This window comes from Ceratotherium simum, chromosome 27, assembly GCF_057802395.1.
Source record: "Ceratotherium simum simum isolate JZ-2026a chromosome 27, ASM5780239v1, whole genome shotgun sequence".
NCBI classification, from domain to species: Eukaryota; Metazoa; Chordata; class Mammalia; order Perissodactyla; family Rhinocerotidae; genus Ceratotherium; species Ceratotherium simum.
Genome location: NC_141926.1, coordinates 22,873,086 through 24,026,518, shown reverse-complemented (window position 1 = coordinate 24,026,518; position 1,153,433 = coordinate 22,873,086). Strand labels below are relative to the sequence as shown.

At 35.2% G+C, this 1,153,433-nt stretch overlaps 1 protein-coding gene and 1 pseudogene across 2 annotated transcripts; one reads left to right on the top strand and one right to left on the bottom strand.

Annotated features, from left to right (window-relative positions):
• Positions 1-241,776: 241,776 nt before the first annotated feature.
• Positions 241,777-730,485, top strand: NCAM2 (neural cell adhesion molecule 2). Of its 2 annotated transcripts, XM_087418188.1 has the most exons (18): positions 241,777-241,997; positions 514,378-514,452; positions 517,578-517,784; positions 519,957-520,100; positions 526,463-526,600; positions 553,932-554,049; positions 560,876-561,036; positions 563,326-563,471; positions 591,587-591,737; positions 619,452-619,639; positions 624,278-624,374; positions 639,328-639,501; positions 674,096-674,215; positions 677,387-677,508; positions 687,399-687,579; positions 716,900-717,104; positions 725,524-725,643; positions 729,561-730,485. In XM_087418188.1, the coding sequence occupies exons 1-18, from the start codon at positions 241,943-241,945 to the stop codon at positions 729,670-729,672; spliced, it is 2,514 nt and encodes an 837-aa protein (XP_087274314.1). In that variant the 5' UTR covers positions 241,777-241,942; the 3' UTR covers positions 729,673-730,485. The 2 variants fall into 2 exon arrangements, with proteins under 2 accessions (XP_087274314.1, XP_087274315.1); XM_087418189.1 differs by lacking the exons at positions 716,900-717,104; positions 725,524-725,643; positions 729,561-730,485 and adding an exon at positions 692,778-697,449.
• Positions 730,486-929,917: 199,432 nt separating this feature from the next.
• Positions 929,918-930,317, bottom strand: LOC147913447 (thiosulfate sulfurtransferase/rhodanese-like domain-containing protein 3 pseudogene; annotated as a pseudogene).
• Positions 930,318-1,153,433: the final 223,116 nt, after the last annotated feature.

Here is a 1,153,433-nt window from a genome sequence, read left to right as displayed (position 1 = left end):
ATAGGACTTTTTGGAGGCAATTAAGATTAGATGAGGTCCTGAGAGTGGGGTCCTGGTCTGATGAGATTAGTGCCTGTATAAGAGAAGAGACACCAGACAGCTCTGTCTCTCTATCTCTATCTTTCTATCCCTATCTCTCCCCGATGTGAAGATACAGTGAGAAGGTGGCCATCTATAAATCAGGAAAAGAGTTCTCACCACAACCCAACCATCTTGCCAAAATGATCTGAGACTTCCAACCTCCATAACTGCAATAAATTTCTGTTGTTTAAGCCACCTGCTCTACAGTATTTTGTCATGGCAGCCCAAGCTGACTAACATGGCACCTTTACAAAGGAAACAAGGTACAAGCTTCTGAGAGTCTTCTTCCAATTGAGTCACATAGTATGTGCTTAATTCCCCTAGCAACGAGCTGTGACAATATGTGTAAAATGTTGTCTAACAGAGAAATTCATTAGATGCTCAGTACCCAGGATTTTAACTGGGGGCTAGTTTTATAGGCACCCTCTGCCTAGTATGATCCAAAATTCCAGACTCCCAGAAGGAAAGCAGGTGTTCAGCATAAACCATATTGTTTGTACAAACAGTCTAGGCACAATAAGTCATTTTTATTAGTTCTGGGAATTGTGGGAACGCTCTCTAAATCTCAGATGCCAGCCCAAGGCCAATCTGGCAAGCAGGAATTTCCAAGGAGCAGTCTCAGGCCTGCTACATTAACTCTTTTCTGCATAAAGCCCAACCTGGATTGTACCAGGTACAGAAAACTAAGGAATTCTGCGAAAGAAGAAAAGTGAGTGTTGAAAGATGAAGCATTTGAATGGTGACCTGAATATAAGAAAGAAACGTTGCAGCATAAAATTTCTGAGCACTTTAGAAACGCTGACAGTTGACATAAGCTTCAGGGGCCTAGCCTTGAGGTGGTGCCTGGGGTGGAAGCCAAGAAGGCAACATCACCTGTACTTGACTGGTTACTGGCATTCGATGAAGAGTTTGACAGCAGAGAAATTGCCAAGGAAACATATGTGCAGTGTGAGGCCATCTGGCATAAGAAGTTGAAAAGAATTTTAACTTTGTGATAATATGAAAATATTATTTGCAAAAGGCAGTGCAGAAGGAGGCTGAGTAATGAGACTCAGAAAGCCAGGCACTGATGGAGAACATGTAGATGGGACTTGCTTTATTAGACTTGAATTATTTTATTATTTTAGCCTCAACCTCTCACTTTCAAGGAGCCTGAGGCCTTACCTGCAATCAAGATTCTCCTTTATTGTTAGAATTAATTCAGGTAGAAAAGGAGAAAGTTGTAACACACAAACACCTACCCTACCTCCTCCCATATACACACACACGCACAAATACACCCATTTAAATATAACAACAATAAACACAGCATGAGTTTAAGATGATGTCTTGACTCAAGTTCACATTATACTGGGTAAAACAGACAGCCACAGAGCAAAGCTGACTGTTACGCTGGTAGCCACATTAAAGTAAGTTAAAGTTGGAACATTGCTAATTTCACCTTCCACCATCATCACAGATGCATATAGAAAATTGGCCCATAATTCAATGAGGTTAAAAGTTGCAACAGAAAACAGAGAGGATAGAAAAATGCCATCCTGATGGCAACTTATAAACTTTTATATTCTGAACATCCAGGTCTTGGATGGCATAATTTTCAGTAATTAATAGATACTTTAAGATAGTACAGTGCCCTATACTTGAGGCGGGGAACCATAGCCTCAGGGATACATCATGATGAAGACTGTGAGTAAAGACTGTGGACGTTGAAGAAAAAAGATCTTCTCTAATATGGGATCCTCTATTCTAACGCATTCCAAATCAAGAAAACAATATTGAGATTGTTATTTTTGGAAGTGTTCAAATTGATGGAAACCAAAAATTCCATGACTATCTCTAATCATCATCAAAGACATTTGTAAATAAGATATTCAACAGAAGTTTATTAAACAAGAAGAGAATTTTCAGTCCAGACACAGCCAGTCAGTGAACCTGTCATGTGTATTTTCTTTTCCGATCATTCAAAATCATAACAATTGGAAACACCAGTTTCATACTCCATTTCTTGATATTCAGGAGGGAGAGTGCACTAGGGCCCACACAGGGGTAAATGACAAATTCAAGAACGATTTCCAAGTGGCATGCTAGTTAACAGCTTTGGAAACATAAGGAAGATTTATATCTATGTGTACACTCACATAAATATAAAAATGTGCATACACACATTTATATATAAATACACACTCAATTATATATAAATACACACATGCACATGCAAACATATTCTCTGCCAAGGAATGAAAACTGGATGTCCAGTCTTGATATGGAATCTGAGAGTCACAGGTAGATGTAAACTGCCAGCTGCTGCAGGAAGGACTATTTTCCTATAATTTGGGACCTAAGTATAAGTAGAACCAGTCATAGTTGGAGCCTTTGAGGGATTACTCAACTACATAAAGCCAATCAAATAAAGGACTGCCTGGAGGAAATCTCCTAGGCCTTAGAGCACTTATGATGACAACTATGGTCTGCTTAGCGCTTGTCCTGCCCCTCAGAGATTGCACATGGGAGTCAACTTTGAGTAAATGGAGTTGGAAGCAACTGGCAATGCCCAGGTAAGTGTGTATATCATACAGCTGCTAGTTTGGAATGGTAAATCCCTTCTACAGACCTGTATGGAAGGTATAATGATCAAGACCATGAGGCCAGTCACTGTATCTAACTTAAACAAAAGAAAGGATAGCTTGATTATTTGAATGGAGGAGGTTGAATCTCAGAAAGGCAAACACAACTTCCCTAAAATACTGATACAGGTATAAATATAAGTATAAGTATAAGCATATCCCAAACATGATCAATAAATATAATGCACAAGTATTCACACTGTTAGTTAAATTTGAATTGGGAATGAGTTCACAAAACATAAATTTAACTAGACAAATACATTATAGACTTATAGAAAACTTAAGATGTACTTGAGATTTAGGTTTGTGGATTTTACATATAATACATGAATGAAAACTTTACTGGTTTTTTTCCTGGGAAGGTGCTTTTCTAAGAAAAGGGATAAAAAATGAAAATGACAGTTTTCCAAAAGTTTCTTGAACCTCAGTTTCCTTGGGCTATTAAATAGGCTTTTCACAAGCACACAAAAAGATGTTATGTTTAAATATGTGCAAAACATTAAGTCAAACAAAATAACACAGGTTTCTTTAGTGCAGGAACGGAAAAATCTGTAATATAGTATTGTGCATACAACTGGCAAAGAATAGACGATGCTCATTTTTCCAAAATGATATAACAGTGAAATCTGACTTGGGGAACACATATAAGCTGCAGAAGACGTTTAGAAAAATGCAAATCTCAGGAGAGTTTTGCAGCCTTTTCATACCCAGAGAATGTTCTTTCTAGGGCACTGTAGTATAATAAAAATATGTATTTGGTCTTTCTCCTTGGTTTCTGACACACAGCTCCTAAAACTTTTGGAGTTCCCTAAATGAGAGGAACATCTTTTGTTTTTCATAAAAAGCCCCTTTACACCACACCTGAGTCTATGCTATAGGGGTTCACTCTTGGTGTGGCCCTAGAGAGCTTCAGAATGGGGGCTGGTCACCAGGAAAACTAAACACATGATTAGAGGGTTGGAAATTTCAGCCCCACCCTCTGACCTCTGGAGAGGAGAGAAGGGCTAGATATTGGATTATAAACACTCCTGAACAATGACATTTGGAGAGCTTCTGGGTTGGTGAACACATCAATGTGCTGGGAAGGTGGAAGCTCTGCACCCACCTAACCTCATACTTTGTCCTAGGCATCTCTTTCATTTGGTTGTTCCTGAGTTGTATCCTTTATAATAAACCGATCATTTTAAGTAGAGCACTTTCCTGAGTTCTGTAAGTAGGTCTTAAGATTGTCAAACCTGAGTGGGGTGTGGGAACCCTCAAATTTTATAGTTGGCCAGATAGGAGTGTGAGTAGCCTGGAAACCCCATTTGCAGCTGACCTCTGAGGTGGGTCAGTCTTGTGGGACTGAGACCTTAACTTGTAGGATCTGTGCTATATATACGTATATATCATAACCATGTGGAGTATGTAGATAGATAGATAAATAGAGATAGATACATGCATACATACAGATAGATAATCATACGGCCATAAAATTATATAAAATGGCTTTAAAAATATACCCTTCCATTAACATTGTATTTGAGTTCTTGTTACTCCACATCCTCACTGATACTTGATATTGTCTCTTTCATTTTTGCCATTTAGTGAGTGAACTGTAGCATCACCTTGTGACTTTAATGTGTATTTCTCTGATGACTAATAAGTTTGAACCACATGTCTAATGTTCATTGGTCTTTTGAATCTTCTCTTTTGCAAAGCGTTCAAGTCTTTTGCTCATTTTTTTAAAGTTGGTTATCTAGTTTTCTTTGATTTTTAGGCATTATTTATTTATTTTGGCTATGAGATCTTCATTGGATATATGAATTATGACTGTAATTTTCCACATTGCAGTTTAAATTTTTACTCTCTTACTGGTGCCTTTTGATGAACCAAATTTCTTAATTTTAATGTAGCTTAATTTGCCTTTTTTGAAAGTTTTACATCCTGTTTTCTTAAATTATTGTCTGCTGCAAGATCAGAGAGTTGTTCTTTGGAATCTCCCTTTCAAACCTTTGTGATTTTCTCTTCTACATTTAGATTTGAAACATATCTGGATTTCATTTTTGTATATAGTGTGAGGTAGGGGTGAAGATACTTCCTTTTCATAAATTGATGTTCAATGGAGATATATTGATAGTACAATTATTTTCTCAGTTCACTGAAGTATCACCATTGTCATAAATTTGGTGACATTATGTTTTGATGTACTCCTAGAATCTATGTCCCATTCCATATGGTTTTTCTCTATTCTAGAGTCAGAACACAATCTTAGTACAGCTTTATAGTTTTGTAGTAGAATTACATTTGGAACTATAAAATCCCTGGGTTTGTTCTTCTACTTGAAGAATATCTTGCCTTTTCTTGGCATTTTCCATATCTACGTAAATTTATAATCTGTTTATCAACTTCTGAGGGAAAAAAAAGCCTGTGAATATTTTGATAGGTATTGCCAATATATAAATAGATTTGAGAAGAACTAACATCAACAATAGTCTTCATACATATACATGCTATTTACTTTTGTCATCCATAATTTCTTTCAATATTTTAGAGATTTTACTATGAAGACCTTATAAACCTTCATTTGATTTATTCTTAGATAGTTGATTATTTTTATTGCTTTGTAAATGGTATCACTTCTTAAATTTCCAACTGTGTTGTTCTATTTCTGTAGAAATACAATTTTTTTTCATATTGATCTTGGATCCAGTGATGATTAATCTAATAAAATAATACATAGACTATTTTAGAATTTTTAGTTGTCATGTTATCTCTAAGAAAACAGTTTTTCTTATTCCTTTCCAATCCCTATGCTCCTATGTCTCTTTCTTTTTTTCTTGCTTACTGTAATATTCAGACTCTCCACTACTATATTAAAGTGGTAATAGTGAGTATCCTCATCCTCGTTCCCCTGTGCAGGGTAAACTTTTCAACTTTTTTTTTTTAATCTCTGAATGTATACTCCTTCTAGGTTTTCTGTAGATATTCCTTGTAATTTAAAAATTTTTGCTTTTTGTCCTAGTCCTTAGTCAAATGTTTTTTTTTGGTTTATGTTCATATAATTTTTTTTTTCTTTCTTGAATGCTCTTGACAGGATTTAGAATTCACGGGTTTTGTTAGCCTCATAAAAGTAGTTAGGAAAGGTCAACTTCAAATTTTTTTCTGTTTTTCAGAAGATTTTGCGCAAGACTGGAGTTCTTTCTTTTTTGAATAGCTGAAAGAATTCACTATTAAAGCCATCTGGTTCTAGAGTTTCCTGTGGGAAATTTTTTAAAATAACAAATTTAATTTCTTTAACAGATGCCTCACTACCAAGACTTTATATGTCATCTCTTAACTTCATTAAATTGTATTTGTTGTGGCATTTGTTCATTTTAACTAAATTATCAAAATTCTTTTGTTCAAAGTTGTTCATAATGTTCTTTTATTTTTATATTATAGATCTATGTTTATGCCCTCTTTTCCGTGTTTATTTTTGTTATTCTGTTTTCTCTCTTTTTTGCTTTCATTGATTTTGTTAAGGATTTATCAAATTGATTAATATTTTCAATCTTCTCAAAGTTCTAACTATTGGCTTTGTTATTTTCTCTATTCTACAGTGTTTTAAAAATTTTATTCATTTCTGTTTTCATCTTTATTATTCCTCTCTTTTTTCTATACTCTTCCTTCTTGAGAAAGAAAGTTAAATTGTTTATTTTCACCCTTTTTGCTTTCTTATACATGCATATGAGGCTATAAGTTTCCTTTAAACATGGCTTTTACTATATCTCACAAGTTTTGATTTGTCGTATTTTATTATAATTCAGTTCAATAATTTCCATGCTGATTTATTCCTTGATCCATGAGTTGCTGAAGAATATATTATTTAATTTCCAGGTAGCACACCTTTTTTCTAGTGTAGTTTTGTGGCTGATTTCCATCTTAATCTAATAATTAGAGAACATACTTTGAATTATTTCAACTATTTAAAAATTTCAAATTATTCCAATATTTTACATTTTGTTGAGGCTTTGTTATGGCTCATCACATGGTTGATTTTGATGAACCTTAAATATGCACTTGAAAAGAAGGTAAATTCTGTTGTTGTTGAATGCAGTGTTCTACATACGTCTTAATTCAAATGTATTAATTGTGATGGACCTTTTTTGTCCTTACTTTTGAGTGATTTTCTATTAACTATGAAGAGAAATTCCAGATAATTAAAGTCAAAATTCTTTCAGGTGAATTCCACTCAAATAAATTTTTAATATGGCCTCAGGTATTCTAATTTACATTCATTTTTGAGAAGATTCAGTTGAGAGATCAATGTCTTGGCCATTGAAGTAATCCTTAAGTGGATGACAGTAATCCATTTATGCCACAAGTTTACACTAAACACCCATCTTGGGAAGCTCTTCAGAATAACCCATTAACATTTTTTTAATAAGAAAGTTTTCCAGTAAATGCAATCAAATGAAAGCATGTTTCTTTCATAGATAAATACTATTTTTTTATCTGACATTATAGCATTTCATAAATGTATGTGATTAAAGTGGGAAAAGAGCATATTTCTGTAAGACCTATCCTTAGATTTCAACATTTTGAAAAAAATTTTAAGTATTCTTCTTTGCTAGTTATTCTATGAATCACAGAGTGATTTTCTAATTACAAATTATTATCTTCACCAAATATTCTCAGATTCTATTTGAGAGTAGCAGCTCATCAAAAAGAGAACAAAAATCAAGCGCAGAGAGCAATTCCCAAATTAGACATGGCAAACTGGTAGCCCAAGGGCAAAATTTGGCCATCAGACATTTTTCCTTTGATCTAATAAATTTTTTAAAAATTAGTCGATATTTTTAAATTGAGAGAGAGTGTATAAAAATGACAATGTTAATTCTTTTGAAATATTAGAAATTTGACAAAACTAATGCTGTATTTTCTCAGTACCCCACAGCCTCCACTGTTGAAACAAGCATCTACATCCTAGTAGCTTTACCCACTTAAGTTTCCTGTCTGGCAAACGTAAAGAGATATTTGTGAGCCCTGCCATAAATAGGTTCTATGATGTTATGCATCCTAATAATCATCATTCATTCCATATCTTTTCAAATGGAGTGTGCTTGGGGTGCTGATTGGGTGGAGAATATTGTAGGTGAATCTTTGATGGAGGTTGTGGGGAGCAACTGGCAAATAATACATGAAGCAATATGCATCAAATTTGTAAAACCACATGCTTGGAGATCATTCTAACAAACTGGTTAGTGGAATTTTAATTAGGTTGAAGTTATATCTGAGGGTTTTTAATGAAAAAAAAGATTGAATACAGATGAATAACACAACCTTAATGGTGGTGGCATGCCATCAGAAATAGGAGTAGCAATTGAAAACAGACCTAGAGGAAGTGAGTGGGACCTATTTATTGCCGTCTAAGGAGTCTCCCTGTCTTCCCCAAGCTCCAGGCTTTTAAATCAGAGAAGCAAGAGAGAATTTCCCACGACGAGCAACATATGTAGATATTATGTGGGTTGCCTGCAGTGGTCGGGAAGTTCAGTGTTCAAAATCCAGGGTCTACGCCACACAATATCGTTTAATGTCAACAGAACTTACTGGTAGTTTCTAGAATAATGACTACCATAAAAAAATGCCATTTTCTGGAATGAGAATATTAATTTAGAGATAACCTGAAGAAAAGCTGACTTGATCGTAAGTCTTTGAGCCATGTGGAATCAGAGGTTAGGACATCATTCTGCCTAGAAATATTGTTAGTCTTAACTCTCTAAGATAGGGATATATCTTCAGAGAGGTAGGAGTTAAGCTGCCCAGCAGCTGTGGCAAATTAAACAGTGGTTCACATTATTTTTTAAGGTAAGAGAAATAATCCTCTGTGGAAGCTATTTGCTTCTTTAGATCCAGAGATGCATCCAGGACAACAGAATTTGGATGTACTTTTGAAGTAAAAGAAAATCAGTTTCTTGATTTCTCTGAGTCCATGTAGATTCTAGGATGTGCTTTGAGCAAAACCAAGTAGCAATATTTTAAATACCAGCAGCTCTCTCTTCCATTAAGAAAAATGGATGAGACGAAGTCATGGTTTAAACATAAGACAGAGAAAGAAATTTAATTGAAAAGAGTGTAAAGTTTAGATAACTAGATAGAAAGCTGAAACATGTAAGAGGGTTTCTCTTTTAGAACCTTATGGGTAAAAAAGAATTTCTTTCTCAACTCAATGCAATTAAATTCACCTGTTAGGAAAGAAAAGAATAAAAAGTGCCTAGTACGATAACACTTGAACAACACTGTAGTAATCTTTGGATAACAACGTTGATGTAGCTCAAAAATTCACCACAATACAGAGATTCTTACACATTAATTTCATATAATTCACCAACACATCTAGATAGGAAAAGTTTTTATAACCTACCAGGACTGTATTTGCTCACGCGTAGATTCCCTGGATGAACTACTGAAGGTTTCCGCAAATGTCTACCTCTTATGCTTCATCTACCTTGAACCTCGAAACCATTCCCTGTGAAGAAATATTACGAAAACCTATGCAGATGGCCTTGAAACTTAAATATATAATTAGAATTTCCCTTTCCTCAACCAGAAAAAGAAATAATTCTGGTGGGGGTCGGGATGGCTAGTTATCCACGACCGGCTTTATAGCTTTATTTCTAGCCCGTTAAATTCAATATAGACAGAAGTTTAAAACTGGTACCAAATAAAGGCAAATTACATACTTTTAAGTATTTAAGAGAAGTCACCAACCAGTTTCTACTGGCAAACTCAAACACTTTCCCATTCTAGGACAATTATTCTTTACATCTTCCTGTTTTTAAAATTGTTATTGTTAAACAAATACTAAAAGCAGTTTTGAAATGAGTGAGCATTCCTCTAATCTACTCTAAGGAAAATAATTTACTGGGATATAGCTTCATTTTCATGCAAAAAAATTTTCATTAATTTTTATGGGCCTTTAATACTTGAACGTTTTGAGGAAAGGATGTAGAGCCTGGGGAAATATGTCTACAATAGTGCAAGGATCCTTTACTATAATATTTTCTTGAAGCTTCTCATAGCTTGGACTCCTTCTGGTTTTTAATTGATATTCTATTTGTGTCATACTAACACGATTTTCTTTGACATGATGAAAATTTGATGGCCGCTATCTATATCAAGATTTCAAGATTTTTTGGTACATAACAATTTATCATGCATAGTTTTGAAAATTGACACATGCTCACAGTTAACTTTTAAGACGTTTCAGTAGGAATAAATGTATTCATTCAACTAACAATTAATGAGATCTTATAATGTGTCAAGAACAACACTAAAAAGAACTGGAAGAGTTAAAAAGTAAACAACAAATACAAAATTAAAAATACAAATGGTATAATATAGGTGAGAAGAGGTATTATTTATTTACCTAATTTTTTAAAGTTGAACAGAAATTAATGTGGAAAAAAGGTGGAGAGATGGTTCCTGGCAATAAAGGTACAGAGGCATTAAGAGAATGGAATGACTAGAGAATAACTGGTAGTCTGCTATGGCTGGAGCTAGGACGTGAGTGGTGGATTGGTGAGAAATGTGTTAACTAGGTCATCTGAGATCAGATCTCAAAATGCCAAGTGAAAAAGTTTATACTGAAGCTATTGAAGAATTTAAATGAGCATAACTAAATAAGATGGTATTTTAGAAAGATTATTCCAGCAGCTGTCTTGAGCATGGATGGATTGGAGGAGGGTGACACAACAGGTAGAGAGAAATAAGGCAGTGATAAAGGGGATAAGGAGGAAATAAAAAGGCATATCACAGGGATAACAAGTAGAATAGAAAGGATTTGGATGTGAAGAAGAGAGAGAGAAATATAAAAGATTTCTTGGGTAACAGACCAATTGGGTTTAGTGGTGACTCCCTTTGAGGCAGAATACAAAGGAGAAGGAATACATTTCGGAGGGAAGACAAGGATATTGATTTTGGATATATTGAGATTTCAGTATGATCCCTAAATGAATAATTAGTTGTGATATTCAAAATACTTAATAACTGATACATTACAGTCAGTAGTTAATCATGATAAATGTTGCCTAAGTTCCTGGAATAGGGTCCTGGAGGCTCCCTGACATGCTGGACAGCAGGGAGGGGAGAGGGGCTTAACCGCTGGATGATTGGAAAGCCCATCATACTGGAGTTGGAGCAAAGATCGCCAGTCCAAACAGATGGTACTTAGGGGTATGGGACAGCAGCTTTAACCAGCTCATATAGTGTATTTCGCATGTTCCCAGCCATACCAGTGCACCAGGATGAATATTAACCCTGGGTAGGCGGACCTGCAGATTGGGAGAGCAATCTGTATTAGAGATAGAGATTTGGGAGCCTTTTCACTTTGCACCAGTTCCCAGAGTCCTTGGTGTAACTAGACCTCCTATTCTTTGTACTGTATTATTCAGTAATGTTTTTACTCAATTTCTTATAGACTTATTTCCCAAAGAGCAGAGGATACTCCTTTCTCCATGCCTTGCACTAAATTAATTAAATGGTTCTTTTATACACGTGTCAAAGAAAGAACAAAAAAAAACCTCAAGGATAGACATATTCATAGGGCGTTTTAAGCAAGTTTCTTTTAATTTTCTACTTGGGATAATAATAACTAATGACTAGAGATCATTTATGTTGGTTTCATAATAATTTCTTTTTTCTTCTATTTTTTTAAGAATAAAAGCTGGGATATCTATACTCACAGCATGTCTCAGAGTGTCAGCGACTTGAAAAGTCTTAGATTTTATCCTTCTTGCAAGCAAACAAGTTAGCCTGCCACTGTTTCATGGATGCCAGCAGAAGACATGACACTCCTGGATGAGGCACGAATGACTTTACTAGTCACAACAGTTCCATTAGCCTGAATGTCAGTGTTTTCTTGTTCCTCAAGCTCAAGTACTCACAGGACAGGGCAAAGACAGCCAGATGAAGTTTGCACCTGAGTGAATTGTTTAACAGGAGAGAAACTCTCAGTTTACGGAACCTAATCTTCTATCATAGGTACTAAGCATGACTCCCCTTTGCTTCAGATATCAATACTGTGTTGCTACTTACTGGACAGTTAACAAATCTGCCCTTTGTGCTGAAGGTAGATATTATTTCTGTCTTCTGAGGTTCTTCTCTATGCACATATCATTGAAAGAAATCTAGACCAAGATAAACAGAAATAAAAGAGATTCATAGAGGATTGTCTCCCAACAATATCTGCCCCTCATTTATTGCAATCTTGACTTCTAGGAAATTTCCTCATAAGTACGCCTCTCCATTGACCATTCTGGTCAATCTGACAGTCAGTAGCTGGGTTCAAATCTGTTACATTTGTCTCCTTCAGCATTTAATTTAGGCTATCATCACCATAACTCCAGGCAGCAGGATGAGGCCTGCCTGCAGATTTCAAACATGCCCTAGCATCCTGGTCACATCAGCTGAACAAATCCCATAAACCACCAGCATCTATCTTAGAAAACCATGTGCCCTTCTCCTTGGAATTGGCCATTCCATCTGGCCTGAGGCATTAATTCAGTACTGCAGGTTGTATTACCAATTACACAGACTTTATCTGTGTGTGCGAGAAAGAATTCTAGGGTCCAAAACAGTCCAGTGAGTTGAGGATGACCTGAAAATCTTCCAGGGCCAGAGGAGTATTTCCTTAATAATTGAACGTGTTTAATGACCATCTCTAATGAGCAAGTCACTACATTTTTGGAAAGTAGATTAATACCTGGCTTGCACCCAAGAACTATAGTCCAGGAGTTCCCAGTTTAGTCTGAATAATTTAGTTAGTCCTTGTTTTCGGAGGGCCTTCTGAGGGCATTAAGTTCAACTTATATTGTCTGTCTATGCTATCAGCCAGGTAGCATTCCTCTCCATATGGAATGACTGAGTGACAGCTATAGAAATGGGCATGAAGGAGGTAGTAGAACTGTGTTGATAGGTGTTTTGCAAGATCAGGAGCCATCTTCCTCTGTTTCGCATAGACTTATCTATAAGGTAAAGGAAAATAGTGATCAAATTGTGGACAGAAACATCTAGTGGACATAGCCCACCCAGCAGTCAGTTAAGTTGAAAGTTCTTGCAACAGTTTGGGAGAAGTTCACCAGGGCGTTCTTTCTGGAGTAAGGCTCCAAGGCGGTTCTGAAAGACAAGGATCACCAATGTCCCTCCCTCCCCAACACCTCTCAGGACCTGATATACTTGTTACCTGGTACGTCAGCTACCTGAGTCATTACATTCCCTCTACTACCACAAAAACGTGTGTCCAATTTCACTAAATGTAGCTTTACCTATTTTCTGATCATCTCCTTCTTGCACTCAGATGCTTTGTCTAGAAGAGTTAGGTGTATGGAGGACACGGACATTTTTATAGAGCTTCCAGAGATCTACTGTGTTCCCCACTTCAGCCTGCGTGACCTTGGGTAGTGTATTCAACCAAGTGTTCGTTGTCTTTATGATCTAGGCCTGTGCTGATTCAACATGAGAATGTAGGTAACTGAACTGGAATTCAGTGTGAATTTCCTAGGTTCCTTTTTGTCTGGGCTGCCACTCAGAGTATATACCAATCAGACTGACTTGGTGTTGCCTTTAGGGGAAAGAATGAAGCATCATACCCAGGAATGGTGAGGGCAAAAACCTGAAATAGGTGTGTTTAACTCCCAACTTGTTCATCCTGATCATTACCCAGGATGCAACTGAGAATGGATTATCCCTTTCTGGTTACAGCCACATTCAATGACAAAACTTCCTTACTAAGATATGTGAACAAAGAAGTGGTAAGGGTGGCAGTCAGAAAACTTTTTACATCCATTTTTGAAAAAACGTTACTAATGCTCAAACATACCAGGTGGCTGTGGATAGTAAGGAGCATGGGAGATCCAATGAATATCTTAAAAATCGTTTGTTGCTGAGTGGGTTTTGTGACAAAAAGCCCTCCTTTGTCGGATTTCAAATGGTCCAGAAAGTTGAAAACGTGACACATACTAGTTTCAAGGGCTGCAGTGGTGTGGCCACAGTTAGCAGATTGGATTAGAGCAGCAACTTTCTAACCTGAAAATGTGTCACAGCGGTGAGGCATGGCATTTCTAGCTCCTGAGGTCTCCCACACTATGTGAGTAATGGGTCTTCTAAGTTCAGAGGCGAATGGAAGCTGACAGCTATTACATAAAGGATTCCTATGAACATGACTCTTCCCATTCCAATACACTCATAATTTCAGCCTCCATCATGTTCTTTCCTATTTAACCTAGGTATTAGTTTACCAGGGCTATCATAACAAAATACCACAGACTGGGTGGCTTAAACAACAGAAATACATTTTCTCAGAGTTCTGAACACTAGAAGTTTGAGATGAAGGTCTTAGCAGGTTTAATTCCTTCTGAGGCTTCTCTGCCTGGTTTGCAGATGGCTGCCTTCTTGCTCCCTTTTTACATGGTTGTTCCTTTGTGTACATGTGTCTCTGATGTCTTGCTGTGTGTTCAAATTTCCTCTTCTTGTATGCACACAGTCAGATTGGATTAGGGCCCACCCATATGACTTCATTTCACCTTGATTACCTCTTTAAAGGCCGCTTCTCCAAATACAGTTACACTCTGAGACCCTGAAGATTAGTGCTTCAACATATGAATTTTGGAAGGACATAATTCAGCCCACAATAGCATGTCTCTTAAATATTAGTGTTCTAAAATGTCTACCCCATCAGGGTCACTACATTTTATATATTAGATGTCAGGAAAATTTCCATAACTTCCATGGAATTTTCTCAGAGAAAGGAGAATTTTAGAAGCCAAGATTCAACAAAAGAAGAAAAGGCATGTTTGCTCATCTACTCATCATCCCTCAGAGCAACATGCTGGCCACCAGGTAATCCGTTGGGCACACGAAATGGGAATACATTCCAGCAAAGGAACTTTCTTAGGGTAAGCAATAATACACTCCAGCAAAGGAACTTTCTTAGGGTAAGCAATCTGATCCATGCAGGGACTCACGTGAGTTACAGATTTGCATGCCAGTTGGTCTTGATACCAAACCAAGTGGGCTTGCTGCCTGTAAGACTCTACACCAGTGGAAGTTGTCTCACAAAGTAAAGTGTATTTGCAGCAAATAGGAGGCCATGAGGAATCATTTCCAAAGTCATGGTGTCCCTGAACAAAGGGAAACAGGAACTTTTATTTCGGTTGGGGAATGAATATTCAAAAGGGAGAGACAGGTATTCGCTTGTGCAGGCTCAGTTAGAGAACATGCTTCCACATACGCTGCAGATTACAGTACAGTAATGAGGCTTAATCTCTTCCTGAAGAGATCTTCCTATTAAAATTAAGGCAAGGTCATGGGCGTAGCTCTTTTAGAGAGGCTTGGTTAGCTTCAGGGTGGTTGTTGGTTGTGCCTCCTTAACACAAAAACAGTTAAATGCTTCCAAACCCACCCTTGAGTTCCTCTGGGCACTAGTTGGTGACAGTCTGGGCTGGCTTCTAGCTGTTTTCAAGAGTTGTCTGAAAACAGGGGTATCTTAGAAATTGAATCCCTCTTAGTTCCACAGGAAGCTAAATGTTGTTGTAGCCGCTTCCATTAGGAGAGTGATGCCCACGGTCCTCTGAAGACAAAGACACAGTAGGCAAGGCCTGAGCCAATTCTGACTGTTCAACCAGGAAACATACAACAGCTGCTTTTAGACAAACTGTTTATTACTCAACATATACAGTGAAAGGAAGAAATAGCCAAAGGTGCCAGCTCCTTGTATCTATCTCACACAGCGAAAAGGATGACATTGCAACATTGGTGCTTTCTGTCATGTGCATTCTGACACATTTGGTGTGTCAGCACCAAATGACTGACAGCAGTGCGAGTTGTGGGAAACCCTGCTGAGATCAATTCTCAACTGCAGCTCATTGGTTTTGTAGTCTGTAGCCACACCCTGAGGTGGAGTGGGGACATAGCTCTTCAGAAATCTGGAGGCAACGAGAAATTGTCTCATAACAAACTCCCAGGGAAAAAGCGAACAAGTGAGAGATGACTATGCAGTGGTACCTTACAAGCCTCCCATCTTTTCCCGTTCAGAGGCAATCACAAGGCATTCTGCCAAGACTCAGATAACCGTGCTTCAAGCCTTTGTCTCCATGGCACATGTAAATTCATATAAGGTCACCAGGGCACCATGCCATTCCCTTCCAGATTCCCCTGGCTCATTGTCCATGCAGCCCAAGATAAAGATTCATGGCCACTTTCAGACAGTCCTACTCCTTGTATCACATAGATATAGTACTTTCCAATAATCAACATCCACCTAATCTTACGCAAGAGAAAGGATTTTTGGGTATTGGTTTGATTGCAAGATGGAACTTGTATATTCTATAGACATAATTTGATCCCAGGGTAACAAAATGACTCATTTTAAGAAAAAAAAATCTAGCTGAAGGTTGAAAGCAAAGATGCATTAATAGGAATTGCTTATTATTTCTGTCTTTGATCTTACTGACCTTAATATTGTTGACAGGAATTTGGTCATGCTATAGGAGGTTACTAGGTCCTTTGTGAAAAACAAGTTTAGCAGATGTTTTAAATTTCAAAACACCAAAGTCCTTTTTAAGTCATTCGGCACTTAAATTATTCAATGTTGGCAGATATTTGGAGCCATCTAATTAATGGCAGTATCTATGGGTTGTTTTTCCCATCTCATGTAAATTATGGCCCATTGTAATGACAGGTTAGGTCACTTGGCATGTCTGGAGGCCAGAAACTTTGACGGAAACCCAGAATTTTTTAGAAATAGAAAAGCTCTGTTCTATGTTTCACTCTAATATGAAAAGCATTGAGATTGGCATCATGATACTAAAATTAAAATAGACTCATTCAACAAAATGTCTTTTTAGTTGTGGCATGTATATTATCTGATTTTTCAAAATGTGAGAAACTTCATCTTATTTCCTGCCATAACAGCATGCTATTTTTTAAAAATATATATTCACACAGATAAATTAATGTCATTAGCCAAATGATCATATAATTCTAGTTCATCACCTTTACAACTTGAGAAAGAAAATGCATTGCATCATAATACCTTTCACCAAAACACTGCAGAAATAGACAGTTTTAATAAGCTATAGTGCTCAAGAGATATGAAAATAGAGTACTAAGAGTCAGCTTGGGAATACACAATGAGGATTAGTCACATTGGTTATTCAGTATCATACCCCATGGCATCTAACTAAATCTGTACTATATTTGGCATTAACACCTCACAGTAGAAAAAGGAGAGAATCAATAAGCTGTAGGAAATGATCTGTATTGGTTATCTAATACAGTTTCTAACGCAGGGAGCAAAATTCCAGGGGATCTACAATATGGTCCAGTGAGGTGCCGAAGGAAGGTGTTAGATAGTCCAGCCACATGTGTTCTATGTTTTCCATTTAATTTCATTTTTCATCTTTAAATGTGTTTATTTATTAGTGTCACATGAATATGATTATGTTGTGTAGTCACACATGCTTAGAATTTAAAGAAATATAAATATGTTAGCTGTGTATGATTATTTTTGCTCATGAACACGAGAAAGTAAATAAGTTGAGAAACTAAAGGGATAATATATTCCTTTTCTTTTAGGGAAATCATTAAGGTATTCTTCATTTTGTGCTAGGGGTAAAAAAGGCCAAAAAATATCACACTACTTATGTTACTGACAATTAAATATTCAAAAATATTTCAATGACACAAGATATTGATAACAACCAACGAGCTCAAAAGCCAATTGCTTAAAAAAAATTCAATGGCTTTGCAAAAATCGTCTTTTTTTTGGTGAGGAAGGTTAACCCTGAGCTAATATCTATTGCCAATCCTCCTCTTTTTTGCTGAGGAAGATTGGCCCTGGGCTAACATTCGTGCCCATCTTCCTCTACTTTATATATGGGACGCCTTCCACAACATGGCTTGATAAGCAGTGTGTATGTCCATGCTCGGGATCCGAACCTGCAAACCCTGGGCCACTAAAGCGGAGTTCGCGAACTTAACTACTACGCCACCAGGCCGGTCCCCAAAAGTGGTCTTTTAAAATAACACATATTCGGGGCCAAGTGCCTGCACTCCGCCACTGTCGGCCCAGGTTCGGATCCCGGGCGCGCACAACGCACCACTTGTCCGGCCATGCTGAGGTGGCGTCCCACATATAGCAACTAGAAGGATGTGCAACTATGACATACAACTATCTACTGGGGCCTTGGAGAGAAAAAGGGAAAAAAAGGAGGAGGATTGGCAATAGATGTTAGCTCAGGGCTGATCTTCCTCACAAAAAAAATAAAATAAAATAACATATTTGTTTCTTATTGCTACTGTAACAAATTACCACACACTTAGTGGTTTAAAACAACACATATCCATTCTGGAGGTTAGAAGTCTAAAATGGGTCACCAGGACTGTGTTCATTGAGGCTCTAGAGGAGATTCCATTTCCTTGCCCTTTCTAGTTTCCAGAGGCCACCTATATTCTTTAGCTCATGGTCCTCTGCCTCTATCTTCAAAATTGGAAGTGTAGCATCTTCAAATCTCATTCTCTGTCCTTCTGCTTCAGTAGTGACACTGCTTTCTGTCTGACTTGAACTCCTCCTATGTCTTTCTTATCACATTGTGATTACAGCGGACCCACCTGGATAATTCAGGATCATCTTCACATCTCAGATCTTTAACTTGATCAACTCTGCAAAGTCTCTTTTGCTATATTAGATAACAGTCACAGATTCTGGGGATTAGGGCATGGACATCTCGGGAGGCCATTATTCAACCTACCACACACATAAAAACATTTTTAGCTTTCTAAAATGTTTGTAATCAAAATATTTTCATTTAGTCCTGACACCCATTCAAAAATATGTCTTTACTCTCTTCCTTCTATTAATTCCTTGAAGAAGAAGAAAGAGAAGAAGGAGGAAAGGATGAGGGAGAAGAAGAAGGAGAAATTGTGTACAAAGTCAGATAGGACTTAGGTTTACCCCAGATGCGGAATCCAACTGAAATACTTACAAAATACCACCTAACCAGATTTATTAACTGGGATTCAAACCTGGTAAGAGAAGTCTAGATAAGCCACTTTTATCATAATTCTCCCAATCTTGAGTTACTAGTCTGCATTAATCTCTTTGCTTTTGTCTAGGATCTGTCATCAGGTAGTTTTTCAAAGTGACTATACTTTTTGTATTCTTATATATGAGAATATTTTTGTGGCCTTCACTTATGAAAGATAATCTAACTGGTTATTAAATTACTGAGGGAGCATATAGTTTCCTTCTTAATTCTGCACATTACTCCATTATATTTTGAAATTATGGCCAATCGAATTTTCCTCCTATGTGGATAATTTTCCTTTACTTTTTAAATGTTCCTTTGCCTAATAAACTCTGAATATGACAGCCAGGAACTTTCAGAACTACTTAACTTAGATTAGCATGTTTAATCCTTGAAAAACCTTGATGTATGTATTATCGTTAGCCATTTTGAACATAAGAAAACTGAGTCATAGGAGGATAAATATCTTACACAGTCACTCAATGTATAAGTGCCTCATTAGTCAAGATCACTAAGTTTTATTGTAGTAAATAACAACTCCAGAAATCCACAAATGGTTACTTTTGCATAAAAGTCTGGTACGTAGTTAGGCAACTTTTCAAGGCAACTGTGCTCTTGTGTTGGTTCGGAATTTGACTGCTTTGATCTGACGGCCCGACCTGTGCTTCTAAGTCTAAAGTAATAGGGGAAGAAAGTGCAGAAGGGTCTTGCAATGGCACTTAAATGACTCAAACAGAAGTGACATATACTGGCCAGATTCATAGGCCCAGAACTAATCACATGGCCATGTCTAATTGCAAATATGGTGATGGAAAATATAATCCTATCACGTGGTCTGGAGGAGAAGAGAATTAGTTACGAGTAATCTTCACAAGAGTCCTCAACAATGGCAGAACCAGAGTGTCAAGCCAGACAGTTTAGCTCTAGAGTGCTCTTAAACCATATGCTAAACTGCTTGGAAGCATGTATAATTTTTTTCATTTTTATAATTTAAACCAATATCAGGATTTATGCAATCAATTGAAAATATTTATTTGTATTTACTATGTGCCTGGCAATGTTCTTGATGCTGTGAATACTGTAGTAAACAAAGTCCCTGACTTCATGGAGCTTAAATTCTAGGCACTGGTGTCTTCTCGTTGTGAGGGTTCGTTTCAATCTATATACAGATTGAAAATTCAGTCCTTTTAATTTTGAGGGGTTTTTTCTGTTTTATTTTTTGATAATTTCTTTTTTTTCACTTACCCAATTTTATCAATTCTATATCCCCATCAGGGGTGCAAAGTATCATTATTTTATATTTTACTATGAAAGTAAAAGTCCTGCCAATTAAACTATGACTTTGTTATAAGCCTCCTCCTTATTTCAAGAATATTAACATGTAGAAAAAAATGGGTTATTAGAAATGATTAAATACAGTATTTCTTGAATTATTCGTTCTGATTTTTCTTTTTTCTGACTAAAATAGCTTTAATTCTTACTTTGAATTTCTTGAATTATTCGTTCTGATTTTTCTTTTTTCTGACTAAAATAGCTTTAATTCTTACTTTGACTCTCTATTTTCTTGACTGAATATTTATGAATGTCTACCTTTTTTCTTCATCTCCTCTGACTTCCCTTAAATTTGGGTAGAGTGCTTCAATGTAGCCTAAATTTTAATGTTCTTGGCCAATTCTCTTTTGAAATTAATTTACTTAAAAAGTTTTGCAATTAAAAATAGCAATTTTATCTTACTTTACCCCTCTTTCTTTTTATCTCATCTTGTCTGCTTTTCATTTTACTCCTGAATTAAATACATTTTTGGGTGTCTGTATAATTTTCAAATACTTTCTTTCATAAAAATATAGCCCTCTGTGGCAGACAGTGAGATATGCCAATTAGATTGTACTTCAAGGAAGAACATACTGTTCCCCTTGAAGGGAAGACAGTTATCAGTCAGCCTCCAGCTGCCAACTCCTTCGGGGTCAGCCTCAAATGCAAAAAACTGGGTCATGATTTTCCTGATATCACCTACATCTGGTGACAAAGTGTGACAGGAGTGTAAATGTCTAGCCCTATCAGCTCAACTCTGGACAAAACTCATGAGCAATATTCACTTCAGCATTTGCCAAAGCTCCAGTGAGTCTGCATTTCAGTTCAATCTATTCCTCCTCACAATTCCACTTCCTCTCTTTTCCTTTCAAAAGTATTGATCCCTAATGAATATTTTGCACTCTAAACTGTTTGTTAGCTAACATAACCAGGAAGAATCATCCTGCAACACAAACAATATACATTTAAAGATTGGCCCCAGGGATATATTTACTTTCTCACCTCTGTCATGATATTCTCTGAAGATATCTAGACCATTTGGAATTCCTGCAGAATATCACATTGATCTTCTGTATTGATGAAATCATGCTTATTTATTGGGCTGGGTGAGCTAGATGTGGCTAATACACCAATAGGCTTGGTAGGACATCTGTGCTACATGGGCTAAGAGAAAAGCACCATGAATGTTCAATGGCCTATCATGTCAGTAAAACTTTGAAGGATATGGTGGTCAAGGGCATCTCCTCCAATATAAAAGATAAATAATTACACCTTGTATGCCCTACCATTAGGAAGGAAGTATAGTGTCTGTTAGGTCTTTTGGGTTCTGGAGGCAACATATTTCATACCTATAAATATTGTTATGATTCATACACTTTTGATGTGAAAGGTTGCCTGCTTTAATCGGGGCAGAGAGCAGGAAAGGGTCTGCAACAGATCTAGGCTTCAGTGGAAGCAGCCTTGCCATGTGGCCCATATGATCCAACAGATCCTATAACATAGGAGGCGTCAGTGGAAATGTGGAGCTTGTATTAAGACTCAGTGGGAAAAATCATAATGCAGGCTCTTGGAGTTCTGGAACAAGATGATGTTATTAGCAGTGGAGAATTATAAATCTTTTGAAAAATAGATCCTGGACTTCTACCAGATTCAGGTAGAAAAGGAATACCTGACCTTGGAATATCATGTGATCGTGAGACCAGTGTAGCCTATTATTAGCCAGGTCCTATCAGATTCACCAAGTCATAAAGTCAGATGGACCCAGCACCATCCATTTGAACAAAGAAATGGTACATTTGGGATTGAGCTTGAGCATGACTATAAGGCAGAAGTAAGAGGCACATGCAGGTAGACCAGCACTCCACGGCTTCCAACACTGTTGTATTGGAAGTGCTCTTCCTTCAACGTATGCCCAGACATAGGTCATTCCACAGGACCACTTTAGAAAGACAGAAAAGGAAAAAAGTCTGTTTGATTTATAGATGGCCTGGCTTACTATGGGACTGAAAGTCAAAAATGGATGGTGGCTGCATTATGCTTCTTTCAGGAGTGATCTTGAAAGATAAAGTTTAGTAAAAATGCTCCAAATGAGCAGTGTTTCAGGAGCAGCATCTCGTTGTGTACTTTATGTAGAACAAAGGGAGCCCTGGGTTATTAAATATATGGTCATAAGGACAGTTGCAAATGGCCTGGCCTGTTGGTCAAGGGCCTAGAAAGAAAAGGATAGGAAGAAGCAAGGAATTCAGGGGGAGAGGCAAGAGGATGGACATATTGAAGTGGGAACAAAGTGTGAAGATCTTTCTATCACATGTTAACAACCACCAGAGGACATTCCACCACAGATGTTGAATTAAACAACCAAGAGGACAAAATTACTGGGTAGATTGACATCTGCCAGCCTCTACCATTGACCACCCCAGCACTGGTACAATAGGCTCAAGAAAGAAGTGATCACTATGGCAGATGTGGAGAATATGCATGGGCCCAACAGAATGGACTATCACTTATCAAGGCTGATCTGGTTACTGCCATTGTCAAGTCTAGTCTGCTAGAACTAAAAATCAATGCTGAGGACCCAGTACGGCACTATTCTTCTACAAGACAATCCAGTCACTCACTGGCAGGATACTTACATTAGGTTCTTTCAATATTTGAATGGCCAGCAGTTTGGTCTCATAGGACTGTATATATCCAGATACATATTCTGGATATGAGTTTGCCTTTCTGGGTCTCAGGGCCTCAACGAGCACCACTATTTGAGGGTTTTCTGAGTGTTTAATCCACTGGTCTGGATTCCATTTAATGTTGCCTAGGACCAAGAGATACACTGTTCAGCACATGAGTAGACCCATGACCATGGGATCCACTGGTCAGATCACATACTACACCACTCAGGATCTGATGACCTGATATATAATTGAAGCAATGGCTGATACCTCCCTGAGTCACCAGTCTGGAGGCGATATTCTTGGAAAATGGGATATCATCCCCCAGGAGGCAGTATACACACTGAATCAAAGACCTTTATATGGCTCTGTGTCCCAACAGAAAGACTACATGGTTCTGTAGTACAGGGACTGGGAGCAGGAAGAGATCTGCTGGCTGTCATTCCAGTAGCTCCTCAGGGACTTTGTATTCCCCATCCCTGCAACTCTGAGCTCTTTAGAGTAGACAGCCAGGTTTCTAAAGGAGTCATATTTTTGCCAGGGCAAACAGTAAGTGTCCCACTTACCTATAAATATAGTTACCACCTGGGCACTTTGGGTCCCTTGTGCCTTCGAGACAAGCAGATCAAAAGTGAAATCATCACCTTGGCAGTGGTAATTGATCCTCATCATCATGAAAAGGTAACAGAAGTGAAGAATATGTATGGAGGCTGGGTAACCCAGTTTGGAGCCTCTTGGTAATTCCTCGCTCAACTGCAACTATAAGACAAATACTGCAACCTGGGCTGAGAAGTCATGATGGTGAGGAAGTCAGCTTCTCAGGGATGAGGGTCTGGCCTAATCATTAAGTCATCCCTGAGGCCAGCAGAAGTGATAGCTGAGGATGAAGGAGAAGGAGACTGAATAGTGGAGGAAAGGGGGTATGAATATCAGTTGGGCCCTAAGAATAGCTACAGCACTGAAGCTGTCATTCATCCAACTAACCTCTCTCTTCTGTTTTCCTTCAGGAAAATAGGGAGGAGCTGATGACTGAAAGTGTACGGAGAAGTGGATCCAAGAGGCACAGGGGATGTACTGTGGTGGTCACAGAGGTGCTCCATCCAGATTCCCCTTCAAGAAGGCACTTGCTGCTCGGCTGCAGGGCATGGAGTCAGTAGACACCTGTAGCTGTTACCTCCTTCACGGCTTGTCTCAGCTATAGAGAGCTGCCTTCCCAAAGGTCACATGTTACCCAGGACAGCCTATATCTGATGACTGAGAGGGATAGAAATATAAAGTCCTGAGAGAGGACAAGTGATATCTGTTGAGTGATATTTGCTCCAGAGCTCCGGGTTGTGATGGTCAAAACATTGCTAGGCTTGCGTTGCATGGACAACTGCTCTGTGGAGAGAAAAGTGAAGCAAATATGGAGACATATGCCCAAAGAGCAGGTGGAGTGACTGTCATGCTAGAAGTTCCCAAATATTTTCCATTGCCTGGATAGAGTCCCTTTTGAGGACTTGCTACCATTGAATTCCCTAGAATGGCCTGGATCCTTTCACAAAATCTCTCGTGTTTGTTTGGGTTTTTTCCCCTTAATCTTGGTAGAAATAGATTTTGATTTCTTACAAACAAAAGTCCTCAGACTTAGCCCAGCTACCTATTTTCCGCTTACTAATTTTTCTTCTTTCATCAAGGCCACTTTTTTCTGTGTAAAAATATCCATAATTATCTTTGGGTTTCTGCGGTAGATACTTTTCAGGTATTTGCTTTTCTCTTACATCTTCATGGTAATGCTGCCTTTACTTCACTTCATAAAATTTCATGGGAACTTTCATTTTTTTCCTTTAATTTCTTTATCATAGATTAAACAAGATGAAATTTATTCTGACCTATTATTTTAATTAATCAAGTTGTGAGAGTGTCCCTAACCCTAACACATTTCACATAAGCACTGGTTAAATCTCCTCCCCATATCTAGAACTGAAAGTTGGTTTATAGAATGCAGTGTTTTGCTCAATTCCCAAAAACTAACTGCATTCATAGAACACAGGTTTCCCATATTGAGCTTTAACTCAAACCATTGCTTGGTTTTCTGATAATCTAAAATAAAGGACAACAGAAGGCCGAGAATGCACTATTTCCAGGAATATTCTCATGTCCACCCCGCTGAATGTACTTTATTTTGGATGAAAATGCTTCTAGGTTGCAATACTGTATACACCACTTTCAGTCTTCTTGACTCTGCTGCATTGATTTCTTAGAATTGCAATCCCCAAGTGGCTATGAAACTATGGGCAAGAGTGCAGAAATCTCTTCAAAATGCATCAACTGTACAGCATAATGGTAACTATCTGGTTTTCCAGTTAGTGGAAATCTGAGTCTCTGGGTCAGACGTTGAAGTTAGAAAACAAATGAATTTTCCTTCTATGTTTCTGCTGATTAATCTGCTTGATTTCATGAGTAAAATATGGGTAACTCCATAATTAATTTTTTCAATCAAGTTCAATTATAGTTGAACAATTGTAGTTAGTGGAAATAACTTCCAAATTTGGTATCAATAGCTCAGTGTTTCCACTCTGGTGATTTTTTTTTTTATTCTTTTCTTTTCTAGCTAGCATCTGGTCTGAGCCTACCATAATTATTCTGAAGTCATAACTTACTTTATATTTATTTAATCCATGCTTGGTTTTCTTTTCCATTCTTTTCATGCTTGACCATGCACTATCAACGATTACAACAGCCTTCCTACTCACTTCTTTGTTTGTGCCGGGTATTAAGCTGTGGTGAATCTGCTTCACACTTAGCTTTCAATATTCAGGTTTGTTATGCTAAGCCTGTAACTCTACCAAACATCCTTCTCGATTGGCTAACTGGAGCCTGTGAGTCATGAAGCAACATGGATGAGTTTCAGTTATGACATGTTGACTGCAAAAGAAGCCAGACACAAAAAAATACACACACACAGTCTGATGCCATTTATATGAAATGCTAAACCCAGGCAAAATAAATTCAAAGAGAAAGAAATCAGAATAGCCTTTGTCTGTGGTATATGTGGACTGACTGGAAAAAGCCACAAAAATATTTCCTTAGATGATTCTATCTTTATTGAGATGCTGATTACACAGGTATGTACACTTGTCAAAATTTATCAAATTCTACACAATATTTGTATATTTAACTGTGTGCAGATTTTAACTCACTTTAAATAATATATAAGAGAACTGATCCAGGGCTGGGAAAGAAACTGAACCACAGTTACCGAAAAAAAAAAACAAAAACAAAAAAGTGACTTGAAAATTAACTTATGGCTTTAAAATTCAAAATAGCGATTACATTTCAAACAGGCAGATAGTGACCTAAATGGAACATGATGGAAACTTCTGGAATGCTGAGAATATTCTTGATTTGGATACTGGTTCCATGGGGTGTTCAATTCATGAAAATTAATTGAGCTATACCTATCATATATATATATATATGTATAAATACATCAATAAAATGTTAAAAACGGCCTGCAAGAATGTTTTTAAATCAATGACTCAGCATTTAAATATTTCTTGAGATAATCATCATAAGTAGGACAGAATATAGACATCCACAAATTTGATTATTATCAGCAAAAAGGAAAAAGAAAAAGCACAATAGAGGAGAAAGGAGAAGGGTGATGATAATCAGACAAAAGAAAGCAACTTTGTAAGACGCAAAGTTTATTTTGTGTGTGTGTGTGAGGAAGATTGGCCCTGAGCTAATATCTGTGCCAATCTTCCTCTATTTTGTATGTGGGACACCACCACAGCATGACTTGATGAACAGTGTGTAGGTCCACATCCGGGATCTGAACTCGCAAACCCTGGGCTACCAAAGTGGAGCCGGCGAACTTAACCACTGCGACACTGGGCCTGCCCGGAGGCAAAGTTTCGATTCTTGGGGAGTAGTAGAGTCTGTCCCATGCTTCATGTAATGTGAGCAATAAATTTCAGCTCAGCTCTCCTGACTGACAGCTGTTCTCAGGACAAGAAAGAGACAAATGAGAATGATTTCTACTTGAAGAAAACAGTTGGGTTACTTAAGTGTGTAAATTTTTGCAATTTAAGATTACAAAAGCAGGAAGAAATACTCTTTGTACATAGTCTTTATTTCTAGGCTTTTATTGAAACTGTTTGCCTGTTAGTTGCATTGTCCATTGCCGTTTCCAGTTGTCACTAATGTAGCCAATTTTAAAATGAGAAATAAATATTATGGTCACTAAAACTGTTACTTTATTTGATGTGCATGTACGTAGTATCTGTTCAATAAATGCATCTCTTTTGTTATATGTTTATTTTCCAATTTTACACACCTGTCTATATGCATTTTCTTTCCATATATGTGAATAGATGCACTGTTAGATTATTATTGGCATAAATATTAATAACCGCAAATCTGCTATAAAACCACAGTCATCCAATTTTTCTACACGAGAGAAATGCTTTTACTCTAGTTTAGTAACTAAGCTACATGGTATAAAGCTGTAAGCACTTAGGTTATTGCAAAGGTGTTTTAGTGATTTAGCAATATTTTTCGTGGTCTTTACTGGAGAGGAACCAAAAATATCAAGGCTGTTATTCTATTATAAATCTATCAGCCTAACTTTCTAGACGTCTATTCTAATCCCTTCCTTAGGAGCATTTCTAAATTGTACTCTGTTACAACAGACATCACCCGATGTAGGTTCTTTTTGGAGCAGATTCCTTTCATCCCTTAAAAATAAAAATAAAAAAAGCCATATCAAGCCATCTCTTCAGGTATTTCTAATAAGAAGGGAAATATTTCAGAGAGCTGCCTACTTAAATGAGATACAGGAAAGCTCACGCTGTACATTTCAATATCTGAGTCCCTTCTCCCTCATGTCACCTGGGTAGGAATGGCAATGTAAAGTCCTTGAGAGGAAAGTTTTATGTCTATTTTCTGGTTGAGGGAGAGATATGAGGGCTTCTTCTGGGAAGGCTGGTAAGTCTGAGAGACTTAAAAATAAGCTAATATCAAAGTAATGCCCTTCATTCCTATCCATAGGCAGAAATGAGCCCCAGTTTGCACAGAATGATGACTCCACGTCTGTCTTTTTTAAGCATGATCTGTTCACAGTTCTGTTTGGGCTGGCTTACATACCAGGAGATATGTCCAGTCACACTGCAAAGAACCAGAGAAATAAAGCCAACACAGAGAGGAAAGAATCCAGTAAACTGCGCTAATGTCACCTTATCTATAGAATTGGAAATGTAGCGAGAACACAGCTGCCACAGGCACCTCAGTGTTAAACAAAACAAACAAGCAAACAAACAAATGCTCCCGTTTTAATTTGGGCAATTTTAGATTATTTCTTGGCATTAAACATAAAAGTTGTTTTCAGTAATTTTCTGTTGTAAATACTCTGGAATATCCGTAAATACTCTGGAATATCCGTAAATACTCTGGAATAATTAGGATATCTATCAATTAAATATATAGAAAATATATATACATATATTATAGTGTGTATATATATATATATATATACACTTAGCTTTACAAATATATGTGCTTAGCTTTATATATATACTTAGCTGTATAAATATATACAATAGAGAAAAAGAGAGAGAGAGAGAATGTGTATATACTTATCTTGAATTGGGGACAGGAGCTTCCAAACATGTGCATAATTACGGATATCTATGTGCCTAAATACTTATCTAGACGTTTAATATATATTTCATTTTTTTTAACATAATGATTACTATAAATCTAAATAGCCTCCAGCAAGAACAAAAGCTGGAGGCAGTATAAAAATCTCACTTTCAGTGTAAAGATGTGAGACTATATTAGCTAAGAAAATATGTCAACTCTTCGTTTTATTTTGAATAGCAACATCAATCACTTCATGAAAGTTTACATGAAATCAGTCTAGGTTAATTTCTCTCCGAAACAGAATGTTTTCTATATTAAAGCATTAAATTTGAAGTTTAATATCTGTGCACACCCTAGTCACTCTTATAAGCTGCGTTACCCTAGTATGCCATGGAAAGCAATGGAAGAAATATAGAAAATGGATTTTTCTCAAAATTATTTTTTATGAGAGAGGCATATTAATAGCTAATAGGTGAAAATAGCTAACATTTATTCATTACTTAATATGTGCTATATAGTTTTCTAAATGATTTATATCTAATAACTCATTAAATCTACATTACATTCAAGGGAAGTAGCTGATTTTATAAATGAGTAACACAGGGCAGACAGAGGTAAAATAACTTACTCAAGTTCACAGCTTGGGATGTCAAGAATTAGAACCCTGGCATCCCGGCTAAATTACTCATATGCTTTATCATATGCCGTATACTTTGTTTACTTTTCTTGTAACTGATCATATTTCCCTAGTTCTATGAATTTAAATCTATATTAGCCTTTCTTCCTGATTATTCAGTTAACATGATATTAAATTATAAAAGAAGTTATTTTTATTTGAGTGTAATTTTATGTTACTTCAAAATTTTGAGGAATAAAGTTAGAGTTTTAATAAATATATAAAATGGACAGAAACAAGCTTGTAATTCAAATGATCTTACTACTATAGATATGCATAACAACATTTTTTAAATCTTCAAGACAAATATATTAAAGGAAAATAGAAAGTGATAAATACCCTGTTATCTAGACCCTGAAAAATTCAAAAGCAATGATAATATAGTATGCAGAAATATTGAACTTTTCTTTGTGCTTTCAATGACTGGTGATACTTTGAGGAAGACCCAAAAATTTACCCATACTGGTCTCGGACATTGTCCTGTGACTTTTGAGCTATTCGCATTCTAGATCATTCTTTCAAGTAACTTTGTGAAATATAAATAAAAGCATTATGCCCGTAAATAATAACTAAAATGTAAAGACTTGTATAATTTGCATGCCCCTTAAATAATAACTACAAAGAAAAATCAAGATGAATCATGATTTTAGCTATCCTCCCTGGAAACTCATTCTAGAAAGGATATGTAAGGCTGTCAGACCTTTAATTTTTCCCTATCCCACTTTGTGCTTGAAGTTTCAATAAATTTCAAGGGATATATGAGACCAGATAGGAGACACCATTAAGTGATGTTCAAGTCTCAACCCTTAATGGGGATTTTGTTCTTTGGGTCTTATAAATGGCATTTCCTTCTCACTCTTCCCTCAGTGATGGCTCTAAATCCTTGGAAAGACCCCCTACCAATCACTCTTGTCATACTTAGCACTGAATAGCTCTGTGCTGCCAAGGAAGGAAGAAACCAAATGTTTTAGTGGCATCGACCTAGAGGCATATGTCAAAATAGATATGTACAAAATCACAAGATTTATTAAAGTCATTGTCAGATTTCTGCCCCTGAAAATTTATAATTAGCCCCATGGGAAAATAAAGTCATTCTTCAAACTCTTTTGACTCCTTCTCCCATGGTGCTTTCTCTTTCTCTCCCTCTCTCCTGAAAGAAAAAAACATATCATAATTTGGATGTGTTACGACATTTATCTTTGCAAGGGAAGAGACTGATAACTCAACATTGACATTGCCCCAAGTGAAGTCTATAATTTCTTCAGGAAAAAAGACAAATATCATATGTGCACAATGTATCACCAAGCTTAATTCTTACTTGAGGGAGCAAGAGTTCACAGGAAAATCAAGTATGCAATTCCACCAGACAGCACTCAATCACATTTTTTCCTATTGAGGGACATTATTTTTATTGTCCTTAAATTGTTCTTAGTTTATCTAATTGATATGAAAATAATTAATATAGTCAACAACGAAGTTTTTGAGTTCCCTGCACATATGTATATCCAATTTACTTTATTCCTGAATTTTTTACCCTTTGAACATTCAATAATTAGCTCAAGTCAAGAGACTATGCAGTGTTGTTTCAATCTTCCTAGATTGTGATTGTGAATTACTCATTTAGCAAAATTTATCTCCAAAACATTAATAAATTTTGCTTGTCCTCACCATCCTTGCCATCACTATATTTCTCATCATTTTTCCCTTGGACCATCTCAGAATTTTTCTTTCTCAATTTGACCCCCTTAAATAAATTTCCATAAAGTCCTAAGAATAATATATCCAAAAGGAAATATGGCCGTGCCATAACCCTGATTTAAACTCCTCACTGTCACCCTGGCACACGTTGTGGTGGTTCTCAAATGGAAAAGCTTAACTACAGAAACTTTTTAACACTTGTATTCCCAACCTACCCCTGTCCCTTCCCGTTATTATATGGCATAAGGTTAGAAGTTATGCCTTTCAAAATCCTTCTAGGAGACTCTGCTTCAAACATCATCACTACCTTTTACCTGACCTTCCTCACCCTGATTTATTGGTGAAAGTCTAAATTGCTTAAAGTGACAAATAAAGATAATCCTGTTCTTCTTTCTCTGTCATACTCTTATTTTAACTCTCATTATTTTTTAAATTTCCATAGTACTTACCATTAACAGCCAACTGTTTCTAGATCCCTCTGCAAACCATGTTTATCTACCCTTATATGCTAATGTCTTTGCCTAAAATAGGGGTCAGTGTTTTGCACCCTGTTTCTGAAGTTTTATTGGAACACAGTTAACCCATTCCCTATGTATTGTCTATGTCTGCTTTCGCACTACAATGTTAGAGATGAGTAGCTGCAATAGAGACAGCATGGCCTTCAAAGCCTAAGATATTTACTATCTGGCCCTTCCTTTACAGAAAATGTCTGTCAATCCTTGATCTAAAGTATCCTTTTACTCTTTCACCTGTCTAATCCCTACTTATATTCAAGATTCAAATGTGCATTAATTCTACAAGAAATATAAGAAATGTGCATCCTGCATGCTGAAATTGGGTTATCAATTTCACCATTGAAATTGATGTATCATCATTTGTCTGAACAAGCCTCTCTTCTGGACAACCATACTTCTTAAACATTTGTCTATTTTATTGAAGTTTCCTGTAGATTTGTTTATCTTCTTCACTCTACTTTGTAGGAGACACTTTCCCTTATGACTTCTGTATCACCAAGTACCCAGGACACAGCAAGCAGATAATATTGTTTGGATATTTGAACTGAATTAATATAGGCCAGGAACTGTGATAGGAAGTGAGGATTCCAAGATGATGTAGGTACTATGACTGCGGTCAAAGAGATGACAGAGTAATAGGAAAAATTTTGTGATGATTAATTATTAGAATACAACATGATAATGATGCTAGTTGTGGTAATAAGCAAAGAGAAATGGGAGTTCTTAAACAGAAAAAAACTAATTAACAAAAAGGAAGAATGTCAGGAAATTTTGTAGCAATAAAGGGAATAAAAAAAGATTTGGGCACCAACCGTGTGCCAAATATGTCTAGCTAGGATAAAATTAATGGTCCAATTTTCTTACATAACTAAAACTCTAATAAAGAAAATAATATGACCAAGTCACAAAGTTAGGAAATAGATGGATATTGAGTTCTATCACTTTCTGAAGCTCAGGCTTTTTCTATTAGATGAGACCAAGTTGCCCCCTTGTCCCTTTTCCCAAGGTGGTGATAAAAGCTGGATGAAAATACCAATCTTAACCTTGACTCAAATTCCATCTCCTGCCCACTTCCCAAAACAATGCATGCTTGGACTTGGGATGTGGGATGGGTGAGAAAATGTAGCAGGCTTTTCACTAGGCTTATGACTCCAGCCTCCTAGAGTGGGTGATGGGGGGGGTAGGATTTGATTCTAGGACAACTTCTCCTCTCTCAACTTCTAGTATCCAGTTTTCTCTCTCTCTCTTTTTTTAATAACAGTATTTTAAGTGTTATTAATGTGGGTCTATCCTCCTTCTCTGCTCCTGCATCCAGAGACAAAGAATATATACAAATAATATATCCATCATCAGTATAAAAATAAATATATTATTCATTATGAATTCAGTAAATATATTTAATAAAAACATTATGCAATACAGGAATATATTTTGACTGTATTTGTTGACAATATAATTTGAATATATTAACTGGGGGCCGGCCCCGTGGCTTAACAGTTAAGTGCGCGAGCTCCGCTACTGGCGGCTGGGGTTCGGATTCTGGGCGCGCACCGACGCACTGCTTATCTGGCCATGCTGTGGCCGCGTCCCACATACAGCAACTAGAAGGATGTGCAGCTATGACATAGAACTATCTACTGGGGCTTTGATGGAAAAAAAGGAGGAGGATTGGCAATAGATGTTAGCTTAGAGCCAGTCTTCCTCAACAAAAAGAGGAGGATTAACATGGATGTTAGCTCAGGGCTGATCTTCCTCATAAAAAAAAAAAAAAGGAATATATTAACTGAATAAATTTTTTAATATGTTCAAGGAAATTTATATGTAAAGAATACATTCACAGAAAATATTTTTGAAATATTCTTGCGTATTTTCTGTAAGAAAATATTTGTGAACAGCAATACATCCACAAGGAAAATATTCTTGAGTATTTTCCTAAATAAGAAAATTCCCAGAAACTTCCAAGATTCTCTAATTCTTCCTCTTACAGGCTGTCAATAACTCAGGGTTTTATGGTCATCCCTTCTAATTCTGATGGTGGTGAGCTGCTTAAACCAACATTTCAAGCTCAAATATCTCCAGCAAAGAAGCAGGCACCAGGCTCTATAGCCATAGTCATCCCTCCAAAATAGGTGATACATATCAAGCTTTCCTGTGAACACTCTTCCTATACTCTTCCCAGCTTGGTTAAGCTGCTGATTCCCCAGTTTATCAAATTTCTTGCCTGAGATCAAGATTTCATTTCCGCTGTCTGTAGATACCTCAATATCAGGGTGATTATCTCAAGATTTGGCTTGGGCACGAGAAAGGAACTATCTCAGAACTGCCTAGGTGACGTGGTTCTCCATTTATTCTCCTCTGCAGTCTATACAGACAAAGAAAGATGAGTGGGAAGATGGGGTGATGGTTGTCGGATAACAGGCATAGTGTGATCCTCTTTTAATAACTTCTCAGAAATGTTTATGACAAGTTGTTATAATGCTTTGATAGTCTTTTCATTGGAAGATGGAGTATTTAGTGTCTCCTTTTCTTTATCATTGAATCTTAGTTGCCAAATCTAGGGCAAGTGGAAAATGTACCTTCAAGATAAAACCTCATATGTATTACCAGTTGAATCAACAGAGAGAAAAGGCCAATTGAAAATGAGCATTCAAGTCACAGGGATAAGTATAGTAAAATATACAGAGACATAAAAGGACACGGTATGTTGAACAACCTTAAATGCTCAGAATTTGAGAATGTAAGGATAATAAAGAAGGAGGAAGGTGAAGAGAGAAAGGTTAGTGGGAAACATAAGAAAGTGTCTTACATGCATAGTTCAAGTTTTCCAGAATAGCTATGCTTTAAATTTGTTTTATTAAAACAGAAGTTTTCAGAATACATGTCTTATAATATTTTCATTTAAACAAATTCTACCAAAATTGAGTCCTTTGCCTTTATCCAGAGAATCCAATGAGCTTCATAATGCGTAAAGGCTAAAACTTACATAAAAATTTTTTTTCTTATTTTCTGCAAAATGTTAAACAGAAAACCTTCTCAATGTGATTTTTATATACTTTAAATGTTTGCATCAGAATTTGAATAAAATGTTGAAAGAGTTTAGTTTACAGCTCTGTGGGAAACTCTTGAGAACTAGACCACCGAAACAAATGTCTAATCAGGAAGATATTAAAGATGGCTTAACAACAGCAGACTATTAAGCTGGGAAATCAGTTCACACACACACACACAGAAAAGTAAGTGTACTGAGTGTTCTTGGAGCTATAAATTACCCTGAGTTACTCACCTATGTAAAGAATATGATCTCTGTGGGTTTTTAAATGGATATTAAAGAGCAAAGAGCAGATTTTTATAACTCTGGAAAGAATTTGCCAAATAGTATGAAAATCTGGATGCATGGTTGAATAACATTATCAGTTTCAAAGGTAAAATAAATTTTAAGCATATTCTAAGAATAGAAGCGATGTCCATTTTTATGCTGCAGACTCCAGTAAAAATAGCCAATGTTTCAAGTAATGACAATATGTAGGGGGTGGGGAGTCCAACTTTATTCCATAAATAAACAACATTACATTTTCAAAACCAAGAATATATGTTCAATGAAAATGGACAGATATGTATAAACATGAAATGGAATCTCCTTAATGACTCAAATTTTTAAATCTGAATAAATATAGACTAAGCGTAAATGTGATTCTTAATGATAAATGCTTTCAGATGAAAAATGTCTATGGCATTTTTGGACTTTTTAAAAAGTTGTTTTCATTCCAAATGAAATAAATCTTATATAAGTATCAATATCCAAATATTAAACTAAAAAAAAACCACAACATTTTGTGGGCTTCAATGTTACTTCCACAAAGGATGCTAAAATAACCTATTTGCGGGACAATGATCAGAGATCATTTCTTATTTTATAATTTAAAATAAAGCATTAGGTAAAAGATAAGAAATTTTAATTCACAGATAAGTTTTCCAACAAAGATGAGTTAGTCTCATTATGACAATAAAATCTTTTTGTCTGTTGAATAAATTTGATTTTCAGATTTTAATACGAAAGTCTTTTTTTCTCCGGAGAAAGACATGTTTAGGTAAATACTACAAAACATACAAATCAATTCTCAAAAGGTTGACAGACAGCTAGCTGTTACAGAAAAGATGCCACTAACATTGTAAGATGATTTCCAAGTGTCTTATACTTTAGAGTATTAACATTATTTCTTGGTGAAAAAGAACAAAAGTGGATAGTCAGAGAAAGGTAAGTGTCTTAAATGAAAGAAAAAAGGAAAAGTCAAGTCTCATGGCCATTGTGTCACACTCTATAGGTGTCATAATCCCTACTAACAACACATATCTCTTTTAATGTCACAAACTCCTAGGTCTCTGCTGTGTGTGTGTGTTGTGTTAACAGGCATAATTTCTAAAATGTGGGTTTTGAAAATAACTTTACACACAGAATGTCAACATTAATCTCTAATCATCAAAAATTGCAAGTTCTTCACTTTGCTCTGTCAGCCTCTGCTAATACTTAGGTCTTTGCTAACACTAAACACTTATGGTAATTCATATAAAACTACATCATAAGTTGCATATGCAATATAGGAAAAAGTTTGCAATTATTACAAAATAAATCTGTAATCACTTTAATTATCCATTTGTATTTCTTAGTGGACTTCTGAATGCATAAATTGCCAAGTCAATGTTAAACTTAACACAGTGACATTTTCGATGATTTATTCTCCACACAGGTACTGACTTTGTTTCATTTTAGTTATGATTCAATAAAACTATCTTTAGTGAATCATCTAGTGTTGATGTATAACTTGTTTACAATTTATCATCTTTTGAGAATCTTATATAAGAGAGGAATGTGCAAGACGTGAAGATCCCAAAATGAATACAAAAACTGGAGTTACTATCTACAGTCTTATGGGGAAGACAGACACTTATCAGATCATTTTAATACCATGTGAAAAGTACAATAACAGAGATGTTCACATAGTCTTGTGGGTTCACAATGAAAATACTTTACTCAGACTTGGGAAATAAGAGGTGGTTTTGTGGGTAAGGTGCCCACTAAGCTGGGTCTAAAAGCATGAACTGGGAGGATAATTTAGTGTGGGGCTAGGGAGATGGGGGAGAAGGTGTTTCTGTCTGAGGAAAACACATAAACAGAAAAAGAAAATTAGTACAGTGTAAGGTGTTCAAGGAATTAAAAAGCAAGAATAGAAGAATAAATTCTAGAGGCAGAAGATTATGTAAAGGAGGAAAAGTCCAGGTCATGGACACAACTAACGTGGTTTGGGACACAGAAAGAAGGTGATGAATTGGAACATATTTGATGTGGGAAATTAGGGAAAGTGAATTGATGAACATTAATCCAAGATTTGCACATTGGGAACCTGGGTGGCCCATGAAGGCAACAAAAGAGATAGCAATACAGGAGAAAGTAATGCTGATGTAGTATACCAGTTAGAGACATAAGGCTACAAGCAATAAAAGGCAACCCTGGCTATCCTATGCAGAAAGGAAACGTATTGAAGGGGATGGTAGGCAATGTCTAAAAAGCCCATGATGCTCCCCTCCCCCTGGGGTTAACATCCTTGAGTAATCTCTTCCGCTTGAGTGTGGGCTGGATTTATTGACTCACTTGTAATAAATAGAATAAGGCTGAAGTGATGGAATGTCATCTCAGAGATTCGGCTACAAAAAGACTGTGGATTCCAGGCTGGACGCTCCTTTTTGCTCTCTCTTGTATCACCCACTCTGGTGAAAACTAGTTGCCATGTTGTGAGATGCCCTGTGGAGAGGCTGTGTAGGTTGGAAACAGATTTTCTGAGGCCTGCCAACAACCACGTGGGTGAGCTTGGAGTGGGATTTACCTGCCCCGGTTGATCCTGGGGTTGACTGTAGCCTCACCAACAGCATGATTACAAGAAACGTTGAGTTAGAGGCACCCAGCTAAGCCACCCCAGATTCCTGAGCCACAGAAACCATAAGAGACAACAAACATTTGTCATTTTAAGCTGCTACATTTTGTGGTAATTTGTTATACAACAACAAATAACTAATACAGGAAGATGTCAAATAGGTCATATCTGGAATAGTAGCTGTGAAAATAGGACAGAAATCAGGGAAGGAACTGAGGCAGGCAGAACTACTCAATCATGCAAGGAGGATGCCACCATTGAAATAAATAGACATTGAGTTTTCAGTCTTTGCATTACAACTTTCGAAATGAAAGAGAGAGAATCCAATTATCTGTGATTTCGGTCATGTGCTCACCATTACACCAAACAGGATGGTGAAATAAAGGATCTAGCTAAGACAGCCTTTTATATTTTCCAAAAATTCCTTCGTCTTCTGTAGTGAGAGGGCAGAGCCCCTGGACTGACAAGAATGCACACAAATGAGAACGAGGTATTTCTCCAAAATAAAACTGACATGCCGTCAAGAAGGGCAAATTGATGTTGGGTAGTCAAGATACAATGAAAGTCTACTGTCTGAGAAAGAGGAGTCAGTATTGAACATAGTAGCATTTTTATGAAATCCAAGTGCAGATGTGCATGGACAGTTTAATTTGCGAGTCTGAAGTTTAAATAAGAGAGGCCAGAGTTGTAGTTGAGGGGTATCAGCACCTAGAAGGTATCTGATTCAGGTAACTTTATTTGATCATCTGTGGAGAGCAAGATGAATAAGACCTTTTAATTGAGGGACAAATGGGGTGAAATATTAGCATTAAAAAGAAATATTTCAGAGAAATATCATCGTTGCAAAGAAAAAGACAAGCTCATAAAAGTAAGTAAAAAATAATGGACAGATTTGAGGAGAATCAGCAGAATCCTGGGCACCATTTCAAAGAGGAAATGACTGGAAGCATCAATTGTGTTAGAATATTTCAGTAATTTATGAATGAAAAATGGTCCTCACATTTGGAAGTTAACATTGATAGATTCCTTTTCCTAAAATGAATCATATCAATGGCAAGATCCCATTCATAAAAATTGGTGGCTCTCCTTTGCACTCAGAATCAAGTTCAAAATTCTAAGCCTAGCATTAAAGATTCTCCTATAATCTGTCTATTCAATTTAGCACCTACAAATAAGATTTCCCTCCCTGACAAGGTTATATTTCCCTTGAAGACAGAGACTGTATCTTACTTTTCTATCTACTGTAATATCCACCCTAGTACTAATAATGTAGTTTATTACCAATAAATCAATTTTAGAGAAAAGGGGTTTTTATTGCTCACTCAATCTGTCTTTTTGTCTATGTGTGTATGTACGCATCTATCTATTGAACTGTCGTATATACACCTACCCATTTTTACAAAACCTAGATGGTTAATAAGCTAGTTTGATTATAGTTTAAATAATAAGGTGGAAACTTAACAGTCTCTCTCTCTGTGCTACATAACAAGTGTAGTCAATAAAACAAAATTCCCTATATTTGCACTCTTTTCCTCCTTTTTCTGCTAGTTAGCAAAGAGAGCAGAGTGGCTCTAGACATGGAGTTACACTGTTTATAGTTATCTATCTTTTCTTGACAACTTATCCTTTTCATTATAGAAAACAAACAAACAAAAATGAGAACGACTAATTGCCACTGTATGGTTTATTCTCTAAACTAATTTTTCTTAAATCATAATCAGCACCTCCTTCAAAAAGACAGCTACACTATCATAAATACAATAGTTTTTGTGTAAGTCCCATTAATTAATGAGTTCAAAAATAAGCTTCCATGCTTGAACAAAGACAAAAGAAGAAAGAAGCCTGAACTGAAATAAAACAGCATAATATGTGTTATCTACACTTTTTCCATTTTCATTTTTTTGGCTTGATGATGATTGGCCCTAAGCTAACATCTGTTGCCAATCTTCCTCTTTTTGCTTGAGGAAGATTGTCCCTGAGCTAACATCTGTGCCAATCTTCCCTTATTTTGTATATGGGACGCCGCCACAGCATGGCTTGATGAGTGGTGTGTATGTCCGTGCCTGGGATCAGAACCCGTGAACCCAGGGCCGCCAAAGTGGAGCGTGCAAACTTAACCACTATGCCACTGGACCAGCCCTGTCCATTTTTTAATTTAGATGTTTCATGTCTGAAGATTGGCCAGTCCATGGTAACAGGCAATCAAACTGTAGGAGGAGCTGTTGGAAATACACATGGTTCCAGCTTTTCTCAACTGTTTGAGTCACCTTCCTAATAATCATACAAACTTTAGAAAAGTATTTCATAAACTTGGTTTTAAAACTGAAACTTTTTTTCAGTATTTATTTTATATAGTTTGGATATACAGTTGGAAGATCTTTTCCCACGTTAATAGTAATACCGATTTGTTTCAATGTCTCCCGGTGTTAATATTTTATAGGGCTTACAAGCAATTGGTAACATGACTTATTTAAAGTTAACAGGAGAGCAGTCGTCCTCCTTTGCCAATGCCAGTTCACATACTAAATGCAGATTTTCTCATGTAGTACAACACCTGCATAAATTTGAAAAATTGAGAATCATGAAAATGGTATTTCAATAGCAGTTCAGTTCAGCAAAGGGACAAAGTTTACTATGCAATATAACACTGTGAACAAGGTTAATGCCCTGTGGAAACTACATTTCCCTGAAGATTTTGTTGTTGTTGACAATGATTTTAAATAAATACATACATAATCCTACTAAGGCACATACTTTTCTGTCACATGGATATCAAAATACTGATAAAATATGTCTACATCATGAAAAGAAAAATTGATAGCTATGGCAAAAATAATGCATGAGACACATGAAAACAAACAACACATATACCCAGCTGAATGGGAGTGAGTCAACAATTCTCTTTAAATAATGAGCATCTGATGTAATTTTATTTTACCAAAGGAATAAATGCTTTTTTAATTTTTAAATTTCCCTTATCTATTCCCAAATTCAAAGGTAATGACAATTCTGACAAAACAGAAAATTGTAATATATTTACTTGAATTACACAGCAAATTATCATTTGGTTTTCTTTCATTTAAACCAGAGAAAACTAACCCATTTTAGTACACACAGAAAGAGAGAGAGAATACAATAATTTATCCCCTGCTATCAAGTTATGAATCATTATGACTATGAGGATTTGGGCCTAGTCAGAGTTTCCTAAAATTTAGGTGCTTTATAGAACTCAAAAATGTGTAATAAATCAAAAAAGTCCGTCCATTATAAATGAATTCTTGGACCCAGCCCAGGTTACCAACACATTCTCCCTGTCTCTCTCATTCTCTCTTACACACACACACACTCACACACGGAATTTTTTGTCCCCCAAGCAATCAAAGCAAATTACTGAAATTCTCTGAAGACCTCATTGTTTCCTAGCACAGAAAACAACAGATATTGGCAGAAAATCTTATAGTAAAACCCAAGATATCAAATACATATAGAATAACTTGTTCAATAAAGATTTGTAAAGTTTCTATTTTGTTTCATTAAGATGAAAGTATTCATATGGTATAGCTGGCCCACAAGTTTAAATTCACATATGTACAAAATTACAATCTAAAAAGCAATTAATGTAATATTTTTCAATTCCTATTTCCAAAATTAATTTTTAAGATGCAGGTTAAAAAACTAGCTCAAAGCATCAATTTTCAAAAGACATGTCAAGATTCTTTAAGAGAATCTGACTCTAAAGCTTTACAATGATTGATGGAAACATCTCTGTCTTCAGCTTGGTAACTACCAGAGACATGACAAAAGAAAAGTATTGGCAGGCTTTCTGCCACTCTTAGACTCAATTTGATTAAACAATTATTTAAGTCTCCATAAGTGTCTTTGGAAATATTTTAGGAAATCATAGTTGACCTTCAAATCTCTTCATTGTGTGAGTATATATCCTTGATGATACTAATATATACTCATATATATATATAAGTATGTGTGTGTGTATATATATATACTTACTAATATATATACACTAGTAGTTTCAAGGGTTTAAATTATTCAAGGGTTTAAATTTCCTGTGGACTCTCACTTAAGGAATTTTGTGCCATAATTTTCACACATTAAAGGGGTATTAGATTTTCTTTTAAAAAAATTCATTTGGATATTGTGATCCAGGTAGTGAGAGAAGATAGTGACACATTTCTCACATTCTACCAACTAATAAAGTCATGGATGATCTTATTAACAGTGCAGAATTGAATATCTATGACATACTAATAGGTAAATGCATTATTGCTCTAAACGCATCTTTTACTTCTCTATGTAGCTTCTTATTCTAAGGATATATAAAGAATATAAAATAAAAACTTAAAATTATAGATTGATAAATGGTGGAGAAAGAATATTTTGGCTTGGAAGTACTACAACATGTGAAAGTCAATAGCAACCTTCTTAGAGAATCATTTATCTTTGGCTTTTTCCTGTGTCAGACTCTGGGAATAGAAAAATCATCAAGGCATAATCCTTACCTCCAGAAATTCAGTTTTATTTTCACGTTCCGTTTTTCTGTCCTTCCTTTACAAACATATTTCCCCTACTTACCAACACATTCGCTCCCTTTCCTGGTGACACATATACATACTCATACAGGTAATAGTGTAGGATTCCTGTAGAACAATGTTGATTATATCAAGCACGCCAAAGTCAATACTTCCATGGTAGTCTCTTTAAATTCTACATAATCTAAATACCATAATTCATTTATAAGAATGAGGAAATGCTTTAGTAACGTGTCTTCTCTAATTGGTAAATTAAAAATGCATTTGTTTCAGGAATGGATTTATTCATCCACGCATTTATTCACTTCAGAGACATTTATAAGCCACACATGAATTTAAAAAATGAAAGGAACTGTGAGTCTTAAGTACAGACAATTAAGAGTATAAGTAAAATACAAAGAAAATAGAGTTTGAAAATCTGTATAAGAAAATAAAAGAAGACAGAGAGGAGAGTACGCCAACATTTTTTTCAGTGTTGCAAGAAACCATCTCTGAGGAGACCAAAATTGAGTTGATTAGTTTAGATTAAGTCACATTTCACCAGATGGTACCTGGAATTGAGAACGTTGGAGGAGAAGCCACTTCTACCAGAGAAAATATCATATGACAAAGTGTAGAAGAGAGAAACGAATAATAAGTTTTTAGATATGCAGTATAAAAGTGAAAAGGGGTCAGATCAGGAAGAGACTTGTGTGTTAACAGTAAGATATTTAAATCTTCAACAAAAGATTTTTGAAAAAAATAAAGTAGAGAAATGTCATTCTTAATTTTAGTTTTATATTCTAAATTTTAAGTTCTTGAGTGAACATCTTTAATTACATATTTGTAGTTAAATTCTTTATACTTTGTAGGAACATTTAGAGTCAAATAAGATTGGAGTTCCTCCTGAGTGTTCTCACAGTGTACTGAATCAGATCTGTCTTATAATTTGTCACATTGAATTGTGATTTCCTGCTTATAGTCCTATAACACTCATGCTTCAAGGATAAGGACTGTATTTCTGATTCACCTAAGTGGTCCCTAACATTTCAAATAAAATAAAATTGTGATAATTATTTGGTGAATAAATGAATGGATGATTCACTCTTCCTCTTCCCCTGCTCCTGGGAAATACTTGCTCCTTAGCCATTATCTTCTATCTCAGTAAATGTCACCAAATCAATCCATCCAATTACTCAGGACGTTTACCTGGGAATTTTCTTTGCTCCACTCTCACACAACCCACATTAATCCATGAGAAAATCCTCTCAGTTCTTCCTTTAAGTTATATCATGGGTTTGACAACTTTTCACCTGCTCAACAATTGTCTGAACTGTTGCAATATCCTGCTGACTTATTTCTTCAGTGTCTGCTTGACGGTTTCCGTAGAACAGCAAGACTTATCTTTTAACAAAGATAGAAATCAGATCATGTCACCGCTATGCTCAAAATGGTTTTCTGGTTCAACATCTACCTAGGATATAGAAAGCTGGAAAGAGCATCACTCTCACTTTAACAACAATAAAAAGCCAGATAAAGTAAAAAATTAAAGCTTTTCTTGACTCTGTACCTCAGTTTCTATGGTTTTACATGGAAAGTTCAAGATTCAATCACAAAATATGAAACTCACTACAGAAACAAAAAAAAAAAGTATTACCAATAGACAAAGCAACCAACAGGACCAGACTCAAAGATGACCCCTATGTAAGAATTCACAGAGATCATTTATAATAACTATGACTAATATAGTAAGCTACCTAGTGGAGCATGGAAAATAGATGGGGAATTTCAACAGAGACATGAATGCTATAAGAATAGGTGAAATGGAAACATTAGGGGGAAGAGAAACACAACACCACTACTGAAGATAGAACTGTGGGACAAAGATACACAGTCTAACATACATGTAATTAAAATTCCAGACAGAGAAGAGAGAGAGAAAATGGACCAGAAAAATATGATGCCAGATGAAGAGTGCACCTACACACAAAAAATGAAGGAATCTGGAAATGGTTATAATAAAGGTAAATATACAAATACTTGTTTTTCTTATGTTAAATGACTCTAAAGCAGAGGTTCTCAACCAAGGGTGATTTTTCCCCCCAGGGCACATTTGGCAATTTCTGGAGACATTCTTGATTTTTATGACTGGGACAGTGGGAAGGATGCTACTGCAATCCAATGGGTAGAGACCAGAGATGCTACTAAACATACAATAAAACAGGACAGCCCCAACAGCAAAGAATTACATCATCCAAAGTGTTGACAGTGCCAATATTGAGAAAATTCAAAAATAATTGATGTTCTAAAGGATAATGGTAGTAGTTGTAAGGGATCAGAATTGGCCACCCCAAAATGTGCCTCTTTGGCATGAGGATTATTTTAGGCTAATGAGGATTATTACTTTTAAAAACTGCAAACATGAGAGAAGCTCTGAAAAGTAGAATTTACCTTTTGTAGGAGATATTTGCATTTGTAAGGGAAATCTCCATCTGTAAAGGTATCTCCCTCTCTGTACCCTGAAGAAGGGGGGATTACCTTATCTCTAGAAACTCTTATCAATGCAGAAGGCAAGGACTTAAATCTGCATAATAACCTTACTCTTGTTTACTATACTTTTCTGGTAATCTCCCATAACTGACTCCCTCCACCCCCAACATCTTCCTTTGTCTTTAGCTGAAGATGGTATTTAAGATGAGAGCCCCTGCCATTTTGGCAAGTTACCCAGTTTCCTGGGTTTCTCTCATATATACATGTTATAAAGTTTTGTTTGATTTTCTCCTGTTATTCTGTCTCATGTCAGTTTAATTCATACCCAAGCCAGAAGGACCCAGAAGGTAGAGGATTTGTCTTCCTCCCCTACATAGTATTCTGTGGCATTATAGCATAGTAAAATTAAAATGCATGACTATAATAGCACAAAAATTGGAAGAGTAAAGTTAGAAGTATAGAGCCGTAAGTTCATTAAAGGTAAACTGATATAATATTATTTAAAGAAAGACTATGATATATTAAAGATGCTATTATAAACCCTAAGATAATTACCAATTCTATTTTTACAAAGGTACAAATAATAAAGCAATAGTGGAGATAAAATGTAATCAGAAAAATAAACACTCACACCACATTTCATGCACAATTGAGCAAAAAAAGAAAAAAAGAGGTCAGGGAAAGAAAAGAAGAATAGAACAAATGGAAAGAATTAGTAAGGTGATAAATTTAATCCAATTATATCAAAAATTATATTAAATGTAAATTGTCTAGAACCAACAATTAAAAGACAGAGATGGTCAGATCAGAGAAAGAAAGCCACGTTAAATAAAAAGACAAAGATGGTCAGATCAGAGAAAGAAAGCCACATTCAATACAAAGATATAAATAGGATAAAAGTACAAGGATAAAAAATAAGTAAATACCATGCAAACACCATACAACAGAAAACGGGAGAGGTAAAATTAAAACTGACAAATTTGACATCTGAACAAGGACTGTTACAAGCAATGAATAGAGTATCACACAAAGATAAAGAGGTTAATTCACCAATAAGACATTAACAATCATTAATGTGTGTTGTAGCTGACAAAAGAGGTTTAAAATACATGAAATGACAGAATTAAAATTAGAAATAGAAAAATGTACAATTATATTTGGAGACTTGAACACTTCTCCTTCAGTAATTGATAGAATAAGTAGGCAGAGTGTCAGTAGGAATACAGAAGACCTGGACAACACTCTCAACCAATGTGGCCTAACTAACATTTATACAGCACTCATTTCAACAACGTCAGAATATGTATTCTTTTTAAGTGCACAGATTCCTTTTAACAAGATAGATGTACTCTTGGCAAAAAAAAAAACGAGCCTCAAAAATTTCAAAATAATTAAAATCACACCAAGCAGTGCTCTAACTACAATAGAATTAAATTAGAAATCGAAAGCAGAAAGATTCAGAAAATCCTGGAAACTTTAGAAATTGAGCAATTTATTCTTAAATGACATGAGTCAGAAACAAAGTTACAAAAGACATAAAAAAGTATTTTATTTCAGTGAGAATGAAAATAACATATCAAATTTGTGGGACAATACTAAATTAATGTTCAGAGAGAAATTTATAGCATTAAAGGCTTATAGCAGAAGACAAGTCTCAAAAGATTTTTATGTCCACCTTAAGAAAATTGAAAAAGAAGAGAAAATTAAACTTGAATCAAGTGGAAAGACTGAAATAATACAGAAAAGAGAAGAAATCAATGAAACTGGAAATAGAAAAATAATAGAGAAAATGAAACAAAAAGCTGGTTATTTGAAAAGATCAATAAAATTGATAATCCTGTAGCCCAAGTGATGAAGAAAAAATGAGAGAATACACAAATTACCAATATCAGGAATGAAAGAGTAGCCATTATGACAGGTCATACAGACATTAAAATGATAACAATAGACTATTATAATAATTTTATGCCCCTAAATTTGATAACTGAGGTAGACTGGCAAATTAATTTAAAGACATAAAGTACTCAAGAAGCTCATTCAAGAAGAAATAGATATGCCGAGGAGCCCCAAATCTATTACAGAAATTGAATTAATCATTAAAAATACTTCTAGCAAAGATATCTCCAGGCCCAGATGGTGTCACTGGTGCATTCCACCAAATTTTAAGAAGAACTAATATAAATTCCACTAAAACTCTTCCAGAAAATAGAAGCAGAAGAACCACTGTTTGACTTATTTTATGAGGCCAGAACTACCCTAGTAAAAAACGAAGGATATTCTACCAAAAGCATGCAGCTGTCATTATATCTAATGGTGAAAGACTAAATCCTACCCTACAAAGATAAGGAACAATGCAAAAATATCCATTCTTACCACTCCTATTTAAAATTGTACAGTACAAAATACCTATGGGAGAAATCAAAGAATATCTAAATTACAGTAAGTTTTTTTTATTCATTAACTTGTTTTTTGCTTTTAGAAATCAATAAACTGATTCTAAATTCTATCTAGAAAAAGAAAGTAGCTAGAACAAGCAAAACAAATTTGAAAAGAATAAATATTAATAGTTATTTCTCCCAAAGACTCTGTTAAGAAAATAAAATGACAAGTCACTGACTGGAAGAAAATATTTACAAAACACATAACTCATCATGGATATTTATCCAAAATATATAAAATATTCTCAAAACTCAATAATAAGCCACAAAATAATCCAATTTAACATGGGCAAAAGATTTGAACAGATAATTGAGGAAAGTAGATATATGAATGGCAAATAAGTTTGTGAAAAGCTCAACACCATTAGCATGTAGGAAATTGCAAAGTAAAATCACTAAGATATGACCATACATGCAAGCACACAAAGATTTTTCTTTGTTTCTTCTAGAAATTTTATAATTTTAATATTTAAATGTAAGTCTATGATGCATTTCAAGTTAATTGTTTTATAGTATATGATTTTTTTTGGTTTCTCTATTTGAATTGCTTTTGCAAACTCTTTGACTGTACATGCACGGGTTTATTTCTAGAGTCTCTATTCTGTTCCATTGATGTAAGCTTCAGTCTTTTTGTTAGTACCACACTGAGAGTTATTACAGCTTTATCAGTGCTGGAATCAATTAGTGTGAGTCCTTCAACTTGATTGTAGTATTAGTTTTTAAATTTTAGTTATTTTGTCTCTTGTACTAAAATATAAAATCTATGATCCAAAGTCAAACAGTCTCTTTGTGTCTATTTTGTTCATTCCATTTCTTTCCAGTGCCTATAACAATACTAGACAAATGGCAGATGCTTAATAAATATTTGTTGAATGAGCAATAGCATATGAAAAGTCTTTACTAATTGAAATCACTATGAATGAGGATTTTTATTACCATTGTAATCTTTTAAAGAATATCAAGAATCTTAAGATTTCTTAGGCTTCTGAAGTTTTGCACTGGGTGGTCTTAAACTTTTATTATTTATTTATTTAAGGGCTCTTTTGGCAGTTGTATGATGCCTTTGGTTTCCTTCGCAGGATATTTTAAAATCCTTAAACTAAAATGTTACGAATAAAAAGGAATACAAATATATTTAAATAAAGTTATAAAATAATTTAAAAGTTGTACAGAGTACTAATATGAGTGCCTTATTAAATATATTAATATATTTCAACACAGACGAATCTAATAATTATGATTACAAAGTAGCAATGAGTGTAAAATTAAACACATGCAATATCTCTAATGGCATAGGAAAATAAATATATGTCTGATTTCCATTAGTAACAAAGCACTGCAAATACTTCTGTGATTTGTTATCCACACTTACAATTGAAAAAAAAGCACTAAATTTCAGTCAGAGACTGGTGAAAACAAATGTGTATTGTTTTAGTCCATGGATTCCTTCTATTCTATCCATGAAGCTCTTGAATGACTGAAGACACCAAATTAAGGACCTCTGCTTAACAGAAATATATATTTTTTCAAATGCTACTCATTTTTAATTGTTGAGAATATTGTCTTTAAAAATTTAGTCAGCAATAATGAAGAGATGACCTGACTCTTCTCTCTCTTTCTAGTATATATGTTAGAGAGAAAGATATCACTCCGTTGGAATTTTGCAAAAGAATACAAATTAATAAGAATAAAATTTATTGAAAATTTTCTTATCATGAGTGAATCAAAGAGAGTTTTCTGCCTTTACAAAATGATGTTTGCTTTTAAAATAGGCATCTTGGGATCCTTAGCTGTTTTACAGAAAAAAGATCTGAAACAGCGCAGTGCTCAGGTTCCAAGAGTTGGCTGCAGAATAGTTCTCTTCAAAGTATCTGATAGAATCCAGAGATAAAGAGCCAAAGGTAACAGGGAGGTCTGCCAGAAGAATCTATAGAATTGAAAGTATTTGCAGAGAAGTGCCCCTCAGGTAATTGATAATAACTAGAGGTATAGTCCACTGAGATAAGAAACTACCAAACATAAGAGAATAAAAAATTTCTCCTGGGAAACACTGAGCTAATCCATCAACTTTATTTTTTCGGTTCTTTTCTATTTCACTTTCCTTCAATAGAGTCTTTATTTTGACAATGTAGAAAGGTTTACACAAACATCCTGTAATGGAAAAAGTATAATAATCCCTAAATTCACTTTCTAGGACAAGTTTACCTGCTATGAAAGAAGGTAGAAAGTTGACAATTTTTAGCATGCTTGGACTAACCATAAGCAAACAAGGCTCTACAAAAACATTGTGGAAATTTAATTAGGTTGGTTAGCTGAATGGAAGTTTGGCATTTGGTGGATAAAAAAAGTAGAGGTTATATTAAAGAGCCAAAATTCGTTTCTGACCCTCACCCCAAAATATGGCTCCATGCAATATAATAATTCCTGTCTTAAAAATTTGTGCACCAAAATCATTTTCCTGCTTATATAGAATGGGTTATAGAATTGTCAGGGGAGGAGCCAATATTTGATTATAACAATATTTACCAGATATTTTACTTGGTCTAAACAAATTTGTCCTAAAACCTATTAGCTTAAGGATCATAGGACGGGCAGGTAAGCAGTTTACTCCCAATTTCTTGGATCACTAGAGATCACCCACCAAAAACAAAAGCCTCAGGCCATTACTCTGCTTGTGACTCTAGGAATCTCCAGTCAAGTGTCTCACAGAAATCTAAATTACTGCCTGGTGGCCTATAGGTCTCTGACCTAGTTGTTCTCTTACCACGTCATTGCCTTTTTGTCTGTGTCGCTTCTATTCTGCATTGATACACCTGCAGTGGTCTGCTATGTGAACAGGGCTTTCCTTGAGCATACTCTTCAGTGTCACTTGACCTCTGACAACCTTGGGGAAACTATTCCCTCCACAGTCACCACTCTGAGTTCATCATCATCTCTGCCTGCTTCGGTACCTCCGAGTTTTACTTCTCTCTCTGGAAGACAGGAAAATATATTCCCTTCAGCGTGCCTGACTCTTATAAAAAGAAATTACAAAACAGAATTGTTTACTCTCTCCCCACCCCCCGCCCAGTGATACAGTCTTCTTATCTTATCACACAGTCTTCTCTTTTCCAAGATGCCCAAGATAAGAATGTTGGCAAGTTAATGAACAGCTTTACATTCTAACCAAAATGGCCACTCCATTCTACAACATAGGACCTCCGCTCAGTCTGGCCCCCCATACCAGAGTCTTTTCTCATTAATAGGCATATTTTTCTCTAAAGCGTCCCATTATCTTTTCCTATAATCTGTGTTTTATTGCATTCTATTCCCATCGTCATTCTCTCAGAAGGGTTTTGAGCCTCTCTCTTCTATATTCCGTGGAGATCTGTGATTTTAAATCTGGGGGACCAGTTAAAAACAAGCTCAGAAAAATATTAAGCATTTGATAATCATTAAGGAGTTTGTGCTTGCCCAGAAATCCATTTGATAATCCTTAGGAGGCAGTCCAATCACATCAGCCAGCCTAGCCAGTGTATCCCAAACTCAACTAAAGAGCAGAAAGGGCAGGTTACACAGCTCCTTGTACATATCAGCTCCCTAATTCTCACTATAAGTCAATGATGTTGTTTAGAATTACTATTTTATATTTTATAATAAAAGAAACCAAGAACAATTGAAGATAAAACAAGTGGCAAAATTGGAGTAAAACAAGGTGTATCTAAACCCCAAAACAAATGTATCATTATTGAAAATGTCATTGCAGTTATCACAGCAATTGATTGACTACCAAGATTAATTCAGTGCAACGTATCCTGTTTCCTTTGTGGCCCCAGTACGTGGACAAACACTATCAAATGAACTCATGTCTGAGAGTGCTTTCTCCTGAGTGAAAATCAACATAAAGTCTCTTAATTTGGAACCTTAGGAAGCAATGTAACCTTCCTTATTCCTCCTGCATCATAATAAAACTGTTCAAACTCTTGCCAATATTTTGTAGGAGGCAAGGTATGTAGTGGTTGGACCCATGGTCTCTGGAATCAAAATCAACCCCTGTCCAAATCCTACACCTGTTCCTCATGGAATGTGTAATTTGAGATAAAGTATTTAACATATTTGACTTCATATTCTTATCAAAAAAAAAGGGATAATAGTAGTACTGAATAGCATTATTTTGAAAATTAAATGAGATATTACCTACAAGGAATGTGACACATTGCCTGGCATTCAGCAGGCACTAAGCAAATAACAGCTTTTTAAATTTGAAAAAAAAGACTACAATTCATATATCAAGTCAGAAAATAAAAGAAGATTCTAAAGCATGTGTGTCTCAGCTTCCACATTGCTGTATCCCAAACACATTAACCAAGTCATTGTGGAGACAATGATCACAGGCTATGACTGATATCTAGCTTCAGTGGATTAACATTGTATTTTTCTAGTACTGTTCTTACTTATAAAGTATAGAAGAAGATGTTTGAGGACAGAGAAGAAGGTATATAATAGTTGCTCATTGGGACCTCAGTGGGAAGTTAAATGGACCAGGAAACTATGGCCAGATTGCAGGGCAGCATACAGGGTCACATATTGTTAGCAGTCCTGAATTTAAAGCAAGACCAGTCAGCAGGGCTATTTACTCTTTTTCAGCCACATTCATCTGCATCCTTATAGTTATAATAGAGAAGAGAATTTAACCAAGGTGGGCCTTTTACTATTAGTGTGCAGAGAATGGAGAGACCAGCTGTATCAATTAAGAGAAGCTAGACTATGCTACAGAAAACAAAACAAATACACAGCAGCTTAAAACAATCCAAGTTTATTTCTTGTTTATGTTACAGGTCCATCATAGTCAGTGGGGGTGGAGGATTGCTCATTATATTCAGGCTCTGGAGGGTCTGAACTTCACAGTTAAATGAGCAGCTTCAAGAGACACTTAAATCACTTCTACTCAGAACTCATTGACCAGAGCTAGGCAAATGGCCTCACCTGACAACAAAGGGATGAGTGCAATCCTACCTGATTAGGAGACAATCAGAATACTAGGTAACAGCACGAACACTCGGTGCACCTTACAAGTGGAAGAAACATTTGTATATGTACTGATATCAAGAAAAAGTGTGACAGGATCAGTGTAGGAGTGAATTTCAGTGAGTGAAGAGTTAAACTCTTAAAGAAATGAAGGGTAGATGATTACAGAATCTATAAATAAGTTAAAAAAAAGATGGAGATCAGTTAGTGAAATCTGCTAAGGAGTGTTTCAAAGCAGAGATGAGGGGGTGGGTTCAGTCTGAGGAAGTGAGGAGGAAGACAGATCATTGCCCACCTTCAGGTTCAGTTTTATGTGAGTGGCAGGTAAAAACAGTGATCTCAGGCGAAAGCCAGGTATCATTTGAAGCAAGAAGGTAAGTAAAATAATGAGGGCAGAGTTTGAAGCTAGAAAAATTTTTATTGATAATAGATCACTTGATTTAGAGGACTCAGTGGAAGGATTTCAGAAGTTGGGGAGGATAGCACATGGGGTCAGATTAAACAACATACAGATCCATATAGGGATGTGTTTCCAGGGCATAAGTCATGACGTAGGATTTCTGGGCATCTTATGATGCCTGATGCACAAAGACAAAGTGTGTAATGAGATTTGTTTCCGTGCTCTACAAGGCTGATTGTAATGGTGGCAATGTGGAGGGAGAAAAGAAAGAGACTTTTGCCAGAAGCACAGAGAACTCATTGGCTCCATCTAATCTGTACTATCTTCACCATCATAAATGTTGAACAAGTCAAAGACTGCAAGGAGTTATAGGGTAGTATTGACAATTGTTTAGAATATTTGCACTATAGCAGCAACAAATTCAGATAATAAGATCTTGGAATGGGTTTGGTGTCCCAGGAAGGGTAGCCTTTCAATTTACTAGGAAATCCGACCAGAGTTTATTTTATTTTCTATATGGATGAAGAACATAATAAAAGTCCTAATTACTCGACATTCACTTCTGTAAAATAAGTAATGGGTATGAACATAATTAGATGTTGGACATGAGAAATTGCTGGAATTGTGTATATGATTCCATTGCTAAAGATTTGTTACAGTGATGAGGTTTTTGCCTTTGTGTTTTATCTCACAGAATTGTTGAACAGGTAATTATTTTAAAAAATAGATCTATTTGACTAAGAGATCGGAATGAAAAGCTATTAAAGAAGATAGTGATACAATTGGTTTCTGACCCAGTAAATGGTAACTTAGGAAATAAAAATTTTTAATCACTTAATTTATCAGATGCCTTTTTTAGTTTCCTGTAATTTAAAAGCATCATTTTCCCCATCTTTACTTTTAATGAACTCCCTACTGATTAGATCAACCTGAGTGCTTCCTCTAAATTTGGATTAATAGATGTTTATACAATAAACATATCTATAGTATATTTCACATGAACAATTAAAAAGTCTACTCTAAAAATAAAAGGTTTTGAATTAACCAGCTTATAAAAGACCAAGATTTTATGGTAGCATGGAAAAGAAGTAGTATGTTATCTTAAAATTAAAAGTTTAAAACTTTCCCTATAAATAATATAAAAAGGGATATGTTTTATTAATACGCAGAAATGAAATCTCCAGAAAGTGTTTCTAAAACTAATAGTAAAAGAACAAAACACTGAATAACAATCATTCTGGCTTTATAGAGAACTGACATTTTCAAGTCACTTTCTATTTACCTCTAATAATCAACCCACAGTGAGGTTTTTGTTGGCAGTAAGGGATCACTGGGCAACCTCTTTTGTATTTCCAAGCCCAAGATAAGGTTATCTAACAGGGCTTCCTGGAAGAAATTCAACCTGCATTATGACTACCTTATACTGGCTTCCTTTTTTTTTTTTTTTTGTGAGGAAGATCAGCCCTGAGCTAACATCCATGCCAATCCTCCTCTTTTTGCTGAGGAAGACTGGCTCTGAGCTAACATCTATTGCCAATCCTCCTCCTTTTTCTCCCCAAAGCCCCAGTAGATAGTTGTACATCATGGTTGCACATAGTTGTATGTGGGATGCCACCTCAGCATGGCTGGACAAGCAGTGCGTTGGTGCGCGCCCGGGATCCGAACCCAGGCCGCCAATAGTGGAGCGTGCGCACTTAACCACTGAGCCACCGGGCTGGCCCCCCAGCTTCCTATTTTTAAGAGGTGTGTTTTGCCTGAGGAACTGGTATATATAACGGGGTAGATATTAATCACCTTTAAGTAAGAATGGGGCCTACATTTATAAACACATCAGACTGGGCATCTGAAATGTGCGAGAGCAGGAAGTTCGAGTCAAAAGAGTCCTCATACTAGGCTTTCACTATATTCTTTATTATGGAAGTTTGTGCTATAAGTTCGTAAATCAGAGTCACTGTTAGATGTGATGAAGAAATTTAAAAAGCAGCAGATAGTTTGATATTCACATTCTTAAAAATCAACTTTAGGGAGAATTTGAAGAGGATAGTGGAGATTTTATTTATTTTGATATAGGTTTTTGAAAATTTTACTGAGGTGGTATTTCAACTTAATTAATTTGTTAATTAACTAAATGTGCTCCTCAGCTGTGGTTAACATGGTTGCAATTTTTTTCTTCTGGGACAAAAGCTATGAACCCAATAACCTTGCAACTGCAGAGGAAAAACTGACTTGCTAATTTTATTTAAGAGATTGAACATCTTCAACTTTTAGACTTGATTATGCTGTAGGTAGATTCAGATTGTACTAACTCTCCATGGCTAAAATGCTTTCCACTCAATAAGTTCATCATTTCAAGAATTGCTGAGCCAGATCTCCTAGGTCCTACTTATTATTTTGCAATACTTCAATCTTATATTTAACTATTTTATCATTTACATTTATGCTACCTAGCTCCTTTTCTAGAAAATTAAGCAGTTGAAGTTAAATACTTTTTATCCATGTACAACCAAAATATTTCCTGCATAATATTATGTGCATAATAATAATAATTTATTACTTGAATGAATAAACAAATGTTTACTGATAATAACAAATCATGTGTGACAAATCCACATACATATGGAGTTAGAATATGGTTATATCATTGAAAAAATCTGCACAATCCCCAAACTCGGGAACTTTAGGAGTTCTAGAAAATTCCCAGGGGCATTAATGCTGTTCAGAGTATCTTCTATTACTCATAATCTCTCTAATAGACTTTTTGCCAGCTCAAAGATTTTCTGTAATTCTAAACTAATACTGTCTTGTAATAAGAATGCAAATAGTTGACATTGAGGGTAAAAATATTTTGGTATAGAGGAAATATTCTGTTTCTTTCCCTGAATTCTCCCAGATATTTGGCTTGCCGTTTATATTTTTGAAGAGTTTACTGAATATACTTTACATTTCCTGAAACAAAAATAGACTATTTTTAGTTGTCATTTTTTTTCTTTTTAAAATAGATATATAGGATTCATAAAAAGGATAAATTAGCTTTTATTTCACCTCCATTCCTATGATAGGAGTATAGTGATTCTAATATTTTAAAAATCTAAATATTCGAGAAACATCTGGCATTCCTCTGCCCCACCTAAAGAGGAGAATTGAACTTATCCACGAATAAAGATAGGCTGAAATCGATACAGCCTCTCCATCCATAAATAAGTGTTATATCTTCAGAAATATATGAAATTTGTGGAAGATACAGAATTAGCATCAAAGTAGTTACAATCTATTTGAAAAGCCAACATTTACTAATCTGAAATAAAGGTTTATAGTAAAAAAGAGTATAAAATTTTGAGGTGTATAAAAAGAGATCTCACGGAAGGAAGCAATAATAGAATGGATTGTTGCCCCAGCTGTTTGTTCTCCCTCGTAACAGATTCATACATCCTCATCCATTATCATGTGACTTACTCAGGCATTCTGTGGGTGGAAATTAATGCCCTTCCTTACCTCATTGATTTTGAACTTAACCATGCGGTATGCTTTGACCAATGGAACGTGAGTGAATGTGATGTTTATTGCGTCAAAATACAAACTTTAGGGGCTGGCCCGGTGGCGGAGTGGTTAAGTTCTTATGCTCCACTTCAGTGGCCGGGGGTTTGCAGGTTTGTTTCCCCAGCGCAGACCTACACACTGCTTATCACACCGTGCTGTGGCAGCGTCCCATATACAAAATGGAGGAAGATTGGCACAGATGTTAGCTCAATGACAATCTTCCTCAAGCAAAAAGAGGAAGAGTGGCAGCAGATGTTAGCTCAGGGCCAATCTTCTTCACCAAAAAAAAAAAAAAAGAAAGAAAGAAACTTTAATATGATTGTCAAGTCTGGCTCAGTCCCTCTCTTATTTTGGTATTTTTCCAGGAGAGAACACTATGTCCCACAGAGGGGCTGCTTCGTTCAGTCCCAGAATGAGAAGACCCGAGGAGCAGAGCTGAGCAGCACAGCTGCCAACTTGTGGTCCTCGTTGTAACATGACCAAGACTTAAATGTTGTTGTAAAGTACTGATATTTCAATATTTGTTGTTATTGCAGAACTCACACAGAAATTAATACTAAAATAAGAGTGCCACCATAGCATATATAAAATTAAAATAATATGCTAATGGCTTTGGGCCAAGTGTCAAATAGTGTGAAAACCATTAATGAAATTTAAATAACAATCCACGTTATTTCTGCTGAAATATTTGGTAAAACTGTTGCCTATCATAAAATTAGGCAATATACCTAATGAATTTGTACCCCTAGCTTTGTTATGAGCTTTATTAGCACAGGAAAGAGATGAGGTCAGGAAAAAGATAGGCTATTGGCAATCAGAGATGAAACAGACAAAGAGAGAACTCACAAAATTCGACTTGCAGTTTTGAAAGATGCACTCAGATCCATCAGTAAAATATAAACTTGAGACAAGGCATGAGCCACAAAAGCCAATGAAGACAAAGCCTTGAGGAAAACACTAAATCAAGGCAGGGAGGGAGAGGTGATTATCAAGCTGTTTGCTAAGATGTCTCACTGACTTATGATCAGCAAAAAAAGACAAAATATTTCCCAAAGAAGCCTGATAAGATCAAAATACCTATCAAGAAGACTAGATAGGAGATATGTCTCAAAAAAGAATTGTGGGTGTGACTGATGACGCAAGGAGCTGGCTGAAATCAAATAGCTAAATGCCACCAAGTTTTTGAAAGTTATATTTCCAAAAGTGCCACGAGCTTGATCTAAAAGAGACTGTGACTAAAAGGCAAAACAATTGCTAGACTCTCAATTTTCTGAGAGCAGAAATAGGCAAAGTTACTCAACTTCCATGATGAATATATTTTCCCGTATGCCTTTCCAACGTGACCAAGGAGGGTGATGGAAAAAGAAGAGCCTCCTGAAGGGCAGAACCAAAGTTATGAGAATTGGCTCAAAGTTATGTGGATTGGAGATTTACTAGATGGTAGTGAGTGGAACTGGGGTCTAATCAGAGAATATTTCCTATGTTCTGTGATGGAAGACCTTCACTATTGTGACATGGGGATTAACTGCCATGGATCAGTGACTCTGAGCGTCTCCTCTTCTTCATCTATCTGAATGGATATGTTTATTGGTTACGGTATCCCTGTTTCACCATAAAATATGGGGTGTGGATGGGGAATATACTTGGATTATTCATTCACATGTTTTCAGATCCAAAGGAACTGTATATGGACCTGATTGAGATTATGAGACGGAGGACTTTGCATCTTATGCTGTAATTAAAGCCGTTTGGGGAAGTATTGAGTGCACTTTTCAAGTAGGAGTAAAGCCAATTATATGCCATCAAGAGCACAGATAGGAATAATTGGTGGTGGTGTTTGAATATCAGCTCTCTCCTCTTGAAGAATATTATATAACCCTATCTTCCAGAAAGTGAAGTACTACTCCAATGTAAGGCATGGGTAAGTGATTTGTTTTAGCCAATGGAATGGGAGTAGACATGACAGACAAGACAACAGTTCAAGTTGAATCTTTGGATACATCTATGGAATTTATTTTAGACTCTTGCCTTAAGAACAACATATCCCAGTTGTTGATCCATCTTTCACACTGTGTTCTGGAACTAGAAGACTCATAGAGCCAGTCTGAGTCCAATCAAGTCCAGCCTAATCCAACAGAGCTCAATTAACCCAGAGCTGACCCATAGCCTACCTTCAGCTAACACAGAGAGTCAATTTTACTCTGGTAAAAATGAATGTTTCCAATACAATAAGGAAAGAATAATCAGGAAAAACTTTATACAAACAGCTGAATTGAAGCCATATTGTGAAGATTTAGCATCTGGATAATAAGAGGATAAAGCAAGATATATTTGAAGAAAAGAAAGAGCAATTGCACAGGCGAGACAGTGGGAATAAGGTGGGTTTGTTGGAGAAAGAATAAAGAGGTAATTCTGATTACAGAACAAATGTTATGATGAAAAACAGTAAAGTATGGACCAAAATTCTAAGCAAGTTGGTAAGACTTGGTAAGCACCATCTCTGGGGCTTTATGAATGGCTTGGTAATATAACACAGTGTGCCTATGTTATGGTCATGTGTTTCTAGCTTCCATAGTCTTAGGACTTGTGTATATGCTGGGATGTGATTTTCTCTCACAATGCTCCTAATTGTCACAGACAGGATCTAGAAAAGCAAGTGTATTTTCAGGGTTCTCACTTTCACGTTACTATTTGTTGGAACACATTTAATAATCTGTTAATGTGAAATCTTTCAAACTTTCATTGACTCTGAGTTCACATTCTTAGGAATTAGTCATAATATTACTCTGAATGTAGAAAAAAATAAAATGGCAAAAAGCATCATTTCAGTTATCTTCATTGTTTTACTGGAATTTTACTGCTAAGTATAAATATATATTAGTTTTGATAAGGATAGTAGTAGTCGTATCTTATTCAATAGGAGAATAGCACTATCAGCTACTGAGAAAGGTTATCTTTGAACTATGTGACCTAATGCCCTGTGGTCCAGAGGGTAGAGTCATCAGTGACATTTCCTTCAATCTTAACGTCATCAGAGCCAATGTTTGGGGGACATGAGTTTATTTCAAAATGACAGTGAGACTTGTAGCAATTTTTCTTGTTTCCTTTCTGAGAAATGATGATTTACAGTATAGTTAACATTTTTTTATCTGTTATAGATGGTAGGTAGTCTGCAAGAGTGAAATTTATGTTTGTTTTTATTTAACCTATGAACTTTGTGTCATTAGGTGATTGAACTCATCTTCTGAAAAACACAATTTTATCTATTGCCGCAAGGAAGAGTTTTAACATGAGCAGATATTAAACTATTTGACACTGTGGCTGAATTCAGTAATTCAGTGATTCATTGATTCAATTTAGTTATTTTATTTTTTAGTCCCAACTGAGTGGCCTTAGTTCCTTTCATTAAGATTTTTCTTTACAGAAAAATGAACCATTCACATTTTGTTTCCCTGTGCAATTGAACATTTGAGATTGGCTCAGCAAGACATAGTTGAAAACCATTCATACTACTCTAACATTAAATCTCATATAGATCTTTGCATGGTTATGCGTTAAAAGTAATTTTTAGAGATTGTATCTAGACATTGAAAGTTGAAAATATAACCTCATTCGTTTAATTGACTTAGTAATATAATTTAAGATATGTATTCTGTGGAGGATCAGAATTGGCCATCCCAAAATGTATCTCTTTGCCTTGATTATTTTTAGGAACAAAGGACTCTGAGAGGAACTTTGACCTTCCTCTTAACTGCCTAAAACAAATTAAGATACAAGGCCTGTTCCAGGAAGGAGCTAATACCATAAGATAACCATAGTATAATGTAAAATAGGTGTGATAGAAAAGCACCAGCAAGCTCATTTTTATCAAAGTTCTGTCTCTTGGGTCACATTGTCTTTATGTGGCCCAGCAAACACTTGTTTAACAAACATTTGTATTTCTATTTCCATGTAAACTAACTCCCCTGCTCCACTATCCCACCCCCCATTTGAAGCCCCAAACCATTACCCCCAACATCCTCCTTTGTCTTTAGCTGAAGATGGTATTTAAGGTGGCAGCTTTGGCCATTCTGGCGAGTTACTCAGTTTTCCTGAGTTTCTCCCATGTGTACATGTTATTAAATATGTTTGATTTTTTCCTGTTATTCTGTCTCATGTCAATTTAATTCTTAGACCAGTGAGAAGGACCTAGAGGGTAGAGGAATTGTCTTCCTCTCCTACAATTCCATAGGAACACAATAGCAAAGTGGATTAAAGTTTTCAGGAGACATCCTACAATGCCTGCTCCTGGCTCAAAACAGATGTTTTCAGAGAGCTAGCCATGTGGCTAAGAGAATTCCTCCCTGCATCTCCCTCATACCTACTCACTCCTCTTCCCTTGCATTCTGTTTCTGTTTTCCGGGAGGAAGAATATGGAAGTCCAAGTATTATTATTTCTATTTAGTGTCTGGATGCTTATCATTTTTTTGAATTATAAACTTATTAAAACGCATGTCAGATACTTTAGTATTTATAAAGTTCTATTCAGATCCTTAAAGTTTTTCCTTGCTCGTAGGATATATTATATCCTCTCTGTAACCTCAAAAGTCCTGTATAGACTGGTCCTTGTATCACACACCACACATCTACATCCAGTCCCTTTGATCTTCTTTTGACTCCTCTAAATCTTCATGCATCACAGAGCCTTCCAGTGCTAGAACACTATTCATCCACGCTCTTTGCCTAGCCAACGTTGCCTCAATCTTCATTTCTCAGGGCTTAAGTCATTTTTTCTATGAAACTTTCTCTAAAGTCCCAGACCAGGTTGGCTGCCCTTGTTACACGCTCTTTCAAATAGAGTATATCTTTCTTTCTAATATTTATATTCTAACCTTAATTTGTGTATTTAACTTTAAAAGTATAATATGGGATAGCATACTATGTTTGCCAATTCCTTCTTATTGATTTAAATCTGGAAAGAATAGCATGCATAATTAATTCATCTGATAGTCGTTATCTAAGTTGGAGACAAGGTGTCGATGACTGAAATGAAAAGATCACTAAATTCTACAATTACAAACCCAAACATGACTCAGGAGAAGGTCTAGCACATAGAAAAGAAACATGTGATTAACCCTCCCCGGTATTTTTAGAATTGTGTAAATGTCTTACTCCATTTGAGAATTTTCACTGAACGCAAGCTCTTTACTAGCCCACTTTAATTGCCTGTGTTGGCAGATATTTGGTAATAGCAATGTTTTTCAGCACTTTCAGCAGGCTTCCTGTGAGTTAAATGAAAGTATCAAGTAAGAAATTGCAGTATCGGGTTTTTTTTTCCTAATTAGAACAAAACTTTTTATTATCATTTTGAGAATTGCTATCTCTTTTGTGATCTTGAAGTAACTACTGCCTGATGACTCTGGGAGAGGAATAAAGGTCGTGGCTAATTTTGTATTGGCATCTTGCCTTTGTCTAGTCGTAGCAGGAACCATCGCTCTCTGGAATGTTTAAAGAAAAGAAATCTGTGGTTTTTATGATGATTGAGAAACTGTACAATGCCTGGGTAGGGGGTTAATTAGGAATGAAAGGGCTTAAAATCTCTCTCAAAGCAGATCTCTTTGGGGAGGTCATTTTCAGAGGGATGCAGATTTATGCACCTCTGAAGTGCTTTTTAAAAAGCATATTATTTTAGAAAATGGAGAACCAGCGAAAAATCTTGAGGATCAGAACTAGAAGGGATTCATTAGTGATAAGCAGCCATTTCAAAAGTCCATTAGGAAATCTAGTAATTTCTGTCTGTTAAAATAGTGCTATTTGCATGTATTTTACTGCAAATATGATAAAATAATACTAACTTGTGGCAGGCATTTTGTAATTAATTGTTTCAGTCATTTTTCTCAGTTTTCATGAAACGAGAGATTTTATTATTGTGTTTGTATTTGTGATTAAATTGTGCTCAGAGTAATAAGAGAATTATATAAATTGTCTGCCAGAGAAAGTCAGTTAATTTTGTACTATTCACATCACAAAACATGGACAAGATATTGTTGAGAGTATAAAAGAAAATTTGTGGATTCATTGACTATTCAGATAAGTATAGGGTCTTATGCTAACGATAGAGAAAATTAAAAGAAAATATAAATTTACATAAGACATATTTTCTACATTCTAGTAGTTTATAATCTAGTAGAGGGTATGTGGCAGTTTCTAAAATTAGTATAAGATAATAGGTGTCTACTCCTGGAAAATACCACCACAATAATCTGTGGATAAAGCAAAGCAAGTTTATTCCTCCCACAGTAGAGAGAACCACTATATGATAGAATCTTCGAGTCTCAGAAGGGAGACGTCAATGGCAGTATACTCAAAAGATTCTGAAGATCTTTTTTAAGATGGTTTTTCTGTAAGGACAAATATAAATTAAAAATAAGAGGCTTAATTCTCCCTGTTGAAAATAAGGGAGGAGATTTCCCTTTCCTCTTTTTTCTTTGAGCATTTACTTTAGAAAACTTGTAATTTTAAGTGCTTGCTCCTCTCCTTGAAGTGTGTATAAATCCTTTTCAAGACTAGGTTGGCATTTTGTTAGTTTATGACCAAGGAATGTCTTTCTCAAGGCCTGGGAGCTATCTATTTGAAATGTAATCATCCAGGGAGGCAGCACCCCTAACTCCCAGTTTCTGTGGGAGGGTAGGAGCCTAACTTCTGTGGGCAACTTGCTCCAAGTTGCAAAACTACCTCCTGTCATAAAGATATTAGAAGTTTGTTTTCCCTCTGTATAAAGCCAATTAACTCACACAGATGGTCACCCCAATAATCAGGAAAAGTTTAGATGAACTAGTGTGACTAATAGTACTAAATCCTCTGACTTGAGGCCTAGTTATGGCTTATCTTCAAAACATGTAAATGATGGGTTGTATCTGCATGGCTATGTAAAAGTGTGAGATTTATTTTAGTCTTTGCAATCTCTTAGCAGATTGATTGTAATGCACATCATATTCTGGTTTAATTAATGTTTATTCAATAATAAGAATGTTCTCTTTCTCTACTATCTTTGTGGAAAGGATTTCTGGGTTGTGAGATTTTGTTTTTAATTATATTTCCCCAACAATTCCAATGCAGGGGGCCTCTAGGACTGGGCGAAGTTTGTGATATAATAGTTTAGAATTAGTGGGCACAGTGAAAGAAGGGTTTTAAGTGAGTCTTGAAGAGTAAAGATTTGTTTGTTTGGTTGATTTGAACATTATTATTCTGAGAAGGAGCTGTTTACCCTCACAAGGGCAAGTAGGCTAGTCTATTGTTCAGATAAATAGATATCCACTAAGTTCCTAAAACAATTAATAAAGTTATTAGAACTTCATCTCCCTGGGTAAAAAAATTTCTGGAATATTAAATTCATGTTAATTGCAGACAATAGAATATTGAATTCTTCTTAGTGCAGACAACAAGCTGTGTGCCTGTAAATGGTTTCAATTCTCATGTGGCAAATTGCCATTTAAATAATATGAGCCAAATGTTCTTGGTGTTTGGAGTAAAGAGGCATCATATTTCAGTTGTGATAAGAGAAAGCATGTTCATAATTCTGTTGGAATTCAAGACTGGTCTTGAAAACAAGAAAGAATTTCAATAGGAAGGTATGAGTAGGAAAGATGTTCTAGATAGAATTGATTGCACAGCGCATAAAGCTATAATCTGGGGAGAGGAAGTGAATCTGAATATGTAGCCCCATTGATAAGCAGCCGGAGATGAGGCTGAGAAAAAGACAGGGGAGAGATGCTGAAGAATTTTGGATGTTGACCTTAGGACTTTGGTTTTTACCTGGTGGAAATCAGGGGAAAAAAATCAACAGTTGATTTAATAAAGACATTTCAATTCAGTAATATAACTAGAGAAAATATACCAGATAGAATGTTTTAGAAGCAGGATGTATTATTATTAACCTTATCCAATATTAAAAGATGTCTGGAGGGGCCAGCCTGTGGCCAAGTAATTAAAGTTCCCCATGCTCTGCTTCAGCAGCCCAGGTTTACAGGTTCAGATCCCGGGCACGGACCTACTCCACTCGTCAGCCATGCTGTGGAGGTGTCCTACATACAAAAAATAGAGAAAGATTGGCACAGACGTTAGCTCAGGGCAAATCTTCCTCACCAAAAAAAAAAAAAAAAAAAATGCCAGGATTCTAGGTCAGCTTCACACTATTCTCTTGTTCACACGATGGCTGTCCTAATCATCCAGCATCACATACTCATGCCCAGATCCAATCTGGGACTTAAGAAGGTGGCTCTCTGTCTTCTCATCTCTTTTTTGTTTCTCATCAGGAAGGCACACCTCGTCAGAAATCTCCCAGAAGATTTAACTTCACAACATAAAGTGGAGAGGGTTGGGACACATGCTTATGCTCTTGCTGCAAGGGAAGGCATATAAAAGTAAGTGAAAAGAAAAAAGAAAGAACGGAGAAAAGAGACTTCCCCTACAATTATCAAACTATACAAAGCTGCAAAAATGTAAAAAAAAAAATTGTCATTTTGCGTCAAGAACTGACAGATCGAATTGACACACAACTTAGTGGGACGATCAAGATAAGATAGAAACAAACGATAATTACATAAAATGTCAGAGAGGTTGTGATAATAGGTTAACTAATTAGAAAACATTCAAGGTATACCCCAGTCTCATATCATATTATGGCATAAATTCCATAAAGATTAACATACTTAATTGTAAAAAAGGAAACAATAAACTGGATATAAGAGAATTTTTTTTTTTGAGATCAGATTATATCAAGCATAAAAGTTATATCACAAAGGAAAAAAGAGATCACAAAGGAACATATATGCAGGATAAACTACATGACCAAAATAAAGCAACAGAAAAAAATGTAGAAGAAATGATCTCAAAATATTTACCATTTATTTTATGAATGCTTATATATTATTGCTAATTTAAAAAGCTTTTACAGAATGGTTTTAAAAACACACATAGATGCCCCCTAAATGGGTAAAGAGCAGAAAGAGAAAACATATAATAAAAAAATTGTGAAAAGAAAACTACTAATAATCAAGAATTGTACATTTGAGCACAATGATATTTTCTACCATATTGTCAGAGAAGAATAAAACTGAATACACGAGATGTTAGGAGTGTTGGAAAATTGGTCTTTAATATCTTAGCAATATCGAAGCAAAAAATGAAAACATGCCTCATTTCTAGAAGATGATTTGGCAAAATACATCAAAATATTAAATTATGTTTTTAACCAATAGATATTGACTAATACTTCAATAAAAGTACTAATCTGCATACTTTATATATAGTAAACTCTCTCATCCTTACAATGAGTCATTGAAGTAGGAATCATTATTATTCTCTTTTACAGATGAGAAAACTGCAGCACTAAGTGATAACATAAATTCAGGGGACACAGCTGATAAGCGTTGGAGCCAGATTTCCAAACCATGGTGTCTGTCTCAAGAGCTCACACACATAAATATCATATTACTTTGCTTCTCTACTTTTTTTTCTGGTGAGGAAGATCAGCCCTAGAAGATGAGCTAACATCTGTTGCCAATCTTCTTCTTTTTGCTGAGGAAGATTGGCCCTGGGCTAATATCCTTGCCCATCATCCTCCACTTTATATGTGGGATGCCGCCACAGCATGGCTTGATAAGCGGTGTGTAGGTCCACACCTGGGATCTGAACCCATGAACCCCAGGCCACCGAAGCGGAGTGCGCAAACTTTACCACTACACCACCAGGCCAGCCCCTCTACTTTTAATAATCTTAAAGAAATAGAGGAATTTTAAAGATATATGAAGAAGATATTTACATAAGCAATTTTTAAAGTAGTTAAAACTTTGATAGGAAGTAAGTGTCCAAACAGGAGAATATTGCTTAAAATGTTTACATTTCTCAAAATTGGCAGCGATAATCCTTTGCTTCTGGCTAGTGATTAAACCCACTCATATCCTTCACTTTAAAGATCTTAAGTAAATAACAAAATTCATGTTCTGAAAATGTTTGATCTGTAGTCTTTTTTTTTTTTAACAACAGTTTGGCAAATTCTTGGCAGTATCTGGCGAAGCATGGATCTGTAGGACAGAGGATGTAGGCTATAGGAAGGATGGAGTGTTCAAATTGTATAATTGCTTGCTGAATGTCCTACTTTCAATCTTCCTCCTTATCTCCCTTGCCAGCCAAAATATTCCATTGCAAAGTTCTATTTCTGTGTTGTTTTCTATTCAGAAAGTATGCTGTCATTTTGTTATTTCAGGTAGGGAACATAGACTGAGCGTGTTTGTCTGCCTAGTCTCTGTGTCACCCTAATCTCCTCTTAGGGGATAGAAAGAGAGAAAGAGGGAGGGAGAGAGGAATAGTTTTAATAAACCACACACACACACACACACACACACACACGCATATCTATAAATATAAATATATACTATACAAATATTTTTTTTCCCTTTACGTCGTAGTTTGTACCCTATGCTAAACTGACTTTCTGTGCATGCTCCATAGTCCAAAGTTTAGGAAGAACATCTTATGCTGCTCAGTTTATGTTAAATCTTTTTGATCTCTTAATTGATGGTAAGAGGTAGGTCTGGTATACCAGTGATCACCCAGTGTTGCAGTCTTCTCTTGATGGTTCCGAAAATCTGGAAAAAGACCACAAACAGATGGGAATACTGTATTTTTGGGAAGATGAGGTTTATAGAAGAGAGATTCATTAGGAATTGATTGCCTCATAGATGTGGAGAGTCTAAAAATCTTAATAGGAACCTAGAGGAGACACAAAAAAAAGAAAGGAAATAAAAACTCAGAGATATGATCTCAGGTACCTCAGAAAAGCCTCCACAATGATTGAAAGGCCTTAGAAGAAACATAGGTCTTGCCCCTCCACAGGACCACTCCCGGGATTAAGCCCAGATTATAACGGGTCTAAAGGAGTAAATAAGTATTATCTTTGAAGCGGAGACTGAGTTTAACAAAGATGCATTGAATGGATACAGAAAATTTTAAAATATTTAATTCTCTTTCAAACTGTTGAGTAATCTATTTTGCAGCTAAAGAGGACTTGTTTCCTTAAAAAGAATTCAGAGTGTGACAAACATTATAAATTTATTGGATTAAAATGTTGATCAGAGATATCAGGGTCTTTAGATGTTTTGTTTGGCAAGGAGACTCCAAATAAACATTTAAAATATAGAAGGTGAAATTACTAAACTATATGAAGAAAATTCTGAGTTTTGAAACCCAAGTAAAAAGAAGATTTTAAGCAAAACCTCAAAAGTTTGGATTTATGTGTGTTAATCTTTGCTAATTATATGAAATTCTAAACTACTAGATATCTCCTTGACCTCAGTAGGAAAATCAAAGACTGTAGCTAGTTCTATTCAAGATAACAGTATTTGGAAGAATAATTTTGATGTATAAACTGTAAAAATTATTATAAAAATACATAGCATGATGTATTAGGTTAGTATGGGAAAACTATATAAAATAATGAAGAAGAATGTGTAGCTCAGACAAGGGAATAATATAAATTTAAGTGTATTGTTAAGGAGAAGATATAGCAGTTTAAGAAAAAAGTAAATACAAACATATATCTTGGTTTTGAAATTAAATAACAGAAGGCAAATTGGTTAATTGAACCAAATACCGTCTATATAAAACTTGTATTAAAACCTATGAATTAGGTAATTACAGATCAATGTGTGCACAATTTTGAATCTTCATTCTCTTGGGGGCTGATAATGTTCACCAAGAAAAGCCTATTAACAGAAAGTTAACTTTTCCTAACAATTTAGAACTCTCAGTTTTTAAAGAATTTAAAGAATGAGATGTCGTCTAATTAAAAGCAAGCTAAAACAGTTGAATGAATGCTGTCCATCGCCAGGTGGGACTATGACAAGGAACTATCTGCCCCTTCATAATTAATAGGATTTAAGCCACATATTTTATATACTGAATCAACAGGAAAAAAAACGTTTTCGATATATTTTTCCTTCATTGTCATATTTCCCTTTGTTCTTCTGCAGAAATTCTTTTCTTGTTTTGCAAATGTGTACCTAAATCACCTTTTCGATGATTGCTTTATTTGCTATGAAATTTCTTGTATTAAAATAAATGCTTTCAAATATGTATTTACATTATGAACTTACTCTCCTTGTTTTCAAAATCTATACTTTTGCTTTTATAAATGTATGTTATTAGAGTTTTTGAGTTGATTTACTTTTAACTGCAGAGCTTCCCTCCCAAAGGGATCTCAAAAGTCCTAGAAGTGTCTGTGTGTGTGTGGTGTGTGTGTGTGTGTGTATGTGAGCATGTATAAGCACATTTTTGTGAGTGTTTGGAGGGTTGCAGATTACATTAACATATTAAAGAGAAACTATAAAATTGATGTATTAAGAATTAAGGTGGGAAAGTCCCCAGTTTCTGGGTGGTGGTGAATCCCCCTAATTTCTTCCTACATGACTATCTTAAATAAATAAGAAAAAATCAGGTTTAACAATATAAAAAGAGAAAGTAAAAAAAAAATGGACTTTTTTTAAATGCTGTTTTTAGGAGTATTTAATGTTATGAGGAAACATTCATGGTATTTAAGTTTTAAAAATGATGTAAAATCTGTGTATATAATACTCTCATTTAATAAAATTTAATGTAAATACATATATATCAGCATTGCACATTTGGAAATTTTCTTACACTAACATCCAATGTGCAGAAGCAAATTTGTTAACTGCTTTGGTTTTGCTAAAGGAGCTGACCTGCAGGGCAACAGAAACAAACAAATACCGGAATGAATAGTGAATGAACCATTAAACGAATCAATACATTTTAAACATCTGTTTTTAAAACTAGGCTACTGTAATAATTAAACTCATAGGTAATTCTTATTATTTTTAAATAGAAATGCTTAATCACTTGGACTTCTGCCGTTGCTTCCAGCACGTCTATAAGATGGTTCTGAGGGTGAGAAGCAGAGCCTCTACAAGCTGAAATACTGGCAGCAAACTCTGACTCCCTGATTTTCTGAGCAGGTATGCTGGTAAATCTTTAAAAAAATAGCTCTCTGGAAAATAAATAAATGAATGAATGAATGCATGCATCACCTGATTTGTAGCACTTGCCCATTATCATGATGTAATACTCCAACAACCACTTTTCAAACTATTCAGTGTTGGAAAGAACTGTGCATAACTGGTCCTAGGAAGCTGACAGAAGCCTGTTCCATCCTCCACTGTTTCTGAGGCACAGTTCTGTGCCCTCATGGACACTGCTCCTAGAGCTGGTATTCCTTGGAATCTGGTGTAACCTGATGTGTTCTCCCCAGACTTGCTCAGGACCAACATATTGGGCCTCACCTTGTGCCCTGTTGAAACTCCAGAACACGGATTGGCAAACTTTTTCTTAAAGGGCCAGACAGTAAATGTTTTTAGACTTGTGGGCCATATAGTCTCTATTGCAACAAACTCAATTCATCCATTGAAACTCAAGAACAGCCATAAGCAATTGGTAAAATGGTGGACATGTCTGTGTCCCAATAAAGATTTATTTATAAAATAAGCAACAGGCTTTCAGACCTTTGTTTACTGTCCCCTGCTCAAGAACTCCTGAATCTCTGCCACAACCTTCATCCAGCTCTATGCCTCAGGCTCTGACACTGAGCCTCTGTGCAGGACCATCGCTATACACAATTGTACCATGTAGCCACAGTCCCTGTGCCTTTATCCTCAGCTCAAATTACCTAACACCAAACCAAGAGATGGGGTAACAGAACTAACAATTTTGGTCATTTACTTTCTTCTGTTTTCTTCTATTTTCTCTTCTCTTAATCCTCACCAGAAGGGAAAGGAATTATTTCTGCCATGTCACAGTATCCTTTACTCAAGAACAAACATCCTATAGCCCAACTGGCATAGGCTTTACTCCACGCTGGAATTCTCTGCTCTAAATCCCTCAGACTGGTTCTTCAGGAATTTGGAATATCTCTTTTTTTGTCTAAACTTGGATTTCAAACCTACTGCCTTACTAAAGGGGCCAAGTACCCCACCTGCTCGGGGATGATATCCTCGTAAGTCAGCCTTCAACGAGATATAATTCAAAAGGGAAATTAACGTGCATTTTAATTATTTCTATTATATAGATGTATTAGTATTAGACAAACATCAAAGTAAAAACCAATTATTTTTTTCTCTTGTGTTAATCAGCTACTTAAAATTACACAAAAAATATACTAAATCAGAGTAATTAAATTCTTAAAATATTTGAAATTGAGAAGACACTGGGGAACCTATAAAATATTATACAAGTTGTACAATATTATTTTCATAAGGGTTAAGTGGAAATTTAGATAATAGATTAACTAGCAAATTAAGAAGGGAAGATGTGGTTACAACAAAATGAAACAGACTCACACACCAAAGTGTGCCTAAGAGTTTTAGCCACAGACAAGGGGGAATAGCTGGGTAATAGGAATGTTGTGCCAGATGTTCCAATTTCCCAGAACCTAAACTAATTACTGCTTCTGCTTTGGTCTATGAGAAAAAAAAGTTTTCATTTAAAAGCATTAGGATTTGTGTTACATAAAATACCAGTGCTTTGTAATTCTTAGTTTTATCACTACAAGTCTGAAGAAATATTAGAAATACTCTATTTGAATTTTTACATTTAGATGTTATTTTATACAATTAGATTAATATATTTCTCTATTATAGAGAACTCGATATCCACGCTTAAAGTTGACTCCAAGGGATAATGAAGAAGAACAAAGATGTGGGAGATAACCTGCCAAATAGCCTTCGGCAGTTTTTTATATTGAAGGATTTCCTGAATCTAGTTCTATTTGTCTGTGTTTTAGTTGAGAAGTGGCACTATATTTTATCCACGTGGAACACATTTTAGAACAATATTCCTTTTTAAAACTGTAAAGAGAGATACGTGGTATTGTATGCTTCATTGATATATGAGCATGATTAAGGAAATTAAATTGCCCATGTCTAAATAATTCCTTAAAAGTGTGCCATTAGAAAAATCAGAACATGACAAGTTGTAATGATTACCTTTTAAAATCACACTATATTTAGAAAAATAAATATATGATGGTGAAATGGCCATTAGTTTCACAGACAAGAAAGAAAAACTAATGCGTATAGACATTTTTCTAACTAGAGATTTTCTTAATTACCTTTATTAATGACAAATTTGGATTAGTGCTACTAATATTTTTATTTCACATGATTTTCTTTGATGTTATCATTTTTAGGTCTAGGGATGAAGTGGATTCTTATGAAATATCAATATCAATATCAATAAATATGTTACTAATTAGTATCAAATTAAATGAAAGAAGAAACAGATAAATAGAACATTAAAAATTCAAAGATGTCACCCAGCTCCTCTACGCACATTTTCTTGATTTATAGTTGAGAAAATTCAGAGGTTTATCTGCTTTCAACTCACAAATACTAACAAAAATAAATATAGTACATGAGGTTAAATTATACAGATGGGGGAGCAGAGGCGTAGAAGAAAGAAGTAAGAATATGAACGTACGATGTAAAATGAGAGCCAGGATTACTTTCCTGCTGTCATTGTTCAAACAGAGTAGAACAAAGAGTGGTTTTCAGGGAAGGAGAGCTGGGGGAAATGCGGAGATGTGGGCCAAAGAGTACAAACTCTCGGTGATAAGGCCAACAAGTTAGGGGATCTACAGTACAGCATGGTGACTGTAGTTAACAATACTGTATTGAATACAGTCACCCGTCACTTAACGACGGGGATATGTTCTGAGAAATGCGTTGTTAGGCAATTTCGTTGTTGTGCAAACATCGTAGAGTGTACTTACACAAACCCAGAGGGTATAGCCTACTACACACCTAGGCTATATGTACTAATCTCGTGGGACCACCGTCATATATGTGAAATGCCGTTATGTGATGCATGACTGTACTTGAAAGTTGTTATGAGAGTAGAGCTTTAATGTTCTCACCATAACAACAATAACAAAATGGTAATTAGGTGAAGAATGTGTTTTATTGTGGTTTACGTTTTGCAATAAACAGTTGTATCAAATCATCACATTGTATGCCTCAAAGTCACACAATGTTCTGTGTCAGTTATATCTCAACAAAGCAGAGGGGGGAAAAGCTAAGGGAATACGGGTTTCAAATTTATCTCTTTAGGTTCTTGGTGGCTAAATCCAAAAAGAGAACATGTTTGATATTGAGATTCTTAGTACATTTAAGCTAAAAGGAAACCACTTCAACAGGGAGCAAAATTGTTTGCTTGCTTGTTTGTTTTCCTGATACTAATACCTGAGAGAAATGTCCAGGGAGTTCCTTATGATGTAGAGACGTGTGTCCTCATGAGCATTCCTTCAAAATATCCTCATGAATTCTAATTACCTTTGTTTATAACTTTCCTCAATGAAAGACAGTTTTCCAAGGGACCAAATCACTTATCAGGACTCTAATTGTCTGATTTGATTTAAGAGTAAAATTAAGATTACCTGGAGAAGTGATTATTTGATCAAGACCACACAGCTATTTCAGGATTAATCTATGTCTCTGGAGTCGTAGGTAATGATATCTCCAGTGTTAAATTTTATATATAATTGGTAAATTCCTAGACTACTGTGTGGATTCAATCTGATTTCTCTTCCATTTTCTTATACATTTATTTTTCAGCAGAGTCTCTGATAGCCTTTTTTACTTTGGAATGTTTACTCTTTGTTATTCTCCGAAAGCTGCTTGTAGATTTCCCAAGTTACAGGTGAGGAAATAGATGCTATCTCAAAAATAAATTGACTGAATATTCAATTCAGTCAAACAACTGCCTGTAGACAAAGTATGAAAAGAATCCATCTGCAGTGAATAAATGTACAAGCTCTTTGCATTACCAGTCTTGAAACCAAGTTTACCCATGGCTCAAGTACTCCTTGGTTGTAATTTTACAACCTCATTTGATCATGCTTTTGGATAGAGACAATTTCTTTTTTAATCCTTTGTGATTTATAGTACTTCAAATAATGTATAACTCATAGTACAAGTTTAATGGATTTTATATGAAGATATAAATGATAAAGTCTTAAATAAATCACTCTTTTATTCTATCTATAATTTGATTTGTCCATGAATTAATTATTAATAAGCCATTCATTTAAGATTTCAGTAATGGGAATAATAAGTCTTCCTAATAGGGAAGTTTTATCAACGAGGATGATTTTGGGTATAAGTTATAGAAAAAAAAATAATTGGATAAAACTGTAATGAGATTTATTATCTCCAGTAACAAGAATGACCCAGGGAAGGGTGGCTTTTCTGTTTGTTAATTTACTGGCTCAATGATATCATTAAGGACCTAAGTCCATTTCATTTTTCTGCTCTGTCATTCCTAGTGTGTTTCTGGAATACCTCATGGATACGACAGGGCTGCAGCAGCTCCAGGTAATACATATTCACATTCTAATACTACGTAGAATGCCATGATATACCCAATCACTGGCAAAGAGAATGGGGCCACCAATCATGATCTAATCCTGGGCCTGGGGCTTGATATTGGCTGAAATAAAGGATAGTAAGATGAAAACCTTTTTTGCTGAGAACATAACTAAAAGAGTCTGCTGCGTATCTACATTGTATTGAGTTAGGAAGTTATTTTAATTTTCATACAATGTTGAAAGTCAGAACCATTGGGTTTTTTATTGTAAGTGGAACAGCATGCTCTTCAAAAATGTACCCACGGTTCTATTGCTGCTTCTCTGTGTCCACTTGGTTTGTGGTTATATAAAACTCATGTTTGATTGTTTCCAAAAATTAGAAAGAATGTTCGAATTTTAACCTAGGTCCAAGTTTCCAGATTATGAAGACCAATTCCTAGCTTTCCTGAATTAACCCCATCAATGTTTTTTTTTCCTATCAGCTTTTTATAAATGGTGTATGGGCTTAAAGTGACTAATCACAAAAACTTTTACAAAATAGGAGAAAGAAAGAAAGAAAAAGAGAGAAAGAAAGAGAGAGAGAGAGAGAGGGAGGGAGGGATGGAGGGAGGAAGGGAGGCAGAGAAGAAGGAAAGGAGGGAGAGAGGGAGGGAGGGAGGGAGGAAGGAAGGAAGAAAACATGGAGAGAGAGAGAAAGAAAATATCTAAATTGAAGAATTCTCATATTTTTTGCTAAGAAAAGGGTATTTAAAACAAAAAGTTCAAATTATTACAGAAACCATATAAATTTTTGTTTACCTATTTAGCCATTCTGCAACCATGATCAAGTGACCATAACGTGCTTACCATGTGCTAAGCCGGTGTATAGCCTAAAAGATAATTAAGACATACTTCTGTCCTAAATCCCTTAGCGATCTTAATATTTATTTCAGTAGAAGATATATTTTGTTTAAAATAGAGGGTCTTTCTGAAGTGCTTTTGAGCACTGCTCTCAAAATCTAAGGGAAAAAAGTTGATGAGTAAAGAGAACACACAAATCTTGTTTTGGGCAGAATCCACCAGTTACACATTATCTAAAATATATGCGATGTGAATTTAGAAGACCTGTGTTCTGATTAAACAAAAAACAAGGATGTTGTCTGATTGCCAACAGAAGTAGCTTATTAGTGGAATAATTAAAAATAAAAACCCTGCTGACACATGTTCTAGCCAAGTGTTTACCTTTGTTATCATCAAAAAGGCCCTTGAGGATCCTAGCTTGTTTCCCTCCTCCACTAACTCGACCTACAGTGAAGTATAATGATGGTTCATATAAGAGCAAGAACACTCATTGACGCAGATCTAAATTTACATGAAGAAGTAACATTTTATTATGATAAATAAAAATAAAGATATTGATATAGCACAGAATAATTGGTTACAGTGTGACTGAAATAGTGGGAATGTGGTGGACAGATGAGGCTAGATGGTATTCCACTAAAATTATTAAATAGACTAAATTATGCGTTGTCTTTTGTCAATGAGCGTTAGAAGAAACAATGATGTGTGCGATGTGGATTACTTCAAAGAGATTTAGAGCAGGAATTAGAAAACTATTTTTAATCCTGGTACATCTATTCATTCATTGATTTCCTATTCCTCTTTTATCCCTTGATCTATTTATTTATTGTAATTAGGCAATAATTTTAATACATTTTTAGTTTGAAATATGTTTAATCCAATTATGAGTTATTATTTTTTTCAGGTCAAATTTATTTTATTTTTTTTATTTTATTTGTCTTTAACAATAATATATTTGGATCTCAGCAAAACTCTAAGGCTATGAAAGAATAATCAGTGTCTCCTTCTGGAACCTTGTTGGGAACTTTGTTGCTGAGGCGCTGACCTTGAGTGACTGTCACTCAGGGAAAGAGTGCAGGGCTCTGGATTACGGATTGTCCCCATTGGCCCTGGGGCTTGAGTTGGAGGTGTAGGCTCAAGTGACAGCTCTTGTCTATCTGTGTTCTAATTTAAGGGCTGACTACACCACCCAAGGGTGTCCAGGGAGGCAGCAGACACACTTTACCCTGTGCATTCCCCAACACTGTCACTGAGGGAAGTTATCTGCAGGCTCCAGGCCCCTGTCAGGTAGTCATCTGGGGATGGTCACACCTATAGTCTCTGAAGATCTTTCCAACAGTGTTTCTCCACAATGCAAATGGGCTGTTCCAAACAATGTCATGCTTTCCCTGGTAGGTCATAAGCTGAGTTAGAGAAGAGACAGACATTATTTGGCTGAATGGGACTATTCTTCTAGTTCCATCTCAGGCCCCTCATCTCGGCCCCATCCTCCCTCCTCAGTGAAGATTTGCACAAAAATAGTGTAGAATATTAGCACTGAAAGAGGTTCGAATTTATGAATGCACTGATAATTACCTAAAAATTCCAAGAGAATATGTGGTTGAAAATGTGTTCTTCTACACTTACACTACAAAACTCCCAGCAGTAGATGTAACGTGACCAAGAAACTATTTATCATTCAAATTTCCTGCACACTCTGGCTAAGACTGTATTTGTGGTCATATCAACGAAGCTGAGTCACAAGCTCTGAGGGAGTCATTTGGACCAGTATTCATGGCGGCACAATGGATGGTGCAGCACCCTGAGAAAGGACGTAGGCAGCATTAACTAAATGGTGTTAGGGAACCGCAAAGGCAAAAAGGTCCATGTCGTTTCAATTCCAACAGGCTGAGAAGAGCCATGTTATTTTGTGTGATAGCAATATTGCTCCACTGCTGTAAGATTCTGGGAAAATTAATCTCTTTGTACTTTTTCCCTCTCTTCAAAATGGAGATACAACAGTACTGACATCATTAGGATGGTGTGAAAACTATTCACCCATATAGATTGCTTAGTAATTGTTGCCTATTATTATTACTACTTCTACTAGTGTAGTACTCTATAAATATTGACTATTATTATTATTACTATTTCTAGTCTAGTGCTCCATAAATATTGACTAGTAGTAGTAGTAGTAGTAGTAGTAGTAGTAGTAGTAGTAGTAGTAGTAGTACTAGCAGTATTGGTGGGAGGTTGGAGCTTGAATTAAAAAGATGATCAGGGAAAATTTCCTGGAGGCAGAAACATTTGAGAGAATTTTAAGAACGCATTCTTAAATATTTACTACTAGACTGTTGCTTTGCCAAACTTTTGCAAAACTCCTCTACTGCCCTGAATGTTCAGTAAAGTCCCTTATACACACAGCCTTGAGTCCATGGCTCCTGATAGGAGATGGCTGGTGGGAAGTGCCACTTAAAAATCATATTTTACAGGTGCTGGCCCAGTGGCATAGTGGTTAAGTTCATACACTCTGCTTCGGCAGCCTGGGATTCACAGGTTTGGATCCTGGGTGCGGACCTAAATACTGCTCATCAAGCCATGCGGTGGTGGCATTCCACATGCAAAAAATAGAGGAAGATTGGCACAGATATTAACTCAGAGACAATCTTCCTCACCAAAAAAAAAAAAAAAAAAAAGCTTAAAGAAAATCATATTTTATAGCCTTCTGAAAATTCTAGTGTCTTAAGAGTTTCAATGTGTTCTGATTGTTTTTACAAAATATACAGAATTATAGATGTGAAATATGAATATGAAATAGTCAAATAACATATAATTAGCTATTAAAATAACTGATAGACATTAAGGAAGATGGAAATTTCACAGTTAAATTACAACTAAAACCTTTGTTAAATTTTTTAGAATTTAAGAATGAATGTCTTGTTTTACCATGGGAAGCCAGCAGTAAATTGTTTATTTACCTTCATATGTAATTCCAACATCTATTTTTAAACTTTCACAACCATTAAGACAAAGTATCCAAATAATCTGAATTTAGAACCTGATTCTTTTACTCTCTGTATCACAAATTCTTAAACCAACTTTTAAAATCTTGTATTAATAAAGCATGCTAGTTCTCACAAAAAAGATTATCATTCATTCATTTGCCAATTACTTTTTAATATTATAACTTAGTAATATATTTGAAGAATAAGTTGTTTTGTCACATTGACAAAGTTAAATATTTTGAAGCAAGCACATTTCATCTTGATCTGATTCTTTTACATTTTTATTATATTCTCTGTCATATTTACAAGAATATAATAGTACATTATGTTATATACATGTATAAACACACAATGAACTCCAAAGTTTTTCATCAAACATCCATGGTCTGAAAATATGTTCAGCATCTCATGTGTATAACAGAAGATAATTTAATGTCAACAAAATGTATTGTTTTATATAACTAGATAAACAAATCTGAAGAAAACAATTATTTGCACGTCATTTTATTCCAATTTTGGCTCAGGGGAAAGAGCTTGCTTACCTCAGAATCTTGAGGACTTTCAGACAAAGTTCAGGTATTCCATTAACACATTTTGTCCAACAGAATTTTCTTAAAAACCCGCTTATATTAATACTGGCAACGATAAAAGAAGCTAAACCATGATAAGTGTGATCTTGAAAGAAACTTTTTTCACTGTTTCTAACCGATATGTCTTAAGGAAAAATCTAGTATTTAGAGATACAGCTGAATGGAAAGAATTTTTAAGAATTTGACCTTTTCTCTCACTCACTCAGCTTTGATAACGATGAACTAACTCTATCGGGCCCCATTGTCTTTAAGATCTGACAGATGTGTAGTGTCTGAATTATGTGGTATTGATTCTAAGATACCAGCAGGTGATTTTAAGAAATAAGGGTGCAATGCCTTGGCTAAATAGGAGGATTTTCTTTTCCAAATGTCTCAGATGATATATAAATAGAACCACAATCCCTGCAAGTGCCTAGTTGGTATCACAAATAATTCAGTCATTACATTTGTCCATGATTCTGCAGGTTTGGGATCTATGTCAATACCATAAATCCATTCATGGTGAAATCATTATATCCTCTGCCAAGGAGAACAAAGAAATCAGAGCAAAAATACAGTTGATCACTGATTGAATATTCATATTGGCAAAATTGAGATTAAATCATATATGATACCTTAATTTAAATAATATTGTTTTAGCATTTAATATACTTTTGATGGCAAGTAACAAACCTCAACTTAAATTGTGTCTTAACTACATATCATCAGAACAAGAAATACATGATTAGGGTGTAGTGACACCCGTAGGTTACACATGGTCCTGGGCAATAAGGAAATTTTTGAGAGGGATCCTGTCAATACGAACAATTTGATTTTTTTAAATGTGTTAAAATATCACGGTCCATGTGAAATATAGTGATTTATTGATGAATGTTTGTACTAACGGTAGAGAAGACAGCCATCAATATTTGTTTATTGTCCAAAGAGTGCACTTGAAGATTTGTTTCAGTGTCCAGGCACTATCTCTTTCTGTGCAAGGCTCTGAAGCATCTCTTCCTGTGTTTTACTGTCATCTGTGCTGTTCCTGGGTATATTAGTTTTCTATTGCTGCAAAATTGCCACAAACTTAGCGGATTAGATTTCTATTACTGCAAAATTGCCACCAATTTAACAGCTTAAAACAACTCAAATTTATTATCTCTCCGTTTCCAAAGGTCAGAACTCAAGATGCAATATGATTGAATTCTCTGCTAAAGGTCTGGATGCGCTGAAATAAAGATGTGAGCTAGGACTGTGGTTCTCATCTGGGCCCAAGGTCCTCTTCCAAGCTCACAGGATGATGATGGTAGAATCATTACTTTGTGTTTGTATGACCGAGGTCCCTGTTTTTCTGCCAACTCTTGGCTACAGACCGTTCTTAACTCTTGGAGACCACCTGAATGAAATTCATTGCCATATGCTTCCCATAGACAGTTTAAAAATAAATGTTTGCTTTCTTCCAGGGCAGCCAAAATACTTCTCCCTGAGGTCCTCTTCTTCAACCAGCCAGATAAAACAATTAGGCTCACCTGATTGTGCCAGGCCCACCCAGGACAATTTCCCTTTTGCTATATAATGTAATATCATCACAGGCATGATATCCCCTTATTTTCACAGGTTCCACCAACACTCAAAAGGGAGGGGATGATACAGGGCAAGAGTCATCGGGGTCTATCTTAGGATTCTGCCCACCACACTGCCTAACTCTATATCCACCATAATGAGGAAAAGGTAAGGAGAACATGTGACAGCACTGCTACCACTCACATTCCTGTGACTCTTTAGAAGTGACTTGTATTGAAGCGATATAGACTTTCTTGCCCTGCACTTCCCTAAAACAATTTACTTAATAGTGGCTTTGTCAGTAGGCATGACGCTACATCGTCTGCTGTGCCACCCATGAATACTGGCCTGAATGACTCCGTCAAAGGCTGCTACTGGGCTCCAGTGATGATGACCACAAATAGAAGTCTCACCAAGATTATGTAGGAATATGTAAATAATAGTTCATTTTCTGCTTCTGTTAAATACACCATTTGAATTTTATAGCAGTAAATCTAAACAACAGGTTTTCCTCTATATCTTCTCTTGAACTCTTTAGGCCATAATCAATGTATTTCTAGAATTTGATCTCTTTCAATGTTGACTACAAATCTGTCTTCCACACACCACCCCCAGAAGGGAGGATAGGATAGGAGAGGATTGTATGTCTCTCATCCACTTCTATCACCGTTGGGTCCTCTTTGCATTAGAGCAACAGTCTCAAAAACTCAGAGGACATAGGTGCAGCCACCTCTGGTGGACTGGTGGATATGTGGCCAGGAGCTCGCAGCTGTAGAGGGTGACTGCCTGGGTGCCCACTGAGGGTGGCACACAGGGTAAGGGATGCCCACCACCACCCCTGCAGCCCTCCAGTGTAGTAGACCAGAGACAGCGCCGCAGGGAACACATGACCCTCGGTCGCAGCTCAGGCCAAACCTCAGGAGTTCAAGGTCCGCGGTCCAGAGCCTTGCATTCTGAGAGTCACCTACATGATCAGAGTCAGCCTTTCCGGGTGGGCCCATCTCCAGTGATCCTGTGGAAAAATACAGCTCTGAACAGTGGCTCCCCACGCCACCCTCCTGGAACCCAGCCATCCACAAGACTCCACATGAACCCATAGGGGTAAGCCCTGGAGCATCTGGTTGACCCCATTGAGGGAGTCATAAAAGTGTCAGAGAGGCCTTTAAAGGGAGAAAAGGAGCCTGGAGGCTTGGAAATCCTTTTCAAGGCTCATGGTGCTGCTCTGAGAAAACTGCAGACCCTGGCAGGTCCTAAGCACCGGAGGGGTCCTTACTACATTTCAAGACACGAGCAAGGGGCTGAGGCCAAGTATGGGGCAGAGCACCCATGTGCCCTGGTCCTGGGACTCTACATGGTTCTGGGTCACTTTTCTCTTCCCCCCCTCCCTTTTCTTGCTCACTTGCAGTCCACCCCACAAATGTCTTCCTGACAGTCTATTTACTTGCCTCATTCCTGGCCCATCAGGGAACCTGCTGTGTGTCAACTTTCTGTAACCAAAATGAACCATCAAAATATTTTACTAAACAAAGTCAGTCTTTTTCCATAAGAGGAATTCTATTGTCAGTTCCTATTTTTATCTCCCAGCTACACACACTTGAACATTCTCCACAATATTTCACAAGAGTTCTGGGAACGTGTAACTTTTGTTTTACATGCGGTAGAGACTGACCGCATTAATGTGAAGTAGACAATAATTTCCTTTCATTTTTCTTGCTCAAAAATATCTCAAAATCAAATATTTTCTCGAGTTGGATTTTATAATGAGGCATGACTTTTAAATCTGATTTTATCATAGCCTTCAAAATACATCTAAAACCCACAGGGCTAGCAAATTCCATTTGTATTCATCAGGTCTATTATTTTGTCTTTAGTCATAATCTCACCCAAACCTCACCTGTAGTATAGATAGGAGGAGATTTCATGTTCCTAAAATCCTTCAGTTCTACAAACTCCTTTAGGGACCTTGTTCATATATTTAACCACCTCTCCTGTCAAGAAATTCATTTTTCTCTCTCTCACCTTGTGGAACTTGTTATTTGCCCCTTTAAAAATCTCTATAAACTATTGGCTTAGCTTTTTTTTTTTCTTAGCGTTAAACTACACATATATTGAACACAGTCAAATGGAAGAAGGAGTTATCGATTTTAAATTCCTTGATATTTGATTTAATGATACTAACCTGAATAAAAATGAAAAGGTAAGTTCAGAATGTATAATGGATATTAGGAAAGTCTCTGCCCTCCGTTAATTATCCTTCCTCTTGAAAACCAACATCATATTAAATAGCTGCAATAATTTTAAATTAAAGTTGTATTGCTCTTTTAGATTAGATAATTATTAGGCTATAACAAGTCGTAAGACTTGTATATAATTAAGGTAAGCTAAAATATGTAATTATTTAATTCACTACTCTGGCAATAGCTTTATGTCTCTAACTTTATGTCTAAGTTCTAAAATAATAACATTTCCTAATTTTTTCTTGATTAAAATTAACAATCTGTTGCAAATAAATTAAAAAATTAGGTGAATACATATGGCAGCTTAGGTCTACCTCCTATTAAAGCTAAACAAGAAGGATGTTTCCAGGTTCAATGGTCTCATTTACGGAAAAACAAATTAAAATCCTGAGATGTACATGATTTGTCCACTTAAATTTAGGTGCAATTCAAATCAGGCAAAAAACTAAATGTCTGATGCTTTTGTGCTGACACAATAAATCCAATTATTTAAATAAATATGCATGTATATGGTGACTAAATATATACATTGTCTAACATATAGATTAATTTATCATTTTCTGCTAGATTGACAGAAATTAACATTCCTGGAGTTAATGGAAAAAGCATGACATTTCTAGCCCTCTTTTGTTCCTCAAGATTACTTGCCTATATAACTATAAGGACCACGTAATTTTTGTCTCGTTCCTAAAAGAACAGGTGAGAATGCAGGGCTAGAATACAGCAAGGGATACAAGCAAGGCAAAGGGTCATGAGAGTGGGAGACATGGCTACAGTCCAGCTACCTCTACACCCCACAGTGTCGCCCAGCCTGCCAACATATAGTGTACACGGAAGAAGATTGGAAATAAATGCAACTTCTACAAACTTGGGCTTGTCAATTACCAAATCACTAAGAATAATTATTTAGAATACCACATATTAATTGTAACTTTTCCTGATGTGAAGAAAAGAATGTCTTTCATTATAATGACTAAGTGCTAAGAATAAGCATTTTATGTTACTGCTGTGACTTCTCATTCTGGCTGGGTCCCTACTCCTAATTTTACCATCACCGTCTATGCACATAATGAAAAGAAAGGCAAATGAAAACAAAACAGAAATCCTTAAACCTTATGGGAAACTAACACATTATATGAGTGCTCTCAATTTTCTGGAACAAGATAATTACACAAATAAGAATTGCTATTTTTGCTATAGAAAGCATTTGAGAGTTAGTTATGAAAGAGAGGGAAAATATGCAGGTTAATACAAGATTTAACTGGAAAGCTCTGAGGCAACTTGCTAGGGGCCATGCATAGTCACATGGTGGTGGTGACTTGTTAAGACTGAGTTGGACCAAGTTCAAGGTGCTTCCTCCGTCATAGTAGTGGTGGACAAGTCTGCCTTTTATTGTTGCTGCTGTTGGGTTTTTTTTGTTTTTTTGTCTATATAATGTCCTTCTCTCTTCACTTGACCATGAAGCTCTGGAGAAGGGGGAGGCAGAGAGAGAATATAACCAGAAAGCAGAGTTTTGGGGGAGGAGTGGGGTAGAGTTAGCTAGAGAGGTAGATAGGAGCACGTCTACGAGAGTTTAGAAGGACCTTATTAAATAAAGAAAAACATTTGAAGTTACTATGTTAAGTGATCTGTGATACTAAAACTACAGCAATAAGAAAAAATAATAAAATGAATAAATACAGCAGTAAAGAAAAACATGGAAGATAAAACTTGGACTCTGCCTCCAAAGAATTGTCTTACTGGGGAGGAAGAGAAAAAAGATGTGTGGGTGGAGAAGTGCAGGGACATTGTCAAATCTGCTACATTGGTGATGTGAAATGTTGGGAATCAGAGTAAAGGAGCAAGGCATTGGGCAAATCAAGTAGGAGCTCCTTTCTAGCAAGGAGAGAAAGTCAGGCAATTATTGAGGGAATTATCCCCAGTAGTTCCATGGGGAGCTTGATCACATAATTCACAGTCCAAACTAGGACACTTTTGAGAGTAAAGGGAGAGTTACACGTTGGGACAAGAAGAATAAACCAGAACCTTTTGTACAAACTGGGATCCTATCAGACGACAAACCCTCAGGGCCTCCACAGTAGTGTTAATAATGCTAGTTACACTAACAATAATATTATCATATAATCGTCATCATCATTGTCCTCATCATCTTCATCATCATCCTCCTCAAACTCATTATGTCTTATATTTCTTGAATTAGGTGTTAGAGTAATCTGTTTTATTTCTTATATAGTTTAATCTTCACAACTACCCTATGAGTTAGGCATTATTTTTATTACTATTATTATTCTCATTTTCCATAGAAGAAAATAGTGACTTAGGGAGATTAAATAAATTGACAAATGTTTTTCAGCCAGGAAGTGGTACAGTTTAGAATCCAGGTCTCTATTACCCCAAAGCTCTAGTTAACACAATGGCATATAACCCACCTCTAGCAAGGGAGCTGGCTGAAATTTATTTAGAAATTCCATGTCACAATAAATAGAGGTAGATAGAAAAACTGCTCTGGAGTAAGGTACAGTAAAAAGACAACAAACAAATCCAATGGATGAACCTTGATTCGATTCTTCTTAGAGGGAGAGGGTAGAAAAAACATAAAGGGCATTTTTGAAGAAAATTAGGGAAAATTGAATATAGATTCTGTGTAACTTTAATTTTTAAGTGCGACACTGAGATTCTGTTTATAAAGGAAACTATCCTTGTACTTGGGAAAATCATGCTGATGTATTTAGGGAATTAATCTCTAAAGTCCAGAGGGAGTATTTAAATAACATGTTAGTCAATAAACAGGCAAACTTTCCAGGATTATTTGAAAACTATATCTGGTAAACTTTGAGAAACATGCCTAAGCATTTTTTTTTATTAAGAACATAATAGCTAGTTTCATTAATAGCTTTAATTGTGTGACAGCCACTGTTACACGGATTTTTCTCATTTAATTTTCGTAATAAACTAGAGTATAGATTCATTCTCTTATTAACTCCTTTTTACTCATGAGGAAATACTGTTAGTTTGGGTAATTAAATCGCCCAAGTTCTCATAGACACTGAGGTACGACAGGGAACTCAAACAACATAATCAATTAGCTGTTTGCATCACATCAGCTCTTACTATGCAAAGATCCTGGGAGAGAAGACAAGGTCTTGGGGGACAGTAAGACATAAACAGGGATTTGTGAGTGAAGGGTTGGGGGGTGGTATTAAAGGAAACAGAATCCACGTCATCTAGAGACTAAGATAAGCCTCACCTTCACCTAAGCAGGTCCTGTTTCTTACCCCTACTGCTAGTTGCTGCCTGTGGAGCACCCTGACTGAGGACAGACATCAGGAGGAAGTAGATACTGGTCTTTGGCGAAGCTGGGAGAAGAGCAGATTCTCGCTCTTTGGGACACGGGAGCTCTTTTAAGCTTCTTATCAATTTTACGTTCCCACACTTTCAACGCGTAGTCAAATTCAAGCCAAAACAGAGAGGCTGTTTCCAGGTCCAGAAGAAGGTTCAGGAGAAACATAAAGATATTTCTCACCTTCTTAACAACAGGTATTTTTTGAGTATTCTGTTCTCACTCAAAATCTGGGTAGGCAGTCCTCTCTGAAAAGACTAACAGCTCAGAGATACTACCCATTCTGGATATACTGATTGCTCAGAATTGCTTAGAACCTAGACTGACTACTCAGGACAATGGACTGGTCCCAGGAAGCCTGAGCTCTCCTGATGATCTGAATGTCCTGATTCTATTATGTAGATATCAAGAACTTCATACCTAACAGCATGACCATCCTAGTTGTACCAACCTCTCTGGCACACGGAGTTCTTCCTCAATCTTAGCAGTCCACATGGTAGGGTGGAAGAAGGAAATTCACATGGGTAATTTACAAGTGTTGAATTAGTTACCAGTCCTACTTATGAGAAGAATAACATATAAAGTTTGGTTAATTTACAAAGTCTGATAGTGCTTCAGCAGCAGCAGTATTATATTATTTACATTTCTTGCCCTCCAAAGAACCATGGAGGCTGGCTATGATAAATTAGACTGACCAAATCATATAGACACGTGCACACCAGATCTGTAGTACATATTTGCACATTCTATGTTGATTCAGTTTACACCCTGAAAAAAAAAAAACCAAAAAAAATCGTAAGATCTCTAGCTTGGAATTTTTCCACTTGATTTTTTATTTAATACCACTTAATATACAGTTAATTCTTCTATAAGGATATTTAAGGGGTTTTTTGTGTTTGTTTTTTTTGTTTCCAACACAGAGAGTTACAAATGTTGACTACTGACAGAGATGTTTAGTCAATATACATCATCAGAACAGATCTTTTAACATCATTCTGCAAGAATATTAGCTCAGTGAAAACTCACAGGGGCTCATATTTTTCAGATTTTTAAATGACACATTCAGCATAGATAAAAATATTTGATTTCTTTTAAATACAGTTTTCAACAATACATATTACTTTCATAATAAGGTCATTTCTTAAAATATCTCGACGTTTTAGTCATTGGATGTATAGTTAATAGCTATCTAACATGAATTATAGAAAAAACTGAAATTGTATGGATTTGCCTAATCTTTAAAAAATACTCACTGGGTGGCTGTGAGAAATTTATAATATCTCTGTTTAAACTTAGATAAGTTCTAGGCCTTTAATAGGAATCTGAGAACTACCTACTTAAATATACAAATTTATTGAGAATTAACTTATCAAATATAAGAACAGCAGTTTTAATTTTAAAAATATTAAAAATATAAAAATCGTGCTTCATTTGAGAACTAATTTGAAGAGTTTACAGAAAAGACAGAAACCATGTTCTCTCTCCTGCTTGTCTCCCAGGATGGTGGAAATCCAAGAGGCTTTGATTGGATGATGTTCAATGTGTTTGAAAAGTGGAAAGGTATGAAGTGTTACTGATCCTGGCAAAACTTGACTGTTTTTCTGATGTTCTAAATTAAGAACAGAAGATGAACAAATAGAGGTACAGTTTTCAGTGCTTTGGAACTAACGATTTTCACTGAACTCAGCAATGAGTTTTTTGCAAACCTAAACATGACTCCTGAAAAGTTTTCTTAAGAAAAAAAAAAAAAAATGATATCCCAAGTAATCATAGGGCATTATTTTGGGTAAAGGCCCAGCATATCTCTGAAGAGTATTGCCTTGAAATTCTAGTCTCTTTCTTGATCACAGAGATCTCACATATCACAGTAATACTACTAACCAACTATTGATTTTCCCAAATGCTTCTTGAATGCTTCTAGCCAAGGCAGTATATTAAAGGTTTGCTGAACATTTCTACTCACTTTCTCCCTCTCTATTCTTGTATACAATGTTTCATCTGCCTGAAATACTGCATTTCCCCAAACCCCTGCCTTCCTCTCATCCCTGTCATTTTCTGTTTACTGTCTGTGTCCTCTATTGTAGATCTTTTCTGAACGCATTATGCTTATATGTCCTAACAACTGCCTTAGCTATGATTGCTGCATACATATCCTTGTTGTATTCTCCATACTCTTTTCCAAATTAAATCTCCAACTTGAATTTTTAGTATTTATTTAAATGTGTTAAGTTATTGCAGGGCTGGAAATATTTTATCCATCTTCATACTCCCATCCATCCCCATCCCCACACAACCCAAATATACAGTGCACACAGTAGTCACTCAGTAAATATTTGCTGTTTTCATTTAAGGATGAAAAGGACAGTTCCTTTATGTTGTCTACTTTCTGCTCTTTCTTTTTTGATTCCTCTTGTTCCATCACTTAATATATATATTTTTATGAATCCCATATTTAAGCAACACATATGAATTAGGGAGTCTTTATAGCAAGAGTCCTACCCATTAATGTGACGGTTTCAGAAGCAGTGAAGGGAAAGGAGTACATTACCTTCATGGAACAGGGCTGGATTTACAAGCAGCAGTTTTCAACTCATCTCTGTCACGTGTGCATCTGCATTACATGACCCTGGAAATTCGAGAGGAATAATTTCCTATTCATTACCTTCCCTTCTTTCACTTCATTCAATAAAACTATGCATACATCTCGATTAAGCTTTGCGGTTGGAACCAACAACGCCCCATGTAAAAGCACAAGTGGAAAGATATTTCCCAACAAATATGTTTTTATGAAAAGATCAATGGCACATTATGCTATACAGAGATGAAGGTCCTAAGTACACTCTGGTTTTTAACAAGCAACAGGAAAATTACAAACTAAATCAATATGTCCAACAGAACGCCTGTTCATTTGCGACTGACTCAGGCTATTGCTGGAGATTCTTGTGCAGCTGTCTTTTTTTCTACATTTTGTTTGCAGAACTGACACATGGAAACTTGAGGACTGAAATACTGAGACTTCAAAGCTCCCACTCTGTGTGGGAAGCATCTTTCGCTGGCATCAGGGATGACACAACCACTTTCATCATTGGGCTGAATAATAAGCCTTCCTCCAGGGGGCAACTCCTCGGAGGGAGCTCCCTGCACCCATTATGTCAGACTACGATTTAGCAACTTGAGAGATTGTGGCCCACATGCACATAAGGCATTCATATTTTCTCAGGCTTTTGTCCAAATGATCATCTTAAGGCTATATTTTGAGATAAAAAAAAAGTTGTCACTGAAATTTCTGTTCTGGACATTTTTAAAACACTCTGAGTTCTGCAAAACCACGTTATTGTTTTAGTGCTACAATATTACTTTTAATACAGATTTTCCTACAGAGAATAAGAATGGCCACAGAAAAATCAAAACTGTGTCTCAAGCTTTTGAAATTGGAAGAAACACTTAAAATTTTGTTTTTAGCTTAAGACAATAGAAAAAAATGATGGAATACTGCTCTTAAACACTTACATTTACCTCACAAATAGTAATTAGGGTAATAAGAGAATCTTCTAGATGTTGTATTGTGTTCACATTTTTGATTACACAAATATAGGTATTGCTTTTAAGCAGCTACTTGCAAATATCTTATTAGCAAAACTTCTCAATAATGTAGCCTTTTATGGACATTATGGTAAATGTTTGCATTTAATCCTTTTTCAGTCTATCTGTAGCATTGCCTTTTGCACAAGCCTAAGTCACAAAGAGAATGGTTTCTGTTACTGTCTTGCCATATAAGCCTACTGTCTGCAAAATCTTTGATACAGGATTGCATACATAACCTTGAATTACTAGATATAGTCAACTCCCTCATTATGGCAAGGTAGAGGCTTAGCCCTTTGTACACAAGTCTACCTAATTGGCTTCCTTATGGATTCATTTGGTGGGGATTTTCCAGCACGATAGAAAGCTCCCAGTAGTTATGGAAGGCTCTGGGCCTTTTTCTCTACAACAAATGCAAGAATTTTCTAAGACTATCAAGAGATAACATAGATGCTTATAATTTTAGTGGCGTATAAACATCTGATATATTAAAGAATTTCCATTTAAAAGACCAGAGAACCATTTCAAAACTGTCAAATTGGAGAACTTTACAGAAACAGTAACTATAGTAAAAGTATACATGTAAGTAAAGAAGCCACCTACCATCTAGGATGAATGAATGGATACTTTGATGGTAATGCAAAGTATAAAAAGGTTAAAATAATAATAATTCATATAATTTGGGTATTGTAGTTGATTTAAATGTGACATAATTGGAGTTGAATTGATGCATAGATGGATTTTGTGGCTGCCATATGTTGTAGTAGTAATAAAGTAATCATAATAATAACATTACAGCAATAATAACAATGACAATAGAAAAGTTTATTCTCACATCAGTATTACCATTACTGAAATTATCATTATCACCACCATAACCAAATTGAAGACATTTTCCACAAGCAGATGAAACCATTTTTTAATAAATATAAGAAAGTCTTAATATTCAAATATTTGTAACATCTTATATTAAGTTCCCTCAGAGTGAACATCAGATTCTAAATCGTCAAGTACTCAGTAGCTGGCTGTGATTGGAATGAGCTAACTAAGAGCATGAAATGACTATAAAGGGAGGAGCCACGAAGACTTTAAAATTTTGCCTGGAAATTTAGATTAAAATTTAGATCTGATATCCATATCTTCTCCGTTGTTCTTACTTTATCTTACTTGGCAGGCTTCCAATGCACCTGATTTGAATGTTTTTAGATTAGGCAAACTTTTGTGAGACAGTTGCAATTAATAGTTTTATGTATATATACACGCATGTATATGCATACACACATTTACCACAAAATAATAGAAATACTGAAATAAGAAATACCTTAGGGTTCTTTTCCATTTGTATAGATCTTGTTGAAATGAAACTGTATGAAGATACAAATTGCAAAATTTGACACAAAGTTGTGTTGAGATGATGTATTTTTTTGGGGGGGAGGAAAATCAGCCCTGAGCTAACATCTGCCAATCCTCCTCTTTTTGCTGAGGAAGACTGGCCCTGGGCTGACATCCGTGCTTATCTTCCTCCACTTTATATGGGACGCCGCCACAGCATGGCCTGACAAGTGGTGCATCGGTGCGCACCCAGGATCTGGACCCAGGCTGCCAGCAGCGGAGTGTGCACACTTAACTGCTATGCCACCAGGCTGTCCCTTGAAATAATTTCTTAATGGTACATCTTGTTATATTGTCCGTATTATCAATGAACAATACGAACCTAGTGTCAGGGGCCCGCCTAGTGGCGTAGTGGTTAAGTTTGCACATTCTGTGTCGGTGGCCCAGGGTTTTCTGGTTTGGATCCTGGGCACAGACCTACTAACTGCTCATCAACTGCTCATCAAGCAATGCTGAGGCAGCGTCTCACATAGAAGAACTAGAAGGACCTACAATTAGGATATACAACTATGTACTAGGGCTTTGGGGAGAAAAAAAGAAAAAGAGGAAGATTGGCAACAGATGTTAGCTCACAGCCAGTCTTCCTCAAAAAAAAAAAACCCGCCCCCCAAAAAAAAATCTAGTTTCAGAGTCTATAGTCTTTTATTAACCACTTTATGCCTAACATCTAGAACATCACCTAATATGTAATAGGTACTTAATGTACAGCTGTTTAATGAATAAACAGATGCATTCATTTTCTTTTTAATTTAAACACTTGTGTAGTATTTTCGGGCACAGTTTTAAACACTTTACCACTATGTTCCTATTTAATTCTTTAACAACTTTATGGGATAAATGCTGCTGTGAAGCAACCTTGCCAACACCCTGCTTTGAGATTGCTGGCCTCCTGAATTGTGAGAGAATAAATTCCCTTTGTTTAAAGTCACCCAGTTTGTGGTAATTTATTATGGCAGCCCGAAGAAACTAATATAGCATATAAGCAAGGTTAAGTTTAAAAACAACCAATTTAAGAACTTACTTAAATAAAAACAAATAAATTTAAATATTGAAAAAATACAACTGCTCGGGGCCGGCCTGGTGGCCTAGTGGTTAAGTTCACGAGCTCTGCTTCAGTGACTGGGGTTTGCAGGTTCGGGTCCCAGGCTCAGACCTATGCACTGCTTATCAAGCCATCCTGCGGCAGGCGTCCTACGTATAAAGTAGAGGAAGACGGCACGGATGTTAGCCCAGGGCCAATCTTCCCCAGCAGAAAGAGGAAGACTGGCACAGATGTTAGCTCAGGGCTGATCTTCCTCACAAAAAAAAAAAAAAAAAATACAACTGCCATAGTGATGACCAAAATCTATGACTCAGTAATGCAGTTAAGTTTTGTTTGCTGTTTGTTTTTTCTTTTTAACACTGACCATTTGGAGTATGTTCCTTAATTAAGATTTTTAAGTGCAAGGATAACAAATTATTCCAAACATAAACCATGGTGTTTGGTGATATAGATGGTCCCCAACTTAGGATAGTTCAACTTAACGATTTTTTGACTTTTTGATGGTGTGAGAGCAATTTGCATTCAGTAGAAATCGTACTTGAATTTTGAATTTTGATCTTTTCTTGGGCTAGCAATATGCACTACAATCTATCCTCTCTCGTGATGCTGGGCAGCAACAGCTCCCAGTCAGCCACGTGATCATGAGGGTAAACAACTAATACACTTACAACCATTCTGTAACCAGACATCCTTTCTGTTTTTCACTTTCAGTACAGGGTTCAATAAATTACATGAGATATGCAACAATTTGTTATAAAATAGGCTTTGTGTTAGATGATTTTGCAGAACTGTAGACTAATGTTAAGTGTTCTGAGCACGTTTAACACAGGCTAGGTAAGCTATGATGTTTGGTAGGTTAGGTGTATAAAATACATTTTTGTTGTTGTTGTTGTTAGGAAGATCAACCCTGTGCTAACATCTGCCAATCCTCCTCTTTTTTTGCTGAGGAAGATTGGCCCTGGGCTAACATCCATGCCCATCTTCCTCCACTTTATATGGGATGCCGCCACAGCATGGCTTGCCAAGCGGTGAGTCAGTTCATGCCCGGGATCCGAACCGGCGAACCCTGGGCCGCTGCAGCGGAGCGCGGGCACTTAACCACTTGCACCACCGGGCTGGCCCCTAAAATGCATTTTTGACTTACAATGTTTTCAATTTATGATGTATTTACTGGGACATAACCTCATTGTAAGTCCAGGAAGATCTGCGGTTATATTTTCATAAGCATTGAAATTTGGAGTTAGTAAGGAACTTTGTAGCTTATCTATTCCAAACTTCTAATTTTGGAGAAAGTTCAATGACTTGTTTAAAAACCACACATGTAGGGGCCGGCCCGATAGCATAGTGGTTAAGTTTGCACGCTCTGTTTTGGCAGACCGGGGTTCATGGGTTTGGACCCCAAGCATGGACCTATGCACCGCTTATCAAGCCATGCTGTGGCAGGCGTTCTACGTATAAAACAGAAGAAGATGGGCACGGATGTTGGCCCAGGGCCAGTCTTCCCCAGTAAAAAGAGAAGGATTGGCAACAGATGTTAGCTCAAGGCTAATCTTCGTCACACACACACGAAAAATTTGGCAATTTAACAGTCTACTATTGGGGGCTGGCACCGTGGCAGAGTGGTTAAGTTTGCGAGCTCTGCTTCGGTGGCCCTGGGTTTGCAGGTTCAGATCCTGGGTGCAGACCTAGGGCTAACCTTCCTCACCAAAAAAAAAAAAAAAAGAAAAAAACATACATCTATTTAGTTATAGTATCTGGTTATGTATCCACATCCGCCAACTCTCAGACCCATTACCTCATCATCAATTGAAATAAACTTGAAAAATTATTAAAGTTTGGTTAGTAACTGATAAATCTGTTTCTATTTGTACACTAAAAAACAACGTTTTTTTTTTGTTTTTTTTATTTTGGAACAATACGTTTCCTGGGAATTTGTTTTTCCATTTCAATGTTTTATGGCTTTTTTTTCATTCTCTCTCTCCCTTGCTCTTCTTCTCTCTCTCATTTTAGCTTTCTTTCTTTATTCCATGGGAACAATAGCCCTCAAATTTTCAAGACCACTAGGACTATTCTGTTAATTTATCTGGTCAGTGGCCCTTCAATCTCAGAGATTTGGACAGAAAAAGGAAACAGCAGGAAGCAGGCAAGAGCAGAGGCATCAGCTGCCTGTTGGATGACAGATCAGCGAGCCCAGGGCCTTAACTAATGTTCATGTTTTCAGAAGCCTGTAGAAAGGACTGAAGAGGTACAACATCTGAATTCTATAGACATTACCACAGATTTCCATTCTCATTCAGATTGAAAATATGTATATATTTACTTTTCAGCTCATTGGTTATTAAAATGGCTATTCCAAATACACTGCTAATTGAGTTTAAATGTGCCAACTAAGGGTGACTCTGTCCACCTCCTCCAGCACAATCAATAAAGAAAAAGATGCCTATGACATTGACTGATAGTTTGTGAAAATATGCATTTTTCTTATTATAATTCTTTTTTTTTTTTTTTTGCAGGGGAAGATTTGCCCTATGCTCACATCTGTGCCAATCTTCCTCCTTTTTCTTCCCCCACCAAAGCCCCAGTACATAGTTTTGTGTATAGTTGTAAGTTCTTCGAGTTCTTCTATGTGAGCTGCTGCCACAGCATGGCTACTGACAGACGAGCAGTGTGGTTCTGCGCCCTGAATCTGAACCGGGGCTGGGTGGAGGGCACCGAACTTTAACTGCTAGGCCATCAGGGCTGGCTCATTATTGTACTTCTTTTAACTTAAAAGCTAAACAAAGTTAAACTTGGCACAGCTTCTATAAAGGTTTATATTAAAAATAGAGGCAAAGTTAATGAAATCGTTTACTTTAATTTTAAGGTTTTCTAGTCACCATATTTATGGATTTTTTTTCCTGCTCTTGGTGAAGTCTAAAAGATGCTTTGCAGATGTTTTATTCATCATATTATGCAGAAATGACATTGACTGCTGTTTTGAATCAATTATTACCATTTTAGAAAACAGATTGCTGTATATGAACAACATTCAAATTTCATATTTTAGATAAGCCTCATTTTGTCTAAAAGCTGATAACTAGGAAAGTTATAATTAACATATTAGAAAAAAACTGTCTTATAATTAAGGTTGAGCTGCCCTTTAAATTCATCTCCAGAATATTCACATATTCACATTCATTAACATCAGATGTAATTGGAAGGCACATAATTAATGCAATGGTTCTGCATGTTTATCAAATTACCACCAATCATCATAGTTTCTTGATGATGCTCAGCAACACGGTGCATGGACATCAATAAAATACTAATTATGAATTACTAATTGTAATGACTCCACAAGGCCTAAAAAACAGCATCACTGTTTAAATTAAATTAAGTTAGTTTTATTGACTTAATTATTGAAGGATGAGCTGTTTCAAGCTTTAAATTTTGAACTGACATTTTAAATGACTTCTACTGTTATAATTAATGCCAATTCTTCTAAAAGTAGGAAGCACAAACAAAAAGATGCTAAGGATGATAGGTTACACAGATTAACACATGCTCGCTTACTAGATGCCATGAAGTGAGAGAACTGTTAAAACATATTCATACATTTTTATTTTAGTGATTAATTAAAAAAAAAAAAAAACCACACACACAGAAATGTAAAAGCAATGACCTTTCAAGAACTTCTAGGCAAATTTTTCCTAAATTCCATGAATGTAAATCTACCTAAAATGTATAAAAACAGCAACAAAGACCACCACTTATTTTTTATTGGTATTATTTACAACATTGTTATAATCAATCTGCTTCTCTCCAACTTGAAGTCTTCTGCTATGCATCAGCAAGGTGATAATTTTCTAACAAAACTTTTCATATTATAAACTCTAGAAGAGTAATCTTTCAATCAATTAAATTATGTATTTAAGGAATAATTCAAACAATTTCAGAATTCATCAGATTGAAACTTGGTTTGGAAACACAGGCAAACCCAAATTGTTTCCAACTTCAAAACATTACTTTTAGTTGGAAACACATGTTAATTACTTAGGCATACCAAAATTAATATGTTAATTATTTTTGTTCACATTCACATTGACAAGTGGAGTACATTTGTAAATGAAGACTTCACCTGTGTTAAAGGACACTTCTGTCAATATTCACATACTCAGCTCCCTGCGGGGCAATTAACTCAGAGGATCTCCAGCTACAAGACCTTGCAAGACTGTGGCAGAAAAGGAAAAATAAAACAAAAACAAAAAAACAAAGCAACTTCAGTGTTGATCATGCTTCCTGATTTTATTGTTAGTAGTTTTATCACTACCAAATTTAAGTAAATATTTTCTAGAACCTGTGAAACTAAAAGAGGCCTCCCAGTTTATTCAAAACATGCTGCCCCTCATCATCTACATAGTTCTCACATTGCAACCAAACCGCCTTATCTACTGCCTATTTGTGTTCTTAGTGATGAAATAAGTCTAGGAATAACAGTGTCTTATATTTCAGATTGAAGTAAGCTAGTCCTAAAACTGAACCCATTAGAATTCTAGATCATCATCTTGGTGATTTATTAATGCTTCATTGCAAATTTTCCAAGGTAACTACTTTGTCTATAATAAATGCCAGCTGGTATCACCCTTCAAAATGTAAAGTGCTCCAACTTCTCAAATAGCATACAGCCTTTGAAATCTATTGTCCTGTTTTCTAGTCTGTTATGTCTCTCCTTTATTGGAGAGGTAGCTTGGGGAGGGAGTTATAACTGATTAAATATGCTGTGAACAAATGATACCATCATTCTCCTCCTCCTTTTTTTCCTCTTTGGTTCATGGAAGACAAATGGATAAATCTGTGCCTTAAATATCACAGCTCCAAAGTACCCAACCAAACACTGGCTCTTGTGGTTTTCTCAACATGGACCATTCCTTACCAGTCCTTGAGTTGTTAAGCTTCTGGCTATTGTTTCTTCTGATTTTTTTTTTTTTTTTCCTAACTGAAATGGGTTTGGTTTTAACTGAATATTATGGCATTCACCTGAATGCTAGTTTGTGAAAACTTTACCTCAGTGCAAGCAACATAAGCTTTTAAATCCATCACTTCTCCAGTTACTCCATTCTGCCATGGGGATCCCAATACCTATATTGACTACCCCAAGAAAGACATGGAATTGGCAATTATTTCCAAGAGCTCTAACTTTCAGAATACTTTACCCCATATGAAAAAATAGCATTTATTTGAAGTCAGTCCTGGAGAGCTTCTAGAACAGTACTTTCTAAGGAGTCCTAAGTATACCTTTATTTTATTCTAGAAAGGCTTTGCCGCTCTCTCTGAGACAACTTAGGGTAAATGGCATTGACCAAGATGGCCTTAATATTCCCCTCAGCTTGACTAAAATTTAGACAGGCTTCTTCCTGCCTCTAGAACTCTGACCTCTCTCACCCTGGACCTTATAGAACCCAGGTAGCCTAATCACAGAAAAAACATTCCATGCCAATTGGCCTTAATCGCAAACTCAATAAACAATTCAATGCACTCAACACAACCCACTAATCAACCTCCCCCCTAACACTCTCCAGTACTTTCCCACTAGCTAATTCCAGCCCTTAAAATCTCTACTATCCTTCATTTCAGCAGAGTTGAGTTCAGACTTAGTAATGGCCCCTCTCCCCTATTGCAATAGTCTTGAATAAAATCCTCCTTGTCTGTTTAACATTATCTGGTGCAATTTTCCTTTACAAACTTGAACAAAGGCAGTGATGATACTGTAGTTGTTGCATGTAATGTTTGAACCAGAACGTACAATTGGAGAATTTGAATGACATCTTGTCTGTGGTCACTTCAATCATTATAGACAATGATGGCTTCACTGGAAGAATGCTAATTCAGTCTGTCAGATAGTCTGAAGTTTTAATAATTGTTGATATTGAAAGATTGAGACTGAGAAATATAGTAAAAGATATTGGGAAAGGGTCAGAAAGTAATACGTGTCAATTAATAGAATCTATTCTCATTAAATTCTCATAAGACATTTGAACACTGATGAAATGCGAGCCTTAACAATGGACACGTACATCAAATAGAATGGCCTGGCTCTTACTGATTAACTGATCTCTTCAGTTAATGTAAATTACTACACAGCATCAACCTTGCCCTGCACTATATTGTTGACACTAGGGCAGCTATATTCTAATTGTTTTTGAAATTAGAGATTTGTCCAATGTTTCCTTTCAACAAACTAGTCTATCCTATGTGGACCTGCTCCCCCTGCCCTACCCTACAATGTTTATAAAATAGGATGATATCCAAGATTTCTTTTTCTCTTTCCAACTGCAGGACATATTGTATTCTAATGAACAATTTGCCTCCATTCACTCTGCAAATGTCATAGAGATACCCAAGAGAATAAAAAGAAAAATCTTCAATGCATATATGTTATATTGTTGAGGGCATTATTGAGGGTATTGTTGCATTCTTGCAAGTATTGAGGGCATTCGTTTGTTTTTTTTACTTTCAGTGGCATCCAAGTCTTCTAGAATGATTAGAACATTAAATTATTATTTAATCTAAAGTGCTATAAAAATATTTTTCTCTTAACTACACCATGTTTTTGGATGTATACATTTATTTTTCCAGCATAACTCAACTTATTCCTCTTACTATTATATTGAACAACAACATGATTTTTGAGCCTATGGCAAGTCATGCATATTTCCTAAAGAAATCCTCATGTGATTATTTTTTCTAACAAGAGTATAAAATATCTCCCACAGAAACCCAGCAAAGAATTGGGATACAATATTAATGAGAAAACCTCAAAGTATATACTAAAATATTCCAATAAATAAAATATTAAAATCAAAATATCAAACTGGACAGTCTGACTCCAGAGCCCTTGTTCTTAACCATTTTGTTCAGGAGAGATGAGTAAAAAAATGGACTTTCCTTCTAAAAGCCTACAGTTCAGTAGGAGATAAAAATAATGCATGGAGGTAAGTGATTAAGGGCTATTTACATTTTAGTAAGTAGAATAATAGTACATCAAGACTCATAATAGTTGTGAGAATAGTAATAGCTAACATTTTTTGAGCACTTATCGTGTGCCAGGCCTTTTTCTAAACACTTTACCTAACACATTTAACTTAATTTTTGTTTAATTATTACTAAAATCTATATGATGTTTACAGATGATAAAATGGAGAAAAAGATACGGAGTTTGCCCAAAGTCATATTTGTAGTAAGTGACAAAGACATCGATCCAGTATATTTTACTTTTTTTTTTTTTTGGATAGAATATTGATCTCAGCTAAAGGGAATTTCTATCTTTATCACATTTTTTTACCCTCCAAGAGTTCATATTTTGGTGAACAACAACTCTTATATGTATATCTGAAATAATATAAAAGGTAACATCTTCTCTAGTGAGGAAAACAAGAATTCAAGAACTCGCTGAATTCTACAGAAACAAGCTATTGCAAAAGTGTGAGGAAATTCCTCCAAACAACATTCCACTCAAACACACACACACACACACAGACATATATGTCAACTTGACTGGCCACAGGATGCCCAGATTAAACATTATTTCTGGGGTTGTCTGTGAGGGTCTTTCAGGATGAGATTTACATTGGAATCAGTGAATTCAGTAAAGCAGAATGCCCTTCCCAATTGGACGAGCATCATCCAATCCATTGAGGGCCTGAATGAAACAAAAGGTTGAAGAAGGAGAGGCTCGCTTCTTTTTTTTCCCGCCTCACTGCTTGAGGTGGGACATTTTATTTCAACTTCCCCTGACCTCAGACTGGGATTTACACCATTGGCTTCCCTGGCTCTCAGGCCTTCAGATTTAGAGTAAATCATATCACTGGCTTTCCTGAGTCTCCAGTTTGTAGACAGCAGATCATGGGACTTTTCAACTTTTGTAATCACGTGAGCCAGTTCCTCATGACAAATCTCTCTCTCTCTCATTCTATATATATTGGAGATGCAAATAATCCATAATCACTCTATAAATCAAATTGAGGTAAGTTGATTATGAGCCTATCTGACGACCATGTAGCCCGGGAAAGAATTTTCACCAAGGAAGAAAGCACTTTGAAGAAGCGGGGTGTACAGCGTGTTTATATATCGTCTTGGAACAAGGAGCATACATCAAATAGAACAGAAATAGCTCTTTTTAATATAGTCACAAGATGTTTTGCTAGCACATCAGGACAGTGGCCAAAAGACAAGCACAGCAGCTCAGCAGTTAATCCTTAGTTTCTGGGAAGAAAGGCTTATCTTTAGAGAAATGCTGATGTGGGTGGAGACATACATCTCCATCTTTAAGCACATCATTCTTGGCTTTAAGACATTGTAAATGTTTAAAAGAGATGTACAATGTATGTTCAACAGGCCACGTCAGGCCTTTCTGGAAAAGCAAGGCAAGGCTGAATTAGTTTTGAACCAAATGGCTTCCTCATATACTACAATATATCTTATTGTTTTTCAATTATTCATCATCCTTTTGGTTCTATTTCTCTAGAGGCTCCTGACTACTACACTCACTCACCCACACATAGACATACACCACAACCAACACAAACACGTACACACATCTGGGATTACTATATCTCTACACTTAAAGAATGAGCTATTATTTTTATTTTTAAAATCACTTTTAATTATTTTTAATGTGTAGCACTTAACAAAAGGGCACTCAATAAATTTTCTGGATTGCAAAATGCAACTAAAAACCAAGCATAATTCAGTCAGACTAGAATATCCTCAATGACCCTACAGATTGTGTATTTTTGACACTCGTCATGCACTGCTTCCCCTTAAATGTTTTGGAACCGACTCTGAAAATATACAGATATCATATGCTGTGATAATTTCTTCAACAGACAAGTTTTTATCTTGACCCAACACATTTTAGTTCCTATTTTAGTTTTAGTTATTGCTTTGTTGTATAATTTTGGCAAAGGAGGTACTATGAGAATTTACTATAGATTGCCTTTTCCTGTCAAAATCATTGCAGGCTAGGTGTTTTCACAACGGTCCACATTAGTTCTCTTTCTTATGTTAGAAGAGATCCATGACAGTTGTATTTTGAACTGCATCTTTCTTCCTAGAAATGCTTTTGTATCTTAAAGAAGAGTTGTAACTTCTCCTTTCCTATTATAAAGGTATTCTAAAGGTACAGACTTTGATGCACAAAATTAGAGCAGACTTCTCAATAGTGGAGCTTTCTTTTGAACACGCACGGGTTGAAGGAGCATGACAATGTATCTTCGGTCAAAATGGTCCGATGTGGAGCTGATGGTTTTCATTTTAGTGGTTCAGCTCTGCAGCTCTTTCTTAGAAAATTATTCCCTGAATGCCTGACTGCGTTACCTTCTATTTACCTCACCCTAATTGAACAGAATTAAAAGAGTATTTACTATCTTTTATACCACATTAAATAAAGCAGACCTTACATTAACTGCACATTTCTAGAAAAAAATCAAGTAAACATATTTCATAAAAATTAAGACTAAACATTTTGTTTCAATGTATATGTAAATACTTACTGGTATCAATATATGATTAGGTCAAAAAGAAATCTTTAAATAATTTTGTCTCTGGTTTAATTTGTAACTGTCACCTTAAAAATACTGGTTGTTTTCCGTATCCTCCCACTCCATAGAATCACTTTTTCTTTTATACAAGAACAGCATATAGAGAAATTCTGTAGCATGAAATGTGTTACCACATGCTAGGTTCTCCATGCCACACACTCTTGTCACCTTTGTAAAGTGTTTAACAGCAGTGGTCTAAGAAAGGCTGACCGCAACTGAACTTCATTTTCAAATAAAACAGCTTACGTTTTACAGCTCTTTGTGAGGACAAGTCTTTTCTTATTTGATATGCTTAAAGATTGCCAGGCTGGCCAAAATGGTAAAGGCTAATTTGTCTTTTGGAAAAATCCTTAATTATTGAACAAAGTGATCAACACCCAGGAATTTATGGCCAAAAACAAAAACAAAGAAAAAAAACAAAAAACTAGGGATGAGGGAAAAGGAGAACAAATTAAGAACTTCACAGAGAAGGAGCTAATGTGGAGTTTTAATTTGGAAGCAATAAATGACATACCTGCTTTTTTCAAGTAAGGAACAATTTTGTTACAATAGCTCATTGCTTAATAATATTTTTTCTGATTAGAAAATATGAACATAAGAATTATATAAAAAATAAGAACACATGAAAATAATACTCCCATTTCACAGGCAGATTTCAGAATCCTTTTACATACAAGATATTTTTTATGTATTACACACAAGCTAATCTGACCTCTCTAGCTTCTCAGTAAATGTTCATCATATTCTTGTCCAATTCATGTCTCGTACTTGGAAAATATATCTCAAAATCCTTCAAAGTTTTCATATATACTCATAATATGAGATGAAGGGGAGGAAGACTATCCTCTACCCATTCTGGGTCCTTCCTGGCTTGGCTACAAATTAAATTGACATGAGACCGAACAGCAGGAGAAAATCAAACAAAGCTTTATAACATGTATATGTGGAAGAAATCAGGGAAACTGAGTTTCTCAACAAATGGCAGAGGTTTTTCACCTTAAATAGCATCTTCAAGTAGACAAAGGAGGATGTTGGGGATGGGGGAGTCAGCTATGGGAGATTACCAGAAAACACAAGAGTACACAGATTTAAGTCCTTGCCTTCCTCACTGATAAGAGTTTCTAGAGACAAGGTCATCCCCTCTCTTCCCACTACAGTGAGGGAGATACCTTTACAAATGGAGATTTCCCTTACAAATGTAAATGTTTGATAAACAGAACTTTGATAAGAATGGGCTTAGCAAGAATGCTCCCAGTCTATTGCTTTTTGGCATAAGTTTGGGGGAAGGTCAAAGTTTCTTTCAGAGAAAATAATCAAGGTAAAGAGACATATTTTGAGGTGGCCAATTTTGGTCTCCCACAGAGATTAGCATGTTAGAAATTCAGTTTTGTTGTTGCTGTTGTTTTATTTTTTTTGTTTGTCTCCATGGCCAGTCATAGAGTACACTGTGTATGAAATACTTCTTACATTTAAAACTTCAGATTGAGGTTTACTAAAGAATAACAAAATGGTAGCACAATAGGCTTGAAATACATTATTTACTCTTCTATCAAGGTTAATTTTCCCAAGGTCTTACTAACAAGTGAGATTCAACCTACAACTGCATAGACAGAAAGTTGCCTATCCTATTTTTTTGAAATTCTATTATTCAATATTTAAACAGGTACAAATGCACATGGAATAAAAATCAAAACACCCAAAGGGTATATAGCAAAATGCTGAATTCCACTCATCTATATTCTACAGTTCTAATATCAGAGATAACTTTTATTACCAATTCCTCTTTATTTTACCTGAGATGTGATATGCATATATAAACATAGACCTAAATCCTTCCTTATTTTTACATGCTTTTTTTTAACCTAGTATTATAGCTTAGGTATCATTTGTTATCAGTATGTAGAGAGCTATCTCATTGGTTTTAAAGGAAACATGCTATTCCTTTGAAAGGATGCACTTTAACGTGTTCAGCCAAACTTTATAAGTAAGTATTTAAATATATTCTCCAAATCCTTTCCTTTCACAGGCAAGGTTGCAATGCTTATTGATCTCATTTTGGGTTCCATAGAACCTGATAAAATATTGTGGGTACAAATAGTTTATTTTGTAGTGATTCCAGAAACACAGGGAAGAGATACAGAGAAAAGAAAGAATCCAATAAGAAGTGCAGTTTTAAGAAACTTGCCACAGTGGGCCACTGGAGCTCAGTCTTGCTGAGGATCTCTGGTACAGAGGAGAACATGACTTGGTTATTCCAGTTCAGGGGCTAGGAAGCTATACCATTTATCCAGCTACTCCCCATCCAGCCTATCATTGATTAAGGGCTGCTGATAGGGGACTTAGTTTTCTAGAATTTTTGGATTTCTCTGTGCGTGGTCTGAGTATGCTCTGATAGCTAGGGAAAAAAAACCAACTCTCAGAAATAAAATGCAGACATTCACATGAAGTTGTCTTCCTCTTGTAAAGATATAAAGAGGATACAAATAGGGCACTGGAACTATCTTCTATATTAGCCTTATTGATATGTCTTATTGTACAAGGGCTGGGGTATGTCCATTTTTAGTTTTGCAAATGAATTTATATACTCACACCAGCAACATGTGCTTCTTTTACACACATTTTCCCATCTACAGCAGTTTAATAAACATTGAGGTATTTGCTAATCTAATAGCTGAAAAAATGCTATTTTATTTCAGTTTTGGTTTTCAGTAATTTCATTAAGGTTTCATTAAGACTGTTTTTTTTTAAAAGAAGTCTGCATCATTTTATTTGTTTTTCTATGAGCTGTCTGTTCACATGCCTGACAACTTTAAAAATCATACTGTTGGTCTGGTCTTTATTAATTTTTACAAGCTCGTCACATATTGAAGAAATAAAGTATTTGATATAGAAGAGGACTTATATTTACCAAGATTCATTCAAGTGTTATGAGTTACAGGTGTTTAATTCTGTGCAGGAAAATAGGATGAGTTTTCAGAAAATGATTGGTTCATGGATGTTATTCAGCTCTGGATAGAAATTGTCAAATTTGCACTGTAGAAAATCTTATTGATTTAAATTATCTCCAACAACTTGCATGAATTTTTTAATAGATTATAATATTTTCCTTGCTATAATTTTTAATATTAAAAATATTTGGGTTAAGTTCTCACACTCTGGTTCGGCGGCCTGGGGTTTGTGTGTTCTGATCCCAGGCATGGACTGACACACCCTTATCAAGCCATGCTGTGGCTGTGTCCCATATAAAGTAGAAGAAGATGGGCATAGATGTTAGCCCAGGGCCAATCTTCCTCAGCCAAAAGAGGAGTGGCAACAGATGTTAGCTCAAGGCTAGTCTTTGTCACACACACAAAAAATTGGCAATTTAACAGTCTACTATTAGGGGCTGGCGTGGTGGCATGGTGGTTAAGTTCACGTGCTCCACATCGGTGGCCCTAGGTTTGCAGGTTCGGATCCCGGGTGCAGACCCATGCACTGCTTTTCAAGCCATGCTGTGGTGGAACCCCGTATAAAGTAGAGGAAAATGGGCATGGATGTTAGCCCAGGGCCAATCTTCCTGAGCAAAAAGAGGAGGATTAGCTTTAGATGCTCGCTTAGGGCTAATCTGCCACACACACACACACACACACACACACACACACACACAGAGTCTACTATTATAATAAAGTACCTAAGAGCAGGACTAAAGCGTAAAGATCATTGGAGAACAACTGAATACAACGGAAGAAAGGAAGATGAAGAGGGTCATAGCCTGCAGAAGCTGTAGTAGTCCCTGTGAAACTTGTAAGAATTCAAACATGGCTTGGGAAAAATAACACGTAAATGATCAGCGAAAAGTAAATAGGGCATTTCTGGCTCTAGGAATGGCATAAACAAAACCATTATTATAGGAATAAATATGTTGTTCTTGTGGATCAATGAGGAGAATAGTCTGATATCTGTTAAATATATTGACGATTGACAGTAAATTATGAAGACCTTAAATATATTAATGTTTTGCGCAAGATGAGGTCACTGGAGATCCTTGGATCAGTGAGGAGAAAGGAGATTCAAGAGTTTCCAAAAACTAGCCTGGGATATGTATGTAGTTGCATTAAAGAGAGTGAAATAGGAAACAGAGACACCAGATAATGACCGATAAAGTGTAGCAAAAAATCCACTTGAAAGAATCGCTAAAGTTCAAGTGGCCCCAAAATACACACACAAAACAATAATATGGATTCCTTCTGAGAACCAAGTCCTAGAGCCATCAGAAAAGACCACATCTTGAGATTATCACTGTATAACTATTATGTTCGTATTTTCCAACAAAAAAAGCAAGGATTACTCAAAGAGTATACTCATAGAAGAGAAAAATATTAAACATATATTTGTCAGCCTTTATTCCAATATCTCATTGTAAGTGAAAGAAATTTGTTAAAAATTTAATACTCAAACTTAGATTTAGTACCTTTGTAATGGTTTGTTTTTACTGATAAAGAAATTATTCTGCAAAACATTATAATGCAGATTTTGAAAAGTGCGATTTTCTCATCTAATTTTGCCTCTACAACATCTAATCTGCAATAAGATTTTAGGACAATTGTAGCAAGCACTTTTTCATTAAAAGACGAAATACTCAGTCAAGTAGAATATTAAGAAAAACCACAATGCTCTTCCTCTGAGAGGCAGAAATTCAACCACATTGGTCCAAAATGGCAAATGAACAGATTCCCTTTGCTTTACTGAAGTAGCTGTCACCGACACTAACTCCTGTTGCCTTAATATAGAATCACAGAGATGTGATTTCCAGGGAATCTCAATTTGTTGTCTCATTAATTCTCATTTTTGTTTAATGGGCTCCTAAGCACTAGTGCCTCTGCTCCTTTCAACAATACTACTCTCTCTTTGGTTAGCCACAGATGTTAGCCACTTGAAAGTTTGTATGACATGAACATTGATGAATGCTCATGGAAATAAATCAGTTCATTGGACCTGTAGCAACTTGATACTCAGTATCAATTTTCTCTTTATGGAAAAACTAATGGGCTTGATAACAAAGTGGTTGTGAGAGGCGATGGAATAAGATTTGCAGTTTATTTTTCTCTTTCAACCCAATGACTTCCCTTAAAGTATGTGTCACAGTATTGAGAGACAGTGTTTAATATAAAATTGACTTTATCATAACATTGTATGTGTACTCTGAGTCAAAGTTCTATTGACAATGTAATAATTTGTTTCGATGTGAACTATAAGTTTGAGACAAAGAATGATAAGATTTTTCTGTTTCTAAATAATAACACTTCTTAAACTTGAATCAAGAAATATTAGAGAGCCACTATACAGCATTTAAAATTGAGAAGTTGTAGGCAATTAGTTCGATATCAAATAAGATCCAAGGACTTTTATACATCCCTGGTGTGGCAAAGACTGTTAGCTAACTATCCCACTTTCTCTTCATTCTGGGCACACAGTTAGACTATTTCCCAGCTTCTCTTGCAGTTAAGAGGGATAGAGGTTAAGTCACAGCCACCGGAATGAGATCTGATGTGATACACACCAATAAACTTCCCACAAAGTATCGTCCATGCACCCACCCCTACTCCCTCCATCATAAGGTTGGAAGGCAGGCTTTAAAGATGGTGGAGGCAAAAAATATGGAAGGAATTCAAGCCTTTAATCACCCCTTGGATTCCACCTGCCTACCACTGAAGAACATTCATTTTGAACTTTCCATGAATAAGAGTTTACATTTTCTTAAGCCACTGAGATTTTGCAATTTATGTGTTAAAACAGTGAGTTTAATCTAAAAATACTTAGGAAGAGGAGTTGGAAAAGGCCTAAGAATGAAGGAAAATTCAGTAATTACTAAGATTACATTTTTCATCAGCCTGGAAAATCAGTGACTCTCAAAATAGAAATTAAATTGAATTTTAGAAATAAAATAAAGTGTTATTTATTGCACACATGAGTTTAAGGACACAAATTTATTGAATTCCATTTTCTGGAGCAATATATTTCCTTATTATTGAGTGTTTTCCACTGTGGTCAACACTGAAGAATGAAATAAAGAAAGAGAAGAAGGAAGAAGGAAGGAAGGAAGGAAGGAAGAGGGGGAGAGAGAGAGAGAGAGAGAAAGAAAGAAGGAAGGAAGGAAGGAAGGAAAGAAGGAAGGAAGGAAGGAAGGAAGGAAGGAGAGAGAGAGAAAGAAAAAGAAAAAGAAAGAAAGGCAGGAAGGAAGGAAGGAAGGAAGGAAGGAAGGAAAGAAAGAAAGAAAGAAAGAAAGAAAGAAGAAAGAAAGAAAGAAAGAAAGAAAGAAAGAAAGAAAGAAAGAAAGAAAGAAAGAAAGAAAGAAAGAAAGAAAGAAAGAAAGAAAGAAAGAAAGAAAGAAAGAAAGAAAGAAAGAAAGAAAGAAAGAAAGAAAGAAAGAAAGAAAGAAAGAAAGAAAGAAAGAGACAGGAAGAAAGAAAGAAAGACAGGAAGAAAGGAAAGAAAGGAGGGAGAGAAGGAGGAAAGGACAGAGGGAAGGACCTCCCTTTTAAATTTGTTCCTTTCTTTGGGATGTCCCTCTGCTAAAGGATATTCTTTAGAATTTTCTTTACCTTTTATAGTTAATAATTCTTTATATATCACATTCCCTGTTCAAATTACTACATGGTTTCTGTCTCCTAATTAGACTCTTATTGACACAGTAGGATTGAGTATCTAACTGAGTAGCCTGTTTTCTGAGACATCCAAACAGAGTTCTACACAATTCCCCAACTGCCAGCAAACATATCTTTTCTCTACGGATAGGAAATTGCTAGATTCTCCACGGGGAAATCTAATGAGTCCCAAGGACACAAAGATCCTGAAAGTTAAGTTTCCCCAACGAAATAGGGCAACCACATGACCTTAGAGTGAGACTCACAGGAGGCAAGTTACATCCACGAGCCCAAGTTTAAAGTCAGCTTTTCATTCCCCACTTTAAATACAAGCAGACAATGAAGGATTACCAAACATCTGAGGGAAGCTTCTAAATGAAAGAGAACAAAAGACAGAAAAAAAAACTTGAAAGAAGTAGAAATCATGTAAAGTGTAGAAAAGCTTAAAAGAAAGCTAACATTAATAACATCACAGAATTAAAAGATAGTACATTGCAACCATGGGGAAAAAGTTACTATATAAAAGATAAAAGGACACTCTGGTAATTAAACCATAGGAAATTACAGCAAGGATGGCAGGATTAATAAATTTAATAGATGTATTAGAATATAAATTTGGAGAAATTACCTTGAAAGAGAGCAAAAAGACAAAAATAAGAAGGAAAAGGAGAGATGATATGACATTGAGAGGTCTGTTTCAGACAACCTAATATCTGAATATGTGCTATTTCTGAAAAAGAGAATAGAGAAAACAGAGAGGAAAATATCATACATAAAATAATTAAAACAAAATGTCCCGAAATACAAGAACACAATTTGACATGCCCAGGACAATGTTTGAAAATAGAACCATATTAAGGCACATGAAATTCCAGAACATTGTAGACAAAGAGAAAATTCTATAAGATTTGAGGGGAAAAAAATAGTCATATAAAAATGATGAAGAAACACAATGGTTTCAGATTCCTCAATGGTGACACCAGAAGCCAAAAGCAATGGGACAATGCCTTCAAAATGTTGAATCAAAATTATTTTCAACTTTGAATGTCATTCAAACCTAAACAGTCAAGTGTCAAGAAAGGAAAAATACATTTTTATTTAAGATTCTCAAAGATTTTTCTCCCATTTGCCCTCTTTTAGATGGTTCCGGTGAATGTTCTCCACCAGAACAAAGAAACAAAATAAGGAAGAAGCTGCTTTAGGATTCATAAACTAGAGATCTAATGGGAGTCTCCAGGAAATTGTTAATAAAAATCTCAAGAAGACTGTTGTGCAACTGGCATAGAGGCAAACAGTCCAGAATAGATCAGCCTGAGTGCTCCAAGAGACATTTTTAGAAGGATGAAACTGATAGAATATCTGAAGGGTTTCTATGTTTTAAGAATAGATTTAGACATGAACAAGTGTAGTAGAAATTGTACACTGAAAACTAAGCAAATAAACTGACACAAACAACAAAAAAGGCAACTAAGAATTACAGGAATAATAGAAAAATTTTTATTAAAAATTTAAAGATATCATAATTTACTGCATAGCCAGATATGAATAGCATTTGCATTGTTTTCAAAAAGTAAATGTTGATCTAACCAAAATTACCTTCTAAGGGAATTAGTAGGAGGAGGGCTTTCAGGTAGGTGATGGGGAGAAAGCAAAGAGAGCTAATTCTTCATCTTCTATGTTGGGAAATCAATAGTGTTTAAACCTAAAAAATCAAAATACTATCACCGTAAACAGGTAAATTCAAAAATAATGAGCTAACTGAATGGAAACCTTACAAGAGAGGGAATGCAGAACTGATGTTCGAGACCAGTTTTTTAGAAGAAGCCTTGTAGAGTTATTTTACTCTGTAAACTATATGTATACATAACTACCATAAAAGAGAGTATAAAAATATTGTCAGTGTTTTAATGCATTAAATTTGTAAAGCATTACAGTCATGCACCTCATAATGACCGTTCGGTCAACGAGAGATCGCATATATGACAGTGGTCCCATAAGATTAGTACCATATAGCCTAGGTGTGTAGTAGGCTAGACCATCTAGGTTTGTGTAAATACACTCTGTGATGATAGCATGACAAAATCGTATGATGATTTTCTCAAAACATATCCCTGTCGTCAAGTGATGCATGACTGTATTTGAGCCACGTTTTAGTTTGTTGCACTTTTCTTTTTTCATAAATTATGTAGCAGTAGTTTGGAGAAATGAAACATTGATTATGTTGACAAACTAACTTGAAGTATCATATCATATGAAATAATGAGAGAAAAAAATCTAATGGGTGGTATAGGAACATTTTTACTATTTACTGTAAACACATTTTCTCTACAATTCAAATATACCATGGCCATGATTTAGCCAGAACATTAGGTTTCTTAAAATGTTATGTGTAATGATAGAAAAATACCTTTTTATTTATGCCTCCTCAGATTATATCCATCTTTACTAGAGCTTCATTTTTTGTAATGAACATCTCCTTCATTTTATATTTTTGAAACCTAATTTCACGATAAAACACATGTCGTCTTCAGGGGGTATTCTGTCTCTCTTTCTTTTTTTTTTTTTTTTTGAAGGGAAGGATTTGCTCTGAGCTAACATCTGTTGCCAACCTTCCCCCCTCCCTTTTCTTTTCCTTTTTCCTCCTCAAAGCCCCAGTACATGGTTGTATATCCTAGTTGTAAGTCCTTCTAGTTCTTCTATGTGAGCCGCCACCACAGCATGGCAAATGACAGACAGCTGGTGTGATTCCATGATGGGGAACCAAACCCAGGCTGCTGAAGCAGTGAGAGCCCTGAACTTTAACCACTAGACCATCAGGGCTGGCTTGGGGTATTCTCTTCAATAAGGATTGTGTTTCTTTACGTCAGTGCTCTTGTTTGGCTCAAATATTGATGGTATTTCATAAATTGGAACCATAAATATCCCTTAAGAGTTAAGCTTAATGTGTTTTCATGCCCATTGCATAAATCAGTAAATAGTAATTCTGTGAGGGCTTAATGGGTATAGTGGGAATACCAGTACACCATTTGTGAGTCTCCTGAAAACTCTGATCTAGAATTCTATGTATACATTGTCTTTAAATCTATTGTTGTTCATGTCTTAGAGTTTTTATGTTGTTTGACCTATGAATTAGCAGGCTCTAGGTAAAAATGTGTACTTCTACTTTTGTGGGGAGACAACGACAGGAGGTAAAAATTTAAACATTATGGACATAAAAGCTAAACTTGGTCAGACACTATTTGATATTATATTTCATTTAATTTACTTTGTTTTTAAAAACAACAACAAAAGCTCTCCAACATGTCACTCCAAATTTAAATTTTATTGTAGACTAAAATAAAATTTGGCAGTTTTAACTAGTGTAAATAGTTTTTTCCCCCTCTGTTTCCCAGAAAAAAAAAAAAGTTTTACTGTTTTCACTTTAACGTGTTACACTTAAACTATAAAATGGACCTAATTAAAGATGCCCTTAGGAAAACGAAAGGAGTGGCTGTTGCCAGATGTTATCTCTATAGTGCATTCTGATCCTAAGCTTCTTTTTGTCTCTTTCGTGACTATTTCTTTTCTATCCATTCCTGGCTGCCAGTGCCTGCTTTCAAATTCAAAGTCAAGCAGATGTGCAGTTGTAGCCCCACTCATTTTATTTTATTTTGTATTTTATTCCTTTTCCTAAACTCTGGAAATGTCTATCTTGTTTTTAAGTCTGACAGGACATCTTTTTACTTTCTCATTTTAATTTTTTCTGTCCATCTGTGCATTTATAGTACGAATATATAGAACCAAGGCACAAGCTTACTTAACTATCTACACACAAGTTTGATGTAAACATTTTAATGCAATTAACGTATAATATATAACAGATGTCCTTTGGAAAAGCATACCAATTTGTCCACAAGAAGTTCATTAGTGCTCATTTCCTATACTCACAAGAGACTGACAGTTATAGTTATCCATCGCTTAACAATGGGGATACATTCTGAGAAATGCGTCATTGGGTGATTTCGTCATTGTGCAAACATCATAGAGTACTGAAAGGGAGCAAAATTTGCCACCCCAAAATGTCTCTCTTTAACATGAGGATTACTTTAGGTTGGAATTTTTTTTTTTTTTTTTTTTTTTTTTTGCTGAGGAAGATTTGTCCTGAGCTAACGTCTGTTGCTAATCTTCCTCTATTTTGTATGTGAGTCACTGCCACAGCATGGCTGACAAATGGTATAGGTCCATGCCTGGGAACTGAACCCAGGCAGCCGAAGTGGAGTGCACAAAACTTAACCACCAGGCCACTGGGCTGGCCCCTAGGCTGATTATTTTTAAGAAACAAAAGACTCAGAAAGTTTTTCTTCTTACCTTCCCTTAACTGCCTAAAAAAAATCATATAAAAACACCTCTCTCGGGGAGTGAGCTCTCACCGCAGCATAACGTGGCCTAGGTGGTAGACAAGGAGGAACCTAGAAAAGCCTGTTTGTTGCACTCTGCTCTGTGTTCTTCTGTTTCTGTGTGGCCAAATAAAAACTTGTTTTCCAAACATTTGCTCCTTTTCACCTACCTGTGAATTGCCTTCCTTCCCTTTGAAGCCCCTGACTCTCCCTTCCCCCAACATCTTCTTTTGTCTTTAGCTAAGGTTGGCATTTAAGGCGAGGGCTTTGGTCATTTTGGTGAGTTACTCAGTTTTCCTGGGTTTCTCTCATGTATACATGTTATTAAAGTTTTGTCTGGTTTTCTCCTATTAATCTGTCTCATGTCAATATAATTCTTAGACCTGCCAGAAGAACCTGGGAGCATAGAGGAAAATTTCCTCCTCCCATACAGTACTTACACAAACCTAGATGGAATAGTGTACTACACACCTAGGCTATATGGTACTAATCTTACGGGACCACTGTTCTATATGTGGTTCATTCTTGACTGAAACATCATTATGCAGCACATGACTGTATATTTAAAAATATTTCTGGCATGACAGAGCAGACAAGTGAATTTCAACATTGTTCTAACTTGTAGAATTACACATTTAACCATTATATTCTTAGCTTGATTCAAATGAAGGTTAATATAATGTAAAGTAGGGGTCGAGAAACTAAATTCCAGCAGCAGAACATCAAGTTCCTGAGGAGGTAAAAATCTTTCTACACTTGCACTGTTCACCACGTCCTAAGATATTATTTGGCATATAAAGATTTCTTTTTATTTCTATCATAACAATGTTCAGTCAATTTCTGAACGGAACTTCCGGAACATTATCGGAAGATAATGATGTGACACAGAGTTTAGTAACATTGAGTCAGAAGTCAGACAAATGCGGATTCATAAACCACTCCTTTAAAGGTTGCTTGGTTTCTCTCAAGCTCAGCTTCATCTATAAAATGGATATGTTATAAGATCCTAGTCCTAGATTTATAGGGAAGAAGGAAAGGAATGATATGAAAAGTTGTGGGCATGATGCCTCAATCAATTTAGTTTGGATGTCGTGATATTTGGAGAGTAGATGGCACTTGAAGCAGGGTAGAAGCTACTACTCCAAACATTTGGGTGACAGGCAGCTTAACAAGAGAGCAGATATTCAGAATTCCTTCAGAGGGATGAACTAAGACCAACAGTTGTAAGCTGCAAAGAAGATTTTAGATTAATAAAACGAAAATGATTCTAGAAACATAAATTTTTGAACAATTTAAGCTTCCTTAAATATTCCTGATCTCCTTTTCATTGGACTTATTGAAGAGGTTGGAAAAATTTTTGTGAGGAATCTTCAAAGGGGATTTCCCATATTTGAAAAGAGACTGCATTGCAGCCACTTCCAGACTCCTTCTAATTCCAAGATTTGTTATGGTTTTGAAGTCGGTGAAATTCTTAGAAATATTTCCATATGTCAGATGTACCCAATATGATAAGTTCAAGGTGGCCATAAAGTCTGGACTAGATAAATATACATAATAAATAGTTACATTCCTGAAAAAATCAAGGATAGAACTACCATATGATCCAGCTATTCCACTGCTGGGTATTTATCCAAAGAACATGAATACATGAATGTGTAAAGATACCTGCACCCCTGTGTTCATTGCAGTGTTATTCACAATAGCCAAGACTTGGAAGCCACCTAAGTGCCCATCAAGGGATGAATGGATAAAGAAGATGTGGTATATATACACAATGGAATACTACTCAGCCATAAGAAAAGATGAAATACAGTCATTTGTGACAACATGGATGGACATTGAGCGTATTATGCTAAGTGAAAGAAGTCAGAAGGAGAAGGTCAAATACCGTATGATCTCACTCATAAGTAGAAGATAAAAACAACAACAAACACATAGAGACAGAGATTGGATTGGTGGTTACCTGAGGGAAAGAGGGAAGGGAGGAGGGAGAAAGGGATTATTAGGCCCATGTGTGTGGTGACGGATCGTAATTAGTATTTGTGTGGTGAACATGATGTAATCTATGCAGAAATAGAAGTATAATGATGTACACCTGAAATTTATACAATGTTATAAACCAATGTTACTGCAATAAAAAAAAGAAAAAAATAATGGTTTACAAGATAAAATTATATGCTCTATGTTTCCAGACTTTAAGTCCATGCTGCATAATTAAAATAAAAATGAACTTTTAATTTTACCCAATTAACACTGTGTAAGATATAGAATAATTCAAAATTCTCAGGCATTATACTTGGGTTCACCCTACATGAAATTTAGATAATTGCAACTTTAGCTAATTGTAACTGTGACAATTCAAATTTGAACATAACTGTCCATGCAAAGCATTTTAGGAGGAGATAATAGATCTTGAGATTTTGGGAGCTGTTGGTTAAAAATAATTGTTGAAAATTCAGGATTTAACAGCAGCAATCACTATCAGCAAAAGTTGGGGGTGGGGAATTCTACTGAATGAGCAACAATGTCTCAGAGGTTTGTCTGATTAGAGAATCAAATATGATCTTGATCCAAGGTTTGTGGACCTAAATATGAAAAGATTTGGCTACTCACTAAAGAATGGGTAAAATAAGTACACCTGATACCTGAGATTAAACGTCATGTTTGTATTGAGAAGTGAGTATTATGGGGCTGGAGAGGCTTCTGAGGAAGATGTTAGAACGTATACATTATGAAAGATGGAGATGAGCCTATCTTTTGGGTGTTTTTTTTTTTTTTTTTGCAGGGGAAGAGTTACCCTAAGCTAATATCTGTTGCCAATCATCCCCCTTTTTCTTCCTTTTTTCCCCTCAAAGCCACAGTACATAGTTGTGTATAGTTGTAAATTCTTCTAGTTCTTCTATATGAGCTGCCACCACAGCATGGCTGCTGACAGATGAGTGGTGTGGTTCCACGCCCCCGGAACCGAACCCAGCCGCTAAAGCAGAGCATGCCAAACTTGAACAGCTAGGCCATCAGGGTTGGCTTGTTCGTTTGCTTTTTTAATATACCTAATTTTGAAATGATTCTTCTGAGAAAGTTGTAGAGGGTGTAGCTAGCAAAGATGCAGTGCTGAAGCATAAGGAACCGCCTACCATTCATTGGATCCAACTGTTTATTTATCTACTAGCTCCACTATCAACACTGCTATTATGCTTCTATTATCATTCGGGAGATGTGTTCACTTCATAATCTGCCTGAAAATGTCGTGTCACCATTTTATGGTGAAAAAAACATATAAGTTGTTCTCTTAATTCATATTTGTCTGTTTTTTTTTACTCCAAAAGAACAGGTCTCTCACCTTTGGTATTTAAAGCTGCTCTCTTGTCGGTCCATGGTTTATTTTTTTCCCACACAGCAGATCTTTTTGTTTTTCTATAATATTTCTTTCAAGGTTTTTTTTTTTCCTATTTCACTCATTCTCTACTCCTTTAGCCCTCTTATTGATCCTCAGTCATTCTCAAAGGTGAATCATCTGAAATCTAAAACTTCTTGGCAGCAGAGACAGCATTTTTAAAATCTACAAGAGCAGCACTTTAAATTTTAGAGGCTTCCTCCCTCTTCTCTCTGAGTAACGGTAAAGCTGGTTGATGTCAGTTCTAGACTGCTAGTGTTAAAATGACTTGGAAGACGGCATTCATTAAGTACTCTTGATGAGAACAGAGTTTTCTTAAATCCATTTCCACAATGGATACTTGAAATGTACTCAAACAGCAGAAACTAAGTGTTAATCTCTAGAGGAAATGAATTATTTAGGTTGGAAGAACATGTAAAAATATTGGAAGAAAATTGTTAAAAAAAGAGAGAGAGAAAAAATGATGAATCCTTCAGATATCAGACTGAGTCTAGAATAGAGTTTGACTCTGGAAAATTCTCTCTATTTCTCCAAACTTTAGTATTTCCATCTTTAGAACTAAGGAGTCAGATCTGCTAATTAGTCAAATTTCTTCCAATTCAAAAAAATCTATAATTTCAAGAAATTCTTCTAGCAAAATTGTATTGATCTTGATTCATCAGTGGGAATGATGAAAATTGTCATTGCCCTTTTCTTATAGAAATGCATTATGTTACTGTTAAAAATAAAATAAAATAAAGAATCACTTAAATTCATCTTTCATACAGCAGATTCTCAGAACTAGCTTATATGTATATTCAGGTATCCATGGGAAAGTAGCCCTGAAAGAATTCTTTTTTTTTTTTTTTTTAAAAACAGGCATTTGTACAGACTTTTTCTTTTTGAGGAAGATTGGCCCTGAGCTAACATGTGTTGCCAATCTTCCTCTTTTTCTTTTTTCTCCCCAAAGCCCCAATACATAGTCGTATATCCTAGTTAGAGGTCCTTCTAATTCTTCTATATGGGATGCCACCTCATCATGGCTTGATGAGCGGTGAGTAGGTCCGCACCCAGGATCCGAACCAGCGAACCCTGGGCCACCGAAGCAGAACAGGTGAAATTAACAACTAAGCCACCGGGCCAGCCCTGAAGGAATTCTTTAGTAAAAAGAAGAGACAAAATATATTCCAAGACACTAATATTTTTTGCAAAAATATTGAACAGCATAGAGTCTGAAGGATGTTTGTGTTTTAGGTATCTAGTGTCAAAACATCATTAAATGTTTTGGAAACCCCTTTTAGCTGCAAAAATGATAATGGGATAATTTAAGCAGGGAAGTACTCCTTTAAAAAATGTTCCTTTAAAAAATTCCTTTAAAAAGTTCCTTTAAAAAGTTCCTTTAAAAATGCCTGAATATAAATATACATCTAATATTAAACAGGATGCCAAATGTCAATTTTATAGACTTGTATTGAAATGAAGAACAACTGCTCATTTCTTTATAATACCACCTTTGACATTTATAATTCAAAATATTTCATGTGAATTTGGACTCAAAAGCATTGAGAAGTCTCACAGGAAAATCAAACTTGTTATTTTACACCCAAACTTCATAGATCTACAGCTCTCACTTAAGTAAACTTTCCTTAAGTCAACATTACTTAAACCAATATTCACTTAATTAGGGCTATATTTGTGCTTCTGTTTTTTTTTTTTTTTAATTTTTTGTTTATTGCAGTAACATTGGTTTATAACATTGTAAAAATTTCAGGTGTACATCATTGTACTTCTATTTCTGCATAGATTACATCATGTTCACCACCAAAATACTAATTACAACCCATCACCACACACATGTACCCAATTATCCCTTTCACCCTCCTCCCTCCCCCCTTCCCCTCTGGTAACCACCAATCCAATCTCTGTCCCTATGTGTTTGTTTATTGTTGTTATTATCTACTGCTTAATGAAGGAAATCATACGGTATTTGACCTTCTCCCTCTGACTTATTTCACTTTGCATTATACCCTCAATGTCCATCCTTGTTGTCACAAATGGCTGGATTTCATCGTTTCTTATGGCTGAGTAGTATTCCATTGTGTATATATACCACAGCTTCTTTATCCATTCGTTCCTTGATGGGCACTTAGGTTGCTTCCAGGTCTTGGCTATTGTGAATAATGCGGCAATGAACACAGGGGTGCATGTATCTTTATGCATTGGTGTTTTCAAGTTCTTTGGATAAATACCCAGCAGTGGAATAGCTGGATCATATGGTAGTTCTATCCTTGATTTTCTGAGGAATCTCCATATTGTTTTCCATAGTGGCTGCACCAGTTTGCACTCCCACCAGCAGTGTATGCGAGTTCCCTTCTCTCCACATCCTCTCCAACACATGTTGTTTCCTGTCTTGTTAATTATAGCCATTCTGACGGGCGTGAGGTGATATCTCATTGTAGTTTTGATTTGCATTTCCCTGATAGTTAGTGATTTTGAACATCTTTTCATGTGTCTGTTGGCCATCTGTATATCTTCTTTGGAGAAATGTCTGTTCAGGTCTTTTGCCCATTTTTTAATTGGGTTGGTAGTTTTTTTGTTGTTGACATGCATGAGTTCTTTATATATTTTGGAGATTAAGCCCTTATCAGAAGTATGGTTTGCAAATATCATCTCCCAATTGTTAGGTTGTCTTTTCGTTTTGTTGATGGTTTCCTTTGCTGTGCAGAAGCTTTTCAGTTTGATGTAGTCCCATTTGTTTATTTTTTCTATTGTTTCTCTTGCCCGGTCAGACGTGGTGTTTGAAAAGATGTTGCTAAGACCGATGTCAAAGAGCGTACTGCCTATGTTTTCTTCTAGAAGTTTCACAGTTTCAGGTCTTACATTCAAGTCTTTAATCCATTTGGAGTTAATTTTTGTGTATGGGGTAAGGTAAGGGTCTACTTTCATTTTTTTGCATATGGCTATCCAGTTTTCCCAACACCATTTGTTGAAGAGACTTTCTTTTCCCCATTGTATGTTCGTGGCTCCTTTGTCAAAGATTAGCTGTCCATAGATGTGTGGGTTTATTTCTGGGCTTTCAATTCTATTCCATTGATCTCTGCGTCTGTTTTTGTGCCAGTACCATGCTGTTTTGGTTACTATAGCTTTGTAGTATATTTTGAAATCAGGGAGTGTGATACCTCCAGCTTTGTTCTTTTTTCTCAGGATTCCTTTAGCTATTCAGGGTCTTTTGTTGTTCTATATAAATTTTAGGATTCTTTGTTCTATTTCTGTGAAAAATGTTGTTGGAACTTTGATAGGGATTGCATTGAATCTATAGATGTCTTTAGGAAGTATGGACATCTTAACTATGTTAATTCTTCCAATCCAAGAGCACAGAATATCTTTCCATTTCTTTGTGTCTTCTTCGATTTCTTTCAGAAATGTTTTATGTTTTTGGTGTACAGATCTTTCACCTCTTTGGTTCAGTTTATTCCTAGGTATTTTATTCTTTTTGTTGCAATTGTAAATGTGATGGTATTCTTAATTTCTCTTTCTGCTACTTCGTTGTTAGTGTACAGAAATGCAACTGATTTTTGTATGTTGATTTTGTATCCTGCAACTTTACCATATTCGTTTATTACTTCTAAAAGTTTTCTGGTGGATTCTTTAGGGTTTTCTATATATAAAGTCATGTCATCTGCAAATAGTGACAGTTTCACTTCTTCCTTTCCAATTTGGATCCCTTTTATTTCTTTCTCTTGCCTGATTGCTCTGGCTAGGACTTCCAGTACTATGTTAAATAGGAGTGGTGACAGTGGGCATCCTTGTCTGGTTCCTGTTCTTAGAGGGATAGCTTTCAGTTTTTCACCATTGAGGATGATATTAGCTGTGGGTTTGTCATGTATGGTCTTTATTATGTTGAGGTACTTTCCTCCTATACCCATTTTATTCATAGTTTTTATCATAAATGTATGCTGTATCTTGTCAAATGCTTTCTCTGCAGCTATTGAGATGATCATGTGATTTTTATTCTTCATTTTATTAATGTGGTGTATTACGTTGATTGATTTGCAAATGTTAAACCATCCCTGCATCCCTGGAATAAATCCCACTTGATCATGGTGTATAATCTTTTTAACGTATTGTTTTATGCGATTTGCTAGTATTTTGTTGAGGATTTTCGCATCGATGTTCATCAGTGATATTGGCCTGTAATTTTCTTTTTTTGTGTTGTCCTTGTCTGGTTTTGGTATCAGGGTAAAGTCAGCTTCGTAGAATGAGTTAGGGAGCTTCCCCCCCTCCTCAATTTTTTGGAAGAGTTTAAGAAGGATAGCTATTAAGTCTTCTTTGAATGTTTGGTAGAATTCACCAGGGAAGCCGTCTGGTCCTGGACTTTTATTTTTGGGGAGGTTTGTGATTACTGTTTCGATCTCCTTACTGGTAATGGGTCTATTCAAATTCTCTACTTCTTCTTGATCCAGTTTTGGAATGTTGTATGATTCTAAGAATTTATCCATTTCTTCCAGATTGTCGAATTGGTTGGCATGTAGCTTTTCATAGTATTCTCTTATAATCTTTTGTATTTCTGAGGTGTCTGTTGTATCCTCTTTCATTTCTGATTTTACTTATTTGTGCCTTCTCTCTTTTTTTCTTGGTGAGTCTAGCTAAAGGTTTGTCAATTTTGTTGATCTTTTCAAAGAACCAGCTCTTGGTTTTATTAATTTTTTCTATTGTTTTTTTGGTCTCTATTTCATTTATTTCTGCTCTGATTTTTATTATTTCCCTTCTTCTACTGATTTGGGGCTTTGTTTGTTCTTTTTTTTCCAGTTCCTTTAGGTGCATTGTTAGATTGTTTATTTGAGATTTTTCTTGTTTGTTGAGATAGGCCTGTATCGCTATAAACTTCCCTCTTAGAACTGCTTTTGCTGTATCCCATAAATTCTGGCATGTCGTATTTTCATTTTCATTTGTCTCCAGGTATTTTTTGTTTTCTTCTTTGATTTCTTCGTTAACCCAGTCGTTGTTCAGTAGCATTTTGTTTAATCTCCACGTATTTGTGGCTTTTCTGATTTTCTTCCTACAGTTGATTTCTAGTTTCATACCGTTGTGGTCAGAAATGCTTGGTATTATTTCAATCTTCTTAAATTTATGGAGACTTGTTTTGTGGCCTAATATGTGATCAATCCTGGAGAATGTTCCATGTGCATTTGAAAACAACATGCATTCTTCGGCTTTTGGATGGAATGCTCTGTATATATCTACTAGGTCCATCTGTTCTAGTGTGTCGTTTAAGGCCAATGTTTCCTTATTGATCTTCTGTTTGGATGATCTATCCGTTGGTGGAAGTGGAGTGTTAAAGTCCCCTACTATTATTGTGTTACTGTCTATTTCTGTTTTTATGTCTGTTAATAATTGCTTTATATATTTAGGTGCACCTACATTGGGTGCGGAGATATTTACAAGTGTTATATCCTCTTGTTGGATTGTTCCCTTGATCATTATGTAATGCCCTTCTTTGTCTCTTTCTACAGTTTTTGTTTTAAAGTCTATTTTGTCTGATATGAGTACTGCTACCCCAGCTTTCTTTTCATTGCCATTTGCGTGGAGTATCTTTTTCCATCCCTTCACTTTCAGTTTGTGAGTTTCTTTAGGTCTGAAGTGTGTCTCTTGTATGCAGCATATATATGGGTCTTGTTTTTTTATCCAGTCAACCACCCTATGCCTTTTAATTGGAGCATTTAATCCATTGACGTTTAAAGTAGCTATTGATAAGTATGTACTTACTGCCATTTTTTAACTTTTTTTTTTTCTCAGTGTTTTAGTAGTTCTTCTCTGTTCCTTTCTTCTTCTATACAGAATTGATGGTCACTTTAGTTTGACCTCTGTCTGAAAGCTCTACTCTTTAACTCCCCTCCTCCCTCCTTTTATGTTTTTTATATCATATCTAACCTCTTTTTTGTGCATTTGTATCCATTACGTTCTAATCATGGAAATAGATAATTTTTCCTATTTGTGGTCTTCTCTTTTCCCCTTAAATCAGTCCCTTTAACATTTCTTGTAGCACTGGTTTCTTGGTGACAAACTCCTTTAATTTTTGCTTATCTGGGAAAATTTTGATCTCTCCTTCCATTTTGAATGATAACCTTGATGGCTGGAGTATTCTTGGCTGTAAGTTTTTTCCTTTTAGCACTTTAAATATATCGTGCCATTCTCTTCCAGCCTGTAAGCTTTCTGCTGAGAAGTCAGCTGATAGCCTTATGGGGTTTCCTTTGTACGTAACTTGACATTCTCTTGCGGTTTTTAGGATTCTCTCTTTAATTCTGGACATTTTGATTATGATGTGTCTTGGTGTGGGTCTCTTTGGGTTTATCTTGTTTGGGGCTCTCTGTGATTCCTGTACCTGGATGTCTGTTTCCTTCCTTAGGTTAGGGAAGTTTTCATCTATTATTTCTTGAAATAGATTCCCTGCCCCCTTGTCTCGCTCTTCTCCTTCCGGGACAGCTATAACACGGATGGTAGTGTGCTTGATGTTGTCCCAAATGTCCTTTAGACTGTCCTCATTCTTTTTAATTCTTTTCTCTTTTACCTGTTCAGCTTGGGTAATTTCTTCTAGTCTTTCGTCCAGTTCACAGATCGGTTCTTCTGTATCCTCTACTCTGCTTTTGAGTCCCTCTAGTGAATTTTTCATTTCCAGTACTGTATTCTTCATTTCTGATTGGTTCTTTTTTATATCTTCCATTTCTTTGTTGACATTCTCACTGAGTTCATCTATTGTTCTCCACAGATCAGTGAGCATCCTTAACACTCTTTGTTTGAACTCTCTGTCTGGCAGGCTGCTCATTTCTGTTTCACTTAGTTCCTTTTCTGGGGTTTTGTCCTGTTTCCTTACTTGGAATGTATTCTTTTGCCTCCTCATTTTGCCCCTTTCCCTGTGCTTCTGTCTACATATTAGGTAGGTCAGCTACGTCTCCTGCTCTTGGATAGGTGACCTTATATAAGTGATTCCTTAGGAGGCGTTCAGGGTGCTTCCCTCAGTTCTCAATGTTCCAGGAGTGACCCCTATGTGGGCTACGTGTGTCTTTCTGTTGTGGTGTGTTTGCTCTCCCTGTAGGCACCCAGGGAGGCTGAGTTATGCTCCTGGCCAGCTGCTGTAATGCTCAGCTGCTTGTAGTTGTTGTGGGCCCTTCAGTCTCTTTATCAGGTGTGGGGAGCCCCAGCACAGTTGGCTGCAAGTTCTAACACCACATTTGTGTTGCACTATTTCTTTTAAGTGAGTAGGCCCCCAGCGTGGCAGGTTGTTAGGCTCAGGGCCTTACAATTGCTGTAAGCCTCTAGCCTATTAAGTCTCTTGTCAGCTCTCTGAGGATTGCAGCTGGGTGGGGCTGGCCTCAGGCACAGGAGCACCCAATTGTTTCAGGCTTTGGAAGGTGGGGCAAACCTCCTATGTGGGTCTTTGAGAAGCACAAGTCTTCTGCAGCTGACAAGCCCTGCCGCCCACAGGTCCACACACACAGTCAACACTGTCCTGCCCCGTGTGTGCGCCCCAACCTCCCCAAGCGGACCCAGTCTCTCCACCCCGACCTCCCCAAGCGGACCCAGTCTCTCCACGGCGGGAGCCCCACACTCTCCACCCGCTCCTTGTGCCCACCCTGCCGCGCTCAAGTAGGCTCAGTTGCCAGGCTGCAGAGAATCCAGTCACCAATCTATGCAGGCCCACACGTTGCCTGAGGGCTTGTTGTTGGGTGGGGCCAGTCTCTAGGGTGGGCTGCCTGCCCTGGCTGAGCTGGATTAAATCGGTGCTCTAGTGGGTGGAGCAGACCCTGGGCTAGCAGGCCCCAGGGAGAACTCCAATGGCGTCTGTGTCAGCACACCCACACCAGGCCACAACAATGGCCGCCGCCAATGTCCCAGTCCCTGGAGAGGTCTCACCCCTCACCGAGATGCACTCAGGGCCTATTAGGTGAGTCTCTTGTCACCAAAGCACTGTGCACCTTTCTGGTGATTTTAGGATGCTTTCTGAAACGGGTGAGTTTGTGCGCGGGCCCTTTAAGAGCCAGTTTTAGTTTCTTTGTGAACCGGGTTTTCTGGGGGTGCTCCCCAATGCTTTAGTAGCAGCAAAGTCAGATATTATGCCGCTGGTCTCGATTGTGCTGGGTCCACAAAATGCCCACAGTGGGGGCGCTCCCCGGCTCAGGACCCCGCGCCTCCAGGGAGGCTGCGTACCTGTGAGCTGCTCCCGGCGGCCGTGACGCTGGCGGCTTGTGAAGGCGGCGTTTTTCCTCTCCGGAAGGGAGTCTCTGCCTCTTCTACCCCAGTTAGGATTGTCCTTTGTTGCAGGAGTTCCTCTCATCCAGTTTTCAGTTCTGTCTCAGGGGTAATTTTTCCACGAGTAGTTGTAAATTGGCTGTGTCCGCGGGAGGAGGTGAGTTCCGAGTCTGCCTACGCCACCATCTTGGGGGTTTTTGTGTGTGTGCTTCTGTTTTAAAGTGTACTATTTGCTCAATTAAAATGTAGATATTACCTCTGAGTTACAAATATGACCTCTGGAGTCTTAAGCGACTTGCTCAAAGTCATACAGCTAATACATTATTGAAGGAAGTACATATAAGAGCACAGGCATCTTGCTCCATAGTCCACATTCTTAGCCACTGTGCTACACTGCCTCTGATGCACAGATATAACAAAAGAAGGTGCACAATTTTCAGCATATGTAACTCTAACAGTATCAAAATATAGTTTGATCATGGATGATTTTATAAAAGCTAAGTATGCATCAGGTGAAAGACACTTCATTTTATGGTAGAAAATTCAAAAGCTCAGAAAATATGAGAGGCATGCTAAGGATCATCTAAAACAGAAAAAAAAAAAATCAAGCATATTTTCTCTTTTTCTTTTCAGGTAAAATTTAAAATGAACCAAATGTTAAATGAAATGTAAAAATGAGGCAAAGATTGGGGCCGGCCCAGTGGCATAGTGGTTAAGTTTGTACACTCTGCTTTGGTCCCAGGGTTTGCAGGTTCAGATCCCAGGTATGGACCTACACATCTCTTGTCAAGCCATGTTGTGGCAGCATCCCACATACAAAGTAGAGGAAGATTGGCATGGATGTTAGCTCAGGGACAATCTTCCTCAACCAAAACAAAAAAAAAAGACAACTATCACATACAACTATCTACTGGGGCTTTGGGGAGAAAAAAGGAAAAAAAAAGGAAGATTGGCAATATATGTTAGCTCAGAGCCAATCTTCCTCACCAAAAAAAGAAAAAAATGAGGCAAAGATCAGTGATGCTCATATGGTCTAGCCAGTGTTTATCTTCATAGCTGAAGACTTGAATCTGAATTCTACAAATGATGTTGGAGGCATGTCCCTTGAGAAACAGATAAAGCCAAAGGGTGATTCTTTCTTCAATTTAGAATATAAAGGCAATGGAATGAGGGATGAAATATGTAAACGAGGAAGGGACCAGCCTGGTGGCATAGCGATTAAGTTCTCATGCTCCACTTTGGCAGCCCAGGGTTTGTGGGTTCAGATCCGAGGTGCAGACGTATGCACTGCTAACCAAGCCACACTGCAGCAGCATCCCACATAAAAAAAAAAAAAGTAAAGGAACATGGGCACAGATGTTAGCTCATGGCCAGTTTTCCTCACCAAAAAAAAAAAAAAAATGTATATAAAAAAGGAAAAGAATAATTGATAGCAGATAATAATTTCCCAGAGCAGGCGTTAACATCCAGAACCTAGACTTCTGGATTATATTGTTAAAAGAGTGACAGGGAAGGAGAGAAGAAGGAATGAGAATTGATGAAATAAAGAAGAGCAAACTCTGAATTACTTGCACTTGATGTGGGTGACAATGTTCTATTAGTTAAAGCAATGTCTTTCAATCTGTGAAATTGTCATGACAGTGTATTAAGTAATCTTTCATAAATGAAGAAAACTCTGTCAATGAATATTTAATATTTCTCTTGAAAAATGCAAAATCCTTCTGATGTACATTGTTATGATTAAGCCAATAAGAACCAAAAATAAAAAGTGAGGAACATCAAATTCTTATTTGATGTTTGCTTTAAAAAATGTGAGAGTGCGAACTTCCAAATAATAGATCTGCTGACATGGGCGTCACTGTGTTTTCATGATTATGCTAAGAAGGTAAAATAAGGTCTTCATTTTATTCCATAATTACCAGCAGTAGACATGACATAGTTATTAAAAAGTCAGGAAGGTTATGCATTAAATCTGACATCCTTATGAAATACTAAGAGTATTTTCACCCCGTTTTTAAAGTTTGTCTGTCCTGGATAAAAAGTTTTAAAAATACACTGCTTAATCATGTTTTAAATGACAAATAATACACGTTCTACAACAGAATAAAATCTTGCTCATTTTTCCTTGATCTAAGAATGAAAGTACTTATGCACCGTAAATCAATGACACAGTGTCACACAGTAAAGATCTGAACAGAGTGAAGTAAATGTGTTTTCATCCTTGGTTCCTGCTATGCACAGGCACAGTAGACCCATACGGTGTCACCCTTGGATAGTGGCCCTCATTAGAGTTGTCCCAGACCTAGATCCCTGATGAAGAGGCCATCTACTGCCAGAACTACAATGGATTGTCCTGAGGATTGGAACAAGCCAGAGGTGACAAGCTATGGGCTGAGCACCATCATATCAGTGCCCTGTCAGATCACTGCTGGGAGAATATGGAGCTCATAATAAATAGCAACAAAAAACGTCGTTGGAAATTCTCTATGTAAAGAACATAGGTGAGACAAGATGGTGTGGTCAGTCAGTGCAGACTTTCACCACACACAAAACTGGAGTCTCTTCTTATTCTGTAGTTTGAGGCTGAGAACTGCATTGATTGTGCTGGTAAAGCGAGGCATCCTCTTCTACATTGCATCTTTGTTTCCTTGCACTAAATCTATACAAGTAATGCCAATGTGTCTCTTCCTCTTGGCCCTGAAAAATCTAACCAGTTACACCAAGAGTAGTAAAAATGATGAATTAGGAGTCAGAAGATCTGATGTACAATGTTTTCTCTACTATTGAGTAAGGAAGTTGCACGAGGTAAATCGTTAAAGTTGATACCGGCTCAAGACGAGGTTGACATAAGGGAAGCCATATTGTAGAAAAGAACCCCTATTGTAACTTTGAATGATCTCTGACAAACTAACTCAGCTGGATATGCACCCTTCAGGAGATCTAACTGCTTCGTAGATTTTAAGACCCTTGCTTGTGCATGTACCTCCCAGCTGTGATAAGATGATAACTTTGTTCTTTTGAGTTCCTTAGGAATGTGATGACACCCCAACAGAGAATCTATGCTGATAGCCATCCTCAGTGAAAACTGAAAGATCTGGTGTGGCACTCCCGTCTGTAACACTAGAATGTCAACATTTCTCACCCCCTCCCCAATAACCCAATGGCCTATATAATTGCTGTAAGATTTTGTGCCCCCTTAAGATGGTTCTTTTGGACATGAGTCATCCATCTTCCCTCTTGCTAGCAAGCTGTAATAAAAAAGTCCTTTTTCTCCTACCACCTTGCCTCTTGACCATTGGCATGTCTTGCAGCAAGCAGAAGGCCCCACGTTGGGTGGTAACAAAGTGTCTTTGCCTAATTTTCTAATCTATAAAAAAATCTTATCTATTAAAAAAAATGGGACTAATAATAAGGGCATTCCTTACCTACTTCATAGGTATGATGCAAATAAAATACTATATGCAAAAGTATTTTTTTAATTGAACATATTAAAAGATGTTAGCTGAACTATTTTATGGACCTAGAAAGGACTATGATTTCACCATCACAGATTGAGAACTTCTTTGTATAAAGACAAGAGGGTAGGAAGTTATTCATCTCATTTTCTATTTATAATGTGTGTGATTTGTTTACATGGCTATCTTTATTTTTGAAAGGCAAAACATAAAATAAATTTTAAGAAAGAAAGAGGTCTCAAAAATAACTTCTAACCAGCTATATTTTTAAGCCAAAATGATAATAACCTAGATATAGAACCTTACAAGTTTGGAATTTGGAACCCAACATTATAAATTGTAGTTTTTAACAATAAATTTAGACTTTTGGCCATGCATGGCCCTACGATTCTAATTTATACAATGGTATCCTACTTCTTCGCAGGGAAACTTGATCTCCATTCAGATGAAAAGTCGGCTTAATACAGTTTGGATCCAGGTTTTCGCAATCTTGGAAACTCGGGGGTCACTGGAACCTGCAGGACAGTGTCATGTCGCTTTATCTCTTCCACCATGCAACTCCTTGATATGTTTATTGAGAAACTATTATGGAATATGTTAATAATGATAGATTATTTAAAACCAAGTTGTGATTTAGATACATACAGTACATTACAGATAAGAGCTAACACTTATTGATACTTCCTCTGTGAGGGTGTTCTTCTAAATGCTTTCCATGTATTAACTCAATCCTCATAGCAAGCGTATAAGATAATGTATTAGTTTCCTGTTGCTGCTGTAATAAATTATCATCTTAATGGCATACAACATAAATTTATTCTCTTACAGTTCTGGAGGTCAGATGGCTGAAGTGAGTTTTATGGGGCTAAAATCAAGATGTCACCAAGGCTAGTTGCTTCTGGAGGCTCCAGGAGAGAATCCCTTCCTTGCTTCTTCCATCTTCTGGAGGGTACTGCATTCCTTGGCTTCTAGCTTCTTATCCCTGCTTCCACTGTCACATCACCTTCTCCTATTTTATAGTCAAATCTCCTTCTTATAAGGATGCTTGTGATTGCATCAGACCTACCTAAATAATCTAGTATAATCTTCCCATCTCAAGATCCTCAATCACATCTGTGAAGTCCCTTTTACCATGTAAGGTAACACATTCACATGTCCTGGGGATTCAGACGTTGGTATCTTTTGGTGGACATTATTCTGTCTACCACAGATACTAACTATAATTATCCTCATTTTATAAATGAGAAAACTGAGGTTTAGAAAGAGATCAAGTAACTTGTGAAAAGTTGTACAGCTAGTGGATAGTAGACCCTGAAATCAAAAACAATGTCTCCAGCTCTTGATCCCTATGTCATTCTGCCTTTACGTTAATTGAAGGAGAATAAAATCCTGAATGTGACACTTTGACTGACCCATTGTAACCCTCATTTCCAGACAGGGAATCTATGGCATGATACGGGGTCTAGACTGAAATGGGCTCACTGAGAGTGGATGAACTAACTAATTTTTCTCTCTGCCTTCATTAGTGCTTATGTCCATAGTTTCCAGACTCTCTTGGTAACACAAATATTTCCCAGGCTCAGGGTGCAGTATGGATAATGTGGAGCAACCAAGCCAGACTTCCTGGGAGGCCTTCACTACTAAGAGTCTATTTTTATGTTCCTCTGATAGCAGAGCCACATGCTCCCTGTTCTTGGTGGTGGTGTTTCCCAGTCTTTTGTGTGTGCCCACATCACCTGGGGATTTAGTATAAAAGTGACTCCCTGGACCCACAGCAGACCTACTCAACCATAATCACCCAATGTGGGGCCCAGATAGGGGTGTTGTAACTAGTTTTTCTGTTTATTCCAACACACACTAAATTTTGAAAGTCATTCTAGGATTACGTCTTGATTCATAATCTAAAGCATTTGTTCACCATTTTGTTTCCCAGGGGACATTTGCCAACATTTTTTGTTGTCACAAATGAGGTAGTGCTGGTGGCATCTAGTGGGTGGAGGCCAGGGATATTACTGAACGTCCTACATTGCACAGAACAACCCCGCATAACAAGTAATTACCCAGCCCCAAAGGAACCTGTTCAAAAAGGATGTGAAGAGATGATGAAATAGCTTATTCTTTAACTTAAATCCAGTCTTCTTCTCTGTACAAATGTGTTTCTTCACTCACATTTGTAAATGCATAACTGCATTTAGCTTTGACTTTAAAGTCAAAAAAAAAGAGAAAACAGGTAGGCTAAAAGTTGGGAAACTTTCTACACATATAGAGCTGGGAGACAGTAAGCTTTCCATGTTAATATTTTAAACACGTTTTATAAAGAGTAATTCTATGTTCTACTGTCCCCCCAAAACAAAAAGACTCTAGGAAATAGTTGAGCAATCCATGCTTCTCTAATTGTGGTTCACTGCCATTGTGTGAATGGTTTCCTGTCTCTGATGTGACAAGCAACAGATTGAGTGAGCATTTACCAACTTTTATAGCAATTAGTGATTGCCAGAATAGCTAAACTTGATTTTCAGTCTTAGATCTATCTATCCCTTACAAGCTGTGTGTCCATGGGCAAATTAATTAACCTCTCCAATCCTAAATTCCCTTGTCTATAAAATGACTGCCAATTTCATGAATTCCAATATCACATAGATGCTTGTATCGCCAAATGACAAAAGAAACTGATGTTGCTATGGACTTCCATCTGTTTTATGGGAACTCTTTATTGAGAACTTACTATACACCCAGACACTGTGTTTAGCATTTTATAAACACCCCCCACACTTTTTTATTATTTTATTTTATTTTATTTTATTTTTTTGTGAGGAAGATTAGCCCTGAGCTAACATCCATTGCCAATCCTCCTCTTTTTCCTGAGGAAGACTGGCCCTGGGCTAACATCCATGCCCATCTTCCTCTACTCTACATGGGACACCGCCACAGCATGGATTGACAAGTGGTGCATCAGTCTGCACCTGGGATCTGAACCCGTGAACTCCGGGCCACCGAAGTGGAGCGTGCAAACTTAACTGCTATGCCACCAGGCCGGCCCCTTCCCCTCCCCCACTTTTTTTAAAAATAATAAATCTAACAGGGAGGCAATATTTTTTATTCTAAAAAATCTACACATGCTCTTGCCTTCTAAGAGGTAGGAAGAAAAACCATAAGAGTGAGAAAATAAATCTCTGTGCTGCTGACGCAGAGATGGTGGTCGAATAACAAGAGAAGACAATGTGATTTTATATCCTTTGCCAGTTATACTGTTAAAAGAGGAGAACCTCAGTAATGAATATTTTTATTTTGAACAGCAGAGAGTTTAAAGAACCTAGATATATAAGGAGGGTCAATCTACTAATTAAATCATTCAACAAAAATTCTATTATTGATTTACAGTATTCTGGACACTGGAAATACAACAGCAAACAGAAGAAAAAAATCCATGCTTTGAGTGCTAATGTTCCAGTGAAAATGGAAAATTTGTGGAAATTTTCTTGGAACAGAAGACAGGAGTCAGCTCACATCCTGGGAATACGTGTAAACCCTGGGAAGCACCTTGGACTTTATATCAAATGTGGATTAGATTGATTGAGTCCATTTTTTCTAAGTTACAAAGGTCTGAATTGTATAAATGGAGTTGGGGTGGGTTTGGGTTGCCCATATATTATAGACAACGGAATTGAGATTTGGCGATCGTGGATTAAGAAATTTGCCAATGGACACACAGTTATTGTGTTAGATGGAAGATTCATTTCAACTTTGCATGATCTGCAAACCAGGATCCTAATCACCTTCCTGCATTATATTTAGATGAGGAATACTGTGGAAATTAAATTAATTGTCTCAGTATTTCTTTGAGTATCAAAAGATGAGCTGTGTTTAAAAAAACAGTGCAGTCCATAATTAGAAAGATCATATTAATTGAATAATATGACATGTTTCATTGTGGATTCCTCTTACATGTTACTATTTTCTCCTTAGTTGGTCTTAACCATCTAGTGTGTTTTAAATAAAAGAAAATCAAACGAATAATTCACAAAAATAATTATAATGCCTAGAGTTAAGTAGCATCTACAAAGTTTCAGGTTCCGTTGTAGAAATTGCATATATATTTTCACTAATTTTTACAGGAACCCTGCAAGCGAGTATCATTGGATCAATTTTTACATCTGAGATAACTGATACTTTACCCAAATTCCCACAAATGGTACTAGAATTAGGATAAGAATGTTATAACTAGTTATGGCCTTTTTCCCCTTCTTTCAGAAATATGCTGAAATTTCTGCCTAAAGATTAAAAGACGTGTTTAAATATATACTTATCTGTACTAAGAATTGTAAGAAGTAATTATTCTGAGTTAATAGAAATTCTGAAAAATGACTAATTATGTATTTAAGGATTAAAATGATATGAAAAAACAAAAACAAAAAAGATCCAAACATAGGCCTATAGTCTGTGAAAGATCAGAACAGATAGTTTTGGATTCTAAAATATAAGTATTTTTTTAAAAATTTGTATATTTTAGTCAATGTTATTATCTTCAATCTGAGGGATGAAAACAAAAGAGTAACAATAATAAAATAGAGTTTTGTGATTAAAAATGTACAAAACTAAATGCATGTTTAAGAAAATTAAATATCAACTGTCAATTATGTTTGAGGTTATAGTGTTTATACTTCTGAAGTTATTAAAGCTTAAACCTGCACTGAGACTTTTGGGACAACTGTGTTACTGAGTCTCTTTATTGGCCAGAGTCATCAGCTGATAATCAATCATTGCTCTTGATACAAGCAGAATTCAAAAGGAGTAAAAGCAAAGCAGTCCAACGTGCCTGTGTGTAGCCGAGCAATCTGCTCACTTAACTTCCCCAAAGATTACTCCCTGCGTATGACCTTATTTTGACATTGGGCTCAAAATCATTTTATTTTTAGGCATAAGGTTGGTTATTGTTGTTTTAATGGAAGTAATAATAAATTACTCTGATGACTCTCATTTTTAATTCTTTTAGGCTTATAGAAGACCTGGGTACCAGCAATACCTAACTTTTTTTTTTTCAATTAGGCAGCAGCTACAATTCATCCTTTGCAAAAAGATGCCACAGGCAAAGCTATTAAAAATCTCTGTAACTCTGCACACAGTACACCTGTTTGTGTGGTAGACCATTAAAAGGCAATTTGCTACATATGGGTTGAATTGCAAGACAAATAATCTTTACAAATATGAGCAATTAAATTGAAAATCACTCATTTTAGTTATGTACTCTGCCATATGACATTCAGTCTATAAATATGAAACTTAAATTGCATTTAAAGTGCGACCCAATTTTTAAGATTTTATTTATTTATTTTTTCCCCCCAAAGCCCCAGTAGATAGCGGTGTGTCATAGCTGCACATCCTTCTAGTTGCTGTATGTGGGACGCGGCCTCAGCATGGCCGGAGAAGCGGTGCGTCGGTGTGAGCCCGGGATCCGAACCCGGGTCGCCAGCAGCGGAGCGCGCTCACCTAACCACTAAGCCACGGGGCCGGCCCGCGACCAAATTTTTAGAGTGAAGGGGCAATTCCCTGGAATGCAACTGAAAGCAAAATTTAGAAGAGTGAATGGGAAAACAAACTTGGGGAAAACATCACTTAAGAAAAATACTTTGCAATTTAAAGTGGAAATTGTGTTTATAGTTTGCAGTGTAGACTTCAGTGAATTTCAAACACTCTCAGCATAAACACTTACAGAAGTTATGTCTCTATGTTTTAAACACCAGGATGTGAATAAGAAACTAAAAGAAAAATCATAGGAAATTTTTAAGTGTATAATTTTAGTAACAAACTTTGAGCCTGGCATACCATCTTCAAAGTAAAAGACATATTTATCTCTCTACACTGGCACTCTCATTTAATAATTATGATACACTGAACAAGAAAACTATTTATTAAGGAGAAAAATAATTCTTATTGGAAAACTTTATTCCATTCTCCCCTTCCCTGTCCCCCATCAAATTAGTTATCAGTTTAAAGTGATTTTTGTTCCTTTTTTTGTTTGTTTTAATATAAAATTATCCTCTTTACCATGCTGGCTGTTGTATGATCAAAACTGTTGCTGGGAGGATGGAAACAGAGATGCTGGGGGTGTGAAGTAGAAGCATCTGGTTCCAAGAATGACCACGACCACATCTGCACAGTATTCTCCACACATATCAACCTACATGCAACCCTCGCTTGCTCTGTCTTTGCACAGACATTTCTTTTATAGGTCGAAATAGCTGGGGTGTGTATTTTTCTATCTCCTGTTTGCAATTGAAGACAATCTCGAAATTAGCACTTTAAAAATCTTACCTCTTCTACTCGCTCCCACATCAGACCTGGTTAAATACCTCTTACTGGAAATTTCATAACACCCAGTATTTATCTGTATGATAACAGTTATCACACTGAACTATAAACAGGTTTTGTTTTCTAAATTAAAATTAAAAACCCTGTAAAATGAAAAACTCCTTGAAGATGAAGATTATTTTATATCAGAATCGCTAGCAACCTATCACAATAGTTGACATTTTGAAGATGCTTGGAATTTTGATGACATTTCTTTTTCTGTCATGAATATTGTTGCATTGCCCATGCATTTGACAATATACAAGTAGGTGTCAATATACATTGACACCTACTTGTATATTATCAATTGAATAGTCAATACATATATACATATATATACACATATACATACCTGAATATATAGTTACATATATATACATGTATATGCACACACATGTGTTTGTGTTTATATAAAATCATATGTGGATATATTTCTTCCAAGCCAGATATTTCTTATTTGTTCTTGTTACTTCAGGATACCTAGCATATTCTTGATCTTTGAATTGACTCTACTTGACAGAAGAAATCAAAGGTATGGTTGAAACTCATTTTTAAAATGCTAAATAAATCTGAAAAATGCACCATGATGCCACAGAAAAATTGAGTACTCATCTAGATGAGGATTATATGAATTATTATTTTTATGCTAATAAACAAATTTATTCAGTAGGATGAGATGTGTGGGAAAATGGCATTCACTATAAAATTAACAAAACAAAAATTTCCCATTGAAATACGATGCTTTTTTTAACTCAACATGGATATTGAGATTCAAGTTTTTATTAAGTGCAGCTTGATCAAGTTTCAACATGCATATATCACTGTTGTCCATTGGTAACTGAAGACGATTCTGTTGCCTACAGCATTATCAAGAATTTCATGTGAATGGGAAAATGGAGACAACGAATAGGAGATGGATATTGTACCTCTGGAGGGTGCCAGGCTTTTCATTCTCATAAGCTCTTATTTTGCGATACCTCCTGAAAGTTAAATGTATTCCATAACTTCAGTACAATTTCGATTTTGGAAAGCCTATCTTGGAAATAAATGGATAAATCAGATCTTCTTAAATCCCATGGTAAAGGAGATCTCTATTATGCCCTGTTCCTCGTAATTGTTGAAACTAAAATTTCTCTGACAGGTAGGCCCTGGAGAAAAAATTATCATTAGACGTATTCAAGGAAGTAAGATTTTCTTACATGAATAAAAATAGTTAAGGTTTATTTGTTGTATTCTTTTCATATGTGTGGAAGTGTGTGTATGTATGTGTGTGTGTATGTGTGTGTCTCATTCAGCTACATTTTTAGGATTAATATTTTTTAATAATTTTAGAAAAGACTGCATTTCATCTTATGTTGGACTCACACAAAATTAAAGCATAAAGATTAAGGCATGATTTGTTTACCATATGCAAATATTTGGATATTTGCACTAAAATGACAACGAATTTTACTGAGTATATAAGGTAGACTGAAAGCTAAGTTGGTGTCAAAAAAAATCTTGTTGCTTATAAAAGAGGGTTGGTACTTCAGCACGACTCTACAAAGTTAATCAAGGGTTCAACTTGTTGCTCCATCATCAGTAGGCATGATCCTCTTCTGCATCACTAGGAATGAGTCTAGTCACATTCAAATTCCAGCTCACAGCAAAGAAAAGAGAATAGGGTAGCTCACTAATATGCTGTGTCCATTTCCGATGTGTGGGTCTTTTTCCCCCACACCACCAAAGAATTCTCTCAGACACTAGCTGGGTGTCCTACAATTCAACTCAATTCTAGTATTATCTACTGGGCTCAGTCCTACAAGATTGCCCCCACCACCACCTTCAGACACGGATCGCAAGTCCAGGTTGTCACCTGTGCTTCTGACAGACTGGCTATAGATTGCAGGTTTCCACAACCGCCTTCTTGGGTTCCCTTCATTTTCTAGAGTGGCTCACTGAACTCAGAAACATTTTACCTACTAGATTACCTATTTATTATAAAAGAATATACCTCAGGAATAGGCAGATGGAAGAGATGCACAGGGCAAGGTCTGGGGTAAGGAGGCAGAGCTTCCGTGCTCTCTCCAAGTATTACCAAAGTGGGTTCACATCCTGGTGACTTAAAATCAGATTCCCCACCAGACATAGTTGTCATACAAAGTAGAATATATTTGCAGCAAATAGAAGACCATGCAGAATCACTTCCAAAGTCATGGATCTCCCTGAACAAAGGGAAGCAGGTGTTTTTTATTTCAGATGAGGAATGAATATTTAAAAGAGATGTTTTGTCATCACATGTAGAGGTGAGTATTAGCTTGTGTAGCCACAGAGTGAGAACACGCTCTCACATGTTATGCTAATAAGTCCTAGGCTCCTCCTAGGGTGGAGATTCTAGTATTAAAATGAGGCAGAGGGCATTTTCTGGTCATCTCCAGGTCATCTGCCCAGGCACTGCCCTTGCAGTCGGGCTCCATTTGGTTCAGGCCAGTTGACGCTAACATCTCTTTCTAACATAGCTCTGAAAAACAACCTTGAGGGAGTTGTAAGCATTATTAAACTTTCTTTGACCTGCTTAGGGAATGCACCAATGCACGGGTGACACAAGAGTGCCATTCTCCCAGTACCTCCATGTGTTCACCAACCCAGAAGCTTTACAAATTCCATACTTTTGGGCTTTTATGGAAGCTTCTTTATAAAGGCAAGACTGATTAAATCATTGGCCACCAATTCAACCTCCAGCCCCTCCTGAGGACAGGGGAATGGGACTGAAAGTTCCAACTCTCTAATTGCATGGTTAATTCCCCTGGCAACCAGTCCCCAGCCTTAGGTGGGGGTCCAAAAGTCACCTCATTAACATAACAAGAGCCACCTTTATTGCTCTCATCACTTAGGAAATTCCAAGAGTTTTAGGAGCTCTGTGCCAGGAACAGCGATGAAGACCAAATATATATTTCTTATTATTAATCATAATATTACACTTATACATAATATTTTAATACCAAGGCCTAAAAGTGGAACACGTCATTTCTGTCCACCCCCAAGTGGCCTGAACTCATTTATGTGACTGCTCATAACTGCAAGGAAAGTTGTGAAATGCAGTCCCTAGTTTAAACTCTGGGTGGGAGGTGTATTGATTAAAAGGAAGAAATGGAGAATGCATGCTGGGATATAGGTAGGTGTATCTGTCACTCTGATGTCTGGCAAAGGTTTTACAATTCTCTGAATTAATTTTTTATTTTTTGCATTATTTTTTACCTTTAGTCTTGTTAAAAAGAAAACCACAGGCCCAAAATGGTGTCATTTGTGCTGAAGCCCGTGATACCAAACCTAGATTTAATACCTGATCCAATTGCAGTTTCAACTTCTCCCAGAAATGTAATCTTAATCAACCCACCTGGAATTTCTGATCAAGTAATAGTAAAGTAATCTGTCATGTGGACGCTCTCTATCTCTGCCCCAGAAGAAGAAGAGGCAATCTGTGTGATAAAGACCCCTGCAGTTCCCTTCCCCCTAGACAAGATGGCCTGGCCTACAAATAATTCTTTCTTTTCTTTTGCTTGCCCCACCCTTCTTTCTATAAAAACCTTCCATGTTGTACAACCCCTGGGATCATCCTTCAGCTTGCTACATGGGATGCTGACCGATACACAGATCACTTAATAAATCCAATTAGATCTTCGAATTTAATCAAACTTTGTTTTTTAACAGTCTGTTCCCATTCAGAATTACTTGGAAGAGATTAAAGTATCATTATGAGTTGAATTCAGAATGTCATCACTTGATTGTACTACAGCCAGTAATCTAAAACATTATGTTTCTAACTCTGCCTATGTTGTATTTTGTGGCTTAAATCTAGAGACGAGCCACAGTTAATTAATTGTCTTTGTAAGAGTTACTAATTACAATGTTAGGGATATTTTCTAAAATGACCTTGTTATACCCTACTTGGATAGTTAATATTATATTGAGGATTTGTAGAAGAGATAAACTGATATAGAGAATACACTATTTGTAATATACATATTTGTAAATATATATATAGAGAGAGAGATTGGGAGAGAGACAATTTCAGATGTGAATGTAGAAATAGACATATCTGTGAAGTTGGAGTCAGTTTAAAAATATCTCAACTGACCCTAAATAACTTGAAAAATATCATTTTGTAAGTATTCTGATAAAAGCTACTTGTTTCCTCAAATGCAGCCACCAATTAGGATTACTCTATGTTACCCTTACAGTAATTCATTCTTCTACACTCCAAAATCCCCAAAGACTTTGTGTGTCTCTGTGTTTTGTGTTTAAACCATTCAATTTTTTTTTTTTTTTTTGTGAGGAAGATCAGCCCTGAGCTAACATCCATCCTAACCCTCCTCTTTTTGCTGTGGAAGACTGGCTCTGAGCTGACATCTATTGCCAATCCTCCTCCTTTTTTTCCCCAAAGCCCCAGTAGATAGCTGTATGTCACACTTGCACATCCTTCTAGTTGCTGTATGTGGGACGCGGCCTCAGCATGGCTGGAGAAGCAGTGCATCTGTGCGCGCCCGGGATCCGAACCCGGGCCGCCAGTAATGGAGCGCACGAGCTTAACCGCTAAGCCATGGGACCAGCCCCAAACCATTCAATTATTATTATTATTATTTTTTAATAATTTTATTTATTTATTTTTCCCCCCAAAGCCCCAGTAGATAGTTGTACGTCATAGCTGTACATCCTTCTAGTTGCTGTACGTGGGACACGACCTCAGCATGGCCGGAGAAGCGGTGCGTCGGTGCGCGCCCGGGATCCGAACCCGGGCCGCCAGCAGCGGAGCGCATGCACTTAACCGCTAAGCCACGGGGCCGGCCCCATTCAATTATTTTTAATTGAAGCATCCAGTGTCCTAGAAAGCTGGAGTCTGAAGCAGGCTTATGAATGTAGTCTGCAGAACAAGCTCTAAGGCCCAAGAAAGCTGGAGGAGACTGGGGACCATAGTGGAGTCACCTGAACCAAGCCAATAAGGAATGATAATAGTGGTAAGGAAAGAAAAAAAAAAAAAATGGAAGAAAGGAATGCAGACACTGAGGTTCAGAGAAACTAGGATTCTGCAACTGACCATAAATAATAACAGAAAAATTGTTTTCACAACCTCTCCAAAGCAAATCCAAACCATTTACAATGCTTCCTGTTGTGACAGAAAATCCTTCTCAAACTAACTTAAAATATAAGAAAATTTTCCTATACCTAGAAGTGCAGCTGCATGTGCTGGGATAATTTGGAGATTGAGGATTGATTTATTCAATCCTCCAGCACCTCCAGTTCTACTTCCCTAAGATTCTCTCCAGGTGGCTACTTCATCTTCCGGTGGTAACAAAATAATAGCAGCTGTTAAAATTTTTACATGGGGGGAAGACACTGTCCAAAGGAGGATAATAAGTAAGGACTTTCCTAAAGCCCCCAGCAAATACCTTTACAACATGCTGTCACAAATTGGATCATAGGCCCATTCCTGAACCAAACATGACAAACAACGACCTTACCTCCCAGTTTTCCCCAAAGCGTTGTTAGCTATTATTCTGCCATAATTAAATAGTGTCCCTTTTCACTCTCAAGATTGTCCCAGTTTGGATAGTAAATTATATTGCTACTCTACCTAAAGTATTGCTATGTTGAAAAGCTAACCTCCAATGTGGCTGTATTTGGATATTGGGCCATCAAGGAGGTAATAAAGGTAAGGTGACATTACGAGGGTGAGACCTTAATCCAACAGGACTTGTGTCCCTATAAGAAGAGGAAGAGACACCAGAGATCCCTCTCTTTCTTGGCACATGGAGAAGAGGCCATGTGAGGGTGCAGCAGGAAGGTGGCTGTTTATACATCAGGGAGAGAGCTCTCACCAGAGACCAACGCTTATGGCAACTTGATCTTGGACTTGTAGCCTCCAGAACTGTGAGAAAATAAGTTTCAGTTGTTTAGGCCACCCAAAGCACCATATTTTGTTATGGAAGCCCAAGCAGATTAATATACCTGCTATCTATTTCTTTCTCTAATAAGGATCTGGGAGTTTACCAGTGATGCTGGTCACTTTCAATTGAGAGTGGTTAAAGGAAACAACGGCTCTTCTTTTCTACTTTTTCCACTCCATCTGCCTCTGCATTTAGGATTCTTTGGTTTTCTCATTACGGAGTTAAGTCCTCAACTCTTTGGATGAAGAGGCTGAATGTACAACTGTCCCACAGTCCCCAGGCTTTTAAAATGCCATATGCTATATGCATATTCTTGGATAATTGCGACCCACTTGAGACTTCCCCTAGGCCCCACTTATAGGTTGACTGATGTGTGGTAACTTGGATGGGCTCAATATAAATTCTGTCTGGCTTATACAAGAAAAAAGAGAAGCTTTTAGTATGAGATGAGAGAATCCTAAGGAGAGCTTAAAAAAGGAAGACTTAATCAGAATTGTAGTGAAATTCATGGTCCAAGTTTGAAAGAGAAGACACATTTTAAATGTAACCTCAGCTTGGATCTTCCTTATGTTTGTTCTAATGTACCTACTTCTGCTCACTTTTTTTTTCCTCCTAGTTTAAAAGCCTTTTTGATGGAGAACATCACTTCCCATATGCTGTATTTGTCCTTAAATAAACAGAGAACTTCAGGTTACATTCCCTTAGGTCTATATTAGATTTGCTTTCCATTAAGTTTGTTATTAAGGCATATTTATCAAGATAGTGACTACCTAATCTAGGCAATCATTTTAAATTTAATGTACAAGTTCTGGAAAATGCAGGGCATGAGGGGGTGGAAGGCTTATGCTGGATATATACAATTAGGCTGGGCTGAGACTGTCATCACCCAATTGTTAGGGCTCCAGTTCATTGCTTTCTAAACATTTTGTTTACACACCACTATTGAGAATTCAAAAAGGCATTTTTGGGGGGAGGAAAGGAAACTGCAATAAAATACACTAGTATTTCTTCAGTAAAACATGAATATTCATACTAAGTGTGATAAAGAGTAAAAGATCAATTCAAGTCAGCTTTTGCTTCTGAAAGAGCTTAGGTTAGGTTGAATTTGCAGCCATCTGAGTTAACAGAAAAAGCTTTTATTTTTCAGAGAGTTTTGAATTTCAGAATTGGATAAGTGGTTATAGACCTGCAACATCTTCACAATTCAGATTTATGAGGAAGAAACTGAGACACAAGAGAGTACAGAAACATGTTCAGGGTTCCACAGCTCATACCTGATAAAGACACGATTCAAATCCCTACAGTGCAGATTCATTATGTCATCTCAGTGAAGTGAGTAGCAGAGCCGAAGTTCTACTCTCTTTGATGGGGATGGGAAAGTATCTTGGAAGAGGTGGCATTTGAGCTTTATTCTGTTGGATTATCTATGTGTGTTACTTACTCCATGCTTTTCCTCACCAAGTAAATCAAACACAGTTAGCAAGGGCACAAAAGAAGATTCAAACGCAACCTCAGGATGAGTTTGGCTGGGACAAAAAAATGGAAATAAAACTAGAAAGGGAAGAGGGGCCCAATTGTAGACTCTAAGCATTAAATTAATGCTTGGAAATGCAGACATTATCCTGGAAGTAACAAGAAAATGATTGAATGACAAAATATTATGCTCAGAGTTGTGGGGAGTCAATGAGATAACAATACATGGAGACAGAGAAAGGTAGGGATTAATTGAACATCCTCAAAATATGTAGTTTCCACAAAGCAAAATAGTTATTTGCAATCCCCATCAAATCCTGCTCCCTAAATCATGACATAAATTCATGTGAACTCTCACTCATACTTTTTTTAGTTTTCTTTTTTTGTGAGGAAGATTAGCCCTGAGCTAACATCTGTTGCCAATCTTCCTCTTTTTTTCTGAGGAAGATTGGCCCTGAGCTAACATCTGTGCCCATCTTCCTCTATTTTATACATGAGACACCTGCCACAGCATGGCTTGTTGAGCAGTGTGGAGGTCGGTGCCCAGGATCTGAACCTGGGAACCCCTGGCCGCCCAGGGGAGCATGTGAACTTAACCACTACGCCACGGGGCCAGCCCCTCTTGCTCCTACTTTTAACAAACCAAATTTGTACCAGGTCCATGAGTATTAAAATATGACATGGCCCTGTCCTCATCAAGCTAGGGTACAATCTGTGCTGCAGATTGTGATATAAACTGGACATACATGCCTTGAAATTCATAAGCTTGCAATTAATTTGAAAGAGATTTTTAATAGAGTTTTAGTCAACATTTGTATTGTTGTATTTGCATTTGTATACAGTAAATTCTTTGATTAACTTAAGGATTCACCATTAAAGTTGCTAGACATGGTAATATTATGAGGAAACATCTTAAGATAGCTGGTTATCTCACAGGCTTCTAAGTTGTAATCATATGACATAGACACAATGAATCAGATCGAGTTGAGGGTCCTGTCTAAAGACATCACTCACTGAGTAAAAACACATTGCATTGAGTTAACTAAAAGTAATGCCCCTATGGGAGAAGAAGGGATAAGGAAGTAATATAAATTAAATAGAAAATATCCTTTCTCAATGTATTGAAGTAAATCAAAATTAAGTACAGAAAAGGAGTCAGGCAAAATAAGGTGTCAAAAGCTATAATGAAACATCAAAATTGTAGGAGTTAATAAACCTATGTTAGCTGTAGGTTACAAGTCACTGTTGCTTTTGTTATCAGTGTATGAGTGAATTAACTATAGTAGCATTCAAATAACACCAGGATAATTAAAGTTCTGTCAGGTTACCTATTATCAAGCCCATACTTTCATACTCAGTCATATAACTTGGCTCTAAGCTGAAATTTAGGGCACAGCTGAAGCCTAAGAAATTTTACTCTCTAAATGGATACCTTGGGTAAAAATGTACACACTCTCTATGAATGCGTGTATCCATCTATATATGTATTTCTCTGTATATATGTGTATATATGTACATCTATATTCTAAAAAGGAAAGGAAAATAATTATTTTTTGATATAATGTTTTCAAAAGTTAATTTGATGCGAAAACTTCAGGAGGTGTAGTTGGTTAATCAGTAGTCATCCAGTTGTCTATGATCTACTAATTCTAATTTTTTGCTTTTTGCTGGAAGCCTTTTTTTATTTTGGTGACATCACTTTCCTTGAACATTAAGTTCATTTACAGAAATTCATCTTACATAATTTATAGTCATGCTTTACCAAATTTTCCACTTATCTTTTACATGTCTCTCACTTTCCCCACCAACTCTGGAGGGTGTTTTTGAGTTTACACATTAAATTGTAAGTGATACATTAAATTGTAAGTGATATTTTAAAGGTGCAGATAATGTGCCAATCATCCACAAAGGTGACAGATCTTTGACAGACCTTGCAATGACCCATCCCATCAGTCATGCTTATGCTCATTAAAAAGTTTTTTTGACCTCAAGTTTATTTTCATGTTATTATTTTTCATTATTTTTCTGATTTTTTAAAAAAGAAATGCCTAGGAAATTAAAAATATAAACTTCATGATAAAATTGATATGGGCAAATACGAAAAAGGAACAGCAACACACTAAGCAGTTTCTCCCGGATATTTTTAGGTTTCTCTGATGCCCCAGCCCCTACAAAAGGGTGATTGGGAAGAGTAAGAGAAACTTCTATGCAACATTCTTAGAGAAATCATGTGTTTTGCAAAGTTAAGTTGCTTGATTATGTTGAAATTCAAGTACTAGCTAAATGTAATTCCCAAATGAGCACATTTATGCATATCATTCATCATTAACTTCTGTACAATATTAAATAAAAAACATTTCCAGGCAGCCTGGCATGAGTTAAAAATATGAATGCCACCATACTATTGATTATTGTTCTACATGGTTACACTTTAATATGCATAGTAATGCAAAATAAATATGCTAAGAATCCTTCAATGATACACACCATTCTTCTGAAAATGCTAAGAATCATTTTGTACAAAATTCATACATTACAGCCAATATTATATGAAAAAAAGTTCATAAAATGATCTATTACAAACATTGTTCTCTATCACACAATATATTTAGAATCTCTCTGTGGAGTATTCCCAACCTTTTACATATATTTGAATAATAACAAGATTTCTATAACACAGAATGCATCCCATTGTTATTAATAACAGTAGTCTCTACTATAAATCACATCTCTGGGTAAGCATTAAGCACACGCCATCTCTAATTTTCACAGAAGAGTCCTGTTTGCTAAAGAGGCTCAATAATTTAAATCATGATACTATTGTTGAAAATCCATCAATATGCAAGCCATTGTGCCAGATGGAGGAGAACCCAAGTGAGAGTAAAACCATTTCAGAGCTCTCTGACCTCGAAGAGCCTATCATCTAACTAGGGAGATAGATTACAAATAAAAATATGTCTACCAATTCAAAGCTTCTCTCTTTATGATGCTTTAAATATTTTAATAGCCTTCTAGCTAAAAATTTGACTTTTATTTGTCAAAAAAAGCAGTTTGCATGGTGTGTGTGTGTGCACACCGAAATTTGTACACAAACTTAAAAAATAATTACTTTTATTGCTTTTAATAGAATCACTAGATGGAACTGTATTAACCTAAAAGAAAAATGAGAACTCAATCAAATTCAATAACAAAGTTAAAAAATTCCTTATAACTTTCTTAGAGGAAGCAAGGTACCAATACTCAGAGTCTATAATTGGGGTTGCTAGGACAAAGAATTGTTACTGGGAAGGAATCATTTCCAAATACAACCACCCTTATTTCCAGTCAGAAAGCAATCACTATTTCCAAGCTACATTGGGCTGAATTTCCTGCTAACAAATGCGATAATATGGAACTCTATGAAAATTAATGTTCCAATGAGAGCTCCAAAAATGATCTCCTCAAAAAATAATATTGGTACATTAAAATAAAGAATTGCACATTAAGTTCCAAGGTAAAACTCTCATAGCATTAATGTAAAATAGGCTGTGATGTATTTGCCTTATTTTTTTCCCCTTTAAACACTTCTTAGAGTGTCAGAAGATGTTTAGAGAAATGAACCTATAGCAAGATTAAGAAAACAGTGAGGATTATTTTTCAGAAACTTTCAGAGGCATTTTAAGCAAATAAAATGAAGAATTTCAGACACAGTATTTAATTTCCATTATTGCTCCAAGACCATCCTTTTCACTGCTATTCATTACTTCATGAATTTTTTGATTTGAGTTTTCATACTATTATGGTACTCAGTTTAATTATACCCGAGCCATCATGCGTTAGTAACTTACTTTGTCTTAGACATCATTTTTTGGTTTGTTTGTTCACTTATTTGCTTTTATTTCTACTTTAAAGACTTGTTGGATTTGGTTAGGAATGTTCTGTGCAGTTTAGAAATAAGCCAGAGTGATACTAACTCTGAAAAACAAGTATCTTTCCACATTCCTCACTACACCACTTCCAGCCTATATACACAAACTGCTTACGGGTAGTTCCTGCTGGCAGATTATTCTCTGACTAAGAAGAAAACAAGTATAAAATAATGAATTCCCCATCTTAAAGATACCAGTTGCATTTACTATACAAGTATGCACAAGAAGGGCAGGCATAAAACAAGCTGACGTGGTGCATACTCAGCAGCATTATAAGCTGCTGAAATATGGTACAGTCTTTGCTGAAGGGCCCATATTTATTCTCTGGTCACTGGCATGGCTGTGCTCAGTGACCAGTGCCCGTTCTGATTGATTGATGCCCCATTTTCATTGGTTGATACTCAGCTGTATAAGTTGTTAAATATTTTAACTATTACCCCTCTTCTGCTAGGTGAACTTGGGCAAGCTAATCCTCTCAGCTTTAGTTGTGAAACAAGAAATTCAAACTGTATAGACTCCCAAGTCCCTTTCAGCATTGCAATCTATCATTTGAGGGTTAACTATACACAGAATGAGTAAGAGTCAAGATGCAGAGTGAGAATGCCAGAGAGCACATTTTCAAGAATATTGCAACTCAGCCGCTGGCTTAGAGGATACAATATCAACAATTAAAATAGAAATTGAGCACAGACACTGCAGGGTCTTATGGAGATGATTTTCTCACTTAGACACCTTGGGCTTACATGAGCATGGAAGCCAGCTGGTTTTGTAAAAGCAAGCCTGGAGAGTATAAAGGCTAATGCTAAATATGCTCTTCTTCTTCAAGCTTGCCAAGCAACTTCAGCTTTCTTGAACTGAACTGCAGAGCCAGAAATTTCCAAAATGTTGTCTACATTTTTACTTTGTGGTCTATTAGTTTTGGTTTAGCAAAAAGGTGGAAATGGACTCCAACTGGCTTAATTAATATGGTGGATATAAAGCCACTTTAGTAATGTGAGCATACTAAACAAATATTAGTAAATTATTATTTGTCATCATAAGCTATCATTCTTTGGTTCATAAATTCGTGGGATACAGCATCTACTATATCACAGGCATTGTGTTAGCTCTTGGAGACACAAATAAAATACTTGTGCTCAAATCTTTTTCTCAGGGTCAGCCTCAGGGAAAAATCTAGTCCAAATTAGCGTGTGTGAGTGTGTGCACACACACATGTGTACATGCTAATGTGTAGGCGGGCAGGTTGAGAGGTAAGATGTAGGGTATTCCAGGCAGCTAGAACATATACAAAAGCATGGAGGTGGCAAACAGAGACAAGAATTCTAGCAGTACCTAATAATTCACAGAATGACTACAGGACACAACATATGTAGAGAGTAGTAAGGCAACATCTTGTGGTGGATGATAGAAGCAAGGACATAAATAGACTTCTATGGCCCATTAAAAAGAGTTTGTACCTCCTCCTGAAGGCCATTAACAACACATTGAGAAAGGGATATTCCAATCAGAGGGCATTGCTGGGGTACAAATCCTATTGCTTAAAGAAGTTTTGCATATTCTTTCAAAATAATAGAGAAGTCTAAATGTGCTAATGGGAAATATAAAGGAGCAAGATACGGATACAACAGTTATTAGAGTTATTTAATGTTCATTTATTTTATGTTTTTATCACATATTTTATGTTTTTGATATTACATAATATTTTTATGTCTATATCAACACATATTGGATACGAAGGGGGGGGGACTAAACTCCTGCACTTCCGTCATGTTAACAACACAATAACATGATTTCCACTGCCCTGTGTTTGAGTTCACTGATTGTTTCTTCTGCTTGATCTGGTCTGTTGTTGAACTCCTCTATTGAATTTTTTCAGTTCAGTTCTTATATTCTTCAGTTCTATGATTTCTATCTGGTGCTTTTTCATATTTTTTATCTCTTTGAGGAAACTCTCACTTGGTTCTTGTATTGCTTTCCTGATCTCAGTTAGGGTCTTTATGACCATTATTTTGAACTCTCTATTAAGTCAATCACTTATCTCCATTTCATTAAGGTTAGTTTCTGGATATTTATCTTGTTCTTTTGTTTGGAACACATTCCTTGTTTATTCTCCTTAACTGTGTTGGTTTCTGTGCATTAGATAAAACACCTCAGTCTTGACAGGTGGTCTTGTGTAGGAGATGAACCTAGTCAATCAGCCTGGCCTGAGTTCCTGGTTGCCTCTCAAACATTTGTGATTGTCTAAGCCACTGTCTTTGCTCTTAGTGGCTCCCACTAGTTGAGGATGTGCCAAGACCTGTCAGTGTGCCAAAGTTGTGGGAAATGCCTAAATGCTTGCTCAGGATCCCAGAGGACTACTAATTGCCTACTCCTTCAGCTCCCCAGTGCAGGCTAATTGGAAACCTGAGCTTCAGGCAGCAGCTGGGAAAGTCACGATGTTAGATATACAGTCTAGGCCCTATCAGGGAGAAACTGGGACTGGGTGTTTGCTCACTCTATGTGTACTGAGCCAGAGGGAACAGTTGCTGGAAATGTTTGTGCTCCCTAATAGAACCATCTCATTGTTTTGTGTTATCCTGGGGGACTTGTGATTGCTGAGCCCTATCACCTCTTAGAGCAAGATGTTTTGGAAGCCAGTCCCTCTGGTGGTAGCTGTAAAGTTGGGGTGATACGTGTATGGACAGACTCCTTCCAGAGAGAAGCTGGAGACTTGATTTTACTGTTGGAGAAATCCAGGGAGACACGGCAGGGGACATGCCTACCAGCTCCTTCAAGATCCTGGGAGGATCCCAGTCTGGTCCCACATGCAGGCTGATTAGAAACTGGAACTTCTGGCAGCAGCTGGGAAAGTATGTAGTCAACTCCTTTCCAAAGAGAAAGTGGGAAATGGGCATTTTTGGCTGTAACCTCTGCAGTGAGCCCAAGTGTGTAGCCACAGGGAGAGTTCATGCATCCATTTAAAAATTGCTTCTTTGTTTGCTCTTGTCCTGTGTGACTTATGGATGCAAGCCCCATTGGCTATCAGAGATCAGTGATTTGGGGGCCTATCCTTTAGGTGACAGCCATAAGTGTTGTAGCATTAGACATGTGGACAAGCTCCTTCTAGGGTGATGCTGAACACTTGGTTTTATTGTTAGAGCAAGCCAGGGGGAGGATATGGGGAAGTGCCCACTGGCTCTTTCGGCTCTGGGCAGGATCCCAGTCTGCACCTAGATCAAGCTAATTAGAAGCTGGGCCCTCAGACAGCAGCTGGTAAAGAAAGTAGGCAGTCAACCACTTTCAGGAAAAAACTGAGAGAGGGATGTTTTTGTCTGCTCCCCCTGCAGTGAGCCTGGGGGGCATAGCCATGGAGAGTGCTCATGCACACAGTTAACAACTTCTTTGTTTGCTGTAGTCCTGTGGGACACTTGAATGCAAGCCCCATTGGGAATCAGAACTAGGTGATTTGGGGACCCATCACTTGGATGGCAGCCTTAGAAATTGGGCTGCTCTATGTGTGGCCCAAACCCTTTGCTCCTTCGGGAGAAGCTGGGAGTTAGGGGTTTACTCCTCATTGGAAGGTGCAGTGCCTGGGGTGAGGTTTATGGTGAGAGTGTGTCTCAGTCTGTCCTATCTGTTTTGACATGGGTATTTTCTCAGTTGCCTGATGTATAGGACTCACTCAGATCTAGTTTCTGGATTTCTCTCAGAGGAAATTGTTCTGTGTGTAGCTGTATATTCCATGCATCCATGGGAAGAGGGAAATTCAGAGGTCTTCTGTGTCACAAAATTGGTGACATCATTCTCCTTTCCCCTTTCTTTAAATTCAAGTGGAAAAATGTGGAATATGCCTCATTTGCTTAAGCAGATTTTCCAGGGAAATATAAAAAAAGAGGAAGAAAATCCTTGCCCTTCTAGGATGCGACTGCTATTATCAATCCCCCTAATTGCCGTCTTGCAGTCTGTAGTATAATGATTGTTCATAGCTCTCCACTGCACCACCGAGACAGGGTCACGTCAATCATATATCTACCAATTTGCCATGGCCATGGGTCAGCCACCACCCTGCACATTTCACTGCTTTTCCACCAAACTAGGAAGTGCAGTAATCTCTCTCCCTCTCTCTCTCTTTTTTTTTAAATTGTTGTGCACACTCTGTCCATGTAAGGTTGTACATGATCATGGCTTTCCTCAAGAAACCAAAGAAGGACATCTTGCAGCTCCTATCAGCTATGCCACACTGTTTGTAAACAATTGCTTGTCTCCTTCGAATTACGACTCATCAAAGAATATTGGTGATTCTTGGTTTAAATGTCTGGCCCAAATTCAGATATCAACTCAGTTCTGGAAAAGTACCAGGACAGAGCTGGCACTTAAATTTTCTTAAACAATTCCATTATATCATTAAGATATTCTTTGGCTGAGATTATTTTTTTCTTAAATGAGGCAGCAAGCAAAAATCTTAGTGTACCATGTAAAACTGTATTAATTTTAACATGGTCTTTTGAGTCTATTTTAAATATCATATCTATTTATAAATGGGTTATTGAGCTGATGAGAGAATAAGAAATGGCCTTCCAGGCATTCAGACATAGAGCTGAGAATAAAACTTAGCAGGTTTGGTTAAAAAATAAAATATGTTGATTTCAAAATTTAGTGTGAGAAACAATTGTTTTGAAGATTTTGAGTCAAATATTCAGAGTGGGTCTTTGGAGTTGTGTCGAACCCATATTTTGGGTAAGCCTAAAATTAGGGTGTAGCAGGATTTTTTTTTCCACAGTCTGTCTATCACACCCTTAAATCTCTGAGTTTGACATTTCTGGAGGGAGAATGCATTACAGTCCCAGAGCAGCAAGCAGACAGAGGAAAGAGAGCCTACTTTCAACACAAAGCTAATAGACGGGCACTCTGCGTGCCCATCCTTCAGGCACATTCCATTCTCAAATGCCCTATCCATAATGTCTTCATTCTAAAATAGCTGATACTCCACTTCTCTAATTCACTTCACACTCTTGTCTTAATTACCTACCCACAAAAATTTGATTGAACGACTAAATATAGCTTCAAGGGAAGCACACACACAGACACACACACCCCAACACCTTTAGGTAAAACAAACATTTGGAGTAATTATATTACTCTTTCAGCCTGTAAAGTGAAATGAAAATCTCTATAGGTTTGATATCCTTTCTTAGAGTTTTTCTAGAGCGATTAGCACATCATTCAAATTTATAGACCCAATATTACTTATGCTATTGGAATCATACTGAATGTTAGAGATAGAAGGTACCATGTTCAATGTTGAAAATCTGACATAATATCCTGTCAAATTTGCATCTGAGAACTCATGATATTAAGATAATCCATTTCATTTTATTTTTCATTTTCAAAAAGATCTTATACTGAATCCCAAACTATAACTGTTATCTTCTACCTACTGGTACTATTTGTACCTTATGGTACACACAAAACAAGTCTCCTTCTGAAAAATGGTATTTGTTCAACTATTTTAAATGTACTATTATTGCTTATATTAACGTTTTCTTTTCGAGATGATATCCACAATTCAGTAAACTATTCTCATGAAATGCTTTTCATACAGCTCAACAAATTACTGATCCCATATAACATGTTCATTCTTTATTGCCTCATACTTTTTCCCTCTCTTTATAGTACTTAGAATCATGTGAATTAATTTGTTTTACTTACCACTGATTCACAGTCTCTTTTCATACATTGAAGTAAGCTCCCTGCAAAATGAAACTTACCTGCCATCTTCATTATTGAAGCTCTAGAATATACAACAATTCCTGGCACATAGTAGATATTCAATAAATACCTGTTATATGAGTGAATAAATAGATGCACCTTGTGGCCCTAAATATTCTTAGGGAACAATCATTTCATATAAACCTCTTATTTGATATATGATACTGAGCTACAAGAGGACAAGTGAATTCGTATAAATTATATATATAAATAGTTTGCAGCCAGGTTTGTACTAAACTGGGGGTCAGTTAACTCCCTCCAGGGCTTGTTGCTATGACATCACACAGCCTTTCCTCTGGTATATAGAGTATGCATAATCTCAGTTAAAATGTGACATTTCTAATTAGATATGATTTCCATATATTATTCCACGCAGCCTGGAATAATAATAGTTCCTATGATTGAAATATTTTTAATGTAGTCTTCTAAAATTGTGTCAATTTTTTTTAGCAATTTGTGTCCTTGCTGCCTCATACTTGTGACTAGCAAACATTCCATAATTTTTAACATCAATTGGAGTTTGTGCATTTTCACACTTCATTTATCCCCATTAAGATGATAGCTGTTGGTTTCAACCCATGTTTCCAGGGCTTTGAGATAATTCTAAACCTTAATGCTGACATCTATGATATTAAGTAGCAATTTCAGATTTGTGTTCACCACAAATTTGATTAAAATACATCTATGCTTCAGGATGTAAAACAGTCTCAAGGACTAAATTTGATCCATATAAGCTTGTGTTTTTTGTCTTTGCTGAGGAAGATGCTCCCTGAGCTAACATCTCCTGCCAATCTTCCTCTTTTAGTATATGAGCTGCCACCGCAGCATGGCCACTAACAGACAAGTAAGTGGTGTAGGTCTGTGCCCAGGAACTGAACCCAGGCTGCTGAAGCATAGTGTGCTGAACTTAACCACTAGGGCATCAGGGCTGGCCCCATATAAGCATTTTCATTAGCCAGTAGAGTTATTTTTTTAAGTGCCCGGGAAGGTGTATTAGTTTTCTAGGGCTGCCATACCAAAACACGAAGAACTGGGTGGCTTAAAACAACAGAAATGTATTCTCTCATAGTTCTGGAGGCTAGAAGTCTGAAATCAAGGTGTTGGCAGGGCCTTGCTCTCTCCGAGGACTCTAGTGGAGAATCCTTCCTTGTATCTTCCGACTGCTGGTATTTGTCTGCATCCTTGTCATCTTTTGGCTTGTAGATTCATCACTCCAGTCACATGGCCATCTTCTCCCTGTGTGGCTTCACTTTGTCCTCCGTCCATGTGTGTCTATCCTTGTGTCCAAATTCCTCCTTTTTATAAGCATCCCTGACACATTGGATTAGAGCCCATACTAATTACCTTATTTTGACATAATTACCTCTGTAAAGACCCTATTTCCAAATAAGGTCATATTCTGAAGTACTAGGGGTGAGGACTTCAACATATTTTTGGGAGAGGAACAGAATTCAACCCATAATAGAAAGCATTTGGATTCATAATTTTTACACATAGCTGTAGATATATATTATGCTACTCATAATATTATACAGAATATGTCACACATATCATATCTGCCATACATGTATATCAGTCTTAAATGTGTATATGCCCAAATATATATGTACATATATATGATGTGTTTTATATATATGTGTGTGTGTACATATATATCACAAAGTATATATTTGTACAAAGTTACAACCTTTTAGTCTGTATAAAATTTTCTCCTGCTTTGACAAAAGCTACTGGTTATTAATTTAAGGTAGTTATTCGGCACATAGTATTATACCTGATCAATTTATTTTTGAAGTTAGTTTACATGGCTTCATTTTATACACAATAATATCACAAGTCCTCATGCTTCTTTCCAATCTTGTAGAAGATTTTAAAATGGAACAAAAGAAGGACTCCATTATCATCACAATGCCGGAGCACTGAAATGACATAATGTCTAGTAATAATTTTATAGATCCAATAACTTCCAAGAGAAGACATCAATTTTCTTTAAATGATTGAGGTTGAGAAAAAATAGTTCACATGTGAATGTGACTGAATCCAGGTATTTTCCAGTTAAAGTAAGTTATTTCTTATTCTGTCTATAGCTTAATATTAGAAAAAGCAGACGTCATCAACTTGCATATTTGTCTCAGTTAAAAATAGAGAAGAACAGTGTATTCATTAAGAACTTTCTAATCTTACCAATGGTACACATGGGAAAAATTATGCAAAATGGAGCATCAAATCCTAATTCTTTTAAGCAGAATAATACACTCGTCTAATAAATCTGTGGAAAGCATTTTAAATAACATATGGGTTCCCATGAGATTTGTCGTGATAGGATAAAATGTAATAATATATAGTGGAAGCCTTACTTGCTAAAATCTTAGTTCAAATTCCAGACATATTTTCTCACCTCATGATCCATTAAAATCAAAGTGTCAGTCTGTTATTTTGCTCCTGGAAAATGATTCCCATTCCCATTGTTCAACAGCAGCACCTACTGGCTACAAAGCCCACCAGTAACATTGTGTTTATTGAATTTCTGCTGTTTTGTATCTTCTAAATGTCATTCCAGAGTGGCTTTCAGTTGGATGGCTGGATAACGTGGGGAGAAATGGTATATCATCAAAAGGCTTGGATGCAGATTTCTTTAATAGCTTTAGTTTAATTTCACACCTAAAGAAAAGTGAGATCTTTCCATTCAGGGTTTCTACAGTCTCATTACTTGTGTCACACACAACCAGCTTGTGGATAGTTTCTGTTAGAAAGTCATTTACGACTATTGTCTCAGAGAGAGCTATTTTATTTATAGACATAAAACAGCTGTACACAGATGGAATAACAGTGTTTATAAAAATGATTAAAAAGAAAAAACACTCTATCATATACATTAGTATTTAAAGGATATACCTTACAACTTAAAGGTTGTTATCACAGGAAGAGTGCAAGATTTGGAGAGATGTTTTGATTTTCTTTCTTATTTTCAACATATTACCTTTGAATTCCAAAGATAAACTTTAAATGTTATCTCGAAACATAAGTGATGCTTTTGATGCAGTGTCTCTCAATGTTACTAATGGCTCTACAGCCTCTGATTTGGATTCCTTGCCAACACTCTCTCATACAGACAATTGCTTTTTGTGTGTGTGTGTGTGAGGATGATCAGCCCTCAGCTAACATCCATGCCAATCCTCCTCTATTTTATATGGGACATCGCCACAGCATGGCTTGACAAGCGGTGCTTCGGTGAGCGCCCAGGATCCGAACCGGCAAACCCTCGAGCTGCACAAGCTGAGCATGCACACTTAACCGCTGCGCCGCCGGGCCGGCCCCCAGAAAACTGCTTTTTTAATTGCAATACTTACCTTGCTGCATTCAAAACTGTTGACTCAATAACATTTTACTGTAATGAACTTACATTTCTTTTAAGGAAGCTGAACTGAACTTGAAGAATTACTTTAGCCTTAAGAATTTTTATTTAAGAAAAATAAATTTAAGCATTCAGTATTCTGGAAAGAGTTCCTTCCTAACACTGTGTAATATTCATATCGCACACAGATAAGGTTTTCCTTTTCTAGTTCTATCAAGTTATCATCTAGTTAGTTATTTCTGATGGTTTGAAGAGTTATAGCAGTAGACACACTATTCATTTTAATACTAGGCATGTGTATTACTGGAGAAATTATTTGTTTATTTATGTAATTTTATTTAGCAAATTCTTATGTAGTATGTGTTTTGGGACAGAAGCTGCCTAAGCAACTAAAACATTAATTAATTTAATCATCTAATAACTCAAGGAGGTTCTGTGATAACTTGGATCAATTTTTCCAGGCAAATATTCATTGTCTCCTCCACTCACTGTGGGTAGTATATTACCCTGTCCAACCGAGGCTTACCTTGGAATTTAGACTTTCTTTGGCCAATGGATGGGCCTATTTGCTTACAGAAATGTAAGCATATTTGATGGGAGCAGAGGTCCTCAGTGTGCTTGCATGTTTTTGCTCGACCCTTATGCTTTTATGATATATTAGGCACTGTCCCATTAGCCTGGGTTCCAGAAGGAACACATTAAGAGAAGACCCAAACCCAACCTCCAACTTCAGAGCCTAGCCAAGCAGAAACTCCCAGGTAAGCCCATCCTAGATCAACTGAAACTTTTTTAGGGTTTCACTAAATCTAACCTTAATGGTGTTATTTGGTCATTTGGCCTCCACCTGACAGTAAACCAGCAAGCACCAAAAGGAGTTGCCACCTTACAGGGGTAACTGATTGGTTTTCATGGAAGTGTGAGTAATTGCAACACAATAGCAACAGGAAGGAGTACAGTTGGACCGGAAGTGATTCTTTGGGTCCCTTCTTTGCACATCTTTGTTGGGTGATAATCATAAGTAACCATAGTCTGACAAGGACATGGTAACCAGGGTCTCAGTCCCTTGAGAATGAAGGTCTGGGTTATCCCATGAGGTGAGAACCTAAACCTGACCCAATGGTAGAGGAAGAAGATGAGTATTATTTGTCGTCTCAGTACCAAACTTAGCAGTGGCTACTATAGATTGTTCCACTACTTTTCCCTCTGTAAGTTTCTTTTTCTTCAGAAATTATGCCTTGCTACCATCAAGAAGAAGCACTGTCAGCATAGAGTTAACTGACTGTGAGACACAAGTGGATCTGAGTGGTATAAGGGATGAATTTTGTACAGACACCGTCAGCACCCTGCCATTAGTGGCCATTAGATGTACCATCTAATGTAATCATCATTACAACTGATGAACCAATATTGCTAGATTATTAACTAAAGTCCATAGCTCACATTAGGGTCCACTCTTTGTGTTGTACATTCTATGGGTTTTGACAAATGTATAATGACATGTATCCACCATTGCAGCATCATACAGAATAGTTTCACTGCCCTAAAAATCCCCTCTGCCCCACCTATTCATCTCTCCCTTCTCCCCCCACCATCCGAACCCTTGGCAACCATTGATCTTCTTGCTGTCTCTACAGTTTTCCTTTTTCCAGAATGTCACATAGCTGGCCCCGCATCTCGCTTTCTTTAACTGCTGAGGTTGCCTTCACAATGAGCTCAGAGACTTGAGGAGTGCTCCAATTTATCTTGGGTTGTAGCCTCAGCCCCTCAGGCTGTCTTTGGAGTCTCAGTATGAACTATTGTAAGAAACTACAGTTGGTAGGAGAACCTTTCTTGTATCTCCAGCAAATAAGTTATTTGCAGCTTTTCAACTGTTTCTATTTATTTTCAAGAGATACTTCAACTGCAGTTGAAAACATGAGCAGCTTGCCCCAAGGAGAACGAAAATTGAAAAGAACAATGATATAGCCATAAATCTTCTCAAAATTATAGGTGGAAAATCACAGTTGAGCGTCAGAGTTAGGGAGCCACTGCACATAAGCAAATCAGGCCTTTAGGTTTGTTTTCAAATTCATCCTTTTCATAAATATGTAAGTTAAATATTGTGATCAACCATAATATTTTTCCTAAAATGTATTCTCCGGTAATCTTTTCTGGAGATGTTCTCAAATATGCCCTCTAGCCAGACACTTGAATTGGCCACAGTCATTTTGCTACACGTGAGGCACTTAAATTTTTTAAAGGGTTATATGTTGTGCTACTTTAAAACAGGATTACTGTTTTTGTTATTACTTTATCTTTGCATTTGGAAAAATATAACCAACAAATTGCATACCTCTGTCTAGCTTCTTTCTGTTGGTATTATCACCACAAGCAAAGCAAACAGATGTTTATATCACAAAAACATTTTGAAAATATGCGGACCAGGAAAAGCAACAATAAACACAATTGCACAGTTAGCACCATTTTCTCTAATCCACTAAAGATAATTATCCAAAAAGGGATCTGTCTATGCTACTCCTATATTCCTAGGGCAGTTGCTGATTGATTACTTACCATCTAGAAAAATTGTTTCTCTTTTGTCATGGTGAAGTCCCACAAAACACCACTTTTGTATCAATGACTGACTTTTTGTGATATTTCCAGCTAATATGGAATAGTATGTAATTTGGAAGTCAGTTACTCAAAACATTAGCATCATTCTCCAAAGGAAAAAATATGCACTGCATTTGATATTACCTAATTTCTGATATTGTTGAGTTTAAAATAATCCCAAACACAGTTTTCTAAAAAAAAGAAAAAAAGTAGAAATAGTCACAAATATGAACAATTTTATACAGGCTAATCTTATTAGGGGATTGATTATTGTCTCTCTCATTTAGATTGTCTTTGGATAATAATTGTATGTTAGCAGGCAAGGTCTATGGTCGAAAGTTAGCAAGGTTTAAATTACTAATAAAAGAAATATTGTGAAATAATTATTTTAATAAAAATTTAAAGTATGAAAATTAGCCATTTTTGATAGAATATATACTTCATTTTTTAAATGAAATCCAAGTCCACCACATACGATATGTTTACACAGTGTGCCAACCAGCAATCTGTGGACAAATACTCTGTCTTTTTATGTTTAGCACCAATTTTCTGAAAACTCCACCTTTTTCAGATTATAAATTTAATTGTCTACAAGTTTATATTATTAAATACAGTCAATGTTTTCTTTGTTTTTTTTGTGAGGAAGATCAGCCCTGTGCTAACATCTGCCAATCCTCCTCATTTATTTGCTGAGGAAAACTGGCCGTGGGCTAACATCCGTGCTCATCTTCCTCCACTTTATATGGGATGCCACCACAGCATGACGTGCCAAGCAGTGCGTTGGTGTGCGCCTGGGATCTGAACTGGCGAACCCCGGGCTGCCGCAGCGGAGTGCGCGCACGTAACCACTTGCACCACCGGGCTGGCCCCTCAATGTTTTCTTATGATAAATTCTTAGAAGTAGGATTATGTGCCAAAATTTGAACATGTATTTAAATATATGATTCACATGGTGAAAACTTCCTCCATAAAGTATATATAGCATGTGGCAACCTTCCCACAGGTCTAAAAGAGTTCCCAATTCCTTCACAAACTTACTGATATTTAGCATTGTTATCCTAGATTCTATGCCAATTTAAGAAGTAAACACATGTTTTATTATAGTTTAAATCATAGTTTCTTCAATTAGTATTGGTGTCAGTATATTTTTAATATGATTATATATATATATCTATATAGATATATAGATATATAGATATGTATCTGTCTATTGTAGGGGAGCAGCATTTATACCCCAAAATATGTTTCTTTGGCTTGGTGCTTGTTATTATTATTTTTGGTGAAGAGGATTGGCCCTGAGCTAATGCCTGTTGCCAATCTTCCTCTTTTTGCTTGAGGAAGAGTGGCCCTGTGCTAAAATCTGTGCCCATCTTCCTCTATTTTGTATGTGGGATGCCACCACAGCATGGCTTGATGAGTGTTGTAGGTCCGTGCCCAGGATCCGAACCTGTGAACCTGGGCTGCCGTAGCGGAGTGCGCTGAACTTAACCACTACTCCACCAGGCCAGCCCCTGGCTTGATTATTTTTAAGAAAAAAAGACACAGGAAGAAACTTTGACCTTCCCTCTGACTGCCTAAAAGAATTTCAGATAGAAGGTCTGTTCCAGGAAGGAGCTAATACCATAGATAACTACAGTACAATATGAACTAGGTGTGGTGGACAGGGAGGAACCTAGCAAGGCCCATTTGATCAAATCCTTTCTGTGTCTCATTGTCTTTGCAGACCGTGGCAAATATTCGTTTACCAAACATTTGCTTTTCCATCTTGCCTTCCTCCCCTTTGAATTCCCAAACCACTACCCCTAACATCCTCCTTTGTCTTTAGCTGAAGATGTTATTTGAGGTGGTGGCTTTGGTCATTTTGGTTAGTTACTCAGTTTCCCTGGGTTTCTCCTATGTATACATGTTATAAATTCGTTTGATTTCTCCTGTTGTTCTGTCTCATGTCAATTTAATTCTTAGACCAGCCAGAAGAATCTAGAAGGGTAGAGGAATATTTCTCCTCCCCTCTGCTATGTACGTATATATGTATATATGTACATACATATCTACCTACCTATCATCTTTATTGCAAATTTCATGATCATAACCCCTTCCCACTTATATATTGGAGTATTCACTTCTTTACTATTGGCTTAAATTAACACCTTTATTAATGATTAAAGCTTTGTCATAAATGCTGTCTCTATCTTTTCAATTTTAATTTACTTTTTAATTTTACTCATTCATCAGTATTTAATGCACAGAAGTTAAAATGTTTGTATGGTCCAATTAGTCAATCTTTTCCTCTATGGTTTCTGTGTGTGGTGGTAAAGAGTGGTTTTGAAGCAAGAGTTTTCATTTTCAATCAACTTGTATCGAGCACTTGTCCTAGCTTAGGGGCAGAGAGAGTCAATAAAGTGCTTGTCCTGCACGAAATTTCAATGCAGTTGTGAAGATAGAAAAATAAATGTACATTCAAACATCATTAAGAAATGTTTTACCAACAGCAAGCCACAAATAAATGCAAATTGATACAGTGCAAATTGAGAACATATGTGCTAAGAATAAAGAAATGGGTAATTGAACGGAACTTTGCAAGGGAGGGAAATTGAAGATAACGAAATGCGCAAAGCTTTCAAATTTTTCATGACATCTTTTTCAGTGATTCTTCTAGGCTTCTATGAATTATTTCACTTTGCATACATTGGAACAAGCTGGACATTGTTGAATAAATTTTATCTTCTTTCTTCTAGGACACGAGGAGCCGATATGCTATAAATATTTAAGTACAAATGCTATTTTCAGCATCTTTCTATGAGAAATTGAGAGAGTTGGATATGGACAGGAAAGAAAAATTAATTATTTCCTTCACCAACCATGAACACACTCCATACCTCCTAATCCAGTTACACCTCCATACTCCACTGCTAGACACTACTTTAGAAGCTTAGTTTCAGAGGTAAATGTATAATCAGAGAAAAAATTGCAGAAATAGTAACAGTATCATGAAATCATCAAAGAAATAAAAGTCATATAATAAGAAAAAAGAACTGCTTATTTTTACTTCTAAAAATACTGGTTGATATTATTGGTGTCTGATGCTCATGTTGAGTGGGAAAAAAGAACTTCAGTTTTGGTGAAATATGTTACTGAAAAGTTCTCAATAATTTCTAGTTATAATTTGATTTTATTCTAACGTCTTACAATGATTTCCTGGGAGTTGTCTCTGCTCTCTCTCCCTCCAGTAGTCCCCACACTCATTACTGATGCCAAAGAGGTGATGACATTGTAACAGTGGCTTATTTTCAGTTCCTCTGTCTGCTGTGTACTTTACCTCCTAATTTTCCTACACTTGGGTTCTGAATGATCCAGTTAAAACCATAATTTTTACCCGTACTTGAAGTATCTGTTATGAATACTTAACTTTCGTAATACTGAGGTGAGCAGGACAGGCCAACCTAGAGTAAAAATTAGAGTAGTGCATTCATGTTACTTCCTTAATCCAGAGATTAAAATTATGTTTCTTTTCCTTGCGGGCTAACTGAATCACTTGATACCCACCAAGCAAATCTTTTCAAGATAAAAAAATTCTCCTAAATCTGTAGAACTTTCTTTTGGAAAAAAGAAAGTTGTTTCTGCTGTCTCAAGGTCCTCAATCTATAGTTTTGGGGTATCTTCCCCAAACACAGAATGGAAAACAAAGTGTGAAAAGACACCTACTTTTCTTCCTAACCAACAATAAGTGTTTTGGTTCCTAACAATAGTTACCTCTTTCTAAGATGTGTACTTATTATATCATAGTTTAGGCTTTTTGACAATTCTATGAAAGCTTCTTATTTCTTTCCATAGATTCCTCCTTCACATGATATTTATGCTTTTATGACTAAAATTTGATAGGGTTGCAGTAAAGGGGAAATATGGAACAGCCAAAATCTCTTACAATCAGACAAAGCGATCACTTACTTTCAAGGAGCACCATAGAATCAAACATGTCTCACTGTCTAGTGTGTTCAATTACAAGTGTGTTTTGCTTTAGAATGTAAAAAATGTGTCTTTTTTCCAAATTATTTTTTCCATTTCATATTGTGTATCAAATTCTAATGAAAATAAATTTTAATTTAACTGTGTGTTTTGAGCTATTATTCACTTTCATTTAGGGGGTTCTTCTGAAAAATGCTTCCCATTTGGTACAGTCCATGAAATCAGATTATCATGGAGTGTAATACCCTACTGCATCATGATGGGATAAAAATGAAGGAAGAACAAAATATCTCATAATCTGGACTGAATATTTCCTGTGTTTACTACTCATGAGAATAAACATCAGAGAACCTTAATTTAAGAGTAGTTCACTAAAAGCATCTTGAAAGTATAACCAGAGTCTCAACTCTTTATCCTTAAAATGCTCCTGTGTTGTGTTGCCTGTTGTACCCTTTCAATGTGACTCCAAATGGGGTAAAGAAGATCAGAAACTCAAAATAATCGCCTAGCAAATAAAAAAATATTTTCTCAAGAGCTTTAAAAATATTTGAAAGAAGGACAGGAAATATCCTATAGAGGTAATAAAACCATTAGGTTACAAATTTATTGAAAAACTATGAAGTCATTTTATCTCTTCCAACATTTCTGTTTTGTTATGATTAATATATGTCATTTCCTCATTACCTATAAACATTGGTCTCATCTTGAATTTAAGTCTCTTGTAAGATAGTATGCAATAATAAAATCTTACTCTCAGTTAAGGAGACAGAAGACTGACTTTCCAAGAAATAAATATAAATAAATTTTACGAAAGTAGTTCCAAATTTTGAAATTAGTGTTAGTGTAGGATATGTGTTGTATGGAGTTATAGAATCAATTGTGCTGGAATTATGATTTTGTATGGTATACAAACATAGTCCTTAGGAAAATTTAACATTCTTATATTTGACTGTTCATTGTTAAAACTTATTTGCCTTTTTGGTCTTATTTCTGGTAACTACACTCTTGAAACCAAAGTTCCATTTAAATTGAACACCCTTCAGTTCCTGGAAAAATTCTATACTTGCCCCACCCTTTTCTTGTGCTGTGTTTTCTACCTGCAATACTTTCTTTCTCTCCCTTCAACTATTTAGTTTCTACCTAATCATCTGTCTGGTATTTCAGGATGAGTTTCTTGATCCTCCAATTCCGGGTCAGTTGCCATTCACATTGCGCCCTCTGGTGGTCATTTCCATATCCACCTTTGATTAATTTAAGTCAATTCTGGTATCTATATTCTTTGAGCCAGTGCCAGTTTCAGAAAAAGGCATGTGATCCGATTCTAGACAACAGAACCAGAAGCAAATTCTGTTGGTAGGCTTCTAATAAAAGTTTCCTCATTCACAAAATAGAGCCACAGGAAAATATAGTGTCTCTTTTCTATTTTTAAAATGTATTATTATCATTGTGCTGCTGCCATTGTTGTTGTTGATGCTACTTTTTTAAAATGATTCCTGGACTGCCGTTACTATGTTTTTAACAGCTTGAGATTGAAATCAACCAAAGATGGGAGAATGAAGACATGAGAAGAAATTAAGTTTCTGTCCACATTGTGGTGCCAATGAATTAGCCACATTTGAGGTCAATTTTAGCAGTCATTTAGCATTCTTTTTGTCCATCCAGCATCTGACTTGCCTTATATATGTTTGCAGAATCTTCTGCCTTTTGAAGAAGAGGCTGAAACTCACTACCAAATCTGAAAATGCCTTATATTCTTTTTCCTAGCCTTCCTTGCTTTGGGAGACATTTTTCCATAGATTTCTTGCATTCCTGCACAGCTGGAGTCCCTTGAGCAAAAGCATTTACAGTTAATTTTTGTGTATGGAGAAATGCCAGGACATGTAAGTCTTCTTTGGAGGGAGTTTGTTTATATGTCAGGGTTATAGACATAGAGATGGCTTCCCCTTCACCCCTAGAGAGATTTGCTTACATTCCAGAGTCAAGATAATGTTCCTGTCACTCTTTCTCTCCTGGGAGGGGAGAATAGGCAGGTCATGAGCAGCTCTACATAGGATCAGAGTTTCCTAACTTTGAGCTTTCTCTCCTTTGATGCACTCTACTGCATGTGCAGGTAACTTCCGGCCACACTCGGCAGAATGGACTCAGCATGGCAGCATGGTCCCTGACTTTTTATGGCAGGCTAACTTTTTCGTTTGCAAGTAAGGTAAATACACAGACTCTTCGTGGTTTTAGACTTGACATCTCATGGCTAGAGTATAGTCACATGACTTTGAATCCAGCAATTGGCTACACTTGCTCCATATTTTCAACTGGAAATGTTGATATGAAAAATCAGGTACCATGCTGAATTTCTAGACACAGTGGTTGCATTTTCCAGCTGCCGTTTGGGAGTCATGTCAACAGTGCAAGCTGCCTGAACTCTGCCTATTAGCATTGTCAGCCCTGGCATTCCACTAAAACATAAGTCAGTTCATGTTACTCCCAAGCTTTCTCCTCCTGCCAGAGGATTTATTATTATCCTCCATAACACTCACCACAGTCTGATTTACTTCATTGTTTATTTTCTATCTCCCCACACTGGAATGTAATCTACAGGAGGGAAGGGATTGTATATGTTATTTCCTCTGTCTGCACATGATAGACTCTCAAAATATTTCTGAGGGAATGAATATCAGGAATTTGGAAGAAACCATTATTGACTTTCACTATATCTGTTAGTTGCACAATCAATTATTCAAGAATTTAATGACTTAAAACAATAAACATTGTGTCACGCAGTTTCTGTGGGTGAGGAATCCTGGAGTGGCTTAGCTGAGTGGTTCTGGCTCTGAATCAATCATAAGGTTGCTGTTAAGATTATCGCTGTGGCTGCAGTCTTCTGAAGGTTTGGCTATGACTGGAAGGTCTGTTTTCATGATGGGCTCACTCTCAGATCTGGCAAATTGATCTGGCTGTTGGCAGGAGGCCTCAGTTTTTCACTACATGGACCTATCCTTAGGGGTGTTGGAGATGACTTATAACATAGCAGCTGGATTCTCCCAAAGAGAGTGATCCAGTAGAACACAATGTCAACAAGCCTTTTATGATCTAGCCTTGAAGTCACATTCTGTAATTTCCACGATATCCTATTGGTTACAGCATTCAGCTTGATTCTGTTTTGGAAGGGACCTTACCAGGGACTGAACACCACAACGTACTCGGGGGGCAATGCTGGGGGTATTGCCAATACAATACAGGGGGGCAACACTCACAAGTACTGGGGGCTATTCTGGAGGCTGGCTACCACAGCACCAATGAAGTCTTGTAAGTCTTATCTTCTTGTAAGGAAAGCATAAATCTTCAAGGCATTTTTAAGATCTGTAAAGCATTTTTATTAACTGATAATGGAAATGACTGGACAGGCCAAATAAAAAAGTATATAGTTTTGTGATATTAAACTTTTTAATTAATTTCTCTAGGCATCATTTTTCCTTCACACCCATTTGAAAGAGTAGTTGTGATAGTCAAATTGGACATATTTTGAAAGACTTGACAACTCTAACATAGTAGTATGTATTAATTATAATATTAATTATTTTCATTATCAGGAACATCTCTTCTCATCCAAAAAGTGTTGAATAGAGTTCACTTAACCAGCATAGAGATTGAATTAGTGATATATTCCAGGTGCATTTCATGGATGTTGGCAGGTTATATAACAAACTGACAGAAACTCATGACTTCCTCATCCACAATGACTGTTCATGTTATTATTTATTAATTTCAATCCCTAGCAGACATCTTCATTAAAGGAATCATAAGTTCTAGTGGAGCCTAAATATATGACCATTTATTAGGTGGCATCCATAATATACTTACACTTTGATTAACGTCCAAAGAATTAAATTGACTCTTATAAAACATGTTGAAGAGAGACTTTAAAGTGCATTGTGTAATGTAGAGTATATTATGAAAATATTTTTCTTCTCAATATACGGAGGCACTCTGAAGAAAGAGTACTTTGGATAGAGAAGCATTTGTTTTGGCCCACTTTCTACCTCACCAATATTTATCTGCCATTTTGATCTCTTTTGTATGCTGCGTTACTTAGGCTCTATTTTTCACTGGGTTACATAGGATCAATTTTCCCAGTCTACCCAATGCCAACTGAGTCTATTACAAAAGCATCTTACGCATTTCCCTTTGATTCTGTTGTTAAACTTTTTAAAACTTTGATTAATTAATATTATTCTGAATTTTTAGTGAGAATATTTCTCTACAGAGTTAATCAAAATTTAAACTTGTACCTAACCATAGGCCTAGTATGATATATAATTCACAAAGCTATTCTCACTTATGTCTTAAAGTGCTTAAGAGTAAATGCTCTGAAATCTTGTAAAGGGTTTTAAAGTTAATTAAATTTGTTAAATTTTATTACTGTTAAAAAATGCAGTTCTGTGTTTCCAATAAAAAAAAAAAAAATATTTTAAGCTGTGTTAAAATAAAAACAGATAATCTGAATCTTTTGTGTCATTGTTTTCTCAATTTGAATGGGTACCTTCCTTGGGGTCAATGGCCTATGTGAGTTGCCAGTTTTTTTATAGGAGATTTATGACTTATGTCTCTTGGCTCTACACAAGTTCACGTAGTTGAACTCAAATTTTTACAAGCTTCAAAATAAATGTGAATAGAAAATTCAAAACATGAATGTTTAAGGTTTTATTTTTTTTTCAACTTTCACACTATGTCTAATGTCTAATTTACTGTCTGTGACTATTAGGTATCTTCTGGCACTGTAATATTCCAGGTTGTTCCCTCCTACTGAAAATCTGTTTTCATATAATTTTCCCAAGATAGAGACTATATTGCATTTTTCAAAGTTTAATCTTGTTAGATTTTTCCTCGCAGATATTTTTTAATAAAATCCACTCACAGTATCTACCTACTTAACAGTTTACCTATATTCTCATAGTTAACATTTTATGATATCCATCGTATACGCCTATAAGATTAATTAAAATGTGATAAGAATGCCAAAATAAAACCATACAAATTATGTGATTGGAAGCAACAAGAAATGTGCCAAATGTTTCCATTTTCTCAGAAGCAAATTCAAGAAATGAAGCTTATATCATTTCCTACTTACTCATGAAACACTGCCCTAAACAACTAATGAAGCATTTCACACCACGCCCTTCCTCTGTGGGTTGAAACCATATACTTAGAGATTAAATTGGTCAAGCGTTCAAAGATGCTTGAAAAAACATGTTATTAAGCTACAATTGTTCACACAAACAAAGCAATTCATGAAACCAAACAAAGAAACAAATCTATTGTATAAAACTTGCTGCTAAAAAAGGACTTTCTTAGTATTAAATAATAGGTGTTTATTTGGTTTTCAAATTTAGGCTGACTTACAAGTTTTCAATATCCTGAGGATAATTCTGGTTTTCAGGTTATGCATACAAAGAGCCAACATCTATTTTTTAAAAGGGCTAAATATGTCTTATATGATACCCTTAAATTCCATGCTCTATCATTACATGTATAAAATATATTGCAATTATCTATTTTCTATATCCTCAGATAAATGTTCAGCTCCATGATGTTAGGTATATATCTATTCGTTTGGTATCTGTATAGTAAAAATGCAAAATAGTTATTATTTGGGGGCATTAAAGTATTCTAAACTTTCCAGAAACTGATTTCCAAGCAATTAAGATTACTAAAGAAAGATACATTCTAGACTAGAAATGGACTGTGAGATCCAGAGGAATTTCTTACTTTTACACACGAGGCCAATTTTATCAGACACGTTCCGAGGTCATACAGCTTATTAATAGAAGGCAAGATGAAAATGCAGCTCACTCATTCAACAAATACGCATTAAGTACTATGCAACAGGTACATTGAATTGGTGGTATTCACGGGGTGTAATCATAAAATTAACTTTATTTTTTCTTCTATCTTTTCAAATCTTCTCAATGTATATAGTTTGCTACTTAATCCTGCTTGAAAACCTAGAATGACTCCATGACATTTCTTATCACTATTAAATAATATAAAGTCCAATAGTCACTTTATAACGAAAATACACCTTCAATTTAGTTATTAAAAACATGCAATATATTAACCAACACTGATATCATCATTCAATGATAAGATTTCTTTTTGCCAGCTAAAGCCAGCTCTAATGGGGTGCTACCTGCCTTGAAGTAGAGCTACAGTCCTTTGACTTTCAGTTGTCACTCACCAACTTCCCCTTCTTTTTCTGCTATTTTAACTCCATCAGGAACAAAGACATTGGAGAGATAAGAGGTGAGGAAATCAGAAAGAGTTAATTCATTGGTACTACGTAAGATGGCTTTGCATTCTCTTGAGTAGTAAAAGTTTAAAGCTTATTCTTTCACAGGTACTTTCATGTGTCCTCTACTGGGTCCCTCAATTGTTACAACGCAGACTCTGTTTTTCTTTTAGCCAGCCACTGCAGATTTAGACACATCTCCCCACTGTGGAGCAGCCCACAACCTCCAAGTGTTGGGGTCCTATAACCCTGGCAGATTGTCTCTTGGGCTAATTTCCCTATGGCGGCTGCTTCATCTGGCTCCAGGAATCACACAGCTTTGGTCCACTGTTAGTAGATAGTTACTCTCAAGTTTAGCTGGCCTTCCTGATACCACTGTCACTACTTTTATCAAGTGTGAGTCAGAATCTCAGTCTCTGTGCCCTTCCAACTACACAAAGTACATAACAAGCTCTAGGAATGACCTAGTTGAAACCCCTCTGACTAAGTTTGAGGTTAGAGAAAGGATCCCATCCTCATATCACTACTTCTTTTGGTGGAGAATGAGTTAAGACTCAAAACACTTTCTAAAAATCTGGCTCAAACATCTTCCTTCAATATCCACCCCTTCAAACGCTTTACGTCATAGACACAAGTAAGGGAACCTCTTAGCAGTCACCAGTTTGAAAGCTCCGTGTGGACCAGCAAATCTTTTAACATACAACAAATTTTGTACTTTGATTGCTCAGCTGTGAGTTTGAGTTTCACCTTTTGTTATAGCTGTTATATAGTAGGCGTTGCCATGGAGATGCAATAGTGAACAAAAAGAGTTATGGTCCCTGTCCTCATGGAGCTTAGTATCTAGAAGGGAAATTAGACATTATTCAAATGATAATAACAATAATAATAATAAAGTGTAAATCTACATCTATGCTAAGTGCTTGGAAGGGGAGGTAAATGTCGCTGTGAGACACATCCTAAAGATGGTTGGACCAGGAAAGAGGTTGATGGAGGTTTCTCTAGGTAAGGGACCATATTTAGTTGAGACCTGAAAGTCGAGTACAGATGAACTTCATGAAACAGGGTAGAGTTAGGGAGTTATGAAAAACATCTTAGCAGAGAGGACGTCTCATACAATAATTTAGTGACGCGACACACAAAAATAGGTCAATGGGGCTGATTTTGAGAAAGGATTCCTGGGAGCAAAACATGAGGCTAGAGATTCTTACAGAGAACAGAATATGCAGGGCATGATAGGCCATATTAAAGATTTAATATTTAGTCTTAAATGCAGTGCTAATCCATTAAAAATGTTCTAAACTAAGGGCAGAAGTGGAGGATAAAACTAATATTTTGAAAAGACTATTTTGGCTGCAGCTTAGAAAAAAGATCTTGTGGGGAGAAGCGTACAAAAATAGATGACAAATTATGGAGGAAATTGCAATATCCTGTGTGATATTTGTTTCAAGTAGAATGATTTAGAAAGATCTTTCAGCTTTACCAGAGAGCTTGCAACCTCACTCTTCCAGCTTTAATTTTTAGACTATCTGGTAGACTGGATGCTAGACCAGTTACAGTTTTGACCAGATTCGGGACACATTTTATAAAATAATAGGATGCAATGTTGCCCATCAGTGAAAGCCTGCCTAATGGGGGATGCAGAATGTTCCACTGATTCTATACTTTTCAGGTTCAAGTATTGTCTACCATACTTCAGTAAATTCAATATTATTTAAATATTGAAGGGGTTTCACATTAAATAACTAGTAAAAGCAAATTAAATGGATTCTAATTTTATCTTTATGTCTCTATTACTAAATGCTTGCACAACTTAGGATACGGCAATAGCATGCAGAGAATATCTCCTTTGTGCAAAACACGGCATCTGTGGGGATATTTTAGGTGGCTTCTACCACCCACTCTTAATTCTTGTAGACAAGGGCTTCCATGGCATGGATGTTTCTGTCACTGAAAAAGGATGTAATGCTCCACTAGTCCCTATCTCACAGTTTATACTTCAACTTTGATGATCTATTTTTGGTTCCCAGACCCACCAAATAGTTTCATGTCTTGCAACTTCACAAGTCCCTTTGTCTGAAAAAAGATTGTTCTCTTTCCATTCTCTTGGATTCAGACTTTTCATTCTTTAGCAGTTAACTCAGATATCACCATAACCAGGAAGCCTGCATATTTCTTGTCACTATCCCAACTCCAGTCCTCAAAGCAGGGCTAAATATCCCTCTCTTTTCTTCCCGAAAGCCCTTTGAAACTTTTATCATTGCACTTGTCACATGTAATTAGAATTTTCTTTTAGAATATCTAATTTTCCACTGTAAACTCTTTGATGAGCTTGCTTTTAATTCACTTGTGCCTGCCTAGAACTTAGTACACTGTGTGCATGATAGATTTTCGGGAAATATATGTTGGAGTAAACTAATCTGGCGTTCCATAAAATCTTTTCACAAGTCCTCACCATGAAAACATTTCTTTGAAAAATGTGTCTCATTATGTGTATCTTGGATTGTTGAATGCAATCTTTCATTCAGGACATGCACCTTGCCTTTGACACTAATTAGATTGAATCAGTTAATAAGATTGCCATGGCATATTTATGATACAATAATGAAAGTAACTTATTACCCCAGTAGAGGTATTTTGAATTAATCTTACATTTTCTTTAGTTTGTTCCTCCTTAGATATGCCAAATAAGGCAATTAAGTAGTCACCTTTTTCAGAATGCATTTTAGGAGCAATTTTGAAGTGTGAAGTGCTAAAGTAATACGCATTTATCTTTTTCCTCTTATCTCAGAGCTGAAAAGGATAATTTACCATATTGAGTTCTTGGGAGCTAGCACTATGGAAATACATAAACAATAAGGAACATAAAATTTTTTCTAATAATTTGATCTTTGGTAAACGAAGTTGAAATTATCTTTAAATCGTGAAAATATATGTTGAACAACAAACCTGAAAATATTAATATCTTATGTCAGTATGCATTTTGAATTGGTAAAGTCCCTTCAAATATATTATTATTTCATTCAGAATAATAGTTGGGGTATTTTGGGATCTTGCCCTGTGCTATGCTAAGAACTGAGGCTGCAATGATGAATATGACAGTCTCTACTCTCCTGACGCTTCCACTTTAATTGGAGAGACAAGTAAGAGATAACTAGAAGTACAGGTAAGTGCTCATATTGGGATAAGGGTGGTGACACTGAGGTTTCCCTAAGAAATTTAAGACAAAGTAAACAATATCACCTCTTGAGTGAAAAACAAATTCACAGAGAAACAATAGTCCCAAAGCCTGAAGATATAAGCAACAATTTACTGAATGTAAGTATCGGATCTAAAGAAAGAAGAGGTTACTCAGAAGAGAGGTCAGCCAATGGGAAAAAATTAAGATACAAGGGGATCATAGAAGCAAATGTAGACAGTTTTAATCAAAGAACTATCCATGGGAGTGGCAATCTTAGCCAAATTGTTTTTAATTATTCTAATTCTACTGCTAAGTTTAATCATATCATTAAGAGTTGTGCAAGGAGTTAAAGCCAAGTAACATCTAGGTTGGTCTTGAATCCATTCCCGTTTTCAAGACCACACTCTTAATGGATATGAAAGCCATTAAATAGTCTATTCTTTTAATTTTTTTCTCTATTATTCCACGATGACCAAACTTTAATTATGATGTGGCTTCTCTTATAAATCTTCTACAGGACAAAATATCAATAAACTGTCTGGTTAGGCCAAGAAAAGCATTTCCATCTCTATGGGAATTACACCTCTTTTTATGTTAATAGGTGATGTTCTGATGTGAAATCCCTTAATGTAAATCTACCACTAGGAATGGATTGGTCCAAAATGTTCTAAAGAAATCAAGTTCCAGTGCCTGCAAGACTGAAGACTATGGCAAATTTGACAACACAGAAAAGATTCTAGATGGTAGAGCTTTAGGCAGAATTTGGGAGAGAGTGCCTGAGTTAATTTCCTGGATTAACTGCTTGCTCTGTGTAATGTTGGAAGATTGACTTTCTGTATCTCAGTTTCTTTATCTATGAAATGGTAACAATTATGTTATTTACCTGATAGAATTGTTGTGAAGATATTCAGCTATTTTAAGAAGAATGGGGTTTAATATAGGGAACAGTGTTTACACAATCACTGGTAAACCCAGAGCAGTATGTTCTAAGATCTAGTTAAGACTTCCAGAAAAATTGCAAGAATTGGTCCCTCTGTGCCACAATTAGGAAGTTGGGGAATCAATAAACCACTGTTGTAGCTGTTGTCTCCAGAAATACATCATTGGCACTTCTGCCCATGGATCAAGGACCATTGCTTCCATATTTCATTCTAGAACCACACCCTCTCTGTTGGGTCATTAACTGCAAAGGGATGGCTCATGTAGTACGAAGTGGTGGCATTCCCTCTTTTCATAAATAGTCTCCAAATTCAGATTTTGTGGGACGGCATCTGACTGACAGAACCTCACTACATCCATAACTGAAGTCACAGGTAGTCTGGGGAAGGAAATTTAGCTCCTCGGACCCTGTAACACAGGAAACAAGGCATAGCTTCCTATTGGGGTTGAGTATGCCAATCTACTGTAGAAGATGACACTCTTCTATCTTCTTTCAATCTTTGAAATTTATACATATTGGGTAATCAAAAGAGGCCTCCTAATAGCAGCTGAATACAAACTGAATTTTTAAAAACACATGAACAAACAAACAAAAACTCTGACTGGAGTTACTACAGAAAAGAAAAAGTGTTAGAGGACCCCAGACAGAGAGGAAAGCAGACGTTAAGTTGCTGAATGGAGAGTTCATGCTATATTTATTTATTTCCAAGCTGGTTCTGTTTGTATGGCTAGAGAGCAGAATTTGGACCATGAAATGATGAACTAAGCTTGGAACTGTATGAAGAAACCAAGGCATAGAGAGTCTTAAAGCCATAGTAAGAATATGAATTTCATCCTGTAGTCATTAGGGAGATACTGGAATTATTTTAAGTAGAGAGCAACTAATTATATTTGCCTTTGTAGAAGAACAGTCCACAGCTGTTTGAAACATGGTTGGGGTGGGAGTGGGTGCTCCAGGAAGAAGGTGGGCAAGACAAGGGGCAGGGAGATGAGGTGGGTATTTGCAAATCACTAAATGAAAAATAATGAGAATATGAGGAAAGTTTATTACAATATTAATGGGGAGAGGAGAGTTTATATATTTAGGGGTTATAATTATATAGCTACAAAAACTTGGAGAGAGTATTGGAAGTAGATGATTTTAGATTTAGGAAAATTTTTGGATTGTGGAACAATTCAAAGCTATGGGGACAGGTATGGGGAGAAGACAATGAGTTCAGCTCCATGTATTTAATATATTGACCTGCCTGAAGGTCTTCCATTAGGAGATATTTTATATGCAGTTAATTATATGACAACACATGGTGCCTGAGGGAAAAATTTGCCTCACACATAAGTATTTGTGAGTCTTTATATATAGGTAGTAAATAATGCCATGGTTGTAGGTAAGGTCTTACATATCAAGCTGTACAGAGGGAGCAAATCAGAGGATAGAACCTTTCAGAAAACAAGCTATTCAGTTTAGTAAAAAGGAGCCTCCAAAAAGACTGAGAAGATATGACCAAAGCTGTGGCAGAAAATAGAAGAAAAAGCGCTAGTTCAGTGGCTGAGAGTGCTAGAGGTCAAAGAAGATAATATTGACAAAATATTTATGAGGATAATCCCTAAGTAATTAGAAACATTGGCAAGAGTAGTTAGAATAAAATGACAAGGGAAGAAACCTGAACTCACGGAATTGAGGAAGGAGTAATTGATAAGGGAAAAGGAATAGTGAAGATAAGCTACTTCCCCCAAAAAGTTTCACGATAAAGCAAAAGAGATATTTGGTGACGGAAGGTTAAAGTCCAGAACCATAGAAGCAAAAGTATAAGGGCTGTCTGATTGTATGTGTGTGTGTTTTTTGTTTGCTTGTTTGTTGATTTGTTTATTTGTTATGGGAGTATACTTACACAATAGTGACAAAAATGTTCAAGTACATTTGTCATAGTGTGTCTTGCTGGGTTGATGCTGCTCTGTTTCTGGATTCGTATTTGAAATGATCATGGGTTGAGAGAAAAAAACCTAGAAGGAGGACGAGAATCTAAACAGTTGGTTTTCAGTAGAGAATGGATTGAGGAAGACGCTAAAATCATTGGAAGGATCAAGGAGAAAGGAAGAGTGGATGAGTAGATACTGCAGTTTGAGAATTTTGGGTTGGAGGGGGCAGCAGACTGGTTGCACAGTAGAAATTATGAAGTGAAGTATCAAAAGGATGTATTAACAGAATGTCTCTTTGTGGTGTAATCCTCCATTTGCCAAATGTTTAAGTCTTTCGGGGTAAGGTTTTACTCACATTTTAAAAGCATGGCATAATGAGATTATTCCAAAGGGGGACAAATTTATTCAAGTTATAGTAATATGATGATGGGAAAAAGACAAGAAAGTTGTGGGGTTGAAGAAGCAACTCATGTTTAATCTTTACATGAAATTTCAGGTAGATATGGCCTTCTCTAAACTATAGATGAGAAAATGGTGACTAGCACAGTTATAAAAGAGCACAGCCGGGATTAAAACACAGAGTTTAAGAATATAAATTAAAACTCCCTCATATTAACCCATTCTTCACTGTAAAAGAGAGAAAACACTTTTAAAAATGACAGAACTAAGACTTTATCTGGGTCCAGAAAACCTGTTCTATTCTTTTTTTTTTTTTGCACTTTGAAAAATAAAATAAAATTTTACATATCTACCAAAACTCCCAAGTTTTACTCCAAACCTTCACTTTTCAAGAACAATAATTTATTGAAAGAGGAGAGGAATAACAAATAACAAACAGCTTGAGTAGGGCAACTTTGAAGCTGTTTTTAATTTCCTGTGGAGCAAAGAAGTTGTTTGGAGATTATTCGCAGAACAAAGAAATGTTCATTTATTTAAATACATGCATGGTGCTTACTACACTATATTCTCCTGATTTTGCAAGCATTGATTTATTTACTCCTTATCTGTATCTATTTACTCTTTTACAGGAAAAGAGACTCAACTGTATTTAAAACAAAGAGAATTTAATCCAGGGAATTGATTAGTGGTGGAAGAACTGAGCACCTAAATAAGAAGATGAGGCATCTCAATTAGCAACAGCAAAAGCCTGTACCAGTTTTCAAGAGGAGACAAAAATGAGAGGAGCAGGGATTGCCGGGGTCCAGGGACCAAGTCACCCAACAGAAATTGAAACAGCAGGGGATCATCTATGCAGTAGCAGCTACAGCCACTGTCCCTAGGAAGCTGCAGACATCTCCAGGGAAAGATGAAACCATGGAGGATACGCCATTGTTATTTGAGAAGCCACCAGAGGCCAAGAGAGAGTGTTATGGGCTGAATTGTGTCCCATGCCAAAATTCATATGTGGAGGTACTCCCAGTACCTCAGAATGTAACTGTATTTGGAGACAGGGCCTTGAAAGAGGTAATTAAGGTTAAAATGAGGTCATATGGGTGGGTACTAATTGAATCTGACTGGTGTCCTTAAGAGAAGAGGAAATTTGGACACACAAAATAGACAGCAGGGATGCGTGCACACAGAAGAAAGGCCGTGTGAGGACACAGTGAGAAGGTGGCCAAGTGAAAGCTGAGGAGAAGATAAACCTGTCGACACCTTGATCTTGGACTTTTAACCTCCAGAACTGTGAGAAAACAAACTTCTGTTGTTTAAGCCACCTAGAGTGTGATATTTTGTCATGGCAGCTCTAGCAAACTAATAGAGAGAAGATAGGGATATACTCTGGCTTCTCCTTTCCTCCAGCCTCCAAGTCCCCTATCTTTGCCTCCCATTGGTGGATGTTGCAGCTGACTTGGAGAGGGCAGGGAGCAGAGACCCCTGTGATATAAAGCTGAACAACTGACAGCACAGGCGCAGCATGCAACATAACAACCCTACGTGTCATGCTATCTTCTCATCCCTGTTTTAAAGAGAAGACAACTAGGAGGCTCAGCTAGGTCAAGCTACTCACCTGAGATCCTAGCCAGTGACGGCTCCAAAGCCCCTGCCTTGACCAATCGCAGTGCTGACTCTTGGTTACTAAGCTCTGGGATTGTTGGAGGTTGATGGCGTAACGCCTTCCTTTGCTACCCCGTCACCATTTTCAGGGAAAACTTGGGCTTTAACAAGGAATATGGTAATTGCCGACGCTAATGGTTACATAGAGCGTCAAGATTCTGTATGTGCGTGCGTGTGTGATTGCGCGCGCGCATGTGTGTGTGTGTGTGTCTGTGCGTGTGTGTGTCTGAGAGAGAGAGAGAGAGAGAGAGGGAGAGAGAGAGAAACCCTCCAGAATGTACTCCCAAACTGATTCAATTAATTCAAGTGTTTCCAAGTGTTTGAAATAGCTTTAATGTTATGGTTTGTTTCTTTCTAATCCTTTATTTTGTAAGTGCTATGGTAGTATGCATTTATTTAAATGGAAACAATTTATATGTATTGCGTGTGTTTGAGGAAATTTAATAGCAACCCATAATAAGATTATTGAAATTAGACATCCTGTGGAGTAAAAATTATATAGTTTAAATTGTGCCAAAAGGCATTTTGTCATTCCTTTCATTGGCTAACCAGATTATCTACTCTTTTCTCCTGTAGACATATCTGACTGAAATTCATCAGTCTTTGTTTTGCTGATATAATTGGTTATTAAGGGGAAAACTAAACTGGTGAGGATTATATAAAGAAAGCAACTAGCTGACTACCCGGCTCTTCTACATCTGATCCAAGAGTGTGGGTGGCTTAGAGACAGGCCGTCAATTTTACGTGTTAAATCCATAATCTTTCACATTACAAACCATCTGAAGCTACTCTTCTGTGATTTCTCATAATTAATCAGGATCTTTTAAGTCATGTTTGAGCAGCAGTGTTATTTGCAATCATACTTTCAAGCATTAAAAGAGACATCTAAATAATACACTGAATTCTGCCAGATAAGTAAATATAAATTCTTATTGTGTGATATGCTGTACATATTAATGGAAACTTCTTCAAAGTACGTAATCTAACCAATGACATCACTGCTGTATTCAGGCTATTATTTTATAAATTGTGTTTTTGAACAAATAAGTGGCCTACTAAATAAATAATTTTGATTACTTCATCAAAAAATTTTTTTCTGTAGCGATTCTTTTCCACCAGCAAATAATTTGCAATATATCCTAACTATCCTGCACCCATTCAAAACTTTCAGACTCTGAGGATTTCTGATAACTCTGTAATAACCTTGAGAGGAAAGCTCAAATGGTCTTTCATGTCTTAGGATCCTGAAGATGTATCACCTTTTTAATAGGATCTCTTGGTTGTTTTGCATAATTCATGGCTCACATTAGACTTCAACAAGGAAAAATGCATAGTTTATATGGTGTTTTGCTGGCATTCTGCATATTGATTGTCTATGATATTTTATGTCTTGATTGCAATATTTTTCTGAAATAATTCACTTTTAAGTAGTAGGTCTATCATACTGAGAGAGACTCAGAAATCTATATGCTAGAGGTTTTTCATATTTGCATACTCTAATCTTTTTTCATTTCAGATTACAAAGTAAAAGCATTTCTAGATGCTATGTGATTATAAGACATTAAGGAAGTCCCTTTTTCAACAGAGCTTCATGATCTTTTGTCAGTAATTCTAGAAAACCAATGCTTTTACTAAATCTCACTGGAGACCCTCCCTGGAATATATACATCATTTAAAAGCAAAGCTCACAATTAGTAAACAATTAATCATGTTTAGTGAACTATTGTTACCTCCCCTCAAATTTTAATTACAGTGGGATGCAAATAAATAATCATGCAGTAAAAGTCAAGATAGAGAGATAATATTTTCATCGATGGCTTAAGCATGTCTCATTTCTCATTTTTAATTTAGGGGGAAAAACAACAAAGCAATCAACCTAAATATATAAGTAGAATGATTTTTAAAGTAATTGATTCTTTAAAAATAAACTTAAATTTTCTATAATCTATTTTTACTAGTTCAGTAAGCTGAGTTTACTAATCTGTGGTTGAAGCAACTATTCTTTCTTAATAATTTTCTTAGTTTCCACTAATGGGCAATGTATAGAAATAGTGTTAAATTGTCTGTCTTTCTCCAACCTGCATTTTCCAGTGTAAATATATTTGCTTTTGAATTTTCTGGAATTCAGTGTTCAATGAATTTATCTGGAATGAAACAATAGGGAGATGTTAAAGGCTAATTATAAAGAGATTTTTAAAAACAGGGAACGTAACTCTGTTTGTAGATGTATGTAATTCAGCCTTCACTGAAATATACCTAAGCACATTTTCTAGGTCAGCCAATTGAATTGAATCCATCCAAATGACCAGTTAATTCATCCTTTATCTACGATTCAAGTACAAGAGTGTGATTGTTTTACCCTTTGAAGGTAAAGACAATCGTAAGCATAAAATATCCAGGGAACCTGTGCAAGCAGACAGTAAAAAACAATCTGTGAAAATAGTTGTGGTTCATCTTTTATGTAGCTGTTTGATTTTTTTCTTTGTTCAGATGGTTGTATTGTTAAGTAGAGACAGCCTACGATGACATGATTATATGAATATGTGTGAGAAGTGAACAAATGTTCAGCTCCGAAGACAATGCTGTCTTTCTTCCCCTGTTTTGGCATACAAGAAGAGCACATTTTGACCTTGGTACAATTTGTGATATTAGTTCAGTGACAATGAAAGTAATATTCGAGCTTAACATGCCAAGGCACAACTCCAGGCCATATCATTTTAAAAGTAACTCTTTTTAAATTTAATATAAAAAATAAACACATGCATTATTTTGGGAAGGTTTGTTATATCAATAAAATATAATCTCTATTTCATTTGTCTGATATGCTTTGTTGGGCTAGCTTTATAGATCTTTGCATGAAAATTCATGGAGCTCCTTTGGGAAATATAAAGGGAAATTCAACCTGAAAATCTGATATATTTGTTTTAGATTTGTTTTAAAGCAGTGGTTCTTCATCAGGGATGATTTTCCCTCCAGGAGACATTTTGCCATGTCTGGAAATATTTTTGGTTTTCACAACTGGGAAGATGCTACTGTCATTTCGTGGGTAGCAGCTGGGGATGCTGATCAACACCCTACAATGCACAGAGCTAGCTGCCTTCCCATAATCATTCAGCCCAGGAGGCTGAGAAGCCCTGTTTAGAGGAATCAAAAATGGAGATGCTGCCTACCCCTCCAGAAAGTTGCTGTGTGGAATGTGAAAACTTCTCTCCTCTCGAAAACCTTGTTATCAATGTGCTCAGATGTCTGTATAATTTCTAAATCACAACTGTATTTCTACCAAATCTCTATGGATTTGTGTCAAGAAACCAAATGATTATATGATTTTTTGCTCTGTGACAAAATTATGATTTAGTGGTATGGTTGAACAATTCTGAAATATTGCTGCAGCCAAATGTTAAGAAAGGTTATTTGTAAAGAGGCCACTGTTCATGATTAGATAAGGTAGAATGGGTATAATGTAAGTGGGAGAAAGAACAAAAGTAGAGAAAACAATACATTTGAGAGATACATCTTAACATTTTGAAATAGATGTCAATGATGGCAAGCATGTCCATCTACAATGCCCTGACTGGAAATATTGTGAAGATTTTAAAAATAAAGCTGATGGTACCATGATATAACATCTTAAACACTAATATTCTAAGTAATAAAAAGATTTGAATCTACTAGCTAATATAGATATGCTTTGGGATGTGAAGGAGAGGGAATACATCAGTTACTTCTAACTATCAGTATTCTAACCACACCCCAGTGGAGCTCTAGTGTAAATGATGCCAAAGGATGTACTTGATGGTCTGTTTGAGGTACTCTACACTTGGTGGACCAGAAGAGATAATGAAGCAAGTGTCCATTTGTTTATTAGGTTTTTTTTTTTTAAGGCTAAATGTTATTATGGGTTTTCCTCTTCTTAAAACTACAAGGAAAGCTCACATTAATGCTTTTAGTTTTCAAATTATTTCAGCTCTTATTTTAATCAAAAAATAATATATAACTGGTCAAGTTGACTCAAGTAGCAGAATGTTTTGAATTTACAAAGTTGTCTCTCTAAATAACACTATTGTGGAATCAAACATAATTAGGAATTCAACCTTCTGATCGGGTCTTCCTAAAATTAACTCATTATAAATTAACCTTCTATTGCTGATGGGGCATCAGGGCCCAATTCATGGGTGTGCGACCTATGCTTTCACGTGGAATTCTGAGCTTGGTTTATTACTCCACTGTCACTGTCTTGGAATTAGTAATAGCTTTTGAATAAGGGGCCCTGCGTTTTTGCTTTCCATCAGACCATGCACATTTATATAGCCAGTCCTAGGGGGCATCCTTGGGAGAGAGGAACCAGTGAAGGGCTGGCTTTGCTCTGACAGACAGACACTAGTAGAGAAGCATCCATAAGGAGACCTCTGTGTCCTGGTCGCAGACAGGGGGTGCTGTAGTTGGTGTAACACCCGTCCCATTAAAATAGGGTTCTTAACCTCAACACCATTGACAATTTAGGCCAGAAAATCCTTGAGGGTACTGTCCTGAGCATTGTAGGATGTTTAGATATGTTCCTGGCATTTTCCTACTTGATGCAAGTAGCAACAGCCTCCTCTCCCACTACCAATTTGTGACAACCAAAAATATAACTCCAGACATTGCCAAATGTCCCTTGGGGAGAAAAATTGTGGCCAGTTGTGAAGTACTGCCTTAGAATGATACAAAGAGACCTTCTATTCCTCTGCCCATCCCCAGACAGGAAAGAAGCCCACGTACACAGCAGACCCCCTACACCCTCTGTAAGGAGGTCGTCTTTGCAATTTATTATCTAAGTCAAACCAATTCTTAGAGTTAAAAGGGATGCTAGTAATAATTAATTATGCTATTAATAATCATAAGAAAACAGATTTAAACCAATACTGTGCTGGCCAACACAATATGGGCAAAATTGGCCACATTATCTATAAGCCACATATGATCAAAGATGGCCTGAGAAAGCCTCTTACCCCGGGACAGGGTGCCAAAGTGTCGACTGAGTGAAAGGAGCAATCAACAACTTGTCCTTTATGCTCATACATTCAGTAAGTGGGTCTAGTTCCAATTTCAAAGTGTCAAGAATGCTTTCTTTAATCGTAATGCATTGGAGAGTTAGAGAATAACAGGAAATAATCTTCACATTCTTGGCATTGGCTTGTAGAAGCCATTCTAGTACAATGGATCTGAGGTTCTCACAAGACATACCCAGAATTTACTCAATTCCCTGGTTCACAAACCAGGGTGACATGTTTTCTACAGCAACACATCTGCCTAGAATTATCTTAGACCATCTGGAATGCTGGTAGCAACTTTGGACATAGTGTTTCTCATAATTTCCTTTGTCCTACCCATTGGCAAATGTATCTGTTGTTGCTTTTACTTGAAGACCTTAACTTCTAGGGCTTAATCATCCCCTTTCCCACCTCCCATATCTTTGAGGGATAAATAGTATTGCTATTGCCAGTAGAAGGTGAAATGTATATTGCAGAAAAATGTTTTTGTTTTCCAAAATATCCAATGTACAAAAATTTTTAGTATTTGATAAAGCAGATATCTGCATAAACTGAGAACAATTATAAAGGAGTGAAATGTTATAAACAATATGATATTAGACACCAGTTTACCTTTATTGCATGTCTTCTCTGCCTCAACAACTTAAAGCATGAAAAAACTTCTTTATCACCCAAACAATTCTTTATGCTTGTCAGTAGAGAGAAATTTTAGATTTTTCACTAGTCAAAAAAAAAACAGGGGCCGGCCCAGTGGCGCAAGTGGTTAAAAGTGCGTGCACTCCACTGCGGTGGCCCGGGGTTCGCCAGTTCAGATCCCGGGTGCGCACCAACGCACTGCTTGTTAAGCCATGCTGTGGCAGCGTCCCATATAAAGTAGAGGAAGATGGGCACGGATGTTAGCCCAGGACCAGTCTTCCTCAGCAAAGAAAGAGGAGGATTGGCATTGGATGTCTTCCTCACACACACAAAAAAAATAGTGTGATGTTCTTCTGTATAAAATCATCTTAATATTTTATATTTATAGTAATGAAAACATATTTCTTAAAGGATTATTGTGATTTTTATTACAAATAGAATTCTTTGTGTTTTTATCACTATAATAAAATTATTTTTAGTCTGCTATAATTTTAAACTATTTTTTTCTGTTTTATATTGCATCATACTATAGTTTATACTATAAGTATAACTTGTTCTAATTACTATTATATTTGTTTCTCAGGGCCACGGGGTTTTTACGTCTTGAAGCCTTGACAATAAAATTAAATCTTGACGGTAGTAGTTTTTATTTTATTGTCCTTCTAACTGTAAATAATTACTATCAAATGGTCTAAAAATTTTAGGCTTTGTTTGATTTCATAGGGCAACTTTGATTCCTTTACAAGGAGAGGTTACAGAAAATAATATGCAAGAGTTTGAATATTACTGGACTTGAAAAAACCATATGTTTAGCACAAGCCAGGCTGACTGATCTCATTTCCAACTAATGGCCATAAGACGTAAGTGGGCCTTTCCTATCATCTAGAAATCCTATTTTATTTGCTCTAATGTATTCATATTTCTACTCTTCAAGTATCAATTCGATATCTCTCTCAAGTTCCACTTCAGTATTTTCAAACTGACTTCTACCTATGCTGAAATCCTCTACCGTCCCATCTTTTTCTGGTTTTGTTGTTATTCTTGTTTCACTTGTGGGGAATTTGTCTGCCCCCCAACCTCAAACTTTTTGTAGTACCTTTATATGGATGATGTCACAATTCCTTTTGAAAAATACATGCTCAACTAGTTGGATTTTACTTGCCCTGCTATTTGCAGGATGCTGGCAAAGTGGAGATTGGAAATGTCCAGATAGACACCAGATTTGCAAATGAATGCCTCCCTCTCGGTTGCTGTTCTGATGGATTGTTTCAATATATTATGATGCCTCTGTGTAGTTTATTTCCTCTCTCTCTCCACACCTCACTTGGTTAAGGACGGCTTCTATGTCCATCCCTGAGTTACCCATGACCTCACTGGCTACTGACTCCAAGGCACAGGCCATTCCCATCTTTTAGGATGGATAGACTTGCTGGTACCTTCTCGGATATTCCATCTCCAGGCTACCTGTGTACTTTGTGAGCCTTCTCACTCTACCTCGTCCAATGTTCCCACTCAGGTTGATCTTGGCCCTCTTCACAGTAGTTCCTTTGGATGAGCCACTTTCCTTCTGGGAATGTTTTTACTGGCTTATTAATTCATCTTCTCTTTTTCTTTCTCCCTTCCTTTCTTCCTTCCTTTCCTCCTTCCTTCCTTCCTCCCTTCCTTTCTCTCACATATCTGTGTGAAAACCCACTCACTCCCATACACAACTCTGTACAATCCTCAATAAACTAATCAGAAATTGAAAAACCTCCCCACTCGTTAACTAAAAACAAAGCAACAACAACAAAACTCTTCTTCAGAAAAAGCATTTGGGTCAAAAGGAAATGAAAACTTCAATTTCACCTGGGATATAACTTAAATAATCATGAGAACAATTGATAGTTCTAAATTTTTATATTAAATTACACAGAAAAACTAATTTTTAACATATAACTCAAAAGCTTAAAGAACACAAAATAAAGAAGATGAAAGAAAAAGTTTGATAGCAGAAATGAATAGATCAGTGGCAAAATAGTGTTACACAATTTTTAATCATTAATCACTGAATTTAATCATTAAGTCTTAAAGCCAATTGTCTGAATAAAATATTAAAATAAACAGTTATGGTAATTAGAAATAAGGAAGAACTTGTAACACACATACATAATTATAATAGGAAAATAATCATTGCTTCATTGCATATTTAAAGAAACTGAGGAACAACTTTGTTCAAAACTGTAAAATTTGAGATCCTAAAGTAAAATAGACAATTTAGAAAGAACATATATTACTTTAAATTCCCCTAGTGCCAATAAAGTCACTAAATAAACAAAAAGTTCACTGAAAAAAAAGAGAACAATTTCTCCAAAAATCCTCAAAATCCCCAAGTCCCAGATGGTATTAATGGGGAATTCACATTTTAGGGAACAGAAATTTTCGCTGCTTTGTTTCAGAAAAGAAACAGAAAGATTTCTTTTTCATGTTTTTTGAAGCTCACATAGCATGATGCTCCAATTCTTTAAAGATGTTACAAAAAAAAAAGAAAACAACAAACCAATCTAATTTATTAACTTACAAGCAAAAATACCATGTATTAAGGCCAGCGCCGGTGGCCTACTGGTTCAGTTTGGCACGCTCCACTTTGGCCACCTAGGTTCGGTTCGTGGGTGTGGACCTACACCACTCACCTGTCAATGACCACGGGGTGTTGGCAGCTCACATACGAAAAGAGGAAGATAGGCAGTGGATATTAGCTCAGGGTGAATCTTCCTCAGTAAAAAAAAAATACCATGTATTAGCAAACATAAACCACAAACATATTAAAATAATCAACATGACAAGGTACTATTTTTCCATCCTCATGAAGGCAAAATCATTTGATATTTGGTGAAGAATATATATATTATTCTGTATATGATATACATATATATCAGATAATATTATTATGAATAGGTGTTATATATAAGGATATATAAATATATAACATATATTTATAACTATACATATAGATATATATGACATCTATTCATAAGGAAATACAATTATTAATAAAGTATGAATAATAAATACTTCTGTAATAAAATGAAATTATTAGATAAGATATGATAGTAGTGTGTGAGCAGACAGGTAAATGTAAACCAATGGAATGTCCAGAAATGTACCTAAATACTTATAAAATTTTAGTTATATGGCAGAGGTCAGGAAGTAGATCATTTGATAAACTAATAACAGTTGTCTGAGAAAGAAAAGACTTGAATCCATATCCATTCCAAAGGAAAACAACTTTAAAGGTAGAAAATAGATTCTCAAAAGCAATAGAAGAAGCCATGTGATGACAGTTTTAAAATCACATAGTGGATGAGACCTTCCTAACTATGACCAAACTGTATGAAACTGAAAAAAAATATTTGCCTACATGCAAATTAAATATTTTTGACCTCACAAAAATGGAAACCTTCTAGATGAGGAAAGAAACCACCATAAGAAAGACAATTTGTCAAATGGGGAAAAATATTTACAACACATAATGTATAATTACAAAAATTTCCTTCAAATTACTAAGAAAACAAACAACAACCTGATAGAAAAAAAATGGGCAAAAGGGTAAATAGAGAGTTCACAGAAAAGCGATACAAGTAGCTATGAAACATGAGAAAAGATGTTGAGCTTTCTGACATCAAATAAATAAAGGAAAAAAAATAACGGAGATATGATTTTCCACCTAACAGATGGGCAAAGACGCCAATGTTGGGTAACATTATGTCAGTGGGATGGGGAATAAGAGGCACTTCCTTATACTGCTGGTGGGATTGCAAAGGGTGAAAAACACACGTGGGCAAATTATGTTTCAAAATAACAAATGTTTACACTCTTTAAATCAGTAAAACCCCATTGTGGAGTGTTTACTTTCAGTATATTTACAAATTTTGAAATGACACATGAACACAACAAAAGTCAAGACGAAGTAGTAGGGATTTAGGGATATGCTGCATATAGTCCCAGAGAAGATAAGGGAAAATGAAGAGAAAATTGGAAGAAATGAGCTCCAAAAATGTTGCTAAAGGGAAACGGTAAGGTGAAGATTGCTCTGTATGGTATGCTTCTTTTTATATAAAAGTACAAATAGCTAGCTAGTTCTCCTTGCATGCACATAAAATATCTCTGGAAAAAAAACATGAAAGAACCACAGGATTGGTTTGGTAGGTAGTGTGGGAAAACTATCTAGGGTCTGAGGTGGGACCCTCAAGCCACCCCCCACTGAGGTGTGAGGAAGAGTTGTCATGATATATCTTTTTTAACTTTTGAATTTTAATGTATTACCTCATAAAAATCAGGAAAAAGGACCCAAAAATTGTCAGAAGATTTTATCTATCATCACTTCCTTTTTTTCTAGATTGATTGCCAATGAAATGCAATACAAATGACTCCCATTTCAATGACATTAAAGATTATTATTTGATGGTATGTTATGCATCCGATTTTAACAAGAATATGTTCTTAATATTTCACTTGCTTTATTCCTAGAAATTAACAATGGATCGGAGAATAGGGAAAAACAGCAACTGCAGATGTTGGATCCACTTAAAGAGATCCAGAATCACTTTGAGTCATGTGAGGCCAAGGGTAAGCATGCTGACCCCCAGATCTTCGAGTTGACGCACCACTCCACTCAAAGGATGCAACTGAACCAGCTGAGCAGGAACACAGTGACTTGCAGTAGTCAGAAGCCCTGAGACAGGAGGCAGAGAAGAGCAGAGGAGAGCTGAACCTAAAACCTCAGGAATCTTTTAGGCAGTGAGAGCTTAAGCATCAGAAATTAGAGCCAGAGTTGGAAAAACAATCTGCAACTCGTGATCAACTGACAGACAAGAACAACCAGATATAAAAGCCATTTTCCCAAGGAATGGTTTTTATAGTGACCAACCATTCATTATCCTTTGAGCAAACACTTGAGTGCCAGAGAGACTCTTGTCTATTTCAAGGTAAAAAATAACTTTTTAGAAAATGTTTTTAATGACTTTTTAATAAGCTTAACATTCCATGGCTTTTCAGAGATGGACTTAAAATAGATTCCCCTCCTCCCGAGTTTAGCCATAAGTTCCTTAAATTAATATTATTCTTTAACACTCAAGTGGGAGAAAAATCACTAAATCTTCCTTACATCATATGACTTTTCTTCTAATGTGTGTATTTTTTTTTTTACCATTTACTTTTCATTCTTGGTATAAATATATTGTTTTACAGTGAGCAATTAGTTGTTTGGGGGATGTGTTTCAAGGCTATGTTCTCTGCTTTCTATACCATGTGAATAAATATAAAATACACTAATCTGGGGTGTAATATTTTAGGAGAATTATATTTATTATTCACCTAGGAAATATTTTATAAACATATGCATGTGTGATCCCAGTATTTTGTGTACTGAGAAGCAAGTGTTGATTACTGAAAGGCAGACAGCTGTGAAAATATTTTCTTTCTATGATCAAGTTCTCTTCATATCACTGATTTATGAGTAAAGATAAAAAGGTATTCAAAACCCATATCAGATGGAAATCAACTGGATACGGTTAAAGCTAAAAACAAAAAATACTTCATAAATATATTGTTTCAAGGGCACGCTTGAAAGAAACAGAAGTAACTTCTCTAAGATTTACTTCTCTGATTCATTTTATAAATCAAATTCTAAGCTTAGCATATATACCACATCCTTTTCTCAGAAAACAATGGTTCAGTTTTAACGTATGGACTTCTTTTGTGTTTAAACTTGAACGTATAAAGTCCCTTCTCAGGGCTTAATTTTTAGAGGATACTTCAGCAGAGTTAAGGATCCAAAGGATGCGCAATAAATTCCTGATTTACTCCATTTTTTTTTTTTTCTAAATGTGGAGAGGAACTGATGTAATGGAAAGTCCATAGGTTTTGAGTCTAGATAATTTTTGCAGCTGTATGACTTAGCCCATGTCCAACTTTACAACTTGAATTTCTTCATCTAAGATTAGAGATAACACTATTATATATAGATAGATATAATGTATATCTATCTATATATAAAAATATATGAGAGAGATATATCTCTAAATGTGAAGTACCTAGTGTATAAGCAACTAAAAATGAAAGCTATAAAAAATGAAGGCTAATCTACATATGTCTAATCAATGAATATTTATTTAATGCCAGTTATGAGCATATTATCATAATGGTCACTATTATTTTTGTGTAAATTAATATACACATTAAACAAGCCATTTTTGAAATGTACTATCAGTGAGAATTTCCCTTTGGATACGCTGGGAAATTGACTTCATCGAGAATTCTTACAAATGTCAATTATTTTTAAGCAAATAAAACTATTCTAAGGCATTAAAATTCAAGGTAAAGTACTAAAGGTTTAAGGCTTAGTTGAATTACAATCACTCCAGAAAATTATAATGAAAGGAAAGGGCAAAAATTGGAAGCAGTCAGTATGCAGTGGTTGAAAAAATAGACAGCAAATGCAGGTTGGACTGAAATGTTAAACACGGATTATGGGAAACAACATAGGAAGTAATGCATTTCTTTTAAACATTGTTAAAATAGTTCAGATTAGAGAGGAACAATGGGTAATTTCAGTATTCTTGAATGAGTTCCACACAATGGCAGTTGTAATATATGTGCAAATTTAATAGTAGTAAGTTTAGTAAGCTGTTAACCACATACACAGATTTGGGGCATGGAGGTTTGGAATTTTCCATTGATTAAATGAAGTATGCCTAAAAGAAGACCATGAAGTAAAATATCAGCCATTTTCTTCACCACAATATACGTTAAACTTAATAATGGAACAGATTTTAAGTAATTTAATCACTATTTCAGCATCAGAAATTTTTTTAAATGAATAATAGATAAAAACAAAAATTTACGTGGTGAATAGCTAAAAATTTTTTATATTATGAAAATATATAGAAAATTAAAACACTGGTATACTGTGTATGTATGCATGGTGTGTGTAGGTCTGTAAACCTTCTTCTGTATCTATCGTCAATGAGTATTAACAAATATTTTGTCTGGTTAACATGTTGTAAGACAATAACATAACACAATAACATAACACTTTTTAAAGATTCCGTTTCCTATAATACATGTAGAAAATTATCTTAATGGAAAGGTAGGTAGAAAATATTCCTTCAGATTAAGTTCTTGGAAAGTTTCCTCCTGTTACAATCAATGAAGAATATTCTCCAACCGAAAAGTATAAAACTGGTATCTCTGTATGTGGAATGAAATAACAACCCACTTTACATTTCACAATCTTTACATAAGTGTACATTCACCACCATGAATTTCACACTTTAATACCCATTGAGTTATTTTCTAAACTAATTTTGGGGATAGAGATAAAAATGAAATTATTCTAATACTAAACTTATTCTAGAAGAAGTTCAGGGTTATCGGTGTTTGCTTATTTCTCACTCGAATTCTATAGCCTTTTCCAAGTTGCCTGTAATTCTCCCAAGCTGCCTGTTGCTTTTTTGTGAGATGCTCTTTAAGATAAGCAGATGATAGAATGTCATGGCCACATTTGCAATGTCACAGAGTTTCCTTTCTCTTCTGAAGAATCTGTCCAAATAGAAAGGGAATTCTTCAATACAAACATTTCTGTTTAACTATAATAATTAAATGAGCCATAGTGAAATAAACATTTCTAACTCACCCATAGTTTTGATTATAAAATATATGACAATATAATGACTTAGCGTCCACTTTGAGGTACAGTGTTATAGAATTTAGAAATAAACTTTGTTTTCCAGTTTTCTTAATAGACAGTTCATTTTTTACCTAAAATATCCTCTAAAATCTCTGTGATTCAAAGATACTGCGACTTATTTTAGTTTGAAAGTATTTAAGAGTATTTATAAAATCTCTTTAAAGAAACTGAGTAAATGCAATGGCTAACATGAATAAGCTGCAAAATAAAAAGCTTAAATGCTTATTTAATGGTTAATTTTAGCTACTTCTGCATAGCTATATTTTAAACACCATTCTGTGGATACTCAGCAATTCATTTTTGTGTAATCATATATTGGTAATTATCCCTTGAGTCATCAAAGTGGACATCCAGGTTGGTTCTACAGAGTGCCTCATTTATGTAGATTTTGGCTAACTCAAAAAAGACCATTCTTGTAGTATGATGGTTATCAACCATATTAGCCTCATATGTTTATGGAAAATTCTGCTTCATGGCTAAAGTTTTGCAAATGATCATACTCATGTGTGACATTCTATAAAATATGCAGAGGTGTGAAGAGAGTATAGGGGGACTCCTTATTTGGATCATGGGGAAAGTTATATGGATATTAGCTATTTTAATGAGCTTCCACAGATTGTAAGGTGTATTTTAACACATTTTGCTGACATATCGCATATGATAGAATTATATAGCAGTTTTGCCTTAGGAAATTCAGAAATTTTGGTCTCTGGATTCTCATTCTTGAGTCTCCTTGAATGGTTAGAATAAGATAACCCTGGAATTATCAAAAGAAAATATTTAATAGTGTAAAATAGGAAGTAAAGTACGGTCAATGACTTTTCAAAATGATTTTTTTCGGGTTTTATTCATTCAGGAAGATATTGTCTTCCTAAAATCCAGTATAATCTATATTGAACTGCCCCATGAATTCACCATCTGTGAGCATCTCCCCATCCTCCTCACCCCCAAAGAATACGTGTTGAGGATAACTTGAACATCAACATATTGATAGCAACAAATTACATCATTTTGCATAAAATAGAAATCTATTAGTCTATACCAATGTGAATAAGCAAGTTAACTACAAAAGGAGAGAGAAGAAAGTATTCCTCAAAATACAATGATAAGTAATAAGTATAGAAGGGATGATTAAAATAGTGAATCTCCATTTGGCAGTCATCATAGTAATAATTAACACAAATATCAATGGATGCTAAAACTAGTATGTAAAAGTTAGATGAGCATTGGGGTGTTTTCATAGTCTCAAAGTGCTTCCCAGCAGAATTCTTATTAATTATAAAGGGGGAAAGAGTAACATTACAGTAGATAGAGCTAGCACACAACCCTAGCATAGTGATCAGAGTTAATATTCCCAGGAATGTGATAGATTGACATGCAATGAGAAGAACACAGCATCACTTCTATGATATTCCTGCCAAAAATGCATAACCTGAATCTAATCATGAGGAAACACCAGATCAAGTCAAATTGAGGAAGATTTTACAAAATGACTGGCCATTATTCTTCAAAAACGAAGGTCATGAAGATCACAGTAGCCCTGAGGAATTATTTCATAATGAGGAAGACTAAAGAAACATGGTGATCCATGCAAGGAATAATCGAGGATTACATTTTTTTCCCCAAAAGGTATTATTGGGACAGTTTGCAAACTTGAGTGGGATGGCTTGGTGAAAGGTTTATGGGAGTACTTTGGGTTGTTCTCGCAATGTTTTATTAAGTTTGAAATTGTATCAAAACAAAAAGAAAAATATCGTACTAATACTGCTGCTAATATATAAAGTTACCCATAGCCTCTCGAAGAATACATTATTAAAATAAAATTGTGATAAAGATTAAACTCTGTTATTTATCTTTCAATCCTATGTTACACATACTTCTGTTCTAACATAAAGTAAGTGTCCTAATTTCTTGACTGGATTAACAGACATACTAATTGGGGGCAAATTAGAATTTTTCTATTATTAACCCTAAAGCCAACAATGCAAAGGAAAATGCATTAAATTCATCTCTGCCGAGGACTTTTTAATGAACTAGTCATCTGCATCACAATGCTGTCAGGTTGTATGTCTTTTATACATAAAACATACCTGATTACCTTTCATTTAAAATTATTAAAGATTCAAACATCGTCGGCCAAATAACTGTCTATCGTGACAACATTCTTCTAAAAAGCGTGGAGTAGATTTTATGGTATCACTTGCGAAGTAGAGTCTGAGACAGATAACAGTGTCATAGCTCTAATTTTGATGTTGAGATAAGTTATCTAACACAAACTTAAAATCATCTCTTATGACAAATATATACAACTCTTTTTCACATGTCCAACAGTTCATCAGTTGTTGGCTTTAAGATAAATGCGAAATTATAAGTGATTTGCCATATTGCTTTTTTAAAGGACCATGGCAGGTATAGAGACCTATAACAACTTAAAAAGACTCAACAAAATTTAAGTGTGTGTGTTTATTGTATAATAAGCTTCACCCCATGAAATTTTACTCAGATCACAATGAAATGTATTTTCTTCACCATGTCAGGAGAAGAAATCACCACTAAACAACTCGAATGTTATGTTCATTCAAATTTGTTATGGCTGAAAAGAAAAGGAAAGAGATTTTCCATGCAGTTGTATTTTTTCAATTTCAGTAAAAGAAAATGAGATTATATTAGTTATATGAAAACACCTGAGTTCTGGTATGCAGAACTTGTTTTCTGGTATGCAGTCTTGTTTTCAAGCTTAAGTGTAGGTGGAAAGTTATTTAGAGAATATTGTTATCTTGTTCACTCTACCCAAAATTGTGAATAAAGGGTTATGCAGCAATTTATCTTTAAATTGCTACTTCTTGTTCAAGCCTAAGATTAACATCTGGCAAAGGAATTTCATAATCACAAATTCTACTTGCCCCCTCCGCTATTTTTATAAATATATGGTAAACAAACGTGAGGTATTTATTTAGAGAGTATCTCACTTATTGATAATGACCAAATGGTGTGTACTTTTCTAAAAATTCAAATATAATCATAGTAATGGGCTTCTATGATAAAGGGAAGGCTATAACTTGATCGGAGTATTTCAATTTTCTCCTGTGCACATGAAAAGAATCCATTTCATCAGTCCCCTATCACTGGATGGGGCCAAGTGGCAATTTCTGGACAATGGAATATGGGCAGAAATGCTGTAGTGAATTCCTACTCCTGGCCCTAAAATATCACACCTTCTTCCACTTTATCCATTTGTTTTCAATGGTAGAATGGCAAGAGCCAAAGTGGAATTTTGCCAAAGTGGAATTTCCAATAAACAGAAGGAATTTTCTTCTCTAATTATCCCTTGAAGGAGAGTGGCCAAGGAGAGTTATCTGACCAAGGATATCCACATTGGACTGAGAAATAAACTTAAATGATGCTAATCCATTGATATTTGGGATTGTTTGTTATAGCAGTTCGTCGATCTGACTAATACAATTTTCTATTTGAATCATAAGGTAATCCGGGAGCAAACAGTATGTAAGCATGTGTATGTGTGTGTGTGCAAAAGTGAGTCAAGTGATATAGATTTCCAATTAATTGTCAAACAGGGTAAATGGATTTTCCTCCCATTTTTGCAGTTCATTTTATGACAAAGACATGCATTATATGCAAAAAATCCCGATTATGATTTATTTATTAATTTTTTTTTTGGTGAGGGAGATTGGCCATGAGCTAACATCCGTTGCCGATCTTCCTCTTTTTTGCTGAGAAAGATTGGCCCTGGGCTAACATACGTGCCCATCTTCCTCTATTTTACTATATGGGACGCTGCCACAGCATGGCTTGATGAGCCCTGCATAGGTCTACACCCGAGATCTGAACCTGGGAACCCCGGGCAGCTGAAGTGGAGTGTGCAAATTTAACCACTACACAACCGGGCCAGCCCCATGATTTATTTTTAAAAGGAACCTGAATTCAACACAGATTTGGCTCAACTTTCTCACCATATATATCTATAGCACCATGTAATCTATGCTTACTGATATTTATAACGATGGCTCTGAGAGGGTACACAATGTTTAACCCTTGGGCTGAGACTTTAGTGTCAAATTATGAAAATGTTAAGTCTAGTGGACCAAATACTATTTTTAGATATTAATGCCCAGGTAGAGAATATAGAGCCTAATATGTGGTGGGTGAAAGTTGGCAGGCCCCCTCCCACACTGATCATTCAGAGAACAATTTAAGATCTCTTACCACACTACCAGAATAGATACCTCATATTTAGAGTGCTTGGCAGTAGAGAGCATTTTACTTGGATCATCTGATTGAATCCTCATAACCAATCTAGGAACTGAGAATTCCCGATGATTACCCCTAGTCTACAGGTTAGGAAACAATACCAGGAGGCCACTATTCTGAGAATGCCCTAGAAGAAGTTTTACTCTTCAAGGTAGCCTCAATCCTTCAGTCAGCATCTGTGCAACAATAAACACCTGGAAGGTATTCTTTGAAGGGCTACATAAATGAAGAGCTAAATAAGCAAGGATTTCTCCCACATCTTCTGATTCCAAACCCAACTTGTGTACTAAGAGCACTGATGTCTCCAACTGGGGAAATCCCAGGTATTTTAGTTGTATACCTCACCTGAGGTTCTCACTGTGCTTTTTCCCTGCACCTCGAATAAATTATAACTGAATATATACCCCATAATGACTGAATGAATAACCTACTTCTCCGAAACTGAGGAAACTGGAAACCAAGTGCACTCTTATGAACGTGTTGTAAGTTCTTCCTGGAGCAACCACAAGCTCATGGATAAAAGTGCTTTGCGCTTTAGAAGATGTATCTTGGCTCTGCAAACTGCCCCCATGCAGGCCCAAACCCCTGGGGCTATGGGTTATTCTAAGAATAAAAGATCAAAGTAAGAAAATTAAAAGCTGACCTCAGATGCCATTTCCGAAAATCAATGTTCACACCCTCAAAATGCTGCTTCAGCCTGGTAAGGAGAAATGGGGATCTCAGAGGAACCTTCGAGATTTAAAGAACACTATACTGTGTGAGTTAATCAATAGCTGTCTGCAGAGGAATAAGTCATTCAGCTGAGCTTTAAGCAGGATTCTCCTTCCCATCAAAATTTTAAGAAAAGGGCTTGAAGTTTACAAGTAAAAGTGACATTTTAAATACAGTGTTTTAAGGCCTTTGGATCTTGGTAGCTTCTTTTGCTGATAATTAGGAAAAAAACAAACAGTAGGATGCATTTTGTGCCCAGTTCTGTTTTTTTAGGGAAAAAAGAGAAGAGGAGGGATGTGTCTTCAGTTATTAGAGGGCACAAAAAAGAATTGTATTAATATTAAACCCGGTAGCTATATTAATATGACCTGCATATAGGGAATTGTGACTTTCAGATCAAGAGTTAAATTCTTTTGACACATTAAATGATTGATTTATGTTCAATTTAGTTTTCATGATAACTTCATTATTTATATTCCTATCCTTTTCACAAAATATGAAGTGATCTGTAGCCTAATTCTCATCCCGTGAACTCAACATCCAGTGACTTAGAGTGTCTTGTTTTCCTTGCATTAGGAATGAATTGGGTTCTATTCCTATCTAAATGTTAAATTGTACCAGAAGGTGGTCTGTTCAATTCAAATTGGAGGAAACTCCATTGTCAGCTTGTTTCTGTGTGAAAGGAGGATAAAGAAGAAAGAGCTTAAGATTTGTTTTGAATTTGAGAATTTTACAAATGTTATCTAATTTAACTCTTGTGATAAAGCCATATGAGATCGATATTGGCATTCTCTTTCTTTCTCTTTCTGTCTGTATCTATCTCTGCTTCCTTCCCCCATTCAGTTTAAATTTAGGAAAGTGAAACTCTAAGAAGTTAATTATTTTGTCACTCATTACTCAGAGCTTTGTCTGTCTGATTCCAAAGCTACTGGTTTATTTTTCTTTATTTAAAAAAGTAAGAGATTTTATCTTATTAGACCACTGTTCTGGAAGCTGCTCCTTATAGGACGACATTGAGGGAAATTAATCAATCTGCTTTAAGGGAGTAACTCCCTTTAAATATAACTGATTAAACACTTTTCTCATGATGAAAAAGCAAATGGATTAAATCAAGATGCAACAGGGAATTCTGAAAATTATCTGAATTGTTTTACTTGCCCAATCTTTGTCAATATACTCCTATTTGTCATCATAGATATAAAATATGAAATCAGGTTGTACTCACATGATACGTGAATTGTGACCCAAACTCTAACTCAACGTTGCCTCCCATCATCTCTTTAAACAGTATTCAGTGGGTGCAATCTGACTTGCCCCTGCATGGAAATCCCTATAGATTCCATGGATTTCCTGTTCTCTCATAGGAAATAGACACACACGTGGTTTCTCATTGACCCAACACATATTAATTCAGGAAATGGAATGTCCACTCCAAGATAATAATCAATATTACGAACTTGATTTAGTATGGAATCTTCCTCCCTTTGAGACCAGGGCCTGATTGAGGGTGGGAGACAGCTCAGTGACATAGGCAGACTTGACAGCCAGCTTTTTGTATTCAGCTTCCTTGCATTGATCCTCCTCTCTGCTCCCTCCCTCACAAAAACTAACTAGCTAGTTTACCTGTGCACCAGTGTTGGCTGAGTGACGGCAGGTACTGGCAAGAGGACAGGAAAGATCTCATTTGAATAGATTCCATTATGAGTTGGCTTCGCCTTCTCTGAATCCGGCAGAGGTTTCTTTGGAAGTTTCCTGCTTAGGCTTCTCTCTCCTGCAGTTATCTCGTTTTGGATGGAGGCTTCTCCATATCTTTAATAAAGGTGGTCCCTTGCTTGCAACAGTTTCCTTAGCTCTAGGCATCTGGTCGTTATCTTCAGCATCTTTTGGCTGAGATTTCCCCACCCCTCTGGGCAGCCTTCTTGGACAGGACACAAAGCAACTGCTCATCAGATTGCTCTCCCCAACTTGGCACACATCTGAATCATGGGAAATGCTTATCCTTTGCCCAATACGCTGGAGTATCAGTCCAGTCCTAGGATGTCAGTACGCTCTTGGTCTACCCTCCAGAAACCCATAGACCAGAGTGACCCCAATGCAGGTAGAACAACTGCAGGTCTGGAAAAGCCCCACACCCTTTGACCTTGAGCTGAAGGAGGGAGCAGCACTCGCTTCTCTTTCTCGGGGGATTGAAATAGAACTAACAGCATATCTTTCTGCAAAACATCCTCCTCAAAACTCTCACCCTCGTGACTTTTAAAATGTTATTTAAATGAGAGAGGGGTGTTCAAGAATCATGAAGTAATTTCTTAGACATTTCCTTTAAAACTCTATGCTATGCATGTTGATTTACTCCTTTTTGAGTCTCAAAACTAATATTGGCTCTTTAGTTAAAACTCAGGCTGGAAGGATTGAATTTAAGCATTTTATTATAAGCCTTTGATGATTTTCCCATTTGTCAAGATACCACAGCCAGCCATAGAAACTTGGTCATAAATAAGAAAAGCAGGTAGTAAACGCATCTGATGCCTGTTCCATATTGATGTGAAGGGTAATTAGACAGCAGATCTCGCCATCACAGATAAATATTAAAATAGTGTGTGGGTCAGGAAAACAAAGAAACTCTGGGTATATCTAACAGGAAGGACTATAATGCAGGAGATTTTTAATTTACACAGTATTTTGGAAGAGCTGGGGGTTCCCACATCTGAAACTCTGACATATTATCTCAACTTCCTATAGAATTAAAATGACTAATTTGCTCATCTGGAAACAGATAGCAAAACCTCACTTCTAATGTCTGCAGATTACCGTGTGTCTACCTGCAGAACCCAGTGAATAATAATGGCTTTTCAATGCTACTCATCAGCAGTACTAACCTAGAAGCCTCCTAAAAGGATTATGCTGTGTCCACAGGGAAAAGTATAGAAGATGGGAAAGGTGCTTAGTAAACACCAGATAGCTCTGCACAAAGCTGTACATGTGATTTCAGTTGCTAGAACTTACCAAAGATAAAGTAGAAAATATTCTTAAATGTAAAGTGGCGATAGTAGTGAGATATTATAAATCATCGCAGAAATATATGTGATCTCAAATAAATATACGAACTAACAAAAACACTTGTAATAATGATATATTGAGATATGAAAGAATATAGAATTGACTTCATGGGAACTCTGAACACACAGTTTTCTGAAGGATAACTGATGATGATATTAGGAAGTTGTTTTCCAGAAACATGTACACTGATTAGCCTATTGCCAAAGCACTTATTTATTTTCTAGTAAAAGTGACCTTTAGAGAAAACACATTATCAAATTGATGTTTTACATATCTGAGATATGATAAAGACCGGGCATTGTAACAGACTTTAACTCATCTTCTTTTGACATTTCTTATTACTCATCAAATACCTCAGAAAGGATCTCAAGTAAGAGGCCATAAAACCTCTTAGCAGACGGTGACATGAATGCTTGCCCTCTGTTTCCATTGTGTGTGTGACTGGGTGACTCTCTCTAGACTAGCAATACATAGCTGATATTCTTCAAAGAGCACCAGAGTAACAATTAATGTAGCAAGGGGACATCTTACAATTTAGCACAGAGCACACTTGGTTAACCGGATCAGTATTGACATACATCAGAGTACAATTCCAAAGTGTTTATATTACACACACACACACACACACCCCCACATGACATTTAAGAATCGAGGCATCCAGATTTTTAAAAGTTACTACCCTGAAAGCTAGAACATTTTGTATTCTGTTATTCATAACATTTAACCAAGAAACTTGAATTGGCAAGTATAAAGCCAAGTGTAACATATTATTTATTGCTGTCTTTGGAACGATGTAAGGACCTCGATTTCACCCAAGATATTAAAAGTACCATTTCTTCAAAGAATGTGGAATGAGCTTTCAAGCAAAAACTACGTTTTTTTTCCTTGGGCTACTGTTATCCTTTTTTTCTTTTTTTTTTCAGCACGGAAATATAGCTGGGATTGAAAAAAACAAACATTGATTCTGACAGATCTTAAAGATTTTTGCCAAGAGCTATATTTTGTAACAATGTGTATGCAGAATAACAAATATTACGAGTCAAAATCATAAGTACTCTTTGCAGCTGTGCTTTTAAGTGATAGCAATTTCAAAGTCAATGACCAAAAAAACTAACATCCATGCCAATCTTTTTGCTGAGGAAAACCGGCCCTGAGCTAACATCTATTGCCAATCCTCCTCCTTTTCCCCCGCAAAGCCCCTGTAGATAGTTGTGTGTCATAGTTGCACATCCTTCTGGTTGCTGTATGTGGGACGCCACCACAGCATGGCCCGACAAACGGTGCATTGGTGCGTGCCTGAGATCCGAACCCAGGCCGCCAGTAGCAGAGCGCACGCACTTAACCACAAAGCCACAGGGCAGGCCCCCAAAAACAGAAGTTTTGAGGTACCGTATGCTCTCTTGTTTTGTCCTCTCATCTTACATGTTTCTTCTGTTTGTTATTAGTTTCCATAATTTACTTCCAGGTTGTTCTTTCTTTTCTTTGTTGAGCTAGTCCTTTGTGAAAGTGTTGGGATTATCTGTGGTTACCCATGTAAAGAGACTTGCATTTGCCTGGAAGAACACTGAATATTAAAATTCAAGTTGTCAAGGAGAGTCTGCCAGCATGGCAGCTGATAAAATGTTGTTTGTGACCCAGGCACCTTGTTCTCCTTTTGGTGGGTGAATTGAGAACCAACGTCATTTCCGAAGAGATCAAGTGTGATATTGCCACCCTTTGTACAACCGAATTCTGCAGCTTTTACAGAATTTCGAAGATTTAAATTCCCTGTGTTCTCTTAAAGTCTGGGAGATAATATACATAATTTTATTTGAAAGAGCTGTCTGAAGCTGATATAGAATCCATAGTAATAAGACTAAGGACACATTATTCAGCAAATATCCAGTGAGTGCCATTTCTGCTCCAGACACAATGCTAGAATCTAGATGTAGTGTGGCCTAGAGTAAGAGATGGCTTTGAGGAGTCGCATCTTGCCACAAATTTCTCTAATGAAATCAGTTTAATTGAATTGACAAAGACCACAACCATCATCACATTCTCATGAGTTAGCAATTCTGCCTTAGTCACCCATTCATTCATTGTTTTGACCAATACCACCTTTTACAATGTCAGGTTTTAGAATATTCCTAATTCAAATAGTCTTCTCTTTCATATTGTGGGAGAGGCAGTAAATCAAATGTCCTTTCTAGGCCTTTGAACTTGATCACTATGCTTTTGTCTCCCACTTAAGGGATACTTAATTCTAAACACCAAGGGCCTTTTCTGTCACAAATACATCACCCAAACCCTGGTGTTGGGAGTTCAGTATCCATTATCTTTCCATCTTGTGACTCAAGCCTATTTAACGATACATGAGAAAGTTTGGCCCTGTGCTAAATCAACACTTCCTGACAAGGGAATAAATAAATTCCGGCCTTGGAAAGCTTTGTCAGCTCCTACACGATGTGTATTGCAGCAGGGACAAGGAGCGCCTTGTCAGCAATTTGTCTGACCTAACCCACTCAGATGTGACTGCACTTCCTCAGCTTATCTACAAGAAGGGAACATTCATACCAGGTAAGCTCATATTTACAACCGGAAATTAAATCACCGAATATTCCATAGGACCCAGGAAGGAAGAAATGGCACTGTGGAATAGTGCTGCTGGTATGAAATGAAGAGCAGGTCAGCGAAGGCTCCAGGTGCTGAGGCACTCTATTATTACATTGAAGAGGTGATGGCAGGACGCTTGAAGTTGTCAGGACTGAAAATAAGCCAAGTTCTGGAAGATTTCAGCAGTGCAGAGATGCTTAAAAACCAGTTTCTTCTTTTCATAGGAAGACTTCCAACCAGCATAAACATCTGCCTAAAGTGATTTTTGGATTATATATGCCAGTGATTGGAGTGAGAAAAGAATGAACTATAGTTCTGCATACAACAATAAGGGCTAATGTATAGACGATTGCTCGGATTATATAATTTATGTTCCAAGTTACAGATAAAATGTTGCCTTTGCTTTTTATTTATACATATTCACACACACACACATATATATTCACACGTACAAATGTGTTCACATATACATATATGCATTCATATACAGCAATTCACATATTTAAAATATGCTACTTGCACCAATATCCCAGAATGCCAAAAAATCAATTTATCATTTACTTAATTCTACATGAACAATTGTAATTGGATTTCAAATATTATGGTATTGTTTTCACAGCAGATGGCATTTTTATTTTATTAACCACCCCAGTTCAGACTGCTGTGAATCTGTGCAATGTATCTGAAGCTAAAAATCGAGTTATTTCAGATTTTTTCAAGTAAATTTCAAGACTCCTCTCTAGCTCTCTTACTGTGTATGAGAGTTTTGCCTTATTTTGTTCTGTTTTGTTTTTCTGGCTGGCTTATCCAGTTTCATGAAGAAAGCTTCTATGTGTTTATTCTATATTGACCTACAGCTGAGCAATGGCAAAGAGAAAGGAAAAAACATGTTTTCATAAATTGATAAAGATATGGACTGGGGAAACAATGGTGTACAGATCAATTTGTGGCTCAGAAATCTGAAATTGTGTTTCTTTTTGTTGTTAAGCAGGCAGAGAATAGAGAGCTTTTCAGAGTGCTTTGCTCAATAAAAAGGGATCATGACCCAAATCAAACAATGCCTCATATTTTCAACAAAGCTGTTTGGTTTTTGAAATGTTAGCATTAGTTGTATTTATTGGTTTTGTCCGGTGATGATCATTTTTTGGCCATGCCCTACTATGGACTCATGTGAATCTAGGGGTAAAAACACTAGAACGCGTTCTCAAAAGGAGTAGGGGTCTTGACTATAGTGTTCACATTTATTTCACAGACTGATGAAATAAGCCTTCCCAGGCATGGCTAATTTTTCAAAGCTACTCAGATTCTTCTGATGTGGAATCAAGGTTGAGAATCACTGGGCTAAATCAGTGCTTCCAAAATTCTCACGTGCATGTAAACCATCCAGATATCTTGTTAAAATGCAGATTCTGATATAGTAGGTATTGACTCGGTCCTGCAAGTATGCATTTTTACAAAGTTCCTAGAGGATACTGATGCCAGTGTTGCATGTGTAGCCAGGGTCCAGAAGATATGACAGCTGTAACTGTGAACTCACCAAAATGCCACAGTTTTAACCGTGGCTATAATGACCAATCTCCTTTATAACAGTGTAATGCAGAAACCTCAAAATTTCCTATTGAAGTTTTTTTTTTTGAGTTTTCCAATGGAGATTTATGATTCTTTGCCAAATTGGTTTACAATTGGTTATGTTATCTATACTCACTTTCATGGGATCCAATTGTGAACAAATATGCTTTCTGAGTAAAGTCACATCTACCTGTAAATTTTGGAATACATTATAAGGCCTAATATACTGAATATGCTGAAAGGTAACAATATAATGAGAATCGATTGGCGCTTCATAACAGAAGTACAGTTTGTTGGGGCAATGTTGGGGAGTATACTATCTGAATAACCATTACATGAAATCTTCACATGAAACAACAAAAAATATTACTAACCAGGATGTTTTCCATTGTTTTCTCTTTTTAAATAACTTTTTAAAATATACAACTGGGATACATTTCTAACTAAATTCTGAAGCATTTTAAGCACTTTATGAATGAACAAACATTGGGCATCGTATGATTTAATCCAGAATTTTGTCTTGTTTTGATAGCTGCACAGTCACAGTCTTTCAAATACATCAAAGCATTTGCTTTGGATTCATATCGTGAGAATATCTATTTGGTTTAATACAGGAAATCACAAATATGGTAGTTTGCCCTCATCCATTTCTTAAAATATTCTTTAATATTTGTTGCATTCTGGCAGGTTGTATTTTGGCAAGTTCTTTTTATTACTTGGTTATAACAAGATATGTTCAGAAAAGTAGCAAAGTTTCATGCTATCTGTGGAGAATTCCTTCTTTGTTAGTGGTGTGTGCAACGCCATCTGTTCTCTTTGGAGCGGCAGTGATGACTTCTGTGGGACAGTGAGTGCTTGTCAGCTTCTAGAAGATGGTCCTCTGCATAAATCATTATCCTGTCTTTATGTCTCACAAGCAGTGAGCCCTTTTTAGGCTGCATTTCTGGCTGAGGTTGGCATCTGCTGGGGGAAGAGTTCAGAGTCAAGGAGAGTTGCTTGTTAAATTACTCATCCCACTTTTACAGAACAGCTGCTAAACCAAACTGGCTAAAATATCTTAGTAGTTATCCACAGCGTATGTTTGAATACAGATGCTCACTCTAAGCAATTCAAAGAGCCAAGACTGTGGAATTTGATAAATGTGCAGCTTTTAGATACAAAGCAGAGGTTAAATGGATATGTCAAGATGCTTAGCCTGCCCTGCTACTTTTAGCTGAAGAATAAATGGTGGCAAACTTCCCACTAGACTATCTTCTAATCTTACCAAGTGAAAAAAAACTTAATGGAAACATTCACCTATTTCTTTTAATAATACATTGGCCACAGTTTATTTGATTAGTTCATTTTTAATAAAAAACATCCTTCAAATAATATTCAAATCATAGGGTGATGTGTTTATTCACGCAATAAGATGTGCAAGGGCATAAATCCCTAATATAATTTTTTGTGGGATTTACCTTATTGGGGCAGACAGTTAACTCCAAAGGACTATTTATTAAAGGCTGATGCAGTAAATTAATAACTGTTGTGAGCGTGTGTTTGAGATATGGCAGTTAGACATCCAGGACTTGAGATCAGACAGCCAGCAAGTTCTCATGGGTCGCTTAATATCCATCAAAATCTAGCAACTTTTAGTCACGACTAATCTTGATGGTGTTTGGACTAGTGACCTAGAGATGAAAGGTTTTATAAATCATTACAAGTCCCTAATCAATCAGATGATTTTGATTTGAGGAAAGAAACATCATTTTTTGGTCAATTCTTATTTAATTCCTGAGTTAATTTTAGCTACAAAATGAAGGATAAAGAAAAGCTGGTTTTCTCTTTCAACTGTTTCATCTTACATAAAGAATTGGCTCAATTAAAATCATTATTATTTTTAGCAAATTAAGAAAATATTGATGATTATGCTGGCATAAGCTATTTTAGTTTGAATTTTGTTTCCTGATGGGTCTTTATTAGGAATTCTATTTTCCTGATGCCTAATAAATGATAGACATTTGATGAAAGTTCCTTATTTTTAATATTTCTGAATGCAAAAGTATTCACCACTACAGCAATTCCCTAGGCAGATTTAAGCCCATGCAGACTTTAATATATTCTTTGATTAGCTAGATAGTTAATCACTTTTATCCATATTCTCAATACCACATTCACCACTCAATCCACAATATCACTACTAATTTAAACAAAATTCTGCATCTGTCATCTTTTTCATATGCAGATTCAGTTCATCCACAATACTTTGTACCAAGAGGAATAAAATAAAGCTCAAACAAAGTTAAAAATAATCCATGCCTGCGTTATTCTTCAAAGGAATTCTTAAACCATCCTTTGAAACATTGTGCGAAATCCCTTTGTGGACAGTGGATTCATCATATGTGCAGGTTACTGAGATAACAGAATGTGTGGGAACGTGACCCTGCTATTAGCAAGAAAGATCAAAGTAGAAAATTAGAGTGACAATGGTCCACGTCTGCTAAAATATTAAAAACAAGATCACTTTCAAGACATAGGAATATGATCCAAATTGTTACCGAGCAGGCAACACATAAGGTATAAAAAGGCATAAAACCTTGCTGAAGTTTTTTTTCTTTTAATTAATCTGTGTAATTTGGAAAATGTCACCTAAAAACATGAGGTGTCCAAAAGGCTGCTGTTGAGGGAAGGAGACCAGGTATTTGTGAAGAAAGCACTTTCAGGTTTAAAAATGTCTACAGATCGAGGGATTTTCCCTCATCTACACCTAATTCTATTTCTAAATGTTACATCGACATATTCTCAATGGCTAAATGATGGAGTTGGGGACCCATCGATTGCTTCCCCTGTTCTTTTCTGAAGACCATGGGAGTATCCTCACCAGCTATACTGATAATGTTTCTTTAGCCTGGTCCCTGAATTGCTTTTTGTTCAAACTCTCCTCTCAATTCCTAAGGACTCTACAGTCTATCCTCTGATGCCTACAGCTTTATATTTTACACAGTTACTTATTTCTCCCTTAAATTACACTCACTTATTTTCTTAAAACAATTTTTAAAAGAATAAAAATGCAAAAGAAAAATATTTCCCTGTGTCCAGTGCAATTTATATTTCTTCAGGATTAAAATTCTTAAATTTAGGGACTTTATTTACTACCTCTGTTTCCATGACAATTATGTGATTGCAAAAATAACCTTTCTAAAATTTGCTGTATAATATTCCATTCTACGGGTGTGTCATAGTTTAAGGTATCACTTTTCTGTTCTGGGAAGGATTTTTTTCCATTTTTTAGACTTTTGCATTTTTAAAATAGTAAAATTATGAACTATCAAGTGTCTAAATCTTCATCTGCCTTTCCCAACATTCCCTATAGAATTTCTTTTAAATTAGTTTATTCTTTCACCACTTTGCTGAATCTGTCATTACAAAGATTACCAATGAATTATTTCAGAAAAATTAAGTGTGTTTTCTTGAAACCCCAATTTAACTGACTTCTCTAGAGAACTGATTCCACTCACTTAATTTGGTTTCTTGAATCTCCCTACTCTTGGTTTCTATGAGAATATTCAGTGGTTAATATTTGCTCTAAATATGTATAGCTCATTTAACCATGTGTAAATGCAATGACGTACTTCTTTTCACCTCTTAAAATAGGTTGTTCTCCATTCTAAAAGAAACCAACCAATATGATTCTGACTGTAATAAAATATTGCTTCAAAATTTTGTCACCCTAGAACTGCTCCTTTCCTAGTAATCCCCTTCCTCTATATTCTCCACATTCTGGTATCTCTAGTGTCTCTTATGAGTATATACTCATAGTTAGCCTATGGCATCTGCTTTATTCTTTATCTTCTCCCCTGCTTGACTAGTTGATTTTCTTTTCACTTTTTTTAGGTAAAACGTATAGACAGAAAGAAATGTGTGTATGTCATAAACATACATCTTGATGAATTTTCACAGTGAACACACCTGTGACAGACAGAATCTAAGCTGGCTCCCAAGATCCCCATCTCTAGTGAACACGCCTTGTATAATCCCCTTCCCTTGAGTGTAAGCAAGACGGTGAATTTGATGGGATGCACTTTTTTGATTAGGTTTCCTTAATGTGGCAAAGCTGATGTTATCAAATCCAAAATCAGTTGACTTTGAGTTAATCCATCAGCAGATTATATGGTGTTCAATGTCACTGATCGTCAGGGAAATGCAAATAGAGACCACAATGAGATATCACCTCACACCTGTCAGAATGGTTATTATTGAAAAGACAACAAATAACAAGTGTTGGCAAGGATGTGGAGAAAGGGATACCTGTGCACTGTTGGTGGGAATGCAAGATGATGCAGCCTCTACGGAAAACAATAAAAAGTTTCCTCAGATAATTAAAGGTGGAACTACCATACAATCTAGCAATTCCACTTCTGGGTATTTATCCATAGAAAAAGAAAATACTAATTCTAAATGATATACGCACCCTTATGTTCATTGCAGCATTATTTACCATAACCAAGATATGGAAGCAACCTAAGTGTCCATTGGTAGATTAATGGATAAAGAAGATGTGGTATAATATACAATGGAATATTACTCAGCCATAATAAAGAATGAAATCCTGCCATTTGCAACAACATGGGTGGATCTAGAGGGTATTAAGTCAGACAGAGAAAGAATACCATATGATTTCACTTATACGTGGAATCTAAAAAAACAAAACAAAGGAACAAACAAAACAAAACAGAAACAGACTCATAGGTACAGAAAACAGATTGGTGGTTGCCAGAGGCGATGGAGGAAAGTGAGAAATAAGTGAAGGGGATTAAGAGATACAGACTTCCAGTCATCAAATAAATAAATCATGGGCATGTAATGTACAGCATAGGGAACATAGTGAACAATATTGTAATAACTTTGTATAGTGACAAATGGTTACCAGTCTTATCAGGGTGATCATTTTGTAATGTGTATAAATGTCAAATCACTATGTTGTACAGCTGAAACTAACACACTACTGTATGTCAACTATACTACAATACAAACAAAACAAAACAAAAACCCAAAAAAGAAAAAGGAGATTGTCTGGGTGGGACAACCTAATTAAATGAACCTCTAAAGAGGGTCCAGGTCTTCCCTGAAGGAAGAGATTTGAAGTCAGAGCGATTTTCCCACTCCATTAAAAATCAAATGGCCATGTTGTGACATGGCCTGTGGGGGGACTTGTGGGCAGCCTCTAGGAGCCAAGAGGAGGCCCCAGCTGACAGCCGACAAGAAAACAGAGACTCAGCACTCCATCTCCAAGGGGCTGAATGCTGCCAACATCCGCATTACCTGAGAGGCCAACTCTCAGCTCCAGAAAGGAACACAACCCCAACCCCACCTACACCTTGACTCCAGCCTTGTGGGACCCTGAGTGTAGACCCTAAGCCTGGACTCTTGACCCACAGAAACTGCGTAACAACAAATGTGTCTTATTTTAAGCTACAAATTTTGTGGGACTTTATCACACAGAAATAGAAAACTAATACAATACCCATGTAACAAGCAGCCTTATTATAACAGCACAACAGTCCCAGCTTTACAGGAGCCCCTTCCACGCCCCCTTCCAGCCGTTACACTCTGAGACAGTGTAATAATGATCCTGATTAACACCAGAGAGGAATTTTGCCTATTGTTGAACTTTCTACGGTCACAATCATTCACTGTATACTTTTTTTGTTAAGCTTCTTTAAAATTCATTCATTTTCCATATTGCAGTATTTCATCCATTTTCACTGCTTTATAGTATTTCATTTTATGAATACACCCATAATTTATTTGACAATTGAGAGGAATTTTAGTTGTTTCCAATTTGGGGTTGTTAGGCACAGCATTCTTTTACATGTCTTTATTGTGAACGTGTGTGCATTTCTGATGCACATCTAGGAGTGAAATGGCTGGGTCATGGAGTTTGTACATTTTTAGCTTTAGTGGATGATGCCAATTTACATTCTTAAAGCCTTTTTTCTCATTGAATTGTAGGAGTTCTTTATACATTTTGGATATGCACCCTTTATGGTATATATGAATTGCAAATACCTTCCCTTAGAAGCTTTCATTTTCACTCTTTTAAAGTTGACTTTGATGAATAGAAGTTGTTAATTCTCATCTAGGCCACTTTACCTTTTACTTTCAAATGTAGCACTTTTTGTGTCCTATTTAATTATCCCTTGCCTACTGAAGGTCTGAAAGATATTCCCATACAAGTTTTTGTTTCTTTATTCTCATTTTTGTTGTTTGCTTACATTTAAATTTAAAATCCACCAAATATTTTTTGGAGAGAGGAGGAAATAGTATGGTGGAAGTAGAGCCCAGGAAAATTTTATTTTCTGTATGAATATCCAATATACCAATATATACATTTTCCCATTTATTTAGAGAGCACACCTGACCTACTACACCACAGCGTCATGGTCAGATGGCTATTTGGGGGTATGGTCCTGCATTGTGTTCTAATTCACTTAGTCCAATTGCCTACCTATACACCTACTATGTTGTCTTAATTACTATAATTTTATAAGTAATTTCTCTGTTTGTTTCCTCTGCAAGATTGCCTTATCTATTCTTGGCTCTAGCAGATCCATGTAAATTTAGACTGAACTTGATTATTCAAGCGCACACAAACAATACAAAACCTGCTGGGATATTAATTGGGCTATCATTGAATCTATATGTTAATCTGTGAAAAGGGCATGTTAACATTATTGAGCTTTCCAATCCCTCTTCTTCTTCTTCTTCTTTAAAGACTTTTAGAGCAGTTTTAGGTTCACTGCAAAATTGAGAGGAAGGTATAAAGATTTCCCATATACTCTCTGTACCCACACACGCGCAGCCTCCCCCATTATCAATAACCCCGGCCAGAATGATACATTTATTACAATTGATGAACATAGACACATCATTATCATCCAAAGTGGAGTTCACTTTTGATGTTGTATATTCTATGGGTTTGGACAAATGTATAATGACATGTATCGATTATTATTGTATCATACAGAATAGCTTGGCTGCCATAAAAATCCTCTGTGCTCTGCCTGTTCATCTTTTCTCATACCTCATTTATTTATACTCTAATTTAATTTTACTCAATGGTATTTTGCAGCTTTTTTTGTATACATCCAATGCTTTTTCGTTATTCCTGGACTTATTTTTTTTTTTTTTTTTTAAAGATTTTATTTATTTTATTTTTTTCCCCCCAAAGCCCCAGTGGAAAGTTGTATGCCGTAGCTGCACATCCTTCTAGTTGCTGTATGCGGGACTCGGCCTCAGGATGAACGGAGAAGTGGTGCCTGGATGCGCACCCGGGATCCGAACCCGGGCCACCAGCATCGCAGCGCGCGCACTCAACCACCAAGCCACAGGGCCGGCCCATTATTCCTGGACTTTTGATCAATTTTAAAATTTATAGTGTTTTTGTTGCTGGCAGATGGGAATACAATTAATTTTTTAATTTGTATAAATCTCCTGGTATCTGGTAACCTTGGCAAACTCTTAATAATACCAAATGTTCGTAAAGTTCTAGATTTTCTATAGGCAAAATTGTGTGGTCTGCAATTAATTGCTATGCTAAGTTTTCCTTTCTAATTATTTGCTTATTTCTTTTTCACCTTTTATAGTGTGAACACCAGTAAAATCTTGAACAAAAGTAGGGATAACAGGTATTTTTGTTTCATTTCTAATTTCCAACAAATGCTTGTAATCATTTTCATTAATTATGTATTATTTTTCTCTAAGTGTTTGTGTGGGCGTGTGTGTTCTCTTCAACAAATTAAGAGAGGTTCCTTCTATCCCCACTTTGCTGGGAGTTTGTATCATAAATGTGTGTTGAATTTTGTTATAAAGTTTTCTGTATCTATTGAGATGATTCTATGATTATTTTTTTACCATTTTGTCAATGAGAAAGTTTTGATCTTTAAATGTTAATCCATTTTTTGTAACTAAAATAAGCTCCACTGAAATTACATTATCCTAGTTGCATATAGATACAAGAATTTTTTTACTAAAGTATAATATATCTTTTCCAACTTTTTGCTTAAATCTTCTGTGTCCTTCACTTGATATGCAGCTCTTGTAAGCAGTCTATGGTTGTATTTATTTTTACTCAACGCTGACAATTTTGGACCTTTCTTCTGAGTATTTAGTTCATATTTAGATGATTAATTAATGATATATTTGGCATTTATGTCTTCCTTTCTAATATACTTTTTCTATTTTACTCACCACTTTTGTATTCTTACAATCTTTCCTTCATTCTTTTGCACTTACAAAGTATTTTTTATTTTTTTCTTTACAAAATAGTTAGCTTTAGAGACATTTAAATATTTTAATGCTGAAGTTAGAAGTTACAACATGTATTCTTGATTTATTATCGCTTTTACAAGCTAATTTGCTTCTGAAAATTAACAAATCACTTAATTATATTAATTCTTGTTTGGTTTTAACACAATTTTGTTTCTAGAACTTTTTTCTTCACAAGTGCTTAATTTAATATTTAATTATCACTGTCCAAAATCAATGATCACCAAGGAGCAGAGATCAAACTTCTCTCTGAACATTCTTCCAGAGCTTGGAAGAGAAATAATTATTTTACTAGAAAATGATTGTTAGACAAAAAATAGGGAAAGAAAGTCTAAGGATAACAAAGAATAAGGTTCAAGAAATGTATTTATTTTGAAATCCAGGCGTAGCTAATGTCCAGTTAGCTTCTAGAAGTTCAAAATTATCTAAGCAAAGAAGATCCAGCAAAATAAATCAGAAATATTTTTAACTTCTGATCTTAATTCTTCCTATTTTTGATAAATTCAGAGTTCCTCGAGACAATTTTTTACTTTTCTTTATTCAACTTATCCCTCTCAACACCCACCAAAGATTGAATATTGCTTGCTCAATGACATCTTTGCCAATGTTAGTGATTTAGCCAATAGTATTTTCAACAGTAACTATTTTCCTATGCCCCTAAAAATAATTAACTCATATGCGGTATCTACTTCAACTAAATATTGTAAATTTCTAATTGCATGTGTCTTATTGATCAGCAATATAACGTCCTGTGTTTAAATTACATGAGTGACCATCTTGAACTTATCTGTAATGGAAATTCCAAAATTTTGCAATACAGAATAGTAGCAAAGGAGATATTCTCCCAAATAGTTGTTGTGGTGGTAGATGTTTGTTTTCCATAATTTAATATTGAAAAACTGAATTTTTATATTTTGAACTATTACTTATCATATATTTTAAAAAATATGAAATAAAATAAAAATGTGGTTGGAGACCAAGAACTGGTTACTAATAGTTTTATGATCTCACAAAAATTAGCCACACTGTTTCAAATGGACTTTCCAACAAGTTGGGAAAAAAAAATGATTCAATATTCTTAATGCTATCTTAGCTTAAAACTTGAGTATATCTGGATTTGTGTCAGGTACTAATTTTATCTCTCAACTCTGGTCCCTGACTGTGCCAATTATCTCTCTTGTTCTTATTATGAATCTACAGAAAAATTGCCTAAAACATTCAGATAATATAATATTCCTGTAAAACGTTTCTTTTTAAATAAAATTTCTGTGTACTTTGAATCTTTAGTAAGTTAAGCTGACAGTATGAAAGAATATCTGTAATTGGCAATAAAAGCAACTTAATTAAAGCCATTTTTCTTATCCTATTACATATTAAAAATGGCTTTCCATGGCAAAATAATAAACAACATCTTAGAGTAAAAGAATTGAAGATTGCATTGACTGTGAAAGAGAGTTCAATTTGCTTTCATGTGACATTTATGCATTGATTATATCAAACTTGACCACAAAGACTATAAAGACGATGAAAATTTTGCCAACACATTTCTGTATAAAGCCTCAGTTTCTCTCAACTTTAATAAATTATCTTTTTTTAAAAATATCAGTTTATTTCTCTCTACAGGAATTGCTTCACATTTTTCATAACCCCTCTAAGATAAAAGCATGAATTATTAGTCAAAATGGGAATTAAAACCTATAGTATGACACTGACATCACCAAATACGTTTTGTGAGAACAAAAACTTGCTCTGATTAAAAGTGACTAGGATAATATCTTGGTAAAGATTTATCCCCCCTTTTTTTACATTGTTTCCTACTACGCTATTCTTCTCTATGTGCACAATATAAAGAATGGCAGGTTAACAGATGTCATCATAAAAGACAAGGAAGAGAAAACTTTCTGCTTTAATGCTTTCGGCAAAACTGCAAAGATAGAATTTGTTTGTTATTTATTTTCATGAAAAAGATATTTGGTCAGCCCATATATTAGAAAGAGAAATTATTCCCATCACATGAATCAGTGACGTAAACACTGTTAATAGACGTTAGAAAATTCTTTAGATTTATACTAACTTTTCCCACCAGTCACAATTCACTAATTGTCCTAATTTTTTACCTAAATCAATTCTCCTTGTTTGTTCTAAATTTCATTCAACTCAGGGCAGGAAATCTTGATCCTCTCTAGAAAAATGAAACGTTGCAAAATAACAGAATTGTCTTTCACAGTACAGGTCTAATTTCTTCAGTTTCAATGAATCTTTAATTGGAGTCTCAAGGTAGGATTTGCATCCAATTCTGGATGTTTGCCTTTTTCATAATCTATGAGATTATTTATTTTTTATTATTTTGGAGAAACAAACAAACAAAAAACTCTGATTGCCTAAACTTTTACAAACAATAAAAAATGTGAATTGGAATCTTTTGGCACAAAGGGTAAAGCCTTTAGAGACATTTGAATTTATCACAAGGAAACTGTGTGTTTCATAATAGATGAAGAGATAGGATACTCCCCTGTAAATTTGCAAACGTTCACAAAATGTTAGGTTTTCTTTGTTTTAGAATGCAAAGCCGTCCAAAGAAATATATGCAGTTTCTATCTTCCTATCTACCTTTAACCTAAAAAGATAGAGACAAGAAGAAAGATTGTAGAGTGTTATTATTAAGGGTGTTCCACTTATTATTTTTCTAAAGACCTTTAAGAGTTCAGAATTGTAGCGTTTGCCTAATCACAATGCCCTGCTTTTGTTTGCTTATTTGTTTTGCAAGGGAATAACCAAGGAAGGATGGGTTTTGGTCTGTTTATTTCATAATATATTTTATAATTCAGGACTTTTTATAATCTTGACTTAGAGAAATAGAATTTGTGTAACCATGACTTGAGAACCACAAATTAAGTGATAGAGAAGCTCAGGGTATAATCTGGGGACTGGACTTTCATTTCTTCAATTTAGGATTATCATTAACATGCCTTCTGGGCTGGCCTATTCCACAAAGAAATCACTTTAATAGAAATGTTTTTCTGATGTCACTCTTGGAGGGACTCACCCACATATGTGTGTTATTCAGTGATGTTACAGCCCTGAGTTTACTTTTATAATCAGTAAAATTCATTCAAATTTCTCTCTCTCTCTGTCCCTTTCTCCCCTCTCTGTTTTCAAATTCATCTCTTCTTGATCTTGTTTTCCAGTGTGATATAAAATTCTGCATTTAAAGTATGTGGAGTTTAGGAAGAACTTGTTTGGATCCTGGTTTTCCAAATTATCAGACAAGTATTCTTGAGCAAGATCTGAACCTTTGCTTTCTCATCTGTAAAAGCAGGATATAAGACATGATCTATAAGATTGTTTTGAGGGAGAGATGTCAGAGTGTTCATTGTATAGTCTTTAGCACATTGCCTAAAAACAAGGAATGCCTAACAAATGATACATTTATTCCTTACCTCCTTGTCTTGTATTTCAATTACCTAAACTTTTGTTATATATTCTTCATCCCATATACGTTACATGATGTGAAAATTGTAATTAAGTGGTATAAAATATGGTGACAGAGAATATTTTTAAAAATTTTGGCCAACTGTTTTGAAAGTTTTTACATTCAGAGGCTTAGCCCTTAGGATTCTTCTGGAATGATTGACAGATTTTTCAGTTAATTTCAGGAGACAGCAATTTAGGCCTCTTAGCTGCAAGATGTTCTTTAAGCCTTTAAAGCAGCACTTTGAAATTAAAGATCGGATTGTTGCTAGAATGTGATTTCTCCAATTTTGAAAAAGATGTGAACAGTGATATAAGAAGAATTCAAAGGATTCGGTTACCTTTATTCTCTCCTGGTAGGGAGTAAAGAGTTGTGCAAAATACTAGCTAGATAAAGAAGAAGAAGTAAGGGAAGTTAATAGAAATAGTTCTTAAAGTAATATCAGGGAAATACTTCAACCAGATAAAATTCTTAAAAGTGAGCAAAAGAGAGACAGATAATAGGCCCTGGAGGAAATAAATTTGCTTTATCTAATTTATAAATTCTACCTTGTATTTTACATTTATTTGTTTCCAAAAATTTATTTACAAAAATAAATTCTACCCTGTATTTTACAAATGAGCAAACTGATGATTAAAATTGTTTGCACAGGGTAATAATAGCAGACACTATCAGAGCTAGATCTGTAACTCAATTCTCTCGATACGTCGTCTTTTTTCTTTCCTAGCCCATCATGACACTATCAGCAAAAGCCACTAAGCATCCAATAATTGGTCTTACTGCTAAAACTGGAGAACTCAAGTCTAAGAAATATAGACTGAAATGGTGTTACATCAATCATTTCTCAAAGTAGTTTCCAAGGGCCAGCAGATCCTATGAGACGGTAACCAAAAACAGCAACAACAACATCATTGGCATCTAAAAAGTTTAGGAACCACAAATTATCCCTGACAAGATTCTCTCCTTGACCAAATTTTGGAAAGTCTCTTCTGAATTCTCTTTTTGACTAGGCCTGACCTTGGACTTCCATGTCCTTCTTTGCAGAGTCTCGTTCTAGCAACAATCCTGCTAAGTCAGTTTAGTAAGAATACCCACCCTTAATATCTGATCAAATTCCTCATCCCCCATCCTTGGTATCTGATCACCTTGGCCTGCCTTCAGCAAGAATCTTGTTAAGTTAGCAGAATCAGAATCCCTCCTTACCCCTGATGTTTCCTCTTAGTAGTTTACCATCCACCAACGCCCACCCTGCTCCTTTGCTATAAATTCCCACTTGCCCATGCTATATTCAAAATGGACCCCAGTTCAATGCTGAAGTCTCTTTTCCTCTATTGTAGTAGTTTTTCTGAACAGTATCTGCTTGAACCACTTTAACACCTATCCTCTGGTTTTCTTTGACATCCTTCTCCATCGTTTGCGTTACTATGTTAAAGGATCAGAGATACCCTGAAACAACCAAAACCATTCCAACTGGTACAACCCCTTGGTTACTATAATTAACACATTTGTTTATTTTGTAAAAAAATTTAATTAACAACCTGGACATTGTATTACAGAACACGCTTTGAGAAATACAGCTGTATGTCAATTCTCCATGATTTGCGAGAGTCAAACAGGGGCTCAGATTCAGAAAAAGTTACCATTTCTCTGACTACTGGTCCTGGTAATGATTTCCTTAATGTGCTTGGAGTTTTCCTTGAACCCATAAACTGGAGGATCAGGGCCCTAGACTTTTAATTTTATTTACTGAAATACTTTTATTGCAACTATTTATATGATTTATTATGAAGAAAATGCACCATCTTGAAATCATTTAATAGGTCAACCTTAAAGCACATGTATGGTGATTTGTATATTATATTTAGAGGCAACATTTTAAAGCAAGTCTATGGGGACCTGTAAATGTGTAGAAACTCCAGGCTGACCCATAAAGCTAATCTTCATTGATTTTAAAAATGTATTTTCCATTTGAATCATTAATATTTAGAATTTATTTTCACATGGCAAGGTTTATCTGAGTATTTTCAAGTGTCTCTGAGATCAATGTGTAATAATTCAACAGCATTCAAGTACGGGCCCTCTAGTGTAGTGATGGTAACATTACTTCTGGCTTAAATATATTTTTGGTGCAGTAGAATGAATTTAAAATCTAGATTTAAAATCAGGACATGATGGTTCGAGTTCTTGCTTAGTCAATCATCAGTTGATAACTCAGAGTCTTAGCTCTCTCACTGGTTAATGCTTTACCTGACTCACTAAGTTATGAATTTCAAAACAGGCCAAATATATAAAAGTTCTTTCTAAATCCCAAAATAGTCTACAAACTTCAGTTGGCATTTTCATTATAGTTCTATATGTACATGGCCCTTCTATGCTCTGTGAATACCTTAAGAGAAGTTCTAACTATTTTGAGCAACACATATCCCTATTTTATCACCAAAACCTGAAGGGATATTAAAAACACCACCAAAAAAAATGAGTTGTAAATGAAATAAGAAGAGTGATTAAAGTACATTTTCCAGGACAAACACACTAGAAAAGAAGTGTTTCCCATTAGTATTTGTATCTCTTTAATTTTAAAGAAAACAAACAACAACAAAAAAAAACTAATGAAACTAACATTACAAACATGGCAGGTTAAATTACACATCAAATATCCATTCTTAAAAGTCTTTTCTTCTATATGCTTCAGTATGTTTTCATGTATTCAACTTATATTTAGGAAAATAAAATAATTCAAGTTAATTTGAAAGGATTATGTGATATCTTCTGTATAGTTCATTTCCTGCCCTATCACTTCCTCCTTACAGGATAGAGATTTTTCTTTGTTAGTTTTAACATTTCTGTACAACTAGTGTCTGTTCAATTATCAAACTACTTGAAGCAGCATGATAAGCAGAGAACTAAAGACACTTTCATACTCAGAAATTCTCTCTTCAAAACCCCAGACACTGAGGTTGCACAGCAGTTTCAATTTGGCTGCTCTCTGCCACATTCATGAAGATTTCAGCACTATTTTTTATTAATATGTCCTAACCTGCTAATATGAATAGGTAAATTTTTCTTGAGATTTGAGATTATGACATGCTTTCAGCTCTTCTGGTTTAGGTGAAAAGGTAAAGGACACTAGAATAGGCATGAAGAGCATTCCATTGCATGTATGCATGAGCACGCATGCACACACGTGTACCTGCATGCACACACACGTACCTGCATGCACACACACACTACATACTCAAGATATTTTCTCTGTTTTTTATTTTTAATATGTTATAACCTTCAAGAATTTGACATGATCTTTTCCTTCCTGGTCAGTGTCTTAATTGTCCTAATCTTATTACAATGAGTAACATTTAAGTTACTAGTGTATTGAAATCATTGTCCGACATAGTCTTGCCAAATCTTTGAAAAGTTAGTGACCTTAATCCTTGAATGAATTGTTGACTTTAGACTCAAAGTTTTTTCAGATGAATACTTGTTCATCTTGTGTTGAGTATTCTGCCTTTCACATCACTGCTATCTAACTTTCTACAATTGCAACTAATGTGGGTCTTTGATACATCGCACTTGTCACTTCTATCTGTCCTGAGGTTTTTCTTCTCTTGTTATCATTTGTCTTCATTCTTCAAGACAGTTCTTTATCCAAAGAGCTGTCTTCCACATTCCCCCATAGCAGTTGACCTTGTAGATTTAGTTTTCTATCTGGTCACTTAGGGAACGATTTGTACTGTAGGAAAATTATGTCCCCAATTTTCTCTGACAACTATATTATTTTATCAAACAAAATACTATCAGGTTTGTCAGGTGCAGTTGCCTTCCTGTGATCCAGGCTGATTTTCCCTAAACAATTCATCACTCTCTGAATGCTCTGTTTTCTCAACTCTGATCAGCATTTCCTGTTATTGTCAGTGTACCTGAATCTATTCTGACAGAAAAAATAAAACTTTCAATTCCCTTTCCAGTAAAAATACTAGATTTTTTCTTCAATAATATATTTCTCATATCCCTTTAAATAGTTATTGTAATAATGCTATATTTTGCTTGTAAAGAGTTTCATAGTTGGCAGAGCATTTTCACAAACATTATCTTATTTAAATTTACACTTTTTATATGGGTTATAAGATAGTAGTAAAGGAGACCTTCAGTCAGTTTTGTTAAAAGATAATTTTCAGAAGAAATATATAAAAATGAACAATTGTTAATAATTTTATTTAATTTATTTAATGAAGGGCCCAGGCAGATATTATACTTGGTTCAAAAGAGAATACAGGGGCTGGCCCCATGGCCAAGTGGTTCAAGTTACATGTTGTTTGCTTCTGTAGCCCGGGTATGCAGGTTCGGATCCAAGGCATGGACCTACACACTCATCAGCTGTGCTGTGGCAGTGACTCACACACAATGATAGAGGAAGATTCGCACAGATGTTAGCTCAGGGCTAATCTTCATCAGAAAAAAAAAAAAAAAAAAGAAAAGCAAATACGAAAAGTAGACACATTTATAGATCAGGAATATTCAAATGAATATTCAAATGAGACAAAGTTGGATTTTCCACAGGATGAGAAAGAAAAGTCAATTGACTCTTTCCTAGATAGTGTGGAATGTGCACCTTAATCAGTTGCCTACAAATTACAGTTGTAAAATAGCTCAAAGATAATAGATGACTAGAATCAAATAATTCAGAATGGTGTTTTGAGACAGTGCATTTTCTCTTGGAGTACAAAAAAGTTTTTCTGTAGTTTTCATAAATTAAATGACAATGCTTGATGGTGATAGTATTGGAAAATAGAACACACATAGATGTACATCAAAACAATTAATATATCATAAACTAAATTTTATCCTAAGTTTTAGATCCAAAGCTGATTTTCATTAGCCTGTATTTTTTATTTATTTAATTTTTCCTTAACAGAAGTCAGACTAACAATGAGATTCCAGAAAATGCTCCAGGGAAGAGCTTTCTAAATGATATGCTGTGACATCCCAATGTGTCCCAAATGATAACAGGTAGGAATTGATCCACTTGGCCTACAGGGCATCCTGGTAGAACCTGGGCCAGCCAGAGGTAATGGGCTGGTCACTGCTAGTCACAAGCAGCCTTAGTTGGATTTCAAAGAGTGATCCCAAAAGAGCAAGATCTGAGGTCACATTCCCCCAGAACTTGCAGGCAACGTGTACAGCAGCAAAATCCAAAACTTGATGTTATGTGCACCTGTGGCTAAGAACATACGCAATCCCAGCATCTTCTTCAGCAGCCAGTTGTAACACTTGACTTTACCCTTTCTAAACAAGAGGCCTGTGGAGCTGTGGGGAGATTCTGGGGTCCAGGTGCCCAGGTAGTACAGCGCACAGCTGAAGATACAGAGAGTAAGAATTGAGGATGGAGGTGGGAAGACAACAGAGAGAAAGCCAGTAGTGACCTCAAATCTATGCCTTCGTATATGTAATACTTCTCATTTGCAGCTATTCTAAGTGTTATACAATTCAACCTCATGATGACTTCTTTAATACCATATGCATGTTGTCCCTCATTAATTTTAAATTCTTGATTTGTCAGAATTAGATTTGATTTGAAAACTATTCACATTATCATGAAAAATTTAACATGTCCTTGGTGTCTAAGAGAAAGGAAAAACTATAGATTGTGTAAATATAACTTCAACTATTATACATCATTCAAATAAAGTTTCTTATCAATGGGGATTACTAAGTCACTTCACTAATTGATGTCCTCTTGGCATGAAGATATTACTTTTTGTGCTTGGACTGATGGGGGTCTAATCTGGCCATTCACCTGTCATATAAAATACCTATAAATTTTATTATTACATGCGATGGAATCAAAGTGGAGAATACAGTCCCTAGAATCTTGCTTCTACAATTTAATATCTGTGTGACTGTGGGCAAGGCATTTAATATCTCTAAGACTTAGATTCCTCGTATGTAAAATGAAAGTTAAAACAGTACTTGCTTTAAAGATTTGTTATGACAATTCAATGAGTAATCCACGTAAAGCAAAATAACTGTCGCAAAGTTAAGCTCAAAAAAACTTTGCTCTATAAATTAAGTATCATTTCATTTACTTGTTTCCTAAATCTAGTCAGTTTCAGGCACTTTAAGGAGCTGCTGGCATTTTAAAGACTCTTACGAAAGGGCACTGTGTTTAATCTCTCTCTTGATAGTCACCCTGTTACACTTAGATGAATAGTTGATATGAAGTTTGACAAAATTAAGATTCAAAAATCTTTGGGCAGTTATTTGATGATCACAGATATGCAGTACACTCACTACGAGTGAAAAAACACTCTGGAATAAAGAGCCAAAATGTTTCTTATAAATAAAAAAAGAATGACAGAGGGAATGATCAATTCCTCTTGCTGCTAAGCCTTTATGAACAGAGCATTAACAAATTTCTGAAATCTCTTGACCACTAGTCTTTCAAAACTGAGCTTTGAAAGTATAAATTCCTCATGCCAAAACAACGATGGAATGGGGAAACCTCTAAATCACCTGAGAGAAGTCCAGGCCAAGCCCCATCCTCCATTCTTTTTATAAGATGGTGAATAGGGACGAACTTGACTGTCAGGCACAGAGCATCTTCAGAAGGGCGCTTGCTTTAGCATCTGCCTTGGATGCATTGAAGAACCCCAAGCTCTTGCCCAAAGGACAGAATAGAAAGGGAGGTTACACTGTGTTATCAGTGTAAAATCTTTTTCCAAATAAACGATTAAGTGCTTTGGTGTCACCATTTGATTAATTTTTAATGGCATTTCTGAGCTCTATGATGACCTGAATGAAAGTGTAATAACATGTCCTGGAGATCCTACAGGCATGGGAGCTCTGAGATCTACACAAAGTTAATGACCCGAGGCCAACTCCAGGGTCTACAGAGACTCCTGTTACAGTGAATGAGATTTGGTACCCAGCGTAACACTGTATTTTTGACAGATATAATCCAGTATATGTCATGTTTCCCATAAGATCTGGGTGCACATTTTTAGAAAGTAGACTTGAACATCATAAAACCTAACAGCCTAAATTTGCAATCCTGTTTTCCATCTGAAACTCACACAAAGACTATCTCACACAGGGAAGAAATATACTTTTGTATAATCCTTTCATCTTGGTTGACTTTTATTGCAAATGTTTTCATTTTTGCCATTAAAATTTTTTATTATTCTATGCACTTTCTTTTGCGTTTTCTAATTTTCTATTTTGATGAATCTCAACTGTTGTTAAAATAGTCTGTCATTATTTTAAAATTTTGCCTTTGTGTTTACTTATACGCTCCTGCTCTTCAAATTCAGTCTGTTTTCTAGGTGGAAGTCATAACTCATGACCACATACTTACTTCTTAATAAAATGTTTTCATTTTTACATTGTGTCTTGCAACCTACATGCTCTTTTCTCTTTTCAGCTAATTCTCTTCATTTTTGTCCTATGATTTGCCGTGTGTTTTTTATAAAGTTCAATTTCTTTAGTTTTGCTGTTGATTTATCCCTTAATCCAAACATGTCATAAAGGATTATGGTCTCATATACTTAGATCTTCTCTACATTTTTTTTTCTTCTAGAGTCTGCACAGCTTAAAAACAAATTAAGATTTCCTTATTTCCATGAGAAGCAAACATTTAAGAAACATGTATAATTATCTCCATGTTTGTTTGTAAACTAAAGAAGCTAGAGCTCTTGGTATGTGAGCTGTAATCATGAAAAGATAGAGAAATTACATTAAGAAATATATAAACTCAATTTTTCAGATTTAGAGCTTAGAATGCTCCGTTGGTAAAGAATTTATATATAAGGAATAACTATAGTAAACTCAATTTTTTTATTTAACCTCTTTAATTCTTTACATATTTCATCATCCTTTCTGAGACTCTCTAAACTTTAAATATTTTACCCTTAAGTTAATTCATTGAAGTTACCCAGCTTCCTCCTATAATTTTCCATTGTTCCTGTATGTGTATCTTATTTCTGTCAACCCTGCATTTTCAGATATGTCAAATGCACGCTCATAATCAGCTTCTATCACTGGATTGTAGGATGAAACTCGTCAAAAGAAACACCAGAGCTGCCACGTGTTATGTGTGGGCCCATCATTACAAGGTGGGAAAACACTTCAATGGGAAACATATCAGACTCAATAACCAGAATTGGAAGATTTCAGACTTATCTTTAATATTATCTAACAATTCTAAACATGTCCATGACTGAGGGCACCTGGAGACGAATATTCACTGTGGTTTCAAATTCCCATCAAAGCCACTAAACAACTCTGTAACCAAAGTACTGACTTTTTCTAGTAAATACTTCAGGTTGTATTCGGTATGCCTTCATTATCCTTTTTTAGTTTTGTTTCTATATGTACAGTTTTTTTTTCCTACTGAATTAGAGTTGCTACAAAGTGAGGCACAGGAAGTATTTTTTAAAATTATTGCATGAGGCTTCTTTGTTGGGGTAGGTGGGACAAAAAGTGATTGAAGAGGTTTCTAATGTTGAAAAATATTATAAGGGTAAGATCAAGTAAATGTGTATGTGTGTATTTATATATGTCTAAAACATAAAATGTGCTATAAAATTTCACAATATTTAAAAAATGTAAAACAGTTATTGAAAATAGCTTCAATTTGTAAGATATAAATAAATAAAAGAAAATTATGCTAGGTTAATTTCTTTAAATTGCAAATGCAAAGCTAAATTTAATTTAGAAATAAAGATTTTTATATTATTCATCACTTTGGATTATCCATGCTCTGGATGATTCCATTATTCCATTCCTTCTGATCAAGAAAATTTTGCTGTGGAGTAATTTGGAGTAATTGCTTATCAGTCAAAACAATTGAAAAGGAATGTAATCTATTACATGGAGAGATGAGTTAGCTATTTCTTGACAAACAATTTCATGTAGGTATATTAGAAAGCACAATAAAACCCACAAAAGAAATTAGGGAGAGAGAAAGAAAAACTCCACTTAGTTTCTATATGATGACTTCACAGTGTTAATGAATCAGTTAATTCACTGTTAATGATGGCTTAACAAGTTGGAGGGGAAAAAAAGGGTATTTTGGAAAGCAGGCTCTCTCCAGTAAATACAGAAATTCAAGTCCTCATGGACTGCAGTGGCTCATACAATCAGCAGTCACTAAACCATCATGCTTCTCCTAATGTTTTGCTCCCCATGGCAACCACCTGTTCTGTCTGAATGATGGAGAGTACAGGAGCGTGATCAGGAGACGCCCAAGCACAGCCCGTGCACAGGGAATTGGATATACAGCTCCCTTAACTGTAATTGAATGTCCCGTCTCTAAATCAGTATGTAACAAATGCACCTCCCGAATGTCATGAAGACAGAGAAATGCCTCTACACTAGGAGTTTGTTAACCATTTTGAAAAATGGTCAGAATGCACAAATATAATTTTTCAACAGGATTTTAAAAATAGAGTATTATCAAAATAATGTTCAAATTATGGAGACCCTTACTATTTGATGTGAGCAGCTGATAATCTTTTGAAACTTTTTCTGAGTCTTTAAGTATATACAATGGTTAATGTAGGAGAAGCTAATAAATTTTAAAATAAAATATACTTTTTACTCCTGTTTTCTTGCATCTGAGAAACGGTGAATAAATATGATTTTTTCTGATATATTACAACTACTGTCAGTGATTTTCTGTATTTATTGCATGCCCACTATGTGCCTAGGATTTTTTTCCAGATAAGATTTAAGACGATAAATACATTTCTCATTTTGGCTATATTTTTAAAACTCGTAATGTTAAAGGGAATAAAGGGTGCTTTATTCACCAAGTATTTAAATTAAACTAAGACATATGCTGCCAACAGAAACTAATAATCCTCTTTATCAATTCTGTGACATATGTTTTTGAGCATTCACTTAATATTTTTATGGATGCGGTTTTAAATCCCAAACAAGTAATCAGAAAACGCTTCTGAATTTAGACTGGATATACTGAAAAAGGTGATTTGCACTGAGAAAGGCATGCTCAGATGCCAAACTGGCCGTGTGGTACCCTGGAGCTGAGCTGTAAGCAGGACTAGGACCAAATATGTCAGTGTGGCTTGCTGAGTCTCAAATCTCAGGTGAAGGCTTTTCTTTCTTATTCAAAGTGAGTTGAGTACAAAGGGAAACACTTTTATGTGCTTCCAGGTTTTTTTGTTATTTCTTGTTTTTTGTGGGATTTTTTGTTTCTTTTCTTTTCAATAAAAAGTTTCAGTATAATGAAGAGAGGAACTCAGGAATCCAGCGGAGACTGCTTCACGTGAGTCACGCAGGGATGTGGGGGTGAGGACAGGCCAGGGTGGAGCATAAGTGGACTCTAGTTACAGATGCTAAAATAGAAGCTCATTAGGATTTAAGTTAACACATAATATATGTTGCAGAGTATAAATGGATTTAATAACTCTAATCACTTACAAAGACATCTACTCTCTATTCTCTTACTACCAATTAAAACAAAAATACATGAGAGATTTCTTTTTCAGAGAGGGGCATGTAAAACACATTTCTGACTGATCTGTAATATCATCTTTAATATATCAGTGACCTCAATGTAATACATCTATCTATCTATCTATCTGTTTACAATCTATTTTGGTAAAATTTCAGCACAATATGCTGGAGAAAAGACTTATGGAGGTGAAAATTTATTTCCAATAAACCCCGTATTCATCTGGAGAAAAGTTTAAAGGCATTTTATATTTATTAATGGACTACTAAGAAATAGAGTATGCTAAGTGTTTCATATAGATTATCTGTTGCATTTTGACAGCATTTTAATGAGATACATATTATTTTTAGAATTTTACAAACAATGAAATTGAGAATAAGAGGATCTAAGAAATGGGATAAAGATCACATGGTTAATAGTGAGGAGTGCAAGTATTTATGATGATCTCTTTTTATTTGCAAATACTTTCCCTCTTGCCATTAGTCTAATCAAACTTCAAAATATTTGTGCATTGTCATTTTTTTATTAGCAAAAAAAATTTGGCTATACATGTAAATATTTCTCAAATGAATGATTCTGAGATGAACATACACATTTTTATATACACTAGCCATATTGATACTGAGTGTACAATTTTTTTAATAAAGTATTATTCCTTCTAGATGGACAAATATTTGTCCACAGTAAAACGTCATGTGCAATCAAGAAGTAACATCTTCACCCCTAAGGATCTTTTCTTACTTGATAATGCCCTAATCAGTTTTAAAATGTGGCCACTCAAGAAATGAAAATAGTCCCTAGATTGTAAACACACAGATTTATTTTGCTATTCAGTGCAATAGCTGATATCTATTCCTTTTCTTACAGAAGGTTATTTTAGGAGCAGGAAGAGAAGACTAGTGTGCTGAGGAAGGGGAGGCTGGCAGAAACTCACCCTGTTGTGAAGGGAAAATGGTGACAGTAAAAGGAAGGTCTCAGTAATTAAGATAAATTTTACCAATGGACAGAAAAACCAGAATGGAAAATGGATAAAAGAATCAGAGATATGCATTACAATTATTATAAAATTGATTTTTTAAGCGTATATTCAAATAATATATGTTTAAATAATACGTTCAAATAATATACGTTTAAAAATCACTTGCAACAGTAATTAAAACTTATTTAGGAATTTGGAAGAATGATTTCCAAAAGAGATTCTGAGAGTCTTGTATCCGGATTAGATATAAAGAAACTAGAGTTTGGTTTTTTCCTCCACCACTATGAAACACTATTCATTTGTTTTTGCATAATATACTTAGGAAAAAAAAAAAAAAACACCACCACCAACAAAACCGAAGAGCATTAAACATTCACGGCAAATAGAATATTATTTTCATATGTCGTGGCGTTAGAATCATTTTAAAAACAAGAAATCAAGAAGCGCTTTTGAGAAGCTTGTAAAAGGGAAGTTAGAAATTCTTTTTGTTGTTTAAAGACCGAAGCTCCAGATAGCTGCACTGCAGCCAGCAAGCTTCAATCCAAGCGCAGGCTCTCCCTGTCTTTTGCCTGGTGTTTGTTTCCAAGATATCCTGGATCACTAAATTATGAGTATGGTGAAATGTTGCAATCTCTATTTTGTTATCGTTTAAGGCCCCGGTAAGTGAATTGCCTTAGCTCTAGCTATTGTTTTTTACATGCATTCGCTGTAGGGAAAAAATTAAGTCTGGGTGATGAGAAGTCAGAAATGGAAAAGGGGTGTGGAGAGGGGTTTCCTCACCTGTAAAATAATAAAGCAAAATGATAGACTGTGAATACGACAAACAGGTACGTTCTTACAAAGGAGCAGATAGACCGCGCATCCCAACCACACTGAAATTCAAATCCTGAAAGATCCACATTACCCCTCATATCTTACTCTCTCGCTCTAGATTCCAAGTTGTTTAGAAATTGTTCTTGCCTTTGCATTTATTAGAAATATTCAAAGTAATTTTAAAAATTATAGTGTTAAAGAGTGAACGTCTATGATGCAGTTTATTTTTTATAAAGCTCGGTAAATTAAGCTATGTGTTGCTTTCGTCCATTCTTAGGTGTGTAGGGCTGACTCTGAATATTAAATCTGCTACTTATGAATAGGATGATGAATGATGTCACTCTAGCTCCTGAGAAAAGGGCTAGGTGTCTTGGGCTCCCTCTGGTGTCTTCCTAGTCCCCTTTGCAGTAGCCAAAAGGGAGAGAAAAAAAATCAAAGTTTTAAAGTATCAACTTCTATAATAAAAATTATCATAAAAATAGCAAGAGTAACTTATATTTTCATAAAACCTTCCAGCAGAAGTGAGCATAACTTTTCAATTAATTTGAAACAAGGAAATGGGCATTCTTATGATAGACACTTAATATCCAGAGACTGTTGTGTACTGGAAATGAGAACATAAGATAAATGTAACTTAGTAATTGTCCTTAGAAATTTTGCCACTGAAATCTCTGAACTCTGTAGAAACAGGTTGTTCATTGCTAAAAGAGTCAGTGCTTAAATTTGTATTTAATAGCAGAGCTCATAGTATCACTATCAACTGTATTAAATCAAAACTATTTATACAAAAACCACACTATGTTTAACCACTGATATTTATGACAAAAAAAAAGAGGTTTTATTTAAGTATAGAGATAATTTCAGGAAACGCTGGAAAAAATTTACATCTTACAAGTTTTATAAACTTTATAAAAGGCTGTTATGTGATTTAAGGAAGATAACAAAGAGAAGATGTGACAGCTTATAATTATGTGGAGGATTCTCTATGGCCTGATGTTTTACCTTGCTTATTTCATTCAAGTCTGCGGTGTAAATGAGTACATTTAAACCTACTTGACTTTGTTGTATTTATGTCTTGGAATTAGTTCTGAACATTTCAATAAGATTTCATATTCCAAGCCTTAGACATGGAAATACATTTTGCTCAATATTTATTTTTTTAAATTTTTGTAGTGCCTAATAGTAGAATATGAATATGAATTTGTTCCCGTCATTGTTCCTATAAAAACATACTCCCATACATTTAATATTCAAGAAATGTTTATTATCTAAATTTACCACTTACACGGTGCTAGGACTCTCTGCTCCATATGTATACATATAATTATAAATATATATATTTACTATAAACTATATGATTATATATTATATATTTATATAATTATGCCCCTTTCCATAGATTATAAATATTTATATAAATTTTAAATATAAAATTTATAAATTTTTTATGTATATAACATAAATTTATATGTATATAACATAAAACTAGCCACTGATATTTTCTCATGTGTGATTATCATCCGTGTAGTGCTATTTTAAAAGTAAATAATCAAAGTTGAATAAAATATGCAGGGAATAAACTACAATTTTCTAAATACAAATATACAGGGGTCTCCCCTTATCCAGGGGATATATTCCAAGCCCCCCAGTGAAGACTGCGAAACCACAGATAGTGCCAAACCCTATATATACTATATTTTTTCCTATACGTTCATACCTATGGTAAAATTTAATTTATAAATTAGGCACAGTAAGATATTAACAACAATAGCTAATAATAAAATAGAACAATTATAACAATATACTGTAATAAAAGTTACTGTGGGTTTTAGCAACCTCAGCATACAATTTTTTTTCTTTCCTTATTAAGTTGAGAACGTTGACCTTTTCATTTAAGGGAAGCGCTTTCCAGCTTCCCTTTGGCTTATCTGAATTGCCAGCATCACTGCTCTTGCACTTTGGGGCCACTATGAGGTAAAATAAGGGTGACTTGAACACAAGCACTGCGATACCTTGAGGGTCGATCTGATAACCAAGGGGGTTACTAAGTGATTAACCAGAGGGTAGCAGACACAGCATGAATACGCTGGACAAACGCGTGATTCACGCTCAGGGCAGGACAGAGAGGGATGGCTTGAGATTTCATCACAGCTACTCAGAACGGTGTGCAGTTTAAAACTTATGAATTGTTTATTTCTGGAATTTTCCATTTAATAGTTTTGGACACAGTTGACTGTGGGTAACTGACAACGTGTCGACGCAAATAATCCCTAATCAATCTATAAATCAAATTGGGGTGAGTTTGTTATATGAGCCAGTTTTGAGGACCATAGCCAGGGAGAAACGACCTTCACCAAGAAAGGAAGCACTTCGAAGAAGGGGGGTGTACAGAGTGGTTATATACCGTCTTGGAACAAGGAACATACCTCACATATGACTGGAATATCTCTTACTACAGTCCCGAGATGCTTTGCTGGCACAGCAGGTTAGTGGTCACAAGATGAGCACAGTAGGTCGGTAATTAATCTTTAGTTTCTGATAGGAAATGCTTATCTACAAAGAAATGCTGATATGGGGGGTAGGCAACATCCCTATCTTTAAAGCCATCATTCTCAGCTTTGGGACCTTGTAAATGTTTAAAGGAGATGTACAACGCATGCTCGACAGGCCACATTAGGGCTTTCTAGAAAGACAAGGTCAGGCAGAACTAGTTTTAAGCCAAATGGCTTCTTCATATACTCCAATGTATCTTGTTGTTTTTCATTTATTTATCACTTGGAAAATGAAACCACAGATGGGGGAACTATTGTAATTCTCTAGAATTAAATATAATTCTCTTGTAAAAGTCAGGCCATTATTAGCTTACATAATATTCCAACTCCAAAGTAAAAAGTCAATAGAAGATAAAAATTAAAACACACACACACATAGGAAAATAATGATTGGGTGATGACTGTCTAGAGTTTGGCTCAGCTACGCTATACTATTGTTGCCTTGGCATTAATTTTGTTTAGCCAAGCAGCCTGCAGGGACCTTAAACTGACGCTAGTCCCCTCAGGCAAGCGCGTATCCTAGATAGCAGCCTGCAGTCACAAGCAAAGCTAAGCTTCTGATATGATTCCCCAAAAGCCCTTGTGATCAACAGTCTCCCTGCCTACCAGTGCCTTCCTCTTATGTGCCCCTTAGATAAGACCCCCATGTAATTTACCAAAACTCTGCTATTTGGGGTTGAATTGACCAATCTGGCCTCAGCCTGGGGGCCCCAAAGCCTTCCATCCACGGACCCTAATAAAGACGCGTGCTCCATATATATTTTTAAGTACATAATATTCCACTAATATTTTGTAATTATATCACATGTTGCTGGATAACTTACTTGACTACCATATTAAAATGTAGGATAGCAGGGCCAGCGCGGTGGTGTAGTGGTTAAGTTTGTGCTCTCCACTTCAGCAGCCCCGGATTTGCAGGTTCGGATCCCGGGCACGCACTGATGCACCGCTTGTCAAGCCATGCTGTGGTGGCATCCCATATATAGTAGAGGAAGGTGGGCATGGATGTCAGCCCAGGGCCAATCTTCCTCAGCAAAAAGAGGAGGATTGGCAAGAGATGTTAGCTCAGGGCTAATCTTCCTCAGACACAAAAAAATGTAGGATAGCTTCCTGAAAGAAAGGTCAAACACACCCAAAAATTCTTCAACATAATAGAAATAATCTACAAATCTTCTAATCAAGGTCAGGGGAAATTTGAAATTTAAAATAACAACAGAATCTGAACTTATGACAACTCTTGTAAAATATGCCTGGCCAAGACAGAAATCTAAAGCTCCTTAGTAAAACAATGGCATTGTTGTAGTTCATTGTTGCCTTTAAGAAACCTTGCTAAAAAAAATAGGAGAGGTATCTTTTAACTCTTTGAGAATATACTGTACTATCTATGAAAAAAATACAAATTTTCTCAGTAAAATGGGTTTGCTTTAGGTCAACTAGTGAGAAAATCATATCCAGATCACTCTGGTGGGAAGTAGAGGGTTGAATATCTACTTTGGTCCTCTGTCTTCCTATGACCCCAGCACCATCCCCCTCTAGGAATAGCAGCACATATTGAACAAAGAAGAGCTCTTTTTAGCAGTAGGAGGAAGTCTGAGGAGCTCCAGTTAATGAGGAGATTATAGGAAGAGATGTGAAAAAAGAGAGTTTGGGAAAGAGGGAGAGCCTAATTGGTGAAGCTATCTTTTAAAAAGCCTAGCTCTAAAGCTTTACCCTTTTACGGTAAAAGGAAATGCTCTGTTAGGCAGAGCTGCAAACTCTAACCTCTAATTCCCACACGTTCTTTTGCTCATTTGAAATCTATCTGACCCTACAGTAAACAACTTTATGTTTCTGAACTCTATTTTTTCACGTTTTTAGACTAGAGAAGTTATATAGGGTATTAGGTTCTCAGGGAAGGAAAGGTAATTTAATCATCTTTCATGGACCACAGGTAAATTCTTTCTGCTTTCCCTTTGGGTTACCATGCTGAATCACCACAGGACATTACACCAAAGGAAAGACAAGAGTGGAAGAGATCGACTAACAATACTTCTGCCATGTCCAGGTGTGAGAGGCAGGAATAGGAATACAGAAAAAGGTTTCTTTGACTATTACCAAGAAACTACCATTTGGGCAGAAAGTGCAGGGCCTTATCGCGCTCCGGTCCATCTAGATGTTGACATAAATATGGCTTTTATTTTTCTCTTCTCTGAAAAAAAATTATGAATTTAAAATATTCCGTATTTAGTTGTATTATTTTTAGTAGCTCTGTCATTACAATATTGTCTTGCATTTCTAGTTTAAATTTTTGTACTTTGTAATTCTATTTAGCCCAAAACTTACTGGTTTTTATCAGACATAAACACATTTCAAGGTGAAAGTAAGAATTTTAATATAACCTCTATCATGGCATTTTCTCTAAGTTCAGGGAAAAAAAAAGGTAAAATACTGTGTGTTAAGTTCAATAAATCCTCCAGTTTTAATCAAGTGATGGCATGTCTTTTTAGAGGAGAATATGCACAACTCCAGCATGTGGATATAGTATAGAGGCAAAAATATAGATATCACTAATTATTCTAATTATTTTTATTTCAAAGGGGCATAAGAAAAGGTCCAGCTAGACGTATAAGGCAAATGTATGGTAAACTGAAATGTATTTTTATTTCTAAGTAGATAACCCCTCTTCTGTATGCAATCCTAAAAAGTCAGAGTTATATATGATCTCAAACTATAAAATCACATTCAATTGTTTGTTCCAAAGTGTTGCCTATAATCTAGCAATCAGCACAGGTTGTAGAGAACTTTTATTATACATAGAAAATAACACACAAAGAATAGCTTTCAGTGTATATGATCACCAAGATTTTTAAACTATACTGTCTCATTTGCATCATGGTTTTATTGAAGAAAAAAAAAAAGACCCATTGGCCACTAGAATATAGTATAGATCAAAGTACACTGCTCTGAATCCATTACCCACAGATAGAAGTGTTGAAATGCCGTCGTTAATGTATCCAATGCTACTATTGTTCTGATATTTCATATATCAGAGTAATGGCTCTGGATGACCAAACCAATTATGAGCCTTGGATGGGCAATCAAAACCCCACTGGGAAGAATACAGGATAGAAATTGCTTCCAACAAGTGTTCAAAATAGCAAAAGAGAAAAGACAGGTGCATGGAAGTCGTAACAAAATATCAGATTTTCTAACAAATAACTGGTACCCAGTGACCAATATACTATTACATTGATTTCCACACTTAACAGTGGTGTAACACTATTTGTTGAACCGATCTCCTATCTCACTAAATATAAATATGGACAGAGATAAAGTTTTATTTTTTGAGTGGTATATAAAATATCATTTTAAGTACAGAGCTTTCTGTTATGCCCATGGCAGAGACATATGTTTATTATTTTTAGTTTGGGAGAGAGTAGCGTAGTGAAAAAGGCACCGCTCAATATATGCATCACTCTGAGCACGTCGTGTAATATCTCTGGGCTTCGGTTTCAAGCTTAAGGGCTTGGAGCAGTTCTGCTGAAAGGCCTTGCAACTATAGAATCCTGTGATCCTAGCCCATGCTGTGTAGGTATTCTCATTGGCTAGATGGCTTCAGAGGCTAGCTAATGGCACCTGGATTGCCTAGAGGGCTGCATCCGCTTTGCGAGCATCCATGCCAGGCTTTTCGGAGAACATACCCAAACTGTATGGCATGTGAACCAGGCGCTTCCCTCTTCCATTTGTACTTCATTCATTTCAGAGTTCACTGCTTTGTTCTTGTCTGTTACAGACAGAAAGTGCACTCAGGAGACACACGGCATTTTCCTGTAGGACTGAAGGACCCCAAGTAGAGCACATTCTTTGCTAAGCCAGAGTTTTTCCCAATAATTCCTAGAGATAAAAAATAATTTCTCTGCACAAAGGCCTATTTTGCGATTATTAAGTTGATTTCTGTAGATTATTATTCACCATTTAGTGAAAATCCAACTTTGCACCAGGTGATGTTGGAACACAAAGTTCATCCCATTCCCCACCCAGTGGGCATAATTATGATCAGAATGAGACAGGTAACTCAAACCAACACAAAAGTTGACAGCTTTCTTAAACGCAGTGCTCATCTCTGAGAATGAATGAAGCCTTAATGTGATGGTATGTAGCGCCATACCTTCTGTCACTTTATTATCAGGCCAAATTTATCTTGAATGCAACTACTTTTTAAACATGCTAGAAGTGAAATAGAACCAATAATACATCTGCTGTCATATTTAAGATTTCTTTACCAATTGAAAAAAATAAGTAATATAGTGGTACACTCCAGCATAATTTACCTTAGGGCCTCTTCAATTGTGTTTGCAGTATTCACAAGGAAGATAATTACTTACCTTCGTGAAGATCAGTAATTTGGCTCATGAACACTTCAGAGAATTACTCAAAATGTTGCAATAAGAGAATTTCCTACAAACACTCAGACCTACAAATAAGTATAAATAAGCGCTTCTTGCATCCTCTTTCCACCAGAATATTTTAAGAAATTCTTCTAAGCATTTTTGTGCTTTTAAGTTGTTCATAAGAATGTCTTTTTTGGTAAAAAGAGAGTGAGTGATTTTCTTTTCTTTATGTGTACAATTTATTATGCCATACACCAAAAAAATTATAAATGTTATGACTTAGGGGAAATTAAATATATTTCAGATACTTATATGTGATAAATATATCTGACATGCATAATAAATAAAATTACTAAATGTCATATCTCTATATATGTAAAGATATATTGTCATTAATACTTATTTAACAGCACATTGGATATTATTTTTTGTAAGTTATTTTTAGTCTTTCTAATTCTTGACAACCAATAAAATAATGGTTTCTAAAATTATGAATTTTACATAATTTTATGTAAATATGTATGTATATATCTATTGTATATGTATAATTAAAAATTTGTTGATTACAGCCAATTATCTCTTTTATTGAGCATCTATTTTGTTGATCAGACACATTTAGAGAAAATATATAAACTAGTTATTTAAGAATTTTAGCCAATAAATTGTCAGCCTGTGATGATCTGGCTCAGTTTTGCACTTTTAAGTCAGTTTTTGGCATCAGTAGCTAAAGTCACTTTGGTAATTAGAGACGAAAGCTGAAGTAAGAAGATAGGAATCTATTAATAAATAATAATGGCATTAGAGTCACCAATAAATAAAACTGTTCATCTGAAATCATTAGAATAGAATTTAACTTTTAAAAAATATCTTAACAGGCAATATTCTCACACTTCATTTAGGAAATAAATTATAGAATTATATTATGTAGTGATTAGGAAATTGATCTTGCATTTTTCCATTTTTAAGCATCCTGCAGCAGAAAAATTATTACTCTGGATTCAAGTTACAGTTTTGCTCTTGAAGCTCACTGAAATTGGGCAGGTCATTTAATCTTTCTCAGTGTCAATTTTTTATTTGTAAATTTAGAGAATCAGACTCATATCTAAAATCCTTCATACTTTTGGCTAATTGAGTATGGAATATAAATAATTATGGTATGGAGAACAAAATGTTTAGTTTACCACCATATATTTGATTGTAACTCAAAGGAAATCCATGCATAAGAGGCTTATAAACAATTAAGATTATTATGACTTTTGATTTCAAAGATGAAAAATGTCGTCTTGCAAATCTACCAAATAATGTATTCAAATAAATGGACTTTAGACAGAAACATTGAATTAGACAACACTTTGGCCTTTCTAATACTGAATGAGCCTAATTGAACTATCCTTAGGTGTTACTGTGCTACTTTCTTGAGACACCACCTGTAATTTGAAGAAGATATACTTAAAGGTCAAATTTTCTGAACATCGATTTTCTTTCTTGTATGAACAATGAATTTTGAAGTTACATTTTATGACCCCTCTTTAATATTGCCATTTGCTAACTTCAAGGTGCATTAGGTATAATTATTCTTTTAATAAGGGCAGCAGTAAAAAGTATATTGAAGTTGCAGGCTTCACGGAAGTTGACATATTCTCAGTTCCTCTCTACAGCATTTTCCATCCTCACACTGCATCCAGTATTAGCACCAGTTTCTCAATACCACAAAATTCTTACATGCAACTGCTCTATTTCAGGGATAAGTTAAAGAACAGATCCTTAAGTGCTTTAAGACAATCCTGCTTTAACTCGGATGGATTAAATAACTCTATGATTCATTTCAGAATGACCACAGACCTTCAGTGCAAGTGTTGTACTTAAGCAGGAGCACTGCGATGTTCACATTTCTGGGAGCTGGTTTTGATGGCTATCCATTAGTGTTGTTATGGAAACAGTCATGAGAGCAATGGAGGGACTGAGTCCTAAACCGATGTGAGATCCAGGCAGGGGGCAGATTCCATCGTAGTAGGCATGAAATCATTGTGAAATATCAGAAGACATGATTTGAAGTGGTAAGAAAAGGATGAAATCAATATCAAAGCTGAGAAAGATAGTATAAAACTGGCCTGCAAATCTGACAAGCTAAAAAGAGATGGTAACCAAGATTCAAAGCCAAGATGGAGTAAAGAAACTAATAAAGGCATTGAGGTTTTAGGTGAGTCGGGTGAAATCCCATAGATGGATCAGTGGCCCCATGCATGCCTCCATTCTGCTTTACCTGGGTACATTTTTAATGAGGACAAGACACCTACATTGCCGACATTACTAGGTTGGCTGCAAATCAATATGAGTGACATTATCTTCCATTTTATTTAGTATGTGGCAGAGTATTAAGTATATTGAAACAAAGCTAATATCAGTTAATGATGAAATACTATTTAAATAGCGACTTCATAAAAGAATTAAATTTCTCCAAAAGATGATTAAAATGAAGTTTTGATTCTGGTTTGATTCTGAATGTGTGTTTCAATCAAAAGGCAACAAATAATATAAGCTGTACTTATCTTCATTGTCCTTTCCTTCAGTTATTAGCACTTCTCCATTGTTTTTACTTTCACACATTCATTCAACAGTTATTTGTTGAATCCTTATCATTCTCCAGGTGCTGTTTTAGGCACTGGAAGTATGGCAACGAACAAAATAAACTATTTCTTCATGCTTTCTATCCACAGAAATGTCTCTGATTAGTCCTTCTGGAAACCAAACCAAGTTTTCACTCTTTTGTGATGCTTTATCTTATCTATGAACTTTTTCCTCAACAATTTACTAGTTGAGGTCAAATAAACTGATAAAATTAATTTAGCACTCTGGACATGTAATAGTTTGCTGAATGGGTGTCAATGTTTTGTAAGCAGCCATTTCAGGAGACTGTTAGCAATTTCTGCATTTTTGAGCTTGGGTCAGACATGTTTTCATTCTTGGAGGGATTCCATGGATGAGTCCATTTCAATATCGAGATATGAAGTGTATATACACCCATTCTTCTGGGATATCTCTGACCTGATGAAGTCATCTACATGTAGTTATTTCCACCTTAAATGTTAAAGACATTTTTTTGAATCATAAATTGAGTGTATAATTAGCAAGACTAGACCTTTCTAGAAATTTAATGTTTATCTTTTTTTATTTTAATGAGGATAGACTGTGTTGTCTATACAACAACAGTTGGTTCTCAAGATTTGCCTTTCCTATCTCTGCCCTTAAACCGCATGCCATTCACAAACATTTGCTTATAAGGAGATTGAGAGACAATTTGTCAGGTCAGTAGGACTGGGCAGACTGGACTTCTCATACGTTGTTCCACTTATAGGTTTATACATAAATAAAGACTTTTTATGTAAAGAATATAGAACCCCTTGAGATTGCTGCATATCAGGTATTTTCCCTTTGGGGTCCCTCATATGATATCATTTAAATTGAGGAAGTAAACTTTGGAAAATTAATTTTCCATTATAATTATTCCCTTTTTTATACTGCAAGAGATCACACCATATCCTATGTAGGGTCAAATTTTGCTCTGGAAGATGAGGATTATACCACTAAAAATATTTCTGGGAAGAAAATGAGGCAAGCTTTCATTTTAGAGAAGTAAATGAACTGCTCCTTTTCTAGGGACCCAGGGAGTTGTTCCTAGACTCAGTTTGAGAAAGATAGTTTAGAGCAGGATGTCTCAACCTATCATTTTGGATAATTATTCACTGTGGAGGGCAGTTCCGTGCCTTGTAGGATGCTTAGTAGCATCCCTGGCCTCTCCCCACTGGATGCCAGCAGCACCAACCTCCTAGTCATGACAATCAAAAAATGTCTCCAGACATTCTCAAATTTTTCTTGGAGGACATAATAGTCCTCAATCATAAAGGACAAGGTTAGAGAAATTCTTGGGAAGGTAATTGGTACCTAAAAAATTCATGACACTGAGAAAGAGAATCTATTAAGAGGACTCTATGTGGGGAATGGAAGAAGTGGCCAATAGTCTCTCAGAGAACTAGTATCTATTTTTTTTTAAGACTTTATTTTTTTTAGAGCAATTTTAGGTTGACAACAAAATTGAGAGGGAGGTAAAGAGATGTCCCCATACATGCCTAGCCTCGCCCATTATACACATCACTCACCACAATAGTACACTTTCTTTTACCAAGAATGAACCTACATTGACACATCATAATCATCCAAAGCCCATGGTTTACCTGAGGGCTCAATCTTGGTGCTGTACATTCAATGCGTTTGGAAAAATGTGTAATGATATATCTTCATAATTATAATATAATACAGAGTATTTTCACAGCCCTAAAAATCCTCTGTGCTCCATCTAGTCATCTCTCCCCTACTACTCCTGGCGACCACTGATCTTTTTATCAACTCCATAGTTTTCTCTTTTCCAGAATGTCATATCATTGGACTCATACTGCATGTCGCCTTCTCAGATTGGCTTCTTCCACTTAGGAATATGCATTTAAGGTTCCTCCATATCTTTTCACAGCTTGATAGCTCAATTCTTTTTAATGCTGAATAATCTCCCATTGCCTGGATGTACCACAATTTATCCATTCACCTACTGAAGGACATCTTGGTTGTTCCCATTTTGGCAATTATGAACAAAGCTGCTATAAACATCTGTGTGCAGGTTTTTGTGTGGACATAAATTTTCAGCCCCCTCGGGTAAATACCAAAGAGCACAATTGCTAGATTGTGTTTAAGAGTATCTTTAGTTTTGTTAAGAAACTGCCAAACTGCCTTCCAAAGTGGCTGTACTGTGGCATCTATTATTCAAGGTTGAGTTTCTCTTTTATGTTCTATTGTGTCTCTATTATTCTCAAGCTTTCAATATCTTTTGATAAACACCTCTACTTGAGCTCTGAGGAATTAAGGCAGGGAGCTGTGTTTCAGGCTTCAAGTGAAGTGATACAGAAAGAAGGTACAGCCTTGGGTAGCCATTTATAAGATGGCAAAAGTAACTTCCAGAGAGCAGAGCAGAGATGAGGTTGAGATGACAAACAAGTACCAGGTCTCACGTGTGAAGACACTCGGCATTCCTCAGGCATCTCTGGAGTATCCCTAGTAGCAAATGCATTGGGGTACTTAGGCTACTGTTTATTTGTGTGATGTAGTGTGGAAATAAAAGGGAAAGTTTGCTCCAGGTAAACTAGAGAAATCAAGAACATTTGGTCACTGACAATCGCAGAGTTTGTCAACATCTTACCTTAATAAGTATAATGAGAATTTCTGGATCCCAGAGCAGAAGAACAGGGTTAAAAGGACATATAATATTAAGGAGCAGAAGTCTTGCAGTACATATTAAATGTGACAGATATGAATACACACATTTTTCTAGAGTCTGATAATTCAATTGAAGCTGCTTAGAGGAAGAAACCACAGAACAGAAATTTTGAGGAAATTCACACATAAAATATAAAATAAAAATAAAATAAACAGTCAATGCTAAGGTGACTGAAGTGTTTTTAGGTCTTCCTGATTGGAGGGTAAATTATATACATTTTGGAAGACAATTTAGGCAATACGAGCCCAGTACCTACAAATGGTCATAATTTTTAACCAAGTTATTTAACTTCTAGTAGTCTAAGGATGTAATTTATAATATGTTCAAAGCTCTATGGACAAAGATATTCACATTGCAGTGTTATTCATAATAACAAAAATTACAGAAAAACACAATATCTTAGCACAGGAAAATGTTTAAGTATATTAGGGCGCAGTCCATATAATCAAATTAATTTATTAAATTTATATTTTCAAAAATTAATGACAATGTAAAATATTAATTTCCAATATAAAACAATGTAAAAGATGCCAAATAGTTTTATCTTAAACCATATTAAGAAAAAAAATATATATATATGAAAGATTGGAGAAAATGTGCCAAAATGTTCAAAGGTAGTCTCTGATAGGGTATGGACATTTCAAATTATTATTAGTACTATTACATTTCAAATTATTACTAGAATGCAGGAATTTGCGAATAGTAAATATTAGTAAAATATGTACCAATATTTAGTTTCATTTGTCTGTTTTAATACTTTTTACATAGTCCAGCTATTTATCTATTTTCTGGTCAATTTCTTCCGTAAGTGTTGAGTTTCTTGGTTTCAGGAAGAAACCAAGTAACTCTTAAATCCAGTAACAGGTATTAAATACATATTTATTTAAATATAAGGTCCAATGATTAAAAATAGTGGCAAGAAAAATGTGTTATTTTCCTTAAAGTGAGTGAGGATCATCTCAGGTAAATGTAAAATGTAAGTGTTTTTAACCTAAATAATCCACATTAAAATGAAAGAATGTGTGTATTGAAATAATGTGCATTGGTTGATGATTAGGTAGAATACTAATAGTTTGTGGATATATTAGAGGCATTGTTACCATTGCTACCAGTAGCTTGCCTATTACTAATAGAATTACTTATCTAACTTGAAAATTAGCAGAAACATAATTCCATTAAGGAAAGAACCAAATGATCCTATGCAATAAGAGATTTTCAAATTTAATTACTGATTGTACTGCCTTGCAAAAGTGCATTTGGTTAAGGTTCTGTTTCCTCTCAAACCTCTACCTGTATGGGATCACTTGCCAGACACGAAGGATTTGCTGTTATCTAGTATGTAATAACTGCCCTCCATCTGATAGGATTTGTGCAGACATCTCCTTGGTCAATGCTACCCATGGACAAAAATATGATTCCTGAGTGCTGTAATCAATATTTGGGCAACGAGCATTTCACATCATGATCCTTGTCATACTGAATATGTTCATTGCTAGCCACTGCACAATTCCTGTTTCCTCTCGCTTTGCCCCAAACATATTCTTGAAGTCGTGTCAATCACTGTTTCGTCAGTGTGTTATAGGTTTGTTACATTTTTCTGCTCCGTCCATCATTATATTTGCCACAGATGTCTTGGTGAAGAAAAACCCTTTAGAGTTAAGAAAATATTATTCTGGCAAGTGGCAAATTATAGGCAGTTATTAAATAATTTCAGAGCGAAGTGAGCAGTTATTCGCCCAGAGGGAGCATGAAGTAGCCATGAAGGAAAATGACCCCATGTATCTTGAAAGAAATTAAAAAGTAAGAATCTGTGACAATTAGGGTATCTCAGTACCATAAATCTCTCTCCTCTGTTTCTTAATTTCAAATAGAATGGCTAAAAAAGTAAAGCATTTACAAGGGAAGGTGTTAAAATCTAAATTCTACCACTAAAGTAGCTACTGTCAGATGCTCGCAAACAGCCTGGTAAAACATCTAAAATGTTGTATTAAGATAGTTGAAATTATTTTCAAATACATGATCGTTAGAAAAAGTGGCATTAATGGAGAAGGAAAGGCAGAAGCAGAATCATCTATTTATAAAGGTTTCAGGCGATCTGCCTATACACACAGGGGATATTTTTCTTCCTTTGTGGTAATAAAAAAAGTCAAAACAGGCAATTTTCTAGACAAGTAAATGAATAGGTATAATGGTTTGTGACATTTTAAAAATATAAATGAACACACAGAATGTCCCATTTCCTAGTAGTATGATCTTAACACACATGAGTTCTGTCAACAGAGAGACTAAACAAAAATATCATCAGAAATACACAAAAATAAAAATAATGTTTAAATCCTGCCCATAACACACCATTCATACCTAGGATCTACATGTGGATAGCATACCTGCATGATTTTTGCAAGAACAGATTGCAGATGAAAGAGGCAGAAGCTTTCTGAGAAGATAATTTTCACACATAATGCACCTTATCACTTTCTATCTCTCTGCTACTCCACATTCATTTTATTGATTCTTTTAAAACAAATTTATCTGCTTTCATTTAGCCATGCATCCAGTCCTGTTGGTATTTCCTACTACTCAGCTTTTTATAGATTCCTGAGTTCTGTTTAACTTTCTCTTATTTTTATAAATGAAATAACTGTGGCCCCAACTAAGCCTCAGAAACACTTCCTCAGGTAGATGGAGACTATGGTGACTTGTCTTAAATGTAAATTGTGAGTCACATAAAGGAGGGAGGATGGATTTTGATACCTTTTATATCCTACCCAGTGCACATGGCTTTGTCATGTTCAGAGATTCGGTGCACTTGGTAACAGTACTCAATGTCTCCTTATGGAGAGCACACCTTTGGAGTGCGGATGAGGACAGTGGGCCAAGGCGATTTTTCTACATGTTGTCCTCACAGCGTCGATTTGTTAGGAAGCGGAATTGACCAAGGCAAATGGCAGGCTGTACACCACTTCATCACTGCAGTGGGGAATGAATGTGCTTCTGATGAAGCCTGGAGAGACACTTCCACCTTTGGCTAAGAAGTAGTGTAGGCAAGCGTGGGAAGGCTTTCTCTGAATGTGTGCCACCCTGCTGTTGAGAACTCACAGAACATAAATTTAGGCTAACTATGGAGAAACCCCAGGAGAGCCTCTGTTGATAATCTTCCCCTGGGCTTACCACTCACGATCAGGCCTCACACCCCAGGGATGGAGACAGCCATGCTGGCTCTTCTTTACTGCGCATTTCTGGACTTTCATTCTGAAAAGCTGTAAATACTAGTTGTTTCTTTTTTTTGAAAGAACATGGTCCTAGACCCTTTTTCCGACTCTCTCCATCCTTTCTATTTTACACTCTGTACTTTTTTCACATTTCTCTTCTCCACACAAACTGTTTGCTTTCACGCCTCCACACTTTGCTTAAGCTCCTCTCCCTCCTGCCCACGGCTCTGCCTATATAATTTCTCCCCTTTCTTCACAGCGTCCCGAAGCCTCTCTTAATCTCCTATTCAGAAATGATCCTCTCCTCTTATGTCACAATAGCCCTTTGTTTTCCCTTTTCTTACGACATTTTTACGAATTCATTTTATTGAATTTTGTATCTATGCCTGAGCTCTTCAACAAGACTATTAGCAAATGGAGGGCAGGATCAAGAGCTGCATCACCTTTGTGTATTCCTGAGTACCAATGCTTTGTTTGTTTCTTGTTTCCACACACACAGCGACACACACACGCTCTCTCTCTCACACACACACATACCACAGACAGAATTCGTACATAGTCTTATGGTGCAAACCTCTACTCAGAACTTTCATTAACTTCTGATGGATCATTGCTACCCTCTCTCCTCCCTCCACCCTACCCCAAGAAGATTTAACGTCTAAATTATCTCAAAGGGTGCCAGTCAAATTCTCCTCTGGCATAGCTCAACCCTTTGCCTGAGATAAAAGTAATTTGACTTCCAACAATATAGAGGAGAATCCAGTTATCAAGATTACCAGGACCTTATGTGTGTGTGTGTCTATGTGTGTGTGTTTGTATGTCAGAGGTACTGGGCCACCCCTGGTATCATTGAAAAATTGCAGGTTTTGTAAAGAGTCTATTTGGTGCAGGCAGTATCCTTTCAACTTTCTTCTGTAACTTTGTGTGTTTGTGTGTGTGTGTAGCATTTCTTGATTCCCTAGAGAAAACAAGAACTGGCGAAAATAAACGAGTCATTTGTCTTTCACACCTATAAATGTGCTGTTTCTACCCTTTCCTGCAAAGAACTGACTGTGAGCTTACTTAAGTACAGTTGGTGCTTCCCAGAATTGGGAAAGGGTGTGGGGAGGGAGCATTGCCAAAAGAACTTCCTAAATATATTGCCCTAAATATACTACTATAAAATCGAGAGGGAGGAAGAGGTTCTCCAGTTGTGTGGTGCTGAGAGGGCCATTGGTTAGAGTTCAGCCGCGTGGTGTGTTGACAACTGCCTTCGCCCCTCCACTCTTCACAATAGCCCCATCCTGGGATGCCGAGTAAGTGAATCTTCTGTATCAAGAAGATTGTGTTCTGCCTGGGGAACACAAATTGCAGACAATATCTCCCCTATCCATGTTAGCTTCTACTCTTACCCTTTGCAATGAAACCTCCGTTTCAGCATCGAATCTGGGTGTAGCGGGGTGCGGCGAACTGGATTCTGAGCTCTACAATATTTCTATCCTCTCCTGCTTCCGTGTCCTCACTGATAAGGAAACGGTCAAAGGCTTCGCCGGGACTGCGGTGAGGCAGTTGAGTACCTTAAGGAATAAGAACGAATGTGCAGAGGAGGATCCATTGTCAGTTGCAGCTGGTCACTCTGACCCAGGCCAACCGACAAGGGCCCTGGGGCCAGGAATTCTGCCTCTTGCCCTTGCTCGCTCTTGCTGCAGGTTTGACATCAAACTGACAGACCTTTTCCTACACTTCTAGGAGAAATAATGCTATGCCAGAACCTTCAGAAGAAGCGAGTTAGTTCTGGGCGCTTGCCACGGCTCCATCACTTCATTTACACGCGCGCACACACGCAGGTGTGTGTATGAGTGGCGGGTGGCGTGGGGAAAGATCCCCGTGCGGTGAGCTGTCTTTGTACATTTCCAGGACCTCCCTCGTCGCACCTGTCGCGGGGACCCGGCCTGTGCTGTGCGCTGGGGACCGAGGGCAGAGCCCGCCGAGTGTGACGAAGAGGAGACCAAACTTCCCTAAGGACGCAGCTAACGCCCACAGCTGAGTTTAACGCAGCCCCTCCAACATCTCGCCCTCTCCCCAATGTCTATCCTTTACGGTACCTGCTCTCAACAGCAGTTGGTCGACATGGATAAGAAACACCGTGCACATCTTTCCGCCTACCCTCTAGGGCCCGAGGAGACAGGCAGTGTAGACACTAGAGGACAACTGCGTCTCCTCTGCCGTGGCAGAGTGGAAAGCATGAGAACGGGGCAGCCTGCTGGAGGTTTGAGCAAGAGGGAGGGCCTGGGAGAGACAGAGAATCTTCCTCCCCCCCGCCCCACGCCCTTGGAGGAATGAGAGCTGCAGAATACACCGCCCGCCCCCAGATCCCCTGCTCCCGCTAAGCCCAGGCGCGCTTGGAGCGCGGGCCCGGGCGGCCGCCTGCAACATCAGCATCAGCTCGAGCAGCCCGTTCGGGCGAACCGGTCGGCGGCGGTGCAGGAGCTCGAGGCTGCCCTCTCTCCTCGGCCCAGGGACGTCGGTCAACGTGCGGACGGCCATCAGGCTGAGCGTGCAGCCGCCACTCGCAGACGTGCTCGTGCCGGCCCGATCGCGGCGGCCCCGCTAGCTGGAGGCACCGGGCACCGAACCCGCCGCTCCCAACTGGACTGCGGACGAATCCTGGGGCCGCGCGCCTCGCGGGACGCGGCCGCCGTGCGGCGCGGAGGGATACGCCTCGGCCGCGCCTCCCCGCCCCGCGCCCCCGCCCCCGCCTCCCTCCCCGCCCGGCTCTGCTGCCGCCGCGGCGGCCGCTGCTGCTACCGCCGCCGCCGCCGCCGCCTGGATATAGTGCGGCGAGGAGCGGAGCTTGCAGTCACTTTGCGAGGAGGAGCGCGCGGGCTGCGGGCGGCTGGGCGCCCCGGGAGCGGCGGCGGCTCTAGCACAGACGGCCGTGGCAGCGGAACGTTCTCTCTCCAGGGCTGCACTTAATAACTTTGGAACTGTCCACCAGTGCCACGTCCTGAACATGAGCCTCCTCCTCTCCTTCTACCTGCTCGGGTTGCTTGTCAGTAGCGGGCAAGGTAGGAGTGTGGTGCTTTATTGCGTTTACTTTCCCTCCCCCTGCCACCCAACCAAGAGAGGCAGAGGGGGGCACGAGAGGAATTAAATGAAAGAACTAAAGTTATAGTTATTGTTGTTGTTATTTTCACCCTTGCTTTTAGCTGCCGCTAAAAATCGTATCTGTGCTGTGGAGACCCTTAATTAAGAGCAAATACGGAATTGGAGATGGGCATCAGTGAGCAGGAGAGCGAGGCAAACTGCTTCTTTTTCTAGGATCTTGGCCCTCTCTGATTTTTATGATCCCAAATTGGATGTGTATGTTGGTGTGTATTAACAGTTAAATATCTGAGGTTGCGGAGGGAAGGGGAACGATGATGTTTCACAGACCCAGCAGAAACTATCAGCATGAAACTCGTTTGTGAAATATCTCTGTTGTGTGCAAGAAATTCAATTCTTAGAGACTCTTTTTTCCCCTTTCCCAAGACCCCGGTTCCTGACTAGGAAGTGAACGGTGATGGCTTATTTCTGTTGGAAACTAAGAGAGGGGCCGTGGATGTTGTGATGGGTAAAACTAGGGATGTGTTGCAGTCATTCATTTTCATACACCACCACCCCCTCCTTGTTAATACATCAAGGTTGGGGATTTTTATAACGTCAGATTGTAATTACTCCTGTAAGGGATTTTTTAGCTTGTGAAGAACTAGTGGGAGCTTTTATCTCTTAAGAAATAAATGAATGGCTTACTAGAATAACCTGAGAGAATTTGTGGAAGCTACCTCTGTTTGTCTGTCTAGAGATGGATGCGAATTTGCTTTGTTTAGGTAGTTCACATTCACATAAAATATATTTAAAATAAAAGGGGGCATTTTCAACTGTCCAGACAAGTTTGGACATTTAATTGGGCACACAAAATGCTAAAACATGCATTGGTGGAGGTCTTTAAAGAAAAAGAAAATAGCGATAATTTTGTGATGTGTAATAATTGCGGAGGATGTTATATTATTAGTGTAGCATGAAATTGTTTTTTTGAGAAAAGATAGATTAGGAGACAAGTTAAAATATCGCCGCTATATTCAATTCTAAGCATTTTTTAGCCTCTTCTGCGTTGCTCATTTGGTCCAGCAGGGGGTGGTAGAACTCCATTTTAAGACCGGGAATGGTTGTTTCTGGTCTTCCACACTCCCCGGGTCCTATCATTCTTCAGCAGGGCTTGACATTTTGGATATGAAGCCTTCCTTTCTCTGCCCTTCTCTTCCCTAAAGCTATAGTGTTAGTGTCTGGTGACACACGACTGGATGTAGATTTTATGTTCAGAAATCAGAGTGCAAACAGTGGATGTTGCTATAGTTTGTAAAGTGTCTTGGTAAGCTGCTGCTCATTTTCCCTTAATAACATAGAGTATGCAAAATTTCACTTGTAGCAAAATTGCAGGTATGTCCATCTGAAGCTAATATTAGCCCAGTTAATTTAATAATTTCACTATTATAGTAAAGATCAGCCTAACACTTTATGCTATATAGATATGCTGCTTTAATTTTTGGAGTGCTGCTGATTATGTTTAACTGTTCATTTATAATGTAGAGAGGTATTTCTGAACACTAAGAAACAGTCCCTGAAAATTACCATTAAAATACCACTGCAATTAACCAAGTATAGATAGTGTGGAGTAAGATGTGGGCATAATAGAAAGCAAGTTTATGCAGACTTATGGTTACGTTGTGACTGGTTTAGAGAAGGAAAATGTCTCAGTTGTGGAATCTGTGAATTTACCATTGTAGACGTGAAGTGTGTTGGAATTTGGGGGATGCAGGGGAAATCTAGGAATGTTTATAGTACATACAGATATGTCTACTTTGGGTCTGTCTATGTAACATATATCTGAAATTGTGATTCACCTAATTTATAATTCAGAATGCAGGGTGATTATAAAGAGGGTCTCTAAGACTGAAGCATGCATGCCTGAAGGGGAGCCCATATTCACTGTAATAAAACAGGGAAGGAGGAGAGCATCGTTCTAAAGATCTCTCTATCTAGTACAATTTAAAAATGCATGACACTTAGAAAGGCGTAAATGCATATCATAGAGACCTAGCTTTTGTGAAACAGAACGTGTAATACTTCTGTGCCGTGTGTCCTAATGAAGGCAGAGATGCTTAGAAACAGCCATCCTGATCCTGGAGTCCAATTCCTCTATGCTAGTGTTTTGTTCTCCAATTAAGGATGCAGCAGCAAGTATCAGACACACCACTGGGAGCAGTTTTGAAAAAATGAATCCAGTGTAACTCATAATTTTGTTTATTCTTTTATAAATGGGGCCATGGAAAAGCTGCCAGTCAGAGATCCCTGGGCTTGCCTTAGAAATACTAAAATCCCAGCTTGCTGATTTATGTTTCCAACAATATACTTGCAGAGGATTTTATGAAGCATGATTGAAGCTATTGCTTTGGAAAGTGGTGTGCAGTTAGGCTGGGGAAAGGCAAGGATGATGTATTCCCTTTTAAATAGTCAAAACGTTTTGAACTGCAGCAGTTGCATAGGAGAAAATGATGGAAGTGGAAAACTGACTAACTTAACTGGATGCCAATACCGTAATTAGCTAACAAGTCCGAATAATTCTAACTTTCAACACAAGATTATTGTTCTACTGGGGTGAGAGCCTTTTTTCTTGTAGCAAAAAGGCTCCTTCAAAAACCTCTCATTTCCACTGCAAGATTAACTTCCAATGAAGTAAGGTTAGGGTTTAATTGTCAAGCTTGAATCCACTTGTCAATAGAAAGGAGATTCTGTAACTCTAACTTTTGCAATTATTTTTCTTTTGTATTCAAAACTTGATCGTAGCCTCTGTCATCATAAATTTCAAATGGTAACTTGAGTCTGGGATTAACAGTGCATTTGCTGTTTGGATCTATGCAAATTCAGATTCCCAAACTGTAGTACGTATGTATTGCTTTCCCGAAGGTGGGTTTCTTAAATCATTTTCTTTTTCTTTTAAAAATTATCCAAATATAAGTAATAAACATCTATTACTGGATGTTCACATAAATGAAATGGGAGCATTCTTGTATGAAAATGTAAGGTAAGAACAGAGCTATTCATCTCTCGTGCAATCCAGTTCAACGGTACATAGTTAGAACACTTACCTAAGCCGAACTGGGGAGAGGGGAGTGAATTGTCCAGTTAATTAGTTAAGCTTACAGGCTTCTGCGTACATTTACACTTTCTGGTGAAGTGCTAGTAAGTCATTGTTCGTTAGAGAAGTGTACCTTCTAAAACTAAAGCACAGGTGTGTGGGTGTCTACTAGGTTCAGGTCTATAGGAAGGTCTCCACCAACCTATCTTCTGTGTAGCCTGTTACACAGTTACAGCCTCTCTCACATCCTTTTTCTATCTACCCTGCTCTAATTCTTTGTTGTCAGCCTCTTTTTTGCAAGGTTTCTGTTGAATCCACTCCATATTCATTTGCACTTAGGGAAGATAGGCTGTGTAAATTAATATCGCTATTGTCAGCGAATAACCCAGAGGATTTCCTTCCCTGCTTTACGTCAAAGGAGTTAAGCAGAGCATTTTGTTACTTTAGTTTCTAATGCTGAATTGGAGCCCATAGAGCAAGAAGGGAAGTTGATGGGTCCCGGGTGTCAGATGAGTCTTTTCAATGACACGGGGGGCTAATGGTCTCCCAGAAGTAATGTTCTATTAGAAAAGCAATTAATGGAAAAAGAGGACTTCATTCAATACAAGAAGAAAGTCAAACTTCATATAACTTAGTAAATAAAATGGCTTTCTTTCAAACGTAGAAATAGTTTGTGATGGAACTGAGAAATGAGCCACAGAGATTGAGGCTAGTGACCAAGCTGAACAGTGTCATTTGTCTTTGTCTGGTTCCTTGTGAGGGGGCAGAGGGAATGAAAACAGGGCTGTCAGTCTGAAGGCCCTGGAGCTACTCCTGATGCTTTCTCTGGGTTTTGACATTTGGGAAATGATTTAAATTTATGTGTTTTCAGGGTTATCTCTCATAGCAGTGAACTTTGAGGGCATGAAGAAAGTGCACGATAAGTGGTAGGGCAAGTCTGAATTGCTTTTGTTTTTTTGGTCCAAAATAAAATTCATCCTCCGGGTGTTGGTGGATGCAAAATTAATTTAATAATTTAATATTCTTATAAAGGGAATATGACTGTTTTTCAAGTTTTGCTGACCTAGATTCTAAATTTGTTATGCCCTTTTTACTATCCCAATTATATTGAAGGTAGGCCTTTTGAAAAGATTATAGTTTTAATTTTCCAAATTATATGATATGAGAGCACTTTAAGATGGAACCAGTGCTTTTATGCTTTTATTAAATGTAATATTCCTGAGGTTCATAGAACCAAGTTATCTTTAATTGTTCAGCAAATAAAAGTGCTTCTATATGGCACTCTTTTAAATATTTTAATATCTTTTAGCTATTTACAATTATAATAATAGTCATGATCCCAAATAGCTAATCACATACTTTCTGGTTTCACGTATTCACTTTTGCCACGAACAATTCATCAAACATTACAGGACATTTTAGAAAGCTATGATGTAATGAAACAGACTTGCCTGAATTTAAATAGTTAAGAGGGATGATGTTGAATTTTGAGAATATTTATGAGCATAACAATCAACAGATGAGAGTTTGAAGGATTTCAGGCCAATTGATCAAATTTTTCTTGGTCCATTTTGTTACTGAAACTAGTAGGGAAAGGGAAAGATCATTAGATTTGAAATTAGAAGACCTACACCACAAAGAATCTCTTGACTTTGAAGAAGCAACCTAAACTCTGAGAACCATTATTTGCTTATTTGAAAATCTGATATAAAAATATCTGGCTAGTTGGCCTTGCTGTGCTGCCATGAGGAGCAATTGTGGTAATAGATATGTGGAGCATCTTGTAAAATGTCAGCCCTTCTATGCCAGACATTGTTTCTATTTTTTGGTATAATATGCATACAGATAAATCTGCCTGTGGTTTAAAAACATCTCATTTATTCAATTTTTTTAAGTCATCATAAACTGCCCCGTGATTAGAAAAAAATAGTGAGGAACAGAGATAATCTAATTCATTGTTAAGAGTGGCTCATTCATTATTTACTCATTCATCAAACATTCATTAAATGCTTACAATGTTTTAGACACCGTATTAGGTGGCATTCCTAGGAATGGTTGTATAGGTTGTATAACGAACAACTCCAGGGGGCGCCACTCATAGTCATGGTGATAGAATACATACTTATTTTCACAATTTTCCAGCAGATGGCAGTAAAAAGTCTTGAGGAATGGGTTTCTTTTTGTATCATGAATCCCTTCTATGGGCCAATACCAGGCTGGTGTTAGTCACCAAGAGGCTTAGGATGGACACACAATTAGGATAAGTGACTTACTAAAGGTCGAATAGAAAAGTAAAAGGGTTAATAAGTAGAGCTCTGATCTTGAAACTCTTAATTCAGTTCTCTAAACACCAAACTTTTGCATAGATTTAAAGAATTAATCTAATATTTCTTCAGCTCAAAGTAATGGTGATATTTAAATTCTGTGCCATTTTGTCAGTTAATCAATTAACAAATACCATTCAGCCCGTACAATGAGTAGAATGCCAGCATCTTATAACAGTACAGACAATTTGTTCAAAGTCCTTTCAACCACCTTATAACTAATGATCGTCAAGAATCCAAGGGACTATTAACTTTATTTTATGGATGAAAAAATTGAGGTGCCGAGGAATTATCTGATTTGCCTATATCGGTTATAGTTAGTAGTTATCTGGAATTAGGATTAGATTTTCTCACTTCTAATTCAATGGCTATTTTTTACTATATTTAATGTATTTGAAAATTTGTGTGTTTGGGGGAAGAGGTAATGCATGGAATTCAGTGTTTACAGTTGAGAAGACAAAAAAATATAAATTTAAAAAGCCAAATAAGCATATGAGAGATCAGTAAACTGTTCAACAAAATGTTGGAAAATGATAACAGATATCATTAATTAAAAATTAAATGGTTTAAATAAGTTCTTAGGAATTCAGCACCTAGAAAAGGCTAAAATTTGTGGAGTGTTTACTAACTGCTTGGCTCTATTGTAGGCATTTTACATGTATTAACCAGGTTAATATGTACAACAACGCTCTAATTATTATCGTATTATTATTCCCCTTTTACACTTGAGGGCTAAGAGGCATAGAAAATTTAAATAACTGTCTAAGGTTGGATAGCTAGGAAACAAAGATTTGAACTCAAGACTTGTGCAAAGGCTCTCCTTTTAACCAGACACCACCCTGCCACTCACTGAAGCAGAGAGGGCTTCAACATGGTGACAGTAAATGGAGAAAATAATACGAGGAGAAAAAAACGGCTGAACAATTGTAGGAAAGTAGGCAAGTGTTTAGAGGACAGAAATAATCCAATTTAATTAAGTGTTTGGAAAGATGAGTTGTTGGACTCAATTACGGAAATATTGATGGGACTGGGAGGTGGAAAGGCTTTGAGGCCAAGCTGAGTTTGACTCTTTTGTGTAGATTTTTTGGAACCATTGTTTGAGCAGGAAAATAATATGATTCAAGTTTTGTTTTGTTTTCAAGTCTACTGGCTATGTGTGGGGTGGACCAGAGGAAAATGAAAGAGTGAGTGGGCATGACATGTTTCTATGGAAGAATTAATGGATCTTAATAACGCATTCAATTTGGGAAATTAGGAGGAAGGTGGTACCCAAAGATTTAAGCCTATTTCACAGAAAGAAAGGTTATGTCTTAATAGATATAGGGAAATAAATAAAGAAAACCAGTTATTTTAAGCAAATTTTTTTTGTTTGCTTGCTTGTAACTTTCTATTGCGGTATTAAGGTATCCATGGACCACCTGGACAGAAATATCATCAATAAATTTAGAAAGGCAGACTGTTGTTCTTTGTCATTCCTCCAGAATCTGTCTCTACTTTTATTTAAGTTCTGTTTTTATCTCGTTCTTTCATCACTGTTTGTACTTTAATATTATTTAGTAAATGTTTGGAATTTTGGGTAAAATTTCAGAAGCATGTAGGTCAAATTTGCTTTTATTATATATTCTTCCTTTTCTCTGCTTATTCATAGTTTTGTTTTTCTTTTGATTCTGGAGAAACTAAAATCAAAACAAAAAACGTGAGAAAATAACAAAAAGAAACCAAAAAAAAAGAAACTAAACTAAAAACAAAACAAAAAAGAAATTTGATATTGAATATAGAGAGTTGAAAATTTTTCTATTGGTATCCAAAGAAACTAATATTATTGAGTGCCTACTCTATGCCAGGGAGCTGTGCTGGGCATTTTCACTCATTTTCTCATTTAATCCTGATAAAATCGCATTCGATAGATGATGTTTGGAGATAAAGGGTGTCTGATTTGCCTAGAGCTATTAAGTGTGTTCTGTTACTGACACTCAAATTTACAGCCAAAGAGCATCAAATGCATTTAAGATATAATTCAGTCTTTTCTGCTTCTCTGTGTGTTTCCTTGATGCATATTACCTTACACACGATTGATAAATAGGGGGATGGTGTAGAAATCGTGTTGATCCTTATAAGATTTCTTCAGCTCATTAATTTTTAAGTGATCGAGCGCAAGCTTCCTCGCAATTAAAGAGAAAGCCTTAGCAATCTGCGAAGATGTTAACAAAAATATGAAAAATCAGCTCAAGTGCCTTTCCTTAGTGCAAGTATTAGTTTGTGTAGTGATTTTAAGACCCATTTTGATTTCTGCTTTTTATGTATCTGGCAATGTTCAGAGTGCAGCTGAAGAAACTGGGAAGGCGTTTTCTCCTGTGTTAAAATGGTTTGTTTACTTGTATGTTGTTTCTATTTTTTGAGGGCTATACTCTGGATCATAGTTTTCATTTTACAGTGAATGTCCTTCAGGCCTTGCATCTTGAAAGAAGGTGCAAAAACTAGCTACAAATACCAGTAGAGATTTAACTGTGCCAGTATTTTAATTAAGATTGTTATGGTTTTTGTTAGTGCTTGGTTATCATTTCTGTAGGTTTTGAGTGTTCTGACCTCTAATCCTGTCTTTTTCCATAAGCCGTGATATTTTTTACTGCACGATTTTGCAGGCCCTGGCGTTTTTCGGGGTTGCAAATGTGGTGTTAGAGCAGAAACGCATGTCACCACTTGTAAAATAAAGCAATGTAATATGCCTGAGACCTATATTATAGTATAATAGAGTGGGTCCCAATCTAAGAAATCAGTACACTTGTACTTTGTTCTAAGTATTAATGAGAGGGCTTGGGGACAGTTTTTCTATTATTGTAATTCGTTCATTCCCAACCAATTTTTTAGTAACTGTAATACTACTAATAATAGGCTTTCTCATTATTTTTGTATTTATTGTCCCACTTAATTTCTCTCTGATTATTATTCTCTACCTCACAAATATTGAATACATTGCTGAGCAGAGCAGTTTTATATTACAGCAGTAACTTTGTGCCATCCATGAGAGAAATGTTAAACACAGCTTATGTGAAGATTAAAATATAACATGAAGTATGTGACATATACTTTGTCAAAGTACTAGTCAATGATATTTACCTGTTTTTGATTTTTTAACTTAGTTACTTAGATAAAACACTTATAGCTTTTTAATAGCAACTGAAATTAAGCACATTTTTAATCCTGTTCACTTCTTTTTCATGCTCTTTATCATAGAATAACTGGCTTCAGCCTACCTGTTCTATAGATTATATGCTAATACTTCAAACCAGATTAAACTTTTGAATTATCAAGGGGCTAGAGTTATATTATAAAATTTAATGTTTTAAAATGTGTATACCATACACTGAGACATAGTAGTTAACAAAAACGTCTATAGTCAACTTTAATTTAACTATTTGAAAGTGGGCAATTATCCTGAAAGGTAGATACTATTCCTGATTTGGAAAGGAAGAAAATGAACCTCAAACAGGTGTAATTACTTGCCCAAGAAAACTTAAAAAATGGTAGGACCAGGGGCTGGCCCGGTGGCATAGCAGTTAACTTTGCCTGCTCCACTTTGGCAGCCCGGAGTTCATGGGTTCAGAGTTTGCAGGTTCGGATCCTGGGCGTGGACATATGCACCGCTGGTCAAGCCATGCTGTGGCTGCGTCCCATATACAAAACAGAGGAAGATGGGTATGGATGTGAGCTCAGAGCTAGTCTTCCTCAGCAAAAGGAGGAGGATTGGCAATGGATGTTAGCTTCCTCACAAAAAAAAAAAAAAAAAAGATAGGTCCAGGACTTGATATAAATATTTTACTCTCGATACAACACATTTTCCTATTACAATGTCTCTGTTTTTACTTAAATATGCTTTATTCATATCTTTGAAGCAATTCTCAAATAACGTCTTAGTACAGGACATATTTTTGTCATTCTACTCTTCCAAGTTACTTTTAGACTATGTTTGTGGGACACATGCTATAAATTTTAATTAGAGGTCTACTTTTCATTTCAATTATGTGGAAGTTTCTGACTTAGAATTGTTAAGACTTTTGCCTTTTATTCCTTTTCACAATCCTGTTCTCTCAGCTTCATTGTTTGTTACTCGGCACACCAAAGACTCTTGCAGCATTCCTGGAATGCCCAGATTTGGACCCTGCGTGTACTCAGCCCGTGTCTTGTCCACTTGTCTTACCTTTCTTTGCCTGGACAATTCGTATTATTTTTCTTCAAGACTCAGCTCAAGCGTCTCGTCACTGAAGACATCTTTCTTTCTTTCGACATATATACCTTAATTGCCTACTACATATTAGTCAGTGTGCAAGGCACTGAAGATCCAAACAAGGGGGTAATATAACTGAATTCTGTAGGTCAAACTTCACTGAACCCTACTGTGACCTTCCGTGTGAACTACTCCATGAGAACAAGAATGCTTTCCCATGTTGGCATCCCATTAAATACAACATACTTGATTAGAGAGTTGGCTGTAAATTCATATCTGTAGTCCTGGAACATAGCAGATGCTTAGGCAATGTGCACTGAATGAATATATAAATATTACCCAGCAGAAGTAAAACAAAATGGCTGACTACTTAAAAATATATTTACTCTAGACTTTGGATAATGATTTGGTTTCTTGGGAATATACTATATGTAGATCTGGGTATTTGTTTCAAACACTTTGTTTATATCACCTCATAAGGTGAAGGCCTGCATGTGATAGGCCTTCAATAAATATATGAATATCTATAAAATAATCAAGTCACAATGGTTGTTTAATTGAAGAGGAATAACAAGGATGACCTGCCTTATTTCCTGTACTGAAAATGAATTAGACTGGGAATAAAGCAAACTTTTAAATATTGCTATAAGATTTGTACTTTTGAGGGCTTATCTGAGGCAAAGGAGATGGTTATGTAGTTGGGATTTCAAAGTCTTTAACATATAGAAAGAAATGAGGGAGATATAATAAATTGATAATGATATAATTAAGTAGATCAGATATTGTCAATAGTAAATATATGATATGTCAACAGAGTCAGTATTTAAAGTCCTCAAAATCAAGATAATCTCCTGAGGTGGATTAAAAATTGATTATTCAATCAATGATTATTGGAAGGCGATTCTAAACTGTATGGATAGAAAGACAATTAAGAGTTATGTTACCTTATTTTTTCTTAAACACATGGATTTGTCTCTTTTTTTTTTTAATGAAATTCAGTTTAATCTCAAAAAATTCTCTCTTGTCTGGTAGTAGTGTTTGTCATGATTTTTTGATGTTCTCTGGGTCTGCCTTCAGTGATAAAAGCATTTAATTGGACAGAATACATTTTCAGATACTCCCCAATATCTTTATCACCTATTTATTTGTCTGCCTACCCTTTATTCCACTAACGTTACCATTAGTGTGTGTGCCACTTTTAACTTGAAACACAGTTTGCAATTAAAGATATGGATACGGCTTCTGATTCATCCATTTACACTTTCATTTCTCCCCTCAAATTTCACATAATTTATAATCACTTTAATTGGTTATCTCCAAGAGTCATTTTATTTCAAAGCCCCCTCATCAGCCCCAGGCTGATGCATTTTCCCTCTGTGGGGACTGCATGTGGTCTGCAATTATGAAACAAAACTCAAAATAGGTTGTTAAATGATATTTTGCCATCCTCTCTGCTTTGCTGAAAAACTTTCACAGCCATATCTAAAATGGATATGAAATAGTCAACTTTCGTATTCTCATGATATTAAGATAACACTTCTTAGTACAGAATTCTGAGCAATTATGAAATACCCTAAGTTGCTAATGTATTTTCTCTTTCAAGTCCCTGTTTCATTTCTATTGTGATTAAATATTTTATTAAAAATACTCTTCTTCCTACACTATGCATTAATACAGAGATTATTTGGTGAACAGTGACTTCTTTAAGCAGAATGTATCTCCTTCTTGCTAGGAAAATCAAAGGATTAAACTTACTGATTACAGTGGAGAAGGGAACTTATTTATTAGTTAACTTGCACTATTCCTGTTCTGCTGCTTCTCACTCCCGTGCCTCATTTAGAAGTCTCCATATCTCAGGTGATGTATGAGGATGTGGATGTGTGATGGGAGAAGAAAAGTTGTCATAAGAAGTGTGAAGTATCTTGTACTAATTGTGACTCCAGAACACATTCTGCAGAAATGCATGCAGGGAGCTGAGACTGAGAAAGGAAAGTAAATACTAATAGTAAAGTTCAATCACTCTTTTGTTTCAAGGAGGATAATTCATCAGCTAAGAGGGAATGGAGAGGTGGGTGGTGGGGTCAGACTTTGAAGAGCTGGGATCAAGTCTGATATAGTTATACTCATAAGGGACAGAAGGAGATGCCCCACAAAGCTTAGAATGATTACAGGCAGCCTGTTTCCTCAACAAGCAGTGTCTATTTGTAAGTATTTGAGGAATTAATGGAATGAAGGAAATGTTAAGATGAACAAAGCCAAACACTAGTTAAAGTGGTAAGGGCAGATTTTACTCAGTAATATACTATATTGGGGGTATATTATATTACTGTATTCAATAGGGTAATGAGCCAAGTGTGAACTGAACTCAACTTTGATTTGTACAGAGTGACTAGGCATTTTAAAGGGAGAATGAGGGAATAGGGAGGGGGTGAGTGGGGGCTCTATAGAGTCAGGAAAGTGAAAAATTACAAAAATCGGGAAGAGGGAGTTTGGTCCATGTGAAACCCATCTGAGTTTAACTGGCTCTAATCAAAGTTAGGCTCCTACCCTCCCACAGAGGCTGGGAGACAGGGGCCCTATCTTCAGGTGTTGCTGGAACAAACAGTAAATTCTTTGGCAGCCTTGAGTTTTCTCAGGCAGGCACTTTAAGGGAGGTTAGGGTCATCCTAGGAATGTGGTCTTGAACTGTTAAAAATTATTAGTGCTTTGTTCAAATCTTTCTAGGCCAAGGTTGAGGCTTGGTCGAGAAGAGGGCTCAGTGGGGCCTGGCTAGAGTTTTGTCGAGGAGAGAATCTTTGTCAGAAGAAAATCTGTCAGTCACCCTGCAGAGTACAATCATATGGGCTACCTTGTTTTCATGTTCACAACGTTTATAGGAGTTCTGAACTATTATTTTACAGATGAGCGAACTGAGTTTCATAACAGTTAAGTCGTATCTGATAAGTAAAGGACTTGAAATTCAAATTCAGTTCATATTTGGTTCTAAAACTTGACTCATTCCACTGACTAAAACATGGATCCTTTGTAGTGGCAAGAAATTTCTGAAGGAAGAAAGCCTTAAGAGTTTCAGATTTCTATCATTCTTTCTGGCCATTTCTTTTGAATGGCCAAACTGTACGTGAGTGGCTTCCAATTGGTAAGTGAGTAAATCTTTTAGTGACCTAAAAGATTAATGAGCATGGGGAAGTAACAGGATTTAGAGATATTGGGTTCAGGGTGATTGCAAGGTGAGGCAGATTGATTGTTCAGGTTAGTGTAATTCATTAAAGTCTATATAACATTAATATTTAAATATAAGCTATATTTTTAAATGGCTTGTGTTATTATGAAACACTGTAATTATTAATAATTCAGCAAGTCATCAATTTGTGGTCAACTTGCTGAATACTTTCATAATTAGATTACATCAGTTTAGGATGCTTTTAGGGGCAAAGAAGAGAAGAGCAAATTCAAAATACCTTAAAAATAAAAACTTATTATAGCATGGAAGAAGCCATCTGGAGGCAGATTTGGATTTCATAGTTCTTCTTGGTTTTGGCTGTTTTTCCTTGACTTCATGGAAGAAACGTGGCTGCAACAGTTTCATATATCACATTCTTTTTTTTTTTTTTTGGTGAGGAAGATTAGCTCTGAGCTAACATCTGATGCCAATTGTCCTCTTTTTGCCAAGGAAGATCGGCCCTGGGCTAACATCCATGCCTATCTTCCTCTGTTTTATATTGGACGCCGCCACAGCATGGCTTGATGAGCGGTGCGTCAGTGCACGCCCGGGATCCGAACCAGCGAACCCTCGGGCTGCCGAAGCAGAGCACACGCACTTAACCACTGCACCACCGGGCCAGCAGGCCATATATCACATTCTTATGCAGTAAAATCTGAAGTTAGGAAAGATAGATAATTCTTTCACTGGCCTCAGAAAAATTCCCATGTGTCATTCAGCAGACTGCCCTCAATTCTCATCAGCTAGAGTTATGAACTCCTCTAAACAAATCACTGTGAGGAGAATGACATTACCATGATTTCCCTTGACCAATCAACTCCTTTCTGTTGCTGAGGGGGGAGATCTGCCTCACTTGAAGCAAATGATTGGCCAATCAAATTCAGTGTTTATCTAGTACGGAGAATGAGGGACGGGAAATCGTGTGCGGTAGGTAGTTGAATGTGTCTGCCACAGGCATGTTGAAAGGGCCCCTTTTGACCAAGAATGTAAACAATGTCAAAAGTCAATATTTATTAAGCACTTACAGTACACCGTTTTTATGTGCTTTGTATGTGTGGCCTAATTTAATTCTTGAAATGTCCTTAGGAGGTTGATTCTGTTTTATAGAAGGGGACAGGAAGAGATTTTGAAGTGTTTAAAGTCAGACTTAAAAGCTGCGATGTTGGGACTGGAACCCAGCCGGCTGGCAGCAGAATCAGCTTTTCCTGCCAGGTCACCGTAAAGGAAACTGTTAATGTTGTGTATAGTTTTCCTGTTATTAAATTTAAGAATGGTAGGTAAGGATACTAACTTCCTTTGTGAACAGGCTGTGTCCTGGACAATCTCCTAAGAAAGCGATTATGCTTGATCTTATTTAATATCTATTTTTACACATTTTTTATTGTTTCTTTAAAATTTTACAAATAAGGAAATTGAGAGATAGAGTGACACAGCAATTTACGTGAGGTCACATAGCTAAGAGTGGGCAAGGTGGGATTTCAATGAAGGTTTACTTTGAATTCGAAGACCTGAGTGCTTCCCACTATACAATGCTTGAGGACTGGTCAGAGTACGGCAGGGGTAGGACAATAGATGTAGAACAAAACAAATTGCATAAACCTGACTGGCGATCCAGAAGCTTATTATATAAACGAGGCTAATTTTTTTAAAGGAAATATATTGAATAGCTTTTATTTTTTTCCAAAGTAGACAGAAGAATAATGTTCTCATGTTTAAGGAGGCCAAGGAAAAATGTTCATTTGATTTCTGGAAGAGGTGAATGAAAAACAGAAATGGGGAACAGGCTCTTCTTTAGAGGGAGAAGTTGAAACTGAAGATGAGAAATATTGATTTGAAATTGACTGCTGAGACAGGTTAAATATTGAAATGAGTAGATTCACTAATCAAGATTCTATTCTAATGCCTGCGTAGATCAAGATGAGAACTACGCCAGTTCCTGGCCTCTAGATGGTTTTTCCTGAGACTACAGAGTGAGTTCAAAGGTGGGATAGAGACTGAAGTGCTCAGGGTATAAAGCTGTGTGCCTGCTCTGTAATTACTATTTCTTAGTTAACCATTCTGGGGTTTTTTTTGTTTTGTTTTGTTTTTTGGTCTATGCTAGGTACTCTGACCAACAGTGTTTTTTTCTGAATGGCCAAATATGTAAAATTATATACGTTTGTATGTGTAGGAGTGTGTGCGTGTGCATGTATACACACACATATACATATGTATATAAAACCTTTGGAAAACCATTCCATCATTCCATGCTGTGTCCAAATGTTTGCTATATTTGTTTCATTCCTTTTATTAGTTCTGAAATTCATGAATATTTTAAAAGATTTGTTCTTTGCTGCTTTATGCTTCTGAGAAGAATATGTACTTCATGATAAAACATTGGACTTATTATTCACACTTTGTATAACTGAAGACTAATTAGCCAGTGTTTAATTTGTCAAGACTACAAAACAATATCTGTTGTCTCTCTGTTGTACAAAATGAACAGCTAAACAGAGATCTCCCCTTATTTTCTTAAACAAACTCCCAGCACATAAGCATTCATAATTGATGATGTTTTCCATCAAAACGTATTCCCTGAATATAGATAACATCGGTATGTGGAGCATGGATGCTTCAGTTCCAGCACAGGAGTTGTGATTGAAATGCATGTACAGGCTTGAATTCTTCATTTTCATTTTCCCCAATTTGTAATTGAAGAGCTGAGGGCTGCTAGGTTTCTACCTGTGTTCTACTCTCTTTTACGTTGCACTGCACAACTGAGTTACAGCATTTGTTGTTTCAAAGCTGCTGAACAAATTGTTTAACATATTTGTAATATCACAATAAGGATTGGATCATAAAATTGTAGATACAAATTCTCTTGTATCTCAGTGGTTGATTGTCATGTCCCTTTTGGGGCTTACTAAGTAGATTATCTGCTTCTATTTCTGATGACAGAGAACAAATTCATTTGTGCAAAGAGCTTTTGTGAGATCTGTTGATAATGTTTTTCATATAAATCATTTCTGCATGTGCAGATATTCAAGACAACTGAGTTCACTTATTTGCAGCAAAGTAATAGTGTTCAGATTAAATAGTTTCTATTAACTTTATCATTGACTGCTTTACGGTTTTATGGAAATAGAAAGTATTTTGAGAGGAGCTTTCCTTTTTCTATAAATGGCAGTGAATCGTCCCATTTTAAAAGATTTCCTTGATTTTCTTTTACTCCTTATGGCTTGATGACACCAGTCAAAATTGTTGCTAAAGTGTTCGGGATTCACGTCACGTGGCTTGTCATTGAAACGTTCTGGCTGAATGGTTGGGTACTAAATGCATTCCTGCCAGCACATGGCAGTCCCAGACATTGAGGCCAATGGCTGCTTAGTGCTGGAGTGAAACTCTTTCCCATGCACAAATTGGTGGTGGTTTCCTGCGAATAAATTCAGATCCTGTGGCCCAAATGATGTCTTCAGGAAATAACTCAACATCTGTGTTTTATTTCTAACTCTGTTCCACACTCAGTGAAGCCCAGATCTCTACTTATAACTATATATTTAAATATCTTTACATTCCTTCTAGCTTCAAAGCAAAATTTTTGATAATTTTACTTGCAATAATTTTTATTTTGGTTTGTGGGCATGCAAATACTTTGAGCCTTCAAAATATTCTTCCACGCCAGGGGCTGTGTGATGGTGAAGAGCACAGAGTCTGAAATCTGGGAGGTTTGAATTTAAATGCTGCTCACTCACTTGCCTGATGAACAAATGGCTCATCTAGGTCTTTAACAAGTGATTCACTTCTCTACTCCTTAATCTTCTCATCTATAAAATGGGGATAATAATAATGCTGCTCGTATAGTAACTGTCCAATTAATATTAGCTATCATCATTAGTATTGCTATTAATTAGTACAGGTCCAAGTTATAATTACATATTTTTTGATATTTTATTAACCAAGCTTATTTGGAAGGCTTCCAAAGAGAATTTAGCCTTATGAAAAACAATGCTCTGCTAAGATGTCAGAATGTTTATTTTGAGCTAGTGATTAGTTTTGGAAAGCTACATTGTCACTTTGGCATTGATTACATTCTGTTTAGTTTTTCCACACTTTGAGAGTGGACTGCAGCTGGTAAGTTTGGCATTTGGGGCCTTTATGGTATCTATGCTCTCTGCTCCTCTGTGTTAGCTGTTTACCATCATGGCACAGAGCTTCACGGCTGAGGCAGAATGAGGAATTCAGGGTAATTACTCAGTGTATGACTTGACCCACTCGGAACTGTCTAACTCCTGAATCCAGTGCCAAGTTCAGGCTCCCTCTCAAGGGCTCTCCTCTTCTTCCCCCAGCCTTACTCAGACTCTTGTCAGGGTTTAGGTGGAAGTTTATTGTCCTTGTTTGTTTCCTCCACTCGTTTCCATCCTCAGCTCAAGTGTAGCTCTTGGTTCTGCCTGGACTTTGGGCAGTGTCTGTCCTACTGGCCTTCCATATGGTCTGTTTGCACAGCATGATCAATGCATAGTGGTTCCCACACTACTGAATACAGCTCCACCTCAGCTCCCACTGGCTCTGGTTATGCTCAGAGGATAAGCAGTTCCTCCCTCATGACCTGGCTGGTGATGTTCTCCCCATTGCCTATGCTACTGGGTTTCCTGGTTTAAGCTTTAGCGATCTTCAACTCCTGCTTCCCCCTGCCAAGGTGGTTCAGTGACAATTTCTTCTCTTCTAATACCTACATCATAATAAAGGAGTTACAGGAACATTCTCTAAATCTCTTCCACTTTGCAGCAGAGTCAGTGAAGACTTGGGAAGGAGCACTACTTGGGCCCTCTGTAGCCAACTAGACTTCCCTCTCTTTGTTCTCTACGATAGTCAGTCATTCTGGTGCTCCTTGCCTGCTTGCAGGTGGGAAACAAAGGCAAACTCCATTCTGCTCTCCCATCTTTCAGTGGTGGTGGTAGCAGACATCATAGTGGTAGGCATGGTGGGGCGAGCTGGCCAGTTGCCTTCCGGGTCCCACCAAGAATTACAACACAAGGAAGGAAGACATAACCCTCTGAGACCCTTAATAATCTCCTGTTTTCATCCTTCTCAACAACTAGTTGCGTCCTTCCCTTTCTTCTTACAGCGGGTGCTTTCTTCTTTTTCTATGGCTCATTTTTTGTAAACTCTTTGCTCTGAGTCATTAGCTATTGATATTTACAGGGACACTTGTTATGAATATACTCTTTTCTTTCAAGTGCCTGGATTTTGACTCTAAAATCCTAATATTCAAGGCTGTCTATTCTGCCATGCTCTACTTAAAAGTGCTGTTTGAAAATCCAAGCTGGTAGTGATTGCTTGGGTCTCCACTCTTGCGGTCCCTGTCAAGTGATGGATGGCTCAGCTCACTGGATGGAAGGTCCTAGGCAGCGAGGTTTAGGGAGCTGCAAGGTGATAAAGACTCAACGTGTAGGCATGTAAAAAAGAAATGGGAATACGAAAGAGGAGAGAAAATTGGGTAAATAGTGATTATTCTGTTTACAAATAGTAGAAGGATTGATTTGATCCCGCATTCGAAATTCCAGAATGATTTGTTAGAGGTAGCGTTTAGACTCTTCGCAAGATGGCTCTTTGAATTCTTTCCATTTATCTCAATTATGTGAAATGAAACTCAAGCCCTCCTTCATTCTTGAAACCTTTCTTAATCATTCCAAACCACTTTTCTCTGTCTCTTATAAACCACTACAATATACATTAGTACTGTTCTCTGATAATCTCATACAGTCCTGGGTTATTTTAAGTGTTTTAATTTCATTAATCATGTCTTTTCAGTCAGATTCTAAGCTTGTAGACAAAAGTTTTATGTTATGGGATGCACGTAGTGGATACTCAGTAAATAGTTGTTGAAAAAATGAATGATGCTCTCATGTTGCTATTTATATTTAGAATAGAAGCAGAGATTTAAAACTATAACAAAAGGAATTTGAGTTAAATAAAATAGATAAATATCTAGCTGTGAGGGCTATTATAAATGAGCATATTATACTGGTAAACATTATAGAATATTTATCCTTTTAAAGTCTTTAAAGGTAAACGAACACTTTTATCTGATTGTAACAGTTTTGGTGGAAATTTAAATTAAATAAAGTTGCCTCCAAGTTCTTTGATAATATATACTTAAAAATTAATTCAACTCTTGTGTTTATTAGCAACTTAATAAATAATATTTATAACTCTCCTTCTCAATAATCTTTCTTACAAATTTTCAGAGAAAAGAGCAAATCAATGTAACAGTAAAAAATCCAGAAGTTTATCTTTGTGTATGGGCTTTAGTTAGTTATGTGCACGTCCTGCATGTCGAAATTAGTTCTGTTTTTTCTTGACTCTAGATGTTCTATAGAAGAATCCATTTGGGTTATAAAAAATATGGAATGACTTTTCAAATGGCACTATCAAGATAAATATTACTTGAATTATTTTGTTACTAAAGCTGTTATATTAGTTAATACTTATACCCAAATTAATTCATTCTGACTGCTTTGTGTCTAAAGAATACTCTATATCCTATATAACATATCTTGAAACAATTGCAAAATATTTTCAACATCATTACTTTTAAATAGTCCATTTGTGTTCATATAATATAGAGTATTAATAATTTATGAGTAATCTATTGTTGATTACTTTTAATGTTTCACTTTGATGAAACAAATGTTAAAACTCATAATCTCTTTGCATTTTAAGGAAATTTAATTTTCACAGGAAAAAGGTCAGAAAGTCAGAAGAGATATATCTTACAATAATTAAATAACCAAAACAGCAATAACAAAGGCATAATAGAAGTTAAAGGAGGAGAAGTCAATCATCATACAAATGTCTGTGATATTAAAGAAAATATTCCAAAATATTTAATTTACTTTAAAATATGTTAAGATTTATAGTCTGCAAATGTGAAAATTTATTTGTGGTCACACTGTGAAAGATATTTATACAACAGTACTCTCAAAAACCTAAATAAGAACATGGGAAACAGGAAAGATAATGACATAAAAATCTAAACTAGCTATGGTACTCCAATTAAAGTTACATTTAATTCAGATTTTTCTGGGAAAAGGGGAAAAAGGGAAGATGGGATATATAATTTTTGTTATCAAATGAGGACACTGTACTATTTATTCAGAAGGAAGATTAAAATTAATTTATTGTTTGGCTATTTAAGTCAGAAAATGTTAAACAGCTCAATAGATAATGACTTGCATACTAGTTTTAGGAAAGATCTAGAAATTTTGTAATAGTTCCGTTTCATATAACTATCCTTGGAGAGAGCCTAGGACTCTTTTGTCCTAGCAAATTGTATTAATCTATAATATCATTTATTCATATATATAAATATGAATCAGAGATTAACATTGTTGTTTAGTGTTTATAGTTTAGTTTATATTGTTAGATAGTTCAGTGATATTAGATTTTTTACATTAAAGAAAGGTGTTAAAACAATTTAAAGTGATGAATGATAAAAAGAAAAATTCATAAATATATCTTTGAGGATTTTGGCTTCTATTTCATTCACTCAGTCCTATTTGTCAAATCCTTGCTTTGTGCAGCCACTGAACCCTATGGGTAATAAAAAGATTTATAAGCTCTGGATCTTTTTCTCAAAGGATTTACCATGTAGCATCAGTAATAATACACCTATTCCCAAAGCAATAATACAAAGAATATGTGATATTTCCATATAAGTGACAAAATGTGATATCAGCCTGTGAATGCAATTTGATTATATGGGTGTGCGCAAAGTGCTGAGAATTCGATTGAAACAACACAGTGAAAATGAGTATCTGACTCAGGAAGAACTAGAAAATCAGCCAGTTTTGTTCTGCCACCTACAACATTATCAGTTCCTGGAAGATACATCTATTGCTGGGGTCAGAACCTTGCTTTTGCTCATACACTTCTCTTCTGGAACAAGGAAGATGGTTAGGTTTTGTGTTTTCCAAGCATACCTATAAAAAATAGAGGAACTTGAAATATTTATTTATAAGAGAAGGACTTGCAAATTATTTTAATCAACATCCTGATTTTACAAATGAAAAGAAAAAATCCCTTAAAGGGATAAGTGACATGTTCAATTATTCACAGCTAGCAAGTAGCATGGCTTGTGGCTTGGTCTAAATTGACTTTTTGATTTAAGTAGAAAAGTCCTAAAACATTTCATATTAGGAAATAAAAAAGTTTATTTTAGGCCAAAATTTCGTGTGCTTTAAAAAATTATTTTAAATATGCGAGATTATTGTTTCCTTTATTTTATTCGAATATCTACTATAGTCTTTTATTCCAAAGAAAAAGGATTAAAAAATTAACGAGTAGATCTGTTTCAATATGCTCTATCTCCACAGGATTGGCAATCTCTGTGTATCAGAGAGGACATTTCAAAAATACTAAGTGTCCCACTGTTTCTTTAATATTTTGTGATTGATTGGAAGGATACAATTCTATCTTTTTAAATACTGAAATCACTGTTATTAAATATAAGAGTCTAGGGCTGGCCCCGTGGCTTAGGGGTTAAGTGCGCGCGTTCTGCTACTGGTGGCCCGGGTTCGGATCCCGGGCACGCACGGACGCATCGCTTCTCCGGCCATGCTGAGGCAGCGTCCCACATAGAGCAACTAGAAGGATGTGCAACTATGACATACAACTATCTACTGGGGCTTTGGGGGAGAAGAAAAAGGAGGAGGATTGGCAATAGATGTTAGCTCAGAGCTGGCCTTCCTCAGCAAAAAAGAGGAGGCTTAGCATGGATGTTAGCTCAGGGCTGATCTTCCTCACAAATAAAAAAAGATAAGAGTCTTACTGCATCTGAAGTAAGTGTGTTAATTTTCCTTGGAATCAAACCAATATTTTTTATTTCCCAGGAATTTATTCTACTGTGTAAATGTTCTTTTTTCTCACAAAGATGGGGGTGGCAGACATTCTAAAAGAAAAATGGTGGAAAGACTGCCACACTTCCAGAGCAAAAAAATGAAGTTTTGATAGGATGGAGCTAATGAACTGGATATGCTGGAGGTGTGAGCTGTTGTGTAGCAGAGTGAGAGAGTGGGTCCAGTGGAACTCACTTGCACAGTATATCCACGAGTATATGTGAAGTCTTGACCAAAGAATATTGAGCAAATTGATGCTGCTTTTGGGCAAATAATGTGAAGATAGAAATGAGTAAGTTCGAGGATGGTCAATATTTTTTTATTGAATTGTGAATAATAAAGACAGATAGAGAATAAACTAAGCCATTTTTTATCTAGAGTCATTTAAAAGGTTAAAGTCAAGAAATAAGTTTGATGAGAGTGTTGAGAACTTGGAAAGTATTGGCTTAGCATGGATTTATCCTGGGAGCATGGTGATGGTGGTAAAGAGAGGGACTGACACGATGCTTAGAAGTAAGCAAGGGTCAGGCTAAATATTTTCTAACATCCTATTAAAGGCAAATAGAAGAATAGTTATCTGGAGATAGCTGGGATTTAGTTGAGAAAAGGAAGAGGTTAGAGAAGGAGGTGTGGAAGCATTTTAAAGTTTGAGATTAAATCTCAGAATACAAATTCTCTTGAAATCTCTTGGAAATCCTAGATCAAGGTACCAGCAGATTCACTGTTTGGTGAGGACCCACTTCCTGGTTCAGAGATAGCCCTCTTCTTGGTTGTGTCTTCATATGGCAGGAGGGGTCGGGGAATTCAGTAGAGTCTCTTCCATAAGGGCCCTAATCCCCTTCATGAGGGCTCCACCCTCTATGAGCTCATCACATCTCAAAGGCCCCACCTCCTAAAATCATTACATTGGGGGTTAGGATTACAGCATATGAATTTTGAGGGGACACAAACATTCACTCTAAAGCAGTGTTGAACCATGACAACTTTCTCATTTTCTTATTGAGTTCTAATTTTTTTAATTGACCACAGGCAGTCTGGGGTAAGTATTACTTTATATTTTCCATTGCTAGATAAGGTGAGTTCATTTATGTGTTTATTTATTTTAAGATATCTTTGGAGAATTAGCTGTTTATCAGTCATTTTCATAAGCACTATGATATAGATTAGGTTCATAGAGATGAATAAAACACTGTCTTTTCCCTCAAGAAACTTGAAGTCTCCTTTGGAGAAGCCACTTAAGCAGATTGTTCCAATAAAGTATTCTAATTATAACCAAACTCTCATATATGGAAATCATTTGTAAACATGAAATAGTAACTGATACATCATTCCAACATACTATTTGACTAGTCTGCTTTCAGTTTTATAATGATTTCTTCAAATGTGGAATATGAGAATGTAGATTAATTTCAAGCTTGCTTTATCTCAAAGGAAGAACTATGAAAATACTTTTTCATGTTTATAGTGAGTTCACATTACAGACGTAAAATGGACCCATTGTTTGAGCCCTCCACACTTCTTTTTAATCAATCAGAGAGCACATGGTGTATTATATACATTACTTCCCTAATTATTTCAATGTTTTTTAATACACCAAAGTAAGTTCTGGATATGTAATACATAATTTCTTTATGATGCCCTTTTCTTCTGAATGAACAAGGTCTTTGCTAAAATGTCTCTTAAGCTCATTAGCTTGTTGATTGCTTTACAGTTTTGACATTTTTTTTAACATGCACTGAATCTGTTATTTTGGTTCTCATTAGAAACGATGCAAGTCTCCCAATTCAAATCATCTTGTTCCTGAACAAATAATGTTAAAATCATAATCTAATTCAAAAATTTATGTTGTGTGAATATATTTACTTATCAGATTCCTTAATGAGGCCTGGCCAGCTCTTTTGAGCAAAAACCAAACACAATGATTCATGTTTCCCAAACAGACCTTCAATCTAAATGATTCTGAGTCATATTTGAGGTCACTTTGTTGTTGTCGTTGCACTTAATCTTCCCAGCATCTCATCGTTATTGCCAGAAAACTTTGGTATGCAGCCTGCATGTAATCAGGGATGGACCACTGCAGCATAGGCTGCCTCAACTGAATTAAAATGAGACAGTGCAATGCAATATGCAGACACTTGCAAGACAAACGTGTTAAACTTGTACACAAAATACCCAAATAGTCTTCTATTTTTTGCAATACATAACATATGCAACATATCTATAGTACACTAATATTGTTATATAAAAATCAGTGTTTTCATATGAGTCTATCTGCTTGTACTTAATATTCTATTGGAGTATAGGGAAACAAAACAAGTGTGTGCGTGTGTGTGTGTGAGGGATGTTTAATGTTATAATAAAATTTTTTAAATTATGTCATCTACCATTAGAGATAGGTAATCCATGTTTTCCATAAGCATGAGTGTTTAAAATTACTTATAGTATTAAAATACGGTATGGAAGAAACTAATTTGGAGAGTATTCATTTGAATGAAAATATAGCTCTTGTTTGGCTGTCCTGAAGTGTGGACTTAGAACTACAGTGAAATGAGTAAAATGTAGATTCTGTGTGAAGGTTATGTCATGATCTGTGAATACAAATCCACAGTCTTTGCTTTTAAAAACATAAATTTTTCATTAACAGAGGCGTGCTTTTACACAAATATTTACAGTTTTCTTCTTTCTTTTATTTGACCTCCTGCATTGCCTCAAACTTTAATTGTTGTATTTTTCGGGTGAAATGTATGCCAGTGGTCAAGGTGTACGTTGACTCCATCACAAGCATTTAACGCAATTCAGAAAACAATAGATTCTTTCTGGTGTAAAATTCTTGGTTGTCATGTTGCTGGTGTGCTGTTTGTGACTAGAATGCAAAGTAGTTTTAATCCATACATCCTTTTTTCTGTGCTGGGATGCCTGCCAAATCTATGTCTGCGATTAACTTTTGAGGTTGTCTGCTTGAAACAAATGCAGGAGCAGGAGAATTTAGGACAGGCGATCTGTATTTAACGCACATTTAACAATAGTGTTAGCTTTCAGAATTAGAAAACAAGTAATTATCTTCCTAAACTAAAACTTTGCTTGCCATTACATTTGCTGTTTTCAACTGCCCTAAGCTTTTAGTCTAAATCTTCAATAAATTTCATGTAAAATTATTGTAATTTAAAAAATTATCTGTTAAAAATTGTATTACATAATTATTCATGGTATTTTAATATCTGAAACTCTCTGCTTTTTAGCTAGAGGTGAGAGTCGGTAACATTCAAGAGCACTTGTTACCTGATTTGCTTTAATTCTTTGGATGATTGGTTAATATTCTAGCCAAGTGTGATTCAGTGAAAAAACAACCCTTGGCTTGAAAACTGAATTCCTGCGTTCAGATCCAGCATTGACTTAATTTCTCTGGGCTTCAGGATCTTCATCTAAATAAATGTACTATACTTTGGTTACATGCTTCAAGGTATTTAAACCATTAGGACTGAGTAGGAATGAAAGGTAAGAAAATTCACATTAAGTGAGCATGACCAACTGTGTCCCAGGTTATGTTGGACACATTGAATGAACTCTGATAGCAAATCTATGAGGCATGTTCATTTTATATCAATTACCAATTAAGAAACTAAGTCTCAGAGAAAGTGATTCACTTATCCAACTGAAGAATCTGGAATTCAAAAACCATAATTGTCTACTTGCAAAATTCTTGTTCGTATGACTACACACAGTCTTGACTCTACGGACCTATAGCTACAGCTTCGACTCCCATTTCTCACCAGAAGGGAGTGATATTGAATATTTAGGAAATGTGCATGAAAATATAAACCATGTTTTTTGAGCATTTACTATCCCAGACACCGTGCTAAGCATTAGACAAATATTATCTCTCTTGAGCCTAAGCATAACCTTTCTTATAAGGTAAATACTATTACTATGCCATTTTGCAGATGATGAATGCAATGCTCAGGAACTTAAGATGACTTTTCTAAATTTCAAGACAAGATAGCCTGACTTCAAAAGGCATATCTTTGACCACTACTGTAAGTTTCCTATTGCCACCATAAAAAATTACCACAAAATTAGTGGCTTAAACAATACAAATTTATTATCTATCTTCCCAGAAGTCTCACTGGGGTAAAATCAAGATGTCGGCAGGGCTATGTTCTTTGTTGAGGCTCTAACTGAGAAAATGTTTCCTTTCCTTTTCCTGTAGCAACCTGCCGTTCCTTGGCTCATGGCCCCTTCCTCCTTTTTCAAAGCCAGCAATGTAGAATCTTCAATTTCTCTCTCTCTTCTTCTATCACATCTCCATCTGAATCACCTGTCTCCCTTTTTCTTTGAAAGGGCTCTTGCCATTATATTGAGCCCACATAGATAATTCAGGGTAATATCCCCATCTCAAGATTCTTAATCATTCCTGCAAAGTCCCTTTGCCATATAAGGCAACTTTTACAGGTTCTGGGAATTAGGATGTGGACATCTTCAGGGGGGTCATTCTTCTTCCTACCACAAGCATACTGTGCTAACTGACTCTTGGCAATGCGTTTTCTTTTAGAATGAGTGGTGTTGAGGGAGATAAGTTAGAGAATGTATTACTCCCCTGCATGAAGAGCTCAAATGGGATGATTCAGTATTAAATGATTAGTTAGACAAATGATAACACATTTAAACTCAGCAACTAACATTCTTTAAACTTTAAATAGTGCCAAAGTTAAAAGATATAGTGGGCTTTAAAATCTGTGTAAATTATATGACAAGGAACTGATCAGAATAATTTTAATTGTAAATAAAATTATTTTAATAATAAAAATATTAATACATTTATGAACTTATTCTAAAAAGATAATGACAAGGATTAAGGTGAATAGAGAAAGTTTTTAATTTTCAATGTTTCATTTTCTCTAGAATGAAAAAACACCTAAATTAAGAAATATTTTAATGGCATAGCACTTTATTCTTTGCAACAATTTTTCCAATCTGTGTTCCCATTTGATTCCATATTAATCTTGGAGGTACTAGAACTGATGGTGTTAAAACTGCTTTATAAGTATATTACCTCTCTTGAGGCCTGGTGACTAATATGTGTCATTAGTTTTACTATTTATTTTTTCTGCCATTTTTAATTTTGAACTTGCCATTTTATATTGAGTTGTTTTATAACCTGCTGTAATAATTTTTAAAGACTAGACAGAGTATTAATCCTAATAAACAAAATGCCATCCATGAGACATAGAGTTTTAGTAAATTCCCCAGAGTCACACAACTAATTGGTAATAGTGCCTCGCCCACTATGTTGTTCACTGGACTCTCTCCCTCCTGAGTGGTTGCCACTGGGTCCCACCACCTCCCATATTCTAAGAGAGAACTTAATGAGCCCTTGGCTTTCTGATTTTACTACCAATGCAGGTTCATTTGTGTCATATAGTAATTGGCAATAGATAGTCTTCTTTTGGTGTGATCTAGATCATCTTGATTTTGGTGGAGGAAATCTATATCATATAAAACTCTTCAAGTAGGTCTTCAATGTGCAGACAGGCACTGATGATCATTGGAATGGGCAAGCAAACTAGAGCCATATTCAATATTCTGAAATAAGCCTTTGCTAACTTAACTAACACTTACCTTAATATTTATTGACATTTATTAACTGTTCTTTCTCCTTTTCTCCTTCCCTCCTCCCTCTCTCACACACACACTCACATACACACACACACAATTTCATTATCTTTATTTGTAAAAAGTACAAATTGAATATTGTCATACATTCTTTCTATGGTTCAGGTAGATTTTTTTCAATTTTGTAATCTTCATACAGAGATCATAACACAGAGGGCTTTATAGTAGAGGAATGCTAACACAAATGTGGTTTGATAGATTTCATTGTTGATTAGATATTTTTAAACTTAGCAAAGATTTTCCTTCACCATCTTTGATATGATATCTCTGTGATAGCAAAGATTTCCCCTCACCATCTTTGATATGACATCAATGTGATAGTAAACATTCTAATTTAGAAAAAATATGTAGCTGTTTCTGACCCTTTTAAATTAATTTATTTAAAAAAAATCCAACATGTGTTGGAGAGGATGTGGAGAGAAGGGAACTCTCATACACTGCTGGTGGGAGTGTAAACTGGTGCAGCCACTATGGAAAACAGTATGGAGATTCCTCAAAAAATCAACGATAGAACTACCATATGATCCAGCTATTCCACTGTTGGGTATTTATCCAAAGAACTTGAAAACACCAATTTGCAAAGGTACATGCACCCCTGTGTTCATTGCAGTGTTATTCACAATAGCCAAGACTTGGAAGCAACCTAAGTGCCCATCAAGGGACGAATGGATAAAGAAGCTGTGGTATATATACACAATGGAATACTACTCAGCCATAAGAAACGACGAAATCCAGCCATTTGTGACAACATGGGTGGACATTGAGGGTATAATGCAAAGTGAAATAAGTCAGAGGGAGAAGGTCAAATACCGTATGATTTCCTTCATTAAGTAGTAGATAATAACAACAATAAACAAACACATAGGGACAGAGATTGGATTGGTGGTTACCAGAGGGGAAGGGGGGAGGGAGGAGGGTGAAAGGGATAATTCGGTACATGTGTGTGGTGATGGGTTGTAATTAGTATTTTGGTGGTGAACATGATGTAGTCCACGCAGAAATAGAAGTACAATGATGTACACCTGAAATTTTTACAATGTTATAAACCAATGTTACTGCAATAAACAAAAAATTAAAAAAAAAAAAATCAGTTCCATTCTGAATAACTCCATAGATAATTTTCTTTAGGAAGTGATTTCCACCTATTGGCAACATGCTATAGCCAGTGATTATGAAAATGGAAATAGAGGTACAGCACTTAAAATATTTTTATTCATTATTTAGCAAGGAAATTAAATTGCAAGTTATGTTTACATAAGCATAATATGTAAAATGGCTATTTTAAAAATTTAAAGTTTTCCAAGAAGTTTCCCTTGTCATGGAGGCTAATAAGTCTCTATGATTCGTTCTTCCAGAAAACCACTGGCATTAGTCTGTAAAGTACAGGGTGGCTGTATATCTACACTGGAAAATGTTATTGTAGTTGCCAGAAACACCAGCAGCAAAGTAATCCTCATGTCTACATTACCTCAGTTTGAAAAGTATGTGTTGACTACTGCAAATCAAAATAAATCTCTCAATATTTCACATCTACATTCTTCATTTTGCTTTAATTCTATTATATGGATTAGCTCTTCATGCATTTTTTTAAGGAATATAATTACAGTGCATTATGAAACTATAACAAAATGTTGTTTTGATGAAGTGTTCAAGTACTAATTTACTCAAACAATAGAATAGTCAGAGACACAATTATTACCTTATTTCAGAGGGTAAATTAATGGTTATTGGTAGCTAGGAATAAACTCATCAGTACTTTTATGTGACCTGAATCTGTTTTTCATAAAATATATTTAAAAATTTATCCACACACCTTGACAAAATACTGTTCTGTTTTGTTTCTGGTAGTAACTCTAATTCCTAACAGCACATGGTTTCTTGTTTTTACACAAAATTCGTTAACGTATACCACATTGTGTTCAGGCACATGGGATTATGAAGTGATAACCAACATAACTGAAATCATAGTGTCAGAAAAAAATGTTCACATCTTTCTGACCTATGGAATGATATTGATTATAAAACATAATTTTCAATAGTAGTCCATGTTTTCCTGTTATTTTCTATGTTGTTATTATCCTAAAATCTTCTGAGCCAGTTAAAGATTTCCGAGAAAACAAATGATTTTATGAATGATATTCAAACTCTTCAAAATGAAAGAGTGAAACTGAATGATTTATAATTGATTATTGACTTAAAGTTGTTTCCGTTCATTAAAGTTCTTAATAATAAGAATGCCAGGAGCTGCCCTGATGGCCTAGTGGTTAAAGATCAACGCACTCCACTTCAGTGGCCCAGGTTCCCTTCCTGGTCGTGGAACCACACCTCCTGTCTGTCAGTTGCCATGCTGTGACAGTGGCTCACATAGAAGAACTAGAAGGGCTTACAACTAGGAAATACAACTATGTACTGGGGCTTTGGGGTGGGAAAAAAGAAAAAAGGGGAAGATTGGCAACAGATGTTAGCTCAGGGCTAATATTTCCCTACAAAAAAAAAAGAAATGCCAGGCATTTATAGTATTTATAGGCTCTAGGTTAGGCTATGTGTTTAATAAGAAACTACAGGTTAGGCTATGTATTTAATAAGAAACTACAGACAAACCCTAACAGAACATTATAGAGATACTACTGGAATTCAGATTTTGTCAATTAAACGTTCAAACCTTAAAGTAGGGTGGGTGGAGAATAATAATGTTGGTTTGAATGGACTGATTCGTTTTGACATAGGGTTCCTTTATATACCATATACTTAAAGTTGGTATTTTATGTTTACTTGATTAAAATTAGAAACTACAGAGTAGAATGATTCAATTTTCTGATAATTTTAATATCATGATAGCAGATACTGTTCTGACAAGAAGGATGCCTATTTTAAAGACATATTAATGAAGATAATATCATCATTTGTCTTGTAGTATCTTATTAAATTATTCTGCTTTATCTGCTCATGAGATTATGAGAAATGAGAGGAAAAGACATTGGAGATGGTCTCTCCTGTTTTCTAGCCTTAATTTATACTTTACTTTGAGTTGCCTTTATTCACAATTTTCTTAAGAACTTTCCTGCTGCTACTGTTAAATTACCAGTCAGCATGATCCAAATCTAAATTTGTTTTAATAGCCCACGAGATTGATTTTTATTGAGAATACAGAGATTAAGAAGCAGATCGATAGGCCTGCTAAGAATTGTTTAGTCATTTTCCCCCAAAAAAGAATGCATACACAGGTCTGCAGAAATATTGTTTCAGCAGAAATTTTTGTATATAAAAGAAAATCCATAGATTAACTAGATATTTTAAATGATTTTATTCTCTGAAAGAAATAAAAACTATAAATTGCTCTTTGCAAAGAAAACCTAAATCCTGATTTTCTGCTGTCACTCCTGAAATTTAATGATTTATTTAATCCCATTTGGACTGTAGGATGAATGCACAAGCAGTCTTCATGCTCACCAGGTTTCCATTAGGATGGCTCACACAGGAAACACCCTGACAAGGCAGAACGTCTGCCTTCTACGGGAAGATATTGTTTCAATATATATCATCTAAGAATGTGAACCAGACCACTCACCTTTCCAACCACACCATTAACAGATGTATTTCTTGGTCAGAGAAACTAAGACCTATCACTATGAGGTTTGTTTATTCCATTAATAATCTCCGTAAAGAAATATGTTTCCCTCACTTGTTCTTTACAGTTTCTGACACTTCAGTTAATTAAGAAAGTAGATGTAAAAGATGCATTAATATAAATTTGTTCTTTGACAATAGTGGATTAATAAGGGGTGTCTTTTACAGAGGGAACAGCAAATCTTGTAGAAAAATAATCTAACTTCAGGAGGAAAGCAGGGCTATGTTCAAATATATGCATATTTTAAATTAATATCTTAATCATCACTTTGATTTTTGATGTGTGAAAACATTAAAAATTAAAATGAGAACATTTTCTCAGCAATCCCATAACTTTCTGCCTTGGACGTATGCAAATCACTGAAGTTGCCTGAGGGTCACTTATGTGATTCTCTCTCAAGTGCAGCACTAAATGTTGGGATTGCTTGTTGATATCGAATCCTCAGTTAACATCATAAATCAGCGCTTGTCAGATCAGGGAAGCATATTAACTAGAGTTATTATATTTCACAACAGTTAAGAGTGTTTTTTATTCTGACAGCTTCCCAGAGAGGGGACTGTGTGATGAGTAGCTGCAGATATTTCACACGGGTAAGGAGGCTACACATTGCCAGTTATTACTGTTAAGGGCAACCTTAGCTAGCACGCCGTAAGTCTCTCTCCAGTCCTCCATTTTAATTCTTGTCACACCACAAAGTTATTTACTCCCTTGTACCAAGCTAACAGCTGCCAGCCAAGTCCATTTTTATAGAGTTATAGAATTTTAGGAAGGGAAGAGGACCATAAAGGATATCTTATCTGAATCTTCATTTTCCTGTTGAAGATACTGATGCCTTTTCATTATTGAGGACTTACTACGCTCTGGTCCAGAAAGGTATTTAACTCGCTTACTTAAAGTAATACAGCTGACTTGTCTTGTTCTAGCATCCTATTCATTCCTTCTCTGTCTCTCTCTCTCTCTCAATGCACTGTTACTTAACACAAAAAATTGCTTTTCCAGTCTTACTGTATTGTCTTGCATTAAATCGATAGAAACATCTGCTATAGATGTAGTGCAGTATTCTACAGGATCTCACAAAAATTAATGTAATTTATCCAGATTAAAAAAACAGAAAAGAAAAGAAAGAGATATCAAGTGAAAAAGAGTTATTTGATAGGCTCACTTTTACGATAGGCTGTAAGAGAAACATAGAACCAATGAAGATTACAAGACAATGTTCTTTCTCTATAAGAATATTGCAAAACTATTACAACTGAGATTAAGAGGAAGCTTTTGGAAAATGCTGACAACAATAAAAAGCTACCTGGGAAAGCTGTGGTGTGATGTAAAAAGATAGGATCAGTCATTATTGTGTAAATAGGTGGTTTCAAATAAAATAGCTGTATGGTTAGGTGATGACAGAGAGAAGGTGGATACACAATTCTTTTTCGAATCTTTGAGAAAGATTGGCAGAGGAGAGAATTCAGGAACACTGAAAGTAGAGTTAGGTGAAGAATCTTAAGGAAAACAATTACCTCTTCTAAGTGCTTTTCAGCTTCCGTATTCCAATAGATTATATCATAGAGTAATACCTGAACCTAGGTGAGAACATTTTATTCTGCAGTCTTGGAAGCAGCAAAACAGAATGGTATTGCTGTAAATTATGAACTTTTTGAGTTTTTCACAAAGTAGATACAGCAAACTATAGATTTGTAGACTTGACTTTGGTTGTGGGAAAGACTTTAAAATAGACAGCATGCACGTGTGTGTGTGTGTGTGTGTATGTGTGTGGTATGTACTCGGAAACACACATTTTATCTCTTTGAGCTGGAATAGGGGGAAGAAGTGATTGTTCAGATCTTGCTGGACATTGTGGTTAGTCATTGGACTGATTAGTAGGGAAATTCTTTAAGCCTGGTATATGTGAATTCAAGCTCAGCATTTAAGAGAAGCATACCTTGTGGGTAAAGTGGAGAAATGTGGACGGAATAATCAATGTGTAACAGGTTAAATGATTGTGTCAACTTTCATTAGTTTTTTTTTTTTCTGCTGAGCAAGATTTGTCCTGAGCTAACATCTGTTGCCTATCTTCCTCTTTTTTGCTTAAGGAAGATTCTCCCTGAGCTAACATCTGTGCCAATATTACTCTATTTTATATGTGGATTGCTGCCACAGCATGGCTGACGAGCAGTGTGTAGGTCTGTGCCTGGAAACTGAACTTGGGAACCCAGGCTGCTGAAGCAGACCGACCCCAACTTACATTAATTTTAAGCACAGTGGAACACTTTTAATATATTTCCACATTTTTCTTAAACAATAACACATACACAAAGACAAGGTTTATGCTATCTAAACAGAATTAAGAATCTAAAATTTGGAAAATGTCTACAGATTGTTCAGTTTGACTCTACATAAATAAACCGTTATGAGGGATAAAGAGACATAAATCTCTCCTTGCTTTCTGAGGTGAGCATTTTATATTTCTAGGAATTAATTTAACAGGGAAGTACGATTTATCTTTCTAAATTTAGAAGTGTTAATATGCAAAAATCTCAGGGATTCTTCTTTTCATGTATCTTAAATTCTTTGAGCTTGAATTTTTCATCTATAAATGAGAAACATTGCCAACTAAAATGAGGTGTGAATTACTCCCTTCACATCCTTCATTTCCCATAGCAGCTGTTATACAGGGTTCATGATAGGCACCTGAAATGGACTAGAGGTTCTAAAATAATGAAGAATTGAGTTTGCTAGGTAAATGCAATGCAAGCTTTATATAGATCTTATTTTCTGCCAGAGCCGTCCTTAATCAATAGGTTTAAATAACAAACTTATTTTTCTTAGAGAAGACATTACTGCATTTTATCTCTTTGAAAGCTTTATAAGAAGGCAAGAGAAACAAAATAAAACATCTGAAATCAGAATATCAATGTTCAATTATATTGTAACCTGTACCAATAACATAACTTACCCACTATTTATGTTTCTTAAATCGTTAGACTAAGAAATGGACGGCATTCTTTTTGTTAAAAGAGAAACCCAGGTACATTAAAATTTTCAAGAGTTTATTGGAGCATTTATCAATTTGGATGGGGCAGCACCAATCAGAAGGAATTTAGGAGCACCGCACCAACAGAAACTAGAGGAGAGTTTTTTATAGACAAGACTTGGAGACAAAGCAAGAAAATTATTTGATTGACTACAGCTTAAGCAGTTGCCTTATTTGGGAAAGCCTAGTTGGCTGTTGGTAATTAGTTGTTCTTTAGTTTAATTTTGTTGAGTGCATTGACTCCGGCTTAGGTTATGTTTTGCTAATGTAGGCTACCAAGGCGTTAGAGCCACCTTGGTGTAATGGCTTTCTTGTTTAATTACTTTAACATTTTAAAACATGTCCAATTGTAACTAGTTTACAAGTATGAATTATATGTGGGTAAACATTTATCTATTAAGCCACAATCAGATTTAAGGGAACTAATTATTCCCTTCCCTGCCCTATGCCCTCTACAAAGGGCTATGTTAAAGTCCATGCTGTTATCATCAACACAGTAATTTGGTTTATATAGGAAATATAGTTCAGTGGCTAAGAACCAGGGCTCTGACTCAGTATAACTAATATAAAAGTCTGGTAACACAGGATAGAATCTAGGATGAGTAATTTAATCTGTAAAATAAGAATGATTATAATAATATCTATCCAGTGGAGTTTAGAGAATTAAGTGAGATAATAGAGATAAATGCAATGGCACCATGTCTGACACCTTAAGTAGCTTTATTTTAAAGGAAAAAAGTATTTGTGAAGAAACAATATTATATACAATGTTAGTATTTGGTTTTTATTAGATGATGCTGTTGAATTGTTTTAATTTAAAAGGTAAAGTGTGCATATGAATCTTTGAGAAGATGAAAATAATCCAAAAAATATAGGTTATGGAACTTACAACAGGCTTTGTTGGAACACCCTAATCAAGTATTTTGGATAATTGATATTTGGACCATTTCTGTGTGTGTGTGTGTGTGTGTGTGTGTGTGTGTGTGTGTGTGTGTGTGAAAGAGAGAGAGGGAGAATATGCTTATGAATGGAAAACTTCACTGCAAAACATATCAGTACATTTTACCTACAAAAATATGAATTTTAGTCAATATTCCCTAAGGGTGTGTTTCATAGCCACTATTATCTTCAAAAATATCATCTTGTTGCAGGTTTGTGCTAGAAGGAGTTGATCTTCCTTTTCAAGGCTGTGGAAGGTCCTGAGGAGCAGCAGAAGAGCAGGGTTTGTAATAGATGGTCCCTATTAGTCTGCTGGTATATTTGATATTTCAGTATTAAATTTAAGATGTGTAAACTTCAAATGATGATCATAGTGAGGAAATGCAAGTCCACTCCATTCCACTGTGGATGCCACTTCAATCTCCTGTTAAAAGTTGTGTGCCTCTGAAACACAGACAAGGGTGAAATAGCAGAAATACCATAGGATCATAGTGTTTCCTTTTCTGTAAAATGGATATAGTGATATTTGCCCTAGGGAATTATTATGAATATTAAATGATTTAATATAAATCAAAGTCGATGTGCAGTACCTACCTCATAGTAGGTAGAAACTAAATGTTAGTGGTAACGTATGAATCAGTGTTTCTATCATTAGATATCTTGCATTGAAAATTGAAGTAGGTCTATTTAAAAGGAAAATAATAATCTCAGCCCTCAACTTCTTTCAATTTAACGTGGTAAAATATATCACACACGTCAGCCACGTTCCATTCTTTCTTGTCTGTCTGCAGAAGTGTTGCCTCTTTCAAGACTGTTCTCTCTGGTATATCCTATACCAGATATATAGAAGGTATATACCAGATATATAGTCTTTATAACTGCTAGACCCATGCTGTTTAGGTTTAAATTTGGGTACCATCACTTACTAGTTGTCTGACTTTGGGTAACTTAACCTCTCTGGGGCTCAGTTCTTTTGCCTGGAAAAGGAGGATAATTACAATCGTTTTTCACTCCTAAGATGGGCGCGAGGACTAAATGTAACGTGTAATGTGTAAGCACTCAGAAAAACTCTGATCTCAGAGCCAGCCCTGGTGGCCTAATGGTTCAAGTTCCTCGTTCTCCCCTTCGGTGGCTCGAGTTTGTTTCCAGCTCGCAAAACTACACCACGTGTCTGTCAGTTGCCGTGTTGTGGTGGCTGCTCACACAGAAGAACTAGAAGTACTTCCATCTAGGATATACAACCATGCCTGGGGCTTTGGGGAGAGAAAAAAGAAAGAGAGGAAAGATTGGCAACAGATGTTAGCTCAGGGAGACTCCTTCCCTGCAAAAAAACGACGACAAAATGTAAGATCTCACTAGATGTTACCCATTGTTTTTCCATCATATATGGCAATATCTCACAATACTAGTTTATTTGTCTGTCTTCTAGAGGATACTGTGAGCTCCCTGATGGTAACAAAAATGTTGTTACTTATCTTTCTATATTTCAAACCTATCCTAGTGTTGAGCAAATGACAGGGGATTAATATTTTGGTTGTTGTCTTACTTAAGTTTAAAAGAGCTTCCTTGAATTTAGATAGCCCTGTTAATAGGTGTTTGTAATGCCTTAAATTTGTGGTCCCCCAGACTAGGACTAAATTTTGTTCAAAATGCTATCAGATTCTCTTTTCACAAATCGAAACATTTAAATCTTGAATTTGCCCCGTCTAACCATATATATTTTTTCTCTTAAAACAGCTTTTAAACTAAATCCTTGACTTCTCCTTCCCTTGTTAACCTTTGTTAACATACTCCTTTCTGGTATTGTACAGATTTTCCTTTCTATCCATTTCTGCTTCATCTCTTGGTTTGGATTTTCTTGGCAGCACCAAAACGTTCTTGTAACTCATTTCTCAGTTGCATGTGTGTGTTGATACTGTGGTTCAAGGACACTTTATTCTTACTGATTTTTTTTCAGTTTAATGAGAGAGAATGTCTACAAGGGCATAAGCAAAAGTAAAGAGAGTAAACTCTAGTTTCTGCTGTTTGACAAAGAAGAAAGTATGAGGGAAAATAAGCAAAAACCAAACAATAAAAGCAAAATATTAAATAAAATTTAATAATTATTTTGTTGGAATTAATAGTTTTTCTCTAGATGGTATTTATCTATATATATATTATATATTATACTATATATTATAGTATTTATTTAGATGTTTATTTTCTTCTTCCTAATTTATGCTTCTCCTTTATTTTTTTAAACTAATGACTAAAAAAGTAAAGTTGGTATTTTCTTGCTAGGACATATTACAACTTCCTAAACACCATTTGAAATAAAGAGAATCTATCCAAGTTTGTATAGCTGCTTTATGAAACAGCTTATATCCTTTCTCAGCAAGGGGTTTGTGGGGCCAGCCCTGTGGCCTTGTGGTTAAATTTGGCATGCTCCACTTTGGTGGCCCAGGTTCAGTTCCTTGGTGCGACCTATACCACTCATCAGTGGCCATGCTGTGGTGGCAACCCACATACAAAATAGGGAAAGATTGGCACAGATGTTAGCTCAGGGCTAATCTTCCTCAGGAAAAAAAAAAAAAGGAGTTTTGTGATATCACTTGGTTTGTACAAGTTAGAGAAGCCATGCAATTAATAACTGAATAGTTTTGTTAAGTTTGCTTTAAAGGTAATAAATATACACTTAAAAATGCTCTAAGAAAATTTCAATTTTTTACTGGGGTATTTAAGAAAATACTTGTAATTCTTCAGTGATTTCTTCAGTATGATTAAGTGCATTTTCGCTAAATACATATTTTTTTAAAATCAATTGTTTGAAAAATAGAAAAATATACTTGAAAACAAAACTAGTTTTGCTAATGGGTTGCCATTTAGATTGTAAGTATTCATTAACCAGGAGGTGGCTAATGAGCAGATGTTTAATGAGCAACAAAAATGAATAGATGGATTTTTGCTTGTTTATTTCACACTGACTGAAGGTATAGATGTGGTTGATGAAATAAAAAAACTAAAAGGAGTCCAATTTGATGTGACTTAATGGAAAGATGGTCTAATAATAGAATTGAATATGTGTGGAAACTTGCATTAAAATTTCAGAAAAATATTGATATACTTCTAGAGATAAATGAAAGTAATACATAAATAGCATCAATAAGGTTATTGAAACAAATGGAATCAACTCATATTCAATATATTATGCAATGTTTCTTATCCTCTTATATCTCATTACCTTGCTAATGGCCATTTTACTGCTTATTTACTAGGGTAGGAAATTCTGTGGCTTTTTTATTTTGATTTGTTTTTCAAATTCTTTTTATCCGTGGGATTCTTCCATCTTGGGTTCAATTTTACTGACTTGCTATTTCTTATACACTATGCCTCTTTCATAAGATAATCGCAAAGTATTGAAAAAGTATTAGAAAATTTTATATACATCTTTTACAGTAAAACATTTGGAAAAAATATATTAAGCGAGGTTACATTTATGAAGAGGGAAAATCCCAATCTTCAGATGCCTTTTCCATTTGAAACTGCTGTTTCTTTACTTTCTTTGTTTTGATCTATCATTTAAAACTAATTTTCAGATACAGAAATCTAAATTTGGGTCTCCCAAGTGCAGACTTTCCAAGAAGCAAGTTGTTAACCCTTTACCTTAATAAAATCCTTTGCTGATCCATCTGAGCCAATATCTTCCTTTTATGGGCCCTGAAGCACTATATTTTATTAGCGATCAGTTTTAATTTTAGTTTGCTTCCTGACAGTTATCACCAGAACAAAAATCACAGCTCTTCTGAGTACCTAATGTCTGCTGATGAAATCAAATTGTCTTACTTTAACTACCCCCCATCTAAATATGGATCACATTCTGGGAGTATTGGAGTTGAATTAATCATAATTTATTTTGTAATTTGTCTCTACAGTCATTGAAGAAATTGTACAGTATTAAGTTTATGTTTTGTTTCCTTTATTTTTATGGTTAATTTATATGCTGATGCAACTAAACTATACAGCTTAAATACCCTGTAATGATCAAATTTGAATTTAATTTTTCATGTCCATAAAATATCACTACATTAGGCTTCTAATTACATGTTTCTTTCTAATGGATTCATAATTGATGGCAAAGACCCTTCTGAATTGCCTCATAAAAAGAACATAAGAGTTAGAATTGGCCACTGACTATCACAGCCATTTCTTTCTCTGTGTGTTACCATAAGGAATTTATACGCTAATGTTTCCATTTAATATTGGTGTTAATATTACATATATATGATAATGCATATAGATGGGCTTTTGAAAATGTAAATAGTATACAGTGGAGATATTATTATTGGGGTAGGAGCATTTGAAGACAAGCTGATTCTTTATCTTAGATTATTAGATACACAGTACTCCTACAGTCTGTCTCAGATCAAGTGGCTGATCAAATGACTACTCAAGTTGACTAACTAGAACTTGCAAAATTTGGATGTTCTATCCAATTCACACTGAGTGCTATAAAACACAAAAATGGTTTTATTTCTCATGAATGCATTTTAGTATGATCTCCTCCTTAGTTTGTGTTTCACAAGCTCTCCCAATTTATAACAGAGATGAAAAAGTGAAAGGTATAAAGTTCTTTAAGGATGCACGCGAGAAATGATCACTTTATAATCCATCTAGTTTAATTATACCAAAACCTGCTTTTAGCAGGAATTGTCAGAGATTATGTGCCACTCATATGACTATTTTGCAGGGGGTTGGAGGGAAGTAGGGAGGGTGTTTACAAGAGTTAACAGAACTCTAGTCTTAAATACCACTATTTTAGTCAAAATAAAGAAGACACATTGATTCATCTAGCTTGCTGTGTTCCTCCTTGACCCCTTTTAGTTCCTTCTTTTTTACTCCACCTCTATGTTATGACAACCCCACTCATTCTATTTCTTCAATTTTGGATGTGAAACATTTTTGTTTGTCTTACTAGAATTAAAAATACCAAAGTCAGAGACTGTGTCTTATTCATCTTTGGATTCCCCACAGGGCCCATCACTGGTCTAGCAAGGGCCCTGAAAGATGTTTTATTATTGGCGGTATTACCTTACTCTCTTGGTCTGGGGAATGAAAATGAACAGGGTACCTAAATCCCTGTGTGATCATAAGAGTTAAATGAGTTAACGCACGCACTGCCCCTAAGTCAGTGCTCGGCACACATAGGCACTAAAAATGTTAGCTATAACTAAAGTTATCGTTAGTGTTCTAATATTGAGATTATAGGAAACTTGATAGCACCATCAAAAGTGAATTTGGCTATGGAAATTGTTAAATATTTATTGGGTAACAGTTTGAGAATTTTGATTTCTTTGCCTCAAGATATTTTAAATTTGCCACTCTTCATATCAGGTTATCTAGGCCCAACATCTCTTCGTGTTCACTCTGATGTGTGGTGCAGAAGAAAGAGATCTTTGTCCCAGCTGCAGGGAGGGCTGTCAACAGCAGATTTCAGTCTCTTCGGGAATTGCTTCAACTCTAGGCGGTCCGTGTGCCTAAGGTCGTACCCTTTTCCTGCTTTTGTCCATAGCCAGTGACCAGTAGAGGTATGACGTAAAGGCCTGGCCTTCGCTGCCTGTCTCAGAAAAATTCTAAAGCATCCTTCCAACTCCAGAGCTCCCTATGGGATTGGCTGAGGCTGTCATTAGGTCTGTTGCAGCTTGACTTCTCCCTCTGCCCAACCCTGCATCTTTCCCTCCCTTTTCACAGCTGTTGATCCCAAGAGCACTCCTTAATAAACACGCTATATGCTAAACCACCTCACAGGCTGTTTCCAGGAAACCCAGCCTGAGATACTCACACAGTACTATAACTTTTCACATAGTGGATGTTTAGTAAATGGATATCAAATTGAGCCGAAGAACAAAATCTAAAGAACTCCATTGTCAGAATCCAGATTATTTGCAACTCAGGTTTCCTAGGCTACATTAGGCTGGGGATAAAATTAGTCATAATAGATATTTTGACTCAACATTGTATCTTGGGCACCAGCACAATGTTTGAGGCCATAATGGGCTCATGGCGAATACTGTTGGGTGAAAGAGCTGGTGGAGTGTTTACGTGATTTTGTAACGTTTGCTACTTTGCAGCTTCTGTTCCCCACTCTTCCTCTTCCAAGTCAACTTTTTGGACTCTCATAAAAGTGTAGGAATAGCCTCATCTCCCTTACTGCAAGGCAATGACTAATTTCCTGTTTAACTGCTCTTCATGGCTAAGGTCTCTGATGTAACAGAGATAGTGGCTCAGGTAATTGACATCAAAGGCCTTTCTCCACCTTTGTTATTGTTGATATCAGGCTAGAGTCTCCAGTGGAAGGAGAGAATCTTTTAACCGTGATCTTAGTAAGCTCTATAACTGGGGACTCAAATTCATGATGCCTTTTTCTTCAATGCCTTCCAGAGATTTTAGTCCAAATTCTATTTCAGGTGTGATTTGTAGCGTCTTTCTCTCTAAGACATACTACAGATTCTCTGGGGCCTATGCTGACCAAGAAGTGGAGGAATTGTTCACAATAGTGAGCCCTGAAAATCATCCCTTCTCTGAAACTATAAACTCCATCTTTCTTCTGATGAATTCTTTCTCTAGAAGACTCTCAGTCCCTTAGGCAAATAGATCTCTTGTGGCCCACACCATAATCCTCCCAACTAGACAGGTTCAGACAGGTTAGAAACTCCATAATGAACCCAATTCAGGCTTGAGCTGGTTTTCTACTATAATTAGAAAGTAAATGATTGTGTGGTATCCTGCCTACTCTTTTCCTCAAAAGTAAAAATAAAAGTAGATAATATCAGACCATTGAGTACAGAACTCTTGGCCTTTTAAGGAAATTTAGGGAAAATAAAGGGTTCATAAGCCTCAGATAGTCCATTTCTAAGTTTATATTTATTTTTTATTTTTTGTATTCTGCTTTGCTTCACTATTCTCATTACTATTTCTCACCATTTAGTCACTCTTTAAGGATGTGTGTATATAATATATTTACTTGGAGCAAACTACTGTTTATTGAATAGTAGGAAAAAAACTAGCAAAAAATGTGATTTTTTATATTGTGTTGTGAAAACAATGAGAACTAGTTATTATATTCTATAGAATTAACAAATTATAATAATAGGCCCTATTTAGAATTTAAAAATTTGCTTCTGAGTACTTATATGATGGTTACACATTTAAATGTTGATAGGGCAAATGCATTTGCAATATAAAATTGAGAGTGGGCATCAGAGTATGATTGATAACTTTTTCTCATCCTATTATATTTTCTGTATTTCCAATAATATTTCATTTTGAAAATTTGCATCTACGTTCTTAAGGGAATATGGCATATTATTCTGTACTTATATTAAAAGAATTGTTTTTTATACAAATTCTGTTGAAACTCATCTGTAAAGCATACGGGCCAGATTCCATTTTAAATAGTTGACTTTTATTAATTTCCCATTCTTTTTATGTATTTTTTCCTATTTAGGTTTTCTGAACTCTGGAGGTCAACTTTGCAGACTGATTTTTTAAAAAAATACATTGTTTTCTCTAAATTAAAATTCTTTGCCATTTATTTGCATATGATGTTATCTTATAAAATTATTAATTTCTATATACATGTTTATGTCCCCTCATATTCTTCCTAATGCTGTATCTTTTTTTGGTCATGAATATATTCATTTAAAATTTTGTTTTATATTGATTCACCCCCTTTCTATCTTTTTGTGTTTTTTCTGTTACATGAAATTAATTTCTTATCCATATTGCTCTCCTAATTTTTCTTTCTTTATTTTTTTGCTCATTTTCTTCTTCTTGTATATGTGTGTGTGTATATATACATTTTTTGTGTTTCTTTTTAATGATAAAATTAAAATTTTATCTGAGTACAGCTGTAACTATTCCCATAGGTTTGGATTTAAACTATTTTTTTTGTTTGTTCTTTGGTTTTTTGGTTTTTGTTTTGAGAAAGATTGGCCCTGAGCTGACATCTCTTGCCCCAAAGCCCCCATACATAGTTGTATATCCTAGTTGTAGGTCCTGCTAATTCTTCTAGGTGGGATGCTGCCTCAGCATGGCTTGATGAGTGGTGAGTAGGTCCGCCCCCAGGATCCAAACCTGCGAACCCTGGGCTGCAGAAGCGGAGCGCGCAAACTTAACCACTGTTCCACTGGGCCGGCCCCAAAATTATTCTCTCTTTTTTTTTTTTTTTGTGAGGAAGATCAGCCCTGAGCTAACATCCATGCTAATCCTCCTCTTTTTTGCTGAGGTAGACCGGCTCTGAGCTAACATCTATTGCCAATCCTCCTCCTTTTTTTTTCCCCCCCAAAGCCCCAGTAGATAGTTGTATGTCATAGTTGCACATCCTTATAGTTGCTGTATGTGGGATGCGGCCTCAGCATGGCCGGAGAAGCGGTGCCTCGGTGCGCGCCTGGGATCCGGACTGGGGCTGCCAGTATCGGAGCACGCGCACTTAACCGCTAAGCCACAGGGCCGGCCCAAAATTATTCTTTTTTTTAACTCTGCATTTTTATATAATTTGGAATCTCAATTGTGATTTCTATGTAGGAATAGAAGATGATCCTTAGAATCATTAATTACTCAGGCAAACCCAATATCTAGAACAAAACTTGATATTTTCACTGGTTTGACTTCAGAATTAGAAACTCTAATTTTGATACAATAAGCACTATAAAAAACAGGTTATTTCTACCCAGTCAACCATCATTGCTGCAACTTTTTATCATTTTGTGCTATTGGATAATCTGAATTACAAATATTCTCAATAATATTACATATTAGGAGTCTAGGCATAAATATAAATTCATTGTTGAATATACTTTGGCCAACATTGCCATGGTGTGCAAGATGTAAGGTATTCAGACAGATAATTTGCTTTTAAAAATTTATTTTAACTCTTTTACTTCAATTTGCAAATCTTACTACTAATATACTCCTTTGGTCTAACTTTATAGATTAATGTAAAATATAAGGTTGTAACTTTGATTCAATACATGACGATATACTACTCATATGCTCATATATTAGCTCCTGATAATTATAACAAAATTTAGAGACGTAGTTTGTGGTCATAGACTTGATAATATCTATTAAGATGTACTGCGACCGGCCCGGTGGTGCAGCGGTTAAGTGCGTGTGCTCTGCTGCTGCGGCCTGGGGTTCGCAGGTGCAGATCCCGGGTGCGCACCGATGCACCGCTTGTCAAGCCATGCCGTGGCACCATCCCATATAAGGTAGAGGAAGATGGGCACGGATGTTAGCTCAGGGCCAGTCTTCCTCAGCAAAAAGGGGAAGATAGGCAACAGATGTTAGCTCAGGGCTAATCTTCCTCACACACACAAAAAAGAAAAAGATGTACTGCCAAAGAGTAATTACCTAAATATTAATATTAGTTCGTGCATCAATATCTACTAATACCTCAACTGTTCATGATTAATGATTTTTAGCCAATTATTGGACATACTTGAAAATTCCTCTTGCAAGTATATGCATAAATAGAAATAAATACTGATGCTAAATATCAAAATATGAGAGGAAGTAATGTCTCTAGGTTAGTTTATAGTTAGCAACTGTATAGTAGTAATTCAAAAAGCAGGTAAATTGATTCCAAAAGAAGTGATATCAAGCTCTGCTTTAAATTGTTAGAAGAGAAAATGAATTGAAAATTTGACGTAAACAATATACTTTTGTAAAAGTTAATTCAAGTCTGCCTGTTAAATTTAGGTTCTGAATATTTGTCTTGAAGAGAACTGTGATGTGGGAAAAAAGCATGACAAAACTTGAACAGTGTACTACTTACTTGAAACTCACCTTTACCTTTTTTAGATTCTTCTCTCCTAGCCTGGAAGAAATAATCTATGATATGGTTTCTGCCTCATACATCTTTACAGTTAAATACTTTCTTAGAATGAAATTTCTTAAATGTAGAAATAAAGAAGTTATTGCTAAGACCTTAAGTTGGGACCATTTTCTTTTGTTTTGAGATTCACAGGAAAAATGTGTATCACAAACACCTTAATGGAAGATGAAACACAAAAATATCAGCTAAAGGAAAGAAATACATGTACAGTATTTCTTTTTCTAACATCTCTTAGTTTTTGGACAACTTAACTTCGTTACCTGTTAGGTATTGGCATGTATTTGATAATGCTGGATAAACTGAGAAAGGTGAAAACAGAGAAGCCACCAAAGTCAGCTAAATTATCTTCAAAACACTTAGGCATTGACTGTGTGAAACCGTTCACATAAGTTTTGCATGGGTGTGATTATGGCCTCTGTGCATCTTAGAATGATAGTTTAAAATAACTTTATTACCTCTCTCGCTCCAGCAAGATATTATGCAGTAGGTCGTAAACAGGAAACTATACTGACCATTCCCTTTCCTACGAATAGTGGTAGTTTTAATGTATTAATAAGACACTTTTTAGGTGGAGGATAATGATAGGGAACCTGAAATACTTGGAGAGCAGTCAGTCCTGCTTGACTGCTGTCTTCTTAGGCTATGTTCATTAATTTGTTCGAAGTATAATGAACTCGCAGAAGGACAAACAGTTCCTTAGTAATATGTAAGTAAAAAGCGTATCACATCTCAAAACCAGTGGAAAGCACCGGAGAAAGTGCTGGTAGAGGTTAGTGGTTAGAAGAAGGCTCAGGGGCACCACACCTGGGATTAGACTGATCACCTCATCACTCTGTAGCAGTTATTTACACTTCCTAAGCCTTGATTTCCTTATTCGTAAAATCATAATAATGGAGACTAACTCACAGACTTGATGTAGGAATTGAAAAAGAAAATTCATGTTAATACAATGCCTGGCACACCCCATGCTCAGTACTTATTAGCTCCTATCACAATTATTATTACACTTACACATCCCTAAATGTATATTACATTTAGTCCCATTTCTATGGGACTAGAAATCCATTAGGATGAATAAAAGATGAAATAGTACATCTGTTCTTAAAGTACCTCATTTTAGCAATAGCTTTATATCCAATAAACTGTTTTCTCTCTGGGGATAGAAATTCTGGCTTAAGCATTTTTATTTGCACTGAATCAACTGCTGTCTGTACACATAGTAAAAAAAATAATTAGAGAACAAAAGCCAGTGTGTATTTATATATTAGGAATGCTACAAAGTACTGACAGGATTCAGTTTAAGATCTGAACGTGGAGTCAGAGAGTCATATTTATTCATGAAATTTTCCAATAGTATACACCTTGATCAACAATGTGTGTGGAATATAATTTTGAGGAAAAGTGGCAGAAACATTGTGGAATTCCAATTGAAATTAATCAGGAAATAGATGTTATTTGATTTTTCTCTTTTTTCTTTCTTTTTTTTCTGTTGATGTAATTTTATTTTACATTTCTAGAGTTATGTTGCTCATTCTTATAGCTCATTTATCAAGTTGCAAGAATTCCTCCAGAAACACACTAAAATAAATGGATAATTGCCAGTGGAGGGCAAGTGACAGAGATATGTGTTTTTTTTAATTTATCACAAAAGACCTATTGTTACTTCTCCTAAAGAAAAAACTGATCTGAAAGACAAGGAAGGGTCAGTCCTGTTCAAGGTTACTTAATTCACTGAATCGTTGCTGCTCTGGAAAGTCGCAGTGCAGTTTTGATTTATACATCTTGAAATTGAGAATAAACAGAGATAGATAAGGATATCATGATGAAAAGGTCAAGGGCAACCTGTAGATTTGAGAAGAACACCCTTCAATAATTAGAACTGAAATCATTCAACAGTAAAGAAACTAAACTGTTGACTCTTTATACTTTTTCTTTCTCCTCCGTGTATTTTATGGGGATTAGATTGCCTCTTTAATAGTATATTGGAATGAACTGTTTTTGTTTTGTTATATGTAATCCTACTCCTTTGTAAAATACCCTTTTAAGGAGTGTTTCTTTGTTATATTTTTTTTGCCTGAAAAAAATTTCAAGGGCAAAAACTTGTAACGTTAGACATAATAAACTTACAAAAAATTTATAATATTGAAAGAAAGACACAGTCTAAAATCAGATTTAAAGGCACACTTCTAGAAGGACTTAAAGTACTTCCTTGGTAAGCACTTTAAACTTCACCTTTTAAACACTGACAAAAATATTATAAAGATTTCACAATAACAGTTACATGATGGTAGGAAAGATTATTGGGGTGAGTGAAAGAGAGTGATTGCAGCGAGTACAAAGAAACTATTGAGATGTAATTATTTGTCAATAAGTTACATATTTTGCTTTCACAGCTTGAAATGGTTTACCATATAATGGCAATTCCATTTTTAAGATAATATGTATATAACTCTATTATTCTCAAGGTTTCTAGACTTCAGAGGAGTAATCCCTACTTCCATTGTCCAATGTGTGAACACTTATATTCCACAAGTGTAAGTGATCCCCACTGGGATAAAGTACTTGCACATCCTACAAATCCCTCCTAATTGTTAGTTGTCATCTCTCATCTGATTGCCACTCATAATTTCTCCCCAATCATGACTGATCTTCTTGGGAACTTCTTCATGCAATTGACACTCTTACATTTAACCAAAGCATCTTTAAAGTTGTCATTTTTAAAAAATTTGTCCTAAGGGTTGAAAGTAATTTAACGTAATGACAACGTGACTGGCTAAAATTGGATACCAATTGCCTCTGCTCGTAGAGGCTTCAGGCCTCTCCCCTTCCCTGGGAGTCCTTTAACAGCCATTTCTCTTTTCAGACTCTTGTCTTCTTTATGGGATACCCCTCAGATGTTAGCCTTATCTACTCAAAACTAGAAACTCCAACTGATCTATCATTCAGACCTCAACCTCTGGGAATAGAACATAATATTCCTGCAAAGAATTTTATGCTCTCAATCAAGACAACTTCTATGTAATTGGATATAATACTTAACACTTCATCAGGAACCATCTGCACCAGTGATGAGTAATGCCCAGGAATTTGAGGTGGATTGATTACAGATGCTTAACAAAAAGAATGTACCCAAGTGGCCTCCAAGTGTCTTTTTCCAAAAAATAAAAAATATAGCTTCCATACTTAAATCCAAAGTAAAAAGAAAAAATGAGAGATTAAATAGCAGTTTGCTTCCAATTGCAGTGAAGTTCAGAAATACTGGGACCTAGTTGCTGAGTGTGTGTGTGTGTGTGTGTGGGTTGTGTGATATTGTTTCATTGTACTCATGGATGCCTAAGAGAATTTTTAATATTTATTATGTTGGGACCACCTTAAATACACATCTACTCTATAATAAAGCAAACAATATTTTATTTTGTCAATATGTGTTAAAGGCATCACCAAACATTTGTTGATACAGTCAAAGAAAAAGGAAAAGAAACATGTAACGATTGTCTACAGAGTCAGAAGAATGCTGTCTCAAGGATATAATTTACATAGATTTTGAAACACTTTTATTTTGTCAGTCATATGTTCAGGTATTTGTGGAAGCAGCCTTACATTTAAATTCATACAGAATTTTTTTTTTTTCATTTCACTTCTCCATTGACCCATTGGGTCATGTTTTTCCATGTGGATAAAAAAAGAAAAAATGTTTTTTCTCTTATAGTTCATTATGTTCAGTATTTGAAAATAGTTTTTCCATTCTTCACTGCATTTCTGACTGTAGCTAATGATATACAGTTGTCTCCATGTTAATTTGCGCTACACTGTTCTCAGACTTTCTAGTGCCCTGTTTGAAGGACTGTCCATGGTCATCAGCTTCCAATATTTGCTTAAAATATGGCATTCAAAACTGAGCTTAATATCCCAAATATTCCTTGACCATGAATGAGTCTATTTCTCTCTCTCTTTTTTTTTCCCTTGGCATGGACATTATTTTTTTTAAAGCAGCTTCAGTCTTCATTAGCTGTTTCATCTCCCATGTCACAAGTTTGGCACTTTTTAACCTTGAGCTTCCATTTATCTTATGTATGTAAACTTTTTTGCATTTTGTAGTTTTTGATCGAGTGCATAGTATTTGAAATATAAGAGAAGTGTAGATAAAGGCAGGGAGAATGCCCAGTCCAAGCCAGGGAAAGAGACTTATACTTTGTCACTTGATCCAGAAGAGAATATTTAATGCCAAGATTTGAAGCTAAATAAGTCAGAGATTTGGGGACATTAATGAGACACGGTTTAGGGAAAAAAATAGTGTGGGCAGAGGGAGAGTGTTTCAGAATTTCAGAGAATGAGATTTTGGTTGTCTTAAGTTAAAACCACAATGAGATATCACCTTACACCTCTCAGGATGGCTATTATAATAATAATTTACAAAGACAATAGTTGTTGGCAAGGATGTAGAGAAATTGGAACCCCAATACACTGTTGGTGGGAATGCAAAATGGTGCAGCTGGTATGAAAACCAGTGTGGAAGTTCCTGAAAAAATTAAAAATAAAACTACCATATGATTCAGCATTATCACTTTTGGATATTTATCCAAGAGAATTGAAATCAGGGTGTCAGAGAGATATCAGCACTCCCACGTTCATTTTAGCACTATTCAGAATATGTAGAAACAACCTAAATGTCCATTGACAGGTGAATGGATAAAGAAAATATGGTTTATACATACAATGGAATATTATTCAGCCTTAATAAAGAAGCAAATTCTGCAATATGCAATAACATGGATAAACCTTGAGGACATTATCCTAAGTGAAATAAGCTCGTCACAGAAAGACAAATAGCACATAATCCCACTTATGTGAGGCATTTACAACAGTCAAATTCTTAGAATCCAAAAATGGAATAGTGCTTGCCAGGAGCTGGGGGGAGGAGGAAATGGGGAGTTACTAATCAACAGCCATAAAGTTTCAGTTAAGCAAGATGAATAAGCTCCCGAGATCTGCTGTAGAACATTGTACCTATAGTCAACAATACTGTATTGTAGACTTCAACATTTGTTAAGAGGGTAGATCTCATGTGAAGTGTTCATAAAACAATAAAATAAAATTTTGAAAAAGCTTAATTTCAATGAAATTAATATTTTATCCTAGACTTTGTGTCTGATAAGCTGTACATGCCAAGAGTGCTTTAAAAATAGGAACAATGGGCTAAATGGCCATACTATTTAGGGACCATTTTAACCTAAGAACCTTTTTATATTTAGAATATAATAGCCTGTTGTGCGTCCTAATGTAGTCTTTATCTTTTACACAGCATTTCTCTTACAAGCCACATTTTATTGACAAGTTAAAAACGGTTTTACACAGTATCCTCTTTGATTTTAAATTAACAGACATTCTCAATCTCTGAAATAGTGGTTCTCAATGGGCATGTTTTGTTCCCCAGAAGGATGTTGATCAATGTCTGAGATATTTTTGGTTTTCAAAACTGTGCATGGGTGTGGGTGTGCTACTAGAATCCAGTGGATAGAGACTAAGGATGCTGCTAACCTTCTTACATGCACAGCACCACTGCCATCAACAAAGAATTATCCAGTGCAAAATGTCAATAATGGCGAGCTTGAGAAATTCTGCTCTAAAAGTTAAAAGGTTGTAATATCTGAACAATTATTTTTGGCAATATGTTTGTTCAGATATGAAAATGCCCAACTCTGTGGATTCTGTGTAATTATAATTAATTATGTGAAATATGCCATTCACATGTCTGAACTAATCTGATTATAAGGTGAGAATTGTGTTTGTACAAGTTTGACATATATTTATAAATCAGTGGCTATTATAGATACACTAATAACAGTATATTTATTCCATTGCTACTAAATTTGATTGAATTTCTAAAGCATAATCCCTAGTTTAAAGTAGTAACATTTTGATGCATTTCAACTCACCACATCACTGAAAAACAGTAAAATGATCATGCCGTTAGTGAAAATAATCACCAATAGTCAACCCATATTAATACCGATTGTTATGTAAATGTATTCTGTTATAAAGGCATAATCTTATCTTTGTATGTGTGTGGGTCTGTGTATTTTCTTAGTCTAAATCCTCTAGATTTGGGAACATTTTCTTTAAAAAATTATCTTATCTGAAGGAAAAAATGTCAGTTGTTATATATTGAATTGCTTGTCCCTTTTAATTTTCTATCCAGATATTTAAAATTTATTCTTAAGCAGACAATTTTAAGCATCAAAAGATTATCAGAAGCAAGAGTTTCAAGACATATGGGAACATTAATAATATTAAATGCCAATTAAAATTGTCTATCATGATGAGATATAAATCCATCACACTATATTAAGCAGAGGTAGAAAGTGACAAAATTGGGATACTGAGATATGTCTCTTTTTCAATAATCTTAGCTTAATGGGTGGATGAGTAGTGTATATATATGTGTGTATGTATATATGTGTATATATAGAGATATAGAGATATGTACATATAGTCTTATTGGGAAGGGGAAGAAGTTTTTTTTTTGCCTCTTTGTTGGCATATTTTGATGTGACAAACTTGAGAATTAGAACGAGTAGAGAGGAAGAAGTGGGAGATAAAAAATAGAGAGGAACTGGTGATGGAGAATGCCCATGAATGGAGGGCAAGTCATCCAGAGTCCAAGTAAAGAGATTCTTCTTGGACGATAGGCATTCACCCAGAAATGCTGAGAGAGAAGGGAAGAATCCAGGTGAAGATGAGCCTAGAATTAAGTTTGTATGTAGGGTTGCTTCTCAGCTGGCATCTTCCTCGTCTAAGGAATAAAGATACCGAGTGGAAAGAAAGTAAGGATAGTGTAAGGTTTGAAAAGATGTGAAAGTTCAGAGTAGCGATTCAGAGCAAAGAAACCAGCTGTAGACAATAGCTGGAAGTCTGAATGGTACCAATCTACATAATCTGCAGCTATTTTGATATTTCTATTCTAAAAGAGAGTTAAAGGCTACATTAAATATTAAACAGTCTCTTTCAAAGTGTTCTTGAAAATATCTTCTTAGTCTTAGTTTCATTTGAAGTTATTGCTAAGGCTTGGCTTGATTATTAGTTGGCTGCTGTTAACAACCCCAGTTACAGATACTGAATGTATTATTTTTTCTATTGTAAGGTGTGCTTTTGCTTTTTCCCCTTTTAAAGATAAAGAACAAGATCATTTAGATTTAGATGCATTTTATACTACTAGACTTGGTAAATGTTCATGATCCCTCTCTTATCTGAATTGAAGGAGAGAAAGCCTTGTACATTCAAGAAATGAAACTTTCAATAGATAATCTGAATGGGAACACTTAATTAATCTATTCAATGATGAGTTAGAATTTAGACAGATGATACTGCTTATGCTTGAATAACAAAAATTGTTTTTGAACCTTTTGAAATATATACCAACTATGGCAAAATAATAGAAAAGTAGTTATTGGGCTTGATTGGATGTTTAAAATATAAATTTGGTTTGACATGTGTTTATGCCTTAAAAGTCTGCCTATTTATAATCCTCTATTTGGGTCTGGACTGCTGTTATTTAATTGTGTTAATCTGCTATTAAATATTCATGATTATTTTAAAAATAATCTTTATTTCCAGTGTCCTGATAACAATTACCATAATTTCACAGAAATATTACTAATACTTCAGTGTAATAATGGTTATCATCACATTGTGTATTCTATATTGGAAAGCAGGCATAATAGAGAGTCTTGGGTACAGCCACTTTCCAAAATATAGATAATCTAGGCCCCTCTAATGCAGGTACTCCAGCTCTCTTCACTTAAGTGTTACAGTGAAATATCCCTCATATGTTTCCTTGGTTATCAGAAGTGGTCAAATGTAAAGTTACAACATTTAGTTTGGAAGAAGGGGGGCTTAAGTGAGGAAAATGTCTTGAAAGAGAGAGAGTTTTTTTTTTTTATTTTTAACTATCAGTATATGGATAAATGTAAACAAAGATGAAGGATATAGACGTTGGGTTTGCATTAAGTTATCTCCATCTTCAAAAGACTGACTAATGGCAACATCTCAAACTATTTTTTTGTTTGTTTTTGGTTATTTTTTTTCCTATACATAACGGAAATCATCATCCCTATCCAGAATGTCATAGTCATAGAACATCTATTTTAATCACAGTAATAAAATCACAAAAAATAATATTTCAATGGCAAATCACAACTTACACACACTTTCATCATCCCCCTGTGACATATACCCAACAAACAGTCGGCATCCACTTGGTGCCATGTCTTAGGCACTCAGGGGAATGGCATGCTGGCCCTTTTAGGACTCGATAGCTAGAGAGGAAGGTGGAGGGAGACAAACAAGTATATAAATAATTAGAGTATTGTGATAAGTAGGAGCAGAGATGATATTATTCTTATTTTGTTTATAAGGAAACTGAGACTTAGAGGAATTGGCTCCACTTCGGTTGTTAGGCTGGTAAAAACTAGACTATTGGAGGTGAGCATGATGCAGACTATATGAAACTGATGGGTAATAATATACACCTGAAATTACAGTTATAAACCAATATGACCCCAATAAAATAATTTTAAAAAAAGAAACATTGTTGAACTATGACTCAGGATAGGTTAACTACATAGTGTTAACCTGTATTTACGAAACATTTGCCATGTACCTAGAACTGTGCTGCATCAAGGAGCTTAGTCTTCATGGGATGACCCTGAACAAGAATAAAACTGTACGTAACAGTTGAAAAAAAAAAGTAGAATTGGAGTTTAAACCTATTTTATTTCTGGTTTCACAGCCAGTATTCTTTTGGAGGTTTCATAGTATTTACATTTATTTAACTATGTTTTAACATATTTTACCCAGTATAGTGACATTTGCTTTTTTTATGATTGTGACAAAGGTCTATCGAATGAGAAAACTTTTCCAAAATTCTTTGACAACAATCTGGTTTATCTTCAATGATATTAACTTGCAATATCTTTTAAATTCACTGTAAATTAATTTACTTGGAACATTTTCTTTGATTATTTGTCCTATACATTCTGATTGATGGCCTGTGAGGTCATGTGATGTCTTGAAAGAGTCTGTTGCCATCCCAAACCAAGTGTGAGAGATTGATTTGTATTCCCCGAAAATTTATTTGTTGAAGTTCTAGCCACCAGACCTCAGAATGTGACCTGATTTGGAGATAGGGTCTTCCCAGAGATAATCAGGTTAAAATGAGGTCATTAGGGTGGGCCCTAATCCAATGTGACTGGTCTCCTTATAAAAAGGGGAAATTTGGAGACAGACAGGCACCCAAGGAGAATGCCTTGTGAAGATAAAGGCAGAGATAGAGATGATTCAGCAGAAGTGACACCAAAGATTGGCAAGGAACCACCAGAAGCTAGGAAAGAGGTGTGGAACAGATTCTCCCTCAGAGCCCTCAGAAGGAACCAACCCAGTTGACATCTTGATCTCAGACTTCTAGCCTCCAAAACTGTGAGGCAAGTTTCTGTTGTCTAAACCACCCACACTGTGTATTTTGTAACGGCAGCCCTAGCAAACTAATACGTCAACTAGTAAGCAAATGTTTAAAAGATAAAAATGTATTGTTTGCTTTTAATTTTATACTGATAAAGAGGTCAATTATCGCTTGCCTAGAAAAGAAAGCCCTCGTATCTATGATTCAAAGTAATCATATAATTTAATCATTTTCAGAAACAAAATCTTCATAAGTTTATCATCATTTGAAAAGTTTGTTCTGTGTCAGACAATGAGAAAGATGATCATCTATAGTATACATATGAAAGAATACATATGAAGAAAATGAAATATTGTTTTGAGTTCTCAAAATATGAATCATTTAGGGGCCAGCCCCGTGGTGTAGTTCAGCCACTCTGCTTCGGCGGCCCGGGTTCGCGGGTTCAGATCCTGGGCACGGACCTACACCACTCATTGGCCATGCTGTGGTGTTGACCCACATACAAAATAGAGGAAGATTGGCACAGATGCTAGCTCAGGATGAATCTTCCTCAGCAAAAAAAAAAAAAAATATATATATATATATATATATATGTATATGAATCATTTACATTTTCAAGATCTTTGCAGTGAGTGTTAGTCTTATAACTTACCATAATGAAGTCTACACTCTGAAAAAGCTCTAAAAGAGAATATGAATATTAATATAAAATAAAAAACCTTAGTAGTTTTCTCTTAGTCCCAAGTCCATCTTACTTAACTATTTTCTCTTACCTACTGCTGGCGGAAACAGTTCTGTAGTACAGGTAGATATATTTAAAATCTCTGTGAGTCAGTGCTGAATCTTACACTTGCCCCTCAAGTCAGAAAACTAATTATTTTTACCGTCTTAGCACCATAGAACTGATGAAATATATAATCATAAAATTTAAAAAAGCGTATCTAAGTTTCAGTGTCAGAGAAAAGAATAAATTCCCCAGTTAATAGAATACCCACCTTAATATACGTGGGAGACTTTAAAAGAAAAGGACAAAGAAAGCAAACAAACAAAATGAAACAAAAATCAAATCTCATGCAATAAAATGTTTTTAGTAAACTAATATCAATGCTTTTTCTAGTATCAATTAGTTGTATGCTTCATTCTAATTAATATACTTGCATTTTTTTCAATAGATTTAATAAAAGCTTATTAATTATGAGGCACATTGTTAAATTCTGGGGATAAAATAATAATAATAAAAAAGACTTCTTACATCAGTGGAGTTTTTGGTCTGGAATGAGTGGGGGATATTTGCAGAAATAATTATATTTTGATGACAGGCAGAAAGAAAGCAAAATTAAAGAATCTAAGAAGAAATAATAACAGGGGCAAATTTGGGGGGGTTAAACATGCAGGGAGTGACATGTTATCAGAGACTTGAGGGATGCTAGGAGGTTCCTGGCAAAGGAATTGGAGGAACACATATCTCAGTAGAAGAAGAGGACGTTTGAAGGCCCTGAGTTGTGAGATTTTAGTACATGCTAGAAATAAAAAAGGTCAGTGTGACTACAGCATAGTAAATGTGGAGGTATGAGGCTGAAGATACAGACAAGGCTGAGACCACACCAGCCCCTGAAGGACATGGTAAGAATTATGACATTAATCCAAGTACATAACCTTAATCAGCCTTGAGTTCTCAGTCTAAGCTTTGAGTGTAATAAAAGGAGACCCAGTGCAGCTGTCTTGAAGAACAATGTTCGTCTTTATTCTCGGCTTTCTTAAAAAGACTGACCTAGCACTTTTATGGAATGTGCTGTGCAGAAAGCTTGTTAGATATCTTTTCCCCAAAGATTCTCAATCGTAGAATTCATTACAAATTGCGCTTATTCTCCTTTATTGATGGATTGATGCAGTCCCTCCATTATGGTTTCTTATCATTTTTTTCCTTTTTCTCCACCAAAAGCATCCTGCCTCTCACCTGCAAGTGGTCACAAGCCATGCTAATCGTTCTAGGAATTGCTGTAGGTTCAAAACCCTTTGAGAAGTGTAGTATAGTTTTTCTGTCACTTTGATTGTTTACTAGAAATTCATATGGGCAGTTTCTGGTAATAAAATCCTACATCATGTTCCATGAAACTGAGAAACATTAATCTCAGAGCTCCAGATGTGGTTTGTAGCTTATTGTAACTTTGTATAGTTGTGAGGCTGTTACAGTATTTTCCCTATGTTAACCTAGGTGTCAAATCAGATGAGAACTTGGTCAGTGGGTCCTTGATCTATTGCTTGATTACTCCACCATCACCTTTTTTCTAGGGTCAAGAGTCTCACTTACAAACAATAGAAAATTATAGAAATTACAGCCAACACTATTTCTGTTCTTGAGTTCCGTTTAATACAAATATTAACTTGAAAGCCAGTCCTGGTGGTCTAGTGGTTAAGATCCATGACTCTCACCGCTGTGGCCTGGGTTCTTTTCCTGGTCAGGGAACCACATCACCCATCTGTCAGTTGTCATACTGTGGTGGCTGCGTGTGCTGTGATACTGAAGGCTAGGCCACTGGCATACCAGCAGAGTCACCCATCGTGGACACATTTCAGCTGAGCTTCCAGACTAATTCAGACTAGGAAGAAGAACCTGGCCACCCACTTCTGAAAAAAATTGGCCACAAAAACCTGTGAATAGCAGGAGAGCATTGTCTGATAGAGCACCGGGAGGTGAGAAGATGGCACAAAAAGACTGGGCAGGGTTCCCGCTCTGCTGTACGCAGCGTCGCTAGGAGTTGGAATCAACTCCATGGCACTAACAACAAGAAATAACTTGAAAATTCCAAGTCATATGGGCCCTCTTTTTTCAATTTGATCATATGAACTCCAGCCTTAAAGAACTCAAGCTCTACTGCTTTCATTTATATCTGATCTGGGGATCACAAAAGCCCCCTAAAATGAGAAAAACAACAAATACTTTAAACAAGTCTGGTCTTGAAATGTCATAAACTAAGCATGGTGGCATTGCATGAACACGTTTTATTATCTTCGTTTTTGAATAGGTGAATCTTCCTTACAGAGTTCCTCTACTCAGAGAAATATCCCTTGTTATTAAAGATAATGGCTTGAAAGGTTATTCCTGTAGTCAATATACAGCAGGGTGTCCAGAGTCTCAAATCCTCAATGATGGCTATTACTAGGCAATTCAATATTCATGGTTCAAAATTGGTTGAGTTCTAATTATTGTTCAAGGTCACAAAAGTGCTTGGTTATTTTGATGGGAATGTGTACTACGACTAATATATTTATTCTTAGCCATTTACAAAATGGTTTATGTAAGACTTATATGTCAATAAATTTGAGGAAATTAGACAAAGGAGTGTTCTATTTTATTTCAAAGATAATTTTAATTCACTGACTCTTAGCTAGATTAATGCTGCTAATAAAAATTAAGCGCTCCCCAATGCATGGCATGTGTACCAAATGACCTCATTAAATAGGTATATGGAGAGCAGATGCCTCTATGACCTGTCTCCAGATTTACTGAGGAGGGAGTGTCCTTGTTTTAGTGTTCCTATGATCAGTGAATGAATTTTAAATTAGGGACACAAGGACAATATTTCCTCATGGGATATTCTCTACGAGTTGGGCAAAATTAGAAACATTAAGAGTCATCTTTTGCTGATGAATTTATCATCTTCTTTACAAGTCAATAAATGCTTGATTTTTATAATCAGCTTTTAGTCTTTGAATATCTGTCTTAATTAGGCTACCCTTTGCAGGCGATGGGGATCATCAGTCTTTAAGTTTATTTTTGTAAATATTAGCACATTTTAAAATGAAAACTGATTTGAATTGTTCTGTATATGGTACTTATGACTGTGAATGCATTGTTTTCCATAACATCTATATGCCCTTAAGGTGTCTAATTCAAACCATTATTTGTTTGTTGTTGCTGCTTCTGCTATTATTATTGGTGGTATAGGTTTCAGTCAGCTAAGTAATAATACAGCCGTTAAACCGATGCTTGACCTTGTGTTATGCTACTGATGGTGCTTCTATGTACAGGAAAATTCAATATAGATATAAAGTAATATTGTGAAATTAGTTTTTCTAATGGTGTATTTTAGGTTGTTTGCTTTTCTGTTGTTCTTAGTCTTTTACGTAAAAATCCAAAGGAAATTTAGTGTGACTTTAGAATCAGTTATATTTTAAAAGTATTATAAGTATATTCACATTGGAAACTATGACAAATGTTTGAAATGGAAGCTAAAATTTGATGATAAGTATTTAATGTTCCCACAGCACTGATAGGTGGTCTTAATGTTTCTATGGAAATCTCAAATTACTCTGTTATTGATTGAAAGTGCTCATTTGATCTTAGCACTTTGAGAATCACAACATAACTCTAGCATATGTTATAGGTATACTGTCTATTGATGATGTTACCTTCATGTTATTGGAATGTTACCCTGCTATTGGAAATCTTTAAAAATATGTGCATCCAGATAAGTTGGTTTATACACACCTGGAGTATAAATTAAGAAAGGAACTGTATGCATAAACAACTTTTTAATAAAATTATTTGATAATACATTAGCTCAAAAACTATTTAAATATGAAAATTTACCAGGGAGTACATATAAATGTGAAACTTAATTATCAGATGTAATTATCTTTCTTTAAAAGTTGGCGTGAGAGGGAGAATAATACTTCAATTAAAAATACATTATTGAAAAATACTCTTATAGGAAAAGATAAACTCTTTATCAATACATATCAAGAAGGAAACTGTGTGCTATATGTGAATATAAAATATGAGAACTAAGTAAATAAATATTATGAGTATAAATTTTATAATGTATCTGTGATATATATAGACATGGAAGTACGAAATGTTGATCTTAAAATATGGATACTTGTTTAACATGGGAATGATGAGAATTATTTTAAGAATGAGCATTTTCCGGGGCCAGCCCCGTGGCACAGCGGTTAAGTGCGCGCACTCCGCTTCTGTTGCCCAGGACTCGCAGGTTCGGATCCTGGGTGCACACCGACGCACTGCTTGGTAACCCATGCTGTGGTGGAGTCCCATATAAAGTAGAGGAAGATGTGCACAGATGTTAACCCAGGGCCAATCTTCCTCAGCAAAAAGAAGAGGATTGGCATCGGATGTTAGCTCAGGGCTAGTCTTCCTCACAAAAAAAAAAAAAAAAAGAATGAGCATTTTCAAATAATATTTGACTTCATTCTTCTCAATATATATGGAACTCTTCGGGAAAATCCAAACCTTGTTATTATTCGTAAATTAAAATCCAAAATATCCTATATACTCCTTTGCATCATATACTTTTCTACAGGCCACTTTTAAACACTGATAAACCCTTCTTTGTACAAATCTAACATAAATTTCCTATTTACATTAATTATATAAAATTATCTTAAATTACTTGGAAGAAAGAAAAAAGTAGATTTCCGTAAGTTACTTGAGAACATTATTATGATGTGTAACAAAAATAATTAAAGGAAAGGCATATATCTATAGAATAATTCTATTTTGATAAACACAAAATTAATATATGTATTTGTGTATATTTTGTTTGTATATGTTTGTGTAATCATAGGAATTATGGAATGTAGCACACCAACTTGTTAATGTTGACTATAATAGGGAGCTAGTGTTATATATATTGAAGCAGAAAGTGAGGAGTTGTGTCAGGGATACATAAGGGAACAATTAATTTCTTGTCTTCAAAAATATGCTATATTTGTAAAGCTCTCTTTGTTGATAAAGAAATAACTTTCTGAGGAACTTGGTTTTCATTTGTATAATGTCTTTCTTTAAATGTTCAGGTTATGATAAGTTTCTATAAAAATGTCTGCTCATATTCAGATGCCCCCATCATCATAGTAAAAAAAGATTCCAATATAAGTGTCTTGAGTAAATTATAGCAAGATGAAAATGTGGATTTCCATCATCCACATACTGTGGTTCACTTTCAAGAAGATTATGATGGAGTAAGCATTTGTCATCAGGAGTTTACATGGTATCAGTATGTGAAGACCTCCCCAAAAGTCATTGTTTTATTGCCCTTCTTTCAAGTTTATCTGTAGTAACTATCCTAAGAGGTCAACAACTATCAGATTTTTAAGGTCAATATGAACAAAATTCTACAAATTCTCTTGGTAACCTGCTGTATTGGCAAAATTAATTTTGCTTTCCATAATATATATTATTAACTGAAGAGTGAGGTATCTATTGCTTATAATGGTAGCTATATAAACACCTAGACAAGTAGTGATTCACTCTAAGTCATTGTCATGATGAAGATAATGTGTAACAAACTGTTGACATATTTCAGAAAATATAGGAAAACATTTTTCTATTTGGCCTCTACTAAATCATGTTTATAGTCAGTTCTGAATTTTAGAGAATTTGATTTTATTAGCACCACTTGGGAATGTTTTTATTAAAAAAACATTAAATATTATAAATCATCACAGACTTGGTGTAAACCAAGAACCTCTAATATTTTGGAGAAAAGTAGGTGGAGAAGACCTGTAAGAAGGTGTTTAGAATTTATAAGATAAAATTTTCTCTCTTGGGAGGTAAGAATTTGGATTTGTGACTGCTTGTTCCTTCTTAAAAAATAAGGAACAACGATTGGTTATAGCAAATATGATTTATTTTTATTTCAGTTTTTAAAAATGGACTCTTTATGAAGGTAATCAGGATGACTGCTATCTGCTCTTCAGTGAAAGGAACTGATCAAAACAGAATGTTTCCCAAAAGCATATAGAAACATTCCACTCCATACTATTGAACGATTTGTATGACATAATGTATGCTGGAGAATAGGCACTCACTTATCTGTTGAATGAAAGAGTGAGTGGAACCAAGCTAGAGTAGATGTGTAAGAAACATCCAAATAGATATATGAGGCTTATTTCTACTTATTTATTTATTTTATTTTCACTGTATCACTGTAAATGACTTCATCTGTAAGTTCTAATTTCCTTTCAGCTATTTCAACTAGAAATAGAACATATCCTGTAAAATTTTTGATTTAAAAAGTATTCTAATAGGTGTAGGGTACCAAAGTTGAGTTCTAACGTAGATACACATAAGGGTTGTACTAGTCCTGAAAATGAAGATGTTGGGAAAGGGAAAAGAGATTGATAAGCTCGATTTTCCAAAATATTTTAAATATTTGAGACATTTCACTTTGATCAAAGATACTGATTTGTTACTTTTTTCATTCAGCAATCACAGTGCAGTGCATCATGCTCCAATGTGAGGATGCGAAGATGAATAGGACATAGTTTGCATCATAAAGATGCGTAAACCAGGAAAGATAATACATGACCAAATAAAGATTAAGTCATTATTTACTTCCAAAATAATAACTGAAGAGCGTCCTGTAATATTCATGGTATTGCATTTTTGTGCAGTGAACCAATATCTTATTTTTATTTCACTCCTCTTTTGTGTCATTATCTGGGTAATGGGTGCTACAAAAATTCTCCTTAAAGCTGTTAATATTTCATTTTGTGAAATAACTTTGCTTTATGTATTTCTAAAACATTTTCATTTTCATACCACTCATCATTTTTTTCTTCACTACTAGTTTAAACCTGTACTTCCTAATACAATATAAAAGTACTGTCATATTTCCATGGCCAAATGCCGTCCGAGAATCATTCTGCTAAATAGATGCTTGGTAATTTCAAAAGGGATGTGATTTTATGTGACTTTTTAAAAACTGATTTCATCGAATGACATGTACTCTTTGTAAATTGCATCTGATATAAAATACAATTATAATAATATTCACTGTGGAGAATATTCAGAAACTCATTGAAACTCAGGAGAGTTTTTCCTGCTTTGTGTGCTGTGCCCCATACACTGATTTCACCTGAAACCAGTTGGATTCACTAATTCATATCTAAGAATAAATTTGGTTGATTCAGTACTACTTAATCAATACTGATGTGTCTTTTATTGTGTGCTATGTCAGATCACCTTCTGGGAGCAAAGAGAATATAAATTATAAATGAATAAAATATTTATTCCATCTTGACAATTATAGAAAGACACTTAAGGTTAAAAATGCTTTCACTATCAACATTCTCTCCTTTCTTACCTTAAACATTTACTCAGAGTAATAATTGCAAACCCAAAAGTGGGTTTGTTCTCTTCCCCATCACAAAGAGAGTATTTCCTTCCTTAGCCTAGCCGTAATGTAATGGTACCTCTTTGCTATAGGTGAGGTCTAATATCTGGGTATAATTCTCTACATATCTACCCACTTAAACACTTCTCTACATACCCTTCTTTTCAACAGTGTTTTGAGGAATTATAGAAATGGAATATAGGAAACAAAATATGGAACTGAGTAAATACCATATTGCTGCTACTGTTGAAGGCAGAGACATGATAGGAGTGGTAAAATAAATTTTCCAGAGTAGAAGTAAAAAGATAAAAAAGAAGACAACCTAGATTGAATTTTATTTTTCTTATTTCCGGCCTCTCTCTATGTCTACCTGGAAAATTTTGTGATCTTTAAAAAGTCCAACGGCAGCTCCTCTGGAGACCTTCTCTGATATCCTAAGACAGACTCACAACTCTCTTTTTTATGGTGACCTGTAACTTTCTTATCTTTCTATTGTTGCTGTTAAAACATATTGTTGTGCATTTACCTTCTTCACGTACACTGTCAATGCTTGCAATTAAGTGTGTGTGTGTGTATGAATGTATGTATTAAGTGACATAAATACGTTCTTTTGGATGCTCAGCATATCTCAAATCACAACTGACAGTGAACAGTAATGTTATTTTCCTGGTACAAGAAAATATGGTGACATTAAATTTCATGGAATCTGAAAGAACTCATAAAAATCAAACCCCAGACACATTCCTCTGAAGGCTAAATATCAAGCAATGAAATGAAAGAGAGAAAGAAAAACCTGGTTATAAAAGTTTGCAGAAGAAAAGTATTAAAAGTCGCTTTATATGTATTCTTCTAAGTGAAGGTAAAACCCGTGAGCTAGAGAAAGGACCCTATAGGTATTTTACCTCTATGTATTCTTTGGATTCTAGTTACCTACTTAATCTTTCACTAATTTTCAGTGTCTGTTAATTTCAGTACCATTTCCCCAAACGCTGGGTTTCACTTACTTTTAAAATTAGCCACCCTATTGGCAATTTATATCAATAATAATATTGAACAATAAAATATTGTGTACTAAGAGCTATGAGTGTAGAGATTTTATATGTTATGTATATGAAAATTTCTGCTGAGGATAGAAGACATAAACAAATAAATTGTTAAATAGCAATACAAAAGGTCTTTCAAGGACTGTCAAAATGCTCTGTAATTGAATGAACTGATAGATGTTACAGACAGTAACTCCTAAAGGAGTAGTAGTCAGCAGTGATGGGGGTTGGAGAGAATGCAGAGAGATTGAGTAGAGGAAGAGAATGGTGAAAGTGGGGCAAAACATTGAGAAAGTGTGAATAATTATGTAATGAGTTGTTAGAAGCTACATAGGGAAGTAGGACCATATTTCTGTCTGAAATGTTCTGGTAAGAAATGTGGTCTTCATGTTGTACGTAAAGAAGCCATTAAATATTTTCAAATAGGGAGAGTGTACGGTCAAGTTGGGGTAACTGAAGGGTAGGGTACAGCAATGTGCCAGATGATCTAAAGGTGGGAAGACTGAAATAATGAAGGATACTCCAACAGTCCTTCCCACTTCTATTACTGAATAGGTAGGGACTTACGCCAGCTTGGTAGTAGTGAATATAGATAGGAATGCGTTATCCAATAAATATTTTGAGGGACAATGGAAAGTAGTTAATTATTTACTAAATTTGAAGAATACTTAGAGAATCTGAAATGCCTCTGATGTTTCAAGCTTGGAAAATTGGAAAGATAATAGTGTCATTAAAAAGCAGAAAAGAACAAGACAAATGGGAAATAAAGTTCTAAGAGTTCATTTCTAAAAATAGTGAATTGAAATGAGGGTTATCAAAGAGGATGTGGGAGCCTGCAAATTAAAAATCCATAATCAAAGCTTCTGAGCAGTCACTGGTTAAGGCAGAGGCTTAAACATTGTCACCAAAAAGGTGATGCATGAATTCATGCCAGTAAATGAGACCTTCAAGCAAGAGAATGTAAAAGATGAAGAACTTGCTGCCTGGTGTTCAACTGGAGAGAACACACATTTAAGAGGAAAAGGATGGAATATGAGGAATCAGGAGAAAAATGGAGAAAGAGATGCTAGCTATCCATTTAAAGCAAATGAAGCAAATTGGTAAAAATGAACATAATTTGTGGGTATATTGATGAATTAATATCTCAACTTCCTTGTGAATAGGGAAATTTTCAAAATAAAATGTTGTGGGCAACAGGGAAACAAATATGGGGAAATAAAGATCAGAGTGCAGAGCTCAAGATGACTAAGAAAAGGATTTGATTTTGAGTTTGGTAAGATAACTCTTGCTGCTTCAGTTTTGGGGGTCTTTAAAGTGGAGACAGGGAAGCTGTATTGAGAAGGGTTTATGCAGCTATAAGATATGAAATTAATTGCATAATAGATTTAGAAGTGAGAATGTGGTAGAACCACGAGTTATAATATTAACCTGCTTTAAACATTTCATTTTTTTCTCTAGCTTTTCAAAAAGTTGATGAGATTGACAAAATAAAATTACTCTAAGAAGGAATGATTAAAATGACATTTTGATAATAAATGCTAGCTACATAATGAAGAAAAGAGTATACTACCCAATTATTTGTCATACTTTTGAAACTGAAAATTTAAGGATAGCAAATCTGACAGGTTTAAATGAAAGTGGAATTATCAGAAACTACACAATCCATATTCTTTGACATAGTAATATATTGTAAAAGATGACAAAAGGCAGCTGAATGTGAATGACACTAAAATTTTTCTTGTATCAAAAACTAGATTAGCTCTTAAAGAAAAGTCTAAGAGTTTTTGTGTGTGTGTGTGAGGAAGATTGGCCGTGAGCTAACATCCGTTGCCAATCTCCCTCTTTTTGCTGAGAAAAATTGGCCCTGAGCTAACATCCTTGCCCATCTTCCTCTATTTTGTACATCGGATGCCGCCACAGCATGGCTTGATGAGCCATGTGTAGGTCCGCGCCTGAGATCCAAACCCGAGAACCCGGGCTGCCGAAGCAGAACTTAACCATTACACCACTGGGCCAGCCCTTAAGAGGTTTTTTTTGTTGAGAAACAAATTCAAGGAATATATGTTGAAACTTGACAAAATCACAAAAGTTAAAATCATTCTGTGTCCCTGATAACAGAGAGGAATGGACAAAGGAAGGTTCAATGACACTCTATGATCGTATAAAATACCATTAAAAAGTTTTATGGAGGACCAGATAAATAAGACTTTCTGCTAATGTGGATGTTACCATAAACAAAGGGTAACAGATCTGAAAATGTTTTCTCAAAGCTACCACATATGGAAATTCTGTTTGTATTATTAAAATAATCCAAAATTGTTGAATATGCATTATTCCTCATTTCAGTTGCATAAAATTTGTAGGTATTATATTTATTTCAGCATGCTGACTTTTATTTCATTTTCATAAATGTAAAAATATTTATAAAGTTGCTTTTTGGATTTATTTATAACATTTTTATTGTGGCAAATATACATAACATAAAATTTACCATTTTAACCATTTTTTTTTTTAAAGATTTTATTTATTTATTTTTTCCCCCCAAAGCCCCAGTAGATAGTTGTGTGTCACAGCTGCACATCCTTCTAGTTGCTGTATGTGGGACGGGGCCTCAGCATGGCCAGAGAAGCAGCGCGTCGGTGCGAGCCCGGGATCCGAACCCGGGTCGCCAGCAGCGGAGCGCGCTCACTTAACCACCAAGCCACGGGGCCGGCCCCCATTTTAACCATTTTTAAGTGCATAGTTCAGAGGCCTTAAGTGCATTCAAATTGTTGTGCAATCATCACCACCATTTATCTCCAGAACTTTTTTTTATCTTCCCAAACTGAAATTCTTTACACCTTAAGCAATAACTCTTAATTCCCTCCTGCCTCCAGCCCCTGGCAACCACCATTTTACTGTTTGTCTCCATGAGTTTGACTGTTGTACATACCTTAAATAAGTGGTGGAATCATACAATACTTTTGTTCTTTGTGAATAGCTTATTTCACTTATGTTAATATCTACAAGATTCGTCCGTGTTGTAGCATGTGTCAGAATTTCCTTCATTTTTTTGACTGAATAATATTTCATATATGTATATACACATTTTGGTTGTCTACTCAAATTTTATCTATAAAATTTTAAAGTTTATTGATGTTGCATGACAACGTGTTATGCCCCATGTGTCATTCCTTAGTCATACCACATAATTCAGTGTATCATGCAGAATTACAATGACTGAGGTACAGTAACCCAGGATTTCCACAAGATCCTACACATGCCATCTCATACACCACAGAAGAGCTGTGTCTCTGATTTTCACTACCCTGTTAGTATACTCAAGATGAAGTAATTAAGGAGTTCATATCTGGGATCTTGAAGCCCACTCTGTATAACCACATTGTCCAATCCAGTTTTGGAAATTATCATTCAACAATTCCCTCACCATTCTGGCATGGTAGAATGGTGCACCATTTTATTGGAACCACTCCAGATGACCTTCCCCTAACTTGTCAAGTGCAGGCATTTATAGATCACTTAACGTGATCAATAAGTAAAATATGTGCCTATATTTCTAGTCTTTATAAACACAATGCTTGTTAGGCAGATTTGTCTCTCTTAGTTTACTGAAGAGTAATCTGAAACGCTAATTGAAATTTTACGTGACTTGCTGACGGTCAAACACTTTTATCAGGGCCAGGAATAGAACTAAGATCTCCTAATTCTCTAGCCATAGCCCTTTCTATAATACAGTGTTCTTTATAGTTTCTAATGTTGTAATATTTTTATTACAAGTTTGTTTGCTTAACCTTGGTTTGATATAATTACACTTCCATAATTGTTTACTGAAATTGTCACTATTAAAATCATGTTTAATACCTTATCTCTTAGGAAAAATATCCAAGTATGCCATATTGCTGTAAAGAAATGTAATTAAGGGCCGGCCCCGTGGCTTGGCGGTTAAGTGCGTGCGCTCTGCTGCTGGCGGCCCGGGTTCGGATCCCGGGATCGCACCGACGCACTGCTTCTCCGGCCATGCTGAGGCCGCGTCCCACGTACAGCAACTGGAAGGATGAGCAGCTGTGACAGACAACTATCTACTGGGGCGTTGGGGGGAAAATAAATAAATAAAATCTTTAAAAAAAAAAAAAAAAAAGAAATGTAATTAATTGTCATTAATTTGATAATATTAGGAAAAATATGTAATTTAAAATATTTTAATGAATTTAAAATAAGTAATCTTCAATGAATTTATATGATAAATATAAATACAAAGATACCTTGAAGATTTGTTTATTTGTTTTAATACTCAGTATCAAGTGGAATGTTGATTTAATCTGCAGTAAAATTGATCTGATTTAATCTTAGAATCTAGGCCAATTGACTAGACTTTTCCAATGGATCAGGAGCTGGAATTCATCAGGGGGCAGGATCTGGTAGGTGGAGAAGGTGAAAAGCATGAGTCACTGCGTCTGGAGAACCTGAACCATCCCTACGACTAAATGGGGTTCAGCTAATATTTGTTCTTTGTTGCTTCCTCTCTCTTTTCTCCCTATCCATTTTGATACTAATCAAATCAGATTAAAGAGATTTCTGTGACAGGATTGGTTTAGAGTGTATCTGGAAAAACCTACACTTCTCCCTTTGTGTCTCCTTTACTTTTACACAGAACACTTCACTTCTGAGTCACCAAATGAGACTTCTGGTCACCAAATGTTTGGGCCCCCCTTCTCTGCACAAAGCAATTCTCCACGACACAGGCTGAGTGTCCTACAATTTAACTCAATTCTGACACTATCTGCCTGGAGATAGTGTTAGATCTTACATGTTAAGGGCTCATTCCTGAAGACTGCTCTCATCTCACGTCAGATGCCAATCACTAGTAGTAGGTCCTCAGGTTACCCACAACTTCTGCCCACCTCGGCTACAAATCAGGGGTTCCTAAAACCCTGTCCTCAGGTTTGATTAATTTGCTAGAGTGGCTCAAAGAACTCAAGAAATACTTATATTTACCAGTTTATTAAAAGATATGATAAAGGAGACAGATGAACAGCCAGATAAAGAGATGCATAGGGGGAGTTCTGGGAGGGAGCTTCTGACCCCACGGAGTTGGGGTGCGTCACCTTCCTGGTATGTGGATGTGTTCACCCACCTGGAAGCTCTCTGAACCCCATACTATTTGGGTTTTTACGGAGGCTTCTTCATGTAGGTGTGATCAATTATTAACTCCATTTCCAGACTCTCTCCTCTTTCTGGAGAAATGGGGGAGCAGTGCTGAAAATTCCAAGCCTCTAATTATGGCTTGGTCTTTCTGGTGACCAGCCCCGATCCAGGAGCCATCAGGAACCCACACAGGGTCGCTTCGTTAACTCATTAGAACAAAAGACACTCCCGTCACCCAGGAAATTCCAGGGGATTTAGGTGTTTGGTGTCAGGAACTAGGGTAAAAGATTTAGAGCAAAAGATGCTCCTAGTGTTCTGACCACTTAGGAAATTACAAGGATTTTAGGAGCTGTGTGCCAGGAATGGGGAGCAGAGACCAATATATGTATTTTCTATTATCTCTTACAGGGAAACTACTAAAGAGTCATGTCTCCGTTGATGATGGTGATGATTATTTTATGTGTGGATATTACATATGTGAGACTCAGTTTTTTCTTTAACAATTGCTAAAAGAGCCACATTCTCTTTCTTACCTGAGTCAGGCCTTAATGCCAGTATAGGGGACAGATTCATCATATAATGAGATGGACTCTGATAGATAACCAAGAGCTCAATTCCATAAATGTTTGTTGAGGTGGGTAAAACCAATATGTATTGGTGGACTCAGTAACTGATGGGTAGTATTCAGTTAACCTAGGTAGATACTCTACAGGATTACATAGATAGATTTTAAGCCTAGGAGACACAATGATTCTGCATCAGCCAGGATGGCAGGAGGTGATAAAGGCAGGATCTTTACTCAAGGACAGCTTCTGTTAATTCATAATCAGTTCTGAGTTACCTGTGTTTGTCAATGCCCAAATGAAATCAGGGGCTTACAGACAAGCCTGCCTTTACTGCAGGGAAGAGAGGTTTTGGCACACAGACATGGCAGTTCCTTGAATCTTCAGCATGCTGTTCAAGCAACCCTCTACTTTGTCCCAAAGACAAAATACCTGGTATAACTGCCTATGTTTTAAATATATGTTGACTTTCCTTCATTGGAGTATTCAATGTTTAAATTCAATTTCAAGATGATTCAATACAGAAATATAAAATAAGAGAAATTTAATTTTAAAACCCTGAAAACTTCCTCTAAAGACAAACTGAGAAACTTAGGTCTAAAAAAATGAAAAAACTATTGTTTATGATGATGTAGTTTAAGAATGTGATTCTGGAGATCAGCATTTTTAAAAGAAGTTTGATGAAAGTATAATTTGTATTACAAGGGAAATGAACTGAAAACATTCTTCTGTAGTGCTTTTATGGGATTTCTTTAAAGCTGGCTATGCATTTAATGCAGCGCATAATGAAACTTGGACCCTTATAATTTACTAAAAAAATAAACTTAAACAAAAAGGTTGTTTTTAGTTTCTGTTCTGATCCCTTTGAATGCTTTGCTAAGTAATTATTTCAGGCTTATACTTACAAAAATTTGTTAGAAAATTAGAGCTGTTTAATTTTTTTTTGCTATTTCTTTTGTTCACATTTTGATTTGTCTATTTTTCTCTTTTAAAGATCTTTATAGATCTGTCAGTTAAGTTTGAGACATGCCATTCCCTCTTCCTTCCTTTGTTTCTTCGCTAACTATGATTTGTTTTAAAACTGGGTCAGTCTACTTTGATTTCACTTCCTTTTCATTTGCTTTCTGAAGATTATTGATTCCAAAATAAAGAAGATCCATGGCATTCAGTGTTACATATGATTCACAAAATACAGTTTTCAGAATCCTCACAACTAACTATATGTACATGGAAACCTGTACAGGTTCCTAATTGCCTATTTTTTTCATGCCCAGGGGAAAACAACATAATTCTGCTCAAACTGAACCTTTTTCCTAAAGCAAAATGGGCAGAATTCCATAAGGCACAAACTCTTTCTCAGCTTTCCTCTTTTCTCTGGCCAGGAAAGGTCAGAGAATTGAAGGAGGACTCTGCTTTGGAGAGCAAGTGCATTGACATAGAGTGTGAGGTGACTGCGACCTTGGCCAAAATTGTTGAGGCTGATGTCTTTCCATTATCACAGAAAAGAAGGCAGTGTGTTGAGTAGAGAGGTCAAAAAAATGAGATTTTGAATCATTTTCTACCGTATATAAGATCTGTGATCTGGAGCAAGTTACTCAACTTCTCTTAGTCTTGTATTTTCGCTTAGGAAAAAGGACAACACTTAGCTTTCAACAAAATGTTACAACAAGATATTTTAGATGAAGTGCTAGTCATTGATTAGTCATTCCATAATTTGCAACTCAGGTGATGATTATTTAAGGTAGGTTACATGTGGCGTCAGAATTGACTCAGTTTTTTACTTTATCCCAATATCTCCATTAGATGATATAAACCTAAAAAAGGAAAACATTCTGCCTTCTGTTGTAGATATTAGGTTTGGATTTTTTTTTTCCTTAATAGGATATGTCTTCAATTGCCTTTGAAAAATAATGGAAGGATCGTTGAGAAAGAATCATCTATTGGTCACTGTACAAAAATATAAACAACAAACCCTTTTCTCTATCTTGTTTCTCAACTTCAGATTAATGAAACTCATTATATTTTGAGGCTGTAACACTTTGTAAGAGATAATGCCCATGTGTAACCAGTTTTATATAACCCAGAAAGTAATCTAGCACCTTTATTTTCATATTTACAATGCAAATTTTGTAAGTAAAAACTGAAGAGTTTTTACTTATAAAATAAGTAAGAGGAAATAAAATAGTTCAAACACATAGAAGAAGCAGTGATTCAAAATGTTGAGATGAATGTTCATTTACTCCATTGCAAAAGAGTTACAGGTGTATTGTAACTAATTTTTAATAAATAGGCTATAGGTAAATGTTTTATGGCATATGGTTTTATTCATTTACTGGCACACTATTTTACTCATTTACTTGATTTAGGGAGAAAATTGTCATGTGACTTTCACAGGCCAAGTTGCACCTAATAAAATAAGGTTTTGGTGAGGTATTACAGTGAATTTAGAAGGTTATTTCATTTAGAGAATCTTGTAACCAAATTTTAATTTTAAGTTAACAGGAATAGTGGCAGAATTATCTTATACTGATAGTAAAATTGAAGTCAGTAACTTCTTCATATCAAAATTCATATCACACTATGAATATGGCTCAATTTTAAGTAAAAGTTGTTATCTCACATGTAGGTGGAGTGTATTTGGTTTTGTTCTGTGTTAACATATAATAAAATAGGAGCATTTAGTTATTATTACCTCTAGTTTAGACGCAGCTTTTCTTTTTAGGGCAAAATATAGTGTGTTTGTATATTTGAGGGCTTGTGTATGAATTTGAGGCTTGGGTATATGTGTATATTTATCATGTAATAAGTATAATGGTTGAATAGATAAATGAGTTCATGGTATTAATTATTTTGTCACACTGCTTTTCCTAGATAAAGGCAAAGGAGATGAATAATCTGAAATTCACAAATAACTCACTGTTCATTGATGATTTTCCTTTGGTTGTAGAATGAAACAAAGCTGTTATATTAACTTAGACATATGTAAACGTGGTATTTCTTTTGGATCTAATTGCACATAACTCATTACTCTGAATTCTTGTTTCATCTTAGAGGTAATTTTCACTTTCTCTTTGTTAATAGAGAATTTCATTTATTCAATAGAATTTTAGCAAGCCACTAACATGAGTAAGGAGCTGTGACAATATTTATGGATATTTTAAAGATAGAAATCATGTTTGACCTCAAGAAATTTATATTCAGAGGGGAAATAAGACTGATGCGTCAAAAACTGATACTACAAGGATTACTTATGATGGGCATTTTTTTTTTTTTTTTTTGGTGAGGAAGATCAGCCCGGAGCTAACATCCATGCCAATGCTCCTCTTTTTGCTGAGGAAGACCGGCCCTGAGCTAACATCTATTGCCAATCCTCCTCCTTTTTTTTTCCCTTTTTCTCCCCAAAGCCCCAGTAGATAGTTGTATGTCATAGTGGCACATCTTTCCAGTTGCTGTATGTGGGACGCTGCCTCAGCATGGCCAGATGAGCAGTGTGTCGGTGCCCGCCCCAGATCCAAACCTGGGCCCACCAGTAGCGGAGCACGTGCACTCAACCGCTAAGCCACGGGGCCGGCCCCTATGATGGGCATTTTTAAGAGGACAAACAAAATATTGCAGTAATTGGTCAGGAAATGGTTACCATGGCTTATCAGTTTTGCTCGGTAAAAACTCTTTTGCCCTATGAGTACTCGAATCACTATATTCTTTTCTCATTCAGGCCATCACCATGTCTCTCCTGTGTTATTGTTATACTTCCCTTCACCTCTTTATTTCTGCCCCCTATCAATCTAGTCTATCCCCCACATTCTCAGTAGAATATTCTTAAAAGAATCAGCTGGTTAAAAATATTGATGGCTCCTCACCTCTAGCTTCTTGGCTTTCCACAAGTGTTCCTTCAACATCTGGGCACTTCTCTACTGCATTTTTTAAACATTCAGTGCTATTTGATGTTCCGCAAATAAGACATCCAGTTTCTAACTTCATCCATTTTCTGTTCCTTGTGCTGAGAATACCCTTCCTTTGCTTCCCCTTCCTGGAAAAATAGTGCTTATCTTTAAAGATTCCACTAAACTTTCACTTCAGACTTCCTAAGTCTCGGACTTCTAAGTCAGAATTGATAACATCATTGTAAAACATTGATTCATACTCTTCACAATTATTATTCTTTGAATTATTTTGTAGTTATTTAGGTAAATTTCTATCCTTCTCACTATCTGTGAGCTCCTGAAACTCAAATGACAGCGTATTATTTATTAAGAATTCCCCATGCTTTATAGCAGTTAGAGCTCAAAAAAGATTTGTTGATGGTGATAAGGAGTATAGTGCTATTTGGATTCAGCCTACTTTTTTATTGCAGAATTGATCATAATTTCTGATTATCAAAAAAATATTATGGATCATCTGACCATTGACATAAGTGGCACTTAAGTGTCCTATTTCACAGAATTAATCTCTCTACCATGATGGTAATTAAATTTAGTTTGAAAAGTAGCTAGCTCAATAAAAATTAGGTTTTATTAATGACTTCATTAAAAGTGATACTAAATACTCCTACTACTTTTGCTATTATTACCACTGCTATTACACCTAATGATATTACAACAAAATCATAGCTGAAATGCTTTATGTTTGCTGTGCACTGTAGAGGGTACTTTTGGGTCTTATCTGAGTCTCTCTGAGGCCTTACTGGACTGAACTGTTATGTCATCCTTATGTCACATGTTTCATTGTGGTAGAAACTGCAGTTTTTCCATCCTCTCCTCTCTGTTCCAGCGGTACTGGATGCCTTAGATTTTCACACATTCCCCATGTCTCTTAGGGCTCTGAGCCTTTGCATTTCTGCTTCCATTGCCAAAGAGGCCCTTCCATTTTCCTGGACTTCTGTGCAGTTTCAGAATTGAGGACAAATATCCAAACGTCATGTCCTCTAGAAATCTCCTTAGCCTCTCCTTCTGAAAATCTGAGTGGGAGGCCTAGTGTTTGCTCCTTTAGTGGCCTTTTCCTTCTGCCATGTAATTCGTCAAAACAAAATATCTGTTAATTTGGCTCTTAGTGGCTTGTTCGTTCCTGGAGGATAGGAATCTCCATTAGAGTTAGTAGCAGTGACAGTAGCAGTAGCAACAGCAGTAGTAAAAATAGCAGCAGCAAAGGTGGTAGTATTAGTAGTAGAAGCATTTGTATTCCCAGCTTGTTAGTGTAGCACCTGGAACTCGGTGCATGCCTGACATTTGAAGGGGTAAGTGAATGAATAAAAGAATAAAGTAGCACCTGTGTGGTAATTGTTATCTCCATTTTATAGGGGAGAAAAGTGAGGTTCAGATAGTTGAAAATATTTCTCCACAGATATGTGAGCCAAACTTGGAATCTAGACTCCAGTGAACTCTAAAATCCATCTTACTTTTACTTAATTGGGATTTTTATTGAGATAATTGTAGATTCACATGTTGTATTAGTCAGGGTGTTCTAGAGAAACAGAGACAATAGGAGATGTATAGATAGATAGATAGATAGATAGATAGATAGATAGATAGATAGATAGATAGACAGATACAGATACAGATATAGATGTAGATATAGATATAGATATAGATATAGATATATCTAGAGAGAGATTTATTATAAGGTATTGGCTCACACAGTTATGAAGGCTGGGAAGTCTCATGATCTGGTTAGTGCAAGCTGGAGACCTAGGTGAGCTGGTGGTGGTGTTTGAAGGCCCGAGAGCCAAAGAGCCAATGGTGTAGATTCCAGCCCAAATTGAAGGCCTAAGAACAAGGAGTACTGAGGGCAGAAGATCAGTGTCCCAGCTAATAAGTCAGGCAGAGAGCAAATTCAACCATTCTCTGCCGTTTGTTCTGTTTAGGCCCTCAGAGGATTGGATTATGCCCACCAGCATTTGGGACCGCCGCCATCTGTTCTACTCAGTCCACTAATTCAAATGCTGATCTCTTCCAGAAACACCCTCACAGACACACCTAGAAATAATGTTTAACCAGCTATCTGGGCATCCCTTGGCCCATTCAAGTTGACACATAAAATTAACCATCACACATGTAGTTGTAAGAAATTATACAGAGAAATTCCTTGTACACTTTGCCCAGTTTTACCCAATGGTAAGATTTTGCAAAACTATGAGATAAAATCATCACTAGGATATTGACATTGATATACCTAACTTATTCAAATTTCCACTAGTTTTACTTTTGCTCATTTGTCTGTGTGTTTGAGGTGTGGTAAGTTCTATACAATTTCATCCCCTGTGTAGGTTCCTGTAACAACCAGCATAGTCAAGATACTGAACAGTTTCAATGCCACAAGGTTCCTTCACATTGGTCTTTTATAACCACTCTCACTTCCCTCCTTCCTGCCCCCGTCCCTAACTCCTGGCAATCACTAATCTGCCCTCCATTTCTAAAACTTTGTCACTTCAAAACTGCCATATAAATGGAATTATGTAGCATGTAATCTCTATGTTTCTCCCAATTTAAAATATCATGGTGATTAATAAAGTAGTAGTAATGATAATGTTATTAATAATAATCCTTTCACCTATACATGTCATACGTATCATTGATTAAGAGACTGTCATATTTACACACTTCCTCTTCATGCCATGAGGGCAGAGACTATGCTGTTCTCCCCCAGTTTTGCTGTTTCTCAGTTGTCTTGTGCAGCACAGGTAACATAGTTGGCACTCAATAAATATTTGTCTAAATGAGTGAATAAATTCCTATTTGTAGTTAAAATTGTAAAACTTTATGTTTTGGGCTTATAGTAAAAATAGTACCTTTTCACGTTTGGTAATCATCACTCATGTAGATAAATTTTTTTATATTGAGTTACAGTAGTTGGTCGCCGTACTGGTATGATTTTACAGGTACTACAGAAGCCTATACACCCCTCCTCTTATCTCCACGTCCTCTTCTCAGTTGCTATCTTCAATCAACGCAGTTCTTCCAGTATCGTGGAATCTGAAAGCCTAAAATCTAACCTATTTATTAAAAATATATTTGGTTAAAGCCTGTAAAAACATCTTCTATTATTATTTTTGTTGTTATTGTTAACCATTATACTTGTTCTAGCTAGAGGTCTTTTATTTACAAGGAGTGGAGACTCTTAATTTAACTTCATGCAAAAAGGGGTTTCTTTCTTTTTTTTTTTTGGTGAGGAAAATGGGCCTTGAGCTAACATCTGTTGCCAATGTTCCTCTTTTTGCTTGAGGAAGATCATTCCTGAGCTAACATCTGTGCCAATCTTCCCCTATTTTTATGTGGGATGCGACTACAGCGTGACTTGATGGGCAGTGTGGAGATCCACGCCTGGGATCCGGATCCATGAACCCTGGGCCGCCAAAGCGGAGCATGAGAGCTTAACCGTTATACCACCAGACCAGCCCAAAAGAGGGTTCTTGAAAGGATGAATGTGCTCAGGAACCTGAGTAGGAGTAAAAAGCTTAGCATCTGGGTACTTTCAGCGCTGGGTGCTCTCTCCTCTCTGCCCTCTCTGTCATGGAATTTCTCCCTTTGCACATCTGCCCTGGATATCTCTCCACTGGCTGGATTCCTCAGCTTACACCGGCCTCTCAAACACCACTTCCAGCCCAGTCTCTATCTCATGTCCATTTTGTTTGACTTCTCCCGCTTCCAGCTGGGCTGAAAAGCCACAGACTGCCGGTCAACCACCGGATGGACTCTTTACTCATCAGGTTTGCACCACTAGTTGAGCTGTCATCGCTGGAGAGACGGGGTTCTGAGATGCAGAACACGGGTGTGTCTTTTCTGTAAGGTGTGGGTGAGGAGACATTTCTGGATATAGGATTGTAGGCACCTGAAGTCAGCTCTGAAGACTCCTGGTATAATGAATTAAGGTTAGTTTCTAGTTTTTATAGCTATTTTCATATAAGGTAATATCAGTTTATAGCTTTAAGTCTGGGAGCAGATCTGTTACTCAGTATGTACAGTTTATTATAGAAATTCATAGGAGGAAATTGATTTATCATGTAGTATATGGAAATGATGTAAAACCTTCAGATTAATTTAATGTGCCTAGATTTATTTAAAGGAAAATATTAAGGGAATGTTAATATTCATTTGCAGAACAACCTTCTTATAGGAGTACATTGAAGACTTTCTCATATGACCAAGGATAACATGTTGAGGACACATTTTTTAAATGAGATGGAATGTTGTTTGTAATCAATCAACGCATTTACTATAAATGAGATAAACAGTGAGTGAGTGTATGGAAGTTGAAGTGGCGCATGGTATTACTAGCGCTGAAGTATCAGAGGATGCTTTGCATGACCATGACATATAAAAGAGAAGCTCGAAAGAGAATAGAAGAGCACTTTGGTGATGCAGAAGGAGAATAAGAGAAAGAGTGCTTTGCCGAAGCATATTTTCTCTTTTGATTCAACAGTTTATTTTGCAGATATCAGGGTCTATTCATAAACCAGGAGATAAATACAATTACACATTTGAAATTCTACTTGTAAGGAAATGTTTAATCGGCAGAACTGTATGCATACAGTAGACACTTGTTCAAAATATATGCTATATCTTATATGCTCAGGGAAGGTTTATCTCATCTTCCTACGCCATTTCATTTGCATGTAAAACAAGGCTTGGGATGCATAATATTGATTTTGAGGTGCTGCAAGGATCAGGACCATCAAAGAGCAATGCAGGGGGGCTGGCCCCGTGGCATAGTGGTTAAGTTCAGTGTGGTCTGCTTCAGTGGCCTGGGTTCGCGGGTTTGGATCCCAGGCGTGGACCTACGCCACTGTCAAGCCATGCTGTGGTGGCAACCCACATACGAAATAGAGGAAGAGTGTCACAGATGTTAGCTCAGGGATAATCTCCCTCAAGCAAAAAAAAAGAGGAAGATTGGCAACAGATGTTACGTCCGAGTAAATCTTCCTCACTTAAAAAAAAAAAAAAAAAAAAGCAATGCAAGGGGCTTCAGTGTAGGAAAATGTCACCACCTAGGAAACTGTAATTAGTTCGAAAGGTTTTCAATAACAAGATGTGTAACAGGGGTTGTGGTGGTGCTTAAATGTGAGCCCTAAATAAAATGGACAGTTAATTTAACTACAATATGTGAACAGAGCAATTTTATTTGTGTTAAAACTTCACAGTTTATGCTTCAAGAAGTTCCCAGTTCAGATGTATGTGTGTGTGTATAATTTTCTTCCTATTCTTAGTCTTTACCGTTTTATTCAGTGTGTTTATGTCTTATTGACTTTTTTCAAATGTAAATGACTTTATTTTTTTTCGAATACAAAAATCAGTCCATCCTTTTAATAATGATATTTACCCTTTTATGGAAATGTCTAACATAGTAATATGTCTTCCCAGAAACATGACAAGAATTACATGAGAATTTAGATTGTCTCTAAGATTTGGATATGTGTTGTTGTTTTTCCCCTGAAGTCTTTCCCTGATAATTGCTAGCATTGGAAAGGAAATTTCAGGTTTGAAAAGAATAATCAAAGCATATTTTTCATATTCTGTTGAGGAGTTATGTTGACTGTCTTTCATTTGCCCTTTCAGATCCCCTCTGCACTTTTCTGCACCCTGATCTTGTCCCAGAAACTGACTTGTATTTTAGTGAATTGGGATTGGCCAGTGAGGGGCCCGTCAAAGAGACTGAAGAGAAGGAGGTCTAAGTATTTATTCCCCTGACTTCCTCCTTGAGACTGTGTCCTGCCCTAATGCCACTGATCCCCTAAAGACACCTCAGTCCACACAGCTCTCTCTTCTCCTGGGTTCTGATAACCTCTCCTCCCCTTGGTCTCTTGGTCCAACTGGCGGCAACAGCTCCTCTGCTGCTAGCCCTGGTCTCTGAGCTCTTCCTCATAGTTCCCCTATACCTCGCCTACAACTTTGTAATTAGTCTCTTTGTAAATAAGGTGTTTTCTTAATTTGAGTGTACCATCTGTATTCTTTGGGGACCATGAGGATTCAGCATTCTGGGTAGCACAGACAGGACTGGGAATTCAGTGAGACAGGAAACTATGAGATTATTGCATAAGATACTAAGACTGAATCCCTTTTGGATTCTGGCCTTAGAATTCAGACGAGAGTCTTCTGTTTGGCTTTGGCTTTGGACTTTGGAAGGTCGAAATGATGAAGGTCTGCTTTGGCATCATTTCTGGCAAATCTGGTCTTGTGTGTGATCAATGATTGTGTGATCACATAAGGACTCAATCTAACTAAGAGTAATATGTCAGGAATTACTCATGTCATTGAATTTATTCTTACTATCTGAGAATCACTTTTCCATTACAGGCAAACTTTCTGAATTTATCTTGAAATAAATATCTCCTTGTTTGTTTTATATGTTGAAATTCTGTAAAGTGATGTGGAACCGTATTTGTATTATAGCAAGAATATGACACTATATTAAATAATAATACTGTGCTCTTAATTTATATATGAAATTAATAGCTTTCAACTAGTTAAATATGATCCAGATTAGCAATCAATACCAATATTAAGACAGTGCATTACCTAGATCACTTTAGAAGGAGCATTACATCCTTTTCAAGCCAAGCAAGTGTCAATAAAAATTTAAATAATGCAAAGCCTGAATAATAGGCATTAAGTTATGCCAAAATTATAATTCATGTTGACTTGTTTAACATACTAATGAATCCATGAAATCAAATAAAATAGTCTTCAAGAACTATACTTAAATTATATATGATTGCATTTATGGGCTATAAATTTTCAAGAAAAAGTTGTGTTGGAATTCGTCACATTTTGAGACTGAATTAAAAACAGAATGTCAATGTTGTTACCTCCAGTTTTCATATGAGAGGAAAATTCCAAATGTTTTCACACGTATAACAACCCCCATGATCAATCATGTTTCATGGGGACAATTTTGCGTAGTCTTACATCCCAGAAGTTCATTTTGTGATTAATTTTTTTCTTCAGGATCAGTTTTGGGGAGTTTTTTTTTTTAATTGAGATATAATTGACCTATAACATTATGTAAGTTTAAGGTGTACATGTGTTGACTTAATATATTTAGATATTGCAATATGATGACTGCCATAGTGTTATCTAACACATCTATGTCACATAATTATCATTTCTTTTTTGTGGTGAGAACAATTAAGATCTTGTCTCTTAGCAACTTTGAAGTTTATAATATAGTAGTGTTGACTATAATCGCTATGCTGTGCATTAGATCTCTAGAACTTATTCAGGATTTTAACAAACAGTGTTTGGTGAAACTGTTTACTGAGCACATCCAGTCACAGCCAAACACACTCATAAATAGTGGTTTTCAGGCTTCAGTCTTCATAGGTTTACAGTTTGGGTTGCTAGCCATATTATGGCAATCTTTTGTGAGTTTTTTGTTTGTTTGTTTTGCTTTTTAGCAAAAATTGGCCATTCGAAACCTTCCACTCAATACAAAGACTTTAGAACGAGAGAAGTTATGCTTTGCAGGAAAATAGAAACCTTATTTGAAAATACAATAAAAAAATTATCCTAATGAAAATATTTGGGAACAATTACTGTTAATAAATAAACCTACCTTTTAAAATAATTTTGTTTTCTGGAAAACTTTCCCTAGTAGTATTTTGCTACTCTCAAAGTTATGACACAATTTAGAGTATAACTGCTTATTTTGGCCTGAAAACTTCTATGAGCTTTTTCTCTCCCTAATGTCTCCATCCCATCTGCTAGCTATTAGTGACAATCAAACCCACAATAAAGAACCACATTAAAAACCACCACTTTTTTTTCTCTTAGTTCTCTGAGATTCTCTCACTACAGATATTGACACAGCAAGGCTGAATCTCTCTCCAAACACCCATTTCTAACTGAAAGTAGATGCCCATGCCAGAATGGATTTGTCTGAAACTGAGATTTGAGCATGGATGCCTGTGACATCTAAAACAACTGTTCTCTGCATTTTCTTCTTTTTTCCTATGTTTATGTTCAATTACTGTCCATCCCCTCTTCCCGTTGCATCCTCCACTGAGGTCTGTCACTGCTCTTTACATAGTGTATTTAAGCTGTCTTCCCATGTGTTTCTGAAAGTCAACTGACTATATTTCAGTGGTAAAACATGCTAATATTTTTTTTGAGTTTCTAAGTATATCCCTTTGTGCATTAAATTGCAATGCCTTAGTAAAAAGGACCATCCTATTTACTTATTTTATTCAAGAGACCATATTCTGAAAGATAATAAACACTCCAAAGCCAACAAACATCAATGTAGTAGCACCACCGACATCAACAGCAACAACGAATGAGTAGGGAGGTGAGGACTGGAGTTGACGTGTAAGCTGCTGCTGCCCTCCAGCATCCTTCCACTCAAGGTCTGGTCTGAGGACCTGCAGCCTCAGCAGCCACTGGATTGTTGGAAATGCAGAATCTCAGGTCTTACTCCAGACCTACTCAATCAGAACCTCCCATTCACAATTTCTCAAGTGATGTGTATAGACATTCAAGGTTGAGAATCACTACTTTTCTCTCCCCTTTTTCCTTTGTTTGTGTCTTCCTATATAGTGTTGTCAGATCTGCTGATTTTTTCTTTATATTCATATGTGGATTTTTAATGTGCAAGTTCTTAATTTTACAAAGTTATCTGGTTCAGTTTTTGTTGTCGTTATAATTTTTTGGTTGTCGTTATAAAATTTTTATTGTCTGGGACCAATCATACAAACTGAAAATATCATTAGGTGTGGGAGGCCACCAGTTTGCAAACTGTTCTAAAACACACAATCTCAAAACTGAAAGTGGACAGCCTTGTTCTTGTGTTTTCAGGAAACAGTGATATCTAAATATCTGAGCAAAACTATTGACAATAAAAAGTCAAGTATTGCCGTCAGTAGATATGCCAGGCCTCATTTAGTTTTGAAGAAATGCCACTAGTTTGTTTTACTTATAACACTGCCCAGTCTTACCACTCCACCCTTAGTGTATTATGTTTATACAGCACCTGGAGTGACCCTTTCAGAAGCTCAGTCAAAACTACCAGTTCCTCCGATGGCTTCTATCTTAGGAATAAAAGCCAGCACCTTGCAAGCTTTTTGAAAGGCTCTCACTCTAGTTTCTCTTTTTTTGAATTTATGTCCACTGACCTCGGAAGCTTGCTTTTCCTTCAACCACCTAGAAAAACTCTGCCTCAATATTCTTTCCCAGATACGGGCATGGCTTGCCCTTCACCTACTTCAGAGCTGTCTCAAAAGTCATTTTTACAACGATGTCTTCTCTGATGGAAACTAGAAATCGACAGCCCCCCATGCTCATCCCAACACCCCCCGCTTTTATTCCTTTTATGCTTTTCCAGAGTGTTGGCCACCATCAGACTCCTGTAAGTTGTTTTATTTATTTGTTTATTCCCTGTCTCTCACCACTAGAAAGTTAGTTCTGTGAAAGAAGGGACTTTTGGTCTTTTGTCCATGCTCTATTCCCAACCTGAGTACAATGCTTGGCACATACATGGTAGGTTCTTAATGGTAGGGGTGGCATGAATGGATTACGTCCTTGCTTAAAAATTATGTGACGCTACTCACTTATCTGTAGTCTTTGGATTGTTTGTTTGGTAGTAGTTTCTTTTTTTTTTTTTTTTTTTTTTTTTTAAAGATTTTATTTATTTATTTTTTCCCCCCAAAGCCCCAGTAGATAGTTGTGTGTCACAGCTGCACATCCTTCTAGTTGCTGTATGTGGGACGCGGCCTCAGCATGGCCGGAGAAGCAGTGCGTCCGTGCGAGCCCGGGATCCGAACCCGGGTCGCCAGCAGTGGAGCGCGCTCACTTAACCACCAAGCCACGGGGCCGGCCCCGGTAGTAGTTTCAATTGAAGGTGATTTTATTATATAAGTGTATAGTCCAGCTATATCTTGTGATTAGAATCTTTTTTATTCGAAAGGTTTTCAGATAGACTATATATATGTGGGTTATTTAGTCCTCTACCATCCTGGAAATTTTACAACTATAACCTTACTTCCAAATGGGCTTATAACATAATATCTTTTCAGGGGCACACATTATGGCATCTTCTTTAATAAAATTCTTTTAAATTCTGAGTGCTAACCATTAATTATCAACTCTATTCTAAATTGAATAATTGAGCTGTGCTTTATTACTTGGTTTGAACAAAACGCAACTTTAAAATAGAAAATCTCATAGAGTATATTGAAAAAATACGGTTATCCTTAGAAAAAGGTTTTTTTCCCCTAAATCAGAATAGCAATGCAAATGATCTTATATAACTGTCTCTTGAAGTTTTTTACATTTTAGTGAGAATAAGAAATATGATTCCAAGCACTACTCGGTTATCATTCTAAGAAAGGGACTTGAAACTGTATGTTACTTTCCCCAAGTGCACTAGTTAGACTCATAATTATCTGACACTGAAATAGGTTGTTTTAGATAGAATATCTTAAAATTTAGAATGCAGTTCATTGCTATAATTAAGTCTCAATGTTCTATTTGAGACTATTAAGTCTCAAAGTCTAATGTTTTTTAAAAAAGACCCTTTCTTTTTAATTTTTTTTCCTTTTTATAAAGTGCAGTGAAGATGTACACAGGGACATCTTGAAAGCTAATATTCATTTATGTACTCTCTATTAATTAAGGAATTGGTTTTAGATACCTCTATTTTTAATACATAAAACAGGGCTTAACAAACTAGGTGCTCAATAAATATTTGATAATGAATAAATTTAAAAATGTATTTGTGCAATACATATTTATTTGTGTATACAATGGGTATGTTCTTGCACTGAGTTCTCAGTGATAGGTAAGAAACTTGCCTATGATAAGAAGGATTATTGATGCTCTCTCTATAAAATGGAGTAGGTAGTTGGTAAGGTCTCTTGACTAAGAGTTAATTAAAATGTACTCTCTGCAGCATTGTCAAATTTTCCATTGCAGTAGACAGAAAACCTTAAAGGGAGGAAAATTCTGAATTATTGTTTAGTCTGATTTAATGACTTAGGAGGTTTAGTAGATTTCTTTTTTTTTTTTTTTTGTGAGGGAGATCGGCCCTGAGCTAACATCTACCAATCCTCCTCTTTTTTTGCTGAGGAAGACTGGCCCTGGGCTAACATCCATGCCCATCTTCCTCCACTTTATATGGGACACTGCAACAACATGGCTTGCCAAGCAGTGCGTCAGTGCGTGCCGGGGATCTGAACCAGCGAACCGCGGGCTGCCGCAGCGGAGCACGCTCACTTAACCGCTTGTGCCACCAGGGCGGCCCCTAGTAGATTTCTTATAATAACTTCTTTTGATTTGAATTTCAATTTAAATATTGAAAATAATTTTAAATATTTATTTTTATCCTTATATACCACAAAATATACGGCTAGATTAGAAGAATTTACTGCACTAGTAATTTATTTGCCTTTTAATTTTAGTAGAAATAGTCATTAGCATTATAGTTACTTTCATTTTATAAATAACAGCAATTCATAGTAGCCACCTGCTTTGATGCTAGTAGAAGACACATAAATGAGTAGCATTTCTCAGAATACTAATAAAGGTTTCAGGTTTAATGACTATCAAGTTAGTAGACATAATATTTCTATGTTAAAGTGGAAAATAAAATATGAAGACAAAAGAGTAATATAAATTGGAAAGTCTGAGATAAGAACGTGAGTCCCCCGATTCTCATCTAAGCCATGTATAGACACGTAATGTATAGTTACATATTGTAGACATGCCTCAAAGATATTGAACTGATACATAACTCAATATGTATATAATAGAAAAGAATACTTTATTTATAACCCTTTATAAATATGTGGTTTTTATCCTTGTCATTTGTTAAGTATAGTTTTATTTAATATTTATACGGAATATTAAAACAAAAATAACAATGTCAATTACACATATTCCACAGAATTTTTATATCAATGAGTAGAATATCAATGACTTGACATTACCTGTAGCTTTCATAACTTTTTATAACTTCTCATAACTTTGTCAAGTCTAAAGATATCAGGAAATACAGGGATTGGAGGAAGATGAGGAAGACAATTGGTGATATCTAGGAAAATTAATCAATAGGGAGAAGAAATGGGCTCAAGTTTTAAATCAAGTGGTGCTTAAGAGCAGGCATAGAGTACGAATGACAAGGAGGCTGAGATCCTGCTTTCTCCTGAATTATTTTGTCTCTGTATCCTCTTCTCCTCTGGAATAGCGTAACTCTTCTTTTGGGCACTGCCTGTCTACCTTCTCTAGTTAAGGATTCAAGTGACAGATGCTATTGGACATTGTGACCAGTCCAGATATGGACATGTGCTATAAACTCATCCAGTCATTTTAAGGATATTTCAAAACGGAGATGGCAGGAAAGAACCTGTTCCTCTTTGGCTTATGGGCTAATAGGAAGTGAACATGGAAGGCTCTGTAGATGACCTTTCAAGGGAAACCTAGAAAAAGGCTAATAGAATTCCTGATAGCATACAGGTCCCTTCCCTGTTAATCCTCACCTTCACTCTGCCTTTCCCATGATGTGGGTACATGAACCAATCATTCTTGCCTAGACTGAAACTGCTTCATTCTTTAATTCTCAGCTGGAGTTCTGACTAATGCATCTTCTGTGGCAAGAACAGCTCATATACAACTGCTATTTGAGGCCAGATTATATATTAGAATGGGCTATACTGAATCCACAGTTTAAGATACTGAGGAAACAGGAAGCAAATGTAATGTAGGAAATCAGAATATAAATCTGAAAGGATGCTAGAAAGCATCAAGTTCATAATGACTTATTATGGATAAGGAAACAAAAATGCCAGCAATATTTTATTTTCAGTGAGATGTCCCAGCTCATCCAATTAGTGAATGAATCATCATATTGAGTCTCAGACCTGGAATCCTACAACATTTCATAGAAAGCTACTCCTTTCAGAATTCTCTCTTGGTCTAATAGGAGCTTGCAACCAAGTTAAAAGGAGACATGCATGATAAAGATTTGTCCTCTATCTGGGCTTCAGTCTCTCAAGGTCTATCATGCTTATTTCTTGGACAGATCTTGCTTAGCTTCTAATCATGATCCAGGAAGTAATTGTTTAATATTTTGGTTCAAGGTGTCTCTCTTTCCTTCCAGGCTAGTGCTCAAACTCTCTTCTCAATATTCTTTCCCCTGGGCATTGATCCAGGACACATTTACGGGTCTTTCTCTGAATCATAAACTGTCCCAATGGTGTTGGTTACAGGGTTGCCCCTAGGACTGTGTGGACGTGGGGGGAAAGGAAGACCCAGGCAAATATTTTGCAGTGCCCTTGTCTATAAGAATAAATTGAGCCACCCAAAATCAACATGTCAGGACAATTCTGGAACCAATCTCACAGTTACTCACAAAAGAAATCCCATACTGGCCAGTGAGAGTAATGTGCTCATCAGGCCACCCTCCTGAAACCTGCCCTACCACTGGGTCCCTAGACAATCCCATACACGTAAGTTTCAGAGATCTTTAGGGCATATGATTGACTCCATGAACAGGTTGGAAGAGAGTATCATGAAACAGAGAAATGTGAGAACAGGAATCATATGGGTCCTTGTCGTAGCTCAGAGCGCCCCATCCAAAGAGTATTCCCAGCCCTGCCCAGGCTTGGGAAATTAAGAAAAGTTCCAGGAAGGCACTAGGAAGCATGGGGCTTTCTGAGGTGAAGAACTTCCTCAGGGCCCCCACTTTCCTAGTCTAAGGGAGATATGCTTGGCTTGCCTGTCCCTATTCTCTGGCTACAGTCACGGTTGTTAATCAGATGGTTTTCTGTGAGTCCAGAACTCATCGTATTCCCATCCCCAAACCTCCCATCTTCTAATATTTTATGTCTGTGAATAGCATTTCCCTTCATCCATTGCCTAAACGGACATCTTGGAATCATCTCTTATCTGTTCACCCATCCATGCGCAATCCATTAACAAATCATGCAGATTTGAGCTCTTAAATAAAATTATCTTGGATATCATCCACTAGTTTCCATCTTCACAACTTCCATCACGGACCAAGCCATCATGTAGTAATCATGTCATAATTGTTCACATCCATTCTAGCCCCTCTTCTAGAAAGAGCATCTTTTTTAAATTGGAGGTATGATTATACCACCTTTTTGCTGCCTAAAAATTAATTTAATGACTTCTCATTAGTCTTGGGATAAAGTATAAACACACTATGGTAGTAATAACTCCCTTATTATGGTCTGCTTCTGCATTGCCTCATCTCTATCATCTCTCTACCTGGAAGCATCTTTCTCCGTGGCTGATATTGGTCTCTAAGCTCCAAACTACTATCCTTATTTCAGTCCTTTGTACTTCCATCATTGGCACTTCCTTTGCGTAGAATGTTCTTACAATCCTTCTTTACTTTTGCATTTCATCGATAGTATAATTTCCTCAAGGAAACTTCTCCGAGTGGGTCAAATGCCTCTTCTCTAAGCTCTCATTGCATCCTGTACTTTTCCTTTATATCTCTCATCAAAGTTGCAAATTTATATTTATTTTGTTTCCAGAGATATGGTTACGTTCCCCACTATGTTTGTCAATACCCTGAGAAGAGACCCAATGCCTCATTTTGCCGCAGATTATATACTTGATTCTTGGCATTGTGGCTGACTATATAGGTTAAATATTGAAAAAAAAAATCACAACTTGAAAATTTAAATTTATTTATAGATAACAATGAAATTCATAGGTTCATTGTCAAACTTATATGTACACTATACATTTGAAGTTAAATTGTAGAGAAATTGAGTCGTTTTAAAAGCATACAAACAATAAAGAAAATAAATCATTAACCAAATAGTTCAAAAAGAAAATGTACTCAGGAAGAAGATGGAAATAGTATGCCCTAAAAAAGCCTTCAGGAAAGGTAATATAAGAATAATTCCAATCCTTGGGCACTTTTTATTAGCTGAAAGGTAAGAAATATGTTCAGTCATTAAATATAACTCTTCTAAGTAATTTCAGGAAATTGAGATTTGCTTGGGTGAAAAAATAATGTGGTTCTATGAATTTCACTTATTTCAAGATTTCTAAATATGTTCTCAGAATGAATGAATACAGTGTTTTGTTTTGAAATTTAAAAATTATGTATAAAGTAGCTTTCTGCAAGAATATTAGGCATGATATTATTTGAAGGCTTATGTATAGATGTAAGTTAACATGTTTAAGGACAATTCTCAAAGGCTAGATTAACTATAAAGATTTAAGAAAATTCAAATTAAACACGTCTAATTGGCAAAATTTCCACAGGGACATTAGTCATAATCACTGAATAATGAAGAATATTGATGCATATTAAAGGCATAATTGTTGACTTCTGAAAGAGCTTTAAGTTTCTCTGAAAAATTGATATTCACAATTAAAAAGGAATTAGTTCATTAGCTTTCTCTAAATAGATTTATTAATTAACAGTTGATTAGTTAAACATGATCACTTTCCTGAAGTTGTATTGTTGTCTTTCATGTCTTGACAAATATAAAGTCAATTCAGGTTATGTCTATGTTTTAAAAAGTAAAGTGTATACCAGTTCTAAAACAAGAATGCAATTTAATTGTTAAAGAATATAAATCAACAAATAGATTCCTTCAAAGATTGTATGCTCCAGTTTAATCTTTTCCTTTAGGGGTACATTTTGGTGCAAATCAGATGAGTAACTTATTAGTTACAGGAAAAAAGTGAATGCACACATATACACATAAGACTGTTGATAATAAAATTGAAGTGCTAGTGTAACTGATTATTGATTATGGTAAGTATAGAAAATATCCCAAAATTTTTTTAAAGTCACGTTTCTATCTATCATCTATCTGTACATCCATCCATCCATCCATCCATCCATCCATCCATCTGCTTATCTGTCTAAAGACATAGCTACCTACACTTTTAACAAAAGATAAGGAAAAAAAAAGAAAAAAACATGAAATATGTAGATAAGAAGTGCATGCCCAGGGGCTAGCTCTGTGGCATAGTGATTAGGTTCATGCATTCTGCTTTGGCGGCACAGGGTATGTGGGTTTGGATCCCGGGCGTGGGCCTACACACTGCTTATCAAGTCATGCTGTGGTGGCTCCCCACATGTAAAGTGGAGGAAGATTGGCACAGACGTTAGCTCAGGGCCAATCTTCCTCACCAAAAAAAAAAAAAAAGAAGAAGAAGAAGAAGTGCATGTCCAGACACTAAATATGGAAGAAAAAATAAAGTGAAGCTAAGTAAGTAAGTTCCTTAAGGGAGAAAGGCTGATAAGACACTTTCAGAATATGCATATTTCTACAAAGAATGAAGGTATTAAGTACTCATGAAAATATAAATAAAAGCAATAAAACATGAGTGTTATAGAGGAAAATATCAGTAAATCAGGAAATATTATATACTTGAGCATCACCTGTTAAAGAAAATCATGATGTTAATTTTTGTCTTTTATTTCAGATTTTACACAACTATCAGCTTTCCCATAGTATCTTTCAGAAAGCTGTGATTTATTTAGCTTTTTTCTATATTGCTAACCTAGCACAGTATCTGACATAGAATGGAGCTCATTAAGAGTTGGCTGTTGATTGTTACACTTTCCTATCAGAAATTCACAAGTGTACTTTTTTAAATAAATGGGAAGTGAGAGACAAGAGAGAAGAAACTAATAAGGCAGATATGTGTTGAAGGGAATAAGAGCAGAATATCTGTTTATGAGAAACAGAAAAGTCCTTAATTATTCAATGGCAACATCCGTGGAGAATCTTCATTTCCCCTTGCGTTTTGTCTTTGTCCTACAAAAACCCCGTACCTATTACTGTTAATTTTATTTAATACATTAGATAACAAGGCCACAAATTCTTATCAACAAGGGTGCTTGCCAGGTTGTTCCAACTTTCTTTATCTCAGACAGAATAGATAAGATGTTGACTTTAAATGTTTTAATTCACTTCTTTTTAAATTCCCAAGTGCTTAGTCTGAATTTCTTTTTTTTTTTTTTTTTAATAATTTTATTTATTCATTTATTTTTCCCCCAGAGCCCCAGTAGATAGTTGTATGTCATAGCTGCACATCCTTCTAGTTGCTGCATGTGGGACGCGGCCTCAGCATGGCCGGAGAAGCGGTGAGTTGGTGCGCGCCCGGGATCCGAACCCGGGCCGCCAGCAGCGGAGCGCACGCACTTAACCGCTAAGCCACGGGGCCGGCCCTGAATTTCTTTTTATATTTTCACTGGATCCAATATTAATGATTTCTTAAAGTACACAGAGGCAGTCCTCACATTGCATGGTAGAGCAGGATCATAAAATGACAGTGCAAGCTGAAACTTTGCAAATAAGTCAATGGAAAAATGATGATTGTTTTGTGACATTTAAAATTTTTTTCCAAAACATTAAAACGTCTCTTACTCTTGGTCGTAAATGCATAGAGATGTGAAAAAACATAAAACTTATGTTTAGTACATTGTAATTTAAAACCTTAGGCATATTGAGAATTAAAGTGATTTCTTTGTTTGTAAAATACTTATCCAGAGTAGTTCAAACAGTGCTTGCCTTCTCATTGTGTAATTTCTGGTTAGTATCATAAGCAAGCATCTTTTCTATGCCTTGGTGGATTGTCATATTTCTTTCAAAGTTTGGATCAGCTTCCGACATTTTATTCTTTGCTCTTTCAATATTGTGAAATATCTCTGAGAGTTCCTTTAATGTGAAATTTTTGTTGGCATGACTTCCTCTGGAATGTCTTCATCCTTTTTGACATAATCAGTTTCTTCATTTGTGCTGATTATTGCCTTAACTACTGCGTTCCTCTGGCTTCATATCTGGAGCCTCTTCAATGGCAGCAGTGTCAACATTCCCAAGTCAGTTATTTCTTCTATAACACCATTTACCTTTGACTTGAATTTTACTTCCAGCATTATCACTTTTAGTTTCTTCCTTAAACTTTCATTTTTCTTATCCATTTTTGTTAAATGTCATGTGAATTTATCACTGGGAAACAGAGGCAATACAACCATTGGCTTTGCTCTTGGTGTATGAACTGAATAGATTCATAGTGACCAATCACTAACAGACTCTGAAAGAAGTGAGATGATTGGTCATTGATCATGATAAGTATCTGTTATGTACGTAATTTCTGTACTGATGAGCTAGCAGCCAAGTTTGTACTTAATGCAATTATAGTCAATATACCATAGTAACAGTATACCCTGAATTATGTTGTAAGGGCTGATATTATATACCTAAACTGTGATAACCAAAATTCATGCACCTTGGAACAGTGCAAAGCAAGGACTACCTATATATTTATTATTTTGTATGAATATTGATTATTTTATCATTTCTATGCAGATATATGTAAAATTATATATATACCTAAACTGTGATAACCAAAATTCATGCACCTTGGAACAGTGCAAAGCAAGGACTACCTGTGTATTTATTATTTTGTACAAATATTGATTATTTTATCATTTCTATGGAGATATATGTAAAATTATCTATTTTTTAACCATGAGATGTTAATTGTAACCTCTCATATGTTTATTATTTTAAATATAGATTTTCTGTATTTTAAATTGCATGTAGGTTTCATTACATGGTCCTATTTACATTGCACTAACTTGGACACATAATAGATATCAGTTGAGTGAACAGCAAAAACCCTGTCTGGCTGTTTCAAGCATGCCCAGGTCAGTGTCTGCAAGGAAGAGTCTGTGGCTTTGTAGGTCCAGAAACCCTGTTACACCAGAACATTCATTGTTTACCAGACCTTCTGGGATTGATTCATTCTAACCAAAAGAACAAGAAAGCAGTTGATAATCCAAATAAAAATTTTGAGTGATAATCACAAATATAACTATGAATTGCATGAAAATTGTCACTGTGGGTTTGTAATGTATTCTTGCCCAGATAGGAATCTCAACCCTACTTTCAGTTGATCACTTGGTGGGCTTGGACCAAGAGCTGGAATTAGATGGCTCTACCTTCAAAGAGAAAGTAAGGACACATTCCCATTGACTAGGCCCCTTGAAAGGCAGTATGCCTAATACCTAAAAGCACATATTCTAGAGCAGTGCATCCCCATATGGTAGCCATCAGCTATATATGGCTACTGAGCACTTGAAATGTGGCTAGTCCAAAACTGAGATGTGTTGTAAGTATAAAATACATGCTAAATTTTGAAGCTTACTAAAAAGTAATATAAAAATATCAGTAATTTTTGTATTGATCATATGTTGAAGTGATATTATTTGGATATATTGGTTTAAATAAAATATATTAGTAGTAGTAATTTTACTTATTTTTTTTTACTTTTTTCAGTGTGGCTACATAAAACTTAAAATTGCATTCTGTGACTCACATTACATTATTAGGCAGCACTGCTCCAGAACCATAGTGCCTAGGTTCAAATCCCAGCTTCACAATTTACTTGCTGTGTGACACTGGACCTGGCACTTAACCCCTTTGTTCCTCAGTTTCCGTATCTGTCAAATGGAGAAAATAACAATTTCTAGAACATAAGGATAAAGCTACATTTAAGTAAGTTAATAAGTATTAAGCACTTTGATATTTGCCTGACATTTAGTTACGCACTGTATGTTCGTATTGTTGTTGAGTATTGATCAATATAGGAAATGCATGAAACATATTCTTTCACTTGAACTCTTTTTGCATTTTTGTTTTCTTACAATTGGCATCATTTACTCTTTCCAGACATATTACTGTGTAATTGGGTCAGATTACACTTTCTTTACATCAGCCAAATCAAGGCATGTTTTCTTTAGAATACACACAAGACTGTTGACAGAGAGTTGAAACACAGCCCAATTTCATAACAAACATATTTACACACTGTATCTTTTTGGTTTACTTCTGTAAATGGCTACTCATATTCATTGTGTGTGTGTGTATGTGTGCGTGTGTTTTAATTATTGCTACTTTTTATAACCAAAGGGTGGCTTTTTTTCTCAAGTTATGACCAAATAATAGGATATTATCTTTTTCTTAGCTAAGAAATGATTAAACCATTTTATTATTTAGTATCAAAAATAATTTAGTTTACATTTAATATAAAATTAAATTACAATCTATAAATATTAAATGGAATTTTTATGTACAAGAATTAAGGTTTAATACAAGTATTAAACCTATTACAGTGCCAAATAACTACAGATGTTCTAAAAACCATATAGAGTTATAAGTTAAAGATTCATCGGCTGGTGAATTTAACTTTTAGATATATTTTTGAAAAATAATTTTAGTATGGAAATGATTTCTAAGTGTAGTTGGATTAACTAGACTTCTGTGGTGAATGAAGGATAAAATGAATTCATTTCTGCTTTATGTTACTACTTCTCTGTTTAGATATCTTGAGAATGCAATTCTTTTAGATATCTAATGTTATTTTGCATTTCTTCAACATACGTGATGGGCTGTATATCAGTTTTCTTGTCGGTGTTTTATTTAATGAGACATACTCATACAACTGGAATAATTATAATCTAACATAGCTGTTCCTCAAAATACAGACTTCCAATACATGACTGTAGTGTTTTTATATCTTGTATTTTCCCCAATGTCTGGGCTTATAAAGTAATCATAACAATATGTGATTCATAGTTAACCACATTCATCTTTCATCATGGTCAATGAGAACATGAGCTTTTAGTGGAGTTATGTCAGTTATGAATTTGTTTCAGTTTGAAATATTTCCATCCCAAAGTTATTGCTTTCTCTTGTAAGATATCTTCCTATCCTCATTTTACTTCCTTTTGTATGGTTATTTAATTTATCTATTAATATCAGATGATAAACTTCATCTAGAGTTTTCTTAAAGTCTAACTATACTTTATGAACTGAATTTGACTGTATTGTGGCAGTAATTACTTCAAAGTATTGTAATAGGTTTGTTAAGCATGACCTCCCCTGCCTGAATTCATGTTGGCTATAATTAATCAAATTATGCCTTACCAGGTGTGCATTTGCCATGCTCTCTAAATATGTTTCCATGAGTATAATTCCAGCAGATGTTAACCTTTGTCACTCTTGATTTATCTTCTATTGTTCATTTTATAATACATTCTCTGATTTAAGTATTCATTTAATGAAGTAATAATATTCATTAAATGGTAGAATAGATTATTTATTCCAGTTGAACTTGCTAGTTATTGTAACTGTAATTCCCAAAAGGATTGAATCTTAACTATATCCTTAAACTCTAAATTCTTATAACTAACAAATATATGGGAAATAATTATTGTAAAATATGGTCTATTTCCAGTTTTAAAAGGCCATTTAACTATTTTTTCAACTTTCTTTTTGTTTTTAATCATGTGGACAGAGGAAATGAGAGTCTCATTAGTAACATTTATCCCAATGGATAGGTATCATGAGCAGTCCTAGGAAGAAGATACTTTATCGCTGAACTCTGCATTGGGGTCTGCAGGTATTGGGAAATTATTACAATTATAATGACTCTTAAAATGCGCCTAATTCTAAAAGTAAATAAAATAATTTGTCATCTGCTAGACAGATGGCACTATGACATATACCATTAATCTTTAATATCGTTGTAGACTATTATTTGGCTTTGCGGGTAGAAACAGTTAAGAACACAGAAAATATACCTTTTCTTGGTAATTTTAAATTGAATGCAAAATATTCTTTCTATTTAAAACTCTTATCTTTGTGCAGGTGCAAATGATGGAATAAAACCAAAGTGTGGCTTTAAAAATGAAAAAAAACATACAAAATATTTCTGACACGAAGTTTATTAAATCAGAATTCTTATTGTCATTTTTATTTGACTTTCATAAAAATTTAATTAATAAGATATTGTATAAATAAATTTTATACTTTTAATAAAAACTAAAGAGAAATTCTTAATGAAAAATGGACCTTGTAATGTCAAAATGTTCCTTTATTTCCCTGACAGTTCTCAAGTCTGCAGTGTGTCTTGGTTTCTCATGTATTTGCAGGAGACAGTGAGTACTTTATCAATTAAATGCACAAGATGAGGCATTACTCAATAGATATTTTTAATGAATAAAAATGGAATACAATTCTCTTGATTGGAATCATAACTGTGTTATTTTTTCCTAAGCACAACCTAGATCTTTTTGTCTATGCTATTAGCCTTACGTGAGCGTACACCACACACATATACAGATAGTAATGGTTATAACTTATATATGTTTATACTCATATTTTTTACATTTATTTGAATTGTAACATTTTTAAGTCTCATTTGTTCAAATGACAAAAAAACAAGTGAATATTAAATTAACTACTTTAGGTTTCCTTCTTACTACGGCAAAATGCAATATAAAGATTGAGTTCGTTTAGTCTGTTTTCTCTCTCAGATGTGCAAATCTAAGTGATTATGAATATAGCAAAAATGGCTTGATTTCTATGATATAAACCTTAGAGTTTAATTTTATAAAATTGAAAGTACATATTATATCATATAGTTTTAAACTATCTTTACTTTGTTAGTATTGTATGAATAAAATTTTTGCTGAATATTTTCGTTTTTGCTTCTTGTTTTTTGTAGTTTCTTTGGCTTTTGTAGTACTGAAGTCAATTTTTGGAAACCTGATATTTGTAAAGATGTGCATTGAGGTTATTATGTAAATGCAAGTTTAAAGGTATATAATGTCATTATTTCAGTAATATCACTATAGTTTTCAACTATCAGAGCTTATTAGCTTTTTTGTCTATATCTATGTTCATAATAGACCTATTTTGTAATGTGATGCATTTCTGTGTATCTTTATGGAACCAGTCTTATTATTCTTACTCACATCTGATATTATATTTAAAATACTCAAATGGATTCCAGAACATAAGGGACACGATCCATTTTTGAGTACATAACCATCTGTTGGGTATTGTGCTAAACACTTTAAATTTATTATCACATTTATTGCTCATATTAGCTCTATTAGGGAGATATTATTATCCCCATTTTACGGACAAGTAAACTGAAGCTCGATGGATTGGGCTGTGGAATTAGTTCCATTTAATTCTGAAGGCAAAGTATTTTCTATGATGTACCCTGAAATGTGAAGGAATGTGCTTCATGCCTTTCTCTGAATGTTCATTAGCTGTGCATGGCTGGGATGTAAAGAGTGATAAGAAAGAAGTGCCTTTGAAGTTCATCTCAATATTGAAACAGTTTTTTTTTTTTTTTAATTCAGTGTTGTTCAGAGGCCTAAAGTGGACTCATCTAGGGCACTAATTTTAAGCAAGCAATTGCCAGAGGCTGATGAAGGGAAAATTTCCTGCCCGAAATGGCCAGGCATAGGAAGAGCTAGGGGATGAAGTTTGGTGAAAGTACTTCAGGAATGATAAGAATCAAATGGGAAACCGAAGCCCAAATAGAGTGATCACCCATGAATGCATTTGTTCACTCGTGTGTCAACAGATATGTGTTGTTGAGCTGCTGTCTTTCAGTGTGTTAGCCATTGTCCAAGGGCCATAGTGGGAGGCAAAATGAAACAAAGTGAGTGAGAAAGAAAGTCAAACCTGGGGATCAGTCATCAGACAGAATCCTAGAGTATAGCAAGGTAGATCCTGGATGATGCCTTGAATGGTGGTCAAGTATATATATTTTGCCTTTATTGATCATCAGTTTTGGAGTAATGTGGCTCAGCCAAATTACATTAAAGGTATAAAGTAAGAGTAATGAGATGGACTCTAAGAAGAGGGTGAAGGTTGCTAGCTTTAGATGGCTTTCAAGTGCCAGAGGCAATATTGGCAGTATTCCTCGATTGCCCTTCTTTCCATGAACTTAAAATTGATAATAGCTATCTCATTTCACTTAACCCACCATGCTGTACTGTCTTTACTTCTACATTACTGTCTGTAACTTACTCATGACACTTTGCTTATCTTGCCACTTTTACTTTTTTCCTTCTGTCCCTCCTTGCTTCTTTTCCTCCTTCTCTTCCTTCCTTCCTTCCTTCTTTTTACCTTTTCAGCCTTTCCTACCTCAAAACTGACCAATGGTTTTTGTCTCAGGATTTGGCCCTGCACAACCAAACACAAGGAACAAAATATTAAATTGTTAGCTTTCAAGTATAAAATAGGATTTTTAAAATTTATGGCAGAGACTATATTTTAAAAGGTTTTTGAGCTATAAGGCCATGCTTTTTAGAGAGGAAAAGTTTGTGTGTTTTCTATTTGATCAACAAAAGAGAAGCGCCAAATAAATCTAGGCATTGAGTTAATGAGAGAATATAGAGATCAGGAGTTTGCAGAATGCATTCACTGAAGAACAGAAACCATAATGGAGCTGTAGGGCTGTCTGTAGAGGCAGCGAGGGCAGATGTCTGTGACCCTCCAAAAGCCAGGACAAAGCGTGTCTCAGTGGATGCCAGCACTGAACAACAGAGCTGGAAGAACCAAGTGTTTACTTCAAAAATCATGATGGTCAAGTCGAAACAGGGAGAAGGGACATTTCTGATGTAAACACAGGAACCTGGAAGTGACAGGGTTAAACTGTGTTTACCTATATTAAGTTTGCTGTTATCAAGCAGAATGGAATCTTGCAAAAGAGAATAAATTTAGTAAATAAAAAATATTTTTCCATCTCTCAAACTTGAATCTAGTTGCCCCGAATGTGGACTTTTGATGTACTTGGCCTTCGTTCTGCTTAGACTGCCCTCTTTTTCTCTTTCCTGTTTAATGTCTCTGGCCTGTGACTTCTCCCAGTAACTCTACCCTTGTCCTCCTCCACACCTATGAGGGCCTAGACACATAGATACATATCCATTTTCTTGGGAGCACATTTCTTTCAGGAATCTCTTTGCCACTTCCTCTGTTTTAATGCATCAGACATGCTTCCCTAGGATCAATTTGCTAGTCCCTTAGATTTCAATGAATTTGATCTGTGACATTGACTTACTGGCTATGCCCTAAATGTCCCCAACAGTAGCCCTTAATAAAAGCTAAATAACATGATGATATGTGAGGACACACTATGTATGTAATGTATCATTGTCTTTTTCTGAGAAATTACAAAGATAACAATAATAGTTATCTAATGTGAGTCTATAGTATTTACTGTTTAAAAAATGCTTTCACATGTATTATCTCATTTAAGCTTAGAATTATGCAAATAAACAATAAATAATGTGTTAGTTTTTCTTGAAATATAATATGCAGAGGAAAACATACCCATAAGATGTACAGATAATAAACAATAAGTATATGTTGATTGAACATGGGGAAATGTGTATGAAAAATATAACAAACATATAATCATAGCTAATTATAAAATAGAAACTATGTTTTTATAAAATAGAAACTTCTGTTTTTCATTCTGTAGTTATGATTACTTAGATACCATTTTTTATTTTTGGAAGCATAAGAAATGCACACTACCCCACTTATATTGACGCATGCATGTTCTCAAAAGAATCTGGATAGATTCAATATAATTAACTGGTTTTCTGACTCTGGAGCAGACTGCCCACATATGGATGCCATCTTCACTGTTTATCAGCTGTTTGACTCTGGGCAAGTCACTGAACTTTCCCATGCCCCAGTTGGCTAATCTTAAAAATGATGATAACAATATATAATTTATAGTGTTGTGAGGATTAAACAGCATAATGTGAAGCACCTAGTAAGCACCTAGTAAGTGTTATTTATGATTCTTCTTGTTACCGATACTCATAATTTTAAATCTTTCTTTTATTTCAAATCTATAATTCTGACTTAATAGAGTAAAACATGGCACAATTTTGGGAGAAGTAAAAGAAAAGTTATCTGACTCACTAGCTAATACTGATATGTAATATGTTTAAATGTAATCATTTTTTAAAAAGTCAGTATGGTGTTTTCTGACTTTTGAGGTAACCAAAACAAAAGTGACAAGAAATAAAGAATGAACGTCAGATCTCGCACCAACAATTGAATGAACAAAAGAAAGAAAATTAATTTAAATTCATTAGTTTCAGATCCCACTTTTATTTTCTGAGTTTACACAAGGCTGCTACCTGAAGCCACAACTTTAACAATTATTAGTGGTGTTTCCCATACATTTTCAGCTCTCACTTTTTTGGCTGTCTGCTAGAATTGTATTTGCCTGCCTCTGAAGTTAGGCCTGGCATGTGACAAGCTTTGGCCAATGAAGTGTGAGGAGTGGCAGCTGTCACTTTTTTTTGCACTGCTCTGATGATTGTGGAAGCACCAGTCAAGGCGAAGTTTCTATCATCCTGAGTCTCTGTGTGACCATGATGAGAGAGCCCCCTGCTGACCTTGACTGGAGATGAAGCAAGAGCAGAACGTAAACCTTTGTGTTAAAACACGACGCTTTGGGGTTGTAGGTAACTACAACATAGCCTACACAATTCTGACTGTCACATTTATTTAGATTTTGAATCATTGTTTACATTTATTTTTACTTTTAAAACTATACAAATGTATGATATAATGTAAAACTTTTCATTAGAAGCACTATTTACCTGTAATTCTCAAAGGTTGTAGGAACTTGACAATTTAATCTAATTTTTTAATTCCTCAAAATATAGTACTTCTGAGGTGGTAGTTCATATACGGTATGCTTCCAGTATAGTGCAGAAAGCTTTAAGCAGAGCAGCATGTTCAAGGGAGGCGAATCAGACATTTAATAAAATTCTTTGGCATTTAACTAATAACTGATGGATATGAATCAAAACAATTATAATCAAAATTGATGAAATTCCGGAACTTTTGTCAAGTTCCAAGTGTCTGTAAAGCACTGTGATAAATTTTTGAAGGAAAAATTAAATGAAAATACTTGAAATGAGATATTCATATATGATGATTTTCTAATTTAATCATGCTGAGTTATAAAAATTCCAATAGAAATTGTCATTAATGTATGGTGAAACAGTTTGGAAAGACCCTTCTGTGAATCAACCTGTCTTTGGTTTTGGGATTTATTTAAAATGAGAGAGAGAAAGAAAGAAAGAACAACAGAAAGAAAGCAAGAGAGAGAGAGAAAGAGAGAAAGAAAGAAATGAAGGAAGAAAGGAAGAGAGAGAAAGGAAGGAACCGTTCTCTCTGATGTTATTTTCCTGAAAGGTATTGATTAAGACAAAAGGAAAAAAAAAATCCCCATATATAATTACATAATATATTCTAATGTCTTACCATACTGTTGTGATTTTAGCACTCTATATAATTTTGTCATAAATAGTTTTAAGTCCCATCATCTAATGCATGCATTCTTGTCTAGTCTTTTTATCAAAGGATTCATTCTTGTGACTCAACAAGGCATAGACCCAGACTAAAGAGAGCTTTCATCGTTTTTAAGAAAGTGACGCTGGGCTTACAGTCTCCTAGGAAACTCAAAAATTCAGCAGCTGTAGAAAGTCCAAGTTTTACAAAACAGCTATTATTGGGGGTAAAAATTCCAAGGAAGCATTCCCTACAATCTCACCTTATTTTTAAATATAGTCTAAGAAATACTTATACAGAATTTATGGTTAGCCATTTGTTACAAGAAGAAAAAAATGAACAAAACCCTGATTTGGACACTTTGCATTCCTTGATCTGTGTGGCACTGCAATGAAACTCAGGAAACTTAACAAAAGGCTGATTATTTGAAGGCAATGGTCATCAAACAAACGCTGAAAAAAATACAAATCCAGTAAGCACAAACAGAATAATTAATGAGGCAGTATAATAGCAATTAATTAGGAGAGATGTCTATACATTTTGGAGAAATACGTATTTCAAAATATAAAAGATGAAAAAATTTACAGCATACGAAACAGTTTCTCTCTATGAAATTAAGAGCTTAAGCTAAATGAGCTGCAAAATTGCTAACGAGAGAGAAAAATTCTATGGTGCTTTTTTCCCTTGTAAGTGTTCAGCATGCTCAGTTTGTTGGTTATGTTCTCTTTTGGGTGCTAAGAGCATTGCAATGGAATATTGCTTTTAGAAATATGTATCTCTGTTTGACAGTGTCATGCTGCTATGAGAGATGGTCACACATTTTGCTTCCATGGGAAAATTAAGTTTTGTAATTAGGTGAACACTGCCTAATGTTAGTCATTTTATTTGTGTGTGTTAATGACTCTTTTATCATCAATGAATCTTGAGAAGAAACAAGCTAGGTTTAAGAATGAAAAATGAAATTTTAGAACCATTTCCCTGACAATAAAAAATAATTGCTGAGGAAATACGCATGCTTGTGGAATTTTCGGCATGTTGACTTATGCTTGTGAGAATGGAGTAGAGCAACCAAGAGGAATGTCTTTGCCATCCAGCAGATCTAAGTCAAAATTGTTTTTTTCAGTACTATTTCTGGGACTTTGAGACAGTTAATTAACATCTCTGAAACTCTATTTATGTGAAAAATACAGATGTTATTACTTCAGAAGAGTTTAGGAAATTTTTTTTTTAATGAGATAATGTCTGAAGTTTTCAGTAAATATTATCATCTGTTTTCCTCCCCTTTCCCTAGAAACTTAAGTAAATTCTTTTCAAGCAGTGGTTATCTGATATATGCACACATATATATATGTTAGTGCATTAGCGTATTGTGTATATCTGCATGTCAAATGCAAAATAAATAAGATGGAAAATAAAAACAATGAAAGTATTTGCCATACACATTACATAAAAAGGTTTCCTATCGCCTGTTTATTTTTTCTCCTAGATAGATGCTAATATATATATATATATTCTATATACACACACTTTTATAGAGATACCTGCTATTTGCCAAGCATTTGTGTTAGGCATGGCAGTGAACAAGGCACATATTCTTCATTCTCATGAAGCATATATTCCAGTGAAAAATAGAAAATTAGAAAGCTAACAAGTAAACAACATTAGAGTGGTTAGAATATTTTTCAAGGAGGTTACATTTGAACTGAGAACTGAATGATACGTTAGAATCAGCTCTGCTATGATTTGGGGAAAATTGTTCCAGGCCAAAAGAACAGCTAATGCAAAGTTCCCAAAGACAGAATGAACTTGAAATGTGTAACAAATAGAAAGAAGGTCCTGTGACTGGAGTATAGTTAGTAACGTGTGGTAACAAGCCACGGTGGGCCGTTAATGATCCCTACTTGGGTCACCTGTTCTCCTGTTGCGCAGGGATTGGTTTGTATGACTGACAGAATATGGCAGAATTGGTGGTATGTTACTTCTAAGATTAAGTTATAAAAGATACGGTGACTTCCTTCTTGATGGCTGCTTTTTTTTCTCTTGGATCCCTTGCTCTGGGGGAAACTGTGTTGTGAGCAGCCCAGTGCAGATGCTCATGTAGAGGAGAACTATAGACTCCAGCCAACGACCATATGAGTGAGCTTCGTGTGGATCCTCCAGCCCCAAACAAGTCTTCTGAGATTGCAGCCCTAGCCAAGAGTTTAACAGCAACTTCATTAAAGACCTTGAGCCAGAACTGCTTAGCTAAAGTCCTCCCATATTCTTGACCGTCAGAAATAGTATGGAATAATAACTACCTATTGTCTTAAGTGCCTATATTTGGGGATGATTTTGATGCAGCAATGGATAATGAATCCACAAAAGGAGAGTGGTTAGCAATGAAGTGACGTGATGTGGGACTTCGTATAGAACAGACCATGGTAGAGTTTGAATTTTAAGTTATTAAACAAACTTAAGTTATTAAGTAATTTGACATTCTGATATATACACATAACATGATTTGACCTTGTTTTAAATAAAAATAAATGGACTCTTGAGGTCATGGTTGTTTGGAGGGCCATAAGAATTAATCAGGGTGTCGAGTTAATAGGAGTAATCCAGATGTGCCTGAGACACTGATTAGAATAGAACAGAAGAAAATTGGAGACAAGAGAGTTATCTGGGATACAAATGGAGAAAGAATTGGCAAGAAATGCTAAAGGGGATATCCTTAATGTACATAAGTATTTATGATAAATGAGAAAAATAAAAGTCAAGTAGCTAATGAATTTGCAAATGACAAAAACCCATTTCAGAAGATGCTCAGTCTCATTTTTAGTGGCCAAAAAAGTCAATAATAATGACATATTTTCTCATTCTGCAGATTTAAAAAGATTGATACAATTGTCTATTGGTAAGACTGGGACACTATTCACTCTCATTTATTGTAGATATGAGTCTAAATTGATAGAAACTCTCTGAAGCTAGTCTGTAAAGTGCATACACTTTGTTATAGGATTTCACTTCGAGGAACCCTAATGAAATGTTTGCAATATTAATGAACACTCATTGTTCATTGCAAGATTATTTATAATGGTGGAAATTTGGAAGCCATTAAAAGCTCATCATGTTATATGTAGTGAATCATGCTAATGGTATAATGTTGAGTTAAATAAAGGTTTCAAGATAATATGTTAATCCGTGTGTAAAACTGTATACATCTATACCATATTCCCATGATGTGTGTGTGTGCGTGTGTGTGTGTGTGAATGGTAATATTTGGAAGAATGTTCAGCAATTATGAATACTTCTGGATAGTGGATTTGGAGATGATTTTTACTTTTTTCTTTAGATTTTTCTCTGTTGAAAGGTTATTTTTGCCGACATAATATTTTTAACGTTTTTTTGTAGATTTTATTTATTAGAGTAGTTTTACGTTCACGACAATATTGAGAGATTTCCCACATACCTCCTGCCCCTACACATGCATAACCTCTCCCATTATGGACATCTACCACCAGAATGTTACGTTTGTTATAATTGATGAGCCTACATTGACACACAGTTACCGTCCAAAGTCCATAGTTTGCATTATGGTTTATTCTTGGTGGTGTACATTCTATTCTATGGCTTTGGACAAATATTTGATGACATGTATCCACATTGCAGTATCATATAGAGTAGTTTCACTGCCCTAAAAATACTTTGTGCTCCACTGTTCATCCCTCCCTCTCCCTTAACCCCTGGCAATCACTTATCTTTCTACTATCTCCATAGTGTTTCCTTTTCCAAAATATCATAGAGTTGGAATCATATAGAATGTAGCCTTTTTAGATTGGCTTATTTCATGTAGTAATATGCATTTAGCATTCCTCTATGACTTTACATAGCTTGATAACTCGTTTCTTTTTAGTGCTGAGTAATATTCCATTGTCTGGATGTACCAGAGTTTATCCATTCACTGAAGGACATCTTGGTTGCTTCCAAGTTTTAGCAATTATGAATAAAGCTGCTGTAAACATCTGTATGCAGATTTCCATGTGAATATAAATTTTCATCACCTTTGGATAGATATCAAGGAGTTTAATTGCTGGATCGTATGGTAAGAGTATGTTTAATTCTTTGGGAAACTGCCAAAATGTCTTCCAAAGTGGCTGTACCATTTTGCATTGCCGTCAGCAATCTATGAGAGTTCCTGTTGCCCCTCTTTCATCCTCACCAGCATCTAGTGTTGTCAGCGTTCTGGATTTTGACCATTGTGATAGGTGTGTAGTGGTATCTCATTGTTGTTTTGGTTTGCCTTTCCCTGATGACATACAATGTAGAGCATCTTTTCACATTCTTATTTGCCATCTGTATATCTTCTTTGGTGAGATATCTGTTAAGGTGTTTGAGCCATTTTTAGTTGGGTTGTTTGCTTTCTTGTTGCTGAGTTTTAAGAGTTCTTTGTATGTTTGGATAACAGTCCTTTATCAGATATGTCTATTGCAAATATTTCCTTCCAGTCTGTGGCTATTCTTCTCATTCTCTTGACAGTGTCTTGGTCACAACAGTTGTTTTAATTTTAAGAAAGTCTAGCTTATCAATTCTTTCTTTCATGAATCATTCCTTTGGTTCGACATGTTATTTTTACAAATAAAAATAATCCAAAACTACTCAAAAAAAATGTAAAAAATAGAAAAACTAACTGAGGAAAATATTTTAAAATCTTACCTGTATCATGATTTTCTAATATAAGAAATAACTACAAAAATAACTCTATTGCATTAGTCATTTTTTCCATTTAAGTATTTTGTTTATAGTGATAATTTTGGATTCTTAGTAGTCTATTTCTGCTTACTTTTTCAAGACTTTAGAAAACTTTCTTTTCATTTATTGGTGTTAATTAGAGCAGAATAAAAATATAACACTAATAAGAAAAAGTAAAACAAGATTGAGCATTGAGGAGAAAATAAAACATCAGAACACATAGTAAAAATAAGAATAAAGATAATATATTCATTACAGGTTTATTACAGCTACTAAATTCCCTGTTTTTCCAAGTAAATCAGAGGTCATTCACAGATGTTTCATAGAGATTGCTAAAATGATGTTTTTGTTCTGAGTCAATATTTGCAAAACAATTTAGTTGGATAATAATAATTTCTCAAAAATTACTCTCACATTGAATTTTAGTTTATTCAAGGTCTGAGATAGTAGTAATAAGAAAATTTTACCCATTGATATTCTTCTTTAGAAAAGTTGCTGCTTAGTGAGTGACCAAGGCTGAAATCTAAAATCAGTAAGAAATTTCTGCTTTCCATATTTATTTGATATTAATCTATCTGACTTAGGGTTTACTGGAGTTCTTAAAACATCTGGCAATAACAGCCACAATAATAGTGTGTTACTTTTGTAATTATTAGTCTTATTTGTGCTTCAGGTGCAACGTTTCATTTTATCCTTACCACAACTTGGGATAGCTTTAATTAATAGCTTCCACTTGAGAAATAAGATGTCTGAGGCTCAGAGAGGTCACCTGGCTTGTCCCGCATTACAGATCTAGTAAATATTGGAGCGAAAAACTAACTCCAGAGCCCACAATGAAATAATGTCTCCAAAAAGTAAATCTGATTTTTTTTTTTCCCCATCCAAGGCTTCTATACTTATTCACGCAGCATCTAAAATCTCCCATTTGGCTTCACTAATGAATAGGGACAGGAAATTTTTTCTGAAAAAGGTCATTCCACCCCAGTTTCTTAACTTACATTTCTCTCCCTGCATAAAGAGAGCTGCAATATTTTCTATTTAATTTTTGTTTTTAGTATATTTGTTTCATTAATTCAATTTAAAAATAACTTTATACAAGTCCTAGTACATTGTATTTACTGCATGTAAGCATTTAAGGCAGAACTGTAGTCTTAAAAGACCTTGCAAAGGTAATTGGAGGATATAAGCATTTTTAGAGAAAATGTTGAACAGAAAGATAGAGCAACTCTTCATGAAGTGCATTTATTATTGACAATTTAGGTCTTATCTCTTCAGCACTACCCCGTGGATGGGATATGAACTGACTTTGCTTCAACCTTGATGTCATTGCTAAGACTTAAAATATATTTATTGGAGTAAGAATTGTATATTTCTCTTCTTTAATCTGGTCACTTCAGAAGCTTATTCATAATATACCACTTGGATATTATATATTATTGTTCTACAGTTTAATATTTTTAACAAACATTTCAATGCTTCCAGTATACACTATAGGGATTTAGAATACGTAAATTGCACAATGAGTGGAAATATATTTTCCCTAAGTAAAGCACGTGCAATATATGAATAACCATGGAGATTAATTATTTAAATCCTATATTTTTATTTTGTTCATTATTTTTTGTGTGTATTGTGTCAAAAAAATGGCCTTATGTCTGAAAAGCCAAATTGCGCAATTTATTCATAATCAAATATTTTAAAAAATTAATTTGACTCATGAATTCTAGATTTTTCTCAGTAAACATTTATTAAAGTGTACTGTGTGTGGGCTTTAAGTCCCACCCAGGAATTCTTTAAAATGAGGCCGTATTTTCAGACAACGGAATTTCTTTCACAGCTTAATTTCTGTTGTGAAAGTTGGAAAATAGCAATCTAGAATACAATTGGCCATCCATGGCACTTTTAATTTTGAAGCTATACTGAAGCTGTCACACTACCATCCAAATGGTTGTCAAAAATGAGTGTGCTAATTGAAAAGCTCTGGCTGTGAAATTAATTGTTGCAGTTTCATCAAGAATAGATAAGAACTCTATATAAAGCATGGATTTTAAGGTGAATTGAGTGATCAAATTCTGAGTGGGCTACAACTTGAAAATCCCACCGTAGGTGGATTTTTTTCTATTTCTAATTTGTTGTAAAGACTGCAGAGAATTTGGAATAAGGACATTTCTTCCTGGGTGTAAAATTTCTTACTGGTGTAGCTAACGAATCATCTCCTTGCTTTCTGTTGAATTTGGAGGACTATCTAGTATACAAAATACTGAATTTCAGGAATTTGCTATCCAACTCAGAAATCATACGTATTTGTTCTCCAAATCAGATCATACATCAAAAATACAGGATAAACCAATCTCACTGTTAACTAACTCTCAGATGTCACAAAAGGTTGTGTTTGGGGTGAGAATCCAAATATCCTTGACTATAATTCTGGTAATGGTTTCTAGTTTTTTTTTTTTTTTTTTAATATATATATCTGCTGTCTAAATTTTGTTAGCATAACATTACATATGTGCAAAGGTTGTTTAGTTGCTAGGGTCACAACTACAATGAAAAAAGATAATCAATAATACTTTTTGCAGTGGCTGGAATATGTATTTAGATTTCATTGGAAAGGAAACATCTTCCCTTTAAAATGACTTTCTAAGGATAAGCCTGTTATAAGTGAGATATGATTCTACTGTTTAATATTAATAACATGGATGTCAGTTAAATATGGTTTAACTGGAAACTCTTGGAAAAAGCAATTCAAATATTTGAGTTGCATTGTTTTATATATACATACACACATCATGTATTTTTTTGTGTGTGTGTGAGGAAGATCAGCCCTGTGCTAACATCTGCCAATCCTCCTCTTTTTTTGCTGAGGAAGACTGGCCCTGGGCTAACATCCATGCCTATCCTCCTCCACTTTATGTGGGATGCCGCCACAGCATGGCTTGCCGGATGCGTCACTGCGCGCCCGGGATCTGAACCGGCGAACCCCGGGCCGCCGCACCCCGGGCCGCTGCAGCGGAGCATGCGCACCCAACCGCTTGCACCACTGGGCCGGCCCCATAGATATTTTTAGCATAAAAATTAGCTAAATGCATGAATTAACTTTCTGGGATATGGTTATAAAAGCATGAAACGTTTTTTTGCATAGAGGAAAATTACAGTAACTCTGTTTTCTATCACCATTCCTAACATTCTGTTCCTTGTCTTTTTTTTTTTTCATTTTATTTCAGTGTTAATTGAAATAAAAAATTGATTGTTAGAATTCAGTGAAAATGCTTTTTCCATTGAATTATTTCTTTCATCTCATTTTTTACAATAAGACTTTGACAACTTGTTAAACTTCTATATGCTTATTTGTTAGCTTGAATTTTCTTATAATATGTAGTCAATTTGTTGATCAATCATAGTATTATTTTATTTTTTATTTCTATTAACGTTTTCAACACAAGGACGGTGTCTAATTCATCTCTTTATCTCCCAAATTTTAACACAATATTTGGCATTTAGTAGCATCTCACTTAATATTCGAGGAGAAGAACCTTACACGTAAAATGCTGGTCAGGTTACATAAAGGAGAAACAAGGTATGTATTTCCTATCTAAAATTCAAAGTGTGTGAAATATCACACATACAGAGTAATTCTTTAAATTCAAGTATGTAATGAAAGATAATTTCCTCTGTATTTTATATACTGTATGGTGTACAAGATTAACACATCTAATTTTTATGAATCTGGACTTTTTCGTGAAAATAGCAGAGAATGTCTTCTGTGAGTTATTTTTTGAAAACATTCTACCCTAAGATTTATTAAAACATTTATGTATTTCTCTACTACAAAACTATCATTGAACACTGTCCTTCATGTGAGGGGAAAGAATATGTAACTGAATACTGGCTATACTGCTTATAGATGAAGCGAACTTAGCCCCTTAAACTAGTAGCCTCATTTCTTATTCCAGTAAATGCAGATAATAATCACAGAATTGGTGAGATTATCAAAATGTTAGAAGAAAAAAAGTGTTTGGATAAAGTGTGGGTTTAATAACAACAGTTGAATAAAGGGATATATCAAAGTGCTACACACAATAAAGTCATCATGCAAATATTAATTATTTCAGGAAATGTATTCTTTGTGTGCTATCCTTTGTTTAAAAGGCAACAAAATTCATTCTTCATTGAATACAATTCCAAAGGGTTATTCTCCAAACAAAAGAGGGTGCTTACTTTCATCTGAAAAAGGAAATTATAATATCCATCATGTTTTCCTTTCTAATGAATCTTTCTACATTTCAAAGAAACTCAAAGCTAAATTAAATAATAAATTGCAGTAACTGTGTTTTTAGAAGCGTTGATTATTCTATTTTATTTTACTATTCATACACTACTGTTTTTTTAAATCTAAATCCATATTTCAATGGAGATATCAGGACTGGACTTTTGCATTGAGAACTGAAAGCACAGAGATGTTATTTAAGTCTATGGGCTTGTCTGTGATCCGCTAGAGAGGGGAAATGGGGGGCAGAAGAGATCCCAGGCTATGCTCCGAGACATTCCAGGATTTGGAGGTCTGGAAGATGAGGTTAATCTCACAAGAAGACTGAAGACTGAGATGGAGGAGAAGCAAGAGAGAATTGCTCCAAAGCCAAGTGCAGAGAGTGATTCAAGGAGGGAGAAAAGAACTGTGAATCATGGACTAGATCAGGGCAGATCAGATACAGAGCAGGGATTATCTGTCCACCGGACCAAACAGAAAGACAAAGTAAGTGGTTACAGAAACCAGAAGCATGGTAGGGTGGGTGGATGGGGAAGGTGAAAGATCTCTTCTGATTTTACTATTTCTTTTTTCACCATTAGTGTCCCCTTCATCTGATGAATGAGAGGAGGTGGGTGGGGACGTTTTAAGGTTTGAAGAAAATGGAGGAGTGGAACATTCCACTTCTCTAGAAGACTCGGAGCTCAAATTGGCTAAGGAGGTTCTCTGTCCTGCCATTGGCCTGTGCATTTTTCAAAACAAAAACTGAGTCGCATGATCATTGGATGTAAAGTGTGATAGATGACTTCTGAGTAATTTAATTTGTTAATTTAATAAATCACATAATAGTTGCATTAAAGCCTGTTTTATTCATATTTTGAATAGTTGAACAATTTTCATTTAGTATTGGCATTCATTTTCATTTTATTTACCATAATTCTGTCATATAAAAATTTAATTTTCTTTTTACCTTCTCTGTTAAAATAAAATACTGTATTTTTAACATTTGAAGTTTATTTTGCTTTTTCTTAGACATAATATTCGATAATGACTCACTGTGTTTTATTTTTACCTTGCCACTCTTCTCACTCACTGTCTCTCTCTATGTATTTCCCTAAAATATATTCTGCCTTTTTTTCTTATAGTTGGCTCTGAATTCTGAATTTTGTTTTTGGAAATATTTTTTGCCTGTGGAGAACACAGAGGCAACTTGAAAAAAGTGACTATTTTTCTAAAGACCTGACCTATCCTTCCTATTTTTTCTCTTACTTGCCTGTTTCTATTACAACTTCTATCAACCGTGTTGATTTCTGATTTGAAATAAAGTTGAACCATAGCAGGCAGCCTGAATGTGCTTTAAATACACCTCAAAGTGAATTGAAAAGTCTCAGCTCCTTCTCATACTTCAAGGGCTGCAGTCACTGCTCTCTGGCAGTTATTCTGTGACACTCTGATTGACAGATGGTATCGGTCCTGGTAACTCCATTGGAGACATGTAGGAAGAGAAAACTTGATCAGTCTGTCACCATCAGGCCTTATCACCCGCCAGCAAGTGGTCAAACTAAAAGAATAGTGCAGATCGTAAAGAATGCCCCAAAGCGAGTTAATTATAGGAGATTGGCCAGTACAGTTGAACAAGTTGCACAGGATTCATCTTTTTATTCTGAATCAATAACAAGCATTAGGGGCCGACCCTGTGGCTTGGTGGTTAAGTGCGCGCGCTGCAATGCTGGTGGCCCGGGTTCGGATCCCGGGTGTGCATCGAGGCACCACTTCTCCGTCCATCCTGAGGCCGAGTCCCACATACAGCAACTAGAAGGATGTGCAGCTATGACATACAACTATCTACTGGGGCTTTGGGGGGAAAAAATAAAATAAATAAAATCTTTAAAAAAAAAAATAACAAGCATTAGTAAAAGCATGTCTTGAGGCTTCCTTAAACTACTGACATTTAGAATTGGCTTCGTAGGATTAGAAAGAATGCTGTGTACTCTGTTGATTTCCTACACATGGTCCTGAACGTGGAGCACGTGTGTGGCTCTCCTGCATGTGACCATTTTTCCACAAAACTTCTTTGCTAAGAATTGGCGTAAAGTACTGGCGCTTTTAGAATTTAAGACCTGTACCAGCGATTCTCAAAGTGAGCATAACCCGAGATCCGTGGACTAAAACTTTCAGGGGATCTTGAGTTAAACAGTAACAATCTGTCTTCCTAATAATGCTCAAACAGTCATTGGACTTGTTCAGTCTTTGACTTGAGCACTAGTTGTGTAAAAGCAGTGGTGGGTAAAACCACTGCCCCTTAGCCAGAATCAGACAGTGCCATGAAATGGTTCTATGTCATTTTATTCTTCACTATCATATAATCACAGGGAGAAGAAAGCCAATTTCATTTCAGAATGTCCTTCAAGAAACAGTAAAATATAGTGATGTTTTACACTCAACACTTGACTACACATCTTTTCAATATTTAGTGTGACAAAATTGAAACTACATTTGGAGCATTTCTGTTGCAAACAAAGATACAATAATTATCTTGAGGAAGAAGCAAGTGTAGATTATTTGAGTTGTGAGCTAAACTAGCTGTTTTTTTTTTTTTTTTTAACTTGAAACATTGTTCTTACTTGAAAAAAATGACTGACAAAATATGGTTGTTCAGATTTGGGTAGTTAGCCTAGCAGATTTTTTTTTTCCAAGATGCATAAAGTGAGCCTCACTTCAAGGAAACTACTGTTGGTATTTGTTGTCATTCATATAATTTGTGCTTTTAATCAATTGACCCTAAATAGGACTATACTGCGCCATGAATATTTGGAAGTTTTTCTCCAGTTATTTATCTTAGATTTTAGAACTTAATACCTCTTTTTCTTTGATTGTCCTTCTGGTAATTCAATATTAATGCTGGTTTTTACTGTGAGTAATGATATTGTTAGCTTCATTTCAATATATATGGCCTTAACTTCATACTAATTGCTTTATTTTAGAGTTAAGATAGTCCAAAAGTGCCATATCATTCTCTGACTTTACCGCTGAGTTATAATCACTCATGTGAGTTAGCTAGTTCTTCTGTCTTTTTAGCCTTCATTTCTCTCCATCTTTTAATCTGTGCTTCTGTAATATATTCTTACTATATAGTCTATAAATACCTATGAACCTAATAAAACTTCCCAATTTTATTCTCTAGTATTTATTAGAAAAATGATAAACATATTGAGTATTCCATTTAGATTACACCTGACTCCCCAAGATCTTGATTCTCCACTCAGGTTTTGGAAGAAGAGAGTGGCAAACTTCCCTTGAGAATCTTCCAGGTATATACACACTTGAAAGTAACATAAAACTTCTGATATCTTATTCTTCTTCTGATATTATTTTTTAAAAGTCCTTTCTTCTGTACAAAACCTTATTCTTTAAACAGAATGTGGGCTTATTCTAAGAAATGTATTATTTTCCTATATGGTATATTTAAAAATATAATTTGTAAATTGCAAGTGGTTTTGCATGTTTGTGTTTCTAAAATTGTTTGGGGATACGAGTGTGATCATGTACTAATGGATCTCCTGGGATATAACCCTTAGTTTACAAGGGTTAATGCTCCGCCGTAGGAACAGGTTGGTAACAAAGGTAGAGGTGTCATCTGTGCCAAAAGCTGTTGCTTAAATCTAAAGAGCGTAGCAGAAGATGTGGCTTAAGCTATTTTAATGATGCCAAGAGTACTGAAAAAGTGTTTTATCGAAAGCTGTCTCAATAAACCACTGAGCAGTGACTTCTTAGGACAAGGGTGGGAGACTGAATGGCAGACCAACCAGAGCTCAGCGTGTCCAGGGCTTCCTCACCTTCAGCCAGAGCATCTATGCTTTTTTTAAAAAAAAAAAAACACCCTTGTTTATTCATTCTGTTTATTGCTTTCATTTGAAGACAAAATTTTCCTGCATGAAAAAGTGTGAAAAAGATGCAAGGAAGTCCCAATTAATGACTCCTGCAAGTCAATTTTACACATGATTGGGAATATATGTGCTACTATTAACTAGCGTGAGAAAAGAAAATTTATTAGAGCTTTTTTTAGTCCATCCTTGTAGCACTGCTCTTCAGTGTCTGCCCCAGCCCCAAATGCTCAGTCACTGTTTAGCATTCTTATTGTTTAATTACCATACAGTGCAGACTCAAAATACAAAATCTGTAAGAATTAGTTAAGGTAAATGAAAACATTAAAAACTTCACATTTATTTTCAATGCTCCTCCTCATTTAATTCTTCACTGCATCTCTTCTTGGTGGTTAAAATATTAGGTCCATTCTAGTTCTAATGGCTGGGTCGGTGGTTAAAACTGCTGTTCTCATAGATAACTAAGTCCTATTACCAGCTTCTGTGGATAGATTCATGCAATGCCCACGTATTCAATGTTTCTCTTCCTGGTTACAGAGTCTTTTAAGAAAATCTTCCCTAACATGACTTTTTCTAGAGAGCTATCATATATACTTCTATATTTTGCTTTAAGCACCTATATTTTTTGGGTACTCATGATGCTAAAAACCTTCTTCCCAACAATTATACATTATTTTTCTGGATAAAATTTGATTATAAGTTCAGAACCATGGAAATTGTGTGTGTGTATGTGTGTATAATTTGCAATGTCTTCTATAGAGAGGAATAAAATAAATTCATATTGGCTCAAATATGTTGAAATATATTTTCTGAGATAACAAGAAGTTCATGGCTAGGGCTGGAGTTCAGGGTTCTAGCTCTTTCTCTGAGATTCTCTTTGTCCTTTTTCATGGTTGGGTTTTTCTTCAGTCAGACTGTTTCTGTTTTGGATGTAGCAGTTCCAGGCATCATCTCCAGACACTATAATGTCCAAAGGAAGAGATGTATTTTCTTTCATGTCTTACCTGAGGATCGATTAATTAATTTTCAGGTGCTCCTAGCAGACATCTCATTGGTCAGAAGTGAGTCTCATGCCCTGTATGAACAGATGATCGGGGTCGCTTGGAAGAATCATCTGGGGAAACCACCACTCTGACTAGTGCAGTATTGATGGGGAAAATAATTATTTTCTAGCACATTGTTAGATTGTGTGGGAGACAGTACACAATAAAGAAAATCTACCCTTAAGTACTTTATAAGTTCGTATGTATAATACATGATCACTAGATGGGGCTGGTGAAGTTGTTCAGACATACTGGCCTTCATCCAGTTCCTTTCAACATTAAGATCTTTCATATGTTGAGCCTACTTATCTGGGACAGTCTTTTTATTCGTCTGTTTAATTCAACCTTATCTTTCACTAGTATTCTCGGATCACTCTTGAAGGATCTTGAAGAATCTTCTTAGGTCTTCCAAACTGCTTCAAGTCCCTCTGTAATTTTTTTTCTATCACTTAAGCATCAATTGGGTAATCATTGATTTCATATCTTTCACTTTATTGGGCTGTAAATTTAGTTTAAGGCCATGTCAGTTTTGTTCACTATCTTTGGCACCTGCTTGGCCCACTTAGTATAGTGAGTGCTCAAGAAATAGTTGTTCACTGACTGACTCAACAAATACATGAATACATGAATGAATCACAGAAATAATTAAAATCCCAAGGCAGTAGTCTTTGAAGAAAAGCAGAAAATCACCAATACTACTCTTCATACAGACTCTGCTCTTTGATCGTTTGATTCAATCAGTGACGACTTATTGAGGATTAATGGAGCTGGTCCTTATTCTTCAAAGAATGTATCACAGTTTGTGAGTCCACATTTATATGTATGTTTCCTTGATGAATGGCAGTTTTCCTCACTTGATTTCAAGTTCTATGAAGATGAAGACTGTGTCTCATTTGATTGACAGTTTAAATAAGAATGTGGCTCAGTATTAGGCACATACTAAAAACTTAATCCAGTTCTGTTTAATGATTAGCTAATGAATAGATGAATGAAATTAAGTTGCATGGTGTTCATGTCTTTTAATTATACTGATAGAGTTAGAAATGACCGTATACTTACTTAAGAATAACTTTTCAAATCTTGATGGAAAAATCTCTCCCTAAATGCTAAATTTCCAATTTTCCCTTGTTGAAGTGCCTACCAAGACTGTCAACAACAAATAAACAATAAGTTCTTGTGATGACACTATTTCATACCTCTGAATGTTCTTCACAATGAGAATCCATCACCTTCTTTTGACTTGCTCAGTGCTCTTGATTGGCTAAATGGACCACTTCATCAGCAGGAAAGGAGTTCAAGTCATCACTACACATGCGTAATCATCTGTTCTAACATATTATTTGTTATAAACAACCCCAGGACATAAAGGAGGCAGAATACGATTCAATTCCAAATGAGTTGAAGAACAGGTGCCTCAGTAGTCCGGGAATGGGAGAGGTCATCCTGTCTTACTGCAAGATAGGTGATCTGAACTGGACCTGTAGGCTTAACCAATTCATACAAGCTATGAGGAAGAGGTGAAAGACACTGTAGGTGGAGAGAAATCAGTAAGGAAGAATGCTCCGTATTCAATTACTGTATGAAATCTGAGCTGATCAGCAGCCATGCTAATCAAAGTAGCCCCGAAACAAAAGCATCTGCTTTGTTTTTCTTTCTCTTTCTTTCCCTTTCCTTTCTTTTTCTCATCCCCTACTTCCTTCTTCTTTCATCTTTCTTCTTCTGTTTTTCTTCTTACATCTCATCCTTATCTTTCCCATCCCAGCATTTCCACTGATTAATGTTCCCTTCTCCATCTCCACCCCCAGCACCACACTCTTTTTGCACCAGTGCATTTAGGTTGTTGGAGGCAGCTTGCTGTACTCTCCCTGCACTCTCTAATTTCTAATATAAAAAGATGAGCACACGCTCCCCGATGTTTCTATATGACAGTGTTAGCAAGAACAGAATTTTGTTTAATATAAAGGTTTTTAATTTTATGTCCACTCCTAGCTTCTTGGACTACTGAGCACTAATGTAAGGGTACCTGTAATCGTTCTCACCTCCCTCTTTTATTTGTTTTGTTTTGTTTTATGGTTTCTGTTTTTCACTTTATTTTGTTTCGAGCTAACTGTGAACTGTTTTTCAGAAGTTCAACTGTAATTTTTTATTTGTAAGATCATCATATTGCATTTGAACTTCATTCAGAGACAAGACAATTGGGCATTTTCCTTCAGTTCTAATTCTCTTTTTATATGTTCTCCTTAGCATAATGATTACTTCACAGTAATATTATAGTCCCTTCCTTACGTTAATTAATGTCACATCTCAATTCTAAGTGCTTGTTTTCAACCCCAGGGTACTAATTTCATATCTTGTTTCCTAAATTAGCTGACAATAGGCTCAGAGTTCTGGCGGTTATGATAGTCATGCAGCTGTTCCATGTCCCCATCAATAAGAAGAAATTAGTGTTTTAATGAAGGATTTTCTGCTATTCTGTTAGGTAGTTGATTTTAAAAGAACTGTAGTATTGTTTCATGTCCTTAAGTTGCATATTAAGCGATAATTGCTCTGCAGCTAACATATTTTTGTGATTACTGGAATCATTTATAGTTTATAAAATGGCAAAAAATGTGCAAAAACTAATCAGATGTGTTTTAAAATAATGATTTTATTTATCATTATCCTATGTAATAAGCCAATATAGAAAATAATGCAAATTTCTTAGAAGCCTTGAGAAGATTTGTTTATGAACTCAGTTTTTTTTCTTTGATAATACCATCTAGGAACAAAAGAAAAAGAAATTCTCTAGAGACATCTTATTAACACTACATCTAAACTTTTAGAAAAAAATAATTCCAAATGCAACTTACAAATAGAGCAATAAGTATTTTTATATTTATTCCACTGAAAATTTTGACTCTGAAAACATAAATAGATAGCTGAATATTAAAATAAACTCTATTGGTTGTGTTCAAGTATAATCTTTCTACTTTGATTTAAATGTTTACATAATCCCATTGTGACCTTAACCTGCACTGGTCCCTAAGCACTGATTTTTCTCCATTAACTCGATGTTTGATTTGTTGCCCAGTTAATAATGATGATTATGTTGAAGCTCCATCATTGTTTTGATATGGCTCTAATATGCCGCCTTGTTTAGTTAAAAGATTTTCCCTGTTCTATTTGTTCCTTGTATGCTATAGAAGATGAGAAATACTTTCTTAGCTTTCATTATTTTATCAAAGGGAATAATAATGCATTTTCAAATACATGGATTTGTGTTGAAATTAACAGCTTTCTCAATACTTTGCAAGGATAATGACACAGATAAATTCAAGAAAGCCCAGAATTTTATTTAAAATGAAAAGTTGGAAAAGAAAATGATGTAACTTGACTCTTGGCAGTCATTATACCATGATTAAAAATTCAAGTGATTTTCAATGAAGAAGAAAACGTTAATTTGGGGATGGAAAATGAATTTCTGTAGTGCTGGGGTGTGTGTGTGTGTATCTCCAAGGTCATGGTGTAAGATGATTGGAAGTATGAGGTGAGGGTAGGTAGCAAATAGGGGGGTTACAGTCAGTAGAAGCTCCTTATGCAGAGCCCTTGTAATAGAAAGGAACTTGTATTTGAGAGGACGGGGGAAGTCCAGCCTGGTCCAAGATGGAGGGAATGTACTTTGGTGTTTTTAAAGGCAATGAAAATTTTAAATTAAATTGATGTTTATTTGTATACTTGGAAGGACTTTACTGAGTTTATCTTTTTGATTTATAGTTTTTATTTATATGCCTTTTGGATTTCTCTGTAGTCCATTGATGTGTCATATGATCATTATTTATAATATTGTTTTTTAATAATGCAGAAGATTCTCTCAAATATCATAGAAGTTTCTTTTCATAAAAATATGAGTGATTACACTCTTGACAGTGTTAACTTCAACAGCTCCAGATTAGTGCAATGGACATCACAGATTCTTCTTCCTTTTCTCTGACCACCATTTATTTGGTCTTTAATCTATTTATTAAGAATTATTATTTAAATTTTCTTTAAGATAGTGCTACAATCTTCTGAGTACATTAATTGATGTTGAGGAGAGATTGGATGAAATTAATAGCCCTGCTTGATATCTGCTATTTGCTATAAACTCCAAAAAATGGAAGAAATTCTTTTGTGTCATAATTTTATGCATATCATAGCTAAAAATTTGAATAACTTTGAGTTGGGCTTTAATTATGAATGATAAAGTTGTGAGACTTTATTTACTCTGCTATATTTATTAAGCAATTAAGATTTGTCTGGAAAATCAAGGTTACAAATAATCATGGTTCTTCTTTTAAGTTCAGAGCTTTTAGTTAAAGATAAGAGAATCCATTCTAGCCAGTGGAAACAGAAGAGGATTCATCATGGATTATAGCTTGCTCCCTGAAGTGTTTGGAGGGCTGATGGAAAAGGCTATATAGAGACTGAGCCTTTGGGAATGCCTGCCAGAATCATGCTGTTCAAGTGGCCCACCGATGGATCTGCTGCCTCTGTCATGATGGGGTAGATGATAAATCAGGAAGCCAAAACCACAGCTGCGGGCTGCAGATCCACATTGCTTCAGAAGATGTGAGGAGACAGAGTGAAGGGAAAAGGACAATTCATTGAGCTGAATCCAAAAGAGTTATTTTGTCTGTTTCCCAAAACAACTGTGAAATGTAAGAGTATGAGCTTTAAAGACAGCCAATTCTGATGAGGATTTGGCTCGCCTGGGTTTTAGAAGGAACTAAAATCAATTAATATTATTAATGGAGGTCTGGTAATGCTTAGAAGCTATGAAGTAAGATATCGGAAGCAGTAAGCACTGTTAGACTAGGAATGGAAACTAGGGTCAACCTTTTCGCCAGAGGAATTTCGTCCTGTGATTGTCCATGCATAATTTAATAATAATTCAATAATTTAATCCATGAGGATACATTTCATTATTCGTTAATTTAACTTCTTAACACAATCTGGTAAGATGATTACATGAAATGATACATGGTTCAAAATGGAAAAAAGAAAATAGGTACTTTAGTACCTAGGTACTCTATATACTGTATAAAGCCTGAGTTTCATAAGACATGAATCGAGAGCCCTAATTTTAGTAACAGGCAGAAGAAAGATAGTTTTGCATACTTTTTCCCATGATGCATTATTTATCCTGATATTAGTTGGGAATTTCCAGGATAATGCTATGCAAAAAGCTATCCCAATAATTACTGGTATAAAACATCAACTATTTATTATTTCTCACGATTCTGTGGGTTGGCCGAAGGGTCTTTCTGATCTCAGCTCGCATTGCTCAGGTAGCTGCAGTTACTTGATAGAATGAATGGAAGCTCAGCTGAGTCTGCTCAGTTCTCCTTCACATGATCTCACATCTTCCAGCAAGATAAGCTTGTGTTCTCAAATCAGAGGCAGGAGGCCAAGAGTTTTTGGAACCATGCCAGACCTGTTGAGCCCTAGGATCAGAGCTGACATACTGTGACTTCAGCCACATTCTAGTAGCCTAGGCACGTTATTAAAGACTATCTCAGAATTAAGAGATGGAGAAATAAGCTATCATTCTTAATAGGAGATGTTCAAAGCTGCATTGCAAACCATCTATGGTACTCTTCTATACACTTTGGAGAAGCAAATCAAGCAAGGTCATTGCCCTCAGTGAGTTTTCCGCAACTGATTTTTCCCTTATCAAAATAGCAACTCAGTTTCAATTAAACCCATCTCTAAGCAGGATATGTATTGTTCTTGTCAATAAAATTACACAAATATAATTCAATTTTAAAATATTTATTGAGCACCTATTATCTGACAATTCTGCTATGCACAATGCAAAATTAAAAAAACAAAAACAAAACAATAGTCTGGTTTCCAGTCCAGCATGTAAGAAGCTTGGAAGTTGTCACTTCGTCCTGACGAGTAAAAAGGTGAAGCAACTGAAAAAAATCCACATCACTTCATAGATCCTTAAGAGAAGTGAGGTCACAGGGTAAACCACTGCCCCCAAAATTGGAGAGACCCCCAGGCAGAGACAGAGTATCACAACTTGCATGAGCAGAGCTGAAACCTCCTCAGAAACCAGTGTCTAGGCAGGGAAAATTGAATCGTAATTGACGAACTGCTGGAGGCTTGGTGTGGACAAGTCTAAGAGAGAAATTCTTTGGGGGGCCCAGTCATCAGGAAGCCTCCACACTTTTCTGAGTTTTACTTCCTGGAATTCTGCCAGTTGTCCTTCACGTGGTCTCACTGTGAATATTAGAGAAAAAGACCTTGTGCTTCCAGTAGAAGGAGAGCCAAAGGAACCAGTTTGAAATAGGCCAGAGCATTCTGTACTTCTTAACAAATTCTGCCCTGAGGAGAAACTATCTAAACAGAGCCTAACCTGCTGGGGTTTTATCAGAACCTAACAGACCTGGGCAGAGGGAAATATCCAACCCCAACTCCCTCTACCCTTCCACATGGGAGAAGGAGAATACCCAACTCCAGCCCACTCTTGCCATCTTGCCTGAGAAGCACATGTGAAGTGCATAACCTAGAGGCACAAGCTCACTGAAAGACTGAGGTCTAATTATAGGACTATAGAATGCCTCCCCTCCCCCCACACCTTACCATCACATTACAAAAGGCCTCTATACGGCGGTTCCTTTTAGCCAGTACATCATGCCTGGCCAAGGAGAAAAAATTATAAGACATACTAAAAGCCAAAGAACACAATTTGAAAAGACAGAGCAAGCATCAGAAACAGACTCATATACGGAAGGGATGTTGAATTATCAGAGATTTAGATTATCAGAGATTTAAAACAACTTGATTAGTATGCTAAGGGCTCTACTGGATAAAGTAGATAACATACAAGAACAGATGGGCAATGTAAGCAGAGAGATTGAAATCCCTAGAAAGAACCAAAAAGAAATGCAAGATATAAAAAACACTGTAACAGACATGAAGAATGCCTTCGATGGGCTTATTAATAGACTAGACATTGCTGAGGAAGGAATATCTGAGCACAATAGAAACCTCTGAAACTGAAAAGCTTAGAAGAATAATAACTGAAAAAAACAAGCAGAATATTTACGAACTGTGAGAAAACTCCAAAAGGTATAACATACATGTATTGGGAATACCAGACAGAAATAAAGAGAGAAAGGAACAGAAGAAATATTTGAAACAATAACTGAGAATTTCCCCCAAATTAATGTCAGACACCAAACCACAGAATTAAGAAGCTCAGAGAATACCAAGCAGGAAAAAGAACAAAAAAACTACATTAGGTATTCTCAAACTACAAAAAATCAAAGGGAAAGAAAAAAATTCTGAAAGAAACCAGAGGGAAAAAACACCTTACTTATAGAGAAACAAAGGTAAGAATTATATCTGACTTCCCCTCAGAAACAATGCAAAGAAGACGACAGTGCAATGAAATATTTAAAATGTTGAGATAAAAAAAAAAAAAAACAGAATTCTGTATCCTGCAAATATTCCTTCAAAAGTGAAGGAGAAATAAAAGCTTTCTGAGATGAACAAAAATTGAGAGACTGTTGCCAGTAGACCTGCCTTGCAAGAAATGTTAAAAGAAGTTCTTTTTTTTTTTTTTATGAGGAAGATCAGCCCTGAGCTAACATCCATGCCAATCCTCCTCTTTTTGCTAAGGAAGACCGGCCCTGAGCTAACATCTATTGCCAATCCTCCTCCTTCTTTTTTTTTTCCCCCCTTTTTATCCCCAAAGCCCCACTAGATAGTTGTATGTCATAGTTGCACATCCTTCTAGTTGCTGTATGTGGGACACTGCCTCAGCATGGCCAGACAAGCAGTGCGTCGGTGCGTGCCCGGGATCCGAACCTGGACTGCCAGCAGCAGAGCGCGTGCACTTAACTGCTAAGCCAGGGGGCTGGCCCCTAAAAGAAGTTCTTTAGAGAAGACGAAAATGAAATAGGTCAGAAACTCAGATCTGCAACTCAGATCTGCATAACAAAAAGAAGAGCTTCAGACAAGAAATAAATGAAGGTACAATAAAAACATTTATTTTTCTTATTTTTAATTGATCTAACAGGTAACTGTTCAAAATAATAATAACAACAGTGTATTTGAATTTGTATGACCATATATAAGCATATGAAAAGATGTTCAACCTCATATGTCACTAGAGAGTGGCAAATTAAAACAACAATGAGATACCACTGCATACCTATTTGAATGGCCAAAATCCAGAACACTGACAACGCTGAATTCTGGCAAGGATGTGGAGCAACAGGAGCTCTCATTCGTTGCTGGTGGGAACGCAAAATGGTATAGTCACTTTGGAAGATAGTTGGGCAATTTCTTGCTAAACTAAACATGCTGTTACCAAATGATCCAGCAATTATGCTCCTTGGTATTTACCCAAAGGAGTTGAAAATTTATGTCTAGACAAAAACCTGCACACAGATGTTTATGCAGCTTTATTCATAATTGCTATTACTTGAATGCAACCAAAATATCTTTCAGTGCGTAAATGGATAAATAAACGGTGATACATCCAGATGATGGGATATTATTCAGCAGCAAAATCAAATGAGCTATCAAGCCATGAAAAGACATGGAGGAAACTTACATGCATATTAGTAAGTGAAAGAAGCCAATCTGTATGATGAAAGAAGCCCATACTGTATGATTCCAACTCTATGACATTTTGTAAAAGACAAAACTATGGAAATAGTACAAAGATAAGTGATTGCCAGGGGTTAAGGGAGAGAGAGGGAAGAATAAGTGGAGCACAGCAGATTTTTAGGGCAGTGAAACTATTCTGCATGATCCTATAATGATGGATACATGTCATCATACATTTGTCCAACATCATAGAATGTACACCACCAAGAGTGAGCCCTAATGTAAACTATGGACTTTGGATGATAATGATGTATCAATGTAGGCTCATCATTTGTAACAAATGTAACCCCCTGGTGGTAGATATCCATAATAGAGGAGGTTATGCAAGTGTAGGGGCAGGGGGTAGTCTCTCTCGCTGTGAACCTAAATATTATTGCTGTGAACCTAAAACTACTCTAAAAAATGAAGTCTCTTTTAAAAATAAACAATAAGTGGTGTCTACATTTGTTCTCCTTTAACACATATTCAACTTTATTTTCTACCTTTCTCCACTCTAAATCCTATACTCCATGATCTGCGGTTGTAACACACTGGTTACTAAGTTTAACCAGCAGTGCAGTTGTGAGATGCCACCAATGTCTTGGGATGTTTTCCTCTTGTTGCCTTATTTCTTTATCAAATGTCTATGATGAGTATTGCAAATAATGTGTTTTACTATGAGTGCTGAAATTACTAAATTAGAAGAGCTAGTGTGTATTGGGTTTTTATATTAATTGCCTAAATTATTCTTTACAACAACCTAATGATTTAGATGTTATTGTTATCCCATTTTACAGATGATGAATCAGAGAAAAATAGAATTTAGATCACATTTAAATTCATCCCTGATTGTTTTCAGATTACGTTTAATTGATTACTTTCAGCAAATGTAGGGGCCATTGCAAAGATTAATCAAAATGGTGGCATACTGGGTTATGTTACCCAAACTTTTGCTGTTTAATGCAATACTTCTCAATCACTTAAAGTGAAACTATGATGAATTCTTCTACAATATTTAGAATATAACACTCTCTACCAGCATCTACCTGTATTATAATCATTAGGTAACTTGGATTTTATCTGGTTTACGTAAAGAAAGCACACTATCAAGTAGCATTTTTTACTCACCTGAGTTACTTTGGCCTTTCACTAGTTTAGGTTTCTAAAATAGTAACTAACCATCAGTTTTTGAGGACTATGTTTGCTAATTGAACTAGAATAATAGAAGAGGGGAAATATCACGGAGACATAGAATCAGGGAAAAAACTTACGCTCAGGAAAACTTTGAAATTTAAATACAACCCATAGTGTTGAATTTCTGAACCATGAACCAAACATAAGAAGTAGTTTAAAACTTGTCATATCATAATAATTTTAAGTACATTTTTTCTTCTCCTAGGCTACCTTTCTTTCGGGTATGACACCATTCTTTCAGTTACCTGAGTTCCACCCTAGTTCTATTGCCATCTTAATACAATTAAGACTAAAACTTGCTCCTTCTTCTCTTATGAATGGTCTCAGTGGGTCATTAATGTCACCATTTTTACCTTCAGAAAAATAATGGAATATGTAAAACTAGAGGGCGAGGCCACGGAGGAGCCTGCTTGTACTGACTTGTTCCATCAGACAAGGTTGCTAAGCAGGGCTCATAAACAATACTCTAAGACACAAAGCTCACTTTATAACCAGTAGGTCTTTGATACTCAAAGCCAGATAATGAGGCAGCATGAGGGTCCCCAGAGAATTCTTATATACCACTCCATGAGTGAAAATTTGGAGTGTGCATGTGGGCATCTGCCCCCCCGAAGTACTGAAACACCAAATTGAGACAGTGCCAACCGACTAAGACTTTGCTGCTCCTCTAATCCTCCCCACCCGGCTGCATTTGTTTGCTGCTAGAATATACTGGTGAACTGATTGTTAAGCACAGACATTAAGAATCAAATTGTATAAACTACAAATCTAAATTATATTAAAGGCAAAGATAATAAGTACTGAAAACTCTTCACTTTCTAATTATTTTATTACATATCACTATTATCTATGCTCTTTAGGTTATTTACATCTGTTGTATATCTATGGGAGAAAGATTATATAATTCAGTATTACTCCACATCTCTTTTAAATACCACATTCAGTAATGTCATATTGGTGGCTGTTTAACCACTTTTGTGTGGGACCTACCGTGAAGTTGTTTCCAAATGAATTCTAACCATTTCTCCACACAGAATCTTCCTTCAACTACATCATACTCTGATGTAGGATTTAGTTCATCTAACTGCTTCTTGGAAACCTGTTTTGAAATTTCTCAGTGCAAATAATATGATATTGAAAAAAAAAAAGATAGATCAAGGTATTTCAGGCAAAGTAGAAACCACATATTCTTTTCTTTGGGGACCTCTTGAACTCCAAACAAACCTCGTTTTCAAAAATTGTTGAACTGGCATGAAATCAACACAGCACAATAGTCTCTAAATTGAACTGGTTGGACTTCGTATTACATTCATTTTCACATTTGCTGGAAAGAGAATTAAGAGAATACCTCTTTCCTTTCTTCACCAGTGTATCAAATTTACCCATCAAAAATTCTCTGCCAAGCTTTCCCTTTAGCATTTATTCTGTTTGTGCCAGAGAATCCCTAAGCCTCTTCTAATGTAATATTTATCTAACATGCTTTCAAAAATAGGCTACATCCAATTATGTTTCCTAATAAGAATGTTCTGTTAATCTCATTTATGAAGAGTGTTTTTCTTAGCAAAGCATAATGAAATAATTGCTTTTGACAGAGTTTAGTGTGAGAACTTGGACTGGGGTAAGTGCTAAGAAAAGATGAGACCAGGTTTGAACTCCATTTCTGATACTGTCATGGAACATTAAAAATATTTAAAGAGAAAAAATTTTCTTTGAATTAACGTAAGCTAGTGAAAAATATTTTTTAAATTAGTATGGTACCCTTCTCAGATTGTATAAAATGACAAAATACATCCAAATAGATTTGTTTATTCAATAGAGCTAAACATACATTCACACACGTATATACATGTACTCTATTTATTTATTTATTTTTTATTGCGGTAAATTGGTTTATAACATTATATAAATTTCAGGTGTACATCATTATCCTTCTATTTCTACATGCATTACATCATGTTCACCACCCAAAGACTAATTACAATCCATCACCACACACATTATACATCTACTTTAAATAGAAGAGATTATTTTTTTCTATTCTTTGATCTATAGATTTATATTCCTGTCATATGCGTGCTCATTTGTATGTGGGGGGTGTGTGTGTTGTGGTTGTATGTGTGTATAATTTATGGGAAATCATATATTTGATAGATTTGTTGAAACACAATATAATCTTCTAATGAAAGTGACATTTCAATGGCAGCTTCTGTGGAAAGAGGAGCTCATCTTAACATAAAAAGAATATTATATGCTTTATGAAAATTAATGACCTCATAACAGAAATATTAGCAATTCAATAAAATCACTTTGTTTGTTTAGAAGTAATACCAAAAAAATTAAACCAAATAACCAAAAATATATTTTACATTCCCAATTTTATTTTTCTAACTGGCATATGTGTGCATTTTAAAAGGTCATTGTCATTTTTTTGTAAGTTAAAAGAAACATTTTAAAGCTGAGTACATAAACTGCTCAGCATAGTGGTACTTTTGCCTTCTAGAAAAAAAATAGATATTAAAAAAACTGCATCTAATTTAGTCTTTCAAGTATTTCTATAGTAAGAACTTTCAAAAAATAAATGATACATATACATCTTTATTATTATTTCATTTTATATTTTTCCATTATTAAAAAAGAAGAAGAGGGGCCGGCCCGGTGGCGCAAGTGGTTAAGTGCACGCATTCCACTGCGGCGGCCCGGCATTCGCCGGTTCGGATCCCGGGCGCGCACTGATGCACTGCTTGGCAAGCCATACTGTGGCGGCGTCCCATATAAAGTGGAGGAAGATGGGCATGGATGTTAGCCCAGGGCCAGTCTTCCTCAGCAAAAAAAAAAAAGAAGAGGATTGGCAGATGTTAGCACAGGGCTGATCTCCTCACAAAAAAAAAAAAAAAGAATAAGAATCAATCACCATTATATAATTATATCAACTTTCTAATTTTTCCATGACTTTGTTTTATTTATAAATAGTTTTCAGTTAATTCTTAAGTAAATTATTATATAAATAATAAATTTACCACAGGTATAAAATGAATACTTAATATACATTTGGAAATAAATATCAGAAAACAGATATCTTCAAATAGAAGAAAAAAACTGAAATGAAACATTTGCAAGTATGGTCAAGTAATTGATTATATTTTTATTTAAACACATTTTAATGGAAACATATCTGTATCTATATAAACATATATATATATACTGTCCACTTTCACTAGAGAACACACAATGATGTTAACAACCAGAAACTTAGCTGGCAGCCTGCTCAAGGATGGGATTGGTATTTTCTGATGGTAAGTTCAGTATATTTGCCACCCCGTGTTACTGCCTGTCATTTTCCCTTAAATAAAAAGCAAGAACTGTGTGCCAGGAGTGCCTAGAGTGACAACACTACTGTATATTACATCTAGGATGTGAGCTTCAAAGAACGTGAAATTAGACAGAAAATATACTATGAATGGTAGGTTATGGTTAATACTGGATTTGCTTGTTTGAGGTTGTGTTGGTCAAAGAAGAAATACAGAGTGAATTAAATTTGTGCAGGGATAATTTATTTTTCTTATATTTCAAGTGCAAGGCCACAAGAGTAATATAAAGGCTCTCTTTAGTTCAGAATTAAAATAGATGCATGCCTGGTATTCACAGGAAATTTATTGAAGTGTTGTACTATCACCTTGACTTCCAACTTAGCATCTGATCTAGGCACTTCATCAGCATACAAACAGAGAGGCAGGGTGACTGATGTAGTGAACTCTTCATAGAGCATGTACTGAAAAGATCCAGATCTCTTCTTAATTAAGAGTTACTTAAGACAAATGAAAAATAAAGGATGAAGGAAATTCAAAATTGAGATTCTATTCTGCTCTATACAAAAGTTGGAATTTGTAAGATCCTGTAGCAACAGAGCAAAAGTAGTGTATGATAGTCATTTATAGATCCTTTTTACACATCTGATTTGATTCTAAATTAAATATAAAATAACATATAAATATAAAATATAAATATCTGGACTTTGCAAGACAAGAAATAAAAATGAGTTGAAAAGTGTATGGCAAGATAAGAAATGGTTTGACATACAAGATAATAATGAAACAAAATATCAATAGCTAAATTAAATCTACCTTTGAGGTGGTAAAGAACATAATTATTGCAAAGTAATTTACAAAGAACAAAATCAAATCAGAATTGTATGAGAAACAATACAAGACATAAGAAGAAAATCTTAAAAGGATTAAAGATACTTTAATAGATTATACATGTGCAAGACCAAGGTAAAAATAACCAAAGAAAGAATGAGTAGTAGAAATGATTTAAAACAAATGTAACAAATGCCACAAATGTGGTAACAAATATTAAATTTTAAAATGTGTTTAAATTGATTATTGAATGGCAATCATCAATTTTGCAGGTAAACAAATTTAAAACATGAATATACATACGCATATTTATGGCAAATTTATTGATCATATGAATCTTTATATCACAGTTTTAACAGTCTTTTTAAATTAGTAGACTGAAAATAATTTATATAAGTTACTATATAGATTTCCCTTATCAAACACTTCATTAATTTAATCAGAGCAAATAAGAAGGTTGAAGTAATGATTTAACTAGTCCTTCCAACTTTTAAGCTGCCTATAAATTCTTCAGCCAGTAGAAAATTTAACATAAGACATGATCTTAAGTATGGTAAATTCTTAAGTATGTATAATGAATCTGCATATTTTTACAAGAATCTACTACTAGTAGTGATATTGGGAAATGCACGGTGGATTTTGGACTTAGAAAATGCAGTTATTGCACAAGAATAAATGAATCTTTGCCAACGATATTGCTTGAAGGAGGATTGTTTCATTTAAATAGGAACATGAAACCAATGTCCTTAGAAGAACAAATATATTGTGCTAGATATGGACCTCTCTACTTGTTTTAAGTTATATTATCATATATGCGCACTTATAAAAAATTTTAAATAAGGAAGAATCAGAAAATGAATATATAAAATAAAAAAAATTGGGATGGTTAATATGGTCTAAATATAATCTAAACAAGAAAATTGTGCATAAATGTCTTTTGGATTGTTTCTTACAATTTTGCACTCTTTGGCATAATGCTAACATTATAATATGCCAGAATAGAGCACTTTGTCACTCAAGGCTTTGTACAACTGGAAATCATGCAAAAGTTATCCTGTTCATCTGGGGAAATAAATATTTTCAACAGGATTTTATTAAAGATACTTAGTAAAATATTTAGTGGAATACCTCTTATTTTAAAGGATTTTTAGTTAATATTGACAGCCTTCTAAAATGTTGAATAAAGTATAACTTTTTGTGCATGAATATCCCAAACTCTTATTTGGCTATGTAATTATCCCTCTTTTAATTTTTTCATTACTTCAACATAATATATGAAAAAGAAACATTTATAATTGTAACTAACCCCAAATATTTATTGAAAATCTGTAAGGGATAATCAGTAGGGAAGAGTTAATAAGGTTATATTAACTTAATTTGACTTTTTTTTTTTTTTTGTGAGGAAGATCAGCTCTGAGCTAACATCCATGCCAACCCTCCTCTTTTTGCTGAGGAAGACTGGCCTTGGGCTAACATCCGTGCCCATCTTCCTCTACTTTTTATAAGGGACGCCACCACAGCATGGCCTGACAAGTGGTGCATAGGTGTCTGCCTGGGATCCGAACCCGGGCTGCCAGCAGCAGAGCACGCACACTTAACAACTGTGCCATGGGGCCAGCCCCCTTAATTTGACATTTTAAAACATCATTGCTGTGGAATACCATCTGTATCTGAGAAAATACTTTAATTTTATTTGCTTACTCTGCTATAACTTTGCTTCTATGTGAATTACCAAAATGTTATGGTATTTTTAAAATATTAACTTCTTAAATCAAAACCAGTTGAAAAAATTTTTAAAGCCTTTATTTTTTTAGAGCAGTTTTAGATTCACAGGAAAATTGAAAGGAAGGTACAGAGATTTCCATACCCCCCTGACCCCACACGTGCATAGCCTTCCCCATCATCAACATCACTTACCAGAGTGATGCATTTTTTATGAGAGGTGAACCTACATCGACACATCATTGTTACACAAAGCCTATAGTTTATCTTAGGATTCACTCTTGGTGTTGTACATTCTATGGGCTGGGACAAATGTATAATGACACGTGTTTATCATTATAATATTATACAAAGTAGTTTCATTGCCCTCTGTGCTGTCTATTCATCCTCCTCACCCCGGCAACCACTGATCTCACTGTCTCCATAGTTTTGCTTTTTAGTTGGAATCATACGGTATGTAGCCTTTTCAGATTGGCTTCTTTCAATTAGTAATATGTATTTAAGATTCCTCTATAACTTTTCATGTATTGATAACTCATTTCTTTTTAGTGATGAATAATATTCTATTGTCTGGATGTATCACAGTTTATTTATCCATTCACCTACTAAAGGGTGTCTTGGCAATTACGAATAAAGCTGCTATAAACATTAGCGTGCAGGTTGTTGTGGGGACATAAGGTTTCAACTCCTTTGGGTAAATATCCAGGAGCATGTCTGCTGAATCGTTTGGTTATGGTTTGGTTTTACAAGAAACCACCAAAGTCTATTCCAAAGTGGGTGTACCATTGTACATTCCCACCAGCAATGAATGAGAGTTTCAGTTGATCCAAATCCTTGTCAGCATCTGGTGTTGTCAATGTTCTAGATTTTGGTCATTCTAATAGGTATGTAGTGGTATCTCATTATTGTTTTAATTTGCTTTTCCCTGATGACCTATGGTGAGGAGCATCTTTTCATATGCTTATTTGCCATCTGTATATCTTTTTAATGATGTATCTGTTAAGATCTTTGGCCCATTTTTTAGTCTGGTGGTTTGTTTTCTTATTGAGTTTTAAGAGCTCTTTTTATATTTTGATTCACAATCCTTTGTTAGTTGTGTCTTGCAAATATTTTCCCCTGTCTGTGTCTTGTCTTCTCATTCTTTTGGCTGTTTCTTTGACAGTGCAGTTGTTTTTAATTTTAATGAAGTCCAGCTTATCAATTCTGTCTTTCACAGGTCGTGCCTAGGATATTGGGTCTAAAAAGGAATCACTATTTCCAAGGTCATCTAGGTTTTCTCCTATATTATCTTCTAGGAGCTTTATAGTTTTGCGTTTTACATTTAGGTCTATGATCCATTTTGAGTTAATTTTTGTAAAGGATGGGAGGTCTGCATCTAGATTCTTTGTTTTGCATGTGGATATCCAGTTGTTCCAGCACCGTTTGTTGAAAAGACTATCTTTGCTCCATGGTATTGTTTTTGCTTCTGTGTTAAAGAACAGAAGTTGGCTCTGCTTATGTGGATCTATTTTTATGCTCTCTACTGTGTTCCAGTGATATATTTGTCTCTTCTTTTGCCAATACCACACTGTGTTGATTACTGTAGCTTTATAGTAAGTCTTGAATTAGGGTAGTGGCAATCCTCCAACTTTGCTCTTCTCCTTACAAATTGTGTTGGCTATTCTGGGTCTTTTAACTTTCCCTATAAACTTCAAAATCAGTTTGTTGATATCCACAGAATAACTTGCTGTGGGTTTGATTGAGATTACGTTGAATATTTAGATCAAGTTGGGAAGAACTGACACCTTAACAATATTGAATCTTACTATCCATGAACATGGAATGTCTTTCCAATTGTCTATTTCTTCTTTGATTTAATTCCTCAAAGTTTTGTAGTTTTCCTCATATAGATCTTGTACATATTTGTTTAGATTTATATCCAAGTATTTCATCGTGGGGCATGCTAATGAGAAAGGTATTGTAGTTTTAATTTCAAATTCCATTTATTCGTTGCTGGTATATAGGAAAGCAAATGACTTTTGTATATTAATCTTGTGTCCTGCAACCTTGCTAAATTAGTTCTAGCAGCTTTTTTTTTTCCAATTATTTTGGATTTTCTACATAGACGATCATGTCACCTACAAACAAACACAGTTTGCTGTAACTTTTGCCTCTCTCTATATTACCAAATTATTATGGTATTTTTTTAAAATACTAACTTATTAAATGAAAACAAGTTGAAAATATGGTTTAGTTGAATATTAAAAATAAGACACATGTCCAAAAGTATAAGCCATAAATTTATTTATATTTTAGTTCATATGCATATAAATTAGCCAGGCAAAAATAATGATTGCTCAGTTAAACTGGTTGTTTCTAATGTAAAGTGTTACTCTTGATATTAGATGAGAATAAAGGACAATATATTTAAAATTTTGTTGTGAAATTCCTTAGAATTTTTGCTTGCCTCTGTGATTCATATATGCATGTGCAAAAACATAATTATATCAGAATAAAAAATAATAGGCAATTTTAACAAGTTTGAAATCATCATCTAAAAAGGTCAGGTTATGCTGCTACCTATGAAAATAGTAGCTAATATAGACACTTCTGATTGATCCTTGGGGGAAATTGTGGGGGTAGTAATAGAGACACAGGTGTCACCATTCAATAACCATGTCTAGAAGCAGTGTCAGATTAGTAACTTTATTTCTAATGCATAATTCATATATCCAAATCGGTCTTTATGCTTTACTCTTTTAAAAATTATGTATTGATTTATAATCTTTTTCTCTAATTGGAGATCTGTCAATTACTAAAATTCTACATATAGTCGATATTGCCTACATAAAAGTCAGTGCTGTTTGAAAAATGAACATCTATTTGATTTTATGTTTATATTTCATTCAAAAGATTTTAACTTAAAAAATAAATGTAATAAAAATTATCACTTAAAATATTCTTGCAGATCTGGCCCCATAGTGTAGTGGTTCAAGTTCCATGCAGAAATTTGCAGCATAATTAATATTTTAAAAATGAACACTCATGTAACCACTGCACAAGAGACAACCCTGCAAGAAGAAAATCCTGCTAGCATTCTAGAAACTTTTGCACGTCACTTCCAGGGCATAACCATTAGAGATAACCACTACCCTAACTTCCAGTAATCACTTCCTTCATACTTTTACCACTTACATGTATGTCCCTAAAGAATATATTCACACCAGCTTTTATAATATAAATCAAATCCTATTCTGTATATTATGATGTATCTTGCTTTCTTTGTTCAGATTATACTTGTAAAATCCATCCATCATTTTGAGTGTAGCTTTGGCTTATTTATTTTGATTTTTGTACAGCATTCCACTGATTTCATTTATAATTCAATAGTTTTAGAGTGTAACATATTAAGAAGTACAAACTGAAATAACAAGATATAATAATAATGATGATAATAGTAAAGAAATACGTTGGTGTTTCTATCTCACTACACATCCATCACCAATCTATACAACATGGTCTAAGACCCAGTCTGAGGCAGCAACCGTATCTGGGATATTTACAATTTTTGTGGCAAGGGGAGCAAGTAAATGAGTTGAATTGTGTTCTACCTTTTAAAGCTTCTTCCCAGGACTGACACAGAACTTCCACTCTTAATTCATTAAGCAAAGTTTGTCACATGCTCATACTTGATTTCAAGAAGGCAGGGAAGTACAATGGCACTGTGTACCTGAAGGGGAAAGACCGGGAAATATATGATGAACCGCACTAATCAATTAATGATGCAGTATTAATTAGTCTTCAAATATTCAATTTACTATCCTCTCTGCCCACAAAATAATTCTCAAGTACATAGTCATAGTATAAAAATGACATTATTAAATAGATAACAATATTGGGAAAATACAATTAGCAAGTTAAAATTTTGTGAACCTATTTTAAAAATGTATTTAAAACATGTCATCTGTATAGTAAGATTTAAAAGATAGAAAATTACACTACCAATATTATGCTAAAATATGACTGCTTCTGCCAGAATATCATATAAAAACAATCTTACCTAAAAAAAAATAATTTACAAATTAGAACTTCTGAAAGAAGCATACTTTGTATATTGTGACATTTCATGTTATAGCACACTGTTTAAAAACATTAATATTTAAAACTGCCTATAAAATATTCTAGATCAGGTGGACTTTGGTGGCATTCAGTATGATTTAGGAAAATGTTGACGGCGTAAGAGTGAGTTCCTTCTAGTGGCTTCCAAGCTGAGAGGATATCTTTGAAGACAGTTGTCAGTTCGTTTTTTCCAGTGCTGAGATTCTTTTCGGTGCTCACTGTGATGGCTTCTGTTCTTTCCCCTCATGCGTCTAGCTAGGGTCTTAGCGGGAAAGTGGTACCCTTAATTTGGTGTCAGTGTACTTGGCAAGAACATATGTAACACTGGTTCCTTAAACTCAGCCCTCTCCAGACACCAGCTTATTGCCATCTCCTCCAGGGTCCATTTCCCTAGAACAGAGAAATTCACATCCTTTGTCCCACTTCCAGGCTTTGATCAACGCCTTCTAAAAAGCAAGTTCTGTTGGCTGCTAATGCCTTATTTGGGGAACAGCTGCATTTCACATTCCCTAAGTGTGAGCAAGCACAGACTCCATTCATTGTTGGGCTGAAAAGTGGAAGCAAAATTTGCCCCACTGATATGCCTTGAGCTGACCCAGGCATTCCCATTCTCTCCAATTGACTCTGCCAACTGCCATTATGGCGCTTTTCAAACTTTGGTGTGATAGTAAAAAAAAAAGACAGGGGCTTTAGAGCCAGACAAATGTGTTTGACTTGTCTTTTCTACACCTCATTTTCATCATCTGTAATTTGAAGATCATAATGATAATCATAGTTCCCAAATCTTAAGCTATATCTTCTGTGTAGTGTCTGTATTTACCTACTACGTAGTAGGAATCAATTAAAGGCAACTGTTTATTTCAGTTGACTGGCTATCTTCCCCACCATTCTGTGAATGACATAAAGATAAGGCTTACATCTTTTTTCATATTATCGCCTCCCAAACCTTCAGCAATACTATGAACAAAATGTGACCCATATATACTACAATTAGACTCCATCCAATCACTGATTTTAGCAATGGTATATTCATGTTAAAAAATTGGTATATGTTGGTTTTGATGATGAAAATTATTCCCGATGATTAAAGGACAATTTTATAACTAAGCATTTTAGTGCCAAAAAGGTATTTCATGTTTCATTGTATGATTGGACATTTATTTGACACTGTGGTCGATAACTTAAGTGAGATAAAATACCTCTGCATTTCCAATGTCATTGTTGTAGTAATTTTTTGTCTTAGTTGCTCATCATTTCGTTCATGCTGGGATATTTTAACACTAAAGAATAGTTATACAGTATAGTGAGTTGAATGGTGGCCTCTCCCAGAACCTGTGAAAGTTACTTTATTTGGAAAAACGGTCTTTGCAGATGTTTTAGTTTGCTAGGGCTGCCATAACAAAATACAACAGATTGGATGACTTCAACTACGGATGTTTATTGTTTTCACAGTTCTGGAGGAGAGAAGTCCAAAATCAAGGTGTCTGCTGATGTGGTCTCTTCTGAGGCCATTCGCCTTGGCTCACAGAGGGCCGCCTTCTCTCAGATGGTCTTTTCTGTGTGCCTGTGCATCCCTGGTGTCTCTTTGTGTGTATGAGTTTCCTCTCTTTATAAGGACACCAGTCAGATTGTATTAGGGCCCAAACATATGGCCTCATTTTATCTTAATCACTTCTTTAAAGACTGTCTTGAAATGCAGTCACATTCTGAGATATTTATGGGATTAGGTCTTCAACATATGAATTTTGAGGGTACACAATTCAGCGTATAACAGCAGACATAATTGAATTAAGAATCTTGATATGAAGATTATCTGGGTGGGCCCTACATCCGATAAGTGTTGTTCTAAGAAAAAGACAGAGGGAGTTGAGGCCATCAGAAGAGAATGAGGCAATGTGACCCCAGAGGCAGAGATTGGAGTGATGCAGCCACAAATCAAAGAATGCCCACAGACACTGGAAGCTGGGAGAGACGATGACCAGATTCTCCCTTAGAGAATTCTAGCCTTCAGGAATTGTGAGAGAATGCATTTCTGTTGTTTTAAGCCAGCAAGTTTGTGGTAATTTATTATGGCATCCTCAGAAAACTAATACAAATGTGTTAATGTCTCTAGTTTTTGGCACCTGTTCCTAAAGGTTTAGAATGATTTTTTTTTTTTTTTTTTTTTGAGGAAGGTTAGCCCTGAGCTAACATCTGTTGCCAATCCTCCTCTTTTTGCTGAGGAACATTGGCCCTGGGCTAATATCCGTGCCCATCTTCCTATACTTTATATGGGACGCTACCACAGCATGGCTTGACAAAGCGGTGCGTCAGTCTGCGCCTGGGATCCGAGCCTGCGAACCCCGGGTGGCCGAAGCGGAGTGCACCAACTTAACTGCTATGCCACCGGGCCAGCCACAGAATGATTTTTCATAAACATCCTTGACCCATTTAGTTTTCTCTGTAGAATGCAAGAAGGAAATTAATATACAAGATATACAATAACATATATATAATTACAACCATCTGTAGGTGTTTTATTTCATTTTCTATCTCTTTGCATGTGATGTAAGATATTCAGGTAGCTTTGTAAAATTTTTAACTTTAGAATTTCAAGATGGTAGAGAAATTAAGAGATTGTTTGAAAATATGTGTACAGAAAAGAACTCTACAATATAAATTTATACAGAGTTGCCAATAATATGTATATGCATATATTGGTGTATCAACATATCAAAAATGCCAATGCATAAATTAATATTTAGTTTTACATGAGAAATATACCAGATACCCTTGTTTATTAAATTCAATTTACTAAGATTGTTAATTATTAAAATTTAGTTATTGAGTATAAATAAATCTAAAATTATTTGCAATTCGTATGTTATAAAGATTTGCCTTATTGGAAATATACTGGTAACTTCCATGATAAGAAAATATTCACGGTGACCAATTTACTCCCTGAAGAAGATGCTGTCTCCAAGAATTTAGGATGTAAAACAGTAATGGTGGTTTCTAAGATTTATCTGGAGTTTCTTTTTGAAGAGTATTTCCCTATGGCTAGAATAAGTTGTCAGGTTACTATTTAGAAAGTGAGAAAAATAATACTGAAGTCTACTTTTAAATCAATAGAATTGGCATAATGTTGTTGCTTTGTGTTACTTTCAGAAGTCATAAAGTAATAAATATGAGAACAATGTCTTGAAAAATAAATGGTACTGAAAATTAAACACGGTTTTGTGGGATATAAAGACAAATTATTGGATACACTTGGGCATTGAAGCTAAAAGTTTTTATTTCAGTAATGTTGGCTAGAGCATCTGAAAACTCCCACTGGGGCCTCTGAGCACAGCAAATCCATCCAGCTATCCGTAGCTTCAGTCCATGACTGTTAGTGAAAATAAAACTATTAACAGAAACATGATAATATTCATCCCACCATTAGTGCTATTTTCCTTTTGGGCTTCAATTAATTATCCTACTGATGTTAACAAGCAAGGTGTATGATAATTTTGAAAATATAGAATAAAAATCAGATGAGGTTGACAGATTTTTCTTCAGTCTAAGCCTCATCAACTGTTTTTTGTTAGCAGCATCACCAGGGTCCAGAATCTTGTAGTCTGATTTAGAGCTGTTATTTTACTCAGAGATGCTCAGCAAGAGCTTCCATTATTCTTTAGGGTTCTTTTTTTCTCACTTTTGTTCAAACCACCATCTGGAAAATCTTTAAAAATCACTTTATTTCTCAATATTTTTTACATGTTGTAATTCCTGAATCCACAGATTACTTTTCAGTAATGTTCCTTAATGTAATTTAAGGAGTCAAATTAATTCGTTAATAAAAAGCTCTGCATATTGCCAAGTGGCTGGGGTGCAGAGGTTGCTCTGGGAAGGTTTATAGTGAGTATCAAGAAGGGAGGGACACTAATTTCTTAATTCAACTCTGATTTGAGACGCCCCCTGCCTTGAAGGCCTCTATAACTATCAAAATGGACTATTTGTCCATAATCCCAGAGGCAGTAGATTCTCTCCATGGAGGAAGAGATAGTATCTTAAACAATGAATATCTTCCCATCTTTGCACATTTTTGTAACTTCAATATTTTGATCCTGATAAAATTGGAGGACATAACATTTCATAATTTCAAAACTTACACCTATGTAAAATTGTTTTTCAAGTTTTGTCACTAGAAAATTTGTAGAGCGGCTACAAATGTGTATGCATAAACATGATGTGATGTAGTTTAACACACTGTTCTCTATTTCCCATAAATTTTTCTTCCATTGGGGGCACATTTTGTCTAGTGTCTCCTTTAATGATGTTAGCAGCTGTTGGTAATCTTTGCCTAGATCCATTAATTCTCCAGCAATTAAAAATGGTGCTATTTTAATTTCATCATTCTTTCCTCATTTATTAGCAGATATTTTTATCAAGAAAAACATTTCCTCATCAACTATGTGGTTACCAGTGATATGAGAAAGGCGGGAGAAATGCTTCTTTCCCGTCAATTGCTACTTTTCAAAATCAAGATTTGCTTCCCTAGAACTTTCATCAATAAACAATTAGTAGTTTTTATGAACATAAATATTAACTCTTAGATATAAGTGAATTTGATGGATTTCAACCCACTCAAAAGTAGCTCAAGTTATTCTTCTTATTGATGCTCAGATTTTCTGAACTTTTACTCATAGGAAACTCTACAGTTTAGCTAAGTCCTTTTGACACAACCTCGGCAGGCATTGGTAGCTTCCACGCTATCTGACATTACTGTTCCAGCGTTAAGTTGTATATCTCCTGCCATACACTAGGAATCAGACATTTCTGCAAAATGAATTGATTACTTTTAGGAGGAAATTGTATCTGGACACCATAATCTGGATACTAGGTATGCTTATTACTACTGAATTGACACTTGTTTCTATGCATTTCAGAGAATAGAGCTAGGAAAATGATAGATACAGATAGATGACAGATAGATAGGTAGATAGATAGATAGACAGAGACATGATAGATACATAGATGAAATAAATCAAGAGTTCGTACTGAGTTTTCCAATTCATATTCAGCTATTAAGGGTTTTTGCATAATCTGTTCATCTTACATCTTTACCTCCTTCTGCTTTTCAACATCACTGTAAATAATTGAATTAGATTATTATTTGCTTTACTCCATAATGCACATAATACAGTCTCAGATAGCAATGTAAAAGAACAGCCAATAATGAGTCCTGTAAATAGTTGAAGATTATTTTTTGATAGTTCTTTCTGTCCTAAGGTTATATCTTGCTATAAACATGTAGTCAAATTGCTATGTTTCAAAGTCACTTGGATTGTTCATCTGTATGTGTGTGTCTGTGAAATAGCTAGATACATATACAAGTTCACTTTTTCATTTTTTTCTTTTGATTTTTTTGTTTCTTTTTCTTTTCCATTGTATTTATGTAAAATAGTTTGCTTGGGTTTCCAGGTCAAAAAGCAAAGTAGAGAATAGTGTGTATAATACAGATGTATTTTTCACTTGCGATACATGAGGATCAAACCATAGTTATATTCAAGAGTGTACTCCTCATTCCTTTGCAGAGCTGTGATTTCATGAATGTAGCACACTTTATTCAATCTTATTTTCATTGACAGAAATTTGAATTATTTCTTGTTTTTTGGCGGCATCCCTCCACATAGAGTGCTGCAATTATTTGCCTAGTTTTTAAAACATATTCTTTTAAAAAATGTTTTTGCTGATGTATATTTTAGGTATATTCCTTGAAGTTACATTGCTCGGTCAAAGGGTAAATGATTAAAAAAATTGTCACACATGCCAAGTTACTCTTCGTCGTGATTTTACCATTTTGTCATCCCACCAGCAATGTATGAAGGTTCATATTTAGCTACCCCCTGGTTAGCCCAATATGTTGCTAAACTTTTGGCTTTTTGCCAGTGAAATAGGTGAGAAAATGTTAATTCAGTTTCTGGACTATTTCCATTTCTTTTTCTGTGAAGTGTGTGTTCATTTCTCTATTTTTCAGCGTTGCTGAAATTTTTCTCTAATTTTAGATGCTCTTTATTAAACATATTAACCCTTTGATATTTTGAGTTGCAAATATTTGTCCCAGTTTGACATTTGACTATTTACTTAACTGATGGTGTCTTATGCCATGGAAGTGTTTTAATGCAATCAAATTTATCTAACTTTTTCCTTATTGCTTCTGGATTTTGAATCATAGCTTAAAAAAGTTTTTCCTCTCCCATTTATATAAAAGGCAACCATGTTTTCTTCTAATATATGTATGGTTTTATCCTTTTACATTGACATCTTTGGCCATTTTGGAAAATATCCTCATGTATGATATGATGAACAGACGTGATTTTATCTCTTTTCCACATGGTCCCCAGTTATCCTAACACCACTTATTTAAAAATACATTTTTTCCTCACTTTTCTAATACATTTTATAATTTCGGCCCCTTGATTTTTCCATCTATTCTTGGACTCAAGACACGTTTTACAGTGTTTAAAATATTTGGGATCTTGTAGGCCTTTTCTCCTTTTTGCTCATTTTGTTTTTCTCCACGATGTTTTTGGCTAATAATTACTTGTACTTGTTTGTCTTTTCAAATAAACTCTTTAGTCATATTCCAATGCTTCAAACAATAAAAAATAGAATTGTGATTTTTATTGGCATTGCCATAAATCCTTAAATCAGTTTATAGGGAAGTCACATCCTTACGAAGTGGGGTCTTTTTACCCAAGGATGAGATATTTGTTTTCTAGTTCTCTGTGTCTACTTTTATGCCTTTCAATGATCATTTTTTTTCAATATTTCAAAGCAAAATTGTTTTACTATATACTAGCATTGTATAATTGAAAAGAAAACATCAAAATAAAAAAAAAATCAAAAGTTTTAAAAAGGCGTTTAAAATAACATTTAAAAATGATATATTAACAAATGAGTTCAAGATCTGTATACTGCCAACCAAAGAATATTGCTGAAAGAACCAAATAAGACCCAAAGACATAGAGACACACATGTGATCATGGATTGGAAGACTCGAGGTATCACGGTGGCTGTTTCTTCCCAAATTTATCTATACATTCCATTCAATCGTTGATGTGTATATTTAATTTATATATTTAAATTTAGGATTTCCATTCATGACACATCTTTGAATCTCTTTTGTTGTATCATCCTACAACATAAGAGAAATCCTCCCTGGGTTAGATCAAACACCCCTGCTCACAAATGCCCAACACATGTCTCCATCCTTCCTTCTTTCCTCCTTTTACATTCATAGATTTAACTATAGGCAAAAGAAGCAAGAGTAGGAAATCTAAGACATCTTGATTAATGAAATACTTAATCAATAAATGGAATATAGGGAAATATACAGAAACATAGGCAGAAAACATGCCAACGTTAGTGGAACTTATCTTTGAAAAGTCAGGGATCAGCATGTGTATGAAAAGCAAACCAATATAGGATACGTTGAAAGAATGATCAATGGAGATTGAAAAACTTTATTTCCACTGATATGAATATCCTTCAAGCAATATTACTCTCTGCAAGAATGAATCCCTAGTGGAGAATTCAAGTTGATAACCAATGCAGTTTGATACATCAAAGTCATTTTATTTTATGATTACTCCACCAAATTTTTTCAAAGTTTCTTATCATTGAGAAACAAGAAAACCTTTGATAGTGTTGAAGCAAAAGCAGAATGGAAGGCTTTGAAGCTCATGCTAATATGAATTGCAAATTATTTTTATAATGGATTCATTCACTATAACAAGAAACACAACAAAAATTTTTTAATTGTGTTTAGTTGCTTTTATTTGTAATATTTTTCACCATCTTGACCATTATTTAGAGGTTTTTAAATTGAATAGTTAATAAGAAAAGGAGTATAAGCTAATAACTACTGACTGAAATTTATATGTGTAATCACAATGATGAAGACAATCTTCGTGGGGTTGTTTTTCCATGTAACTATGCAATGTGTCTTATATAGAATTAAATTTTGATCAAAACTATTATGTACTCCTGACAGGTAACCATGCCTTATGGTTTTGTTATGTAATAAAAATTTTAGTCTTCTGATATTCTCCAATAGTTTAGGGTAGTTTATAAATCTGAATGCTACAAACAGCAAGATGAAGCCAAAATAGAACGTAAGAAGATTATTGCAAAAATGAAATATGGATAGCAAATATAGCCAACACAAGAGAATCTATAAATTAAAGATTTATCCATAAGAGGTTTATGATCTCCAGTATGCTTGAGCAATTCAAGACACTGAAAGATACAAAGATGAATAAATAAGATTCTTTTTTTAACCTATGGATTTCACAGTCTATTAAGAAAGAGAGGCCATGACTCAGGTGGAGCGTGATGCATTTAACAATAGCAGTGTGCTTCAGGAGCTTGGTAAAATAGTGAAGAGTGGGTGTAAATTTGCCTGAGGGTAGCAGGAGAGCCAGTAAGACTTCACAGAGGAGCTGGCTTGTAGAGAGTAAAGATGGTGATATCTTTAAATAGCCCTTATGCCTGGAAACTTTTGCAATAGAGAAGCACGTTTTTCTAGTCTTTCAAAGTGATAATGGATACAGTGAGAATGTGAATTGAATGATTACGATCACTATATGCTGTCATAAAAGTATTTAAACATGGAAGATGTAAGAATACATGATTAAGATATTCATAATATTTTCACTGAACAAAATATTTTTAAATATTATATTTCATACAAATATGTTTTAGGAAGAGAAACCATTTCTATAGGTAATATCACAGCCTTACATTACACTTTACCTTTGGTTTATGTTCAAATTTTTTCTTTATTTTTTTTTGTACTAACTATGAAACGTTAAAAGGGCTAATTGTCTTTCTGACACAAATTTGATCTGATTCTTTTGAGCAAATGTTTAAGTCTTCTGTAGTGATCTTAAGTACACCATATGGACTGAAATTACTTGGAGGGGTTGTGCTTAAATATTAGGACCACAGAAATGAAGGCTTTCCTCATCTGAAATATTATTAAACAAGAAGTGATGTACACCATGGTTTGGCAAGGAAGCAGATTACCGAATGGCTTTCCCTGGGAGATTCTTCACAGTTGGTGTTGCCTTTCTTTGATTGCTTTCTAATCAGATAGATTTTCTAGAAAAATTCATTTCTTTCATAAAAAGAAGAAGATACTATTAAAATGGAGATTTTTGAACTAACCTACAAGGCAGCAAATATACAACGTTTTACACCAAAAAACTTTCATTTTCCTTTGGAATTTTAAAAGCAGAGAATAATTCTGGCCTGCCTTTTTCTTTGTAGGAAGCTTTTTTAGTAACTGCAGTGAGAAGTATTCATATGCTTAAGTTGTCATAGTTATTAATAGTTCTGAGAATTTCCCTTGGACTTCCCAGTTTATTCAACTGATGTTCAAATTTTTGTGTTCAAGTTGACTTGAATTTGTTTACTTATCTGCAAATAATTATTAGAGTAGAAATAAAACAAAATAATTCTAAAGCTGTATGTCTCATAAAATATTTACTATATTTATTTATTTTGCTAGTAAGGCATGCATAGCTACCTTTGTTTTTTCCAATGAGTATCCGGTTATTCCAGAAACATTTATGAAAGTCTGTCTTTCCAGATTTATTATCGTAGGACCCTTGTCAAAACCAACTTTTCTGGACTCTGTTGTGTTTCATTAATCTACATTTCTATTATTATTCCAACACCAAACTGTCTTGATTTCTATGGGTTATATAAATTCTTAAAGTAAGGTGCATTGTACAAAAAATGTACATTGTCTTGCTTTGTTCTTTTTTCAAAATTGTTTTGGCTATTCTAGGTCTTCTTTTTCCATATAAATTTAGACTCTTCATGTCAATTTCCTCAAAAAAATTTCTACAGGGAATTTTGGAGAGATTGCATTCAATCTATAGATCAATTTGGAGAGAATTAATATCTTTGTAGTGTTGATCCTTCCAATCTAAGATTATGGAATATTTCTCGATTTATTTAGATCTTCTTTAATTTCTCTCACGTATTTTTTCTACTCCTAAATGTTCAAGTTTCACATATATTTTGTTAAACTTCTCTCTAAATATCTCATGTTTTTATATTACTTTAAAAGGTATTGTTTTTACAACAAAGGTATATTTCTTTGCTGATACATAGAAATACAGTTAAGATTTGTATATTGGCCTGTGCTCTGCAGATATATTTACTTCTTAATTCTCATAGTTTTTTATATAAGTTCTATAAGATGGTTACAACTCATCTGCTTCTTACTTCTTACCAATATTTATAGTTCTCTTTTTTTTTCTTGCCGATTCCACTGCTTGGGAATTCCAAGACAATATTGAATAGAAGTGGTAAGAACAGACATCGTTTTTTTGTTCCTGACTTTGTGGAGAAAGCATTCAGATTCTCAACATTAAACATGATGTTAAATGTATGTATTTTGTAGATGTCCTTTATCAGATCGAGGAAGTCTTCTTCTATTCCTAGTTTGGTGAAATATTTTATCATTAATGAATTTTGAATTTTGTAAAATGCTCTTTTGGCCTCTATACAAATGATCATATGATTTTTCTCTTTCATTTGAGAAATGTGGCAACTTATATTGTTTGATTTCCATTCCTGGGATCAATCCAACTGAGTCATGATCTATTGTTTGTTTTATATATCGTTGGATTCGATGTTGAAGCTCTGCTCTTTTATGGCATACAAGTAGGATTTTTATGTCTTTATTGTGAAATTACCCTTTTATTATATTGAAACAATCCTCTTTGAATCTGGTCATATTGTAATGAGCTCAGATTTGCCTGATACTAATGTAGCTTTCTCCGCCATCTTATGATTAATATTTGCCTGATATTTTTTTCCCATGCTTATATTTTTAAATATGTGGTTCCACTATTTGCTAGTTTGCATTGTTTCTGATGCAATATCAGTGATACTCTTATATTTGTTCCTTTGTGCATAAAATAACTTTTTCACTAGCTGCTCTTAACATCTTATCTTTGACATTGATTTTGAGCAATATTGTTATGTTGTGCCTCAGTGTGATTTTTTGATGTTTATTCTAGTTAGAGTTTATTGAGCTTTTTGAATCAGAGGGTTTGTATTTTTTCATAAAATTTGGGAATTTTCCACTATCTATTTCCTCACATTCATTGTGCCCCCTTTTTCAGACTTTAACTTGATATATGTTGGACTTCTTGATGTTAACCCCCAGACCACTGATACTTTGCTCACTTATTTATTTATTTTTCTCTCTGTGATTTTGGATAATCTCTACTGCCTTGTCTTCAAGTTCATTAATCTTTTTTTTTCCAATCTGCTGTTAATCACACCCAGTGAATATTTAATTTTAGATATTTTACTTATAGCTCTAAAGTTCCATTGGATTTCTTTCCTCTATGATTCAATTTCTCTTTTTATTATAATTCATATTTTCTTTTAAATCCTTGAACATGTCTTCTAATTCCATTTTATTTGCCATTTGTATCTATCTATATTGATATGTTTTTCTCTTGGTTATGGGTCACATTTACATGATATTCAGCAGTCTACTGTTTTTTGTTTTCTATTGGTCATTGTGAATATCACGTTATTAAGTTTCTGGATGTTGGTGGTTTCCTCTAAAGGGGATTGTGTTTTGCTGTGATGAAATTGATTTATTTGAGGATTAAGTTGATATGTTGAAGGCCCATTTTAAAGCATTTTGGAGGCACTTTGAGGAGGTAATACTCTAGAACTAGTGTAGCTCAACTTCAAAGTCTTGGTCTTTTTGAAGTCCCCACTGAATGCCCCAGTTACTCAACAAATTATTCTGATTTGTTCAGACTTGGAAATCTGTCAGCCTTTATGAACTGTGGTGATTTTTGCTCAATAATTCCCCAGTAGTTGTTCTTTCCTTCTGAAATGTTAGCTTAGTATTCAACAAAAAACTCAAAGAGATACTTATGTAGATTTCTGGAGCTCCTTATCTGTGTAGCCACCTCCTTACCAATACTTTGACACAAATTTTAGCCATCTTTACTCCCCTGAGCTTGACTCTCTTTCTCTGTAGATCATAGAAACTATTGTCCTCTACCCTCACCCTGTGCTGATATCTAGTAAATGCCTCCAGGCAGAAAGTCAGGGTGACCTTAGGTCTCATCTAATTATGTCCTATTCTCAAGTGTTAATGTTCTGTACAGCCTATTGTTCAATTATGAATTATTTTTTTAAATATTTTTTTCTGTTTTTAAGTTTTTTAGATGAGAGGGCTTGTCTAGAACCAGTTACACCCCATCATGGCCAGCAATGGAAAGTCTGCTACCTTTTTCTTCTTTTTAATAATACATTCTTTATTGGAAGCATTTACAAAACATTATTCTTTTAATCTAGAACACAATTCCCTTGTCATTTTGTGTGACTCCTTCAGATCTTGGTTTAAATGTCATTTTTTCCCCCCAGGGAGGTCTCTGGGATCTGTGTGTTCATATATCCTCTTTATTTACTGCCACAGTATTCTATACTTTCTCCATTAGTGCATTTACTATACTATGCCATGTTTATTTGCCATTGACTTGTTTATACACATAACCAGAGAATATGCACAAAAGTATTAGAATAGAAAAGTATGAAATATTTAGATCCGTAAATATGAATAATTAAATTCAAGTTTGGAGGAGAAAGGAATCAATTTTAAGTCGGGGAGGAAAACATCATGACCTTTATACTATATGACAGAATGTGAGCCATTTGGAATGGGAGAGAGCCACATTATAGGGAGGGGGAGCCATTTGAACAAAGGCATAAAAATTTGAAAACATAGACATGAATATAAATAAAACTTGGGTAAAATCTGAACGATATTGAATAATATAGTGATGATTGAAAAATTACATTCAACTCATCAAAAGTTTTTTAGCAAGAGATTGACGGGTCCAGATACTTCTGATAGTAGTGTAGAGGTAGAGGAGACAAACTTAATAGGCAGCTGTTAGGATAGCGAGGTCAAAATATATTCCTCAAATAGATCTGTGGGAGTTGTTTTTCTTGCCTGAATAGCTTATGTGTTAACTGACATAGAGAATACACAATGAGTAAAAAATTGAGGAGAAGAGATTATATTGTTGTATCATGTAAGGTTGGAGATGTCTGCTTCAGGTTCAGGTAGATATGTCTATTTGGTACTGGGATTTGAATTCTCCAGATAACAATAAGTATAGAAGAGAGAACAAGGTAGATAACACCATCAAGAAGCAATTAGTAAATTTCATGTGGAGAATCAAATAGATAAAATGACCCGTTTTCCCTAGCACGTCAATTATATGAAAAAAAGGAGAATTGTTATTGAATAAAAAGTTTTATGCACTTTCACAACAATGTGATCTGTGAATGTCGTTTGATGATGATTTGCACAAACCAACTCTAAAAGATATTTTTCAGGGAAATTAAATATGGATGGCATAGTTTATGATGTTAAAGGAGAAGTATTTTAACTTAATTAGATATAAAGATAGCATAATGGTCCCATTAAGAAGGGGTCTGTATTAGTAAGACAGGCATAATGAATTCATAGATTAAATGGTATGATATCTGAGATTTGGTTTAAAATACTGTAGCTAAAGTCAATAAGGGAAAGAGATACAAAAAAAGTGGAGAAATATTGATCATTCTTGAAACCACATTTTCTACCTTTGTGTATGTTTGACCATTTCTATGAAATTAAAATTGAAGGGCCGGCCCCATGGCTTAGCGGTTAAGTGCACGCGCTCTGCTGCTGGCGGGCCGGGTTCGGATCCCGGGCGCGCACCGATGCACCGCTTCTCCGACCATGCTGAGGCCGCGTCCCACATATAGCAACTAGAAGGATGTGCAGCTATGACATACAACTATCTACTGGGGCTTTGGGGGAAAAATAAATAAATAAATAAAATTAAAATTGAAGTGTACCATTTAAAAGAAAGTTCCTGATTAGAAAAGATTATAGAAGCCATACAAACATCTGGAAAGGTAGTGTGTGGGGGGAGTTCGCTATGATAATGAAATAAAAATCATGAGGAAAGGAAAGATGCAAGATGCACCATTGTTTTGGTAAAATGCAGAGTTGACAACTGCTTCAAGTTTGGGGGCAAGAGAGGGGAACAAATTCAACTTTGAAACCAAGGTTTTGCATTTGACTAACAGGAAGGGTGGATAGCGATGCCATCAACTAAAATAGCAAATAGAGAAAGGAATGTAGCCTTGGGAGGAAATATGATGGATGTGATCTAATTGTAAGATAGTCCATTAAAGAAAAAGCACTTCAGAAAATGTTTGCCACGTGAGTCCTAACAAAGGTGAGTGACACCCCGTTGTGTCTTCACACACACACTGACTTTTGTGTCTGCTCAATGCCGCTATTGAAATGTTTTGATTTGAATGTATTTAAAAATTGTATTCATTTAAATTTTGACATTTTAATAGCAGCTCATTAAAATGGTAAAATTATTTATGTATGTGTCTGTATCCTGTGGATTTTTCGTACTTTCTTTTCCCTTAATTTTTTTTAAGTTTAGTACATGACAGTCTGTCTAGTCTTGTGTTAGTTAACCATGACTATTCATCACATCACTATGACTACCGTACTGCATTTTACTCTCCTTTTTGATTTTTCAACTCCTGGTTAAATAAATGATTTATTAGTGATATAATGGAATCTAGGAGTTTAATTTGGTATTAATATAGCATAAGCTCTTTTCTTGAAGTAAGATCTTTAAATCAATAAAATTTTAATAGAAATTATTGTAATATACAAAATATACTGAACAATTTTAGGTCATTTAAAGATGAGTTCTGTAATTGCAACACAATTTGGTTTGATTATATTCTTCTCAAATTAAATCAGGTACTGATTCTATCCTATACAACCATGAGAACATTTTTTTTTTTATCATAAGATTTCAAAAATTATTTTAATCCCAAGTGAAGATGCATGAAATACTAAGAAAATGTTGGGAAACATCTTTAAAAATAGTTCAAAAACATGTAATAAATAGTCTTGTTTATTTTGGCACATGGAGACATGATAATAAACCTTCATTTCCATCTGTAAAGAACGTCCTTCTTGCTTTAGTTAAGTCCCCATTGGTGAGCTTGTAGTAATCAGTACCATCTGCTTCCTGCTCTTGACTCAGTGTCTGCAAAATGTTCAGAGACCACCTTGACTCATAGTCATTTGCCATTAGTCCTTTCAGGCACATACACAAGAATCTTTAAATAAAATGGACTATAGCATGTTTGTTTTTAATCTTTTTGTCTCTTATTATAAAGAATGAAACATTTTTCTTCTCTTTTAACGACAGAAACAAACCAGAATAAGGAAATTCCAGATTAGTAATATTTAAATTCCAAAGAAGTAAATTTATTCCAGACACACCCAAACATCTTTTATTAGACAGTATTATATTCAACAAGAAGAAAAGTATTTTGACATTAAATCATGTCATCATAAATGTTTGCCCTCCATATTTGGCCTGGAAATGTGGAGTATATGTGATAATATAAGTGTGGTGTAGCTAGTCAGGAATTGCTTGATAATCCGATGAAATTGATGCTGGTTGTTTGTTTGTTTCTTTGTCTATAATAAACCCCAAATCATAGCTATAGAAGTCAGGTGTAGATGAATAAATAGATAGATGGATAACTAGATGGATAGATAAATAGATAAATACATACATAGATATAAGTATAGATATAGTTATAGCCATACTTCATATTATGTAGATAGTATTCTTTTATTGATATTTTCCAGAAACAACAAAGAAAATGAGTTGAGAACAACTGAACTTATAAAAAAGAATGAAAAATTTCTTCTAGAAGCCACAATCATAACTGTACCCAAAGCCAAGAATATGATACAGTTGTATTTTATCTCCTAATAAATTACTGGAGAAAATCCAATCCAAGGCTGGTTAAGAAAATTGCATCTGTTCTAATAATGACTTAATGTCTCTTCATTCATTATTTAAGTTCCACCTCTCTCTTCTTTCAGAGTGGACTTATATCTCTTCTTTGTATAAAATGCAAATGATTACTGGTAGAAATTTCCAAGTTTCTGCACCTGTATTTTTTCAATTAACCACAGAAGAGCAGATGTATTCCTATAGACTGTTTTTTTCCATTTTTCTCTAATAGACTCTGTATTATGCCTGCCACATGTTCCTTATTCACATGGAAAGTCTTCTTTATTCATCTGTGGACTCATGGCTGTATCTTTCACTCAACTGATGTGTTACTCACTGCTGCATTAATAGAAAGAAATTATATTCTGCCCTGAATTTGGCAGGAAGAGTAATTCACTGCTTGAATCTGAGCTAAAATTAGCCTCCACATTGGTTGGAAATATGAACACCTTGTTATGTTCTATTCAATACCATTGAACATTTTTTCTCGGCTACTGCACTGTAGGTTTTAGTCTTAACTATATATTACACACAATGTTATGGATTGCAATAGCTCTAAGAATTGATGAAAAATCTGCTTTTGTACCTTCACAAATTATTTTGGACACAAGATAGTTGATAGTCTTGAGGATGTCATGTAAGTTTACGATCGTAAACAATTATATATTATAAGTTTAGGAAGTAATCATATATCACATTGTACACTGTCAAGTAAACAGAGAGAATTAAGTGCATTACACTCTATAATGTGTTCCCTGTTATAAAAATCTTGAGAATGAGAAATTCCTTTATATGGAATCATCTTCGTTTTTAAGAAGGATCTTCATAAAACGTGCAAAGAACAGCTGCCTGTACTTGCAGCTGCAGGACAGAAATATTTCAGGACACAGTTTCTATTTGTACCAGGGCAGGTGAAGGTTAGAAGGACCCACTCTAGGCAAAACGGTGAAGTCTTTGAAGGTTTGCTGTTGTTCTTGTTGTTTGATTTCTAGCTAAATTGAACATCCTTTATAGCAACTTCTTTCTTTGATTGCAGAAATGTAGAACCCAGATGTGTTTCTCATTCTCTCTGACACAGAAGATGCTTATACTTAGTAGAAGGAAGCCATTTAGGTGAAAGGTCTGGACTCTGAACTCAGCTTGATCTGGGCTTGAATCTCACCTCTGAAACTCATGAGCCATGTAATCTTTGGAAATTTAACCTCGGTGTTTTCTCGTATATTTGTTTGCTCAAAAAAATTACTGAACTGTGCTAGGCACAAGTATAAAATACTGGCAAGCCTACCTTCTTGGCATATAAGAATTAAACATAATAATTTAGAAAAATGAGTAAAATGTATGGAAAACTGCGTGTGCTGAATATAATTTAGATTTTCTTCTCTTCTATGTTAATCTAAAATTAAGTATACTTTAAAACTTATTTACATAATTTTACGTGCACACACATAGATGTATATCTGTGTACATTGTCTGTACATATTGTGTGTTTGTATTATTGTATTTTGTTAAATTTTTACAATGTAAATATTTTATCATCAAGTGAAAAAAGAATACATATATATATAATTTTGGACTCTAACATTGGTGTTGGACTGAATGAGTGATATATGCAGGAGAAGAAAGAGCCTTCTTTCTTCTGTAACAGGTAGAAAGGTAGACATTTATTATTATCGAAGTAAAGAACAACCAAGAAAAGTCAGTTTATGCTTATCCTGTTCCTAAATATGTTGTGCCTTTGTGGATCTTAATTGGACTACTGAGGGTGTGCTTTACCATTTCTCATTAACAGGTCCTCTAACTATTCAGGTCTATTCTATGCACTAAGTGCATAGTGTAAATTTTCTACCAGATTAAATTCTCATTGTATTTTATTTAATTTTTATAATGTGAACATTTAGTGTCATTGTGTGAGAAAAGGAACAAAAGATAGTGTATGGAAGTTTAAAATAAACATAGAGAAACAATAGCTAACTTAGTAATATCACAGATCATCTACTTCCATGGTTTAAAATTTGATATAAATATCGTTTTCTTGTAGCAAAAATACTTTTTAAAATTCATGGTTATCACAGTCTAGAATTTTACAAAATTTAGTTTCTAGTGAGTATTTGTGTTACACAACAGCTGAAGCTAAATTTAATGATGGCTATTTTATTCAAGGGAAATATTTTATTTCTTTCCCACACAAGATTCTAAAATTTTACAATATTTTCTAAAATCTTTATATGTAAGTTCAAAAGAGTGTTAAGATTTAAAGGTGAAAATATTTAGGAACTATACTGCATCCTGCATCCATTATCAGTAAAATTGAATAAATCTCATGTCTTAATTTCCTACTATTTCCTTTTTTAAACTTTAACTCCATATTAGAGTGTTGGGTATACAAGAGAATAGTGGATAAAGTAAAATTTCTAAGGCATCCTAGAAAATTTGAAGGTAGTGTGACAATATGATTTTATTATATAGGATGTCTGCATTCCACGTACACTGTGAAGTATGAAAACAAGGCTCCAACGTCATTATTTTTCAGTCTTGATTGGCAATGACATTTTCTTCAATTATTCATTTAGTTGTTTGGTCTTGATATATGTTATATTGAATAAGCACTGAAGAATATTGGAAAGATTTTTGATTCAGTTTAGGTTATTGAGTAAAAGGATTTTGGCCACAAATACATAAGATCACTTCATGCTGCAACATCAAAGTCCTCGAAATACTGATTGAGAACTTTGGACTATCAACCTATGTATGAATTTTCTGTTGCTGTCTATCACACCTCCATTACAAAACACAGAGAGAAATTGTCCTGTGAATTAATTTAGACAAGAAAAGACTAGATCATTGAAAAAAAAATAAAGCACATGAATATGCAACTGATTAGATAGGAAAAAAGATCAATAATCTGAACACAGAAAAAAGGACTAAGTAAGGAATAAAATGCCTATAAGATGTTTGATTCATTTTATTTATATAATTTTCATTCATTTGTTTAACGAATATCAATTAAGCACTTACAATGTACCAAATTTTAGAGTAATGTATTGAAACTTAGAGTTGTTTTTATTATAGTCACACCCAGATGATTACTAAAAGTATATTTCAAATGATAGCCCAATGTGCTGGATTTATGACAATCTCATAGTTGGGGAGTTTTGAGTGATCTGAGTGATTGCAGTGTGCATTTATATTACATTATATTCTATCATATTATATTATATATTAACATATATTAGTATTACTGTAAGCACCAAATATAAACATGAAGGCCATGGCTAATTAAAAAAGCTGGAGAGCTAGAGGTACACCCAGTAAATAACTGATAATTGGTATATTCAGGCCAAGGGAAGGCCAAGTGAACAGAGATTTTGCAGTATTGCAAATTAAGGAATGTTCTAGGTCTATATCACAGATGCAAAAGCCTTTGTCCCAATAGTGTGTTTAATTATATTAGTTTTGTACTTTAAACAATATTTTAAAATTAGTTTGGATTTTATAGTCAGTTAATATCAGTTTGAGAAGTTACTATCAAGTTAGTCAACTTTGGCTGCAGATGAGAATCTTTTTTCCTTTAGGATTAGTATATATATTTATAAGCTTGGGAAAACTTAAAATTTACTATATGAAATATATATTTAGGATATGTGGTTTTAAATTCTTGTCCACTGTTCTTTTTGAACCCCAGTTGGTGTACTGCAATTGAATTCTGACACTAACCATCTAGAGGTAGTGCAGACCCCACAAGTTAAGGCCTCGGTGCTCCAAGAGACTGCCCTCACTTCACACGCCAGCTGCAAGTGGGGTCCCCAGTCCACTCAACAAAGTGACTGGATTCAAATACAAGGGTTTGCATGACTCCTTTGCATTTGATAATTTTTTAGGATAACTCACAGAACTCAGAAAAGCATTCTACTTAGCTTTTAAAGGATACAACTCAAGAAGAGTTTAATAAAAAGACACATGGGGTGAGGTCTGGGAGAGTCCCAAGTAGAGTGTTTTGGTGTCCTCTTCTAGTGGAATCAGGGCATGTCATCCTCCCAACACATCAATGTGTTCGCTAACCAGGTAGATACACTCTACCAAGTCCAGAGTTTTTATTGAGGTTTTGTTATGTAGGCATGATTGATTAAATTATTGGCCTTGTGAGTGAGCTCAATCTTCAGTCTTCTTCCTTTCCCTGGAAGTTGGGCTGGCTCAAAGTCCTGGTCCTTTATTCACGTGGTTAGTCTTTTTGACATGATCTGCCCCCATCCTGAAGTTACTGTAACTTCGTTAGCATAAAGTACCACATGTGATGGAAGGAACTCAAGAATAACAAAGACCCTCCTACTACTTGTGAAATTCCGAGGAGTTAGAATCTCCCTCCCAGGAACCAGGGATGAAGGAGAGTCAAATTCTTTGTTATACAGCAGCCACTATTTGTGTCGTATTTGAATTCAAAACCATGTCTATGAGGATTAGAAGTATGTGGTACTTGGGTACAATTTAGACAATATTGGAATAATGTGGTTCACAAGAAATCATGATGGACTGTAATAAATTAAAAATATTTCATTTCTCATTCACTTTCTGAATTATATCTCTCAAAAATGATTGGGATTTTGGCAGGAGGAATTCTGTGACTAGAATCTCCTTGTGTGTCTCACTGAACTTATGATAATATATTTAGAGATATTTATTACAATATTTATATTTGCAGATTCAGATCAATTCTTACACCACTTTTAAAAAACTCTATTACCCTACATCCAAATTCAGAAGCAAATTCAGAGAATGATAGATTTCACACAGATAGTCATCTGTAACACATTTGAAATATAATCATATTTTCACAAAATAAAATTCTAGGACATTATTTCAGAACTATTTCATATAATGAACGACAACTCTACACGTAAGTTAAAAAAAAATATTCTTCCTGGGAAGTAGAAAAATAAAATGGGTCACATGTCTGAAAAATATACAGAAAACATAGAGATGAATGTTTGCTGATTCACCAGATTGTACATTTTCCTGAGCAGTTGTGTTTAAAACTGTTTAACTACCAGTTTATCAAATTACTAGCCTAAAATATCACAATTTACATATGACTATAGGCTGTTAAGTGGTTTGGAGTATATTTAGATCAGCAGAAACTTCATATGAAAAAGAAAGGTCTTCTCAAGTTCATATGCTTTTGATCTTCACATTTAGTAAAAAAGCCAAATTTTGCATTACTCTATCCCAGTCTTACATTTGACATATATACTTACATGATTACAGGCATGAAAAAGAGAAAAAAGTTCTTGGTAAGGATTGGCATGCACCAAGTTACAGACAAAAGCCCGTAAAACAGCTGTCAGATTACCCAAAACCCTAGGAAGCAAGTACATAATCTTATTTCTAAATGCTACCAGCATCAACACTGATCTGAAATATATCCTTTATTGGTGAAAAAACCAGGTTGACATTTAATCTGTCAAAAAGTATCATGAATAAGTAGTTTAAGTTTGTCACTTGGAAGAAATTTGGCAGTTTTGTGAGGAGATTAAACTGCTTTATGAATAGATAAAAAAGGGAAGTCCCAATTGCTTACTCAGTCCTTGTGCTTAAAATAATGAAGTGTCCAATTAGCGTATTCTTTCATCCCCTTTCCTAAATAGTAATGCTGAAGCAAAAAGAGACATTTATATAATCATATATTTCTGTCCTTGATGTATGGCATTGAATTAATGATACAGACTAAGAAATAAACTCAGCAATTCCCCTGAAGAAGCTTATACTCCGGAAAAAGAAAGCTAAATGCATTATTTTTAGTGGTGACAGCCCAAATTGAGGTCAGTGATTACCTGTAGGAGAGAGCATGATTGAAGTAGTTCAAAGACAGTTTACTGAAAGAGAGGAGACTCAAGAGAGAGGTAGGGAGGTAGAAAGGAGAATAAAATCTTCTTCTTTGTTAAGAATGCAGCCTGTCTGGCTGGCTCCCTTTACTATGCTAAATGTTTTGGATTAACCAACACTCTTCCCTCTTGAAGACATTTTGCTTTGAAAAATGATATTTGAAGGTTTTAATTCCTTTCTCACAATTCTCAAAAAAAAATAACACATGCACATGCACACACACACACACATATTCTTGTAAACTCAATATCCTCACATATTTTTAGTTTGCTTTATTTTTTCTTTGCTTGGGATATTATTTATTCTTATATTCAAACATTTGTTATGCTCTATTTTTCTTTGTTATGCGTGTGTTGCTCGATAGAACGTACATGTCTTAAGCATCCATGCATTTCGATTTTTTAGAATAGCTTTCTATAGAGTTACCAACATGACATGATAATAATAGCTTTTTTTTTGGTTTGCTGAGGAACACTTATAAAAACTTATATGGATTATGTCTTTAACCATTACAAAAAAATCCTATATAGAAATTACTATTATAACTCCTATTTTACAGATAAACAAATTGAGGCTACAGAAATTTAGGTAAATAAAAGGTTTCACATCTAGGAAGTGGTAGGACTAAGATATGAACCTGACTTTGCTCCCAGAGTCTTAGGGTATAGCTCTTAATTATTACATTGGGACCAGATAAGGACTTGATGGCCCTGGTTTTCTCCTGGCCCAGTCTCCCCAGATGGGACTAATACAATGAATAAAAACTACAAATGATATCTGGAATCACTGCAGGTCTACTGGAAGTCTCAGCCAACACTCCAGGATCCAGGAAAATCTCTATTAAGCTAGAGTAGACAGTTGCCACCAGGTGGCGCCAAATACAGTCAGAAATAGATGGATCATCCAGCATCCCTGACAGTCCTTTAGGCAAGTTCCGCCTTTACCATTTTTGCAATTCTGTAGCTTACAGTATTGAGAATTTTTGGACTTCACATATCTTGTTATGGTGGAGTTTTCTATATTTTGATTTGAAATTTTAAAAAAATCCTGAAAAGAGAATATTAAAATTTTATGGATGATTGCAAATATTTTTAGGGAAAACTACATTTGGCTTTTTGAAACAGAATCTGAGACTTGCAAGGAAGTTTAAAAGCTATTAATTCTAAACACATGGAACGATCGAATCCCCCTATAATAGCTCTGCAAAAAAAGTAATGCATCGCCTGAACCTCTTTAATAAAAAGGACAATTCTTGAAGAGTACCTATGCCATCTTTGGTCAAATGACAGTGAGAAAGTGCTTTTTCAAAATTAAGCCAAAATCTATTTTTTCATAACTTTTTTTTTTTACTGATCCTAGTTCTAATTTGGGAGGTATTATAAAAAAACAAATGAGGCCTTTCCAATCTAACTTTTCTTTGGATATTTAAATAAAATTATACTCTTTTAGAGCTATATTCCAAGCTAATTTATCATAATTCCTTTGCTTCTTACTCATACTTATATTTATTAATTCACTTTTTGAAGAAACATTAATTGAGTGATTACTCCATGCCTCGGCACTGCGTGAGATGTGAGGGATCAAATGGTGAGTCAAACAGACAGAAACTCTACCATTGTGCAGCAGATAAAGGCTTGAAACTAATAATGAAAGTAAAATCATCGCGCTTTATCATGTGCCAGGCACTATGTTAAGTACTCTTCATGCACTATTTTATTTAATTCTCATGACTAGTGTTTTGAGAGTCCCCTAAACCACCCTCAAGCCTAATTATTCGCTAGGAATCAGAGGATTCCGAACAGCGCTTCTATTTTTGTTACAGTTCATTATAGTGAAAGGATATAGATTGAAATTGACAAAGCGAAATGGTGCATAGGAGAAAGTCCAGGAGAAGCCAGGTATAGGCTTCCAATGTCTCTTCTCATTGGAGTCACATGGGGACACCCTTAAGTCTCCCAGCAATGATGTGTGACAACACATGCAAAGTGCTGTCAATGAGGGAAGTTCATCCAAGCCTTGGTGTCCAGGAATTTTAATGAGGTCAGTCACATAGACATGCAGGACCATCATGGCTGATGTCAGCTACTCAGACTCCAGCCCCCTCCCAGAGCAAAAACAGACTTTCACCATAAATCCCATGGTTTGTCCAGACTGGTACCATGTGGCCAAAGGCCTCAGACATACAAAAACCCTCTTATCAAGCAGATTATTCCAGGGGCTAGGAGGTTATCCGCCAAGAACCAGCCAAGCTCTTTCTGTGGAGTGTGAAGGATTGGAACAACCCAGGCCTGCTCAGTTACTTTTATTCTCATTCCACCTGCCTGGCCCTGGCCTAGGCTCTCTTAGGAACGTAAAACAATCATATTTTTCCAAGTATCTACATTTAGTATAGTATTTATATTTGTATCACACAACAAATTAGTAAGAACTACAGATGTATTTGCTATACTTTCCCAACAGAATCAGCCCTTGCACATATACTAGATATATTATGGACAAGCGTCATTAAAATTGGCCTAGTTATTTCTGAGTTCTGAGTCACTTGGGGACGAAGCCAGTCACTAGGTCTTAGTGACAGGCTTGTGCTGAGACTGGTTGATGGTAAATACCTAGATAGAATTTAGTTTGAATATACCAAAAGACCTTCTGTAACCTTCCTTATCTTAAGATAGGGTCATTCCCTAGGACATTTTGGATCCACTCTGTGATGCCTCCTGCTTTATTCCCATCAGAAACCTGTTGTCTTTTCCAATTCTGTTTGATACATTGTCATCCACAAAAGCAAAGGTGACATGTGTTTGTGCACAGCACACTGTGGCATATTGGGCATGCAGTTGCCTATTTTATCCATTACAACCAGGAACATCTCTAAGCATTTGGTCATCAAGGTTTATAGTTACACAGTGATTAGTCTGCCAGGAATTGTATACCACCTCACAGTCCGATGGCCTAGTTTGGAGTAGTTTATAGAAATTTCTTCCCAAGTGATATCTTTTATAGTAGATGTAACTAGAAAAACAAGAGTCAAAAGATACTGGTACATTACCAGAATTCCACTCAGTCATCAACAGCTGGTCCAGATAATCGTCATATTGTCTGACCAAAATGTTTCCCAGAACAGTACCACTCAGATTTATAGGTTTTCATTTGAACTTGTCAGGTTCCAAAAGAATAGGTTGTCTTGGCAAAGATAGGGCTTCACCTCTTTGAGCATCTGGTATAATTGTGCTAAGAGGCCTTTCTTTGGAATGTACAGAATTTGAACAACCCAGGCCTGCAGAGTTAACCCTTACTGCCCAGGAAGCTGCTGTTTGTATCTCCAATTGACGGTTAAATAAACTTGGACATAAGGTTGATAATTCACTCATAGTCTGGTAATTCAACTTTAGGAAAGGTTGGTCAAAGAAGGCTCTGAGGGAGTGACATTTAAATAAAGCTTAAAGAATGAAAAGGAGCTAACCATAGAAAGAATGGAATGGAAGGCACTCCAAATAAGGGAGTAACCAGTGTGAAGTCCCTGAGACATGGTAAAGTCCTGAATATTCAAGGAACTATTTGAAAGTTAAATGAGGACAAAACAATCAAGGATGAGTGAGGGGGAACATGGCAGGAGATCAAATTCAAGAGATGGACAGGGTCAGATTACGGAGGGCTTTATAAACTTTTATCAGAGTAAGAAATTGTAGAATGATATGATGATATTTACTTTTCAAAAAGATTACTCTTTCTGGTAAGTGCTAGATTATGGTCAGAGAAGATGCAAGGAAGTAGGTTGCAGTATTCTAGATAAGGATGATGGTTACCAATGCAACAAGAGACGAATTCGAGTTAAATTTTGGAAGTAGAATCCAGAGCACATGGAGATGCTTAGGTTACATCAGTGAAAAATCAGACATATAAAGCTCTGTCCTTGCTGAGCTTACCTTCTGTTTGAGAGAGACTGACGATAAATATAAAAAATAAGCAAATTGCAAATTATAGATATAAGTAATGTTGAGAAATGTAGCAGGGTAAGAGAGATTAGGAGTTAAGGATGAGAAAGGTGTGCTACATGAACCACAGTCATCAGTGTGGCCTCATCAAAAAAGGAGCATTGAAGTGAATACTTCCATTATTTCTCCAGACGACTTGATCCTCTTCTCTTAGCTCTAATTAGCTTCTTTAGTGATGGGCCTCAATATTCTCCACCTGGTTAGGTTTCCAGTTGTCATAATCCATAGAACAAAATTCTATTTTGTTTTTTCCCTGAATGCTTCGTGGATTTCCAAGCAGTTGTTTATTCTTCATTACACTACATCTCTTTCTAAAAGATTAGTTTGGTAGAATAGAATCTTTCTGGTGGTTACAACATTCAAACTTGGGCTCCATTTTATCACATTTAACAATACCTGTGTAAAAAGTATTTACATCTTTGCTGTAACCTGTTAAGAACTCTGCACTAATTATTGTCTTATATTCCACCCATGTTCTTAGTTTCTTTGTTCCAGTTTTTCTCTCTCTCTTTTTTTTTTCTTATCTGACTAATTTCTATGGAAATGGTTTTCAATTTGGCGGGTAGGTGGGGTCAGGTGGGGAGGAGTTGCTTGTGGATAAATGAGTGGGAATTAAAGTCAATGTTTTTATCTAGTCTCCAGAGAGGCCTGCTAATTTTACCTAAGACAGCAATGACATTCTCTCTCACTCTTCTCGTGAAATCTATTATGCTTTATAATCACATCATCAAGAAACTTTAATCATGATTAGATATAGATTTTGAAATGGAGAAAAGGCATATCCCAAAGGAGATAAGATTTAATTTTGCATAAGTGAGTCTTTGTTTTTAGTTTGAGTAATTTAAAAGAAAGATACCACATTTACAATATATTGTCCTTAAAAATCTTATGAACTTCTACTTTTGAAAACTAGAAAAAGAATAACAAATTAATCCAAAGTAAGCAGAAGAAAAGAAATATTAAAAATTAGAGCAGAAATCAAAGAAATTGAAAACAGGACATCAATAGAGATGATCAACAAAACAAAAAGCTAGCTGTTTTTTTAAAGATCAGTAAAATTGATTAGCCCTTGGCCAAGCTAAGAAAAAAAGAAAGAAAACACAAATTACTAATGTCAGAAATGAAAGAGCTGTCATCATTACAGATTCCATGGACATTAAAAAGATAATAAAGGAATACTATAAACAACTTTATAATCACAAACTTGATAAACTAGATGAAATGAACAAACTCCTTGAAAGACACAATCTGCCAAAACTCACACAAGAAGAAATAGACAATCTGAATAGGCCCATATCTATTAAAGACATTGAATTAACAATTAATAACCTTCTAGAATAGAAAGCATCAGGCCCAGACGTGTTCACTGATGAATTCTACCAAACCCTTAAGAAATAAATTATACCAAATCTCAACAATCTCTTCTAGAATATGAAAGCAGAAGCAGTATCTCCTAAATCATTCTATTAGGCCTGTATTACTAAAACCAGATAAAGGCATTGCAAAAACAAAAAACAAAAAACTGTAGACCGGTATCTTTCATCAACATAGATGCAAATTTTTAATAAAATATTAGCAAATTGAATCCAACAATGTATGAACAGAATTATCCACCACGACAAAGTGAGACTTATCCAAGATATGCAAGGCTGATACATTTAAAAATCAGTTTATGCAATTCATCATTTTACAGGCTAAAGAAGAAAATCATATGGTCATATCAATAGATATGGAAAAGTATTTGACAAAATTCAACACCCATTCATGATTTAAAAACTCTCAGCAAACTAGTAATGGAGGGGAACTTCTTCACCTTGATAAAGAACATTTACAGGAAACCTACAGCTAGCATCACACTAAATGGTGAAAAACTTGAAGCTTTCCCACCAAATCAGGAACAAGGCAAGGATACCCCCTCTTATCATTGCTTTTTGACATTGTACCAGAAGTCCTATCTAATGCAATAAGACAAGAAAAGGAAGTAAAAGGTATGCAGTCTGGGAAGGAAAGAAGAAACTTTGTTCTCAGGTTACATAATCATCTATGTAGAAAATCTGAAAGAATTGAAAAAGTACTTCCTGGAACTAATAAGTGATAATAGCAAGGTTGCAAGATGTAAGGTTAAAGTACAAAAGTCAATCACTTTCTTATATACTAACAATGAAGTGGAATTAGCAATTAAAAACACATTACCATTTACAATAATACCAAAAAATGAAATACTTATGTATAAATCTAATAAAATATATACAAGGTCTATATAAGGAAAACTAAAAACCTCTGATGAAAGATATCAAAGAATTAAATGAATGGAAATATTCTATGATCGTGCATGGTAGGATTCAATATTGTTAAGATGTCAGATCTTCCCAACTTGATCTATAGATTCAGTGAAATCCCGATCAAAATCCCAGCAAGTTATCTTGTGAATATTGAAAAACTGATTCTAAAGTTTATATGGCAAGGCAAAAGACCTGGAATAGCCAACTCAATATTAAAGGAAAAGAACAAAGTTGGAGGACTAACACAACTTGACTTTCAAGAAGCTTTCATAAAGCTACAGTAATCAAGACAGTGTGGTATTGGTGAAAGAATGCACAAATAGATCAGTGGAACAGAATAGAGAGACTAGAAATAGATCTGCATAAACAGAGTCAACTGTGGTTTGACACAGGAGCAAAGGCAATATGACTGAGGAAATATAGCCTTTTCCACAAATGGTGGAACATCCGGACAACAACATGCAAAAAATGAATCTAGACATAGATCTTATGCCCTTCAAAAAAAAACACAACTCAAAATGGATCATAGACTTAAATGCAAAATGTAAAATGCAAAACTATAAAAGTGCTAGCAGATAAAATAGAAGAAAATCTACATGACTTTGGGTATGACAATGAGTTTTTAAACACAATACCAAAGGCACAAACCATGAAGGAAAGAATGGATAAGCTGGACTTCATTAAAATTAAAAAAATTTTGCTCTACAAAAGACACTGTCAAGAAAATGAGAAGACAAGCCACAGATGGGAGAAAATATTTCCAAAAGACAACAATTGACAAAGGACAGTTATCCAAAATACACAAAGAACTCTTAAAACTCAACAATAAGAAAATGAACAACCTGATTAAAAAACAGGCAGAAGACATGAACAGAAATCTCAAAAAAGATATACAGATGGCAAGTGAGTATATGAAAAGATGTTCAACCTCATATGTCAATAGGGAACTGCAAATTAAAACAATGAGATACCACTACACACATATTAGAGTAGCCAAAATCCAAAATACTGCCAATACCAAATGCTGGTGAGAATGTGGAGCAACAGAAACTCTCACTCATGCTGCTGTAAAATGGTGCAGGTACTTTGGAAGACAGTTTGGCAGATTCTTGCAAGACTAAACATAGTCTTGCTGTATGATCCATCAATCCCACTCCTTGATACTTACCTAAATGAATTGGAAACTTATGTCCGCACAAAAACCTGCATGTGGATTTTTATAGCAGCTTTATTCATAATGGCTAAAACTTGGAAGCTACCAAGATGTCCTTCAGTAGGTGAATGGATAAATAAACTGTAGTACCTCCACGTAATGGAGTATTATTCAGTGCTAAAAATAAATGAACTGTTAAACCATGATAAGATGTGCAGAAAACTTAAATGTTTATTACCAAGTAAAAGAAGGCAATCTGAAAAGGCTAGATACTGTATTATTCCAATTATATGATATTCTGGAAAAAGAGAAACTATGGAGACAGTAAAAAGATCAGTGATTACCAGAGATTAGGGGAGAGAGAGATGAATAGGCAGAGCACAGAGGATTTTTAGGGCAGTGAAGCTATTCCAGTTAATACCACAATGGTAGATACATGTGATTATACATTCATCAAATACCAGGCATGAACTCTAATGTAAACTATGAACTTTAGGTGATGATATGTCAATGTAGGTTCATTGATATAAATATACTGCTGTGGTGGAGGATGTTGATATGGGGGGGGCTTGTATGTGTGTCAGAACAGGGGGTGTATGGGAACTCTTCATACTCTCCACTCAGTTTTGCTGTGAACCTAAAACAGCTCTAAGATAGTTTATTAAAAAAAAAAAAAACTTATGAGATCAGTTTCAAACTTCTCCCTTTTATTTTAAGGGGACTTGGACACATACTTCAGCTTTTAACTTTGGTATTGTAATAGATTACATGGTCAATTAGACAAGGGTGTGGTAATACATTTATAATGTGACAATTTCAGCCTCTAGTGTGATTAATTACCATGCATTAAACATTGGCTGAGAAACCACCCTTGGTAATGATCATGGGATGATGACTATTTGAACAGGGTTCTAAATGGGAGGAAGACAAAGACTGATAGTGTGTTTTCTTAGGGAACTATTTCAAATTACAAATGCCTGCAATGCCTAGTAAGTGGTGAGGTATTAGTAATGGTAAAATAGTAATAAAAACTGAACTGTAATGAGCACTCTCTGTGTGCCAGAGAGGAGCAACAGACATCACATGAATAATCTTATTTTTATCCTTCACTTATCCCTGTTTGGTGGGGCCATTTAGTCTCATTTTGGCGTTGAGGAGGCTGTGAGTTCCCCAGAGGTAAATTGTGCAGAGTCACCTAGATAGGAAATGCTGGAGTCAGGTGACAATGGTCTTGCCTCTCTAGTGTGCCTTGTAGCTACTTTACCATATTGTCTCCCACCTTCCTCTGTTGCCTCTCATGACCACTCTTGAGTGTCACTGACTGGAAATGCAGCAGCAGTGAGCTTCAAAGAAAATATTTGGTTCTACCATTTTCTAGGTCAGTAGCCATGTGAGAAGATAGATGGGTAAAGAGAAACAAAACGAGGAATATCTCAGAAATATTTTCTATAGCTTAAAAGTGATAGAATACAGTTAATTGAGTTAAAACACATGATAAGCTATTTTACCTGAGAATGCTAATGTGGGTGGACAGAAAAGTCAATATTAAATCAGCAGAATGTGATTTTGGTAGCTGTAGAGTAAATGAAATTATGCTAATTAGCATAGTAATAGGTGTATATACTACTTATGTTTCTATATTGCAAGAACTTCTGCTCCTTATATTTTTAAAGAGCCTGGTCATTATAAGTAAATGAATCCATTTTTATGTCTTTTATTCCCCAGTAACCTTCATAAATCAGCATAGAACATGCAGAATGTGGTTATTCCACATTTTTATTTGTTTTTTGTCTCCCCAAATATAGATGATCTTTTTTTTCTGGTGTAGTGTCCTATTTAAACTTTTTTAGCAAGCTTGCATTTGTTTCCAATTATATTCTGACAGAATAGTGACAAAGTCATCAGTCTGGTGAGTTAGGAGGAAAAAATAACAGATTTCCATGTGCTGGAGACTCAGGCTAAAATTGAAAAAAAAAATTCTTTAAACACCCTTCTTTAAGAATATCATAATAATTTGTGATGTCTTACAAATCACCCACAATAAAATCATTTTCTTCTTAGATACATCTCCGTCATGTTGGTTTAACTTAATTTCGATCTTTAGGAGAAGTTTTTAAATAAGAATAATTTTTTTTTTAACTTTTTATTCCTAGTCGTGTCTTCTCTGTAAGCATGGAAAATTCTCCCATAAAGAGTCATTAAAACAATTACTTCTTGGTATATACTTCACATGTACATTGCATATTGCATAATTGTAGTCATATATGAATATATAATCAGTTGGTTGCCGTGTATAAAGTTAGGCATAATTATATAGGAGAAGCAAGTGCATTGGTTTAAAAGTATTTCGACATTTAAGTGTTTAGGTAAAGTGTTTCCTCTCACTAACTAAATGACACCATCAATTTCATCCAGAGCTGCAGGCAATCCATTAATACTTGAGCAGATGAATATATGACATTTAAAATATTTATCTAACTGAAAACTGAAGACGTAAACTTCATCAAACATGCTATTGGCTGAGATTCTTCTTAGAATTTACAGACCTTTGAAGTCTCTTTTCATATGTATCTCATAACTTAGATTATTTTCCAAATACATATTTTATAAAGAAGAAATACAGAAGAAATAAACAGTAAAAATAAAATATATTTGTTTAGTTCACTTCTCCTATTTGATCCTCTGCTGCCCTCAATTTTTCCCATGTAATATTATTTATGAGACTCAATAACAGTGGACTTGACTGATAGTTACAGTGTAAAATGTATCTTCAGTTTGCTTTCTTGCATGGGGATTTGAGAGTGCAGAGTAATGTAAATAATTCATGGAACCCAGTGCCTGGGGCAGAGAGGGTATTCAAAAGTTGTACAAATCAGTTATAAAAATAATAGCACTTTGTATTTTCTATTTGTTAACATCCAAGAAAATTTCTCTCTTGTTATAGAAATACATCCCAAAAGGGAACTATTTGTACTTCGGTGCTAATGCTTTGCTACTCATTGGAAATTGGACAAAGTTGAATGGAATTAAATATGGCAATGTAATGAAGTTATATATATATAGTACTATATTCCATAGTAGCTACATTTCAGAGTATCCCAACTTGCTTAGAGACATATTAATAGAATATTTTTTCTTTCAATTTCCAAGGTTGTCAATGGCAGTGAGCCTGGTATCCAGTTAGGTGTGTACCATGGCAGTGACGTCAGAAATGCTGTGTTACGTGGACCTTCCTTTAGTGAACGTTGAGAGATGCAGTTGAGGATGATCTGAAGAATATTACTATGAAACATAAACATATTACTATGAAACATTTCCTTAGAGTAAATCAAGAGCATAACTCCAAAGGCAATGCCGTGAATTTTCTTTTGTAAGAGGCCTAGGCAGTTTGACACAAATACACTAATATCCTAGTCTATTAAATCCCGCATCTTTCTGCAACCTTGGAATAATAATTAGTATGCTTAGATAAATAAGTATTCCAGATACCCTTCAAACTATCTGCCATAAATATAATTTTAATCAAACTTCTGATGAAAATTAAGCAGGACTCTGTTCACAGTCATGTTCTCCAGGAAGCCTAGATCATAAGGATCCATGTGGCTGATAAGTAGCATGTCCATAGGCTTTAAAATCACCAGACCTAGAGTTGACATACAATTTTGAAAATTAGAGGCTTAAATACAGCTTTTCCTTAAAGAGTCAGCCATTCAGCCCTTGTATACAGTATGTTCTGTGATAGGATTGCCAGATTTAGCAAATAAGAATACAGGATGCCTAGTTAAATTTGAATTTCAGATAAACAATGAATAATTTCTTAGTATAAGTACCTCCCAAGCAATAATTGGGGCATATTTATACTTCAAAAAATCAGTTCTCATCTGAAAGTCAAGTTTAACTGGGTGTCCTATATTTAATCTGGCAACCCAATATTGAAACATCTAGGGGCAGACAAGAATGGGCATCATTTTTCCTGAATGACAGTACTGTCTGAGGGATAATGAACTTCCTACAACACAAAACTATATTTCTGAAAGGCAATAAGCATGAATTTCATTTCTTAATTCAATTCATTCAGCAAATATTTAATGAGTGCCTACTGGATATAAGGAATTCTGCAAGGTGCTTGGCAGTGAAAAAATAGATGACTACCTTTAGGGAGAGAACAGTTTAGCTAGGAGAGAGATAATAAACAAAATATATCAATAAAATAATTATAAATGGAGAATGAGGTTATGAAATAAATAAAACAGTAATGTGAGAGAAAAGAGGGCCGTATTTAAATAGGCCAGGGAAAGGTTAGCTGAGGAGATAGACTTTGAACTGAAGCCTAAAGATTAAGAGTGATCTGAATGAGTGATACCAAAACCTGAGATAAGAGCATTCTAGGGAGTGACAATCTATACATAACAATGTGCTAAATCAAGAAAGGACTTAATGTGGAGTGTAGAGGAAAATTATTTCTGGAACATAGTCACAAGTTTATAGAAACATTAAATAGGTCCTTGCAAGACATAGTAAGAATTGGGATTTTTCTTTTCCCAATTCCAAAGCCATTGGATGGCTTAAAGCAGAAAAATAGCATTTGGTTTATATTTATTGACGAGTTTATTAGCATAGGGAGAATGGATGGGAGAAGAGCCAGAATACAAACTGGGAGCCAGGTTAAGACGTAACTGCAGTAATCCAGTTTGGGAATGGGAGTGGGGTGATGGCAGACTTGAAAAACCAGAGTGGTAGCAATAAAGATGGCGAGAAGTAGAGAAATGTAAAGTTTGCTTTGGAAATAGTGATAAGGGCATGTAACACCTGCTAAGGGTCTAGTTGTTGAGACAACAGAAAATGAGAAGGAAGGATGACTCAGCATTTTAGCTTGAAGTAGCAATGGTACCTTTACTCAGAGAAGGAAGGTCCTGGGAAGAAGGAGTTTGTGAAGTCAAATCAAGTGTTAGTTTTTTTGTGTGTGTGTGTGAGGAAAATCGGCCCTAAGCTCACATCTGCCAATCCTTTCTTTTTGCTGAGGAAGACTGGCCCTGGGCTAGCATCCATACCCATCTTCCTCTACTTTATATGGGACGGTGCGCACCCGGGATCCGAACCGGAGAACCCCAGGCCTCTGCAGCAGAGTGCACACACTTAACCGCTTGCGCCACCGCGCTGCCCCCGCCCCCCAGTGTTAGTTTTTATTAGTAAGGCATGGCTATGTGCTATGGTGGGTGTTCTAATTATTTTTTGGTTGATTCCTAGAATCGAGTAGCCAAACATTTCCCTCTAATAGTCAAAACAACTCATTTTGTTTAACGTTTTGTTTTTTCCTTATCTCCTGGGAGACTCATTTTCTGTAGAAAGTTTGGTTTAAAACAGAAATATCTGAGTTAACTTTCCCTTAAATTTCAGAAACATGCAGCATGTTTAGGAAGTACATGGTTTCTAAAAAAAGAGCATTGAGGTAACTGTGAAATCATTCTGAAAAACTCAGTTTTCTCAGTTAAGAGATAATACCTGTGCATTATTTGATTTTGAAGAACTGGGCTATTTGTATTACTCTGTTACCTTTTCTGAATCATTTGACTGGAGCTCTTAGATCAAATTAATTATACTTTATAAATCTGTATTGATAACTCCAGTGCCATTTCCAGTTTATTTAACTAAAAGTTATCATCAAATTCAGAGAAAGTTCAGTAACCATAAATATTGAGAAATGAGAGTGTCATTTCAAACATCTATATATAGTTGAAATATCCTAATGGTGATGGATAATCGTAATTGAATTTCATTATTAACCATCTGTCTTTCACATCCATTCCCTAATTTGATTTTCTAATAAATTCCTGGCTAATGTCAATCTGGTCTTTAGAAACATTGAATCTAGAATTTTTCTGTGAAAATGTAAATGGACACTTGATACATTTTGATAGTGTAATAGTATAAAAAGATAAACTGAGGCATGTTAAAAATTTTAAGAGTTTATTTGAGCAAAAATCCATTCGAATAGGGCAGCATCCAATCTAGCAGATAGAAAAGAGCTGCAAGGAGTGTACAAAATGAAAGACTTTTATAGGCAGAAGGGAGCCGGAACAGGGAATTTATTCTAGGCAAAAAAGTGGGTTGGTTATTGCAAGATTATTTTCTTTTAGGGGCTAGAAAGAGTCCATCAGGCAAATTACCTAACTAGTGCTGATCAGGTGATTTCTGGTTTAAGATTCCATTTCTGGGAGACTCAAAACTGTAATTAAGTCTTGATCTGCTGACAAGGGGCATAATATAAGCAACTCCATTTTGGCCCTGTTGTCTTGTTTTAACAATAGAAAATTAAAACATGATCAAACTATAAGCAAACATGTTTAGAGGAGGTTAATGAAATATTTAAGACAGTTTTTATTTAAGATATTTAAAAATTTTTAAAAATATTTTAAAAGGTATTTTTCAAAATTTTACTTTCCATGAGGAAGGTTTGAAATTTTATACAGTCATGGCCTGCATAAGAATGTTTTCGTCAACAACGGACAACATATATGATGGTGGTCCCATAAGATTAGTACCATATAGCCTAGGAGTGTAGTAGGCTATACCATCTAGGTGTGTGTGTGTACACTCTATGATGTTTTCACAATGATGACATCACCTAATGACGCATTTCTCAGAACATATCCCTGTCGTTAAATGATGCATAACTGTATATTAAATATATATTTATAGCCTTTGTGATAAATTCTTTACTATATGAAAATATTATATACTTTATTTTCTAGGTTTCATACAATCATGAAATTATAGTAAACCACAGTTTTGTTAAAACAGACAGATTACATGGTATATTTTTCTTTATATAATCAACATTTATCTGTACTAGATAATTGCTGTACTAGTTATTTATGGCTCAGGATTATAGAGTTGTTTGTTGATGGAATGATTAAAAAAAGGAAAAACAAACAAACAAGGAAACCATAACAAGCCTTAGAATTTAAAATTTTCCCAACATCATCTACTACAACCAAAAAGTGCATCTAAATAAAAATATCTAACTAATATTAAGTGTCAGTGCCTATTTACTTAGAATATTTCCACTTATTTTATGGGCACAACTTTAATGCATTCTGGTAAGACAATGCCAACCACATTAAAAGAGAGAGAGAGAGAAGGTGAATATATTGTAGCAGCTATTATGAAAGTTATCTCCCAAACAACTTTCTTTTCTTTTTTTTTTAAAGAAATCATCTTTAGCTTTATTAACCCCTATTTATTTTTTCTTTGTATTCTTGTAACTACTTTCTAAATATCAGTTATATGTTCACTTAAAAGTTTCACCTATCATATATCTCTGACTCAAAATCTGTATTTATCCATGATGTTTCTGAATGACTTTATAGAATATCTAGAAACTTACTATTATATCCTTCATAGGGTTATCATAGACAGTTTTAGAAATATTTATTAATTAGGATTACTGAATTCCTTTGAAATTCTTGCCATTTCATATGAGCAACAAATAATAATAATAATAAGTGAATTGTGGAGCTGTTTATTATTTCATATTCTTCTATAAAAATTATTTATCATATATATTACATATATATTTAAAGCCAATAACATGAAAGGAAACCATATATTTAATTTTTTATGAAGGACTTATTTGTATAACATATATTAACATAACATATGTTAATATAACATATTAACATATATTCCTTTCTTTTTCTTTCTCTCTTTCTCTCTCTCTTTCTCTCTTTTTCTCTGTTTCTTTCTCTCTCTCTCTCGCCCACCCTTCCTCCCTGCCCCCACCCCTTCTTCCAACAATGAATGGGACATTTTTCACTCAATGAAATGAATTGTACTTCATCTTCCATGTCATATTGACCATCACTGCTTTTGCCATGGGATAATATTACTGATAGGTAAGTTAATAATATAAAAAGAGGAATTTTGCTTGATAATGCCTGGCATATATTTTGGGAAAACATTTTATTTGTGTTTGTATTTTATTTTGATTGAAGAGGAATTGAGCTGTAACCATTTTAATGTAATTGTTTTGAAATTAATGATTTAAGTTGAAAATCAATCTTTTGTATCTGATTAATTTGAACATAAGGATATTAGCAAATAAGTTACATAATAAAAGGCATATTATTGCTTTCTTCTTGTGATGATAGAGAATTCACATAAAGTTTTTCTTGCCAAAGCGACGAGTCTAGATGAATTATTCCATCTTTATTTTCATTTCTGCTAGAACAATTATAACCCTGAATTTGTTTAGTACTCCTGATCTTTCTTTTGAGAAAGTGAGAGACAGAGGGACAGGGAGGCAGGGGCCTAGTTCAGCTGATGGTAAATGTCAAATATAGTAAGCACTACTTTCTTTTCATTTTAAAGATTTACGTTTATTCAGTTAATTTCCGATTTCTCCATTACTCCCTATACAATTTCAATTCTTACATAAACTGTCTATGCAGTTTAGCAAAACTTTAATTTTCTGAGTTTTTTTCAGAGAGACATTTTCTCTGAAAGAACTTTAGCACAAGGTAATACTATATATTGAGTTCATAGTATGAGCCAACGGCTGGGGCTAAAAGAGATGAATTAGACATGTTTGCTGACCTCATACTCTAGAATTTCCAAATGCGTATTTTTAAAGTCTGTTATGGTTTATAATATACCTTCACCTGCATTATATCATGTAATCATTCAGTTTAAACTCTTAATCTGGTTTTATATAATTCTTTGACAGTGATAGAAATCACTTAAACATAATAATATAATTATTGTTTCAAATAATGTATTTTTAATATTTTAAATTTTCTTTAAAAAACATTAACTGTTGTCACTACTTATGAAATAGCCCTCTTATGCTTAGGGCTAAGGGCTTGAAGAGACCACACATTTTGGCTGTGGATCAGTGTCAGATATTTGCATAGAGCAGAGTGAAAATTTGTCACAAAGGTAGTGTCTGCTTTTCAAATATTTAATATTCATCCTGTAATTGGTGAGGGCAGATTCAGAGGTGACGGACCACAATATTTGAATGTTGCTCACTCTTGAGGGGTTCACTCACAGCCTGATAAGTGGTTTTCAGGGCTGCTTCTGAGTTCTCATGTAACATTTTCATGAGAAATTAAGGTTTCAATTGTCTTTTCCTTCTAATGAATTTAAGAGCTTTTATGTCTTAAATAGAAATAATCATTAACAGCTTTAACTTGAAATTTTTACGTAACTACTTGGAAAGTGTAAGAAATACAGTTGCTGATTGTATTATTAAATTAATGTTTTCTGATAGTTTACTTGATATATATCTCAGACTGTATATTTGAAAGCAGTGCAAAATCCTGAAACAGACAATTTATCATGTAGATTCCTGTTTTCTTCTCCTCATGAACTGCTCTGCCTTGAGAAATTGTTTTTTTAGCATGAAAATACTAATGAGAAATTCCAGTCAATTCTAAAACGTTCTCCCAAGATGCCATGGGTGTTAACTATAATTAATCCCAACAGCTGTTGTCTTCCTTTATGTGTGACATTTGTCAAAAAGCCATCCTCGTAGTTTCAGCTTATTATGGTATATCTGGACTGTTTTATTCAAATTGGAAAGAATATTTACTTCATTCTAGATATAAATATCTCTGGTTATTCTACATGTCATTTTCCTGAGGAATATGTAATTGTTTTACAGTCACTTTTTCTCGTGCAGATGTAGACATTATGGACTAAGTTCAGTGTCAACTTCAGTGTCAGACCTATCCCCAGGAAGCAGCACAGTATCTACTATAGAGGGACCGCTCATCTGTTGTTTCACTTATCTATTGCTGTGTAACAAAACAGACCCAAACTTCACAGTTAATAAGAAAAAAAAATGTATTATTCATCATCATTCTGTTGGTTGATTGGGAATTCTCTTTCATTGCCAAATGGGGCACTGGGATGTCTACAAGGTCCAGAATGGCCTCACTTAAATGCCTGCCTGTTGGTGCCATTGCCATATGAGAGATCAGCTGTAGCTTTTGGGAAGGGACTTCTTTGTCCTCCTCATTGGCTTCTCCTCGTCACTACTTGGGCTTCCTCACAGAATGAGGCCTAAGTTCCAACAAGGAGTGTTCCAATGGGGGATGGCAAAAGCCGTGCAGCTCTCAAGACAAAGTCCTTAAAGTTGATCAGCATCACTCTTGCCATATTCAGTTTTTCAAAAGAGTTTGGTGGCGTGAAATCATAGAGAGGAAGTGAAATCGATTTGCCTCCCCTTGACTATGATTAAATACAATTTATTTATTCAACAAATATTAGTTAATTACCTGCTTGGTTGAAAATCTCCTAGAGTTGAGTGCTTAAAGATGAGTTTTTGTGCAGTCCTTCATTTACTCATTCATTCTTTGCCTTGTTTCACAAAAGATTAATGTATTTATTGTGGCTTGTGATAAAACACTCCAAAACAATATCACAAACAGAGCAATACAAAATAGGAAGCCATCATCCTAGGAAGTAGGAAGAAGGTTATGTACAGAAATGCATACATTGCATTGATGTCTCAGGCCTCAAACTATAACAAAGCTGTGGGTAATTCAGGAACATTCTCTTATTATAAAGTTGTTAATGTGGTTTTTCTTAGTAGTGTGTAGTCGGCGTATGCACATGTGTGTTTTAAAAGGATGTGATATTCTGCAATTGTATCAAGTCTGTGAAAGGGACATTTTTCTTTTACATGTTCTAACCTGTTCATGGGTACTTCAGCTTCAATTTTGTTGAAAACAAGCTCTAATGTCAAACCCAACTACTGACACAACTATTTTAAGTATGCAACTTAAAATTAAGTATACAATTAAGCATACTGATACAACAACATTTAAGCATATGACTTCGTTTTGCATGCCTTTCCTGGATATTACTCCCTAATATTGAATTTCAATGAAATAAGGGAATGTACTGATAGGAGGAAAAACACTTTGCTTTGCATTCTAATTTCCTATTGTCCTTTTTGGGACACAACTATATAGTTTCTTCTGTAAATAAATAATAGTTGAATGTGTCTCTCACAGAATTACCGCTTTGTAGCACATAATCTCAGCATTTTATGCAAGTAAAAACCCATTCTGTTCTCATTTTACAGGTTTATTTAGTAGAAGTGTAATAAGTGACATTGTTGCAGAAATATATAATTTACAATAACTAATGTTGTTTTCATACTCACCTAAACCTTATTAAACCTTATTGCTGTGCACATTGCAATGAATAAAAATAAAATAATTCTTTTGAGATATATATTTTATAAGTGTGCTGATGACTGTCATGGATAACCACATGCTCTTTGTAGGGCAACTGCTCTCCAATTAAAATCCATTCCTATATTAGAGCCTTTGCACTTTCTGAAACTTCTCCTAGATACTTTTTTCAGATACTTTCATAACTTGGCTTCTTTATCCCTCCCTCAGATCTTTATTGAAATGTTACCTTTTCTGTGACAACCCCCTCAGTCTTTCCATATTTCTTGTCCCCTTCCCTATTTTTTTTTTGCACAATATTTATCACCATCAGACAGATCATATAGTGTATTAATTTATCAGTGTGCTGTCTCCCTGCTCTATTAGATATAATCTCAGTGAGTACAGGGAATATTCTTTATTTTAATATTGTTCATAACTGTATCCCCAGGACCTAGAATAGTTACTGATACAGAGTAGTCACTTAGTAGTCTTTTTGAGTGAATGAATGGATGATTATTGGAAGAAATGGTAACTCAGCATTAAAACTAGTAAAATATTTAATGAATATATTTTAACTGGTGTTGATAAATACGTGCCCATGCTGATTATTTTAGAGGATTATTTAGTAACTTTATATTAAGGTGAAGTTCCCAACAGCAATAGGAAATACATATTAGTTTGCACTTTGACACATCTCACTAAATGTAAGAAACAAAATCTTTAACATCAAGTCCCTGAACAATATAAAAATGTTTTAACACTTGGTTAAGATTTAGTATAGTAGCTAGTTTCGTAGTAAGCCCAGAATACATACTTTCAGATATGAATGCCTATCGTTTCACTCTAGTCTTAGGTTGTAGAGATGGTAGCTTCAACTTTGATATTCATCTCCCTTGTTCCATTTATTAATATGTTTCATGATCCTGAATAACATCTATAAATTTTGTCAAGTGTCAGTTTTAAAATATTCACTAATGTTTTGCTCTAGTTGAATTGGCTTTGATAAAATTTATATTAGCTATCTTCCCCACACCGATTTTATTTTAGCTGTTCAATTTAGAATATTACTTCACACACAATTGCTATTATACCCCTAATGCACTGAAAAGCCGATATCTTTGTAAAAATGTACTTTAGTTATGATTTTGATGGAGATTGGCACTTGACAACTTGACAGACTGGGCAGCATTTTTCCTATTAAGATGTATATATGCCTTGTCCAACTCATTTTAGTCACTTGCTCCAAGTGTTCTACGGAACATTTGCTCTTCTGTGAAATGAAATAGTCTCAGAAAAGTAAGGTAATTTTTATAATAACCTTTAAAATCAAATTTTGAAAATGTACTTTTGTGATACTTAAGTTAAATAGTGCAATACAGATGATAATTCATCCAATCAGCATCATCTGTGGATTTATTCCATGACATACTTCGTGTTAAAAATAGGAATATAATAATAGGTAGCAGTTCTTGAAAAGTTACTATATCTTAGGCACTGTGCTATTACTTTCTATAAATTATTTTATATAGTCTGTACTCCTACCTCATGAGGCAGGCATTAATTTATTATTTCCATTTTATAGAAGAGGAAATGCAGCGACCCCAAGGTTAAATAATTTGCCTGGGGCATACAAGTGATAAATTATGAAGCCCGGATTAAAATGCTTGTGGTTTGACTTGAGAAGCCAGTCTCTTAATCCCAATGCTCTGCTGCCTCCCACATAACTGTGAATAACAGAGCCTCTGCAGTTATTGTCAATGAGAGAGAGAAACAAACAGATCTCTGTCTCTACTGTGTGGTGAATTTTACAGGAAGGCTAAGTAAGGGATACTGGCTGTGAGAACACATTGGAGCCACCAGCTTAAGGAGCTTTGGGTGGTAAGGAAATGAGTTAAGGAAACTTGGTGAGAATAGAGACCTTGTTTGTCTCGTTACTGTTGTATTCCCCCCCAACATGTATGTTGCCCATGACAGTATTTTGCAGAAAAATGCACTAAATAGAGGTGCCATCTAAGCAAAATCTTAAAAATCTTTAAGTGTGAAATCTGGAGGATTCTCTTTTGAGAAGTTCATCTGGATCGAGTGTAGATGAGCTGAGAGTACTTGTTCTAGGCCATGCCATAATCTTAATCTGCTGCATCTAAAAGAATACCACAGCGTTTACTGACCAAGAAGACTTAGGTTTCAAAAGTTCAGTTTACTGTAATGAGACTGAGTTGGAAAAACAAGAAAAAAGTAAATAAAAACCAAAGTAAATCCTACCAACTCCATAATCTCACGTTTTCATTTTAATGAGGCAGCAATTTAATAGAGGTAGAGAATTGAATGTTGATCACTAAATTTTAAAGTTTATGATCATGATAGGAACTTACCAGAATATTTGTTAGCTAAGATATTAAAATATGAGAAAAGAGAAAAATATTTACTGTCCAATACATATATACCCATAAAAATATTCCAAGCAGAATGTGCTTCAGCACTTTTTTTCAGTGCTCTAGAGGGGTTTTAATATTATTGTATGATTCTTGTCTGTTTTATTTAAAATGCTTTTAAGAGAGGTAATTTAGTTTACTGAGGTCATACTGCTGACAAAAACATACAGTTAAGATGAGGAATTTGTGGAGAAAAGAATAAAACCAGGGAATCCAATTTCAACGAGATATGGGAAATGCTAATGACTTCATATGCCAAGGGAATGCTTTAAATTTGGGATTTGAAAGAAAAAAAAAAGAAAAGAAAGTAGCTCTTATTATACTAACTTGAAAGAGTACTTGAACATTCTCTGCTTTAACTGTAGGGTAGATTTTGGCACTTGAAAATCTTATGGCATGATGCAGTGGTTCTCGAAATGGGCTGTGTCTTAAAATCACCATGGGAATGCTTAGAAATACTGACACCTGGATTAAGATTCAGTTGGTTCTAGATGTAGACCTGGGCATGAATATGTACTTTTAAGGCTCCCAGGGTATTCTAATGCACAAGCATTATTGAAAACAAATAATCCAGAGCTCTATAGCAAATTAAATTTGGGAGGATTATTTGCTGGGAAGAGTTAATATTCAAATAACAAGTGTCCCTATGTCATGTCCCCGTTTCTTGCCAATTTTTTTCCTAGTAAATACCTAGAGTGTCAATATTTAAAGAAATTGTCCCTTATTCTCAAAGAGCTCCTCATGAAATGCATCAATATTGGAAAGCCTACACTGTTTCTAGGAAGAGCAAATGAAATGTAGTCTTTGGGAAACTGTTCACTAAATACTGTCATTTTAGCACTTCTGTAGCCTATTTTTATAAAAGGATCTTATGATTTGGAGTGGGAGGGATAACTGTAAATAAACTACACTTACAGATGCATTTGCCAGAGGTGATAGAGGAGTCAGCACTAATTTAGTCAATGTCGACAAACACCACCACATTCTCAGTAGGAGGAGAGTAATATGCGTATGCAAAATAATGGTGTATTTTCCAGAAATTTGATAGGATCACAAAGCAAGTTAAAATGATGGCTTAATGAATGACAGTAATGAAGTCTAACACTTAACAGACTCTAACACGTACAGATATTCACCATTAGTGTTTTGTTTTTAGATTTATGCATATAAACCAATAAGAATGCCTGCCTAAAAATCATATTCGTCCAATGTGCTCTGGATGTGGTTTTGTTCTATCCTGTTACTTTTGAGGTGGGGTTAGCTAAGACTCACGTTGGAGGGTCTTTAATTAAACGCATGTTCCACATGGTCATGAGCCATTGTCTATTCAGATACTCACTCAGAACTTCATCCTTGACTAACTTGCTCATCATATTTAATTTCAAGCATATCCTTTTTGACTCGTAAAATTACTGTCTTCCTTCTAGAATTGTTTCTACTTTAGTTATAGAAAATCACCTTTTCCTTTATATTCACTAACTCTTTATGGGATCATAATTAGCAAAGTTTATTATTTGCCTTTATCTGTAAAAGTTTGCCATACAGCCACTTTGGAAAATTGTTTGGCCATATCTTCCAAAGCTTTCCTTGTGTTGTACTATGACCCAGTTTTTCTAGTCTTATATATATTGTCAAGAGAAATGAAAAATTTATATTCATAGCAGCACTACAGATGGTCCCCTACTTGGTGGTTCGACTTATGATTTTTCAACTTTATGGTGCAAAATTGATATGCATTCATTAGAAGCCATACTTTGAATTTTGAATTGTGATCTTTTCCTGAGGCAGTGACATGCAGTAGGATCCTCTTTTGAGATGCTGGGCAGCGGCAGTGAACCACAGCACCTGGTCAGCCACACAATCACGAGGGTTCAAAACCAATACCCTTACACCCGTTCTTTACCCATCCAACCATTCTGTTTTTCACTTTCAGTCCAGTACTTGATAAATTACATAAGATATTCAACACTTTATTATAAAACAGTCTTTGTGTTAGGTGATTTTGCCCAACTGTAGGCTAATGTAAGTGTTCTGAGCACGTTTAAGGTATCTAGGGTAAGCTATGTTAGGTAGGTTTGGTAGGTTAGATGTATTAAATGGATTTTCAACTTACAACATTTTCAATTTATGATGAGTTTATTGGGACGTAATCCCATCGTAAGTCGAGAAAGATCTGTATTTCAGTTAACCCCAAAGTGGAAACTATGTCGTTGCCAATCAGTATTAATATGAAAAAAATACATTGTGGTATATTTACACAATAATTACTGTACATCAATGAGAAATAAAGATCTAGAGTTACATGCATAATATGGGTGAATTTTCCATATATCAAGTTGAGGAAGATGAATGAGATAAAAGTGCATAATATGCACTAATATACAGTAAAAATACAGCCAAAACTAATATATTATTTTAGAAGACAAGATAAGGGTGGTCTGGGGCAGGTTGCAATGGTGGTGACTACAAGACAACACAAGGGGTGCTTCTAGAGCACGGACACTCTTGTCTTTCTTGACCTAGACTCTAGTTATTTTCATTTGTGAAAATTCATAGAAAGGTAGCTTTACAATGCATATATTTTTCACTATGCCTATTGTACTTTAATACAATGGTAAAAGAAAAATCCCAAATTTTGCCCGAACCTGAGCTGCAACTCAAAAAATACCCAACATAAGAACAGCTTTTTTGTTGTTTTTTGGCATTTTCTTAAAACTAAGAGTAAACACAAAAACATGGAATTTGTAATGACTACAAAGGGCAAAACATATTTCTAGATGTTTTAAAACATCAATATTTCACAAGTCAAAAATCAGTTAGTCCTTTACTTTCATATTTGTGGTATTTCAACTAATACTATAATGGTCAGTGGGAGTTTCAGTCATTTATGTTTTACTCAAGAGACCTAGGATTTATTCTAGGTCTACCCTTATGCTACTTTTTCCTTCTTGTAGGTTTTTAAAATTTTGAACTTATGTGTCTTATGTATATGCTAAATGAAGTTAAAACTAACTTCCAGGAAAACTGTGTATATATATATGTAGTTTTTAAAAGGTTCAAAAAAGCAAGAATTTAGGTGGTTGATAAATGAGAAAACTGACTTTTTGGAATTTATTATGAATTGTGGAAAATAAATTTTCTTTCAGGAAATTCTAGTGCTTATTTTTATTTTAATTTTGTTATCTACTTAGTAATTAATTTAGGTAGTTTTTATATTATATAATCAAGAGATTATAAAAAGTTGTAAATGGAGTTAAGATTATTACAAAATAAATGTGTTCCTGATTTTTAAATGTAGTCTTATGATCACTGTCCTTTAAAAGGGTAAATCATGCTAATTAATTCAAGTAGTTGAGTTATTACTTGTTTTTCATGCCTCACAGAATCGCCTATTTCTTATTTATATATCTTATCTGGAGAATTGCCCAGAGTCAAGCTAATTCTAGCAAAATGTATTGTCTTTTTAAAGAGACATGTGACAGCCCTATATAGTACCATTTAAAGCAATTTTTTAAGAACAAATGACAGTTGAAGAGATCCTTAAGTGTGATAATTATGAGCATAAATAATATTATGTTTAGAAACTTCTGGTTTCAAAATCTTTCCTGGATATTCAGCTATTTCTATGGTCTCAAATATACAGTAGTTCTTGTATTATAATTTATCTCAATATATTTTCATGATTTGGGAGCATAACATTCTTAGAAAAGTGTGTGTGTATGTGTGTGTGTGTGTGTGTGTGTGTGTGTGTCAATTACTAACTTAAAAGACATTAAAAAAATAAATTTTAGGGCCCGGCCCGGTGGCGCAAGCGGTTAAGTGCACGTGCTCTGCTGCGGCGGCCCGGGGTTCGCTGGTTTGGATCCCGGGCACACACCAACGCGCTGCTTGGCAGGCCATGCTGTGGCGGCGTCCCATATAAAGTGAAGGAAGATGGGCACGGATGTTAGCCCAGGACCAGTCTTCCTCAGCAAAAAAAGAGGAGGATTGGCAGATGTCATCACAAGGCTGATCTCCTCACAAAATAAATAAATAAATATATTTTAAATACCATTAAAATATGTACGTTTAAGATACACCTATTACTTGAAATCTTTATGACTCGTGATGATTATGTTTCAAGTCATCATGATGAAAAGACAATTGAGCTCAAATCAATTCCTCTGCCTTAGCTTATTTTCACTTATTCCTTTTCTATTTAGATGCTTCGTCAGAAGACCTTATATTTTGTATTGAATACTTACTGTAAAATAATAAAATTGCTCTAGCTCTTACTCCTTAAAGTTGTCTCCAACAAATATCTATTTTAAAAACTCATGTAATAACTTTAAGAAAAGTTTGCAGATGTTTACTATTTTTAACATACTGGCAAGGTTTTTTTTAATTAACAAAGCTACATGGACAGTATTTGAATATGATTTCCCTAATATTAGCCCCCGTCATTCTGGAGCAGATCAAGTTGAGTAACTAGGTTTGATGGGGGTAGGAGGGGTATAGTTTCTTATTAATTGCCCGGAAAATGACATGGTTAAACTTTAGTTATCATATAGTGTGTGTTTGTGAGTATGTATGTTAAAACTGATTAAATATTTGTAAAAGTCTACAAATGCTGTGCTCTTTAAGAACAGCTATGTAAAACAGTAAATAATGTATTCCATGAGCTTAATAATATACAGTTTTCTTTGTGTTTACCATTTTTTTCTCTCTTATTACCCTCAAATGTATTATTTTTAGAGAAACTTTAAGGAGTAGGCAAAACAAATTATTATTAGTCTCATTATAAAGAGAAGTGTATTAGGACCCAGATGGGTTAGATGATTTTCTAAAGGTCACAAGGGTAATAGTTGTTTGAGTAAAGCCCAGAATCTGTGAGTCCTAATTTTTTTGTCTCTCTTTCTCTAATTAACTTGAAACCTGTGCCCAGATTGGCCACGAGTTTGTAGAGCATGGTGGCTGTTAAAAGACATTTTGAGATTATGTTTGAAATTAGTCCAATTCAACAAAATAAAAGAAAAAATCAAAAGTTTCTGAATTCTATGACGTCTAATTAAATTCACCATTTCAGGAATAATTCCAACTTCATAAATTAAGAATACATAAGTCTATGATATCTAACACTGCTAACATATCAGAAACTATTTAATTTGTGGTAATAATTCATTTTATCCTGTTTTCCATCTGTACAGAAAAGCAATACATGCGAACTTCAAGAAATTGTATTGTAAGAATTTTGGATATACCTTCATCTCTAGTACAAGTTTATAATGTGAAAAGAATTATTACTTGGAATTATTACTTGGAAATGTGAAAAGAATTACTTGGACATAAATCTTGATTTATCTGAGTAGATGCTATACTTATAATTTCCTATGTTTTTCATCCCTTCGTATATAAAAGATTATCTGTGTAATGGTTAGAAATAAGGCTTATGACGTAGTGTATCTTTCTATAATGATTTGGAAAAAAAGGACAAAAATATAATTTTCTGTGAAATGCATGCCCAGGAACAAAAGTGCAGATGAAATAACTTTTTTAATCCTAAACATACAAATTGGTTGTATTTGATTTAAAAAAAAATGATTACAAAAAATCGGAAAGGGAAACATTTATAAATATCTCTTTTTTCCCTATCTGAATGTATCATACCTACAAATTTGTGTAGCCAGAATTGATTATAGAAAACACTATTTCATTATCCCAGATAACAACATTTTAAAATTATACTTACTTCAAGTAGTCATGCTGCACCATATATCTTTATAACATTTATTGTCCTGATGAGATAAGATTTCCAACCCATATTGTACTCATCTGACCAAAAAAGGGGAAAAAAATGGAAATTCTATGTCAATTACGTTTTGCCAAACATCTGTTCCCAGTAATAAATAGGCTGTGGTTCACGGAGGGCTTTGAAAGGAGAAATCACTTACTCTCTTTTTTCTCGTTTTTTTTTAATGATGTCATTGTAAAGTCAAGGGTTAAATAAATTATTTTCAGCCAAATATAACTATTATATGACATAAACCAGGCAAATAGAAGGTCATGACACAGGTGGTTCTAGTTATTAAGACTTTATCTCTTCCTTGGATGACACCATATGAGTTTGTGTGATTGTTGTGTCTTGGGTATTCATTAGACCTGACTCCCCAGTGAATGAGTGTGTTAGCGAGTTAACACATCAAATTGTCATGAGACTTGAAATCTATAGGGGAGATTATGTCAGTAAGGTCAGATAGATAATATCACTGAAATTCTAGACTTCAAACTCTATGAAAATATATTTCTAGACAACTTCATCATAACTTAATATAATACATGTGATACACATAATATTCACTGTGTTATTAAGAACCCTTTTGCAAATATGGAGGATAGTCATTTACTTGACAAGTTCTGTGTGCTTTGCAGGGTTAAAATGAGATGATTATAACTTGACACAGCTTAGTTACAAGTGACGTAAGTAGCCCTCCCACCTCCTTATTTTTATTTTTTTTTTAATTTCCACATCACATGTTTGAAGTTGTACAAGCAGATTTCCCATAGGAAAGCCCAAGTAAGAGAATGAGAAGTGAACACTAAACTTATAATAAAAAAAAGCCAAATATGAAGGAAGTAACTCTTCAAATATTGGCCAGTATAGCTGTTAATAGACAATAAATATTTGTCGATTTTAGCAAATATCAGTAGCATGTGGAAATCAGAATAAAGGTTGGAGATAATTATTCTTCATGTTCAGTGATGGTATAAAGGTGAAATTACTACCCATTAAACTTCTTTTACAAATATATTTTAAACTAACAAATGCATTATTTCATATGGAAGATTGAAAAATTTCTGTAATTGGCTTCGCTTTAAAAAAAACCAGTATTCTCATTTCATTCTGTTTATCTCTATAGGAAGCTCTTATTGAGATAAAACAGGATATAATTCTGACTAGAGATGCCGTGTTAACAATCAGCAAGAGTCTGGATTAAAATAAGTGTTTGATAAGTAATTTCATAAGGGCCCTTGGATTTTCCAGTCATGAAGCAGTACCCACGTTTATGTACTTTGCTGATGGCAAAAGTAAATAAAGCCAGTGAATTGCAGGAAAGGGCAGAGCTGATGACATCAGATGAGTCCTGTGGATCACAAGGGGCACGTGACAACAGATGAAAGATTCCATCAAACAGTGCATGGTTCTGTCCTTTTCAAAAACAGCATGTAAAGTGCTGGAACATTCAATGTGCCTTGAGCGATAGGTTGAAAAAAAAAAAGTTAAACCTTCAAACTACAGAACCTTTTTGTTAAGTGCAATTTTATGTAGGGTCCCATGGTATTCAAAGTATAAAATGGAAGGCTGATTAAAATGGGGCAGGTGTCTTGGAAGCCAGCCCAGAAACTTATGGGAAACCTCCAGGGAGCCCAAGCATTTAGCAGAACACATGTGCATTTTAGATTATACAATGTTAGACCCGATAACACTTTAGGATTTATCTAGTCCCACTCCTTTATTGTACAAATGAGGTATTACAGTTCAGCAGGTTTGGGGGTTCGATTTTAATCCCACAGGAAGTAGTCAGAAACTACGTGTTCGGAAACCAAATCAAGGGTATTAAAACTACTCGGTTCTTAAAGGTTTGTTCAATTGGTCCCATTTTAGTAACATTAAAGTTTTTCAAAGAGGAATTTTAAATATATTATAAAATAAGAAGGAGAAAAATGGGTCATCTCTTAAAGAGTGGCTTTGAAGTTAATAATGTCTGAAAATATAAAACTCCTTTCCTTCCATATAAGGTTTAAAAATTGTGTAAATGAGTGTGTCAAGGATCAGTAATTGAATGTTAAAGTTTCCAAACTTGACTGAAGCCCTAAGATTTAAAAGGTGTCATAATCCAAAGTTAAGCAAGATTCAAGATTTTCAAAGTTATTCTAATAACTGCTTACTGATTACTTTTTGATTACTCTTGAATCTTCACCTCCTAGAGGGTATAAAAGTGGTGATTTTTTGATGTGGTGGTGAAAGGGTGTTTTTGAAGTGAATTTCTTTGGAGAAAACTACTGGTAATTTACTCCTCTCTGACACAAAGGCAAGGATGCCGGTTGATGCTCCTGTCTTCTCTGATCAGCCTTTTACGGGACCACTTAGAGGTCTGCAGTCAGAGGAACACAGTAAAATGGAGTCTGCCTAGTTCTTGACTAGTCTATAGGAAGAGAGATGGGCAAGCTGGTTGTATCGGTGATGGAACAAAGGAAGTTGCTGCTAAATTGAAGTCATCCTCAATTTCTAGAAGTTTCCAAAAGAAGAGTGCATATGTGTTTATACAAACCAGCTTTGGACCATGCAGAAGAGATGCACTGGGGAAGAGAGGGATTGATTTAGACTCTGTCCAATTGAGCAATGAAAACTGACCAGTCGGGAACTGGAGAGAGGCCATTGGATTCCTAGTTGTTAAGAAGTGAGCAAGCAGCATCTCGAAAAGTTACTGCAACTGAGGAAAGCTCTCCAAATACCTGCAAAAGTGTCCTGTGAACAAATAAATTAGTTTTAAATATCTCCCAGTTCCAGAAAGCACAGGACCATTTTTAGACATTACCAATCAATTGAGAAGATGGTTTGCCTCTCTTATCTACCCACCCGTCTCCAATCCCTAAAGTTTTATTCAGGGGCAAGAGAAGAAATTTCTCCATGAAACAAATTTGAAATGAGGCAATGGAAGAAAAGTAAATTTGCTCTTGTGATTAGACCCTTAATCCTGCCCCTTCTGTATTCTGCTTATTGATGTAAGGATTACCATTAATGCTAACAATACATTTGGGAGCAGGATTAGTTCCACACTCCTAGTTAAGATTACAAAGCTTCCTGATTCTCTTCCACTGACTGAATTTAATGTGTGTGTGTGTGTGTGTGCGCGTGTGTGTGTGTGTGTGTGTTGGCACAGCCTAGCGCAGGAAGTTAAAAGAAAGGACTCAAGATCAAAACTGGCTGGGATCAATTTCCAGCTCTACCCCTTACTGAATAGTGTGACCTCTGGCAACTTACTTAACTTCTTGATGTCTTAGTTTGCTTATCTGAAAAATAGGTATAAGAACAGTACCTACTTCTTAGGGCTCTTTTGAGGAAGAAATAAGTTGAACAGTTCTTAGCAAATATAAAGTTCCATAGAATTATTTATTATTGCTAGTAGTGTTATAAATGAAAATTCTGGTACAGTAGTCCCCCCTTATCTCCGGTTTCACTTTCCGCAGTTTCACTTACCCGTGGTCAACTGTGGTCAGAAAATATTAAATGGAAAATCCCAGAGATAAACAACTCATAAATGTTAAATTACTTGCCATTCTGGGTAGCATGATGAAATCTCTCGTGATCCCGCTCCGTCCTGGGACATGAATCACCCCTTTGTCCAGCGTATCCACACTGAATCTGCTACCCGCCTGTTAGTCACTTAGTAGCCTTCTAGGTTATCAGATCAACTGTCATGGTATCACAGTGCCTTGTGTTCAAGTAAACCTTTTTTTACTTAATAATTGCCCCAAAGCACAAGAGTAGTGATGCTGGCAATTGGGATACGCCAAAGAGAAGAAGCCATAAAGTGCCTTCTTTAACTAAAAAGAGGAAAATTCTTGACTTAATAAGGAAAAGAAAAAAAATCATATGCCGAGGTTGCTAAGACCTGTGGTAACTTATATCACAGAATATTGTTATAAGTGTTATATTTTATTAGTTATTGTTAACCTCTTACTCTGCCTAATTTATAAATTAAACTTTACCATAGGTATGTATGGATAGGAAAAACATAGTATAGATAGGGTTTGGTACAATCTGAGGTTTCAAGCATCCACTGGGGTTTTGGAAATTATCCTCCATAGATAAGGGGGGACTACTGTAAGCTGGATATCTTGTTACTGACAATGTTAGATCAAAGATCATGCCTATTTACATATTTATTAGAAACTGTCAAACTATGCTCTAAAGGGCTATTTATAAATAATTCTCACTCTAGATTTAAAAGAAAAAGCTACATATAAATGGAAGCTGCGTGAAGGGAAACATTAGGAGGTCACTGTAGCGGTGAATGATAGAGTCAGCCTCTTTGAAAGTTATTGGGAGAGAGATACAGAACAGGTGGCCTGTATGACCTGTTTGCCCTGTGAAAATTGGTATTTGAAGTGACCCGATTCTCAACCTGAGAATTTTCAAGTGACAAATTATGCTCATTTGGCTTGTAATGATGTTCTGGTTACAGGCTATAAGACCAGTGATGGATTTCCTTGACTTCTTTTCTTAATGTTCTGAAATCCTGTTGTGACCTTTCCATATTCAAGCCTGTAGCAGTGTTTTCAGAAACAAATAAAAGTTTCATAATTATATATTTAAATATATATTTCTTTTCTTAGGATAAACTTACATGTTTTGTTTTAAATCAATCCTTTTTTATGTGCCTTAATCGTTACAGTATGCCCTTAATTTATTTATTTAAATAAATATGTGATGAAAGCAGTTTTAAGAATTACCTAATTTCTCTTGTCTTTGGTAGGATTTATGAAGCTCTGAGTCAGAGATACTTTAGATACATGTGTATAAAAGATATTGACTCTTGTTTGTTTTCATTATTTCAAAATTATTTTTATTGGTACATTCTTAGTATTTATTGGGTTTCTGCTGTGCAGCAGGCATAAAGTAAGGCACTGGAGATACAAATGTAAACAAAACAGACCAGGTCGCTGTTCTGACGATGCTTACAACCTAGCGTGGGATCAGCACGTCAACAGTCTTACATTTGAGACTTGTTGACATATAGAGGTTGTAAATTAGATCATCTGGGGAAAATTGAGAAGAGGACTGATTTTAAAAGCTGAGGGGCAGAGAAGACACCAATGAGGCTGAGAAAGAGAAATATGTGAAGTGGGATGAAAATCACGAGAGTGTTCTAAAACAGCCTAGTGGAGACTGTTTCCAAAAGGAGGTGGTGGTAAAGACCATGAAACGCCACTGGTATGTCACATGTGATTTAGAGACATGGAAGTTATTGAAAACCTTGACAGAGCCTGTTCATTGCAACAGTGGGGGTTGAAACCAAACTGAAGAGGATTTACGAGTGAATCAGAAAAGAGAAGCAGAGACAGTACGCATAAACATTCCTAACAAAAGTTGAGCTGAACAGGATGCAGAGAATTGGGATGTTTGCTGGAGGGGCGTGCAGGCTCGAGGGAGAGTTGTGAAGACAGAAGATATTGGAGCATGACAGAGTGACCCATGGAGGGCTGAAATGATGGTGCAGGTGAGAAACCCCAGAATGAACAAGAGATGGTTCTAGCACGGGAAGAGCTCATAATAAACTTGCAGCTTGAGATCAACAATACAAGTCTGAAAATCGTTACTAATGAGAAGAAACTTGAAAGAGACCAATGAAAGAGATTTCATGGGCCAGAGCACCAGCCTCAGAGTTTTATCAGTATATCTTGATTTTGTGGGGCTAATGGAATAGAGTGCTAGACTAGACCAAGGTACATAGCTTTAAGGGAGATAGAAGAAATATTTTACATACTTATAAATAGCGGCCTATTTCTATTTCTTCTTCAGAATAATTTGTCTATTTAAAATACTTAGCTTTGAATTAAACAGATATTGGTCTTAAACTTAAACTCCTTTTCTTGATTGTGTAAGCTAACTAAAATATTAATTCTGTCCCCAGGTCTCTCTTTCAGCCCAGTCCATCGTAACAGAAATGTCTCTGTATCGTTCATGTCCAGGCCAGTCTGTGTCCGTAATGAACCCTCAAATTTCAATTGAATAAATCAATAGATTTTAGGTGTATATTATTGATATTTTATTTGGTTATTTTCTTCCTTATTATTGATAATAAATTTTCCTGTAAAATCTGACCAGTTTGAACCATGCTAAGACAAAGGAAAGATACAGCTTTTTTTACCCATCACTGGCAGAAAGGTTAAGTGATGTACAGTCTGTCCTGGGAATAATTGTGGCCATGACAATGAAAACAAAAGTGAGAAACCTCAAAGAACAGCTGAAAATACGTGGAGGAAATGGATATAATCCTCTTCATTTTCATGACAGTTAATATCACAGTTCCATGTATAAGTTTTTAATATACTGAAATTCTTGAGTTATTTCAAGTTTAAAGGGAAATATAGTTGTTAGAATTAATTATTGGTATTGAACTTAAGTCTTTATCCTGGTGATCATTTTGTAGTAAATTACATTACATGTGATACATGTGTCTCTTTCACGAGATCACAATTTTACAGAAACAAATAAAAAAGAGAGAAATAATGAAATGTGATAATAAAAACAACCCACATTTAATTTTATCATTTGAAATAGTTTCCCAATGAATAATTTTGGCTTCTAATGGGACAAATTCTGACATTAGTGAATAACTCTATTTTCTCTTTTATTAAAACCATAATTGTAGTTAGTATATAGTTTTCCTTTACCATATGGTTGGTCATTTCTGTAATTTATTTGAAAAGCATTCTAGGCTAGAATGACTTTGAAGTATGGATATGTAAATATACACATATATATATGACATATATACCTATGGCACCATTTATAATTAGGGTTACTGAGTTCTGATAATATCTAAGACTTCACTTAAGTTCTTTACATCTATTAACTCATTAATTTTCAAATTGGTAGGTATATCTCCCATTTTAAACTGAGAAAACTGAGACAGAGAGACAGAGTTTAGTTAACTTGTCCAAAGTAGTATAGATAGTGAGAGGCAAACCAAGTGTCATCCTAGGTACTCTATTTTACACCCAGGTGCTTCTACAGAGCCCCATAGCAATAGTAAATCTTTTTTGTTTTTTTCTTTTTTTTTTTGTGAGGAAGATTAGCCCTGAGCTAACATCCGTTGCCAATCTTCCTCTTTTTGCTGACGAATATTGGCCCTGGGCTAACATCCATGCCCATCTTCCTCTACTTTATATGGGATGCTGCCACGGCATGACTTGACAAAAGGTGCGTTTGTCCATGCCCGGGATCTGAACCTGCGAACCCCAGACCACCGAAGCGGAGCACACAAACTTAACCACTACACCACCGGGCCGGCCCACAATAGTAAATCTTGATGGTAGTTACAGTATTGAGAATTTACAAAATGAAAATAAGAAAGATGAGCTGATACATGATAGGTTTCAATATTTTAGAATGTAAAGAATTAACTAGAGCTGGACCCTATTTTGAAGGTGAGAACACTGACACTCAAGGTGTATTGATGGTAATGAAAGAGGTGGAGGAGATACTGTAAGTTTAGGGTGAGGAAGTGAGCTCTACAGCAAGCACTGAGGCAGTAAAGGGATGGAGAACATGAGCAAACCTCGTTCATTTTTATGGCCATAGTCCAGGAGGAAAACAAATAGAAGGAAATAAATGTGAATGAACGTATACCGTAAAAATGTTAAGATATAGGAACTCGAACACTTAACTTAGTGTCCTAAAGTATAGAATAAAAGAAAAAGAATAAATTTGAATTAAAGCGTATTCCGTGTATATGCCTTTAAGTAAAATTGTTCTACAGAAGAAGCTTCAGGTATTTGTCTTATTCTTAAAGATCCATAGAGAAACACATGCATAAGAACCTAACATTAGTTAAAAAATAGAGTCAAAAGGAAAAGTAGAATAATTTAGATGACTGTGCATATTTTCTTTTCAAAATCACTACGTTTTTGCTTCTATTATGACATGGGATTCTGTCTGTAGTAAATCATTCCAAAGACATGAGACTCTAAAAATGAACGTTAATACAATGTCATTAGGAAGAACTAGATCTTTATAGAAGTGAAAACAAGATCGAGAATCAGTAAGACACTTTCTCTTTCGTATAAAATGATTAAAAAAGATACTGAATAAAAATTATTTTGATGTGTGTTTGATCAACTAACTCTTCAGCATGTATTTTGACAGTTTGTACAGTGTTGCAGATATTACTGCTACAGCTGTAATGAACAATTCAAAGTGTGAAGATGAAATGTTAGTCCGCCTCCAGGAATATTTTCTCTGTTTTATCCCTTCAGATATGCCAAACCTGAGAAGGAAGTGACTGAATGTGAAATAAAGCTGTGTGAGCTAAATTGACCTAATATACTTGTTATGGGGATGGAGAGACTTTAAAATTTTGATAGGGTTGATTAAGATTTGAGTTTAAATTATTAAAATAATCTGACTTTAAAAAACATATTTCAGTGCCAGCCCTAGTGTCCTAGTGGTTAAGTTCGGTGTGTTCCACTTCGGCGGCCTGGGTTCAGTTCCTGGGTGAGGACCTACACCACTCATTTATCGGTGGCTATGCTGTGACAGCAGATCACATGTGAAATAGTGGAAGATTGGTAACAGATATTAGCTCAGGATGAATCTTCCTCAGAAAAAAAAAATATATGTATATATTTCACATTCTGAATCAACTTAAGCTGGATCAAAGGGTGAAGTTTTTGTGCACCTAGTTGATCTAAATTCTAACCACACATGCTTTGGCTTGAGTAAGGTCATGTGCTGTGGTGACATGGAGGAGGCCTGCCCAGATCCCCCTCAAGAAAGGATTTGCTGCTCCTCATTCTGGGAGTTTTGTCAGCAGACAGACTTCAGCTGTCAACTGAGGGATTGCCTCAACTGCGGAGTCACCTCCCTCAAGGTCATGTTCTTCCTCAGGCAGCCGGAACACAATGACTGATTGAGGTGGTGATAAAAAGACCTTACCATTTCACCCTAACACAAGATAACTCTGATGGGCTACTTCAGTTCCGCAGCTCCCTAAGAGGATTGCTGAACCCAGTGGGCCTTCCTCTTGCCTCACAGGTGAATTATTCTCTCCACCCAATCCTGCTTTCTTCCCTTCCCTTCCCTCCTGAGCACTAAATATCTCTTAGAGTCTGCTTCACAGAGAATCCAGATTATGACATAAGAAGTATGGCACTCACAACAGATTTACCATCTAGGCCCTAGGGTCACAAAACCCAATTCTATAGGGGCTGCCTTAGTCCATGTGGGCTGATATAACAAAATACCACAGACTGGGTGGCTTATAAAAAGGAGAAATTTATTGCTCACAGTTTTGGAGGCTTGAAGTCCAAGATCAGGGTGCCAGCATGGCCTGATGAGGGCGCTTTTCTACTTGTATCCTCACGAGGTGGAGTGGCAGGGAGCTTTCTGGGGTCTCTTTTATAAGAGCACTAATTCCATTCATGAGGGCTCCATCCTTGTGACTTAATCACCTCCCAAAGGCCCCACCTCCTAACACCATCACATTGGGCATTAGAATTCCAAAATGTGCCCATTAGGGTGATACAAACATTCAGACTAAAGCAGGAGTCGAGGGGGTAATTTGTTGAGTGAATCAGTCTAAGTGTAAAATAATAGTGAGTGTGGCAGTGGTACTGTGGAAGCCAGAAACTGGAAAGCACAAGCCCCCTCTTTGAAAAATCAAAATAAAATGTGTGAGGCAAACAAAATATGTTTTAGAGCTAAAAGAGAAGACTCCCTGTTGCTAAATCTTCAAAGCATCAAGTCCTGGGGAATGGAGGAAGGAGACTAGAAATAAAGCAATACTCAGGGATTTCGAATCTTCCACTCTGATTAACATGTTAGGTTTTGTAACTAAAATATGACTGTACAGGATCTAATGCAGATTATTTCTGCACTTTTTCATATAAGGGATACACTTTGCCAGATTCTTTCGAAGTCCATGGCTAAGGAGTTGTCAGTATAGAAATGACTGTGGTCAATAAGAAACACACAGCAGACTGAGCTGAGGAATTTGCCAGAATAATGCTGAAGGGGAGCAAAAAAGCTCTCTTGAAATTGGTTAACATGGAACTGAAGTATCATTTAGGCATGGTGAAATGGAAACATTGCACATTTAGTGACAAAAGATTGGGTGTAAATATTGTCTCCACTTACTATGACAAGGATATAACTGATACTTTCTGTGCGTTGGTCTTTTCCTCTGTTAAATTATGTTCATTTTAATACTGCGCCATTTACCTGGTTCATATCACTCATGGGGATGATGTGAATTAATGTATGTGAAACACTTTATCAGTTATATATTACATATATATATGTATATGTATTCTTCAGAGTTTTTTCAGTTGTTTTCCATTTACCCAAAAAGAATCCACTTAATTTTTCCTAATATGTATTTCCCTTTGGAGGTATTTCCTTTTTCCATTTTTAATATCTTTAACTGCTTTCTATATATTTGCATTTTAATGCAGTTAAAGTTTATATAAGTTTCTCTTTTTGATTTACTTTGATTTAGAATAACCTTGCAGGATACAAAGAAAAAAGAATATGTTGTTTCAATTTAGCCAGAATGTATTTTACTGGGAAGAAATCTATGTAAAACTTGCATTGAATTAGCACTTTCATACCATGAATAGAGAATGACCTTATAGAAAGATGAATTAAAATGCTTTGGAAGTTTAAGGAAACCTGCTGATTCACTTAATAAAATCAAGCATTGGCCATCCAAGGTTAGCAATGGAGGAAAAAGAATTTGTCCCACTCTGACTCTTGTCCTCAAGATTCACTTTCTTCTCAAGGTCTGTTAATAATAACTACTGGTCTTATGGGAGCAGAGAAAAGGCATTGTGTTCCTTAAGGCTCCTGCCCAATGTGGCTGTAAACTTGCCTGTGTTATATATAGTATACTGTATCCCAAATCCACAACACAGAGCTTGGCACATAACAGATACTTAATACATAATTTCTTTTTCTTTTTTTTTTTAAGGAAGATTGGCCCTGTGCTAACATTTGTTACCAATCTTCTTCTTTTTCTTTTTTCTCCCCAAAGCCCTAGTACATAGTTGTGTGTCATAGTCGTACTGAGTTGTAGCTCTTCTATATGGGGGTGCCGCCTCGGCTTGGCTTGATGAGCGGTGAGGAGGTCTGCTCCCAGGATCCGAACCAGCGGACCCCAGGCCGCTGAAGAAGAACGCACAAACTTAACTGCTGTGCCACCAGGCCAGCCCCCATAATTTCTTTATTTTTATTTTATTTTTTTATTTATTTTTTTTGTGTGTGAGGAAGATCAGCCCTGAGTTAACATCTGCCAATCCTCCTCTTTTTGCTGAAGAAGACTGGCCCTGGGCCAACATCTGTGCCCATCCTCCTCCACTCCATATGGGACGCCAGCACAGCACGGCTTGACAAGCGGTGCGTCAGTGTGCGCCCGGGGTCCGAACCTGGGAACCCCGGGCTGCCGCAGCGGAGCGCACACACTTAACCGCTTGTGCCACCGGGCCGGCCCCAAATTTCTTAATATAAATGTAAGAGACAAGAATGGAACATTAAAAAGTGTTTTTACTACCATCTCAGGCATAAAACAAAAGGAATGCAAACAGAAACTTTACATTCCACTTTTAACCTTCAGATTAGTGACCTCATTCAGAAGACAGACCTAACCAAGTGAGGATGACCTTACTTCAGGATCTCAATAGAGAACAAAAAAAAGTAAAGTTAATATCTATCCTAGAAATACATATATACGACTGCATAAAGATTGTTTTCGGTGTAAGATATATATCAATTTGTAAAAGCTTTATTATATGTTTTGTTTTCAAATCATATAATTGTCTAAAATTTCTATAAAATGCTTATGTATGTGAGCTATTTATGTCATATCTTGTGTCTCCTGTTAGACAAAACACTTTCCAGTTAGAGCCTGGCCTTTTGAATACCCCACAGCTTTTATACAGTGACTTATACACTCTAATAAATGGCCATTGAAAGAGAAAAGAAAACTCTAGGATAATTCAATTGTTCATAATCTCATTATGAACAATTGAACAGTATGTATGAACTCAATATATTTCTTTGCCACTACATCAAGACTATCCCCAAAGTTTGAGCGGTTTCTAATAAGAAATGTCTGAATTTTTAAAATTTGTTTTTACTTATTTTTATCTGTAAAGAAACAGACTTAACAGAAAAGAAAGAGACTAACAAACCAAGGGAAAGTTGAGACTAGACGTGTTCAGCTGAAAAATCCAGTAACCATCACTGTGAAATCCCGGCTTGAACCCTAGCAACAGTGCCATGAAAGAACAAGTAGAAAATGTACTTTGAAAAGGGGTGTTTTACTCTGCATAACAATGAAAGGGACGTACATTGGGGTCAACACTTACTTCATACCAGGAAACGCCGAGTGATGATTCTCAGAAGTGGCATGACTCATGTAGTCAAGCAGTCCTCGAGAGTGGGTTCTGAGAAATCCAAATGAGACAATACCATACCAGTAAGAAAATTGAAATTTTCATTGTCTTTCACTAATAGTTTTTCCAGCTATTATTTTTTCCAGCTCTAAAAGATAAAACAGTTAGAAAACAATAAGTGGCCAGATAAAACTGTCAAGTACAATTTGTAAAGCCTTAGAATTTTCTGGTCACTAGGAAACAGGGAATTAGATACACAGAAAATTCAGATTACATCGTTAAACAATGTATTTGATGTTTGATAATGCCATCTTCTATTTGTCAGGTTATGATTTGATTGTTAGTTACAAGACCCAAAATGTGATTGTTCTAAAAAAATTTTTTCTAATTAATGTGGTCTTTCACTTTTATGAACCTCAACCCTCCCAATAACATTTTGGTTCCATCTTTGAGGAGTAAAATCAGTCTTTTAAATGTGTGTGTGTGTATGTGTGTGTGTGTGTGTGTGTGTTTTCTTATCTTACACTTTCCTAACTTTAGACTATAAATTCTTGGGTGCAGTGATAATGTGTCTGTAGATGTTATTCTCCAATTGTATCAAAGTGCATAGTAATGAGTAAATGATTGAAGAATACATTTTTAGGATTTTAATGAATATTTTCACCTCCTAAGCAGTTTGTTGGAATAACGTAATGAAAGTGAAATATAATGACTTCATTGATACTTGCTGATACTTTAGATGTAAATAATTAAGCTCATCTCCATAGGAAAACAATTTCCCATTTCATCCTGTTTCTTTACCGTAGATGTTTGTAGTTTGTTTTACGAGCTGGTATTAGGAGACGTGAGAAGTAAGACTATGAATGTGATTATAGTCTCCATTTCCAAAGAACTTGTTTTGGAGCTGATTGAAATAGTTGATCAGTACCTAAAGAGAAGACAACTCCCCAAGACCATTTTCTTGAGTTATGCTACACCCATTCCCTTTTAGCAAGGAATGCCCCTAATGAGACAGATGCCATCTCCTATGATTAGTAGATGAATGCCAGAATCACAGAACAGCAAGGTTATAACCTAAGAATCCCAGCTGAGATTATCTAAATATGGCTCAGTAACAACAAATGACACAGACCTTTTTCTGACAGAGAAAGGACAATAATGATATCTTTGGACAGTCAATTAATGGAAAGAAAAGCTTTATGCAGAAGAAAGAGAGCAGCTCAAGCTGAAGACTTAGCTTGGATATCTGTGATCCTTAAACTTTGTACACAATGTAATTCACCCCCAGTTGTTTTTCATATACGTTATTTTAATCTTCCCAGCAATGGCAAATGAAGTAGACAATGTAAAGCAGTGGTTCTCATGCATGTTTTAAGCCCTTGAGGAGATACACCCACCCACAGACTTTCTGTTTCCATTGGTCGAGGGCAGCAGCTTTCAATCAGTTTCTGAGAGGTAACTTTCTGAAGTATGTATTATGTTTCCCTACCTTTTTTATCAGGTATGTTGGATCTAATAATTTCCTTCTTGGGTCATCATTATGAATATCAGTTGTTTGTCTCTAATTACAGAGGCTACTGAAGTGTACAAATTTTAACCTGGTGTCCAGGTACACCAACAATTTCATGGATTGAACTCTATTTAAATGTAACTGGGGGGCTGGCCCCGTGGTTTAGCAGTTGGGTGCGCGCGCGCTCCGCTGCTGGCGGCCCGGGTTCGGATCCCAGGCTCGCACCGGCACACCGCTTCTCCGGCCATGCTGTGGCTGCGTCCCACGTACACCAACTGGAGGGACGTGCAGCTATGACATACAACTATCTACTGGGGCTTTGGGGGAAAAAAATAAATAAAATTAAAAATAAATAAATAAATGTAATTGGTATTTTGGCTCTCTGTTTTATGTAACATTGTGGTTATTTATCTTTTTTATATTTATTTATATGCAATATATAAATACGTAGTTATATATAATATATATTATTTTATTGGACATATATATTTTTAATATTTATATTTCATTTAAATTAAAATTCTGAGACAGAGTTATTGTCTGTCATTGATTCATTGGCGTAAAAATTTTAGAAATAAAAATAATAAAACAATTAAGAACTCCAATGTAAGAGGAATTTGACTTTTAAATTAATTTGCTTCCTGCAGCTATGGTCTTTGCTCTTTTTGGGTTTCTTTCTTGTCTCTCTCGTTAATAACAAGTTCTAGATCTACTTATTTATTTATTTACTTGTTCTTGCGTATTTCACCTAGGAAATCTGGAAAAACTAACCTTTATGTTCTAGAATGATTTAATGCAAGCTCTTAAGAATCAGCGGCACAAACTTCTCACACATGGATTTAATGACATTTATTTTGCCAGTCTAAAGTCTTCTGAGGTATCAATTTCATATATATACAATAATGAATTTAGAGGAAGTAAGTTTTGAATTGCTCATAAAATCTCCCAGTAATATGATTTCCTACAGAGTACAAATTTTGTATTATTTATTCCTGAATTTCCAGAGTCTAGAGCATTTTCTAGCATTTGGTGGATGCTCAATTGATATTTGATGAATGAAGGAATAAAAAAAACCCTGAAGTGATGTTGTTTGCTGTAGAAGGCCTGGGATAGGCATCAATGTGAGGGTTTTACAGCTGACTATTGCTTGGAATAATTCTCAGTATTGAAACAAATAGAATTTAAGGGTTTTCCTAATTACTTGGGAAAATGTGTTGGTATTGAGAAATTGATTTTTGCTCTATCACTGTGATTCAGAATTGGTTGATTTATAAATGTAGAGGCTTATTTAAAAATTAAGTTCACTAAGCATTTATTTTATACGAGTTCTTCCTTTATATTTGTAATAAGCACATGGTCTATAACCTTGTGCTACATAATTTATATAATATAAATCAATTAGGATAAAGGAATTGTTTTGGAAGCTTGCTTGTTTTTTTTCCTTTTTCCAAAATAACATTTTCAAACCTGTGATAATTTTTAAAGCTGGAAAAAAGGTGGCGATGGGAAATCAGATCTGGATTCTAGCCAATATTCTGAGAAAGAGTCGAATAACCTTGGAGCTAAGTTTAAAACAGACCCCTTAGATTGGGCCGTGAATGTTTACATAGTTTGAAATGGAACTGTCCACTTTATTTCAAATAACCTTGATCAGACTGGTGAGACTTCTGTTCTCTAACATATAGTGAAAGAGTTTAGAAAAATTGGCTTGTTGTCAATTAATTCATATCATTGCATACAGCCATCTGGCAAATATTTTTCTTAATTGCTTTTTGGGAGTGTTATGCACAGGAAGGAGCTGTAGCTCTCCTGACTACAATTTCTACATTAATATGGAACTTATTCTCTGATAATAGTTGCTTCCACATTCCATCTTTCTTTTTACTCTCTTCGTTTGAGTTCTAACTTTCCTTTTTATAGGCCTATATATATTATTCTTTGTAATGATAGCTATGTGATATATTTGATGGAAGTTTCTACAAAAATTATATATTTATATGTATACACCAATGTACACACATACACTAAAAAGTCTGATAGTAAAACACCCATTTCTTGTTCACATAATCTACCATTAATGATGTGGATTTTATAACATTTCACCTGCTAATAAAACTTAAATATATTTTAATATTAAAACTGAACATTATTTTCTATATATACATGCAGACTTTTTAATCATAATTTTCTCATAAAACTGTTCAGTGTTTTACAACTGAGTGTTGTAAAAACTCAGCATGTCAAAACGAACTGTGGACCTTTAAAATTGTGTGTTAATTTGCATTAGTGCCTGGATACTACTGCACACCAACTGGATCAGAATCTGCTGGAATATGCTCTAGACATATAATTTCTTTTAAGTTTCTCTGCAAGAACTTCTTTGAGACCTACTTCTTTTTATGTAAATTATATGTTGTTTAAATTTTAATTTCAAGTTTAGAGACTATTCAATAAATAATGATGTTATGAAACCTACGCTTTCTTTTGTTTAAAATAGAAAACAATGAAGTGCAATCAAGACTATAAACCACCTATATTTATATATTTGACTACTGAAAAGAAATTTCCAGTGTCTTTAGTTTTTAAGGAAACTTTAGAGTTTTAAGAAACTTTGTAGCAATTATTCAATATTATGTCACCTAAAATACTCACTCTGCTTTCTTGGACCTAGTAGATGATTAGCAACTGTTGGTTGAATGAATAAAGGGTGTTTAGCAGAAAATATGTATGATAGAATGATGGTTAACTTGCGTTTTATATTGTTTTGCTTTGTGATGCATTAAATTCCACATCATAGTTGTAAATCTTATTTATGTGTTAAACTGAATTTTACATCTTGATAGGATAGATTTTCACAAAATAAAGTTGAATATTCAGTCTTGGAAACTTCTATTATTACTAAATTCTTCAAACAATGTTCAACAACCATTTAAATAGTTAAATATGGAACAGTACAAAACTTGACCCACTTTATAGTTGATTCACCTAATTATGGTCCACAATGCTGCTGTGACCTTACAGATAGACCCCTTAGCATGGTAAAATGTTACATAGTAAGTTTGAACATTTAATGGCATCAGAAACTCTATCTCCGGTAAATTTTTACGACACAAAAAAGTTTTAAGAATCCATTTCTAAAATACTGATTGTATTTTATGACTTCATGTTATAGATGTTGTTATGTGCTTCTGCACATAAAATGTCATGCTTAATAACTTTTTTGATTTTGTCACAATTTGGAATTCTGGTTATCTTAAATTTATACCTTAGTTTCTCAGCACATAAATTGTAGATAATGTAACTATTTTTGTAATGATTATTAAATAAAAGAATAAAAATCACTGATTCATTCAGTAGGAACCCAATGGAATAATATAGAGTACTACTTGGTTTGGTATCTCTAACATTTACAGTTAACTCAGAATATTATAGGTATCAAATAATATCTTATTAAAATTATGAGGGAATAATTTGCACATGGATGAGGAGATAGGCAGTATCTCTTTCTTTAAAATTTACAGGGTATTTATTGATATCTAAATAAGCCAAAATCATATTAATTGACGTCTCTCAGAATTTTAACATTGTCTTTAGAAAATTGAAAAAAAACAAACCAGTATAGATACTGTAATTATTATTGACTATTGAAATAAAATAGCATGCGAGGCCAGCCCGGTGGCTTACTGGTTGGGTTCACATGCTCTGCTTTGGCGGCCCAGAGTTTGCAGGTTCAAGGCCCAGGCGCAGACTATGCTCTGCTCATCAAGCCATGTGTGGCAGCATCCCATATACAAAATAGAGGAAGATGGGCACAGATGTTAGCTCAGAGCTAATCTTCCTCAGCGAAAAGGGGAAGAGGGACACAGAAGTTAGCTCAGAGCCAATCTTCCTCAAAAAAAATAAAATAAAATACGATGCTTTTATACCAAAGTTCAAATCATGTTATGATGCACTGTATGAAGCAAACTTGGTTTTAGCAGTTTGGCAAAGAAAAGTTCTGAAACCACTGACTCTTCTTATGACTCAAAGGAAGCTGGGCCATAGTAGTAAGTACCGTGAGCCCACTGCAAGCAGTGGTTTAACTGCGTATTAAATTAGTACTGGCATTTGAATTCCATCATGTTTTAGTTTTCTTTGTGTTTAATTTGTAAACTCTAGGTTTCATATTTGTATGTTTTTAGGTATTATAATTTATGGACAGGCGACCTAGAAAACATTTTTCTTTTATAGTCATACTATATTATACTCTTCTATAATTTAGGTGCAGACCCTGCAGTCATGGGGATGAAGCAATTAATTCTGCTTAAGAAAGTGCTGGAAAGCTTTGCCAAGATGCGGCCGTTTGAGCTTCATCTTGGAGAATGAGTGCATGTATTCTAGGCAGAGACAGGGTGAGGGAAAGGGTAAGGACATTAAGACAATTAAAAAGGCAAAAAAACAACTTACTGCGTGAGGGAGTGATAGGAATATGGGTAATTGTTAAGGCCCTTTTGTGCTAATTAAGGGAATTTGGATTTTACTATGTTGTCAGTGTGAATCAACAAAAGCAAAAAGCAGGGGGATGGAAACTGAACTTTTATGATTCAATTGTGTGCATATTGACTTTTTGTAAATTTAATCATTTTTTACATAAAATCAGAACCCTATTGATTAAGACTCCTTGGAAGTAGAATGTAAATGTTTTTGTAGTGAAAATAAATTGCCCTGTAAATTTTCAAAAATAAAAATACAATAGGGCAAACCAAAACAAGACACCTTATAGCTCAGATAGTCTTATTTGTTTGCATGCATATAGTACATAGCACAGGTGAATCAGGATATTGTTACGTTAAAACACAAATTGTCCTATTGATTGGGGAAAGCTTCGGCAAAGTTGAGCTTTAATTTAAAGAGTGGGACGGAATGTGTACAAGGGTGAGTTTGGGGCAGTCAGCAGGAAGCAGAGTGTAATCTATTCCAGAGGTCTGTCTATGTCTTTGCCCAGTTTTCTTATGACCAGGCGCTAAGACAAGGGTTGAGAAATGGAACTACAGTGCTTGATGGAAATTGAAGCCATCCTGTTGAGTCTGTCATACGAAGCAGGGTATCAAGGGTGAGACTGTAGCACAAGGGTGCAGAACCAAAACATGATTATGAACTAGATTCTCGGGTGGGGCTTGCCCACAGGGAACTGAATAAGAGCCTGATTATTAGGAGCAGGGCATGAAGTCATTGTGAGTCCAAAAATAGCTCTAATCTGCAGTGTACTCTTGAGCTGTGGATTATGTAGGCTTATCCAGGTACCCATTCCAGATACCTAATCCAGAGTCAAGGGTAGCACGAGGATTTGTCAGCTGGTGGGAGATTGACAGTATGTGAGGGCAGAGAGCTAAACCTGTCAGTATAAGAAGACCCACTACCAATGATAAGAGATCAAATAACTCATGTGCATAGAAATTGATTGACTGCAAAATTATTACAGTTAAAGGTAAACTGCATATCATCGAGGGGCTACAAATGCTTTAGTCTCTTCTTTACATATACCTTGTCAAGAAGAATTAAACCAAAGCTATTATATATCAGGTTAGGTGTGCTATTTAATGTGTTCCTTAAGAAAGGTATGACTGTCATTTTTCCAAGTTACATTAAGTAAAACTATGCCTCTGAATTATGAAGTAATTCTGTTTAATACGTTATTAAATTTTTATGACTGTGAACTTGAAAACCAAATGAATGGAAATTTTGTATTAAGCCATACGTCCCTTTGAAGTTAATTACAATTAGTTGCTAGAAAGAATTTTCCAAGGTATATTGAAAATATAACAAGCTATAAATATTTTCAATATTGGTGTAGAGAAATGTTTAACGTGTGGCATGTAACACTGGACAATGGTATGTGACCTTGAATCGACTGACAATGAATAAAATAGAACATGCTAAAGAAACATTTTAATTATCACTTCAAACCATTTAAATGTCTTCAAACTAATAAAATGAAATCTGTACTAGGCAGCAGGGGAGGATGGAATGGACACCTCTGTTGTAATATTAATACCAATTAGAAGATTTTGTAATGTTAAGATCCCAGACAGGGAGACATCTACTAAATATCATAATTTTATTCCTAGTCCATTTTTAAATTAGGATGACCTTGGGTAAAATACTTAGCAACTTTTTATTTTAGCTTTTTTATGGTAAAATTTATATGATTATAAGTTTCAGCTCTTATTTAATGTATGTATTTGATGATAGATCATATTTTGATTATAAAATAATATGAATGTTGGAAAAGTGGTACTACCTGTGTGGAGATTATTATACAAGAAGCCTTAAGGAAAAAATCTCGGATATTTTCACCCTGTACTTACTTAGCTCATGGACAAAGATAACCATAGAAAAATAAGTGGCTCTTCAGTTCTTAAAATTCCCAACGGAAGTTTTCTCATTGCATCATTTCATCACATGCTCAGTAAGTTTTCTTCAACTAAAATTATCTACTTAAATTTATAAACATGTTTTATTTTTCTGTGGTTGATATTAATAAGATAAATCTTCTTGAGTTTGGACTATAAGATTTTTACCTTTAATAAGCAGAGTTTCAACAGGATTTTTTTTTAAATCTGAACTGAGACATTGATACCTCATCTATATTGTGGTTTAATATAAACATAATCCCGAATCTATGAAATATACTGATGTTGTATTTCCATGTGATTGCTCTATTAACACCTTGACATTTCCACTCTCAGCATTCTATTAAGAGAGAAATTTGAGAACACGAAATGGTAATGGACAAGGATTAGGAATTGATTCCCATTTCCGGGATCGATAATGGCTGTAGCTTGCATTTTAAGCATGTTGATACATCTGGTGATGGGGGAGCAGGTCTTGGTCACATGAAACAGACTAGGAGAAGAATAGGGAGACTTGTGGCCAGGCATGGAAGTGGATCCGCCTACAAAGGGATGGGTCATTGCAGAGGTTGTCTGTCTTATAATTCCATTTTATTATAGCCTGCAATTGTGAAAATTCAGGCTTTCTGCTCTGTGTTGAAAAATTTTTAAAAAAGTGTGTTCCACACATGAGATCAAACAGTGAGGGCTGCTGGTGTCCCTTCATTGGAGGACTGAGGAGCAGGGGCACAGTGGCAGACGCTAATGGCCTGCTGTGATCCAAAAAATGGTTCTTACCACATTTATGCTCTCCACCCCCATAAAAAACCCAACCTGGTATTATGGCAAAGAGGTGGGAGTAGAAGATCCTGAAAACTTGTCCAGAGCACAGCCTCCGGGGAATTTTCTAGCAATCTCTGAGGACTAGGCTGGGGTTGGAAGTGCTGGCTAATTTTCAGTTGTAAATTCAAGAGCTCATGTCACTGTAATGTGTCTTAGATGAGAACAGAGAACAAACAATTACTCCTTCTGGTATAAACTCGTAGAAATGCTGTGATGCATCAAACTTGACCTTGCAATTCATTGTTTTCCCTTATCTCCAATCAAGTACATTTCAACTTGAGAAATTTTATTAGGAAAATGGGCTAACTGGGTAAGAATTTTCAATTGCTAAACATCGCCATTTTTGTGCTTACTGTATTTAAATTCAGTAATAGATTAGAAGCACATAAAAAGTGAAAATGCAATGTTTATTTACAAATTGTGATAATTCTAAGCTGTCGTATCATTTGATGTTCATAACTTAAAGCATTAATCACCTGAACTCTACAAGCTGAGGGATTAACTATTTCCTCTATTAGCAATTATTTTTTAACACTTTTTCAAATAGTGAGATATTTAAGAATACCAGGCCACTCCATGACTGATTTACTGTAAGAATCCTTCATAAAATATGACTTCTTAAAAACTCAAGGAGAATAAGAGACCTAAAGAAGACTTTCCTCTCTTTCCAGAGTTATTTCAAGAATACCATGAATGGTGAGCTTTGATTATGAGGGCAAGTTTACAGGCAGTGTCTCTTTGTTGACTGGAAATAGAATGAAGCATTCTATCTTGAAACAGGGCAACCAGAGACAGATTATGAGACAGGTCAACTGAACAGTTGCCCAGGGCTGTAATCTGTAAGGAGTGTCAGAATGTCATTGAAAGGCAATGAGGTGGAGGACATCTTATTTACCAGAATTCCTCTAGAGGGAGAATATGTTTTCTAGTTGAAGGGGCTCCTTTGATAAGTCACTAGTGGTGTTGGGTAAGGGAGACGAGGGGGAGAGTGAGGAGGGTGGGGAATGGGGAGAAACCACCACACTGGACACTAAGTGGCCTTCTGTATAGAAGAGGTTTAGGGCTTTTTTATTACTCTCCCAAAACACACACACACACACACACACACACACACTCACATACACACAATGTGTTAGTAGTATCAGGAATTACTACCAGCAATTCTTTCCCATCGTTCTTTCATAAATCACTAAATATGTCTTAATAATCTTAAACTTTGCACTAAATAAACCTATACATTCAATACTATTTTAAAAATTATGCCTGTTTTGGGGTTCAGCTCCAAGGTCAACACCATCCTTTCCCCAAATATAAACTTAGCAGCTGATGGGCAATTTCATCCAAAGTGCATGAAAACTTCTTGCTTAACAATAGCACATCTCATTTCTTGCAAAGTATTTTTGTTATTAGAAAAAATATACTGTCATATCCAGCAGGCATTGTGATAAATCATTTAGGAGCAAGCTTCGTTTAATCCTTACAACAACCATGAGTGACTTACATATGTTAGGAGCCAGGATTCGAGTCCAATTCAAATTTGTCTGACCCTAGGGTCCTTGGCACCTTGGCATTTTGAAGGTATTTCAGGAAATAGCCTTAATTTGGGTACCATAAACAACAATTACATTCTTTACCACCTAGTGAGTTAGGAAAAATTATTTGTTTTGTTTTTAGCTACAGAAACTAACCAGGAAAAGTGAAAAATATACTAAAATATCTCATAGAATCCATTTTGCAGAAAGGGCAGGACATACATTTCACATAAAGAATAGCTGGGTCCAAGGCGGAAGTGTTAATTTCCTCTCTACTACAATCACTTCTTCTGTCCTTACATCCCTTTCATTGTCTTCTCTCCCTGAAAGTGGCCTTCCTTTACTCCATAGTCCACATAGTAGAAATATTCTGTTGAGTGCAGCCTGAAAGAGGCTAATCTGGCTAGACTATAAGCCCCCGAGTAGAGAACCTCGTTAAGTTCCCTTCCTTTCTGAGTTCCAATTCTTTATACCCAATACTGGCAAAGAGTCAGAGAAAGTGGATTGATTGTACATTGTTGATGGACATTTAAAGTGATAAAGCCGCTCTGGAAATTAGTTTGGTAGGTTACTTATCACACTTAACATGCAGTTACCCATATGCATACAATTGCATTCTTGGGCATGTATTCCAGAGAAATGGAAACTTATATTCACATAAAACCTGTCCACGAATGTCTATAGCAGCTTTCTTTGTAACAGCCAAAAACTGGAATCAGCTCAGCTGTCTTTCAACAAGCGAGTAGTTAAATAAATTGTCGAACATACATGCCATGGAGTACTACTCAGTAATAAAAAGGAATGACTAAATTTGCAACAAATTGGATGGATTTCAGGGAATTATGCTGAATGAAAAAAGCCAATCCAAAAAAAGTTAATTACTGTATGATTCCACCGGTCTAAAAGTTTTGAAATGGCAAAATTTAGAAATGGAGAACACAGATTATTGGTTTTGAGGGTTAGGGCCATTGGTGGAGGCAGGTGAGAGGGAAGTGGATGTGAGTAATAAAGGCAAGAGTACGGGTCCTTGTTGTGTTGGAAGCATTCAGTATTGTTATCGTGACTGTGGTGGTGGATATGTAAAATTATACAGATGATAAAATTGTAGAGAATTTAATAAATATACATACACATAAATGAGTTCAAGCAAAATTGAGGACATCTGAATAAATAGGTGGATCGTATCAGTGACAATATCCTGGTTGTGATATTATACTATAGTTTTGCAAAATATTATCATTGGGGAAGATTGGGCAAGGGATAGCTCTGTATTACTTCTTACACCTTCATATGAATCTTCAATCATCTCAGTTAAAATCTCAACTTAAAAATGTAGATAACTAAATAAATAGTTGTCCCATGAATGAATAAATGAATAAATCAGTCAATTTCTAGCTGCATGTGAATCTATAATGATGTATGACTTGCCGTCTTTTTGACTCGCTTATTAATGACCTAAAATTACTTTTAGGCTTCCTAGACACATTCATGACAGCTATAACAAATAGGAAGGCAAACATTCTTCTAATGTCAATGGCGTGGATTTAGTATATCCACCTTATAACTTTAGTACTAAGTTCTGAGTTGCTGATTTTTGACCAAAGGTTAAGCTAGAATTTTAAACACTTTAAAGCTAATGTGACAATTTTTGGTAAATGCTTCTTAGTCTACTGATTTATAAATAACATTTTATACTGTTACCTTATTTAAAATATGATCTATAGTTCGTGATCTCTCATACAATATACTAGGAAGCCATATTGCTAAAACTCTGAGTATTGCATAGTGTATCAAAAGCCCTCTAGAGAAAAGCGTTGAGGCAGTGCTCTTGGGAACAGTGCTCTTGAGATGTGCTCACATTACAGCATTTTTACTCCTTTTACCTAAGAATAATCTTATTGTTCTGTTTAGAGTTCTCCATAGGCTCCTTCCCATTTGAAGAACATCCTGTAAAGCTTCAGGTTTCGTATGAACATGGCTGCCCCTGATGCTAAAATGTGATATCAATGTACAGATACAACATCAACTGACAATATAAAATAATTAGTTGCAATCCAAGTAGAATCAAGGAGTACATACCCTATTCTTTGATATCTTTTATTTTTAAAAAACTGCCTAATGTAAATATACACACAATATTAGGGGTGATTGCTTGAAGAACATTTTATATCTTCTGCAGATAGACCTCTTGATCAACTCAGATCAACAGAACTGAGTAATTGACAACTGCATTTTGACAGCTGCCACTAAATATACATATGCCCCTGAAATCTTTGTGATTCATTTTAGAGGTCAATATCTGAAAATCGATTTCTACTTAAGCTCAACCTGCTAAGATATACCAAAAATAAATTCTGAGTATTTGTTTTACTTTCCTTGCATCTGTGAATGAATTTTACTTACACTGAAGATATGTAGGAAGTGAAGCTCGTGGTGCTGTGTGGGTGTTTTCTTGTACTTTCCACTTATTTTTGTGTAACTGTTCCAATGCGAGAGTTACAGTCTTTCCAAGTAAAGCATTTCATGAAAAATGCTTGTGGGGTCCAGATTATTGAAATAAGTATGGTAATTACTCATATTTTGCATTCTTGAATGTCAGTATTTCTAAATAGCCAGTTCCAATTTTCTTTCCATGGTATCTCATTTCTAGGAAGAACTTATTAAATTATGCAATGCTTACTGAAAAGTTAATTTGAGTAAATCACATATTTAATATGAATGCCAAGATGATTGGCTATTTAACTACAATGCCTTAAGATTTGACTTTCTTCTCCCTAATTCAAATAATTGTCTTTAACTCCTGAGAAACTCGTAGGGAGTGTTATTTCTTGAGACAATACAAGATGTGCTGTCAGCACAAGGCATTATGAGCAAGGAGAAATATTTGCAATCAAGTTTTAGACCTTGAAATCCATTTGGATATGTGCATTCAAGGGTATCAACAAAATCATGACTTCTTCAAATAAAGCAAACAAGTTCATAAAGAAAAGGGAAAATGAAATTAGAATTGACTTCTTAGGAGGACTTAAACTCTGATATAGTTACTTTTAGCTTAGTGTGACACTAAAAGAAACTCTTGGCAAGAGGGATGATGTAATTCTGGAAATATGCTGATTTCAGAAGTCTCTTGAATACATTTAAGATTATGAAACATTGAAGGTGAAAAGCTAGTACCAAAGATTTACTAATCATTATATTCGTGATGATCAAAGCCTAAAAAAAAGAAAAAAACTGTGATGATGGAAAGATGGTGTAGTATAGGGGACTTATATAGAACCAACCCCAGAAGTTGAGGATATTCAAGAGAAGCTCCATGAATCTAGTGAAGTTACATGCTTATAATTCTTTATATGTGTAAGTATTCATTTTTCCCCAAAGAGTAATGCATGCTGCATCAAAAACTTTCAGGATAAAACAACTTTGGCAATGCTGTATGCAACAGAGCCACAGAGATGTGCTCACAATAGAGCAGCGACACTGTTAGGGGGTGTTTGAAGAACACACATAAGGATTATTTTTAACGCAGATGGTTCATTAAATAAAGTTAGGGGCCGGCCCCGTGGCTTAGCGGTTAAGTGCTCGCGCTCTGCTGCTGGCGGCCCGGGTTCGGATCCCGGGCGTGCACCAACACACCGCCTCTCCGGCCATGCTAAGGCTGTGTCCCACATACAGCAACTAGAAGGATGTGCAGCTATGACATACAACTATTCACTGGGGCTTTGGGGGGAAAATAAATAAATAAAATCTTTAAAAAAAAAAAAACAGAATTTCTTAAATTTTACTCTAATAAATAAATGAAAGAGAAAAGAGATTATATATATATATATATATATATCTCTCCATATCCTTTTGAAGAGAGAGAACAAATATATGAGCTCTCTTTCATTTATTTATTGGATATATATATATTCAGGGTTATCAGAAATTTATATTTATTGTTGATATTGATATTTATTGTTGTCAGATATATATATATATCTTTATTATGTATATATATTCAAGGTTGTCAGATATTTGATAACGATTCATTTCCTTGGGGATAAAAAAGAAAGTCACAGGGCTGGCCCAGTGGCATAGCAGTTAAGTTCGCGTGCACCACTTCGGCGGTCCAGGGTTCGCTGGTTTGGATCCTGGGCACAGACCTATGCATCATTCATCAAGCCATGCTGAGGGGGCGTCCCACATAGAGCAACTAGAAGGATGTACAACTATGACGTACAACTATCTACTGGGGCTTTGGGGAGAAAAAAGGAAAAAAGGAGGAAGATTGGCAACAGATGTTAGCTCAGGGCCAATCTTCCTCAAAAAAAAAAAAAAAAGAAAGTCACTCTGATAACAAAACCTTTGATCACTTTTTCCTGCCTCTTTCCACTTGGATGGGAAGAAATATAAATAGTTTGGCGGCGAGAGAGCTGAAATTCAAATGAAGCTGAGGTAGAAGGCTGGTAAAATGATAACGTGGACAGGTACTGTCCATTTCCCAGGCCTCTGGGTCTCAGGCCTGCTATGCTCAAGACAATTTTTGACTTGCAACTCTCGCAGAGATAGTCAAGAAATATTTAGTTGGTTTTGACTGTGTGCCAGGCACTGTGCTGGGCATCAGAAAAAATATCCGGCAGTCAAAAAGCCAGACTCTCAATTATCGGGAACTAGGAGTTTATAATACCTGGGAAACAAAATAACAAAGAACAGGAGTATGAAAAGCACAAACTGAATAAATGGAGTACGTGGGGTAGGGATGAGTAAAACATCAGAGCATATGTCAGATGCTGCTGGGTTTTGAGGGGTCATAATTTATCACCTTTTTTCTTCCCCTGTAAGTTACAAACCAACTGAAAATACATATGGAGTTGGACAGATGAAGAACAAAACTTTAGCTTTATTACTGCAAAAACTGGTTTGGAGGACATGACCTAGATTTGTGGCTGCAGGCTGGCTTCCTAATACTTGTTCTCTGCGATGAACTTGTCCTTCCAAAACTATAGGCCTGCCGCAGTGGGATTACTGTAGGATCAAAAAACACAACAGGATGTATCATCCTACCAAGCTAAGGGCTGAGCTACACATGCCCGGTTCCTTCTCACTAGCTTATCAACTTTATCACACTGCTCCCCTCTCGGTTATAGTGACTGAGGGGGCTGAGAGGAAAGGTAGACTTGTCATTTCCATACACGGCCCTGCTAAGGATTGGAATGGGAATTCCTTTCCCTTAGAAATATGAAGAGAGGTTGCTTCAGGCTCGCCTCAAATAGGTATATGTAGGAAAAACCTGGATAACATAGGCCGGAGCTACAAGAGCCAAATTAGAAGAGAAAGAAACCTGAAGGTATTTCTCAAGGGTCTACTGATGGGAGCAGGTAATTCGGAAACCTTGGCAGAAGTTTGATCCATGAACACAAGGCGTGTGATAATCTTTGCGAGCAGAAATTCCCAATGAAACAAAGCTGTTATTTTAAGCTTAGAAGGACAACCAATGTGAAAATTGAGGGTGTAGCGGGTATCCATAGCGCTGGGGAAATGTTCAGGTTGCGCAGCAATTTTCTTCTGGGTAGAAAATACAACTTCTGCTGTCAGGGGTGTAAATACAGACAGGCAAGAATTAAAGGAGTAAACAAGAAGATATCTGACATCCAGTGACAATAATAATAATGTAACATGCCACCAGGGCATTGATAGCTCAGTACAAGCAACATTTGGGGAAAATCAATGCTGAGATAAATTATGTACAATAGTAGGTCTGTGTACAAACCCTCAAGCACAAAGTCTGAACACAGGAATGTGGAAGGCAACCATCTGGCCTTGGAGTATAGAAATAAAAATTCCCAACTGAGTATATGCTACTGATATCAAATCAGTATTTAGGCATACATTTTTATTTCTCTGGTTTATTTTATCATGTCTCTCTTGCAAAAGTGAGTTTATAAGGCACTGTAAAAAATGAAACTAAAAATTTAAATATAGTTCCTACATATGGTAGGAAGAATTCTAAAAATGATCCCCCAGTCTTGGCCCCAAGATTCCCATCTTGTGGTTATTCAATCAAACAAGAATCTAGGTACTGCCAGGGAGGGACTTTGCAGATGGAATTAAGAATAGTCATCAAGTGACCTTAAATAGGAAGATTATCCTGGATCCACTGTAATGACATCAGCAGAGGAAGACAGAAGTGTCAGAGAGATGCGGCAGAGGAGAGAGACAGCAAAAGAAGAGGTCAGAGATTCAGAACGTAATAGGAGGACTCAACCACATTTTCTAGGGCATGGAAGATGGAGGAAAGAAACAGCTGCCAGGGAATGCAGGCGGCATCTGGAAGGTGACAATGACTCCAGGCTGAAAGCAAGGAAGAAAATGGAAAAGTCAGTCCAACAACCACATGGGACTGAATTCTGTAAATAACCCTAGAACTTCCAGAAAGGAGCACAGCCATGCTCCCACCTCGACTTTGGCCTTGTGCAGGGAACCAGCTGTTCCATATTTTGCCAATACTTCTAAACCACAGAAACTGTAAGATAATAAATAGGTACTGTTCAAGCCACTAAGTTTGTGGTCTTTTGTTACAGCAGCAATAGAAACCTAATACATTGCACAGATGCATTTAGAATATTCTCTTAGGTCAGGCCTACTTGTGCTTGTAAGCATGACCAGTATGCTCAATCAAGATTCTACCTAGCATGTATTGAAATAGTAATAATAAGAGAATCATTTCTTACTTTAGAGGTTTGCAACCAAGTACACTGTGAGAAAGCCCTCTTGGAGTTCCAGCTTATTGCTGTTTAGCCTTTTGGACTGTGGATTTGCACTTTGGAGGGATATTCAGGGGCTAGCAGTTGTATGGAAATAAACCAAATATCTGGCCCAATCCTAGTCTGCTGGGTAGGCTGTCTCAGCTGTGTTGCCTCACTCACTGCATCACTTAATTTGCTTTTACAAGGAGGGCAGGAAGCTATCCTAATTCTACCTAAAACTTCTAGTATAGTTTTGGAAGTAAATTTGCTTCCAGAATTTTAGCAAGGGAAAATTCAAAAAACAGTGGATGACAGTAAGAATCATGTTATGTGTTGTTTCTGTGAACCAAGCTATCATTTGCTTGCCTTTCCCAGACATACACCAGCATGTCAGGACCCCAGATTATGGACAAAATGGAGAAGCATTAGACCCATTGGTATGTAAAGAAAATGAGACAAGATCTTTATAGGAAAACATTGTTTTTGATACTACATGCCATAAGCTTTTAGAGCTTGGGCGTTGGAGAAGGAAACTTTTGAAGATTGTGTTATAAACTACCAGTTAAAGTTGAGCCACTGAGACCCAAAGATTATAAGTGGTTTGCGCAAGATCAGCATCATGAGGGTTTCCTTTTTGATATTTTTGCCACTATAATGCTCACTAAATTGGTCTACACACTGTCTTAAAAAAGAGAGAAGAACAGCATTTATGTGGATGGCTCATAAGCAAAAATATGCCTATTTGCAAATAGCAGCTGTGATAAAACGAGAATTTTTGCATAGTAGCTTCTAAATGGAAGACCCATTAGCTACTGTCTGTAGATTTTCATTCTGTAACTTTCTCTGCTGGAAATCAAGAGAAACCACTCTTTAGAGGACACACAATCTTCCACTTTTTCTTCTCCTCTAAGACGCAGCAGATGTCAGCTGTTGTATTAAGCAACATGGATTGCAACCTAGATAGTGAATGGTTGAGTTAAAGGTTGTGTTAGGCAGAATAATGGCCCCCCAAAGATGTCTCTGTCCTTGGAACCTGTGAATATGTTATGTTATATGGCAAAGGGGAAATAAAGTTGCAGATGGAATTAAGGTTGCTAATCAGTTGACCTTAAAATAGAAAGATTATCCTGAATGACAATTGGGAGGGCCTAATAGAATCACTGGGTTCCTTAAAATAGTCAGAGGGAGATGTGACCACAGAAGAAAGGCACAGAGAGATGCATATTTGCTGGTTTTGAAGGTGGAGGAAGGAGGCCTCTAGAAGGTAGGAAAGGTAAGGAAATGGATTCTCCCCTAGAACCTTCAGAAAGAAACCTAGCCCTGCTGACACCATAATTTTAGCCCAGTAAGACCTGCATCGGACTTCTGACTTACAGTAAATTTGTCTTCTGTAAAGCCACCAAGTTTGTGATAATTTTGTATTAGTTTAATGCAAAATACAAATACAAAAGTAAATAGTCTCATGTTATTAATTTAGTTCTACTCAATTTATTTACTTCACTCATCTCAAGGAACTTTACTTCCTATCATCTCACCCTTTCTTTGTTTCTACTATACTCCACCTCCCAAATCTATTTCCATTCAATGATCCTTCAAAATAACTCCCCTGTGCATCACAAAATGTAATGTGCACAAGAATCTCCAGCTTATCACATTAAAATGTAAGTTGTCGTTCAGTCTGGGGTAGGAACTTGGATTCTGCATTTGTTTTTTTTTTTTTTTGGTGAGGAAGATCAGCTCTGAGCTAACGCCTGTTGCCAATCCTCCTCTTCTTGCTTGAGGAAGATTCGCCCTGAGCTAACATCTGTGCCCATCTTCCCGTATTTTGCATGTGGGTCACTGCCACAGCACAGCTTGATGAGTGGTGTAGGTCCGTGCCTGGGATCCAATCCTGTGAACCCGGGCCACCGAAGTGGAGTGCGCCAAACTTAACCACTATGCCACTGGGCTGGCCCCTCCCTATATATTTTTAAAGAACTGTTTAATAAGCTTATATATATCATGTATATGAAACAAAGGCACATTTTTGGAAAATTCTTGTGTATGCTAGAAATTTTAAAACCCTAAATTCCATATTGAGGAAATAAATGTATTTTAAGTAGCATTGACGGGATTAAAGTTGCTCATGCAAATCTCCAAAACATTGTGCTACAAAGTACCCACAGTGCCAGTTAAAAACAAAAAAACTTTGAGTACTTTTCTGAATTGTTTATAAAACAAATCTTTTGATAATCAGTGATTAGTCTTTAGAGATATTTACTGGAACATGAAATTTCTCTTACACTGTATCTTTTTCATTGATGTGCTCTCCAGAATTCAGTACAGAAAACAAAATCAACTGAATGTGTCTGCTAACACGACTAAGTGCAAAGATCACCATCTCCATCTGAAAGTCAGCCTTCGTCTTCACACATAGTCATTATCTCCAAGGAGAGCTATAGTTAGATGCTGGTGAAAGAAATATTAACTTCCCAGTAATTCCAAGCGATGATCTAAATAGACCAATGTACATCACATCATGGTTTCCAATCATTGAGGGGCCCTTTAAAAACCAATATTTAAGCCTCCTCCCAGACCACCTAAAGTGGAATCTCTGGTGGTAGGCCTAATGTATTAGCTTTTTCTTTTAAAGCTCTCCCGGTGATTCTAGCAGTCTGTTGGGTCAGGGTTGAGGTTCGTTGGTCTGGAACTGGACTGTCCATACAGTAACCACTAGCCATATGTGAATAGTGAGCCCTTTACATATGCATAGTTTGAGTTGAGATGTTCTATAAATGCAAAAGGACAGCTTTTTGGCGAATTTCGAAAGCTTAATGTGAAAAACAGATGTAAAGCATCTCATTAGTAATTTTATATTGATTACATGTTGAAATGATAATAACTTGGATATACTGGGTAAAATGAAATATGTTGTTAAAATTAGTATCTCCTGCTTATTTTTACTTTTATCAATGTAGCTACTAGAAAATTTAAAATTATGTGGCTCACACTTGTTTCTTTCCTAATGTTTCTATTCGGTGCTAGTCTAGAAAAGAAACTCTAGAAACTCTCTAGAAAAGAAAGCAACTCTTCTAATTTGTTAACGTACAGAGCACTTCTCTCTTCTGCTCTTACATCACTTTTCCCTTTTAATGCGTTCCACACTGTTAGATGCTCAAACCATCCTCCTGCTCCTTCAGTAAACACGGAGCGAAGCAAGTCAGCTGTCTCAGACATCTCTAGGCTTCTGCCTACAAAACTCTTGTTCCTACTCCTCAAGTAATACATTTAAATATAATAATTGAAAAAGCACAGATTATTAAGTACTGGTCAAATAAAATGGGAAAAATATAACCTCCTTTATTTTGGAAAATGATCATAGCTTCAAGTATTCAGAAGGAATATGGTGATCTGGGATTATTTATGCAGTAACTACATGTGTTTTTGCCATTCTCCTCTTTATCTGACTTTCAATTTCTTCTCTGTCCTTAACTCCATTCATATTTGTAAAGGATTGAGGGGAATATAAACCTTTTAAGACTGTATTTTATCTAGTGAGCTGGACAAATTGTATTATTCGTCCTCTACTGGAAGGGATTTCCCCTTAGTCTGTCCTTTTTAACTTTATGGGAAAATCCAAGGAAAACATTATATGCTTTTTAATTCTTTTTTCACTCTTTTTCTACACTCTTTCTTTTGAGATATGATGCTTTATTGATCTATGTGAAGCCTGGCTGTTATTGTCTGTATTGTTCATTACTTCTACTCTTCTCATCTAGAAAAGTAATTATTTTCCAACTAATACATGAAATGTTGGAGTTTTTTTCATATTTCTACTGAACCAAAATTATGTACATCTTACGAGTGTACATGTATGTGTGTGTACATGTATGTGTGTATGTACATATATGATATACACATGCATGTATTGTATTAGTCACAATTCTCCACAGAAACAGAATCAATAGTATATATGTGTATGAAAATGAAAGAGATTTATTTTAAGGAATTAGCTCATGCGATTGTGGGGGCTGGCAAGTCTGAAATTTGTAGGACAGGCTGTCAGGCTGGAAACTCAGACAGGATTTCTGTGTTATAGTCTTGAGGCAGAATTATTTGTTTTTTAAGAACCTCTTAAGACCTTCAACTGATTAGATGAGGCCCACCCACATTTTCGACAATAATCTCCTTTACTTAGATCAATTGGTTGTAAGTATTAGTTATATCTACAAAATACCTTCACAGCACCATCTAGACTAGTGTTTTATCAAACAACTGGCACCATAACCTAGCCAAGTGGACACATAAAATTTTTGAAAGGCTTATAATAGAGTGACTATATTCTGAAGTGATTAAAAGCCTCACAAAATACAGATATATAATTGACTAGTTATCTTAAATTCCACCAAAATCTCATGTGTGTGTGTGTATATATATATATATATATATATATATATATATATATATATATATGCCACATAACATTTCGGTCAACTACAGACTACATATACAACGGGATTCCTATAAGATTACTACCATATAGCCTAGGTGTGTAGTAGGCTATACCATCTAGGTTTGTGTAAGTTCACTCTAGCATTGCACAATGATAAAATTGCCTGATGATGCGTTTCTCAGAATGTATCTCTATCTTTAAGTGACACGACTGTATGTGTATATATACATTCTCATACACACACACACACACACACACACACGGGGTGGAGGGAGAGAGATCAAGTTTTCTAGGAGCCAGAAGAGTTCAGAATCACAGAAATACCAACCCTACATGGAGAATACATAAATCTGTGCTCCCATTCTCTAAATCATGGAGCCTGTATGAGAATAAAATTAAACTCAATCATGATTGACATGTATTTTAGTAAATTAATATAATAACTGTTGGAAGTGAGCCCTTTACAAGTTTAATATAACTGCAGAATTGTTGGTAAAAACTGCATATTTTTGGTAATTTATCAGTTAGGAAGTGTAGAATAAAGACAAGCACTAAAGAAGATGTCGCTTTGGAATACTCCATAGGTACAGAAAGTAATTACAATCCAGATGAAGGACACAGTATCAGCTTGGGGGAAAACCACAAAGTATGATTTCAACTCACTGAACAAGTCTAAAAGTTCTAGCTTCAAATCACTTGTCTCATCATTTAAACATTGTGATTATATTATGTAATGTTCATTGGACTATGGAATAGCTATATTGTATTTATTTTTTATATAATATTAGTACATGAATCATTAACCAGCTCTTTATATGTTTGATCTCCTATCAATATGTTGAGTGTATTTGATTTCCAACTTTGTATTCTTCCTTTGCCATATTTGTGTGTTTCTCCTCATTTTGGCTTATTTCTTTAGCATCATTCATATTTTTAACCCTTTGGCTCTCCTGAAGTTAGATTTTGTAGCAGTGAATAAATTAACACATAGATCTGATAATTTTATCCACTAAAACATTAAATTTCCTTATATCCTGGTAATGCTTATTAGAACACATCATAAAATCCTTTTCATTAATGCCAATTGCACAAAAACTAATTGAGTGAATACAGTGGAAGGAAAATATAATGAACTAATTGGTATGCAAATAAATAGCAAAATGAAGCTAAAAGATTTAAAAATGGAATAGCCTTACAATTCTTTTAAAGCAAAACTTCATATTATACATACTCAGCCAGAATCCCGTGCATTGTTGATATCATCATGAAAATAGGAGACACAGTATTATGTTTTTAAGTTTATGGACACTCTATCTCTTCCCTGTGCCTTTTGATTTTTGACTGCAATCTATTGACCTCAAGCAATAAGCTCTTTTTTATTGATTAAGTTGTGATGTCATTCTTGTAATACTTATTAAGCAAGAAAAAAGAAAAGAGGCTCGCAAACGTGAATTTAAGTCCTTCTTTTGATAGTCAATGACTGTGACTTGATCTGTCTCAAACTTTAAGAGAGCTAATCTATAAAATAGGGAAAATAACATACTTTCCACATGATTGTGATTAAAGACAATGACTGTATAATTGTTTTCGTATAATAAATATTTAATCAGTGGTACCTATACTAATAGATATATAAATGAAATGTTGGTATTATATTGTTGATGTAATATATATACATACATATATACAAACAAACATATATACATACACACATGTCCTTCTCTCAGATTATTTTAAAGAATATTCCTTATATCCTGGTATATAAAATTATCTATCATATAATCACCTGTGCTTTGGGCTTTATATACATTATACCCATAACAACCTCAGTGAGGTAGGCATTATTCTCCCCGTTATTGATAAAGTAATTGACGTTCAAAGATGCAAAGCAACTCTAATCCCTTTAAATAGTAGTCAGAATTCACATGTGAGACTGAATATACAGCATGCATTGCAGCATCCCACAATGCTTTTTTGTATGATAGCTTTCTGTTCCTCTGCAACATGACATCTGCTTCTAGTGTACTATTCACTTGATTCATTCAAATATTGCCAATATCGGAAAGATCACAAAATCGAAGGATTTTTTTCTTTCTATTTTATTTTATGTCACAAAGCCATTGACACTCTGAAAGACCTGCTCTTTGTTTGCATTCTGCTACTCTACAGCTAATGGCTTTGCCCCTCTCTCCCTGGCAGTCTCATCAACGTGTAGCATGTTGTGGTAGGAGGGGAATGGACTATGGACATAGACCTGGATTAGAATCCTGTAGTCTTGGGCAAGTCAACTATTTGTGAACCATGTTTGCTCATCAATGGATAATAATGACCCTTATCTTACAGGGATGTTATGAAGATTAAATGGATAACATTTGTAAAGCACCTAACATAGTTCATGTTGCACTTCAAAATTGGGTTGCATTACCTTAAAATTTATTTTTGAGATTGTGGCCATGAGATGTATGTGTTTTCTAAAGTTCTGCCATTGAACCTTCTCTTTCTACATTTTATTTCTGTTGTAAATTTCATCCACACTCATGTTTCTAAATATTATTTTATTATTTTTGACTATCATAATTATTCTGGTTTTTTGCTCTAGATACTTCTCTCCCTTCCACTGCTTACTTTATTGCTATATTAATCTCTGTTCTGTTTTCTTCATTTTGTGTCAACTCTATACTCTGTTCTCAAAATATTCCTCTTAACGCATAAATTTTATTTTAACACTCAAGTTCCAAAATGGTCAATGACTATCCATTGCTATCTAAAAAACTAAAAATTATCTACCAAGATATTAAATTTATTTGAGAATCCCTCTGGAATTCTTCCTTGTAAACATTGTCTATTTCGTCTATTCTTCTTGAAATCAAACTTATTCTTCAAAGATAAAATCAAATACTCCTCATCACTAAATTTATTAGAGAACCTTCTAAAGAGAAAATGTCTTCCATCATACATTTTTACTTATTACATCCTCTCTTGATAACTATCCTAGAACACTTTTTCTAATTTCTCTTTCATTTTGTACAACACACATATGCACTCTTAGCTCCCGTACTAGTCACTAAACTGCCTTGATTAGACGTCACATTGTGTTCAATCACCTTTATGTAACTTCATACATGGTATTTGATTTTATAAATGATATTGAAATTTAATTACCAAATTTCTGGAATCATAAAAATACCAAAGCAGTAAAGACAGGTTCAATAACATTTAGTAGTTTTTTAAAATTCTTAGTGTTCTGATTTTTTTTAATCTCATGTCTATGAGAACCATTAGACATGATCAATACTGTGCTTTTTAAATCATGATCATCCACTTATATTCTCTAAAAGGGCATACTTATTTTCTCGTTTGTCAACAAAGCTCACAATTTTTAGGTATATAAAGGAAATGGTGAAGAACTGGAGAGGAAAACATTACCCTTCTTTCTTTCAAACCAGTATACATGTCTTCAGGTTAGTAATAGCCAGCCTAGAGAGCACTGGTATTAGATTTTTGTGAGCCATGCAGTGCCTCTAAAGAATTTATAAAACAGGAGAACATAAAGCTCGAATTAATGCACCGTGCAATATTATATGATATATAGCAAATTTTGTCAATACTATGGAAACAGCCTTGCTTTGAAAATTCCTTTCAGACTAGAGTTTGAGTGAGGCATACGATTGAAAGAAAAGATAGTTACATTAATGAGATTCAGAAACCAATGCTTTATCTCAAAACACTGCCAAACTAAATACAATGTAGACAGAAATAACATGACATGCTTAAGAAGAATAAAGGATAATTTAGAAACAGAAAATAAAGCAGAAAAAGCATTTGCAATCATCGCATTTCAAACACAATTGGAGACATCTGAAATATAGTCTATACGAAGGAGAAAGCAATCATTGAACATAGTGCATGACAGGGTGGGGGAGTGGGAGGTTCAGAGCTCTCTAGAACATTTATTGTCATAGTGGAGCTCTGTAAGTGCTTTTCTTATGAAGCCACCGACACTGAGTTTTCAATCCAGCTACACAAATGTACAGCAGTTTGAGAGTCAGCACAGAAAATCAAAGACAAAATTTCCCCCCATGGGTGTTATCAAATACTGCTAAGCCTTTAAGACTTGAAGGTTTTTCACATTTGTACTCATCTGTGAATAGGAAATGAATTTCTCCAAAAGAGAAAAGCAATCTTATTTACTGTGACTGGCATAGAACGGCCCCTTCCATTCTGCATCAGATGTTACTGTATTTCCACTGTGCTTAAGATGTCTTAGTTGTACCCGGAATATGTAGGATATTTAAAGATGATCTGGCTAGAATATACACAAATATTTAGATACTCTTCTTTTATCTATAGTTCGTATTTTCAAATAGATGTCTTTCACCAAAAAATCATTTTAAATAATTAATTTTTTGTACAAATACTTATAGTCTCTGAGGAAACACATATAAATATGTTTTAAACATATTTTTAGAGGTAATATATAACTTTACCCCTAAAATTCACTTAACAGTACTCATTTTATATTTTGAATTTTCATTAAATCCCAAAGAAAATTGAAACAAAGAGATTAGCATTTACACAGAGGCAGCATTTGGAGAAATCCTATTTTAAGTATGTGATTAGCAGTCAAAGATTGGACCTGGGCAGATGCCCTTATCTTGGAAAGCCTCTTGGAAAATTAATAGATTTTAATCTTATATACGCAACTATTGTCAATAATATCATTTCCCTTAAAGATTTTTAAGGTATTTAAGCCAATGATGAAATAGAAAAGTTCCTTGCACATTATCTTTAAGTGAAAATAGTAAAACATTTTCAACTATAACAGAAATAAGAAGAGCTCTGCTTCATTATATATTACAGTGGCTTCTGTGAAAGGCTGGCTTCTTTGCACAGCAACGTGAATCAATTTTAAAATTCTGGAAAGTACTTAGAGTCATCTAGCATGTACTACTTATTTTGAAGGTGATGAAGTTCACATGTAAGAGAGTTTACAGACTCACTCAAGCTCACATTGTTAGTTCAAGTCAGAGTTGGCTCTTCCTACCTCAGTGTGTTAGTTAATTAAAAAGATGCTAAATAATTTATTACAGGTGTCAGAATATGTATGCATATATAACTAATACTAGATATAAACCCATTTATTTTCTTTAAATTCCCTTTTCAGATCATATTCTGTTGAATTTCTTAAACTCTACTCTTAAAATTAACCTAAAATTAAATTTATAAAATATACAGCAAATCAAAATTGAATTGAATTTCCGATGTTGGTATTTTCCAATAACAATATTTCAGTGTGGATTTTTGAATAAGGCCAACATGCTAAAGAATTTATAGGGATACTTATCTGCTATCATCCGTAGTAAATATTTAACTTTGATCTTGGATTTTGGAATAGGCAATGCAAAGAGAAACTGAGACAGGTGTCCATAGGATATGTTAATATACCTTGCTTCAGACTTAATTTTGAGTAAATAAAATTCAGAGTAACATTTAGAAATTCCTGATATAATTCTAGTCACAAAGATCAAAAGATAAGGGAGTATGAGAATTTTAGGACAGGCAGTTTTTCTGGACTAAACACTACAAGGTTTACTATGTATATTCCAGAAATAAAGATGTGGGAAGCTCCACCTAACCTTGAGAATAGAAAAAAAGCAAAATGCCCTGATGAAGTCACTGTGGATTTGCCTAAGACCATCTGGAGATAGATATATTTGTGATTGTTATTTAGAAAGAATAGCCTGCTTAATAATAAAAAATATATTTATATCTAAAAATAACAAAGAATATAGCATTTGGAACTCTGCAAAGTATAGTTGAATCACTTTAGAAAGGACACTCTTATAACTCAGTAACTGAACAATACTTTTTTGTTAGATTTGAAAATTTTCACATTAATTCACAGATCCCAGAACATCCTTGATCCATCTCAATTATATGTTTAAAAAATACCTGTACACTGTCCTTCCAGAATAAACTCTTCCATGGTATCAATTGTCTTTTATCCCCAAAAGTTTAGAACACTTCCAGATAATATCACCACCACACTAGCCAGCCAGTATCTGAAAGAACTCTCTTCTTGGCCACCAGTTGTACAAGTTTTGTCTTTCACAAGTCACCTTGGCCAAGGAAGGCCAGTGGGAGATAAAATCCAGATCTTGTTCTGCTCTCTAAACTTAGGACCCTGGTTCAGGGCCACATCAGCTAGTAGGATGGGACAATTCTTTGTAATTTATTTTCCTGGGAGTTGTACTGCTTTTTAAAATTTGTAAACCTTGAATGATAGCTGCTGTCTCTAGATACTGGCCGCTCAGGAATATTTGCAAGTGCTCCGGGAGCTATACGAACTATACGGTGGCATTCCCTGAGTACAGGAAGATGATCCAGTGCGGAGATGCTCTTTGGTTATCCTCTCATCATACACACTGTCCTACCAAAAAATTAGAAGACAACCAGTTTAAATCATTTAGGATCACTCGTTCATTCAACAGATATCCATTGAGAACATATTATTCTGGGTATATGTTGTTGAACAAACAGATAAAATACTTGTACTCAGGGAGCATCTATTCCACTGAATCTAAAGAGATAATAAAGATAAACAAGTTGTATGATATGTTAAAATCTGGTAAAGGTTATTGAAATAAAAACAGCAAATTAAGCAAGATGGAGTGTGCCAGGGTGGGGGTGAGGGTAGACATTTGAGCAAACACTGAAGATAAGGGAATGATCAGTTTTGGTGCTGGGCTTGGATTTTTACTCTGAGTGAAAAGTGGAGCCATTGATAAATTTTGATCAGATATGTGATAAAGTCTAACTTCTGTTTTTAAGTGATCACTTTTTCAATAAACAGTTTTGCTGCTGTGTTGATATAACTTCTGTTTTTAAATGATTAAAGTTACTACTCTATTGATAATGTAATCAAAGGTTGAAAGAGGAAAACCAATCAAAACATTATGGCAAATATCCAAGGCGTGAGAGAGAATCAGCTCATGAGAGAATTGTAGCAGTAGAAATGGTGTGGAGTGGTCAGATGCTAAATATCATTTCAAAGTAAACCCATTAGGATTTTCTGAAGTATTACATGTTAGTTGTGAAGGAAAGAGTGGAATAAAGATCATGAAAATTATTAAACCATGGGGTTTCCCCACCAGTGTCCCCACTCCTTAAGGAACCAATCTGTGTTCCACCATTCCATGTGCTCCTAATCTACCAAATTTGTACCGTCCATTTGCCCAGCTTCAGTATTTTATTATAAAGAGGAACTGAAACACACGGTGAAGGAAGTACTAGATACTCGCCGTGACCGTAGAATGGCCATTAGTCAATAAATATATGAAAAGATAATTAGCCTCATCACTCTCAGGAAGATGCAGATTAAAACAGCAATGAGACACCATTTCAAGCCCATCAGTTTGGCAAAAAAAATCCAAATACATTAATACCAAATGTTGATAAGTATATGAAGAAGGAATCACTCATATATTTTTGATGGGTATGCAAAATAGCAAAAAACAATTTGGTAAAAAATTTGACAATACCTAACAAAGATGAAGTCGCACATTTACTTTAACCCAGCAAATATTTCCCTAGGTATACATGCTACAGATTCTATTGCATGTGTTCTCAAGGAGACATCAACAAGAATGTGCATCACATAATGCTTTGTAGTAGCCAAAAAAAAAAGAGAATAACATTGAAAGCTTGATGTTTATCAACATGTGAATAAATATATTTTATTGTATTCATACAGTGGAATTTCATTATTTATCTGTTGCTATGTAACAAATAACACCAAACTGTAGCTGCTTAAGACAACACACACTTAATTATCTCACAATTTCTGTGGGTCAGGAATCTGCACGTAGCTTAGCTAAGTCCTCTGGCTCAGGATCTCTCATAAGACTGCAGTCAAGGTGTTAGCTAGGGCTGTTGTCTCATCTCAAGACTCAACTTGGGGAGGATCCACTTGCAAGCTCACGCAAGTATTTGCTGGCAGAACTCAGTTCCTTGTGAGCTGTTGGGCTGAGAGCCTTAGGTCCTCACCAGCTGATGGTCAAAGGCCTCCCTTACTTTCTTGTCACATGGGCCCCTCCATGCAGCAGCTCACAGCATGGCAGCTGGCTTCCATTAGAGCAAACAGGTGAGAACAAGAGAAAGTGAGCAAGACAGAAGCTAGAAACTTTTTGTAACCTAATTTCAGAAGAGGCATTTCGATATTTTTGATTTTCATTCAAAACAAGTCAGTAGGAATCAGGGATCATTGGGATCCATTGGATCATTGGGATCCAGTTAAAACATAGCACAGTTAAAACATATGATCTAATGCTGTATGTGCCATCTCTGTGCACAAATGCCAAATACATAATATTGTATGTTGAATGAAAAGGACAAATTGAAGAAAAATATATACAGTATGGTACCATTTCTATAAAGTATAAACATATCTAAGACAACAAGATAGATAGATGATTGATAGATAAATTGACTGGTTAATTGATGTAAAGAAAACGTGGAAATAAGAAACACTATTTGGGCCCAAAAGGGGGGTGGATATTATCAAGAGATGTAAACAAGAGGGTTCAATTGTATTTGTAAGAATTTATTTCATACTCTGGATGATAAATATCATAAAATTCTCTCTATATGTTTTGTAATACTTCAGAAAAAAACTAAGAAGCTTCATTCCATTTTAAGAAGGACTCAAAATGCATCATGGAATTTTATCTGTAGAGTGAGCAGAAACATTCTGTTCCCTGTTCTAGGGGTACAGCACACAGTGAAATGCATGTCTGTCTCATTCTTAGCTCCTTAAACACAGGTTTATGCAAATTCATCACTCCTTTGCTGATTCCCCAAAGCAAGCCTCCAAATCTGTTTGAGTCATCATGTACAACTTACTCCAGCTGAGGCCAACTTGGTTTTTTGATCTGTTTTAACATTTTGATCTTGAACGCCTTACGCCAAAGTATGAATTTTATCGTCAGTTTTTTTTGTCCCAACATTTATTTCTAGACTTTCTTTCAACTTTTGCCCCTTAGGAATACCATATGGTCTTTGCTATATCTGGTTCCTCTAACCACAAACATTATTTTTGGCAGTTTAGTTTGGAGAAATAAATACCTAAAGATGTTTTCTTAAATTTGAGTTGAATTCAGTAAAAGTTTCAAATTTTTCTGCTGTTTTAAGGGGCCAAGGAACCTGTTTTGGGGTAAATATTTGTCATTCTGTCTGTAAAATGTCTTTCTTGTTGTTAAGTTTTCCAGAGTACTGATTATGATTCTTTTTTTATAGAAAGATAATTTTCAAAAGATAGACATAACGATGAGAATGGCATGTAATGTAACTTTGAGTTTATATAGGAGAGGCTTTTATTTCTAAATGGGAGGGAATTTTTTATTTATAAAGAAAAACATTTTAGATTGAGTATGGGAAATATATTCTATAAGAAATTCCGTGACTAGTCATGTGTGTTTGGGCGTATATATATTATGTTTTTTTGATAAATATAAAATATAGTGAAATTAGATGAAATGGACTTCTTAATAAAAAAAAAAAACTTTTCTTTGGATAATATGCATGGAGACACAAACAGGAGAAAATTTCCCCACATCATATGTAATCTTGAAACCAAAATTGGACAAGAGAAGCTCCAGAAAATTAAATCATGAGACTATCTTCCAAACCTAGATAAAGAAATAAAATATTAACAAATACACATACATATACACAAATGCATGGGGTACTTTAACATTGCAAAGCCTATAAATATGATTTTCCATATTAATAGATCAAAGGAAAAAGTACAAATACATATGATTATCTCAGTTGATGGAAGAAATGGAAGATTGTTTTTTTTCCTTTTCTCCTCAAAGCCCCAGTACATAGTTGTGTAGCAAAGTTGTAGAGCTATACTTCTTGTATGTGGGACGCCACCTTAGCTTGGCTTGATGAGCGTTGCGTAGGTCCATGCCCAGGATCCAAACCAGCAAACCCCGGGCCACTGAAGCGGAGCACGCAAACCTACCTGCTATGCCACCCTGCCGGCCCCATTCTATATACTTTTTTAAAAGATTTTTTTTTAGCAATTTTCTCTGTCTCCTTTATTTATTCATTTTTGGCAATTGAGGATGGTACAAGATAGTTTCAGATTTGCTTGATCTTAATGTCCTTGTTTAAAAACATAAAAATTGGCAACCCTATGTGTCCTCAAAATGTTGTATTTTGTTTTCATTATGTGATTCTACTGGACCATGAAATCCAAGCCTGAGGCCTAGAGATACTGAAGCACCACCTTCTAATCACAATATGTTTTGATCCTAAAAATACAAATATTATTCTATGATGTTTCTTCTTTCCCTTTTATCCCTTTCTTTCTCATTCTCACATCACCATGATGAAAAATATCAAATCCATCTTATTCATCGTGGTAAAATTTTTGCTGCTAGTAAGATGCTTAGCCATAATCTATCTTTAAGAATTTTGTCAAAATCGAATCGTGTTATCCTCCAAAATATTCCTAGGTGACGTTAGAACCAGAAAATGGGAAAATCACAGTTTTAAGGAAAGCTTTGTTTGGGCGTTTATAATTTAAGAATACATACTTAGTTGCTGGTTCAGTAACACTCCTGATAATAGCTATGAAGTTCAGAACCATAGACACTTTATACCCACTTTATGTCTCAGGTGTAGGTGAGTAGAATATTTTGTTACAGCAAGAGAAATGAGAGAGATGTGCAGTAATAATTTGTGTAATTATAAAATATTTTTGAAGACATTACGCCAAAGCGTGCTGGATGCTAAAATTTTGACATCCTCACAAAATTGCCAAGTAATTAAGAATGATGGCAAGACTAGCGATCGGAAATTAATTATTGCTCAAAACCTAGAAGTGGTATATTGATTTACACTAAGAACAGTTTAAAAGTGCAGTGCCAAAAGTACCCAGTTGCCTAACTTTTGCAGCTATAGAGCTGATTTAGTAGATGAGCGGCTAGTAAATTTAACAGAACTTTTCATAAAACAGAGATGTGCATGGAACATCCAAAATATTGCCTAATAAATTGAACTGGTGTGGAATTTATATGACAGTTCTCCCTGTTATAATTTAATGAGCAAAGTTCTGACAAAAACCTTACAGGAATATATATATCATTATCAAATACTTCCTGGGAAAACAGTATGAGATATGCACTTTTGGGGAGAGTAACAGGCTATAAAATTAAGTATAAGTACCAAAAGACTTGACTTATTTTAACTGCAATTTTATACTATAGAGTGAATGCATATCATTGGGAACTATTGTTATTTAAAAACTCTATCTACTTTATCAAGTTTCAACGATAGTTTTCATGGTTTAATCGTTGTTAGAAATTATTAAAAGGGCAAAATTTAGGAGAAAATTTTAATATATTTTGTTTCTGAAAGCTTGAAAACATGTCCCCACTGAAATAAACCTCATGTAGAATCATTTTGTTTGATTTGAGAAACAATCATGAGAAAATATTATTTATGGATATTATGTGGTTCATACTGTTTCCAACCCAAAAAGATCTTAATGTGTCACTTTTCCATCTGTTGGGAGGCTAAGATTTACAAAAAATTGGTGTTTGTCTCTTGAAGCATCTAACCTTATTTGGAGATGTATATCGTTATCATTTTTCATAAGGATTTTTTTTTTTTTAAAGATTTTATTTATTTATTTTTTCCCCCAAAGCCCCAGTAGATAGTTGTATGTCATAGCTGCACATCCTTCTAGTTGCTGTATGTGGGACGCGGTCTCAGCATGGCCGGAGAAGCAGCACGTCGGTGCGAGCCCGGGATCCGAACCCGGGTCGCCAGCACTGGAGCGCGCTCACTTAACCACCAAGCCACGGGGCCGGCCCTCATAAGGATTTTAAACGCATTTCTATGTTTTATGCCTGCCTTAACAGCATACACTGAACACAATAACGGCTTTTCTCGTGAAAACCAACTTTGTTCTTTTAATGAAATTATGTTACCTTGTAACTGACTCTGTTTCTCTCAATGCTCTCAGATTTTTTAGCTTCTAACTCAGAAATACGCCTCTGTATATCCACCTCATCCTTATTATATGCATCATTTTAAAGATAATTTTAAGCCTTTTCTCCCCACTTACCTTGCACTAGAGTGTAAACTCTATGATTATACTTGATTTTTAGAGAGGATCATAAGGAGCTTTCACGTGGTTGAGGGTACTAGGTTCCTGTCATCCTAGTAATACTAGCATTACTTAAATATAAACCAGTCATGCGTATTTGAAAGTTTTATTACACTCAAATTATATGATGTAAATGTAAGAAAATAATTTCTGAAAAGAAAATATATACAAACACATTCATATTTAGTTTCTAGTGGAAAACAAACTAAGATTAATGACTTAAGGCCAAGAAATATGTTAACTTACAAGATTAATGTTAGTCTAATTATAAAGTCTCCGAACTGAATACTTTTGTATCTCTTGTTAGAGGAATCAGTCAATAATATTTGTGCGTAAATTATTCAGCTATGTTTGAATATTGCTTGAGTTGCCAGCTGATGGCAGTCATGTATTTGGTATCAGAAGGGCAGTTTGATTGTCTTCTGGTGAATGGGGTTTAGATGATTTAGAAATACAGTAAATGATCTTAGGAAAATTAAACTTGTTATGGGGAGAATAATATCCATTAACAGGATTAATTTTTGCTAGATATGTAGATATATTAAATGTGTGATTTTTCCCAGCTTTATTGAGGTATCATTGACAAACAAAATTTTAAGATATTTAAAGTGGATGACGTGCTGATTTGATATACGTATATGTTGTCAAAGGATTCCACCCATCGAGTTACTGAACTCACCCATCACCTCACATGTTTACTTTTTTTTCTTTTTTTTGGTGATAACATTTAAGTTCTAATTTCTTAACTGATTTCAATTATCCAGTACAGTGTTATCAACTATAGTCACTATGGTATCCATTAGATCCTCAGACCTTAGTCATCCTATAATTGAAGGGTTTTAACCCTTTTACCAACCTCTCCCTATTTCCCCTACCCCCACCCCCAGCCCCAGGCAACCACTTTTCTACTCTCTATTTCTATAAGTACAACTTTTCTTTTTATTCTTCATATAAATGATACCATGCGGCATTCTCTGTCTGGCTTATTTCACTTAGCATAATGCCCCCCAGGTTCACCCATGTAGTTGCAAAGGACAGGATTTCCTTCTTTTTTAAGGCTGCATAATATTCCATTGTATATATATACCATACTTTCTTATCCATTCATCAGTCAACAGACACAAAGATTGTTTTCATACCTTGGCCATTGTGAATAATGCTGCTGTGAACATGGGAGTATGTACAAATATCTCTTTGAGATAATGATTTTGTTTCCTTTGGATATACATCTAAAAGTGGGATTACTGGATCATATGGTAGTTCTATTTTTAATTTCTTAAAGAAACACCATACTGTTTTCCACAGGGGCTGTACCAGTGGACATTCCCACCAACAGTGTATAAGGGTTTCCTTTTCTCCACATCCTCACCAGCATTTGTTATTTCTTGTCTTTTTGATAATACACATCCTTACAGGTGTGAGGTGACATCTCATTGTGGTTTTGAATTGCATTCCCCTGATGATTAGTGATGTTGTACCTATTGGACCTTGGTATGTCTTCGTTGGAAAATGTCTATTTGGGTCCTTTCCCATTTTTTAATTGGGTTATTTGGCTTTTTGCTATTGAGTTGTATGAGTTCCTTGTATGTTTTGGATATGATTCCCTCATCAGATATGTGATTTGCAAATATTTTCTCTCATTCTGTAGATTGAATTTTTTTTTTAAAAAAATGAGGTTTAAACATTATTTTTAGAAGAGATTTTAGCTTTCAAAATTGTTCCCTGGTGTAACACCAAGATTGTTTCAATTTTACATAGATTCTTTTCATCATTAACCCTACATTCAGCTCACTCTTGTGCTATATTCAACCCAGACTTAATCTAAAAGTCTTCTGGTATTTTTGACGATAAGATGGTTTTGCAAATGTTTGTTCTTGGAGACCTGATAACTTCCACACTCTTAAGATTCGTGGGATTTTGCTGAAAATTCTTATTTTCCTACTTTTTCTTTTAGGTATAAAGGCTTATTTACTGCTAGTCCTAAAATAGTAACCAATTTTCTTACCTGGGACTCGTTTTTCTGGTCTCAGTTAAGGCGAGAAGTAGTTGGTTTTGTCTATGACCTCCTTCTAGAATTAGTTTTAATTTTCTCCTTCACAGAAAAGAAAAGATGCATATAAACTTGTGAGTTTTTGTTTTTCATTTTTTTAATTCCCTCTCCCTTATACTCTGTGTAATCCCCAGGACATATTCCTCACAGTTAGGATGAAAGGTAACTTTTATTACCGTGGAAACTTCCCGTTGCTAGCTCCATTAACAAAAATGTTCTGTCATTCTTCTGTTTCCTATAAAGTTCCAGGTGTGCATTCTTTCTCAGTTTAACCTCATTCAAACCTGAGTTCCCTTACTAGGTACCTTTCCTATAATATGGTTTCAAATTTTTTTGTTTTGAAAGTCAAAAATACATTATTTCGGGCTGGCCACATGGCCTGTTGGTTGGGTTCAGCATGCTCCACTTCAGCGGCCCAGGTACGTGGGTTCGGTTTCCAGGTGCAGACCTACACCACTTGTCAGCCATGTTGTGGCAGTGACCCACACGCAAAATGGAGAGAGGTTGGCACAGATGTTAGCTCAGGGCGAATCTTCCTCAAGCAAAAAGAAGAAGATTGGCAGGGCCGGCCTGGTGGCATAGTGGATAAGTTCTCATGCTCCACTTTGGTGGCCTGGGGTTCACAGGTTCGGATCATGGATGTGGACACACACACTGCTCATCAGGCCATGCTGTGGTGCCTTCCCATATACAAAATAGAGGAAGAGGGGCACAGATGTTAGCTCAGGGCTAATTTTCCTCAACAAAAAACACACAAAATCCATTATTTCTTAACTCCTTGAAATCAGAACAAACCATTTTAATTTAACATGTGATTTACTTTCTACCTAGAAATTTTAATTACATTAATTTCTCAAATGATCAACTCATATAGGATACTATACTTATACAGCATTTCTGTTGTTTGGATAAAAATCAGTGTATTAAGTATTTCTTGCTGTCAGGATACCGATATCAAATGCAATTAAATGTAAATTAGAATTGTTTTAACGTTCTTTGTGTGTGCAGATGAAGTTTTGGCACCACCATCTATGAATAAAAATAAAATGTAAAACCAGAAGAAGTTATATATGTTTTTCTTTCTTCATGAAATTAATAATTTTGATTATAATGCATATTCTCCTTGCTACGTAGAAATAGCAAGCAAAAGATAAATCGTGATTGTTTTTTGTATTCAGTAGTTGAAATTAAATCTGGTCATCATACCGAATATCAATTCAATTTATCATTATCAATATACATATCTGACCTTCTAAAATGAGATATAGTTTCTATATAGTGTAACATAAAGTATATACTGCATTTAATAGCATACATAGGTTCATAGTTTTTATACACAATGAAAAATAAATTAGGAATAATGATTAAATTGATGTGTAGGTTTAATATTTTAGAGCATTACATATTCTTCATTATTTCACATTAAGGCATAATTTCTTTGATGCTAAATATGAATGTTACATTGACATAGACCCCTAGCAAAGCAAAGGGGGTATTGAGTTGTAGTTCTTTAATATACTTGTAGAGGTTTTCCTAATATTAGCCTAAAGCAATATTGGAAAAATTAACACTCACCGAATAAATAAAATGTGTATTTGAAATTCCCCCAGAAATTTATCTGTCCATTTATTAACAATATATTATGTACCAGAAAAGCACCTTGCCTGGGAGGTACCATGATTGGTGCAGGAATAAGATAGGACCCCTGCCCTCTGGAAACCTACAATCTATAGAGAAAACAAGCAATAAGAAAATGAGCGAATCTGTGCAATGATAGGAAAAATGTTCAGACTCTATGTGAGCACGTAATGGAAATATCTAACTTAGTTTAGAGGCAGGATCAGAGAAAACTCCTTGTAAGAAAAGATATCTAATATGCACTAACATATCTTTTCAATGGGCATATATTCATGAAAGAAATTTAAATTAGAATTTGAATGAATTTTTCTTCCTAGCTCTGTGTTTGAAGTATTGATTTGTTCCTAAGGAAAAAATTTCTTTTAAAATACTCTGTGGAAATAATATGCTGATTTTCAATTTTATAATAACTTTATTCAGTGATGACGTTTCTCATTTGCACCTTATCCATGGTGTGAACCATATGTGCACTTTTTTTCTCAGCATTAATGACCTCTTAGCCCAAGCATTCCGTAAGAGTTAATGAGTGTCTGGAGTAGGAGGAGCTTTTAAGAGGAATCGAGGACCTTTGATCCATATGGTCATTACCTTACAGGAAACGCCTGAGCAACAGGTTATTGTTGCTGTTATTGTGCTGAGAATTTAAATGAATGATGAATAAATTGCTCAGTAGATTCTTTTCCAATTCAAGTAGATATTTAGTGATGAGTAAATTGCAGCTAATGATATTTTATTTCCATATTTTACTTTTATAGAGTCTACATTTATACTGACATAACATCCTTTATAATATTTTCCTGTGTTAAAAGTGAAACATTGTAGCAAAAAGGTTTTCAAATAATTTCCACATATCTATCTGGCAAGTCAAAATAGGACATCAAATTCAATTATTCAAATACCTTTATTCTTACATAATCTTCTATGGCAGGGGTACAGGAAAAAAAAACTTTTAACATGAAGTACTGACATGCTTTGGTAACAGAGATAAAAATAGCTTTATCTTTTTGCTTTTTCACCAATTTAAATTTTCACTAGAACTTAATTAAATGTGAATGTTTCCATATTTTTTATTTTAGGTTTTGGCAAGTAAGAAGTACTTGGGGTTGAAACATTTCAGAAATGCAAGAAAATTCAATGCATAGTTTTATTTATTTCTTCTCTGGTTGACTAATATCAAAATTATTATTTTATATGTAAATTAAATTGACCAGCATTGAAAAAAATACATCAGTATATGGACCTGGTCTACTTCATTATTTCTAAAAATTCTATTAAATTAAATTCATTAATCATGAAACTCTCTAGAAATATCTAAAATTATATACTGAAAATCGTGTGAGTGCAAGTGGTCAACACACTTCCAAATCAATTAAGACCCTTTGTATTGAAAGTAACAGAAAATTCAAATAAAATTGGTTTGTATAATGAATGAAGTTAATTGACTCACCTAATTAAAAAGTATGGAGGTGGGGCTGGCCTGGGGGCACAAGCGGTTAAGTGCGCGCGCTCCACTGCGGTGGCCCGGGTTCGCCGGTTTGGATCCTGGGCGCGCACCGACGCACCGCTTATTAGGCCATGCTGTGGCGGCGTCTCATGTAAAGTAGAGGAAGATGGGCAGAGATGTTAGCCCAGGGCCAGTCTTCCTCAGCAAAAAAGAGGAGGATTGGCATTGGATGTTAGCTTAGGGCTGGTCTTCCTCACAAAAAAATAAAAAATAAAAAGTATGGAGGTATGACTGACTGTAGATGCAGCTTTATCCAGAAGCTCAAACTCAGCAGAAAATTCACTCCCCCATCTGCCCACTACTGTTTGCTTACTTAGTTCCTACTCTACCTTCAGATCTTAGCTCAAAGGTCCATACCACTTAAGACCACCAGTAGTCAACTTCCATTTTTACTAGGTTAGATAAGTCCCCTTGTTATGTGTCCTCACAACAACCTCTATTATTTTGTCATCGTATTTATTTGTAGTAATAGTAGTAGAATATACTTATTATTAAGGTATGTAATTAATTATTTCCTTGCCTCACATATCATAGGCATGTAAGCTGCACTTACTGAGTTAATCACCATTCTTAACACATAAAATGAAGATGAATATAAATACTCTGAATGTTACTTTCTCTTGATCTCTGTTCAGTATTTGTCATTGCATTTTTCTTTGCTGAAACTTCCCTGATTGTCAAAGAAAAATAAAAGTCTCTGTCTTTGAAACCCCACGAGATATCATTTCTCTTTTGGCATTGGTCATAGTCATATATAGTCTAGTTATTTGCCAATGTGTGCTAAATTCTCTACTAAATCATTAAATTTGGAGAGCATGAATTGTGTCATCTTTCAGTTTTTCGTGGTGGAGAATTCACAGCTATCAATAAATAGATTTGAGTTAATAAATAAATTAAATGAAAGATGCACTCCTCTTATTTGAAGGTTTGAAGGTTTGATGTCCCTTACAGCTATTAGTGTTTTGTTGTAAATGTGAAAGGGAATTCTATCTAGTTAGTGCTCAACAAAATCGTATTTAATCAAATTTGTGCAAATTAAACAACATAAAAGACTTCCTGCTTTTAAAAGAATTATCTTCTAATAAAAAATAAATAACAAATAGACTTTTGTTACATAATGGTCTCCCCATATTCATTTGTAAGTAAAATGGAATGAGACAAACTCAATTCTCTTTTATGGTACCTAGTATTTCATAAACATAAAGATACTTATTAGGCAACTTCATAGGTTCTCTTTTCCATGAGATAGGATCTCAATAAAATCAGTATATAAAAGATCTTAAAAAATGAAAGTTTAGCTAGATAATAGATATGCCACATAGGTAGTTACTAAACCCAATAAGACATAAAATGAAAATGATTATGTTTTCAACAGTGGTGCTTTCTAAAAAAATATTTTGTGCGAGGTTTTTAATGTCTAAGGAATATGTACGGACATTAATAGGTGAAAGTGATTTTGATAAATGAGAGAAAACTATTTTCAAAATAATTTATATTTTTATATTTATACTTAGTAGCTTTACCTTCCTTTATGAAACTTGGTAATTTCTTTATAACTGTTAAAGCATGAGTATAGTACTCAGATAAAGTAATTATTGATACAAACTATTGAAAGATAATTGTTTTCTACTTTTGTAGGCATTTTCAAAATAAAATCTATTCAACTTGAGAGCTTTGGATTTAAGCTTATGACAATTTAGTATTTATAAAACTTTATTCAGGATTGTTTTGGACCACAGCATGTCAGATGACCTAACACATATGTAATAGCAAACTCTCAGATTCAAGCAGTATCCACAGAGATCACTGTGTGTGTGTGTGTGCATGTGTGCATTTTACAAATAAAATTTGGAGGCTTCATGATTTCCCTATTACCAACAATATCATTAATAACAACAGAATCTTTAATCTAGGCACTTTGGAACAGTTGGAGGTTTAGGCTAGAAAACCAGAGTTAAGTTCACAATCCTGTTTTAGCACAATTTCTCCATCATATTTGTCCATTTGTTTCTGTCTGTCTGTTTTTTGTTTGTTTTTTCCTTAAGGCCAAACCTATTAACCTTAGAATTCTGCTCATTATTTATGTTTCTATTCCTGGTTTCTCTGCTTTCCAAGTCATTAATTACTGATTGATATTTAATCCTATTTCTGGAGGCACATGGTTGGTATTTTCAGGAGAATGAACAGAAATAATACAGCTGTAATGGGCATGACTACTTAATTCCATAATCCTTTCATTAGTCAGGCATCCCATTTAGTAGAGTGTTTAATCCTGCAGAGAGCCCTGAGGGATCAGCTCATATTGTCACTGTGGTTTCGACTTGTTTAAGGTTTCCTATCATTACATCTTCTGAAGAAAAGGTCTACCTGACTCCTTTCTGTAATAAGCTGTGGCAATAGATAAGCAATAGATAGAACATAAAACTCTCCACATATTTAAAGATTTCATAGTAAATGATGGTATAATTATGAACACTGTGACTACTATTTTCTCTTACTAACATTTCAACTCAGTGGTAGAATTTTCAATTTCTGTGTAAATCAGAACCCTGATTTTCTAATCTCGGAAAAAGTCTCCATTTACATGATCTTTTAGCTTACCTTACAGGCCCAAGGTTATGTTTCAATGGAGGATTTCTCTCCCAGATTAAGAATATCTATTTTATATATCTTTTTTTCCCCATCATCAAAGCACATGTTCTACTTGGCTGTAATCAGTTCAAGGTTTACTGTTCTCCAAATTAATTTGAGACTTGTCTTCCAAGAAATTTTAATTAAAGGTAAACTCAATTTGCTGTACAGTTATATTATCCTGATGAAGAACATTAATGCAAAAAATAAACTTCATTAATCAAATTATGCAATATAGTTATGGTTTAAGTGGAGTTTTTAAAACAATATTCATATTTAGTGTTGCTTGCAAGTGTTAAGATGTTATTAAATGCTGAATTACAGATACTGAAATAATAGAATAGGGCCTTTGAAGGATCTTCCATTCCTTTGAAATATTTTATTGAATGCATTTTAATTCTTAAAACTAAAAGCCACATAAATTTACAAAATGGTATCAGTTACCTTTATTTTCTGTAGAAGTTTGTTGTGTAAGAATTGAGCATTAGGACAAAATATAAGAAAACTATTTGGATTTACATCATTTTGTTTCCTTTAAAATGATACTTTAATTCAATTTTTTCTAAGCCAAACAGTATTCTTCTGACCCTGTTCAACTGGAAGTTTTGCAAATTGCCTTAATTGACCTTTTAATTATCGAGTAGAATGTGTGTTTGAACATAAAGATTATAGGAGAAGACCAAATGTATTACTGTATATCACAATAAAAAAGCAGATCAAGATAAAATCGTAGAAACATTTATAGCCATGAACATTTTAATTCAGAGTTGTCAATTTCATTTTTAAAGTAAGTTTTTGTTTTTAATTGAATAGAATGATGATGCTCTAGTATTTTTTCCCTCTTAACATTAATGTTTGTTAACTCAGGCCTACATCAAAGCACTTTTCAAGAGAGTAAAACATGTAAGCATTGAATCTTTAGTCATTTTAGCAACAAACATTAGAACGACAGTCTTTCTCATAGAGAGTTGTAATAAGATGACCATTTTACCCCAACATAGTCAACTGGAAGTTCGGAGAGTTGTTTGCCTCAATTTCCTGGAGTTGCAAAGTGGCAGCTCCTCAAATGTGTATTATAATACTGATAAAGGCTTCAATGGCATGGTGTAATCTTCTCAGAGCAATTCCCTTTGGTGGGTCATTACAGCAGAAAATGGAAGCATTTTTAATAGCTGGATACAATTGTACTAAATGAAATTAGATCCCAATTTCCTTCATATGAGAATATTTCCTAATGTTGTCAGCGTTTATTGGTCAATAAACTGGGGGTTTGACATCGTACAAAAGAGAGAGATACGTAGAGGTCCCTCATCTCCTTTTGCTTTGCCTCTAGAATGTTTATTATTTAAATTAAACATTTATGCAAACTGTAAATTCAGATGTTGGGCAAGCCTAATGCTAAAAGGGTTGGTGAGAAATTTTTCCCTGAGGCATTTGCAACCCATATTAAAAATATAATAATAAAATGTTTCTGTATGAAACGAGAGAGTGCATGCCACCGCAGCCATCTTCAGACAATGCTTGTCCAACGAGGCATCTGGAGCAGAAAATTTAAGAGGGAAAAAATGTGGTTGATGGTGAAAACAGTAGGCAGGCAGTCTGTTACCCATAATCTGTTACCATATAGGGTATTATGCTTTGCAACCAGCAAGTGTTCATAAAATTAATTATCTCCCTTTAATGAAATTATTGGATATTCTTGATAATGGTTCAGTGTTGGGATTGTTCAATGTTAGGGTGGTATTAGTAAGATGTCAAGCTTTCTATTCTTAAGCATTGAATTTGCACGTATCACATAGACCATCTAATTGTTAAATCCGCTTTACAACTTTTATGTGATTTCTTCATGGTCACACAATTAGTGGGCATTCAGGAATAAAATTTAGACACTGATTACCTAAATGGTGGGAATTCCTTTTGCTGCTAAAGCACATGGATCAGTTTATACCTCCAGGACTTTGTAGACTTAAAATGAAAATATCCTAATATATAAAATATATGCAATTTAATTTAAAAACATTTTATGCAATAGCATTTTAAGGATTAAGGTCAGAGATACTTTAAAATCATATATCTATGATATATATCTCATATATATGTTAATTATGTTAGGTAATCTCATGTTTTTTTTCTTCCAAACAGCAATTGCCCTAGGAAAATCTTTAGCTAATTTTTTTCTCTTTCTGTCTCTCTCTTTCTGTCTCTTGTGTACACACACACACACAAACACATACACATAAAATGACACCATCACCTACACAATGATACCATCACCTACCTTCTGTTTCTTCTAGAAGTTGTGTTTGAACAAAACATATATTTTTAATGTTGCAGAATGCCCCTCCTGAAGAAGTATTAAAAGCAAAATTAGAATTAAAACTGTTTTAAATCAGACTATGTCAAGTCCCCAACACATTTCTTTTAGAAATTTATGATTATATACTATCCACATTGGTGGTGGCGTACATACTTAAAAAGTAACGTGCAGGGGCCGGCCTGGTGGCATGGTGGTTAAGTTCGCGTGCTCCACTTCGGCGGCTCTGGAGTTTGCAGGTTTGGATCCTGGATGCGGACCTGTGCACTGCTTATCAAGCCATGCTGTGGCAGGCGTCCCAGATGTAAAAAAGTAGAGGAAGATGGGCATGGATGTTAGCCCAGGGCCAGTCTTCCTCAGCAAAACAAGAGGAGGATTGGCAACAGATGTTAGCTCAGAGCTAATCTTGCTCAAAAAAAAAAAAAAAGTAATATGCAAAGCACAAATGAAAATTTGAGAGATTCTAACTCTTAAAATAATATTAGCATGCAAAAATGTGTCAGATTGATTTGCTAAAATATTTTGAAAAGCAAAAACCTACAATTCCGTATGAATTCCTTTCCAAAAGGAAATTGATTTTGATACTACACTCTTGCGTATCCAGCCAATGGAAAGGCTACTTCATTTTTCTGCTTCTTTACCTGAAAGCCAGATTGGTGTGGTGGAAAGTTTACTTAACCTGGAGTCTGGTTCTAGTTCTGTCACTAATTATCGAAATTGTCACTGGAGAAATCCCCTCTTATTTGAGTGACAACATATTTTTCTGGAAAACTGTGCTATTTGTAATAGTTTAGAAATTTATACTTTTATATCTACCATCTTATTTTTTTCACATCAATCCTCAGAGGCATCGGGAAATCCTCATATCACATAAGATGAATCTGTAACCCAGTGACATATCATGACTTATTAAGGGTTTGCAATAAATTTGGGCAAGTTATCTATCTTCTGTGTATCAATTCTCATCTGAAAAGTTGGGGATAATTCTATCTATTTCACAGGGTTGTGAGGATAAATGAAGTTAACATTTGTAAAAATTTTAGAACAGTTTTTGGCACAAATCAGTACCAAATAAATGTCACAATTATTTTTCTATAAACAACAGCATCGTTAGCATTATTATGATACACTTAAAATTGCTAGGACCAATCTTTTACATGACTATATTATAGTGATTTTATTAAAACAACCTATGTAAACAATCTGGAAGTATTTTGAGAACTATAATATTCTCTTTTTATGCAGTATTATTAATAAATATAAAACATTCTTTGGACTATTTTGTGTCCAAACCACGTTCAGTTAAAAGCAAAAAGTGACCTCACTTTTAAAATGTCAGAAAAACAATGACAGCAACAAAAAAATGTCTTTTAAAAAATATATTGTGCTTTTGGAAATTATTTCTACTGACCTGAAAACAATCATAGGTTCCTGATGATTTTTCTATGAGAAAAGACCTTAACTATACCATCCTAAATAATGATAAAAATATTGTGTAGTATTTTCACAATATATATAGGCTGGTCTTATTTACTTAAACTTCTAAGTTCTCCTATGAAGTGTTTAGCATATAGATATTACTTTCTCCATATTTTATAAATTATGGAATTAGAATGCATATATGCTAATTGAGTTGGCCTCGCTCACCGAGGATGTGTGATGGAGTTCAAGCTGTAACCCAGATTTATTCGGTCCAAGTGGCATGTGCCTTGCCCCACTGCAGAAGGGCAGATGGTGCAGAGGGCTCTAATGACAAGCTGTCTGGGAAATCTTGCCAACTCCATTCAAGTGAAGCACTTGCCAGGTTGTAAAGGGTTTATTCCAGGTAATTTAAGGAACTGAAATAGAGGATCTTATTTAAATATTTTAAGCATAATCTATGATTTGGTACAAAAACTTGCGTATTTCTGAACACTCTTGACCAATGTCTGCTTAGACTGTGTTGTGCTTGTGATCAATAAAGTTCAAAAACTGTCTTTATTACTTGATGGTACAAAGAGGAAGAAAAAATACTGCTAATTGTAATGTAAGTTCTACTTAGTTCCGGAAATTATTAAAATAACGGATCTCAGAAAAAGACTGTAGAAAGTGACTCATGCCTTCAGTCAGCCACTGTACTAAAATTGTTGAGCACCCATTAAATTCCTGGAACTATATTGGGTGGTAGGAATACAAAGACAATATGTGGGAAGTATATCTACAAATGTTTACTGGTTATTTGTTCTTAATATTTAAGTAGAGGTAAGGCTTTTGAAATTGCCATCAAGGGAAAGAAATGTGTTGGACATGAGTGAAGCTTTGCCAATCAGGGAAGGATTGAGAATAGCTGGAGAAATGATTGAAGAAAAGACATAGAGAAAGATAATGGTTCCCTGTGTATTTTAGACCTCTTATTTCGAAGAATAAAACCAGATGAACTATCAGCTAAGGTATCATAAATACCTAAATTAATATTTCATACACAGAGGTAATTGAGAGCTAAAGCTGGGACTCTTAAAAGAGTTACAGAAAACCCATAGGGCAGATGCTTCCAAGGCATTAAAAACCAAAGAAACAATCTAATGTCGGTAAAGGCAATGGTTGCATGAAACTCAGTGTCCCAGAAGTTCAATATTTCTATTAATAAAGAGCAAAAGTCTTGGAACTACAGGAGGAAATAATTTAGAATTCATAGATATGTTCCAGGCCATCTGAGAAAGAGAGTTACACCTTGAAAAAATCATAAAATACTATTAATTCTTTGTAGGAGAAATATTATAGCTCATAAAGTTTAGCAGAGGTTCAATTATTACTGATTAAAGTGTGTTTGGTGCTATATTACCCTTTTTCGGGTTTTGAGAAGTACAGACATGCTTGGGCTAACCAGTAGAGGAGAAATTATTTTACTGTTAAGATATGTTGAGAAGTCTTCAAAGATGTTCTCCATATTACTGTTGGCTAGCTTTGGCTTTGAGCCTGACATGTGGTCTTGACATTGGTGGCCACAGCGGTACAGGTAAATGACCACCTAGCTTAAGAAATACCTGAGACCATTTTTTTGAAAAGAAGTCTAGGCCGTTTGCCAGCACTCAGACGCTAATTAAAAGATGGAAATACAAATGGATTGCAAATCCCACAGCTTGTATACTAGAATAGGTCATAAAGTACTTGTGTGTCTGGGAGACTTGTGACAGAAAGAATAGAGAAGAAGGGATGGGTCCTATTCAAGGAAAGTAAGATAAAGCCTATCTTACACATAAACCAAACAGTATGGGGAAAGATAAAGAGTAATGGTTCTAATTCCGAACTGCACATATGAACCACCTGGGGAATGCTTTTAATGTTTATATCTCATTTCCAAATTCTGCTTTAATTGATCTTTGAGGGACTCGGAGCATCGGTGTATTTTAAAAGCTTCCTTGGTGATCTAATGTACAATCAGGGTTGATAACTATTGTTCTAGATTAGAAAGTGTGTTTTTATGACTTTCTGTACTAAGGTGAGACCAGGTCAAAGTTGGTGGAAAGTCCTAGAAGGACACAGACTGTCCTGTTGTCTGCATCTCCTAAAAGCTTCAGCTAGCCAGTCAAAAGAATAAGTTTCCTTCAATATGAAAAGAAACTTTTTGTTTCTCCCTAGGAGGAAAAAAACTAAAACTTAGTGGAAGGAAGAGGAACACCAAACACCATAGTGATTGAAATGTTTACTCTGTTTCCATTTGACAAGTTGAAGTTGGACAAATACAAAATCTGTGGATTCCAATACCCTACTGTAAACTCTCAAGCAGCCTGCTGCTTTTGCTTCTTGGAAGAAAATGAAACTTTGTTATGAACGATATGAAGTTTTCAGGGGAAAAAAAAAATCATCATTTAAAATGTTTGTTTTGAATTGAATTTACATATAACCTCCATATTGAATGCCAAAACTATATATAAACAACAACAAAAAAATAAAGACATGCCCTATTACAATACTTCGTTGTGATATCTGTTAACTTGATTGACTAACTGGATTCCCAATTCCTCCCTTGTATTGAATCCATGACAAGTAATGTGCCTCTTCAGAGACAGGCAGAGCCAGAACAAGTCAAAATTCTTCAAATCACTACTTAACATAAGTCAAGAATAGGATGTCCTCCAAGGGGGATACAGGCTACGAGGACAGTGACCTGGAGATTTTGTGAGTGTTGAGAAACGTCTTGGACCACTCCTTACATGTTTCTCCACTTTTCTACGTGCCGGCCATATCATTCATCACCACCACATTCCATATACGTGCATTCCCCCAAACTTTTCCTATTCTCTCTGCCTAGATAGCCTTTTCCTCCCTGTATCACTCATTCTTCATTCAAAGATCAAATATTATCAACCCTGTGTACATTTCCCTGTCTGCCTCACTCACCACTTCCATGGCCGAGATGGTTAACCACTAGCTCTTCTGTGCTTCCATGAATGTTTGCAGTGTCATCACAATGTATGTTTATGTCAGAGTGATTACATATATGTTATATACATGACGCATCTTGTTTTCTTTTTTCTTTTTTTGTCAGTTATTTGAGAATATGATCGTGTCTTTTTTCTTTGGCATAAGCCTAAGTTTTTCCCTGTTGTGGAGTGTACGTGAGAAACTGCTTCATCACCCAGAGAGACATGTGAATGGCAGAAAGCTCCAGTGGCCAGATATGTATGTCATCTCTTCAATAAGATTGTTAGGATGAGACATGAAGATAATATGGGTCAGAGTATCTTTATCCTTGGACCCGAATTATCAGAAGTTGCCTCTTTAGACATGAGCCTAAATGTTTGACTGCACCACTCCACCAAAATCATGTTGCAAATATCAGAGCACATAATTTAGTTGTTTATTTTATACCATTATTTCTCAGGTATTTTTCTTATTAAAACCTTATTTGCGTTCTTTCTTTCTCTTTTTCTCCCTTCGGAAAGACAGACAGACAGAGAGAGAGAGAAAGGAGGAAGGAACAAAGGAATGAAGGAAGGAAGGAAAGTAGGTAGATAGGTTCTCAGCAAGAGTTAAGATGTGAGTAGATAAATGGTGGATGCGGTGGTTTTAAAATATGCCCATGAATTCTTTGATAGTTCTCTTTTCAAGTAATGGAGCCTAATTCTCTCCCTTTTAGAGTAGATTACACTTAATGACTTACTTCTGGCAAATAGAATAGAGCTGAAATGACAGTGTGCTGTTTTGGAGACTAGATGTTAAAAGGCACTGAGACTTCCTCCTCACTTGCTCTCTCCTGGATTCCCCACTTTTGGGAAAGTTAGCTGCCATGTCATAAGGGCATACAAGCAGCCGTTGGAGGGTCTCATGTAACTAGTAACTGAGGTTCCTGCCACCAGCTGTGTGAACGAGTGATCTTGGAAGTGAATCATCCAGGTGACACCTTGACTACAACCCCATGAAAAATCGTGGCCCAAACCACTCAGCCAAGGCAATCCTGATTTCTTGATCCACAGAAACTGTGAGATAAATGTTTGTTGTTTTAAGCTATTATGTTTGGAGTAATTTGATATGCATCAGTAGATAGTACAGTAGATGAGAGATAAATAGATGGATGATAGATCAGAGAGAGGTAGAAAGATAAAAAGATGCAGATAGCTTTGTATATAAAAAGATGTTATTACAGAAGTATGTTTATAAATTCGTAAATATATGGAATAATAGAGCTGTAGCTGTCGTTTTTTATAAATTAGTTTTTGCCACAAGTTTTTTTTTCTAATAACCAGTTTCACATAAATCTGCAAGCTTTTTCGTTTTCTCACCTATTTCATATTCACTACACTTTCTGGATATTCACAATAATCACATTGAATGAAAAGAAACAAAATGAATCAATGAAAAGTTATCAGTTTAAGTAATTTCCTTACTCAATATTTGGTTCAAATTTAAATTTCAAAAGTGAATTTTTAAACTTTTGGTAAATGACTCGTGTTGACAGATATTTCCAGCACTTTTAGTAGCTTATACATTTAGTGACACCACCACTGTTATCACCCATTTAAGCCACTTTATCTTACCTGCCTAATGTTAGCATTTCTATAATTGAATCATATAATCCCTCTATTTTCCACGCTATATTCAAACTTACTACAGTATTTGTGACTACCGCTGATTTAGACATCAAACACATGCATTCAAAGTTTATAGAAGAGAAAGCTGTAAACCATGGCCTCCATCTACATTTTGGAGACCAGTGGATGCAAACTTTATTTGTGGATGGGGAGACTCAGAATTCTAGGGCCACATAACTGGTATGTGACCAGTATGTGAATTGGGGGCCATCTTTCCATTAAACTGGCTCTACAGCAGAGTTTAATATGTTAAAAAATGTTAATTAAACAGAGACATTTTGGTTTTTTTTGTTTTTCTTTGTGAGGAAGATCAGCCCTGAGCTCACATCCATGCCAATCCTCCTCTTTTTGCTGAGGAAGACCAGCCCTGAGCTAACATCTATTGCCAATCTTCCTTCTTTTTTCCCCTTTTTCTCCCCAAAGCCCCAGTAGATAGTTGTATGTTGTAGTTGCACATCCTTCTAGTTGCTGTATGTGGGATGTCGCCTCAGCATGGCCGGACAAGCAGTGCGTCGGTGCGCGCCCAGGATCCGAACCTGGGCCGCCAGTAGCAGAGCGCGCGCACTTAACCGCTAAGCCACGGGGCTGGCCCCAACAGAGAGATTTTGATTGGTTGTTTGACTATTTCAGAGAAATCTATTTAAGACAAGCAGAAAAATTCGAAATGAATCTTTGAGTTTAATTTAAAAGTTAAAATATATTTTATTCTGGAATATCTCCATTTCACTAACTGTTTTTGATGAATGAAAATCTATCTAGGTATTCCTAAAATAATTATTGTGAAAGTGAAATATAACTACCCTGTAATTTATGATGAATTATTTTTTATCCCCTGAGGAACTCTGTGTTGAATGAAATGAGTCACCGTATAATCATATTGTTTATGGTAACCTGTGCTTGCTCTATGTGGATTCATATTGCCGTGTAATTATGGCAAAAGTAAAAGTAGGAAAAATACGCATTCGTTCTATTTCACACCTGCTTCTCTTTGATTGTCCACTTCAATTTGATTAACTCAGAGGAGAAATTTTTCTACTACTGCTCATTACTGAACAGGAAGCTTTTTTTTTTCTCTCTCTCTCTTTCATTTTTTAAAATACACGTTTAAATTGACTTTAAAATCCTCAAGTTGGAGAGAAAGGATGGACAGAGGGGTGACAGAATGGGAGAATGGGAAAGGAAAGGCATTTATGTGTGTGTGTGTGTGAGAGAGAGAGATCTTGGAGTTTTTGTCAATGCAATTAAATAGAAATTATTACTTTTATATGTATGTATATATATGTATCTTGAAGGTCAGATAATGCTAATTTCCGAGAAAGCCTTTATTTCCCCTGATCTTCTAGCTCTCTTTATCTTTTCCAATCATGCAGGAAAGAATAGTAATAATAATAATGATAATAACAGTAATAATAACAATAAATCAAGGTGATAAAGTAACATTACCAAGGAGGTAAATCAAGAGAATGTAGATTTTTCCTACATCTGGACCAATCCTTTCTTCAATAGCCCCGTGCTCCAAACTTTTCAGTTGGGATTCCACAAGAGTATTAAATTTTATAGAAAATGACTTGAGTATAGTTCTCTCAAGCATGGTTTGTAGCTAATGTCGTTTTTGATGCATATGAGAGAGTTAATACATTGCATACAATGCCTTAGGGCACTGGAGCTTAATTCTCCTGTAAAACTGTGGTTCAGAAGAGATGCTCTACTCCCAAAGTACTGAAAGACCCCACCTCCCTCCTTATTGGGCCAATTAGGGCAAGTAATTGGAGCTCCTCGTCAGGAACTCTATCTTCAGTTACATTATAAACATGTTTTCACATTTCTGAAACTCAGATATGTCTTACAGCCAATGCGTATATTCAGTAAAGTAGTATTTTCTTTGTTTCCTGATAACTTTTTACTAAGATGATGACCTGTCTTACAATAAATGTCTCATTAGGTTCAGGAAAATTGAGTACCTTCTTTTAAGACCCCATCAGCGCTCCCTTACAGAGTTACCTTTTTCCCCCTATGCTTTAGGACTATAATATAGTGTCCCGGCAGGAAACAAGACTTCTTCTACAGATAAAAAATTATAACGATCGTTAAAAATTGAAATGGGATGAAATGTTCATAATGGAATTTTTTATTCTATTAAATTCTTTTAAATCGGTGATTTCTCCTACTGCGTTGGACTGCAGAATAAAATGACATTGGATTTAACACAACCAAATATGTTTAATGGTTATTAGAGTAATGGGTTAATATTGCATGGTTCGCACCAAGAGTACCAGGCCTTCTGTGAGCTGGCATTTCAATGATTTCAAGAACCAAGTGCCCTAAGGCTGTCTTTTGTGCTGGTTGATAATGTGCAGTAATAGGTTCGGATAGACTAATTGGTGCCCAAGTGATAGCTAATATATCTTCCTCCCAGGTAGTATTTAAGTTGATTAAAATGGACAGGTCAACATAAGGCTTTTCAAGTGGGAATTTCAAGCACCATTGAAAGCTAATTGGGCAAGACAACGCTTATAAGGGAGAAAGTATACTTGGAGTCGCCAAAATTTTAAATGGATGCTAGGAAAAATTATACTTGCATCAAATTGGATACAAGTGCTTTGGTCCTGCTCGGTTCATGCTGCTGAGGGGGCTGCTTACTTTTCCTAGGAGATTTGCTCCCTTGCTCATTAGCACCTCATGAAAAAATTCCAATTGACTTCTCATGTAATGAAACCACATGTGCCATGTATTTCAAAAATTTTATGGAAAGAGTGATTTATAAAAATTATGATGTCTTTTTTTCCTAACTTTTTTTTCCTAAAAGAGAAAAAATAAGCAAACATTTTATCCAGATGTGCAACAGGTAGGTCAGCAAGTCTAATGTTTATACAGAAGAAAGGAAAGATAGAGACTCCTACAAACTTGAATGTGAATGACTTCTTAGAAGACATTCAAATTCATTTTATAAAACAATATTGTGGGGGCCAGCCTGGTGGCGCACGCAGTTAAGTGCATGCACTCCGCTTCGGTGGCCCGGAGTTTGCAGGTTCGGATCCCGGGCATGCGGGGCCCACTTGTCACACCATGCTGTGGCGGCGTCCCATATAAAGTAGAGGAAGATGGGCACAGAAGTTAGCTCAGGGCCAATCTTCCTCGGCAAAAAAGAGGAGGATCAGCATAGGATGTTAGCTCAGGGCTGATCTCCGCCCCCCCAAAAAAAAACAATATTGTGGACCAAACAAAGCAATTTTATTGGCCATGCTATATCCACAGAGTACCAGTTTGTAACCACTGATAGAAAATGTCAACTCCAAATTTTCACTCAATTTGTGAATATGTTATTAAATATATTAAATTTCATCCAGTGTAATTGTAAGGATTATCTTAGAAGATGTATGAGTAAATAATTAATAAATTAGCCATCTGGTTATATTTTATTCATAAAAACCAATTTTGATCATAGATTTTTCTCTACAGCTATCCTATTATTACATGATTATAATTTCTTATTGTTTACGAGATAATTTGTCCTCCGCTGGTGCAGAACTAGATTAAACAAAGTGCATGGTTCTTTTTAATACCTGACTCTTCTGTTCTCTCCCATGGGGAAAGAATTAAATGCCGTGTTTTTTTTCTTTTTGATTATATGTTATTAAAAAAAGCTAAGCACTCTCTCTAACATATGTTAGCTAGAATTATTCTTAACAGATAACTTTGTCTACCACTGAATCTTACTATCTTTGCTTTATAAGCTATCTAGCTATGATCTTTAAAGAAAAAATATTAGATTATGAAAGATGCCAAAACACAAGAGACGTGCACAGGAAAATCTTTCAAAAATGAAATCAAAATAAAATGAAAGAAGAGGGGCATAAATAGAATTGTTTAATAGCTTAAGTAATTGTTCTATTTTATATCAAGCAATGAAACAAATAGAAATATTTGCATACCATACACTCTTTTTATTTTTTCTTTGTGATGAAGATTAGCCCAGGGCTAACATCTGTCACCAATCCTCCTCTTTTTGCTGAGGAAGACTGACCCTGGGCTAACTTCCGTGCCCATCTTCCTCTACTTTAATTGGGACGCTGCCACAGCATGGTTTGATAAGCGGTGCGTCGGTGCGCGCCCTGGTTCTGAACCTGCGAACCCTGGGCCGCTGAAGCGGAGCGGGCAAACTTAACCGCTGCACCACCGGCCGGACCCCTGTACCTATACACTCATCATATTCTTAAGCACTTGAGAAATTACACTAGATAAACTAGTAGCCAAAATCAATTAAAGTGAAAATGAAATCTTCTGTCAAACTTCCAAAACTTCTCTTTTCCTTTCTTCTCTCCTTCCCGCTCTTCCTCTCCTCACTTCCTTCCTTATCCCAGCAAGGACATCATTTTCGTACCACTTAGCCAGGTCCAAGGCTTCCATTTAAGCTCTCCCATATATATTGATGCTCAATCTATTTTCATGGGGTTAGAAGCATCACCACAATCTGGCTCCAAATTGTCAAATCTCCCAGTACTAGAACCACTGAAAAACTGGTCTTTTTTTTTTTCACTTCCTTGTGTTCTTGATTGTACTTTTTCAATGTTCTAGGGGCATTTTCCTTTCTCTCCAATTCTGATTGCTGAAGAACTAGATCATTGGACTGCTTCTTCTAAAGTCCTTCTACAACATTCTGCCAGTAGTAATGTTACTCTCTTTTTACTACTATTACACTTTGATTATGCACTTTTCTCGCATTCTTTCTTGAATATCAGCATAATTAGGAATGTCTCATGTTCCCCACTAGATTAAGCAATCTGAACTGAAGCTGGGTCATTTTTGTAATCCTAACTGTACATTCCTCCTTTACATGATAAGTCCTCAATAAATACTTTTTATTTGAATCTTCCTAAAATCAACCAATCTTTAGAAAACTGTTGTGTTTCTATACTAGAAAATTATTACAACTTAAAATGCCTACACTTTTGAATTTGTAGATCTCAGGGAACCAGATTAGACACAGGGATTCTAGGACCCAGTAGGCAGTTGGCTGAGATTTGTGAGATAGGATTACTAATGCTATGAGCTCAGGTTTTGGCATCAGCCCTCAGAGAGATATCCTGGCTCTCATCTGAGGATACAAGAAATTTCAAAACACAGAGGGATTATAAAATCTAAGACCTTTGCGAGATGCCCAAGTCCAAGAATCAGAAAGGAGATAGAAAGATGAGTCAAACCGAAAGCATTGATCAGAAGCAAGCACCAAAACCAGAGTTCACTTCAGGTTTCTGAAAACCAAGACAGTCTAAATTTTCATTTCATTGTATTGATTTTTGTTTGTTTGTCTTATTTACTCATTTTTCCTTAACTGTGTGTCAAACCCTCCTTGAAGCTTGTTTCGTTATTCTGCACTTTAATTCTCAGAAAGACTCTGTAAGTGCTGTTCATCTGCCACTTTACAGGTGAAGAATCTGCAACTGCAAGAAATCAAGAAAGCTAACATTTTGCACAGCTATGAAGTGGCAAAGCCAGGATATCTTACTCAAGTCTGACACCGAAATCTGAGCTCTTAATCGCTTATAACCCTTCCTCAGAAATCTGGGCCAAGTGCCTGAAATCAAAGCTGTTATTTGTGGCTTGGATTTTTATTTGCCACCTAGGTCAGATTTGTGGATGATCAGAAAACGGCATGTTGATCAATTGGCATACCCTTATGCTCAGGTTGCCCCGCTCTGGAGCATCTTTTGGAAAGAGGTTGGATTTAAAGACTAGACCATAACCGGTCATCTGAACCATAACCTTCTTACCATGAAAATTGCTGAAGTTGACACGATTTTACTATGCAATATGCTTCACCTCTTCAGTTGTCCAGTCTAGGTCTGGAGTAAAGAACTGTAACAAAGCAAGACACTTCTAAGGCAGGATAAATATACCTGAAGTGTATGTGGAGGAGTTAGAATGAAAGGGCCACTTCAGTGATTTTACACTACTCAGGGTGGGAAGTCCTCCATTTGTGACAAGGTTGGTTTTGTATATCCTGTGAAAAGAGGCAGATGTTATTCCCAACATGTGTACCCTCAATCTATTTCATGGTGATAGTTAGCATGTATATTATATTAGGAGTTTTCAAGAACTTTTTGCATTAAAACAAGTTTGGTTCCAAGTGAAATCTTGGATAGAATAAACTCCAAGCTATCAGAATGATATTGACAACATGGCTAGGACACAGCTGAAGTGTTGGTATCCTGCCCTCATTTGAAAGTTGGGATCATAATATCTCTTTATACCTTTTAGGATTGGTCTTGGCCTTAGCACTGATATCAGATGTATTCCTGTAGTGCAACATGCTATAGCTTATCAGTAGCTTCCAGACATCCCTGTGAGATGCGCCCTATTTTTGAAGAGACTAAAGAGTGCCTCTTATATTGCACTTTGTTAAAGACTTTCCTTCCCAGAATCTAAGGCCTGCTGTTTTAATCAAGCAGGGCTTCACCATGCTATGAGATCTCTAAGCTATCTCTGCTTACTTCTGCATCTCTGGTATTATAGCCAGGAGGAGGTGATCTGCTGCTAACATTATACTGTATCCTTCAGCTGATGGTGTTTTGGCTTATGAGATAGGATGCCTTTGGAAATATTTGACTAAAAACACTCTTTCAAATTATTTTGAAGAATACTCTGTGTTTTCTTCTTCTTCTTTTTTTTTTTTCCATAGCACTAATCACTTCTAATATATAATTTACTTATTTCTCATGTTGGTCTGTCTCTCATCTGCTAGAATGTAAACTTCACAGGGGCAAGGTCTGTTTTCTTCACAGAGGTAAGCTGACTGCCTAGAGTAGTACTTGGCATGTAGCAGGATCCCCATTAATATTTGCTGAATGAATGTGGTCCAACATATTTGGCATTGGCTGAGCTATGGCCCTTCTACTCTAGGCTTCAGTGATTAGGCCTAAGAGTTTCAGGGTGCCAGACTATTTCAGCAATTGCCTTTTTCCCTAGAACATAGCTTTATTCAAAAGTTTGCCCTCAAACATGGTCCCTGGTTGTGACTGACACTGTGGATAAGTAAGCACTGAGTAACTGCCTCCTTAATATAGGTATGTAACCATACCTACGCCATGTTCAAAGCCAAATTTTCAGTAAGGTAGGATAGACTGAGTTAGGGTATGTCTAGGGTAGGGTCAGTTCTGGCTGCTATAACAAAATACCATAGACTGTGTGGTTTAAATAACAAACGTTTATTCTTCACAGTTTTGGAGGCTGAAAGTCTGAGATGAGGGTACCAGCATGGTCAGGTCTGGTGAGATCCAACTTCCAGGTTGCAGACTACTTCTTGTTGTATCTTCATATGGTGGAAATAGAGTGAGAGAGCTCTTTAGTATCCCTTTTATAAGGACATGAATCCCATCATGAGGGCTCCACTCTCATGACCTAATTACCTCCCAAAGGACCCACTTCCTACTACTGTCACATTGGGGGTTAGGATTTCAACATATGAGTATTGAAAGAACACGTACATCCAGTCCATTGCAGGGTAGACCAGAATGGAGGCAGAAATAATAATGTTTTCAATTACTAGAATACCATAGATGTTACTGGTGACTAGACTAGTCCCTTTTTTTGCATATAGAGGTCAATTATTTTACCTGGATGGTGGAACATTGGTTGATGGACTGCTTATATCTTCATGCAAACACAATGAACTGTTGGACACCCTTGATTGTTGGAGAGTCTCCCACACTTGGATACTGGGATAGAGTCTCCCCCTCCACTTGTTGATGATGTAAAGTTCCAGTTCTATCACATGCTTCCTGAGAGGTGCCGTGGATCCAAATGCAGAGACCAGAGGCTCACACAAAATTCAATCTAAAGAATAATTTACAATATATTTCAAGTATGTTATAGTTCCTTAGCCTAGAGATTCAAGTACTATCCTGTTAATGAACGTCTAGAAGAAGGTGAGTCATTTCTGTGTGTTGGAAACACCTGTGATCACATCCAGAGGAGATTCTTTATACCCTGAAAGTCCAGCTTCATGAAACATTACAGAGAGAGTAGTGACCTTGAATGGTGTGTACTCAGTAACACTGGAAAAGGAAGAATCCTCTGTTCTTTACTAAGAGCACTGGGGCATCTTTGAGGAGGTCGTTGTGCGTTCCCTCCTTTGGCTTTCCTGATTTGGACCTGTCACCATTCATCTTTTTAATCAAGCTGCTAAGGTAGAATAGAACTCTACAGTGATTTAGGATGCCCAGTCCCTAGGAACCATTATTATAGGCTTTCTGCATATAGGAGGAGAACTTTGCACTGTTCCAGTCTTTCAGATAAACAAGTCATAAAAAAGGAAACCACTTGTCTGGGATTACCATTAAACTGTAAACTCTTTGGCTTGTTAAGTGATGGATTGAGTTGGAATCCAACCAAATTTCTCTGGAGGTTAGGAACAAAAGCTGGTCACTGGAGTAATCACAGAATTGACAGCCAAACACTCCCATCAGTTAAGTGGAAAGTGAAGTACACTGTTTACATGATTTTATCCCCCACTCTGGATGGGAGAAAGAAGCTTCAGGAACCTTTGAAGCTAGAGAAAATGCCCTATAGAATCTTTCTAGCTATTTAGAGCAGGTTGCTTGCCATCTGAGACTGTAAGAGCCCAAGAAATCTAACAGTGTCTTCTACATTTTTACCAGACCAAATGGTACCAAAAAATAAAATCAAGAATTCAGGAAACAGAGGTTAAGAGAAAGAACATATATCTTTTGAAATTTATGAGCCAGCTATACTCACACATGTATGATAGGGAAAGGAAACCCACGTATTTCAACTTTCAGTTAGTGGGGTGAACCTTAGATACATGTATCTTTTTGCTCTTGATTCAGATTGGTTCTTTTTTTTTTTTTTTTTTTTTTTTTAATTTTTTGTTTATTGCAGTAACATTGGTTTATAACATTGTAAAAATTTCAGGTGTACATCATTGTACTTCTATTTCTGCATGGACTACATCATGTTCACCACCAAAATACTAATTACAACCCATCACCACACACATGTACCGAATTATCCCTTTCACCCTCCTCCCTCCCCCCTTCCCCTCTGGTAACCACCAATCCAATCTCTGTCCCTATGTGTTTGTTTATTGTTGTTATTATCTACTACTTAATGAAGGAAATCATACGGTATTTGACCTTCTCCCTCTGACTTATTTCACTTTGCATTATACCCTCAATGTCCATCCATGTTGTCACAAATGGCTGGATTTCGTCGTTTCTTATGGCTGAGTAGTATTCCATTGTGTATATATACCACAGCTTCTTTATCCATTCGTCCCTTGATGGGCACTTAGGTTGCTTCCAAGTCTTGGCTATCGTGAATAAGGCTGCAATGAACACAGGGGTGCATGTACCTTTGCAAATTGGTGTTTTCAAGTTCTTTGGATAAATACCCAACAGTGGAATAGCTGGATCATATGGTAGTTCTATCGTTGATTTTTGAGGAATCTCCATACTGTTTTCCATAGTGGCTGCACCAGTTTGCACTCCCACCAGCAGTGTATGAGAGTTCCCTTCTCTCCACAACCTCTCCAACACATGTTGTTTCCTGTCTTGTTAATTATAGCCATTCTGACAGGCGTGAGGTGATATCTCATTGTAGTTTTGATTTGCATTTCCCTGATAGTTAGTGATTTTGAACATCTTTTCATGTGTCTGTTGGCCATCTGTATATCTTCTTTGGAGAAATGTCTGGTCAGGTCTTTTGCCCATTTTTAATTGGGTTGGTAGTTTTTGTTGTTGAGCTTCATGAGTTCTTTATATATTTTGGAGATTAAGCCCTTATCAGATGTTTGGTTTGCAAATATCTTCTCCCAATTGTTAGGTTGTCTTTTCGTTTTGTTGATGGTTTCCTTTGCTGTGCAGAAGCTTTTAGTTTGATGTAGTCCCATTTGTTTATTTTTTCTATTGTTTCTCTTGCCTGGTCAGATGTGGTGTTTGAAAAGATGTTGCTAAGACTGATGTGGAAGAGCGTACTGCCTATGTTTTCTTCTAGAAGTTTCATAGTTTCAGGTCTTACATTCAAGTCTTTAATCCATTTGGAGTTAATTTTTGTGTATGGTGTAAGGTAAGGGTCTACTTTCATTTTTTGCATGTGGCTATCCAGTTTTCCCAACACCATTTGTTGAAGAGACTTTCTTTTCCCCATTGTATGTTCTTGGCTCCTTTGTCGAAGATTAGCTGTCCATAGATGTGTGGGTTTATTTCTGGGCTTTCGATTCTATTCCATTGATCTGTGTGTCTGTTTTTGTGCCAGTACCATGCTGTTTTGGTTACTATAGCTTTGTAGTATATTTTGAAATCAGGGAGTGTGATACCTCCAGCTTTGTTCTTTTTCTCAGGATTCCTTTAGCTATTCGGGGTCTTTTGTTGTTCCATATAAATTTTAGGATTCTTTGTTCTATTTCTGTGAAAAATGTTGTTGGAACTTTGATAGGGATTGCATTGAATCTATAGATGGCTTTAGGAAGTATGGACATCTTAACTATGTTAATTCTTCCAATCCAAGAGCACGGAATATCTTTCCATTTCTTTGTGTCCTCTTCAATTTCTTTCAGCAATGTTTTATAGTTTTCGTGTACAGATCTTTCACCTCTTTGGTTAAGTTTATTCCTAGGTATTTTATTCTTTTTGTTGCAATTGTAAATGGGATGGTATTCTTAATTTCTCTTTCTGCTACTTCGTTGTTAGTGTACAGAAATGCAACTGATTTTTGTATGTTGATTTTGTATCCTGCAACTTTACCATATTCGTTTATTACTTCTAAATTTTTCTGGTGGATTCTTTAGGGTTTTTTATATATAAAATCATGTCATCTGCAAATAGTGACAGTTTCACTTCTTCCTTTCCAATTTGGATCCCTTTTATTTCTTTCTCTTGCCTGATTGCTCTGGCTAGGACTTCCAATACTATGTTAAATAGGAGTGGTGACAGTGGGCATCCTTGTCTGGTTCCTGTTCTTAGAGGGATAGCTTTCAGTTTTTCACCATTGAGGATGATATTAGCTGTGGGTTTGTCATATATGGTCTTTATTATGTTGAGGTACTTTCCTTCTATACCCATTTTATTCAGAGTTTTTATCATAAATGGATGCTGTATCTTGTCAAATGCTTTCTCTGCATCTATTGAGATGATCATGTGATTTTTATTCTTCATTTTATTAATGTGGTGTATTACGTTGATTGATTTGCGAATGTTAAACCATCCCTGCATACCTGGAATAAATCCCACTTGATCATGGTGTATAATCTTTTTAACATATTGTTGTATGCAATTTGCTAGTATTTTGTTGAGGATTTTCGCATCGATGTTCATCAGTGATATTGGCCTGTAATTTTCTTTTTTTGTGTTGTCCTTGTCTGGTTTTGGTATCAGGGTAATGTCAGCTTCGTAGAATGAGTTAGGGAGCTTCCCCCTCCTCAATTGTTTGGAAGAGTTTGAGAAGGATAGGTATTAACTCTTCTTTGAATGTTTGGTAGAATTCACCAGGGAAGCCATCTGGTCCTGGACTTTTATTTTTGGGGAGGTTTTTGATTACTGTTTCGATCTCCTTACTGGTGATTGGTCTATTCAAATTCTCTACTTCTTCTTGATCCAGTTTTGGAAGGTTGTATGATTCTAAGAATTTATCCATTTCTTCCAGATTGTCGAATTGGTTGGCATATAGTTTTTCATAGTATTCTCTTATAATCTTTTGTATTTCTGAGGTGTCTGTTGTAACCTCTCCTCTTTCATTTCTGATTTTACTTATTTGTGCCTTCTCTCTTTTTTTCTTGGTGAGTCTAGCTAAAGGTTTGTCAATTTTGTTGATCTTTTCAAAGAACCAGCTCTTGGTTTTATTAATTTTTTCTATTTTTTTTTGGTCTCTGTTTCATTTATTTCTGCTCTGATTTTTATGATTTCCCTTCTTCTACTGATTTTGGGCTTTGTTTGTTCTTCTTTTTCCAGTTCCTTTAGGTGCATTGTTAGATTGTTTATTTGAGATTTTTCTTGTTTGTTGAGATAGGCCTGTATTGCTATAAACTTCCCTCTTAGAACCGCTTTTGCTGTATCCCATAAATTCTGGCATGTCGTATTTTCATTTTCATTTGTCTCCAGGTATTTTTTGATTTCTTCTTTGATTTCTTCGTTAACCCAATCGTTGTTCAGTAGCATTTTGTTTAATCTCCATGTATTTGTGGCTTTTCTGATTTTCCTCCTATAGTTGATTTCTGGTTTCATACCGTTGTGGTCAGAAAAGATGGTTGGTATTATTTCAATCTTCTTAAATTTATGGAGACTTGTTTTGTGGCCTAATATGTGATCAATCCTGGAGAATGTTCCATGTGCATTTGAAAAGAACGTGTATTCTTCGGTTTTTGGATGGAATGCTCTGTATATATCTACTAGGTCCATCTGTTCTAGTGTGTCGTTTAAGGCCAATGTTTCCTTATTGATCTTCTGTTTGGATGATCTATCCGTTGGTGTAAGTGGAGTGTTAAAGTCCCCTACTATTATTGTGTTACTGTCTATTTCTGTTTTTATGTCTGTTAATAATTGCTTTATATATTTAGGTGCACCTACATTGGGTGCGTAGATATTTACAAGTGTTATATCCTCTTGTTGGATTGTTCCCTTGATCATTATGTAATGCCCTTCTTTGTCTCGTTTTACAGTTTTTGTTTTAAAGTCTATTTTGTCTGATATGAGTACTGCTACCCCTGCTTTCTTTTCATTGCCATTTGCGTGGAGTATCTTTTTCCATCCCTTCACTTTCAGTTTGTGAGTGTCTTTAGGTCTGAAGTGTGTCTCTTGTATGCAGCATATATATGGGTCTTGTTTTTTATCCAGTCAGCCACCCTATGCCTTTTAATTGGAGCATTTAGTCCGTTGACGTTTAAAGTAGCTATTGATAAGTATGTACTTACTGCCATTTTTAACTTTTTTTTTTTCCCTCAGTGTTTTAGTAGTCCTTCTCTGTTCCTTACTTCTTCTATACAGAATTGATGGTCACTTTAGTTTGACCTCTGTCTGAAAGCTGTACTCTTTAACTACCCTCCTCCCTCCTTTTATGTTTTTGATATCATATCCAACTTCTTTTTTGTGCATTTGTATCCATTACGTTCTAATCGTGGAAATAGATAATTTTTCCTATTTGTGGTCTTCTCTTTTCCCCTTAAATCAGTCCCTTTAACATTTCTTGTAACACTGGTTTCTTGGTGACAAACTCGTTTAATTTTTGCTTGTCTGGGAAATTTCTGATCTCTCCTTCCATTTTGAACGATAACCTTGCTGGGTAGAGTATTCTTGGCTGTAAGTTTTTTCCTTTTAGCACTTTAAATATATCATGCCATTCTCTTCTAGCCTGTAAGGTTTCTGCTGAGAAGTCAGCTGATAGCCTTATGGGGTTTCCTTTGTATGTAACTTGACATTCTCTTGCGGCTTTTAGGATTCTCTCTTTATCTTTAATTCTGGACATTTTGATTATGATGTGTCTTGGTGTGGGCCTCTTTGGGTTTATCTTGTTTGGGGCTCTCTGTGCCTCCTGTACCTGGATGTCTGTTTCCTTCCTTAGGTTAGGGAAGTTTTCATCTATTATTTCTTGAAATAGATTCTCTGCCCCCTTGTCTCGCTCTTCTCCTTCCGGGACACCTATAACACGGATGTTAGTGCGCTTGATGTTGTCCCAGAGGTCCCTTAGACTGTCCTCACTCTTTTTAATTCTTTTCTCTTTTACCTGTTCACCTTGGGTAATTTCTTCTAGTCTTTCTTCCAGCTCACAGATCCGTTCTTCTGTATCCTCTACTCTGCTTTTGAGTCCCTCTAATGAATTTTTCATTTCCAGTATTGTATTCTTCATTTCTGATTGGTTCTTTTTTATATCTTCCATTTCTTTGTTGACATTCTCACTGAGTTCATCTATTCTTCTCCCCAGATCAGTTAGCATCCTTAACACTCTTAGTTTGAACTCTCTGTCAGGTAGGTTGCTCATTTCTGTTTCACTTAGTTCCTTTTCTGGGGTTTTGTCCTGTTCCCTTACTTGGAATGTATTCTTTTGCCTCCTCATTTTGCCTCTTTCCCTGTGCTTGTGTCTATGTATTAGGTAGGTCAGCTACGTCTCCTGCTCTTGGATAGGTGACCTTATGTAAGTGATGGCTTAGGAGGCTTCCAGTGTGCTTCCCTCAGTTCTCAATGTTCCAGGGTCGGCCCCTATGTGGGCTACGTGTGTCCTTCTATTGTGGCCTGTTAGCTCTCCCTATAGGCGCCCAGGGAGGCTGAGTTATGCTCCTGGCCAGCTGTTGTAATGCTCAGCTGCTTGTAGTTGTTGTGGGCCCTTCAGTCTCTTTATCAGGTGTGAGGAGCCCCAGCACAGTTGGCTGCAAGTTCTAATACCACATCTGTGTTGCAGTATTTCTTTTAAGTGAGTAGGCCCCCAGCGTGGCAGGTTGTTAGGCTCAGGGCCTTAGAATTGCTGTAAACCTCTAGCCTATTAGGTCTCTTGTCAGCTCTCTGAGGATTGCAGCTGGGTGGGGCTGGCCTCAGGCACAGGAGCACCCAATTGTTTCAGGCTTTGGAAGGTGGGGCAAACCTCCTATGTGGGTCTTTGAGAAGCACAAGTCTTCTGCAGCTGACAAGCCCTGCCGCCCACAGGTCCACACACACAGTCAACACAGTCCTGCCCCGTGTGGCGCCCGACCTCCCCAAGCGGACCCAGTCTCTCCACGGCGGGAGCCCCACACACTCCGCCACCACCCCACACTCTCCACCCGCTCCTTGTGCACACCCTGCCCCGCTCAAGTCAGCTCAGTTGCCAGGCTGCAGAAAATCCAGTCACCAATCTATGCAGGCCCACACGTTGCCTGAGGGTTTGTTGTTAGGTGGGGCCAGTCTCTAGGGTGGGCTGCCTGCCCTGGCTGAGCTGGATTAAATCGGTGCTCTAGCGGGTGGAGCAGACCCTGGGCTAGCAGGTCTCAGGGAAAACTCCAATGGCGTCTGTGTCAGCACGCTCACACCAGGCCACAACAATGGCCGCCGCCAATGTCCCAGTCCCTGGAGAGGTCTCACCCCTCACCGAGATGCACTCAGGGCCTATTAGGTGAGTCTCTTGTCACCAAAGCAGTGTGCACCTTTCTTTCTGGTGATTTTAGGATGCTTTCTGGAACGGGTGAGTTTGTGCGCGGGCCCTTTAAGAGCCAGTTTTAGTTTCTTTGTGAGCCGGGTTTTCTGGGGATGCTACCCAATGCTTTAGTAGCAGCAAAGTCAGATATTATGCCGCTGGTCTCGATTGTGCTGGGTCCACACAATGCCCACAGCAGGGGCGCTCCCCGGCTCAGGGCCCCGCGTCTCCAGGGAGGCTGCGTACCTGTGAGCTGCTCCCGGCGGCCGTGAAGCTGGCGGCTTGTGAAGGCGGCGTTTTTCCTCTCCGGAAGGGAGTCTCTGCCTCTTCCACCCCAGTCAGGATTGTCCGTTGTTGCAGGAGTTCCTCTTATCCAGTTTTCAGCTCTGTCTCAGGGGTAATTTTTCCACGAGTAGTTGTAAATTGGCTGTGTCCACGGAAGGAGGTGAGTTCAGAGTCTGCCTACGCCGCCATCTTGACTCCCTCTCCTCAGATTGGTTCTTGGTTCAGCTGTGCATTTGGGGATCTAGTCAGTTTCCTGACTCCTTGTATGGGTGTCTAAAGGGACTAATTGATAAAGTTTAAAAGCACAAGTGCAAACAGATTCACATAAGTTTAATTATTTTGAAAAACAACTTGGGAAGATAAAGTTGAACATTATTTATGAGTTATAAGATGTGTACTTTTTACTGTTAATATTCTATTTTAAAGTATATGTATTCATATGGATTAGTAATACTCTTTCTTCACTTCTGTTAAGATACTAAGCTAGGTCACAAAATATTAAAATATGAAAGATTTTTATCATCCATGCACAACTAGCTCAGTTGCGTGAGATATAGTAGGTTTGAATGAAAAGGATTAATGAATAGATGAGAGTGTTATTTTGGTCTTGAAGCCTATCATATAAGTCATTGATATAGTAAAAATCATCTTTCTCTGCAATCAACCAATCAATCAAATAGTATATATTCAGATTTATTTGTTTCTTTCCTTATTTACCTGATATTTAAATAAAATGATCTGATTCTAGAAAATCTTTTAAAAATGTAAGTAAAATAAGTACCATCTTCCTCTCTGGAAGGGAATCCCCCAAGTCAACTTTTCCTCTATTCTGAGGAGGTACCCAATCTGCTCTTTTACTCAAATTCTTCAACAAAATATCACCAAGTGTTTTGGAGATCCAAAGTCAGGCTGGGTATTAATAGTCTAAGCACAAATCCCCCTCTGCATTATCCATTATCCTGGGGCCTTCAGAAACAGATGAGCCTTCTGGACCTCTTTTCTTACCTGTAACCTGAGATCGCTAGACTAGAGATCCTGTAGGTACCTTCAGGCTATAATAATCTAAGATTCTGAGATGCCTGAAATGCTTTCACTGAAGAAAAAGGTTTCTCTATATTTAGCAATTCAAACTAATTTGCTGTTTTTAAATTTCTGTGGCTTTCCCTCCATATATCAATGAGCAAGGTGAAATAAATTCTTTGTAAAATATGCTTTCTTTTTGTAATACTTAATCTTAGTATTAAACATGAATTCCCTGGCTATACAGTTACCCTACAATTCATTTGGAGGCCTAAAAAACAGAACTTTGCTTGACTTCTTAAAACATATAAATCATTTATTTCGTGGAAGTGAGAGTTTTTCAGCCTGGTGAAATATTTGTCCCGTGGTTACCTAACAGCAAACTTTGTATATGTTCTCAAGTATATCTACCCAGTGATCCCATACATGGTTGTTGAGTGAACCTATAAGTTAATTAGTAAATAATTGCATATATCTGAATTATAAATGTCAATTTTGTTCTAGTAATCGTTGTTACCATTTACTACTGAAAACCTTAAAATATTATGACACACGCCTTGTTATATTCTTTCAAAATTATTTTAAAGGTATGTATTCCTATAGAAATATTCTGGAATCTATAACATAAAGTATTTATGTGATAGTAATTTTATGATTTGCACTGAGCAGAGGAAATTAGTATACTCTCACATTAAGGGTGACAGCTTTCATTGGTCCCTCATTTTAGTGCTTCTAATTTAAAACATTTTTGTTCCTAAAGCTGAGGAAGACGTGTTCCTTTTTCTTTCCACTCTATTTCACAGTAACATTTGCAATATGCTGACGGGTTTTGCATTTTCTAACAATGTATATCAAGGTATGCTCATAAGCAGTGTAAATGTTGAATAGCTGGTACTATAATACCACTCTGGGAAGGAAGGAAGGCGGAACATTCTGGCTGAACTGTTGTGTGACAGATGTTTGATTTCTGATTTGTCAGGCTTGTAAATAAGGTTTAGGCTGACCTTATTCTGGAGAGAAACCCCCACATGTGGAGTAGACAAAGCACTTACATAGGCATCCCGAGACTTAGGAATTAGGCCCAGTGCAAACACTCTCCCTTAATTTAATTTATTACTGCATAGTGTTAGCAGTGATTCAAAATATTGCACACTGTTCTATGCTAGTTTCATCAAGGCAGCTAATAACTTACATGTCTAAGTGGTGCCTGTTGAAATAAACTTGGATTGGATATAGAACTTGGACTTGCTGCCTCTTCACAATATTTTAGTTTTAATTAAATGTCACACTCAAAATAAGTGATGAGTGAGCTGTTCCTGGTCTTGTAATGGACTCGAGGCCTAACTACCACATAAACACAGATTGCTTCGCTCATCACTCAGATGACATTCTCAGCCTAATTGGCATAAAGGCATATTTTCTACTTTTATTTACATTAAGTGATATATTAAAAAGGATCAACTTTAAAACTAAAATATGGAGAAGGGAGTCTTATTGCTTCTTATTTGATAAATATTAAAGTATCGTATGTAATTATTTTACTTTTATTAATAAACTATTGTGCTGAGTAATTCCATGCAATAAAATTTGCTTAAATTATATTTGGAGTTGTAACTTCTATGTCTCCTTCTTAAACTTATTGCATGTCATTTAATTTCAAACAATGTATTTTAGGAAAAAAAATCATTTTGTCTGTTTTCAAAACAAAATATATTCCAATAAGCATATACTTCATGTCACAAACATTTTCTCTTTAGTATGATGTATTCACTTTAATTTCTTGGAAGGCCCAGGTTTTTAAATGTTTGACATATTGGAGATTCTCAATATTTATATGATTGATTTTTGCTTAGTGCTGTGGTTCAATGGCGGATGAGAGTGTAATGATCAGAAAATATATTGCCTCGCCATTATGGTCTTCCCAAGCTCATCATTTTTTGACATTTCCTTACAGACCTTCTCACCTTCACTTTCAGTTCTTTCTTTCTTTTTAAAATTTATTTGCCCTTTCTTTTCATTCACATAGCCTATTTTGAACATCAGTTTTTTAGTACCGGTCATTTGGATGACATTTTTGTACATTTTATGTTCATGTGTGAAACGTGTGTTTGAATTGAAACACACACACACACACACAAACACGATTACTGAACAATCACATGGGAGCAAACTTTTTACTCAAAAGTCACTTAATGTGTCACTAATTTAATTTATGCAAATTTTTATAGATTTAGCATGATATATGTTCTCAAAAATAGAATAGTCTACAGAGAATAAAAATAGATTTAAAACTGTATTTTATTAGATTCAACCAATAGAAACATTCATGGAGCAATATGAATAAGAAATTTTTCATTTTTTTGTTTCATTTTACTATATATCACTCCATCCATACACTGATATTTTAGCATGGGGTCTTTTCCAAACCCTATGCTGAGTGGGCAGACTAAGATGAATAAGGTATTCTTAATTTTTCCAAGATTATCTAGTCCAGTGGAGAAACAGATGTGTGAACAAAATTGAGTATATATTCATTGCTACTGGGAAATAGTACAGAAACTCAAAACAAACAACCTTCTTTAGTTTTAGATTAATTTTAAATAAAATAACATTACGTGAACTTGAATAAGGGAATATAATGCCTTTAAGTTAGCATACAAATACATTTCTTACTTATTAAAAATTATAAAATTCTTATTAACGTATTTCAGTGCAATGTGTTAAGTGTTCTAAGAGAAAGTCCTGCAGGATTTTACAAGATACTGGAGGGTGTGGTTTACTGCCCGGAGGACTCAAGTAAGTCTGTAACAGAAAGTGGTAGGCATGTCCCTGGATGAGAAAAAGGAGAAGGGCTCTATTAAATAAGGAAAACAATGCAAAAATAAATAGAGAAATAGGATAGTGGGGACTATCTGCAAAACCTCCTGATAGTTTAACTATTATGTGTGTTTTATTTTGATTTGGTTTTGCTCCCATTCCTGGAAAGTGGCAGGAAATAAAGTTGAGTGAAGTCACGTCATGACCAGATTGTGAAAGGTCTTACACGTCAAGTGTGAAGGAGTTTGGGTTTTATGTATACACAATGGGAAGTATATGTGCACTACAGAATGGTAAATATGTTGGGTTGTCATAGTCCAACCCAGTGCTGATCACATTATATATAATGTGCACACAGATCAGCTGGGGATCTTGTTAAATTATGGATTGTGATTCGGTCTGTGTGAAGTGAGACTTGAGATTCTGTATTGCAAAGAAGCTCCTAATTGAGGCCAATGGTATTGTACTGGGGATGACTTTCTAGATAGCAATGGTTAACACCTGGAAGCTACTTAAAATAGAGACTCCTAGGCCTTACATCAAATATATTGAATCACATTTTCCAGGGATGGGCCCAAAACCAAATAAAAACAAAATGCACATATACACCAAACACACACACACACACACACGCTTCCTCAGATGTTTTTGATAAACCCAATACCTGACCTTGGTTAGTTTTGCAGAACACTCACCAGACCAGGCTATCAATGGTGAGAAATAAAACTAAGCCAGCGAGGATGCAAAACAGAAATAGATTTGAGAGTCATTTAAAGGAAAAGTGATTTGGATTTTATGAGTTTTAAATTTGCTAGAGGAGAGGATGAGAGCCTTGGATATTTCTATTTTTTTATGGCAAAATAGATTCAATAGATAATAATAGCATAACTTAAGACAGAGGCTAAAGAGTGGGATAAGACAGGAAGAGAATGTTCTTGAGTTTTGATACGCTGACTTTGAGAAATATAATTTTTTTTAAAGTAAAGTGATACAATAGGTACTAGCAAATATGTTTCCAGACCTCAAAAATGATGATAGAGATACACACACACACACACACACACACACACACACACATTCTATCTATAATTAATATATAGAAGAGGGGATGGTAGCCAAATTGAGGCTGAATTTTGAGTGCCTACAATGGGCCAGATTATATAGGGCACTATATGTATAGATATATAGATATAGATAGATAGATAGATAGATAGATAGATAGATAGATAGATAGATAGATATAGATATGAAGGGCATTGGTGAAGCAGTAAGATCACAGACACTCAATGACTGGATTCAAATCTGGCTTCACCACATATTGGATGAGTGGCCTTTAGCAAGTCGTGACACCATCCCTTGCCTCAACTTTCTCATCTCTAAAATAGGAATGATAATAGTACCTACTTAATCAGACTGTTTAAGCATTAAAGGAATTATTTCAGGCACACTGCTTAAAACCATAAATAGTGTATATCATACCAGCATATAGTAAATATCATATGTGTGTTTGCAGTAGAAGAAGGTATATAGAACTCTAAGAGAGGAAACAAAGAAAAGATTACTAAGAAACACAAATATTTAAGGTATCTGTGAAAGAGATGAAGCCGAGAAGACTAAAATAGGAGTAATCAGAAGAGTGAGCAGAGAATAAATACGTAGAGGTCATAGAATGGGACAGCTGAGGAACAAAGTGGTCAGCAGTATCTCATCTGTCATCAAATCAAATAAAAAAGAAAGCTGAAAATTGTTACTGGGTTTGAACCTTAGAAAGTTGTGTTTGACCTTAGGAACAGCGAACTTAGTTGAATGGAGAGGACAGAAGTAAGTTGTAATAGAATAAAGAACGACTGGGGTCCTGGAGAGTTCTTTTTATTCTTTATTTTTGGAAAATAATGTAATGAAGACAGGTAGGATATACCAGAGTAATTTGAGAGAGAAGCAGGGAAAGGATAATTTTTCTTTTTATATTATTTGGTTATTTTGTTTTGTTTTCTTTTTTGTTTCATTTATTATTATTTACTTTTTAGGATGGAAGTGATTAGACAGTGTCTATAGCTTGACAGGAAAGGGCCAATAGAGGGAGAAGCATTAAGGAGGTAGACCAGTTGCTCCTAAAAAGACCCAGGTCATCTAGCAACTGAGAGGTTTGTTTTCCTAATTTAGGATGAGAAGATTGAAGATTGAGACACATAGAAACAACTATCGGATTTTCTAAAATGTTTGATGATAAAGTATTTCTCTCTTAAATGCTCCAAAAGTTCTAAATTTTCTTGAACATTGTAGCAATTTTCAAAATCTAATAACCCACATAAGCTGTTGTAATATATTGACATGAAAATTTGATAATAAAGTGAATAATTAAATAAATTAGGTGCATAATTCTCTCAAAGCAGGTACAATTTTAAAATATTTCAACAAGAAAATCATATTCATTTGGTATAATCTATAATTTATAAGGACTGTCTATGAATAAGACTCCTTGAGAGTTTTTGTAATTGCTAAATGAGTGCCTTAGTCCTCTAACTCTCTTGTTGTGGAGGCCAAGGAAAAAAGTGCTTGCTTGGAAAATGTTACAAGTCATCGTACCAAAATAAATCAGTGCCTTAAGTTGTCTCTGCATGTCTGTTAGAATTTTAAGTGAATCCAACTCTGCTTTGTATCAGACACATAGTAGACTAAGTTGTCAGTTTTTAAATCTCTGCAGGTGACAAACTGGCCATTTTAAATGTCGCTGTTAAATGTTGTATCAAATTGCAATGGACTCTTGGTCCCCTGATGGAACTTAGAAATGCCAATGGCTTCATTATATTTATATTCTTGTAAATTAAGAAAGTCCCTTTTGAATATCTGCTATTTGATCTGCACTCTTACTTAAATTATAAATATTAATTTAAGCTTGTTATGATAGCAATTATCTTTGCTAAAATATTGCCTGTGTTCTACTTGAGAAATAATTCTCATTTATGAAATAAGTTGACCTTCATATTTTCCTCTCCATTGGCTCTTCTCCTGAAATTCTTTTTCATGTTGATGACCCTTGGTTCACTGAAGTAAAAATCTTAACATCTTTGACTTTTTCCCTTTTTAACTAATGTTCTAATTGATCACAGAGATAACTCCTAATTTGAATTGTTTTGTTACATCCATTCTTACTTTTCCATATTCTTTGCCACCAGCCAACCCAGATACTCATCATAACAAACCCTAAAGTGCTTGTTCCCTTAATTCAATTTGTCAATCATCCTGTCTTCTGACTAATGTTTATAAAATGCCAATTTTGCCATGCTAGTTTTTATTTATAAATAATTAATGGACAAAAATTTAAGTCCAGACATTTTACAATGGCTTTTGAGATCTTCCAATTTCCTTTCAAGACTACTTCTCCAATGATAATATGTTACCAATATTTTACGTTAGATCAACCTCATCTATATTGATCTACTAATTATTCCCTGAATGTTCCTTGAACATTTTGCCCTACCTGACCTGGAATGTCCTCCTTCTTTCTGTCTTTTTATTACCATATCTATCTCATCTTTTTGTTTTTTTCAAGTTTTATTGCCCTCTATACAGCCTTCTTTATTGTAAAACTCATAGTGGCCATGATTAATACACATCATCTTGGTTTATCATTCATCTTTTGATGTAGTGTTGTAGTCTTTCCAATAATTTGCAAATCACTTGACATTAGGAACTAAGGCTTATTATTTTTGCATACCATAGCATCTAAAAGAGTGATTTGCAAAACTCATAAAAGTCAATAAGTACTTACTGATTTTGGTAAATGATTTTTAATTTACCCAACTCTACTTTTAAGGTGGACATTACATGCATTTCTTTGAGAATAGTTCACAAAGGACATAGATTTATTATGGCTCCACTTTTCAGTCTATGGGTTTACAACTTTTTCTTACCTTAAATATGAATGTCTTGCAAAGATGCTGGCATTTTTTGACTATCCAATCCCAACTCTAATACAAAAATTTGATTTATTGATTGATTTATAAGGAATGCCATCATTTAATCAATAACGCTCCTTATGTGAAATGAATCTATGTAACATTATACCTTTCACAGTTTTCTTCAACGTCATTGTATCTATTCCAAATACATAAGAAGAGTAAAACATCAAAATTAGATTTTTCAACATCAGTAAATGCCATTGTATTTTCAAACCTAGATAGAAATTTTAATTAGAAATGCTTAATATCATTTGTCTACATTGAATAAAGCCCCCATATCACTAACATCTTTTATTTCTTTGTGCCTAAATTGAAACGCCAGAAATGAAGTAGAGATTAACTGGATACATATCAAACATATTATTCCTGTCCAGTTTTCTCTGAACATAACTTTTGGCATCAGAAAACTAATTTTCTTCTGATATTTGGGTCCAAAACGAGTCTCTTGGAGGTGGCCATGGGTCCAGAATGATCACAAGAATCTCTGGATGTTAAATCATTAGAGTAACGATTAAGGCATGACCTTAAATTTTAGTTCTCTAGGTTTTTCCTAAACTGCACATGTTTTAATATATCTGTAGAGGTCAGTTAGAGCAAATCTACCCTTTGGGAAATGTATTAAGGAATTATGTGTTTTCTTTATATTCTTTTAATACTTGAAATATAGCAATGTGCCCAATCACCAAAATGTCCATGAAAAATACAGTCTTGATTAATGGGTGAATTGATAGTTTGTGCTGAATGAAAAATTAACCAAGTATTTTAATATAAATTAACTAATTAATTTCAAGCTCAATTTCATTTTATTGCAATGAATATGTTATTTATTACACTCATCAGCAAATCATTGTAAAATTGTTCAGAACTGTATTTTACTTTTAAAGTGCCTACATATTTCAAGTTTTGTCTTTTCTATAAACTTTTCTTAAAAAATCAAATTTACTTCAAAGGTCAAAGGTGGGAATTATTTAAGTAATATTTGGCAGACTGCTCAAACTCTCTGATATCCTTAAATCCAATTTAAGACAATGAAGTCATTCCAAAATTTTATATTGTTAATACTGTTAATGTTCTGTACTTAGTGTGTAATAGGCTCTTTGTGTTTGTCCATTATTCTGCCACGTATTTATAGAGGAGAAACAAAAGTGAGGTTGATGAGCCTTCACCTCTAGGAATTTACATTTAAATAAAGGAGAGAAGTAAATATAATTATCAACAATGTAAGTTTCATTTGTTTGGTGAAAATGCCTACTGATCAAAGATATTTATTTGTTGATGCTTAGATGAGGCTCTCAAAGAATGTTTTGTGAAGTTATTGATATTTTAGTTTTGTTTTGAAGATAGAATGTGGTCAGCTATATGGAGATGTGAGAAAGGGAGATGAAGGCAGAGGAAATAGTTTGAGCAAATGCAGAGTGGTTGAAAGGGTGAGTCAGGGGAGAAGGAGCAAGGATAATTAACTGTAGTTGTCGATAGCAGCAGAAGCATTGGGAAGGAGTAATTGGAAGTAAACTTGGAAAGGTAAGTTTTCTTTCAATTAAAATTTTTATGATAATTAATTAATTTGACAAAGCAAATCTGCTTTGAAGACTTTTGAGTAGGCAGGTGAAATTAAATAGTTTTAGAAACTTATGCTTGCAACAGCCTGAGAAATACTTCCACGGGAAGAGAGAGTAAAGAGATAAAAGTCAGAAAAAGAAATATGGAATCTGATATGTCACTATCTCCGATTAAAATAAATCTCAGATTAAAGTTCATGAGTGCATGTGTTAGGGAAAGAGTGTTGGAAATAAACAAGAATGCATACAAGTGATATTTCAGAAGTTACATCTCCAAGACTCAAAAATTGATTGATGGTGACCAAAAATGGAATATGAATACTGAGTAATTTTGGGTAGAAGGGGAATGGGTTCAGTTTGCACATAGAAAGTTTGAAATTAAATTATGGTATCCGACTGAATACTAGCTGACGGTTGGAAATTGCAGTATTAGATTTTGGGAAAGTGCAGACTGAAGATTCAAAGAGAAAAGGAAGTCGATGCCATGAAATAAGATGATGTCTTAAAGGAGAAGGTAGAGGGAGGAAAGAAAAGAGGAACAAAATCACAATTCCCTCTTTTCTTTTAACCATATAACCTATTTTCTGCCTCCTTTCCTTCTAACCATAGATAAGTCCGAACTTCCCCAATTTATAAAAGCCCCGACCACATGCCCAGAATTGTGGATCCCCCAAACCTGATCGCTCGTCTCTGAAATATTAGACTTACTCGAACACTTGTTGATCGCTGTAATGTGCCAAGCACTCTCTGAGTAAAAAGGAACTATGAATAAAAATAGGATCCAAGATTGAGAGGAGAGAAGAAAGCCATGTAGCCCAGCCTAAGTTTCCCAGAGAGGTTTCCAGAAAAAGAAGGAATTTATCAATTGATGATGGGGATTACAAGGAAACATATTTTAAAGAGCTTAACAACATGTTGACAAGTCTTTCTTGATAAATATTTTCTTCCTTTCTCATGTTTTTGATTCCACATTTTATTTCTTTAAACTTTTTCAACATAGTTATGGTACATTCTTAATCTAATTCCATTTTTTGAAATTTCTTGGATCTATTTCTCCTATTGGTTGCTTCACCTGGCTCTTGCTCACAGTGCCTTGTTTCACCATGTATTGTATAATGTCACAATGTGAGTTTAGGTTAAAGAGAGCTTTCTTTATAAAAATCTTGAGCAGTCAGGGCTGACGATGTAGTTACTCTGAACAGGATTTATGTTTACTTCTGCCATTTAGCTGTGAGCCCTACCATGTGACACTGCTTTTTAGTTTAATTTCTCAGCTTGAGGTTGCCCAAAGAACACGTGTTTATAATTAAAACCTCAAACCTGGGACATGGCAGAACTGTGGTTAATCTATTTAAGGAGAAACATTTTCCCACTAGCCAGCCCTGGTGGTGAGGATTCCACGATCTCACCTCGGTCTGGGTCCTCGTTCATTTCCTGGTCAGGGAACCACACCACCCATCTGTCCGTTGTCACACTGTGGTGGCTGCTTGTTGCTATGATGCTGAGAGCTATGCCACCAGTATTTCACATACCAGCAGGATCACCCGTGAGGGACAGCTTTCAGCAGAGCTCCCAGACTACAAAGAAGGACCTAGCCACCCAATTCTGAAAAAATTGGCCATGAAAACCCTCTGAATAGCAGTGGAGTATTGTCTGATATAGGCTGGAAGGTGAGAGAATTTTGCAAAAAAACAGGCCAGGTTTCCGCTCTGCTGTACACAGGGTCGCTAGGAGTTGGAATGGACTGGACGGCACTAACAACAAAAAATTTTCCCCCTACACAGGCCAGGAAAGACAGCTCTCCTTGTCATGGCCCTTTTGGCAGTGGGCTGATTTATTCTATACCTTTATCATACCAAGGGGGAATCTTATTCTGGCCCGGAGTTATCTGGTGTTCTATAGCACCCCTTTTCTAGACAAGCTTGTATTCTGTCTATGTTCAATCTGTGCACCTTTGGGTTACTGTGATTCACAAATTCCCAGAGTCGGCTTGTACTCTAGTTTTTCGATTTTTCTCCACTTTTTCTCTTGAGGCTCTATTACTTTACTTGGAAGCTCAGCTATGCATTTCTAGAAGCAAGGGATGGTGGGACAGTGTTTTGGGGAGCGGTCACACTATCCTGTCCACCATATTATTAGAAATATAAGTCTTTCAATTTGTATTAGAACATAATTTTAATTAGCTTCTAAAAGTCTAGAATACTCAGCTATTTTATTTCAAATTTGACAACAAACTTATTGAATATCTCCTTTATATTATTGTCATTATCCGAGTTGCTTCGCTTAGCTTATTTTTCTTGTGATGTGTTCATTCACCTTTCCCTATTCAATGTTCCCTCTCTTTCCTGTGTGTGCCTCCTTTCATGGAAATATTTTAGTAGACAGTCAACATGTAGTTTATTTATATTTTTATTGTTGTAATAACAGTGTAAGATTTTACTCTTTTAAACAGGTCTCAGATGTTGTGCAAAAATTTTCGTTAGCTATTGCCCTATCTGGTAGCACGTATAGACCAAGCATGTAAATATGAAACAGCTGAGTATTTTGCTTATTTACTTGACAAACAAATTTCAAAATATTAGCTTGAATAAGTCCTCTCTTTGGTCTGGTTGTGAAGTGCATAATCATGTAACAGACATAATGTTATTAGGGTTTTACAAAACTTTGTTTTCTCTTTAACACGTAATAAAAAATTGGGGGGAAAATAATTGCTGTTTGTATCATGTGGTTTACATAGATCATGTAATAAAATCTTAGAAGTTGTGTTAAAACCGTAATTAATTGTTACTCAAATATTTTTTTCAGCTCTTCTTCAAGTGACAATTTCACTTAGCAAAGTAGAGCTTAGTGTGGGCGAATCTAAATTCTTCACATGTACAGGTATGTATTTCTACAAATATTTTCAGATAACTTGTTTTGTGTTTTAATTATTTAATATAATATAGCAAAATTTAAGTAGTGAAAAATTCGGTTCTCTGAAAATAAAAACTTATATTATCGTTGGGTTTATAATGATTGGAAAAGTGTTAATAATCATATTTTGTGTATTAAACACTATGAATTTTATTTCTGTTAATTTCAAGTTATTAATTTTGACTGTCAAACTAGCTCATTTATTTTGAAGATAACTTATTATCAAATATAATGTAGGCACAATCACTTAAATCAATTCAAATATTATTCCTGTCTAAATAGTAATATTAGGATGAATGTAAATATTATAACTGAATCATTTTTGTATATATGCAATGAATAAATTAGATATGGCACACTGCACTATAGTTACACCTGAATGAAGATTTTAGGACAAATCAAATCAAATCTATCCCTATAAAAAATGAATTTTATTTATTTATTTATTTATTTTATTTATTTATTTTTGGTGAGGAAGATTGGCACTGAGCTAACATCTGTGCCAATATTCCTCTATTTTGCATGTGGGATGCTGCCACATCACGGCTCGATGAGTGGTGTGTAGGTCAGCGCCCAGGATCAGAACCCATGAACCCCAGGCCCCTGAAGCAGAGCACGCAAACTTAACCACTATGCCACCAGGCCAGCTTCATGAATCTTTTTTTTTTTTAAAGTAGATAGTTATTTAATTCAGGAGACTTTTGCAAAATTTTTGTGACTCTTAATCAAAAGTATTATATTTCATAATGCTTAAGAGAAATTATATGGACCTCATTTGGTTTAATCATGCACATGCAAAATTTTTTCAGAAGACATTTAGATAGTTAAACATCAAATTCTAATTGAACATACTGTTGCACTCACAAGTGAAGACATTCTACTTCTATTTAGATTCATCATATTCATTTTTATGCATACAAGCCTTCATACCTGAAGTTTCAAAAAGTATTTATTTAGTGCCCAAATTGCTTTTTAAATTCTTTTAAAGTTGTTTCCATTTCTGATTATACTTTAACAGTTCAAAATTGGATTAAAATAGACATTTCTGACATAAAATGCAGTATAAAAGTTGTCTTGAGATTGGCAAGGCTTATTTAAATTATTATTAAAACTAATAAAAATATATAGTTATAATAACATATTTATATATTATATGTAGCATATATATATCACATCTTATGAAAAACTAATAGAGACTATGATTCTTCTTGTATTTGCCTTCTTAAAGGTCTGAATTGAGAGGTCTATTGATACATACTGTTGTATATTAACAAATAGAAATTCAGAGAGCAAAAGAGAGATTGGTTCAATATCATTTCTTGTGTCAGCAGAGCTTTGGCATAAGAATGTAGGTCATTGTTTCTAAATCTAATCCATATTTTATATACACAAATGCACACGTGCACACACACAATTGTATTGCGTAATCACAGAATAAAGAAATAGTTTAAAATAAGTTTTGAAGATAAAACGAAATTGTATTATTTTGTTGGGTTTGCATGTTACAATTATATAAATTATATATGTAATTGCCTCTGTATGCATTATATAAGGTCAAATTAAGACATAATTTAAAAGGATGAATTAACATCATTCAGTGGTACTGTTTTGCTCTTAATAATAAGACAAAATAAACATTTTTTTCCTTTTATATAAAGATGCGTAACCAAGAGCTGTACTGTTGTCATGGAAGTGGCCTTATTTATGTTAAATCTAGTAGTCAAACAAAAATCGAAAAATAAAGATGTAGGAAACCCATGCAAATCAGAATGCTTGAGTATATTTTTATACTACAGTGCTGACTATGTTGATATGACTCTCAAGTTTCCTAACACCCTAAAACATAGGCATCTAAAGCTCAATAAAATGAGTATGTCTTAAATTTAAACTTGAAGGTAGTCAGATCCTCAGAGAGCTAAATAAGAGTGTGTCATATTATTAAAGCAAACACCTCCCCTAAGTGAATTATCCTATAACCACTATGGTTTCATGATTCTTTTCAGAAAAACTGAAGATAATGTAACTAAGATCCACCAAGGATTTAACTAACTTTCTTTTATACTTTTTGCTCAAGACTGTCTAATTTGATATAGAAAGAAGAATAATTTGTTTCTAAAACCATTTCTTGGCAAAAAAATAACAAGGAACAATTTTCTTCAAAGAGGTCCTGCAGATGTTAGTTAACTTTTTGTGTTTTCCCCCGATACTTTTGAGTTGACAGTGTAGGCAGCTTCACAAATTATCTCCAAGTAATTAGGTGAAATACTTCCTTTTGGTGACTAAAAGCAAACACAAGAAGCTTTAGCTTTTAAGAGGATAATAACCTAGATTCTGAATTGGAAAACTTAAATAAATGTTTACCCTGTAATGATTTGGTTGTAATTGCCTAGCAGTGTAAGTATCATTTCAATGCATTCTAATTATCATATGATTAAATAGTTAACGGTTTTAGATTAAAATGATGAAACTACTCATTTCAGTTGGGAAAAGAGATTAGTGCTCCATTTTAAAAATAGTCATTGGCCTTATCTGTACAAGTTTAACAACTTAGGAAATTAATTCAAAATTCGCTATTATCAAAAGCCAAAGTTTATTTTTTATAAGATTTACATTTTTATGAGCTCTGCTTTATCAGGGAAAAAAGTACTATCTCCTGATCCTAGCAAAAAAGAGAGTTGAGCAGGTGCAATCATGTCAGTAATCATGTTTCTGTTCAGACATATCTATCCAGTATAATTTATGTCTGACTCAGGGACCAAGCCAGTTTCATAGCTTAAGTGTAGTAATGATCCATACATTGCTATGGTAAAGTTTCAGCTATCAAGGTTAAATATCATACTGCATGTTTCCTATGGAACTTTTGGATTTTGCTTACCAAAAATGGGATTTATTCCTCAACGTTGGATAAACAAGGATGAACATGTGTGTTAACATTTGTGCTTACTTTAAATTTTGTAAGATTTTCAGATTTCCAGTCTTCTGTTATTTGCGTTGTTTCCTGAATTGTTAAAAGTCGTAACATAACAGTAAGTGCTAATGCCCAAACACTTGAAACATATTTTCAAACATTTCTTTTCCATGGCTTTTTACAGCAATTGGTGAACCTGAGAGTATAGATTGGTATAATCCTCAAGGAGAGAAGATCATTTCAACACAGAGGGTAGTGGTGCAGAAGGAAGGTGTTAGGTCACGATTAACCATCTACAACGCAAATATAGAAGATGCAGGGATATATCGTTGTCAAGCAACAGATGCCAAAGGACAGACACAAGAAGCCACAGTTGTTTTGGAAATTTACCGTAAGTCACGTATCTATAAGTTTTAGTTGATTGAAACAGTAGTGTTATATAAATTCAAGGAAAATAAAATGTATTTAACAGTAAAAACTGCACTCATTAAGAAACTATGTGCGAGGCAGTGTTCCAGGACCATTACGGATATCAGCTTACAGTCATGTGTCGCTTAAGGAAGGGGATACAGTCTGAGGAATGCAGCATTAGCCGATTTCGTCATTGTGCGAACATCATAGAGTGCACTTACACAAACCTAGATGGTATATCCTGCTACACACCTAGGCTATATGGTGCTAATCTTAGGGCACACTGTCCTTTATGGGGTCCGTCTTTACTCGAAACGTCATTATAGGGCACATGACTTGTGTTTATATATTACCGTAGTGCATCATTCAAATAGAATAGAAAAAAGGTAGTAGTTGATTATAAGCATATAGATGGAGCCACTTCTGTTGGTTAAATGATATAGATGAAAATGTTTCAGTTTTCTCAGGCCGTTAAGAATCTGTTGGGTAAAAAGAAAGCAGTCATTTATTTAATGGTATGAAATTTATTGGGAGTACTTTTTCACTCTAAAATAAAAAGTCATGATGAGAACAAATGAAATTACATATGTGATAGCAGTGAGCCGTCTCAAATGAGAATTAGGGAAGGGTCGGTGAGCTTGAGTAGACAGAGAAAAAGCTGAAAACTCATTTAGTGGAGATTACTACCTAGTCTTCACCACCAGGCCTTTTCCTTGACAAGCTTTCCCACACTTCCACTTCATCCTGTGACTTGAGATCAACTGCTTCCTACATGCCCTTCCCCTTCTCACGTTTAGGAATCATTAACCTGTTTAGGGATACTTTGTGAAGCCTGTTGACTCTAAGGCTCTGTCACTTTTGTGGCCTCAAGCAATTGCCTAACCTTTCTGTCTTTAGTTTCTTCGTCTATAAAATGAGTGTAATAATAGTAGTACCTACCTCCTGTATACAGTTGTTTTGAGGACTATGTTAATTAATATTGCACAAAATGCTTAGAACAATGCCTTACAATTAACATGTGATTGTTAGCATTTCTACCAGTGTAAAATTATAAAATTTTTTAGAATACTAGCTCATAAGGCATCTCTTTCTTTATAGCTTTGTTTTTTATTATTCTAGAAATAAGATATGAAAAAAAAAAAAGCCAAAAGCATTTCCACAGCATGACTTCCCCTTTGATGACCAGGGCAATTTGTTGACACTTGGTTGCCCTCATTTTTCCTGCTCTGGCTTTTTTTCCCCCCTATTAGTTTCTAAGATCTTCAAGGAAAGATATTTTCCCTATTTATGTGACCCCTATTGTACCTTATTCATAAATAGAAAAAAAAATTGAATTGAAGCAGTCATTTCATAGACATAGCATTTGGAAATATTTTTTATTACTTTAAATGATACAAAGGAACAGCCCTGGTGTTTATTGGTGAAAGTAGAGAAATAAATTTTTTTTTGGCAAAAACAATGAATTACATTTTTTAAAATTTCTCAAGCATAAATATCCATGTTCCTTCATTCATTAAACATGCCTGTTGAGTGTCAACAGGCACAGACAGGCATTGTCTCCACTACATGGCAGACAATATTCTAAGTCCTAGAGACTCAGTAGTGACTAAAATAGAAGTCACTGGCCACTTGATGCTTATATTTTAGTGAATAAAGACAGATAAACAATAAGTAAGCTTAAAAAAATGTAGATGCTAGCTATACCTGCTACGGAAATCTTTAGTAAGGAAATTAAGTAGGGTAGAGAGATAGGGAGAGTTGAAGTAAGAAGGGAGAGAACTATTTTATCTGTGGAGGTTGGGCAGAAATCTGAAGGAATTTAAGGGAGTGCGGACACCCTGGGGTGAGAACACATCTGGAGTATTCAAAGAATTGCAAAGCAGACAGTTTGTCTGGAAAACAGAGACTAAGAAGAGAGAAGAGAAATTGGGATCAGAGCTGTGGGGCTGACTCTACTTCATATGGGACCTGGGCATTGTAAGGACTTTGGAAATTATCGAGGAAGAGGAATTAGATTATCTGATTTAAGATTTTAAAGGATGTAGATTGAATTAATTATTTTATGATAGCATCAATCAACACAGATTCTGGAATATTATTGGAAGAAATAAGCGATAATACTTTTACGGTTTGTTTTACTTTCTTGAAACAGAAAAACTCACCTTCAGAGAAGTGGTGTCTCCTCAAGAATTCAAACAAGGAGAGAATGCAGAAGTGGTTTGCCGAGTTAGCAGTTCACCCGCACCTGTTGTCAGCTGGTTGTATCATAACGAGGAAGTCACCGCTATTTCCGACAGTTAGTATTTTGGTAACTCCCTAAGTTATATGTTCTAATAATATTGCAATTTTTAAAAGACTGAATCTACTTGACCAAATATGGAAATTGGAGTTTTTGACCCTAAGTGTCAAACAACTACTTTGAGAGCCTTAAAGCTCTAAACTAGGAATTGGCAAACTACAGACCTCAGGCCAAATTCAGCCCCTCTGCTGTCTTTGTAAGGTGTCGTGAGAATACAGGCAATCTTGATTGTTACATATTGTCTATGGCTGCTTTGGGGACAGGATTGAGCAGCTGTGACACAGATGGTTTGGCCTGGAAAGACTAAATAGTTATTATCTAGAGATTTACTGAAAAAGTTTGCTCACCTCTGCTCTATTCAAGAAAAAATTACATACAAACAGTGCAAGGATGCTAAGTATATGAAGGAATCAATCCAGATGCTTTCAAATTTTACATACTATAATTCAAACATGATCCCATGGACCCACTATGTGTAAACTTAAAATAATATCTACATGAATCCTGTTTATTATTCTGGCAGTGTTCTTTCAAAGACACCTACATGTTCTAAATATTATGGTAAGATGCATATGGGTAATAGACAGAAAAGTGCATTCCTTAAAATTGTCTTCAAGATTTTGATTGAGACTCAGCTAAAATTCCAGAATAATATGACATCTGAAGTTGAAAGCATAATTTGCTTACATTATGCTACTTTACCATTGTGCATTGGGAGCATTTTCAATTTAGAATATTTTTCAATGCACCTGCATTGCAGAGAGGTACAAAATAATTGAATCCTTTTGAATACTTTCCATCTCGGATGATTCCGTTTTGTGTTTCTGAAACGAAACTTCTACAGCATAAAAGAGAGAAAGCATAGAGTATCTATTTTCGAATATGTACAGAGAAGTTCTCGTGATCATGTTTAATAGTCATTTTTTAATTTTGAGATAATTTTTCTGGTCTTGGCATTTTCAATGCTTGTCAGTTATTGATTAAAACTCTTTTTTCTATTATAATAAGATAATGAGAAATAATACTTGGTTTCCTAGTTTAGAATAACTGCTTTAGATTTTATTAACAAATTGCATGAGTAAATTGTGCAATGTATTTTCAGCTTTTTTCCCCTGAATAATAAAGAAAAGGCAGTTCTTTTACAGCAGTTAAATGACAATGTCTAAACATTTTCAGATTGCCTAATCTTAGGTTTCAAGTGTACATCTGGTTTATTGTAAACCTTAATTACAAGGAGGTTTTGAAATGAATTATATCTTTTAAAAGACACATAGAACAAAAACCTCAAAGCAAAGATTGATGATCAAGTGTGGGGATAATGGAGGAGAGACGCTTCTCTGCTGCAGTTTCCCCACTTTTTACCAGTATCCCAGGAGGACTGATGTGAAGCTGCAATTCCATTATCCCTCTACTCCTTTCCTTGGCCCTGAAGCTTTGAACAACTTTTGTAACTGCTCAGTACCTAATTCAGATTCTTCATTTGTAAACAATGGATTATTATACCCATTTTAAACAATGGTTGTGAGTTTTAAGTAAGACATTAGACATATAATAAATATTTGTTGTGAAAGAATAAATTATTTGGTTATATATATCAGGTTCTCAATAAATGACATTAATTTTCTTGCTCCTTCTCATTGAGGTTTTCAAATCTTGGGAATCAGTTTTACCAAAATGATATGCATTCGGGTTATATCTAGAACCAAAACCCCAATGTAGGTGAAGTGACTAGACTAGAGTTAAATATGAAATGTAACATGGCAGGCAAAATAAAAAAAGGGTATGATTTTTTTTTGTTTTCTACTCTGGAATATAAAGGATGGAGGTGAGTTGTGAGGAAGGACAAACTTTACTAACCTTTTAATATTGGAGGAACTTGCCACAGAGTTCATTATCAAACAATTTGTACGTTCATGATGGCTTCACAAGAAGTAATATATTTTACCTGATTATACCTTATCTGGTTCCTTTATTAAAACTAATGGAATAAAATTAGGTTTATAACTATGAAAGGAACATATACAGGGATTTAGAATAATGTAGTGTGTCCAGGTAACTTTCTGAAGCCTTAATGTGGTACGAGAGTAAAGTGAGGAGGCTCCAGATGAAACAATGAAGGCTTGGAAATGTCCATCTTAATAGCCATGCTTTCAGTAGCAGCTGTGTGGCAGATATTCAGAATTAAAATTCTCACAGGGGCTGGCCTGGTGGCGTAGTGGTTAAGTGAGCACGCCCTGCTGCGGTGGCCCGGGGTTCGGATCCCAGGCACGCACTGACACACTGCTTGTCAAGCCATGCTGTGGCGGCATCCCATGTAAAGTAGAGGAAGATGGGCACAGATGGTAGCCCCAGGCCAATCTTCCTCAGCAAAAAGAGGAGGATTGGCAACGGATGTTAGCTCAGGGCTGGTCTTCCTCACAAAAAAATAAAATTCTCACAGAATATTTGAAGTGGAAGTTTTCCATGTTGCTTGTTGAAAGGAGATCCATATGCTAAAGAATCCCAAGCATTTATGGAATACAGGTGACATTTTGTTATGAAAGTTGAATATCCTGACTTCTGTGTCACTCTGATAGAGGGATATGCTATTGCAGATGCCTGTTCAACCTCAGCCAGTTTGAAAGTTATCTCTGAAACTTCCCAAATGCTTTGATCATTCCCTAATGAAGGACCCTTTATGCATCAAAAACTGTGGATAAAATCGTCTTGTTCAATAAAATTTTTATGTAATCTAATTCGAGTATAAAAATTCATTCGACAGTTATTGAACACCTGGTATATGCCATCCAGTATGCTAGATGGTGGTTAATTATGCTTAACAAGATAAACAAGTTCACTCCCTTCAAAATGCTAATAATCTAGTGGAAAAGATAAATAGATCAGTGAAGACAAGGTATGTTGAGGTCAATGATAAGGAAAATGCCGTGATAGAGGATGATAAAAAAAGAACACCTAAACTCCTGAGGGCAGAGGAGGGTGTCCAAGATGCTTGCTGAAGTGAGAAGTGACTTTCAAATATGAAAGGGGCTGAGCCAGGCAAAGCATGGTGTGGACTTCTCAGGACAAGAGAACACCATATACAGCGGCTCAAAGGTGAAAGAGAACATGAATGGCACTTTTCAGAAACTGGAATAAGTTCATTATAATTAGAATTTATGAATAAGTATAATTAGAATACTCATTCTAATAGATAAATATAACTAGATTTGTTCATAAAGGAATAATAAAGGAAGCTGGAAAGGAAGGTTGAGCCAAGTCAACATGGCCTTGATATCTCTGCTAAGGAGTTTGGAATTTATCCAAAGGGGACATCACTAAAGGATTTCAATCAAGGCAGTGACATCACCTGATATGTATTTGAGAAGAATATTAGTGCTTCAGTTAGAAGACTGATGGGAGTCAAGGCAAAAATCCAGGCACGGGGAACTGCTCAAATCTTAATGAAATAAGTGCTGAGAGAAAAGGAGATTTAGACTAAGTAATGATTAAGGGAGAAGTGATAGCACATGGGATGTGGTTGGATATGCAGACTGAGGGAGATGGAGAAGTCAAGGATGACTCAAGGAACTTGACTTGGGTGAATAGTTCCATGACTTGTAGAATTTGCTTTGGGCAACTAGCTCAATGTGAAGATATGTGAAGACAGAACTGGAGAGTACCATATGAGAAATTTCAGGTGGAGGTGGTGAGCTAAATTTTAAACATGCTGAGATTGAAGTACTTACAACCCTTCTCAGTAGGTACATTTGGTAGATTGTTAAACAGTTCTGGAATTCACACAACGGTCTGATCTGAAGAAAAATTATGAGTCTTAAAATACAGATGGCAATTGAAGCTGTAAGAATAGATGAGACAGACCATCAGTGGCTGTGGAATGAGAAGAAAAGAGAATTTAGAACATAATCTGCTTAAAGAAGCATAAAGCGGTTACCTTATTGAATACTATCTGATTTCCTTTATTTTTCTTTCTACAATAATGAAAACTTAGGTTTCTGTACAATGAGAGAAACAGATAATCTCTAATAGTTAAATAGTTCTGATATCCATTGTTATTATTTGTGATTGATTGAAGCAGCGCTTTTCTTCAAATGTATTCTGCAAACACATACTAATGATGTACATTGGTTTGATAGTTTGTGAACATCATTCCATGGACTTTATAAACATATTTAAAATTTAACAAGCAATTTTCATGTAGTTTGTTTTCTGTGTGGAAAAATTTTATATACTTAAACACATAGAATGATATGTATTTAGATTTAGCAGGTAATTACTGTTTTCCTAATGTTCTAATAGTTTTCTCTCAGACAGTAGAAATGCTATATTAAGATGGCCATTTGAAACTAAAATTTTGCAATTAGAAGAAATTGATTCATTCCCATCAAAAATACGTATTATGTAAATTCTAGTTCTTTCTCCTTTTTATATCAAGCATTTCCTTCCTGATTAAAACAATGCTTCCCCTTACTATTTTTTTCTTATTTAAACTATAACCATTAAAGAATATTATAGCTAAAGGATTGATACATATTTTAGTAAGTTAGAAAATATAATATTACAATGATCTAGGTCTGATTAGGTGCATCATTATCTAAATTTGAACTTTTTTATTTCTAAATGCTTCTCCTTCTAATTTCCAGCCACACATTTGAATAGAGGATCGTTTAATTGATTTTGAACCACTATGAATTTTTAGGTTTTAGGAGTTCTGCGTTCCTCCAACATATTGTGAGTTATACTTTGAAATTTCTTACAGATTGCCTTTCTTTCTCTCCAATCTTTCTTTTGGTGAGAAAATTTACCAGGGAAAACCATCCATATAAACATTTTTGTCTCTCTTTTTAAGATCAATCTGTAGAAGAAATAAACATTATGGGAAAGTTTATACCTCTTGGGCTGAAAATCATGTGTCTGTAGCTTTATAATCAATATTTTCTCTCTTAGGGAGGCTCTGAATCTACACAATTCCACTCTATTAATTATCTCTTGCTTACCTGTTTTAATGACCTCCTGTAGTATGATCACTCCCCTATTTGTATTTCTAGCCCAAACTTCTCCCCTTGCATTAAGGAATTAGTATGGTAAATGAACCCCAAATCTGAATTGGACCCCAAACTGCCTAATATCATAGAAGTTTATTTCTCACTTATGAAAAGTCCAATTAGCAGCAAGGGCGGAGATAGGATTCTATCCCACACATCCATTCAGTGATCCAAGCTGAGGGAAGCTCTACCTTTTTCTCATGTGGCTTCCGTGTTGGCCCTAAGCTCTCTATCAAGCCAGCAGAGAAGGGCAAGAACAGCAAACATCAGAACAGATCCCAAAAGTAACGTTTAATGGTGTAAGAGTAAATATTTCAGAGGTGGACAGCTTGAAATAATGGCATTTCTACTTGACCAAAAGACCCAACATCGTTGAGGATGTGTCTCTCTTATTCACCAAAGTGTCTCAAATACAGTACGTGGCAAACAGATGATGTTCAATGATGTCTGTGGATGCATTAATTAATGAAATTTAGGATATTGCCTTTACAACATCTTTCAAAATAGGGCTAGATGTCAGAACATCTTTACTTGATAAGAAGGGAAAACGTCTTAGCACTACAACAAAATTGTGATGATTAAAAACTAAGGCGAGAGATTATGGAAAATACTGTCAGGCTGAGACGCTGCTTAGGCTAGACAGATTATTTTAAGCAATCAGCTAATGCCTGCTCTATATTAGCTTATTTTTGTATGTATGCATGTGCACACACTCACACATAAAATGGAATCTGGAAATAAAATTAATGAAGTCTAATCTATTCATTCCTAAAATGGATTATCTTGCATTTAGAAAAAAAATCCTCAAATAAATTCGAGATATGAACATTTTATATGTCCTCTATGTGACTTGAATATTCTTGTATCATTTAGCTGCCTCCTCAGGGTATGCAGAATTATTAGTTTAATTATTGTGTAAGGAAGGATATTCAATCAATTTTCTAACCCTTTTCCATACCCAAGTTGCTACTTATTTGCAGTCAAAACGTTTTCATGTCTGCAATATCTAATCCCTCCGCATTGGTCTTTTGTGTATCATTTCTGCATTCAAAGTACCAAGGGGAAAATAATAGCCTAACCATTTTATGTGGAAATAAAGTCTTGAATGTATTTTAGAAAAAAGGTGTAGCAAGGCGGTATGGAATGGAAAAATTGAAGTCATGAAATTACATTTTACTTTCAGATTTGAATTTGTTTGTTGATGAAAAGTTTGATAGTGTCAGACAAGTGCCATATTTTAACTCTTAGCAATTTAGAACTCATTGGACTCTGCCTGCAATTACTGATATCATTTCCTCCCCTTTGCTTCCTTTCCAGATCGGTTCGCTATGCTAGCCAACAATAATCTGCAGATTCTCAACATCAGTAAAAGTGATGAAGGTATATACAGGTGTGAAGGAAGAGTGGAGGCTAGGGGAGAAATTGACTTCCGTGATATCATTGTTATTGTTAATGGTAAGCAGAGAATCATTTGTACATATTTTATTGTTCCATCTAGTGATATGTTTATTAAAAGGGCAACCATGTAAACTCAGCACTCAACACTTCCCTGGTAAACCTTTTCTATGCTGGAGGGAAATCTCCCCACCTCTATGATAGCATCTGTTACATTGTATGATAGCTTCAAGGTCAGCATCCCTGACATTTCACACTGTCATCATCGTTCACAAAGAGTCTATGAGGGAGCAGTTGCCTTCTGCTTGCTTTGTAGTTGTTGAGAGAATGCCAAATGAAACATAGTTGAGTATCATACTAGATTTTACCTTTAAATTACATGTCGCTTAAACTGATCTATTTGACAATGTGTGCAGGTTTTCTCAAATTTAATAATTGAATCTATAAGGTTACTCTTTCAAGTATTAAGCGACATTAATAATGAAGTTTCTGGCATCATGATGATATCTCTTCCTCTTAACTTGGCTTCTCATACTGTATTTCTTGCCTGTGTTAATGAGACATTCTCTGACGCCAGAAGATGTCTGAATGTTGTCCTAATTGTCTCCGTTTTGGTAATCTAATCTGTTATCAGGACAGGCTAATTTGGTGTTCTGATCGCCAATTCCAGTGTGTGTGTCTGGGGGTGGGAGGGTTTCCCCACACCAACAAGCAATGCTTGGGTCACCAGGTGGGTGTTCTACAATTCAACCTCTTTCTGTCTGTTTACCTGGAGATAGCATCAGATTCCACAGGTTGAGGGCTCAATCCTACAAGACTGCCCCTGCTCCCACTTCAGATGCCAGTTGCAAGTCCATGTTGTCACCTGTGCTTCTGACCATTGGCTATAAATTGGAGGCTCCCATGACTCCCTTTTCGAGTTCATTTAGTTTGCTAGAGCAACTGACAGAACTCAGAGCAACATTTTACTTACTAGATTACCGGTTAATTATATAACTCAGAAAAAGCCAGATGGAAGAGATTCGTAGGGCAAGGTATGGGGATAGGGCATGGAGCTTCCAAGCTTTCTCTGAGCACTCCACTCTAGTCTCATCTCCACATGTTCACCAACCCAGAAGCTCCCTGAGCCCCATCCTTTTGGGTGTTTCTGGAGGCTTCATTCCATAGGCATGATTGATTAAATAATTGGTCCTTGGTGATTGATTCAACCTCCAGCCCCACCCCTCTCTCCTTTCCCTGGAGAGCTGGGGTGGGAATGAAATTTCCAACCCTCTAATCATATGGTTGGTTCCCCTGGCAACCAGCCGCATCCTTAGGTTACCTAAGGGGCTTTTCAAAAGTCACCTCATTAACCTAACAAAAGACACCTTTATTGCTCTTACCACTCAGGAAATGCCAAGGGTTTTAGTAACTCTGTGCCAGAAATGGGGACAAAGGCCAAATATATATTTCTTGTTATAAATCACAATATTACACGTGCCTATTGTATTTTCTCAACGTCTCTCAAATATACTCTTTCCTCTATCGTCATGCCTTCCATAAGAGTGCTATCCTTAATTTTTTTTCTCTTGAATTGCTACAATTTGTATTCTCTCCTCTCAATCTCACAATTCCACCTTCCTCTCCACCAGTCCTTTCCACCCTTACAATTTTCAATGTCAAAACCACTTTTCATGGCATAGGAAGCATCTTATGATCCAACCCTCCTTCCCTGACCATTCAGCCATGATCACCTTATGCTTCGGGCATATGTAAATACTAGTGGTAACACTACTCAAATGCTTTTATTTTTTTCTTCTGCTTTAAAATAGCAAGTTATCAATCACTATAATCACAAGATTCTATAAGCAGAATGTAATTTATTCTTTTTAGAATAGATAAAACAGAGTTAGCCACGAGGTTCCTATGAGTTAGGGGAGGCAGAGGGGTAAATAAATCAGTGTCTTCTTCCATATCCACCTGCCGCCTTCCCTCATAAGCTATTTCTCCAGTTTTCTGAAGAGACTGGAGAACACTGGGAATATCATATAGATCTAAAAGAGTTACTTGTTCTTTTCTTTCCTAGAGCAGAGGTAGTTTAACCACAAATGTGCTAAAAGATAAAGACAATATTAAATCACAGCTATTTTTTTCTCTCCTTCTTTGTCTATAATTAATTGGGATTTATGGATAATATTGTTGCCGCACAAAGGGCATGATCTGCTCACCGCAAGACAAAAGCCAAACCGTCAAGAGGCAAGACAGTGGTAGAGAAAGGACTTTTATGTAGCGAAAAGCCAGCTAATCAGAAGACGGTGGACTCATGCCCTAAAGAACCATCTTAAAGAGAATACACAATCTTGAAGCAGTTAATATAGGGCTAATGGTCTATAGAGAAGGGGGTCCAGAATGTTGACCATCTGGTGCTGTACACTAGTGAGGGACGCCACACCAGACCTTTCCGCTGTCATTGATGATGTATGCCGGTATAGAATCTCTCTCTGGGAGTCGTTGGAGGAGAAGGTCAAGAAGGTTGTCCATCTGGCACCATAGACTGGGGATCGCTACATTTCTAAGGAACTCCAAAGAACAAAGTTACTGTCTTATCGCAGCTGGGAAGTATAAAGCAAAGTAGGGGTCATAAGTCATAATGCATGCAGTTTTCTTTATGTTTCAGTTATTTATTATCTAGCCTATGTGCAAGCCAGAGTATGTCCAGCTGGATTAATTACTTAGAGGTTATCCATAGTTACAATATGGCTCCCTTTCTACAAAAATGGCTTCTCTTATATCAAGCTCATGTGGAGCCAGTATCAATACAATGGAATAGACTAAGGTGGTATAGACATGGAAACTAGGCAAGCTGGTTGAAATTGCAGATGCTCGTGAGGGAGGGCAAAGTGTCAGGCCTTCAAAGGAGATCTAGCTTTTTAGAGCCTTTTTTAGGAGTGCAGAGTCTGATGTTTACTAAGAATGTCACAGTCAGTAGTGGTTTTGACCTTCAACTTAAGAGGCAGATTTCAGTGCATGAAGGATAGGTTTAGGTATAGAGTTGTGTAACTATAACTGTAAGCATCTCTAGTTGCTTTGTCTCTTTATTATATATAATAAACAAAGCTAACTTACAGTAGCTATTGAGTTTGTTAATTATTGACTTAACTGTCTACTGTGCTTTGTTTCGAAAAGAATTTAAGTTGGCGTATATAAATGTATTTTGTCATGGCAAATCCTCGTGATCAGTATTCTCTTATGAAAACAGGGATTATAAAATTAGTTGATGCATGTAGATTTCTTTAAAAAGCGCCAAGTTTATAAGAAGCAGTATATAAATATTTACTATTATATGTTATATATGTATGCATATGTAAAATTATGCACATATTTTTACACGAAAACAGTAACTCAAGTCTGATATTTGAAAGGAAATGTCATCTGGCAGACATAGCATGTTAACAGTTTATTATCCATTCTGCTGTTGTAATTTCTACTTTAATACATTTAGTACAGTCTGACAAAGTAATTGCCTTTTGCTGACTTTGTAGCTATTGAAAAAAATGACAAATGAAACATAATCAAGTGCCATACTTTTAAATTACATGAATTACTTATTGCTTAAACTAATCTATTTGACAGTATTTGCAGGTTTCCTCAAATTTAGTAATTGAATCCATAAGGTTACCCTTTCAAGTGTTAACGGACATAGTAACTAATAATTAATTAATTAATAATTAATTACTTAGTTAATGATTATTAACTAATCATCGGGTTGGCATAGCATGTTAACCCTTTATTATCCATTCTGCTATTATTTCTACTTTTATAGATTTATTACACTCTATGAAGAAGTAGTTGCCTTTTGCTAACTTGGTTAACTACCAAGTTATTAGTTATTAGTTAACAATAATTAATAACTAATCTCTTGTCGTACTAGATTATCTGTGAGTGTTTGTATATTAATGATTAAATTTCTTTTGAAGGAAGGATTATTTGGTTATAATAAAGTTCAAGTCTTCAAGTCCATCATGGTCTGCATTCAAACTGGAATATTTAGCTCTGTATATCTATATTTATTATTTCAGGGTTCGCAAGGAGATAAACACTGGAATGTATTCTTTTGTGCCACTCAAATCAATCGTGTAGGTAATGGCCTGTTCTGTCTCCCTCACCCTGACCCTCCCAAAGCAAATCATCCTCCTTCCACATCTCATTCTCCTCTAACAGAATCAAACTCAGATCCTAATTGGACCTCCCTTGCTTGAACAACACTTTATCTCCAGTTCTAATTAGTCACATTTTCCCCTTATGGTCACAAACTCTCATACCTTAGAATTCTTGGTACTTCTTCAAAATAACAGTGTTCACAAAATCAACCATCTATTGATTTACTTCTAGGTGATGCAGCTGGACTCAGTGGAAGGAATACATTAAGTAATGCCACCAGACATCTGTGCTATTCTCTCACATTCTGCATATTCTTCAGCCAGAAAAATCGTTCTGCTCTAGTCATATTGACTCTTGCCTTGCTTTCTGGCTCCTTTTAAATTCTGAGCTCTTCTTAAAAGTATCCTCTTATTATTTCTCTCTTATAAAACCTCTTGAAGATGTTTTGGTGCAAAGTTTGAGGCTGCAAAAAAATAATAATAAAATACAAGCAATACTTTATCTACCTTATTTTATCTGTCTTCAATTACAAAATTTGACTCACTCTATGCCCTTCTCTCCAATATCCCTTCTCCCCTGATGTTGTGAGCCCTCTCTCTTAATTGCTACTAATTTTATCCTTACTGATTTGGAGTTTATCCTGGACCTCTTTCATTCATCTCCTTCCCCCTCAACATATACTGAAGACCCGACCAAATACTCCAGTCAATTGCTTCTTCACGTTCACTGCTTCTTTGCCAAACCCTGGCTCTGGAAGAAGCTCTGCTCTTTATCCCTTTGTTTGCTCTTTGTAAACTTTTCCCTCACATTTCCTTTCTTTCAATACATACTATATTTTTTCAACAATTAGTTGAAAGATATGCTTGCTGGGTTCCTCTGTAGTATCAGCAATACTAAATGTTAAGGATTTTTTTTCTTAACTCCCTCAATGACTTTCCTACTATATTTCTCAATGCCTGTGTATAGTTTTTCACAAATATTTATCTCTCCTTCTTTTAAGAGCTTATACCTTAATGCTCATTGCCATGGGAAGTGTGGTGTTTCCAGTGGGAGTATTATGCTTCCCCACCCATTGGATGATGTGACTTGCTTTGGCCAATGGCATATAAGCAAACATAATATACAAGTTTAAGAAGAATCACATGTTTCCTCTCTTACTCTTTCCTTCTGCCATGAAACTGCCATGGAACTAGAAGTTCCAAATAGGAACTTCTTCACTGGGGGCACCGTGATGAAGACATGTGGAACACAGTCACAGCTGATCTGCAGGTGCAGACACATAACATGAATAAGAAATAAAACACATTTTTTAAGCCCTGAGATTTTAGAGTCATGTGTTATCACATAAAAGCAGACAAATACAATGCCAGAGGCTTTTTCCTACTTAAACAAGCAATTTACACACTGTCTGACCCAGGGGTACTTCTGAAATTACTTCCCTGAGTGTGCCTCAGACATCTTATAATCCCCACTTTGCCCTGATGGTGATCATTTCTTATGAATTTTTTTATCACCTTATCAAAATATTGGGAATTCAACTGAAGATTTTTGACTGTAGTTTCAACATTATCTTACATTGCATTCATATATTTATTCAGCAGGTATTTGCAAAGTACTCGCTCTATGTTTCATGCTGTGTTAAGCTCAGAATACGAACAGGTCTAGTAGAACATCATTTCCCTCAAGGCACTTAGAGTTTTATCTCAATAACTTAAAATAATCAACTTTACTAAAGTCCATTGTTGTTTATAGGGCAGTTGGATACAAAAGCATATAATAAATGCAATTTTTATATATATTTACAGACTGTTTTATACTAAGAAGGGGTACTAATGTAGCTCAAGAGGAGACTAGCTTGGTATTTGGGATAAATCTATTGATGAAAAAGTGTTATTTTGTAGAATAGAGAGAGGGGAAATATATTGCAGACAGAACAGCATCTGCAAAAGCAAAAGAGTCTAGGATGTGAACAAAGATCCAATAATGTAACTGTTACTGGAATATAATATCTTGGGGAGGGAGCGGTGGTGGTGTTAGTCAGCTGATTTAGGGATTAGGTGGAGATGTAGCTGGAATGCAAGTATGGCTGGGTCATGGAGGACTATTCATGGAGTTCGTGGAGGCAAGGGAATTGACAGAGGATGGAGGCAGAAAGAGAAAATGAGTTCAAGTGAGAGATAATTAGGGCCTGGGCGACAAGGCAAGGAAATGAAGAGTAAGGTGTATAATCAGGTTGTATTTGAAGCAAAGGCTTCGTGTGACACATGTGTCACAGAGGCGAGAGCAATCAAGGGTAGTTTTAAGACTTCTAGTGTGGATTCTAGGCTTCCAGTGTAGTAAATGCAAGCAGAAGTGACCAATGACGTGTGAACTGAAACATATCTGCTGAATTTTACAATTATGAGTTTACATGAGACATTAGGATAAACAGTATCACTGGAGTAGCCTGGGTAAAATTCAGATTGCAATGACTTGAAGAATAAATGTACGTGTACGTTCACTGAAGAAGGAAGGTGTTGAAGTTACAGCACCTATTACCTCAGCTTGTTGGAATCAACTATTAAATGGGAAACATTATAAAGTTGAATTAAGGACTAGAGGAAGAGGTTGGAGTTTTAGGAGGATTTACCTTGAACATAAAAGGGCTATCTTTTTTGCTGAGCATAGATGCAATGAGTCAAAAATGGTGAGGATGTGGATGAATTCACAGGTAGGTCTGGTCCATAATTTGAGAGAAGTCATGCCATCTGACTTCAATATTCTATTGACCTATATTCACCTGGCTTCCCTCATCTAGCAAACATTGATATATTCTTGATATTTCTCAAATATTTTTCCACTTTTTTATGTGTTTTTACCTGCTCTTTATTGGATCTTAAGGTATGCTTTCCAACATGCCTAAAACTATTCTTTTCACTAACCTCCCAGCGGCTGCCTTCGTTTTATGATTGTATCTTATATTATTATTATTATATATTTGCTGAATTGGCTAGGCATCTTTTTTTAATAAATTCCTGGACTCATTTTACCAGATAATTACACTATACATACACACGCAAACTCACGCACACACACAAACATACGTACACACAAATCGGGGGTATGTTCTTTTTAAGAGAGGATCAAAATCATTTCTCTCGCTCTGACCCAGGCCCATCCTCCCACCTTCAAGTGCCTAGCCTTTAGTTAAATAGAATGCTCTCCAAAACTACTCAGAAAATGTTCACGTAGTTGAAAGACCTGGAAATAACTTTTAAATTTAAAATATAGCCAATAGAGAGTTATTTTTATAAAATGCTCTTTTAAGGTATGATTCATTATTTTCTGAATCTTTTGTAAATTTGTGAAGAATGATCTCCTCACTGCTGGTTCAAACTTGGGATAATGGAGGCAGGAACAATTGAGAGTGGATGAAAAACACCTAGTAGTATAATTTAAAAGCAATTGTGTCTTTAATCTTCCTTTGAACTTTAAAATCAACAGTGATGACAATGGCCAGAGATATTTGTGCAAGTAGGTATCTGAAGGTATAGTGCACTTTGTTACTGTAGTGACCCTCGGGCAGTGATTTTGTATTCTTACCTATTTCTAGCCATTTCTTAATAGAAAAAGAAAATTAGGAAAAAATACCTTTCTTTTTATAAAAAATGAAAAGTTGGATTTTTTTCTCTTTAAATTTTATGCAGTGTTATATAATGTAAAGCATATATAAAAATATAATGGTGAACTAGTCTCTTGTATATCAATAATATAATTGAATCAACCATGTAGAGAGATTTTAAGTTAAATGACTGTAAATTATGAAGGAATTTATAATTTATAACAACAATATACAATATATAATTCACTCAAGTGTCAATAAATAAGCATTTGTCAAAACCAGAATATTTTCTAACTTTGTTAAAAGGTTTTCCTCCCTAATGATCTCATTAAATTTCAAAGATTAGCAGTCTGGGAATGCAAGGAAAGAAAAAAAAAATGTGCTTTCTTCTTAACTCTTATCTAACCATTATTTTAGAAATTTGCGGACAATAGAAAATTAGATAGAAGATAGGGAGAGAGAGAGAGAGAGATCACCTACAAAGATCTATGCACACATCTTTCTTTGCTTTCTCCTCAACATAAATAATTGGTATGTATAGATAATATGGTTTCTTACCGTTTCTTCAATCTGTATTTCTCTTTTGCCCAGAATTCCCTGACTACAGTTAAAGTGGCATAATGTCATATTTGAAAGGTTGTGGAAAAGCATGTATTCATTTTACATCATACGCCTTTTAATCCCTGATGAAAAGAGAAAGCAGAATTTTCTCATGGTTTGAATTAGATGCCTACTCTGAACTCACCTATCTCCTGGATGGCAGTCTCCTGCTGGTCATGTAGGGAGTGGTCTTTGTATTTTTTTCTCTAACATTTGGTTGATAAGTGCAGAAGTGAATCCTATCATTTGTAACAACAACAACAACAACAACAAAAACCCAAGAAATCTATAGAGGGTCACATAATACCGCAATATTGCGAATTTTTAACGTTTCATAGAATCAATCAGTAAAGTAAAAGGTACCGTCAACGTGTTATCTGACATTGTGGAGATGAATGACATTCAGCACAATTAAGGTTTCAGTAACTTTGGAGAGACATTCATAAATTTTGTTCTTCAAAATGTACTGCACTAAAGGATAATTTAGGAAGGAATGTGGGTATTTTATTCACACTGCAAGTTACTTACGACCAGGATCTCTTGCCTTCGTTTTTTTTGTTTGCATCATATCCTATGGCTTTTAATAAAAGTGAAGGTATCCAGAGCATGTATATATATTTTTTTCTTTTTGGTGCAGAAGATTGGTCCTGAGTTAACATCTGTTGCCAATCTTCCTCTCTTTGCTTGAGGAAGATTGGCCCTGAGCTAACATCTGTGCCAATCTTCCTCTATTTTGTATGTGGGTCACCGCCACAGCATGGCTTGATGAGTGGTGTAGGTCGGCACCTGGGATCCAAACTCACGAACCCAGGTCCCCAAAGTAGAGTGTGCCAAACCTAACCACTACACCACTGGGCCAGCTCCAAGAGCATCTGTATTTTTTTTTTTTTTTTGAGGAAGATTAGCCCTGAGCTAACATCTGTTGCCAATCCTCCTCTTTTTTGCTGAGAAAGACTGGCCCTGGGCTAACATCCATGCCCATCTTCCTCTACTTTATATGGGATGCTGCCATAGCTTGGCTTGATAAGCAGTGTGCAAGTCCGCACTGGGGATCCAAACCTGCGAACCCTGAGCCGCCGAAGCAGAGTGCGTGAACTTAACTGCTACGCCACCAAGCTGGCCCCAAAAGCATCTGTATTTTTAACAGAAAAAATAGTTAAGAAGCAAAGAGAATTTAAGTTAGATACAAATTAGATAGATACCCAATTTTAAGTAAAACCAGTTCCCTGTAGCAGATTATATTTTAAGTACAATATGGTTTTCCCCTTATACAGGTACATTTAGTTTTACTAGGATGAAAGATTGTGCAATCTCTGTCTAAAATATGGTTTTTCTTTCTCACTTTTTTTGCCAGGCTGATTTCCATTTGCACTATAAGACTTAGTTGAAGCATCATTTCTAGCAAGATTTCCTTAATTTCATCTGCCTTATTACTTGACTTCACTCCATGAGATCTCATAGCATTGGTTCATCTCTAAAATTTTCCCAAGTTCAGGTATTTGAAAAGACTCACCAGATTACACAGAGTATGCTCAGGTATTTTTATTTTAAAGAAAAGTATATGGTGCAGCAAGAGGAAAAGAATGCAGGCAAACATCAGGCCAAGAAACAACCCCATGTGCAAGATTCGCAAGGGCCCTATTCATACTCAAGGATGGTGCTATGTCATCAGCTTGAACCACCAACATCTGAGTGAGAAATCTCAAAGAAGGTCTCAGTGGGGACCCTTAAGTAATCAATGTAGGCTTCACAAATTGGTTAGTCCAGATGCAAACTATCAGTGCAGAAAATGACTTTGGGTATAGCTAGGGGAGTTACTGGTCCATCATAAACTCCAAAGTCTTTATCTTTGCTGAAAATCAAATAACAGACATCCAAGTATTTCTAGAGATACTTTAAAACTTTTCCAGCTGAACTATAATCCAATTCTATCTCTATAATCTATCACTGGAACTTTCACACTAACTTGAAATTATCCATTTATGTGTGAAATTATCTCACAGACCAGACCATTAATGCTTCAAGCACAAAGTTTATATTTTATAGCTTCAAGGACTATCTTAGAATTTTGCACAGAGAAGGCAGTCAGTAACTTTTGGGATGATTTCTTTAGTTTTTGATTATTTCGTACAAAGTGTCATTACCCTAATCAATCACAAAAGATATTTTATTTGATAATTATTACTAATTAAATTTTCTTCTCTTTAGGTTAAATAATTCAAATCATTTTATTACCTTGAGAATATTTCCCTCTATGTTACCAATCTACTAATCCAATTCCAGTTATTTTTCATATATTTTAACAGTTTTGAGTTGAATGTGATATACAATAAACTACATATTTAAAATGTAGTTGTGAAACAATCACCACAATCAAGATAGTAAATATAGTGAATATATCCATTACCCACGAAAGTTCCCAGAATTTATATAAAAGTAATCATGCAGTATATGTTCACTTTTAAGTGACTTCTTTTACTCAGCAAAGTTATTTTGAGATTCATCCACTTTGTCCCATGCAATAATATTCTATACCTTTTTATTGCTTATTAATATTCAACTTCAGGAATATTTCACCATTTGCTTATCCATTCACCCAAATGACAATTTGGGATGTTTCAAGTTTTTGGCTTACAAATAAAGCTGCCATGAACATTTGTGTATAAGTCTTTGTATGGATATTTGCTTTTATTTCTCTTGGGTAAATGCCTGTGAAAGGCATGGCTGGATCATATGGCAGGTATATGTTTAACTTAAAAAAAAACTGTTAAATTGTTTTCCAAAGTGACTACTATTTTGCATTCCCAGAAGCAGTGTGTGGGCATTCCAGTTACTCCATATCCTCACCAAAACGTCATCTGGTCAGATCTTTTGTGTTTAGACATTCCAGTATGTGTTTAGTGGTTTCACATTGAAGATTTAATTTGCGTTTCTCTAATGACTAAGAGTGTTGAGCATCTTTTCATATGCTTGTTACCACTCATCTTGTTTGGTATAGTATTTTTTCAAATTTTTAATCCATTTTTTAATAGGTTGTCTTCTTATTATTGAGATTTCAAAATTATTTACTTTGAATACAATTCATTTATCAGATATGTGATGCAGAAATATTTTCACTCAATCTGTGGCTTATCTTTTCATTTTCTTAACATTGGCTTTTAGGCAGCCAAAGTTATTTTGGTGAGGTCCAATGTTCTTTTTTTTCATGAGTTGTGCTTATTGTGTAAAACCTAAGAAATCATTTTCTAACTTAAATACAGTAAGATTTCCTGAATGTTTTCTCCTAGAAGTTTTGTAACTTTTGGTTTTACATTTATATCTATGAGCAATTTTTATTTAATTTCTGCATAGGGTGCCATATGCAGGTCATTTTGTTTTTTTTTTTTTTTTTGCACGTGCATGTGTATTTTTCAACTTCAACATCAACGGTTGAAAATGATACCGAACCAAGTGGGCTCGCCTCCTGGTGAGTTAAATAAGACTCTACACCAGTGGAAGTTGTCTCACAAAGTAAAGTGTGTTTGCAGCTAATAGGAGGCCATGAGGAATCATTTCCAAAGTCATGGAGTCCCGGAACAAAGGAAAGCAGGAACTTTTATTTGGTTGGGGAATGAATATTCAAAAGGGAGAGGTGGGTATTCGCTTGCACAGGCTCAGTTGGAGAACATGCTTCCACATAATGAGGCCTAATCTCCTCCTGGAGAGATCTTTGCATTAAAGATAAGGCAAAGTTCATGGGCATAGCTCTTGTGGTGAGGCTTGGTCAGTTTCAGGATGGCTGCTGGTTACATCACCTTAACACAAAAAAGGAAAAGAAACAACCTGGAAAAACAGTTAATTGCTTCCAAACCCACCTTTAAGTTTCTCGAGGCACCTAGTCGGTGACAAAAAGACTATATTAACTGATTTGCCTTTCCGTGATTCAAAATAAATTAATAATTATATGTCTTAGGGATGCTGTTCTGTTCCGTTGATCTATTTGTCTGTACAAATTCCAAACTATCTCATTTGCTATAGCTTTATGATATGTTGGAATAATATTTTCTAAATTTTCCAATTTTATCCTTTTTCAAAGTAATTTCAAAATAGAATATTCCATGGTCTTTTCATTTCCATATTAATTTTAGAGTCAACCTATCAATTTTCACATATACCAACACATGTGTGCACACACACACAACCATAATTTTGATTAGAATTATGTTAAAGTTATAGATCACTTTGGGGAGAATTGTCTTTTTGACAATATTGGTCCTTCTGTTCCATAAACATGATATATATTTCTATATATTTAGGTCTTTAGTTTTCTCAGTAGTGTTCTGAAGAGTTGTGTGTACAGCTCTAGCAAATCTTTTGTCAGATTTATCTCTAAATATTTCATATGTTTTGATGCTATTGTAAACCACATTATTTTTAGTTTTAATTTCTATTTTTTGTGACTGTTTATACACATAATTTTTGTATATTCATATTGTATTCTAAAATATTACTAAATTCCATTATTAGGTATAGTAGCTTATGTTGTTAAGTTCCATAGGATTCTCTACATAAATCCTCATGCCACCTGCGAATAAAGACAGTTTTATTTCCTCCTTTCCAATCTAGATGCCTTTTTTTTTTTCCCTTGCCTTGTTGTACTGGCTAGAACCTCAAGTACAGTGTAGAGTAGAAGTGAGGCAAGTGACCGTCCTTGCCTTGACTCTAATTTGGGGGGGAAATATTCAGTCTTTCAATATCATATATGTTAGCTGTGGGCTTTTCGGAGATGTTCTTTATCAGGTTGAGAAAGTAACCTGTTTCACTGATCTGTGTGTCTGTTCCTGCACCCTTATCACACGGCCCTAATTACTGTAGCTTTACATGTATTTTAAAATCAGGTAGTAGGATTTCCGGGACTTTGTTCTTCTTTTACAAAGAAGTTTTGGAAATTCTAGTCTCTTTGCTTGCCACTTAAACTTTAGAATCAATCTGTCTAAAAAATAATATGTTGCTGGGATTTTATTTAGAATTGTATAGAGTCTTGATATCAATTTTGGAAAATTTGACATACTTTTTCCTATGTTGAATCCACAAATATATGAACAAAGTATGTTTCTCCATTTATTAAGGTATTTTTTCACTTCAGTAATCAGCTTTTTGTAGTTTTCAACATCAGATGCCATACATGAATTTTGTTTGATTAATACCTAAGTATTACATTTTTGGAGCTATTGTATATCACTTTATTTTTTTTTAATTTTGGTTTCAATTGTTTATTGCAAGTATCTATATACAAATATGATTATTTTGTGTGTTTTCCTTATATCCTGTGACTATGTTGTGGGCATTTATTAGTTCTAGCGATATTTCTTTAGATTCTTGGATTTTCAATGAACACAACAATATAGCTGCAAATTGGAACAAAGATGTTTCTTCTTTTCCAACTGTATGCTTTTTATTCTTATTTCTTGCTTAGTATTGTCTTGGTCTTCCAGTATGATGTTAAATAGAAGTGTTGAGTGGAAATTTCCTTACTTGTTCCCAATCTTAGAAATAAACTATTCATTATTTTACCCAAATGTCACATGTTAGCTGGTAATTTTTAGTAAGGTATCTTTTACCAGGATAAAGAAGTCTCCTTCCGGGGCCTGCCGGTGGCGCAAGCGGTTAAGTGCGCGCGCTCTGCTGCGGCAACCCGGGTTCGCCGGTTCGGATCCTGGGCACACACTGATGCACTGCTTGTCAAGCCATGCTGTGGCGGCGTCCCATATAAAGTGGAGGAAGATGGGCGTGGATGTTAGCCCAGGGCCAGTCTTCCTCAGCAAAAAGAGGAAGATTGGCAGATGTTAGCTCAGGGCCAATCTTCCTCACACACACACAAAAAAAGTCTCCTTCCATTCATAGTTTGCTAAGAGTTTTTAATCTAGAATGGATATTGAATTTGTCAAATGCTTTTTTGGCATCAATTCACATTATTGAATGATTTTTTTCTTCTTTAGACTTTTAATAAGTTCGATTATATTAATTGAATTTTTCAGTATTGTGCCAGCTTTACATTCACAAAATAAACTCCACTTGATGGTGGTGTATTTTATATACATATATGTGTGTGTGTGTATGTATATATATATATTTTGCTGAATTGATTTTCTAAAATTTCATTGAATATATTTGTGTTTATTTAAGTGAGGGATATTGGTTTTTCGGTTTCTTTTTCTGTACTATCTTTGACTTGTTAAATTAAATTATCATTGTAATACTGGCCTCATAAAATGAGTCAAGAAATATTCCCTTCTCATATTTTTTCTAAGCAATTGTGTAAAAATGATATTATTTCTTTAAATATTTGATAAAGTTCCCCAGATAAACCATCTGAATCTAGATATTTCCTTTTAAGAACGCTTTTAGCCACATATTATATTCCTTTAATAGTTACAGGATTATTTGAGTTATCTATTTCATCTTGAGTGAGTTTTGGTAATTTGTGGTTTTCAAGGAAATGGGTCATCTCTTCGACATTGTTGAATTTGTGTGCATAGATTTGTGTATATTGTTCCTTTTTTTAATCCTTACTGTATGTGGAATCTATAGTGAAATCTCTATTTATTTTTATCCATTCTGACAGTATATATCTTTTTATTCGTGAGATTAGACCCTTTACAACTAATTTAGATCTGCAATTTTTGTTTTGATTTCAGTTTGTTCTTTCTGTTTCTCATTCTTCTATTTCCCCTTCCCTGCCTTCTTCTGGATTATGTGACTATTACTTAGTATTCTATTGTATCTGTTATGTTTCTGGCTATATCTATTTTTTTCTGGTTGCTACTGTGATTACAGTTACAATGTTGTTCCTGTTTAACTTAGAACCAATATTTTACCATTTTAATTGGAATGTACCCCTCTCACCTTTGTCTTCATTGTCTTCTATATTATGCCTGCATTCACTGAAAACCCCATGGGCAATGTCATGTTTTGCTTTTTTACTTTAATCATTAAATACATTTTAAAGAACTTAAGAGGAGAATAGTCTATTATATTTACCCAGATATTTACCATTTCTCTTGCTCTTTCTTACTCATTGATGTTTCCTCTGATATAGTTTCTCTTTCAACTGAATTTGTCTTTTGTCTGAAAAGGTTTCTTTAGCAATTCTTTCAGATCAAGTCTGCTGGCCGAAATTTTATTGTCACTTATCTGAGAATGACCTTCATTTGTGAAAGATATTTTATTTTGACAGATCTGTCTTTTTGGCACGTTAAAAATATTGTTTCACCTTCTTTTGACTTACATGGTTTCTGATAAATCCACAGTTATTTGAATTATTGTACTCCTATAAGTAACACATCTTTTGCATTTGTATAGTTTTAGTTTTTAACAGTATGTTTATGATGTGTCTAGACATGAACTTTTTTGGGGTTTATTCTGTTTAGGGTTCAAAAGCACAGCTGGTTTTGAATTTGTAGTTTGATGTCTTTTGCCATCTTTTGCCAATTTGGGAAGTTTTCAGATGTTGATTCTATAGATACATATACCTATGCAAATATACATATATATGTATACTTTTTTTATGATACTCTTTCTCCTTCTTAGATTTATTGACATTTGGTATTATCTCACAGGTTTATGAAGCTCTGTTCATTTTTTTTTCTTTAATTTTTTTCTTCTGTTTTAAAGATGAAACAGTTTCTCTTCGTCATTCTTCAAGTTCAGAAACTCTTTTCCCTGTCATATCCATTCAGCACATCCATGAATATTTTTATTATAAATTTAGTTCTAATATTCATTCATTTATTTTTAATATATCGTATGTTTTGGCAAAGACTGTCCATCTTTTCATTTATTTTAGGATGGTTCACCCATTGTTCTTTGGAAAATTTTAAAAATAGTTGCTTTAAAATAGTTATTAGATAATAAAACATGTGTTAACATGCCATTGGCATTTCCCATTAACATGAGATTTTCCTAGTTCTTCACAGGCCAAACATTTTTAGATTATATCTTGGATTTTAAATATTATATTATGAGACTCTGGGTTTTATTTCAGTGTTATGGAGAATGTTGATGTTTTTGTTTATACGGGCAATCAGTTTGTTTAAATTCAGGCCACATATTGTGACCAGCCTTCTGTAGTTTGTGGATTCAAAATCGGTTTCATTTTCAAAATCTTTGCAGTGTTTTTCAGATCAATCTTGCTTGTGTACCAATGGCCATTCCAGGATCTATGTGGAGGTCTATTTCTTGCTTCAGTTCTCAAAGTCTTGGTACTGTTTAAGATCAAATCCACACATACACAGCTCAGGGCTGAGCCCAAGATTTCACAAATAACTTGATATGCTTGCTTTTCCAACCTCTTCCTACTCGATAATCTCTCCTATACTTTTCTATTCCTTACGTCTCCAGTTTTCAGTCCTCTCGCCAGAATACTGGGGTTTTATTTATCCCTTCATTGCCACAAATGTACCCTCATTCAGGACCAACTAGCCAGAGGAAAGAGAAGGAGAAAAGCAATGGGAGTTTGCCTTGTCCTCTTGGGACCACAACTCTTATAACTGGAGAGGAAGAATCCCCTCTCTCAGAGACTTGGGCACTTGCAGGCTCCCCACTGCTGCCATTGTCACTTCTAGGAGATCTCTTTCCTGCTCCTTGTGTTACCAAACCATGTTCATTTTGCCCATTGCAGAGAAAACCAGTCACTGAAATGATGAGGGTGCAGCAGAGAAAGGGTTTTAATCACAAGGCAGCTAAGCGAGGAGGCAGGAGAATGAGTCTCAAATCTGCCTCCCTGAAAATGGGGACTTAGGAATATTTATGGGGTAGGGGAACAAGGTGGTCTGAAGTGTGGGGATCGATGATTGGATGTGAGGAGAGGTGAGAGAATTGATGATCTGCACAAGCATAGTCAAACTTCATGGCTCTTCATAGGACACGTGTTCACAAAATGGTGGTGTTAGTATGATATGAGGGTGGAGTTTTCAGCCTCTTGACATCAAAAAGGTCACTTATCAGGCACCTGCACTGGCCCAGTTGGTGGGTTGGTGGTCTTGACTGTCCTGAACCGGGCAAGGCTCGACTCCTAATTTCTGAAAAGCAACTCAAGCATCCGTTACCATGGTGACCCAGGTGCCAGGGAGATGTTATCTATAGGAACCTAGCAGGAGTCAGATAATATTTTGCCTAAGCAGCACAGCTGGCAATGGTCAGGCAAACAACTAAAAACTACAATTAAAAACTTTAGTAAAACTTTAGTCACTTGTTACCTAACCATTAATGGCTAACTGTCCACCGGTTTCACTTGAGCCTAAACTAGAAGGCTTCTCTGGACCTTTCTCAGGCTTGGTTGACTCCCACTTCTGGTTTTTCTTTTGAGGTCACGCTGATTTATAACATTACATAAATTTCATGTGTACTGCATTATATTTCAACTTCTGTGTAGACTGCATCGTGTTCACCACCAAAAGTCTAGTTGCTGTTTGTGATTGTACACATGTGCCCTTTTACCACTTTCACCCTCCCCCATCCTACTTCCCCTCTGTAACCACCAATCTGTTCTCCCTATCTATGTGTTTGTTTGTTTGTTTATCTTCCACATATGAGTGAAGTCATATGATTATTGTCTTTCTCCATTTCACTTATTGAATGGATAAAGAAGATATGGTATAAACACACACACGCACACACACACACACACACACACAATGGAATACTACTCAGCCATAAAAAAGACAAAATCTGCCCTTTTGCAGCAACGTGGATGGGCCTTGAGGGTATTATGCTAAACCCACTTCTGGGTTTTGGGCTGACTTCAGTTCAGGCCAAGGGGTTCTGATGAAAAAAAAAATGGTTCTCTCACAGATTGTCTTGTAGTATTTCAAATTCTGATATTTTTCTAGTAGCAATATGTCTGCTACTATTTACATTTCAGGGTCCTCAGACAGATTTTTCATGCATTCTGTCCAAGTATTATAGACAAATTAAGCGACAGAGACAGGATGGAGTAGGGTTGCTTCAATTTACCCAGAACTGGAACTCTGTAATATTTTTAAACTTGTTGACATGTATATGATCAGGTTTTTCCCTCTTTTTTTTTAACTTGAAGGAATTAATAAAGATCATTAACTGAAATGATTTACAGCAGTTCACTTTTTATTGATACTCAATTTATCACTCCAGTGTGACTCTGAACATTACATCATACTTTAGAATAAGCTCAGGCTACTTATTGACTTGACAGTAGTGTAGTTAAGAACATATATATCTAACATAGTTAATGGGGCAAAATTAAAGAACTTATAGGGAAAAAAAGAAAAGAGGCTAGAACGCTTCTGTGTTTCTGGCAGTCTATCACAGGTGGAAATTATGTTGGTCTTACAAAATTTGTGCTTTTTTTTTTTTTTTTTTGTGAGGAAGATCAGCCCTGAGCTAACATCCATGCCAATCCTCCTCTTTTTGCTGAGGAAGACGGGCCCTAAGCTAACATCTATTGCCAATCCTCCTCCTTTTTTTCTCTTTTTCTCCCCAAAGCCCCAGTAGATAGTTGTATGTCATAATTGCACATCCTTCTAGTTGCTGTATGTGGGACACCGCCTCAGCATGGCTGGACAAGCGGTGCATCGGTGTGCGCCCGGGATCCTAAGCCGGGCCACCAGTAGCAGAGCGTGCACACTTAACCGCTAAGCCACAGGGCTGGCCCACAAAATTTGTGGTTTTAAAAAACGTGTAATAATAGCTTCCCCCAAATTATGAGCTATATGATCATTTGATGATTTGTTCTGGCATCTATTCAGATATTATAGAAAACTGATCAATTTTTAGTACGAAGATAACCCTTTCTCCCCAACATCTCCATCATCATCCAACATAACCTGCATTCCTGTTACATAAATGAGCCAAAGAAAGCCCCCTGTATATTACTCCTTATGTTTTCTTCTTCACAGTAAGCTGAGACCATTAGCTCAAAACCTCACTTGCACTAAATTCAAAATTTTACACATCCAATTGTTTTCAGTGTAGCCCAAATAAGCATATTTTTAACTATTTGGAATAATCTGGCATTGCATACCCTGCAAAAGTGCACCCACCTTCTGCTAGCCATAGCTAAGACAAACTCTGGGCCTATGCAAGACCCCTCTCCAACTGAGTGCTCTGTGCTATGCTGCTGAGTGACATCATCTATCTAGACCCATAAACCCACCTCTCAGATTTCCCTCTCTCCCAGGAGTTCCCTGGCACTCCTCCCCTTCTGGATGGTGGTCCCTGCACACTGTCTATGGAAGGTCTCCTGCCTGAAGAACTTACCCTCTTATGCAACCCAAACACCATCCAAATAAAGCCTGCTGTGTACTGCTGCCACCTTGTAGTGAAGTCTGTTTCTTCCATCAGTCCTGAAATCCTCCAACTCACCACACTTCCTGACAGATTCATTTTTCCAGAATTTCTCAAAAGTGATCATTGCTAACTCTCTAGGAATATATTCTGAAACCTTATACATTTACGTTAATTTTAAACATATGCTATGGCTTTTATTTTAAATTATTATTTTGGGGGGCAGTTTAATTAGACTTCTCTTTAAATGCTAATATGGATTACCAATTTGTGTTCTACCTCGTTTTGAACCCCAGATGATCTCAAAATGTTTTGCCTTAGGAACTCTTTACCCTTCTAAAATTATTAAGGATCCCCCAAAGTTTTGTTCATGTGGGTCATACTTGAGATCACAGTAGACATTGAAACTGAGAAGTTTTGAAAAGATTTGATTAATTCATTTAAATTTTAAAATGTTAATTTATTAATTTGTCAAAAATAATAAGTATGCTAATCTAAATAGCATATGTATGAAAAATAATTACAATTTGAAAAAATAGTGAAAGAGTGGCTTCTTCTTTGTACATTTTTGCAAGTTTCTCTAATGTGCCTTAACAGAAGACAAGCAGATTCTTATATCAGTTGCTGCATTCAATCTTCTATGATATCTTTTTGAATCTGAGAAAATCCATCCTCAAAGATATGTGGTTGGAAAAGGGAGGGCTTCATAGACCCCCTGAATGTGTGTCGGGGAGCTCTAGGGTCCTTGAGACACACTCGGAAGACCTCGGCTATAGAAAATTGTTAATCATAGAATGTACTCTGAAAAAGCATAAACGTGGCCATGCTTAATGGTGAAATTATCGCTCAAGAAGTCTAAAACTTTTGGACTTTTTTTTCTGACCTGAAGGATCTTCCATATTAACTTTGGTCTTTTACTTAATTATCACCTCTTACAGTGGAAACAAAAAGAAAGTCAAAGTAGTGTTTTCCATACTTCCACCTGTAACTTTTCACTTGGCTTTTTTTAACATGTATTTTATATTTGGGTTATAATGGTTATAAATGTTCAGCTATGAATTAGCTTTAGGAAATTATATGAAAATTATTTACTTCAATTTTAATATTTTATTTCCTTATATGTTCATTTATATTTCTGTTTATAAAAATAATCCATAGTTGGAGTAGAAAATTGCATAATGACCTCTCAGAGCAATTTGAAATATCTGATTTAGTCTTCTTCAATCAAAATTATATATTCATTTACTCTTTGTCATATCAATTTTACTTCTGAATAATTAACTAGAACATTGATTGCAGTAGATAACAATTGTAATAGATAAATATTTGGACATCTACAAGTGACTTAATACATGCCCAATGGTTTATCCACAGAATAGAAGACTGTGCAAGTTGAGCAAGAGTGAGGAATTTCTCTACATAGTAACGTGTATGTTAATTTGAGAAAAGAAGCGTGGTACAGAAAAGGGTATATTTTTGTAAAAGGAAGAAGGAAACATAATAAAAATATGTGTTAATGTTTGCATAAAGAAATACAAGTGGTTAATGAGGAATGGGTAAGGTCAACAATTCTGTGTCTTTTTATTTCATTTTATTTTAAACCTGTGAATGTAATCTGTTTTAAAAAGTCAAATTAGAAGAACATAAAAATCAGATTTATTTGGCAAAAACTTGGAAAATACAGAAAATCAAAATAATGATAAAGCAACAAAGCTTCAATTTACATTCTCTCCTTGCTTTTATACTTGTTGTCCACTGAAGACAATATTTATTTGCCTAAATTTCTTTCATATTAGAGTTCACTAAGAATGGAATTTGAGATGCCAGTGGAAACTTTTCTCTTGAATTTTTTTTAAAGCAACATAATGGGCCAATTTGATCCTCACTATCTTGCAATCTGATAGTATCAAATAAACTCTTATTGTTTTTCTCAGGCAGGTTTGATTTTAAAACTCAACACTCAACAGATAATTGTAATTATGTTAGTACTTTACTGTATTCACAAATTAGGAACAAGTATATGGAAGATGCCTGCCAAATAGTTACCAATTCTCAAGCAAATACGTAAAAAAATATTGATTAGATTCTGTAGCAAGGCAGGAATACTAAGTATGCTGACACTCAAGATTGGAAATGACTACATTTATTTGAAAAGACCTGCCTACTATGTGCATTTAGTTTACTCTAACCAATGAGCTAGATTTTCTTTCAAAATAAATTACACAATTAATTAGCTTTTGTTTGTGTCAATCATTGGATATTTTGTATTTAAATTTTGTATGTGTTTTGAGTTCCAAAAAAATTTATTCCTATTAAATAGCACTTTAAATTGACCATCCTCATAAAAGTGAAATGAAGGATTATTGTGAGTAACCAAAATCGATATTCATGAAAATTGAAAAGTGTTAAATGATGTAATAGCATATGAGGCAGTAGTGAAGGGCAAAACAAACAATAAAAAAAAACAAATAAAGAAAAAACAACGTACAAGTGACATCATTGATGCCTAATATGACTACTGCAAAGTAATAATCAAATGATCAAAATCGTGATGAGAATACATTGTACGTGATTTAAGTATCTCATTGCATAGAGTCTATGTAATATTAAAATACCAATCATTTTTTATTACCTAATATTATAAGCAATTAAGTATATGAAAAATTGCTAGAGGTAAGTTGCAAAATGAAGATACTTGCTTCCTTATCAAAGGAGTCTTAACAATTAAACTGAAAAAATTGCAGTTTTCTAGCATCTTGGAGTAATATGAATCAGATTAGCGAATGTGGTGTACCCGTTGTTTCATTCTTTCTCTCTTCGATGTTTATATGCAATAGAAAGAACCATGTGTTAATGAAATCATGGAAAGAAACAAAATTACTTTTCATATAGGCTGAGAATAACACAATGTAAAACTAAAAGGGAACTTTAGTGTTAACCTGGCCCATCTATTCTCTTGGCCAGGGACTAAGTTTATATGCCCTTCCTTTTTTTATTTTTTATTGTGGTAAAATACACATAACATACAATTTACCATCTTAACAATTTTTAAGTGTACCGTTAAGTGATATTAAATACATTCATAATGTTGTGCAACATTCACCACCATCTATCTCCATAACTCTTTCATCTTGCAAAATTGAAACTCTATACTCATTTAACAATAACTCCTTATCCCCTCCTCCCATCAGCCCCTAGCAACCACCATTCCACTTTCTGTCTCTATAATTTTGACTACTCTAACTACATAATAATTAGAATCACAGAATATTTGTCTTGCTATAACTGGTTTATTTCACTTAGCATCATCTTCCTCAAGGTTCATCTATGTTGTAGCATATGTCAGAATTTCCTTTCTTTTTAAGGCTGAATAATATTCCATTTTATGCATACACCACATGTTGCTTATCCATTCATTCATCCATGGACATTTGGGTTGCTTCCACTTTTTAAATATTGTGAATAATGCTGCAATGGACATGGACGTTCAGATATCTCTTTGCGATCTTGCTTGCAATTTACCTTCCATATCTTCCCATGGGAGCTGCAAGCCTTCAATAGACTCCAGAGTTCTGAGATCATTACATCAGACAGATTCTGCCAGTGTAATTGTTGTCTAGATGAGGAGACAGATGCCTGGTGCTTTCTGCTCTGCAGTCTTCCCCAAATCCTCCTTTATGTTAATTTCTAAGTGTCACACAGCCTTAAAAATAAAAACAAGGAAAAGTAAACAAGTAAGGACTTTGAATCTTATGTTTAGCAGTCCTCTGCCAGATAGAGGATCTACATGTGAATTTATTTGATGATATATATTTAGATCAGATCTGAATAATCAATGAATTACAAGAGTAGCTTTCCTGACAATGGTAGAGGGGGCTTATTATCCTTATCCTGAATAAATTTGGAGGAATTATTGGTGCTGGTTAAACTGAACCACATGAGTATTCCATGGTTAGTACCATTTTCTTCATCTTCTGAGAAATATTTGAGGGGAAGTGGATGGAGGAAGACTGCAAGACACAGAAGACATATGGAATTGCTGGATCCCATTATTGATGAAAGAGAATTAAGCTGTCAAATTAGTGGTATCTTTGATACCCAAGATGCCAGTGAGGAAATTATAACGTAAAGGTGGAACAAAGCCTCCATGTAGGTGAGAGTTATAGAGTTAATTTTCTACACATCTTCATGTTTCTTAAAGCTAGAGAGTGAAAACAGAGAGCCAGCCCTAATGGCCTAGTGGTTAAAGTTTGGCACTCTCACCGCTTCAGTGGCCCAGGCTTGATTCCCAGTCACAGAACCATACCACTTGTCTGTCAGTTGCCATGCCATGCTGATGGCTCACATAGAAAAACTAGAAGGACTTACAACTAGGATATACAATCATGCACTGTGGCTTTGGGGAGGGGAAAAAAAGAGAGGAAGATTGGCAACAGATGTTAGCTCAGGGTGAATCTTTCCCTGCAAAAAAAAAGAATGAAAACAGAAACTTACCAGAAAAACATTGACTACTTAACATATGCAGAATATAAATCTTTGTAATGTTATTAAAACTAGATGTTTCAGATATAGTCAAATATGAAAAAAGTATTTTTAAAAAGTTAAAGTAGATGTGAGTCTTATGAGAGAAAAAGAAATTTGGATGAAATATAATTGTAATCCCTTTTAAAATTATTTAATCCAACTCAGTAGCTAATTCAGAACCAATAAAGTAATAGAAATGCTCTATCGTCTAAAACTGTAGCTAACAAGCCCGCTTAACATCTTGGCATCTGAACTAGTGAACACCTCTGCAGATTTTGATGCTATTATTCTTCAGAATAGTTCTGGAATTATTCCACAAAGTATTAACTATGCAATATTAATATTGTTCTGCTAGTCTATACTGTAAGAACACATATTTCATTCAGTCAATGTATCATAAAACATAAAGATTTTTGCCAATTCTTAGAGATCATCCAGCATATTCAGTTCACTTTATAGAAAAGAAAATTATGTTAAAGAAAAAATAAGTTTTTTGGGTTAGTAATGGTAACAAGATAAGAACTGGAGCATGTGGTTCTCCGTTTGGAAATGTTTCTATTTACACAAATACTTGTCTATAGAGAGAATTTTTATTAAAGAGTTCATTTTCATTATAATTCTCTATTGGGTTAAAAACCTGTATTGTTGTAATAAAAAATAGTCATAGTGTTCTTGCAACTACATTTAAAATAACAAAAGGAAAACCAATAAATTTTGATTAAAATGTTATTTTCCATAATTATAAAAGAGGGAAACAGGATACAGAAAGTCAAATTTCATGGGCCGGCCCCGTGGCTTAGCGGTTAAGTGTGCGCGCTCCGCTACTGGTGGCCCGGGTTCAGATCCCGGGCGCGAACCGACGCACCACTTCTCCAGCCATGCTGAGGCCACGTCCCACATACAGCAACTGGAAGGATGTGCAACTATGACGTGCAACTATCTACTGGGGCTTTGGGGAGAAAACAAAAAGGAGGAGGATTGGCAATGGATGTTGGCTCAGAGCCGGTCTTCCTCAGCAAAAAGAGAAGGATTAGCATGGATGTTAGCTCAGGGCTGATCTTCCTCACACACACAAAAAAATTAAAAAAAATAAAAAGTCAAATTTCAATATACTTAAAATGCAAAGTTAATAGCTGAAAAAAATCCATCCTATTGTAATACTAGTAATTATTATGTTACTTTAGAGACAACATGTCAGATAATGCCCTTTGTATTTAAATTCATAAAGGCAGAAACTTGATTTATTGTGCTTAATTACTAAGATACATATCAGTTCCTTTCCCCACCGTCAATGGCGATAATGCAGCATCAACGCTGACCTGAATGTTATTGTAGATATTTAATTAAAATCACACTTCTAAATGCCTATCTAGTCATGTTGTTTAGAATATGTGAAACATAAATATATTAATGTAATTAATTTTAGAAATATCACTTTACATTTAAGATCAGGAGCAAGGCAAATATGTCTACTCTCACTTTTTTTCAAAACTGTTTTGGAAGTCGAAACAAGTGTAGTAAGGCAACAATGGACATAGAAAGTATAAATATTGGAAAGGAAAAGCAAAACTGTTTCTATTTACAGATGACATGATTGATTACATAGAAAACCCCATGGAATCTAAAAAATCTACTAGAGCTAATAAGTAAATTTATCAAAGTTTCAATAGACAAGGTCAATATACAAAATCAATTATATATATAACAGAAGCAAAAACTGAGAATGAAAAATTTTAAATCTCATTCATAACAGTATCAAAATTATAAAATGCTTAGCAACATATTTAATAAAAGACATGCAAAACCTCTAAAATAACTACAAAACATTGTTGAAAGAAATTTAAGAAGATCTCAGTAAATGCAAAAGTGTATTATGTTCATGGATTAGAAGACTGAATATTGCTAAGAGTCAATTTTCCCTAAAATTGATCTATAAATTCAATGCAATTACAATCACATTCACAATCCCAACAGACTTTTTTGGTAGAAGTTGGCAAGTTGATTCTGAAACTTATATCGAAAGGCAAAATACCTAGGTTAGCCAAAATATTTTTGAATAACAAAGATGAAGGTGTCATATAATCTGAACTCAAGACTTACATAAAGTTACAATAACTAAGACAGAATGGTATTGGTGTGAAGATAGACAGATTAAAGATGCAGACTAGCGAGTTCAAAAATAAACCCACACAAATATGGACAAAAGAGTATATATCATATGATTCCATTTATACGAAGTTCAAGAATAGGCAAAACTAATCTGCCGTGACAGAAGTTAGAAGAATGGTTGCCAATGAGGGGGTGGGGTACAGATGGACTGGGAAAGAGCACGAAGGAATTTTCCATATCTCGATTGGGGTAGAGGTTACACGGATGTGTATAAATTTATTAAAACTCCTTGAATTATAAAAAAAAAAAAAAAAGAAATATCATTTGTCATATTTAGTTGAAAATCATAAAAGTGTGCATTAAATCAAAATTTATGCTGTACTTTGAAATTTAGCTTCTGTTGTGGATGTTATTGATTTGTTTATTGCAAACAGTGCATTTCAGTAACAGTTTCAACATGTCCAAAGTGTGCAACGGAGACAGTTTTTGCAGTGTAATTAGTTAGAAATTGGGGAAGCTTAATTTTAAAATTGAATTGTTCGTGAAAATCTATTTCATACTCTCTAGGGCTTGAGCAGTTTCTCTTCATAAAATATTCTATAGTTGTTTGAAGAAATTAAGTGCAGTTAATCAGAGAGAACATTATGGTGTGACACTTAATTTGAAAGCCCTGTCTAGAAACAGTGAATGATTGCTTATAGAATTACACATACGGATGAGAACCCAAATAGGAAGTCCATTTATGCTCCAAGTAGATCTCAGTATTGATGGAAGTGAGGGTGGTATTGTCTGTCTTTTCCTGAGAAATATTTCATAAAACTGTATATATTTTGCGAAAGTGTCTAGTTTATCGTTTAGTCAAGTTTGATAGATTAAAAATAGTAAAATAGCATTATAGTGAATTATCTAATTATTGTACATTAGAAGGCAGATCAGTGATTTTAAAGTCATTTTATTATGCAACCAAATCAGTTCTATTGACATAAGTACAGAAGTGAACTATCAAGTTTTAAAGCTTAGCATTAAAAAAAAAAAAAATGTGGTATTAAAAAAGTCCCAGTGTTGTTGGTGAAATGTTTTTCAAATCTATTTAATCTATGTTCATCTCTTTTTCAGTGCCGCCTGCAATCACAATGTCTCAGAAATCCTTTAATGCCACAGCAGAGAGAGGAGAAGAGATGACATTATCCTGTAGGGCTTCTGGCTCTCCTGAGCCCACCATCTCCTGGTATAGGTAGGTTATGCACCCACATCCTTCAAGCTCCTGGAAAAACATTTGTGATCTTATCATTTTGTCAAGAAGGAAAGCATTGTTTCTGAATTTCATTAAAAGTTATAATGCTTTTGTTTTCAGATAGGTTGGTTAGATTAAATTGTTAAAGGGATCAACAGAGTGATTTAACCTAAGTCACAGCCTCATCAATAGTCCTGGTCATGCTGTCTTTAAGGTATGTTTCTGGCCAAAATTGGCCCAGAAGCCTTGTGACTGATTCAACGGTTTTATTGTTACTACTAGAGAGTATCCAGAAATAAGAATCCTAGTATTGATAGCACCACTATTATATGTGTACAAAATCATATTCATTAGAATATGTGTATTTTTTGTATACCATATTATTATAGAAAAAAAGCTAATTATGTAGAGTTAAATTTCCATAACTTGAATGTCATTTTTAAAAAGTTTACTTCATCAAATGAATAAATTGTCTATTCTAAATCTATTGTTTGACAGTTCATTTTTATATTTTTTTAGAATTTTTAAATGTTATTTGATTTCCTTTAACATCAAACAAATATCAAAATATTCCATTCCTTTAGGTTATGGCTCGAACCATTAAAAGGGAGACAATGAAAGTTTAAAAATGGACAATCTTGTAAATATATATTTGTTATTAATTCAGGTTACTACTCAAACATAGCTACGAATATTTATAGAATCACTTCAACACTTCATAAACGATATAGTATAAGAATAATCATAAGAAAACAATTACCAAAAATATACTCAAGTTGGCAAAAGAGTCCATAGTGAGGATTAGGCTTTTTAAAAAAACTATATTAAGAAGAATATTTGAAATTCAGAACTATTTTTTTCTTACTTTCTGAGCATTTACTGATATTATCTTCCAGTTTCAAACCTTTATTTATCCATTTAATATAGCAGGTAGCAATAAATAAGGTATTTCTTCAACCAAAGGTTTTTAGATGTTCTTTGCAAACATTAATCGCTTTGTGACACACTGTTGGTATTTTTAAAGGGATTACACATCAAGAATTAACATATTCACACCAAATAATTATCATGTATCTCAGAGACTTCTGGTTTCTAGTATATATATCCTTAACAGTCAATATTAGATCTAATTGTTATATATATTATATATGTAATGAGAGAATGGGAGCATGTTGTAGTGACATTAACAGAGGTAAAATTTGTATCAGAGGGAAGTTTTTATTTTGATATATTTATCTGTAGATATAGACATGTTATCTTTGTGAAAAAAAAATCTGTAACCATTAGGGAATGTAGGGCAGCAGCCCAGAGAGAAAGATCCAGACTACCTGTTGCATAGAGACAATATCTCCAAGGGATATGAGTGAAGCCAGTGAAGAAGATAGTTGAGAGCCAGCCCCAGTGGCCTAGTGGTTAAATTTGGCATGCTCTGCTTTAGCGGCCTCGGTTCAGTTCCCGGGCATGGACCTATACACCACTTGTCTATCAGTGGCCATGCTGTGATGGCGGCTCGCATACAAAATAGAGGAAGACTGGCAACAGATGTTAGCTCATGGCAAATCTTCCTCAGCCAAAAAAAAAAAAAAAAAGAAGATAGTTAAGGACAAAACATCAAGGAAAAATAAGAAATTTTCACAAAGAGAACCAGGAACACGTGGTGACATGGAAGCCAAGGAGGGAGTAAAAACAGCAACTTTCTCTTCATTTCCATTCAAATGCTTCTTCTATGTCTATTGAGAATAACATATGAATTTTTATTGTTAATCCATTAAATTGGTGAATTCCATTGATTTTCAAATGTTAAAACAACCTCGCATTTCTTGGCTTAAACTCACTTTATCATATATTATTCTTTTTATGTTTTGTCAAAATCAATATGTTAATAATTTGTTAAAATAGTTGCGTTCATGGTTATGAATGAGTTTTGTTGCCTTCTTGTTCTTGACTTGTTTGGGATTAGGGCAATACTGGTCTCATAGAATAAATAAGGAGGTGTTTCCTCCTCTTCTGTTTTCTGGTAGAGTTTGTATATAATACTTATTTCTTTCTTAAATGTTTGGAAAAATTTCCAGTGAAACAATTTGTGACAGGACTATTCTTGTGTAAAGGTTTAACTACAAATTCAAGCTCTTTCATAGATATAGATCTATTCAGGCAATGTCTTTTTCTTTAGTGGTCTTTGGTGCTTTATATCATTCCAGGCATTTTTCCATTTCACTTAAGTTGTATTGACTGTCATAAAGTCATTTACGGTATTCTCTTGTTATACTTTTAATATTTGTGTTATCTATACTGATCTTCCCTCCTTCATCCTGATAACCTGATAACTAGTTATTTGTTCTACTTTTTCATCCTGATCAGTCTAGATGTAGGTTTATGAATATAATGATCTTTTCAATTACCAGCTTTTGGTTTCAATTATTTTCTCTTTTGTTTTTCTATTTCCTATTTCATTGACTTTCTGCTCTTATTTTTATTAGTGTCTTCCTTCTGTTTACTTTATATTTAATTTTCTGTTCTGTTTTGCTTAAAGTGGATACTTATGTCATTGATTTTAACAATTTATACTTTTCCAATATAATCATGTATTTTTTCTTGTTAAACATTGCTTTAATTGCACCTTACTAATTTTGATACATCGTGTTTTAATTATTGCTCAGTTCAAACATTTTCTAAAATTTTTTCTTGTAATGTTATTTTTGATATTGATTATTTAGAAGTATGTTTATTTGTGTCCAAATATTTGGATATATTTCATATATATTTCTACCACTGATTTTTAACTAAATTCCTTAGTTGTGAGGAAACACTCCATAAAATATCAATTTTGAACGCATTGAGTCTCATTTTATGGTCTATATTTTTAAATGTTCTGTGTGCATGTGAAAAGAATATGTGTTCCACTGTTGTATGGAATATTCTCTAAATATCAAATAGATCAACTTGGTTAATAGTATTGTTCACATCATTTATATCTTTACTGATTTTCCAACTATCTTCTATTTCTAGGCTCAGTTCTCTCTTTTCTGTTTCGTATGTTTTGAAGCTTTTTGTTATGTGTTTAAACATTTATATATATCAAATCAGTACTGTAAGAGTTATTTAAGGACTTTGTTTACAAATAAAGAAAATGATACCAGATAGAACTTTCAGTCCTTTTCTCTCAGTTTTCAACTTGCAGTGTCTTCAAGTTCACTAATTTATATTGCAATGTCTTCAAATTCACTGATTTTTTATTCTGTAATGTCTAATCTGATCTTAATCCCATCAGGGTATTTTTCATTATTCTATTTTTTATCTCTGCCAGTTTGATGGTGGCCTTTCTTATGTTTTCCATTCCTCTCTTACCATGCTCATATTTTACTTTCTTAAAAATGTAGAATGTATTCTAATAGCTATTTTAATGATCTTGTCTGCTAATTCTGTCATCTGTATCATTTCTGGAGTTTTTTTTTTTTTTTTAGCTTTTATTTATTTATTTATTTATTTTTTCCCCCAAAGCCCCAGTAGATAGTTGTATGTCATAGCTGCACATCCTTCTCGTTGCTGTATGTGGGACGTGGCCTCAGCATGGCTGGAGAAGCGGTGTGTCGGTGCGCGCCAGGGATCCGAACCTGGGCCGCCAGCAGCGGAGCGCGCCCACTTAACCGCTAAGCCACGGGGCCAGCCCTCTGGAGTTTTTTTTGATCGATTTTTTTTTTTCCATGTTATAGATCATATTTTCCTACTTATTTACTATCCTGGTAATTTTTTTGTTGGATGCCAGGCATTGAGAATTTTATGTTTTTTGGGGTGCTGGATATTTTCATATTTTTTTCTTTTGTTTTTGGATGCAGTTAAATTACTTGGAGAAAGTTTAATCTTTTTGAGATTGGCTTTTAGGCTTTTTTAGGTGGATCCAGGATAATCTTCAACCCAGGGATAACTTGGCTCCATTACTGAAGCAATATTCTTCTAAGGAGGTAACTCAATGCTTTGTGTGTTAGGAGGTCTTTCTACTCTGGATGGTTGGGATGCAAATTATTCCTGGTACTTTGTGAGTTTCTGGGATTGTTGTGCTTTATCTTTTTTGATGGTTCTTTCACTAATCTGGGAAAGCCTTACTGGCATACACTCACTGATTAGTACTCAGTTAAAGATTGGTTAGGAAACCTCTGCAGATCTCTGCAGTCCTCTTTCTTATGCAGTTCTTTCTTGTCACATTTTTTGACCCACAAGTTCTAGCCACTTTAACCTCCCCCAACTGCAGACTCTGTGTTCCAATTCAGACACACTGCCTGGCTCTGTTTGGGTTCTCCATCTCTGAGCTGCAGCCTGGAATCTCTCTTCAGATAGTAAGATATGGTGGTTCTCAGAGGTCACTCCATGCACTACTTGTTGACCAATGTTTGAAAACTCTCATTTAATCTGTGTCCAGGGTTTGTGTTGTTTAAAATGAGAGGGTAAATATAGTCCCTGCTACTCCATTATGGTCAAAAGTGGAATTATCTTCCCTTCTTTATAGTTTCCATTAATTCTCTAATCCTAACTCCTATTTTCTTGTGCCTGGAAGAGGGGGACTTAGAGAAGTGGTTTGAGTTTCAAAGGACGGGCTCATGGAATTCCATCAGAATCTTGGGAGTCTTTTCAGACGTTGGCATTCCACAGAAATGTACTGTGAAAAACAATGAGTATATTCTATCTAACAGGTTTGTTGGGAGAGAGCTATTAAGAACTATTACCTTGGTTATTATCCTTTAATGATATTTTTAAATTGGACTCTTGTAGGGAACATAATCTTTACAGACTGATTTTCTTTAAATTCTTCAAGATCTACCTATCCAGTTCAAAGCCCAAATCATGGCTTTTTTTCCCATGAAAATTCCCAGAGTATTCCAGCCATCTCCTTTTCTCTTCTCTCCTACTATCTCCTACAAGATCCCTCCTTGCCCACCTCCAAAAAAAACACCCACAAAAAAGTTATGAATCAATGCATTAATGGGATCTATATTACCCTCTATTACTGCCAATCAGATTATGAATTCTTCAAGATAAGTGACCATGTTTCACTCATTTGCTACACCTCAAATATTTAGCACAATATTTCACATGAAGTAGAGAAATAACTCTTTTTTTCATAAAGAAGACTAGTACTTAGTTAACCTACTGCTTATATTACTATGTAAAACTGAGTTTCTTCATCTGTGAATTGAGAGGTGAGGAAATTATACTTAAATATTTAGTTCTCCGATCTGTGAATGAAGATGAAGAGAGAAAATGCACATCTATGGGCTAATTGTGAGTAATCAACCAAGTTAATAATATAGGGAAAGTGTTTTATAAGACACGAATTGCTGAAACCTCTGTTGAATGATGATGATGATGATGAAACAAATGAATACTTTTTCATTGAATAGATTAAGAAACATATTGTATCACTAATTATGATGAAAGCCCTACTATACATTGAATTATAGACAAAAATGCTGAAATGTTGTCATTATTTATAGTTCTTGTAAATATTTGATTAGTAAAAATATGAAAAAAACATAAAAGTACAGAGCACTATATATACATTTGCTATTAATATTTTATAAAGCCTAATTTTGTACTCCACTCTCATGAAACTTTTGCACATTTCATGATATATTTAGAGATGTCAGTAGAAACTGTAAAAACAGATGTTACTGAGTCATAGAAGGATTAGGATTATATTAAGATATGTGCCAGTACTTTCTAGAAAGCAGAACCAGAATTCACTGGAAAGATCATTTTGAGTATTGGAGAATTACTGATTTTCGTTCTAGGAAAGATTTTTAGTAATCCTTTTAGCGATTTATTTTTTTAATTTAAACTCATATAGACAAGTAAATACTCCCACCCCTAAGGGCAGATTCTAACCTTTTTACATTAGTGGGTCTTAAAAATCAATCATCCAAAACACCATTATAAGAAAAGTAGAGAAGGAGAAATAAAGGAGGAGAAAGCAAAGAAGGAAGAAGAGAAGATGAAAATAAAATACAATGGAAAGAACATACAATGTAAGAAGGTTTCACACATATTAAGGGGAATTGTAGAAATTATTTCAGATTTAAATATATTTAAAATATTTCTTACTGTAAGCTATTGTAAAAAAGTTTGAAAGACATTGTTTTAGTAGACAACAAAAATTAGAATTGGAGAAGAATGAAGACTATTTCAGTCCAGAAAGAACTTGGAAAGTACTAAAAATTATTTATGTCTAAGAAAAATGTTTTCATCTCCTCATTAATGAATTAAATCATCATATGCAGCATAATTTCAATAACTGCATTTTCGTATAATTCCTTCATCTTACCCTTTTATTAGCAGTACTTATATGCAATATAAATTGATTATGTATATAAGTTGCATTTACTTTGAAACTTCTTTAACGGATGTTTCCATAGAAATTCTTTTAAATGTGTCTCAGGAACCTAGTAAATAAACATGTTAGTAAATATATATTGACTCACCAACATAAAAAGTGTGCATGGAATTAAAATCAGCAAATAAAACTTTTTTGCTAATAATCAAAGTGCAAATTGAACCAATGTGCTTTTGTTGTCTAAGATTAGTGTCCAGATTTCGACAAAGCTCAAATGTTATTCTTGTCTCTAAAGTCAAAACGGCTTTCAAGCATAATTCTAATATTTATGCATTGTTTTACTATGCTACTAAAAGTAAACTTTTGATTCGAATATAGCCTTGTCTATCAATGATAGTGGCTGTGAAATGACTAACAAGTACAGATTAAATAGTTGAGTATGATCTGCTCCTGTGTTATGAAGTCAGATTTATGAAGATCAACCTCTGTTTTCTTCTTTAGGAATGGAAAGTTCATTGAAGAAAATGAAAAGTACATATTGAAAGCAAGCAATACAGAACTCACTGTCCGGAACATTATCAATAGTGATGGAGGACCTTATGTCTGCAGGGCCACAAATAAGGCAGGAGAAGATGAAAAACAGGCATTCCTCCAAGTCTTTGGTAAGTATTATAGCATAGCGGTTAACACTGTGATGTCCAGAGGGAGCTCTCAGACAAATTCTACTGTTTCACTCATAGGAGCTGTTTAACTTTTCAAAATTAAATCTCAGTTTTCTCAACTGTAAAATATATTTTACAATGACACTTATCAGATAGAATTATTGTAAGAATTACATGAAATTACACATGTAATTTCTTGTAAAATATTTGGTGACTCATAACAGAGGCTGGAAGAAAATTCATTTAAATTATACATCCTGGGATCTGTTATGTTTTTCATATATATGGTTGATCTTCATAAATCTTTAAATGACACATATTGGGATCAGTTTTACTTTCAATACACTTCAAAAGGGCACATCTATAAGACTAGGAAACTGACCTTGTAACCATAATTAAATATTCCCTTTTAATTAAAAAGAAGTACAAATATCTTCCATATTTACCAAGAGCCATATTGCTTTCTTTGGGGAACTTATAGAGAATAGAGAACTAGTAATTTGTTTTTTTTAACATTATTGATTTAACTTCCATTATGTTTGCAAGAAGAAAAGCAATTTGCTGGTGGATATTTGGACTATGGTTATTCTCTTTAAAAAGTGGAAGACTAAAAATTACACGCACTACTAATATTTAGTATGTTTTCTCTATTTTTATAAGCATGGTTATCAAAATGCTTTCACAACAAAGAGAGGGGAAAGGAAGGAGGGTGAACTCTATAAGAGAAGGCAGGACCAGTGGTTGCAGTTGGCAGATGCGGCAGTACTGCCTACACAGACCAAGAGATGAATGGTAATTCACATGTGGACACGCCCTTTTCCAGCTCGTCCTGTGGTCACTGTAATAGAAATATTTTATGAACCAGAGAGATTTTCACTTAGCTTATATTCTAGTAGAGTGAGACAGACAATAAGGAATATGCAAAAATATATTAAAATAAAATTGGAATAATAAGAGGTTCTAAGAAGAAAGTGAAACTGGATAAATCAGATAGTATTGGGTAAAGAGGGCTATTATTTTGTATAGCATGGTGTTGACAAGTTACTCAGAAGGGTAATGTTTAGCTATGTTGACACAGAAATCTTTAGCAATGAGAAGTCAGCAAAGCTAAGAGCCAGGAGAAAACTGTTTACATAGAGGGAAGAGTAAAGAAACAAAATTATTAGACATTATAGAAAGCCCCTAACTTTTTCTAGCAGTATTCTCCACTTAAAAAAATTGTTCTCTTAAACACCTACAACATTAAATAAGTATGACTCAGTATAAAAATAAATTAATTAACTAGAGATGATAGTGTCTGAGATAATTCCAAAGACTGGATATTCTTCATCTCCCTTAAGGGGTTCATATGAAATACTGTTTAGTTACTTGTTTTTATTAGGGTGGCAGTGAGTGACAACAAAGAGATTTATAAACCAAAGTTTCTGATATTTTCATCCTGTCGAATAGAAAATAATGCATGAGATACTACATTTTACGTCACTGTTGTAATTACCGAAATAACAAGTGCTGACTTATCCCTTGTACGTTCAAACAAGTAAAATTTAAGAAATGTAGAAAATACAGAATTTGTAAACATAAAGTCCTGTAGTATTATGTAAATTTGTGGGTAGATATAATTTTTAATATTAAGATATTAGTAGACATAATTTTTCTAATAGAAGTCATAATTATAAAGAAGTAAGTAGCTATAGAACCTAATAATATTATTAAGATACATTGAGGTCAAAATAAATCAACTGGAATAATACAAGTAAATAACATGTATATATATTTACTTTATAAATATTTTAAATATTGTATGTAATTATTCTTACTAAATATTCAGGATAGAGTCATCGATTTCCCTCTTTGGTGAAATTATTTTTAAAGCTTAAGAGATAATCACTAAATAAGTGGATGCCACATACACACACATACATGTACACATGTGGCTTTAAAAGAGGAAATTTTAACTTCATAGCTTTAAGAGAACAAAATAATAATAAGGTTGCTTTTAAATTGGCAAAATTTTGGAAGGAATTATAATTTGTATGTTGGTTTCTAAACCACTTCAAATTATTTTTATAAGGATAATCAATGGTAATTATTTTCTAAAGTTTTTCCTCCTGTACTTTGCAACTCTCTTTGCCCCCCACACCCATCAAGCAAAGCATACTGCTATAACTGATACAAAGTTAGTAATTCCATACCATACGAAAATGGACTTAAATGCCCACCATGGCTTTTAAGTCTAAATTGTAATATTTTCCTCCAATACAGATTGAGTAATGTATATATTCTTTACAGTACAGCCTCACATAATACAGCTTAAAAATGAGACCACGCATGAGAATGGTCAAGTCACACTCATATGTGAAGCGGAAGGGGAACCTATTCCAGAAATCACTTGGAAAAGAGCAGTGGATGGCATCACGTTTTCCGAAGGAGATAAGGTAACAGCAACTCAATGTATAGTGGTTTCCAATATTATTGTATTTTCAGTGTTTTGCACATTATTAAATTTCACATTGGACTCCAACTTACCAAGTAACTTGTAGGAATCCAATAAATGTTTTAATTTTTAAAAAGGTACTCTACTATAAAGGCAGCCTAAAAATAAATTCAGAGGAGAAAAAAGTCAAAGTGTAATATTTAAACATGTTTTTCTTAAATATTAAGTCGCACAGTCTTAGGTTGTTAGTATAAAGTTTGCTTACATGGACTTCTGGCATACATTGAATCTATAAAATACCTTCTTGCAATTTCAACCCTTGCTCTCAGTGCTGTGAAAATGAAAAGTAATTCTCATTCACAGAAGTCTGGATGTCATTGAACTCTTTACTCTTTAGAATTGTCTTTGTATAGTAGAAGAGTTGGTTTTTGCTTTCATATAATTTAGGATCTAATAAATAGAAATAAGTACAAGCACAACAAAATACAGCATTATGGCAGATGCCGCTCCCCTGCAAATTGGTGCCCTTTCATTAGAATGTATTCACGTTACTTAGAAATCAATTAAATTTTATCATGTGTGTCACTACACTCCATGGATTTTCATAGTTGTTATTTTTCATAAGAATGCGTGTAAAATTACAAGTAGTATAGACAAAAGTGAAACAGAAAGGAAAAAAGAGAATTAATGATGTGATGGAATTGGCATTTTCACATGTGTAAAGACTTTAAGATTAACCTTATAGATTGCTTTTCTCTTCTTAATGATAAAGAGCAACTTCCTTTAATCCTCTTTCATTAATTTAAATCAATGTCTGCAAAAGTCAGTGATTTCTAAAATGTAAGTACCTTTGACTTATCAATATAGGTAGCACAAAAATTTGAAATCAGTTTATCCAAAATACACTCTCTATCCTTCCAACTTATCATGTCATTTTTAACAATATGGTAAATCCATAAATTGACAAAATGGGCGTCTCCCCATCCATTTACTATTTATCTTTTGAAAGAATGTATTCCCATATATATCAGCCTTCTTTGCCCCATTTCTTCTTCATGATGACGTTTTTAAGAGAGTATATCTCTTTTGGTAATACTTAAACTATTTTGATATACTTACTTTATGTGTGCAAGTTGAAAATCAAGTTTTTAAAATGTGAATGACATTTATAGTCTTCTGGCAACCCAGAGAAATGATATAGAGTTAGCTTTAATATTTTCTTAACAGAAAATCATAGATATTACTATGGCACAGTTGCCAAATCTGAAAGAAGTTAATATTTCCATCAAATTGTTTAAAATTATCAAAAAAGCAATTAGATATATAAAAGTGGAAGTAATTGTTTTCATGTCAATTTAGTAAATTTCTTTAGACGAGATTACTTGAGTAGTGATTTTCGTGTCTATAAGCCCTTATTGATTGGACCTTCATTTTCCTAACTCGTGCTTTTATTATTTTCCTCTCTACTGTAAAATTCCTAAAAGTTCTCTTTTCAAAGATAGGTTTTACTCTTCATTTAATAGATGTTTCCTTATGTGTATACCAAGAATGAGAGATCCATTTTATTCAGTTATTTTATCAATAAAGTTATCAAATAGCCAAAAGGCTATGAGATTTTATTCTCTACTCTATGCCCCAGGCTACTGAAAACCAGGTACAGAAATTTCTTCTATAGTAGTTGTGAAAATAATCAACTAGTTTTTGTTTGCTGAGGACTATCTCTATTAAAGTAGACATCTTTTAATTTTTTATTTGATTTATTTGTTACAAAACAATTATAGAAACCCAAATATGCTTTTGTTTTTCCAAATACAAGTTTTATCCAGTGAATAAAGAAATTAAGACTATTCATTTTCTATCATGACATTTCTCCAAAGTTATTTTAACATCTCCATCTTATCTTCTGGATTCCTAGCATTCCTAGTTTCTTCAACAGCTGAAATTCAGAAATTGAATGGTGGAGCTGATCTTTGAAGTAAGACAAATCTAGTTTTGAATCTCAGCTCTGCCATTTATGACGCTTCAGCTTTGGGAATATAATTTGAACTCTTTTCAGTATGTGTTTCTTTATCTTTAAAATGTGGAGAATACTTATTTCCCTTATTGGTGTAAGAAAGATAAGGAGTACATTGTAAAATGTATATCAAAGTCTTTAGCATGTTGTAAATATTCAATAAACTTAGTTTTTACCTTCATCATATTACATAATTTTTGGAACATAGTTTATCTTGTTTCTCTTATTCTGAGTAAACTCTGATTGTTAATAGATTCCATAAAGTCTGATCCCTAAGGTTCGATTAAACACTATCACAGAGTATATTGAGACCATATCTCTCTTGTAATGGAAGGTGACATGAGATTGTTTTTGCAATAAAAATCGCTTGGAGAGCCTATTAAATGCAGATTCTAGAATCCCACTCCATAAGGTTGGTGTAGTATGTTTAGTATGTCTAGCACAGGATCCAGGAAAGCATATTTAATAAACTCATCAGTTGGCATCATAGGATGGTCTTCAGGCCATACTTTGGAAAGCAGGTCTCTGAAAATCAAATGAAAGTTAACATCTAATCTTTTCAACAGAAAAATGCTCTTAACAGATTACTTGGCACCTGATAGGGGCTTGGGAAATACAGAACAAAACAAAACAAAACTTCCCATCATGCATACATTGTCAAAATTTTGATGAAATTCCTAAATGTGTAGGTTACAGATAATGAAATATCATCAATGTCATATGGTTCAAACTAATAATTTCATCCAAAAATATGACAATATATTTAGCAAATATGCTCATTATTGTGGATTTTAGAAGGGGGTCTCAATTGATAGTATGCCTTTTCCTTGCCTAAATTCTCAATCACCAGATAAGACAAAAGAAATAAATGGGGATAAAATATCATGTGGCTTAAATCGACAGGTGAGTGAATGTCCTTATACTGAACTAAATAATTAGATGGACTTACCCAACATAGTTCCAAGTAACATTAGACCTTGTAATCCTCCCCTGTGGGAGAAGGGACATCACTACTGAGGTTACAGCATCATCATTGAGAGCAATGGAGAATCTATGGTCTGTACAGGAAGGTCCTTTCTGAAAATAAAAAAGAGAGTGGGTAGGAAAAGCTTATCCAATATGCTGTTCCTATAGTTACCAATCAGACATCTTCATAGTTCTCATAGGGAGGAGTAAACGAATTGAAAAGTCCAGGAGTGGTATGTTAAAAGAGCTCCCTCCCAATTGAATAAATATTAAAGTCCATGAGAAGTATTCACTGCCCAACAAACATTATGCTAATAACATCTTAATAAGCACTGTATATACATTGTCACAGTTTTTCTTCTGCTATTCTCACTGCATCATAAATGACCTCAAAACATCGTGGCATAAAACATCCATTTTCTTTTGTTCCTGATTTTGTGGATCAGGAATTTGGGCAGGAAGCTGCGAGGGTATCATAAGGAATATCTAATGTGTTGTACTTAGATGTTTTCTGTAGCTGTAGTCACAAGAAAACTCAACTTGGCTGAAAAGTCAAGATGGCTCACTTAAGTGGCTAGCAGTCAGTCGCTGCTGGCTTTGGGCCGAGAGCTTGGTTGGAGCTGTAGATTGGAACCCCTACATGGAGTCTCTCCAACACGGCTGTTTCAGGGTAGTCTGTCCTCTTATATGGCAGCTGGCTTCCTCCGAAGTGAACATCCCAAGAGAAGCATGGCAGGTAGACACTAGCTGGTCTTTCTGAACTAGTCTTGGAAGCCATGCATCGTTGCTTCCTCCTCATTCTAAATTGTCACACTCAAATTCTAAGGCCAGCCCAAATTCCAGGTGAGAGGAATTAGATTCTCCCTCTTGATGGGGAAGGATTCAAGATCACATTGAAGAAGAGTAAGTGGGATGAACGATATTTTTAAGGCCAAATTCTTTGAAAGTACATCTGCAACAATTTTTCTCCAAAATATCTTCATGAGCTAGGTCCAATCACTTTTCCATGCTTGTGTGAAACTAAGGCACAGAGAAACTCAGTGGTTTTCCCAAGGTCACACACAGAGTAAATGGTCTTGCTAGGATTTGAACTCTGATCTCTCGTTCTTCATAGCACTTGCCCATAGAAGCACTTCTGGATTCCTTGAAAGTTTATGACCGGCCTTCTCATATGAATCTGAATGTTATTTCCATTCAACTAAATAGAATTTAAAAGTTAGATAAAATCTTTATTTTCTTTCTGAAACTTATTTATAATCTGATACTTTTTATTTTACTTAAATATATGATGGACCTCAAACACTAAAATTATTTCATGATTTTTATTAAAGTACATATATTATTTAAAAAAATATGTCTTATAATGGGTTCTACCAAAAATGTTTGAAAGCCAACAACCCAGAATCTTATACTATTTATTTATAGTATACTATTATACTATTATTATACTTATACTAGTATTATTAGTAGTATAATCTTATACTATTATTAATAGTATACTATTATACTTATACTATGCATTTATTTTTATAAAATAAATGATTCAATTAAGATAATAAGTTAATATTTTCAGTCCATCTTCAATGAATATGGGTTAAAGCTTTAATGATAGTAACTTACTGACTACTATGTGCTCCTAATTGTTATTTTATTGTTAGGCACAATTTTATGCTACAGTCTAGACCAACTTCAATTAGAGATACAATCCTATTAATTTCATGCAGATGCTATTGAGGTCTCTTCCTTTTATGTGAAATTTCCCATATTTTACTGTTTCTGATGCTAATAATTTCTCCTTTGCTTTGTGGAAGATATTGAACTAATGAACTATGCATATTAATATACCATGAAATATCCCTGCATAATATAGTACCCTTCAGAAACAACAACAATAAATATGGTGTTTAAAAAAGGAGCTCTTTTAAACTCATGCCTATTTTATCAATAATATACTTCAAAGCATCTTACCTACATTTAAAATAATATATGCAATTATAAAAACTTCAGAAAATTTCAAAAATATGTGTAATGTGTAAGAAAGAGAGAATACCCACTTGCTTGAGAAATATTTTCCTAATATCCATTGTTATTTTATAATATTTTGTTATTTTATTTTTAAAGAAATTTCACAGTTTTCATTCACTAACGTTTAATTACCCATTTATTGAAGGTTTCTGGCAATTTATTGTAGTGAAAACTTGAGTAATATTCATGATTTTCCATTAAAATATCTATTTACTGGGGCTATGCAAAAATTCACTAAATTGATGGCTTAATTTTGGCACATTATTTTGGAGTCATCTTAAGATGCATTTGTTTATAAAAATTAGAAATCCCTGGCCTCTTCAGTTAATAGAAGCTATATACTTAATTATAGTAATATTTAAGCGTATACAATAAAGTTAAGACAGAACCAAAGCTATTATTGCAGAATATGAACTAGCCATGAATTAAAAGTTGTAAATTGTTTTGCAAAGTACATATTAAGCAGTCTATTTTTTTATGTTAAAAACCTGTCTTTTTAAAATAAAACTGTTATTGTTTCAGAGAGTTTATCTGAGGATTATGTGAGATTGTGTGTCTAAAATGTTTTGACATGGGCCCTGACATTGACTCTTATCATATATTTTTGAACCAAAGTTTATTTATATCATCCCTTATTATCATTCTAATTGATCAATAAATATTAGTATATGTAAGATCATAGGTATTGATGAATTATGATGAGAAGTCATACAAAGTATCACACAAGTCAAAGTTTGATCCTAACTTTGTTATTTTTGGTGTGTCATCTACCATGTTACTTCTCATGTCTGCTATCAGTTTCTGTATGTCTAAATCAGAGTTTACCTGGGAAAATGTTCTGAAGATGAATTGAGGGTACTTTCTCTTGTCCTTGGAAGTATCTACTCTTTTAGATATTTTATAAAGGAGAAAATGATTGTGTTAACTCTGTGTCAGCCACTGCCACTACAAAAGGAACCAGATAAAAATGTGTATGAATATGATCATATGTATTCCATGAATAATATCATCCGCAAGAACAATAGAATATTGTTATAGTTGTTATAGATTGTGTTCCCTTGACATAGCAATATGTAGAAGTTTTCTATAAAATAATCTCTAGCAATATTAATCAATGATTCAGATATAAACTTGTCTTACCACACTAAATTCCACATCTTGTAACTACATATCACATTCCTCTTGGAAGTTGACAATGTTGGGAATTTGTATTCGGGTCTCATCTTTCTTTTTTTTTTTCCTCCCTGAGCTAACAACATCTGTTGCCAATCTTGCTCTCCCTTTCTTTTTTTTTTTTCCTCTCCAAAGCCCCAGTACATAGTTGTATATAGTCTAGTTGTAGGTCCTTCTGGTTCTTCTATGTGAGCCACCGTCACAGCATGGCTACAGTGGTGTGGTTCTGCACCTGGGAGCCGAACCTGGGCTGCTGAAGCAGAGCACGCTGAACTTGAACCACTAGGCAATCAGGACTGGCCCTTGGGTCTCATCTTAATCACTGTTTGTGTCAGTCTCCATCCGGTAGGGAAGTGGAGAGGAGGGCTCTGGCTTTCTATCCTGGATGAGGATAGATTCTCAGGTTACTCTTCAGTGATAAAGGCTGGTCTTTCTTTCTGTGAGACACGTAATCAAACCAGAAATATCATAGAGTTCTTACTTCATCATCATCATCTTCTTTGCTATCTCCCAGATCTATCTTCCCTCCTACCCACTTAATTTCTCCTCTCTAGGAAGTGAGTCAATTTGGCCTCCTTTTGGGCCCTTTTATACTGCCCATATTATACAACAATAAATATGGGTTCAGAATAGTCTCTTCCACATTCTAAGAAGTACCCAAACAGGTCATTAAGTAGGAAGAAAAAGAACATGGTGCACTGTACAAAACAAGATAGCTAAGAATGCTTTATTTCTCATAAATTTTTCAAAACATGATTTCACATTCATGAGATAACACTGGTTTCTTTTAAACATTTTTTTAAATGAGTAAAGGGAAGTAAAAAGATCTACAAGGAGTGCTTTTTACCTCTAGAATTCTTATAAAATGGTAGAACAGTAAGCAGTCTCATTTATATGAATAGAATGTTTTATAAAATAAAGTCCTTATAATATTGTCTGGTGGATGACATCTCACAGGTGTCATTTATCTCCTCTTAAGATAAAGAATCTGTAATTATTTTATTCCTTTTATACTTGTCCTACATACTAAATTATAGGCCTACCTCTACTAGAAATTAATCCTACTCTACATTGAATGAGAAGTATTTGAAATATATGGCAATAAATTATAACTATCTTAAAGTAGAATTTCTCAAACTTCAATCATTTGACCACCAACTTCTCTTTCCTATGTTCATGTGCTGTCTGGACTGTTATGCACTTAATTTTTTCCTTTAAATTGGATTAGTTTTTGATTTAATTTAATCCTAACCAAAACTATCAGTGAAATCAAAAGTATGATTATACACCAGTTACAGTTTTAAATACACATTAAATATAAAACTATAAAATAAAAATTGTTTTTCAAAGTAATACCTAAACTCAACAAGTGCACCTTCACTGTACACAAACAATACTTTTAAAACACTGCTTTTGTGGGCCAGCCCAGTGGTGCAGCAGTTGAGTGCGCACGCTCCGCTTCGGCTGCCTGGGGTTTGCAGGTTCTGATCCAAGCTTGCACCGACGCACTGCTTGTCAAGCCATGCTGTGGCAGCACCCCATATAAAGTAGAGGAAGATGGACACAGACGTTAGCCCAGGGCCAATCTTCTTCAGCAAAAAAGAGGAGAATTGGCATTGGATATTAGCTCAGGGCCAATCTTCCTCACCACCACCCCCCCAAAAAAAACATTGCTTTTGTGTTAAACATACTTCGAATTTACATGATGAAAATTAGCTATGAAATTTTGAGGAGTGGAGCACATTTAAAGATATTTCAGTTGGAACAGAACCCATTCTCCATCCTCCTATTTATGGGGCCAAGCACTTCTCCAGTGAATAAATATGTTTCATTATTAATTAATGAGTAAAGAGTTCACAAATCATAGGAACAGAAAGTCATTTAATTTCAATCCTTAATGCCAAATGATTTCTTCAAAATGATGCGGGTAAACTCAATCAATAAAATAGAGTGTTTAACTTCAAAACAATTTCTTCCTATTTTTGCTGAAGTAAAATATGAAATGCTGATCTTGATCTGAGTTTAGATCAACTCAAAACTTTGTGTTTAAAATAAAAGACTTTTTGTTCTTTTACATTCCTTTAAAAAAATGTCTTTCTGTGTCAAAGAAAACAATCTTACTGATTCAACATTAGCTTTAGTACTTTAAGTCCATTTTACCTTCTGTTCCTTCAAATAAATAGATGTAATTATACTGAAATTTAAGATTTTTCAAAAAACTTTAATACAAAATATGAATAGTCTTAATTTTACACTTAACGTGGTCATAGTTGTACCAAAGTGTTTCTTTTTATTTTAATTGTGTAGAAAGGGTAAACATTTTTCTCCATGAATTTAGGCACTATGATATGGACGATACTTATGTAAAATGTTCTTGCAGAGTAAAATACCAAGTAAAAAGGGAATTCTAGCAATAAAGACAGATAGTTCTTTGATACAACTACCTGAAGAAAATATGATGTTTTAAATTTTGTCACAATTTAAATATCTCAGCATACAAATATTTATTATTACACTAGTGTACTCATTACATTTTTGTTTTATGCTCTAGGATATTATTCTTTATTGTGTAAGTTTGGTTCTGGACCTAAGGAAACTTCACATTTTAAAAATGATTTATGTAAACCACTTTTAATGGAAGGCAGAAGATAATGGAGTGAATTTTTCACATCACATGAAGATGTCCACTGAAAATTCTTAGATCTTTTTTATATATAAACTGTGAAGATTACGTTAGCCTTTTTTGTGTTTCCTTTTCTTTTATTTTAGAGAAAATAGGAGCTCTTGGAAGATAAATTTTATAAAGAGTAAGCAGTAATATAACATTTAAAGTGAAAGAAATTTATGTGACTAATGTTTCCTTTATCATTTGCCCAAGTTCCTTTAACAACTATCAAAAATTTTATTGAGGGCTGTCATGTTTGCATGTACTATTTTGTGCACAAAGAATACAGCAGGGAATGAAAAAGAGTTTCCTGCTTCATGGTGCATACAATTTAGGAGGGGAGATGGAATCAAAGCATATTTAAAATAAGCAATATTTTTTTATGAATATACAATTTTCTTATTCAAAATATCAATTTTCGGTATGTAAGTGGACTTTCATAGGCTATACACATAGCTTTGGCATATTTTTCTGTGCTATCACAAACCCAGTTCAGCCTGTTCTTCTGACAGGCCTCTGCACTGGTGCATGTTGGAAAGGAAGTCTACTCTCATCAGAATATCTCCTGTCTGTTTGCTCCAGGCTGATGAAAATTACTTAGACTCTGATTTTAAAAAAATACTTAAAAAAATATGTAATGATATAATTGGCAGCACATTTACATGATAGGGGACAATTAAAGATTTCTAACTTCCTTTCCACTTTAAATAGAAATTACAAAATGATGCCCACAAATCCACAATTATTGATTTAAAAAAGAAACTGTAGAGTTTGAAATATCTGCACTTTATTATAAAAGCTCCAGTGAAATGAAATGAAAAACTAAAATATGATGGCATGTTTATAACATTGCTTTTAAGAATGAGGGACAGTATATAAGTATTTTTTTTTATATCTTTGTAAGTAGTTATACTTCTGGGCAAATTTTTTACAGCTGTATTTTTATTACTTTTGTGAGGAATTTTATTTGTACCTCTCTACCAAACCCCAAAATTGTGTTCTGGGATGTAATTATGGGCAATTTTTAGTGCCTGCTTCTAAGACTGATAAAACAACAACAACGATGACCAAAAAAACCAGGAACAGAGGTCAAAGACAGAACTATGATGTAAAAAACAAATAAACAAAATAAAATGTTTTAGTAAATAATTGAAGGAATAGTAATGATATGTTTGTTCAAATATTTTAAAGACAGTCGTATGTGCAGTTGAACTAGACATATTGCTTACTGTGGGTGATAGTATGAGAAAAAAGTAGAAGTTACAAAAATGCATAGACTTTCCAAGAATCAAGGATTATAGATAATGGAATGTGATAAATTCCAAGTGAGAGAATGTCCAGTCTCTTGAATTTCTCTAACATAATTAGCAAGGTCATCAGTGTCTCAAAGAAAATAGTTTCATTTGATGTGATGTTATATTAGAGGATCTTGAATAATCTGTGTTACTCTGATATTCTGCCTATGCTGTGAAATTAAATCTTTGAGTTAATATTTGGGGGTGGGGAAGGGGTGGTACTGAACCAAAGTTGTACATCAGAATCACATAAGGAGCTGTATACACATATACCTGACTGAGCCTTACTCCCTGGAAGATGACTGAGCCTCACTCCCAAAGTTCTGACTGAGCCTTGCTCCTAGATATTCTTAGCCAGTGAATCTTTGATAGGGATTAAAGAACTATATTTTGAAAATCCCCAGAAATAGTTCTTGTGTGTATGCCCTCTAGAAATTCTCAATCTTTGAAAATACTATATTTCTTCCATTACAAACCCACCCACACACATATACACCAACACACATAACACACACAAAATATTTTTTAGAAAACTTGGGGGGCGGGCCCAGTAGCATAGCCATTAAGTTCCTGCACTCCACTTCAGCGGCCCAGGGTTCACAGGTTCGGATTCCGGTTGCGGACCGACACATCACTTGTCAAGCCATCCTGTGGTGGCGTTCCATATAAAGTAGAGAAAGATGGGCACGAATGTCAGCCCAGGGCCAGTCTTCCTCAGCAAAAAGAGGAGGATTGGCATTGGATGTTAGCTCAGGGCTAATCTTCCTCACAAAAGAAAAAAAAAGAGAGAGAAAATTTGGTATGATCCTGATATGCAATATAGCTATACATAGAGTAAGATACATAAAAGGAATTCGTTTGTATAACCCATGGATTCCTAATCATGTTAACTTGGGTATTCCCAGTTCATATAAATTAGAGCTTAGTGAATTAATATAGTAGCATTGATTCTTTGTTTCAATTCCTGGATTTACCATTTACCTGCTATGTAATAGCAGGTAAATTGATATATTTTTCAGACCTACAGTTCCATCATTTATAAAATTAGTCCCCGTCAAACTTTAACATTTTCTTATTCTATAAATCTCTCTGTTGACTCAGTAGATAATCATATATTTAAGATACAGTTTTTATTCTGATGCTAAGCCCTTTTAAATGCAGATATTTACTATTTTTCAGTTCATGATTTTCTAATAACTTAGTATAGTGAGGCAGTGTGTTTGCAATTTCCTTCTTTTATATAGCTTTTCCATATAACTCAATTATAAGAAAAGCTAAGATTACTTTGGTAATATCTTCACATTGGAAAAAAAAATGTCAATTTCTGATTGTAGAGAAGAATGCTCAAGAACATATTCCTGGCACCTGTAGATTTTAATGCCTGTAGTTTTTTTCTTTCCAGAGATAATGGGCTTTTTTGAAGGATTTTGATTTTGAATGACATTTTTAAGGTCTACCTAATGCATTTTTTCATACTAGTATTCTGAGAGCAATATTATAGGTCCCTGCTGGGCAATAGGCAAAATGGATACTTCTGTTCCCCATCTGATGTAGGTGGGAGAATATAATTAGGCATGTTGGAAATCTTCCTGGGTGCTTCTGAGTTTGCTGAGAGGTAGGTTTTCAATCATTTCCAACTTTCTGAAATTTCTTTTCCAGCCCACAGCTTGAATAACAATTATCAAAGAAGTCTAGTCATAAGTTCAACGTGTACATTTAAAAACTATTTTTGAGAAAATTCTAGGAAATATTTAAAAAATAAGAACATCATTGTTCCTTTGAAAAACATCATTTACTAATGAACAATTATTTTTAAATACATCATGAGAATTTTCACTTGAAAGAAACTGTCATCAGGTTTGTAAGATGATATGATAGTAGTTCACAATTTTGCCATAATTGTTTCCGGGGAAAAAGTTATTTACATACTGAAAGTGATTTTTGTATGGCTTTGTAGCAGAAAATATTTTTTTTCTTGTGTATACTGTATCCTACATGCAGACTTCAGTTGGTATTTACTTCTTCTTATGAAGTAATCTGCTGCTACCTCTGAAGAAAATGTAAAATGATATAACTATAAAGAAATACGGAGCTATCAATGATTATTAATAGACAATAAATTTCCTGGTATATGTAATTTTGAATTATTTATGTGATATTTAGTGGATAATATTAACTAAATTAAGAAACAAGATGAAATAAATTTGAATGAATTTCTATACAAATAGACACAGTATATCTATGAAAATATCTCTATAAACATTCTAATAACTTGCAGAAAAGTAATACATTTGATGGATTCCATTTTAAAGCTTAAACATGGAACAAAAGCAAGTGCATAAAAGAATGTTAGTTATACAATGATTAATAGGTAAAACTGAATATGTTTTAATGAAAATTACCTTAGCACAGTTATTTTAATGACTTCGTGACTCATGGATTAACAGATAATAAATTTAAATAAAATATATTAAACAAAGATCTTCAATAATAACTCTGATCAGCCATCTATTGAATAGTTGTGTTTATTGAGGAAAATAAAAAAACCCTTAGATGAGAATCTTCCTTGGCTATGATGTTGTATTGTCATGACCTATATCTTGGAGCAGCATCATTGCTGTTGTTTTGTAATCCACAAAAGTTCTTGTCCATCTTTCTAAGTCTTTCATTCTTGGATGCCAGATTATTTTTGGATGCATATTTAATAGCATATCTACTTATAATAAAAATGTATTAATACTCTATCAAATATATAGAAAAATATATAATTCTAATATTTGTGGTTCCTACCATCTTTCCCCTGGCCCAAACCAACCATCTTGCTCATTTCTTTTAATCTCTAGCTTAAATTTCATTGTCTTTTACTATAATTACTTTCAAGCTTTCTTTGCTTCATGAAATCTTTCTGGCAAAATAGCAGTCATGGTTTAATAAACCTCCACACCCATTCTACACATGCGGTAGGACGCTGAATTTAGCTGGAGAATAACTACGATCATTCCGAATGGTCTCTCTTGAAAATTGTGATGCAGAACCTCATGCGTGCTCTTTGTGTTGTGTGGCACTCTTCCCACACTTTCCTGGCCCATTTGCTTGCCCTGTTTTAGATAACTACCTCATATATTTCCTCTGTCCTCAAATTTACAAACCTCCTCTATCTCCCAAAATATTAGCTGATGATCTCCTTTCTCTGTTACTAAGAAAATAAAAACAATCTTAAGAAAACTTTAACAAATTCCTCCTACTACATCTACACTCATTTGTAGCTGAACCTATATGTTACCATGATTGAAATATCTGAGTTTTTATGTGGCTACTTATTCCCATCCTCTCTAACATATCATGGACATCAGTCCAATCATTCATCTCTCTATTCTCAACATTTCTTTTTACTCAGTAACTTATTTATCATTCCCATCAACATTAAAAAATATTCTATTATTTCTCCTATGGTATAAATTATAATATAAATATATATATAATATAATTCATATATAACATGTATTTTGTGTATATATGTTTTATGTATATAAAATATATACATACACACATATGCTTCATACATGTGTATATATTTATGTGTTTGCCTATAAACAGATGATAGATAGGTAGATAGGTAGATAGATAGATAGGCAGATAGACAGATGATAGATAGATAGATAGATAGATAGATAGATAGATAGATAGATGATAGATACATAGGCAAATAGATAGGTAGCCACCACATTTAGCTTCCAAATCTTATCTGATCTCTATTCTCTCTTCATAGCAAAATTCCTTGAAAATGTTGTTTAAACTTGCTCTCTCTAATTTTCCTCCTCTGATTATCTCTTGAATATACTCAAAGCAGGCTTTGACCCATCACTCCGCTGAAATTCTCTTGCCAGTTTACCAGTAAACTTTCCTTCCTTAAACTTAAATTAGCAGTCCTCACTTTTTTTTTTCTGCCTAGCAGCAGCGCTGATCCAATTTAATAATCTCCTCTGCTTAAAGCATGTTCTGTCCTGGTTTTTCTCTTACCACGCTTCTCACTCGTTTCAATCTCCTTTGATGAGTCTTTGTCTTCTAATGAACCTCTAAATGATCATGGGCCCTAGTTTGGATCCACACTTCGATTCCCTTCTCTCACTGCACTTATTTCCTTGGTGATATCATCTAGTCTAGTGGCTTTAATTGATTCCAAGTGGATTCAGTAAACTCCAAATTTCAAACATGGACCTCTCCACTGAACCCTAGTCTCCTATATCCAGTGGTCTACCAGACAGCTCCAATTGGGTATTAAATAAATATCTCAAAGTGAAAATATCCCATCTAATTTTGTACATTATCTCCGCTTTTGCTTGTCCTTCAGTCATCCCAGTCTCATTAAATGGTGACTCCTTCCTTCCAGTTATATAGGCTAAAATTTTTGGAGTTATCTTTGACTCTTGTCTATTATTATACCCACCTGCAATTTTAGCAAATCCTAATAGCTCTATTTTTAATATATTAAAAATTTGATCATTTCTCAACACTCAACTGTTACTGCTCTGGTCCAAGCCATCATAATTACTTGCCTAGTTTATTGCAATAACTTTTTAAGTGGTCTCGATGCATCCACTTTTGTGCTCCACCCCCATTATTCTCATTCAATAGCTAGATTGGTCTATTTGAAATAAGGCAAATAATATCACTCTTTGTTCAGAAGCTTTCGATAGCTTCTCATATCATTTGGAAATCACTTCTATTACCTACATGGCTCTACATGATAGGCCACTCTTCCAATACCTATCATCTCCTCTTTTTCCTCATATCGTACTATTAAGATCAATTAATTTCTGTCAAATAAGATTTCCCATTTCCTCCATCAATCTTTTGGCATTGCAAGCTTTTCAATAGTGTGCGTACTTGATCCATCTAGAACACTATCAGAACTCTTTGATATACTGATTGCAGTTTTCAATTACTTTTGAGTTTGTTGAGAAAGTCTTTGACTGCCAAACTGAAGTCTGTATGATAGACTATTAATTTTTTTGTGTGTGTGTGAGGAAGACTGGCTCTGAGCTAACATCCATTGCCAATCCTCCTCTTTTTGCTGAGGAAGCTTAGCTCTGAGCTAACATCTGTGCCCTTCTTCCTCTATTTTGTACATGGGTTGCCACCACAGCATGGCTTGATGAGTGGTGCATTAGTCTGTGCCCGGGATTCAAACCCGCGCCACCGAAGTGGAGCGCACAAACTTAACCACTATGCCACTGGGCCTGCCCTGATAGACTATTGATTTTTAACAGGTGTTAACTCTGAGTATGTTTAGGTTAATTGTTGAATTATTCTTTAGGTAAACTAAGGATAAATTGCAGACCACTTTCCTTCAATTATAAAGTTCAAAGCCAGTTAAGAGCTTAAACTATGTACAAAACACTAGAGCTGATTTACTGTGTGGATATTTGTATTCAGTTCTGAAGTTCACTGGAAACTATCCAAGTCCATAGAAAGAACCACTGGAATACTGAGAAATGCTACTTTAGTAGTGTGGTCAAATTAGTTCTAAACTAAAGATTACTCTCAACTCCCCTAACAAAATTTAAAAGCCTCAGAAGAATAAAATGGTTTTCAAGTAATTTGACAGTGTCTCAGAGAAGAGACCAAACATATTTAAAGCAATAAAAAAATACAGCACTCAAAATGTGTAATTCACAAAGTCTGGCATCAGTAAAAAATGATGAAGTATATGAGGTCCATGAAAATATAACCCATAATAAGGCAAAACAAATCAATAGATAGAAACAGATCCACTAATGACATAGATGATAGTATTAGTAGATAGGAACATTAACATATCTATTTTATTTACATACACTGCGTATGTACTACAAGATAGAAAAAAGGATGAGCATAATAAGGAGAGATGTGGAAGGTATAAAACAGACTAATCAAAATTCTAGAGATTAAAAGAATGTCTGAAGTAAAAAAACATTTTGGATGGTATTAGCAGCAGATTAGATACTGCAGAAGAAAAGATCAATGAAATCAAAAACAGAACAATATAACCTATCCAAATGAAACATAGATAGGAAAGAGTCTAATATATTCTTTGAGCAGTCCTGTATCTTTTTCATGCTCTGAGTAAGTGTTGACCAAGGAAGGCTCAGAACAGGACCTTTATTTGTCCTGTTAGAGAGAGCAAAGAAAGAATCTTCCCCAAATACTTTGTATTTCTTCATGTTGTATTTTTTCCCTTATAGAACATCTTGCAGGGATTTATATGAAGACATACTAAAGAAAAAGAATAATGACTATAGTTAAAATTTATTTAATATATACTATATGTCAGGCATTTTTAAGCATTTCATATAACATTATTGTACTACTTCCAGCTGGGTATTGTGTTCCTTGCTTTTAAAAAAAATCTTTAATTTGTCTATAATTTGAATTAGATTGGCATATTGCTTAGACACTGGTTACTCTCTAACATCACTGATTATAATAATATTTATCATGTACCTTTATCATTTGTCAAATACATTTATAATGTGTTTAGCACTGTGCCTGGGTAAACTTATGCAATTCTAACCAGATGTGGGGAAAAGCAGCAAACGTTATATGCTGTGTATGTCAACTTGTACTGTGATAACTCTGCCAAATAAAGACATCAAAGTCTCAGTGGCTTTCAATACAAAAATGTATGAGTTTGTAAGTAGGCTGCAACAGCATGCTTTAGACTTGAATTTGGGTTCTGATCTGTTCTATATGTTCTAATAATTCAGGAAACAGGATAAAGGAACACATTCCATCTTGGATGTGCTGTTTAAACAATTCCATGGTAAAATGTAAGATGTAATTTTAAAACAAAGATGAGAATAGTATTGTGAAACCCCATGTATCTATCGCTGATCTTCAATACTTATAAATATTATGCCATTTCAATTCTGATATTTTTAATATTGCACTTCATCTGTTTTCCAATAGGCTATTTTTGTGTTAGATGGCAAAATATTTTTAATTTTGAATTAAAAAAACATTGAACCAAACACATGGCTTTTTCAAAGCCTCGAAACAATACAGTCAACACTTAGTGATTACTCACATTACTTCCAGAGCTGTATGGTTTAATAACATGATATCAATGTTCACAAGGTAAATTCAATTCTGTGGCATAAATCATCGTAATACATCTGACCATCTTATAATAAATGTTGGATAAGAAGGATTTCAGAGTATAAGGTGCTTCATTCTTTCAAATCTTTTTTCTGTGTTCTCATTGTTGTGTCACGTGAAACTAAATTTTACCTCAAGATAGAAATATTTTTAGATCTGAATATCTTCTTGGCTTCTTTATATCTTATTGATTTTTTAATAAGAAGTTGTTCTTACTTTCCTTATTTTCCATTATTGAAGGATATACAGGAAAATTGGGAATCCAAAAACAACAGTGATGATCCTATTTTTCCTAGTTTCTTAACCTTGGAGAAAACAATGAAGTTTTACAAGGATTGATGGCTTGAATCAGTGGGATTTTCCATGTCCTGGCTATCTACTCTCGCCCAAACTTCTGGCTTGAATTCACATGTTCTGAATTTGCTGAAGATCCCTGCTACCAAATATTTTGTTTCGGGCCAGCCCAGTGGCATAGCGGTTAAGTTTGCGTGTTCCGCTTCAGTGGCCCTGGGTTCACTGGTTCGGATCCTGGGCGCGTACCTACTCACAGCTCATCAAGCCGTGCTGAGGCAGCATCCCACATAGAGGAACTGGAACAACCTACAACTAGGATATACAACTATGTACTGGGCTTTGGGGAGAAAAAAGAAAAAAAAAGAGGAAGATTGGGAACAGATGTTAGCTCGGGGCCAATCTTCCTCAAAAAAAAAAATATTTTGTTTTATTATCTTCAGGGTTGATTAAAATTGTACACACACTCACACAACAAAAAAATAAATATCTTATCAGAGTAGCTGACAGTTATGCCAAAATTATGGTCAACCATACTACAAGCATATTCACCTTATTCTAATTTACTTTCTTAGAGTTCCAATCACAATGAATAAGCATAATAAGTAATAGTGATATCATAGACATGGAGTCAGGTTACTTTATATGGCTTTGACTAATATAAATTTTGGGGATGTGATGCATAATCATTAGAATCCTACAAATTTAAAACCACTGAATGGTAACACAGAGCTCACGTCCATGTAAAGCCGACAAGACGGGTCTTTGATACCAAAGTTATGGCACTTGAGCAAGGACAGTCATTCTGAGGAAAAACAGGGTCAAGGATACATCCAATCCATTCACAAATGTCATGGCAATTACAGACAAATTCAGTATCTAGGGTTTATTAGTAGTATTTTGGATGAAGTAAAGTATAAATTTCATTATTCCGTGATTTAATCATTTATATGTGAATTCTTGGTTTATCAGCAGTAATTTTGCTTTTCTATAGTAATTCTTTGTCCTAATTTTAATTTTGTCCTTTACTGAAATCTTGCCTATTTTTCATGGGCAAAATAGTATAAATAATTGGCATGTGGTTCATGGGATCGTGAGACAAGTCTAGCAGCGATAATGCACTGTTGATTAAGAAGAGGACAGGAGAGTTATTATTTCCCTTTGAGATAGAATATGTATAGAATGCCTTTGGACATCACAATGAAATGGATGTTGTGCAAACTCACATACTTATCACTTAGATCTGGATATCAGGTGTGTTGTGCCAATTTGTTTATCTAGTACTTAACAGGTACTAAGCTCTTTGTAAATATTCACTAATCTAATCTGCACAGGAAAACTATGAAGTCTGTATTCATACCTATTACACAGAGAGAGAAACTGAGGTAGAGCTAAGTTAAGCGGTTAACTCCAGGTAACAAAGTTATAGGTGGCACAGCCAGGATGTAAACTTATCTAGTCTGGTTCTGCTGTCTATGGTCTTAACTACTAAGTTATGCTAAAGTAGGGAGTACACCCAGGCAGTAATATAAAATATTTAGGTGACATTCCACATGATCCACAAAACCAGGATCATGACACCTGTCATATGGAACCCATGTAGTCAATATTTTAAAAAAATATAAATCTCTGAAAGGTTTATTATACTTTTGATTTTATTATTATAACATTTTAATTTTAAATAGTTTAAAGTAGTGAATATATAATATGGAATAGAATGCATGCAGATTATCAAAATATGTGTAATTATAGTAAAATATGAATATGTGCATATGAATATGTATAATTATACATGTATATATACACACAACAATCTACTAATGATAGATAACATTTCCCATCCAGAGATCTGTTACAGAAAGCTGGAAATATTCTTTTCCTCCTTTCTTTCATCACCACCTCCCATCCAACCATTCACTAAACACTGTTGCTTCCTCTTTAATATATTTCTGGAATGCACTCACTTCCTTCCACTACCACTAGCTTTTCCCAGCAATCATAAGTGCAGTATGTTTCCAGTGGGTCTCCCTTCCCCCTCTTAAATTCATACCCTTGCAGCATGAGTGATCATTCCAAATAACAAATGCATTCATCGTACTCCTCGACCTGAAGCCTTTCATTTCCTTTTCCAGTTGCTCATAGAACACCCAAATCCCTTCCCTTGGCTTTAAGTTTTAGCAATTTTATTTACATATATTTCATATATTCACAGGTATACAACTAAATGCCTTTTAGTATATTCACAGAGTTGTGCAGTCATCAACACTATCAATTTTGGAACATTTTCATCACCCCAAAAAGAAATCCTGCCCCTCTTGGCATGACACCCAATCTCTTCACCACCACCTTCCATCCACCTGCCAGCCCTAGACAACTACTAATGTATTTTCTATATCTATATATGTGTCTATTCTGGAAATTTCATATAAATGGAATCATTCAATACGTGGCCTTTGTTACTAGATTTTTTCACTTAGCATAATGTTTTTAGGGTTCATTCTTGTTGTAGCCTGTGTAAGTACTTCATTTCTTTTTATTAGCAAATAATATTCCATTGTATGGATATACCACGTTTAGTTTATCCATGCATCAATAGATGGACATTTGTGTTGCTTTCACTTTTTGGCTTTATGAATAATGCTGCTATGGACATTCATCTACAGGCTTTTGTGTGGACACATATCTTTAATTCTCTTGGGAGTGTAATTCCTGAGTGATATCATAAACTCTATGTTTAACGTTTTGAGTAACTGTCAGACTTTTTATCCAAAGCATCTGTGCCATTTTACATTCCCACCAGCAATGCATGAGGGTTCCAATTTCTCCACATCCTTGCCAACACTTGTTATTATCTGTCTTGTTGATTATAGCTATCCCAGAGGGTGTGAAGTGGTATTGTGGTTTTGATTTGCATTTTCACGATGGCTAATGATGTTGAGCATCTTTTCCTGTTCTTTTTTTTTTTTTTTAACTTTTTCTTTATTGCAGTAAGATTGGTTTATAACATTGTATAAATTTCAGGTGTACATCATTATACTTCTATTTCTGCATAGATTACATCATGTTCACCACCCAAATACTAATTACAACCCATCACCACACACATGTGCCTGAATTATCCCTTTTGCGCCCCCCCCCCGTAACCACCAATCCAATCTCTGTCTCTATGTGTTTGTTTATTTTTGTTATTATCTACTACTTAATGAAGGAAATCATATGGTATTTGACCTTCTCCCTCTGACTTATTTCACTTTGCATAATACCCTCAATGTCCATCCATGTTGTCACAAATGGCTGGATTTCATCATTTCCTATGGCTGAGTAGTATTCCCTTGTGTATATATACCACATCTTCTTTATCCATTCGTCCCTTGATGGACACTTAGGTTGCTTCCAAGTCTTGGCTATTGTGAACAATGCTGCAATGAACACAGGGGTGCATGTATCTTTACGCATTGGTGTTTTCAAGTTCTTTGGATAAATACCCAGCAGTGGAATAGCTGGATCATATGGTAGTTCTATTCTTGATTTTTTGAGGAATCTCCATACTGTTTTCCATAGTGGCTGCACCAGTTTGCACTCCCACCAGCAGTGTATGAGAGATCCCTTCTCTCCACATCCTCTCCAACACATGTTGTTTCCTGTCTTGTTAATTACAGCCATTCTGAAGGGCATGAGGTGATATCTCATTGTGGTTTTGATTTGCATTTCCCTGATAGTTAATGATTTTGAACATCTTTTCATGTGTTTGTTGGCCATCTGTATATCTTCTTTGGAGAAATGTCTGTTCAGGTCTTTTGCCCATTTTTTAATTGGGTTGTTAGTTTTTTTGTTGTTGACATGCATGAGTTCTTTATATACTTTGGAGATTAAGCCCTTATCAGAAGTATGGTTTGCAAATATCTTCTACCAATTGTTAGGTTGTCTTTTCGTTTTGTTGATGGTTTCCTTTGCTGTGCAGAAGCTTTGTAGTTTGTTGTAGTCCCATTTGTTTATTTTTTCTATTGTTTCTCTTGCCCAGTCAGACATGGTGCTTGAAAATATGTTGCTAAGACCGATGTCAAAGAGCGTACTGCCTATGTTTTCTTCTAGAAGTTTCATAGTTTCAGGTCTTACTTTCAAGTCTTTAATCTATTTGGAGTTAATTTTTGTGTATGGTGTAAAGTAAGGGTCTACTTTCATTTTTTTGCATATGCCATCCAGTTTTCCCAGCACCATTTGTTGAAGAGACTTTCTTTTCTCCATTGTATGTTCTTGGCTCCTTTGTCAAAGATTAGCTGTCCTTAGATGTGTGGGTTTATTTCTGGGCTTTCAATTCTATTCCATTGATCTGTGTGTCTGTTTTTTTGCCAGTACCATGCTGTTTTGGCTACTATAGCTTTGTTTTTGAAATCAGGGAGTGTGATTCTGATTGGTCTTCCCTTGACTTTTGAGACTCCTTGTGGCAGTGTCTTGTCTGTCTCTCCAGCTTTTCATCTCTCATCCTTCTTCAGCTTATATTGGATATGCCAACTCCAGTGAGCTTCAGTTAACTCTAAACATGCCATTTTCCCCACTAGTCCAGTCCCAAGTAGTTCCCATTTCCTTCTTAACTTTTCCTCTTTCTTGCTTGGTCAGGGCAAACTCCATGGCTGTGTGATGTGCACAATTGCATAGAGCCTAATAATCAGAAGGGCCCTGTGTTTGGTTTAACGTGATGCTGTGGTTGTCTTGAAATTCATAATAACTTTTGAAGATGAGTCCCTACATTTCATTTTGCAGTGGTCCCTGCAAATTATGTAGCCAGTCTGGTGCCTTGCTTATCATTATTTCTTATCCTTCTAGTCTCAGTTTAGACAGAAATACCTACAAGAAATTGTTCCTCACCTCTGTACACTGTATTAGATGTTCTGTCTGAATTTCATCTATACTAGCCTGTATTATGATTTGTCCTTTTTCCCTCTAAGACTTTTGACCTATGAGACTAAGGCCTTTGTCTTTCTTATCCATATTCCTGTCCTCAGAACCCAGCATAGTGCCTGTCACTAGCTGTGGTACAATATGAAGTTTGACCACATAGTTATGGCTCAGGTGGTGATCCATATAACAAAGTAATTCAGAACATGAACTCCAGGGCCGGGCAGTCTGGATTTCCAGCTGCTATCAGTTATAAGCTGTGTGTGACCTGAGCAAGTTATCTAATATTTCTGCACCTCAATTTACTCATCTTTAAAATGGGGATAATATTAGTCCCAATCTCATAGCAGTTTTATGGAGATTATACTAATAAATGTAAAACATTTAGAATAGTGTCTACCTACCATTTATTATTTATGTTAGCTTTTATCATTGTTATATTCAATTCCAATTTCTAGAATAAATTATCGACTATACATGCAAAGAGTAAAAAAGGGCATTAGAACCTAGTGAAGAAACTATGTAAGTTAAGAAGTTTTATTGCACATATTACTCTTTATTACACCAATTTACACTGCAAGGGGGAAGGGTAATTGTACAAAAGTTCAGTTCATGAAATCAAAATAGGAAGAAAATTAGGAAGCTGGATTCAAGCCCAGAGGCAAGAGAAATTAATGCTAAGAGCAAATATATGAATCTTATAAGGAGGGAAGAGAATCTTTCTGTTTAAAATTCTTTGCGAAAATTTACAATCAACAAATCCACTTAACACGATGTTAACACAATATTGAGAAGTTTGGGAAAATTAACACCAATAACCTTTGGAGAGCATTTGTTTTCTTGTTTACATATTTAGCAGTTATGCCTTGATGCTACCTCTAAGTATTTGAAGATGAGTTTAATTTACATTCAATACGGATATAATGTCATTACAAATAAGGGAAACAGAATATATAATGGGGGGGTGCCATTTTTTTATGTGTCTGCATTTGCCTTGGGTTCTGCATGCATTCTCTCTTTAGCTGCCCAACATCGAGAGATCCCACGTGCCCTCTCTTCTATGTACCTGTTGGCTTCTCTCAGTTCTTTCGTATGCCTTCTGGGGGCGTATGCCTGGAATTTTCTCTACAACACTGTGCCTTCTTCATCACTTTTAGATCTCAAATCATTCTTCAGTTTATCAGGAAACATACCTCTGACTCGACCCCACCCCTCCAGTGACCTACCTCCAACATGAAACTATGATGTTCCTACAGTACTTTTCAGTTTATTTGTGTTATATTTAAAATGTAACATCTATCTTCTCTGTGAAACTTTAATTTGACTAAGGGTAGATATTATTCTACTTTGCTCAGCATGTATCCCCAGTGCTTGGAAGCTTATTGTAGAATAATTGCACACAAAACAATTGTTGAATAACTAAGTGAGATGATTCACGATTCTCTCAAAATGCCAAAGGAGTCAATAACTTCAAAAAGGTTCAAAGATATCCATATAAAGAAGAAGAAAGATAAAGAATACTGACCACCTCAGATGTGGATTGGATACTACAATTGGGCTCTAACTTTGGTAATAATGTCTAGTCAGGTAAGGTCACCATGATACATTATATAATTTTAGATGTCCCACAATTAAAATAGACAACAAAATATTTATGTTGGAACTAAACTCAAGAAGGTAGTTATCACATAGATATTTGATTAAGGGATTATTGCAAGGACAGTAAACTATAAATAATCATTTTATAAAAATATCAAAATACTATTCAAATAAGCAGTTCTTAAACTGACCTTCTGAAAAGGCAAAGAATATAATATCAAATCAAATTTCAGAGAGTGCCTTTCTGTAAAGGATAGGAATAATAATGTACACTCAGACACTTTACTTTCTCATCATCTTACTTAATGCAGTGATAGAACCTGAAAATACTAGATGGACAGCTAATATGTCCATTAACTTGTCTCAATCAAATATCAGATGTCTTAAATGAATCTTCAGTAGGTGGTGAATCACAGCCAAGATATAAATGAATTTTCTTTCAGAAATGTGTAATGTGTTTTTGTAGCACAGAGAGAGATGTCCTTTGGAATGTCAGATATGAGAAGGAATTACTTTGGTCTTCTAGTGTAAGTATTTGAGACAAACGCATAGTGTGCATTATTACAGAGCCAATGCCAAGTCTGAAAATGACTTATAATTTCCCAGGGAATCACACACCTTCCCAAAGAAATTCTGTTCTTCCAGAATTTCTGTTAATAATTTCAGATACATTGCAAGTAACTGTTAAATACCCACATTTTTACTAATAGCATGCTAATTTTATATACACCAATGGTTTTTTACAAGTCAAAAACCATATCATTTACAATAAATATTAACAAGAGGACCTGTTTAGTTTTTGAGGGAGGTAAATTTACCCTTCAATATTGCAAAAGAACAGTATTTTTTCTGAATGGAAAAATGAAGAATTTGCATCATAATTAGAGTATTTTGTTACATTCTAATAAAGATATTAAATGCAAGTTTTTAACCCATAGTAAATAATAGCTGAAGGATTATATTGCCTTTGCTCAACTACATGTAAATTTCCACTATAACTTAATTTGCTTTGTAGTAATATTAGAATATAATGGTCCCATCCTAGGTACTAGTTCAGGTGACTTTCACATGAAGTACCATGAAAATGTTGTCACATTTGTTCAACTATAATATCACCCTACAGGACAAATTCTGAAGTTCCAAGAAGACCAGAAAAGACAATATGTCCTAAGAAAAGCATGCGGTTCAAAGAATTAGTAATTATAAATAATTTACATATTTATACACACTATATATATTAATTATGTATATAATTAATATATATAATTATATAACATAGTCATAGTCAACCAGGAACTGTTTTAATGTAAATTGATATTTGGCCAAAATTTAAAGTAATTTACATTCCATTTAAATATGGAAGAGATAAAGGGAGAAAGATGTGAGACAGGTCTGTGAAGGGTACTTACAGAAAGCACAGGATATGCATGAGAGTACAAGTCATTCAAATTAATTGGAATCTAAATTAAGGGTATCCAAATTGCCAAGTGTGCTTAGACAGAGAGGTGATGCCGTATGGAAATGGATACTATATGGAAATCCATAAACGTCAGGCTGAGGGACTGAGGTTTTCTCTGGGAGGCGATCCAGTTTTATTTATGATTATGGAGCATAGGGGATGTGAAACCTTCATAAAGTTGTTATGAGAATTAAAAGTTTGCTTTTTAAAAAAGCTTATTCTTAGCTACACAAGAAATAATTTCTGCAGCTGGAATGATGTTTTGCTAGAGAAACATAGGAAATAACATAATGTTGATGGCTTTTGCAGAGTCAGGGAGTCTTTTTTGGTCACATTCAGCCTGACTGTGATTGTTCTTTCTGAAATCCGGAGACGCCTGTCAATATCCTTCCAACTCAGCAGCACAACCAAAACTGTGTATAGGAGAGATGGAGAGCAGATAGATCTACAGCAACACGGTTGCTGGAAATTGAAAATGATAATGTAGAGCAAGATGCTAAACTGAGATTTCTCATCATTTAGAATATAAATAGATAAATAAAGACTCAGAAACTAATCCAAGACCGAGGACAGGTATAGCAAGGGCATGAAAAGAATTAGTATCATTCATGGAAAGATACTACAAGATCTACATGAGGGGAGAGCAGGTGATGCTGAGTGAGCGGGTGATGCTTTCAGATCTGCGCATTCTGGATTGAAATACATTAATTAAAGGGACATGCCTTGCCAGTGAGATATCTGGTTCTGAAGCTCCAGGGGAAGAGGGATCCTGGCTGGAGAAAATGACTAAAGATCAACAGTGTGTAGAGATGAGAGTGCCTAAGCGGAGTACACTGACTGAAAAGAGACTTGAATCCAGCAGAGAATTCAGGGGCCTCTAGGGAGAGAGAAGACTGCAGGCAAGATCAAAGAGTAGTCAGAGAGGGGAAGCTGAGAAAAATCAAAGAGTGTGGGTGTCTGGAAAGCCAAAGGAAGTCAGTGCATATGGAAGGAAGGATAGTTCAGTAAGATCCAATGATGAATGGAGGTGCAGTGAGGTAAGGACCAAAGAGTACGCGTGTAGTTATTGAAACGTAGTTAGTTACCTGTATAGCAAATTGGCCATTTTCCTTTTGGGTTTACTTATTCTGATTTTAACTTCTGTGAATTCTTGCATTTTTTTTTTTTCTTTTCTCTCAATTAAGTGAATGGGTTTGGCAGCTGAACATCTTAAAAATTGGCAGAAGAGAATGCCCTTCTGCTTGAAAACCTCATCTTACTATTTTTTTTTAGCAATACTTGGGAAATGGGGAACATATGTTTGGCCTAGAAATCCTGATCTAGGTTGCATAATACATCCCTAGCACATTTTTGTTTCTTTGTTTTTGAAGACCATTTTTAGTAGTAAATAAAATATGAGTGACTGATATGATTATATAGTAATAATATGTCTATATAAAATTAAAAAGCAAAAAAGTAATTATATTTTGCCCCAATCAACTTCATGTTTGAAAAAGAGCTTTAAAATAGTCTTATGATATTAATAAAGGAAAATAATTAAGCACCAAGTTTTAATAATATAAAGTGCACACATGTATTGACATATTTGAATTTTAGTCATATAGAAAATTAAACAACCATTACATTGTTACATAATAACATACATATTTCAAAATAAATGTATGGCATACAATATTTTTTGAGGCACTAAAATCTCAGATATTGAAAAGAATCAATTCAGTAATAAAGTGCATGTTTCAAAAGAATTATAAAATGCTAAAGTTTCACTATATTTCCTGACTGTACAAACTAAAATTCAGTAAGTAAATTATCTCTGTTTTAATATGTCTGCTATAACGGTATTTAAGTGATTTAAGAAAATAATTCTAGGTATGCTAGTTATTTTGCACGCAAGAATCCTTATTTGAAATATAATCAATAGACTATTACATTATAAGCAATTCCTTGATTTGAGTCAATGTTCATGGAGTAAGTGGTTAATCATTTCCGTATTGTTTCCATTGACTTCTTAAGGATGAATTAGAGAGTGCTGTATTTTTAATAATTTATCTATGATGCATCTGATACCAATTATGCTTATGAGCAGTGCTGTTGCATTCATTCAAAAATGAGAACTATAAATTACTTTTAAAGGCTTTAATTGTCATAAATCTTGACACATTTTCCTTACATGGTGAAATAGGAGACTAAAGTACAGCAGGAGTATCATTGTCATCGGTAGGTTTTAGCGAGAATTGAATAGGCCTTGTTGTTGTTTTGTTATGTTTGCAAAGAAGATAATTGGAAGCCAACAAAACCCTTCCTGGAAGAACATGCAAGCTGTTTAAAAAGCCAAGAGCATACTAAATAAAAGAGGCTGATAAAACATGTGTCTAAGTTTTTACTACAATGTCAGTGTCCCTGTAAGCAAGTAGGCAGGTAAAATAAGCCCAAAACAGTAAATCGTAAATACAGAAACACTGCTTTTTGGAAAAAAAATTTTAATGCAGGTAAGAGTTTATTTTCATTTACTGTATATATGTTAAACACCATATGTTTGAACGTCTTACACAAAACAAGCGTAAAATCTTTCTTTTTCCTGAATCGGTGTAAACAGAGCCCAGATGGCCGTATCGAAGTCAAAGGGCAGCATGGAAGCTCGTCACTGCACATTACAGATGTGAAGTTGTCAGATTCAGGGAGATATGACTGTGAAGCTGCAAGTCGAATTGGAGGGCACCAAAAGAGCATGTACCTTGATATTGAATGTAAGTTACTTTCATTTTGTATGTTTGTTAAAATAACTTTTTCTGCTTTGAAAAACATGAATTTTTGTAGGAAAATCACAATACATACATAGTTAGCGTTTCAGTATGTAATGCATAGCTTCAGAATGAATGTAGCCATTCAAAGTCGGTTATTAGAGACATCTAGTGGATGATCTGGGACTTTTCACAATGCTGTATATTTAATGGTCTTGAGGTTGCTTGTCCTGAAAATTGTGACTGTTTTTTGCAACATTTAACTCAAAACACAATACCAACTGAACTATATTAGTTACCAGTAATCGGTCAACATTTCCTTAGATTTTTATCTGTTTATTTATAATATTAATGGTCCTGTGTCTCATATATATAGCGAGAGTTTTCATTTCTTATTCAAGCTGTTTTGTTGAGTTATTTTAATCCTCATAAGATATGATATAATATTTGAAAAACAGTGGAATATGTCAGCACTTATATTTTATCCAAATGGTATTTATTGCCTACAAGTGGGGACTATGACAGAGAGAGTTGTTAAATAAATATAAAGATATTCATAACTATGTTAGTTTTGGAAGTTTGAGAGCTAGTTTAAATGGAACCTGCACATAAATCACCATAAGTCATTGCATTTTAGGGTAGTTTGGGATACGTGTTCATAAAAAAGGAAGAAATTTAGCGTTATTCTCAATAAATATTCAGGAATTATCAATGTTAGAGGCTCTCTGATGCTTGAAAGGACATAGCTGCCTTAGTGGGAATGTATAAGATACTCTTATTGACAAAATGTTTCTACTGAAAAATTTCTAGTATATTAATATTGATAGAATGTGATGGTAACTTAAGCAAGATGTGCTTTCTTATTAAGAATGCCTTTAGAAAGCAAATATTTCTCAAGAACAGGCACAAATAATCCATATTATTTTACATATTCATAAACCGTGCTTGTCAAGGAATTCATGGAGAGACCAGTTAAACAATTCTAAAAGAATGGATTATGAAAGATATTCAACAGTAGAAGGCACTTTGATTCTATTGCAAAATACTGATTTTTCTTGCTAAAGTTAGGCAGTTTCCAAGAAGGTCATTTCATTACTGTCATACGTCTTAAAAAACATGCAGATAAACAAAAAAGCCTTGATATTATTCACGACAGAGAAGGAAGTGACACTAATAACTTATTTAACATGTTTTTTTTTTTTCCTAATACTGTTTTCTACTATTTTCCTATTATCATATGTATGTTTCTTTTTCAGGTCAACAGCATTTGTAGCAAATTATAAACATTTCTCCAACTTTTGTTGTTTATAGTCAGTAATTCAAAATATGTATTTTAAACTAAAATTTACTTTATAATTTTTTTTCTTTTCTTTAATGTGGATCTACATGAACAACAATTTAAAGGTGCCAAGATATGATGTATGTTAGAACTGCCCAACCAGCTTAAAGGGGAAGTCCATAGAATACCCTAGCCTCTTCCCACTGTCCTAAAAAAGTGCTAGGCATCATATTCTCTTAAACTTAATATTTAGGGCTTTTTCTTTTGCACTTTGTAAATATTTAAGAATGTATTTGACATATCATAGGATTATTACTAAATTTCTGTTGTACGTACTCTGGAGAGTGGAGCTCATGAGAAATGAGCATTGTTGATATTTGCAAAACACAGGAAGGCAGAGGGGCTCGTGCGGGGCAATATGATGCTAATATGCTAGTGCTAGAATCAGTGCTAATTAATTGTGTGACCTACATCCCTGCGACTTCAATTTCCCTGTATATAAAATAAGAAAGTTGAAGGAAGAGATTCTTGGGACTTCTTCATACTCAGCTACCTGAAAAGGCTTTTACTCAAGCATAGCCACATCCATCAAACGTGCCCTAGAACTTCTGAATTATCCTCCATGCATGCCAACATAGATGTTTCAGTATGAAATAAAGTAAAAGTTAAACTAAGATCTATAATTTTTATATATATATATATTTTAGAATCTCATTGAAAAGAATTTAAAAAGCCATACTAGCTCAAACCTAGGGTCTTAAACTCTTAAGATAAAATGTGCTGAATGACTGTGGCCACAGAGGTGAATAAAACACAGGTCCTGCTTTATTAGGACGCTAAGATCAGCAGAGATTTAAATCAAACCTCAAGATGAATTCAAATTTCAAAGTGGTAGGTGGAGAAAAATATCAAGATAATGTGAAATGCTGATATATAATGACATGAGATTTTTAGTTATCATTGATTTCAGCTAGGTAGAAAATAATGGGATGAACAAATGATTGTATATTGCGGTATGAATTATTTGCTCTTGTCATCTTTTAATAACATGAATACTTTAATACAGGAAAAAAACACTTAAGATACTCTGTTTTTCAATGACTGATTGCTAACAAAGTACAAAATTGCTTCTGCTCACAGATGCCATCCTGCTTTGCTTTAAAGGTTTTTATTTTTTTTTTGTTTCTTTGTTTTTTGTTTTTTTTTTTTTTTTAAAGGTTTAAATATTGGTCGGCCTGTTTAATTTTTCTGGAGTAAAAGTTTAGAATAAGGCTCACCAGCAAATTATATAGTATTTCTTATTTAGACAAGATTAAAAAAAACTTGTTTTGTAAAAGAATAGTTTGAGAATTCTTTGAACATTCCCTGAGATTATTGTTGCCACAGTGTTGATTAGAGGCTGAGTAGGTATGTTTCAAAAACAATAAAATCATTTTTTTCACTATTAAACCATTGTTTAAAAAATACTTTTTGTCTTGTTTTGTTGAAACTGAGTTCAATGGCTCTTAGAGCACTTGATCAATTTTTTTCAAAATTAAATGTGTAAATTTATTCTACTTTAGTGGGAATAATTAGAAAAATAAATATCCTCTGTTTTACAAGTTTAAGTATAGTTGGAATACAATACCCATATATAATGTGTAAAATGTGATCGGTTTTGACATATGTGCACACTCATAAATCTGTCACAATAATCTAGATAAAGATTTCCATCACTCCCAAGAGTTTTCTGAAGCCCCTTTGTGTTGTCTTCCTCCTTTTATCCTCATCTCCAGGCGACTATCAAGCTACTTTCTATCACTGTATTTTAGTTTGCATTTCCAAAATTTTATATATGTGGAATCATGCATATAATGTATGTATGTACATTATTTTTATTTTACATATTTGCTAAGCTCTTTTATTCAGCATACATTGATATACGTATGTGTGAATCACTGATTTATAATAATTTCTTCCTGTTTTTGCATTGTATAGGTAAAATAGAGTGTGTATATCTAGTCACCTGTTGACAGGTGTTTAGTTGTTTTAAGTTTTTGGCTATTATGAAAAATCTTTTGGGAACATTTTTGAACATTGTGTGGACATATATGTTCTTTACTCTGGAATAAATATTTTTCTTGGTTTTCTTAAAGTTTGTTTTTGAAGAGCAAAAGATTTTAATTTTGCTGAGGTCCAGTTTACCAAATTGAACTTATGTGTGATATTGTTCATGTTCCACCCACGAAATCATTATCTAACCCAAGGCCACAAAGATTTATGCCTATGCAATTTTTTTTTTCTGGTGAGGAAGATTCACCCTGAGCTAACATCTGTTGCCAATCTTCCTCTTTTTGCTTGACAAAGATTTGCCATGAGCTAACATCTACACCAGTCTTCTTCTATTTTGTATGTGGGTCACTGCCACAGCATGGCTGCTGATGAGTGGTGTAGGTCCACTCCTGGGAACTGAACTCCAGGCTGCTGAAGCAGAGTGCACGGAACTCAACCACCAACCCATGGGGCCGGCCCCTCTATGCTTTCTTTTTAATGTTTTTTCGATTTAGATTTTGCCTTAAGGTCTACAATCCATTTGAGTTCATTTTTGTGGAGTCAGTATATATTATTTTCCCATACATATATCCAAATTTCAGCACCATTTATTGAAAAGACTTTCCTTTTTCTACCTAAGGGTTTGCTAATATTGATGATCTTTACAATGTATTAGCTTTTGGCTTCATTAATTTATTTTCTCTATCATATATCTTTTTTCTTGTTTGTTGATCTCTGTTTTATTTTCATTATTTCCATTCTTCTATATATTTTGGATTTACTTTGCTGTTGGTTTATAGATTCTTGAGGTGGAATATTAGGTCATTTATTTTAGATATTTCTTACTTTCTAACATAAACATATAAAACTCCAATCTCTCACTAAACAGCACTTTCATTGCATCGCACAAATTGTGATACCTTGTATATTTGTTGTCATTCAGTTGGAAATATTTTCTAATTTTTCTTGTAATTTCATCATTGGTTCATAGTTACATTTATAAGTATATTTTTAACTTCCAGATATTTAGCATTTTCCTAGATATTTTGCTGTTATTTATTTCTAATTTAATTCAATTGTGCTTAGAAAATACTCTCTGTTTGATTTTGATTCTTTTATATTTATTGTGATTTGTTTTATGTCCCAGCATATGATCTATCTTGGTGACTACACAATGTGTACTTGAAAAGCGTATGTATTCTGCAGTCATAGGATGTTGTGTTCTATAAATATCAATTAGATCAAGGTGGGTGATAGTATTATTTAAATCTTCTATGTATTCTGCAGTCATAGGATGTTGTGTTCTATAAATATCAACTAGAGCAAGGTGGGTGATAGTATTGTTTAAATCTTCTATGTCTTTACTGATTTTTTTTTTAAGGAAGATTGGCCCTTAGCTAACATCTGTTGCTAATCTTCCTCTTTTTTTTTTTTCTCCTCAAAGCCCCAGTACATAGTTGTATATCCTAGTTGTAGGTCCTTCTAGTTCCTCTATGTGGGACACTGCCTCAGCATGGCTTGATGAACGGTGAGTGCCCAGGATCTGAACTGGCAAACCCCGGGCCACCGAAGCAGAATGCGCCAACTTAACCACTACGTCACCAGGCTGGCCCCTCTTTACTGATGTTTTTGTGTAGCTGTTCTATCAGAGTGAGGGTGTTAAAATCCTCTATCATGAATGTGAACGTTTTTATCCCCCTTTAATCCCGTTGGTTTTTGCATCATGTGTTTTGAGGCTCAGTGAGGCAATGCACATTTATAGTTTGTATGTGGTATTGTATGTATTGTGTGTTGTATGTTGCACATCATGAGAAAGCAGTATTTTTTGGAAAAGACAATAATGCTGGGAAAAGTAGAAGGCAATAGGAAAAGAGGAAGATCAAATGTAAGATGGATTGACTCCTAAAAGAAACCATAGGCATGAGTCTGTAGAAGTTGAGGAGGGCTGTTGAGGACAGGATGTTGTGGACATCACTCATTCATAGGGTTGCCAGGAGTCAGAGCCGACTTGACAGCATCTAACAACAACAATGTTGTATTAGTTTCCTGTTGCTGCTATAACCAGTGATTACAACCTGAATTACTGTAAACAACACAAATATCTTACAGTTCTGGAGATCAGAGGTCCAAAACAATTCTTACTGAGTCAAAATCGAGTGTCGGTTGGGCTCTGTTCCTTTGTGGAGGCTCTAGGGGAGATTCCATTTTCTAGAATCTGTCCACATTTCTTGGGTCATGGTCCCCTTCTGTTTTCAAAGCCAGCAATGGCAGATCAAGTCTCTCACATGACATCACTCTGACTTTGCTTCCTTCCTCACATCCCTGTCTCTGACTCTCCTGTCATTACATTGGACCCACGTTGAATAATACAGGACAATCTTCTCAGCTCAACATCCTTAACTCAATCACAGATGCAAAGTCCTTTTCACCATGTAAAATAACATGCTTACATGTTCTGGAGATTATGATGTGAATATCTTTGGGGGTTCATTATTCTCTCTCCCATATATGTCTTCCTCATGAATTATTTTATTTTATTTTCTCTACTAATCTCTTTGACTTGATGTATTTTATCTAATATTCAAATAGCTTCTCAAGCCCTCTTATGCTTACAGTTTGCGTACCTTTTTCCATTCATTTACTTTCCTCCTTTTTGTATTTTTATGTGAAATTAAAATGTGTCTTTTTAGGAAGCATATGATAGAATATTGCTTTTTCAGCAACTCTGTCAATCTCTACCTTACAATTAGAGTGTTTAAACCAGGAGTTGGAAGTAATTGGGTCAGGTAATAAATATTTTATATTTTGCTGGGCCTTATTATGGTCGCTGTCACATTTTAAAGAGATGTACCATTTTTTTCTCTTACAAACAAAGATATAAAAAAACATTTTTAACTGTAAGCCACACATATAAGAGGTTCTTGGACTATGTTTTTATGTTTTGCCCAAGGGCATAGTTTGCCAGCTGTGGTTTAGACTCTTAAATTTAATGCAATTATTGGTATGCTTTCATTTAGGTTACAATTTTGTTTGTTTTCTACTTTTTCCCTCTGTTTTTTCAAGTTCTGTTCCCATTTTCTTGTATTCTTTGAGTTATTTGAAAATTTTAATATTTTATTTTAATTTATATATTGGCAATATCTCTTTGGTTTTTGTTTTGTTTTGCTTAAGTGAACCTCTAGGGATTATAATAATATACAAACCTAACTTTTCGCAGTCTACATTGAGTTAATATTTTTCCACTTTACATTAAATACGGAAACCTTGCAACCATATAGGTCCCTTTATATCTGCCCCCCACTGATCTTTTTATTATTGATTTCGTATGTATTACATCTACATTCATTGAAAATCTTATCAGAAATTATGATAATTTTCGTTTTAAAAAGTCATAAATATTTTAAGGAACTATTTTTAGAGAAAAGAAAAACAAATTTTTATTTACTCATTACTTAACATTTCTTTTGTTCTTCCCTTCATCCTTAAGGATCAAATTTCCCTCTGATATTATTGTCCTTCAGCCTGAAGAAATTCCTTCTCCATGTCTTGTAGAACATATTTGTTTGGGATAGATTCCATTAATTTTTTTCATCTGAAAATGTTCTCTCTCTCCTTCATTCCTGAAGGATTTTTATCCTGGAAGGAATTCCAGATTTGTGAGAAATTCATGATAACTTGAATTTTTGATGCCTGTGTGCCACATGTCATTTTTCTCTAGTTGCTTTCAGTTATTTCAAGTTATTTTCTTTACTTCATTATTAACCACTTTGATTGGGATGTGCTTAGGTGTGGTTTTCTTTGAGTTTATCCTATTCAAGATGTACTGTACTTCTTGAATCTGTAAGTTTATATTAGTCAATATATTTGGGCAGTTTTTGACATTATTTCTTCAAATATTTGTCCTTTCCTAATCTTTTACTCATTTCTAGGACTTACACACATTAGACCTTCTGAAATTATCTCAAAGATCACTGAGACACTATTCAGGTTACATATCTTATTTCTCACTGTTCTTCAGATTAGATAATTTCTACTGTTTCCTCTTCAAGTTACTGATTCTATATTCCTCCCCTCCTTTCTCCTACTAAGTCCATCCAGTGAGTTTTTTGTTTTAATATATTGCTTATTTTTTAGCTATAAATTTATAATTTTTTTGTTTTATATTTTATGTTTGTCTGCTGGCATTTCTTATATTTTCATTCACTTGATGTATATTTTCCTTTACCTCATAGACTATAGTTAAAATAGCTGCTCTAAAATTTATATCTGATAGACTCAATGTGGGTCATCTTGGGATGTTCATATGTTGTTGCTTTTTCCCTTTAAAATTGGTCTGATTCTCCTGGTTCATTGGATGTCAAGAAATTATTGGATTGTGCCCTGGATACTGTAAATATTATGTTTTGCAGACTTGGTCTTTAACTCTGAGTCTTTTGACAACTGTCTGGAAAAAGTGTTTTTAAGCAGGAAATCACCCCTAAATTCTGTGTTTCCTCCTTGAGCAGTGACTCAAATCTCAGTTGACTTCTTGAAGTTTTTGATATGCAAGTTTGTATCTGTCCTATGCATGGAAAGCTCAGGGATTAGGCTGAGATTTCTCTGGTCTTATACACAGAATTATGGCATCTCCTTCTCTGACTCCTATCTGGGATTACCTCCACACTATTCAATCTGTATTGGGTTCTTTCCAAGGTACAAGGTAAAATTTGTACTTCTGGACAAATTTTAGCTTCAGAATCACTTCAAAGCTCCTCAACTAGGGCCTCTAGACAAAAGTATGAGAGAAAAAAAAGAAGAAAAGTGTGACACTTGTTTTCATTTTCCTCCCACAATCTCTCCGATTTTGTTTACTCTACAGAAGCCTTAGGGAGTTGTTTTTGTTGTTGTGTTTGGTTTTTTGTTTGTGTTATTTGTGTTATTTCTAGAGCTTTTAATTAGTACCAGTAGGGAAGATGGACTATCACAGGCTTACACTGCCATTGTGGAAATAGAAATTTATATATATATGTATATGTATATGTATATATGTTTTATTTTTATTTATTTATTTTTTTGGTGAGGAAGATTAGCCCTGAGTTAACATCTGTTGCCAATCCTCCTCTTTTGCTGAGGAAATTTGGCCCTGGGCTAACATCCGTGCCCATCTTTCTCTGCTTTATATGTGGGACACCTGTCACAGCATGGCTTAATAAGCGATGTGTAGGTCTGCGCCCAGGATCCGAACTTGTGAACCCCGGGCCACCGAAGTGGAGCATGTGAACTTAACCACTATGCCACTGGGCTGGCCCCTGTATTTTATTTTTAATGCATTAAATCATAAAAATATTTGTTTTCTCTAGTTCCTTGAACCAAGAACATGAATGTCTTAGTTTCAGTTTTCAGCAGTTTTTGATTTCTCTCCTTCACTTTTTTTTTCAAATTTAATTTTTTAATTTTTATTTCTTATAAATCATATCTTCAAATAAAGCATTACACTGATCAAAAGACTGTTTAAATTACAAAGTCCTAAAAAGAAATTGAGTTTCTTTTTTCTCCTTTAGTGTATCAATCTTTTTGGCAGTCAATTTTATTTACTTTGATATTTTTATCTATACACAAACCTTAATATTCCTGGAAAGTATGTTAAGTTCTCCTTATGTAAATCATTTCAAATTTTAAATTGAGAGAGAGGATAGCTTTAGCTGTGATTTATAGTTACCAGTTCAAAGTTGTTAATAATATCCTTTAACTACAAAGGGTTAATTCTACTGATATAGGCTAAATTTCACTTAAAGCAAAAGAAACCTTATATATTTTAACATTAACAAACACATTATCAAACTTTAATTATGCATTCCATTGACATATTTCCTCCTTCTTTTTAAATCTCCAACTGAAAGGAGTTTCTCTTGTGGATCTAACCTACACATGAATGCTATATTTAAGTTGTCTCCTCTTGTTTTCTCCCCATAATGAATCTCTTTTAAATATCCATTACAAATTACTTGTAAGTCTCTAGAAGTCTAGCTTTATCTTTGATTAATCCAGATTCTTATAGTATTTCTTCATATACCTTAATGGGAATTCTCTATTTTTCAGAATTAAATTTACTCATGAATTCTAGGACAGTGCTAAATAACCTAGGAGCCTAGCTCACTTTTCCAACCTTATACTACATTTAAGAATAAATTTTAGCTTTAGCATGAATTTGCCCATCTATGTACCTTCTCTATGATACGTATATGAGATTATGACCTTCTACAAAAATTCCATAAAAACATTTAAAGTTGGTGAATATAATGATGGAAAATTCACTTATGGTAAGTTATATAAATATGCTAGTGAAAAGTGAATTTATACTTCAGTAGCAAGTAACATAATTATTCATCTTAATTTCATTAATTGCTAAAGTTCAGATTTTATTCATGTGGTAGAAATACAGAAAATGCCGTGGTGTTATTATTTGTCTATAGTTAGTATTATTTGGGGATATGGGGTTAAGTAATCATTTGGAATATGTGACCATGGTCATAATTTAAAATGTAGCCTACTCTTCTCTTTCAGTTATCTTCCTTGTAAATTAGTATAATTGTATTATGAAAGTTAGAACTTTTTTTGTATCTACAATACCACTATTTGTAATAAATCTTATATTCTTCTCATAGGAAGATTAGTAGAAATTTTGGTTGCATATTGTAACCTAATAACCACGATAAGTACTGAAGCTATCTAAATAAGCTTATTTTTTGGTAATTAAAGCCTGTGTTGCACAAGATAGCTATTCTTTTTATCGATGAATTTATAATAGCAATAAAACTTTCAGTACTTTACATACAATGCCATGAAAAGTTATTGTTGTGAATAAATATTTGTGTATTAGATGGTAAGAATATTTTTATTCTGCGTCTTTGAATCAGAACAGTGTAGAAACTATGAAAATTACAAAGACATTACCCAATGTCACTATAAACTTGCCAGAACAGTCTTTACTGCCTGATTCAGGCACCTACAGGATAATATTGCTAAGAATGAGTGAAAAAGAATCAAGCCATTTACAATTTGACACCAACCAAATTTACGGTACTTGCACTAAGTTTAGGAGATTAATTCTTTTTTTTTTTTTTTTGTTCAAAACCTCTTTTGTGTTTTAGCTTAAGAGGATTCCTTGGCATTCTGCCAGTTCATTTTCAACATTTCAGTGGCCTTACCCTTACTAAGAAGCACAAGTTGTACTAAAGTTCCAATTTATAAAACAAAGGAGATAACAGACATGTGATAGGTAGTTTAATGCAATAAGCACCGATTACATAGCACGTTTGATTACAATTAGCATATCATTAAGTCTTGTGACTAGGTACTCATTACATATTACCTATTAATTAGACCTAATTATTTTATGTGATAAATTTAATTTAACAGTTACGTGGTAACAATGCATGTTAAGAAATATTGAATTTTTCATTTACATTTTTTTTCTCATTGAGCTCTCTGCACCTGCTTTTATTTCTTGTCAGACATAATAGCAATATTTAAATGCATTTTTTCCTGTGGTATAAAAATTGTTAGCAATATCATAAACATTTGGAGGATGTAGGGATATTAATTAATCTTATAACAAATTCATATTACTTCCATATTTATGTGCATTCCATAGAATTAATAAATTTTTGTCTTATCACATAATTTTTTTCCTCAAATTTTACAGTCTTTCAAGATAACAGTGAATCTAGAACTATGATTGGCTGCATGTACAGAGTGAGGTAGATAAGATGTGAACATGATTTTAACATTTAAAGAAAATTATCTCAGTAAACACTTAGATATTAGAAAATCTCCTTGGTTATGGCAGACACACATTTTATATTTATGATTAAAATCTTGTCTTATGACCCGGACTTTTACACTTGCCATTGATACATTTAAGCTGCTCAAACTTTAAAGAACATGGCTCGTTTGCAGAAATAAATTGGTTCCAATGCCAGAAACTATTTAGGTTTTATATCCAGTATGATAATTTCAAGGACAGCTTCTGAGAGAAATATGAAGCTTATCTCTACATCCAGAAGATAAGAAGGGCAGAACATTAAAAAAGAAAAGTGAAACATGTTTTACTGCTCAGCTGTATTTTTTAACCCAAACTTTACATGAAGCCCCTGGGAAAATTTGAAATATCACATTCCTCACATGCACAGATACTATTAACTCTTCTAGTTTTATCACATTTATTTTCTGTCTCTGAGAGACATCATTTGATTCAGATCAAATCTTATTGTTAAAATGTACTTCAGAGATTATCATGATGAAATGTTGTTGGAGAATTTTAGGAAATATCCAACCCTTGAGAGGATAAACCTTAGAAGTAAACAAACAAATAGCACATATAAATAAAAGCTGTCATTTTGTGTAACTACTGGCTTTATCACTGCCTCTTGGCACCTGCTTAACTTTAGTGGCCAGAAATATTGAACCCTACCTGCAATTTGCCAGTTTTCTGCCCTTCCTCTGGAATGAAGACCTTGCCCCCAGGCACCCCAGTTCTCACTAGCACAGTGAGTGTCTTAATTTGTCCTGCTGTAACGAAATACCATAGCCTGATCCTTTAAACCCAAGCATTTATTTCTCTTGGTGCTGGAGGCTGGAAGTCCACGGTCAGGATGCCGGCATGGTCACGTTCTTGGTGAGGGCCCTTTTGCTGGTTTTGTCTTCACATGGCCTTTCCTTGGTGCGTGCACACAGAAAGAGAGACACCTCCTGTTTCTTCCTTTCTTTAAGTGCGTTAATGCCATCATGGGGGTTCCACTCTTATGACTTCATCTAAAACTAATTACCTCCCAAAGGCCCCACCTCCAGATACCATCACATTGAGGATTAGGGCTTCAACATGTAAATTTGAGGAGGGCACAGACATTCAGTCCATAGTGGTGAGCTTTCTGTATTTGATAGAGAGAGCACCTCACAGATAGAACTAGTGCCGGGTTTCACAGAGTAAAGCTGCCCACTGTGATCACATCATACCAAGCCTTCTCTGACTTCACTCAGTTTTGTCATCTTGAAGATCCTGAAAGATACACTAAGACCTTATGGCAGACTGCTTACTGCCTCTTAGTCTGTTTAGGCTGCTATAATCAGGTACCATAGACTGGGTGGCTTATAAACAACAGAAATTTATTTCTGACAGTTTTGGAGGCTGGAAGTCTGAGATCAGGGAGCCAGCATATCGGGTCCTGGTGAGAGCCTTTAGGATTAGATGAGATGACCTCAATCTAATCCAAATCACCTCCCAAAGGCCACACCTCCTAATGCCATCACATTGGGCCATAGGGTTGCAACGTGTGAATTTGGGGGGACACAAACATTCAGTCCATAACAGTGCTCCTTCACCATCCTCCTCCTCCCTAGGATGTGGTGCCAGTAGATTTACCTTGTTAGATTTATTACCTTACGCCTCAGCCCAGAATAACATGGCCGCCAAAAAAGGTACCTCATTCTTGAAAAAGACTAATCCAACAACTGAATCCAATCAGCCAGAACTCTGTGGCCATAAATCTTTAAATCCCCTGAATTCTGTTATCTAATTTCAGTGGAACAGAGGCAGGACAAGTTTTTCCTAGTATCGTTTATGTGTTGTTGATACCTATCCACTGACTTAAGCCAGCTCATAGTCTGTGATGATTTAAACTAGTTAGCAGTTTGCTAATATATTGGGCTTTACTAAAATAGTATTTAAATGTCATAATATTAGCAGCTATCCTTAGATTTTAATGAATCTGCTGGATCTAATCCTAGGACATTGGTTAGGTCATTTAATTATCCAAGCTTCAGTTTCCTGATTTGAAAAGAGGAAGAGATGAATCTAAACTCACTATTTTATGCAGTTAGTCACACGGAGGTTAGGATCTTAATTACGTTATTTTCATTCAACAATATTGATCAGGCATGTACTACACACTGAGTACTTTTCCAGGTGTTGAGTATATAGAATTGAATAAAGCAAGTAAAAACGCCTGAGTTTATGGAGCTTACATTCTAGCCAGGAAAACCAATAGTAAACAAAACAAAGTAGCAAAATATATATGTTAACAGTGAAAAGGGCTATGGAGAAAAAAATAAAGCAGTGCAGTGAAATACATCATCAACTAATGACACAATAACTGTACATAATAAACACGCCAAAACTCAGTGAAATACAATAATAATTCATACAATAATAATTCAGCTGGGATCGGCTGACCCAGGCCGACCTTGAATAGGGAGATCTGCTTCAAGCAGCAATGCGTCATCATGCTGTGGGTCCAGTAATGCTTGTAACAAGGGTGAAGAGGCAGCCACTACAGGGAGGAACCCACACATGGTGATGGCAGAAGCATAAGAGAGCAAGCCCAATAATGAAAGCAAATTTCAAGTGTTTGCTCATGTCATATCTAAAAAGTCATGTGGTTAAACCTACCATCAATCCAGTAGGGCAATGCTCTCCTCTTCTATTGGGAGGGCTTTTGGAGTGAATATTAACTGAATAAAATAAGCCGTTTCAAAAGTATATGCCTATGAGTGAAATTTCAGATGTTTAATTTTAAAATAACATTCAGCTTTGTGAAAATATGTATATTTACATTTTTCTCTAAGTTGCTTCAGCCTTGCTGTATAAATTATCACATATTGAGTGAAAAAAACAACATAATTTCAATAAGTTCTAAAGACGTTAAAGAAGTAAATGCTATTTTTGTTATAGTCATTTAAGAACCTTCATAATAAGTACTCAGTTTAATAAAATTTATTGGATAACACTAGGAATAGTGTATTATTAGTGCTTTTCAAAGATGCAAAATGATTGAAGGGACATACAAATATTGCAGTATGTTTAGGAAGCTGGAATCTACTTATATGGAACAGCTTAGAAAGTATCATAAAATAACAGATAATTGAATGCACTTATAATTAAATACATGTCATAGAGACTATACAAATGAGCAGTAATGGAAAAAAAATCCTTTTAGAAATGTGATATCACATTATTTTAAAGAAGAGGAACCTAAGAACCAGATAATATTGATTCTGTATCTATGCAATTTTAAAACCTATATAACTCATTTGACTTACTATATTTATTCACATAGATCTCTTTTTTTCATAAGCATAGTGTCATCCAGAATAAAGTGTCCTCTCTGCTCTAGTATTGCTGACAAGAGAAATTTGTTTCTGCCCCTGTGATGAAGAAAGCTTGATAAAAGCAATTTAGCTCTTTAAATAATTATTTTTAGAACTCCTGGTATCTCAAAATGCTTCATATGTTGCAAAATTGCAAATATTGCTTGTTAGATACAAGTAATTCAGTGATACTCCTGTTTGTTTAGGAAATCTTTGACTTTTCTTGGGCCTCCTAAAATGTTTTCTAAGATTATAAGAACAATTATCAACGTAGTCAGCCCAATACCATAACAGATATCTTATTTTTTGATACTTTTATTTTTTCTTTGATTTTCTTAGACTTCATAACATCATTAATTTTTGTTCCCAGTACTCTTGAGTCATCAATGCGAAAACAATTGATTTAAACATTTTTCTTGCCCTGAGCAACATTTCTCATTATGATTGCTTATTGTAATTATTTTTAAAAGATCTTTATTTTAGATCTTTAAACAATAAGAATAAGATATGTAAAATTTCCAGATTATAACCTAATATACCAAGATAATAATTGCATTTGAATATATGCACATTTATTTTAAAATTTTATTTAAAATATTTTGAATTTGCACAAATAAATATTCTCTCCTAGAAAGAGTAAAAACTTTTCCACTATAATGTAATATCCACAGAGACTAACTTAATTATTTTAACAATGATGAAGTGAAAAAAAAGAAAAAAGTGAAGTGAAAATAAAAGCAACACATATTTGTGATTTCCCAGAAGGTCTCTAGGAAATTGCAAAGATATTTTTGCATGTAATAGATATAGAATCTTGGGTTTTTTCCTAAATTTAAAGTTTTTTTTTGGGAAGATAAAATCAAAAGCACTTTCACAGAATTGTTCACTTGCCTGAATTAGAATTGTAGGTGACTGAGAAACTACATGGTTACCTATTTAATGGAATTGACAATAGAACATTTTTAAATAAACATAAGTTTAAAAAAAATGCTTCCTTGATTAAATCTTTGTTATATATGGTGTTTTTCATACAGACTATGGTTTACAGTGATTTTCTTGCTTCTATATATTTTTAATTTAATTTCTCTGATTTTTAAATTCATTAATGTTATTATAAAACTATCAATTATTTGTAGTACAAATGTTGTACATAATAGTATACTACCGGCTGCTTTATATTTATTGCCATATTCATTCATTAAATTAATATTTATTAATGCTTAAAATATGGTAGGGGCAGTATATTCACCTAAGGAACCAGAAATAAAGAGTGCACATTTTTTGGCTCAAAAAAAAATCTGTCTAAAAGGAGAGATCCATGTCAATAAACTATTATTTTAGGAGAAGCTGTACACTTTTTTTTTTCTGTGATGCAGTGCTCTGAAAATGTATTGCATATGATTCATTTCTAATCATAACTTGAATTGCTTCTTTTATTCTATCTGGCTCAAATTATTTTGCTTTATTATATAAAAAGAATTAAATTTTGATGATAGTTTATCACCTTTTTAAATAAAAAAGTGTTCTAATAAAGTGCACATTAAAAATATAAAATACAGATCAACATAAACTGTAGTTAGAAAGAAATTGTGATCTAAGTCCAATTAAATAAAACTATGGTTATTTGAAAGTTATAAATATGTGACAATTTGTTATCAATTTTTGTTGCCAATTTTCATTCAAGAGACTTGAAGGGAGGTAGAAAAGGTTTATGTAATTCCCTACATTTCAGCCTTTCAATTAGAAGGTAATAAATATAAAGGTAAAATGATGATAATGATAATACTTAATGTAATATAATTGCAATTAAATTTGTTAATTACATAATATGCTTAGAATACTGACTGATAGGTCCTAAGCACCATGTTAGCTATTATCATCATCATTACTGTTTCTAATGTTGTTGTTGTTGTTGTTGTTATTATTATTATTATTACTACTACTACTACTCTGCAGGCAATAATACTGAGTGTTTTTGTTGTTTGTTTTCCATTTCTGTGACTCAGACATCCCATTATGTATATAATAAGCAGAATGTACAACCATGCACTTTAAGATATAAAAGTGGAAACGTTTTAGTTTGCTTTTGATCTTTTTTTAGTGGTCAGGATTTGATGGACCTGTGAGATTTAGGAAATGAAGCAAATATATGGAGCTCTTTTTACCTTGTATAAAATTAATAATCTAGATATCAAATTAAATCACTAGATTAAAAGTTTACTATTTTACTTGATAGAGATTTCTTTTCAATATTAGTAGTAGTGACAAACGCTAAAGTTGTTTGACATCAATAAGCACAGATTACATATGATACAGAATGTGTTCCTGTAAAATCAGGTTCTGAAGAAACTAGCACTATTGTTATTTATAAAACAACTTTAACACTACTATATCTGTATGACTAATCATTCTTCTTTTGATCACTCAGAAATTTTTATGAAAGAGATTTATTTAAGCTTTGGTTCCTAAATTTATATGTGGAATTGTTCATAATAATAGTATCATCTGTAAAAATACTCTAGCTCTTTATGGAAAATTTGATTATATAAAGCAACAATACAGGACGAAATAGCCATAGCTGGTACGATACTTTTGTTCATATTTGTATATATGGTTTAAGGAGGAGAGATATTAAGGCAAGAGAAAGGAGAATAACAGTAGAAAGAAGAATAATTCACTTATTTATAATCAAACTCCTCTTATGATCAGCAACACATATATTAATAGCAGTCAAGTTAGAGAGAAATCCACTGTCTGCTAAGAAGTCACATGTAGGCATATCTTAATATAAATGACTCTTATAACTCCAAGGTCATGAAATATGCTGAGATTTATGAATATCTTGGCTGTTCAAATTTAGTACAAAAAATGCGTATCCAGTGTTATGGTTAATTGGCAATAAGCACACATCTAATTTAGTATTCTATGTAGCCATTAGAATTCCCATAGCACGTGGACTGATTCCAGCTAATTGCCATAGCTGATTCTGCATATGACAGAACATGCAATAGAACTGGATCTATGAAATTATTAATTGAATTATCCTCTAAAGGTGCCAAAGGATATATTAGTTTTTATTCCCCTGATAGTTTCCCTCAGCATAAATCAAATGAGAAAATTCAATGTCTGTAAAAAGTGTCAAGATGTTTTAGATATTAAAAAAATATGTGCAATTAATTCTCAGCTAATTTAAGGGGCTGGCTTCTTCACAAAATAGGCAATAAGAGTCTATGAAAGACAATATATTGCTATAGAATTAACACTGGATTGGAGTTCCAAGTTCTGTGATTTTAGGAAAGTCAAACAAATGTTGGTACACTTTTCCTCCTCTGTTAAAATGAGTGATGATCTCTAGAATACATACTTATCTTGGGTTTTTATTCATTCATTTAATAATTGTTTACTGAGTGTGTACCAAGTGTTGAATATAAATTCAGGTGCTGTACAGAACTGTGAGAAAGGCAACATTGTCCTTGCTTTCATGGAACTTACTTTTTAATTAGGGAGATGGAGCACACACAGCTACATCAAGATGAAATGTATCAAAAAGTGCTTAGACATGAAATAGCCAGTGCAAAGGGCTGAGAGCAGAAAAGGGTTGGAGGTGGTTGGGTTTAAGGAACAAAACCCAAATGGAGACAAGGACACAGAAACAGGCATAGGCCAGCTAATGTAGAACTTTATAAATCATCATAAAAGTTTTTAAGAAGTGTGAAGAGAATCTTTTAAAAAGTTTTAAGCAGGATAGTAACGTTATCTTAAAATAGAAACTGGTAGGCCAGTAAGCCAGTAAGGACGGGGCTTCTGAACTTGACCGAGTAATGATTATGGTCTTGACCGGGGGTGTAATAGTGGTGAGAGACGTGAATGGTATTTTTATATAGTCATTTATTGGTGAGGAATGAATGTCAAAGCTTTTAAAATAGAATGCTCTATTACACATTAAAATAATTGTTGCTATTATTTGTGTTTCTTAAAATCTAATTGTAAAGAAAAAAATTGAAAATTTTATACCGCAGAATATGGCAACTGGAAGAGAGGGCAATATTTCATGGCAGTAAGTAAATTATTTGGAGAGTGTGCAAGACAGATTTGTCATAATTCCAGTACTGTTTTACAAGGGCAATACATAGTATTATGTTATCAATATGATTTTAAAAGATTTAAATTTATTTTTCATTGATTGTGAATCTTTCCCTAATAATACTTTTCAATTCAATTCACAAAATGGATGGTATACAGTGGGTTTGTATAGTGAGTTTCCTGATTCTGTTATTCATGAACCTGTGGAAATGCCAGTCAAAGATTTTTATATTTCAGTTCCCAGAGCCTGTGTTGTGTTTTGTGATTAGCTTCCGCATGCTCATGAGCAGGCAGAATTCCGGGATCCAGGCCAGCGCTCAGCAAGAAGTAAGACTTTACTCAGGTCCCAAGTACTAGCCACAGATAAACCAGATCCAGAAAAAAAAGACTTCAGAGTCTGAGAGGAAATGACAAGAGAAACTGAAAAGCTCATATTAAGCAAGTCATCAAGTCAGGAGTCTTGTAGAGTGACAATGCTGGGTGACGGGTGCTAGCTGCAAGTTCAGTTCTAATAAGGCAAAAAATAAAATAAATAAAATAAAATAAGGGCATTTATCAAAACAGGTGACTTGGTACCAGGTCTGAAGGCAGTCTTAAAAGTTTCTTTGATGTCTCCTGGAATGGACCGGATTGGACCTGGAATCTGCTTTTCCTAACCCGACCTTGAGGAAGTGACAGATTCAAATCCTGGCCACACTTTACTGTTTCTTCTTGTGCTGGTGACTTCAAGTCAAAGATTCAGTCAAGGTCACGGATGTGAGACCTGTACAAATGTTCCAGCTCAGCCTTCTGCCTGTACCGCTGCCATTTAATTAAATCTAAATAATTTCTCTTAAGGGATCTTTCCATTGTTTTGTTTGTTTCTTTGTTTGCTTTTCAAATCAGTATGTTTTATTTGTTCTTTTCTTTTCATAAAAGAAATGACTGGATTAAGTAGATTGCTGAGTGATTTCGAGATAATCAAGGTAGCAGTAAGAACATCGGACGCCTTAACGCTAAGTTCATTTTTTATTGCATGGCGGACACCACCTAGTTCTGGATGCCTAAGTGTAGCCAACACGACATGATGATGATATCAAAGAGAAAACAATTTCTTGATTTTTAAAGTCTGTATTCATTTTACATCCAGTTTTACATATTCCCCTTCCTACAGTCTAGGCAGTAATACGTACATTTTTATAAATCATATAATCGTTAAGTAGAAGATGTGGGAGCCTAAAGGTAATCTACTACCCAATATTTTCACTACCAAGGATCTTTTCTATTATTTCTTTCCTGGAGTCTCTGTTTTTTAATATATGAACTTAAATAATATTTATTAAATAAGAATAATTTTTTATTTTCATTATTATACATATACATACATTATTATACACTATACTTACATGTATGTGTATACGGTAAACTGCCAACCAGAGGCTTTTATAAATAGGAAATAATTAGAATTACCTTCAGGAGTTTATATAATTCTAGCCAAAAGCAAATTTCACCCTTTTTTTGGTCCTGTGCTTCTTTATAGTTGGTAAATATTACAACCCTCTCCATATCTTTTTAGTTTGGCCCAGACTCATGTTGTCTTTGTTAGTGGACTCCTAGAAGTTAAGGAAACTAGTTCAACTAATTAATTTTATAAAGAAAAAACCTGAAGCCCAAACTAATAAACAGAAAATCAAGGTCACGTCATTGCTATCTGGCAGAGTTGGGACTTCAGTTCAATGACAAGCCTGATGCTATTTCCAATATAATATTTTGCTTATAAACAACAACTGCAGAATTCTGTTTTCCGTTGTGTTTCTACCCATATCGTGTGTGTGTGCGTGTTTCCATGTTCTTATTGTAAGACTAATGACAATCTATGAGAAGCACTTAACACTGTGCTCAACACATTTTATGTGCTCAAAAAATATTAGAGGGTAAAGTTCATGTTCTTTTGGGAAGCTTTCCCTGAGCCTTCCCTGCATATCCTAGTTAGGGTTAGTGCTAATACCTTCTGAGATAGGAACCTCACCCATTCCACTTCCATTGTACTACGCATTGCCTTGCAGTATAGTTATTTATTTTTTCATCTGCCTGATCCAGTAGGAAGGATTGCCTGTTGAGATGAATTCCTCGCACTGAAATAGTGCTTACCATAAAATAGACACACGATAATTCCGGATCTTTAGTACAGTAGCTGCCCTTCCTGGAGTTGCACATTCAGAATCTTTAAGAGGAGGCCTTAGATGTGTGATTTTTTTCCTCCACAAGTTCAAAATATGGTGTCGATGAATATCCAGGGTAGAGAAACTTTTATACCTAAACAATTATGTCCAGCATCTGCTGATGGCTTAGTGTCAACAGATAAACATTGATGTTATTTTGACTAGAGATGTGCAATCAATTCAATCATTTCGATTTAGAGGATTTTAATATTTTGTTTGGCAAGGCAACCTATGATGGAAGTGTTTGGAATGGATGATGGAATAAATGTATAATTAGATAAATAGTTAAAATAGCAAAACAAATATGATTAAAATGTAAACAAAATGTTATTCACAATATTTTGTAGAGCATACTTATTCTTAAACAAGTTATTGTAGGAGTGAAATATGTAGAGGAAATAGAATGTATCACCTCCTTCATGGTAGCATGGATTCAATTTAGAAACTCAAATAAAAATAAGACCACTAAGGAGTCAAGTGCAATATATGATACCACAATATTGTCAGAATTGAAGATGAACTTTGCCCTCTTTATACATAAGAAAAAAAATGTAATGCTGTTTCTTTTAACTCTCAAGTGTATTACCTCATATGCAGAAACTTAAAATTTACAAAAATAATAAAGTTTCTTTTTGACATGCTGGCAAATCTAAAAAAAAAAAGAAAAATTAATAGATAAATTTTAAAAAATAAAAATAAAGCACTTACAATTTAATTCCAAATAGTTAATGTGTCTCAACAAATAAAACAGATGAATGTAAGTGTTCACTTTGGACTGAATATAGGCAGTATATACTCAAGGAAAATGCATATGAATGTCCAACAAAATATCTATAAATTGCGATTATCAGGTTCAAATATGAAGATATACTCAAAGTGGTGGTTGCCTAGCACATGTTAGGATTGACAATGATAGAAGGAATGTAATATATTTTCAACTCTTAAAGTTTAAACAGTGATTTGAAAACAGATGACAACCTAATTTCTTCATAAATGTCCTAATAGGAAGTTGAATATTAAACTCAACTTAGGAAATTCCTATGAATCTTTTAGATGGAAAAATTACATAGTAAATACATTTTTAAATAAAAAATATAAATTAAAAATGTTTTAAAAAGCAATTATTATATATTAAGACATTAGTAAATATGCCCATTTGGAGATTAAATTTATTCTTTCTTCAGATTTTGAATGATATCTTCCATTTACTGTATGCAAATTTTTTTTAATGCAGGAATTTACTTGTCACGATCAAGAATAAAAGTTCTATTAGCTAGCTAATTTATAATTTCTTAATCATAATAGGGCTAGCAGCATAATTTTGAAATTCACCTTTGAAATACAAATCTTATAAATAAGCAGTAACCAAACAAATTTTATACACTACTTTAACATTTCTTATTAATTCAAAATGGAAGGTGTCCAAACTGGAAGCTAGTGGATTGTCTTTGACTTTCTGATATTGAATCAATGGGTTAACTTATCTCTCTGTTCACAGTCTTAATTTTAGTTTATTATTTTAGTTTTTGTATATCTTGATTCTGAAAATCATGTAAGTGGGTCTGTGAGTTGTCTCAAGTTACTTTCAATTATAAAGTAATTAAACGAGAGAACATATGTAATAGAATAAAAACTGCAAGGTGGTGGGAGGACCTTGTCTTCTGCGTTCAACATTCGATCCCCAATACTCAGAAGAGAACACAGGATGAAATTAGGAAATATTTGTAATATGTAAATTCTACAACAAGGCAAAATATACTTTAGTTGTCTTCTTGTTCTTGTTTTTCTCCTCTTCCTTCTTCCCACTCTCCCTCCCTCTCCTTTTCCCTCTCGCTTTTCCTCTCCTTCTCTCTTTCTCTCTCCCCCTTCCAATTTCAGTACTTTTTTCCTATCTAAGATAAATTTTTATTTAAGCACTGTTTATTCAAGGATGTGTTGCGAAAGCATGGTTTGAGCCATAAAATCCTTAGTGGGGAAAATGACTGGTAAGCCCCAGCATACATTTCTTCTTATAGCTTGGCTTCTCATAAGTCAGCATGGAAATTGGAAAAGTGGTGATGATTTTATTATCTCATTTTATTGGCATCACCTGGAAATAAATGAATGTACAAATATACACTCGTTTTCACCAAAATCCTTCTAAGCTGTATTATATACTTCCTTTATTGCTTAAATACAATATACAAGATACAATAAGATGTGATCTATATCTATATAATGACCTATAGAAACAACTCTCTGAGAATGTATTTGTAGTTATTAATAGAATAACTGGCATAGCAGTGTGGTTTCATGAAATGAACACATATAGCCAAAAGATTGTGGTCTTGGCTCTACAACCACGTTCCCAAATATCCCAGAGCAATGTTTCTCATATGTAGAATAAAGATTTGTAGATTATTTCCATGTTTCTTTCTAGCTATGAGATGCTATGAGATCTGTCAAATTCTTCAGAACTTAAAATTATCATGTGCACAAAAGTATTGCTGGTTTAACTTTGTTCATGGGTAAATACTATAAATACAAAGATTACTTCTTCACGCAATGAGAACTTGGTAAATTCACACAGTTGAGTGTAAATATCCTATCTTTCTCTCTCTGGAAGTCTTCTATCTTTCCCTGTCTGAAAGTCTAAATGTCTTTTTTGTATGATTAATTTAAAAAAAATTTTGATTTTAATTCTAACATTTCAAATATACAAAAATTACAGAAAATAATCCCATAGCTCTCACTGCCATATTTGCTTCAGATCTGTCTCTGCAGTCATGTGGTCATTCTCTCTTGAAGAAAGGGAAGCAAGTTTTCCTTTTAATTACCTCTTTGGGGAGTACCCTTTCTTTTGTCAAAGAGATACTATTCTGACACTTGTTAAAAATAGCAAGGAAGACTTTGCTTAAGACTAGTGCAATAAGGGAGAGAGATTGAACTTAACTCCAAATACAAAGATGAATGGGGATTTATCGCCCATGAGTAGAGTGATGGGGGTCAGTGGATGGAAAATTATGAAGAACTTGATTAAATTTCAAAGATAATATGATTCTTGCTCAACTAGCCTAACAGGATTCTTGTTAAAAGCAGGCCATGGATATAGATACTAAGGGTGGGTAATGAGTAACTTGGTCAGAAATCAAAGGTGATCAGGTATCAAAAGTGGGAAGATTCTCACTCAACTGACTTAGCAGAATTCTTTGCTAAAGGCAGGCCAGGGTCAGGGCCTGAGGACAAGGCCTAGCCAAAAAAAAAGGCTTAGAGAAGCCTGACTAAACTTTTGTTAAGTAGGGTGTTTTCATCAACTTCCTTGATTCTCACTGGTACCAGACACTTTCTGAAAGGATAACTCTACCTCCCCATGCAGTGGATGAGTGAATGATATATTTCCATCTTGTCACTATTCAAGTTTGTCTAATTTTTCTTCGGTTCTCTGCTCAGATAAAAATTTGTTCTTCTAATAAAGTTATTTCTGTTCATTTTAATTTGTAGACTATTTTAATTTGGATGTTAATAGGATGTGGGGGACACAATAATGCCTTAAGAGATGTTTCCATCGCTTTATATTCCATGTAGTCAGGAACTAATTTTCCGCATACATGGATATGGGACACAAAACCTAGGCGAAGAATGCAACTTCAAGGTGAAAATTTGTCCATGCCTATTTTTTTGCTTTTATATATATATCATTGATTCTGGTCTTTCCACAGTTCTGCATATTCTTTCCTCCTCCTTTCCCCTGCTATTTTTTTTTTAACTGCCCAAGTTAATTTCCTCTGCACAGCATTTGAACTTTCATGACGTGAAAGGCCTACTTTTCTGAAAAGGCCTAATTTTTTGAAAATTACAGTTTTTGATTTATCAACATGAAATATGGCTATACTTTTTTAGCCTGAAGTCTTCACATGTTGCCTCTTCCTGTGTCACATCTTTCTTCACACAGTGGCCCAATACTAATTGATTTCATTAACATGCCAGACTTGTGCCGGTGAATATCGCTGCCTTCCTACTGTTTTGATATTTACAAAGCATATAATATATAGGAATTTAGTTTCCATTTTATCCTAGATGGGAGTTATCAATATTTTTTTGCCTCATGCCATAAATACATTTTTTAAATTTTTTTTGTGAGGAAGATCAGCCCTGAGCTAACATCCGATGCCAATCCTCCTCTTTTTGCCAAGGAAGATTGGCCCTGGCCTAACATCTGTGCCAATCCTCCTCTACTTTACATGGGACGCCACCACAGCATGGCTTGACAAGTGGTACAGTGGTGTTCCCTGAGATCCAAACCTGTGAACCCCAGGCCCCCAAAGTGGAGCGTGCACACTTAACTGCTGCGCCTCTGGGCTGGCCCCTAAATACATTTTTTAATGTGGCTTTCCATGTAGCATGTACTGCCTGTAGCCCGTTTGCATTCAACATCAGTAATTCTGAATTAAATTCCCACTGAGATCATCAGGCAAGTAATCAGTGGCAATTGCTTGCTTTTATAGAAAAACCAAATCTTACCCTAAGTTTATGGTTAAATTATAATAATATAATACACACACACAGATGCCATATTGTGGACAGAGTAGACTGTGAGTCATTTATTAATAGTTCCGTTAGCATGTAGGATTTTTATATTGGGCTATATTTATATGCAAATAAATTATCTCTAAACCTATCCCTATAATTTTATAATGCTAAAGAGATTATATTTCATATGCTTTAAGCAATAATAAAATATTTTATCAAAGATATAGATATTAGATTAGATTTTGACTTTGAATATCAGAAAGTGTGGCTTCTCTGACAGTTGTACCCCTAATTAATTATATGTTCTTAGATTTTTCACTTAATCTCCCTGGCCTTGAAAGTTGTTTTTTTTTTTTTCTTTTCTCCTTGAAAATATCTTCTGTTCAATTTAACTGAACTCTTGAATTGAAATTAATTGACTGTTTCATTTCCAGTCAATTTGATGTACAGTTTGTGAGAACCAAGTAAACATCTTACACAATGTAAGCCAATAGGTATATAACTGTGGCCAAGACACATCTTAATTCATAGGGTTCAGATTGTTTGGTGGAGAAACAATCAAATAGATCCTTCCAATGCCTTAATATCAAGCTGAGAGAGGGTGTAGAAGGCCATGGGTGCACAAGGTAGGGAACCTCACTCAAAATTGAAGTGTGTGGAAAGGCTGTATTTAGGAAGCATGGAGCTTAGTTTTGAAGGCAGCCAGGTGAAGGGAAGGGCGGGCAAGCTGAGGGAAAACCACAGACAGATATGTCTGTGTAAATATTTAGCACACCTACATGCCAAGACATGCCACCATTTGATTAGCCAATCCTCTTTTGTGGGACATTAAGTCGTTTTGAGTTTTTGTTAAAATAATCATGCATTAAAAGTCCTTTATATAAACCTTTGATAATATTTCTAGTGATTTTCACTGGAGGGGTGCCTAAGACTGGATTGCAGAATCAAGATTATGAAGCTTTTTAAGGTGCTTTATCTTTCTGAGGAATTGTTCCAATTATATTCCCCTCAATAATGTATGATAAGTTCCATATCACCTAAGCATGGCTAGCACTGAATATTATAATTTTGTTCCTGGGTTTAATGGGAATATAGTGGGTCCTGGTTAAAATCACCCTAGAGTCACATTCCAGCCCCATAACTTGCCAGCTTTTACCCCAGATCCTTCATGCTTAGAACAGGGCAACACCTTCCTCACAAGGATATTAAAAAGACTAAATAGAATAAAATGTATAAACTTACTGTCATATGGAAAGCATTCAACAAACATTTCCTACTTCTGTGTGAGTTTGGCATGTGAACATGATGTAATCTATGCAGAAATAGAAGTACAGTGATGTACACCTGAAATTTTTACAATGTTATAAACCAACGTTACCGCAATAAACAAAAAATTAAAAAAAAAAATACACTGTAAAACATACATAGGATAAGGATTTTTAAATTATTACTTGTGCATTAGTACTACAGATTATAATTCTTGTATATCTGATATATAATCTATTGATATAACAAAATTAGAAGTAGGTCATTTTTAGGTAATTAGGGTAGTAAAACAAAAAGTTTGTTAGACAACTGACATTGATAATTTATGAAGGGATATTAAATTCTAAATAGTTAATATTAGTAACAATAATAATTGTTAACCGCTTAATTTAGGTTTATGTTTTTATGTAAAAATAAAAAAAATGAATCCTCTCAAATAATTACACAGTCAAGATATTGAGACTCAAAAAGGTTATGATTGACTGGCATTTGGGCTACAGTTCTAAGCAAAGCAAGACTAAAAACCGTGTTTCTGTGTCTTCACAATTAGGTCATTTCAATAAAATGATATAATATATTGTCTGTTTTCTCTTAACTATCATTATAGATGTCTGGTGTAGGGGCCTGAAAATTGACAGTGTGTTATAGGAACTGCTTAATTTTCAAATGAACTATTGTTGATGAAATTAAATTAAATCATCTCTGGTTTAATAAGTACTGGAAATAATATTTCAGGAAAAGAAATTGTTTAGTTGTAATATTGCCATTTCAATTTAGATTTCATATCTGCTTTAAAATATTTTATAGAAGAAATTATGTGAAGACAAGATTAAAACATGAGACAAGACTGCTGATTTTTGTTTTGTTCTAAACTCTTACTTTATGATGTGGGTTGTAGAAACAGATTCCACATATGTAGATAGCCATTAATTTACTGAATGAATATTTTTGTCAGATTATTAAAAGCAAATTTAACTTTGTGTTAATGTTTCATATTTTAATAATTGGCCAACTTTGAATGTTTTTGTATTAATATTAAAGTTATTTGATGAAACAGCAAATGATATATATTTTCCTGAGTTCTGATGTCACATATTAAATATATGAAATTAGAATTGCTGTGGCTTCTTTTTGTAGTCCAGTAATAATTACTATGGTTTATACTAATTAAATGACTATTTATCTTAAAGAAAAGGTCTATAAATGTTCTACTGTGTTGCTTTACAGATGCTCCCAAGTTCATATCAAACCAAACAATTTATTACTCTTGGGAAGGAAATCCGATCAACATAAGCTGTGATGTGAACTCTAATCCACCAGCGTCAGTCCATTGGAGAAGAGAGAAATTAGTCTTGCCAGCCAAAAACACCACTAATTTAAAGACATATAGTGCAGGGAGAAAGATGATATTAGAGGTAAGTTTTCATATATATATAAATAAACTGTATTATTTTAGCAATTATCTACTATTTTATAATGTGTTTAAATATCTTAATTTATAAATATAATACATTTATATCATATAATATATATTTATGTATATATAAATTCTACTGTATATATTTTGTGTTTATTTATTTAAAGGGAAATTTTATACATTTGGATCATGTTAATGATCCATTAATGATTAACATTTCACTATTTACTTATATAGAAATATGGGTGTATAGCAAAAGCCATTATTTTTCATAAATTTATTTTTGGAAAAAAAAACAATTATATCTGGAAGAAAAATAGGGAGAAGGAATGAGTAATTTGTCAGTTATTGAGGGCCAGAAGTTCAATTTCAGTGTTAATACTAGCCATCAATTCTACAGTTATACCTTCCTTCTTCTTAGCCTGGCATATATAAATGCTATCTGCTAGCTACATATTTACAAATTCCTAAATAAACCAGATTTACTTATCAAAGCTTCATTTCATTTTATTTTTTAAATTAAGATAGTATATAATTGTTTTTATACTACCAAGTGCCTGGCCTTTAAATTCTGTTTGAATACAATACCTTTTATTTATTAATTTCAGATTATGTGTGTGTATATATCAATTCCCAGAGTTTACATAAGTCTATAACAGTGATCATCAGCCCTTCCAATTTATGATGCTTTCAGAACAATTGGAAATCTTCCTCAGTCTTATTTAGTTGAGAAGATGCTACATTTTCCCCACTAATCAATTTATATAAAGTTAAAAAATGTGTTTTTCAGAGTAAAATCTGATATCTGTATTGCATTAACTTAAAGGTATTCTCACTGGTACCGTATTACCTCTTCTACCTGGTAATTGGAGTTAGTAAACTGTTTGGTTGATAGCAAGATTTAGCTATCACTTCCCCAAATGTTTGGATAACTAACTGTTTGGTAATTAAGCCACTTTGTCTAAATCTATTTCAGTTTAAATTGGTTTCTTTGTTAACTATATTGGAAGAACTAACTATTGGTAAATTGACACAGAGGTCAATTTCACAAAGACATTTGGGCAGATTTAACCTAAATTTTAGATATTTAACCATAGTTAAAACTGAGGTTATATGTAACTTCAATTTTGGGTAGTGTATTAGTGTACTTGGGCTGCCATAACAAAATACCAGCGATTGCGTGGCTTAAACAACAGAAACCTTTTTTTTTCCACGCATTTCTGGAGACTAGAAGTCCAGATCAAGGTGCCAGAAAGGTTGGTTTCTGGTGAAACCTCTCTCTTTGGTTTGCAAATGATGCTGTCTCACTGTGTACTCACATGGGCTTTCCTCTGTGCGCACGGAGAGAGAGAGCTCTGGTGTCTCTTCTTATAAGGACATCAGGCCCCACTCTTATGACCGCATTTAACCTTAATTACCTCTTTAAAGACCCTGTCTCCATTAGACGTTAGGACTTCAATACAGAATTTTGATGGCAGACATAATTCAGCCCATAACAGGTAGATTTAAATTTATGTTTAAATGACAGGCTAATCTATAATTTCTGCTTTACTTCATCTCGCCACTTGTTGTTTCTGGGATAGCTCATAATTCTCCATAGTCAATGTCAAGCAACATTGTGTAAATCTGAAATTTAAATATTTTATTCATATAAAGCTGTCATGCTGTTTAATCTTCTGCCTAAATGGCGTTCTTCTCCATCCCAAGGTGATAACTAAACAATTTTTGTTTACTTTACACATAGGTGATTTGTTGATTAAAGCATTGACCTTGAGCATACACTTTTTATGTGTATGCTACTTTCAAAAATTAAACTTAAATACTGAATAATTAATATAGATGTGTAACTAACACAGCTTAAAGACAAAATAAAACAATAACAATAAAAAAACAAAAAGAAAAAGCGATAATGAGCATTACTAATTTTGAATTAGTAGCAGACATAGTTGCTTGGGATAGTACATTAGCTTTTTTTTAGTAATTATTCTAATAGTCACATAATTGCTAGTTCTTAAGAACATATAATAAAATATAGAAAAAAATCAAGTTTAAAATTGATAAGTTGGTCAATAACAGATTTCTTGGGTTGATTTGTAAAGTTTTTCTTTTTCTTGGATTAAATATGTATATTCAATCTTTTAAATTTATGAATTTTTAAGTATAACAAAATATGCTATAATTTTTTTTTTTTTTTGTGAGGAAGATCAGCCCTGAGCTAACATCCATGCTAATCCTCCTCTTTTTGCTGAGGAAGACGGGCTCTGAGCTAACATCTATTGCCAATCCTCCTCCTTTTTTTCCCCAAAGCCCGAGTAGATAGTTGTATGTCGTAGTTACACATCCTTCCAGTTGCTGTATGTGGGACGTGGCCTCAGCATGACCGGAGAAGCCGTGAGTCGGTGCGCGCCCGGGATCCGAACTAGGGCCGCCAGTAGCGGAGTGCATGCACTTCACTGCTAATCACAGGGCCGGCCTTAAATTTTTTGAGTTACTGCCAAAATACATCTATAAAGGTCATCCAAACTTTTTTTTTTTTTTTCCTGAGCGCTCCCCTGAGGTAATAAGACAACTTTTCAATATATGGGCAAAACTTAATGCAGGAAGTTTCTAATAGGTTGATTGGAATAATATTCTGCTTTGGATCATTTGTATCATTGTTCCTTGTCCTAAGTAATGATGCTAACTGTTAAATAAATTATATTTTCACGGTGGAATACATAAAAAAAGGAAATCAAGTCTTTGAAGGTTTAGGAAAAAGACTAGCAAACTCTTTTGTTAACAGTGTGCTTTCAGTTATATTTTGATTTTCAAAACAATATTTGTTGACCTATTCTATCAAAGCCTAAATTCTTAAGTAATCTTGAATTATTTTAACTGCATATTAAAATATGCAGAGATGATGTCAAAAGTAGATGTTCCTAGCACTTCCTTGATAAATATCAGCAACAATTTGCATATTTTAAGCATTTAAATATTTTTAAATTAATGCTTTATAAAATACTTTTGTTGTGTATTATTTATATTTCAGTAAAATTATCTGTTATTTCATTGTGCTGGGATTGAGTGCAAAACCACTACTGGACTTGACTTTCATATTACTTTCCTAGAATACAGAAAATATTCTGAAGGGCCCATGATTTGGCCAGGTTTTTCTCAATCTGTCTTTTTAATCATTTGGGCTACTAGAGGTATTTTCTGTATTTGTTAGTCATACAACATGATAAAAGAATTGTTTTTTTCAGATGGCATTGTAAAGCTTTTATCTTTTGATAGGTGAACTCCCAGGATCATGAGAAAAAAAAACTCAACTGAGCCTTTTAAAAATCATTTCAATGAAAATGGCTATATTTAAATTACTTTATTAATGTTGAAGAGCTGTGTAACAGTCTCGATTCTTTGTCGTGGCCATCCTCTCTCTGCATTGTATTCATTCAGTACATATTCTTCCCTACAGGATATACAAATAACTTTCTCATATGCCTATAGAATAAGGATTTTTTTGTCACTAAAATTATTTTAGTGTTAAATTAGCCTGGTTTATTAAAGCAGAATGTAAGAAAAATGAATATTTTAATCACGTAAGAGTACTTATGTAAAAGCTGTTAAAGCTCCTAATCCTTAAACCTATGATCTGTTCCTAGAGGGACAGCTGACTAGAGAATGAATGACACAGCTTTTTTGTGCTCTTTCAGAATTACCATCTTCAATGAACCTCAAAATTGCACTTTTAGTTAATAGCCTCTCATTACCACAAATCATTTTCCCCCTTTTGGGATAGAGTTGAAATTAACAGCAACTCTTGTTGTAAGTGTATTCTCTCTTAATAATAGTTACTGAGATTGAAAATTATATCTATTACTATCATCAAATCTCTTTTCTGAATTGATACTTCAGAATTTTGGTACATTAGAATGACAGGGTTGGTTCCAACGTTCAGCAATAGAATCCCGGAAGATTAACTTAATTGTGGATCTCAAATGTGTAAGGATTGAGATCAGCTATTTTCCACCTAAACTGAAAGAGAATGATAGGAATTGAACAGAAATGGAGGCAACATACTGTTATTAGATATCAAGATAATGTGCCTGTCTACAGGGATTGCTACAGAAGGGCAACGTTTTCTTGCAGAATACCTTCATGGAACGTTTCTTTTTAGAATGAGTCCTCATCGTTTGTTAATATTTCATGTTCAATAAAATCATAAGAGGGAGAGAAAACTGACGTATTTCAAGCCTTTCTTGAACTTTAAATTTTATTTATTTATTTTTTTCCCCCAAAGCCCCAGTAGATAGTTGTATGTCATAGCTGCACATCCTTCTAGTTGCTGTACGTGGGACGCGGCCTCAGCATGGCCAGAGAAGCGGTGCGTCGGTGCGCGCCCGGGATCCGAACCCAGGCCGCCAGCAGCGGAGCGCACGCACTTAACCGCTAAGCCACGGGGCCGGCCCCATGGATTACATCTTAAAAGGATTTGTATTACTTAGTAATGCTCAGTTGATATAAAACAAAAGAATTATGGCAAGGAGTTGTGAATAATGGAACGTGTGTAAAGACGGTAGGCATATTAGAGTCTATTTTAAAACTTCTGTGACATTGTTTTAAAATTATAAAACTTTTATTGTTATAATTATTTTAGATTGCACCTACATCTGACAATGACTTTGGACGATATAATTGCACAGCCACTAACCGTATAGGAACAAGATTTCAAGAATATATTCTTGCTTTGGCTGGTAAGTGTAGCACAAGAATTTCTGAGATCTCATAAAATATTTCTGTAAGCAAATAGCTTTTACATTTTAATAAGTCATGATACAGGTTATTATTAGAAAGAAGGAACAGGTGCCTAAAAACTTGGAACAGTTGTATCTGACATATAGTGTCAGACTTAGAATATGTTTACTAATCAATATTGATTTTAAACCCTGATTCTAATTCCCACAACTTTATAAGTAAGGTATTGATGAAAGAAGTAGGAAGCCTGTGTCTTAAGAAATCAAATTAGATTTCATGTAAAGTAAGAATCCTGTCAAAAAAATTAAAAATAAAAGACATCTTGAGAGAAAATAAACTAAAATCAATCTATTGGAAAATTCTAAACGTGAAAGTACAAATAGTAAACTGATTTTTAGGGCAAATAGAAAATTAAGGATTATGTAATTTTTGTTGAAGTTTGTTTCAATTTGTGTCTATAAAAATATTCTAGTTCTTCCCTTAAAGCTTAAAGATATAGAAATAATATGTAGAGTAAAATTTATTTTAATTAGAAATCCAGCTATATTTTTAGTTATATATATATGTGTATATATATATGCACAAATACATATATATTTACAGAATTTGCTGTTATGTTTTACAAAACTGATTGGAAATCTGGAAATGTACATTTTTTTATACTTTGTATAACTCAGATGATGCAAAAACATGATTTATTGTCTTCTAAGACTAAGTAGAGGAATATCAGAAAATTACTGTAATATTACGTTTTGATAGAAGAAATGGCTTCTGGGAAAATATTTTTAAACATTTGCTAAGTAGAGTTCTAATATATAACTGTAATCTTATATTAAGTTGTTAAAGATATTTATTTCTATTTGTATGTAAATATATCTCAAAAGTAATGTCATTAGTTGTAAAGCCCAAAAGGGAGATTAAGTTTACAAAGCTAATAATACTCAAATTATTATGTAACTGGAAAACCTGTTATTCTCCAATTCAAGTTTTACTACACTGAGGGAGCAAGGAGAGAAGTGATGGTGTGAAAGGGTTTTAGGGAAGGAAGCAGGAAGGAAAATATTTAGATGAGAGGGAGTTAAGATAGGAGGGAAAGGAGGGAGGGAGAGGTGAAGGAAGGAAGGAAATAAATGAATATTATTGTCTACCATGAAGTCATTAGAAAATTAATCTCAATGAAAATCGTGGGAAGTAGACTCTACTTTGAGGCATATGAAGGAACCATTGTATGAGCAAATTAAACTTCAGGCAAGTGAAATGTACTAAGTCATATCAAAATTCATTGATTATAAATTGAAGTATCACCTGTACTGATAAGAATCATTCACTACTCATATTAATTCCAAAGCTTAGGAAATGAGGCACATTTCCTTATAATTAGTATGAACTTTTTATAAATGATAACTAGATATATAATCAATATGTGTGTATATATTTAATTATATTAATGCTGATACACTGTTATACACTGGCTTTTTTTACAAATGATGCAGTTTTGTATCTAGGGGGTAAAACTTGATAAATGACCAGACTTTTTTTTGTTTAGTTTTTAGGAGTTTTTAATTGTGGAAAAAATATGAAAAATAGAACATAATATTGATGAGATTTAAACAATCTTATTAAATCACAGGAAATATTTGTTTATGCACCCTCATATCTCACATTTCTTACTGTAACATTTTTCATTGAAAAATATATTTGAAACCTATCCTTCTAATGAAGATGTGAAAATAGTATGTTTCCCTCTGCCCAACCATCATAAAAAATAGAAAATGTGTGTTCAAGCTAAGAGTTAGAATGTTGTTGGAAATATCTCGTGAATACTGCAATTCTCTTAGTATTCAAAAATTTTGTGAGAAATACACACCTAAAATTCATTTCAGGAAAAGATAGATCCAACTGAAATTGTAATGAAGATATAAAAATGAATTAGACACTGAGCCTTAGATGGGAAACATGCATTTAAATATCAACATTTATAGATATTATGCCTTTAATGAGACCCCTTTATGTAATGGTTACAAAATTTAGTCTTTCTGGGAAAATTCAAACCCTGAAAGTGCAATGTGATTTTAAATAAAATATAAAAGAAACATTATATAGAAATTTAAATATTTCAAAATACATGTACATATCACTGCTCAATATTTCATTGGGCTATTTGACTAGTAAAAAGTCAAGATAATTTGGCATATGGTATTTTATATTGTAACATATTACTTTGATTTCAAAGGGCAATAAATTAAAACAGCCAAAATTTAGCATGAAATCATGTGCTATACGTTCAGTGAAAAATATAAGAAAAAGCTACCTTTTTAACTTCCTTTGTTTCAAAGATCTTTTCTTCCCTCCTCTTTTCCTTCCTTCTGTTCTTCCTATTTTACTTTCTGAATAATTAAGTCCTACATCTGAGCCAGGTAGGCATCTGTGTGCAGGTGAGATGGGGCACAGCAGCTTGCCATGGGGTGTCAGATCCTAAGCAGAGTGAGTGGAGTGAAGGGGGGCTCTAGTGGTCCAGTGTGTGGTGTTGGAGCCCAGGCAGGGTGAAAAGGATGTCCATGTGCCAAGACAGAAACAGCAACCCAGAGAGGAGTGTTGGAATCTGTTCACTATAAGGAGTTCAAATAAGGGGCAGGGTGTCAGGGGAGGGCTGTGATGGATGATTCATTTCTATAGGGGCATAGATAACATTAGTAAATATGTAAAGTATAATACTAGATAATGATTTCACCTTTGGAGAAGTACAGATAGAGCAAGTGTAAAACCTAGAAGGACCCTGTGGTAATGGTTGGGTATTGGAGGTATCAGTGTGAACTCTTATTTTAATGTATGTAGATGGGTATAGAAAGGAGAAAAGAAGTAAAGATGTGTGTGTGTGTGTGTGTGTGTGTGTGTGTGTTCAGCCATTTCTACACGGAGCTTCCTTTAACCAGGAATGTTAGAAAACAGTTTCTGAGCTGGTTCTAACCACTGAGAGGACTTGGGAGCTGCAAAGAGCATAGAGCATACCTGACAGCCAGATCTTGGATTCTAAAGACCATTCTTCACTAGAAGTAACCAGTGCTCTTTGTAAAAATGGCTAATTCTAGGAGTGGGACAGAAAAACTGCAAGATAAACCTGGGTCAGTGTGTTGTGCCATAAAAAAATGAAATTAAAAAAAAGGATAGGGATATGTCAAAAACATCCATAAACCAACTTTAACAAACATCATAATACAAATTAATTCAGCAAAAGAGCATCAGTGGTTGGTAAAGCTGGTATGTAAAAGTTAGATGAGAAAAAAAATAGAAATAGCCTGAAAGTACCTATCCCCAAATTATTAGTTAATTCCAAAAAGAAAAATAGTAACTTTACAGTTGATAAACCAAGCAGATCCCACTTTAATTAAGTGATCAAAATTAACATCATTAGTAATAAGAAAATTAAACTTAGGTACTAACAGGAAGAGGCAACAAGAAGAACACAGAGTAACTGTTGTGCTATTCCTGCCAAAAATGCATAATCAGGATCTAGTGTGAGGAAATACAAGACAAATCCAAATTGAGGTACCATCTGCAAAATAACTAGCCTTCAAAGTGTCAAAGCCGTGAAAACCAAGGAAACTTTCTAGACTAAAGGACAGTAAAGATAAATAACAGATAAATATCATGCATGCATCTTTTGTTATAAGGGACATTATTGGATGATAGGTAAATTTTGATTGTGGTTTTTGGATTACATAGCAATTTAATTGTTTTATAGAGCCTTTGTAGTAAAATATTTTGTTGTAGTAAGTAAATGCTGAAGTTGGCATCATGTCAACTTACTGTTAGTGGTTTAGATTAAAAAGAAAAGCTCTAGGCACTATTCTTGCAAATTTTCTGTAAATATGAAATTATGGTAAAAGAAAAAAGAATTAAAAGGAAGGAAACTAAGGGGAATAAACAAATATGCATAAGATAGAGCATCTTTGGTAAGCCACATAACTTGTGAACATAGGTAGCATTCTTGATAAAAATCATCTGTATCTTTTTTGTGTGTGCATACGTAGTTTGATATGTGATCCTATAAGTGGTTTTAAAATATTAAAAAGACATTTTTGCATATTAATGAATCATTTATTCACAGACAACTAATGTTTTCAAATATGCAGATATAATTTTTACTCTAAAATATAGCAAGTTATTTAGAAATCTCTTAAATCTCTTAATAATTGTGATGCCATTATTCTTAACAATGGAGATATGGTCTTTATTTAGTAACAGTGTAATTATAACAGGGTACAGAAATAAGCATATAGATGCCACTTATGAGCTGGATATTACACCTCCATGCCTCCCACTTCTTTTGCCATTATCTCTGCTGGGAAAGAACAGCTTGATAAAGTTCTAGTAAGAAAACCGATAGGAGTGATGAGCTAAGTTGAATCCTGAGTAATCGTCGCCATAATTCTCGAGGTAGCTCAAGGAAGTACGTGGGATATATTTATACCTATTTTACAGAAGAAAGGTATGTTTACAAATTAGGAAACAATACATAAAACAGTTTGTTATTGTTATATCTATTATTATGGACGATTTAAACAATGAGTAGGATAAAATATTGGCTGCATCGAAGGGCTCCTATGAGTAAAGGGTCAGCCTGAGCGCAGCATCCCTTTTTGTGGTACCATTTCCTACATGCAATCTTTAATGGTTCAAGTTCTTTTTTTTAAACTCTATTTTTTTTTACATTCTCATACCTAATATCAAGGAATCTATGATTATTCATTTCTCAAATGATTTTTTTAAAATAAAAGATATTTGTGCTTTGATTAAAGCAGGAAAACCCTGAACAAAGTCTTTCTATTAAACTTTGGCTTTATTTTCATGAGCAAGGATTGGTCAAGTTCTCTTTAACCTATTTTCCATTTTTAGAAAATTGAAATAAATACTTTTTTATGTAATTGTATGGAAAATATAAGATATTTCACATATGTGTTTGATAACTGATTTTGTTATATTAACATTTTACCAAAATGTAAAATACAAATACAATTAGTGGCGCCAACCCAGTGGTGTAGTGGTTAAGTTCACGTGCTCCACTTAGGCAGCCCGGGGTTTGCCAGTTCAGATCCCAGGTGTGGACCTACACATTACTCATCAAGCCATGCTGTGGTGGCGTCCCACATACAAAATAGAGGACGACTGGCACAGATGTTAGCTCAGTGACAATATTCCTCAAGAAAAAAGAGGAAGATTGACAATGGATGTTAGCTCAGGGACAATCTTCCTCACCAAAAAAAAAAAAGAAAAAATACAATTAGAGAGAGACAGAGACATTATTATATTTAACTTTTCACTGTAAACTTTTCATATTAAACTTCAATACAATGATTTCATCTTTGCTTCATTAACACACTTTTCTGATCAAGTCACCTTCTCCTGGGCAGTTTTAGGGGAGGGACTCTGCTGTAAGCTGTCATCAGGTGACACTTCCAGCCCTGGGAATGGGTGCCTCAGTCCTAAAAGGGGTTTCAGTGTCCCATAGCAGCCATTCCAAGATATACCTGATGAGACTGTGTGAGGACTAAGTGATGAAATGTGTTCAACACACCAGCACATGGCATGTAATCAACACATGTTAGCTAGCTACTGTTACGGCCAAATTATAGTTCATATAGGTCACTTTTCTTTTGGGTAGAAGTTAGTTTGTTGATGTCTCTTTAGACATAATGCAAGATCTAAACATTGTAGACCAATGCATATTAAAATTGGATAATGGGATAATGACCTCACTTGTTCTGGACACTGTATTTCTATTAAATAATACAAAATTTCATTTGATTTTGCTGCATTTTTCCTTCAAGTGTCTTGTCCTACATCGTTCTCACAAAAACTACTATTAAGTGAAGTCTCCTGTGCTGTGTTTCACAATTGTTTTTTTTTTTTTAACCTCAGTTCAGGACTCTATACTTACCCCTATTAAATCTCATCTTGTCAGTTTTGGCTCATCTTTTTAACCTACTGAGACTCTGTCAAAATCCGATGTTTTAGCCCTCTTCCCAAGATTAATTTAATTCACAGATATCATGAAGTGATCATCTGTATTTTCACCTCAGTCATGGATAAGCCTAGACAAGTCATTTTTCAGAATGGAGACCTACTTACAGGTTAAGCTGGATCAATTGAACAGAATTCTGTAGATATGGAATTACAGTCAATCTACTTGTCCTTGTACTCAGACGGCATTTTATCCAGACCCTTGTTCCGTAACACTTGAAAGCAGGTTAAAATTAGTTCATCTGGAAACACACTTTCTTCAACTAAATATAAAGCCAGTTTTCTCTTACATGATCAGTTTTATGATATAGCCTGGAAAAGTCTACGTCTTGCTCTTTTTTTCAGAAACTTTTGTTTGTCTTCAGAAACTCTTTGTGGCATCCTCTTAATTTTCTAATTCCCTAAATTCTCTAAAAAAATGAAATTGGGATAGATAGATGTTATTTTTAGGGAATCCATGCTTGCATCAATTCCTAATCACTTGTTAGTTCACTCACTCAACAAGCATATAGTGAGCTTCTAGTAGGTGCCAGATACTGTTCTATATCTTGGGAATCTGAAGATGAATAATGTATGGCACCTCATCTTTACAAATAACTTAGGGTATAAAAGATAAGGATTTAAATAGAAGTGTGAATGAAATGGTTGGGAACATAAAATGGAATTCTGACTGGAATTCTTGGGGGAGGCTTCAAATAAGTGTCAACTTTTGAGTTGAGTCTGAAAGAGTGAGTAGAAACAGGTCCAGTAAAGAAGAAAGGGAAAGATGGACAGAATCAAGGTGAGTGTGCAAAGGTATAATGCTGTGAAAAGGTATAGACTGTAAAGAGATGAGCATTTAATGGAGGACTGGAGGGCATACCATGTGAGGGGATCAATGGTGGTGATATGAATGGAAAGGTGGTGAGAGACCAAATTATGGACCTCCTTAAAAACATTCATCATATTTACATTCTGTTACATCATGTACACAGCAAGGGAAATTTGGAGTTTTTAGTCATAAAGCAACATGATTCATTTATCATGGAACAACTATCTTGGTAGCATTGTAGATGCTGAGTTCAACATAGCATAGAGTATGGGCAATTGCCAATTTCCATGTTGTGAATAAAGTTCACAAAAGAATTGACTATATTTGCTGTACCTAATTACTTTCATTTCATTCTGTCACAAACTCTTCCAGTCAGATTTTTACCTTCACTGATCTGTAAAACCTGATATTAACAAGGTATCCGTTGACCTTCTCATGCTCATTTCAGTAGTCAATTCTCAGTCCTCATACTTCTTGATTTAGCAGCAGAATATTACACAGTTCATCATTTCTTTCTCTTTCAATCATCTTCCCAGCCCCCAACTGAGCTAGCGTGTCATATGCTTTCCTGGTTTTCATCTTACCTCACTGACCACTCCTTCTCTGTCTCCTTTGCTAGTTGTTCCACATCTTTCTGACCGCTTATAATCACTGTGCCTCAGTTTTTTGGACATCTTTTTATTTTATCTACACTCACACCATTGCTATTCTTCTAAATTTTTGTGGATTTAAACACCACCTATACTCTAAGAACTCCAGAATATATCTTCACCTTAGATCTTTTCCCTAAATGCTATACTTTTATATCCAACCACTTGATTCCTTCTCCCCTTAGATGTTCGATAGCCAATGCAAAGGTCCAAATGTCCAGCTATCCAAACCTGATTTCCTATATTCTCCTCTACATATCTTCCTTTGGCATTCTTTCCTATCTCAGTAAATGACAACTGTCTCCTTCCAGGTGTTCAGGTCAAGAAACTCACCGTCATCCTTGAATTGACTTGTTTACTTCAACCATACACCCAACCCTTCAACAAGTCTTGTTGACTCTACCAGCAGGATGTTTCCGGTTCTCATTGTTCGCATGATATCAAGCTCTAGATTCTAGTTGTTTTTGTTTGTTGCTTTGGTTTGGTTTTGCTTTTAATGTGGATTGTTGCATACATTTCTAGTCTACCTTCCTGCTTTGGCCTAGAGTGTAGTTTAAATAAAAGGTGAGCAGGGCTGCTTATTATTAAAAATAAATAAATAAATAAAGCATAATTCTCTTCTGCTCAAAGCATTTCAGTGGCTTACTATTTTGGTCAGAGATGAAACTAAAGTGGTTATAAAGGCTTTCAGGCTTCACAAGGTCCCCTTCCCATCCCCCCACTACTGGCCTTCTCTGAACTCCATCTCCTTTCCCCTACCTTGGGTGTGCTGCTCTCCACAGATTGCTCCCTTCTTTAAACATCCAAAGCATATTTCATCTTTGTATTTCCTATTTTCTCTCTTTAGCATTTTCATATAAATCGTTTTCTTCTCCTTTAAGTCCTTGGTCAAAAATTCCTTTTTTTAGTGAAGCTATTCTTGTCTACCCAGTTTAAAATTATAACACTCCAACTCTCCTCCCTGTCCCCACCTAAACTGTCTCCCTTCCCTGATTAATTTTTGACCACAGCATTTATAATAAATAATTTATATGTTACAATTACTTTTATGTAATTGGAATGTAACCTCTACAGGAGAAGTGATTGCTGTCTCATATTTACTCCAGAACATAGAAAATTGCCTGGCTCATCATAGATTTAGATGAGTTATTGAATGTATAAAGGATTCAGTGTGTTTTATTTGATTTGCTTATGAGTCATAGTTGATATGCTCAATTAATAATGGGATATGGGAGGCCATGACTGGTGAGAAGGGTCAAGACTTAGGTGTGTTTGAGGAAATAATTTCCATTGATACTTCAGGAGCCAATGAAGACTTCAATGGAGAAAGTTAGAGGTAAAAATGATATAATCAAGGACAGATTCCCCAGAGTACTTCAGTTTAAATGATGGACTTACGAACAATTAAAATTAAAAACAATTATTCAGAGAGTTAGTATAATTACTTGGGAGGAGAAAATTTTAAACATATGTGACCAAATGCTGTGAAAAGATCAATATAATAATGATTTGTATTTGGCAATTGGAGAAAACCAGATGGGTAGTGAAATGAGAAGGAATTTGCAGAGTTGCAGATGTGCTGCTGATTGGCTATAATGTTAGATTAAGCTCACGATTGAAATAGGAAAAATATATATAAAATCTCATCAGAAATAAGGTGGCCACTCAGAGATGAAGTAGATGGAACTCCACTCAGCCTGGCCCTGAGGTGCATGCAGTTGATAATAATACTCTGCATATTAGGGTCTTGCTAAACCTAGGAAGTGCAAGTCTTTGTGTGACAATTCCTTTAGTAGTTGGGACTTTCATCAGATGGAGATTAATGAAGAAACCAAGCATAAAGGAATTTAATAGAGACAGTTGGGTGGTCATAAAAGAATTGGAAAAGCAGAGGGAAGGGAAGGAGGAATACCACAAGTGAGGTCCAGGACCAAGTCTGCAGCTGCTAACCAGAGATCAGGAGGCCATGCTGCCAAGCTCCCCCTCTGCTGACATCACAGCACCCTCCAGGAGAAACCGTGTGACTGGACTGTGGAGGAAGATCAGCTGCTGCTATCATTCACCTCTGCAGGTCCTCTTGTCCACAGGCACCTTTTCAGAAAAGTGGGAATGACATTCACACTCCTTCAGTGTCTCCGTGGCACTTAGAACCGTAGCAGCAAGTGCATCTTGGAAATGAAGATTTTTAGCCTTCCACTCCTTATGATAAAGGGGAATAGCTTAGATGATAGAAATTGATGTGAAATAGAAATAGATAATATCTAGGATAGGGTTTAAAACAACATTTTGGGAGAATATTCACTTAAATACTTCCACTTAAAGGAAGGTTTACAAATATCAAGGTCTTCTGATTGATCTAAATTTAGTCATACCAACAACAATAAACAAACACATAGAGACAGAGATTGGATTGGTGGTTACCAGAGGGGAAGGGGGGAGGGAGGAGGGTGAAAGGGATGGTTCGGCTCATGTGTGTGGTGATGGGTTGTGGTTGGTGTTTGGGTGGTGGGCGCGGTGTAGTCTGTGCGGAGATAGACGTGTGGTGATGTACACCTGAAATTTATACAATGTTATAAACCAATGTTACTGCAATAAACAAAAAATTAAAAAAAAAAAAGAACAAGCAGAAAACAGAGGAAAGATAGAGACAAAGAACAAAGTATTATAAGCTGTTGGGAGCAAAAATAAAAAGAAAGCATAAAATAAAAACAAAATGATCTCTGACAACAACAACAAAAAAATAAATTTAGCCATACCACATCCTCATCTGTGGGGAAAGAGCTGAGTCAGTGACTCTGAACCATACTTTAGTTGCCGGCTTCCCAGCTTTCTATGGGAAACCAAATTCCCAGAAGAAGTAAAGACGTCAGGGCAGAAATTAGCAACAACCTATTCAAACAGTGTGATAGGGAAACAAAAGAAATTTGTTGCCTAAGAAGAGAGTAGAACTGAAGAAAGTTTATCATTTGGGAGACCTGTATAGCTCATGGTAATAGGAGAGAGAAGAAAGAGAGACTAAAAATCCAAAAGATAAAAAAAGAGAAGAGCTGTCTGATGATGATGTATTCTGCAGGAAAGTTAAAGAAACGCCCTTCAGAGATGGAGGGCTTAGCCTTGGAAACGAGGAGGGCAGACTTCATTACAGGCTCATCCAGAGGTGACGGGGTACGATTTGAGTGAACTTGCTTGATGACTTCTATTCTCACTTTCACGTTGAGTCTATTTGCTGAGAATTGAGGATGCAATTGAGGAAGAGACCATGAAGACCTAGAACACGCGCACACTCACATATACAACTCATCCCTTTTTGTTGTTGTCGTCGTCTTCAGCGTATTATACTCTTAGCTTATTCTAAAGCCTGAGGAAATATTGTTTTGTAATTCTGTGATTCATCTTCATTTTGAAATGTTATTAAAAATTTTACTCATCCAAGATCTCCTTTGCAGGCACATTATATTTATTAGCACCTTTCCTTTTCTTCCACATCAGTCTCTTTGGACATATACTTCCAGAATTTTGCTTTATAGGGGCTATCTTCACTTTGGGATGCTTTTTTGTTAGACAGAAGAACATAATATTTGATGTACTATTTTGAATCTGTTTCTAAACATCTATGTATATATCTGATTATTGCCCTCTTCCTTTTTCATAAGGCTTCACATACTTCCGTTTCACTGGAACTAGTTCCTCTTTATCTAATTGTATTCCTTTATTTTATCAGAATTAAAGTCAGAGGAGCAGCTCCTATCATTGTTCCTCTACCTGTTACAAGATAAAATTATCACCAAGGCAGACTTTTTATGTTTTAATATTTATACTTTGATTGAACTATAACTTTAGGCATATGTATAAATATCAAAATGTTTATCAACATCGGTTATACACTGCCAGCCTTTTTAAAGAAAAGGTAAGTGAAAATAATATTTGTGAATGTCCAGTGATTTATATCCATCAACTTATCCTCAGAGCAGCAAATTTAATGTTGGTATTGTTGTGACCATTTTGCTTATGAGGAAACTAATACCCAACACATTTAATTTGCTGAGGGTCATACAGTAACTTGAGATTGTTGTTATCTGACTCCTTGATCATGCCACCAACTCTTTGCTATTATACACAGCATACATTTCTAAGAAAAACCTCAACATTGTATCTATTACTTTCCATTTGACTAAAATATTGATAGATGTCAATGGATTCACAATAAGGTAATAGAAGGAATGTGATTATCAGGGAGGGATAGCAAAATTACAATGACTAACATTTACTAAGTGCTTAATGTATTTCAGGTATGTGCTCTACATTACTTGATACTCATAGCAGCCATAGCCGTGGGTATTATTCTAATGTCCATTTTAGAGAGAAAAATACTCATGGTTGAAGAGATGAAGAGACTTGTCTAAGATTGCAGTTGACAAAAGTAGCAAGGCCAGACTTTGGATCCATAGATTCTGACGATATATATCGAGGCTCTTAATCCAACACTATACTGGTACTAGTGGAGGTGAAAAGAAAGGGTAAGAAACAAATATGTGTTTGCACAATTGCTGTTCTATTTATTCATTCAGTGATGGGTGGCATTCATTAATTATTGAGATAGAAGTTACTAGGAAGGAGTTTAGAAAAATATGCTAAACATGAGGGGAGCATTGTGTATGGAAGTCAGTATCCACAGGCCCCGTTTGAAATGTTGAACTGTGCTTGATGGTCTTTCACAATGTGGTCCTCTGTTTGCATACACCCAGTGAGGTTAGATAACTCAAGATCTTGAAAGGCTGATTAAAAAGTCTAAGCTTGATGCTGCAAAAAGGAGGAAGCTCCTGAACATCCTCCTCAGGGAAGTGATGTGATTAGAGTGGTGCTTTAGAAAAATTGATTTTGCATTTATTTGCCATATGGATTGAAATTTGGTGGGATGTCCAATAGATAAAGAAGTGGAGAGCCACTAATGGCATTGCAGGCAGAGGCAGATGGAGCCTGGGCTTGGGAATTAACAGTGGAAACAGGAAGGAAGGAATGGATATGATAATTATAATAAATAACTTCATGACTAATGATGATGTATATAAGAGATAGTCTCAAGGATGAATGCGATTATAAAACAGTTGAGGGAGTGGAGAGAAGAATTAGAAATATTGGTCTAGGCATATCAGATGCCTTTCACGTGGACATGTTCTGTATCTTTGTATACTTTTTTAATTACTGAAATATTTAATTCATCATGTATTTCCTGAGGACTGAGTATATTCCAGGCACTTTTCTCAATGTTACATGTACGTATGTATGCATGTATAAGCATGTTATAATTTAGTAGTCAGCAGGTGGTTGAATATATAAAATCAGAATGTAAACAAAAATGTTTAGGAAGATACTAGAGCTGCAAGTCATAAATATGCTTTTCTTCTTAGTCAGGTAACAGAAAGAAGAAGCCAACAGAATATAAATATAAACAAAAAACCAGGATAAGAGTCAGCGGGTCTGAAAATAGACTATATGGCTAGAAAAAGATACCCACCAGCCTATGTTTTGGTGATACCTTTGTGCTAAGAAAAAAAAGGCCCTTATTTCTCAGTAGGTGTACCATGTCAGGGTGCACAGCTCAGCCAGTGGTACGTAGCTCTAGGCACGGGGTAAGAACCAAGGACCATTCCGTGCCCTATGGTCAAAGGTGAGAGCCCATGAGGAATCACATCTCTCTCTCCTCCTCCAATACTTAGTACCTTTCCTTTTGAAACGTATTCTCAAACTGAAGATTATAATTACTGTGATGTCCAACTTAGTCCTAGTTGACATTAGAGAGTCACTCAGCATGGGGTGAAGAATTGACAGTCTTATTAAGAACAATCAATGTGTGTGTGTATGTTTCTTTTATCCTCCTCTGCAAACTTTAGATCAAACCTACAGTTGAAAAGAACCTACAGTTACAACCTAGGCATTATAGAAACATGAAAACTATAATAATGTTTATGTATGACAGCTTAAATAGATTACTTAGATAATTTAAAATTTTTATTTCCAGATAAGATTTTAATAGCAATATGACTTTGGGATGCATAAGGATTCTGCACATTTATTTCAAAACCGTAAAGCTATAACATAATGCATTTCATAGGATCTCCGAATAATTTACAGTCACTAATTAGAGCTGAAATGCAAGTGTTGCATTTCCTTACCCTATTCACATCCAAAAGGCCGTAAACCTGCCCTCCTGGCTCTTGCCCAGTACCATTTATAAGGCATATTTTTATATGATCTACATTGTTCTCCTTTAACTCTAGAAAATAAGGCACATTTGACTTCTGACAGCCATTAGAGATATTTATATGAATGTTTGTATCAAAACAGACATTTACATTTACTGCATTATTTTTAATCAAGTTTTATGTTTGTTTTTGTAAAGTTAATTCCAGAGGTTAAATTACATATTTATTCATATATTTGTAGAATATATAATATATGCATATAATTTACATAAGTTGTATGTAAATTTCCAAACGTTATGATTATTTCCAATGTGATATTGAAAAGAAAGAGAGAGATTGAGAGACAGAGGCAAACACAGAGAGAGTTCCCTTTAAAGTTTAACATGCCCCTAACTCTGTTTCTGAAGTAGAAGTTTTATTAATTTCCTCATTGAGACTTTTTTCTCTCTCATTTTCTCCTCTTGACTGTTCAGCCCTTCAGATAATTCTTTCTAAAATTTTATATACTAGAAAAGAAAATAAAGTTCCACCCAGGATATCTTATTGAGCTTGAAATAATGTGAGTAATACAGGATACAAAAAATTGATAGAAAAACCCACATAAGAAAAAATGTGTAGCTATTTTTTAAATACAGGGATTAAAACAAATATCTCAGCTAAAAGTTTATTTCAATTAAATAATACATAAATGAAATTAAAAGACATAGCAGTTTTATTTAGTTGATAATGACATTTTCTCTAAACTTAACACTTGCCCCCAAATTATTAATATGATTTTAATGAACAAAAAGAAAATCAATCTCACTTTTATACAAGAGGTAATTATTTATGCTAATTATCAATAAATTTTTTATTTTTCTTATATTTTAATTATGCCTGCATTCTCTGTTTCTCTCTCTCTCTCTCACACACACACACACACACACACATACACACACACACATACGCACAAGCTTGGTTTCCTTGAATGCAAATAAAATGTTTATATTGTGTAGAAAAGAGAGAAGTAAAATTATTCCCTGAATAAATAAAATTTGATATTGAATATTTTACTCTTCATTTGCTGTGATAATAAAGATTTATTATCTTATACTTCTTTGCAATTGGAAGTGATCAATCAGCGGTTATGCCAATTTTGTAATTCAAATATATTAAGTGATATAGGCAGCAATTTTCTTTTATTCCTAATTCTCAGAGCACCATAAGTCTTAATAATGGCCGTCCACATTACTTGGGTTATATTTCCTTTGTTTTTGATCCTTCGTAGATGTGCCATCCAGTCCCTATGGAGTGAAGATTATAGAGCTGTCACAGACCACAGCCAAGATTTCTTTCAACAAGCCGGACTCCCATGGGGGTGTGCCTATCCATCACTATCAAGTGGATGTCAAAGAAGTGGCATCAGAAACCTGGAAAATAGTACGTTCCCATGGAGTTCAAAGTGAGTCAATGATTTCAAAGTGCATTGGTTCGTTCAAGCTGATCTTCAATATACCTGTGTCAATAGCTTTTTACTTCCCTTCAACATGTATTTTTTTTTCTTTTAATAAGGTAGGGTTGGGAAGACATTTCCACTGCCCTATTCTTCTTCACAATTACTTTAATAAATATTGGAAAAGTTTCCATCTTTAGTAAAGATGGAAGAGTTTAGCAAAATCACCAAAGTTCAATTTGGGGGAAAAAATTTAATATTTAAAATTTTGGTGGTGGAAAAACAATTGCTGACGTGTTAGATTTGATGGCTGAATATTCTGAAATATGTGTTTGTTTTTCATTTACTGATAATATTTCTTCCATAAATAGATGTGAAAGTCATACTATAATATGTAGATGTCTTATATACATATTCAGGAAGCCATCTATAAAAATTAATCTTGTCTACTAAAATTTATTTCAAAATTGTGTTTTGAAAATTTTTACTAGCAATCATGGCATTTTGAGTAATAGAATTAGCTAATTCTGAGAAGTTAAAACAATTTACAATGCTTCTTTCACTTATGTAGAATTTCATCATTGTGAAAATGTTTTCCCATTAAAAGGAGAACAAACTAAAGTAGGAAATAATGATAAATTACCAGTTGGACTCTGTTGGTTGGAACATAAAATTACATTGAGTGGCCCAAAAGAATAGCATAAGATTCTGAGGAAATTATTGCTCTATATTGTCCTCCTCTGCTGGCCTTGCCTTGACCCCAACACAAATGGTATGAGGGTTCTGAAAAAGGCATGAACCTTCCTGTGATGAATTATCCTAGTGGACAATGGAGACAGAGCAGATAAAATCATTCTAGGCTCACCAATCTTAGCACCTGCTTGTTCAAGTTTTTCTGAGAGTAACTACGGGTTTTTGATAGAAGTGTCAGAAATATTATCAATCATTAATTATTTACCACATGCTACAGATAATGCCCCCAAACAGTTCAGCTCTTATAATTTCTTTTAACGATGAGAGATTTGAGATAGATAATGTTCTTTGTGCACGTGCTCTGTAGTTTGGGAGAGAAGATTTATGAAGATGATCCCAGAAAGAATGACTGAGTTCAAGGACTCTAGTAAAAGAAACCATTACCCTAGATGCAGGAATGATATATTTTTGTGTGTGTGTGAGGAAGATGAGCCCTGAGCTAACAGCCATCACCAATCCTCCTCTTTTTGCTGCGGAAAATTGGCCCTGGGCTAACATCCATGCCCATCTTCCTCTACTTTATATGGGACACCGCCACAGCGTGGCTTGACAAGTGGCACATCAATGCGCGCCAGTGATCCAAACCTGTGAACCCTGGGCCACCACAGCAGAGAGCGAGAACTTATCTGCTATGCCACCGGCTGGCCCCAGGAATAATATTTTTTTAGGAGAGAGAAAACAAGGGAGGTGAAAAGTGAGAGACAGAAAGGGAAAATGAATTATTTCTGATACTACAGAACACTCCAAGTGGGTGCTAAAGCACAGCCATGAAGAAAGTAATGTTAATTCTGAACATTATAGAAATTAAATTTAGCAGAATCATACTGCCTCATCCCACCCCTCCACCCTGGGGGCAAAGGTTAGTAGATCCCCCCGAGACTTCTTACAAAGTTGCAACACCATGGAGAATTTATAATGACTTTAATCTAGCCAAGTTGATCAGGTTCAAAAACCTGACTTTGTACCCCATGTATCCATCTCTCAGAAGCCAATTTCCATGCTTATAAGATTAATATATAATAACAATAACAAAGAACATTTGTCACTTTGCAATGAGAAATCACAGTCCCAGAAATTAGGCATTTCAGAGTGTATATGATAGGTATATTCTTTACCTGTGGGTATGTTATGTAGGAAAGAGAACATGAGTCAGAAACTTGTTTGGTGAGTCATGAAGATCAGTAGGGGAAATTACATGAACGGAATATTTAACGCCCTCAGACTGGGACAGCTTGAAGCTTGTCAATGAGACCGAAATATTCGAAGTCCTGTGGCTGGAACTTTCTCATTTTCATGTGAGGAAAATTTCTCCATTGATACATTTTTTCTGTTTCCCTGGCTTACTCTTCTTTCACATATACATTAATGGTACCTTAAATCAGATTAGTGTCCTGTAACCCAACCATTGCATGATCTCAACTCATTGTAGTACAAATGTGATTGTTAAAATCCAAATACTGCTTTCACCCATTCCTTTTGAATCCCACTTTCTGTGATTTAACACCTTTGGCAGACGCTGTAGATTTATGGTCATTTTCAAGTACAAATACATACAGTTGAGTCCTGCACAGTTTAAAATTTAGAAAGTCCAGTATAGCATTCACATTTTCTCTGACACCCATGACAGCTGAACTTCATCCTGGGGAGGTGAGAGTGGGGAGATGACATGAAATACACATGTTCTTTTGGGAAGAGAAAAGTAGTCAAATACCTTGTATTTTGCTGGTTCTGTAGTTCCGTTTGGGCTGTCTCTGCCACCTGTGTTCTTGATGGGACGGATATGTAAGGACCTGCCCCCTGAGGATAAATGTGTGGGGGCAAGCACAGCAGAAAGCTTTCTGGAGACACAGTTGCTGCAGATGGGACACTGCTCAGCCTGACCTCCTTAAATACGTCCTCACCCTTGTAATCAGCAAGTTTGTTTTGAGTGTAACTGTAGCCCACCAATTTTATGCAATGTCTACTTGTCCTGGAGAAAATTTCTGCTAAGTATCCTTAGTAAGCTAAAATGTAAGAACCTAGACTGCATCATGGCTTTCCTATTTCAGAAGACAGATTAATCTTCTGTGAAAGCAGAAGTCCAAATGAGGAAGGAAATGCCAGACTCCCCCACTCCCACCTCGTGCTGACAAATCCAATGGATCCCTTCATCCCTTTGAGCAATCTTCACTTGCCCGCAGGGAAGGAGGCACCTCTGCACCTTCTTCTAGGTGGAAGACACACTGCTCCAATGATAGGATTTTCTTCTTCCCTGTAGTCTTCAGCTTATATGGAGTGTGGGGCAATGGGTTTGGAGGTGGGAGTGTTGTGGCTGAGAATGCAGAGCCAGTTCAGCCTCTTCTCATTCTTCACTGTAGGAGGTGCCTGGCCTCTTCTCAGTTGTGCAGTATTTGCTGTATCTTTTTCCTCTTTTTGAATTATCCCAGTTAAAAATTTCAGGACAACGTGTCCACTCCGTTTTCCATACAACTTCCTCTTGCTTGGCTAGTGCCATTCTTTCTCTTAAGATTAAGTGCACCTTTGTAATCTGATTTATTTAATGCTTATTTTGTACTTTTTATCTCAGATAACAATGTGATCTCATTTTGTGTTTAAAACCCAAGTCTTTAATTGTTCTGTTGTGTAGCCCCTCTATTTAGATAACAGGCGTGAATGTAAATACGTGACTAAGAAGAAAACATAAATGCAAAAGGTAGTCAGGAGATAAGTGAGGTAACCCTATTGGGACCCCTCCTAACATTCTAGGATATGTGTGTCTGGCATTTGCTCTTCCTTTAGCAAAGAGATGTACCATTTTTGTAAAGATATTCATTGGAATAACAAATGCTTTATGCTTATAGAAATGTGAAATATGAGGTGCTTAATCATAGTTTATGTTTACCGTAAAATTTACATCAATAATTTGATTGTTGGAATATGTAACATAGTTTTGACCTAAACTTTCTACCTTAAGCACACATTTTCATTGAGGCTCTATGATTTTCTTTAAAAGTGACACTTCAACCTTACTCACATTTTCCCATCAGACAGACTTAGGTCCTTTTATCACTGCCCAGCATTACTCTGTGACCTCGGCCATCCTACAATGGGCTCTCACAATCATTCTTTCTTGAAGTGCTCTCATGCTAAAATTCTCTTTTCCCCCGGAATGAGTGGCCAGCAAGCAACAACATGTTTCTTACATTATATTGTATTACATATTTTTAAATATATTATATCATATTATATTTCTTATATTATAATTGTGTGATCTATCTTCTCTCCCATCTTGTAAACTCTGTGAGTGGACCTAATATGCCTTGTTCATCTCAGTATTTCAAGTGCCAAAAGCATATGAGAGTAGAGGAAATGGTAAAATTTAGTAGAGGTGAGAGAATGGAAAGGATTGTTTTATAGCACCTTATGATTGAGTCTTTATAATATGAATCCATTACTTAGCCCCATTTCAATAACATGTATCTACAGAAGAAGCTTTGAAATGGAGACTGAGGTTCAAGGTGTTTATTAGAGATCAACACCTTTAAAAGGAGGAGAAGGAAGCAGACTGGGAAAATGGAGTAATTGAAGTGCAATACAGGTTTCACAAAGCCTCAGGCAATAGGATGAGGAGCTCTCAAGGGAGCGTTATCCATTCTATCTTGGATGGACCACTTCACTTATAGTAAATTGTTATTAAGCAACATGACCTTATGATATAATGGATCAGTAGCCAGGTCATGATGGGCAGTTCCACTTACATGGCCACATGGTCCAATCGTGAGCCTTGGTCAGTCATTTCTTCTTGCTCAGTATGCCAGGAGTTATTTTTTTAAAGGGTATATAATTCTACACTGCATATGGCATTACTTTGCTCACAAAACCAAGAGACTTCATTGTAATTCTCCCCCTGAAGCTGACCACAAATTCCACACAGCATTTCTTCCCATCCCTAATATATTAAACAGCATTAGGCTCGTTGGATCAATCATATGGCCCAAGTGTCAAGACTCTTTGACCCACTGCTTGGACCTGCTGCAGTGCCCTTTCCTGCTGCCCTCCCAGTTCAAAGCTGGTATGGTAGCCTTTTGCACCACTTAGTAAATAGGCCACTCTTTCCTCTGTACATCTCAAAAACCTTGTGAATCTCACTCGATGATGCATACCCTATCTTTTCACCTGCTCCTGGTATCAACTGTTCCATGTTTTATTATCCAGTAGCAGACACAGAGATGGAGTTTGGGCTGCAAGATGTCTTGTAAAAGGACGCAGGACATAGATTAGTAGAAGGGAAGTTGGACTGTACTGGAGGCCTGACAATCCTCAGCCAACCTATCCAGGAACTCTGGAGTTACCCTACAGAATGTTCACCTTGGGCTAATATGGCCAGTCCTTTATATCCCTGCTTCCTTGTTTACTTAGATGCAGTCTTCTCTGGGAATAGTACAGCTGTGTTGGAGACAATTATCTGCACCTGAGGCAGACCCTAACTGTCTGCTGACTGAACTACCTCCAGCTAGGCAGCAAATGGGATCTTAGCTGAAACCTCCATATTTATCATGATATCTTTTTTAGTACATAGTTATTCTAAATAAAATCCAAAAAGCTGATCCAATTTCATAGACCTCGAAATCTTGTTGAAATTTGAATTATGAAATGTAATAAACTTTAATGCATGTGTCTGTGTATAGTTATGAACATGTGTATATATAAACCTCAGAATTTATGGTCTTCATTTATATAGTGCCATTACTCAAATTTTTCTATTGCAAAATATTTCTGTCTATTAAATAAAGCATCCATACACATTTAAATATATTACTCTTTTCTCCTCAAAATGTTTTCTAGAGTCATCTATTAGCTGATCCAAAAAGACAAAATTAGCATATATTAGTAAGTAAGCAAATTCTCATTTAGCATATGAAGATTTGCTGATTATGTATTATGTTTTGAGTGAAATTATTCTTAAAATGTATTAATTCCACCCCATATACTATATTGATGATAGTCTTCTAAAATAACAATGTTCTTCCCTGCTGAGGCAAAATATCAATGATCAGAAAATTAATATAACATTAAAGATAGTTAACATTTCTATCTGAGCTCAGGCTGCTATAACAAAATTTATTAGATTTGGTGGCTTAAATAATAGGCATTTATCTCCTTGAGTTCCAGAGACTGGAAAGTCCAAGATCAAAGTGCTGTCTGATTTGGTTCCTGTGAGGACCCTCTTTCCAGCTTGCAGATGGCCTCCTTCTCACCCTGTCCTCACGTGGCAGAAAGAAAGAGAGGGAGAGAATGTCCTGGTTTCTCTTCCTCTTTTCATAAGAACACTAATCACGGGGGCTCCACCCTCATGACCTCATCTAAACCTAATTACCTCCCGAAGGCCCCACCTCCTAATGATCACATTAGGGGTTAGGGCTTCAACATATGAATTTGGGGTGGGGGGTCACAATTCAATCCACAGCAATTTCTTAAATATTCATTCTATCTCAGTCACTATTTCAGAACTGAAAATAAGTTGTCAATAGATTTTGACCACAAACTGAAGAATTTGTTAGTATCAACATTCTCTGTTTTGCAGAGGATGAAGCTGAGGGCAATCCATATAAAGCAGAAAACTGAGACTATAAAGTTTAACGTCTTAAGATTATATGGATAAATAATAGTGAAACTAAAAATCCAAACCCAGACAGGAAATCTGATTCCAAAGCCTGTACTATTGGCTATTATGCACTGTTTACCCTCTATTCAGTTAAGAGTTGAGAAAGTGGAACACAAATTATTGCCCTGTAGAGTATGAGTGTGACCCAGACATATATATCTTATATATATATATAAAATGTATATATGTAGATATAATGTGTAATGTGTAGTGTGTGTGTGTGTGTGTGTGTGACTATTGTGATGTGTTAGCTAGTGGGAGGTAGGTGTATAGAAAATTTAGGAGGTAATTTGCATAACCCAGTTAAATATGAGTTAGAACGTTGCAATATCACTGTTATTTGGAAGTTTCTTATTGGAAAGGAAGAGAACGGAAGGGAGGGAGGAAGGAATAACAAGGCAGATATGTTAAACATGTTTATTCACTCCACTCTGTATATGGATGGTTGATTAGACTATAAATTGACTGTAAAGCCCTGAACATGTGTGATAAGTATTTGTGTGTATATGAGTTGTGAGATTATGTGATTATGTGTTTGTGGTTTCAAAAGGATCACAATTGAGAGAAAAGTAATTACATGGTCACTGCTTTCCCTTGTGCTTTAATGCAATACAAAAATATAAGAATTAGTTAAAGCATTATTATAAGCGATCTAAAGAATGAGACCCAAGTACACAGCTCTCCAATGTAGCTTGACTTAAGGGTGAAAGTTAGATGATCTGGAGCAAAGGACAGACTTCAGCAATAGTGAGAATCTCAAAAATTGTATTCAACTTTGTAATTGTCTGTGGTACATATCCTGACGAGGAGATCCATTGTTTTCATTCATTTCTCAAAAGATTTATCTTAAAAATGTTTTTATTTCAAACTTTGTTTTCAAATTATAGTTTAGCTGAGTATACAATTCAGGCTTGATAGTTACTTTCCTTTGGTAATCTAAACAGAATATTTTACTCTCTTCTGGCTTGCATTGTTACTGCTTTGAAGTCTGCTGTTAGTTGTCGTTTCTTTGTAAATATTTTGACTTTTTTCTTTGGTTGTTTTTATGATATATACTTGAACCTGTTGTCTTGAGGTTTAATTACATGTCTTAATGTGGATTTCTGTTATTTGCTCTGCTTGCGGTTTGGTGTGATTCCTGAATCTGAAGATCTAAGTCTTTCGTTAATTCTGGAAAATGTTATATCATTACCTTCTTGAATGTTAACTCTTCCCCCATTCTCTGTATTTCTTTATTCTAAAAATCCAATTTATATGCTAATTGTGATTTGAGAACTTAGAATATTATATCTCTTTACATGTATTTTATTGTTTCATTCTTTTATTATGTTATTATTTAGATCCATCTACTAGTTCACTAATTCTTTGTTCACTTATGTTTAATCTGCTGTTCAACCTCTCTATTAAGTTTTTAATTTAATCATCACATTTTTAATTTATATAACTTCTATTAGTTCATTGGCTTGTTTCAGCAGAATCTCACTCATGGTGACTTGTTTACTAGTATATTTTATGATTTTAGATTGTGATCTCATATTTTGCTTATCTTATTACTGGGAGTCATGCAAGGCCCGGGATTTGGGTGCATTTTTTCACAGGAGATATTCCTTTGGTTCTGGTAGTTACCGTGGAGCACTACAAAGCTAGAAGCACAGAGCACCCTAAATTAATTTATTGATTTGAGATTTTCTGTACTATGAGAGCAGGTTTATAGTTATTAATTTTCAAAAAAATATTTATCCAACCCCCTCGACAAACTGTGATTTGATTCAAGGCCAAGCCAGACAAATTTTAGTTCCCAGCAGTCTTCTTTCTGTGTGTGTGTCTGTGTGTGTATGTGCATATGTTCTAACCACACTTTTATTTCCTTCCAAGAACTTTGAGGTTCCTGGCTCCAGGCAGGGGTCCCAGCCTCAAGTCTCCCACTTGTATCTTCTTCGCCCAGTGAGGACATTCAAACCAAATCTTTTATATCAGAGAACTGTGCAAACCCTCTCAGTTGGCTGAGTACCAGTGATGTTCTCAACAGGAATGCAATAACTGACAGAAAAACAATTACATGGCTGCTCCTCTAGCTTCAGGTCTTTCTGTCCACTTCATTTTTGATGTTTCAGTGTTTGCGTTCCTTATCTGTGAGATAATAGGTGCATTAAAAAAGATTTTTGAAAGTGATATGTGTAATTTTAAGTGTACTTAGAAGACTTGTTTTTCTGGCTGTGTAGGTGACCTATTGCTAAAAATCTGAAGACTTTATTTTAAAACACATATATATTTTTGAATAGTGAAGAAATTCTTCTTTTGTGCCTTTGTTTTATAGTTTGTGCTAATCATTCATCTTAAAGTTTAAGAGATTTTTGTAAACATAATTATACTCGTTGCCTTTGAGGCATTTTTAGAAGATAGATTTAGGTTTATCTATCAGAAGACAGGTGCATATGGTCATGAACATTTCAGCCACTACTTTTTTTTTTTTTTGCCTTCAGAGTGGCTTTATTTATTTATTCTAATTTACATGAGTTTAACTGATGTTCGGTTACTTTTCCTTATTCATAAATATAATTTGTTATACCCTATTCATGTATCTACTTCCAATTGCTGATATCACCATCTAGAAATAAGTATCAACTCTTGCTTGATTGCAATGTCATTTAGCATAAAATTTTTTCTGTTAGTAGGTTCTGATCCTAAGTAACTCGTTAATTAATTTTCTTTGAATTTCACCTACTCATTCTGAACTTAGTCCTAGGTTTCGGGTGCAATTAAGGCTTGGGCTTATTATTATATTCTTCTTCAAGGTTTAATTGAAGCCTTACTGATCAGCCCAATCACTGATGTGTCACAAAACTAATTTTCAAAACATGGAGAACTCTGAACAAGTCAAATATCAACACCTTGAACTATTCAAATATAGAATGTAAGTCATCCTGACATTTAATTTTGAGTGAAAAACATGTATCACAGGTATAGCAAGATTTTTTGGTTGGGAGGTCTACCTGACATATTTATTACCATATCATTTAACACTTTGTGTGTTCTATACACCTCATTGGGCACAAATGAAGAGAAACTAATAATCTTGCAAAACAGCCCACTTTCTGGTCTTCAAAATAAAAATGAAAAATTAGTATTTTAGAATATCAAGTTCTTTTTAACAGAGCATAAACCAGTTCTAGCAAACAGCAAAATCTATTTCTTTTGACTTGTGAAATGTGTAGCCAGTAGAATCACACATAAAAGTTCTTTCAATTTCAACCAAAATTAGTATATGCTCTGCTTTATTTGTCTAAGGATATAGTAGAATTTCTCATTGTTTCTGAAATAAGGGAGAAAATTTTTATTTGAAAATAATAGCATTTTTTAAATGGAACTTTCACTGGAAACTTACTTTTTCAAAGTGTTGCCATTTTCACTAATCAAAGGATGTAATAACTGACTACAATTTGGAAATAACTACACAGTTAGATTTTTTTCCATTCATTGCATAGTTCCACTAAACCTTCAATGTGGCTTTGCAGGATGTAATTACAGTATGTATAGTTTAATCTATAGATGGTAATTTTCACATTATAGTATTTAGTTTGTAAACACTATAATTAAGGTTATGCACATGCTTCATTATTACATATAATTCCCAAATTTTCCTCCAGGTTTTAGTTTTAGCAAAAGTTCTATTTTAATTAAAATCTGAAGGAAAAATCAATTTATACACTAGAGAAGACCATTTCAGTTTTGTGGAGAAGTAGCATTTAATAAGCATTTTTTCCAAGGTTTTTTTTTTTATTAATGAAGAAGATTAGCCCTAAGCTAACATCTGTTGCCAATCCTCTGCTTTTTTTTTTTGCTGAGGAAGATTGGCCCTGGGCTAACATCCATGCCCATCTTCTTCTACTTTATATGGGATGCCACCACAGCATGGCTTGATAAGCAGTGCATCAGTCTGCGCCTGGGATCCGAACCTGTGAACCCTGGGCCGCCAAAGCGGAGCACGTGAACTTAACTACTATGCCACTGGGCCGGCCCCCCAAGATTGTTTTGAATTATAGATTTGGACATATAAAATATATGCCTGTGCCTGATAGGTCAGCAAACTGATTTCAAATAGAATCTGAAATTGGAGTAGAGTAAAGATTAGTAGATCAAATACTGAGAAACATTTTGATGCAACTAAAGAGATGCTAATTTCCAGTACCTTCCTTTGTCCCTAAAGGGGTGCCCTAAATTCAGTGGCATTGACAGCCCTCTTGGAATGAAGAATCTTTCTGGCCTGAATACTCCAAAACTGCAAGTTTGCTATCTTACATATAGATTTAGAGGGAGGGCTCCACATCAACAATGAAAAGTTTATTACATGTATGGAATTTCCTACCGCTGTTACAGGACCTAGTTCCTTCCACGCTTTAGTTTTTCTCTAGGAATCGTCTCCATAATGCACCCCCCATCACCACCACTTACTTTATCCCAGTGCAGCAGGCTTGGGTATGGCCTACTAAGGGTTCTTTTACATTATGTGCATTGAAGAATTGTTTAACTTTTAATACTAGACATTAATGGCCTTTAGAGGTAAGATAAATTTTGTTACAATTTATTTTGTAATTTATCCCATTGTTTTACATTAGAATTTCTTAATCAAATATTGGCTTTCCTTGATTAATCATCCATTTTTCCTGTTTTCTCTCTCTGTCTCTACTTTTATCTTTTGCTTTACTCTAAATTTTTCTTTTCAACATTTATATTTTTCAATTTGTCTATAAATTTCTTTTAAATTTCTAAATCTTTTGTTCTCTGATGATTCCTTGTTTTATGTATGCAGTATATTCTCTTGTCTCTGTGATCATTGTAATGATAGTCTGTTTTCAAAGTTGTTTTTTGCTCCCTGATTTGGTTTCCTTTTCCTAGACTTATTATTTTATTGTTTTTATTTGTTTTATTCTCTATCATTTACATTGGAAACTTTCCTCAAGTATTTGGTGATCCTTGTCTGGATATCTGGATGTGTATATTTCAAAGTGAGAAGAAAACACAAGCAGGCTCTGTTTGCAAAGGCAAAGCTTTTCAAGCTTTGTGATCAGATGGGTTTCTAACTGCCCCATCAGCAAAGGTCCTCCAACTGTTAGCTATTTGTAGATAGCTTTTTTTTTTTTTTTTTTTTTGGCTGTTTGGTTATTATGGACATTCTTGGCTACCAGGGCTCTCTGTGGAAAAGCAGCTTGTGTCAGATGTTGTCAGATGGTTCCCACATTTTTAATCTAGGACATCAACTCCACACTCTCTCATGTTTAGAAACCCAGAGAGCAAAGGTTCTTTGGTCCAACTTCTCCAGATAATAGACCTTTCATCTTCTGTTGAGATGAGAGAGAGAAATTCGTCTTCCCTTATAGCTGAGACGAGCACATGAGAGTAAAATTGTTCAAATGTGTGATGATCATCTAGTGTTCAGCTTCCATTTTTTTGGACTTATAATTCCTAAGACTTTCCTGAATTCTCTAGCTCTAAGCAGTTTGCCTCTCCTTGGCATCTCATCATTGTATAAAGATATTTATTATTTTTGATGTAATATTTTATTTTTATATTTGGGCTTTTTCAATTTTTAAAGCACAGACAATATTAAATTAAATTAATTTGTTGAAATATTCATGACTAAAATAATGACAATTGTACTTCTAGAAAAATGAGCATAGCAATATTTCTTACTGAATAATGATTAGTACCTATAATTAGCGATATTCCCTGCTTTATTGTATGACTTGTGGGGAAAAATTTTCGCATTTATCTTGGAAACTAGCTAGTTTTATATGCACACTCAGTGGAAATTTTAAATATAAATTTAAGCTTCAAAACATGGCCATTTTTCCCAGTAAGACCCGGAATAACAAAGGTCATCGGATATGGACACAGTGTAGGGTTGCATATATTGTATAATATACAACTATAAAAATAGCTATTTACATAGACTATGAGATGAGTAGTGCCCACTGAAATTATTCAATATGGCATCTCTGCCTATTGGTGGATATTTTTACATTGCATAAAAGAACCTATTTGAATTTACAAGATAATTTGATACAGCCAGTTCTTTATTGGGAAACATGCTATTTGGTATTCACCTCAAAATTTTATTGTTCAAAAACCCACTAATTATGCAATATATTTAGTTTGTAAACACTGTAATTAAGGTTTATTCAGCAGTTCCTGGATTCATTATTGGTAATTCAGGAAAATATTGTGTGTGTACTGTGCCATGTCTATAAACAGAGTATATAATCATGTAATAGGGCAGATTTCTTTCTATTAAATTGTCAATTAGTTTTTGTAATGAAAATATACAAGAGTAGCCTGCTTTTAATCTGAATTGTAAATCTCAAAAAGAAGGTAAATAATTGTTAGTGGAAACATTTTATTAAAGTTATTACCTATAAATGTTTCTTCCATGAACATTGTTGACTATGAAACCTTTTTCCTTTGGTTAGTACTTAAAAGAGGCTGGTGATTATTTAAAATAGAGAGTAAAAACAATGATAATGAGCGTCATAATTCAATTAAAGTTAGAGTAAGCCCATACGAATATTTCTTTGAAGAGTTTTGCCATATAATAATGTTACCTAAGTTGTGACTTTCCTAAATTTATGGGGAATTTTCTGTGTTGTGTTATGGTGCCATTAAGAATAATGAAAGATATAATTGATATGTCTTTATGTTACTTAAAAACTTCTTTTTTTTTTTTTGGAAATGCACCTCAGAAGATGTCCCTGCAGACATATGACGTGATCATACTTTTAGATCTTTCTCTTTCCCCGTTCCCCCAACCACACACACAGTGGTTCATTTTAACTATAGAAAGGAATTTCCTTTTTGCTTTTTCTCTAATTTTGGTATTTTTTTCCCTGTGTTCTTGAAACACATATTACTACACATTTTCTTTTGTTTTATGATATAGCAGCAGACATCCCTTATAAACAATGAGTCAAGGATTCATCTGATCCAATGACATGAACCTACGATAACTGAATGTTTGAAATGCTGTAATATACTAGTTCTCAACAAACTTCTTTGGCTACCAATTGTGATGAAATGGGTTTAAAGGAGCTTTTTTGTTTGTTTTTTAAGTAATCAATGATACATAGCCCTTGCCTATTTAGCTTGGTTCCCTATAAAATGAACCAAGCTAAATTAGAATTTTATGTGTAATTGTGATCTTAATGAATTTAAACTTTGTTCTGTAGGAGAATCTGTAGTTTTTCTGTAGTTCCCAATAGCTAAAAGTTATTGTAACATCATTTCAAGTTACATGTTAAGATTTTTAGTTCAGTGTTCCTTTTAATCCACGTTATTTACAATTGCCTGGGTGACACTGGATTTCCCTCTAACGTACTATGCAATTTCACTGTTTTAGAAAGAATTTAAAATAATCATTGTTTAGTGTTAGTTCTAAACCACTACAGATTTTAAAATCTTAATAAGTTCCAATGCTTTTTTAAAATTTTTTACAAGGAATATTTTCTATGATTGCACTACTTCCAACATAAATGTGCCTGAAGATAAAATGGTTGTCATGTCTAAATGTCTATATTTCACATGGTAAAAGAGAAATTGTCTGTAAAAATTTCTGTCTATGTTAAATACAAGTGGAATAAACTCTTATGAATTGCAAAGAAAGGGAGAAAAAAGTAATCCACACTAATTCTGTATTTTCAGTGAAAGCAAATTTTCTAATTTGCATATAGTAGAAAGAGTTCTGTGTGTTAAAATTCAAAACAAGACTATCTTGGACTGTTTTCATTGTGCCCATAAAATGAACAATGCTAAATTAGAATTTTATGTATAATTGTGATATTAATGAATTTAAACTATGTAGATCAACGTATACAGAGAACTGAACTAAGAGGAAAATTGAGTGAAATAATAGTCCTAAGAAAAATTACTCGTCATCTGGAAACTTCCCCACATATCTCGAGTTGAAGACACAAATTCTTACATAATTCTATACTCAGCCTGGCCTCTGCTGTAATGATAAAGAGAGCAAATAGTTTTTAAAATTTAAAATTAATGAGCTTTTCTATGGGTGTATAATTTTATGAATCAGAAAAATAAATGATATGAAAAAATGAAATTAATTTACATAGGAAAGATGTTTGTGAGTGGTGAGACAGGAAACATGAATATTTCATGAATGTTTCATAGGAATTTAATCCACAGGAGAATGAAAGTATTCATAGTTCCTAGAAACTTAAAAAAAATAGAGCCCATCTCACTGCTCAAACATACACTCTTCTGGACTTTTTAATATTCCATGTAAATGTTATCTTTGCTAGAATATAGTTTACAAATTCTTCTTAATTATAGTGAAGAATTCTAGTGAAGGATGGCCTGACCATCATGGTTATTTTGATAGTGAATTTAACTGATAAGGAATTTTAGAAGACATATTCAAATTTTATACCCCTAAAAATTTTTAAATCATGCTTAACATATTTCACTATATCAAACATTATTTGATTTTTTTTATTATTAAAGCTCGTTATTATGACCACTATTTTCTCTATTATAGTATATAAATATTCTCAAACTTCAAGGATGAGTATAGAGCTTTTGCTATATACACTAAATAGCTCAAGAGTCTTTCATTGGGAAGGTTCTAATGCCTTCTTAGGTAGTGCCATTCTATGGGGGGAGATGAACACCATGGACTGGCGTGATCTGAAATCGTTTCAGAGACTTGCATCACTGTTTCTCAGCTCGTTCACATCATGTGTTGATCATGGAGATAGTGTTGTTACTTTTTCTTACTGTTGCCATCTCATGTCTTCCTTTTTCTACATATCAAGATCTGATTAACATTTTAAACTAATAATGTACTGCTTTGATTTTTGTGACTGCCCCTTTTAAAAAAAACTATTGCCTATAGCAGTGATATCTAAAATAGGATTCTCAAATCCTAGGATGTGTGAAAAATCAGTCGTTAGGGTGCATGAAGGCAAAGGAAACTATTTCCATGTGTCTAGTCAAATGATATAAATTATGATTCAAATAATCACATTTAATAAATGATTGACAGTACTAAATATGTGTGTGTATATGCGTGCACATGTATGTATTATGTATTTGTGTGTATGTATATAGTATGTGCATGTGTGTGTTTCATGTGTCTAAATGTCCTAGCCTTTCTTTTCTCCCTCATCTCATAACATTCCCTTAAGTAACACTTGGCGCATCAAAGCCGGTCCACTCACTGTGCCCAACATGCATTCTACTTTCTTCTGGCCACGCTTGAGTTTGTGTGACTCCTTCCATGCTTTTTTACCCATCTTTCCACGCTTTTTTTTACCCCCAGTGTAAATTTGAGCTTCTTTGTAAGGATTTATTTGATTATTTTTAGTAGAAATATTTTTATATTCATTTTCAACTCTACAGTAAATATTGCTTATATGTACTAGTATTTGCCAGCCTCTCACCTCATAATATAAGTATTAAGACATAAGTCACGTCTCTCCATCTTGACTGTACATCTGAGAGCCTGTGTACCATATCTTATAGACTTTTGAATCTTCGACATCACCTGAAATTGATGAATGGATTACTTAGTTACTAGGTTTGCTTATATGCAAATGAAATTATATAGTTATTAACTATTTCCAAACATCTGTAAATGATTACCACATCCAGGCTAAATTTGATAAAGCTATCTAAGCAAGTGGTTACTTTTCTTCTCTGTTTGGAGTTTCCAGAGATTCCACAACCTTTACTGGGAACTATTGTTATGTAATTAGCTGTTCTTTAAAACCTAATTCTAATTGTATATGAATAAAACTTCATTCCACCTACTAAGATTAAAAAAAAATCTATTGTAGCATTTTTTAATATTTTAAGTCTAGACATAAGTAGACTATTGAGAAAATGAAGATGGCAGTTTCTCTTCCTCTAAAAAGCAGTCTTAATTATTCCCACTTCCTTTCCCCACTCTTCAGACCAAAAGACAGCATCCAACCACTGTCTGACCCATGCTGCTGCTACTGGCTCACCTAACGTTAGAGAAGGAGGGAGATCTCCTTACGTGATAGAACATGCCTGGGCAGCACTGGTGACTTGGACGTGTCAATGGATAGTTAGGGTATTTTTCACTTTGCAGAAAAATGAGTGTGCTCCATAAAGCTGCTTCAATTTGGAGTATTTTTGCCAGAGGTCTTCATCCCCACAATTGGGTATTGCTATGACACAGAGACACATAGCAAGAATTTTGGATTTAGGGTTCAAGGCAGGTGATCTTCTGTCCAGGGTAGCATTGTTTTATCCTACCATCCATTGGAGGGGCCACACATCCTACATTCTGTATCTTTAGCTCCTTGCCTCAACCAATGATTCTCAATCCTGCAAATATTTGTTCGGTCTTCTCTATTTCTTGATGCTCAAATTATAAATAGTTTTCCTGAATGTGCCTCTTCCTTCATCTTACAAAGTAGCTTAGTAGTGAGTTCATCCCTTATGACTATGTTATTTGGGACACGTTATTTATCCCCTCTGATACACACATACACACACATAAAAATACACATATATCCACACATATATGTATATGTGTATACATACACATCGTGCCTAGCATAAATGACTCCCTACTTGATCATTTTAATTGAAATAATGCATGCTCATTCATTTAGTTTGACAAAAACTTTGGAAGTACCCGCAATACCTAGGTAGATTTTAGGATTTTAGGTGCTAGAGGTACAACAATGAACAAGACAATGAAGTCTTTGCGGTCATTGAGTTTACATTCTAGTGGGAGAAGGTGTATATATTTAAAAACCAGGTAGTGATATGAAGTATGAAGAAAAATGGAGCAGAGCAAGAAGATGGAGTGTGACTAGAGGTGGGAGTCAAGGGCAGTTTTAGAGAGTGGTCAGGGCAGGATTCTGTGAGGAGGTGACATTTGATCGGGGCCCTGAAGGAAATGAGGGAGCAATGACGCAAAGATCTGGGGAAGCCTGGCCAGGGCAGAGGTCAATAAGAAGGCCATCTTGGCTGGAATGTCATGATCAGAGGGTAGAATTAAATGAAGCAAGAATAGAGAGATAGCCAAGGCCCAAGTTTAAGGGGGCATTGCAGACCTTGGAGATGACTTTGCATTTTATTCTTAATGTCATTGAAAGTCTCAAAACTAATCTTTTTTTTTTTTTTTAGGTTTTATTTATTTTTTAATTTTTTGTTTATTGCAGTAACATTGGTTTATAACATTGTATAAATTTCAGGTGTACATCATTATACTTCTATTTCTGCATAGATTGCATCATGTTCTCCACCCAAATACTAATTACAACCCATCACCACACCCATGTGCCGAATTATCCCTTTCACCCTCCTCCCTCCCCCCTTCCCCTCTGGTAACCACCAATCCAATCTTTTTAAAACAGTATAGGTGAGGTTATTTTCACATACTGGCATTACTAAAAGGGGTCCTTGTGACTAGGGAAGAATATTTCTCACATTCCCCTTTATTACATGAAACAAAATTCTGGTGATAGAAAAGTAGAATTTGTTTCCTTTTGTTATTTGTTTTGTAAAGATAGAGAACATTTTGTGTATTGTATCACTTTATATAAATCTTGTTTTATTTTTCTAGAGTAATTGAATGCTTCTGTGCTATTTTTGAAATCCTCAGTTTTCACTAGCTCTTAAAATATTAACAATTGTCTTTCCCCTCTTCTTCTTGAATTAGTCTTGGAAATATAAAGAGATGTTTATTGTTAGATTTCCTTTTTTTGGTAGAATGTTTTGATTCTCACAATATAGAGGTCTATGAAAATTCGGCATGCTGTGCGATGTTCTTTTTGAATTTTTAAATGGTATGATGAAGATAAGTTATGATTTACCAGGCCTAAGATTCCTACATTGTGGAAATTCACTGCTCTGATTTTATGGAAATAGGACCACATACCCTTTTCTAAACACAGACATACAAACAGAAATCATACTTTCCATGTGTTAATCAAAAAATTATAGAGTGATGTTGAATTTTTCATACCTTAAGCAGCTAGTGGCTACAATGTGCCAAGCATTGTTCAAGGGAGTGAGAGGATAATAACAAAAATAATCCCTGCCAGTCTTTCGGGTTAAACTGTAAAGTCTGTGTGTGTGTGTGTATGTGTGCGTGTGTGTGTTTACACAATGGGATTTTATTTTCTCCAGTTTTCTGCCAGTTGGGCTAAACTGGATAAATTCAATCAAGATTTTTTGGATCCCACTTTTCATCAGCTATTTCCTTGATTTGCTTTTATTATTCTTTACAATGGCTTTAAGATATTTCATTCTTCAAGGTGTTATTATCCCCACCTTATATATGGTGCAGCTAATTAATATGAACACCTGTCATGCAGCGTATGTATGACAGTGTTCAAAAGAACATATATTACACTTTGAAATTAAAAAAAAAATAACTGCTTAAATTTATCCCTTTCTCAAAAGATAGTAATCTCATTAAAGTTGAATGTTTGTGATTCTGAGTTAAAAAACGTGTTCCAGGTAATCATTTCACAGTATATAAGCATATCAAATCATCACCCTGCATATTTTAAATTTATACAAATTTATTTGCCAGTTATATCTCAATAAAGCTGGAAAACAAATTAATTAATTAAAAACTCAAGGAAAAAACCTGTTCAAGAGAGCCTCGAAAATTTTGGCATACAAATGGACCTGGCTCAATATAAGTGTTAGCCTATTCATTCATCTAAACACTGGCAGCTTTAAAATCTTCAATGCTTTAAGGAGAAAACATCTGTGGTTTTGTAGCAAACATCAAGTATTTAAATTCCTTAATAAATAGAAAAGAAATTATATAACAGAAACAGGTTGCACTTGCCTTTGTCATTAAGCAGGTGGTTGGTACCTTTATTTGCATTTTCATAGGCTTGATATACATTTTCTATCTCTGGATACGTAGGGAAATTATCACAAATTGTCCTAGGGATATCAATTAAGATTAGCAATTTGTTCTCTTTTGCAATTTATTAAGCTTTACTAAACACAAATGAATTTCATAAGGGAAGATTATAATTTTTTTACTTCTAAAATTATACATTCATACAGCAAATTAGATCACATTACTTCTTCCCCAAGTTCCAACCTGATCTTCCTCTAGATCAATGTCTTTTTAAAGGATACATATTCACTTTTTAAAAGAAATATTTTATTTTATTTTTCCTATTTGCAGACTCAATCCAGCCAGAATGTCCTAAATCAAGTTTTTGGAACAGGATCATTTCATTATTTTCACATTTTCTATCTGAAAATCTTTTTTTTCAACTTTTTTTATTGTAGCAAAATATACATAACATAAAATATACCATCTTATAACCATTTTTAAGTGTACAGTTCACTGGTATTAAATACATTCATAATGTTGTGCAACCATCACCACTATCCATCTCCATAACTCTTTTCAAATTGTAAAACTGAAACTCTGTGTCTATTAAACAATAACTTCCCATTATCCCTTCTCCCCAGCCCCTGCAATCAGCATTCTGCTTTCCATCTCTAAGGCTTTGAGACCCTAAGTACCTCATATAAGTGGAATCAGACAGTATTTGTCTTTTTTCACTTAGCTTCACTTTTTTCACTGGCTTATTTCACTTGGCGTAACGTCCTCAAGGTTCATCTATGTTGTAGCATATTGCAGAATTTCCTTCCTTTTTGAGGATGAATAATTTTCTATTGTTTGTGTATACCACATTTTGCTTATCCATTCATCCATTGATGGACACTTGGGTTGCTTCCGCTTCCATGTTTTAGCTACTGTGAATAATGCTGCTGTAAACACTAGTGTACAAATATTTCTTTGAGACCCTACTTTAATTCTTTTGGGTGTAAACCTAGAAGTGGAATTGCTGGGTCATATGGCAATCTATTTTTAATTTTTTGAGAAACTGTCATACTGTTTTCCATAGAGGCTGTACCATTTTATATTCCTATCAACAGAGCACAAGGAATCCAATTTCTCCACATCCTCGCCAACACTTGTTGATTTATCTTTTTTTTTTTTTTTTTTTGGTATTAGCCATCCTAACGGGTATGAGGTGGTATTTCATTGTAGTTTTGACTCAAATGTCTCTAATGAGTAGTGATGTTGAGCATCTTTTCATGTACTTATTGGCTATTTATGTATCTTCTTTGGAGAAATGTCTACACGAGTCCTTCGCTCATATTTGAATTGGGTTGTTTTTGGTTTATGAGTCTTAGGAGTTCTCTATATATTGTATATTAATCCCTTACCAGATATATTATTTGCAAATATTTTCTCCCATTCTGTGGGTTGCCTTTTTATTCTATTGATAGTGTCTTTTTATGCACAAAATTTAAAATTTTCTTGAATTCCAAATTGTCTAATTTTCTTTTGTTACTTGTGCCATTGGTCTCATATCCTAGAAATCATTGCCAAATCCAGTGTCATAAAGCTTTTATCCTAAGTTTTATTCTAAGAGTTTTATAGTTTTAGGTCTTATGTTTATATCTTTGATCAATTTTGCATTAATGTTTGCATATGCTGTTAGGTAAGCGTCCCATTTTATTCTTTTGCATAAGGATATCTGGTTTTTACAACACGATTTGTTGAAAAGATTTTCCTTCCCCCATTGAATGGTCTTGGCACCCTTGTCAAAACTCATTTCACCATATTGGTGAAGGTTTATTTCTGGGCTTTCTATTCCATTCCATTGGTCTATATGTCTGACTTTATGCTAATATCACATTATTTTGATTACTGTAGCTTTGTAGTATGTTTTAAAAATAGGAAGTGTGAATCTTCTAGCTTTGTTCTTCTTTGACATTGTTTTGGCTATTTGAGGTCCCTTGAGATTCCATATGAATTTTAGGATAGGTTTTTCCGTTTCTGCAAAAAACATCATTTTGATTTTGATAGAGATTGTATTGTATTTGTAGATCAGTTTGGGTACTATTGACATTTTAACAACATTAAGTATTCCCATCCATGAACACAGGATGTGTTTCCATTTGTCTGTCTCCTTTAATTTCTTTCAGCAATGTTTTGTAGTTTTCATTGTGCAAGTCTTTAATTTCCTTGGTTAAGTTAATTCCTAAATATTTAATTCTTTTTAATGCTATTACAATGGAATTGTTTTTGAATTTTCCTTTTCAGATTGTTCTTTGTTAGTGTATAGAAATACAATTGATTTTTGGGTGTTGACTTCGTATCTTCTAACTTCGATGAATTCGTTTTTTAGTTCTAAAAGTTTTTTTGTGGAATCTTTAGAGTCTTCTAAGTATAAGATCATACCACCTGTGAACAGATAATTTTACTTCTTTCTTTCAAATTAGAAAGATTTTGATTGGATACCTTTTGTATTTTTCTTGCCTAATTGCTCTGGCTAGAATTCCTAGTACTGTGTTAATAGAAGTGGTGAAAGCAGGCATCCTTGCCTTGTTCCTGATCCTAGAGGAAAGATTTCAATCTTTCACCATTGAGTATGATTCATTGTGGGTTTTTAATATATGGCTTTTGTTATGTTGAGGTAGTTTCTTTCTACTCCTAGATTTTTTTCATGTTTTTATCATGAAAGGTCATTGCATTTTGTCAAGTATTTTTCTGCATCAGTTGAGATGATCATGTGTTTTTTTCCCTTCATTTATAATTGTGGTATATGACATTGATTAATTTTTGTATGTTGAAACATCCTTGCATTCCAGAAATTTCCTTCATTTTGTAATTGTGCTGTATTACATTGAGTAATTTTTGTATGTTGAAACATCCTTGCATTCTAGAAATAAATTCTGCTTGACCATTTTGTATAATCCTTTTAATATGCTGCTGAATTTGGTTTGCTAGTATTTTTTTGAGGATTTTTTGCATTAGTGTTCATAAAGGATACCTATCTGTTGTTTTTTTGTTTTGACTTTTATTTTTTGCTGAGGAAGATTCACCCTGAGGTTTTTCAATTTTGTTGGTCTTTTTGAAGAACCAACTAGTTCCTTGAGTTGTAAAGCTAGGTTGTTGATGTGAGATCTTTCTTGTTTTTTAGTATAAGCATTTATAGCTATAAATTCCCCCAACGCCCTGCTTTTGCTCTATTCCATAAGTTTTTGGTATATGGTGTTTTCATTTTCCTTCATCTCTAAGTATTTTCTAACTACCCTTGTGATTTCTTCTTTGACTCAACTCAGAAGACTGGTTGTGTAAGAATGTGATGTTTAATTTCTGCTATTTTGTGAATTTCTGAGTTTTCCTTCTGTTATTGATTTCTAACTTCATCCTGCTATGGTCATAAAAGGTACTGTGTATGATATCTGTCTTTTTAAATCTGTTGAGACTTAATCTGTGGCCTAACATATGGTCGCTCCTGGAAAATGTCCCATGTGCACTTGAGAATAATGTCTTTGCTGTTCTTTTTAGATAGTGTTCTGCATATGTCTGTAAGACCTAGTTGGTTTATTTTGTTGTTTAAGCCTTCTATTTCCTTACTCATTTTTGTCTGATTGTTCTATCTATTATTGAGAGTGAGGTATTGAAGTCTTCAACTATTATTGTAGAACTCTTTCTCCCTTCATTTCTGTCAGTTTTTGCTTCACATATTTTGATGGTCTGTCAGTAGTGTATAAATGTTTATAATTGTTATATCTTCTTGCTGTACTGAAACTTTTATTAATGTATGATGTCCTTCTTTGTCTCATGTAACATTTTTTGATTTGAAGTCTATTTTGTCTGATATTGGTATAATATATATATAATACCTCTGCTCTCTTTTGGTTATTATTTGCATGGATGATCTTTTTCCACCCTTTCACTTTCAATCTATTTGTGTCTTTGGATCTAAAATGAGTCTATTGTAGACGGCATATAGTTGGATAATGTAATTTTAGTCTTTCTACCAATCTCTGTCTTTTGATTGGGAAGTTTAATCCATTTACATTTAAAGCAATTACCAATAAGGAGGGACTTCTGTCATTTTGCTGTTTTCTGTATGTTTTCTAGCTTTTTTGTTCCTCATTTTCTGCATTACTGTCTTCTTTTGTGTTTAGTCATTTTTTTTTGTGGTGAAAATTTTAATTCCTTTCTTATTTCATTTTGTGTATATTCTATAATTATTTTCTTTATGGTTACTGTGGGATTTCTTAAAGTTATAACACTCTAATTTGAATTTATACCAGCTTAACTTCAACAATATACAAAAACTTTGCTTCTTTACAGCTCCATCTCTACTCCTTTTGTTGTTGATATCAGAAAATTACATCTTTATGCATTGCGTGCCCAAAAACAGAAACTAAAAATTCTTTTAAATACATTAGTCTTCTAAATTATGTAGAAAACAAATTAGGAGTTACAAACTAAAGTTAAAATAATACTAGCTTTTAGAATAGTAACTTTTTCAAATGTATTCATCTCTTATCATGTCGAAAGCAACCAGTTACAAACCATTGTTATGGTAGTACTAGCTTTTATAATTGCCTATGTATTTACCTTCATTGAGATCTTTATTTCTTCATATGGCTTTGAGTTACTGTCTAGTGTCCTTTCATTTCACCATGTAGGACTCCCTTGAATGTTTCTTGCAGGGTAAGTCTAGTGGTAACAAAATTCCTCAGCTTTTGTTTATCTGGAATGTCTTAATTTCTCCATAATTTTTGACAATTTTTCCAGATATAGGACAGTTTTTTTCTTTTAGTGCTTTGAATAAATTGTACCACTGCCTTTTGGCCTCCAAAGATTCTGATGAGAAATCTGATGATAAATGTTATTGAGGGTCCCTTGTATGTGATAAGTCACTTCTCTCTTGCTGCTTTCAAGATCCTCTCTTTGACTTTGTCTTTTGAAACTTTGATTATGGTGTATCTTGATGTGGGCCTCTTTGAGTTCATTTACCTTGAAATTCATTGAATTTCTTGGATATTTATATTAATGGCTGAAGTTTTCAGGTATTATTTCTTCAAATCTTCTCTCTGTCCTTTTCTCTCTCTCTTCTCTTTCTGGGAGTCCCACAATGTGATTGTTGGTCCACTGTAATCATGTCTAACTGGTCCGTTAGGCTCTGTTCACTTTTCTTCAATCTTTTTTCTTTCTCTTCCTCAGATTCAAGAATTTCCATTGTCCTATCTTCAAGTTCATTGCTTCTTTCTTCTGCTTTCTCGGATATGCCTGTGAATCCCTCTAATGAATTTTTTTATTTCAGTTATTGGATTTAAATCTCCAGAATTTCCTTCTGGTTTCTTTTTAGATTTTTTTCTCTTTATTGAAATTTCTATTTTGGTCATACATTGTCTTCTTGACTTTGTCCAAAGTTTAGTTTAGTTCTTTGAGCATCTTTTTTTTTTTTTTATTTGAGGAAAATCAGCCCTGAGCTAACATCCATGGCAATCCTCCTCTTTTTGCTGAGGAAGGCTGGCCCTGAGCTAACATCTATTGCCAGCCTTCCTCCTTTTATTTCCCTTTTCCTCCCCAAAGCCCCAGTAGATAGTTGTACATCATAGTTGCACGTCCTTCTAGTTGCTGTATGTGGGACGCCGCCTCAGCGTGGCCGGACAAGTGGTGCGTCAGTGTGCACCAGGGATCCAAAACTGGGCTGCCAGTAGCAGAGCATGCGCACTTAGCCGCTAAGCCAGGGCCGGCCCCTCTTTGAGCATCTTTAAGAGAGTTGTTTCAAAGTCTTTGTCTAGTATATTTGCCATGAGGTCTTTTCCAGGGACAGTTTCTGTTAATTTAATTTTTTCCTTTGAATGGGTCATACTTTTCTGTTTCTTTGCATGCCTTGTGATTTTATGTTGAAAACTGGACGTTTGAATCTAATAATATAGTAACTCTGGAAATCAGATTCTCCCTCTTCCCCAGTATTAATTCTTTTTTGTTATTGTGCTTGTCTATTTTTTTTTAATTGTTGTAGGCTGTGTCTGTGCCAAGGATCAGACTGAGATGTAAACTTAAGGTCTTATCAGAGCACCCACTCTTTAAATTCCCAGCAAGTTACTTCAGCCAGAGAAGGAGGAGCATGCAACAATGAGGGGAGGTGCAACAACAATGGCTGCCCACCTCACTGTCTGCACCTCTGTGATTGAAAGCAACAATTGAAGATTAGAGCAAGATCCCCAATATTTGGAGGACAGGATCTTTTTTACCCACCCTGGTTCCCACAAGCTATGTTCAAGCTGCTCCAGGAATGTGCACACAGCTGCCTACTACTTGACTGGAGTGGGGATGGGTAGCAGCTACTGTGCTAACAGCTGAAATTGACCAAAATTTACAACAATTTACTATCCATATCTTCCTCTGAAAGTTGCAAGCATTTAATAGACTCCAGAGTTCTAAAATATTTACGTTAGACAGATTCTTCCAGTACAATTGTTGTCTAGGTGGGAAGAGGTTCCTGGTGCTTCCTTCTCCACCACCTTCCTAGAATCTTCCTTTTCCATTTGCAATTCTTTGTATTCATCGAAACTTTAATTTATAGATTTTCATTCTTTCAGCTTTAAAATTCAAGATTCTGAGGATTTTTAAACATTTTTTATGAAGGATTCCAGTGGAATTGTTCAGATGAGCATCTTCAGTTTGTATGAAGTGTTCAAAAGAAAATGAATTGTGCACATAGATATTTAGCTGTAGAATTATCCACCACACAATTTAAATTCTCCAAAAAACATATTTTAAAATGCTCCAAGTCAAAATAACATAATACCTTTCAAAATAGCTGTATAGAAATATCATGTAATATTTTCATAAAATGCTCAAAATATTATTTTACAAATAAATTTTTGTCAGAAGGTTTTTAGGGATATGATAATCCCTAAAATATGAATGGTAAGCACTCATATTAATTTAAAAGTTAGATGAAAAATGAAATAAATCCATATTAAACAACATGATATAGAAAGGAACATACATGTTACCAAACATCTAGAAAAAGTAGAATGTTACTATCTCCTGAAATTTATTAAAAGATAGCAAGCAATTGATTAGAACTAATGGAGATTTCTGGGTTAACTATAGAAAAGCATGAACTCTCTAGGAGAAATTTTAAGTACTATTGTGAGTTTAAAAAAAGAATAGTATATAACTTCTTTGAAAATAGAGAAAGAAAACTTTATTCAAAGAAAGTAGGATGAAAAGAAACTGCCCAAGTTGCTCTTGGTGCACTGGTTCCAAACCTTTCTCACATTCCTTTTTTTTTTTTTTTTCTGGGTAAGATCAGCCCTGAACTAACATCCATGCCAATATTCCTCTTTTTTTTTTTTTTTTTTTTGCTGAGGAAGACCAGCCCTGAGCTAACATCTATTGCTAATCCTCCTCCTTTTTTTCCCTTTTTCACCCCAAAGCCCCAGTAGATAGTTGTATGTTGTAGTGGCACATCCTGCTAGTTGCTGTATGTGGGATGCCGCCTCAGCATGGCCAGACAAGTGGTGCATTGGTACACGCCCAGATCCTAACCCAGGCCGCCAGTAGCGGAGCATGCGCACTTAACTGCTGAGCCACCGGGCTGGCCCCAATCTTTCTCACATTCTAAGGGAATCTCTGGGCCTTCTGTATGGTTTGGTGTGTTGCATAATAGAGAACATAAATGATAGAGCAAGACTGATTCTTTCCTCATTATTTGGAAATGTGGGTAGGAACCTTGAATGGGATACATGAGATAAACTGTTTGATTTAGTCTTAAAAAAATTTCAAAGAATGACAGAATAAATTGGCCAAAATGTACTCTATAGGCGGAAGCAGCTGGTAAATATCTCTCCTACAATAAGAGGCCTAAGCGTAAGAACTCTTAATAATCAGATAGTCTGATCTGACTTTGCTCTGAATCTCTCCTCATTTCATTTTTACTACGATTATATCGCGCTCCTGTGAACTATAAGAAAAATCACTGAATTGTGTCCATCTTATAGTGCTGGGAATTTATGAAGATCATCAGCGTGGATTTAACTGTTCATTCTAATGAGTATCCACAAACACACAACTAAGTAAAATATTCTGAGAAAGAGGTTGTATCTTCTAATAGCTTAAATTAAGTCTTAAAAAGCATATACAGTGTTATCATTTTTGTTAGTTTGTCATTTTTGTTTGTATATGTAATTAATGCCTTTAGGAAAAAAGAATAATTTTTTTTGTTACATTCAGGTTTATGAGTATTTTTAGATTTCTCTTTTACAAAGAATTTTCCATACTCTGGTTTTATAAGCCAGCGTACAGTTGTGGGAAGACGCAAAGCTTTAACTCTAAGACCGAATCTTGTTCAAATCCAAGCTTTGCTATTTATTGGCTGGTTGAACTTTCTGGGCCTCTATTTATTTGTCTTGGAAATCGAGAATGCAACCAAACTGTGCTAGTCTAAGTATTAAGTGAAATACCATCAAATAGGATTTGCATAGTGGATTTTTCCCACAAACAAAAAATTTTAGTTGAAGAGGTAAAATGTGCTTTAAATGTTTAGCAAGACAAGAGTAGAGTAAATAAATGATAAAAGATAACTATAGATTTAGCAAGTGTCCTTTTTGGGTCAATTTCTTTAAAAGTGATGTTTTGTTTGGCATATTTTTTTAAAATGTCAGTTCAAAAACTCTTTCTTGAATTCTTACTTTGCATTCAAAATGTGTAGGCTCTGTGAGAGCTGGAGACAATATATATGATTTGTATGATATGTGACCTGCTCACAAGATCCTTACAATGAAAAGCTTCTCATAATAATATAGTCAAATATAAAACTAAGGGGCATAATCAATAACTGAGAAAAAATATGTAAAAATGTTATTAGGAGGTTAAATAGCTAAAATGAGGCTTAGAGTTCTTATAGGCGTGGTAGAGAGAGGGGGCATTTAATTACAGAAGCTTAACTTATGCTCCCAACTCCCATCAAAAAAAAAAAAAAAAAAAGAAGAAGCTTATAGCATAAAAGAGTTTTGTGGCTATAGACATTTTGGGAAATTAGCATATTTGTGAGTGAAAAATAATATTCTGATTATTTTTAATCATGAAGAGATTTCATGAGTATTTTATAAAAACCTATTGTTTTAGACTATGGAAGGAAATCTTTGGTAATTATGCATCTATCTTATTTTACATGCTAAGTGGGTCCTGAAAAAAATAACAATTGAACTCTTTTTGGATGAATAATTTTTATGTACTCAGAAATATTATATTTGAAATGAAAAAAGTATGAATTGTTTACGAAAAATATTTTTTGATGGAACCGTTCTGTTTTTAAATCAAAGTTTTCATAGGGAGAGTATATTTCAAGGGGAAACCATTTGATTTCAAGAGAAAATATGTACTTTTTATGTAAAATCTCATCTCAGTTAAAACTGATTGTTAAATTGTTTATTTTTATCCATAGTTGATACCTATGATGAAAAAGAACATAAAAAGCAGTACAGTAACGAGAAAATTATAAAATTCCAAAATGATGAGCTATGATCTTAAAATAGTGCCATCAACATATTGTTTTGAGTAAAAGCCCCACAAAAATAATGCATAATCATTTGATTAATTTTTCTTTCTAATGTTCATCAAAATATATACCCATATGAATTATTTATTACAAAGAATCCATAAGTGATATTTATATTAAAGCTTATATCCATACAATTTATATATTATTATATATAAAAGTCTCTAAGGTACTTTTAAAAGGTGAGATCATATTCTTTTGCAACTAATGGAATCTTGAAATGATATAATTTGTACAAAAATGCAAATTTAAATTTTCAAAAGTAAATGAAAATATAATTGAACTGAGATGATGACTTACATAAACTTCTTAAGAAAACTGAAAGACACTTTGCATTAGTAATGGAATTATTCCTCAAGTCATTCTTATCTATGTAAAAAATAACTGAAGTCAAGGTATTAAAAAATTCTACATTGTGAGTAAAAAAGGTAAGAAATTACTTTTATGTTTATTCAAGCCTGTTGCAAACTCCTGCAGAAGGGAGTCAGAGAATTCTCTCTCCAGAAAAAAAAAAAAAGCTTTTTTTGGCTTGTTTTAATTGTTTAGAGAACAAAAGCTGAATCTTAGGTGAGAAACTTCAGGGATTTCATTATATTTTCGGATTTGTCTGAGGAGATTAACAGCAAGTGTAATTTTGAATGATCGGGTCTATCCTAGCTAAGCTTTGTGATTTCTCGTAGCTATCTGACATGTTTCCCACTTCTTGACAGCCTGAACAGTCCAATTTAAGGTGGATGATACAGCAGTTCTACAATGAGGGAGTCCTTATCTGCTTACAGTGAATGACAGGAAAACCCCATGGAGAGTTCTGGGATTTGAGAGAGCTGAGAGAGCTAAGAGAGCATGGCTAAATTGAATCTCACTTCAGAATTTTGCTCAGCCTAATTAGTTTGCAAACTCATAATTTATTTTGCTCCAAGGGTCATAAATATTCTGTAGACTCTGCTTCTCTTGACAGCCGAAGGGAAGGGACCTACAGTACATTCTCTGAACAAACAAAAACTTATTTTGTTCAATTTCCTTTAATAAAGTCTGAGTCCCTTCTTAAAGGGAGAATACAACTTCCAGTTTTTCTCTCTTGAAATATCGTTTCCGTATTTGTAAAAATAATGTAAAATAGTTGCTATTTTCCTGTCATTCATCAGTGTAAATGCCATTGTTTTCATGTATTTCAATACTTTGCTGTACTTTTTGCATTTATAGCCAGGTGACAAAATTGTCACTTATGAAACTCAATTATATTTAAATCCAGCAGAAACATTCAATTAGTGAGAGAAACCAGATTCTTTCAAGAACTTACCCCTGTTAGCATGTCTAAGAAAAATTCATGATTGTTTATAATTTTCAGAAGAATAGCATTATGATTTCCAAATCATGATGACTGAATATAACTATAAAATACCCTAATGGATGCCATTTGTCCTTAAAGAAACTTTTTGTAGTTTGTGATGTAGATCTACTTTCACCTAATTTTTGAGTTTGAATTTCTAATAAATTATAGGGAGAGAACCCATCCCACACCTCAGTTTGTGGTTCTTTTCTTCCATTGTATGGGCACATTTGGGGAAAGAAAGGCTTCCATTAACTAACTTCATAATTTGAGGTATGACTCTATTACAGAGTACACAGCCTTTCTATTTTCAAGTGGTGGTTTGCTTTCAGGCTCTACCTTGGGTATTCAAAAACCCTATGTTTGGTAATATGCCAGTAATTTATGGATGGTTTAATGTATATATCCTCTCCTTTAAGAAAGGCAAGTCAAATTACAGATCCAGGCTTTGCCTCCCCCGAATCTTTTCCTTTCCTTCTCTTTAAATTGGTCCCAATTTATGGAGTTCTTTGTATTTCACACAATAATCTTTATGTTCACACAATGTTAATAAGCCTCATAATACGGGTTATTGTACCAAAACCTTTGGAGTCAGAGCTGAAAAACAGACTGACTTCGTCTTGTATGTAAACTTTGTAAAACTTGCATCAATAGGTTTACTTCCATGCCTCTCCCCTATAATCTGGAAGGTCCTCTATAAGACCTCCCCTCATCCACTCTGCTTTTGAGTGTTTTAACCCAGCATTGTAATAACAGTTCAGCCACCATTTACCCTCGCTGCTCCTCTCCTCCACTAACTGCTCTGCTCTGAAGCTCAGTCACTAAAGGGCAGAGTCTTGACACTGAAAATAGAAAAATGTGAAGAAACATGGAGAAAATTGATTCTGAATTGATCATATGTAATTAAAGAAATAGGTTTCCCCTTGGCAGAGGTAGAGGGACACTCAAATCTCCTCATTCCTATGAAATGTTAGAGGAAGAAGAATGCTGACAATCCATGCGAGAAAGAGTTTTTACTAGAAATACTCAGATAATTCAAGTAAAATGTAGAATTGCTTTTTTAGGGGAGAAAGAGAGATAGGCTATTGTTTTAATTGTTTAATCAAAGTAATAACCTCACTTTTCCCTGATTTGATATGCTCTGATACTTCGCTAGCTCTATTGTTATCTATTTTTAACCTAAAAAGATAAAGAATGTGATCTCTACACTTCTGACTTATAAAGAATTTTACTTACAATTAAAATTGTGTGCTTTAAATTCTATTGCTTTTCTTGTATAATTGTATCGAGACAAACAATTGAATATAAGTATTACCAGTTATTGTCGTCTACACAGCTGAGTTACAATCCACCACACGATCTTAAAATGATGGTAGCAGTTGCATCTTTACATCATAGAAGTATGGAGAGGCATATCTCGTACCGAAGTTGTCTGCAGCAGTGAAGGCATCTATAGCAAGCTCTCATATATTCTTGCGTGGCATACTCTTTCTATAGATTATCTGTGTATATATTAATATTTGTAAGAAAATATCACTAAGACTATTTTTGCCAGTAAACATAAAAGATTTTGCCATTAAATATAGAGTCAAAGATGTTGGACTTTTGGACTATAACTTTTGGACTATCCATTATTTTTATTATCTCACAGTCTGCAGAAAATGTCCCCATTTGTGTAGATAATTGATGCTTAGTGGTGATTATTTCACAGATCACAAATTTTTTATCTATACCTTCAATCAACTTATTTTTATACTTTTGTTTCTATGACATTTAATAAAAGTGTCTTTAGTTAGAAGTTGAGAGATCAACTCAGCCCTAACACTTGGTTGGATCTCAGTCATTGGTGGAATCAGGCCCAGAGCCACGTGACTTCTTTCGTGAGTCTAAAGCATTCATCACTACTGGGTCTTAATTACGAAGTTTATTGTAGTCAGCCTAGATCCTGTGTGAGTCTCTGGTATGTCCCCATGCTCCATCACGTCATTCTCCATTAGGGTAAAGGAGAGGATAATCAAACACCAACTGCTCCGTGACATCATATTGAACATTGACTGCTCTGTGACAATGTTGATTGTCCCAGGGCCTAAGCATTTTTGTTATAAGCCCTGAAGATTAAACACACTTTTATAAAGCTTTAATCTCTGCAGAACAGTAGGTCTAGCTCACTTTGGTTTTAAATTTGTTGTATTTATTAAATGACTAAATTGATAAAATATAATGAATTTTAAACCCTTGAATTCCTTGATATGCTGACCTTGAGCAGAAACTGTCTCTCTTAAGGATACTAGAACTCCAACTTCTTAGCATTGTATCTGCCTAACTCCTAGTTTGATTCCCTCCTCCTTTTGCATGATCTGCATGACCAGATCCATCTAGGCACTAACCTTCTCTCCATTATAGCTATATTCTTTTACTTGGGCTGGTGTTATATATATACCCTGACACAGGTCACCAACCAACTGGGTCTGGGTTTCCTGAAAACGCTCACAGGTTATTAGCCTGTCAGAAAGAGTTGAATTCAAGCCTTGGTTTTCCCATTCATCCTTGTAGCTTCTAATCAGTTGATTTCCCTGCCAGTCAGTCTGCAGTCTGTCCCCGGTTTTCCTCCCTTAACTCTGACACCACGTGTTTTCATCTGAAGCATTGACAAGGCCATGCACTCTCAAAAGCAAGTTAAGTTTTCTTACAAGGTAGAGAAACTGAGAAATACAAATTTTGCCAATTGGAAATTTATCCTTTCTGCTGACTTTAGAACATCTGTACTGCAGTAAATAAGGTATGGTTGATATCTGGACTATGTGTTTTTGCCATTAATATTTATCTGGTGTGTACAATAATATATACCAGATGCATGTAAAAATATTTATATAATTTTCATATATTTTAAATTCTGCATTTTAGACAAAGAAAACATCTCTACAGTGCATCCAGCAATTTTTTTCTTTTCTATAGTTTACTAAGTAATTCATTGAAGATTAAATAATTATAATAAAAAAGCTCAACAGAGACGATAATAATGAATATTGGTGAAAGGAATGGAACACAAGGAAGTATCAAAATTGAAGTATATTCACACAGTGTAGAATGAAAAATGTTTTCAACATAATTCATTATTAGACATATGTCAATAAACTGTATTGGAATTTTATTGAATGTATACAATCTTCAGTCATGGTTCATGTAAAACAATAGCCCTACAGAGGCTGGCCCAGTGGCATAGTGGTTAAGTTTGTGTGCTCTGCTTCGGCGGCGGCCTGGGGTTCACAGGTTTGGATCCTGGGCGTGGACGTACATACTGCTCGTCAAGCCATGCTGTGGCAGCATCCCACATACAAAAAATAGAGGAGGATTGGCACAGATGTTAGCTCAGCAACAGTCTTCCTCAAGCAAAAATAGGAAGACTGGCAACAGATGTTAGCTCAGGGCCAATCTTCCTCACCAGGAAAAAAAAAAATAGCCCTACAAATATGATCCTCGTTACCTATGGTTTAATGTTTTATTTTATGATTGATTATATCTTCATCTATTATGAATTGATCATTTGACTTGGAGTTATTACATAAACCAGACATAACTTCCTTTTGATCGTTCGCCAAGACTACCATTTCCACTAGTTAATTTTTGCTCTGTTTAGGAAAAGCAGTAAAGATACAGGCACCAATGGATCTTTGTTAGCTGCATCAGAGGAATTTGTAAAAATGTAATTTTTTGACATCTGCAATTGTATCCAAAATTCTCTGGCAAATTAAAGGAGTTGACATGACCCAGGAGATGTTTCTAATAAGCTTTACCTCCCTGGACTTTTTCAGCTTCTTTCTTCTCCTTTGTGTTCTGCTGAATCCAGGTCTGATACAGTACATAACTGAGAAGAAATTCGGAGAGAAAACATAAGAGATGACAACCTTGAAGCTAGCATTAAGAATAATTTTATTTGATTTGAGATTATCGAATAAATTATCCATTTTTGCTGTAGAGTCAGCTGTGACACTTATTTAACATGACTGAAACACATTACATTGGAGGCCAGAGTTCTGTATATTGAATTATATTGAATTTTATATCCCCATTAAATTCTATGGAAATGATGCATTTACAGTAGACAAAATATTTGGATGTACATAGCAAAGATGTTTTATTTAAATCATTCTCATTTCTTGAATGTTAAAAAAAAGAAGGAAGACATGTTACTCTCTACTTTGTGAGTGTAAGTATCACAGATGAAACTATTAATTGTCTTCTTTGAAAGTTACTGCATGGGGTTAGAAAGCTAAAATAGAGGTGAAGAAAAGGACTGTTCACGAATCATTGTTCTTATATGTATTTTCTAGTTTTTTAGGTATCTCATGGAAAGACTTAACAGTGAAATGGTTCACTCTGCGTTGTAATAGCTTGATTCCTTTTACTTATTAAAACGCATTAAACATAGGCATATAAATTTTTTTCTTATAGCAATGGTTGTTTTGAGCAACCTGGAACCAAATACAACTTATGAAATCAGGGTTGCAGCTGTAAATGGAAAAGGGCAAGGAGACTACAGTAAAATCGAAATCTTCCAAACATTACCAGTTCGTAAGTAATCCTCTCTGTTTTTCTCTCTGTTGCCATTCTCTTTACTCACAAATTTACATGGGATTTTAAAATGCGGGGAGATATTTCAACACTTTGGGGAAGTGAATTATGTCTTTGTTGAAGTGTTTCTGAAGATAGTGGCATCTCAGATTTATAAAAAGAACTTCGCTCTGAGCAAGGCAAAAAAGAAAAGGTACACTGCAGTATATACAGTCAAATTGCACTCAGGAAACTGTCCTGATCAGGAAGGTGTCCTACTTATTCATAGTCTGATTAATTGGATTCTGGTGCTCGGACTGTATTCCATGCAAGAGTAGAAAAGTGTCCATGTAGCATGTCCAATATTCTATTCTTTTGATGAGGCATAACTCTTGCCTTCATCCCATAAATTATGTAGGTCCTAAGTGTGAGAAAAAGGCACCACTAAATTAATCCATTACAATCGTGACTGCAGAAAAAGAATAACTATTGTAGCCTTGTTCTCATTACTATCCTGTTTTGGAGTGTTGTAAGCCAATTGTTTACAAGAAGCTAAGAAATTTAAAAAGACTAACGTTTCCTTTATGTTGAATAAATTGTTTAAAAACGTGAGAAAACTTGACTGTGACTAAACAAGTGGTGTTATAAAATCTATGCATAACACTGCCTATTATTTACACATATTAAGACAGTCAAATTGGCCACAATAAATTATTTTGCCCTAATTTGTGACCGGTTCTTTTCTGTTGGTTCTTATCAAGTATCAGATGAGTTCCCTTTTCTCTGTTCCTGATGCCACTGTCTTTTCCAGTCCTTTATTTTTTCAACAGGAGAACTGCAAGTACATCTCGATTCGTAATCTACCTCCAGACTAAAATGATTCCAGAGTGACTTTATAAAAATTTAAAGAGACTTATCCCTTCTCTGCTTCTAATCCTCAGCAACCACACCCTTCACCTTCCCGATTTCCATCACATACACATTTGCCAGCCTCACACCTCCTCCCTCAGCTCTCTGCCTCAGTAGGGTGAACTAAAGTTTGGTAATGTTGTTTTCTTTCCTCAAGGTACAGTGCATTCCGTCTTGATTTCTCTCCTCTTTGTAATCTCCAGGGTCACTGCACATCAGCCCCCAGTGAAGGCATTGTCTCTTCAATAAGACCTTAGTTAACCCCTCCAACTTCATTTCCCCTTTCATTTAGGCAGATTTTCTTTTATTCATTCATAGACCCCACTCTAGGTGTTTCAACCATAAACTATCTCTCTCTTACTATTTCTTTTTTTCTCTTTCCTTTTTAAATTATAACACTTCCAATTGCTTATTGTACTGTTGTTGCCTTGGAGACCTCTGTCCTAGACAGTGAGCACTTAGAGAGTTGAGACATTGGGTTTTTTAGTAATAAATATGTATTTTAGAAGCTTCTCAGGATTTTTTGAAGTTTAAGGAGATAATATATGCAAAGTACTTAATATGTCATAAATATCCCTTACCACTGTTTGATTATTTATATTATTACTTTTGCATAAACATTCTGTTGTAATTGCTAATAGAAACCATTATTTTATTCACTTTCTCTCTGATAGAATCTACATTTGTTCTGAGCTTTATTTTGTTTTCAAAGGAGGTCGCAATTGTAGTGGAATCACAAATTTGGTATATTAGAAAGTTGAATATAGGCTTAAATATTTTAAATATGTATGTTAAAACATTTGTTGCTGAAAATATGGTTTCTGGTTTATAATTATCTCAAAATGCTATTATTAAAAACAATGTGATTACAATATTATGAAATGAATTTATACTGTACAACATATAAATTCTAAAATTCACTTTAGAAATGATACAAAATCACCTGAATATAAAATCCATTTTAGATTTTCCGTTACTCACTTATTAAATCCTTTTAAGAAATTATTCTACTGGTTTTTAGAGAAGTTTTAATTCATTTCTCAAAAATATAATGTGTTGCATATAGATCATGGTATGTCATAATATCTGCCTGCTAATTTAATTAACTAATGAATAAGTGATCACTCTACAATTCTATTTACTTTGTTTCCATATGGCAGTACCCTACAAGGCTATTTTACTGTTTGTTTTCATGCCAACACAACCGATTGTCATATTTCTTTAGTGACTTGCCTTTTCTCAAATAAACTACTCACTTGCTTCAAGTTATAAACACTATATTAGAAATAAAGACAACTTGCTGAGAAAAACCCTAGGTTCTCCAGGTGTGGAGGCATGCAATCCTCTGCACTCTATTCTGTTTAGTTTGTCTGTCTTGGCATTTCTCTGAGTAGACCAGGTACTGAATTCTGAATTTCTGGAATCTTGCAAACCAAAGTGTGTCCGCTGAGAGTTCCTTAGTGTTACCATATCCATGTTCATATCCACATCCATGGGGAGTTGGAGAAAACGGAGCCAGAGGATGCCAGTACACACCCAAGAACATCGCATAAATGATACACAGCAGGGAGCTCCCATTCCAAGTTGCCAAGCAGTGACGGCATCCTTCTGCTAGAAAACCCCTACACTTCAGTGGGTTCCTGTCCGTATTAAACGTATTATAAGCATCTGTGCTGTAAGAACACCTCCATGTGAAGAATAACATCAAAGGCAAATATGGTCATGGAGCTAGAAGAAGAAAAAGATATTGAAACACATGTCTATAGATTGGATAATAAAATTTCTCTATTCAAATCTGCATCTAGTTAAAAAAATGTTCATTAAAATAGACAACTAATTGCTAAGCTGTTATCTTTCCTGGTAGGTATATATTCCATAGTTTGATGCCTTAATATGTTTATGTTAATACATATTTACAAAATGTTTACAAAATGAATTTACCTTAATAAAATAAGGTTGCACACTATTAATAAGAGAAATAAAGTTTTACATTTGTATATTGTAGTATTATTCTCAGAGCATTTGCACATCAATATAAATAATATAATTTGTCCTGAGGTTTCACAATTTTGGCCTGATATTTCTGGATTTATGAATGCTGCTGTTTCTTGGGTGGGGAAAAAGATCAGAGGTATTATCCCAACAAAGGGCAAATAGCAAACAGTAAGTCTAGAATAACATCATATATTTTGATTACATGGCAGTGTTGTTTTTGTCAAAGTGCAGTTTCTCTAGGTATCTGAGGTGTGTGCAAATATCAAGAATGTTGTATTGCTTATCTAGGTGAACCGAGTCCTCCATCCATACATGGGCAGCCAAGCAGTGGGAAGAGCTTTAAACTCAGTATTACCAAACAGGATGATGGAGGGGCCCCTATTTTGGAATACATTGTGAAATATAGAAGTGTAAGTACTCTGTTTATTATCATTTTGTACAAAGTGTTTTCAAATTGCATTAAATTTGCATTGAGTTCATAGACATATCAGGAGTGAATGCATGTTAAATAACAACCATGATAAATGGTACTCATAGGAATTCAAATGCTAATTTTCCATTGTTGAAATTTATCATTATAAATTCTAAATGCTTGCTTTCTTTTTTTGTAAAATCTAAGCATAGATCATCAAAATAATCCCATGGTTTTCATCTTGTGATTTCTAAGTGTGAAATAGGACGTAGCAACATTTCAGAAATGACAAACCATTTTCCCTGTTTTTCTGACAAGTTTAGCAGGATATTTTCACTTTCTATTCTGCTTGATATTAATAACTTCAAGCTAAGCCCTATTCTCAATTTGAGTTACTGTAGGTAGGATTCTTGGTAAATCACACCTCAAATAAATTACTTTAATTAACATTTAACAAAGAATGGCTACATCAAACTTGAGGAAGAGGGAATAGTTTTTTCCAAGTTTAATTAGCACTAGCTAATATAGGACTTTGGACAGTTAAGAGCTGCATTGGAGCCGGCCCTGATAGCCTAGTGGTTAAAGTTTGGCACTGTCACTGGTTTGGCAGCCCAGGTTCGTTTCCCAGTCATGGAACCACACCATTCATCTGTCAGTTGCCATGCTGTGGCAGTGGCTCACATAGAAGAACTAGAAGGACTTACAACTAGGATACACAACCATGCACTGGGGCTTTGGGTAGACAAAAATAAAAAAGAGCTGCTTTGGAACTTTTCATGGGTAGAAGGTGAAGGGTGTCCTCTTGTTGCAGACTGATAAAGAAAGTGGCCTGATGGACTTTGCCTTTAGCTGAAAATGAGGCGAAAGGCCCCTGAAAATGATTTCTCCTAACAACTTTGCCATAAATACCATTAAGTATTTGTGTCTACTGAGGAATATGTTAAATGTGACACACAATTTTAAATTCAATTTTGTAAGGTTTATTTACTAATGTTTATTATTGTCCTCATAATACAGTGTCATTTTTATGTTTATGTTTACTGAACATTTAATAATACTTTCAAGGATTATCATATTTTAGCAAATAATGTTTTAAGTAATTGACCCTTAATAGCATGTAGATGTTTTAACTAATTTCCCACAAATCCACAATTTTCTAAATTATGATACTGTTGCTTTTAAATTCAAATATCTAAGTTTTGAGGGGCAGTAAAAAAGGGCATTTGATATTGAATAGCCTACTTCAATAATTAATTTTAGACATCAGTTCAATCTTTTAAATTTAAGATTAATGCTCACTTCCCAAGATGCTTCTTTGTCACAGGTTTCATGCTGGTGATGATGAGCATCTGTGTGTGTCTTTTGGATACTCTGCTCTGGAGACTTCACGCCTCTACCCCAAATAACTCTGAGAGCCTCCCTGGTCTCTCTGTGAATCTATAGTGTCATGCTACTCAAGCCAGGTTTCTTGGCCATTTTTATTTGCCCATCTGGGAACTCTTTGGAAGGGAAAGAGTCTGTTTCCACGGGTCATTGGCCTGAACTGAATTCACGAATTTGCCTTGGAGAACAGACCTTCCATGCATCTGGTAACCTATAGTTGCATCCGGAAAGATTTATGGTACAAAATACAGGTGGATGGTAAGAATTTGTAGGGAACCCCCCAAAAATCCCATGGTGAACACTGGAACGCAATGACTAGTTATAAAAATATGTTTAAAATATCCCCTGTATGTGTAATTTCTACCTAAAACTAAAAGCTATGCTTGACTTGTCCTTTTTAAAGAGTTGATATTGGAAATAGCCCAAATGCTATATTTGGTTCAGCCAGAATCATTGATTTCAATTGACATTAACAAATATTTATTATTTCCTGTTTTTTCTTTCTTTATCTCTTTTATTAGTGGCTTTTATTAATACAGCATGTATATTTTAGGAATGCTGTGACTCTTTTTAGCTATGTTTCTATTTCCAATTATCCAAAAGTAAAGTTCAGAAACTAATAAGAGCATGACTGCCCACAGCATGCACCTTTCTCCAAATATTTAATACAAATTCAAGAGATAACCTTACAAATTTACTTAAAAAGCCATTAATATCTTATTTCCAGAAAATGATCAGTAATTTTTACATAGGTTTTATTTATAAAATCAATATAAACTCTGTATCTGTTAGGGAGTACTTTTGGACTGCAGGTAACACAAAGCATGATTAGAGGGCCTTAAACGGAGGGGATTTTTTTTTCTCACATTAAAAAAATTGATGTGTTAGACAGTCCAGGGCTGGCGAAGCTTCTGAACAATATAATCAGGCATCCAAATTATTTTTCTTTATGTTCTTTTGTTCTTGGCATGTTGGCTTTTGTCCTCATATAGATTATCTTGTGTTCCTAAGATGATGGCTTCACGTCCATATTCAGAATGTGAAGAAAATAGAAAGAACAAAAGGGACAATGTTTAAGCTGAATTTGTCTTTTTTCAGTGCAAGTTTTCTAAAAACCCCACCAAGCAGAATTAAATTATGTCTCATTGGGTAAAATTGTGTCACATGACCACGAGTAAATGGAAGGTGGTTACATTTGGGAGTTGGGTCAGCTAAACAACAGGGTCTGTCACAATTGTTAATGCAATTATCTTTATTATAATGGCTGTGTTAGTTGCTAGCGCTTCCATAATAAAATACCACAGACTAGGTGGCTTAAACAATAGAAATTTATTTTATCACAGTTCTGTAGGCTGGAATTCCAATATCAAGGTGCCAGGAGGTTTGGTTTATCATAATGAAAATGATTGGTTGCATAGTTCAAACATAGCTATGATTGACTGATAATCAGTTTACTCTCAGAGCTCATAGCATTTTAACAGAGCACACTGTTTTAATGGCAGAATTTTGCACTCGTATGGTGAGATTTGTAAAAGTAATTCCTTTCCACCCTTTGTACTGCAAGGAAGGCATTGCTCACTCTTGAAGAGATTTAAAAAATTATAATTAATCAAACATAAAGTGATACTTTTTCACACCTTTTTTGGGAGTAGTGAGGAAGATTGACCCTGAGCCAACATCCGTTGCCAATCCTCCTTTTTTTGCTTGAGGAAGACTGTCCCCGAGCCAATATCCATGCCAATCTTGCTCCATTTTTTGTATGTAGGACACTGCCACAGCATGGCTCAATGAGTAATGTGTAAGTCCAAAGCCTGGACCCGAACCTGCAAACCCCAGGCTGCTGAAGCAGAGTGCATGAACCTAACCAGTACACCACTGGGCCAGCCCCTGTTTCACATTTTTAATGGGTACACTGAACCTTAGAGAATTTGGGTCACTTGATGGGAATGGAGAATAGATACCACAGTGTAAGACTTTATAGTCTAAACACAGTTTTGCAGCAGTAAGGGCTGAATTGAAGTCTACCTGTGGAGGTTATATTGACCCCTCAACTACTCTCCCTTCTCCCCTCAACTGCCTAGCTCCTGTACCTCCAAATGCAGCCATTCTGATCCACTTCACCTTTACCATATTATTTAATGCCTTCTATTCCAACACACTAAAATAGTCTCCATATCCCTATCTTTTTTTTTCTTCCCCTCCCTTCTCTTCCATCCTGCAGACATCATCCTCTGCAGGTCCAATTGGAAATTCCATGATTCAATATGAAGTTATATTAATGTGTCAAACAGTAGCTGATCTTGGGAAGGAATAATTTTCTCTCTCAACATATTACTTCTTCACTTTTTTAAAAACTTGCATGTTCAAGATTTGGTAGCTAAATATTTATAGCAGCATTTGCCTTGATATTTGCACTTGTATTAAAATAGTAACTATTTCAAAAACGTTCTTGATCGTCTATTCTCTGTGTATGGTTTCAAGCCACTATATCTATTAGTTTCTCAAACTGCATAAATTCCACAGTGGAGTAAAGTATAACTGAATAACTTGAAAAAATTATTTATCCATATGCAATGCATTTTTTAGTTGGATAACCTCTCCAGATAGAAAATGGATAGGGAATCCAGAAGGTAAGAAATATCCTTATGATTTTCACTTGATTGCTTCTTTGACCCTGTCTTTCAACATCCCTGTGCACAGGACTATATGTTTTATAACGTAGGAACAACAAAATTGAGACAATATATTCCTTTTGAGTGTTGATTTCTAGTAGGCACTGAATCTAACTGCTTAAACCTGCATTTCACTGGGAAAAGGATGAGACTAATCATATCCTAACATAGAGAATGTATAACTTCCTGCGGATTATGAACCAGGAAAGACACATTATTCTGTGTTGTCTTGTAGTAGATCGAGCAGACAACTTTGTTCAGTCACCCATTAAGAAGACAGAATTTATTAGAACAAAACTAGAGTAATAAAAGCAGAATTAGATGTCTCTATGGACCTGTTGTGAAAATTAACATCTCTAACAATAAATCAGTAAGATTAAAGCATATATTTAGAGAGTAAAGACAACCTTATTAATCTCATAATGTATATGGAAAAATGAAAAAAGTTATTTTATATGCAGAATATTTTACATCTACTTTGTGTTGTGGTGTCAATATAACTCCGTATAATTTAATAAACAATTTTTTACACACTTCCATGAGTTTTTCACTGTTTTCTTTCTAATTTGATGATAGCTATGGGATCGTAACTATCACTTAGTGTTGGCACATTAAATAAGTTTCCTGAGCGAGAAAGGACTAAAGAAAACTTGTAGCTTAAAATTAATTGTGAGGAAGGTACTTTAAGGGACTAGCAACAGGGCTCTAGCATCTGTTTCTAAGTCTTGATTGACTGACCTTCTTAAGCTATTTGGAGTCCAAGAGGTTGTATCTCAATGGCCATAGGAAAAGAAAAGGTCGTTTTGAAAAAGGTATTAAAATAATAAGTAAGTAAAATTGAGATTTTGTAGTTGAGAGAACTTATTTTCTAGTTAATTATGTTTAAGTGTGTAAATTGAAATTTATTTAAAGCCATCAGTTTAAGTTTTGAAATATTTTCAAACAATGAATAGCTATGGACATTAAAGAGTCCTAAGGTTTTTGGTACTTTTTCTTTGCTGCTAGTGAAAAGGATGAGTTTTATTCATCCTTGTATTGATGGTATCAAATAGATTGTTTGTTGTCTGAATGAATAAATGCATCAATGAATCAATGGTTAAATAAGTTAGTCTATGTTGTGCAATTATAAATAGTCCTATAACTGGATTAATAAATACAAGAAATAATGAATACAAGGCAAAAAAACTTGGACTGTGTGAATTTTTATGGGTTGTGAGAACACAGAAGCTGATGAATAGGAAACATTCGACTTTATTTTTCCCTAAAGAAGTATGTGGGTGATGGAGCCTAGGAATAGATTAAGAAGGGCGCAGATGACAAAATTTTACCAAGCTTCAGAACATGGAACAAAGGCAGCTGGAACCAGTTATGATAATGGAAAAAAGAGATTAGAATTTGAAACTCTGCTATAAACCTACAAACCTTACATTTTTCCAAATCACATGGAATGTGTGTGTTTATATGTGCGTGTGTGTGTATATATATATATAATTGCTACATATGCTCTCTCTCATATTCAGAATAGCAATCAGAGCTTTAGAGAATTCTGAGGCATTCTGTAGGTTCATACAAGTAGTGAATAGCTGAACCATGCTACCAAGAAATCCAGGAACCAGGAACTACCTTACAAGGAAACACAAAATTTTAAATCATAACACATACAAGTCACAAGAATCTTAAAATTCCTCTAGTTGGTATGAGCTCAACTCTATTGTTCTCTCTTTTTGTAATTATTCTGCTTTCATTTAAAATGATATTGACCATACATTCCCTGAGATTTGGGAAAAAAGTTAGTGGATTACTTCTTATTGTGAATGAAACAATCGAGGAGCCCTCTACAAATAGGAAAATCAAGACTCTTTCCATCTTTCCTCTGCTTTCCTCCCTAAGCAGATGATAGCGAATATTTCCCTATATGCTGATATTCTGATTTTAGAATAACTGTTAAGGAGTGCTCTTAACTGTCATATGGCCCTGCTATCTATTTTCTGACAAAAAGGATTGCCTAAGAGGAGCTATATCAAAGCAAAATGGCCATTTTTCTTTCAGTAGCTGCCCTTCAATATTTAATTGGCTTATTAATTATAGCCTTATTCAGCAAATCATCTCATTAAGTTACCTAGGGGAGCATTTTGCAACTAGATTATCTTAAATTGTTCCCTAGGCATTTAAAATCTGTAAATTAGGTACTCTACAAGTGCGTAATTGCAATTTTGATGCCTAGGGGAGTAACACCCACTTTAATTTTTTGGTAACACCCACTCTTGATTTTTTTATTATTCCCTAGGAATAGCAATTAGGGGATTAAAAAGCCTCCTTGTGTAATGTTGAATGGAAAATGAAGTTGATTTAAATTGGGTAAAATATTAGAACTCCCTTTGGTTCCCTGTGCCATCAGTCCAACTATCTAAAATGATGGAGGGGCTTTTATTTTATTATGCTAGTACTTCAAAAATTAAGTGTTAAATGATTGGTAATTCAGAAGAGACTATCTCCATGTCTTGTGCTTGTCAGAAAGTTTCACCTCAAATGCTCAATTCCCAGAAATAGAATATTTTTGGAGGATTACCTGAAGGACATGAATTCTACCCATCCCTCTGAGAATAAATTGTATCCTGGGGTAGTCCAGATCTCAACTGTTGGCTTATTTTCTGCCTTTTTCACCCACATCTTCACTCAGATACAAAGCAAAACTCAACTCCTGATTTCCACAAAAATTTTCACTCTCACCAACCACTTAATAGTTACATTGAACTTTTTGAATTGTTAGGGTAAAGCGACGGCTATAGGGGCAACTCTCTACTGCTTTGTGTAGCCGTGTCCTTATCTAACCCTTCAGTGCTCCTCACCCCTTCCTTCCTGTATATGTGTGTGAGTACACAATATATAACATATGCAATACTTATATGAATTTTATTGTCTATATATGTATGTGTGTGTATGTATACACACATATATTATATCACATCATATTTCACCTAAAATTACTTTTGAATAGAGATTTTTTTTAAGCTTTATTTTCTTGGTCAATAACTTTGAAGTGTTTTTACATTTACTTACAATAAGCCCACAGCATCTGATTTTAGGTTTCTCAGTGGTTGTTCATCTTTCTGAGGTTTACAGTCATTGTGCTTATTTGGGGATCTAAACCTCTGTGAAAGAATCACACCTTCTCTTCATTAACTAGTTTAGGACAAACGAAAAGAGAAATGGCACTGCAGTTTATTATTTCAGGTAAGAGTGACATCACTCCCACCCAGGAGACCTTCATGGCCCGTGGACTCTATTAGGTCTCTCTGTTACATGCTCCCAAAGCACTCTCTGGTTTTTCAAACAACTCGTGTCTTTCTTCTGTGCTGGTTTGTAGACTCCAGGTTGAGAGTATTGCACCTGTCTTGTTCACTATTGTGTTTGTAGTTCCAGAACAGCCTCACTACCCAATAAAGACTGAGCGAATAATTAATGAAGAAAGGGAGAGTTGGGAAAATCATGGCTGTTTGGTACAGCTGACCTAAGCATTTCAAAAGCACACCTAGGTTCCTTTCTTAGCTCTACTAGTCATTTAATGAGTTAGACAAGTTACAAACTCCCTGGTTGAAATTGTTCAGTTTTCCAATGGCCTTTTCCGTCCACCTCCTAACACCTTAAATAGTATTGGACAACAGTTAACAATTAACAAATTAATCTATTGGTAAGTTTCAAAAAGCAAGGGAAATACCTCTTATTTATGTGATGACTTTAAGTGCTCATCCAAAACCCACAGCTTCATTAGGGGTGCTAATATCTTCTGTTTTAGATGCAAAAAAAAGCAGGCCGGGGCCAGCCCGGTGGTGCAGTGGTTAAGTTCACATGCTCTGCATTGGCAGCCTGGGTTCATGGGCTCGGAACCTGGGCATAGACCTATACCACTCATCAAGCCATGCTGTTGCAGTGACCCACATACAAAATAGAGGAAGATTAGCACAGATGTTAGCTCAGAGACAATCTTCCTCAAGCAAAAAGAGGAAGATTGGCAACAGATGTTAGCTCAGGGCCAATATTCCTCACCAAAGAAAAAAACAACAAAAAACAGGCCAACCAGTTTCCTTTGTAATAAAAGTGCTATGTAACCAAAACTAAGTAGGAAAAAAGAATAACAGTATGGTATCAAACTATAATGTCTTCTTGTCTCCTGAAGGATACTTCATGTTTGTAGTACCATCAGTGTAATACATCATGAATTTAACTTCGACAATTTGATTTTAGAGAATAAATCCTCAATTTCCCCATAAATGCAGAAAACATTGCTATTCTCTATAGTCAAAGAAACATTGTAAAATATTGGCTCAACATAAGGTAATATTGAGCCAAGGACTGAAGTTAAAAAAGGTTGATCTATCGTCTATCTATCTATCATTATGACCAGTTTGCAATCTGTTTATAATTACACCTCTGGGAAATTGAGATTGCAATCGCAATGACAGATTAGTAGAAACATAATTCCAGATAGGATATCATCTCATTGTTTCTCATCTCAGAAATCTCATCTCAGAAATCTCATCTCATCTCAGAAATAGTTTCTCCTTAATAAGAGCTGTCATTTGTTAAGTGGTTTTGATTTCCAAGGCCCTGGAATACACAGTTTACTCGGTTTTCCTCATTGCTCCCTCATGAAAGCTGACAAAGGCACCTTCTACCGTCTTGTCTGTACCAGAACTGAAGGAAACCAGGCAGAGAGGTTAAGGAACTTACCTGTGTTGAAATGGTTAATGGATGGCACAGCTGAATGTTCGCATTGTTTAGGATCCTTTAATTCATAATATTATATCAATTTATTTTTCTGTGTTAATTGCAGTCATAGTATTTTTTTCAAATATCACTTGGTTCAAAATATCTATTTCAGAATAAGAATCAGATAGAATTTAAGTGTAGAATGTTCGAGGATAGGATAGCGTTCTATTTTCTTATGCTAATGACCCATTTAACAGGTAGTATTTTTTTTTGTATGTTGTGTCATTATGAGTCTAAAACATCGTAGTAATAAAAAATGCTGGGGCCGGCCCGTGGCTTAGCAATTAAGTGCGCCTGCTCCGCTGCTGGCGGCCCGGGTTCGGATCCCGGGCGCGCACCAACGCACGGCTTCTCTGGCAATGCTGAGGCCGCGCTGAGGCCAAGTCCCACATGCAGCAGCTATAAGGATGTGCAACTATGACATACAACTATCTACTGGGGCTTTGGGGCAAAAAAGGAGGAGGATTGGCAATGGATGTTAGCTCAGAGCCGGTCTTCCTCAGCAAAAAGAGGAGGATTAGCATGGATGTTAGCTCAGGGCTGATATTCCTCACAAAAAAAAAAAAATGCTAGCGGTAATTTAAATCTATAAAAAATATCCAGACTTTATTTGCAAGACACTTTATCTTTTTTTTTTCCTCCCTCAAACCTTAAATGACAGTCTCTGGCAATTATTTTAATGAATGTATTAGGCTTTTTCTATATACCATGTTTCATTTTTCCTGTTCACATGATTATTAATAATCAACAAATGGCGAAATGCAAATCAATATATATGAAATAAAAAAAATGTTAATGGAGGTGAATCATCAAATGCTGAATCATCAAGGAATAATTATGAAATCATTACTCTTTGGCTAATATAAAAAACTACATTTTTTATAGAAAAGTTTTAGAAGTGACTTCATTGATATAGCAACTTCATTTATTCCCGTGGATGAGAAAATATACTTTTTTGATATTAATAAAACCACTTGTTCCATCTCAAGATAAGTTAAATTTTTTAAAAATCACAACTTTAGTGTATGGATATTTACAAAATATATATTTATTGCCTTTACAGAAAGATAAAGAAGACCAGTGGCTAGAGAAAAAAGTACAGGGAAATAAAGACCACATTATTTTGGAGCATCTACAGTGGACAATGGGATATGAAGTTCAAATTACAGCTGCCAACAGATTGGGATATTCAGAACCAACAGTTTATGAGTTCAGCATGCCACCAAAGCCCAACATTATTAAAGGTAAGCAAAACTATATGCTTCCTTAGCATGAAAATAAATATGACATCATCTTTTATAACCCCTCTGGATTTTTTCTTAATATTGAAAACAGAATTTTATAGAAGGAAATGTAGATTCTAGGTTCTAATCATGATTATTGTGACATATCTTACTCAAGATTTCTCAATCGCTCTTGCCATGGGGTTTTGGTTAACTGTAAATACATTCTGACAACTTTAGCAGTTGAAGTGGTGGGGAGAGGATGAGCAGAGGGAGAAGATGGAAAGTAAGAGTGACTGTTGAAAATCACATGAGCAATTTCTGTTGAGATTAGAAAAAACTTTGTAAAGAAGACAACTTCTCTGCCAAACACATGGGAGCTAGTCCTTCCACTTCTTGGAAAATGTGGCCACAGATAATGATGAGCCCATCCATGCATGACCAAGCAAGTTGATTTTGGAAAGACAAAATCAATTACTCAGTGAGGCAGAAACAGCCAGAGATGTAGCCCGAAAAACTATAACTAGAGTTTCAAGGAGGTTCACAATGTTGCAGGACAGTCTACATCGGTATTCACAGTACATTGGTGGATTCCACCTTTGTTAGGTAACAGTGCTTAGATCATTACATGCTAGTGATATTATCAAAGTCCACAGGAGGGATATTAAAATTTTTTTCAGATACATGCTATAGAAGTAAAGATGCAAGAATTTATCCTAATTCATAGTCATATTTAACTCTGTTAGTGAGTTGTCATATTAGTCATATTTTAACACTTATTGTTCCTTTAAATATCATATTTAGCATTTACTGGTGAATTTTATACATATATATCTATATATGTCTACATATACATTTATATACATAGATATATATACTCTTTCTTTATATTCATTCATTCCAGTTATTTATTGGGGTCTTGCTTTGTGAAAGTACTGAGAGGAGTACAGAGGAGTTATCTGTGAAAAGTACAGAACTGGCCCCTGTTCTCAAAGACTTTACAGTCTAGTAGGGAAGATAGACATTAGACAAGAGTTAGAATAACCACCAAATAATTACAACTAAGAGCTGTACTGGTGTGGTATGCTGCCATGAGGGGGTTTGGCAAGGGTACCTAACTAATGGAGGAAGGGTGGGGATTAGGGAAGAGTTCCCTTAGCAAGTGACTTTCCAAAAGAAACTTGTAGGGAATGAACTTTTCAGGGAAAGTGTCTTATATGGAAGAAGTCTCTGAGAGAAGAAGGAAATTGATCTGCTTTAGGAACTGGAAAAAGCATGGCTGGAAGAGACCCTACAGATATGAGAACAAAGATAAGTTAGAGAGAGACCTGTGACCCAGACAATCCAAGGTCTTCTAAAAACCATGTAAATAATTTTAAAACAGATCCTAAAAGCAGCGAGAAATCAGTGGAAGCAGGAAAGTTAAATGAATAGATAGGGATTTAGACAGATTATTCTTGCTCATATGGGTAAAAGACAGAGGTGGATGAACAGGAATGCTTGAAAAAAGTGATAGCCATAGAAAAAGAAAACAATGAATAAATTCCAGAAACATTGTAGACGTAGCCTCACCCTGCCTGTGTAATGGATTGGATTCAGTAGATATTGATGACTTTTAGGCTTCCTGCTTGGGCAATGGGAACATTGTTGGCATCATTTCTCAAGATGAAGAATCTTATAGAAGGAGCAGGATTTGGAGAATGAGGATCAAACTTAAGATCAGTTTGGTATTTGTTAAGTTTGAAATGTCAAATAGTAGTTAGATGTGTGTGTATGGAGATGAGAATATAGCTATGGCTTGGAAACATACATTATGATGTTGTCAACCTTACCATGTGTTTGGTATTTGAAGCCTGGATGAAGGTAAAACCACACAATGAGTAATGCCCAAGCTCTGCAGAAAGGAGTTGACCTCTGCGATACTCATAGCTGTTCTACCAGTACCTATAAGGGTGACTGGCACAGCATAGATGTTCAAGGAGTGCTTCTTGAGGTTACTAAAGAGCAGAGGGTTAAGAACTACCCTATGGAAGGGTAATGTTATAAAAGAAGAGGAAACCACACCACCACCCCCAATGAGACTAAACTGTTGTAGAGTTCCTGGAACCACACAAGACTGTCGTATCTTGGAAGTTAAGAAAGAGCTAGATTTAAGAAGAAAGGGTGTAAATGGCATTTGACACTTCAGATGATGCTGAGAAGTGAACAGAAACTCAATCGAAAAAGATGTGAAGGTTCTTCTTACCTATAGCTTTGCTGAAGTGGTTGGAAGAGAAATTAACGTAGGAATGGGCTGAGGATTTTATGTGAGGTTAGGAAGTTTAGATTCCATGTTTATTTAATGCTTTCAAGAAGCTTTGCTATGAAGGTGAGCAGAGAAAAAACAAAACCAGTCAGGACTTTTATGATGTGAAAGGCCAGAGTGTGTTTCACAGCTGATGAAACAGATCAAGCAGTTAAAGAGAAGTTAGACATACAGATGTGCAGACAAAGCTATCTGAGAAGGTAAGAGATAGAATTCATCCCCTCTAAACTGTGCAGCTGATACAAAGCCAGAGCAGCTTACTGGAAAAGGGGAAAAAAATAAAACATTTTATCTATTAAAATGTCACAAAATAATGTCTAATTTACAGTGACCGAATCCGCTGACTGCTACAGCCTAGTGGAAAACTGCATCAAAGACATGACCTTATAATTCAAGAATTGCTCGATTTAACTTTAGAAGGTTTCTTGGAGCAATTTTAAAGGGTGTAATGGATGATGGTGAATTCGGGAGACTTTAAACCCACAATATCCTATAGAATTAAAATTATGTATTGGCAAAATAAGGAAAAATGATCTTCATATGCTTTCATCATAATTTTTCTTATATAATTTCTTGTTCCATTTTTATTTATTTTTTATTTATTTATTTATTTTTTTAATTTTTATTTATTTATTTATTTATTTATTATTGATGTTTTAATGGTTTCTAACATTGTGAAATTTTGGGTTGTACATTTTTGTTTGTCCATCACCACATATATGACTCCCTTCACCCCTTGTGCCCACCCCCCACCCCCACTGCCCTGGTAACCACAGTCCAGTTTTCTCTGTCCATGTGTTGGTTTATATTCCTTTTAAATAAATATTATAAATTCAAACTCATATCTGAAATGTTATCTATAATAAACTAGCAGATCTTGTCTTTTATTTAATTTGGAGAAATAGGGAGTTTAAAAGTTAATTCAGTTTTAATTTTTTTTGTATAACATGCATTGTAAACTGTCCAAATAAAGTTTATGGACTTTTGAATTAAAAAATCATTACTTATGTGCATTCAGATATATTTAACATTTTGTAAGCAATAGGCTAAATGCAGAGTACATGTATTTGTTGCGCTTAAGAACTGTTTTTTAACAATATGCTCATCTATATATAATATATCCTACTGATAATAATGGCTTTCTACGTATGTATCTTAGTGGATACCACATTTCTCTATAATTTATGATCTGATTCTCTCATTTTCACTTATTAAAGATGTGTTTATTATGAAAGATGTTTCTTGATTTACATAGAAATAGAGTGCAAAATTACATTTACATTCCATTTTGGAATAGTCCTACAGCATAATTCCATCTAATTTTATTTTATGAACAATGAGAATATAAGGTAGTTATGACAAATTAATTTTTATAAAAATAACTTAAAAATTATCTATGGAACTAGAGGATAATAAAATGACGTTTATTGATTTGTTCAGCATTTTAATGACTAAAATTAGTGCTAACTTGGTGGATTGAATATAGTCTAATGTTTTTAAAAAAATTCTTGGGGATTAAAACAATTATTTTGAAGACATTTCTCACCATTTCTTTTGGCTTACAACATGTTTAATATTGTTTGTTTTACCCAAGAAAGACCTTAGTATCTATTAGTAATTGCTTCCTTTTTCTCCTCTTGTTACTATGAATTAGAGACATGTCTAATTTTAACATTGACTCTCAATATAATTTGGTGACAAATAATTCCATTCATATATCCTTCATATCCATTGGTAAAATAATTCTACCATCTGAAATCAAACATATAATACATCCATGAGAGTTTTTCAAATTTAACAAGCTAACAAAGAAATGATGTAAATCACCACCATTAAATATATTGCTAAGGTTTTTCAGTTAATTTGTATTTTCAGGGGCTTTTAGATTATACTTATAATGAACTGTAGAATACAATTATTTTGATGCCATTCTGTCTAGTTCCAAGCAACACTAGTATACCCTTTCATCTCTGAATAACTCAACACGAACAGAAAACACAATTCAAGTGCGTGGCAAATACTAAAATGTTTTCTTAAGGTTAAATTTATGATCTTTTTAGAACGTGAATTAGAGAAATTCTAAAACAATGGTGAAATTGAAGTTCAATTAATTGGGGAGAACTTTATTTGAACTATCTGGAAATCTCAGTCAAATATAAATATTAATAATACGTGCAAAACAATATTTCTTTAGGTTAGCACATAGTGAAAAAGTAAGTATATAAATTATTTTCACGATCTTTGGTTCTTAAAATTATTTTAAATGAGGTATAGTGACATATGGCTAGAATGTGCCTGTCGCCTGTTGAATTAATGCTCCTTGCTTCTATTCTTATTGCAAATTTTCCTTGTTGGAATATGTAATTTTCACTTACATTTCTTGGTAGTTCATTCATTATTAAAAATATAACTAACTTATAAAGTATACCTTCTAAGAAGTTATGGTAGCAAAAAAACTATCAGTAAACATTGCAGAATATGATGAGCTCATATTTAAAGTAGCAGGGTGAATTTACCAGTAGCACAGTAGAATGAGTGGTAACTTTTGAGTTGTATCTTCATTAAAGAATAATTAAGATGTTCACATTTAAAGAATCAATGATAGAACTAAGATCTGAGTTATATGAAATAAACATTATTAATATTGAGCCTCAGTTATGTTTTTAATATGTGACAACTATTTAGAAATGTTTTATACAAGATTTTTGCCATTCTTTGTCTTGTGTCAAAGTAATTTTTTGTAGGTAATTGGTCGTGGCTTTGTGTAACTCTTGCATTAATTATTTTCTCTTTTTTTTTCCTTTCCTACTGTCACTTTCTTTCTTTTCCTTTATTTTCATATTTCTAATTCTACTCTTTTTTCCTGAATTATTTTATTTTTATTCTATTTTCAAAAACAAATTTCATCATGCAGATAAATGCTGTGAAGCGAATAAAGGCGAGAATGGAAGCCAGTCATGGCAGCTGAATGCTGCTGGGTTTTCTTTCATTATAGCCATAAGCTTGTCTTGCATGTTTTAATGTTGTTATATCATGTGATATTTCCTTTTATGTCTTGCAAATTTACAAATCTAATCAAAAATTATAATAAAAGATTTTCTAAGGTCCAACTAATTATGCATGTATCTTCACCCACGAACAATTAGCCTTTTTACCCTTTCCCCAAACTGTCAAACTCTAAAGTCAATAATTTGTCAGGAAATCACTGAAGGAAATTGAATCAGGATTGTTTCTTCCAGGTACCAGTTCACTGCATAACATGCTTCATTCTAAAGTTTCCTTTAATTTCTAAAGTTGACCTCGTAAAATATCATGTCATTTTCTTTTGGAACTTAAGCATTTGCTGCATCTAATCTTCTTTCATTTGATTACTTGGCAAATATAACTCAATATCCATGGCCATCCTTATACAAATAGTAATTTTATTATGTAGAATTGTGAGTCTTTTATAGTGGTTTTGTTTTTTTTTTTAATTTAAGTTTCCAACTTTAGGAAAATTTATAATATTTCATGGTGTCTACCATTTATATAAAACATTAACCTGCTAACTTTTATTATATTAGATGTATATCCCCATTCTGCTACCTATTTTCCTTTTATTGACCTAAAATGTCATAAGGAATAAAAGTGAAACAGAGTTTCTTCTTTTAAATTTGAACACCAATTAAGAAAAATCCAGACTTTTTTTTTTCTTTAAGTGAAAATAACTCTCTGCAATTGCCCCAAAGTAAATAATAAATTAAATTTGAATATATTTAAAAAAGTAGCACCCTGTTCATTGGACTTGGATTGTGTTTTGAGTTGGCATCAAGCATTGATGTTCTCACAATATATACACTTATTTATTACATTTTCCTGGACATCTAAGAGTCGGTTTCTTTACAATGATCAGAAAGAAAAGTAAATGTTTTAGCTACTACTTTCAAGAAGATGAGTTTGAGATGGAAAGGAGGTGTTACTAGTTTCCAGCTTTCAAGGGAATCTGGATTTGAGGGAGTAACATGGGTAATGATTTTTGTTTTCCCACTTTCATTCATATAAATTGAGAAAAGAGGTTTTTGTGATTTTCACTCCCAACCACACCCTAACAAGTGATTCTTACTGTTCATCCAGGACAATTAGGAAGCCATCAGATTGACATATATTCTCAAGAGTGACCATAACGTACATGGTAAATCAAATTATCAGGTTCTGGGCTTTGATATTCATTCATCAAAACCAATTTATTTTGTTACCTAAAAGTATTCTCTGTTTCTTTTTAAAGAAATACCTACAGGGGTCCTATCCTGTAAGGTCTGAGGCCAGACCTGTCTTTAGTAGTCTGTTTTTTTTAATTTATCTTTTCCAAACTCTGCTGTCCACTGTTATCCTTCTTTCTTCTGACCTAGCAACAGACCTGTAGAATGCAGAATTGAGCCATCCACAGATTAAACACACTTCTGCTTCCCTCCTTTCTCCCCTGTTGAGACAAAGGAATTTCCCAATTCATGCATTATAGGAATATAATCTATTTATTGGGAATGTTCTGTTTTTAAAATCACCATTGCCAATATTCTGTTTATTAAAGGATTAATTATAGTTGTGTATTATATTCCATGACGACTGAGTTTGGAAAAGATATGTAGATATGTTGATTACTAATATGTGGAAAGTGCTGGGAAAGAAAGGAATTCCAATAACACTTCCAGGAACAATTTTTCCCATTAATTATAACCTGACTGGATCTTTCCAATAAATTATGAATATTTCCATGAGAAAGTCATGTAGAAATTATCTTGATTTAGTATATAATTACAAAATACTTTTGTAGAGAATATGAAATATGTCTTCAGTAAGATAACAGAGTTGATTTTTTTTTTAAGTTTTATATTCTGTAACTCAAGGTCACCAACAGCGATATAAAGAACACTCCAAGTCAGGTTTACATGATACCTAGACTGACATTTTGACAGTTCAGAAAAGAACCTAAGATTAAAATTCTATTATCTTAGCAGAATTATTTACATTTAATGAGTTGTTTATTTAGATTTTTTAAATATCTAAGTATGGATCAAGTTATTAATCCTGAAATTAATAAGCAATCTGTCATTTGACCAAATATTTATTCTTAAATGAACAATTATTTTAGCACCCTGAGATATGTGTAAATTCTTTAAAAAATATTCTCAAACATCTTAAAATAGTAGACTCTGTGCTTTGCCTTACTTCTATAAGAAATTGGAAAGCACAAAACTGTAAACAATACAGTTATTGCATTTCAATAAATGAGACCTTAGTGATTGTAAATTACCATCTCCGATTTTTAAAAAAATCTTAATATGTAAGTGTTGCTGAATTATCTTTTTTATTACGTAAGCTTTACTTTCACCATATGCAACCATAAAATCTAACTGACAGTACTTTTTTGTCTAATTAATATCTATCTATAGGTCTAAATAAATGTGATTATTGGTAAGCAAGACATAAAAATTCAACTTATTTTAAGTTTATCCTGTGTATCATCTAATGATTTTTTTTCATCCAATGGACTTTTAAATAAAATTGTTTGTGTGAAATGTATAAATATGAACTTGTGTGTAAGGTGAGTTTTGTGTTAATAATTATATAATTATGTGCCTATGTCTGTTGATGTGTATATCATATCTCCAAATGTTAAATGATTTCAAAAGTTTGTTTTGACCATATTTTACTAGTTATAACACTAGGTTGATTTGCTTATGCATGATTGCCCTTATCTGCATGTGGAGTATCAGGATTAATATTTTATGTAAACCTGGATATCTCCTTTTTTCTCCCCCAACCCTTTCCAAGTTGATCCTCTTTTCTCCTCTTATCCTTCAGTCTTATTGGTCTCTCTCTACCCCAATCCAAACTCAAAAATTATTTATCAAATAACAATAAGGCCCACCAGCACCATGTTTCAGATATGGTAACAGAGTATGCCTAGAAAGTAGCAGGAAATTCTTCTTTCCGAAGAAATTTCTTCTTAATTGGGAGAACTTTAGGTAAATTGTCATTTTTTATCCTCTATCTCCTAATACTATTATTTTTTGGGAATAAGTATTTTATGTTATTATATTTTAATATTTTATATTATTATATTGTAATATTTGATAAACTATACACTCATGTTCTTTCCAAAATCATTATGCAAGAGCACATATATGCATTCATTACTGGTAGACATGGACAAGATTGAAATGTTTAATGGCTTAGCTCATTTTTAAAAAAATTTCTTTCCTTTTTTTTCTTAGCCTAAAGTATTTCAAGAGTTTAAAAAATTTTAAATAAATAAATATAAATATATATTCTTGACATTGGATTAACATTTTGTATATATAACTTCAGTTATATATACGTAAAACAATTACACAAATAATTTCACTGCAAATAATTTTGACTTTTTAAGTATTCAGCAATTCTTCTAAAATTAATAATTAAAATTAAAAGTATGCACAGTAGTTCATAGGTTATACAATTTGGGTCAATTTGGAAACCATTATAATTTAATTCAAATATTTTCTATATGACAATGCCCATTTATTATATTTAATTTAAATTAAAACTAAAATAAGGAAAATTCAACAATAGTTTCAACTCTAGACAGTTGGTTTTATGATTATTCATTTATTTTCAACAAAGTATAGTGTGCAAGGGAGAATTAAGCCGTGTACTTTTGGATCGGGATGAACTCTTTGAGATACATGAAAAGTATTTTATTTATTATATGGTATATCTATACTAAGAATGGAGAAATAAAATTTTAAAATTACAAATAACTTTAGTAATTCAAGATGGATATTTATATCCCCAATACAATAATTAAGTATACTTGGGTCTAGCTTTCAAGATTAGTTAGCCAATATTACGTACAGTATTTTCAGTTTATAGTAGTTAACTAAGAAATATTTCTAGTCATGTAAAATTACCTGAAAATTTCCACCTGTTTGTTTTTGGTTATGATATTAGCAGCATTAAGAGCTTTAAATCAATAATCTGTTATGGCACTACCTAAATTAAATATTATTATTTGTAATTTTCTTTAGCTCATGTATTATGATTCCGCTCAAGAATGAAGGTATAGGATTATGAAGGTCATCCCTAAATGTTTCATTGTATGTATTTTATTATGGTTCAAATCTACGAGGCATAATGTAATATTCTTTGAATAAGTACAAATTAAGTAGGCTTTCTCTTAATTTGTACTTATTCAAAGAATATTACATTATTCTGGTTTATTTCCTTTCATTCTTCCTCCCAATTCTTTCTAATACTCTCTCTGTCTCTCACTTTCTTTCTCTCTCCCTTCCACTCTTCCTTCCTCCTTCCCTCTCAATTTCCGGCCATGAATAAATAGGATGTATTTCTTCTGTTTATTTTCTGTTAATGACTGGTAAATTTTAAAATCTCAGCAATTGTAATATGGATATATGTCATAAAACCTTCACCAAGGCTAATGCATTGAATGAGTAGCTCAAATTTATATATTTCAAATGATTGGAGATACAAATATTCTACAAATAGCCCCTGAAATGATTTCAGTGTAAATTGAAATTGGTAAAATGTACATTTCCAAATCATCTGATTATGTCATTAAAAAATAAAGAATATTATTTAATCATTATTAATACTTGATAGTTAGTCTTAGAATTCAGAATATATTACCAGACTAAATTTTAGGTCTTAAATAAAGGAAAAAAAAATCTTTCTAATATCTAATTAACATGCTATCTTCCAAATTACTGTCTAAATTGAAGTATTATTCTAGAGTTAGCATTTTTAACTTTTAGATATTAAATTGTAGTACTATCTCCTGTTATTTATTGTACTTCAAAACTTGATAAAATACATAAAGATTGCAAAAGTATATAAGTGGCATTGCAATTGTTATTAAGGCAAAGGATTCCGTAAGTTTAAATCTAATTTAATTGTTCTGAAATAAAGATGGGAGTTTAATATAAATGCTTTGTTTTCCAAATACCTTTGGTTTTGTCATCTTATCTAAGATTAGGAACCAGGTAAAGATCTCTGGTAGTAATCTTCCCCTCCCCTATGGCTATTAACTAATTTCAAAGCCTAAAATATCTATCCCTAAATTCTACCAAAATAGTGGAATATTCTAGAATATCAGTTTTAGCTACTATTTAGCAAAATTGAAAAAAAACACAATAGCTAAGGAAAACACATATGCTAAAGAGTTCTGTTAGTATATCTGAGATGATCTGAACTGCAACTGATGTCCTTGAGTCAACATTGGTAGACTATTATTTTACCTACTTTTTAAGATCTCGCATTCAGATGGAATTAAATTTCATTTTAAGTGTGAACTAATCTAATACTGGTTGTGTTAAGACTAGATATACTGCAAAATTTCTTAATTTGTGTATGTTCAAGTTAAATTCAGTTATTCTTTATCATCCATTTTAAGTAATAAAAATGTAATTATACATTTCAAATGTTGCATAATATTAAGAGGTAGCATCATTTCAAAAAATTATATCACATTTATTTTTGTTCTATGTGTGTACTAAATGGGCACTATGAGATAAATCTCTTAGCTAATCTTTTTTTTCCCTAAAAGCAAATAATTAAAAATTGCTGTTTTAAATAACAACCACAATTCATGAACTTCTTTAAGAATATTTTTATCTCACATCTTACATTGATTTTATGTATAACACTTCCGTTTTAAAGTGACTATTTCTGATCATTTTAATTGCATTTGTTTTCATCATAGCTTATTTTCTTGAAAAAAAAATGTACTTTTTTTAAATGTATTGTCGTCAGTATCATCTCTTATTTAAAACCCCCAACATAATATCTGGCACTGTGTGTAATCCTGTGCATGTGTTTCATAGTATATTAAATGTCATTTTATTTTCTGTACCTCTGTGTCTCCATTGTTGTAATAAAGAAAACTGAGGAAAAACTTTGTTATATGTGTTTTCTTTATTACTGGTACAAACCTTTTCTGTCCTTGTTGTGTGTTTTCATTTCTAATTTGATCAAATCCAATATGTCAATGTAATAAACATACAATCATTGAGTGATTTCTCTTTTGGGATACATCGTCAGCAGACTCATACTGTGAAAATAATTTATAAACAATACCAAATACTGTTACTTTCATAGTAAGCTAGTTCTAGGGTCTTCTTAGAAACATTTATTACTAGTGGGAGAACAAAATATTCTGATGATATCTTAATAAAACACATGAATATGGTTAGTAATTTCAATTGTGTAAGGACTGTTGTGTAGTCTCCATTGCTAGCAAAAGTTTATAAAAGCAGACACAAATGCTTAAAGTGATTTTTCTCCAATTCCTTTGGTTTATATGTTACTATAATTCACTTTGAGTGCCATAAGAATAAAGTTATAGGGGCTGGCCCAGTGGCGTAGAGGTTAAGTGTGCCCGCTCTGCTTCAGCAGCCCCGGGTTTGCCAGTTCGGATCCTAGATGCGGGCTGATGCACCTCTTGTCAAGCCATGCTGTGGCGGTGTCCCATATAAAGTAGAGGATGATGGGCATGGATGTTGCCCAGGGCCAATCTTCCTCAGCAAAAAGAGGAGGTTTGGCAATGGAAGTTAGCTCAGGGCTAATCTTCCTCACAAAACAAAAAAGAAAAGAATAAAGTTGTAGAAAATCATTAAAGTTCTCTGCTCATCCACAGCCAAGGTAGGAAATAAAAATGGCTTGGGAAATTTACAAATAATGACAATAATACAAAAACAGACCACCACCTTCTTTTTACCATGTACTGTATCACAGACTGTGCAGAATGCCTTCAGTGCAATATTTCATTCACTCCTCATAAAATCCCTCTGGAGTATCATTTCTCCCATATTTTAGAGAAGAATAACAGGGCCTAAAGAAGTTGAATAATGTACATGTGAAGAGTCACAATTAGAACCCAGATCCAGTGCTCTTAACAAAACATTATATTACTTCTTCATTTTAGAACTAGACCTGGGTTCACATGATAATTCTTTAATACGTAAATTATTCAGTTAGTTTTTATAAAGTGAAAAAGATGAGAATTTCTGGCTAGACATGAATATATATTTCTCTTATACAAAGACGGTCAAGTGTTGCATTGCCAGGTAAAAATGAAATAATATAGAAATTACAAAAGAAAAAAATGTTCATTTTCGAGATTGGCATTATTTTAAGGCACATTTAATCTGTCTTATTCCAGAACGGCCCACTCCAAAATGTATATCTTAGTATATATATATATACCACCCAGTAAACAGTGTATACATTTCAAAAGGAAAACTTTAATATAATACCTATATTTTGTTGTAATATTTGAACTTCTTTCAGTTGACACAATAGTTACAGAAGTGTTGTACATTGGCAGAGAGAGAGTGAAGTTACCTTTCTTTGTTGTTCTTATTTTTATCTTTCCTGAAGCCCCTTAACAATGAGAGGATATCAAATGAGAAGTATCTGGGAATTGTTGGACGTTTTTATATTGATTGATTGTCACATTAACTTTATATTACTTTATTAGCTTTGTGTTACTTTATCGTTTTTGGCCACTGTGAAGAAACTAAAGAGATTTGAGGAAATCTATTCTAATATTCTAGTCTAACACCATTATTTTATTAAATCAATAAACTGAGGATTAGAGAAGCCAAATAACTAGTCATTGACATAGTCAAGCAACTTAAACTCTCAGTGTTCCTCCTATCTTTGTTTTATGAAATTACACTGAATCAAAGATGGCATAACTAAATCTCTAGTCTTATGGTCTTAGGTCTTTGACCTCTATGGTCTTATGTCTTTGACCTAGTACCTTTGATTTCTTCTTGATTGACCCATAGAAAAATATGTGGCAAAGGAAAGTCCATGTATTAATCAACCACAGTTCCTTCCAGTAATCATGTTACTTCTATTAGCCAGCTGTTATCTTTCTCACTTCAACTTGTACATGATCAATGTAATAAACTCACACTGATTTTATAGTCTTAAAAGAATTTCAAATTAAATTTTATCACTTTCTGACTTTTACACATTTTCTGAAAACATCTTATAAAATGACTTATTTATATTGTTGGCAGAAATAGATCATTTTTTATTAATATAAAATAATATTTTTACTTACTGTCTAGTAAAAACTAAAATAGAGATTTTCATCTCAGCATCTATCCTTTTCATTTTAAGTCAAAATAAACAGCTTCAACACATAATTTGATAGTGGCTGTATGATTGCTTCTCTACTGATTTCTCATTTTTTAATATGAAGAAAAATATTAAAATATTTAAAAATTCATATTAAAATATAAACTCTTTTTTCTGTTTAAATATGAAAAACAAAAGCAAAAATTTTACCTTTAAAACAAAAGTAAAAATCATCTCTTCAAACTAACATTTGTGTTTTGAAGAATCCATGAACTACAAGCTTCCATTTGCTATTGTTTCTGTATAATATCACAAAGGCTAAACTGGATATGTACATTACATGGAAGGTTAAATACTAAACTTCCTGATGCTCTTGAAAAATGACAAGAAAATTCTGCTTCTCAGTATTTAGTGGTGGAAAACAGAAAAAAATTGTGGGGTTTTCATATACTAGCCTGAGACTTATTGTTCCACCAAATGGCTCAGACATGAAGGAAAGTTTATTTAAGAGCATACGAGAAATATTTCTCTACAGCAAGGTCTGGTATGGTTCATTGGTGGTTTCCATCATACAAAAACAGAAAATACAGAAAGCTGAAAATATTTAAGAGTTTCCTGGGTGTTATCCATCCCTTAATATGTCATCTTTTTTTAGTTGTGAAAGGATATAAAAGATTGAATATTGTATTTATAGACAGTCTCAGTCAATCCAGGCATGTTAGCTATTCCCATGAAGATTTTAAAGATATTAACATTGTATTTTTTCAGTTTTTAAATAGACTTTATTTTTTAGAACAGTTTCATGTTCACACCAAAATTGAGAAGAATGTACAGTGTTCCCATATACCCCCCGCCCCAACACATGCATAGCTTCCCCATTATCAACATGCAAAGTGGTACATTTGTTATAATTGATGAACTTATACTGACATCATTTTTACCCCGAGTCTACAGATTGCATTAGGGTTCACTCTTGGTGTCGTACATTCTATGGGTTTTGATGAATGTACAATGAAATGTATTCACCATTATAGTATCATACAAAATAGATTCACTGCCCTAAAAATCCTCTGTGCTCTACCTATTCATCCCTTCCTCTCTCTTAACCCCTGGCAACTACTGATCCTTTTTACTGTCTTTATAGTTTTGCCTTTTCCATAAGGTCGTATAGTTGGAATCAATAAGTATATAACGTTTTTAGATTAGCTTCTTTCACTTAGTAATATGCATTTAAGGTTCCTCCAAGTCTTTTCATGACATGATGGCTCATTTCTTTTTAGCATTGAATAATATCCCATTGTCTGGATATACTACAGTTTATTTAGCCATTCACGGAGTGAAGAATATCCTGGTTGTATTTGTTAAATAAATTGAAATTCTACATTTCTATTTTATAGCTGATAATATAAAACATATTAATTCAGGTGCACTGTGTAATAATATACATTATAAGTGGGCTTACATGTTTAAAATGTTTAGTTTTAATAATGTAACTTGATTTTTTTTTATATTACCCTAATGCAGAAATTGAAGTCTTAAGACACGATACAGCGTCTAAAACTGGAAATTTTGCAAAACTTAATATGTTATAAATTCCTTCGAAAGTAATAATACCACACATGTCTTTGTTCTCATTTTTTGTCTTATATATTTAGAAAATTCAAAGATATGTATATTTAAGAATTTTATAATAAATAGATTAAACAGTTTGGAATTTCAACAAGCAATTTGTCAAATATCGGTTATAGTTTAATCATATATGGATGTGATTCAATTTTGTAATATAGTCTTTAAGAAAACAAGTATTTTCTGTTTGTGTAAAGAAATTTTATTTTCCATTTTCTATATATGGAACAGCCTTTTAATATTGACAGAAAAATGAAATTGGCCAGGTAATGGTTGAACACAGGAACTAAAATTTAAATTATTCAGTTCTTTAACACTGGCCAATATCTATTTTGATCATATTCATTCCAATCTAAGAAGCTCCTTTTCCTACTAATCAATAAAAACCTTCATTATCTTATAAGAAATAGCTAAATTACCTCCACCAAAGCTGAACACATATCGTAAGATTTAAACTGAATATGGAGAAAGTATAGAGTTAGTGAGGTAAGAATAAGTTTCAAAAGTAGCAATTTGAATTGATAATCATAACATGAAAAATATTTTTTGTCTCTTTATCCCATTTTTTTGAGTGTTTTGTGGCAAATGGTCTCCATTCCAACATTCCTAACAATTTGAAATGTCGTTGAAGATAAGAGCATAGATATTCTGTGTGCAAGGCTTTTAGATATTTCACAATTTCTCATGGTTTATAGTTGCACCAGATTTGAAACAACATCACTTAAAAATAATTTCTGAAGTTTCCCGTTATCGTCAACATTTATCAGAAAACCACTGTTATCTACTATTTGTTGTTAGCCAACATTTATTTTTCAAAATTAACACAGCTTATTTTCTTTAATTCCCTTTCATATGTTAAAATATTTTAATTTAAATCATACTGAGTATTTTTTTTTTAATTTTTTTTTTTATTTATTTACTTTTCCCCCAAAGCCCCAGTAGATAGTTGTATGTCATAGTTGCACATCCTTCTAGTTGCTGTATGTGGGATGCGGCCTCAGCATGGCTGGAGAAGCGGTGTGTCGGTGCGTGCCCGGGATCCGAACCCCGGCCGCCAGCAGCAGAGCGCACGCACTTAACCGCTAAGCCACGGGGCCAGCCCCCTCATACTGAGTATTTGACAAGTTTCTGTCAACATCCCCATAGAAGAATAATACTTTGTATTTTCGATTGATCAATTTTTACAGGGAATTGTTTTAAAAAGATAGATACTAAAATCGTAAGGGAGATTGAGTAAATATTTAAAAAACAGGATGAAAGTGATGGACCACTTGAAATCTCATTCCATTTAAAAGTATGTAGAATAATTACACATAATTATAAATATATATTATCTAAATTTAGAGTATTTTTATTATATAGTGCCTATTTTTAAAATATATTAATAGACATTAATTATCTAATGTTAATTCAGCCACTAGTCACATGTAAGAAGCTAAACTAACTATTTCCTTACTTCTTCAGTCTTAACATTAAGCAAGGGTTAACACGCCTGTATGCACTACGGAAATGGGCATGGAATAGAGGTGAAGGATGACTGGACAGATGTTCTGCAGCCATAGCCCACACCTCCACTAGCTCCCTCTCAACCATTGCAACAAGTTCTCCTTTCCTGTCTGTGTATTTCTAACATCTCCCTACAATCTTTTCTGGAAAAGGTCACACTTAGGTTTAGTTGGTGGTGGTGTTTGTCAATCTTGTTTTGGTTGATTTATTTGGTTGTTTATTCAGTTGCAAAGTCCATTCTCTTTAACCTCATCGTTTAGCACTTAACCCCAACCGCCACCAATCACCCCTAGTATGTTGTCTCTAATATCCATATGTATTTGCTAATTTCAGAATATAGCATATATTTTCATCCCTCTCCATGTTTGCTCATGCCATGTTCTGACTGAAATGGACTCCTCTCATCACATGGAAAGCTTCTTCTTATTCTTCAACACCATATCAAACGTTTTCTTCTCTATCATCCCTTCCTTGAACATTAACCACTAACTTATGCATTTCTCTCACCTCTCTGCTCAGGTCACATTATTTTTTACCACTAGGAAAGCAATCAATTGTATTGCATTGCAGTTTCTAAGTTATGTGTCTTACTCACCCCTCCCAATACATTATGAGCCCCCAGAGAAGAGAGTCCTTTGCCTTTTTCTTATTTTGCCCTCACAACTGCTTAATAGAGTTGTTTAATAACATTGTGTCAAATTAAAAGATGATTGCATATTTTTGACCAGTTTATTCCTGGGCAAAAATATCATTTTTGTAATATCAAAGGACTAGAAGATATTTTGAAAAGATATTTAATTTATAATCCAGCCTTTGTAAACAAACATATATAGGCAAAGACATTCTTAGAAAAAAGTGGAGTTTTACCATTGTAAATACCATTTATATAATATACATGTTTACAATTCCTTTCTGATTACTAAACCAAATACCCTCAATTAGCACTTTTTCTTGCCACAAATCTTATTTAGTGAAAAAAACCCAAAAAAGTCTGGTTTATCAGTGCTGCCTCCTTATCCCACCTTTTCCCAACTAATACCTTTTAGTAGAGAGAAGTGATTTGAAGGAAAATTTTGGAGTGCCGTTGAGTTTCTATAAAAAAAAATTAGTTATACATGCAACAGATTATTTTAATAGAAGAATCAAAATGACTAGAGAACAGAGACACAGTAGTAAGGAATAGGTGATGTAAAATACAATCTTCACTACCCAAAAAGGAGGGTTATTTGAAAAGAAATTTGGTAGCAAGCAATAAATTGTCTACATCACTACTTAACTGAGTACAAACAGAAAAGACATGACGACCTTATGAAAATGTAGTGAAAATAGCCTGAGGGTTTAAAATATGTATAAATAATAACACTAGTCTTTACTGATATATATGAGTAATGTTGAAATATTATTGGTGAATTTTACTTATAATTTTTAAAATCTGGCATTTTCAAATTCCTAAATTAATATGTGGCTGCTACAAATAGTGTTATCAAAGAACAAGAAGCTAGAAAATCATATAAAATGAACTTCCGCATAAGTATTAATCTCCTACATGGACTTTATAATTTATTTCTGGATATATAAAGAGCTCCAATGAATTCAATACATGTTCATTGAAAACACAGCAAATTACTTTTGTGTGATCCTAAGAACTAAAAGTCCCTCCAAAACTGGTCACAAAGTATTTATAAACTGGTGTAATTTCATACACTTATGTACTTTTCTCGTGATTATAACTCAATTTTGATTTTTAATATATTTTTAAAGATTTTTAATTTTAAAGTTCCAAGATTCCTTTCCCCAAATGCAATCCCTTATAAAAGACTCTGCAATTTTCTCTTTACTGATAACAACACTCTTTTCACAGCTGTCACAGTTATTTCTAGCAGTACATACTTTTTCTTTTAAATTGTTCACTGAAAAATGCATGAGATTACATGTTGTATCCACACAGTTCTCATTCAGCTAGTTCAGTAAGCAGTTAAATATCTGAATAACATGAACTTGAGTGAACCTAAATGTTGCTAATAAGTGCATTTTGCCAGGAAGCTGAATGACGTAAATGCTTTCTTTATCTCATGAATACCATGAGCTGTCCAAAAGGAAATTAAGATATGACTGAGAAAAAGATCAGAACACAAAAGAAGTACAGACTTTATTTTAAGAAGAAGACTTTGATCCATTTTGTAATAATCTTTTAAAAGTTTTAATCTTACTTTTTATTTCAATGAAGATGAATTAGTCTAAAATACTATGCAAAATAACCATAACAATAAAGGTAACATAATGATAACAATAAAAACTAATGGTGTACTAACGAGGATAAATGAATTACAGAAGAAGAGAATACCAAAAAAGAATATATTTTTGTTCCCAAGTAGACCTACCTCTGTTGGGGGAGGATATCATGGTTAGTAATGTCATGATGAACACCAAAAAGGGTTTTGAATGTTTTCTTCTTGTCCTTCACACACTTAAAGTGCTTACTTACTTTAATTAGCAATATCTCTCATAAAAATAGCTAGAATTATTCTTGGATCAACAACAAAATGTCCATTTTGGGACTATTTAAATTAAAAAAAGCAATTTTTTCCTCCGTATTTGTTTTTAATTTTTTTTTATTGCAGTAACATTGGTTTATAACATTGTATAAATTTCAGGTGTACATCATTATACTTCTATTTCTGCATAGATTACATCATGTTCACCACCCAAATACTAATAACAACCCATCACCACACACACGTGCTGACCTATCCCTTTCGCCCTCCTCCCTTCCTGCCTTCCCCTCTGGTAACCACCAATCCAATCTCTGTCTCTATGTGTTTGTTTATTGTTGTTATTATCTACTACTTAACGAAGGAAATCATATGGTATTTGACCTTCTCCCTCTGACTTATTTCACTTTGCATAATACCCTCAATGTCCATCCATGTTGTCACAAATGGCTGGATTTCATCGTTTCTTATGGCTGAGTAGTATTCCATTGTGTATATATACCACATCTTTATCCATTCATCCCTTGAGTGGCACTTAGGTTGCTTCCAAGTCTTGGCTATTGTGAATAACGCTGCAATGAACACAGGGGTGCATGTATCTTTACGAATTGGTATTTTCAACTTCTTTGGATAAATACCCAGCAGTGGAATAGCTGGATCATATGGTAGTTCTGTCCTTGATTTTTTGAGGACTCTCCATACTGTTTTCCATAGTGGCTGCACCAGTTTGCACTCCCACCAGCAGTGTATGAGAGTTCCCTTCTCTCCACATCCTCTCCAACACATGTTGTTTCCTGTCTTGTTAATTATAGCCATTCTGACGGGCGTGAGGTGATATCTCATTGTAGTTTTGATTTGCATTTCCCCGATAGTTAATGATTTTGAACATCTTTTCATGTGTCTGTTGGCCATCTGTATATCTTCTTTGGAGAAATGTCTGTTCAGGTCTTTTGCCCATTTTTTAATTGGGTTGTTAGTTTTTTTGTTGTTGACATGCATGAGTTCTTTATATACTTTGGAGATTAAGCCCTTATCAGCTGTATGGTTTGCAAATATCTTCTCCCAATTGTTAGGTTGTCTTTTTGTTTTGTTGATGGTTTCCTTTGCTGTGCAGAAGCTTTGTAGTTTGATGTAGTCCCATTTGTTTATTTTTTCTATTGTTTCTCTTGCCCAGTCAGACATGGTGCTTGAAAATATGTTGCTAAGACCAATGTCGAAGAGCATACTGCCTATGTTTTCTTCTAGAAGTTTCATAGTTTCAGGTCTTACATTCAAGTCTTTAATCCATTTGGAGTTAATTTTTGTGCATGGTGTAAGGTAAGGGTCTACTTTCATTTTTTTGCATGTGGCTATCCAGTTTTCCCAACACCATTGGTTGAAGAGACTTTCTTTTCTCCATTGTATGTTCTTGGCTCCTTTGTCAAAGATTAGCTGTCCATAGATGTGTGGGTTTATTTCTGGGCTTTCGATTCTATTCCTTTGATCTGTGTGTCTGTTTTTGTGCCAGTACCATGCTGTTTTGGTTACTATAGCTTTGTAGTATATTTGAAATCAGGGAGTGTGATACCTCCAGCTTTGTTCTTTTTTCTCAGGATTCCTTTAGCTATTCGGGGTCTTTTGTTGTTCCATATAAATTTTAGGATTCTTTGTTCTATTTCTGTGAAAAATGTTGTTGGAACTTTGATAGGGATAGCATTGAACCTATAGATGGCTTTAGGAAGTATGGACATCTTAACTATGTTAATTCTTCCAATCCAAGAGCATGGAATATCTTTCCATTTCTTTGTGTCTTCTTCAATTTCTTTCAGAAATGTTTTATAGTTTTCCGTGTACAGCTCTTTCACCTCTTTGGTTAAGTTTATTCCTAGGTATTTTATTCTTTTTGTTGCAATTGTAAATGGAATGGTATTCTTAATTTCTCTTTCTGCTGCTTCGTTGTTAGTGTATAGAAATACAACTGATTTTTGTATGTTGATTTTGTATCCTGCAACTTTACCATATTCGTTTATTACTTCTAAAAGTTTTCTGGTGGATTCTTTAGGGTTTTCTATATATAAAATCATGTCATCTGCAAATAGTGACAGTTTCACTTCTTCCTTTCCAATTTGGATCCCTTTTATTTCTTTTTCTTGCCTGATTGCTCTGGCTAGGACTTCCAGTACTATGTTAAATAGGAGTGGTGACGGTGGGCATCCTTGTCTGGTTCCTGTTCTTAGAGGGATAGCTTTCAGTTTTTCACCATTGAGCATGATATTAGCTGTGGGTTTCTCATGTATGGTCTTTATTATGTTGAGGTACTTTCCTTCTATACTCATTTTATTCAGAGTCTTTATCATAAATGGATGCTATATCTTGTCAAATGCTTTCTCTGCATCTATTGAGATGATCATGTGATTTTTATTCTTCATTTTATTAATGTGGTGTATCACGTTGATTGATTTGCAAATGTTGAACCATCCCTGTATACCTGGAATAATCCCACTTGATCATGGTGTATAATCTTTTTAACATATTGTTGTATGCGATTTGCTAGTATTTTGTTGAGGATTTTTGCATTGATGTTCGTTAATGATATTGGCCTGTAATTTTCTTTTTTTGTGTTGTCCTTGTCTGGTTTTGGTATCAGGGTAATATCAGCTTCGTAGAAAGAGTTAGGGAGCTTCCCCCACCTCCTCAAATTTTTGGAAGAGTTTGACAAGGATAGGTATTAAGTCTTCTTTGAGTGTTTGGTAGAATTCACCAGGGAAGCTGTCTGGTCCTGGACTTTTATTTTGGGGGAGTTTTTGATTACTGTTTCAATCTCCTTACTGGTGATTGGTCTATTCAAATTCTCTACTTCTTCTTGATCCAGTTTTGCAAGGTTGTATGATTCTAAGAATTTATCCATTTCTTCCAGATTTTCAAATTGGTTGGCATATAGCTTTTCATAGTATTCTCTTATAATCTTTTGTATTTCTGAGGTGTCTGTTGTAATTTCTCCTCTTTCATTTCTGATTTTACTTATTTGTGCCTTCTCTCTTTTTTTCTTGGTGAGTCCAGCTAAAGGTTTGTCAATTTTGTTTATCTTTTCAAAGAACCAGCTCTTGGTTTTATTAATTTTTTCTATTGTTTTTTTAGTCTCTATTTCATTTATTTCTGCTCTGATTTTTATTTCCCTTCTTCTACTGATTTTGGGCTTTGTTTGCTCTTCTTTTTCCAGTTCCTTTAGGTGCATTGTTAGATTGTTTATTTGAGATTTTTCTTGTTTGTTTATATAGGCCTATATTGCTATACACTCCCCTCTTAGAACCGCTTTTGCTATATCCCATAAATTCTGGCATGTCATATTTTCATTTTCGTTTGTCTCCAGGTATTTTTTGATTTCTTCTTTGATTTCTACGTTGACCCAGTTATTGTTCAGTAGCATTTTGTTTAATCTCCACTATGTAAGTGATGCCTTAGGAGGTCTGCAGTGTGCTTTCCTCAGTTCTCAATGTTCCGGGGGTGACCCCTATGTGGGCTACGTGTGTTCTTCTGTTATGGCCTGTTTGCTCTCCCTGTAGGCACCCAGGGAGGCTGAGTTATGCTCCTGGCCAGCTGTTGTAATGCTCAGCTGCTTGTAGTTGTTGTGGGCCCTTCAGTCTCTTTATCAGGTGTGGGGAGCCCCAGCACAGTTGGCTGCAAGTTCTAATACCACATTTGTGTTGCAGTATTTCTTTTAACTGAGTAGGCCCCCTGCATGGCAGGTTGTTAGGCTCAGGGCCTTACAATTGCTATAAGCCTCCAGCCTTTGGGTCTCTTGTCAGCTCTCTGAGGTTTGCAGCTGGGTGGGGCTGGCCCTCAGGCACAGGAGCACCCAATTGTTTCAGACTTTGGAAGGTAGGGCAATCCCTCTATGTGGGTCTTTGGAAAGCACAAGTCTTCTGCAGCTGACAAGCCCTGCCGCCCACAGGTTCACACACACAGTCAACATAGTCCTGCCTCATGTGCGCGCCCCGACCTCCTGAAGCAGACCCAGTCTCTCCACGGCGGGAGCCCCACACACTCCACCACTGCCCTACACTATCCACCCGCACCTTGTGCACGCCCTGCCCCACTGAAATCGGCTCAGTTGCCCGGCTGCAGGGAATCCAGTCACCAATCTGTGCAGACCCACAAGTTGCCTCTTGCCCACAAGAGGGCTTGTTGTTGGGTGGGGCCAGTCTTTAGGGTGGGCTGCCTGCACTGGCTGAGCTGGATTAAATAGATGCTCTAGTGGGTGGGGCAGACCCTGGGCTAGCAGGCCCCAGGGAGAACTCCAATGGTGTCTGTGTCAGCACGCCCACACCAGGCCACAACAATGGCCGCCACCAATGTCCCAGTCCCTGGAGAGGTCTCACCGAGATGCACACAGGGCCTGTTAGGTGAGTCTCTTTTCACCACAGCACTGTGCACCTTTCTTTCTGGTGATTTTAGGTTGCTTTCTGAAACGGGTGAGTTTGTGTGTGGGCCCTTTAAGAGCCAGTTTTAATTTCTTTGTGAACTGGGTTTTCTGGGGGTGCTCCCCAATGTTTTAGTAGCAGCAAAGTCAGATATTCTGCCACTCGTCTCGATTGTGCTGGGTCCACAAAATGCCCACAGTGGGGGCGCTCCCGGCTCAGGGCCCCGCGCCTCCAGGGAGGCTGCATACCTTTGGGCTGCACCCGGGCGGCCGTGAGGCACTGCGGCTTGTGAAGGTGCCATTTTTCCTCTCCAGAAGGGAGTCTCTGCCTCTTCCACCTCAATTAGGATTGTCCTTTGTTGCAGGAGTTCCTCTTATCCAGTTTTCAGTTTTGTCTCAGGGGTAATTTTTCCACGAGTAGTTGTAAATTGGCTGCGTCCGCGGGAGGAGGTGAGTTCAGAGTCTGCCTACGCCGCCATCTTCGATATATATATCTGTATAGGGCTTATTAAAACAGATTGCTGGACCCCACCTCCAGAATTTCTGCTTCAGTAGCTCTGGAGTGCCAAATTACGGTTCTTTTACACAAATAGCACAATGGAGAAAACACTCTTTCATGTGCTTTTCTTCTCATTCCCCAGTGTAGTTGTTGCTCAGCCAGCCTTTAGGTTTTTTCCAGAGGAAATTGTTCCATATGTTGACTCAGTGTGTCCCTGGGAGGAGATGCGTTCGGGATCTTCCTACTTTGCCATCTTGAACCTTAAGAAGCATTCCTGGTGATATAGTGCTTGAGTTTGCACGCTCCGCTTCAGCAGTACAGGGTTGGCGGGTTTGGATGCCGGGCATGCACCTACGCACCACTCATCTAGCCATGCTTTTTATTTCGTCTTGTGCTGTTATGTAAAATTTGCCCTAGCATTTTGTTCAGCAAGATGGCAATTATTAACAATATATTTCTCTAAACTGTTGCCGCAAAGCTATTATTCACGCAGCGTTACAACCGAGTTCTTTTTTTTTTTGTTTCTTTTTGAGGAAGATCAGCCCTGAGCTATCATCTGTGCTAATCCTCCTCGTTTTTGCTGAGGAAGATGGGCTCTGAGCTAACATCTATTGCCAGTCCTCCTCCTTTTTTTTTTTTCCCCCAAAGCCCCAGGGGATAGTTGTATGTCATAGTTGCACATTCTTCTAGTTGCTGTATGTAGGACGCGGCCTCAGCGTTGCTGGAGAAGCGGTGCGATGGTGCGCGCAAGGGATCTGAACCCCGGGCTGCCAGTAGCAGAGCGCGTACATTCAACCGCTAAGCCACGGGGCCGGCCCTCCTCCATATTTTTATCACAACATTCCAAGTCTCAAAGTAATTCTCAATCTGTTTTGAGGTTATATGTACATGTAGAAAAAGAGTTAAATATAATATTGAAATATTTAAGGAGTCAGAAAACAAGGCTAGTTTTATGAATATAGTGAAAAAGTGAATATTTTACTTTTTATGAAAAACTAGTATTATCAAATAGAATAAATTTTATGGAAAATTAATTCAGTGTTTCAGTAGTGCATTAGTTTCTACAACAGAGACATGAAAAGATATGCATATGACAAATTTGAAATGAAGTTGGTTTTTCTATGTTAATGCTTTGATTTTATGTTTTCATGACAATTAGAATGCAAATACATAAAGATCTGGGCAAAACTATTGACTTAGTCAGTTTCTAAATTTGGGAGGTGGGAGGTGCATCTAGGAGGGAGATTATAGAAACTCAGTCTCATATTCACTTTCAGTAATAACATATATACCAAAAAAATAAATGTTTGGATTTTTTGATTCTTAAATTGTTTATTCTTATCCAATTCTAATATAAAATCCCCCTTCTTAAAAGAGCAATACAAAATGATTGCTAAAAGGGAAGCTAAAAGCAAGAATACGTAGATAGATAATTTACGTTACCGCACCTCTTTTAAATAGTTGTTCCTCCACTAGTAGTGTAGGGAAAAAGTGGATATTGACATTTTTCTGAAGGAAATTACACATTTAATTTATTCACTATATTTTATTCCTGTCTTGATTATGTGATGCTGAATATCCAATATAAAATATTGACTCTAACACAGGTATAAACAATAAAAATCTGAAGCGAAATAGCCTTCATTTGTACAGATCTAATATCAAGGGCTACTGTGTATCTTAGGTCACTGTCCTCTCTGGACCTCAGTTTTCTTATCTGTAAAATAGACCTGATAATATTGTTTTGTATGTAATGGAGTTGTTATAAAAATTATATCACAAAGCACATGTATAAGTATTCTGGAAAGTTAAAAAAGAAAAGATGAATTTAAAATCCTTTAAATAATTATTATGCTCAGTTTCAATTTGTTAAATAATTAAAACCGTGATTAACTTACTTATAAAGAAAGAATTTTCTCTACATTATTGAGAAAATAAATCATCACTAGTCCCCAAATCCTAGTGATGTAATTTACATATGGTTATAGTTTCATTTGTGAAAAATTCCAAGACAAATAAGTAAACGTTGCACTCTAGAGTAAATTGACAGCTGGAGAAAAAATAAAAACATTAAGAAATTTAACTTGCATCATTATCGTAGCCTAACCGCATGGGACATGAGAGAGTATAAGCATTTAAATGCATTCTTAAGCTGAAATTTTTTAAAAGACATAACTTTCAAGAGACAACTTAATTGAATATTTATAACATAAATCTATATGATATCCATGCCTATCCTCTGCAATGACAAAAATATATTTGGTTTTTCATAAAAATAAATTCAAGTAAACTTCAAAAATTTTAATCATAAGTTAAAAAGGTATAATTTTGTTTTTCTAGAACAAAGTAATAGCTATTTTAGCACCAATATTCCTTCACGATAAGGAGCTTTACAAATATAATGTTTCTAAGAGCTTTTTCTAAAGATGGAAATGAAGCAGATCAATATACTGGTTTAATGCTAAAAAGGTCACGAATAAAATATTTATCATTTAAAAGCTAACTAGCTAAACCTAAGTCATTAAAAAAAAGTGATTATATTCTCAAGAGAATAATCAATGCTACATAAGAGATACTGTAGGTTGCTGATGAAAGAAATATTATTTACAGGCTAATTTAACTTTAGATGGTCTATTTTTTTCACCGAAACCATATTTCTCTAGAATTTTGTAATAGTAAAAGAATAATAATGACAATAATTTCCAATATTTGTTAAATTTTTACATAGTGCTGGGCAGTAAGTGCTAGAGGTGTTAAATACATTATTATATTCACAACAATTTTCCCAACGCCCCATGACATTGTTTGTGGTGGTTATTGTTTTCGTAACTGTCCGCATTTTAATAAAGAGGCATCTCAGCCTTACAGAAGTTAGCTGACTCCTTCAAGGACATTCAGCAGTAAGTCCTGGAACCAGAATTTTCTGAACCAGGTCAGTGCATTTAGGTACAAAGCAAGACTCTTCATATTTAAAAAAAGTAAATGCCAGTTTATGTAATGGACCAGGTTTATTATCATTGATCTGGGGGATTTATTGCCTAGAACTATGTCCGCATGTAAAAGGAACCTCAATGAAGTAGGAGAGGAGTGAGCAGTTTAGAGCACAGAGGTTGTTGAGTCAATACATCCACAGGGCTAAAGCCCAATTGGATATGTATTTTTCTACTTTTCTTTTCTGAGCTTTGGTTGTTGAATCATGTGCATTAAATCAAAAATGATACCTATGAATTTTGAAAAAAAAATTTTATCTTTATATACAATCAAAGATGTTTCATAGATGAGTTGTCTTCATTATATTGTAATAGTGGATTCAGAAGAGAACCATTTGTATTTGAAAGTGAATAATGGAAGAAAATGTATAAAATGATTTTTCTAAATTGCTAGAGGAAATTCTAGTTTGCTCGATATATTATTTTTATAGCACAAAGCTTTAGTTGTTTTTTATGTTGCATATAGACATATCTTTGAAAATTGATAAGTAATATTTGGAATCTCATTCTCCATTTGTATATTGGAGTTTTGCAAAAAAGAAAGATACTAAATTCTCATGGCTAGAAAATACTTATGTTTCTCCAGTCTTTCCCCAAAGTGGATTCATGTAATACAAGACTAGTTCTGTGAAACCTAATAATTTCTCTGGGTATTAGCTAAGCAATTTTCTTAGCCTATCACCATCTAAGTAGCACGTCAAAATTTGGTAGGGGAAGGAGATTCTGAAAATGGCATGAAAAAATTATTTTTCCTCTCATGCTACTGTGTGTTTATTACCTGTTTCTCTTTATCAGAAACAAAAGAATTATAATCAAAATTATACTTTACTTGGGCATGTGAGTTCCAAGTTTGTTGATTCAGTGTGTAAGGAATTCTCATTTGCAACATTATGGAGACTCTATAGAAGTGCATCTGTGTTCTAGCACAGGTGAACCATAAAGTTGCCTGGGTACAGTGCCAGGCCACCACGTCACAAATAGAATGATTTTTACCAATCTGTCTGCAAGCTCTGAGAGTGCTAAGAAAAATAAATAACATATTTTTGCTGGAAAAAATAAAATAAATGTAGACAGTCATTTGGTAGTAAAATAGACTCAGATTCAGACAGATGTGGCATATTCAAGACCGGCCTGTTAGTGGTAGATTCAAAATAAGAATGGTTATAAGAATTCCTTTGGATCACCATTTCTTCAAGTCATTATTGAAATATTAGATCTAATTTGAAAAATATGACTTAGAAAAACTTTGTTTTATGTACATAATTTTTTCAGAAATGTTTTTCTCGAAACCTAAATTTGCCTCTGTCCCTGTGTCTGTCATTTGTATTCCACATCAGTTACATATGTACCATGTGTCCATGATGCAGAGTAATAAATATATCTTATCATTAAAAAGAATAATTATAATTTTATACTATTTTGTAAGCAAATTTTAACATAATTGTGCTAAGAATCATTTTGAATAATTCTATTAAATTATCTTATATAATCCTCTTTTTTCCCTCTAGATAACACAACATCACCAATTTAATCTAGTTTCTTTCTACTGTGCTTCTTTTCCTATCTATCCTGTTATAGTTGTGAAGTTTACCCTCATTTCAACTACTAGCATATAAGTCGATTCATTTTTGTCATCACTAGCCCCTCTTGCTATTTCTACTTTGTCAGTCAGCATATTCCATCCTATTTCTAATCACCTCTTTCATTGATACTTTCGGCATGATTTTTGGGAATTCCTAGAAAAGTGGCTCCCATCTTCCCATACCTTCTCATGGCACGCTTCAGAAAGGTCATCATTACCGTAACTCTGTAAAAGTTTGCCTCTAGTCCTGTACGACTTACACTAACTGAAAAAATACAAGCAAGCCATTTTATTCTAAAATGATAATTTTTAAAATAGTCATAGACAGATATTTTAAAATGTATTTCCTGTCAAAGCAAAGCGCTTGGAGCCATCATTTGCAAGTTTAAGTCTTAAAACTAAAATGATTCCATATAGAACATTTATTTAGCACTTCTCTCACAGGAGTTTTGACGATGTTTTCTTTTTAACAATGTGATGATCTGTTAATGGCTGTGACTTTCTGATACAGTACAGTTAGGAATATGATAATATTCATTCTCTTCCCCACAGGGAATCAAGAAGTATATTGGAAAGAAGAGTTACTAAAGAGTTTTTTTCTAAAGAAACTTTGTACAAAATATTTCAAATTATTAACATGTCAGTTGCTTAAAGTATTGTTTGCAAACCAGAGAATGGCTTTCAAGAATCATGAAATTCAAGTCAGCCAATGACGATCACTTCTGTCCTGTCTCTTTAGTTAAGATTTATTATTAAAGTTACTGTCTAGTCTTTTCTAATTTGGGGTTTAATGGAATTATTGTCGTTTCTTTTTTAAGACACACTTTTCAATGGTCTTGGGCTCGGCGCTGTCATTGGCTTGGGAGTAGCCGCGCTCTTGTTAATCCTCGTGGTCACGGACGTCACCTGCTTCTTTATTCGACAATGTGGGTTACTGATGTGCATCACCAGGAGAATGTGCGGGAAGAAAAGTGGCTCCAGCGGCAAAAGCAAAGAACTGGAAGAAGGAAAGGCTGCGTACCTGTGAGTATCTGGCAGCCGCATCACAGTTACACCAAACAAGGACCCCAGTCAAGCTTTCGAGCTTTATTCAGGGGCTTTCTTTTCCGAGCAGGTTAAAGATTTCAGCTATAAGAATGTTGGACACAGCACTTCCTGCTTTCTGGTCTTAGGTCTATAGGACCAGAAATGCAACATCTTATAAAGCCAAATGACTTTGAAAATAAACTATTAAAAAATAAACCTTAAAATGGGATCCACACTAAAAACAATTACTGTTAGTTATGATTTAAAGTTGGATAGATAGATAGATGATAGATAGATAATCATATAAATTGATTTATTATTTCTCCCCCCATTATTTCAGTTTATATTGAATAAAAAAAGGGCATCAATAGTAATCTGAGTTAAAAGTTCAGTTAAACTGAGTTAAAAAACATAAATTAAGCCAACTCTTACAAGTGTAAGAAGTGGCTACATATAGGTTTCAAGACTGTACAGAAAATGTTGGGTGTGCTATGCAATACATTATTGCAGATTCTGAATTTACTTTTTGAAATTTTGATCAAAAGATGAGTATATATTAGAATTTCTAGCTCTTTGTGGCATTTCTTTTAATTAGACAAAGTATGAATTCCAAGAAAATATGCAGAATTAAATCTTGAGGATAATTCCCTTGTCTTGTAAAATAGTAACTAAGAGATTTTAATACTTCTTTTTTGTTTTGTTCATCTTTACATAGATTTGTATGTAATCTCACAAGTACAATAGGCTCAATGAAAAAAAATTAGAAAGCACAGAAAAGCATACACACACACATACACACACAATATTTGTATGTGTGTGTGTGTATGTGTTTGTATACATAGACATATGCATCTATATTAAACCCTGCAATCAAAAATAAACATTATTAAGAGTTAAGGACATCTCCTTTATTATTTTTTTAAATCTTATAGTTTTTCTATTACATAATTTTCCTAACATTTCAGGAAGAAAATTTTTAAACGTAGAAAAGAGGTGAAAACACTTAATAGCAAAGACTCATTTACCAACTACTTGGGTTCTGCAATAAATATTTTATTTCCTTTATCATATATTTATCCATCCCTCAATTCATCACACTTCTTTTTCATTTAAAAAATATTAGTACACTTAATTCCTACACAATTCAACTTGCATATCATTGCATAGAGTTCAAAATTTCTTTATGATGTTTTCTTTAGGTAAAACTTACATAGAGTGAAATGAACAAAATGTCCCATTTGATCAGTTTTGACAAAAATTTATATCCGTGTAACCCGTCTCCTATCAAAATTCAGAACCTTAGCATCATCCCTGAAAGTTCTCTCATGCCCCTACCCAGTCATTCCCCACCTCCTCCCCCTGCCCCAGGCAATTGCTATGCTAATTTTTTCACCATAGATAATTCTTTGCTGTTATAGAACTTCATGTCAATGGATTCTTACATGTGTCCTCTTTCATGTCTGGCTACTTTCACTCGGCGTAATGTTTTAGGATTCATTCACGGTGTTCTTAGTATCAGTAATTCATTCCTTTTTATTGTTGAGTCATTTCTATTCATTTTTCTTTGTATACATTTAGGCACGTATGGTCTCATACATTATCTTCTTGTCATAAGGATATAGGAGAATCCAATCTGCATGGCTGCATTGTTTTTGATCTCCAAGCCTATTTCAATCCTCCGAGGCAATTTGTCTGTAACCATTTGTTATAGACACTCTGTAAGGGATATTTTCACTTCGTGGGATACTAAATATCCAAGATAGCATACATTTTTAATTTAAAAAAATAGATTCAATTGTCACTCAAAATGCCACCTGCTTACTTGTTGGACACAGAGCATAGCAAAGAGCAAAGAGGAATTAGGCTCTACTTCACACTTGAATGGAGTATTAATGTGTGACATAGTAAATATAGTGGGATCAGTTTACTGTCCAATATCTCTTGCTTTCTTCATAAGGACATGTTCTACTTCCTAATAACTTGCTGTGCTTTTACACTGTCTTATTAACTAAATAAATGTATCACCAAACCTCATTTTGGTTTCTTTTTCACATATTGAGAAAACAATGTATTATATAACATAATTACACATATAAACATATGATACATATATACATATATATATGCACACCTAACTCAAAGCTGAATTTTATACATCTTCATTCTTGCTCAAGCATTGAACAAATATTTACGGAATAAGTACTAAGTAATAAGCACTGCTATACAGCTTAGCCATAAAGTGGTGACCAAAACAAATAAGAATTTCGTTCACATGGAACTCATTCTAATGCAAGAAGACGGATAATAAACACTAAAAATGAAAATGTCTGGTAGTGATAAGCACCAAAAATAATGACAAACAGAATGATAACTTGTTACTAAAGATTGGGTCATAAAGACCTCTCAGAGGAGGTGAAATTTCAGCTGAAGAGTGACTGATAAGGGGCCAGCAATATAAAGATCAGTGAGGAACATTCTATGCTGATATAACAATTAATATGAAGGCCATTAAGGCAGGAATAAATTTACTGTGTTGAAGTCCCAATAAATGTGAGTGGTGTGAAACAGAGAGAGACTGGCACAAGTATCAGATTGGAGAATTATCTAGGGACCAAAATATTAAATTTTCTTGGGTCAAAATAAGAAACTTTACTTTTTTTGGATATGGAAAGCTACTGCAAGTTTTTTAAGAAGACTACTTTAGCTACTTGTGAAGACTGGAATGTTGGTGAAATACTCAAAGTGAAAAATGATGGTCTTTGGGAAAAGGTCATAGTACTATAGACAAATAAAAGTGTATAGATTCTAGACATACTTGAGACAGAGTCAACTACTATTGATTGATTGGACTCTGGGGTGAAAGAAAGAGAGAAATGAAAAAGGAACTTCAGGTTTTTGCCTTAACCAACTGGAGGGATGTTGGTGACCATGTGAAAAACAATGAAGTGCATTCAAGTTCTGCTGTTTATTTTCATTTGACTCTATTATTTGTTAATTTATCCATCAGCACTTCTGTTTATAAATCCTGCTGAGTTTAATTAACCTTAAAGACTTGGAAGATGAAAACACACGGTTCATTCCATACTTATTATCCATCATAACTTTTTATATCACTATTTCTCCTACCTTAGGAAAACAATTTTCAAAAATTTATTGTTCAAATTGGAAAAAGATTAGATATAATTTTTTTTAAAGATTATGTAAAATCTCGTTGAGAAGTAGGATATAACTGATTGATTAATTGAATTAATACTAGCTTCTAAACATGACCCCAAGCATACTGAGACTAGTCCTTTCATGTTATCACAAGTTACAAGACTAGGTAGATTTATCACGAAACACAATAATTACACAATTAGAGCATTCTTGTTTAAAGAGCATCATGTTGCAGGAAAAAGAGAAATTTTAAAGTCAATGGCATTTAGGATGGCATTAGTGTAAAGTTCTAAAATATTCCATTATTATGCGGCTCTTACCAATTTAAATTTATATTTATCTTGCATTCTCATAGTTTATCTTATAAAAATAGCTAATGAGTCCTAATTTATCAAACTATATTTTACTCTTATTTACCCAAGCATTTATTTATACTAACAAATGTTTATTGAACACCTATGTAACCAGGCACTATTCTACACCCCAGAGATACAACTGTGAGGAAAAGAAAACTAGTCTCTGCCAAGATCTAGCTTTTATTCAGATGGGAAACACATTTCAATTAAAAAGCAATCAAATGGGGCCGGCCCGGTGGTGTAGTAGTTAAGTTCATGCGCACCAGCTTCAGTGGCCTGGGGCCCACAGGTTCAGATCCTGGATGTGGACCTACACACTGCTCATCAAGCCATGCTGTGGCGGCATCCCACATACAACATAGAGGAAGATTGGCACAGATGTTAGCTCTGTTAGGTTAGGGACAATCTTCCTCACCAAAAAAAAACCAATCAAATGGGTAAATAAATAAATAATTTCTGTTATAAATGCTATGTAAAAAAAGAAAGAATTAGACTCTTCAGACTTATCTTGGCAAGTTGTAAAAGAACTAAAATATAAAGGAATGAGAACAAGTAACTAGCTAAAGTGTGTGTGTGTGTGTGTGTGTGTGTGTGTGTGTGTAAATGGCTTTTCGATGTGGAGAAAGAGAACTACCCAACTCTAACCTCCTCTAGATTTCCACATAGATGAAGGGAAATATTCAACTCCAGTTCACTCTTGTCATCCTGTCCCATTTAAGGGGTGAAAAAACAAAACTAAGAAGCAGTTGTGAAGTTCACAACAGTTCGGGGGCACAGACTTTCTAAAAGACTGAGACCCAATAATAGGACTATAGAATGCATCTCCTGGGCCGGCCCCATGGCTTAGCGCTTAAGTGTTCGCGCTCCGCTACTGGCGGCCCGGGTTCGGATCCCCCGTGAGCACCCACGCACTGTTTCTCTGGCCCTGCTGAGGCCGCGTCCCACATACAGCAACTAGAAGGATGTGTGACTATGACATACAACTATCTACTGGGGCTTTGGGGGAAAAAATAAAAAATAAATAAATAAATAAAAAGAATGCATCTCCTCCCCTCCACACTACACCTTACCACCACATTACTGAAGGCCTACATTTGGCAGTTCCTTTTAAACAGTACATCGTGTCCCACTATCAGGAAAAAATTACAAGGCATACTAAAGACAAAAATCAGTTTGGGGAGGCAGAGCAAGCATCAGAACCAGATTCAGATAAACCAGGGATGTTGGAATTATTAGACTAAGAATTTTAAAAAATATACGATTAATGTGGTAAGAACTCTAATGGATAAAACAGACACGCAAGAAGAGATGAGCAATGTAAGCAGAGACAGAAGCTCTAAGAAAGAATCCAAAAAGAAATGCTCGAGATCAAAAACACCGTAACAGAAATGAAGGATACCCGTGGTGAGTTTATTAGTAGACTGGACACAGCTGAGCAAAGAATCTCTGAGCTTGAGGAGATCTTAACAAAAAATTCCAAAACTTAAAAGCAAACACAAAAAAAGGTTGAAAAAGAGCCCCAGAATATCTAAAAACTGTGGGACAACTCCAGCAGGCGAAACATATGTGTAGTAGGAATACCAGAAGAAGAAAGAGAGAAAAGAGAAGCAAAGGTAAGAATTATATATGAGTTTACACACACACACACACACACAGACACTGATCTGTATATCTATTATTACAATTTTTTCTCACATAGCAATGCAACTTCAATAATGTTCCATTTCAGGACATAAATTTCTGACTCATTTTTTTAATAAATAAGTAGTATTCTACAGTATTAGATGCCATAATGTATTTATCCCCTTCTCTATTGTCACAATTTAAATGAACATTTCAATATTTTTATAATATTCAAGTATAATATGCTGTTTTGAACTTCCTTTTTCCATCAATCCTTTTGTAAATGTACACTAACCTCCTAGATGTGGAATGGGAGTGAAAACCAAAGAATACTGGAAAATTGCTCACAAAAGTCTGTACCAATTCTCACTCCCAATAAAATCAGAGAATCTATATTTCTCTATAGCTTCTCAAACACTGAATATTATCAATTTATTTTTAATTTTTGCCAATATAATATGTGAAAAATATCGTTTAAAATTTGCACTTTTCTGATCTGGGTTGAATCTTAACTTATTTGTTTTACAATTTTGTTTTGATCACTTTATTTTTTCTTGGAATTTTCTGTTCATATTCATCACACATTTTCATAGAGTTATTTAACTTTTCTCTTACTTGTTGATTATGTAATGCAGCCCTTAATCACTTGATGTTGTATCTGTTGCAAATATTTTTCCCGGTCTATCCCAAAGTTGAGATTTTTGTTTATGATGCCATTAATTATATGAATCTTTACATTTTTATTCAAGAATTGATTGATTTTTTAAAATATTTTTTCTCAGTGTGCATCAAGATATTTTCGGAATCTTTTTTTATAATTTGTTGAAGTTGCAAGTTTTAGTAACATATTTTCCTAACATAAATCCTCCTTGCCATCCTAGGATACTGGTGACAGAACAGATTGAGCGCTGTATATATGTCAGACACCGTTCTAAGCACTCTGCAGAAATTAGCGTGGTCTCATTATCATCTCTGTTTTCCTAATCAAGCAACAGAGGACAGAAATGCTTATGCAGTGAGTTGGTGGGAGAGCCAGCTAGTTTGGTTCCAGGGCACGTCCTCTAAAGTGCTCTGCTACACTTGCCATCATTTTCTGCTTAATAATCAGTTCTGGAAATCTGGCCAGAATTTATATAAGGTTCACCAGTCTATATAATTGTGAAATTGCCTATAAATTGTGGCATACATTTTTATGCCAATTTCAACAATATATTACCCTGTCACTCTATAATTCTACAGAAAATATTGGTAATGATTCTGATGTCACTTCAAGTATAATTTATGTATATATATGTATAATTTATACATGATAGGAATTAGACTCATGTAAATTTTATGTGTGCTTCAAATATATTTACCTAAGGGTAAGTAAAATATTCTCTTGACATTCTTTAGAGTATTTATTGTAATAGAAAAGATTGGAAACAACCTAAATGTCTGTTAATTGGAGCCTGGGCAAACGTATGGTTGTACATACATACAAAGGGATAGTATGTACCGTGAAAAAGAGAGAGGGAGCTCTAAATGTCCTTGTATGGGCTCCAGCTCATACGAAATGCTCATTGAAAAGGCAAAATTACACACAGTTAGTATGTTACCATTTGTGTAAAAATAGCTATATGCATTTTCACACATATATGCTGGTACATGCATGAAATATCTCTGGAAAACAAAATTTAAAAACATAATGGATTGTCTCTCTAATAAATAATTAAATATCGTAGAAACAGGAATTGTAGGGAGATTTACCTTTCCCTCTCTACCCTTTGTAGTGTTTTTACTATATAAATGTGCTAGCCAGTTAAAAATTAAAAAGATCATTAAGAACAAACTAAGGATTTTAGAGCAACTTACTATTTTCTCTTGTTATGCTTTCATTTCCTTTCAGTAAAGTTTATTTTATCCTTTCTAGTTTAAAGTTGTTTGCTTACATGTTTATTTTCAATAAGGAAGATACAATTAAAATCAAATTCACTATCTTTTCTTTATGCCCAGCCCTCCCCCATTAATCTCTTCACTCCCTCACCCTGAACCCCTGGTAACCAATGATCTTTTTACTATCTCTATAGTTTTGCCATTTCCACAATGTCATATACTTGGGTTTACACAGTATGTAGCCTTTTCAGACTGCCTTATTTTCCTTAGCAATATGCATTCAAAGTTCTTCTGTATCTTTTTGTGGCTTGAAAGCTCATTTCTCTTTATCGCTGAGTAATATACAATTGTGTGGATGTACCACAGTTTGTTTATCCATTCACCTGTTGAGAGACATCTTGATTGGTTCCAATTTGGCAATTAGAGGAGAGCTTCTATAAACATTCATGTACATATTTTCAGGTGGACACAAGTCTTCAACTCATTTGTACAAATACATAAAAGCACAATTGAGAGATTGTGTGGTAAGACTATGTTCCTAGGGAGGTGAAGACTCCCACTTATTTTTTTTGTGTGCCAAAAACACACAAAGTTTTAATCTGTATTATAAGTGCATCATTCTCAACCCTTATACCTCACTTCACTCTTTATCCTCACCAAGTGGCTTCCTTATTTTTCTTATTTTCATTCATTTTTTGAGGTATGAAACTTTGAAGTAAACTTTCTACTTTTCATAATTGTGATAAATTACACTTACTCTCATATTTTTAGAAATCTGATAAAGATTACATGGATATGAAACTATAAACAAAAATATCATGCATACATGTTACATTATTGTTTTTATTTAAATTTCCTTGAAAACATGAATATGTTAAAAGTCAATGATCGCACTATAGTTAACATCATTCATAAAAATTCATAGAGACATTTAAAACAATGAAATGTATATAAATTTTATCTTCCAAATTTTGAAATAGAAGCAATATTTCTGATGCTGTTTTTCAAATTTTTAAAAAAATGTTTTTAAAAGGATATGGCTAGTTCAGGGGAAAGAAAGCCATTTCATGCCATAAGTTTCATTCAATAAAAATAGTTTTCATTTATTTCTCAAAAGAAATGGCACAATAGAATTTAAAATTTGAACTACTTTTGCAAAATAATTAATACAATTTTAATGAGAAAAATCATTCTAGACAAAATGGAATATATTTCTGTTTTTTCTGAGTGAAAAATATATGGTTAGATGAATTTAAATGGAAAAAAAAATTCTTAATGGTATTCTTAATATGACCATGTTGGATTTATTTGGAGGGAGATGGGGTTAGGTGGAGATTTTAAACTATGTTCCATAATTCACCCATTTTTACATTACATAGGTAAGTTTTTTTTCTTTACTTTTCTAGGAAAGATGGATCAAAAGAACCAATAGTGGAGATGAGGACAGAAGATGAAAGAATTACTAACCATGAAGATGGGAGCCCCGTAAATGAGCCAAATGAAACCACACCACTAACAGAACCTGAGTATGTAGCTTGAAATTCTTAATTATTTCTAGATACGTATTTCTACAGTGATAACACATTAGCATTATTTGTAGCATATGTTACAAATAACATCATTTATAGAAAAATGTTGTTTCTTCTTCAATGAAAGTGCATGTGAAATGTAAAATCTATTTTCTATTAAGATATTTCACATGAAAATTTTGTATCAATGTCAGAGGTAATCTATTGTTCAAACATATATTTATAATTTTATGCAAAAATATAAAAAAGACAGAAGCATGTTACAGAGTTGGATTTTCCTACACTAATCTTACTCCTTAAGAAAGTGATACTTTCAAAATGTTACTGATTTTCACTGAAATAAAGAGATGTCAGGAAATTAGTCATCACTTTGCGTATGAATATGACAGTCTAAAATAGAAATAAATAAGGTGAAATATACACAAGTCTATTTAAAAAAGAAATAATATTTGTTAGGAAGAGGAAGAAATACTGTTAAACTACCATTTTAATGTCTATGTAGTAAATGGTGCTTGGTCTCCATTCATTCAAGATTATGTTATTACTTTCTGCATCCATCAGTGCTCCATTAAAAATGTAGTAGTTATTTCAACTAAACCTGCAAAGATGATGAACATATCCAAAGATGATGTTCATGCACATGAAAGTTAAAATGATTAAAGCCAAAGGCATTATTAAGAAGTAGAAAGAGCAGTATTGTATTGAATGTATTTGATACTAACAAAACCATGGCTATCACATTATTCTTTATATACTGCTCACCAAAATGACTTGTAAATTTTATTGTTTTTCAAAATAAATATCCCTTTTTTCTTTACCAGCTAGCATTCCCTTGCAGGTAAATTCGATTTTGGCTTCTCATTCTAAACCAAAGGCTGAGCGTTGTCACACGTGAAGACAGTAATCTGTCTCACACATACTCTATCTGCTCTCAAGGGGCTGAAATGATTAATATTTAGACAAATACAAAGTACTACTCTGTAGCTAAAATTTCAGTATAAATCCTAAGGCTGTTTTTAGTAACTGCATTTAGAGATTATTACACTCTAAATTGAAGTTAACTTTTGTAGAGGCAGCTTTTACAAGGTAGGTTCCATGTCTCCCCCTCAGAAATCAGAAGTCTTTTTATTGAACCAAAATGTTACACAACAAAACAAATTCCTGTCTATTAACTAACGGTTATAATGATACATTGGTGTGTATGAAAACTAGTTAAGAAAATACAAATATGACAGGGCTATATTTTGAACAAAACAAAACAAAACAGAACCAAACAAAATAACTACTCTGGGTCTCAATTATAGAAAAGAAATATTCAACATACAAATAATACAATTAATAATAATCTTTTAAAAAACAACAAACATAAGTAGTGAAAAATTATATATGCAAAAGTACACCATCCACAAAATAGTTGACACCGGTTAATTACAAACTCAATACATAGTTCTTTGAATAAGAGATATATTAAGCATTATGCTAACTTCCCATCCAAGCTCTAAATTTCTCTACATTTTGATGCTAGAAGTGAACCATTGTTTTTATAATCTCTTTTATTCTGAATCAGCTTTTTTTCCAATTATTTTATTGAGATCATAATGGTTTATAACGTTGTGTAATTTGGGGTATACATTATTATTTATCAATTTCTAAATTGTCAGTGTTTTCAGTACTCTGGAATGAGAGAAAGAAAGAACTGTGAATGCACTATTTATAACATGCATAAGAGAGCCTGACCTAGTAGGTACAAATGAGATGGTACTTCATTTCCAGAAATGGATCTTAGTAGTTTTTGCCTATGACTTAGTTTTGATTGGTTAGTTTTCACATAATAGCTTTGATCTTCAGCATACAATGCCTTACTTTATTCTTCTCATTCAAAAATATAAAATAGATTATAAATAAATCTCAGAGGAACTAGTATAGTAGCATTCACTGCCCCATACAATGGTGAGGTTAAAGTCACAGAGGTGAATGGAATTTTATTTATAACTTAATTCTTTTGATGTGGAAAATTTATTTTGTCAAGGGAGGAAATATTACCCTCCAAACCAAGTACACAAGATGTAGTAGCAAACCACTGAATTTAAGACTGGTGAGAAAAACTAGAAATCTTGATTCATTGTCATCGTAGTGTCGAGAAATAGTCTGGGTGATATTAGTGAAGGAGTTTATTCAATAATCAGTGTGAGGCATTCGAACCCCGGGAAACAGTTCAGCAGATGCTCTGATGGGACTGCTCCCAGGTGTGTGAGGTTAAGTGCAGCTTATCTCTCTTTCACAAACAGGGCACGTCCAAGGAAGAGGGAAAGAAAAAAACTCATCACTAGATTTTAGATATATCAAAAAAAAAAAGAGAGTATATCTGGGCTTTTCTCTAGATTCTACATTGAAGGTGACATAAACAAGAATTTCTTGGTTATTCATCAAATGAGTTCAGAGATGCTGAGGTTATCTGTGTGTGGAGGGAGGCAAGGACCAGCGTCGTTAATTATTCCCTCAATCTCTAGGAAATGAAGCTGGGAAAAGTGAGAGCGAGCTGCTCTTTATCTTTTCCTGTTGTGGGTCTGTCCAGCTGGCGTCTTCAGTCATGAGGTGTGGGGGTGCAAGGTCATTTGACACAGGCTGAAGATGGCCCGCACGGCTGCTTCACAGGACAGCATGGATTTTATTGTACTGACTTAAAGCCCATGCAGTGTGCTGGCTGGATTCTCCTCTTAGACCAGGAAGAGGGGTCCCAAAAATCTGTCCATAGTAGTACGATTTGTGAAGCTGTCTTAATGTTAAGAAATAAAGGTTGGGGTGGCCCAGTGGCACAAGCAGCCTGGTGGCGCAAGCGGCTGGGTGCACGCTCCACTGCCCCGGCCCTAGGGTTCGCAGGTTCGGATCCTGGGCGTGCACATAAGCACTGCTTGTTATAGCCGTGCTGTGGTGGCGTCCCATATAAAGTAGAGGAAGATGGCCACATATGTTAGCCCAGGGCCAGTCTTCCTCAGCAAAAAGAAGAAGATTGGCATTGGATGTTAGGTCAGGACCGGTCTTCCTCACAAAAAAAAAGAAAGAAAGAAAGGTTGCTGTTGCTTCGTAGGTTACAATTGGAAACAACTGTCAAAAAAAGTACTCATAGATGATAAAAAGTAACAAGAAAAAAAAATTGTGAAAAGAGACCAATGAAAGAAAACATAGACAGTGAATATAAAAAGTGAGAAAGTCCTGAAATATATTTATTTGCTTTAAATTCCAAAGAATATTGCTAATTCACCCAGCTTCTGAAGTTTTTGTAACAGAATGTGCCAGCAAATATTGATTGTGTTTTACTTGAAAAACTTGAGTACTAGTAAATTATCTAGTTGACAGATAAAAATGTTTTGGCTTTTTTACATTCCAAAACAATTATATTTTTAATATCAACAACTGATTATCAAACCTAAGCCACCCTATAGTGAATGATCTAGTGCATCTAAATCTTCAAATATATTTTGTGTGCATGTGTGAGGAAGATTAGCCCTGAGCTAACATCTGTGCCCATCTTCCTCTACTTTATATGGGATGCCACCAGAATATGGCTTGACAAGCAGTGTGTAGGTCCACGCCCAAGATCAGAACCTGTGAACCCCCAGGCCACTGAAGCGGAGCTCGAGAATTTAACTGCTACGCCACTGGGCTGGCCCCTACGAATATATTTTTTCGTTCATGATTCTGCATTACATCATTTTGACAACACACAATATTAATTATTTTATTCTCTTTCAGGATATTTTTCTGTCAATTTAATATTACTTTAACAAATCTGATTTTTTTATTCTAATAATTGTAGCATATTTCCTTCTACACAACAGTTATCTTAAGTATTAAGGAATATCACTTAATGTGCCTTAGCAAATGAAGATTATTATTTTTGTATTTCCTTCCAGAAAATTGCCTTTAAAAGAAGAAAATGGGAAAGAAGTCCTAAATCCGGAAACTATAGAAATTAAAGTTTCTAATGACATCATCCAATCAAAAGAAGATGACAGCAAAGCATAACACCAAGATGACAGAGGCTTGAACAACACTACAGAGAGCATTTGGATTGCAGTGACCCTATGACCAAAACTATTCCATTGACCTTAATTTCTTGGGAAACTTCTAGCTTGGAATAGCTTGTACACATATACATATGATCAAATACTCCTGCCCATGGTCCATCTCCTTTTGTTGTTGTTGTTGTTATTGTTGTTGTTTATTTTGTTATGAATTTCAATATAGAGACCTGACTGGCACCAACTCTTGGGTATCGATTTGACTCTATGACTAAAATACTGCAATTTATTCTATGGCTAAGTGCTCTGTTTCTTAAGAACTATATTTCATACTACAACCTCTCCAACAAATAGGGGTTTAAAAAAAGACAAAACAAAAGCTTTGTGAGCTAAATGTATAGGAAAGCCCTGCATGTTTTTTAGTCCTATCTTGGGCAAATAGATTATTAAAGTGGATTTCAGTTTAAGATGAAAACACTTAATAAAGGTGACACTTTTTAGCAGGAGAATTTCAGGGAACCTGGGCTTAAAGGAACCAGTTATCTTTAGCAGATATTAAAAATTGAGAGAAACTTTGGAAAACTCTTTTTAAGTTATAATTACAATGCTATTTCAACGTTGACTTTTGATAGATTGAAGTGCCACATCAAAATTGTTACCCATTTGAACGAGTATCAGTTGTGTGTAAAATTAGATTAGAAAGACTCCGTAAATCTCTCTTAAATACGTCATATTCATTCACAATGAATTACACAAACTGTATTGCAAGTGAAAATAATATTGATTTTTGCCCTCAGCTTCAAATAAAGTAAATTGAAATGGGAACAATATCAATGTTGTCTTGATATATTTATAAATATGTGATTATCTTTTACTTTTTAAATAATTTTATCAAAAAGCAAATCTTTGGTGTTCAAATACTTCAAACCATATCGTCAGACGCATTTTCTGCCCATTGTTTTAGATAATCTTTGCTTAAAAATTTATTTTTCCAGTGTCATAGATCAATCATTAAATGTAATTGGCTAATGGAAATTGAAATCCTTAGTGGTTAAATTAAGGAAAAATTAACATTTAAACATGCCATAAAACTGTCAGTGATAAACAATTGAATTGCCACTATCTGTTTTTGTTCTGGATGTTGTAGCTAGAAGTCATTTTAAGATTTTGATAAACAATTTTGGTTGAAGAAATTCCTTAACTGTTCAACACAAACTTGCTAATATTACTAGGTGTTAGGGCCTATACCAGAATAAAATCCTTATTAACTTCCAAGCTATGCAATCTCCCAGAGGTAAAAGACTGAAACATGATTTTCACTTATATGTAAGGTAAAAAAAATGTATTTATGATTATAAATATACATACCAGTTGGGAGCAGGTTTTAGATTATTTCTTACCCTAGCGAGCCAAAGGTTTCTTTAGGCCTCGACATGTTCATAACCTTTAGTGTTTCAGGTGGTATAACAGCTCGAACATTGATTGGTTGGGGAACGTGTGCCAATAGAACATTGGAGGAAAGTTAACAGTGCAGAGCGACCTGCCTTAGGGTGTCTCTCTATAGAGATAATATGATGAATATTAAATATAATATTAATGCCATTCATGAACACTTTTATTTACAAAGTGCTTGAAAGCATCAGCCAAGGAGAGAGAACTATTTGACAAAATTTTGGTTGTTAGCAGCACAGAGTGTGCCCATGTACATGTTCAAGCACTGAATCTCCACAGTGTCATTGCACTAATTTACAGGATTATAATGCAGAAATCTCTCCTTGTTATCCTTTCTGGCATATTCTGAAGAAGAAGAATTCCTGTGCTTACCTAGAAATTTGAGCAGGATTTATCCAACTGGTCTTTTGACAGATTTTGACTGTTGCTATTTAGGTTATGGTTGTCTGATCATCTGTTGCTTTATTTTAGTTTTTTTCTCTTTTGTACCAATGTGCTAAAACGAGTTAAAATACTTGAATTAGTTTCTGCAAAGTAAATGGGCTTAGTGAAGTGTCCATGAAGCAATATTCATGAATGTTAATTTTTCCTGGACAGGGCTACATGGTTTTAAACCAATGATGGTAAAAGAATTAGGAAAACTGAGAAGGCAATTCAGCATGTTTACTACTATTATATTCGTGCTATACTTCAAGAGTAGAGAAATCATAATAAAAAACAAACATTTTTGTGTTTTCTCAATTTGAAAGTTCTGTTTCTCTCGTTTTTTGGATTTTCCATGTAAAGCAATTTACTTAAATATTTCTTTTTTATATGTATGCTGTTAAATTTCTTGCCACTAATGTGGAGCAATGATCTGAAGTTAACAGATAATCTGGAACTAATTGTAGACAGACTGTTTCAAGTGCACTGTTTCAATTGTGCAAGTGATCTTGATCTCTCCTCCTTAAAATCTATGCCATGCAGGAGCAAGGCGATACTGTGATAAACTTTTTCTTTTAACATTTCAATGGAATGCTCCAAATTACTCTATTTGTAAAAGTTTCCAAATAAGAGATGGCTTGTAGTAAATTGTAAAATATGAGTAGAACTGAAATAATCTGCTTCTTATTTTTTATTCTTATTCTAGACTATAACATATCCATATAACTGTATACATATTTTTACTGTCTGAGAGTACTCTTAAATGTTAGTATAAAAAGTCAGAAGAGTTGACTGAATATATGTAGGGTTAAATAATCAGAACTCTATACTACTTTAAACAAAGAAGCAAATATATCACTGAAAATATTGGCATTTCTTGATAGGTTATGTGCAATTAGGCAATGACAATCTATATCCAACAACATATAAGAGGGAATAGGAATATCAGCGTGTTAGCACATTTTTTTTTTAATTGGCACAAATTAATGTGTCAACATATTTTACAATGATCTGCAAAGGAATTTAAGAATTGTGATTTCTAAAGATTTATTTATTTTTACGAGTTGATTTATTGCCATTCTATTGGTACTAATGTCTAACATAAGTAATGTTTCTCAAGTTTTCCTTTATTTTTAACATTAATATCTATAAAAGCATTTTTCAAAGACTATTTGATCCAGCAAAGTTTATGTGAGTCTTAGTCTTTGAATTAAACTTTTATATAAATAGAAGGATTTTATTAATCAAATTATTTATTTGAGTGCCAACAATTAATTATAACTTTATAATCATACCTTTATTTTATGCTTCTTATTTTAAATAATTAAGATGTATTTGTGCCTTTGGATTAGCATGACTTTCTGCTTTATTAAAAGAAAAAAAATGCAACTGCAATCTTTATTGATATATTTTGCTTATATCTGTAACACTTGAATGATGCTCTTATTTACACTCAGTGAATAAGCTCAATTCAAACTACTTTACCTTGAATACAAAATCTAAATATAACAAATTATACTATGTAACTTATTTCCACTCATGACAAAACAATTCTTTTGATGCATACATAAAAGATACTTAATTTGTTCTGTATTGTTGTTCTAGACAATAAATATATTCTAGATATTGTTGAAATTGAGTTTTACCAGTTGTAAGACAAAGACAACAGATGACTTTTTAAGATAGGGTAAATTATTATGGTGTCACTTGAGTCTACATTATTCTTGTTATATATTTGATTTGGGATCATAAATCATCTTTTATGGTTGATGATAAGATAATCGCTGATGAAAATATCTACAGCTAAAGTGACAGAAAAAATAATCTCCATTTCTTAATTTAAGAAATGTCAGAATAGCATATTACAATCACTTATTAAATTTACAAGGTTGTTTTTCATGGAGAATAATGTAAATGCTCAATTTCAATCCCTTATGTAGTTCTTTTTCATAATCATATCCAGAGTGCTCATTCAACAAACTTTATGAGTAGGTGAAGATATTTTTTTGAATAAGATTGTTTGCATTATTGATCTTTCGAGAGAAAAGATTTGCATCTTCTTATTAACCCTTTGAACCATTATTACCTTGTCTCTCAAATTGCAATTGCAAATAGAAGTATTAGCATATGCTAAAATTAGACTGTGGAACGTCACAGAAATGAAGTACTTCAATCCTAAAATGAAAATCTTTCAAGAAAGTATTCTACTCATGGGCTTAATAATGTTCTGAGCTAAAACAATTATATGGGTAAATGACACAGTTATACAAAGGCCTAGATGTGGTATTTGCTGAACAAAGGAAATTTCCTTCCAGATCCCACCTCTCCTTTCTTAAAATTTGCATTTACCCAAAGAGATGCAGCTATTGAACAACGTTATACAAGAATGCTAATAGATTAATTATTTCCCCTCATAGAAATGTCAAATTATATATAATGCTTAATATTTATTTAATAACATATTTAATATTCTTAGGAAAATAGTTCAGTATTCACTATAGGATTTTATCAATAACTTAAATACATTAGTTGGTTCCACCTCTTTAATTCTTCTTTACAATTTTGAGGATTTTGGCCACATGATGTATAATTATTAATATAAAAATTGTCCATATAAATTTATTATTGCCATTTCTTTTTATTGCTTTTTCCTAAAATAAAAACACATATCCTTTAGCATCTAGTTTTAGCCTTCCTTAGAAAAGAGTAAGCAAAACAATGACGATTGGAGCGTATTTCAAATCACAACCAGACATAGGAGAATAGAGGAGCAAGGAACTGGAAGAATCCAGAAAGGCAATCTGAACTACATTTCAAATAGGTAAGAAGGACCTTAGTGTGAGACGTGCTGACCAGGGGTTAGGTACATCCCTTAGTTGAAAAGTAAGGCCAATTATATTGATGCAAAGGAGAAAACTTTGCAAAATCCAGAGAAGAAAGTTAACAAATAGAACCTATGATTCAATTTTGCAAATAGGATATTTTTAGAGAACAACATGCATTATATAAAAGAAAAGGTACTGTTAAGAGCAAACATATTTGTCCCAAGTCTTAAAGGAATGTTCATGGTTTAGCATTTGCCTCTAAACTCTGTTAGAAATATGTAAACTTAGAAATAAAGTTTAAAAAAACCTTTTTTTGGTATGTGAATTCTATGCTGTGTTCAGTATGCATTAAAACATACTATCTTTTATTTTCTTCAACTTGTATATTCCATACAATTTCTATATTCTTAAGTTAGCTACCACAAAGTTTTCTTATTGTTTCAATATAGTATGTCCCTAGGAAATGCTGTATATATATGTCTAAACTGTAAAAATTATACTGCAAATGTTGAAGTTTTGTATTTATGAGAGACATTGAAAGTATGGCTTACAGTATATCAAAATTGTCACTCTTCACCATTTGTATATTAATAGTAAAGATACTTTTACTTTAATAAAGTGTTGCATTTTATGTTTATTTTGAATAATATCTCTGCAATGAGTAAGCTTATGACTTGACAAATATTTTCAGTGTTTAAAATTTTCCAAACATATCTCTATATATTTAAAGGAAGAGAATGCTGTCTGCCATCTTGCCTCATGCTGAGTCACAATCTTTTGGCTTCTACACTGTGCCCAATAAATTTAATGAATTTACAGTTTACATTTACATTAGAGTTTAATTAATAAACAGTTGGTAAGAACAATGGTTCTCAAAATGTGGCAGCATCAGCACCACCTGGGAACTTGTTAGAAATGTAAATTTCTGGACCCCACCACAGACCTACCAAATCAGAAGAATCTGGGAGAAGGGCCCAGGAATCAGTGTTTTAACAAGCCTTTCTATTAATTCTGATGCATACAGAAATTTAAGCTCTACTGGGCTGGAGACACATTTTGAGCGACATGCTAGTATTAACTTCTAGTTCATGTTGGAATTTTATTTCTCATTATTATATAGATTCCCTTCTTGTAAGATGTGGTGAGTTATAAAAAAAAAGAAGCTAATCATTCCTCACACGCTTTTATAAGACGTTTTCTTTTTTTTTAAACCAGTGTAAACTTTAACTCGTTCTTAAAATGAAAAAAAAAGTAATAGTAAATGCCAAATTTTCACAAGGGCGCAATTTTCAATATAAGCCTTACAAATTCTACAAAGTACATACACATATAGAATAAGAACAACCTTAAATAGGCTTTGAAGGGGGAAAGAAAAGGCATTTATACATTGTTTTTTCTCTCAATATCCTCTAGTTAATTAAAAGATCAGTTATAATGAAATACAAAATATACTAGAAGAAAGAGGCTAAAACCAAGTCTCTGATATTGATGGAAATGAGCTACATAACCCTGTTAATATTTTAGAGAATTTCTTCCATTTCTTTCTAACCCAAGCCATTGTCTACAATAAATTCTCTTTACTTGTAAATAGGTAATGAATGTATGTCCCCTAAGATTCATGTTATATATGGAGTCAGCACTTTAAATTTCTTTTTAAATTTAATATTTTGAATGAATTTTCAATACACAAGTTAGAATGTTCTCAACGCTTAAATAACACTTTCTATTTTATGTGAAGTGTCTTATATATACACTTATCCTTCACATAACTTTGCTCTCCAAAACAAAATGTATACATTTGGGTATTTTAATTTTTCTTGATAACTTATTTCCATAGACAGATTTTTCTTTGGGGAGACATGGGGGAGGCAACTGTACTACTGTACTAGAATAATATAAAATTCAATCAATATTTAATTTACTCTGACTTTCTTTTAATCCAGCAGGCTGAAAAGACAGATGTTTCTGGTATTAGAATGTCTTAGTATTTGTGAAAAAAGATTAACTTGATGATTCAGTTTATATCAATGTCTCCTCTTCCACCTCCAATTTCCACTTTCCTCGTAGGATCACCTTATTTTCCTATCACCTGTAACAAGCATAATCGCTCTCTGGAACTGACCTGGGAAAATTGAGATATATAGACGAAAGAATGATTACCAAAATCAGTCCAAAACATTTGTATACTATCACATCTGGATATAAAGCAATTGGAAATTCTCTTGGAAGACTTGTATAAAAGGAGAGTTTTAGAAGGAAGTTGCAACTTTGTGTTTGGAAGCATGGGCTGGAGAAGGAAATAGGCATCTTTTTGTAAGCAAGGACCGAAATCTTGTAAAAGGGGATGGAATATATACTTAAGATCACTCAATGCGGGTTGGGAAGCTTCATCACCAACTTTGACTGTATGAAGCTCCCCTACCAATTCTAATGGAAACACTCTCTTAAAAGTATAAATGAAATTTTTACTAACTCAGAAACCAAGAAATCTACATCTTTATTCACTAGAAAAAAAAGATGAGAGAAGAATTTCCCACAAAATTGCAGTGAGGATAGAACTGGGATGACTGACAGAATATTAAGAAATAGATAAGAACCCAGATATTGGAATTAGAATAGACCTGGGTTCACATCCCAATTTACCACCTATTACTAGCTCTGAAATTGAGCAATTTATATAAAATTTAAACCTTGGTTTCCTCTTCTGTAAAACAGTGGTTATAAAGTGAATAACATTCATCTCCAAGAATTGATGTAAGGACTCATTGAGATAATGTTTATGAAATTCTTTATGTAGTGTTTACCACACAGGAAATACCAATAAATAGTAGCCATGATTATCCCTACATCCACCATATTTCAACACGGATTCTGAAGAGTTATGTTAGACAGCTACTTCATGTTCTCTAGAGGCAAACCATAAATAATGTCGATGGTTTCATAATTAATTAAATTATTTGTTAATAGGATAAAAAGAAGTCCTTGAAAAATTTTAAAGAATGGCTTTCCATTTCATTATTTCCTCTACTTCTGTTTCAGTTATCTATTGCTGAATGACAAATCAAACCAAAATTTAGTGGCTTAAAACATCAACACTATATTATTTATTTTTCATGACTACGTGTGCTAACTTGACTCAGCTTGGCAGTTATTTTACTCCATATGGTCTAACTGAGCTCACTTTTGTGGCTGCTGGCTTCTAAGAGGAAACTTTACAAATGGAATCCCTAATGTGCACATGCTTACCAAGATTCTGTCTGCATCACACCTGCAATGTCCAACTACTTAAATAAAGTCGTATAAATAAACACATAGTCAGGGGTTGGCCCAGTGGTGCAAGCAGTTAAGTGTGCATGCTCTGCTGCGGCGGCCCGGGGATCGCTGGTTTGGATCCCGGGCACGCACCGACGCACTGCTTGTCGAGCCATGCTGTAGCAGCGTCCCATATAAAGTAGAGGAAGATGGGCATGGATGTTAGCTCAGGGACAGTCTTCTTCCTCAGAAAAAAGAGGAGGATTGGCATCAGATGTTAGCTCAGGGCTCATCTTCCTCACAAAAAAATAAATAAATGTAAATAAATAAATAAACACATAGTCAATGTGTGTGCAGAGGGGATAGGAACAAGAGCATGATTTGCTGAGTACCACCAATTTTATAGTATAGCACCATCCTCCTCCTGTCTACTACTGTTTCGCATGCTTTCCACATGCAAAATTCACTCACCCCCTTCCCAAGACTTCTAAAGTCTTAGCTCATTATGTTATCAGAACCAAGCTTAAATTTCATAATTTATTCAACTAAATCAATGTGTCCTCAGGTATTATACCTTGGGTGTAGTTCTTCAGTACAGATGCTTGAGCACTAAAAATTTCAATTTAACTGCCCCCAGAAAACCCTACAGACAACTGTGAGACAGGAGCAGTACAACAACTACAGTTATTGTCATTCAAAAAACAAGAAGAGAGAAAACGGAGGCATGCGACAGTTACTTCTCTGTAGAAATTTTGAAATTCAGACAATCAAAAGTTACTAGTCCCGTTTGCCTCCAACATAGAGGATTTTTCTTGATTAGGATCTCATTCTACTCCCTGGCAGTGGTTATCAAATCCATTGCTCTCAGCGGAGCACCCTCAGTTGGGGTGACTCTTTGAGATATTCTTATTTTTCTGCAGGAAACGGTATGTGATTGTAGCTGTGTAAATTTCTTATCCTGTTCTTGGCCAGATATAATTAGTACCTAGAATTCTATTTTCATTTAAACTGTCTAAGTCCTATTAAGTTCAAGCTGATACAACTCTTTTAAAAACAGTGTGAGTTTCTTATGTATCAAATTAGAATCACTACATTAGACAAAATCCACACTCTCAGAACTCTTCAAGATAGTTCCCTCTCTATATTGTGCTGCAAAATGAGGTTCTATTGAATAATACCCTTATGGTCCTTAGAAGCCCATTTGTCCAACTGGGAAAGTCTACAAGGCACTTCCTTAAGTTTCTATGTTATCTAAACAAAGGACACACACAGTTTTATTTTTAATCTTAAGACTATGTTTTACAAGCAATATCCTACTTTGATATTTATCCTTATACCATTTACATCTTTGAGAAACTTTTGACAACTGCAAAGTGTGGGAAGGGGGGAACAATTTTTGGGTAAAAAATAATTCCTCTAGGGCCAGCCCCGTGGCTTAGCAGTTAAGTGCATGTGCTCCGTTACTGGCGGCCCAGGTTCGGATCCCAGGTGCGTACCGACACACCGCTTCTCTGGCCATGCTGAGGCTGCATCCCACATACAGCAACTGGAAGGATGTGCAACTATGACATACAACTATCTACTGGGCTTTGGGGAAAAAAAAAAAAGGAGGAGGATTGGCAATAGATGTTAGCTCAGAGCTGGTCTTCCTCAGCAAAAAGAGGAGGATTAGCATGGATGTTAGCTCAGGGCTGATCTTCCTCATAAATAAATAAATAAATAAAATAAATAAATAAATAAATAAATAAATAAATAATTTCTCTAAATTCTGCTTCAAAATTGAGCATGCATCTTGTTAGTGCATCTCTCTCGTAGCACCTTATCACACCTCAGAAGAAATAAAGGCAATTACCACTTTCATTATGCTGCCTGGAAATCTCCTTAGTCAAATTCACAAACTCATTTGTTATATTTTAAGTTTTTCAATTATTAGAGGCAATAATTTCCCTAATTGTTCTACCAGTACAAAACATGGTTTTCTTTGTCCCCAGTCTGTAACAGTAATTTCTTCACAGTTCTAGTGAACTTCATCAACAGTCTCCTCACCTACATTCAAGCCTCCGTCTCCTACCTAGTAACAAAGCCAATGACAGAAGTTTTAGATTTTTGTTACAACAGTAGCCCACTTGCAGTTATCAGTTTCTATTTGTCTTATCAGTGTCATTGTATTACTTTCCTATTGATGTTATAAGAAAGTACAATGAAGTTGGTGACATAAAAAACACAAGTTTATTATTTTACAGTTCTAGAAGCCATAATTTGACTTTGACTTCATTGGGCTGAAATCAAGATATCAGTGAGATTGTGTTAGTTTGGAGGCTTTTAGAATGTCTTAGTCAGTTCAGGCTGCTATAACAAATTACTATAGATGGGTGACTTAAACAACAAACATTTATGCCTCACAGTTCCAGAGGCTGAAAGTCTGAGATCAGGTGGTAGCATGGTTGGGTTCTTGGTGAGGGGCCTCTTCCTGGCTATGTCCTCATATAGACTTTCCTTGGTGCATGCTTGGAAAGACAGAGAGAGAAAGAGAGAGATTGAAGCTCATTTCTCAACCTCTTTTTATGAGGGCACTAATTCTTTCAAGAGGGCCCCACTATCACGACCTAATCTAAATCTAATTACCTCCCAAAGGCCCCACCTCCAAATATCATCATGTTGTGGATTAGAGTTTCAATATACAAATTCACAGGGGATACATTCAGTTCACTGCATAAAAGCTCCTCACTTTTGTTGACTCATGGTCCTCTTCCATCTGCAAAGCCAACAGTTGCATCACTGGAACCTTTGCTTCTATCAACAAACTTCCTTCTTTGATTCACACCATCTGCCTCCCTATTTCCCTTTAAGAGGCTTGTGATCACACTGGTTCCACCTGGATAGTTCAATGTGATCTCCTCTTCTAATGGTTCTTAACTTAATCCAATCTGCAGTCTTAATTTTTTTCCATGTAAGGCAATATTTATGCAAGTTTTAGGAATTAGGATCTGGACATCATTTGGGGGCCATAATAATAGGTACATAGACTGTACACCAGTCTATGTAACAAATCTCTGCAAAATATAATAATATAATGCCACACTTTATTACAGTCATGCATCACTTAGCAATGGGGATATGTGCTGAGAAGTGCATCATTATGGGATTTCCTTGTTGTGCAAACATCATAGAATGTACTGAAGGGGAACAAAATTTGCCACCCCAAAATGTGTCTCTTTAACATGAAGATTATTTTAGGCTGATTATTTTTAAGAAAAAAAAGACTCAAAGTTTTTCTTGTTACCTCCCCCTTAACTGCCTGAAAGAATTCGGATAAAAACACCTGTCTCAGGAAGCAAGCTATCATGTTAGCACAACATGAACTAGGTGATATTCAGAGAAGAACCTAAAAAGCCTGTTTGTTGGGCTGCCCTCTGTGTTCTTCTGTTTCTATGTGGCCAAACACTTGTTTTCCAAACATTTTCTCCTTTTCACCTACCTGTGAATTGCCTTCCTTCCCTTTGAAGTCCCTGACTCTCCTCACCCCCAACATATTTTTTTGTCTTTGGCTGAAGATGGTATTTAAAGTGAGGGCTTCAGCCATTTTGATGAGTTTCTCAGTTTTCCTGGATTTCTCCCATGTATACATGTTATTAAACTTCTGTTTGTTTTTCTCCTGTTAATCTGTCTCATGTCAATTTAATTCTTAGACCAGCCAGAAGAAACTGGAAGGGTAAAGGAAAATTTCTTTTTCCCCTAAAGTACTTACACAAACCTAGATGGTATAGTCTACTACACACCTAGGCTATATATATGTTCCCTATATATGGAAACACCATCATACATGTGGTTTGTTGTTGACTAAAATGTCTTACATGACACATGACTGTATATCATGATTTTGTGTGTTGATTTTTCTCAATTTGATGTTTTTTTGCCCCACTGATGTATGGATGGGGAAGCTCAGGAGAAACTAGAATGTGGAAGATGGCTTCTCATCTTCTAGGTCTTTCTCCATATGGCCTCAAGTCATTCTGTAGTCCAATACAAAGATCTTTAGAGTATGGTGAATGGCTTTCAAATGGAGTTCTCAGGAGCACAAGTTCCACTGTCCAATCACTTCCCAAGCCTCTGCTTGCATCAAACTTGTTAATGTGACAGCTGCTTCCAAACTTTGGGGCCATCTAGTCATTGTAAAAGAGGACTTTCCCAAGAGGCATGATTTACTAGCAGCAACAAATAAAACATATCCTCAAAATGAAGCAGTGAAATGGCTCAAAATATTAAAATTGCAATAGATAAATGATGTTCTATACTTAGGAAATCATGAAATAGAATAAAATAAATAACAGAGCTTATGTAGGTAATAGATACCTCATCATTTAACTCCCATAATTTTTATAACAAAAATTCTGATAAGCAGAAAGATGTAATGATTTTTCTTTGTTTATACATCTGGAAAGTAGCAGAAACAAGATTCAAATTCAGGTCAATCAACTCCTATTTAGATTGTTTTTCCATTGAGTGTCACATATCAAGAGACAATATATATTAATAATGTATTTAATCTCAGAATATAGTTGGTTTAATAACTCAAAATCTTTAGTTATATTCTCCATATATACTTTAGACATAGCAGTAAAGCAGTATCATTAGAATCAGCTACATGATTTTGAAAATATACTTGATTATTATATATTAAGTGTAAAATAAAACAGGTATAGTCTAAAAAATATAAGGAAAAACATTATAGAACATATATTAAAGTATTGTTATTTGAATCTGAGAAAGAATTATCAACCTCAAACAAAACTGATTTGGATAATCACCTACCTTGTTTTCACTCCAGAGTAGTAAGGAACCTTCAAAGTCTAATTTTTCAGTCAAAGAATGTATGAAAAACTGATTTCTTTTAAATAGAAAATCAGTAATTTTTTTGTGTGTGTGGGGAAGATTGGCCCTGAGCTAACATCTGTTGCCAATCCTCCTCTTTTTGCTTGAGGAAGATTGTCCCTGAGCTAACATCTGTGTTAATCTTCCTCTATTTTGTATGTGGGATGCTGCCACAGCATGGCTTGATGAGCAGTGTGTAGGTCTATGCCTGGGATCCAAACCCATGAACACTGTGGGCTGTCAAAGAGGAGCATGTGAACTGAACCACTATGCCACTGGGCAGGCCCAGTAATTTTTTAAAGGAGAGAACTGGCTACATTTTTTTTACAATCTCTGTTCTACCCCCTCCCATTGACAAGAAGTTATTCATAGGTCACTGATTGAAATACACATATTTATAATAATCTATGTTACCTGGGGATTTCAAATTAGCCATTTTATATTTATCAAGATCTTAAAATATCCTAAATCTTATAAATTGAGAAATATTTGTGATTTTCATGTGTACAGCAACGAGTGACTGAATAAACAAATTATGTTCAAAAACCACACTTTGTAGGACTTGAATACTTTTAAATTTATTAAGACTTATTTTATGACCCCGAATATCATCTATCTTGGAAAATATTCCATCTCTACTTGAAAAGAATGTGTTTGCTACTGCAATTTTGTGGAGTGTTCTATGAATGTCAATTATGTGAATTTGGTTGATAATGCTATTTAAGTGTTCTATATCCTTACTGATTTTCTGTCTCCTGATTCTACCAATTATTCATACAGTAGTGTTAAAAACTGCAAGCATAGTTTTGAATGTCTCTATTTCTCCTTGCAGTTCTATCAGTTTTTGCTGCCTTTGTTTTGAAGCTCATTATTAGATATATAAATGTTTAGGATTGTTATGTCATTTTGATGAATTGGTCCTTTTATCATTATGAAAAGATCCTACTTATCTCTGGTAAAATTCTCTGGTCTGAAATCTACTTTGATATTAAGACAGCCACTATACTAGCTGCCAATAAAAGAAGTGAATTATTGTGAATAATGCTGCAATAAACATGGAGTGCAGGTATCTTTAGATATTCTGTTTTCACTTCCTTTGGTTATATACCCAGAAGTGGAATTGCTGGATTATATGGTAGTTCTATTTTGAATTTTTTGAGAAATCTCTATTGTGTTTTCTGTAGTGGCTGTATCAATTTATATTCCCACCAACAGTGCAGAAGGGCTCCCTTTTCTCCATATCCTTGCCAACATTTGTTATCTCTTGTCTTCTTGGTGATATCAATTCTAACAGGCATGAAGTGATATTTCTTTGTGGTTTTGATTTGCATTTCCCTGATGATTAAAGATATTGAGTACCTTTTCATGTCCCTGTTGGCCATTTGTATGTCTTCTTTGGAGAAATGTCTATTCAGTTCCTCTGTCCATTTTTTAATCAGATTGTTTGCTTATTGTTATTGAGTGTATGAGCCAAGATATGGAAACAACCTAAGAATCCGTCAATGGATGAATGGATAAAGATGAGGTATATATATCTTCTTTATCTGCTCTGAAATCTACTACAGCTTCCAAACATTGTGGCCATCCACAGCAATTGCACTCCTGGGAGAAAATGCACCCAAGAGAAATGAAAACATATGTCCACAAAAAGACTTGTACAAGCTAGTGATGTCAGCATCATGGCAGAGTGAGCTTTTCCGTAAACTCTTCCCCTGATAAGACACAACAAAAGGGACATTCACAGACCAACAATGGACTCCTAGACAGCAAAAAGGAAGATAGGAAAGATCCACACTGCTGCACCTCTGAGAGTGGACATGCTGGGGCCCCCGGGGGAAGTGGGGAGAGGTAAGGAGAAATCCTCTTTCTCCCCATCAGATCAGTGAGCCATGTCCACACGGCTCCCAGAGAGACGGGAGGGACGGCCCCCTGTCGGGAAACCGTATCTCTTTGGGCTCTCTCAGCCAGTGGGAAACTCCCACACAGAGGACTCAAAACTGCTGCAGGGGTGCCATCAACATCTGAGCACCCCAGGAGAGCAAAAAACAAAGGGTGAGTGAGAAGCCCCCCAAGCCAGGGACTCAGTGGGCAAAAGAGAGAGCCCCCCCATCTCCACATGCCCGACACTGCAGCTCAGCTGACCAGATCAGACAGAGTGGCCGGCCAATCACAGCCAATCACAGCGAGCAGCCAGGGCAGAGCGCAGGGGGCTCAGATTACACAGCCTTTAACCCCAACTCGGTGGCGGCAGGTGGAACTGCAACCAGATATTTCCAAGATGAGGAAAAACAAAGCGAATAGAGGAACCAAAATGCAGAGGCACAGGAAATCACCAGACCAGAAGGAAAATGACAAGTACCCAGAAACCAAAGCTGAAAGCACCTAAATGACAGAGATTTCAAATTAGCTATCGTAAAAAAACTCAATGAAATACAAGATAACACAGACAAACAATTCAATGAGATAAGGAGTTTCTTCACAGAAGAGATTGAAATCATAAAGAAAAACCAATCAGTGCTGATGGAGATGATCAACACAATGGAGGAGATAAAGGAGAATCTGGAATGTTTAAAAAACAGAGCTGACAATATGGAGGAAACAATTAGCATTATAGAGGACAGGAATACAGATATGCTCCAGATGGAGGGGGAAAGAGAACTAAGACTAAAAAGAAATGAAGAAAGTCTCCAAGAAATATCTGACTCTATTAGGAAATGTAACATAAGAATTATAGCTATTCCTGAGAGAGAAGAGAGGGAAAGAGGAACAGAGAGCCTATTCAAAGAAATAACAGCTGAGAACTCCCCAAATCTGGGGAAGGAGCAGGAAATACCAGTAAGTGAAGCCAATAGGTCTCCTAAATATGTCAACGGGCAAAGGCCCACTCCACAGCATATAGTGGTCAGGCTGGCTAAAGTCAATGACAAAGAAAGAATATTAAGGGCAGCTAGACAAAAACAAAAAATAACGTACAAAGGAACTCCCATCAGGATCTCAGTGGATTTCTCAACAGAAACTTTACAGGCTAGGAGAGACTGGAATGATATATTCAAAATACTGAAAGACAAAAACTTTCAGCCAAGAATACTCTATCCAGCAAAAATATCCTTCAAGTATGATGGAGAAATAGTAACTTTCCCAGATAAACAAAAGCTAAGGGAGTTCATGGCCACGAGACTCCCACAACAAGAAATACTCAAGAAGGCTCTCAGGCCTGAATAAAAGAAGAGAAAGGGAATACAAAGCTTGAAGCAAGGAGAAAAATAGGTAGACAAAGTCAGAATAATAGTAGATCTTTACTGGAATAGGTTAACAACCACTTAAGTACCAAAATCAAAGATCAAAGGAAGGAAATCACCAAAAATAAATATAACCACATCACTGTAAACACACACTCACAACACAAGATAGAATAAGTTGTAACAAGAATGACTTAGAAGGGGAAGAGGAAAGAGATTGAATTGACTTAGTATAAGGAAATAATAAGGAAATAAGAGGCCATCAGATAATGGACTATCTCATACACAAGATTTTTTATATAAACCTCAAGGTAACCACTAAACAAATAATCAAAACAGAATCACGTAAGATAAACAAAGAGAAAAATAGAAGAGTCACAAGACAGAACAACCAAACTGAATTGGCAGTCCAAAACAAATGGGACAAGAAACAAAGGAAATGCAAAAGAACCTGAAAATAAGTGACAAAACAGCAACATTAAGCCCTCATATATCAATAATTACCCTAAATGTAAATGGATTGAACTCTCCAATCAAAAGAAGATACAGACTGGCAGGATGGATTAAAAAGCAAGACCCAACAATATGCTGCCTTCAGGAAACACATCTCAGCTCTAAAGAGAAGCACAGGCTCAGAGTGAAAGGATGAAAGACAATACTTCAAGATAACGGCAAACAAAAGAAAGCAGGTGTTGCCATACTCATATCAGACAAAGTAGACTTCAAGATAAAACAGGTTAAGAGAGATGAAGAAGGGCAATGTATAATGAGAAAAGGAACACTCCACCAAGAAGACATATCAGTTATAAATATATATGCACCCAACATAGGAGCACCAAAGTACATAAAGCAACTATTAACAAACCTAAAAGGAGATAATAACAACAACACAATAATAGTAGGGGATCTTAACACCCCACTTACACCAATGAGTAGATCATCCAGACAAAAAGTCAATAAAGAAATAGTGGACTTAAATGAAAAACTGGATGAGATGGACCTAGTAGACATACATAAAGCACTCCATCCCAAAACAGCTGACTGTACATTCTTCTCAAGCACGCATGGAACTTTCTCAAGGATAGACCATATGTTGGGAAACAAAGCAAGCCTCAACAAATTTAAGAAGATTGAAATCATAACAAGCATCTTTTCAGACCATAATGCTATGAAACTGGAAATCAACCAGAAGAAAAAAACTGGGAAAGTGACAAAGATGTGGAGATTAAACAACATGCTACTGAACATGCAATGGATCATTGATGAAATTAAAGGAGAGATCAAAGAATATCTGGAAACAAACGAAAATGAAAATATGCCATACAAAATCATATGGAATGCAGAAAAGCTGTCCTGAGAGGGAAACTCATAGCGATAAAAGCCCACCTTAACAAACAAGAAAAAACCCAAATAAGCAACCTTAAATTACACCTAACAGAACTAGAAAAAGAAGAACAAACAAAGCCCCAAGTCAGCAGAAGGAGAGAAATAATGAAAATCAGAGCAGAAATAAATGAAATTGAGACCAAAAAAACAGTAGAAAGGATTAATGAAACAAAGAATTCGTTCCTTGAGTAGATAAACAAAATTGACAAACCCTTAACCAGACTTACTAAGAAAAAAAGAGAAAAGGCTCAGATAAGTATAATTTGAAATGAAAGAGGAGAAATTACAATGGATATCACGGAAATACAAAGGATTATAAGAGAATACTATGAGAAATTATATGCCAACAAACTGGACAATCTAGAGGAAATGGATAAATTCTTAGACTCATACAACCTCCCAAAACTGAACCAAGAAGAAATGGAAAATCTGAATAGACCAATCACAAGTAAAGAGACTGAAACAATAATCCAGAACCTCCCAAAAAATAAAAGTCCAGGACCAGATGGCTTCTCTGGTGAATTTTACCAAACATTCAAAGATTTAGTACCCATTCTTCTCAAACTATCTCCAAAATAGAGGAAGATGGAACACTTCCTAACTCATGGTACGAGGCCAACGTCACCCTGATACCAAAGCCAGACAAAGACAATACAAAGAAGGAAAAAACAGGCCAATATCATTGATGAACATAGATGCAAAATCCTCAAAAAATATTGGCAAACTGAATACAGCAATACATTAAAAAGATCATACACTATGACCAAGTGGAATTTATACCAGGGACGCAGGGCTGGTTCAACCACGGCAAATCAATCAACGTGATACACCACATCAACAAAACAACGAATAAAAACCACATGGACATCTCAATAGATGCAGAGAAGGCATTTGACAAGATACAACATGCATTTATGATAAAAACTCTCAACAAAATGGATATAGAAGGAAATGACCTCAACATAATAAAGGCTATTTATGACAAACCCACAGCCAACATCATACTCAACGGGGAAAGGCTGAAAGCCATTCTTCTGAGAACAGGAACGAGACAAGGCTGCCCACTCTCACCACTCTTATTCAGCATAGTACTGGAGGTTTTGGCCAGAGCTATTAGGCAAGAAAAATGAATAAAAGGAATCCATATAGGCAACGAAGGAGTGAACCTCTCACTATTTGCAGATGACATGATTTTATATATAGAAAACACTAAAGAATCCATTGGAAAACTATTAGAAATAATCAACAACTACAGCAAAGTCACAGGGTACAAAATCAATCTACAAAAATCAGTTGCATTTCTGTATGCTAATAACAAACTAACAGAGAGAGAGCTCAAAAAGATAATACGATTTACAATTGCATCAAAAAGAATAAAATATCTGGGAATAAATTTTACCAAGGAGGTGAAAGACCTATACAATGAAGACTACAAGACATTATTGAAAGAAACTGATGATGACATAAAGAAATGGAAAGACATCCCATGCACATGGATTGGAAGAATAGACATAGTTAAAATGTCTATATTACCTAAAGCAATCTACAGATTCAATGCAATCTCAATCAGAATCCCTATGACATTCTTCACGGAAATAGAAAAAGGAATACTAAAAATCATATGGGACAACAAAAGACCCCGAATAACTAAAGCAATCCTAAGAAAAAAGAACAAAGCTGGAGGCATCACAATCTCTGACTTGAAAACATACTGCAAAGCAATGGTAATCAAAATAGCATGGTACTGCTACAAAAACAGACACACAGATCAATGGAACAGAATTGAAAGCCCAGAAATAAAACCACACATATACGGACAGCTAATTTTTGACAAAGGAGCTAAGAACATACAATGGAGAAAGGAAAGTCTCTTCAATAAATGGTGTTGGGAAAACTGGACAGCCACATGCAAAAGAATGAAAGTGGACCATCTTCTATCACCGTTCACAAAAGTAACTCAAAATGGATCAAAGACGTGAAGGTGAGACCTCAAACTATAAAACTCATAGAAGAAAATATAGGAAACACACTATTTGATGTTGATCATAAAGGAATATTTTCAGATGCCATGCCGAGCCAGACTAGGGAAACTAAAGAAAAATTAAGCAAGTGGGACTTTATCAGATTAAAGAGCTTCTACAAGACAAATGAAACCAGAATCAAAATGAACAGACAACCCATCAGCTGGGAGAAAATATTTGCAAAACATATATCTGACAAGTGGTTAATCTTCATAATATATAAATAACCCACACAACTGAACAACAAATAAACAAACAACCCAGTCAAAAAATGGGCAGAGGAAATGAACAGACACTTCTCCAAAGAAGATATACAGATGGCCAATAGGCACATGAAAAGATGTTCAACATCATTAATCATCAGGGAAATGCAAATCAAAACAACCCTAAGATATCACCTCACGCCCGTTAGAATGGCTATAATCACCAAGACAAAAAACAACAAATGTTGGAGAGGATATACAGCTGGTGGGAATGCAAACTGGTGCAGCCTCTATGGAAAATGGTATGGAGATTCCTCAAAAAATTAAAAATAGAAATACCCTATGATCCAGCTATCCCACTACTGGGAATCTATCCAACGAACCTGAAATCAACAATCCAAAGAGGCTTATGCACCCCTATGTTCATTGCAGCATTATTCACTATAGCCAAGAAGTGGAAGCAACCCAAGAGTCCCTTGACTGATGACTGCATCAAGAAGATGTGGTATATATATATATAATGGAATACTACTCAGCCATAAAAAAAGACAAAATCATCCCATTTGCAACAACATGGATGGACCTGGAAGGTATTATGTTAAGTGAAATAAGCCAGAAAGAGAAAGACAAACACCACATGATCTCACTCATATGTGGAATATAAACCAACACATGGACAGAGAAAACTGTAGCTTGGTTACCAGGGACAATGGGGGTAGGGGGTGAGCACAAGGGGTGAAAGGAGACATGTATATGGTGATGGACAAACAAAAATATACAACCAAATATTTCACAATATTATAAACTATTAAAACATCAATTAAAAAAAAACTTGTACCAGAGTCTTCATAGCACCTAAAAATAACTCAAATGTCCATCAATATGAAGGATAAAGTAATTATGTTATATTCAAATAGTGGAATACTACTCAGCAATACAAAAGAATGAACTGCTGGGATAGATGACTATATGGATGAATCTCACAGTCATTATACTGAACAAAAAAATGTAGACACAAATGAATATCTAGTGCATGACTTAATTTACATGAAATTCAAGAACAGGGAAAACATATATAGTGACAGAAATGAAGACAGGTTGCCTATTGGATTGACTGAAAGGAGGCGTAAGGGATCTTTCTAATATGATGCAAATATTTTCTGGGGTTATATCACACTTGTCAACACTCATTGAATTTTACACTTAAGAGATATGTGTTGCTCTGTGTATAAATTTGACCTCAATAAAACTGAAAAAAATATAGGATTTGAAATTTAAAAAAAGAAGGAAAGAAAGAACTCAACCAAAAAATCTTATTAATTATCAAATATTATTAATGCAACAGATTAATTTGAGTCTTAATGTTCAAGGTTAAAATATGATGGCTGAGAGGTAACACTTGTTTGAGAAATGACTACAACAATAAAAGTTAAATCTCCAAAATTTAGAAAGGCCCATTCTTAAAATAAATGATGACTTGCCTTATTTATCATTTGTCATTTTCCTTATATGTTTATGTACATATCATCCTCCAGTTTCAAATGTCCATATCCAAATCAATATATATAACTCTTTAACAAGAGGTGATTGAAGGTTGTAAGTAAGCACTTGGATCACTGGTTTTTGAACTTGGATGCATGTTAGAACCATCTGGGTAAATTTAAAAAGAGTAATCCCTGAATCTCATCTGAATCTCACTCCCAGAAATTCTGATTTATTAAGTAAAGGGGTTTTTGGCCTTATCAAATTAAAAGAAAGATTTGGGGGTCATTGAGAGCTGTAGCATACGTTAGGGAAAGAAACCATTAGAGCCCTAAATGCTTTATCCTTGAGAAATGTGTGTTTTCAGCAATGAACACTATGGACTCTGTAATGGGACCTCGGGGTTTAAAAAATTGATGTCAGGGCTGGCCCGGTGGTGCAAGCGGTTAAATGCGCATGCTCCACTGCGGCGGCCCAGGGTTTGCCGGTTCAGATCCCAGGCGCACACCAACGCACCGCTTGTCAAGCCACGCTGTGGTGGCGTCCCATACAAAGTGGAGGAAGATGGGCATGGATGTTAGCCCAGGGCTAGTCTTCCTCAGCAAAAAGAGGAGGATTGGCAGATGTTAGCTCAGGGCTGATCTTCATCACAAAAAAATAAATAAATAAAATAAAATAAACCTACAAAAAAAAAATTGATGTCAAGGGCCAGCCCTGGGGTGCAGCGGTTAAGTCTGGCGTGCTCCGTTTTTGTGGCTCAGTTTTGCAGGTTGAGATCCTGGGTGTGGACCTACACCAGTCATCAGCCATGCTGTGGTGGCGACCCACATACAAAATAGAGGAAGATTGGAAACAGATGTTAGCTCAGAGCAAATCTTCCTTGCCAAAAAAAAACAAAAAAAACTGATGTCAAAATATGTGTGGGATGGTAAACATGAGGGAGGGAGAGTCAAAATTAAGAAAAAATATTTTAATCAGATTACTTTGAAAGTATCTTTAAGTTCTCATTTATTTTACAGTGTTTTTTGGATGCATCTTTTTATATAGTTTTCTACTAGTTGCTCTGGGAGGTATAAAGCATGTATGTGATTATGACAATCTATTAGTATCAACATTTTCCCATTTAGCATGAAATATAGAAACCTCATATCTATTTAGTTTCCTTTACCTTTAGCTTTCCAAAATTTAATTATAGTATTTCTGTTTTGGAATTTTTGGGTTTATACTCTTAGCGATCCACTCAGCTTCTTGGATCTTTAGGTTTGTATATTTTGTCAATTTTGGAAAGTTTTCAGCCATTATTTATTGAAATACTCTTCTAGCCCCACTCTCTTTCTCCTCTCCTTCTGGGACTCTGAAGACACGTGGGATCTTTTATTACTGTTCTAAAGGTCCCCATGACTCTGTTCAACATTTTTCAGCTATTTTTTTCTGTGTTATTCATACTAGGTGAATTTTTTTACTTTATCTTCAAGTTTATTGATTCTATCTTTTGTTGTCTCAACTCCACCATTTAGTCCATCGAGTGAGTTTTTAAAAATTTCTTTTATTCTATGTTTCAGTTGTATAATATCAATTTCCTCTATTTTTCAGTTCTATAATGTCCATTTGATTCTTTTTATAACTCAATTCTTTGCGGGAATTTTCTTTTCTCAAATTTGTTTCAAGAGAATCTGTGCTGATAATTGAAGTGTTTTTATGATAGCGACTTTAAGATCCTTGTGAGATAATTCAAGCATCTGGTTCATTTCAGTGTTGGCATCAGTTGATTGTCTTTTCTCATTCAAACCATGATTTTCTTGGTTCTTAGTATGGTGGGTAATTTTCATTTGAATCCTGGACATTTTGTCTATGACATTAGTATTGGGTCTTTAAGGCCTACCTTTAATAATTTTATCCTGAATTCGTATGCAACGTGTTCTGAATCAGAGACAGATTACCTATCAAATACCTCACAGTAAATAGCAAGTGGTCAGTCCCTCTAGGGGACTTTATCCTGCTCCTAAGGTGGCCAGATGAAAGCTCATGGGAATTTTTCCTGCATGAGTGGCTGGACAGGTCATAGATGAGGGAGAAAGAAAAAATTTTCTCTGCTTATGAAAAGGGGGAAAGGCTGATGTCCCCACCCTCTTGAAAGGGTCTCTTTATTCCAGCCATTTTGCATGTAAATAAAATTTTTGATGGGCACCAGACAGCCCCATGTCTCAGATATGATAACCAAGAACTCTTTCCAAAGATCAGGTCTTCATTCTTCCTTGAAATGTAAATATGGAGGAAGATAGCCCCAGTCTTCTGGGCTCCTCAGTGGCTTAATCTAGGAACCTGGCGGAAGTGCAAGCATTTCGATCCCTCAGAAAGAGAGAGGAAATTTTACTATCATTTCAGATAGGAGCAATCAAGTAGACAAAGGGTTACAGATCTAATTTTCAGGGCATGTAAAGAGTCTTAGGAAACTATGATCTTTTTATGGGAATACTAAGAAATCCAGGGAAGCTTTGTTTCCCCACAGTTAAGAGACTCTGGGCCTATTTGATTATTTTTATTTTTATTTATATTTTAGCAGGCAGGCACCTTGTTTAGGTTTAGCCTGCAGGTCATGGCCTATTTTGTAGGGTGTCAGTGGACTTTCAGAGTCTTTGCAGTTCTATTTTGGTCTACTTGGTGTATCTGTTGCAGCTGGTGCTCTCCTTTCCCCTCAGGGTGCTACCTGAGGGGGCATATGGGTTTCCCCAGACTGGGAGATGAGGGGAAGGATGTGGTGGGCTCTCACTGGTAACCCCCACTCCCTCCTACCCCAAACTAGCCAGGGTCTCTGGGCAGAGAAATGGCGGATCAGGCCCACATGGGCAAAGAGGCTGCCAGGCTGTCTCACATTTGGCAGGAAAGGACAATGCTCCTCCTGCTGGCTGCTCGCTGTTTATGGGGTTCTCAATTGAGCCCCCTACGTCTGATGTTGTCAGAGAGATTCTCTTGATTCAGGAGGGTAATGAACCTGTCTGGGCTGCCTTCTGTTGCTAGGCTTGAGGCTGGAAGACAATGGGTCTCCGTGGCCTTTTTTGTGTGTAGGGGGAGGGGAGCGCAGCCATCCTACCTCTGTGTTGTTTCTCAGGTCTTGGCATCTCTAACCCATTCACTTTCTTACTATCTGTCACTGCTCCTTTTTGGTTGTCTCTTGGGATATTTACAGGATATATAGTTGTACTTAGTGGAGAGGAACAGGAAAGAACAAGGAACAATGAGTCTGCACTATCTTGTCTGGACTGGAAGTCCCTCACTGCACTTTAAAAGAAGCAAAAATGGAAATCTAAGGATATGCACTTTGGGTGTGTTTTAGGAAAAGAAGAAAACCTGTAACACCATGCTCTATGAATGCCTTAAAAAATCAGTGTTGACACACTGTATGGGAGACAAGTGTAAAATTAAAGGAAAAATTGTCAGAAGCAAGAATTTTGCTATCATATTATTTTATAAGTATGTTTAAATACTTCCTTTAAAAAAGCAAAAACGGACATTAGAGTATGTATCATAGGTGTGTTTCAGGTAAGAAAGATACTCTTGAGAACACCATGCTTTAAGTTGCCTTGGGCCTGCTTCAAAATATTAGCGAAAAGATTTTTAAAAGTATTAGCCTTAATTGACTTGGATGACTAAACTATCCACTACTGATGTCAATCACATCAGGGTTATTTTTTAACTGCATTTTATTATTGTTGTGGTAATTTATTGCTTTAGCTAACTCTGGTCTCTTTTCCATTTTCTCTTCTTTTAGCACATATGCACTGTGTGAGTCAGGAGTAAAACCAGCAGTTTTCACACTATCTAGAACACTGCTCTATGTTCTGGGCTGGATGTGAGATACAATCCCACTCAAAGAGACGTACTCGAATTCTGTCGGGGAATGTCAGGGTAAATACTCTTTCCTATTAAATGTAGATGTAATCCCAAAAGTTGAGCAGCAATCTTGCAACCACGTGGAGTTTTCTGTCTGAAAATGAAGTAACCTAGAGAAACAGAGTCAAGTGACGGAGAGAAACAAAATTTAATGACATTATTTGAACTCTACATGAAGCCATCCTTTTCTCTGGAATTTTCAATTACGGAAGTTAACACACTCCCTAGCTTAAGCCAGTTTGAGTAAGGTCTTTTTAATCATTTGTATCCTACATATTCGTAAGTGATGCAACAATTACAGTGTGCTTTTACATTTATTTAACTCATTATCTTTATCTGCATCTTTCCTGGTGGGCTAAAGATTAAAGAGTTTGGGTCCAATTGAACTGCACAGGTTTCTTTGTGAGATGTGTTCAATGGGTAATAATTCTTAAAATATAATTTCTCTTTCCACTAACTATTTACTCACAGATAGGGTACCCCAGGAGGATCCATAAAAATAATGATCACTCTTCGTTGAGAGGATCAGAAGGAAATTGGGCCATCTGTGATGTTCCCAATGGTAAATAATAAGTGGATGTCAAGCAAATAACAACAAGTAGCCCTGGCAGGGTCTTTAACTTTCTGTGATAGCAGAAGCTGTGAGTGACCTATGCCGTTATGGCTATAAATGACCATGAACATGCATGAGTCATTAAGCTTTCGCTATTTAAAATTTTACTCTAAATAAAGGACATCCTAAGATGGGAATGAGGTTGAGGGAGAATATACTTGAATTATGAATCATAAAAATTTTTGCCTCAACAACATACATTATCTCAAAATTGAAGCATTTAAAAGATAATTATGCTATTTAAATTCTTAGCCTTTCCAGATTTGCCATTCTGAAATAACTAAAAGATGTTTTAAAAACTATCATATAGCTGTTTTCTGGCTCCAGTTATATGATTTCAAATGGATATTGCTTGTAGATTATTAGATAGGTCACCAATAAAACCAAATACCTGATGTATATTCTCACACTTTTTGTGTCTCCATACTGTCACACAGCCAGAGCAGCGTCTAATCCAGTGACAGGCTTTTATTCCACGGAGGAACCAAATGATCACATTTACATTTTCCATAGTGGTTATCCTGCAGATGTGCTAAATAGCAAATCAAGTGCATTCTTTCTATTGCCAGCAATGAGCTCATTTGGAAGAGATTCAACTTCATGCCAAGGACAATAACCTTCTCTGTTCAGCCTGTCCATTTCAGTCCTATTTTGTGGTGGCCTCCATGATCACTTCCATACACCACAGGCTGAAACATACAAAGCTGTTTAAACCTACCCTCCTAACCTCTTCTCTATCCATTGTCCTAATCTCTATTAGTTCCACTCATAAAGGAATCCATATTCTCATTGCCTTCATCACAGACTGTCTCATGACCTTGCCTGTGGTGGTTCTTCTGGCCAAAAAGTTCTTCCTCTCTTCTCTATCTGTAAAGTTCCTTTCCATTCTTTATGATCTGGCTCAGATTTAGGCTTCTGTGTACTCCCTTTCCTGACTCAGTCACTCCTTCCCCTCTTGTCCCGCAGTAACCCATCCATGCCTTTATTTTATTTATTTGGTTCTGATTCCTCCACAAACTGAGCTGGGCAAGAAGAGGAGTTGTTGTTCATTTTGAATAGTGTAGGTTTTTTGTTTGTCTGTTTGATTATTTATTTTATTTTTCACAAGAAATTTTTCTTTAATAATTCAATGAATTGAAAATGGTTCTGAGATTATTCTAAGGGGCAAATGCTTTTTAAGGCTCAAAGATAGACTAAAGGATATCTATGAAACCTATGAAATTATTCAAAATATTGTGTATATTTTCTTATGTGCACAGAGAAGCCATCATTTAATTGGAGAGATTCTCAAATGCATCCCGTACACAACAGAGGTCGAGGACCATAGCTCTAAGAGATTAGGAAAGAAAGCTGAAGATCAAGGAACAGTAGGGAGCTCTTCTCTGTTATTTTTTCACATATTTCTTAGGTTTCCTTTTTTTTTCTTTTTTTATATTGTTGTAAAATATATGCAACACTAAATTTATCATTTTAACCATTTGAAGTGTACAGTTCTATGGCATGAAATACATGAAAAACATTCATATTGTTTTGCATCTTAAGGTTTTCATTGGATAACATTTTCACAAAGATCAAACTGGATGATAATGCTTTATTTAATTTGATAAGAACATGACCATAAAAATTAAATTATTACTAATCCCAAATGTGATTTTCAGAAATGTTAGCATGAATTAGCAGTCTCAAAGAAAAAACATAAAATTATAGGTCAACTATGGACTTAGCAATTTAAAATAAATGCAGTTCATCTACACTCTTTGCATATCAGAGCTCTTTGCTCTGTTTTGCAATTAATTAATAACTCACAAGACAATTCAAGGGAATATCAACATGTGAAATACAGTTTATCTCCAATTAAATCATTAACCCACCTGTTTCTGCCCCAAACTGAAAACACTTCTGTTTGAATCACTGAAACACTAAAAAAAAATTAAAAAATAATTTATCTATCTATCATCTATCTATCTATCTATCTATCCACCCATCCATCTATCTCAGGTTGTGAGTATAAAGAATAATAAACCGCTCTACTTGTGTGGTTACAGAATAAACTCAGAACTCAAAAGAATAGTTAATTGTCTATACTTTCTTTTCTTGTCTGATGACACAAACATGTCTTTAGTGAGCAGAAGTTACAAGAGAGTAGATAGCCCCTGTTTTTCTGTTTTCTTTCATAGCGAATAAAATTAATGATATATTTAAATTTGTTTATTAATTTGGTTGATTACTCTTCTACTAGACTGTAAACGGTGTTCATTTTATTCCCTACTGCATACCCAACATCTAACTCAGAGCCTGGCACATAATCAGAGCTCAATACGTTCTTTGTAAACGAATGTATCGTTGGCTGCATGAATGACTGAATGAAGGAAGACTGAATGAATGAATGACTCTTCTCCTCTCCCTCCGGCCCCTCCTGTGTTCCTTCCTCCCGTATGTCTCTCTTTCTAATTTCTTCTTACTCAGTAAGTCTTATCCCATCATCTGTTCTCTGTCCTCTATTTCCAACGTCTTTCTTTTTTTCTTTCCCTTAGAATCTTCTTTTCTTCCTGTCAACAGGAACCTTGCCGAAATTGTAAGTGTACTTCATACTACAATTGTAAAAGAGGCCACACTGCTTTCTCTTCTTTTACAAACAAAATACACAATAAACATCTTGTTGTTATGCAATATCATTTTGTCCCTCTTATGAATTATCAAAAGGAAAGATAAATCTCATAAAATGTTTATTTTTTATTCCGAAAAAGGGAAAAAATTATGCTTCCTTTTTCTTGTTTATTTTACTTGACTCTAGATTTTTTATCCTGAGGGTTTGGAAATCTCTGACATAAAAACAGTTTCCATGCCGCAGAAATGTAGGGTGAGAAAAACATTACTGACAGGAAGATGAATCTTACAAACCTAAGCAAAAAATAACAAACATGCACTCTTAAAATCTTTACATTACATATTTTTTATAGTTTTTCAATGTGCTAAAAATCAAATATGATGTTATATACTTTCTTCAATTATTCGTTATTATAAAGCAATTTTTCTGTATCCCCAAATCTTGACAATTATTGTTAATATTTTTATACATTATTTAAATAACCTCAAAATAAAAAGAATAAGAATTTCTTAGGTTTAAGGCTCTTATCCACATATAAAACCAAACAAATGCATTAATTACAAGCAAAATCATACTTCCAATAAAACTTGAATTAGCAACATTGCACTCGTGTAATGGATATTGTTGATTTATTGAAACTGTAATGTTGATGGTTCACTTGGCAATAGAGCACAGGGTTTGCATTTCACTTTTTCCCTGATCCTTGCTATTCGGAACATAATATATTCTCTTTTGAGGGTCTTTATTATTGCTGTAATTACATATCCTTCAAATACCGTATGATTTCCTCCATTAAGTAGTAGATAATAACAACAATAAACAAACACATAGAGACAGAGATTGGATTGGTGTTTACCAGAGGGGAAAGGGGGAGGGGGGAGGGCGAAAGGGATAATTCGGCACATGTGTGTGGTGATGGGCTGTAATTAGTATTTGGGTGGTGAACATGATGTAACCTATGCAGAAATAGAAGTATAATGATGTACACCTGAAATTTATACAATGTTATAAACCAATGTTACTGCAATAAACAAAAATTTAAAAAAAAACAGCATTATGAAAGATAAAAAAAATAAAATAAAAAACAAATTGTTAAAAAAATAATAAAACAACTAGTTAATATTTTTTATCACTTCATAATATTTTAAGGGACCAATCAATCCAATAATGCACCCAGCAAATACAATGATTTTATATTACTTACTACTTCTAAAGAACAGTGACAAGTTAGTGAATAAACGGCCCACAGGTAATGTTCTACTTGAAGTGGAAATGTTTGGTGACCTGCATTTTTGTTTGTCCCGTTTTGGTTTAGTTCAGTCTATGCTAGTTTACATTTTAGGATCACTTAAATCTCCTACCTATTCCACGTTTTTTCTTAATTTAAACCACAGTGAAATCTTGAGTGAAACTCTGAACTATCATATGATTTTACTCTTACTTGCTTCAGACAGGCTCATATACAACAGACAATAAATACGAAAATCACGTGGCCATGTTTGTTTATGAAGTTTACATCTAGTTGATGCAGAATATTTTGACACTGATTTTTTTCCGGATTCCCGTACAATTCAAAACTCATGACTAAAAATATGCTAGAAGTCTTTAGACCCCTAAAATGCTTTAGAAACCTGTAAGAAGCACTTGGTGTACATTAATAAGCTAAGTCTCCAGTGGAATCCTATGGGACATGTAGTGACATCCTCATTTTTTAGATTCTGAAATAAAGATTTGGATAAATTAAATATGTAACAACATCACACAGCAAAAATCTGCAAAGCTCGGATTCAAAGTCAAGTCTATCTGATACCATGGCCTTTTATTATTCTCTCGATCACTATGATTTTTTTTTAGGAATATTGGCCCTGTGCTAACATCTGTTGCCAATCTTCCTCTTTTTTTCCTTTTTCTCCCCAAAGCCCCAGTACATAGTTGTATATCATAGTTGTAGAGTTGTAGCTCTTCTGTATGGGACGCTGCCTCAGCATGTCCTGCTGAGCAGTGAGTAGGTCTGCTCCCAGGATCCGAACTTGCGAACCCCAGGTCACTGAAGTGGAACTCGTGAACTTAACCACTACGCCACGGATCTGGCCCCTCGATCACTATGTTCTGCTGATCGTTTTCTCCTGTTATCTATTTTGATATATACTCAGTAATGCTTATTTCAGTACTTTAATAAATGCACCTCAGCATTATGCACAAGCCACAAACATTTGCAAATAGTATATTCAATTCCTAAGATAAAACTGATCAAAATCCTTTCAAGTGCCACTGATTACGTCTGAAGTAACCTCTCAAAGTTAAAAAAAAAATTATTTCAGCAATGCTGTCTATCTCAGTCATTTACTTCTTCTTTAGACCCAGAGTATTCTAGTACATAGCTCCTTCGAGTTGAATCCCAAAGAAAGGCCTGACTTACAGAAAAAAGGTCATTGAAATCTCTACTCTTTATAGATGTGCTGTGATTAATAGGATTGTGAATTCCTGACAGAGAGCAGAAAGAAAAAGGAAGGAAAACCTGAAATTAGGAAGAAGATGATTGTTTATCACAAACTTTTGTGTATTCATCTTCCCATATTGGTTTCCCCATGGTTAATCATTGCACTCATCTTTTCCATTTTCAAAGAATGCAACGTGATCTTTGAGTTATTCTCCTTCATTCAATGAGTTTATCAGTCAGTCAGTCTCTACTTCCATCTGTGTCTCTATTTTGACTACACTTTTTGTGTTAGAACCATTAGATTGGGAACTACAATGGTGAAGATGGTGAATCTAAAATAGTGTGGATGCAGTTAGAAAGCTCTTGTAAAGGCAGAAGAAAATTATGAAATATTGCTTGATCTCATCAATCAATTTGATGTCTTGTATTTTAATGGAAAATAACTGAACATTTTGTACATCTGACCTTTTAAAGTGAATTTCTATGTATTTTCCATCATTAGTTTTTCCTCTACTATATTTTTTCTCATAGAAAAATAATTGAATTCATTAAAATCTTGTCTTTTCTGAATCTGAGCATACATTCTGTTGGAATATGGGTCTTATTAACTATTTTTTTTCCTACCTCTGTCTAGAAGGTGTTTTAAAATAGCCTCAGGGTAAATGTTAGGGTTTCAAAGGTTGTAGTTTAGTTTTGTTTTTATTTCACTCTTAGCCTGCTGTGAGCTATTTTTCTAAAAGTTAGAAAATCCATTCCTTTAAAATTAATAGGCACTGACTCATAAAATAATGTAACCTTACTTTTGCTGGCATGATTTAGACCAACGATGTCTTAAAGAATATTAGAATAATTCAAAGCTACAAAACAAATGACTAAGGAAGTATTGAATAGACATAATAAGGGAAAATATTTCATAGTGTATTTGAGACTAAATCGAGTCAATTAAAAATGGAAAGAAGTTATTCCAAAATGTATAATTTGAGAAAGGAGGAGTCATTACAATAGAATAATGCTGCTGAATTTTCATAGGATTATGGATCTGCTATAGAAAAAGTAAATATTTGACCTCCCCCACACTGTAGACCAGACACAGTCCCAGATTCATGTCACCAGCAGGTCCATGTGACCAGTTTGAGAGGCTGCCAAGGTGTGGGTGGGTCAGTGAGTGATCTGCCTGTGCTGTAGGCAATTAGGGGACACATTTACCATGGAGAACAAAAACCCAAGAAAGTAACTAAAATTTGTTCTGCTTTTTATTATCTTGATATACTGACAATTCCTAACAATGTCAGTAATAAAATGCTCCTCGGGACAGGGCAGATTCCTCATGGCCTCTCTCCCTTGGTGTGTCACGATCAACGGTCAAGAATGGATCCTGTCATGTGTGGTACCAGTAGAGCATTTGATCTTAAGACAAAAGTGGAATCCAGTGGCCCCTGTGGTCATTTTTTTCTCTCTTCCATTCTCATGGATTGAGGAGGAAAGGGCTGCTGGTGTTTCCCCAGGTATGACTTAAATGGATTTCATAGTAGTCCACTTTTTCTTGATAAGGATGGATGGGGTAAAAGTTGAAGCAAAACCGGAACACTGAAAAATTTGCTGCTGGAAATCTCTTAAGGTACTAATTTCTTAAAGTTTATTTCCTGATTTGTTACTGAAATGAAGAGTTGGGTAAAAAAGAAAAGAAAAAAAATGCTTGAATCTTTGCTGAGATAGCTTCTCAAGCTGCTACAATGTTTTGCCTTCATTGGCTTTGGCTTTGGTTCAGAATTTTCTCATTCTCCATTTATGTTCACTCCTTTCACGTGTTCAATTTATTTTTTCCTTTTCTTTCACATGAGAAAAAAGAGTCACACACTTAGATTTAGGAGCAGTAATAAATAAATATTTTGAGATTTTACTTTAATTAAAAAGATCTATGTCTTCTTACAATCTTTCTTTCTACACGCAGTGACATTCTACTACCCTGGATGCTAATGGGCAGAGAGGTGGAGTGTGTGCATTTGAGCATGCATGCACAAACAAGAACAAATATTAATTTAGCAGTTTTGTATTACTTGGGAGGCTCTATAAATTCTAATATTTTCCAGCACAGTTAGATATCACATAGACATATTCAATTTTTTAAATATATTTATATTTCCAAAAAGGCAAAGAAATTTTTGAAGAGAAAACCCATGAAGGTCTTTCTTATTTTTTTCCAAACAACTTTATTTTTTGCAACTGTATAGTATTTTCTCAAAGAATTCATGACTTAAAAGAATCTCAGAAGCCATCTGCTGTAATGTCTGCTTAATATTGGAGTCATTGCCTATATCTAGAATTCATAAAGAAGGAATCAGCCCCTCATAATAGTTGATATCATCTATGATATTGGAAATATTTCTGTTCTGTCCAGTGTGGGAACCACTAGCAAAATGTAACTATTGACCACTTGTGATGTGATGTAATTCATATGCCTAAGTAAAATTTAAAGTTTGTAATTTTAATTAATTCAAACTTACGTTGCCATTTAAGCTAGTTGCTACCCTATTGTTCAGTGCAGTAGGTGCTGTTGCATTTTAAATATGCTTGCTCTGTAAGATTATCATTCTCCTTGCTATTTAATAATACCAGGAAAAAGAACTACTTTCCTTTTCATATTCTAGTCAAGATAGATCAGGCTGTTCACTTATCCAGTATACTCTGAAGTTCCAGTGGCTTAACAAAGCTAGTGTTTGATCTCTTATTCTAAGTCCAGTGCTACTTGATGGGTGTCCACGGCTGCCTGTTATGACTCAAGGATAGAGGCCACTTCAATCTTACTGCTCTGCTGTGTCATCTCCTGGCTTCAATGGCTGAAAGAGAAAATGTGGATAACTCCCATGGGCTCCTAACTGACTCCCACCAGAAATGACACAAGCCACTTCCCCTCACAACCCATTAGTCACGATAGCCACATGGCCCCAGTGAACCTCAAGGAAGGCTTGGCAGTCTTCCCAGAGCCCATGAAGCAGATGGAGCAGATATGGTGAGCAGAAATAATCATCATTACTCTGTATTTTAGCTGTGTGATCATGAACACCTCAGTCAGGCTTTCCAAGTTTCAGTTTCTTCATCTTCTTAAAACAGAGGTATTAGAGCTGATCTCATAGAAGTACCGCAAGGATTAAATAGGATAATCTTATGGAAATTGCATAGCACAGAATCTGGCTCATAGTAAATGCTCAATAAAAGTTAGTTCTATAGCTTTTTGAGGTCGTTGTTCACTTTTGATGCTGAGTTTTTTCCTTCGGCTAACAGTTTCAATACATATACCATAATATTTATCCACTTTCAATATTACTTGGTGACGTTTGTGAATTTTTCCTAATAAGGTGGAAAGATTATTCACTGGCAAAAAAATTAAAGGAAAATGAAATATAGTAAGTCTCATAGAATATCTGTTGACACAAAACATTTATTACCTAGTCATGGCATATATACTTGGTAACTGAATTAATATAGAAATGCATATGAAAATTGAAAAACACAAAAGTTCAATCTCCTAGTAAAATAATTTTTTCTTCTTATTCTCTTTCAGGAGTAAAAATTTCATAAATCTGAAACACCCTGCAAAATAGAACCATGCAATGTTTTCAAGCATGGTGTGGGTAATTTTAGGGGGAATTAAATGAGGGATTAACCGTGTATAATGAATAGTTGAGTAAATATTAGAATGAAAATATGTTTGTATAGCCGGAGGGCAAGTTCCAGCTGCTCCCAGGCAGATTTAAATTACGCATTCTTATTTTAGAGGGCATGTGACCTTTATATTTGCGTTATTTTGGAAATGGCTTCTTTTCATGATTTTAGTAAGAAAATGCTATGTGCGTTTTTATTTAATTGTGTATAATCAGATTCAAACTGGTATTCAACGTAATAAGGCTGCTTGATTAGTGTCCTTCATTTTAATGATGGTTCAACTGCAAGCTGGTTACATTCCTTCATATGAATATGCCAGAAAGACAAAAATAGAGAAGCTTATCTTTGTTTTAAGACCAAGACTGCTTGACCAATGTTATGTCTCATTAATGCTCTGTGGGAGCTGAGAAGAGTTGTTATGTTGAGGATATGCAGTGCCTTCTGGTGAGTGTTTGAGTGCAGTAGCATATTGTGGAGTCACCCTGACATTCCTCCCCTTTCCACCCCCCTTACACACACACACACACACACACACACAAACACCAGTACCTACTCCTTTCTGTATTTTTTCTTTTTACATTTCTCTGATGTAGTTCTTAGGATGGAGACAGTTGCGATCCTGGTTTGGATACAGTTGTGTTCCAGAAGATCCTATGTTATAATGACATATGAGTTCAGCCACCATCCCTTCATTCATAACTAGTTTGAGGCTGAGACAGTGCAAAGAATAAGCAAAGTCTAATGTAGAAAGATCACCTTTTAATGGACGGTGATCCTTTCCATCATTAGCAATCCCATTTCCAATAAACTGCTATCTCCAGCTCTCTTACCCCACATTTAATAACTCTTACCATGTGCAAACTTGAGAAAGAAAGAAACTTTAAAAATGTTAAATGTGGGGCCGGCCCAGTGGCATAGCGGTTATTAGTGCATTCTGCTTTGGCAGCCTGGGGTTTGCCAGTTCAGATCCTGGGCGCAGACTTACTCACTACTCATCAATCCATGCTGAGGCGGTATCCCACATAGAAGAGCTACAACTCTACACCTGTGATATACAAGTTTGTACTGGGGCTATGGGGAGAAAGAAGAAAAAAAGAGGAAGATCGGCAACAGATGGTAGCTCAGGGCCAATCTTCCTCAAAAAAACAAAAACAAAACAAAATAACAAAATAAAACGAAACAAAAAATGTTAAATGCTGGGCCAGCCCGAGCAGCCTAGTGGTTAAGTTCAGCACGGTCAGTTTCTGTTGCCTGAGTTTGGTTCCCGGGCATGGACCTATACTGCTCTGTTAGAGGCCATGCTGTGCTGTTGACCCACATACTCAAAAATAGAGGAAGTGCGGCACAGATATTAGCTCAGGGTGAATATTCCTTAGCAAAAAATTTAAAAAAAAACAACTGTTAAGTGTGGGGCTAGTTATCTGACACAGACTTTATAATGTCTTTACCTACTAAGTTTTATATCCTTTTGCTTATAAGTATTCTTTTTTGAAGCAATATTTTTCTAACTTATAATTAGAAATTAGAATTTCATAAAACTTAATGAATGTAATTTTAATATAAAGGACTTAATTTTTATTTAGATAGAAAATTGAGCCTCCTAGCTGGTACTTTATTTTCTGTGTGTGTTTGTATGTGTGTGCACATGTGTTTCATTAACTTACCAGCCCTATTTAATCACCTTGTTGTGCTAAACTTTGCATCTGCAGCACTGGGCATGACAGACAGTCATTAAGAAGAATTATCTTGTATTCTAAGTCCTTGTAAAATCCATTATTATGTCCCCAATTTTCTTGTTACTATTTCTAAAACTTATTAGGAAATGTTTTTATGTTTACCTCAAAATTAATATTAAATGTGAAGTTATGTACAACTCAAAGAATCTCTCATTTGCTTTTTTTTTTTCCAGGTAGCAAGATTATCTGATTGAGCTATATTCTCTAAACCTGAATTTTATGTTGGCAAAAGCAAGGAAAAATAAATAAATAAATATACTATAAAGTGGACAATCTTTTTGTAAGAATGGATTGATAGTATCCAATGAAATATTTCAGCAAAGTATGCCTTTCAAATCAGTCTGTTCTGACAAGTTTCTAGGCAAAATTACTCATTAGCATTTAATCAAGACAGTCCTGGGCCTTGCATATGACTCTACCAACTGTCAAGATGGTATATTCAAATGATAAATAAAGTGACAATGGAAACATAGGTTCCTCATTGTCTGAAGTGTCAAATTTAGAACAGAGTGTAAACCATTAGTCTCAGACTGTGTATATGAGGTCAATAATCCCTGTCAAATTCTGGCACAATTTTAACATCTATTTCATAGTAAGAAATATATAGAATATAGATTTAAAAAAAGAAATATGTAAATTCATATCATGAAAAGGATTCATAAAAGTAAAGTATAACTGTTCTTAATAATATGCATACTTCTAGCTGAAAATGTTATACAGTTATTAATAAAAAACACAGAGATTTATAGATCAGATATCAGGCTGAGTACAGATATCTGCTTGCTCTACATCTCAAAGTCTTATTAAATGTCAGAATTTGTCAAGTTTCATAGAGATAAGAAGATTTACACCGAATATATTTAAAAATATATTTTAAAAATAAATTTATATATTTATATAAATATATTGATATATTCTTACTTTATTAAAAAAAAGGAATGCATGTCAGGCAAAGGTTATTTGCAAGTAACAAAAGTCATGTTCCACACTTTAAGCAGAAAGTATTTAATACAGGGAATTTGATAAACACAAAAATGTTGGAAGGTCTAGAAAAGCAGGCTTTAGGTGGGCCTCCAGTAAAGACTCCAAACTGTCATTGAATCCAGCAAAACAACTATTGCATGTTGATCCCAGGCGCACACTTCCTTGCTATGGTCCAAGGATTTGGAGACCACCACCACCAGAACTGTGGGCTTTGGAGCAAGTTTCTCTATGCCTTAATTCTCAAAATGAATGGCTTGAGCTCCCAGCCTATCTCGCCCCATTAACTCACTTTTGAATATGATTTGTAGAACCCAAATTGCAAGGGAATTTAGGCTTTTGTTAGTTTTTTTTTTTTTTTTTAAACTTTCCAGCCTCTGCAGCACAGGAAGGTTCAGTGGAAGAGTGTTGGCGTCCATGCTTAGTGAGCCAATCTTACACGTCTGTCACAGGATACTGAACCGGATATTTGGAAAACTTGGGGAAAATAGAGATTAAAAGGGGCCAGACTGATAGATCAACAATGGCACAGGACACCAAAAGATAGAGTAGTTCTTTTCCAGGTAGAACTAGAAAACATATCAATTCAGAATAAATACTAAAAAGCAGGAGGGTGACATGAGAAAATAATAAAAGTAATTAATCAAAAGTTGAATTAACAATTAAGATTTGTGTTACCCTTCCCTAACTCGTAAAATGAAGCTGGCTCTATTTTAAGTACGTCTGTACTATTTTCCTCTAAGTGACTCAGATGTAGGTTCAAAGTTTACATTTCCTTTACTATGAATCTAATTCTACAGTTTGATTCTAAAGTAAGAAATATTTATATAATCTTAGTATTGTAAATGTGTTTTTAATATTAGAAACAACCTATAGATTAGAACAGAAGCTTAATTATAGTTTTAGAACAGGATATAAATGCTTTACTCTTTGAGAACATAAAGTATAAAAATTGGAAGTATAAAAATGGAAAAAAGATATGAAAGAAAGACCCAGGTGCTAATTTAATCATCTTTTAAAGGGGGATGTTAGTACATCCTGACTAAAGGTTATATATTAACCTTTAAGAAATAGAATAGTCATAAAACTGTCCACCAGAATTAATAAAAACCAATTCTATTAACATAAATCACTTCTATGAGTTGAGATTAAAGATAGAATGGAGGAAGAGACTTTAATTTTCATGTATATGATATGTATTACTTATAAATATGATAATCTCAAACTCTTCCATTACCACTGAACTCTCAATTTTTCCATATTTTTTTACCAAAAGTTTGAGACCTGGCTTTCCCCTTTATACTGACTCCACTCATAAGGAGGTGCAGCATGACTATTTCAAGATTCCCTGGATCCTATACTTGGATCGTTGCTGTTTTTGTCTACTTATTTATGCTGGGTGACTGTATCCATTGCTTTAATTTAGTAACTGCTGCTGTGCGGGTGAGCCCCAAGTCGCCATGTCTAGCTCAATAGTGTCCCCTACACTTCAGACTCGGATACAGAACCTCTTGCTGGTGGTTCTCTCTACCTGGGCAACCTGCCGGCATCTCAAACTCATCATATCCAGTACTGGCTCTCTCACTCGTTGGAATCACTACTGAGCTAATAGAACAGGTCGTCTTACTTGATACTTCTCCCACACAAGCAATCCTTCATCACGTCCTTTGGACTGTTTTTTCCATGCAAATATTTAATCTTTTTTTTTCTCTATCCCTCTATTCATTGTGTTATTTTGGACTTTTCACGTTTTCTGGTCTAGAACTCTCATCCTCTGCTACTGGTCTCCCCTGTCTCAGAGCCATTTGTGACACGGCCACCGGAGAGACCTATCTAAAAATCAAATCCAACTATGTTTTTCCTGCTGCAATATTTTCAGTGGCTCCCCCCAGCCAGGAAATATGGGCTAAGAGCTACAATATAACAACTATGTAACCCTACACATTATCTCTATCTTCAGGGACTTTTTAAACTTCCTCCTTTGTATTTTCTATTTCCATGATCTCAAATAAATTTCCATATCCTACATATATCCAGATATCAAACTGCTTCTCTTCTCCATGCCTTGCTTACCCTCTCACTGCCCTGTCTTTTAGGTTCCTGACCTGCTCTAAACAATCTTCATGGCTGCTCCTTCTCCGTGCATGGTAATGTATACGTTCTAAATCCCCACATCCACAAATTATCCAGTACACTTAGCAATCATCGCACTTTCCAGGTTATCTTAGAATGATCTTTTTGGCACTTCTGTTTTCCAACTAGATTGCTAGATTCTTGGGGTCAGCATCTGTGTCTTAATTACCTCTTATCCTGTTAGTACATCAAATCAATGCTTGCCAAATAAATTAATTAGTGAACAAACGACCCATTGGTGATTATTTTGTCAGTGGGCGTACACACCTCTTACATGTCAGAAGAGAGCGGTACACCAGTACCGCTAAGCACTTAAATGAAAATTTTTTTTAAAATTATAGTTAAGTATATTCCAAAGAAACAATTTCATAAAAATTGAAAATGTTAACTGCTAGATTTAATGCAGAGGAAGGAAAACATGAAACTTTTCTCTCATTTTGAGTGTTATTCCAGTCCTAAGAAAGATGTTTCTTTGAGCAGGTGCCTCCAGGTGTCAGCCTGTAGGAAGTCGTTTAAAGCTGGGACACACCAGGGTAGTTTCCATGGAAGCAGAAATTAACCCCCAGGAACCTCATATGTTTTAAGAACCCTTGGGAGCACATCTGGTACAGCCTCCATCAGAGACAACAATTGAGGCAAATCCTTATTATAAAAGAGAAGTAGGAGAAAGGGCAGTTACCTTAATATTAATATCCTGTGCTATTATAAATCTTCCTCTGAAGTGATATATGTTTTATATAAATATTCAGCATAAAGAGCCACAATTTAATTTGATTTTTAAAGTGTTCTCTTCCCAAATCATGAATTATTTTGATTTAAACTATTATATGATAGTAATAGATATTTAAAGGTTGATAAACACATTTTGCCAAATACTTTATCCAAGCTTTTGCTTTTTGCACAAGTTTTTTTTTTAATATTTGTAAATGTCTTTATTCATATTTTCTCAGGAAAGGTTTCAACAGTTTGGAAAAAGATTAGACAAACATTGTACACACATCATGAAGAAAAATACCGTGGTCTAATAATTCTTATTGTTAGAATTCTTTAAGGATCATGTTGGATTTATTTAACAATCTGTGCCAGGCACTGATATCTTTTCTAAATAGTAACTCATTTAATATTATATATTTGTGAACATTAACTCATTCATAGCAATTCTTTGAAGTAAGAACAATTATCTTCTGCCCTCTTTCACATATAAAGGAAACTCTGGCAAAGATTGCTAAAGAAATTTGCCCATACCACCCAGTTAAATAGTAGCAAAGCCAAAGATTGGTCTTGGTCTGCCTAGAACCAGAGTTCAAGGCTCTAACTGCTGCATCATGTTACCTTTCTCTTGCTTCTATTAAAGACAGAATAGATAGAGATCCCAGTAAGCAAAGGCTTGAGGAGGTCTATATGGATCTCATTTCATGCAAAGATTCAAGATTTGGAAAGCATGAAAAGAACACGTATGAAATTATTGTAACAAATTCTTTTACCTGTATTTATTCCTTGCTTTCATCTAAAACTTGCAACTGCTTAAGTTCCTCTTTCAGCTTTAAAGCTGACTTTCTGTGACTTTCACTGAGATAATATCGGATAGTGAACCTCTACAACATGAAGAAATAATTTCTCTTCATAAGCAGATCCAGAGCAAAAGCTGCCTCTTGCTTTCCCACATCTATTTTAAAATTGACTCTGAGGAAAAGTACAGTTAATGAGTCAAGAATTTAAGTAAAGCCATGTCCTTGTACCTGTATTGTAAATGTCAATGTGATATTACAAAATAAAATTAAATTCAAAATAATATGTTTTTAGTTATGGCCATTAAAATATTCTAGGGGCAATTTCAAACCCATGATTCATCCAAGCACCCAGACTCTTGTTCTTCAATACTATTTTTCCACTAATTGGAATCACAGCCCCTTGGGGAAATGAATTCATCATGTTTGGAGTTGAAAGGCACAAAGTAAGCTTGGAATACATTGCTATGTTAGAAAGCAAGACAGCTTTCAAGTTTAATTGCTTTATGTTGAAAACCCAGAGACTAAATTAACAGAGGATCACATTGGCCAAGTGAAGACAATTTTAGATCAAAAGAATATTGATTGAGTTTGTCTAACTTACAGTGAATATCAAAAACTCATGAGTCCATAATGAAACACACCTGAAAAAATGTTAACCAAGACTATTGATGGAGATGAAGAGGATAGAATGCATTCCTCTGTTTTTTTTAAATTATTAATTAATTATATTATAATTGGTTAATTTATTATACCAACAAAGAACACAAAAATTAGTAAATGTATATAAAGCAGAAAGCGTTGGGTAACTCTACTGATTTAGAATGACCCTCTAGATCATCTTTTTGGACCATAAAAAATGCATGTAAGGTATCTAGAATTCAATTGGACATAATTTCAAGTATCTTTGAGAGTTTTATGCTCCTAAGATTATGAAAGAATGGTGAATTTTTATCAGGTTTAAATGTATTTAAATTTATATTTTTTTTAGGAGCCAGAACTTCCAGAATGGTGGTGTGAGGAGCTCAGTTGATGCTCTCTTAGTGAAACAAACATTTAACAGATGAAAATTATAAACAACCATTTGCAGTCTCTGGAAATGGTGCTAAGGGCATGCATCAAATGGAAAAACACTTTTTAAGAAAATCTACTCTATCATAGTAAAAACAGAGTATCTGTGACATTTGACCACAACCCGCCTCCTCCACCCACAGCTTAGTGCCATGGAAGTTCTGCACCACACTTGAATAACCAAGAATACAGGGCTCCTGCTCCACGTATCTCTCAGTCTTAGGGCTACAGTTTCACCCTGGGAGGGATAGGACACCAGAAATTCTTATACCACATAGCTCTGTGTTGCAGAAGCTCTATTCTAGAAAATGCATTCAAGAGTACTGGGGCTCACTTCCCCCACGATGCCTAAAATAATAGGGCAGACCAACAATACCAGACTCCAATCACCCTGACACAGCTTATACTTAGGGTGGAGTTTTCTAAGACTGATTATTTCCCCCCTAAGATGAGGAACAAGACAAGGATGTCTGCTCTCACCAATTTTATTCAACATTCTACTGGAAGTTCGACAGAGTAAAATTGGGCGAGATAGTGATATAAGATGCATTGAAATTGGAAAGGAAGCATTAAAACTGTTTCTACTTGTATATGACATGATATCATACCTAGAAAATTCTAAAGAATACACACATGCAAGCACACACTCATATACACGCGCACATAAATTAGAACTAATAAATGATTTCAATAAAGTTACAGGATACAAGACCAATATGCAAAAATCAATGCATTACTATAGACTGGCAATAAAATATACAAAAATGAAATTGACAACAATGCCACTTACAATAGTATAAAGAAGAAGAAATTAAATAAAATATTTGCAAAACAAGCTCAAGACTTGTACATTGAAAAATACAAATCATTATTGAAAGAAATTATAGAAGATGTAAGTCAATGGAAATACATACTGTGTTTTGGATCAGAAAACAATATTGTTAAGATGAAAATGGTATGCATTCAACACAATCCATATCAAAATCCCAAGTGCCTTTTTGTTTTATGACAAATTGATCCTAAAATTCATATGGTTATGCAAGTGTTATGGGATGACTCATGTCCCCCCAAAATTCATATGTTGAAATCCTAACCCTCAGTGCCTCAGAATGTAACTGCATTTAGAGGTAGGATCTTTAAAGGTAATTAAATAAAAATGAGGTCATTAGGGTGGTGAATGGTGTCCTTATAAACAGAAGAAATTTGGACACAGGTAGACATAGAGTGAAGACCATGTGAAGACACAGGGAGAGGATGTCCAGCTACAAGAAGGAAAGAGTGTCAGAATAAACTAATCCTGCTCACCCCTTGATCTCTGACTTCTAGTCTCCAGAATTGTGAGAAAATAAATTTCTATTGTTTAAGTCACCCACTAGGCTTTGTTATGGTGACGCTAGCAAACTAATACAGCAAAGGACATAGAACAGCCTAAACAGCCTTGAAAAAGAAGAAAAAGTTGGAAGACTCACACTCCAGGTTTCATGACTTACTACAGAGCTACAGTAATCAAGATAGTGTGATACTAGCATAGAATAGACATGTAGATAGTTGAAATCGAATTGAAAGTACAAAAATAAGCCCTTATATTTATGGTCAGTTGATTTTTCAACAAAGGTGTCAGAACCAACTCAATAGGGAAAAAATAGTCTTTTCAAGAAAAGATGCTGGGCCAATTGGTTATACGCATGGAAAAGAATAACTTTGAAGTCCTTTTTTCACACCATTCACCAAATATAACTAAAAGTATTTTGCTGACTTAAACGTAAGAGCTAAAATGATAGAACTCCTAGAAAAAACTTAAGAGTAAATATTCCTGACTTTGAGTTAAGCAAGTTTGTTAGATACGACACCAAAAGCACAAAAGACAAGAGAAAAGAAAAAAGATAAATTCTACTTCATCATAGTCATAAACTTTTGTGCTCCAAATGATGCTATCAAGGAATTGAAAAAGCAACCCACAAAACAGGAGTAAATATTTGAAATTCGTGTATTTGATAAGGGAATTGTATCCAGAATATAAAGAACACTTACAACTCAACAGTAGAAATATAAATAATCCAATTAAAAATGGACAAATGACTTGAATAGAAATTTCTTCAAAGAAGGCATACAAATAGCCAATACGCACCTGAAAAACCACTCAACATTATTAGTCAGTAGGGAAATGTAAATCAAAACCACTTTGAGATAGCGTTTCATGCCTTTTGAGGTGTCTATAATCAAAGACAGATAATAACAAGTGCTGGTGAGGATGTGGAGAAATCGTTATCCTTGTTCATTCCTGGTGGGAATGTAAAAGAGCTTTGGGAAGCAAAGGGTTTTGGAAAACATTTTGGCAGTTCCTCAAATAGTAAAACATAGAATTACCATATTCCTCAGCAATTCCCTTCCTAGGTAAATCCAAGAGGCGTGAAAACATGTCCACGCAAAAACTTGTACATGAATATTCATAGTATCATTATTCATGATAATGAAAAAGTTGAAACAACCCAAATGTCCATCAATATATAAATGGATAAATAAAATGTGGTATACTCATACGATGGGTATCATTTATCAAAAAAAAAAAATAAAGTACTAATACAGACTATAACATGGATGAACCTTGAAAACATCATGCTAAGTAAAAGAATGCAGTCACAAAAGATCACATATTATATGATTCCATTTATCTGAAACATCCAGAGTAGGCAAATCTAGAGAGAGAGAAAGTAGATTGGTGATTTCCCAGGGCTGGCTAGGAGTTTGCAGAGTGTGGGGCGGGGAGAAGATAGGGAGCAACTGCTAATGAGTATGAGGTTTCGTGTTGGGGTGACAAATATACTCTCGAATTAGATTATTGTAATGGTTGAACATCTCTATGAATATACTAAAAAACATTGAATTATATCCTTTAAACGAGTTAATTCTATGTTATATGAAATATAGCTCATTAAAACTATTTAAAAATTACATTTTTAGGACCCATTTAAGTGGAAATTTTTGGAGTTAAAACGAGTAAACATTAAATTATTAACTTAGGAGCTTCAGTCTTCTATTAGAAGAATTAGATGGAATAATCTTAATACATGGTAGCATAATGCTCACTCCCTGTATTAGTCAGGGGTCTCTAGAGAAATAGAACAAATAGGATATACATATATTAGAAGAGATTTATTATAAGAAATTGGCTGACACAATCATGAAGGCCGAGAAATCCCACTCTCAGCCATCTACATGCTGGAGACCCAGGAGAGATGATGCTAAAAGTGTAATTCAGTTCAAGTCTGATATTATTATAGCCTAAAGAATATGTGTTATAAATGTGTGTTTCATATATCCACAAAGGGGAGAAGGATGGGTAATATTTGCACTCTTCCACAGTCAGTAGAAGGTTATGTCACAGATTCTAACAGTTTAAATTTCCACTAGCAAACACTTGAATGTTTTTCTCCCTCAATGTCAAACTCTCTTTTATTCTTCTGAACAGATATTGTGAATCTCCTTCTTTTCACACATATATGAATCTTCTTTTTTTTTAACAAATGTAAGCTTTACAATATTAAATTACCTTGTTTTCAAAATGTGTCTTTAAATATATTTTCAAATGTGTATTTGACCTTGTTTATTCTGCCTCCTGTTTGCAAAATAAATATTTAAATATCTTTTAAAAATCTATATGTATTTAACTCCATTTCCTGGTGCTTCTCATGGTGACAATCTGTATACCTTAGTCAGTTTTAAAATATATATTATTAGCTAATCCTTTTAAGTTTGTGTTTTTGTCAGTAAAAGTGCCTCCTTTCTCTGTGGATTGCAAAATTACTTGACAAAGTAGGAGGTGATTGAAGGTATCTTAGCTTTTATCTATGTATAAAATCGGGGCCAGTCTGGTGGCATAGTGGTTAAGTTCGCATGCTCCGCTTTGGCGGCCCAGGGTTCGTGGGTTCACATCCCAGGTGCAGACTTACCTACCGCTCGTCAAGCCATGCTGTGGTGGCGTCCCACATACAAAATAGAGGAAGATTGGCACAGATGTTAGCTCAGGGCCAATCTTCATCACCAGGAAAAAAGAAAAGAAAGAAATGGAGTGAAGTGGCCTCCTGCCTTCTGGTCCTCTGGCTTTTTAATGTATACCTTGCCTCTTCCTGCATACAGGGATTTTTTTTTAGTTATCGGCAAAAGTCTTACATATATATGTAATGTATATATGTGTGTGTATTATATGTAAATATTATATGTATATGTATATATATGACACTCTGAGCATTTACCTTTCTTGGAGAATTTTAAAGTAATTTACTTTTAAAAAGCTAGAGAATGGGGCAGGCCCTGTGATCTAGAGGTTAAATTCAGTAAGCTCAGCCCGGGTTCACAGGTTCAGATCCCAGGTATGGACTTACACCACTTGTCAGCCACACTGTGGTGGTGACCCACATATAAAAAGTAGGGGAAGATTGGCGTAGATGTTAGCTAAGGGCCAATCTTCCTCAGCAAAAAAAAAGCTAGGGAGGTAGCATTACAGTGGAGCAATCAGATATAGTGATGCTGTGTCATTTCAACAAGTTAGATGCCTTCTCTCTCCTTGCCAAATGGTACAAAATATCACAATCTATTTATTCATTCATTCGTTTATTCATTTGTGAATATATTCAAAAGCATTCATTGACAATCAGTGCATAATAATCACTCTGTCAACTTAAAGGTAAGGAGCCATCTTCTTGAAGTGAATGCCCAGTAGAGGTGACAGACAGGCCAAACTTTAAGCTTGTGTTTTCTAAGTGTACAGTGGGGCTTGAGAATAACTCCAGAAACTAATTAGTTTAACCTTAAAGATGATCCAATTAAGCCATTAAAATGTGCTTTGTAATGTAATACCAAAATTGCTTCTATAAATTCTGTATTTTCGTCAGATACAAATATGTATAAAGATTATGTCTAATTTATATACAAAAAAAATTTCTAGGTTTATGTATTAGTGAGCTCAAAAAATCCTTGATAATGGATCATGTTTAGCTTTCTATTATTTGATGATGTTAGCAAAACAAAGTCATTTTATTGTTTTCACTTGTTTCGGTTATGGTAACTCCCAATTTATGTTTAAATACCTCATTCACTATTCTCACAGGTGTGTTATATAGACCTGGCCCTATTCAATACTACTGCTCGGTCATTTTTATTATTATTCAGCACATTTATTACCTGGAAGAATGAAATGTATTTGCTTCTCCAACTAGAAAATAAACTTCCCGAGAATAGTTCGTGGGCTGCAACATAATAGATATTCAAGAAACATTTATTTAATAAATCATTGATTTAGCTGGTTGTGCATTCTGATGGTAGTTTTCTATTCTCTTACTGAGCCTAATTAAGCTTCTTTCCGGATACTTATACATTCAAATACTGATTTATGCTAATCATACTTCTTGTTTAATTTGTCCCCTTCCCACTGAAATATACTTCACTTTCTTAAGTTACCAGTAGTCAATTCTTCTAGTTTTTAATTGATTTCTTTGCCCCAAAATGAAAGTCTTACTTTTGAAAGTGATGTATTATGCTGGAATATGCTATCAATGTATGTAAGTTTAATTAAAGTAGAGAATTCTAGAGAAGTTTTTGTCAAAACAAATTTGTAAAGCGCAATGACATTGGATCCACTGAAAAGCAAATTATGCATCGGAATCCTTGATTCCAAGGATTCTATTGTGTTTTTATTTCATTTTGTTTTTAAGTCAGTTTATTTATTTATTTTTAAAACCCAGTTTGACTTAACATTGATGTAACATTAAACTAAAACAATCATAAATCTCTAGGACATTTTAACTATATAATTTTAAATTTGTGGTAATCATATTACCCATCGTAATTCTAATAATATTGTATCTATTTTAAGAATATAAAATATTATAAACTATATTGCTTTGTGATATTAAAAGAAATCTTATGCATGTTTGTTTTAGTTAAAAAATATTTCCCTGGTTTATAAACTATATAATACAATCTCTGAAGTTTTGCATATAAGAACATTTTTTGACTGCTGTGGATCAAAGTGTAGGAATCATTCTTATTCATTCATCAAATTTAAATTGACTAATTATAACCTCACAACATTGTGGTAGGCAGATAAATCAGGATTTCTTAAGAAATTACAATATCAAATTGTATCTTTGTTAAGATGATGCAATGAGATGTTTAGTTTGATCCTTAATTGTAGAAAATAAATATATGAAACACAAAATCATAGGCAGTAAATAAGACCGTTATGTCATACCAGGTAGAAATTTTATTTGAATAGTAATCTATATAATTACAAATAGTTTTTCTGGGATGTAAATCATGAATCTAAGCTTTGTTGTCTTCTTACATTTGATCTAAAATAGTCAAGGGAATATAACTTGGAAAGTTTTGATTTGATATAACAGATTTTGATACATATAAAGTGAGCTAAGGCATACATATGGGTTGTTTTATTTTTACATGGTTCTTTCATTTTATAAGAGACCAATAACAAACACTTATCCAATCTCTTCCCTTATTTCTGTCTTCACTGCTATATTTTTCTTCCTGATCATTTGATCTTAGACTTGGATATCATCTACACTCTAGAAGACATTGATCAACATCTCCAGTTATATTTTTAAACAAACTGACAGCTCTCCAATTCTATAACATAGCTTTTTTTTTTCCTGATTTTCTAAAGATTATAAATTTTATTCCATTGTCAGATCACAGTTCCTCTTTGTATTCACATTAATGGTAATAATGTTAAACTCTCTTTCAGAAAGAAGTCAAAATTCTTTAGAATGTTAAGCAAGGCGCTGCACAAGTTAGCTTGATTTTACTTCATCAACCCAATCTCCTTCAATGCCCCATCCTAACTTTCCAATTCCTCTCTAATGCTAATACTATAGTATATTGAGCTCTGTATTGTGTCTTGAAAAATCAACTCTAGGCTATGTAAGAGGTTGAATTTCTAGGAAGAGCTTGCATGGCTTATCAAAGCCTTGAATAAGATAAACAAAAAGCAATAACCCCAAATAAATTTGGATCAGTAATCAACTAAACAGGAGGAGTCAAGTTTTTCATACAGGAATAACTCGAACCCAAACAAAAGAGGATAGGGGCCAGCCCAGTGGCATAGTGATTAACTTTGCGTGCTCCATTTCAGTGGCCCGGGGTTCAGATCCCTGGGGCAGACCTACACACCGCTTATCAAGCCATGCTGTGGTGGTGTCCCACATACAAAATAGAGGAAGATTGGCACAGATGTTAGCTCAGGGACAGTTTTCCTCAAGCAAAAAGAGGAAGATTGGCAATGGATGTTATCTCAGCACCAATCTTTATTACAAAAAAAAGAGGATTGTGATGGTCGAGGTACGCAATAGGAGATGGTACAATGCACATTACAAGATCTAGGTCAGTGGATCTTAACTTTTGCTGCAAGTAATAACAAATAAATAGCAACAACAACAACAAAACTGGCCTAAATAATTTTTATAAAAATATTATGTCTTATAATGGAAATCTAGAAGTAGAGTGAAAGTGAGATCAATTACTCAGTAATATCATAAAGGATCAGATCATTTTTTTAATTTTTCTCCAACATTTTATTACGAAAAATTTCAAACAGATAACAAAGTTTAAAGCATTTTAGTGTACACCTCTATATCTACCACCTACTTTCCACCGTTAACATTTTACTATACTTGCTTTATCCCGTGTTTATTCCGAGGATCAGATTATTTTCATCCCTCTGCCCATCCTGTAAATGACCAATTATCTATGTCTAGTTTTCTTTCTTGTTATAAAATGAATTTTGTTCCAATCATAACCACATGTTTCATTGTCCCTATTCCACAGGCAAGTTCCCAAAGTTCATGCCTTCAGCCTGATTTGTTCAATTTAGGTTACGTGACTGCCTGCGGACTAAGAAGAGTCATCATCAGAATATCGTGCGTTAATCAGCTGAGAATAAGCAGGATAGAGCTCTGTAGCTAGGGATGGAGGCCCTGAGTCATATGGGCCAGGGGGTCAGTAAATGAACAAATTACAGTTTCCTTCAGGAAGGAAGAAGAAAAAAGATTCTAGGTGAGGCAATCAACATTTTCTAATATAAGAAATATATATGCCATGTGGAAATAATAAACAAATATATAAAGTGAACAACAAATAATCCATGACTAAAAAGTGGATGAATGATTAAAAATAAACCATAAGAAGGAAATTAGTAAAGAAGCTCTCAATGTTTAGAACAAACTACATGGACCATATTACGTTTTGGGAGATTTCCTGTATTGTTTATAAACAGATGGGGCAGTAAAACTGAAATAGTATCACCTTTGGAGTCAAACCAACTTGGGTCAATTTACTATTCACCATTTACTATCTGTACAGCTTTTCTTGAGTAACTTATTCTTTCTCTGAGTTTCAGTTTCCTTAGCTGTAAAATCTTAATTTTGTATGAATGGTGTTTGTGTAAGGATGAAATGAAAGAATGTGTGAAACTCAGAATCATCCCTGTCCTTAGTATTGTTAAGGAAAGTCCTTCCTTCCTCTAATTTACTGGCAAACTTCAAGACAGAGGTCAAAGTCACTAGTTTTTTATTGTCTGCAGACTGTTTGCAAAATGGCAATAATTATTCCCTTCCCTGTATCTACGCCCATTTGCAATATGTCTTTGCAGCTCTTTCCATCAAGAAATAGACTTCATTTTCCTACTCCTTGAATCTGAGCTGGACCTGAAACTTGCTTTGACTAACAGGATGCTGTGGACATGACAAAATATGAGTTCCTTGTCTAGGTTTCAAGAGTCCTTTCACATGTCTGCATTCTCTGTCTCCTGTAACTTCCACGTAAACAAGTCTGGGCTGACACGCTGAAAGATGGATGAGTGACCACACGGACCAGAATTGAATCAGCTCACTTTCTCAGCTGAGGTCCCAAATATTTGATAGTCTGGTCAAGATCAGTATATTCAACATAGACACGCGAGCAAGGTTAGTTGCTAGCTGTTTTGCAAACTTGAGAGCTAAATAAATGCTCGTTTTAAGCCACTAAATTTTGGATTAGTTTCACAGCAGTAACTAACTAGTCCACATGACCTAATTCCCTAACACAGATTTATTTCCTCTGGTGTGCCAACAGTATATTGCCCTTCATTTTCCACTTACATCATTCTTTGACTTGATATTGTCTTCCTTCCTCTGTGGACCATATATCCCACAGGGACAGAGGCTATTTCTTGCTCATCTTTGTAACCTTATAACTAGGTTAAGTGCCTGACACATAACTGGTAAATTCAGTCAAAGTGCTCAGGCTATTTGTAGCATGTTGGTAAAATTTAAGGTTCCTCTTGTTTCCTTAGCTCATCCAAGATAATGCAGCTATGACTTGCTTTATGTTTTCTCATAGCTGCAGAAGCTTGAAACATCCTGAGAGATTCAGTGACATTTGCTATTCAAACATTTTTGTTCCAATTAATAGTGGTGTCTCTCAAGGGGAGTTCAGCACAAACGACGCGTCTCAGAGATATTCTCTCACTGGGAACACTCAAGTGGAAAATCAAAATATGCCATGGTTTTAATGAAAAACAGTCTGCAAAACTCTCACTAGAAGTGAAAACCTGGGAATTATATTGTGAAATAGAGCATGTCAAACACAATGTAGCCATTGCTCTCAGCTGCTACCTCTGGGATAATTCAATGGTAGAATCAATGAATTGACCTATTTATCTCTTTAACAAACCTGTAAGGATTCCATTATTTGACAATGTTACTCTTTTAAAAATCAAAATGTATGCATTCTTTCTTTAAGTTTTCTAGCCGTTAGCCATAAAGCAATTATAATTTAAATACACTGTAAGTTACATTTATTACCATCCTATTGCAACTCAGCGTTTAACCACATCCACACAGACATATTAGCATAATATATTTATAAAGCACTTTAAAGTACGTAAAATGTCATTTTTGTTTCAATGATGTAAATAGTCTAGGGAGGGAGCTCCAGGAAGTATTAGCAATTTCATCTAATAGAGTCAGTAAAAATCACAAAACATTAATGTATTAAATTTCACAGAATAGTTAAGATTCCGAATTAGAAACAAATTTTTACTTCACAATTATTTTCCTTTTTTTGAGCAAAAAAGTTGGACATTTCCTGATTTTTAAAAAAAAAATATGAATCTTTTTATTATCTTCTTTCTTCTTCCTTCTACCATTGAATACTAGGTTACTTATTTGACTACACAGTTTTACATTATGGCACCAAGGAGAGTCTTGGAAACTTCTAAACCTGATTTCCAATGGTAGCAACAGTAACAAAATCATTACCCATGACTGTAAACAACTCTAAGGCAAGAATATGAGGAATGCATACCACTCAGCTTCTCAAGTAAGTTTAAAGGGGTTTTTGCAGCCTGAGGTGATTCTGGAAGAGTCAGTAACTATACGGGATTTTACTCACTCATTGTCAGATATATGTGTGAGAGAAAAATTATTCTTCAACTTCATAGTATGAACATCACTCATTCATCTATTTAATCAATATTGACAGATTGCCTGCTATCTTCCAGGTGCCATGCAAAGTCCTGGCTTTCTGGTAGTAAACAAAACTGACATGGTGCCTGGCCTCATGGAGGTTACACTCCAGTGGGAGATACATATTTTTAACAAATAAACACACAAGTATGAAATCTGAAATTGTAACAAATGTTATGGTGGAAAAGAACAACCAGATGCTCTGTAAGGAAACAAAGAGGGATGTGGATTTAGGCAGAATCAAAGGATGAGCCGGCCAAGGAAATTGAAGAGCAAAGTCTGACTGATGGGTGAGGGTTTGGAGCCCTGAGGGGCTGCTGGAGGGAAGTGAGTGACTCCAAGAGTACCAAGAGATAAATGTGGGGAGAGTGAGAGAAGCTATGTCATATAGAGCTTTGAAGACCAAGGGAAGGAGCTCAGTTTTATTCTAAGAGCATTGAGAATCACTTTGATTTATTTGTTTTTAAAAGATTACCATGGCTGCTATGTGGAGATGATTGAGGAGAGTGGAAATGGGGAAATGAGGTAGAAAAGTTATCATAGCAGCATAGGCAACAGATTTTGTTGACTAGTACTAATGTGGGACCAATGGAGATGGAGGAAGTATGCCTAGCTTTTAGTTATTTGGGGGGTAGAATAACACCAGATTATGATTGCATATGCAAGTTCAAAAAACATATATGTCAAGCATGACTTGCAGCTTTCTATGTAGAAAATAAAGTATATCTTTTATTTTGAATATTTCCAGGATTCCTGGGAAATGTGGCATGGATATATTTAGTGAGAATTCAACTCAGGACACATGCTACAACATGGATGAAACTTGAAGGTGAAGACATTATGCTAAATGAAAGGAGCCAGTCACAATGACAACTATTGTATGATTCCTTTTTTATGAAGTATCTAGAGTAGTCAAGTTCATAGAGATGGAAAGTAGAATGGTGGTTGCCAGGGGCTGGGGGGCGGAGGGAATAGGGAGTTAGTGTTTAATGGGTACAGAGTTTCAGTTGGAGAAGGTAAAAATGTTCTGGAGATGGATAGCGGGGATAATTGCTTAACAATGTGAATGTACTTAATGCCACTGAGATTTACATTTAAAAATGGTTACAATGGTAAATCTTATGTTATATGTATTTTACCACAATAAAAATTTCAGAAAAAATACTGAACTCAGCAAGACAATGAATCTCCTTACCTGGATAAATTCATGGAAACTGGCATGTATATTTAGGAATGTCTGCTAAATCAATTCAATGTATAACATATCAATGTGTATGTGGACTAAAATATAATGTAAGAAAACGTGCATCGTTGCTGTGGCTGCATTTTGAATTTTATTCAGAAATGCTCTGAGAATGTTTTGCATGATCTGTGTGTCAGGTTTTAGGCATTTTTCTTGTCCTTGTTAAGATCTGGTATTCCACTTTTCCTCATTTTAAATAACTTTCACCTGACTTTCATTTCCATACCAATAAGTTCATTCTAGCAATAAAATTTTATTGTCAGTCTTTCCAAGTTTTTATTTTCACCTTTTTATGAATACTATCAGGAGACAAGAAAGAGCTTTACCCTTATATACCAATGTGCCACTCAAATTTATTTCCTAAAGTTAATCAAAAAGTTGTGGAGGATTTATTTTCTCTTATGATTATCCAAATGTGTCAATTCAGTAACGTATAGGTGTTCTAAAAATCCAGCACCACAAAGACCACATTAAAGCCATTGTACTTATTGAAGTGAGTGGATCCGGGGCTTTTTGAATGTAAAGAGCATTCTCTCCACCCTTCCTAGTCTAGTTCAATGACGTACACACAATAGGTGCAGAAAAAGACTCGACTAGAATAGTGGATGTGTATCATCTGCCTATTATCTCCTGATTGGCCTTCTTATATTTCGCTAAGCTCTCATGTTATTCAACATAGAGGAGAAATAACTCAAAATCCCAGCCTTCCTTACAGTCAGGACGTGGGCATGCACCCTGTGTTAGACTTCGATTTAAGTGAGCAACATGGGAACCCAGATCTGCATCAAGCCGTCCTTTTGTTGGGGGAAGCAATGGTAAAAAGTGTCTCGTGTTGGAGGACAGCAGTCGTTAAAGGTTAAGTTCTTGACTCAGAGGTAGCATCTGTGTGGGGCAGTAGTGGTTGCAAAGCAATCAAGTTCCTTGCATTATGTTCTAGGTGGTAGCAGTAACAACATCAACAGTGTTTCCAGAGAATTTGGGAGTGGGGGGCATTCCTTCACATCTTTTTCCTAGAAGTAGAGACTCAATCTTGTTTTTCTAGGCCTCATAATGATTCTATATGCCATCTGGTCTGCTTTTAATTTATTATGTTTCTGCTTCAACCAGTAAGACTTGATTCTATTGTTAACAACAAAGAACCTGACTGATAAAATTGATAAAAACATTCATTCAGTCAGCCAGTCATTTATCAATAGCATTTGTAAATGGCGTTTATCATTCAATCAGTCAGTCATTCAGACAAACATTTATTCAGCATCTACTATATCCCAAGAACTAAGTTGGGTGCAGGGTGAGCAAAACACACAACGCAATCAAGAATCATGCCTCAGGGCCAGCCTGGCGGCACAGCAGGTAAGTGCGCATGCTCCGCTTTGGCGGCCCGGGGTCCGCAGGTTCTGATCCGGCCATGAACTGTCGCACCGCTTGTCAAGCCATGCTGTGGTGGGGTCCCATATAAAGTAGAGGAAGATGGGCATGGATGTTAGCCCAGGGCCAATCTTCCTCAGCAAAAAGAGGAGGACTGGCATCGGATGTTAGCTCAGGGCTAATCTTCATCACCAAAAAAATAAAAAAAACAAAAAAGAATCATGCCTCAAGAACATTTAAATCTAGCTAAGAGGCCTGATAAATAAATGGGCAATCACAGTATTAGTGTATGAGTATTATACAGAAATAGAGAGTGATATGTAAGAATTACAAGAGGGATACCTTTGCTAGGCTTGAGAGATCAAAGAAGACTTCTGAGAAAAAGCAGTGTTTTCCAACGTTTAATTCACAGGTCCCGTGTGTTAGAGTCACCTACTGGGGCTTGAATTTGCTAAATTGCTTGTCTGTTCTATATCTCCTGTATGAAAATTTTTGGCTTTTTACTCAGGAATCTGCATGTGCGACCAACATCCCAGGAATATAAGTTGAGTAACGGAAGAGAGTGTATCTGGGAAGCTGCTGTTCAAAGTCCCAGAGGAAAGAGGAAACAGTTCAACGATTAGCATCCAAGGCTGAAGGACTGAACGGTACAGGTAGCTTTGAGCATCTCCAGATTGATATATTCTGACCTTGATGTAAAGTGCCAACATTTTAAGTTAAAGAGATCTGGGTGTGACTCCTCTACTAACTACACTGGCTGTATTGCTACAGTAGCAAGCTGCGGACTCTCCACCTTGGCAAAAAGGAGAGTAACACCCAACATGGTAGAAGATGATGAGGATTCAATTTGATTAATTGTGGAAAGACACCAACTTTCAACAAAGATTAGCTTCCTTATCTTTACATATTCTTTTGTTAAAAAGAGTTGGCTCTTTTTTGTTTCTTTGTCTTTTTACAGTTATAGGTCTTAAACTGTTAGATATCAGATGGCAAAGGTGTGTGCTGCCAGTTCACTACATGCAGTGCACAGGAGAGCAGCTGTTCAGATTGAGGCTTAACAAACAGTTTTAACAATAACCATGATAGTGGTCTATACCTTCTTGAGTCATGTTTAATATTATTGAGTTCACATTACATTCTTTTCAAAAAACATAGCCCCTTGGAAAGCATATGGGAATGTATTTGTTGATTATATGCATATGGGCTCTAATCTAGCTTGCAAAAAATAGCAAATGAGAGAAAGACATATTTGGCTAAATGTCAAGGAAAATATTTTAAAACGTATTGGGAATACGTTAGCAGATGCTTCCCAGTGTTTAATATTGTTTTTGGTGAAGCTTAGTGTTGGCATAATATTCTCATTCAGATCTAAATTACTTTGTTCCGAAGAAAATAAAAACTGTATCCACCTCTCTGATTATGAACTTTTTGTTATTTATTTGAATAAAAGAGAGAGGACTAGAACAATTATGCTTGAAATCACTCTTTATTGAGGCTTTCCAGTTTGGTATTTCATGCTGCCCTTGTTTTCTTGATTTCCCATGAAATCAAATATTATTTTCTAATTATGGCAGCACAATAACAGCTGGGCTACAGCAGGCTTTTCTTGTTACTGGGTTTGGTAAACAAGGTATTCATGATTTCAGCAGATGCCTCCGATTTAAGACCCTTTACTTCTTTCTGAGCAAGGGACGAGCAAGCCACAGACACAAGTCCATCACACCAGGAACAATGTGCTAATCACACTGTTGGCAGCCCCAGTATTTTAGCCACTACTCTCTGAGACCTCATCTGCTCACCAACCACACGGGCCGTGTGCTCCTTTAAAATTATTTTCATTTCTTCTACTTTATAGGTCACTGCATAAAACTTGCAATGCAATTTCGTTGTTACTTCACACTAGTTTCTTCTTGATTTTTATATTTACTGCTCTTAATGTGACTCTACATTGCAAATCTACTTCACTAATATTTGTTATGGCTCTTCTTGCTTTAAGATGTGAATATATATGTCTTCTTCAAAACTCATCTGTCTGTGAGTTTTGTGGGACTCAGTGTTTTTATTATCCACTGTTCATAGGCAAAAGTATGTACCTCTTTACAAATCTCATATTCTAGCTGATGTGGATTCTTTCCAAGACATGCCTGCGTTTTCCTAGCTTTATGCCTTTTCTAACTCTGTTTCTTCTCCCTGTGATAAATACCCTTTGCCCATATTTCTATAAGTTTCATCTTTAAGGCCATTGTAAATGGAATCTTCTGTCAGTGGACATTTAGGAGAGTTCTAATATTACCGTAACAAGCAAGCTGAGCTGGAAAATCTTGTCTATGTCTTCATGTGCCAGAGTTTCATTGGGAATATGTATATGTATATATACACATGCACAGTGTATATATACACATATGTGTGTATATATATTGCTCTGCCGCTTCCTAGCCCCATCTGGCTCCCTGGAGGCCTTGATGGAAGGTGTGATGGCCCCCAGCAGGTCCGTCCTGTGCCGGGATGTGGAGGTGGCTATCGCCTTAATCTTGCTGCTCTCTGCTTGCACTCTGCAGAGCTGTACAGCACCAGCAGAAGCACGCCATCCACCGCAAACACATCAAGGCCTGCCATGTGGGCGCCACCTTCAGGGAGCTGTTGGGTGACTTCTGTCCTGGCGGGAGGCAGCAAGAACTGGGGCAGCGACTCTTGCAAACCTCTCTCTTCTTTCAAGGGAGACCATCTCTATATAGTCTACTTTATTTTGAAAATTGCCATTAGTTCTTCAAATATTTAAGTCAGATTATGTCATTTTTCTGCTCAAAAGCTTGGAATTAATTCCCATTTCAGTCAGAGCAACAACTAAATTTCATACACGGACCATAAGATGCCCTGCTAATCCTCTGACCTTATCTCTTACTAATCTACTGATCAGAAATGCAGAAGAATACCTCAGGGCGCTTGTTCTAGATATCCATCCTGCTTGGAACATGATTTCCAGACATGTGATTAGCTAATTCCCTCACCTCTTTCATGTCTTTTCTCAGATCATACTTTCTCAAAGGAGTTTACCCAAACCACTAATTTAGTGCTGCAACTGCTCTCCAGCTACACGACCCTGCTACTGATCCCCCCTCCTTCTGCTCCTCTTCTCCCATCTTCAATAGCGCTTGAAAATTTTAACATGCTACATAATTTACTGACTTATTAGGTTTGCTATTTATTGTGTGTCTCCCTCCACTAGGACATAAGCTCCCTGAGCAGGGAATCTTGATTCAGTTCAGCAATGATCACAAGAAGCTAGAATAAATGGCACTCAATAAATATTTGTGGAATGAGTGCATTAATAAATAACTGAGAGAAGAAATTCCCATATTCTATTCCATACTCACTCTGGAAAATTTTCACGGATGACAAAAGCAAGCAGAGTTGGTGGTACTATACAAATATTTTCTCTCTCTTTGTTAGCATGTTCGTGTATTTTTCTGACTTCATATAGCTAAATTTGCCAAGCGTCAATATGTGCATGATGATGCAAATTCATTGAGGTATTTCCAGGCACTGTACTAGAGATCTGAGGTCCAAGAATTCTGAACTTGCATAAGAAATGTTCCTTCTCTAGAGAATCCATAGTTACTATATATGATAATGACAACAGGAAGTATTAAACTTGGCTTGTCACCTCATTTCTGATTAGAATTAAAAAGAATATTGAATCCTAAAATTTCAGCCCAGAAAACACACACACACCATTTCTGATCATATTGTCTAAAACAAATCATATGGCCCTACCTAATTTCATGAGGGTATAAAAATGCAATCTTATTATGCTCCAGAAGGAGAACCAGAAATATTTGGAACCATAATAATGACCACCTAATTGGCTTCACATAAGTCCAGGCATTCTTTTCTTCCATCTCCCCCACCTTAAATGTTTCTTCTATAAACAGCAGGAAAGGGAAAAAGGATCAAGTTATGAGCGTCTGATGTTAGCCCAGTTCAACCATTGAGAGCTCTATCTCGGAGAACTTCACCCTTAGTTACTAAAGACAAATGCCACTCCAAAATATCATAGCATTGAGTACTCTGGAAATTACCTTGTTGCCATGACTATAACTAGGAAGACATCCAACCCAGTGGTTTCCATTCCCGACTTCCTCTTGGAACCACTTGGAGAATTTGTTAAAGATAAACCTTCAGGTATCACTTTAGGAGATCAAGATTGAGTAGATCTGAGGTGAATATCATGAATACATGTTTAAAGTGGGCGTCTCTTCCAATGGGATTCTGATGTCACTATGTAGAGATGAGAGTTTGTATCCATAAAAAGTTGAGTGTCTTATGCTTTCCTGATTCCAGAAGACTGATTCAAATGCAGCCTGGGTCAAGGAAGGAGTATTTCTAACTAGTACCCCAAGTGATCCTGGTGATCTAACAGGCTTGATAACTATTAACTTAACCCTTTATTATAGAGGGAGAAACTGACATCTAAAGTGAGTTAATCCCTTGTCTCTGAGGCTACACATTAGAAAGCGGTAGTGTTGGCACTAGAACTGATGGCTGATAGAGAATGTTCAAATTCAAAAAATGTAGAGATGATCTAGTTTGTGTGCATTTAAAATGAGAAAACTGAGTTACAAAAAAATGAAGTGGCTTACCCTCAAGACAAGGAGTTTGCAACACTTGAGTCCCAACACATCGTCAACCACAAGACATTTGTGACTAATTATGACATTGGTGTTTCCTTCCTTCCTTCCTTCCTGCCTCTCTTCCTCTTTCCTTCCCTCCCTCCCTTCCTTCCTTTCTTCCTATTTCCGTCTCACTCTCTTTCCCTTCACTCTCTCTCTCTCCCCTTCCCAGCCTTCCTTCTTTCCTGTATGAGTTTTCTGTACTATAAAAAGCTTCTTGATCATTTGCTTGCTAGATATGGAGAGGACGGGGTTGAGTCCTAGTGTGTGAAACACACCCAGCATGAGTGGCAGAGACAGTTCACAGGACACTGTCTGCTCCTCATGGCCAGAGGCCGTCTTGGGCTCAAGCTGGTGCCTGTCTATTTGCTTTGTCTTTGCAACAGGCTACTAAGTCTCAGTTGTTTTCCATTCCCCTTTGAGAGCTACTGTTGCCGGATTTTCAGTGTTCTTTAGGCCCAAGACTTCCAGCTGCTGTTTGCCACTATTAAAGGAAGGAAGTCTCTAGATTGATTTAGAGTGCTTCTGTTAATCATTGTGAAAAAGTAGAAAATGAAAAAAAATTGACATGATAAAATTTAAAACATAAGAAATTTTACAAAGTTGTTAAAGTCATCTTTTCTGGTCCATAAATACTGATCTATATCCTAAAGAAATAACTTGGAATCTCTTTAAGATCTTGCGCCAAACTGTTATTCACAATGAAGCGACTCACAACCTTCACCACCACATCCTGAGTTCTCCAGCAAGACTAGAAGGCACCATGTGCTTGACAATATGTATCTCTTCCTTTCTTATCACTGTGCATTTGTGAAGATGTCTATTTTAATTTGCATTTACATTAAGTTAGTCACCTCTGTCACATCCTAAAAACTACCCATTGTCCTACAACAAAATAGTAGCAAAATCTCCAGAATGCTAAATTTCAGTGCATTGTTCAGTTTTTTATGCCCTAGAAGCCAAATGAAAACACTACAGTGAATACTAATGTGTCTTTTCAAAAATTAAATTGCAGAAAAAGGAAAGAGATATTTGAAATGTTAATCAACTTCTTTAGTTACATCTCAAATTGTCTTGACTCACTGTTTCTCACTTTTAGCTTCCATAGAATAAGCAAAATATAAGTGAAACCAAATTTCCAGGTCACTGAGTCCTTTCTGAAGGATCAGAGCTGTGCTGTAAACTTAAACCCATTCCCTGGAGTCTTTTCCCTTTGTTTCCGCACTTCACTGGCAATCACACAAGAATGTTCCAGAATTTCAGTAGACGCAGGCTCGGGAGAGGAAGGACTTCAGTTAAGGGAAAAGGAAGTTACTGAGGAGAGATAAGAGTAAATGCTCATTCACATATCCATCAGTCTATTACAATTCATACCAGGAGGTAGCCCCTTTAATGTCATATACATTATTTGACAGTGATTAACGTGAGTATTCTTTTTTACAAATGTATAAATCTTTTAGTTGCTGTTTCTAATAGAAAGTGATTCAAACATGCACACATAATGTCCACAGTGCAACGATATTAGCAGACTTAAAAAAACATTCATAATAAAACTTTAATATCACATCTGACAATTGTTAAAGATTTTCCTGTAGCAATTTTTGCTGTTTCAAGTGGAAAAGAAAATAAGAAGAATAATTATGAGGGAAAGGATTACTCTTTTTTTTCTTTTTTTTTTCTGAGGGAGATCAGCCCTGAGCTAACATCCATGCTAATCCTCCTCTTTTTGCTGAGGAAGACGGGCTCTGAGCTAACATCTATTGCCAATCCTCCTCCTTTTTTTTTTTTTCTCCCCAAAGCCCCAGCAGATAGTTGTATGTCACAGTTGCACATCCTTCTAGTTGCTGTATGTGGGACGCGGCCTCAGCATGGCCGGAGAAGCGGTGCGTCTGTGCGCGCCCAGGATCCGAACCCGGGGCCGCCAGCAGCGGAGTGCGCGCACTTAACCACTAAGCTACGGGGCCGACCCGGGAAAGGATTACTCTTATTTTCTTCTGAAAAGATGGTGAAAACGAAAATTGATGGTCATATTTCACTGTAATTAACCAAAAAGCAGAAATCATTATTTATAGTTGTCCCCAAGGCCAGATGGTCGGTTAAACCCATTTTCTTAAGCTTTTCTTTATATAATTGTTCTTAATCATTTTTTCATTATTATGGAAATGATTAATCCATGTGTCCTAAATGGAAAAAGTATTAGCACAATTACCTAACTAAATTTTTAATCTTACCTGCTGTTCCAAATCAGAGACTCGAACACCTGATATCTCTTCTGAACTAATATTATAATTTTACATTTAAAAACAGAGGTGCCTATTTAATTACTGAAAATTAGCAAGTTTTCTTTCCCTTTTTGTTATAGACATATTTTATCTATAAATTATAAAAATAATCAGATAAAAAGTATTTTTTTCCTTACAGATTTCTTAACATCTTTATATTTCGGCCCAAATTGGACTAGCTGCTCTCAACTACAACAAAATTCCTTCCAAATGACTGACAGCTTTTGTAGACACAGCTGCAGTGTATTATGATGGTAGAACTGATTACTTAATTCTCATTTTATTCCTATTACAATTATAAACATATTTGAGGAAAGGTAATTTTCATAAGGATAAATCATTATGCATTCTTTCCTTGATTTAATCAGCATTAGTTTTATTTTGAAACACCAATGATGCATTTATTTCAGCCAGCAAATATGTAGTATTAAGCAAAAACACTTTGCATTGTACAGCTTCCAGAGCCTTCTACCATTAATGTGATTAAAAGTCACCACAGTGCTCAGGAAAATAAAGAATACCGGTCCCCACCGTTAGAATTCCCTCTTCAGTAGTTTGGAGAACAAACCGGGCAGCTGCACTTTTAACAAATGCCCCAAACTGATAGTTTTAGGAATTGCATTTAGAGAAATACAGGTTTTGAAACCCAGTGAATTGAAATGAAATTTTATCTTTCAAAACCTGAAAAAGTAACTCTTCTTTTACTTGAAACAGATGCCAGATTTTTCCATGCTAAATAAATTTGTTACCTATAGTTTCTGAATCATTCTAATTGAAAGTGTTTACTACTTTGCACTTCCAAATACAAAGATTGAATTTCATATACTTGTGAAAAATTGCTAATTGTTGAGTATCATTTATGTAAATAAAATATTTAAATACATTTAAAATAGAGGAACTTTTTAAATGGGACATTTAAAATACAATGATCTTTTTCATATGTTCAAAGACTGTGTCCTTACGTGAAATCTGTGTATAATATATAAAGTTGACTCTCAGAATGCAATCAATACTTGTTCCCCGCTTGGAAGGATTTTAATGAAAAATATATTTCCAGTGTGTAAACTTGGGAGTGATCCTTACAATGGTCGTATTGGGAAGTATTTATTTTGATGGCAAAAATCTCATTATTTCTTTATTTCCAAAAGTGGGGATTGGTTATAATGGAATAAGGTAGTTTATTTTTCAATTTTTATTTATGTTTTAATTTTCAGTGCTCATATTCCCATAACAATTACCCATATAAGACATTATGATCTCTTCTATAGTCAAAGAGAGAGAACGATAGATGGGAGGGAGCAAAAGATCAGAAATTTAGCATTAAAAGAGTCTATCAGATCCAGTCATTTGTTCCTGTCACTTCTACTCTCGTCTCTTCCCTACTCCCACTTTCTCCATCTCGCTAGCTTTCTGTATATCTTTGCTCTTCTGCACCTCTGCATCATCATGAAAACAGCATGGGCGGCTAACCTGCTGGTTCCAGGAGGAAGAAGGACCTGGGAACTGAGTTGCACCATACACTGCAGGCAGAATCTCTGCCTCCTCACAGAGCTGCAGTGAGAAGCAGAGACCAGTTAAGTTCCCCTGAGCTCCCAGCCAACTTGCCAGATATGGGAATGATGACAAATGATTGCTGCTTTAAACCCCTGAGTTCTGTGTTAGTTATACAACAATAGCAACACATACAGGGGAAGAGGTACAGACTCTAGAAGCAGAGTTGATACAGGAGAGGATGCCACTAGAGGACACAAAGAAAGAGTTATCAGAAAAAGATACAAGAGAAGAAAGGGATGGAATTTTAGCGTAAGCAATTATGGAGAGAAAATGTTAGAGAATAACCAGTAGAGTCCCATAAACTTTTATGCAAACTCTTAGGACCAGATGTATATGGAATATAGAATTTTTCAGACCTTATGAAGTTATTAGAGAGCATATATGGTATATTTCATAGCATTCATCAGCAGGTTCTAGGACAATGCCTCACAGAACATTATTCTGAAGCAAAACAAATAAATATTTATATTAAGTACAACAAGTAAAGATTATAAAATTCATGTCCGTTCAGGTCAGGTTTTGCTTCCAAATGAGTTACTAAAAATATTTTAATTTTTAGAGCTTTATGAATTTCAGTACTACAGGTGAAGGCCCTATAATATCAACACTGCAGAAAAGTACAAGAGTATGAAAAATTAGAAGAATCGTTGAATGAGATGTTAAAGTTAAAACCCGTTGGACTAGCTAAGGTAAGAAAATAAAACTAAGGGGGCCGGCTTGGTGGCACAAGCAATTAAGTGCGCGCGCTCTGCTGTGGCGGACCGGGGTTCGCCGGTTCGGATCCCGGGCGTGCACCGACGCACTGCTTGGCAGGCCATGCTGTGGCGGTGTCCCATATAAAGTGGAGGAAGATGGGCACGGATGTTAGCCCAGGGCCAGTCTTCCTCAGCAAGAAAAAAAACAGAGGAGGATTCGCAGATGTTAGGACAGGGCTATCTCCTCACAAAAAAAGAAAAAAGAAAAGAAAACTAAGAAACAGATACATTTAGTGAAAACTTCAAGCTATTGAAGAAATAGTTAAGAAAGGATATCACCCTCACCTCTGTAAGTAGGAATTTACCCTTAGCCCTATTATACTCCTCCCACTAGTATCACTTTAAAAAATTAGATGGAGGGACCAGCCCAGAGGCATGGTGGTTAAGTTCACGTACTCCACGTTGGCAGCCCAGGGTTCGTGGGTTCAGATCCCAGGCGGGGACCTATACACTGCTCATCAAACCATGCCGTGGCAGTGTCCCACATACAAAATAGAGGAATATTGGCACAGATATTAGCTCAGGGCCAATCTTCCTCACCAAAAGCAAAAAAAAATTAGATGGGAATGGTAGTTGACTATGTTTTCTCTGCATGTAATAAAATAGGTCTGCAAAGCCTGAGCAGTGTGTAAGTGGAGTACAGAAGGCAGTGTGAAAGCCAGCCTGAGTAATTCCACTTCAAATTCAATTGTATGACCGTAGTCCCCAAGTGGCTTTTCAGCATGTGTTTTAAAGTAGTCTCTAGCTCATGAAAGACACAAAAGTGTCATTATCTCCAGAAAGGTACCTAGAACTGGCAGAAAACAGAATTTTGTGGCAATCATACGTTCAAAATAAAGACTCTTATTCCAGCCCAATTCAAATAAATCTGATAACTTAACAGCGTTTTACAAGCTTAAGTCACATCTTCACTGGTGATTTGTATGCCGACAAGAATGGTTCAGAACTAGTTACTAGGCCCACATTTCATGGTCTCTAAAATTGTGTTTTAAAAATCCTGTAGATTTAATACCCATCTTGTTATAAAATGTATTATCATTATTATTGCTATATCATTAGAAAATTTAAAATTCTATAAAGTTATTTTGGAAAGACATTACATGGGATAGCATATAATGTTAAGAATGTTCAGGTGCTACAAATGGTAACTATTTTTCAGTAAATAAATGAACATGGAAAATTGAGTCTCATCTTACTATTATTCATTTATTGGAGTTTAATCATGACCTATTTGTTGACTAGATAAATGAATGAAGAATATATTTTTAACCACCTACTAATACTGGATAATTGAAAATGTTTTCTTTATTATTTAAACAAGCTACATGTATCTGCATGCCCATGCATTTCTGTTCTTAATTTTCAATTTGGTTCTTTAATATTTTTGTTGATATAGTTGGATTATCAAATTTTTATGGATTAGTAAAATTTCCATGGAAACCAATAGAAAATTTTTCCATCCATACTTTGTGTTTATTATTAAGTTGGTTTTCATCAAACTAGTGTGAACACTTAAAACTGTGTTATATTTCCATGCTTACTTGGCTTAAATGTAATGTTTTCCGACAATTCATTTCTATGTAGGATTTTTTTAAAAAAATACTTTACTGAGTTATTATTGATAAACAAAAAGGTGTACATATTTAATGTATAAATCTTGATGAGTTGAGGGATAAGTATATACCTGTGAACCGCCACCATAATCAATGATCTTAACATATCCATCGCCTACAAAAGTTTCCTCTTACCCTCTTTATTTTATGTATTTATATTTTTGTGATAAAAACACTTAACATAAGATATACCCTCTTAGCAAATTTATGAGTATAGAATACTGTATTGTTAACTATAGGCATTATGCTGTACGGTAGATTTCAAGTCTTATTCGTCTATATACAATGATTTTAAAGTCATGTTTATTTAGAATTTTGACTATATTAGAATCCAAAATAAATGTGGTATCAGGTGCATTGTTCATATATTAAAGCACTCAAAACACATTTTATATTAAAATGTGAACATTGCATATTGACTCTCATAAAGCAGCTAGTCTTCCATATTACCATTTTCCCCAAAGTTATTAATAAATGAAAATGCCCCCACCGTTTCTTTTTGGTAAAAGTTTGAGAATATCTTTGGGATTCCTTCAAAATACGAAGAGCTTTAATCAGTTAGCTATCCTGAAACTGTTTTCTAAATGTCATTATTCAGAGAGATGAATATATTCTAAGAGTCTGTTAGAAATGAATCTACTTCAGAAGAGCATGGAAGCGTTTCAGCTGTAGAATAGAGAGTGGAGAGAGAAAGCAGAAGAAAAAATACAGTAAACATCCCTTTCAAGGGAAAGGCACAGAATAAATAGATCAATAGAATTGTTACCATCTCAGAATGAAGTCTGTAGTTCACACCAATCTATGCTTGATTCCTTCCATAACCTCTATAACTTCTGAGAATTCTGGACTCTATAACTTTCCCAAGTTTGTGTTTTATCCATAATCTGTTTAGCTGTAGTGATTCAAAATAAAATCTTTTGCTTCCACAGCAAAATAAAGAGATGAATGGTTTGGGTCCGTCTCTTCAGTTGTGCTTGGTTTGGACAGGAAACATGGTGAAAGATTAGGTAAAGGAATGTATATAGATGTGTATATACAGCCATGCGTCACTTAATGGTGTTCTGAGATGTTCATCATTGGGCAATTTTGTCATTGCGCGAACATCATAGAGTGTACTTACACAAACCTAGATGATATAGCTACTATACATCTATGCTATATGGTATAACCTATGGCTCCTAGGCTACAAACCTGTACAGCATGTTACTGTACTGAATACCATAGGCAATTGGAACACTATAGTAAGTATTTGTGTATCTAAACATATATAAATATAGAAAAGGTACATAAAAATACAGTATAAAAGATAAAATATGGTACACTGTATAGGGCACTTACCATGAATGGAGATTGCAGAACTGGCAGTTGCTCTGGGAGAGTCAGCGAGTGAGTGGCGAGTGAATGTGAAGGCCTACAATATGACGGTACGCTACTGGAAACTTTATAAACACCACATACTTAGGCTACCAAATTTATAAAAAAAATTGTTCTTTCTTCAATAATAAATTAACTTTAGCTTACTGTATCCTTTTTACTTCATAAACTTTTAAATTTTTTTAACTTTTTGACTCTTGTAATAACACTTAGCTTAAAACACGAACACATTGTATAGGTGTACAAAAATATTTTCTTTATATCCTCATTCTATAAGCTTTTATCTACTTTTTAAAGTTTTTATTTTTTGACTTTTTAAACTTTTTTGTTTAAAACTAAGACACAAACACACGCATTAGCCTAGGTCTACACAGGGTGAGGATCATCAATATCACTGTCTTCCTCCTCCACATCTTGTCCCACTGGAAGGTCTTCAGGGGCAATAACACGCATGGCGCTGTCATCTCCTATGATAACAGTGCCTTTGTCTGGAATACCTCCTGAAAGATCTGTCAGAGGCTCTTCTTGAGGAGGTGTCACTCTTTCCAGAAATGTATCCATTGGTGGTGATGGTTTGCTGGGTTTGTTTCTTTTTTTCATCATCGATTTGCTCCTAAGCAGATAAAGCGCCATGAACGTTCCTCTCTATTGATAAAAACCTATGACATCATGGTGGCTACAGCATCACAAGGCAATAGGAATTTTTCAGCTCCTTTTTAATCTTATGGGACCACCATCATATATGTGGTCTGTCATTGACTGAACCTTCGTTATTCGGCACATGACTGTGTGTATATGTGTGTGTGTGTGTGTGTGTGTGTGTATGTACACATATATGTTGAGAGAGACAGCGACAGAGACAGAAAGAGGGAAAAGAAAGAGGAGACGGAGGAGGAGAAGAGGAAGAATGAAAAGAAGTAACAGGAAAAGGAATAAGAGAAGGGGGGACGGCAGGGGTGAGAGCCAGCTGGGGCTTGGAACAAAACCTGGACTTCAACAACAGAAAACCCAGAGTTCTTTTGATATGGCACAGAATAGATACATGCTTATACCTAAGATCACAGCCTCAGGTACATCTGAAGACAGAGGAAAGTAGGAAGAATGTCAAAACCTGTGCCCTTTGGGTCATGGATTTAAGTTATAAGAATAATAATATTGTTTACAAAATTACATGTGTGCTACTGCTGCTCAGTTTATGGTTTCAAACCTCAGTTGAATAAATCCTGTTTTTTCTTTTCCTTCTGTTCTGTCCTAACTTTTATGAATGTGTGTTCAAATCTTTTTTAAGTCCTTAAAACCACTTTCTTCACTCCTAGCCCCTTACAGCAAATAATCTTAGAGACTACTTCACTAAGAAAAAAAACTCTGGGTTATGAAATAGCTTAACTCCAACCATCCCACCAGCACTAGCTGTTAAAATATCTGGCCTCTTCTGTACCTACCAGCTCCAGGAGAAGTAGTGGAAACTAAATTTGCAGAAAGCAATTTGGTTGAAAACAAATTGATCAATATAATGAATTAGTCAGAATAGAATACTCTCAATATCTGAGTTTCCATGTAATGGTACCTTTTAATTGACAGAGAATATTTGTGTACTTTAATTTGTGAGAAGCTTTTTAAGTCATTTTTTCTAATATATTCAAATTTATCATTTAAAAATTTAAATGTAGTTTTAGTCAATTATGTCTACTCTATTTTATGGCACTATTTTTGTGACCTTTTAAATACTACTTTCGGCTCTAAGTGATCTTTCAAAACACGTTTGCTGAAATGAATGTTCTAATCATCAAAATTTGTTTAAATAAATTTTGAGCAACCCAGGGTAATACAAAATTTTAAAAGACTAATAACTTCCTAGGTTACTACTTAATTATATATTTTTTGTTTCACGTAATCATATGAGGCCCGTATCCCTATTTGGCCATGGCTGTACTCTTAAAATTACATTAAAATATTTGAACAGTTTTTCAATTAGCATACTTAGCTTCAGTTGATACAATTATTATTTTCTGTTATATTAAGAATTGAATTTCCATTGTTAAGAAAATGTATCCAAGATTTGGAAATAGGCAAAAGGTTAAAACATGCCAGGTTTATAAACAGAATAATATTTCTAAGCTGAACTTAGAAATCTTTAGAATGAACTAAGCTTTTGTGTTTGGATATTTAATAAATAAATATTAATTTATAAAGCAAAAGGATAACATCTGAATAATAGTTTCTACATCCAAAACTATGCTCAAGGGCGTTAAAAATAAAATAACACATATTGATACATTCCCATACCTTTTTTCTCTAAGGGAATATAGTGGGAAATGATCATCCATCATTCAAAATGATTGATGACTTTTTTCCTCTGGTTATTAATGGGGCTACAAGAATAGCTCCTACAGTTTTATGAGGGACCACTAACACTTTATAAGAAAAGTATGCTAGAAAGATTATTTTATGGGGATAAAATATACATAACATAAAATTTACCATTTTGAGCATTTCAAGTGCACAATTCAGTCTCATTAAGTGCATTTACATTGCGCATTTACATCACCAATATCCATCTCCAGAAATTTTTTATTATCGCGAACTGAAATTCTGTACCTATTAAATAATAACTCCTAACTCCTTCCTCCCTTGAGGCGATGGTAACCTCTGTTGTACTTTTGGTCTCTATGAATTTGACTATTCTTGGTATCTCACGTAAGCAGAATCATATGATATTTGTCACTTTGTTGTCTTGCTTATTTCACTTAGCGTGATGTTTTCAAGGTTCATCCATGTTGTAGCATGTATCAGAATTTCATTCCTTTTTGAGGCTAAATGTTCCATTTTATATATATTCCACACTGGTTTGTACTTTCCTTTGTTGATGAATGTTAGGGTTGTTTCTACTTTTTGTTATTGTGAATAATGCTACTATGGACATTGGTGTGCAAATATCTGTGGGGGAAGGAGTGAGTAAAAGTGCCACAGAATTGCCTACTGTTTTGAAGGTGGCTTTATCCTGAATAAGCACTTGCTTGATGGCTGTAGACCTTTCTCTGGTTTCCAGAGATCCTATAAGGTTAGTATGGCCAGTCTCTGGTTGCTTTTTGATGTTTCTGTGGGAGAATAGGGCTTGGAGTTTTGTAGTGCATCATTTTGTTCTGCAAGAGAAACTTTTAACCAGAATTGTCTCAACAATTTTTTTTTGGCCTAAAAGCGGAAATCTCATGATATTGTGATATGGAAAATAACTCACCTTGCATTTAAAAAATACATTAAACTTTTATGATATTCATGGTACACAGATATAAATTTAACAGGCTGTTCCTACACCAGAGAAGTTCCCAGTATACTGAAATAATGCCACACATTTTGTTTTTCAGCAACTGTGTAAGGTAAGTGGGGAAGATACTATTATCATTGTATCACATATAAGGGAATTTAGGCTTGCAGACAAAATGTGGTCTATATAACTCCTAAGTGGTGAACTGACAACTTGAACACATACTGTGTGACTTCTCCTTGTCAGAACATTTTCCGCTGCCTTCTGTAGCTGGATATGTCTATTTGAATTTATATACTCAAATGTTTGGTCAAAACTATTCTGGCAATTCTCATGACAGCAGCCATAGGATATATTCAAGGGCCATAACCATTAATTATAAAATCCTCTTGGTCTTCCTGGGCCCTTAATAAGTTATGGAACCAAGAATATCAGCAGTTACCTATAGTTGCCTACATCTACTCAAAGTTAAGCACTTCTCCAAGCCTCTGCTCATTTCTAGCTAAAAGTCAGCCCTCAGATTTGGACCAGGACCTGGACCACAGACAGCTGGAGGAGTGGGTTAGGTTTGGCTTGGGCAAAGGTAGATGTGGATGGAGCAAGGGATGATTAGATCAAATCTAGTAAATAAAAGCTGCAATCAAGCAATATGATGTAGCATATCCTTTTTTTTTTTTTTACTTTTTTGCTGAGGAAGATTCACCTCAAGCTAACATCTGTTGCCAATCTTCCTCTTTTTGCTTGAGGAAGACTCACCCTGAGCTAACACCTGTGCCAAGCTTCCTCTGTTTTGTATGTAGGTCACCGCCACAACATGGCTGCTGGTGGGTGGTGTACGTCTGCGCCGGGGAACTGAACCCCAGCTGCTGAAGTGGAGCATGCCAAACGTACCCACTAGGCCACAGGGCTGGCCCTGCTTATCTTTTTTTTCACCTCACGACATAAATATGCATAAGCATGCCTCAACATAAAATGACTCTTTATTTCCAAAATTTTCAGGCTGAGATCAATCATATATCTTATGAGGGCCAAACTCAGTGGCCTTTATATTCTCATTTTATTTGGCGCCTCTTGGTTTTTGAACCAGTCTTTGCTTTGATTCTCCTTCTTTCTTTCTAGCTACCCATTCTCAGGATCAATCATCGACTCTTCTTCCTCTCATACACCAGAATTTGTTGCTATTCTTCAGGCTTAATTTCATTAGGCTTTTCATCTCTCTTTTCACCATCTGCCTGATGATCTAGTCCCATACTCTCCACTGTGGTCGTCATACTGAAGTTTATCAAGTCTTTTCTGAGATCTAAAACTGTAGTTATTCATTCACACATTTGTTCATATTATATACTTATTTAAAAAGTATTCATCAAGCATCCTTTTCAACCACATCTCTTTAGTATCTCCATTGTGATGCCCCCAAGAAACTTTAATTCAGAGTGTCTCATTGTGACCTCATTCTCTGGACTTCCAATCTGCTCCCACTTCAGTTTTCCTTATCTCTATTACTAATATCTTCATGAGTGCTCAACCTAAAATCTTAAATTCCTCTTTTCTTCTCACCCTAACTGAATCAATATTGATATAATTCAAGTCTCCTTCTCCAGGAACTTCATTCATAACTGGCTTTACTAGTTAAAAGAAAAAGAAGTAATCATTTGCTTTGTAGAAAAGATTTACTTACCATAAACGATTACTAAACTGAATTTGAATCACTAAGGCACAAACTGAATTGTGAGGATGTAATGAAAAATGTGTAAAACTTGAGTCCAAAATTCCACATGAATAATTAGAAGTTGATTAGTGTTCAAAAGTTTCATTAAGCTTTTCATATATCTTGGATCTTAGAGCCTTTATTCAGAAGTTCTTATAAAACATATCAGGATAGCTAAGTACAAACAAATTAAACAAAAATCTATCTATCTGGTGGCAATGTGCTTGAACTTCTGGAACCAATTCTTAAGTGATTTTTCCTGAGGTCTCATTACATTGTTTTAAAATGACACTGGAGAATGAATAAATGGAAACAATAAGATTTTACAAGAGTGAAAGCATTTATGAAACCATATAACTGCCAAAGAACATATTTTAAAGCATCTTAAATGGTTTGATTAATGAATAATTTAAAAAGTCTTTGTAGCTAACTACTTCATGTTAAATGACCTTTACCCCTTGGGCATCCGATAAAGAGAGGTTCAGCTTTAAACAATGTAAGTTGAATTAAAAATTCACATGCTTATCCCGAAGCCATTCATTTTATGAACTGATTACCATTTTTTCTCTCTCTAGACTTCTTTATGTCTTTTCACACAAAATGAATCATATGATGACTATGAGAAATTAAAAAAGGAGTAATAAAGGAGATTCTTGCAATAACCCTTACATGCCTTTAGCAAAACCGTCTGGATCCTTGAAGCTGTGTGTATAATTTCTACGTGTGTCAAACTCTTTTGTATCTGTGCATTTTTCCGCTAGATTCTATGTTTAGAATTTGCTTTCCTCTTTCTATATCTAAATTCTTCTTACCTTTCAACACCTAACTCATAGGTTATCAACATTGTAAAACTTACCCTGATTCTCTTATTCACGACTAATACTTTCTCACTTCTATATGTTCCCTCCTGTAACACTTTACTTATGATGCTACTATACGTACCAATATTAATATGCACTACAAGTGGTTATATTCTCTGATACAAACCCCATATATTCACTAATATTTCCTTCTTCACCCAATAAAGTGTTAGTTCCTTGAGGTCAGTGACCATAACTTTAGCAGTTTTGCATCTTCTTGGAAATAGTAAAATGCCTTGAACATAATAGTTGCTTAATATTGTTGACTTAATTAAATATAATATTCCATAATATTAATTTACTGCTCAGAGAAACCATCCTGGGAATCCAAAACTTGCATGATCTGATCTCAGCTTAGTTATAGCTCTACTTTGACATTAGCTTATATAGGTATTCTTTCATTTAATTTAAAAATAACAGTTTAAGATAAAGTCTATTATACTTAAGCTTATTATATTTTCTATTTATTTCATAAAACTGTATATATATATGGAGATTTTCTTATTTATTGTGACCACTATATTAGTCACAAGAACAGAGAAAATAAATGTATAACGAGTACCTATCAGAAACACAGGAAAAGCTTTCTTTCACCCTTCCTGGGTATTAAACACATTCAGAGTCTTCCTGTGGTGATAATCTCTCCAGCTGGACATCAATTGAAATAGAAATGACTTTAGTTTAATTAAAGTCCCTATTGACACAGTTGCTTCCAAGACAGAATGTGATCCTTATGACACAAGCAGTGGCCATCCTACTTATTTTAATAGCCAGGATTTTACTCCTGATAGGGCTATCTACTGTTCTCCTTACTTTCGACAAAGAAATCACCTCCAGTGGACTACAACTCTCTTTTACAGTTCTAGAGATTGGAAACATGGATATTTATTGCAGTTAAAGAACTAAGAATTTTAAAGAGGCAATTTGCCAAAGCTGGCTGATACATAACCTCCTTCTCCTTCAAGTTTATTGTCAACACCGTGCTGTGCTGGCGCTCCAAGATGCATGATGTGCTTCATGTCTTTCTGCATGAGTTTCAGGGGCACGGCTCTCAATAGATAAGTGTGCTTGAACGGCTAATTTTATTTGTTTACCAAAGATACCTCTTTTATAATTCTTCAAAGTAGGAAAAGACTATTTTATTTTCTTTTTAATTTTATTTATTTATTTTTCCCCCAAAGCCCCAGCAGATAGTTGTATGTCATAGTTGCACAGCCTTCTAGTTGCTGTATGTGGGACGCAGCCTCAGCATGGCCGGAGAAGAGGTGTGTCGGTGCGCGCCCGGGATCCGAACCCGGGCCGCCAGCAGCGGAGCATGCGCACCCAACCGCTAAGCCACAGGGCCGGCCCTGGAAAAGACTATTTTAAACAGTTTCAAATAATCAGAATTTAAAATGCCTATACCTAGACTTTCTTTCTCTAGTGGGTTTTGCAACCTGTGCAATTGCACTTAGAAGGGCCCTGTGCCTGGTCTTATGGTCTGTTCTCACTGTCTTGAAATTCTTAGTAATTTTTGAACAAAGGATCCTAATTTTTATTTTATAATGCCTGTAGTTTCATGGTTTAGGATGAGTCAAGATCTGGCTCCTGAAGGCGACAGATACAAACCAATTAGGTCAAATTTCTTTATTTCTACCCTGATTAGCGGTTTATATACTGTGATCAAGAAAATTGTGTTGCCAACTTTTATTTTAGCAGTAGAACTCTACATCCTTTTTTTTTCTTCTAATGAAATGATATACGGAAGCTGAACTTCCGAAACATGAAAAGTGGAGCTGATCTTATTCAAGTGTGAGTTGAAAGAAGAAGGTGGTCTACTTCCCTCTGGTCGTAAAGAAGGGGAGGGTGGTTGGGGGACAGGCAGAGCACAGCTTGAAAATCACAATGAAGGCCAAAGCTATTGGAACAATTGCAGATAAGTGAAAGCCTGTTAATATTCAGAATCAAAGCATTTTATTTAAAGAACTAAATAAACACCTGAATTGACTGGGGCTTAAAAACTGTACTGTTCTTACATGCTTGACATAAAAAGATAAAACACAGAAAGCTTTCCAGAGGCTTACAATCTACTGTTAGAATTTTCAATCTCAGATAACCTTTGTCTTTACAGCTGAATATAGAATAGAGCAGATTATAAAGTTTACAATTATGGGATGTACAAACTCTAAAATATTGTTATGGTAGTTTTGAATTTATTAAAGAAATATGACACATTTCTGAATATCAGCTTTCAGGCTTTTCCTGTGACCTCGTGTGTGGTTGTGTAAAATTGCATGATCGGAACTGGTTGTATAATACAAACCTGTTACGCTTTATTGGAACTAGAAATGGCTCAGACACAATGCCATTAACAGAAGCTCAATGAACTATTCCATCATGAAGGGTGTTAGAATATTGGTAAACATTGCTCAGCATCCAAATTGAGCTTTAGATTCACTATCTCATTACACAAGCGCAAGGCGTGGATTTTATGTGCTGAAACCAGGTCAAACACTATTAAACTGACAAGGGTAGAGAAGGAACAATACAGACCTCTTGGAAACTCTCATTATTGCTTTCACTCAGGAAGCTAGAGGTGTGTAGTTTTAACAGAGACATGGAGAAATTTTTGAAAGCTGTCACTGATCAATATTCTAAATGCACGTTTTTAGGAGAACATAACACGTAGTGATCCTTTTCCAACATGCTTATCACCTTGGTTATCAGTCATATTTCAACTTTGCCTGTGCTCATTAAAATTGTACTTGAATATAAATGTCTGAATATGCATTTTTATGTGGAAAAAAATCTTCAAAAGAATCTAAAGTGGATTCAAGGACACACTTTACAGTCGATGATTTACTAACTAGAAATACGACAATTTGATGATGCCTCAAATCCGTTTCTCCAGAGATCCATTGCCCTTTTGAAGTGGTGATGTGTCTAATGCCTTAGTCATACCTGGACCTGCTGGCTGGGTTTCTCCAGTGATAGAAATGATGTGGACTATATCACTTTCCCTAAAAGCCAACTTAGGAACTTTGAAGGTCTTGGAATCAGTGGAAGCAATACTGACCAACAATACTGACCACAGAAAAATTGTATAGTGATAGAAATGATGTGGACTATATCACTTTCCCTAAAAGCCAACTTAGGAACTTTGAAGGTCTTGGAATCAGTGGAAGCAATACTGACCAACAATACTGACCACAGAAAAATTGTACCTGATTGAAGCATTTAGAAAAATACCATTTGACAACTATTGAGGTAGTTAGGCTTCTGATCTTGTTCTGAGAGTTATTGGATCTTCTTTTATCCTTTGACAGTAAGGAATCTATTCATTCTAGTGTTATGTCAATGATATACTCCAATGGTCGATATTTATGTTCCTTTTTCTTTAAATAAATAAATATTGGGAATGGAAGGATATCGGGCTGCCTGAAAGTGGCTGGGATGAGCCACGAGCAGAGACCTGAATCTCAGAAAGGTACACAGGAGGCATAGGTATCTGTAGACACATTCAAAGAAGAGTGAAGGCCACCAGGAGGCAAAGTTTGGTATCAAAGTGTATATTGAAGGAAGGAGGGCAGTACAGTGTAGAAGCAACATCCAGAAGAGCAGGACAGCCTGAGTTACAGTCACGACCCTGACAGATACACACAGATCATGACAAATAAGTGCGTGTTGCTGAGCCTCACTTTACTCCTTTGGACCAGGAGGGTGACAACATCTTCTAGACAGTAGGATGGAGATTCAAGTACATCATGTAGTTAAAGTAGCTGGTAGAGAGACTGGTACATTGTAATTATGCCTAAATTTGTTTATTTTCACGGAAAAATATTCAGTATATGTCAAAATTAATAATTGCCCATAAAATACATTATTACCAAAACCTGTTTTAGAAAAATGTTATCATCAATTCAATTTTGTCTCGTTCTGGGCTGAAACACTTTGTTTCATTTCTTTTCTTTTCTGTGACAGGCATTTTGGTATAATGAGTCATAGCATGGGTTCTGGTCCTAGTTTGTCTGTGTTCAAATCTTGACTCTAGCACTTTCTAGCTGTGTGACCTTGGGTAAGTTGTTCAAACTTTCTGTGTCTTGGTTTCCTTGTACTCGAGTAATATTAGAGATTGAAATCTAGGATTGTTGTGAGGGCTAAATAAGTTAATCTTTAAATAATTTATACTACTACTTATAGAAAATGCTATATGAATAATAATTATAATTTTTCAATAAAAATATTTTGGTGGCATTTTGAGATTTTCATCTACACTTAATGTTGTAACTTCTATTGCATACATTTTTTTGTGCTGACTTTTCAGTATTAAAAATATTTAGATAAACTATGTAAATTAATTTGCTAAAATATTGGTGTTGTTATGATGGCTTTAAATTTTAGTATCAATTTCTGAATTAATGTAACTGTTAGATTTCTTTAGTTCAGAAAACATTGCTTCCTAAAGTCAGTACATATATACATACATGCATATTTTTATTTTTATAGTTTATATTACTTTAAAACATTTTATATTTAAATTTATATGTAAGTAAAGTATTTATTTTATTTTTAAATTTATATTTTAGTTACGTATTTATTTCATTTACAAAGGCTAATTTCTTAGATATTTTTGGACTAAGAATTCCCAGAGTCAATTCATCTCACTCTCTGTATATAAAACTTTTGAGATCATTGTTCATCTAGACCCCTTTAGGTCATTTTCTCTGACTCTGTCACTTTCTCTGCATTTTGTGTCTATGATAAAAAAAATAAATTCACTATTCAACAGAAATTTATATCATGAATTCTAAAGTTTAAATTCAACTAATTTAAAAATATTGTTTTATTCCCTTGAAAAACTTTATTCCCCCCTTGTTTTTTTGAAGGTTTGCTCTGTGTTTTCATACATATATGAATGAGGCTGTCTAGGCCATCTAACTGAGCCATATCACCAGCTGACAGTACCTGTATAAGCACATCTCAAAGAGATTAGCTAAACCAGCCTAAAACAGAATCTCAAGCTAAACACAATAATCGTTGGTTTAAACCACTGTGTTCTGGAGGTGGCTTGTTATTATACAGCAGAAGCTAACTGATATGTGGCTATTCTCTGTAGGTCGTTATGTTTTTGGTTGAGAAAAGCTGTATCTGAAGTTGCTGATGTAATGCATAAGTTCAGAGCAAATTCTACTAAAAAGTGGATATTCTGAAATTTTTGTCTCTGGTATTAAAATATGTAAATATTTCATCCCACATATTTTCAAAAGTATTGTTTTTTTCTTCCTATTAGAATACTTTTTTTGATAAAGCATTTGCAGGTCAAAATTTGGCATGTTACTTCTTTTTATTTACATTTCTTTTGAGGTTTTAAATGAAATTACATGATATAAAGTTGTACATATCAAATGTATATTATGGCAGAATAAAATATAAATGTATCCAATTAAAAATGGACACTTCATCTTCACTCTTCATACATGTTTAAGAAAATTTGGAATTGGGCCTAAGTGGAATTACTTTAAAAGAATAGGCATTTGATTAAAAGAAAAAGTCAGGCTTCACAAAATGATGTGTAAATGCACTGTCTGTAATGGTACGTAAACATCTTTAGACATAACTTCTCAGAATAGTTACTAATTTTTGAAGAGATGTTGATGATTCTCCAGCAAATTTCTACCTTCTATTTTTTTAAATGGTCCATGATATTATTACCTGCCTTTTGTAGACGGAAAATGTTAACATATATTCTGCAAATTACGAATTTGTCATGAACTTCTTTTGAGATATGGAAATTCAGAAATCAAATTTTCATTGAAGATTAACAATTGTTTGTTGGTTTGTTTTTAGATAGGGAATGATAGAGCTTTTGCCAAAAAAAAAAAAAATAGTGCTGCTAAACAATAAAATAAATATAGATTTTTACCCTCAAACAAACAACGCAATTGCTGTACTAAGAGTATAAGAATTACTTCCTATATGCTCTATAGCAGGACTGCCCCGCCATATTTCCCACATATTTCCCATCTGGCTTAGCTATCATTTCTCATGTTTCTCATTGACCACACTGATTGCTGGCCTGGCAACTTGGTGCATTTCAATGTCTGGGCCACTGAGTAACAGCACAACTAGCTCCTATACCAAGTAGCCAGCAGGGGAGGAAACAATGCACAGATGTCACTCCACCACCACAGACCAAAGGGCATTCACTGTTTCTAGCCAAGTACACCTTAATTTTGACAAAGATGGCCTTAATATTCCCCTGAGTTTGAATAAACTTTAGACAGGTTTTTTCCTTGACTGGAAGCCTCTGACCTATCTTTTCTTAGAGCATTTACTTTAGAAAACTTTCCATTACAGTTCTGTCCCTGCCCCTTTGAAGTGTAAATCTTCTCCCAGTGTTCTGCCAGTTTTACAACCCAGGAATATTTTTCTCGAGGACCTGGGAGGCATCCCTTTGAAACGTAATGATCAAGAAAGATAGTTTCCTGATCCCCTGTCTCTGTGGGAGAGTAGGAGCCTAACTTCCAATAAGGGACAATTAGCAGACACAGATGCCCTAATCACACTGAGCCACCTGCTCACTAGTGTCCTCCAGCACTTTTCCATGAGCTCATGTTAGTGCTTAGAAATGCTCCTGCCTTTTGTTTCAGTGGAATTGAGCTAAACCTCTCCCCCTATCGCAATAGTCTTGAATAAAGTCTTCTTTGCTTAAATCTGCCTGGTGCAATTTTTCTTAGACAATTTATAAGCAATTGTGTTCCTTGCCACCTTAAAAAGGAGGCCTTAGACATGCTGCCGCCAGAAAGTGTTGGGAAAAGAGTGGTAGGTTTCTGCTGAGATTGAAATACTGGTTAGTTTTGTTCACTGTCCATACACCACACATATCACTAAAGGAGACCTTGGCAGGGACTGGAATACAATTGGAGTTCTAGAAAAAGCTTCTTGCCTTATTTTAATGCAGCCACTAATAATACTGCTTCATTAAAAAGTGAAAAATCTAAGATAAATGCTGGGGCAAAATGTATAAAACAGAAGTGACCCAAGGAAGCTACTTAGGGTGGCAAAGAAATCTTGTGGATGAGGCATTGTCCTTTATCTCCCAATTCTTGCAGAGAGAACAGCTGGCATAGAACTCAATCGTCTAGCACAACCTAGAAAAGGCTGTTAGACACCAACAACCATATTGCATTAAGTCAGCTGCCAAAGAGTCCTCCAAACTTAGTGCATTTTCTGTGTTGGAGTGGAGGGTGATTGATGAGAGGGGGTGGGGGCTGAGGGGCTGCCTTAGAAATTTATTGTTTGTTTCCTCAGACATCATAACAGAAATATGTGGGTGTTTTTTTTTTTTTTTTTGGTAAGGAAGATTTGCCCTGAGCTAATATCTGTTGGCAATCTTCCTCTTTTTGCTTGAGGAAGATTGTCACTGAGCTAACATCTGTGCCAATCTTCCTCTATTTTATATGTGGGACACTGCCACAGCATGGCTTGATGAGTGGTGCATGGGTCCACGCCCTGGATCCAAACCCACATACCCCAGGCCGCTGCAGTGGAGAGTACAAACTTAACCCCTACACCCCTACACCACCAGGCCAGCCCCAGAAATGTTTTTTTTTTTTTAATTTTTCTTTTGCAGGTTCTCCTATATATGTACAATTTGGGAAAGAGACAAGAAGAAGGAAGGAGAGAAGACAGGCACCATTTTTATAGTTCTTTCTCAATTTTCATGAAATATGTTACTGACAAGTTGAAAGCATAAAAATACAAAATGAAAAAATGAGAGTGAGCAAAATACTCTATAAAATACTTATGTATGGTATATCTGATCAAAAATACTTTGTGGCATCTTAGTTTTTACTTCATAGACCAAAGAAAGATCCATTTGAATGTTTCTACTCACTCTTATTCCTTCCAATCTGTTTTTGCATCAAAGTCATGAATCACTGTTAGGTATTGGAAGCTCTTTTTTTAAGTTACTTTATGTCATCCTGTCCCTTGATTAATATCAAAATCATTTTTTAGAAGCCCTATTTTATGTCATTGGTGGAGGTTTGGGGCTGTAATGTTATTTCCTAGATATTTGCAAATGTATTGTATGTGAAACTTCAGGGATACGTTTAGTGGCATTTTGTAGGCAATATTCTTTTATCCTGTTCCTGGGATACAATTATAGAATGTTCTGGGCTATTCCAATGAGGCAAGACAGCAGTCTCCCAAATTGCCTGGAAGCTCTGACTGTGAGTCACTTTTACATATATGTATATGTATTGGGGGTGGGGTGGGGGGTTAAAGGTGTATAGATTGCTTTGCCTGTTTTTCTTTTAAAGGATCTTGAACTCTGAAGCCAGTCAACATACTACTGGATTCAAATCCTGCATCAGCTGCTTATTGGCTGTGTAACTTTGGGCAATTTGGAAAGTTGCTTAACAACAAGGACCTCTCATTCGTTGCTAGTGGAAATGCAAAATGGCACAGCCACTTTGGAAGACATTTTCGCAGTTTCTTACAAAGCTAAGCCTACTCTTATCATATGATCTTGCAATTGTGTTCCTTGATATCTAACTACTCAGATGAATTAAAAACTTTTGTCTGCACAAAAACCTGAACATGGATGTTTAGAGAAGCTTTATTCATAATTGCCAAAATTTGGAAGCAACTAAGATGATCTTCAGTAGGTGGGTGGATAAGTAAACTGTAGTACATCCAGACAAGGAGATTTTATTCAGTGCTAAAAACAAATGAACTATTGGGCCAGCCCTGGTGGCCTAGTGGTTAAGTTTGGCATGCTCCACTTCCGTGGCCTGGGTTCGGTTCCAGGGTGCAGACCTACACCATTCATCTGTCAATGTGCATGCTGTGGTGCAGCTCACATACAAAAAGGGGAAGATTGGCAGCAGATGTTAGCTTGAGGTGATCCTTCCTCGGCAAAAAAATAAAAGAAATGAACTATCAAGCCATGAAAAGACATGGAGGAAACTTAAATGCATATTACTAAGTGAAAGAAGCCAATCTGAAAAGGCTACATACTGTATCATTCCAGCTATATGACATTCTGGAAAAGGCAAAACTATGGAGAGGGTAAAAATATTAGTGGTTGCTAGGAGTTAGAGAGGAGGGAAGGATGGATAGGCAGAGTACAGAGGATTTTTAGTGAAGTGAAACTATTCTATATGATACTACAATGGTGGACACATGTCATTACACATTTGTCAAAACCCATAGAACATAGAACAACAAGAGTGAACCCAAATGTGAACTATAGACTTTAGGTGATAATGATGCAACAATGTAGGTTCATTTTTGTCCATTTTTGTACTACTCTGGTGGGGGATGGTGACACTCTGGTGGGTGAGGCTATGCATGTGTGGGGGCAGAGGGCATATGGCAACTCTGTAATTTCTGCTCAATTTTTGTGCAAATAATACTTATCTAAAAAGGTAAAGTTTATTAATTAAAAAAAGTTACTTAACCTCTCTCAACCTCAGTTTCATCAAATGTAAAATTTGAGTAATAATCATATCTATTTCATAAATTAGTTATAAGGCTAAATCAGCAGACATCAGTTGCTTAGAATATTACTTGTCAAACAAGGAGTACCCATATGTTAGTTGTTACTGGTGGTAGTGTGTCACTAAGATTTACCATTACTAAATTTTTTTTCCATTTCCATGATCTTAATAGATCACCAAACACCCACAATTAACCTATGAGGTAGACTGAACAGAGATTCTTAGCCCGTCTTTACATCAGGAAACAAAAGGTAAGTGTTCAAATAAATTCTGTAGGATCATATAGTCAGAACTGGAAATAGACCTTCTGTCTCATAGAACAATCTTTTTTCCATTACACACTTTGTCTAAGGACACCTTTCCAGTCTCAAAATAACAGGCAACACTCTTTACACAGTATAGTGTTAATGGAAAACTCATGCATATCAGAACCATGCATAGCAAAGAATGCCTGTATGGGGAACCCAAAGAGCTTTTGTTTATGTAGTTTATATCTTTGTATGTTTATTGTGTTAGATATTTAAACTGAGAAATTTTTAAAATCCAAAACACATAAGCACACAATCCACTAGTCTTCAAACTGAAGACATTATCATGTCATGAGTCTCAAAAACTACACTGTATGTTCCTGAGAGAATAAGAGTGACAAAGACAAATAACATCTTAGTATTATTATGAAAATAGATACGTTTGACTTCTTAGATGCCAGTGAAGGAGTTTTGGAACACGCAGGAATCTCTGGACCACACTTTGAGAACATCTGCAATATACCGTACACCATGAGACCACCTCATACGCGGTTGCCTCTGTCTTTCTACACGGCTACCTCACAATCTCCCTACTCTTGAGCAGTAGCTTTTCCACATTCTCCCAACTGTCTTCCAGCTTGATCATTAAGGTCACACTAAACAGCTTCAGAGTCTCTGTCTCTTCCATGTCCATCGATACCTTTTCTGCAGGCGTATCCTCCCTCGGATTTAAATGGGAGAGAACAGGCCATAGCATGTAAGAGCATTCTGCCTGTACCAAACTTACTCAATTCATGCACAGCAGAGCCTGAGATGAGAAGCAGCTCGGGTCTCAGCTGAAGGCAGAACCAGGGAACCCTGAGCTCTGAGCAGCCTTCAGAAGTCACTATGGTGGCACAGGCCAAGCTGGAGGATGAGTTGGCTGCTTTGATGTGACTGAGCGAGAGGAGGCCATAGAGCAGGGTATAGAGTTGAGCAGGCCAGGGCACTGTAGGAGCCAGCTAAGGCACATCCAGAAGCTTCATGAATAGTCAACAATGTTGGAGAAACACTGGTTGGCTATTTAATGCAGTTTATACAATGTAATTTCCCTTGTTCTTACAACATCATGAATGTTGATGAAATGCCCTTTCATTTCACATTTAAGCTATAAAATGTCACCACCATTTCCAGTTTATTAGATGATGTGTTTCTTTAAAACTTTTAGTTTCACAAATACCATGCTCTGTTGCTGCATAAGGTCAGAATTATTTTCTGTCTGTTTATATGCAGTTTGACAAACTAAATCAATTTTTGGTCTTTAGGAGAGAAGAGCCACAGCTGATAGGTTAGACTTTCGGTACATAACATTTCTTCATAATGGATCCTTGTATTGAGAGATGTGATATGTATTCAAAAATCTCCCTATCATAGGCTTTCATACATAAGTTGGCATAAGAGATGCTGGTTAATTACTAGACATCCTTCCCTGTAATTCATTATCCACAAATGTTTATGAACTCGTATTATGCACAGATCACTGGACTGGTTGCTGGGTATAAAAAATAGCTATAAAATGTAGCCTCCTAAAAAGGTTTATGGTCTATATGAGAAAACACATATGCATTCACAAACATATGTGGGTGGACACAGTGTAGTTACAATGATATAAGAGAAATGCTACATGTCGGGTGTAATAGACCAGAAATATAAGAGGATAGAAGAGGACTCGCTGGTGGAAATCTGTTTTTATCAGCTCAGTTTTCCTTTGGAAATGTACCTCTTCCCATCTGAGACCATGTGATTTAATACGAGCACAATGAACTCCTAAGTCCAGTGGTGTGTACACGACTCCTGCCTGGTTAATTAGCATATTCTTCTCCCTAGCCACACTGGCTCAAGCTGGACCAATGAAAATCGGTTTCCTGATTTACTGGAACAATGTAGATGGACTATTTCTGTGCTCGTTATAGGCTGGTAGGATGAAGCTATGGAAGTCTCTGTGTCCATATTTGCCACTCAATTAGAAGAGCCTTCTGAGAATATAGCTAAAATGGAAGAAAGCAAGACTGAGAGATGCAGAGAGAGGTATTCCTGGATCCAGCTATGCCTAGAGTCTCTTCCAAGGGTGCCGGTAGATGAATCCCTTTTATTCGTAAACCAGTTTGAATTGGATTCACGACGTTAGTCACTAAAAGAGTCCTGATTCACACGGGAGGAACAGTCACTTGAGGACCAAAATGGTCTGAGAGGTCTTCTTGGAATGATGTGAACAGAGTCCTGAGGGATGTTTAAGATTTTCAATTTCAGACAACATCTATTGTCTTCGTGTCAAGTTAGTTGAGAATAGCTTCTTACCACCTACTTCCACTTCTCCTCAAATAGATTCTTGATTTTTGGTCAAGTTACAAGTCAATATTTAATTGGGCTATGTAAATATTTAGACTATGTCACTACTATTCATCACTGAGTCACATAGGGCTATAATTATGAATCTTTTTTTAATCAAATAGGTTTCACCTACCTGTTCCATCAAACTTGTCAAATAATTTTAAGAAATATTTTCCAAAAGCTCAAATATATCAGATAATCTATCAATGCTGGTTTTCTTTCATGATCTTTCTGGAGCCCTCTGTCTTCTCTTTTCAATCTCAATTCCAAGCTCCCTGGCTTTTTTTTTGGAGGAAGATTAGCCTTGAGCTAACATCTGTGCCAGTCTTCCTCTATTTTATATGTGGGTTGCTACAGCGTGGCTGACAGGTGTAGGTCTGCACCTGGGGTCCAAACCCAAGAATCCAGGCCACTGAAGAAGAGCGTGCCAAACTTAACCACTAGGTCACAGGCCAGCCCCTCAAGCTCCCTGTCTTTAGTCCTGTTTTCAAGTTACTCCATGCCCCCAATTACTGAACCTCTCTGGGCTTTGATGGGGTCAATTTGATCTTAGGTTGTTCCTTCTCTGCTAAGTCAGCTACTGCATCTCTATCTTCTCACTCTTCCAAAAAACATGTTGAAAATCTATTAGGGTTTGTACATAATGACTTCCACTTTTTTAAAACTTCTTTTCTATATTTTAGTTTTGAATAGGAGAGGAGATAATCACATGTGGTCAAACTACCTTGATTATCTGGAAATTCCCTCATTCACTTTAATCTCTTTTGTTCCTGCTGCCATATCTCTGAATTTTATATTCCATATTCTCTTTGGAATATAAAAAAGTTTTTTTTTCAGAGAATCTTTGAAAATTTTTAAAAGGTTCTTTTATCTTTTAAAGTCACTTCTTGGTATTTAGTGTTATCCCCAAATGGACTCATTTTTGTCCCTTAACTTCACCATTTACATTCCCCAGAGTCCCTGCATTTCCTAAATTTTTATTAAGGATCATAAATAACACAGAAATGATTTTTAGGTCCCCAAGCTTCTGCTAACAGATTTTAGTAATGTTCCTGACTTGCTTTATAGTCACATATTAAGGGTACATCAATCACTTTGAAAACCAATTATAGAATGATGCCGATACTTTAAGAATCTCCTTAAAATTAGTAGCCTGCAAATATATGTAAGTATCTTAATAAGTTAATCAGCATTTACTCTTAGGAAATATTCACCCCTGAATACTGTGGCATATTATAACTTTAACCATTGGCAGTTTGAAACATGAAAATTTGAACAATAATAGATTCCAAAGTATTTTTGCAGTCTCCCTGAGACTCCAACTCTAACAAATAGGTTCACTGTCAATCTGATGCTAGAGATGGCAGCCCCAGTTCAACACACAGGTATTGATTTCACCCACACCCCTGCTATGGGCCAGGAACACAAGTTTTAGATCAATCCTTCCATACATTCTCCCCCACACTCCAGCAAAAACAAAACAAAAACAAAAATAAAACAAAACACCTCAAATCTAATTTAAATAGGAAAAAAGTTTATAGATGTGTTAACACAAATAATCCATAATCAATCTACAAATCAAAATTGGGGTGAGTTTATTATGAGCCAGATCTGAGGATTAGCCCGGGGTCTTCCTTTCCCAAGGAAAGAAGGGCACCAAAGAAGTAGGGTGTACGGAGTGGTTATATACTGTTTTGGAACAAAGAACCTACATCACATATGACAGGAATGTCCCTTTTACAGTAGTCACGAGATGCTTTTGCTGGCAGAGCAGATCAGTGAACACAGCAGGTCGGTGGTCACAAGGTGAGTGGTCACTAGGTGAGCACAGCAGGCCAGTCATAAATCCTTAGTTTAGGGAGAGATGCTTATCCTTAAAGAAATGCTGATATGGGGGGAAGCTACATTCCTATCTTGAAGGACATCATTCTTGTCTTTGGGACATGGTAAATATTTAAAGCAGATGTACAATGCATGCTCAACAGGCCACATGAGGTCCTTTTGGAAAAAACAAGGTCAGGCTGAATTAGTTTTACACCAAATGGCTTCCTCATATCCTCCAATATATACTATTGCTTGTCATTTATTTATCAGATGTGAGCTTATTTTTAGTTACTAATTATGGTCTTGTGTGTCTTTATTAAATGATATAGCTCTGAGTAATTTATTCTTAACTTGTATGTATTTTTTTGAAGTCTTTTAAATGTTTTTGACAACTATGTAAATTCTAGCTGGCCATGCCCATGGGACTCTATTATCAGGGACTGATAGCATAGAGAAAGAGATACAGTCAATCCTCACTATTTATAGATATTGTATTTGGAAATTCGCTTACTTCTTAAAATTTATGTGTAACCCCAAAATCAATACTTCCAGCATTTTCAAAGTCATTCACAGACATGCCCAGAGCAGTAAAAAATTTGAACAAGGCCATGTTCTGGTTTCCAGTTTCAAACTGTAAACAACTGTCTTTTTTGTGGTCTCTTTAGTGCCATGTTTTCTGGAATTTGGGTTTTTTTTTTTTTTATTGTTGATTTAGCTGTTTAAAATGGCCGCCTAGCATAGTGCTAAAGTGTAGTCTAATTTTCCTAAATGAGAAGACTGTGTTATACCTTACTGATGAAATACATGTGTTAGATAAGCTTCATTCAGGCATGAGATATACTGTTGTTGCCGATGTGTTCCACGTTAATGAATCAGCAGTATATAGTAAATAAAGTGGCTTTAAATGGAAACATACATAAAACAAGGTTAGGTATAAGGTGATGAAAATGTTGTAACCAGAGTCTCTCAGAAGCTTAACTCTGTATTTTCCCTTGGAGCAAAATCAGTGTTCACAGAGACTTTATAAAACACAACTACCAAGAATAATGAGAATACATTGTATTCACATATTAAGGCCATGGATGCCTGTTCTAATTTGAAAATCTTGGAGTAAAAGCAATTGTGTAGATTTACCACTTCAAGTCAAGGATGGATATATAGGTTGGATATATAGCTAATTTTTATTATTATGTTAAGATTCAAGATAACTAAATTAATTGTTTTATCTTCATTTATATTTGTTCACTTTTGTTAAAAAAAATGATTAACGAAGACAATTTAGGTGAAGTAAACAAACTTTATTTAAACCTTCATGAAGCTGACAGTCTCCAGATAACCGCAAAATGGGGTGGAAAGCAAGAAGCTTTTATAGGATAAAGAATAGAGAACAAGGAAGAGACAAATAGAAAATATCTGATTGGCTGGGGTCACATAGTCAACTGTGTATGGGGTGAGAAGGAACAAGGAAATAAGTACAGAGCCCTGAATTGGCTTGGTGTTTGGGGGCTTGCTGAGTGGATATTCAGCATATCTGGTTAAAGAAGTGAAGCATTTATAGAGACAAGAAATTTATCCGAGTTTCAGTTTGCTGACATGGCACCCAGGGCAGGAGCAGCTCCATTTTGAACCTGGAAAGTTATTTAAACACTTTCTTGGACCATAAAAAAGGGGGAATGACTCAAGTTTCTTTGTTAAAGCTGTGTTTTGTTTTTATTTATGGTATGAATGTGTACCTAATCTTAAAACAGTCTTTATTAATTTACTTTAAAATTTTATTTCTCCTGTTTTCTTAATACTTGGTAATTATAGCAATATCTGAACTCCAAAACCTAAAATACTATGTCGTTTATCTGCCTCAGTGAGAGATTCTGAGTTATTTGCCTGGTAAAACCAACTGAACTCATAACATTTCTGTCCTTTTGTGGAAATATTCTAAAATCTTAATTTTAAGGGCTATAGAAGAACATGTTGAATGCAAAATACATTATTAATTGGTGCTAGACCTTCACAAACCTGAATGCATTTCACCTATCATAATTCATCTGCAATATCCAAGTGATCATTTCAGTTAAAATAAAACAGGCTATAACTGAAGGTTTCAAATTATTTTGCCAAGCTCTGATTTTTTCCTAAGAATTACAGCTTCTGCAAAATAAACTAGAGGCTAATATACAGACAAATTTAGTGATTTATACAGTTCTGTGAATTTTTTTATGTTTGACTTTAATTATGTACTTGGATACATTCAAATCAAAGTCTCTTTTTTTAAATTTATATGCAGATATTTGATTAAATGACTCTTGTCAACTACATAGACCTTTGAAAGTTAGCGTGTCTCAGGTCCATTATCAATAATTAAAATAAGACTGACCCTGTCTTGTCTCCCCATTTCTACTTTGGTTGCAAAAATTATTCTTTTCCCCTTAAAAAAAATCTTCCCAGTTGCTGAAGCAGAAAAATTACCTTATTTCTACCTCACTGGAGCTTCTTTTTTGGAGGTTGAAACACCTGCTATGCATTCATTATATAAAGAGCATACCAATCATTTAGAATGAAAGTTTGAATATAAATGTCAGACATTACTAAAACCTATTTCATAATGTGCTTACGTATCACTTTCATTGTTTTACTATCTTATTGCTGTGGAAGCACGCAGGCTGTGTGTGTGTGTGTCTGCGTGCACACAATTAATGGGCAAGAGTAAAAACGAGTGGTGAACATAAATAAATAACCTCAATTATTTACCTGTGGTAACACCATTTGACAACAATTCTATAAAAATGATGAAAAAAGTTTCCAGTCCCTGTGTTTCTGCTACATTCTGTTTTCCCTGGGGTATCTGCATTTACTCACTGATGCTTTTCAAATTGTCTTTCCCTCTTGTAACACGAGGCAGAGAGTTCTTTACACATTTTAAGGACATGCAGATGTATTCCATCAAACTTGAACTCAAAGAGAAAGGTGGGACTAGAAAGAAGTAAAAGGTAGAGAAAGTGAAATTTGACCCACTGCCCAAAGTTTGTTAATTACCTCTTTTATTTCAGTTTTGATCACGAGGTCCCAAGCAATTTGTCCATCCTAAACAGTTCTTTACAATTGATATTTATGTATGTCTGATCTTTCTCATCTTCTTTATCTCTTCATTTTTTTTTTAAATCAAACACTTGTGAGGGTATATATATGTATGCATTATCACCATTCTAAACAGTGTTTCAGGCTGGATCACATTCTCACTGCTCTGCTGAAAGTACTATCACAACTGTTAGCAAACGTTGAAGATAGGGTCCCGTTTCTGATCTTTGCGAAAGTCCTCCTTTTTGAAACACTCTTTTTCCTTGTCTTTTGTGACAACATATTTCTGCCAGTTTTCTTCCCAGTTCTCCATCTTATCAAGTCTCATACCTCGCTACCTGGACTTCAAATGTTCATGTTTCTCAAAGCTTATCCTTTAATCTGTTAATTTTGCAATACTTTCAAAGCAATTTTTCCACATCAGCTGTTTCCTTTTCTTCCTCTATTCCTATGACTTCCAGTGCTGACTTTTCCTTGACTATCTATATTCATATGTTCAAACGCCCACTTCACATCTCCATGTCTTTTTCCAAAGGCACCTTGAATTAAACCCATCCAAAAGTGAACCCGTGAACCCTCATCTACAGTTTTCATAGCCCAGATTTTAAATGTCACCATTGACCTTCCAATGATCTGGTTCAGAAAAACTAGACTTTTCTAGCTGTCCTATTCCTTACTCTTTTTATCTAATTGATTATCAAGCCCTATTTATTTTACTCATTATTTATCTTTAGAATACAGCATTTTCTCTATGTTTCACTCCTTTCTTTGTTCATGTTATTATCACTTCTTACCTAGATTATAATAGTAACCCATTAACTGGTTTCCTTAAACCCACTTTTGCTTCCTTCCTCTAAATTAATATTTTATGCTCCCATATGTATTAATATTATACAGTGTGATGCCAAAGGCTATGAACATCAGTAAAAGATGCAAAGTTGAATGTTGTTATCAGATCTATGCTAGAAATATATCTGGCAGTAGTAAAGACTCTGGGTTGAAGGGAGACTTGGGGTTGAGGGATGTTGAGCTAATGTTAAGGGCCTGAGACTAGAAAACGGTGATAAAAATGGAAAAGGGAGTTAGATAAGTAAATAATTTTCTGTATGGTGTTTGGTGGCTAATAGGATAAGATGGTGAGTAGGAGGCCAGGCAGTCTGAGCAAGTGGAAAGAGCAGCTGTCTCTTAGATTTAATGCATTGTTCTCTAGTGATGCCTAAGAAAATTACAGTACCCTCTTTGTCATAAATTAGCCATTGTGTGTGTATATGTATATACACATATATACATTTATATACACACATACCTTCATACACACATATACACACATATATACATATACACATGCAGATATACACACATGCACATGCGTGCATATACACATATGCCTAATATATAGATTATGACAGGAAAACTTGTTCCTCTTGGCCTTCTTCAGTGATCTAGTGATTTCCAGGAATATATTGAATCTGGGAAATATAGTTCAGAGAAAATCAGTCCATAATTTTTGAGCAGATCAAACAGCATTATCTAGAAATTATTTTTAACTGTCTATGAGATGTTAAATCTAACCAAAATTTATTAATTTCTTCATACCTTTTTGTGTCTGATGAAAGCTGAAGTTATAGATGGTAAGTCAGAAATTGTTTATTTTCTACATTCAAAAATTGCCAAGTTATCTTTAGTAAGTTATTTGGCCCAAATTAGCACTCTGAACACCCACATTTGTAAAATAAAAATGTTTGAATATCCAACATTAATGAAGCAAAATGCAAACACACTAAAATTCTGACATAGTAATTGTTAAGATAAAGACTGAAAATCACAGACATTTTGAACCTTCTGTTACCTTTTTTTTTAATATTGTTACTCTCTTAGTTCTGGCTGCCATACCAAAGTCCCATAGACTAGGCTTATAAATAACAGAAATTCATTTCTCACAGTTCTAGAGGCTGGAAGTCCAACATCAGTGTGCCAGCATGGTCAGGTTCTGGTGAGGGCTATCTTCTGGGTAGCAGACTGCCATCTTCTTGAATCCTCACATGGTGGAAAGAAGGCAAGAGAACTCTCTGCTTCCCTTTTATAAGGGTATTAATCCCATTTATAAGGGCTACATCCTCATGAGCAGATCACCTCCTCAAGGTCCTACCTCCTGATATGATAACATTGGAAGCTAGGATTTCAACATATGAATTTGGGGGAGACACATTCAGTCTTTTGCAGTTACAATTTGTAATATTCCAAACTTGTTAATGTCTGTGTGAACTCCTTTCAAATTTTCATCATTCATCAACAGGTGAGCGATAAATTCAAGCAACTTAATTTACATAACTCATTGTATTGGCATTTGTCTTCGGCAAAAAATTTTGTGCAAAATAAGATCTTTGCAAGGTAATAAATATTCCATAGTAATTTAATAAAATTTCTTAATTCCAACAATTATTTTGAATACTCTTTTTTTTTTTTTTTTTTTTTTGTGAGGAAGATCAACCCTGAGCTAACATCTGCCAATCCTCCTCTTTTTTTTGTTGAGGAAGACTGGCCCTGGGCTAACATCTGTGCCCATCTTGCTCCACTTTATATGGGACACCACCACAGCATGGCTTGACAAACGGTGTGTTGGTGCATGCCCGGGATCCGAACCTGTGAACCAAGGGCCACCACAGCGGAGTGCGTGCACTTAACCGCTTGTGCCACCAGGCTGGCCCCTTGAATACTCTTTTTGAAAGAAATTAAGTAAAAAAGAGAATAGATTTCTTTTCTTATTTAACACATAGTTTCACTAGTTTTTCACTCTAAATTCTTTTTTCTATGTTGTCCTTACTTACTGGAGATATATGTAATCTGCAGTCATCATATAAGAACATATTTATATTATTTTCATTTGGAAAATAATTATTTTCCAATATGCCTAGGTACAAAATAATTGAGCATAATTTTCAGCTAGACCATAGTTTTTCTTAGACCATAGTTTTTCTTAAACGTGTGGGAAAGTTGTTGGTAGCATAGCGGACGTGTGGCCAAATCTGGCTTTTAGTTGTATAACCATTCTATTATACACGGAAAGTAGAGGGAAATCAGTTGAAGTCAGATGGGGTAGATTTTTTTTTGTTTTTCCATTTCCCTGTCTTGGAAATTGAGAAATGCCAAGACATAAAGGACTAAAGGATAAGAGTAGAATCCATGGTGGCAGAGTTTTTGATTTGAATTTCAGCTCCTCCACTTGTAGATAGATGATCATAGAAAATTCTGTTCCTCATTTAAATATTAGTGTCTCCATCTCTAAACCAGAGATGAGTATAATGCTGTCACAGGGCTATTGAGAGTTTAAATGAGATACTCCAAGGAAAATACCTGTTACTCAATATATTCTTAAAAACTAGCTATTATAAAAATGTATAAAATTTTAATTTCTTTAAAGACTTTACTGAAAGATACAGTGTAAATAAGGATATTGAGCCAATGAAACTCTGCTTCATTTTGGGAAATAGCTATTTTCAGTGTTGCCCCCTTCCTAGCCCTCAAATTTCAATAGATACGTCCCAGCCACCCCTAATCAATAATCTGCCTGTTTAATTTATATAAGAATTTATATAAATGATACACACTAGATACACTCTTAAGCAGACAGCTACAATTTCTATCATAAGTTTTAATAGTTACAATGAGTTCAATTCCCAGTGTAAGGTGGATATTGGCATTTTAAAATACAGTGGTTACATCACTCCTTTAAATATTTTCAATGGACTCAAAATACTATAATGATTTGATATTCACTCATCCATTTTTAAAAAATATATCACCATTGTTTTAACACTCAGAAATTTTACATTTTTCTTTTCATTCCTCAAATCAATTCCATTCAACTCCTCAAACTTAACTTTTATCATAATGTGGTATATTTTATGGTAGAAAGATGTTTTATTGATTTAATTTGTTTTGTGGCCATAACCCTCTCTAAATATTGAAAAATTCCTTAGGAGTAAGTTATTATTAGTAGTTATTATTACCTAATTGATGTAGACAATGTAAATTTATTACACATTTTCATAAACAGCTTTAAAACATTAAAGTGATTTTATGGAAAATACATGTCTTTATGAGATATGCTGGACTTTTCTTATTATACTGAATCTAATATCTGTGAATGAGTTATTTATGGTTAGAATTAAACATTTCACCATAAATTTTATTCTTGTTTTTTGGTTCATCTTTATATATGTAAGTTTTGAAATACCTTGTTTACATAAATAGGAAGATGGGAATAAGAGTGTTATTGTAGCAATGTCACTGAATTATTTGACCTTCTTTCAGGGTGTATGCAAAAGTCTGGTTCTAACTCTTTAACAAACATCCTTTTAAAATTACCTATCAGCTCGCAATTTAGTAGGTACTTCTTAATTTTGTTGAAAACAGATAGTTGAAAACCACTGGTCTTTCAAATTTATTTTTATCTTGTTATTAGAATTCTTTATCTTCTCAAAACCAATAACAGTATTTTCATCGGTCCCTCTAGTAATGCCTCGTAGATTTGTAATATTCTGGGACAATCACCACTCTAAGTTTAATGCTGGGTGACAGCTACTTTATTTTTTAAAGTTGGAGAAGTTTATTATAGGGTGGTGGGAAATTAGGGCCTGAAGCTCCATCAAAGGCTCTTAGGGAAAATTTAATACAAAAGATGTAATTCTTCAACTTGAAAATTAATTCCCTTAAACTATCTGCGCTTACATACCCTTGAAGGCCTCCAGATACCTCAGTGGCACCCCAAAGCCAGGCGGCAGACCAGTGATCTGAGAAACAACAATATATATTTTAGGCAAACAGATTCACAATGGATCTTTTGGCTGCTTCTTGCAGATTTCCATTCCTAGGCTCCTTCCTAAATAGAAACTCAGGAGACTCACAGAGAAACTTAAAAAAAGAAAAAAGAGAAGTATATAGCAGCTGCTATATAACATTTTTTAAAGCTTATCTAAAATTTGTTTAGGGCTGTGCTTTATCAAGGCTGGATATTCTCTTGGGGCATAGTCTCTTTTGTGTACAGAACAGTTTCTTATTTTAATTTCCTACATAATTTAAAACTTGATGAATTGATTTCATTAGCACATTAAATCTGCATAGCACTTACATTGCCCATTTCTCTTAACACAAACTAAAGTAAAAAAATATCGTTTGTTGTTGTTTGAGACTTCATTTGGGTAGATTGGGTTCTGACTGATTGCCTGCTCTTCATTACCTCATCACAAGTTGCATTGATTAAGATTAAAGCAGCTATACTTCTTACATCTTCTCAATGTCTTATTTAAAGCTTATTTCAAACTTTTATGCATTTTGGAAATTGTGCATTATACATACTTGGAAATAGTTTCCAAAAGTTCTTTCAGCCTATAATGTATTCACAAGCTCTTGATTTTCACCTTGCCCACCCTAACGCCTTTCAACGAGGGCAATTTTTTTTTTTTTTTTAGGAAGATGAGCCCTGAGCTAACATCCATGCCAATGCTCCTCCTTTTCTTTCCCCCAAAGCCCCAGTAGATAGTTGTATGTCATATGTGCACATCCTCCTAGTTGCTGTATGTGGGACGCCGCCTCTGCATGGCAGGACAAGCGGTGCGTCTGGTGCGCGCCCGGGATCTAAAGCCGGGCCACCAGTAGCGGATTGCATGCACTTAACCGCTAAGCCACACGGCCAACCCAAGCCAATATTTAAACATCAGCTGCGTTCTTTACCATCAAGTGATGGTTGCATAGAACTGATAAAAGCAAAGATCCAAAGTCCCTCTCTAAAAGAAAGAGTAGTTTCTCTGTCCAACGACTTGTACTGTACTCATAGGCAGATTAGGTCTCCATTCAAATGGGTATCCATCAACAGGGGCAGGTGGTAACTGAATTACTATAGTCTAAGATCTCCTCTAAAAATAAAACTCAAAGGGTGCCATACTGATTTGGCAGACTAGATTCTGATGCATTGCACATACATTGTGTTTTAAATATCTAAGGGAGTTGTGATTTTTATTATTGTTATTGAAAAGGAAAGGAATAACTTTAAGCAATCATATCATATTCAGCTTAAAATCATAATAAATCATATTTATTATGAAAAAGTCCAGGTCATAATATTACATCATAGAGAAAATACTTATATCAGTGGCAATCTGAATAATTGAATTTAAAATTTTCATATGTATTGTGGAATAATAATTAATGAGTAGTATTTACCTAGCATTTATTAAATATCGGGGTCTGAACTAAGAACTTTACTTACATTATAGCGTTTAATCGTCACAACTCCATGAGGCATGTATTTTTCTTTTTTTTTTTTTGTGAGGAAGGTCAGCCCTGAACTAACATCCATGCTAATCCTCCTCTTTTTTTTTGCTGAGGAAGACCAGCTCTGAGCTAACATCTATTGCCAATCCTCCTCTTTTTTTTTCCTCAAAGCCCCAGTAGACAGTTGTATGTCACAGCTGCACATCCTTCTAGTTGCTGTATGTGGGATGCGGCCTCAGCATGGCCGGAGAAGTGGTGCGTCTGTGCGCGCCCAGGGTCCGAACCCCGGGCCGCCAATAGTGGAGCGTGCGCACTTAACGACTAAGCCACAGGGCTGGCCTGAGGCATGTATGTTTCATTGACATTTGCCAAAGGTGTAAAATGAGGCCTGGAAGATAGAGATAAATTCGGGATTGAAAGCTTTGACCTACATGACTCTGAGATCTGAGCTCAAAATACTTCACTATCTCTCTGAAAAGGAGGCAATGTTTATTCTCTTTAGATTGCCTACTGTTCAAAAGAAAGATAAATAGAAAGAAGTAGAGGTAAAATGGTAGAAGTAATTAAAATGAGTATGCTCATAATTTTTCGTTTCATGTTTTTTTGATGGAAACAACAGTTCCATTCTGAGCTGACTTTATCTATTCCTTGAGAACCACCCCCCGCCCTTTGCCCCCAATGCTTTGTTGATTTGCAACAGTGACAATTTCTCTTAGATATTTTTCTTGAGGGTCAGTCAAATTTATCCACTTGGTTGGATTAGGTTTCAAGGCAGCTTCTCTTATGTTCAAGAAACCATAATATTACCTGGTTAGGATAAAGGTGTTGGGTCAGTACAATCATGATGGCTGAAAGTTCAAGATTATATGCATGTGAGAGAAGCTTTGGGCACAGGAAAGAGGAAATTTTAAGACTTTAACACAGGTATTATGTCTGATGATAAAAAAGACTAACAGTGACAGATATTGTGGAAATTCATTAATACTAAAAGCACAATCAGAAAAGCATTATGCCAGAACCCCTTCCTCATCAAAAGCATCTATCTCCGTTTTAGCTCTTAAACCAGGAGAGTCAATCCCACAATCAACATTTGCTGAGTATCACGCAAGGCAAAAATATAAGCAAAGCCTCTGCCCTCTTAAATGTATAATGTGCTTACTCTATTTACAAAGACATCTTTTTACACACAGCTATTTTATTGTCCTTCAAAATCTTTAAAATAAAATTCTCTGCACAACAATATTTAATACAGGTAGTGAGATAAGGGTTTCTCATGAAAGGATAACCAATGTTTCTTTCGCAAAACACGTTGCTCTTTGTTCCTTACCCCATTCCAGAGATGGTCTGATAAAATATGAACCGCTGTTTCATTGTGAGCTTTGGTGCCGAAGATCAAGTCCTGTTCATATTTAATTCAAGTCCAGACACACAGTAGGGACCACTGGAGTCCAGGATCAGACTGTACTTATGTGTAATTCAAAACCAGATACTCAGTAGGACTTTACAACCGATTTTTGAGTGGGTCATTAGTACAGATGCTTTATTGGTAACTGACAATTGTTATTCATCAAATGAAGGTTTAGCAGGAAAGAAACATTATACTGAAAACTTACCCTGTTGTCCAAGATGTATGTGAGTTATATAATTTTTTGTGGGGTTTTTTTTTTTGTGTGTGTGAGGAAGATTGGCCCTGGGCTAACATCTATTGCCAGTCTTCCTCTTTTTTGTTGAGCAAGATTAGCCCTGAGCTAATGTCTGTGCCCATCTTCCTCTATTTTTGTATATGGGACGCTGCCACAGCATGGCTTGATGAGCTGTGCATAGATCCGCGCCTAGGATTCAAACCTGTGAACCTTGGGCCACAGAAGCGGAGCCTGTAAACTTAACCACTATGCCACTGGGCCAGCCCTGTGAGTTATGTTTTAACTCCACTTTTAATAGTTTAGTTCAAAGACGCTTAAGAATTTATATAAAATGCTAATATTGATGAATCCAGTAATCACACCCATGTTTGACGTGAGAACCCATTCTTTTCCACTGACCTGTAATTTATTGTGTTATTAATTCATCTTTAATAGAGAAACATGGGACATTGGGAGTATTATTATACAAATATTCTCTCCTTATACTGATAAATAGCAACATATATCCAAATAGCTGTGCTTTTACCTGATTCTTATGCCTAGTAATTTCACCATGCAACCATTATATAAAATCTGCATTCTCTCATCTCATCCTCCAATTTTTAAAAATGACCACATATATATCAAGATATTATTGAAAAAAAAGTTATTTTAATCCAAAACACTGCATTAACACAGCATGTCATGATGTCCCCTGTAATCCTTTTTTGTGAACTCATATACGTTTTCTGAGCTTTGAGTATCCTTTGAAGTTAAAGGGCGTTTCATGCATATGAGATGGATGGCTCTGTGCAGAAGTTAAAAATTGGGATGATTATTAATTTTGGCCCAAATTTTCACACTATGTTTCTAGGAGAAATCTGAGCCAATACCATAGTTGTCACAAGGTTGAAGTTCAACCAGAGCAAGAAATTGATCATATACATGTTCAATCACGAAACCTACATCTTGACAGAATAATGATTTAGATTTCACATTTCAAAAATGGTATTGTATGCCAAGTATACTTCTAAATTTACTCCAGAAACCTTGAGCTCAATAACTTAATAGCAATGTTACCTAGTAATTGAACTAAAAAGATTTAACGTGCTATCTTTTAGTTTTAGTTATGCAGAGCAAATTATTTACATCACTTGTCCCCACTTATGTAGGCTGATTTGTAAGGGCAGAGTGGTTTTTCAGGAGCTGCCTCTGGGAAAAGAGAATAAACTAAAAGATAAATTCACTCTAGAAACTCTACCTTGTAGAACCACACTGGCTAATACAAAAATTAAAACCTGACTTTAGGGGGCCAGCCCCATGGCATAGTGGTTAAGTACGCACATTCCTCTGCTGGCAGCCCGGGTTCGGATCCCGGGCGTGCACCGACGCACTGCTTGTCAGGCCATGCTGTGGCGGCGTCCCATATAATGCAGAGGAAGATGGGCACGGATGTTAGCTCAGGGCCAATCTTCCTCAGCAAAAAGAGGAAGATTGGCATGGATGTTAGCTCAGGGCTGATCTTCCTCACAAAATAAAATAAAATAAAACCTGACTTTAATAAATATTTGATGTTATTAAGAAAAACAAGGATTTTGTGTATCAACCCTCTTAGTAAGATCTAAAAACCTTATGTTTTATAGTCCACCATCATCTTGAACTTGTAGAAATCTGAAGATTAAACATGTCTTACATAGCTGTAAAACAGAATCCTTCAGAGTTGTTCTACCCTTGAAGTCAAAAGCTGATTTTTCAAAACAGTGGTGTGAAGAAATTAAACATGACCTGAAACAGGAGAGCAATACTATAACGATAAATAAAATCCTTTCTGCTGTACCAATTTTGCTATGAGTGATTCAAAGGAGAAGAGTTGCAGAGCAGAACGTGGTTGGCATGAAATTGCAGATCATTCCAGCAAGGGAAAAATGCTGCGAGTTTATAACTGTATTTGAAGAGACTTAACTTGATTTTTTTCCCAGAATGTTTTTCTTTTAACTGATGTACTTAAATTTTTACTTAATTTTGAATAATGATGGTGTGATTTTTTTCCCTGAAAAAAATCTAAAAGTGTGTGAATTATTAAGTATTTACTAATTGTATAAGAAATTTAAGCACCTATTCAGTGATGATTTATTAAAGAATGGAGTTTTCTGAAGTTTTTACATATTCATACAATTACCATGTTTGTCCAATTGATGTAGCTACTGATACTGCAAATACAGACGGATTGAAAAAGAAATGAGATGAAACAAAGGTGCTGGCACACTCAGATAAATGTTTTTTGGTGAAGAAGATGATAAAAATAAAATGTGATTATATGGAATTTGTGAAAAGATATTCATTTCAGACAGTTACAAATAGTTCTAAAATAGCCGCTTTCCGCAGTGCGTATGTGCTTTCAGTGTCCAATAAAGCTAAAATTCAAATCTTGCTAATAATTTTCCTCATCCATATCACATAAAATCCAAATCACATAAAATATTTTATACAAAGATTCTTCATATAATTCTTAAATAATTCCAACACCTTCTTAAGGAATTCAGGATAAATTTGAAGCCACCACTCTATTCTCTTTGCTATTTCCTGTGTCTGTGTGTCAGGGGGAAAGTTCTAGTCTGACTAAAGCTTACTGGATAGTAGCAGAAATATGTTATATAATAAAGTGGGGATGGGAATCCCAAGGCATTGACATCTAGGTAGAAATAGCTTGACAGTGAAAGTGTGGAATGGTCGGGAATGGATAGTGATGAAAGCAGTGTTACAGGAAGACTAGAGTTGGGCATTAGTGGACTGTATAAGGCAAATAATGAATGCTCTGTTTCATGCTGTTTCCCTTTTAGTTTATTTTAGAGTATACCTGTCTATACTCTTGTTTTGATTGGTTATATGCAAATTACCAAACCCTACTTTGTCAATATTGGATGTGATAAGTGGAATGTTGGTCCTACTAGTCTAATCATCTATTTAGATTTTTACTGATAGGAAAATTATGCACCAGTATAGTTTATTGCAGATGTGGTAGCTCACCCTGGGATTAGTGGTAGCCAGAGCTGGGATTTAAGAGTCATTAACCATATACTCACACAGTCCCTGGACCAGGAGGGGATCAAGACAGGAAACAAAAAACCAAAATTGACGGGCCAGCCTGGTGGTGTAGTAGTTTAGTGTGCATGCTCCACTTTGGCATCCCGGGGATTGCAGGTTTGGATCCCGGGTGAGGACATACACACCACTTATCAAACCATGCTGTGGTGCCGTCCCATATAACGTAGAGGAAGATGGGCACAGATGTTAGCCCAGAGCCAATCTTCCTCAGCAAAAAGAGGAGGACTGGGAACAGATGTTAGCTCAGGGCTAATCTTCCACACACACAGAAACAAACAAACAAACAAAAAAACGAAAAAACAAAATTGACAGAATGGGAGTTTATTGTACTACTAATTGTGCTGTTCTTTCCAGTTGGGTGTATGCTTAAATATTTCCAGCATATAAGGTAATTTACAAAAGAATATGTGAAGACTCTTATCTGAAAAAAAATGAGATAAGGGATTACAAAATATTATTCAAGTTCTATGTCTCTAATTTTAATTATATAGCCTTGTTTCAAAGAAAGAAACAAAATTAGCCAAGAAGTCAGAGTTGAAGACTGAAAAAGTTTATGTCCTTTCCTGCACTAAGCGTAGAGAGAAATGAACAGAAAGCCAAGGACTGAGCCTTATTTTAGGCCTCAACATGTGTTTCTCTCACTCTATGCGAGTTTCCAAAGCCCATATTCTTTTTCACTTTTCACTAAGTCAGTCTAAAGTGGGCATTATTGTGAGGGCTTTCTGCATCTCCGAAGTAATGCGTTGGATATAAACAGAACCAGAACATTAAAGAAGTATATGGAAGGACAGACGGAAGAGCTCTGACGTTGCACTTTCAGTTTCTGTAACAACTACAGCTGATCAAACTCCTAATATTACACAGGACAGGAAGAGAAGCAGGTCTTGGATCTGACGCATTTATGAGTCTTCAACATTTAGCATTCCATATTACACATCTTAACGACAAAAAACACACGGAAAAACACCTCTCCTTAGCGAATCTGTAATCTAGTTTGGAAGAGCAAGCATATATGATTCTGAAAATATGACATATACACAAAAATATGTAACTTACACTAAGGGCTTAAGAATTATAGGAGTTCAGGGGAGAGATATTTAATTGTGTATTGAAACAATTGAGGGAGGCTCTACAGAAAAAGGAGAATTAAACAGGCCTTAAAGAATAGAGTTTATAAAAAGAGATTATGATAGAGATGAGCAAAGAAAGCATCGAAAACAAAGTTTCAGAGTTCAGCATAAGCTTGTGATTTGATCAAGGTGTCAAATACTCGCCTACTGAAATTCTGAGAGAGGAAAATAAGCCATATTCTACATTCACACATTTCTCTGTCATTGCCCTTATATCTGACCTCTCCTCTCCTTCTTGTGGATTCCATTTGGCTTCTCATTCAGTTTTAGCATTTCAGCTTAACGTGGTCCAGGTTTCCAGAATCACTAGTTTATTGTTTCTAAGTTTGCAAACAATCTCTATTTAATGTTTCCAAAATGTTAAGATGGCAGCTTACTGCTGACTGGGTCTTTTGTGAATTTCCACAGATGAAATTTCTACAGGCTCTTTCTCAGCTATTTGAATATTACATAGTTAAGTCAGAGGTTTCATGGAATATTTCTGGAATGAAAAAGTGGTTTGTAAATATAAATTTCTTGCTTTTTTTCCTATATACTAGGGCAGGAAGGATAAATGGTACCATTTTGAGGGCCAATTCTGATACATTTGTGATGTCTTTCTGTGACAGTTGTGTTGAAAACCATGAGTGCCAGTCTCTGAGAATGATCAGCAGTCTCCAAGTCCAGGGCGGAGGAGACTGAAATAGCATCAAAGTAGATCTGAACACTATTTTTAAAGATATGCAATTTTATTGCTTTCGAGTGGACACTATCACTGTAGATAGGCAAAGTGTGGCCTCGTAGGGACCTTCTTCAATAGCTAGATGAGCTATGTGCATTTATCAGCTCAACAAGGCTGGTCTTTGCATAAATGGTCACTAGATTGTGTAGAAGTGGGTGTTTGTGTGTTTTCTGGAGTACTTAAGCACTCTCTTGGGAACCTTGTTCGAACAATCACTGCACAGATATTTCTTCTGTACAGAGTGGAAAGGTCCATGCTAGCCCAGCTCTGACTAGAATTATGGCACATTCTCAATGAATGAAGTCAGAACTAATGGGGTTTATTGCATGTCAGTTATTTACAGAATTTTGTGTCCTTTTGATTTGTTGAGCAGTTGTCCCTGTGCTTGGTGTTTGTTTTCTGTGTGAATGCCTGTGTTGGTGTCACCCGCTTTGGAATGAAAACTACAAGGGTCACAGACATCATCATTTTAACTTCATTGACTGCCACGGGAGGCAACTGAGCAACAGACAACCATGTGGTTCTAGAGTAAAGCTAGAAGACGTGGAACTCTGCTCTCCCCTTTACCACTTTGGGCAACTCTTTTAATCTCTAAACCTCAGTGTTTTCATCTGCAAAATAGAAAAGGAGTTGATACAGATGATTAAGCAAGATCAGATATTCATGGGGTTCTTTCTTTTTTAAAAAAAATCATAATGCCTGGCATATAGTAAATATTAGCTACATTTGTAGTAGTAACGTTGGAGCAACCCATTATAATAACTTACATAATATACACTTGATAAGTATTACATGGTTATTATGAAATAGTAGTAAAATAGCCATTCTCAACTGGGGTTGATTTTGCCTGCCAGGGAACATTTGGCAATGTGGAGAAATTTTGGTTATCCTAACTGGAGAGGAGGTGCTACTGGAATCTACCAGGGATGCTGCTAAACATCCTACAATGTACAGGACGACCCCAGACCACAAAGAATTATCCTGCCCTAAATGTGAATAGTGTCAAGGCTGAGAAACTCTGTAGAAAGAGAGTAAGATTGCTTACAGGAGGCACTATAAGAATCCTGAAATATGCAAATGTATCTAAAACTAAGGTGTTTCATTTTTCTTGATTAATATTAAAGGCTAACAGATTATTACTTCCTCTATATGACTATTTCTTGCTAGTAGGTGCTGTCTGATGCAACATCAGTTTCCTAATAACAAAACCAACTAGAAATACAAGGAAAGAGTCTATTTTAAAGGACTCTCCTATATCACTAATTAAAGCTTATCCTGAAAGTAGCCAGCCCAGGTAGTCTAGTGGTTAAGACCTGGTGCTCTCACTGCCGTGGTCCAGGTTCATTTCCCCATCAGGGACCCACACCTCCCATTTGTCGGTTGTCATACTGTAGCAGCCGTGTGTTGCTGTGATGCTGAAAGCCATGCCACTGGTATTTCAAATACCAGCAGGGTCACCTATGGTGGACAGGTTTCAGTGGAGCTTCTAGACTAAGACAGACTAGGAAGAAGCACCTGGCTACCCATTTCTGAAAAAACTGGCCATGAAAACCCTGTGACTACAATAGCCAAGACTTGGAAGCAACCTAAGTGCTCATCAAGGGACGAATGGATAAAGAAGCTGTGGTATATATACACAATGGAATACTACTCAGCCATAACAAACGATGAAATCCAGGCATTTGTGACAACATGGATGGACATTGAGGGTATTATGCAAAGTGAAATAAGTCAGAGGGAGAAGGTCAAATACCGTATGATTTCCTTCATTAAGTAGTAGATAATAACAACAATAAACAAACACATAGGGACAGATATTGGATTGGTGGTTACCAGAGGGGAAGCGGGGAAGGAGGAGGGCGAAAGGGATAATTCAGCACATGTGTATGGTGATGGGTTGTAATTAGTATTTGGGTGGTGAACATGATGTAATCTATGCAGAAATAGAAGTATAATGATGTACACCTGAAATTTATACAATGTTATAAACCAATGTTATTGCAATAAACAAAAATTAAAAAAAAAAAAAAACTACCCTGTGAATAGCAGCAGAGCATTGTCTGATACAGCAACGGAAAGCGAGAGGATGGAGCAAAAAGACAGGGCAGGGAGAGATGAGGAGTCAAGATGGTGGCGTAGGCAGACTCTGAACTCACCTCCTCCCATGGACACAGACAATTTACAACTACTCGTGGAAAAATGACCCCTGAGACAGAACTGAAAACTGGATAAGAGGAACTCCTGCAACAACGGACAATCCTAACTGGGGTAGAAGAGGCAGAGACTCCCGTCCGGAGAGGAAAAACGCCGCCTTCACAAGCCGCCAGCTTCACGGCCGCCGGGAGCAGCGCACAGGTACGCAGCCTCCCTGGAGGCGCGGGGCCCTGAGCCGGGGAGCGCCCCCGCTGTGGGCATTTTGTGGACCCAGCACAATTGAGACCAGCGGCATAATATCTGACTTTGCCTGCTACTAAAACACTGGGGAGCACCCCCAGAAAACCCGGTTCACAAAGAAACTAAAACTGGCTCTTAAAGGGCCCGCGCACAAACTCACCCGTTCCAGAAAGCATCCTAAAATCACCAGAAAGAACGGTGCACAGTGCTGGGGTGAAAAGAGACTCACCTAATAGGCCCTGAGTGCATCTCAGTGAGGGGTGAGACCTCTCCAGGGACTGGGACATTGGCGGCGGCCATTGTTGTGGCCTGGTGTGGGCGTGCTGACACAGACTCCATTGGAGTTCTCCCTGAGGCCTGCTAGCCCAGGGTCTGCTCCACCCGCTAGAGCACTGATTTAATCCAGCTCAGCCAGGGCAGGCAGCCCACACTAGAGACTGGCCCCACCCAACAATAAGTCCTCATGCAACTTGTGGGCCTGCATAGATTGGTGACTGGATTCTCTGCAGCCTGGCAACTGAGCCGACTTGAGTGCGGCAGAGTGTGCACAAGGAGCGGGTGGAGAGTGTGGGATGGTGGCGGAGTATGTGGGGCTCCCACCGTGGAGAGACTGGGTCTGCTTCGGGGTCAGGGCGCTCACACGGGGCAGGACTGTGTTGACTGTGTGTGGACCTGTGGGCAACAGGGCTTGTCAGCTGCAGAAGACTTGTGCTTCTCAAAGACCCACATAGGAGGTTTGCCCCACCTTCCAAAGCCTGAAACAATTGGGTGCTCCTGTGCCTGAGGCCAGCCCCACCCAGCTGCAATCCTCAGAGAGCTGACAAGAGACCTAATAGGCTAGAGGCTTACAACAATTGTAAGGCCCTGAGCCTAACAACCTGCCACGCTGGGGGCCTACTCACTTAAAAGAAATACTGCAACACAAATGTGGTATTAGAACTTACAGCCAACTGTGCTGGGGCTCCCCACACCTGATAAAGAGACTGAAGGGCCCACAACAACTACAAACAGCTGAGCATTACAACAGCTGGCCAGGAGCATAACTCAGCCTCCCTGGGCACCTATAGGGAGAGCTAACAGGCCACAATAGAAGGACACACGTAGCCCACATAGGGGTCACCCCTGGAACATTGAGAACTGAGGGAAGCACACTGGAAACCTCCTAAGGCATCACTTACATAAGGTCACCTATCCAAGAGCAGGAGACGTAGCTGACCTACCTAATACGTAGACACAAGCACAGGGAAAGAGGCAAAATGAGGAGGCAAAAGAATACATTCCAAGTAAGGGAACAGGACAAAACCCCAGAAAAAGAACTAAGTGAAACAGAAATGAGCAACCTACCCGACAGAGAGTTCAAACTAAGAGTGTTAAGGATGCTCACTGATCTGGGGAGAAGAATAGATGAACTCAGTGAGAATGTCAACAAAGAAATGGAAGATATAAAAAAGAACCAATCAGAAATGAAGAATACAATACTGGAAATGAAAAATTCATTAGAGGGACTCAAAAGCAGAGTAGAGGATACAGAAGAACGGATCTGTGAGCTGGAAGAAAGACTAGAAGAAATTACCCAAGGTGAACAAGTAAAAGAGAAAAGAATTAAAAAGAGTGAGGACAGTCTAAGGGACCTCTGGGACAACATCAAGCGCACTAACATCCGTGTTATAGGTGTCCCGGAAGGAGAAGAGCGAGACAAGGGGGCAGAGAATCTATTTCAAGAAATAATAGATGAAAACTTCCCTAACCTAAGGAAGGAGACAGACATCCAGGTACAGGAAGCACAGAGAGCCCCAAACAAGATAAACCCAAAGAGGCCCACACCAAGACACATCATAATCAAAATGTACAGAATTAAAGATAAAGAGAGAATCCTAAAAGCCGCAAGAGAATGTCAAGTTACATACAAAGGAAACCCCATAAGGCTATCAGCTGACTTCTCAGCAGAAACCTTACAGGCGAGAAGAGAATGGCACGATATATTTAAAGTGCTAAAAGGAAAAACCTTACAGCCAAGAATACTCTACCCAGCAAGGTTATCATTCAAAATGGAAGGAGAGATCAAAATTTTCCCAGATAAGCAAAAATTAAAGGAGTTTGTCACCAAGAAACCAGTGCTACAAGAAATGTTAAAGGGACTGATTTAAGGGGAAAAGAGAAGACCACAAATAGGAAAAATTATCTATTTCCATGATTAGAACGTAATGGATACAAATGCACAAAAAAGAGGTTAGATATGATATCAAAAACATAAAAGGAGGGTGGAAGGGAGTTAAAGAGTACAGCTTTCAGACAGAGGTCAAACTAAAGTGACCATCAATTCTGTATAGAAGAAGTAAGGAACAGAGAAGGACTACTAAAACACTGAGAAAAAAAAAAAAAAGTTAAAAAATGGCAGTAAGTACATACCTAGCAATAGCTACTTTAAACGTCAATGGACTAAATGCTCCAATTAAAAGGCATAGGGTGGCTGACTGGATAAAAAAACAAGACCCATATATATGGTGCATACAAGAGACAGACTTCAGACCTAAAGACACTCACAAACTGAAAGTGAAGGGATGGAAAAAGATACTCCACGCAAATGGCAATGAAAAGAAAGCTGGGGTAGCAGTACTCATATCAGACAAAATAGACTTTAAAACAAAAACCGTAAAAAGAGACAAAGAAGGGCATTACATAATGATCAAGGGAACAATCCAACAAGAGGATATAACACTTGTAAATATCTACGCACCCAATGTAGGTGCACCTAAATATATAAAGCAATTATTAACAGACATAAAAACAGAAATAGACAGTAACACAATAATAGTAGGGGACTTGAACACTCCACTTACACCAACGGATAGATCATCCAAACAGAAGATCAATAAGGAAACATTGGCCTTAAACGACACACTAGAACAGATGACCTAGTAGATATATACAGAGCATTGCATCCAAAAACCGAAGAATACACGTTCTTTTCAAATGCACATGGAACATTCTCCAGGATTGATCACATATTAGGCCACAAAACAAGTCTCCATAAATTTAAGAAGATTGAAATAATACCAAGCATCTTTTCTGACCACAACGGTATGAAACTAGAAATCAACTATTGGAAGAAAATCAGAAAAGCCACAAATACATGGAGATTAAACAAAATGCTACTGAACAACGACTGAGTTAACGAAGAAATCAAAGAAGAAATCAAAAAATACCTGGAGACAAATGAAAATGAAAATACGACATGCAAGAATTTATGGGATACAGCAAAAGCGGTTCTAAGAGGGAAGTTTATAGCGATACAGGCCTATCTCAACAAACAAGAAAAATCTCAAATAAACAATCTAACAGTGCACCTAAAGGAACTGGAAAAAGAAGAACAAAGCCCAAAATCAGTAGAAGAAGGGAAATAATAAAAATCAGAGCAGAAATAAATGAAATAGAGACCAAAAAAACAATACAAAAAATTAATAAAACCAAGAGCTGGTTCTTTGAAAAGATCAACAAAATTGACAAACCTTTAGCTAGACTCACCAAGAAAAAAAAGAGAGAAGGCACAAATAAGTAAAATCAGAAATGAAAGAGGAGAGGTTACAACAGACACCTCAGAAATACAAAAGATTATAAGAGAATACTATGAAAAGCTATATGCCAACCAATTCGACAATCTGGAAGAAATGGATAAATTCTTAGAATCATACAACCTTCCAAAACTGGATCAAGAAGAAGTAGAGAATTTGAATAGACCAATCACCAGTAAGGAGATCGAAACAGTAATCAAAAACCTCCCCCAAAAAAAAGTCCAGGACCAGATGGCTTCCCTGGTGAATTCTACCAAACATTCAAAGAAGACTTAATACCTATCCTTCTCAAACTCTTCCAAAAATTGAGGAGGGGGAAGCTCCTAACTCATTCTACGAAGCTGACATTACCCTGATACCAAAACCAGACAAGGACAACACAAAAAAAGAAAATTACAGGCCAATATCACTGATGAACATCGATGCAAAAATCCTCAACAAAATACTAGCAAATCGCATACAACAATACGTTAAAAAGATTATACACCATGATCAAGTGGGATTTATTCCAGGGATGCAGAGATGGTTTAACATTCGCAAATCAATCAACGTAATACACCACATTAATAAAATGAAGAACAAAAGTCACATGATCATCTCAATAGATGCAGAGAAAGCATTTGACAAGATACAGCATCCATTTATGATAAAAACTCTGAATAAAATGGGTATAGAAGGAAAGTACCTCAACATAATAAAGACCATATATGAGAAACCCACAGCTAATATCATCCTCAATGGTGAAAAACTGAAAGCCATCCCTCTAAGAACAGGAACCAGACAAGGACGCCCACTGTCACCACTCCTATTTAACATAGTACTGGAAGTCCTAGCCAGAGCAATCAGGCAAGAGAAAGAAATAAAAGGGATCCAAATTGGAAAGGAAGAAGTGAAACTGTCACTATTTGCAGATGACATGATTTTATATATAGAAAACCCTAAAGAATCCACACGAAAACTTTTAGAAGTAATAAACGAATATGGTAAAGTTGCAGGATACAAAATCAACATACAAAAATCAGTTGCATTTCTGTACACTAACAACGAAGTAGAAGAAAGAGAAATTAAGAATACCATCCCATTTACAATTGCAACAAAAAGAATAAAATACCTAGGAATAAACTTAACCAAAGAGGTGAAAGATCTGTACACTGAAAACTATAAAACATTTCTGAAAGAAATTGAAGAAGACACAAAGAAATGGAAAGATATTCTGGGCTCTTGGATTGAAAGAATTAACATAGTTAAGATGTCCATACTTCCTAAAGCCATCTATAGATTCAATGCAATCCCTATCAAAGTTCCAACAACATTTTTCACAGAAATAGAACAAAGAATCCTAAAATTTATATGGAACAACAAAAGACCCCGAATAGCTAAAGGAATCCTGAGAAAAAAGAACAAAGCTGGAGGTATCACACTCCCTGATTTTAAAATATACTACAAAGCTATAGTAACCAAAACAGCATGGTACTGTCAAAAAAACAGACACACAGATCAATGGAATAGAATCAAAAGCCCAGAAATAAACCCACACATCTATGGACAGCTAATCTTTGACAAAAGAGCCAAGAACATACAATGGGGAAAAGAAAGTCTCTTCAACAAATGGTGTTGGGAAAACTGGATAGCCATATGCAAAAAAATGAAACTAGACCCTTACCTTACACCATACACAAAAATTAACTCCAAATGGATTAAAGACTTAAATGTAAGACCTGAAACTATGAAACTTCTAGAAGAAAACATAGGCAGTACGCTCTTCCACATCGGTCTTAGCAACATCTTTTCAAACACCACATCTGACCGGGCAAGAGAAACAATAGAAAAAATAAACAAATGGGACTACATCAAACTAAAAAGCTTCTGCACAGCAAAGGAAACCATCAACAAAACGAAAAGACAACCTAACAATTGGGAGAAGATATTTGCAAACCATACATCTGATAAGGGCTTAATCTCCAAAATATATAAAGAACTCATGCATCTCACCAACAAAAAAACTAACAACCCAATTAAAAAGTGGGCAAAAGACCTGAACAGACATTTCTCCAAAGAAGATATACAGATGGCCAACAGACACATGAAAAGATGTTCAAAATCACTAACTATCAGGGAAATGCAAATCAAAACTACAATGAGATATCACCTCACGCCCGTCAGAATGGCTATAATTAACAAGACAGGAAACAATATGTGTTGGAGAGGATGTGGAGAGAAGTGAACTCTCATACACTGCTGGTGGGAGTGCAAACTGGTGCAGCCACTATGGAAAACAGTATGGAGATTCCTGTTTTGAATCTACCATATGATCCAGCTATTCCACTGTTGGGTATTTATCCAAAGAACTTGAAAACACCAATTTGCAAAGGTACATGCACCCCTGTGTTCATTGCAGCATTCTTCACAATAGCCAAGACTTGGAAGCAACCTAAGTACCCATCAAGGGACGAATGGATAAAGAAGCTGTGGTATATATACACAATGGAATACTACTCAGCCATAACAAACGATGAAATCCAGCCATTTGTGACAACGTGGATGGATATTGAGGGTATAATGCAAAGTGAAATAAGTCAGAGGGAGAAGGTCAAATACCGTATGATTTCCTTCATTAAGTAGTAGATAATAACAACAATAAACAAACACATAGGGACAGAGATTGGATTTGTGGTTACCAGAGGGGAAGGGGGGAGGGAGGAGGGTGAAAGGGATAATTCGGTACATGTGTGTGGTGATGGGTTGTACTTAGTATTTTGGTGATGAACATGATGTAATCTATGCAGAAATAGAAGTACAATGATGTACACCTGAAATTTTTACAATGTTATAAACCAATGTTACTGCAATAAACAAAAAATTAAAAAAAAAAAAGACAGGGCAGGGTTCCGCTCTGCTGTACGCAGGGTCGCTAGGAGTCGGAATCCACTCCACAACACTAATAACAAAAGTCCTGAATGTGGTTACTGTCTGCACATAGTGAGATGATCACAAGTAAGAAATGCTATCGATTTTAAAATGTAAGCAAGGGAGGTAGGGTATAAGCTAGATTAGCTATAATTGTTCTTAACTGGAAGCAGCAAGTTGGCTTGGTCTTCAACAGGTCTCTGATTAGGGCACAAGGGGATAGAGGCAGTAGAAATAGTGAACACACCCTATCAACATAGCTCTTTCCATTTGGTTTGATAGTAAAACCTCCAAAAAATTGCCAACAGACTATATGTTGGAGAACGCAGTGGAGGTTATGACTGATAAGATTTGGCTGATCTGATAGGATAAAAATAATCTGTATTTGGTGATTTCCAAGTTTGAGAAGTGTTATTTGAGGCTCCAGGACAAGCCTTGTCTTGTCTTGTTTTGTTTTAATTCAATACTTGCTTAGAGTCCTCTTCCTGGAAATGATGGGGTGCTCCCTCTCAGATGGCACAGCAAAGCAAGGAGGAGCTGGACATGTGTCTGTTATGGAATCTTTCTGGCGGTTGTGATAGGACCTGCCTTTCATTGAGTATCACTGCAGAGTATCAAATTGTGGAATTCTGGGTCCAATAAAAACATCAGTCAGTTTTTCATTTACTTCTAAATCCTCAGATAGCTAAGTCAGGATGTTGCACTAAAAAAATGCATTCATCTCTTCTTTTTGAGATTTATTAAAATGACAGCAAAGGAATAAGTAAAATAGAGCTAGTAAGTCACTATATGGCACAAGGAGTATCACATGAAAGATTTTAAACAAATCAATGGAATTAAGAGAGGATAGAGGAATGCTGACTGAAAATGAAGACGAAAGAGAAAATGAAGCCATAGCTTGAATATGCTCAGAGATGGGAGGTCTGTCCAGAGGAGGGAGACAATCCTACCAACAAAACCCTGAGGAAGCTCTGGATGAAGTGGAAGCAAATGCCCTGTACGGCAGTAGTGAGAAGTAAGGCCAAAATCATAGGAATTACCGGAAAAAATGTGAATAGAGTATTTATCTTCTTCTACTTTATTTCCCACTTTAACTTTCCGGAAAAAAAGAATAAAGGTCCCTCAGCAAATTGGCTAATTCTCTATCCACTCCTCTAACCTGCCACCAAAAGAGTATGAACACACAGACCTTCTATAACCTGACGTTAAAATGTAAGTTGGCAAGCAAAAGTGTGAATATTTTAGAATATAAAAGAGAAAAACTAGAAAGAAAAAAGAGAACTTTTCCTTTAGTGTTATTAGAAGGAATTGAGGGACAAAATAGGAAACTAGGAACTAGAAAACTAGGAAACAAAAACTGCTTCTATCCTTGGAAAGATTGAAGGAGATATTGCATCCATGAAACAAGCAAAGACCATTTTGAATTCACTAAAATTGACAATAACAATAGGGTTGGAAGAGAAAGTCATGAAAAATTCCCAGATTCAGAAACAGAAAAAAGAAATGAGAGATAGACAATAAAAGAGCAGAGGCATAAGGGATAAAATAAGGAAATTCAGTACCAGACTTAAGAGATTTCCCAAAACAGAGAACTGGAAAGTAGAGCAGAGAAAACCATCAAGCATTAATAGAAGATATTTTTTCCCATTGCTGATAAGGATATATGCCTCTGATTGAAATAGCCTATTGATTGTTCAAAACAATTACTGGAACAACAACAAAAAAACCTAGGCAATACATAACGTTATATGATTTCCAAACTACTTACGACCAAGAGAAGACTTACAATATCCAAACAGTAAACCAAAGACCTGTAAATAGTAACATAGTCAAATTGGTTCCAGGTCTTTTTTTTTTTTTTTTTTGTGAGGAAGATCAGCCCTGAGCTAACGTCCATGCCAATCCTCCTCTTTTTGCTGAGAAAGACTGGCCCTGGGCTAACATCCATGCCCATCTTCCTCCACTTTATATGGGACGCCGCCACAGCATGGCTTGACAAGCAGTGCATCGGTGCGCGCCCGGGACCCGAACCTGTGAACCCTGAGCTGCCGAAGTGGAGTGCGCACACTTAACTGCTGAGCCACCAGGCAGGCCCCAGTTCCAGGTCTTTTGTCTGTAACACCAGAGGCTAGAAGAGAGTGGAGCAAAACCTCTCAAGATCTCCGAAAAAATAACTGTTTATCTAACTTTCCATATTCTTCCAAACAATCAATTCAGCGTGAGGAGAGAAAAAATTAATAGGTGAGGACTGAACATTTTATGAAGAAAATGGAAATAATGAATACAGGAAAACAAGGACCCACCAGGGAGGTAGAGAAGAAAGTTCCTGAGAAAACTTTGCTCAGGAGAGGAAGTGTTTTGTGGTAAAATGAGGTATTGATGGAAATGATATATGGCTGAGCACTCCGAAAATCTTGAGGATACGTTAAAGGCACGTGTCAGATATTAAAAGCGGAGATATAACTTTAAAGTGGTGTCATCGGGGCCAGCCCGGTGGCATAGTGGTTAAGTTCCCATGCTCCACTTTTGCGGCCTGGGGTTCATGGGTTCAGATCTTGGGTGCAGATCTACAACGCTCATCAAGCCGTGCTATGGTGGCAATGCACAGGCAAAGTAGAGGAAGATCGGCACAGGTGTTAGCTCAGGGCCAATCTTCCTCACCAAAAAAAAAAAAAAAAAGTGGTGTCGTCAACATTTTCCATGAGTGGCTCGGGAGCTGTGACATTGGACCCAAAGTGTAACAAGCAAAATCCTTGCTCACCCTCTGTTTAACTCTGAAGACTATTCATAATCATAGGAAAAGTGAGTGTTTTCTGTTGGTATGCATTTTTTAGAATCACATGGATGCATTCTAGTAAACATAACTTTAGTTTTAGTTCAGAATATGAACCTTACCAAACTTGATGGGATAGAAATGAGAGCACTGCCAGCTGAGTGTGAGGGCTTTAATTGGGGGAAGGTTGGAGGGGAGACAGACGGAAACACTAATGTCTTCTTTTTAGAAAATAAGAATTCAAGAGGTATTACCTGTGCTAGAGCGGACAAGATTGGGGCTATAATCTAGAGGGATGTCAATGGGGCAATTGAGTATAGTGACATAAACATAGGAAAGTTTTCTGTACAGATGAGCAGTTGAAGTGCAGGGAGTGAGGGAAGTGGAAAAGACCTGAAATCTTTTGAGAACTTTTTTTGGGTCCAATCTTTTAGAAAGTTTTCCTGGTTAAGATGCCGAGCAATGATGTGCATAAAACAGCAATCACGTTTTTAGAGAAAAATAACCAAGGTTTGAGGAGATTAAGTATCCTGCCAAGTTTATACAGCTATAAAGAGATAAGAGTTGGGCGTGAATGCATTTCTCCTGCCTCCGAAGCCCATACTCAGTCCACAGTACCATACTCTTATCCCCAGAGGTCACTTTAGTAAAAAACTCCTGGGACATCAATCAAGACCTTCTGATTCCAAACCTGGTTTACTTGCCACTTCACAGTTTGAGCTCTGAATCAAGTGCTGTTGTGGTAGGTGAGTAAAAGAAGAAAAGAATGATCAAAATTAAAAAAAGAAACTCTGTTCTTGTTATCAAGACTCCGGAGTGTAGCCTGAAAAACTATCATTGCTTTTACAACTATAGGAAATCACAAAAGCCAAAGTTAACTACAGTAAAACCTTGACCTATATAATGAATTTCCCAAGATTCAGGATAACATAGATATCAGATTGGTCCAGAGAAAGAAACAAGAGACAATATTTCCTTTTAAAAATGTTTGTGGCAGTCACCTGAATTTGTGGGATAAAAATTATATCTTTGTGTTCAAAAAAATATTGGATGAAAACAAAATACATTTTATATTAACTCCTATAACCTCATATATTTTCTGTTATTTGTCAAAATATATTGAAATGAATTTTTTAATAATTTCCAGTCTTACTATCTTTAACTTATCTTTTAAAAGTAAATTTTTTTAAATCACTGCTTATTATTTCCATATTACATAATATTAAGAAAAATTTTAAAAATAGAATTGTTTACCCTGTGATACCTGGTATTACATAAGTTATGACTAAACTCTACACGAGAACTCTCTATTAACATTTAAATGTTAGAATTTCTATTTTATTTCAACAATGAAAATTATTGCATCCATATTTTTTAAAGTAAGTATCATTCAAAGGAGTTCATGTGTTGTTTTGACTGTGGCTGTTGTGCTTCAAGTACTTTTAAATCTTTATAAATCAGTTCCAGAATGCAGTTTGCCTTGTTAATAGTACTCGTCAGTATGTTACCTGCAGGTAATAGATATGCGATTTTGCAGAACTTCCTTGTAGCATATCTATGTTCAGATAAGAATTGATGGGGATAAAGTGCCAAGATATAGTCAATTTTATCATAGTAAATCACTACAAAATAATATCTATAATGGCCATTTTAATTTTGTGATCTACTTTGCCTTTGACTATATAATAAAAATCAGGAGAAAAAAGTGAAAGTTTAATGTTTAACTTACAAAACTTCACCTTTATGTATACTTTTAAATATTAAGAGAAATAGATTTTATACTAAAATAAAGTCACATGGAAATTTTTGGTATTGTATGAATTAAACTGAATTTGGAGTGGACACAATTTATTATTATTACATTAATTTATTATTATTACACAGAATATGTTTATTATTATCACATATTATTATTACATGTTATCTAATTCTGAGCCCAATTTGAATAGGAAGTATTAAAAAAGAAAATACTATTGTAGGAAAATCAAAATGCCGTTGAGGAGATTTGAAATAACATCTCAGGTTTAGCTAATGGGCTCCGAGAACAATGGAAATAGTTCCTTGATAAATATTTTTGGAATGAATGGAGTGATTTTGTGGCGAGAGTGTTGTTAGTGAATCAAGAATTCTGTTTGAGACATTTGAGTTTAAAATACCTATTAGATCATCACATGGCAATGTCTATGTATTTCAGACAAGACGTTAAGGAGGAAGTCGAGAATCAGCTTGCCCCTGCACCTCAATGTGGAGGTACGAAGAAACTGTAACCATGGCAGTGGAGGGCATTTAAAGACAAATACGTTCCAGGGGACATATGTTTATTATGTTTAGTTTGAAACATAATAAATATTGGACATTAAAGGTCCAATAATTGCATTTGAATCTATAATTATCTCAATAAAAATTTCAATTAAAATGCCTTGTATGTATATAAAACATGTCTAATCTCACTTATAGAGAAATGCAAGTTAAAATAGTAAGACACTAGATTATACATAATAGATTGACAAAATAACAAAGTTTGAAACCTACAGTTGGTGAGGGTGTATTATTTCATAGTTTCCTGTGGCGGTAGCCCAGGCATGACGTAGCTGAATCCTCTGCTCGGGGTCTCACGAGGCTACGATCAAGGCATCAACAAGGCTCAATTCCTTTCTGGAGCTTGGGCTCCTATTCCAAGCTCATACGATTATTGGTAGAATTCATCCTTTGCTCTCTATGAGTACGGTCCTCATTTTCTTGCTGGTATCAGCTGGAAGCTGCTCTTAGCTCACAGGGACACCCATGGTTTCCTTTTAGGGGGCCATCCTCCGCCCCTCTCACAGACTCTTAACATCATGACAGTTTACTTCTTCAAGGCTACCAGACTCTCTGGCTCTGCTCTGCTAAGATGAGGTCTTATACAACACAACGTAGTCATAAGAGAGACTACCTCATCATTTTTGTCCTATTCTATTGGTAGAATCAAGTCAGAGGTTCCACCACACTCAAGGTGGGGGGATCTTTCAAGGGCATAACACATAGGGGGTCACTTTGTGTATGTCCACCACAATGCGTTACTCTATAATTCCTTGTTTCAACATTTCACTAGCCTTGCTTTTAAAATAACCAAACAAGGGGATGGGGTTAAGTCCAATTTATTCATGTTAGATTCAGTCTTGATTTCACCAAGCTAATCACAGTGAAGAAATTAAATATATTCGGGTCATTTGAACATGTCATTGTGGAAACACGCACGGGGAATTCAATTTAATGTAAAATACTAAATTTAGAGAGTGGTCAAAAGTGTGAACCATCTTGATCAGACAATATTAACTTTACAGAATCCTCCCTAAAGTGGAAAAAAAGTCTCTTGAATTGTTCAGAAAATACTTGAATGTGTAATAAATGTCCTTCAAAAAAAAGAAATTTTGAGGTATTTTTAGAAGTAAATTTAAAATAGACAAGATTCAATCAATCTAACTTGAGGCTAAAGGGAGATTTTGGTTAAAATAATACAGGATATTCATATCCATTCTATATTTATATTTCCCTGAGCTAAAAATCAATTCAGCGAAAATAATCATGTTTATTTATATATGAAGAAGGATATGACATAGAGAAATATAATTTCTAACCTCATGTTTCACTTTTTCAGAGAGTAAGCATAAAATATACAAATAGAGCATAAATTTGAAAGTTAATATTTAATAAGCATAAAAATGTTTAAAGCAGATATTCTGCCTTAAGAACTTTTTGTGTAAAATATAAAACCTAGACTATTGAGATCCAGCTGAAAATGCGATAAAGTAAGGATAGCTTAAGCTATACTCAAAAAAAAAATGAAGTTTTGATGAATCAGTTTTAGTGCCTATACTTCCTCTCATCACAATTTTATTTGGCAACTTGAGCAAAAACAACGTGACTTTGGAATCGTCTTTACACAGCTACTGTTGTTTTTAAATGGAAAAATTCTAACAGTACATACTTGTAGAGCTTACTTTTATATTTTTATTTGTTTTATTTAGATTATACAGCTTAAAGTCAGCAATTTGACATGTCAATTATTCCAATTTGTGATTTTTCCCCTGAATTTTATTTCAATATGGAAACATTTAAACTTTTAAATCAGTATATTTATCATTTTCAAGCTAAGGATGCATTCAGAAATATCAAGTAATTTTGCCTTACAATGTGTGTGTGTTTTCCCCTGAAAATTCTGCAGTTAAGCTAGTTAATTTTTTTGCCTTTTTAAGTAAGTTAACAGGAAAATTTTAATAGAAAATGTGAAGAATGACCTTATTGAGGGGAGCACTCAATGGTATAGATAGCTGGAAATAGTTGCTTTTATGATTTTATGTTGTTCATTATAGACAATGGTTTTTTGAGGACAAATTGTTTGAATACAAATGAATAAGTACTTATATTTAAGATAAACTACAATAAGCATTTAGTCACGAAGAAATGAAACAGATACTACACTCACATTATACTGTACAAATATTCCATGCATATGCATACTAAGACTGAATTTTGATTTTCTTTCAGAGCATATGTAAAAACAATTCACAAATATATGAAGCAGGATTCAACGCAATATGAAGGGATACTGCTTCTTAGCTTAATTGAGATGTTGTATGCGGAAACGCCCAACTTAGTACACTTATAGTCAAGTTTCAGCAACAGTTCCAACGCATAACGGCTGATGAAAAGTGTGCAAATGACGACACTGAGCATCCTGCAGGGACACAAAATGTATTTGGTGAAAGTTTTAGTTAGGCTTCAGGCACCTACATGAAAATACTTGAAGAAACATAAGTTCAACACGCAAATGACCATTGTTCAGGAAGTCGAGGCAAAAATTGTACGAATGATTCTGGAAGAAACTATTTGCACAGGAATTTACAGGGAATTTAAAAGGTACAATTCCAAAAGCATCTCTTATATATTCTATATGGTTTCAGCTTCATTTAGGAAGACATTTGGGTTGACCAAATATCTCTGTTTGTCCAATCTTGAGGGCTTTCCAGGACAGGACTTAGAGTACTCAAACCAGGAAAATCCATGGCCAAGACAGGACTAGCTGGTCACCCTAGCCGTGGTGACTCTCACTATTTATAGAAACTATTTGGGGATTTTTGCAAGAAAAGAAATATATACCCAAGCTCCTACCAACAGCTTCTGTTTGAATTGATCTGGGATGGGACTCAGGTATTGTTTTGTTTGTTTGTGTATTACTTTTCTATTGCTACCATAACAGATGACCACAAACTTAGTGGTTTAAAACAATACAAATCTATTATCACACAGTTCTGTAGGTCAGAAGTGCCGGCACAGCATGACTTGACTGGTCCCTCTGGTTAGTCTCACAAGGCCAAAAGCAAGGTATCAGCAGGTACATGTTCATATCTAGAGGCTTTGAGGACGAATTCCTTGCTCATTCAATTTGTTGGCAGAGTTCAGTTCCTTGCAGAGTTTGGACTGAGGTCCTTGTGTCACGCTGGCTGTAAACTGTGAACTATCCCCAAAACCTAGAGTCCACTCGCATTAGCTGGCTCTTGACCCACTTACTCCATCTTTAAAGCTCACAACACTGGATTGAGTCCTTCTCATGCATCAAATCTCTCTGACTTGCCCCCTGCCTCATCTCTCCTGCGTCTTCTTCTATATCAACGTGAGTCATCTCCTTCCTCTTCTAATCAGAAGGCCCGTGTGATTACATTGGACCCACCTGGATAATCCAAGGCCATCTTTCTATTTTAAGGTGAGCTAATTAGTAACCTTATTTTCACCTGTAACATCCCTTCACACCAATACCTAGATTTGTGTTTGATTGAATAACCCAGGGATGGGAATTTTGAGGATATCTTTAGAATTCTGGCTACTACATTTTTTAGGCTCTCAGAGTAATTCTAATGGGCAGTCAGGGTTGAGAAACATTTGTATTATTGCATCTCACCTACCCTCCTACCTGATCCCAAATACTTCCATCCTTTTCCAAGAGCCAAGTATACCCGATACGGAGAGAAATAAAAACTCTCTCTGGGACTTCTGGTTTCAGCTCTGACATATAAAGGGCTTCGAAGTTGTATTACATTCGTATTGCTGCTGTAACAAGTTTCCACAAACCACAAATGTAGTGGCTAACAACAACACAAATTTATTGTCTTACATTTCTGGAAGTCAGAAGACCAAAATCAGTCTCACTGAGCTAAAGGCAAGGTGCATGACTTATCTATTTGGTCCAGAAATTTTTACCTAGGAAAATGAAGCCGTAACCCAATAAAAATTTTTACTTTTATTCAGAAAATTCTTACAAGCCATTTTTTTTCCAGGCAAAGAGTTAGCTCATTTGGGCAAACAAGTCTCCCCTCAGACAATAGATTGCTAACTGTTGCTAAACACCTTGCATATTAAACAACAGTTTACTTATCAAGACTCTCATATTTCTGTGTCCATTAGTTTTAAATTATGTCACAATCTTTGCCCAAACCCAATTAATTTTCCTTTTTGAAAGACCTGAAATAATCTGCTTTGTCTCAGACTCCATCATCCTATAAATATCCTCCTCTGACCATTTCCTTCTGAGACATTGCCAAGACTCTCTTATTGCAATGGGACCAGTAAACTTATCTTTACTTGATTAACAGATTATTCTGTTGCTCTATTGATGGTGTCAGCAGTCAACACTTATTTTATAGCTTGACAGCTTTCACCTATTTTATACGTTGTAAAAGTATGAATGTTTTATTTCACTATTTAACGAAGAAATGGAGTCTCAGAGAAGACGAGTGATTTGTGCCAGAGCACACAGATAAAAGATGCAGAGCCAGGTTGTGATCCATGGTTTGACTCAAAGTTCTTGAATGTCTTCAATCTCAATCCTCCACTATTTTTTTCTAAATATAGATGAGCTTTTTTAAAAACCCACCCACTTCTATGAGATAGAATAATTCATCTTTATCTTTCGTTTTCACCATTCTCTGAGCATCAGTCCTGCATTTTCAACCATCTGCAGGATTTTTCCACATGAATGCATTTCCATCTGACACCATTAAACTGACACCATTTAAACTAAAGTCATCTACACCAAAAATGCAATTCTCTGGACTTCATTTTTGTAAAGAAATTTGACAGTGGTTTAAAAAATCTTAAGCATACATTTCTCGTCTCCCTATTAACATTGTAAATGTCCCGAGGAAAAGGATCTCATATGATACTTCTCAATACTGTCCTTCTCTCTGCTAAGCACAGGCAGTGTATGAGGCATTTAGTAAAAGGCAGAGCAAGGGAGGGCATCTAAATTGAATGGTGAAAAATGATTGAGCTATAAGTCATTTTAATTACTGCATTAAATTAGGTTCAGTGTGACATTTAAAATTACAATTCAATTTGATTCAATGGTCATGAGCTAGCATCACGAGGAGTGCTCAGAAAAAAACCCAGGGGTACATATAAAGGATAATTATTATACCCTGACCCCTAGGCAAGCTTCTTTTAGGCTGCTGGTATCATGAAATGCGTCCTCGAGAGGATATGTGGGAAGAACGGCAAAAAGGAGACAGAAAGGTAGAAATGTCTTTTTATTCTTTTTGCTTTCTCTCAACTGAAATACTCTACAGAAGAGAGGCATTTTAATTTTCAAGGAGATTTGGAGAGGAAGTACCTTTTAAAGACGGAAGGGAAAGTTGAGTGACAGAAAAGGCTGGAAAATTGAGACCAGTGGTACAATCACAAGAAGAAGCCTCTGAAAGGAAGCCCTTGACAAGTTGCTGAGTTTTCTTTCCTAGAATCACCTCAGTTGACTCCCAAGGAGATGATCTGAGCAAAGACAGTCCTCCATTACTCTGAGCTTGCAAATCCCACGCAGAGAATGAGCAGCAACAATACAACAAAAATCACGTACGAGAAAGTGCAACGTTGTCAAACATCAGGGCTCTTAATCGAAGTCCCAGCATTAGTGGTGAAGGGGAATCAAGGAATCAAATGTAAAGATTTTGTCCCTGTGATAGCATCATAGATAAGCTTGAGACATCATATATCAGGTCAGGGATAAGTCGTAACGATGCAGCGTTCATTTTCATTCAACTTTACTCAACTAAATCTCAGTCAATGTTATGTGCTAGACACTCTACCAATATTCTGGGTACGCAAAGGGAGTAACTGCATAACCTATGTCCTCAAGGAGGTGCATTTGTAGATATAAGCTCCCAGTGCTATGTGGGAATGCTTCATTTCCCTGTTCTGTTCGCTGTTCCATGCTCTTGGATAATTTCATATTTTGCGCCCTCTTCTCAAACTTCCCAAAGCTCCTCTACCTACTTACTCACAGAAAATGATCCTGTCCCTATTTCACTGAGAGAATTGAATAGACTGAAGAGAACTTCCACATGCTCTGGCTACCGAGTTCACCCACCTGCTCGCAGGGTGAGTACACCAGGTTTGAATACCGCCTGTTCACTGAGCCCGCCCCAAATACTTAACACTAATGCTGAACTTTCCTCTGAACTCCAGACTAATCTGTCTGGAAGCCTACCCACCAGACCCACTAGAATGTCTAAGAGGCATCTAAATATTAGTGTGTCCAACACAACCATCTACTCTCCACCTTTTTTAAAAAAGGAGAGGTGGCAATTTTATTCTTCCAACTTCTTAACTTACAAATTTGGCATCCACCCTCTTTTTATCTCATGTCACATATCTTATCCATCAGCAAATCCTATCTAATCTACCTTTGAAATGTATCCAGAACCGTATCACATCTTACTCTCCATCAATATAACCCAGGCCTATAACACCATCACCTCATGTGGATTAGTGCAGTAGATTCTAACTGGTCTCTCTAGCAGGTTCTCTCTGTGTCACTGCATTCCTGTGGTAACACTAAGGAGTCCAAGATTTCTAAATTCAAACGGGCTTCTCGATTGTGAGGAAAGTGGATTTGTCAATGCAGGAAGTTAGAATGTATTTTATTTAGGAGTTGGCTAGACTGATTTATACATCTTACGTATTTAGACCCGAAATTCCTGAGCCCCGTTAGTATTCTTGCTCTAGGTCTCATGATACCAGATGCAAGCCTGCCTCTCTCCTCTGACACTTTCCCTTACTCACTGTGCTCTGTGTTGCTGGCCTCTCTGCTTTTCCTCAAACATGCCAAACTTGTTCCTACCCCAGGATCTTTGCACTTGCTTTCCCCTCTGCCTTGAATTAACTTGCATACCTACTATATTGACATCTCTTCCAAGCTTGATTTTCACCTTGTTAAAAAGGCTTTCTCTCATACCCATATCAGATAGTTAACAATGCACATTTCCTCTCTATTCCTGTATTCTCTTTTCTCCTATGCTATTTAATTTTTGTTCTCTACAAAACCTTCACCAGCTGACTTTTATAGATTTGGCTGTGTTTATTGTCTGTCTCATCCCGCTTAAATGTGAGCTCTATGCAAGCAGGGACTTGATCTCACTGATAATATTTAGCACCTGGAATCAGTGTCTGCCATGGAGAGGAGCCTCGATAGGTATCTGTTGAATAAACAAAGACTATTTCAAAGTTGTGCATTTCCTCTATGCCTAGAATTTCTGTTTTTTCCTTAATATAAATCTGCCCTGTCAACCAACAGACCACCAAATATGGCCAACTTTTCTTGAGTTAAATAGATGGCTAGCAAAGGTTTAGGAGCAGTAAAAGAAGTGAAATTTTGTGGTAGGATAAGGGTCTCTGATGTTTTTAATTGAAGGCCTTCAGTTAGATACTGGGTGAGTTTTAATCTCAGAGCCATGTGCAAATAAAAAACACACACATACATCCAGAACATTAGAAATTCATCTTAATCTCCTGAATCTCAAATTCATTTACCTGACTTTTAAGTATGAGTGACTTATTTTTGCCACAACAGATATTTCATTTAAATAGCCCACAATCCTGGGACTCTTTCCGCTCAAGTGTGTGAACATAAGCACATTGTAAAGAACCTAAATGACAATCCTACCAGTGCCTGTGCTAATGTGACACCCATTCTCTCCCCTTCTCTTCTCCTTTGTACAGAAGCATGTAATTTTTAATTTTTAAACATATTTAATGCATACTCTAGATATTAATTTTTAGCCATTTTAAATGTGAAATATTATCTTTTGGTTTATATCACTAGTGGAATAAATTAATCTATTTTAAAGTATGATTTACAAGTGCAAATCACTTCTCAAAAGCCATCATGTATTATGGGGTAGTATTTTGCGGTATTAACCAGTATTGTGTTTCACACATTTATTTTTCCTTTTTCCCCAATCCTCATTCATTCACCAGCATTGTTAGTTTCCTTGCAAATCTAAAATGGAGGATTTATGCTCATATATGCTATGAGTTTGGAAATTAAGCTTCCATGGTATAGTGTGGAACAAATGTCTCTATAATATTATAATAGTGTTGACATTTGTAGTTTTGCAAATTGGATTAACTTTTGGCATTTCTATCATTAGAGGAAGACACTTTATTCTTAGAAATGTTGCAGAGTAAGATTAATTTTAATTTTCCCAATGACTGCTTGATGTTCATTCCTTAGCGATGTGAATAGTGAACATATTTTCCAAGGTCCAGCGGGGTTGTAACGTTATTGACATACAGACAGATTTTAAGACACTCATCTTGTTCAATTTACGTTGACAGTTTCTTCAAATGGCAGGATATATATCTTTTCAAGATTCCTGATTTTCCTTCCTATTCTCATCTTTAATAAGGACTAAATCAGGTAATCTAGACTGTGACTTAATTCCACCACTAAACTACAGATCAATTTTGGCCATCTATCTAATCTCGCAGAGTACTGAATTCCTCCCAATTAGGTTTAATAAACTCTTCATTTTTGTGTGTAAGTGTGTGTGTGTGCCTCCAAGCTCAATATGATATTTAATATAATTTTTAGATTAAAAGAGGCATTTTGGTAAAATCATTTTGTCATAATAAATTTTTTTTGCTCTCAACTACCATGAGGAATGCCAGTTAAGCTATTTGTAAATGGTAAATGTACAGTCATATGTCACTTAGCGAGGAAATATGTTCTGAGAGATGTGTCATTAGGCAATTGTGTCATTGTCTGAACATCAGAGCGTTCTTACACAAACCTAGATGGCATACCCTACTATACACCTGGGCTGTATGTTACTAATCTTATGTGACCACCGTCATATATGTGGTCCGTCATTGACTGAAACATTGTTATACAGCGCGTGACATACGTGTTTATGTATCTATAGTATCTATACTATCTATAGGCGAGTATCTCTAGCATGAGTGTCACATATGAAAATATGGCAAGACTACCCTCTGTTAGGAGATCACAGGCTTTGAGGTTTCTTTCCCCTGCAGGTTGGACAGTTGGCATGAAATCATTCATATTATCTGGCCCAGCCTCTGAGAATCAACAAACACTTATTCATAAAACGTCTGGTTGCCATTAGTCTTGCAGTCGGAGGACAGGCTGGAGTGATGCTAATTGACCATATGAGAATTGGACATCTGAACCTAGTTGCCAAGGTGTCACTTAGTTAACTAGCTGTTCTGTCGACATTATTCAAAATGCACATGCATATCACAACTCGAATGCTGCCTCACCCACTGTGGGCCTTCAGCAGGAACAAGTCCTCAAAATATATCTGGCTATTTTTATAACGTGTGCTATATAAACAAATGTAAAATTATAAATATCTCTAGATGAATACTTTAAGTAAATAGCCCAAGTACGTTTTCAAAGGATAACTTATATGGTGAGAGCCCCAGAAGAAGCCTAATTTGCAGAACTTCTGTGATTTCAGACATGTAGTCTTGGTCCATTAAAATCATTGATTTCTTCGAGAGGCTGACGAAGCTCACGGGAAACATGTAACTGGACTTGTTGAGACTGGCTGTCAACACTTAAGGCCTAGAATTCCAGGAAGACATGGACAACAAGGACCTTCTCTTAACTCTCTGTTCAGTATATTGAATTTGGAAGGAATCCCCCTCCTCTTTCCACCCACAAACCTGGAAGAAAGCATTGGGGTGAACTGGGATAGAGGCTGCTTATGAAGACTGATGAAGGATTTTGAATGCAACACTGAGGAATATTACTTAAATGATCTTTCGATCCAGCCTACCAAGATAACTGTTAACAAGTTCCTAAGGGGGAGAATATGTAATGAACTGAACAACGGTGAATGAAATAAAATAATTGCAATGTTTGCAGGTAATGTAAAAAATAGCAGGAATAAACGTCTTTTATTTTGTTTTTTACGTACTTTATTTTTGGTAAATAACTGTTATATTCATTACTAACTTATTTTTATAGAAATATTGCCATAATTCTAGTTGCTCCTTCACATTAACTATCATAGAAGATAAGTAAATGAAAAAGCCTTTCTAGCAACAAATGTGAATTTGAGACTATAATGCATTTTAATGTAATGCTCTTTTTTAACATTTTGATTATAGGGCAGGGCTTTAGTGTTGATTATGTATAATTATACATATATGTAGTTACACACATATAGAAGTATTACATATAACAGACATTTAATAAACTATACAGAAAACGGAATTACAAGCAAATGAACGTTATTGAAATGCATTATTAATAAAACTGATAAAGAATCCCTGGGCCACTAACAATCTTAGGTAAAATTAATTAAAATAAGTTAGTAATGAAGTAACTAGTAACTAGACCACGACAGGTGGTCTAGTTAGTGCTATAATTTGCTTTTGCTTGTTAAAACCCTGCTATAGATATTTTGCTCAAAGATATTTTTTGTAAAAGATCTTATATAGCATAAGTTTAATCATATTTATTTTTTTTAATTTATGGATTAATTTAATAGTTATTTGAAAAATTGTTAGTTTGTGTCTTTATCAGCAACTTAATTTATCCTCTAAGTGTGCTTACTGATATGAATGTAAGTAACCTTTATAGGATCACACAATATTTTTTAAAGTGAAAATTATGATTGGGAGAGGCTGGCCTGGTGGCATAGTGGTTAAGTGCATGGGCTCCACTTCCGTGGCCCAGGGTTCACAGGTTTGGATCCTGGGCATGGACATATGCACCACATATCAAGGCATTCTGTGGCAGGTGTCCCACATAAAATAGAGGAAGATGGGCAAAAATGTTAGCCCAGAGCCAATCTTCCTCAGCAAAAAGAGGAAGATTGACAATGGATGTTAGCTCAGGGCTAGTCTTCCTCACCAAAAAAGATAAATAAATTATGATTTGGAGCTTAACAACTAAATCTTGTCAGCTTTCACTGTATCTATTGGTAGTAGCAGTAATTCTTGTCTTCCTTTTTCTTTGTTTTTACTTTAATTAACAATAGATTACTTTTGCCATGCTGTGATAGCCGTAAGATCAGTTCAGGTTTTGCCTGGCTTCTCTTATTGCACTGGTATATAGTTGTCTTTACTGAATGCACCGGTGCAACTATTTTGTCCCTGACAAGGTAGCTGATCTAAAAAGTGCTGCTTGTGGTGAGCTCTGCAGACCATGTTTAGTGGAGTGGTTTAGGAGATCTATCAATTTTGGAGGATTTTGCCTTGATAGATTACCAGTATCTATTTTTCTTTTCATGATGAAATAGTCAATAATAGCTCTATTCAAAACTTTGAATTGCTCATGTAAATGCATCTTGATTAAAGAAGAACAGATAGGTTGTCATCAGCCATTCAGTCAGGATTAAGAGCAGCTATTAGGTGTTCCAATTATTTAATGAAGTATAACAAACTACCTAGAACTTAATGGCTTATATAACCTATATCCAGAATTAGGACCAAACACAGAGGGAATGGGTTGTTTCTAGCCATTCTAGAAGAGTCCAATGGCTGGGAAAAATTGAATATCTGGAGGCTTCTTTACTCATGCGTCTAACACCTGAGTGGAATGATTCAAAGGTTGAGATCAGCAAGGAATGTAACCAAAATATCTATAGATGTCTTTCTTTGAGGCTTGACCTTCTCCCAGCATGAAATTTGTATTATGAGAGAATGGGTTTCTCAAGAGACATTGTCCAGAGAGCAAGTAATACAAGGTAACCAGGTGGTGGATGCATGACTTGTTATAAACTAGCCACAAAAGCATTATAGCATCACTTCTTTCATACATTGGGAGAGTCTGACACAAGCCCAGGTAGATTTTAACATATGGCTACTTGATAGAATAGTATTTGATAGCACAAAGATACTACTCTTGATGGCATGAGTATCAAATAATTTGGAGCCAGTTTTTAAAACTGCCATCTGGGTCTGGTGAAAGTAGTGAGAGTAGACGAATGCAGCCAGAGGTAGCTCCTGAAATAGACCAGAAAAGAGTCTGGAGTAGTCTCCAAGCTAGCATATTTAATATAGATAGCCCATACCTAGAATAAAAGTCATATCCTAGGGCTGAGATGTGATAAAAAGGATGTATAAGAGAGAGATAATTAAGCTATAGGTAAATTCTCCATTTTTGATTTTATTTGGATCCACATAGCATATTGGAAAAAATACTAGAATTATTTATTTTACTATTTATAATAGCATCATGTGATACTTTTTTACCCCAATACATAAGTTTTTCTAGCAATTTATTTAATAATTTATTTTTATTCTGAAGCTTCTCAGGCAAATGCTAAGTGAATATAGAATTGAAGTACATATCTACATATTTAATGTGAGAAACAAGGTAAATGAATAAATAAATAAATAAGATGGGTCTTTAACTTCAATTATTTAATACTTTGAGAAAATTTTTTATTCTGAATAATTTAGGGAAATTTTTAGTTCCTTATTCACTTAGAATAATTCAAAATCATCATCATGAAATCATTCAAAATCAATCCTTATAGAAATAATATCAATGTAGTACTCCCTTATATACCTTGGATAAAGTAAAAATCTACAACATAGATATTACACAGTTATCATTTTAGAAAAAACAGATTCAAATATGCTGATTAGTCAGCTTTTAAGCGGACTAGGCTAATGTGCTGGTAAATGTCACTTACAAATAGGTAGGAAATAAAAGTTCTGGACAATAAAAATCGAAGTTGATTTTTGTACCTAATAATATTAAACACTTTTACCATTAAACTTAAAGTTTACAAGTGATAACTTTACTGCATATGAATCCTTATTTTCAATTGCAGGAATTTCGGGAACATTTAGAAGATGATATACCTCACTGATTGCTCATCAGAGAAATTGATTATACTCAATTATTTTCTATAAATGCATGATTCAAGTTCAGGAGCATGAAATTAGGAGATTGGCCTACTATACTGAACCCTTATTTGAGATTACTTATACAATATAAAGAAAATTTAAGTAACTTTCTGTTTGTTTTTTTTGTGGCTTTGTGGATTAATTGTGGGTTATATGATTTAAGTGGGAAAACATGGTTATTCTCTTCTAGAATATTAATATGTCTTAATCCTCTGGATTATTATGATGATTCATTCATTCATTCATTAAAAATTTTCTTAATCATCTATTAGGTGCTTGGAATACATCACTGAACAAAATAAAGATTTCTTTCCTTGTGGAACAACAAACACAAAATAATTAATTACATGATATGTTTCTATGAGGTAAGTGTTACGAGATAAAAAAAAGGAAAAAATAGATCAAGTACAAAGGAATTTAGAGCCCTAGGGATTTGTATCATGGTTTATAACTGTAAATAGGTTGATCAGGATCAGTATAGGCCTCATTAGGAAGATGACATTTGAGCAACAACTTGAAGCAAGAGCTACACTAATCCTTGCAGATATTTTCAAGATCATAAGGGAGAAGTGTGACTTCTCTGAGAACATCTCAGATGTCAGTAAAGCTGGAATGGACTGAGCAGGGGGAAATACGTTGGGAGAGAGAGGACGGTGCAGTGTGCATATTATGTAGGGACTTGTGGACTACTGTGAGGACTTTGATTTTACTCTCAGTGAAATATGGAGCCATTCCTAGACTTTGACATGATCTCACAGGATGCCTCTGACTACTGGGTTGACTGGAGGCTTATAAGAGTGGAATCAGGGAAACCAATTAGGAGACCACTGTGGAAATCCAAACAGGAAATGACAATGTCTGGGAGCAGTGTGTCATAATGGAGGTGGTGAGCAGTGGTCATTTTCTGTACATATTCACAAAGCAAATGCAACAGAATTTCCTGGATATGGGATTGGATATGGGATGTGTTAAAAAAAAATGAAAGAGGAGAGTCAAAAAGAAGCCAATGTTTTTCCTAAATAATTGCAGGAGTGGTCTTGCCATCAGTTGGAAATATAGAAGACTGCTGGTGGAGGCGGGGCAGGCTTGGGAGAGAAGATCAGGAATTCCATTTCGATTAATTATGAAAATCACTACTTATTTGAAGGCTTCTATTCATTTAAACAAGAAACTCTTTTTGTTTTGTTTTGCTTTTAAACAAATCTTCTTAAAAAGAATCTTGTTAAATAGTCATAGGATCAATTCAGTTTATACCAGAGTATTGTACTGAGCACAGAACTAGAGGGAAAACCAACCCCTGATTCCTCTCCTTCATCTGCTACAAAATAACCGTGTGACTTTAGCCCATTAAAACTTGATATTTCCCAGATTTTCTTTTGTTCAATGGGGAAATAATTCTCTACTGTCCCTGCTTTATTACATGATTATTATGAGGATTAAATGATACATTTGAACATTAATTAAATACCATGAAACCCAAACATATGTCAAATATAATATTCATTATGTTAAATATGTAATTTCTTCTATTTTAAACAAACTTACATATTGAATCTCAACCCAGGCAGAGTTGGAGGTTTGGTGATTGTCTTCCCTTTTCTCTGGTTATAAAGTAGGCAAAACAACAACAACAAAAAAAATAGACACATCTTAGGTAGGTTGAAATTAAAAATAAAAAAAGGCTACGATATTCTGCATTGCTTCTCATCAAGAGATGGAATCTATTTCTTCACCATTTGAATCTCAGCTTGGCTCTGTGACTTGCTTTGGCTAGCGGAAGCACAGGTAGAGTAACCCAAGGCTTGAAAAGGGCTTGCCCATTGGAACTTGCCCACTCTTCTCCCTGGAACCCTTTTGTCATTTTGTGAACAAGCTCAGGCTAGCATTTTAGATCATGAGAGGTCACACGGAGAGAGAGCCTGAGTGTCCCAGTCCCAGCTGATGCCCCAACATGAGAGTGAGGCCATCCTAGGCCAGCCAGCCCAGACTAAACAAACCACATGGCCAAACAACAGAATAGAGGGGAATCAAATGGTATTTTGAGCCACTAATTTTTGAGGGGGACACATTGTAACGTAGCAAAAGTTAACTGATATAAATCCCAACCAGGTTGATTTACTTAACAACATTGATAACATAATCTGAATGATTATTAAATCTCTATTTAATTGGAAAAAACAAGCTTTGAAACCAGCAGGACCTGGCTTTGCATCTGGACCCTGACACATTCTGCTTATGTGATCCTCAGTCTCTTAACTTAAATTTGCTGCACCTTGGTTTGGCCATAAGAAAAAATGGGAACACCACCTTGCCCGATTTTGGACATGATTAAACTTGATGGATCAAGTATACTCAGCACATAGTAGATGACACTACATCTCATAATTTAGGCTTAATGTATTTCATTTATATTTTTCCTTAAATTTATATTATTCTCATCTTTAATATTTTGGCGTCAAAACTTTTGAGCTTGTAATTGACCTTCTCAACTATCATTATTCTGTCTTTGAGGATTTTACCAATATTTTATGAAATTCAAATCAGCATTACAATTCTTTGAAAACTTGATATTCTTACTACCCTCCCTTTACGTTTACTCAGAATTGATCTTTTTTTCTTGACAGCATTTTGGGGACATTGAGTGACATTTAAGGCACTTATGACAGCATCTGTAAAAGATTTACAGCACTTAACCTGTCAGAGATTCGTCCTTAAAATTAAAGAGGAGCAGAATATCTTTAGACCTCAGCTCTCATGCTTAGTTACATTCAAAATATCTTGTAAAATTAGTTTCAATGTCGGCATACTAATGCCTGTGTCAGCTTTTTTAAAAAAGTGGCAATGATATATAGCCACCCAACTTTGACTGGAGACTGTAAAATAGATGGAGTGGTCAGGTTTAGTCCTAAGTAACCTTTTATCCAATGACAGTAATTACTTATTTGAACCTTTAATTCATTTAAATTTGCTTGAACTTTCAAGTGACTACCCACATATTTTCCGTTTTGACGGATAAAATTAAATGACTAATATGTAGAACAATCTACCTAATGCTGGGGTGTGATTGACAGTTAAAAAATCATAAAGCACCTTTTACTTTTCCAACTTTGAAAAGCTAAATCTTTAATAGGATCAATTTATATTTGTCACTTTATTGAACTATTTTTACAGAAACATCCTCTAAAATGAAACTTCAGGATCCATGAATGAAATTCTAAGAGGTTCTGGAAAACATAGACATTTCCTGTATTTGTGCAGTTTGCTTGTGAGAAGTCTGAAATTTTCATGACATATTCAAGTTTGTTGGTGACCTCAGTAAAGTTACAGTCACTACTTTAAATGACACTTAAAACATTTGTGAAATGACAAAGTGACCATACCAAAAAGATATTGCAAGTATATTGCTCCAATGAAAGAATCTAGTAGGAATATTCTTATTTTTTTCCTAAAAAAATACCATTCTCCAACTCACTTGTATGTCTTAACATTGCGTTTATTGACATGAAATCGTTTGGAATGGTTTGCTTTAAGTGGGCTGCTGAACAAAACTTGTGATAAGTTTTAAGTTTTGCACCTGTACTTGTGTCATTTCTGCTTAAGGGGGTAGTAAGTCACCACTTCATTCGGCTCACTGTGGAACATTTGGGAATACCTGCTTTGTCCTTTAATATCTTCTTTCAAAATATGGTGGAGCAGCCACGTTACCCCCCAGAGTCAATACTCAGAAAGTCAGTATAATGGCACTGTCTTTGAGAGCTTTTCATCAGTTGCTAAGGGAGTGACTATAATTTGTGAAGCTTCCTTACAGTCCCTGTGAACTACTTGAACATATTTCCCACCCACCTTCTCTGCCATGAATGTGCTAAAATCTAGCTCTATATATCCTGGAAATCTCTCATTAACGTCACTCCAATGATATTACTGCTACATTCTTTCTAAGGTTATCAATTCATATTCCTGTAACTTGGAACCAGTGGTCATCCAGATACAGAATGGAGAACTCATCGCAGATTTCTTAAAAAATAAATTAAACCAGATACGATGAAGTCTGCAACTAACCTGCTACTCCTATTTTGTAGTCATTACTGGCAACCATTTTTCCCTAATTCTAATTCTAGGTGATTCTCAGATGTTATCGGTCAGAATAACTGGAGCAACTTATAAATGACAATTGTGGGAATCCACCTCGAGTTTCTCATTCAGTAGATCTTGGGTGCAGTCCAGTGATTTGCATGTTTAATAAACTCCCCCCTAATTATTCTGCTTCTGTCTTTCCAAAGACCTCACTTTGAGAAAAACTATTTGAGAGTTTAAGTTGGGTCCCTCAAATGAAAGATCGTCTCTTTCCCTTATCCTTCATGTGAATTGCAATCAGCAGGTATCCAATATACATAATAGATGGATACAACAACTACAATAGTGAAGAGTCATGAAAGTATGAAACTGGAGACATCATAGCTTGTTTGTTTCCTCACCAAGCATCAATTAGACATAAAAATCAAGCATCTATTATATGTGTGTTTGTGAGTGTGTGTTTGATATAACAATCTGAAAGTCAACATGCTCCTTGCTTAAAAGCATAGATTTTTTAATAAGATAGTCTTAGATTCTAATGTAAATTCTACCACTTTCTAATCGTATAACTTTGGGTGATATAAATAAAGATGTTTTCTGCAAAGTTTATGTTGCAAAAGTTGCCAACGTGGGGACTAAATCACCCATTTTATTGATAAACCCAATCATCAGAATGTATTTATTCCCAATTTATTTACTCTTAGGACATGTGCTTCTGAGAACTGAGAACTGTTCATTCATCTTTGCCTCACCACCCTTCCCCACCAACTCAATTTCTTGCAGAAAAGTCTAGTTTCTCATGACCAACCTGAACGTGTGTAATATAAAAAGTGTCTACTCGCACCCAGAAAGTAGATATAGTTTTACTTTCAGAAGAATCTTTCTGCTGGCAGTAATTAAAGCTTTCTTTTTATCCTCATATGTTTCCTTTCATCTTATTCTAGAATACTTGATAGAAACTTACTAAACCTCTTAAAAGCTTAATTTTCCTTTGTTTAGAAGTGTGGGAAATAACAAAACTGAGAACTAATACTGCCTGCAGACACATAGCATGACTGTTAGGACTAAGAATTAAAGCTGCCTACATTTTTACTATTTGTTCCAGGAAATTCTTTCCCTGGAAGAAAAATATGTAAATCAGTGAATAATTTCATCGTTTACTCCTGGAACTTCCCAGAAATCAATTTATCTGAAGACTAACCTGCTCAAGTAACCCCCTTCTCAGGACTGAGCCAAAAGTCCCCATTTCAGGACAATAACTTGTTCAAAGAAGAAAACTCTCAATTCTGGAAAAACTCTTTATTTATTTACCCTCATTTTCAAGATTCTCACTATGTTCATGGATCTTAAAAAAGTTATTTCCTGAAATTTGCTTATTCCAATCAGCTCCCTACATTGAAAGGCCCACCTTAAACTCCCCACACCCAGACATTGAAAACCTACTGGTTTTTGCTCCTTGGCTGAACCACTATCACTTTATCAAATTGATATCTTGCAGCAGTAGACAATGAATTCAACTTTTCCTGATCAACTCTGATGGTCTTTTGGAGATCTACAGCCAACGGTCCTAGAAGTCCCAGCAAGATAGAATTGGGGTCCTCTTCCCACGGCTGTTCATACTCCCATTTCAGAAATGAAAACTCGCTCCTCTGAGGTCTCTTCACATTCCGCTCAGAAGACTCTCTAAACATAATGTTGGCTTAAGACTTTCATTGAGTTGAGTTCTAATTTCCTTTCATCCATTTCTCAAATTCTAAGCCTATTTTTTCTGCTAGCAATGAGAGACCCTGTCTATTAATCCTTTGATTATTTAATAAGATTTGCACATTTTTATCCTTGGTAGAAATATGTCCTAATACTGATGACACTACTATTTGTCCCTATTTGTCCTTTTCCTTGGCAGAACTATACCTCTGTCAGATTGATACTTTCCCTTAATGCAACAGGTAATAAACTCAACTTTGATTGGTCAATAGGCTGTTCTGATGGTCTTTTGGGGAGTCAAAAATCTATATTGTCTATGTCATGGGCTTACTATAAATGTTAAAAAAAATAAAAACCCTCAAACCTTTGTAAGTCAAATAATAAGCATTCTTAAATTCAATTTTTCCCTGGTCGTGATCCAGTCTTTCACCAGGCTATAGTGTTCTCCTTTTCATTGTCTAAGATTTCTTCTTTTGGTCTCATTTTTATTAATGCAAACTATTTCTTAGCCAAATATTATTCACAATAGTCCACAACTCAACAGTAATTTCTTTGTATCAGTGTTGAAACAGTAATTAAAGAGAGTTTATGGAAATCTTCTGAAGTTTCCAAATCTGGCTTCATAAACTATATTTTCCTTCTACTACAATATACAAGTAATTTTTTTTAATTTCGTGTTTTGCCTCTTAGGTTATTAATTTCTAATTGCACAATCTACACAAATAGTTGAAGTTCAGATCTTCTGCCTAATGAATGCTGTGTTAATGCCTTGACAAATGTAATTGCTTTACCTTTTTGTCAATACCTTTCATGGCTTTCAACATGACGACTTCTTTTTAAGTTATTTTTTGGCTAAGCGTAAGAAAGATCATCTGTATGTTGACTAAAGCCTAATTTTGTGAGGCAGACTTCAAGAGAGCCCCCAATGACCCCTGTTCCTGATACTCACAGCCTTGAGTAATAGCCTCGCCTAAGTTACTTGCTTCTAACCAAAAGAACACAGAGAAATTGATATGTCACTTCCCAGATTAACTTACAAAAGATTGTGATTTCTGTACTGCTCGCACACTCTTCTAATTACCTTCTCAACTTGCATGCTTTGGTGAAGCAAAGTGCCATGTGAGAGAGGGCCACAAGGCTGTGAACTTCAAGCAGCCTCAGGCCAACAGCCAGCAAAGAATTGAGGCCCTCAATCTAATATCATGCAAGGAACCGAATGCTGCAACAACCACTGGGTGAGCTTGAAAATGGTTTCTTCCTGAATTGAGAATTCCAGTGAGACCACACACCCTGCACCTTGATTACAGCCCCCGGAGAGACTGTGAAATAGAGGGCCCAGCTATGCCATACCTGGATTGTCGACCCACAGAAACTGTACTATAATAAATATGTGTTGTGTTAACTGCAAAATCTTGGAGTAATGTGTTATTCAGCCATCAATAACTAGTACACATATTCTAATAATATATCAATTAAAATTTCTTTCTTTCTTTCTTTTTTTTTTGGTGAGGAAGATTGGCCCTAAGCTAACATCTGTTGCCAATCTTCCTCTTTTTGCTTGAAGAAGATCATCCATGAGCTAACATCTGTGCCAATCTTCCTCTATTTTGTATGTGGGATGCCGCCACAGCATGGCTTGATGAGTGGTATAGATCTGTGCCTGGGATCTGAACCTGCGAACCTCAGGCCACCAAAGCAGAGCGTGCAAACTTACCCACTATGCCACCAGGCCGGCCCCAAGAACTTCTTTCTTTTGTGGTTTCTTCTTGATACCCCTCACCTTATGCTTCTCTGTGTGCAAAATGGCATGAAAAATAAGCTTGCTATGTCACGGAGGTTGTATGATTTAACCATTTAGAGCACATAATAATCAATTTTGTTTGTAGCAGATATAATTCATACTGATTGAAAAGAACAGAGGTTTTTGTTTTGATGGTCTGTGGAGCTGCTTGAGAGGATTGGAGAGCCAGGCTTGAAACAAAGCTCCCTTAAATACAGAGCAAGCTGTTAAGGACACCACTCCAGCTCCTGCTGTGCCCAGTAAGCTCTAGAGGAAGTTTCCATAGCCACAGAAACTGATACAGGAGAAGACTCAACCTTAGAGTCGCTACCACTTCTGAAAGTGGACATGTGCTGCTTTTTTCCAAGTGGTCCCTGATGAGCAAACCAATGTTATATCTGATTCTTGACTCCCACAGAGGCTGATATTCTCAGTTTTTTCGAGATCGGTCTTGAGTTGATGGGACTGAGGAGGCCGAAAATTTCCCCAATATAGCCAGGACTTTAAGAAATAAAAACACAAGCTTTAAAGAAATGTGAGCACATGCATTTTGTTGTTGAATGAGATTCTGCTGTGGGAAGACTATTAGCCAGAAGCGAGATTATCACACCAGTTATAACACATCAGTGCTACGAGTGCAATTCAAAACTGTCCCACATTTCCAATTATTATTTTTGAGATTGGAAAGATGAGAAAAAGGCCTTGCACTCAACAGTAAAGGAAATTGCAATGCCTAATAATATGTATTTGTAAAATGATTTGACTATACCTTTTGGAAAGAGAGGAGGAAGAAAGCAACATCGTAAATCTACATTTGAAAAAATATTTGAATATTAAAAAGGAGAAGTTCAATAAAGGCAAAGTATTCATTTGAGAGATTTAAAGACATATTTGAAAGCAAAGTGAGTCACAGTAATTGTTAAGAAGAAAAAAGAAATATAACATTGAAGAAGTAAAAATTGTAAAAGATATATTTTGGTGGTTTAATTACGGATATTATAACGCTCTGTTGATTATGGATGGGAGGTTTTCCCTAATTACTGGACAGCCAGAAAACATTGCAGTTGTCAACTACATGAACTCCAATATGATACAAAATATTCAAACCATGTCTAATTTTCTAGTAATTTTTAAGGAGGGTTCTACCCTATGACTCCAAGCCTTGGATAGGTATTCCTCTTCTAGTTCCAAATATCCATTTTAACGGTTACAGTTAGTAAATTGTATTACATTTTACTGTTTACTTTTTTGGAATTGCATTTGAGTATAAATTATGTTAGGGCACAGAATGAGGGTCTTTCATCTTCACCTCCACACTGGTTACCAAAACTTGAAGCTAAAAATCATGGATGCTACACAGCTTTCTGTGGGCAAAAGTGAGACCCCACCTTTCACACACATTTGACAGACTAACCGTGTCAAACTATAAAGTAGGAATACTAGAACTTTTTTTAAATTAGAGTCTATTGGGGGAAAATTAGTATTGAAGAAGTGATATTTTGAATGCTCTACATTTTAAGGTGTTAATTAACATGATATTAAAATGGAAAGATGAACTTTAGAAATCAGTTCTTAAAATAGCTTCAAAGAAGAGAGATCAGTATTTGAAATCACTTGGTATGCATAATAAGGGGCTATTTTTTCTTATTATGAAATAAAATTTTTTTTTAAACTTTAATATACACGTTTTGTGTATACACATTTTCTGCAGTTGTTTACCAATAAATTTTTTAGAGCACTTCCTGACTTGTAACGGTATTATTTTTACATTTAGGTTATGGAGATAGAACGCACATAGGATACCTCTTTCTTATAAATGCTATCTGTAAAATGCAAAGATCCTTCATTAACTCACTTATGGTAGTCAGTCTCTAATAAACATTGTAAAATACAGTTTAAAATATATCATTATTCTATGTTTTAAAATTGTCTTTTTTCAAAGAGGATAAATATTTCCTGATCTATTCATTCCCATATTTGTTCAAGAGCTTTGTGAATGTAGTCAACAGCCAACTTCCCAAAGACATCATCAAAATCACTTCAAGTTGGGGTTGACCCTGTGGCGCAGCGGTTAAGTGTGTATGCTCCACTGCTGGCGGCCCGGGTTCACATCCCAGGCGTGCAATGACATACCACTTGTCAGGCCATGCTGTGGTGGTGTCCCACATAAAGTGGAGGAAGATGGCCACGGATGTTAGCTCAGGGTCAGTCTTCCTCAGCAAAAAGAGGAGGACTGGCATGGATGTTAGCTCCGGGCTGATCTTCCTCACAAAAAAAAATTAAAAAAAAGAAAAATCACTTCAAGTTTATTGCTTACTGCAGTAACAAACACTGCTAACTTGGTAGAGTCTTGAGAGTACACAAGGAGGAGAGGTCAAAGGCAGGATATTTGTAAGTGTTTTGGATTGGTTCCAGGTGGATTTTTTGAATTAGAATCCTAATCAGGATTTGTGATATAATAGTTTAGGTATAGTACTCAGAGTGTGTCGAGAGTTTTGAAATGAATTTTAAAGAATACAACAATCAATTGCTCTGAGAAGAGGACTATTACCCTGACTACTTGAGTGGTCTAGTGTTTGGATAAACAGATATTCAGAAAGTTCCTAAAATAAATAATAATGTTATTTTAACTTCATCTCTCTGGGTAAGAAATTTCTTGGAACAGTAAAATTAATTTGACATAGGTTTTTAATCGGTAAATTCAATTTAATGCAAACAGTGAGCTTTGTGGCTGTAGATGGTTCTAGTTTGAACCTGCTATCTTAATATTTAAGCTTATGAAGCCAACTGTCTATAAAGGTAGAAGACTAGACCTGTGATTAGGTCAAGACCACATGTAAAATGTATAGGGCCAGGCAAATATTTGCTCGGCCCTATCTCTGTAAACCATTTGACTATAAAATCTATTACAAAATTCATGGCCAATGTAAATTATAGTGATTTATCAATGAAGATTTAAAATAATGAATAGAGATGAGGCGTTGGCATATTTGTTTATTATTCAATTGGTGCCTGTGAAGATTTTTCCAGTGTCCAGACACTGCCTTTTCCTATGCTGGTATAGGGACTATCTGTGTGTGTATGTGCATGTATGTGAGTGTGTGTGTTTTATTGTTAAATGTGCAGTTGTTGGTTAATTTCACATCTTCCACATTGAAAAAGGGCAGCGCAAAGTGATGGCTCTTCAGAATCAGTTTGTATTAAAACTACATAGGCGAAAGCAATAATTAGGCATATGTGTGTGGTGATGGACTGTAATTAGCATTTGGGTGGTGAACATGAGAACATGATGTAATCCATGCAGAAATAGAAGTATAACAATGTACACCTGAAATTTGTACAATGTTATAAACTAATGTTACTGCAATAAACAACGACAAAAAAACTATAATCTTCTTTCTTCACAGTTCCTTGACACCGTTTATTTAATGCTGGTTACAGCAGTACTCATGGTACTGCATCATCCATTGTGCCACCTGTGAGTATTGGCTTCTAATGACTCACTCGGTGATTATTACTATGCTTCCTTGATGACAATGAACAATGCAAGTCTTACTCATTGTATGAAAGAAGATGTGTACAAGGCAATTTGTTCTCTACTCCAGTTTTCCTGGGACTAAGTGTGATACTGAACCCAGTCCTTTGCATACTACTGTTATAGACATTTGGAAGCTCAGTTTGAGTATAGAATTTCTTCATCTTCATTGTCCTTGGGGCTATATTTTCCTTTTATTCGAGTCCACAGATTTAGTAGATAGACTGCTTGAAAGTCAGATCAAATCAAACACGAGTCATTTTGTTTCATTTATTAGACTCTTACAGATTCCCTTAAACTGGGTATAACGCTTGGGTAGAAATTGGAATCAGTACCATTTTCCTGGTTCAAGAGTGGGAAGAGATCTCTCTTGAAACTACTGGTCTTACATTTTATTAGTTTTACATGGTTAGAGATTACAAGCTTTCTTTCTTTCTTCTCTTGCTGTCTTCCTTTCTTTCTTCCTATGTGACTAATGCTGTGATAAAATGTGTCTAGAAGACAAAGAACGTTGTTTGAAGACGGCAACACAATATCATTTGTCAAAAGAATGTATTGTTAAGAAAAATTATCCAAAATTTGGAAAAAGGCAAAATTGCCTATTGACTATAATGTTCTTTTAATGTCATAATTGAGCACATTTTAACAGGTCCATCTAAGGTTTATTTGATTCTCTGTGATGGTGGTTCTCAAAGTACAGTCTGGGGTCCCCAAAGCGTCTACAAAACTCTTTCAAGCATCTATGAGACCTTACGTTTTCCTATTACATAGTTGTGTGAGGCTGAATTTTCTTTGTATACTTCAAATTGAACAATATATTGCATCATATTGAATGCAGAAACAGAAAAGAAAATCCTGCAGTTTTATGTCATGTGTCAAAGAGATTTGCAAACAAATATAAGATGATGTCATACTTTCCACTAGGTTTTATTTTTTATTATGGAAATATATTTATTTTTCAGAAACTATATGCTATCTGTGTTCATGTTCAATGGATTTATTATTTTTTAAATGAAATAATAAACTCATTTTTAAAGATTTGTTAGGTTTAATTTCTAATATGGTAAATTTCGGTAGATATAACCTACAAAAACAAAATCTCATTATTGTCTTGAATTTTTTCTTTCCATAAGTTTTTAATAATTATTAATATCATAAAGGGTTACTGAGAACAAAATTTTAAGAACCTCAGCTGTAGGAGAATACACCTAGTTTGACTGCTATTTACATAAAGCCTGTGAGATTACACTCTAAGTTACATATTTTTGCCTGTAAGAAAAAGTAATTCAAAAGATATGGTTTAATTGCCTGCTATGACACACATTAACCAATTTTGTATTTATTTATTTATTTTTTTTTTAAGGAATACTTCTTTTTTTTTAATTTTATTTATTTATTTATTTATTTATTTTTCCCCCAAAGTCCCAGCAGATAGTTGTATGTCATAGCTACACAGCCTTCTAGTTGCTGCATGTGGGACGCGGCCCCAGCATGGCGGGGGAAGTGATGTGTCGGTGAGTGCCGGGGATCCGAACCGAGGCCTCCAGCAGCGGAGCGCACGCACTTAACCACTAAGCCATGGGGCCGGCCCCAATTTTGTATTTTAATTAGCAATACTATCCAAAAAATTTTTTGTCTGTGTATAATAAGTTCCTCAAGAGCTCTTGAAAGCAGCTTCAGCATCTTACTACTTCCCTCAGTTATAAAAGTCTATAAATCTTTGACGTGTTAAATCTGTACTTGGATGAGAGCTATATCGTTAACTTTTTGAAAATATACTTTGACAGTGGAATAACTGGATTTACCTTTTATGCAAGTGAGGAAGATCTTACACACACACACACACACAAATGCACACACAGCCTTAGTTTTGGCCCATAAAGCAAATTAAAGCATGACATTTTAACAAGAATGTGTGGGTCTCTGGTAGTATACTATGATACCATTTTTACAGAATTCAACCCAGGAGGTCTTGATTTCTATTTGAATTTACTAAACAAGATTTCTGGGACAGGATTGGTTAAAAGTATTAAAATACATTTAACCCTAAATGTATTTTCAAAAATTGGTACAGTTCAAAAAATGAACATAGAGTGAGACAGGCTACAGATTTAATTTGTCTCTCAGTAACATTCAGACTGCTTAAATTTACAAATAATACAGTAAAATGCTTTGAACATTTGAGAAACAAACAACAAGAAAAACACCCAAAAAAATCCCACGTGAATAAATTTGACCATTCCTAGAAATTACTGTTGTAACAAGAAATCTTAAAAATTCTAATATTCGTATTCGATCAAACTTTTTTTTGCCAGGTTAGTCAAAGTCTATTTATATTGCTCAGTCAGGTACCATATATTTTGTAAAAACCAGTACAAAGAAAATTTGTGTAACAAATTGGAAAATATCTTATTTTCTTTAAATATACAATTAATTATGTAATGAACACAGACTATGTGCTAGGTACTAGAGGTACTAAATAAGTATATCATCAAAAGTATTTATGTAATATCTAGAAACTAATATTGCTATGAGAAATTCCAATACTTTCATATTTATAATTGGTCAAACCATTAGTCTACTTAGGTCAGGTTAAATCTACTGATATGTCTTTCTGCACATTCTTCAGATTTTTAAAACAATTACATAGCTAAATAAATTGTAACAGATAGCAAGAAGAAAGATTTTCCTTAATTTTCCAATTATTCAAATATTTAATGAGGGTGGGAAGTTTCATCTTGTCCCATTCACTACACTGGAACAGAGAAAAGAAGGATGGAATTTGTTTCTGCTTTTGATTGATTTATTCTAGGCCCGATACGATATGATATGTGGTTAAAATATTTAAATATGTTTTAGAACTGGAAGGAAAATTAAATACTACCAACTTACATTATCATTTCACAACTGAGAACACTAAAGCCCAAAGAGTTTTAATGACTTGCCTAAAAGTAGACACAAATCTATTCAGTGGCAGAACTGGGATTAAAACTCAATTTTTATGACTTCAAGTCCAATTCTTGGTTTACTACACAATATTTTGCTACAGGAAAAGGAAAACAATGGAAAACAGAAAAAGTGTATGCAAAATCAACATTTAGCAAAATGAGTTGTTGGCGATAACATCTAAAGAGAAATAATCTCCTCAGTCTCGTTTGTGTGTAATTCTCCATTATAAGCAATAGAGTAATTTATGAAAGATATTAACAACGTTTCTAGATTCTACTGGAAGGAGTTGTCATTCATTTGCCATTCATGGAAGCAAGAACAAATGGTTAAGAGAATTAATGCAGTATTGGGTGAACATGAGAAGAAAACTTGAAAACAAATTAGGAAAATAATAACAAATAAATAGAAGACTATATGCAGCATGAACCTGAGGAAATTTTCTCTCTGAGTTAAGAAGATTCCGGAAATTGGATAGAACATAGGGATACAACAGAGAGCTGCATGGCAGGATCAGTGGGGATGATGGCAAATACAATGTTTAAAGCTTGATTGAAAAATCAGGAAGATGGCAGTGATGGTGAAAAGAAATAATTCTAACTAAAAGAGTAAATGAGAGCTCCACAAAATGAGAGGTGAAAATTGTGAAGGTACTAGAAATGCAAAATATTGCTAAAACTCCTTTTTCCCTCCTTGGTTTTTGTTAAAAAAGAGTAACTGTTTTACAAAAGGTCTTAGGAATTCAAATCTCGTCTAAGGAGGATCCATATGTGCTTGAGCCATCTGAAGAATCTGAAAGATCTAGGGCGGTATCTTAAAGATAGAGATCCCTTAAGAAGCACAATTACTTCAGCAATATGTTCAGTTGGACAGTCACAGATTTTTTTTATTTTGTAGCACAAGACAATTTTTTCATGACATTTTTCAGCATAAATTTTGCAAGGAAATATTGAAGTTATTTTTTAAAGTTACTTCTAACATGTGCATTTTTATCATTCTGTGGTAAATGTCTCTATTTTAGGTTTCACGTTTCCCCAAGTGCTAGCATAGGATGGCAATGGTGGGAAGAGATTAACAATGCCTATAACCCAAGAAACTAGCATATCTGGGATGTTCAGGAAAAAAGACAATCACAAAGGTATGACAGCAATGGTAGGACTACCGGGCATTGTAGGGAAATTGGGAAGGAAAGCAAAAATTAAGAACTTATTTTTGAGACATTAGTGGGACATCTATAAGGAGACATCTGATAGAGTTGGATATGTGAGATTAAAAAAAAAAACAGTTGAGAAGACAGGACTGAGGTACAGGTTTGTTTATTATGAGTTTAAAGGCCATTGCTGATGTCACTAGAGGGGAGGAGTGAAATGCCTGAGGAATAAATAGACGTGAAAAAAATGAGCTACAGTTAATCCCAGGATGTTCAACGCCAGGAGGCAACAATGGAATGAGAAGTTGTGTCCATACATCTTTTAAGGCATTCACTTTTTATTAAGCCTGGTCCTCACATACTGTACCAGGAGACTGTGGTACAAGGAACCCTGGTTTCGGAACCAGAGATGTAGGTTAAATCTTTTTTTCAGTCTCACCAGCTGCTTCTCTTTGAGCATGATTTATAACTCTTATTGGACTTGTTTCCTTAATTGTAAAGTAAAAGTAATACCTGTCTTCTGTACTAACGGTAATTTAAAAACTGAGGTTGTATTATACGCAAGCACTTAATCCAGAGTTACACAAATACAGTTCTTATGGAGTGATTTGACTAGAAAAATACATTTCCCACTGATCTTGGAACTTTTAAGACAGTGTAGATAAGGTGGATTGGTCACCAATGATCTCCAAGCACTTTTTAGTTACTTTAGCAGAAAAAGTTAGTAGCTGAAACAGTGAAGACAATTGCCAGTGCTCCCATGTTTCCTGGCTGAGGCATAGTCAAGTGCCCATAAATAGAAATTTGGCCCCTACCACACACCTGGAAATAATGGCTAAGAAAGAAGGAGATGACTCATTTGAAGAGCTAGAATGGAACATTAGGTTGACTGATACACAATTTTCAACCTTAAAATAACAGTCCATCAACTCAAAAACCAAATCTCCATATCTAAAAAGTAAATTAACATTTTCTGAAGGGAATCTCTAAACATCCCAAGTTTGGAAAAAATGATCTATCATCCTCATTTATATGTAGGGCTTCCAGATAATGAAATGCAATACCCTTAAAAGGGAAATTCAGCTTAAAGTTTCATCTCTTATAAACTAAATCTTTGATTCCAAAATGAAAGTGTTGCATTTTTCAATGAAATGTGGTTTCTTCGATATTTAGAATTCAATATCTGCAAGAGCTGAATGAAAAGGAGCTTAATTGCTAGAAGGTCAATGTAAGAGAGGGAATGGGAAGGAATAAGATACTTGACTCATGCATTTTTTCCCAATTTCAATGGCTCTCTGCTGTTATGATTATCGTTAAGCCTTAAGGTGTTTTTTTCTTGTATATCATGATATCTTAAATTAATCATATGCTGGTGCATATGAAAATGAAATGAATTAGATCCAGCTCTGAATTACTTAGAGTAATGGAAGAAAATAATGACATATAATTTAAAAATTCTAATATGGAAAGAATTGGTAAATACTTTTTAGCAATAAACTTGGATACAGAGATTATGTCCAACATTCAATTGCCTACCCCATGCATACACTTTCAGCTAATCATTGCTTTTCTTTTGTACCTGGCTCCTAAATGCCTTTAACCTCATTTCTTATTAGTTGGAGAAGCAACTTACCTCAAAAGCAACATAAACTCATGACGTTTTCCAAAGTATGATTCTTCATCATTATTTGTGCCATCCTTTGGTCTCTGTCTGAGCATGCTAAAGTTTTGTGAAGATGGCTTACAAATTGAAATGTGTGTCTCTGTAATTGGATGATATAATACTCCCTAGAGATCAGCATTATCTATACTTAGAAAAGTTGCATTTCTTACACTATCACTGTCTCTTTTAGAACAGTTTCCTCTCCCACATTAGTGTCCTTTGCTCATGTATGCTTTTGTCACATGCATGCAGCACTCCAGGCTGTTGGTGGGAGTTTTCCTTTATTTTTAATTGATAAAAGTCCTTGTTCATATTCTTGAGTACTAAAATATGAATAAAAGAATATAAGGTTGAGAGAGAATTAATTTCCTAGGTGTTTACTTTAAAAATATGTAGTCTAGTTGGCAGGCTATTTGATTTTTAAACTCATATATACTGCATGTATACAAAAGATCAATCTATTTCTGACCTCATAATAAGTTATTACAGAAATTATAGCTGTGGTTTTTTTTGTGTGTATGTATATATATATATATATATATATATATACATATATATATATACACATACATATATACAAAATAACATATATATATATGTTATTTTGGGTTAAAGCAAACGCACTTTAAATTCCCAGATGTGTATTCACAATGTGACAATCATGATTTCTACTAAGTTTGTTTCCAGGCATTTGGGGCCTGGAAACTGTCATTGGAGAGGGTAAGTAAACACCTGACAAAATTCTGTGATTGGAACAAATCACACACAACCCCAGCCATCAACATCTTTTTTCTTTTCTAAATTTAAGAGAGAAGACAAATGGAAAGAATTTAAAACTAGCTCTTTGGTAATTAGCCATGACTGGAGTAATTCAAAATCAACATAATGGCAATTCTGAATTGGTTTAGATTACTTAAAGCAAAATGTTCTCACTTGGATCTATCATCCATTAAATGAAACATATTAATAAATACTATTTTGAAAAACAAAGCTTAATTGAAGACAAGATATTTATAGAAGATAGGTTCGTCTTGCTGAGTGTAATTTTTACTGCTTGCTGGGAAATAAAAGATTTTTAGAAACCGTGCTCTAATTTCCAAGATGAAGCAGACCCAATGGCCGTTTTTTTCCACCTCAAATATATGTCTCAATAAAAAGTCTACAATATATAAAAAACTATGTAGCCTTCTCTTCATATGGAGACAATAAAGTTGTTATCTTTTTGGATATTTGTGAAGTTCTTACCTCAGAAAGTTTATAATAGGCAATGCAAAATATGAAAGATAGTCTTTTACTGCTTCATTCTACACAATAAAGTTAAATTTTTTTGTTAAAATATTTCTGAATTAAAAAAATTGTAACAGTTTATGCTTGTATATTATTATGAAATTATTTATAGTGTGGTTCAGTTTAAGAAAGATGGAGAATATAAAAATTAAATATAAATATATTTTATTTAATTTTTATATATTTTATATATAATATAATTTTATAATAAATATATATTTAATATATATTAATATAAATATTAAAAATATAAAAAATCTACTTAAAGAAAACATGAAAGAATATACAATGAAATAAAAAATAAAGGTTACCTATATCGAAAAAAATAAGATAGAGAGGACTTCTATAAAAACTAGAGGTCTTTAAGTAGTCTTTGCTTTATAAATTTTACTTTAGAGCCATGCAAATATTTCATATAATTATTCAGCAAAATTAAACTAAAATATTCAAAATAATAAAATCAAAAGTGAAATGTAACAAATGTATACAAATATGCACATGGTCATATTCTCACTGGTGGTAATTATGCTAAAATAGATTTAAAGCACAATAATTTGACTATAAATTTATAGTGGAACAAAAATAAGTATGCAAAAGCATTATTTCTTTTACAAAATCATATTTAGTCAAGTAGTGTTAATATTTTCACTCTGAGATGGCTGCGTGTGTTGCAAGGTATAAAGCTTGAGTAATCATACAATGTTTTAATTCTGTCATTCCCAATGTCCTAGAGAAATGAGCTGCTTGACATAAAAGAGATACAAATATAAGGTAAAATAGGTTAAGTAAAAATCCTATAATCTGCATTTGAAATTGAAACTCTTACCGTGAACTCATTATGTTCTTTATCTTGAAAATCAGCAAACAACAACAAAAATTTCCTAGCACTTTTTGCTAAACAGACTTAGAGACAATAGACTATCCACTAGCAATAGCATCTCTAGCTAGTGCCCAATTAGGCCTTCCACAAAAATGAGCCAGGATGTGGAGGAGAAATGTCTTATTCTAGCTATGGACAAGACAATACACGAGATGAGTCTGCAATATCCTAATATCAGATAGCAAGAAGGCTCTGAAAGAGTGCTAGGATCATGCCAAAAAGATGCTGACACCTGATAGAAGATGCTTCCACTGGCTGAAGATGGCACACACTTGACACTACAAAAAATAAATCCATCAAATGTATTTACACCAAGAAGTTAATTATATTTTTAAAAAATTTGTTTTTGAAGCTTGAGGAAAAACTCTGTTAAAAGGTGACAAAGTCGAAAGAAAGAAGTATTTAAGTCTTTCTCTTAAGAATTGTAGATACTACTGGGTAATCAAGCAGAAAGTGATGGGACATTTCTTTTTACAGTAATTTTCCAGGTAATACATGAAGAATGAACAATTGGATTAGAATATTTTCTTTTTGCAGTCCTCAATGAACTAATGGATCTGTGCATTAATCACCAAAAGATGCTAACATCATAAAAAGAAGACAACCAGACAACAGGTATTGCCTGATGGAACATGTGAGTCTCCCGTTGAAAAAACACAACAGAATACAGATATGCTATAAAGCAATCTTGTCAAAAAAATCAAATCTGAATCTAGATTCATTTACCAGCATATAGGGAATACTGTGAACAGAGAAGCTGTTCCATTACTCCACAGCAATACACCCAGCAAAATCTAGAATATGGGACATGCTACAGGAACAAAAATTTTAAAATAAAACAAAACAAAATGGAAATAACACAAAAAATGAAAGCAGTTTATTCAACAAATGAATGAAAAGGAGAGAAATGGGAAAGAAGGGAGAGAGAAAGAGAGAGGGGGAGAGAAAGAATGAGATCTGTAGAGGAAAAGAAACTTAAAAAAATAATAGCAATTTAACTATCTTTTAAAGCTCTTAAAAAATTATGACACATGTAATGATTGGAATTTGAACACTGGCATTGAATATTAATATTAAAGTATTTACACAAATGTTAGGTGTATTAATGATACTGTGGTTATGTTTTTTAAAAGGCTTACCTTTTAGAGTTACATTCTTAACTACACAAATGAAATGTTATGATGTCTCTAATTTGCTTTATAATAAAAAATAAAGGTGGGAGTGGGTGGAGATATAGAGGAAACATGAATTGAGATGAAATACCACCATACATTGATAACTCTGGATGCTGAGTGATGAACACAGAGATCCATTATATTGTTGAGTGTACTTATCAATTGATTGTGAAAATTTCCATTATAAAAGTTAAAAACAATGCTAACATTTGGAGACAGTGATAGTACTTGAGTACTTAGTATTATTGTTAAGCAACTTTTAATGCATTTATTTGGGGCAATTTGAAGACATTGCTTCTGCTTTCTAGAACTGCACTGTCCAGTATGGCATCCACTGGTCACATGTGAATACTGAGCACTTGAACTGTGGCTAAATTAAATTGAGATGTAAATGCATAATGAATTTCATATACAGTATAAAATGTAAAATATTTTGTTTATAATTTTTATATTGATTATATGTTGAAATGATAGTATTTTGAATATACTGGTTTACGTAAAATATCTTACTGAATATATTTTCCTTATTCTTTTAACTTTCTTGATATGGCTACTAGAAAATTTAAATTTACATACCTCACTCACATTATGTTTCTATTGTATAGTGTTGTTCTAGAAAATGTAGGAAGGCAAGCTAAATGATACTACTAGGGGCACTTTAAAAATTAGCTTTAATGTAGAAATATAGTTGATTTTAAATATGCAGACGGTTGATTACAACTGGTTAAGGCATTTAAGCCATCAAGAAAAACAACAACGACAAACAACAAATTACTTATTCAGCTAGCAGGATGTACTAGAAAGAAATGAAAAAATAAAATAAATTCAAAAGTCCAAAACAGAATACTCTCTGAGCATAACTGATTTCCTGAATGCTGTCATTTAATTGATTAAGTGTAGAACAATAAAAAATATTTTTGTTAAATGTTATTTATAGAATGATTGATGGTTATTGTGCATAATCACAATTTCAACAAAGTTTTATTATATTTTAGAGAATCACTGTGAGAATTATAATATCCAAATGTTACAAGATTATGTTTAAATATTTAGTATTCAATCATCAAAAAAATCATTCTATGTTGAATATTTTCTCATAAGTTTCATCTGACAGAAGTACTTTTGTTAATCAGTAAATTTTATTCTCACAAAAAATTTCAAAGCTAATTTGGAAAAGGAATAAAGCAACACACACAGGTTTAGATAGAAAAATACCTTAGTCATATCAATTTCTTTTATTGTTCAAAGAAAGCAACTTTTAGAAGCTATTACTACAGATAATTAATTTATATGAAAAAAATTCCTTGAATTGACTAAAACTTAGCACCCCGTAATTGATCATGTATCATTGCATATATCTACCTGCATTAAAAAAATTAATTCTAAGCATTTTCTCTCAAAAAGGATAAAATTCATCTTGCTCTTTTTTACTCTTTCTTCCTTTTACTTCTCTGTGCATGGAGGTCATATTGGATGTGGTCTTGACTGAGTCTGAATCCCAAATCTATGATTTATCTGCTCTATGTAAGTTCTCTGACTCTCTGGGCCCAGGTTCTGAGCAGCTGTAAAACAGTGAAATCATATTATTTATTGTGGTTTATCGGGAATATGTGAACCTGAGAGACAGAATATTTTGCCAACGTGACATCCAACTCCACACGAAATTGAGATCTTTAAGACAGTGCTACCCTGTAACCAACATTCAGACTTTAAGACCTTGACTTTTTCCAGCATCGGGAGCTTTACCTCTGAGTCTGGGACTTCAATAGGAGGCAAAAGTCACTGATGACAAGTCTGAGATGTAACAATTCTTCCAGAATATGAACTGTGCTCACCCAACAATGTGGAGATAATCTTGATAAATAACGGAAGGGAGCAGATCCCCAAATAGCTGTGTTGTAGTAGGTGATGGAGAAGTCATTTTAAGGAGCAAGAGGAAAACACTTGAGGAATCACAGTGACAGCCTCAGTCAGCCCTGCTCTGTGTCTGGTTTATGGAATGGAGAACAATTACAGGTGGCAGGTGAGACTGGTCCTCAGCTGACAGAGGCTGAGAAGCTCTGTTTGGGCAAAGTCCCAAACCTATGAGAGAGAGTTTGTTATTCAAGAAGTAGATCAGGCTCACTCAGTGGACAACCACCTGTGTCTTAATGAATAAACACTGGCCAATGTGGGGTTAACTCTGAAAAGGAAGATAATATTAGTACATATGCCCATCTATTTGTCTAAGATTTTTCAAAGCTAGTTTACTAACACAGAATGGAAAGGAATATCAGGGATAGCTGGTTTTATTGCAACCCAGATAGTAGAGACCTCTTGTTTTCCATCTATAGATATAAGCCTTTACAGGTTAGAGGAGGGACAGTAGTATTGAAATCCCATAGTAAAGATGTATGGGGTCCTTGTATTAAGGAAGAATATTACACAATAATAGATGACTGAATAGGACATTTGTAAATGGAAAGAGAATATAAATGTGGACTTCTCTAATCCCCAATTATGTAAACAAAAGTAAATTTGAATATCAGTGGGGACTGTGTTATAAAGTAGAGGGAGATAATTTCTAGTGGCTAAGCTACCTCAGAAGGCAAATTGCCTCCCTTATATTTTATTCGTTCTTGGACATGACTGCACTACTTAATAGAATGGCTGAACTAGAGAATTATGCATAGGCTGTGTGACTGAATAGAGCAAGTGCGGTCATATCTTTTTTGTCCAATGAGTAGTAGCCTATGGTTCTACATGCTTCTTTGAATGGCTGTGTTAAAATTTTTACATCAAATATTTACCCCTGTGCACTGCTGAAGAACACAGGGAACGTATTTATGGCCAACTTAATTTTTAGTTCATTTTAAAGAGTTAATTAAAAATGATTACTGTTACGTGATTCTTGCATTTTCTTAGGAAAAATCTCTTTCTTAGGAAGAAATAAACTAGAAAGAACACTTCATTTATATCAGCTTCTCACATCCTTCCCCTTTGGCACAATCAGTGTAAAGGAGTCATTCTATTTCAGTTTCCATTGGCATAAAAAAGGGCTAGCAATTCCTCTCTGACAGGCGGCAAAACAGAAAACAGAAAATCAGTTATTAAGATTTAAAGTGCTCTTTTTTCTTGGCAGGTATAACTGTGACTCAGAGTTCAGGAATGTGGTGAAAATGTAGGTGTCACCTATGTGTGACATATCATTGTAAATTTGCTTGCTTAAGACCACCAACAATTTCATGTACTCAAGACTGCTTTAAAAAAAAAAAAAAAAAAGCAAACCTAGAGGAAATTCATTTCTTGTTCTAGATAGTTTCTCTAATGTCTGATAAAGTCTTCAGGTATAATCCAAAGGAACACAATACAAGATGTGTTTCTTAAAAAAAAAAAAAAATGAAACACTAAAAAAAAGGAACTTTTATTTTGGGGAAAAATGTTGCATAGGAGGACCAGCCTGTTATTTCAAGATTCAATACAATTTTCTAGATTTTAAATTATAAGCATCAACTTGAAGAGGAACAAAGAGTAACTTCAGTGCCATATGAGACCATTGAAGAGCACATATTCTCCCAAGAGTGATAATTTATAATTAGTGACAATCATTTGAGAGAGATTAGAAACTATATACAGCAGCCCAAAGGAAAAGTGTAGTCATTTCCACGCACTATGTTTATGGAGAGAAACGGAGATTAGATTCAATGAAAGAGCATGTTTTGAGGTGATCAGGATGATGATGTGATGGTGATGGTGGTGACGATGGCGACACAGAGCACTCTAGAACAGTTTGAATAAAAATGGTAAAAATAATCAAAGACAAGAAAATGTTCATTTTAGGTTGAAATAATAACTTAAATAATTCTTTATGTGATCTTGACTCTCTTGACTGATTTTCGTTTTCTTGTACCTATCCTGGCTAAACATTACCCTTAGACTAAGCACAAGTATTTTTCTTCATGTTTAGGACTCGTGCTTAGCTTGTGATTACTGCTGGATGGATTTACTCAACTGCACACGGAGTTTACCAAAACAAATGGAGTTAAACACCTTATTTAGGCATTCAACACTGCTTCATATACTCTTCTATATTCCTCTGGTTAGCTCACTCTGGCACCTTCCAAATCAACATATTCTACATTATTTTCCAATTATCTATTCCTGTTAACAAACCACTCCAAAATTTAGCGGCTTAAATCAATAATTTATCATTAATATGCCTCATAGTTCTGTGGGTTGCCTCCGCTCAGGTGAGTAGTCATCTCTTCTGGTTGCAGACAGATAATGCCTGAGGATAGAGCAGTCTGAATTCTTCACTGTGCTGGACGTTCAAAATGGGTTTCTCACTGAGACATTTGGTTCTTTGGCGCCTCTTTCCCTATCTTTCTCTCCATGGTATCTCATCGGCCACGGCCCTCCTCATGGCTTTGCCTTCTCATAGCATGACGGACTCAAGACAGGTGCACTCTTATAGGGAGCTGGCTTCCAAAAAGAGGAATCAGAAGCAGAACGCCCATTACAGGCGACATCTGGAAAAGGCACAGAATCATTTTGGCTGTACTTTGTTGGTGAAAGCAGTCAGCAGGTCTGCTCAGATTCAGGAAGGCTGAGAAATAGATTTCAATTCTTCCTGGGAAAGTGGTAATGCCACAGAGCTGAAGAGCATGGGAGACGGGAAATACTACCGTGTTCCCTTTAGAATACTCTCTGCCATCTAGTCGCTATTTTTTCAAATTTGTGAACCTCACTCCTGCTTCCTTCCTCACCTGTCCACCTACAGTGGAGTCTTTGAAATGCTCTTTCTTCTTACTTTACAGAGAACATTGAAGGCCTAAGGTGGGTGCAAACTCAACTTTTGACCACCAATTCTATAAAGACTTTTGCATCCGCACTCATCCGTTTCTTTTTCTCTCCTATCAAAATTGGGAAGAATCTGCTCCTGACAAAGACTAGACCCTCCACATCTGCTATGAATTTTATCCCTATATTTTTTCTTGGCACCTCATCATGCCACTTAACTTTTCCTCTTCAAAATCTTTGATTTCTCTCTTTCTACTATTTAATTTCTCTCTTCACATAAAGTGGCTCAATTTTCCTCTTTGTTAAAATAAACAGGCAGACATTCAACAAAACAAAACAGAAGTTTGTCTGTGTTCAATGTACCCATTCAGTAACCGAGAGGATATAATCCTACTTATCTCCTCTGTTTCACCACAAAATATTTTCAGAGTTGTCACCATTCACTTCCTCTGTATACTCACTCTATTCTAAAGGGGCTGGGGCTAGGGTCAAAAATAAACTCTCTAGTTTCTAAATCCAAGGGGTACATTTTAGTATATCATATTAGAAATCTCAGCTGCCTTTGACAAAATAGGCCACGTACTCTGGCTTAAAATATGCTAAAATATTGCTGTTTCTGCCTCAATATCTCAGAATAGTTTTAGAGAAATAGATCTATCTGAATCTAGTTAAATTTGCCCCAGGACCTAGAGGAGAATCTGAGGACAGAAGTGATGAACGTTTCCTCCAATTGCTTAGTTAGGTCAGGTTCATTATGTTCAGCTTCCTTATCCTTTAAGATGAGTTTTTTCCAGGAGTTTCCTCAATATTTTCATAAAATTCTAGTTGTCCATCCCCACCAGCTGATTGGATGGTTTTGAATTACAGTTTAGCCTAAGCTCGTACCAGTAATGTAGGGGGGGAATAAAAAATATTTCTTTCATAAAAACATATTGGAAAGTAGAAGCAATATAGTTACCTTAATAAATATTGATAAAATTTCAATTTCTTAGGATAGAAAATAGTCTCTTTTTAACAAATGTATTTGGCCCAATAAAGTACAACAAAAAGTAATGTCAAATGTGTTGTCTTGACTAGAAGAATAAAAAAAAATACATCAGTAACATGATCTTTTTTTCGTGAGTTGTTTAAAATTTAGCTACGGGAATGAATCCGTGAGCCTCAAAAAAAATAATCTAGAACTATGTTTATAATGCACTGAAAACTCAAAGGTGGATTAAATCATTCTTTTCTTGTATAGTTAAGCAAAACTGTAAGTGTGGTGTACTGATGCGCTCTGACCTGTATCAACTCTTTGATTTAATGCTTTGCTGCAAATTCAGCAGGTGGAAGTATAAATCAAAAATGAAATTTGGTATATTTTCTGCTTTCAAATAGACTGTGATTATGAGTCTTTTTATAAAATTTAGAATATAAGAGAAAAAAAACAAAAACCAAACAGGAGCTCAGTTGGCTAGCTATTCAGAAACATCAGAAAGATCAAATAGTTAGAGTCCTGATTAGGATTCAGAATTCTGAATAAGTTAAGATCTTCACTGAATCATCTTGGGCTGATAAAACATGTTTATGGGACCTGTGATGTTCAATTCTATGTGTCAACTTGACTGGGCCACAAGATGCTGAGATATCTGGTTAAACCTTATTTCTGGGTGTGTCTGTGAGGGTATTTCTGGAGGAGAGTAGCATTTGAATCTGTGAACAGAATAAGGTAGATGGCCCTCCCCGATGTGTGTGGACATCATCCAGTCCATTGAGGAACTGAATAGAACACAAAGGTGGAAGACAGTTGAATTCACTCTCTGCCTGACTGAGCTGGGACATTGATTTTCTCATGCCCTCATGCTCCTGGTTCTCAGGCCTTCAGACTTGGATGGAATCTACATCATCAGCTCTCTGGCTCTCGGGCCTTCAAATTACACCACCAGCTTTTCTGGGTCTAAAGCTTGTAGAGGGTGATCATCAGACTTCTCAGCCTATGTGAGCCAATATCTTATAATAAATCTCATTATATGTATATTTATATATACGCCTTAATATATACTTCATTATATATATTTATATAGTAGGTATATTTATATATACTATATAAGTAGTATATAAACATATATACTACATTATATATATTTATATATTATATGTAATATGTATATTATATATGTACATTATATATATATTATATATAATATAATCCTATTGGTTCCATTTCTCTGGAGAACCGTGTCTAATGTAGGACCCCAACGGCAGAATATGCTAACATTTGGCTCATTATTATATTACTTATATTCTTATAATACTTATATACTTATAATAAGTAATATAATACTTATATACCTATAATACTCATATTCAAGGGTGAGTGGTGATATTATAACATATATAACACTTCTAAAATATTTGTATTTTGTAACACCATACGTCTAAGATGCTGCACATATGTATAAAGATATATTTACAAAGATATTTATCCCCAAATTATTTCTAAGTAGTAAAAATTAGAAATAGAGTTCATATCATTAATAAGAAAATAGACAAAATATGGCATATACATACCATGGAAATACACACCAGGAAAATTATGCAACCTCAAAAGAGAAGAAATCTGCATTGTTCCAGTTTAGTTGAGAGAGTTCTCTAAGTCATTTTTATTTAAGAAAGCAGGGTATAGAAAAAGTTGTATGTCACTTCAATATTAAAAGGAAGGATGAATAATAAGTGTGATGGTTAATTTTATGTCAACCTGACTGGGCCAAGGGATGCTCAGACATCTGGTCAAACGTTATTATGGATATGTCTGTGAGAGTGTTTCTGGATGAGACTAACATTTGAATTGGTAGACTGAGTAAAATAGATAGCCCTCCTCAAAGTGAGTGGGCCTCATCCAATCAGTGGAAGGCTTGAATAGAACAAAAAGGCTGACCTTCTCGCAAGTAAGAGGGAACTCCTCCAACCTGACTGCATTGACTTGGGACATCCATTCTTCCCTGCCTTCAGATTCAAACTGAAACATGGCTTTTTCTGGGTCTTGAGCTGCTGGCATTCTGACTGGAACTGCACCATCAGCTCTCCTGGTCTACAGCTTGTTGACTGCAGATTTTGGGACTTATCAGCCTCCATGATTGCATGAACCAATTCCTTATAATAAATTTTCTCATATATATCTCCCATTAGTTCTGCTTCTTTGGAGAACTCTGACTAATACAAAATCGATACAACATCCCAAAATCCAACTGTGAAATCAAGTTCACGCAAATTAGAGTCTTGACCCAGAATAAAGTTTTACTAATAATTACAAGGACACAAGCAATCACAAGGTGCAAACAATGCAGAGAGATGTGAAGGACAGCATCACAGCTCACTGGGTGCTTTCTTATGACACTGAACATATTGTGGCCCAGAGTAAAATGGGAGATTTCCAAGCAATGACTGTGGCCACATAAAATAATACCAAAAAAAAAGCCATCTCAGTCATAAACCATCTCCATTGTCCTCAGATGGTCATAACCTTACATGACATTTCCCAAGGAGCCATGTTTAACAAATGCCACGAACTTGTTTGCCAGGAGGCCTATCATTACCATCTTTACAAGAAGCATAGATCAGATCACCTGACTTTTCTTCTTTCCTCGAGATGCTAATGATCTATTAGAATTGAGAATAGATGGCAAGTCTGCTTCTTTCCCCCTTTATCTTCCAGGTGCTGATATGCATTATGTAGCAGTTGAAGCAGAAGCAAGCAAAAATAAAGAAAGCTTTATGAAAAAAGGAAAACAGTGCGTATCAAAAGTAAAACAGTAATGCATTGGATTATATGTACATTTTTAAAATTTCTCCCCCCACAGCACCTATTATAGTTCATTGCGTATAGGAATTCAATAAATAGCTATTAACACAATGCATAAATCTACTGTTCAAATAATATCTCAAGCAAACAAAAATTTTCTTCTATCACATATAATAATGTAATATTATTTTAAAATTAAATGTCACCCACATCCCGGATGTAAGTAACTCTGAGAAATGTACGTGGAACGAGTTAGACTGAGCAGAATAAATTTCACTATAAGATTTGAGTCTGAATTTACCCACGAACATTGACGTGGGACTAGAACAAACCAAAAAGTCTCAATCTTCACTTCATAAATTGCCTTGGAAATGTGCTATGAATATTGAAATCATAAGCATTATCATTTTCTAATTCTCCTAATGCACATACATGCAAATCCCGTCTTTGATTCTCATGGCCAATATTCATTGTTCTCAACCTGCTTGTCTCAAAGGGTAAAAGTCTAAAGGTCCATATTTACGACTAAAAGTGTTGTTAGAAAATTGACATACTTTTCATACTATCTGATATAAAATAAGATAAATTTATGCAAATGCAAAGTTAAAGTGGTGTTGCATCTCCTAAAACAGAATGTAGAAAGGAAGAGATATTGTTTTCAAAGTTGGTGAGCAAAAGGGGCATGATAATCCTCAAATTTCTCTTTTTCCTCCAACTGCTCCTCCTCTTCTACTTCCTCCTCCTCCCCCTTCTCCTCTTGTCATGCTGCTCCTCCTCTATCTTCCAGCACTCCCAATTTTCTACGATTCGTAGAAAAAATTCCTGTGAGATTCCATGGAAAATAATGGTAACCTCTCTAATTTATTTCACTTTTTTCACACTGTGAGAGCATTTGTGGCCAGATTTTTATTTTAGATATCTTATTTTTGAACATCTATAATATGATGCACAAGAAATTTACCTGATTGAATGAATTAAAAATACCATCAACAGGAAACAGTGAAAAGTTGTTGATGACGCTTTTTCATGAAATATACTTCCTAAAATCTGAATGTCCAACTATTTTGTAGAAATGTTGTAGGAAATGTGTTCAATGAGTATATCATTCTACCTAGAACTATTTTTTTTTAAGACAGAGACATGGCTGAACTAAATCAAACATTAATTATTGATTTCTTGCTTATAAAATATATTTGTAGTTATTTGACAGTTCATTAATATATGTAAATGAGTCTCCCAGACCAAAAACAATTTGAATATGTATGGAAAAAACATTATGGACAAAATTCCATTTTGAAACCAGAGGTCAGAAAACTTAAGAGCAAGCTAAATAATTTTGTTTTCTCTTAATATTGTTTTATAATATCAACTATATTCTACTCACACCATTCCCTGTTCATAGACTATAGCATCTTATGTCCACTGCCCATCCTACAGTATATGCGCACAGATACTAGCAATAAGATTCTGTTCATCTAAAGCCTTCTTAAGAAACATCAGAGAGAATTCCTCCCTGCAACACATACCTTACATTACTTCAGTACTTTTGAAAAACATACTGTTTTAAGATTATTTAATCATTTGTACTTGTTCCCATAACATTTATTTCTAGTTGTTTTGCTGCAAATTTGTGGTATAATTCCAAGACTATTTCTACATATTATAAAGGAAATTCCTACAGGAATTACTTGTACAATATCCATATTATTTATTTTGCAATTCTTTACCTGCAGTGGTTGATAAGAGATTGTCCAATGGCATTAAAATGTAGTAGTTTATCTAATTTGGTTAGGTTTTCACAAAAAAATTCAGTCAGATTTGGAATAACTCATACTTCTATCCTATTAGAGTGTTAATATATAACATGGTCTCTGTTTTTAGTTCTTCCCCTTTCCTACCCATCGGCATAGGTATCCATAGTTTCTTTTATTTTAGAAAGTAAAGAGCACAATCTAGATTTACGCATTTCTCATTTTCTCCTTAGAATATCTTTTATTTTTTTGTGTGTGTGAGGAAGATCAGCCCTGAGCTAACACCCATGCTAATCCTCCTCTTTTTGCTGAGGAAGACCGGCTCTGAGCTAACATCTATTGCCAATCCTCCTCTTTTTTTCTTCCCCCAAAGCCCCAGTAGATAGTTGTACGTCATAGCTGCACACCCTTCTAGTTGCTGTATGTGGGACGCGGCCTCACCATGGCCAGAGAAGCAGTGCATTGGTGCGCGCCCAGGATCAGAACCCGGGCCGCCAGTAGCGGAGCGCGCGCACTTAACCGCTAAGCCACCGGACGGGGCCTAGAATATCTTATAATGGTTAAAAAACTTCCTCTTCTCTGCAGAGGAATTCAAAATTATCCAGCCTTACTTAAAAGACATTTAAGTATGCATTAAAGGAAAATAACTGTTGCATTATAATAGTACTTTCTGTATTATTTTTGAAGCTTGAAATCCATACTATTCTGAAAATTGAACAATTGGTATTTTTATTCTATTAAAATACAAAAAAATTCCTGATAAAATGCTTGCAATCAGGTGAATTATTTTTATTAAACAGACTTACAAGCTATTACCAATATACCAATACTTGTTATAACCAAATCAATTTTTAAACCAATAGAAAAATTACCTTAACATGTGTATATATATAATATAATCTCTATATATACATATACACACTTTACCATATATGCTGTATACTATACTATACTATATATGTATATACCATATATATATACCATGTATATATAGTCTATAGACTAGATATCTACTTTACTACATAAACTATATACCATACTGTATATATACCTTATATACAGGGCATGTATACTATATATGTATACTATATACTATACTATATATATACACCTTACTATATATACTACAATATATTCCATTACTGTATATATGTCTGTGTGTATGTATGTGTATACTTGTTCATAAGTAATCTGCCAATCAGTAAACTTTTTTATAAATAATCTGCCAATTAATAGTCACAGAGATGCCATAAACCAAAACAACCAAAATATTTGGAAGTTTTTGTGATCTCTTCTTGTAATATTTTTAGACTGTTATTTTTGTCCGCATTAAGGAATGTAAAACTAGAAGAATATTTAGGATCGACATAAGAATCAGCATGTCCTTTTATCTTAACTTTTAATATCTGAAAATTCTTTGGGTTTGTCAAATTCACTGATGTAGACAAAATATTCTAGGAAAGTACTTTATTGAAAATATTTTGTATCAGTAAAGATTCAATCAGGAAAACTGAAGTACCAAATTAGGTATTTCAACAGAGGTAAGTTAGCATAGGATAATTTGTGGTATGGTTGCTGGAAGGTTGGAAAAAGAAAGAGGAATACTCGGGTTGCACAGGCCTCAGGGGAGAGGAAGCTAGGGTTATGGAAAACTAGACAATTGGAGAAGTGACCGGTGGAAGATGGGACTGAGATCTCTCAGGAGAGGGTGTTGCCTGGCTGTCGCTGGTACCTCTGGAAGGGAAGGTGCATGAAGTCTGGGAAGACTCAAAGAAGTTGGAGCTGGAACCAACAGCTGCTATACTGCTGGCAGTTCGAATGTTAATTTGTGGGGAGAAGCTGGTAGAAAAAGCAGGCAAATAAAACAGATTAGGTCCTTTTTTGACCCTCATCTTCCAATCTCCATCTGGTTTCATGTATTAATGGAATTATTAGAAAGTCAGAAAGAAAGGAAGGGACTTGCTGAGAAGCAGTCTTAACATCACAAACCAAAGCATAGAAGAATGTTCTACGTTTGAAGTTAAAAGACAGTAGCTGAAAGAATGGCACCACCTTTTGGTAGTTCAAACAACTGAACCATAAAACTCGATTATGGAGATTAAAAGTTAAAATATTTCTTCCAAGATGAAGAATTGTTAAAGCCTCAGAAGACAAGAAAATGTGTTTTGTATTTTTCAAAACGTTTCATTTGTCACATTATTTATGTGTAAACTTGGATATGGATTTTCTCCCTTCACAATGATAAAGAAAAGACATTAAAAATATTTTTAGAGTGTGCTTTATCCTTTTTGTCTTTTCCAATTCTTTTATTTTAAGTTTTGATACATGGTTATTCATTCTGAATAAATTTACATATTTTAATAGAAGCCACATGGATTGGCCGGTTCTGATGTGCACATCTTGAGGATTTCTATCACCTCACACTAAAAGTTATTTTGTAGCTTATGTATAAGCCAACAATATTCCACCAACATAAACCACTATTTGACCAGGTTTTTTTTTTTTCCAAGAATTATTCACAAAACAAGGAATTTCTGGAGATCATTTTAATTGTGAAACTTTTGAGAACATTTTGAGTGTAAAAATGTTGCTTACTTGATGAAGCAATTGAAGCATAGCAAATGACTCACCCATGATTACCACACCTGGAGTGACAGGGCACCTCAGCTGGCTGATTTCACTATGTCTAACTACTGTACTAAGTTCCTTGCACATGAAATTATTCTTGGCAACAGCATACTCGAGCTCTATATAGGGAGCCTGATATATAACATGTCAGTTTAAGGAGTTATGCTTTACAGATAGTGTTTTTAACCTCACTATTAATTTAAAATATTTTTTCTGCTCTCATTTCATCCAATCTCTTCCAAAGTTCTCCATATATAAATTTTCTTATCCTAGCTGTCTGTTGAACATGTGTCAGTCAGCTGGTGATGCTATTATTGCTATTACACTACACTCAATATTCAAACTTAGCTCAAAGGGCCCTCATTCAAGTGCCTTCAAACTACTGCTGTAAGATGTGGTACATTTAAGCATTTAATTTGCTATACTGTATGAATAGCTAAAACTGAAATGGAATCTTAATCTATCAAATACGTTTTCGTGATCTGGCTACTCAGTTGCGCTCTATTTATAGGTGAATACGGAAAATTTAACATGAGATATATTAAGTTTTATTTAGGAAAACAGGATTTCCCATGGCTTTGCCAGTCTGTAAATAGTCACTAGATTACATTAACGATTAGAACCCAACTTCCCTTAGCTCTTGCGTAATAAATGACCTGACACCCCCTTCCCCTCAAATAAAAGCTCCAAGAGGACAATTCCTCATTTGTCTTGTTCCTAAATGTTTCCTTTTTCCCTGAAACAGTTCCTGACTATAGTTATCCTTCAATACATATATGTTGAATAAATGAATGAATGTGCTGCATATCTTATGAAACACACTATACGTAAAAGAACATGGGAAGAACATTTGATAGTTCGTCATTTATAGAAATAGTGTACTTGTATTTTACAATATATTACTGAGCATTTAATTTAGTGAGATTATGTTTTCATTAACATTGTTTATAACATTTAAAGAATAGAATATTATCGGTTAACATGGTGTGGCATACACTTTTTATGCCCCATATCACATCACCTCTGCATACCTCTGATTTCAGCACGGCATTGGTGGAAATTTCTTATAGGCTGACTGTCCCACTTGAAAAGTGCTGTGTGATGTTTCTCTGCCTTTCTGCCTGATGCCTTTTTCCAAAGATGAACAAGACCACTCAGCCCTCCTGAGGGTGCCACACAGAAGCTCAGGGACATTAAGATCACTGGGGACAACCTTGTCCACTGGGGATGGGAGTCAGCGGATAAATGTTCCAGTCTCCCGTCCCTTGCCAGACAGTTCTAAAGTCTATTCTACACAGCTCTTTGGAGGGTTCCAGAGGATTCAAATTCCAGATTCTCACAACAATAACAATATCAATTATTCATCCTTTATTACAATTTTCCTCCTTTCCTGTCTAAATTCGGTCACCGACTAGGCGCCTCAAGAAACTCAAAGGTGGGTTTGGAAGCAATTGCTTTTCCAAGTTGTTTCTTTTCCTTTTGTATGTTCAGATGTAACCACCAACCATCCTGAAACTGACCAAGCCTCACCACAAGAGCTACTCCTATGACCTTTGCCTTATTTTTAATGCAAAAATCTCTCCAGGAGGAGCTTAGGCCTCATTATGTGGAAGCATGTTCCCCAACTGAGCCTGTGCAAGCAAAGACCCACCTTTCCCTTCTGAATATTCATTCCTCAACCAAATAGAAATTCCTGCTTCCCTTTGTTTGGGACGCCATGACTTTGGAAATGATTCCTCATGGCCTCCTATTTGCTGCAAATACACTTTACTTTGTGAGACAACTTCCACTGATGGAACTCACCAGGAGGCGAGCCCACTTGGTTCGGTAACAAATCTACCTGCCCTCCACTGCTGCTTTAGGGTCACGCCAACACCTTCTTGCATTCAAGTCATTATATCAAGTGTTACTCTTAGGAACTCAAACTAAGAAACATGGTAAAAAAAAATATTCCTGCAGACTTGTTCAAGTTTTGCTGTTTTTAAAATATAAAGGGAATGCCCAGATATCTAGCAGCAGCCATTTTGATGTTGATATTCTGGGACATTCCAAAGGTAGTCAAAGTTTAGTTAAGTTCCACATGTATTTATTGAGTTTCTACCAGATGTCTGGTACTGTTCTAGATGTGGAAAGCACAAAGGAAGAGAGAATCTGCTTTTCAAAAGCCTGAGAAAGACAACAGGATGGAAAGGTTTTTAGCAGAGATGCTGGGAAGTGTGGAGGGGTGAGAAAATTGCATTATAAATTAATTATCATTAACTGATCACTGACTTCAATAGAGAGGATTCAAATAAAACATTTCTACATATACTAACATGTTTTGGAACACATGGCAGTCAGGTCGATCTTTATTGATGCATTAAAAACACTGTTGATGGCTACAATAACATTTAAGTTCACATGCTAAATTTTTAGTTTAGAAAATGAGATTGTATTCTTAGGTTATTTGTTTAAAGATATATTTTTATATGATCATACTTACGCTTAGAATCCAGATTTCCTGACTTTGAATACAATTTCCCTCAAGTGTTATTATTATTTTAGGAAGATGGGTGTTTTACTGAGACTGGTTTTCTATCACGCTGTGCGGTGGGAGGATGTGGACAGCTCCACATGGTCCTTTAGGTTGCCGTGTAAGACAGCATATGACAGACACAAGGGCTACCTGCTTCACTTACATTGTATCCTCAGGTAACCCGTATCTATCTCTGAATCACTTGCTTTGCTGCCTTTTCTGAACCTCTAAATCCAGACATTTTACCTCCACTATTGTTCTATCCCCTACTACTTTCTACACCTTTGATATGATAAGCACGTTGAATCATAAATTATGAACTTGGCGTTCCTCAAATTTTGTTTTAAATTTCCACTGCATTTTCATTGCCTCAGGCTACCTTGGATTTTTCCTCCTTCTTCCTGATTTGACGAAGTTCACAGGTTATTCTTAATCTGGTTCTGTCCATCCTGTGTGCTATGGGTTATGCTCCTTCCTGGTTTACCTTGAACTTTTGGACAATACTCAGATATGGTCTATTACTCATTTGAGACAGAAAATGCTTTCAAAGTTCTTTCTGATTTTTCTCAATGCAACATATTGCATCTGTGTGAATAGATTTAATACATTTAAATATATTTATCTCTAGTGATTGTTTTTACCTATAACACAAATAGTAATGTTAGCACAAAACCACTAATTCTGAGTCAAGATATTTCTGATTATAATACTTTGACAGTCCAATTACTTTTTAAAAATATATATCAAGATGACTAAAATAACCTTTGCTTAACTTTTCAAGGGTATTACGAATTGTTGGCATGTGGAATTGAATTATTTTTCAGGTTGGTAGTGAAAGCACAAATTAAAGTACTACTACGTCATTGTCTATTGTGAAGACAGAGCTTGCAACATTTTCAGAAATACAGCACATGGACTAATTGTTGGCAACATTTTTTCTTGGACTAATATCTGACTCTCATCAGAACAAGATTGTGAAAGCTTAGGTCATCCTTTATTTCCTGAAGGTCATTATCCATTTCCAACTACAGATAGATGCATTTTTAAGACTAACAAGATCAAGAAAAAATTTCCCAGGCGTGGCACACTTCCATAAATATCCTTTCTATAGTCCCACAAGGGATCATCCCTAATCGTGCTTAGTAGAAAGTGACCCATCCATGTCATTTATTTATTTATTTATTTTATGAGGGAGATCAGCCCTGAGCTAACATCCGTGCTAATCCTCCTCTTTTTGCTGAGGAAGACCGGCTCTGAGCTAACATCTATTGCCGATCCTCCTCCTTTTTTTTCCTTCCCCAAAGCCCTGGTAGATAGTTGTATGTCATAGTTGCACATCCTTCTAGCTGCTGTATGTGGGACTCGACCTCAGCATGGCTGGAGAAGCGATGCATCGGTGCGCGCCCAAGATCCGAACCCGGGTCACCAGTAGTAGAGCGCACACAGTTCACCACTAAGCCATTGGGCTGGCCCCCATCAATGTCATTTCTATTGTTGTTGCCCCCTTTTCTATGCTTACACTATGGGAGAGCTGACAGTGCCTCTCCAATCTCTATTTAGTCCCAGAATTACTTTCCACACTCATAAGCTTATCATCTGAATATTTAAAATGATACACAAAACTTTTCATCTATCCGTAAGTTCATTTATTCAATAGCTATTTATTCAGTTCCTACTATACAAATTGCAAATATTTGTAAGTTAATTGTTGGACACTTTTTTCTATGTTCTTTATGGGAAACTATAGAACACTCGTAGAGTGAGATGATGAAAAATGAGAAGCAAGGAAAATGATAAATTAACTAGTCCAATTCCCTTTTTCTTGCTGTTGTTATAACAGATTATATCACCGAAACCTCTGTTAAGTAACTTGTTCAAAGTTAGCAGAGTCAATTACAAACTTAACAATAAACAGAACACCAGATCTCCTAATTCTTCATCTAATGTTTTTTCCAATAATCCAACACTTTCTAAACTTATAGCTGAATTAAGCTAACACGAATAGCATATTTTAATCATTCATTCATTCATATAACAAATATTTAGTGGATGCCCATTGCATGATGAAATCTACTATATGAACTTGGCATACAGACAAAATCCTCTACTACCATTGTGACTATTAAATAAACAACTTATATACTATCAAAAAATTATACATACTATGGAAAAAGTGGAACAGATTCAGGGGGATTTAGAGAACAGAGGATGAGTTTGGGGACTGCTGAAATTTGAAAAGTGTTGTCAGTAGCCCTCATTTAAGAGGTGACATTTTAGCAAAGAACTGAAGGAAGTGAAGAAGTTCACCAGGTGGACATTTTGGGTAACAACACCTCAGGCAGCAGTAGTCAGTACAAAATCCTTAAGCTGCTTGAGAGAACCAGCCATGCAGAGGCCAATGGAGCTGGAGCTGACAAGATAAGAGAATGTGTCACAGGAGAGGAGATCTGAGAAGCAGTGAGTCAGCAAGGGCAGAAAGGGCCTTTGGGTCATCAGACGAAATTTGTATTTTGCTCTGGGTGAAAATGAGAACCCCTGCAGTGTTTTAAGCAAAGGAATGACATGACTTAGGCCAACTGCTTTATTAAGAAGTGAATGTAAGGGTACAACAGTGGGAAAAGGTTGCCCAGTCTGGCGGCTCCTGCAGTAACCCAAGTTTAGGCTATTATGGTCAGATCAGGGTGCTGCATTTCATGGGGAGTTATGACTCTCAATGCAAGGAAACGTTTTCTTCCAACAACGTTATAGCACAACAGCTCATTTTTACCACCGCAGAGGAGAGAGCTTTGGTGACATCCCAGGTTCCAATTATCCATAATGAGACTGCCAAAGAAGTGAAGTACTGACTACAATGTCATCCAGATAGATGCGACTTCCAGAGAGGACACTAGGAGATGTAGGTCCAAGGTCAGAGAGGTTATTCAAAGTTCTGATCTTGCTACAAATTGCTTAGAATGGAAGACTCTGAGGAAAAATTCAGGCTCCTTTTATTTACTTAGTCTAGAATATTGTCCTTACATCTTTTTTCTTTTTGAGGTATAATTGACAATTAAAAGTTGTCTAAATTTGGGGCCTGCCCAGTGGCGTAGTGGTTAAGTTTGCACGCTCCGCTTCAGTGGCCCGGGTTTCACAGGTTCGGATCCGGGGCGCGCACCGACACACTGCTTGTCACACCATGCTGTGGTGGCGTCCCATATAACGCAGAGGAAGGTGGGCACAGATGTTAGCCCAGGGCCAGTCTTCTTCAGCAAAAAGAGCAGGATTGGCAGATGTTAGCTCAGGGCTGATCTTCTTCACACACACACACAAAATAGTTGTATATATTTAAGGTGTACAACTTGAGGATTTGATACACATATACATTGTGAAATAATGATCATAATCAAGCTAATTAACATATTATCACCTCACATACGTACCATTTTCTTTTTTTGTGTGTGTGGTGATAACACTTCAGACCTACCGTCTCAGCAAACTTTAAGTACACAACACAGCATTGTTAACTATAGTCACAATGTTGATCTCTAGAACTTATTCATCTTGCATAACTGAAACTTTGTACACCTTGACCAACATTTCCCCATCACCTCCTGAGGTGTCCCTAGCAACTACCATTCTACTTTCTGCTTCTACACCTTTGACTACTTTAGATTCCACATGTAAGTGAGATCATGCAGTATTTGTTTTTCTCCATCTGGCTTATTTCATTTAGCATAATGTCCTCCAGGTTTGTTCATATTGTTACAAATGGCAGAATTTTCTTCTTTTTTAAGGCTGAATAATATTCATTGTCTGCGTATACACTTTGGTGTTTATATATATCACTTTTTCTGAATCAAGAAAAAGTGGAAAGCTTGAATAGACTAACAACTAACAAAAAAGGTTGAATAATCAAAAACCTCCCACAAAGAAAAGCCCAGGACCGGATGGCTTCACGGGTGGATTCTACCAAACATTCAAAGAAAAATTAATACCAATCCTTTTATATATATATATATTTTCTTTTTGAGAAAGATTGGCCCTGCGTGAGCATCTGTTGCCATTCTTCCTCTTTTTTTTCCTTTTTTTCTCCCCAAAGCCCCAGTACATAGTTGTGTATCCTAGTTGTAGAGTTGTGGCTCTTCTATGTGGGACACTGCCTCAGCATGGCTTGATGAGCCTTGAGCAGTTCCGCGCCCGGGATCCGAATTGACGAACCCCAGGCCACTGAAGCGGAATGTGTGAATTCAACCACTACACCACCGGGCTGGCCCCAGTACCAATCCTTTTAAAACTATTCCAACGAATAGGAGAAGAGAAAAAACACCTCCGAACACATTTTATGAGGTCAGCATTACCCTGACACCAAAACCAGATAAAGACACTACAAAAAAAGAAAACTACAAGCCAGTATCCCTGATGAACATAGTTGCAAAAATCCCCAAGCAAATACTAGCAAATTGAATCCAACAGCACATTAAAAAGATCATACACCATGACCAAGTGGGATTTATCCCTGGGATGCAAGGATAGTTCAACATATGTCCTTAAATTTTTGTACATATCCATAATCTTTTTTCTAAAGCCCATGAAATCAGATACGCTTTAGAATTTAGAATTTTGGAGATACTTTGGAGAGCAATATGCACAAATGCTGGGTATATAACACTCTAGTGGGGTCTGTAATCAAGCATAGTGCCATGTTCACAGAAAATTATATAATTATTCACACCAAGTGGGAAAGAAAAATTATAAATAACCTCAAATCTGTTCACTCACTAAGTGAATACAGAGCAAGTCAAATATTACTGCCCATCGAACTATGAAAATACTTTCAATTTTCAAAGGTTTTTGGATTTTGTAATCAAAGATAGGTGATTACACACCTGTATTTTATCACATATTTTATCTCAGTTACTGCAAATATACAGTCACTTAATCTAAAAACAGGTTAATAAAAGAATTCAGATGTACTTTGTGGCGTAAGACCTTAAATTAGTGCCCAATATTATGTTGCTGTCTTGACATCTGGTATACCAGGCTGCCATGATGAATTAGAAAGCAATTTAAAATTTTGAGAATAGAAATACTTTAAGGAGACTGGAGATTTAGTTATCAGGTCTAAAATGAGACTAACTATATACAAAAGCATAAGTTCTCAGATTTTTATCTGGTCTAAATTTTAATATTGACTGAGTTGGGAAGAATATATAGACTATCCCTAATTTGTGTCTGAGTACCAACTGAATAGTGAAAAGTGCATAAAATATAAGACACGCTTAATTGAAACTTGTTCACATTTTGGTAGTTTATAGAAGGATGTGTTTCTGGCAGAATGAGAAACATAAAACACACACAGACATTTTGATATATTTTTTATTGATGTCCAGAGGATGACTTCACAATGTATTTTATGTTGCCATAATTTTATGGGGAGACACTGGTTTTCCATCACTTTTCTGATGTATTATTCCAAAGCCTCTGAAACTGAGAAACTTCAGTTGATTTCACAAAAATGTAATTCACTTGTCATTAGATTTATTGAGGGAAAGAGTCTGCCTATTACGCGTGTTCAATTGTTTACCTTCTGAGCTGTATTGCTATTAAATTTAAATATCTGGAAGGTAGACCTGTAAAACATGGTATGATAAAATATTTATTCTACTAATGTTTTCCACCAGTTTAATTTTGTAAATATTAAGTTATTTCAATTATTTTTACTTTTCAAATATAATATTTTTATTAACACTGTGAGCAGTGAAAACATTCAACAAAAATTTCCTCCCCTTTACATGTTTTAGCAAAAGTATACAGAAAAAAATGACATTTTCTTACACAACAGGAACTATAAGATTTTTTTCCTTCCTGTTACATGAATTTATTTCCCAGAGCCCTCCCATTTCACCAAGAAAATGTCTCAAATTTCATCATGTTTAAAACTCTTCCAAATGTTTCTTGGGTCTCTGGGAAGAAAAGGCATGAAATATTCTATCAAAAATATGTATTAGCACATATTTTAAATCTATCTTTGCCTGCATTCGTCTCAAGGTAGTTGTATTTATGCTAAAACTTTCTTTATCTTTTAAGCAGGTGTTTAAACAGCTCAATATTGCTTTCCACACATTTTGCCTGTAAACATATTTACCAAGAATTACTTCTTGCTTTTCCTTAGATTTTTCAACATTTTCTTCTTTTTTGTCTAAGCTTTTGCCCTCTCCATTGACATTGGTCTTACAAAAGCCTGTATGAGAGTATTAAGAGAGTTTATGAGTTCTGCCAATTTAGTTTTGTCGTCTAGAAGTTATATGTCTTGCATTTAAAAGTTCTTAGAAACAGCTGATGCATCTTTTTTTCAAGATGATGCTAAAAGTTCCATCTAATTTAATGGACAGAACAGTTCTTTACAAGTTATGTTGTAAAAATATTCATTAACATTGATGGAGAGTGCTACTCCAACAGCAAAAATGTGTCTGTAAAAGCTATTTAAGATTCAGAGGCTCAAAGAATGCAATATAAGAGTTCAGAAACTTCAGTGAAAGTCAACTGCAGGGGTTCTATCAGATGCACATTTCAAAAATGTAATTTGCTACAAATACGATTAGTAACAATTTGGTTGTTGTGGTTTTAAAAAAATAAAAAAGATTTTCACTTTGAAAATGATATTTGCAAAATGGTCCTAGTTTTGCATGGGCTAGCTAGCTTACAAAAAATTAAAATGGTCTTGCTTAGCCCATGAGTGTAGCATAGCATGCTATTTAAAATTACTTTACACTAAGATATTTTGCTTGGGCTAGAAAAATGATATTTCAGCTTTATATTTCTCTGATATATTTGTGATGAACTATGGAGACTCCATATCATCCTTTCTTCTAAAATGATATTTTGAAATCTTTGTTTTTGAGAACATAATAGACGTTTCTTTTCTGCTTGAGGAAGCTTCGCCCTGAGCTAACATCTGTGCCAATGTTCCTCTATTTTGTATGTGGGTCACAGCCACAGCGTGGCTCAATAGTGGTGTATGTCTGCGCCTGGGATCCAAACCCGCGAACCTGGGCCTCCAAAGTGGAACGCACTAATTTAACTGCTATGCCACTGGCGTGGCCCCTAATGAATTTACTTCTAATTATGTTTAAATCTTTATCTTCATGCCACTATTCACTTATGAATACATGTAAATATTTTAGACCAAATAAGTTGAAATAATAATTAAGGTTATGTATAAGACTAAATAGCACATGTTTTATTGCTCTTGTAGCAAAATTGTAAATATTTTGTTGCTGTGTGTTAAAAACACATAACTTTGTTATGAATTAAAACGTATTCTTGGGGACTGGCCCCGTGGCGTAGAGGTTAAGTGTGAGCGCTCTGCTGCTGGCGGCCCAGGTTTGGATCCTGGGCACACACTGAGCCACAGCTTGTCAGGCCATGCTGTGGCGGCATCCCATATAAAGTGGAGGAAGATCGGCACAGATGTTAGCCCAGGGCCAGTCTTCCTCAGCAAAAAGAGGAGAATTGGCATGGATGTTAGCTCAGGGCTGATCTTCCTCACAAATAAATAAATAAATAAATAAATAAAATAAAACATATTATTTCTGTGAAATATTTTTATGTATTTGAAGCAGAAGGGAGACTTCTCATCTTCAGTCTGTCTACCATATTGAAGTGAATTTTCTTTTCAAAGTATAGACAAGGAAAACAGTTTCAGGGAAGCTTAATACTTAAATGTAAAAAACAGCAAAAATTTCCAATATTGCTAAATAATTAAGAATTAAATTAAAATGATATATTGTAGAAGGATTACATTTTAAAAAATGGTAGTCAAATACTCTTTGCTGTAGTTATAACTGGCAAGGACAATATTCCCAATGCTAATTTGACAATTAACAGCCTTTTTCTCTCTCTATTTCTACAGGATGTGATGAAGAATACCTTTAAAAATATCGGATCAGATATCACATCATAATAGAAAATTTTTCTCCTCAGAAAATAAATTATGCATGAGAGATACAGAAGATAAAATTATGGCTTAGAATATAAAATCAAATCTCTATCACAAATTTATATTTTGGAGAAAGTAAAATCTTTCTCTATATATTCAGTTACCACATTTTTGTCTCTGTTCACTTCTAACTCTTCAGTGCCTTTTTTTCCAAGAAATTCAATGTGGTTTTTTATTTAGTTTTCTTATTTAAACCTTTTGCGACTGAAAGTAAGTAACCCAAAAGGTTAATTAGAAAAAATGACATTATGGTAGATTTGTATTTTCCACAGTTTTTAGGTCATTGTAACTATTTTAAGTAGACACAAAACAATTTACATTTTTAAAATTCTGTATTAATCAATTCCTATTTGAGCATTGAACTAAAGAAAAACAAGATATCAAGTTAGTTCTCTTAAAGCTAAGAGTTGAGTTTCTCTCAACCAAGGCCATAGACTACGAAGTGATGTTAAGAATGAAAAGAAAGAGAATATAAACCAAAGATATTGAGGACACCTCTATGAGGGGGTTTTCTTGGTGTTCCCAACCCAACAGATAGTCTATGGTCATATTTGTATGTAATTTTATTTTTCAGGCAAATGTGCAATTATTTTAAATATTGCATGAAAATCAAAAACTTGGATCTGTTTAATATCAGCAGAAGAGAATGCATCAAAAATAAAAACACAAAGTGGGGCCAGCCCGGTGGCGCAGCTGTTAAATGCAGACGCTCCGCTTCGGTGGGCTGGGGTTTGCAGGTTCAGATCCCGGGTGCGCACTGACACACCGCTTGTCGAGCCATACTCTGGCAGCGTCCCACATAAAATAGAGGAAGATGGGCACAGATGTTAGCCCAGGGCCAATCTTCCTCAGCAAAAAGAGGAGGATTGGCAATGGATGTTAGCTCAGGGCTAGTCTTCCTCACAAAAAAATAAAAACACAAAGAATTCGGGAGAATTGTTCCTATCCCAGATTTAAACAAAACAACCACAACAATAATGTCAATGACAACAAATCTCCTATCTGCTCCTCTAACACATGAAAAATGAAGGGCAGAACATCTTTAAAGTCTTAGTCTCTTACAAACAGACAGAATCCTCACCACTTGTTCTCTGACTTTATCCTTTATGGTGCTGAGGTCTGTACTTGAATTCTTGTCCTATTAGTGTGACATTAAAAGCTATGAGTTTTAGATCTCAAGAGATTGCTGGAGGCTATTGTGGGACCTCCATCTCAGTTCTATTTTTTCTTCTTTGCATAAATTCTTTAATATCTTCCATCTTATCTTATTTTCCAAAATTTTTCATTTATAATATTATTTCAACAAATATTTAAGTAAATATTGTGTGCTCAATAACATTGGAGATATAGAGAGAAAAAATAAACCTGACTCCCTGTTTTCTTGAGACTGATACTCTAGTATTACTTATGGTGAAGAATGTATATTTTGGTACCCAAAAAACATGGGTTTGGAGACACATTCCAGGTACACGAGTGTGAGCAACTGGCTTAATCTAGTTAAGCCAGTTTCCACACTGTAAAATTGAGAATGATGATATTATCTATTCATTGAATCAACAAGAGAATTCATTATGATCAAACACTGAACGTGATCTGCATGGTTCCTAGCAGAGAACCCACTGAATCACTGGTAACACCCAACATCGTCATTTTCAGGATCACCTGTGAGGCTGGCATTCATTCCACTGTGTCATGTCGGCCTTAGTGTTAGCCACTCTCTTTATCCACACTGCCAGCATTTTTCCTTTCTATAAATATATATACAGGGAAATATATATATATTTTTAAACCAGCTTGTCAGACCAATATTAAGAATGATAGTATCAACATGTTTATGATGGATAAGGGTAACTCAAAAAGGTATTCATTTCATGACTTCCTCTTCAATAGAGTTTTGCTTAAGTCATTCAAAGAAAATTATAATCAATTTTTGTTTTTGTCCTTAAAGCATCTCATGCGGGTGTGTTTGTTTGAAAAGTATTAGGGAATCATCTTCCATATGTAGTCTGTCATGTTACTGTTTGCTTTCATTTCCTTCCAAACTCTAAGGCTTGGTGGCGATGGCCTGGGACACCATCCTTTGCAGAACATCACTCTTAGTCAACTCGCAGTATGGTTTGCTCTTATTTACTCTTTCTTTATTAAATTTATTGATTAACCATTTGACAGATTATATTTCCCTCCTTTGAATCTGCCTCACATTTTTCACAAAGCTCGTTGATTGTAGAGTGTGAAAAACCAGCCAAAGCACCGAGAATATAATGAGGAAATCACTGCACCATCTCTGAGCTCACTGCTCCTACTTAGAATTCAGCACTCTCTTTGCTTTCCTAGAGCTGCATCACTGATCAGGGCCAGTTTGTTATCTGCTATGACACTTAGCTATTTATCTGCCACACTTGCACATCTTGTATTTTTACATTTTAAAAATTATTTTCCTCTCCAGTTATATTTCCCTCATCTTGTCTTTAATGCATCTTGTTCTGTGTGTCTTTACACTCTTGGAGGTCACTTTAAATTGTTACATATCCTCTTAGTTTCAAGCCACTTCCTTTTCTCTGCTTACTGTTTAATGTTATCTGAGGAGTTAATGAGTAGAGTTGATATTCTATCTTCTTGATTTCAGAGTTCCCTCTGTTAAGTGATTCACGGCTTAACACTGACCACACACTTCTTGTAAGAATTCAATTACTGCAATGATCATTCTGCTTATTTTTAATTGATTAGAGCCTGGAACTTAAACTCATGGTTTTGCCTGAAGACTTCTTAAACATTTTTAGTGGCTCCACAGTGTCTAACTTAAGTCTAATTTACTTTTTCTAATATTTGTCATTGTCCCTTATTTGATTCTAGTATGTTTTTCAGGTTTACTTTTCACTAGTTTTATAACCTGCGAAGACTGAACTGTGGCATGCTTCTGTGGAAAGTTGAGAAAACTGGAGTAGATGGAGCCAGAAGTTTCTTTCATTCATGCATGCATTCATTCATCTACTCAATGTTGATACAGATCTAGTATGGGTCTGACATTTCGTAGGTGCTGGAGGCACAATAATGTAATGAGATTACGACACTGTTTTGGAGCTAAATAATTACAAATGCAATTGAGTTACAATGTGGAGAGAATGAAATTTAACTTAGAAAAATTTAACTCAGGATATTAAATGTAAATCAAAGTTAATTAGAGGGGAGAAAAATATAAGAGAGTACCGAAAGAGGGAAGGGCATGGACAAAGATTTAGAGAAAAAGCCTCTTTATAGAACTGAAGAGAATTTTGAACATATGATGGGAGTGTCACTAAATGCTTCAGGAACTGAGGTAAGAATTTGGATTGTGAAATAAGACCATCTACATGGATTTTTGTGCCATATACTGAGATCAGTAGTACAAAAGGAACACTTTGTTTGGTGGGGGATGATGTTTACTTTAGTTTGATCAAGTTGAGATAAAGATACAGTCTTTGTTTCAACTGGAAATGCCAAGTAGTTCATTTTTTATATAATTCTGGTACTTGATCTAGATTAGAGATAAAGTTTTGGGATTCACTGACGTAAAGATGGTAATAAAAGCCATGCTGGTAGAGGAGATGTCACAGTGAGTGTGTTTGAATTTTTTCTGTCATGTCAAAGTCCAGAGTTTGACAGTCCAAGACTGGAAAGTTCTTGCAGGGGTCTACTTCTCTATATTGTTACCCACTGGATGTGGCCACTGTGTTGGACACTGTCATGCACCATCAGATGCCCATCTTTGAAGGATTTGTTTTCCTAGTAGTTGGTGAGTTTTCCGCTCCTTAAGGGTTGCTTCCGCTGGAAAGAGCTGTGTCTCCCAAGGTCTTATGCCTTCCCAGGGTTGCTCACAGTCACAGCCAGTGACTGATCAATACAGGAGTATAAAGCCTTGAGCACTTCAGCCCACCATGGGACTATTTTGAAGGACAACTCTAGCTCCATAGATCTCATGAGATTGCTGGAGGCTGTTGTGATCCTCCATCTCAGTTCACCTTTTTCTTTCTAGTCCTGTTTCCTTCCCCAGCTACCTACTGTGGAAGATTCAAAAGGCACTATTAATAAATACCTTGCATGCCAAAATCCACTTCAGTGTCTGCTTCCAGAACTCAGCTTCTGATAGCCTCCATTCACAAGGATTTCTCATGGTCCGTGATGACCTTTCCAACTGCAACCATTATGTTCAAATTCTCAGCAACAAAAAGGAAGAATATAAAGAAGAGTTTGACTCTTTCCTTACACATTTCAGTAATTTCAAAGATTATACACACTTGTATCCTGGTGTCCAGAACTTAGTTTCAAGACTATACCTCTCTGAAAACTAGACTGAGAAATGTAATTTTTATTTTGGTTGGCCATGTGCCCAGAAAGAATAGTCTCTCTGACCTCTCCTTTCTTTCCTTCATTATGAGAAGCTACCTTAAGCCCTTAGTCATTTAAGCAATGTCTGTGAATTCAAGCCATGAATTCAAAGAATAGATGAAAAATGAGGAAGATACATCCTTCAAACTGAGGCTGAGTACTATTATTTTCCCAGAGAAAAACATAACAAGGTCTTATTTGGCTAAGAATTTCTTGATGTCGAGTACTATTTTTTATGCACGTTTTGAAAATAAATTATTTACTTGGCTACAGATTATTATCACAAATCATAATGAGTTCTATCCAATATACTTTTACTGATTACATGCTGTCTATCAGGTGCTATGCTAGGCATTAAAATAGATGCAAAAGCTTTGTGTCAGTGACTTGAGAACACAATTTACTTTGAACTCTTGGGTTTGCCATTGCCAAAAGGGAAACGATGTTTTGCTCAGAATATTTATTACTATGCATGCTAATGTTTTGTGCCTAAGCTATGTCCTACCCCATGAGGGCCAAAAATTGTAGTTGAGGAGATATTATATAAACATATGGAGAGTTAACTAACAAAGATGATAGCATGTAATAGCACAAACAGTGGCACATAGACACTGAGCTGCATGTCTTGATTAGGAATTTGTGAGGATCTGAATTTGCACACTTGTCTCACCACAATAAGCCCAAGCGTGATTATTCTTTCTTATTTGAAATTAAAGTTAGTATTTGCCAGTTGCTGTTACTGATTTGTGATTTATGATTTTAACAAAATACTTTTAAATTTATTTACATTTTCTACCATTGCTGTCTGACATATACCATTATGTCAATACCATTAATTGAGACTATGTCATGCATACTTATAATATGATCAGTCACTAATTTTATATATATATATACCTTCTCTTTACCAATTTCCCAGGATCCTTGGTAACTTTTTTCAAACATTTTTCTCATTGCATTTTGTATTCACTTGGTTCTTGATTTTGATTTGATCTCATGATATTCTGCTTTCATTGTTATATTTCTACTCTTTTGTCCATGGACAAATACTTGCTAGATAGTGTCCTTGACAGAAAATGGCTGCGGCCTGGAGATGTCCTCATAATTATCAATTCTTGGGGATTTGTGGGTGAAGGGAGTAATGGTTCTTAGCGTTGAAACTTAGCCTATGTTTTCCACGGATTGGTAGAAGTGTGATTTTCTGACACTATATGTTCCTTTCAGTATGCAAGTTCTCAGCTATCAAGGATTTTCCTGACAATTTCCTTTTCCTTACATCAGATATAGAGAAAAATACATTAGATACTACTTTATAGATTATTATATGCCCTACATGATGTGATAAGCTGAATAATGAACCCCCAAAAGGTATCTGCATCCTAATCCAGGGAACCTGTGGATGTCACCTTATATGGTCAAAAAGACTCTGCAGATGAGATTCACTTAAGCATCTTGAGATAGAGAGATTATTCTGAATTATCCAGGTGAGCCCTAAATGCTATCACCTGCATCCTTATAAAAGAGATATTTGCCACAGTCTACAGAAGAAAGCCACACAAAAGAAGAAGAGAGAAAGAGAGTCAGAGACAGAAGAAGATATGCCCCTGACTTAAAGATGGAGGAAGGGTCCATGAGTCAAGGAATACAACTCTAGAAGCTGGTAAAGGAAAGAAAACACATTCTCCTTTACTGCCTCCAGAGAGAGTATAGCCCAGTGGACATTTTTATTTCAGCCCGCTGAAACTGATTTTGGACTTGTGGCCTCCAGAACCATGAGAGAATAAATCTATATTGTATTAAGTCATGAAATTTGTAATAATTTGTTATAGCAGCCATGAGCAACTGCAGAAACACTGCATGCTGTATAATAATTGACCACTGTGATCCTTGTCCTTGCTGGTCATTGTATATTTAGAGAATGAATTTTCATTTTGGTTTTAAATGAAATCCAATTTTCATTTGGTTTTTTTGTTTGTTGCCTTAGTTTTTCAGATGATACTCAGTTAAATCTTTGATAAAGAATTCTCATGTATACTCCAAATATATGTCCAGTATATAAAGTAATTCTACATTGAAGCAATAAACAAAATAATCATTATTGCACAAAGACAGGGTATCTGTGATTCTGGCATGAACAATTTAGGTTCTATTTTCCTTCATCTCATCTCTCTGATTCTTGCGCTTGATTTGTGTCTAGATGTTTCTAGAACTCCTTAGGAGATTCCATAAACATATGTTTTGCTAAAGCACTACATTAAATCTAGATTCATTTAAAATTTTAAAAACCATGGGCTTACATTTTCCTAGTAGTTTTTATGGAATCCACAATTCCTAAAGAAATTAAATGTTACAAGGAGCAAAACTCAGTTTTTTTTTTATTTTTTAATGATTTTCTTATTTTGTTTTCCCACAAGAGCTATGTAGCTTATTTTGGACGCTCAAGCATGTGGAAAATAGCTTCACAAGTTAAAGATTAAAATAAATAGATCTAAAATAATTAGAGAAATTAAATGTGATTTTAAAAAGTTAATTTGTTACACATATAACTTTCAGTATGCCATAGAGTAACAGTGAGATCCCTACGCACACTGAAACATTAATTGATGATAAGTCATTTAGTGATTGACTTTACTGCCTTCCCTAAACTCCAATGTAATTACTATTAAAAATCTTTTTCCATTTAACGTTTTATGATGACAGAAATCCTTTATTGGCCCATTTGAGAATCCATTCAGTCTTTTTTAGATTTTACCATTGACTGCCTACTTAGCATAACAATGAAAGGAACATCTAATAATTATATTACGATAGTGAATGATGAGCCTTATTTTTTAATTTTGAGAAATTTAAATGATTAAAAATTATATTCTTACTAAAAGTGCTCTAGACAGAAAGCTGATTAATAGAGGCCACGGTCTTTATTGAAAATGGGTCTCTTCTCAATCCCTTAATACACTTCCTTACACGTCTATGCCATTTTTTTCTTCTCAGTACTCTGCCTTGTTCCTTATTCTCAACAGATTAATTTATAGCTACCTTTCTTAAGCTATCTGGCTTAGAATGTTTTAGATCCCCACCGTGTATTTCCTACTGAAACCTCCTTTTCTACCAGTTTGTCCATGATCTCTAATGAGAAGGTGGGGCTTTCTGATCTCATTCACTCATATCTCAAGAAACACAATCCATTCACCATAATTTCCCCAATTCTATGCTTTAATTTCTTTTTTTCCTTTAGTTCCTTTCCCTTGTCTCTAAATATGTTCCAGTTTTACTACCCTAAGATTTATTTTTTTCTTGAGTTCTGACCAACTCTAAATTCTCACCATCTCCTTTTTTTCCTCTGAAAACCTCTTGAAAGTGTAGAAGACCTTGTCACTTTCACTGGCTCATCATCCGCTCACTACTCAAACTCTTGAAATCTGGTTTATGTTTGGATCATTTCTCACCTTCAGAGCTACTTGTCATTCCTTGACAGACTCAGTTGTCTTGAAATTCTTCTCTGTTTCTTATAGAACGTTATCTCTGAGATTAAATTAAATAATATATGAGGTTAAATGAAGTAATATATGTGACGAGAACTCTAGCTATAAACTACAAAATGAATATAAAAGTAATGAACTCTTGTATAGCATATTTATGATAATAATAATTATTATTATTGATAATAGTATTTCCACTGTCTCAGCTTAAATATCCCCTCTAGTAGATGGATTATAAATGTCTACTCTGATTTCTGTGCTGGGATTCAATCTTATATATTATTTTTCTTTTCAGATGTGTTTCTATTTGGATAGCACACTTTTTGTTGTCTCCAACATAGCATACATAGAACTTTTACTCATTTCCTCTGCTGCTTAGGGGAAACATTATGAAACAACATTTGCTTTCTCTGCCTTCTCCGTTTCTATCAATAGAAATCCTCTCAGACACAAAACTGAAATGTTGGCATTTCCTCGGACTTAAAAGCAAGAACTTTGGACCCAAACTTCATGGGCTTGAATCCTGACCTTGCTAGTTATTAGTTTTGTGACCTTGAGAGATTTATTCTCTTTGTACCTTAGTTTCTTCATCGCAAAAGTGGGGTTAGTATAAAAACTTATCTCACATGGCTGTTCTGTGGATTAAGTGTGTTGAAGTGCATAAAACTCAGGAAAGTGGATAGCACACAGTAAGCATTATATATCAGTTCATTATTATTACTCTTTCTCCTTTTATTTAATCGGTCACAATCTTGATCATTTTCATTAATGAGCTTTATATTCTTACAAAAATAAAACTAAATTTAATTTCAGAAAATCTGGATCTGGTCCCAGTTCCAATTCTTTCTGGATGTTTTTGCAAATCACTTAACTTTAAAGGAGGCTAGTTTTAATATGTATAAAATGGTAAAAAAAAAAAAACAAAAAAATTTCCAGTGTGCTTATCTCATCCCTCTCTTATAAGTTTCAAACAAAATACCTTATGCTAAAACGTATAGGCATTTTAAGATTGTATCTTGCATTTATCTTTTTTTTATTTAATATTGTTCTGAACCTATTTTTACAGCTTGTTACTTCATGTTTTAGGACAAGAGATTGTCATAATACCACCTGGTTTGAGACCTCAGCTCCATCACCCAAGATTAAGCGACTGCAGGTGAATTATTTAATTAACCTGAACTTCAGTTTCCCCCTCTATAAAATGGTGCCAGTAGTGGTATCTCTCTTGAAAGGTTGTCAGGAGGATTGATCAGACAGTCAAACACTTACAGCAGCGTCAGGCAGAAAGCAAATGTGCAATGCAATTCTTCTTATTATTAACATACTTTCATGAACCTTCTTCTAATCCATTTTTAGTATATGCTAAATAGAGGTTCATTAAATCAATAAACATGTGCCAGATAGAAATCAAAACAGGTCTAGATGAAATTTCTACATTTTCTATTTTTTTCCTCATTAACCAACTTGAAGATCACCTATATTATTTGATTTTATATTTTAACATATGCAACACTTTCAGTACGTTTTCCAATAAGACCAGGGTGGATGTTAAAAAATAAAGGCATGCCTTTAACTCTTAGAGTCAATTTCATTTTGATGACTGCTTTCAATATTCTCAAAGCTGTTAAAGAGTCCCTCTTTAAATTTTTTAATTTAATTTAATTTTTTTTATTGTATGATTGCATTTATATGAAATGCCCAGAGTAGGAAAATCTATATACATTGAAAATAGAGCAGTGGTTACCAGGGGCTGGAGGGAGAGGAGAATAGAGAGTAATTATAATGGGGATGGGGTTTCTTTTTGTGTTGATCAAAATGTTCCAAAATTGATTGTGGTGATTTTGCAGATCTTCACGAATATACTAAAAACCACTGATGTGCATACTTTAAAAGGGTGACTTTTATGTTATATGAATTATACCTCAATAGGCTATAATAAAAAATTAGGAAATACAGACTACATAGGCTTATTTCTCTATTTTTTTCTTAACAAAATGTAGCATATTATATATATATTTTTGAACTCTGCTTTTTTTCACTTAACAGTATATCTTGGTATTCACTTCATATTAGTACATAGAACTCCTCTTCACTCTCTTTTACGGCTACGTAGTATTCAATAATTTAGCTGTACTATCTTTATTTTTTATTTTTAATTTTTTTAATTTTTTGTTTATTGCAGTAACATTGGTTTATAACATTGTATAAATTTCAGGTGTACATCATTGTACTTCTATTTCTGCATAGATTACATCATGTTCATCACCCAGATACTAATTACAACCCATCACCACACACGTGCCAAGTAACCCTTTTGCCCTCCTCCCTCCCCGCTTCCCCTCTGGTAACCACCAATCCAATCTCTGTTTCTATGTGTTTGTTTGTTATTATCTATTACTTAATGAGGGAGATCATACGGTATTTGATCTTCTCCCTCTGACTTATTTCATTTTGCATAATACCCTCAATGTCCATCCATGTTGTCACAAATGGCTGGATTCCATCATTTCTTATGGCTGAGTAGTATTCCATTGTGTATATATACCACAGCTTCTCTATCTATTCATCCCTTGATGGGCACTTAGGTTGCTTCCAAGTCTTGGCTATTGTGAATAACGCTGCAATGAACACAGGGGTGCATGTATCTTTAGGCATTGGTGTTTTCAAGTTCTTTGGATAAAATACCCAGCAGTGGAATAGCTGGATCATATGGTAGTTCTATCCTTAATTTTTTGAGGCATCTGCATACTGTTTTCCATAGTGGCTGCACCAGTTTGCACTCCCACCAGCAGTGTATGAGAGTTCTCTTCTCTCCACATCCTCTCCAACACTTGTTTCTTGTCTTGTTAATTATAGCCATTCTGATGGGCATGAGGAGATATCTCATTGCAGGTTTGATTTGCATTTCCCTGATAGTTAATTATGTTGAACATCTTTTCATGTGTCTGTTGGTCATCTGTGTATCTTCTTTGGAGAAATGTCTGTGCAGGTCTTTTGCCCATTTTTTAATTGGGTTGTTAGTTTTTTTGTTGTTGAAATGCATCAGTTCTTGATATATTTTGGAGATTAAGCCCTATCAGATGTATGGTTTGCAAAGAGCTTCTCCCAATTGTTAGGTTGTCTTTTCGTTTTGTTGATGGTTTCCTTTGCTGTGCAGAAGCTTTGTAGTTTGATGGAGTCCCATTTGTTTATTTTTTTCTATTGTTTCTCTTGCCCGGTCAGACATGGTGCTTGAAAATATGTTGCTAAGACCGATGTCGAAGAGCATACTGCCTACGTGTTCTTCTAGAAGATTCATAATTTCAGGTCTTACGTTCAAATCTTTAATCCATTTGGAGTTAATTTTTGTGTATGGGGTAAGGTAAGGGTCTACTTTCATTCTTTTGCATGTGGCTCTCCAGTTTTCCCAACACCCTTTGTTGAAGAGACTTTCTTTTCTCCATTGTATGTTCTTGGCTCCTTAGTCGAAGATTAGTTGTCCATAGATGTGTGGGTTTATTTCTGGGCTTTCGATTCTATTCCATTGATCTGTGTGTCTGTTTTTGTGCCAGTACCATGCTGTTTTGGTTACTATAGCTTTGTAGTATATTTTGAAATCAGGGAGTGTGATACCTCCAGCTTTGTTCTTTTTTCTCAGGATTCCTTTAGCTATTCGGGGTCTTTTGTTGTTCCATATAAATTTTAGCATTCTTTGTTCTATTTCTGTGAAAAATGTTGTTGGAACTTTGATAGGGATTGCGTTGAATCTATAGATGGCTTTAGGAAGTATGGACATCTTAACTATGTTAATTCTTCCTATCGAAGAGCACGGAATATCTTTCCATTTCTCTGCGCCTTCTTCAATTTCTTTCAGCAATGTTTTATAGTTTTCGGTGTACAGATCTTTCACCTCTTTGGTTAAGTTTATTCCCAGGTATTTTATTCTTTTGTTGCAATTGTAAATGGGATTGTATTCTTAATTTCTCTTTCTGCTACTTCGTTGGTAGTGTATAGAAATGCAACTGATTTTTGTATGTTGATTTTGTATCCTGCAACTTTATCATATTCATTTATTACCTCTACAAGTTTTTTGGTGGATTCTTTAGGGTTTTCTATATATAAAATCATGTCATCTGCAAATAATGAGAGTTTCACTTCTTCCTTTCCAATTTGGATCCCTTTGATTTCTTTCTCTTGCCTGATTGCTCTGGCTAGGACTTCCAATACTATGTTAAATAGGAGTGGTGACAGTGGGCATCCTTGTCTGGTTCCTGTTCTTAGAGGGATGGCTTTCAGTTTTTCACCATTGAGGATGATATTAGCTGTGGGTTTGTCATATATGGCCTTTGTTATGTTGAGGTAGTTTCCTTCTATACCCATTTTATTCAGAGTTTTTATCATAAATGGATTCTGTATCTTGTCAAATGCTTTCTCTGCATCTATTGAGATGATCATGTGATTTTTATTCTTCGTTTTATTAATGTGGTGTATTACGTTGATTGATTTGCGAATGTTGAACCACCCCTGCATCCCTGGAATAAATCCCACTTGATCATGGTGTATAATCTTTTTAACGTATTGTTGTATGCGATTTGCTAGTATTTTGTTGAGGATTTTTGCGTCCCGGTTCATCAGTGATATTGGCCTGTAATTTTCTTTTTTTTGTGTTGTCCTTTTCTGGTTTTGGTGTCAGGGTAATGTCGACTTCGTAGAATGAGTTAGGGAGCTTCTGTCCCTCCTCACTTTTTTGGAAGAGTTTGAGAAGGATAGGTATTAAGTCTTCTTTGAATCTTTGATAGAATTCACCAGGGAAGCCGTCTGGTCCTGGACTTTTATTTTTGGGGAGGTTTTTGATTACCTTTTCGATCTCCTTACTGGTGATTAGTCTATTCAAATTCTCTATTTCTTCTGGATCCAGTTTTGGAAGGTTGTATGATTCTAAGAATTTATCCATTTCTTCCAGATTGTTCAATTTGTTGGCATATAGCTTTTCATAGTATTCTCTTATAATCTTTTGTATTTCTGGGGTGTTGTAATTTCTCCTCTTTCATTTCTGATTTTACTTATTTGAGCCTTCTCTCTTTTTTTCTTGGTGAGTCTAGCTAACAGTTTATCAATTTTGTTGATCTTTTCAAAAAACCAGCTCTTGGTTTTATTAATTTTTTCTATTTTTTTTTAGTCTCTATTTCATTTATTTTTGTTTTGATTTTTATTATTTCCCTTCTTCTACTTATTTTGGGCTTTGTTTGTTCTTCTTCTTCCAGTTCCTTTAGCTGCATTGCTAGATTGTTTATTTGAGATTTTTCTTGTTTGTTGAGATAGGCCTGTATTGCTATAAACTTGCCTCTTAGAACAGCTTTTGCTGTATCCAATAAATTCTGGCATGTCGTATTTTCATTTTCATTGGTCCCTAGGTATTTTTTGATTTCTCCTTTGATTTCTTCATTGACCCAACTGTTGTTCAGTAGCATTTTGTTTAATCTCCACGTATTTGTGGCTTTTCTGATTTTCTTCCTATAGTTGATTTCTAGTTTCATACCGTTGTGGTCAGAAAAGATGCTTGGTATTATTTCAATCTTGTTAAATTTATGTAGACTTGTTTTGTGACCTAATCCTGGAGAATGTTCCATGTGCATTTGAAAAGAACATGTATTCTTCAGTTTTTGGATAGAATGTTCTGTATATATCTACTAGGTCCATTTGTTCTAGTGTGTATTTAAGGCCCATGTTTCCTTATTGATCTTCTGTTTGGATGATCTATCCGTTGGCATAAGTGGAGTGTTAAAGTCCCTTACTATTATTGTGTTACTGTCTATGTCTCTTTTTATTTCTGTTAATAACTGCTTTATATATACAGGTGCTCCTACCTTGGGTATGTAGATATTTACAAGTGTTATACCCTCTTGTTGGATTGTTCCCTTGATCATCATGTAATGCCCTTATCTGTTTTTGTTTTAAAGTCTATTTTGTCTGATATGAGTACTGCTACCCCAGCTTTCTTTTCATTGCCATTTGCATGGAGTATCTTTTTCCATCCCTTCACTTTCAGTTTGTGGGTGTCTTTAGGTCTGAAGTGTGTCTCTTGTATGCAGCATATATATGGGTCTTGTTTTTTTTATCCAATCAGCCACCCTATGCCTTTTAATTGGAGCATTTAGTCCATTGATGTTTAAAGTAGCTATTGATAAGTATGTACTTACTGCCATTTTTTAACTTTTTTTTCTTTCAGTGTTTTAGTAGTCCTTCTCTGTTCCTTTCTTCTTCTAGACAGAATTGATGATCTCTTTAGTTTGACCTCTGTCTGAAAGCTGTACTCTTTGTCTTCCCTCCTCCCTCATTTTATATTTTTGATATCATATCTAACCTCTTTTTTGTGCATTTGTATCCATTACCCTCTTATCATGGAAATAGATAATTTTTCCTATTTGTGGTCTTCTCTTTTCCCCTTACATCAGTCCCTTTAACATTTCTTGTAGTACTGGTTTCTTGGTGACAAACTCCTTTAATTTTTCTTGTCTGGGAAATTTTTGATCTCTCCTTCCATTTTGAATGATAACCTTGCTGGGTAGAGTATTCTTGACTGTAAGTTTTTTCCTTTTAGCACTTTAAATATATCGTACTACTCTCTTCTAGCCTGTAAGATTTCTGCTCAGAAGTCAGCTGATAGCCTTATGGGGTTTCCTTTGTATGTAACTTGTCTTTCTCTTGCAGCTTTTAGGATTCTCTCTTTTATCTTTAATTCTGTACATTTTGATTATGATGTGTCTTGGTGTGGGCCTCTTTGGGTTTATCTTGTTTGGTACTCTCTGTGCTTCCTGTACCTGGATGTCTGTTTCCTTCCCTAGGTTAGGGAAGTTTACATCTATTATTTCTTCAACTAGATTCTCTGCCCCCTTGTCTCACTCTTCTCACTCAGCTACAACATAGATGTTAGTGTGATTGATGTTGTCCCAGAGATTCCTTAGACTGTTGTCACTCTTTTTAGTTTTTTTTACTTTTACCTGTTCAGCTTGGGTGATTTCTTCTAGTCTTTCGTCCAGCTCGCAGATCTGTTCTTCTGTATCCTCTACTCTGCTTTTGAGACCCTCTAGTGAATTTTTAATTTCCAGTATTGTATTCTTCATTTCTGATTGGTTCTTTTTTATATCCTCCATTTCTTTGTTGACATTCTCACTGAGTTCATCTATTCTTCTCCCCACATCAGTGAGCATCCTTAACACTCTTTGTTTGAACTCTCTGTCTGGCAGGTTGCTCATTTCTGTTTCACTTAGTTCCTTTTCTGGGGTTTTGCCCTGTTCCCTTACTTGGAATGTATTCCTTTGCCTCCTCATTTTGCCTCTTTCCCTGTGCTTGTGTCTACGTATTAGGTAGGTCAGCTATGTCTCCTGCTCTTGGATAGGTGACCTTATATAAGTGATTCCTTAGGAGGTGTTCAGGGTGCTTCCCTCAGTTCTCAATGTTTCAGGAGTGACCCCTATATGGGCTACGTGTGTCCTTCTGTTGTGGTGTGTTTGCTCTCCCTGTAGGCTCCCAGGGAGGCTGAGTTATGCTCCTGGCCAGCTGTTGTAATGCTCAGCTGCTTGTAGTTGTTATGGGCCCCTCAGTCTCTTTATCAGGTGTGGGGAGCCCCAGCACAGTTGGCTGCAAGTTCTAATACCACATTTGTGTTGCAGTATTTCTTTTAACTGAGTAGGTCCCCAGCATGGCACGTTGTTAGGCTCAGGGCCTTACAATTGCTGTAAGCCTCTAACCTATTAGGTCTCTTGTCAGCTCTCTGAGGATTGCAGCTGGGTGGGGCTGGCCTCAGGCTCAGGAGCACCCAATTGTTTCAGGCTTTGGAATGTGTGGCAAAACCGCTATGTAGGTCTTTGAGAAGCACAAGTCTTCTGCAGCTGACAAGCCCTGCCGCCCACAGTTCCACACCCACAGTCAACACAGTCCTGCCCCGTGTGCACGCCCAAACCTCCCGAAGCAGACACAGTCTCTCCACGGCGGGAGCCCCACACACTCCACCACCGCCCCACACTCTCCACCTACTCCTTCTGCATCCCCTGCCCCACTGAAGTCAGCTCAGTTGCCAGGCTGCAGAGAATCCAGTCACCAATCTATGCAGGCCCACAAGTTGCCGGAGGGCTTGTTGTTGGGTAGGGCCAGTCTCTAGGGTGGGCTGCCTGCCCTTGCTGAGCTGGATAAAATCAGTGCTCTAGTGGGTGGGGCAGACCCTGGGCTAGCAGGTCCCAGGAAGAACTCCAATGGTGTCTGTGTCAGCACACCCACACCAGGCCACAACAGTTGCGCCACCAATGTCCCAGTCCCTGGAGAGGTCACCTCTCACTGCGATGCACCCAGGCCCTATCAGGTGAGTTTCTTTTCACCAAAGCACTATGCACCTTTCTTTCTGGTGATTTTAGGTTGCTTTCTCAAATGGGTGAGTTTGCGCATGGATCCTTTAAGAGCCGGTTTTAATTTCTTTGTGAGCCAGCTTTTCTGGTGGTACTCCCCAACGTTTTAGTAGCAGGCAAAGTCAGATATTATGCCACTCGTCTCCATTGTGCTGGGTCCACAAAATGCCCACAGTGGGGGTGCTCCCCGGCTCAGGGCCCTGCGTCTCCAGGGAGGCTGCGTGCCTGTGGGCTGCTCCTGGGCTGCCGTGAAGTTGGCAGCTGGTGAAGGCGGTGTTTTTCCTCTCCAGAAGGGAGTTTCTCCTCTTCCACCTCAATTAGGATTGTCCTTTGTTGCAGGAGTTCCTCTCATCCAGTTTTCAGTCCTGTCTCAGGGGTAATTTTTCCACGAGTCGTTGTAAATTGGCTGCGTCTGCGGGAGGAGGTGAGTTCAGACTCTGCCTATGCCGCCATCTTGACTTCTGTCTCAAGAGTCCCTCTTTTAAAAGTGAACATAAAACTTGGAAATAATGTAGAAAATTCTCATAGTAAATAATTATTTTTAATATAAATGAAAAGTCAGTTGCTTCGATCCTACTGAAATTATTATAACATCATTTCATAGCAACCCAATAATTTATTGCTTTAGCAGTTTTTTTTCCTGTGTTTAGGAAGAATATTACATGAGTTATTGATAGTTCAATATGCTGAAAATATGTGATCTGTTTGACATAAAGGATAAAAAGGTCACTTTTAAATTGAAAAATTATTTTAATGACTTGTTCAGTTTTTAATTGATTTCTAAACTTGCCTCTAAATCATGCTGTTTTTCTTTTCTTTTACAATCCTATTAAGTGTTGTATATTATTTAAATTATATCTCACTTATCAGGTATCAGTCAGAATACAAAAAAAAGAGCATTGTTGAGGTCATTCTGCATCATTCTCATACAGAATAATGAAATAAATAAGCTAATTATTTTTTGCTTAGTATGAAAAATTCCAAACTTTTTCTTATTAAATCCCCAAATTTTCCTATTATGATGACTAGAGAAAAATATTTTCTCTCCCTAGAGTAGTTCAAAAAATTTAAGTAAAATACTTTATTTTTTCCTTCTTCCCCTGCGTTTATTTTCTCCCACACCCCAAAATTTGAAAGAAAATTTGATATTGTCATTTTTATTTACTATTATATTGCAGAGGAAAGTCCCTGTTAAGGAAATATCTGCCTTAGCAGACACTTAGAATTTTATCTCTTGCAAGTCTTAACTATTTTGTTTTACCAATTTAGTCTGTGAATATTCATGTGTATTTACACATGCAAAGAAAAGTACAAAGATCATTGTGGTTCAAAAAAACAGTGACTGCTGAGAAAATTATTAAGTAATTTGGAGTTATATGTGATATCGATAATGATTATTTGGTCATTGTAAAATTATTTTTTGATTTTATTATTATTTTTAATATACCTTTTTTAAACAAATATCACCAGCAAGGTAGAAAATATTATTCCAGTTTTCTACATTAAAAATAAAGTAATAATGTGTTCCTAATAAAAGGCATTAACCATCTTTGAAGAAATGGCTGATTCCATATTTGGGACAGGCAAAGTAGAAGATGTGTGAAATACGTTGTTCCAGAAGGCAAGAAGGTGTTCAAATTCTGACGGGAATGTGTGAAAAGGTCAAGAACCTAGTTAAAAAGTGTTCCTGTGGGCCAAATTTAGGGCAGATCATGTATTTAAAAAAAGAAAATAAAACAGAAAGAAAGAAATAAGAAAATGATTGATGGTAATGGATTATAAAAATTTGAATAACAAAAGTTTCCATGGATCCATAATAACGTTTTAACAAAGAAGGGAGGCGAGTAAGGAGAAAGTTCTTTCTGAACAATGAAAGTTAATATGCAGAGAAAGAACGATAGAATTGGAAAGATCGCTGTCATGCCACCATCAATGCAATAATCATCAATGGAGCTAAAGAACTGGGTAAAATGGTGTTGGAGAATAGGATATTTATGAGATATTTATAGTATCTCAAAGTATCACCTCACAAATTACTTACCAATTGCAAACAGAAAGGATTTCCTTTAAGATGGACAAATCTGGTGGACAACATCTTATCCAAGTGATTCAACTTAGCACAAAAATAATGGGGCACGTTGACTCTATGTACCTACATATGCTATGCAATGAAAATATACACCACTGTAATGCTTTTTGCAACAAAGTTTAATGTAGTTATAATCATGAGGACAGATCACACATATCAGATTGTGTGGTATTCCATTTGAGAGCCTAAATCTATAAATGGACAATAGCTAGACCACATATAAAAATAGAACTTTGACCCATAATCTGGAGCAATCTGCCCAGAAAGTCAACCCATTATCTGCAGTAGCCTATCTAGTAAGTCAACCTACTATCTCTCTACAAGACTTGTAGTATATCGGAACATTTCTCTAGCAGCCCATCTAGGAAGCCAAGCAATAACCTCTGTAACAATTTGCCTGAAGTGGCCAGGACTTGATTAATAACTGACAGCTTCCCTAATTTTTGCTCGCACTTTTAACTTTGGGTCAATAAACAAAGACAAATATGTACTCTAACAAATCACACAAGATGCCCCACTTGTAATTAGCCCATCTGACATCTTCCCAGGCTTAGCCCATCAGACATCTTCCCAGGCTAACAGCCTCCAATCAGGGTGCACCTGAAGCCTTCTCTTTTTTTTCACCATAAAGCTTTCCCATTCCCCTGCCTGCCTTTGAACCTGCCAAAGCACAAATTATGATGGCCGACTCCCTTGTATAACAAGCTCTGAATAAATAGACTTTGTTTGTTCTCATTTGTGTGGTCTTATATATTTCCACATATAAAGTATCTGTCCTGAAATTTTCAAAAATAGTAATGTCTTGAAGAACAAAGAAAACAAGAGTTGTATTTCATAGTAGATACATAGAGTATTCTAGGGTAAATTGTGCACGTTATTTTCAAGTATTTCAGCATATGTGTTGTTGTGTGTGTGTTAGTTGGTATGTGTGCATCTGTGTATGTGCATTTAGGTAGAAGGAGATAAATCAAATATTGCAAAAAATTTACAATTAATGGATTGTGTAGTTTAAGGACAACCACATATTCATTTTATACTCTTTTATCTTATATAATTTAAATACTTACAAATAAATACATATGGGTAAAGGAATATGTAATACTATGAGAACATAGAAAACCATTTTATAACACTAACTATTCTTTATTAAGGGGCCAAAGAAAACCAGAAATTTATGTTCATAAATAAGGTTAACTATTCTTATTCATCCAGGCCCTGTCTTTGATTCTAGCTGAGGTGTGATCCTATGTGAAGTCAGGCCATTAGGTTTTGATGAAAATTGTTGTTATGTATACACAGTAAATTACTCATACACTATCAGAAGGTCAAGTGACAAATTTCATGAAAATGTTGAAATTTAAGTGGGTTTATTTACTTGTATATAAATAGTTTTAACAAGCAAGGATGACTACAAATAATCAAAAAGTAACCTACATTTATATATTTTGTAGTAGTGATTCCTTGTTTATTTGTAATATCTCAGATGATAGTTTACCTGTCTAGTAAAATGCTTTTTTATTATTTTTTATTTGATGTAGTAATAATTTTTATGGTATTTTATAATTTATAAATTGCTTTTATATAGCACCATGTGGTCTACACTATGCTATGCTCTTTCTATAAGGAAAGAGGATTAACATTCTAGTCCTTCCCAAAATATGAAATTACAACCCAGTTTAAAAGACAAATCTACATCCAAAAGCCATTTAAGTCAAAGTTTAAGTCTAAGCCAAGAGCAGTCTAGCGGCATATCATTCTGGTCTAAGGCCAGACCACCCTGTTCAATGTGCCAATTGCAAATTGTACATGTTACTATTATTCAGGTTTGGTGAGGTCAACAGATCAGGAGAGAATTATCACTGAAAAGAGTTTGCTAACCACACTTCCCAAGATGAGGGGGCATGCCATGCTACATGAGATGCACCAGGATCAGGAAAGAGGCAGAAGGAATGGGAGGAAAACTTGGCAAGGTCCTTTATGTGAATTCTGTGGGGAGGAATGGGTGAGGTAGGATAAATAAGTTTAGTATTGGCTGGTTTGAATAATTTCTGTGGGCTCTGGATTTAGAGGCTATCCAGAGTTGTCTGGTATCTGGCTGTGTGGTGATTAGGGCAGGAGAATATTAACCTAGAGTGTAAAAGCCGGAGAGTGGACATGGGGGGAAGGAGAGCATGTGCTCTGGAGTAGTTTGCATGTGAATGGCACACTCCTGGAAAGTTGTTTGCTATTTCTAGGAAATAGCTAACCCTGAGATGAGCAGTCATTCCCTGGTCAGTGCTAGGCCCCGGATGCCAGAGCATCGAGATTCTAGAAGAAAAAAAATATATATAGCTAATACATGAGACCTATAACTAGAAGATAAAGTTGATGCACATAACACAGTTGATATAGAAATATTATAAACTAGGCATAATTATGATTTATAATTCCTTTAGAAATCACCATTTGAAATACAAATGCTTCAGATTCCAATAGCACTCAGATTACAGTTTAAATACTAAAACTATTTTAGTCTATTCTATAACTCCTGCACATTTTAGTTTGGAGATAAATTTCAAGTCATGTATTGTCTCTTTTAGGTATTGTCTATACCATTTAATATTATAATGTTTAAATATGAAGGAAAATGATGGAATTCTTATCCTAATCGAACAAAAAAAAAGTCATTGAGTAATCTACTCTAGTAATTAATCTATGAGGACAAAGTCAGTACAAAGCATTTACCTTGGAAAAGTTAAAATTCTAGAGAGATAAGAAACTAATGTATAATGTTAATAAAATAGTTACATAAAAGATTAGGTATTTGTAAACTGTGGAGTAGAAATTGTGTGTCTTGATGTTGTTTTTCATTAATTTCAAAATTAAGAGAACAGCAAGTTACAGAGAATGAGTTAAGCTTGGAACCAGAATGTTTGAAAGGATGGAAAGATTGTGGGTGACAGAAAGATTTTAGCAGTTATATGCAGCTGAAAAGAATGCTGTTGAAGAAATGTTCAAAGTGGTTCAAGGGCCCAAGGCATGATAAAATCAGGCATAATGGTATATGAAGAGTTCAATATTACTTTGTGACAGTGAATAAAAATATCTTCAATGACCATTGAAAATTTAGTCCTATTAAACAACTGTTTTATAATGTTTGCACTTTTTTTAGTAAAATTTCTTTTTGGAATAGAATTTGAATAATAAAAATTTCAAAGACTTAACAGATGTCATAAGTATCTCAAGGTTTCTCAAATTATGTATTGTGCTTTTTTACTAATGGTGGGGCAACATAGATCTATGCATTTTATAGACCTGATTTCACATTGGATTGACATGTAAACACATGAATGCCTTCATAGAAAGGATGTCATACATACTACAAATACAGCAATATACTTAGGGTCACATTTTCCCTTGTCCCTTCTTTATACACAGAAAGCATCTCTAGTACGTGGAAATATCTTTTACAGACAAGTTCAGGATTTTTTTTTTCTATAAACCAAATTGTCACTAGTTTGCATTTAACTTACTTTTATGTTGGTTGCCATCCAGCTATCTTAATACACTTTATTATTTTATATTCCTACTTTAGAAACATTAATTCAACATATAGTGAGATTAATATATAGAGAGGAGTATTACACATCTTTAAAGACCTGAAAAAACTGGAAATGATATTGTGTTGAGTCACAGAAATAATCTGGACAATAAGAAGTAAAAGAAAAGACTAAACTAATTGCTGGGCTATAGAAATCAAAAAACCTTAAAATTTCTCTTTTGCTATATTAACTATTATTTTTTAAAAGACGATAGTCAATTAAAAACCAAAAACATTTATTAGGAAATGACACCAAAGCTATATAATGTAGGGGTTATTAACAGAACTTGAGAGTGAGACAGAGATGGTTTTGAAGTTCACCCCAAAAGCTGTGTGTCCTGGAAAATGTTACTCACGTCCCTGAGCTTCATTTGCCTTGTCAATAAAATGGGGTTATGAGTATTAAATTCATCATATAGGTAAAGTGGTTAATATCGCATCTAATTTCTCAGCAAATGTTGCTTATTTTCAAATAATAATATGATAGTGGTCATTATTATCATTATAACCAACCTTGAAATATCATTTACTATGCCCCTGAACTGTTCAGAGCTTTACAGATGTTAATTCATTTACTCTTCACAACATAACTATCAGTTCAATACAGTAACTATCTCCATTTGACAGATAAAAAAACCGAGACCCAGAGTTGCTAAGTAACTTGCCCAAGAGAGTAAGTGCTGAAGGCAGAATATGTCCACTTTGGTCAGATTTCAGTATTCATGCTCTTAACCACTAGGCCATACTGCCTGTCTGTCAAACCTGTTTACCACTAGCACCTATAATAAGAAGGTGGTTGTTATCCTCTGGGAAATGTCAACTAAAAACACTGAACACCGCATGGTATGTGCTGGATAACTGTGCTGACAGTAGCTGTGGTCAGCAAGGAAGTGAGCCTGAGAGCAGCGCGAGCTGGCTGGCTACAGAAAGCTTGCAACAGTCGTGGGGACTGATAAGCTTTGGATCAGGAGTAATATTCATAAAGTGAAGGCGAGAGGAAAGGGTACCCAGGGTATTCCATTTAAGACCCCCAGAAACAAAGATGGCAAAGTAGGAATGTAAAAGTAGTATTTAAGGGCTAACCCAGGTAGTGATAATCAGATTTTTATGTCTAGGAATCATGGGAGATAGGTTTAGAAATGTAGTTGAGGTGCAGATTGAGAATGGTGTGAGGATCTGAATTTGATTTTGATAGTGTAGAAGATGGAGAACTGTTGGAAGCAGTAACAGCAAGCAAGTAGTATTTAGGGGAGTTAATCTGATAGTTTTTAAGTACCTTTTGGGTAGATCTACAAAGAGAGTCTAAAGCCTGCAAAACATTAAAGTGGTGATTATAACAATCTAAATGTGATGGTAGAAGCAGACATTTAAAAGATACATAGATGCTTTGGAAGAAAGTATCAATAGTTCATAAGAAGCTTTGACATTTGTATCAAAGGAAAGTGACTTGTTAAAAATAGCTTCTGAGATTAAACTAAATGACTGGAAGAATGTGGTACTACGTAAAGAGACAGGATCTTCCATCCCTATTGTGAAGAATTGGCTGATGCTACAGTACAAAGTTATGTTTAAGCTGAAGGAAGAAATAACTAATGGTAATAGCAAGAACAGTACCAACAAGAAGTGTTGTACGCTCATCACTAGAGCTTCTGAAGGTTCTCCTTTTCCATTCCTTCTTTTCTTTTTCTCTTTTCCTCTCTCCCTCCCTCTTTTTCCTTCCTTCTTCTTTTTTCTTTCATTTCCATTTTTCTCTCCTTCTCTCCCTTTCTCCCTGCCTCACTGTCTTTTAATTTATTCATTTTTTAAGTAAATATTCATTAAGCCTCTATTCTGTGAATATTTTGATTTTCTTTCTGGGTCAATAGCAATCTTATGAGTTAACACTGGGATTAGATATTTGAGTTTCAGATCATGAAGTCAGCTTATTCAATCTGATAAACTACAACTTCAGATGATGAAAATACCAACTTCATTATTAAGATAAATTGATATAAATGTATGAATTATTTGGTGCAATGAACAAGCCTACATAATGAAAACTGTCTATGGCCTAAAGTTTATTGCAATCATATATCAAAAAGTAAAGCATGTATGCATGGATATGTGTGTGGGGGGGTGTGTTTGGTGAGTGTGAAGGAACCAAAGCCAATTATCATGTTATGAATCAATTTTTCCTAACAGCTGAGACTGGGGCCTCATCGCATTTTGAACTTATTTCTGCTATTTGAAATAAGCTTACCAATTTCAACTCACATTTTCTTGTCAAATCTGTTTTTCCCTCTAATTCCCCACTAATGTATGAACCATTATTGATATTCTTTCATTCCATTTTGCAGGGATGTTTATTTTTTTTTCCTATGCTTTTTAAGATTTAATCACTAACATAGTGAATACCATATGCTTCTCCTCATCTTTCTCCAGGGTAAAAATTTTAATGCCTGTGCTAGTGTGTACAAACTTTTCTCGTTGTTGCCAAATGCATTATGGATATTAGAATTGTGCAAAGTTCATGTTCCAGTGAATTAAGTTACCTTATCAGCTAAATGGTTACTTATTCATTTGTTTTGTAAAAGAAGGTTAAAGGGCTTAGGTGATGGCAGACTGAGGGTTAATTTAGGAAGGACGTATGATTTAAGCTATACAATATTATAGAAAATATGCTAGGTTTATAAATGTGGCTGAATTTTTTTGTGTGTGTGATAAATATTGATACCTTTTTTTGTCTTCTCAGTAGTTCACTCTTTGTCACACCAAAGAATTTAGGCTATTCTGTTACCACCATATCTGGGGATAGATATTCTTAGCATTAAACAGATAAGGGCCACAGATAACCTTCTCGGGATTTCCATTCCCAAGGTGACAAAGTAGCCAGAGAAGATGCCCATGACTTTACTATTGGTGTGAAAGTAGCAGCAAGAACAGTAAAGTCTGAGTGAAGTCAGTGGATAGGAAAGGGGAATGTTTCAATAACAAGCTGAATGAATCTATGAATGAAGACCAGAGAGGATGAAGAATGTCTCAAGATTGCCATAACAGGAGGTTATTTCAGATCTAAGTGACTCCAATAACATCTCAGCACAGGTAAGAAACCCAGATTGAGATAAAGTCTTCAACCTCAGTGTTATGGGCACTCGTGTTATGGGCACTCAAAATAGAAATTAAGTTGAATTGAATCATTGGGAAAAAATACCGTATTTCTTTTACATGCTTGAGTGTGGGTTGACATTCATACCTACAAATTTCGCAAGAAAAAAATCAGTAGGGCCATAAAGATTGTATATTTATTGCTACATTTTGACCACAATTCCACTTTGACATGTTGAGTTACAACTCTTTGAAAAGACACTAACCTGGCATTATTTAATAGTACCTGTTGTTTTTATCAAATTACCTAACTTCCTTTTTATTTAGTTACTAAACATTTCTTAAAGTAAGTGTTTGGCTTTACTTGAACTGTAAATTATTTCAGTAGTAATATTTACTATGAAAATTGTATTCTCTGGTGTGGTCAGACTGAGTTGTGTTTTAATCTTGGTTTCACTTCGTAACTGCCTGTGATTTTATTAATCTACCTTTTCTACATAGTTTCCTCCTCTCTAATATGAGAATAAATACATCACCTCACAGCAATTTTTTAAGAACTGTAAAACTAATAATAATGGTAGTAGTGATATTGAAAACAGTAGCATAGCAATAATACTAATAGAAATAGCAATAATATCTAAAAGAAAACAAAACATAAAATTTTTGAGCAGGCATTGTTCTAAGCATTTTCTCTGTGAATTGTGTTAGGCATCTTCTATGGATTAACTCATTTAATATTCACAACAACTCTTGAGATAGACAATATTTTATAATAATATATAATTTTACCCCATTATATAAATGAGGAAACTTAGGTTCAAAAGATTAAGCCACTTTCTCATGCTACCCAGATGATGTATGTTGGCTATAATTCCTGCTCAGAGCTTGCCCTCTGGGTCACCATCCACTATGTAAAGGTGAAAAATAAGTCAGGCAGCAAATGTTAGCTCTTTCCCTGAACCTTATGTGGTTCTCAAACTTGAGGACATCAAAAATATCTGAAGGACTACTTGAAACATGGATTGTTGGGTCCTACTCCAGAGTTTCTGACTAAGTAGAAATTGCATTTCTAACAAATTCCCAGGTGATGATGCTGCTGGTCCAGGGATCACACTTTGAGAACCACTCTTCTATAAGTGAGATATGTGAAGGAAACCTATGCAGGTTATAAATTGGCATTATTGAAGGAAGCGTAGATGCTACTTATACTTGAATAAGGCTGCACTATCATCTAATTTGAGGATATCGTTGACAAAATATTTCCTGATATCTGAAATTTCATTATTAAAAAATCATTGCTTTCCACTATTATATTTTCTGCTGTTAAAATGGAATTTTGGAAGGGATAGTATCTATTCATCCAGTTATGATCATTTTAAGCACACAAATGTAATACAAAGATCAATAATATGTGGTCCCTGGCTTTAAGGGGCTTAAAATCTAGAGAATGAAACTAAACCAAAAAACAAATAATACAGTGAAGCTTATAGATCTTCTGCAAAAAGGCAAAAGCTTATTTATGGCATAAAAGCAGAGCATAACAATTCTACTTCAGTTGGAACATGCAGTGGGGAGTTGAAAAGTTGAAAAGTAGAAAAGTTGGGTAGAGGAGCTGATTTAGCTGAATGTTGAAATTCAAGCAGGTTGCTAATCAGATAAAGTTTAAGGCTTAGCTTGGTAAAGTGTGGGAGGGAGGGAGAGTGCTATATAGGTGACTGAAGAGTGAGGCAGGTACCAGATTAAGTGTAGTTTATACACCCAAGTAAAGCATTTGAACTTCATGTTGAACACAGTAGTGAATTTCCAAATGTTTGTTGAGCAGGTGTGAAATATCTGCTTTGTGATTTATACAGACTGGTCTAATAGTTTGCAAGGCTTACTGACCAAAAGGCAGATCGAAGTTAGTAAGACTAATTTTATTTTATTCTATTTTTTTTTTTTGCCAGGGCTAGATTTTTATTCTTTTGCTCATTCCACTATCTTAGGCTGCATGTAGACAAGGAAAGCGCCAGCTTGTATTCCAAAATTCAATTTCCTTGTTTCTTCTCTGAAAATTCATAGGCTGCCCACTCCTTCCATCCTCCAGCATAGTGTTGAGCACTGTTAAAGCCCAGAGATATTGCTGTGTTCAGAGCCTTCTTGCTTCTCACTCCGGCTAAACAAGAAAATACTAGACTGTCACATCTGGATGGCTTTACTTCATTGTACTTCTCTTTGAAGGCTTTTGGGTTCATCTGTAGAGCTTCACCCACCTCATCCACCCAGAGCGCAGAGTCCGCAGACCCGAGGATCGCCCAGCGCGCACTCCAGAGCAGCAGCCGCAGCAGCACCATCTCCACTCGCGCCCGCCCGGCTGCTGACCACTTCCTTCTGCTCTTCCTCCTCCTCCTCCTCCTCCTCCTGCAGCCGCCGGGCGAGCCGCGTCGGGCTCTTGGGCGCCCTCAAGACTAATTTTATTAATAAAATAAGCCTGAGAAAAGAGGAGTTCTTCAAATAAAGAGGTAGTAATGTGTATATATAGAGGGAATTAATTTGATAGATAGTTAAGAAGTGAAATGAACAGCACTTTTTTAATTGTGTGAGACTGGTGTAGAGACTAAATAAGGGATGAATCAGGTTCTAGCTAAGGAATAATATAGATCAGTGATTCTCAAATTTTTACATATTAGAATCATCTGGGAACAACTTTGAAGAATCCTGAATCACAGGCCACACCCCTTACAATTAATTCAGAGGCTTCGGTAGCAGCAGAAATCCCCAGGTGTCCAATGTGCAGCCCAATTGAGAAACCATTATTATAGATAACGGCGCCATTTCCTAGATAGGGAACAGACAGGGAACAGATAATGTGAATAAGACTGTGTCAAAAAGAATGTAGAGAGAAAGAGTTTGAAAATACAAGAAAAGAAATGAGATAATCACAGAATGAATGGCCTGGAGGTGATGAGAGAATATAGGATGAAGGGTATAGGCAGAGATACTAAACTTCAAATTTAAGAAGATATGCCTTGGTTTCTGAAATTAAAGGAAAGGAGGTAATGAATAATGTAGATTTAAATACAGTCTCAGCTAAAATAGCACGAAGCTGGAATGTTCATGCCCAATAGCCTCAATTCTCTCTGTTAAGGAGTCACCATGCCTTCTGCAATGACAGAGGAGAATGAGAAAATTGGGGTAGAGAGCTTGAGGAAAACATTCTCAGCTATGGAATTGCATAACTGAGAATGTTTAGCAGTGAGGAACTGGTAGAGATTAGGAATTTCTTAGTGGGAGAAATCATTTAAAAAGGACAGAAAAGATCACCAAAGGAAAGTGCCTGTTTGCTCTGACCATTAACTCTTTTCTTACTTCTGGAAACATCCCTGTCTTTTTAAGCACTACATTCAAAAATGTAGTTCATAAGAGAATTCTCATATTTGTATATGCCTTCTTCTTTTGACCAAGTTGTGTGATCCAGAAGAAAGTACCAGACCCAAATGGACCAATTAGAGCCCTTTTCCACGATTTTTATAATTTGGAATAAAAATAGGCGTGAGTCATTCCTTCTCTGGTGTGGGGAGCTATCACGTTTGAGACTTGGACTCAACGAGAACATTCTTCCCACCATGTGCAACTGATGGTCTCAAGTCAGAGCAGAAGAAAGTGCAGATGAAAGCAAAATAGGAAAAGAAATAAAAGACAGGAGGACAATTATTACAGTGTTCCGGCTCCACCCCTGAACTTCCCGCATCGTGGTTGTCCGATCTTTCCTCTAAGTTGGAAGTACACTGTTGTTTCCTGGTATCTTTCAAGAAATAATTCCTTTGGTTCTGATTTTCAAAAATATAGCTGCCTAACAAAATGTGTACTAACTCTATAAAATTGTTATGTGAAAACTACACTTCCCAATCCCCTTGCAATAAATTGGGGTCACATCCAGTAGAACGTAATTGGAAAACTCATGTGTTCTTCCCAGGCCAGGTGAATTAAGAAGTATTAATGCCTTTTCCATCCTCTTCTTCTTTAAGCCTGGATGAGGAATACTCTGAGGTCCAAGAAAATGCAGAAGTAGGAGAAGTAAATAGCCTAAATTCATGAATTTTCAAGTGTAAGAAAACAGCTAAATGAAAGGAAAACCTGAAACATTTTAAAGACTGAACAGATTTTTTACTACTGCAACAGATTTTTACTACAGATTTAAGCTACTGACATTGTGGAATTTATTTGTTACAGCAGCTAGTGTTACTCTAACTCCCTAAATAATGCATGAAGAAAATTTGATTTGTATTTACATACATGATAACAAAATATGCTAAGTGTGGCAGTCATTGTCATGTTTGCTCTAGGGAGAATCTGTTTCCTCATCTTTTCGAGCTTCTGGAGGCCACCCACATTCCTTAGCTCGTGGCCCACTTCCTTCATCTTCAAAGTCAATGCCTTTGCATTTGTCTGACCACTCTTCCCTAGTCATGGCTCCCTCTGATCACAGATGGGAAAGGGTCTCCACTTTTAAGGATTCACTGGGTCCAGGCTAATCTTCACATCTTAAGAACCTTAACTTAATCACATTTGCAACAACCATTTTTCCACAGAGAGTAACATATCAACACATTCCGGTGATTAGAATGTGGGCATTTTTTGAGGGGGGCCATTACTCTGCCTACCACGACCTCTATTGCTCTGACTATTTCCACAGGACACATATCCACTAAAAGCAATAACTATTTTCCTCTCATTTGATATAGGTATTTTACTAAAGAACATATTGCAAAGGTGTAAAAAAAATCCCTGCTCATATAACAACAAAAACTTTTTAAAAAGCAATTTATCTCTTTATAACATCCTTAAGTCATCTAATATTTTATCCAAACTAAGGCTTAGATTCACACATCAACAGGGATACACAAGAAAAGTTAGTAAGAAGTAAGATTTACCTTTACTGTATATTCTTTCAATTTAACAATGACAAATTTTATCAATCTGACATTTTCACTTCGCTTTCACTGACAAAAGCAATTTAAAAAAAAATTCCAAAGGATAAATCTTATTAAGATTCAAAATAAAGAGGTTAGGAAGACTCCTTTCCATCTCCTGTTGACTTGATCATCTTTAGCACAAGGTAAACATTAAGCAATCATCAATTAAAATTTGTGTTAGAGTTATTCACAGAAACAGAATCATGGAGACAAATATTTATCTATCTATCTATCGATCTAATGATTTATTTTAAGCAATTGGCTCACACAATGGTGGAGGCTGGTATGTCTGAAATTTGCAATACCAGCTAGCAGGCTGGAAATTCAGGTAAGAGTTGATGTTGCAGTCGTAAATCTGAAATCCACAGGTGAACCAGTGGGCTGGAAACTCAGGCAGGGTTTATATGTTGCTGTCCTGAGGAAGAAATGCTTCTTCTTCAGGAAACTTCTATCTTTTCTCTTAAGGCCCTCAATCAACAGATGAGGCCCACTCATATTATGAGGAGTTATCTGCTTCACTTCAAGTCAAGTGAGTATAAATGTTAATAACACTATCATTACCTTTACAAAATCTAGACCAGTGTATTACGAAACAACTAGGCACCGGAGCCAAATCAAGCTGACTGATAAAATTGACCATCATATTTACAGAAATCATTATGGAATAAAAGTGTCATCTGAAGGACTCATTATTTTTATGAAGGCATTTTAAAATTAAATGCATTCTGGGCCGGCCCGGTGGCGCAAGCGGTTAAGTGCGCGTGCTCCGCTGTGGCAGCCCAGGGTTCGCCGGTTCGGATCCTGGGCACGCACCGATGCACTGCTTGTGGAGCGATGCTGTGGTGGCGTCTCATATAAAGTAGAGGAAGATGGGCACAGATGTTAGTCCAGGGCCAGTCTTCCTCAGCAAAAAGAGGAGGATTGGCAGATGTTAGTTCAGGGCTGATCTTCCTCACACACACACACAAAATTAAATACATTCTTACATCCATTGATTCAATAATTACCTATTAAGTGCTTACTGCATAGGTGTTTACTACATAACATTATAAGTCTGTTTGTATATGTGCTAAATTTATCTAAGTGTTTACTATGTTCTAGTTACTGAATTCTGCTAAGCATTGGCCATATAAAGATGAGTGAGACACTGACCCTGATTTTAAGAAAATTATTGTCTAACGAAAAAGATAAATATTTGTACAAATCTTCACAGCACAACCTTCTTGGTGCTAAAAGAAATACGAATTCAATAGTATGATTGCAAGGTGAAAGGAAGGTCCACTGACATAGCCCTAGGGAGTCCTACTTGAAGAAACTGGCCAGTGGAAAAGGTAGGGAAGGACAGTACAGGCGGATCATAGACTAAAGAGCATTGAATTCTATTGCCTGTTTAGCAAATTGAACACTTTGGTATATCTCAAATGCATGGCAGGATGTTAGTAAGGTAAATGAAGTCATATTACCTTCAATGTCAGACTGCATTTTGCTTTGCAGCAACTAGAAGGCCATGAAAATACTGGCCATTAATTAGGCAAGTATATCAAATCAGCCTTTACAATACTTAAAAAAAGCTACTTCCCTTTGAGGAAGGATACCAATTCTTTCTTGCTCCCTTGCCAATGTGTCTAATGATAGAGAACATGGAGATACTCATCCAGTTGGCCTAAGTATTAAGGGGTTGAGAATAGTTTTAATTATTCTTGTAACTTTTTAATAACTTTCACAGATGATTCTGATTTACAATGCTCTTTAGAACCACAGCATTTAAAGACTCTGAGTCAGGGGAGAAAAATAATAGACAAATTTTTTGTCTACTTTCATGCTCATTCTAATGGATCCAGGGCACAAAATATAGAAATGAAATAATTTCCTTGTTAAATCTCTCTCCACAAAGTGTTAAATGATTATTAAAGGTGGAAGTTTTTTTTTTAATCATGGATGATTTCATAAGGTTCAGATGCACTCAAGTGTTCTAATACGCTGCAGGCACATGAATGTATGAGTATTAGTTTCTATGCTGCATAACAAACTACCACAAGCTTAGTGTCTTAAAACAATATACATTTAGTATCTCACAGTTTCTACAAGTCAGAAATGCTGCTACAGATGAACAGGATTCTCTGTCTCAGAGTCTCACTAGGCAACAATCCAGGTGCTGGCCACAGCTGCATCTTCATCATACTCTATAGTAGGACAAGACCCACTTCCAAGCTTTCTCAGGATGTTGGCAGAATTTATATCCTTGTGTCTATAGAACTGACCTTCCTGTTTTCTAGCTGGCTACGAGCTGGGGATTGCTCTCAGCTCCTAGAGGCTATCTGTAGTGTGTTGCCACCTGGCCCTCTCCATAGGTCCTCTCACAAATGGCAACTCACTTTCAAATCCGAGAAGGGAGACTCTTTCTTTTTAGCCTGTTAAAAACATGGGAGAGGTATTCCATCATCTTTGCCATATTATGTAACCTAATCACAGGGGTGACATTCTATTACCGTTACCATATTCTATTTGTTAGAAGCAAGTCAAGATCCCACCTGCACACAGGGAGAGCAGAGTACACAAAGGTGTGAATAGTAAGAGATGGGAATTATTGGAGGTCTCCCTGGTGTGGTCTGCCACAGTGAGATACACAAACAGATCATGTCTAAATCTTCTGGAAGCCTCCACTCTTGAAGCATTCTGAATCAACATGTATAAATTATTTCCAGAATGCACTAATAAAGCAATATTTTAAAAAATTGCCCAAAACTCTACATTCATCAAATTGCTAAGAAAAGGGTGAAAATGCAACTTTTAATAAAGAAGCTTAACAAGGATTAGTATTCAAGCGGGATTTCTAACAACAATTAAATCAGATAACCATTGTTATTCCTGAGTCATATTTAGTTGTTATGCGTATATTAGGAAAGATATCTAATGTAAAATAACCTAAATAGAAATATATATAAATTTTTAAAATACACATATACATATATAGGTGTGTGTGCATATTTATACATATATATTTTTCAATGCCTAAAAGCACTGAGATGGGAAACTTATCTTGTTGGTAAATAGATATTTCTATGTTGAATTGTTGACCCTCACAGATTTGAATTAGACATATGAAAATTCAAAGCAGGGTATATAATGATCCCACACCTTGTGTTTTTGCTACAGTAAGTTTGATGGATCACGCGGAAACTTACTGTAAGAGGGCAAGTGTTTTCAACTCTCCAAGTCTTTCCAAGGATGACTTAATTTCAGTAGAATGGCCACATTCACAGTCACACCTGGCAGCAAACAGTCCATGTGTTGTAGCACCTAAAACACAGTGCATCACTTCACAATGAGAAAAGGAAGGTCCACAGCAGAAGATGACAAGTACCCTGTCAGGCTTCAGGATGGAGAGTGGTTATGACCAGAATTAGAAGACCCTGGGACTTGTGAGTGTTTTGCATCATTGGAAATATTGTGTTGCTAAAGTTCACTCTCATTAGAGGGGCACTAACTGCAAAGCTATGAGGGACAAGTTACAGCTGTTCATGTCTTCTTCTAGAAGTGTGTCTTTCATGTTGTCTCCACAATTATGATGCTGGGGGTCAGGACTTCCATCTCATGACCACCAGTCAAATGTGTAAATTCTAATTTGGGACAGAATTCCAATCTTTATGTGAAGCGTTAATGTGAATTATTTCTCTCTTATTGTGATTTGTATGCAATGGTGCTTTTTTCTTCTACTCAGGGAACCCTATTTAATGAAAAGTAACATATGTGGTGTTTTGTGCATCATTTTGTCAGGAAAATTTTGTTGTTCCTTTGTACTCTGATGTTATTTCTTTCCCCTTTTAGGACCCAGCTACACAAAATAAATACTCCTAACTTATCTATATTATTTTGTCTTGATCAACTTATCCTATATTGCCTTTCTTACTCTTCTGTGCCTCTGTTTTCATATATAACTAAAATAACGATTTAATATGTTTTAAAATGTTTAGACTATACACCTGAATTGAACAGAATGTTGCCAAAACTTGTTACCAATTTTTTTGAGTTCCTACTTTGGTCTTTCAGTGTTTTATACAGGAGAATTGATGTTATCAATTCATAAACATGCACTTAAGTGAAAAGTATTGTGTCTGACTCCTGATTAGGCATTATGTTTGAAATATTTTCCTTTATGACCCAGATCAGAGCACATATATCTCCTGATAATGTTTAATATGATAGATTTAAATAATTGATTAACTGAACATACAAGCAAATTGCTTCACAGGTCATTTCTTTCCATTGTGTAGAAAGTTCCTGACTTAGTGCTTGAAAGTTGTCTGAGTTTTCATAATATGCAGCATGGCTTCATATTATTGTAAATAAGAGTTAACATGAACACTATTTATAATAATCTCCCAGTGTCATAGTGGCCATAATAAGGAATATAACCCATTGGTTCCTTCATTCTGTCATTTATTAATATATATAACATTGGTGGAGTATTACTGTGTGTCAGCCATAGTGCACAGAGTATGAATCAGACATGTACCCTGAATGCAAAAGATACAATATAATAAGAAACCAGATATTGAAAATGCAAGTTTGATTATGTTGTTCTGGACATGTTGATCTTTATGCCTTCTCTCCCACGTGCTTTTGCAATGGAAGCTACTTATTCCTGCCTCATCCCTACTCTGCATCTCTTCCCTCCAGCTCCTTCTGCCTCAGTGGTCAAGCGTCATAGTTTATGACCCAGACCTTCCACTTCACGGTCATGGGGATTCAATTAAGAAGTTGATACATCACCAAAGCATTCAATTTTCAGGCGTCTATAGTCTATGCAAATGGGCTTATAAAGATGATAATGACTAAGGCCAATTTCTTTCACAGAAATTCAAACTAAGACTGTGTAAGAACTTTGACTTTGAGTGGTGTAGAAGTTTCTGAAAGGTCATTAGATTGAGTTAGGTTAGAGAAGCTATCATGGGCCAGGTTTCCCTGCATTTGGAATAGCGCATTACTTTCTGTTAGTATGTGGGTTATATTGGGTATTTTAAGGACTGTGATAGGTAAACTGGGGTTAGTTGGCCTGAGAATCTGTTAAGCAAGAAAATCCTTGCTGATGTCATTATTTAAGTAAACAAGGCTGGAAGACTTTACAATCCTGGTGAATGTGGGCTTACTTTGGGAAGAAGTTGAATTGCCAGAATATTCCAAGCCTGATGATAATTATTCTTTGTGTGATTCATACCAGGTGTAAACTTAGACTCTTCCCACCATGTCATTTTTAGGCATGAATATAAAGCATGCCATCTATAAATGAAGAAACAAATGAGGTAAAATATTATTTGCCATGTGATTAAGTAGTTGATTAAGTTAAGTAGTTCATCATCCATTATCACTAACAAATAGTTGGCTGTTTTAGAATGAGAGCGAGTAATTTCAGACATGTATTTTGGAGTGTGGGGTATGTAGTCAAAACCATTGCAGTGAATTGAGTTTTCCAGTGCTGACCACAATAATGTCTCCATTTCATATGTTCTTTCTACAATGTCACCTATCATACGGTTTATTTCCTCTCTCCTTGAAACTGAATGGCTTTTTGTAACTGCCTCAGCATTTTGCATAAAAACACCATGCTCATTCGCCAAGGTCTTTTGGGATGCTTGCTCTTGAAAAATCAGAGAGACTCCCTGGAAACGGTGTGTGCGTGAGTTTTGGCTGATAGTATAGATGAGGTCTCAATTAATAGCTAGTACTAACTCGCCACCTATGTGACAACCATTTTGGAAGGTCCTCCAGTTCTAGTTGAATTGACAAGCTCCCTGCTGAACCCTTCTCAAGTCCTGCCCAAACCACAGATACATGAACAAAATAACTGACTGTTCTTTTAGTCCACAAAATTTTGTGATTTTTTTAATGCAGCAATGGATAAATGATACATCTGGCAATTAATATACTATACTGTTCTTGATCTTTTTAAAATTTTTTTATAAATAGTATTTACTATTGCTGTTTTTCTTCTCATCTCAGTATTGTACGTCAGGTGTGTCAATGGTGGTTATATTTACTATTTATTCCATATCACTCACAAAAATTAGAAATGATATCAGAATGGGGTTGTAACTGAATTAGAAATTAACGAATACACCTAGAAAATTCTAGACCCTAAGACTGGCAAGCTTCTTTAAAGAGGCTTTATTTCCTTATCTCTGGATTTAGTAACAGGGTGTATTTCTGATCAGACTTTTTGTTAGGTGGGTATGAAGGTGATGATAGTGATTATAAATGACAGTTAGATCATATTTGGCAAACAACATCTTTGTAACTGACGCTGTGAGTATCAGATAAATGAAAACATGCATAATAATTAGAGGGTGACTTCTTCTATACTTCCTTATCATGGAAAATTTTTGATCCATAACCCATGTTATCTAGGCAGCCTTGATTTATACTATGTAGCCATAGATCCAGAGTAAACAATGAAGAGCAAGGAATTCAGAATCTTCCTTGTGAGCTATATAGACTTTGTGATGTGGTTCATATCAAGATTAGCTGGATTATTCAGATTATCTTCCTAGAATTTGAACTAAAAAACAGATATGATTTGTCAATTGCACAAGAAACGTTGGGACTAGAGAAGGACATATTCAGTTTTATGCATGTAAGAGTCATGGGGAGCATTATGAAGAAAGAGAAAGAGAGACTTTGAGCAAATGTACGGATAGTAAGAGAGCTTTAGAACGGAATGGGCCATGCAGAGCAAGAGAGAATAAACAGGCACAAATTCATGCTGTTATACTTGCCAAAACGACCTTGAATCCAGAACTAGCTGTAGAGCTAATCACCATGAATGCTGGCTCTCTGTGAACCATGTCTTTAAGTCCCCATGAAAGCTATCTCTTCTATATTATACCATCTATATTTTTAAAACACTCATCTCTGTCACCTTGACCACAATTTCCTGCAGTCAAAAAATCTAAAGAGAAACAAGAATGTACCATTGCAAATGGGCTCACAAGGGAGACTGTGATCAATAAGGGGAGGTGAACCTCTTTATGATAACACCCTTGATACGAGTCTTCAAAAGCGAATGTGTCCAATGGTGGAGGAGGAGTTTCCAGGAAAAAATAGCATAGATAACATCATGAAACATGCATATTTACAGGTCTACAACTATTTTAGAATAGCTGAAGCAGGAAGTCTTAGATAGGGCATAGTAAATGAGAGGTTGGAGGAAGAAGCAGAAGGCTTGATAGAGGAACACGTATATCCCATTCTACGAATTTTCTATTTGATATTGAAGGCAATAAAAAGTTACAAAAGACTTTATTCAGAACATGGCATGGTTAGATTTGCATTTCAGAAAGAACATTTCAAAGAGAGAAGATTTAAAAGAAGTTGGTCAGTGTGTAGATAACTGGTGACATTATTTCAGGGGATACATGATTGGTACGAAGAGCAGGTGCAAAAATTTCTAAGAACTTATAATCAACGGAACTGGATTATTGATTATATATGAAGAACGTAGGTAACCGAGTCTGAAAAGACTCCAAATAAATGACTTTCCTAGTAATGGAGAAAAACATTCAGATTGGGAGCAGTAATCGGTTCAGTTTTGCCCAGGTCACATATTGTCACCTTGCACCCCTTACCTAGTTTCTCAGACCAAAAGTCTTGGGCATATCCTTGATTTGTCTTTCTCTGACAACAGCTATACAAAATAGCAGATGTGATGATTATATCCCAAATCTAACTATTTCTTGTCATCTTCGCTGATACGTCTTAGTCTTCAAGAATGTTACTAACTGCAAACCGATCAATTGATGTGTGTGTTAATGTTCTACCTTGCACCATCAAGTCAATATGATTGGAGCTTGTAGAGTGAGGAGAGTGATGGAAAATGTTAGCCAGATAGTCAGGATTGAGATTGACTTGGCTTTGCAGGCTGTAGTAAGCCATTTGGAATTTATTTTATAGTTAAACAAAAAACACTGGAGTTCTTTAGCCAAGTGAAGCATCCAATGAAATTTTTAAACAAATACTGCTGTCTGGGGAACTGAACGTAGGGTGGCAAGCACAGATATAGAAAATTATTCTTGTCATGTAAACTAAAGCTGTTTGAATTTCTTTTCCTGTGCTGAATCAAATTTGTCCCCAGTTTCAAGGCATTATCCTTACTGTTTCCTTTATCTGGATGGTTTGCCCCAGATTTTCACATGGCTTGTCAGCAAGATTTCAGGACCTGCCGCCACCTCAAAGAGTCCTTCCTTCCACATCCTACCCAAGTAGTTTTGCCTCTTGTCATTCATTGACCAATAATTCTGCTGTGGTTTCTCAAAGCACTTAGTACTCTATGAAATTATATTATTTTTATTTTGTTTATATTCTGTATTCTTTCATTAGAATGTAAGGCCCATGAGGAGAGGAAGTGTATTTTTCTTGTGGACGCTGTGTTCTCCATGTCCAACATAGTGCTTAAAGTAAAATATGTTGATAATACATGTTGTGACGTGATTGACAAATGAAAGAAAAATAAGATATAATTAAAGATTTGTGAAATATTTACTTAGAGGTGACAACTGAATGAGACTGTCCAAGAGCAAGAGATTGTTTTAACCCTGAAGATGACGAAGAGAATTTTGACATGCACTGGCAATTTATGGGTTGACAATAAATAAAACTATTTTTTAAAAGACTGTAGAAAGTAAATCATAAACTTAAAATTAATGAAGAAGGGAAAGAGAAAGAAACAAGTTTCTATTGAGTACCCAGGCTAGATACTTAGTATATTTAAACTCATTTAAGCCTCCAAGAGCCATGGCAGGTTTGCTTTAATTCAGAGTTATTTCAATAAAATATATATATTTTAAGCATGAAGAGTTAAATTTGTTAAAATCAATGTACTTACAGAACAGTGGGGAAAATAACATGTAAAACACACAGCATTCACTAAACTATGTTGATACACATTTTTATATCTTTTGGCATAACAAATATGAAAGTTATTTACATTTGGAAAAATATTTTTTGAATATATTGGTCACTAAACTATCAAGTAACACGTCATTGTTGTTTTATATTTACTTGCCTTGCATAAGCCTAGATTTGACTAACAGTAATTCCCACTGTTAAAGTGCCTGCAGAAACATTGTTCATGTTAAATTATAACCAGATTCTCATGCTTACCTTGCCCGACTATCAATAAAACAATTCAAAGTTTATAGCACAGTGGTACACTGTACCCAGGATTGTTATTGTGACATATTATGCCACCTTGTGCTATATACTGTAATTCAGATGTTAACTTATGTGACTACTGTTCTTTATCTAGAAAAGATAGTATTCTCATTTCCTCCAAAAGCTGTAATATGCATATTTCAGACCACAAAATATATCTATTTCCACAGAAATAGCTTCAATTATTTATTGGGATTCTTCGTAATATACTAGTAAACATATTTTTAAATTAACTTGTGAAAATAAGCAAATACATAAATAAAATAAGCAAAAAGCTGCAAGTTAATGAGATTCTGGGACATGTGAATTTGTTATTTTAATAAAGCACTGACTGTACAGTAGTCTTCCCGTTCTTTTTCATCCATATTCCTCAGACTTGAAGGGGAGAGTTTCATGATAGTATAAGCATGGAAAACCAAACTTTTAAAAAATTATTCCTTATAGATAAATTATTAGGCAAAGAAATGGAATAATAAGGAGTTGTGGAAACTAAAAGTGATTTTTTAGAAGGAGTCAGTATTATCATTTCTGTATGGTACGGTTGAAAATATACAGACATCAACACCCACCCACTCACACACACACACAAGTACACACACAACTTATATCTCAAAAATATTAAAATATTATAGAAAATAAAATCTATACCTGGAAAAAGACAGAGTTCGAATACAGTCCTCATATAACTATATCCCCAAATAATTGTTTTTAAAATAAACTCTGTGGAGGAATTATAGTGGTGGGAAGAAAAAAAGGTGAAATGAGAAGATGAGATGCTGAACTACCAACTCATGTTTAAACTAGAGCAGGTTTGATTTTATTTCTTTTACCTTTTGGTCAACAAGGATTCCCTTTGAACCAGAAATTTCACAGCTAAATAAGATTAAGAAACACTGAAGTAAGTTACTTGTGGAATTCAACACTAATATTGTAAAAACTGGGAAGAAAAGCCAATGTAGGATGTATATAAATGATAAATCTAATTACCAGTGTTGTATCTTTATTTAGTATAAATCAATCACCTTGAGTAAAGATGATAATGTACATTTCAAATGGTACACTAAATTTTCATACACTAAGTATAATTTTTAAGTAGCGTTCCAGGAAGTGTAAATCCGTTATATCTAATTATTAATGCATTTAGTTTTAAAAAATATTCAATCTCTATATTAATACTTCTATTTTTAAGGATAAGATGGGGACTCAAAGAAGTAAAATAACATACCCAATGTTACATGTTTAATTAGTTGTTGGAGGATTTCAAAGCAGTTTAAAAATGCTCTCTAGCCTATTCTCTTTAACTGTACTATGCAGCTATTAAATTTCATTAAAAACTCAAAAACTTATGTTAAAACACTTTCAAGTACTGTATTCAGTTATACGAATACTTTTTATGTTCTTTCAACTTTAGAGAGACCGAAGTAATTGCATAAGTGAAATATCTACAGAAGTAAAAAATAAATAATAGAAAATGCTTCATGAACTGCATATTTTACTAGAGTATTTACCATATCTTCTATTTGTGGTTATTTAACGTAAAAATGCATGGAAAAGACTTGGAGGGTTTTCATAAGAGAGCAAATACAAGAATGATGGAAAATATGATATATAAAGAAAGAATAGAAGAATTGGGAATATCCTGCCTGAAAGGCTTAGACAGATTTAATAACTATCCTCAAACATATAAAAGGTTATTTGATTAGAACGGCTTCCAAACATCCTTACAGAGGAAGCAACAGGAAATAACAGATTTAAGAGCTGAAAGAACAGGGCACAGCATCCCCTGCCTCCCAGGATAACTAAATCATTAGAGTTGAAATTTTTTACTGTTTCTAGAATTCTTCAGAGAACAGTGGATATTGAAAAGAATATATGAAAAAGAATGAAGGTCTGTAGATGAGAAAACAGATGTTCTAGTTTTAATTTTACAAAGAACTACCTGCGTGACTTTATATAAGACATTTCATTGGTCTGAATTTCTTGTGCCTCATATGAAAAAGGTTAAAGCTGAACTATAATGGTGACTTTTGATCTTTTGAGTCAGGAACATCTTGAAAATTTGATGAAAGTCATATCTCCTCTCTCCAGAAAAATGACTTGCACTTGGAATTTTACTTTTAATTTCAAGAATACAACAACGCCTTGTAGCTTATTGACAGATATTCTTCAGAGATTCCTACTAATTAAATAATTTCAGACTCAGAGTCTCCAATTGAATGAAATTCTAGAATCTCCCTTTGGTGTATATGTGATCTCTACCTGAAAGTTTAGATGTATTTTTGTTAATATCTCTTTTTTGTAATAATAGTATAAACAAAACTTCCCTCTTCTTAAGTAAAGAAGAATTACAAAAAAAAACTGCTAAAAATTTCCTTGGAACAAGAGTGCAGAAATCCTGTCCACTTTTACTTACATTGACTATCTTAGTGTCTGGCATATAGCTCGACACAAAACAAACAAACAAAATCCTTCAAAAATATTTGCTGCTCAAACTTTCATGATATTTATTCTGTGAAAACACTCACTATGTTTTTTAAAGTGCTATACAACACAATTTTAATCATTTAATTTTCTTTTACCAATTCATCTACATCTCTCTTAAAATGAAAACATTGAATAAAGTATTCTGAGTCATTGGCAAATTTTATAATGAATTGAAAATAAAATTTCAAAATCTCCAGCATGTAAATATTTAATCAATGTTTTCCTGGATCTCATTTATTCAGTTTAACCCCTCATTGAGAAAATCTCTACTACTTCATTTTCAATGACATTGTATTATTACATTGTTCTTCCATAATCAGATTACTTTCTTTTATAGGTAATTATCCTCCTTTTGTTTCCTAATTGTAGGTATTCTCCAAGGGTCTATTTTTCTTTTTTGTGTGTGTGTGAGGAAGATCAGCCCTGAGCCAACATCCATGCCAATCCTCCTTTTTCTTTTTCCTTTTTCTTTTTTTGCTGAGGAAGACTGGCCCTGCGCTAACATCTGTGTTCATCTTCCTCCACTTTATATAGGATACCGCCATAGCATGGCCTGACAAATGGTGTATTGGTGCGCACCCGGATCCGAACCCCGGCTTCCAGCAGAGGGGTGTGCGCACTTAACTGCTATGCCATGGGGCCGGCTGCCCCCAAGGCTCTATTTTTGATCACTATTTGTTTTGTCCTTTTTCTTTTTCCTAGAGATTTCACGCATTTCCATTTTTATTGCTACATCACATATTAATATTCTAAGCCTTGCTTTTTTTCACTTTAGCTTTAGAACCATGGACTCAGCATACTGCTAAAATAAGTAACTAACTAAAGATCTCTTTGATTTAATACAATAAACGTGTGTGTCTTGCTCTTGATTCTTCCATCAAATGGTTCCAGTATCCTCCAATGTTCTTCAGGAAAATGGAGTCCTCCGCAGGGTAATCTTCATCTGGCCAGCCCTCAAGAGGAGAGAGAGAGAGAAAATTTAAACAACAGACCTGGAGGAGAGGTACATCGTTTCTGTTCACATTCTATTGGCCAAAGCCTGATCTCATTGCCTCACCTTCCTACAAGGTGGTGGTGGTCGTGGTGGGGAGGGGTAGTTTAGCTTTGTGTCCAGGAAGAAAAAAATGATTTGGTGAACAGGTATGAGACCCTTCACAGCATTAGCCCACCACTCTTTTATTAATCAATTTTCTTCTTGTATTGGTTGATTCAGACCTAGCATATCTCTTTCATTATTTTGATATGTGTCTCTGACAAGAGCTGCTTATCAGCAACTGCCCTTCTCTATCCATTCTGTATTATGGCCAAATACTTTCATTACCTTCTCTCAGTTGTATGACACAAGCTAGTCTCACTGGATAGTTCCAGACTGGAAACATGAGCTAGGAACTTGGCTGGAAGAGTTGTACTCACATTGAGATCCTCTGATACTAACCACATGTATGTGTTGTTTCCTTGCACTTTCATTCTCTTTCAGTTATAGTCGGGCTTCTAGGTTTATTGAAAGACCATTTGATACCTCTGCCCAAATCTTAAAAGAGAAATATACCTCAATAATAAAAAAAAGTATCAAATGAAGAAGGCCATACGTTTTTGGTAATTAGGGCCAATCTTAACAACTAGGACTCTTTAAAGTATGGAAGTGTCTCCCTACAAGAAATTTGGAACTAACTACTAACTTGACATAGTTTCATTCCTTAGTTCCCCTTTTGAAACAACAGCCTATTGACCAAGAAGGCATTACTGTTTCCTCAGCTTGACTAAACTTCTGACAGGCTTCTTCCTGACTCTAGGCCACTGAGCTCCCTTTTCTTAGAGCATTTACTTTAGAAAACTTGTAATTGCAAATTCTTTCTCTGCCCTTTTGAAATGCAATCTTTTTAAAAAACTTCTTGCCAGTTTTACAATCAAGGACTCTCTTTCTTAAGGACCCAGGAGTCATCTTTTTGAAATGTAATCATCAAGGAAAATAGAGCTACTGCCTTCCAGTCTAACTCCAAGTTGTAAAACTCCACCCTCTCATGAAGATAGGATGTTGATTTTTCTTTAAGTAAGGCCAATTAGCAACAGAAGCAGCCTACCACCCTCCACCCCACATCTGAAAGACTCCAGTCTTTTTATGTCAACAGAGTGGAGTTCAGACTGCCCTTTGTTTTCTCTTCACTATTGCAATAATCTTTAATAGTCTTCTTTATTTGTTTAACTTTATCAGGTTCAATTTTTGCTTGAGACTGCCTGGGAACATTCCTAATTCTTACCTCAAAGCTTGGTCCTACTGCTGACTTTACTTGCTGCTCAGCCTTTTGCTAGTTTTAGTTATTCATGTTATCTTGATCTTTATTTTTGACCAATTCTAAAGCTGGTTATATCTGCTAATCTTGCTGAGTCCCCTTGGTGGTGCAACAAGCCAGCAATTTTCTTTGGCCAAGCTTGTAGTTGTGGGAGATCAAAATTTGGCTACCTCAAAATATGTTTCTTTACTTTTATTATTTTCTCTGAAGGACATTTGAGCTTCTCCTCCCAAGCTGCCTAGAGAATTTAACATAGAAGGCCTGTTTCAGGAAGGAGCCACTACCATATGATGGCTGTAATATAATGTAAAAGAGATGTTGCAGTAGGAAAGGCACCAACAAGCCCACCTTATCAAAAATTCTGTCTCTCCCCAGCCACATTCTCTAGGTGGCCCTGTAAAGAGTTGTCAGACAAACATTTGCATTTCCATTTCCATGTGAATTGTCTTCTTCCCCTCTGAAATCCCCTATTGCTGTCTCCTTCCCCACTGCAAACATCCTCATTTGTCTTTATCTAAATCTATTTAAGATGAAAACCTCTGCCATTTGTTGAGAAATTCAGTTTCCCTGGTTTCTGCCATGTATACATGTTATTAAACTTTGATTTTCTCCTGCTATTCGGTCTCATGTCAATTTAATTTGTAGCCCAGCCAGGAAGGACCCAGAGTGAGCAGAGGATACTTTTCCACCCCCAACATAGTGTTGGTAGCAGTCTTGTATTGTCAAGACTTCCATCTGTCTCACACCAGTTCATATCTGAGCCAGCCATGGAATCTGTCCCCTTCATGACTCCAGACTTCCTGCACATGCTTCTGCGGAATGGGTCTTTTCTTATTCCTTCTAGCTTTCCAGAAACAGATCAATTCTTGAGTCACTATATATATATATTTAAGGGCTCCCACCTTGCTTTCCTGCTCTCCTATGGCCTTGTCCTCATAAGATTCAACTGATTCTTCATTAACCTTAACTCCACATTTAGCTGCCCTGCCTGACGTGATCCTTCCATGAGTGATGGATGAAGTGCTTGGGTTCAACTTCCTCTTTGCAGTATACTCACCTTTTCCCCCCAATTCCATAGCCACACTTGTTATGAAAGTATTCCTACTTTTTTCAAACATTTCCTACTGTTTTTTGGCCTACTTTCTTTAGATTAGTGAGCCCTTACTTAATTTTTTTCATGAACTAGAAATAGAAATGGAATGTACAAATCAACTAGAAGAGATTGTTTCCTCACAAAGGGCATGATCTGCTCGCTGCATGACAAAAGCCAATCTCTCAAGAGGCAAGATGATGGTAGAGAAAGGACTTTTATTAAGTGAAAAGCCAGCTAATCAGAAGACGGTAGACTCGTGTCCTAAAGAACCATCTTAAAGAGAATACAGAATCTTGAAGCAGTTATATAGGGCTGGTGGGCTATGGGGGGGGGGGCTCCAGAATGTTGACCAACTGGCACTGCAGACTAAGGGTCAACACACCATCTAACACTGTACACTAGTGGGGGACACCACACGAGACATTTAAGCTGTCATTGATGATGTATGCCATTATAGAATCTCTCTCCGGGGGTCGTTGGAGGAGAAGGTCAAGAAGATTGTTCATCTGGAGCCATAGACTTGGGGTTGCTACATTTCTAAGGAACTCAAAAGAAAAAAGTTACTGTCTTATTGTAGCTGGGAGGTATAAAGCTAAGTAGGGGTCATAAGTCATAATGCATGCAGTTTTCTTTATGTTTCAGCTATTTATTATCGAGCCTACATGCAAGCCAGAGTATGTCAAGCTGGGTTAATTACTTAGATGTTATCCATAGTTACAATATGGCTCCCTGTCAGCAAAAATGGCTTCTCTTATGTCAAACTCGTTTTGAGCCAGTATCAAGATCTTGGTATATAAAAAGTCATCATTTGAGACTATTAATATTATCTGTGGGGTATTACTAAATTGAGTTGGATTCTTCTTTTATTCCCACTGAGTATTTCACTGAATCTCTGACCTGATGAATAAACTGATTCATAAATCCCATTATGCATTACAAGAGCTCTCTCCATCTTTTATTTTTTGTGATCACTCTCACTGTATTTTTTCCACTTCCAGATCAGCTTATTTTTCAAGTTGAAATTTCTGAATGGAGGTAGAATAAGATGTACTGATGAAAGACAGAGAGAGAGAGAGAGAAAGAAATATTAAGACAGACAGACTGAGCAAAGTATCATATCTCCTGACAAAATAAGTTGTTCTGGAAGGATAACTACATAGTTTTTATGTAAGTCTTTGAAGCAAGTATAAGAAAGTCAAAGTTTTTTCTTTTTCTCAGTCATACTGGAGGTCAGCTTCTCTTAGAAAATATAATGATATAATATTTCAATCCAGGTCTAAATATCAAGATGAACTCTTTCTTTGACTATTTTTTATTAGGAAAATTTCATTCATTCAACAGATAGAGAGACTAAGATAATAACCTCTTAACATATGTCACTCAGGTTAAAAAAATAATTAATATTTTTAAAACTTGTTTTATCCCTTCAATTTCTTCCATCTTCCTTCTTTTTCTTTTCTTTTCTTGTTCTATGATGAAATATTTCTAAGCAAAACTCAGACAGTCATAAACTTTCATTTATTGGGTGAATGTAAAAAATATGGTCACTTTCTTATATAATCTCAACACCATTATCATACCTAACAAAATTCCTTATTATCTTTAGTATTCAGTCTATACAATGAATTCTTGATAAGATTTATTTCAGTTTTCTCAGACATTCACACAAGGTTAGATTTGAAATTAGATTTTTGGACATCTAATGAAGGCAGTGGCATACCTGGCTTATTTGAGAGCCAAAGTGAATCATTTTTCAACATCCATTTTATTTATGTGACAAAATTATTTTCAGGAAAATAGTAAGATGGAACAAGTGGCAAAAATGGCCAGAAAAACGCAGAGTGAGAATTTTATTTTATCGATCTTCACATGTATGGAATCATGACAGAAAAATAAAAATATATATGAAGAAGGAAATAATGGATTAATACTTTTTAATTGTATTAAGTATAATTTTTGAAAAAAATATGCCTACATATTGATCTGTTACATTAGTAAATAAGGTTACAAATATTTTTTGTGCTTTAATTTGTACAAATTTGTCAATGACTTCTTTCAAATTGATCTTCTGACTATTATAGACAGATCTGTCAATCTATTTTCTCTCCTTGTTGGCCAAAGAAAGCTTCTTATTAATTTTAATTTTGAAAATTATTTTAGTTTTCAAAATTATTCTTTTGCATGAAGTAACATATATAAATTTTTAAGAAAATGTCTTAAATATAAGTTTTGCAGAGATTTATAAAAATCCTACTTGGGAATCTTTGATTGTGGTTTTTTTATTCTGTTCTCATGAATTTTCCATTAAAATGTCTTAAAAAGTACATCATAAATTTCAATTATATTTATTAAAAATGTCAGAAGCTATTTTCCTTCTACAAAGTTTATTTAAAAAATGGCTAAAAGACAGCAAACATTGACATTATCGATTCGTTAATTTAGAATAAGTATCCAGTTCTTGATGAAAATAATCAAAGCAATAAAATGTTTCTCTTTTGATATCTTTGGCAGTATAAGATGAGCATCTTTTATTAGTTCTCTGGGCATCTTCTGTGAAATTTGATTCTACTTTTCTTTGGAAGGTTCTGTTTCCTTACTTTTGCAGTTGTATAATTAATGGCCTACTCCACAATTTCCATGCAACAATTTTCAAAGAATGATTTCAAAGCTTGGTGTTTCAATTGTACATTTTTCAAGGCTGATTCTGGCTGTTTGCGAGTATAGTTTGCTTCTGATTAACCTCATTTAAAACTTCACATTGGGAGCCAAATATCACTCATAAAAGAAAAATTGCATACAGCTCTTGCAAAAAGACCTATATAATACTTTTGAGGCTGGAGACACAAAATGCACTGAAAGAAGGTCAAAGAGTTATGAATTCTTATGAACTCAACTCTCAAGATGAATGTGCATAGCTGAGTCTCAGAGCATGGTGGATGTCTGTATAACTAGAAATTTTCTATATTCATGTTTATTAAAGGATAAGTAATGCAAATGTAATGAGTCGAAGCTTACAGGTATATTAACGGAACTAAACATTAACTGCAGCAATTGTTCAGAACTTAGGCTAATGAAAGATATTTTCTGATATTGCTTAGCATTGTCATCTCATGGTGATAATAAAAGCAGACTGACTTTTAGTTGGTGTTATTATTGTTTTAAATTTCTCCACAGAAAATGTGCCCACCCGCTTGTTGTCTTTCCCCAGAATAGACGGCTCCCACTGCCCGACTCTTGGCATGCAACGGAATGAGGCTACATAAGCCTTCTCTTGTTTTTACCATGGCAAATTGGAAAGGCTGAATTAGGGCAGCTAGCATCTCCCTCATGAGCTCTTGCAAAAATCCCTGCTGCTGCCTCAAGACTCTCCTTCACAGAGTCCACTTCTCACACTGAACCCAGACTTTGCAAAACAAATCTGTTCACAAATCCTCCAGTTGCTTCTTTCTGCCTGTAGAGTAGTGCTTTGAATTCCTTAATTTGGTGCAAAATATCTCCCTGAATTCCCCACCTCCCCAAATCCCTACCTACCCATTCTTACAGCCGGCACAATCTCTCCCTCTACCTACCAGGTTCTTTCACAGCTGTGAGCTTTTGCACGTGTTACTCCTTTTATTTTATTAGAAAGTTCTGAGTAATTTTGAGGGGAGAGGTTAAGATAAAATTTTTAAAGTTTAACACCCAGAAAAAAATACCTGTTCCTCTGAGAATATTCCCACCATCTATCACACAGAATGCATTTTTCTGGGTCCACAGGCTTAGGACCATTTCTTATTCCTCTTTAAATCTCTAGTGTGAAGAGTGCGTCCACCATATGTTCAGTAAATGATTTGGTTTAAAAAAAAACTGTGAAATGGGATTCTGTTGGAGCAAAACACATTTATATTTGTTATGAAAAGCTTCAAAGAGATGATTTCAACATGAAAATCAGTTTACAGTATTTAATTACATCTCTAGAGATGTTTTAAATATATAAAACTCATCTTTCTATCTTGCAAAGCTTATTTTCTATATTCTTGTACAGCAAATTACTCGAGATCTCTTTCAACTTTCTATATATTACTGTATTGTCTATACATATTTTATTACTGGTTTCCTGATCATTTTCTATATCTATGTTTATAGGTACATAAATAAATGATTAGAGAGAGAAAGAAACTTTTGTGCATAGAATTGTGCCTATGACCGCAAAATTCATCAGAACTACTTCAATGGCCAATATCTTAGAAATGCTAAAAAATTTTGAGATGTATATGCTTTCATTAATGTTTAACTTCTGTCTCCAAAAAATGCTTAAGTGCGATCTAGTTTTTAGAAAAATAATTTGGCCTAATTAGGGTGGAAAATGATAAAATGTGGATGAATACATACCTTAACTACATTTACTATCAAGTATTCATAAAGAACCCAATGTGTGCAATGTACTTTGTCACGTGATACATTCCATGTGTTATATAACATATTCAGTTATACAAGACAATGTGACTGTGTTCAAGGAGCTCACAGAACGGAGAGTTGAAGATCAGTATGCAATTATAGACATGCAGTATTGCAGTCATTTTTCCAGGAAAATCTTTTCAGCACTCCACCAGTCCTGTAAGGAAACATACCACTTGATGTGTTGTCATACTGCCTAGGGTATATCTCCATCACCGTAGTGAACTCATTGTGTTCTAGTTGTATTATAATTATGTAGTTCACCAGAGTGTGAGCTCCTTCAAGATAGGATTAATAGACTTATCATTTTCCCTCTCTGGTGCCTAGAATCAATTACATTGAATATTCATTGTATGATTGTTGAACGCATTTACAAATATATAGTAAGCACCCTTTATTACATGAATTTTCTTAGAGAAGATGCAGTGTGTGTTTAAATGTCTTTAAACATTGCTTTTGTTAGTGCTCTCACAAATTCTGGAAAAATTAACTGTAATGGAAAAGATTACATTTTCCAAAAGTAAGTTAAAAATAAAAAAAAAGATTGGTTAAAACTTTACTCTTTGGTTCTCAGGGCTTTGAGAAACAACAGTGAAGCTTTGGCACTATGGGCAGGAAATATTTTGTTTCTCCTCTAATTTCACACTGCTATTTCTATCAAGTTAAAGGAAATTGTTTATTTTCTCTCTCTCTCATATTTTCTCTAAAGGTATTAATGGGGAAAAATGTGGAACAAAGATGGGAATATTATTTTCAGTTAGTTATAGCTTATTTTCTTAACTCACAATTACAATTGTGGAGAGAAAGAGTATGTTCAACTGCACACAGCTTCTATGATCTAAAAATTCAAAGTTTCATCACCTATGAAATATAATTAAAAATGTACCCCATATTCTAGCAGCAATTTTTATACTGTTCTAAGTATAGAAAGTAATTTATAATCATGGAATAGAGAAAATATAGGCAAGAACATAGAAAGTTACTCATAAGCCAGAGAGTATATATTATACCAAATTTTATGTATATATATATTTCTTCTTCTTTGCATGTGATATATATTTGCTTTTCTCTGAAAACCTCTAATACATTTCATGTAATGAACTTTAGGTTATGGATTAACAGTATTTTGTGTTTCATTTTGATATTAAACTGATATTCAAGGCTTACTTTCAATGTTTTGAGTGCATAATAAGTAAAATATGCCACATTTTTATTTTCAGCAAATTGATTTTTATTATTATCCTTTAAATTCAAAAATATGTTATTTTGTATCTCTTAATAATTTATAGATCATGATATCTCCTGAGTCTATTGAAAACTATTGATCTTTTCCTTAGCAATTAGCAGAAATGCACATAGCTACAATTTTTCACGTGTCCCGTCAAGATATCCATGCACTCATTGAAATCCATTAATGAATCCCTGAAAATCCTTGGCAATGAAGGTAAGGAAAGACTGATTTCATAGTCCAAAATATCTTCAATTTATTGCTAGGTAAATTGTATTGACTATATAATTTATAAGTAATATCTTTAGTTTATTACTACTTTATTATTTTGGGGAGATAGGTAACAGTATTTAAATAATATTCACCAAATTTTAATTGATTTTGAATGTACCCCAAGACAGACATTGTTACATAATATTTAGCCTGTTCCAATAGATTTAAATTATCATCATATTATAGATTTATATAAGTATATGTATAGACATGAAAATAAACATGCACACCATATATGCCATGCTATGCTCAGTGATGGTGGTTATCCTCCCACTTAAAGTTATCATGGCCTCCATTCTCGGTAACAAATGTTAACAGGAAATAATGGAATTTTCCTGATAAGATAGTTTGGTCTTAGAAGTGTTTTAGAAAACAAGCAAAGTGCAAAGTTTCACTAGGCCCCTCAAATAAAAATGATGTAAACCCACAGATGACAGTTTAATGGGTTTAGGCAGGAGGATGGGGCTATATAATATCAAGATAGATGGTGTTGAGTCTCATGGATATATTCGGTTACTGACTCTACAGATCAATAATGGTGATCATGATGATGATTTACTGTTAGGGAAACATATTTTGGTGGTATCTAGGGCTTGTCTGACAATGCATATTCAAAAGACAGATTGAATGCCCTGAAATGTTAACCTTGTCACTGATGATTTTAGTCTTTTTTTTTGAAGTGCACTAAAAAAGACTGTTTTTTTCTTTTCAAAATTATTGGGCTGAATAAAAATATTTAGTTATATCAATACTAGCTGAAGATTTTAGTGTGTTTTAAAATATGGCACTAAGTTTAAATTGCATTTCAATCAGAAGATCTAATATTAATCTTTATTCTTTTAAATGCAAACTAACTATAGATTAGGAAATAAAATAGTTTCACCTCTACTTAGTACATTACAAAGAGAAAAATTGACATTGAAGGATTTTCATTACAGTAAAATTGCAGAATGATATATTGTGCTATCTTCAGTGAGGGTGTAAAGATTGCATGAAGTTGGACACCATTGCATCTGTTATGAAAACAATCATTGACATCTTTGTTATAAGAAATACTGCACTTTTCGCTACGGACATTGGCAAAAATGCAATTAATCAAAAGTCAATTTCAAGGTATTTGAGTTCCTCTTTCTTCCTTCAAAATAACAAAGAAAAAGATATCCAAAATTTTATTCCTTCACATGTCAATTTTCTAAATATTGTTTATTTTTTGTGTCTCTAGATATTATATATAATTATCATAATATTACATGAAATAATGATGTAAATAATAGTTTAAATAATCTGCATAGGAGAACTCCTATCATTTGACACTACAATTATTTTTTCCTGTGTCTGTTGCTCTTCTCACAGAGTGATAAAAAGTGATGTGTCTGAATATTTCTACCAGGGAGGACTTGTGTTTTTTTCTGGAAGGTACTGGCAGGAGTGAATCTCTGAGCATAAGTCCTGGAACTTCTATCTATGAGCAAGCTATTTCTTTATCTGTGCCTTTGTTTTCATATCTTTTAAAACGTCAGCCGATATTAGTAAGGGAAACATGCAAACTTCCAGTGTTATCTCAGTGACGGATGTTAAACTGCAAATAAAATACTAAAATATTTACCTCATTTGCTGGATCAAATTTGACATGATTTTATTTTTCATAATAAAAACATTTAATGATTTACTGTAATATATTATTTTATTATTACTTTACATTTTTATAGAAATGACGATTTTACTTTTTTGTTTGTTTCATTAATTTTTTTACAGATGTCATAATTGTTTATAACATTGTGAGATTCCAGTTGTACATTATTGTCAGTCACCATATAAACGCACCTCTTCACCCCTTGTGCCCACCACTCTCCAACTCCCTTCCCTCTGGTAACTGCCAAACTCTTCTCTCTGTCAGTGTGTTAGTTTATATTCCACATATGAGTGAAGTCATACAGTGTAACATTTTTACTTTTTGTTGACAAGAATCTTTATTATGTTATACATTACCAATATCTACAACAATCTTCATTTCATGTAAGGATCCAGGTTTAGAATAAACACATTCCCTCTTATTCCCTCATTTCAGTCATTCCTTGACCCACTAAACATACATTTCATTGATCCTATTTACTATTTTTTTTTAACTGTTCTTCACGACATTGATGATTTCTCTTGCTTACTAGGTTTAATGCTATAGTGAGTCACAATAATCAACTCTAGCCTGAATCTCCAGATCACTTTTCCCTCTCTTGGTTTCAAAAACTCATTTTGAAAAACCTGATTAAATTCACCTCCCTGACAATTCCACGCTTATACTGCATGCAGCTGAACATGGCTGGAAAGTGGTTTGCAAACAGATATTCTCAATCTCTTTTATCTACCCATTTTTTCTCTCTCTCTCTTTTTTTTTTTAGTATTCTCAAAGCCCTTATTCACTTTCAACGTGTTATATAATTTGTATACTATGGCTACTACTTAATTATGAGCTACCTCTTTTTCAGGAACGTATGTCCTTACGATGGCTATAATCTTTGATGTTTTGTCCACAGATACATGTCAAGCATCTACTATATTAAACACTTAAAAGTATTTGTTAAAATAATGTACACATACATCTTTTAAAATTTAGGTTCTCATCTTCAGATTCTCCATACTATACAGATTTTACAGAAAATTGTTTTACTTTGGACCCATTGAAACTAGCAAAATCACATCTAATTTTTTTGCGTGTGTGTGTTTTGCAGATAAAATGTTGACTACTTTTTTCTTCTCATTCCTATTCTCCATCCTCGGTGGATATATTGCTATTGAAAACTCTCACAGAATAATTATAATGGGCTCTGGACAGGTTCTCTCCCTTTAGATTCCACCTTGCTTCTGAGTCGCATCCTTTTCCAGAGATGCATGGTTCTGAGGAAGACAAAAGAAGTGTTTCTCAAAGCATATGAGGGTGAAATGTAAGTTTACTGAGTTGTAGTTTTTACCTTTTTCCTATTAAACACTTTTCAATTAAATTTCAGCTTTCAGTGTCAATCAATCTAATACTGTAATTGTTTCAATCCTATTAACTTGCTAAATCCTGCTAAATTCTTTTCTTACTCAAAAAACTGATTATTTTTTTGACTCATAAAATCCTTGGTTGTTAACATAGGGAGGGGACAATTTGGCTCGTAATTCTCACTTTAGGGATGAGGAAACTGAGGCCCTGAGATTAGGAACCTTGTCCAAGGTCACAAATATGAAAGACTTTGTACTTTGAAATGGTCTCTGAGACTTATTTTCAGAATCTTAATATAAAACATTTCATGCGTGCAGGAAATTATACCTTCATGTCTCTTTTGGGAAAGGAAAAATTACAATTGAAAATATTTCTCATTCAGATAGCCTTGATTCTATTTGACATTTTAACTGTACTATCTTTATCCCATATAATGAATGGATTAGGTAATTACATTACTCTATAGATTCTATTAGCATAGGCAGACATTAAAATTTGGGAAACCAATTTGGCTGGTGAATTAGAAGAAGTTGGTTGGAATAGCCTGAGGAAAATGAAAAATAGGATTTCTTTTATGTTAAGTCACAGGTTACAAAATTAGAAGTCCACCTTGTTCTTTGTTAAAAAGCCTATCTCATTCACATTATAATACACACTACTACATTTTACGCAAATTTGCATTGCAGAATATCATATTTTTCCTCCTTGTTACCTGATATTATAATTCTCTTCCTTTAATGTAGTTAATAAAATGGTTGAGATTCCATAGTTCTTTTTCATTTTCTTTGTTATAATACACCATCACTGAGAATAGAAGCTAGATGAACTCCACCTTTTGGATTTTTTTTCACCTGATTGTGCACATCATATGGTAACAGAGTAGCCTGCTGTGTCTGTTGGCTCTGTGGCCACAGCTGTGTTGATTAGAATCACTATATGCTTATAAAAGATACTGATTATTTGATAAGGCATTCATTTGTAAAATGGAAACCAAAGCAAACAGAAATGGGGGTTTTCTGAGATGTTTTAAAATACCCGAATAGGGCCGGCCCCGTGGCTTAGCGGTTAAGTGCTCGCGCTCTGCTGCTGGCGGCCCGGGGTTCGGATCCCGGGCGCGCACCGACACGCCACTTCTCCGGCTATGCTGAGGCCGCGTCCCACATACAGCAACTAGAAGGATGTGCAGCTGTGACATACAACTATCTACTGGGGCTTTGGGGGGAAAAAAATAAATAAATAAAATCTTTAAAATACCCGAATAATTCAAAATGAAACTTATATTTCGTATAATAGTCGTTGTGTCCTTAAAAAACTTTATGTCACAGGCTGATGTGAGATTCTCTTTGGTACATGGGAAAATCTTGACAGTGCCATCATTTTGGTTTCTTATTACAGCAAATGAAGGGAACGTAGTCAATGAAATTTAAGGTCAGATATGTGGTGACACACCTACAATGTCAGAGCTAGAATGGTCCACATTTTTAAAAAAATTTAGCTATTTTGGAATTTATAAAAAGTATAAGTAAGAAAAAAACCTCTAGGCTCTAATAATAGTTATCATTGAGTGAACATTAACTATGTGTTTCATTAATAACTCATTTTTCCTCAAATCATCTACATTAGGAAATTGAGACTTAGAGAAGGATAATATTGTGACATGGTCGAAGTCTGTAACCAGGAGGTCTGAATCCAGAACCCATTTCCTAATGGCTTGTGTTGATTGGCTTTAGACTAGAAACTATAATAGGTGCTAAATAATTAATATCGCAAGTTTATTTATTTATTTATTTATTTATTTATTTATTTATTTGTGAGGGAGATCAGCGCTGAGCTAACATCCGTGCTAATCCTCCTCTTTTTGCTGAGGAAGACCGGCTCTGAGCTAACATCTATTGCCAATCCTCCTCCTTTTTTCTCCAAAGCCCCAGTAGATAGTTGTATGTCATAGCTGCACATCCTTCTAGTTGCTGTATGTGGGACGTGGCTTCAGCATGGCCGGAGAAGCGATGCGTTGGTGCGAGCCCGGAATCCGAACCCGGGCCGCCAGAAGCAGAGCACTCGCACACGACCACCAAGCCATGGGGCCGGCCCTAATATTGCAGTGTGTGTGTGTGTAATCAGCACGTTCATAATTACTCTAATGTTTATTTTACTTAAAGTCTTTTGTCTGAGTTTCACACGTATTTAAGACAATTCCAGAAATAAAATGATGCTTAACGTCAATTGTTCAAAAAGTTATTGAATTCACATAACTGTTTTTAATTGATACAAAAAGCATAAATAATTGTATTAGCAACATATTCTGATTAGCAGCATTCTTCAACAACTTCTTGGATAACGCTATTTTTTATTAGTCAAGCATAAAATATACAGATGAATTAACTGAAATGAAAAAAAATATTTTTCCATAGTGTTTAAGATGCTTAAAAGTCCGTTCTTGTCTAAAAATTATGTAAAAATCCATTTTAAAATATTAAACATTTGGTAATCTCAATAGATCAATTAACTTAATTACTTTAAGAAAGTGAATAGTTTAAGTAGTAGGGGCTACTTCACACACTGGCTTGTTCAGAACAAGTTTTTGAATTAAATCTGTTTCTAAAATTTGAAGTCCAGGAAAGTAAGCCAAGATCAGGATCTTGAAGCTAACCAAGTAGGCTGGTAATAATGACTCTCATATTAGCTAAATTGAATTATTCAGATGTAATCAATAGTGTCTGAGATTTACAAATTCCGTAGAACAACAGCAATATGATATTATGTTCAAATGTCTGGTTTAATTCTAGAAGGATTCACTACATATCTCTACTCTGTGGTCATTGCATTCTTGACACTTAGATAGCATTTTTATTAGGGTAAGTGATTGGTCTACCTTGAAGAAGAGAATAGAATTCGATTATTTATATAACGTGTAAACAACTTTAAGTACATGAGTAATTGTTAGTAAGTTGGTTGCATCACCTAAACTTTCTTACATACTTGCTCTTATGTATATGTTACGTTTGTTTATTTTTTTAATACATTCCTTTTTAAAGTGCATAAGAATCAGATCTCTTTTCCTTCATCCTTGTGATTCTTACTAAGTAGTTCTGGAGTGTGAATCAAGAGTTCACATTCTTAACAAGCATCCGGGTGATTACAGGTGAGTCAGGTATTGTACATTGAGAAACACTGTGATTTTCAACACACATAGCTAAAAATGTAAGTTTCCAGGAAGGCTTGGTATTGAGAGACATTTAGTTAGTTTGGGTAATTTGCTAAGATAAGCCTGTCCTGATATTTGGAGTGGCTGAATTGATTGAAGACTTAGTAGTCTGTTGAGGAAAGTTTCTTGATTTGACCTTGATTTTCACCTTTGATGTGTACATATATGTTAAGAATAAGAATGTTTGGTGATTTGGGTCCAATTACTGTGTGTTCACAAAAATTGGGAAGATAAGAAGGGAGAGTCTGCCTTGCCCCTGAACTAAGGGAAGGAGGGTAAATTTATAGGAAAAATAGAAGAGTTACACAAGAAAGCTTGTCCCTAAGCAGAGCTTTATCCATGGGGCTGAGGCTTGAAGGGAATGTCTAAAACTCAGAAACTAATAGGAAACTGAACCTCAGGACAGACTTATACCCAAAGTAATGGTATGATCCTAGGGATTTTGCTCACACAATCGTGCCTCAAGTGAATAGGGTAGAAATTGTTATTGGGTTTCCATAATGTGGGAGGGTCTTAGATAATTTCATAGATTTTCTGCACAGCCCAGCAGCATGACTACATAGAAAGTAACATGATTTTCTATGTAAAGCAAAGTAATGCTGGGGAGGGAGTAAGACCTAACACAATGTACTGAATTTTCTAATTTTCTGCAGTCCTCGCAACTAGGAGAGTGAGGAGAGAGAAAGAAAGAGAGGAGAGAGAGAGGAGAGAGAGAGAATTTAAAGGCAGAAGTTGAAGGATGCTTCTGAGACTGGCACAGATTTATATCCAAAGATCAGATAGAAAAAGGAACTTCTCAGATGATGCTTGAAGGATAGAAGATGAAGAACAGGTAGCAAATATCATGCTGTTCTAATACCTTGTACTGCTAAAATTCCTTTAGTCTTATTCAAAATGCGGAGGCTTAAGATGCCATAAATTGAAAGAGATGTAGTGTTCACTACTTGGTGGAGTTAGGCTTCAAAACAAAAATACACTCATTTATAGAAAAATAAAGATAATATTTATTGAATACCTTAAATTGTGTCTAGCAAAGATTTAAAATTATTTCTGGGAATCATAAAGAATGAGTGAACATATTAAAGAATGGTATTGACAGTGCATTTATGATTACAAATACACTCTAAATTTCTTTCCTCATTCTTTCAAAGAATATTCATTGAATTCCTACTATTTGTCAAAAAACTGCTATAGGCTCTGGGGCATGTGAGTGGAGAAGTCAGGTAAGATCATGCCATCTCAGAGCTTACAGTGTAGTGGAGGAAATTCAGCAGAAAAGAAATAAAAAATCAGATAGTCACAAATGCTATGCAAATAATTTAAAATGGAATAGTATGTTCAAGAGTGGAGAGGCTCTTCTGGTGGTATAGTAGGGAAAAGCCACTCTAATATAATTGTTAGCTTTTGCTTCATAAAAAACCATCCCCAAACTTAGTGGATTAAAACCACTAAGTGGATTAAAACCATCCCTTTATCTATCAAATCTATTATATGTCTGTCTGAGATTTTTGGTCTGGTTTTTCCCATGTGTCTGCAGTCAGCCAGGAAGTTGGCTGGTGGATGGCTTATCTTGAATGGTCTCTGTCACACACAGGGAGATTGCTGGGCTGTTGGCCAAAGTAACAAGGGATACAGGCCATATGCCTGTCATCATCCAATAAGCTAGTCTGATCTTGTTTATATGTGATAGAATAGTCATAATGATTCCAGTTGTCACAAAAGAGAGCTGCAAAAATGCAACTGGGAAGCTCTGCTTGGATCATATTTGTTATTGTGTCATTGGCCAAAGCAAGTCACATGGCCAGGTCCAGCATCTGTGTAGGAGGGTAGTACCAAAGCACATGTACAAAGAGAGGGAAAGTCTTGTTTTATTTTGTTTTGGGGGTGGACCAAGATGGCAGGATAGGAGACTCCTGACTTTCCCTCCCCCCACAGATGCACTGAATATACAGCTGCATATGGATTAATTCCCTCAGAGAAATCCAGAAACTAGTTGAATGACTCCTACACATCAAGTAACTGAGAAAATACCCACACTGAAATAGGTAGGAAAGGCTGAGATATACTGCAGCCATAAATCCCACACCTGGCATAGTACCTTACAACCGGGAGGAAACTCAAAACTCCCATTTTCTCCCTGAGAGGAGAAGAGTTTGGACTGCACATATAGTACCCAAACTTTTAAGACTATCACCTGAGGGATGTGCCCCCAAAACATCCAGCTCTGAGAGCCAGTGAGCCTCGGCATTCACGAGTCCCTCAATACCATAGGAAACAAAGAAGTAGTGTTTAAATGGGCACACAAAGCACTTCCTGCAGCCGTCCTCTCCAGTCAGTGTAGAAGGAGCAGACAAAAATGCTCATTTCCTGGTCTTCCTCTAGAAGGGGTTTGACTGTAACTTTGCAAGCACCTGCCTGAGAGGTCTGGCTTCTAGTATGCCTACAGCTGAGAGCTGGATGGGATCCTCCAGGGAGACTGAAAGAGCTGGTTGGCACTTCCCTTGCCTTCTTTCTGTCTCTCTCTGACTATAAAACCAAGTCACCAGCTTCTCCCTAGAAGGAGAGGGCCCGCATATCTAGCACCCCAAATTTTAAGGCAGACACCAGAGAAAGGAGCCCTCAAATTTCCTACTTCTGAGAGCCAATGGGGCTCAGTATTCCTGAGTTCCATAGGACCATAGAAAATAAGGAGATAGTTTTCAAATGGGTGTGTGAGCACTTCCTGCAGCTACATGTACACGTCCCAAAGACATATACAGACCGTTGCATCCAATAGCAGCAGAACACACATTGTTTTCATGGTGCACATAGAACATTCTCCAGGACAGATCATATGTTAGGCCACAAAATAAGTCATAGCAAATTTAAGAAGATTGAAATCACATCAAGTATCTTTTCTAACCACAATGATATGAAACTAGAAGTCAATAATAGGAAAAATGAATAATTCACTAATATGTGGAGATTAAACAATATGCTTCTGAACAACCAGTGGGTCAAAGAAGAAGCAAAAAGGAAAACAAAAAATATCTTTAGAGAAATAAAAATGGAAGCACAGCGTACCAAAATTAAGGAATGTAGCAGAAGCAGAAGAGGGACGTTTACAGCAATACGCACACTCAGAAAGGACTCAAATCAACAATTTAACTTTACATCTCAAGGATCTATAAAAAGAACAGCCTAAGCCTAGAGTAAGTAGAAGGAATGAAATAAGAGATCAGAGCAGACATAAATGAAATAGAGGGCCGGCCCCGTGGCTTGGTGGTTAAGTGAGCGCGCTCCACTGCTGGCGGCCCGGGTTCGGATCCCGGGCTCGCACCGACGCGCTGCTTCTCTGGCCATGCTGAGGCCGCGTCCCACATACAGCAACTAGAAGGATGTGCAGCTATGACACACAACTATCTACTGGGGCTTTGGGGGGAAAAAATAAATAAATAAAATCTTTAAAAAAAAAAAAAAAAAAAAAAAAAAAAATGAAATAGAGACCAGACAGACAATAGAAAATATCAGTGAAATTATGAGCCAGTTTTTAAAAAAGATAAACATCTACAAGTCTTTAGCTAGACTAATGAAGAAAAAAAGAGAGAAGACTCAAATAAATAAAATCAGAAATGAAAGATGAGAGATTACAACTCATACCACAGAAATACTAAGGATCATAAGAAACTAGTATGAACAATTATATACCAACAAATTGAATAACCTGTGAGAAATGAATACATTCATAGAAATATACAACCTACCAAGACCGAATCATGAAGAAATAGAAAATCTCAAAAAATCTATTATGAGTCAAGAGATTGAATCTGTTATCAAAACCTTCACAACAAAGAAGCCCAGGGCCAAATGGCTCCACTGGTGAATTCTACCAAACATTTCAAGAAGAATTAATACCAATCCTTCTCAAAATCTTGCAAAAAATTGAAGAGGAGAGAATTATGCAAGGGCAGCATTTCCCTGATACCAAAGCCAGACAAGGACACTACAAGAAAAGAAAACTACAGGCCAACATCCCTGATGAAAATACATGCAAAAAATCCTCAAAAAATATTAGCAAACCAAATTTAACAGCATCGTAAAAGAATCATGCATCATGATCAAGTGGGATTCATTCCTGAGATGCAAGGATGGTTCGACATACGCAAATCAATAAATGTGATACACCACATTAACAAAATGAAAGATAAAAATTATATGATCATCTCAATAGATGCAAAAAAATCACTTGACAAAATTCAATATCTCTTGACAAAAAGTCTGAACAAATTGGGTATAGAGGAAACGCACCTCAACGTAATAAAGCCTATATATGACAAATCTGCAGCTAACATCATACTCAACAGTGAAAACCTGAAAGCTTCCCTCTAAGATCAGGAACATGATAAGGATGCCCATTCTTGCCAATTCCATTCGACATAGTACTGGAAGTCCTAGTCAGAGTAGTTAAACAAGAAAAAGAAATAAAAGACATCCAAATTAGAAAGCAAGAAAATTGTCTCTGTTTGCAGATGACATGATCTTATATATAGAAAACCCTAAAGACTCTACCACAAAGAGTTAGGACTAATAAATGAATTCAGTAATGTTGTATGATAAAAAATAAAAATACAAATATCAGCTCTGTTTCTATACACTAACAACAAACCATCAGAAAGAGAAATGAAGAAAACAAACCTTTTCACAATAGCATCAAAAACAAGAAAATATATAGGAATAAATATAGCCAAGGAGGTGAATGTTATGTACACTGAAAACTATAAAATATTGATGAAAGAAATTGAAGAAGATACAAATAAATGTAAAGATACTCTGTGTTCATGGATTAGAAGAATTAATATTGTTAAATTACTCATTCTACTCAAAGTGATCTACAGATTCAATGCAATCTCTATTAAAATTCCAGTGCCATTTTCCATAGAAATAGAAAAAAATCCTAAAATTTTCACAGAACCACAAAAGACCTCAAATAGCTAAAGCAATCTTGAACAAGAAGAGCAAAGCTGGAGGCATCATACTTTCTGAGTTCAAACCATATAACAAAGCTACAATAATCAAAAGATCATGATATTGAAATAAAAATAAACACAGAGACCAATGAAACAGAATCGAGAGCCTGGAAATAGACCCACACACATATAGTCAGTTAATTTTTGACAAGCCCCCCAGAATACACAGTGGAAAAAAAGACAGTCTCTTCAATAAATGGTGTTGGTAAAAGAGGACATCCACATGCAAAAGAAAGAAATTGGACCCCTATCTTACACTATACACACAATTAACTCAAAATGGATTAAAGACTTGAACATAAAACATGAAACTCTAAAACTCCTAGAAGAATACATAGGGGATAAGCACTTTGACATTGGTCTTAGCAATAATTTTTTTGGGATTTGACACCAAAAGCAAAGAAAACAAGAGCAATAATAAACTAGTGTAACTACATCAAACTAAAAAGCTTCTGCACAGCAAAGGAAACCATCAACAAAATGAAAAGGCAATCTATGGAACAGGAGAAAATATGTGCAAATTATATAAGGATTAAATATCCAAAATATATAAGGAATTCATGCAAATCAATAGCAAAAATAACAATAATAATAATCAATTAAAAAATGAGCAAAGGACCTGAATAGACATTTTTTTCCAAAGAAGACATACAAATGGCCGACGGGTATATGAAAAAATGCTCAACATCACTAACCATCAGGGAACTGCAAAAAACAATAAGATACTGCCTCACATCTATTACTACATTTATTATCAAAAAGATAAGGAGTAACAAGTGTTAACAAGGATGTGGAACAGAGGGAACCCTTGTACACTGTTGGTGGTAATGTAAATTGATGCAGCCACTATGGAAGACTGTATGAAGGTTCCTTGAAAAATTTAAAAAAGAACTACCATATGATCCAGCAATCTCACTTCTTCATATATATATCCAAAAGAAATGAATCGCTGTCCTGAAGAGCTATCTGCACTCCTGTGTTCACTGCAGCATTATTCACAATAGCCAAGATAAGAAAACAGCCTAAGTGTCCATCAACCAGTGAACGGATTAAAAAAATAGGAATATTTTCAGCCTTAAAAAAGAAAATCCTTTCACTTGAGACAACATGAAAGAACCTGGAGGGCATTATATTAAGTAAAATAACCCATTGAATCTGTAGATTGCTTTAGGTAGTACGGTACACCAGAAATTACACAATGTTGTAAACCATTATGATCTCAATAAAATTACTGGGAAAAAAATATAACCCAGACAGAGGAAGACAAATACTGCATGGTATCATTTATATGTGGGGAAGAAAAAAATCAAACTCATAGAAACAGAGAGTAGAATGGTGGTTGCCAGGGCCTGGGGGATGGTGGAAATGGGGAGATGTTGGTAAAATAGTAAGAACTTTCCGTTATAAGATGAATAAGTTCTAAGGATCTAATATAGAGCATGGTGATTATAACTAATAATGCTGTATTGTATAATTGAAATTTGCTAAGAGAGATCTTAAGAGTTCTATTCAAAGAAAAAAGAACAAGTCACTATGTGAGGTGATGGATGTGTCAATTAACTTGATTGTGGGAATCTTTTCACAAGGTATGTGTATATTAAATACAATCATCCCATTGTACACTTTAAATATATTACAATTTTATTTGTCAATTATACTTCAATAAAGCTGGAAAAATATTGCAAAGCATTTTCTGATAGTGATGCTAGTAGAGCTTTAACTTTATTAGGATTCTTTTTTAGGGTTATTATTGTTTTTGTTAGTGCTCTGGTCACAAAATCCCGATATATCCCCAATTTTATTTAAAAGAGAGAGAGGAATTACTATGACCTTGTTTTAAAAAATAATCTACTTCAGATGTCATTTAAGCTGAAGCCAAAAGAAAAAAAAAGGAGTCATACATACAAAGATCAAGAGGACAGATGATTCTAGGCAGAGGTAATAGATAGTATAAAGACCCAAGAAAAAAGTGAGAAGAAAACAAGATACCTGATCGTGCTGAGAGACAGTGGGAGAATGACAGAAGAAGGTGGAAAATTAGGCAATGACCAGAAGATATAAGACTTTTTAAAACCTAATAGTTTGAATTTTATTTTCAGTGTGAACAATGTCATCGGAAAATTCTAAGCAGGGTGCTTTTAATCCCAAATCTCAGAGGCATGCAAATGAAAAATGTAATTTATTGCTCAATTAGATGTCAGCTGAAGTTGTCTATGATCCTGTTGTCTGTCTTCTTCAGTTCTGAACCCAGGTTTAATGAAAACTTCTGTCTGGGAGAAGACACTCTATGGTCAAGGAGGGGAAAAAAGAAAAGAAAAAAAATTGCACTAGCATGTGATGGCTCTTAATACCCCTACTTAAACTACCTAGACATGGCCTATGTCACTTCTGCTCATCTTTCATTGGTCAAAGCAAGTCACGATATCCCAGACATTATGGGAGGGACATAATCCTCCCACAGGGGGAGTCAGTGAATAATTGGGGACAATATTTCCTTCTACCACAGGTACCACTGGCAATGCCATCAGATCTAAAGCTATGGAAATAAATGAAATAACTTAAAAAGAATGGAGATTAAGAATAGAGGGAAAACCCAGAAAGAGGTCAAAGAATTCTTTAATATTCAGAGATATAGTAGTAAAGGAGGAGCTGGAAAATGTGATTGAGAAGAAAAAGTCAGTGTTAGTGGAAAACAACCAAGAAAGTATCTGTCATGACATAAGAGAAAGTGTTTCAAGAAAAAAAGAATGGTCGACTATAGGAAATGCTGCTGAGAGATAAAATAAGATAATAAGAGACATGGACCCCTAGGATTTGGCAGTACTTGACAAGAGTGTGTTTGAAATAGCAACAATATGTTCATTTTATGGTATTATTTTTTCCTCCAGCAAAATTCGATATTGTGTACAGGATGCGGAAATGTAGGAGAAGGGAGAGTGATCTCAAAAGAGATGGAGTTTTATTAGGAAGTAGATAGTGGGGGAAAAACAATTCAGAGAATGAATGACGGTAGTGGTAGTAGTTTAAGCTACTGAATATATATTTTAGGCTGCGGAGAAAGCGAAGTGAAATTTTTGAGGCTGAAACATTCCACGTGATAATAAGATTTAAGGGGTGAAACGGATTTTGGTTACTGACATAAAATTAAGGCCCAACTATTGTACAGGCAGCCCACATGGAGTTTGCTATTCTAGAATAATGACAATTGAAGTGAGAAAGTCTTTCAAGTGGGTGTCTAGTTGACTAAAAAGTTGAGAACTAGAGATGTTGTGTTGTGTGCGTGTGCTTGTGTGTATTTATGCGAAATCATGCTACTATTCTATCTCGTGGAATATTAATGTCTAAGATATAACACGGTGCCTTGGCAATTGTAACTGGTTTATGTGTTTCACTTGGTGAGAAATGTTTAAGGTACAATTCAGAATGCTGGAAATATGTATAATGATAATCCTTCTACGTCAAAGTTAGATGCTAAGAAATTTTCTATTTCATTAAGTGACGTGCAGTAAAATTTTGCACAGCTATTTAATGGTAATTTGCATCATAAAGGAAAGAATGGGAATATGTTAATTGGTTTGAGAATTATTTTTCTAAGTAACCACATTCATTTCCATTTTGGAGTGAGGCTCCAAAACTAAAATTCAAGCTTACTATATTCAGTTATGTCCTGAGTGACCTTGTTTAATGCATGGTTATAATTACCCTGAGTAATCAATGGAAAAACAGGAAACTTCAAAGGCTAATGAATAGAATACTCTATGGTATTTAAGATAAAAAATGACTAGCTTTAATTTTTTTCTCTATGCATTTTGCAAAAGTCATTCCCTCCTTTCACCTGCGTGAACTCTAACTGGGAGCATGATATTCTTTTGACCATATAGGTTATTTCCATTAAAAACCCTATTGCTCACGAGTTATAGATTTGCACTTTTCATCCATCACTTATTACTATTGATTTTTAAAATAACTTTGCTCTGATATAGTTTGCTTTTATGCTTCATTGAGACAGGAATCCAAGTCAAAATAATATCTCACGATCTTTTCTGCTGGAGTGATTAATGATCTCTGCTCATCTCCACTAGTCTATTGTGTTAATTTAATATTAAAAATAAAATTTTGAGAATTACCAGCTTTTATGTGTACTGAAAGTCTCCCTAAATACACTACAGTATTTGGGCCATTTCTAAAAAATGCTTTCCAAGAAAATATGCGCCAAAGAAAATTATGGTTTTAAGAATTCATTCAAAATTCTTCATAAAATATTTTTTCTTTGCTATCAAAGCAATAGCTCTAAAGGACAGTTGCTGGCTTCAAGATGTTTACTGAATAGAAGAAATTTAATTTCTTGACTAATCTGAGTATTTTACAAATCTGGGCAAGTGGATGGTGGTAGAAAGTGAAGACAAGTATTTTCCAGTGCATATTCTGGATAAGACAATTAAATTCATGGAACATTAACAACTGTTCATATAAAGATGTAGAAGGAAGTTTAAAAGAAGTGAACAAAAAAGACCATCTATTAATCAGATTACAAGCGCCATGTGAAAATCCAGACTTTGATTCATTAGGCTTTTAGCCTTGACTTCAGAATATTTGGTTTTCAGACATTCTTTTGGTTCCCCAAGTCCATCAAGTTTCTTGCACCATGTGCCCTGCTTTCATATCCATTATGACTTGTGTGTCTCTTCCCTTTCTCTACCCTCCCCAGTCTAATCATTCACTTTTTTTTTTTTTTTGTGGGGAAGATCAGCCCTGAGCTAACATCCGTGCTAATCCTCCTCTTTTTGCTGAGGAAGACGGGCTCTGAGCTAACATCTATTGCTAATCCTCCTCCTTTTTTTCCCCCAAAGCCCCAATAGATAGTTGTATGTCATAGTTGCATATCCTTCTAGTTGCCGTATGTGGGATGTGGCCTCAGCATGGCCAGAGAAGCGGTGCATCGGTGCGCACCGGGGATCCAAACCCGGGCCGCCAGTAGCGGAGCGCACGCACTTAACTGCTAAGCCGGGGGGCCGGCCCTAATCATTCACTTAACATGTACTTAATGAGTGCCTACTTTTTGCTAGACAATTGTGCTAAGCACAATGCTAGATATTACTAATTCTGGTTAGATATAATTTCTTTTGAAAATGCATTTTGCTCAATTGCCTGGATATGGGCAGCTTCTACACTTACACTCAGAAACTATGGAAAGAAGTCTCTAATCTTCTTCAGATGATAATCGTATAGCACTGAACTTGGGTTTTGAAAACAGAAAACTCTAGTATCGAATCCTTACGTGGCTTTGTAATGTGTCAACTTGGCTATGCTGAAATACATTTTCCATGATTTCCTTTCTTGTGTGTTTCTGGTTAGTGTGGGTTACAGGAGAGACTCTCGTGAGAGATTTGGAGGGTAAACGTGAAGCAGCAGCCATTTTGTAGCTCTCACACCTTGTTGCTGGTCTGTTAACGCCTCTTCTTTGTGTAAGGCAGTGGCCAGCCCTGCAACTGCTTCCCCCTCCCCTGGTTCTTTTTTGGGCTTTGCCAGGTCCTAAGTTGGGTGTGTGCTAGCTCTGATGGAGAACCGAGCTTCTGTAGAACAACCAAACCACTAAGGGTAGAGGCATTGACAAGTGACTTAGGTTTTGGCCTCTCCTCATGGGCTATAGCCTGTGCGCTGGGTTCCATTTAATGGTTGCTCTCTCCCTGACGTCTATCCTCCCTTGCCTGCTGCCTGTCCCTGTATACCTCCAGATCCAGCTACAGACACCAAAAAAACCAGATTTATAAATACTGCTTAATCAGTTCTAGATAAGGTCAAATCTCTGAAATTACTGCAAAGATCAAATCTCTGAAACAAATCTCTGTCTCTCTCAGAAATATTTACACTCCAACATTGCTGTTAGGAATATAAGTTGGTACAGCTCTTAAGGAAGAGAACGTTTCAATATATATTATAACAATATATGTATTTACATTTGGATCCAGAAATTTCACTATTTAGAGTGAAGACATGTCTCTATCTACAAGAAAATATACATGCAACAGGTTATTCATGCTGCACTGTCTATAAGTGCAAGACACTGGAGGAAAATACATTCACAAACACAGGATATTGGCTGAATAAACTATGGTATAATTACACACTGGAGTCTATGCAGTTATTACAAAAAACTGAGGAAAATCTATATTAACTAATGTGGAAAAATTTCCATATGATGTTAGGCAAAAGAAAACCAACAAGAGAGGGTATGTTGTATGCTACTATGTGCATAAGAATAAGAAATAGGAAATATATATGTATTTACTTACTTTTTAAAAACAAAACCTAAGAATGATAGTTCTAAAACATCTCAGATCTCCCTTTCTTTGATATAGTTTTGACATTTGGATCCACATTAAGGTTTTATATAGTCAATAAAATAAAATAAATGAGGTTGGAGAAAAATCTTTAAGATGGAAGGCAAATTAACCTAATTATGTTTCAAATGAATAGCACGACCCAACTGAAGGATGGAACAAAGAAATAACCCAAGTAACTTGTAAATACTTTATCACAGTATTTTGACTATAATCCTTCAGTAAAAAGACAAAAAGACTTTTTTAAAGGTTCTGAAATCTAGTTAGCAAGATTTCTGTATTGCTATAGATTAATAGATTTGAAATTGCTTTCTATGTATCACAAGACTGACAAATGGGAATATATATTGTGGACAATTGTACCAAGATATTTTGCTGTTGGAAAAGGGAGTAACAATACAGAAAAGGATGGGGGATAGAATAGATTGGGATGGGAAGTATCAGCTGGTGATAGTAGTGAGAGGACAATGTTTCTTAGATTTCTACCCAACAAGAGTAATTCGTTTTATCCTCCATTTTGAACACTGCTGATAAAAAGTATTGAACAATTTTGAAAATATTCTAACCAGTGGAGTTCAGTTTTTTCTTTTCCAGCATTCCCATTTCCCAAAGTAAAAACTGAGTAAAAAATTATATGAAAAATTAATTAAGCTTTCTCAGAGTATGTAGACATTAGAGAAAGAAACTTCTTTGAGTTTGTGGTCATTTTGTGTTCTATTAGGAGGTGAGTTGTTAGATTGACTTTTCTTTCCAATTTGTTGCACTCATCCTAGTAGACTGACAGCACGGATGCTGCTGAAGCCCTACTTTCGAGGGTTAATATTAAATCACCATTCTTCTGTTCCTCTTCCTCATTAGATCAATAATGCAAAAGGTCTAATGTAATGTCAAAGGGCTTGCGTTTATCAAACTGGAACTATCTTGTGACTATTTGTCAAGGTCACCTCCCCGCCCCTTTTAAAAAAAATATTACTGAAGAAATTTTGTTGAATCAATAAATAACTTGATGAGATTTTATGACCCAAGTTAAAAAAAGACTATGTAACATAAGTTCCTTTCTGTCCTAGATTAAAAACTGAACATATATAAGATTGTTCAAAACACATACATGATGGATGTGAAGCCTCTATTATATCACAATTTACTAGATATAATATTGGTGTTTAATAGACACTGAATAATTTGAAATCAACTTTGCAGTCATATTTTATTGATTTTGCATTTAATTTTCATTTATTAGGTGATGTTCATTGTGGTGTCTCCAGTCTGAAGCATTGTCTGAAACTTGTTTTGAAACATTTAAAAAGCATCCAGTTAACCTCACATCATCCTTCAGTTTTGCTATTTATTTTTTGCAATGTGCTTAATTTCTCACAAATGCCTTGCTTAGTGCTGTAACAGTCAAAAAATTGCCCTACTGTCTTCTAAAAGCAGCTTTCTTGAAGTTAGAATCTGCCACATTAACAGCTACACAACTTTTAATTAATTAAACGACATTACAGATTTATAGAAGGTACTTATTGAAATAATAAGCTGAAAAAAGTCCATTTAGTTATGACTGGTATATTGTTTAACCAAGAACAGACATACTTGAGTCACTTAAAATCATAAAAACTGTCTAATTGCTGTAATTTGAAATGTTCTGTTTTAGATAAATTGCAAATATACACTTTAAAGCATGCTCTACATCATTAGTCTCTTTGTGTGTGTGTGTGAGGAAGACCAGCCCTGAGCTAACATCTGCCAATCCTCCTCTTTTTGCTGAGGAAGACTGGCCCTGGGCTAACATCCGTGTCCATCTTCCTCCACTTTATATGGGACGCTGCCCACAGTGTGGCCTGACAAGCAGTGCGACGGTGCACGCCCGGGATCCGAACCCCAGGCCGCCACAGCGGAGAGCATGCACTTCACTGCTCTGCCACCAGTCCAACCCCTACATCATTAGTTTTTAATGAAGTGAAAATTAAAGTTGCGTTGAGAGACCATGACATGCCTATTCAAATGGCTAATATTAAAAAAGGCTGACCATGTCAAGTATGGTAGAAGATGGGAAGGAACTTGAACTCTTTCATACACTGCTGGTGTGAATAAAAAATGATAAAGCCACTTTGGGAAAAGTTTGGCAGGTTGTTCTTTTTTTTTTTTTTTGAGGAAGATTGGCTCCCTGAGCTAACATCTGTGCCAATCTTCCTCTATTTTGTATGTGGGTTGCTGTCACAGCATGGCCACCAATGAGTGGTGTAGGTCCATGCCCCGGAACAGAACCTGGGCTGCCAAAGTGGAGTGTGCCAAACTTAACCACTAGGCGACAGGTCCAGCCCCCTGTTCTTTTCTTAAAGTTAAGCATACATTAATCATATAACACAGCCATTCTACTCCTAAGGGAAAAAAAAGAAATATATGTCCGTACAAAGATTTGTACATTTTTTCATAGCAGAGATATTTGTAATAGGTAAAAACAATCTAAATGTCCATTACCAGAGGAATAGATGAATTGTGATATGCCAAAAAAATGGAATATTAACAATAAAAATAAGTGAACTATTGATACAACCAACACCATGGATGAACCTCAAAATAATTATGTTGAATAAAAGAAACCAGACATCTCCTCCCCCCCTGAAGAATATATACTATATGATTCCATTTATATAGAACTCAAGAAGATGCACATTCATCTCTAGTGCTAGAGAGTAGATCAGTGGCTATCTGGGGATGGAAAGGTGGGGTGGGGATGAGAGGAAGGGAGGGATTACAGAGTATTGGGAGGAAATTTTGGGTGTGATGATATGTTCACTATCTTGATTGTGCTGTGGGTTTCACAGATGCGTGTATAAGCCAAACATTAAATTTTGCACTTTCAATTTGTGCAGAAAAGCTGTGTGTCAATTATATCTCAAGAAAGTTCTTAAAAAAATAACAAAAACAGTAAATTGTCTCCCTCACCTCCAGTTAAGGCCTGCGGCAGGTGAGACCTTGCAGTTTTGAAAGTATATTAGGGGTCTTTCTGCTCTCTTCTATATGATATTTCACTTTCAGTATAAGATTCCCAGCCTTCTCAGACCTGGTCTGAGAGAAGAGAGGAAGAGAAAGTAAATCAAAAGGTTTTACTGAACAGATATTATCTTAAAGTGTCTTTGTGCTGCTGTGGTCCTATGTTAGGCCCCTTTAGCTGCAACTTTCTCAATGTAGACCATGCCAATCTTCCATCCACACACTCCCAACCCCTCTTTCTGCTTTGGCATCTGAAAATATATTTCATCTCCTTCTTCTGAGGACAACTGTACTCTCTGGCAGAGTTCTTTGGGAACTGGAAACCTTTTAAAGAGGTCGTTGGAATTCACACAACTTTGACCAGCTTGGGAGAAAAGTACAGTTCATTCCCAGACAACAGTCCTGTTCTAGTCAGGTCCCCACCCTCATCCTTTTCAGGCATGGGTCAGACAGTGGCCCCCTGGGTCTCCAATGGCAGGAGACAAATAGTAAGCTTTTCAGGTGGTACTGCAACCCTTGGACTCAAGGATGGCGGCCTGCATTCTCTACCTGTTGGAGGGTGGAAATTTAGCATAGGTCTTTCCAATTACACTCTCCTCACAAAATTCTACAGACAAATCTGACCCTTTTATGTGTTAGCTGTGGGTGAATCCGCTAACTGGTTCTTAACCACCTACTGTAAAATGTCTACTCGGAGTTATGTCTCACAAGCTACTTTGGAATGTAACATCTATTAATTTTATGTTTCAGACAAAAGTGAGTTAGGAAACTTTCCTTTAACAACATGTTACAAATTTATTGAGTCGGGAGATATTTATTGAATATTTACTCTGTAAAACACTGTACCAAGCTCTGTAGAAAATAAAGAGGCGATAATAAACATATTATATCTTCACGAACATTTTACAGAATCTAGTATGGAAAACTAGATGTGTGGGTACACGAGTATAATTCAGATAGAAAGTGGCATGCCACAAAAAGAGATACAAAGTAAGTACAATGGAAAATTAAAGGCACAGAAGGGTCTCGTACTCTGGATTTGTAAGATTTGGGACAGTGAAGAGAGCGGAGAAAGTCTATAGGAGTAGAAGATAATTAAAATTAGGGAGTAGGATACTTTGTAAGAAAAATAGTCTTTCATCAATGGTTATTTCCATTTATTATAATAATTCAATTTTAAAGCCTCAGACATCATGACTTTGGTGTTATCCAAATATCTATCAGTATGTTTTCGAATATATTGAAATGAGTGAATTGAAATATTTATGTGCACATTAAATTCTAATAAATCACTGAGTTTCATTTACAGTTTATTAGTGAATAGATTACCTCCTATGCTTCCTGGCTACTTTCATATTGATTAGAGACTTAACAGTCAGATAGAAATGATACTTAACACTTTGTAATTACCTTTAATAATGAGGGTTTTTTTTCCTATGTTTTCTATGAACAACATCTCGATACTTTATTCTGATTAAAAATATGCTATGTCATGAAAAGCAGACAATCTAGAGATGATAAAAAACAAAAAGGAAAAGGCAATGTTATCTAATGAATCTTACACAATAAAAGTTTCTCCTGTCTTGATATGATTATGTGAGGGTGTTTATGAGATGGAAATATGTACCTCAAGCTTGAGATCAGTAGTTTTTGGGTAAGATTTTTTTGGTAACATCTACCAGCTGGGATAGAGTGGTGACTGGTAATATGGCAGTCAATGATCTCCCAGGGCCCTCCCTTTGAGCATGATAGAGTATGTATTGTATACTGGGGAAAAAAGCAACTATTATATGTGTGTGCGTTTGTGTGTGGGTGTGTGTGCTTGTACATGTTTGTGTGTATCTGTGTACACATATCTTCTCATGCCCCAGCTGGAGGTCGTGGTGGTTTTCATGGCTCCTCACTACCCCTTTTGGCACTATTTAAAAGTGTCTTTCCTTGGAACATGGGCCACATTGTTATTTAAACTTGATTTTATTCTCAATGTTATCATCAAACACCTTCTACAATCTTTTTTTTTTTTTTTAACCTCATTCAGTCCTTTTATTTCACAGGAAGACACACAGAAGCAGTAAAATTAAATTCACAGATTTAGTGGCAGTAAAGAGGTGACCATGATGAATATTTGACCTATTAAGCACCATAAGTTGGCCATAGTCTATATGGTAAATTTGCCTGAGAATAATTGTATCAAAGCTATCAATATAGTTGCCATGCTAATTTAGACATTTAAAAGTTCAATTACACTTTAACCAAATATTAAAATGATAAAAGAGGGACCAGTCCTGTGGCCTTGTGCTTAAGTTTGGCATGCTCCACTTTGGCGGCCCAGGTTTGTGGCTTTGGATCCTGGGTGTGGACCTACTCCACTCATCAGCCATGCTGTGGCAGTGACCCACATATAAAATAGAGGAAGATGGGCACAGACCTTTGCTAAGGCCAATCTTCCTCAAGCAAAAAGAGAAAGATTGGCAGTGGATGTTAGCTCAGGGCTAATCTCCCTCACAAAAAAAATAAATAAATAAATGAATTTGATTAACTATTGACATTTGCTATAGTGTACAAAATATGATGAAGCATTTTGCTTTAAATTATTTAGAAAGTATTTTCAATTAGTCAGAACTTAAATAATTTTTAAATTTCTGATCTTTCCAAAGAATAACATATTTTTATCATTTTTCATGGTTTAAAAACTTTTATATATTTTTATAATTATTCTTTACAATAAAGTAGAGAATGGATTTCCCATATTTTTAAAAAGATGTTAAAAATCTCAGAGGAAAAAAAGGAAATTATTATTTAATGGTCTTCAGGCTTTATGTTTTTTATTTTTTCTATAATATTTTAGACATTTTATGATGATATTCAGATATAAGGTATGGGTATTTTGAACATGGTAAAATTTAAAAACAAAAAAACAAGCAAGCAAAATAAACAAACTAAAAATATAAATTTGTCTAAGCGATGATACAAAGGATAGATCAATAAGAAAAGAACATTTGAAAAGAAAATTAATCATTAGTATAGGATTACAACATATGGTAATAAAATAACCTCATTAAATTACAAATGAAATAGACCTGGAAGGTCAACACTATCCATAAACTTGAAAGAATGTACTCACTAATCTAACTTCCTGCTGGATGTAGGAGGATTTATTCAAGAAGTATAGATGTTGCAGACTCCCCTCAGAAAATCAAAGTCTAATTGCTGAACAAAGTCTAATAAATAAACGTGAGCAATATTTGTTCAATTAAGAGCTAAATTGTACAGCTCTGAAATCCTAGCATAGAGAGAGAAGAATACGTGCTAGTGTCTAGACGGTGGAAGCAGACCTAGTTCTTAAAGATCAGTGGTAGCAGGTTTAGAAAAAATGAAAAGATGAGATGATTCGTGAATAAAGGCACAAAAATGGGAAACTATGCAACACAGTGAAGGGATCCATATGACCACGGAAAATTTATTTAGAGGGTTATATTAGTCTGCTCAGACTGCCATAGCAAAATACCACAGATTGTGTGGCTTAAACAACAGAAATTAATTTTTCACAGTTCTGGAGGCAAGAAGTTCAAGACCAAGGTGCTGGAACATTTGGTTCCTGGTGAGACCTCCCTTCCTGGCTTACAGACTGCCGCCTTCTCCTTGTGTCCTCACATGACTGCTTCTCTGTGCACAAGAGGAGAGAGAGCTTTGTCATCTGTTCCTCCTCGTATAAGGACATCAAGCCTATCAGATTAAGGACTCGCCCTTATGATATTATTTAACTTTAATTACCTCCTTAAAGGCCCTATCTCCAAACACAGTCACATTGGGAGTATGGCCCCAACATATGAATTTGGGCGGGGTACAATTCAGCCCACAACAGGGGGATAAAGATATTAAGGCCACGTGGATGATGAGCTTGTAGGAGTACATTAGAGCTAGATGTTGCGGGAAGGTTTTATGATCTGACTCTGCACACAGCTTTCGAATGAATACACAGAGTTTGTGAAGGAGCAAGAAATTTCTGTGCATCCAACCCAGTGCCAAGAGGGCACATGGTCCTTTCATTTATCTGTTGCTGGGTAGAATATTTTCATAGCACCCTTTAGGTATTCTGGAAAATGTTTTAGTGTTATGTCCCATGAACCTTTTCATTAGGCTCAAAAGTTTCCATTTCTGCAGAGGACAGGGAAGCTTTGAAAAATTACAGTTAAAAGTAAAGAAGCCTGTTTTCATTTTAAAATAGTGTCCTTTGGGGAAATGCCCAGTCTCCAGGGATTCTTCTGCTCCTCAGTGTGCCTGAGGTGTAGAAGACGGTGTATGTGTCCTCATCATGACAAGGCCATGAGCCTAAGCTCTGGAATAGATCCTTCTGCTGTCCTCTGGGTCCTCCCCGGCCCCTGCATTGATACTCCATAGCAGTGGGTGTCCTTCTGCCACTTAGGGTGCAAATTGTGGCTGGGAAAGCTCATTTGCATCCTGAAAACAATCAGAACCTGCTGGGCCCTCCTTGTGGACCCATCCCCACTAAAGCTCTTGCTGGCACTGTTGAACCTGGGCCCTCAAACATGTCTTCTGATTAGTCCTTGTCCTAGGCTCTTTAAGCTGTAGCTTTTGCCGTGAGGTCATCACCCTCTCTCGGTACAACAGACCTACTGGCTTTCAACTCTCTCTACATAGTGCACAAGGATTGACCTAGATGCAGAAGGAATACTCTTAAACACCTCTCTGAGTCTAAATAAATCAAGCACCATTTTTGTTCTCCTAAAATTATGTAGGTACAGGGCTCTCTTCAAGGTGGTCCAGATTCCCTACTGAGAAGATATACAAAAGCCCTGCTGGACTCACCTTTCTCCTCTTTTGGGGGGCATTTTGTAGTTTTGTGACCCCATCTTTATGAAGTTATAACGCACATGAGTGTTCAGGGACCTCAAGTCTGACTGCTTGCCCTCCTCCTACTGCTCCCTCTCTAACCCAGGAGTTTCTTTACACAGGAGTTACTGCTTTGTCATATTCTCCTCCTTCCAAGATAACATTCACTCTTGCCCCTTTAGTAGGATAGACAAAAGTTCAGAGTCAGACATGTCTAACGGACTGCAGAGAAATTTAATTACGAAAGTATTTAAAATATATTGATTTAATATTTTCACAATATTATTTGCATGTTAATTAATTTACATGTTTATTCTGATAACAAAACGTATTGAAAATCTTAGTGCTAGTACAAAATGCCAGGCTATCAAGGCAAAAAGTAAATGACATAGTCTATCTTCTCAATGAGTTTAGAGTAGGGCAGAGAAGACAAATAATTAAATAGAAAATTACAAAAGAGTATTATAAATGCTATGGTAGAAGAAGAAGAGAGTATTATAGGAGAAATTGTACACCCAGCTCACCTTCATGTCCAGGGATGAAATAAGAAACATCTTGTAATTAGCCAGAAGGGCTACGGCTTAATGTGACAGTTAACAGGGAGTGGCTTCCCATGGGATGTAGTGAAGCAATACTACTTTAGGATGATTAATTTAATGGTGGACATTAGATTGAAGGAAGATGGATTGGAGAGGATAGAGACAGAGGTCGATGACACTGTCAGAGCCTCAAAATTGTGGCTGAATTGAGAAGGGAACTTCTGGGGAGAAAATGCTATAAAGTTTAGGAAAAAAAAAAGATTTCTGAAGATGGCACCTATGGCCATGGTGAAATCTACAGAGAAGTGCTATGATAAAACAGAATCCAATAAGATACTGAGGAGTATCAAATAAAATAATTATGGAAGGAGTAATCTTCCCGCCGTTCCACATCAATCAAGTCTCTATAATTGTGTTTAGTTTTAGATACTGAACTTTAAAAAGTAAAAAAAAAACAAAAAAAAAAGATGAAAGAACAGGAGATGGTCAGAGAAGAGAAACAAAGATAATTAACCTTCTGGCAAATAGAAATTAAATGAATTAGATTTGTTTAGCTTAGAGAAAGGAAGGACAATGTTGATCTGATTATAGAAATGAGTCATACATAGAGTAATTAGGAGGGAGATGTAGTTTTCATGTCCCCAGATGATGAAACAACAGGAAATGGACTTGAATACAGTAGTAATTTTATTTTCAGATATAAATGAAAAAAAAAACACTCTTTAAAATCTACTACAAATAAACTACTACATAGCTTACTGTGTTTGTGTTGGTTCCCACAGGACTATCTTGGGAGTCCATTAGCATCTGTCTGTGCTGACTGGTTCCTTATGAGGTTAGAGAGGGAACTAGATGTGCTCACCGGTCTGTGATTTAAACACATTTGCAACAGTTTCTTAACTTGATGTAATAGATTTGTCCTGAAAATTAATTTAAAATAATGTAATTGTTTTTTCCCCTATGCTGTTTTAAAGTCAACAGCCTCTCCATAAAATATAATTTAAGTCTGAGAGAAAAGGAAAAAAAGTCTATAAGTTGTTTTACTTTTCTATCTTACTACAAATAAAAATTCAAAATCCAGTTCTGAAAAATATATATCATGAGTCAAGAGAATTTTCAATAAATTTTCTAGTAATTTTACAACTCACTTTATGATTTTGCCTTTTGTAAATCATATAGAAAAATCTGAATTAACTCAAAGTGGACATTTTTAGAACATTCTAGGAAGTTCAAGATCTGATTAATTTTATATCTCTTTACAAATACATCTGAACTACCTATACATGTCCATAAGCTTCTCAAGTTGTCTGTGCACACACTAGATACAAAATCTAAGGTCACTGGGATAAAGAATTAAGTTCCACCTCCTAGAAGGAGGTGTATCAACAAATATGAGAACACAAGTTAAATCCAGCATAGTGATAGAAGTATATATTTTAAGATGCTTTTAGACTGTACAAAAAACTTATTTCTTGGAGCCTTCTTTAACGTTTATATCTGTAAAGGTCCAGTGCATTGAACAGGTCAGATGTGTCCAGGAGTGATAATCAAAAAGTTTGCTGGAGCAGGATTATAGGATGCTCTGGGGAAGAGGTGGAGCTTTGAGTGTGATGAGCATTAAACAATCAGTCTAAGGGAAAATTGGCTACGTAGTACGTTTCGGGAGAAGGTAAGGAGCTAGGATCATAATTTATCTGGTAGGCAACAGGTAACTAACAGAAGTTTGTTTGGGCATGCTTGTTTGCTGGCTATTGGTGCTCTTTCTTATTTTAAGCAGAAAATGCCAACAGCATCTTTCTTTTTAAGGAATAAAACTTAATTTGTATTATTGGTGGCTGATGTGAACCCAATGTTAAGAATAAAGAGAATATTTTAATAGAGTAGTTGAGAAATCTTATCATCTCACAGATGGGAAAGAAAGGTGGGATTACGGAGACAGGTGCTTTGGAGGTAAAACTGACCCTTTTAATTGACATATTAGATATGGAAGGTGCCACATCCTAATACCCAAAGCACGGCATCACCTTTTACTGAGAAGTTTCCTCTAAGGGTCAAATGCTCACAACCTTGTGAATTATAATTGCTCCTGATTATTAGATAATGCAAACATTTTAACAGAAATGCAGTTTGGGTCTCTAAGATATTAAAAATTTCACCCTAGTTATACGTCACTTCAGTTGGTGAACTTCCCTTAAATGTGATAAATATTAACGCTGGACTGCTTTGCATTTGGGTTTGCCATCGGTTAGCTCACTTTCTTATCTGCACACTAAATTGAGGATGATTATATTAAGAGCACTTCATCTTTTCATTATCTTACATTTATTTGACTACCCTACTTGACTACCGCATATTTAATTGAAATTGAGCTCCCAATTGAGCCCCGGAGCTGGAAATAGAACTATTGTGTATTTTTCTCCATTTGAAGCATTTTTGAGATTGGCAGGTTTTTTTTTTCCCTTTGCTTTTTTTTTCCTCTTATTTTTTAGTTTCTATATTAGAGGAGAAAAAATAGAGTGGATTTAATAAAATTCTACAAATGCTCAGGAGACTTTTTTTTCCCTGAAAGTTTTCTTCCCCAACATTCCCCAAGCATCAAAATAAAATCACTGTTTTCCAACTGAAGAATTAAAGTCATAATTTCAATATTATATATGTTAGCACGGTCTAAGAATTTTTCCAAGACTCTTAGAAAAATTTGACATTTCTAAAGTACAAAGGCACTGTTTTATTTTCGGTACATGTGTGTGGTGATGGGTTGTAATTAGTATTTTGGTGGTGAACATGATGTAGTCCATGCAGAAATAGAAGTACAATGATGTACACCTGAAATTTTTGCAATGTTATAAACCAATGTTACTGCAATAAACAAAAAATTAAAAAAAAAAAATATCAAAAGTAACAATAAATACATTAATTCTAATTGGGAAGTTTAAGGAGTTTATTTTACGGGAATATAATTTAAAGTGTGTGACAGCGTGATTTTACTATTATTGTGGCTATTTTGGGGGTTCTTTTCAATATCCCATTGATTTTTAAATAATAAGCCTATAAAAAATTATTTCTCAAAAACACATTTTCAATTATTTTTGAATATTTAACTTGAAGTGGAATACAAACCTTAGCTGATTTTCTTGCATTTATAAAATAATTTTTATATTTAAAAACAAATATGAATCATTAGTGTGTGCAGATATTTTAAAATATGCACTATTATTTTATTACATATTTAATATATATTGGTACATTCTAAGAACAATGTTGTCAATACCTTAGAGACACAATTAAGTTTCTGTAAAAATGTTGGTATTTTCTATTAATCAGGAGCAATTATAACTCACATTGATGTAAGCATTTTTATTTAAAACATTTAATGTTTAATGATGTATAGTATCCACTATATGGTACGTTTATATTAAATATATCGTTTTATTATACAGAAAACACACTTTTTGAGTTGCAAGTCAATGTAAGTTCATTTATGCATGCACAACTGTTATTTTCTTCTAAATTTGTTTGACTGCTACTACAAATTATTATGTGTTTTCATGTTATTTTTTGGAAGACTTTTCTTTACATCATATTTGGATGCCTACTCTTATATTCCTTTTATATGATGAATTAGCCTAATTTAACTACATATTGTAAGAAAAACTAGCGAAAACATTTGCAAAATTCTCATTTTTGAATACAGGCATTTTAGCATTAATGCAATCATTTTCTTTTTCTGCATGGTGCAGAACAGTCTGTTTAATGGATTTTAAATATTTATCATATTAACGGATTGCTTGAATAAACAAATTCCATTAGTGGTTTTAGATTTGTATGAAGACAATGTGTAGGCTGTGAGCCATTCATATCCTAAGACAGATATTGCCAAACCATTTTAATCATGCATCTCTATTATTAAAATTTTTGAGTTTATAATCCCAATATATGTATATTATTTGCTTATAGTTTATATATTTATACTGCTGTACTAATATGTATACATATGTTATAAAATACTATCCACAAAATAGAAATTAAAAATAGAAAAATTTTTAAAAGACGAGATAATGATAAGCAAGCAATATATCTACATGATTTGGTATGTTACTTTACTGCATTCAATATTGACACAAAAACTCCCAATAAAACAAATATTGATAGGGGCCGTCCTAGTGGCGTGGTGGTTAAGTTTGCATGCTCTGTTTCGGCAGTCTGGGTTTGCTGGTTTGGATCCTGGGTGTGGACCTACACCACTCATCAAGCCAAGCTGTGGTGGCGACCCACATAAAAAATAGAGGAAGATTGGCACAGATGTTAGCTCAGGACAAATCTTCCTCATCAAAGTAAATAAATAAATATTAATATTTATTGCTCAATAAAAATTGACACTTTTCTCAGCAGTTAGTTCTTAACAGTTTTGCTAACCATGATGGCTTAATGCTATCATTAACCATTATCTCAAGGCATAACACGCACTTAGATGAGAATTAAATGTACTTTCCAATTGTTTTCTGATCATCTCAATTTTTGTCATCTTCTCTTTAAATCTTATAATACTGGCACTCTTTTTATTCTGTAGTTGTTGGCAAAGTGCCTATGTTCTAAGTAAGAAAAGCATACACTCTGCTATTTCTTGTTTATGTATCCTTATACTACTAGTGATATCTTCAATCCGTGGGATATTTTTTGACTGCTTGTCCATTTATACTTAGTTTTGTTCAAGCTAGATGATACTATCCAGAAATTTACTGAACCTGAAACAGTACATCACAATGCATGACAACTTGTTAGGAGAAAAAAAGGAACTGTCACTGTAAATCCCTTCTCCTAGTTGAACTCCTCCCTTCCCTCAAGGAACATCTTACACCATGTGGGACAATCCTCCATCTGTCATTAGGATGCAGTGAGAAGATCAGTATTCATCCATATATTAAATATTAGTAGAATTAATTTCTTTCTCTATGTTTACATATTATTTATCATAACGTTTTCTTCTTATGCCTCGATGGATTATCTTGCTCCCTCTCTGTGATAATACATACACCTTACTTCGGAGACAACTAATTTAGGGAATCCAGAGAACAAATTTACCACAGCCAACCATGGGTATAGGTTAAGTCTTTGGAACGGTGTCTGGAGAATTCCAAACTGTCTTAGTAGTAGACCTAGTACCTCAACTTTTGGTAATTAGGAAGTTCTAATTCCAGACTTTTAATGGATATGCACTAACTCTTCTGTTCTGCCTCTATCTTCAGATAGAATGTGGCAGACTAGCTCCAGAAAACTTTGCATCAAATTATCCATTAGTGAATGGCAATATATTATCAATCAGATAAGCAGCTAATGTTGTCAATTTCCATCTAAAAGAAAGACAGACACAACATGATTTTTGCTTAGTTTAAACTTTAGCTTAACTACAAAGCTATCTGGATAACTTAAAATACTTTCGGTATGTGCATGAACTGTTAATTTATTCAATAAATATTTGTTGAGTATCTACTAATATCTGATACTTTTCTAGGCATAAAAAACAGTATTTTTTTCTAGTGAAAAAAAACACAACAAAACAGATGAAAACCCATGCTGACCTAACAGAGCACTTGTCTGTGAAGAAAACAAGGTCCAATAATCAGGAGACAGAGAATGGTGTTATTTTCTACAGGGTGATCAGGGACAGCTTCTCTAATAAGGTGACATTTGAATGGACCTGATGGAGGGGAGGAAGCAAGAAAAGCAGATATCTGCAAGAAAGGCATTCCAGTCTGACAGAACAGCAAATGCAAATACACCAAGGCAAGACTGAACTTGGCAGCAAGGCCTGGAGTCTGGAGTCGGGAGAGTGCTGGGGTGTGAAGTCAGAAAAGAAAGAGATGGTGGTGGAGGAGAGATCTAGCAATACCTGTAGGGTAAGGATTACTGGGTCTTTTTTTTTTAAGGGAGAAAGAGATGAGAAGGAACTGCAGCGATTTGAGAAGAGAGATATGATATTACATGGTTGTTAAAAACAAAAACAAATCATTCTGAATTTGAGCTGTAGAGGGTAAGAGTAGAAGCTTGGAGAATAGTTAGTTTTGCAGTACTAGAGTCAAGAGATAATGGTGGCTTAGAGCAAGTCAATAACTGTGAAGATCTTGAGAACTGATTGGACTGGATTGGATTTGGTTATACTTTGAAAGCATAACAGGCTAGTTAAGAGCATGTACACTGGAGCCAGACTACTTTGGTTTAACTCCCAGAACTGCCTGCTTCATGTTATATGGTCAGGTGCTGCTTAAATTTACTATGAAACCTTATCTGTAAAAAATGGATAACTGTATTACCTACCTTGGTTACTGTAAAAGTTCATTGTTAATATATATGTGTGTATGTGTGTGTGTTATATCAGCTAGAACAGTGTAATCTCGTAGTACTCATTGTTAGCTTTTGCTATTAATATGGGATGAAAGAGATAAGTCCATCATGAGTCCAAGGTTTTGGTATGAGTGACAGGAAGAATGGAGTTACTATTTACTGAAATGTGGACAACAACTAAAGTTAGGGGAAGAGAGAAGACAAAAGTGCAGATTCAGATATGTGAAGTTTGTGATGACTCAGAGGCAGGAAAGTGAACGTTTTGATTAGTTATATTTCAGAGGAGAGATCCAGACTAAGAAAAAAAACGAATTTTTCAATATTTATATGATTTTTAAAGCTGTGAAACTAGATACAATCACTGAGAGAGTGATATAGTTGAGGCAAAGAAGACCGAGCACTGTGCAATACAAAATGTAGAAAAGGAGTCAGCAAAAGTGGCTGAAAGGTGAGATGAGAGAATTAGGAGGGCATGGGTCTTGGATACTGAGTAAAGATTCTGTTTCTATAAAGGGAGTGATCAGCTGTGCCAATTGCTTCTGAGAAGTCAAGTAAGATGAGGGCAAACAACTGTTCAGTTGATTTAACAATCAAATTTCACTGGAGACTTTAGCTGTCATTATTGACTTACCTGATGACTGAGTCTGAAAGAGAATGGGAGGAAAGAAATTGGATACACAAAACATAGATAACTCTTGGGAAAGTTTTACTGTAAAGAGGAGGGAGCAATGTGGTTGGTGATAGCAAAGAGAATGTGTAGTCAAAAATATTTTTAAATGTATTCTGCATTGAGTTTTTTTAACTAATAATAAATTTACATGATAAAAAATACAAAATGTGCAGCAAAATAGTTTGAGATGAAATAATTCTATTGCAAAAGTGTAAGATGTGTAGTAACCAAGATAAGACTTGGTTACTAACACAGATAAGAAAACTTTAATCCAGGAGGAAAACCAGAATGTGAGTACAAATGCAGGTAGATGGGTAGATAGGTCATAGAAACTTATTATACTTTATTTCTAATTCATTATTCTTTCCCAGTTTACAAATATATTTACATGTTTGAGAAGAAAGACAAAGGTATGATACAGTCATTGAAATTAGAATTGGAGAGTAAATAGACATGGAACATTGAGGAGGATCTCTGAGCAGGAAGGAAGTTGAGCTTACTGGCCGTGAGTTAAAAGTGAGATCAGTCAGTATGGGTATGTTTTCCTTCAGCCACTTTGAGTTGTTCAGATGCAGGCATAGAACATGTAGAGAGTTAGACTTAAGGTTGAAATTGTCCCAAGGTAGTAAAATGGAGACAGAAAAGGGAGAAGGAGAAGAAAATTCCAAGTTCATGCAACAGAGTGGCTATGATGATAGATCCTAGAAACCAAAGCAGGTAATGAGGAAAATAAAGACATCCTGGAGATGAAAACCAGTTGTAAGTTAATGGATTGAAGGATTGAAGCTTAAGTGGGAAAAAGATGTTGCTGGAACTCTAGTAATAAAGAGTTGGATTGAAAAGATAGGAGGCAATGGTTGGAGAATGGAGTGGTGGAAACTGATATTCAGGAAGAGGTATAGTTGCTGAAATAACAAGACTAGGGTATGACCAAGAATGAATGGCTGAAGGGCAAGATCATTGGAAGCAATTAAAGAACTTCTGGGGTTAGAGGACCGAAAGGATCTTTAATGTTAACACTGAAATCAGCAAAAATTTTAGCAAGAGTTCTTTTGAGGGAGATAGTGTGACAGCTGCTATATCTTCATACAGAAGCCATCAGGGAAATAAAGTCAGGATCAGCAGATTGGGTTATTTTCTAGTAATTTTAACAGGTGGTGAACAGGGATTTTTATCATTTTGGCATCAGAGAAAGTCAAGACGGTAGAGGCTATCTACGGTGGACATAGTTTAAGTGGTTAAGGCAAAACATTCCATCAGAGAGACGTTAGAGAAGAATATAAAAGGGAAATTCCTGTAAATGGTTACTTGATTAACAATAATACCTTAATTTTTTTTTCTCTATATTGTGCTCGACAGCTTCTATAGCATTTTACCTTGATTTCATTTGACCGTTAAAACAACTCTGTGAAGGATGTGGAGACAGTGTTATGCTCATAGGGGAAAAAAATGAGGCCTTGAGATGTTAAAAGTCTAGATCAAAAGCTTATGACTAAATAATGGAAAGCTCAAATATTTTCTCAGTAGATGCATTGCTCTTTGCTCTGAAACTTTATAGCTATTTCATTTTTTGTCAATATTTGTTAATATTTTATAGCATCTTGACCTCAAGCTAAGTAGAGTTAGTGGTGTTCAAATAAACCATACTAGGGTGTTAGAAACATCTATGACATTCCAGGACACCTACAGGATTCAGCTTATTCACTCATGAAGATACCATGATGAGGCAGAATAAATTTGGGCAGTTAGATAGATGGGTAGATAGATAGATGGACGGACGGATGGACGGATAGATAAGTAGGTAGGTAGATAGATAGATAGATAGATAGATAGATAGATAGATAGATAGATGATAGATAGATGATAGATAGATAGGAAAAACACATCTAGAATCCAGATTAAGCAGGCTATTTATGAAGCAATGAAAATAATCTCTTTTGAAATTTTGTAATATAATTTAAAAAGTTTAGATAGCAGATGCTCTTAAAAATTATAGTATCTTTATTATAGTACTATATGATATAAAGTATTATGCTGCAGAATGGTACTAAATATTTGAAAACATATTATTTTTTTGCCTCAGAAAAATAATTTCAACTTTATTCTCTTTCAATATGTTTCAATTTTCCTCCTATTTAAATCATATGCATCAGAATAACTTGGGCACTTTCTATCTGTGATGCGGTCAATTTACTGACTGTATGGAAACTTCAGTTTCCTCACCTGTAAAATGAAGATAACAGTGCATATCCCCAGGGTCATGATGAAGAGTAAAGGAGGGAATGTATATGGTGTTCTGAGCATTATGTCTTTGTTCTAGTTAAGTACCTGATAAATGCTCAATAATAACAAAATGTTATAGTAATACTTATTCAATTTTTATAATTCATTCCTGCCTTCAAAGTAGCAAAATAAATAATATTTTGATGTATTAACTGTTTCTTTTTTTAATGATTAAAGCACATGCCCACGCATAAACTATTTCTCAGCAATTTTCAATTATTTCCGTATCTTTTAGTCAGGTAATTTGAAATCATACTCTAGAATTATTTTTTAATGCTTCTCTAGCTAAACATGTATAGATTTATTTCTCCTCTTTTATTACAAATACATTTTTCTACTGAAATTAACTTAAAGCTTCTTCTGGATTTTCCTTTCCCTCAGATGAAATTAAATGAAGACAAAAATAAGTTCCAAAATAAAGTATGTTGTTGCTATGTATACTCCAAGTGATAAAGAAAACTATAAATATGGGGCAAATCAAATGGTTGAAATAAGGTGGTGGAAATGAATACTATATCAAAAATCACAATAAATGTAAATACAAATAAATTCTCTATTTAAGAAAAGAAAATTGGGAAATTGGGTATCTTTGTTGGTTCTCCTAGAAGCAGACCCAGAGATAAGGATAAGTACATGTAATTTATTTGGCATTTGCATGATTACAAACAAGGAAGTGGGGAGTGGGGAATGGGGAAGCAGTCAGCAAAGAGGACTGGTCCAGTTGCTAATGAAAAGGACAAGTAAAAGTCATGCAAAACACACATATCAGAATTAACCACTAGAGGGCCCAAGGAGCTGGAGTGTATATACATCCACTCTGGAAAGTCAGTGATTAAGAGCTGTCTTGGAAGCTGTGCTTGGAGAGAGAGTATTTCACTCCTCATATCCAGGAAAAAAAACTTGCAGTTTTCTTTGAGATGTGATATTGGAAGTTCAAAGTCTGCTAATGCTGAATCTGCTACATTGTGTGTGGGAGGGAGGGAGTAGTTATTTATTATATGCAATATAGGCAAACAACACCCCCAGAAGATAAATGAAACACGGAAAATACAATAGCAAAAAGAAAATTGTCATAGCAGTAATAATAACTAACAGAAAAAAAAAAAACTAGTACTAATGAGTATTAGAACCAGAGAGAGATGGCAGGTTGAGAAGGACTCAATTTGCCATTGCAAGCTTTAAAGTAGGAGGAAGGAGACCATGAGCCAAGGGATGTAGGAGGCCTTGAGAAGCTGTAAAAGGCAAATAAATTTCCACAAAGAAACACAGTCCCACATGTTGATTTTAGCCCGGTAAGACCCCCGTGGGACTTCTGACCTACAGAACTTACAATAAGCTAACAGTGGATACCTAATGAAGGATGTTGCCTGGAAAACTGGTAAAACCAATGGAAGTATGTTCCTGCTGACCATTGGCTTGAGTGAATGAATTAATCAGAGAAGAATCTGCAGAAGTATAAGAAAGACTCTGCAGGCAAAGCAAACACGTTGGGATGGGCCAGAGGCTGAACGTGAGAAAGAGGCCCTGGACACACAGTTGCTGAAGTGCTTTTATTAAGTCGAACTTCTGTGTCTCTTTAGCCCTATCCCAGATTAGAAGGATTGTAGAAGATAAACATCTGGATGAGGAAATGAAGATTACACCACACTGATGCTGCCAGGTTTGTAGAGCTGTGCACCAAGAGAATCAACACTGAAAATGCTCCTTTGAAATTTTGAACAAATGTGAAACAAACTGTCTTCAAGAAATATGATTTAACCTGCAGGATTATTTTAATCAGCCCAATGTTCCCTCTTAGGAAGACCATTAGAATATCTATCTGGGGCCTTCGTGAAAGCAAGTCAAAGGAATCTGAAGGAAAAGCTGAAGGAAGCACTTGGAGTCACACATAAACAAGGGGACGGTCCAGTGTCATTGGAACTTTTCCACTTGTTTACCACCCATTTTCTCTTGCCTACAGTGCACCACTAGTGATTGAGCAAAGAGCTGGATGGAAAAAAACATTCATTTTGATTTGGGCTTTGAAGGTTGGACAAGAGTAGAACAAGATAACAACAACTCTCACCAACATTTATCACCTTCTGGCAAGCTCTGGAGGGACCTGGTGCTCATCTGATTGTTCATAAATTGATCCTATTTGTCAAGACAACCATTCTCCCTCTTTAACTGATCCAGATGTTATCCTGCTGAAATTGAGTGATTTTCTTTTTTCAAAGCTGTCTTCCTTTGGTCAGGACCCTTATCTAATTTTCAAACAGAAACAAACTAATAAGCAGTCTCTGCAGAGCTTTCTGGGTCAAAAGTTCTTATTCTCTAAGCATGTGGGGGAATTACGTGTGCAAGGTTCCTGGACGGGGTAACATGCACTATCTAACAACAGCCCTGTCCTGTCTCACAATGGAGAGTCCCTGGGATACTTACTTTGCTTTTCAAATGCAGTGGAAAAATGGAAAACTTTTCCCCCTGATATTTTCTTCTTTCATTGAAAGTATTGTTCTGAAAAGAAGAAAAAATAAAACAATAGATAGAAAACACAATTAGTACAGAAGAAATGAAAAGACAGAGAAGGTGGGGTATTAAAGACCCAGTACTACAATCTAATGTAGACACATTCTAGAAAAGACTTTTTTCCAGCTTTTTTTGTGGTATTGTTGACATATAGCATTGTGTGGGTTTAGGGTGTACAGAGTGTTGATTTGACACACTTATATGTTGCAAAATGGTTACCACAGTAGAGTTGGCTAACACCTCCATCACCTCACATGATTACCATCTCTTTTTTGTGGTGAGAACGTTTGGAATCTGCTCTCTTGGCAGCTTTCAAGTATGTAGTGCAGTGTTGTTGGCTATAGTCACCATACTGTATATTGGATCTCCAGAACTTATTCATCTTTTTTAAAATTTTAGCTTTATTGAAAGTACAACTGACAAAATTGTAACATACATTTTAAAAAGAGCGTTTAAAAATTTCAAACTGAAGATTCAATATGTCATATCTTAAAAACATTCCAAATTTTTATGCATCTAATATTCTATTTTCAAAACCTATAAGGCAGGGCCGGTCCCATGGCTTAGTGGTTAAGTGCTTGCGCTCCGCTGCTGGCAGCCAGGGTTCGGATCCCGGGCGCGCACCGAGGCACAGCTTCTCTGGCCATGCTGAGGCCACGTCCCACATGCAGCAACTAGAAGGACGTGCAACTATGACGTACAACCATCTACGGGGGCTTTGGGGGGGAAAAAAAAGGAGGAGGATTGGCAATAGATGTTAGCTCAGGGCTGATCTTCCTCACAAAAAAAAAATAAAAAAATAAAAAATAAAAATCTGTTTAAAACCTATAAGGCAAAAATAAAAATACGAGATATATTGACAAATCCACCACCCTACTGGATAATCATACCTTTCACGTGATTAATATGAAAACTAGATAAATTTAGTGAAGATATAGAAGAGATGAAAAAACTATAAGTAAAATTCATCTAATAAATAACCACTATAACTCCACAAATGGAACTATACACTATCTATCTCTCAAGTCACAATTTTTACTCAAAAAAAGCTGATCATTGGGGGCCAGCCCGGTGGCGCAAGCGGCTAAGTGCGCACGTTCCGCTGCGGCGGCCCGGGGTTCGCCGGTTCGGATCCCGGGTGCGCACTGACGCACCGCTTGTTAAGCCATGCTGTGGCGCCGTCCCATATAAAGTAGAGGAAGATGGGCATGGATGTTAGCCCAGGGCCAGTCTTCCTCAGCAAAAAAAAAGGGGAGGATTGGCATTGGATGTTAGCTCAGGGCTGGTCCTCCTCACAAAAAAAAAAAAAAAAAAAAAGCTGATCAATGGAATTTTTGTGCTAAGAAGAAGACAAAATTGATTCAGGGGTGAAAATGATGCCATTTGTTGGAAGTCTAAAGAGTTTGAGGGAAAAAAGTAAACACCAACAATGGATAATTAATATATAAAAACCACAAAAATAAAAATTTATAAAGCAGATCTTTGTCTCATCAAATTTCCAAAATCAGAGTTAACAGAAACTATTTCATGCACTTTTTTTGTATATGGATGAGACTTTTGAACCACGGAAAACCCATAAGATTTTTAACTCAGTTTATCATATTTGAGTTCCATGCCAAGCAGTTACAGCTTATATCAAATGAAACTACAGGAAAAAATATTGTATGGAACATTGGGCTGGAAGATCATGGATTGGACTCAATATACTCCCAAGTTTTAATCAGCAGAATTGTCTCTTGATCTGGAAAAATAAAACATTCTCATTTTATTCAGCTTCTCTGGAATGGTTTCATCAGAATAATTATGCAGACCAGGTTTCAGACCAAATTGCAGAATGAGCTGGACTGTGTTTCAAGAAAAAGACGGTCTCAGCTTTTGCAGAAATTTGTGGGCTAAAGCTTTTTGATACTAGAACCATTTCAATTAATAGGATATGTATTATTTTTGAAGTAAATTCTTATTCTAGGCTAACAAGAAGATGTTTATAAACAGATTAAATCTCATCACTAATGTAGATATTGAGAGAAATACTTATTCATGTATTCATAAAATTGAATTCACAAAGAATGTTATTAAGACATGCAATCAAAATAATTAAGATACTATCTGCGAATTAGGATTTGAGATACAAAATCCTAAGGATTTTGAGATACAAAATGATTTAAGACACAAAATGAATGATGACCAGAATGGAAATGTTCAAAGTAAATGAAGGAACATATGAAGGAATTTGCATTGGTAAAAATATCAGACAATGAGCTTTACTATCATTACTCTGTCAAAAATATTTTAATGTGTTTCTCAGAAAGTTAGAGTAAAAAGTTTCAATAAATAGAAAAAAAAATTTGCATTATCTTTGCTGGTGGGAAATTTTTTATTTCTCTATATGGGTTAGAGAAAATAATATAATAATTTTATATTTATCACATAATTGGTGATTTAATTTATGATATATGATTCATATATCATTAAAATAGCATAATTCTCTAGTCTTAATATTCAATACTATTATTTAAGAACTTTGTTGCCATCTTTTATTTTATTACTATCCGATTATACAGATAAGTTATGTAGAATTGAGTCAATTTTAAAACTTATTAAATGCACATGATAAAATGTGTGAATATAATTTGAGACAAAATAAACTAATATTTTAAAGTAGTATTCTGAGATTTGGGATACAATATCCTTCAGATAACCGCCCCTTATAAAGGAAAAAAAATCACTGGAGAGAAGAAATTTTCTTTTGTTTGCCATATTAATTATGCAGGTATTAAATGATTATGTGGATTTTAATTTCCTTGTGTTAATTTTAAATTTAGCAAAACACATATAAATACTTAAACCTAAATAAGCAATATCTTAAATTTATCAAACAAATAAATACTAAGAAGCCATTTTCTATATTGTACTCTTTGAAAAGGACTACCTTCTTTAAAACTAACAATTAGAGCAGACTTCTACTGTGTATAGTTACATTTTGGTAAATTTTATTTACTTCACAGTGTATCAGAATTCTTTTAATAATAGACCATCTGTATTGGTAAGATGCTTTCACTTGTAAGAAACAAATATCTAAATAAAAATGATTTAAACATTAAAGAAATTTATTATATTACATAGCAACAATTTGGAGGGAGGCAGTTCAGTAGCTCATAGCTTATTTTCATCTTTGAATGCTAACATGGTGAGAATATTGGTTAGCTTCTCTTATGGTCACAAGATGGTTGCAGTAGTTCCAGGCATCACACATCACGCGCCAATATCCAAGCCAGTAAACAAACCATCACTTCCTTGCATTTCTTGCATTAGGAGCTAAGGACCCACCCCAAGAAGACTTCTCACCACTGCAGACTTGCCCTCATATCTCTCTGTCCAGCATTCAGTCACATGCCAGTCACTGGAATTCATTCACGTGCCAGTCATGGCAGTACCACTATGAGACCTCTGTGGGATAACCATGGTTTGTCTTTCCAACAGGGTGCACCAACATCACAGAAGGTAGGTGTGAATACTAGAAAAATTGAGGCTGTGAGAATAGGAAGAAGAAAATAGGGTTGCTTTGGAGACTATCAGCAGTGGGGCATATGCCATCCTAATAAAAATTGAAGAAATAGGCCCGGTCCTGTAGCTTAGCTGTTAAGTGCACATGCTCTGCTACTGGCGGCCCGGGTTCGGATCCCGGGCGCGCACCGACACACTGCTTCCCTGGCCATGCTGAGGCCGCGTCCCACACACAGCAACTAGAAGGATGTGCAACTATGACATACAACTATCTACTGGGGCTTTGGGGAAAAAAAAAAAGGAGGAGGATTGGCAATGGATGTTAGCTCAGAGCCGGTCTTCCTCAGCAAAAAGAGGAGGATTAGCACAGATGTTAGCTCAGGGCTGATATTCCTCACAAAAAAAAAAAAACATTGAAGAAATAAAGAACAGTAGAAAAAAAATTTAACAAAGGGCAACCTTATTTGTTGGTTTTGCTTCAGCCTCAAATGAATAGATGACAATACAAGGTGTGTAGTAGTCAGAATCATGCATCCATAAGATTCAACCCCAGGTGAATCATTCCTCTTCCCATCACTCAGACAATAATCTACCCACCTTGTATCTCTAAACCTCTACTTTGACGTCAGCATCCTAACTGTTGGTCTTTGTTACAGTCTCCTGCTCGTTATAAACGAGCCCTTGCTAATGGTGTCCAAGATGGAAAAGCAAATAAAACCATCACAATTATGACACATTTTCCTGACTTTCATATAAATGAATTAAACTGCTGTATGGAATTTGGGAGCTAGGACGTGTATTTTCTGCTCTACCAGCAAGATTGCTAGATGCACAAGTGGCCGTGACACTGATTTTAGCTGATTCTAATGTTCTCCAAGAAGAGTTCTAAGAAAGTATTTCCTCGAATTAAAAATGTGGCTGTGCAATTCCATTCTGGTAAGGGTCCTATATCCTGGCAAAGCAAGCCTATTTACTGACAGAACCAGAGCCCACACACTATGGGAATGCATAGATGTAGATTTTAGGATCTTCAATTCCTCAGCATTCTCCACAATGGGGAAGACAAGTAACAATCATGATTGCCAATTAGAATATGGAAAATAGTTTAAGGTAAAGGAGTAAACACAGACAAACCTACCTTCACAGGTTTCTGGGGCCACAATGTACAGTATTGGTGTGGCCTAAAACCCTACGCCTGGAATTTCTTTCTGCTTGCAATAGGGATGTACCATTGAGTCATTTGGGGACACGTGGATGAGATCAGCATCTGTGGGATGAGAGCCAAAGATGTTAGTAGAATTCAGAGCCCTTGACAGTACTAAGGAGTAGGGTCACCACTGAGCGGAGATTTTAAGTGAGAAAAAGGAAAAGTTTATCTTTTATAAGCTACAGATTTTTTGAAACACTGTCTCAAACAACCAAATTTTACACTAATTAATACAATTGAAAATTGCTTCAAAAGTTTATACGGATGTTCAAAAGGCAAAAAGGAACAAGACAATTTTGGAACAGGGGTACATGATGGATTTATTTAGCCTAAACTTTATTTAGACATTAATAGAGAATACATAGGTAATTTAGGGAGTGCAGTGGTTTTTTTCAGAAATATAAATAAATTCATATAGAACTCAGAAACAGACCCAAATATATTTGAAACCATACATGAGAGAGGGTCATATTAGTGGGAAAAGGATAAACACTCCAGTCAATGGTAATGAAACTTATTATAAATATGGAAACAATTATATTGGGCTCCTATACACATCAATGCTAGATGAAAAATAACATTAATATTAAAGGCAACACCTCAAAGCCTTTAAAATAAACTATAAGTGATTAATGACATGACCTCCCAGTAGGACACTTTCTTTAAAACAAGACCAAAAAAATGACAAATAAAATTGAAAAGATTGATAATTTGGAATATATAATAAAATTAAATTTTCTGTTAATTAAAGGACAGCATTAAGAGATTGAAAATAAGGTCACAAACTTATAAATTTGTTGAAAATGGAAAAAACACCCTAGAATATAAAATATGTAAAAGAACCTTGCAAAGATAACCTCCTCAAAGCTATAGAGAGCCGTCAACAGACATTTCACAGAACAAAAACACGATTGGCCAATGAAAAGATGCTTAACTTCATTAGCAAGCAGATAAAAACCAAAATAAGAAATTATTTTATATTTCACAAAAATGAAAAGGCCTACAATAACGAATGTTGACAAGGATATAGTGCAATTCAAACCCTGATAACTACCTGTGTAAGTGTAAATAAAAAACAAGATAAAGAAAACCTTTAGAAAGAGTTTGACAATGACCTGAAGGGTCCAACATGTGCACATTCTAAGACCCGTAAATTCTGTTTCTGGATGTTTATTGTAGACTAGAAACTCTCGAGCATATGCACAAACAGCCATCTTTCTATCTTCCCTCTGCTTCCCTCTGTCCCATCCTCTCTTCCCTCCCGTCTCTCCCTGGTCCCCTTGGCCCTCCTTCCCTTTCTTCCTTTCTTTCTTCTTTCTTCTATCTACCCACCCATCCATCATTTTTATTTATTTAACAAATACCTGTAGAATACTCCTGTGCAAGCATTGCCCTAAGTGCTTTACAAATACTAACATAGTCAACCATCATGACTTAACGAGTTAGGTACAGTTCTGGTCCCCAGTTTCCAAATGAGGAAACTGAAGCAAGTAATTGATGGCAGCTCCCGAAGGAAATATATGACTTTTTTTTTTTTTTAATTTTCTCCCACTTTTCTAAACACTATGTGTTACATAGCAGAAACAAGCTTTTCTTACTTCAAGTTCTTCACTTACTGTCTATAACATTCTACCCCTAGTTTTCACCTGGCTTATAATTCTGTTTTCATCTTAAAAATCTCTAACTCAAAATTCTTTCCCGAAGTCCCAACGTATGTCAAGTTGTTTTGTGGTGGCACATGTCTCAGCAGAGAAGATTATTTTCCTTTTTCTCCCCAAAGCCCCAGTAGATAGCTGTATGTCATAGTTGTACATCCTTCTAGTTGCTCTATGTGGGATGCCGCCTCAGCATGGCTTGTTGAGTGGTTGGTAGGTCTGTGCCCAGGATCCAAACCGACAAACCTTGGGCCACCAAAGCGGAACTGCGCACTTAACTGCTATGCCACCGGGCCAGCCCAGAGAAGATTATTTTATCACTAACATTGTTTGGAATTGTTGGCATATGGTGATGATATCAAGCAGAAGAATTTTTGATCTGTTTTATTATCATTTATAAATTTTCTACAGTGCAAAGCCCTATTACTAGTACTCAGGCCAAAATGCTGCCCTTCCCACCCCCTTCCCTCCCATTTTACCCCATCACTCTTCCATTCGTCACATTGAATGTTCCAGGTTGGAAAATTGAGGTATATTGATAAAATATGCTTTTTCCATGGGATTTCAAAACTAGAACTGGAACATCTGAGTGGCTCACAATATAAGATAAAAGCTTTGACAGGGGTAGGTACGGACGATGCTAGAAACTAAGTGTTCAGTCATATGAAAAAGTTTAGTCAGCAATGAATCAACACTGAACAGAGAAATAGAGAAGAGCGCTGATGAAATTTCTTCCAAGTATTCCTGAGGCCATATTTTTATATTACTGAGTTCCTAGGACGTCCCCATACCCTCATTCAAAATCCTTGTTTTTGATTTATATAATTTAAGTTGGATTTTGTACCATTTGCAGCTCATGATCTATATCATAAAACATTGTTTTGGTTATAACAGAATGAACAACTCATAGTGGCTTAAAAAATAACAACATCCAATTACACATAATAAGAAGTCTAAACATTCGTTGTTCCAGAATTGGTTCAGAGCCTCAGTAACTGCTAAATCACCCAAGTTCTTGCTCTCCACTCTTCCATCCCCCACGTGGTAGCATTGTCTTCCCTCATAGTTGAAAGTCCAGTGTTGTGTCTCTAAGGATCAGATCAAGATATGGCGGCATTCCAAGCAGGAAGGAGAGGAATAGAGTACAAAAATTTTCTTCATTTAACATCTGCCATTTGTTACAGTGAAAATCTTTCTCCAAATCACTCTCACCCCAAATAGCCATCTCTCATAGCCCATTGGTGAGAACTGAGTTGCATGGCCACTACTATCCGCAGGAGGTTTGGAAAGACAACTTTCAAGGATCTTAGCCTCAGTCATGGAAGAATGTTTTTTGAAAGAAGAAAGAATGGAGAGGAAAATGACTCCTAGGGACACGAGGATCTGCAGCTACACATTAATACACCATGTTGTAAGTAGTCCTTTATAGTGAAGACGTTGAAAGAGCTAGAAAGAGAGAGATTTTAAATAAGGACAATGACTCCTCATCTTCTACAACTCCCTGAAGCTTCTATCTCCCTATATGTAAAGGACAAAGTGTTTCCATCTAACACAAAAAGACTATGGCCATTTTAAAAAGTTATGTATTTATTAAACAGTGTACCTGTTAGGATTTCTATAGGAACCAAGTGGCATAGTCAAATAAGGAGAGTTTGAAGAAAGTTTATTTATCCAGGTGTGGATGAAGCATAAGTGATTCTACTGTGACCTGGGCTTGGTAGCAATGGAGCAATCACCAAGCCACAACCAAGAAGGAGAGAAAGAAAAAACAGTGACAATAACGATAGAAGAGAATTGTACAATAGAGTCTCCCTTGAGAAGAGCAGTGGCATTAAATTAAGATACAGAGCCAGTTCAAAGCAACAGCAGAGGGAGGGAAGGAAGGGCATGAATACCCAGACCTCTCTCTACTTCCTATCAGAGCACCTCACTGACTGAGCCCAACTAGACATCAGAGCACAAGGGAGCCCATTGATGTGGGTAACAGAGGTCAGCCCCACATGGGAGGTGAAAAGATCGAGAAGGCTGGCAAGTGAATCAAAAGTAGCAAAGTAGCAGATACACTGCACAGCAAGTAAAACATCCACATCATAAGAAGTTCAAAGGGAAAAATGTCTGTTCTGTCTCCATGACTGGTATTCCAGTTCACTACTGTAGAGGTAGCCACTTTCAACAGTGTTTTATATTCTGAAATATAAAGACTACAACAATAAACTACCTACAGATTTTTGTTTTAAAAAATGGTAACAGTTGACTTTTCCAAAAAGAAAATGAACCTAGATTGAGAGCACAGGATTGCAGAAATATTACAAGATTATATATATTTATATTGCACCAGTTGGGTTGGGAAGATCTGTGCTAAGTATTTGAATTGATAAATGTCAAATATGAACCGATTGCAGATATTGGGTTGATTCAGGCCCATATTCTTTTGCCAGTGGCCTTAATTTCTCCAAATCCCAGTTTAATTTTGGTGGGATTAATCTTGCTGATTCTTTATTTCTTCATTATTATTATTATTTTTTTTGTTGAGGAAGATTCACTCTGAGCTAACATCAGTGCCAGTTTTCCTCTATTTTTTAGTATGTGAGCCGCCAATACAGTATGGCGGCTAACAGAGTGCTATAGGTACCTGCCTGGGAAGCGAACCTGGGCCACTGAAGTGGAGTGTGCTGAACTTAACCACCCGGGCTGACCCTCTTTATTATTTTTTTCTTATCTGATTGTATGTTTTATCTCTCTCCACCCTCACACCATATTATACCAAACTTAGAATCTTTTTTTCCTCTGATGGTTCAGAATTTGAACATTGCATTTGTACTCTCTTAGTGTACATCTAATGTAATTTAGTTACATTTAATAAGCATATTTAAGCAAATATTTTTATAATCAGTGACTGTATCTTCTGGTTATAAAAAGGAAAAACCTTGTCAATTTTAAAGACCTAGGAAACACGTGTTTGTTTCACATTGTCCTTATTGTTTCTGTCTAGAAATTTCTAATGTTTTAATGATGAACATTGATCATAATTATTGTTCGCACAGGTAATAGTTAAATTACTAACGTATTTTGCTCCTTTTTGTGTTTACCTTTTTTGCCACCTCACTCCTTTCATATATGTTCACATTTCACACAATCAAATATATATTTTAAAGTGAGGGTATATTATGTGTGAACATTCTTCATAGTTATATATTTGAAAAATGTCTTTATTTTGCCCTCGATTATGAGTGTTAGTGGACCTGGATGGAGAGTGTTTGTTGGCAGTTATTTTCTGTCATAAATTTAAGGATTTTACTCCACTGACTTCTGGCATATATATTGATGATGAAAAACTTACTGTCAATCTAATTATCATGTCTTTCCTAAGATTTTTTTTTCTTTTTTCTCTGTCAGTTCTTATGACTTTTCTCTTTATTGTTGATGGTCTTCAATTGTATCACAAATGGTCTTGATGTGTTTTTATTTGCATTTATCATTCACAACACTCAATATATACTCTTAATCTGAGCTTTCATAGAGTTTAAAATCAGGATATTCTAGGTTATTTTTATCTTCACATATTGTTTCTTTGACATTTCCTCTATTTTTATCCCTGGGAAATCCTACTAGACATGTGTTGTTGTTTCTAAATCTTGCTTATTCTTATTTATTTATTTTTTTGTCAGTTTATTTTATTGTGTTGCTTTCTGGGCAAATTCCTCAGATCTGTCTTTTGATACACTAAGTTTTTCTCCAAGTATATGTGGCCTTTACTTTATTCTACTCATTCATTTTTTTTAATTCAATGACCATATTTTCTCATTTTTGAGATTTCTAATAAGTTAATTTGATAACCACATATATTATTTAATTTCAACACCTTTTCACTTTTCTCTTTTTATTAATGCTTTTCCATTTTTTATCCCTAAGAGTGTCTAAAACATTTATATTACAGATACTTTGTTTTCTCTATTATTTTCATTTTATCCAGTGTAAATTCATTTTCCAATTGATTTGATTTGCTATCTTTCTTAGCATCAATTTGAATTTCCAAATTTTAGTTTGTACGTTTACACTGAGTAGCTGTTGCATTTATTTTTGTTTTTGTTCCTCGTTTTTGTTGTGGTATATTCACCCTTCCTTATAATGTGATTTTGTGTATCATAATTATATTTCTCCTAACCGGAACCAGAATGATCTTATATAGTTGGTTCAGAGTTCCTGCCCCATGGTGATATCCATACGTAACTTATCCACCATGGTTGGCTACACGGCTTCATTCAATCCACCTCATTAAATGCCAACTTCATCTAAGTCATAACCCAGCGAGAAGATTCATCACAACATTTTTCCATCACCTTTCAGAGTAGGAAACCAATCTTATATCTTTATTTCAAAGAGTGGCAGGGAACCCTTTTAATTCCTGTTATCCCCAAAGAGACCTCACTTCCTTCTTCCTCTGCTTGTTTTCTGGCTCTGAAATTAGCAGGCCTGAATATTTAAACTTGCTTGTTGCTTTATGTTTATATTCTCTTTGGTTCTACAACATGTTTGTTTTGAACTTAGATTATCCCTTTAAGTATTCTCTTTTCTAATTTTTCTAGTATCATTATGTGCTTAGAGTGGGACAGAAGGGCTGTAGAAGTCAAATTATAACCCTTAATTCATTGTTCATTGGCTAATATTTTCTTTCTAAGTGAATTATACATATATATACATAGAGATAATGAAATTAAATATGTTAGTCTACTTATAGAGAGAAAATATTTTATAAGTAAAAATGTGCAATGTTCTGTTTTCTTTTATAGATAGATGAAGCAATTACCCTTGGGAACTCTGCTACTTAATCCTGTGAATTGGATGATATATGAGACATTGCTTCTGTAATGAATAAGATGTTAATTATGGAGATTTACAGCTTGAATGGGAGAGAATGCATTGCATTTGGCAATGTAATGACTATAATAGATATTTAGGGTGCTGCGCTACATATTTTATTCGTGCGAGGTATTTTTCTACAGTGCCAAAGCAATCACAGGTAGGTAAAACCTATTGGCTCCTCTGGATCATCACCTTACATGCAGAGCATTCTCTACGGTATTACCTTTTAGGACTTTTTCCAGTTTTAAATGACATAAGCTCGAGTTCTTCATAAATGTCTCCAAAGCCAGAATAAAACCTTTTTTTTTAAATATTGATAAGAGTAAATCAAGTAACGGTACAGAAATATGCAGATTGTACCTTCTTCTCTCAAAGTTGCACAGATTATCACAATAGTCATGGCTATCAGTGTACAATCAATCATTCATAACTTCAGATTTGGAAGAAAAAAATCTTAAGTTCAGCAGTTCCATTGCTTCCATATTTTTAGCATCCTTCATAAAATATGTCCAACAGGTGGTAATCCAACTTCAGCATCTACATTTTCAAATCAAATTATACCACAATGATCCAGGAGGGGCGGTCGGATAATTATTAGAAAGTGTTTCCCAGCAGTGGCTTTTGTGTTGTTGTTTTTTTCCATGAAACTACGTAGAACACTTCCAAGTCCTTGTTCAAAGACCATCCCTTCAAATATGTGACTATAATTGTCACTCTTAAGTGTCTCTTCTTATTAAACATCTTTATTACCCCCCACAACTTCTTAAATGTTATGGCTTTAATTGTCCACATCATTCTTCTTATACTTCTAGAGATGAACTGCTCTAGAGTGTCAGCATTTTTCTTAAATGTGTTTCATGAAGAAGTTAGTACAATATTCCAAACAGGACAGAAAATAGTGCATGTACTATCTCCCTTGCTCTTGCACTGTAATTTATTAAACTCAGTCTGTGACCTTTCCAAGCGTTTCCTATTTTATAGCATTCTAGATTTTTGTCATGTCTTTTTATAAGTTCCCCAAAATTAACCAGCTGATGCTGTGTTCTGCCATCTTGGACATGATCAATATCAAGCTCTATATAGTCTGGAGTCTAGACTTAACCTTCTTTCTCTCTGAAACATTTAGTCTACAGTTTCCCATCTTCACCAGCTCCTTGTCATTCTGTAATTCTCACAGATATTTGATATTAGTTTAATGAAATCATCAAATTTGTTCTGTGCCTGGAGATGTAATTTGAGCCAGGAATCTTAAACTCATTTAGTTAGCTAGAGGCGTTCTTACATTTTTTCTCAATATTTTGATTTATTTCGTTACTCAATGTTTTTCTTGCCAATTTGGTTTTAATCTCATTCCCAAATTAGAGAAACTGGATGTAAAATAACATTTGAGAACTTTATCTTGTTATGTTTCAGTTTGTTTTTTGACTACCTCTTCTAAGCATCAGACCTATGATCTCTGTTCATTTTTTTCTTCTAGATACAGCCAAGGCATTCTGTTCCTGTCCTCTGCCTTTTTGTAAGTAGTACCTGTATTTCAAACTTCAGGTCCCCTCACTCTGTTTTTATGGACTTCTGACATTTGTATTTTTTCTTGGTTATGAACTTTCTTTCTATTTTTCTAAACCTTTAGATGTGTTTATTTTGGAATTTCATGTTAAATATGTTAATATCACGAAATCATTTCCGTTTTCATTCTCATTTGGCCCATTCAAAATTATGTTGTTTGGAGTAGAATTTTCAGAGATATTCAAGATATTTTTAAAAATTCAGACATCGATTTAATACCTGTATTTCTCTGGGTGAAGTCTAGGATACATGTCCAAACCAATTTCAGGTTATAGTGCTTTCCTTTTTCATTTGATTTTTGCCAGACAATTCATCTTTCTTATTCAAAATTAGTCTAGTGCAATAATAGCCCTTACTGCTTCTGCAATATTCTGGGAAATAAAATTGTGCACAAGGTAGGTCAGGAACATGCTAAAAGTTCTTTAAGTGGTCAGGGCATTCCAGCAGTTTGCTGTTTGAACACCGGCATTTCCCGTTCCTCTCCTAATCTGATGATCTTCGTGGAGGACACATCCCTCATTTTATTCTATTTTCCCAGTTTAAGGTGTTTGCTCATTGTGTTATGTTGTTGCTGCTGATTCTCTCCTCTTTGTGGGGAGGGGATTGTGAGGAGATTAATTAGCATCTCTCTCCCCCAAATCATCAATTGCCATGAGCACATACCTGCTTCTCTTATAGGGAGACCAAAAAAAGAAAAAAGGACAAATCTACATCTAACAGAAGGAACACCTTGTATTCCTGTTTTCTAGCAATTTTATTCTGCTGCTCATGTACCATCTGTGTAATCTCCATTATTGCGTCTACCACAGTTTGAATTGCCTTGTATGTTTTGTTTTGTTTTGTTTTGTTTTGTTTTGTTTTTTGTCTTCTTGGTCTATACTCACCATTTCAATCTAAACATGTTGAATGGAAAATACTAGTTCCTTTTCACTGATGTGTTCCTGGTTCCAAGACACGTGCAGGAATATAGTAGAATCTCAATAAAAACTTGTTCAAAAAAGGAACAAAGTTTCTATCATGTTTCGGCAGTGCCTATAAGATTAAATTTCTCTCTCAAATTCATTTTATCACAGACATTAATTATACTTTATGCATAGATTAGAACTAATGTATTATGATCTGAGTTTTAATTCTTTTTTTCTATGTATAAAGTTCAGATTTACATTGAAGTGTGAGAGAGAAAGACAGATTGAAAGAGAGAGAGAGAGAGAGAGCTTATCTCCCAAGAGAAACAAGTCTACCCTAGGAAGAGAGGGTGAAGATCCTTGGTTTATAGTCCTTTGAAAGATAAAGAAATTATTCCATGTTTCCTCCCCCTTTGAAATGTAAATGTATACCTCCAGGGAGATAACACTCTATATGTCTCTGGCGGTCTCTGTTCAATCACTCTTTAACATCCGAAGCTTGTTCTTTAGCACAGGTTTTTATTCAACGTTATTTTGTCCATTCCAGATTTTTCCGATTTCCAAATGAATTTTAGAATCAGTTTGATAGTTTATACAAAAAAAAAAAAAATCCCAATAGGATTTGGATATTGCATTGAATCTATCAACCCACAGTTGGGATCAAATGTTAATAATATTCAGGTTTCTGACCTAGAAGTAAATCTCTCCATTTCTTTGGATCTTTAATTTCTCTCAGCAATCTTTTCTAGAGTTCAGTGGACAGGTCATGCACATATTTTGTCAGATTTATCCCTAAACATTTCATATTTTGAAGCCGTTATAAATGGATTTAAAAATAATAATACTGATTTTTAATTGCTAGTATATAGAAATAAAATTAATTTGTGTATATTGGTCTTGTATCCTGTAAACTTTGCAAACTCACTTAATAGTTCTTTAGTTCCAGTAGCTTTAGGACATGGGCAATTTGGGGGACAGGGACATTATTCTGCTTACCTATTGCCTTATATGAGACTAAGTAAGCCTTTTCTATTTCTACGTTTATGAGTCTTTATCATGAACAAATATTGGTTTATTTCAGATGTTTTTTCTGCATCTATTGAGATGATCTTATGTGTCTTTTTTTTCCTTTTTTAGTTTCTCAATATGGTTAATTACATTAAATGATTTAGAATGTGAAACAAACTGTGCATTTCCAGGATAATGATGGTGGTGAAATATCCTTTTTATATATTGCTGGATTCTATTTGCTAAAATTTTGGTAAACATTTTCTTTGCATCTGTTTTCAAGAGAGATACTAAACTGTAGTTTTCTTACAACATGTTTGTCTAGTTTGGGTTTCGGGGTAGTGCTGGCCTCATAGAACGTGTCCATCCTCTTCAATTGTCTGAGTTTTTGTGGAATCAGTGTTATTTCTTCTTGAAAAGTTTGGTATAATTCTCAGTGGAACAATTTAGGCCTACAGTTACCTTTGTAGGAACATCTTTAACAAAAATTTCAATATCTTTGATTGATATAGACTGTTCAGTTTTTGTAAAACCAGATTTTTTCAGGTCTATTTTATTTTTAAGTCTATTTCTACTTTAGTCAACTTTGGTTGTGTGTGTCATTCAAGGAACTTGAAATGTTAAACTTAAACTTGAATTTATTGGAATGAAGGTGTTCATGATATTTCCTAATTATCTGTAAGCAGCTAGAGTTTTGTTACCTTTCCAATTCCTTATAATAATGATTTGTGACTTTTTTCCCTGAGCATTCTGCCTAGAGATCTATCAATTTTATTCATTTTCTCATAGAACCAGTTTTGTTTCCATAGATATTTCTCTATTGCTTGTTTTCTATTTCATTTATTTCTGTTGTTATCATTATTTCCTTCTTACTGCTTTATTTTTGGATTTTGTTAGTTCTTAGTTTAATATGTTGAACTCAAAGCTGAGAGTATTGATTTAAGATTTTTCTTCTGTGTTACCATAAATTTTCCCTCACGAATTGCTTTAGCAGCATCCCACTAATTCAGATATGTGTACTTTTATTTTCATCCTATTCAAAATACTTTCTAATGTCACTTTTAATTTCTTTGAAACATGGTTATTTCAAAATGTTCTTTTCTTCCTATGTATTTTCCATAGCTCTTTCTCTTTTAATTTAATTCCACTATAGTTGGAAAGAATAGTTCATATGATTATAATCCACTTGAATTTATTGAGAATTGATTTACGGTCCAACTTGGTAAATGTTTCATGTGTACTTTAAAAAACTGTGTGTATTGCTGTTGTTTGTTGGAGTGTTATATAATTGTCAATTAGGTCTAGTTGGTTGGTAGTGTTGTTTATATCCTTGTTCATTTCAAGTCTATTTAGTGTCAGTTGTTGGAAGAGGGGCATTGAAATTTCTAACTATAATTGTGTATTCTTCTATTTTTCCTTGCAGTATATTGGTTTTACTTGCATGTACTTTATATATTTATTTCTTTTTTGGCTGAAGAAGATTTGCCCTGAGCTAACGTCTGTGCCAATCTTCCTCTATTTTGTACGTGGGTCACTGCCACAGCATAGCTGCTGATGAGTGGTGTAGGTCCGTGACTGGGAGTCAAACCCAGGCCATCGAAGCAGAGCGTGCCGAACTTAACCACTAGGCCACGGGGCAGGCCCCTACTTGCATGTACTTTAAAGGTCTGTCATTTGGTATGTAAATACGTAAGATTATTATATCCTCTTGATGAATTGACTCTTTTATCATTATGAAATGACCTTCTTCATATCTGGTAATATTCTTTGATCTGAATTTATTATTGTTCCATAGTAATTCCACCTTGCTTTTGACTACTGTTTGTGTGGTTTATCTTTTTCAATTCTTTTACTTTTAATATACTTGTGTTTTTATATTTATAGGTTTTTTTTCCCTCATAGGCAGCATATGTTTAAAGCTTACTTTTTAATCCAATCTGAAAATCTCTACTTTTAATTGCAACATTTAGACCATGAAATTTAATGTTATTGATACAGTCAAGTTCGCCTCTTGCATCACACTATGTTCTATTTGCTTCATCTTTTCTTGATTTACTTTTTCCTCTTTTTCTGCTTTCTTTTGGATTAACCAATATTGTTATATATGCATTTTATCTCTTCTGTAGCCTATATAGCTATATCTCTTTATTTCATTATTTTATTAACTTACCACAGTTTGGTTTCAAGAGATATTATACCACTCTACATAGTTCATAAGAATCACAAAATAGAACTCTTTCATTTTTTTCCTTCTTATTCTTTATGCAAATGTTGTTGCCATATATATGTGTGTGCGTATGTGTGTGTGTATGTATGTATTTATGTTATAGATTCTACAGTACATTATTATTTTAAGCAGTCAAATTATCTTTTAAAAAGATTTAAATAATAAGAAATACATCTCATATATTATTTATCCTTGTAGTTACAATTTCTGGTGCTCTACATTCCTTGGATGTAGATCCATATTTCCATCTACTATCATCTTTCTTCTGCCTGACACATTTCCTTTAACATTTCTTGTAGTGTGTATACAGACAATAACATATTTCAGCTTTTCTGTGCTAGAAAATAACTTTATTTCCTCTTTATTTTTAACAAAATTTTATTTTGTAATTATTATGTATTACCCTATAAATGTCTATATAGATATATAGATAATTACATATAATCTACGAGCCCATCACCCAGTTTCTACCGAACATCTTCTAAAAACAAATAGAATATAAACACAAAGCAATTCATGGGTTTAAATGTGCAGGCCTGCTAGTTTCAGAATCAGGAAACAAGCAGAGGAAGAAGGAAATGAAGACTCTTTTAGGGTAACAGGAATGAAAAGGGGTACCTGCAAAATGTGGGACCTTACTGACTCCTTGAAATCAAGATCTGAGATGGGTTTCCTATTCTGAACAGAGATTGAAAAAAAAAGGTAGCAATGGATTTTCTGGCTGGTGTTATGACTTAGATAAAATTAATACCTGATGAAGTGGAAAGAAGCAGATACAGCCATGTAGCCAACCAGGCTGAATATGTTATACATCTGGAACTCCAACTTTATGTATGTTAGACATTCTCATTTGGTATTGCATATTCCAATTTTAATGTCCCGTGTCTTTAGGTATCTATGCATCATTTTGTGCAATTTTAGCTCAGTCTTCCAGGTCATTAATTTTCAATCCAGCTTCATTTAATGAGCACTTCAACAAACTCACTGAGTTTTTAATATAAAGTATATAAATATTTTATGTATATTATGTATCTATGTATATTAGTATATACATAGAAATATACATATACATATATTTTCTATTTTTATAGAAGTTCTAGTTTTAAGTTGAATTTTCTTATCTCATTCTCAATGAATTATATATTATTCTTGAATTGCCCCATGACCCCTCCCCTCAAATTTATCTATTGAAGCCCTCACTCCCAATGTGATGGTATTTGGAGGTGAGACCTTTGGGAGGTAATTAGATTTTAATGAGGTCATGGGAGATTAGTGTCCTTATAAAAAAAGGAAAAGACTACAGCTCTCTCTCCGTGAGAACACAGTAAGCCAAGAATAGGGCTCTCACCAGGAACCAAATCTGCTGGCACCTTGATCTTGGATTTCCAGGCCTCCAGAATTGTGAGCAATAAATACCTGATGCTTAAGCCACCCAGTATACGGCATTTTGTTATAGCAGCCTGAGCTAACTAAGACAGGAACTGATTAAAACTTTTTATCTACTAGATTCCGTCTTCTCTATCCTTCAAAACAACTTCATTGTTATTACGTTTTCAATGCAGCACTTGCCCTAGCACTTCTGACAATAAAGTAATGTCTTATTTTTCCTTGTTTCTATCACATAAAGATTCCTAGAAAATAATAGGTGTTTAATATATATTATTTGTTTATGTGATTCCTTTTTTGGTTTTTTGCTGAGGAAGTTTCGCTCTGAGCTAGCATCTATTGCCAGTCTTCCTCTTTTTTATGTGTGTGAGCCACCACCACAGCATGGCCACTGACAGATGAGTAGTGCAGGTCTGCACCCGGGAACCGAAACTGGGCCGCCAAAGTGGAGCACACCGAACTTAACCACTAGGCCACTGGGGCTGGCGCTGTTCACATGATTCTTCATCTGGCAACTGGCACTTATTTTCATTATTTCATCCTCAAAATATCCCATCTATAATTGAATTGATTTCTGTCCCTCTCCCTGCTACGATTTCTGCCCTGTCAGGAATTACGATTTTTAATACACACTCAGTCTTTTATTAGTGTGAACTCCAATGTCAGAGAACGTTCAAATAGATAGTGTGAGAATTGAGTGCTCCCCTCAAGGCAGGCTGATATAGTCACTGTCCTCCTGAATCAGTGTTGCATCACCATAGTTCACGTTTTCCTACAGGCTCCCTAGGAAAATTTCGGTTGTTCCCAGAGTAAGTTGACATTAAAGTGTACAAATTTGCAGTATTATTTTTCTGAGCTCAAAATAAAAAATACACACTTTATTAAACTGATTTTATAGTAACAGAATAACAGCAAGTAGAGTGATGAATGCTACTTTTTTTTTTTTTTTGATGAGGAAGATTGGCCCTGAGCTAACATCTGTGTCCATCTTCCTCTATTTCGTATGTGGGAAGCCGCCACAGCATGGCTTGATGAGTGGTGCATAGGTCCATGCCCAGGATCCAAACCTGCAAACCCTGGGCCGCTGAAGCAGAGCAGGCGAACTTAACCACTATGCCACCACGCTGGCCCCTGAATGTTATTTTTTATAACAATATTCTGTATGATTCCTAATCTTCCCATTGTTTCACACATATGTTCACGCCATAATGTTCATGCATGTCACTGAGACCCCGAAACACTGATCTAATAAAACTTTTAAAAAATAATAGGGCTTGTTGAGAGAGTCGAAGCATTCTTTCTAACTTCATTTCTTCACTGAACTAGTAGCCACTGTTGCCCCCAGATTGAGATCCAATGAGACAAATGGCATGACCATGAAAGGTTTAATCACCCCTCCTACTGTTTTTGAAAACAAAAAACACCACAGAATATGTAATCTTTGATCTTAAGGTCTTATATTATAATCACAACCAATTACAGTTAATCATTTCTTTCAGCATAACTTATAGAATATTGAAGATAAAATTAGGGAACACAACTAATTTATCCTAGCTGCCAAACTATTCTTTGGCTTGTGTAATAATAGAATTTGAGATTAAATGCAAATTTTATAGATGTAGTGTTGAATATTTTAGGACTGTAGTTGTTGATCATATTCTCAGATTCATAGAGTACCAAATCATAATCAATGTGATTGCTGTAAAATATATACTTTAATTTTCAGGATCAAAAATAATCTTTAGTCATTTATTTTTCCTAATACATTCTGGAATTTATATGAGGAAGAAAATTGGCAATTTACCTTGAAATATCTAGTAAATTCAGAAGAGAATGACTAAACAGATATATGTCTGTGTTAAAAACTCATATAAGTGAATTATTCTTAAGAGTACCAAAAGTATAGAAAAAGAACACTATATAATAATTTTATAAAATCAAAACTACTCAGACTTTCCCCAGGAATTAACATACCAACTTAAACTTAGGGCTAGGTTATAACTTTTCCTCATTCATAAAGTTACCAATAAATATGTCATTTCATAATTAAGCCAATGTTATCGATGACTTCATTTATTTAAAACAAACAAATAAAATATTTTAGAGCAATGTTTTTTAAAGCATAAAATGCTTTTGAGATGCAAAACAGGGCAAATAAACTTCTTACTTATTTGGATGAATTTATTGCTTACCAGAACTCAATCAATTGAATTCACTTATCTTAAAAAAGAAACTCTGGTAAACAGTAAATAGCTCATTTTATATTGAAAAGTTTACAAAAGCCACCAAGCTGACCTACAAAGAAGCACTTAATTTAATGAAAAAACAAAACAGAAATCATCTTTACCAACAATTACTGCAATTTTCATCGTAATGTTGGAGAGGGTTTTTGAAATAATTTTTTTAATAGGATAAATGCATATCCCCGCTGGGGTTAGGTGGTGCAATGGAGTGTTATACAGAGAAAATCTATCGGACTTTAGTTGTGGGAACGGGCTCTATGGTCCTGAGAAATGCAGCTGTAAAATACTAAAAGTAAATTTTAGTATTTAGTATTCCCACTACCTGTGGCAAACAAGTTAGAGGCATATTCACCTGCTGTTTGAATAATTTACAACTGGCAATTGTCATGATGTAATATGTCATTTGCAATCACAGTCAGCTTTTTTTCATTAGGTTTTCAGACAATTTCAGAAAATGAATTCATATTTAAAGCTCAGAGCACCTGGTCTATGACTAAGCCATGCATCAATACAAACAATTGGGCTGTTTGATGAGAGGAACATGCTTCCAGATTTAGTTGGCATTTTGTGACTACGAGCGCTAATTGCTAAATGGCTTGGCTGGTTTGACACACTGACAATGCTTCAGTGTAAATATAAATTCTCTTTTTAGCTATACATATCTTACTCTCTGTTGAGTGTAAGTTTTCCAAGCTGTTCCGAACCTTAAACAAGATATAAATTTACTGAGTAATTTGGAATAGTTTTAGGAACTTAGTGTCTAGGGTCCCTAGTTTTAAAGTGATTCAATCATATATTTGTAGGGACTTCAGATGCAAAACATTGGATCAAAAAGTTGAGGGGCCGGCTCCGTGGTGTTAGCGGTTAAGTGCGTGCACTTTGCTGCTGGTGACCTGGGTTCAGATCCCAGGTGCGCACTGATGCACTTCTTGTCAGGCCATGCTGTGGCGGCGTCCCATATAAAGTGGAGGAAGATGGGCACAGATGTTAGCCCAGGGCCAGTCTTCTTCAGCAAAAAAAAAAAAAAAAAAGAGGAGGATTGGCATGGATGTTAGCTCAGGGCTGATCTTCCTCACCAAAAAAAAAAAAAAGTTGAAGTGGAAAGATCTTTAAGAAATCTTACAAGTAACAGTAGAATATTGCTTTTAAATAGTTGTAACTAAATATATACATGATTTATCACCTTCCATGTCTACATTTTTAACATATGTAATTTCAGTTCTCTAAAGGAAAATTTATATCTGTTTTCAGATTAATATATTGATTAAAGAAATAACACAATGCTGTTTCTAAAACACTTTCTTAGCCATAATTCAATTGAATACTTACATCAACAGCTTGACGCAGATATTATTTTTATTAGTGTACCACTTATACTTATGTAGATTTAGACATGAAAAAATACCTTTCAAATATCCTTCTCCTGAACTGTTCTTTTATTCATTACCCTTACTATACAAAGTGTGGTTAGTGTCAGCTGGATCATCACCACTGGGAAGCTTGTAAGAAATTCAGAATCTCAGGCCTTATCAAAGACTTACTGAATTAGAATCTGCATTTTAAATAAGATTCATAGGTAATTCGTATGGACATTAAAGTTTGAATAGCACCGATGTAGACTATCTTCATGTTGTAACAGAGGTAATCTTCATCTAGCCTGAAGATAAATATTGGTCTCGATCTTGAACCCAGATCCTACGCACCATGCCACAGACCTGTTTCACAATCTGTAAATATTGATATTTTTTGGAGAGCATATAAGTGAGTCACATTTCTATGCTGTGGTTAACATATCAGGAGACACATTAATAGTTGGTATTATTAATAATTATATATTCTGGGCTATACAATCCAGAAGAGAGTATAAAACTGTATATAATCACTTGAATAAGAAGGATGTTAAGTTAAATGTCTTAAAAGAGGTAAAAAATTAAGTACTACTCGGGTCCAAAAAAGAAAAAGGAAAAATTACAACCATCCAGATAAATAAGGAAAAAAGTCATCATGAAGAAAACTTCATTTGAATTTGAAATTGAAGATAAAAAAAATATCAATAAATATAGCTAGGAAGTTGTTTCCCAGACAGAAAGTTAGAGCAACTGTCCAGATGTAGGAGAAAGGGATTTTTTGGTGAATAAGTAGTCTCTGTTAGCTGGAATATATTACACAATAGGACGTTAAAAATTAAGCCTGACAAAGTGAATCGGGGTGATATTATTAAGAGGTAGAAATCTATCTTGAGATATTTTTACTTTATCAGGTATTGTGATTCTTGAATAATTTTCATTAGGGGTCCAATGTGATTATAACAACCGGTGATGGTTAATTTTATGTGTCAAATTGACTGGGCCCAGTGGCTCCTAGATTAAACATTATTTTTGGGTGTGTCTGTGAGGGTGTTTCTGGATGAGATTAGCATTTAAATCAGTGAACTCAGTAAAGTAGATTGCCTTCCCCAACATGGGTGGGCCTCACCCAATCTGTTGAAGGCCTGAATGGGATAAAAAGGCAGAGGAAGGAGGAACTTGCCCCTTTGGGTTCCTGTCTGCCTGCTTGAGCTGAGACATTGGTCTTCTCCTGCCACTGAACTGGAATTAACACCATCTGTTTCCTCTTATTCTCAGGCCTTCAGGCCTGGAGGGGAATTATACCACTGGCTTTCCAGGGTCTCCAGATTGCAGACAGCAGACAGTGGAACTTTGCAGTCCCCATAATCATGTGATCCAATTCCTCAACAAATCTCTTCTTATATATATCCTATTAGTTGTTTTTCTGGAGAACCCTGAGTAATACACAAGGTTCTTGAAAGATCTCTCCATTTGTTGCAGAAAGGATTATACTAAGGAAAGAAAAAAAGCTGGGAAAACAGGTTGCTCTTGAAAAGTCCAGAATATGCATGAGGATAATAGTAGAAAGGATAGATGAAAGGGTTATGTAAAGAAATTTTGGAGATGTGATCTATATAGGACTGGGAGTTAATCGTGTGAGATAAATGAAGGGGAATACAGAATAAAGGTTAACTATAGAGTTTTAATCCTGCTTGAGAGAGAAATGAACAGAAATCAAGAAATCAGAAAAAGCATCAGATTCAGCCTTAGACATATCAATACGAATCAGCGAACATTGGGGTATATAGGTGTCGGTGTTCATAAGAAAATGGATGAGGGGAGAAAAGATTTCATGTGTGTATTGAGAATCATCAGTACAGGAAAAAAATAACTGAAACAATTGAAGTGGATGAGATTCTAGCAGGCCTGAAGGGAAGGGGTTAGGATATGTTTTACTCTCCTTTGCTTTTTTCTGGCTATAATGTTATTAGCGTCTCAGTCAAAAATCTGCTTGATTGTGAATTTTATTTCATCTATCTAGGTCATTTTTCCTTTTCACACAGTTAAGTTGCTAAAAGGAGGCATCTCTCACTCTGATAAATGTGACAAAACAGCTAGGTGCTCCCCAACATCCATTCTCTCCTTTCTCCTAAGTATAGAACTTGCTCTACTTGTGGCTTTAGTAAGTTCCTCTCTCCTCCTCTCGAAAAAGTTTCTTCAACTTCCTTTGCACCTCCTGTTGTCATGTAATGTGGTTCTTACCAATGATAAAGACAGAAGTTACTGGGAGCCCTTTCAAAAGAACTCACCAATTCAACATGAACCCCATTTGTGTCTTGCCTTCTTACTTCGGGAAATACCAGCTTAGTGGTTGGATCTCTGGCCGCCATCTTGCAAGTGTAAAAATGAGGATCACACCAAAGGGTTGGAAACAAATTATGTCAGAAGGGACTAGTTTGCTTTGAAAACAAGCTGAAGCCATAGCATCAGTCCCAGCTTTCTTTTTTTAAAAAGTTTCCATAAATGAAAAAAAAATTCAAATTTGTTTAAACCATTGTTTTGGAGCTCATTGTTCCTCTTGCTCAAACGGAATTCTTCACTGATAAAATTAATTCCATGTGTTCTTGATCCAATCTTAGCCAATCTGAATATGCAGATTTAATATCATCATGGGCAATGTGTACATTTTAAAGGAAAGAAATCGTAGTGTACCATGCTGAGCCTAATAATCTAGGTGGCTTAACAATGTGTTTTAAACTAGGGATAGATTTTAAAGAAAGATATGGTTTTCAGATGAAAACCATTTATCACTTTAATATTACTTCAGCTTTCTGTTCCAATTGTCTATGTTGATAGGAGCAAGCACGAATTCCATGTTAGCAACCACAACATCAATCACCAGTACCAGCTGAGAAAGCATAACATCCTAAAACCCCTTGATTCCATATTCCTATCATGGTTGCCTAGTGCAGTGTGAAATGCATGCTGATCTATTAGTGGATGATAAAAAGCAACATGATTTACATCCTTTGAGGTCGACAGCATATAGAAAATAGTGACAAATGAGGGATCTAGTGAGACTGGGAAATATTATATTGAAAAAGAAAGCCTGATTACCTTATCTTATATAATTCATCATTCTTGGTTTCATCAGTTATCCCTCCTTCTCCCAGAGCAGTAATCAGTGATGCCAAAATAAAAAAAACAAAAAAAAAAAAAAACGCATGCTGGACTTACATTACATACTTCTAGGACAGATGCAAGTTTTACTCTTAAGGAACATCTAAAATCCCTCAAATTAGACTTTGCAAATGATGATATTATAAATGTATTCAAATTGAATAGAGGAATTCAAAAAATTCAACTAACACTGCATGCATATTTGCTTTATCCATTCAAAAACCCAAGCAAAACAGAGAGCTGGTTTATTAATGCTTCAAAGGATCCAGGTGGAAAAGATACAACTTTTATAAAATATTTGGAGAAAAGCTTAATAACCACTAGCAGAAACTCTGGGTTGCCTGATCAATATATATTCACTTCTTTGCTGGCGAGATCAGATTTTTGTGTTCATTCTTCCCCAACTCAATAAATAGTCACTCATCTCCAGCTCCAAGTTTCATACCTGATCAGTTTGAACCAGTTATTCAGGTACCATTCTTATTTCCAATGGTGGATTTAGGCATTGGCTTGTGTAGCAATTCTAGCCAATTTGATAAAAAGGCATGTTTCCCAGGAACCTCTAGAATAGATTTCTGTCATCTTTTTTTTTTTAAAGATTTTATTTATTTTATTTTTCCCCCCAAAGCCCCAGTGGATAGTTGTATGTCGTAGCTGCACATCCTTCTAGTTGCTGTATGTGGGACTCGGCCTCAGGATGAACGGAGAAGTGGTGCCTCGATGCACACCCGGGATCCGAACCCGGGCCACCAGCATCGCAGCGCGCGCACTTAACCACCAAGCCACAGGGCCGGCCCAGATTTCTGTCATCTTGAAAAAATTCTTCCCTTCACATTTGCTGGTCCTTTTCATTTCTGGGTGTTTTGGCTGGAACTGCTGCAGATTTCTTGTGGCCTTGTGAAGAGCTTGGCTGTGAACAAGCCAACATGCTAAGAGGGGCAGCACAGATTTTTAAATGTCCCTTGGTCCCTAATGAAATAATTTAGCAGCTAACTTTATAATCCTGGAGACTTCTATCTCTAGTTTCTTTATTTTAGAGCAGCGGCACTTATTTCTTATTTTTTAAGCCAGACAAATAGAATTTCCTCTTACTTGCAGCCAAAAATATGCTAATAAAAACATGTAATCAAATAAATACCAATTGATGTCTATTCTGGGCATGCCTAGTATTATTAAAAATTTCTCGGTTATGTTTTTCTAATTTTTTAATATAAAATAAATATATTTTCCATTTTTTATTAACTTAAAGGAGGTATAGAATGTTTTGGAGTGTAATCCCCATTGGTGTTTTTAAACTGCGATCACCTGAGTACAATTCTTTTAGGTTAAAAATTCGGATTCCTGGACACTACACTAGACCTACTGTATCAGCGTATTTAAAGGTGATGACCAAGATTTTTAAATTTAAAAAAAATTGCTTCCAGTCATTCTTAGTTGTTTGAGAAACAATCATAGCTATGTAATGAACTTTTTAGTATTTCAAAATCTGGGCACCTTTTTATCTTCTCCATTAAATAAAAATCCTGTGGCTTAATATTGTCACAAAGCCTATTTCAAAAACTTCAAAATCTTATTTTAAAACTAAGTAATTTTGCAAAAGGTAGCTCTCTTCAGTCCTAAAGATAGGTATCTCATACACTAAAACTCATGAACATAACTAGTATCAGCATCAACAGTTTCTAAGAATTTGTTAAACTTACTTTTAGCTGTCTTAATCAATTCAGCATATTCTCTTCAAAAATTCCAAACAAATTGAATTTGTACTATCCTTATAATAAAGTGGCATTCATAATTTTAAGATAGTATTTAGATTGTTAGAAATAAGATCAATAATGCAATTCCCAAAGGATGTAAAATCTCATTTTACAAGCATGAATGAATCAATTTTAATGATGGTTAATTTATGGAGGATTTAGATGAATTCACCTGTGTTGTTGGGCCTGCTGGTTCCCTGAACTAATTGTAGAAGGAAATCCATTGTGTTTTTAAAAAGGAAAAATGAAAATACTTGTCAGCCTCAGCAATGACCAAAGAAATGTGCTTTCTGCTTGGGAGTCGAGCCCCATATCTGAGCTTCACCCTTTGCCTACTGGTCAGGAGAACTGACAGGCATTGGGCACAGAAAATAACTCACTGCCCTCTTCGTAAACCCGAGAATTTATGCGCACGCCTCAGAGATACAACTGCAGGGAGGATTTGAACATTTGCCATTCATAACATGCTATGGTTCATACTGTTGATCAAACTAGTTTAGCTGCTGAAGAATAAGACCACCAAAGTCACTACCAAAGATGCAAATAAACAGAAATTTAGAATGTCAGTCATACTCTCTGCAAATATGTTTCATGCTAATATGATTCCTTGTGATACAGCAAATCCTATATTGCAGCCTGTGATGTCTTTATGAACCAGTTCTGAGAAGAATTTAATATGCAAATATGTCTGCAGAACTGAGGATAGAGCACATACCTAGTGCTTAATGTTAAATATGTATGAAACATAATGTCTTCATTTTTAATTCTATTATAATTTCAAGAGTTATATTTGTACATTCAAATTCTACTTTCTACTTTTTATGATTAACATACAGATGTGAGAACAATTTTCTGCAGATACAATAACTTAGGCTTTCAAGGCGTCTTCTCTGACACAGGTAAAGTTATTATGAGACATGACTAAAGTAGCCATCTTTCCGTTAAATCACTAGCACACAATATGAGTTTCTCTTAAAATTTTTATCAAGATTATTTATGCACAATATGTGCTTAACAATCCGTAAGTAAAAATACAAAAGGGCATTTTACCATAAACATATAAAGGTGTTCAACTTATTTCAAGGTACATTAATAATTTATTTAAGGTAATCTTCATAAAGTTAGGAAACTAGCTCTTACTTCTATTGTTCTGCAAGATGGGTTCTCCAATTACCAGTATTTTTAAATGGGATAGTATTGTAGGATTTTTTAATGGAATTATAAAACTAGAAATTTTAATTTATTTTTAATTAGTGTGCTTATATTTCTCATGTCCTGAAACAGAGATTGGTCTGGTTCCTTATAGAAACCTGGTACATGTTTTCTGAGTAAATTTACAGATATTAGTTACACTCTGGCACATATTACCACAAAGGAGCATAAAGAAAACATTCTTCATCACTCAATTATTTTGTGAATGATCATAAATGACCATTAACTTTGGTTCCTAATTATGGGTTAATGATATTCAGATATTCCTTTTATTGCTCCAATTAGGAGGCTAGTTTTATAAGCAAAAAGTTTAAGATAAACTATGTCATTTTAAAAGAAACATTTTAGTGCTATTGGTGATGAAATTGAGAGTAAATCATACATTTTACACCTCAAAAGCCTGATTAACATAAAATGTATAAAATAGCTAGTCAGTCTCAGCACACAGATGGACTCATAAATCAACATAGACTATTTTTACAGAATAACTAACATTGTTGAAGATGTGAGTTTAATGTTGATTTACATATTATTTTTTTTATTTCAAATATGACAACCACAAACCCTTGTGTCTCCAATTTACAAGGTGAACATAGTCACCAGAAATGCAGAGCAAATGCATCCAAATTCTCAGTCCACTACAAACACATTTTTCTTCCTTCTGTGCCTGTACTCTTTAGGGTAATCAGTCCAGTCCTCTCAATGCCCACTCTTCTTCCTTGAAACCCAAACCTCTCTCTTCCTGTCCAGATTATCCATGACAATTTTATCTCTTTTTCCCCATTAAACCTCTCTCACACTCTAGATAATGCTGATCTGGTTTTTTCTAAACTATAGTACATATTGTTTGTACCTCTCCTTTTGGCAGTGAATCCCAGAAATAGAACTGAGCACCTGCTGTGAGTCAGAGATTTGAGATCATTTCCCATCCCCTAGCCGCATACTGCTTTAGCCTAGGGATGGGGGAATGGAGCAGTGGGCATGGTCAGCTTCTGATCGCTATCAGCTGTATTAGCCCTACCTCCCCAATACAAACACACACACACACATACACACACATTTACCAGTGTTCCCACCTCTCCAACTGTTGAGCTTATAGATGGAAGATTAAAAGAAATTACACATTCCCACATGGCAGGCAATGTAAGAGGTGGCATTGGCTTGGTGAATGATCACAGCTGGTTCTTTCTATCACAGGCCCTTTTGTAGCTTTCTCAGTCCTTCATCTCTCGAAATTCCAACTAATAGCCTCTTGATAAGGAAGCTATTTTTTCCAAGGCTGGCTGTTTCCAACCCCCCTTCTACAAAGATTTTTTTCTGATATGACACTCTTATAGAAAATCTCACCCCAAACCACCTTTCCTCTCTCCCGAAGCATCTTGATCCTTACTCGTTTTTGCTGTTGTGGTGGATGCCAACACCAATTTTCAACATTTCTTTGCAAGTCCTATATAGGTTTATTCATTAAGCACCACATTTTTATTGAGTGCCTGATAACTGCCTGCACTAAGATTATATTAGGAAACAAAAAGAGAAATCAAATTCTGCCCTCATTGAACTTAGAAACTACAAAAATAAAAGTTAAATACATAGTGTGCTACATGGTGATAAATGCTATGGAGGGAAAATGAGCAGGAAAGACAATATGAAGTATAGTTGCACGGGTGACTGGAGATGAAATTTCATATAGGAGAGTTCAGGGCAGGCCTCTGTTAGAGTATGACTTTTGAGTAGAGACCTAACAAGGGGAGAGAATGTCTTGGTGATGTGGGAGAAGATCTTTCTAGACAGAATGATCAGCATGTTCAAAGTGCCCTAAGGCAAGAAGAGCATGCTTGGATGTTCAAGGAATCTTGCAGAAGCCAGCGTCAATGGAGTGGAATGAAGTGGGTTAAGGAGGTGAAGATAAGTAAAGTGGTGAGGGCAGAGAGGCATCCTATGCCACTAGCGGGCCTTGTAGGCCCTAAGAAGAAATCTTGGATTTTTACCCTGAATGAGACAGGAGGCCACTGGAGGGTTTTGAGCAAAGGATGGAAATGATCCTGTTTATGTTTTAATATGGTCACTATAATTGCTATATTGAGACTACACTGAAGAGGAGGGATGGGCAGGAATAGGGAGACTAGTTATCAGACTCTTGGAATCAACCTGGCAATAGATAATGTGACTTGTAATGAGATGTTGACAATTGAATTGATGAGAATTTGTCCAGTTTGGGGTAGGTTTTGAAGGTAGAGTCAACCTGATTCACTGAAAACTAGACATGTGTGAGAAAGAGAAGAGTCAAGGATGACGCTAAGGTCTGTGGCTTCAGCAAGTGGAATAACGGAGTAAGTAACAGCTGAGATGCTGCGGGTTGCAGGAGCAGGCTTGTAGGGGGGTAGGCATAGGCTTGCAGGGGGGTAGGCATGGGGAATGTGTGAAGTTTGAGATGTGGATTGTGTATGTACCTGCAGGTGTCAAGTAAGATGTTAGCTATCCGCTAGAAGTCAGTGGATAATTCAGCACCTCAAATGCGCTCCACCAAATTTTAGTTTTTGTTCTCAGGACTACAACCAAAATAGAAAATAGCGATTGTAAATGTCTTAACATAACCTTGTTCCATGTACGTTTTCTCATTTGATCCTAGACGAAAAGAAATCTAAGACTGATATTGTTTCCTCAATTTAAAAGTATAGGAAGAGGAAAGTCGAAAATATTATAGTTATTTCGTCCTTTCAGGTAACAGATTGAACTCCTTCCTATATGTGTCATTTATAACATAAATGGTTGAAATCAAGGTGCTGGTTAGGGCAATCATGCCATTTTTAGGGTCAATATGCCTTTTGAAAAGCAAAACTCATGTTCTAGCTTCTCTCTTTACTAAGATATTTTTCTTTATCTGGATCACAAGTGCCTCTACATTTCAAGAAATTTTATGTTTAGTATGCACGAAGACACTGCTCCAGCAGCTGCTCCCAATGGTCATATATTTACAAAAAAATTTTTTTTGTTTTTTCTTGTGAGTTACATTTTTTTATTTTATTTTACATACAACAAGACAAACATCCAAGAAAATCTTCACTATTCCACATTCCATATTAATAAGATTTTGATTCAACAATAAATAACCTTCAAAACTCAGTAGATTTCGTTATATTCTTAGTCACATTAGGTGAGGGAAATGCTTAATCTGCAGCTGGATTGTGTGGGGCGGGGCTGGGTCAAGCTTTTTGTGTCTTCTCTTTCTAGGTCCCAGGATGAAGGAGCAGCTTCTATATTGAACAAGTTATTCTTCTGGTTGAGAGCGGAAGCTGGAAGGGGAAGGGAGGGGGGAACAGACCTGAACCACACAAGTACATTTACAGCTGTAATTTGAATGTGACTTATGTCATGTCTATCCACAGCCCATTGAGCAAATCAAGTTATCTGACCAAACCCAAAGTCAATGGGGCAGAGAATATACTCCCCCAATGAAGCATGGCTGGAAAGCATCCTCAAGAAATAAATAAATGTGAACCAATAACATATTTCATTGTAAAAATATTTTATTTTTATAAGCTAGTTTTTTCTTCCCTTCTATAAGTAAAATCACTCCCAAGAAGTCAAAATCTACAATACTGATCTCCCTCCTTATGAATACCCTTCTATTTCATAATATCTATTGGTTTAAAACCCAAACTAACATATTAAAAACCAATTATATTTCAATCATACATATTCCATTCATATTGAATGAGTTGGTGAAGGTTTATATCTGTTTTATTTTCTTCAGTAGTTGCTGTTGCTATTTTGATGCTATCAATTTGTACTCATGTCCCACCAGACAGCATCTTTTCTAGATGTGAAGATCTTCAGCACTTTGCCCAGAAATATTGTTATGTATCCATGATTGTCAAGAGACTTTTTACAAACAGAAAAGACCACAGAACCCAACAAAGGAAGTAAACTATTGAATTTTATAAAATAAAACAGCTCGAACAAGTTGGATAAGACCTTCTCACTGAAGGAATCTCTTGATATTTTTATATAATGGTGTAGAATAACCTCTTATCATTCTGAGGAAGAATTCTAAGAGATTTCTATCTCTGAGATAAAGAAAAAGCCAAGATCATGCCAGGAGATGAAACTTTGTTTCATCTTGTTTTTAGGATGAGCACAATTACATCTTTTTGGTACTGCTGGGAGGGGAAAAAGCCGTTGGAACAAGAGGCAGAACTGAATTCTTTGAATATGATGGGGATAAACTGGTTTCTTAATCCATCAGTTTGAAAAATGCTGTTTTAAATCATTTGTTTCACTTTTTAGTTATAAATAAAGAAACCAAAAAAAAACTAGTTTAGAGAGAACATAAATGTATTAAATGATATTTGATATCTCGGGAAAGGCTGGAGAATCAGTTGTGGAGTTTATACAACCAGAACTGACACTCAAACTAAATGGCAGAACTGTTCTTCAGATCCATAGGCATCAACAACTGAGCTGGGCACAAACAAGCTCAGTTTGTGTCACAGACACTGGACACAGCACATTGCCTTTGGAAGCTCCGCTTCTACTGCCACTGAGAAGGCATGGGTGTGTGTGTATGCCATTTGTTGGCATCTCTAACTTAATGAATAAAAGGCTCAAGTCAGATTTTTGATTGTTGGGGCTCATTTTGCACGGCTGAATACTGCCTGATGGAAATTCTATTTAGATGAGTTTCTGTCTTGGGGAGAGAGAGACTCTCAATATGGTCAGTTTCACCAACATAGGAAACATTTCTAAACCTTTTGGACCACTAAAAAGTGTGACAAACAATATCTGTACCATATAACATAGAAAATCTGCCCTGTATTTACAGATCTTCAAAATAAGAGATTTCCCAATCTAGAAAGCTGCAACAATAAGAAAACCACAAAATTAGCTACAAAAATATAGTACAGCATAATATAGCGATTTGGTTGAAAGATTTAATCCTTTGTACATTGTTATATGTTTTCCATAGATATTTTTAATAATTCACTCTAGTTAATGCTTTATTAAGATAATGGGAGACAGTCTAATTTAATGTGTGATAAATACAATATATTTCGCTGATGACATGTATTATGTCATCCTAAATTACATAATACATCTGCCAAATCAGTGAGAGTTCAGTTTACCCGAGAAATGCATAACAAATAAAAACAATTATATACTTGAAAATCATATTTACTCCTTTTCCATTTTATAAATAACAACCTCCTAAAAGGCTCTATCAAGATATTTGTTTAAAGTTGATCATTTCAATGCAAATTACTCTTAGAAATCACATGGTAATGATTGTACCATATGAGATTATTATAGAGCCTCAATATCACTTTGTGACGTAAAAAATAGACCATGTGGACATGTACAAATGATGATTTAAGTTACATCTGATAATTCATACAGCAATGCATACTTCCTGTTGTTTACATTCCTCCAGACGCTATGTGGACCTGATCAAAGAAAATAATTTTTTCAGTCTAGGTTGTAAAACCAAAGAGAATTCATTCTTACGTAGTAGATAAAATAAGTAAATTTAGGTTCTCTCCCCAAATGTAAACTCATCACTAGGAAAGGAAATTTTTAGCACAGAGTTCCATAGGATGGTAGATTTCCTTGTTGAAAAAATAAAATAAAAAGGAATGAGAGAATGTGGATGGAATGAGCTATTCTTGGACACGTTTTTCCATATCTGAACTGTTTCTGGGGCCCTGTGGTTATTGCACGTGGAGAGACATGTTAGGAATGCTGACTTTCATTTGGTGCATTTTAAATGATCAACAGCTGCTTGCCCAAGCTTCATGATATGGCAAACAGATTTCCCATCTTGAGGCCCAGCTTTTGCTATCCTTAATGGTCACGATACCTATCACTTTCCCATCAAAAATGTGGCAGAGTGAACAATAATTAGTCCTTGCTTTGGTTTTACAGAGAAATTGGGATCATCTGTAAGTTCTGTGACAAAAAGATACTAGGATCTATTTGCTTTTCATCCTCTAACTAATTGTTCTATAAACACCCAATATTCCCTGAACCTAATCCAGCCAGAAGTGTGCTGGTCTTAGTTTGTACTGGATCACCAGAGCTATTTGTTCACTTTTCAAGAAGTTTGCAAGCCTTTTGATGTCCACTGATAAGTAAAATTGGCCATGGTGGGGGTATTGACATGATAGAAACTGGCAAACACTATACATAGGAGCTGTTGTTTTCTTTTTTCAGACAGCCATTCTGCCAGCACACCGCTGAACCCAGCACATTGTGTTCGACGGGCATGGAACCTTTTGGTATTTATTTGACAGAGAAAACTCCAAATGTTTGTTAATGGTTCAGCGTCATTGCCCAGTTCATGTTTATATAGCTGGGTACAGATGTGGTTATTGTATCTGCTGGCACTAGAGATTGTTTCCTTTGTTAGGAAAATAAGTTGAGATACTACATTAGGATTGGACAGTGGGGATTAGAATGGTCTCAAAAGTATGTAAAAATATTACTAAACTGCTAAATGTATGGCAGTATGACAGTTACTGGAACTGGGGACTTGAAGAGTGGCTTAGAATAAGAGGAGATGACTGTGAGGAGGAAGGGATCACAAACAATTCAAGTGAGGAGGCATTTTTAAAGACCAAGCACTTTCTACTATCCTAATATTAATACTGTTTGAAAATGAAGAGTGCCAATTCTGTCTTTCTCCCTTTCATTTTGTTACCATTGCAACTATTCTACTTCTGTATGTAGTAGATTTTTCCTCTCTGCGGAGAAAATGGGAATGTCCAAGGTTTAAGTAAGGGTGTATAGAAATGAAAATAAATAAATACACATACTATGTGTGTGTGTGGGAGGGCGGGCAGTGAGGGTGTGGGTGTGTGTGAGTTTCAGAAAGTTCACCCAGTTACATTTTGTAGGGTTGTATTAACTGAAGGCATTGTCTTTAGAGCTTTTGATTTCTCAGTCAATATTAAGGGTTACTTTACTTTTTGAAAATATTTATTGATTTTAGGAAATTTGGCAAATGATGTCTTAGGTAGGATCTCTTGATTTTAATATACAAAAAAATAGCAAAAAGGATTAATGTAGATTATATCAACATTCCAGTTATATTGAAGGATATTCTGAATGGGGCCATCAATTCAATCAAATTTTTCCCCATGATGAAACTTGACACTTATATTCAATCTCCAAGATCACGTTTTCACAGCCTTCTTCCTTTGCTTACATTTATCAGTCCATATTAGGGTCATAACTTACCTCCTAATTCTTCAGCTAATGGTCGAAGCAAAAGATCTTAATATATTGAGGATGTTAGGATGTATCCACACTGGAGAAGAAAGAAAATAGCCACAAACAGATTGCCCCCTTCAGCACAGAACACTGTTTTAGGAGAGCAAGATGTAAGAAATTATTGTGAAAAGGATATAATTTAATTATTCACTGTGTTTTATATACCCTAAGTTATAGTTCATATATAAAATAGAAAGCAGAGCTCTCTGAAAGGAAGAAAAACTATATTCCTGGAACTTGAGATGTTCTTAAAATGAGAAGGCACCAGGAAAATTAACTTTTATCTATGGAAGTACTTGTAGGTCTCTTTATGCACATCTACCAGTTTTTTCCCCGCTTAAAAAATCAATTCACAGTGAATATATCATTATAAATAAATATTTACATCTGCTCTGTGAAGGTCCATGGAATATCAACTAACCTCTTAAGAAAATTTAATGGTCTGCCAGCTGTCTACTCTATCACATTCTTAAATGCTTCATTTTGGGATGTTATATATATTGTTCCACTACAATATAGAAGTGTTACTTTCAGCTTTCATAATATCTGTGAGTTGTATACTTGTGTACAAAATTTTTTAAAAGTCTCCCTCCCCCAATAAAAAAGTTGTATTGAGAGGATCCAATGATTATAAAAGGTTAAGTCAGAAAACCTTAAACTCCTTTTAGCAAAGGTCCTCTGGTGTATTGAATTTGCTCTGTAATATGTGCAACAGAATCAGCGTGATATCAATAGGAAGCATCCAATGCAATGAAATAAATGAACCTCAGCTATTGTACCAGTAATTGTGGAAGGAGAAGAGGCCCATGACTCTCAGTGATGAAGGCAATAGACTCCATCTTTAAAAACAAGAAAACCTGGTTGTATATTATTCATACTCCTAAAAACTATGTATGCTGAATCACTATTATTAACTGATTGACGTGACTCCTTCATGACATTCCTTCATAATTACTTGCATTATTTTCTTTTTCACCTAGATATTTAGATGGTGTACATGCAAACAACCTAAGGCTTATTAATTAGAACTTTAAGTTTATATTGGCTTTGACGTTATTGTTAAATACAATCTGTACTCCTTAAAAAAAGTTAAGGAGATAAAAATAATTTGGACAAACTCATAAATAAAGGGGAACAGTTTCAGATTATTTTCCATCACTTTTGAGTAAATTGGGGCTATCTCATAAATGTTCTTTTAGAAGTTTTACCTGCACTTTTTCATGGAAGCCTAATTAGCATCATGCAGCTGGAAAAGCCAAATATCTATAACATGTATTGAAAAAATAACATTTTTGCATTTATTCTCATATTCTGGGGACAAATGATGTCTAGACAATAATTTTATATATTTTGGTTTAATCTCTGATTTTATTTCAGAATTTCCAGGTCTCATGCTGGTATTTACTTTTCAGACTCAAAATAATAAACATGAATTTAAATCAGAAAATGTTCCTGGTTCTCGTCCTTGATAATGAGTCATGTCTACTACTTTCCAGGGTTCGACCTTCTCTTGGGAGAGAAAATGTTCTGTGAGGGTCTCCCTTTGCCTTGGATACTGATTTAATTGGGCCAAAGGAGGCAATCTTGTGTCTTTGTATGCTGTTCTAATCAGTTTTTGTCCTGAAGCAGTTTTATCCCAATTCTACTCTACTTCCTCCTAGCCATAAATTCTGGGGAAGCTTCTAACTCAGTCTTAATTAACAGATTCTTAGAGTCCACTCCTTTATCATTTACTCTTGTCTAATTCTCCACCAGTTATATGGCCACTGCTGGTATTCTTGGACAACTTTTACTTTTTACTGCAGCTGCTGCAAATGTTACCCTTTCCACTGGATCTTGTTCAGGTTCCACACGATCTACTGCTCTCACCGCTCTGGGTCACTAATGTCAACAGTTCTGCTGCGGTGCCCAAATCCAGCACCACCTCTATGAGTCTGGTTTCTCTTATTCAACCGTAAATTCTCGTAGAGTTCTGGACTGATTATTTCTTCTGCATTGGCTGCTTTGTCTTGATATGGCCTCAATTCTCTCATAGTTCAAAACTCCTGCTGGTGAATTCCATGCCACATGTGATTATAGCTTCTTAGGTCAGTTCAGTTCACCAAATATTGTTCAGCATTTAGAACATTGCCTGGTATGGTGCTAGGGGTGGGAGACACAGGGACGAAAAAGACACCATCCCAGTCCTTAAGGAGCTATTAATTTGGCTGGGAGGAAGAAAGGAAATTGCAAATCAGTGTAAGTTCTACTTAATAGTTCTGATGATTTCACTATTATTTCTACTCCCGCCTGCTCCCCAGCGCTCATCTTTACTGTTACGCAGTCAACAGAGAGCCACAGTGGACAATCTAGGTAGACTACATGAATTGTTTACACGTTAGCAAAAACAGGTCCTGGCCTCTGGTCTTTCCAACAGATCATCAGTGTCTCATCTTGTAATGCTTCTCTCTTGTAAATCCTATTCAATATTGACAGCACACTCGCCTCTGCCTAAACGTAGAAGTTATTAGGCTCTAAATGGTAAAACAGACTTTCCTTTTTTTTCATATACCGATCTAAACAAGTATCCTTTGACATGCTTTCTTCATGTAATAAATCATTAAATTCATCTGGCTCTTTACGAACACTAAAATCTATAAGAAAAATTGTCTTCTACTATAAATAAAATAGAAATTCAAAATTTGTCCATGTAATTTCAAACTGCTGTATATCTTTATATACATTGATTAAAGAATCAAACTTCTTACCTTGTGTGTGTGTGGCGGGGGTTGGGGGGAGATGATCTTTCCAAATATTTTCCTCACTTCTAGAATAAAAATAGAAATCATGAAATACAATAAAACACAGGTTGACATTTTAATTACTATCCAAAGCATATAGCATCCTTAATTTTTTGAGCATATTAATAGCATTAGATAAATTCTTCATTATATATAATTTACTCTCAAATAACAAACTTGTCTTCAAGTCAGGAAATTTTCTCAATTCTTGGCCCTGAGTATATTTATTATACATTCCATACAACAATTATTGCTCATGATTTTTCATGAAAGCAACTTAACAATATATTATAACTGAGTCTATATGCACACAGTGAATTAGGAAATTGTCACACTAACAGATATAATGCAAATTCTACCTAAGATGCCTGCCTATTTCAGATCAATATTCTTTTGGCTTGAATTGCAAGGAATTTTCCAACCCACTGTTTGGCACGTATGAGAATGATCTTAATCAGTCTTATCGTATCTGGTTCCAAAATGTCACTGCTTTTAGGCACTTAATAATTGAACATGGATGATAAAACATTCCTTGGCATTAAAATGGTACATCAGAATGTAAAATTCACAATAAAGACTAAAAATTAAGGTGACAGTCAATAGCCAGATGCCTTTTCTGGTATTCTAAAATACACATGAAAGATTTTATTAATTTAACCACCATCTGGGATATAGTTGAAAATTAGCATCTATGGGCAGTTAAATCCAGATATAATCTGGATGTCAGAATGTTTTCTACTCCAACTTCTGCTATTTTTCTCTTTGGTGACACTGCATAGAATCATTTTAGTTCTTTTTTCCCATGTGCATGCAGAAATAGGACACCTGCCTTCTGCTAGGATGATACTGTTAAAAGTACTTGAATTCAAAATGAGAAGACACTTATGTATATATCCAGAAGGTAGTAATTGATTCTTATACAAATGCTAGATTATTGCCTCATGAAGCCTATTAAATTGCATGCTTTCAACAATAAACATTAATTTTATTTCATCTTCAGTGGCTCCTGAAATTTTTTATATCAAATACCGTTTCCAAATAAAAAAAGTAAGGAATGATTTTTCAAAATAAGTGTATGCAGAGAAGTGGATTAGACCTGGTCTTTTAAATGACATTGTTACCACACAAAGACGAGGTTCTGCTACACAATGTGCATCAGCTTTTGAGAAAAAAGTACAGCTTTATTGCTAGATCAATCTGCAAGGAGACAAGAGGCATATTATCTCAGATTGGTCTCCCAAATCCAAGGCTTGGGGCAAAATTTGTGGGATGAAGGGCAGGATGATCTGAAGTGTGGAGGTAGATGATTGGAGGTAAGGAGAAGTGAGGAAATCGATGATCTGCGCAAGCGTAGTCAAGCTTCATACCTCTTCGTAGAACGCATGTTCACAAAATGGTGGTGTTAGCATGATCTGAGAGTGGAGTTTTCAGCCCTTTGACATCAAAAGAGTCACTTATCAGGCATTTGAGCAGGCCTAGTTGATGGGTTGATGGTCTGAACCAGCCTGAAATGGACAAGGAGTCATTTCTCAGTTCCTGACAAACCACTCTTAATTACCCTGTTGATAAGATGGAGTCAGTTGAACTGATCCTAGAGAGCCTGTGGTCACAGCATTCTGCCCTTGGGTATGCAGGTCAACCTTCCTTAAGTGTCACGCCATTTCTCACCTATGAATTTAAGATATTGCAGTTCCAGATAGCATTAGCTCTACTAGACCAGGGATTGGCAAGCTATGACCCCTGGGCATAATCCAGTTCACAACGTGTTTTTGTACTGCCCTCACTCTAAAGTTTTTTTGTTGTTGTTCCATTTTAGATGGTTGTAAAAAAATAAATAAGCAAACAAATAACACATAAATACTAAGAAGAATAAGAAACAGAGATTATATGCCAGCAAAGATATTCACTATCTTTGCATATATTAGGTGCATTCTTTGTATCCTAAGATATTTGCTATCTGCCTCTTCACAGAAAGTTTGCCAACCCCTGCATGAGATTGCAAACTATGATAAAGATTTGAGTCTGTTGGCCTCAACACTGACATTGGATTGCAATAATTTCACAAATATAAGCAATGTAGAACAAAAATCACTCTACATAAATATGGCAGAGTTCTCAGTTGGGTGGTGATAAGAGATCAAAATCTAATTTGGCTAATACATCCAAGCACTGACAATATTAATTAGGACCAGGTACTCTGAAATCCAGTGCAGGAGATTTCTTAGGAGTTTAAATTAATTGTTACTATTAAACTATTTTAATTAGCTTATTTTTTCATAATCCTATAAAAAGGAATCAGCTTTCTGAATGTAATAATCAACAATTTTGTGATGTCTTTGAATTTTATAAGCTACATTCACCTATGTCTTCTCATTTGATATTCACAAAGATCCTTGGTTTCATGTTTTGTTTAAAAGACTTACATAAAGTTACAGAGCTACTTCGTGATTAAACCTTGAGGCTAATTAATTCAAGTTTTCTGTCCCCAAGACTTATGCTTTGTCCTCTACATAGGGGTCCCCCTCATCAAGTGAAAAACAAATAAACAAATAACAAAACAAAGAAGAAACTCCAAAATAATTAATTTTATCAAAGGAAAGAAAAGAGACTTTTCTTATACATGTAAAAATGAGTAAAGTTCACAACATACTAACCTCAAATAAACAAGGTGGTTTCAAGTTGATCATTTAATTCATTATTTTTTTTCTATTTAATGAGAGTTCATTTTTTCAGTTCATACAAGTTGAAATTGAAGAAAAGGAGTAAAAATTCATTAGCACTAGGTTATAAAATAATTGTTCATTTTTAAATTAGTCTAAAATAGCTATTGTAAAACTGTGTCCTGAATATTTCTACTATCAGATGGAACAGATCAAAATCATTGGATGTTGACATATCCTTGATAAAATCAAGACGGCTTTGAAAGCACAGAATTGAGAAATTTGCATAGGTCTTCTGATATCTTACAAATCAGAAATAAAGAGTAAAAAAATACTGGTGATATGACATTCAAGTTTTTCCTTCAATTTTCCATTTTTTTTGCTAGACATCTTGTTGAATACAAATAAAATACAAATGTATCATTTAATTCAAATCATAAATATAATATATTTCAGTAAAGGTAAGGGATTACATTTCCTCATTGATATTCATTAACTTAATATAAAGTAAGTTACGGTATCTCTGAGTCATCTGGACATCCTTTTTACCACAACCATTAGTGTTGGTTTGTAAAACTATAGCTTTATTACTCTACTAAAATCTTTTATACAGCATTATATAATATGGAGCACTCTAGTTTTCCCTGTGGTATATAATCTTCTACACTTTTAGGTTTTTATAACCTCACTGAGTAAAAAACTCTCCAAGTTACTGATTTTTTTTTAAATATAAAATTTTAAGTCTCAATAGCAAATACACTTGATGAAATAACCAGGCTTTTTAATAGGCTATTATAGATACAATATAATGCATCAATTCCAAACCACAATTCCCAAACTTTAGGTAAAGTCTGTCTCTTAGACACGCAAGTGAGATCAGAGCTCTGAAAATTTTTTTTATCTGTGGTCTGAGGGTATTCATCATGAATTTCCTACCATGGAAATTTATGATCTTATATTTCAACTTTATATATTAAGAGAAAAAAATTTAAAAATTATATTTCACAAACCTAATCACATAGTATTTGCTGTATAATCAAACATCTCACATATTACAACCTAAGAAAACTTTTCAAATATTGATGCTGAAAACCAAAGTAGAAAGTGCTAGTCAATTTCCAAGCAAGTTCAAATGCACTTATTAATTTCTATGACTGATTTGACCCATAAGGACCTTTCTACTTTAACACAGCAGAAACATTAACATGACATTCCTACAGTAACCTCAGAGGAGAATTAAAGTACATGATTCTATCTTCATTGTAGCAATAACAGAGGGTCAACTTTGGTGTGTTGTGGTTTATTATTTTTTTTTTTTTTGGCAACTGTTCAATATTTCTAAGAGTAACAGTTCTGCCATTGTACTTGGCATTGGCTTAATTTTCTCACTTGTAAATAGAAAGAGAATGTTGTGACCTAAATAATTAGGTAATATCCCTAAAGGACTTATCTCCTCAGGGAAAACATAAAGCAGAATAAATGTGTTTAATTATAAGTTGGTCATGCCTAGACTATCATGGCCTGCTTATATTTTTTATTTAACTGTAATTTGCACAAGATTATAGCAAATAAACAAACATGATGATGATTCCAAATCATCCCAGTACACAAAATGATACATTATTTTGGAGGAATTAGCAATTTAGCAATCTAGAAAGACAGGCATATATTTAAAGAGATGATACATTCAATTATGCTACAAACACATTTTCACAAAAATTCATCTAAGGTATAAAGGAAGTCTCCCTTTACTTAGCCTTCAGTGTGTTTCTTCTCTAGAGCAGAACGGGCTTGCTTCTAACATTCATAGACAAGTAGACCTTGCCAGGACCCGAACATCTGAGAAGGCTTGTCACCTCCAGGTCACAACCCTAAGACTGCAGGCTCTAAAATTAGGAGTGTTCAAATCACAGCCCTGCCATTTGCCAACAACATAATCTCAGACACAAATAGTTCATCTAGCTGAGCTTCAGTTTCCTCAGTTGTAAGATGGATTTGAAAATATCACACTCATAGGGTTGTCGTGGGAATAAATGAAGTAATCCATATAAATATTTGGGATAGCACTTGTTGTAGAATCTGCACTTAATACATAAATATTGTTTATTATTAACTTTCTGTCATTTACCAACTTATGTCTACATACATCTGGATGTATGAAAATGTAACTAATCCCAAGCATGCTCATTTCTACACCAGTGTTGAACTGTCCACACATCAGCCTTTCTAACCCACCTTCTGAGGCTTCGTTCTTGCTGTCACTTCTATCTTTTTTCCCTTTCAAAACTCTCAGAGTTATAGCATGACATGTTTAAGATCAAATATTCAGATCAATTTTATTCTTTAGTCAAGTCCACTTTAGATATACACATATCTCCCATTATAACGTACTCTATGGTACTACATATTAGTACTTCACAGTACCATCACTGGTTGTTCTTTTTTTCATTTGTGTTAATAAATGTAGTGTGTGGAATATTATTGGGTACATATTGGCACTCAATAAAGTTGGATGAATAAATAAATTACTATTTTAATTAAAAACTTGTATTTTGGAGCTTGAGTTTAAGCTACTAGACAACCAAAGCTTCCTGGTCCTCTAGCATCTATCAATATTGCACAAAGGAAATAATGTACATACAGCACCCTGGTGGATAGCCTTTACAAATCAAACAAACAAGCTGGTTAATTGAGACGATATTTAAATTAAACTAAGTTGGAAATCTTTAGTTACAGTGGCGTAAATGTTGAAAACATTACCTTAGTCTTAGCACAGTACTTAGTAGATAATAGGAATGCCATTAAATTTAATTTATTATCCTGTAACTTAGACATGAAATCTTCCCTCTAGCTAATGTGTGATTCTTCCAAAGAGTCTTCATCACAACTACATTCTATCTATTAAACATGTTGATTTAAAATATCATTGAATAGCATAAGCATCTCTTGATGGTCAAACAAAATAAAATGCTAGAGGTGGGTTTATTCTAGGGCTTGGCAACATTTTAAAAATAATTTGTCAAACAATAAGATGTGTGATGTAAATTTCCATCAACTTTGGAAAGTATTTTTTAATAAGGGTGGTAAAAATTCTACTATCTTAATAATTATAATCCTGAGATTGTATCCTAAAAAAATTTTAAGTAAAAATTATATGCACAAAGATGCCAATTACTACAGTATCAAAAATAACTTTAAATAAATATTCATAAATTCTTAGTATATTATGCAGCATTTAAAGTTATAGCCGAGTCCTAGAACATATGGAAAATGAATATAATACAATTTCAAGCAAAACAATGCAAGTATAAAATTATAGGTTCTCTCTGATTAAAAGTGCTCAGCTTATGTTTTCAAAAAATAAAGGTCAGAAGAATTTTTTTTCAAATTTCTACAAGATTGTCAAATTCCCAAGTGCTTATTTTTCCATGTGGAGGATGATTGGGCTGCTGACTCTGCCAACACTGATGGTTTGGAAAAAGGCATTTGACTCATTCTTCTATATTGCAACGAGAGGTGGGAAGGGATGACTCAGTTTCTCTTTCAAACAGAATAAGCGATGTAAATGTCTTTGCAAGCAAACAGCTGAAAATCAACTAGCCTAAAGGATGTGTATCTTTATATTTGGTGATAAGGGATTTATATTTTTTACAGATTAGTTTATTCCCTTCCCCTAAAGAGTTTAAAGTATGGCACTGAGATGACAAAATCAGATATAGATAAAACAAGAGATATCTTGGAAGCAATGAGTCTTCATAATTAAAGATGCTGTTATCCATGGGGTACTTTGGAAGAAGCTAATTTCTTCACTCTAGGGTATGATTTAAAATTATGAAAGATAAGTGAAAGTTCTTCAAGAGGAAAAACACTGGGTTTTGTAAATTTAATCATTCCATGTTTTTTTAATAATAAAAATAGAGCTCATAAAATAATAATAGCTAACCTTTCTTAAACTCTTACTTATTCTAGTTACCAGCTAAGTACTTTCCATGGGTTATCACATTTAACCTCAAAGATCTTATTGTAATAGGTAATATTTTAGTCTCCATTTTACTTAGGTGGAATCTGAGGCTTAGAGAGAAGAAACAACTTGCCTAATGTCATACAGTTTCAGAAATTCAGATTTTCTTTGTTGAAGGACAGTTTCTCCAGTAAAACATACTTTGTAGTAGTTGTTACTGTTTATAAAGTTATCTTCTTAATCAACAAAGGCATCCAAGGTTAGATTCAATAATGCAGTAAAAATGTACTTAGATCAAAGAATAAGGACTCATACTGGTATATACATCTGTCCCAAAATTCCTAAGAAAAATATTGGAATTTAAAAGTGAGATCACTGGTTTCTCATTCATTTTATTAAAAAAAAAAAAAAAAAAAAAGGTGGGGTTGGCCCAGTGGCGTGGTGGTTAAGTTCGTCTGCTCCACTTTGGCACCCAGGGTTTGCGGGTTCAGATCCTGGGCAGGGACCTACACACTGCTCATCAAGCCATGCTGTGGTAGAATCCCATATACAAAAAATAGAGGAAGATTGGCACAGGTGTTAGCCCCAGGTGAATCTTCCTCAAGTAAAAAGAGGAAGATGGGCACAGATGTTAGCTCAGGGCCAATCTTCCTCACCAAAAAAAAAAAAAAAAGGTGCTCTCTATGAACATGACTATTCTTTTAGGTTGGTAAGTCTTGGGCCATGTGTAACACCTTTGCAGAAATTAGAGAATATATGTAAGTTGTCACAATCTTTTTCATCATATTGGTCTATTCTTTTCCTACAGTATACCCAAACTTGTAAAACAGAGAGAAGCCAGAGAAAATGTCAACTTCTCATGCTACTGTTGGGAGAGAGGGAGAATCTCCCTCTGCCCTTTTCCTTAAGGTTCTTATGGCTGGCCAAATAATTAACAAGACAGATTACCAGGAGAAAATAATACCAAGCTTAATAACATGTATACACGGGAGAAAGCAGGGACACTGCGTTTCCCAACACAATAGCAGAAATTCTCGTCTTAAATACCATGTTCAACCAGAGACAAAGGAGGATATTGGGGGTGGGGGGTGTCAGTTACAGGAGATTATCACTAAAGCACAGTAAACAAGAGTAAGGTTTATCATGCAGTTTTAAGGCCTCACCTTCCACATTGATAAGTTTCTAGAAATGAGGTCATCCCGCCTCTTCCCAATACAGAGAGGGAGATACCCCACACAAATGGAGACTTCCCTTGTAAATGATTGTCTGGCAACTCCTCGCAGGGCCATCCAGAGCATGTGGCCAGAGAGACAGAACTTCCGATAAGATGGGCTTGTTGGTGCCTTTTCTATTGTAACCTCTATCCTACATTATCTTTATAGACGTCATGATAATAACTCCTTCCTGAAACAGATCTTTTGTTTTAAATTCTTTAGGCAGTTTGGGAGGGGAAACTCAAATATTCTTCCTGAGTTCTCTGAGTCCTTATTGTCTTCAGCTCGAAATAATCCACATACCAGAGTGGTCTCTCCTGGGGTAGCTTGCTCTGAGCACCATCACTACCATAGCTAAGAAATAAGAACTGGGATTCAAACTCATGGATGTTGGATTTTAAATCCATGCTTTACCTACTGGTGATGTAAAAGGAAAGATCCATAAAGGTATATAGAAAGAAGTCACAGCAATTGTTGGTGGATTCATTTGAAGGGGTGGATTAATAGCTCACCAGACAGTGCCAATTTGAGGAGCAGGTGACAAAGTCATTTATTTTTATGGTTAGAAGGTAGTGAGGAAGCCAATTTATCCAAAGTATTAACAATCTACTATGATCAAAGTTTTAAGCAGTCCAAGAGATACTTTTTTTTTGTTTTTTAATTCTGGTTTTAATGCAGTAAGAAACTGTATTGCATATAACAGAGCTATGGATAAGGATTTAGGGAAACTCATGCATTTATTTATGAATTAAAATGGACTCCGCAAGAAAGATAACTTCTTCAAAATACAAAGGGAAAAAAGTGAACTCAAGAAGATCTAGTTTTGCACACTGCATGCTTTCTCTCTCAAAGAAAATATAACATCTTGTTAAACTGTAAGCTTAACATCAGATAAGCTCTAACATATTGTTTTTTCTACCATTGCATGGATCTTTTTACATCCTTGAGTCAGAAATCTAAAGACCCAAGGCTTATTTTAATATATCATTTTGAATAGAATATTCTATCCCCAAGAGTTAGAGATTTATATATCATCATTAGAGTAGATGATTGAGAATATTATTCTATGAAAATCAAGTTTTTCACGACATTCTCTTAATTTTGTGATTGTCATGCCATTTTTATTGTAATATATATTTTGAAAATTTGTTTTAAAAGAAGCAACCCACTTATGAATCAAGTGAAAGCGCACACCCTTTCTTGTTTTGACATAACATCTGTAAATAGAATGTAAAGATCTTAAAACACCTTAGGCTCTAATTCCATGTAGATGGAAATGAGACATCAGGGATTCAGCCCAGTGGGGTAGAAACAAAGGAAAGATCGATTTAAATGTTAAAACTTTTGAAGTCAAAATCACGCCACAGGACTTTTCTGTTTACGGTACTTTTATTTCCCCAAGCTTATATTCATCAACTTTCTAATAAAATCTGAAGAAAGCAGTAGAAATCTGCAGCTTCTCTGTTCTTGGGTATTTGGGGAGCAGAGAGAGAAACTAAAAAGTCAACCAAATGTTATATAAAAGAATTGAAAATTGCAGTCACAGAGCAGAGATAAGAGTGTAATATAGCAGGTTACTCAATGAAGTAGGTTAATTAAGTAGGTTACTCAACTATGAGTCACACAGAAGTTTTGTTTTAACTAAGATTCTAAGTTCCATTTTAATCAAGTGTTGGAGGATTTCTGACTTTCCATTTTGCAATTGGAAAACAAAGCAAAGAGTGCAGAGATCTGCATTCTCAGGAAACAGCTAGCTCTGCCTTTAACTGACAAATCACATGACGAGTCTTAGTGGTACCCAAAATATCCTTGCTTCTTCACTTTCTCTGTTATGAAGTCCCGCCAAACTGTAATTACCTGAGAATGAGGAAGACCTCAGTATAAAAGTGGGAAAAGGATAAGGACAAGATGACAAAAATCAAGACAAACAAGGTAAGGAATTCAAGTAGGGAAGGAATGGGTAAATTGAAAAGTGAGAAAATGGAGCAAAATAGTGAACAATGAGTAAAGAATGAAATAAGGATAAAATGTTAGAGAACAAAACAGTCATATGATGCCTCTCTTTACAAAGAGAGATACATAAAAATGACATATTTTCAAAGAGAAAGTGATTATCATAAACCTTTGTACATTTCCTGAAGGAGCAAATGAACTAAAACACTTGGAATTAAATGTATGTTAGAGAAGGAAGTAGGGATTCTGCAGTTATGTTATTAACTTGATCAATACCCATAACCAAACAGACCATTTCACACCACCTTTACCCTCAATTCACTTTAGTGCTTGTAATCTCCTATTGATTGTCAGCTAACCAAATAATTACTAAGCTCCACTTTCCTGTCTATTGAGTAAACATAATCCCAATGGCAAATTTGACTTATTTAAAATGGATGAAAGATGTGTCTAATAAATTGCAAATATGCAGAATATGATCAGTTTGAAAATTCAGATTGTCTTTGATGATTTAAATAGAATTATACTATAATGACTAAGTATCAAAACAATGCAATCAATAAAATGCTCAAAATAGCATTATTTACTGTGTCATTGTCTACTCAATTTGGGACATTTCTGTAGAAATGTATCATATCAAACCACTCTGCTCCATCTGAATTATTTGGAATGACCCTTAAAATACTGTAAATAAGTAAATGTGCATTCACAAATAAGATAAAATTTAAAATGTGTGATGTGTTAAAATGTGTAATTTTAAAATAACAAACATCACTTTCTTTAAAAATTAAAATATATAAAATTATTTACTTTCACATAGATAACATGCTGATTTCTTTTTATTTTGGTGAGGAAGATGGGCCCTGAGCTAACATCTGCGCCAGTCTTCCTCTATTTTGTATGTGAGATGCCACCACAGCACGGCTTGATGAACAGTGTGTAAGTCAACACCTGGGATCCGAAGCCCCGAACCTGGGCCACTGAAGCAGAGTGTGCAAACTTAGCCACTATTCCACTGGGGCGGCCCCAGCTGGTTTCTTAATAATATGATTTGATAATAGAATATAAGACTTGTTAAAGTAAATGCAAGGCCAATAAGTAAAAGTGTTGCAGCCTAATGTCCATGCTTTTTCCCCATAGGCTGTAAGAAAAGAATCTACAAAGGGTGAGAAAGGAAAAGCAAACCCAAAAAGACTACTTGCCAGGGCTGGTCCTGCTTGAAGAACTAGAAAAAAAGGATTTAGGCAGGTAGAATTTGTCTAAAAAATATTATTCTTTGATTCAGTGTTTTGAGAAAAACATATATATTTCCCTTCAGTCTCAAGTTTATGCCAGAGATTCATGCCATTCATTTGGAGATAATCTCTCACCTTCCAATTTCTAGAAGAGTGTGTATAACATTGGAATGATCAGTTCTATGACTATTAAGTAAAACTCAGCTGCAAACACATCTAAGTGTGATTTTTTTCCAATGGAATATTTGAAATTACAGATTCAGTACCTTTAAGTTATTAGAAATGTTTAGGTTACCTATTTCATACTGAATCTGTTTTGGTGAGTTTTAATATCTAACACTATATATTTCATCTATGGTTGTGAAATGCATTTGTATGAAGTTTTATAACATATCCACTATATTTTAAGTTTGTGCTGCATATGCTGCTTAAATTCTTTATATGTACTCTTTAGTTTTTACTTGGTAATTTCTCCAGAGATTAGTTTATTTTGTCAGTATGTTAAATAATCAAATTTTAATGTTTTTCTCTTCTAACTTGTTTTCTTTTAATTCATTTGTGTTTTTTTCTCCTCTTATACTTGTTATTCTCTATCCTTTTTTCGAGATTTTTAGTTTGTTCTTCCCTTCTTTCTTTCTTCTTTTGAGAGTTTACTTTGATCTTTTTCTAACATTTTTAACTTGGTTATTCATTTCATAAATTTTAGTCCATAAACCTTTTCTAAATTAACTATTTAAGCAAAATTTCCTTTTACATACTCATTGGCTCCATCTCCTATGTTTTAACATGATGTATTTTTTTTTAATGCTAGCTCTAAGTATAATTTAATTTCCATTGTGAATTTTTCTTTAAACCATAAACTGAAGTGAGTTGAGCTTTTAAAAAGAAATCTCAATTTACTTGTTATAGTTAATTATATTTTTGTAAATTTCTAACAATTCATTGTAGACAGAGAATGATATCAATCATTTGAACTTCGTTTAGCTTTGCTTTATGGCCTCACATATGTGAATTGTTGGTAAATGTTCCATGTTTGCTGGGTAAGAATGTGTGTGTTTCTATGTTCTACAAATGTTCAAGTATATTAACTGTGTTATTCAAATATTTCCTTTCTTAAAATAGCATATCAAAGGGATATAGGCACTTCCATGTTTATGGCAGCATCATTAACAATAGCCAAGAGACAGAAACAATCTGTCAACAGATGAGTGGATAAAGAAGATGTGGTATATATATGCAATGCAATGTTATTCGGCCATGAGAAAAAGGAAATCCTGACATTTGTGACAACATGGATGGTTAAGGACATTATACTAAGTGAAATAAGTCATACAGAGAAAGACAAACACTGTATGACATCACTTATATGTGGAATCTAAAAAAACTGAACTTGTAAAAACAAACAGTAGAATGGTTACCAGAGGTTGGGGAGTGGGGGAATAGGAGAGATGTTATTTAAGGGTACAAACTTGCAATTAGTAGGTAAATAAATCCTGGAGATTTAATGCATAGCATAGTGATTATAGACAACAACACTATTCTAAACGTCAAACTTGCTAAGAGACTATATCTTAATCTTCCCCACCACGAAAAAGAAATTGTAATTATGTGACATGATAGAGGTGTTAGCTAACACTATAACAACAATCTTACTGCAATATATAAATGTATCAAACCAACATTTTGTACACCTTAAACCTACACGGGTTACATGTCAAATACATCTCAATAAAAAAAATTAAACACAAATGCACATACACATACACTCAGATTTGCTGTTTAAGAGTAGTAATTTTCTTGTAAATATTTTAGTAGAAGTACATTAAAATTTATAAAATAATATTTCATTTCTTAAATTTTCTTGTGGTAGATCAGTTACTGAGAGAAACGTGTTAAAATATCTGCACATAATGAAGGATTTATGGATTTCCCCTTGTAGATGCTTTATATGATTAAAGTAGATTGGTTGCGTTAGTAACCTTGATTCTTCACCTCTCCCTGAATCCACATCCTTGCTCTGCACCCTACAGTGCCTTATAGTGCCCTTCTGCCAACTCTGGCTTTGCCTTCTTTGGTCCATAGAGTTTCAGCAAACATGGCAGGAGCCTGAGCAGCGCTTCATCAATTGTGCTTGTTTCTTGTCATTTACTGATTAACATGAGATCATGCCCTGACTAGTCCCTGGGAGACATTATAGCAAGACCACCCAGACTAGCTGGCTGTTAGCTAATGACCAGTTCTCTGAGTGAACCTATCTGAGACCAGAAGAACTGCACAGTCAAGCCAAGCCTAAACAGCTGATCTACAGACTCATGAGCTAAATATACGTATATTTTTTAATACCTCTGACATTTTGTGTGTGTGGGTGTTATTTATCATTTAGAGATTTTATTGTAACAGAGAAATGATACAATATTTTAAGCTTTTATAGGTACATGCTTACATTCTATTATTTCATTGGGGATTTATAACATTATATTGTTATGTAAAGACTCTTAAAGAAAAGTGATATGTTGGACTTTAAATTCTTTTTCTTTCTTTTACATTGGTAGCTGCTTACTAAAAGCTTTTTACTCTTTTATGTTTAACTTTTCTTCATTTCCATGTTTTCTGTGCCTCTTTCATATAATATGCTGTAGAGAGGATAGTGGCTTTCATAGTCAATAGAGATTCTTATGGTTTTGTTGCCCTACTTGTGCTACTTGTAATGTGGAGAAACCTGTGCAAATAACATATAGAGTAAAACAGAAGTTGGACACTTGTTACCCACTTACAATTTAATTTTGTATCTTATTTTCAAGGATTCACAAAATATCACAATCCTTTTAGCAGATTTCCTGTTTGATAGGCTAACAGTGGACTCCACATTAACCTGAGTATTACAGCTGGAGAACTGAATCAGTATAAAGGAATTCCAGCAAAACAAGTTCCTGACCAACAAGTTGACTAGGCCCTTTGAAGTTGTCTCATGCATCCGCATGCCTATATATTGCAATGGAATGTTCCAGATGATACTCATCTTTTGCTTTAAATCTGCTCTGCTCTTTTAGCTTGAGTCAAGCGAACTGTTAGTCACAACCATATCAAATCCACCACTACCAAAAGAACATGCCTGACTCTTCAGCGTGTGGATGATACTACTTGAGACTGTGGAAGCTTTGAAAGGCACACAGGTTGTGACCACCTTGAGGTAGCATTAGCCTAGAGGAAGGAGTGGGTTAACCCACAGCCTCCATGAGCAGGGTGAGGAGCACTGTGAGGCAGGTGAGGTACCAGCATTGAGTGCAAAATTTAAGAGGATGCCAAAAAATTTAGATAAAGGATTTAAGTAAATAATATTTTAATACCGTATATTTTTAAAAATCAAAAATTAATACAAAGATCCATGATGAACAAAATATCAAAAATAGAAATTTTAAATAAGGACAGAATCTGATGATGCTGTGAGTTCTCACCTTTCCTGCCTAGATATCACAAGATCCTTCCTCAACTGTTGCCTATAGGACAATTTTTGGAGTGGGTATTAGGTTGTTCTCATGTATAAAAGAAAACCTGAAATTTTGTTATATTAAGGATATGAAGTTGGATGTTCCCCAGTCTCTGGAAGTGAGAGTGGCTGTATTCCTCTTTAAAATTTAGTTTGAAACTATTTGACTCTGGAATGTTTCCCTCACAAGCTTAGCTGCATTTTCTTTTTGTTTACATTCTGAAAATCTTTTTCTTCTGCTAATGAGTTTAGCCTATTCATTGTGACTTCTAATCTTTGACTGTTAAGTTTAGTCTGTTAACTTTTATTGTGATTACTGATCTGTTGGGGCTTATTTCTAAAATAATATTTGTCCTCTTTTGTCTTGGTTTTATTTGTTTCATATTTTAATATGCTTAGATATCTTAACACAGTCTAAATTTATTGTTTCCGTAACTCCCTACAGATTAATCCATGGATATTAAAACTTATTGAGTCTGAAAATTTCCTTATAATTAATCTTATCTTTTTTAAATAAGCAAAATAGAAAGATCATATTTGTCTTTTTTGGACTATATGTACATCTTTGGATCTATATTTCAGGTCAATAATTTCTTCTTCAATATAGTTAATCTGGTGATTAACGAGTCCATTACATCTTGGCTTTCTAATTTTATAGTTAGTCCATCAAAAAGTCTATTGTGTTATTTATTTTAAAAATGGTTCCATTATTTCTTAAAGATTCTAGCTCTTTTTCCGTATATTCAGGCCTCACAATTATCCTTTAAAATGGATTAAATGTTTATTTTACATTTTATTTCTAATAAGCCTAAATTATAAAAACTTCATGATTCTGATGTCTATTGAATCTTCTAGTAATTACTCACACTATTCTACTTCTTTGTGTTTTATTGATAACTTTTAAACTTGTGCTTAATTTTTTTTCTTGAAACTCTATTTTTTGGCACTTATTTGAGGCCTACATTAAAATTATCCTCAAAATAGAATTTGTGTTTCTTTCTGCCTGTTGCCAGAGGTATTATCAGCCACATAACATTTTAATTCTTCACTTAACATTTTCAGACCTCCAAAAGAATGTATTCAGTCCAAAATCGATGTAGGGCTAGCTTGTCATCATTTCTCAGAAGAGATTATTTTTCTTTCTTTCAACCCAGTACTATGGCCAAGATTCCTTGCTGCTCTCTTCTGTTTCATGGATATATTCACACAACCTTAAGGTATATTGTTTTGATGCCCAACTATATACATGAGTTGCCTTTTAGAGTTCTCGACTTGGGCATTTCTTAGGCGTTCTTGGGTATTCTCTTTTCTTTTTTGTCCTACACAGGCTAAATTCACTAGGGTTTACCAGAAGTTACACAGAGAACATTCCTTCTGGGGTTTGCTTACCTTCCAGGAATCCCACTTATACTTTATTATTGGTCTCAGTAACTACTTTACATTTTTTAAAAACCAGATCAGTAATTTATTTCAAATATCATTCAAAAATATTTTAGCTGACAATTTAATTATTTTTTAAAGAGTTGCCTTCATTAAAGTGCTTCTCAAATTTGTCATATTATGGCATACATAGAAAATGTTAAAATTATATGACATAATGGAAAAAGCACATAAACTATTTGATGTTGGAGGCAGCTGGCCTAACGTTTCAAGTCTTGTTCAACTAACTAGGTACCTGGGGGAATAAATACTTTTGCAGACTTTTAATCCATTTGTGCACATTTGTAACTCATTTGTGGAAAACAAGGTTGCAGTAGCAATACATGGATTAGGAAGGTTTTTTTTCAGTTTAGTACTTTTTGTTTATCACATTGTGTAATATGTAAAAGTATTCTCTACTTTGGGAAAAATTCCTGCAACTAAAAATATTTCTACTGAAAAATTTTCAACCTGTTCCAAAACTTGTACTCAGTAACTAATGCCTTTTAATAACATAGTAAGTAATAAATGTGTGTGAGGAAGATTAGCCCTGAGCTAACATCTGTGCCAGTCCTCCTCTTTTTGCTGAGGAAGATTGGCCCTGGGCTAACATCTGTGCCCATCTTCCTCTACTTTATATGTGGGACGCCTGCCACAGCATGGCTTGATAAGCGGTGTGTAAGTCCATGCCTGGGATCCAAAACTGTGAACCCTGGGCTGCCAAAGCAGAGTGCACAAAGTTAACCACTATGCCACCGGGCCAGCCCCATAATGAAATTTTTTTAAAAAAAATTGTGTTGATATCACATATTAAAAATAAAAAAACAACTCTTGCAAAAAAGTGATATATGAAATCTATGGTACATGAGCTCTGCCTCATTCTATTTATCAAAGTCTAGTTTTTCTCTAGGTACAAAGAGATAACTCTGTTGTTTCCCAAGGGTGTATAAGCAGAGCATTATTTAACACCAGATGAAAAATAAATGTACCTATTCAAATGAAAAAGTACAGCAAGTGCATCTGTTATTTATGACACCAATTATTTCATGAATTTGCTGCTTTGTTTTGGGAATATAAACATGACAAACAAGGACCATAGTGCATTTCTATATAAGCCATGTCTACATATGTAAATCATAATGGAAATTGGAGAGATTCATGAGAGCACTGAGGCTCGGAAAGATAATTGCATGAAGTCACATAACTAAAATACACTGCTGAATTTTATGCCCATTTCTGCTGGATTACAAAGACATAGTCCTCTTACTATATTATGTTATATCATTAAAATGGAAATTTTACATGGGATTGTGGCATAACATCATAATGCAAGGAGCTCTGAAAATGAAATATATTTGCTGATGTATAAAAATAACTCATTATGAAACTTTTTTTTAACACATCTTCAATCTTAAGGTATTACTATAAGATTTAAATAATGCTATACTAAGTTTACATGTTTAAATTTTTCACATATTATCCTTTATATTTAATTAACTTAATTATAATTAATTGAATTAATTAAATTTATTTGCATGTGAATTTTATTTATATTATGTTGGTTAACAATTTGGCTCACTGTAAGAGAGAAGCTGGATTGTTATGTGTTAGGAGTTAATTTGAACAGAGAATGTTTTAATTTGTACCCAAAATATCTTATCTCTGAAATTTTTTCACAAAAAATTATTATATATAAAATGATTTGAAAATACTAAATTTTCCAAAATGAGTCCATGATAAACTATGAGATTGTGGTGTTCTCTATGAATAATCAACATACAGCCATGTGCTACATAATGACATTTTGGCCAACGACAGATTGCACATGTGAGGGTGTTCCCATAATATTAGCACCATGTAGCCTAGGTGTGTAGTAGGCTGTACCATCTAGGTTTGTGTAAGTACACTCGATGATGTTTGCACAACAATGAAATCACCCAACAATGCCTTTCTCAGAACATAGCCCCATCATTATGCAAAACACGATGGTATTATTTTTAAGTTTGTAAAGAATTGTCAACAATATAAGAGGCTATTTGTGTATATAAAACATGGCATGAGCAAGAAGGAGCATAATATATTAATTAATTTACGTGATATTAATTGTTTACATAAATTGTAAAATAATATATAAAATAGGTTAATATATTTGATATTGTTGTTATTTATAATACATAAGTGCATTTTCTCAAACACATTTAAAATCTCATTTCCTTGTCTACTTTCCTTATCCTGGTGCTTCACCTCACCCCCTACTGCTCTATCTCCCAATTTTTAAAGTGAATTTTGCCTCAGACATGAATTCTCTCCACAAGGAACACAGTGTTTCCTGAATGGACACTCTTTATTTTCACATGAAGATCCATGTTTCCCAGATAAAGGCAGTAACTAGCGTATATGCAGATTTAGAGCTGAGGATCAAAAATATTACTCATGGTCACCACTGGATTATACAGTCAGTGACCTTACTGCATGCAGAAGACCAAATATTATTCAAAAAAGTTTCATATTTGATATCCTAGTAAAAGCATTAATATGTCATTATGAAAAAAGTGAGAAGTGGTTAAAGTTCCTGACAAGGCTTGTGGAGGTCTTAATACAGAGATGAATAAGAAGAATGAAAGTGAATCCAGGGCCACACCTAGGAAGAGGAAAGCAGAGATTCTTAGAAAAGGACAACAAAGTCAGAAAAGGAGGGAGGGTGGCTGGCTGCCGACCACCTTGGCTCACGTGTTTTTCATTACTTACGGTAGTTATCCCTCTAGGTTTTGCCTGCTAGAGCAGGTGTTTTTCTACAGTTGTTTTATACGCATTTCTTTTTATCTAACCTACGTAGTTTCTTTCTCCAGTTTCTCTCAGCACGCTTTTCCTTATTAAGAGCACCAGCGAGAAGCCAATATGTGACCTGAATTCTTAGCAAGATAGGAAAAAACAAATGTGGTTCTTCAGAGCCTTCTGATATGCAGTGAGAGTATGCTTTGCAAAATGCCAGTTTCTTTTTGGTTAATATTTGGAGACAACCTACTCTACTTCTCAGCGTGATTGGTATACCTCTCTGCTGTTAGAGAGAAATAACCCCTAGATCCTTTTTCCATTTCAGTGGAGATGATGCACAGAAATAGCTCTCAGGTGTACCTGAAACCATGACATTGCAAGGAAGTTTATATTTTAAAGCAAAGAAGTTACATTCCATTAGGCGTTAGTGTCTAATAAATATGCATTGCACTGAGAGACTTCCAAGAAAGATGGAGAGTTGGTACATATTTCCAAAATTGTTTGACAGACATTAAGAGTGATATATACCACAATAAAATAGAGATGAAAACTTTACCTACAGTAAAACTAGACAAGTTCTCATCATCATCCCACACATCCTGAAATATCAACTTGATACAATGAAATTTAGATGAAGTAGAGAGAAGATACCAGGAGCTAACACTCAATTTTCTGGCAAGTGGGGAAAGTGCAATTCTAAGACTATATATGAGATTATTTTTTAAAAACATGGTAATATTTCTTATCTTGAAGTGAGAGCTGAAGCCTTGCACAGAATATCGAGAACATAAGGAGAAAACTATTTGGAAATCAGGCATGAAAGTAAGCCAGGGGTAGAATTCCATCATCGAAAGTGGTGTTTCTCAGATTTTAGCATGTATCACAGGGACCAGAAAGGCTTCTTAAACAGCAGTTACTGGATGTCACTCCCAAAATTTCTGATTCAGTAAGGCTGGACTGGTGCCTGAGAATTTAGTTCTCTATAAAGTTCCCAGGTGATACCAATGCTGCTGGCCTGGGACTATACTTTGAGAACTTCTGGTATAAATGACTTGATTGTTGTGGTTGGTGGTGTTATTGTTTAAAAGACTTTATTTTTTAGACCAGTTTTAGATTTACAAAAAAACTGAGACGAAGGTACAGATTTTTCCTGGGTAGCTCCCTGCCCTCACATATGCATCACCTCCCTCATTGTCAATATCCTCCACAGAGTGGTACATTTGTTATAACTGATGAACCTACATTGACACATCTTTATTGCTCAAAGTTGGTAGTTTACATTAGGGTTTACTATTGGTGTTGTACATTCCATGGATTTGGACAAATGTATAATGACATGTGTCTATCATTATGGCATCATACAGAGTAGTTTCACTGCCATAAAAATCCTCTGAGTCCTATTTATTTGTACCTGCTCCCCCAGCCCCTGGCAACGACTGATCTTTTTATTGTTTCCATACTTTTATCTTGTCCAGAATGTCATATACCTGGAATCATACAGCGTGTAGCCTTTTCAGATTTTTTTTTTCAGTTAGTAATATGTATTTAAAGTTCTTCCATGTCTTTTCATGGTTTCATAGCTCATTTCTTTTTAGCACTGACTAATATTCCATTGTCTGGATGTAGCACAGTTTATTTATCCATTCACCTACTGAAGGACATTTTGGTTGCTGTTTAAATGACTTTTAAAAATGTGTTTTATTTTTGTCTTCAACCTAACTTCCCAAGGAGAAATAAAATGGTTTGAAGACAAGGAAATACGCCTACTCTATCAGCTATGGGATGGGGGTGGGGAAGATGTGAAAATGGCTCACTAAAAAAGTTACAGTGCCTCAGGAAAAAAAAGTCTGGGGGCTGGCCTGGTGGCGCAAGCAGTTAAGTGCGTGCGCTCTGCTGCGGCGGCCCAGGGTTCACCGGTTCGGATCCCGGGCGCGCACCGATGCACCGCTTATCAAGCCATGCTGTGGCGGCATCCTATATAAAGTGGAGGAAGATGGGCATGGATGTTAGCCCAGGGCCAGTCTTCCTCAGCAAAAAAAAAAAATAAAATAAAAAAAATAAGAGGAGGATTGGCAGATGTTAGCTCAGGGCCGATCATCCTCACACACATGCACAAAAAACTCTGGCATCATGTTGTGATGGCTTTGTGCTATATCAGCTTGGTTAGGCTAAATGACATTCTCAAGAAACACCTTTCTAATATGCTTCCAGATAGGGCAGGATATAAAAAATATACACATCCACCCAATTATTCCAAAATTTAACCTAACTATTTCCAAATACAACCAATTAACCAAGAGACATTTAAACGTATTCTAAAGAAGCCAAATTATAAAGAAGAGATATTCCACAAAAACAATCATAATTTTTTATCCAAAACTATGCAGTAAACTTTCACACTTCTGGAGGAGTCATCAATGTAAGATATTAGTGAAAAGGAGACAAAAATAAGGAAATTAAAATCTACTATTATTTTCTCATACGTTTTCCAAGGTAGAATAGAAAGACGTTAAGTTGAGTTCATAGAAAAACGATAGCTTTCTCTGAAGGCCAGAAAAAGGTGAACTCTTGAATAATTTCCAGACAATAAACAAGCTGTGTTACCTCCCAATAAAGAATGAATATTGAGCAACCAGGGAAGGAAGGAGGAAAGGCCGTGAGGCCCTTTACAAAGACGTTGCAAGAATCTAACCTTGATCATTTGAAGTCATTAAAAAAAACAAAGCAAAACAAAACAAAACTTTTTCATAGCATTGGACTCAAACAAGTTTTAATCAAATTTTAAAATATTATTTTTATAGAGAAAAAGACAGTAATTCAAAGGCAAATTAAGTCATCAATTCACATAGTTTGGAAATAAATAAATTTTATAATTTGCTTTTAATTTACTATTGTCTTTAAGAATTCTTATTTTATAAAAGAGAAAAAGTGGATAAAACTGTCTTTAGTTTATAGCAGGCTTCATTTTTTTCTTGATATTTCTCTCTTCTTTAAAAAGCAAATAACCTAAAGTAGCAAGAAAACTTTAAAAACGTGTTAATTCGAAAAGGTGTTACACAGCTTTTCTGAGAATCTCAGTTAATTCACGTAATTATTCTCTTTCCCTCTTTTTTCTTTCTTTCTTTGTCACAAGGTCCCCGGCTGCTTTGCTTCCCGATGACATTGTATATCAGTAATTTACGTAGACTCACCGAGAAAACTGAAGCCTTAGGTTGCATCTGCAAACAAAGTTTAAGACTAACTTTTTATTTACTCTATGGTGGACCCGCACACACATATGTGGATTTATTTGTTTAAATGGCGTGAAGTGAAAAAAAACTTTCCATTTTTTGCGGGGAGGGTGTTACTTGACTGATAACATCAGACTAGAATTTATAGCAGAATTGAGGTAGAAAGATTTAAGGTAGTTTAATGAAAAAAATAAATACATTGATGTTTGGGACAATTTGCAGGTGAAGTAGGATGAAGCTAAGGTAAAAAATAAGATTGATTCTGATTCTAGATACTTTTAAAATTTTTAAAGGGTGAATTGCTAGAATATTAAAGAATTTGAAAATATAAGCATTTGCAAAAATAAGGTAACTGCTAGTGACTTAGATATACACAAAGATACACACTTCAGTTAGGTAATCCTAAAAAATGGCTTTATGTTTCACAAATTCTACCACTTTGGCAATGACTTCTGAGACCTTGCAAGAACAAAAAAGAACAAGCAGAATACATCTGTGAACTTTAACTTTCTTTTCAGATATTATGTGCTGTTGATATAGCTAGCTGTTTTGTATTCCTCTGCCCCAAGTATCGACAAAGGGAGATAGAGCAACTATGGGAGTGTTTGGTTACACATTTGTAACAATTTGGTGACAATTTTTTAATCCTTATCCATCACAATACTAGAGTAATTTCTCTCAGACTAAGGGTGGGGGTCGTTATAGAAGAACTGTTTCTAGAACAGAGGAAGAAATGGCAGATTGTTTCAATACATTTTTTTTCCTTAATAGTTTTAGTCAACTGAAAGCCAAATGATTTATAGTCCTTCATATTCTCATTTCCGGCTCTTCTCAAATTTTACCTGAGCTTTGTGTGCGTCTCTGACAGCTTAAATTGCTTTGAGAACAAAGACTATTTAAAATAAAATCATATTATGACTGATTTGACAGAGGCATATGAATGTGACAGGGACATCAATAGAAATTGGTGGCTTTACCGAGAAAGGTCTCTCATTCGAAATAAGCACAAGGCATTGGGAGCAGCTTCATTTGATCAAGTCTTTGTCAGAATTGTAACCATACTACATTTGTTCATGCCTTCACAAGTACCGGATAAACTCTTCAGTGTGTCTATAACTACGAATCTTTTCCTGCGTCGAGAATTGAAATGACACCTTTGGCAAAACGCTGTTAACCACGGTGCTCCATATGTTGTAATATTAGGTATATATGTGGTTGAAGAGGTAGTTGATTGTAATTAAGTCAGAATTACTGTATAAAAGCGTGGAGATTCTCCTGAAAAAAATTCCATTTAACATAATACCCTCAAGGTCCATCAATGGATTAGTGGTTGCCAAAGGGGAAGAGTGTTGGGTGGTGGGCGAAAGGGGTAAAGGGGCACATACATATGGTGATGGATGAAAACTAGACTATTGGTGGTGAGCACAATGCAGTCTATACAGAAACTGATATATAATAATGTACACCTAAAATTACACAATGTTATAAACCATTACAACCTCAACAAAATAATCGGAAAAAAAATCCCAAATGCTCTGATAGATAAGCAAAAGAGAACATTATATTGCTCACTCTCCAGGAAACAGGGTGTCCTGGTGACATTTGTACTGAAACAGTGCTTGCTGTCCCAACCTATGCACAACCATGGGTAGAAGGAGTATTCTACACCCTAACAGATATTCACAACAAATCCAAATAAGGTAACGATCCCCTGCCATCCCCTTTATACAACTGATCTAGAGACTGACTGAACATTGAAATGTGTAATAACAGTCATTTTAGAATAGAGACATATGTTAAGAAAATTTATAGTATCTGATACACATAAACACACACACACACACACACAACTCTCATAATAACTATACATTAATCTAGACACATACCTGATTGGAAGAGTCCTGTGTATATCATAATATGTGCTTTTTGTTTGAAGTCACCTTTTTTCTAGCCTGGTAAATTAACTACAATTTAGAACACATCTGATGGGAAAATATATTAAATATAAAAACAACTTGCCTGCACAGTGTTTTCTTTTCCTTCATTTTCTTTTCTTTTTGAACACAATCTGTATATATTTTGGCGATTACCAGCATTCAATTAGCCAACCAATCTCAATCAACAGTCTGTTGTGTGAAAGTCTCCATGTCCCTATGTGTGCTGTGAATACTTTCAAGAGGAATTTGACACCATTGATGCCTTTGATGTACTCTTTCAACAACATGCATTTAGACCCCACCATGAATCTTGTCCCAGCTAGGTGTTGTACCTAATGAATTATACACATATCATCCTTTTCTTTGGATCTCATCTAATGATAGAGTTAAGAGTGCGAAAAAAGAGCTAGGATGAACTTCAGAATGTAAGGCAAAGAACACATCCCTGACCACTCTAGAACATGTGTCAATATCAAGCGGTTTCAAGGAAGAAACCTCTTTCAACCTTCCCTGAGTTAAAAAGGACTACGTCAAATCTGATTTCTGCTTCTTTCCCACTCTGTGACCTTGGGTAAATAGTTAAACCTTGCTTTTCTCCTCTGTAAAATGGAGAGAAGAATACCTGTACTTTCTGCCTACTTCACAGGTTTGTTGTATGTATCAAGTATTTTTATCGGTGTTGTTGCTATTATTATTATTGGTAGTAGTAGGACTAGTAGTAGAAAGTTTTACTAATATTACTGTAGGAAAGGAGTATTTTAAACACCTCCAAGCTTTTTAACACCTTAATCCACTCCTTAACCCACAGATACGTCAAGGAAAGGGGAATGGGCAAAATGGTAAGAGAGAAAGACACAGAGAGAGACAGAGATGGAGAAGGGTACGGAATATTAAATAGATACAAAAGACTTGAACACACAAGTTCTGAACAAAATGCAGCCACAGGAGCCTGGAGAGATTACAAAATTTGCCTGTGCCACCCTGTTTCTTCAACTAGCTTCTTTCTTTCCAGCTCATCTAATCGGGATATTGTCGGTCAAAATAATTTTCGCTAGATTTTCATAATGCATGCAGTGTGCATTAGAATGAATAATGAGTTGCTCTAAGTGGATAGGTAGCAAAGCCAGAAATCGCAGTGTGCAGCATTTATAAACCACTCATCATGTGGGGAAGGCAGGCACCCTGGAAGACGGAAACAATTGCATCTGAACCTGATAATGGAATGGGTTACATGCACCCAAACCTCGCTCTTTAAAACAAAATAATAAAAATGTGCTTCGGAGGAGACAAATGACTCCCCAGAGAGGGGCAAAAGAAATATTGCTCTGTGAGCTCAAAAACATTACTTATAAGAGAGAAAGATTCTTATCCCTATAATTCCTCTTGGAAGAAAGACACTGAGGGGTAGAGAAGACAGGCAGGGCTTGAATTTAGGGAACATTTTCATTTCAATGAGCATCTGCTGACAGATAGTAAATCCAATGATAACTGCATGCAGTGTGGGTGCCTTCCTTTTTGGTAAGCATTGGTGAGGGTACCTTACCGCTCCTGGCCTAATGGTTCTTGTTCCGGTTGAGCACAATGGGGTTGTAAAAACTATAAGAGAAGGTAAAAGGTGAAGAAAAATGTGACTCTGTCGGAAAAGAAAAGCTATTTCTAACAAACCTATTTTCTTTTGATGCAACTTACCCTTAGCATTTTGTAATTTCACAATGTTGCATAGAATAGTATACAAATATTCTGGAATTTCTTATTATGAATCCAGATGGAGACTCTTTAAATGTGTGCTGTTATTTTCACAAGGGAGAATGGAAGAACTTAGAAGCAATAGTGACAATAATGATGTTGCTTTGGCTTCCAAAAACTTTGTGGGCAAGAATTGCTTAGAGACAAACGTAATTGCTTGTTTCAACCTGCACGTGTAAAAGAAGGTCATAGACATTTTAGATTTACAGTTAGATCCAGGCTATTTCTGAAGAACAAAATAACAGAATATGTTTATTATGTTTGTTTCTTAAAATGAGCAGAATTTTGGATTCCATAAAACATTTATCTATATTTAATATAATGAATTATATTGAATTAATGAATTATATTAGGTATAATAAATTAATGTTGAAAATATGGATAATAATGATTAAATACACACATAAATATTTATACTTAGGGTATTTCCAAAGAAATCTAACTATGCAATAAAAGCAATGAAACTTGATACTGAATTATAGGATTTCCTTTAACTAGGAACTTCCAAATTTTATTTACTGGGAATCCTCTTGGGTCTCATCTAAACAGCATCATTCCAACATATACAAAATCATTACATGTCTCTGTCAAGGACTGTTCGAAGTACAAGCTGGCCCTGAGACACCCCTGACAAAGTACCTTTATCTTAATTCTCGCATAAGATAATTTTACCCCTCTGGTAGAGAGAGTTCTAGTTTACTGATTCTAGCAATTGAAATGTATGACTTCAAAAAACCTGAAATAACTAAGGGCTGCCCCAAGGTCCTGAAGTATTTTATCAGTGGAGATTGCATGTGTACTACAGAGATTTGCTGTCAGAGTTCATTTTTCTCACTAAATAGCCATAAGCCATCATTTAAATATTTGACTTTGTCATTACCATGCTGCACAGTATCACACAGAACTCACAACTGATACCACTTTGGGACATTTCCCAGAGCATGAATACCAATGCTCATCATTGATGAGTTAACACTTGTTAACTAATCACACACTGTCAGGTCATGTGTCTGAATAATTTGCTGTGTAATTTTCTCACGTTAGTCAAATTAAAACACGAAAATGCATATACTATTCCGCCAGTTAACTTAATGGTAGGTGATATGTTAAAATTAATTATCTGCCATGTCATATTATTCCAAACTTGAATGCAGTTCCCATTTGACCCAAAGATTTGCAAACATTGTATAAATATGGGTGACCGACTAATTTATTCCATACATATCCATAGATATTAAATGGAAAGGAATGTCTTCAAAACTTATACATATTTGGTTGCATATTTTTGTGTGAGGGGGTGTCGTACAGAGATAAGTGGGTCCACATGATGCAGATATGACCTAGGGTTTATCGGGGAAATGTACTAGCAGAGAAGAAGCAGAGTGGACTCTGTCTTCCAGATTTCCAAATTCTACAGCCTAGTTTGGGCATAGATATTCTGTGTGCTCCATGGTCAAGGTTCCAGCAGAGAGACCTGCCTATAGAAATCCTTGTTAGAGAGACTGGTATAGTTGCCAAATAACAAAGACCATGCAGCTACAGTAGCATCCATTTGTGTCAAAATTTGCAGGTGATAGGTGCACATATTTGATAGTCCTCACACTTTTCTTTACATGACATACAGTTGAAGTCCCTGAGCAAATTGTTGAACCTGAATGTGTCATTCCTAATATATTCTTTAGTGGCCCAGTGGCCTGACCTTAGAATGAGGCCATTATTTTTTGGCCCATGAATTTGTATAAATCTTTAATAAAACTTGGGATAGTATGCTTTATGGCCAGCAACATCATCTGAAGTTCAAATCATTAAGCAGAGTATATGAGGCCACAGATATTGACACAACCTGCTTCCTTATTTTGATGACTGCTGCATTCTATTGGGTATGTCCACCTTGGAGGCAAGCTCTTTTATCAATAAATCATATTGTATTTTGAAGAATCAAGACTTGAAGGCGAGGGCCCCATTGATTTGGTGGTTATGCTAAAATAGTAGGTAAGATTGTCTCTGTGTCCAATGAGTGAGCAGCCACCTGTTAGTAATGGTGGCTGAGACTTTGAGGACCAGTATGGGTCCTTAATTGGAGATTCAATTATAAGATGAGAATATCAGATTGATGACATTAATTTTCTGTTTGTGAACTTTCTCTATTAGGGGCCAGGAACAGCCTAGCTCTAGACATTTGGCAGCAGGAAGAATTGTGGAGTATTTTTTGATAAATGTTTCAATCTACTGTGAGGTTGGTCCAGATATTTGTAATTTCATTGGGTTGGAAGAAGATATGGGGCTCCAGGGCAGAGCTTGAGTTGTTGTTTAGAGTGCTTTCAAGGTTTCTAGCTGTGGACATTTCCATTCAAATTTAGCTATCTGTCTGGTTGGTGTCTTGGTATAGAGTCTAGAATAAAACTTGCAGATATAGAATGTATTACCTCTAATACCCAAAGAGGTCAATTACATTTTGGATCTTTTTTCTTGATAGTTGGCAGTTGTAGAGGCAATAATGCATTTTTAATATTTCTTTGTGTTACACTCCAGATGATCACTTGTATGGTGGGGACTTGAGCTTTGTCTTCATTTAGAGTCACAATTAACCACTTGTGCCAGGAGGGCATGCAATGCAATACAAATAGTTTTCTCAGTAGAGGTCATTATCAAAAAGCCAACACTGTAAGAGATCCACCAAGAGTTCATCTTGTACTAGGGTTTGTCCAATGCATCGATGGCCTGTTGTTGGCATGACTTACCATGTAAAAGGAAACTGATTTTGATTTTCTTTCCAGTGGGTATAAAAAATAAAGCATTAACAATATCCAAGGCCATATACAAATGCCAATAGTGGCAGCACAAGAGGTCACCATTGTGATGTCAAGTAAAATTGGAACAATAGTGGCCACTTTCTTATTTAAGCTTCCACATTTCAGAAAGTCTTCAAGCACCAGTGGCTTCCATTGGCCAGTCAGGGATGTCACATTGGAGATAAGCTTAGGTAGCACCATAGCACCTCAATCTATACTAACTCTCCCGGGAAAAGACTCAGGACTTTTTTCTCCTAACCTGGGACATCTTTTCAACTACAGTCTTGGCAAGCTTGCCAAGTAGACAGCACGCTTGGCTATACATTCTACTGACTTTTGTAGAAGCCAAAGATGAGGATATCACTGACTCCAACCAACTAACTTGTCTTTACATTCGATCACCAGAACATCCCTATCATCTGTACAGGCTGACAAAAGAATAGCGGATATGTGCAGGCACAAAAGTAAAAATAATAGCCGTCTGTGCCCTGTTACTCTAGGCAGTTTAGGAATATTTGAAGTCTTCCTTTGGAATGGGAAGGGGGTACCAGGCCCTAGACCTAGCCCTGGCTCATTTCATCCCATAATTTTTCAAAATCAAGTCCAGGTTTTGGTATCAGCTTATGCACACAGTGCTGCTTTCAATTCCTAAGTTCCCATCTCGACAAGCCATTTCTCCTTTAATTTTTTATCAATCTCCTAGTCTTTGGCCAAAAAGCATATATATTTTGCAGTTTTATTCTTGTTTCCTCTTCTTGGCTACCAACAGTTTTTCTAGCTATTTTCTTTTTTGAAAAATAGACTTCGGCTTGAAATATCCTATTTGTTTTGGAGTTTTAAGACTGACAGACTTCTCCATCATTGTTCCATCCCCCTGAGACCTGGAGCAGACATCTCTGAGGCCTTGAAAGGTTCTGGGGTGGAATCCACGGGCACCCTGCCACCTCTTGGACTCTGAACACACATCTCAGCAGCTCCACCTGAGGCTCATGGGCAAGTGAACACTGTTGCCTCTCTGTCCAATTTTGAATTAGAGACCAAGTCACAACACTTCCTGGTTACCTCTTATTATCCCTAGGTGATGAGATAGCACAGTAAAATTCTCTCGCTTCCAAAAAACAAAAACAAAAGCACGGCACCAGGATGAGTAGAGTGTGACCTACGTTGTGTGCCAGCTGTCTTTTGAAGAGGTCACCAAAACACACCACTGGTGCCTCATAGTGCAGCTATAACACACATTGCCCTTTGCTGGGCAAAGCCTACAAGCAGAGGTGAAACAGTGTATGCTGTCCTCCTAACTCATTATTCCACAGCCTAGACCAGGCACGGTAGTGTGCACTTTTGCCAGAATTTCCATAGAGGAGCAAATCTGGACCAGCAGACTAGACATGTGACAGAGAACACCCCAAGAAAGAGAGTAGGCCCTGTTCCCACCCTATGATATGTATCTACAGGGTAAGCCAAGAGGCACTAGGTAACACTTATTTTTACTAAGAAACAAGAAATATATCAAGAAATGTACAGGCCCAGGAATATAGGGAATGTACATAACAAGGACCATGTCTACAGACTGAGGGCTGTGAGAAGAGCTTTGCATGGCAGGAACACTGAGATCAGCCAAAAGTTTTGTCTCTCTGCAGAATGCTTAGTCTAGCTGAGTCATCTCTCTGCTCAACTACCAACGTGGGAAGGAAATTATCCTCCAGGGCCATTAAGATTGGTTTCTCATCATATATCTATTCTTCTTCCACAGTTCTTATCATGGCCGAGAACAAAATCATGGTTAAAAAATATATTTAGTTCAAGTTTTGATTCACTTCTATTATATTAAAAAGGAGTTTTATACAGTACGTGGCTTCAATATTAGTTTTTTTATATATGAACAGGGATCTTTTCATCTTTCCTTTATTCTTTTACTAGGTCCAGGTCATCTGTTATGTGTCAGGCCATTTTGCAAGGTGTTGAGGACATAAAAATAAATAAAACTGAGTTCTAGACACGGAGAATTTTAGAATAATGTGAGACTCAGTCTGTAAGGATATAAGAACCACAAACTATATAGAGGATATAGACATAAATTACACAAATAACTTCAGCACCTTATTACAGTAGAAATGTCTATAGAACGCTGTTTATAATAAAAGAAAGAGTAATAGACTCTTTGAGGAAGTAAGAGGGTGTCAATAAAATCTTAAAAATTAAAAGCAACACTAGAAAAAAAGTAATACAAAAAGAAGTAGGCACTGTTTTAGTCAGTTATAACAGAATACCATAGACTGGGTGGCTTATAAACAGCGGAAAAGTATTTTTCACAGTTCTAGAGGCTGGAAGTCCAAGATCACGGTGCCAGCATGGTAGGGTTCCAGTCAAGGCCTTCTTCTGGGTCACAGATTTCTCCTTGTATCCTCATGTGGTGGAAAGGGCTAGGGAGCTCTCTGGGTCCTCTTTAATAAGGGCACTACTCCTAATCAGGAGGGCTCTGCTCATATGACCTAATCATCTCCCAAGAGGCCCACCTTCTAATATCATTGGGGATTACAATTTCAACATACGAATTTTGAAAGGACACAAACTTTCAAACCATAACAGGCACTATATACATGGATGTGATTGGAGCTGGAATTTTAGATTGGGGAGTGGTATGAATAAAAACATGGAGTTGTGTGGGGCCGGCCTGGTGGTGTAGGGGTTAGGTTTGCACTCTCTCTTCAGTGGCCTGTGGTTTGCGGGTTCAGATCTTGGGCACAGACCTATGTTTATTAAGCCATGCTGTGGCAGGCATTCTGCCTATAAAGTAGAGGAGTATGGGCATGGATGTTAGCCCAGGGCCAATCTTCCTCAGCAAAAAGAGGAGGATACACGACATATGTTAGCCTAGGGCTAATCTTCTTCACCAAAAAAAAACACAAAGAAACATGGAAATTGTGAGAAAACAGCTCTTCGAGGAATTTAACATACTTCATAGAATGCCTGGAGCATAGAAGATGCAGAGAAGAGAAAGTTATGTCACCTACTAGGTGTCTTGAGAAACTCAAAGGTGGGTTTGGAAGCAATTAACTGTTTTTCCAAGTTGTTTCTTTTCCTTTTGTGTGTTAAGGAGATGTAACCACCAGGCATCCTGAAACTGACCAAGCCAGGCACTCAAGGGAGATGTAACCACCAGCCATCCTGAAACTGACCAAGCCTCACCACAAGAGCTATGCCCATGACCTTTGCCTTATTTTTAATGCAAATATCTCTCCAGGAGGAGCTTAGGCCTGATTAGGTGGAAGCCTGTTCTCCAACTGAGCCTGTGCAAGCGAATACTCCCCTCTCCCTTTTGAATATTCATTCCCCAACCAAATAAAAGTTCTTGCTTTCCTTTGTTCGGGGATGCCATGACTTTGGAAATGATTCTTCATGGCCTCCTATTTGCTGCAAATATACTTTACTTTGTAAGACAACTTCCACTGGTGTAGAGTCTTATTTGACTCACCAGAAGGTGAGCCCACTTGGTTCGGTATCAGTTAGAGATAAGCCTAATGGATACAGAAGTGTTCCATCATATCTTCCTAATTTCTTCAACTGTGAATCTTATGTCATGGTCAGCCACTGATAGATGTGACACAAGGGACAGACTTAAATAGGACTGTATTTAGAAGGAACACATGGGAGAGATAAGGATCATGCATTAAAAAGAGGTAAAATTAGCATTGTGGAGACAGTTTGGAAAGGACTGCAGGGCACCTATGAATATCTTCCATTTTTATCACAACTTTCTTACTATCTGCTCAGATATTAACTATTTGTAACGACTTCATAATCAAATATAACATGAATGAATAGATGTCTAGAGCTAAAGACTAGCAGTGAGAGAAGACACAAGTAAATGTGAAACAAACCAGCAAATAGATATATAAATCAGTGGGAAGGGCAGTGTCACAAAGAAAAATGGAAAGTGGCCTGGAGTTTTAAAAACTTAGAGTGAAATTCAGTCATATAAATATAAATATAAATATATTAATATAAATAAATACATTTAAATAAATTAAATATATATATAAATAAATTAAACCCCCAAAGAATTATGATCAAATAGACTTGACTTAAAGAAATAGTGATACATAAAATATATGTACCCACCACATTTACAACCTGCTTATCCTTTCATTACAGCAAACATTCAAATAAAACAATTAAGACAGTTTGATTGCAAGAACCTATCAAATAATGGATTTGTCATTATTTATCTTCAAAGATTCAAAATTCCTTCTCAAGGGCTGAGGCCTTGAATCTCCTCTGAAGCTATAGGTCATCTTCAGAGATATGGCTTTGATGTGATGGCTCTTTTTGTGGGGAAATCTTCCTGTAAGTACTGTGTATCCTGATTTAGGTGGAGATATCTGTTGTGATTAAAAAATTCAAGGTATTTCTTAGTAAGATTTTCCTCTGAAATCTCTTCATGGTCAGCAGAACCTCAGAGATCCAGGTGCAGTATTCCTGCAGGCTAATGTTTTGGCTCCCCTTGGAGGATATTAAGATGTCACAGAGCTTAAACCATAGAGTCAAAGCTAGTTTTCCACAAGCCAAAAGGTTGAAAAGATGAAATGAAACAACAAAAATCAGGGGCTTCTGTTCCTGACTATGATAGAATAACTGGTACTAGACTCGCCATTTCAAAGTAAATGACTTAAAAACTGGACAGAACATATCAGACAACTGTTTTCAGTCAAAGGAAAACAAGCAACAAAAGACTAATTAGTGAGAGAAGAAAAACTCAGGAGGTGAACCTCAAGCTCATCCCAGCTCCCTGCCTGGTGAAAATTCCACCAGTACAGCAAGCTGGAGTTTTAGAGTGTGATGGTACTATTGAACCCAAGAGGCAGAAATGAGAGTTCAGACCAGCAACCTGGAACCTATAGGGCAGGGCTCTGGAAAGTAGCTTCAAAGGCTTGGGATGCAGAGGCAGAAATCTACATGAGGGCTTCCTGCAAATCCTTGATGAATGCTTGGCTGACAATGTGCAGGGCAAGATGGCATTGTTACTGCACCAAACGGTAACGAAAAATGGCTATCCGTTTTTGGCTGACACCCAGAAAGCCAATCAGTCGGGCCCGAAGTGGACAAGGGGTTCAGTTCCTGAAAAAAATAGCTCAGACACCCATTACCATGGTAACCCAGGCTCCAGGGAGATGTCATCTTTAGGAACCTGGTGGGCGTCAGATAGCATATTGCCCAAACAGCACAGTTAAGAATGAATAAGTTTATCATGCAGATTTAAGTCCTGGCCTTACATTCTGATAAGTTTCTAGGTAAGGCCATCCCCAATTCTTCCTGGTGCAGGAAACAATATACCTTTACAAATGGAGATTTTCTTTACAAATGTAAATATCTCTCATAAAGGGTAACTAGAACTAAGAATGGGCTTAGCCTGACCCACCCAGGTACCTGGAGATATCTATAGTAATGGCCTTTTCTGGGGGCAAGCCTCCCATCCCAAACTCCTTTGGTCAGTTAATGGGAGTGGGGGTCAAAATGTCATTCAGGCAGAGACACATTTTGAGTTGGCAAATTCCAATCCCCCATAGTTACTAGCTGCTTAATCATCAATGGCTGTTTGCTGGGTTCAGCATGACGCTTACAACAGAGCAGTTGTTACCAAATTGAGAACAAAGGAGGAGGGATAAGAGAGGTCAAACAGTGCTGAGGGACTTAAAGATTCAGCCCAGTCTGAGGGGAGAGAGCTCATTAACCACTCTTAATCCTCAGGGCCTGGAGCCAGAGACAATGGAAAGTCCTTGATTTGGGAGTAGTGACAATGCCCAAAAGATACACATTAAAATTGGAGCCAAAATTACCTTGAAAATAAAAGAATATATCACACACAGAAGATAGTAAGCATAAGAAAGCCCTATGGCTATATTATTATCAGTCAAAATAAACTTTACAAAAAATGTGGACAAGAAATGAAGAATGACATTTCATAATGATAAAAGAGCGATTCATTAGAAAGACAAAACAATTCTAAATATGTATGCGCCTAACAACAGAACTTCAAAGTACGTGAAGCAAAAACTGACAGAATTAAAGAATAGACAAATCCTTAAACATAATTTGAGATTTTAACATCCCTCTCTCAGTAATTAATAGAACAAATAGACAAAAATTTAGTATGCACATAGGAGAGCAGAGAATACTATCAACCAAATTGACGTAATTGACATTTACAGAAAATTGTAGCCTACAATTGCAGCTGTAACAACCAGACATGTGTTGACACAAAATAACCAATAACCATTCTATAGAGAAGAGAAATAAGGCGGTTTACTTGAGCTAGAGTGGGGATTATAACCCAGGAAGGCCTTAGAAAGCATTCCAGAGAAGCATGGTTTTCAGTACTGTCATCTTTTTAGAACAATGAACATACATTAAACACAACCAGCATACATTTTCATCAAAATTTCAAAGAGATATTCAGTTGCAAATTAGCAGGTCAACATGATGTCAGGAAAGGGACTAATTAGACGTTACCCATAGGGGGTTACCAATAGGGCTTTACTTGCAGAAGGGGAAGTATGCATTCTTATTTTAAGAGAGTGCATTCTTTACTTTAATGGTTAAGTAGATGTACAATGTATGTTTGATAGGCCATAAGTCAAGCTTTTTAGTTCAAGCCAAATCAGTTTTGAACCCGAATAGTTACCCCATATGTCTCAATATGTGACAATCTCTTGTCACATGCTTTATAACTATACACAGAAAAGACCATATCTTGGCCCATTAAACAAGGTTCAATAAATTTTAAAACATACAAATTATCCACAGCATTTTACCTGACTCAAACTGTATTAAATTAGAAATCAATAAAACAAGAAATAGAAAATTCCCAAATATTAGAGAATTAGATGCCACATTTCCAAGCAACCCATGAGTCAAAGGAAACATCCGAGGGCTATTCGAATATATTGCAAAGTAAATAAAAAAAATCCAAGATATCAAAATTTGAACACATAGCATAAGCAGTACTTCAAGGCAAGATTGTAACTGTAAATGTCTACATTTTAAAAGAATAAGCATTCGAAACAGTTATATAACTTCCTACCCAATTAGCCCAAAAAATAAGAGCAAATTAACTTAAAAATAATGAGTAGAAAAGAATAAAGGTGGAAACAGAAATCAACGAAATAGGAGGTAGGAATAAAAAAAGGGAAAAAGTTGGTTCTTTTAAAGTTTTATTAAAATTGCTAAACCAATAACAAGATTAATCAAGGAGTAAAAAAAAAGGACAAGAAACACAAATTACCAACATAAGGAATAAAAGAGATGATATCACTACTCATCATACAGATATGAAAAGGAAAAGGAAAACTTTCTCATATTGATTACTTATATGAAATCGAAAAATTCCTTGAAAAACATAACTTAGCAAAACTAAGCCAAGAAGCAATAAGGAATCTGAAGACTATGAAAGAATCAATTAAAGAAACTGAATTCATAATCAAAACCTTCCCACAAAAAATACTTTCAGCCTAGAGAGTTTCAGAAGTTGTTTTTTTATGACATTTAACACTTGAAGTGTACAAACTTTAATTCCATTTAGTTCCTTTTACCTTCATCACTTTTAAATTCTGTTGTCTTGAGTATAAGACTGTGTTATAATTTTTGTTTCAATCACCAAATATGACTTATAAAACTCATGAGAAGGATAGTGTACTGGGTTCAGTAGCGTCTCCCAGAAACACAGAACTACAGAATGTGATCACATTTGGAAATCAGGTCTTTCCTGATATAACTAATCCTAAATCAAGACAAAGTCATACTAAATTAAAATGGGACCTATTCCAATTACTGGTGTCTTTATAAGGAAAGAAAACAGAGACTCAGACATAGGGAGAATGCCGCGTGACTAGGCAGAGATTGGAGTGATGCAACTACAAGCCAAGAAATACCACCAGAATTGCTGGATTGTTAGCAACAATCAGAAGTTAGGAAGAGGCAAGGAAGGAAAAGAGAGAGCATAGCCCTTCTGATACCCTAATTTAGAACTTCTGACCTCCAGAACAGTAAGAAAATACATTTCTATTGTTTTAAGCTACCCATTCTGTGATACTTTGTTATGGCAGTCCTAGCAAAGTAATGTAGATTTTTGTACAGAGAAGTAGGGTGCTGCTGTAACAAATATCTAAAAATGTGGACATGACTTGGGAATTGGGAGATGGATAGAGGCTAGTTAGAGTTTTGAGATGCTTAATAGAAAAAGTCTAGATTATCTTGAAGGGAGTGTTGGCAGAAATGTAGTCATTAAAGTTGGTTCTAGTGAAGGCTTAAAAAGACATGAGGAGAGCTACAGAGAATGTTCTGTCTTCTTAAATAAATATATCATCACATACAGAATGTTGATAGAGCTATAAATGTTAAAGGTGCTTCTGGTGATACCTTAGAAGGAAAAGAGAAACACATTATTGGACAGTGCAGGAATCAATACTATAAAGTGGCAGGAAATTTGGCTAAACTGTTATGTTGTTGGGTGGAAAATGATGAACTTGGATATTTACATGAGATTTCCAAGCGAAGTGTGGAAGGTGCAGCATACATCTTGCTGCTTATAATAAAATGTGAGAGGAAAGAGATGTGTTAAAGAAGGACTTGCTAGGTAAAAAGGAGCAAGCACTTGATGATTTGGAAAATTCTCCACCTACCCAAATAGCAAACTTGGAGATAGACCAAGGGACAACCATTTGCTAAAGAGATTAGTCATGTGGCTTATGTACCCAATTACCCATATTAACGTCTCCAAGTGGGACTCCCATAAAAGTATTGAATCTTAACTTATTTTCCACAGTTTCTTGTTCTCTTCATTTTTTCCCAATCTTTTTTCTCTCTGTTGTTCAGATTTGGTAAATCCTGTTGATCTGTCTTCAAGTTCAATGATTGTATCCTGTATTATCTCCTCTATACTGTTGAACCCTTCCAGGAAGTTTTCTTTCTCTGTCATCGCATTTTTCATTTCTAAAATTTCCATTTCATTCTTTTTTATACTTTCTACTTCTGCACTGATGTTTTCCATTTTTCATTTGCTTCAAGATTGCTGATTGTTGAAGCATTTTTATTTGTGCTGTTTTAAAATACTTAGCAGATAATTCCTACAGTTGATTCATTTTGATCTTGGTGAATGTCTTTTCTCCTTCAAGTTGTGATTTTCCTGATTCTCGGCATGATAAGTGATTTTTTATGGTATCCTGGACATTTTGACTGTTATGTCAGGGGACTCGGAGTCCTATTTAATCTTTCATTTTAGCTGGCAGTCACCCTGTTTGGTTTACCACACAGGTTCTGGCCTATAATTGTGGGCTGTGGGTCCAATGACCATTTGCTTTTTAGAGTCTTTGCATAGCTAGTTTTGTTGGCTGGGTTTATTTGCTTCCACTGGGGTTCCCACTGGTTGCAATTGGTAGTACTTGAGTGGACAGAAAGTATTTAACTAGACTGGGCCACAGTGAGGGAAGTGAGTCTCTGGTCTGTGGGGTTGAAAAATGCTTCCGGAGCTGGATTGCTTGTTGTGGGGAGATCCCTTTGCTGCGGCCACCAGGTATCTCTAGATTGGGAGGGAAGATTCAGGCCCATAAGGACGGTCTTCCTGGGCAAGGTTTCTTTTTGAGTGAATGCCTCTTGCTTATAGGAGACAGAGAGTTCTTCCCCTGCTTGGTGCTTGTTTTGGTGGATTTCCACTTGCTGGTGACTCTAACTCTTGGTGTTTCTGTGTGGGGGAGGAGAGACTCCAGTCAAGTGGGGAAAAATAGCACTTCCTCTGGTTGATCATTGTCAGTGGAGTTTCTATCAATCCCTCTTTCCAGTGCTTCCAGGCTCACCTGGTACTGTTGGTGGTACTGCCGTTTGATCTAGGCCAGTGATGAGCATACCTAGCCACTTCCTCTTGCTAAACTGGAGGATGGGACACAGCAGGCCTGAGTCACACTTTTCTGTTGGGTGGAGTTTCACTGAGTCACCCTAATGCTATGTTCTTCCTCTAGTCTTGGAATCTCTAACCAGTCTTCCTTCCTTTTTCCACTCTTTACGGTTCTCCTTTTATTACCTATTGCATTATTCCCAGAGTTTATGATTGTACTATGCAAGGAAAAGCAGAAAGAAATGAGTTTATGCCATCTTGTTTGGACCATAATTTTATAATTACATTTATATAACATTTAAAAAGGAAATAATACCAATATTTCACAAATTCTTTCAGAATTGAATATTCTTTTGAGTATCTTCAATATTGAAAATGAAAGGGCTGTAATGGGCATATTTTACCAATTATATGTAATTGGGTGTCTGTTGGCTATTAAAAAATAGAAATAATGTCTTTTTTACAGAGATGGTTAAAAATTTGGACAATACAATCAATGAAACCTGGAATTCAATTCTCCTGATTCTGTTGCCTGGGAGGGCGGTAATACTGACAGATTACTTAAACTCTCTTAATTTCACTTTCCGTTGTAAAACTTCTATAATTAGTGTTCAACTCCTCACAGGAATTTTGTAAGAAGTAATGCAAAATGCATGCAAAGATTTTTGCACGTAATGAGTACTCATTCAAGTTTAGTGCTATTGTTTGCCATTTTTGTTATTAATATCAAATTTACAATAGGTGATTATTTATATTTAAAGAATGATTACATGAATAATTTAATGAATAGATAATGTAGTTTAATCTCAGTACTGTTCCTTTTCAATTACTCTACATGTATACAGAAGCTTCAGGATGTATTTAATCTGATGGAGGTTTTACTTAGATAAATAACTGTCTATAGATTGCCTACTATGTGCCAGTCATTGTGCTAGATGCTGGAGATACAGAAGCATCCCTGACTTTGTTCCTAAAACTTAAGTCTCTAACAGTGAAAAGTAAGAGTTAAGCAAAAATCATTAACATAGTGTGATAAATGCTGTGGTAGAGTAGGAACCTCTAATCTTGTCTGAAGTTTCCTAAAATCATTTCGTGAATGTTATCAGAAAGGTGAGATCTGAAGTAGGACAGTAGCAAACTGATGAGCAGGACAATTGATCCAAGCACTAACATTCTGCTGGGTCTCCATGCATGGAGAAGTGCCTTGAAGCAAGAGAAGGAATAACAAAATGCAAAGAACTGAATGATGCTCAGTCATTGATGGAGCATTTATGGCCAGAAAAGAGCAGTGAGAGATTTCTAAGTGGGTCAAGGACCAGGAAAGAAATTGCAAAAGTTGCCAATGATCTAACCTCCCCAAATCATCAGAAACATGACAGAAATAAGGGCCTAAAACATGAATAAGGAATTCATAAATTACCATGAAATGTGTTCATTATTGAAGAAGTGAAAAACAAACTACCAATATGATAGTTTATATAATCTGAAATTGCATACTATACGTATATTTTATATGTATAATATGGTTGGGTAAACAATTACTATATACAATGTTTAAAGATGATGAAATACTATGTTATCATTAGAAAAAATAAGATAACATTATATGTACACGTATGGAAAGATCTTTGATATACACGATTAGCAGGAAAAAAAAGTATATATGTAAATATATAAATAACATTATATACACATGTATATATATTACATATATATGTGTGTGTTCATACACACAAGTGTGTATATTTCTCTATATATACAATTATAGAAAGATACTCAAGGAAATTTTTAAGAGTGCTCTCTTCTAGAAGAGCAGGTCTGATACTTGTGGTAGAGAGAAAAATTTACTCTTCATTGTAAAATATACTTTTAAAATTATGTTTATGATTTACTTTTTTTAAAGAAAAATGATTTTAATTATGAAAAGGAAAGCTGAATAAATTAGGAAACACAAGTATATTCCTAAGTAGTTCTACTAAAAAAAATTGAATATAACACCCGGTATGAAATTTACAATGGCTTCTTGGAAGAATTATGAAGAATTTGATTATATTCAACCTATTCTCTGGAATTAATATTCAGAAAAGATTTTGTCATACTTTGAGGCAAATAATATGCAGGACCCTGAATATAATTATGTCTCTGAGAGTTTATTGGGCTACAAAATTGCTAACTTATTCCTTAGTCATCATGGACAATCATGTGACTTTTATGGGTTTTGGATTGTTTATTTGGAAAAAGGGACAATGACCCAATGTACTTCAAAGCATGGAGGGTTGATTGTATAAACTATAAGATTTCAAAACTGCTTAAAAAAATTGACTACAGGGGCTGGCCCGGTGGCACAGCGGTTAAGTGTGCATGCTCCGCTTTGGCGGCCGGGGGTTGACCGGTTTGGATCCTGGGCGTGCACCAATGCACTGCTTGCCGAGACGTGCTGTGGCGGCATCCCATATAAAGTAGAGGAAGATGGGCATGGATGTTAGCCCAAGGCCAATCTGCCTCAGCAGAAAAGAGGAGGATTGGCATCAGATGTTAGTTCAAGGCTGATCTTCCTCACAAAAAAAAAAAAAAAAATGACTACACATTTCAACTGATTTGAATAAGTAAGTTGATATACTCTCTACCTGGAACTCTTTGCAAGAGTTTTTTTGAGTTATTATGCTTGAGAAAATCAATACTATTGATACTGATATTAATTAGGGTAAATATGAATCCAAACATTTTCATTTTTGCTTTACTATGTCCTTAAAAATAAAAAAAAAAAACAATTTAAATGTTATGCAAAGATATACTATTTTCCTAATTAAGCCAAATTATGTCCTATAAATTTAGCTTATGTAAATCTAGTTAAATAAATCAAATTAATTGTAAAAATTTACACTATCAATATTTGTGTTCAATTATCATTAGGAGACAAATTTACATGAAAAGAAACCATAGCTTTTTACTGCAAAGAGCACAGTTCTTTCTTTTTCTGTAGGATTAAAATGCCTCCTGCAAAATACCCCTACCCCATTACCTCTTTCCCTTTGGAGTTCTGAGCCAGAATGTTCCAGAAGCCATAAATCTTGACTCCCTCATTGAACAGAACCAGTTTTGAATGTGTCACTTAGATACAAGCTGATCCAGAAAAAGTTGACAAATTATTTCTGAAAGGGCACATGTAAACATTAAGGAGGAGGGAATCAACATTTTTAGATGGAGGGTCAGTAAAAAAGATCTGAAAGAATGACTGTCCTTGTCATTCTTGAAAAGAGTAATCAAAGTAATGTTATATAAAATCTAAAGGAATTTAAGAAAAGTTAATATCTTATAGTTAAACTCACAGGTAATAGTAACTAGACAAGAGAAAGCCAGGTAAGATTAGAGTGACACATTTCATGCATTTTTCTTCTCATTTTGTAGAGAGAAAGTAAAGATAAGCACAAATAGAGTATAAACAATGTAATCTGTTACTGAGAATTCCGTAAGACATTTACAGGTATTTTGAAGTACCTGCCTTCCTGATCGAATGTTATAGCAGTCTTGAAGCTTCAAAAAGTTTGTTATGACTTTGTTTTCAGCCCTGGACTTGCTGACCTGAAACTGAACAAAGATGTAGAAATGACATTCACACCTCTTAATTGGTATCATTAAGAGAATTTTTTTCGTGCCAGAGGACAAAGTGAGAGACCTCCTTGAGATTACTATGCTCTTGGGGAAACTGAAACTGTCTTCTAATGAGAACACAGTGCTTGTAGCTCTTAAAAAGACACGAGTTAGCATTTGGTATATACTTTAAAACAGATATTCTGCTCTGGAAGTGCTCTACGTGATTTTGCTGTCCCAGAAGGGGAAAGGAGAGAGCTGTGACAGAAGTTAAAATAGTGCATGTTAGTTGAAGAAATGATAGTAAATTTGAGGGGAAAATTGGGATTTCATGTGTGTGTGCGAATACGCATCTGAGCATGGGAGTTGGAGAAGTGTTTAACCAAAACCGTGTGGTTTATTGTAATGCATGTCACACTAGAAACTGCTATCTACTGAAAACGTGGCATGAAAATAGTAGGATGGTAAATGTCAGAAATTTAAAGTTGTTTTTTCTAAGTAAGTGTAATTCTTGGAGAATGTGCTTAAGCAAAAATAGCTTTATTATATCTGCAAATATCTTAACAAGATAATTATTGCCCAACTTATTGAAAAGCCCCTGATTGTTCGTGTGTGTGTGTATGTATGTAAAACATAGAGTAAGCCCCCCTACCCACCCCCAAGCAATTATGTTGTGTCAGAGGCATCTGTACACGTTACCCAAAAGTGTCGTGACCATTACGTTCATTGTGTTCAGTTTGGCATCATCCAAAGGGTTTGTGACCATTGTGTTCAAAATATTCGTGAGCACCTTCTCTTATCTCTGTCTTTCACTCTTCCACTACATTGCCATAGAGCTTCTTCAACATAGTTAAGGATGGGTCCCATTGTAGGGAGTCAGTGGAATTCTGGAGATGTAACCTCCTCTGGTTCATATTGATTTTCTTCTTCCAAATTTTCAATAAATAAGAGTTCATTAACTGCTTTCTCTAGATTTGAAGATTATGAATACTCTTAGATTTGAATCTCAAATTTGGAATCAAAATTTTGTTTCATTCTTTCAGTTGTAAAATATTTATAATATCAGCCACCTAATATGACACGTTATGTGCTAGAACAGGATCTTGTATAGGGCTTAATTCTTTGCCGTACCAATTTACCGGTCTCCTGGGGGAGACTAGCATATGAATTGATAACTAGAATATAATGAGTGCCACACTTTAGCCATATAGAGAGGAATATGGGAGCAGGGAAGCAGCATATATTTCTGCCTAAAGAGAAAACTGGAGAAAGTGTCACTGCACGTGCATATCTTGACTTAAGTTTTGGGAATATGAATTCGACTGGTGACGAAATGGAGGAAGGTGATTCCAGGCATGACTTTTTCGAGGAATTCTATGCAGGATGTCTACATAGCGTGAGATGAAGAGTGATGGGAGATGAGAGTGGAAAGCCTTGTGAGTGTTCTTGATACCACTGGAGGAGATTTGGACTTTATCCTCTAAGGACAGGGGTGAGACAAGGATTTTAAGTAGGAAAGTGGCATAATTTCATTTGGGTTTTATTAATATTTTGTAAGCTGTGGATAAGAAAAAGTCTGGAAGCAGGAAAGAAATTTCAATAGTTTGATAACAGATGATAAAAACAAAGCCAAAACAGTGGGGGTGGGGATGGAGAAAATATGAAGAAATTGAGAAAAATACCTATTTTGGAGGTCAAGTCAATATAACTTGATGACTGAATAGTGAGTTTCATCAATTTGAAGATAAGGAAAGAATTCTAGGATAACTCTCAGATTTCTGATTTAGATAAATCTGTATGTCTGGATTTGTGTTAAATATGTGTATATATTTTTGGAAGCCTAGAGGATTGATAAATCACCCCCTTATTTACTGCACAAGTTAAGAATCTATTGAGACAATGACCCAGGAATCAAAAAGATTGAAATCAAAATGTCCTATTTATTACTAATTGAAATGCAAAGTTAAACATGGGGCCAAGGGAATCTCCTGATGCATCCCTGAATTAGAGTGATTCACCCACATATCCGGTCTTAGGTCCAGTTGGACCAGAAAGGGCTTCCTCTGTTTCCCCTCGAGCAAGTGCCTTGCTGTATAGCGGGAGAGCAAAGCAAAACATCCATTCTCTATAAGCAAGCAGGATTTTCAAAAAAGAAGCTCAATATTTGTTAAAATACTCACACAGACACACACATGCATACAGACATGCATTTACTTATGTATACATATGTACACAAACACATACGGTTTTATATAGAAATATGGTTTTATATAAAATATGCTGAAACATCAATATATATGTTTCTACATATGTACATTTTTATTTGGTTTTATTTTTGTTAGGTGATATACGAGTTGTCGTTTTATTAATTTGACATGAGTGCTCTGATATATGAGAAATGTTCATTATAATAATCCACTTTAAATTTAACAGAAAATTTATGTAACATATATATTTGTCTTCAGAATTTTTTAAGTAATTTTGAATAAATGATATTGTGTTTCCCAATCCTAGTGTAATCTGAAATAACTTTTAAAAAAATGCATTTCACCGAGTTCTATGCATCTATAGCTGTACATAGATTAGTATTTAAAGAAGTACAACATATTTTTCTTATGTCACATTGATAATAAAATTGAAGCCTTTTTATAAAAAAAATTTGCATTGAATTTCAGCAATCTCCTACACTACCATTTATATTTTAAGTTTAAACTTGTAACTAGATGTTCCCTTAGTTCGGTGGTAGTATTGACACCTGCACTTACTTTCATAAAAGAGGCAGAAGAGAAGGATTCTTTTTACGCAACCATTACTGTCTTTTTATTAGCTATCTTTGTACTAGATTAACTTATCTGAACTGAATTAACAGAGCTGGATGGAAAAAAGTATAGGCCAAGATTGTATACACGGCCCCTTAGATGTCTGTAAATTCAAGAGGCACAATTAAATTTGCAACAAAAAAATATTTTTGGAATATTTCTCCTTAATCAAATAGATTTTAGAAAGCAAGAACCACTTGTCCTTGGTTTTAATTGGAAAAAGTCAGGGTCCCAAGTTTCCAGTTAATAGTAATGGGAACACAGGCACAAACAGAGCTACCTTCTTACTGGCTTATCTATTTCAGTTGTTAGATTTAAATAAAGATGGATTTTACATTTTTCTACAATTCTGCTATTTGTCTTCATGTATAAGAAATGCATGAATCTTATGATTCTCATCTTCTTCATCTCAGCTTTTATTTTTCTTTCATGGTTTCTTGGCATATCCAGCTCTTTCCTGCTTTTCCACTCTCCTCTTTTGACTGTGTAGTCAGCTCTTCCTACAACGTCTTTCTTAGTATTTTTCTCTATTTTAGTCATTCTTGCCTATGTTACCTGTTATTGTGCGTTGAATTTTGTCTCCCAAAAAAGATGGGTTCAAGTCCTAACTCCAAGTCCCTGGGAACGTGGCCTTATTTAGAAACAGAGTCTTCCCAGATGTAATCAAATTAAGATTAGGTCATACTGCATTGGAGTGAGTTTGAATACCCGTGACTTATGCCTTATAAGAAGACAAAAATTTAGCCATAGAGACAAAGAGAGGAGAAGGCCATGTGTGATGGAGACAGAGATTAGAGTGATGCATCCAGAAGCCAACTAATGCCAAGGATTACCGGCAACCACCAGAAGCTAGGAAGAAGCGAGGAAGGATCCCCCTGTAGAGCCTTCAAAGAGAGCATGGCCCTCTCTACACCCTGATTTCAGACTTCTGGCCTCCAGAACTGTGAGAGAATAAATTTCTGTCATTTTCAGCCACCCAGTTTGTGGTAATTTGTTATGGCAGCCCTAGGAAAATAATACATTTAGCAAATCAAACATATCAAGTTTTTGAGGGCTTTTGCAATTATAAACTACATTGTAAAATAGGCAAAATTAATATTACTACACTATTACTTATTTTTCCATTTGGCTTTTCATAAAATGAAATTATATCCACTTTAAGATACACAGACACCCAAATATGTTGAGATAAATATTGCTTCTATTGGTCAAGTTTGATATTATTGATAATAAGAACAGAATGTCAGATATATATTTGCCAGGTGAGTACAATTTTTGCTCAATCGTATGTATGTATGTATTCAGGCTATTACTCCTTGATATTACCCTCACTTAGCCCTTATCTAATTCATGTTGCCATTCCCAGCTTCTTCTTTTCATATGCTAAGTGGGACAAAGACTGTTGAGGGACTCATTTTCCCTCTTGCTTTGGAATATATATCTGATTCAGCTAGTTTCACTTTTGCTCCCAGCCCTGTGGTTGCATCTTTTTGCGTATGACTTCACCTAAAATTAAAATGAATTTTGATACATAATGAAAAATTTCTCCCTAATGATGAGCTCTGTCTTCCTTCAGACTGCACAGAATTTTCAAAAAATATATTGGGTTTGAATTTTAAACCGAATTTAAGTGCCTTATCTTTCTCACAGTAATAGACACTTTGATCTAAGGCTAAAGAGAGGCCAAGAGAGAAGAGAGACAGAGGACTGGGTCAAGATCAAGAGTAACAAGAGAGTTCTCATCAATTTTTCTGGACTTGGAGGCAAATAGTCAGCAGAGCTCTCCTAAAGAATATTTGGATGGAAGTGGCTAAGAAAACTTCTGCATCTTGGGATGGTTTAAGCAAAGTGAGCACTGACCTCAAGTGTTTGTTCAAGGAGATCTGATCATCATGGTCTCCAGCCCAGAGTGGAAGTCCACTGTCCTCATCTGATTCTGGAGCCACAGACTCCTCTCTTTCTACTCCAAGATACCAACTTAACAGACCAGTTTTATCTGGTGTTAGAGCTAATATTACCTTAGGAGGCTATTTCATCCCTCTCATATTTTGGATGATTTAAGAATTTGAAATTGTTGTCTCTATATTCTTACCAATACAAATGAACATGCAAATTTATAATTTTTACATTTTACAATGAATACTTCTGAATTGCATTAACATAATGCTCCAGTGTTGTAGGGAGAAAAGGAAAGAAAGGATCCTCATTGAGTTGAGAACTTTCCTGAAACTCTTCTCTACTTGTAGCTAAATATATTTCTAATTTCTCTACTTTATTAATTATAATTGATTAGTTTTCATATTATAGGAGGCTATAGCATTTAAAACAATTTAATTTTAAATTTCTCCAGACCTCAGGAATAGCACCAGAAAAAAATTTTTTTCAGGAGGAAGTAAGATTCTCACCACTTTGTCTCTATCATCATACTCAAGTGCTTTCCTCCTGAGGAGGATATTTCTAAGGGAGAAAAAATGTCTAGATAAACTTTTCTAGAACACTATTTCTTATATAATTCCATCTTTTTTTTTTTCTTTTTTTTTTTTTGGTGAGGAAGACTGGCCCTGGGCTAACATCCATGACCATTTTCCTCTACTTTATATAGGATGCCGCCACAGCATGGCTCAACACTTAACTGTTTGTGCCACCGGGCTGGCCACTGTAATTCCACCATTTTTAAATCAAGGAAATGAATATTCTATTCACTGAAGAAAAATTTAATAAAAGCCAATAAAATGCTAATCAGATTACATTCAAATAGATAAGATTGAAATATATTTTGTTCCTTAATGATAACAAAATAATGTCTTAGGTTGCTCATGTTAGTGATTCTTCACTTAATGAGGAAACAGTATGCAGTATTTAAAATATTTCAGTGTTTTCTGAATTAAAATTTAAGAAATGTGACAGCAACGCATGTAGTAAACAGCCTAAAGTATTAAGAAAAATTAGTCTTCAAACTCCATTTCTGAAATCTTTGACAAATTATAGTAGATCTTGAAAGTAGTTGAATGTTCTACTCTCCACACCCCACAACATACTCACATTTGGTTGTGGTTTTTCCTCTTCTTTTTTGGCTATGTTGTGTTTATGAGTAGAAAGATAAAAACTCAATATAAAGTATATAATTTGAACCACTATGTTGCCTGGGCTCTATTTCTGATTTTTATAGTTTATACGAAATATTTCAATTACTGAATCATAAATTCTAAACTCCCTTCAAGGTGTTGTTAAAATCCAACAAGAAAACAAAACAAACAACAAAAAAACTTTGAGTTATTTTACTTAGGATGTCAAAGCTATATGGAGTCTTTGACATTTCTGATTTTTATAGTTTATACGAAATATTTCAATTACTGAATCATAAATTCTAAACTCCCTTCAAGGTGTTGTTAAAATCCAACAAGAAAACAAAACAAACAACAAAAAAACTTTGAGTTATTTTACTTAGGATGTCAAAGCTAAATGGAGTCTTTTTTATCAAAAGGAAGAATCCCTTACTCTGTTTCTGAATTATTATATTAAACATATTGGTGAATTTGGAGCTTTTGCAAACTGGAGAATATGTTTTGATATTTTTTCAAATTTTGTTCAAATCAATTTTCCTGGACATCAGATTGTGATTTGGTGGCACAAAGGATGGCCGTTGATATCTATATACATATTCATATATATATATATATATATTTGGATTTATAGATATACAGACATATAGATCTATCTATATATGTAGAATATAAAGATATATAGATATAGATATGTCTCTATATATCGCCAAAGCAATGCTTTTTGCCACTAAATCACAATATATATAGAATTATATATCGTTTGGGGGGGAACATATATACATGTTGGAATATATATGTGCAAAATAGTTTTGCTCTATGTTCATAATAAGTTCTGATCAGTGATCAAAAATGCGAATTTCATTGAAAAAAATGCATATATATGTATTTTCTGAGAACATGTAATGTTCCAGGCATGGTTCTAGCTACATGAAACTCATCGGTGAACAAAAAGCAGAAGCACCACCCTGAGGCATTCTAGAATGTGAGAGTCCATAAACATTACATATAATAAGTAAGTAAATTATAAGGTATATTACAAAATGGAAAGAGCAATGGGAAATGGAGTTGGAGGGTGGGCAGCAGAGTTAGATGGATCAGAAGAACTTCTCTGGTCCAAGGAAGAGCAGTTGGTGTGGAGTGTGTGTGTGGCAGGTGCGATGGGAGTGGTAGGGATCATTGACAGGGTGAGATTTGAATCAAGACCTGAAGGATATGAGAAGCTAGTCAAACAGATTTTTGGTGGGAGAATAGCTAGAGCAAAGCCCTTATACAGAGATCTATTGCATCTGAGCAATATCAAGGATGTCAACGGTCAGTGGGGCCACAATGGAATGACCAAGGTTGATTATAATAAAGTCCAAGAGGTAGTGGGGTGAGCTCTTATAGGACATGAAGGTCACAGTAAAGACTTTGGCTTTTTATCATGAGTGAAATGAAGGGCATTTACAAATTTTTGAACAGGTTCACAATTGAAAAGTCACACTCTAGCTATGTGGACAACCAATTTTAGAGGGACAAGGATAAATAGAGAAAGATGTGTTGGTAGGCTACTGCAGACATCCAGGTAAAAGAGTATAGTGGCTTTGGGATGGGGGGCATCAGAGATGGAGAGAAGGGGTCAGACACTGAGAGTTGAGTGATCATGATTTCCTGATACCAGAATTTCCTGGTTCTGTATGGAGGCAACATATGAATGAAGAGACCGTACAAGATTTAATCCATACTGGATTTAATATCGTACAAGATTTAATCCACTCTTTTGAGAGTGGAACAGGATGGTAAAATAATTAAAATAATATATTGAAACTTTTACTTTATTTACTGACAATTGTTTTATTGACTAACAAATTATTTTTATTATACAAGTGGCCCTCTACTATAGCTGTATTGAAAAAAAATTTAAGTAAAAATCCTTTTAAATAAATAGAACAGATCATTTCTTGGCCTTTTGGTTAAGATCAAGTTTAATAAATAGAAAAAATCTATATATATAAAGATAAAATAAAAAAGAAATTTACATTGATTATCTGATCATTGAAATATAGCATAAGCTGAATAATTATTTTTCATTTGTTGTCATACATTTTTATCAGTTTCTTAGCTTGTTTGTCTATTACTCACCTGCATTTTTAAAGAATATCCTTTCAAAAATATGATGCACTTTCAATTTTATTTTTGTATAATTGCCTACAATCTGCTTCAAAGTTGCAGTCTTTTGGTTAATAAATTTAAAATTATGACACAAATGATTCTACTTTCTATAACATAACAAACTTAATTAAGAAATTATTCTCCAGCCAGCCCTGTGGCTTAGCGGTTAAGTGCACGCGCTCCGCTACTGGCGGCCTGGGTTCAGATCCCGGGCACGCACCGACGCACCGCTTCTCCGGCCATGCTGAGGCCGCGTCCCACATACAGCAACCAGAAGGATGTGGAACTATGACATACAACCATCTACTGGGGATTTGAGGGAAAAAAGGAGGAGGACTGGCAATAGATGTTAGCTCAGAGCCGGTCTTCCTCAGCGAAAAGAGGAGGATTAGCATGGATGTTAGCTCAGGGCTGATCTTCCTCACCAAAAAAAAAAAAAAATTATTCTCTATAGGAGCTGAGATACCTGGTATACTCAGAGAAAATTCTTCTAGAAGATATTCTCTATTCTACTTTTTAAAATTTTACAATATTAATATTTCAGTCTAAATATTTTGTTTAGATCATTTTGCCTTTATTCATGGTGCCATTCTTCAAGAAACAGTTTTTCAAGACAAAACTTCTCAAATAAGTTATCTCTATTATTTAAATATATTACTAAATATAAGTGCTAAAAGAAGTTACCAATTTTATTTCATTCCAAAACATGGTATAAATTAATCCAGATAAAAATAGGAGCTCCAGCCAATGATTCTTCCCACAGGTCAAGATATTCTCTTTTTGTTTGTTTTTATAGATGTAAGTTTGAGTTTTTTGTTTGCAATCATTGTTTTCAGAAATTGAATTTTTCTAACAGTTTCCAAAGTGGAAATTTTGAGACATTGCATTTATTGAATACTTTGATTAAAGATTCACAACTAATTTAGAAAAATAAAATGAAGCTTAATTTAGAGGACCCATTTGCAATAATGTTCAAAACCATTAATGGGACATGTAGATTGATTTACAAAGTAATTCTTCAAAGATTTTCTAAAATTTGCTTCTTAATGAACCGTAAAATAAAGAAAGTATATTTGCAATGCTGAAGACTTTTTTGCATTCAAAATTAGCCTTCATCACAAAAATTTTGTAGGTCAATACTCCTTGTGTGTATAGTTTTAAGAAATTTTAAATTTCGACAACTACCGCTTTTATTTTGATTGGCAAAATATTGATGCTTGTTTCAACACAGTATAAATGATACACACCATCACCACACACAAAGTACAATTCTCTTGCACAGATTTCTTAATCTAGTATTTGCATTATTAATGCAGGAACAAATCATTTTATCCTCAATCCTGAAATTTTAACATTGTTGACAATTTACCATAGCATTTAATATAATATCACAGACATTTCATCTTTGAAAGAATAAATTCTAAAAGTTTTAATTTGAATCACTGAATTGAATGAAAAAAATCAATTCATTATTGGAATTTATTTAGTTGATTTTCTGTTCAAAGCAGTTGATGATGGTGAGGGTTTCATTTAACCATGACGTTCTTCTGGTAAAGAAACGAGAACATTGATAGATATCATTTCATTTTTCTATGTGCAACAGAGCATTAGATTTAAAAAAAATGAGAGAAATCAATTTAGGAAATCAATTGATCTAAATGAAAATTCTTGCTTCACAGGATGATATGTCAACGTATCTTCTGTGGCTAGAATTTTTGAAATTGTCCCCTTTTTGTGTGTGTGTGAGGAAGATTAGCCCTAGGCTAACATCCCTTGCCAATCCTCCTCTTTTTGCTGAGGAAGACTGACCCTTGGCTAACATCCGTACCCATCTTCCTCTACTTTATACGGGATGCTGCCACAGCATGGCGGGACAAGCAGTGCGTCAATCCGTGCCCAGGATCTGAACCTGTGAAACCTGGGCCGCTGAAGCGAAGCACACGAACTTAACCACTACGCCACCAAACCGACCCCTGAAATTGTCCCTTTTGAGGATAAGCATCTTAAAATGTTGACTTTTAAAGTAGAAACCAATATACCTATTTCTTTTGGCTTTCATGTAGTTAAAGTATCAGTGTGACACCCAAAATGGATGATTAATATCAATAAAGATACTATGCAGATTAAATGTTCAACATCGACTTTCTCAAGAAACAAATTTAGTATTTACTTTTCTATGTAACACACACTACAATTTTTTGGGTGAATTGCTGCCTAAGGATTTTTTTGAAAAAAATTTAAAAAGCATACCTAACAATAAAATAGTGAAGGTTTTGAATATATAATAATAGACGAAGCAATGTGGCAAGAGTGTTTAGACTATTTTCTTCACATCCCACAGTAACAAAATTCATGTCTATTTCCAGCACATATTTTATGTTTACCTAATTGATAATTTTTCCATTTCTCACTGGCTTTCAACAACTGGCAACATGAAGGCTTGCAGAGCACTGGACAAATCACATTGGCTTGGACAAGAGACTGGCAAGGACAGTTGTGTGACATAATTCTCCCTCTACCACTAGAAGGTGGAAAGCCTTGGCTGCTTCTTGGCACATGCGTCTGAGAGCTGCTTGTTTTATCAGTGAGCACCCCACATGGTATGCTTGAAAAAGAAGTGTTCATTACGATTAGTTCAGAAAGCTCTGAGAAAAGAGAGATGGATTATCACTACACATCTTTTATAACACATGCTCAGTTGAGAACCCTGTTCAGTGCACATGTATCTCAATCACTAATAGATAAGATCATGGCAGAATTTGTATGAACGAATATACAGAATGAAATCCCCCTTGCCTTAATTTAATGCAACTATTAGTAAGATTATTTCCTTAAAAATAAAAATCTTGCTCAAAAGCAAAATTGGAGAAGACTGTGGGAAAATAGGAAAAAAATAAGCATGCTCGAGGCAAACTGGTTTGCATGATCACACTGGGTGTGAACCAAAGAAACAGGTCAAGAGATATTTAAAGATTTTCACTTTCTGTATAAGGACTCAGTGAGTGCTAAGAATAAAGCAAAACCATGATTCTGTCCATCAAAGAGCCTCAGTTGATTTCGCACTTGAGGAAGAAACAATACTGTGACCAAGTAGTCCAGCATCTGTGATGCAAAGATAGACAAAAAGATGTGGGGTGTCCTCTGGCCCAGAAAATTAAGCACTTTGAATCTATATTTTTAGTGGAATTATAAAATAGATTTCAATAATTCCTTACACAATGGGAAGAAAGGAAGGAAAAAAAACAAAAAAACTCAATGACTCTGATAAGCAGCAGATGTCCTGAGAAACGTCCACAGAGCAGATGGCAGCAACGTGTGACTAACAAACAGACTTTTGGGATAGAAACAACAGGAAGAATATTATTGGGAAGAATTTACTGATGTATTTTACATTGAAAAGGAAAATTTAATGACTGTGTGGTTAGCTGGAAAACTTAAAGTATAACAATTAGAGAAGAGAGGTGGGAAAGAAAGAGATGTATGTGTGTGTGTGAGAGAGAGAGAGAGTGAGAGAGAGACCATTGGAAGGAATACAAAAGCAAAATTCCATTTTAGATGTTGCAATGCTCAGCAACCAAATGACCAGCTTAAAGATTTGATCTATAATCTATATAGAGATGAGGTGAAATGTTCTCATATGTTACATAGTGTTAGAGAAAGCTTGTATAGATAGGTAAATACATTTAGCAAGACAAACATCACCTTCCACTTGTTAACAAAATACTTGTAAAAATATTTGCTGTGGCCCATGCCTCTACAATATCAACTCCCTTCCCCCCCACACCCCTCAGCCCACACTTGCACAGAATCTCAACCTCTTCTGAATTTAACTGTTTTAATCTTTCACCTACAAATGTAGACTTTCTAACTAGGAAATTACCTTCTATTTATAAATTCAAAAAGTCATCCATTGAAAATAGCCTGGAAAAAATCCACCTGATTGAAAGAGTAAGCAACGTTTATTTAAACATTGAAAATTGATTCGATCATGAACAACTGGGCAAAACAACTCTAGGATCAGACATGAGAGAATGTTTAGAATAACTTATTCATCATTTCTTCCCATAAGTGGCATTCATGGAACATTTTGTCTTACCACAAGGGTGTTTGCCTTTTAAATGGTTTTATGGGCCGGCCCGGTGGCGCAAGCGGTTAAGTGCGTGTGCTCCACTGCAGTGGCCCGGGGTTCCTGGTTCGGATCCCTGGTGCGCACCAACACACTGCTTGTCGAGCCATGCTGTGGCGGCGTCCCATATAAAGTAGAGGAAGATGGGCATGGATGTTAGCTCAGGGCCAATCTTCCTCAGCAAAAAGAGGAGGATTGGCATCAGATGTTAACTCAGGGCTGAACTTCCTCACAAAAATAAATAAATAATAATAAATGGTTTTACAGGTTTTCATGTAGACACACTGGAAATATGATTATTTAACAATCATAATTATCTTTTTCCATTTTAAAACCTTGTGTATAATTCAATACAAGCATGATTGCAATTATTTAAAGTTGCAACATTACCCAAAATGGCAATACCTTCATTGTGCAAAACTATGAAGGAGCATGATAGTCACATTACAAATGAAGTGGTGGCATTTTGTTTTAAAATATCACTGTAGCAGTTGTATAAAGACTGAATTGCTCACCATAATGATTAAATCTTTATTGTACTGTGGCAAGTGGCACTGAACTGGTAATCCATCTGCACTTGCTTTCTTCAAATATTAGGATGTATTACACCGGAAAATAGGACCTGCTAATTTTCCAGCCAATCACCTGTAAAGTAAAATTCATTGAACAGATAACATGTGATTTTGTTTCTTGCATTGCTCTTTAGCTGTCTTCATGATCTCTATTTGAAAGAAAGCATATTTCAAGAGCAAGACAATTACATGGTTTTATGCATTGCATAACTTGCTAAAAACAGTAATTTGCTGACATAAAATTAATTTTGTGTTCAGTTTACAGATACTATCTACTGGAATGTATTTATATTTATATGTTTAACAGCTTTAAAAATTTGGATATCTGCTTGAACAGTTTGTAGGACATGTCTACACCTTAATTATATAATTATAGAATATTTCACAGCATATTTCCAGTAAGTCGTATTATGTTCTAATAAACTATTCTGAGAAGCCGTGCCAGTATTATTATTTTCTTTTTTTGACAAAGATTAGCCCTGAGCTAACATCTGTTGCCAACCATCCTCTTTTTTGCTGAGGAAGATTGGCCCTGGGCTAATATCTGTGCCCATCTTCCTCTACTAGACACCACCACAGCATGGCTTGATAAGTGGTGCATGAGTTTGCGCCTGGAATCCAAATCTGCAAACCCTGGGCCGCCAAAGCGGAGCGCATGAACTTACCCACTGCACCACCAGGCTGGTCCCCCAGTATTATTTTATATAACGTCTTTGATATGCAAATCCTTCAGATAAATATAAACTTCTACTTAAAAAATTATTATAATTAAACAATTAACAGAAATATTCTTAGGATTTAAAATATTGTTATTATTTAAAATATATTGTAAATGAGAACTAACAGTTCCATGAGGGTAAGGACAGCACTGGACTTCAGTTATCACTTTTAATTTTATTGTATCAGTGTGAATTTCATTTTGATTTGACTAGTCAAGAAGCTCTCAATAGGAGCCAGCCCAATGGTGTAGTGGTTAAGTTTGTGCACTCCGCTTTGATAGCCCAGGGTTCACAGGTTTGGATCCTGGGCGTGAACCTATGCCACTCATCAAGCCATGCTGCAGTGGTGTCCCACATACAAAATAGAGGGAAGATCGTCACAGATATTAGCTCAGGGCCAATCTCTCTCACCGAAAAAAAAAAAAAGAAGCTCTAAATAACAGTGACTTAAGTAAAATTAAAATTTATTTCTCTCACAAGCAAAGTCCATGTACAATACATCAGTTCCATGAACCTCAGGGACTCTGGTTCCTATTTTGTTTTTGGTGTGCCACCTACAGAGTGCAACTTCCACCTCATCGTCCAAGATGTTTGCTCTAACTGGAGCTTCATTTCAGTATTTCAGCCAGCAAGAGGGAGAAAAGGGGAGGAAAAGTCTAAGCCCTCTCTCTTTTTCAGATCCTTTATAGAATTTATATGTATTATTTCCAATGACATCTTTCAGGTCAGAATTGAGTCAAGGGCCATAGCTAGCTGTAAGGAAGGCTGGGAAATGTAACCTTTATTTTGGTACCCACATGTTTAGCAAAAATCAGAAGTTATTACTATGCTGGGAGTATTGGAAATCCTAGTCATTTCTGATACAATTATTTTGAGTGCATTCTCAGTGCTTAAAATAATGATATAAATAGCAATGAATATGCATGCGTTAAATAAATTGAATATGTCAGATTTGTTTTAATTAATATCCCTAATATTCTCTGTAATCTTGTTCTAGGATTTGGATTTAATAAAAATATCTAGTTTTCATGTGAATATAATGTTTAAAAAACCTTAGTCTATTTTTCCTTAAATCATTCTTGTTTAACTTCATCAAAAAATTAAATTTCTAATACTTTCAGTCTAGGTCAATCTTAGCCTATGAAATGGTCAAATTTGTACAGTGTGATTGCTAAATAGAACCTGGAGGCAGACTGCCTCACTTCTAACACAGTATGGGATTTGGCTAGTTATTTAAACTCCCTGTGATACAGTTTTCTTATCTTTAAAATGGGGATTAAAAAAATCAAGTTAATATAATTAAATTACTTAGAATAGTACTATGACAGACAGACTCTAAGGTGACTCCATGATCCAGCCCTTCTAGTGTTCAGGTTCTCATGTGAGCCCCGCCCCTTGAGTGTATATGAAACCTGTGATTCACCTCTAGCTAGTAGAATACAGCAAAGTTAACAGGATGTATAGGGTTATGTGTAGGATTGTAATACCTTTCTTTTAAAGAGACTCTCTCTCCCTTCCCGGTGTTGAGGAAAAAAAAACGAATGTTGGGAAGGCCTACATGGCAAGGAACTGAGGATGGTTTTTTGCTGACTGTCAGCAAGAAACTGAAGCCTTCAGTTCAACAGCCCACGAGGAACTGACTGCTGCCAACAACCATGCAAGCCCGGAAGCACATCCTTCCCCAGTTGAGCTTCAGATGAGATCACAGATCTGGTCAATGCCTGATTGCAGCCTTGTGATGTGAGACACTGAATTAGAGGATCCAATAACGTTGTGCGCTAACTGCTGACCCACAGAAACTGTGAGATAACAAGTGCATGTTGTTTTAAGCTACTAAGTTTGTGGTAATATTGTTATGCAGTGAGAGATAACAATTCCAAATACCTAGTGCATATGAAGTGCTGAAAAAGTGTTAGCTATTATTATTACATGTGGCAAGACCATAGGCTTTGAGATCACACAGATCTGAATTCAAAAATAAAGTGACCCTTACTAGCTGTAAGTCTGTACAGACATTTTTGGAGTCCAGATTTCTTCATTTGAAAATTAGGAGCTATATCTAATAAAATCTACCTAATAAAATTGTTTTGGAGGATAATAATAATTAAAATAAACTTGATAATAAAGATAGCTAACATACCATGTCTTTTTCCCATATTATCTCATTTAATCCTTACAAAAACATTGTTAAATTCTTATTATATGTCTGTAGGCATTTACAAATAAGGAAACTGTATTATAGTGAGATTAAGTAGCTTTAATGAATATAGTCATGATTCAAATCCATAAAAGTCTGGTTTTAGAGTCTGAACCGTAGACTGATCCTCTGCCAAATAAAATAATGATTTCAACATATGTATTTTTGAGCACTAATTATGTGCCACTCTCTATTTTAGATGTTGGTGATATAATAGAATTAAAGAGACAGTTAGATGTTAGGTAGAAGGCACAAGGCCACCAAAGGGAACTGACAATTACCTGCCAGAGAAGGGGCAGGGAAATCAATAAAGTATGGTGTTATGTAAGCCTAGTGACATTTTCATCACATTTTTATGTGTTTTGGTGGGCATGTCAGGTGAGAACTGAGAATTGGCCCTTGCCATAATGAAGTGGAGGTCATACTGCCCTTGTTGAGAATAGGTTTGGTGGAATGGTGAGGGTAAAAGTCTAATTGAAATAGGTTTAGAGAGAATTGATGGAGAGGATTGGAAGCAATGTACAGTCATGTGCTGCTTAACAATGTTTTGGTCAACAATGGACCATGTGTATGACAGTGGTCCCATAAGATTAGTACAGGTGTACCTCAGAGATCTTACAGGTTCAGTTCTAGATCACTGCAATAAAGTGACTGTTGCAATAAAGCAAGTCACACAAATTTTTGGTTTCCCAGTGCATATAAAAGTTATGTTGACACTATACTATAGTCTATTAAGTGTGCAATAGCATTATGTCTAAAAAAACAATGTACATACCTTAATTAAAAAATTTTATTGCTAAAAAATTCTAGCCATCATCTGAGCCTTCAGCAAGTCATAATCTTTTTGCTGATGAAAGGTTTTGTAAAAAATGTATCATCTGCAAAAGGCAGTAAAATGAGGTATGCTTGTACCATATAGCCTAGGTGTGTAGTAGGCTACACCATCTAGGTTTGTGTAAGTACTGTAGGGGAGGAAGAAATTTTCCTCTACCCTTCTAGGTTCTTCTGGCTGGTCTAAGAATTAAATTGACATGAGACAGATTAACAGGAGAAAAACAAACAATGGTTTAATAACATATATACTTGAGAGAAACCCGGGAAAACTGAGTAACTCACAAAAATGGCTGAAGCCTTCACCTTAAATACCATCCTCAGCTAAAGATGAAAGAAGATGTTGGGGGTGGGGAGAGTCATGGACATCAAAGGGAAAAAAGGCAATTCACAAGTTAGTGAAAAGGAGCAAATGTTTAGAAAACAAGTGTTTGGCCACACAGAAACAGAAGAACACAGAGGGGAGCCGAATAAACAGGCTTTTCTAGGTTCCTCGCTGTCTACCACTTAGTTCATTTATGCTGAGGTGAGAGCTTATGCTGAGACATGTTTTTTTTACCTGAATTCTTTTAGGTGGTTAAGGGGGAGGTAACAAAAAAACCTTTGAGTCCTTTGTTTCTTAGAAGTAATCAGCGTAAGATAATCCTCATGTTAAAGAGTCACGTGTTGGGATGGCAAATTTTGCTCTCCTTCAATACACTCCATGATGTTTGCCCAATGACAGAATCGCCGAAAAACGCATTTCTCGGAATGTATACCTGTTTGTTAAGTAATGTATGTCTGTACAGACAACTCTTTAAACGAATTTTGGAGTAAAAGGAGCAGAGAAATAGCATAGCAGTAGTTGAGAGGGAAAGAGTGGTCACGAGAGAGGTTTTTGTTTGTTTTATAACGAAAGAGATAAAAATAGGTTCATATGCTAAAGTAAACCATTCAGTAGAGAGGAAATATTAATGATCAAGAGAGAGATGGGCAAATCTCTAGTGTTGTCCTTGAGTTGGTGAGAATAGATGAGCTCTAATGCATGAATAAGGAGCTAGCTTTTGGTAGAACTGGCAGTTCATGGATCATAGGAGGCAGGTCATATGGGTCAATTCCACTAGGTACACGGAAGGGTAGGTGGTAACTTGTGTAACTTCTCACGATTTGCAAGTAAAATAAGAAACACTGCTGACCATGTGGAGAGGAGAACAGAGGTTACAGGAGAAAGGGGAAAATATGAAATAATTATTCAGAGAGTAAACTGATAAAGAAAAGGTAATTCGATGGTCACACACTGTTAAGGGCACACTTCAAGGTAGCAATCATGAATTTAAAGTGCAACAACCAGTATGTGCATTGTTTTCCCTCCGTTTGCATTCAGGGCTGTAAATGTGGTGTGTAGTAGGAGAGGAGTTATATTTAATCCTGTTTGTTTGTTTTTTTCCAGGTGAGTATGAACAAATGAAATGGAAGCAATAAAGTTGACAGTTTATACAATCATAACTGACTGTGAAATTAAGCTGGAGGAGGAAATGGATACATGACAAGGATGAGAAGCAGTGGAAAGTTGGTGGCGTCAGTGGAACCTAAGTCCAAAAGATTGTTAGAGTCAGAGCATCAGTGAAAAGGAGCTGGAAGTACAAGAAGTATTGATCTGTTAGAGGGATGTGTGAAATTGAGATAATGGAGATGTTGCAGTTATTGCTAATGGCATGTTCTTATGTAGGGTCATATAAGCGAAAGTTCAGAGCACAGTGGAAAAAGAGATTATTGAAAGAGAGCAGCCACCAACTTCCAAGTCCAGAGAGCTGCAAAGGCCATTAAGGGGATGTTGAAATTAATAAGGATTATGTTAAAGAATTTTGAGGAGAGTCAGAGTGAGCCAGGAACTAACACTCTGAGGAAATGAGAGGCTTAGAAGTTTGTAAACGTTAGTAACAAAGAGAGGTTGTGCATGCTATAGGGCAGTGAGTCTCCAAGTGTGGTCCCAGGACCAGCAACAATAGCATTGTTGGGACCTTATTAGAAATGAAATATTCCAGACCCATCCCAGACTACTGATAAAAAATTCTGGGTAGGCTCAGCAATTTCTGTTGTAACATGTCTTCCTGGTGACTCTGATGCACACTAAAAGATCTAAAGCTGGGGATTTTAGGAACAAGGGAGGAAGACTGGTCTGGAAGTAGCCAGGAGGCACAAAGTTGACAACTACCCCACTTCTAGGCCTGGTGGACAAAGAAGTGAAACGTACCTAATTTATAATATGTACAGTTATTAGCCTTTATTGACTACTTACTACATACCATAAAATTGGCTGATTGCTTTACATGGATGATCTAATTTAGTCAAAAGAACCACTCTATTTGGTAAAAACACTGTTATAATCCCCACTTTACATAGGAGAAACTGACATGATATTATGTTAAATGACTTGCCTCAGGTCTTGTAGTTAATACATTTCCTTTCTTCCTTACTTTACATGTTTTAAAATCAAATCAAATATTTATTTTTCAAATTCTCCACTTCAGGTTGTAGTGATCACCATAAATTTTGCTGCCACTCATTCCAGAGTTACTCTATGTGATATTGTGATTTATAAGAAATATGTACTTGGTCATTCAGATGACCAAAATGTTATTTCTTATATATATTTGGTCTTCCAGGATCCCTGGCTCATAGCTCCCAAACCCTTGGAATTTCCTGAGTGATAAGAGCCATGAGAGCTTCTTTTGTGATAAAATTTGGTCTTTGTCCTCAGTTTCTGAAATTGCTTCAGATCCATAAAGGTGAAATAAATTTTTTCCTGTTCACAACAAGCATCTTTCCAGTACAACTGGTTTTATGTTAATGAGATGACTTTTGGACCACTCCTTAGGATGGGGGCTGGTTGCCAGGAGAACCAACCATGTGATTAAAGGGCTAGAACTTTCAGTCCTAACCCCCAACTTCCAGGGAGGGTAGAGGGCCTGGAGGTTGAATCAACCACCAATGGCTAATGATTTAACCAATCATGCCTATGTAATGAAGCCCCCATCAAAACCCAAAAGGACAGGTTCAGAGAACTTCTGGGTTAGTGAACACTTGGAGATTTGGGGACAGTGGCATGCTTGAAAAGGGCATGGAAGCTCTACAACCTTTCCCCACACCTTGCCCTGTGCATCTCTTCCATCTGGCTGTTCCTGAGTTATATCCTTTTATAATAAACTGATGATGTAGTAAGTAAAATGTTTCTCTGAGTTTTGTGAGCGGCCCTCGCAAATTGATCAAACCCAAGGAGGAGGTCCTGGGGACCTCTGATTTATAGTCATTCGGTCAGAAGCCCAGGTGACAACCTGGACTTGTGATTACAGTCTGTTGGGGGAGGGGAAGTCTTGTAAGACTAAATGTTTAACCTGTGGAATCTGATGCTATCTCCAGGTAGATATTGTCAGAATTGAGTTGAACCGTAGGACACCCAGCTGGTGTCTGGAGAATTGCCTGCTTGTGTAGGAAACCCCCCACCCCCCAATGGAATTAGTTGGAATCAAAATCCTTTTACTCTGACTGTTTTGCATGTTCCTTGAAAAGTCCAGTGGGCAGTGTTAGAGCTGCCCTAACTCACCCTGTATGACACTTCCCAAGATTCACTAGAATAGTAGGATTGGAAGGGATCTGCTGGCTTACTTGGTCAAAATTTTCTCATTTATCTAAGGCTCAGAGAGTTGATATTTTACAGACAAAAAGTTGGTGGCCAAGTTTGATGGAAATATCCGACCCCATTACAATGATTTTTCTATTAGGCACCCCACTTCTTCAGTTGAAGAATATTTAGGTGAGGACGCTTGTACTATGTTTGGTTTCATCTTGCTCAGTCTTGCTGTTAATTGATGGCTGAAAATATAATTTCCCAGAAATATGCTACCTCCAAATTCCTTCCTACACACAGGTGCCGGAGTGATCTATCTAAAATGTACAACTGATCTAGGTCCTTCTCTGATTAAAACTCCTTTAAAATCTCCTTTGTTTACAGCTGTGGTTTTTTAACATTTTTTTTTCTTTTTTAGTTTTAACACACAGCAACATAGCCAAGAATGCTATATAATCTCCAAAACTGACTTCCTTTTCTTTATTCCTTCCTTTCTGCCTCTCTCCCTCCCCTCCTTTCTTCCTTTTCTCTCTCTCTCTTTCAATCTCATGTAGACTACACTTCCCAGCCTATTTTAGGTCAGGAATAGCCAGGTGACTGGGTCTTAACCATGGAATGTAAACTGAAATAGGGGTGTCACTTCCAGTCCAAGCTTGTTAGGGAGGCAGGCATGCCTTTGTCACGCCATCTCATTTCTGCTAGCTTGAAATCGTTACCAGGATGACTCCAGAAACAGTGGTAAAGACTGTGGTTCCTGATTACATCATGTTCACCACCAAAATACTAATTACAACCCGTAATCTATGCAGAAATAGAAGTACAATGATGTACACCTGAAATTTTTACAATGTTATAAACCAATGTTACTGCAATAAACAAAAGATTAAAAAAAAAAAAGACTGTGGTTCCTGAGAGACTCAGTGGAGCAGAGCACTCCCCCGCCTCTGACTCCCTTAGGCACTGATCCAAAATACCATTTTTGAAATTTACGTGAGTGAAAAACAAACTTTTATCATGTGAACGCATAAATATTCCAGGATTTACCTTTTATAGCCACTTGTGTTGCTTTAATTTATATAGTCTCTTAATTTATGACTCCTTAATACTCTATGAACATTTCATATTTTATATTCAAATTATCTCTTTATGAATCTGTTCCAACTATAAGACTATGAGATCTTGATAAAAGGGATGATGTCTGAGATTCATCTGGAGGTATCCATTGATCAATAAACCATAATTGTGAAATAACATCTAAGGTTGAATCTACTGGCTAAGGTAATTTGCCTGCTTATATCAAATGGATCTGAAAAAATAATCAGACTGCACAGTTTAAAAATCTTTCGACTTGTGAAATGGAAATAACTTACACATCAATGAAGAAAATAACTTGTTTTATTTTTTAATTTGTGTGAAGTATTTGAAAATATTACTAGAATGTAACTGCCTACTTAGAAAGCGCCATTGCTTTAAAAGCTATTGAAAATTACATGTTTTATTTTGTAGTCTTAAAAGAAGCTTGGAGTGATACAGAAGGTTATACTTATGTTTTTAAGATTCAATTATGTCCTGCACTTCTCTTGTTTCTTTAGGTGGTTAATGGTATATCTATGTGAGATGAATTAACCGAGGTAGCAATTAGCGTACTGCAAGATGTCATTAGTTAAATGGGGGAGCAAATCCCATGGACAAACACTTTACACTCAAAACCTAATTTACCTACAGAAATCAATACCTATTTCTTTTTTGGCTGTAAGTGGTTCATGGAATATAACCTCAACAAATTGTGGAAATAACAACCAACACTGCACATCGTGGTTGCCTTTATTAAAAGCAATACATAGCTGGTGAAACTATGTTTTTGTTGATTGATATTCATATACAAATTTTAAGCATAATGAATTTGAGAGTTACTAGGAGGAAATAGAAGTTAATCTTTTTACAATTTGTTGATACCTTGATTTTCATTCATTTGATATTATCAAAAATCGTAATTTTAGGGCCAGCCCTGATGGCCTAGTGGTCAAGTTCAGCAGGCTTTGCTTCTGCGGCCTGGATTCGGTTCCCAGGTGTGGACCTGCACCATTCGTTTGTCAGTGGCCATGCTGTGACAGCAGCTCACATATATAAAAGAGGAAGATTGGCAACAGATGTTAGCTCGGGGTGAATCTTCTTCAGCAAAAAAAAAGAAAAGAAAAAGAAAAGAAAATCGTGATTTTAATGCTAGGAACTATCTTTTAAGTAAGAGATTAACTGAAGCATTTATTGCCATTTGGTAGACTAGGACCACAGACCAGGTACCTTGATTCCCATTATAATGCTCACTACCAGTGATTTTTAATGGATAGTGCTACTAGTAGGGAATAGTTGCAAATTTATAGAGTTGTTTCCAGCTCACACAGTATCGGAGCACACCACTGTCCCTTAGTGGGCAGTGGATAAGAAGGATAGAAGACTGCAAAGACAGTCCTGCCTTACATTCCACTCACATTTCAAATGACCACGGGACAGTCAAGTAAGTGAAACACCTGTTTATAGTTATCTGGCTTAGAATCTATTTAAAACAGATATCGACAAAAAGTATTAGAATATACAAAATTTTCCACAAATTAAAATTCCCTTTAAGTTAAGAGAAGGTTCAAAATTTTATCTAGAGTAGTTTACCATCTTGGAAAACTCTTATCCCCAGAGGCAGTGCTGCTTGTGGTATTCGAGTGACCTGTAACACCTGTGTCACTCTATAGCACTGCAACGTTCTAGAGGATTCTGCATATAACTACAAGCACTTGGTGTCTTCCTCACGTCTTGTGGTGATTTATTTCTGTTCCTTTACAGACTGAAATGAGCCTTATTTTACTGTAAATCACTTTTCTTATAATACACTGTTTTTATATTACACTTATATTATACTTTTCTTATAACACACTTTTTTTATTTTACAATTATAGCATTTTCATTTTTTAAATGTATAGTTAGGTAAGTTTAATAGCTATATATTTTATTTAAGGATAGTAAAGGGAACACTATTAATATTTGTCAGAGTTTTATATTTGAATATGAAATCAATGTGCTATAAATTAAAGCATTTCAATTGAATCTGTTTTAAATATTTGTTTTCTCATCACAAAATGTCTTAAATGCAAGTGTAAATAAAAAGGTCTTTCTGCATATGTGTCTAGGAGGTATGGTTATTAAGAGTTAAGACCAAATAACTCCACGGTTATGATCTGGTCTGGAGGGGCTAAATGTATATTTCACATCTATGTTTAAGAGGCAGCACCTTCATTCCACTGTACTTCATCTCAATTTTACGTGTTTATTAATTGCAACATTAAATACACATATACAAATATTTTATATATATATACATATATATATATATATATATAGTTGTTTTGTTTTTCCTCCATCATTGTCTTCAACCATGGACCATCAGGTCTTCTTCTCTTGTCACATGATTACATATTGGACAGATAGCCTTGGTTTTCTGACTATCTGGACATAAAATAGTTCATAAATTTCAAATTTTTGAACTTTGGGTTCACATTCTTATATCTCCTGGTCCATCACTAGTCTGATTTGAGGAATTTTGAATGGGAAAGATAGCAAGCTAGTCTTTCACTCCATCCCCTTCTCTTGGGTCTTTTACTCTCTTTTATTGTAGGGAAGTCTGCGAGTGTCTTAGTCCGTTCAGGGTGCTATAACAAAAATACTGTAGACTGTATTATAAACAACAGAAATTTATTTCTCATAGTTCTAGAGGCTGGAAGTCCAAGATGAATGTGCCAGCAGATTCAGTGTCTGGTGAGAGCCCACATCCTAGTTCATAAATGGCCATCTTCTCACTGTGTTCACACACTGCAGAAGGGACAAGGGAGCTCTCTGAGGTCTTTTTTATAAGGGTGCTAATCCCCTCCTAACCTAATGATCTCCTAAAACCCCACCTCCAAATACCATCACATTGAGGGTTAAGATTTCAACACATGAATTTGGGGGGGACATAAACATTCAGTCTCTAGCAGGGAGGGAAGAAGGGGAAAAAACAACTGTTGTTTTACATAACTAGCGCTCCTGCAGTCATCTCCTGGGTGTGGATGAATGCATGACTTTTTTTTCTATGCTCTCGGTGGAAGGGATTGTAAAAACAGGAGTCCCTGCAAGAAGGGAAAACGCTAGCAAATTATTCCCATGTTTGACATCTCCCTCTGCAACATCTGGTTGGTTTGCCAACATATCTATTGGTCCAAGGGAAAAAGAAAGCGGGCAAGAGGTAGCTTTGGTTGCAGGAGAGCCACTGCACTATTTAGGTCTACAACTCAACACTGATCTTGAATTCTTCTATTTTCTGCTTGGATAATTGGTAAGCAGCAGTTTCACTAAGTAGCAAGCTGGTTCTGCCAACTCTTATAAGTAATGGAAGAATGTGTCTGGCAGTTCTCTTTAAGGTGTAGAGGCACTAAGCCGCAATTGGGTTCACCTTCGTAGATTCAGCCCCAATTCTAAGACAACAGAAAGTTTCTTTCCACATCCTATCATATATATGTGCTTAGCAGATATTTGTTTCTAAACTTTTTCTTGACCTCGGACTCTGGTTAGGAATAGTTTTGTGTCTACAGTTTTGCTGCTGAGATGTGGTGTATAATTTGATTCATTAAGGCTTATATCCTATCTATATTTTTACTCTCTTTAGCAAAGTGAGGGTCAATATATGTTTGGCTTTTTTTTGCCCATCCTCCCTCTCATCAAAAATATTTCTTTAGGGCCAGCACTGTGGCTTAGCGATTAAGTGCACGGCCCACTGCTGGCAGCCCGGGTTCGGATCCCAGGCACACACCTACACGCTGCTTCTCCGGCCATGCTGAGGCCACGTCCCACATACAGCAACTAGAAGGAAGTGCAGCTATGACATACAACTATCTACTAGGGCTTTGGGGGAAAATAAATAAATAAATAAAATTATTAAAAAGAAAATATTTCTTTAATTATATTCTATTGCCTTTAGGTGGTTTTAGGTGTGATAGAACCTGTTCATTTAGGCTCATAAGTGTCAATTATTAAATTTTTTCAGGAATTTTTCAAAGCAGTTGTTAAACACAGTTAAACACTTGTTTAAACACTATTAAAAATTAAACAATATAGAGGCTGGCCCGGTGGCATAGTGGATAAGTTCAGCACACTTGCTTTGGTGGCCTAGGTTTACGGGGTTGTATATCATGTGCGGACCTATATCACTTATCAGCCATGCTGTGGCAGTGACTCACAGGGAAAATAGGGGAGGATTGGCCACGGATGTTAGATCAGGGTGAATCTTCCTCAAGCAAAAAGAGGAAGATTGGCAACAGATGTTAGCTCAAGGCGAATCTTTCTCAGCAAAAAAAAAAAAAAAAAAAAAAAAAAATTTAAACAATATAAACTTATGAATAAATAATCAAAACTCATTATTCATAATTATTATATCATATTTTACTATTATCTAACTCTTGAGATTATTTAAACATATTGTATCTGTGTGTTGAAATATGTGTGGTGAAAATACTATATAATAATGTGCTACTGAGCATCTCTGCCCAACTCCACTTTTAGTGACATCACATTGGTAGCTCGGAATGAGCTATGGTGGGAGCATTAACACAATGGAATTGGCAAACCTACACATCAGAGATTACCATCCCTCCCTCCCTGGAGTAATTACCACTCTCAGAAACTATTCTTGTCCATTATAGATAATCAGGATATATAAATTTATGTATTGTGCTAGTCACTAACTAGGATATAACAGTCAACTATGAGTTAAAACAAGTAACAGCTATAAAACCATAGAAAAAATTCTAATTATCAACTATATAAAACTTGTATCTCCTTTTTTATATGCTTTCCATATTTAGTCAGTTTTTGCTAATAACTGTATATGGCAGACCAAATTTTTCACTTACTTATCAGAGGCATTTTGCAACCAATTTTTCTAGGAATCATTAAAACACAATGTTGCATAAAATTAAATTTTCATGAAGAATTATTGATCTTTTTCACCCTTATGCCATTGTAAGCAACTGATTATGACATGAATTTTGAAAATTGTCAAGCTAAAATTATCCTGAATGTGCTGTATGATTCACAACTTTAGGTATTTAATTAACCAATCATTCATGTGCTCAACTAGATCCACGTTTCCTTTATGAGAAAAAAAGATTCTCCTTTTGTCTGAAGCTATATCTTCAGCCAAACCCACCCAGCACTTGGGCTAACTGTTCTCCTAGGCTCCAGTTCTGAGCAGATTCCTTAAAAACTATCTCCTATCCAGCTTCTTAAGAAGCATAAATGGAAGTATAGCTATGGTTTAGAGATTCTTTTGCAGTAAAAGAGTTTATCCCTTTATCTAAAAGGTACTATAACAATTTTCGTCAAACGAAAAGCAATGTACTAAAACAGTATTATCACGTGCTGTCCCCAAATAACTTTGCATTGATTTTTACATGATCAAAAATCATATTAATAAAGAACAATGTAAAATCCATTGCTGACTTTGTCACAGCAATAGTTGATGTTATGACTCAATATACTCCTCATTGTCAACATATGAGATACAATGTGGTAATTTATTTGAGATCTTTGTGATAGGTTAATTATTTGCTTTCCTTAAGATATCTGTATTCCTCTCTTTTTACTTAAACCAATGAAATGGCCACATTTCCTTTTCACTTGGTTTTTAGGAAGCTAAAAGTCAAACAGGGTTAATTTAACTAATTCTATAATTTTTTTACAGATGTGCTTTTCTCTAATCTTTAACTTTCTGTACTTATTTATATTTTTCTTTGCACTAACGGTTTATTTCTATTCAGAAGTTTACCTTTTTGTTTTTTGTCTCTGCTCTTGTCCTCAGTGTATTCAAAATCTTTGTGGAATGAGACAGTCTATAAACAGGTAACATATTAGATAAAATTTCACAAAATTTTATTTTCATGTTCCTATATTTTATACCACCATGAGGTGAGATAAAACAATAAATCAAATTAAGTAAAACAAAAAAGCAATAAACATTTGAGTATTTATTTTCATTCACCAGGATTAGGCCTCCCTTTATCTTATTGGCTGAGAAAATCACACTGATGGATAAAGCAAAACTGTAATATAACCAACAACTTTTGTTTTCACCTTGGCCAATGGCATTTGAAGGAAAAAAAAATGAGTAGATGTACACAAAATAACTACTATATTGAAAATGTATATGATTTTATGATTAGGAATAGAGCTCTCTGAAGTGTACTTCATAGGTTAAAAAAAAAGCATGTGTATATATATCTCTTTGTATTCTTAACTTGCATTATCTAAACAAGAAGCTTACATAGGGAAAATGTTTCGACCTTGACAATAGTGAGGATGCATTTTGAAATAATATTACAGTCTTTAAGAAGTGACTGACTTTTTTCTTTATCCTCTAAGATGTCCCTTGGGAATATTCTCTCACACATTTTTTCAACTGGACAGTTAATGTCACTGACATACCTCTTTTGTTTAGCAGAAGCAAGACTTTATTTATGGCCTTAACTCATACTAATATAGAATAGAGTAGTTGTACTGTGATATATTGGGGTAGTTTGTCATTTCTGTATAAAAATATTCCATTCATATGATAACACCATCCAGATACTGGTTTCAGCCACAGTAGGAAAATGAGAAGCAGTGATTAAAGTTGTTGGTGTGAAGAGAGAACCAATGTGTTGTATATTAATAGTGCATCAATGCAACACTAGGTAGAGTAACAAATGCATTTGACAATGTAATTTCTTTTCAAAAGACAGTTTAAAAAGATTAATGATTCACCCACATTCATCTTACAGTCAAGAGGGAAGGATTTGATTTGCCATTGCTTATTTTCTTTATTCTGATATTTTGTTGTGTTTCTCTTGATAAAAATGTCGCATTAACACTCTCTACTTTGAGTAGCTCATCATCTAAATTCTATTACTTTTTTAGATGGCTAGTGTTACAGAATAGCTGCTACATTGCTGAGTATTGTCATTTTCATAAAGTGAAATTTTCCTTTGGAGGAACACTATTTATAAAGCCACTCAGCGCTCCTGACAGTCTTTATGTGTGTTGGTAGAAGTTACCCTGATGGTGCCATGTTTGCAAAGGAGATTTCTAACTGAAGTGACATTTTCTTCAACAGAGATTCAATAACTTAACGTTGTGTTGGTAAATGGCTTGATTAATTTTACCACTTACATAGTAAAAGCTTTGATTTAGAAAGTGTCTTTTTGCTATATTGTGGTATAAAGGATAGGGAATTTATTATGGCTCCCTTGATTTATAAAATACGCAGTATTTAACTTTAAACAAGCTTCTGTTATTTTCTTGTAACCATGATTACTCCATGGCAGTTTGATGAGGCACTAGGAAGTCACAACTTGGCAAAAAAACTACTTTAGCCAGAGAACACCTTTTTCAGCAACTTCTTTATAAATACTCTTATTAAATTAATCTCAAATTGTGTTGGTGTATCGTTCTGAGCAAAGTAATTAAGTATTAGAAATACAAAATAAAATGCAATTTATTTCATTCTATCATTTCACAGATATTAATTAAGAGCCTTTTGTATGTCAGACATTGTTCTGAGCATTGGAGAAACACTAGATATTCAAAATAAGAGCTAGTTTATATTTTTGTGGGTTAGACAAATAAACAAAGAAAAAAGTATATAATATGTCAGGTTGCAAAAGGTGGTCCAGACAAAAATAAACAAGATAAGGAGGAGAGTGACAGTTTTGATGGGTCAGGAAGAAGGAGTTCTAGTTTAGACAGTGTGGTCATAAGATCCTGCTCAAAGTGACATTTAAGTAGAAAATTGAAGAATGTAGGGAAGTAAAGCACAGATACCAGACGGTAAAGTGTTCCCTGCAGAAGGAATATTAAGTGCAAAGATGCTGAGCTGGTATGGGCTTAGTAGGAAGCCAGTGCGAGTGGAGCATAGTGAGAAAAGAGGAGTTTTTAGGTGATGAGTTCTAAGATGTACATGAGGTAGAAGAGAGCAAACCAGTAAGGCCTTTGAGGACAGGTAAAAATTTTGGCTTTTAATAAGAGTCGGACATGAAGCTGTTGAGGGTATTAAGCACAGTTCTGATTACTTTTTTCTTAAAAATGGCATTATTTATGAAAGCTATGTCAGATGAAATGTATCAGCTATATGTCTCAGCTCATTGAAATGTTAATATGGTATTTAAAAACCCATCAAAAACATTAAAAAGCCTTGACATATGCTATTGAGAAATTTTTTTAATTTGGTAAAGTGAATTGAACATAAAAGATACATCCAACACACTAAAATGAATACAAATGATAGAGAATGAATTACATTCACTTTGGAAACAGTGAAAAACAGATTTAATTTTATGCCAATAATACATCACATTTTTAAAAAGCTCAAAAATTATCACAAGAACTTAAAGGAAAAAAAGAAAATGAAAAGAGTGTGAAAAAATAGATGAAAAAAGTAATATGAATATGTAATACAAGGAAAATGAATCTAGGAGACCTATCATATGGAAACGTTAAATTCCAGAGATACAGAACAAAAACTCTACGTGTAGCAGAAAATGCTTCTACTACAAAGTAATAAACTTAAGAGTGGACGTGAAGAGAAGAAATAAAAGTCCTATTGCAATTTTCAAACATTAAGAATAAAGACTCCTACAAATATTTAGACAAAAAATTCAGGTACTGAAAAAGGAAGAAAATCAGATTCGCCTAAAATGTATCGTCATGACATAAATGCTAGTAGACAATGGAATGTCTACAGAAATCTGGAGAAAAAAATAAACACAAGTTGTGAACCAAAAATGCTGCACACAATCAAATATCTTGTCTTGAATGAAAGCAACATAAAGACTTTTGCAGATCTGGAAGAACTCAGAAAGATAGTAAACAGAACTCTGCCAGAACTAAACTATTTGATATTCTGGGTTAAAATAATGAAAGACATATTAGAATAAAACTATATTAGAAGAAATTCTGCTTTTGAGTTTTCAAACTAATAAATATGTAGATAGAAACCTAATAATTCAAGTACATTTAGAGAAGTGATTTCATCTTTTTACTTTGGAATTTTTTGTTTGTTTGTTTGCTAAGGAAGATTCGCCCTGAGCTAACATCTGTGCCAATCTTCCTCTATTTTGTATGTGGGTTGCTGCCACAGCATGGCTGCTGATGAATGGTGTAGGTCCATGCCCAGGAACCGTACCCAGGCCACCAAAGTAGAATGCACCAAGCTTAACCACTAGGCCACAGGGCCGGTCCCTGGAAATTTTTGAACAAATTGTTTGAAATGAAAGTTATGAGATACTTCAATGACACATAAACTTTAGGTCAGACTTCTTGCATATGAGCAAATAAAGCTCCCTGAACTTCTCCTACCATAATCCTTATCACACAGAATTGCACTGACATGTTTGACCAGTTCCTCCTCTAGATTATAAGCAGAGTTTATCTATCTTGTTGGTGTCTATCTTCATCTAATACAATCTGTGGCACAATGTAAGCCATCAATACATATGTGTTGAAATAATTTTTGAACAGATGAATTGTAGGCTGGAAAGAAGTTACCAACCCGATATTCTATTTCAAAACTAAAAGAGTATAATTAGAAGATTATACTGTAGGACTTTTATTATTTTTACAACATTCTTTTAAATAGTTCTATTCTGATTTGATTTTGACCTGCACTCAAATATTTACCTCTCTTTTTTGGACCTTTTTCACTGGTTAATTCTGTCCTTTCAAAGGCAGTGTAAACCTTTTATTTTCTTTTTTAATTTCCAGAGACATATGGACAGCAGTGTCTGCATGCCATCAAGTATTAGTTTTCACGTTTCTAAAACATGACAAAACCCATCGGCCATGTGGTCTTTTTCACTATCTTGATTCCTTTGTCCCAACTTTGACAAAGCTCAAGTCTCTTTATTGTAGATTTCAAATATATTTTTATTTTAATTCATAATATTTAGAGACTACAATATTAAAAATCAAATGCACAAAAACCCCTCTGGAATAAAAGAACATGGTGTCTTTCTTAAAGGAATATCTTTAAGTAATTTGAAGCTCAAGAAAGATAATGGGCAATATTAATTTTACTTCTAGTGATCTCTTTATAAGGATGACTCAGCAGACATGTAGAGTAAGTATATGTGATGATATGATACTATTTATACTATATGAGCATATTCACATGAAATTATGTTCTATTTTAGCTTATGTATCAGTCAGGATTCTCCAGAAAAACAGAACCAACAAGTTCTCATATATACATGAGGAGATTTATTGTAAAAAACTGGCTCACACTATTATGGAGTCCCAGAAATCTCACAATCTACTGTCTGCAAGCTGGAGAACCAAGAAAGCTGGTGGTATAATTCAGTCCAAGTCTGAAGGCCTGAGAACCAGGAGCACGGATGTCCGAGTCAGGAGAAGATGAAAGTCTCAGCTCAAGCAGAGAGAACAAATCCACCCTGACTTCATGTTTTTTGTTCTACTTGGGCCCTCAATAAATTGGATGATGCCCACCCACACTGAGGAAGGTGATTTTCTTTTACTGAGTCCACTCATTCAAATGCTAATCTCTTCTGGAAACATCCTCACAGCACACCCAGAAATAATTTTTTACCAGCTATCTTGGCACCCTGAGGCCCAGTCAGGTTAACACATAAAATTAACCATCACAGTTTATATGCTTTATTTTCTGTTATAATTTTTCTTGAAGCTCCTGTTGTAGGGGTCTTATATTAAACATTTTGAGAGGTAAGAAACAGACTGATTATGGTACTGAAAAGATCAATGAAGATAAAGGACACTGAAGGGGATGCATTTTTAATTAGAGTTACATATATTTCTGAGAAATCTTACATAATTTGAAATAAATAATGATAATGTGGTAGGAGAATAATGGTCGCCCAAAGATGGCCTTATCTACAGAACCTGTGACTACATCACCTTACATGACAAAAGGAACTGTGTGTATAATTAGGTGAAGGATCTTGAAATGGGGAGATTACCCTGGATTATCCAAGTGGATCCAATGTAATTACAAGAGTCCTTATAAGTGAGAAAGAGATGCAGGAGGGGCAGAGTCAGAGGGAGATTTGAAGATGCTTCACTGCTGGATTTGAAGATGGAAGTTTTGAATATGGAGGAAGGGGCAGGAGCCAAGGAATGCAGAGAGCCTCAAGAAGGTGGAAAAATACTCAACCCAATTCTCCTCTAGAACCACTAGAAGGACACAGCCTGGACCCAACACCTTGACTTTAGCCTGGTGAGACACACGTAGGACTTCTGAACTCCAGAACTGTAAGATAAATTTCTATTGTTTTAAGCCTCCAAGTTTGTGGTAATTTTCTACAGCAGCAACAGGAAAGGAAACGAATACAGTTAGCAAATTAACGTGTCTGCCTTTGGAGAAGAATGAAACCACAAGATTGCCTCTTAGAAAAGAGAATACTGTACCTTTATTTATGGATTTCATTTCAACCAGCTCAACACAATTTAATTTTCATTCTTTTTTCCTAGTTTTCTTGGAGAAATAACCTCAAAAGCCCCTAAATGAATTGTGTCAACTCTTCTAACGTTCAATGAATCTGTAATGGTAAGCAAGAAGAAGGTCTCTAACTCTTGTCTCCTTAAATTTACTCTTGATTTCCTTTTTGTTTATTCCTGAATCAGTATTTTTCTGACCTAGTCGTTAATTTATTAAATATCATCTTGCTTCCCATACATACAACTGCATTTTTTATCTTTCTCTCCCTTTTCTGTCAGAAATGTCCCATTGTTGCCCTTTCAGAGTTCAAGTTCAATGTGCATACAACATTGATCCTTATCACAAGTGGTGTATAATATCAGTTGATGAAACTGCACATCAAAATAAGAAGAAAGCAATGAGCAAGAATTCTGTGCAATATCTATAAGTAGCATTAACTTGACTTAATAGCATTTCAGGAATGGAAAATCATTTAAATTGTTAAAACAAGACTTGGTAATTTATCTTTTCTCCATTAAGTTTAGTGCATTTTAGTAGATGAAGTTTAGAAAGAGGAAGGAAGTACAGACTATAGTAGTTGGGACTGGCTAATACACCTGGCATTCCAGTCGTTAATGTCAAGCCACTGGTGACAGAGAATTCCGTCTTCCTCTTATTATTGTTATTGTTACTATTGGGTGAGAGAAGATGGAAACAGTAGCTTTCAGAGCTGCCTCTTATATCATCCTCATATTTTCCAAAACTGCCTTAACCTGTAAATCTCTTTTTTGGAGGGAATGGGAAAACCTCTTAAAATCCATTTATATTTACTTATTTTAAATTTCTAGTCTGTCTTTCATTTGGCATTTTCTCCTTATTTTTGGATTTTTGTAAAACTTAACTAAAAAGTAAATTACCTTATTCAAGAAGATTTCCTTTACTTTTCTTCTTGTTATAACACATATGAATTGACAGACAAGTAATATTTTTTCCAACACTTGAGTTATAATGGCATTTTTATTTCATTTTTGAGGGATCTCATAATAATAAAGCAAAATACTCAATGTCAAAAATATGAGAGAAATAAAAATGTAAAACTATACAATGTACTTTTACTCTTTTAGAGTCATCTTTTTATTCAAATATGTTTATCAGATCCTTATTACACTTGATTCAAATTCAAATTCTTCACCTTGCTATACATCTTTTTTCTTCCTGTACCTTCTGTCTTTCTTAGCCATTTTATTTTTTGCAGTCTATCCTCTAAGAGCCTCCTACATACACTGAGTTTATTCCCAAGTCTACAAATTTTCTTAGGCTAACTCCACCACCTCAGAGGACTTCCTTTATGTAATGACATGTTTTGACATTCATTGATTCCTCCACTTATTTGAAAAGTTTTATTGATTAAAACTTCAAAAATTGAAAATATTGTAGCATATGATAGATATTGGAAAGTAAGTCAGACTGACATAGTCTCTGTCCTTAAGAAACTAATAATTGTTCTGTAGAAATTCATATTCAAAAACTTAATTACAGTTGTAATAAACACAATGAGGTTATACAATAGGGGGACTTATATTTTTGAGAGTTAGAGAGCCTTCTCTAAGGAGGTGATTTATTAGTTGAGACAGGAAAAGTAATTAACAGTTTGCTAGATAAAAGACAGATGATGGAGAGAATCATATCAAAAAAGGAAGTACAGCTGGTTGGTATTTTGTGGATGGAATGAGTTCAGTATATTTAAGAAACTGAAAGAAAATGGGATGGCTTTATCATAGAGAGCTTGCAGAGAGTGGCTCACTGCAGCTGAAGTGGTGATCAGAAGAAAGATCCTACAGAATCCTATCCTCAGATCAACTGAGAGTCATTAGGAGTTTTTATTGGGGATGTGATCTGATCAAAATTCTATTTTGTTAAGATGCTTTGACTTCTGTGGGCACTGGTGGGGGTAGGGGGGTGAGAAGCGTAGAAGTGAACTCATTTGCACTATTGCATAGCCCCCTGTAGCACTTAGTCAGAAGTTAGAAGCCCCTCTATGTGCTCCAGACATGAAAGGAGAGAGAATGGAGAGAATTATAGGTTTACTCAGTCATTGTTGGGACAGAGATCAGCGCAGCCATCACCCATGTTCTCAGTGTGCAATACCAAAGTGGTGGTTCTGGTGGTTCTCAGAAATGTTTGCAAAGCTTGAGAAACTTTCAGAGCCCCCAACTTTCTCAGTCTGGAGCACCAACATGAGTACTCTCAAGACATCTGACAGGAAGTTGTAGTGAACCTGACATCTGCAATTACCTCCAGAGAATGATGGTCTCTCTTTCTCTTCTGATTTATAAACCTTGCCTGAAGATCTCCCATTGACTGATTTTGACTCCAAATCATATGAGGAAAGGACTTTGGGAAATGAAGTTCCCAGCTTTTCCCTTGAAAGTCAGAAGATACGTTAGTGGAGGGGTAGAGGTGACACTGAATTGATAATAGACAATCAAGGAAAACCCACTCCTTTGTCAATTGAAGATCCATACACACCACTTTTGCCAATTTTAAATTTCTAAATAATAACAGCAATAAAATCATTCCACAGCCTAACATAAGGCAACTATTTCCTGTCTATAATATAGGATGTGGTCTTTTGTCTATGATAAAGATGTGATCACTCTTTACTCAAAAGGAGAAAGTGTATAGTTCTGTATACGGTAGTATCCATCTTGGAGGATTGACGTTTGTTCCTTTTCTAGTGAAGTCCCAAGCCCTTTTTGGTAACATCAATACTCAATTATACGGTGTCTTACTTTGGAGTCTCTCTAAAAGCAGAGGTTAAGACAAAGATTTGGGTGTAGGTAATTTGTTTGGGAGATGATATAAGGAAATAAGAATGAGGATGCTGGGATAGTAAGACAGAGAGAGAGAGAAAATGTGTGTCATTGATCCAGATACCACTGTGGAGAATGTGACTCAATCCTTGAGTAGAAAGAACTACAGAATTATCCCTCTCAGGGATAAAAGGCCAGAACATTTTCCTGCTGACTCCCTGCCTCCATTCATTGAGAATAAATTGCCTTTATTAGCTCAATGTTCTGTTGTCTTTCAAACCCATCTATTTATCTTTTCTCCCTGTTGTCTCAACTGCTATCAGCGTGTTTACCACCTGCCCTTAGTTGCATCATAATGTAATCATCTTGTTTGTATTATTTTTCTTTTTGTGCATTTTTTAAGCCTCATTTGTATTTTTTTCCAGAATAAATTCCATATTCTGGAGCAGCAGTTTTATCAACTAATTTCTCATTAATGCAGTCATATTACAGACCATGTATCCAAGCAATAACAATACAATTACAGTAAATAATAACTAAGTGCATATTTATTCTTTATCCTTGACATTTCGAATTCAGATTTATCAATGTCATAAATGTAAGGTAAATATAAATATATTTCAGGTTGTGATGAAATGTGATGAAGGTATACCTCTTTTTAATATATGTATGCTTGCTTACTCCTTAATAAAATGGAGAAGTCCAAAATAGCTTTTTTTTTATGATTTCAATACAAAATATTTGTACTCCATTATCTAGGAATGTCTTGAATAAATAAAAATATATACCTATTGAATAAACTCAATTTTACTCTACAACAAAGGAAAGATGTACCACATCAAGAAATTTTCATATATCAATAGCAAATACTATGTGTATTTGTGAGAAAATATTAAATGAGATGATATATATTTTGCTAAGTTTCTCAAATCACATACTTGTGACTATCACATGAATATAACTCCATCTTTTAAACTTGCTACTGTATTGGATTCTATAATAAATAATTTATAAGAAAATGTATTTTTCATGACAAATACATATATCGTATTTTAATACATATGCATGAAGCACTTTAAACCTAAAATGAAATTTAATATCTTTTCCTAAAATTGTTTCTGATATCTAAAGCATCTAGACGCAAATTGAACAAAATTAACCAATAACATGAATCTAACTTAGGGCTGGGATATTATGCAAACCTGTAAAAATCCAGATTCCTTAGGAAAAATTAGCCAGTATTGTAAAATCTTCTTTTCTCAGCCTTGTTACTGCAGTTCATATTTAATTCAGCACATACTAATCAGAGGTGAGAGAGTGGGTATTCCATTCTCTTGGAATAACACCTAATTCAATTCAGTCTAAAGGATGTGCATCCTCACAAATATACTGTCTGTACTATCACTTCGCCAGAAGGGACTATTTAGCTTTGCCTTAGTCTGGTTTGGCACTTTTTTAGAGGGTACTTTCTCACATAGAATCTGATCTACTTGTTAGAAGATTAGCAAGGGACTCTATGATGTCTCAAAGGTCATCAGATATCATTAGAGGCTCCAACAAGTCATAATTAACTTTGTGTTTAAAGAAGAGAATGACAGGGTCACCAACAACACATTCTGGGCAGGCAGCCAGGACACCACCTTGGGAGTCATCACGTCTAAACATAAATTGAGTAGGCTGGACCTGCGATGTATACTGATCAGAAGCAAGACAACTATTAACATGGCAAGGGATAAGAAATTTCTAAGGTGAGCAGATGTCTTGGAAACACTGGAACATTAGTCTTCAGCTTAGTGGCTACAGTGTATATATTCTCAAATAGACACGATCCTATTCTAGAATCAGCTCCTACCATAAGCCAAGAACTAGTTTTAACCTGAGGGTGAATAAGGAGGCAGTGTCCCCTGGGGCCAGCATGAAATTGGCAGGATAGTGAGAGTTAGAGACAACAAAAATAAGTTGAAACTCTCATTCTTTGGGCCAATTTCTTTGGGATCTTTAAGGCCAAATTTTTTAAAATTCTCTCCAAACCAAAGGATGTTTTATTTCCATTTAAAATTTTAATATTTTAGGAAGAGACTCTTAGAAAATTCTCCCAAAATAACATGACCTGCCCTCACTCACTTTTTCTTGAGACTACTCTATGCAGTCTCTCATACAGCTCTACAAGCTTTATATGCTAGTCTTCAAACTGGGCAGAATGGAACCAGTTGTTACTACTTGAAAAGCATAAAAAAGCAGAAATCTGTCCAATCGTACTTTTCCCCCCCTTACTTTTGCATTTTTTGGAATAGTTTTTCGTTTGTCTGTACTTCTCCTGCACACTTTTACCTAAGCTCTGTTCATGGCTATTTGTCTACTGCTCAACTCCCTCCTGATCTTTCATTGACTAACTTGATGCTGTGTTATTATCACGGAGGATAGGCTCCCATTAATGCACAGATCCTTGTCCTTTATTTTAGCAAGATGGCCATAACATGACAGCAGCATTAAAAGACAGAGACTTATTTTGAGAATAATCGTTGTATTTTGCATTATCAGTGAAAACAAAACCTTGGATTCATAGGCTGATATTGAAAATCCAAGGATTGTTTATGTAGTTTTTCACTGGAGAAAAGACCTCTTCTCTAACCAAGAGCGTCTTTCCCTCCCTCTCTCTAAGTCTGTTATTTTTCTAATGGGAAATCTCAAACATATACAAAAGCAAAGAAAATTGACATGAATCCCTAGGGACCCATCATCCAGCTTCAACAATCTTCAACACAGGTCAGTCTTGTTTCATCCCTGCCACCACCCACTCCTCTCCGTTGTGTTTTTTTTGAAATCCCAGATGTCAAATCATGTCTTCCATAAATATTTTGACAGAATATTTCCTTCAATATCAAGACAACATATGCTATTTAACCACAGATTGACTATATATCTCCTACTATTTTGTAAAATAATTAGTCTTAATGATCTGCCATGCACACATAGATATCCTCCTCAATGTATAACATATAGGTCATATAAAGTAGCCAAGTATATATACAGGTTAAATGACAGACTTTCCTGAAAAGGAGAATCATTGCTGGGTAAAGTTGGAAGAGATCTCTCTATCTGCCTGCATTTTTGCCTCCTTTCTGATGCCCACAGCGGGAAAGATCATGTAGTTCATATTAATGTTTAGAACATCATTCAATAAAGAAAGCGTTTTAACATTATATGGCAAATTATCCCATATTTTGACTTAACACAGAATCTTTAATTCAAATGACAGGAAAATAAACAGCGTTTAAAGCCAAGTTCACATAAAGCAAATGTAGGAAACTCAAACATATTGTATTAAAAAGTCAATGTTATTGTGAAGTATTTTTTCCCCTCTAGAGAACTATAATACATTGTGTTTATTCTACTTGTGACAAATTGTTCACATGAATTTTCATTAGGAGATTCAAATTTGTTTTTACTGTCTGGAACATTAGTTTGAAATCAGAAATAAGAAAATAACAAAGATCCTTATATGCAAATATAAAACAATTATGAAGAAACAAAATGAATGATACATCTTGATAAATGCTGGTAAAAACAGAATGAAGTCAGAGCCTATTATAGTTACAGTAGTTTGACTCAAACATGCCCTAAATTTCTGTTTTATCATATAAAAATTAGAGATTATCAGAAAGAGATAAAGACCTCCATTTTCTTTGTGAAAGAACAGAGCCAGTGCCATCGGGAACAATACATAATGCTGAGACAAGGAAAAAAATAATTACAAGATTACATTTTACATTGATTGATTTAATATTGAGCATTTTGAATTAACAGTTTCCAAGTTATTTTGTTACAAAGATATTAAAATCCTTAAAGAAGAAAAATCTCATGGGGTGTCTGCTCTCCCAGCTCTGACTGTATTGATAGAGCAGTTTTCAGGTTTTCTAATCTCCCCTGAAGTTACTGCACCTGAGGGCCTGAAGGATCCAGAAGGGAGATGTGCGGAGGTAGAGAACCTGCATGAGAGCAGAAACCGAAAGGACCCTCAGGGAATTAACTCAGCAGCTACCAGATCGGAGGAAGGAATCAACTAGCCATGAATTCCATTTTTTTTTTCCATCTTCTCTTATTCTTAGAGAGGTTAAAGACTACTTTTAAGTAGTGACATTTTATACTAAGGAGTAAAGAATTGCTTGGCTTTTTGTATGGCAACTCTTTCTTAAACAAAATGATTTGACTTTCAGAGGACATTATATTTTTCCTTTTGTTTTGTCTCCTTTTATCTTATTTCCATCATATGTGTTGGACACAAGTTGCAAAAGGGAAAAAATAAAAAGAAATCAGAGGCAGCGTCCTAGATTACAGGGAACTCAGTAATCTTGACATTTAACTGCAAGGTAATACCTTAAATTGGATCCCCTCTCTCCAAATAAATAAATAAAAAGAGAGAAGAGAGAACAAAGCAATGACAGCAACAAGAAAACTATAAAGGAAAAATAACAATACTAAATAATTGGAGAAATTTGGGTATGGATATTACATTATATGAGTTCTGTAATATCTTTAACGTTTTGTGCGTGATCAAATTGTTGCAATTACATGGGAGACTTCATTTTCTCTTTTAGGAGAAACATGTTAAAGCATTTAGGGCTAAAATGTAATGATATCTACAACTTATACTTAAATGGTTTGGCAAAATAACATAAAATATCTGTATATATGAAAGAGAGAGAGAAAGCAGACAAATGTGGCAAATATTCTTGCAACTTTTCTTTAAATTTGAAATTCTTAAAATAAAATTTAGGAAAAAATAAAACAAGGCATACCTGGCAACTTTATTTATTGATTGATTGACCATAATTAATAATTAATTAAAATAAATATAATTAGTTAATCAATTATGGCATAAATCCATTCCATCTAATGCCACTACATCAATAAGAGGATCATGTTGCTACATGAAAACAAGCACACACACACATATGCACACACACACACACAAACACACAAATGGATAAATCTCACACAAATGAAGTTGAACAAGGAAAGCCAGACACTAAATAGCTCAGACTATACGATTTCAATTACATACATTTCTAAAATAGACACGACTATTTTGTTAAGAGTAGTCAGTTTAGGGGTAACTTTAGATGTAAAGATTGGTAAAAATAAATAAAATATTTACTTATTTTTGGAATTGACGAATATTACTTTGGCATTAAAATTAATTGTGTTGCAAGTAAAAATCAGTAATAGGGATTTTAATTAAGCACTATAATGGGGAATGTGCAGAAATAAAATGGAATGTGGAATATATAAAGTAATCTTATGCAGTGACCTCAATATTCATGAGCATATGGAAGAAATATCATATAATTTTAATATGAAATTTTGGAAAGACAGGGTGGCTAATGTGGAGAAGATGCCAAGCAGAACAAACATGTTTAAAAAGAGAAATAGAATTCATAAAGCTACACTTCTGAAATTTTTATCAGACTCACATATCTTCTCTCCAGTATTATTTTCCACTTTGTCTCTGCCCTCAGCTATTTAAATATCATAAAATATTTCCTAGGGAGTCTCTATTTTTCACATACTTGGTAATCACTTCATTGGTCTTTGAATGTCTGTTTACGCTCTTTTATGGGATAGTTAAAGGGATTATGTGGGGGAAGAGAAGAGAATGCACAAATACTTTAACATGATTTATAAATATGAAATGCTAACAAACTGTACAATCTTGCTGGGTCATTATGTAATTTTATTTTATAAAAGTTAAAAATAAAGGTGGTAACACTCAAAAATATTCTGAGAAAATTAACTGAAGGCCAAATGCCAAGACTGAATTGCTGTGTCTATCTACTCTATACACATACTTCTATATGCAGTAGGATTTTGAGACATTCTTTGGTGTATAAAAGAATACTTCTGTTTAACATTATGTGGCACTTTTCTTTGATTAAACACTTCTCCACATATTTAATGAAGAACATAGGGAATCTCTATTACTTAGGTGTCTTTCATTTGTCCTGTTCTAGAGGCATATTCCTGCTAGGAAGATTAGCTTTGCATGGTTGGGTTCACCTCCATAGTGGGAGCCATAAATCCATCAAAACACATAAAAGAGACTGATGGCCTTCTAATTAAAGCTTGAATTTATGGTAGAGATGGTATTCTCAGGGAAATTTTTCATGAAGCAATAGAGTAAGAAATACTTTGTTTTTGTCTATTAAGTGGTTGTTAAGTTTATTCTGAAGGCATAAAAATGAAGATATAGGAACATGAATGTAGTTACTATATCAACTCTAATACGAGTTGGTACCGAAGATATGACATTTGGCACAATGAAGTGGGTCATTAAACAACTATAAGAATTGTTGTTTATAAAAATGTTGGTGCAAAGGTGATCCAAATAATACAATGGGGCAGTGTTACAACTGGCAGAACATCGATGTTATTTTAGATGCGTGTAGACTATTCTGGTACCACAAGAGACTGTCAGCTTCTGACCAGCAAGTCCCCCTTTCAAAGAATAAAATATTATTTGCTTTAAACAGAGATGAGATAGGATATTCACAGTGATATCTTTACCTCTTGCCTCATTGTTATTTTCACCAGAAATATTCTCAGACTCATTTCAATTTCACCCTTTCTTGAAATCTAATATAACAATCAACAAAATAATAATTAAAAATGGAAAGTAAGAAAACTAAGTTTTGAATAACTAAAAGTTGACTGCAATGTCCTGCACCCAAGATTAAATGTCAGTTCACAGACGTGTGGTTAATTGAAACTGCAGTATGTGAAGCATCATAGAATAAAAACTTTAGAAATAAATGGGCATGTATTATTTCAAATCTAAAAAAGAAATGAAGAGAATATCCATAGGTTATTATGTTATCCAAAATCTAATTTGCACTCTTTCACCAATTTCTTTGTAATGACTAGCATCAAACACCCTCTATATTCTCCCACCAAAAATTAAAAAAAAATGTAAACAGAGAAGGAAAGAAAAATTGAGTTCAAATCAACATCATAGAAAATTATTAAATTTACTCTTCTATGTTAACTATTTAACCTTGAATATTCTGGAAAACATAACTTGAGTTAATCTAAATTAATCCAGTACAAAGCATCAAATGCAGTTTCCTTAAAGTATGCATTTCCTAAAATTATTAGAATAGACAAGAACATGAGTAACTAAAGTCATTGAAGGGGAATTTTCCAGGATGTCTATTTACAGAGTTTCTGTTATGTTATTCTTTTATTTAAAACATTCTTTTTATAACACAATATTCCTACTTATTCATTACCGAAGCATTACTTAATTTGAAAAAAATATTGAAACATTTATACAAATTTTAGTATTCTATATTTGTAAATGTTTCTGTTGAAGAAATCTGTGTTAAATACCTTTCTGAATAATGCATTTTAGTGTTTTTGAAACTAATTTTGTAAAAGTCGCTCATTATAACAATGACTTTAAAATAAGTATCAACTTGTTCAGCAAGAGAATATAGTAACATACTTAAAGGAAAACAAATGTGTTTCTACGTGACTTCAGGACACTTGGGCCATCAGACTGTATTGCTTAAATACATACAATTTTTGGTTGTCAATTATACCTCAGTAAAGCTGAGGAGGACAAAAGAGGAGCATACAAGAGATTCCCCTCTCTCTGCTCTCCACCATGTGAGGATACAAGGAGAAGGCCATCTGCAAACCAGAAGAGCGCCCTCACCAGGCACCTGGTCTGCTGGCGCCTTGATCTTCGACTTCCACCGCCTCCAAAACTGTGAGAAACAGATGTTTGTTGTTTGAATGAATGAATGAGTAAATAAATAAATAGATAAATAAATGCTATCAAATTAGGTGTGGGCAAGACTAGTACAAAAGATCAGGAAATGTAGTTATCAGGCTGGGGGGAGGGGATGATGCGGAGTTATTGTTAGTGGGAGCAGAGTTTTAAGTTTTGCAAGATGGAAAGAGTTCCAGAGATGGATGGTAGTAATGGTTACACAATGATGTGCGTGCACTTAAAAGTACTGAACAGTACACTTAAAGTACTTAAATTGGCAAATTTTGTGTTATGTATATTTTACCACAACTAAAAAGAAAAAAAAGGAAAAATGGGAATTCGTGCAAGACATTTTTTGTTTTTTGGTTACCACGTAAAAACAAATCAGGTGGCCTATTTTCATTTTTCATTAACTAATTCACAAATTAATTGACTAATCTGAAAATGTCAGTATCAGTGTTGACTAAATATAAATAATGGGAGGTTCAATTAAAAATGGCCTGAATACCAGGTACCAATTTGAATTGGATATCTGCTCATTCACATGTTTGATGTTTGATAGTTTATAGTGCCTTCTGTTCATTAAAGGACATAGTACTTTGCATAAACATTTTTTACATTTTGTTGTGCTCTAAGCTATAAAGGAAAAAACGTTTTTGAAGCCAGTTGTATATTGCATGCTAAAGAAAGTCTTGCAGCTTAATTGCTCCCATGAGAGAGCACTGACTGTTTGAGAGAGATGTATATGTTCAAAATACTTCAAAAGTGAAAGTGCATCTGTCACGTTCAATGCCTATTTTAAAACAAATAGAAATAATATATATTAAAGGAGAACAATTAAATCTGTTAGTGGCAAAATTATCAGTTTTATTATTGTGAATCTAACCAATACAGCTTGTTGTAAAGTGGAACATAGTTACATTATAGAGATAAGTGAATCCTTTGAATATCTATTTATTTCAAAAACTGAATGTGAATATTCATTTTTATAACCTCAACTTAAGACATGACCTGGCAATATTGTGCAATTCAGAAGGATATCTTGTCAAATCAACCTTTATATATGCTTGATCATACTAACAGCTTTCACGGTAATCACATTTAGTGTAATTGAGTCACATTTGCTTGTAATGTGTCGTTAGTATTAACTGGCATTGAGTATATATGTCTGTGGTCTGTATATATGTGTATGTCGGGGGCATCTCTGTCCATAGAAGAGAATTCATCATAATTCTTGATTCAAAACACACTCATCATAAGTCCATGCATAATATGCTTTATTGTTAATTAGTTATTTTAATGATGTAATAAGAACCTGTAAAATCACCCACACCTACAGCCACATCCATAAGCTGAGGTCTTGAGATCTATCTATCTACCTATCTATCTATCTATGTATATATATCTATCTCCACCCCACTCCCTGCTTCCTCACCCCACCCTGACTTTGGTAAGATCATTATCTGAAAGCTAATACTAATAATCATCTTACTTTTTTAAAAATATAATTTATAGCATCCACATATATACCTACAAAGTATATTTTTCTCATTTAAATTATTTTAGATTTTTAAACAAGAGATGATCATACATACTATGATGAAACTTTAAAAAATTATTTTGCTACATTTTATTCATCTTAACTATTATATAATATAGCATGGTAAGAATACACCATTTTTTTTTTTTTTTAAGTTTTTATTTATTTATTTATTTTCCCCTCAAAGCACCAGTAGATAGTTGTATGTCATAGCTGCACATCCTTCTAGTTGCTGTACGTGGGACGCGGCCTCAGCATGGCCGGAGAAGCGGTGTGTCGGTGCGCACCTGGGACCCAACCCAGCCGCCAGCAGCGGAGCGCGCGCACTTAACCACTAAGCCACGGGGCCGGCCCTACACCATGGTTTAAACATCCACTGTCTGATTTATGAATACCTGAGTTGTTTTCAGGTTTTACCTATGCTAAAAATTGCTCCCTTGAACATTCTTGTATGTTTCTGATTAAACTCGAGAACAAATTTCTTTTAGAGCTATGCTTATGATAGTCTTTAGAGATACATAGTATGTGATTTTTCTATTTTAGAAGTTATTGCTAATCTGTTTCTACAGGCAACATATAAAATAGGTCCATAGATGACAGATGGATGATGGTGATGATACATAGATAGAGAGGTAGATAGATAGATAGATAGATAGATAGATAGATAGATAGATGATAGATAGATAGATAGATAGATAGATAGATAGATAGATGTTAAATAGATACATTAGAGTGATCATATAATTTATTGTCTAAATAAGTACACTTTTGTGGATGGAAGGGTCTCTATTATTAATTAGATTATTAGTAGTAATAATTATCATTATTAGTGTCCCACCCCAACAGGTATAAACTTGAGATACCCTAAAAAACAAACAATAAAAGCCACAACAAAACATATAAACAACAACAAAACTGGGTCTGTAGTTAATTTTGGAATTGTCCCCACCATATTCATGTAATGTCCTTAAATGTAAGCTCATATGATATATGTTTTCAAGATTTTAGGATAATAATAACTCAAATTTAAAAAGAGGAAATTCAGAATATGTTTTATGGATATGTCACCATCATATCTTTTATTCTTTCATTCACTCATCCATTTATTCAATATGATTTGATAAAAATTAGGTAGTAGTTTGGTCATTTTGTATCATTTATTCCTACAAATCTCTTCACTAATATAAAATTCCAGAAGAGTATTCAATATAGGGAAAATACATGAAACATTTTATTCTTATTTATGCCTATTGGTGTAATAAGATAGTATAATCAATTGGAACAAAATCTTCAATTCTCTTTACATTAATCATTTCTGAATCCTTATAAGGTAAGATTCTTATCTGACTGAAATGTTAGTGCCATTTTTTAATACCAAGGATGTTAATATAGTTATCTTTTATCTTTTCTCTACAGACCACACAGAACTCTTAGCTTTTAGTTCTTGGTGTTGGATTTTCAGAAGCGTGTCCTTGGGGGAAAGACATTTGTATTAATCTACAGCCACTGTCATAAGTAATTTAATGGTTATGTCAGTGTACTTCCAGTTACTCTTCGCCAAATAACCCAAAAAATCACACTATGATTGAACTATAAAGGCAATAAAAATATTAGTTAGCGCTACAAGGAGCACTCCATAATTTTTAGCAATGTGAAAATATACTATTTTTTTAGCAATGTGAAAATATGCTTTTGTATATAATGTCTTAAAATCTGTGGGGAGAAGAGTCCAACTGCTTGTTTCCAGCCTAGTGTGAATTCCCCAATACTCTTCTACTTTCCTTAGCTTTCTTCTACTTATCCTTGTTCTGCTAACCTGGTTTTGTCCATGTCTGTCTATCTATCTATATCTATATCTATCTATCTATCTGTCTATCTAGCTGTCTGTCTGTCTAGCTATCATCTATCAGTCTGTGTATCTATCTACCTATCTATCTATCTATTTATCTATCTAGTCTTTATAGTTCTCAAAGTAACAGACAGTATGGAAAAGTTATTAAATTAACAAAAAATATAGTCAAACTCTGAGTCCAAATCCTAGCTTTGTCACTTTCAAATTATGGGAGTTGAGCAGGTCACACAAACTCTCTATGACTCAGTTTCTTTGTATTACTATAATTCAAAAAACATTGTAACAGTGCTTACTCTATGTGGTTTGGGAGAGGATATTATAAACTATTTCATATAAAAGTACCAATGTAATAGCAAGTAAATTTAGCTATATATGGATAATAGGCATTCTGCATTTATAATGTGTCAAATCTTGTTTTAAGCACTTTACAAGGTTTAATTTTCACAATTGCGTTGACATTTAAAAAGAACAAGGAAGTAAGTGACTTTTACATGATCGCATAATCAGATAAATCTGAATTTCGAAACTAGGCAGTCTGACTTCAAAGCCAGTGCTCTTAACATCCCTCCTACACAGAACTATAGTAGGTTAAGTTATGATGTCAGTTTCCGTGTCTTTGTTAAAATCATAATAGTAATGTTAAAATAAGTAATTTTGTACTCTTGAACTAATGTGGTTTATATTATCGTTCTGACCTGACCTGTGTCTCCCTGTCAGAACGATGATATAAACCACAAACACTGTCAGAAAGTGTTCTCAGTCTTTGCCCTTCCACTGAACACGACATTCAAGAGGGCTCTGCTCATGTAATTATTCTTTGGGACTGGCGTGATAGATCTCCCTCATCCTGCAGCTGTGTGAAGAGGGAATCTAAATATCTTTGGCCAGGCCAGGGAGGAATAATTTTCCGCTTGGAGACAGAGCTAGAATCTGACTGCCCTTTTTGTACTATCAAGTCAATTTCTATGATATCTTTTAACATTGCCTGTGGAGTGGTATGTCTGTATAGTATAGCTCATTGCCTTCCGACCAAGGTACAATAACCTTGTCTACAGTGCATATGTCACAAGTTAGTCAAGTTCAAATGTAGTAACTATGCTAAATTTGCCGATGATGCTTTGCTCTTTTAAATTAAAAATCTTTTTTTTTTCAATTTAAGATTACATGGAGGGGAGATATCATCATTAGATAAAGAATGCCAAATCTCAGAGTATTTATTAATCAAAATTTATCCCTATCCAGTCTCCCGTGCCTGTCTCCCTACCCCCGCTATATAGACACACATACACACACCCCCCATAAGAAATTGAAGTTTCCCCTTGAGTGTGATAATCTTGGGTAAAACAGAAACTGCAGCAAAATAGATATTTTTATTTTCTCATCATGATTGTCTTCTTAGAAATCGGATGAGAAAGGACCAGAATGTTTACCAGCCACAATTCTAAAGAATTAGATTATTGATAGCAAGACGAAACAATCAGTTCCCTCAAAATTATTTAAAGTGGTCAAATTTGTATTATTTCATGAATCCACAGAAAATTCAAGCATAATTCTTAGGTAAAGGTGCTGGGATGGTTTGTCCCCAATATGCAGACGTGTATTATCACAGAACAGAGAAAGGGGGGGCAATCCCATTTAAAAAATGTTTAATAATGCACTTTGTTCAAGGAGTTCAACATTCTATTTTTTTGTCTTTTGAGAAATAATGATGATCAACAAGTATTTAGATGGAAGGTTTTTATAAAATGTCTATAATGTGTAAGACAATTTACATTCTAGAATTGCAAATAAATATGGGAAAAATGGCTTATTTTATATGTGGGAAGTCACCAAAAACATTGATTTTAAAGACTGTTTTTATAGAAGCATTGGTACTAGTGAAAGAAAGGCATGAGAAGAGAAAATATATTCATTATATTTGTTGTAAAATGTCCCTTCTACTATGGGAAAACAACGTATAAATATGAGAATAACATGATGCCTCTGAGAGTCTTGACAATTATCATTAATGACCCAAGAATTTAGCAGTCATAAAATTTCCTGTACGTGGCAGGAGGAAGACCAATCTGATCAGCAACAAACATAGTTCATTGCTAGAGTTCAATAAAATCCTCAGATATATACCAAGAGTCTAAATTCATCTCTGCAAGCTTGATCAATAACAAAAACTACATCTGTTTCTTAAATTCTCTATCTCTGGGTATTTATATAACTTCTAGCACCATAGAGCTGTGCAGTTTGATAAGGAAAACAAATACTAGTGTTTTAATTCTTGTTATCATATTTCTAGAATAAAAGTAGGGAACATGGAATATAGGTGCAATATATTTCTTGCTTTCTGAATAAACTATGATATCCATTTTATATCTGTTTGAAATTATGAAAATGAGCTCTTAAGAAACATAGCACATTTGCATTTTATTTTTGTGAAATTTATATACATGTACTGTGTATTTGGAAAAAAATTCTCTTAGTTTTTTGACTCTATTATATAAATTGCACACTTAATATATGTAACACACACACATAAACAAATACTTTAATAATAAGATATTAAATGAGACTATTACTATTTTCTTTTTTTTTTTTTGCGAGGCAGATTAGGCCTGAGCTAACACCCAGTGGCAATCCTCCTCTTTTGGCTGAGGAAGACTGGCCCTGGGCTAACATCTGTGCCCATCTTCCTCTACTTTATATGGGATGCCACCACAGCATGGCTTGATGAGCAGAGTGTAGGTCAGCGCCTGGGATCTGAACCTGCCAGCCCCAGGCCGCCAAAGTGGAGCGTGCAAACTTAACTACTACGCCACCAGGCTGGCCCCAAGTTCTTAGTTTTAGTTATTATAGTTTCTTCCTTTCAAATAGTTAAACTTATTTCAATCTGCTATAAAATTTTTCATAGCATTCTCTTTCCTGAAGGTATTTATAATCTTACTTTTGTTTCTTTATACATTATAAACATAGTTCTTTTATAATCTGTGTATGAGAATTCTGATTTGGAAGTGTGTATGATAATTCTAATTTGAAAGCCAATGCAGGACTGTTTCTGCTGATTCTTGCTCATAGTGGCTTTTTTTTAAAATTGTGTTCCTGGGCCGGCCCCGTGGCTTAGCGGTTAAGTGCGTGCGCTCTGCTGCTGGCGGCCTGGGTTCGGATCCCAGGCGCGCAGCAACACACCACTTCTCCGGCCATGCTGAGGCCGCATCCCACATACAGCAACTAGAGGGATGTGCAGCTATGACATGCAACTGTCTACTAGGGCTTTGGGGGAAAAATAAATAAAAAAATTATTAAAAAAAAAAAATAATAAAATAAAATAAAATTGTGTTCCTGATTATCTTTGACTTATACCAGCCATTTTTTTTAAAAAAAATCACTTGTAGAAATAATTTGAAGTCTGGTATGAACGTATCTTCTGTTGAACGGAATTCACATTTGCTGTTGGTCAGGAGTCCAGTATCTACAGAATCCATATCCTACCAGACCTGAATAACTTTCATCCAAGTTCAAGAATAAAAGTTCCTAAGACCTTGTAGGACTAACCAAGCCTGTAAGCCCAAGCGAAGACTTACTTCTTTTCCTTTCAGTCTTGTCTGTAGGGCAAGTCAAGTCTTTTAGAGTCCCAGATTTATGCTTTATATGTAGGGATGCTTGTGTGGAGACTCAGAATCTCTCCTAGAAGTGCTTGGGGCTTGGACTTCTATCCCTCTCAGTTAGCTCAGCTACCTAACTTCCAGCTATTTTGCAACTGTATTATTCTCATTAGCAAATGCTCTCAGGGCATTATTGATTTTTAACGCTAGTCATTTTTCTAGGTTACCATATTTTCCTAAGTTTTTGTTTGGTATAAATTTCCTCAGTGATCTTTTTAGATTGCAAACTTGATTCTCACTCTCATTTGGCAGACACATCACTGCACTGTTTCCAGGGAAGGAAAACATAAGGTATGAACACCATAACATACCAGCACTTTTATGGAATGGTAGCTGCTTACACTTTAAAGTTAACTCTCGCCACTATACACCCTTAAAATCTATACGCTTTACACAGAACTAGTTGAATCTTCCTGAATGAATCCTACCCTCCCTTGTTTTAACTTGCTCTTGTACTTCTCCCTACCTTGTATTACTATTTCTCCATCTTTGCTTATTAACTTTTAATTATTTAGCACAGTTTATATAAATTGCTCATTACCCTTGTTTATTTATATTTGGAACTTAAACTCTTTTCTTATCAGTTTATATGAAATTTCTTTTTTTCAGTGAGGAAGATTGGCCCTGAGCTAACATCCATGCCAAATATTCCTCTATTTTGTATGTGGGTTGCCGCTACAGCATGACTTGATAAGTGGTGTAGGTCCACGCCTGGGATCAGAACCCACAAACCCTGGGCCGCCAAAGTGAAGCGTGCTGAACTTAACCACTATGCCACCAGGCCAACCCCAGTTTATACGAAATTTTAAATAAAATATTGAGATTAAATATTTTTACATTTGTAGCAAATATATTATATCAGTCGTATTCTGCCTACGTCTCTGTTTTTCAGGAAACACACTGTGGTTAATTTTATTAAATCAAATTTTAGAATGCTATCATTTTGATTTCCAACCTATAAATTTGATACAAGAGTATGGAAAATACTTTTGACATATAATTATAATTTTCTAGTGAAATAAATTTCTATAAAATCTGAAAATGCTGTGTTTTTCTATATTATGATTTTCAATGCACTTATACATTATATGAAGTTAATTTCTAAACGAGTCGTACAAAATGTACATTCTTCTATTTTTTTTTCTAATGGCCGACTGATATCCCACAGTAATATTTTCATTACTCTTATCTTTATCGTCCTTGCACCTTGTATAATTTTCACAATATATTATAACCTTAACTTTTAAAATTTTTCTTTGATCTAATATTTACTGAGTCATAAATGAGGAGTATCCAGTAGAGTATAGGCACTTAATAATGACATCATATACTTATTGATGATTTTACTGTTTTTAAAAGATTTCACATTATTGTTTCACTTATTTCTACCAATAGTCCTGTGAAATAACTTGGAAATATTTTATCCTACTCATTTATGACCCCAAATTGAGATTCAGTGAATCAATCGACCTGCTTCGAATCTGGCATTTTGTAAGTTTTGTACCAGAAGCCAAGCATGAGGGTTTTCAGTCCACCCCTCTTTCCACTTTTCCTGCTGCCTGCATAACCAGAAACTTGTGAATAAATTGATTTGATCAAAAATTTATATAGAATATTATTATTTCCACTAGCCAAATATTAATATCACAAATAAGAAAATCCTTAAACTTTAATTTCCCTCTCTCTCATTGCAATGTGAAGTCCTTATTCATTTACATAATAAAGATTATCTTTTTATTAGTTTGGAATAAAATCACTATAATATGACTTTTATTTCACAGAAGGACAATACGTGCATAAATGTCCACACATCATGTGGTTAATAATGTTGAATTCAAAAACAATTGCTGACCTACTTTGATAAGCCTCCTATTGTTATGGGGCAGAAAGAATAGCATTCAACAGAGTAAGCTTTTCCAATTTGCCCTAATTATAGTAAAACTTAACTTTAATTTGGTCTAACTACCTTATTTATCTTCCTTTATAACGTCTAATTTTCTGTAAAAATGTTCCCTTTGTTTTTTATATTCTCTACTCTTTTGAAAAACAATCTTGTTTTTTTTGGTATTTCAATTTTACATAAATAATGACGTTTTTAGAAAGAAACAACACATATGTATTTTCACATTTTTCTAGGAAATGCTATATATTTAAATCTGTCAAAATCTTGGATAATGTCAAACTTTAATTTTACTATTATTGATGACAGATGTTCAAACTACTGAAATATAACATTTGTGAAAATATTACATCATATTTAATCTTCCATTGGAATATTATACAACATTTAAATTATCTCTAAAGACAAAAATACAAAGTAAGCCTCTCTTGCGATAGCCAAATATAACATTTAAAATATTATTCTGTGTCGCTTGGACATATACTCGTTTGGGAAATAAAAGGATCCTAAGATGTATGTAGCATTGGCAGTTTTCCTTTCTAGTTGCATTAGACTGTGTTTTTCTCTTTGCGTTCAGTTCATTAATTATCCCTTTCACAACTGGGAGAACTGCACTTAAGGAATTTAAAAGGATCACCTATGATCACCTAATCAAACACTCAGAAAAACGTCCTTGTGGACACTTCTGTGATGTTAGCCTCTTTCTTAAGGAAGAAAAATGTATTAGTTCATTCCATTTAAAAAGGCACTTACTGTTCAAGTCCTTTTCTTTCATAGTTAATTTTCATCCATTCTTCTGTTGTAATAGCCCTTCCACATCTCAGTCCACAGGTAGAATTGGAAAATAGCTGATTAGCATGAATCCACCTTTCTTGTAACTTGGCGTGTATAAGGAAAGAGTTGTCATGATACCCACAGCTTTTTCCTTTGCAGACTTAATAGTACTGATGTTTTTCTCTAATAGAACCTTTTAAATCTTATTGCTCATCTAGTGACACATTCCAAAGCCCATGTGGAAATTGTGATAACAAAATGCACTAGGGCTCTGGGAGTTTAAAAAAGGTTTTTAAGGCAGGCCTTTGCACAAAGAAGCAATGCGGCAAACGAAAGCTACAAGGCACACTCCTTCAGTCTTAGCAGTGCCCAGAAACTCCGGCAGAATGGAACTAAAGGTTAGGAATAAGGTTCGATATCAGGCAGCACCACTACTGGCCTTTAATCAAAGGCAGAAATTTCCTATAGGCCTCAAATATATTTTGTGGTTAAATCTAACATGCATCCACCCAGATGGGGCTAAGGCTAGCAGGATCATGACCTTGGAATCAGTGGTCAGGTTAGGGAGGCCTGTTGAGTATTACTGCTCTATCTCACCTTGCTTGCCCTGTGCACCTCCCTCTGTGTGGGCCTCCTGATCCTCTTTCCCATCAGCCCCTCAGCTGTCTCAGCTGGGCTTGACCTCCGCCCTAGCTAGTCTTGGAATTTTCACCTTATCCTTCCATTCTCTTATGCTACTTCAGGTCTTGATCTTTATTTACCAAAAATCTGGCAGAAGATAATAATAGATATGGAAAGATGCAAAACAGCCGTATGCAAAAATAGTAGCGTGTTCAACACTAATCAGAAATGACATGAGAAAACAAATTGGTGAAGAAACGCAGGGGGCTCAGGAGAGCTGACATCCAGCCAATCTTCATTATCAGTAGTACTTTCACCAGAACTAGAAAGCCATCCTACGGACATTCTCTTCTCCCTAAAAGTTGCTTCTTGTTCTTCGTATTTGAGGAACTGCATGAGAACTAACACTGTGACATTTTTGGCATCTTAGACTGCTCTGGGTTCTTTTCTTAAGAAACCGATCATCCTGACTCATCTGAGTAGTGCTAACCTGTTGCCACTTATACATTAGTCTGAACTCATGTATTCAAAAGCAGGAACCATACAAGTACCAGAGACAAATCAAAGTAAAGGTGTCAATGATTACATAAGCAAATGAGATAAAAAAAATTAGACATCTGTAAAAATGGATCTTAAAATTGAGGAAACTTCTGTCTTGAAAAGGACACTACTGCTCACTTCCTGCTGAGTTCCGATCAAAATCTGTGGGTAAGGGGCTGGCCCCGTGGTGTAGCAGTTAAGTGCACATGCTCCGCTCCTGGTGGCCTGGGCTCATATCCCTGGCGCGCACCTACACACTGCTTGTCAGGCCATGCTGTGGCAGCATCCCACATAAAGTGAAGCAAGATAGGCACGGATATTAGCTCAGGGCCAGTCTTCCTCAGCAAAAAGAGGAGGATTGGCATGGATGTTAGCTCAGGGCTGATGTTCCTCACAAGAAAAAAAAAAAATCTGTGGGTAAAAATTAGTATGCTGAAGTAAAAAGATCTGATGATTCACACTGAGAAGCATAGTATGGTGTCTAAAGGCAATAATTAATCTTACATTTTTCTCTTTGATAATGTTTAATCTCCTATCCTAGCATTTCCATAATAAACATAAAATGATTTCTAACATTTTAATCAAAGATAAAACATTGTATACAGTTTTTTAAAATGTCCCATTTGCAAACATATATCTAAGGCACTTAAACTGATCCATGGTGAACACATTTTATAGAACATTCTTTATTCGTTCATACATTCATCTGCTTATTCAATAATTATTTCATGAGCATGTACCATGTAGTAGAGACTTGAAATATAAAAATAAATAAATACCGGGGGGAAGGGGGGAGGGAGGAGGGTGAAAGGGATAATTCAGTACATGTGTGTGGTGATGGGTTGTAATTAGCATTTTGGTGGTGAACATGATGTAATCTATGCAGAAATAGAAGTACAATGATGTACACCTGAAATTTTTACAACGTTATAAACCAATGTTACTGCAATAAACAAAAAAAAATAAAAAATAAATACAAATAAATATATAAAAAATAAATAAATAAATAATAAATAAATATAAAAAATAAGACACAGCCTCTTATGTATGGTAGATAGATATAGAAAGATAGAGAGGTAGATAGTCAGATATTTAAAAACTGTTTGATAGATGATATGGTATGGTAGATACCATATAATATATGCAAGAACATGGGTATCAACGGCAAATTCTTATAACAAAGAAAATGGGTAGTCTATTTAATATTTATCCTGTTTGCACAGGATCAGGGAATCCAACCCAGAAATACATTTTAAAGTGGGACTTGAGAAGTTCCATTTATGGTTAAATTATAGAAGGCAATGGATAACCTTCACTTCCTACAGAAACAACAAGAAATCATAGTATTAAAAAAGAAATCATACTTTTCTTGAAAGTCATAATAAGGAGCATTGGATGCAAAGAAATCTAAAAGAACTAAACTCTACTGGGAGACACCCTTCGTAGGTGAACAAAGGATGTACAACTTTTATGCGTGGGATTTAATTGCTGAGGTTGGGATTAGAGCAGAGATGGGAGCCATGCAGCCCTAGAAAGACAGCATTTGGAAAAATAGCCACATTTTGACCAACTCTGGGCTGGCATGTTGGATTTTAATCTGAAATAACCACAATACATGGTTGATTCTCTTTAATAAGTAATTCTCTTTTATGAGAATTTTCTGGGTAAGTAGAAATTGGGATTAAGATTGGAAAATGAAAAGTGGCCATGTGTTCTCATGGTCTGGCACCATCAGAGACTCACAATTTTGAATTCTTCCAGAATCAGAGTGTCTCACACTTATCAATTGTTCCATAATATCGTGTTCTACAATCTTAACAGCCTCACTGTCTTGAAGTCTCACATTCTCACAGTGTGACAGTCTCAAAACCTTGTAGCATTGTGGATACCAAAGTGTTCAAAATAGCAACTCACAGATACAGGAAAATGAGCAAAATCCATTTAAACTAATTACAAAGAAGGGAAATCAATTTAGGAATAAATACAAAGACAATGGATGACAAGGAAAAAAGAAAACATGAACCCCAAAATAGTTATCCAACAAAAATATTTTATAACAACAAACACTAAATAAACAGATTTTCAGATGAAAAGCTGAAATAATTTGTTGCCAGCATAATCATATTATGAGAAAAGCTAAAGGAAGCTCTCCAGGCTAAGAGAATATACCAGATGGTACCTGACAGAATGAATACCAGAAAGAGTAAATGTGTGGGCATAAACAAAAGCTCATTTTATCAGGTATCTATCTATCTTTATTTTATTTAAAGGATTATTGGTGGTTTAAAGCAAGATAATAGCAATGTATTATGAAGTTTATAACATGTAGAATTAAAATATATGACAGCAGGAGCATAAAGGTGAGTGGGACACTAACAGTTTATGAAGTACTATAAGATTATTTGAAAGTGTACATTTATTTCCTAAAGATGAATATTGTAAGATCAAGAGAATCTACCAAAAAAAGTAAAACAAATACGTGGGAAAAGATTTTGCTGTAAAGTTAATAGGATATTTTCCTCTTCCCTTTCATTATTGAATAATTCGGTCTTAAAGCCATTAGATGGATCAGAGCAAGTCAGGTATCCGTTTCTGGTTCTAAGGAAGCTGTTGTGGTACAGAGTAGCGTCAGGACCCAAGCAGGGTGAACAGGGTATCTCCATGGCAGGCATGATGAGTTAGACACAAGTAGCTTGCAGAGGGGTGATTTTGAGTGTGGTAAAGGAACTTGAAGGGTGGAAGGGGTTTCCATACAGGGGGTTTCTCGTGTGAGGAGTGTGAGCTTGAGCAGAACATATAAGGCATCCTAAGTGAGAGACCTAGCATGGGAAATCAAAGCTGAAGAGAAATTGAGGAGAGCTTCCACCCAGAGAATGGTCTAGCACGGGGAGGTGGAAGCCAGGTGTTGGGAGCCAGGCATCCATGCATGGGGGCCCTGGGATGTAGGGTGTCATAGCCTGAGTAGTTGGAGAAGGGCCTCCACATGGAGGTAAGATGTTAGAGCCAGAGCAGTGTGAGGCGGTGTCCATGAGTGAGGGAGCTAAGCGTCATGTCTAAGCCTTAGCAGGGCGAGGAAAGCCTCAGTGTAGCGTCAGTGTAAGGGGGTAACCTTGTCCAAGACGTCAGATCTCAAGCAAGATGAGTAGAGCATCCTTGCAGACAGACTGATAATTTGGAGTGAGTGCTTAAAGCCCCAGCAGGATGAGGTAGTAATTTTTATGGGCGGCCTGATGGGGGGTATTAGATAGCGAGCGGAGTGAGTAGCGGGTCAGAGCATGAGTGGAGTGATAAAGTAGTCTGCGCAGGAAGGAGAGTCAAGGCAGAGGTATATTGGTTGTATACAGTTGATTTGATCAAATAAATTTATTAAGGGCAATAGGGTTATATTTCTTACTGGATTGTATGAAGAAAAAAAAACCTAGGATGAACCGTTTGACCTTAAATTAGGGTGAAAGAATTGACGTGAATTCATGCCTTTTTTAAAATTTTTGTTAAAGACATTATTTTTTTAGAATAGTTTTATGTTCACAGCAAAAGTGAAAGGAAGGTACAGAGATTTCCCATGTACTCCCTGCCCCCACACATGCATAGCCTCCTCAATTATCAACATCTACCAAGAAAATGGTACATCTAGTACAATTGATTGACATACATTAACACATCATAATCACTCAAGTTCCATAGTTTACCTTAGAATTCACTCTTTTTGTTGTACATTCGATGGATTTGGACAAATGCATAATGACATGTATCCATCATTATGGTACCATACAGAGTATTTTCACTGCCCTAAAAATCCTCTATGTTCAACCTGTTCATCCCTCCTCCCACCAATGCCTGTCAACTACTACTCTTTTACTGTCTCCGTGCTTTTACCCTTTTCAGAATGTCATATAGTTGAAATCATTGAATATGTAGCCTTTTGCATTGGCTTCTTTATCTTAGTAATACACATTTAAGATTCTTCCATGTCTTTTCATGGCTTCAAAGCTTGTTTCTTTTTAGTACTGAATAATATTCCATTGTCTGGATGTACCAAAGTTTATTTCTTCATTAAACTATTGAAGGACATCTTAGTTGCTTCTAAGTTTGGACAGTTATGAATAAAAGAGCTATAAAAATCCATGTGCAGGTTTTTGTGCAGGCGCAAGTTTTTAACTCCTTTGGAGCATGATTGCTGGATGACATAATTCTTAGTTTTGTAAAACTACCAAACTGTCTTCCAAAGTGCGTTTTGCATTCTCACCAGCAATGAATGAGACTTCCTGTTGCTCACATCCTCACCAGCATTTGGTGTTATTAGAGTTCCACATTTTGGCTATGCTAGTAGATGTGGCGTAGTATCTCAGTGTTGCTTTACTTTGCACTTCTCTGATGACGTATGATGTAGCAGCTTTTCATATGTTTGCTTGCCATCTGTATATCTTCTTTGATTAGGCGTCTTTTAAGTTCTTTGCCTCATTTTTTAATGGTGTTTTTTTTTCTTATTTTTGAGTTTTAGGAATTCTCTGTAAATTTTGGATAACAGTCCCTTATCAGATATAAATTTTATAAATATTTTCACCCAGTCTGGGAGTTATCTTCTCATTGTCTTGACATTGTCTTTTGCAGAGCAGAAGTTCTTAATTTAAATAAAGTCCAACTTATCAATTCCTTCTTTCATGGATCATGCTTTTGGTATTGTATCTAAAAAGTATCACCATATCAAAGGTCATGTAGATTTTTTTCCTGTGTTATCTTTAGGAGTTTTATAGTTTTGTGTTTTACATCTAGGGCTGTGATCCATTTTGAGTTAATTTTTGTAAAGGGTATAAGGTCTGTGTCTAGATTCATTCTTTTGTTGGCAGATATCCAGTTGTTTCAGCACTATTTGTTGAAAAGACTATCTTTGCTTCCTTGCCTTGCCTTTGTTTCTTTGTCAAAGATCAGTTGACCACATTTTTATGGGTCTATTTCTGAACTCTCTATTTTGTTCTATTGATCTATTTGTCTATTCTTTCTCCAACACCACACTATCTTGATTGCTGTAGCTTTATAGTAAGTCTTGAAGTCAGGTAGTGTTAGTCTTCCAACTTTGCTCTTCTTCAATATTGTGTTTGCTATTTTGGGTCTTTGCCTCTCTCTATAAATTTTAGAATTAGTTTGTTGATATCCACAAAACAACTTGCCTGGATTTTGATTGAAATTGAGTTGAATCTATAGATTAAATTGGTATAAACTGATGTCTTGACAATATTGAATTTATCTACCAAGGAACATGAAATATTCACTTATTTATTTCTTCTTTGATTTTATTCACCAGAGTTTTGTAGTTTTTTTAATATACATTTTGTCTATATTTTGTTAGATTTCCACCTGGGTATTTCGATTTTTGGATGCTAATGTAAATGGTATTGTGTTTTTAATTTCAAATTCCACTTGTTAACTGCAGGTATATAGGAAAGTGATTGCCATTTGTATATTAACCTTGTATCTTGCAGCCTTGCTATAATTGCCTATTAGTTCCAGGAGACTTTTTGTTGATTAATTTAGTATTTTCTACATAGACGATCATGTCATCTATGATCAAAAAAAGCTTCATTTCTTCTTTCTCAATCTGTATATCTGTATTTTCTTTTCTTGCCTTTTTGTATTAGCAAGAACTTTTGGTACAATCTTGAAAAGAAGTGGTAAGAGGGGACATTTTTGCCTTGTACCTGATCTTAGTGGGAAAGCTGTGAGATTCTTACCATGAAGTATGATGTTAGCTGTAGATTTTTGGTAGATTTTCTGTATCAAGTTGAAGAAATTTCCCTTTATGCCTGGTTTACTGTGAATTTGTATCATGAATAGAGATATAGATATAGACATATCTTATTAGCATATATGTATCCTAAATTTGAGCACTGAAAAGACCTGAGAGTAGTGATATCCCAATAGCAATGACCATACTTGTGAGATTCTAAATATTCATCTCCACTTAAGGAAGTAGACCTCCTCGGAGTAATGGCTGATTCCAGGTCTGGGATAGCAAAAGTATAAGATGAACTTGAACATCTTGTGCTAGAAAGCAAGGAAGCACTCAAAAAATGATGGAGAAATGTCAAAAGGATAAAGAAGCTCTTGGAGACTCCATTGACTAAGTCAGGAATGATTTTAACATCAACATAAATAATGATACTAATAGATTATAACTGGAAAAATAGAAAGTCATCAGTCCATATAAATATAAATAAATAAATAGATTTAAAATTTAACAAAGAATTTAAAGACTTATGTATGAGGAAGTGATAGAAATGAATGAATCAATGATGTCTCCAAGGGCTTCAGTATGAAAGTAACTGATTATGTCATAGATGGGCTATTGAATTCCAGAAAGGAGCAGAATCCGGGCAAGGAACAAGAAAAGTTCAATTTGGGTCATGTTTGACTTTGTTATATGTTGGATATAATTTAATAGATCCGTTTAATAGATATAGTGTTTAATAGATCTGGGAGTGAGAGGGTGGAGAAACAAATACTTGGAAACAATGCTTATTCTAACCATGCCCTCATTTAGAATAGTATTTCTAAATGTTTTCTATCATAAATATACTTAAACACAATTCTCTGTGCACAGGTAATCAAGAGACGATTATTTCTCTATCCATAAATAAAATACACATATTTTAGATAAAAATTACTTGGAAACCTTGGAAATATTTTTATGCTCTCTTTTTTGTAATTAAATATGCAAAACTTGTTTCTTTTGGTCTCTAGGATTCTTTTCTCTTTGCCATTTTGTGACATTTTGAAAATAGTATACCAAATAGAAAAGGCATGATCTGCCCTTTAGAAAACAATGGTACAAATGCTTATATTTTCAAGGCTGAACGAATGACTTGAAATAGATGAAATCTGTTCTAAAAGAAGCCAATATATCATAAGTCACAAAACACTAATCTAATTGGTTTGGGAAAAGTTCATTTTGACTGAAGGTTTTTTTTCCCTCATAAATGCTATTTTTTCCCTAGAATACGGTAAATTTGAAATGCAAAATTCTTAAGTGAGGTGTACATTTCCTGGAGCTAATGCAGGGTGCTATCTTTGTTTCAAGGAGTAAGAGCATATGACATGCCTTTCCAATGAAAAAGGAATTTTAATTAACCTTTCTCTTTAAAAAATGAAAGAAATAATCTATCAATAAGTATGTGATAGTTCAGGGAACAGAGAAATTCTCAAGGGGCTTATTTTGGGTTAGAGTAACCGCTGGGTTTATTTTGACCTTATTTCTCCTCTACACAATGTGCATCTGGATGTTAAGTATTCATGAGCTTACAAACTGCAACATAACTGATTATTGTATTAGGATAAAATGAGATAATGTATGTAACACACTCAGATATAGATGTTATTTTTATTATTGTCACAGCTTCCATATTTTGGAAAACAGTCAGCCTGGTTGGTGTCAATACCAATTACAATGATGTTTGGTTTAATCTCCTACCTGCTCAATTGTAATGTTCAGATCATAATCCGATTTACTTCATGATGTTGTAACAGTAAATTGCAGTTTTAGATATGAAAGTACTTAGAATATATTCAGTACTTGACACATACTGTATTTTTGATCATTTCCAAGTACCCTGAAGTTGCATTATTTTGTATGTGCTTAGGTGCTAGATGAAACCAAGTATTTTTGCAACACCTAATGATTTAATTCAAAAGGTCTTTTAAATGTGAATGATTACTTAGTCATAGTGCATTGCTCTAATTAAGGATAAATTGATTTAAATTAGTATACTGTTTTCCTACTTTTTTGAGGACAAACATCACTGATTATGATTAATAAGCTGTGAGTTGTATGTCGCTCACTGACAATATCCTGATCACACAAAAAGCTGTCACCTCTTGCTACAGTATAAATTCCTCGTGTGCCATGCCTGTATAATTCTGTTTCTCTCTAGGCTACATTTATGACATATTTTTAATACAACCTTTACTCTCTGGTATATAATTTGAATTATGTATAGAACTGCTTTCCAACCATATTCCAGAATGGAAGACTGGGTTGTATCCCCAACATTTTCACAATTAAAAAATCTTTATATTGTTTAATTGGATTTTAAGTGAAATGTGATCAATCCATACTTTGTAAATTTCTCCAAACATTATTTTTTTTCATCTTAGCCATTCTTGAATAAATATGCTTAAAGTTGGATGAATTTCACTAAACTGACATTAGTGATTACTTCACATTGTACAGAATTTTATCATGTGTACAGTACTTTCAAATGGATAAGTAAAATACTCAAAAATAGTTATTAAATATGCTATATTCAGATGGTATGATAAATTTATTTGAATGTCAATTTTATTGGACAGATAAGTTGGTAAAGTATTATTGCTCTATGTTATAGATGGGTCTTAAGATGCTAAATAGTAGGGATACTTGTATAACAATTTACAGATAATAAGTGAAAGATTTAAAGTATATAATTCTGATTCAATGAATTTGCAAGAAGTGATATTGTAATTTGGCCATTATATCCTATGGATCTTAAAAAGCATATTTTTGTGAAAGAAATATTAATTTTTAAATGCATGAATGGTAACAGAATTTAAAATAGAATGTGAGGGCTACCATTGAATTTTGTCACAGAAGAAAACAAATAAATTATTACTCTTAACAGCCTTAATTTATGTTTAATCAAGAAGACGTAACCTATGATTGTAACTGTGCACTTGAATCTAGAAAAGTGTTGAGATATGTCATTTGATGAAAGCTTATTCAAAAAATTTTCTGTAAGAAGTAACATTTAATTTTTCAGGGAAATATATGAAACAACAGCTTCTCCCCCCAGCCTACACTCGCCCTCAGAATTGTTACTTCCATAATTTTAACAATAAGCTTGAATGCCTATTTCTTACTGTTTCATATTATCACTTATCTATTCACTTTCTGCTAAATACGGATACGGATGCAATTGACTTAAATCTCCCTTGTTTCTCTCCTACCTCCATCCCAAAGTTTGATATTTATGTAATTAAATGTAGTTTTCAGCTGCATGCCTTTATTATTTATATCACAATTTTATACAATATGCATTTATTCATGAATTTTAGATAATGATTTCTTTTAGGAAAGGTAAAGATAGTAGTGCTCATTCCCTCATGCTGTCATTCTCTCTCCTCCCTTTTTGTATGTTATGTTTTCATACTTATTAATAGTTATACTCTGTTCTATAGCAATAACTGTTTTCTGGATCTTGACTATAGCTGATTCTAAAAAATAAAAAATTGAAATTCATTTACATTATCATAACAGGGTATATACAATTCATCGCATAGCTAAAGGTACATTAGTCTACTATTGCAATTCCTGGACCACACAAAAGAAAATGTTTTTAGATAATAGTGCTTAGGTTCCAGTATTTTTGAAGTAGCCTTTATTCTGCCATTCTTTTTTCTTCTCTGAAAGCGTATTTTGACTTTTTTTTCACAGTGTTCTAAAATTTTACAAAGGTATGTGTAGTCATGGTCTATGATTTATCCATTTCAGTACTGTTGGAAAACTGCTATGACCTTCAAATCTAGAAAAGTTTCTTCAGTTATTTCTTTAATGATTTCCTCTTCTATATTTTCAACTTTCTAGGACTCATATTACTTAGATCATTTTTTGTCTGTATTTTTTGTTTGTTTATAGTTCTTCTGTCTGGCTACCACTCTAAATATTTCAACAATATTTTGTAATTTCTAAAATTTATATACATACATTTACATACATACATATATATGTATGTGTGTATGTTTTTTTTTCCCTAAATATCTATTATTTTGTGATGTTTTGTCCTTCATGGCTCTGGATTTAAGCTATTTCAGGTCAGTTTCTAGCTCTGCTTCTACCTATATGTCTGGATTTGTGCAAATTGTTCACCTTGACTTGTGCTTTCCCTATCAAAAAATACAGATAAAACAGTAACTTTTCTATGTTTCTTGTGAGAAATTAGTAAATTCATAGACATAAAACTCTAGAAAGGTATTAGGAATAAAAATCAACATATTTTTATAATTATTATAGTTCCAGGGTCACTAATTATGAGTTTTTTTGTATTTTTTGTCCTACTTTTTTATTGCTCTATTTTAGTTCTCTGAAATTTCTGTTTTCCCTTGAGTCTTATATTCAGTTTCTTATAATAATGCTCTTTCATTCTACTGTTTTTACTTGTATTTATTTTTAGCTGTTTGTATTTAAGAATGCAAATTTGGATACCAGTCAGAATGTTGCTGGTAGTGATAGAGTTAGTACTGCTACAATAAAGTGAAAAGGTGGATAAATTGCAAACATTATTGTTTTGCTTTGTTGGAAAACTGTGTAATGAGAGAGTAAATAAATCAAAATTCTAGTTAGAGGAAAGAGTCCTTCTCAGGTGGCTGATTGCCACCTGAGTTTTCTATGGCTGTGTAACAAATGATCACAAACTTTGCAGCTTAAAACAACTGTTGTTTATTAACACACAGGTCTATAGCACAGAAGTCCAGGCTTGACTGGGTTCTCCGCTTAGGGTCTCACAGGGCTAAAATCAAGGTGTCAGCCCACCTAAACTCTTTCTAGAGTCTCTGGGGATTAAACCACAGACAAGCTTATTCTTGTTGTTGGCAGAATCTAGTTTCTTCTAATTGTAGGGCTGAGGTGCTGTTTTTATTGTTGGTTATGAGTTAGGGGCCACTTTCATCTTCTAGAGGATGCTCTCAGATCCTTCATCTCAGTGTCACACGTGGATGTGACCCCTCCATCTTGGCAATGGACAACCCGCCTTATATCAAATCCCTTTAACTCTTTGAATATCTCTGATTTCTTCTGCTACCAGCTAATAAAAACTCAGCTGGTACCTGACTGGAGTAAGAACTCACAGACAATCTCCATATTTTAAGTAAACTGACTTAGGACTCTAAAGACATATGCAAAATCCCATCTCAGCTGAATAATGTTTGGGAGAATGTTCCGTGTGCACTTGAGAAGAACCTGTATTCTGCTGCTGTTGGAAGGAATGTTCTGTATACGTCAGTTGGGTCCATTTGTTCTAAAGTTTAGTTCAAGCTCAATGTTTCCTTATTGATTTTCTGTCTGGATGATCTATCCATTGTTGAAAGTCAGGTATTGAGGTTCCCTACTATTATTATATTGTTGTCTATTTCTCACTTCAGATCTGTTATTACTTGCTTAATATATTTAAGTGCTCTGATGTTGACTGTATATATATTCATAATTGTTATATCCTCATGATGAATTGACCCCTTTATCATTATATAATGACCTTCTTTTTGTCTTGTTACATTTTTTTTACTTAAAGTCTATTTTGTCTGATATAAGCATAACTAGCTGTGCTCTCTTTTGGTTTTCATGTGCTTAGACTATCTTTTTCCATCCCTTCTCTTTAAGCCTATGTGTGTCCTTAATGCTGAAATGAGTCTCTTGTAGGCAGCATATTGTTGAGTCTTGTTGTTTTGTCCATTTAGCGACTCTATTGGAGATAGATTGGAGAATTTAATTCATTTACAAGATAATGTGACAGTTCACTCAAGGACCTGAGAAAAAATACTTTTGAAAATATTTGGATTCTATAGGTTTGCCTTCTCTTCTGTAGGTACTGAGGGAATAAAATATACTTGACATGCTAGTCTTTCTTGCAATAGTTGAAGGTTAAGTATGAAGGAACCTGTGAGACAGCTCTTACCAATGAAGGTAAGCACTGGAGGAAGGCTTTTCTTTGCCTTTTCTTGTCTGGGACATGAACGTGACAGCTAGAAGAGATCATCATCTTGTAACCCTGGAAATGAAAACTGTAAACACTGAGGATATAGGTATTGAAAGATGGGCAATACCTGTTTCCTTGATGGCGTCACTGAACTGACAAATCATCTTCAGACTTCTTGGCACGTGGGGAAAAGAAATCTTTCATTTGTTCAAACCATTTTTGGGGGAGTTCCTCCTAATCTCAACTGAATTCATTACTCATAAAACCTGCAATTATAAACCCACCCAAACTATAAACCAAGTGCCAAAGCTAGACAAAAATATTCAATGATAATTTAATAGGAATTTAATCTCCCATGACACTATCTCAAAGAATCATTCAAGAATATACTCACCAGACTTTTAAAACAATTGATAAAATGAAAGACATGAGTTAAAAAATTGTAGGCTTAACTGAAAAGGATCATGAAATGAATGGTAGGTTGAAGGATGCCTAACAAGCCTAGAAAGTCAAATTAGAAGAAAGTCAAATTAGAAAGTTCAAATTAGAAGAAAAAATCAACTGCTTCCAAACGATCATCTTCAGTAAAAAGAGTGATTAAAAAAGAAATAGTATGATTAAAAAGCTGAATAATTTTAAAGATAAAGTATAGTTATATTACTATAAAATAAATTAATAATAATGATAATATGCATATAAATATGATACCTTCATCTATAAATTATATGTATTATACATTATTTAAATACTAAATGTATTTGTATTTAGTATATGTATATACACTATACAGACTTACATATACACTATGTATATACACTATATATATGTATATATATAGCGGTACCTGTATTGGAATTAAACGTACTCAATGCTGAGATATTGCATAAGTCAATGGTAAATAAATTGCAATTATATGTATTCAATTCAAACAACAGTTTAGGGATAAATGCAAAGATATAGCAATAGTATTAATGCAGATCAACAAACGGTATTTACAAAGGAGGGGAATGGACAAGTGTGTGCAACTGATGTTAAGAAGAGATGAAAGTCAAACATCATTAAATATGAATGCTAATAATTTATTATTTTATAAGTGACATACAGGTGAGTTTTATTCAATAGTTTTGTGACAGCAAAAATGAAAACCTTTACTTTTCCCACAAAAATGAAAAATTATTTTCTTTTAATGCTTTGAACGTTCCAGGAAGAAGAAGAACAATATATTTAATAGAGTACATTAATAACACATTCCACAACTATAATTAATGGATGTCAAAAAACATTGTCACTGTACAAAATTATTAAAAAGTCAAAGTTTATCTTCAGTGCACCAGCATTTTAATTCCTTTGCTATAAATGCAAATTTTCAGCTCAGAATCAACTGCATGTTGACTCTTTTTCTGTTCTCTTCTATTCACTATTTCCTATTCCCTCATAAAAATTCTGCTTTGAAATCATTTTTCTTGTTAGCTGTAAATTGTTACCGTTCAAATAGCTACAGTTCTCAGGGTTTGTTGGATTTGAATGGGTATAAAAAATGGTTGGTAAAACAAAAGCTCTTAAGTTAGTGAAATGAAAAAAATAATTGCAGAAATTCAAGTGTCATGAAACTGCTTAGATGAGATACGGGTGAGCATGAGGTGAAGTTCATTTCTTCAATCATAAAATCAGATCAGGTAAATGGTTTTATAATTCATATACAAAATAAAAGATAAAAGGTACCTATTAGATAAAAAATATCTTTTAGATAAAAGGTTTCTATTATCTATTTTCTATCTATATCTATTATTCTACATATACTCAAATAATTAATAAGTCCGTATAGGAGATTGAATTATTTATGCTGAGATTTTGTGTAGAATTGCAGGGAATTTTGAGATCTGTTTAGAGACAATTGACATCTTTAAAACATAGCATTTTAATCCATGAATGCCGCCATTTATTTAGGTCTTAACTTCTCACAATAGTGTTAGTATTTTTCAGTGTGTGTATTTCAGAAAAATTTTGTTAGATACATACCTTAGGTGTTTGATGTTTATTTGGTTCTATTAAGTGATAACTTTTCATCTTGTGTTCTATTTTTGTTGCTGGTGTGTAGAAATACAATTGATTTTTAAAACTTTTATTGATTTATAGCATATCAAGAAGATAAATGAGCAAATCATAAGCTCAATGAATTTTTGCAAAGTGTACCCATTTGTCTATCCAGTGTGTAATTTCTAGCAGATCGTGTTGGCTGTCTGAGTAAATGAATATTCAATGCCACTCGTGCGAAGGAAAGCTGTGCTCTTGTGTTAGTTAAGGAGACGTAAAGTGGCGAAACATTGAGACATAGTAAATAATTTTTTTAACCTTAGTAATAAAAGCATGGAATATATTTGATAGTGAATGGTAGCAAAATAGGAAAAAATATTCTGCAAAGTGATGAACAGTTTGAAAAGCAAAGTTTAGCCCCAAAGCAATATTTCTCCGGTTTGTTGTTATCTAAAGCCAATCATACTGTAAAGACAGGTTTAGGTAACAACGTTTGCCAAGTATGGTTTCATTGGACCAACACTTCATGAATTTCATAAAGCTGTAAAATAATTAATTAAATCTGAAATAGCAGAAACAATGCAAATATGTATATTTCACTTGTCCTTGTAAGTCATAATCTTTACTCATTTTAAGGCAGGACTTTGAGTAATTAAGACAGAAATATCTATCTGTGTTATAAGATAGTGAACAAGACAGAAGCTTCATGCTATAAAAAAAATTATTTTGCCAGAATGAAGGAGAAGTTTACTTTAGTAACTCCTGGATATGGCCGCAGCACAGTTTTAGTTTTAAGAGATTATTTTCATTTAACTATAAGAGAACCTATATTGATGTCTTAAGATTGTTTGGAGTTGTGGTATTTATTTATGTATGTACATACATAAGTGTTAAGAATATATTAAAATTTAGACTGAACGATAAGAAAATGTTTATGTTTCACCCTTTTTTTATTCCTAAAAATCTCTAAGTAGAAACAAAAAAAAAATCATAGCAGAATATGTTATAAATTAATTGCCACATTATTTTCAGCTTTTGTATGTTGTTTGTTGTGCTGAAAGATTAATATTGCAATATTCTCCCACAACTTAATATTATGGGATATAACCCATGCCATTAACTCTTTTCTTTTTGTGGGGAAGATCAACCCTGTGCTAACATCTGCCAATCCTCCTCTTTTTTTGCTGAAGAAGCTTGGCCCTGGGCTAACATCTATGCCCATCTTCCTCCACTTTATATGGGATGCCGCCACAGCATGGCTTGCCAAGCAGTGCGTCGGTGCGCGCCGGGGATCCAAACTGGGGAACCCCGGGCCGCTGCAGCGGAGCGCGCGCACTTAACCGCTTGTGCCACCAGGCCGGCCCCTGCCATTAACTCTTAAATGAAGAGAAAAATGTATGTGATAAGAAGATTCAGATTACTTTAGATATTTACTTGTTGTTCTATATAAATTAGTTAAATCAACTATCAACAAGTTCTGATAACAAACTTCCACAGTTGGCATAATTTATAACTTCTTAATTTAAGCCACTCAATAATGTTGTAACTCTAAGATTTACATGAAAATTCTGCTTTAAGAAACGTAACCACCACTGAAAGTATAGCAAATTAATATGTCCATATTTATGTAATCATTATTTTCAGGGAACTTAAGACAGGACCAGAGGTTCTGAAATTCACAGACTGAAAATAGATTTAGCATAATAATTTCGAGAATTAAATAATAGTGGATTTTCTATGTTATATCATGGAAGGAAGAGGAAGATGCTCATAGCACTAATATTACACTCCTTATTCTCCAAAGATCAATCAAAACTTAGGAAATGAATTATGAACTTTTTCTCACCAAAACCAAACCTATATAATAGAGTGCAGACTGTTCTGCACTGTTTTGATATAGTCTTATCTGACCAAGGACTTACAACAAAATGATTATAAGCTAAAACAGAACAACATTGTCCAACTATTCTGCATATAGCAAAGCCTAAGAACATATCTTAAATATATTTTCATGTGATAATGCAAGATTGTAACACTAAAGAGCCATGGAGTATGATAAAACCATTAGCTTGTAAATCCTATCAATAGATTCTAAATAGAGCCTTGCCACCAACCTCCTTCCTCTCGGTATGTAGACATATAATGACATGGAGCAGAGCGTAGTTGTACCAGGTTAGTTGAGGCTTAGCATATAGAACACTTCTGAATCATCTCCTTTGCCGAAAGAAAGGGAGAATGAATGGTGAGCAACCCTGAATCGATATCAAGTTTCAGCAGCTTAGCAACCATAGGTGTATGACATTGAGAACAGGAAAACTACACACCCTAAAACAGTGCTGTCCAATAGAAATATAATGTAAACCACATACGAAATTTTAAATGTTCCAAGAGCTCCATTTAAAAAGTAAAAAGAAGGGGCCAACCCAGTGGTGTAGTGGTTAAGTTCACGCACTCTGCTTTGGCGGCCCGGGGTTCACAGGTTTGGATCCCGGCTGCGGACCTACACACCACACATCAAGCCATGCTGTGGTGGTGTCCCATATACAAAATAGAGGAAGATTGGCACAGATGTTAGCTCAGGGCCAATCTTCCTCAGCAAAAAGAGGAGGATTGGCAACAGATGTTAGCTCAGGGCTAATCTTCCTCACCAAAACAAACAAACAAAAAAAGGTAAAAAGAAGCAAGTAAAATTAATTTTAATAATATATTTTATTTAACCAATATACCCAAAATATCATCTCAACATGGAACCAATATAAAATTGTTAATGAGATAATTGACATTCTTTACTTCATACTATGTCTTCTAAATCAATTATGTATTTTATACTTAAAGTATATTTCAATTCTGACTAGCAATGTTTCAATTGCTCATTAGCTACGTGTGGCTGGTGGCCGTCATATTGGACAGCACAGCTGTTTACTAGTGGAGGTCATCGATAATTGCCTAGAGACATAATGGAGCATGATTAACAGGTATTCTCTTTACTATCTTCCCTCATTGAAATTACTATTGATGTTAATCTGTCATAATTACCCAACATGTTGGGAACATATTTATGGTTTTCAAAATTAAAATAGCATTATCTTTCCTGATTTAAAAATTTTATAGCTGTTCAATAGGAAAAAATTCAAACAATCAAAAATATGAAAACAAAGAAAAAAATAAGTGAATATCCATAAACCAAAGATAACCAATTAACTATTGTAAATATTTTGGTTGATAAGCTTTCTGACATCACTGTGTGGGTAAAAATAAACTATTCATATACTTAATCCCCAACAATATATATAAAATATGTGAATTTATGAATATTTACTTCTTTTCACATTTTTCCAAGTACAGTTTCTGGAATAGAGAACATTTTAAATGATTTAAAACAAGTGCCATCAGTAATATAGAGGAGAGAGCTGATCTATCTAATTTCATAAATGGTTGTTCATTCCATTAATTAGGAAGACAAATGTCATTGAAATAACCAGTGCTTAAATCAAAGCAGTAAAGGACAACTTGTCAGTAAAACCCCTCATAGTGGATATTTCTCTTGGTGTCTTGAAACGTTTGACCTTTCCCAAATCTGTCCCAATCCACATACCATCCAACTCAGATTACTGTTCCAAAAATTAATAGGAGTTAATCCATTAGAATGCAGTTTCCATGGGGGCTGTAATTCATCTCTTTTTTTCTGTGTTGCAGCCTCATGTGGACATTGTTTAGGTATAAGAAGGAGGTAAAAAGGGGCTACATAAAAAGGAACAAGTACACAAAAATTAAAATTATTTTTCATCAAGGCACTTTCGTGAATTTTCTAAAGCATGTGCAAAGTTGCAAGTTTGGGAAGCAAACTTAACGATACCAGTTTGCAGTTAAAATGAAGATACAGCGTGCATCTCATAGAATGAGATGAAGTTCTCGTTTTTCTGGAAAACAGAAATTGCCAAGTATGAAGTGCTTGTTTTAAAGTGCTGCCCCAGCTTTCAATGAATGTGTTACATTAATTAAAGTGAAAAAGAATCTGTGCAACTTCGATGAATGTATTTCCAACTTGTCTGGATAAACACTAGAGTTAATGATGTCAGGATGTGCCATACATATGATGTCATCACACCAGAAGAAAATATTGCCTCCATGCTGTATGTCATGTTACCGATTGACTATCACACACATGCATGTCTTTGGTTACCAATTGACAATGAGAAGGGGAATTGGTAAGGAAACGGGATAAAGGTTTGATTTTTTAATAAATGTCTCTCTCTAGATGGTTAAGTTTATAGAAACCTCAACACAAAACTAAACAACCATCAAAACAAATAAACTACCACCAACAACAAAAAAAACACCTGTTCTATGAATCAAAATATTCTGTTAATTAGATTCTCTAACGTTCTCACGCAATTCCTGCTACCTGGTCTAGCCCTGTGCCACTCATCCTGTGCCCTGTGTCGTTGGTCAACTGAGTCAATTCTCAATCTGTCATCAATCTGTTACAAAATAAAAGAGCAGAAAGTACATATACTAAGAATAAACATTTAGAATGTTTTTAGCAATATGATGGAGTAATTTTATGGCTGTAGAATTCAAAAATTTTTAAAAAATGGGTATGGATCATATACTTATGGGATTTTTTATTTAATTTTTTCTAGTTAATTATTTTTATTGTATTTTACACAAGTAATAGCCCATTTGGAATTGGAAATTAAGGATGTTTGCTCTTCAACACAGATTGCACTTGTCCAGCCACTGTCTTGAAAAACTATTAACTGACAGACTTGGTCAAGACCTCAGATTCATCAAGACACCAACCTGTCAGCAGAGAGGCGATATAGCAAGAAAAGGATACACTTGCTTAAAAGTCAGGAATGCTGGTTTAATCAATTGATTCATTCTTTAACTTCCTTTCCTCACTCTGCCCCCAGATGGATTTCACGTTTGGCTCAAGCTTAAGGGGAATCTCTCATTATCTATTACATAAGCCTATATGAGGATGTTCTTTATAGATGAATTTTATGAACATAGGTTTCAAATATTTCTCTTTCTTGGTCCTCTGCCTATTTCATGAGGATATTCGATCCACAAGTGAAATTATTTGGTGTATACCTTTTAACACAAACACTAATGATATTGATCCCCTTCTTAACTCCACATTTAGTTTGCAATTGGTATGCTCATAGATATAAAATCAGAACAAAAAACGGAAATTTTAAAGCCAACCCTGATGGCCTAGTGGTTAAGGTTTGGCACGTTCCTCTTTGGTGGCCCGGGGTTCGCTTCCCAGCACAGAACCACATCACTCATCTGTCAGTAGCCATACTGCGGTGGCAGCTCACATAGAAGAACTAGAAGGACCGACAACTAGAATATACAATTATGTAACGGGGCTTTGGGGAGAAAAGAAAAAAAAAAGAGAGGAAGAATGGCAACAGATGTTAGCTGAAAGTGAATCTTTCCCAGCGAAAAAATAAAAGGATATTTTATTTAATACCTATCAAGGCACTCCAGAATAGTTCCCAGGTGTGTCATCACTAGAGTCTTCCTTGTCAACTAGTAGCTCAGATAGTTCTTATTTTTAAGAAATTATAGGGATTAAAAATATTTCTTAATATTTAAGTTGTGTAATACTCTCTAACATTAAACCACTTAAAAAAAACTTAGTTTTTCTTGTTTATCTGAGATTTCTTCATTAACCACTGATGAGGTCAATAAAACAATATATATTTTCATAATTTTCACGCTAGCCATTTATTTATTCAAAAATATTTATTAAGCATCAAATATTTGCAAATATTTGTCAGAATTTAGAGATCCTATGCAAGTAAAATATTTATAACTATATACACTAATGAAACTTACATTCTAAAGAGCAATTTTACATTTATTTGATTTTTTATTTTCTCGGTAACATAACAAGATAATAATCTAAATAAAGATACACAAATTAACATATAAACTCTTTTTCAGAAACAACATTATATTTTATATGGTAAAATGTAAATGGATATTATTTTTTATCACTATTATAATTATCGTCATTTAAAATATAGAGTGAAAATTTCCAAGTAACTGTATTATAACATAAATTTTATCGTTAGTAACTATGACAACATTAATAATTTCTCCTTTTGTTTACATTTTTTTTAAATTGCAGATTCTATCCCTGACATGAGAAAACATATTTGTCTCCTAATTCTTTTATGTCACATTTTTTGTATGAATATTCTTAATAATGTGTTATTTTTCTAGTAACAGACCTTTTTTGTATCATCAGCTATAGATAATTTTTACGTGTTTTTAGAATTCAAGATAATCTAAATCCCTAGACTTCTTCACTGTCATCATGAACTGAGTTATATGCTAGCTATAAAAAAATAAAATAATACAAATTATTCAAAAGTACAAAAATAAGAGTAGCTAAAAATTTCCTAAAATTTGTGAATACTACAATTTTGGTAGACCATGAGTCATTAAATAAACATATTTATCTGTATTTATCAGTAAAACAAATGTACTTATATGTAATATACTGGGAATCCAGTCAAAACAGCATTCTTATTTTTCTTAGTTTAGAAAGAACATCTCACCTCAGGAAAGCAATGTAGGGAATGTTGGTGGAAGTCAAAGACAATGCAAGGAAATTCCACCTTTTGTCTCCAAACTATAACAGTTTTTCTTTCAAAGTTTTAACTTACAAGTTCTTCTGACTATCTTCCAAGTATTATGGCTTTCTGTATAAAGTGAATATTTTCTATTGAACTTTATATGACATTAGAAGATTTACACTAGAAAATATTAAAATTAATTACCTATTTTAAGTCACAAGTTCAATTTTATTAGTAGTGTCAGTACCGATGATAAAATAATAATCGTATGATGGTAGCAATATTGATAAAAATATTAGTAATAATAATAGCCAAGAATGATTGAGTGGTTACTTTGTGAGTGGAACCACACTAAGCTTTTCGAATTTATTATCACTTTTTATCCAATCACGGTATGTGAGGCACATTAACATTTAAGGGGAGCTATAATATATTTGAAGGGATGTGTCTAGGATGAACATTAAGGACACTGATGACACCAAAGAAGAGGATCTGTGTTGGGTAGATATGGAGAGTTTGGTCAAGACTGTGTGGTAAGAATACTTTGAGACTCAGAAAGGTTATACAAATAATGAGTGATAGAGCTAGAATTAGAATTCAAGTCTCATAACCAAAAGTCAATGTGCTTAAATTTCAGTACCTCTTCATTGGCTCTGATAGAAGACAGTGTGTGCAGTAGCTAAGAGTCTTAATTCTAGAGTCGCACTGCTGTGGTTTGAATTGTGGTTGCACTATTTTATAATCAGTAGTGTGATGTTGCAAAAATTACTTAATCCCTCTGTGCCTTAGTTTTCTCATATGTAAAATGGAGATAACAATAGGGCCTCCTTGATATAAAAATGACATGCATTAATAGATAATATATGTTTTCAGTTTCAAACTGTGTCTGGCGCACAGTGAGTATTCACTACCATTTCCTAAGGCCAAGATTCCTGTCTGCGAATGTTGAAAGCTTTAAATAGATACATAGTTTCTGTTATTGTCTGGCTTATTTAGCAGTTTGTTTGTTTTATTAGTCAAATAATTGCATTTATTAAGACATAGATAACTAATATTCTAAGACATTTAAGTACATTTTATCCAGGTGGAAGGAATAGATATGCAATCATTTCATTTTAATGCTGCTAGCAAATAAAGGTGAAATACAAGTAAAATCACAAAATAATGTATCTAGACATTTATCATATTCTTCTAGCCAGATGTTGATGTGAGATTTTAATATTGTATGTATTACTCAGCATAGGTGATTCTGCAAAAAGCAGTTGTCAGTACTTGTCAAATTATCAGTTGTTAATGTGCAAAATAAAGTAACCAGAAGAATGAGGATGAGCTGCATAGATGTTCTCTTTGGGCAATAGAACTGGCAGCCTTACTGTGAATTTTTACCCCCAAAGTGAGTGTATTTCTAAAATGTTGCATATGGTGTTCCACACGAGTAAGTGAAAATGTGATGTTAGAAGGTGACAGTTGTTTTGCGTCCCTCATACAGCTGTCCACAATAAACATTTTAAAATATATTTGTATAGGTGTGATTTTGGGGGAAAAGAATCACATAATTTTTTTTAGCATTCAACCAGTAAAATTGAGGCTCTGTTGTCAGAGAATAGAAAATCTACTGCAAATTTCTGAATAATTTAAGTAAAACCTATCTACCAATTTAAAGCATTTAGAAAACTGATTTAGCCACTCTTATGTGCTGAATGGTATGTCTCCAAAAATTCATATGTTGAAATCGTAACCTCAGTACCTCAGATGTCACTGTTTTTAGAGATAGGGTCTTTACAAAGATAATTAAGTTAAAATGAAGTCTTTGGAGTGGGTCTTAATCTCATATGACTGGTGTCCTTATAAAAGAGGAAATTTGTGTACAGATATACAGAGGCAAGAAGCTGTGAAGACACAAGGAGAAGATGACCATCTACAAACTAAGGAGAGAGGCCTGGGACAAATTATTCCCTCATGGCCCTCAGAAGGAACAAATCTGTAGACACCTTGATCTTGGACATTTGCCTCTCTTCAGAACTGTGAAAAAAATAAATTTCTGGGGTCGGCCCGGTGGCGCAAGTCATTAAGTGCGTGCACTCCGCTGCGGTGGCCTGGGGTTCACCGGTTTGGATCCCGGGCATGCACCAACGCACCACTTGGCAAGCCATGCTGTGACGGCATCCCCTGTAAAGTGGAGGAAGATGGGCATGGATGTTAGCCCAGGACCAGTCTTCCTCAGCCAAAAAAGAGGAGGATTGGCAGATGTTAGCACAGGGCTGATCTCCTCACCAAAAAATAAAATAAAATAAAATGAAAATAAATTTCTGTTGTTTAAGCCACTCAGAGCATAGCAGTTTGTTACAGCAGCCCTACCAAACTAATACAGCCATTTTAAACTTTCATTGATATTTAGTTGACAATTTTCCACTTTGCTTTCCAGTAAGAGCTTTTTATATTTCCCTTACAAGAAGAAAGCAATTTCAGTTTCAATATTTCAATGTGTCAACAATTGTCTTTGAGTTTCAGTGCAGGAAACTGACATAGAGTACACAAGAATCAAAATCATTATCGTAGGGGAGGAAGAACTATTGTTCTACCCTCTAGTTCGTTCTGGCTGGTCTAAGAATTAAATTGACATGGGACAGAATAACAGGAGAAAATCAAACAAAATGTAATAACATGTCTACATGGGAGAAAGCCAGGAAAACTGAGTAACTCAGTTTTAACCAAAATGGCTGAAGCCACCACCTTAAATACCATCTTTAAAGACAAAGGAGGATGTTGGGGGTAGTGATTTGGGATTTCAAAGGGGAGGAAGGCAGTTTACATGGAGATGGAAAAGCAGATATTTGACAAACAAATGTTTGCTGGGCCATGTATAGATAATGTGAACCAAGAGAGAACTTTGATAAAAATGGGCCTAGCTAGATTCCTCTCAGTCTATCACACCTACAGTTATCTATGGTGATAGCTCCTTCCTGGAACAGGCCGTCTATCTTAAATTCTTTTAGGCAGTTAAGGGAAAGGTCAAAGTTTCTTTTGGACTTTTTTGTTCTTGAAAATAATCAAGCCAAAGAAATACATTTTGGGGATGTAAATTCTGATCCCCCACAACATGGATACTCATTTTCACAGAAGGAGAGAGTAGGAACAGCTATTTAAATAACAGAATTACCAACTTTTATGTTAGAACTTCCCCAAAATTATGGATCTGGAAATACGTTAAAAACTCTGCCAGGCAGGCTTATCTTTGGGTACTTCAGTTAGAATGACTGTGCTGGACCCAAAGCTTGGGCTTCATGGTTTTGCTTCTGATTTCAAAATTTCTTTCTTTAATGATATCCAACAGGTCCATTGAAAATACCAACAGAGCCTGGTTTCTCTCAAATACAATTTTCTTGGACAAACTCAAATGAGTTGAGTTGCCCCAAGGCACCTCATTCTTCCAGGGATGGCCCAGATACAAGATACCATGAATAAACCAGTATAGGACTGATTCCCCTTCATTAAATAATTCATCATCCAGTTGCAAAGATAAACAAATGAGTAAATAAATTCTAACGCATCATGATAAATGCAATAACACCTTTATAGTATTGCAGTAGCACAGAGGAAGATGGAGGATAAGAAGTCTGAGATCAGAGAAGTGAGAAATCATTGATTGCTTCTGGTTTACAAAGCCCCAGGAGGACCATTTGCCATTGTTAGAGTCCAAGTGTAGAAGAGACTGCTTGTTGTTCCCCATTGTCTAACCTCCTTGAGAGAAGTTTTACCTTTGCTCCAAGTTAATTTGGACACTTCAGAGAAGTCATGATTTCCAACTACCACCCACTAGTTGGGGTGGTATTGAAAGCAACTTATTACATTCCACTTTTATGCATGATACAGCCCTTTATTCTACAGCGTGAGTTTTCATAAATTGACTATGAATGATTGATTAATTAGATATCAGAAATTATATATTTCAAACTGCTATTGGTTTTAATGCCTAACAAAAGGAAACCACACCTTGCAAGTCAGAAAAGTCAGAGGAATTCACAGCTCCGTCATTGACCCTGTCATGCTTCTGGGTTTTTTTGAAAGTTGTAAACTGGGCTGCAACAAAAATAGAGTAAGGTCAGGTCCAAAGGTGACAGAAGTGCGTTTACAGATTGAAGGGAAAAGAAGGAAGTGATCAGTTGTTATTTTTTCAGTTTTGACCTTTCTAATTTGGATTTTCTTATAATAATGAAATCATTATTCCTGAAATTATTAAATTAAAAAGTTGGCTATTACATTTCTGGCCTCTCAGTTTCTCACTGAAAAAAAATTTTAAGATCTTTTTAGAGAATATAAGTTTTATCAAGACTACAGCTAAGGGGCCAGCCCCGTGGCTTAGCAGTTAAGTACGCGCACTCCGCTACTGGCGGCCGGGGTTCGGATCCCAGGCGCGCACAGATGCACCGCTTCTCCGGCCATGCTGAGGCGGCGTCCCACATACAGCAACTAGAAGGATGTGCAACTATGACACACAACTATCTACTGGGGCTTTGGGGAAAAAAAAAGGAGGAGGATTGGCAATAGATTTTAGCTCAGAGCCAGTCTTCCTCAGCAAAAAGAGGAGAATTAGCATGGATGTTAGCTCAGTGTTGATCATCCTCACAAAAAAAAGAAAAAAAAAAGAATACAGCTAAAATATTATTGGAGAGAATGTATTTTTCTTTTTGTACCACAACAAACATTCAGATAGATAAGACTTGTCTGAAATGTACATAGGTACTTACACATTTAAATCGATTTTGTAAACCATTGATTAATGAATAATGTGAAAAATGTAATTATAAGAGAAAAAGTTCAGGTACAATATGTCCTACATATTTTTATGTCACCTAGTATCAATCACTAATATATTCTAAACTATTGTTATTTTGAAAATTTTGGTTTCAGTAAGGGAATATGTGTGTGTATATGTAAACATACATTTATATTTACATTCATTTTAATATTAAACTTTAGTATGTTCTATCCTGGAAAAAGAAAAATCATCTGTCATTCATTTATTTTAAAAATTATGGTTTTGTGGCTTGCATAATTTTACATAAATACATTGAATTTGTGGGTATATATTTTTGCCATATAGTCACTATATTTTAGAATGGGGTATCTTCTAACACAACTGTCCTAAAATAAATCAAAATTCTAATATAAAACCTAATGTGTACCTGACTATAATATTAATTAACAAAGTTAGAACTCGTTCTTAGAAACCAGATCAAATGCCAGGCTTACTTTGGCAATATGGAGTGAAACATTAATCCATTTAGCTTATTTATACTTTATGTTTTGACATAAATAATCTAAACAGATTAATTTAGATTGAAACTCACAAGTTTTGGTTTTATAAACTATTCAAATAATTGAAGCCAAAGGATAACATTATTTCACACATAATATAATTTCCCCATTATATTTTATTAATATGGCCTAAACACGGCAAGAAATTGATAGACATATACATTTTGTAAGAAAATGTATTTTCTTTATATATCTTTTCATAACAATACAAAATATAATAACTTTTATATATTTGAGTTTTAAATATCTAGGGCCTATTTTTTTACGTAATTATTTCAATGGTAATTTTTTAATTTATTTTTTTTAGTCTCTAGATTACATTCAAAAACTGTGCAAAGTTTTAGACACTTTAACTTTGTTGGAGAGCAACAGGATTGAGGAGTCCCTGCATTGGAATACACACCAACCGCATGTCCCACAGATCACCCAGATACCAGTGTGGCTCTTCGTGGTGTGATCAGAGGATGGGGTAATTCCTGCTTATCCTTATCCTGTACTAAGGGATACTGATGTTTTTCTGGGTCCTGGTACACAAAAGGCGGAGCTCACAAAAGGGTCCACTTTGAATGACAGAGGTAGACGTATACTATCCAGACATATAAAATTACTTTCCAAAAGTGCATTGATCGTACATAAGAGGCAATGTAAACTGTTTGGTTGGAAATTATCCAGTAAATTTGGGGTATACATAAACACTATTGGCATGAATGTAAAAAGAAAACAAAACCAATAGCAAACTAAAAACTTTGTATTGGATCCAATTTTGGTTCCCCAAAGGTATAACTTTCTTTCCACTTTGTGCAAATTGACCTGGTCTCACCTGGGCCCTGAGCTTTGGCAACTTGCTCGGTAGAGAGCTCTGACTGCCCCCAGCACCGCCTCATGGTCTTGCACCACAGACCTCGTTATCCTCTCCAGAAAAGTCCAGGCAATTGCCCTGCTTGCAGGAGATAGAGCATCTTTTTGTCAGCCAAGACCTAGATTTCAAAAGTGAGTGCCACGAGATTGCAGCCTACAATTAAATATTAGCTTTTAAGCTTCACTTTAGGGTCTATTGTCTAGATTATCCAGGTTATAAAACATCCCTTTTTGGACAAGACTTTTATCATACTTTTTTTAATAAAAAACTCACCAGGATTCAACTTTTGCAAAATAGATACAGCACATGATTTATAAGAATTCATTTTAGTAAAATATTTATTTTGTTTACACATGTTTCAGAAGCTAATAATTTCCCAAAGATAAGAAATCTTTTTAGTTAAATTTCTATTTTTCTACCCAAATAACATCAAACAATCACAGTAATACTAAAAAACTATAATAAGAGCTAATTATGTGCCAGGCTATTTTCTCATTTAATTTGTGTCTTTAAATGTATATCTACTCTGTGAAGATATTTTTTTCTTCCTAGTATTCCCCCTGATGCTTTTTATTCTAATAAATGTTTATAACCTATTGAGTGGTTTTCTGATCTAGCCTTCCAGTGTGTGTGTGTGTGTGTGTGTGTGTGTGTGTGTCACTTTAAAGTCTGTTACATCATGGTATAAATTAACTGCTAAATAAATAATCACCACAATTCTCACTCAACACAGTGAACACAATCTTGCAAATTTTAGGATATATTTTTACAATATGTTTCTGGCTGAATTGTAAAATATCAGAGAAAAACTAGAAGAGACCATACATGAAAGTTCTGGAGAGTAAGGAATACTTCAGAGATCAAACCAGGCATTGTTTTCTTGAATTCACAACAAAGTAGTATCTCCAAGGTAGGATGATACGGTAGAGAGCGCAACGGACTGGATGCTAATGACAACTTCTGGTTTTCTCGGTAGTGGAGAAAGGGATTAGGGAATATTCCTTCATCTTTCAATTCCTTTATCTCATTATCTGTACAATGAGAAATTTGGACAAGATCTTCTCTTGAGTCTACTCTAGTTACAAACTTTTATAATTTCAATGGAAAATGATTTAAAAATAAGACAAGGTTTGTTCTAATGAATATTATTTCAAGTTACATTGAATAGTTTGAATGAATAACATTATACTGAAGGGATCCCAGAAGACATTAATGACAAAA

What these genes read in the sequence shown, in the direction of transcription:
- NCAM2 (XM_087418188.1), top strand. Translation starts at nt 241,943, where the DNA reads ATGAGCCTCCTCCTCTCCTTCTACCTGCTCGGGTTGCTTGTCAGTAGC. An exon ending in TAAATTCTTCACATGTACAG is followed by an intron (nt 514,453 to 517,577) that starts GTATGTATTTCT and finishes GGCTTTTTACAG; the next exon opens with CAATTGGTGAACCTGAGAGT. An exon ending in ATATATTCTTGCTTTGGCTG is followed by an intron (nt 624,375 to 639,327) that starts GTAAGTGTAGCA and finishes GATCCTTCGTAG; the next exon opens with ATGTGCCATCCAGTCCCTAT.